The following is a 1050905-nucleotide window of genomic DNA, read 5'->3' on the forward strand; positions in this document are numbered from 1 at the left end:
GCTATCTGGAATCATCATGAAAGAAATTGGTATGGGTGGCTGCATTCTCCAGAGTGGTGAGGAATTTATCCTTGCTTAGAATCAAAGCTTTTAGATAGGCAGTATTCTCAGATGTATTACGTACACCTTTTTGAACACGTCAGTGCAGTGTAATTTAAATTTTCATTAAAGGTGTAAGATCATGACGATGACCATCCCTAAAGGACATACCTGATGAGTTATGTGCACTGATACTCCTGCATACCAAGTGGTTGTATGTAGACCATCGAGTGTTGATATGTGACCTCAAAAATAGCCCCTCTTTTTCCATTTCCAAGCCAGCTGAGTGGACATTTCCAAGCCAGCCGAGTCAGAGAGGTGAAGAACAAAATGTTAGCTTTCATAGTAGAAACAATTTGATTTGCAGCAAGATGGACTGGCCTCCCTAAGCCTTGACAGCTGCGTATCACAGGAAGCTCTCCCAAGCCGGGCAGGACTGTGGGCCCCTGCCTTCGGTAGCTGGCCATGCCCAGGGCAGACGGAGGCAGCTGTTCTGAAGACAGCCACATTCCAGGTAAGAGGAAGGGGTGAGCTGCACGTGCGCACGAGTCCTTCCGGCCCATCCACCCACCAGGTTCATCTCGGCTTTGGGGGTCAGCAAAAGAGCAGAAGCTGCTCCTTTCAAGGCAGAGCCAGCCCCTCACGCTAAGGCCGTTAGGCGGTGTGAGCTTTAGTTTTTGGCCCCTTCCTTCCCCAGAACGCTTCCTACTCAGTGGTAGCAGTTTGCCCTACGTTAGGTTCCACTTGAGACTTGCTGTGGTTTCAAAACCAAACGCTTGTTATCACAACAGGTGGCTCAAAGGGCGGCGCTAAAAGTCCATTTTTTACCGTGGAGACAGTGCAACTTCGATTTTGTCCTCTTAGATCCCAGCTTTGTGGTCAGAGTACATGAGGGTATTTCCCGAGCCGCTTACCGACCATGAGAGAAAGAATATGCATTTTAAACACATAATACTTATTTTTAAACAAAATCTCATGCTGGCTTTAGCATACGAGTAGACTGGGCTCTCAGTGCAGACAATTCTCACTGGTCCGTGCAAACTGACAGGATGGAACGCGGGCCTTCACGCCTCCAACACCTGCCCTAACGCCTGCGCACAATGCTGAGGGGCTGTTGAATGAGTGAATGAATGAATGGCACTACTTTCAGCCATATCTGCTCAATGGAAAAAGCTTTGGAAGCCAAAGGGTGAGGACGGTCCACGGGCAGACTGTCTCGGCTTGAGCCCCGCCTGGGGGAGTTGGCCTCCTGTGGTGTCCCCCTGCCCTCTGGGTTGCACGCTCGCCAGCCCCCACAATCACGGTCACTTCCCGGAAATAGAGGTCTTCACGTATGTGTATCCGTGCACCTTCTGGTCCCGGGTTCTCGGGCAGAACCCTACTTAATGCAGGACTAATTAAAACCTGTAATTGGTCTTTTCTCCCAGCACTACCAATTTTAACCTTGAGATCTGCAGAACGTCTTTAATAGGGAAGATGTCCATGGGCACTGACGGGAGAGAATCCCACACACCTGCCTATCAGACCCGTGAACCCCTCTTTATTAAAACGATTTGTACATTTTGCCAGCATCATCCTTGGGCTCTCGGCATCCCCCCCGCCGCCGCTGCCTTTGAAACTATCTGGTCTGCAGGGGGTCTCCCTGAGTTCCCCGTGGACGCTGTGAACAGCTCAGCCTGCAGGGGGCGCTTCCCTCCCCACCCCTCCACCCCCCTTTGGCAGCGAAGAACCAGCCCGCTCCTTCCTGGACTGCAGCTGCTGCACACGAAGGCCCAGTTTCCATTTTCCAAAAGGAGGAGAAGCAAAATAGGGAGAAAGCATAAAATAATACAAAAATTAGTTCACGTCAAAAATTCCCCAACCCTGAATTTCAAAGTCCAAAAAGCTCCAAAAATCTGTACACTTTGCAAATGCGTCTGCTGCAAACTACTGGTGGCAAGATCTGACCTAACTTAAGATGAGGTTATCACGTCTGCGTGTTCAGCTTAGTGTGAGTGTCCATCGGTTTCCGGCAGGAATTTAATGTGTTTAAGAGCGCTACCCAACCTTGATGGGAATGCTCGTATTAACTTTCTAAAGTCTGATTTCTGAAATAGATTTGGATCCAAGGGTTTTATATAAGGGATTATGAACCTGTTTTTTTTTTTTTTTTTAAATAAGTATAGAAAAAGAACCCCAACTAACCTCAACTAGCATAACGGCCAGACAAGGTTTTCTGTGTAAATTTCAGTATCAAAAAACAGTAAAATATGTTCCAAGTGCTAAGTGTGAGTTTCAAAGGAGCAAGCTCTTCTCAAGACAGTTCCAGACAGCTAGCGATCCAGAATTTGCTAAACCCCAGAACAGTAAACTCTTAGCTCTGGTCTACCTAGCCTTGAAGACCTGTGCCTCAGGTATTAATGATGAACATTTTCTGTTAGGGCTCAAGAGTAAATTAGCCCCAGACATGCGGCCCTCTGCTGGGGCAAGGTAGATATCAATTCGGCCTCCACCTATGGAAGAACCGTATTTACTGGGTCTGCTTCCGAAGATACATATGTATATATGTATATACACCCATACTGTATATGTCAGCTAATCATATTCCCTAAAAAGGAAAAATGAAGTCTTAACAAAACCAATGAGCACCTAATAAACTCAGTATATATCAAGTACTTTATATTCAATCATCAAAAAGAGCCTACTAAAATGCTAATATAAAATGTAATAAAAAATTCTATCCTAAATATTTCCAATAAACATACATATATGCACATATCAAAAACTTTATATAGGAAAACACTAAGTTTGCTTTTCAGGAAATACCAGTTACAATAATTTCATATGTACATTTGCTTTATTAAAAGTATGGCACTTAATATAATAGCAGAAGTAATTACATAGCTTCACATCCAGAAGCAATACAATAGTGGAGGCACAAACATTCCTTATTACCAATAAAAGTAAAAAAGTTTTAATATGTTCCATAAGCCCTTAATTGCATAAAATATTATATTTAGCATCATTTACAGCCAGCACACTTATATAAACTAATAATTATCATTACCTCTCTTTTACATTCTGCCAAAGAAATATGCCAAAATGAATACAATATAGGAGGACACTCAAGCATGAGAAAAATCAAATGTCAGTTCTGAATCATTCATGGGGAAAATGCAATAAACTGTCACGAGCTACTGGACATTGTCACAAGGATTTCACACTGATTTTTTAACGTCTTCCAAAGTAAAATCCAAGAAACTCCACTAAGTGCCATGTGGAAAGAAAAGCTTTGTTTTAACTGCAGCACCTTTAGACAACAAAAGATTGCATCCTATTCAGTCACGCTATATAAATTATGATATTTGTGGAAAATATGTACAAACAGAAAGCGAATGTTCTAACAGTTGACAAATGTCGTTTTGGTACACAGTTCTTGGACGCGATATTAACATCTGGTGATGAGAACTGCCGCCATTTTGAGTTTTCCAAACATCATCTTCATGAGATAAGGAGCCTGTAAACACAAGGTGTAAAAAACCACTTAAAAGAAAGATGTAAAGTGCACTCGGTGCACCCTAAGGAGTGCTATGTGCATACTCTTCATCAAGTAATATTCAGGATTAAAATACTGTACCATTTTTTAAATGTACTATTTACGATGTAAAATTGCAACAAATCCATAATCAGATCCAGCTGATAATGATGCATCCAAAAGAGGATCTAATTAAAGAAACGATCAGCTCCAAAGACTTGACTCCCCTTATTTGTTGAAACCAGTGATATGTCCAGTGTTCCATAAGCTCCTTCAAAAATACCGCGTTAAAACATAAAAGATACCTCCATCCTGATCACGGACACACACAGACTCGCATCGAACAAACCGCTAAGCTTTGGTTACATAAAGTGCAGTTCAATAATGTGCCATCCTAGCCATTCAAATACATCTAGCAATTCTGCAGCTTACCATCTTCAAAATAATTTTCTTTTAAAGTCGGCTAAGGTCCTCTGTTGATATGCATGTTAACAACAACTCCAAAGTTCTTCCCAAACAACCTGCAATGTGCTTTACCATTCTTAAATAACTAACTGGCAATGAAGCCTAAGGACGTACAGCATTCATATTTGTGCTACAACACAGTCAAGGTCTGGCTCTGCTTTTTTTTTTTTTTTTTTTTTCCTTTAAATACCTCACACCTTCTGCTGTATAAAATTTTCAAGTTTTATGATGATACAGGCGGTACATTCCATCACCCTCATAGCAACCTCAGAAGTGAACCTGTCGTTTGGGATCTGCGGGAAAGGAAGCAGATCAGGGTATCTTGTTTTTAAACTGTCCACGCCATAGGCCTCCAGCGTGTGGACATCATTCGTCAGTCCTTCAAGCTGCTGACTGTACTCCTCTATTTTCTGTGCGAGTGCGGTGGGCTTTACATCTTTATCGGACTTCCCTCTCACAGCGTAGTCAGCGGCGATCAAAGCTAACTTGGTAGAGAGGTGACATTTGAAGCACACCCATTCATTGGCGTTTTTATGAAGGTCGTTCCTGGCAGCTGAAAAATTTGCTCTGGCCTGTCTTAACCATCTACGCGCTTCAACCGGATTGCCAACCGACTTGAAAGTGGGAGGGACAAAGAACCTCTGAGAGTAAGTCTGTCCAGCTGAAGGTGTGCTTTTCTCCTTATTTTGTTGTTGCCTTTCAGATTTATGGCTCGTTGCTTCTTGATTCCATGAAGTATAAAATCTTTGAAACGAGTACTTGTCTGACTGAAATCGGGATGCTGAGGTTGAAAATGTTCGCCTTGAGGCTCTGTCTGCATTTTGATCTAGAAAAGCCTGCTTCTCTAGCCTGTTGATTTCGTTCTGCAAATGTTTAAAAACTTCATTAGCAATGTCATGATTCTCTGGATTTTTGTCAGGGTGCCATTTCAAATACAACCGCCTAATAATCTTTTTCCTTTCCGATTCTGGAAGCTTCCAAGCTTGCTCCACCACTGATGTCACTTCTTTTAAAATTTCTGGTAAAGAATTCACCTTGAGCTTTTTGGGGGACGGATGCTTCGAGGATGAGGTCTTTTGGCTCTCTCTGCCGGAGAAAAGAGGAGGAATGGTTCGTAGACCAGGGGCTAGGAACTCGGTAGGGCTGGTCGGTGTAGAAGGGGCACTGTCTCTGCTTTGAGAGCTTTCCTCGGGCCTTGAAAACTTATAGAGATCGAGAGAGCTAACTATTTTATATTCACTGTAACCAATATCAATCTGATAGATCTTTCCCAGAAAACTAGAATTATCAGCATCTTCTCTTTCAACTTCTTGTACGATAATTGCATACGTATACGTTGGCTGGTACGATCCATAGATATCACCACCTTCAGCATCAACAAGGTACCCAACGTATTCTCCCGGGTAAAAAACATTCATTGGATCCATAAGCAGAGTATAATGGATTTCAGCAGGTATTGGAGTGCCGGGCATCGGAAGTTCAAGTTTCGATGGTTCAGAAGAGTCGTATTTTACTCCTAAACTGTCAAGTTTCTCACTGATCCTGTAAATATCATTGCAACCTAGCATAGCAATTAAATACGAAGTGTCAGAGATCAGATTGTCCGTCGCAGACTTCAGCGTCATTGCCAATGCTAACAGGAAGTTGATGTCCTTGCTGTCTGAATGCTGTATGTATAGCAGAATGACCGCGTTGCCAAATCTCTTCAAAAAAGCGAAAGTTTCACTTCTGCTGTGGGGAATAGGGTTAAAACCTTTAACTCTCAGTGTGGTTTGAAGCTTTTCAAAACAGGACACTTTCAATCCTTCTCTTAGGGCTTTGCAAAGTCTTATGGCTTTTTCTTCATTGGCCAGGAAAGCATTATCATTTTCATGCTTCATAATTCTAATCAGTCCTGTGATGAACTGTTCCGAAGACAAGAGTAGCTGCAATCTTCCCTGAAGAGAACACAATGCTCCAAACTGACAAACTTTGGGAGTCTCCTCGTCTAGCTGTTCTTCAAGTATACTGCTCAGTAAACGAGGTCTGAGTTTTTGAGGAAAGAGCATTATCAATTTAGTGTGAAAGCCGTGGTCCTTCCCTAGGTAGCACTGGCTAAGGTCAACCAACATCTGCACGCCGATATTCCCCTGGATTCTACTTTTGTAATGTGGCGCGTCATCAAACACTAAGATGCTCGACTTCACCAGTCTGCCATCCTGGCTTGGAAGGTACAGCGCGAGGTCTCGGACGTTCTCGAGATCACTCCTCACCTTGACCGAATCATTTTGCAGACTCTTGAACAAGCCGGAAACTACTCTCTTAACCGTGCGCATTTCATTAGGATCTAACTGTTTTCCTTCAGAATTTTTGAATATGCGGCTCAACACTTCAACATACTGCTTGGTTGAAATAATATCTTCAGTACCTAGGTGTTTGAACAACTGGTGAAACGTGCCAAGTTCTAAAGGCAGCTTGTACAAGTAAGGTTTAAAATCCGATTCGTATTCTAGATTTATCACTACCTCCTCAGGCTTCAGGAGTTTCCAACCATCTTCCACCATTACAAAAGCAACACCCCGCAGCTGAAACCGAAACTCCCTTTTTTCTGCACTCAGAAATTCATATATGCTCCTTAAGACCTTTGCTCTAGTTTTTACCATCTCTTCATCCAATGTTGTTATGTTGCATATGTTTCTGCAGTTATTAATGACCTTATCAAGAGGAGGATCCAGGTTAACATTAAGCATACTTAAAACTTGTTCGAGCTGTTCCTGCGGACCAAGGTCACTACCTTCTTGTTCTCTGATGCTCAAGGGTGTGGCCTTCTCTGGAAGAATAGGGCAGGATGTCCATAAGAGCTGGAGCACATCACACTGCTTGAATTTGGGGTTTACTTGTGCTCCATTGAACTTTATGAGAGGAAGCGTTCCATTGACCTCTTGATATTGAGGATGGAACCTAATGAACTCTGCAGGGGCCCGCTCAGGACACAAGAACGGTATTAGAGAAAGTTCTTTCAGAAAATTGCCAGATAACAAATCCATTCGTTCTTGGAATATGTGATGGAGAAGGATATCAACTGTATTTTGCAGTGTTTCCTTAGACCAGTTTTCTGTATTAGCTCTCACGCTGATTTCCTTAGCAAACTGCAGCAACTGTTGCTGAGATAGGACGTACTTTAGTCCAATGTTTCTCAAGAATTCCACCCAGGAGGTCATAAACGTGGCTTGATTTTTGGGCTTTATAAGCTGTTCCAATTTTTTAAAGAAGTCCTTAGGAATAAACAATTTTTCGGGAAGCATAACTTCAAAAACTCGCACCGTTCTATCATAAAAATGTTTCGCTTGCTTTAGTCGACTGTTCGCATCGTGGATTATCAGTAAACTTTCCAGTTTTTCAAAAAGTTGTTCCTTGATCTCTGACAGTTCCTCAATACTTGACAGCCTATTCTTAAGATAGATCAGGTGCTCCAATTTTGCATCGTAAGAGAGATTTTCAATTTTGGGTAAGAGGTGCTTCAAATATACCTCAAGATCATCTACAGGTACACAGCCGAGCAACTCATACAGTTCTTTTAGGTGTATTTTTTCTTCAAGAAATGCAGATGACGACGACTGTGTCCATTTTTCCACTTCAGCTGAAGGAATACTTTTTGTGAGTACATAGCATGTTCCAAATTTTGCGATGCTCATGTAGCGACCACTGATGGATTTGTAGCATGGAAGTGACTTCAAAATTTTTATGTCATCTTGGGACATCAAGTGACTGAGATTGCAGTTGAAATACATCAGAAGTGCTTCAAAGTCATTTTCGACTAATTTTTCGGTTCTAAAGGTTGATGTTTGAACCATATAATGTACGGCCTTTAAAATGCTTGTGGGGCTCTCTATGTTTGCAGTGTGACGCGACAACAGAGGAACAAATGCACTGTCTTTGGAGCAGATTTTGTTCAAAGCAAGCTGGATACAGCCAGCTTTCATGAGCGCGTGAAAGACTTTATCGCTCTGGGCATTTGGAAAAACTGCAATGTGCATGAGACTCAGAGGAAGCAGAACATCACCTTCAGGGACTACAAGCTGGTTGGCTGAAACAGTGAACTTTGTTCCTGGAAGCAACGCCCAGTCTTTTAGGGTATCGACAACAATGTCAAATGTTGGTTGTGTTTCTTCTTGATCTTCTTTCACGTTTACAGCCTCGCTGATAAAATGCCACGCGTTCTTAAGCCAAGACTCGCTTGCAAAATTGTCCTTCCACTTGGTACAATTTTTGGTCTTATACTCACGAGGCAACACAGAGGACAACAAATCAGCGAAGCTGGAGATGTCAAACACTTTTGCAACCTTACAGTTCAATAAAATATTACTGTATTTCAAATATAACGTATTCATGAACAAGTCTTTGCGGGATGGAATCAACTCATGGTACGTTGTTAGAAACTTGGGTCGTTTTGCGTCAAAAGTCTGCAAAACACTGTCCAGTGTAATGAGAAGGGGCAGTCCCTCCACTTCAATCTCATTTTCTTCTGCGTCCTTGAAACAATAATCCACTAAAAGTTTCAAACTATGAAAAAGCTTTAGGTTAGTCTGCTGGAGACGACAAGGCAGCTTCCCAATGTGGCAATTAGTGTCAGGAGAAGAAAAGGTCATTAAAAAAGATCTAACATCAGCAGGGGTGACGTAACTAACAGGGATATCCGCATCTATAAGGCAGTGGTACAGGTTGGCAGTTTCATCACAGTTATAAACCAAGTTGAAACCGATTTCTAAAAGGAGGTGTTTCAGTCTATAGACATTCTCTGCCACCGTCTTGCGGGTCGTGATGTTATAATCCGCATTCTTCAGGTGTTGCAATTCATCCTGCAGTAAGTTGTCAAAAAACGGTCTGGTTTTATTTGAAGTAGACATATTAATCCAAGTAATTATAACCGCAGAGTGTAAATCCGAGCCATCGATATTTGGAGCCCGTACAACAGGTAAAAGGCGTTTCATGTCTTCGTGAATGCAGCTGTAAAGTGCTTTCACTAGACAATATAAATCTGGTTGTAGGTCAAGCCTGTTAACTGGGAAAAACGACAAAAACTTCTTTAAAGTATCCTTCACCACATGAATCGGTGTGTTCTGCAAAACCGACAGTGTTGGGTCAGAACCAGGGAAATAGCGCTTTTTTAGCTGGATTAGCAACTCAACATATGCAGGAGCTATTAATGCTGTCATTAAACTGTTATTCCAGTCACTGCGAACACCAACTCCATTATCGTCCCGCCACAGATTTCTTCTGGCTGAATCTAGAGCAAAATGGCCGTTCACGTGGAACGGCAATCCCGTCTCTAAAGAGAGGGGCAAGAAACAGAAGGCCCTGTGGGGTTTTTTGTAGTTGTGAGTAATGCAGGCAGCTACTCCGCCACGTGGAAAGAGAGTAATATCTTGGTTCTTGTGAGCCGATATAACGCTCTTAGACACTTTTTCCATACTTGAAAAACCCGATCTATTACAAATTAGCCACGTAGTAAGATTTCCTTCGGAGTCTTCAGTATCCATAGTATAGGTTATCTGTTGGACGGGTATGTCTTTGAGCTGTCTCTTTTTCGTAACACTATCGATTACAGATGCGTGAAACTGTTTCCTTTTCAGTCTGTCCCCGTCGGTGATTTTGCCCTTTACAGAATACAGCACATTCAGGGCTCCAGTACCTTTGTCTATTTCACAAATAGAAATCTTTTCCATGTGATTAAGAAACATTAAAAGTTCTGCCCCATCTGACCGCAATTTGTCCAAAAGGTTCTGGACCATTCTGTCTGATGACGGAACTGAAGAAATTTCCGAAACTTTTGCCATTTCTGCGTTACGAAGAGGAAATCTAAACATTGTGCAATTATCCAGTTTAAAGTGGGTTCCCAAGTAAAGATCCAGGACATCTGAGAACTGTGTCCTAAAATCTGCATCCAAATCTCTAAACATGCGTCCAGGACTAACGGATGTGGCTCCTGGTGCGTATCTGGCATGAGGATCAAAGATACACAGGATGTCATTGCCAGAAATGAAGGAAGGGCAGTCGGTAATATGATACACAGAATTGAATCCTATTCCGTACTGCCCAGTTTTACAGGGATTTCCTTCTTTGGTGCCTTTTCCAAGGTTCTGAATTCCCCTGACGTCATCCTCCGTGAAAGGTTGGTTGTTGTACACACAGAGCGCTGGCCCTTGCAGGGGGGCCCACTTATCATCAAATATTCTGTCAACTGGATGCTGTCTAGGATCAAACACAAAACAGATTTCTGTGGCCTTTGCATCATCGGCATTCTGAAGAAGTTCTTTCAACATTTCCTTTTCTGAAGGATAGGCGTTAAGGATACTCTTGATTCTGCTGGTCAGCTTCTCTTTCTGCCCAAATTCCGTGCCAAGTGTCGTGAAACAGATGTTGGAGGCGTACCTCTCCAAGGCTTTGTGTCGCTTTGGGACGGCTCCTAGTTTCACGGCTACTTCCCTGGGTATATCGGCATGACAGTATTTCACGGTGGTGTCCTTAACTTTTATCCAGGGACAATCGTTGTAGCATAAAGATTTAGCAGGGAGAAGCTTAAGATTAGTATCTGGCAGTAATATTTTGCCATAATTTTTCTCACAAAATTCTTGTTTCTTTTCTCTAATGAGACTCCATATTCCTTCACTAATTATTCGCCGGCAAAGCTGAAAATTCTCTTCTGTTATTTGCTTTGTTCCTTTCTCCTGATCAATAGATTCCAAAACAAGGGCAAAGTCCTCAACAGTAAATGACTGCCGCACGCCCACACTTTCGAAAAGCTCACGGAAATTGTTTTTGTATTTATTAGGCAGCTGATAAAGGTAGGGTGCTGCCTCGAAATTCAAGTGAAAAGACACTTTTTCTGAGTCAACATATGCATTCTCAACTAGAATGAAGCTAAAGGGCTTTAACTTTTCAACAATTGACATCTTAGTGACCTCATTTTGCATCATTGCATCATGAAGGTATTTGTAGCAAGCATTGGTGATGTTCTCCTGGTACAATGTTATCCCATCGTCAACTGACTTTGCAACTTCTTTCAGCTGGTTCACAACCAGATCAACTGTCGGCTTCCTCAGTAATCCCAAAAACTCCTTAACAGCCAGTGACACCGAACCACACCCCCTGAAGGAATGTGAGTTTTCATTTAGAATTGGTTGCAGGAGACAAACTATATCTTGGTGCTCAGCCGTGTAGAGATCAGTTGCTGCAAACATGGTTTCGGGCTTAAAACTGTTACCTTTCCAGTCCAAAGAAAATCCTGCCGGCTTTGTCAGAAATGGAAGGAAGGGGATTGTTTGATATTTTGCAGCAAAATCCTTTGCCCTAGGATCCCTGATTTTCAGCTTTTCATCAATGAGACTTAACAGGATGCTACTTCTCAGACAAGCAGCAGCGTGATCGCTTTTATTAATTTCCGCCACTGACTGTGCACGTTCTAGCATGTCGTCCCACAGAATGTCATCTTTGGCCATACCTAACTGAACCAGCTTAATCAGAATAATAGGATTAAGATAATCCTGAGTGGAGCCATAAGGAAAGCGTCCATCTTTAGTATCAAACAACTTGGCGACGCGTCCTTCAGGGTGGATTAGCCTTGATGGCAAAACCAGAGGATGCCCCTGCAAAGAGCAAGGGATACATGGGGTAACACGAAGAATTCCTGAGAACTCATCAATTTTCTCATTTAGAACAAAATTCATTAAAGGATCTCTGAGCTCTGCTTCGATTTCTTGGATATTTGGGAAAAACACTTCAGAAAAAAACTGCTTCTCTGAAAAGGTATTTTCAAGCAGTATCTGTTTGCAGCCAGCTTCTTCAAATCCTGCTTTTACTGAAGAAGGAAGTTCAACAGCACAGAGGTTCTTTGACCCGGTCTTCTTGAGGTATTTCAAAAATATCTTGAAGGCTGCTGGGCCAACATCTTTTCTTTTAAGTATAGAGTCATCCAGAAATCTCACGTTCTTCATGGAAACCCACGTAGATCCGTCAGAGAAGACTTTGGTCAGTTCTTTCCCTTTTCCATGAGCTATATCTTCATAAAATCCTTGGCAAATGACAGAAAAATCATCATGGACTAATTCAGGATCGGGCCACACCGAGTAGTAAGTATAATCCATTAGCTCCCCATTAGTAGCCAGGTCGCGTAGGACGCTGAGGGCCTCCAAGTAAGCCCGCACAATAACGTGCCTCATGAAGGTGGCATTCCATCGTCCTTTCGTGTCTGTCTTCCAGATTTCTTTTCTGTTTGAAGTAACAGCAAAACACCCATTGATGTGAACCGGCAATCCTGTTTTTATTCGTAAGGGTAAATAGCAAAACACTTCTCCCACGTGTGGCTTCACAGCCCACTTCTGGTCCTGGATTTCGGACAGCAGAACCCCCACGGCCCCACAGGGAACCAGCCCTAGTCTTCGCCCACTTTCATTCAGGGAAAACTTTAGAGCCTCTCCTGTGTCCATGCAGGTGCATATCAGCCATGTGGTACACTCTACTGTTTTTTGAGGCAACTCATCTGATGGCTTTTTCGACTGGCCAGACTTAGCCATCTCGAAGAGAGCCGTTAGGTCATCCTCTGGACCTCTGAAAAGCGGTGACTGCAAATCAGCAATCCTCCTGAACACATGGTGAAATTCTTCAACTGTGACCTGAAGAATGCAAGACGACTTGGGGGCATCGGCAGGAAGCTTTTTATTACTGCTGCTGCAACTCTTCATGAGCCTAGAAGCTTCTTTTAAAACACTTAAGACAGGGGCACTCACTGCTTTGGAAGAGCAGGGGCTTTTCTTAATGATCACCGTATCTTGCGCCAAGCTGGGATTGCTCTCCTCGATTTTCAAGTACTTCAAATACATGGAGTTCACACTCTGAGTGAAAATGATAAGCCTGTGACCACAGAGACTAAATTCATCCACAAGAGAGTAAATATCTGCCGTATTGTAGCAGGTACTACTAACTTCACTCACTTTGGCTTCCTGTTGCGTTCTAAAGGACAGTCGGAAAAGAGTTCCGTCGTAGCTGTAAGGGGCTTCTACGGTCAGAGGTAACCGACAGCCAAATACGTCTATAAACGGTTTGAACTGATTGGGAAATTTCCGAAGTCTTTTCTGCTGTTTACTCCAATTAATCTTGATCCCAGGATTAGATTTGTCTTTAATGTGCTTACTGATGTGGTTTATGTTCGGATCGAACATTATCATGAATTCTCGACTCATAATGATGGGAATGTCGGTGATATGGTACACGGAATTAAATCCCAGACCAAATTTTCCAACTTTGTCAACCTCTTCCCTCTTTAAAGATTCTCCTAACCTAGTTATGTTCACAAAATCTGAATCGGAGAATTGAGAATTATTGAATGACCACAGAGCAGGTCCGTGGCAAGCCGCCATCCCCGGGTCTAGAAGATTCTCTCGAATGTCCATATTTCTTCGCATATCAATCATGAAACTGCATTCTGTTGCATTTGCGTCATCGGCATTTTGGAGCAGTTCTTTAAAAATATCTGACACTGATGGGTATTCTTCCAGAATATTTTTAATTCTTACAGTAAGCGGTTCTCTCTGACCTGACTGCTCAAATCCCATGTTCTCAGGATTGATCAGTCTTGTGCTGAGGCATGGAACTTTCAACCATTCTGCAGTTTTCATGGGTATGTCCTCGTGTACCAGAATGATTGGCTCCACCGAATCTTCCAGTAGATCATTGAGGTCATCAACTTTGATGTCACAGTAACAGCATTCATGAATTGGCTTCATGATAAGTTTAGAAGGGTTTTTGCTGTGATGTATAGGAACTGGTGTGTTGGGACTGGCTGGAATCTGATTGCTATACAGCCACCTGATGATATTCAACATAAGATGGAGATTTTGCTTGCTTTCCTGATCGCTGAGATCTTGGTCACTTTTGAGATATACCTTCTGAATGACTACGGAAATATGATCCGACGTCAACTCCTCTATCGAACCACAGACCTTAAACAGTTGGTGGAATTTTGCCATGGTTTTAGGCACACCGTGCAAATAGGGCTGAAGATCAAGATCATGGAATGGTTTTATCACAGCCTGGGCGAGGGGACAAAATTTCTTGCCAGTCCAAACCCATGGAAATCTTAAGGCCCTGAAAGCATCCTTCCCTTCATTTAAATGATCATGCATGAAGCCGTAAATTTCCAGCAAAATATGTTGAAACTGATAGTAGTCCTCATCACTAAAGGTTTTCGAAGTATACCAATCAACAACAATTTTAAAGTGTTTTAAGACCGCACTGATGCTAGGTTCTGTGAAGATGCCCAAAGCTTTTTCCAAGTTCACATGGACGCTCTCAACAAGAGGAAGTGACGAGCCAACCAGGATTGCATGGGCTACATCACACATATCTGGTGGGGCACAAAGGTCGCAGACATCTCCCTTCCAGACTAACGAGCCTGGATAGTTTGGTGGCCTTTCCTTGCAAGCCGGGACCCATTTTATTTTCTTCAGGGTCATCTTTCCTTCAGATGACTGCAACAGCGTATGATTCTTGTTTAAAACACGTAAGAGTGTTTTGGCTTTCTTTACAAGAACCTCCTGATTTGGACAAGAACTGACCTGTAAGGCTTCGATTTTTTTTGCCACTTGCACAACATCAGCTTCTTCGAGGCTGGCTTCGTTTTTTAAACCAATCTGTCTTAAAGAGTGCAGGATATCTGGTGAGGTAAAAGCTGCGGGTGGGAAACAAGTTTCTTCTTCACTATAAAAGAGATCCTTTAGTACTTCTAGATCAGGATCAAAGAGTTCGCCGGCTGACACCATCCGATCCTGCGAGATCTGAATGAATTTTAATGGCCTTAACCAATCAAGCACATTCGGATTCTCGTTTTTAAGGGAGGACAGATTCTCAAGGGTCCATAACATAAGGTGTGTCAACTCATCATGCGAATAAAATTCATTTTCAATATCTTTTAAGATGAGCTTGAAGCAACTGGTGGTCTTTAACTTCTCTATCTTCAACATGTTTGCCAAGCGAATGGTAGCTTCGTCACTACTGTCTATGACTGAGAGAGAGAGTCGCAGATCTGGTGGAAGCTTGGCGGTATGGTGCAAGACCTTACAGCCTTTTAGTTTTGTATACGAGGAAATGCCCTGACCAGATAAGTGGTTAATCCGCTTGAATATTGGCAACTCCTGAATTATTCTTTTCTCTTTTTCACTGCTATCAGTTAAAGTAGCTAAAAACTTCCTCAGGGCATCTTTGTGCGTGGGAAGTAGCGAAGCTATCTGATTACACAATTTCTGCAGCGGCATCTTCTCCATTATCTGCAGCACAGCACTTGGTAACGGCGAGTGAATGTATTTTTTAACAAGTGGATGCTGTATGGAGGCATCTAATTTCTTAAGGACAATCCCTCCAAGTTTCTGTACGATATCTGCTAAAAATTCAGGAAGCTGTGCTTCGGATTCATCATCTAAAATGACTAATGATGGAGTCCTGAGTCTAATGAGCTCCACGCACGCCTGACCATCTTCTAGTGTAGTTCTGGGGATAAGTGGCATCTCATCAAATAGAGTCAAATCCTCTGAAAAATGTATATAGAGATTCTTCCACACCATTTTAAGCCAAGAAACAGATGGGTGATTTTTGTCTTCATCAGATGGATACCACTGAACAATCAACTCTCGGCCAGGCCAGAATGTATTCATTACTTCTTTGATAAGACGTGCAAATCGTTCTGGATTTAGAAGCTGCAGCTGGGTACACGGTCTTCCTGTAAATCATACACAGAGATGTTATAAATACATACAACCCTACTCTAACTCGTCTAGCCTTCTAGTCTTACAGATTACGTAGTACTACGAAGCCATTTTTAGAAGGTTTAAGGACACTGTAAAAATGCGAACATTCAGCATTACTGGGCTAAAATAAGTTTTAAGTAACGACAGAGAATCTGCATATGCACTTGTATTTATGGGAGAAGTGATTCTCTTTGGAGAGTGCTTATTTTAGATCAATCCATAAAATGCATTTACATGCATTTTTAAAATGATCCTGTAAGTTTCTACAAATAGAATCAACACAGAAAATAACTTTCAGTGGTTATCTGTCCACCAAAAAAAGCATCAAAGAAAATGTGGGAAAAGCTTAAACAGGTACCATTCTACTTAAGGCTAAGTAATTTATAAGGAAACGCAATACAAATTTTCCTTTCTTCGTGTTTCCAGGAGCTGCGCAGGATGAAGGGAGGGGCATGATAATGGGGTCCCAGATGCAAGTGACCAGCACTCTCTGAAGCTGAGGCCGTGAGGAGTCTTCCACAGTTTCCTTCCACATACTAACTGGATGCCTAAGGTAGGTGTCACTCAATCTTGTGGGGCCCTGAATCCTCTCATCCGGAGAGAGGATGTGGATGAGGTTCTAGGTCCCAAGACTGCTCCGTTCACATGCCCGAGTATAGACCACATTCACAACTTTTCCCGGCAGCTTTTACCTCTCTACGTCTTACTGACTACGGTGGGCTCTTTGGAGCCCTGGGATTTTGTGGAAATGCTTCGGGGAGAAACGAGTGGGGCAGCCAGGTGCTGCTGGGCAGGTGGGACCGTCCCCAGCCAAGCGGCTCTACTTCCAGGTGGTTTATAAATAAGACTCTAAGATTTTTGTCTTGGGGAAAAGACTGTTGCTGATTTTTTAACCACCGGCCCAGAAAATAACATTCGGGCTTGCCACGGCTTGTGTACTTAGTGCACAAGCATTTGCACCAAGTGCATTTAGTGCCTCAGAGTAGTTATAACACCAATGGGAAAAAAATGTTTAAATAATACTGTGTACCTATAGGTATGTGTCAGCAAATAAATAAATAAATAAGTGGCATTTCAAATTCAATCTTCTGGAAACCTAACAATTTTCTTCCAATGTACATACAATTTCTAGACTCTAAAAGGGTAATTTTGGGGGAAAAATGATAAAAAAAGGGCACACCTCAAGCCCCTTGAAACTCTGGTTTATCACTATTTTTTAACCGAGAAAGGACACCCTTACCTCACAGTCTTACACCTCAGGAAGATGACTTTACCTTCTACCAAGAAAAGGATCCCTCGTGTTACAAGGAGACATTTTAAAACGACTGCCACAGAAATTGAAGCCAGGGCAGTTTTGCAACCTTTGGGAGATGTCAACACCCAAACGCTGAACACTCTCAGTTTCTACACTGTGTCATTTAGGGTAAGTCACGTAGCTACACTTAAGAAATCCTAAGAGCTCGTCAGCAATTTGACCAGTATAGCCTCCTTGACCTATGTGCCCCATTAAAATAGACTTTGTATAATTAAGTTTTAACAACAGTGTTCTTAAAAAAAATGTTTACTGAATTAATAGAATACCCAAGGCAAGGATATGATTTTGCAAGGATACAAAAAAGAGTTAGAAATTAAAATTCAGAACACTTTGAAACGAAACATTAAATATGCACCACACTGTTCTATGTTAATAGGGGCCACATGACGTGCATTTTGTAGATACTCCCATCTAGTATCCTTGCGCGCAACCGGCAACTTATAAACATATACCCACCTTCAGGAAAACAATCTAATATTAACATATAAGTAAAATGCCAATAAAGCACCCACACCACATATAACATGCAACTAACACACCAGTCATGCTCAACTGAAAAAACGTACGAGAAAATAAAGGAGAGAGAAAATGAAGTTAAGACACAATTCTAAGTGCTTCAGATGGATTCAGTCTGAAGTCCCGATTTCTATTTAGTTTGTATTTAAGCTTTTCACCCTCAAGTATGAATGTTAACGCGGAAAAACATCTTCACGCCCCGGGTCAGAAAGCCACTGAAAGGCTGAAGCGCCTCCAGCGGTATCAGCCAAGTAAGTCTTGTGCCATTTTGATAAACCACTTGGCTTTTCTCGCCTCGGCCTTTCAAATCGTCAGCACTGTCAAAAGAGGTCAACTGTTCAGGACTCAAGGAGTCCCTGCAGACAGAAACGTTTCACCTAACCTGTCATCAGACAGGACTGTCTAACTCCGAAGTGACTCTTTTAAACAGCGGTTTTTGCTTTACTGTCCATCTTTCCAAACTAGTAACATCAACCCGCTGAATCACTCTTCAAAGACTGCGCTGATTTGTGTTTATATTTGTTCACTTGTTCCCGTTCACTACTAACTTCGGGACACGTTTGTGACACGGACAAAAGGATACTACAGAGACTACTTCAACGTTTACTTTCCAAGAGACCCCAGTCCTGAACGCTCTCCTTAACTGGGGGCTCACTACACTTGCGCCGACTGGTCGGAGGCGCAGCTGGCTGGCCACTCTGTGCGTGACGGCCGCGGGCACGGCGACAGCTTTCCGTGCTTCGCTTGTACAGAAGGTGGCAGCGGCAGCTCTGACGGCTGATGGGTTCTAGCCACGCTCCACTGCGAAGGGACACCCAAATCTCCCTGCAAATACACGTGCGAGTGAAAGTCCAATGCAACGGTAAGCTGGAGGGGGGTCACTCCTTCCGAGAAACAAAAAGGAAGGAGGGGAAGGAAGGACCAAGTCAAGAAGGGAAAGGGAAGCGCCACGCCTGCCCGCCATCACTCCATCTGGCACCGGGCACGTCTAAGTGGCAGCACCACGGGTGCCACGGGGGTCCGGGGGGTCGCTACTCTAACACGGGCCACGCCAAGGTGGCTCAAAACTCGCACTGGTGACCAAATTTCTTCCCGGGAAGTCCACGCTGACACTCTGCGGCTGCCTTCCTGGAGTTCGTCTAGAAGAGGAGAGTGACCGACTGGAGAGGTCACTCGCCGGCATCACCCAGAGCGCCCCCACGGCAGGCGGAAGCCACGCCGCCTACTCCTACCGCCGTCGCGCTTTCCTCTTTGATTACACCTCAAAACTACAGGCCCCGTGAAGGCTTCAAAATATCTAGCAATAGTAGCTGTGGATGACACGTCACTTACGAGCCAGAAACCAAATTTCGTATTTATGGGAATCGTCAATATAACCAATGACTTGGTTTCCCAATCAGTTTGAGCACGGGTATATGTTACTTCAAAGAACTGAGCCACTCCAAAAACAGTATTTACCATAAAAGCAATTTCCATAAAGCAAATCTTGCAACCTCTAATTTTCCAGGTGAAACGTGAACTGGGGGAAAATAATACCAGTTGGGTCAAAATATTTTTATTTAAAAAAAAAAAAAGACGGTCCGTAAAATGACACACTAGGCTCCGTAAGAACAATCGGCCGACTGCTCCTAAGGAGCGCGGTGTCAGCCACTTTGCTTTCCTCGGGGGGGGGGGGGGGGGGGGTGCCGAGGAGGGGGTGCTCTCTGCCATTCCCGGCTGCGGCACAGCGAGCCAGGCTCCACCAGGGGCGCCGTAGGGCTCCTCCCCACGGTCCCTGGTCCCAGGACTGGCTCTCCTCTAGCCTTTTTAATCGCAGACATTTATGTGTATCATGTACGAAAGGGGTGCTCACTCTCCTACTCCCCCACTAGAAACCACAGCTTAAAATACAAATCTCAGCAGAATTCTTTCATTTGAGACTAAGTGTTCTGTGAAATGGATGTTTTCAAGTCATTTAGGTATGGTTTTACTGTCGTATGTCCAACCCCCATCTATACACCTATATTGGTACAGTTTCCTCTCTCCTTTAATATTTATTGGCATCAGAAAAAAAAAAAGTTAACATAATTTCTAGCTACTTAGGTAAATGAAAAAACAAGATTCAAAGAATCAAATGAACAAAAACATCAGGCTACAAATAAACACAACATTCAGTTATCATACCTGAATATCCCCAGAGTAGTTGTTGTGCTAGAATACAATTAAATCCGATCTTAGAAAAGGCCAGAATTGTCACAATTTCACATGATGGCTACAGAAATTATTCTATATCTTAGGATAACACTGTCTATGGAATCTTACACAACATATGTAAAAGAAAAGCCATACACACAAGTCCAAATATAGCAGAATATACATTTAAGATTTAAAAACGTATTTCAATGCAAACTAAATCCAAACTACATAAAGGTGGGGAATCTTAGTTTAGAAAGAGAGCAAAGACAAGAGCGGTAGGAACTCTGTATGTATAAATTACATTTCAACCACATAAGTAAAGTCATTTGTTAAGCTCCCAATGTGCTTTTGTACAGATGACCATCATGTGACATTCAGATATACTAGGTAAGAATTAAGAAAGGGAAGACATGTGATTTGTGGAGCAAATCACTCCATAAATTGGGGTGTCTCTACAAAGTAGGTGCACGAGTTTTGGAGTATCTCTATGAAGTAAACAGAATTCTGACTCCGTGATAAAGTAAGGGAGGCTTTATCATACATTTTCACCGCTTGCCTATGGTAACCATAAATAATTTCAAACTTCAAAGAGCTGCTCCATGGCCATCTAAGCCATGATCAAGTACGACTCCACAGCTCTGTAGATGTGTGTGCATATTTGGGTACCTTCGGCTACACTTGGCAGCTAACACAGAGACCACGCTCTTACCAACGGAAGTTAAGCTCTCCTAATCTGAATACCCTTCCAATTACATGAGATGCAATACTGACTGTTAGAGATGGAGAAAAAAACAAGACCTCGCGCCACGTCTCACAGTCTAATGGGGAAGGCGGGCCTGAGACATGATTATAAACGGTTAAGCAGGTACACGGGTATGGGTACGAGTGATACGAGGAGCTCCGTGCTCCATGGGGACACGCGGGCCGTGAGACAGACGAACACGAGGGAGCCAGGTGCGCACCTAAGGGAGGACAAGGACAGGCTGTCTCCCAAATATGAGAAACGTCAAGGGAGACGATCAAGGAGACTATTAAAAATAATCACAGTGCCAGCCAACACTGATATACCCTTTCCATGTACCAGGAATCTTTAGAACACCCAGAAAATGGAACCACATAATGCAGGGCCTCATCAGAAACGTTAAGAATTTTGGCCTTTGTTCAAAGGCAAAAGGCAGAAGCCTTTGAAAGATTTTCAGATAAGAAGTGGGAAAAACTTCAGAAAGATCATCGTAGCCGTACTGTTGCTGTATTAACTAGAGAGGCAAGGACGGACGTGGGGAGACTTTGAGGTTATGCCGTATTCCAGGTGAAACATAACGGTGGCCAGAAGGAGGGTGACGGTGGGGTTGGGAGGCGTCCGAAGACAGGGCCCTTCTGTCCAAAAGGCAGCTATGAAAGTAGGAACCTAGAACATCCTCACGGCACAAATCCTGCACCAAAATCTTTGGAATACTGCTGATCTATGTATCTGAGGTTGGCACCTGAAATTGCTTCTTCTGAAAAGTTCTGCATGTATATATACGTGTATACAGATGTATCTATTTGTGTGTGTGTATGTACACACATATATGTATATGCATACACATACATACATACAGGACTGTCTCCACAATGAACTGTAAATCATGGCAAAGTAGTGTCAACGCGGACCAGGGGAATACACAGCCCCTCCAGACACAACGTCTGCAGTCTGAGATGGAACACGGGGCCAGCTCCTCCGTGAGGTCCCCCGCCCACCCCGACCTGCCACGCCCTCCTTGCACGACTCCGCTCTTGGTGTTCGACACATGACCCGTCACACTAACTGGCAGGGTTATCTGCACGGCTGTCCCCACTGGGTTGTGAGCTCCTTCACTTCTACTCCTCCTTCTGTTGCTTCCGTTCAGCATGATGCCTGGTACCCAGGGGGAAATTCAGACACATGGTTACTGGGAGTCTTTGGTCATGGAACGGAGCAAGGCAGGAGGCCACATGGAATAAGCAAGTATCAAAGTATTTTAAATAATAAACAGGATCCTGCTGCTAACCCCGCAGGCTTTCCTACCATTTGTCTGATTTAACTGCTTTTTTCCTCCTGACGTCCTCCAAAATCCATCTATCCGCTCTTCTAACTACTCTCTAAATTCTGACAGTCAAGCGTTTACTCGAGCAACGTAACACTCAAACGACTCCAATGAACACGACAATATACGGAGAGCAAGTGAGAGGACAGAAGATGCTCGTTTGAGGAGGAAGAACTAAACCACGGGCACGACCCCGGGGATTCCTCTGCCGCTTCATCTTCGCGCTCCTGCCTGCTGCAACACCATCCCCAGCCCCGCGTACGGAAGCGTGAACGTGTCCAAGCAGGCTTGTCAAACGGGCACTGCGAGTAAGAAACAAAATAAGGGATCGTCCCTGCTCTCAGGGATTTTCTAGCCCATCATGGCAAAGTTAGGACTGTGAGAAGGCCAGGGGGACTAAAGGGACCACGTCCTGAGCTCCCCGAGCAGAGGAGGGGCATCTACCCCCCGCTGAGCAGAGCAGGGCATGTGAGGGGCGGCCCACGCGAGGGGCGGCCTGTTGGAGACACGTGTAGGCTGAAGAGTAGGCGACGAACACAAGCCAGCGGGGCAGGTACAGGACGGGGAGGGTGTTCCAGGCAAAGGGAACACGGTGCACAAAACCACAGACACGACAGAACTTTCACTGGGGTGAAAGCAATTACCGAGCGGCCGCCGTGATGCGGCTCTACGTGCTACGCGGCGGTGGCAAGTGTCACAGGGCACAGGGCCCTGTGCTCGCCGAGCCTCTCAACCTACAAGTGCTTGTGAGGGCGAGAACAGAAGGGGGACACTGCGGGAACCAAGGCAGGAGATGGCGAGGTCCCCAGGTCTGCCCGGGAGGAAGCGGCGTCCGCTGGGGATCCCGAGCAGGGGAGGGGCGCGTTCGGTGAAGAGCGAGCCCAGGAGCGAGGGGCTCTGTGAAAAGCCGCCTCGGCTACCACGGTGGCAGCACAGGAGGAGGAAGCCCGACGGACAGAACCGGGAAGCAGGGGCAACGGATCTGGGGGAGGAGGACTCGAGTCGTGAAAATGCTGATTTCGAGACACTTGCAGACCTCCGAGTCCAACGCGGCAACGGCGGCCGTTCCGTCGGTACTCACGACGTGCCCGGGACGGTGCTGACCCGTGTGCGCCGCGGACACAGTCATGACTCCTGCGAGTGAACGGCACGGCAGAGCTCTTCTCAAACGAGCCCTGCCGCGACACCGCAAACGGAATAAAGTCCAGGTAGTACGTTGTGACTGCCCGCCTTCCCTGACCCACCCCGTGTTCGCCTGCCATGAACCTCGAAATAAAGCGACCTTGCATCGGGCATCGCTGAATCTTCAGGGCCTCAGCTACGCCCTCGTGGAAGGATGTCACTGTCTTACCAGGTTACTGATCAGGAAACACAGGCTAACTTGTTCAAAGTCACACAACGGAGGAGGCAGGAGTGAGCCCAGATCTGCGTGACTCCCGAGTCCTGACACGTGACCGCCACGCCACACGGTCCCTCCTGGCACTGGGATGGTAACTGGAGATCAGCGGCTCTGACACACACCTGGCAGTGGGGGCCCAGGGCCGCCTCACTCAAGGACAGCAAGGAGCAAAACAGAAGAGCGCAGAGGCGCCCGGGTGGCTCAGCTGGTTAACTGCCTGACTCTCGATCCCGGCTCAGGTCATGATCTTTCAGTCCGTGAGCTCGAGCCCTGCATCTGGCTCTGCGCTGATAGCTCAGAGTCTGCTTGCGCTCGCTCGCTCTCTCCCTCTCAAAATAAGTAAACTTGAGCAAAAAAAGTCAGCGCTGAGGAGAGCTCCTGAGCTAGCCCATATGCGGTGGATAAACTCAGGTACAGAATTCACAAAGAATTCTGGGAAGCAGGCATAAGAACAAGGACACAGAAAGAGAATGGTGTCATAAAAGCCAAGGAGTTCAAAGAGGGTGTGAGCAACAGCATCGAAGCTTCAGGGAGATGAGGGAAAAGTGACAAAAAGTCCACCGGATTTAACAAAAAAAAGTCATTAATGGGTGACCTCGGCCCGGCAATTTTATCAGAATGCTGGCAGAAGCAAATGTTCATCTGCAGTGAAAATGGATGATAAGGAGGTACGATAAGCACGCTCCACTCGCTCTAGAAACTGGACCGGGACAGAATGCAAGAAAGGAAATCAAAGTCAGGCTTTGTTTTGTTTTCCCCAAGAAGGAAGAGACTGGAACACGTCCACAGCTAACAGTAAAGGGGCAGTCGCAGCAAAGAGTGAAAACACAAGCAGTAACTTAACGTTTAGCTCCGGATTCTAGATGTGATACAAGTAAAACTATCAACTAATGAGACAGATTTTACTTGAGCTATGAAATCAGAGAAGTACCCACGGCAGAGAAAAAACCCTCATGTTTTAATTCTATGCCCAGAACTTTCAAAAACGGGCAACGGATGGTTACTGACAGTCCAGTTCCTGGTTCACAGCTTTAGATCCTGATGGTAACAGCACTGCACACTCATGGAACTTGACTCCTGGAACTTGGACTCATCTTTAGTCTGCCACCCCCATCCCAATTCCCTTCCCTTGTATGTAAATAAATACGTGTATGATCGGTAGCAACTTGTCCTTTACTCATTATCCTCGAAAACACCATATACTGTAAAAGACACATCACAAAGAATACGCTTTATACCCTTAACCAATGGGACGAATCCAGAATTTTTCAGGCCAATATCCAACTTTGAAAAAGTTCAGGCAACAGTTCCCTAATGGAAAAGATGCTGGTGGAAGTTGAAAGGTGACATTAAACTGAGAACCATAGTGATTTTGCCCCCCAAACCCTTCTGTCTTTTCCTAAAAAGAATTCTCAATATAAAGGACACCCATCCTTTGCCAAGACCTCAGGAGCCCCCTTTCCTGACCCTTCCATCTGTCTGCAGTCCCCGGAGCTGACAACGCACAGCTGCACACAACTCGGGAGGGCAGGGCGGTATGGGTGACATAAGGCTGGTGGGTGCGAGACCTGAGCTCTGGGCACACGGGAGCTCCTGACCTTGAACCGAACCTCTCTCTCCTTCCTCTGTGCAATCCAACTGACCACAGCTGTGCCCACTACTACACAGGCTATGAGATAGGAGACTGGGGGGGAGGGGGGGAGGACGGGGGGGCAGGGGAGGGATCACGTGACAAAAGAACTGGGAAAGCATTAAAAAGTTGTGTAAGAAATTACCATAAACGTACACCACCCGACCGTGACAGGAGAGGTTCTGAAATACGATACCTGCCACCTTTCGATTCTTTTAGATGTCAGAGTGCAGCACTGAAACACCTTAAAATATAACAATTACAACAGGCTGAACCATCTGAAATCGTGACTTAGAGATCTAGAGTGGGGAACTCCGGGCAATTTCATATTGGTTCAACTTCATAGAGAATTTTTAAAAACTTTGTATTTTTAAAAATAGGTTTATGTAAAAAAAAACTTTATATTTTTAAAAACAGGCTTATATATAAAAAAAAGAAACTAAATAATTAATACCTCGGGTTTGGGCAGCTTCCTTTAAAGCAGCTATAAGATGAGGCTTCAGGCTATCCAAAATGAACCTTCCTTCAAGACCTGGGAAAAGGGACCTAAAACGTGAAAGGAACACAGCAGTGATAGCCTTCTAACAACTACAACATATTCATTTATTATGTCATTTCAAGGCAGTTAAACGTGCTAGCTTGCATAAATCACACTGCCCGCGGTGTGATCACACGGCAATACCTTTTGAGCAAACCTTAGCCAGGCTTCACTAACTTAAAACGTCGGCAGGCACCAAACCCAAGTCCAGAGGGGTCTAACCATCTCAGAAGTCATTTTGTTTTCTGAAATGTCACGCACAAGCTCAGGTAGGTTGACTTCATGTACTGTTCCCATTCAATCGAATTGCCTCAAAACGATTCATCGCTGACTCCCCTTACTTCGTTATTCCTAGCACTTTAGGACCGTGGCTTTCAGGGGCCCGCGCCTGCCACTCCGGAGAGCAGCAGCAGCTCGGGACACCCTCCGGCCGGCCCAGCCCCCAACGCTTTTGCACTTCCTCCCGCGGGTGCAAAGGGACCCTCCCGCGGGTGCAAAGGGACCCTCCGGCGCGTTAACAAATGCTTCCGCCAGAGGGCCCCTGACCGCCGCCTCCCCGCCCCCCACGCGGCCGACAGGTGGATTCCCTCTAAGGGGGCCTGGGAGTCGAGGCGGGCAGGGGCGGGGCCGTACCTGGGATAGTCCTCTGAGGTAATGTAAATAACATCTTGATCTGATACAGATGACGAGAAGGGCACAAAGCTCCCGTTCTGCACGGGCAGCAGCTCCAGCCCCAGCAGCTCGCTGTAGGCCTGGTCGGAGAGCACGAACTCCAGGAGGTGGAGCTTCTCCCGGGCCCCGCCCGCGGGCGCGCTCTTCCGCAGCACCTGCCGCACCCACGCGGGCGTCACCTTGCGCACCGGCTTCGCGGGGGAGGCGGCCAGCTGCACGGCGGCCGCCAGGTTGGCCGGGACCTTGACGATGTGCTTCCCTGAGCTCTGGAGGTAGTTGAGCACGGCGGCGGTGCACTCCGCACTCTCGTCCAGCTCGGAGAAGTACGCCTGCTCCAGCCGGACCCACTGGTTGCTCGCGGAGTACAGGACCGCGTTCTGGAACAGCTCGTGGAACAGAGGCTCTAACACGGGCTGCCAGTGCACCTTGACCTTGCCGGCGTCGGGCCAAAGCCTGTAGATGAGGTCCGCCGACAGCGGGAAATCGGCGCTCCTCTCCGTCTCCAGACGCTTGATGGAATCTAGGATGAGAGTCGCGTAGGCTTTGGGGACGACGTTCACGACCAGAAACTCGTTCCACAAGGCCGCCGGGTCTCTCCACTGGTCCAGCTCCCGCCACTTGATGCTTCGGCGATTGTCGGTCAGGCCAAAGAACCCGCTGATGTGAACGGGGAGGCCCGTTTTGCTCTCCTCACCCGGCGGTAAAGGAAGAAAACAGAAGGCTTTTCCTGAGAGATCAGCTGTGGCTCCTTCTTCGTCACCGTCTCTCGATAAAGACATGGCTATTCCAATGATGGGGACAAACTTCAATTCGTCGGCTAAAGAATCAAGCTTCCCGCTGATCCCTCGCCCGCCCATACTGTTACACACCAGCCACGAGGTTTTCTGGGCGTCCTTCCTATCCTCATCTTCTACAACTATATTTATATGATACGTGACACAGGTGATGCTGTTGCTCGGGACCTTCTTACAATAGTTGCTTATGGCAGTCTCCAGGATCTTCACAGAATTCGGCCGCTCGTGTCTCAGGGCCTGATTCTCGCTCGCAGTCACTCTGAACACCAGTTTCTCGGTTCCGTCGGCCTCTCGGACGTGTAGGGAGACGTCCTGCACGCTTTTCAGGAAGAGCAGCACCGTGTCTGCGTCTGCCCTGAAAGAATCGAACAGCTCGAGAACCTTCTGCTTATTGTATAGGTTACTGCTAAGCTGTGAAGGCTGGAGGCGAAGGGGGAAACGGAAAAATGTTCCCGGAAAATTGGCATTTACAAACGTTTCCTTGGTGCTTCCAAAAATGCCGATAAATGGCGCAAACTGGTCTGAAAGTTCACTCATTTCTTTGCTGTCGTCTTTGAGATTCCAACACTGGCCTGATTCGTGGGGACCAAAAAGCGTTTGATGAGGATCTAACATCCCAATCTGGTCACCACTAAAGATACAGGGAACATCTGTAAAGAAAAATTCGACACTCATGAACAACTCTGAAATTTGACAGACAGTTATGATTACAATGCAGACTGACTGTCAAAGCATTGCGTGTGGAAGAGCACAAACCATAAAGAGACTCTAATGCGGATTTATCTAAAAACAAACTAAATTTAGCCTCAGAAATTTAATTTCTCTGAGCATGAAACATAATGGTTTCTCTTTTGATTCCGTAAGTATCAGGCAGGGAAACTTCTAATGATTACTGAGAAAATGTAAGATGTATCTTCAGACACCCGTTAAACGAGATATGCAACGACTACTTGGGTATTTACGCTCAATCTCCGCAGCCGCATGAACCCAATTATGCAAAACGCAACTTCATCCCAGGCTCACGATAAAAATTTCAGCCGCAGATTCTCTGAAAAGCGGGGGAGACAAAGCGCAGCACAGCGACTGCCCGCCATGCTCCTCAGTGAGCAAAGGCCCCCGAGCGAGTCTGCAGCGGGCCCCGGGTTCGCCTCCACCCCCGGCCGCTCACACTGAGCACATCTCAGAACCACGCAGAACCCAAGTGCGGTGCTGCAGGAGGCGCGCTGCGCGCACAGCGTGGCTCATAAAACTGGTACCAGCTGCTTCGCCTGTTTCTCAACCAAAGACGGAATGACACTTAGACACTGGCAAAACGACCAGAATGTCAGATGCTCCGTACCTACAGAAATTCTTCACCACGGTGCCCCTGCAAGGACTCCGTGAGAGTGATTTCGACACGTTTTTCCGCACATGCTGACGTTAGCACCTAACCTTCAGGCAAGACACACCTTCAGCATCAACGGTCACCAACAGCAGGCTGAGCCGTCACAAACACTGACTCCTAAGCTCTCGGGTATTTTAAGTGTGAAATGTGACGTCCCCCAACCCAGCCACTAAATCGATCAACAACGTGGTCGGGTGGCACTCTTGTCTGTGCTCCCTTTACACCGTGTCCACACTCCCGTTACTTAAATTATGTCAGGGAGCCTCCTGACAGTTATAAAGCATGATGCCGGACCTTTGCGAATCCTGTGTTTAGAGAATAACACTCCAGTGAACAATGTCCCACATAAACGTGCTCATTCTCAAACAGGGAACAATCCACAGCATTTGCTGGCAGTCAGCTAGACTCTCTGACTAAACAATTCATTCCTGTACAACAGTCTCCACACTCACGCAATTCATGTCGGTGCCCCCATAAAATTTTAAAACTTCCGTATGTCAGGGACCTACGGGGTACCATGCAAATGGCTGAACACATGAATCTTCGCATTCGTGTATAATGGTTACATAATGCTGTGATATATGATTTAGTGTATTATTTACTTACAATACTATGTAATAATATAAATGCAATTTAAAAAACAGGCTTAGTAAAATTGGGCTATATAGTGAGTGTGACCCTATGTCCCCCCACCTGCCAAGGGTAGTCCCAATTCAGGCCAGCTGGCCAGCTGTGTGGGAACAATACCACCCTCTTGCACTCTGACCAGTGTCCCAATGTGAACAATGGATTATATGGTCACCCTAGCGATAGCTATAGCCCTGCCCGCTCAATCCTTCCTTCTCTTTCAAGTTCAAAACGCGAACAGAGTTTTGAAACTAAGGTGCCAATTACATTAAAAACAAAAACCTTTTACCACAAACTACAGTAAATACCGAGAGCTTTGACTCTGGAAACATAGTCATCCATTCTTAGAGATGTCTACACCACAAGTTCCAAGTATTTCCTGCTCTAACTATGAACCAGAACCCTCATATTCTTTCTAGATTCAACACATGATTTCAAAGTAATCTTTAAAATACTTCGAAGCTGGGGGCGCCTGAGTGGCTCAGTCGGTTAAGCGTCCGACTTCGGCTCGGGTCACGATCTAGCGGGTTCTTGGGTTCGAGCTGGTTCGAACCGAGTTCCTGCGGTTCATCGGGCTCTGTGCTGACGGCTCGGAGCCAGGCTGCTTCAGATTCTGGGTCTCCCTCTCTCCCCGCCCCTCCCTCACTCACACTCCATCTCTCTCAAAAATAAATATTTAAACAAGTGCTTTAAAAAAATAAATAGAACAAAGTAAAATACTCAGAAGTTTGAGAAGAGCAAAAATTTTATGAGGGAAATGTAGAGAAGCCAGAATCAAAGATCTTCACTTTGGCCGTCATTCAATACTGCTGGGCATTACACTTTCGTCTTTAGTCGCTTGATATTTAAAAAGGTGTACAAGAAAATCTATGAAAATCAGTTGGTCTGACTCAAAAGAGGTTCAGTGTAAAAATTCTGAGCGTAACAATTTGTGCAGGCATTTCAAGGGCTACATTTCAAACCTCACGTAAAGTGACTTAATAGATACTATCACACCGGTCCCACTGGACCGTGAGGACATTAACTTTTGGCATCACATGGTGACGCTTCGGTGTGGCTACCGTGGCAACTTCAGAAAACCCAAGACACGCTGATAGTTCACTGGCATACTTCTCGCCGCTGCCAGAGAATTCGGGAGATGCCTCTTAAACCGCTTTCATCTGGAAACGATGCCTTTAAAACAGTATCATCTCCAAAGTGAACCAAGTAAATTACAAAACATAGGTGAAAATACTTGGCACTGGTGTGACAGAAAAGGCGAATACTCTACCTGTTATATGGTAGACAGAATTAAACCCGATCCCGAATCTTCCCACCTTCAGGGGGTCGTCCTTCTTCCTGCTCCTTGCGATCTCCTGAATGCCATGCCAGTCCTCGGGGGTGAAGACTGCATTGTTGTACACGTAGAGAGCCGGCCCTGCGGGGGAAATGCACGTGCAGGCGTTCAGAGAGAAGTTAGCCAGAGCGTTCGGCCCTCTCCCAGGAGCTTCCTCTACGTAAAACCGCTTACTTGATGGCAAAAATGGAAAAAAGTGAAGGGAATGACTGAATTCTGCACCGTAATTCCAACGTCCACGGTGAAAACAAAAACGTAAGCCAACAGCAAAAATTATTAGCAGAACAAAACATTATGGCTGGTCAAAAACTTAAAAAGGAAAAATTAAGGATGTTATGATACTTAGACATCCAAACCACAGGGCACACAAGGAAATTAATCAGAGTACACTATTACTGTGCAACATTCCTTCCTAAATAGCATGTTTAAATTTTTGTTTTGTAAATGCGATAACCGTAAATGTACGGGAGGCCTTGCTATCTACGACAACCTTGTTAATATATTATTTCGTAAGGAGGAAAATAATCCTTCAGTCATGTTAATAATCACCTTGTTTTTGTTTCCATCAGCCTTTGGATTTTTCTATTCAAGGCATTACTTGTCTAACTACTATAATCGTTAATGTGACAAATTTTAAAATCAGCACCTCAGAATAATGCTACCCTGTCTTTAAAGTAGTTCCTTTAAAAAGTTCTCAAAATATTTGAATTTATAATCTGGATTTATAAGTCAACATATTTTGGGGGCATCACTTTTTGAAACTTCTCTTCAGAATCTCTAACATTGTTTGAGTATGTTCAACTATAGTAATTCATCATATTTAAAAATAATTAACGTTTTTCTTTTAAAAAGCTACTGAAGTAAACACACACACAGTAAAGTACAAAGACCTTACATGTGTGGCCTGGATGAACTCTGACAAAGTGAATAAGCCTGTGAAGCCTCCAACTACATACAGAGAACATTCCAGCACCCTTCAGAAGCCTCTTCACGCGCACCTATAAATTCCAGCTCCGATACGGGGATGTTGGCCATTGTTCGCTTTACAAAAACGGCCTGACGGCTGTGTGTAAACCAGTCCAAGAAGGGAGATGAGAGTTCCCAAGCTTGTCTGAGGAGGAGAAGCCCACAGCGGGTGAAGGGGACTCTGGGGCCAGGGGAGCTGGATGGCAGTCCCGGATCCACCACTGCCAACTGAATCACTTCAGGCCAACTAAAGCCACTCAGGCTCAGTTTCCTCGTCAGTAAAAGAAGGATGAGAAGAGCACCGCACTCGCAGATGAGATCATACAAATGAAGGCCCGGGCCCAACGCCCACCACAGAGGAATCACCTACACAGTCAGATGTTGTTACTGGTACGTACAAGTATTGGCGACTAACCAAATAACTGTTACAGGGAGCTATAAAACAAGTATCGTACCACCCAGGAGCTCACGACAGCTGGCTTAGAATGGCATCCAGTGGGCAATGTCTGGTTCTGCCTCCTCCAAATCTCCACTAAACATGCCTCTGGAGACACAGAAACGGGGACCACAAACACTGACCACACAGAACACGAGCACTGGGAGCGAGGCTCTTGCCAGAATCTAGAAAGAACCTGCGTAACTAGCAGGTCTACGGAGGGGAATTAGGAACCCAGCGGGAACACAGCAGGTCACAGCGCCAGGAAGGAGGCACAGCGGGCCGGCCTGAAGGAAGACCCGCCTTCCTCCGCGCCAGCAGCCAGAAAATCCCTTGCTGCCCAGCTGCTTTTACAAGACATTTGTCAAGTTACCAAATAACAGATGCACGTTCTTACCAATTCAAGCGGAGTGCTTCACGGGAAAGGGAATTTCCTCCTCACATCCTCGATCTTCAGGGTTTACTGACACATCAGAACTGTTCCGATGCTATACATCCACAGGTGACAGACCCCCTGCACGTGGAACCGCCCTTACTCACTGGCTTCTGGAACATTCCTTCCACGAGGGCCAGTCGGTGTCTGAACGGGATGGTGCACAGAGGAACCCCGCCCCCCACCCCGCACAGGCAGCAGAGAACTGGGTGAGTCAGCTAGACGCATCGGTCCTCACGGGCCTCCACACCCAGCACGTATCACCCAGTTCTTTTTTCATGGTTTCGATCGAGGTGTTATCTGATCATACGCCTCCGGGTCTCAGGAGGCAACTGTATGTCTTCCACCTCCGTGTTCATCTTGAATCTCACCGAATCTCCGCCTCCATCGTGCAGATCAATTTTAAAATACCCCAATCTACCCTGATCAAAAGAACATCTCCTGGTTCTGAGAGTGAGATAACAAAACAATAAACCTCTTGAGAGAATTTTCTCTAACAAAAGTTGCAGTCATCTGGGAAGGAAAGGTTAGCAGCAGGCCTGCAATCTACTTTCTCCTTTTAAAAGGGAATATGGGGGGGGGGGGGGGAGAGAGAGAGAGAGAGAGAGAGAGAGAGAGAGAGAGAGAGAACCCAGCCCAATCTCCTTGCAAACACGCTGACGACAGACCTCTGGACAAACACACTCATGCTGTTTGCTAGCCGAGGAGTCTACTGGAGGCTTCAGAACTTGATTATAAATAAACCTGGAATTTACAGATTTATGAGACACAACGTCCTGAAAAACTCACAAGCTACTGAACTATCGGAGAAAAACATGTACGTGTTTTATGACCGTGTAGGTGCTGGCCTTCGTGCATCATTCCGAGGCCACCTCCGCTAACTCTAGGCCCAGGTGTGCCCTAACACAACATGAACAGACCCAGCAGGAAGAGCGGGGAGTCCGACCCTTCTCCAGCCTTCCTTCACCGTGTCTCTTAATTAACCACATCCTTGAAATCCTTACTGGTGGGACACTGGGTGAGATCTCCTCATTCTTATGCACCTGATTTGACAGACTGAGTCTTTTGTCATCTGGTTATATAAAAATATAAGAACAAGAATAAGGTGGACTGAAAAGTTCTCATTTGCAAAACTAAGTATCAATAAAAGGGAACAAAACTAAGATCCAAGATGACACCAGCTAAGACAGTATTCACATCTGAACATAAAAGACAAGCTCAAATATGCCAGAATATGTAGGGCCCTCAACAAGTATTTGTTAAATAAAGAGATCGGAGATCACTCCTACCTACTTTTATGTGGCCAAGTTTATTTTAAATCGGCTAATCTGATAATGCTTTCAAGAGCCCATCTACGTATACAGCTGACCCTTGAACAACACGGGTTCGAACTACACAGATTATACATGGATTTTTTTATAAGTTCTAAAAATGTATTTTACTTTTCTTATCATTTTCCTTACGTTTTCTTTCCTCTAGTTTACTGTAAGAATACAGTATAGAGGGGCGCCTGGGTGGCGCAGTCGGTTAAGCGTCCGACTTCAGCCAGGTCACGATCTCACAGTCCGTGAGTTCGAGCCCTGCGTCAGGCTCTGAGCTGATGGCTCAGAGCCTGGAGCCTGTTTCCGATTCTGTGTCTCCCTCTCTCTCTGCCCCTCCCCCGTTCATGCTCTGTCTCTCTCTGTCCCCAAAAAAATAAACGTTGAAAAAAAATTAAAAAAAAAAAAAGAATACAGTATAGAATATATATAGCATACAAAATAATGTGCTAAACGACTGTTTATGTTACAGATAAGATGCTCTGGTCAACACTAGGCTACCAGTGGTTAAGTCTGGGGGGAGTCAGAAGTCATAGAGGGATTTTTGACCGCACGGGGTCAACAGCCCTAACCCCCATGTCCCTCCAGAGTCAACTGTACTTGATTCGGTTAAGTAATTGTTATTTCAAATACTTTTTCAAATGAGGTAAAGTCAAGGCTGGAAGCAAAAATCCTAGATGCTGGGTCGGAGTTTGAAGCAAAATACTTCTAGGATCTCCTCACACTGTCCCCTTCGTGCCTCTAAGGTACACACATAATGACGAATATCAGTGTGACACCAGCCGTAAAACGTTATCACACAGAGGAGCTCTCTTCACCCGCAAAATCACTGGGAGGCAGGTTTTGTTCTTATTACCATTTACAGGAGAGCAGACTGAAGCGAAGCGGGGCCAGGCTGTCTGCTCGGTCACGGTGAGTGAGTAGGTGGATGGGAGCGGCCGCCAGGCGAACCGGTGCCCAGGGGAGATGTGCCCGGGGGTGGGCCCGTGCGGGACCAGGGCCTGAACCAAAGACCCTCCCTCCGATCCACGCCCGGTATCTTCCAACCACGGCTACAGGAATCAGGAATGCCAGAACCAGGACGCCTGACCCGGCAGCCGTCATCACGAAACCGGACGACGGCAGAGGGGCCGCCTGCCCCCATCACCGAGGCAGGAGCAGCCTGGTCCACACGGGCAGCCGCCAGGCATGGCAGGTCTCCTTGCGCCTCGTCACATGACACACACGTGCAACCTGCCTGTCCCAGGTCTGACCAGAGAACGATATATCAGCTATAATAAGTGTTAACTATATAACGTTTACGTAGTTAACAACAGTTTTGACCACCCTCCTAAATCCTAAAACATGTTTTCAAAAATAGAGGACCTGCACCTCTTTAAAATATATTCAGGGATGTCAGAATCAATCCTTGTTATTTTCAATAACTTTCTACCATATATAGTCATATACAGTCACATATATGCTCCATCTGACTTGTAAGTTGCACTCAAAGTTATGAACGTTCTCTTGAACACAGCACGTCCCAGAGTAGGACCGAGGTATCAGGAGTCTATTGGTCACGGTTAACCTTACTGTCTTACCTTTCGTTGTCCTTATTCCCTTGTCTCCTTCAAGCCCTCTTCCCACCCACATCAATCAATAACTGATTATCGATTCTTACCCTGATATTGTGCCATATCTTTTGACCAAAGAGTCTCCGTTCCATACTGAGTTTCATCGTATAAAAATTTAACTTCTGTGGCCCCTGCATCTTCTGCGTTCTGAATTAATTCCTAATCAAGAAAATACACCAAAAAATAATATTTAATAACACACACAATCTATTGCCCATCTTTGAACTTCCTATACTATTTAAAAAGTAATTACATTTCAGTCACAGAAACCAACGACCGCATCATTGCCTTTAAATCCGGTGGGGATATGACTGCAAGTAACTGTCACACGCATATGAGAGCACGGTTGAGAGCTCGTGAGTCCCTCTCCAATGACACACTTAACATGCAACCTTTAACTTGCCATCTCCTGTCCCCCAGTACAAATCCTGACACTGTTTACAACGCTGACTTACAATCTATACAAGCCTTCATTCAAAAGAAATGACTCCACCTCTGAAAGGTGCACAGGTGCTTCTGGTTCTGGGACGGGCAGCTTGTTCTCAAGCAGCTACCAAAGACAGACCTTTATTTACCAGTCCCTTACCAAACTCACCTTTTCTGAGAAAAAATGTATCGGTTTATATGTACCGCTTAGTAGTCTGCATGCTTGAGAAGTTGCAATCTGACCCTGTCTTTCTCCTGCACTACAGCTAAAAGCTTCTTCACAGTCAGGACTGACTCATTGCTTTCCCATAAAGAAGGCAGCAATGTTATCTGTTTGGCGGATTTGTTTGGTGATCACACCTCTGCAATGTAGAAAGGAAGGAGCAAACTACAAGGCTTACACACCCATCGGTAGTCCCCCCAAAATCCTTCTCCTCAACAGCCCCAATCACTCTGGCGTGCCCACCAAAAACATCTTGGGCTCCGGTCCATCTGAAGGGAGCTCTGCCAGACTCTGAAATAGGAGTCCAACTCTTAAAGCCAACACCGGCATCATGCATCTAAAGTAAGGAAAAGGCAACAGATGACAACTCCTGGATGAGCTCTGACACAGACTAAACCAAATCAACTGGTTTCATTTTTGATGGATGGGTCTTTAAAACACAGTAATTCCGTCTGTAATATTCACCCTGAAGGAGAGGAGGGAGCAGTCAAGGATGGACGAGAAGTGAAGAGAGCTTATACTGATCCCATGGCAATGCCAACAGCAAAGCCTTTATCACGTAGGGAAGAGATACGGTGCCCACGGAACACGACACCACCATGGCCGAGTGAGGGGACACAGCAGAAGTGGCGAGCTAATTCTGAGACCAGGGATGGCGTCAGGGTTCACCCAATGCACACCGAAAGGTGGGGGGATCTTAATCCCACCTGCTGTTCAACCCCAAACACGAACATTTGAACCATGCCCTTAGCTACCTCCTTATCATCTACAAATTCCTCCTATTTACGCAACTGTCTATTTCTAAAAAGATTTTTAAGACCTATCCCTACCCTATTCAGTCTAAAAGAATCCCTAAAACATAGCAATCTTATTTACATCATTAGGAAATTATAATATAAAAGACAGAAATAAGAATTATCGGTAGCAAAATACAACGTTCATCTACAAAACGAACAGCACTTTAGAAGCTGGATCTTGTTTTCATTTGGATATCTGTGAGTGATTCCTGTGTATTTTAGGGAGCAGAGAGGAGGAACACTGGAGATAAAACCTGTTAAGTCCCAGGCCCCAACTAACAGTCTCAAGTTGAACAAAAAATAGGATGGGATGCTTCTTGTCAGGGGATCTCTTCCAAACTAATTCTGAGAAGAGGCATTAAATGTGCCAATTTGCATATGATCTTGGGCAAGTCACTAAACTACGTCCAGACTTGTTCCAGCAAACATCACAGAGGACAGTGACCTGAGTGTTAGGTCATTTCTATGATTCCTATTAATTAAATCTCTAAGTGCCGAATTCGACCACAATATCCAAAGAACAGAGATGATATTGAGCCGGCTCGCACACAAATGCACGCAGTAAGAAGAGCGAAGGACCGCGGGCTGCTTGCCAACTTTAAGGTGTACAAAGACCTCGCCCAAACCCCTGCCCTGTGTCCCCTCAGTCCCCAGTCACTTGCTTCTGAACTGACAAGCCCCTACTCCCATTACCACCAACTAAATCTTCACTTAAAGTCGCTTAGCTTTGGGGCATGTGGGTGGCCCAGTGGGTTACATGTCCGACTCTTGGTTTCGGCTCAGGTCATGATCTCACAGTTCGTGAGTTTGAGCCCCACATCGGGCTCTGTGCTGACAGCGCGGGGCCTGCCTGTGGTTCTCTCTCTCCCTCTCTCTCTCTCTGCCCCTCCCCTGCTCACTCTCTCTCTCTCTAAAAATAAATAAACTTGAAAAAAATTTTAAATGGATTCTATTCACCTCTGTCTACCCCCTGACAATCCACACTTTTCCCATACTGTCCTAGCATCTTGAAATAAAATAGTTTCCAAGCTCACTTTCTGTGAACCACTGAAGGTTCCGTGAACCTTCTGTGAACCTATGCTGAAAGATGACCTTAATTTGCTCCAACATACCGTCATTAAAATCACTAACGATGGGAGCAATCTGCAACCAGCACCTTTCCGAGAACAACTACTTACGTTCAATTAAATACACCTAATCCTTACTTTCTAGAAACTTACCATCCAAACTAAAACATATAATGAAGACCAGGATATGAAAGGCAATAAACATTAAAATAAATTAGGGGGAAGAAAAATGCATAATAGTTGATCTACTTTTACAGTTAATTGAGGAGGTTTCTTATGAAGCTTAAACACCAAATAATTTTTGCAGGTTCTTCTTCTATTAGTGCTTTCTTTTGTGGTTGTTTGGTTTTTCGGTTTTTGGTTTTCAGTGAGTGTATTCAAACTAAAAGAATACACTGTGAATAGAAATAAACAACTAAAGTCATTTTGTAGCAACATGGATGGAAGTGGAGAGTGTTATGCTAAGTGAAATAAGCCATACAGAGAAAGACAGATACCATATGGTTTCACTCTTATGTGGATCCTGAGAAACTTAACAGAAGACCATGGGGGAGGGGAAGGAAAAAAGAAAATAAAAGGTTAGAGAGGGAGGGAGCCAAACCATAAGAGACTCTTAAAAACCAAGAACAAACTGAGGGTTGATGGGGGGTGGGAGGGGGGGAGGGGGGGTGACAGGCATTGAAGAGGGCATCTTTTGGGATGAGCACTGGGTGTTATACGGAAACCAATCTGACAATCAATTTCATATTTAAAAACAAGAAGAAGAAGTAAACCTCTTTCTAAACCCAGGGGTCAAATGTGCTCATGGCCCCTGAATGTGGGTTTGCATTGTTTTGTCCATTCGGTCAACCGGTTGGTTTGCAGTGGCCCCACACGATGTTCCACAAAAGTTATAAAATTACATTATGCACTTACATAAGATTATTGAAAAAAGCGTTCCTAGGGCCACACTGTGCTTGACTACGGCACCCAGCAACCGAGCGGGCTCCTTTGCCTCTGAGCCCTCACGTGCTTACGACGGCCGCACTCACAGCCCGGCCGAGCCAGCAGGCGCCGAGGGAAGGGAGTGCAGCTGTTCAAATCTAGACAACGTGTTTCAAAAGTCAAACGCCACCGGGACCCCCAACTCTTGTTTTTGCCAAAGTAAATTCACACACGCATACAACACACGCCCTTACCTTAAGGATCTGTCCTCCTTCCGGATATCTTCTTAAAATGTCCTTGAGAAAATCAACAAGCGGTGGGGTTGTTTGACCAAACCGACCTAAAGCACAGAACGCACTTAAAAACTGATTTTAGAAGAAAAATCCCCCGGCTGTTGCCCACGTGCTGTTTGGTTCCAAGACCTAAGGAAACTTGGACAAGTTATGACTTCACATGAGCTGTCGCAGCTCTCAGCTCTGAACGTCTACCTGGCCAGACACAGTACGGAGCAGAGCGGACTCATTTATCAAATCTCCACCTTTTTAATCAAAGTACAAAATTCGGTTTTTAAAAAAGGCTCGCAAACAGACCATATGTCACAAAAGATTATTCGTTCAAAGACGGAGAGCATGGGGCGGGTTGTCGCCAGGCTCCAAAGCAAGCGAAGTCAATGGCAGTCTTTTGTGGGTGCTCTTGCCGCTAAGAAATAAGCCAGAGATAGTGGTGGCTACTAGGCCATGGTTGATATTCTCAAACCCAACTGACGTTCTGATTACGCTGAAATCGGCCCAGTCACTGTCCCAATAGCCGTCCAGTTCAAATGCCCTTAAGCATTTCCTCACCGAGAGATGCTTAGAATTGACTGACCCGGTGACCTTCGGAGAGCTGACAGGGAAGTATAGAGAGGACGGGGAAAGGGAAGTAACTTCTCAGACGCACAGAAAAACACACAAACAAAACTGGGCGTAAAATAGCGAAATCATCACTACAAATGTATCTGCATCGTCAGGGTGCAGCACCCAGCAGGCCCAAGCCCCGGCAGGACTCTGCTTCGCAGGGTACTATACCCCGCACGTTCTCATAGAAAATTCGCTAGCTCCGCCCACCCTGGTTTTCCAGCCTGATACAGCCTCATCACATCCCGTGGAATACACCTTCACTGCACTTTTAAAACATAACCGTTATGCAACTAAAAATGGCACAGGCTCCTGGTAAAATCAGTTCAATACCTCCCCCTTTTAAGCCTTTTGATTGAAGGTTTACAAAAAGATGACAGTTTCTGAAAGTCAGATCTCCAATCTTGATCCAGTCAGATAACTGAAAGAAAAGAAAAGAAAACAGTATGTATGAAGAGCAACGTTGTTCACTCAAAACTCCCTCCATCGTTTTTCTCGCTTAAGAAATAATGCTTGTTGACCTTTCTTACTAGGAAATCAGTTACTGTGGAGAAGTGAACATTTCAAAGAACAGAAATTTAGTCAAAAAGTTTCCTTAAAACCTGAAAGGACTTTTCCTTAATTACAAAACAGATAAAGATACATATCTGCTTTGAAACAACATAAACTTTTAATGATAAATCGGGATCGTCAACATAAACAACATCTTCCTTTTTACATTTCCAAAATGTACCGCTCAGAAGCCAAGGCCAGATCAACCTTCTCCCCAGCATTCCTCAAGTGCTAAGATGGGTTGACCTCTCACAGGTCAACAGCCTGCAAAAAGTCACCCAAAAGCTCACCTGCAAGAATCTTCGTAACTTAACACTCCCCAACAGGGTGCGAATGACCTCATTCACCGTATTAAAAAGTCACTGTTTCCAACTGTCTACCGTCATCCCACACAGAGATCCTCCAAGGTTCCTAAAGCTCAACCCGTCAAAAGTGACCTCACTGGGTTTCCTTCCAAACCCTCCTCTGCCATCTTTTATTGTATATCTCTATTAATAGGGGCACCTTCTACCTCTGCACCTCGGAGGGAACGCGGGAGAAGCTCTCTCTCTCTCTCTCTCTCACTCTCTCTCACTCTCTCTGAAAACCACATGGCCAATTAACCTTCCAGGTGCTACCAGGTCCATCCCCAATTTCCCTCAGACCTAACTTGTTCTTCTCCGTTTCCAAGTGTTCATGCTCAGACTCTCAGTATTTCTTGGATTTTTATGACAATCTCTCATCTGGCCTCCTTACCTTCTGTGTATCATCATTCTAGTCCCCATTTCTAAAACACAAATACATATCATTTACATGTATTACACATTATATAGTGGATATATAGTAGTATATACTATTATAGTATAGTATATATAGTATTATATACATATAATATATACAATATATATAATACTGTATGTAGGATGTTATATATAATAATTATATATAATTTATATTATATATAGTATTTTATATATATATATATATATATACACACACACACATATATATATACATACACACTCCCACTGAATCTTAAAGCAAGCCTGTAAAAACTAAAAACTCCCTGCACAGGAAATATGAATAAGAATAATCCTAGCAGTACTGTTGCTAACCACAATTATTTTAGAAACAACCCCAATTCTGTAACATATTGACAGAGCGGAACATCATCCAGCAATGAAAAAATGGGTTAAGTAAGCTGCACATAACTCTGGGTGAATATTCATAACATAACACTGACTTTAAAAAGATAATTCCAAGTTACCACATATAGAATAATAAGCTTATAAAGTTCACAAAGAACTAAAAGTAAACAGTGTTATCACTCAGGTTATAGACTTAGGTTACAGACCCACACATACACATATATGGACATATATGTTCCTAGGTATACATATGTACACACATAAATATACACACTTACGATAAAACGACTGAAACAACTACAAAAAGGGCAACAGAATAATAAATGCAAAGGGGTAAGGGAAAAGAGGCACACGGGCTGGGGCGGAGAGGAGCGCACAGGTAAATACAAACTACCAACAGTGCTCTTCTCCAGTTGGATGATGTCATCAAAGTTGTTCATTCCATAGTTAGTTAATTAACTCTTAGTTACCGAGAGCCATGCATAAACCAACGATTACTAGTCCGATTTAGCACAGCTGAGGTTTATCTGAAGGAAGAAAGGCAGGAAGGGAGGAAGGGAGGCAATTTTTAATGCAGGAAGAAGTTTGCAGGTCTTAAAGAGGCCTTGAAAAGGAAGAAGACAGGGTAGAATCGCGTTCGTAAACACGGATGTAACTGGCTATGTGAGTCTGACAGCGAATGCTTTTGGTGCAGTGTCATCAGTGACCTGTCTACAGGGAAGTGATTCTCCCAAAGAGAAATCGAGCAGCACAGATAACTGACCTCAGCAGGGCTCTCAGCTTTCCCCTCCGGAGTCTGCCAAGATTAAGGAATTTGGCTTGAACCTCTCTCCTTCCTAGACCCTACACCGCTCCAACCAAGCAAAGTAACATTGGTCCTACTCCTCTCCAGAGACAATGAAATCTTAAAAGTTGCCCAGTTAAGTCTTTAGTATACAGACTTAGTATATAGACTAGTATACAGACTCCCTCAAAAACTTCAGAGATGATCATTTTCATGGACTATGAAACAACTCTTTCCAAATTATTAAGCAAACCATACGATATTAATTACAGCCTGGATCTCCCGACCCTTCTTCCTTTGTTCAGTTGTCAAGGCCACAAGGAGTTGTGAGACTCAAGACTCAAGAGTTGACAGAAAGGACATTTTTGATCAATTAAAAGACAGGAAAGTCAAATCATGCTTCACACCTCCTGGTTTGAGGCTCGACCACATTCGGTGCAGAGGAAACAGCTATAATGAGACAGTCTCTTCATGAGACCGGAGGCAAAGTGAAGAACTTAGAAATTCCACTTCCAGGCCAGGGAAGGCAAAAGAAGGACAAGGACAATGAAGGTGGCAGATGGCCTGGAAAGACTGAGGACTGAGAAAGTGCCTGATGCCAACTATGTCCCAAACGGACCCAAACCCGTGAGTGACAAGGAGTCCTCAACAGCTTTTGCTTCCTGCTTACCCCGACATATTTAGGATTCCATTATCTCTGGGTCTGACTCGAGGCTTGTGAACATCCCTGGCGAGACCTTCTGCCTTACTCTACATCTACCCCTCTACCCTGCGCACACACACACACGCACATCCATTTGTACCAACTGCTGTAATCATATCTTTCCAAAGCCTCCTGTATACCCTTTCCTTCTAGCTTCACTGTGACAGTCGGTCACGATCTAGAACCTCACTAGCTCCGGACAGCACAAGCTTCCTAACCAGACCCCCCCTCACCCAGCCACTCAATCTGAAACTCTCTATGCACCACGGCCACATTCACTATCCCATACCAATGCTTTGCACAGACACCTCCAAAAACACTTCTAGAGGCAAGACTGGGCCACGACTGAGCCTTAGGGTTTGACCACATGTAGGGGACAAGATGGCAAAGCAGACCCAGAGGAATAACCAAAGAAGTGGGTACAGAACCAGGAGACTATAGACAGGAAAGCTAAGAGACAGAGATGGGCCCAGAGAAAGAGGTAAGAACGACAAATGTTTATAGAAGAATAAGCTTCTTAAAAAGTTCATAATTTGCTCCTCAATTCTGTCCAAAGTCCTCTAACGAGTCACATGTCTATGTGCTACCAAATACGTAAGAAGGGCTGAGCTGTGAAGGAACATAAGAACAGTTTAACTGTGAACCTGTGTCTAAGTGGTCAAGAGACCATGGTGTGGACCCAGGTACACAGACGGTCAAGATTACATTGAGGGATTGAAAAATACCAATGTTTGTACCGGATACAAATCCGATACTTGTAAGGTTATTCTGTGTGGCTCAGTATTCCTTGTATATCTATTTAACATTTTTTTTTTTTTTTGCCTCTTCTAAATCCAGGAAAGGCTCTTTTATCTTCTAAAAAGTGAAGGTATTTATTAGGATAAAAGAATGGGTTAATTTTCAGTAAAATGTTTCCATTTAACTCCTTTAAGGAAATTTAGTTTTTTCACAACTTAAAGAATATATAGATCACAATATGAAATAGTCCCACCTTTCAGAGTTTTGATCGAAGCCATTCATTTGCACCCCAGAAATTTTAATGTGAAAGAATAGTTTCTATAATATAGTCTGAAGATCCTTTGCCTAAATTTCTGTGATTCAAAACTGAGGGGGGCGGGGGAGGTGTGAAGGTGAGGGTTATTCCAGTTAAGTATACAACACAATTAGAAAAATCTGGGGGCACCTGGATGGCTCAGTCGGTTAAGCCGCAGACTTCAGTTCAAGTCATGATCTCACCGTTCATGAGTTCGAGCCCCGCGTGGGGCTCTGTGCTGACAGCTCAGAGCCTGGAGCCTTCTATGGATTCTGTGTCTCCCTCTCTCTCTGCCCCTCCCCCACTCGTTTTCTCTCTCTGTCTCTCCCCCTCCCTCCCAAAAATAAAAGATTAAAAAAAATTTTAACGTAAAAAAAAAGAAGAAAAATCTGAGTAATGGTTAAGTCACTTCAAAACAAGTAAACCAGCACAAAAACCCTCTGGCTACAATGCCCATCGAAAAAGTACCTTAATTTCAGGAAGTGAAGATTCAGACAAAACGGCGGGCAGGGGGCAGGGTGACACAAACGCTGAACCGGCAAATCAATTAAAATTGCCACTCACGAGGGGAAACCCCGTGCGCTTTTTGATCGTGTTACTCACAAAGCATCACGTCCCGGGTGATCGCTAAATCCACCTCTGCCCTCCGCGACGCGAGAATGAAACCCGCCCAGTTTCTCTCTCAGCGAGCCCACTGACTTAGCAAGTGGATGCGCTACAACCGCGAGCACAGAGGCGGGCCCACCGTCCTACAGGGAGAGGGGACCGGCGCGCCGTACCTCCCTGTCGCCGAGCCACAGCCGCTGCTCCGACACCGGGAAGCCCGTCTCGGCCAAGATGCGCTCCTTGATGTCGCGCACGGTCCAGGACGCCCGGACGGCCACGGTCCTGCAGCCCACGCAGCCGGGGAGGACGGTCACCCGGAGCCACCTGTGCAAAAGGCAAAGGGACCTTCAGTGGGGGCCACGTGGGGGCCCTCCCGCGCGGGGTCTCGGGGGGCGGGGAGCCTCGCGGCCCTGGGCTCGGCTCGGCCCGGCCCGGGCGGGGTTACCTGTCCCCCATCGCGAGCGTCCCGGCCGAGCGCGGGCCCGCGTCCGCCCCAGCGCGCCGCGCCCGCTCACGGCCGCCTCCGCCGCCCCGAGAGGCCCGGGGCGGGCACCGAGCGCGGGATCCTCATGGCGCAGGCGGGCGCCGCCCCGGCCCGGCTCAGCCGCAGCCCCGGGAGCGGCGGCACGAGCCGAGCTGGAAACGCGAGAGGAAGCGGCGGCCGCGGAGGCGGGGCGGGGCGAGGCCGGCGGCGGCGGCGGCGGCGGCGGCGGCGGCGGCGCGCTCCCGGCCGGCGGGGCCCCAGGAGGCGCCGCCCGCGGGCACGCGCCCGCCCGCCTGGACCGTTAGCCGCGTGGGCGCCCCGCCCTGCCCGCAGGCCCCGCCCCGCCGCGCGCAGGCCCCGCCCCGCCGCCCGCGGCCGCCGAGGCGCCAAGGCCCGGGCACTTGAAACACTTGATAGTCCGCGCGGAGCCCTCGCGGAGAAGGCGCGTGCGTTTTCCCCGGCGGGGTTCAACAGGCCCGGGAGAGGCGGAAGTAGACATTCCTGGGGCCTACGCCTCCGTCGCCTTTAATGACTTTTCATCTCTGGCAGCGTCTCCAAATAAGACTTCTGGTGGCCTCGCAGGCGCAAGCTACCGCCGTGGTGGCTGCAGAAAGAAGAGCCTTTCGCGGTTTCGTGATTGTTTTTAAGGCACAAAAGTAGGATCAATGATTCAGTCTGCTGGAGGAAGGAGCAGTAAGAAAGTAATAGAAAGTAATAGATGGCGATATACATAAACCTATCCTATGCCGTGTTGAAATATACGTAACTTATCTTGGCCATATTTTATGGTTGGTAGCCTGTTTTCCCATGACGCCTGCAAGCTCCTTGATATCAGAAACAGGCCTTAAGAGCCGATGGAGGGGCGCCTGGGTGGCTCAGTCGGCTAAGCGTCCAACGTCGGCTCAGGTCATGATCTCACAGCCTGTGGGTTCGAGCCCCGCAACGGGCTCTGTGCTGACAGCTCGGAGCCTGGAGCCTGCTTCCGATTCTGTGTCTCCCTCTCTCTCTTCCCTTCCCCCACTCATGCTCTGTCTCTCTCTGTGTCAAGATTAATAAACATTAAAAAAAAATTTTTTTTTTTTAAAGAGTTGATGGAATCACCCAAGAGTAACTAATGTTGCCTTGTAATTTGAAAGCGTGCTAGCTTGACGAAGCTTCAGAACGTACCATTATTTTCCTCTGGCTTATTTCTCAGAGGTAAGGATGAGACACATCAGGGGCGGGGGGGGCGGGGCGAGGGGGGGGAGGCAACATCTATTGCGACAGTTCAAAGGCTATGTCCTGAGGAAGTAAACTTGTGTGCTTCTTGTTTAATACCAGGAATAGAATTAAATTTTAGTGTTGGCGCAAAAAAAAAAAGATATTAATGACTGTTTTTCAGTTACCACTTCTCCCCCCTTGCACAAAAAAATATTACTCAGAACTAGTTATCAGCAATAATAGAGTACCCATACAGAATATTCCATCCCTTCCTTCTAACCACATTTAAAAAGGAAAGGCTGGGGTGCCTGGTAGCTCAGCCGGTTAGTTAAGGCTGGGACTCTTGATATTGGCTCTGGTCATGATCTCACCATTGGTGGGGCAGAGCCCCGCATCAGGCTGTCTGTTGAGAGTGCACAGCCTCCTTGGGATTCTCTCTCCGCTTCTCATGTTCTCTCTCTCTCTCCTCTGACCTCTCCCACTCGCGTGCGCACTCTCTCAAAATAAATAAACGTTTTAAAAAGGAAAGTCTGTAAATCATGCAGCTCTTCCCCTACTTGGAACGAGTACGCACAATCAGAGAAGAGGCCAGAAAACCCCTAATGGATGAATATTCGCTTTGTCAATCAGACAACACTGTACATGCAAATGCATTAGAATATCACCAAGGAGAAAATCTCACTGAGCTGCTGGGCACGATCCCCCAGGATAAACCCTCCACGCATAAATCCTTTGATAACCCCCGGGTCTACCTGCTTTCCTCATGCTCTCTCCTAGGGAGACAGGCAAACGTGATGTGGTACAGAATTAAAGCCTTGAGGAAAAGAAACGCCCCTAATGGAGGGGATTTCACAAGAAGTGAAGCAGATCTGGCTGGGAAAGGGGGCTGATCGTAAGTATCTTCGAGCATCTGGAGTTCGAAGTATATTCAGGATACACTCTAAAGCGTTAGTCTGCATGGGAAATATAAATCTGGAACTCAAACAAGATGTCAAAGCTAAGGATATAGATTTAGAAATCATTTGTTTAATCATTCAGATAATATTTGTTAAACCCCTCCTCTGTGCTAGATGGACACATTTCTAAATGACGGGAATAAACAATGAACAAAACAAAGTCAACATCTCATGCTTGCAATCTAGGGAAGGAAGCCGATTAATAAATAGACAAAGGATATATGAATGCCTCCTACGGTGGCAGCCAAGTAGGGATAAGTACTATTTAAAGGTGGGGGGAGGGAGTTGGGGCAGGACAAGATAAGAGAGGAAAAGAGCTAAGATGGTTGTAGAACTTTCTAAATGACATGTGAGAAGAGACCTGAATGAAACACAGGAGAAGGAAGTTATCCAGAAGGAGGTTATATGAGAAGGAAGGGGGGCAGAGCAACACTTGTAGCCCGTGCGTCCATCGTCTCTGACCTGGATTTGGGGTCATCCCTTCCTACTTGTTGCCTCCCCTCTACTTCTCTCCTCTCCAACCCATGCCCCAACTGGCCACAAAACCAAAGTTGGAACTGATGTCTATTCTGTTTGCTGATAGCTTCCCAGAGCCTAAAAGAGGTCCTCACACAGAATAGGTGTGCAGTAAATATGAAGAAAGGAAGGAAGTGTTGAGGGAGGGAGGGAGGGAGGGAGGGAAGGAAGGAAGGAAGGAAGGAAGGAAGGAAGGAAGGAAGGAAGGAAGGAAAAACAGAAGAAGGAAGGAAGGAAGGGAGAAAGGAAGGAAGGAAGGAAGGGAAGAAGGAATTACATAAAGGAAATGAGGGGAGAAAGAAAGGGAGGAAAAGGAATAAATAAATATCTGGAAAATACAGAAAAGTAGATAAAAGCTCAAACATTATACATAATTCTAACACCCCAATACAAACAACATTTTTATGGCCATTAATTTAAGGGCTTTTTATATGATTACAGTAATACTATGGGTACACAGTGTTTTTCCAATTTTTATCACTGTAATAATTGTATTGCTAATAATTGCTGAATTTTCCATTGAGAAGAAATATCTTAGGCTACTCAACCCTACTGATAAATACAAGGGCATTTTAATTTTTCAGAAGTGCACAGACCAATAAATATGTTTGTTCATGAACTTTCACCACTATTTAAGATGAGAAAGAAATTTGTAAAAATGATGCATTCCAGTAAATGTCTAGCTGAGCCCTAACTCATTCTGTAGGAGTATATTATAAAATTCAGAACAGCAAAAGCCAAAACCATAGTCTCTTCTTTTAGAATGAGTCCAGACACAATAAAAAAAAAGGGGGGTGGGGGGAGTCCTGGGACCATCCTTTCAGCCTATTTCAGTTGTAGAGACGAACAAATAAAATTATTTTATTGCACAAGCCAGATTCAGCAGGACAGAAGCAGAAAACAATGTTGTTCTCTCTCACGAGCCCTGTTTTAATTTGTCCTGGTACTTCTTTCTTTCCCTTTCCCTGGATGACAGAGGACGGCAGGGCTTGGACCCTAGATTCCCCATCACTCCTGGATGATAAAAATTCTCCAGTTCCTTCCAGTCCCTAAGATGACTCATCTTAGTAATTGAAAACCCTCTCCAGGGTAACAACCAAACCACCAGTCCAATCCAATGTAAAAAAGTCTGAAATAGTAACCGGGCTTTATTCTGTCTCACCAAGTCAACTGCAGTGTGGAAACGTAGCTCAAGGCTGAGCTAATTTCCCCTGAAACAACATTTTGTGGTTTTATGAAATGGAATGTGCCTGATAGCATGTCTTTGATCAGAGGGAAACAAGAAATTAGTCCCTTCTGGAGAATGTGCACCAGTTATGTAAAGACCGAAGGGTGACAAATCATTGTTCCTTTGTTTAATGAGTCAGCGTAAGGCTGTTTGGCTTGAAAATAAAAAGATGAGAATATTGTGGATATGTGAAGTCCTAGAAAAATGAGTAAAACCTTAAGCCAAACAGAAAAAGGAAAAAATCTCTCAGGGAGAAGAAACAGGACCTCTAAAATCATGGAGTCAAAAAAACAGCAATAAAGCTGAGGCATCCCAAGTAGCTTCCTATGATGGAATCCGAGGGAGGATTCACGCAAAGGCACAGCAATGTGATCCGAGAGCACCTGCAGGGATATCATGAAATCCTTACGCTACATCTGCAGTTACATGAGGGGAATGGGAGCCACTTTCGGATTTGAATCAGGTTAGGTGATATAATTTGCATTCTAGAAAGACTGAGGATGACTTGGAAGGAGGCAAACTTAAAATAGGAACAAAACCAAGAAAAAAATGCTATCTGTGAGATGAAAACCTTCAAGAACAGTATCAATCACGTGGATAAATTGCCCGTAGGATTTGACAACGAGGAGGCCATTGTTGGTTGACCTCTATGCTCCAGAACCTGCAAGAATTTCCTGATGACTGTAGGATCAAGTTCAAGTTATCCTGCACGGATAAGGCCCATCACAACGGAGCCCTGGTCAACCTTCTCAAATTCCTCTGAGGCCATCCCACTGTCTGTCTCCGTGACCAGCTGATAGTAACACGTAAACGTTATGGAATACTTACTATGTGCCAAACACCTACTAAAATCCTTATGTGACTTAGCTCATTGGATCTTCCCCCCAAAACCCTACAAAGTACATAAAACCTTAATTTCCAGACAAGGAAAATGGAACCACACGCCTTACTTGTAGCTGCACAGCTGTTAGTGGGCGAGCCAACTCCATGAGCCCGAGCCCTATTACTATTAAACCAAAATATTCACAGAATACAATCACTTCACATGGCCTCGCTGCCCCCTGCCTGCACTGTCCTCACCTACTTGCAGTCCCCTTCCCATCACTTTCCATCTGATAAATCTCTAAGTCGTCCTCCAAGATTGACTACTTGTCCCAGCTTCCCCCATCTCTTCCGGGCTCCTTCTTTCTGCATAATGTGTACGCTGCGTATTCACTGTTGGTATTATAGCACATATCATGTCTTTTAGTAACTATGACTCATTTTTATTCATTGCAATGGGAGCCCCATTGCACTCCTCTTGGTACCCCAAGGGCCTAGTACAGAATGCTAGTCCGTGACTGTTGCTAACATGTTTGAGATGAATGAATGGGTTGCATATAGGGAAATAGCAACTTCACTCCTAACGCCAATCAGGCTTTGTTTTGTTTTGTTTTGGGGTCTGTTCAAAATGCTTTGGGCTGCAAGTAACTGATTCCCCGACTAGCAGTAGCTAAACTGATAATGGTTTGTTTTTCTCACGGGTCAGGAAGTCTAGAGGAATGCCATTGTTCACCCATCTCAAGACTAGCATTCCAGTGATGTTTTGGGACTTTCCTTCCTCGTCATAGAATGGCTCATCCAGTTCTAATACTTCCATATTCAATGTAGGAGGACGGGAGAAAGGGAGAAAGGGAAGAAAACAGTTTTACCTCTTTTATCAGAAAAACAAGAATGTTCCCACAGACTTCTGCTTCTCATTGGCCACTCCTAGCTGCAAGGAAGGCGGGCAAAACCAAGCCTCTACAATAGAAGGTTCTAGAAGGAGAATAGGGATTTGCAAGTGACTGTTGGGTCAGCCTACAACACTATCTACAACATTGCTCTAATATGCATGGCAAATGTATTTTTTCTAATGTTTATTTATCTTGAGAGAGACAGAGACAGAGAGCAAGCAAGGGAGGGGCAGAGAGAGAGGGAGACACAGAATCCGAAGCAGGCTCCAGGCTCTGAGCTGTCAGCACAGAGCCCATGTGGGACTCGAGATCACAGACTGTGCAAGATCATGACCTGAGCTGAAACTGGACGCCCAACTGAGTCACCCAGATGCCCCGGCAAATTTATTTCCAAAGTGTCTACAGAAATATTGGAAAACGATGTAACGGTAAGTTTTTCATAGCCTGATTAGTGACATACCAAGGCACATCTTTTGAAAGGATAGTAGCAGGAGTGTTTCATGCAACTAATCTTTCACTGCCTTGGGATGGGGATTTGGGTAAATCCTATGATTTTTCTGTTCACTTTTCTATAATGACAGTCCCTAAAGTCATTTGAAGTTACAAAACTGAACTTCAATTCTCTCATTGGGATAAGTTCCAGGCAAAATCATTAGATAAGATTTCAACCTTCCATCTTCATTCAAAGGTCACCTTCCTCTTTCTGTTGCCATCACCACCCCACGCTAAGTAAGACCCATTGTCAGATGCTGCCCACCTTCCAGGAGGCGACAGCTGTGGAGCCAGGAGAAGGCAGGAGGACGGGCTGTTTGTTGGCTGTGTGGATCTGAGCCCTATGGATCTGGCAGGTGATTAAGCTCACCATTTCTCCCGTGGGACTCTTGGCGAAGTCCTGTCACTGGGGACCCCAGCGGGAGTGGGGGGCGGGCAATGCCTCTCTCCACTGAGTGATCACTCACGACTGCTTCCACAACCTTCTGAGTCCACACCACCTCCCACCCCTTGCTGTTCTGGCCCTACCTCGAGCAAACCACATCGAAGAGGCCCCGACCTGATGCTGTCCCACATAGTTCGGGTGTGTTCTATGGAAAATTCTCTCCTATCCCTTGCCCAGCAAGCTTGGGCAGTGCAGGCCAGAGACCACGATGGCTGCCTGCTGCCTCAGAGTGCTTGGTCCCCAGGCCTGAACTGGCCTTGAACCCAGTCCCAAGTTCTTCCTGTGGTTCACCAGGCTTGATGTAAAGGAGATAAACCCCTCTAATCCTGTCCACTTGGCAACATCTTTCTCCAAAGAAATCGGTAGCAAACTTCTCTTCCCTCCCTACACTCTCACTAAAGGGGATCACACAACAGGTCCTGAGGCTCTTTGTAATTGTATATGAGGGAACGTCTGTCCCCCAAACACTTTCCAAACTGAGGTAGGAAGCACTTACTTTCAGCACTTTTTTACCTTCAATACGCATCAGCCATCGGAATAATTCAAATTGCGTTCACAGAGACCAACAGAAAAAAATACATGAATAGCATGTAAATCAAAAGAATATATACGCGAGACACGCATCATTATATGTTCATCAATTCAAAATTCAAACACCACAGTATACCAGAACCATGGCAGTTAAACAAAACACCAGCTCCTATGAGGCTCCCATTCATAATGGGGAGGCAGAAAATAAATAAATACACAGATATATAATATGCAAAGCAGAAATAAGGCCTATGATGAAACATGGTGGGCAGGGGACAGAACATGGCATGGGCTGGGATGCTGTCATCTGAGAATGGAACCGAATATGCAAAGTGAAAAAGCATAGAGAAGGAAGCCTCAGGATGAAGCTGGTGATTGAGAAAGCAACCCTTACCCAAAGGCAAAGTGTATGATCTCTTCCCCATAAAAAACAAAATTTGCTATTCTAGTTCACTCTGTGTAACTCACCTCACCTTATTCCCATAACTCTGCTTCAAATATTTTAAATTAAGAAAGTACTCATCAGAATCCTAAGTATTTCACCCACTACAAATTTCTAAATGGAGTATCTCTTCTAAAGCCAATTAAACTATTAAAATGAGGTATTCATCCAAACGATGAATATTTTGTTTCATATTGGTTTTCTCAAGCTTATTTATTAATTTTGAGAGAGAGAAAGACAGCATGTGTGCGAGTAGGGGACAGGGAGAGAGATTGGGAATCCCAAGCTAATAGCACGGAGCCTGACACGGGGCTTGACTGCATGAACCATGAAATCATGACCTGAGCCCACATCAAGAGCTCAACCAACTGAGCCACCCAGGCGCCCTTATTTAATATTGGGTTTTTTTTTTTTTTCATGTTTATTTATCTTTGAGGGAGAGACAGAGAGACAGAGACAGAGACAGAGCGTGAATAGGGGAGGGGCAGAGAGAGAGGGAGACACAGAATCCAAAGCAGGCTCCAGGCTCTGAGCTGTCAGCACACAGCCTGATGCAGGGCTCGAACTCACAAACCACGAGATCATGACCTGAGCTGAAGTCTGAAGCTTAACCAACTGGGCCACCCAGGTGCCCCTGATATTGGTTTTATTTTTATTTTATTTTTTTAAATCTTTTTTTTAATGTTTATTTTTGAGAGAGGGAGAGAGACAAGAGTGCAAGTGTGGGACGGTCAGAGTGGGGGGGGAGGAGACACAGAATCTGAAGCAGGTTCCAGGTTCTGAGCTGTCAGCACAGAGCCCGAAGTGGAGCTCGAACTCACGAACCCCAAGATCGTGACCTGAGCTAAAGTGGGACGCTCAACCGACTGAGCCACCCAGGCGCCCCTTAACATTGGTTTTAAATTCACTCAGTGAGACTTCAAGGCGAAGCACTTCGTCTTCATCAATATTCGTACAAGCGGCCGGTGGATGCACCACGTTGTGTGCGCAGTGGTGAGTGTGTATGTTTGGGCGTGTGGAAGACAGCCGCCCCTGCTGTTTAACACGCCGTGAGTCTCTGTGCCACTGAATCCTAATGCACGGTCCTCACTGATGGAAGCAGGACTCCCCACTGTCTGTGCCCAGAGACACTGTGCGCAAGCGAAGGGAGGAAACTTACCTCCCGCTCATCTCCCGCACGACCTAAGACGCCCAGTGCGGTTATGGCAGGGTGTCCCAGCAATCAGGGGAAAGGTGGCAGGTGGCACCCAGACCCATGACATCCGGGCCAGACGGTGCGTTGATAACGCTGTTACCTCCGCTGGCAGAAAGCCGCACGTCTGCAGGCTCCTGTCTAGACCCTTCTTCCCTCTGGAGCCTTCCCTCCTTCTTCTCTTCCTTACCCCTGTTGTTACCGACCCGGCTCAGTGTGATAAGCCCCTTCCAGCGCAGCCTTCTGTCCGATTTTGTCAGGCTGGCCCTTCAAGGTCATGGTAAGACCTTGGCCCAAGTCAGGCTCATAGGCGTTCCCCCCGCTCTGCCTTTCTGCTTTCGTAGGGCACCCCCACCCTTCCCCCGCTACCGCCCCCGGCCCTCCCACCACCCAGCTGCTCTGGTAGTATCATCAGCCTCCTCCTCTTCCCGCTCGTACGCCTTTCTAGAAACATCCACTCACGTACAAATTCTGTTTTGACAATTTTGCGCTCAGCACGTGACTGCGTGGGAAATGATGACCCAAAGTCCGAATACAAACGTGACAGAGGACCGCAGGTGGCGGTCAGGGTCTTGGGGGAGGTGTAGCTACCGAACACAGGGGCAAAATCCAGATAAAATGGTAGGCTGAAGACAGAAATTCCTGTACCGATGGCTTCCCACGTCACTTAAAGGTAAAGTGAGGGTCCTCGGCGAGCAAGGCCTTAGTGGTCAAGCCCCCTGTCCCCGGGCTCGTCTCCTCCTCGCTCGTTGTCCCGCTAGCCCCTGCCTCCTCTCCCTCTTGCTCATTCCACCGCAGCCCTCGACACCCTTCAGTCCTGAACACGGAGCCACACTCCCTGCCCCAGGGTCTTTGCACTTGCTGTCCCCCCGGTTCGGCGTGATCTTCGTGCAGATGTCATTTCTTACTCCCTCACCCCCTTTCTGTCTGCACTCACACGTCCTCTTTCTCAGGATGCCTTCCAAAACACCCCGTACAAACTAGCAACACGCCCCATGCCCCCCCTTGAGTTGCCTGATCCCTCTCTACAGCACCCATGACCATCTGCTACATACCCAGTTGTTTATCCGTTCGGTATCTGTCTCAGCCCAATGTGTTGTCCACTCCGTGAGAGCAAAGCCATCGTCGGTTGAATTCACTGCTCTCTTCCCAGCATGAGAGGGGTTCAGCCACGCCACAGGCACTCGGGAAATATTGTTGAACATACGAATGGACGAACGCTCACTCTACTGGCATCCTGGACCCCGGGCCGACGCCCGGGGTATCTGTTCCCCCACACCCCCCACCCTCGTTCCGAGCTTGGCTTCCAGCCCCTGCCCCCAAGGTTCCGGCACTGCCAGGCTCACTGCAGCCACAGCTGGGGTGTGGCTCTGACCCTGTCCTGCCTCACGCGGTGGCTGTCCCCCGGCCGCAACCCTCTGGCCAGCAGCTCTCCACTGTGCCCCAGGGAGCCGTGACCTGCTGTCCCACACTCACTCTGCAGGTGCCAGCTGACCCCAACTCACAGGCCACTTTGGCCTCCTTCCCAGGATGCATAACCACCAGAGGATGGGGAGGACAAGGTCACCTTCACGTTTTACTCCCTTGATGGAGATTCTCGCGTCTGCATGAGAACCCACAGCGGAAGCATTCAGGAAACCTGTGCCTGGGGTTTAAGGTGGAGAGCGTTCATCCTGGTGACTCTCGCTGAGAGAAGTTCCTAAGAGACGCATCTCTGTAGGAGAGACCGGTTTTGTCGCACCAGACACTGCTGGCTCTTGCATTGTGCTCTCCCTAGATCCTCCTAGGGGGCCCCAGAGTCCCTTCCCGTCTGCAGACACATCCTGCGCCTGCCCCCGTGCCAGTCCCACCGGAAGGGAGGGAGTCCCAAAGCCCCGAGGCACGTTAACAACCCCCTGCAGTGGGTGTATCACTAAACGACACTCTTCGCTCCCCAATACCGCAACGTGTACTGTCGCAGCCTCAGGTAGGGCGAGCCCTCCACCACCAGTTTGCAGCCCCCCACACACACAGCTCCCATCTTGTGCTGAAAAATCTGTCCACGCCTGGAACACACATCCTCAGCGAAATGAGCCGAGCACTCAGGACCACACGTTACAGGCTTCCATTTGTATGAGACGTCCAGAGGCAGCAAAGCCACAGACACAGCAGGTTGTCAGGAGCTGGGGAGGGGGGCGGTCAGGAGTCACGGCTAACGGGCTTCTCTGGGGGATGTTGAAAATGGTCTGGAATAGTGACACATCCTGGTGAGCATCCTAGAAGCCACTGAATTGGACCCTTTCAAGTGGTGAACCATCCGGTGGGTGAATTTCAGCTTCCGAAGAAAACTAATACGAGCATTGCAGTTGATGGAATACATCGCTGTACCACCACGTGTAGAATCCCTCTGGGCACAAAAATTCTTTAATGTGGCTACCTTGGCCTTCCCGGTGGTTTATCGAACTGTCTTCTCGAGATGGTCTCCGTCGCTTTCCAGAACGGTCAGAACGGACGGCTCTGTCCCGAAGACACACACAAACAAGACACAATGCAAACTCCCTATCGGCACATCCAAGCTCTCCTTCTCGCCCTCATCGCTCACTGGCTCCGGGTGACTGTCCCCACCTCCCACCTACCTTGCCACGCCACGCTCCAGCCTCCTCAAATTAACCCTCTGGGCCCTTCGTGTAGCCTCCTTCCCTCCTCAATGTCCACTCCACCTTCAGACCCAACCTTCTTCAGGGAGCCCGATGCTTCACAAGGCAGCACAGCCACGAGCCTGCCTTCTACCTTCTCCATCACTCACGTCATTTGCGTCTCCTCCCCGAGCTCGCGAGGTCAGGGCACCGGGGTCCTGAGCTCCACTCTCAAAGCCTTATGCAGAGTAACCTCTCTAAGGGAAAAGGAGGTCTTCAGCCGGCACTGCAGGTGGCTCAGGTGGAACTTATCCAACAGGCCCCACGTAAGACCCAACAAGCCAGACAAATGACAAAACTTCCCTTCTCTTTGTGCTACTGTAGACACAATTGCTTGACTTCTATTTTTAGTTACATTGGACGTGCTCTGGGAAATGAGGTCATCCTTCTGAATTAACATTCCTGCCTGTTCTGCTTCCAACAAGGGTACTACGAATTCCCCAAAGGGCCATCAGAACGATGAGAAAATCGGCTTGTCCAGACTTTCTTTCCCTGATGCTTTTGCATCCATATCACTAATGGGAATAAGGGCTAGTTGCTGGGTTGCCAAAAATCCTAGGTGACTCACAACCAGCTTTGCCAAAGCAAAATTAACCAGTAGGGGCCTTATGTGTAGTCACGCGTACATATACCCATTGACTGATCCAAACGGACGTCGCATTAGAAAGGAAAAATAAAATAAAAGGACTCGGCCCCCTGCATGTCAGAGATGACACATCTTGAGCTACATTCGCCATTTTGAGGACGACTAGAACCACATGTGAATTCCTCTGAATTCTGAATTGCTCTTCCTTTCATGGTGACCTCTGGTTAAACATCCTCTCCTGGAACATTTTGTAGAAAGCACGGAGACAGCGTGAGCTGACTAGAGCAGTATGCACGTTAATATAAATGTGCTGCTTGTTAATCATTAGAAAGTTTGAATGGAGTCTCAGCCCCAGACACGATAGCAGGAAATTCATGATACAAACCTATCCCCTTATAAAACTAAACAAGTTGAACACAGAAAAGGAAATGGTAAGGGCAACAAATACCACAGTTCATTTCTTCCTTTTTTCTGCCTCTCCCGCCTACGGTTCTTCTTCCGGTCAGTTGGCTTTCCTTCTTCTACTTGTCCTTTGTTTTCCCCTCGTTGTTGTCCTTCACTTTCTGCCCTTCTCCATCCTCTGCCCCTTGTGTGGTAGTGAATTGAGGGTGAGCCTCCCCCACCCCCAAACCTCACACCTGCCAGCCGGGGGGATTGACACGCGTCTGAGCTCACTTTCCCACCTGCCCACTGGACTGATTGTCAGGTTACTGTCAGGTGAAATGGGGCACCTGGGAGGTGCTCATTTATTCATCTAAAAAGAAGCGTAGCATCCATGGTGGCCCGGGCACTGGTATCAGGCTAAAAGAGCACGTTCCTGCCTAGGGGGCTTGTCACCTCCCGGGAACAGCAATCAGGCAGAAATTGCAAGATGGCGGCCTCCACCCCCTTTTCTTTTTCTCACCCCCAGTCTTTCCCTTCACGCTTCTCTCTTGCTTGGGCATCTGAATGGCCAAAATCAACATTGACGGGGCTTTCCTGGACCAGCACCATGGTTCATGAGCCAGTCAGGAAAGAGACTGCCCTCCTGGTGGATTTTATATCTGGAATGAAATCTGTTTTGTTTTGTTCTTTCTTCCCCCATTATCTTCGTGCCCACGCACACCGCAGAGTTCAGCTTCCAGGCAGATCTATCTAAGGCACCCGTGGTGGCTTACGGCCCAGTTAGGGCACACTTCAGGTCCTCTACATCTTTCCTGCGCATGCACAAAGTCCTAGTCGAAGGTGGTCCTGCCATTCCCTTCCCCCACATCCTCATTTGTCTGTGCGTGTTTGTGGAAATGATTCGTCTTTCCACCTCTTCAGACCTTCCTGCGGAAGGACAGTGCAGACAGAATAACTGTCACCAGCACACTCCCACCACTCTCAGGGGCCAGGGAGCTGTCCTTTGGTCACCGCTTGCTTCTTCACACAGGAGGGCAATGACAGGCTATTCCCATAGCTAACACCTCCCTCCCAAGTATATTTGTATTTTAACAGGGGATTCTTCATTTCTGCTGCTGGGTGGGAACTGGGTTCATATCTGGGGAAGTTTAGTCACCCGATTCCCCCTGAAGTCGTATCTCGAGGATAGTTGTTCATTTTCAGTAGCAATGAGGATGGTGAGAAACTCAAAACAAGGTCTAATAATAATCCCTGCCATTAATTAAGTACTTAACAGCCACCAAATGCTTATTTAAATCTTCACTAAAACTCTATGAGGCATTTTTATTACTATTTTATTCCAAAGGATGATGAAAGATTCAAAAAGGTCATAACTGCCCAAGACCACACACAGGGCCAACATCTAACCCCACTCGAAGTGAACCCCAAACCTGGGTTTTTAATCACTGTCCACATCCCCATACGGGGTTGTTACTGACAGAACTAGAGATGTTTATCCTGGAGAAAAAAAAAAAATGACTCTCAGGGACGTCTTATACTATCTAAATAGAGGAACGTTTTTCATATATAAATATTTCTGTGGCTCCAGAGACAGACAAATTTGGGGTTCACTCTGATGAAACATATCCCAACAACTAGAACAATTCTCATTTTTATTCATTTACCACCAACTACCTGTCAAATCCACATCCACCATTATATTCACTCCCTCCATGTACCTACAAAGAAGACATCATCCACACTTAGAAGTCAGAGAAGATAAATAATCTGCCTCAGGTTTCCTTGCAAATGCAAGTGTCAACATTGGAATTCAGGTCTCTGCTCAATTTCCCTTATTCTGTGCTGCTCTCCAGAATTGAGTGAGGCGAAAAGGCTTTGCTTGAGATTTTAAAAACCGTGCATGATCAGCATGCCCTGGAGACAGCAAGGTCCTAGGTTCTCTTCTAAAAAAAAAAAAAAAAAGTTTATTTATTTTTGAGAGAGAGAGAAAGCACGGGGGAGGGGCAAAGAGAGAGGGAGACAGAGGATCCAAAGTGGAATCCATGCTGACAGCAGAGAGCCCAATGCCAGGCTCGAACTCACAGGCTGAGCTGTGAGATCATGACCTGAGCTGAAGTTGGACGTTCGACCAACTGAGCCACCCGGGGGCCCCTAGGCTCTCTTCTAAGAGCTGATCACGGTCTTGTATTTCAAACAGATGGCAATTTTGCAGGCTGGCCAGATGTAGGCGCGTGTTAGCTCTCACACATACACACGGGGGAACAATTCTAAACATAAATTTACAAGCATGAATTACACAATGAAGATATAGACATTCGGCCAAAAAGGGGAGATTTTACAAATTAACTACGTCCTTTCAGTTAGTCATTTAAAACACACTCTGCTTTTGGGGCGCCTGGGTGGCGCAGTCGGTTGAGCGTCCGACTTCAGCCAGGTCACGATCTCGCGGTCCGTGAGTTCGAGCCCCGCGTCAGGCTCTGGGCTGATGGCTCAGAGCCTGGAGCCTGTTTCCGATTCTGTGTCTCCCTCTCTCTCTGCCCCTCCCCCGTTCATGCTCTGTCTTTCTCTGTCCCAAAAATAAATAAACGTTGAAAAAAATAAAAAATAAAAAAAATAAAAATAAATAAAACACACTCTGCTTTATTGAATGGTATCTCAAATAGAATCCCGAACATAATTCGATTAAACTAACATCCTGTAGTCATAAGTACGTGAGAAACCGTTTATTTATGAAACATAAATGGAAATCTTATTGATTTTTGGCCTATTTTATTTTGACTGCTTCCTGTTTATATTCACTAAAGATTTTGAAAAACAAAAAAAAAAACACGTTCTTATGAATCCCATTCCTAAACATCTGGGCTCAGAGTGGTACGGCCAATGAGGAGTTCAAAGGGTGAATTATTTTATCTCTGTGCAAAGCCAATGCCATAACTTGGAAACCACACATCTGTGAATTTGTGAGAAGTAAGACTGTATTTTTTTTCCTTCGCTTTATAGTAAAAGAGGAGAGCCTGGACAGTCTTCCTCACCCAGAGGGTTTATAAATGGCCGCACACACATGCTGTCTTAGGGAACAATTATAGCGGCTGGCAGGAAGCCTCTACTGGAGGGGACACAAAGAAAATGCTAGTTAGAAATAGGTCAAGGGAGTTGTTTAAGGACAGTGACAGTGAATCCATTAAAAAACAAAACAACTGAATTTTACACGAGCGCTACAATCCAATAGAAGCTTCCTCTATTAAAATTCTACATTTTGCTCATTTCCCAAACCATTTCAAATTTTCTCTTGATAGGATCTCGTTGGATGAATTAAATTGTTAGATGCTGGAAAAATGAAGATGTCTGCTTACTCACTGCTTATAAAAGTGAATATTTCTTAAGTACCAAGGACAAAATTTTTAAATAAGGAAAGCATAGATAATATTCAAATGTACATTTTTTTCAGAAGCCACCCAAATCGGAACTTAAGTTCATCCAAAACAAACCAAATGACTGCTCACTATTTATATCCTCTTTATAAATATAATGGCTAAGTAACTGACATATAAAACTCATCAATTAGAAAACTATTTAGGGCAATTGAATATGGTTCAGAAAACGTATTTTTTAAAAAAAAAATTTTTAATGTTTATTTATTTTTGAGAGAAAGGGTAGACAGAGCGTGAGTGGGGGAGAAGCAGAGGGAGAGGGAGACACAGAATCTGAAGCAGGCTCCAGGCTCTGAGTTGTCAGCACAGAGCCCGATGCGGGGCTCGAACCCACGAACTGTGAGACCATGACCCAAGCCGAAGTCGGACGCTTAACCGACGGAGCCATCCAGGCGCCCCAGGAAACGTATTTTTAATTGCATTGGTAATTAAAATTTTATGTGTGTTTGTCTTTTAAGTCTTTGGTCACCTTCTTGTTTTCTAAACATTTTCCTTTTTTGAGTAAATAACCTGCAGATATTGTAAACATAAGACAGATATTCCAAAAAGGAAATATTGCTTATTCTCTGCAAACCCTGCACCTACGCGTCCAATCAACTGCCACGTCTGAGTGCCCCATCACACTAGCTATCTTTGAATCCGTTCCTTCCTGGTGTTCATATCACTTTGGGCTTTCCTCTCTCTTGCTCAGACCATGAGGTCAGGGCCCTAACTTTCCTCACTGCCCCAAATCCTTTCCCTTCAGTCAATCCTTCACAATGCCATTGAGTTATTCTAGAATGGAGTATGACAAAGCCTCTCCCCTTCGTAATGATGTTCAGTACTTCAAGTTACCCGCATGATCAAGGTCAAATGCTTCAAAGACAGGCTCACTTTCTCACCTTGTCCCCTCCCCTCCTTCCTGAACATCCCCCTCCCAACCCCGCCACCAAGAACGCTGCAGGCACGTTCACGTCTTTGTACTCGTTTTTGCACATTTCTCGCACATTCTGTTTCCTCCCGCAGCATCCGCCTTCTCCCTACCTCTTAAACTCAGTACCCATCCTTGGTGGCCCAGCTCAAATGCCCCTCCAGTTGTGAAACTTTTCCCTCTCGACCCAACACTGCCTAAGGAAAAACAGGAATGGGGCCATGACAAATAAGGCTTTCGGGCCCTTTCTTATTCTCTTATAATACTTATAATACCGTGTACTTACATGGCTGCATCCCACTCTGGAGACCAGGAACCTTTGAGAACAGAAAGCTGGTGTCGGTATCCCTCATCCACCCCCCCAGAGACTGGCACACAATCCAGCCCGTGCTTATGGAGTGAGTGAGGACCGACGAAGGTAAGCTGGGCAATTGCAAGATCTTTCTCTGAATGGCTGATGAAAAGCCAGAACCTTAGACTCGGACCGTGCATCGGGGAAGCACTGATCTTATATTGAAGCTGTTAAATGCGTGAACGGGGGACGTTGGAAACACTCCTTCGCATTTTAGGAGACAGCTATAAAACACTTGAGAGATGGGAAGAACCTGATAATCACGACTACCCAGACCCTATCCGTCCATCGATGCCCAGCCAGCAGAGCAGAAGGCTTCCTCTAGAGGAGCCGATGAGAAGAAACCTCTGTCTTCTTGAACATCGTTAGCACTTAACTTTCACGTATGGGTGACTGAAGAAGGAATGGATTGTCTTTATTCATAAACTATGGAAACGCCTCTCGCTCACAACCTCTCCCATGTCGTTCCATGTCCCACAACATTCACGGCTGAAAACGGGGAGCCCAAGTTTTCATATACTTGGTTGCTCATGGCCATTCCCTAGAGGCACTTCCCCACCTCCATACAAAGTAAGAACTAGTAGAAAAGTGGGTTGTTCTTATCTTTTTTTTTCTTTTCTGTAATACTCCTCTTAACGGACACATATTAATACGTGGCACCAGAAAAAACTGGGAGCTGGTCTAACCTTTCATCGCAAACTCCAAAACAGTTTCTCACAGCTTGGGGAGAGGTACACTCCTTCATGACACGGAAGTTGGGGGAAAGCAATGATTCAAAAAGAGAAGAGAAAAGCAACAGGGCCAAAGGGAAGTTGGGACTCAGCCTATGGAAGATCAGACGGTAGGGAGTTATTGGCATTTGTGCGGAGTCTAAAAAATGTTTGTGGCCAATGCTGTGAGCATTTACTGGTCACTTCCTGTACTAAGGGCTTCCTTCAGGAGCTAGAAGTCTTGTTACACATCAACTGATTGCTCTGCTTGCCCCATACACTTTAAAGTACACTCTATGCCCAATGTGGGCCTTGAACTCATGACCCCAAGATCAAGAGTCTCATGCTCTACCAACTGAGCCAGCCAGGCACCACTAAACATTTCTTTTTTGTCTTAATATATAGGTGATACCAATCCACTTACACGTGAAAGTACCATCTGCTCATGTAGGATGATGATGTGAGATCTGGTGATGAAGCCGCTGGGGAGGATCTCTGGAGCAGAAGACCCTCGGTGGGCCATGAAGTTCAAGTACGTAATTCCTTACTAAGTCCTTGCAACTGAATTTGTTCCTAAAACCTAAACTTCCTCAAGCTTAAAAAGTCTTTTCAAGTGTGAGAATAGTGAATTTTAAAACTTCCATTTTGTAATAGATGACTACCCACGAGAAAGATATTAAATTAAACAATGTTAGTCATTCCGCTTTAATGACCTTACGGTAGAAATCAGCCACCAACACTAGGCGTGGCTTCAACAGTCGACTGACTGGATGCAGGAGGTTCAGAAGACAACTTAATTCATGGAGAATCCACTGTACCCATGACGGGCATGAACTAAAGAACCTTAACCCTTGGAGCAGACTTCGCTAAATAAGTTTAGGTAAACTGATAACATGACTCGGAAAGCGCTTACTTCCCAAAAGCAAACTAACAATTGCCTGTTTCAGAATTGGAAATAAGGGTTTGTAATAAGCTCTTACTGTGACATGACCTATGGATCCACAGAGTATGACGATAGGCACTGCTATGCAGCAAAACGTAGATATGTTTGCCTTTTACGGTGACTGGTCAGTGGGCAGAGAGAAATGATCATTTGCCTCTGCACTTAATACGATGTCTGCAAAGCACGTGTTGTCCTTGAAAACCTGTCCTCTCCTATAACTCAACCGGAGTTTTAAGCTAAGCCTTCCCTCATTAGGGGAAAAAAAAAAAAAAAAAAGGAAAACAGGACAGTAGACATGTACAAGGGGTCTGGAACGCATCCTTCTCTTTGAAGAACACGTTTGCTTTGTTCTTCTGCATGCAGGTGGAAAGAAGGGATAAATTACAGTGTCTGAACTCTGTTCCTTTGGATTCTGCATTTAGTCACCATTTCCTTGCAACATGGCAAGGGGCAGTTCCTTTCATTCTTTTGGGGAGAAGGGAGCAATTTACTTTTATGTCAGAACGTCATGGGGCGCCTGGGGGGCTCAGTCGGTTAAGGGTTTGACTCTTGATTTCAGCTCAGGTCATGATCTCACCGTTCATGTGTTCGAGCCTCACATCGTGCTCTGTGCCGATGGGGCAGAGCTTGCTTGGGATTCTCTCTCTCTCGCCTCTACCCTACTTGCTCTCTCGCCATAAATAAATGAACTTTAAACAAATTTTTTTAAATGTCAAGTTGTTTGGCCATGCCTACCTATGCCAGAGGTCCCAATAATACAGAACCACTTTCATACAGCTTTTCTGTGTTTCATATTTTAGAAGATCTTTCAAGGGATTTTTTTCCTATTCATTCTAGGAGAGATTTTATATAGAACCTGTTACTTGGTCTAGAAGCCGCTGTAGGCTTCCGATTGTGTCTGGCTCTGAAAAGAATTAATGTTTCTGTCTGCACTGTTTTTCTTATGGCTGTGGCTTTCAATCATAATAAATTAGAAAAATCAGAATAATTTATGTTAAGAATTCATATATAGAGCATTTTTCCTACTGTTTAATTAAATTTAAGATATATAAAATAAATAAATAAATAAATAAATAAATAAATAAATAAATAAATAAAATTTAAGATATATATACATATATCTTCAATTTGACTCTAAGGTATCATTTCCAAATGACATTTTTGTCCCCTTAAGAGAGTCAGTAAATGAGATTATTTAAAACCCTAGTGTCTTGGGGCGCCTGGCTGGCTCAGTTGGTTAAGCGTCTGACTTCAGCTCAGGCCACGATCTCACAGTTCGTGGGTTCGAGCCCCACGGCCGGCTCTGTGCTGACAGCTCAGAGCCTGGAGCCTGCTTCGGATTCTGTGTCTCCTTCTCCCTCTGCCCCTCCCCCACTTGTCTCTCGCTCTCTCAAAAATAAATAAACATTTAAAAAAATCTTTTAAAAATAAAAAAATAAATAAAACCCTAGTGTCTTATGCTGGGTAATAAATTAACTCTGTATTCTTCTCAAGAAAGATCTACCAGTTGATTTTTCAGCGAAGAGTACCTTCTTAAGCAGTGTTTAAAGGGTGATGATTCCGGGGCACCTGGGTGGCTCAGTCGGTTGAGCATCTGACTTCGGCTCAGGTCACGATCTCGCAGTCTGTGAGTTCGAGCCCCGCGTTGGGCTCTGTGCCGACAGCTTGGAGCCTGGAGCCTGCTTCGGGTTCTGTGTCTCCCTCTCTCTCTGCCCTTCCCCCACTTGTGCTCTTGTGATCTATATCTCTCTGCCTCTCAAAAATAAACTAAATGTAAAAAAAAGGTGACGATTCCAATGCCTACAAACGTTAAATAACGAACGTATTTCCATCTCTGTTAATGCCCCTCTCTCCTTCCTGATCCCTCTGGGGGATCGCAGGGAACTTCCTCTGGCACCACCACAGAACTCCCTCCTTCCAAACACACCTGCCTGGAGTGGAGAAGCCTCGAGGGCTCTTTCGGGGTGACCCCTGCAGTTTGAGAAGGGCCACCACAGAGCCACACCCGCCGGGGCCTTGCCGTGGGGACCGGCACAAAACAGAGGGCAGGACTGGCTCTAACGTGCCGAAGTAAAGAGAAAGAGGGGAAGGAACAAATTCAGCAGAACCTCAGTAAGTACTCAATCCGCGTAATGAGCGTGTGGGTGTTCATCGCAATGGTGTCTTCTACCTCTACGGATGCCGAAGAGTTTTCGGGATAATATATTTTGAAAGGGGGTACAGGGGGTCCGAGGGCCAGGCACACGACTTCTGCCAATCACGGGTAAAGAGGGTGAAGGCCCAGGCTCCATTCCACCTACACCGAATGGCCTCTGCCTCTCATGTCCACTCTCCACTTGGCTCACCTGGTCGGGACCACATCCACAGAGCCTCAGGGCACTTTCGCCGCAGGCTGAGTCCACCAACAGGAGGGTCAACGCGAGAGTGACGTCAGAGAACCCATTTCCCCAACACCCATCCCACATCCTCACCCCACAGCCTGACGGCGTCTTTCAACCAAAGGTCACCTCTCAAGAGACGTTGTTCCTTGTCTTTCAAGGTTCAGGCAACCGTTTCCACCCTGGTCCCCCTGGCCTCGGGAGGTAACGGTGCCTCGGCTGTCAGGTTCCTCGGCAATTGCCCGTTCCTTTTCACCATTGCATGTAAACCCTTGGCTTATCCTAGGCTGACTGCGGGGACCCCGTCTGATAGAGCGCTCACCAGAGCGTGATTGCCTATTCCGTCCATGAAGGAGAAGGTGAATCCGACTTAGTATTCTGAGAAGCAGCAGCGTGCCTGGCTGGCAGGGAGCCACTGCAGACCATTCCTGAGTATGTCTGTCCCTCCTTCCCTCCCCAGATTCCTCCCCTTGCTCACTGGCGATGGATTTCTTCTTTTTTTTTTTAATTTTTTTTTTAATGTTGATTTATTTTTGAGACAGAGAGAGACAGAGCATGAATGGGGGAGGGGCAGAGAGAGAGGGAGACACAGAATCGGAAGCAGGATCCAGGCTCTGAGCCGTCAGCCCAGAGCCTGACGCGGGGCTCGAACTCACAGACCGCGAGATTGTGACCTGAGCCGAAGTCAGACGCTTAACCGACGGAGCCACCCAGGCGCCCCTGGTGATGGATTTCTTACTGCTCTGAAGCTGACAGCTCCGGATCAGCCGCAGATCAGACACTAGGCTGCAAGTACCCCACGGAAGGGCTTAGAGCCGCACATGCAGGCTGAGGTCGCCCTCCCCCGGGAGCCAGAAAAATGGAAACTGCAGGGAAACCATGCTGGCCGTTTCGTCACCACTTGGTGAGGGCCGCTACCTGTCTTGTCCTCCGCGGCCTCCTGATGATGCTTTCCCTAAAGATACCGTGTGATAGGGGCGCCTGGGTGGCGCAGTCGGTTAAGCGTCCGACTTCAGCCAGGTCACGATCTCGCGGTCCGTGAGTTCGAGCCCCGCGTCGGGCTCTGGGCTGATGGCTCAGAGCCTGGAGCCTGCTTCCGATTCTGTGTCTCCCTCTCTCTCTGCCCCTCCCCCGTTCATGCTCTGTCTCTCTCTGTCCCAAAAATAAATAAACGTTGAAAAAAATAATAATAATAATAATAAAGATACCGTGTGGTCTCCACCAGGATTCTGCCCCCCGACCCCGCCTCTTTGCGTCTTGTATTTTCCATTGGATGGCCAAAGACACTGGAGAAGCCCCTCCCCAGGCAGACCCTGGGGACACACGCGGACACACCGAGGGGATGATAGTGGCAAGAAGGAAAATCCCCGCAACCGACCTAGAGGGGTAAGACAGACCAGCTTCCGACGGCTCCTTGGGTCAGGAGGGCGGGAGGCAGCACAACTCCTGTGACAGCTGTGTGACGGCAGAAGCCGTCGCGGAGGGCTAGATGTCATGCGACTTTCTGGATAACGGAGAGTTAGAAAGAAAACCCCGGGCCCAAATGGGGTCACTTATGTTAAGAGCGTCACATCAGCAAACCAAGACTTAATACCTAACCCAACTGCAGTCTCACCCGCCTCCGAAATGTAACCTTTAACCAGTCAACAGGGAATTTCCACTCAGCGCTAGCAAATATGCTGATAGACCCCTTCCACTCTCCTTAGGAGGGTGACCTTGCCTACACCAATGCATTCTTCGCTAATAATTTCCCTTTTTCCACTCCGTCTCTGCCTTCAAAAACCTTTCCTTGTCTAGACCTCCTTTCTATTTGCTACATGGGATGCCGCCTGATTCGTGAATTTGATCTTTTAAATTACCCCGTTGAATTTTTGTTGCTTAATAGAAGTAATCGTAACAAGTGTTACCTTTTCTTGGGCATTCTGGGTCCCATGCTACGCTAAGTGTCTTATGCTCGTGACTTCTGACATTGTAGGCAGTATGATCACCATACTAAGAAAAAGTAACGTACTCAAGGCCATGTAACTGTAAATATCAAAGCTGAGACTCAAACCAAATATGTCTGGCTCAAGAGTTAATACTCTTTCCATTACACAATTTGTTTTCTCTGAAAGGAGGTGGAAGGATATCTGTTCCGAGTTTGTTTTGTTTGGGTGCAGAGGTATCTAAGGAGAAGAGAAGAGAAGAGAGAGAGAGAGAAAGAGAGAGAGAGAGAGAGGATACGGAAGAGGCAGGACAGGCCCCATCCTCCTCTCTCTGCTCATACATAAGGGACCGGTTTTGAGCCTATGAGGACGGAAACTCAGGCACAGTGCTGATGAAAAGTTGGACTGGATTAAGTCCACACAGCACTGCTTTCTCCCTTAGAGAACAAAATCAGCCCAGGCTTGAGGAGAAGCCACTCCTCTCCCCTCACTGCCCTGTCCCCAGGTTTCAGAGTCGTTTGGGGCTCAAGGTATCCACAGGGGATAATGTCTTACAGAAGCACCTGCTGTAGAGACCTTGACAAGTCCCCTTGACCGAGAGGCTCAAGAGGAAAGAGAGGGAGCAAATTCATTCCTGAGCCCGTATAAGACGTCACCACCCTGAGGAGGCCCCGACACGGCCAGGGAAGAATTTACGCAGACAAGAGGAGCATGGGGGGTTAAGGTCTGATCAGACAGGTGAAGGCTTGGAGCCATGGAGACATGGATGTAAATATTAACTGACCTTATTTATACTCGTGAACTACTGGAACCAAGGAGGTGTGGAATAGTGACTAAGCCACATGTTCTTTCTTTGGACTCCTAAAACCCTGGCCCTTTGTTGGGGTCACTGCCATTAGACGCATGGCTTCAAGCCTGCGTCTGCTCCTGCCCCCTCGTGAGAACGCCAAGGTCTGGCTTCTTTTCCTGGCCCTCCGCCGCCCACCTGCTCTTTCCTTTCTCTGCTTCGTTTCATACACTAGGTCTCAGCTTCCTTGTCTGTTCTCCTGAAGACTGGACTCCACTCTCCCATCTGAATTTTTCTTCCTCCTAGTGTGTTCCAGGGGGAAAAAACAAAACATGCATTTGGTTTTTGTCTCCTTGGGCCTGGGACAGAGCTTAGAAATTTCCTGAGCCACAGGGCTCGTTTGTGTATGCTAATGAGATCACTTGTGGCGGAACTGTTACGTAGGTTCAGGACCAGCGGCTGGACACAGAAGAACCAATCGTGTGATTCGTGGTTTAGAACTTTCAGCTGCCCCCCCCCCCCGACCTCCAGGGAGGGGAGAGGGGCTGCAAATTGACTTCGGCCACGGATGACTTGACCAATTTTGCCTACCAAGTCAAACTTCAGTAAAACCCCCGAAACAACGAGGCTCAGGGAGCTTCCAGGTGGGTGAACACACTAAGGTGACGGGAGGGCCCAGAAACTCTGCACACCCCTTCCCCCCAAGTCTCGTCCACTGCTTCTCTTCCACTTGGCTGTGACTGAGTCACTTGCGAGTGAAGTGCCGAGTTCTGAGTCGTTCTACTGAGACGCTGAACCTGAGGGAGGGCATCATGGGAATCCCTGAATTTGTAGTTGGGCAGCCTGGAGATCCCTGAAGTGGGGGGCCAGACCTGTAGGGTCTGTGCTAACTCTTGGTAGTGTCGGTTAGAGAATGAGGAGACTGATTGCTTTGGGAAAAAATGGCGCAACAGGGGCGCCTGGGTGGCTCAGTCGGTTAAGCGTCCGACTTCAGCCAGGTCACGATCTCGCGGTCCGGGAGTTCGAGCCCCGCGTCGGGCTCTGTGCTGACAGCTCAGAGCCTGGAGCCCATTTCAGATTCTGTGTCTCCCTCTCTCTCTGCCCCTCCCCTGTTCATGCTCTGTCTCTCTCTGTCTCAAAAATAAATAAACATTAAAAAAATTAAAAAAAAAAAAAATGGCACAACATCCACCCTAAGTAGGTTGCTGTTGATATTCGTCTTGATTATATTTAACGTGGTAAGGATATTCTCGCAGCCTTGGCGAGGACACTGCCAAACACGTGCATGAACCACCACGGAGCCATCAGGCACGAGCCTCCAACACCCTTCTGTCCTGCTGAGAGCCGTCATCATCTCTCGCCTGGATTGTTACAGCAACCCATAAGGGGTCTCCCCACTTCTATACCCGGCCCTCTACGCAGCAGCTAGAGGGATCCTCCAAACATGTAAATCAGAGCACATCACTCCTTAAAACGCTGCAGTGGACTCCCAGTTCTTTCCCAGTGACCTGGTGCCCAGCTCCCGTTCAACCGCATCATCAACTGGCCGTCATTCACCTCACTCCATGCCTGTCACCTCCTTATTCTTGGAACATCCCAGGCAGCTCCCACCTAGAGGCTTCGCACGGGTTCCCCTCTCTGGAACCTTCTTCCCCGAAATAGCTTGTGATTATTGCCTCCCCTCCTTCAAGTGTTTGCTCAGATTTCACCCTTCTCCACGAGGTCTGTCCCAACCTTCCTACTTAAAATTGTGACACATCTTCTCAGACAACGCCTTCAGACTCCCACCTCCTTGTCCCGGCCTAGCGTTCCTTTTGTTCCGTCATATAAGAGCATATCATTTAATCATGCATGGCATTTGTTGTTTCTTTTCCCTCTTTCCTTGCTAGAATGTAAGAGTCACAAAGTCCGCATTTCCTTGCTAGAATGTAAGAGTCACAATTCTTTCCCTGATGTATTCCAAGTGCCCGGCACATGATAAATGTACAATACACGTTAGGCGAGTGGATGATTTTAAGAACAGAGGTTTGTTTGAAGGACCCTGATGGACAGTGCTGCCCTGTAATCCCCAGGTTAGGTGTGGAAGTGGCTGCATTTGGTAGACCCTGGGAGTCCACCAGGGAGACCTGCTGGGAGAGGCAGGTCTAGTCACACTGGTCCAGAGCTTGCTTGAACCTGGGCTCTCTCCTTGACCAACCTTTAAAAAAGCTCCTCTGAGCCCTCTGTTCAATGAGGACTTGCCTTTGGGCTGTGACCTTGACTTGTCTAGCCCAGTTTTAACAAGAATCCACTAAGTCAGTTTAGCAAAAATCTCCCTCCCCTTAAGATGTGATTTCCCTCAATATTTAACCAAATTCCTTAACCCCTACCCCTGATACCCGATCACCATGGCCTGCCTGCAGCAAGAATTCTGTCAAGTTGGTTTAGCAAGAATCCCCCTACACTGGATATCTTCTCTTATTAATTTTCCATACCCTGGTCCCCTCACTCTGCTCATTGGCTATAAGCCCCCAGTTGCCATTGCCATATTTGGATTTGAGCCCAATCTCTCTCCCCCGTTGCAATGGTCGTGACATCTCTTTCAATAGTCCTGAATAAAGTCTTCCTTACCATTTTGACAAGTGTCAGAATAAATTTTTCTTTAACCAACCCTATGAGTTTGAGCAAGTCACATAATTTCTGTGTCTCATCTGTCAGACCCATAAGAGAGGATCTCAGACATCGCCACTAGCCTGAATCAATACCAAAGATGCCAAGCTCGTTAGCACATTGTAACTAGAATTGTTTCCTAGGCATCATTGGGGGCAATTTCCCCAAATGTGGCCCACCCTTCCGTATCCTGGAATCTGCTTCTACCCTGTCACACACTGAAGCTCCAGAAGCTTCCTGACGGCAATAGAGAGAGAACCAATCCCAAAGTAGCCTTCAACAAGTGAGATCAAGTCTCAACTTTTAGTTCAAATATTCATATGGCACATTCAACGATACATCTGCCTTAATTTTAGCATAACACTTGATATTGCTTATTAGATAGACAATGTAACTAACTTCTTTTCCCAAAACATTTACATAAATCTAGTACCTTAGGAAGGGCCTGACTTGTTGACACTGTGACCGCATGACCCCCCACCACACACACACACACACACACACACATACACACACCCCAGGGATTTGTGATACAACCCCCCCCCCCCCCCAGAGCTCAAGAAGCCCAAACTAGATCTTTTTCAGCTTTAAAAATTATCTTGCTCCAGGAACAAGGAGACCAGGCAATCAAGTTTTATAGATTTATGGTCTTAATAAGACAGGTTTTAAATGCCTTAATAAAAGTGTGTACTTATAAAAATGACCTTAAGATAGATACGTTGACCCTCAACTCATGTACTCCACTCTATGTGTTCATACATGTTGCTATATCCAGTCACTGACATTTTGGCTTAAAAAATTTTTTTCTTTAATGTTTATTTTTGAGAGAGAGAGACAGAGTGTGAGTGGGGAAAGAGCAGAGAGAGAGAGAGAGAGACAGAGAGGGACACAGAATCCGAAGGAGGCTCCAGGCTCTGAGCTGTCAGCACAGAGCCCGACGTGGGACTCGAACCCACAAACCACGAGATCATGACCTGCGCTGAAGTCGGATGCTCAACTGACTGAGCCACCCAGGCACCCCCAACATTTTGGCTTTAAGTAAATAAGTAAATAAGCTTCAAGTAAATAAATACATCAGTTGTGAGGAAATTCTAAAGCACCCAAAGCCTACATAATCTGCAAAGACATACCCAAAGTTAATATACTTTTTGCTCGCTATAAATAGAATTTATCAGCCAATGACTACAAAGACAATTGAACATGTTGTTTTCTCAACATCTGTCAGATGCTTTCAAATCAATCCTGACTGTTGAAAAGTTGGACTTCAGTATAACTGTACAGCATTAATGCTTTATTTTAAAATAAATTTATAAGGGAGCGTGGGGGGCTCAGACAGTTAAGCGTCCAACTTCAGCTCAGGTCACGATCTCCTGGTTTGTGAGTTCGAGCCCCACATTGGGCTCTGTGCTGACAGCTCAGAGCCTGGAGCCCGCCTTGGATTCTGCATCTCCCTCTCTCTCTGCCCCTCTCCCATGCAAACTCTGTCTCTCTCTCTCTTTCAAAAATAAATACACATTAAAAAAATAAAATAAATTTACAAATGAAATTATTTTTAACCGATCAATCAACTGGTAAGTTGAATGAATTCACCTTTAGTTTGAAAGGCAATGACTTTCATAACTAAGAAGACATTATACAGAAGCACTTTAAAAGGTTAAAAAAAAAGAGGGGCACTTGGGTGGTTCAGTCAGTTAAGCACCCACTCTTGATTCCCACTCAGGTCATGATCACAGGGTGATAAGATCGAGCCCTGCATCAGGCTCTGCACTGAGGACAGAGCCTGCTTAAGATTCTCTCTCCCGGGGCGCCTGGGTGGCTCAGTCGGTTAAGCGGCCGACTTCGGCTCAGGTCATGATCTCGAGGTCCGTGAGTTCGAGCCCCGCGTCGGGCTCTGGGCTGACAGCTCGGAGCCTGGAGCCTGTTTCCGATTCTGTGTCTCCCTCTCTCTCTGCCCCTCCCCCATTCATGCTCTGTCTCTCTCTGTCTCAAAAATAAATAAACGTTAAAAAAAAATTTTTTTTTAAAAATAGACTCTCTCTCCCTCTCTCTCCAGCCTTCCCCCACTGGCATACGTGTGCAGGCACGTGTGTGAGTGCACATGCACACATGCGCGCTCTCTCTCTCTCTCTCTACTAAAAGAAAAGTAAAAAAAAAGAAAAAAGTCAGAACTACTGTGAGAAAACACGTACAGTGATACATAAGTATATTTCTCTCACGTCTAAGCAATTTAGTATCAGTAAGGGTACGAAAATCCATCTGAGATAGCTTCTTATTATACTAAAAAATACAGAAAATAGTCAGATATTCCAATTGGGCAATAAAAATCAAAATCATGATGTAGTCTCAATTCGTGTGTACATTCACATATTTAGGTAACAAGCAATCACAAAATTAATCCTGATTTGCTAGAAGGCAAGTACTATTGAAAAAGTTACACTTACCTCCACGGCCTAATGAATAAAACACTTAAGAATTTTTATTTTGGAAAAATTTGAAAGAGAAAAACAAATACTGGGCTTTTTCAACGGTAAGCCAAGTTTGAAAGCCAACTTGGAAAAGCCTTCCATCCACTGATATCATTAGGTTATAAGATGTGAAGCCTTACGTGGTCCCTGTGGCACGAAAATTTTATTTATTGAACGTAACTGTTTGAATACAGCATTCAAAATCAATGAAAGAATGTTTTGCTATATGCTTAAGAAAAAAAAGAATACATGGAAATTTAAGGGGTAATTATAAATATTATATTTTTGCATAAATCCTCAAGCCTGCAGAAGAAGCATATGTTCTCATAAAATAGCAATTAAATTTCAGGAAAGGAGTGAACTTCGTTGTTATCATAGTTCCCAAAGTCCATGCAGACTGCGTTCCCTCTCTCTCTCTCTCCCCCCCACCCTTTCCTGGGTTATCTGATACAATTTCAGGTACTTCACAGTTTTTTATTTAACATTTTCTAAATAATCATATGGCCAGTAAGAGGCACTAACATATACACTTGAAGAAGGAGAGAATGGGGTAGATCCAATCAACTGTCCCTTACAGCAGCCACACCAGACGACAGAAAATCAAAAACCATCTGGACGAAGGTAAGGAATGATTTTCAACCCTCGGCTCGAACTTTTACACAGGTAATTCCAGTTAGAACTAAAGTACCTATAGTTGATTCACGTTCATCTCTAGAAAGATTTCACCTGTTTCTGCCTACCTGCGTTTCACTTGGGAAAACCCAATAAACCTTGAAATATCAGTGCAAATTGTCGTAATTGAAAACATGAGCTCATTTACCTATTATCCTTGGCCTCCATGATCACTTCCGGACTATGTGTCAGTGAAAATCATGAAACTCTTTTTCTGTCTTCTAAGTCTTTCGTTTGTGTTTCCTTTGAATGTGTACTCCAAGCTCAGCTCTGCCTGGCCGGTAAAAAGCCCGTGTTCCCCCCAGTGTCCGTTCATCATCTGACGCCCGGAAGCATGGCTGCGTTTTGTGGTGTTCCCTCACGTGTGACTCTCCAGACTGAGAGCTGAACGTGGTTGCCTCGTCGGGTTATGCTCCTGATCGAGCAACCCACAGGAGTTCTTCAGGTAAAGTAGTACTGGTTGGGCAATGGTTATTGGCTATTCCCCACAGCACAAAGGAGCTATTTTCATCTGAGAATCTTCTGTATTTTCTTCACAAAGGTGGTGAGGAAAAATGTCACAGGAGCTTTGGGGCTCGGTGTTCCTCCCCCTCATCTCAGCAGATGTGAAATGCTCACGGGCGAGAGCCTTTCTTCTTGCTCTGGTGATGATACCTGCTTTTCCACGTCACTTTTGGACCCTGAGAGAAAAATCAAGGAAGGTTAAAGGAAGGAGTAAGGAAAAGTACGCGGGGTAAAATCACTGAAAACGTAATTCCTCATGGAAGACAGCCACGGTTCTTATTTCCAGCGACTTTCTAATTATAAACTGCTGGTTGCACTGTGGCCCTGCCAAACAGCATGGCATTTATCCGTCCCTCACAACCAACAGACACACATGGCGGCCTCGGTAAATTAAAAAAAAAAAACCTACTTAATTTAGTTTCCTGTTCTCACTCCCTATGCATTTCTTCTCATTTCTCTATTTCTCTGGCTTCTTTCAAGTGAAATATGTGCTTCACATGATGTACCTTTTGCCGGGCACAGTACCATTAAATCCAAAGCTGCGACTTTACATATAACACAACTCACGTTTGAAAGTAAAACATCTACATCAGAAAGAGAAAAGAAAATGTGTCTTTCAGAAAGCCTTTCTTTCTAGTATAGTCTCAATAACCACTAGTACCTGCCAGCAGCCTAACATCTTAAGAAACAAACTAGAAAAAAAAAAAAAATGACTAACTTTGACAACGGTGATAAGCCAGAAGGACACATGAGACTGAATTTTCTACCCGTTCATACAACTCTCTTGAGTATAAATGCTTGATAATTTTAGACAGTACCACACTTCAACAGTTCTTTGGAGCAGACAGAAGACAGGTAGAATTGCTAAGATGTTTAATATGTTAACGAAACTTGAATGCAGAAAGGTAAGTAACTGTGTTCAAGCTCACTCAACCAGGAACTGATAAACCAGAAACTGGAAAAACAGCTCCTGGACTCCTATTCTACTTTTTGTTAGCCGACAATATGTCATTGCGGACAAAAGTCATTTAGAGAGAGTAATCTAAGCTATGCTTATAATACTATAGATTCTTGACTTCATGAAAACCAAAGAACTCAAAACTCACTGTAAACTATTTCCCGAAAACACTTCCCCAATAACTTGTTATAATAAAAATATTACCAGGCATCATGAGTGAGATTAATTGAAACAAACCAAACCAAATCTTAATGACGCTTTCATATAAAAACGTGTATAATGAAATTTGAATGCCGTGTGTCAAGAATTAGAGAAACTTTGTATTTAAATTTTTAATTAAAGAATTAAAATTAAATTAAGAATTTATAGGGCGCCTGGGTGACTCAGTCGGTTGAGCGTCCGACTCTTAATTTCGGCTCAGGTCGTGATCTCAGGGTCGTGAGACTGAGCCCTGCATCGGACTCCGCACTGGGCATGGAACCTGCTCGGGATTCTCTCCCTCTCTCTCTCTGCCCCTCACCCCTGTGCATTCTCTCTCTCTCTCTTCCTCTTTCTCTCTCTCTCCGAAAAAGAAAAAAAAAAAAGGAAATTACATAACAAGAAGATGAAACCCTTTTGTATGACAATGGATTTCAGAAATTAGACTCTTCGATTTGAAATGTTCAGTTTAAGAGAAGTTATGTGTAATAAAGTGGAAGATTAGAATCAGTTTCTTTACCTGTAAAACAAGGAGCTGGAGTAAGTGTTGTAACTCATTAACACCTGTGAAATTCTACGATTCGTTCTATGATTTAACTTATAACAATTCTGAGCATAGGAATTAATCCAGATATGTCTTCTGACTAAAAACTATTTTGTCGGGGCGCCTGGGTGGCTCAGTCGGTTAAGCATCCGACTTCAGCTCAGGTCACAATCTCGCGATCTCGCGGTCCCTGAGTTCGAGCCTGGCGTTGGGCTCTGGGCTGATGGCTCAGAGCCTGGAGCCTGCTTCCGATTCTGTGTCTCCCTCTCTCTCTGCTCCTCCCCTGTTCATTCTCTGTCTCTCTCTCTGTCTCAAAAATAAATAAACGTTAAAAAAAATTTTTTTTTTCATAAAAAAAATTTAAAAAAAAGATTTTGTCAATTAAAATGTCATGTTAAATATAAACATAAAATATAAATGTATTGTAGAACAGACACAGGTTTTATATAAATGTTTATGATAAAATATGAAATTCCAAGGGAAATCTGGAATCACTTATACTCAAATAGAGGCCTTCAGCCGCACGTTTTACGTGCTCATGGTGTTCTGCCTCTGTGGGAGCATTAGAGAAAAACAGAAGTATTGACTTAAGCGTAACACTGCAAGTTCATGCTTATTAGCCTCACTGAAGGAGTTTCCAGCTCTAATTCCAGTTTGTCAATATCTTTTGAAAAACATATTCTGAGATCTGCGATTTTAATTAGCTTTATATCACCTGGCATGTTTTGCAAAATTGCAATACAACGTAGGAGAACCCTGTGGCAAATTATTAGAACGTTCCTCCAGAGGGACAATGATACGTTGATGACAAAAAAAAAAAAAAAAAAGATCTCTGAATAGTTTTTACTACACAACTCTGAGCCCTAATGAAAGTCCCATCATCGAGCACATCAAGCTATCAATATTAGCAAGATACAACAGCTTTGCCCAGTGTATCACCAAGGCCAAGGTACAGTCTTTCTGCTGACCCCTCCATGGTGCTGCCAGTCTAAAAATGTTGTCAAAGGGGACATCGACATGACGTGTTCTTGACGAACCCATGCTGGGTCCCAGGGATAACCGTGCCCTTGTCTAACAGCCCCTTAATTCTCTTTCAATGCAATCAATTTTCATATGACTTCTATAATTAACATCTAGCCTACAAGTTAGAATTCTAACAACTATTGTTCCTTTTTGGACACTGGAACATTGGTACGTGTGCATCTCCCCAGGACTTGTCTTTTTTCTCCAATTGTTCAGAACTTACCCCCTGTGAAAAGGCATAGCATAGGCAATACGGTCAATGATACTGTAATAGTATTGTATGATGACGGGGGGGGAGCTACTTTTTGGTGGACAGAGCAGAATGTATAAACTTGTTGAATCGCTATGCTCTACACCCAAAACTAATGTAACATTGTATGTCAACTACACTCAAATTTTAAATTTTTTTTTAAAAATTTAGAAAGAAATTACCCCCCCCCCATGATATAACAATTGTATACGCATATTGATGAGAGAAGACAGCGTGTTGCCTGGAAACACCAGTTGCCCGAACTGTAGTCACTGATGAGTCACCCTTATGGTTTTTTTCATATTTGAGGATCTGTGGCCTAATTGGGTACCATCTATTTGTCACTTACTTAATAATTTTTAAAGTTACTCTGTACTTACATAAATGTATTATGAAAGGAAACTCTCTATTCACAACATACATGGAAACCCAGTCCTACGTGCCACAAATAGAGGGCAACTCTAAAGACAAATAAGATGAATACAAAACACAAGGAAGCTTTCTAAATTCTGGTTGGTCTCTCTTCATTAAAAAGGGGGTTAGTAAATGGATGGGGACATTTAGAGCCTTTAATGATTTCATTTAGAAAGAAGAAAGACTAAGAAAGATTAAGTATCCACTTAAAGAACTTAGAAAAAGGTAATGGGACAAACCCAAAGAAAACAGGAAATAATGATGAGAGCAGAACTAATGAAGTGGAAAACAAAGACACAGAAGAAAATATCAGCAAAAACAAAAGTGAGTTTTTTTAAAAGACACAGTGGCAAACTTGGGGCAAGTCTGGTCAAGATAAAAGCAAAGTCATTCACACAAAGATAGTGCTGAGAATGAAACATGAGATGCATCAGAGATTAAAAAGATAAGAGATGATACAACCTTTTGGGTAATGAATTTTTAAATTCTGAAAAGGACAAATTCCTGGAAGAATATAAAGCACCAAAACGAATTCAAGAACTAAGTCAATCCAGGAAATAGATTCGATCACTGACATTTAAAATCTTTTCACAGAGAACACATGAGGCTGGACAGTTTCACTGGTGAGCCGTGCCAAATGTTCGATAAACAGATTAACTCTAATATCTTATAGATTCTACCAGAGAACATGAAAACAGACAATATGTCCAAGTAATTTCATGAGGCTGATAATATTCCCAAATTAAATGATCTACACCAAACCGGGACAATTATGAAAAACAAAAAGTAATGGCCAATCTCACTCATGCAAAAATTTGAAATACCTGTTAGCAAGTTGAGTCCAGCAGTGTGTAATAAGCATAATACCTTATGATTAAGCTGATCAGAGAATAAAATTCAGTATCCATTAATAACCAAAAATAAATAAATAAATAAAAGGAAAGAAAACAAAAAACTTTAGGTCAATGAGAAGTAGGTGAGAACTTCATTAAAGGGCAAACATACCCTCCTGTCTTAATTTCTATTCCCCATTTTACGGGAGGTGCCAGCCAGTGAAAGACAGAAAAGGGGGGAGAAGAATGAGAAACGAGGGGAGCAAGAGAGGAAGCAAAGCTGTCACTATTCACAGATGGAATATTAAAAAAAGAAATTTAGGCAAATTACCAAAATTAATAGTAGAGTGAATCAAGATTATTGATAAGTTCAACTGCCTTCTACATACCAACAAGAGTTTGTGGATTTTTTTAAGGTGTTCTTTTAAACGATAGCCATTTATAATAGCCCGGGGGGCGGGGGGAAGGAGTTACCTTGGAATAGTTATAACGAAAGAACTTGTATAAAACTTCTAGGAAGAAAATCTGTCAACTTGAACAAAAAAACATTAAAGAGTCCCTTTTAAAAATGGAGATAATGCATGTAATGCCATGTCAGCTCTCCTCAAATTGATCTTTTCATTCAGAGGAATTCCCACTAAAATCCCAGTAAGTTTTTAAAATAAAACTTGACAAGCTGATTCTCAGAGTTTTAGGGAAGAACAAAGGGACAAGAATTTTTTTAAAAAGACTCCTTCAGAAAGCTTTTCTAGATGTTGAATCTTAATGTAAAACTATTATAACTAAGTTGGTATGGCATTCACACAGGAACAATCAGAATAAAAAGCTTAGCAACAGGGCCCTGCATTCATGGAAACTTGATACATGACAGAGGTGTTTGTAGAATTCGGTGGAGAAAGCGGACCATTCGGAAAATGTTACTGGGACAAGCGGTTATCTACGTGGAAACAAAATGTATCTGTACCTCCCACTGTGCACAAATACCAACACAAACTCTCATAAGCGAGAAGATCAAACCTTAAGCTTTTTAGAAAGAAATATAACACAATATCTTAATGACTTCAGAGTAAAGAAGAATTCTCCAAAAAACAAATAGAAGCCACTGATCGTAAGACAAAAGATTGTTACAGTCAAACCATATTAAAACTAAGAACTTCTGTTCACCTAAGGTAAGCTACAAAAATCAGGAGAACGCATTTGCCACACAGATAATTGACAGTTTTGTGTCCAGAATAAAGAACTCGTGAAAATAAAAAAGAAACAGCCCCCCAAAAAGTATGCAAAATTCTCTAATTTATATATACTCTTTTGTATGCATAGTATTTTCATTTAAAAAATAATAAAAATTATGGGGCGCCTGGGGTGGCTCAGTCGGTTGGGCGTACGACTTCCGCTCATGTCATGATCTCGTGGTTCATGGGTTCAAGCCCCGCATCAGGCTCTGTGCTGACAGCTTGGACCCTGGAGCCTGCTTCGGATTCTGTGTCTCCTTCTCTCTATCTCTGCCCCTCCCTGCTCCCTCTCTCTCTCTTTCTCAAAAGTAAACATTAGTTTAAAATAAATAAATAAATAAATAAATAAATAAATAAATAAATAAATAAACAAATGAAAATAATAAAAATCAAACGTGTACTATAAATTGTGTCTTGTGCAGGGGATAATATTAAAAATAGGTTTATAACATGACGGAGGGCATATAATGACATCTTTGCTTAAGACAGTCTTTAATATCTTCCATTTATTGCTAGAACAGCTGTTAATTAAGAATGAGGTTCTGATGGAAAAATAGAGTCTACGTAATAAGGTTTTTACAGGAAGAAGGAAGGAGAGGAAGAAAAGAAGAGGGAGGGGAGGCAAGGAGAGAAGGAACTTGCAAAAGGGGTCATATCCTCACTGAATAATCTCATTTTTGTTGATGCCTATTTGAGTCACATCACATCTCCTCATTTCCCCAACACCGACCATTCCCTCCGTGATCAGGGCATGTGGCCTCCACGTTGTGAAACGCTCTGTGAGAACCTGCTCCCCCAGCATTCCGAAGTTTTCCTCAGAGTTGCGAAGACCCACGTGGTACCCATGAGTCCTTCTGAATTAATATGAAATTCTGCATGTGGCGTTTAAACGACAGCACCTTACCTGTGTAGTCCCGTACAATCGCATCCGTGGTTTCACGCAATCCTCAAGCCTACTTGAGGAAAGAGGGAGACCAGCTGGTTTCCCCATTTTACAGGTTAAGGGACCAAAGCTCAAAACACGTTAAGGCATGTGCCCACGCCACAAGGGGATATAGAAGGGAACGAGGTGACACACGTCCCCAGGGCCAGTCTATGGCAGATGTTGTCCATGTGAGTTTATAAATATGAAAACGTTCGTTTGCGAAGGCGTTAATCTTCGCGAAATGTAGCTCTGCAGGGGCAGGGTTAGAAGGGGAGACACTGCGCCTGCCATCACAGGATCCCGTGGGCCACGAGGGCACTACAAAGGTCACACCGAGGAGGTGACAGAGCCCCAACGCCAGCTCTAGACCCTTCGTTCAAGAGCTTCTCCGATAAACCCAACTGCTTCCCATATAATGATATCGAAATGTCTGCAGCTCACCAACATTCACAACGCACTTATTGTATATTCTTCTCTTTATTCTCATGATTATTTTGTACTAATCCAAGATCAAAATATATAGGCGAAGGAAACATTAAAACGTCTTTTTTATTCCCAACTCATGATGGCGCGCACACACACACACACACACACACACACACACACCTTTACTCAATTCAACAAACATGTATTTCTTGGTGTGTGATAATTTCACATTGTAAAAAAAATTTTTTAATGTGTATTTATTTTTGAGAGAGAGAGGCAGAGCGTGAGCAGGGGAGGGGCAGAGAGAGAGCGAGACACAGAATCCGAAGCAGGTTCCGGGCTCTGAGCTGTCAGCACGGAGCCCGATGTGGGGCTCGAACTCACAAACCGTGAGATCATGACCTAAGCTGTAGTCCGGATGCTCAACCAACTGAGCCACCCAGGCGCCCCGATAATTTCACATTTTAAATAAGCCTATATAGGAACACATCTCTGCTTGTGATTATGTATTTAGTTCTATTTCATGTTCATTATTTTAAACTCAGAAATGCTTTTCGTGCCTTACTGATGGTAACATTATGTGGGATTTTTATACTTCTATGTTTAACGCTTCTCTTGCATATAAATCTTCACCTGATAATGCATCCATTTTTGAGTGTTCCATTTACTTCTACAAATCCTTAACAATGACATCACACAGAAGACAGAAGCCTTTTTTATGGCATCAGCCGTGAATGAACAGCAGTCCAATGCGATTTAAGACAGCTTTTCAGGACAACCAAATTAACCATGAAGTGTTAACTCTGGTGTTTTTTACTGCTTTCATAATGTTGTGTTAACGTAGTTCATTAGCATAGCCAAGAAAATCAGTATATCCTACATTTTGTGTGCAGTTGAAATGTTACTGATAGTAAAATTATAATGCAGTATAGTAGGAGTGTCTTGCAAAGATAAAGTATCTTTTTTTTTAATTTTTTTTATGTTTATTTACTTTTCAGAGAGAGACAGAGACAGAGTGTGAGCAGGGGAGGGGCAGAGAGAGAGGGAGACACAGAATCCGAAGCAGGCTCCAGGCTCCGAGCCATCTGCACGGAGCCCGACGCGGGGCTCGAACCCACAGACCGCGAGATCATGACCTGAGCCGAAGTCAGGGGCTTAACTGACTGAGCCACCCAGACGCCCCAAGATAAAGTATCTTTAATTCATTGAAGTGACTCCATAGATATTATCTTTTTGCAGTTTCATAACAGCCTGGTAATTCGGTAGAAAATTGTTAATTCTGTTTCACACGTAAGGAAATTGGTGCACAGAAAGTCAAGCGACATCCGACCCTGGGACTCTAACACGGGGTCTTCGACTTCTAGCTCTTACCTTATTCCCCGAACACAACATCCGTACTCAAATACGATTTCCTTCTCTCCCATTGCTTCTTCCCCCAAAGGAAAGAAAGCCGCTTCCATCATACCGAGTCCGGGGTGGGGGCGGGAGGGGCGGGGGTTAGGAGCGCACGAGGAAGGCCAAGGCTGGAGAATCACGTCATCTCTCTGCGCCTCATCTGGCCTGCCCCCTCCCTGTGCAGGCTCATCAGAGAGACCACCCGGGACTATGTCTAAAAGTACTCAACAGACTGCAGATGACGTTTGCCAATCTTGGATGTCCCTCTTCACGTTCGTGTAATATTCTCCAACACACGCGGGGCCAGGAAACGCACGCATGATACGCTCTGCCGCCTGACTCAGGCCCTCGTCCCGGGCGTCGGGCCCGAGCAGTTGGCTCTCTGAACTTGCTACTTGGGAACGGGGATTTGGACATCCATCCCGCCAGCTGTGGAATCCGTCCGTCTGGCTCTGAAAGCTGAGGCCGCTGCCCACGGCTGAGAGAGGCACGGCGTGCCGTTCAGTGACCTCTCCGCCTTCCCGGCAAAAATACCCTGTTCTGGCAATCAGGGTTTTCCCCGCAGCGGGTGAATTTGGCACCATCTACGGTCTCCTTTAAGGAGGAGGAAAGACACGTGCCGGCCCCGCTAACTCACAGAGGTGAAGCTCCCTTCGAGTTGCTCTGCGCGAAGCAGAAACGGCCCAGAGACTCGGGGCGGAAATCATGGCCCCGGTGGAGACAAGTGGTGACGTCCCCTCGGCCCAAAGCCGTCCTTTGGTGGGTAGGCGGGGAGGAGCGAGGAAGGACGAGGGGATTTCTAAGGTAGACTTCGCCAGAAAGCAAGAGGACAGAACAGACTTCCCAGGAGCTAGAACACAGACACCCAGCTGCCACCCGTGGGAATGAAAAGAAAGGTCTTTCCTGCAGGGAACGAGATAGAAATATCAACAGGACCTACCCCTTGGACTTCATCCCCAGGATGATGTCCCTTCTCTTTGGCTTAGCGTGTCCGTTAAATACAGAACCACATGGGCTCGGAACTAGCAAAAGCCCCTCTTCATGGAGGGAGAGGAAGTGGCCTGTGGCCCCGAGGAAGCGAGGACATCTCGGGTGACCTCTCCCCCTTTCCACCGTTGGCCATGCTGCCATATTCACAGGCATCGCGCTCTGCAGCTTCACTTATCAGAATAACGTTGCTTTCCCCGGAAACGGTCCTTCAACCCACCTACAGCAAACAACGGGGTCAGAGCTGCCCGTGGTGACCTCCTGAGAACGGCATCCACATTCATCTAAAACTGGGAACTAACACCCCACATTACTGTGTATCGCGTCTGACCAAAGCCACTGGTAGCGAAATCCTCCGACACGCGGTGAAAATTCACCCTTGAAAGTCCCTCACGTCACGAGAACGGGGAGCCAGCCACAGACAGACTTCGGGCCCGCAGAAAGCCTCGACTGGCACTGCCCTCGGAATAACTGCCTGGCCCTCCTTAATGTCAGAACAAAACAGGAGTCAGCAGAGACTTTAAAATGGCATCTTTGCGAAATGGAGAAATCAGATTCATTCGCCCTGTACGTGAATGGAGCAAAATTAAGATTTTAAGACGCAGCAACTCTTTTGAGTGCCGCTAATGACAGAACCGTATCGGCACGATCTGTTGCAGAAAAGGCCACGGTCACTGGTCATCATCTGACCTCAAACGCACGTCCCTGTGATTGAAGGTGTCCGTAAATGCACTTTGTGGAGCACCAAAAGCAAAGTGAAAGGTGGGCGATAAGTAACTGGTTGGTTGTGTGCATGTGTGCGTGATTGAAGATGTCCGTGTACAATGCGTAACAGAAAAGATACTGTATTTCAAATGGAATAAGAAAAAACTATGAGCTACTCCCTGAGATTCTGAATCTCCTCTGTGTTACACAAATCTTCCTCCCCTACTTTGTTGAACACGCCTCAAGAGTGTTTTCTTCGTCGTTGACTCTCTCACTCAGTGAGATCTGGGGCCATGGCTACGTAAGGCATTCAACAGAGATTGAATAATTTAGTCACTTTGGCCAATTTCCAGCTAATAAAAATACACGTACTTTTATAGCGTATCTTGGATCGAATTGAGGAGCCTCTGTTTTCAGTCTTGTCAACTAATGGAGCAGATTGTCTGAGGCAGGAGTCTGGGGAGGGCTTGTACTGGAACGGGACCTCCTCAGAGTCTTGGGTTTATCTTTGGATCAATGTTATCAAAGATAACGTTTCACCCCAAAATAAGAGACCATATAGATGAATGATATGGCATAGAAATTAGATCTCCATAAAGCTTTTAAAAAATAATGCATGAAAAATAGACTATATGATTAAAATACATCTCATTTCATATTATCTGACTAATATTATCATCTGGGTTTTTTGCAGGGAAAAAGAATATTCATTCATTCCCTTAAAAAAACAAAGGGAGCTTGCCATGGAAATCCACACCAGAGGCTTTACTCACCTGTCATCTGCCCTCTGAGGTGGTGATTGTTAGCCTAGTATCAGTGCCACTTAAGGAGGAGGAAACTGAGGCACGCCCGAGTAGCTCAGGTCATGATCTCACGGTCTGTGGGTTCGAGCCCCGCGTGGGGCTCTGTGCTGACAGCTCAGAGCCTGGAGCCTGCTTCGGATTCTGTGTCTCCCTCTCTCTCTGTCCCTCCCCTGCTCACACTGTGTCTCTCTCTCTTTCTCTCAAAAAAAAAAAAATAAATAAACATTTAAAAAACAAAAAACAGAAGGAGGAAACTGAGGTTCCAAGAGGTGAAGTATCAGGTCTAGTATGATGCAGAGTCAGTTTGCAAAACCAAGTTTGACTCCAAATAAATATATTTAAAATCTTGGGCATTTTTTTTTCCATTCAGTAGCAAGGCCTTTGGGGAATATGAGGTGAGTTGGACATAATACGGTCTTCAGGATCAGGATTTTCTTAGAATGGTCACTTAGTACACATTTAATAAACAAAAGCATTAATAAACAAAACTAGTGAGACGCTTGCATATTATGAGAAGCTGATAAAGGTTGGATTTAATGTATGTTTTAAGCTTTAAAAGCCTAACATTAATATCTTTATGCTCAAAGTAAATGACTCTCTAATTTATCAGTTAAGCTTCTGTTTATCTAGGGTTCCTAGATTTAGCAAATAGAAACGTGCCTAGTTAAGTTTGAATTTCAAAGAAACAACAAGCAATTTTTTAGTGTATGTTTACCTTAGGCCATATTTCCTGTAACGGATCTGGTGACCCTATTAGTCATTTATTAATGGCCCTAAGAATTAATAATGACCCTAATCATTTCTTAATGATTAAATTGATCACTGCATTAAAAACAAGGAGAAAGGGCTAAGGCTTCACTGCTAGAAGTAAAGTCGTGCACAAATTCTAGATACCTGAAAAATGCAAATACATGCGGCTCTCTAGCACTTGGTACGTAGATGAAACAAGGAGATCTATGAAGCGTAAGTGATCACCCACAACATTATTTGGGTCTTTGACTTATTTTAATGTGTTGTAGTTTCAGGACACATGAAAAGGAAAATGGGGATTACATTGCCCTCATTTTCTAATTTTCTAACCCGGAGCAGAATATTTAAATCAAACCTTTGGACACGACGTCACTGTAACCAGACCATCGATGCCCCCTTACAAAGGCGAGAACCGGTGTGCATTGGATTTCAGGCCACTGTAAGCTCTAAGTGCTGTGAGAGGGGACACGGGGGTACAGGGGCCAGAGCTCAGCGTTTGCAGGCTAAGGACTCACTGACGTCTAGCGAGAAAAGTCAACTTGGATACCACCTGGCCGACCTCCCCTTTTCACAAATGAGAAATCGTTGGGGCTCTCTTCTCCCTTGGTCTTACGTTTTATCGTCGGCAAAACAGGCCGGCTCTTCCTCGAGGCTATTGTGTCGAGGACAACGGACCATGGAGGTGAAAGCACGTGACTTGATCAAGTAACTGTTATATGCCAAGAGTACCCCAAAGACAGGGTGTATTAATTGTGCACCCAGGACTTGAAGGAAACTTAAAGGGTTTCTACGTCGTGCCTCTGATCGCAGAGGTGAAGTCAAATGACTTTCCGGTCAGTGCAAAGAGAAACTAAGGCCTCGGAGCTAGCGCCACACCCCTCGATTCCCGCCCAGTACTTCCCAGTTCACCACCACAGTGGCTCCGTCCTAGGCTCTAACGTCAGACGCGATGCGCGACGCGTACAGTTTAAGGAAAGAAAAGGTGGCAAGGAGGAAGGAGAAAAGCACATACGAACAGAAACTAAACCAGCGACAGGCTGGCAATACAAAAAGCAAACTGCTGCTCGGGTTGTCCAAGGTCAGAAGAGCAACGGGAGATCTGTTCTGGTTTCCAATTCGGCACTGCTCGCATCAGTCCCATCTAGCGGTCCTCACTTGGACAGTCAATATCATCATCACCTCTGCCATCGTCAAGGCTTTAACAGGAGCTGTACAAAGACACTTGGCCTTCCCTCCTCCAATGAACACTCTTGTGGCAGCGTGGAAACGTCACCATTACGCTTACAGGCAAGAGATCCTAAGCAAGTACCGGGTATGTTTCTTATATCTACTTAGAGCTGATCAAGATGCACTTGATCAAAAGATCATTTCAGAGTCCCTTCCTTTAAGGAAATGCTATGAGAAACCACGGTAGCCTGCTTCCCCACGGATCGGGGAATAGGAAGGTGGGTAGACCGAATGGGAAAAATCAGAACTCCCGCTAAACAACAATACGGTGCACGTTCGGGGCTGACGCCCTTATGTGCATGACCTCATTCGAACCCGGGGACAGTTGTGCGAAAAACAACGGCCCACATCTCTAATATAGGAAGGTACTGAGACCCACAGAAGTTAAGTGAGTTTTCGGCGATCAGAGCTACAATGAAGCGTGGCTGACATAAATACCTGAAGCTCCTGAGAACCAATCCAGCATAAACAATACAGCAGATGCTTCCGATGGAAGGGAACTTTTTGGTCTTTCAAGGAGCGTGACTGGGCTTTTCCTCTTTCATGGGAAGCATAGAAAACACCATCTTCATCATGGAAACAATCTCAGAAACCAAGCAAGGCACGAGGGAAAGACGGGAACGTGCAACATGTGGCTTGGCGTGTTTGAAAGGGAGACTGAAGGAGCCTCGAACGCCAGAGGCAAGAAGGGGGGAAATCGGCCAGCCAAACAGCCAGAGAAGGTACGGAAAGGATGAGTAAGACTTTGCGGCAGGGTTAGGGAAAGGAGGCTGGTTAGTCATAAGCAAAACCACCGGGGCACCATGGTCACATACTGACCTGGTGCGTACCTGGTTATCAATGGGCAGCTTTAAAAAAAACCAATATAGGAGATTTACTTCCCACGTGACAAAGAAAATGGGATTACGCGTCGATTACTTTTCTCTGCTTTGGAGGAGAAATAAAGAGCTGCCCTTGCATGGAACTCGAGGGCAGGTCGTGCTGGGGAAACGCGTGGAACGAACCTGCTTTTGCCTTCCACTTACACAGAGCAGCATGAAACGAAAGCCCGGACTAGTGGCATGTTAGAAACCGATCCGGCGGTCTGTCCTGAGGTTATTAACCTTGTTTCAAGAGAAAGAACAAGACGGAGAGGTTTCCTCCTTGTTAAAGCTGGGATACTCTTTCTAAGAATGTGACAATCACTCGCTGGAAGAAAATGGAATGACTTGGTAAAATGCTGCTCAGTAGAAGCAGGATTTTCAAATCCCGTTATGTAAGGTAAGGATCATATGTGGAATCACGCAAGGGCGTGCTGTTTAAAATGAGGACAGCCACTGTAAATTCCACCAGAAGCCGCTCTGAGAATCCCACTTGGTATTCAACAGGGCTCTTGACCCCCACACCCCGTTTTACAGCAAAGGACCCATTGTGACCAAACACTGCAAGCCCAGGGTGGAAATTAAAATGACAAAGCCGGGTGGTCTGAGCACGGGGACCACCGTGGATGTCTCTAGTAACGCGGCCGGCTGGCGTCTCCCCCCCCCCCCCCCCCCCCCCACCAAACCCGCAGGCTGCCAGCCCCAACGGCACGTTTTAAAAAGAGCCCATTACTCACAGGTGCACGACCCATGAAAGAAGATTCTCTGCCTTCCATGGAAGGCAGTGTCTTAGGAGAGTGGTCAGTGCTGTCCGAAAACAACTGCAGTGACTGACCGACCCGGTTCCAGCCCAGCTCTCGGAGGACCCAAGAACCAATCACACCGTGGGCTCACCGATTTCTACAAGCTTCTTCCTTTTCCCTTCCCGTTCCTTATCTAACCGGATCCTCAGCCACTTACCGGTGGCCATCAGCGTCCATCTCAGAGCCTTTGTTTTCCTTTTGTCACATCAGCAGGCTCCAGCGTGACTGCCACCGCAGCCGCACTGGGTCCAGGGGACTGGATGCCGCAGTCAGCGGGCCCCCCGCCCCCACCCAGCAGACTTTTTTTTTCTTTTTAAAGAGATAGGACCATCATCAGCCTTAGGCTTTAATAATGCTGCAGAACGCAGCGCGGGTGCTCACGCTGGTCGTGCAAAATAACAAGGGCAGTTTCTATTCTCACCTAATTGCCCAGATTAATTTTAGGACATAGGCACGGCTGACAAAAGCCCGCTCTGTTAAACGCGAGCCGAGTGGCCTTAGACAAGTCATTCGTGGGTCTCATTTAGCTCATGGAAAATGAGGAGTTGCGACCAGGCAATAGTCTGATAATGCTATCATTTACTAACATCAAATACAAAACAGCAGCCACATACTCACATATAAAAGACAATAACACGCTACGTTGGCCTTGCAGGTTATAGCTTACAAAACGCTTTTCTTATTTTATGTGGATTTGGCTGTGAAGTTCCAAGGGTTAAAAAAAAAAAAAAAGAGCATTTACCCAAAATGCTTTGTAAATTAGGAAATGTTACCCAGCTATAAAATGGTCTAAGTTTTCACTGGTAATGTCAGTTTAGTAATAAAAATATGGTAAGAATAAATTTAAAAAGAGCTCTATCTTCTTGCTTCCTAAAATGGGGGTTGAAATACCGAGAGAGCCTGTTTTTGTAAATAGCTCTCCCCCACCACCCTTGGGTGCACCATATTCCTCATTATAGCCTCCTCGTACAACTGCCTACATCAGTAGAAATCTAGAATAGAGGCTTACCTAGAACCACTTGAGCTTTGAAAGTCTGGGTCGCTTGATGTCTGAGCAAAATACCTGACTCCACTCAGCAAACTCCAGACCTGAAAAGGCTAAACTCTTACCTCTCCTGCGAAGACCAACTGAGGCCCAAAACACCATCCACTCCAGAAGCAGCGTCACTGTCTGCAGCAGGGGCCTCCGCAGGGCCGCCACTGAAGACACCAAATCTAATTTCCTTTGCGTCCTAGACTCACAGATTCAGGTATAGAGCATGCCCAGGAAATAGCAGGGCAATGTCTTATTCCAATAAAATCACTGTGTACCAACAAGGGAGAAATAGTGTCCTGACGGCCTTTTGTCTGACCCTCACCACAGCGCTTTGTGGGCCGCCAACAGTCTGGTCCTCAGGGGTATGACCCCCGTGGGGGTGAGCTTCTCCCCTCCAAGGGTGCCTCAGTTCTAGCAGCGCCATCTTGGATGTCATCAAATTAACTCAGGGCACATCTGTGGACCACTGCCACATAGTTAGGTACAGGGGACTGCGAGACGAATCTTCAAGTTTCTTGTTCACGTAATGTGGTCATCTACACACTCCCATCGTTGAGCTCCTGGAGCCCCGTGGGCGCCAAAGTCATAAATTATCAGTATTTATAATTCCTGGTTCCTCCACCTTCCAAGGAAAATGGGTCCCTAAGGAGATCATTTTGTTTGGTTCAGTTGCAACGCTGCTGGGATGTAACAGAAACAAAGCGATAATGACTGTTACTGTTTTATGCTAATTAGAAAGACCGCGTGTGATTCTCTTAGAAAATAGGAGACACGGAGCCCATAATCCTACCATCTGAAGCAACCACTGTTTATCTTTTGGTATTTGATATATACACATTACATACATATTTTATACATATATATACATATATCTGGCTTTCCCGCTTAACATTGTAGTGAAAACATTTTCCTCTTTCACTCTTTGAGGACATACTTTCTAATGCCTGCATGATAACACCTCTTACAGTTGTACCGTAGTATATTCCACCGATTCCCTACTGTTGGTCTTTTAGGTTGATATATGCTTCTCTCAGAAAGGTTATGCCGTTTTGCCCACCTACTCAACACTGAATGCAAGTGCCCAGTGACACACTGGTTATGCAGAAATGACCAAGTGACGCAGAGGTTGGAACTTCAGGACCCCCACGTGCACTGCACCTGACATGCCTTTCACTGTCACGAGGATGTGCCCGTGGGGGGGGGGGGGTGTGGTTCCACATCCACTCTGAAGGTGGTTTCACGTGAAGCACAGCCCTTGACCTCGCCCCAGTCCAGACACACTAGCGCACTCAGCAAACCATACGAGCCACTGAAAGTTGTGGTACGATTTATGGTCCTGAACGCTGTGGTCAAAAGATTGAGGCTTTGTCCTAAACAGGGTAAGGAGCCAAAGGTTTCTAGATAATCCGTGAATCGCAAATCCCGCATGTTCTGGTCAAAGATGGACTGTTGACACACGCGGTTTAGAGGTCAGCACATCTTTCCTCGCCTTAAGCTCACTCTGGCAAGCGGCATACGAAAACATCGTCTCGTACCTCCCTTGCCCAGAACCACGAAGACTTAGCCAGAGGGAGAAGTCTCTGCCACTTTTCTAGGGCTTTTAAAGAGCTGGCACCAAGTCTCTGGCCTCTTCTCCTGGACGACTCCCAGCCATGGCTCTCGCCATGGCCCACTCTTCCTTTCTAGCCACATCATGTGGCCTGGAGTCCACGGGGCCTTTGTGGCCCTCTTCCATAAAGCCGTATGGGTGTCAGATGTTTACCAGCTCAGAAACAGCCATTGTTCCACCTGAGAGATGTTAGCTCAACCCTGACGTCTACTCCTAATTCTAGAGTCTTAGCCTTAGTATCTTTGTCACAGATTCTGTTAACTCGTGCGTGTATGATGCCAGTACTCTCTCAATCTCAGTAACTGCGTTTAGCAGCTCAGTAGGCCAACCATGGATTCGATCCCTATAAGCCAGTACACGTCCACGCAAAAAGCACGTATGCTTTTTGACCTTCTGTTTCTCCTTCTGTGAAAATGGCAATATTAACTCTCCAATATGGGGATACACAGTTCTTGGCAGGTAATAGGGATCCAAATTAAAGAAGCTATTGGTTCGTTTTTTATCTTATTTTTTCTGCTTTAAGTCACTTTCCCAAATCGAGAAGTATAATTTTGGAACTGAGAGCCAGACCCTTGCCCTTAAAAGATATCTATGTCACCTCAGCTCAAGACTTTTAGAAAATTCCCAGCTACATTTCTAATCCCAGCAGCAATGTGATCCTATGACATGTCCTAAGAAGGACACACAGACTCTAAGTTATGAAAATATGGAGGGCATCAGATGACGGAAATATGACCTCATAAACATCATGGCTCCCAAGTACAGCCACGCGGCCATGGTGAAGGCACCCGCCATTTTGTAGATTTCTTAAAAATCCTCACAGCTTCTAGTCCAGGGTAGGCATGTAGTAGACGTGTGGCCAATGTTAGCTGAGCAGAGAACTTGGGGGCAGAGCCCGCTTCTTCCTTGGGCCAATTTTATTCTCATGTCTCACTATCAAATTTAGGGGACCAGAATATGCCATCCTAAAATACTCCACTTTGTCACAAGGATTATTTTGCACTGAAAACAACTGAGAAGCAGCAGACACAGAAAAAACTCTTTATCCCTGTGTTAACCACCAGGGAGGAGCCCAGAGGAACATACGTATCTTGCTACAACCCTCCTTACCAGCCATTAGTTTTCCCACAATTTGCCACCCCTAAAAGCCTGAGTCCCTTCTCCTTTGTCTCGTCTCATCTCTACAAACTTACCGTTCTTTGCGAAGACCCTAGATGGAGCCCCAAGTTCTAACCACCCCTTTGAGTCACCGCTCAGCGTTGAGTTCCTCCAGTGTTACTGCACATCGCACACACTGTTAAACTTTGTGTGCTTTTCTCTTGTTCGCCTGTCTTGTGTCACTTTAATTTCCAAGCCCCACTTGTAGAACACAGGAGGAGGGAGGAAAGGGGTGTCTACTTCCCTGCCTACAGTTAGAGACTCGCGACTGGCTCCCTGAACTAGTTTCCAAGAAGTCAGTCCCGAGAGCTTAGCCCTGACAACATTCCCTGCAGTTTTCTAGTCCTGTGATGTTCCAGGAAAACACAGGCCTCTTGAGGCGCGGCCACACAGACAGGTAGACCGAGACCACAGTGCACAGCTTCCTTACAAGTAGCTTTCTGTACCCAGCCACGGTGGTGTTCCTTTGTCCCTTCTTCACCCCTTACAACATTGCAATGAAACCTTGCAGACTCCGTGCTTCTTAATTACAGCGTGCCCCGTTCTGCCACAGGATGCGGTGGAGGCAAAATCACAATCAATTTTTAAAGTCGATGATTAAAGTCATCCTGATCACCTAAAAAAAAAAAAGAAAGAAAGAAAGAAACTGCACACCAATTTACAGGATCATCAACTCACTGGAAAAGGATAATATCGTCAACAACCCAAACCTCGCTGAGACCACAGAACAGAGTCTCAGCAAGCAGAAGTGTTCTCAGATGAGCCCCCCTGCTCCCACATTTAAAAAAGAAAACTTCAGGGGCCCCTGGGCGGCTCAGGCGGTGGAGCGCCCGACTTCGGCTCAGGTCACGATCTCAGGGTTCGTGGGTTTAAGCCCCACATCGGGCTCCTTGTTGACAGCTCAGAGCCTGGAGCCTGCTTTGGATTCTGGGTCTCCCTCTCTCTCTGCCCCTCCCCCTGCTCACGATCTCTCTCTCTCTCCCTCTCTTTCTCTTAAAAATAAATAAATATTAAAAAATTTTTTTAATTAAAAAAAAGCAAACTTCATTTAAATATGCAAAAATCAACCATCCTACCACTCAGACAAAAACACGGTTGCTACTTTAGTGGGTGTAACTCATTCCACGTTATTTCCCGGGCACGTATGCGCACCACCACCGAGTTATTAAGGCACCATGTGGCTTCCAGGTACAAGGCCCTTTTCCACCTGCTGCTACAGTCAACAAGTGGCAGAAAACCAAAGAGGCAAGGGCCCTCCCATGGGGAGCTTGTACTGCAGTGGGGAGAGACCAAATAAAATAAACATGCATATGCCAAGTGGTAAAAAAATACATTAATAAATAAATAAATAGGAAATTAAGCACCATGAGAAGGTGTTGTACAGGTGCTATTTTAGACGGAGAAGGAACTCAATCAAGTTATCTACCTCAGGAGCATCTGTGCGGTTCAGTCGGTTAAGCTTCCAATTCTTGATTTTGGCTCAGGTCATGATCTCCAGTCGGGGGATTGAGCCCTGCATTGAACTCCACACTGACAGTGTGAAGCCTGCTTGGGATTCTCTCTCTCTCTCTCTCTGTCTCTCCATCTCTCTCTCTCTCTCTCTCTCTCTCTCTCAAAAATACAGAAACATTTATTTTTTTATATTAAATATAATCTATGGTCAAATTGGTTTCCATACAACACCCAGTGCTCATCCCAACAGGTGCCCTCCTCGATGCCCATCACCATAAGAGACTCGTAAACAAATTTAATACTTAATTTAGTACATTTAATACTTAAAATGTTAGTTTATTTTTATTTATTTTTTTTTTATTTTTTTTTCAACGTTTATTTATTTTTGGGACAGAGAGAGACAGAGCATGAACGGGGGAGGGGCAGAGAGAGAGGGAGACACAGAATCGGAAGCAGGCTCCAGGCTCTGAGCCATCAGCCCAGAGCCCGACGCGGGGCTCGAACTCACGGACCGCGAGATCGTGACCTGGCTGAAGTCGGACGCTTAACCGACTGCGCCACCCAGGCGCCCCTAAAATGTTAGTTTATTTTTAATTGTACAAGTCACATATAATTGGGTTTTTCTTGGACATGATCGGAACCCCGCGGCTAGAACGAACTTTCTATTATAAAGCCCATCCTCTGTTTCTCATCTCGGAACAAGTAACCATCGTCATACGTCTCCTTTCAGAGTAAATCGTCTCAATAACGCATATGCTCATGCAGACATACTGACAGCATGTTGCAGTGAATCTTCCAAAGGACATAAATCCTACTTTCCTTTCTGCAACTTGCTTTTCTCACCTAACAATCTGCCAGTAAATATTCTTATATTTCCATGCCAGTGCCCCCATTCTTTCTTTCCCTTTAAGTAGGCTTCACTCCCACTGTGGAGCCCAACGTGGGGCTTAAACTCACAGCCCTGAGTTCATGACCTGAGCTGAGATCAAAAGGCAGACGCTCACCCGACTGAGCCACCCAGGGGCCCCAGCACCCCATTCTTTCTAGCTATTGCGTGGTATTCCATGGTTAGGACACATCATATTGTATTTAACTCTTCCATTTTGATAGATACTAAGGTGACTTCCAACTTGCATCATCAAAAAATAAAACCGTAGGGGCGCCTGGGTGGCTCAGTCGGTTAAGCGTCCCACTCTTGGTTTCGGCTCAGGTCCTGATCTCACGACCCAAGATCGAGCCCCAAGTCGGGCTCTGGAGTGACAGCTGGGAGCCTGCTTGGGATCCTCTCTCTCTTCTCTCCCCACCTCTCCCCCGCTCACACTCCCTTGTGCTCTCTCTTTCTCTCAAAATAAACATTAAAAAAAGAAGGAAATGAAACCTGCCTGTTTATGTCCTTGTGACTCAGGCAGGTAATATGGAGTGGAATGGCTGGGTCATAGGATTTGAGTTTTAATACTATACTGCCTGATGACTCTATCCGTTTAAAGTGCTTGTGTTGGCTTAAAATTCCACCAGAGGTGTACCCTTTGCAAAATTAGAGCCACAATATACCTACTGTTTAAGACTGTATTTTCTCCTGTGTAACGAAATACCATGAACATCTTTCTATGTATTTGTCTTTTATTTTAAATTTTTTTAATGTTTATTTATTTTTGACAGAGAGGGAGGGAGACAGAGCATAAGCAGAGGAGGGGCAGAGAGAGAGAGGGAGACACTGAAGCCGAAGCGGGCTCCAGGCTCCGAGCCGTCAGCACAGAGCCCGACGCGGGGCTCGAACTCACAGACTGCGAGATCATGACCTGAGCCGAAGTCGGACGCTCAACTGAGCCACCCAGGCGCCCCTCAAGTGTCTTTTTAAAAGACAGTTTTTAGTGGAGGCACATTATTCTATCTCGGTTGTATTAAACTGCTTGTTTTAAATCAGTTTCCTTACTGTTGAATATTTCAGATATGTCCCACTGCAACTATAATCTTTGTATGCATTTGGGATCGTTTCTTTATGGGACGTTCTTTGACGCTAACCCTGGACCAAAGACGACGCACATGTTTAAAGCATCTTACCCAGGAGTGGCCAAATCACCCTCCAGGAAGACTTCACCAGTCGACATTCCCACCAGCAGGCGGTCAGAGTTAACACATTTATGTTCAGATGCACATTCCAGGTGTTGCTCGGGATTTACAGGGCCCGAGGAAGTCCCGAAGGACTTTACGAAAGTGCTGACCTGCCCGCGATGGACGGGCCCCGCGCCGCAATGTGGGGCAACGTGGCAGAATGGGCGAGCGAACGTGCCAACTGTGTCCAAGCCCCGGCTTCCCACTTCCCACCGTGGGCCCTGGAAACACAACCTGATGTCTTCATGCCTCAGCTTCCTCACACGTGAAACAGGAATGTTAACAACACCCCAGCGGGTGTTTGTGTGCAATAAACGAGTCCATGGATATAAAGCTTTTCGCACAGCACCTGGTTCGGCTCTCTCATCAATACCCGCAGGAAGTCACCAGAGCTTTGCTGTTTTCCACGGTGTTCGATGTCAGCGGCGTTAACATCCGATATCATTCGTTCGACATGTTTATTGAGTCCCTCCTGTGAACCAGACACTGTGATAAGCAAGTATCTTGGACCATGTGACAAATCTATTTGAAATATGAGGAAGACCGTCCGCTGGAAAGAGCACTGTCTCTTGTGAGCGGTGCAATTCTATATGCACATGCGTTCGCCTTTTTACCTTTGTTCTTGGGAAGTTGAGAGGGAATTATAATGCTCTGTTATGATAATACTGACCCCATGTGTCTCTTTATTTAGCATGTTAATGCTTTCTCGCTCTGACACTTTTCTTTTCACTTTCCATTTTCCACAGTCATCGGCCTTGCTTTGAGTAGCTTTTATATAGATATATAACCATACACTTTTAATTAAACACCTGTACGTTCTGGGGCACCTGGGTGGCTCAATCGGTTAAGCATCCGACTCCACGTCAGGTCATGATCTCACAGCACGAGTTGGAGCCCCGCGTCGGGCTCTGTGCTGACAGCTCGGAGCCTGGAGCCTGCTTTGGATTCTGTGTCTCCCTCTCTCTCTGCCCCTCGCCTGCTCACACATTCTCTCAAAAATAAATAAAACATTACAAAAATAAAAACCGTTCTAAGTTATGAGTATGGAAGCTTTTCATTTAAACAGATATAGAGGTTCCCCAAAAAAGGCCAAAGTGTAGCAAGGTACAAACTACAAAAAATACTAAATACAAGGACTGATCTTTGTGATGTGTATCTATTTGGAAAAGTTCAGAAAAGACAAAAAACAAAAATGGGATGAGGGGCCTTGAAACTCCTGACCTTTGGTTTCCTGGGTACCTGAGCCAGGAAGGGCTAGAAACTGCCTTTAAGGAGAAATGGAAACTAACATTTATTTCACAGTCTACAGAGCTCCAGGCACTACGTTGGTCCCTCTCATGCTTGGTCTTCGCAAAATAGTCCTGCGGGGTAGGTATCATCCCCCCTCTAGATGCAGAAGCTGGTGTCTAGAGTGATTCATTCCCAGATCTTGGTTAATTACCACCCCCATTCTCAGTAAGGAGTAACATGCTGGCATCCCCAGGGTTGGGTGAGAAGAAAGACAAGGGTAGGGCTCTCTCCAGGAGCCCTAACACTGAGTAATCCTCTTACTGGTCTAAAAGAAGGAGGATGTGTAGTACTTTTTAATAAGGAATAGGGAGAAATGTTGATATCATATCAGAATATAGTAATATGAGACATAAAAATGTACATGCCATGGTCCATCAAACCCACAGCTAGAAATTATCCCGATTAATTTAACAAAACAAGACTCTACAGGCATAAAGATAGTTTTGCAACATTGTCTGTATGCGATACAGCTTAAATGAACATAGAGTGAATTATGAAATAACGGTCATAAAAGTAAAATAAAGAGAACCTAGGGCCAGCTATGTAATTTGCAGGTCCCACCACCAAATAAAAAATATTAGTCGGGGTGCCTGGGTGGCTCAGTGGGTTGAGCGTCCGGCTTCGGCTCAGGTCATGATATCGCGGTTCGTGAGTTCGAGCCCTGCGTCGGGCTCTGTGCTGACGGCTCGGAGCCTGGAGCCTGCTTCGGATTCTGTGCCTCCCTCTCCCTGTGCCCCTCCCCTGCTCATGCTCTGTCTCTCTCTCTCTCTCTCTCTCTCTCTCTCAAAAATAAATAAAACATTAAAAAAAATTAGTCACCTTGTTCAAAATTATTAAGAATTTCAACATGTTGACAACTGGTCATTAAAGCAAGTACAGGGCCCTTCTGAGCACCGAATCCCGTGGTCCTTCATGAAGCTGACCTTGACAGAAACGTAGAAAATGTTTACAATGTGTCACACAGGAAACAATACGTGAGGCAAACGTGTCATGATTATAGAACACATCTGCACGGGCAAAAAAAATCTGGGAATTAACTCCAAATAACCCAAACAGTTGTTAAAGGAGGTAAGGTCACGGGGAAAAACCTTCCGTAATATTTCCATCATATGATTTGGGGGATAGAAAATGTTTTAAATAAAGCAGCTAGGTTAGAAATTCTACATAAACAGGGGCACCTGGGTGGCTCAGTCGGTTAAGCGACTGACTTCGGCTCAGGTCATGATCTCGCGGTCCGTGAGTTCGAGCCCCGCGTCAGGCACTGTGCTGACAGCTCAGAGCCTGGAGCCTGTTTCAGACTCTGTGTCTCCCTCTCTCTGACCCTCCCCTGTTCATGCTCTGTCTCCCCCTGTCTCAAAAACAAATAAAACGTCAAAAAAAAAAAAAATTAAAAAAAAAAAAAAGAAATTCTACATAAACAGAAATTCTACGTAAAAAATCTATAGAAACAGGATAATGAGTGATGAGGCCCACAGCCTCTGCAGGGCTGTGTGCCTCCTCTGACAGACTTCCTGCCGTCCCCACTCAGGTCACTCCAGTGGGGCCCGAGGTCACATGAAGAGACCGCCTGTGCCTGCCATTCCGCATATGACTGCCAGAATGGTCCGGAGCCGTCTTGGCTGGTCATCGGGAGCCTACCTGGCCCAGGTTCCTATCTGATGCTACCTGAAGGGCGGCACTCAGGGCCAGTGAGACAACAACCAAAAAAAAAAAAAAAAAAAAAAAAAAAAAAAAATGGCGGAGAATGGTTAGGCGCACAGTATCACATCAACTAAGCTGGTTTATAAGATACAAACTCGATGCCTCCAGAAAACATCTCAGTCCTGGTCCTTACCTCCTCTGAGCCTGCCTTGTACCATCTGTGTCCACACGTCTGTGGTCACCACCCAGCGTTTGCCCTTTGGTGTCTGAGGTTGTACAACGCCCACCAGTAGAGAGCCTGGCGGTGCGTCCCCGGCCAGGCGACCCGTGACCCGTGACCGGGTGACCCGGGTGGGCAGACCCGTCGCCATATGCAGGATGTGGGTGGCTCCGGGAGCCTGTCAGGCCGCTTACCCAGAACATTCACCAAGCCCAAGCAGAGCCAGGAAGGCAACACAGACACACGGTGTGTCGGGAGGGTGGTGAAACCAGACCGAGTGGCGCACGAGGCCGTGGGGGCACGTATTGGTGCCAGGCGGCAAGGCCAGGACCCCAGGGGGTTCATCGGACAAGGTCTCCCGTACAGGGTGAGCGGGGTCAGCGTTTCAGGCCAGCCCGGCTGGAGCATTCTGCAGGCCGGCTTCCTCCCCGGATGTTGGCCTCTCCGCGCTGGAAGAAGAGCCTGAAAAGACAGGGACTGCCAACGGCTGCATCGTGGGAGCCTTCGGATTTTGCGGGCGATTTCGTTTCCTCCACGAGACACTTCACAAGGTGAGCGCAACACGACCAAAAGCGCGCAGCCGCTTCCCAGCGGCTGACGGTGGGCGCACACCTTCTGTTCCATCCCTTCCAGTCGCGAGCCTGCCCAGTTTGTAAGAGCACGCGGAGCCAGAGCTCAGACCTTCCTCGGTGCAGACCACGTCCACCCCAAGCAGCCGCCATCTCTGTCCGCTGGCGGACGTTGTGTCGCCTCTCGGTGCACAGCCTCAAGCTCTCCGCTAATGATTGTGTACGGAATCCGCCCCCCCATTCTTTTGCCCTGCAGTGAGCACCCCGTAGAAGCGAGGCATTCAAGCTCTCTTAGGCGGTCAAGATCTCGTGCCTCCCCACTGCTGACACCCGTCCGGCTGACCCGACTGAGTCACCGCCGGCTGCACAGCCATCACGGCTGACCGGCTCCTTTCAGGGCCTCTCTCTCCCACTGTCCTCTCTTCTGGTATGTGGGTGGCCCTCCCTGGCCAACCTGGCTGGCTATTCCTGCAAGCCACTTCCAGATTCCACGGCCACGTAGTAAACGCTTCCCGCTTCATCCAGAGTTGGGTCTGAGGTCACGTAAATCGGACGTTGCACCTTTCGTGGAGAACCCTGCTGGCAGAGAAACAGGATACCTTTCCACTGCGTGTGCTTGAGAAATCTTTAAATATCTTACTTTAGGCTTCCCCGGGCTCATTATTGTAGGATCGTAGGATCAAACACCTTCTAACTTTATGGACGTGAAAACGAGGCACAGAGAGGTCAAGTGACTTCAAGGGTAACACAGTTAATAAGTGTTGAATAATAGGTCTCCAGAGAGCCCCAATCAGAACCTGTACCTTGTGATTCCCAATCCAGAACATTTTTCTTTTGTTCCTCCCACCCCTGCCCCTGACACCATCAAGCACTGACATAGACAATGTTAGGCATCCACTGCAACCTCTATTGTCCAGATTTACCTGAAACACACGAAAGGATTTCTTTTGTTGTTGGTTTTACACTGAGCTGACCCTTCTGGTCATGAACGTTGCCAAAAGTATTGCATTGGGTTTTGCAAAACAGTTTCCATAATTTGTAAAAAAAATTTTTTCCGTGTCCTTGTTTATGAGTAGCTTCTAATGACTAGTTTGTAATTATGTTATATAGTGGTGGTTTGGACAAGGTAGAAAATCAAAGACGACAAATGATCTTTGAAACTCACTTGTGAGTAAATGGTCACTGATGACACAGAATAACAGTAGGGGACAGGCTCTGGGGGCTGCAAGATGTAAATAGTGGAAGGGGCACCGACAGCTTTCCTAGAGTTGGAACTGGGTGTTTTGTTTCCACCTTGTTGCTTTTCACTTGTTCACTGTTGGTGGTTCAGTCGGGTAAGCATCCGACTTCGGCTCAGGTCATGATCTCAAGGCTCATGGGTTCGAGCCCCACGTCGGGCTCTGTGCTGACCGCTCAGACCCTGGACCCTGCTTCAGATTCTGTGTCTCCCTCTCTCCCTCTCAGCTCCTCCCTCACGCTCTGTCTCTCTCTCTCTCTCTCAAAAATAAATAAACATTTAAAAAAATTTTTTTAAGAAAAAAAAGTAGACAGTAGGCTGTCTGCTGTAAGAAATCGATAAATTAGATCTCTTCTCCATTTTTCAGGGAAATGGGGGAAAAGGGAGGGGGGAAAGCAGGGAAGCTAATGGAAGAACCTAGTAATACCTGCAGACATCTCCTACTGCTGTACTGCAAAACCCTAACGGCTAATGAAAGATCCATATCCTACACACACAGGCTCAGATCCCTCAAAAAACGAAGGTGTGAATGACTCAAAGGAGGAAAGAACCCCAGCTGTCAAGATGCTGGCTAAAGACAAAGGGGATCCAGAATAAGCAGCAAAGAAGGAAACTCTTAAATACGAGTTCTAGCCTCGGGAGCGTTTGCAGAAACGGGGACCATCACCCACCCATGTTTAGTATTAACATATGGGATGTTGGTGGTAATGGAACTTGCAATTAGATCCACAAGTTACAGATCATAACCTGAGTCTCAGAGAACTTACAAAAGAAAGCAGATCGGTCAGACATACAGGACCTGGGTCTGAGTGAACATATGAGGGTTTGGTTTGTCTCCCTTTACAAAAGGTGTCGCTTTGGTCAGATGACCAATAGGAGCATCATACAAGGAGAAAACGTTTCTTTTCACAGACTGTAAATATGGAAAGAAGGGAGCATGCATCAGTTACCTATTGCTGTGTAACAAATTATCTACAAACTTAGAGGCTCGGAATGACAAACCTTTATTATGTCACGGTTTCCGGAGGTCAGGAATCTAGGTGTGACCTGGGTGGCTGTGGTTCAGGGTCTCTCGTGAGGTTCTAGTCAAGATGGGTGCCGAAGCTGCCGTCTTCTAAGCCCTCCACGCGGGCTCTTTTCACATGCTGTGGGCTGGAGACCCCATGCCTGCCCACGTGGACCTCTGCATAAGGCAGTTTGGGGGTCCCTCCGTGCATGCGGCTGGCTTCTCCCAAGCCAATGCAATCCAAGAAAGAGAACAAGGAAGAAGCCACAATGCCTTTGGCATCCTAACCATCATGATCATTCTGTGCGTTAGACACGAACCACCAAATACAGCCCACATCGAGTGCAGTGGCTTACCCCAGCCATCCTTGGTTCCCGCCTGTTCTCCAAGTCTTCCCAGCAGTGCAACGAGCTACCAGTACCTTCCAATAATTTTCTTTTCTGCCCGTTGGTCAGACTCAGCTGGTCTTGCCTGGCACCTGCTCTTTTTTTTTTTTAATTTTTTTTTCAACGTTTATTTATTTTTGGGACAGAGAGAGACAGAGCATGAACGGGGGAGGGGCAGAGAGAGAGGGAGACACAGAATCAGAAACAGGCTCCAGGCTCTGAGCCATCAGCCCAGAGCCTGATGCGGGGCTCGAACTCACGGACCGCGAGATCGTGACCTGGCTGAAGTCGGATGCTTAACCGACTGCGCCACCCAGGCGCCCCAACCTGGCACCTGCTCTTGACAAATACAAATATATTGAAGTCCCAGCAACATGGTCTACTCAGAACCCGCAATGAAAGGCCTCCATACAGTTCCCGCTACACCTTGTCTACGTATCTGTTTACTTGCATGTTCTGCATAACCATCTGAATGGCAGCTCTATGAGAGCGTCTCATCCATTTTATATCTTCCCATCTTTTAAAAAATAACTTTAGGGGCACCTGGGTGGCTCAGTCGGTTAAGCATCTGACTCTTGATATCGGCTCAGGTCACAATCGCGCGGTTTGTGACTTCAACCCCCCTATCGGGCTCCAGGCCGACAGCATAGAGTGTGCTTGAAATTCTCTCTCTCTCCCTCTCTCTCTGCCCCTCCCCTGCTGACACACACACACACACACACACACACTCTAAATAAATAAATAATAAATAAATCTTAAAGAAATTAAAAAAAAAAAAAAAAGAAAGAAAAATAACCCCAGGGCGGGGCGGGGGGGGGGCTCACTCTTGATTTCAGCTCAGGTCATGATCTCACAGTTTGTGGGATCACAGAGCCTGCTTGGGATTCTCTCTCGTCCTCTCTCTCCACCCCTCCCCTGCTGACACACTCACACACACATACATACACACGCACACACACACTTTAAATAAATAAATACATACATACATACATACACTTCAAAAAAGAAAAGAAAAATAACTTTATATTTTGAACTCGTTTGTGAATCACAAGAAGCTGCAGAAAATGCTAGAGAGCGTTCCTATGTACACTTCGCCCGCTTCCCCAGGGATAGCATCTGCATACGCGTGTGGCACATACTCAAAACCAAGTAATATGACATTCGTATCATTGGTATTGTACTACCAACGCAAATGCAAATATTTTCCTCCCTTTAATTTTTTTAAGTGAAATATAGGTGACATAGTGCTACATTAGTCTCAGGTGTACAATATAGTGAGTCAACAGTTCTACATATTTACTCAGTGTTCATCAGGATAACTGTACTCTTTTTTTTATAATTGTTTTTATTTATTTCTGAGACAGAACAGGAGCAGGGGAGGGGCAGAGAGAGAGGGAGACACAGAACCCGAAGCAGGCTCCAGGCTCCGAGCCGTCAGCACAGAGCCCGACGCAGGGCTCGAACTCACAGAGTGTGAGAGCATGACCTGAGCTGAAGTCGGACACTTAACCGACTAAGCAACCCAGGGGCCCCAGGATAACTGTACTCTTAATCTCTTTTACCTATTTCCCCATCCTCCCATCCACCTCCCCTCTCATTTGTTCTCTGTATTTAAGTCTGTTTTTTGTCTCTTTTGTCTTTGTTTTTTTTTAATTGCACATATGAGTGAAACCACATGGTATCTGTCTTTCTCTGACTTATTTCACTTATTTCATTTCTAGATCCATCCATGTCATTGCAAACAGCAAGATTTCATACTTTTTTTTTTCCTGAGCAATATTCCACTGTATATATATACCACACTAATCAGAGAAATGCAAATTGAGACCACAACAAGATATCACCTTACACCTGTCAGAAAGGCTAGAATCACAAAGCCTAGAAATACCAAGTGCCGATGAGGTTGTGGGGAAAAGGGAACCCTTGCGCACTCTTGGTGGGAATCTAGTGCAGCTAGTGTAGAGAACGGTATGGAGGTTCCTCAAAAGATTAAAAATGGAATTATCGTATGATTCAGTAATTCCACTACTGGGTATTTATCTACCTAAAGAAAACAAAAATACTGGGGCGCCTGGGTGGCTCAGTCGGTTGAGCGTCCGACTTCGGCTCGGGTCATGATCTCACAGTTTGTGAGTTCGAGCCCCGTATCGGGCTCTGTGCTAATGGCTCAGAGCCGGGAGCCTGCTTCAGATTCTGTGTCTCCTCTCTCTGCCCCTCCCCTACTCGTGCTGTGTCTGTCTCTCTCTCTCTCTCTCAAAAATAAACATTTAAAAATGTCTTTAAAAAAAAGAAAATGAAAACACTAATTCAAAAAGATATATGCATCCCTGTGTTTATTGCAGCATTATTTACAATAGCCAACATGTGAAAGCAGCCCGAGTATGGATAGATGAATGGATAAAGAAGGTACAGTCTGGTATCTTCAGGACCCAAGTAATAGTGCTTGGCACATGGTAAACACCCAACCAATTCTTGCTGAATGAACAAACGGGTGAATACATGAATCAATTATAGCAGTACTCAGTGAAATAAAGGGAACACTTTTAATCCCAGGCTGTGGGATGTGACCTCACATGGAGAAAGAGAAAGGGAAAGAAAGAAGAATGTGGGGGGGGGGGGGTCCTGGAATGTAAGGGAGTTGAGACAAGAAGTGAGATTTTTGAACAGCCTCCAAAGGGACTGATAAATTTTAAGGATGTTTTCCTATCAGATGCACTGTAGAAATCCTATTTAAAAAAGAAAAAACCTACACTAACATTCTACGTTACACTTTGAAGTCATATTTGACATTGAAGGCTCTAAAGTCATATTTGAATTTCATTTAAGCGCATCAAGTGGAGATGATCCTGAAGGCACTGCAGATATGTCCGGAATATGCTAACTTACTCAACACTATAACCTCGTTGGAGGAGGAAAAGATCGGTAACGTCCAACATACACTGACGTACTGGACTGTTATGGAGGGAAGTGGGGCATGACTGTACTGGAAGGGGAGGACTCCCCCAGCTCACCCTCATCAGTGGAGGCCTGTGAGGGTAGCAGCAGGACACAAGGGGACCCCCAAGAGACACCTAAAGACTGCAGATCATAATCAACCATCACCTTACGTCATTAGTGAAGTAAGCTGGGACCCATGGAAGAACAGAGAAGAGTTTGGAACTGGGAAGAACAGAATGAAGTTAAAATTAGGTTGATTAAGTCACCGATATTATATTCCATTCTTTTTTTTTTTTTTAATGTTTATTTTTTAATTTTGAGAGAGAGAGAAAGAGAGCATGCACACGCACGAGCCGGGGAGAGGGAGAGAGAGAATCCCAAGCAGACTCCGCACCGTCACGAACTGTGAGATCATGACCCAAGCCAGAATCGAGAGTTGGATACTTAACCGACGGAGCCACACAGGCACTGCGAGAGTCCGTTATTTTTACAGCTGCAGACCCACTAGGAAATTATCCCAAACTGAAAACTGCATATAGTGAGTCGAACGTTAGCTCCCCTCCCCCGAAAAACTGTATTCTCCAGAATCTGTGAATGTAAACTTATTTGGAAAAGGGGTCTTACAGATATAATTTAGGGTCTTGAGATGAGATCACCCTGGATGATTTAGGTGGACACTACATCCAATGACAAGTGTCCTTACAAGAGACAGAAGAGGAGGTGACACAGACACAGAGGAAAAGGCCAGGGGAGGACAAAAGCGAAGATGGGAGTGATGATCTACAAGGACGGCACACCTAGGGCCACCAGCAGCTGGAAAGGGCAAGGAAGGTGTCCCCCAGAGCCTGCGGAGGGGTACGTCTCTGCCGACGCCCAGATACGGAACTTTTGGCCTTCACGTGGCTTCCACATAAATGTCACAAAGTCTGTGGTAATTTGTAACGGCTGCCCCAGGAAACAAATACGCTGCCTAAGGACACACAGTGTCAGGTTTGAAAATGTGGGCTAGTATAGCTTTCAAGACATGGAGTAATAGCGTCTGTATCAGTCAGGGTTCAACCAGTCCCGTAGGAGATAATGGGATTTGTTGGAACGAATGGCTTATGCAATCGCCGGGGCTGGCTGGGACGGTCTGAAATGTGGAGGGCAGGCTGGAGCCCTTGGCACAGGCTGACACCGCTGTCCTCAGGCTGACTTCCTTCTTCCTCTTAAAGCCTTTTCACTGGTTGATCGGCCCACCCAGGTTGCCCAGGATAATACACTCTTGTTTCAGGTCAGCTGACTTTGGACCTTTATCACATCTACAAAGTACCCTGGGAGCATCACCTAGATTGGCGTTTGGCTGAGTAACTGGGGATGGCATCCTCCCCAAGTGGACACATCGACAAGACCACCACGACGCCCCTGAGCTACTACTTTATGCGCTGCCGTGCTGGAAGTCTGCACCCTCAAGTTGTTCCTGCACGTTCTGGCCCAGAAGCAACTGCTCCCGCCAAAAGGTCTGGCCATAACCTCATCACTCATCCCCAAAGCGGAAGACCTAGAATCCAAGACAGAGCAAAAACTCAGTTAAGAATGGAGTTGGCCAAAAATGAACTACTGGAACCTCAGCAAAATAAAAAGCTTCTGCACAGCGAAGGGAACAATCTGCAAAACTAAAAGGCAGCCGACAGAATGGGAGAAGATATTTGCACACGACATATCAGATAAAGGGTTAGTATCCAAAATCTATAAAGAACTTATCAAACTCAACGCCCAAAAAACAAATAATCCAGTGAAGAAATGGGCAAAAGGCATGAATAGACACTTCTCCAAAGAAGACATCCAGATGGCCGACTGACACATGAAAAAATGCTCCACATCGCTCATCATCAGGGAAATACAAATCAAAACCACAATGAGATACCACCTGACACCTGTCAGAATGGCTAACATGAACAACTCAGGCAACAACAGATGTTGGCGAGGATGCGGAGAAAGAGGATCTCTTTTGCATTGTTGGTGGGAACGCAAGCTGGTGCAGCCACTCGGGAAAACGGTATGGAAGTTCCTCAAAAAACTAAAAATAGGACTACCCTACGACCCAGCAATTGCCCTACTCGGCATTTATCCAAGGGATACAGGTGTGCCGTTTCGAAGGGGCACATGCACCCCAGTGTTTATAGCAGCACTAGCAACAATAGCCAAAGTATGGAAAGAGCCCAAATGTCCATCGAGGGATGACTGGATAAAGAAGATGTGGTATATAGATACAATGGAGTATTACTCGGCAATCAAAAAGAATGAAAGCTTGCCATTTGCAACTACGTGCATGGAACTGGAGGGTATTATGCTAAGTGAAATTAGTCATAGAAAGACAAAAATCATATGACTTTCCTCATATGAGGACTTTAAGAGACAAAACAGACGAACATAAGGGAAGGGAAACAAAAATAATATAAAAACAGGGAGGGGGACAAAACAGAAGAGACTCATAAATATGGAGAACCAACAGAGGGTTGCTGGAGGGGTTGTGGGAGGGGGGGTGGGCTAAGGGGGTAAGGGGCACTAAGGAATCTACTCCTGAAATCATTGTTGCACTATATGCTAACTTGGATGTAAATTTTTTAAAAACAAAATTAATTAAAAAAAAGAAGAAGAATGGAGATGCTGTGGGGCGCCTGGGTGGCTCAGTCGGTTAAGTGTCCAACTTTGGCTCAGGTCATGATCTCGCGGTTCATGGGTTCGAGCCCGGCGTCGGGCTCTGTGCTGACAACTCGGGGCCTGGAGCCTGCTTCGGACTCTGTGTCTCCCTCTCTCTCTACCCCTTGCCTGCTCATGCTCTCTTTCTCTCCCTCTCAAAAATAAACAAAAAAAAATTTTTTTAAATAGAAACAGGAATGGAGTATGATGTATTAAGAAAAACCTGACAAAGCCGTGAATCGAAAAGTGAACGTAGAAACAAACCTCTGGTTCTTCTCACCCCCACCCCCGCTAGGGCGGGCTTTTCAACTAAAAAATGAAAAGATAATTTCTCCTCTTTCACCTTTCCCTCACAGGGAAACGAGTCTTGTATAACTGATACCATGGAACTATGGACAACACAACATTTTTATTTCCAGAGCTAACCGTAAAGAGTTGTTGCCCAGGAGGGTAGGGTCAGACAGAGGCGATTCCTGCCAGGGTTTTCTGTGTAGAATTTAGACAAGAGGTTGCAAGTTGGCAGTAAGGCTGGTGACAGGAGCCAAGCCAGCAAGGAAGGCAGAGCAGCAAGCTGGAGACAGCCAGGCACCGAATGGTGTCACTGAACAACCGAACCAATGCCAACCACAGCCTAGACCTCTGCTTATGTGGGAAAAACATTGAGATCTTAACCGGGCAGGCCGATATCTGTGTCTTTCCTTTTATTTGCAGAACAAGAAATGTGGCTGATCTGACAAAAACAACACTTAACGCAAAGTCTGCCCTGCCTGCCTCAGCAGGTTGGTATCTGAATTAAATGAGCTAATGTATCTATAGACACAACAGTAAGATAAGGTGTTTTAATACAGTGCCCAGCCCGTGACAGCTGCCCAAGAAATGTGTGTTGATTTGACACACAACTCCCATGAAGCCAATGGTTTGCTGCGAGTTTTTGTTTGTCTTTTTTTTTTTTTTAAATAAAAGCAAATGAAAAAAAAAGGATTGGGAATCAAAATATTTCTATTTTTCGATCCAGGAAAACAATAGCACATTTTATTTTTCACAAAGAGGAGAGAATATTATTGTTTGTGAATTCGCAACTTTCATCTAAATGTCAATTTCCATGTCCTGACACATTTTGGAAGAGAGATTAAGCAAGTCGAGGAGGTGTTCCCAATGCCATGCTGGCCCACATAACTCGGGGAAGGCTGAAGTCCCTTTGATCAGCTCATTTGCTGCCTCCCTTTGTGTCAACCAGGAGGAAGCTACGGGTCCATGAGGATCCGTGGAAATGAGAAAAAATTATGTCAGGCGCCCAGTGAACCTTGGAAGGTCATCAATGACCATCTCTGTACCTCAGGCCAGCCAAAATCTAAACCATCCATGGGGCATGAGGACTCGCCTGGGCTGTCAAGCCACCTGCTCCCCATTAATCAGGATGACATCTGGAGTCAAACGTACCCTCTTGAATTCTGGAAAGCATTCTGGTGCGTGATGACGGCATTTCTCCTTGGATCATGGAAGTGAAGTGTATTTAGTCAAGTTGCAATAGTAACGATGCCTTCATGTGAACCTTGGAGAGCTGCCCCCATTCTCTGTAAGGCCATGATATAGGGGGCAGGTGAAATAAATGAAGGGGCTTACACAGGGGATTGAAATTCCAGTTATAAAATAAATAAGTCACGGGCATGTAATGCACAGCACAGGGAACAGAGGGTTGTTTTTTTTTTTTAATTTTATTTTTAAGTAATCTCTATACCCAGCGTGGGGCTCAAACCTACAACCCTGTGATCAAGAGTTGCGTCCTCCACTGACTAAGCCAGCCAGACGCCCCGCGAGAAGAGCATTACTTTTGTAATAACTTTGTGTGGCGAGATGATAACTAGACTTATTGTGGGAATCCTTTCATAGTATATACAAATATTGAACCACTCTGATATACACCTGAAATGTGTAGGAGCATGTCAATTATATTTCGATTAAAAATTAAAACAAAATAAGCCAGTTTAAAATTCCTCCCCCCAAAACCTTTACTGGTTTGTGAAGAACTGTTTGCCATAATCAGTGAAGTGAACCCTTTCACTTCACCGCTTTTAAAAAGGTCCACCTTAACTGGAGAGAGTTATCACAGTGGCTAAGCCCAAAGACTGTCCCTCGACTGAATGTCTAACTTCATCATTTAGCTGTGTGGTCTTAATGCAAATTACGTACCCTCTCTGTCAAAAGGGATATATTAATCCTGCTTTTTATTTTCTATGTTTTAGGATACTTTGACGTCTTGGGGGCCTGGCTGGCCAGGGGCGTGACCACCCCTTCCTGGGTTAGCTAATTCCTAGAGATAGCAAGCTGCTTCCCTCAGAGTACGACTTTCCTGTGCAAACCAACCAATCCAGAGCCCGTATTCCCCAACACCTCCTTTATCCCCACTCTGTCACACCAAGCCAGTATTTCCCTGGCCCCACATCACCCAAGAGCTAGGTGCTGGACGACTAGAGACGCCCTCTATAGACAAAGCCGATCAAAATTATTCAAGGTATCCGATCCACGTCTGCTCAAACTGGCCTACTCTGCCTTACCCATTCCTTCTCATCCCCATAAAAACCACTGTAAAGACTCTGGGCCTTCACACCTTCTTCCCGTTGACCCTGGGACTTCTCTTTGTGGGCCTCTGTGGTGTGGCATGCCCCTCCTCTTGGAAACTGTGAGAAATAAAACTTCTTTCAATGGCATCGATCTGTGCTGTCGCTTGAACACCTCTATCAGTTAAGCCCTGGGCACAAATGAAACAGGGAATGTTGAAGGTTCCCACCTCTAGGGCCAGTATGAGCATTAAGCAACTGAAAGCCTGTAGAGCATCCAGAGCGATGCTGGTGCTTCGTATGCCTGTCATGGGTTAGCTGTTACTAACTGGGCCCACGCTGCTCCCTGGATGGAGTCTAGCACGACTCCTCACTACCCCTGCCCGGGTCCAGGCTCCTCTCCAGCCCTGTCTTATGATTGCAGTCTCCCTGCCTCCAACATCATGTCTTGCTGCACTGTCCTCCTTACAATAACCTTCTTCCTCCTCTCTGATTCCCAGACTCCTAAAAGCCTGCTGTCTGGTAGACCAAGGCCAAGAACGCACACTTCTTCCGGAGAGAGCCTGGGCTGGCCCAGGCACCCACCTCCTCCTCTGCCCAGCACACGCACCTGTCCCAAGGTGCCTGGAGGATTCAGTCACGCGCCTCTCCAAGATACCAACAGAGGTATTGAATAGACTACTCCCCACGGTACCATTTTGGACACAATCGCCACAACAGCCGCCAATAATACGGATGTGTCTCCTGGGAGCCAGCGCTTGGCTCACTTTCATTGAGATTTTCCTTCTTAGTACAACTCCTGACCCCGGTACCATTTTACAAGTTAGACAACCATTGTACGGAGAATTTAAGTCATCTACCAAAAGTCCTGACCGCTGGGGGGCCGAACCATATTTCCAACCCAGAGCTACCCGACCCTTAGCCGTGCCCCTATCACATTACTTACATGAGCCGCTTTTGATATTGTTGGGATACTGTTGACCATTATTGTTACTCGTGTGGTTCTTATCGCTATTGCTGCTTCTAGATTACTGGCCAACATCACAGAGGTACGTTTTTTATCATTCCAGGTATCCTTCCCACCAACAAAGAATCAGACTTCTAGCATAAGCAACAAAGGCCACCTCCATGTGGAATGCTAGCAAGTTAGAGTTTTCTTGTGAAGACTGGTTTCATAATTTACCTCACCTCTAGCTTGTACTGTTTATTGTAGAATCACTCATGCTTCAATACCATTTTTTTTTTCCACTGAGAGAATAATTCTGGAAGTGAAACAGCAACGACTCTCCATGTATGAACCAGATGGAGGACTGTTAGCCAGTTCCCAAGAAAAAAAAAAAAAAAAAAAACCTTCCCATTCTGTCATAATATTTTCCAGTTAATTATCCAGTTCAATTATCAATCGATAAATATCAGTTATCCAGTTAATTGTGGAAATTGAATGGCCTGATTTACTAATTAAATTTTCTAGGCAAAAATATAAAACTCTATGGGTTTTCTAGGCGCGACTACTCATCTTGTGTAAGCGTAAAAATTATTTCATAACAAGACTGTAAGCTGATAAAAGCATTTTCACATGCGGCCAGGGTTGGATTCCGGCCGTTGTTGAAGCAATTTATTTTATTTAGGGGCGCCTGGGTGGCACAGTCGGTTAAGCGTCCGACTTCAGCCAGGTCACGATCTCGCGGTCCGTGAGTTCGAGCCCCGCGTCGGGCTCTGGGCTGATGGCTCAGAGCCTGGAGCCTGTTTCCAATTCTGTGTCTCCCTCTCTCTCTGCCCCTCCCCCGTTCATGCTCTGTCTCTCTCTGTCCCAAAAATAAATAAACGTTGAAAAAAAAAAAAAAATTAAAAAAAAAAAAAAAAAAAAAAAAAAAAGAAAATTGTTCTTTCCATACGGGCATTCAGGACCTCCTCTGACTCAAGCCAAAGCACTGAAAGATGATGCCTGGAAAGGCAGCATGCCACAAATAAGCAGTTAAAATTCTAAGATAAGCTGTAAAGACTAATTACGGTTGGAAAGCTCGGCTCAGTCGGTCAAGCGTCCACCTCTTGATTTTGGCTCAGGTCACGGTCTCCAGTCCAGAGATGGAGCCCCACGTGGGGCTCCACGCTGAGTATGGCGCTTACTTGGGATTCTCTCTCTCCTCTCTCTCTGCCCCACACCTGCTCATGCTCTCTCTCTCAAAATAAATACGTAAACATTTAAAAAGAAAGCTCATAGATCGCTAACTGATAGAGCGATTTCTTTAATCCATTTTTCCAAGGGAATAAACCAGGCTCAGACGTGATGTGTTGTAAAGCTCATGGCCAGATGATGCAGACAACACATTTTTTGTTTTAAGTTTATTTATTTTGAGAGAGAGATAGGGAGGGGCAGCGGGAAGGAGACAGAGGATCCCAAGCAGGCTCTGCACTGACAGTGGGGCTCGAACTCATAGACCATGAGATCATGACCTGAGCTGAAATCAAGAGTCAGACGTTCAACTGACTGAGCCACCCAGGTGCCCCCAGCCAACATGTTGTTATAATGCTTAGCACGAACACTGCTTGAATGGCAAAATTCACCCAATGTTTCTTATGGCCTTCAATATGCCAAGTGCTGTATCAAGCCTTAGGGTGAGTGAGAGGAGAGACACATTGCTATGTTCAAAGGCTTACAGTCTAGTGGGGGAGCTGAGCATGTAAAAGTCTAAAATACAAGGTGATCATGATATATATGATGGAGGGACCATTGGGGTGCCTGCCGTGGGGCTATAGGCGGGGACCTAATTCAATGTGAGTGGCTGAGAACCATCACCAGGGCAATTCTTACCCATTGATGGGTCTATAGACCCTTTGGAGACAGGACGACGCATTTTCCTTTTCATGTGTATACAATCCCCACCCTGCACACTGTTTAACGTGCCTCTCCAGCCTTAACTCTGAGCACGCTCACTTGCTTACGTCCTGCCATGCTGACCTCTTCTCCTGCCCCAAACACCCTGCCCGGCCTCTCGTAGGCAAGTTCCCTCACACCTACCGTCTTCCTTCTATGCCCCTCTTACCCGATCTTTTTCTCACCTGCAGGTCTTTGCCAATGTCACTCCCACATGATGTGTTGGGCCACACATCAACCCTCACAGGAACAAAGGGGTCTCTGGAGATCCTTGGCCTGGGAAGCCATCGCTGGCTCAGCCAAGACCACATGGGTGCCCTCTCTCTGCTTCCTTAGCTGCTCAGTGACCCAGCCCTCTCTTTTCTGCCCTAGCCCAGGGGTGGATTCAGGGACCACGCCACCAGTGCCCAGGATAGATTCACTGTAGACATGCAACAAGTAGTAATAAAGGCAGCTTTTCAAAAATTTATATAAAAATTCCGTTTCCACTTAAACAATTATACAAACAGAATGGCATGTCCCTTGAACTCCCATAATTCTTTATCGAAAATGCACACTGCCAGGGGTGCAGGTTTATTCACATCTGTAAACTATAAGATGCTAAAACCCCCAAGTTTCCAAGCACAGGGTGACTCTCAGAGTATTCGAGGGGTTTTATGTTTCTAAAGAACTTTTGGGCAATGGGGCGACCGAGTGGCTCAGTCAGTTAAGTGTCCAACTCTTGGTTTTGGCTCAGGTCACGATCTCGTGGTTTGTGAGCTTGAGCCCCATGTTGGGCTCCTCCTCTCTCTCTGCCCCTCCCTTTCTCTCTCTCTCAAAATAAAAAAAAAAAAAAAACACTTTGTGCTATATTGGATATAGCATATGTACAAGGCATTCATATATTAACCAACCTTTTTATATGATGGTAGTAATGATTATGAAGTGGGACAAAATGTACTTGTCAATTGTGAATCAGTACACAAAAGTGAGGGACCATGAGCATCAGGACTCTGCCAGGCCTAGGACTCCTTGGATGTCCCGCCATGTCCGGTTAATCTCAGACAATCGTCCCTCCCTCTCTCCAGGCCTAGGACCCCTCGGATGCCCCCCTGTGTCCGGTTAATTTAAGACTGTTGTCCCTCTTTCTCCCCAGGCCAAGCCTAACCTAGCTGAACACCTTGCAGTGCCCAAGAAAACCCCCCCCAAGCGAAGAATGGCTCTAAGTTCAGCAACAAACAACAATTAAGACTAGCATCAAGGCCACTGTAAAGCTTGACATGCTCTCGCCTTTCCCAGCTTGGTGATTGCTTCTATTTGGGACTTCCCGGCAAGCCCACCACCACCACTGATGAGCTAGAAATGTGTGCTCCCAACATAAGGGGGGAAGGGCGGGGGGCACCGTGTTCGTCATCCTCATCAAACACTAGAGCACAGAGAGGTGGTCCAGCCCCTGGGAGGAGCTTGCTTTATGGCCAACTGCCTGAGCTGACTCCAGACGCTGCCTCTTCCCAGCTGTGTGAACTTGAACATGTATACTAGCATGGCTTCGATTCTTCTTCTGAAAGATTCAACAACAATAAAACTTCCTTTGTAAGATTTTTTGTGAACCCTAAGGGGGCTAACAGTTTTCTGGATTAGAAAAGTGCCTAGTGCGCAGAAAGCGCTCGGTACATTTGTTCTCATTACCAGCACCATCATCATTCAGCTGGTTTTCAGGAAACTGACTCAAACTAGTGTAGGCAAAAACTTGGGCCTCAGGAGTATAGAAACCAGAGCTGGAAATGCCACAAGGACTCTCTCTTCGTCTTTCGTCTCTGCCCCTCTCTTTGGCCGAGCTAATTCTCTTCGAGTGAGACGCTCCCCACTTGGGCTCCTGGGTTTGCTCCGGCCAATCCCCATGGACAGGACATGGCATTGAGGAAGATGGCAGCTGTCACTCAAACCTGAAATAAAGGAGCCTCTTGAAGAGGGACCCTCTTGCACACAGACGAGTCAGTTACTACGCTCCCTGCCGGCTTCTACAGAAGCATTTCTATAGGAGACAACCCCTTCCCCTTCTGGAACACTCATCTTTCTCATTCATTCGCCCTCACATCTGTCTGTTACCCTCATATCTATTTAAACAACTATTTAATCACATTTCTGCAAGGTGCCAGGTGCTGTGCTTCGAGGTGGAATCGGAGATGAAAAAGACATAGCCTCTCAAGACTCTAGATTTCCTTTTCTCCTTATAGACGACTTGGCCAGAACACATCCATTGGTTAATAAGAGAGAAACTGCTTCTGCCCAAAGATTGATGCCTGGCCATGCTTCCTCTGAAACAATGATGACAGCAGCTGTTGCCCCACAGAGGCCACCTTGTCCATCAGACAGTGACTTCCGAAGGCCTGGGAGCAGCTGCCTCCACTCACGGGTGACATGTGACATAATTCAGGGAATCCTACAAACGACGACGGGGCAAGTGTTGGTGTAACCTCACCATGAATGAGTGTTTGGAATGTGGTGAAAACATGAAGCCCAGGTCTGTGACATACAAACAGCTGCAGAGTCAGATGAGCCTGAGAGAAGCATGTGAGAGGTCAGACTGGAGAGCCAGAGTGAGGCCAACCCCTGGCCCCCCTTCTACAGCCTGCCCCGAGTTCATCCTGGGCCATTTCCTTCCCTCACCTCAGCCTTCTCCCCTCTGTGTATCACTTTGGTGAACACTTCTGGAGGTCCCCTGCTCCGGACTGAATGTTTGTGTCCTGCAAAATCCATACGTCGAAGCCCTAATCCCCTCCATGTGATGCTATTTGGGGGAGGATGATATTTGGTGGCTTTTGAGAAGTGATTAGGTCATGAGAGCTCCGCCCTCAGGAATTAGAGCCCTTACAAGAAGAAATGCGTCAGAAATGATCTCTCTCTCTCCACCAGGTAAGAGCACAGAACGAAGGCTGCCATCCCCAAACCGGGAGCTGACCTGGCATCCTGATCCCAGACTTCTAGCCTCCGTCACTGAGAAACACATTTCTGTTATTGAAGCCTCCGGCGTGTGGCATCTGTTACAGCAGCCCACTCTGACTAAGACATGTCCCACTAGTGCCAAGGCTGAGGTGGGTGCTGGGGTAGAAAGAAAAGCAAGAATGGCCTCCTGCCCCAGACCAGCATGGATCGCCCCTCAGGAGAGGCACACAGCCTGAAAGATGGTGTGGAATTCAGAAGAGTGGCTTTTGCGCCTCAAAATATGACTCAACTGTGATGTTCATTTTTAAAATTAATGTTTCATTAAAGTTACAAATTTTAAAATTTAATTTTCCTTTAGTTTTTGTGGGGTTTTTTTTGCAAGTATTCTGTTCTTTTTTAAGTTTACTTATTTATTTTCGAGAAAGAGAGAGAGACAGAGAGGGAGAGAGAGAATCCCAAGCAGGCTCTGTGCTGTCAGTGTGGAGCCTGACATGGGGCTTGATCTCGAGGACCATGAGATCATGACCTGAGCCAAAATCAAGAGTCGGGCACTTACCCAATTTTCCTTTAGTTTTTAATCCAACTTCCAAATCTTATTATTCTACAGCCATGAGTGGCTTGACTCTAGCAAAGCAAACTCTGACATCTCATTGAGTTCAAACTTAATTATAAATGTGAAATGTTCACTTTTTTCAGTGCTACAATAAACAAAATCTTCTTTAAATAGCTCCTACAAATCTTATAAATGTAATGATTCCTAAGGCATCGTAACTGTCTATCATGTTAGTAAGACTTCAGTATAAAACAGCAAGTCAGAGTGAACCAGTCAATGGCAAATTTTTAATAGAATCATAAAGCTAATCCATTGCTTTGGGACGCCCAGCTCTTTCAAACATTACAAATCCTTAAAATGTCAAACATACACAATTAATTTTCCAAAGGTCAACTATAAATACCACATGGTTGATGGATTTCACCTCCTTAAATATTTCTGTATGTCACACAACTTTCTCAGGATTAAGAGATGCTTATCCACTAAGAAGGCAATGGTTATCAACCCAACATTTTGGATGTAACTCTTCTGCTTGCTGAGGGTGCATAACAAAGGAGATGTGAGCTAAGCCTGAGCCCAGAGGATTCACAGGTCTATTTTTCTAAGATCTTGAGTACCAGGCTGAGCCATACAAAATGAACTCTACACCTCAAAGAAAGGGTGTTCAGGAAACCCACATTCTTGGATCTGCGTTTGACGCATCCACTTACCTTTACTTTTAATCGCTCATGGAAGTCTACAACTGCCAATCAGGATGCTCTGCTACCTAATTAGATTTTGTGTCCGATTTCCTAATTGGTTAAGGTTATATCTTTCACATCTGGTAGAATAACAAACAGTAAGAAAGTCTTGTGGAGAGAGAGGGACCTGAGCTATGTTTAGAGAAACCTCCTCACGCCATTTTCTGGCGCCTCATGCCTGCTTGATGTCTGCTCACTGTCCAAGACCCCACCGTGGTGGCCCAGGGGGATGCTAGAAGCAGCCGTATACATCCCCTCCTAGTGCTGTGCTCAGCAATATCACATTGGTAGCTTTAAATCAGCCACAGTGAAAGTGTTTACTCCATGAAAATAGGCAGATGCTACTAACAAGAGCCTTCAGGAAGCTAGTTGTCACTTACCAATACCCAGTAGTCTCCCGCCTTATCTGTACCTTAGCCTTCGTGGTTTCAGTCACCCGCCATCAAGCCTGGAGGCAGATGATCCTCCTGTGACATATGGCCAGAAGGTCAACAGTAGCCCTAACGTTACATCACGATGCCTGTCATCCATTGCACTTCATCTCATCAGGTAGGCATTTGATCATCTCACATCATCACAAGAAGAAGGACGAGCATAGAGTGGGAAGATATTCTGAGACAGGGAGACCACATTCAGATAACTAATATTATAGTATATTGTTATAATTGTTCTATTTTATTATTAGTTGTTGTTGTTAATCTCTTACTGTGTCTAATTTATAAATTCAACTTTATCATAGGTATGTCCGTATAAGAAAAAATTCGTATGTATAGGGCTCAGGACCATCCAGAGTTTCAGGCACCTGCTGACGGTCATGGAACATACCCCCTATGGATAAAGGGGGCTACTGTACTGTTGGTGGTACTCCAGTCAGGCTTGTGACCTCTGGTCAAGCTCTGTATTCTAGGCCAATCACTTGATTATTCTCTTCTTCCAACCAAATTTGGTTTATGCCAAGTGGGAGTATTCCAAAGCTTTGTACTACTTTCTTTAATGGAAAAGACTAACCTAATGATGGATAAACTAAGTCACGTGAAGATATCAGTAACAGCTGTTTACAGGCAAGCTGAGAGAGGACTCTTCCATAGCATAGGGGGAACATAATTATAATTTTTTAAATGTCACCCTTGCTTTCCATGATACTTTCTCTAGTATCTTTTTGGTTTTATTGGTGATCATAATCTTTTTAAAAAAAGTGTAAACCTATTACTGTCTTTAAAAAAAAGGCCACTTAGGGGGCGCCTGGGTAGCTCAGTCGGTTAAGTGTCCCACTGTTGGGTTTCGGCTCAGGTCATGATCTCATAGTTCGTGGGTTTGAGCCCCGCATTGGGTTCTGTGCTGACACTGCAGAGTCTGCCTGGGATTCTCTCTCTCTGCCCCTCCCATGTGCTCTCTCTCTCTCGATCTCAAAATAAATAAATAAGAATTTAAAAATAAATATATAAATTTTAAAGAGGCCACTTACAAAATGAAGAAAAAGAAATCTCGGTAACATCACTTTCCAGAGACCCCTGCTATTTCATATGTTGGTTTTCCCCCTCTCTATTTTCTAGCTATACATATTTTCACATAGTATTTAAATTCTAGACACAGTTATGATGCTTTTCACCTAGGACTTCTCCAGCCTCAGTGAACATACTTTACGCCAAAGCTACCTGACCTCTCTGGCCACCAGATTCAAGGGTAGCCTGTTCTTAGACTGAGTAAGGACCTCTGAGCTGGGATCTGGCTCAAAAAGACAAGCTAGGCCAATCAGTCTAGGAGTTTGGAATTGGGAGACTGAGAACTGAAGCCAGTGAGTAATGAAGCTGAGATGAATGGATATGAAATATGGCAGAAGCTAAGAAGAACCTTTTGGGCTATGTGCACACTGAAATCCTGAGACAACAAAACCCACGTTTCAGGAGAAGAGGTTGGCATGATAGAGAAATACAGAAAAGGCATGCAAGGACAATGAGAAAATTCGGTAGCCCAAAAAAGGAGACTTACGCTCATTGATCTTCCAGACTCAATTTCCAAGAGACCTGTCTTTCTTCCTGTGCTTTGACTCTCATGAGACTTCTGAAACATACTTCAAGCCCCTTTATCCGAGTTGGGTCAATGATACTGGCAACCAAAAGAGACCCGATGCAAACAATTTAAATTTGAATTGACAATTTTGTATTGACTATTCTAAAGTATTTCCCAGGTTATTACGTATGCTTTAAATATATAGTTTTAAATGGCTAATCGTATTTCATAGTACAGATACATGGGGTAAGAAAGCTGAAGGGCAAGGAAGTTGACTGTGATGCTATTAAAATTATCCCATAGGTACTAAGAAACCTAAGACATGTGGTTGCCCAAATGATTTAGGAAAAGCTCCAAAAATTTTTAAGAATCTTACCCACACTGAAATGGTGTCAGCTCATAGATTGACATCGATATGTAGTACACCCCTGGGCCAGCTCTGAATAATCTGAGCTCCACTCTCTTCAAAATATAATAGTAGGTTTGGAAATTGGGGAAAAAAGGTTTATCACCTTTCCTCACGCAAATTGTATCCACATGTACCTAGAAAAAGCTTCTGTAGCTCCTTTCTCAACATAATAGGATAGTTAGCCTTTCTAGCTCCAAACTCGTAACCTCACACTAATCGTCCCACAAAATTATACCCATACAATATTACCAAATATGGACAAGAGAGAACACCCACAGGTAAAACTTAAAAAAAAACAAACAAACAGAGGCATCTATGAACATGAACTAGCCTTTCTTTGAGTGCTTTGCCTTATGTTTTTTTCAGGGAACAGATGATGCTATGATGTAGCTAAACCACCGATGAGGTTAGGGACTTAAAGTTTTACTATTTATTTAGTATTATTTAGAAATGATCACAGGCCCGTGTAATTCAAAGGTTAGTTCTGGGAAAATGGGATATCAGGTGTGTAAAAGCATTTAATTACATTTTAAGCAATTTACAAATAAAATAATTTCCTTTTGCTAGAAGGTCAAGTAAGGGAAAAGGTCTAGTGACCAGAACAGGCTGAAATCTCACAGACTTGGATTCAAATTCTATTTACTTGACCCTGAGAAAGTTCCTCACTGCTCTGCACTTGGGTTTCCTCATCTGTATTACAGTATTACTGATATATTATGTATTTCATCAAAGTTAAATGTATCCTATATGAATAATGTCTTCCTCACCAAGTTAATGAGAAGATTCAATAGGACTTGTGATGTGTCTGCAATGAATGTGGTCTAGCAGTGGTAAAAAAAAAAGGGGGGGGGAGCACTTTCCAAGTGGTCTTGCTCAGAGGTTTGATCATTCTTTCTACTACTCCCCTAGTTTCATTTGACCTTTATAGTTTTTGGCCAGCACGGTGTTTAATAAGTAATTGCCACATTGAAAAAACATTGTCAACATTCAAAAGTTGGAAGGCTTCACTTACAGTCCAGATTTCTGGCTTCTCTTGACAACTGGAAGATCTGTGAACACACTGACCCATATTCTCGAATGGCCGATGGTCAACAATGGGCGCAGGCTGGGAAGCAGGGGCTCCTCTTTAAATGGGTTATGTTGGTTTTAGCTCATCACAGTGCTGATCTGACCTACTTCTCTCTCACTTACATTTACTGCCCGGAATGGGTCTTGGAAATAAAGATAACATTTCGAGCAGAGTGGCAGGCCGATGGATGTTTTTCTGACATAACGCGGGCCTTCCTGAGGGGAGTGTTGACACCCTTTAATAACACAACGCATTGCCCGGATGATAAAACTACAGCCCTTTCTAAAACTATTCACTCCAATGTCCTGAATCTCCAGGCCAGGCCACAGATTAGATCAGCATGCACACAGTGCTTTCTCTTAGACAGAATCACAGACTCCCTGGGATAAGAGGAACCTTCGTGATAATCTGGCCGAGGATCCACGTACTGCTTGAAACCTCTCTTCAAACATCCTTGCCAGAGATTCCCAGGGATCTTCAAGCAGCTGAGATGGTATCATCACCTCCAAAGGTAGCTCTTGTGACTCTTGAGACCCTCTTCATAAACTGGACAGAAATCTGATGTCCCTGTTATCTCACCAAACTTGTACAGCGGTACAATCTGCAGAGTTCAACCACAAATGAACTCTCTTCAATGAGAGTCCTCCGCAGGACTGCGTTATTATTTCTATCGTTGCTTCTTTACAGATGGGGACGTAGAGGCTCAGAGAAGTTGTGTGGCTTAGCTCAAGTCACAGAACTGGTTACAAGTAGTGGCAAGAGGTGGTTTCCTGATTCAAATGTCAACACTCTTGCCGTAGAACCATCAGTCTAAGTCGCTTTCCTACGAAATAGTGCTGCACCTCTAATTTCTCTTTTATGTAATACACCTTCATATGTTTGAATGCAGATAGGATGTCTCCCATGAGCAGCTCCTGCTTCTAGGTAAATAGCCCACTTCCCCTCAATCCAGACTCATGTGACAAAGTTTCTACACTCCTCACCATTCTCATTTCCCTTCCAAACACGATTGTGATGATTACATTGATAGGTCAACTTGACCAGGCTGAGGGATGCCCAGATAGCCAGAAACATGATTCCCGAGTGCGTGTGAAGGCGTTTCCAGAAGAGATTAGCATTTGAACTGGTAGTCTGAGTAAAGAAGATGTGGAAGAAGAGGCGGACGGGCCCACCTCTCCACCTCACCAAGGTCGAAGGGAGTCATCCAATCTGTTGAGGGCCCCAAGGGAACACTGTAGGCAGAAGAGGGGTGAATTTGCCCTCTGCAGACATTTCTCTGGTCTTGCCCTCAGACATTAGTGTTCTTGGTTCTCAAGCCATTGGTCCAACACCTGGACTTACCCAATAGGCCCCTTGCTCCTGAGGCCTTCAGACTCAGAATAAATTACACCACTGGCTTTCCTGATGCTCTGGCTTCCCAAATGCAGATAGTGGACTTTTCAGCCTCTGTATTGGATGATGATCCAATAAGCCAACTCATGTAATAAATAAATGTACATGTCCGTCCTACTGCTTCTATTTCCCTGGAGAAACCCGACCAATACAACAACCAATTAGTTTTGAAGTTCAGTTGTGAACACACTACTCCAGAGGCAGCCAGACCAGCACAAAGGAGAGCAGAGCTACCTTTTTCATCTTTCTGAGTATTACACACGTGGTAATTCAGCCGAAGTGTACCTCAGGGTTTGGACTCCCATATCAATACGTTAAGCTACATGGACAGTGATCATGGGTCGTGTTTTACCCAGGACAGTCCCTGATTCTGCTTATTGTCCTAAATTATCAAGACTGCCCCTTTTTACTCTCAACTGCCCCACTTTGGGTGATTAATTGTATGGTTGCCTTATCTATATGAAACATGGCAGCAACTACATCTTTCCTAGATGCCGTTTCCAGATGCTGTTGCTCAGGCCTGTCTTCCTGGGATAAAATTTGAACCCAAGTTACAATAAATTTATCCGTGATACATTTCATCTCAATGGATTCAACCTATCTAGATTGCGCCAGAAGTCGCAATTCTTTAGCGTTCTTTGTGCCTTTTACCACGTAACTTTGCAAGGCCCTTACCTTATGGGCTTGCCGTCATTCTCAGACCCTCGGCTTGGCCATGCAGTTTGCTTTGGTCAATGGCATGTGAACCCGACACGAGAACAACGGCATCTTGCAAAGCGTTCCTGTGACCAGGCTTGCATGCTTCTGCTTCTGGCATCGCTGTGAAGTGACTGCGTCCCGGGTGGCTGCCGGTCCCAAGAGAATGAGAAACACGTGGAACACAGCTGCCCCAATCCAACGACCCCAGCCTTGAGCTGCGGCCAGCGGACATTGAGTGAGTGTTAGCTCAAGCCACTGAGTTCTGGTGGCTTTTCAATGCAGCTGTGCATCTACGGTCCAGGACCTGACTCTCACGTGGTATATTTGCTTCTCCTCAGCTAGGGAGCTGTCACCCAAGAGTATGCACGTCGTTCACATCCTCACTCGGGTCGCTTTTACATTGCTGAATAGGACACAACTTAGAATTCTGTAGCCCTCTAAAAACAACGTTTCAGGGGTGCCGAGGCAGCTCAGTGGGTTAAGTGTCTGACTTCGGCTCAAGTCATGATCTCACACGTTCATGGGTTCGAGCCCCGCATCTAGCTCCACACGGACAGTGCGGAGCCTACTTGGGATTCTTTCTCTCCCCGTCTCTTTCTGCCCCACCCCCAGCTACGCTTTCTCTCACTCTCAAAATAAATAAATAAACTTTAAAAATAAATAAATAAATAAAAACAATGTTCCGGGTTCATATTGATAATTTAATCCATAGCCTTTGGGCATACCATTGATTTATTATACATACTAATAATAACTACCTTTTTTTGAACATTTGCCATTTGTATGTCTTAAGCATTTTATATGTATTATCTCCTTTAATCCTCTCAATTCTGTTTTAGGACAAAGACACTGATGAACCCATACGTCAAGGAGCATTTCCAAAGTCGTACTGCTGGGAGTAAAGCCCAGATCCCCCCTCTCCCCCCAGCAGCACCCTCACTCACAGGTACCTCCTCCTACAGTCTCATGGCTACTAACCCCCCACGTTATGATCAGATTACAGGAGATCTTGGCAAACGGGGTTAGGGGGAGTTGGGAAATACGTTTCTGAAATCTTAGTGGGAGATCACTCACCTAAAAGTAGTCATGGTGAACTAAAATAAAAGAACACACTCTTTGGAGGTAGCCAGACAGATGCGGGCTGAGATCTGAGCTCCCACCAACTGTATAACCTGCTGGCCACCTATTTGATCACTCCGAGCCTTGGTTTTCTCACCAGGGAAATGAAGATAAAAATGCTAACTTCCCACGGCTGTTGAGAGTGCGTGAAGTCCCTAGCTTCAGAGATATTTGCACTCTTCCCCTTCGTAGGTGGAGAATGAGGTTGGTCTGCAACCTACCACGTGGTCTGTGAGCAAGCTGGGTTCTGCACTCATGCCCACACTTGCTTGCTGGAGACCCTGTTTTGTGTTCACGACGTCCCCTCTTTTTCTCGCCACTGCTGAGTTTTACTCTGACTATTCAGCTCGTCACTTACTCCAAAAAGGACAATGCGATCCTGTTTTTGAACTAGCTAAGTGACTAAAAAACAAAATCTGGAGAAGTGAGAACCAAAAGAAAAATCAGCAAAAGTCATTTCGAGAATTCTAACTATGATAAGAGATGGAAAACTCACTCTCCAATTTTGGTAAGTCCTCCATCATTCGAACCTAAGTATAGAAACAAACTCATCATTTTGGCATGCTGCACAGAACTCTGCCATGGTAGGTTCTGAGTAGCCGCATTCTGACCAGATATCAGTAGAGGCGAAGATCACCATCCCAGGTGTTAGTCCTGAAAATTCCAAAGCGGCTTACTGGCTGTGGAACCTCGGCTACTCAACCCATCTCTGCTCTAGTTTTCTCATCCATAAAATGGAAATCACAACAATGCCACGTGTCCAATGGCAGTGAGGATTCAAGTACCTGCAGAAACCTTAGCACATAGTAAACTCTCAAAAAAATCAGTGGGGATTTACACTGCAAAGAAGATTTTATTCAATTAAATGTGTCTCTGGAACACATTTTAAATTACGTGCGAGCATTACTACAGCAATCCAAGGCAATGCTATAAGAAATGGAAGAATCTAGGAGCACCTGGGTGGCTCAGTTGGTTGAGCGTCCGACTTCAGCTCAGGTCACGATCTCACAGTCTGTGAGTCTGAGCCCCGCGTAGGGCTCTGTGCCGACAGCTCAGAACCTGGAGCCTGCTTCAAATTCTGTGTCTCTCCCCTCTCTGTCCCTCCCCTGCTCGTGCTCTGTCTCTCTTTGTCTCAAAAATAAATAAAAACATTTTAAAATTTTTTTAAAAAGAAAAGAAATGGAAGAACCTAGAAATGGAAGTCGTCGATCCCTACCTGCAACTATTCCTAGTAGACACCATAAAATGCTCTAAACTCCCTTTCCCTGTCCACCTCCTCTCTTTCCGCTTTTCCTTCTCTCTCGCCACTGAAACAGGAGTCTAACTGGCTATTAAGGAAGGTCCACATGGAGGTGACAAAGAATAGGACATTGACATAAATGTCAAATATCTCTTCCCAAACACTCATCAAATACAAAGTGCAAAAAGTCATGATAAAGTCATGGAGGAACTGGGCAGACACCCACTTGGCCATTTCATCAATATTAGCATCATTCAAGTGGATCAAGGTGACCTCTAAGAGGAACACGGCATAACTTCTGATTCCTCCCAAGTCTGGTCGTGTGAAAACATCAGAGAGAACCAAGTCGGCGTCATCCTACACAGAAGACCTATACTTTTTTGTTATTACTCTCCAGATATAATCGACAGAGAACATCGTTTTAGCTTCAGGTACACAGCATAATGATTTGACCTACGTATCTACCGCAACCTGATTCCTACAATAAATTTATAATTATTGTACTACCGCACGCAGTTACTCTTTCTTGTGGTGAGAACTTCCAGGATCTACTTCAGGTCTGTACTTTTTAACCCTCTCAAGGACCCTGTTATGAGCTGAATTGGGCTTTCCCCCTCCAAAAACATCACATTGAAGTCCCAGCCCCCAGTACCACAAAACGTGACTGCGTTTGAAGACAGATCCTCATCCAATCTGACTGAACGTATAAGAGGAGGAGATCAGGACACAAACTCCTACGGAGGAAAACAACACAAGAAGACGGCCGCCTGAAAGCCAAGGGGAAACGCATCGGAAAAACCCACTCTGCCAACGCCTTGATTTCAGATTTCTGGCGTCCGGAACTGGGAGGAAGGAAGTTGTTGTTTCAGCCACCCAGGCCGTGGTACTTTGTTATGCTGGTGCTAGAAAGCTAATCCAGACAAGAGAGGGAAAAACTGAGCGTCTTCCAGAAGGAAACTAACCACATGTGACAACCAGGGGCCACACACGATCCTGATCCTGGACCAAAAAGGACAAAGAGAAATACACTGGTGAAAGAGAATGGCTCCTCCGTCCCAAGAGGATAAATGTCCTATGATTCCTCTTACATGAGGTTCCTAGAGTAGTCATACCTCTCAGAGACACTGAGGGCTACCAAATTATGCCACCCCCAAAATATGCCTCCCTGGCAATGGACCCTTTTGAGCTTAAAGGCCGTTGTGAACCGGCAGATGCAAGGAAAGGCTCTAAAACCAGGGGACCAATTTTCCTTTTGGGAAGCGAATGTGCGTCTATAAAGGAGATTTCCATTTGTAAAAGGTATCCCCCCTCAGAGAGCAGGGAGGAGGACTATGAACAAATCTCATCAATGGACCAAGTAAGATCTGTACCACAGGCCAGACCAAACACCCTTCTTTGCCACACTTCCTGGCTACCTTCCCATAACCCGCCTCCCCCACTAGGAAGCCCCAAACCCCTTTCCCTTTGCTTGGCCTATGATGGGGTCAAAGCCCAAGCTCTCGCCATCGCTTTGGTTACACACTGCTGGGCGTTGCCCTGTGTCCATGCGTGATGCACACGTTAATAAACTTGTGTTTTTCTCCTGTTCATCTGTGTTTATAGGGCTCCGGCTGGAAAATGTTAAGTGAAAGTGGACCTCAACCACCTCCATGTCGACCTCCAACTTTCTCATTGATTCTTTCCAGCTTGGTTTTTTTTGTTTTTTTTTTGTTTTTTTTTTTTTTTCAACGTTTATTTTTATTTTTGGGACAGAGAGAGACAGAGCATGAACGGGGGAGGGGCAGAGAGAGAGGGAGACACAGAATCGGAAACAGGCTCCAGGCTCTGAGCCGTCAGCCCAGAGCCCGACGCGGGGCTCGAACTCACGGACCGCGAGATCGTGACCTGGCTGAAGTCGGACGCTTAACCGACTGCGCCACCCAGGCGCCCCTCCAGCTCGTTTTTTAACTCAGGCAACAGACCCTGTGGGCATGACCCCGTGACTGACCTCAAGCCAATGAGGACTTGACCTTCCCTGCCCACCTGCACGTACTCACTAACCTTTATCCCACATTTCCCTCACATAAACCCGGACATATTTTCGCGACTTTGGGACGCTAGCCGGCTGTCTTCCCCGTGTTGTCCTCCCTGGAATCAATCCCTTTCTGTGTCATCACCTCTCATCCCTCTGCCTTTGGATTCTGTCAGCGGTGAGTGGCCGAACCTGGTCTGTTTGGTCCCCCAGGGCCAGGGGCCCTTGCACCCTCGGGTCCCGGCTCTAGGAGGATAGGAGGGAAAAGGAAATTTCCCTCCTTACGAGACTACGTAGAATGTTGCCAGGAGCCGGAGGAAGAGGGCAAAGCAGAGTTGTTATTTAATGAGGACAGAGTTTCAGTTGTGCAAGATGAACAGTGCCCTGGAGGCTGCACACACAACCCTGTGAACATTCTTAGCAAGGCCAAATTTACAAAGAACGAAACCAGTAAATTTTCCTGTTATGTGTATCTTAGAGATTTAAAAGGCTCTAAAAGATATCGTGACTATCACTTCTGTCTGTATATATCCGCCTTTTCTTCCTTAGCTAGAATAAATCTTATGGAGGCAGAAAACATGTCTTAAATGCACTGCATCTTTCAGAATCGAAAGCCAGGTCCCAGAAGCTGACCCGTACGGGTTTGCTTACGGGAATCCTGAGAGTGAATGTTTGAAACTGTAGCTGCCTTGGAAAACCTGGCATATGAGGTTTCCTTACTTATTCTTCTTAATATTCCCCAGCATCTATCACAGCGCCCCATACATAGTAAGGGCTCAATAAATGCTCATCGGTGACAATGATAAGGACCCAAAGGCCTCTCTGACCCTTTCTCGCACTCCTAGCGGCGGGTGTAGGGACACAGGGGGCTCTGGCTGAGTGGCCATTCTTCTCACGGTCTAGGAATATGTCTGCCACATCATATCCTGCAGAAGTTATTTAGACTTTGACTAGAAGCCAGCTCTTCATGTGCTTTTTATTTTTCTTGTCCCCATAATGACTTCGATAAATGCCTCATTTTTACTAACTTTGTAAATTCAGGGCTCCACGGGGGGCATCCAGAAATATGTCAGGACACCCGGAGGTGCCCAAGGGGACCTAAAATTCATGGAGTGCCAGAGGCTCTGCATTTGTTATTTCATTTCAAGCTCCCAGAAAACCTCAGGATTCAACCAGGCTTCCAGCGGAGAAAATGGCGGCTCGCAGGGGTTAAGTAGCTTTGCCGCCAAGTCCCACGGGGCAAAGAGCAGAATCCATGCTTTCTCCGGCACCCACGGGTCTCCAGTGGCCGGTCGGCGAGGCCACTCTTCCCATCACGTGGGTGAGACCATGGCTCTGGAGGCAGCCAAACCAGGAAGTGGGGGGCCTTGATGAAAAGGCCCTCCAGCAGGGTGGCTCATTCGGTTGAGTGGCCAACGTCGGCTCAGGTCATGATCTCATGGTTCGTGGGTTCAAGCCCCACGTCGAGCTCTGTGCTGGCAGCTCGGAGCCTGGAGCCTGCTTCCGATTCTGTGTCTCCCCCTCCCCTGCTTTTTCTGTCTCTCTCTCAAAAATAAATAAAATAAAAAATTTTTCAAAAAGGCCCTCCAGCAAACTGTTAGGTGTCCATGTGGGGAAGGCACAGGTTGGGGGGGGGGGGGTAAGGGTCATGTGAGTACTGGCTTCACCAGGAAGAGGAAATGATTCTCAGAAGTGCGTCTGAGAGATTCTTGAGAAGTAACTAACATTACCTGTTACCCAAGCAACAGCGGGACTCCGTATTAGGTCTGGTATCTCCGGGCTGGTGACTCCCAGGGCCTCTCAGTCGTACTTGGCAGTGAGTCTACCTGGCAGTGCAGTGCTTTCTGGAATGGTCAGTTGACACAGACACGGATCTTTGTGACTTGGGCCACGTTCCCCAGAGCCCTGCCGTCACACTGGGACCGCTTGATGGCCCCACTTTCAACCACAGGAGGGCGCAGTGGTATCATTAAAAAAAAAATTCCCCACCTCAAAGCCGCCGCTCAAGACGTGGTTTTGTGAAAAGACCCACATTTGGGTTGGGGTGGGGGGGGGGGGCTCGGGGGCTGGGAGTTCATAAGACATTGTTCTAACACAGACACAGTTGTTGCCAACAGGAGTGTGTTCCAATGCCCTCGTTGTGCAAATAAGAAAACTAATCCCAGGAGGCTCCAGTCCTTCCTTCGCCCACAGTGCAGATGGCCGGCGACCAGGGGTATCACTCCAGGTTTCCCCAGAGAGTCCAACCATGACCCGGCCGGGGTCCAGCGGTGGAGCAGGGGGCCGCTCATGACTCAGAAAGCACACAAGAAGGGGCACCCGGGTGGCTCCGTCAGTTAAATGTCCGACCGGCTCAGGTCACGATCTTGCAGTCCGTGGGTTCAAGCCCCGCGTGGGGGTCTGTGCTGATGGCTCAGAGCCCAGAGCCTGCTTGGGATTCTGTGTCTCCCTCTCTCTCTGCCCCTCCCCTGCTCATGCTCTGTCTCTGTCCGTCTCAAAATAAATAAACGTTAAAAAAATTAAAAAAACAAAAACAAAAACAAAACAGAATAGACTCATGAGAGAGGACTGAGGGCAGCGGCCCTCTTAGACACAGAAACGTCAGGGAATAGCTACCAAGTCCCGTCCCAGATGGCGAGATCTGTCCTTGTGTTCCGGTGCCGAGTTTCTGAGTCTGTTGGTGGCAAGGACCCAGCCAGCTTCAAGCCCGAGCTCCTAGGGCAGCACCATGCACTGACAGAGCTCTGTATACCATTGGTGGCTAAGGCTGGAGGCTGCTGAAGCAAACCCACAGATGGACAGAGCCTCAGAACCAATGACCTGGGCTAGCACATGTCTAATACTCAGACACACGTCCCCACTTTTAAATTTCATTTTATTTACGACTCTGCTCTATTTAGTCTTGATCATTCACACCTAAGTACTGTTGTCTGTGGAATTTCATTAAACACCTGTTCTCAGATAAGGTTGCATACCTTTCCAGAGTAATGTAGGAAATAAAGAGGACCAAGAACCTGAGGGGCACCTGGTGGGGGGGGGGGGGGTCTCAGCTGGTTAAGCGTCCAACTTCAGCTCAGGTCACGATCTCGCGCTTCGTGGGCTCGAGCCCCGCGTCGGGCTCTGTGCTGACAGCTCGGAGGCTGGAGCCTGCCTGCTTTGGATTCTGTCTCCCTCTCTCTGCCTTTCCCCCACTCATGCTGTGTCTTTCTCTCTCTCTCAAATATAAATAAACATCAAAAAAATGAATTAAAAAAAAGGACCAAGAACCTGACAGACTGAGGTACTGAGAATCTGTAAGAAATGTTTTCTGGTTAACAAATGTACCGCTAATCAGGCCTCGGGCATTTGTATCAATGTGGATGCTACACCCACAGTGAACCTCAGGAGAAGCGAGGTCTCTGCTTCTCGAGTTTTTAAAGAGATACAGTCTGTTTCTTCTAGAAGCATATAATCTAAAAACAAAGGTGATTTCGTTGGACAATAAAAGACGGTTATGCTTTATTGTGTATATAAACCCTGTCTTTCTCCAAAATGGTTTTGATATTACTTACAACAAAAACATACAATAGGCTTAGTAAAAGAACAGAGGTGGGAACTAAGGACCGAGAGGAAAAAAATATAGTAAATACAGTAATACGAACACGTAATGTAGTTTCTATAACTGAGTATAAAACGTGGCTCTGAGCTCCCGATGGGCTGAGGCAAAAGTAGAGACAAGAGAAATGTATCATATCAGTAAGCAGACGAAAGAATGTGGATTTTTAAAAACAGGTTTTTTCCCTAGAAACCAAATCTAAAAAGAACTGCCATATGCAAGGATTCATAGGGCTTTAAGTAAGGATGTGACAGACAATACCCCCCCCCCCAAGAGTTTTGACACAAGTTGAAGGGAATAAGAATTGCCATTAAAGCACCACTCGGTAAAGGTAATCCTCTCAGGGGCTGGGCTGCCACGAGCAAACTTGTGAAGAAAAACTTAGAATTTCAGCAAACGGACGCAGGGAACGAAGGCCACCTATTCATGCAACCTACAGCGTGGTGCACGGAGCCTGGCTTAAATGTTGACGACGGCTCCTTCCGTAGAAATTCAAGTGGGGGTGTTCAAAACGGGAGTCTGCAAGGAGTCCACATCTCTGATTTGAAACTGTGAATGGGTTTCATCAGCCGTGTATCCGGCCCCTTCGCAGGCACCCTGGGCCCAGACACCAGGCTGTTGGAGCGTGTCCTCCGTCAGGCCCGGTGCACGAACGGAAGACGTCTACGCAGCACACGCGTATCACCTCTTTATTTCCCAATCTCATTGCTTGATTGAATTTTGAGCAGATGTGCCTTTCTCTCTCTCTTTTTTTTTTTTAGGGTAGAAAGCAATGGAAAATGCTGTGGTTTTAAAATTAAGTGAGCACTTGAAAAACATAAGCTCTACTTTGCTTCAGGTTTCTGTGCTATACGAAGGCTCTCTTCCTGGCAGCAAAATGTCCAGTTGAAAACGGTGCAGCCACTGGCCACAAGCCTGCGGAAAGTCTCCATTAACTGAAAGAGAGAACTTCTTCACAGTTTGGTTGGTTGGTTGGTTGATTTGAGAGAGAGAGAATGAGCGGGGGAGAGGGGACAGAGGGAGAGAGAGAATCCCAAGCAGGCTCTCATGCTCAGCGCATCGCCGCACACGGGGCTCGATCCCACAACCCTGGGACCATGACCTGAGCCAACATCAAGAGTCAGACGCTCAACCAACCGAGCCACCCGAGTGCCCCGTGAACTTTTGCCTCATCAAAAATGTAGCAACCAACAAAAGAAGCAATCCCTACTTTTTGCCTGATGTGGAATATTTCTTTTTGCGCAAACGTTTATGATGACTGTTGAGGGAAGGTGTATGTTCTGGAATTACCAACACGACTGTCGAGGGCAGTGTGGCTACCAGCTTCACCCACCTCCCTATTTCATGGAGTGCCCTCAACAAGCCAGTGGACAGAGACCGGGCAGCAGCAGAGATCTCATTTAACAGGTAAGATCTTGGGTTCAACTAACAGATCTGCTACAGTCCCCAATATCAGCTTGACAAACCCTTGTTAAATACCAGCCACGGCCGTGTTCTGGGCAGTGTGGGATGATTAACAAATGGTCGCTGCCCTTTGGGCAGTCATTGTTTTATAGGGAATTCTAGAAGTAGGGAGGAAGGAAGGTCTCAGGGGGGTAGGCTTTGAACTGAATCAGTCTTTAAAGATAAATTGGTCAACAGAATTAGAGAGCAGAAGAGAAAAGACCGTTTTGAAGGTGGACCTTTCAGAAAAAGCAAATAACTTGAGCAAAAGCATGGGCACAAAAAAGCCAGAGCATTTGGAGAATTTCAAAACATTTTGCATGACTGAGTATAAGGAGCACGAGAGGGTCTGTTGAGAAATACGGCTGGAGAGGTAATGAGGGGCCAGACCTTGTGTCACACAAAGGACCTCTTATGCCACACAAAGGAATTTGGATTTTTTTTTTCCTCCTTAGGCATAAGGAAGCCATTGAAGGGCTTTAAACAGGCAGCAATGTAATCAGATTTAGTCTTTGGAAATAAGACCTCCTGATTAGTTAATGAGCTCGTATTTCTTTTCTTGTATGTTAACCATTGTTTTATTGCTTGGTCTTTAGACTCTATTATTGATTGAAATAACAAAATGATGGGAGTTAAGAGGCTGCGCCACTTAACCTTCCAAAGTCTGTTTCATCTGCGTTACCTTACTGGTTTGGTGTAAAACTAAAATAAGATAAAGGCAGAGAAACTAGCTTTGCAATGCTATTGCTTTGATTTGCCTGCTGGACTCCATGAGTTAGCTAGAACCAAGTAGCATACACAGGAATCAATATTTATAATTCGGCCACTTGTGAACAAAATCAGGAAATATTTCATCTAGCATAAATTTTATAAACCACTGAGTTTTTCATTTTGCTTTGCATTTTTAAATATTGACAGCTACGTCCCAACTGAGAGATTCTGATTTTGTTCATGAGGGCTATAGCCTGGGGTCGGGATTTTGAAAAGCTCTTTGGGTAATTTGAATATGCAGTTAGGTTTGAAAATCATCAGTCTAGTCTTTTGTGGTGTTACGAGTAACTTTTCCAGTGATACATAATTCATTTGCTATACAGACTGTACTAAAACACACAGAAAAAACAAAGGAAGCTATTGCATTCATTTTATGAAGCCAGAACAATCCTAATAACAAAAATTAAAACGTAAAAAATTTCATCCAAAGACATTAAGCTGTAAATTAGCCTCTGTTATGAATATAATACAAATCATAAATAAAATATTTAAACTGTACATTAAAGGAATAGGCCAAGTAGGATTTATTTTAGGAGTTTAAGGATGGCTTAATATTAGGAAATTTGTAATTGTAATGGGTCATGATTTAAATAATATTTATTGAGAAATATAAAGTAGCAGGTACTGTGTGAAGCAATGGATATATAAGAGAAACTGTCTCTATCCCACAGAACGTACACAGCAGTGTTAACGATAAACAAATATTAAATTAATCGTATACACCAAAAGGCCAAATAAGAAAAATATTAATAAATACCGAGTGATATTGGATAAATTTAAACACCAAAATACTATTAGAGCTAGGAATAGAAAATACATTTTTATCATGATATCAGAATGAAATATATTTCCTTCTAGTAGCCAATATCCTGTGAAAATCAGGAACAAACAGTTGCCTGTTGATGTCATTGTGATTTTCATTGTTCTAGAATTTTCAGCCAACAGAAAAATAAATAAATCAAAAATAAGAAAGGATACTAAATCGCAATTATTTGAAGAAAACCTGATTTTCCACTTAGAAAAACAAAGGGAATCATCTGAAAATTATTCAAATTAATTTCTGAAGCTTAGTTTAAAAGCTGAATAAAAAAGGGGCACCTGGGTGGCTCAGTTGGTTGAGAGTCTGACCTCGGCTCGGGTCCCGATCTCCACAGGCAATGAGTCTGAGCCCCACATTGGGCTCCGTGCTGACAGCTCGGAGCTTGGAGCAGGCTTTGGATTCTGTGTCTCCCTCGCTCTCGGCCCCTCCCCCACTCATGCTCTGTCTCTGTCTCTCGAAAAATAAACATTAAAAAAAATATTTTAAAGAAAAAGAAAATGCAAAGGCAAGTCTCAAGCTGAGAAAAATACTTGCAAACCATATATCCAATAAAAGACTGGATCTCGTATAAAGAGCTCCGTAACTCCATAGAGAACTTTATAATTCCATAGAAAAAAGGCAAATTCTCCAATTAAAATTGGGCAAAGAATGGAACAGATAATTCGCCAAAACATATTCTGGATGAAAGATAAGCACACGAGAGCTGCTCAGAGAAATGCGAATTAAAACTATAATGAGGACTATACACACACACTAAGATGCCTGTGATCAAAAAGACTGACGGTCAAGTGTCGGTGAAGATATGGAGAAATGGATCTTCACACACAACTGGTGGGAACATAAAAACCATACCGTCACTCTATAAAACACTTTGGCAGCTGCTCAGTAAGTTCAACACCTGCACTCCTAAATATCTACTTAAGAGACAAGAAAACTTAGGCTCAGACACGTCCGTGTAAACATCCGTAGCAGCATCATTTCTAATAGCCGCAAGCTGGAAACGTTGCGGATGTCCATAACTGATAAACGGATAAACGATATATGGTATATCAATATAACGGGATAGAGTAGTAAAGAGAATGAATTGCTGATACGCGCAGGAACACCGATGAACTTTAGAAACACTATGCTACGTGAAAGGAGCCCAACACAAAAGACTACATACTGTATGATTCCATTCACATGACATTTTTGGAAAGGCAAGGCTATAGGCGCAGAAGGCAAACCAATGCTCGCCTGCCGCTGGGGCTGGGAGAAGGAAATGGCTCAAATAGGCACAAGCGAAGGGCTCCTGGGTGGCTCAGCCGGTCAAGCATCTGACCCTTGATTTTGGCTCAGGTCATGATCTCACAGTTTGTGAGACTGAGCCCCACATCAGTGCAGAGCCTGCTTGGGATTCTCTATCTCTCCCTCTCTCTATGCCCCTCCCGTGCTACCTTCTCTCTTTCTCTCTCAAAATAAATAAATAAAGTTTAAAAAAAATAGTCGCAAGAGAACTTGTTGGAGTAATGGAAGGTTTCTAGAACCGGACTGATGATTGCACACCTTTACAAATTTATAAAAGCTGTACAGAACCATCCAGCTACAACTGGTGAATTTCATCATGTGTATAGTATATCTCAATAAAGTTGCAATATGAAAAAAGACAAATAAGCAGAGGAAATAATGACAGCAAGCATAATGGAAGAATTATTCACTTTAAATATGCTTATTTTTTAAATGCACAAAGTATCAACAAGGATAGCATTATAACTTTTTTAAGTTATTATAAAATCTTCAAGCACACAGAAGAATATAGGGAATGATGAAACAAAAACTAGTATATTCATTAGTCAGTTTTGTCGGAAGATAACGTTTTGCAATTTTTTGCTCTAAATATTTTTTTACAGGAAAGGACTGTAGAGAAAATAAACTCTCAAGCATTACTATTACAGCATTTCTGGGAAGAAATCTGATAATATCTGATACAATCTGTTAAAGCTAAAAATATACATACTATTTGACAAGCAATCCCACTCTTGGGAAAATATCTATTAGATAAAATCATCTGTACCTAAGGATGTGTGTTCAAGGTTATTATTGCAGCAAGGATGTGCAAAAGAAGAATCAAAGAGATTATTCATCAATAGAGGAATGATTGAATAAACTGTGGCCACGTCCATAAAATACATAAACTCAGACTTTTCCAGCTAACTTGGGGATTCTCAAACACTTGTATTTAATTTAAAAAAAATCAAGATTCAGAGATAGGTGAATTAAAATCCAAATGTTACGGAGGTCCAGTATACGATGGCAACGTAGGAAGGCTCTGAATTCACCTCCTCCACAGAACACGCCAAATTACACCTATGAATAGAACAATTCCTCCTGAAGAAGAACCGAGGGGTGACTGAACAGCTACTGAGCAGCCAAAGATAGAACCGCAAGAGAGACAGAGACACGGCAACAAAGGGAACCGACACTCCCAATGCTGTGAATGGCCGTCGGGACACATAGTCCTGAGGTACAGGGAACTTTGTCCTTGGGCACAGAAAAAAAAAAAAAAGCCATAATTTAAAAGAACAGCTAGCATATGAAAGAGACAACACTAGAACTCTACCAAGGAGCACAGGAGCAGTGAGAAGGCTCTCCAGGTCTGGGGAAGGGAGGACAGCACAGCTTACACTCCCCCCCCACCCATGTTAAAAGCCTAGACCAGGGCTGGTTCTGACACACACTTTGCATACAAGACACCATACACAAGACTATTCCTTTCAGTTTAGGAAAAGTAACCATTTTGCCTAATCCATAGAAGCAAATGCAGAAACTAAAGCACAATGAGGACACAGAGGAATATGCTCCAAAAGCAAAAATAAGAAAAAAAAAAACTCAAAAAAAAAAAAAAAACCCAACCCTAAATGAAACAGATAAACAATATGCTCGATAAAGAATTCAATGTAACGATTGTAGACACACTCACTGGGCTGGAGAAGAGGGTAGAAGAACTCAGTGAGACCTTAGATAAAGAGAAAATATTAAAAAGAACCAATCAGAGTTGAAGAACACAATAACTGAAATAAAAAACCCACTACAGGGAATCAACAGTTGATTAGAGGGTTCCGAAGAACATACCAGTGATCTGGAAGACAGGGTAATGGAAACCACATAAGCTGAATGGCAAAAAGAAAAAAGAATTTTTAGAAATGAGGATAGATTAAGAACTCTGTTGAACAACATCAAGTGAACAAATACTCACATTATAGGGGTCCCAGAAGAAGAGAATGAGAAAGTTGTAGAAAACATATTTGAAGAAATAACTGAAAACTTCCCTGATGTAGGGAAGGAAATAGACATCCAAGTCCAAGAAACACAGAAGGGCCCAAACAAGACGAACTCAAGAAAGTCCATGCCACAGAACATAATAATTAAAATGTCAAAGATTAAAGATAAAGAGAGAATCTTCAAAGCAGCAAGAGAGAAACAAAAGGTTACCTACAAAGAAAAACCTATAAAGCAATCAGGTTTACCGATTTTTCGGTAGAAACTTTGAAATTCAGAAGGGAATGGCATGATATATTCAAAGTGCTGAAAGGAAAAAATATATCACCAAGAATACTCTACCCAGCAAGATTATCACTCAGACTTAAAGGAGAAATAAAGTTAACCAGAAACACAAAAGATAAGGAAGTTTATCACTACTAAACTAGACTTACAAGAAATGATAAAGGGATTTCTTTAAGTGGAAAAGAAATGGCCATAATTAGCCATGAGAAAAGTATTAATAAAAAGATGTAAGATATGACAACATATACATAAAATATAGAGAAGGGAGTAAAAAGGGAAGTGAAGGGAAAAAAGAAAAAAATATATTTTTCTGTTTTTAGTTTAGTTTTGGGTTTTTGTTAGGATGTGTTTAAATAAAAATGACCATCAAATTAATATGGGCTGCTGTTTACTTAGGATGTTACATATGAACCTCATGGTCACCACAAACCCCAAACCCATGAGAGATACACAGAAAATGAAAGAAAGAAAGAAAGAAAGAAAGAAAGAAAGAAAGAAAGAAAGAGGAAAGGAAAAGAAAGGGGAAAAAAAGAAACGCTAGACACACTCATTGATCACAAAGAAAGAGAGTAAGAGAAGAAAGGAACAAAGAAGAACTATGAAAACAAGCAGAAAACAACTTTTTTAAAATGGCAATAAGTACATACCTATCAATAATTACTTTAAATGTAAATGGCCTAAATGCTCCAATCAGAGACAGAGAGTGGTGGAATGGATAGAAAAATAAGATCCATCTATATGCTGCCTACAAGAGACTCACTTCAGACCTAAAGACACATACAGACTGAAAATGAAGGAGTGGAAAAATATCCATAATGCAAATGGAAGAGAAAAAATAGCTGGGGTGGCAAGACTTAATATCAGACAAAATAGAAAATAAGACAAAGACCATAACAAAAGAAAATGAAAGGCAGCACATAATGAAAAGGGATAGATCCAACAAGAGGGTATGGCAGCTGTCAATATCTGCATACCCAAAATTGTAATGTTCGTGGACATAAAGAGAGAAATCGATGGGAATACAATAATAGTAGGGGACTTTAACACTCCACTTACATCAATGGATAGATCATCCAGGCAGAAAATCAATAAGGAAACAATGTCTGTGAATGACACCTTGGACCAGATGGACATAACAGATATCTAGAGAACATTCCATCCCCAAACCACAGAATACACATTTTTTTCAAATGCATATGGAACATTCCCCAGAATATATCACACTGAGGCCACAAAACAAGCCTTAATCCATTTAAGAAAATTGAAATTATACCATGCATCTTTTCTCACCATAATTACATGAAACCAGAAATAAATCACAAGACAAAAAAACTGGAAAAACACAAACATGTGGAGACTAAACAACATGATACTAAACAACCCATGGGTCAATGAAATAAAGAAGAAATCAAAAATACATGGAGACAAATCAAAATGAAAACACGATGGTACAAAATCTCCAAGACACAATGAAAGCAAGTTCTAAGAAGGAAGTATATAGCAATGCAGGCTTACTTCAAGAAAATAGAAAAAAAATCAAATAAACAATCTAAGACCTAAAAAAAGGAGAAAAAAAAAGGAGAAAATAACAAAACCCAAGGTGAGTAGAAAAAAGGAAATAAAGATTACAGCAGAAATTAATGACATAGAGACTAAAAAAATAATAGAAAAAAATCAATGAAACCAAGAGCTGGTTCTTCAAAAAGATAAAATCAACAAACCCTTAGCCAGACTCAACAAGAAAAAAAAGAAAAAAGACCCAAATAAATAAAGTCAGAAACAAGAAAGAAATAACAACTGACACCCCAGAAATACAAAGGATTATAAGAGAATGCCATGAAAAATTATATGCCAACCACCTGGACAATCTAGAAAAAATGGACAAATTCTTAGAAACATACAGTCTTCTGAAACTGAGCCAGGAAGAAATTGAAAATCTGAACAAACTGATTACAAGTAATGAAATTGAATTGGTAAGTCAAAACTACCAAAAAACCAAAGTCCAGGACCAGATGGATTCACAGGTGAATTCTACCATTTAAAGAAGAGTTAATACCCATTCTTCTCAAACTGTTCTAAAAAATAGAAGAGGTAGGAAAGCTTCCAAATCCATTCTGCAAGGCCAGCATTAACCTGACACCAAAACCACACAGACTCCACAAAGGAAGAAAACCCCAGGCCAGTATTCCTAATGATCATAGATCCAAAAATCCTCAAGAAAACATTACCAAACAGCATATGACATTTAAGCAAACACTCACCATGGTCAGGTGGAATTTATGTCTGGGATGCAAAGCTGGTTCAATATTTGCAAATTAATTAATGTCACACACCACATTAACAAAGCAAAGGATAAAAGTCATCTGATCATCTCAATAGATGCATAAAAAGCTTTTGACACGATTCAGCATCCATTCCAGACAAAAACTCTCAACAAAACATGTTAGAGGGAACATGCCCCAACATAATAAAAGCCACATATGAAAAACCCACAGCTGACCTCATACTCAAGGGCAAAACACTGAGAGCTTTCCTTCTAAGATGGGGAACCAGATAAGGATGTCCACTCTCACCACTTTTATGCAACATAGTCCTGAAAGTCCTGCCCAACATAATCACACGACAAAAAAGAAACAAGAGAAATCCATATTAGTAAAGAAGTTAAACTATTTGCAGATGACATGATATTATACGTGGAAAATCCTAAAGGCTCCACCAAAAAACTACTGGAAATAATAAATGAATTCAGTAAAGTGACAGGATACAAAATCACAAGCCAGAAATCGGTAGTGTTTCTATACACTAACAATGAGTTGCAGAAAGAAATATTAAAAAAAAAAAACAAACCACCATTTACAATTGTACCAAAAAGAATCAAATACCTAGGAATAAATTTAACTGAAGAGGTGAAAGACCTATACTCTGAAAACTACAAAACACTGATGAAAGAAATTGAACAGGACACCAAAAAATGGAAAGATAGTTCATGCTCATGAAATGGAAGAATTATTATTGTCAAAATGTCCATATTACCCAGAGCAGTCTATAGTCTGAGTGCAATCCCTATCAACATACGAACAGCATTTTTCGCAAAATTGGGACAAATAAAACTAAAATTTATATGGAACCACAGAGGACCTCAGGTAGCCAAAGCCATCTTGAAAAATAAGAACAAAGCTAGAGGTATCACAATTCCAGATTTCAAGATATACTACAAAGCTGTAGTGATCAAAACAGTATGGGCGCGCCTGGGTGGCTGAGTCTGTTAAGCTTCCGATTCTAGATTTCGTCTCCCGTCATGATCTCACGTCGTGAGATCGAGCCACATGTTGGGCTCTGTGCTGACATTGTGGAGCCTGGTGGGATTCTCTCTCTCTCCCTTTGCCTGCCTCTCTCTCTCTCTCTCTCTCCCTCCCTCCCTCCCTCTCTCAAAATAACTAAATCAATGTTCAAAAAAACAGTACAGCACCGGCACAAAAAATATACACATAGATCAGTAGACTAGAATAAAGACCCCAGAAATAAACCCACACTTACATGGTCAAGTAATCTATGACAAAGGAGGCAAGAATATACGATGGGGAAAAGGTAGTCTTTTCAGTCAATGGTGCTGGAAAACTGGATGGCTACATGTAAAAGAATGAAAGTGGACCACTATCTAACATGATAAACAAAAATAAACCCAAAGTGAGAGGCACCTGGGTGGCTCCGTTGGTTCAGCCTCCAACTCTTGATTTTGGCTCAGGTCATAATCCCAGGGTCATGGGATTGAGCCCTGCATCAGGCTCCATGCTATGCTAAGATTCTCTCTCTCCCTCTGCCCCTCTCCCCAGCTTGTACTCTCTCTATCTCTCAAAAACAAACAAACAAACAGAAACAAACAAACAAAACAAAACAAACCCTGAAAATGGATTAAAGACCTAAACATGAGACCTGAAGCCATAAAATTCCTAGAAGAGAACACAGGCAGTAATTTCTCTGATAGTGGCCATAACAACATACTTCTAGATTTGTCTCCTGAGGTGAGGGGAACAAAAGCAAAAATAAGTTACTGGACTGCATCGAAATAAAAAGCTTTTGCACAGCAAAGGAAAACCATCAAGGAAACCAAAAGACCACCTACTGAATGGGAGAATATATTTGCAAATGATATATCTGATAAGTAGTTCATATCCAAAATATATAAAGAACTTACATAGCTCTACATCGAGACAAAACAAAAACAAAAAACAAAAACAAACAAAAAAAACAATTCAATTAAAAAAAAATGGGCAAAAGACCTGAATAGACATCTTTCCAAAGAAGACGTATAGAAGGCCAAGAGACACATGAAAAGATGCTCAACATCACGCATCACCAGAGAAATGCAAATCAAAGCCACAATGAGATATCACCTCATGCCTGTTAGAATGGCTAAAATCAGAAGACAAGAAAAAGGACTACTGGCAAGGGGATAGAGAAAAAGGAACTCTCGTGCTCTGTGGGTGGAAATGTAAAGTGGTACAGCCACTTGGGAAACAATACGGATGTTCCTCAAAAAATTAAAACTAGAAATACCTTATGATCCAATAATTCCCGGGTATTTGCCCAGGAAAAATGAAACACCAGCTCAAAAAGACACATGTGCCTCTATATTTATTGCAGCATTATCTACAATAGCCAACACATAGAGGCAGCCTAAGTGCCCACCGGTAGATGAATAGATAAGGAAAATGTGGCGTGTGTGTGTGCGTGTGTGTGCGTATACCTACATATATGGACCTAGAGGGTACTATGCTAAGTAAAATGAGTCAGAATGAGAAAAGCAAATATTATATGATTCCACCCATAAATCGAATCTTTAAAAATATAAATAAACAAAAAGCAGAATCAGGATTATAAATACAGAGAAGAAACTGATGGTTGCCACAGGGGAAGGAGCGGGGGGGGGGGGGGGGGTTGGGCAAAATGGGTCAAGGAAAGAGGGAGATACAGACCTCTAGTTATGGAATGAGTAAGTCACAGGAATAAAAAGCAGAGCATAAAGAACACAGTCAGTGGTATTGGAATAGCATTGCCATGGGACAGATGGTAACTATGCTTGTGGCAAACATAGCATATCGTATAAACTTGTCAACTGCCCCCCTCCCCAAAAAAACAAATTTTATAAAATAAGTAATGACCAAAACACTCTATAAATGTGCCTTCGTGCATGCATTTGTATTAAATCTAAGCATAAGCAATCAGTGGGAAAATGTTAAATTCCATTAGTCATAAAACAATAAAAATCTTAGTAATAATACGATATGCCATTTTCACCTATCACATTTTAAAACTTTCAAAATAGAAATAACTGATTCAGGAAATGCTTCCATGAAGCAAACATTCTCATGCATGGATTTTGGAAGAATAAATGTGTACAGCCCTTTCGAAGTATGATTTGGAAATGTCGTTCTGAAAGCCTTTACGACGCTATTATACTTTGAGGCAATAATTTCAATAATGGACTCGAGCCTTTAAAAATAAATCAATAGGGAGGCGCCTGGGTGGCTCAGTTGGTTAAGCATCTGACTTTGGCTCAGGTCATGATCTCATGGTTCATGAGTTCCAGCCCCACATAGGGCTCTGTGCTGACTGCTCAGAGCCTTGAACCTGCTTTGGATTCTGTGTCTCCTTCTTTCTATGCCCCTCCCCTGCTTGCATTCTCTCTCTCTCTCTCTCTCTCTCTCTCTCTCTCTCTCAAAAATAAATAAATATTTTCTAAAAATTAAAAAAAATAAGTCAGTAGGGGCACCTGGGTGGCTCAGTCAGTTAAACATTCGACTCTCGATTTCAACTCAGGTCATGATCTCACAGTTCATGGGTTCAAGCCCGCACGGTCAGTGTGGAGCCTGCTTGGGAATCTCTCTCCCCCCTTCTCTCTGCCCCTCCCCTACTGTGTGTGCTCTCTCTCTCTCTCTCTCTCAAAATAAATAAATAAACTCTAAAAAGTATATAAGTTGGGGCACCTGGGTGGCTCAGTCGGTTAAGCGTCCAACTTCGGCTCAGGTCATGATCTTGCAGTTTGTGAGTTCTAGCCCCGCATCAGGCTGTGTGCTGACAGCTCAGAGCCTGGAGCCTGCTTTAGACTCTGTGTCTCCCTCTCTCTGCCCCTCCCCCACTTGTGCTCTATCTCTCTCTATCAAAAATAAATTAATGTAAAAAATTAATTAATTAATTAATTAATTAAAAAGTATATAAGTCCATAGAGGTATCTGGGTGGCTCTGTCGGTTAAGTATCTGGCTCACGATTTTGGCTGAGGTCATGATCTTTCGGTTATGAGATCAAACCCCACATCGTCAGGCTCCGTGCTCACAGCGTGGAGCGTGTTTGGGATCTTCTCTCTCCCTCTGTCTCTGTCCCTCTTCTGATCTCTCTCCTCTCAAAATAAAAAACTTAAAAAAAACATTAAAAATAAGTCAATTAGTACACAACAATGCTCATTATAGAAGTAAGTATCACCCTTGAAACTACAAAAATATCTTATTAGAAGACTAGCTAAATATATTCAAAATTACAGTAATTATACAGCAATTACAAGTTAATATATACTATACACACAGTAACTTAAATGAATGGCAATAAAGACTTCAGAATAACATTAAACACTGCTTATGTGATAATGTTAATTAGAAAGAAGAAATACAATTATATACGTAACATGATATGAACTAGGAAAATACCTTTTTGAAGACAACAAGGAATACTCTAAAAAGATCACAGAGTCTGTTTCTGAGCTTTGAGTTTACAGGATCCACTGTAAGATGGAAATAATTGTAAACGGCTAATAATATTTCTCTGAATTGATAAACTTATTCCCCAGGGATTTATATAACGGTACCAACTTCTTCCACCAGTCACTTAATATCATCCTGTTTTATTTTCTTCATTCTACTTTTCCCTATCTGGAAAATCTTATGTAAGTCACTCACTTATTTGCAGTCTCTCCTTATTAAATGAAAGCTCTGTGAAAACAAGGAGCTTTTAGTTTTCTTAACTCCCTCATCCTCAGCATCTAGGACAGCGCTTGTCCATAGAGCACTCAACACATATTTGTTGAAAGAATGATATATGTATAAAGACAACATTACAAATATCAGTCGTGGTTCTTTCAAATGTAGACGAGAACAATGATGAGTTAATCCAAGTAATTTACGTCAAGGAAAACTTTTAATCTAAAATATTTATATAGTTATTACATAGAACTGGTGAATTCCTTCTTCAATTGTCTGGATAATATCTCAACTTGAGAGAAGTCGCACCGTGGTATTTTATATGGTATTTGTTAAAAGAATTTACACATGCGTCAAAGATTCAAACCTGAGGATAATCAAGTTCAAGATCATAGTGAACATATATCCACCTCCCATTCCTCCTGAAAGCCATAAAACGACAGCATAGACGCACAAAGAAGGACGTATTCACGCAACACGGAAAGCAAGGAAGAGGGATATCGGTAGACCAGAAACTTCAACAAATTTCTGGAAGACAGAAAGCAGATGAACAGGAAGCAAAGGAAGCTGGAGCCCAGAACTGTTGGAGACAGTGTCGGAGGGAGCCAGTCTCCCCTCTGGAGTCTTGGGCCTCAGAAATGGCAGACACAGGGAGCAGAAATGAAAAAGAAAGCAGAGAACCAGAGGAAATGATTGAATGTCTTCATAGACCTGCGCTAGTCTCCTCTCTTTCATACCCCATAACCCCTCCAGAGCATGTGGAAGGCCAACATTGTCCCTTCAAAGTACTAATAAAGGAAGTCTGCATAAAAGAAACTGTACAAACCCCGGGAAGACGTAAACCTACTGTCGATACTTCATTACAGAGTATTCCTTCAGCATCAAAGAGCGAGGGTGGACTCCAGTCCAAGTGCCCCGTGCTGGGGCTTCTCAAACCATCTGTGGTGAAGGACCCGTTCCTTTTCCTTCCTCCTGTTGTTTTTTAAAATACAATCGAAATAAATTACTAGCAAAATAAATATTTATAAATAAATAAAAATTTAAAGGCAAAGATGTACAAAGTACAAACACAAATGTTTCAAAATCCAAGAGACACAAGATTGCATTTCAACATAATCAGAATAAACTTCAGAAAAAAGTAGAATTACAAAAATGGTACACGCTTGTTGAAAGTGAGAAAATAGGCAACTAAATAGAGAATTAATATTTAATAAGTTTTGGTCATTCTGGAGTCGTAACTAGAGTTATGAAAGAAATAGTGGTTAAAAAAAGGAAATTGTGATTGCCCATACAAAAAAATAGGGTCTGGGTCCAGCATGTATGTCTAAAAGATAAATATAAAAAATGTATAAATTCATATAATTATTAAAAATATATATTCATATATGATATTTGTGTACACATTACCATGGTAATGTATATGTGTGTAAAATATATATGCATGTGTATGTTTTAATGATTATATTAATGAGAGATAACTGTCAAAAAACTAAATATAAATGATGTTGATATGCTTACTGAATATGTATGCTGCATATCATACGTAAGATTGACACATAAAATTATATAATATACTTTGCTTTTTATAAAGAGGTATATTGCTATTTGTCTCTTTAGGTCTGTTAACGTTTGCTTTATGTATTTAGGTGCTTTTTTTTTAATTTTTTTTTAACGTTTATTTATTTTTGAGACAGAGAGAGACAGAGCATGAACAGGGGAGGGGCAGAGACAGAGGGAGACACAGAATCTGAAACAGGCTCCAGGCTCTGAGCTGTCAGCACAGAGCCCGACGCGGGGCTCGAACCCACGGACCGTGAGATCATGACCTGAGCCTAAGTTGGACGCTTAACCGACCAAGCCACCCAGACGCCCCTGTATTTAGGTGCTTTTATATTGGGTGTATAAATGTCTATAAATATATATTGTATAATATATTTTATATATAAAGGTGAAACAAACAGAAATACAATAATAGTTAGGGACTTTAATTCCCGACTCTCAAAAATGGTTAGATCATCCAGAGAATCAATATGGGAACAGCAGAGTTGAAAAGCACTACAGACCAAACGGACACAGACATATACAGAACTTTCTACCCAACAACAGTAGAATACACGTTCTTCTAAAGCACACAGGCAACATTTTCTAGGACAGATCCTATGTTAGGCCACAAAACTAGTCTTAGCAAATTCAAGAAGGTTGAAATAATACCAAGTGTTTTCTCTGAGCACAATGATATGAAACAAAATCAATAAATAGCAGGAGAAGAATTGGAAAACACAGGAGTAGATGGAAATTAAACAGTGCTCTCCTAAACAACCAATGGATCAAAGAAGTAATTAAAGAGGAAACAAAAAAAAATATCTTGACACAAATAAAACTGAAAATAAAAACAAACCATACCAAAATCTACTAGGGTGCAGCAAAGGCTGTTCTAAGAGAGAAGTTCATAGCAATAAATGCCCACATTAAAAGCCAAAAAAGATCTCAAATGAACAACTTAACTCCACACTTCAAGGAACTGAAAAAAGAAGAACAAATTGAGCATGAATTTAGAAGGAGGAAGGAAATAATAAAGACTAGAGTGGAAATAAATGAAATAGAAAGTAGGAAAATAATAGAAGAGATTAACAAAACTAAGAGTTGGTTCTTTGAAAAATAAATAAAATGACAAACTTTTAGCTAAACCAAGCAAGTAAAAAAAAAAAAAGAGGACCCAAATCAACAAAATTCTAAGTGAAAGAGGAGATATTACAACTGATACCACAGAAATACAAAGAATTATGAGAAGTTACTGTGGAGAACTATATACCAACAAACTGGACAACCTAGAAGAAATGAAAAAATTCTTAGAAACATATGACCTACCAGACTGAGTCAGGAAGAAATAGAAATTAACAGACCAACTACTAGTAAGGAGATTGAATTAGTAACCAAAAATCTCCCAATAAAGGAAATCGTAGGAGACCAGATGGCATTACTGGTGGATTTTACCAAACATTCAAAGTAGAACTTATATCAAGCCTTCTCAAACTCTTCCAAAAAATCAAAGAGGAAGGAACACTGCCAAACTCGTTTTAGGAGGCCAGCATTACCCTGATACCAAAGCCAGAAAAGAACACTACCAGAAATGAAAATTACAAACCAGTATCCCTAATGAATATAGATGCAAAATTTCTCAATAAAATACTAGCAAACCAAATTCAGTAGCCCCTTAAACAAATTATTAACCATGATCAAATGGGATTTATAGCTGAGATGCAAGGATGATTCAACATATGCAGATCAATCAATGTGGTATATTAATACAATAAAAGAAAAAATATATGATCATTTTGATATCTGCAGGAAAAGCATTTCATAAAATTTAGCATCCATTCAAAAAAAAATTTAGCATCCATTCAAAAAAAAATTTAGCATCCATTCATGATAAAAACTCTTAACAAATTAGTTATGAAGGAATATACCTTGACATAATAAAGGCCGTATACAGCCCATAGCTAACAACATAAAGGTTGAAAGTTTTTCCTTTAAGATCAAAACAAAGACAAAGGTGCCCATTCTCACCACCCCCATTCAACATATTACTGAACGTCCTTGTCAGAGCAACAGGTAAGAAAAAGAAATAAAAGTCATGAGAATTGAAAAGGAAGAGGTAAAGGTATCTCTATTTCCAGATGACATGATTTCACATATAGAAAACCCTAAAGAGCCCACAATCTAATCAACAAATTCACTAAACTTGCAAGATACAAAATTACTATACAAAAATCAGTAGCATTTCTTGACATTAACAAATTATCTGAAAAAAATAAACTTATTTAAAATAACATCAAAAACAATAAAATGCTTGGGAATAAATGTAACAAAAGAGGTGAAAGAGCTTTATACCTAAAAGTACAAGATACTGATGAAAGACATTAAAGGCGCTGAATAAGTGGAAAGAGATCCATGTTCATGGATTAGAAAAATTAAGTTGTTAAAATGTCTATGCTACTCAAAGCTATTCATAGATTCAATGTAATCCCTATCAAGATTCTGAGGGCATTTTTTTACATAAGTAGAAAAAAATCCTGAAGTTTATATGGACCTACAAAAGACCCCAAATGGCCAAAGCAATCCTGAGAAAGAAGAACAAAGCAGGAGGCATCACACTTCCTGATTTCAAGCTATATTATAAAGCTATTGTAATCAAAACAGTATAGCAATGGCATAAAAACAGACACATGGACCATTAGAACAGAATCAACCCAGAGATAAACTCATAGATGGCTAAAATGAACAAATCAGGAAAACAACAGGTGCTGGTGAGGATGTGGAGCAAAGGGAACCCTCTTGCACTGTTGGTGGGAATGCAAACTGGTGCAGCCGCTCTGGAAAACAGTGTGGAGTTTCCTCAAAATATTAAAAATAGATCTACCCTATGACCCAGCAATAGAACTGCTAGGAATTTACCCAAAGGATACCAGAGTGCTGATACATAGGGGCACTTGTACCCCAATGTTTATAGCAGCACTTTCAACAATAGTCAAATTATGGAAAGAGCCTAAATGTCCATCAACTGATGAATGGATTAAGAAAATGTGGTTTATATATACAATGGAATACTACTTGGCAATGAGAAAGAATGAAATCCTGCCATTTGCAGCAATGTACATGGAACTGTAGGGTATTATGCTAAGTGAAATAAGCCAGGCAGAGAAAGACAGATACCATATGTTTTCACTCATACGTGGATCTTGAGAAACTTAACAGAAGACCATGGGGGAGGGGGGAAAAGTTACAGAGAGGGAGGGAGGCCAAACATAAGAGACTCTTAAGGACTGAAAACAAACTAAGGGTAGACGGGGAGTGAGGGAGAGGGGAAAGTGAGTGATGGGCAAGGAGGAGGACACTTGTTGGGATGAGCACTGGGTGTTGTATGGAAACTGATTTGACAATAAACTATATTGAAAAAAAAGAAATAAACTCATAGATATACAGTTGTCAAGATCCCTTGACAAGGAAGCCAAGAATATTCAATGGAGAAAAGACAGTCTCTTTAATACACAGGGCTATAATTTGGATATTCACATGTAAAAGAATGAAACTAGATCCCTATCATATAACTTAAATTCAGACTTAAATGTCTGAAACCATAAAACCCCTAAAAGAAAATAGGGGATAGATCCTTGATATTGGTCTTGGCATTTGGATTTGATACCAAAATCAAAGGCAATAAAAGCAAAAATAAGTATGTGGAACTGTGTCAAACTAAAAAGCTTCTGCACAACAAAGAAAGTGATCAACAAATGAAAAGGCAACCTAGAGAATGCCAAAAATATTTGCAAATCATGTATCTGACAAGGGGTTAATATCCAAAATGTATTAGGAACTCATACAATATAAAGAACTCCTACACAATAGCAAAAAATAAATAACCCAATTAAAAAATGGGCAAAGATCCACAGCTAATATCATTCTCAGTGTGGAAAAGCTGAGAGCCTTTCCCCTATGGTCGGGAACAAGACAAGGACGCCCACTCTCACCATTACTATTTAACATAGTACTAGAAGTCTTAGCCTCAGCAATCAGAGAACAAAAAGAAATAAAGGGTATACAAATTGGCAAGGAAAAAGTCAAACTTTCATTATTTGCAGATGGACGTAATGTTCTATGGAATAGAATAGGAATTCTATTGAATTCTATTGAAAAGACTCCACAAAAAATTCATCACTAATACATGAATGCAGCAAAGTACAGGATATACAATAATCAACATGCAGAAATCTGTTGCATTTTTATAAACCAATAAGAGGCAGCAGAAAAAGAAATCAAGTAATCCTATTTACAACTGCACCAAAAACAATAAGATACCTAGGAATAAACCTAACTAAGGAAGCAAAAGATCTATACTCTGAAAACTATAGAAGTCTTATAAAAGGAATGAAGAAGGAACAAAGAAATGGAAAGGCATCCCATGCTCATCGATTGGAAGAACAGACACTGTCAAAATGCCTACACTACTCAAAGCAGTCTACACATTTAATGCAATCCCTATCAAAACGCCCCCAGCATTCTTTGCAGAAATAGAACAAAAAATAATCCTAAAATTTGTATGGAACCAGAAAAGACTCTAAATAGCCAATGCAATTCTGAAAAAGAAAAACAAAACTGGAGGCATCACGGTTCCAGATTTTAAGTTATATTACAAAGCTGTCGTCATCAAGACAGTATGGTACTGGCACAAAAAAACAGACACATAGATCAATGGGAAAGAATAGAAAACCCAGAAACGGACTCAAAACTAGGACCTGAATCTTTGTCAACTCATCTTCAACAAAGCAGGAAAGAATATTCGATGTAAAAAAAGACGGTCTCTTCAACAAATGGTGTTGGACGGGGACATGCAGAAGAATGAAACTGGACCACTTTCTTACACGTGGATCAAAGACCTAAATGTGAGACAGGAAACCATAAAAATCCTAGGGGAGAACACACGCAGCAACATCTTTGATCTTGGCCAGAGCAACTGCTTACTAGACACGTCACTGAAGGCAAGGGAAACATAAGCAAACTGAATTGGGACTCCATCAAGACAAAAAGCTTTTGCTTTCCAGTGAAGGAAGCCATCGACGAAACTAAAAGACATCCTATGGAATGGGAGAAGATATTCACAAATGACATATCTGATAAAGGGTTAGTAATGAAAATCTATGAAGAACTCTCAAACTCCCCCACCCCACCACAGAAAAACCAAACAACCCAGTCAAGAAATGGGCAGAAGACATGAATAGACACTTTCCAAAGAAGACATCCAGATGGCCGACAGACACATGAGAAGATGCTCAACATCACTCACCATCAGGGAAAAACAAATCCAAACCACAATGAGATACTACCTCACACCTGTCAGAATAGCTAAAATTAACAACACAAGAAACAACAGGCATTGCAGAGGCTGTGGAGAAGGGGGAACCCTCTTGCACTGTTGGTAGGAATGCAAACTGATGAAGTCACTCTGGAGAACAGTATGGAGTTTCCTCAAGAAGCTAAAAATAGAACTTTACCCTATGAGCCAGCAATTGCACTGTTAGGTATTTACCCAAAGAAGACAAAAATATAGATTTGAAGGGGTACATGCACCCCTATGTTTATAGCAGCATTATCAACAATAACCACTATGGAGAGAGCCCAAATGCCCATCAACTAATGAATGGATAAAGAAGATGTGGTATATATATACATGATGGCCATCAAAAAGAATGAAATCTTGCCATTTGCAACAAGGTGGATGGAGCTAGAAAGTATCATGCTAAGTGAAATAAGTCAATCAGAGAAAGACAAATACCATATGATTTCACTCATATGTGGAATTTAAGAAACAAAATAGATGAGCACACGGGAAGGGGGGAAGGAGAAGAGAGGGAAACAAACCACAAGAGACTCTTAATGAGAGAGAACAAACTGAGGGCTGATGGGGGGAAGTGGGTGGGAGATGGGTATTAAAATGGACACTTGTGATGAGCTCTGAATATCGTATGTAAGTGATGACTCACTGAATCCTACTCCTGAAACCAATATTACACTGTATGTTCGCTACAATTTAAATTTTTAAAAAAGTCCTACAAAAAGGAAGAAGAACTGGGGTGCCTGGGTGGCTCTGTCGGTTAAGTGTCCAACTCTTGGTTTGGCCCAGTTCATGATCTCACAGTTCGTGAGTTTGAGCCCCGCATCGGGCTCTGAGCTGATAATGTGCACCCTGCTTGGCATTTCTCTCTCCTTCTCTCTCTGCTCCTCCCCAGCTTGCTCTCTCTCCATCTCTGTCAAAAAATAAATAAATAAACATTTTTAAAAAGGGAAAAGAAGTAATAATTATTTTTTAGAAAATGGACAAAGGATCTGAATAGACATTTTTCCAAAGAATATATGTGAATGGCCAACAGATATTCAAGACCACAATCCCCTCTACACCCCAGAAAAAATTTTCCTTAATGGTATTCTAATGCTGACTATAATATAAGTTGGGGAGAAAATACAATCCTAAAGACAGAAAGCAGAAGCTGGGTTAGTATTTGATGAAAAATTAAAACTAACTATTGCTATAGAACTTCCATTATATTCACGATGTGGAAGATTGGGAAAGACACTTGGTCTTCTGTAGTTTGAAAAGTTTATAAACTCCAAACGGGTATATAACTGTAAAGTGATTTAAAGCAGACATCATACACTATGGAAAAACACGAAAAGCAGTTCCTTTAAAGTCAAGAAAAATGTAAGAATGGCCATGATCACCATTTGAATTCACCACTGTAACAGATATCCTAACTTGTTCGATTAGATAATGGACATAAGATACAAGGCATATTTTAATAATGTTATTTTTATAGATATTACAAATATAACTCTATAATTACAAGAACAACTGCAAACAACTAAAACTTGTAAGAATTCAGCAAAGTTACTTAGAGTACATAGTGATAAAAAGCTACCTTACTGTATAATCAGCTGCAAAATGTAACATTTTAAAAGCCCATTCACAAAGACAGAAAGCATCGCTTGTGATGAAATAGAAAAGAAATACAAGATGTATATAGAGAAATGTATAAAACTCTATTGTAGGACCTGAAAAATACCATTGGTGTATAGGTTCCTTATTTAAAAATTAAAAATGATAGGGGTACCTGGGTGGCTCAGTCGGTTGAGTGTCCGATTTCGGCTCAGGTCACGATTTCACGGTTCATGAGTCCGAGCCCCACGTCAGGCTCTGTGCTGACAGCTCAGAGCCTGGAGCCTGCTTCCGATTCTGTGTCTCCCTCTCTCCCTGCCTCTCCACCGCTCGTTCTCCCTCTCCCTCTCCCTCCCTCCCTCTCTCTCAAAAATAAACATTAAAAAATGATAAAAAACTGGGGCGCCTGGGTGGCGCAGTCGGTTAAGCGTCCGACTTCAGCCAGGTCACGATCTCGCAGTCTGTGAGTTCGAGCCCCATGTCAGGCTCTGGGCTGATGGCTCAGAGCCTGGAGCCTGTTTCCGATTCTGTGTCTCCCTCTCTCTCTGCCCCTCCCCCGTTCATGCTCTGTCTCTCTCTGTCCCAAAAATAAATAAACGTTAAAAAAAAATGATAAAAAACTAAAATTAAAAATAATAAAATATTTCTTCCCCAAAATAAAATTTACTTGTGATGCCAATGAAATTTACAACATGTTTTTTCACTACACTTGCCTATTCCCGGAATTGAGACAGAAGGATAAAGAACACAGAGCCAACATGAGCCAAAGCAATTTGGAAGGAGGAATGGAAGGAATGGATTCATTCAGTTTGCAATCTATCAGGACTTACAAGTAGAACCAATTAAATTATGGTGTACTACTTGTATGAGGATAATGAAGAGAACAATGAAATAAAAGAAAATCGGGAAATTCATCCATGCATTCATGAAGTCCTATACGTAGCAGAGTTAAAATTTCAATTCAATGTGGAAACAATGGATCGATTATTCTACACACAATATCAGGACAACTGGTTACCAGTATGGAAAAAATAAAATGTCAGTGAAATTTACTCCACATCTAATTTAATTTCTATACTATGCAAAATTTGTGAAAAGAGACTTTTAAAATACTCAAAGTGCATAGGAAAATATCTTTATTTCTTCAATAGCAGAGAATGAGAGTTTAAACAATGCAAAAACCAAAGGCATACACACATGCAATGAAACCAAAAGAAAAAATTGGTAATTTTATCACATCAAAATGAAAACATATTATCTTGGTAAGGAGCTCCTGAGACAGTCGCTTTCCCGAAGCTTGGGTCCTTCATGCAAATTCCTCCTTCTTTTTTTCTTAATTTTTTTTAATGTTTATTTATTTTTGAGAGAGAGAGAGAATGAGGGGAGGAGAGGGGCAGAGAGAGAGGGAGACACAGAATCCCAAGCAGGCTCCAGGCTCCGAGCTGTCAGCACAGAGCCCAACTCAGGCCTCGAACTCACAAACTATGAGATCATGACCTGAGCTGAAGTCGGGCGCTTAACTGACAGAACCACCCAGGCACCCCTGCAAATTCCTCCTTCTAAAAATGATTTACTTTGTTTGGTCACTGCACTGTCCCTTGAAATTAAAGACTAAAACTATTAAGTACAAAAAAGGGTGATGAAAACTACTGACAATAAACCAACTGAGTTAAGGTATCCATTTGAAAACATGGGCCAAGGCCCCGAATAGACATTTTTCCAAAATTATACGAACAGCCAACAAGCACATGGAAAGGGGCTCCGCATCACTGATCATTAGGGGAATGCAAATCAAAGCTACGGTGAGATATCACTTCACGCCTGTTAGAACAGTTACTACCAAAAGGACAAAAGAAAACAAATGTTGGGGAGGATGTTGAAGAAAGGGAACCCCATGGATGCACTGTTGGTGAGAATGTAAATTGGGGAGAATGTAAATCTCTCTCTGCCCCTCTCCCATGCGCAGTTTCTCTCTCACCATGGAGGTGATGGAGGTTCCTCGAAAATTGAAAAATAGAATTACCACATGATCGAGAAATTCCACTTCTGGGTATACATCCAAAAAAAGGAAATCATTATCCCAAAGAGACAGCTGCACCTCCAAGGTCACTGCATTATTATTTATAACAGCCAAGTCATGGAAACAACCTAAACACACACACACACACACACACACACACACACACACTGGAATATTACTTAGCCATATCAAAGAAGGAAATTCTGCCATTGGAAACAACATGGATGGACCTTAGGGCATTATGCTGAGTGAAATAACTCAGAGAAAGACAAATATTGTACGATCTCACTAATGTGTGGAATCTAAAAAAGAAAGAAAGACAAAAAACAAACGCAGATAAGAGGAGACCAGACTTGTGTTTACCACAGGCAGGGAGTGGTGGAGTAGGGTGCAGAAATTAGATGAAGGTGGTCAAAAATTTAAAACTTCCAGTCCTTAGATGGTTAACACTGATGTACGATATATTAATAAGTTCTTTTTTTTTTTTAATAAGCTTTAGGCCCCACATGGGGCTTGAACTCACAACTCCAAGATCAAGAGCTGTGAGCTTTACCAACTGAGCCAGCCAGGCACTCCTTCTTTTAACTTAAAAAACATTTGAATAAAACTCTACCCCCGACATGGGGCTGGAACTCACAAGCCCAAGATCAAGGATTGTCTTTCCCACTGACTGAGCCAGCCAGGCACCCCTAGCATAAGTTCTTAAGAGAACAGATCCTAAGAGTTCTCACCACAAAAGAGAAAAAAATAGTTTTTTCTTGTATCTGTACAAAACGAAGGGTGTTAACTTAATTTATCATAGTGATCATTTTATTTTATTTTTTTAATGTTTATTTTTGAGACAGAGAGAGACACAGCATGAGCAGGGAAGGGGCAGAGAGAGAAGGAGACACAGAATGTGAAGCAGGCTCCAGGCTCTGAGTTGTTAGCACAGAGCCCGACGTGGGGCTCGAATTCACGAACTGTGAGATCATAACCTGAGCCGAAGTCGGGCACTTAACCGACTCAGCCACCCAGGCACCCCCGTAGTGATCATTTTACAACACATTCAAGTCAAGTCATTTTGCTCTACACCTCAAACTTAGTGCCGTCTGTCGATTTTATCTTGATAAAACAGGGAAGAGAGGGTTAATCAAGAGAAGATTGAAAAAATAAAATAAACGTGTTTAAAAAAAGAAATCCATAGTCTACTGATCTATATTCTATCGTAATCTCCTTAATGTGGGTAAAATATTTTCCTGCCAGTGCAGCAGTCATCAAAATACACTCCTATGTAAAATTTAAGTGCAAAACCACACTTGCTAACATTAAGCACGCCAGCTTGGGTTTCTCAGCAACGTGCTAAAATATCACAAAAGTGTGTGAGCAGTCTGAATGTTCATCCTGACCTCACTGCAATGAAAAAAAGGAGGATTTCATTTGGTTAGCATGATAGAGAGGCAGATAAATTCTAGGTTATAGCAAAGGTATATTATGCTTTTTCCAAGAAGGATAAAAATAATTTCAAACTCTAGGGGAAAACAAATGAAAAGGTATACAGGAATGGCCCAATGTAACAATCATACTATGGTAAGCTTTTGAGCATTTAATGCAGGAACAGAAAGAGAATTTATGTGACTCTCATGGGCACGCTCTCCCGGAGCATCACCACCGCTCTGCCCCGGACACAATGGGAAGGACACCTCACGCGGGCAGTCTACCCAGATTCGCACTGAGCAATATTTACAAATTCCTAACGGTTGCCCTTAGGTTTCTACTTTTGGAAGCAACCTATAAACATCAAAACTTTATAGTTAAAAAGATACAAGCTGAAATATCATCAGCCTTAACAGTAGTGAAATTAAGTCTTAACTGTCAGAAGTTGCCTGTGAACAAGGGTGAGGGAAATGAGAGAAGATCATGACGTGCTTTATATGGGGACAAGGGCATCAAATGACATTGACAAAAGTGGACAAAAAAAAAATTTACAAAGGAGTATATTGCTTAAAATGACAAAAATAACCAACATAAGACTTTTAAAAATAGTATGTTATTGTCAAAAATTGGCAGACATAGGAGTGGGGGAAGGCAGTTCTATAAGTAAGGTAAATCTTTTGTATGAGAAAATTATTAAATATAGTCTTAAATTGATTGGTCACTTCCATTTCTATGAAATGTCCAGAAGAAGGACATCTACAGAGACAGAAAAATAAAATCGGAATTGCCTGGGGCTGGAACTGACCACGTGAAGTGACTGCAAATGTCTAGGACGGATCTTTTGGGTGTGATAGAAATGTTCTAAAATTAGACTGTCGTGATTCATGCAATCCTGTAAATTTACTAAAATGCATTTCGTTGTACATTCAAAATAAGTGAATTTGTATGTACATTATACATCAATAAAATTGTGTTTAAAAGAAGAATTGTGGGAATGCGAGCTGGTGCAGCCACTCTGGAAAACAGTATGGAGGTTCCTCAAAAAACTGAAAATAGAACTACCCTATGGCCCAGCAATTGCACTACTAGGCATTTATCCACGGGATACAGGTATTCTTTTTCGAAGCGACACATGCACCCCCATGTTTATAGCAGGACTACCCACAATAGCCAAAGTATGGAAAGAGCCCAAATGTCCATCGATGGATGAATGGATAAAGAAGATGTGGTCTATATATACAATGGAGTATTACTCGGCAATCAAAAAGAATAAATTCTTGCCATTTGCAACTAAGTGGATGGAACTGGAGGGTATTATGCTAAGTGAAATTAGTCCGAGAAAGACAAAAATCATATGACTTCACTCATATGAGGACTTTAAGAGACAAAACAGATGAACATAAGGGAAGGGAAACAAAAATAATATAAAAACAGGGAGGGGACAAAACAGAAGAGACTCTTTTTTTTTTTTCAACGTTTATTTATTTTTGGGACAGAGAGAGACACAGCATGAACGGGGGAGGGGCAGAGAGAGAGGGAGACACAGAATCGGAAACAGGCTCCAGGCGCTGAGCCATCAGCCCAGAGCCCGACGCGGGGCTCGAACTCACGGACCGCGAGATCGTGACCTGGCTGAAGTCGGACGCTCAACCGACTGCGCCACCCAGGCGCCCCCAGAAGAGACTCTTAAATATGGAGAACCAACAGAGGGTTACGGGAGGGGTTGTGGGAGGGGGGATGGGCTAAGGGGGTAAGGGGCACTAAGGAATCTACTCCCGAAATCATTGTTGCACTGTATGCTAATTTGGATGTCAATTTTAAAAAATAAAATTTAAGAAAATGTTTTAAATAAATAAATAAAAGAAGAATTGATAGGCGCCCCTGGATGACTCAATTGGTTAAGTGCCTGACTTCATCCCAGGTCATGTACCATCTCATAGTTTGTGAGTTTGAGCCCTGCATTGGGCTCTCTGCTGTCAGCACAGAGACCTCTTAGGAGCCTCTGTCCCCCTCTCTGTCTGCCCCTCTCCCATTCACAGTTTCTCTCTCTCTCTGTCTCTCTCTCAAAAATAAATAAACATTGGGGCACCTGGGTGGTTCAGTCAGTTAAGCAGTGGGACTCTCTCTCTCTCTCTCTCTCTCTCTGCCCCTCCCCCATTTGTGCTCTCTCTCTCTCTCTCTCTCTGTCTCAAAAATAAACTTTAAAAATAAATAAACTTTTTTTAAAAAAGAATTGATAAAAAAATTAATTGGTCAAAGCATAGACATGTAGACCTCTGTAAGTAACCAACAGGAGTGAAAACAGAAACGTTCTCAAGAATCATCTAGGAGCAGTGGGACAGGCTGAGGAAGAGTGAGACGGGACTGTTCTTTATCCGTTTTGCCTTTCTATACCGTTTCGATTTTCTAAATCAATGCACGTATTACCGCAATTCCTTATTAAAGTTTTTAACAAGTAGTTGGATGCCCCGATGCAGAAAAAAATGTCCTTCTTGGATTTACAGTTTAAACGCGAGCGGTGATGTCATCTGGGCGGATGAGCAGAATTTATTTCTTCTCCTAATGACCCAGGCCAAGCGCAGACTCTTGTACAAGCCGCCGCTCCGACCCGAGGGGGCGCGGGCTCCACGGAGCGCCGTCCAAAGTGCACTTCGCTCCTGAAACAGAACAGGGTAAAAAGGAGACACAGCATCTGATCGTCCCGGGAACAGCATTTGCTAGAGCTGTGTTGGTGGTGGCCATGGATTAACGGTTGCAACGTAAGTGCTTTTCGGGGAAGCGAGCGCCCTGGGCAAACGAGACGGCAGAGTGAAGTCGCTAATGTCACCAGCCGTGTTCGTCTGTTGATGCAAGAACACTGCCAAAGGAACCGGCTGTGAGCCTGGGCGTAAGCCTCGGGAGACAGCCCTCCTAACGTGAGCCGAAACCGACAGGGCGGCCCTCCAGAGACTGTTGACGGTGGAAACAGATACTAAGGACTTTTTGAGACAGGAAGCGATGGGGACGATCCTGAGGCCTTAAAGCTCCAAGCTGATGGCCTCGCGGTCGGTTCGGGGACCAACACACTCAGCGCCCAGCTCGCCACAAAGCGTGGGGGGGGGGGGGGGGGGGGTAATTTCTGTATCATTTCATCGAGTAGCCAGAAACTTGAGACACGCGTTCCCCTGAAAACTAGGCACTACTGCCCAGTGGTAACAAGAAGCCGATCCGAGTGACTGCGTACAGCCAAGCAGAACGTGGCTTACACGGTGGCTCCAAACGCCAGACCAAGAAATGGGAATAGGCCTGCCTTTCTGCCAACGCCACCCGGTCGAGTATTTCCCTGGTGAAAGTGAAACCAGACCTTCCAAGGGCCTGTCTCTTGCCCTGAACTGGCCTCAGGAGTTGGCACATTACCTGGATGGGCCCGTGGGGAGCCCTGCAGGCACTGAGGATAAGGTTGGGTTGCCCCTGCTATCTGCACACCCCCGGGTCCCTGCTCCAGGGCGGAGCGAGCAAGACACCTGAGGAGAGCAGTGAGGTCAAAAGGCACCTGTCAGACACAGTGAGGGTGGAAAGGGAAGCATGATGTACAAGTCGGGGAGAATGCCGTACTCCCCACCCCCCAAAGGTGGAAGCGATCTCCTAACTGTGATTCTGACACCCGTTCTGACTTGTGGGTCCTTTTTGCCACACCACCAAGCAATCAACTCAATCCGGACGCTATCTACCTGGAGACGGCACCCGACCCCACAGGTTGCGGTTCAGTCCCACTGGACTGTCCCCTCCCCCACGTCAACTTCAGATGCCAAACAGTCCAGTTTACCACTTGTGCTTCGGACCGACTGGCTATGGAATGGAGGGCCCCGCCATCCTCTCCTTCGGTTTGACCAATCTTGCTACAGCAACTCACAGAACTCGGAAACATGTTGCTTACTAGATAACCAGCTCACTATAAAAGGAGGCAAGTCAAGAAGAGCCCGACGGGAGAGATGACTAGGGCAAGGTACGCAGGAAGGGGCACCACCGCCCCCAAATCTCCGTGTGCTGACCAGCCCTGAAGCCCTCTGAAGCCCATCCTTTTTTAGCTTTTAGGTCTTTAGGAAGGCGACGTTACCGAGGCACGATTGATTAAACCATTGACCATTGGCGATCAACTCAAGCTTCCCTCCCTCTCCTTTCCCCAGAGGTAGGGGGAGGGGTGTAGGACTGAAAGTTCCAACCCCCCTTCTCAAGGTTGGTTTCCCTGGCAACCAAACTCTATCCTTAGGTGCTTTCCAAAAGGCCACCTCATTCACAGAAATTTAGGTGCAGTTGAAAGGAACGTCAAGACACCTTGCTCATGCTTATCACTTAGGAAATTCCAAGGGTTTTAAAAGTTCTGTGCCAGAAGGGTGCCTGGGTGGCTCAGGGGGTCAAGCGGCCAACTTTGGCTCGAGTTATGATCTCGCGGTTCATGAGTTCAAGCCCCGTGTGGGCTCTGTGCTGACAGCTTGGAGCCTCCTACAGATTCTGTGTCTCCGTCTCCTCTGCCCCTCCTCTGTTCACACTCTGTCTTTCTCTCTCTCTCAAAAATAAATAAACATCTCAGGGCACCTGGGTGGCTTAGTTGGTTAAGCGTCCAGCTTCAGCTTAGGTCATAAGCTTGCAGTTAGTGAGTTCGAGCCCTGCATCGGGCTTTGTGCTGACAGCTCAGAGCCTGGAACCTGCTTCAGATTCTGTGTCTCCCTCTCTCTCTGCCTCCCCTGCTCACGCTGTCTCTCTCTATCTCTCAAAAATAAAGAAACATTAAAAAAATTTTTAGGGGCGCCTGGGTGGCGCAGTCGGTTGGGCGTCCGACTTCAGCCAGGTCACGATCTCGCGGTCCGTGAGTTCGAGCCCCGCGTCAGGCTCTGGGCTGATGGCTCAGAGCCTGGAGCCTGTTTCCGATTCTGTGTCTCTCTCTCTCTCTCTCTGCCCCTCCCCCGTTCATGCTCTGTCTCTCTCTGTCCCAAAAATAAATAAACGTTGAAAAAAAAAATTAAAAAAAAATTTTTTAATAGATAAATAAATAAACATTAAAAAAATTCTTTTTAAAGTTCTATGTCAGAAACTGGATGAAGACCAAATAGTATATTATTATAAATTACAATATCACAATAATCCTCTCAGTTCCTATTTATATCATGCAAAGACAAATCAAAACAGAAAACCAAAACCTATTTATATCATGCAAAAACAAATCAAAACCAGCAAGTGTGCATATTGCTGTCCATAGTTGCTGATCAGTCATCACCCAGCTGAGTCAGATATAAATCTGTTAGGTGCCACTTACTGTGGAAGGCTAAAGAATGCTGCAGGAAAGAACTTCTTACCAATAACTGAGTCCCGATTCCTAAACACTTGTCATTGTGTCCAAATATACACTTTAAAAAAATGTTTATTTATTTGTGAGGGGAAGGGAGGGACAGAGAGAAAGGAAGACAGAGAACCTGAACCAGGCTCCGAGCTGTCAGCACAAAGCCAGACGTGAGGCTCGAACCCACGAACCGTGAGATCATGACCTGAGCCGAAGCTGGATGCTCAACCGACTGAGCCACCTAGGCATCCCAGATATTTGCTTTTTTTTTTTTTTTCCAACGTTTATTTATTTTTGGGACAGAGAGAGAGCATGAACGGGGGAGGGGCAGAGAGAGAGGGAGACACAGAATTGGAAACAGGCTCCAGGCTCTGAGCCATCCGCCCAGAGCCCGACGCGGGGCTCGAACTCACGGAGTGCGAGATCGTGACCTGGCTGAAGTCGGACGCTTAACCGACTGCGCCACCCAGGCGCCCCGATATTTGCTTTTTGTAAGTAGAAATATAAGCCAGATTCCTTTCATTTCCGATATCATCAGAAGTTTCTGACAGACGCCTCACGGCGATCAGATTCAAGCAGCCCTCCCCGTGGCGTAACTGCAGATCACAGAACTCTTGAGCCTTCTTGGGGCGGACCAGTGGTCGAGTGGGCTCGTACTGGGCCCAGATACAGTCGGGGTTACCTTGCCGCTCTGGGATTTACTTGCTGTCCGTGAACCCGGAAGGTTTCATCTTTTCCATCTACGTAACTTCCAGGGATGCCGTGAGCTTAAGTGTGCGCACACGTGTAAAGCACATCGCATGAAGCTTGACACCGATAATGGTGAATACTGTTACAATTACTCGTGTTTTACAGTGGAGCGAACTGGGGCCCAGGGAGGTGCAGTGGCTCAAAGTCACAAAGAGTCAGGTGGCAAAGCGGGGATCTGAAACAAGGCTCTCGGTAGTCAGGCTGCTGTACAAATTACATGAGCGAATGTAGGAAAATCCGGGTTATGAGAAAGCATTGGAATAGCTCTTTCATTGCGACTTGATTTGCTTTCACACTATCTAAGCCTTTCCCTTTATGTTATTCCAAGGAGAGGCTCGTATGGGTATTCACGTAGTCTTTAAGAATGATGACATTTGGGGGCTCCTGGGTGGCTCACTTCAGTATCCAACTCTTGGTTTTCAGCTCTCACAGTTTCGTGGGTTCGAGTTCCCCCTCGGGCTCCACGCCAGAAGTGTGAAACCTGCTTGAGATTCTCTCCCTCTCTGCTCCCTCCCCCTCCCCACCCCCACTGTCTCTGTCTCTCTCAAAAGAAATAAATAAACTTAAGGAAAAAAACCAAAGAGAATGGTGACATTTTGAACTTACTGCATATATACGAACCAGGCTTCTGAGAAAGGTGTATTTTGTGAAGGGTGTGAAATAGAGATAGCATGTAGTGGAAATACACATACCAGAAAAACTTTTCCAAACAGGCGAAGTCATTGGTGAAGGAATAGATTCAAACCTTTATAAGCCTCCTGGGCATTCTAGTGGCTTCCTGAGCAGTTTTTATGCAACTTGATAGTAATTATTAAATGTCTGAGCCATCCCACCAAAGTCGTGGAGCTGTAAAACCACCCAAATTATGCACCTTGTAACGTTGGAGTAATGATGTAAGGAAATTGAAAAACAGAACGAGAGCCTTGTTTTCAGTTGGAGCACTGGCTGATCTCAAGATTTACATAAATGCCGAAAGGAAAGAACGCTGTCCAATTGGGTATGAAAAGGACAAGGAATTCCTTTCCTCTTTCTGTCACCACAGCTGGGACACAAGTGCTGCTGTTCCCTGCTATTCTGGGAGGAGCCATGAGGAGGGAATCGGGGATGCGTCATGGATAAGTACGGTGGGCCAGTCCTGCCTGTGGCCCCAGCTTCAGCAGTTCCTAAGCGTCGGGACTTTTGGGCAAGTGTCCTCATCTATAATATGGGGGAAATGATAATACCGATCTAAGTTTGTTTTGCGGGACCTTCTGTTTGTTTTTGCTTTTGTGTTTTAAGTATAGCTGACCCACATTGTTGCATTAATTTCAGGTGTAGCACGTGGTGACTCAACATACTTGTACCTTATGCTGTGCTCCCCACAAGCATAGCTGCCATCTGTCACCATACGACCCTGTTATAACATCATCCCCCACGTTCCCTGGGCTGCGCCTGTCATCCCAGTGACTTATTTCGTCCATAACCGGAACCGTGTATCTCCCCCTCCTTACCCACTGTGCCCATCCCCCCTGCCCCTCCCCTCTGGCAACCATCCGTTTATTCCCTGTACCCGTGGGCCTGTTTCTGCTTTTGCCAACCTCCGAACTTTGTGTGAGGATTACACGGGATGTGAGAAAACATTTGAAAACTGCCTCGTCCAGGGATGGCACACTGCCTGTTCACAATCGTCCAGCGGTACCCTCTTTTTTCAAAGCAGCGAAACGATATGCCTTTACGTTTGAAAAGATGTGGCCACCGTGAGGCGAATAAAGCAAATGGGAAAAAGTCGATGGGACCCCCAGGAACCCCAGCAGCGGGGGGCAAGGCTCTGTGCTCAAACCCTAGCTCTTCCCGGGGGGCCCGTGATGGATTGGCTTACAAGGGCTGGCCATCGAGTAGCAGCAAATTCCAGGTCCGTTATCTCCATGTCCTTTGAACTCGAATTTGGAACACAGTGCTATAAACTTTCTGAAACCAAGCATGTCACATTAAAATGGTAATTGTCTTTTTGAAGCTACTTTTGAAAATGCTTCTTTTCTTCCGGGGGGGGGGGGGGGCAAGAAAACAACACCCATTTTAATGTGGTTCCAGTGAAAGAGCAGAGCTTTGTTTGTTATGAAACCATCTGAATTAAAGAACAGTGTTCAATTATGATACATCATTTTGCCCAAAACAGTCTTTGTTTGCTTATTTATTTATTTTTGGAATCCCATTTCTATTTAAAATTGTCCTCCAACCAGTTGGAAATGGAATTCTCAGAGAAAGCCAATTGTGAACCAGAGGAGCCGGGAGCCTGATTTTCTTCTGGCTCTATTCATGAGCGCTGGGGGGCCTGCATTCTTTTCCCTTCTTTCCAGGGCCGGAGCTCTGTACACAGTGACTCCCTTGGCTTCCCGACAAGCCCCTGGAATGCAGGCATTCAGCATCTGCTGCTGTCACTGACAAACCCCCCACCCTGGCCCTTCTGGCTCACCCCCACCTCTCCTCCAACTGCCTGGGTCACTTTTTATCCATATTTAACTTTCCACAGGGAGTTCTTTACCTACGCCGCCTCTCAAAATTGTTTCCTGAAGTCACAAACTGACTAGTCTGTGAGGAGAAAATGCAGAAGGGACTGTAAGAAAATACTATGACAAAAGGCATGGGAAATCTATCAACTCACTTTCTGTACTATCGTCTATTTAACAATATTCATGCAGCTAGAAGGCACTTTCTCACTTACCTTTGGACCCCAGGTTCTGCTCCCCCGTGGCCGACCGTTGGGAAATCTGGTTGACATGCAAACTGAGCATGACTAGCTCCTTCTGATTTTCTCTCGGGCATAAGGGGAAAGTATATGGGATCATCATCTACTACAAATAATTGTGGGCACATAAGGGGAGCGTGCCTGGTGAGGCAAGATGCAGAGCATTTTATGGGGCACAAAGTAATTACTTTGCTCTCCATGGCTTACACAGGGTACATTAATGAAATAATAAATAACAACAGAAACCAGCGTATTAAGGGTCAAATGTGTGTGTGTTGCTGTATACATATATAGATATGTGTAGACTAAGTATGGATGATGGGTTTTGTTCGGTTTCACTTTGACATTGGTTACGTGAGCCCATCAGCACGTGTGTAGGTGTGCGTTGGAGAGGATGCTAATGATACAGAACATCTTAAACACTGAATTAGGAAAATATAAGAATAAATGATCAGTGTTGCTTTCTTCTCACTCATTTATCTGCATTTGTCCAACCCAATCTGCTGACACATCTCTTCGTTTTAAGCCCCAGGTCAAGGTAATTGTTGAACTCCAAGATTTAGTAAGCTCACCACAGACAATTCCAGAAGGTTTTAACTCCCTGACAACTCACCAAACCCAGCAACACCCAAATTCCCTGCTGGGACACATATCATCTGGCTACTCAGCCCCAAATACAGATGAAGGATATGGTTTTCTTTCCTTGCACCTTCACTCCTCTGTGCCCCAACAGAAAGTTACAGAAAGAGACTAAACATTCCTCTTCACCTTTATTTCAGCCCATTTTATTCCTCCAGAAAGGAAAAGAATTGGAAGAATTATCATGACTTTCCCTGGCCCTATTTTGTTGCTGTTGCTGTTGACTTTCATTGAACATACATCTCCTGTCCTTTATTTCCTTTTCTTGACATAGCTAAGCAGCCAGACTGAAGAAGATATCCAATAAATCTCCTTTATTCCCTTTACTTTAAAAGTAAAAAATTGGAGATCTGTAAAAAGCCAACGGAAAATGGAGGAAGGAGACCGATCAAAGAAATAATGTAAGAATCTTTCTCAGAGCTAGGAGTCACTAGTTTCTGCATGGAAGGGGCCAACCAAGCAGTCGAGAATTAAAAAGCAAACTCGTATCAGAGCACATTATCAAACATTTTCAGAATCCCAGGACAAAGAGAAGCCACAAAGATGACAACAAGAAAATACCGTATTACTTCAGCCGTCTCAACAAAAGCAATGGAAGCCAGAAGGCGATGGCGAAATGCCTTGGAAACTCTAAAGGAAAATATTTTCATCCTAGAATTACACATCAAGCCCAACGACAAGTCAAGCAGGAGCCCATAATAACCATATTTAAAAATATTTAACTTCTCAAAAACATTTTTTGTGTGCCTTATAGCCTCTCACAAAAAACTTATTTCTTACCAGAAAATAAGTTCCACCAATAAAGAAGATCTGGAATGAGAGAAATAAGAGAAGAACACAGGAAGAGGCAAGCAATGGTTAAGAGAGATGCCAGGATGACAGCTGTGTACCAGGCGTGGAGGACAAGCAGTCTAGGTCAGAGGAAATAGGAAGGTTATAGAGGAGACTTGTCCAGAAAAGTGAAACTGATAGAATGCCTCCCGTACCTGGAAGAGGCAGTTTGTGAAGAATCTGGTTGAACTAACAAGAGGACAGAAAGCCCAGGGGAAAGAAAAGATCATTAGCTCTAGGAAAAATAGAACTCTGCATAGAAAGGAAAAAGTAACCATAATCCCCCACGTAACTCGGCTACAAATAACATTTACATAGTCATAATGATGTAAATACAAAATGTTGAGCTAATTGTTTCACAACATAACTATTTGGGGAGTCCAGAGACTAGGAACAAAACATGGCTAATAGGAGGAAGCGAGTTAAATGATCATCTTTTATAGGAGGAAGGTAACCTACAATACAAAGACAGAAAAGGAGCCATGCCATTTAGAGACACTGAAGGAAAGCAAAATTTACCTAAAGACGTAGAAGTGGTTATCTCAGAAAATGAGGGGAGAAGGAAATGAAACCTATTGTTTTTCACAACCAGCTCATTGGCTTCAGCTATGGGCATGTATTATTTTGATAAAAATTAAAGCTAAAACAAATATATACAAAAGTAATCCAACTAACAAAGGGGCTGGCACAAGGGGATTTGCTTCTGATACCATAAAACCATGGAAACCTGGCATTTCCATTGACAAAATAGTGATCCAAACTGCCTTCAATTAGGATAAAAAAAAAAAAAAAAGACTTCAGACCTATATGTTTAAAGTGATTGTAGTCAGAAATCACTGGGATTTTCTGGAATTGTCTAGAATTATAAACTTCTGGCACTAATAAGAAATAAGAAAGAGTAGAAGTAAAACAATAGAGTGGCTCACATTCTGAAACAGAGCTGAGTTATTTTATGAAATACATATCATAATTTCAGGTTTATGGCTTCCGCGTCTATACAAAGAGTTTTCTCATAAGACAAACCAGGCTATAGGTGACTTCTACCCAGGGCAACAATGACCTCTGCCTACATAATAATGGGTGATGTGGGAGGGAGTCACAGACTACAGGGAAGTTTCAGGAAGAACTCATCTGGGAAATGCAGTCACCTGATGGTTGAGAAGAAACTGTCAGTACGAAACTGGAATCCAAAATAAAAGATCCGATTTGAGTACCTTACTATGAGGCAGCAGAAACCAGAAACAAATGGCGTAAACAAAAGCTGACCTTACGTGGACTGACAGTGCATTCCGCTCCCATCCGTTTGGGTTTACTGAATGGTGCTTTGCCAGCAAAGCTGGGGAAAGGCATAAAAACAATTCCATCCCTTTTCAGGCAAGTAGTGTAATCAGAAAGAAAATATAATAAACCAATTCATGGCAATGGTGGGGGTGTATCCCGTAAAAATTCAAAGCCAACATATCCAAGCCAGGATTGACTTCTTTAATAAAATACTGCTGAGTTTCCCAAGACGTTACGTCTCCTTTTTTTTTCTCCCCAGAAGCATCCCAACCCAAAAAAAACCTCTGGAAACAGTATCCTGGGCCAATTTCCTAACTCTGAAAACTCTACTGCAGATTATCCTAAGATAATGTCATTAGAAATGCTAGACTAGATTCCTGGTGGATTTCATTATAAGTCTGATATAAAGTCATCTGCAATTCTAAAATAGAGCAATAAATCCTAATCTTGCGCCCCGAATAGCGGGAAAAAAGTGGGGGTGTGGTGGGACTGGATGTCTTTAATAAAGCATGGACTTCTTAGTCTTTCACAAATCATAATGCGCGTGCTCCTTAATTAAAATAGGAAGTTTTTCTGTTCTTCCTTTCACCCTACAAGCCATGGAGGCCTTTGCAGATAAAAGAGGTGATGCTAACCCCTTGTGTATCAGTCAGAATCCCAGCAAGAAACAGGAGTTCACGCAGAGGGCTCACTTCATACAATTTCAGCGCGAGGACTTTTCAGAGCTGTGGGTCTCACGAAGGGACCCATCAAAGACGCTGAAACACCCAGAGGTTAGCAACATTAGGGAGCCATCATGTCCCTGGCCTTGAAGTAACAAAGAGAGAAAGACGGTGACCAGAGGCCAGTAGCTACAATCTTTGAAGGGACAGTGATTACCTGCCTTGCGGGGCGACTCAAGACAGCAAGGGGAAAAAGATCCTCACCTCCCTGTCTTCCTGCTGTCCAGCTGCTTGCCATGCATCAAAGCTACCTGGAAAAAAGCTAAAACATGAAATTTGAAGGGGCCAGTCTCCCAGGATTCAGGCAGAAGAGTAGAGATGGATGGGGGAGATAGGGGGAAGGAAGGAGAAAATGGGGAATGACCAGCACCCCTTGTGTCTGAACCAAAATGGTTGACTTAGTACCACACCTGAAATTCACTTTTCAGAAGCTCTGAAAGTATGTATATTTATGTGTGCATATACGTGTATATAAAACAAAGAGATATTAATAAACATATGATACACACTAACAATCTCTGTATCTCTAAAGTGATCTCAGTTTGCATGCAGTCATAAAGACACAAAATACCTTAGGTTATAAAATTACAGATGTCATAGCATTTCCCTGCCCCACCCCAAGATTCTCCTTCAGTCAGGAATAAGGGGCCCTGGTGTTTGTATTTTCAACAACTCAGTGATTGATTCATTGCACATACAATTCTGAGAACCATCCATTTCAATAGACTATTATCAGTCATTCACTGCTTTTTTAAAAAAAAATTTTTTAATGTTTATTTATTTTTGAGAGAGAGAGAGACAGAGCATGGGCAGAGAAGGGGCAGAGAGAGAGGGAGACACAGAATCCGAAGCAGGTTCCAGGCTCCGAGCTGTCAGCACAGAGCCCGACGGGGGGCTCGAACTCAAGAGAACTGTGAGATCATGACCTAGGCCAAAGTCAGATGCTCAACCCAGCTGAGCCACCCAGGCACCCCAATCAGTCATTCACTTCTAAGGAAAAATTCTTTTAAGCAGATTATTTGCCTCTTAATGACTAGGTTAGACCTTCACTAACTGCAAGGAGAAGGGCAAGAAATGGGGGGGAGTATTAAGAAAGGGAGAGAAGGTAAAGAGAGGAGTTCAAGTGAGCAAAGGTATTTTATGAAGGAAACAGAGAAAAAGAAGGGAGAAGCTTGGGGGGGGGGAATGGGTTCATAATAAGAAATGGGAATCGGGGCGCCTGGGTGGCGCAGTCGGTTAAGCGTCCGACTTCAGCCAGGTCACGATCTCGCGGTCCGTGAGTTCGAGCCCCGCGTCGGGCTCTGGGCTGATGGCTCAGAGCCTGGAGCCTGTTTCCGATTCTGTGTCTCCCTCTCTCTCTGCCCCTCCCCCGTTCATGCTCTGTCTCTCTCTGTCCCAAAAATAAATAAACGTTGAAAAAAAAAAAAAATTTAAAAAAAAAAAAAAAAAAAAGAAATGGGAATCAGAAATACGTATTTATATTGGAAGACTTATCTAGGATCAATTTAAAACCTTTAAAGATTCTAAGCACTGAAAAGATTATGACTTATCTGCTGAGAAGTTCTAAAGATGTTGACACCTGGTGGCAGTGAACATTCCCAGGGCCCTGACTTTGGTTTGTAAATACCATTCTGCAATAAAAGAAATAGGGTTCCTTGGAGCTGATTCTAGGGCTGGGGCAGGGAATATGCAACATGTGCCTGGAACACCTTGTAGCATCAGAAGGTAAGAGAGAACTCAGAAGAACAAAGAATGGAAGTGTGTTCAAGGGACACAGGATCTAACCTGAATGAGGTCCCAGTGGTCAAATCTGGAATAAGGAGAGCAACAGAATAACGTAGATTGGGATTATAACCCAAAGTATAAAATAAATATACATAATTATATAAGTAACACTGAATAAATAAATGAGGGAGAAGAGACAAGGTTTTTGTACAGAAGAATTCCAAACAATACCAAGGAGGTGGAGTTTAATTGCCCTCCTTTGAGGATGGGCCGGGCTCAGTTACTTGCTTTCAAAGAATGAAGAACTGGAAAGAGAAAAATAATAACTTTGCAACGGAGACATCTGATAAACCCTACCTGAAGCAGGTGGGGAAGGTTAACGTCACCAGCAACGTCCCGTAGATATCACGTGCTCTCGATATGACACATGGAAAAGACACCTGTGATATTCTTTCCAGAAATCCGTAATTCCAGTGCAATTATGAGAAGGACATCAGAAAAACCCAAATTACGGGACATCCTAGCAAATACCAGACTGGTACTCCTCATCACGTTCAAAGTTGTGAAAAATAAGGAAAGGCTGAGAACTGTCACAGACCAGAGGAACCAAGGAGACATGACAACGAAAGCAATGTGGCCTTTGGGATGGGATCATGGAATAGGAAAAGTGAATTAATGAGAAAACATATTGAAATTTTAATAAAGTCTGGAGTTTAGTTGATAGTAATGTAACGATGTTAAATTTGAGTAATTTCAAAATTATAACGCCTATAACAAATAAAAGATCACGTTTCTAGTAGGACTACTGATACTTTCTATAATATGTAAAGCAAGGCATTTAAGACGTTGGCTTGAGTCCTAACGTAATTAAATTACGAACCATTTTTGGAAAACTAATATTGCACAAAACTGTGTAAACCTTTCTGCTTCATTTTATGCACAGTAAACATCTGGATGTTTCCATTTACTTTACTGAATGAAAACCAGCTCATCCTCCAGGAAGCACAAAGCAACTACCATATGCACTCACTAGCCAAAAGTTGCATAAATGAAAGCTCATGTAAAATTTCTGAAACTTTCCTTGAACTAAAAATAAGCAAAATGAGTTATTGATGACTAGATCACTGATAAATTCACCCCAGGAGACATTCCAGAAGCTCTGGAGATAATCATCTGCTTCCACGATAAATGTCAGACTCTTGGCCCATGAGAAATTTCACTCTCTAAAGCGGTAACAGGTTTTGATTAATGCAAAAAAATTCTCTTTAAAGGTTCCAATAGGAAGAAAAATTTGGATAACTCAAGATACTCTGAGAAATTAGGTATTGTAATAGATAAGATGTTCATAAGATGTTCCATTTCCAGGACCTTCATTCTTGATAAGTCCCAAGGTCCTTACACATAGCAGTTACACACTGTATACTTTTCTTTAGACACCTCCCTCTGGAGACAATTAACTGACTCAGAATCATTCTAGCTAGAGATCATTTATCCAGGGTTAACATTTGGTTATGTCTTTTTCTTCCTAGAATTATGAAATACTAATGATTCTCTGCAGCACCAGTTTCAAGAAAATACGCTAAGCCAGATACTTTCTGAATGTTTCTCATGGGTTGGCAAATGATTCTGGGGTATGGGGGAGACACTTCCCTGGGCATCAAGTCCCACATAGTGACCAAGAGCACTTTTTTTCTTTATACAAGGCCTTCTGAAGTAGTAAAGGGCAGAGAGGAAAGGAGAGGGGGAGCACAATTATACAGAAACATTCGCAGCCGATTCATCCTACTAGGCGACCTGGAGTGCAGACGCAGATATTCCCCCAGGGGACTGTTAAGTGTTTTACCTATATAAATGACTGGTGCTATGGACAAGAAAAAGCTTCTGGGTGGCTGTTCTCTTTGCCATGCACCATGGCAGGAATTCTACCGTGTCACATGAATCTGTGCCTAGATATTTGGATGAGTTCAAAGCTTAACTTTGAGGAAAATCCAACCTCTGCCCACAGCTGCCCAACCTTCCTAGCCCACCTTGAGTTGGGATTGTCTCCTTTCATCCCAACCCTGGCCAGATTTCTCAACATTTGTAGAAGGAGGCCACTCTTCCTCGTTTGGTAGCCAAAACATATGGATTCTCTTAAAGACTCCATTGAAAGTCCCTAGAGAACAGGAACTGTGTCTTTTTCTCCCCAAGTCTAGCACAGGCCTAGCCTGATGAACAATAAATATTCATTGACTGATGAAATAAATACTATGTTATCACCCAAGCCCCTTGTGTAAAGTCTGATGCTCTCCACTCAGTACTGACCGCTAGGAAAAGGTTGTTTCTATTAAGGAATTTATGAACATCCAACATTAGAATTCTTTAACCCATTAAGCTTACGTTTTGTCCTGGCTGCCCAGTCAGAACCAAATACAGAGGCCCTCCCTCATCCCTGCTGGGGAAACTTCCGAGCCCCCGGTGGATGCCTGAAACCACCGATAAAACCGTACCCCGTATTTACACAGTCCCCTTACTTATAGTGGTTTGACTTGGGATTTTTTGACTTCACAATGGTGCCAAAGTGACATGCATTGGGTATGAGCCATACTTGAATTTTGCATTTGGATCTTTTCCCAGGCTAGCGGTACGTGGGAGGGTCCTCTCCCGCGATGCTGCGGCTCCCAGCCAGGCACACCGTCACCAGGCCCAACAACTGTTCCGCACCCAGACCTCGACGGTACCTGTCACTTTCAGGATGGCATTCGATCAGTTACGTGAGCTACTTAGCACTTGGTGAAAAAATAGGCTTTGTGTTCGATGATTTTGCCCAACTGTCAGCTAAAGTCAGTGTCGTAAGCGCGTTTAAGGTAGGATAGGCTCGGCTGTGACGTTTGGTAGGTTAGGTGTATTAAAGGCATTTTGACTTACAATATTTTCCACTTACCATGGGCTTATAGGGATTAACCATAATAAGCCTCTTCCATCTTCCATCATAAGCCGAGGAAGGTCTGTACTATGTTTTTTTTCCTATAAAAACATACCTATGGCTCAGTCGGTTAAGCACCCAACTTGAGGTTTTGACTCAGGTCATAATCTCGCGGTGGTTCATGAGATCGAGCCCTGCATCAGGCTCCACACTGTCAGCAGGGAGTCTGCTTAGGGTTCTCTCTCTCCCTCTCTCTGCCCCTTCCCCACTCGTGCACACACAGACGCCTTCTCTTTCTCTCCCCAAATAAATAAATAAACATTAAAAAAATACCTATGATAAAGTTCAGTTCATAAGTTAGACACCATATGAGATTAACAACAATAACTAATGACAAAATAGAACAACTCTAACGATATACGTAACAAAAGTTACGTGAATGTGGTCGCTCTCGAAATATCTTATTGTATGGCACTCACCCCTCTTGTGATGACGTGAGATGATAAAATGCCTCCGTGAGGAAATGAGGGAGGTGACCCAACGTCAGGCTACTACTGACCTTCTGACGATACAGGTAACTAAATACGGGTAACTGAAAACTGCAGATAATGGGGTCACAGTAACGAGACTAACCAGATATTTTCCTTTCTCATTTTGATTAAACTTACTGTTTAATTATATTCTATCCTAAGCTGCCTCAAATTTGAAAAGCGAGTCATCATTAAATAAATTAACCCATGGAGAGCTGATCCGTGGTTCCAACAAGGTGTCCTGTTGTCCTCCAGGAGACACGTGGAGACTTAGTTCCTTCCTCCCCTGTCCTGGGGGCAGGAGAGTTTTCCATTCTTCCCCTAGGGCAGTCAGGTTTTGTCTTTGCCTCTTCGGAAGCAGAAGGTCTTGCCTGCTTCCCCAGTAGAGACTTTGCTCTCCTCTCTTAACCATTAAGGCTTTTGCTGTGTAAGAGGAAAGGTGTGTGGGTGGCATTTGTGCGGGTCCCCAGAGGCAGCTGCTCACTTCTGTCACCCTGCCACAGACAGGGGCTCCCCCTGCCCAGTCTCCTGCATGAACAGCCCGTGAGTGAGCGCGTTCTCCCTTTAGGTCTGGGCCCCCAGTTATTCCAGACAGACACGCTCACCCCCACTTGGGCTTTAGGAATCTGTCAAGATTGTAACCGATTCCTTCTTACTTGCTTGTAGGGTGGCCGCCTCCCTTTTTCGCGCTGCCCAAGGTGCAGCAACTCACAGATCTGGGCTCTGCTGGAGGGGTGGTCCCTCTTTGAAATGCCATTCACTCAGTGGCCTTGTGACCTCAACTTTCTGACGGGCTTCTGAAAAGTTACCATGTTGTAGACGATCCAGCCTTTTGTCATCGGCAGGGTGGGAGCGATGCCTTTTGCGGTTTTCTACATGCTCCGTGGAAGCAGAACTCACCAGAAGTGGCATTTTCCACCACCATTGGGGTGTGGGCATCGACTGTTTGGCTAACTCCCTCTCAGCTGTAGATTGACATTTCTATTCCTTGAGGCCAACGGCATCCACTGGGCCAGGGATCTGATCCTTTGCCGGGGCTCCCGTACCAATCAGACCCATGACTTGAGTTTTATTAGTTTCCTTAGTACCGTGCCCACAGCACCTGGGAAACCAGCCACCCTGATGTGAAGTCAGATTACACAACAGGGGACGAGAATAGGTGCCTTGTACACGGCGATCGTTTTTCATAGCAGGCTTCTATTGGGGCAGGATCTCATAAATTCTCATAACGGGATCTTTGGCTCACGCAGTACAAAGAGAAATAGAGATGAAGCCTTCTAGTAATTAATATTTGGTAACTTGATCAACACAGTCCATCCGAATAATTTAAGCCTCCGTGATACTAGCTGTCTAAAGTTACAATGAACTCGGTTTATATGAATTAGCCCATGCAGAGTTATACTTTTTCTTAAGGTTTATCATTTCAGGAAAATCTGCAACGAAGTCCGTATGGAAAATGAAGGTTTAGTGCCTTCCTAAAAGTTATTTTTTCAAACTATAGAGGCCACTACAAATGCATCTTCACTAATAATCAGCTTTCTTACTGTCTTTATGTTTCTACGTTAACTTGTCCTTGTATGGTTACTGTTTCTGGCTGGTGTTATATCAGGCCTGGTAAAAGAAAGCAAAATGTCCATTTGAGCTATCATAAGACTACAGTGTGATTAACACCAACTTTCATCAAGTTGCCTAAAGATCGTACCCCCCAAAATTGTATTGTTTCAAGTTTTGAAGCAAGTAGTCTTAAGTCCAAATAATGGCAGATGACCGTTGGTTTCCCAATAAAAAGTTAACAATACAGTTACACTATTATGGGGGCCCATGCGCTACAACGTTTTCTGAGGCAATTTTTTATAGTTTAAATTACAAATGCCAGAAGTCAAAGGTTTCTAATCAAAGCCTTACATTCTGGTTTCACGAATCCCAGACAGGGAGCCAAACAGGGAGCACATACCTTTTTAATTGGGTCTTCTAGCCAGAGCCCCCGGCAGAGCTGAGAGGGAGACTTCCAGTAACTGGGGGCAGGGGTAGCGTCTTCCGGTGGGATTCCCCAAGGGATCCTCCAAGGAGTGGGCCTGTGCCCAACCCAGAGGTGATAGATTATTTCCAAAGAGCAGCATGGGGGCGATCACGTCTGATAGAAAAAGCATTCACTTTTGAATTTATGATGCTATGCTAGTTGAATAGAGCAAAAGCCTGTCTGACTTTCTTATGTACCCAACTTAGTAAGTTTTCTTTTGCAGTTAAGAATGACAGAGCAAGCCCGTGTTTCTAGAAGCCAAACCAGTCCAAACTTTTCTCCGGAGAAGAGACAAGGCACAATACTATATCTAAAATGAAAAGCTTGGCCAATCACTTGTTAGATCAGAAACACATGTAGAAGAAAAAAAAAGCCAGATACACAGGTATTTTATCTCAACCAAACCTTATTTTAGACAAGGATATTAGCTTTCTTTAAGCATTTGTAACAGATCACCCAATTTCACAATCTCATTTCTTAGGCTGTCTCTTATCAATTAGCTGAATGTTTATTTATTCTTTAATGATAAGAGTTATTTGGAATATAAACATTTTCAAAAAATTAAAATCCTCTTCTAGGCCTGTCCTCAATTTTTTCACTCGTTTAAAAAAAATTTTAAAGGTTTTATTTGATCGGAGACTTTCTAGCCGATGGAATAGAACATGTATTTTGCGAGAAAATATGCTCTTTGCAATCGCTTAAGTTCTAGGTCCGAAGCTATTGAGATTTTTCCATCACCTTGCTTTGTTCAGATTTGTATAAGCTGTTGCAAAATACCACCGCCTTTCATATGAGTTCCTTTGTTTTAAAAGGCTACGTTTACTTACGACAGAATTGTAATTGATCTAAGCAAGATCTAAAACTACAAGCCAAAGCATCGTTTCCAAAGGAGCCACTTGTGCTCTTAAACGTGGCCAGTTCACTCCACAATGGCATCTCTTCAATATCGTTTAGCCACATCTGTTTCACGGATTTATCTGGAAAACAAAAGGGTTATGAGAGCCTGCAAGACATTGATGTGGCCACCAAACATGAATTCAATTCCTCTGTCTTTGAAATAGCCCTCCCAAGACACGTTCTATGCGTTTGATTCCATGTGGAACAGCTTAGGTAATTCAAGAGGACTTCAATATTAGATCAAAAGTGTATTTCCAGATGCCACGTTAAAATAACAAACAGAGCTTTGTAGCTTACATCCCAATAGAGGCAACATTTGGAACAACGCTTATCATCAACAGCACCAGCTTCTGCTGATTAAAAACGTGAATCTGTTCTTTTGAAAAGGCTACCAAAATATTTTGTACCAATCAAAAGAGAGTTTAACGGACTCTATTAAACGCCCACCGACCCTTGTCCCTCTGTGAAGGCACCGTGCCTGCCCTGAGGAGAAGGAAACGCGTGACAGGAACAGGTAAGAATTTGTGTCTGGAAAAGTGACTTTCGTTAGAAAAAAATCAGAGAGTAAATGGAAGTCAGTGAAAAGAGAGAATAAAGATTTCAGGTGTAGAGTTTCCTCGTCAGTATTTCTGCCTGGTTCTTTCTCTAGGCCCTTCTCTAGTTCACTCAGCCAACGTCACCCACCTCTCCTTGACGTTTCCAGGCACTTTCGTAAGTGATCCTCTGAGGACAGTGATATCATCGTACGAAGGAGATTTCTCTCCCAAAGTAGGCACTAGGTTCTTTGAGCATCTGCACCACACCTTCAGATTTGCACGTCCCCTACCGTCTTCCAAGTACAGATCTTCTACGTAGTCGCGGTTGACTGAATGTTGAGTTGAAGCAGAGGGGACGGAATGGAAGAAAGGGACACTAAAGAATAGAGCTGGAAGAAGACATTTCTTCAAAATCAAAAAAAGGTCACAAAAACGTTCTCCAAGAATAAAGAAATTCGTTCCCGTTATTCAGGGCCACTGACGTAGGGAATGGAAGCACTATTCTTCTAAAGGAAAGTCTTTGCATTCCATCACATGTCCTGATAAACCACTTCTCCATCCTGTAAACTAAGGGTGCGCGTGGAGCGGGGAGGAAGGGGACGCACCTGTTCTGAACACCGGGTGCAATCGGGGCTCCATTTATGGTCCTGCTCCCCAACCCAGGTTCCCAGCTGTAGAACATCAAGGAGCAGTGATGGAGATGAGCTGAATTTGACATCGTTATCAGGGAAGACTTCAGTCTGTCTTGCCTCCTATTAGCTTAGCTCAGTTTTCATCCATCCCTCCAGGAGAGGAAAGGAGAGGGGAGGGGAGGAAGGGAGAGGGGAGAGGAGAAGAAGAGAGAAAGAGGGAAAGAGAGGGAAGAAAGAAAGACCAAATTCTTTCCAAAGTGGCAAAAACAGCACAATGAAAATGTCTCCATATATGCTTCAAAATCTCACCCAGAAAAGCCACTTCAAACACTCAAGGTAGAACATGATACTCTTGGATCATTCCCGAAGTGTGGCTCAATCACAAAAATCTAAATGGCTCCTTGGCCATAGAGAAACAAAAATATAAATAATGCTGCTTCAACGTTTCTAAATGATAGTAGCCTGGAAATGCTTCCCTCCCCAAAAAAGATTAGCCTGTGTGTTAGGCGTATTGGAGGGACCGTCTCTCTTAATCACTGAAAACAATATTCCCTTTCTCACTAACTTAATCCAGAATAATCTTCTCACATTATTATGACACTTTTAGAAAGAAAACACCTGTGTGTATCACCTGGCACAATTTAAAACTTGTTAACAAGGTGGTGACAAGGAATTGGATGCCATTTAGCAGTGGTAGCTACATGTTTCCAATAAACAAAGTTGAGTTTGAGCTCCCCAACGCCTTGCTTGCCAACAGTTTAAATACGTGCCTTTCCTTCAGTGAGAGGTAGGTCTTTGCCAGCAGGTGGTGCAAAAACCATATTGTAGTAAATATTCACAGAAAACAATAGGGTATCCCCAGCTGGGTATTCATGGTACCCATGGGCATTCCTTTTGGAAGAAGTGATGATAGAGTTCCTGTTTTATCATCGATCGATATGCTATTGCCATAACGCGTCACCTCCTCCCAACCCGAGCCACCTTGCTGATTCTATACATTGGGGTGGACCTCACGCTGACCCCTTTTAGCCATCATGACAAACGGCGCTATTGGTTCGCGTTCGCCTCGTTTCTTCTTCTTTCTCCAACTGCTTAAGGTTAACGCCAGACCCGCACAAGCTCATCAGCTGTCCCCAAGGGACACAAGTTATTTGTGATGTGACTCCAAGAGTGCCATACTCTTCTCGCTCCGCCCAGTAGGACTCACAATGAGGGACAGGGTCCGGAGATCTGATGGATCTTGTCTGCTAACTTGAGTGTCCCTTTCCCTGCCTCAGTCTCTGCTTCCACTCGGCGATGAGATCCCATACAATCAAGACTGGTCCAAAGCAACCTATTATTCCTGGTGAGTGACAGAAATACTGAATCACGGGATGCGTTACGGAGAATAAACAAAATCGGCCTCAAATGGAAAGCGCTTGGTAAGTTAAAATGAGCATAGAACTTTTGAAGAGTTTAAAATCTGGTTCTTTCTTCTCTGACCTCCTCCAAATTCCTTAACCTTTCTGCACTTCAGTTTATTTCTTTACTTACTTATTTTTGCCACCTGAAAAGGGAAAACGTGAGGTAAGTCTAGAGAAAAAAGTCCGGAGAAATAAGAATAAACTAGACCCAAATTTAATTCTTATTCCCTGTTCCAGGCACTGTGCTTTGGACTTTCACAAACATCAGTGAAACAGCTACGGAGGTATGGTTCTGGAATTCAGATCCAAGCCTTGGGTTTTCCAGTGTGTTTCTTTTCATATACGGATCAATAAATGCTAATATAATCCTAGGTTACAGGCTCTAGCATTCAGACCCAAGTGATCCCACAGAGTGAAAGTGACAACGAATGTATGGTTCTCCGTCTAAGGATGCCACTGTTATAGGGACACTGATCAGAGGAAAATCCCCCTCCCAGACACACACACACACACACACACACGGTTCACTTTATTATTTTTGTAAGTTTATTTTTATTTTTTCTGAGACAGAGAGAAAGACGGCAAGTGGGGGAGGGGCAGAGAGAAAGGGAGACAGAATCCCAAGCAGGCTCCACGATGTCAGCACAGAACCCACTGCGGGGATCGAACTCACGAACCCTGAGATCATGACCTGAGCTAAAATCAAGAGCCCGACGCTCAACCAACTAAGCCACTTGGGCGCCCCTACAGTTCACTTTAAAACGGACTCCAATCTTACACATGGCAGGATGATCCTAGAAAGCCTGGACATCCTGCCATGTGTCACGGAGAAGGCTTTCTGCCAGTGAATCTGTCTGCTTCCTTTCAGCTTATCTCAGCGTAGGACCAAGTACTCCGACCCAAGTAGGAGAGTAGACAGTTTCCCTCATTCCCCACTCTTCCGTGAGAGTCAGAGATATCCTTGGGTGACCTGGACAGGCCTTAAATGATCCCGCCACTTGGATGGCCACCTGGACCACTTCCAAGCTCTGCCCGTCAGCTTTTACTCCCTGCGAGCTCGCTTCTCCTACATGCACCTGCATTCCACAGGGGCCGGCTGCGTCCCGCAACCCCGCTCAACCTGCCCTCCTCCGCGTCTCTGCTCTCACCACCAAGCCCTTCCAGGAGCCACTCTGGGGACCTAACAGTCTCCTGCCCCCAGCCTATAAGACTCTTGGGTTCTCAGACGAACCCTTACTTAGTTACGGTTGCGTTCAGTAACTGAACGCAGCCCGCTTCCGGCTCTGTGCCGGCAGCTCGGAGCCTGGAACCTGCTTCGGATTCTGTGTCTCCCTCTCTCTCTCTGCCCCTCCCCGGCTCATGCTCTGTCTCTCTCTTTGTCTCAAAAATAAATAAACTTTAAAAAAGATTTAGGGGCACCTGGGTGGCGCAGTCGGTTAAGCGTCCGACTTCAGCCAGGTCACGATCTCGCGGTCCGTGAGTTCGAGCCCCGCGTCGGGCTCTGGGCTGATGGCTCAGAGCCTGGAGCCTGTTTCCGATTCTGTGTCTCCCTCTCTCTCTGCCCCTCCCCCGTTCATGCTCTGTCTCTCTCTGTCCCAAAAATAAATAAACATTGAAAAAAAAAAAAGAAAAAAAAAAAAAAAAAGATTTAAAGAACAGCCTCCGGAATTTGGCATGTGGTTGGGTAGGAGAGCACGAGTCTACAGAGTCCCTTCTAAGCAAAAGGCAAAGTTTTAAGTCTGCAGCCTTTATCAAATTGCACTGCATTTGTTTATACATACATCTTATTCCTTACTTACATTTTACTCCTAAAGGATCTTTTTTTCCATTTTTGCACTTATGTTCAACCGTATTTGGTTGCATTGAGAAGGGGCTATAAATATCATCTTTAGAGCATTGCTAATTCAAGTCAGGGATCGAGAGTTGCCAAGGGAGAGAGGAGAGAGAAGACCAAAGACAGATCTCCCCTCTAGGGAACACCTCCATTGAAAGGATAGGAGAATGTGGGAGACATAGTTGAAGGAGGGCCCAGAAAGAGCGAGATGCCAGAGAGTGGAGGCCACTACATCACACAAGCTGTGAGGTCAGTGGTGCCTTGTGTTGACAAAAGGGAGGGATGAGAAACTCATAAATGCCTAAGGAGCCCCAGGATGCTGGGCGTTGGCTGGGTGAGCTACAGCAGGGAAGCAGGGACCCCGGTCTCATCTTATGGGGAGCAGTCCTCAGCCTGAGGGAGTGTTGACTCGGCACATTCAAATCTTCCGAGGTTTGGGGGCGCCTGGGTGGGTCGGTCGGTTGAGCATCCGACTTCAGCTCAGGTCACGATCTCGCAGTTGACAAGTTGGAGCCCTGCGTCGGGCTCTGGGCTGACAGCTCGGAGCCTAGAGCCTGCTTCGGATTCTGTGTCTCCCTCTCTCCCTGCCCCTCCCCGCTCAAGCTCTGTCTCTGTCTCAAAAATAAATATATATATAAAAAAAAAAAAAAACCCAAAACATTAAATCTCCCGAGGTTTTGACCAAAGCCAGAATGCAGATAGACATGCAAATATTAAAGCTTAGCAACTAACTCGAGTTTAAAAACTAAACTACGACAGTCAACACTACGTGAACCAAACAAGTCCCACCTCACCTGGAGGCAGCCCGCGGAGGACATCCGGGCAAGGGCGATGACGGTGGGGAGAACAGACACTGGACGTGGTGTTCAGTGGTTAGTGATCGCTGAGACCAGACGGGACGCAGATCACACTGCATGGGGTTGGCAGTGAGTTGAGTCGAGCAAGAGGAGGCACAACACGTGAAAAGCCGCACTCCCTTGCCGGCCTCTTGACGTCCCGAACTGCGCAGAACGGCCATCCTGGGAAAGCCTGGGGCTCAGGCACCTGCTCAGAGCAGCTCAGGTGGTTCCTTTTTCTCATTTATAGACAGCTTAGCACGGAGGGAAAATAAAAGTTATTGTTTCTCTAAAATACCTGCAGGGGCCCGAGAGCCGAGGCTGGATTTAATCAGCGCAGGTCACGCCCATTAGCGTCCATTAATGTCGTTGCTATCTGTGGTGCCTCTTGAAGCTGCGCCCGGTCCAGCAGATCCTTTCAAACCCTGAGGCGATTGTGTTTGGGCTGTTGCGGGCTGGGAAGCAAGATGAGAGCCCCAGGAGACTGAGGATACGATGCATCAGCTGGGTTCCTGCCATCACTTAGCAAACCCTCACAGCGAAAGGACTTCCAGTGAGGTGAGTCTTGCCTTTCAGAAGGCCTTTGCTTGTCAGCACTCCTGGATGTTAGCTTTCCAGGGAGGACCAAATAACGAAGGCTAGTTGTGTATCTCTTCTAGAACTTGGTTACCCCAACTGTGAAATAGAAATATGATCGCAAACCTCCCGATCCAGGAGATTTCCTGTATTTATCATAGTGCAACATGCAACTGAATGTGTGTGTGTGTGTGTGTGTGTGTGTGTGTGTGTGTGTGTGATTAATGGACAAGTTCCATCACAAGTGAAAAAAGGTTTTTAAACTGAGGTTTTTTTTCTTCTTTTGGTCCATTATCTCCGAATCACAAAATAGACACACACCCCATGAGCTATTTACAACCACATTCGTCATCTCGTTGGACGCATTCATAATTGTTCCATTTCAAAGAGTGCTATTTAAAGGTTATGAAGTATCTCATTGAAAAGCTCCAGTAAACATACCTTACTTCACTGAGCATTTCTGGAAAGTTAGTTCGGAATTGTCCAAGATGATACAGAGCAGTTCTGGCTCACTCAAAAGAAACAAAGGGTAACTTAGTAGCTATGAGTTGAAACCAAATAATGTTGCCAAAACAGTGTGGAGCCTCTTACTCAAGACCTTGCTTTAACCAATAGTGATAATTCTCATTTTCATGAAAGCTAAGTACAAGTTAGGGTTTCTGAAGTCCTCCCTAAACGCACAGTTGGCTCACTTAATGTGTGATCTTCCCCATTGCTTTGATGTATGGCTTTGTTTATTTTGTGATCATTTCGTTTAAAGGCACTCTGTGATTATTTCACTGCTATGTCCATTCTTGAAATCCTTGGGATTTGAAAAACTACCTGTCACGGTCAATCGCTAGGAGGATTCTGCCAAAAGAGAATAATGGGATTAAAACAGGAGTCCATTGGGGCGCCTGGGTGGCGCAGTCGGTTAAGCGTCCGACTTCAGCCAGGTCACGATCTCGCACTCCGTGAGTTCGAGCCCCGCGTCAGGCTCTGGGCTGATGGCTCAGAGCCTGGAGCCTGTTTCCGATTCTGTGTCTCCCTCTCTCTCTGCCCCTCCCCCGTTCATGCTCTGTCTCTCTCTGTCCCAAAAATAAAAATAAAAAAAACGTTGAATAAAAAAAAAAAAAAAAAAAAAAAAAAAACAGGAGTCCATTTAAATATATACTAAATAGAGCATAAATCATCGGATACAGTACAGGTACAAGTTCATTCACACTCAAGGCTTGTGAGTCTCTTTCCTCCAGCTAGTGCTGCTGGTGGCAAAGAGCTGGTTTTTGGGTGGCCCCGGAGACATCCATCTCCTTTTGGACAAGTCTACTTCAGGGCAAAAGCCGGGCGAGAGAGGGCTTCGGGCAACAACACACTGTTTTAGCTTTCCACACATAAAGAAACATTCTTGCAGACTTAAGAGGAAAGTGACCTGACATGCTTCCTCAGAGCAAAACCCTTCTGCCCTTGGGACACCATTTCCACATTTACTGGCCTCAGTTTGTCTGTCTCAAAGCGAGGGGATGCCTTCGTGGTGACTGATGGTACCCCAGGTAGGGGTGTTGCCGAAAAGGCACATGGGAAGCCGGTGACGTTTGCCCCTGAGACTGACTGTCCTCGGGAACTTTACACAGTTATCATTTCGCCACGTTCCCAATTGAAGTGCTGGCTATAGACCAAATACTTGTGTTCCCCCCAAAATGCGTATGTTGAGATCCCAGCCCCCGAAGGGATGGTATTAGGAGGTGGGGTCTTTGGAAGTCATTAGGTCACAAAGGTAGAGTCCTTGGGGCGTCTGGGTGGCTCCGGCTTCGGCTCAGGTATTGATCTCACTGTTCGTGGGTTCGAGTCCAGCATCAGGCTCTGTGCTGACAGCTCGGAGCCTGGAGCCTGCTTCGGATTCTGGGTCTCTCTCTCTCTCTCTCTGCCCCTCCCCTGCTCATACTCTGCCTCTCTCTGTCTCTCAAAAATAAATAAATGTTAAAAAAAATTTTAATATCGAACAACAGACATACATGACTGAGCACGCAAATATGTCTCTTTCATGACTAAACCCAGCGTCTGCAAATTTGGTATATTTTCCTGCTTCTCACTGATTTGCATGCCTAGGCTGAACAGAAGTCCTCTCTAGCAAGCTGTGGGCTACATTTTGAAGCTGTGGGATGTCCCTGCCATCTCTCCTCACTGTCTTTGTTCTGTAATGTCTTTGCCCCGGTTCAATGATTTCACAGTATCGCTGATGTGATTCTTTACTGAGCCGCTTCTTGAAAAGCAAACTGCCCCTGTGTATGCTCAGGAAAACAAAAAGTAGCCAGTGGAGTGGCTGAGCCAGCATAAACTACTCCAGGGCTGATGGCTTCCATGAAGGTTTCTTGAGCTCCTGCTGGAGCAGCCGTACAGCTACGTAATTACGATGTTGTTTTTCTTGGTTGTCCCCCACAACAACCCTCTTCCTTCCGTAACTCACGGTTTCCTTCACCCAACAGTTTGGAACCATGACTTTATATTCCTTCTCTTAATAGAACTGGCTCAGTTATTATTATTTCATGAGCCTAACCTGATAGTTGAGGAAGTTAAAGAGCGGGATCGCCAACGATCCTTCCAACTCTGAAGATTAACGTCAGCAGGGAAGCGAAGGGTACCACTTATGATTTGAAGTTGTTCATCTAGAGGGAAAAAAAGGCAAAGGGATTGCTTAAGAATGATTCGCAAGGTCTACGAAGCATGGCGTGCCCTGAGTGACGACGATTTAAGAGAGAAGAGGATGAGAAGGTCAAAATCGATGGCTCTCACAACCGAGGGTGCTTTTGCCCCCCCAAAACACGTTTACGGTGTTTGGAGATATTTTTCACTACTTCAGCTGGAGCTTGGGAGCGGCTGCTACTCTCACGGAGTGGGTAGAGGCCAGGGGGATTGCTGAACATCCTACAATGCTGGGGACGGCCCCACCTCCAAAGCAAAGAAGGTCAGTAGTGTGAGACCCACACTCAAAGAGACTTAAATTAGGTGGAAGGAACAGCCATCCGACCACCACTTACCAGACTGAACCACACGATGGGGGGGGGGGGGGTCCCAATCGTCTTTTTTCTTTCTTTTTTTAAATATAATTAACATGCAGTGTCATATTAGCTTCACGTGTACAACATATTGATTCAACGATCCTGTCGTGCTCACCATGAGGAGTGTGGTCTCCATCTGTCACTAAACGACATTATTACCACCTTATTGACTATAGTCCCTGTGCTGTACTGTTCACATCCGTGACTTATTTATTATTTTCTGGAAGTTTGTACCTCTTACTTCCCTTTAGCTATTTTATCCATTTCCCACCCCACCCCCATCCCCCTCTCCTCCGGTAACTACCATTTCTTCTCCGTGTTTAGGAGTCTGTCTTGTCTCTTTTTTTCTTTGCTTGCTTGTTTGTTTTGCTTCTTAAATTCCACAGAGGAGCGAAATCATGTGGTATTTGTCTTTCTCTACCTGACTTAGTTCACTTGGGAGGGAAGATGGGGAAGCAACCCAACAGGGATGGATCCTGTCCATCCATAGATGAAAGGATAGGAAGATGTGGCATATAAGACAACAGAATATTACTCAGCCATGAAAAGGATGCCATCTCGCCATTTGCAACAACATGGATGGATGTAGAGGGTAAACTGCTAAGTGAAATAAGTTAGACAGAGTCTGCCCCAGTCTTCTGACCTCGAGAACATGAAGAGAGATTTCACATTCTTCCATCACCAGTTGCTGATGCTGTCAAATCATCATAAACCAACAGAAGCATCTTGACATCATGTACGTGTTCATACATCAATCCCTACACATGTCACTCTTTGTCAAGATTTGGGGGGAAACTGATCTGTAGGTGGTTTTCTGAAGACCCATCTCACTAGACATTCTGCTCTGGGTTTTTTTTTTTTTCCCCCTCTTCATTTTCTGAACGGATCTGACTGTGCATTAATGTTATTTTTACTCTGCTGTAAACTCTCAGAAGCCCTTTAGAGCATAACGTGTCATTTAGGTTAATAACCACAGTCGTCATTAGATGTGCAATGTGTTCTCTGTGCCCACCATGCCTTAAATTATAGACTCCGTAATAACTAAATAACTAAACTATAAATAACTAAATTTAACTTGGAAATGTTTTCTGTTGAGTTTATATAACACGTTTTGACCTGCTCTGTCCGCAGGAAGCCAGAAGAGAACATGGTAAATAGATTTGAAGAAGCTTTTCAATTCGGTGCAAACAGTAATCCACATTCAGGGTTAAATCTTGAAATTCCAGAAAGATTTGAAGGTTTTATTATGTTAACTTCTTTTTTTTTTTTTTTTTTTTTTTTTTTAGTATCTACCTCACTCGCTTTGAAAGACAGTTATCACAGTGAATGATTTTTTTAAGCCAAGATTTTGCCAATATACATAGCTTATTTCACTAAGTGTCAAATATTTGCTGCCTTTGGGGGATAATATCTTTAAAACTAAATCAGCAGTAAATCTTCCAGGATGCTGTCTTAGATGGAGAAGATTTCTTTGGTGGAACCAATTATCTAGGACACTGTGTGGTGCAGCATTTAAGATCCAGAACCAAAGTCAGACTGCTGAGGTTCAAATCCCCCCTCTGGGGGGATGGTGGGTGTGCAGCTACATTATTCATTTTCTCTGTCTCAGTTTCCTTGCACATAAAATGGGAATAATAACAGTATCTCCCTCGTAGGTATTTGTCAGAATTAAATGAGTTAAAACAGTGATTTTCTTTTTTCTTTTTAATGTATATTTATTTTGAGAGAGAGACTGCAGTGGAGGGGCAGAGAGAGACGGAGAGAGAGGATCCCAAGCAGGTTCCATGCTGCCAGTGCAGAGCCCGACACAAGGCTTGATCTCACAGACTGTGAGATCATGACCTGAGCCAAAACCAAGAGTCGGCCGCTTAACCGGCTGAGCCATCTGGTGCCCTAAACCAGGGATTTTCAACGTGTGATCCACAAATCAGCAGCAACAGCATTATCTGGGGGCTTATTAGATGTGCCAGTTTTCTGGCCCCACCCAGACCCACTAAATCAGAGGGCATCCAGGTAGTTCTGATGCACGGAAGAGTTCGAGAAACCAAGAGTTCAAGAAACCAAGACAAACTGTAAAATGTCAAACAGTGCCTGATATATGATAAGCATTCAGTATATGCTAAGTATTGTTATCAGCAAATCTGTGTAAGCTTTCCTAAGATACTTCACTAACTCCTTATTTATTTTAAAACATCTCTTAAAAACATCTATTTTTGGGGCGCCTGGGTGGCGTAGTCGGTTAAGCGTCCGACTTCAGCCAGGTCACGATCTCGCGGTCCGTGAGCTCAAGCCCCGCGTCGGGCTCTGGGCTGATGGCTCAGAGCCTGGAGCCTGTTTCCGATTCTGTGTCTCCCTCTTTCTCTGCCCCTCCCCCGTTCATGCTCTGTCTCTCTCTGTCCCCAAAATAAATAAACGTTGAAAAAAAAAATTAAAAAAAAAAAAAAAAAAAAAAAAAAAACATCTATTTTTAAAACGCCCTGGCTTTCGTATACTCTTGGCTGTTAGTCAAGCACAAAGTGATTCATTCCTCCCACATCCCGCTGGCTTTCTAGACTTCCTGATCACTCTGTGCCTGCCCTCGGAGACCTTCATCTTTCCTCTGTGGGTCCCGTACGGGTCTTGTCGCTGTGGGATGAGTTCTTGTTGCTTTCTCCAGTCCCTATGATTATGTGAGAAAGGGAATGTATACCCTGATGTTAGAAGGTGCACATACATTTTAACAGTTTCCTTCAGGAAACAGATCACCCCTTTTGTAGTTTATCCCACGGCACAACTCCAGGGGGCATCATTCATACTATATTGTATAAAACCCTGCCCAAAGTGCCATCCCAAAGGACAATTTTAGGACAAATAAGGAGGAAAGATGATGCCCCAATGGCACTGACACGAATATTTTTGGTGAGGTCGGTCCTCTTGACACTCCTCCTCGAAGTGCTAACCTTGCTCATGCCGCCGAGCTGGAAAGACTCATTTGGGACACAGACACCAAAGCAAAGAGGCAATGTCATCGCTTAGTGAAGGACTTCTGATGAGAAACCTTGTATGGGGGGCTCTGATACCAATGGGATTCCTACCCTCGCTAGGTTCACAAATCAATTTAACTGACAGAAAAGAGAAAAGCAAGCTTCCTTCCAAAGGGTATAGAATAGAGAGGGGGAGGACAGAAAATGGCTTTACAGTGGAGAAACCTCCCAAACGCTACCTCAACCAGGTGACCTAGGTCAACATCAACAGTCATAGACCACATTGACAGCACACACCCTTGATTATGTAGCCTTGTATTCTAGATCCAGCCTACGCTTCTAGCTTTACTTCTATTTAAACCTTATATGTTGGGCAACATGACTATAATTTTCTTAAGATCAGGTTTTACTATATTGATTCTCCACAGAGTCTCGTCTTCTTAATTCTTTGAGAAATTGACAGAAGGAAAGAGAGAAGAAGAAAGGGGGAGAAATAACCTTTTGGAAAAATTTTCCTAGTTTCTTAGAAGATACAGCAGATAGGGGTGCCTGGGTGGCTCGGTCAGTTGAGCATCGGACTTTTGATTTTGGCTCAGGTCATGATTTTGTGGTTTGTGAGTTCAAGCCCAGCATCGGACTCCATGCTGAGCGTGGAGCCTGCTTGGGATTCTCTCTCCCTCTCTCTGCCTCTCCCCTGCTCTCTCTCTCTCTCTCTTTCTTAAAAAAAAAAAGATTTATATATATGATATATATATATATTATCAATATGTATATGTATGTATATATATGATATAATTTCTAAGTAAAATAATCATTAGTATATACTTTTATTAATAAAGAACAGAGAAATCATGTTCTTTCAGGCCATGGACATGTATGGACTTCATGTAGGATTCTCAGTAGTTGTGCCCTATATTTGGAACTTTGCTACAAAAGGACACAGAAATAAGCTAAAATAGCAAGGTAATATTATGAAATCTATATTTTAATGACTTTGAAAATGAGCACAAAATACAAGCTACTCTAGAAGGTGATTCGATTGCCTCAAAACTTTTATAAATCTCAAAAGAAAAACCTTTATAGTCATTTTAAAAAGTCAAGTCAGTGGGGAAACAATGAAAAAACAACCATGACTAAACCAACAGGCCACCCTTAGACTGTTTTACAAACAAATTTACTAAATTTTGGAAAAAATAGCCTTTTTAGGGAACTAACTGTATTTGAAAAAGGAAGTGGAGAGCACATCATTTCATTTTGTGATGCTGCTATAATCCTAAAAATGATCAAATAACAGTGTCTCGGGAAAAAAACTGCAAGCCAATCGTTGTTTAACACGGATGTAAAAATTCTGAATATTAGCAGACTGAATTCAACAATGCAATGTTATATTTCTCTGTTGCTTAAAACTGTTGTCTTTTTAGATCACCTTTAAGGGAGTATAAGTTCTAGACAATAAAGTTTATGTATGTAATGTATATGTATATACTAAATATTATCGCTCCCTCTGTGGTTACCTTTTCAGTTTTTACAATACTTGGAAGAACAGAAGTTTTAAATATTGTTATTACTATTTTATTTTATTCTTGGTGTTTTGGTGTGCTAACAAATTTTTGCTGTCCCAAAGTCACAAAGGCTATTTCCTGTGTTTTCTTCTAGAAGTTTTACAGTTTTAAATTTATGTTTAGACATATGATCTATTCTGAATTCATAGTTTCAAGCAAGGGTCATTCAGAAGTGAAATCCATCTGTTTTCCATGTGCTGAAAAGACATCCTTGCTCCCATTGAATTGTCTTGGCATCTTTGTTGAAAATCAATTGACCATACAATGTGGGTCTATTTCCAGACCGTGTATCTGTGAATGTCAGTGTGGGCTAAGATATGCCCAGGTAGCTGGTAAACCATGATTTCTTGATGTGTCTGCAGAGGAGATTAGCAGCTGATTTGGTAGACAGAGGAATGAAGATTGCACTCACCAGTCCAGGCAGGCCTTATCCCATCTGCTGAGGGACTGGATGGAACAGAAAGGTCAAGGAAGGGCAAATTTGTACTCTTTGCTTGAGCTGGACATCTATCTTCTCTTACCCTCTAACGTCTGTGCTCCTGATTCTCAGATTTTCACACTGACCAAGACTTACACCATCAAGCTTTGCCACACCTCTTCTCAGGCATTTGGACTCTGGCTGGTCTTTCCACTTTTAGCTACCTGGGTTCTCAGCCTTTGGATTCAGACGGCACCACACCATCAGCTTCCCTGGTTCTCTAGCCTGCAAATGGCACATCATGGAACTTGTTGGCCTCCATGATCATGTCAACCAATTCCTGTAATAAATCTCATATGTAGACAGATATATATATCTGTACATATCCTATTGAGAACTCTGAATAATACAGTATTCTACCCCCCTGATTTCTACCTGTCTTAACATAACTCCACCCTGTCATGATTACTCGTTAGTAAAACTTGACATCAGGAAGGTAAGTTCTCCAACTTTGTCTCTTTGTGTTCAAAATTGTTTTGACTATCCCAGGTTATTTGCATTTCTATATACTTTTAGAATCCGCTTTTCAATTTCTACCCCAAAAGCCTGCTGGGATTTTGACGGAGCTTACATGAACTCTATAGATCAGTTTCAAGAGAATCATCTTTTAAAAAACAGTGAACCCTCTAGGAAGTTCTGACATATGCTACAACATAGATGAACATTGAGAATGTTATGCTGAGTAAAAAAGCTAGTCACAAAAAGACAAATACTATATGATTCCAATTATGGGAGGAATCTACTCAAATTTATAGAAACAGAGAGTAGAATGGCAGTTACCAGGAGCTGTTGAGGGAGGAGAATAAGGAAATATCATTTAATGTATATGGAGTTTTGTTTTTGCAAGATGAAAAATGTCCTGGAGATTGGTTGCATAACAACATGAATATACTCAGCACTACTGAACTGTATGCTTACAAGTGGATAAGATGGGGAGTTTTTTTAATGCATATTTTACTGCAATTAAAAATTTAAAAACACGTATTGAGTTTTCAATCTGTTAATACAATGTATCTCTTTATTTAGATAGTCTTTCATTTCTCTTGGTGAACGGATCTTACAAGATTTTGTTAAATTTATCATTAGGTAGCTTTATCTTTTTATGTCTTTGATGTCATTGTGAAAGGTATTGTTTAAAGACAGTTTTACTACTTCTCTTACCATTTATATACCTTCCTTTTCCCCTTCCTTCCTTTCTTCCTTACCTCTTTTCTCTCTTTTTTGGCAATGTTGAACTCAAGTGGAGAAAACAGACATCCTTGCCTTGTTCCTTAGAGAGAAAATGTTCAGGCTTTTTCCATTAAATGTGTTGTTAGCTCTGAGTTTTTCACAGATGATCCTTATCAGATTGAGGAAGTTTTCTTTTATTCCTTTTATTCCCAGTTTGCTTAGATTATTTCATATTAGTGGATGTTGAATTTTGTCAAAGAGTTTTCCATGCATGTTAAGATTCTGGTGGTTATGTGTATTCTGTTCATAAAGTGAAGTATTTTGGTTGATTTTTTTTTTAAGGTTGAGCCAGTCTTACATTCCCAGGGTGAAGCCCACTTGAACATGATACATTAATCCTTTTTATATATTGATGGAGTTTGATTGGCCAAATTTTTTTTAAGTTTTTATTTAAATTCCAGTTAGTTCTGGGGCGCCTGGGTGGCGCAGTCGGTTGGGCGTCCGACTTCAGCCAGGTCACGATCTCGCAGTCCGTGAGTTCGAGCCCCGCGTCGGGCTCTGGGCTGACGGCTCAGAGCCTGGAGCCTGTTTCCGATTCTGTGTCTCCCTCTCTCTCTGCCCCTCCCCCGTTCATGCTCTGTCTCTCTCTGTCCCAAAAGTAAATAAACGTTGAAAAAAAAAATTTTTTTAATAAATAAATAAATAAATAAATTCCAGTTAGTTCATATACAGTGATTGGCTAGAATTTTTATAAGGATTTTTTTAACTCTATGTTTACAATACATAGATAAATAGTTTTCTTTCTTTCTTTCTTTCTTGGTAATGTCTTTCTGGATTTGGTATCTGGTTAATCTTCACATCAAAAAATAAGTTGAAAAGTGTTTTTCTTTTCCTCTGTATTTTCAAAGATTGATGGGAAGACTTGTGTAGAATTTGCCGATCGAAAACTACCTGGGTCTGAAATTTTCTTCATCAAGAGATTCAGTAACACATTAAAATATTTAATAGCAAACTATTAATATTTTCCATTTCTTCTTGGATCACATTGACAATTTGTTTTTAAATTTACTAACAAAAGGTCATTCCTAATATCCTCTTATTATTTTTTTCGTATCTGTATGACCTGTAGTGATGATCCACTCTCATTCCTAACATTGGTAACTTGCCTGTTTTCTTAACCATTCGAGTATACTTCCTTTCACGCCATCTCATTGTTCGTGCTACTGCTGTCACGTATTTTGCTTCTACGCTTATTACAAGATCCAAAATAAAATGTTATTCCTACTTCTTTAATTTTTCTTGTCTGTTTGTTTATTTATAATTCCAGATAATTAACATACAGTGTTATATCGGTTATTACTTCTCCTTGAAGCTGTTGCATTCACTTACGTATTTACCATTTCTGGTGTTTTTCGCTCCTCTTTAAGATCCAACTTACTAGTATGATTTTACTTCAACCAGAGGAATTTCTTTTAACATTGCTTATAGTAGAGGCCTACTGGGAAAAAAAATCTTTCCAGAGTTTGTCTTCAATAAAAGTAAATATTTTGCCTTCATTTTTGAAGAGTATTTTCGCTGGACATACACTTCTATGCTCTCGCTTTTTTTTCAGAAATGTAAAGATACCGTTGTTTTCTGGCTTTCACTGGTCCTAAGAAGTGTGGGACATTCTTAATTTGTTCTTGTGAATGTAATGTCTTCTTCCCCGCTCTGGCTGCATTTAAGATTTTTTCCTGAATCATTGGTTTTTAGTAATTTGAGTGTGATGTGCCTTGGTGTGTTTTTATTCATGCTTCTTCTGCTTGGTATTTATTGAACTTCTTGGATCTATTGACATACAGTTTTCACCAAATTTTGAAAAATATTGACTCCTATTTCTTCAAAAATATTTTCTGCCCTCTTCTCATTCAAATGACATGTTGGACCATTTGATATTTTCCCAAATGCCACTAAAGCACTGTTCATTTTTGTTCAGCCTTTTTTTTTCTCTGTGTGTGCATCAATTTGGATGGTTTCTAATGCTATTTCTCCAACGTTACTGCCGTTTTTCCTTCTGCAGTGTTTAATCTGCTGCTAATCCCACTCAGTGATTTTTCTTTTCAGGTATTATAGTTTTCAACTCTACAAGTTTTCAACTCTATAAGTTATACACACACACACACACAAACACACACACATATGTATATGTATAATTTAATATCTTTTTTAAGCTTATTTATTTATTTTGAGCGAGAGAGGTAGGGGCAGAGAGAGAGGGAGAGAGAGAATCCCAAGCAGGCTCCACCCTGTCAGCCCAGAGCCCTATGCAGGGCCCAATCCCATGACCCTGGAGATCACAACCTGAGCTGAGATCAAGAGTCGGATGCATAACTGACTGAGCCACCCAGGCGCCCCTAATATGTAGTATCTTAAATATATGTAAGATTATGTAATTATATATTATAGATAATTATGTATAAATTATATATTATAAATACTTATATATGGTTATATATAATATATATAAAGAAATATATATGTATCTTCAATTTCCCTTCTGGTTATGTACACGTCTTCCTTTAAATCCTGAACACAGTTGTGAGTTCTTCCAGGTCTAAAGCCAGGATGATAGTAGGTCTCACCCTATCTGTTCCCTTCCCTCAGGAATCGCAATCCCACACTCCCTGTACTGCAAGGTGTTCAAGCACCTATTTCTTGATTTTATCCACTTGTCTAATTGTTGGTGGCAGAAGGGTGAGCCCAGTGACCACAACTCCAACACGAAGGAAGTGGAAGGTATTTATAAGCTTTTAACACACAATCTAACTTCATCTTTACCCCCCACCTCCCACCCCCACCTCCTTTTACTCGGTCTCCCTTACCAGAATGGAAGTTCTATCAGGTTGGGGACTTTGGTCTGTTTCCTTCCTGCTGTATCTCCATTACCTAAAATATACCATAAATATTTGTTAAATTATTAAAGCAATTATTTATTTTATCTGTAATCTTGTAATTCTTTAGCCAAGAAAGAGTGATAGCGTATTTGTTTCAGTAAATTCAAACTTCAACACGGCACAGTCAACTTTTATAATCATAATTCCACATTTAAGGGTGTTTAGCCAGCACATGAAGAATTATCAATTAGCATAATGTGTGTGCTTCAGGCTCTGTGCTGACACCACAGAGCCTGCTTGGGATTCTCTCTCTGTCTCTCTCTCTCTCTCTCTCTGTGTCTCTCTCTCTCTCTCCCTCTGCCCCTCCCCAGCTCACGCACACATGCACACATGCGCTCTCTCTCTCTTTCAAAAAAAATGCCCTCTCATTGATGGAATTAAATATATTTAGAATATGGGGATAGGCGAACGTATTTCAGAGGCATTCCTCACCCTTATAGGACGTAAGAATTCAATGAGTCTATCGCCTGAACCCACAGAGATGCTTTGAGGGCTTAATGTTTAAACAAAATACACTTGGAATCCAGCCACTGGTCGAAGCAAATATCTGTTTGCTTGACACAAATCATGGAATGTTGTCATGCATGGCATGCAAAGTGCTGCTCAGAGGACCCAAATGTACAGAGGGCTGGAATTTCATCTAGAGTAGAGGACTGGGTGTACGAACAGTTTTATATCCACTTTTTAATCAATATTGGTTGAGTACATGTTAGTATGTGTACAGAATTTTGTCTAAGATACGGCTTCATTATACCTGGCGGAGAGATTGTGAGGCAGTAGTTAACCTGCTCCCACCTCAAACTTTTCAGAGGCTCCTGCTGCCTACCAGACAATAACTAAGAGTTATGCAGTCCCAAATTTACATAGGCTAGTTTGCGATTGACTGAGTTGGGTTTATTCTCAAGAAATCTAACTTCAGAGAAATCTGTTCATGTGATTCATCCTATTAACAGACAAGATGAGGAAAATCTTAAAATCATGTTGGAAGATGTATCATAGTTCTGATATATAATTTCAAACAAATTCATAATTTAAAAAAAAATCAGCAAACAAGAAATGGAAGAGGCCTTTTCTTAAACTTCAAAAATGTTGTACCCAAATCTAACACTATTAAATGGGCCTATGGAATAAAATGAAAACCAAGGAAGAGTTTATTTTATGTATAACATACACGCAATACTCTAGAGACAGCATTCTGGTGGGGAAAGTGTGAACTACTCAACAAATTGCGCTCCTTTTACTACCTGGAAGGAATTTGACCTTGGTTGGTTTTTTTGTTTTTGTTTTTTGTTTTTTCCTGTGGTGATCTAACAGTCCTAACAACCTTTGATAATATGTCTGAATTATTTTAAAAGAGAGGCAAAATGAGGGCATCTGCGTGGTTCCATCGGTTGAGTATCCAACTCCTGGTTTTGGCTCAGGTCACGATCTCATGGTTGGTGGGTTCGAGCCCCGTGTCAGGCTCTGTGCTGACAGCTTAGAGTCTGGATCCTGCTTCAGTCTGTGTCTCCCTCTTTCTCTGCCCTCTGCTCACACTCTGTCTTTCTCTCTCTCTCTCAAAAATAAATAGACATTTCAGGGCGCCTGGGTGGCTTAGTTGGTTAAGCGTCCAGCTTCGGCTCAGGTCGTGAGCTCACGGGTTCATGAGTTTGAGCCCCGTGTCGGGCTCTGTGCTGACGGCTTAGAGTCTGGATCCTGCTTCAGATTCTGTGTCTCCCTCTTTCCCTGCCCCTCCTCTGCTCACACTCTGTCTCTCTTTCTCAAAAACAAATAAACATGAAAAAATTTAAAGAAAAGATTTATGAATTTCATTATGTTAATATTATTTAACTTCAGCATAAAAAATTTATCTGAGACAAAGATAAAAGGTGATCACTGCATGTACAATCAGCCACGAATTAGTATCAAAATGTACATGCGACATTCAGCAATTCAATAAGTAAAAGATAAACCAAGGTGGAAACCGGCAAAGTACATGAATGGGGAGTTCAAAAAAGAAAAAATACAAATGGTCGATAAGCATTTCAAAAGATATCCAAACGCACTAGTAATCAGGAAATGGAGCTAAAAATAATAAAATATAATTTCATACTCATCAGCTGGCCGAAGTTTAAAACCAAGCACTGGGTGGGGTTAGTGGAGGAATGAGAACTGAGGGCTCACTGAGAATCAGAACAACCACTTTGGGAAACAACCTGATAGCAGCCGGCAAACCCCTAAATGCTGCATTTAAGGTATCCTTGTAAAAATCTCACATATACGTGTACACATAGAGTCGTATACGAGTTCAGTGATGTCCTTTGCAGCATTTTGAAGTAGTGAAAACCTGGAAACAACCTAACTATGCATCACCAGGTCAATGAACAAACACTAACTGTTAACATCCATGTGACAAAGATGTTTGTCTCTTGCTCCTTCCCGATGCTCAGCACCTAGAACAGTGCCCGACTCTTAGTAGACTCTCAACGCGTTCTTGCCATATATACGAATAAATGAGTGTTCACACTATGTTATAGCATACAGCAGCAGATAAAATAATCTACGTGCCTTGACACTGATGAGTCTCGAAGAAAAATGACCTGCCAGAGAATTCGTGGGGTATAAATCCATACATGTAAATTTTCAAACGCACACAATAATGTTATATTGGTGGATGGCGATGTAGGCACTTTCCACAAATTCAAAATCTATCTGGAATTCAACCAGTCCTGCCCGCATCCCTGCTAACTAGCCGGGCCAAGCCACCACCAACCCCGCCCCGGATTATTATTGCTTCACTCCCCTAACTGGTCTCCCTCCTTGTGCTCGCGTCCTGCCTAGAATCGACGCTCCGCACGGTAGCCGGAATGATGCTGCTAAACATTTGTCAGGTCAAGCCACCCTTCTGCTCAAAACCCTCGAATGGCTCCTACCTCAAAAACTCCTTACGATGGACTGCAAGCTGCACCTCACCCCAGCCCTCGGCCCTCTGACTTTGTTCATTGCTCCAGAGCTGCCCCAACCTCACTCCTTGAACCTGGGTTCCCTTGGCCTGGCATGCCTGTGGCCCTGATGTCTGTGTGCTTTATTCCTTTTCTTTCTCCAGACCTTCCTAAAATGTAATCCCGTCCCTGAGTTGCTCCCTGGAGATCTTATCCCAAATTGAACACGCCCCTACCCCTCCTTGTTTTCTTTTCCTGTTTTCTTTTTTTCCTTAGCACGCCTTCTCATCTAACATTCCACGTGTTTTACCTAGTTTTCGCTCATTGTCTGTCCCTACATTCTTTCAAATGTCAGCTGCAGAAGCGCAGGGACATTTGTGTGTTTCATTGCTTGCTACATCTCCAGGAACCAGAATATTGCGTGGTGCAGAGTAGGCTTAGATTGAGACATAGGGGCCAGGATACAGACCTCTTTCAGAAGACTGAGTGCCTTTGGGGACTGAGAAATGTAGGTAGAATGTGGAGACAGTTCCAAATATATTGTATTGTTTTGTATTCTAATCAACAACAACAAAAAAAAATGAAGCAGATATGGCAAATGTTAGCATCAAAATATATTGGATGCTATAGATAAGGAATAGATGTTGTCTACTATTTTTCATACTCTTATTTAAATTGATGGATATCTGTATAATAAAGTACACCAATCTTAAGTGTACAGATAATCACTATTCTTTTTTTTTTTTTAACGTTTATTTATTTTTGAGACAGAGAGAGACAGAGCATGAACGGGGGAGGGTCAGAGAGAGGGAGACACAGAATCTGAAACAGGCTCCAGGCTCCGAGCTGTCAGCACAGAGCCGGACGCAGGGCTCGAACTCACAAACTGTGAGATCGTGACCTGAGCCAAAGTCAGACGCTTAACCGACTGAGCCACCCAGGCGCCCCGATAATCACTATTCTGACTTCTATTATCAGTTAAGTTTGCCTGTTTCTTGAAATTCATATAAACGGATTTATACAATATATATACTCATGTGTCTGCCTTCTTTCACTCAACGTAACATCATTGAGATTTATCCACGTTTCATATGTACCAGTAGATCACTTTTTAAAAGTTAAAGTAATAGTAATTACTATAGTATAGTAATAGTATTCCACTGCATGCATATACCGCAATGATTTCCCTCCACGGCACCCTCCCATGGCGGGCATTTGATTTTTTTCTCAGGGTTTGGCCATTATGCAGAAAGCACCTATAAATTTCTGGAACGTATTTGTTTACAAACGTATGCCCCCATTTCGCTTGTGTATATTCTAGAACTGGACCATCCGAATCTTGTATATGCTTGGATTCAGTAAAAATTGCCAAACAGTTTTCTAAAGTGGTTGTACCATTAACACCAGCACCAGCAATGTCCTAACTGCAGTGGCCTGGATCCTGCCAACACTTGTTACTGTCAGTCTTTTTAAATTGTAGCCATTCTGGTGGGTGTGTGGTGTATCTCAGTTCAGATTTTAATTTGTATTTTCCTGATGAGCAATGATGTTAAGCCCCTTTATTCACTTGTTGGCCATCCGGACATCCTCGTTTGCAAGGTGCTCCCTTTAAAATTTAGGTTTATTGTCTTTGCTTATCCTTTGTAAAGCTTCACCTGTTCTGGAGAAGTCTTCAGATACACGTATCGTGAATCTGGGGCTTGCTTTTATTTCCTTCCTGATGTTTTTTGATGAAGAAAAATGTCAAGTCTCGATGAGATCCAACTGCATGCTTTTGGATATTTAAAATATTGTGTAACAAGGGGCGCCCGGATGGCTCAGTTGGTTAAGCGACCGACTTTGGCCTAGGTTATGATCTCGTGGTTGACCAGGTTGAGCCCCATGTCAGGCTCTGTGCTGACAGCTCGGAGCCTGGAGCCTGCTTTGGATTCTGTGTCTCCCTCTCTCTCTGCCCTTCCCCCACTCGCTCTCTCTCTCTCAAAAATAAAAACATAAAAAAATTTTTAATATTGTGTAACTAAAAATGTTTAGTTAAAAAAAAAGAGAGAGAAAAGAAGGTCTTTCCCCTTCCCTTGCGGTTACACAGAACATAAATGGTTGGAAGACTTTTCCTTTTGCTTCTCTTTCCTTCTTCCTTCCCTTTCCACCTTTTTCTTTCCTCTTTTCTTTCTTTCTTTCTTTCTTTCTTTCTTTCTTTCTTTCTCTTTCTCTTTCTTTCTCTTTCTTTCTTTCTTTCTTTCTTTCTTTGTTTCTTTCTTTCTTTCTGTTGTTGTATATTGTATTAACTCACCTAACTCCAAGACCATCGTGGGGGTTAATTTTTAAATAGGCACGAGCCCTACCCCCTTCCGGTTCTCGGTGGCTCTTACCTCCCACCCGCTGTGCCCCGTCGCGTGCGCGCCTTGCCCGCAGCGCCGCCCTGCGGCCGGAGCCACCTACCCTCCCCGTGGCCAGGGACTGGTAGCGTGCATGCGTGAGAGGGTGAGGGGCCTGGCCCTGGTCAGGGAAGGAAGGGAAGCCTTGCCAGCACACCACCGGATAGCAGGTGCTGCTGGAGTAGAATCGTGAGCCCCACGGAGCAGGCTGCAAAGGTTTGTGGGGCTCCTGCTTCATCGGGTTTCTGGAAAACCCACCTGGCCAGGGCTGCCATAAACGTGCTGTGGATACAAGGCGCGCCCAGACACACTCACGTTCTGGGATAAATAGTTGAGATTCCACTTGAGACTAATTACGTCGACTCTGCTTCATCAGCTTCAGGAAGAACGAAGGGAGTGAAACGAGCTTCTCCTGTTTGATCAGTGTGCTGAGAAGCCTGCCGCTCACCCAGAAGGATTAGGGAGGAAATGAGCGTTATGGTGCATGAACTTCATGGGCTTCGCGTTCGGCCAGATTTCCAATCTCAATGATCCCCTGCACGACACTGGAGAGCTAGAGATTGCAATCGTGTTTCATGAATGCGGGGGAAACGTCTCGCAAGATGAAAACAATACCTCCGACTACCTGGCACAGCCACCACTTGGTAGACTGGAAGCTACTGGAAGCATTTCAGTTTGGAATCTAAACCCTAACTTAGTCCACGCAGAGCCTTCATTTACATGCTTTCTTCCAACTCCCTATGTCTGGATTATCTGGGTACACATCTGTCTCTGTCACCAGATATGAGCTTCCTTAAGGTCAGGGCTATGTTTTATGACCCTCCCCCCCCCACCCCCCCACCCCCGCGTCTAACATAGTATTTTGCTTTTATAAAAAATAATAATAATAAATATTTTTTAACTGACTAAACTTCCGGCCGTCTAGACAAAATCTGTTCCTAAACATTGTATATACAAAGAAAAACAAAGAAAGTTTTTACCACTTTTTTTTTTTTAGATGTTGCACCTGCTTCTATTTGTTTGTTTATTTATTTATTTTCAAATGTTGATGCCAGGGGCGCCTGGGTAGCTCAGTCGGTTGAGCGTCGGACTTCAGGTCAGGTCATGATCTCAGGTTCTGTGCTGACAGCTGGGAGCCTGGAGCCTGCTTGGAAGTCTATGTCTCCCTCTCTTTCTGCCCCTCCCCCGCTCATGCTCTGTCTCTCTCTGTCCCAAAAATAAATATAAACATTAAAAAAAATTTATGTTGATGCCAGTATAGGTAACATACAGTATTGGATTAGCTATTACTCAGTGCTCATCTCGATAAGTGTATTCTTAATCCCATCACCTATTTCACCCATCCCCCCCACTCCCTCTGGTAACCATCAGTTCTCCATAGTGAAGAGTCTATTTTTTGGTTTGTCTTTTTTTTTTTTTTTCTTTGTTGCTTCTTACCACTTTAAAACCAAGGACCGATTCCTTGTGGAAAATGTTCCAGAGATAGCATGTGACATTGCACAGTAAATAGACTAGAAGGAAAAAAAAAAAAAAATAGGTCCCTAACTTCAAAACTTCAATTTGAAGTGTGAATCTGCTAAAACTCCTATTGTAGATGCCACCATGGCATTGGTCCCTAAGCAGTTTCCAGCAGGAACATTTCTTTGGGAGTTTTTTGGCATCTCACTCACAAACTTCAACAGCTACCTCGAGTGGCAAGGTCTGCTTTGGAAAGCCAGCCACGAAGAATTCTGGAAAATCTGGCCTCCAACAGAAGGTTTCTATTTTATTCTTGAGGTAACGCAAAGGGGCTGGTTTTAATCTACAAAACTCTGTTGTCTAGGTAAAAATTCCTTAGAAATCTCTGCATTCACTTACACACTTTTCCCTGTAATTAAGGTGCTGAGCTGTGTTACTGCTTATAATGCAAAAATACAAATTTCAGGGAATGTGAAGTTTGGTCTTAGAGAAGACAGTATCCTGTTAATAATCCCTTTATTAATTCACATTGGATTGAACAAGCACAATTCTGGATAACATGGAATCTGTCTTTTTTGGATGATGAAAAATGGAACTAGGTGGGATAGTGAAATTTTCACAGGAAACTGAGAAACATCACACAAAAAAATAGATTTGGAGAATAATGCTCACGAATTTATAGAGGGAAAAAAAGAGATAACATATTACAAAATTGGGCATAACTTAGAAAAGAGACTATGTACTTGTCTACCCAATGAACGAGTAACAGAACCAAAGAGATAACAGATAATTCCTAACAAAAACTAGTCATTTAGTTATTCAACCACTCTTTCTTGGCCATCTTCTGCGCCACACCCCATACGAGGTGCTAAACATGGCTTCCAATTTGTACAGGGCATTGATCCAGTCCCTAAAGGAGCCCTAAGAGCAGGACTGGCCCTAAGGCAAATGATGAAATCTACAATATAACATTTACCTGAGTTTTTCTTCTCTTCTTGTTGCAAACTTCTCCCTGCCCCTTTCCCTTTCTGTGGTTAATTTTCTAATTCGAGGCCCCAGAATTAAAAACGTTCTGGGAGGGGCGCCTGGGTGGCTCAGTCGGTTAAGCGTCCAACTTCAGATCAGGTCATGATCTCACAGTACGTGGGTTCGAGCCCCGCGACAGGCTCTGTGCTGACTCAAAGCCGGGAGCCTGCTTCGGATTCTGTGTCTCCCTCTCCCTCTGCTCATGCTCTGTCTCTGTCTGTCTCTCAAAAATAAATAAACATTAAAAAGAATTTTTTAAAAAAGTTCTAGGAAATATATGTAGTCAGTGTGGTTACGGCTTTGTGGAAATTGAGGTCAATGTATCCCCTCACAGTGGTATTCGTATTTTAAAGTTTATCTATTTCAATTGAAATGCTTGGCCAATCAGGAGAAGGTGGACCCAAATTCATCAGCAGAAGATGGCAATAAACAGCCCTTTCTGTTGCCCCATGGGTAAAGCCACCCCACATTTTATTATTGTGAGAAACCAGAAGGGCTAGCCTGTTTAACTGTAAGCTTGAAATGACTTTAGTTATAGTCATAGAGGAAGTCTTGAGCTGGGCCAAATGCTGCAGAGATTTACATCATGGAACAGTAAAGGAATATTCTCTCTGCAATCTGCTTCTCCAAAGACTATAGTTGGACTGCTCGGAGCGATATTTGTTAACAGAAGTAAGTTGATACAGTTGAGAGGATCCCGAGCAAGGCACCAAAATGATCAAAGGAGTAACGTGTGCGTTAAGATCAAAAGACCTGGCGGTGTGTAGATTGGCCAAGTAACGGCGGAGAGGGGTACCTGGGTACTTGATAAGCGTCTACAAATATTTAAAAGGTGTTAACTTTTTAAAAGGTGCCTCCTTGCTAGAGGACGCAAGTCCTTATTTTGCATGCTTGGAGGTGAAACAGCAAAGGTTAAACTAAAGAAAGAACAGCGTACCTAGAATAGCAGGAAATAGTCCCAAAAATAACAATCGAGGCTTTTGCAAAATGAGACCATGGGAAGCGTTAGATCCGCTACGTCCATAGCAGAAACTAAGCCTGAGTAACTCCCTTTGGGAATCATTATATCTCACTGTACTTCTGGCCTCTGTTACCCATCATTTGATGGGCTCACTTACCTTCTCCTACCTGCTGCCCAACGTCTTTCGCATCCTTTCACGTCCACCAGTGACATTACATCTACTTTTTGGCAGAGTATGACTCATGCGGCAAAGTCATACTGACGTATACAAATAGGAAAGCCTTTGAATAGTTGCCGTCACCGTATGCGTTCCCTACATAGCATCTTTGTTAATCAAACAATGCCCAGTTTAGGACGACAGAATTTTAAAAACCAGAAACAAGCTTGAGGTAACCATTGTCACCAGAGAGGCTGAGTGACTTCTCCAAAAGGCACAAGCCTGGTGACCCAACAGGGGCTAATCCCAGGTCTTTGCCACAACGGGACCTGATTCCCACCATATGGCAATACCTTTATCTTTAAAAAAAAAAAAAAATGGTGGGGGGGGGGGCACCTGGGTGGCTCAGTCGGTTAAGCGGCCGACTTCGGCTCAGGTCATGATTTCGCGGTCCATGAGTTCGAGCCCCGCGTCGGGCTCTGGGCTGACAGCTCAGAGCCTGGAGCCTGTTTCAGATTCTGTGTCTCCCTCTCTCTCTGCCCCTCCCCCATTCATGCTCTGTCTCTCTCTGTCTCAAAAATAAATAAACGTTAAAAAAAATTTTTTTTTTTAAATGCAACCCTTTCTGACTCCGTGTGACCATCTCAGTTTAGTGATTAGCAAATTCTAGGACATTTTTTCCTCTGCCAGACCTCCAAATTTTCCCATTGTTATTCCAGCTTAGAATAGATTGTTCCAAATGGCAAAATAGGTTCGTAAACAGCACAGCTTTTGTCCTAGCGGAAAAAACGACGTTGGAGCCAGGCGTCACTGAAGGTCACCCCCCCTGTTGTCGGACACAGTGAGGTGCTTAGGCTGAGGGGCAAGGCCTTCTCCCTCACACACAAATGAGCAGTCCTGCTTGCTGCAACCTCTTCGCCTAGATCAAGCTTCACATGGGGCCCACCGAAGTCAGAGATGAGACCTTGCGCGGCCAAGAGCCAGGAGAGCATTCTTGCCATAGTTCGTGACAACCCTACCAGATGAAAGTCGGGACTGTGTCGTTTCTTTTTACCTAAATCCTTCACCAGCGATAAGATGACTGTGGGGGGTGGACTGTATCGTAAGGTAACAAGTGACGTGTTGCCTGCCTGACCTCACTCTTCATCGGCTGCCCGTTTGGTTCTCAGCTAGACTTGAGGGTGGTGGTATGAATGCGTACAACGTGGGTCCTGCCTTCAAAGGGCGCAGGGTCTAATGTGCACAGTGGGAGCGGAAACCACTTTGTAAGACTGAGAGAAATGCTACGACAGAGACAGTAGGGGCTGAAATGGGTCATTCAAGAGGGAGAGACAAGGGGTATCCGTCCCCGGTGACGTTAGGGAAAGCTTCTCGAAGGAGTAGGCTATTCTGGTTGTCTACCATTCTTCCCGTTTTATTTCTCTCTGCATGTATGCACATGTACACCATTCACATGGAGAATTTTTAATGGGTTTATAGCACAGATTGCTATGCAACTTGCTTTAAAAAAAAATCAACAAATAGCATAGATGTCCTTCTGTATATTCCACGTCATGTTTTCAAATAGCTAGAGAGTGTATGTCCACCATCTACTTAACCGTTGCTCTGTTTTGAACAACTGGGTTGTTTCTAATTTTCACTAATTCCTAAGGTACTCTAGATCACAGCCTCCCCTCATTTTGGTCCCACAGAAGGTGGCTGTGTGCCCCCTGGGGGCAGGGGCGTGGACCCGGGAGGGCGTGCTTTAGTCCCTGGAGTTGGGGTCCTCTGCTGGCTGGCGTTCCCCTCTACCAGTGCACCCCAGCAAGATGACTGGTGCTTCTCAGAAGGCCCGTAGCTGAGGGGCTGCGCTCTTGCCAAAAATCAATACAACCTCCCATCTTTTTCAGATCAAACACACCCGTTTCCAAGAGCCCTGTAAGTAACACTTCCCCCGGAAGAATGGGTGAGCTAAATATCCTAAGGTTTTTCAGCTTGGTGGGCAGGATGGGAGGAAATCGAGTGAGGTGATGGCCAACAATCGCTCCTTTGTTCACCTAACTCCCTCTGTCGTTCCAGCCAAGACGGGCAATGTGCCTCTGTTTAGTTCTGGAGAGGGCGTTCCGGGTGCCCTGATTCCCTGGGCCTCATCTCTCAGTCCTCCTAGGTTCTGACATGAAAGCCCTCCACCCGCTGCCCCCACCCCTCGATCAGGAAAGTTGGCCCCCACTAGAGGGTAACGGGGGAGGCCTTCACCAAACTTCCGTGGAGCCTCTCTGTTAGGCTCCCATCTCTAGAGAGGTGGCCAAGCCCTTGTCCCACAGACAGAGGACGGACAGAAATGGGCAGCTCTTGATGTCTCTCCACCAGCGAAGCTGAAACTGATTAAGCCCCTGAGGCACCCGGAGAAAACGTAACTCATCACAAAACCATGTGAGGAGTTCGTGATCAACCTATTTCTCCTATTACCTTGACTCTGACCCTATTCCTCACAAAACAATGACCTTGGCCAAACTGTGTCAAAGTTGCATCAACCTCTCTCCTGGCCCGATTACTATTTCTAGTTCCTCCACATTAACCAAGAATGCCTCTGCCTGAGTCATTAGGGCAAACGGCACCACGAGCAATAATTTTCCTTCTCTGGTCTCCAAAAAGTGCAGGGGTGAAACTATCATTTCACCTGCCACACGAATAATGCGGAGATGCCTACCCTTGTCGGTGGTCCTTGCGCACACACATGGGTGCGTCCCCAGAACTAGACTAGATCAGTACAGCCGTGTTGCCAAGTACAGATTTACAAACCTTCCATCAGGGTACGATAAATATCCCTTTCCCTCTGCATCGCCAGCTCTTCACAGGCGAAGGGGGAAATGCAAGGACGAGACAGAAGGAGGCAGGAAGGAGAGCAAAGGTAGGAGGAGCCCAGGAGGTGCTCGTTTATTCATTCAATGAATGTTCTTTCAGAGCCTGCTACGTGCCAGCTTTGGGGATTCGGTGTGCTGGGCATATGCTGGGCATTGGGTATGCATTGCCAAACAAAATGGGATTTATGCTCCTGGAACCCAAAGTTCAGACTTTTAAAGGAATTGTGTGGAAGCTCACAGAAGGTCAGATGACCCACTGTCTTAGGAGGAAGCTCTGTCTCCATCCTATAGGCAAGGGAAGTGACATGATGCTGGGGACTGAATGTTTGTGTCCACCCCGCCCCCCACTCATATGTTGAAAGCCTAATCCCCAATGTGATGGTATTTGGAGGTGGACTTTTGGGAGGTAATTAAGTCATGAGGGCGGAGCCCTCAAAGGGGGATTTGTGCCCTTATTAGGAGAGACAAAAGAAAGCTTACTTCTGTCTCTGTCTCTCTGTCTCCCTTCCCCTACCCCGACCATGTGGGGGCAGAGTGAGAAGGCAGCTGGCTGCTGACACCCTGATCTCAGACTTCCAGGCTCTGGAACGGTGAGAAATAAATGTCTGTTGTTAGGCCATTCAGTCTATGGTACTTTGTTACACAGCCCGGTTGACTAAGGCGCATAATCTCAAGGGAGATTTTGGACCATCCATATAGATCCAAATAGACTCAAGGAAGCCCAGACTTCATGGCATGGTGAAGAGAAACACTTGTCTTTCTTCTCGTGGAAGAGGTGAGGAGCCAGCCCACTTACGAGGGGAAACTGAAGAATTTTTCCCGGTGTGTAAGTTTAGGCTGCACTGTTGCAGAAAGAGACTATACCTTAAAAACAGTTGTCCTAAAAATATTAACATTGTAAGACATACAAACACTGAAAACCCTTTAGTACGTAAGCTAAGTATTCTGAAGGTGACATGGGGGCTTGATATTGCTGTTGAAAACAAGGGTATTCTAACTCAGAGGAGATAGCCTTTCCTAATCATAACACAAACTCCAGAAATCCGGAAGAAAGAAAATATCAAATTGTTTCTTTGTGCATCGAGGCACGGCACGGTGTGCATACTGGGGAAGGGGGTAGAAAATGAAATTAGAAATGAGGGTAGGAGGGAAAATATGTAAAATAAAATGCAATGCAATTCAATAAAACACAATAGAGCAAAATAGAGTAATAAATGAGCAGAGTCTCAGATAATAGTACGCCACAAGCTAAAAATAATTGATTTGATGGATTGTGTTGTGTGCATACACGATATACGAACACAGACAAGTTTAAAACGCAAGTAAGCAGATTTGGCAACAATATTTGTAACATATGTAATACATAAATTGTTATTTATAATATAAAAATCATCGTTTCAAATCAATCAGAACATGTTAAATAATAGACAAAGACAGCAAGTCACAATAGTGGAAACACAATGACCAATAAATTTGTGAAAAACTGCCCCTCTTCACTTCGCCGCAAAGAAGGAATGAAAATCGAGGGGGGCACTTGTCGGGATGAGCACGGGGTGTTGTATGTAAGCGACGAATCACAGGAATCCACCCTCGAAGCCAAGAGCACACTGTATACTCTGTATGTTAGCTAACCTGACAATAAATTATACTTAAAAAGAACAGTGAGATGTATTTTTCACCTATCTAATTGGCCCCAGAAAGAAAAATCCTGATCAAATTCAATGTGAAGCAAAGCGAAAGTTGGAAAAAACAGTCCGTTTTCATATACTCCTGGCAATAATGTTAACTAGTATGACCTTTTTGAGAGTAATGCGGCATTACCGTAAAACTATAAATGCATGTCACTTGACCTAACAATCTTCTAGAAATCTTTCCTACAGAAATACAAGCACGTTCTGGCAAAAATATTACCTATGGTACATTTACATTAACAAAATAATTGGAAATACCCTACTAGCCACTAATAAACGAATATCACGCTAGTATTTTGGTATACTTAGGACAAAAGTAAGTTTTAAAATAATACAGCAGATGGGGAGCCTGGGTGGCTCAGTCGGTTGAGCGTCTGACCCCCCCCCCCCATGTAGGTTCAGGTCACGGCCGCGTGATTTGCGAAATGCAGCCCACGTCAGGCTCTGCCCTGACAGCAGATTCTGTCTCTCTGCCTCTCCCCCACTCGTGCCCTCTCTCAAAATAAATAAGTAAAACATTCCAACAATAAAACATGAAACAATACAGCAGAATGCAGCACGGTCGCCTTTGTGTGTGTGTGTGTATGTGTGTGCACAGTGCATGGTGTGTGTGTGTGTGTGTGTGTGTGTGTGTGTGTGCACGTGCACGGGAGGCACGTGTGTTGCCCCCCGTGTGATGGATTTGGATTGGAAGTAAGGAGGGATCCTCTCCAGTGCACACGCCTCTGTCTTGAGCTCTCCTTACAGACTCCCGGACCGATGTTCTCATCTCTGAGTCATGGTTCTCTTTTCACGCTAGACCTTCAGAGAGGACAGGGTGCAAAACCCCATTCAAATTCCAACACAAGCGACCTTTTTCTTAGGAACCTCATCTGGGGACAGTGTCTTACCTTACAGCCTCTCCCCCGGTGTCAGAGACCTTCCCAATAAAGGGACCGATTGTCAGAGGCATCTGTTTCATAACGCTTTGCGCGCAGATACAATTGTGAGATAAAGCAGCAGAACGCATTTCCTGTATTAAGTATCACACCGAGGCGGTACTTAGGGTAGCAACCGGAAGGTTAAATAAATAGGAGACGAGAACACCCTTGGCAGAAAACGGCACGTTGGCCACCTTCTCAAGTCGGTGTCCACCAGTAAGGAAAAGGGCAGCGGCGCTGGAGGCAGCAACTGGGAGTGGCCTCGAATCAAAAGGATGTCTGTCTAGAAGTATGTTCAGTGGGCTGTTGGCCGGGGTCACTTCTGAGAGCAGGACGATACTTTTCCTTCTTGCTTTAATTATCAAAAACTACACAGCTTTTTAAATTTTTTTTTTCAACGTTTATTTATTTTTGGGACACAGAGAGACAGAGCATGAATGGGGGAGGGGCAGAGAGAGAGGGAGACACAGAATCGGAAACAGGCTCCAGGCGCTGAGCCATCAGCCCAGAGCCCGACGCGGGGCTCGAACTCACGGACCGCGAGATCGTGACCTGGCTGAAGTCGGACGCTCAACCGACTGCGCCACCCAGGCGCCCCAACATAGCTTTTTAAAAAAGAGAATAATTTAGAATTATGGGTGATAGGAGTGATTTTTTCTTACTTTGTTTTTCTTTAATTATCCAAATTTCCATAATTAATACGTGTTGTTTTTGTAACCGGGGGGGAAAAAATCCCAATGCTTGAAATTTAACATTTTTTCAGAGCCCGACACATAAGCCTCCTGTTGGGGATTCCTATGGCGCGAGAAGCCTAGATTAATTTACAGAGGCTATTAACACTTAGGTTGGCAGGGCTCCCTACTTGTGAAAACAAAAACAGCGTTTTAGACAGATATTTAATTAACAGAAAACAATAGTGAAATAGTGTGATCTTGTAACAGAACAGAGCTGTAGAGTCATATGCTCTTGAGGTCGATTTTCGCCATGGGACCTTGGAAAGTGACATAGCTCTCCTGACCCTCCCTCTCGTAGCCTTCGAACTGTGAATCTAGCAGAGTGCCACGCGGAAGGGGGAGAGTTAACTGGGAGCTCTTGTCCATAACTCTGCAGAACACATAGGAAAGCAAAGTGCCACCATGTTGCCAACCCGTTGGAGACCCCAAAGGAGCTGTCAGATCATCATGGAGACATTTGAGGGAGGGCTGGACACTTCACTGTCTCTGATGATAAAGGCTCTCCCGCCAGGTCCCATATGCATGTGGCCCCAGAGTCCTTCACTTGTGGTCACTCTCCGGACTTTTTACCAGTTGGATTCCTCCACCTTTTACTGGCTGAAGTCCTCACCGTTCACCCATGTCATGTGCGGCCTTGCAAGACCACGCCCTTAATCTTAGCACAAGAATTCTTGTTCCTTCCCAGTACCTCAAGTTTTTGCCCCTCTCGGTAGAAGCCCACACCGCACCAGGAGAGCAGAATCACAAAATGCTGCCCCCTCCCTCCTCCCTGACATACACAGACCACCCCTGCTGTGTTCCCAGTTATTCCTCCCTGCCTCCATGGAGAGTCTTGCCCTCCTCCATACGCTCAGCTTGGGCACTTATGAAAGGCCAAACATCCTTCTCTGTTCTGGGGACTCTGCCCCTCTGAGACCGGAGGAATCACTCCCTGTCTCGCTGTACCTGTATATGAGAGTCCTATCAGTCATTGAACTTGGTACACACTTCACGTATTACTTTGAGAGAATCTTAATTATAAACATTCGACTAAAGAATGGCGCGTCCTCGACCTTGACTTCTAAGATGAACAGGAATAAAGTATCCCCTTTAAAAACTATCATGAGGGGTGCCTGGGTGGCGCAGTCGGTTAAGCGTCCGACTTCAGCCAGGTCACGATCTCGCGGTCCGTGAGTTCGAGCCCCGCGTCGGGCTCTGGGCTGATGGCCCAGAGCCTGGAGCCTGCTTCCGATTCTGTGTCTCCCTCTCTCTCTGCTCCTCCCCCGTTCATGCTCTGTCTCTCTCTCTGTCTCAAAAATAAATAAACATTAAAAAAACTTTTTTTTAAAAAAATAGAAACTATCATGATACACTGAACTTTTTGTTTGTATAATACTGAAACGTCACAGCAGCAAGTTCTAAAACTCAAAGTTATCCACTTTCAGATTCTATAAAACAAGTTGCCTGCCAAAATGCAAAATATCTTTTGGCTTCAAGATGAGAAATGCTTTTAAAAAGAGGAATACAGAGTGCTTTCTCTCCCAAAGAGGAACAACTTTTTCTCACTTGTTACAGTCAGAAATAACATGTCTTTTTTTTTTAGCAATGCTTAAAATAGTCAAGAGTTAACATGTGTTCCATACTTACTATGCGACAGTACTATTCTAATGTTGACAAGAACTAAGGAGCAGTGTCCTTATTATTCCCATTTTAGAGAGAGGGAATTTGAAGTTTAAAATGACTTGTTCATCCTCAGAAGTGTATGTCAAAGTACTGGGCTTCAAACCAAGGGAACCTCGTGCGAGAGACCATCCACCTAAGTCATATGGTTCTAACTAGGACATTGAAAGGTGGTAAGTTGTCTAGAATAGTTTCCTTTTCCAAAGTCTTTACATCTCTTACTTGCTTTCAATAGTCTATGAAATTAGAAAAAAAAAAAAAACAGGGGCGCCTGGGTGGCGCAGTCGGTTGGGCGTCCGACTTCAGCCAGGTCACACGTCCGACTTCAGCCAGGTCACGATCTCGCTGTCTGTGAGTTCGAGCCCCGCATCAGGCTCTGGGCTGATGGCTCAGAGCCTGGAGCCTGTTTCCGATTCTGTGTCTCCCTCTCTCTCTGCCCCTCCCCCGTTCATGCTCTGTCTCTCTCTGTCCCAAAGGTGAATAAACGTTGAAAAAAAAAAAAAAATTTTTTTTTAAATAAAAAAAAAAAAAAAAACAATACTAAACTCTGAGACTCGTACAATCCGTACGTCTTGACTTTGAATCATGTTAGAAAAGTTCTAATGTAGTCATTTTTACAAATTATAAATGGCAACTATGCCATGGTATATGCTTTATAAAAAGCTTTATGTGCCTTATAAAATAGCAGACGAAGTAACTCATTCCCAACTCACTTTAGGAGGCCAGCACTGCCCTATACCCAAGCCATACACCAAACAAAAACATTCCAAGAAAAGAAAACTAAAAATCACTATGCATCATGAACACACAGGCCAAAAAACATCAACAAATCGAATCCAGCAATATATATAAAGAGCTCATATATCACAATCAAATCCCAAGAATGCGAGACTAACCTAACATGTAAAAATCAATCCGTGTAATTCCCTATATAAACAAACTGAAAAAAAAAAAACATATGATCACCTCAATAGATGCAGAAAAATCATATCCTACAAGTCACCATCCATTTATGATAAAAACTCTCAGAAAACTAGGGATAGAGAGGGCGTTCCCCCAATTGTTAAGCATATGAAAAAGCCCTGTGGCTACTATTGTACCCAATGGTGAAAACTGTGTGCTTTTTCTTTGAGAGCAGGGCAAAGGCAAGGATGTCTTCTCTTATTATTCTGATTTAACATCTAATGAAAGTCCTAGTTAGTGCAATAAGGCAAGAAAAAAGAAACAGAAGACACGCAGATTGGAGAAATAATAAAACAATCTCAACTTGTAGATAGCATTGTTTGGGTAGAACATCCCCGAAAGCTTTTTAAAAATCCTAGAACTGGTAAGTTATTCTAGCACGGTAACAGGATAAAAGGTCAGTATGAAAAATCAATTGTATTTCTCTAGATTCGTAATGAACAATTGAAATTCAAAATTAAGAAAACAACATAATATACAACAACACCAAACAATTAAATACATAGGTGTAAGTCTAGTAAAATATGTGAAGAATATTTATAGCAACAGATCTAAAACACTGATCAAAGAAAACCGAGAGAGAGAGAGAGAAAGAGAGAGAGAGGTCACATTCATAGATTGGAAGCTTTTGCAATGTCAATTGTAAGACCCACACATTCAACACAATGTTAGTTAAAACCCCTGAGAGATTTCAACAAGCTTATGCTAAAATTTGTATGAAAATTCACAAGAACTGGGATAGTCAAAAAAATACTGGAAAAAAAAGTTGGAGAATTGACCCCACCTGATTTCGAGACTTATTATAAAGCTACAGTAAATAAATGCAGTGAGGTACTGACTAATAAAGACATGGGTCAACAGAAGGGAATAGAATGCAGAAATAGACTCACACAAAATATAGTCAACTGGGGTGTCTTTTGTTTTTTACAAAGGTACAAAGTTGGAGTGCCTGGATAGTGCAGTCGGTTAAGCATTCGACTCTTGATCTACTCAGGTCATGATCTCGTGGTTTGTGAGTTCAAGCCCCGCATCGGGCTGTGTGCTCATGGCACCAAGACTGCTTGGGATCCTGTCTCCCCCTTTTTTTTCCGATACAAGATTTTTATTTTTTTAATTTTTTAATTTTTATTAATTTTTTTCCTTTTTTTAAAATTTATTTTTTAATTTACATCCAAGTTAGTTAGCACATGGTGCAACAATGATCTCAGAAGTAGATTCCTTAGTGCCCCTTACCCATTTAGTCCATCCCCCGTCCCACGACCCCTCCAGTGACCCTCTGTTTGTTCTCTGTATTTAAGAGTCTCTTATGTTTTGTACCCCCCCATTTTTATATTATTTTTGCTTCCCTTCCCTTATGTCCATCTGTTTTGTCTCTTAAAGTCCTCATATGAGTGAAGTCCTTTGATATTTGTCTTTCTCTGACTAATTTCGCTTAGCATAATACCCTCCAGTTCCATCCACGTAGTTGGCAAATGGCAAGATGTCATTCTTGTCGATTGCCGAGTAATACTCCATTGTATATATATACACATCTTCTTTATCCATTCATCCATCGATGGACATTTGGGCTCTTTCCATACTTTAGCTGTTGTTGATGGTGCTGCTATAAACATGGGGGTGCCTGTGTCCCTTCGAAACAGCATACCTGTATCCCTTGGATAAATGCCTACTAGGGCAATTGCTGGGTCATAGGGTAGTTCTATTTTTAATTTTTTGAGGCACCTCCATACTGTTTTCCAGAGTGGCTGCACCAGTTTGCATTCCCACCAGCAGGGCAAGAGAGAGCCTCTTTCTCCGCATCCTCGCCAACATCTGCTGTTGCCTGAGTTGTTAATTTTAGCCATTCTGACAGGCGTGAGGTGGCATCTCCTTGTGGTTTTGATTTGTATTTCTCTGATGATGAGTGATGTGGAGCATCTTTTCATGTGTCTGTTAGCCATCTGGATGTCTTCTTCAGAAAAGTGTCTCTTCATGTCTTGTGTCATGCATTACTAAGTATTTATCCAAAAGATATAAAGATGCTTGATTCAAAGGGGCACGTGCTGAATGTTTACAGCAGAGCTATCGACAATAGCCAAAGAGCCCAAATGTCCATTTACTGATGAATGGATAAAGAAGATGTGATAGGTACGTAGATAGATAGATAGATAGATAGATAGATAGATAGATATACAATGGAATACTGCTCAATAATCAAAAAGGATGAAATCTTGCCATTTGCAACAGCGTGGATGGAACCAGAGTGTATTATGCTAAACGAAATTAGCCAGGCAAAGAAACATAAATATCATATGATGTCACTCATATGCGGAATTCAAGAAACAAAACAGATGCACATAGGGGAAGGGAAGGAAAAATAAGATAAAAACAGAGAGCGGGGCAAACCATAAGAGACTGTTAAATACAGAGAGCAAACTGAGGGTTGATGGAGCAGAGGTGGGTGGGGGGACGGGCTAAATGGGTGATGGGCATTAAGGGGGGCACTTTCTGGGATGAGCACTGGGTGTTATATATGTAAGTGACGAATGACCGGTTCTACTCCTGAAACCAGAACTACATCGTATGCTAACTAACTTGAATTTAAATAAATTTTTTGAGAATCCCAAAAAATAAAAACAAAAAAATATGCAAAAGATGTGAATAGGAACTTCACCAGAGAAGACGTACAGGTAGCAAGTAAGCACATGAAAAGGTGGTCAATGTCATAGGTCACGAGGTAACTGCAAATTGAAATAATGAAATACCATGACACATTATGCTAAAATTCAAGAAAACTGACACCACTTGACAAGGATGCAGAGCAACAGAAACCCTTGCTCACTGCATGGGAGAATGCAAAATGGTGCAGTAACTTTGGAAGACAGGCAAGTTCTTTCAAGCTAACCGTAATCTCATCATATGATCCAGAAACCATGCTCCTCGGCATTTATTCACCCAGTTGAACTGAAAACCTACATCCACACAAACACCTGCACAAAGATGTTCATCAACGTTTTTCACAACTGCCCAAACTTGGAAGATACCCAGTTTTATGTAGCCAATATGTCAACGTATTTATGCGATACGTAAACGAACTATGGCACATCCATACAATGGAATGTTATTCGGCGATGCAAAGAAAAGAGCTATTATGAAGCCATGAAAAGGCAGGGAGGAGCCTTCAATGCACATCCCCAAGTGAAAGAGGCAAATCTGAAAAGGCTACGCACTGTACGATTTCTATTATGTGACATCCCGGAAAAGGCAAAACCGTGGAGACATTAAACAGATCACTGGTGGCCAGGAGTTCAGGGCACTGGGGATGAGCGGGTAGAGCACAGAGGATTTTTAGGGCGGTGAAGCTCTTCTGTACGATACTGTAATGGTAGATACATGACATTACGCATTTGTTAAGATCCATAGGCTGGTACCACACGACGAATGCGCTTCCGTGTAAACTGAGGACTTCAGTTCATGACAAGGTATCAATACTGATTCATTAATTACAAGTGCGCCACACTAATGTAAGATGCAAATGATAGGGGACAGTGTGTACAAAGCCTAGGGGTTCCGTGGGAAACCTCTGTACTAACCACTTGATGTTTCTGTCAACCTGCAGCTATGTCCTAAAATGAGGTCTATCTGTGTAAGAAAAGTTAAGCACTGGCATCAGCAAATCGCAAATTCACACCATCATCAGGCCCCAATGGGCTCCGTTTGAATGGCTACAGTTATAAAGACTGATACTATCGAGTGTTATCAAGGACGTAGAGCAAATGGGAATCTCACACCTTGTGGACAAGAATGTAGAATGATCTAACCACTTGGGAAAACAGTTGGGCAATTTCTTTTTCCCTTTTTTTTAATTTTAAGTTTATTATTTTTTTGAAAGAGAGTGAGAGAGAAGGAGAGAGCTATGCCCTATAACCCAGAATTTCTCCTTCTAGGTGTTTACCTAAGAGAAATAAAAATTTATGTCCACTCAAAGACTTGTCCACAAGGGTTCATTAGCAGCTTTATATATAACAGCCAAATTTTGTGCTTTAATTCCTGTCTTCAATTACTGTCAGCAGTGTTCTGCTTCACTCAATAGTACCTCTGAACTGACATTTTGGAGACGAAAGAAATTTTCTGCCCATAGGGGAGGAAGCAGTCCAGCCAGAGTAGGGGGTGCCCACAGGAGCTGAGAGAGGTTTCTAGAAAGTGGATAGGAAGCTTTCTGGTGAGAATATAAGACTTTTGAAGTGTTGGGGGGGCTCCGTCCCAGTTCCTAGGACTGAGTTAATGTGGTACCTATTCTGGACTGGGTGGCTTAAACAACAGACATAGACTGTCACAGCTCTGGAAGCAAGAGGTCTGAGATCGAGATGTTGACAGAGTTGGTCCTTCTGAAGGCTGCAGGAGAATCTCTTCTAGGCCTCTCTCCTTGGCTGATACATGGTCGTCTTCTCCCTGGGTCTATTCATGTCATGTTCCATCTGTATGTCTCTGTGACCAAATTTCAGCCTTTATGAGGAAGCTGGTCATATTAGATTACAGCCTACCCTAATGACCTCATTTTAGTTGATTACTCCTGTAAAGACCAGCGTCCATTCTGAGTTCCTGGGGGTTAGGGTTCCAACATACGAATTTGGGGGCTACCATTCAACCTCTAACAGGCTTGAAACATTTCTTTTTAAGGTCATGTAGAAGATAAACAGATAATGGAAGAGTGGTCCCTGGCCTCTAAAGGACTTGAGGACATCCGGGCTCACCTCGGACTCACATTAACCAGACCCAGGACAGGGTGATGCTCTGCCCTGATCCTCCTGAAGATCGAGCCCAACTCAAATTTGAGTTTGCTCTCCAAATAAGTGTCGGTGTTTCACTATTATTCTTTAATCGTCACAGGGAACAAAAATGAAACTTAGGTTCTCTGTTGAGAGTTTTCTCTGCTTGATTCTCAATTTTTCTCCCTCTTGAAATTCTTGGTAAAATACACTAACATTAAATTCACCATCTTAACCATTTTTAAGCGCACCCCTCAGTGGTACTAAATACATTTATATTTTTGCGTGACCATCACTGTCATCTCTGGATCTCTTTTCGTCTTGCAATACTGAATATCTGTCCCCATTAAACAAGAACTTCCAACGGCCCCCTCCCCTAAGCGCCTGGTAACCGATGTTTTTTGTTTTAATCTCCCCTTTCCCCCCACACCCCAACTTCTGGTAAGCACCACTCTACTCCCTGTTACTATGAGTTCAGTGGGGCTTTTTGTTTCTGGTTTAAGATTCCACGTATAAACGAGCTCCGGCAGTATCTGTCTTTCTGTGTATGGCTTATCCACTCCAGGTTCATCCACACCGTCAAAAATGTTAACTTTTCCTTCCTCTTTAAGTCTGAAAAATACCCCATTGTGCAGATATGCCACATTTTCTTTATCCACTTATCTGTCACCAGACGTTTAGCTTATTCCTCTCTCTTGGCTGTAGTGAAAACTGCTTCAGTGAACATGGGGACACGGAGCTCTTCCCTCTTCGATTTTATTTCCTTTAGATATACACTCCGGTGGGACTGCTTGATCGGCTTTACAGAAGCTGGTGGTCTCAACAACACTGAGGACGCCGATGCTGCCATCTTTTTGCAGTGTAGGAAAAAGAAGCTTTGTGTCTCGCTCACGTCGTCCAAGCTGTCATGAAGTTACGGATCAAAAAAAAGTCAGACTCCAGGACCCTCGCCCCTCCCGCAGCATCGAGCTACCCCCACACACGGAAAGCGTGTCCGTGACACAAGTTCTAAAATCATTTCTCCCAATTTGTGTACCTACAACTAGGTTAGCTGATGTATAACCCAGGATGTCGCGAAACAAAAAGTTGAGAAGAGACGGCGTTAAAAAAGAGGTCCAGGTAACTCCAAGAACTTTGAAACTTAGCGGGGGGGGGGGGGGGAATCTGTTACCCGAAACTGTATCTCGCCATCGCAGGAGTGTATGTGATTCTCCTGTCAAAGCAGAGAAACCAAGAAGCTTGTGTCAGCTGTTGGGGAGAAAATAGCAGTGGGTGGTGACGGAGGGGCATTCGAGGCACCTGCTCCAGAATCCCAGGAAGGCCCCCCCCCCCATCCTTTGATATGACAAGTGGAAGCTTCCTCCGTTTCAGGTGCAGTGAAACGTAGCAGGCAGCTAGCTCCTCACCCGGGATCCGATCGCGGTCCCTGCACCACTCACAGCCAGGTGGCTGAAACGCCATTTGGGGAAGAGTAACAAAAGCCACTCACGGGTGACGTGGCACTAGGAGTCATCGATAAAACGTTCTCCCCTCGTGTTGTTGCAACAGGTAACGACGTAGAGTGGAGTGACGTATTTCTTATCACCGTGGCACCAGACTTAACGTCACCCGTCTAAGTTTCTTGGAGGGAAAGAGAAAAGCTTTGCTTTCAGGGTGCTGCTCACAAAGCACAATGGTCCAGGCCACATGTCCACAATGCAGGGAGCTCCGTGGGGCCAAAGCACAGCACTAATGAGCCCCGGGGTCAAGAGGTCCCTCCTCATTCCAGGAGGGCCTTCAGCCACACTCTGCTCCTGGCGACAGATGGGGCCCTAACCTCAATTTCCTTTCATCTCACACGTGGGGGGCGAGGGGGACGGGTCTTGGCCACAGGAGGACCAATTCATAATAATGTTCAGTGACTCAGGGAATTAACCCTCCCATCGAAGACGTTACTGCATTGCTAGGCGTGTTTTGCACAGCAAATCTCCCTCGATGAGATTTGTGTACATCGAGGATCATTTGCCTGGTTTTCGTGTGAGTCCCTGCTTTCAAACGCCTCCTGGAAGCTCCCGGTGAAACCGTAAGAGTCCTCGTTCAGTCCCTCACCTATTTCTGCCGGTGTTGAACTCGGGCAAGACCCTAGGATTGCTCGCCGCTGCAACGAACCGTGCAGAGCACCAGGTGTTCTGACTCCCTGCGTCAGCTTCTAGGGAGGCCCTATTCCGGGGTGCAGGGGGATGGGATAGGGGTTTCACGCTGGTTGCAGGGGTGGGTGGCCTCCAAGAAGAAATGGGCACATGCCCGCTCGGAACTATTTTGTCTTTTGAAATGTTTTCATTGAATTCGCCTTAGCGTCGCCAGAAATGTTACGTGGAGTCCAGGGATCCCAGGATTTTTTTCCTGCCCTGCTTTTAAGAAGTCGTAAAGAATGACACCTGCAGTTCAAACACCATTGGAGCTCTGGGCCTCTTTGAGCGATGATGTGTGCGGTAGAAAAGTTGTAAAGGAAGTGTTGAAAAAGAAACGTGACTATTTAAATGTCATTTATACTGAGCTCAGTAGCTGTTCAAGCCAATGTTTTGCTATTAAAATTCGTTCAAGATTCACAGAACCCACTATAAAGTACACTTTCAGGAAAAATTAGACGAAACAAATTAGGGAGAGAAGTTACATAAAGAATGATTAGATTCTACTGTGTTCCCAGGTTTGCAAAAATGTTTTCACCTGACCTTCTAAAAGTTGGCAAATTTCCCTTAGAAAATAGAACATTTGCCTTCATTCCATGAAAGAGTGGTCTGGAATTCAGAGATGCCCTGTACCCCGGATTGTGATGAAGACAAAATTTCTGATGATCTTCTGTTTTGATGAACACTAAAAATAAAATCATCTTGTTGTATCGAATCGGCCATTGTCAAGAACCGATCGTTAAGAGAACTCTAAATAATGGGCAACAGGTCTCATTTTAAATTACGGAGAATGAGACCAACGTGGTGATTTTTTGTGAGTTACAAGTGCAAACTATGCATTTAGGAGAAACAATCCCGAAGGCACGGATAGCTTTGGAGTTAGCACGGGGCAACGGCTTTCCTCTACCGAGTCCTTTTCTTTTGTGAATTTAAAAAATGCTCAACAGGTGTTACTGAATTACACCTAAGAACTACAGGGGCGCCTGGGGGGCTCAGTCGGTTAAGCGTCCGACTTCGGCTCAGGTCATGATCTCGCGGTCCGTGAGTTCGAGCCCCGCGTCAGGCTCTGTGCTGACCGCTCAGAGCCTGGAGCCTGTTTCAGATTCTGTGTCTCCCTCTCTCTCTGACCCTCCCCCGTTCATGCTCTGTCTCTCCCTGTCTCAAAAATAAATAAACGTTAAAAAAATAAAATAAAATAAAAACTAAGAACTACATGTTGTTTTAAAATATAGTTTTCAGAATCCCCGATAAAGACCAAGAGTAAGTCTCTGCCCTCAGGCTTAAGGGAGAGGGTGGTACATATTTAGCCAGTGATTAATTGCTGGTTATCCGCGGAGTAATTACTTTAATTGAAACACCACTGTTTCCCTGGTGTTCAACCTCTACTAATTTAAGTTTCCAGGAAAAGACAGTTTGCTTTACATCCTTAAAGATGGGTCACGCTTCAGACAAAGACGACATTTTTAAAATGTTCCCCTCTCCTTGCAGCAGAGCCCCTGGGTGTTGTCTGGAACGGTCTTAGAGTGCTATTTAACTACTCTGAATATCTGACACCCAGGCTTTGTGAAAAAATTGTGATTCTTATCAACGAAGAGGCAATTAAATGCAGTCCTTTGGAACCCAGATGGATCAGGGATCTTATCACACTCCCGCAATCGCTGTCCTTTCCAACTGGGAAACAGATAACAGAAACTGCTGCGTGAGGCACACTAGCCTAACGTGATTGGAAATCAGGCAGACTCTGGCTTCTCCGGAGCTGTGCTCCCCCACAGGCTGAATTATAGCTCTCCTACCAGTCCCACGGCGCTGAATGATGTCATGGGATCTGCAGTTCAGCGAGATGAAAGGGATCAAGCAGAACCCGCTGGCACTAGGCAAAGCCTCCAACACACAATCCACAACACGGCTTGGGAACCAAAAAGGCTACGGATCCAGCCACTCAGCTCAAGCTTGGGAGAGCCACGGGTATCGCCTGGTTGCAAAGGGGAAGGGGGAAAAAAAAGAGAGAGAGAGAGAGAGGAAAACAACGTGATCCGTGTTAAACAAAAGAATTTGTGGACGAGGAGGGGAGGGCAACTACCTGCGGAAAGGGAACTTTCTTGATATCCATGCATATATATAAACTTAGCCCTGCCTTTGATGTTCTGCAACTGATCGCTGATCAGATTACGGCATTTCATCTCCCTGCTCGTCTGCCTTTGATCTGCATGGTTAATTTTATTTTCCTGGATTTGAAGTTTCGTCCGGGCTTGTGCTGACATACATTTTTGGGAAGGTAGCAGCACTTGGCACAGAAATGCTGCCGCGGAGAAACTGAGTTGCCGAAAGGGTGAGTCCTGGAAAGAGTTCAGCACGTTTGCAGGTACAAATTTTATGTTTTGTCGTAGCTTTCACTTCACTTTTCCTGTGTGCTCTAAGGAAACGACGGCTTCAGTCAATTAAAAGCGGGCATTTCTCTGCTTGAACACCACATTGTGTTTCCTGGGTGTATCAGAGTAACTATAATTCTCCATGCCGTTTTTAGAGGTGATACAGAAGGGTTGGCAATGGGTCATGCAAACTGCACTTGGAAATGAGTTGTTCAAACAGGAGAAAACAGAGCGCTAACTTTAGCATACAACCCGCCTTCGGAGCCTGAGATCTGTAAGCTGTAATTGCCTTGAGTGTTTACAGGTTACTTTATTTAGTAAACAGGCCGAAGAACTTTCCTAGACGCCCCAAGGCTTTCCTTATTTTCTTACATAAAAGAGTATAGTGCATCTTTGGCAATAGTGTTCCTTAGTTTATTTATTCTCTCACCTCCAAGACGTAAACCCATCAACTACATTTCCTTATGCAGTTTGCATCCTCAAGGGAATCACTGAAAAGGCATTCAAGTACGATGAAAGCCTTTTAGGTGTAAAACTGAAGGGCTTTTAAACCAGAGAGGGTAAAGCTGTGCCAAGTTTTGTCTAGAAAATTCTCTAGTGATTTTCTGTAACCTTTGGAAATAGCACAAGCCTTGTTTACAGAAACGTTCCCGCCGTTGGTATTCCTAAATTAACATTTACTTTAAATTTATAGTGACAGCTGTTGCCAGTTAAAAGTTGCCAACTGTTTATGAAAACTATCTGAGTAATCAACAGTTGCCATGCTCCACACAGGTTTTAGTCAAATTCTCACTTTGGTTTATACTCCACTTGGCAAACCCAAAACATATCTTGCAGTGGGTGCCAAATTTGAAAGTTAACTGTTGTTTTTTGTCAGTTCACTGATCACACACACACACACACACACACGCACAACTCGCACACATACAGAGAACTCTTTACATAGAGAGGCAAGATTCTAATACAGTGCAAAAGAGTCTGTGTTCACATTAGTTCACTTCACTGTTCTAGTCTTTATTTGGGTAAAATAATTATCATCACAATGGCATATTTTATGCTAGCTGAACCACAAAGAAATTATAAGTGATAAGATTAGTTATCCTTTAGTTTGAAATTCTGATGAAACAGGAAAGGTCTAATGAGCCTCATTTCATATGTAATTAATTTTTCAGAGCCAATTAATTTAATTACTTTCTAAACTTTCCTCCAGATATTAGAAGGAGGGTAATTAGCACTGTTTGTTTAATTTTAAAACTGTGATAACTGTTAAGAGGATATTATTTAAAACCATACTAAGCTGACTATATTTTAGAGATGTGTCGGTAAGAATTTAATCTAAGAGATTTAACTGCTGTTTTTTAGTCACGACGCCAGGAGAGGCATTTAAATTTTTGTTCTACTGACAGTGTAACAAAGCCAGTTCAAAATATCCTGGGGTATCAGTTTAGGTCGATTCTTTCAATTGTTTGCTGAAAAAAAATCCTCTTTAAATCACAAAAGCAGTATTCATGTTCACATTCCAATGAAGAAAATTAAGCTTTTAAAGTAACCAGTGGAGAAGATGCCTGAAGAAATAACACGCCGAGGAACTTGATCATTTGGTTTACGTTTGGGATTTATAAAATTTCTTAAATGATTGCTTATTCTGCTACCGGGTTCATTTTAACAGATACAAACACTCCTCAGCACTAAACAAAAGGGAGAATCAGCAATTATCTGATGAATTTCGGCTTTGTAGAAAACTAGCTTGGGCAAGTCAAGTCCTTGAAAATCCACTTCAGTTTCTGAATTAATTCAGTTAATTGTTTACTTCTTGGGTCCTGGTTGAGAAATGAAACAGATTGTATTTGATTTTAAAAGGAAGATGGCTATTGCTGAGCTACAGGTATGGCGTCGAAAGGCATTTCTTAATTAATTGCCACATGATGATCTCAATCGGGACTTAAGTAGCCCTGATCCATAATACTTCCACGAAGGACACCCTTGTATTGCATTTTTTTCAAAGCACTCTCCTATCTATTGCTTCAATGGCAGCGTTGTTACTGTAGAAGGACCAAGTCTTCAAAAGACTTTTCTAGTCCTGATTCGCTATGTGACCTTAAGAGAGTCACTTCACTACTTGCTTTTCTCCAGTGTTAAATGAGGGAGTTGACGATCTCGTTGCGAAATAAGCCGGTGGAATTTTTATAGCCATTTTGCAGATGAGCAGACTGAGATTAGAGAAAAGTTAACTTGACTCTCCTAACCAAGGCCGCATGGCTGGTTTTTCAAGTCCTAATCCAGTGTTCTATTTCACCACGCATCGTCTATTTTCTAACAACTGCACAACAAATTCAATGCACTATGTAGCTGAACAGAGAACAATGTTGGTCTGAAAGATAAAGAGTAAGATAGCCACTTCCTAACGGAGTATATATTTTTGTTTCCTCAATAGATGTCAGTTAGCTGGATTAGTCTGGTTATGTTCTACCTGTTCCTTTTGCTTCCGTATTTCTTTTTTTTTTAACTTTTTTTTTTTTATTTATTTTTGAGACAGGGAGAGACAGAGCATGAACAGGGGAGGATCAGAGAGGGAGACACAGAATCGGAAACAGGCTCCAGGCTCTGAGCTGTCAGCACAGAGCCTGACGCGGGGCTCGAACTCACGGACCGCAAGATCATGACCTGAGCCGAAGTCGGATGCTTAACCGACTGAGCCACCCAGGCGCCCCTGCTTCTGTATTTCTAAGCAGTCTGAACACATGCTGGACCATAATGTTTAAGATGATTTTTTTTTTTTTTTTTTTTTTTTGAGAGAGAGAGAGAGAGAGCGCGCACACGCAGGCAGGGGAGGGGCAGAGGGACAGGGAGAGAGAGAATCTTAAGAGAGGGAATCTCCATGCTCAGCAAAGAGCCTGACGCAGGGCTGAATCTCACCACCATGAGATCACGACCTGAGCGAAATCAAGAGTCAGACATGTAACCTCCTAAGCCCCGCAGGTGCCCCTAAAATAATTTTTACCAAAAGTCGAAGTCTTGGTGCAATGTGCAATTCTATATATTTGTGTGAGTCTGCCTGTGTATGTGTGCATATACAAGTGGGTCATCATAAAATAAATCTTTACGTGTTTTCCAGGAATTCATATTTTCCGAGAAGCTGTCCCTGAAAAGTTTAATAGTGAATGAAATGTCGTTATTTGTTGAGGGAGATTCCCAGTGGGATTTTTGTGAGATTTTACTTTGCAAATTTCGTATGGCTTGTACCTGATCTGTGTTCCATGCCACATTTGATTACATTAAGAATCCTTGAACAAGTTTTCTTTAACTCTTTCGGTTCCTTTTTTCCCTTGAGAAAAAAACATTTCTTGCGAATAAATTCAACTTATTGATTGACTATAAAGCTTGAACGTAGATACTGCTCTTAAGGCCAAATAGCCATCCCCAAGTCTTCTCATCCTCCTAAAGTTTTCATATAAAGCTTTACAGATTATTATTCCATAACAGTCACTAATATTTCTTAATTCACTAATTATTAATTAATTCACTGATACGTATTGAGGACTTGTGTGCCAGGCATTCTCACAGTGTTTTTTCAAACACTCTCTCATTTAAATTTATAATTGTCTCCTTCATGGTACAGATGAGCAAAGTGAGTCTCAGAGAGACTCATAGACAACATGTGCGAGATCACAAGGCTAATTAGGTGGCAGCACTTGAGTGTATCTGATTTCAGACCCTGGGTTCTTTTGTTCTAGGGCTAGACCGTTAATTGTTTCCATCACAAGAATTCTATAGAGCCAACTTGATTTTGCCCAAAAAACAGGTTCTGTAGTTTACTTTCTTTTGATATATTTTATTTTATTTTTAAATGTTTTTATTTATTTTTGAGACAGAGAGAGAGCATGAGCAGGGGAGGGGAAGAGAGAGAGGGAGACACAGAATCTGAAGCAGGCTCCAGGCTCCGAGCTGTCAGCACAGAGCCCGACGCAAGGCTTGAACTCACAGACCGTGAGATCATGACCTGAGCCGAAGTCGGACGCTCAACCGACTGAGCCACCCAGACGCCCCTCTTTTGATATATTTTATAAGAGCTATTAGAAATTTTTGATAGAGCTTTCCATCAGTTAGCCTAGAATCTATAGCTATAAAGGATCTCAAGACATAAACCATTCTTCCTCTGCTTCACTAGACAGAACTCAGACATCTGCCACCGGCTTGGTCAGACTCTCTTCTCTGTGATGGCAGAGACAGTCCAAGTCGCCCTGGAAAAATTAATAATTTGGTGCCCCCTTGAGAGGATGATGCTTTATCATTTTGTCAGCCCAATTTAGAAAACTGGCCCTGAAAAGGAGGGCAGGGGAGGCTCCCTGGTGGCGGTGCTTAATTTCCCCTCTACTGTCACTCGCCATTCAGCGTCGGCCCCTGAATTGTTCCTCAAACCCACCCACTGGCTGGAATCACCACTGAGAAGTTACCAAGTCTCCCATCCTTAGACTGACAGGTGGTTTCACAGCATCCAGGGTGAGTTCAGTTTGCTCTTTGATGAAAAGAGGGAGGGAGAGCTGAGATGGGCAGGTGGGGCTTTCCAGCAACTTTATCAAACCATTCCTTCCAGCATAAACCACCCTCTGCGAGAGGCGTGCTGATAAGTACAGCTTTCTGCATCCTGCTAAATGTCCCCATTCTTGGGCTGTTCCCAGCAAGCCCGGTCTTTCATTCAGCCACATGCGGAGGAGTCTGCCATATTTATCAGGAAAGAGAGGAGGAGGGTCCAGGGCCATTCCTTTTCTCATTAAACACATGACAAGTCTAGCCAATGGGGGATGCCATAAATTCACAAAGATCACTGCAGCTGCTATTCACTCATAACCGCTTTGCTCTAAATAACCTCGTTGGCCTTTGCACGTATATTGGCTCATGTAGTGGTATGGTGAACGTTATGTTAAGACTCAGGGGGCCTGGGTTCTGACTCCAGCTTTATTATGAACTTGGTGTGTGACCTTGGGCAAGTCACGGCATGTCTGGCCCCAACCCAGCACTGATCATCCGGGATTGGCGGCAATGGGTGTTGCGAATTACTTAAGTAGCTGCATCTTGGTTATTTTTTCCCTCATTTTCTTAACTATGTTTGACAAACTTTATTCATCTTTGAGATCGTCACTCCCACTTGTTAACTCACTCAACAAATGTTAATGAGCACCTACTCTGTGCCAGGCACCGTAAATTAAATTCCACTGACAGACAAAATTCAGTACCTTCATGTGGCCTGCATTCTGTTGCCTTTTCCCAAGGACTAGTGATCTACACTAGAAATTACTAGGAAGTCAAACAATTTTCCTTGAACTTTGCTTTTAGTGAGCTGGCTGGTCACTACAACTAATTTTTTTTTTAAAGTTTGTTACTTCACTAGTTTAAGTGGGGGGGGGGGGGATAGCCTCTTGTCTTCCAGCATCTGAATGAGTGTGGTAAAGTGGGCAGTATTTACTGAACTTAACCAGCCTCTTCTTTAAGGATAAGGTGCGTGCAATAGCCAGAGTGCAGAATTCCAGTGCTCTTTGCCCCCACTGTCAAATATCATTTCAATTATCATTTATTTACTGCTGCTAGGCTTTGGATGCCCTACAATAGATATCCTGCCATCGTAATAATGGCTGCCATTTAGTGAGCATTTACTCTGTGCCAGGCATGGAGCTGAGTGCTTTAAATGCCTTGTTTTATTGAGCAACCACCGATGAGACAAATTTTACAGATGAGAAAAAAAAAAAGGAAATTTAAGGAGGCTAAGTTCCTTTTCCCAGGATATGCAATAGTGGATGGCAAGTTGGCATCCAAGACCAGATAATCTGATGCCAAGGCCGATGCATGTCAAAAATAATGTCTCTCTCTATAGTGAACTAATAGGCTAACCGGGCAGATCAATCATACACACATGAAATGACGCAAGAACTAATGGGCTAAATAATGTCTTACTGTCTCCAAGTACAAAAGGAGGCCAGAGAACAAAAGAGCTTTTAGCTGAAGTCACAGAGGTAGTTCTCAAGTTGGCAGATTAAATTCCACTGAGAAAACATTTATTGAACATTTGCTTGGATGTTTGATATTATCAGAGATACAAGTTTGAACAAAATACACCCCTTCTCTGTAAGCATTTTTAACTCCTTAAGGCAGAAAGCTAAGTTAAGTCCCACTTGGATGCAAGTGCTATCATTGTAGGAAGCCCACGAACCTTGGATAGACTCGTGAGAGCTGTGGCTTTCCAGCTGGTTCTGAGATAGAAGTCAGGTGTAAGTAAGTGAGGAGTCAGAGCAGTAAAGGGGAATCGGTGAGTATTAAGTGGAAGAGAAGGGGAAGTTCGGGGCACATTTGAGGCAAGGCGAGCCGACCAGTTTGGCCAGAACAGAAAGTGTGTGGTCTAGAGGAGAGAAAGATAAGGCTGAAAATGTGGGCAGAGCCCCAAGCACGGCAATCTTTGAATGCTAATTTAAGGAGCCGGAAAGCCGGTCTTAACAATGAGGAGCCTCTCGTAAACCTTTTAATTAGACACTGCCAGTGATGAAAGGCGGGAGGAAGCAGACCGCTGGACAGACCAGCGGAGAGAAAGGTTGACTGCGGCAATATCCCGGGGCAAGGTGGGGAGGGCCTGTACCTTGGTGGAGTTACTGGGACAAAGGGTTTTCCCTTCCTCTTTTTAGAGGAAGAAAGGGTGACTGTGTGAGATCTCACAAAGGAAGAGGCAACAATTCAGCCTCACCAAGACGCTGAGTGCTCTAGGTGCCAGACCCGGGGACGTTAAGGAAGTAACACGTGCCCTCCGATGATTGAAGCCCAGGTAGGGAAAGGAGCGCAATCAAACAGGCGACTTCGGTATAAGACGCACAGGAGTGCAGTCGTGTAGTTGTGCCAGGCGACGGCACAGATGGGCTGCGAGGCTCTCTTCCTATCTCCCGATAAATGCGGCAGACTCCTCTGCATGAAACTTCCCTGAGCAGCAGCACATAATGCTAGGCTAGGGCTGCCCGAGCCCGGGGACGTTTAGGAAGATGCACTTATCAGAACTCCTCTCACAGGGAGTGGTTTGTGCTGGAAGGAAGGAATGGATTGATAAAGTCGCTGCAAAGCCGAACCCCACCCCCCTCTTTCATCAAAGAGCAAATTGAACTCACTGTGGATGGTGTGAAACCACCTCTCCATCTAAGGATGGAAGTCTTGCCGTGAGGTTCAAATAAGATGGTGCATATCATTTGTAAGTTATTTGCAAAGTCGATGTTGGGGTCTGTGTTCAGACTGGGTTAGATTAGAAGTAGGTCATCTTGAGGTGTGACCCTTGGGAATGCTTTTGAATGTACTTTTCACAAGCACCTGGCCTAGCACTATGGTGTGCTCAAAGTCTCAAGATGTACTATCAGAAATTAACTACAACAACTCATTCATTTATTCATCAACAAACATTTATCGAGGGGCTACTATGGGCTTTAAGGTATCGTAAAGAAACACAGGCTATGGTTCCATCCAAAGAGTGGTGTCGTTGTGTCAGGAAAACAAAACCAACAGACAAGCGGTGGATGCCTCTTTTCACCAAAGTCATGAACGTATCTTGTGTTTGAAGGAAATTTCCCCTTTTATTTACCCGCTGGACAGATGAAACAATAGCTGCTTACATTTCTATGGCATTCTACTGCCGAAAAAGTACTTTCTAGGTACCTGATTCTTTTACTCCTTCCAACAAATTTGCAAACTGGGCACCGTTAGCTCCGTTTGATAAGTGCATAAACTCAAGTGCATAAGTTTCAACACCTTCCACAAAATACTTTGTTAAGGCGTGGAGCCAGCACTCTGTGCTCCCCCACATGGCCAGCGGCTTCCAGGTTATGGAGGGACCTTAACGGTCGGATAGGGCTAGTGCTGGCGTGGAGGAGGGGGACCCAAGCGTATGTACAAGGATTCACCTTGTTAACTGATCCTTAGAGGTTTCTGGCCAAGGTGGGGGAGGGGGCGCCTTGGGTGAGTATCTGCTGGAAAAATGTATCAATGAATGAATGAGACGATTATTGACGAGCCAGGTCATCATGATTTTGATCGACCAGAGCAAACGTGCCACATCGTTTTCTGAGGGGGAGGGGTCTTTCCTGCTACGCAGAAGCAGGTGCTGGGTAGAATGCGACCAGGCAAGGGAAAGGCACAAAGGTCCTGAGAAAATACGTCCAGAGTACAAACGGCGGCTCTCTGCCTTCGCCAAAGGCAGTTCCCCTCACACAGCCAAGCTTTTGCCGGTCTCAGGGCCCCGCTCTTCCCCCACCTCCCCCACCCCCGGCCCCAGTTAGCCTGCGGGACGCATTCGCCAGCTCCCGCAGCCTCAGGGGTCAAGCCTTCTGCGCCTCTGACCTCGGCTCGGCAGTGGGAGGGGAGCCGGGGTTGAGCACAGCTGGAGCGGCCCAGGGCCGGAGGCGGGGCGAGGGGACGGGAGGGGCCCTGGGTGGGCGGGGCCGGCCCTGGGTGGGCGGGGCCGGCCCTGGGTGGGCGGGGCCGGCCCTGGGTGGGCGGGGCCCGGGAGGCGGCTGCTGTTGCCGGGCTACCGGAGAGCGCGCAGCCCGCGGCGCAGGGAAGCGTCCGGCTCGCGCGCGAAGAGGACCCCCCCCCCCCCAGACCCGCCTGCGCGCCCGGTACCCTGCACCCGGCCCTTTCCGCGCGCCCCTTTGGCTGCAAGCCCGCCTGGACCGGCAGGGCGCGACGGGGAGCGGCGGCCGGCGAAGCCTCCCGGGTCACTGGGAAGGTAGGTGCCCGGCTCCGCCGGGGGCCGCGCGGAGGTCCCTCGCCCTCGCCCCCGCCCCCGCCCCGGGTGGGTCCCCGAGGCTCGGCAGCCGGGGAGGAGGCGGCTGCCTGAGGCGAGGGTCGCCGGCGAGGGCTGCTCCCGCGCAGCGGAGGGGGGCGGGCGGACCGAGCCGGGCGAAGGTGACCCCCGGGCGGGGTGACAGCCAGGGGAGGAGGGAGGACGCTCTGCAGATGCTGGAGCTTTGGTCGCGGCCGCGAGGGGGACGCGGGAAAGCGAACGCCTCCGGGTCTCCGCCGGCGGTGGGAGCGGCGGGACGGGGTCTTAACATCCAGGGATCTTGGAAATGGGAAACGGCTTGTGAGGCAGACGTGTGCGCGCGTGTAGATGAACCTGCGGGAGGCTGAAGCCGGGCCCGGCAAGGTGGCGCTGCAGCGTGTGCCCCGGGCACCTCGCAGCCGCGCGGCGCCCCTGCGTGGACGCGGCGCCCCTGCGTGGACGCGGCGCTGCTCGGCGCCGTGGGGCGGGGCGGAGGACACTCACGGCCCTTGCGAGTCCTCCGTAAACAAATTCCGTGGAAGCGGAATCTCGCAGACCTCGGGCCATCTGTCAGGACGGTGATGGGCAGAGCAGGTCGTAGATGAGGGAGGACGGTCAATGCTCGCGGCCCTCGTCTGGGGTGCGTCCCAGAGAAATTTACTGATCAGCTCTCGAAGATGAGGTTTGGGAGGCTCGGCGTTCAGTGGTCCGTTTTGATGGTAGCAAACTGTTCATCGGACATGTGAGGAATCCGTGTGAGTCTTTTTTTTTTTTTTTTTTTTTTTTTTTTTGCATTTTCATCAAAGGACTCGATCTGCAAACACGACCATAAGCCTCGTGCCGTATTTCTTTAGCTGAAATAACTCAAAATATTTATGCAGGTGTAGTTTTCTACTCCATTGACGGTTTTCCTTTACTAGAAGACAGTCTCTTCACATAAACAGGAAACAGTTATTGTTAAACATGACTTATGCAAACGGAAGATTTTAATATGCTGTTATTTCATGATCCGGTGCCGCTCTGCAAAAGGGAGGATCATGTTGCATTAGTTCAGGATTTGCTCAGTATGTTTTCTGTTGTGCAGTTTCACCTCGGGCATTTTCGCCAGTGCTGCTTTCGTGTAGTTTACAAATATTTTATTTATTTTTTTTCAACGTTTTTTGTTTATTTTTGGGACAGAGAGAGACAGAGCATGAACGGGGGAGGGGCAGAGAGAGAGGGAGACACAGAATCGGAAACAGGCTCCAGGCTCTGAGCCATCAGCCCAGAGCCCGACGCGGGGCTCGAACTCACGGACCGCGAGATCGTGACCTGAGCTGAAGTCGGACGCTTAACCGACTGCGCCACCCAGGCGCCCCTACAAATATTTTATTGCAAAGCGCTGCTTAGTCTCTAAGTTAAAGATTGGCAACTTGAAGGGGGTGAGAATGGAGTCCCACTGTGGAAGAAGAACGAGTTCGGCGTTAATCATCATTCACAGAGATGTGGGTGCTTAAAAAGAATTTATCTTGGGTGGTATTTATCGAGTTGTCCTGAAAATAATACAAAACCTAGAAATGCATTTCATTGCGAAAATAATACCTTGACATCAATGCATAGCTCTGTAAGTTCTGTTTTTTTTTTTGATCTACGAAATGCCATAACATCTACCCTATTACCAAGGCCACATGACTTTATTGACTTGAGAATTTTTTTCCACAGTAAGTGCTGACTTTGAGATATTGTGTTAGTATTTTCTGGGACATTGATGGAAGTTACCATCCTTGACGAGAGTGTCTTTTGACTAGGCTGCATCTTGAATTTGAAGTTAAGGACATGTGAAGACATTTATGCACTTGAAATTGCAGTCTTAAAGTACCTTTCCGATCCGGAAAATTGAGTAAGGAACACTCCTGATATAAGCTTTTTAAAAGAAAAGAAAAGTAAATGAAATGTCTTTACTTCAGGTAATCACTGGATTTCATTTGTACCTACCTGCACACAACATATGAACGGAAAAATGGAGACATGTGAGGGTCACATGTTGTCCTTGATATGTTAATTTAATTTACTGGTTACAGCTCTTAATACGTGAATCGAGGGCATGTTGGGAATTTTCGAAACGTGAGTGAAATATTCAGCTAACACCCAGGAAGAGAATTTGATTCTCCTTTCTCGTGTATTTAAATCTCCAAGCTTAGCCCAATCCCCTGTGATCCCTTCCATCATTCAGAAATGACTAAAACACAAAAAAGCTGCAGGCACCGTGAACATATGAAGAAAGCAAGTCCTTTCAAATCTGCCGAGTCAATATGTAAAGTCAAGCATTGAAAATTCGGGGAAAGGCCAACATCCCCTATCTCTGTTGATGACAGGTTGAATAAGAATACCCACCTTGAATAAATGTACACTCCAAATAAATAGACAGCTGCTTATGTGATAAGAGCCAGGAGCGGTTCAACAGTGAAGTACATTTGTCTCATGGCAGCTGATTATTATGAAACGTTCATAGCCTTTTTAGAGTAACTTTCTAACTGAAGAAACAACAGTAAAGCAGTGTGAACACAGTTTCTTTTCGTGATTTACGTGGAGCAGTGAGTTCATTCATTGTATTTCATCCACCTAAAATGTTTACACTTAAAAGTAAGATGTTTAAACAGTATCGGGCTATCTTTCAGTCCACACATCACAGAATATGTGCCTTTCAAACTGAAGTTTTAAAACCTGGGCTTTACAAAGAGAACAGGCACCCATCAGCAATTAGATAAAACAAAGGAACTTGTGTATCTGGAGATTAAATATTACGGAGCCCCTCTTCAGTGGGCTCGGATAGGTTTAACACGAGGAGATCTAAAAGAACAGACACCACTTATCCTGGAAAAGAACCCTTCGAATGTTTCAAAGAGAAGTTTTGGAACTGATCCAGACTTCTAAAATAAAAATTGAAACAGCTGTGTTTTAGAAATGGCTATGCGCAGTTCTCTGAAGATACGCCGTGTCGGCCTTTGAGGCCCCCACACTCCTTCATGCTACCGTTGTTCTATTTGCATTTTGAGATGGAAAAACATTTATGAATTGCAGTGAGGTGGGGGGAGGTGCCCTAGTTACAGTATGCCACATTTCTCAAGAACCCTGACCGTGATTTTCCTAAGGCAAAGATGAGAGAGTCCACAACTCAGAGAAACCAAAAGAATTCATCTTCAAAAACCCTGTCCTGGGTTAAGTTCTTTAAAAAAAAAAAAAAAAAAAAAAATTATTATAGAAGCCTTGACAGTGAGTGGCCCCTAATGTTTTTGAACTTTGGGGGAATTGAAGGTATTGTGTTTGGCAACAGAACGTTGTAAAGCTTGTGGAGTTTTTAGTAGAAACTATTTCATGATCTGAAAAAGGGAAATCTTTCTCATTTCCCAGCCAACAACAATATGTATATCCTTATTACCGCATGTCTTTGTGAGGCTCCCTAGGGTACAAAGAGGCTGCCCACTGTATGATGTAGGAAGAATGATTTTCAGAACGTAAGGAAATGGAGGGCTAAGGTGGGAGGAGGCCAGAGGCCGGGGTCACTGTCCTGCTTGGAAATAGCCGTACCCTACATTGCTAACTAGTTTTTATTCTCTCAGCATCTGGGACTGACCTTATTTCTAAGCCATTTGTGACTATGGTCCACCATTAAAAAGGCCGTATGCATAGCACTGGCTTTATTTCAAAGCTGATTTTTATAAATTGTAAGGCTGCCAGTTTACTTTAATGTTGATTTTTTAAAAAAATATTTCAGTTTATTGCATATTGGAAAAACGTATGAGTTGAATGTAGCCTTATTACATAATGGTAATACAGTTTTATGAGATGAAAACTGTTACCTTTTGCGGGCACTGTATGTTGGATAATAAATCAAATAACCGTAAAAGGATAAAAAACTAAAATTAATTTATTCTGGAAAAAATATCCGGGTTATTCGAATTACTCTGAAATGCGTGCATTCTGGTCATTTGTAAGACAAAAAATAAAGGTCATTCTCAGAGAGAGTTAATGGATTGTTAAAATTAGAAAAATAAATACCAGATTCTTCGTTAGTGATCTTTGTTAATATGATAGCACGATATTCAAGAAGTGGGGTCCTGAACTGAATCGTGTTCTACCAAAGCAATTTATATTTCAATCTCAAGTTACAGCTGCACATATTTTCAACACATATTGTTTTAGTCCTTGTAACAATCATAAGAGCTAAAATGTTATAGCTAATTAGTGAATTTCTCCATTCATTCAGTGTGTACTGGGCACATATTTTGGGTTAGAGTTCTACAGCGAAATCAGTTAATCTTGCCATTAAGTCCTCAAACCATAATTGGTGGTAAACTCAAATGGGTTGGTTGGTGCTGAAGTGAAGGGAGGGTTCTCAGTGTGCATTAGGGAGTGGTGGAGACTGGGGCGCTAGGACGTATATGTTCTTTTGTGTAAGGGACAACCTGATAGCTCAGCTCTAGCTCGTGCTGCCTTGATGTGGGACTCATGGTTGCCAGATTTTCTAGTTTTTCAAGAGAATTCTTTATTTTTGATATTGGAAACATATTTTAAAAAATTAGGGGCGCCTGGATGGCTCAGTCAGTTAAGGGTCTGACTTTGGCTTGGGTCATGATCTTACAGCTGGTGGGTTCGAGCCCCACGTTGGGCTCTGTGCTGACAGCTCGGAGCCTGGAGCCTGCTTGGGATTCTGTGTGTGTGTGTGTGTCTCTCTCTCTGCCCCTCCCCTGCTCACACTCTGTCTCTCTCTCTCTCTCAAAAAATAAATAAACATTAAAAAAACAAAATAAGAACCACCGTGACTGTAGAAAATAATGCTGCTGGCCAGATGCAGTAGCATCGGGCTGCAAAGAGAGTGGACTAACCGCGTAATTATGCTGCGGGGTGGAGAGGAACCCAGGGTGCAGGGGCGGTGCCTGGGAAGCACGAAGGAGAGGTGTCATTCCAGATTCAGGGAGAGCCCAGAACTTGGACAGATTGTGGGCCAGGCGTGGCAGATAGAGTCACAATACACGTAGGAAGGACCCAAGACAAAAGAGGGGCGGTCACTGAGCCAACTGCAGGTGGAGACGGCTGCCATGGTTTGGGATCCAGTGGTCTGCCCGGCCGATGGGAGATGGCGCCCATAACTGCTCCTCTCTAGCGGGCTCCTGTGAACAGCTGCTGGGGGCCTGGTTTCTTGGCCTGAGGACACAGCCACGTAGGTTTCCGTGATCTGGACAAGGAAGCAGAGGGCGTGTGCGTTGCCGCGCCCCTTGGATCTGCCCCCGTTAGCGGCTGGCCGGCTAGGACATATCGTGTGAGTTACCCTTCGTTCGAATGAGCAGGGTCGATAAGCAGCCCCTTTCCGTGCCGCTGAGCACAATGTCTGCCAGCTCTGCCCCTGAGGCACCTGTGCCTTTGTTCCGCTTGCCTGGGTCTCCCAGTGCTGCCGCTCTGTCGGGTGTTGTTGATGCAGCCGGTGGGGCAGAAGGGCCAGACTCCTCGAATACGGTAAACCAGGCGTCATGAGGCTGTTCCTCATCGCTTAGCGATAGCCAGTTTCTCTGCACACGTTTTGCGAGAATGGTGGTTAGTAGGCCCTATCTGGTCTGGATTGTTTCGGCAAACTGTGAAAGCCCATGATCCCGGTAATTTGTACGTCTCGTGGCTGATAAGTCATCTCCAAATAAGCAGAACACTGAAGTCGTTTTCTGTCTGGGCCAGACCCCGAGTGTTCAGAAGCTAAAAGCCGTTTCAGTAAATACCTTTTTATTGCCTTGTTTTTACTTTAAATATCATTCTTTGAACACGTGTTATTTCGTTACGTTTTCCTTCTTTTTATGAACGCCGAAGCATTTCACAAGGTATTTCGCTTTATTCCGGGAAGTGCAAAGTCACACTTACAGCACCCTACCAGCTAAGTTGTTTGTTTCCAAACAGCCCTTTGCCAGGCTAGACTAAAGGGTGCTTAGGAGATGTCCCCGCCCCTGCTAAGCTATGAGCTTCCTCAAAGTGCACCTTTGTACTGTCCTGCCCCAACTTGATATTGCCTCCTTTCAAGCACCTAATAACTGTTTAATCCAAGCGTGCTGAATAAATGAGTACATCGTTACATGTGTTATTTGGTTATATAGTTTTGCTTTTGTTGATCAGTTTTGCTGAGGCACTCCTGTGCCAAATGACCATTGGGTGCCACGGCGTATGATGATCCAACCCTGAGTCGACCTGGCAGGGTGGCCGTGAGCCTCGCTTTGGAGTTACCAGGCGTGAACTCGATTCGGTTTTCACCTTTCTATCACGTGTCCTTGACCCCTGGTCTTCTCTCATATCGGGTGGGAATAAATATCTACTTTACAGTGTGGGAGTAAGGGAAAAAATTATACTTTTCGTAAAGCCTTACCGCAACCCTCAACATATAAGTGCTTAGTGCAGACTTTGAATTGATTCTTAGTGTTTGAATGTTTTCTGCAGACCTGTGGGTCTAGAGATCTAAAGTATCACCAGCCTCCGGACTGTGGCCATCTGAATAATGTCGCCTGCCTAACAGGTTACCGTCTTCAAGAACTGTCACACGCATTGGATCATATGGCCTCCAATAATAACGTCATCGACAACAGTAATCATCGCTAACGCCGATGCAGCACTTACTAGAAACAGTTTGTATCAATGCACTTTCCCCGGAAGTGCTTTTTAAGTGCTGTTAAACTCACAGGAAGTTCAGGAGGTGTTGTCACTGTGCCCCATGTCGAGATGAGGAAACTGAGACTCAGATTAAGTAACTTGTCCAAGTTCACACGCTAATGAGTGACCTTGGCAGGAACAGCTGCGGTAGTAACGACATCAGCCCCAGTCATCCGTTAAGCGTCTGTTCTGTTTTAGGTGCTGGGCTAAGCGCTTTATAAACATCATCTCAGGTAATCCCCACAACTCCCCTGTGAGATAGGTTCTGTCTTTGCGGCTGTGTAGTTTCAAAGTGACATCGCTAAGAAACGGGACTGAAAACCCACGCGTTCTGGTTGCCATTTTCCCTTGACAGTTTCCCCTAAGACCAGGGTGTCTTTACCCGTGTCGGGCTTAAGTGCAGAAAACTGTTTGAACCTGGATTTTGGATCATCCCAACTGCTGTCAGAACAGTCGACCCGGTCAAAATTATTTCCCAGCCCCTTGGTATAAAAAAAAAAACAAGCTAAGAGAGAAGTCACAGAAAAGAGAAGTGACATATTCCAACAGCACATTTCAATCTCTAGCTCCTGGAAACCTGGAAAAAAAAAAAAAAACTACTCACATTTTTTAAAGTGAATTAGGATTTTTAGAGAGAAATATCCTCCTTCAGTCCTGCCTTCTAGTCCAACGCACTTAATACCCCATAGATATTATGACATAGTAATAAGATATATCTGAGACGGAATGTTTATTCTCGTTCACCCCAGAATATGCGCAACCACCTCTCACCTGTTTTCCACAACACATTCATCGTTTTGTGCTTCTCCACGCATTGAATCCAGCAAACATTTGTGTGCCTGTGTGTGCCAGGCAGTATTCTAGGCAGCGGAAATACAGAGAGTAATGATGCGTGCTCCCTATTTTCAAGGAACGTACAATCTGGTGAGCGAAAATAAGCATAACTGCTAGGCCGTACGATAGGTACAATGCATGGAGGCAAGAAAGGCCTCGAGGGCCACAGGGAGCAGATCTCTTCACTGTGCTTGCTCGTGGACAGCATCTCAGGAGGGTGACAGTTGACCTGGTTCTCGGAGGGATTGACGGAGGACGTCTCTCAAGACCAAAGTTACAGTCTGTGCAACAGGGCAAGACCACGGGCGTTCAGGAAGAACGTGGCTATTGGGCTGTGGCCCAGCCAGAGGGGCATGAGAGCAGTGACCAGGCGGGCAGGCCAGCAGGTGAGACTGTAAGGGCCTGGGTCCAGGCTGAGGAGTTTAAAGGATAATTTGCAAATGTAAACCCACTCAAGCTATTCAGTTTAGCATATGTGTTGGGGGAATAACACAAGTCAGCACATAGGCTATAGTGCCATTCGGTTTCTACCTTAAAAAAAAATCTGTCTTTCTGAGGCACCAATCATAGTTCTGTATTTAATTTTGCTTTTTCCTTAATAGTGTTTATGTGATTTTTATCTCGTCACTTCTTTTAATTTGTAGACTTTTCAAGCGGGACTCTGCAGTTTATCTCTTTGCCTGAAGAACATTATACATGTATTTTTTTCATTTACTTCATGAACAATGAAATACTTACACTACAAAGAAGTTTTAGGAAACAGAGGGGAAAACGTTCAGCCAGGATGCCACGATATGAAGGAACCTAACCGTTGATGGTATCCTGGCTCCTTTCTTATTTTTTTAAACTTTTTTAAAGTTTATTTATGAGAGAGAGAGAGAGAGAGAGAGAGAGAGAGAGCATGAGTGGGGGAGGGGCAGAGAGAGAGGGAGACACAGAATCCTAAGCAGCCTCCAGGCTCTGAGCTGTCAGCACAGAGCCCGATGCGGGGCTCGAAGTCACAAACCGTGAGATCATGACCTGAGCCGAAGTCGGACGCTCAACCGACCGAGCCACCCGGGCGCCCCTGGCTCATTTATTTTTGTACATAAAACAGGTGTATCTTCTGAATCATATTGCCGTGACTTCTCACTTGGTGTGCATGGCAGTGATCGCCCAGCGGGAAGATGCTAAGTATTTTTGTTCCGCCCCCAGCAGTGGGTACGGTATCCCAGTATAGCGATCTGTCCAGACCAGTTGCCTGATTGTGCTGTACTCTGACTCTGCCAATGTCTTTTTTTCTCATGTTTTGTGTAAATGTGCGGGTATTTATACCCTCTTTTCCATATTAGCTAAATCCATACGGATTTTATGCTACTACTTTTAAAAACTAGCACATTTTTAAAAATCAGGACCATGTCGAAAAAGGGATAACCTGAAGCATACTTTTTAGGGAATGTGAGCTTATCTCATCCCAATCCCGTGTCTGCACAAGCAGGAAGCCGCATGGTTGGGTAATTGCTGGGTCATTCTGAGATATGCAAGGAGGAAGAAAGATGTGACCAAAAAGCTAGGGAAGCAAAAGTGAACAAACAAACAAAAACACCCCACAACACTTGGAATTCGCTCAGAATGGGTCATTCATTCAGCAAACGTGTAAATGATTCCTTATTGCCCCGATAATTGGACCTACTCAGGCGACTGGAGTGACCTTGTGGGTTGTTGCTGTCCCGGCTTGTTCAGGCTCACCCCTGGCTGGCTGCTTGGCCAGCAGTGACACGGCCACCCGCCCGGCCCCGCTCCACTTCCTTTGTTGTTGTCGTCACTGTCTTTCTTGAGGTCTTTGGCCCACAGTTCTGGTTCTCTGCCCTGGTTTGTTTGTTTGTTTCTTTCTTTTTTTAAATTAATGTTCATTTTTGAGAGAGACAGAGACAGAGACAGAGTGCACGCATGGGAGGGGTAGAGCGAGAGGGAGACACAGAATCGGAAGCAGCTCCAGGCTCCGAGCTGTCAGCACAGAGCCCGACGCGGGGCTCGAACCCATGAGCCGTGAGATCATGACCTGAGCCGAAGTCGATGCTTCACCGAGTGAGCCGCCCAAGCGCCCCTGCTCTGATTTCTTTCTAAGTGGCCTGATTGTCTGCTCTGGGTGTCTGTTAGTTTTGGAAGATTCCACTTGGAAGGGAAACTGAACCCTTGCTTCTCTACCTGATGGATGGAGCTGCCAGCTGAATGTTCACTTCTCCTTTTTTTAAAAAAAACATAAATCTCTTCTCTTGACGTTGTGTGGACCTGTAAGAAAGGCAACCCTGTTTGTTGCTACATTTTAGGTCATTTCTTGCAAAGATGAAGAGGTTTGGTTTACCTTTTGTTGAAAGGCAGATGCCTCCAATTTCATCACTTGTGAATGATTTTTAGGTGTTTTAAAATAATTGCTTATTTTTCTGCCCGGAGATTACCTTCACTGTACTGGTTGGAGGAGGAACTCACGCATGCCAGACGCTGGCCGTATCGGCTTCTTAGTGGAGCCGAAGCCCCACCATCCAAGCGTCATGACTGTGTCACCGGCACACGGGAGCCAACCCACCTGGGTGTGCGCCCTGCCCTGCCTCTTACTAGCAGTGTGGCCTAGTACAGTGTGATCCAGCCCTCTCTGAGCCTCAGTTTCCCCGTCTCTAAAGCAGGGATAATGACGGTATCTCCCTTCTGGAGTACTTCGGAAGGTAAATGAGCTAATGCGCCGAAGACAATACCTGGCATAGAGTGGTTAGCACGTGTTTACTGTTGTTTTACCACTATTATTCCCCTCTTGGCACTGACCAAACCCATCTCCATGGAGGTTTATATAGTCGCTGTTTGAATATACCTCTCTGCTGGGTGGAGTAGTTTGGACACTGTCGAGGCCTGGGTAGAAAATAAAGGCATGTGTGGGGGCTCCCGGTTGGCTCAGTCAGTAGAGCACGCGGCTCTTGATCTTGGGGTTTTAAACGCGAACCCCACATTGGATGTAAAGACTACTTCAAAAAATAAGATCTTTTTTTAAAAAAAAGAAGAAAATAAAGTCATGGATAGCCCAGGAATTCGGAGCCAGAAGGAATTTTGGACCAATTTCAGAAGGACAAAGCTTTCATTCTCCCAACCGAAATTGTTAAAGGCTTACCTATTGTTTGTCTGTGTATCTTTTACAGAGCGATTTCCTTTAAAACATAAATAGTATTACCTAGTGTATCTATTAACGGTAAACATTCTAGGGTAAATACAAGAACACGGTGACCAGTGTTATTCCGGTTAACTAGATCTTCTTGTCTTTTAGAAAACTCTTCAACAAAAGGGAGCCATGACTTTCAAAGCGCGCCTGGGACAAGAGAGGGCATTCCGCACCGTTGTGGTTTTCCTGGCCTATTTGGTAAGTCAAGTCTTTACTTTCATAAGAATGTGGGGAAGAATCGCTATAAATCATATTGAAACTGTTTTGTTTTTCCAGTGCCATCTTGTCAATTTTTCCTTCAAATTGTGTTTTACCAACATCGCGTGTAATTAAGAAGCAAAGATTGCTGCCGAGTCTTGACGTTTGTACTGACGGTTACAATTATTTTCTTCTTTTAAGTTTATTTATTTATTTTGAGACAGAGACAGCGTGGGTCGGGGAGGGGACAGAGAATCCCAAGCATGCACTGTCAGCACGGAGGAACCCCAGGAGGGGCTCGAATTCACAGAACCGTGAGATCATGACCTGAGCCGAAACCAAGAGTCGGACACTTAACAGCCTGAGCTACCCAGGCGCCCCTAAAATTATTTCACTACATTTAGATGAAGCAATAAAGTCACAGCGTAACTTACAACCCCATGACAATGGTGCTCCCTTGGGTTTATAGGCAGATGCCTCTACAATACACCGTAGACCCTGACGAGACCAGATTCTAATTGGAGTTCGTGACTTCCATGGTGTGTGAAGACACTAGAATTGACTTTCAAAAGAGCTGTTGTTTTTATACGGTTACTTATATCCTTCTTGGTCCCAAAAAGGACTAAAGACAGTTGGAGAGTTTTAATGTTTGAAAACTTGACGCAAAGACCTATAAGATGTTCACAAGGATTGAAATTCATTAAATCTGGACTTAGGATCATCACCTGCAAATGTGAAAAGACTTATTTACCCTGAAGACAGTACCTGAAGTCTTCTCGAAAGACAAAGTAAGGGGAAATGGGTCACATGGGATTCTGAGGTTCAGGAACGGCAAGGAAAATTTCTTTTCTTTCAGTTGGGGCTGTTAAACGTTCAAATGACTGGTCTAGGAGGCAGGTCGTGGAATTTCTTTCGCAAAGCCATTGCAGTCTCTTTGTGGCGGAATGGAGTCTCGTACCTCTCTTAAATAAAATCAGACTCCTTAAGATGGGTAGTCAAGGGGAGTTAAGAGAGGCGGGAAGATATTATTAGGCCGTTAGCCCCAGACCATTTTCTAGTGCTGAACTCTGCCTTGAATCTTCCCCTTCTGCCTGCTCAAGAGGTTCAGGCTTTGATTTTATTCAATTAGTTTGCAGAACATCATTGTAGACACTCTCGTGTCAAGGTGGAGGCAGTTTGTACTAAATAATCGCTCATTGTTACAACCATGAAAAACAATTTCCGATACCCCTGTGTGTGACAGGCATTCTACAGAGCAACAGTCTGCTTGCCCAGTGCTTCTTACTTAGAAAAGGGAATAGGCCATTCATTAAAAAAAAAAAAAAAAAAAAAAAAAAAAAGACTTCATTCAGGGAATACAGAGGAGAATCAGGTTTATTGATTTATTTGTCCACTGATTTGTTCAGAAAGTGATTTTTCTTCCTAAAGTGAAAATTAAATCGGCCTCACTCCGCATTAACATTGACATTCAGTGCTTATATGAACAACACTGATAATGTTGCTGCTTTCTTGCAAAAAAAAAAATGTGATGAACTTACTTTAAAATAACATTTTTGGGGGGCGCCTGGGTGGTTCAGTCGGCTGAGCGTCCGACTTCAGCTCAGGTCACGATCTCACAGTTTGTGGGTTCGAGCCCCGCGTCGGGCTCTGCGGACAGCTCAGAGCCTGGAGCCTGTTTCAGATTCTGTGTCTCCCTCTCTCTCCGCCCCTCCCCCGTTCATGCTCTATCTCTCTCTGTCTCAAAAATAAATAAACGTTAAAAAAAAAAAAATAACGTTTTTGGGAGGCACCTGGGTGACTCAGGTGTCCGACTTCAGCTCAGGTCATGGTCTCACGATCTGTAGGTTTGAGCCTTGCATCGGGCTCTGTGCCGACAGTTCAGAGCCTGGAGCCTGCTTCCGATTCTGTGTCTCCCTCTCTCTCTCCATCTCCTGCTTACCCTCTGTCTCTCTCTCTCTCTCTCTCTCAAAAATAAAAAAAATATAACGTTTGGGAAACTTTTTTTTTTCAGGCATGTAGAGTGATTTGCGAAACAGGAGACTGTCGACAACAAGAATACAGGGATGGGTCTGGAAATTGCGTTCTCTGCAAGCAGTGTGGGCCAGGCATGGAGCTGTCTAAGGTAGGTATCGGATGCATGGAGAGGGGGTAGATCTGTGTTTTTAAAATCCATTCTTTCTGGCTAGATTCTTCTAGTTAATTACTAGTGAAGATTTGACGCCATGAGATAATTCTTGGATCATTAGGTTACTTTCTTTTTTTAATTTTTTGGGGGGGGGGGTGCGTCTGGTGGCTCAGTGGGTTAGTCATCCGACTTCGGCTCAGGTTATGATCTCATGGCTCCTGAGATCAAGCCCCGCATTGGGCTCTGTGCTGATGGCTCAGAGCCTGGAGGCTGCTTCAGATTGTGTCTCCTCCTCTCTCTGCCCCTCCCTGGCTCACACTCTGTCTCTCTCTGTCTCAAAAATAAATAAACATTTACTTTTATTTTTAGTTTATTTATTTTGAGAAAGAGCTGATGGGCAGGGGAGGGGCAAAGAGAAAGAGGGAGAGAGAGAATCCCAAGGAGGCTCCGTGATATCAGCACAGAGCCCGACTCAGGGCTCAATCTCACAAATCGTGAGATCATGACCTGAGCCGAAATCCAGAGTCAGATGCTTACCTGACTGAGCCACCCAGGCGCCCGTCCCTATGTTACTTTAGCCAAAGATTGCACAGCTCTCTTTCCAATACCTTTGATTCATATGTCTTACTGAGATAAAGGAAGTAGGTTCCAATAATTAGAATTTAATACATGTTTTATGTAATTTGTGTTATCGTATTTCGTTGAAAGAATAGAATGATTAAGGTGTATTTGCATCAATTAAAAAGAATCAATGTTTACTAAAGATTTAAAAAGAAAGGAGTGATAAGAGAAAATGCTAGTGATACCTTCTCTTCCTGGACCTTCTTTTTCTTAAAATGAATATTCCCATTGCTGGTCCAAAAGTAGCACCTACAGTAACCACGTCCCATGGCAGCAGTTACTTTCCAAACCAGGGTTTTTCACATTCTCTTGACAACGTGCATGATTGTTAGTCTCCCCATGTTGGGTGTATGTTACTCCCAAGATCGTTTTAAATATATTCACCTTGCCCACTGTGTGTTAAGAAGCATATTTCAGAATCGTGGATATTCTCACTGCCTTCCTCTTTTATGGGCATGTTTGGAGCTAAGCATCCATTTGCTTTATTTTCTGACCTTTTGAAGGTGTTACTAGTTGTGGACAATTGGTATCTCATTTTGTTCTAAATCATCAGTCTTCCTCGCAGAAAAGGAACAAAAGGTTTTTCTTTTTACGTAGAGTGACGTTCCAAAGAGAAGTCCTTTTCCCCTACAGACTGCCCTCCCTTAATGTGGAGTCTTGTCACGCATAGAGTTTTGACCAGTGATCTACAACCAGCAGGAAACAAAATGTCAAGCGTTCCCCAACTGATTCCTGGTGGATGGCTTGCCTCTGCTTGTTGTGTTAAGTAAGTGGTGCCTTTTAGTACCCAGGGCTTTTACGTTTGGATTGAAGCTGGCCGACCTTCGGATCCTGTGTTATGTTGACTGTGGCATTTCCACCGCTGGTAGTTTTCAGTCTCTGTTGATTGTAGTAAGGTGCATTTTCAGGTGGGTTTTGTTGTGTTGGGTGGACAGGGATTCTTTGGAGCCGACTGAAGGTCTGGGATCAGTGCGTAACGTAGTTACAAATGCAGGCAGTGCCCAAGAGGAAAGTAGACGATGAAGTTGCTACCCCTCAGAAGTTCCTCTTTTCCCAAATCTCTGGGCAAATCTGAGTGAAATGTCACAGATGCTGAGAGACGTATAAAACATTTTCGAGAGGCTGCTTCCTTTCCTTCATCCTTTGAATTTAGAAAATATAACCTCCAAGTAATTTCTGGGGAATCAGACCAGACGATGAAGGTTCTATGAGTTCTAAATTTTTTTTTATTTAGTATTTTAAAAAAACTTTTTAAATGTTTATTTTGAGATAGAGAGAGCGCGTGCGAGCATGAATGGGGGAGGGGCAGAGAGAGAAGACACAGAATCCGAAGCAGGCTCCAGGCTCTGAGCTGTCAGCACAGAGCCCGACGTGAGGCTTGAACTCATGAACCGTGAGATCATGACCCGAGCCGAAGTCGGACGCTTAACCGACTGAGCCACCCAGGCGCCCCTTTAGCATTTTTATCTAAGCTGTTTTATTAAAAAATTTTATTTAAAAACACCTAACTTTCTAATTGAAAAAATAGGATGAAGGTCCTATCAACTCTGATTTTTTTTTTTTTAATAATCCATCTACTGAGATGATCTGGTGATAGTTTTTCTAGTTCGTAATTTTTCGTGGATTTCCAGAGGAAATGTTTTTCTCTAGGTAGTAATTTCCCCCAAGTGTTGAAATAGGCATTTAACCCTCTGACACTGCAATCAACCAAAGGGAAGCCATCTGAATAGTTCTGCCTTTATTACTTAGTGTATTTGTTAATATTTCTGTTTCACTATTTACTATCATTTTCTTCATTTAAAAAAGACCAGGACAAACTGAGTGAGAAAGAATAAAACTAAAGGCAATATGTCACTGAAAACTTAGGGTAAGACCCACGCGGGTGCACAAATGTTACAAATGTATACGCCATGTCCCTGCACAGCCTGGGGTGTCCACCTTGAGGGTAGGCGTCTGGAGCTGACCTTGGCTTCCACCCCTGCTTAGCTCCTAGCAGGCAGAGTATACCTTTGCTAAAGGAGTGAGCAAGTCAGTCAACCTCAGATAGTTTTGGGGAGAAAAAGTGACACTTAAATCTTGTATTATAAAAGTTAATGAATGTGTGTGTGTGTGTGTGTTTTAAATTATGTATTTTGCCAAGTGTCTTATCTTGGTTTTAGCTCCTAGTAAATAAAGTTCCCAACTTAGCCTTGCTTATGGCCTAAGGGAGCAAAGGAGTCAAACACGTCATTGGAAGTATATATATTTGTTTCCTAGTTAACTAATCAAGACAAAGAGCTTGAGTTTTTAATAAGCAATCACCTTGGAGCCAGAAGTTTCTAAACTGTCCATTCATGATTTTATAGTTTCTTCTTTCCGGGCTGCCCTGATTAGGTCTTCTGTAATAACATACATCTTTCAGAGGAAAAAAAAATTAAGTTCTGAGTATATTAAAATCAGATAAATCACTTAAATTAGCAAATATATTCAGCAGGTTAGTCATGATGTCCAAGTTTTACATTTCTGGCTAAGAGTAAGCTTTTTTTTTAAAAAATATAGTGAAATATTTATAAATAATTGAATTGTTTTTTACTTCTTTCACGAAATATAAGTTTGGATCCCTGTTAATCTGTAATGAGATGACTAAGTTCAGTGGTCCTTAGCTTTTTAACTGAGGGTTAAAATTTTGGTTACTTGTGGTGCTTGAAATTTTGAATGCCCAATAAACAGTAAATGTTTTAAAGTGAGTTATTAAAAAGTAGAAAAGCTGAATCAAATTACTGATAGTCACAACTAAAGTTTTCTTTACATTAAGGTTAAAAAAAAAGTGCATTTTCACCAGACAGGAAAGCTTTCAAATAACTATTATTCTAACATTATTAAGTTAATTGTTTTGCTGTAGTAAACATCACTTAAACTTGATGTCCATTTTCTAATATCATTTGTCTGTACCCAAAATACCAAAAGACTGGGTCATGAGGTTCTTCAAGTTATAAACATGTTTATGTCTTAAACCTGAAGCCTGGAAACACTCTGGGTAAGCAGGTAGAGTTAATATTTCCATCTGTGGCTTTATTACTCCTAATGATTATTTTCTTTGGAATGCATTCAATTCTGGTTTGTTTTTTGTTTTCCTCAAGATGCCTGGGCTGACTTTCCCATCGTCAGGTCTCTGCCATTTAAAACATGTAGTTGGGTTTGGGGGAAGTTACCGGAATAGCATTCCTGGAGACAGTATGCTTTTTGGTACACCTGTCATGTGTGGTCAGTGGTTCCTCTGACCCTCTTTTCACTTCCTTTCAATTATTAGATAGTAAGAAGTCTGCACAGAAGCTCCAGGCTCAATAATAACTATTGTTGCTTGTTTAGATTGAGACCTTTCCCTTTGCTACCCAGTTTTTTTTTAAGTTTATACATTGGGGGGGGGGATGGGGGGGAGAGAGACAGAGAGAGAGAGAGAGAGAGAGAGAGAGAGAGAGAGAGAGAATGAGAATCCCAAGCAGGCTCACCCTGTCGGCGCAGAGCCCAACGTGGGGCTGAAACTCACAAACCACGAGATCATGAACTGAAACCAGATGCCCCCAATTAGCCACTTTTTAAATGATTACCTAGTTTGACCTTTCACCCAGGATACTTTGGGTTATGTGCGTGGAAAGGATTTCTTGTACCAAATATGCACGGCCTCTCAAATATGCTTTCAGCTGTTATCCTGCAATACATATCATGCAACCAATAGGTATTAGCTAACGTTTATTATAATGAGCCAGGTTCTATGTGATATTTATATATTAACTACTGGAGTCCTTTTAACGTATGTCTTAAATAGGGGGTATAACGCCTCCTGTCTTATAGATGAGGAAACAGACACAGAGATGGTTAGTGGATCAGTCCATTGTCACCACCGTTAGTAAGTGATGTGCTGGGAGAAGGCGGTGGGGCCACATGGGAGTAATGGTCTTTTTCTCATTTTGAATAATGCTCGAGTACGGTGCTACGGTCGAATTCGCTGCGATGACGGAATGGTCTGTGTCTCCACTGGCCAACACGGGGGTTACTAGCCACTTGAAATGTATTCATGAACACCTGAAAGGTGGCTCGTGTCACCGGAAGCACTGGGCTTTACATTTTATTGCGTTGTAATTGATTAAATTTGAGTTTTGCCACAGGCAGTTGTGGCTGTCGTATTAGACACTGCAGCTCTAGAGTGGTGAACGTTCCTCCCAAAATTCTGGCCCAGGACCGACTTCTAAAACAAAGGGATCTCCAAATCATGTTGACCTCATGCTTGTGCGTTCCAGGAGCTGCCTTCCTGGTCAGCCTTCTTCCTCCCCTTCCTCGTCTGAGCAGCCCTGGGCCCGGCCACCGCTCTCCAAACACCCACCTGCTTCTGCTTCTGTTTGGTCCGGCCACATGGGCGTCCTGGCTGCGGCTCTTCACCCCGGCTGGTGCCCTCTGTGTCCCCCTCTTGTGCCTTCTGAGCTGTCTTCCGGCCTTAGCTCTTTTGGTTTCCAGTTCTTTCCCTGAAAGCCCCAAGCATCCTGGCTACTCAGTCAAGTTCTTTTTAGTCACGCAGGCTCGCGGGTCGTCTTTCTGTGTCTTTGGGAAAGTGTAGGACAGGCCATGGAGCCGAGCGGGGTTGGCTTTGAGGACGCTCTCCCACGGAACCATAGTCAGTCGCTTCCTCTTCCGTGACGGGGCTTAGGTTTCACAAGTTTATGAGGAAGAGAATTGATAATGCCTTCTTCCTACTTCCGAGGCAAAAAAATACAGACTGTTGTTTGCATAGCTCCATAAGCGGTACGTGCGGGACGTCTGGAGCCACGAATGTGTACAGGAGAGCCACACGGCTGGCCTTGCGGCTCACGAAAATAAGCAGCTTGGCGATATGTGGGAGAGGATGACTTTTGTTTTCCCCGAGTGACCACGTTAGCCTTTTACTTCTTACCGTCTAGAATCTGCGCAGCCACAGCCCCTCCTCCTCACCGAGTATTATTGCCAACAATGTGCTTTTAACATGATCGCCTCCCAGCAGTAAACCAGGAAACTAGTTTTTGCATGAACCACTTGAAATAGTCTTCAAGCTTCTGGCACGGTTTTCAAAGGAAGCTTTTCTAACCAATTATTGGGAGGACTTTTGCTAATGTGAAAAAATTAATTCTCGTAAACAACAACACACTTTGCTCCCCACGGGTGCATGCCTGGCTTCCGATTTTTGAAGACATCTACTTTTTGGAAAGCTGTTTTCATCCCCATGAAGAAAGTCACACATGCACACAAAAAAAAATTAAAGTAATTTGCAAGCATGAAAAAGATTCATTTCTGCCATTTAATTACAGTGTTGCTCACTTTATTTCTGTTTAATTATACCTAATCGAGCCCAGCGGTGTTTGGCAGATATTAGCAAGCTCTAGCTTGTAATTTTTCTTTAAAAAACTCAGTTACAGATTTTCATAAACTGGAAGTTGGTGGAGGTGGGGGGGGGGCGGGAACTGTCTTTGGTGTTGTTTTATTAAAGGAAATTAAAAAGCTGATTTCTAAATACCAGGCACATAAATCTAATTTGTCATATCCATTTGCATGCGCTAGACTTTCTCTACGAATAACTTCTTCTCGGTCCAGATTTGAGCTTTTAAAGTTCAAAGAACCAAAGTTAATAACTTACTGGCTTGCTTTCCAAGTGAATAGTGCTTTCGACCCGAGGCCCCCCGAATGTGCTTCCTGGCCAGTCGATGGTCTGTGAGCGTCTCCCCTCTGGTCTGGGGAGCTGCTCCTGGAGCGTGTAGGTGGGATCCACTTGTGTTTTTGCTAAGTGCTGAATTTGCAGAGGGCGAAGAGAGAGAAGGGGATTTGAGGACTGTTTACTCTGAGTCATTTTGCCACTGGAAAGCCACCAAATGTGGCTTAAAAATATTGGGCAGGGTGTCAGAGCTCCCGCTGCCGCCAGCTTGGGTGGAAATGGCCCAGCTGGACGCAGCCCTTCTCCTGCCTTGGAACCAAGATAAGGAAGCCGCTCACACACACACACACACACACACACACACACACACACACACCCCACGCCGCCCACCTGCACCAGCCCACACGGTCTACGTGGCCTTACCACGTGGGACACTGCTGTGGCCTCTGTAGGCTAGCGCTGCCTACAATAAAGCAATAATGATACTACTAGTGAAACAACAACAACTTAGGAAATGGTGCCTTCCACCATACTCGTTCATCCATTGTTTGGTCAGCAAACATTGCTGTGTTACTCACCGGCCTGGTATGCGTTGTGAAAGAAGAAGGTATTCCATGGCACTTTTTAAGGATGGCAAGGCAGGGGGATGGAGGGGGACGGCCACAGTGGGATCTTACAGTGGAGGGGGGAGCCAGGGGGCTCCGTCCCCATGCAGCATGAGCTCACGGGAATGGATCGCCAAGGAGCAAGGGGCAGTGGGTAGAAGATCGCTGAGGGGAAACAGCCGGGGGCAGGGGGGGCCCGGCCAACGCAAATGTAACAATTCTCTGCTGGAGATGATAAGCCAGGGTGATCGAGCTTCAAACGGAGGAGGAGGAACGTGAGCAGATGTTAAGGGTGGGTGGTTCTGGTGCAGCTGATGGAGCAGAGCATTTGCTGAGGCTGGATTTTGTAAGGAGGTACACAGATGGGCCCAGAGGAAGGTCAAGGATCCTGGCTGAAGTTTGGTCAAGCGAAGAAGCTTCATAAGTGCCACGTACTCTGAGAGGCTCTGGGGAGAGAGTGGTGGAGGGAGGCGTCAGATACTGGGGACTGTTCTCTTACTGTAGAATTTGGGGTAATAGGTAGGACTCCTATAGCTGTGCTTTATTTGTTTGTTTATTTATTTGCAATGTTTTTTTTTTAATGGGTTATTCTTCATGTGTATATTTTCCCACCTCCAAGCTCATTAATAAAAAAGGTTCCCCAGGGACTCAGGGACATCGTAAGTATTTCTTCAAAGGTACCAAGTCGTAATTTCAAAACTAAAGACTCTAGGATTATGTTAAAGGCTAAATGCATTTCTACCACTGATATGAATGGCCAGACCACGCGCCATAAAAATAAAAGTCGTATCTCTAATGCGGACACCCAGGCTGATGACTAATGCCCCCACTCCCATCCCTGTCCCCTCCCACGTATCTTCCCTCACCAAACACACATGTAGTCCTTCCAAGGAAATGGTGAGAGGGAGAGCTCTAGTTGTGACCTGGAAAGTTTCAGAGAACCACAGCAGGACAGAGGGGAAAGCCGTAAAAACAGATTTCGCTCAGGAACTATCGCAATAGGGAAAGAGAGGCCTCAGTATGGAACTGGGCTCAATTCCAAATACAACATGGACAAGAGGGGATTTTAGCCAAGGGGCCAGGTGGGGGGCAGTGGACGGAAAATTCCTAAGAGGAAACATCAGGGGAAAGGGGATTGTGGCTAAAGCAGACCTAACGGGATTCTTGCTGAAGGCAGGCCAGGGTGGCCAGAGGGTGGAGGGGCAGGAAGCAATTTGACCAGGTATGGAGGGTGAGCAGGTAGGAGGGTAGGGCATTCTGGCTAACCAGGCACAGGAGTCTCAGACAACGGGCTCTTGAGCACAAGGCCCGAGGTTGGGGCCTAACTGGGAAGGCAGCTCCCAGGAGCCCGTGAAAGCTGCTCAGAAAGCTTAGCGGGACCCCAGTCAGCACGGCCAGCTTACTCTCTTTTCTGAGGACTCTTTGTTTTCCCTCACCACAAACCCATTCCTACCATTTCTTTTCTTCCCAGCAGCAGTATACTAGCCTCCTGGGGAAAACCGCACGCCTAGGGGAGTTGCCCCCTTTCTACCCAAAAGTAATGGAGGGAAGGCCCAAAAGATGGCATGCTGTTGTCATCCGCGGCACAATTAGGCCACTGACCAGGGCCCGCGTACTTCAGACGCCCACGGCTGCCCCCTCCGTCCCGGCACTTGGGGTGCAGGGTGAGTGGGCTCCAGTGGAATGGATTCAGCTGTAGCCGCACCATGGCGGGTTCTCCATATGCAGATGCGGAGAGCTCTCCGAGACGCATCGAGGGGGGAAAACTGAAAAACTAGTTGCGGAACAGCGTGTTAAAACACACACGCGCGCGGGGGCGCCTGGGTGGCTCGGTCGGTTCAGCGTCCGACTTCGGCTCAGGTCATGATCTCACGGTCCGTGGGTTCGAGCCCCGCGTCGGGCTCTGTGCTGACAGCTCAGAGCCTGGAGCCTGTTTCGGATTCTGTGTCTCCCTCTCTCTGTGACCCTCTCCCGTTCATGCTCTATCTCTCTCTGTCTCAAAAATAAATAAACGTTAAAAAAAAAAAAATTTAAAACACACGCGCGTGCACGCGAAAGACATTAGGATGTTTCCGGGAGGTTCTCCCAAAAGCTGGTGGCAGTGTTTGCCTGTGTGGAGGGAACGGGACGTGAGACCAGGGATGGGAAGGAAGGTGCACTGTTTGATTTTTTTTTTTTTTTTAATACAAATCTTGTGTGCAGTGGAAGTTTTTCAGCATAAAAAGGGATGAAAAGACAGCAGAAACAGTCACTGGCCCTAGGGGAGTGGACACAGGGTTACAAAGGCACAGTCTCCGTGCTCTCTCAGCAGTGTTACTCTGGGCAGGAGGCTGGGGGGGCCATTCTCTACGCCGTTTGGCCTTTTTCCTTTTTCTCTCGCTAGTTATTTATTGAACTTAATGGGAAAGGTTTCAAGGCATTTTAACCACCTACTTTTACTGAATGAAATAAAAACATCAAAGTAGACATTTATATTGGGGGGTAATTTAATGTTTATATGCTGTTTACTTTATAGCCTGGATTTCAAATAATTGCAGGGTCTCTGTATTTATGGTGCTTTAGAAATAAGACAATTAGCTCTAAAAGCGATTGCTGCCATGGACACCATGCTATCACTTAATTCCTCGGAAATACCTTCTCTGAATTTCTGGTTAATTCAAGATTTCTGGTTTTTTTGTTTTTTTTTTAGTATAATTTATTGTCAAGTTAGCTAACGTCCAGAGTATACAGTGTGCTCTTGGCTTCGGAAGTAGCTTCCCATGATTCATCGCTTCCATCCAACACCCAGGGCTCATCCCAACAAGTGCCCTCTTCAATGCCCGTCACCCATTTTCCCCGCCCCCCCCATCAACCCTCAGATTGTTCTCTGTATTTCAGTCTCTTATGGGTTTGCCTCCCTCTCTGTTTGAAACTGCTTTTCCCCTTCCCTTCCCCCATGGTCTTCTGTTAAGTTTCTCAGATTCCTCTCAAATACAGAACGATCGCTTCTAAGTTTCTTAGACCATCATGAAGTGCAAGCGTGTTTTAAAAGTTTAAAAATAATATTAGGTCAGTGTTTTAATGTTGTCTTTTAAAAAATGGCAAATACTTCAGAGAAGATATATTTTAAACTGAATTCCTTCAAATAATCAATCTCTGTATAAAGGTTCCTAGGAGACCATACGGTTCACTGTACCTGTTCAGTACATTTAGGTATTATTTTGTGATCAACCTCTCACCTAAATCTACTCCAAAATTACTATCATTGCCACTAAAACATATAAAATCTAGGGGCGCCTGGGTGGCTCAGTCGGTTGAGCGGCCGACTTCAGCTCAGGTCATGATCTTGCGGTCCATGAGTTCGAGCCCTGCGTCGGGCTCTGGGCTGACGGCTTGGAGCCTGGAGCCTGTTTCAGATTCTGTGTCCCCCTCTCTCTCTGCCCCTCCCCCGTTCATGCTCTGTCTCTCTCTGTCTCAAAAATAAATAAACGTTAAAAAAAATTTTTTTTAAACATATAAAATCTAAGCAGAACTAGTAAATTAATATCCAGACAATGAAGGCAAAATCATGATGCATTAGGAGCCTGGCTTTGTTGTTTTTTTCTATATGTAATTTGGTCCAATATAGAATGGACTAGAAAGGTGCACCTGGCTGGCTCAGTCCCTGGGGCACATGACTCTTGATGTCGGGTTCATCAGTTCAAGCCCCACACTGCGTAGAGATTACTTAAAAAATAAAATCTTGGGGCGCCCGGGTGGCTCAGTCGGTTGAGCGGCCAACTTCGGCTCAGGTCACATTCTCGCGGTCTGTGAGTTCGAGCCCCGCATTGGGCTCTGTGCCGACAGCTCAGAGCCTGGAGTCTGCTTGGGATTCTGCATCTCCCTCTCTCTCTGCCCCTCCCCCATTCATGTTCTGTCTCTGTCTGTCTCAGAAATAAATAAGCATTAAAAAGAATTTAAAAAAATAAAATCTTTAGAATGGACCAAAAAAAAAAAAGCTTCACGAAATCCTCATTCTATGAAGTGTAACGACATGTAAATGACACACAATGGTATATGGCAGAAACACGGGGTCAAAACGGTTCCCGTGTACCATATAAACTCTGGAAACCAGTCAGGACTCAAAAGTATTTGTTGTTTTTCAAAAGAGATGAGACCCGTCAAAACACCTACTTGTAGTTCTTTTAAGTTGGCGTCCACTTGGCTGTCTGTCTAGTTCGTTTCTCAGGATGGAGAGAGGAAGTGAACTGCCGGAGACAGAGATACTCAGCAGGAGCAACAATGATAGTTCACTGCCCGGCGGGGGAATTAAAACCGCAAACTGCCCACCCAGCGCACGCACTTGACCCAGGCAGGTGCGGCTAAATTGTATTCCACGTACCGTTGTTAAAAGACGGATAATTGCGTTTTAGACCTATTTCATTCAACGAAAATAATTTAGGTGGAAAGTGGTCTTTCTGGTAACCTGGCAAAACACTGGAGCCTGAAGGTCCCCAGTGGGGCTTTATCATACTTAAATCAGAACAGTTGGTTTGTTGGGCCGTAGAGAATCTAAAAGGTATCAGTTATCTGGTGAGTGCTCACCCTGTGCTCGATTTATAATTCACAGCTTGTCTATGTTTTTTTCCCTTTTATTCCTCAAAACAGCCCTGGAGGGCAGGCGAGTACTGACCCCCTCTCGCAGATGTAGCCACTGAGGATCAGAGTTCCCCAAATAGCTTAGCTGACGAGTGGCAGCGTTGGCCTTCAAGCTCATGTGTCTTTGGCTCCATTGTCAGACACACTTTTTCTTCCATATCAGCCTCGCTGGAAAAACGGCATTTCATGTATCCCCAGCTAAGACACCTTCTTGTCTTTCTCGTTTCTCTTTCCCTTTGTTTTGCCTCTTCTGCCCTCTTCCTTTTTCCTTTCTTTCTTTGTTGGGTTGTAACTTGTATATGAGACCCTTCCAGTCCCAGCCGCCTAGATCAAAGTGTGATTTTGAAACTTGGCTCTTGCGTGAACCTTTGACGTGGAGGTGCCGAACCTGTGGTCGGCGAGGTCCCCACGCCCCTACCCAAATGTCACACCTACCACCCTTTGATCCTGGAAGATTGTGACAGGGCGGCTCCCATCTACACTGAAAGAGAGCCTTGGGATGCACTCGGCTCTCTCGGCAACTAACGTACTCGGCAAAAACCCACTTCTGCCCCCGTGCAGAAGCACGGCGCATGCGTACAAAGCACCAAAACCAGCAGGGACCTCCCTGCAAAGACCTAGTGTACCCCCCAAGAAATTCTTTTTGAATACGTACCTTTGTTGTTTTCCTGGTTGCCAGAGTCATAGATGCGTTTTGCCAAAGAGTAAATTATCAGAGAATTATGAAAATTCAAGACACCTCATAATTTCACTATCCCCCTCTCCCCCCCTCCCCCAAAGATAATCTCTAGTGAATCCATTCTTCAAGTCAGATTTTTTTTTTCCTTCTGTCTGTGCCTTGGTTTAGGACACTAGGGATTAAGAAGGTTGTTGACCTTCTGCTTTCTTGGTCCCCTACCCTATGTTGTGCATGTTCAGAGCTCACATGTGAAAGGCGAGCTGAGTAACTGAAATGAGGAAGGAACGTACTGCTCCTCTAAGACGTGAACGAGTTTATTAGCCAAAAATATTCTGAATATTTTATTCAGTAGCTTCTTGAGTACAGGGACACTACCCTTTGTGTTCATTTTGATTTCGTTTTTGACCGATAAATACCACTTAGCTGACTGTGCATGTAACTACAGATCCAGGATTTTAGGCATGTAAGTTTTATAGGCAAATGGGCATTTTGAATGAGCGGGGATTTGCATTCTGCATCCAAAGTTTACAGGGGAGGGAGCCAAGAGATATTGGTGAGGCTCTTCTCCTCTGCTGCATTGAGCTGCGTTTGTGGGCTTGCTCAGTATGCTCTCCAGACGGAGAGAGAACGTACCCAACAGATCCCACAGTGTCGTGGTGTGGAATCTGATTCCGGAATTCAACTGGGTAGGTTCAAATCCTGCTTCTAACATTAGCTATGTCACCTGGGTTCAGGTACATACCTTCTGGGAAGCTCCCTACCCCCATTCATGAAATGGGAATAATGATGGTGGTTCCCTCATCGGGAAGAGGTACGAATTCATGAGATACCGTGCACCGAGTAACCCAATTGGTGTTATTGATTATTATTAACCAACTCAATGTCACTGAGTATAATAATTACACTAATTATTAATGCTTTTGTAAGAGACGGACACGTACTTCTCATTCTGTGTTATAACTTATTTTTAAAGCGATCGTGAACACGTGTCTACATCACTCTTCGTGTTGTTGCATCGTATTTGCATTACACGGCAGGCTATGATTTATTTGGTTCTGGACCTTGTGGAAATGAACCATGTGTGCTGCTCATCCTTGGACCTTTAGTGTCACACAGTTGAATCCAAACAAGAATTCCGTATTCTTCTAAGAAATAGGGAGGAACCTTCCTACTGTCACACAACCATAAACGGCTGAACATTTCAAGGTGCCCTCTCCTGGGTAGACCTTCCAGATTGTTAGCTTAGGAAATTCCTTACCCGGTTAGCCTCGGTTTGAAAATATCACTGTTGTCCTATGGAAACCAGTTTGACAATAAATTTCATAGTAATAAATAAATAAATGAATAAAAGTGGAAAAAAAAAAAAAAGAAACTATCACCCTTGCTATCAGAGTCTGTATTTCCTGCCCTGATAAGTGAGTAAGGGTCTGAGTTTTTCTGACTTCAGTTTCTGAACATGCACATGACTGGCTTCATTGGAGAAGAAGAAAGGGCCATAATTCTGCCATAAACTGGCCATAATGCAGCAGCGGGGGGTCCCGGAGGACCTTTCTTATGCAAATGCTCGTGGCTTCTTGAATAAAGTGGATGACTAAGAATACTTAATGCAGTAAGAGAGATGATTAGCAGCGGGAGACACATTTGAACTTGCCGGAAGAGCTGCCTTTGTGTCCAGGAAAACCCACTCCGTAGTTATTAGACCAGCTCTTCCTTTTATCCCCGCCGTCTTTTTCGTCTTTTTCACGCTTGCGACGTCTGAATAGCGTTCTGGTGCTTGTGAATCCCTGCAGGAATGTGGCTTTGGCTACGGGGAGGATGCCCGGTGCCTGACATGCCGGCCGCACCGGTTCAAGGAGGACTGGGGCTTTCAGAAATGCAAGCCGTGCCTGGAGTGCGCGGTGGTGAACCGCTTCCAGAAGGCCAACTGCTCTGTCACCAGCGACGCCGTCTGCGGGGACTGCTTGCCAGGGTACGTTGCACGATTTCTTTGCCTCATAATTATTGGCTTAAGTTTTTAAAGGCTTTTTTTTAATGTTTGTTTATTTTTGAGAGAGAGAGGGAGAGTGCAAGCGCGAGCAGGAGAGGTGCAGAGAGGAGGTGGGGGGGGGGAGGGGACAGAGGATCCGAAACGGGCTCCGAGCCGTCAGCACAGAGCCCGACGCAGGGCTCGAACTCACGAACCATGAGATCGTGCCCTGAGCGGAAGTCAGACGCTTACCCCGACTGAGCCACGCAGGCCTCCCTGGATTATTTTTAAGCGGGCTTTTCCCTTGTTCCCCCCCAAGTGTGAACCCACACCGGTGGGAAGCGGAACGCATTTGTCGCATGGTCGTGACTCTCCATCCTTGCTATAAATCAAGTGAATAAGCACACTGACAAAGGATTAGCGTCGCGAGACCCGAAGGCGTTCCCTGTAAATCGATGAAAAAGAGAATGTGGACGAGTGGACAAACGAGCGGACGGGCAGTTCACAAAAGAGGAAACACGTGTGGCCTGTGATGAGCTGGCGATGCTCGTCCTCGTTCGTGATCAGAGAGATGCGAATCACAGGTGTTCGCTCATTTCCGCGGGTTTTTGTGAAGCGGCTTTGGGAGACGCGAGGCGTTGCTGAGGTCCAGAGGCCGAGCGCCCTACCCGCGTGAAGCTTGTGTCCTAATGAGGGATTTAGAAAGGGCCGAACGGTAAATAACACAGAAGTGAGTTCTGTTGTAGGAGAGGAACCTGGAGCGGGTGAGGCGAACCAGGCGTGCCCGGGGTGGGTGATCAGGGCAGGGGGCTCTGAGCGAGACTCAGAGCAGCTGTGTTGGGGAGGGGCACGGCTGCGGACACAGGGGGTGCGGAGACAGACCCTGTCGTGGACATGACCCTGGAGTTCGGGCCCCCGAGGAGTCTAGGCTCGAGGTCGCTGCAGAGGTGCGGCTCTCGCTGGACATAGCGAGAGCACGCCCACAGGTCACCGAAAGGCACCGTGGCTCTTGCTGAGGTCAGAGTGGAAGACAGACCTGTGGGCCTGAAGGGCAGAAACAGGGTAGGAAAGAGCCTTACGGGCTACGTGTGATGCTACGCGACAATTCAGCATCTGAACCGGTGCAAATTGTAATTGTGTAACACCGGAAACACGGGCAGTGGAAGGATAACCAGCTCGTGGCCTCCACCCAGATGAAAATCTTTTGTCCTCCAAAGGATATCATCAAGAAAACGAAAAGACAACCTGCAGAATTAGAGAAACTATTTGTAAATCACATAGGTGATTAGGGACTGTCTCATCTAGAATACGTAAAGAACTCTTACAACTCAGTCATGAAAAGACCAATAACCCAATTAAAATATGGGTGAAGGATCTGAATAGACATTTCTCCAAAGAAGACATTCAGGCAGCCAGTAAGCACATGAAAAGATGCTCAATGTCAGGGAAATGCAAATTAAAACCACATACTTCAAGCCCACTAGAATGGCTGCGACCAAAAAGACAGACAATGGCAAGTGTTGGTGAGAAGAAACTGGAACCATCCTTTCTCGATAGAGACAGAAATTCAATTAGTGGTTTCCTGGGGCTGGTGGCTGGGGAGCGTGGGGAAGAGTGAGGGGTGACCACTCAACGGTACAGGCTTTCTTTTTTTGGTGTGATGAAAATGTCTAACACTGGTCATTCCAATGGTTGCGTGCCTCTGTGAGTACACTCAAGGCCATTTAATTGTGTACTTCACGTGGGTGGATTATAAGGTGTGTGAATCAGGTATCCGTAAATCTGCCATTAAAAAAAAAGGAATGGTCTATAGTCTCAGACGATGCTGATATCTATGACTGTCATCAGCCGGAGTTCTGACCTTGTGCAAATCTGATTGAGGAACACAAAGCCAACGTCTGACGCGTCTCCGTTGTTCCTCTTCTACAAGTCTGATAAAAGCACGTGGGTGCCCTTCATCTTTGGGGCAGGGAGAAGAGGTCCTGAGGAGATTCAGGGGGCAGCGGGAGTGCGGAAAAGCACAGGACCCAGGGTCTCGGTTTTTACAAAGAAGGAGCCCATGGGGATATGCTGTAGAGTCTGAGACAGGACGCACTCTCCCCAGGACCTCCCACCAGAAGTGCTTCCTCATGCTTAACCTCATTCGTTGTCACCTGAACCCACTGGCTTAGCTTCTGTAATGTTTGCTCATTTTTTAAGTAAATGCTTAGGTGTGGGAAAGTCAGATACAAGGGAGTAGACATTTGAATGATGTTTCATAGTTTATTTATATGATTAGTTTAAAATTACATCCTTTCTAAGCCAGCATGAATGTATGAGGCAGGCAATAATTATATAGTGACTTTAACCCAGGCTTTCCAGAGTGTTTTAAAGTGCTCACCCAGGTTGACTCTATTTGTGTGAAGAAGGTAAACAGTTGGAACCCGTTTTATAGATAGGAAAACTGAGGCAGAAAGAAAATAAGCAAATGGCATATTGCTCTCAGAAAAATGATGCCGGGGCGCCCGGGTGGCTCAGTTGGTTGAGTGTCCGACTTTGGCTTAGGTCATGATCTCACTGTTCCCGGGTTCGAGCCCTGCATCGGGCTCTGGGCTGACAGCTCAGAGCCTGGAGGCTGCTTGGGATTCTGTGTCTCCCTCTCTCTCTGCCCCTCCTCCACTCACACTCTATCTCTTTCAAAAATAAACATTAAAAAAATGTTTTTAAGAAAAGGAATAAAAAGCAATAATTTAAAAAAAAAAAAAGAGTCCTCTGCTGTCCTAAGGCTCAGCCCCAATAGGACAGCAGCTGCCTTTTCCCCACAAGCAGTAGGGCGTGGAAATAGCGTGTCCCCTGTGCCTCTGTGTGAGTGATTGGAGCCTCAGTGCCCTTGTTCCCAAATGTGTCCAACGACTTGAGGCCAGTTCCTTAATTTCTCTGACACCTGTTCTTCTCACCTGTACGTTGTCATCTGATAAAACCGACCTGCAGCATCGCTGGAAGGATCGAGGATACAATGCATGTAAAGCGCCCAGCAGAGTGCCTGGCCCCTAGTAAGCAGTAAATACATATCTGACATGCTCACCAATTAGTGTTACTAGAAGCCAGTGAAAGCTTTATTTACATGACTGCTTCTTTTTTGGTTTTTTTGTGAGGTGTTTTTAGAGTGTGGCCAGTGGGCCTGCAGCCACCTTCTCTGTCTCCCGTGTTCCCATCCCTTCTCTGCTAAGGGGACATGGGCCCCCGCCTGGAAGGATAACCCAGCCCCTGCCAGTTCTTTGCTGCTTCTCGTGACAATGGGAGCTGACGTTTATTGAGCATTTATGTTGAGTTGAGCTCTGTGTGCAGGTTAGCTTGTTTAATCATCAAAACCACTCCGTAAACCAGGGATTAATATCAAACTCCAAAATTGATCCTTGGAGGGGATAAATGACACGCCCAAGGTCACCCCGCTTGTCATGCTGCTGCTGAGCCCCTATGCCTAACCACATGTCTGGTGTCACAGGGAGCCCTCCCCTGGAGCCTCTGTGACTGAGGCTAACCATGCGGCCTGCCACAGCCCTTCTGTGCCCCAGCCCCAGTACGCCCTGGTGCCCCGCCAGCCTCCTTGCTCCTGGAAGCTGCCTGAATTGCCTTGGCGGGCTCTCTCATCTTGACATCGGGCCCCCCTTGCCCATTCTCAGAGTATGGGCAGAGTATCCAGCGTGAGATCACTAAGCACCGCACTGTTCTTGGCCCTGACCCTGATGGTTCATCTCCTCGTAGGGATTTGTTCGCTTTCAAGGGGCCCTTGCTGTCAGTTGCTAAGGAACATAAACAGTAGGCTGTCCGTCGCTATGAAGCTGGGTGCCGGTAAGAGAATGGGAGAGAACAGAGTGGTCATCCAGTACGTAGAACATCCACTGCAGAACGTTTGACCGTGGCCTGACTGTAATACACAGGACACGGTGACTGCCTTCCGGGCTGTATTGAGCGAGCTCAGTATAAAACGAGAGCCCGACTGTGCTGTGTCGTTTTCCCTGCAGAAATGCTCTCATTGATTGAACAGTTGACGGTTTACAACCAGGTTTTCTTAAAATGGCCCTTTTCAAACATGGCGCTCGTCAGGCAAACTGGTGTTATTTGGATTGAGTTCAATTAAAAATTCTTTTCAAATTCAGTGTTGGAGAAAGTTTTGGGTCTAAAAGATGCATTTACTGTGATTAGGTAAAATCCAGCATGATTTCCTTTTTCTGTGTGCATTAGCCATGTGAACGCCCAGAGTAAAATTCGAAGTTCCCCTATGGATCCTAGTTTAACCAAACACCTGTATATGTCCTGATCCCTTTTATTTCATTTTATTTTTTAAATTTTTTATATGTTTTTTATTTATTTTTGAGACAGAGACCGAGCATGAGCAGGGGAGGGGCAGAGAAAGAGGGAGACACAGAATCGGAAGCAGGCTCCAGGTTCTGAGCTGTCAGCACAGAGCCTGACGCGGGGCTTGAACTCATGTACCACGAGATCGTGACCTGAGCCGAAGTCGGACGCTCAACCGACTGAGCCACCCAGGCGCCCTCATTTTATTTTTTTAAATTTGTGTCCTTTCTCACTTGGTCAGAAAGCAGAGTTACCAATGTTTCTGTGTCCCTAAAACCATGGCAGTCTAAGCAAGAGAAGGTAAAATATTTTTTAAAGATTGATACGTTTCTTTATCCACTTAATACGTTCAGTTACATATTTTTTAAAGATTTTTATTTTTATTAAATGCTTATTTATTTTGAGAGAGAGAGAGAGAGAGAGAGAGGAAGAGAGAGAATCCCAAGCAGGCTTCACGCTGTCAGCACAGAACCCACGTCGGGGCTCAGACTTACAAACCATGAGATCATGACCTCAGCCGAAATCAAGAGTCGGACGCCCAACTGACTGAGCCACCCAGGTGCCCCTTCAGTTACATAGGAAAACTCTAATTTCTATACCTTCATCTTCAAATTGGAGGATAATTTTGAGGCAACTTTTCTAACAATTAAAAGCACAATGTCTGTGATGGTGAGTACATAACTGGTAGTTTAGTAACTACTCATTTTTAGAATTCTGAATTAATCTCACTTTGTACTAAACAGAAAAAAAGGAGAGTCAGTCGGTGGATGGTTTTAAACATTTTGTTACGTTTTTTTTAGTTGAAAAGTTAAATTAGAATTAAAAATTAAGTTTAAAAAACCTTAGATTCTGCCATTACGCCGTTGGAATAAAGAAGCTGGCAGGGCAGATTCTGAATGCTTTGGTGTAATCTCCGTGCAGCTGCGGATAGCTGCTCTGGGTCACGTCCAAGCATCATCTGTCCGTGGGTGCAGCGGTGACATATGTGGGAGCCTCATGAATTGGTGTGTCCACTCAACCTCATTTCTAATCAGCTTTTCAAGCTATTTCTGCTTAGTGTTTAATGGTCATTTAAACATGATGTGATTGGGGTGCCTGGGTGGCTCAGTCTGTTGAGCATCCAATTTTGGCTCAGGTCATGATCTCACAGTTCATGAGTTCGAGCCCCACGTCGGGCTCTGTGCCAACAGCTCGGAGCCTGGAGCCTGCTTCGGATTCTGTCTCCCTCTCTCTCTGCCCCTCCCCTGCTCACGGTCTGTCTCTCTCCCTCTCAAAAATAAATAAACATTAAAAATTTAAAAAAAAAAACATGGTGTGATTTGCTCACCTTCTAGTTTCATTTCCATAATGGCCCTCAAACTCATAATATATTTTCATCAGTATACTTCTGGCAAATATATGTGATTCATTTGTTAGGGAAAGCTCAGACCTCAAAAGCGTTTTGTCACGAGGAGAGGTCCTTGTTTTAAAAACATTTAATGACATCTGCATTGGATTCTCCATGCTTTCCATTTCCTTAGTTTTTAAGAAGTTTTAAAATGTGTGTCTCAGTATCAAAATGCGATGCTGAAAATGTTGGGTGTAACATTTTTTTATTTCACTTTCTGTTCTGCTTATTTACAAAAATGAGTTTTCACATGTAAAACTATTTTAGACTGTGTCGATGTTTACTTGTAATTTGGCACATTTTCTGGCCGAGAGGATAAATAATAGTAGTCTGCATATATTACAATGTTTAGTGAGAAATACATCTGTAATAATACTGTCTTACATTACGCTTCGGTTTTTACCATACTTCAAAAATTTTTATGCATTTTTGTGTGAAAAATAACATAAGCTTTATCGTCTTAACCATTTTTAAGTGTATAGGTTACTAGTGTTAAGTACATTTACGTTGTTTGGAACAGATCTCTAGAACATTTTCATCTTCCCAAACTGAAACTCTATACCCAGTAAACAACAACCTATCCCCCTTTCCTGCTCCCTTCGGCCCCTGGTAATCACTGTTTATATGAATTTGATTACATACCTAATCTGAGTGGAATCATGTAGTATTTCTCCTTTTGTGACTGGTTTGTTTCACTTAACATAACGTCCTTAAGATTCATCCGTGTTCTAGGATGGGACTGGACAGGATTTCCTTCCTCCCATCCTTTTTTTTTTTTTTTTTTTTTTTAAATTAGAGCAGGTCTGTTCTTTTTAAAAAAAATTTTTTTTAAGTTTATTCATTTGTTTTGAAAGAGATGGAGACAGCATGAGTGGGGGCAGGGCAGAGAGAGAGAGAGAGGGAGGGACAGAATCCCAAGCGTGCTGCCAGCACAGAGCCTGATGTGGGGCTCGAACTCACGAAACCGTGAGATCAGATCGTGACCTCAGCCGAAACCAAGAGCCAGATGCTTAACTGACTGAGCCGCCCAGGCGCCCCCAGGATTTCCTTCCTTTTCAAGGCTGGATAATATTCCATTATATGGCTACGCCTCATTTTGTTTACCCCTCCATTTGCCCCGTGGATATTTGGACATGCACCTTTTGGCTGTTGTGAATAGTGATGCTGGGAATGGAGGTGCAAATCTCTCGTCTACACCCTGCCTTCCGTTCTCTTGGAATCAACCCAGTAGTGGAATTGCTGGGTCACGTGGCCGTTGTGTTTGTCGTGTTTTGAGGAACCTCCTTACTGATCTCCGTAGCACCATCTCACTTTCCCACCAACAGTGCACACTGCTTCCAGTTCCCCTCCGAAGCCTCCCCACACTTGATGGTTTCTGTGTTGCTTTGGTTTGCTTTTCAGTAGCCGTCCTGATGGGTGTGAAGTGATACTTCATTGTGGTTTTGAAGTGCATTTTCCTGATGAGGACTGATGTTGGCTGTCGGCCGTCTTTTCATGTGCTTATCGGCCATTTGTATACCATCTTTGCAGAAATGTCTCTTCAAGTCCTTTGCCCGTCTTTTAATCAGGTTATTTGATTTTTGTTGTTGAGTGAATATCCTAGACATCAACTCCTTACCAAATACAGGCTTTGCAAAGATTTTCTCCCCTAGTGCAGGTTCATTTTTCACTCCGTTGATTGTCGATTGTATCCTTGTTTTTTTTTTAATCCTGGAAAAGAAGATTATTATTTTATTGTCATTTAAAACTTTTTTTTTGATATGACCTACTTGGTTTTAACCAGTTTATTGAGGTATAATTGACAATTAAAAAGCCGTACATATTTAATGTATAACCTTGATGAGTTTGGGGATAAGTATACATTGATTGTGTCCTTTCATGCAGAAAATTTCACGTAGCCCAGGGTATCAGTTTTTGCTTTTGTTGCCTATTTCACATATGCCTTTTGATTGCATTTTGACGTCACATCCAAGAAATCATTGCCAAATTCAAAGTCATGAAGTTTTTCTCCTGTTTTCTTTTAGGAGTTTTATAGTTGTGGGTCTTATGTTTAGGTTTTTAATTCATTTTGAATTAGTTTTTGTATAGGGTGTTAGATAAGGTTCCCAGTTTTGCATGGACCATTTGCATGGACCCTATATGTGAGAGTTTATTTCTGGGCTGTCTTGTTCCATTGGTCTACGTGTCTGTCTTTGTACCAGTATTGATTATTGTAGCTGTAATTGGCTATTATACTGTATTGTATATGGTACACTGTGTTGTGTATTGCACTCTATTGATTATTATAGCTTTGTAATATGTTTCAATATCAGGAAGTGTTACTCCTCCACCTTTGTTCTTTGACTATTGCTTTGTGCATCACAAAATAGATTTTTTAATTAAAACCAGGTGGGAAAAAAAAAAAAAAAAAAGGGGCGCCTGGGTGGCGCAGTCGGTTAAGCGTCCGACTTCAGCCAGGTCACGATCTCGCGGTCCGGGAGTTCGAGCCCCGCGTCGGGCTCTGTGCTGACGGCTCAGAGCCTGGAGCCCGTTTCCGATTCTGTGTCTCCCTCTCTCTCTGCCCCTCCCCCGTTCATGCTCTGTCTCTCTCTGTCCCAAAAATAAATAAACGCTGAAAAAAAAAAAAAATTAAAAAATAAATAAATAAATAAATAAATAAAACCAGGTGGGAAGTCACCATATTACAATATGGACATATTTTCATAGTCAAACGAAAATGGAAGGTTAGGCAAATACTGAGTGTACCTTAGCATTTGAGGTAATTTACCTGCTTTTAAAGAAAAATTTTGCAGGGGCGCCTGGGTGGCTCAGTCGGTTATGCGGCCGACTTCGGCTCAGGTCATGATCTCGCGGTCCGTGAGTTCGAGCCCCACGTCGGGCTCTGTGCTGACAGCTCAGAGCCTGGAGCCTGTTTCAGATTCTGTGTCTCCCTCTCTCTGACCCTCCCCCGTTCATGCTCTGTCTGTCTCTGTCTCAAAAATAAATAAACGTTAAAAAAAAATTTTTTTAAGAAAATTTTTGCTTCAACCATAAATCATACAGATTTGCTACTACAATATCCAATTTCATAAAATAATTTCATCTGTCTTGCTCTTTATAAACTTGATCTGCATATTGATTCTCCAAATCACTATTTTGTCATAGAAAAAAATATATTTTGAAATACATTTACAAGTAATCACTGTTTTCTTAAAATTTTCAAATGTTTATTTGTTTTTTGAGAGAAAGAGACAGAGTGTGAGCGAGGGAGGGGCAGAGAGAGAGGGACACAGAATCCGAAGCCGGCTTCAGGCTCCGGGCTGTTGGCACAGAGCTGGACGCAGGGCTCGAACTCACGGAGTGTGAGATCATGACCCAAGCCGAAGTTGGCTGCTTAACCGACTGAGCCACCCAGGCACCCCTAAATAATCACTGTTAATATTTGGTATATAATATGCTTCCACATTTTTTCAATGCAAATACATGTATGTAAATTATTTTAGCTGCTTTGGTAAAAAAAAAAAAAAAAAAAAAATCTGAAAGGATCTATACCAGAGTGTGTGTTTGTACAAAATAGAATTATGTTATTCACCTTTCTTTTTTTCACCTACTGATATTTCATGAGTTAAAAAAAAATATGTATACTAGATCTACGTCGTATTCCATTGCCTTGGGACTGCCGTGGCTAGTCATATCGACTGTTACGTACTGAAAGTGTGCCTAACTGGGTTTTTTTCTTTTATAAATAATAACACGATTGCATTGTTGTAAATACCGCGTCACCCACTTGGTTGTTTCTTTAGGAAAAATTTCAAAAAAATGAACCTCCTGGTTAAAGGATATATAAACTATTTTATTGGGTTCTGATGGCGTATCGCTGAACTGCCCTTCTACAAGTGGCCTTTATGATGCCACTGGCATCCAGACATGTGCTATTTTGTCTGTACTCACTAGTGTTCTGAGTAAAAATGGTACATTTTCACTGCAATGTGCATTTACTTGATTAGTTTCACAGGGTCTAACATTTCAATGTTAAATTTTTTTAACATTTAATTGCATCATGCTTTTTAGTTTTCACTGAAAGTTTTAAATTATGAAATGTTCTTCTTTTTGGGAGTTAATGTTCTTTGCCTGTTTCTATTACAGACTGAAATTACAGACAATGCTATGATTAGGACTATTTTTCAGGGTTATTTTGCCCGTTAACTATGTTGATGGTGCTTTATTTCTTTTTGCTCTTCAGCAGTATTTTGTGTGTGTGTGTGTGTGTGTGTGTGTGTGTGCGCGCGCGCGCGCGAGCGCACGCGTTTGTGTATGTGTGTGTGCTAAAAGCTGTTATCTCTTCCATTCCAGCTCCTGGGTTTCTTGTCATGCCTACAAAAATAACCCCTTATGAAAGTTACATAAGTGTCTCCCTACATTTTTCCATTGCATTTATGGTTTGCTTGGCTCTTTGGGGGCTCTGAATTTCGGGTGTTTAAAAACTAGCACTTGATTTACGAGGGGTTTTGTCGTTTAAGTTACAATAGAATTGCAAAAGACCACTGATTTCCTATTCCCTCACCAGCATGACCATCTCAATATACAGGGGCTGAGTAGAATTTACAATGTCTAGTGGAATTGATATTTCTTAAATGTTCACCGCATCTAAGGATGTGTCTGTCTAAGATACTGCTGTGTTTAAGCCTTTGAATTGCTCTTTTAAAAAAGGAGAACTGGTAATTTGTAAATGATCATGAGTCTGTTAGCTGCACCTTGGAGCTTAGAAGGAAGAGCTAATGAGGATTATTTTTCTTTCTCTTCTAGATTTTATAGGAAGACAAAACTCGTCGGTTTTCAAGACATGGAGTGTGTACCTTGCGGAGACCCCCCACCCCCTTACGAGCCACACTGTGAGTGAACGCCAAAGGCTTTTAGAAACCTTTCTACAGTTAGCAAATGGAGCACAGCCTCTCTCTGTGGTGGGGCTTATAATGCGCATTCTTTTGTCAAGCCTCCAGCAAGATATAAAGTCCTTTTGTTGTGCGCCCCAGTCAGCCAACTGTGTCCCTTGGTTTGACCCTCAGAGGGAAATACAGACACTTTGCTGCCTCTTGTTTCATTCTAACTCTTATCTTCATTCTGGATGTGGAACTCGGGCAACTCCAATTAACTAGGTGATCCAAATCCTAACGCGTAAGGTCTTTGCCTTGGCCCCACGAATTCCTGTGTTTTCCCTTCTTAGTCCCCAGGCACTGTCATGTGGCCACTTCCCTGCCTTCCCAGAGACATTCCTGTCCATGATTCACCACCCTCATTAATATATCATTACGTCAAATACTGGCTCCTTTCATTTACTCCTTCATTTTTCTCATTTCACAGATAAATAGGAAGAGAAAACCCATTGCATGGCAGAAATACAACTATGAATGAGAAATTTTTGCCTTTTCTTCTCTGTATTAACATGGATCTTTTTCGATCGTATTTTCCCCTTTGATATAAAAAATATCTGTTAGCAGTTCTTAGTTTCCATTGATTTTGAATACGAAGGAGAGTGGCTGCTGGCTTTTCTTAATCCCACATGCAGATCTGGCCAGTGGAAGCTCACAGGTGAGGGGCCAGGAAAGAAATCAGCAGATGGGCTCCCCCCGGGGCGGGCGGGCTCAAGGCTTGTCTTTGCTGAGCAGGGCTCTAGTGGGTTGTGCTTCCGTGTCCAGGAGGGAGAGGGTGGGAGGTGTTGATCCTGTGTATAGTCGCTCATGCCTTTCTGGGGAGCGTTGGTAATAGAGATGTACATATTTGGGGTCGCTTTGATGTGTTCTTGCTTCTTCTGTGACAAAAGCACCCTCTGAACTAACTGAAAGTGACTGTATTACTGATAAGGCCACATAGTGCTTGTGTTTTCAAGAATGTCACGTAATTTGCAATCCATATTATTGTGTCCTTTACCAAAATGCATTACTTTCTATTCTTTGTTTAATGTAGTAGAAAGGCAAAAAAAAAAAAAAAAGGGGGGGGGGATTCTGAGCTTTACAGAAATGCATATTGGCCCTGTTTTTATAATATGCAAACATTGGCCAAATAATTCATTGCATTTAACAAATGCAGTTTTGACTGTTATGTTTCAGCCATAATAGGGAAACAGTTGTTTTCCTTAACTTTCTCGCTGCCCTATCACCAGCCTAAATTTATCGATGAGGACACCAGGTCCAGAAAGAAGAATAATTTTCCATGGTTGGCTGGGAAACAGTGGAGACACAATTCAGACCCTAATCTGTCTGTCTAATGTCAAACGTTGCATCCTTACCAGCACACTCTACTGTCTCCCTAAGAAAAACAAACATGTAATCTACGACGTGTTGACTTTTTGTTTGCTTTAATATTCATCATTTAAACCAAAACTCTAAAAACCTAATATAGAGGAGATGCTTTATGCTACACAGCCCGTAAAAGGACATGTCCTCTTGCCAATTAAAACAGGGCGGCGACCTGGTCATGCCTGTGGGTCAGCTCAGCCATCATTTTGCCCAGAAGGCAAATTAAGATCATGTATTTCATCCCAGAGTACCATTGAAAGATTTAGTAAAGTAACTGCTATTGCCCAGTTTAGAGTTGGAAAGTACTTGGGTTATTTTTTCTCTTTAATTTACTCGGTTTAAATTTAATATGATCTGGTCATAAGTCTGAGGCATTGGAATTTTTTGCCTTTGGGGATCTGGCTAAGCTCGGACATCATAAATTAGACTTGCAACATAGTTTTCACATTTAACTTCTAATGTGTTGTAAAGTCCTGAGTAAGTTACAATTTGAAGAGAAAGTTAACTGGTTTAATGTATGTATACAGATCTATTCCTCCATAAATGCCACTTTTTAGAAAGCAAGGAAAAACAAGTTATTTTTCTAAGTGGGAAATGCCGAGTGCAAGGTAATAGCCTTCCAAATCATGAAACAATGGTCTGGTGGTCTTGAGTGAGTGTTAATCCTTATCTCTGTAAAGGAAGGTTTGCTGCCTTTGGCACAGTTCTTGGGAATAATTCCAGGGCGCACACAACTAATCTCCTCAGAAGAGATCTTGAAGTCTTTTGGGGGGTTTCTGTAAGGTACCGTATGTTTTCATTTCTTCTACTTTGGGTGTTTCAACTCATCCACAAAGAACTACCTCTTTGGTGATTTTTTTTCCTGCTGAAGAGTTCCTGTTTTATTTAGAGTCAGCTGTAAGAAAGTGGCACCACTCAAGCCACCTCAAATAATGGGGTTTGTTTTGAGGCTCTACATGGTAGTGAGAGGCTGGAACTTCCCTGAACTTGGGGGCAGCCCTTACTTGGGACCTGGGGCAGCGCTGGAGTGTGGGAGCTGTCGCCCCCCTGTGGCAGGAGGCTGTGAGTTCTGCCCTGGGTTCTGGTCAGCACCACCATGGTTTCTCAGCCAGTGGGGACTCTGTTTATGTCTCCTCATTTCCCCCCATGCTACCAAGGGGCCGCTTCGGTCTGTACTTTCGGGTCATGCCTCTGAAGGAGAGACTCTGATTGGCCAAGTGAAATACCATTGTCCTGTGAGACAGAGCCTTGTTCATTTAGCTGTTGAACAAATATCTGAGCGCCCGATGGGAGCCAGGCCCACGATGATGGACCAGTAGACCCCGATTCTTATTGGAGCTTATGGTATAGTGGGGGGAGTTGTCAACTGACTACCCCACATGCAACAGTATTCACATCCTACCCACATGGCTGCGAAAGTGTGACGGGCCGGTCCTGTGCCTGGAGGGATCTGTGGTGCTCTAAGAATGTATAGCGGATAACGATGTAGGAACATTAGGGACGACTTCACAGAGCTTTGACTTTCAAGCTGTGATCTAAAGGGTCGGTTAGAGGAGGATGAGCCAGGGAAGTCCGAAGAAGCCAGGGGAGTATATAGAGTCCCGCAGCCATTGGATGCTGTGTGCAAGTTGACTCGGTTGACACTGGAAATGTCCTTTGCACTTAGGACCCTGGAGGTCTGTGGTGACATCAACATCACCGTCTTAGTAATGGAGATGCAACCAGGTGATAATGAAACGAGGGGAGGAGTCGAGACAGTTCTGGACAACTGTCCAGAGGTTTGCCTGCGAAGGTGACACAGGAGTGTGCAGCCAGTGAAGGGTTTTGTTTAATTTCGTTCCTTAGGTGAGCAACACGTTTGCTTGTTTGCAGGTTGAAGGGAAAGGTTGAGAGAGGTTGACTATTTTATATGAGAAAAGACTGGAATGAGCAGTCGCATAAGGGCTGCTGGAAGAGGACCCTGAAGCATAATTGTTGGGTTGGCCCTCTCCGGAAGGAGGGAGTGCTCCCTGCTCTAACGAGAGAAGAGGGGAGCGGGGGCAGTGACCATGGACTTCTGCCTTCGGTGGCAGGAGGTGGGGGGCGGGGGCTCATAGACTTGGCTTCTGTGTGTGTGAAGTAGGAGGCACTGTTTTCTGCCAAGTCAGGCAGGAGCCAGGGAACTCAGAGGCTGGAAAAGCACAGGTCTTTGAAGTTCTCATTACGGAGTGTGGGAGGGAAGTCGATCGGAGAAAACAGTGGCTTTCCCGGTGGCACCAAGAGTCCAGATGAAGTTCGCGGTCATAGCAGGGCATTGTTTGCTTCTCCCGTGACGTCTGTAGATGCTTCTGCTACAGGGGTGACTCAGGCCACCTCTGAAGGTGCCCCAGAACATACGTAAGTGGTGCCCTAAATGTGCAGCTTATAGCAAGCTACAAATAAGTCTTGAAAATAACAGTCCATATTAGTAACACAAGAGTACTTTGAAATAAATGTTAAGTACATTTTCTTATATTGATGTAATACCTGAAGCATACCAAAGTAACGACTTAACAGAAACACAAGACTGAAAACTTCCCACATTTCTGTCAACCACGTTTTCTTTATTCATCCATCAGTGGACACTTAAGTTGTTTCCTGTCTTGGCTATCATAAATAATGCTGCAGCGAACATGGGGTGCAGATATCTTTTTGACTTAGTGTTTTCATTTCTTCAGATAAATACCCAGAAGTGGAATTGCTGAGTCGTATGGTAGTCCTAGTTTTAATTTTTTTTTTTTTTTTCGGAACCTCCGTACTATTTTCTACAAACTGGCTGCACCAGTTTGCATTCCCACCAACAGTGCCAAGGGTTCCCCTTTCTCCACATCCTTGCCAACATTTGTTATTTTTTGTCTGATAGTAGCCATTCTAACAAGTGTGAGGTGATATCTCATTGTGATTTTGATGATGAGTGATGTTGAGTTCGTGCACCTGTTCATGAGTGATGATGAGTTCATGTACCTGTTGGCCATCTGTATGTCTTCTTTGGAAAAGGTCTATTTAGACCCCTTGCCCATCTTTTAATCAGATTTCCTTTTGCTATTGAGTTCTGTGAGTTCTTTATATATGTTGGATATTAACCCCTTGGGATATATGATGTGTATATCTTCTCCCATTCAGTAGGTTGCTTTTTCACTTTGTCGATGGTTTCCTTTGGTGTGCAGAAGTTTTTTAGTTTGATGTAGACCCACTCGTTTATTTCTGCTTTTGTTGCCGTTGCTTTCGGTGTCAGATCCCAAAAATCATCACCAAGAACTGATGTCAAGGAGTTTACTGCCTCTTTTCTTTTCTAGGAATTTTATGGATTCAGGTCTTACATTTAAGTTTTTCATCCATTTTGAGTTAATTTTTGTATATGGTGTTAGAAAGTGGTTCAGTTTCACTCTTCTGCATGTGGCTGTCCACTTTTCCCCAACACCATTTATTGAAGAGATTGTCCTTTCCTCATTGTATCTTTATTGTATACAATTGTATACAATACATTGTATATTTCCTCTGTCATAAATTAATTGACCCCCTATCTGTGGATTTATTTCTGCGTTCTCTATTCTGTCCCATTGATCTGTTTTTATGCCAATACCATACTGTTTTGATTACTATAGCTTTGTGATATAGTTTGAAATTAGGAAGCATGTTACCTCCAGCTTTGTCCTTTTTTTCTCAAGATTGCTTTGGCCGTTCAGGTCTTTATGGTTCCATACACATTTTAGGAAGGTTTGTTCTAGTTCTGTGAAAAATGCCATTCAAATGTTGACAGGAGCTGCATTGAATCTGTGCATTGCTTTGAGTGCTATGGGCATTTTAACATTAATTCTTCCAGTATGTGAGCACGGAATACCTCAGGCAAGTTTTCGATAGAACTAAATGAAATCAGATCCAGAAACATACCTGCCACAGGGTTAGCTCAGTAGTGACCGTTTACCTGCCGCCTGCTCTAAGTGATGACCGCACCAGCCCTCCATCTCCCGCCGTCCCAGCCCAGCCCACATGTGCTCCTTGGAGCACGTGGAGTTTGGGAGTTGTCCCACACGGGGAGGATCTCAGGGTGCAGCTGGCTTTGATTGTCGTCTTGCTGTCTTCCACCCCCACTGGCAGGGGAGCAACAAAGGATACCCAGAAAGGGGCTGCGGTGGATTTTGTGTTTGATGACTGGAATGGCTAGAATACCAGGCTGCAGCAACCCTCCATAGGCTGGTCTCTTTCCTCTCTGTCCCCACTGCCCAAGGCCCCGAGCCACCTGCCTGACCAGCGTGAACTAATTTCAGCTTCCCTCCCCTCAAGCTAATACTGATGGATGTGTGAAGGCAATTGATCAGTCCACTGGTCACCTCTTTGTCAGCTCACCAATAGCATTAATTTGTGACAGAGAGCACAGCGTTGATTGGTGACATCAATGTAAATTGCAGATCAATAAAAGGCACCATTTACATAAAAGTCCCTGCTTGGGGCTTTGTTCCTCATTGCTTTCATCTTCACTTCCTAAAAATATGCACCCATTGAGGGCATTAAGGAGAAACGGCAGGCGGGGGGAACACACAAGAAATTTTAGAAGAACTACATCCTGCCCTGGGTCTGATAAGAAATGCAGATTTTGTATGATTTCTTTGAGCAATGTTTACTTAATTTGGAACAAATACTGTGGTTGGAACAAATGGTTTTGAAAAAATTCAAAGCGGTTTTTCATCCAGCGCAGCTTTATTTAAGTGTGTTGAACCTAGATGTTTGCTTTGTTCTTGGGGGCTTTGTAAAACAAGCCACGTGATTCTAAGGAGATAAGTGACCAGATAAGTCTCTGTGTGGGGGAAAGAGAAAAATCGGGAGCTATGTTGGCCTGCAACTGTTTAGGAGTTTTACATGGCTTACCCGTCTCTAAACACAGCAGGTCTCTGTACCAATACGTAATAAATGACAGCCTTAAAAAATGATTATTTTTCAAAAGAAACTTAAGATACCTTCCAAATTAACAGAGAAAGGTAACATCGAAATAACCTTTTAAAAGAAATGCTTGCTCCTTAAAGATAACTTTTAACGATTAGTAGAAAACAAGAAGGGAGAATACCATAAGCAAAGCATTTCCCGCATTAGTGCATGCATACAAAACAAAAGCCAGCATCTGGGTGGTTTTCTCTCCTCCTTTTTCGATCTTTACCACTGATATTTCAAAATTCGATGTAATTACGGTGTTCATACTGCTTTGCCTTTTTCTACTTACGCTATAATTTTTTTCATATACTATCTAAGCATTATTTTAATGACATTATTTTTTTAAACGTTTATTTATTTTTTTTTTTTAATTTTTTTTTCCAACGTTTATTTATTTTTGGGACAGAGAGAGACAGAGCATGAACAGGGGAGGGGCAGAGAGAGAGAGGGAGACACAGAATCGGAAACAGGCTCCAGACTCTGAGCCATCAGCCCAGAGCCTGACGCGGGGCTCGAACTCACGGACCGCGAGATCGTGACCTGGCTGAAGTCGGACGCTTAACCGACTGCGCCACCCAGGCGCCCCTAAACGTTTATTTATTAAGAGACAGAGACAGAGCGTGATCAGGGGAGGGGCAGAGAGAGAGGGAGACACAGAACCCGAAGCAGGTTCCAGGCTCTGAGCTGTCGGCACAGAGCCCGCGCGGGGCTCGAACCCGCGATCCGTGAGGTCACGACCCGAGCCGACGTCGGACGCTTAACCGACTGAGCCACCCAGGTGCCCCAGTTTTAGTGGCATTGTTGATTAAAGTACCATTTGGGTATTTGGGCTACAGTTGGATTGTAAGGCTGCTGTGTTACACGCATCGTTGCTGTTCACGTCGCTGTGCAGGAAGCAGTCTTTCCCCACGGACGCACTGCGGATGGGTGCCCACAGCTTCTGGGTCCAAAGGTATTCATGTGCAACTATTGTGAGGTTATTCTAAACGTAGGGTGCCTGGGAAAAGCGTCTTTTAAAGAAACCAGAAACAAGTTTAGAAGGAAGTAAGTTGCAAGTGTTTTGGAATTGGTGCCAATACGATGCGTCTTCAGGTTTTCTCTGAAAGGGGAGGGGGCAGAGGAAGAGACCTTGGCGTTCGGTGAATCGCAAGCAGACTTCAGCTTTTTTTCTGGACGTTTTTGGCACATAAACTGCTGAGGTTAAAAGCCCAGTTCCTGGTATGTATGGTCTAAAATAGTAGCGGCTAATGCTTATGTGGAGACCCAAGAAACAGAAATCAGCCAGCGTGCCTGCAGAATCCCGCACAGCAGAGCACCTTTCCAGCCCTTCCGTGGAATCCACCCATTGTTTTTTTTTTTTTGTCCTAAGCATTGCTGTGCCAAGTGAAGCAGCCCCGGGGGAGGGAGGAGGGGCGGGAAGGATCTAGCAGAGGCAGAGATGGAGAAGGCAAGAAGCAGAAGGGCAGCCTGCGGTCCAGCGGGGAGGAGTCCCAAACATGCACAAAGCAGCCGCAGGAGCTCCGAACCAGCTGAGATGTTGTGCCATTTAGCGCAGCGCAAACAGACCTACGCGTCCCAGTGCCGGACCCCTGAGGGTCCTGGTAATACCACTCCTGCTAGCCGTAGCTCTCCCGCTTCTTCCCGGGCCCCGAAAAAGAGGTGGGGAGATGATCCACTTGTATTTGTTGAAATCTTTTTAAGAAAGCAGAACCCCACCGTAATGGTTTTAGACGGATTTCCTTAGAAAATGATGAATCCTTTCTGAAGCTCATTTGCTTACGGGGCGAACAACGGGCGTCTGCAAATAGGTTGAAAATGGGCTAGAGCAAACTCCTCCTTTTCCAGGGACGTTGGAAAAATAGCTGGAGAGTCTAAATGGGTTGGCCTCGTTAGAGGAAAAGTGTGCTATAAATGCTACCACTTTGTATGATCAGGTAGCTATTTCAAATATTTGTCTTAGCCCTAGCCTCATGCAAGTTACAGAAATCAAGACTTCTTTAGGGGCGCCTGGGTGGCTCCGTCAGTTAAGCATCTGACTTTGGATTGCAGCTCAGGTCACAATCTCCTGGTTCATGAGATAGAGCCCCACGGTGCTGGGCTCTGAGCTGACAGCACGGAGCCTGCTTGGGACTCTCTCTCTCTCTCTCTCTGTCTCTTCTCTCTCTGTCTCTCCCCCGCTCGCGGTCTCTCTGGGGAAGTGCCTGTTTGCCTGTGACATCTGGGAGGCAGGGGTGTCCTGAGCTGGAGATACAAAAGGAACCCACAGGCTTTGATCCCGGTGGCTGTTGATTATTACCCAGTCAGCTATAAGTCGGACTTCTCTGCCCTTTATCTGCAGTCTCTTTGAAACATTTAAAGTCAGTGAGCCGGTTTAAATATTTACTCATGAGGAAACAGGTTGTGGTTTGTTAAAGGCCATCACTAAATTAAATGAATGTTAGATTAAGTACAGTTTATTTAAAAAATATAAAATCCAACAGGCCTGTTTCATGAAGTTGTGGACTTTTGTAAATGGAACAGTGATTTGTGTTTGTGCCCATTAAATGCTTAGCATCTAAATAAATGTGGAGAAAGCATTCTGGCAGTTTGTGCCACACCTGCAGTGGAAATCCTCAGCGTTTAAACTTAGAAAGCCTTCCCCTTCCTACAGGGGGACATTTATTTTCAGGACGTAGTATGTAAGGGCTCACTTTGTGCCAGGAGACCAGGGTTTGGTCCCCTGTGGGCTCACATTCCAGAAGGCACTGGAATATGTCCCCTTCACCAACGGATGGAGATCTTTTTTCTCTTTAAACAAGGGTGAATGCCTCTGGCCACTTCCTCCGTCAGCTGGAAGGGGATTTAATTTGAGGCACATCATTTTGAGGAGGGAAAAGAGAATCACCAGGAGGGTTGAAAATAGCAAAGCTTGAGTTCTGAAGGGGACCAGACATTTCACCTGCCTTTCCCAGCCGGAGCTTGCACTATTTCTCTGTGCTTCTCCAGTGCCTTCCCTTCACAGCCAGCATCAGGCACAGAGAAAAGGAGCCAGGATCCGATCCCAGGTCGGCCTGATGGCATAGACCTGCAAGCTATATATTCGCCTCTCCAAGAGAACTCGGAAGGACCTCTCGTGTGCCTGTAAGAGAGTTTAAAAATAACCGTTAAATTAAGACAAAATTGTGAAACTATAAATGAAATGTAATTGATGGGGCGCCTGGGTGGCGCAGTCGGTTAAGCGTCCGACTTCAGCCAGGTCACGATCTCGCGGTCCGTGAGTTCGAGCCCCGCGTCGGGCTCTGGGCTGACAGCTCAGAGCCTGGAGCCCGTTTCAGATTCTGTGTCTCCCTCTCTCTCTGACCCTCCCCCGTTCATGCTCTGTCTCTCTCTGTCCCAAAAATAAATAAAAACGTTGGGGAAAAAAAATTTTTTTTAAAGAAATGTAATTGAGTCTCTCTACTGGAAGAAAAAGCGTAAAATAACTCCAATTTGGAAAAGGTGGTCGAAAGTAAAAATTGAAAGGCTGAAGTCCTGTATCAAATAGGAATTAGGGTTTTTCAAGATGATATCCCACTTTGGGGGCTTAAAACATTACTTTGACTGCTTTTTAAAATTATCTTGATGATCTCAGAGAAATTGTTTTAAGTTTTCATGGAAGTCTTATCTATGTTATTAATCATGTAGCCATTTTCTTAAATATTCAAGAAATATCTTTCCTTGATACTTACACAGTTATAATTAAAGGGAGGACAGTGCCTCTTCTTTTTAACTGCTACAAAATAATTTTTTAACTTAATTGAAATGTAATTGGCATGTAAGCAAATGCACATAATTCGGTGAGTTTTGACAGATGTATATGCCCGTGTAATCATCTCCCTAATAAAGATGTAAAACGTTGCATCCTTTCTCTCAGAAGGGAAGTGCTGTTAACTGACAACTTTGGAGTAGCCTCAGAAGGGTTCTTTTTATCTTACTTACCAGCTGCCTTGAAGATACGGTTTGGGCATCTTTTTGTTCTCTTGCATTTTCAAAAATTTATGCACGTATATATTAGTGTTTTCTGACCATGTTTAACGTTTCTACCATGAGACCCAAGCGTTATGGCATGAAATGTTGAATTTTGTCTTTAAATGAGCAAAATCTATCAGACTTGAAAATGTCATTGAAAATTAATCATTTTTGGAAAGCTTTCCAGTGGTCACAGGAGGCATACTTTTCTTTAAAATGAAAAAAAAAAATAAATACTTTTTGGTGTTGGGCTCTTGAACTCAGGAAGCGTGTTGGGGAAGACTTTTTGAGTGCCTGATGTAGTATGGATACAGCAGAATCATCCTCAGGGCATCTCTGTGATGTCGCGAATGACCTGTAGATCAGTCTGCCCTCTTGTTCATTGACAAATATGTTGAATGCCTTCCCTGAGCACTGATGTGGGTACTGGGGACCCCACAATGAAAAACAGATGAAATTCTCAGTCCCCAAGCAGTTGGCATTCTAACGCTCCGGAGAAGGGGTATCATTTAAAATAAGGTGGCCAGGGAGAGGCCTATGTACAGTGATCCTAGGACAGAACCCTGAAGGAGAGGAGGAGAGAGTGAGCTGGGGGCTGCGATTTGGGGCAAAGCCAGCAACACACTTAGCAGAGGCTGGAGCCCAGTGAATGGGATGGATGGGCCTGGGGAGAGGGCGTGGGCCAATAGAGCTGGTAGGCCATTGTAGAGACCCCAGTGTCACCACAGGAATGACACGACCTGACTTAACTTAAAAAGCCCTTCTGGTTGTGGTTCAGACTAGACTTCAGGGGGGCAAGGGAAGAGAGGAGACTAGTGGCACACGGTATTTTGAGCCGATACAGCAAATAAACAGGCCTTCGCCCTTTTCTCAAGATTTAATTACTACTTTATTTAATTTAATAAATTTAATTTCAACGTGTTTCATTAATTTAATTATTAGTTGTATTAATAATATAATACTTGTTACATTTTGCCGGCTCCCTGTGATGCCACAGCATTTGATTTCTTCGCGAAAGTCGGCGAGGTCACAAATTGGGAAGAGGTTCACTTAAGATGTCACATCAGTATCATTAGATTTTAGTTCATCATAACTGTTGTCTGTTATTTTAGGGCCTCGGCAAAGATCTGAACCGTAAAGTCGGGGGAGTTTCTCTCTGACGTCTAGAACTAATTAGGACCGAAAGGACACTCACGTAACCACCCGCTTTGATCATCCCAGGACCAGTACGGACCAGTACGGACCAGTATCCATGCACTTGATGCGTCTTAGACGTTAGCTCACGTAACCTTCCCTGGGAAGAGGACGTGATTTGGAGTCCTGGTCCTTGTAGTAACTTTCAAACCAGACATTTAGATTTTCTGTGGCCCAGGTTTCTTCGTGTACCAAACGAAGATGCTAATAATCTGAAGAGAGGAAATAAAGCATTGGTCGAATTCCTGAATCTGCTCCGTGTTCCAAGTCCGCGGAAGAGCGGGCTCTTTCCGACTCCACCCAGGGTGGTGTTCGCTACCATAAGTTCTGTCGACTCTAAAATTATATATAAATTCGTAAGTAGCAGAATCAATTCTGCTGGACGAGGCGACACCAGGAAGCACAGCCTACATCCCGATTTCCTTTTCAGTGTAGACCCAGCCGTATCAAGCTGTGCATAAATGTACATGCCTTATTTTTCCGTAGTTGGAAGTGAATGGGCAGAAATCATTTTGAGTTTCATCATCTCAGGGTAATTTCACAGGAGATTACTTCTTTAAGTGCTGCAGCGAGGTAAATAAAAATTATCCACTTTGCTAATAACAGAGAAGCTCACAATTACAGGAGGCAGCGTCCTTAGGTAAAAGCTTGCCTCTTTGACCCCGCCTTCTGCACTCTGAGGCAAAATGAACAAGGTCATGCTTTTACAAGGGTATGGAGTCCAGGCGCCGAAATGGATTCTGGCACCCAAAGGGTTAAGCGCGCTGTTTCGTAAGGCCCAGTTTCGGATCTTTGTTCCAGTTCCCAGATGGCAACCCCGTCTGTTGGTCCCAGTTGAAGCCAAACGATCTTTGAGCCTGTGTATCCTTCGGCACAGATGCTTAAGGCCGTAATGATGTGTTTCTTCTACGGTGTCCTCTTTGTGTCCCGGTGTGGGAGTTTAAGCGCTCCATCGTTTCATCGGTCCGATAAACACAGCAAGACCTTACAGGGCTGTGGGATAAGAAGAAGAAGAAAAACATCCTCGGAGGCGGGAAAAGTCGCTTCGCTTTACTGTGGGCGCGGAGAACTGCCGTAGACAATCCGCGCCATCCTGTGGCTTATAATGTTTCCGGCGTTAATTACGGTGTTTATCACGATGGAAGCACCAAAGAGTTACGCTTGTAGCCCACCGAGTGCCCAAGAGAAGGAGCAGCGAGCTCGCCGCGGGCGTGACAGGCTTTCCCGGAACGGCACGTGGCGGCGACGGTCTTTAGTTGACCCGGCGGTCTCCGCTGCGGGCGGCCAGTGGCTGTCGGTCACCTCCCTGCCCGGCCAGCCACTCTCCTGTGAGAGCTGCCTTCTCCGCCTCTCTTCCTTGTCTGTTTCTTTTCCCTCAGAGACACGCGTGATCGTTTCCGTCCTGTTTCCCCTGGCGGGACACAGACCTCTAGGCCCGGGGATCTGAAGCCTGGGATTTTCTCCCTTCCCAAACGCTTCTTCACGTCCTGGGTGAACTTTGCCATGCTCTCTGACCTCCAGCCCCGCAGGTCACAGGTCACGCCCTTCCGGCCTCCCCGGCCTTCACAGCTGCCTTTCTGTCTGTCGCCAGACTGAATCCCTCAGCCAGCAGCCCAGCCCCTCTCTCAGCAATGCCCCTGACCCCTTGGTCTGCTCGGCCCTGCGTCGCACCTGCTCTAGTCCTGTCACCGGGCTGCCGAGCGCCCTGAGGCCCCAGGTCCCTTTACTTTCATTGCTGCATTTCTGATAGCGCGTTCCATGACGTGTGCGTCGTAAAGAGCAAAAACTCTTTATCTTGTGCATCTGTGATTCTCTTTTGTCCTGTTGGAAAGAAATACAGCTGTTTGGTTAAACGTCTTATAAATACGTTAATTTTCCTTTTCTGGGTAGAAACATTCACATATTGGACTAATAAGTAAAATCCAAAGCCGCATGTATTTATGTATTGTACTTTTTTTCATGTTTATTTATTTTCGAGACAGAGCGTGAATGGGGGAGGGGTAGAGAGAGAGGGAGACACAGACTCCGAAGCGGGCTCCAGACTCCGAGCTGCAGCATAGAGCCCGACGCGGGGCTCGAACTCACAGGCTGTGAGATCATGACCTGAGCCGAAGTCGGACGCTTAACCGACTGAGCCCCCAGGCGCCCCTAAAGCTACATTTAAAGAAATTTTTAAAAATCTTTGCCACTCACTGTCGGTAACAGAGTGAGCCGTGATGGAGTGAGCGCTCAGCCATATCCACATGCTGGGTTGATTTGTCCCCCTTCTTCCCCTGGTGTCTCCCTCCCCCCACACCCGGTGCTGGGGAGCGCGCCATGAAGGATCGCGGGTCTGAGTCCACACTTCAGTCTTCACGGCTTAGGCAGCTCCCCAGCCAATACTGTGTGGTCCAAACAAAACAGGCTCCTGCGTCCAGCCCGTGGTCCACACGCCTGGCAGGACGCAAACCGCTTTGGAGGCCGTGGTGTGCAGTTGAGGAAGGGGTGACAAGCGAGAACCGAGGTGGTGGCTGTAGGGGGGACGAGGAGAAAGACCCAAGTATTCGGAAAGTCGATCTTTGAAAGCAGCATCAGTGCTGGGTGTGAAGGAGTGTTCTAAAATCAATGTTTCCAGCAGTTTAAACATAAAGCACTTACCAGAGCAGTCAGCATGAACGATGGTTCTGTGTGTTTCCGGCTCAGGAGCAAAACTAAACTGCATTGGCACGATAACAACCCTTTGCACTTGCGAAGTACCATCACCTCCCTTTGCAGCGTGAGTTGGCGTCTACACTATCCCATGCGTCGGCGTGGCGATGTCTGGAGCAGTGGAGAGGGTTCTGGGTGGTGCAGCCTGAGAGGAGAGAGGAGCTCAGCTGCCCCAAAGACTCTTAAAACGTGCTGTCAGAGGCGGTGTATTTAGTCGGAGGAGGTTTGCATGGAAAATAATGGTCTGCATTGAATAGGGAACCAAGCCCATGTCTATACGCACCAACCACAGACTTGGTGACTTCTGCCTTAGTTTTTTAAACCAGGTTTTGTAAACTCACAGGTTAGCAATTCAGGTCAGCAAACGCACTGAGCCGTGTTGATGAGAGTTCGAAACGACCAAATCCCTGCTTTGTTTCATACTGTCAGCTTATTGCCGAACAAATGCTGTTGCAGACTTCCTTGACTACTGCAATGCGGCCAACTTTGAGGGAGAGTTTGACCCTCCTGGTAAAAATAAAAAGGTAAATCAAGGAGAGCAAAGAGGCATAAGATACATAGGATACGGTTTTCCATTGGTCACTGTATCTTTCTGCTTACGGCTGCTCTGCTGGGCCAGCGGGCCTTCCGTTCTTCTTTCTCCTTCTTTCTCTTCCTTTCTTTCTCTTCCTTCTCTTTACTCCTCTCAAGAGTGAGTCCTTCTCTTCCCGTGCAGGCAGTCCTCCATGTCGAAGATGTTCACCTGAGTGTCACCAACCCACCCTCATGAATGAACAGAGTCAAACTACCCTGCCCACGCAACTGGTCTTTTTTTCTGCCGTAATCTTGCCGTAATCTTGCCGATTAAATATTGGCAGTAGAACCAGACAAACGAGGTGTCCGTGAATAGACATAGACTTCCTCTCTGCGTCTTCCTTTCAGACATCATTTCTGTACCTCTCTCCTCCTTCCCTACCCCTTTTCTGCATGTGATTTAAATGTGCACCCTTGTTTCTCCTTAGCTCTTGTTCTGGTTCTGTGTGTCTGTCACTATGTAGGTAGTCAGTCCTGCTCAAGGAGCGAGGGAAGAAAGAGGAATCATTGTTTTAGTTCATTCTCTCCAAATACCTCTGCCAATAATAACTGACTATAAGCCTTTGGAAGAATTTGGAGACCTTGTACCAAGATCGCGCTCACTCGTGGTAAGGTCAGCCTGCCCCTCACCCCTGCAGAATTCTCAACAAGGTGTGTTTGGGGAAAAGTAAGTACAGGTCCTGGCCTTCGTCTTCTGTATCCCTCGAGTGAGAACATGAACCGTAGGGGCTGCCTTCAACTCTTGGCGGTTATGCCCGAGTTCTGGATCGTCAGAGGTATCACTGTAACTAGTAGGTAATTAAACTTTCTTATTTGCTTATCGGAGTTTTTTTGTTTGTTTGTCGCTTTTTGAGAGAGAGGGAGAGAGACAGAATCCCAGGCAAGTTCCACCCCCAGTGTGGAGCCCCACACGGGACTCAGTCTCATGACTGTGAGATCATGACTTGAGCCAAAATCGAGAGTCAGACCCTTAACCGACTGAGCCACCAAGGTGCCCCTTGGATGTTTCCTTTTTCTTTCTTTCTTCCCCCCCCCCAAAGGATTTTCTTAGTAATGGTTTTACCATTTTAGTCCCAGTATTCCTTGAGGTTTAGGTATTTTGTTCATTGTTGCTTACTGTTATTGAACATTGCGTAATGTTACCAGTTAGATCATATTGGTAAGATTCTGAGATACTTCCATAAAAGCAGTGGGAGCTATGTCTTTTATAAGAAATGCATCTAAACTTCTGGGGGAACTATTTTGGTTTCTTTTATTGTTAATTTTTTTTCTGAACTTTCCAGTGCTTTAAGGGTGTGTTATGAGGACACATTTATGCTCATTCCACCCATTTATTCAACAGGCTATCTACTATGTAGGTGGTTTCAACCTGCTTAAAAGACAATCCAAATCCTGACATAATAATAATTATAATATAATGTCCGATTCTGAACGGTCTTGGGGAAAAGCATGGTTCACACAGAAATTTTACTGTGCGTGAGGTACTCTACTAATAATCCCTTTAAATGCATTATTTCATTTAGTTCTCACAAAAAGTCCCGTGAGGTAGCTATTATTCTCTCCTGATTTTATCCATGAGGAAACTGAGGCAAAAAGTTGTCATTGCTGGTCGTAACGCTGCTGATAAGTGGCCAGGTGGGGATTCGAAACCCAGACTGTTTACCACAGAGTTCTTAACAATTACAATGTGTAGTGTTTTACAGTAAGTTCTAAAAAAAAAAAAAAACCAAACGTGTTTTTATTTTGAATTTATTTTTTTGAGAGAAAGCGTGGGGAGGGGAGAGGGGCAGAGAGAGAGGGAGAGAGAAAATCCCAAGCAGATTCCACACTGTCAGCGTAAAGCCAGGTGTGGGGCTCAAACTCATGAACCATGAGCTCATGACCTGAGCTGGAGCCAAGAGTTGGATGCTTCACCAAATGAGCCACCCAGGCGCCCCTTTACAGTAAGTTTTAAAACGAGGAAAAGACAAAAGGAACAAAGGATGAAGATATACAGGTATCACATAGGGACCAGTGGAGGCAGGTTTCTGCCTTAATCCTTTTGAAAGATTTAATCTGTGAGCCTTCGGAAGCAAAGTGCTTAAACCGGTCAACAAGCAATGCGTCCAGTTCTCGTAGTACCTTCCCACAGCAGAGCCCCCAGCAGAAACAGCAGATCAGGCCTTTAGAGTACGTGCGTTGGCTGTTTTAGCTCTCACTTAGTAAAGTCAGTTTCATGTACACACAGTGTGAATATGCTCTCCATACTATGAGCTGTTTACCAGTAGAATCTGCCCATTCAGTTTATTAGGTATATTAATATATCTGGACAGTCATTGGTACCTTTTTCTGCTTCATCAGTGGGTCTAATGGAAAACGACTATCCTACATAATTAAAATATGCTGCCACCTGGGGCGCCTGGGTGGCGCAGTCGGTTAAGCGTCCGACTTCAGCCAGGTCACGATCTCGCGGTCCGGGAGTTCGAGCCCCGCGTCAGGCTCTGGGCTGACGGCTCGGAGCCTGGAGCCTGCTTCGGATTCTGGGTCTCCCTCTCTCTCTGTCCCTCCCCCGCTCACGCTCTGTCTCTCTCTCTCTCAAAAGTAAAGAAACATGTGGGGCGCCTGGGTGGCGCAGTCGGTTGAGCGTCCGACTTCAGCCAGGTCACGATCTCGCGGTCCGTGAGTTCGAGCCCCGCGTCGGGCTCTGGGCTGATGGCTCAGAGCCTGGAGCCTGTTTCCGATTCTGTGTCTCCCTCTCTCTCTGCCCCTCCCCCGTTCATGCTCTGTCTCTCTCTGTCCCAAAAATAAATAAACGTTGAAAAAAAAAATTTTTTTAAAAATATGCTGCCACCTTATCTTTAACCCTTTGATTCATAATAGTGTTGTGTCAGTACCAAATTATTAACAATCAGTTGCCTTTGTTTTACTCTCTGAGAGATGATTTAAAACTACTGGCTTCAGTGAAGGTTTAAGAGCGGAGATAAGATCGCAAATAACTGATAGACCTGTTATTTAAAGAACTTTATACTTTTCCAATTACACATCTGTTCTAGGAAATTGAGCACCATGTTTTGGCGAAAGCTTTCCAGAAAGCAAGATAAAGCTTTGATGGTCATAACTAATGTTGTAATTGCAATATTTGCACCTCTCCTTCTGTAATTCAGACGGTGGTATAGCCATATATTTTTAAGTGTCTTACAGTAAGGAGTAATGTGTGTTATGAATCTAAGGGAAATTACTGTTTAAATGTCTTCATATAAGGATATGAGAATAAACATAAGTGTGGAGTGCACTCTTTGGTGCCTTAAATTTAGGAACGAGTGCAGTTACATTTCCCCCTCCCTCCCCGCTCCCCCAAGAAGGGCATGTCGCATTTTCTTCATGGCTTCCTCCCAGCAAACATGGTAACAGGCTGACAATGGCAATAAAACCGTGATGGGCAGGCAGCCCAGAGGAAGAAGAAATTGATCAAGTCAGGGCCGCCCACTGGGGAGAGGGTTCAAAGAGTCTTAGTGGGAACTCTCAGGGTCACCTGCTCCACAACGCTCTAAAGAACAGAATAACCTTCATCCCGTAATGCTACAGCTGCAGACCTTGTCAGTGCCATCGCAATAGACTGGGTTTCATATACGTGGATCGTTGGCGTTCCAAGGACATCCTTTCACGTTCCACTTTCTTTATATGCAGTGGCCCTTAGATACAACTTGGCCAGGCGGGGAATCGACTGATAAAAGTTAACTTCTTAGGGTTGGGCTCTGTTTATAATATAGCCATGTTTGTGAATCATCTGCCCGAGTATTAAAAGCAAGCAAGCCTGGGGCCCCTTTGGGATTCTTCCTCCATTCACTTGCATTTAAATCACGGAAGAAATGGTAATTAGTGTGCTGGCTAGAAGGGAACTCACAAGGAGTGAAGCTCAGAAGTTCTTTATCAACAGACATTAGTTACAATGTGGCTCCACAAAGGAGAAGGGCTTGCAGGGCTGTAGTGGTTTTGATGTGCTCTCAGTTCAAAAAAGAAAATCCGTAAAAACATTTAGAGCACTAACTTGGAAACTTGGCACTCAGAACGTGTTTGAAACCTGCAGACGTGGTGAACTTTTGATTGTACACACACACACACACACACACACACACACACACACACAACTGTCTGTCCTAGATACAGGAGTTAGAAGATACTCTGGACAATGTTTACTCGTCTCAGATGCTGGTAAACAGAGATGTCAAGCTAAAAATGTATATATTTGGGTGATGCTTCAAAGTCAAGTCAGAATGACTCCTTAGGAAAAAGATGCAGATCCTAGTCATTTGAAAAATGGTAACTTCTTTAAAGGAAATAATCTTGCATAAGCAGTGGGATCTTGCTTAAGTCATGATTACTATTTGTTATGAACTTCCACCGTGCTTTGCTTGTATAATTTTACTTGGTGACATTGTATTTTTAAATCACATTTTGGTTTCATCTTAATTCAAAAATTTATTCAACAGTAGCTCCAATGAGCAAGGTCACTAGCTTTTTAAAATCACAAACCTGCTTAGCTTCCTGCTGGAATGTTAAAATTTGCTTTCTATAATTAGTCCCTAAAATAAAATACCGTGACGCAGCCTAGTTATTTAAGAATCAGAAGAATTCATCCCAGTAAACTTTGGTTTACCACTTCCTTCTTGAAACACATTCTTTTCCAGGCTTCCTTAACACCGTTCCTGCTTATTTTTCTGGTCTCAGAGGCTAGCTCCTCCTCTTCCATCAGATTCCCTAAATTCACAGCGTACCTGGGTTCTGTGCTAGGTCCTTATCTTTGACTACGTTACATATGGGGGCGGGGCGGGGGGGGGGGGGAGGATTTTACCAGCCCTTTGGCCTCAGGTGTTATCCGCGAACTCAGGATTTTCACATTTGTGTCTCGGGTTCCTGTCTCTCCTCGGTCTTGTTCGTCCAGCCATCTGCCAACTCCACAGCCCCACACGGGTAGAGAATAGGTATCTCGAACGTGACAGTCAAAACAGAATTGTCTATTTCTTACCTTCCTGCCACCTCTCCCCCCCACCATCCTTCAAGTTTTCACTCTCCCCAAAAATTAGCAAATGGACTATGATTTGCCCGTGTTCTTCAGACACCTAGGCATCATTCTGGATTCCGTCCTGCCCTGCATCCAACTGCCATTCAGTGTATCCAGCTGCTCTCACAACAAGTGTTTCGCAAATACAGCCGGTCGACGACACCGCCCTGGCTATGAGCTCAACCCGAGCCGTCATCCTTGTCATCTGGACCCCTCGTGTTCCCTCCCACCAGATGTCCTCTCTCCCTCTGCAGGCGGCCCTCTTTCTAAAGTATAAGTCAGAGCCTGTCACCGTCCACTCTGAAACCCTCCAGTCACTTCGTCCTATCCTTTTTCTATGGTGATAGAACTTGCCATTTGGAAATGTACAGTTCGGCGGCATTAACTACATCCACAGTGTTGTGCTGCCCCCCCCCCCCCACCATGTGCTTCCCTAACCCTTCGTCAGTCCGGACAGAAACCCTGGCAACTAAGCGGTACCTCCCTGTTGGCCTCCCGTCTCCACCCCTCGTGAGGTCTGCTCTGCTTTCTGACTCTGTCAACTTGCCTATGATGGGTGTTTCATACAAGAGGAATTGTATCAATATTTGGCCTCTGGTGCCTGGTTTATTTCATTAAGCATAATGTTTTCACAATTTGTTCTCGTGGTACCATGTAGCAAATTTTCACTCCCTTTTTAAGGCTGGGTGACATTCCATTTTATGTATACAGCACAGTTGTGTTACCCAATCATCAGTTGATAGGTGGCGGGGTTGTTTCCGCCTTGTGGCCATTGCTGTGAACACTGGCGTGGAAGGATCTATTTGAGTCCTCGTTTTCTACCCTTTTGCGTATATACTTAGGAGTAGAAGTGCTGGTTGTATGGTATTTCTGTTTGCCACATTGTAAACAGAATGGTAAACAGAACAGGTATTTCTGTTTGCCACATTGTATCCTCCAGTGGCCATATCACTGATGTTCCCACCAGCAATGTGCACGTCTTTACCAACACTTATTTTCTGTATCATCATCATCATCATCCTGGTAGGTGTGAGGTGGTATCTCGTTGTGGTTTTTATTTGCATTTGCCTAATGATTAATGATGTTGAGTATTTTTTTCTTGGGCCCTTTGGCCGTCCATATTACCTTCTTCGGAGAAATGATGTTTAAGTACTTTGTCCATTTTGGATTGCTTGCCTTTTTGTAGGGTTGGAGAAGTTCTTTATATATTCTGAACACTGAACACTTCCCAGATATGTGGTTTGCAAATATTTTCTCACACTTTGTAGCTTGTCATTCATGTCCTTGATGGTGTCCTTTGAAGCACAAAACTTTTTTAATTTGATAAAGCCCAACCTATCTTTTTTCTTTCATTGCCTGTGTTTTTGGTGTATATTTAAGGAATCGTTGCCAAACCCAAGGTCATGGACATTTTCCCTTATGTTTTCTTCTAAGAATTTATAGCTTTCAACTTTCAGATTTAGGTCTTGGATTCATTTTTTTAGTCGCTCTTTTAATACGATATGAGATACATAAGAACTTCATCCTTTTGCATGTGGATATCCAGTTTTTCCAGCAACATTTGTTGAAGACACTGTTCTTTCCTGCATTGAATGGTCTTGGTACCCTTGTTAAAAATCAGTTGACTTGTATGGGCTTATTTCTGGACTCTTAACTCATTTCCCATTGGTCTGTATGTCTATCCTTATGACAGTACCATACTTTTCTGAATACTACAGCATTTATAGTAAGTTTGGAATTTGGGAAGTGTGAATCCTTTCATTCCTTTTTTCAAGATTGTTTTGGCTACTTAGGGTTCCTTGAAGTTCTATATGAATTTTAGGATTTGTTTTCATTCCTGCAAAAAAAAAAAAAGCCATTGGGATTTTGATAGAGACTGCATTGAATCATGCTTATCACTTTGTTACTTTCTAGTGAGTTTTTAAATTTAAATCTGTACTTTTTTTTTTTTTTAAAGTAATCTTCAGGCCCGGGGCACCTGTCAGTTAAGCGTCCAACTTCAGCTCAGGTCATGATCTTGCAGTTCATGAGTTCGAGCTCCATGTCAGGCTCTGTGCTGACAGCTCAGAGCCTGGAGCCTGCTTAGGATTGTGTGTCCCCTTCTCTCTGCCCCTCCCCCACTCATTCTCTCTCTCTCTCTCCCTCTTTCTCTCTCTCTCTCTCCCCCCCCTTCTCCCTCTCTCTCCCTCTCTCTCTCAAAAATAAAGTAAAACATTAAAAAATAATAATGACAAAATAAAATAAAGTAAGCTCTATGCCCAGTGTGGGGCTTGGACTAATGAATGGCCTTGAGATCAGAGTCACATGCTTTATTGACTGAACCAGCTAGGCACCTTGTGTGTGTCACTGTGGGTAGTATTGTCATTTGAGCAATACTAAGTATTTCAATATATGAAGACGGGATGTCTTTCCATTTATTTCGCTCTCCTGTAACTTCTTTCAACAGCGTTTTGCGATTTCCAGTGTACAAGTTTATACCTCCTTGGTGAAATTTATTCTTAAGTATTTTAATCTTTTTGATGATATTACAAATGGAATTATTTTCTTAATTTTGGGGATTGTCTCTTGCTAGTGTATAGAAACACAGCTGATTTTTATGTGTTGATCTGTCTCTAAAACTTGACTGACTTTGTTTATTAATTTGTTCTATCATCTTTTTGTGGAATCTTCTGGGGTTTCTACGTAGGAGACCAAGTCGTCTGTGAACAGAGGAAATTTTGCTTCTTCCTTTCCACTTAGGGTGTCTTTTGTTTCTTTTCCTTGCCTAGCTACTTTGGCAAGGACTTCTGGCACGAGGTTGAATAGAAGTGGTTAAAGCAAGCATTCTTGTCTTCTTCCTGTTTTGGGGGGAAAAGCATTCAGTTTTTTATCATTGAATATGATGTCAGCTGTGGGTTTCTCACATATGACCTTTATCGTGTTGAGGAAGCTCCTTTGTCTTCCTAATTCATTCAGTATTTAAAAAAATTTTTTTTCTTAAATGTTTCCTTACTTGTTTTTGAGAGAGAGTGCACGTGCACAAGGGGAGGGGCAGAGAGAGAGGCAGGAGAGAGAGAATCCCAAGCAGGTTCCACACTGTCCACACAGAGCAGGACACGGAGCTCGATCCACAAACCATGAGATCATGACTTGAACTGAAATCAAGATTCAGACGCGCAACAGACTGAGCCACCCAGGGGCCCCCTTTTTCAGTACTCTTATCATGAAAGGGTGTTGGATTTCGTGCAGTGTTCTTTTAGCATAATTGAGATGATCAGTGTTGGTTTTTTTTTTTCTCCCTTTCATTTCGTTATTAAGTATTTCACTGACTGATGTTTATTAATCATCACTGCCTTTCTGGGATAAATCCCACCTGATCATGGTGTGTGATCCTTTAACATGCTGCTGAATTTGATTTGCTGTGATTTTGTCGAGGGTTTTTGTGTCTCTAAAGGATCTTGATCTGTGGTTTTCTTTCTGTGTAGTGCCCTCATCTAGCTTTGCTATCAGGGTAATGCTGAACTCATAGAAAGTTTGGAAGTAGTCTCTCTTTTTCTTTTGGAATGGTTTGAGAAGGTCTGATGTGAATTCTTCCTTGTTTTTATTTTTATTTTTTATTTTTATTTATTTTTTTGTGTGTGAATTCTTCTTTAAATGCTTGGTAGAGGGGCACCTGGATGGCTCGGTTGGTTAAACTCTTGGTTTCCAGTCAGGTCATGATCTCAGGGTTGTGAGATCAACCCCACATCGGGCTCTGCACGGAGTATGAAGCCTGCTTGGGATTCTCTCTCTCCCTCTCCCTGTACCCCTTCCTCTCTTGTGCATGCAGTCTCTCGCTCTCAAAAGAAAAAAAATCATAAATACATACAGACGTACTTGGTAGAATTCACCAGTGCAGCCATCCAGTCTTGGGCTTTTCTTTTTGGGGAGGTTTTTGATTTCTGAGTCCATCTCCTTACTTCTGATAGGTCTCTTCTGATTTTCTGTTCCTTCGGTTTCGCCTTTGTTGGTTTGTACGTTTCTAAGAATTGTCCTTTTCATCTGGCTTATTCAATGTGTTGCTGTACAGCTATTCACGGGATCGTCTTAGACTCCTTTTCATTTCTGTAAAGTCCGTAGCAGTGTCCTCCCTTTCAATTCTGATTTTAATCACTTAAATCCTTTCCATTTTTTTTTTTTTGGTCCATCTGAAGTTTTTGTCAATTTTGTTGATCTTTTCAAAGAGTCAGCTGTTGGTCTTATTGATTCCCTTCATTGTTTTCTATTCTCCGTTTCATTTCTCTCTGCTCTGATCCTTAGTATTTCCTTCCACCTGCTTTTGATTTCATTTGCTCTTCTTTTTCTAATGTCTTAAAAGCTGAAAGTTAAGTTATTGACTTTAGACCTTCTTTTTCTTTTTTTTTTAATTTTTTAAAATGTTTTTATTTAGTTTTGAGACAGAGAGAGAGGAGCAGGGGAGGAGCAGAGAGAGAGAGAGACAGACACACAGAATCCGAAGCAGGCTCCAGGCTCCGAGCTGTCAGCACACAGCCTGACGTGGGGCTCGAACCCACAGACTGTGAGATCATGACCTGAGCGGAAGTCGGACGCTTAACCGACTGAGCCACCCAGGTGCCCATAGATCTTTTTCAATGTGGACATTTACTGCTAGAAATTGTCCTCTAAATATCACTTTTGCTGTATCCCTTAGGGTTTGTTATGTTGTGATTTTGTTTTTGTTCATCTCAAAGAATGTTTCTAATTTCCTTTGCAAATTCTTCCTCAACCTACTGGTTATTTAAGGGTATATTTCTTCATATGTGTGAATTGTCCAGTTTTCCTTCTGTTAGTGATTTCTAGTTTCATTCCATTGTGATTAGAAAAGGGACTTTGTATGATTTCAACTTTTTTAAAAAATATTTTTAAGGTTTATTCATTTTTTAGAGACAGAGACAGAGTATGAGTGGGGGAGGGGCAGAGAGAGAGGGAGACACAGAATCCGAAGCAGGTTCCAGGCTCCGAGCTGTCAGCACAGAGCCCAATGTGGGGCTCGAACCCACGAACTGTGAGATCATGACCTGAGCTGAAGTCGGGCGCTTAACCGACTGAGCCACCCAGGTGCCCCACATGATTTCAACTTTTAAAATTTATTGAAACTAGTTTTGTGACCTCACAAATGTTCTGTCCTGGATAATACTCCATATACACTCGAGAAGAGTCTATATTCTGCTGTTGTTGACTATATCCTATTATTCTTGGAATAGAATCCAAACTCCTCCCTACGTGAACTAACCCTGACCAGTGTCTCTACTCTCCATCATCGTCATCCTCCACTGTCCTCTTAGTTCTTGCTCAGGAAATACTTTTATTTCCTGAGTCATTCATCGACTTAATGCTTTAGTGTAATAATAACGTGTCTTTTGATAGCATGTAAAACAATGCATCTTTGTGAAAAGTTTTAAAATATATGGGAAAAGCTTATATGTGAATCTTCATGGCAGCGTTATTCACAGTAACCAAAAAGTAGAGACAACCCCAATGTCCGTTATCTGATGAAAGGATAAGCAAAAGCTGTGTGTCCGTCCCGTGGAATGTTACTCAAGTGTGAAGGGAATGGAGTTCTCATAATAATACAAAACGGTTGAACCTTGAAAACATGACGCTAAGTGAGAGAAGCCAGACACAAAAGGCCACATAATATTGCATGATTCCATCCATATGAAATATCCAGAATAGGAAAATTCATCGAGACAGAAAGCAGATTAGCGCTTGCCAGGAAGTCGAGAGAAAGGAGAATGGGGATTGAGTACTCAGTGGGTATGGGGTTTCCTTCTGAGGCGATGAAAACGTTCTGGAATTAGTGGTGACAGTTGCACAATGTTGTGAATATATTCGATGTCACTAGTGGTAAATGTTATGTATATTTTACCACAATAAAAAAAATCAGTCCAGTTTAAATATACATACACAGAAACACATAGAAAAAGCTCATTTTGGACTAATATTCCCATCAGTTACTGCAAAACAAACCACATAGCTCTAAAACCCAAGTCTAAAATGAAAAAAAATAAATAAATAAAGGTGATGACGTCTCACTCTTTTACATTTATCCAGTGTCAGAATGCTTAGTATAAAGTGGATTAAAAAAATCCAACTGTTTTCGTTTAGTGGCCGACTCTTGTGGTGTATCTGGAATTCATATGTGAGCGTTAACAACGATAATTTTGTTTAGCCAGTTTAGATTAACAATATAAAGCTTGCACTCCAAAACTGTCTCCTTGCCTCAGTTAACGTTGCAAAGAACTCTTTGTTAATACATTTTCTTTTAATTAAGAACATTGCCAGAAATAGATTCACTGGGCTTTAATCTCGTTAAACCTTCATTTGGTGTGGGATTTTTATTGGTGATGACAGGAGAGCACAGAAAGCAATGAACTGAACTGTTTCCTTGGAACTAGAATGACCTGTCTGTCATAGGGCAGAAAACCTGATGTGTTATTTGCATGTGCTAAACCCTCTGATGGAAACACAAGGTATTAGTGAAATCTCGAAAATGGAACTTAGAAAGCATAATTCGTTTACAATTTGCTCTTACCTATATACCTATTTGCTACTCATCTAATTATATCCTAAAGACCTTAAAAATAAAGTTTAAAAAATAATGCTTAAAAAGGTCATAAGTTATTTTTCCCTGCAGTAAAATGCAACAATAGCCTCTTTAATCTTGGGGGCTTCAAGACAGTTTGAATTTATTTTAATCTTTATTGAGAGAGAGAGAGAGAGAGAGAGAGAGAACATGAGTGGGAGAGAGTCAGAGAGAGGGAGACACAGAATCGGAAGCAGGCTCCAGGCTCTGAGCTGTCAGCACAGAGCCTGACATGGGGCCTGAATTCACGAACCACAAGACCATGACCTGAGCCAAAGTCAGATGCTTAACTGAGCCCCGCCCAGGTGCCCCAGGACAGTTTGAATTTGTGAAGCTAGATTTGTGTTTTGGATTAGGTCAAGTTATATTGTATATGTTAGTTAGCCAATTAACTAGAATTTACTCGTCTATACAAAATTTCAGCCAAGAATCTTTCACACTGTAATATATTTTTTGCTCTAAATGGTTGGGGAAATCATAGCATAATTTACCAAAAGAAAAAAAAGAGCGAGCGAGCATAAATTTGAGTGTCAGATAAACCAGGCTCAAATCTAGATCCAACCACCCAATATTTGCTTGAAGTGAAAAAGCATACATATATTTATAGCGATGTATAGCCTTCTTCATCAACAAACCCTCACTGCAGAGGATTATTATGACATTTCGATCGTGAGTAAGGGGCCGGCCCGCTCTAGGCGTTTGCCTGCAGACACGATGTTTGGCCTGTAGTGTTGATAAGCCGGGTAACTGTCTCTAGAAAATAATCACGGGTTCCTGTCATCAGCAGTTCTCTAGATGCGCGTGTCATTTTCTCCACGCTTCTGCATAGTGTGAGGGGGCGGGGCCCCGAAAAAGTGTAAGCTGAGTACGTTTGATTTGGTAAAATGATGGGAGTGCCTAATTGTTCCCTTTATCCGGTTCAGCTGGGAATCAGTTTCCAAAGTCGGCACCAAGGCGGCTTTCGCTGGAAGCTGAGGTGGTTGGCCTCCCGAAGGTCCTTCCCTTTGCTAGCTTCTTTGGTAATTCACTACAAATTAGTCATCACTATATATGTACGAGTGACTTCAGATTACACTTGGCGTATAATAACTAAAATAAGACCCCTCTGTGACCGGTGCTTGGAGCGCTAATTAAAACTGCCTGGAGGAGGTGAAGCTGTCGTCTCCTGTTCATCCAGCAGTCTTCCAAGTTTGTGTATCGCCAGCCCCGAGCACCCCTTGTGCTTCCACCTGTGGTCACAGTAACGTCACACCCAGTGTCGCCAGCTGCCCGCACCTGCACCGTCACCAGGGGTGGAAGGAGACCCAAGAATACCGCTGCCCGCGTAAGACAGACGTTCCTCTCCCACCTCTGCGGTCGTGCAGCCAGTTCTGGGTGGTGGCACAGGCCCGCCTCGCGGCTGTCATTCAGAGCCCCCAGCGCTTTGCCAGCCTTTGGATGTCTCCTTCATCCGTAGGCTCAAGACTGGGCACGGTCCAGCCGTATCCAGCTTCCAGTCCACAGTGAAGGCGATGTCTGGGGCGAGCTGCTCGTCCCTCCGTCAGAGATGACGGATCACTTCTGTCCATCGCCCCCATTGCCTGTTGGCTCTGACTTAGACATGGCATCATCTGGCTGCAAAGGAGGCTGGGAAACGTGGCCTCTTGCTGGGCCCAACCCCGGTGGGTGTGTTTGGGGGTGCAGGATACGTTCTCTTACCCCCGCGAGAGGGGAGAAGGATGATGAGTCAAACAAATACATCAAGTGTCAGATGGCAGTAAGTAGTGGGAAGGAAAAGCAAGCAGAGAAGGGGGGTAGGGAACACAGAGTGGGGAGGGCAGTTTGAAAGGGCTCGGTGGGGAAGCCTCACTAAGTGGGTGATGTTTGCAGAGGGGCAGCCGAAAGAGCGATCCGTGCGGCCCAGGACGAGCCTTGCAGACAGGCAGTGATGGGCGGGAAAGGTCGGTGGGGAGGGAGGGGCGTGGGAGGAAATGAGGGGGTTGGGGCTGTCGGAGGTTGTCAGAGGTCTTGCTCTGAACTCAGTTTTGAGCCCGAGATGCATCTCCGTCCGCGCAGAGATGTCCGGTAAGCTGTTGGGTAGATGAATCTAGAGTTCAGGGAAGCCGTGCAGACTGGACGCACAAATGCGGGGGAGGGAAATACAGCGTCCTGCTTCATCTTGTTCTTTAATGTCAAGGCCACGGTCCTTCGCGTAGGAAGAAACCGGCCAGGCCGCAGATAGGTCACGGGACTTTCGTGATAGCGAACGTGTCCGAGGGTGCGCAGAAGCTAGCACCGCACTCACCCGGCCCGAGAGACACTCGCAGTGAGCCCTCGGCCTCCCTGCTGGTGGATCCTGGTGTCTGTGTGACCGGCCACTGACTCTTCCCTGGGAGGAAGCCGAGATTCAGAGAGGGGGCGAGTCTTGTCCGCGGCCAGCGCGGAGAGCCGTGAGAGCCGGAATGGGGAGACCAGTTTCCCTGCTCCCAAGCCAGCCCTCCCTGAACAGGGCCCTTTGTCAGGAACGTACTCGGGGAAGAAGGATCTTCTGTTCAGCAGGTTTTAAACAGACCACTAGGAAGCTGGGGTGGTTAAGCAGGTAGGGACATCTGCACGGAAGAAGCACGGAAATGCACACGAGACCTCACGGAGCACACACGCGAGCCTGATGCTTCCGACCCTCCCCGGGTTCGGTTCCCCTCCTCCCCGCCTCAGGGATGCCCAGGCGGCACCCTGCGTGCCCGCCTGCAAGACCCACCCTGAGGCCGAGGGGCCCTGAAATATTCTCCCGGGGGAAGACGCGTCCGTGCGGAACTGGCTTCACGCACACCTGGACGGTCTGCTGTTCAGAAAGTCCCCCGATCCCTCCGTGGCCCGGCTGGATCCAACCTGCAGGCAAGAGCGCATCCTTCACGTAGACACGAGCCACACTGCGCTGCATCTTTCCCTGGGAGAATGTGTTACTCAGAAGCTACCTGCATCCACAGACCAGTGTGGTCCACCCGCAAGGGTCCCAAGGCCCGGCTCCAGTTCCTGAGCTGTCCCCGCTTTGCTGTGGCACCTTGGGCAAATTACCTGAAGTCTTGGTTTTCTCATCTACGAGACACAGGTGGTCCGCACACTTTCCCGGCTCTGCCCAGTTGTCAAGGGAGTGAAGTCACCGGGGGTGCGTTAGCAGCGTCCAGAGTTCTACAAGCACCCAGAGGTCTGACAAGCACATTTCGGGGATGTTGGCGGCCTGCACTTGAGTTCCCGATTTGCAGCTTCTGAGGTGTGTTCCTCTTCTAAGACTTTTCCATGAGTAGTCAGAGTCCGAGAACAGATCTCTCCAATATATGCGTCTCTGCAGCTACATTCTGAGGCTGTGTAGGGGGTAGGATGCGGGCAGAGTATCTCTGCGGTTTGGATGTTTTGCACCTTGGTCGCACTCCAAAGAGGGTAAACGTGGACTTCTCTAGAAACCCTTGCCAGACTCTCTTGGTGACCTCCGTTTTCTTCTATTCAGATTCTCTTTCAGATTATTTAATGCTTTGTAGGATGTCTTATTCACGGTAGATACCCAGCGCCTGTTAGTTGAGCTGCACGCCTAAGGAAATGTAGATATGAAATTGCAGTTACCTAACAGAGCAAAATTTCGGCTAAGAAAACAGTTCTCACTCTGAAGTAAATTGCCAGAAGGTAGTGCTAAGATGATAGTGGAATTTAATAACTTAATTAGGGTAAGAGATGCCTTTGTATTCCAGAAGAGTTAAAACTTTCCAGAGACTGTGGACATTCCTGTTCCCAACTCTTCAGAATCCCAATAAGGCATGGGTGAAAGTCCTCACAGGCATTCAGTACGCTTGGTCAACTGTGGACGGGAATGTAGTCAAGGCACGCGGGTGGAAGGAATCTTTTCATCTCAGTGTCATTGTGGCAATCACAGGTCAGCAAAGCGAAACTTTCAGTTTGTAGCAGATAAAGCCTTTCCTGAGAATTTCTCAGCAATATCTCAATTAACCGGGACTTAATGTAAGAGAAACCACTTTCTATAACTGGTACCAAACGCCCCCCTCTCTTTCTCCCCTCCCCCCCTTTTTTTTCTACTCAACTCAAAAAGAATGATAAGGAAACAAACAGACTTTTACCAGAAACTTATGTGAATGAGTGTCTGGGGTTCTTCTTCTTCTTTTTTTTTTTTTTTTTAGTTTATTTATTTTGAGGGAGAGAGAGAGGGAGAGAGAATGCAAGTAGGGGAGGGGCAGACATGGAGGGAGAACGAGAATCCCAGGTGCGGAGCCCCACACGGGGCTCAAACTCACCAACGGTGAGATCATGACCTGAGCTGAACTCAAGAGTCAGACACTTAACTGACTGAGCCACCCAGGCGCCCCTGGGGTTGTTCTTAAATCAAACGCTGTGCGGCCCGGTCTCCCACAACGTCCACGTTTACGTCTGCTTTGCTATATGTGATGATGGAACTGAAAAGGATGAGCCCATGTCCTACAAAATGGCTTGTTTGCTGTAACTGTTGGCATAAACTTGGACATATAAACAAAAATCCAGAATGTGGTTTCCAGAGCCCTGCTTCCCATGGAGACCTCTCTGAGGGGGTGTTGGAGTTAGCAGGATACCTTTTCTTATGTCGATGTCAAACACTGAGAGGCAAAACTACTGTGTTTTCTTGTTCATCTTCAGATGCTGCTGCCGGGGAAATGTTAGCGAGGGGGCTTACTGAGTTATTATGGCAATTCGGTGTCACTGAAATTACAGTATTAATACCCTACTGTGGAAAGATATGTATTCATAGGACCTTTATGATTAGCTTGGGGAAAATAGATCCTGAGTCACCAACCACCAAACTCAAAATAAAATCCCCACCGGGGGCATTTTAGCGTGTTTATAAGTTGGAAACAGTTGCTGTCAGATGAAGGCAAATGAGGTGAGTAACACATTTTAAAGGAGGTTAAGCAAGAACTTACAGGTTCTGGTAGGGACTCCACTGGAACCTGAAGTCTTAGGAGGGTTTTCCCGAATATCCAATACCGTATGAATCAATGCGCTTAACTCGGCAGTTACTGCATAGTTAGGAACTTTGAGATCTTCAGCTCCAATCGTGTGCCGTGTTTCATCCCGACAACAGCTCTTGCTAAAGCCCCGCGTCGTGTGGAGCTGCGTTATGTGATGAAGAGGCTAAGCGAGGGGACCTGATCCCGCCCTGAAGTCAAGCCCCTTTCGCACAAACACGAGCGAGGTGGCAGTTTGCCACCACTTCACCGTTGGGGCCAAATCTCCCAGGTCCCTTCCCCTGCAGGCCACCTACCCTGTCCCTTGCGTAGGATACGAATTCCTGTTCGGCTATCGATGGGTCAGGGTGGTTTGTCCAGCGGTTCCTGTGTTCGTACACCCTCTTGTGCACCTGTCCACCCGCAGAGGCTGTTTCAGATTCAGATTCCATCTCTGTCGGGTCAGGGATGTACTTTGCTGTGGGATAAACTTCAGTACCTGCTATTTGGTTATTATAGGGTGTCTGTATGGCTGTAAGTGGTAAGTATTTGTAGGAATATTCAACGTGTTTATGAGCAAACATCCTTTAAAATGTCTGATTGGACTATGATTCCTAATCATCCAAGCCCAAGCCATATAGCTTAGGTGCCTTCCACCGAGCAATAAGAAACTTTTATCAGGGTGGCCCCAGAGTCACTGAGCCTAGAAATACCAAGATTCAGTGTTCTCAGATGATCACCCTGCTATCATGTTTTTATGATTCAACATTACAAACCTAGAAGTTTCTGTTTCTACCTTCAAGTGTCACACAGTGGAAAACAATCTTATGGGGGAAGGCAGATGTGTAACCAGGGACCAGAAGAAAGGTACCAGCTGGGGCGCCTGGGTGGCCCAGTCGGTTGAGCGTCCAGCTTTGGCTCAGGTCATGATCTCACCGTTCGTGAGCTCAAGCCCCGCGTCGGGCTTGCTGCTACCAAGGAGGAGCCTGCTTCGGATCTTCTGTCCACCATCCCCCCTCTCTGCCCCTCCCCTGCTCATGCGTGCTCTCCCTCTCTCTCTCTCTCTCTCTCAAAAATAACATTAAAAAAAAAAAAAAGAAAGAAAGTTACCAGCTGATGAGTTGGCTTGCCTTTAGGGGCCATGCCGCACAAATACAGACGCCAACCCTTAACGTCTAGAGTGTTGATGTCCAGACAATAGCCATTAGCTGTACGTGGCTATGGAGCACCCGAAATGTGCTTAGTGCAGACGGAGACGGGCATATCAACGTGAAGGCACACTGGGCTTTGACATTGTTGTACAAAATACACAGCGTAAAAGACGCCACTAATAATTTTTATATTGAATACATGAATACATATATTGTAAGGTATGTTGGGTTAGGTAAAATAGACTAATTGTACCTTTTTTTTTTAGTTTATTTATTTATTTCATGAGAGAAGAGAGAGAGCACAGGGAAGGGCAGAGAGAGAGGGAGAGAGAACATCGCAAGCAGGCTCCATGCTGACAGTACGCTCCATCGCTGTGGGGCTTGATCTCACCGACTGTGAGATCATGACCTGAGCCGGAACCAAGAGTCGGACGCTCGACTGACTGAGCCACCCAGGCACCCCTGTGTTTCTTTTTTTTTTTTTTTTTAACAGGGCATCTAGACAACTTAAACGAACATGAGGGGCACGTGTTACGTTTCCCTCAGGCAGCAGTGGTCTGGAGTAACCCTCAGCCTCAGGGGGACTCCAAGGAGCTGAGAGCATCCGAAGGGACAGAATGAGGGCCCACCTCACTCAGGGGTCAGGTGCCCAGAGGAGGAGAAAGCGTAATTGCCCCTCTGTGTAGGTTTCAGGCTCTCTCCGATTCTTGTCCGGTTAATTCAGTTACGGAGCGGCTGCACTACATGAGACGTTTGTTCATCCCCGTACCCTAAAACTGTGAGTGCTGATTATTATCATCATTAATAATGATAGCAGTCGAGAGCTAATGATTCTAGAGCACTACATACAGGACATGTTCTACACGCTTTCCCTGATAATGCATTTTGTCCTCTCAATAGGGGGGACGGTTACTAGCAACCCCTCCAGAGAGCAGAGGCGTGCATGAGACTCTGACAGATTGAGTAATTGGCTCAAGGTTGCTCATCCAGAGGTTAACCCAAGCAGTGAGATTCCAGAATCTCAGCCCTTAACCATGGCGCAGTCCCACCCTCTAAAGCGGAATCTCGGGGCGCCTGGGTGGCCCAGTCAGTTAAGCATCAAATCTGGCTTTCGGCTCAGGTCAAGATCTGGCGGTTTGTGAGATCGAGCCCATGTCAGGCTCTGCATGACAACGCCAGGCCTCCTTGGGATTCTCTCTCTCTCCCTCTCTCTGTGCCCCTCCCCTCCTCACGCTCTCTCACAATAAATAAACATACAAAATAAAATTAAAATAAAATCTCTTTATCGACACTTTCGTAACTACATTACAGTGCTGCCCAACCATAGTATAATAACAGGAATTGGTTTTTTTCCTACACAATTTAGATGTTGTTCAGTAATTTAACAGCCAGGCATGAAAAATATTTACTGTCTTAGAAGTTGGGGGTTATTACTAGGTTGTGAACATTCTAGCTCCTTGTTTTTCCCTGAAGTTGCCCCAAAAAGCACGCCTTAATTCAGGCCGTTTGAAAATCTAGGTCGTCCAGTTCCAATTAAATAACAATCGTGACATACCTACTATGCGCCAAATTCTGCATCAACTACTGGGAGACACAGAAAGATGAAGAATTCCAGCTGCCCAACAGCTCTGGCCCAGCAGGCCTAGAGGCACATTCAGACCACGCGATGGGCTGGAGGTTGTGTGTCCACAGTGCTGTGGGAAGGCTTCCGGGAGGAGGTGTAGTTTCAAAGAAGTCTCCTGGGAGGAGGGAACGCTGGAGCCATCTGGAGATCCCTCCCCCTGTGTTCTGGGCTCTTCCGTACCTTGCACGGAGGCCGTTATTAAAGGCAACCACCATGTTGGGTGGAAACATCAAGAGTCTCCTGGGTTGTCGAGAGCCTGCTGATCCCCTTCCTGTGGTTTCCAGGTACCAGCAAGGTCAACCTCGTGAAGATCCCGTCCACGGCCTCCAGCCCGCGGGACACAGCCCTGGCGGCCGTGATCTGCAGCGCCCTGGCCACCGTCCTGCTGGCCCTGCTCGTCCTCTGTGTCATCTATTGTAAGAGGCAGTTTATGGAGAAGAAACCCAGCTGTGAGTGTTGAGCTGTGTCTGTTCCTTAGCATCTGGGTGAAGTGTGTTTATCGTCATGGTCACTCGAGCCTCCCCGAGGGCCTTGACCAAGACAATGGTCGAGAGCTGTGAAAGGGACAGAGCACACGTGGAAACAGGCTCACAGCCACCCGGTCCCCCAGGGGCACCGCTGTAGAAGGACATGGGAAAGGCAGCCGTGTCCCGTGCCTCTAGGCAAAAATGGAAGTCGGTCTTCGTTCTGGCAACAGAAGTGCTCTATGGCGTGAGCTTTGACAAATTGCTTTGTATTTGTGTCTCTGTGTGAGGGGAAGTATTTTTAGATGGGAACACTAGCCACCTTTTTCTTCAGAAAGACAAGGGCCAGAATGGTGCATGTCTGCATATGGTGTTCATGGGCTCCTTTACGGAGGAAATGGTCCCCACTGACCGAATTCTCGCCCCCTGTAGGGTCTCTGAGAGCACAGGACATTCAGTACAACGGTTCTGAACTGTCATGTTTTGACAGACCTCAGCTCAACGGATCTGCTCCCAGACCGTGTTGTAAGTGTCATCGGGACTCGGCCCAGACCTGTGGTAAGTGCAGCGGGGTAAGGGGCCGTCAGGGGAACCCCAGGGACGCCGACCCTGCAAAGAATTGTCCCCGTTTGTCCCACAGCTGAGGAGCTCTGCTTCGTTTTCTAATTACAGCTAGTCTTGTTAAGTTATTCTCTGTCTCCCGATGATTTTGGTGTCTTGAGCCTTTTACATATTAAAAAGAAGAGAAGCAGCTCATTAAAATTCTAGTATTATTCAGCAACTTTGAAAAGCACATTTGCCTTTATTGTTTTGGGTCAATACAGTTAAAATAATGTCAACCTTCTGTTAATCCTTTTTTCAAAACGTTTATTTATTTTTGAGAGAGCGCAAGCCGGGGAGGGGCCGAGAGAGAGAGAGAGGGGGCGAGGGGATCCTTGGCAGGCTCTGCGCCGACAGGCTGTCAGCACAGAGCCCGAGGTGGGGCTGGAACTCACGAACCGCGAGATCATGACCTAAGCCGAAGCCGGACATTTAACTGACCGAGCCACCCAGGAGCCACTGACAGGGTCCTTTTGTAGAGTAGGAGAGTGCATCCTGTCTCGTCTGGTGGATTCAAGCCGAGCTTGGAGGTGTCCATGAATGTCTTTCAGGATTTCTTAAAGAACAGCAGGGAGGGAGACGGATGGCAGGGTTTCCCGCAGACCTCGATGGCCTTGGAGCCACTCCTTAAGCTGAGCGTTTCCCACTTAGACCGGGTTAGGGTTAGGGTTAGGGTTACCTGATTTTAATCTGGCACAGGTCCTTAATCTTTCTTTGTGTCATGACATCATTCTTTTTGACGGACACAGGCCAGTGTTTGTCTGCTGTTTCCAGACGACTGGATTCCCAAGTACCGCAGAGGCGATGCTGTGTCCTTCTCAGTGCCCCGTATCAGGAGCCACAGCTTGTGCAGCCGCCCCATTCCCGGTCAGGTTCCTTTGGGTCCCTTTGTTTAGGTGGCATCGGCCAGGTTTTCGCTGCTGTAAAATTCTTGTTGTTCTCTGTGTAATTGACAAATACCTTCTGGGAGACTCTCTGACACCATGTCAATATCCCGTTACCCTCCAAACTTTCACCCCGGAGTTTAGCATCCCCCGATGGTTCTTACCTGCATCAGTCATTACCATGATGCTGGTTTCATAATTCCGTCATTCTCTCCACGTTTATTAGCTGGTTTCCTATGGTAAGAAAGAAATTCTTCTTCCCCACTTATTTACACGAATTAGCACGGACTCCTGGACCCTCTTCCACGGCTGATGCCCCTTTGCTACCATGACTTACCTTGGCGCTCACAATTTCCTAGCCTAGGCCAGTGGAAGTCCCTTCAGGGTGGCTCATGTGTCATCTTGACACGTCCTGATGATTCTCTTGGCGCTTTCTTAATTTCTGGCACAAAGTAAGTTCCGGGCTTACCTCGCACTTTCACTGCTTGAGCCCGAGGAAACAGCCATTTCTAAAAGGAATGGCAGTACCTTTCACTTCTAAATAATTTTGAAACGTCTCACGGTCAGCATGACACAGACCTGCTGAGCTGATTGGCAGTGGGTCCGGGCGAGTTCCCTGCGCTCAGAGGAGCATGTACGCAGATAGAGGTCTAGGCACAGGTGTGCAGGTATCTGTCCTACTGCGTGCTGGTTTGCAATTGCGTGTCAATACTTAACATTCGTTTTAAAAAAGGAAAACAGTAACTTCACAATATTTTTTCCTTTTTATAAAAGAGGTCACTTCTCATGAAAACTTTGGATACACACAAAAACGTATAGGTGTATATATGTAAACACATAATTTCTTCACATCTTTTTCTATGTGCGTGTTTTTTGTATGCTTTAGTATGTTTGTGGTTCTATAAAAATCAGAATTATATTTGTATGTAAATAGAAGTCTAGAAGGCTGTTCACCAAATGTTGACAGTGTTCATTTCCAGTTTATAGGATGGGGTCATCTCTATTTGTAAATTTCTCATCTAATCCCACTCTTCTAAGTTTTTTTTTTTTTCCTGTGGGGCACCTGGGTAACTCATTCCGTTGAGCGGCCAACTCGATTTCGGCTCAGGTCGTGATCTCACGGTTCGTGAGTTCGAGCCCCGCATCGGGCTCTGTGCTGACAGCTCGGAGCCTGGAGCCTGCTTCGGATTCCGTGTCTCCCTCCCTCTCTGCCCCTCCTTTCCTCATGCTCTGTCAGTCTCTCAAAAATAAACATTAAAAAGGATTCTCTCTCCGCCCCCCACCCCCCGACCAATCTCCCCTACTCATACTCTCTTCTGCCTAAAATGATTTTTTTCTTCAATAAACTCATATTATCTTTGTAACCAAAAATGTAAGCTGCCTCAGTGAACAAAATGGCTTGTAAAGCTGTGTACATACATCTAGTTATTCCTTATGTTACATTCTCACCAGTAAAAAAATAATTGTGTGTGTGTGTGTGTGTATGATGTGGATGTGTGGTGTGTGTGTGTGTGTGTGTGAGAGGGCTGGAACATCTCTGTGCCCCTGTCCTGTACCGCCAGGCCACTCAACAGAAACGTGCTGAGTCTCATTTTCTTGTGGTAAAACGTATGTACCATCAAATGGCTGATTTTATCCTAGGGCCCAAGACCTGTATGTTCTACTGGGGCTAAACTGCGAGGAAATAATATAAATATGGCTAATACAAGATGAAAAAAATAAAATAAAATATACATAACATAAAATGTATCAGTCTAACATCAACTGTTCAGTTCGGTGGCATTAAGGACACTCCCACCGCTGTGCCACCCCCGCCACCACCCACCTCCAGAACCCCTTCCCCTTCCCAAACTGAAACTCTGTCCCCATTCAACAACAGCGCCCCACCCCCGGCCCCAGGCGCCCCCCCTGCCACTTCCGGGCTCTCTGGCTTTGGCTGCCACTCCAGTTACTTCACAGAAGTGCTTGCTTGTTTTTGTAAGGTAACAAAAGAGGGAGAGAATTAAACCTCACATTTCCTTTCTCCAAAAAAGTCACCCAAGGGGGGAAATGGCTGGATTTTCCACAGCAACGTCGAACTGGTATTAAAGAGAAAGTTGCCAGAAGAACGCCTCGTGTCTCACGCCTCCGCTGACTTTCCCAGGGCCGGTTCACTTGATTCCGTCCCTGTGCTGTGACGAGGCCTGCAGCATCGACCTGGTGACTCTGGGCTGTAGAGTGCATTCCAAGACCACTCTTCAGGAGAGGTAACTCGGTATTTTTAATCCGTGTGATTCTATATCCCCTTGTGCAAACATGCGCTCTACTGATTTGCCAGTTTTCCCGTGAAACTATGAGAGATCATTTAAAGCAGGTTATTCGTGACATTCTGGAGATCAGAGAGGGACAAATCTTTGGCAAGAGATAAGTAAGTCTCTCAAGGTTACTGATGCCCAGTGCAGTGTCCTTCACACGTTATGCTCCATTCATTTCATTTTTTTCTCCTGTCCGTGATCTGTGACACTTCTGTCATCTGTAAGTAACGGTGAGCATGCCATTTACCCATCGAATTTTAGAATAGCCATCAAGAAACTCAGTTAAGACCAGGAAACCATATTTTAGACATCGGGTTAAGAATAACGATCTTGATTACCAGTAGGTATGAAACTTCAGTGTTAAAGTAAGTTCATTGAAGCGAGTTTATGGCAAAGGAAACACTAGAAGTCTGACGTAATCGGTTGCTGTTCCATCCAGAAAACTTAAAAGCAGAGACGGCGTATTGCCCGGTAGTGGTGTTTTTTCCTCCCTATAGAGTTACAGATCTTTTGAATGTGTGTTCAGACACGCAGGTCCGGTGGGGGAGACCATGCCCACTTTCCTCGGGTCCCTTTCAAGGTCCATCTGTGGCGAGTTTTCAGATGCCTGGCCTCTGATGCAGAACCCCGTCTGTGGTGACGACATCTCTTTTGGTGACTCTGATCCTGAACTCACTGGAGAAGACGTTCATCCTCTCAGTCCGGAAAACCCCTGCTCGTTCTCCTTGGATTCAGACAGTCGTCAGGATTCGGTTGGTGGAGCTGTTCCCATTCAAGCTCGTCCTGAAAACTTGACAGATGCCGCTGATTTCTCTAGACCTCACAGCTCACTGACGGAATCAGTGCTAACTCAGGCTACACTGCCTGCCAGAAGCCAGCTGCATCAGGAGAGCGGCGACATGGTCGGCCTGACCGCTCAGACGTCCCTCCAGGTAAGGCAGTGGCTGGTCTCAGTAAGGACGTGGCATCGACTCGTGCCAGGCCCGAGGGATGGGATTCCTCTCACCGTAGAATGGGGGGGGGGGGACCCGATGAGAAGGTTTTTCCATCTTCTGGAACTTCTTGTTCTAGTCTGTTTGGAGAATGTGCTTTAAATTGAATTTCAGGAGTCTTTTCTTGGTTTAACTAACAGCTACCCTATAAGGCCATACGGAGCAGCTGTGTTCTCTTACTCTTCATAAATCCAGCTACTTAGCACGGCACCCCCTAGCTCCATTCCTGGCTGAGAGAGAGGAGTCCGTCTCGGAACGTCTTGTAGACAACCCCTCACCTTTATTTTCCCCGTGATGCTTTATACCCAACACTGAAATGCACTTCATTCACCGTCGGGTTGATGGGAACTTGGATCTCTCAGGGTTTCTCTCGTTCACTGTTGTGTTCGAGATTGCTCTGCTTTGATCGGTTTCGTTGGAAATTGCCGGTTGTGATCTGGGTCCAAATACTGCCTACGAACCTTCTAGAACCAAGGGTTTAAAATCAGGGTTGCGGGGAGGCGGTGACTGCAGGGAGATGGGCCTTTCAGGCCTGCTGCAAGGCTGGAGGCAGAGAAGCATCACGGATCCCCGGGCACCACCTCTGCTCTCCCCTTCGGGGAGGATGTCGCCTTTCCCGAGCGCGATTTGATGTCTGCAAACATTTCCCTAATGTAAAAGCACATACACTGTTGGAATAGTCTTCCGGAAAAATGATGCCCACCTTCAAAAAAAAAAGGGCAGAATCACAGCACCAGCAAGGCTCCCAGGCCCCACAAGGCCCCGCCTGCACACGCAGCCTGTGGGAAAAATGCTCTGGCACGTGGGTGCACTCTCGACGCGTGCCTCTGATTCCCACAAGGTGATGTGTCCTTGTCTAATTACGTTAGACACGGCCTGAAGTCAAAGTGTGAATAGAGATGTGTTCAAGAACGGCACGTAGGTTATATGTTGATCTAAATCTGCAATACTTTTTTTTTTTTTTCTGAACTACCAAGAAAATTCTATAGAGAATTTACAGGGAATTCTACACAGGAAACACTTGTTGGCTTTGGAGAAAAACAAGGTGGTTTCTCTCCAAATAAAGGAAATACAGAAGAGATAAGGGAAGAAAAAGCAAACCAGTTAGGCATTTAAAATGTAAAATACATACCTCTGTAGCTGAGGAAGGTGTTTACTGACCTTGTTCTTTTGAGCTGTCCCATCATTTTTAGGACTTCCGTGATAATAATAAGAAAAGACTTAAGAGTTAGCCAAGTTGCATAGGTCCCAAGAATGGACCCCATGGCTCACAAACCTTCGGGGCTGAGCACACCCAGCTGCCCAGAGGAGGCAACAGGTCCCGAGAGCAGGTGACAGAGGCAGAGAACAGCTTGGAGAAAGAGACCCCGCCCCTTTAGCAACTAACCCCAACTTCCCAGTCGGATGCCCTTTCCAAGTACTCTAAAATAAAAGTCTTGGGATTCTTAAAATATTAAAATTACAAGATGTCCAAGTTTCTTGTGTATCAGGTCAATTGGTTTTGATCATGAACTCGCTTGTGTTACCTTCACAAATGTCTGCTACCTTTCCCCACATATCTGTTGCCAGGGGCGAGATGGAGTAGCTGGAACTGTGCTCCCGGTGACTACCGCGGGTTTTCCAGAGCATTGCCAGCCAATAAAAGTACGGCTCAGCTTATTGTGTAGCTCACGCCCAATTTTGTGATGTCAATTCGAAGACTAAGGAGTGAAGCATCTTGATGCCGAGTGGTGTCAGAACCAAAGCATTCTCTACCTTTTTTCTGATTATATTGTTGGTGAGGTGGGGGGATGCTGGTAAGCATTATTATTATTACAGCTCCGTGAACGTAAAATGGGTTAGTGTAGAAGATTGGTGTAGATAATGGCACTGACTTCTTTTCAAAGACCATTGTCAAGGTAATGGTGATCTACATAAAGATACTTTCAACCCAAATTATTATGAAAAGAAAGTTATAATTACGTATAAAATGAATGGGAAAATGTTACATTCCGTTCAGGTTGCATAATGTAATTTAGTGATGACAGGTTTTTATTAGCTTTCCGAGATGTGTCCCCTCACTGGATAATTTGGTAAATATAAGCGAGACATTCTGAACTCAAGAAAGCAATTGTTAAAACGTGAATCATTTCAGTTTTCTCCCTATAACCAAAACCAACAACAACATTTTGAGCCCATTTAAGAGATCATCTTTTCCAGGTTCTGGAAAGCACTTTATGTTTGGTTGCACTTACTGAACGTGTGATGCTTAGTGAGCGAACCTTAATCTTCAAAAGCAACCAGGAGGGAGACACAACTGCGCATCTTTGGGAGATTAAGTCTCTTAGTTTCAAGGGTCGACCAAGAATTTAGCTCAACTAGTTCTGTTTTTGTTCAATCCATTAGATTCCAGAAGGCAATTCGGATTTCCTCCTACCAGGCTGATTCTCCAAGGTAGGGAACATACTTACTTCACATAAAGAATTTTCGTTCAGCAGCTTGGTATTATGAACCAGAGGACTTCCGGTTCCTTGAGTTTGTGTTTAGTCAGCTTGACTGAACACCTTGAGCCCGTGGGCTCATTCGTAATCCAGCAAAGCGCGGCATTCCTGTTTGGAAAACGCGTAAGGACAGCCGTAGCCATTATAGCCTCCCCCCTTTTCGTGATTTATTTCTATATCTCTTCAATGGAACTTGAAATTCTTATCTAGGAATTCACTCATATTTTCAGTTTTTTAGCCTCAATTCTCCCCTTTGCTTCAGCTGTATTGAGATGTAATTGACACTTAACATTGTGGAAGTTAAGACGCACGACGTGACCATTGGATACACATCTATACCACAGAATGCACAGTGGCACTTTTGTCTTTGCTTGGTGTGAGGCTCAGATTGCTAAGGCATGATGCATTTGTTTCCAAAAACTGTACTTTTACACAGTAGCTTTCTTGTGGGTGGTTTAAGACCACCCAGAATCTGATGATGATAGTTACGGTGCAGGATAAAGTAAACAGGTGTGAGAGCCTTCTTGAGTCTGAATGACTCAATTCTAATCAAATTTTCCCAAACACACCTCCCCAGAAGAGGAACAGACTAAGATATTTGGGACATCAGTTGCTAGGATACTTGGGAGCATGAGGCCAGGCTGTTTACCTACAGGAAAAGCTTTTTTGGGGGTGATGTTTTTAGCCATCATTGGAAATGTCAACATAAAATAATAGAAGGAGTGGTTAAAAAAAAAAAAAAAGATATGACCGAGGATCTGGCTGCTCAATCTTTTAAACTTTTTTTTTTTCTGTATTGGCAAAATGACTAACATTTGTCTCCCACAATAGTGTTAATGTGGTTCTTACTGTCATATTAACTGATAGATATATTTGATGAAACGATCTCATATTATTAAGAGTTCTTTCAGAAGTTTCTATATGTAGGTACTGTCCTTCAACTCGGGGGAAAAAATGTTCTCCTATAAACGTACCTGATAGGTCACCAATGCCAAAATAGTGGCAAATAAGTGAATGAAAGGTTACAGCATAAAAGGAAGGTTTTATTGACTGCAGTAAAGTGCAGTTGGCCGATCCCTCCAGAAGTCAGGTCGCTGCCCTTCTGTGATAAGGGACAGATCTAAGGGTGCCACTTTGCTGAGGATATCTACCCTGGAAAGAGTGTGAGCCTTCCAGGAAGATCATTAGAAGAGGAATCCTTTCTAAACCATCTCTAAACTTTGTCCAGTGGTTTAGCAGAAGTTTTAAATGCAAAGAATAAGAATGTCACTGTTCACTAATCATCTTTGTTCTTTTAAAGAAGGGACTCACAGATCCTAACATCTTTACCTACAAATGCTTTACAAGAACACAACACAGAAACAAACTTTAAATATTTGAATGGGGTTGGAAATCAGCCAAAGAATCACGTGTTAATACATGTTGTTGGCTGTGGGTCACATGATCGCCTCTGCAGTGTTGTTTGCAAGTGCTGAGGGGCTGTGAGTTGTTATCAAATCTTTACTGTATTCTCAGAATACGTGCCTACATGTCATTAAGTTCACGTGTACTCCTAGTTAACAGTCACGTACAATAGTTTTGAAAGATTCCAGTGTAGCAGCTTTCGTTTGTGAGGTTGTTTTTCAAGCTCTCCTCCTGTTGCTGTTTTGGGAAGCTTAAAGGACTTGCTTCTTTCTGCAGGAGAAGAATACGGATGGAACCCAGCAGGCACATACTCCTCCGCTTGTCTGGACCTTGCATGGCTTCTGGGGGGAAAGAAAATAAATCTGAACCAAACTGATGGCGTTTTAAGCCTTTCAACCAGTTGCTTCTGAGCCAGACCAGCTGTAAGCTGAAACGTCAAGGAATAACAAGCAAAGACTCCAGGCACTCACGATACTTTGCATCTTTCCTGAGCAAGAAGCTTCTATGCCGCAAGCGAGACTTCAAAGACTGATGGGTTGAGTTTGCAGCCTACGAGATTATGAGCATGTAACAAGAAACAGAACTGCATTCGTGCGTATTTGCATGGCGAATGTGGTCTTACCAGACTGAAGACCCAGGGTGTAAGTTTTCGCTGACGTTTGCTCTCCAGAAATAATTTCATATAGTCGCTGATCCTGTTAAAAGTCAACGTCAGATTGGTTTCCTTAGTTTTTATGGAGAGTGGTTCCAAACTGAGCGCGCGTATTTGAGGAAGCTCACGTTTCCGTCGTCTGATTAGTTTAGGAGGTAAGAACGGACTTGCACGCCAGCTGCCTACGTCACGGGTCTGTTAGGTGAAGTGAACTGGCCCGACTAGGAATCGGAGGAGAGCAAGTCTTTGCCGGAGTCGACACGAGTAACCTCGGCCACTGGTCTCAGGAGCCCTGCTAGACCCAGTATCGAGAGGGCCCGGGCTGGGCACGTGGTCTTTTCACTGATTACCCGCCTTGCAAACCACTGAGCACATCTGTCCTAGAGACTCGTGTGCACTGATTAACGTACTTCTGCGCAAATCAGTCGATCGGAAGCATTTGTTACTTCTGTCCCTGTGACTGGGCTCAAAAGATCCAGAAGCTGTCCTTTACACAAAAGTGGTATTTGTAAAGATAATGTTCCTTTTTTTTCCTTCCCATCCTCCTCACCCGCCAGTGTCCTGACTCTGACAACCACCAGTCTGTTCTCTGCACCTGTGAGTTGGGCTGTGGTTTTGTGTGTGTGTGTTTCGCATCCTATCTGACACGAAGGGCTTTAGAAACTACATGTCAGGTTCCCCTGCCGCCAGGATGGAACACCGTGCGGGTAGTCCCGTGAGACTGCACTGCCTAGTAGAACAAAAAGAAAAAGCACAATTTGTAGACGGCATATAGGTGAACAGCTCGTGGTTCCCCTTAGGCAGTCTGGCCAAGTACGACAGTGCTCCCTCCGACCGTGTACATTTCGTTCCCACCGTGCTCTCCTATCTCAGCCACTGAGGCTGGGTTTAAGTGCTTCATTCTGGCACCCCATCCCTCACCTGCTTGGTAGTTACACACCAGAACTCTCTCTACAGCTAAGATAGAAATGAACCCAGTTCAGTCACGAACCAGGGGATGGCTCGTTTGCTGTTCCTCTTTGTGCCCTGGGGAGGAGTTACCAGAAGAGGATTGATTCGTTTCCTACTTGAACCTGCATGATCAGCTCTGGCCTTTGTCTTTTCACTGATTACCGTTAGCTCTGTCACACTTGCACTTAAAAGAGAAACAGAACATCATTGCGTTTGAGCACACTAAAATTCTTCTGTTTCACAACTGCCCCGACCAAAGCAGTGTCTTTTACCTAACGTTTAAACTGCATTAAAAAAAAAAAAAAAAATCTTAGGACATACTTATCTTCTCACTTCTTGAAACTGTGTTTCCACTCTTTGCAAGATATTTAGGAAAATCTAATGAGTCCTCTTCCTCGTGGCTGGGCTAGGTTAGCTACCTGCAGTTTTAGGTTCAAATGTGTGTGGATTCTCGTGACCTCGGTTCCTTTATCCAAAATAGGAAATTGGAGTCGTCTCAGGGTAACCCATAGCTTTCTGTGTCTGTTTAATACCCAGCCATAACTGATTGGCTTTTCCTCTTTTTTTTTTTTTTTTTTTTTTTTTTGTAGCATGAACCAATGGTTTTTCAACTTTGATTAACTCACCAGCTCTGATGAGAGTTGCTTCAGGAAAGTCATGTACAATATTTAGGATTTGACCACAAGATGTCCGTGAAAATGCACACTGGAGTTTCCTTGAGTGGTTCCCCTGTAATTCACATATGTGTGCCATTGTTTGCAATCTGATCGTTTTGTTTTGACAGAGGGATGATCAAAGTAGGCCAGGGTTTTGCTCCTTCTGGTGACCTGAATATATTTTCCACATGTAGAAACCCTCCTCGACTTCAAAGACGTATAGTTGCTGGAGAGAAGGCTGGATCGATGGGAACGAGACTGTGGCCCCCAAACCCTGAAACATCACTTTTGATCAGTAGGGAAATACTGAGGGTTAAACGTCAATTTCATCTGATGCTGCATTTGGAAAATCCTGGGTTATTTTATCAAGATGAAGACACTTGACCACCAGTGACTACAGAAACATACAATAATGCCAGATTCTTCTATACTTTGGGTAAACACTTGAGAGGAAAATCCCGTCTGCGTTTCCCACAGTTGGAATATCCCTCTAGCACCCACATGGATTCCCCACGTGGGTGCTGGGAAATCATCATCGGGTAATCAGACTGGGAGTGAGAGTCGGTGTGACGTCTAATGGTGCAGAAACCCACCAACAAGAATGAGACGAGGATTTGGGGAACAACCATGTAAAGGCATGGGTTTTCTCATTTTGTGTATATGGAATATATTTTTCCAGTATAGATTTTTGTACTCTGGATAAAGTGTTCATGTTGCTCTTACCTAGTTAAGCTCTACTGTCTGTGCTAGTAAAAAAAAAAAAAAAAGAAAAAAGAAGAGAGTCTGTCATTGCTTGAAGGTCACCCGCTTGAATCAATTTAGATTTCATCATTACTATTTTGCATACTGGAATTTACAAATTTGTAAATTTTCATTTTCTTACGCAAATAGTTTTGTAATACCCTTTTTTATATGTGAATAAAGTTGTTATCTGATATTCATTCATACATGTCCAGTAAAAAAAAAAAAAAAAATGGTGATGGGAATACAAATTTGTTTTCCCCTCTTGCTCTCCGCGTGGGGGTCTCCCTAAGTTCTGATCCTTCCAGTGTAACGCTCCCTCCCTGGCCCCTCAAATGTCATGAGGGAGAGTTGAAATCCTTCCTGGTGACCTGGTTCTATTTCTCAGGCATGTCAGACTACTGAAGAATGCTCTGAGTTATTTGAGAAGCTTTGGCATCAAGATTTTATTACGATCTCTTCTTTTGCCTCCTTCATTTCCTGACATAAATAGGGGAAAAATAAAGGAGAAGTTTTATACTCATCCTTTCCAGAGGTCAGTAGACTGTTTTCCTGCAGAGGAGTGGACTAAACTCCCACAGAGCAACATCGGTCACTGTGAGAGTTGCGTCTTGCCTTCCCAGCTTCTGACCTTCCTTCCCTTCAGTAAAGCTTTTAAAGCTATTATTAGATTTTGAGAGAGGACTTTAAACTTCCTGGAAAAAATTAGGTTATTTGAACGTGACGCCATATTCTCTCCGCTGGTTAGTCTGTGGTGTTAAACGACACTACAGATTCCCTGAGGGAAGGACATTAGCTGCTGTCCCTCTTCCACACCGCCACCCGCACACCAGCTCCTTGGCTCATGTAGACGTTTCCTGTATCCACACGTACTGGTTGAGCTCGTGGGTGCCCTCAACCCTCTGAGAAAAGCAACTCAAAGCTTGTGAGGTTCTGACAGGAGGTCTGAAGGATCCTGGAGCCACACAAACAACTTATTTTCACTGTCATCACTATAATGAAGGTCTCCCTGCAGCTGGCCGGTTGTCGTTCTTTGTCTATTTGTCCCATGTTAACTTGAGAAGGTATTGTCTGATTTTCTTAAAAAGGATTCGGCATAGGCAGCTTAAATGTATCATTCGGTCAGGTTGAAACTAAACAACACTGAGAATTCCCCAAACCTTCTAGAACACCTAAGAAACTTCAGTGTGACCTAGTAAGTGATTCTACACACGTAATTATACAGAACGAAGTCACCGTGATGGTGGTTATGTCACATTTCAGCCCGAGGAGGGTCACAGGGCGTCTCCTGTAGGGGTAAAGCAGATCAGGGTCAGGTCTGTCCATAAACCACCAGAGGCATTTGAATCAGTGTGATTTATGGCTGCTTTCACATTAGCCTCTCCGAAAGGCTTGAATTCTCAAAACCACTTTCTCTGGGACCATGGGTGGTCTTATGAAGCGGCCTTCCATTGTTTGTCCATAAAGGCAGGATTTTGTCTTATCGTGATTTCCCACGGCATTAACTATTTCTGCTTAAGACAGACAGAGCTGTGTTCTGTCACTTTTGTTTGGTGTTGAGCTGAGCCGGCAAGACTCTGCAGAGGGATTTTCCCCACCGGGGTTGGCTATTTACAGTCAACAGAAGATGTAGGGAACCGTCCACGGCAATCCTCGAACAGCAGGTTAGGGAGGGAGGCTGCCTCTCAGCCAGGCACACATCACCCCCTGCGCGGATCAGATACGATCGTTTCCCTTGAAGTTCCACACGCAGATTGAGCTCCTCTCAGAAGCCTCCATCCGAGAAAACCCTGCTTCCTAGCTCAGTCCTTCCTTCCTTCCTTCCCCCGTCTGTCCATTCGTTCAGTATACACGTGTATACAGAGCATAGACTTGGTTGCAAACGCAGTGCCAGGGGTGACGCAAACAAGGGAGCGTGAGGGAGACAAACCTTCGAAGTATTTATAAAATAGGTCTTTGTTGTAAAGACGTAAGGGCACGTTCTTCTGAGGCATGGGGAGGGGGGCAGTGGCGTCGGGGAAAGTCAGGACTGGCGCAGAAGCTGGGTGAGGACCGAGGCAGGCCAGCGGGGAGGCGGGATGGGTGGAAGGTGCTGGCACGTGGACAGGCCCAGCTTGTTCTGGGAGTGCAGAGCGGTGCGGGGGGGGGGGGGGGGGGGAGCGAGGGGGGAGCTGCTGAGGCCCAGGTGCCGGCTTGACAAGTGTCCGGAGTTCTCTGCCCTGGGCTTTGAACTTTACCCCGTAGGGCATTTACTCGCCTTCAAGCGGATGAGTGACGTCCAGTCTTTCAGAAGCTCGGAGGTTGCCCAACCCGGGCGAGGTAGACCCCTTTCCAGACTCTGAATGGCCCCGGGCGTGGAGGGCAAGAGGCCACCTGGAAGAAGGGGCGGGACGTGGACAGTCGGCCCCTGGTTAGGAAACTCTGAGCCTGAGGTCTTTTCTCCCGCCATCGAGGTCGCCTTGGTCCTGTTCTGATTTCGAGGGGGGCGGTGCTGACCCCGGGATCTGTGTTCGGGACTCGGCTGAACCACCTGCTGACATCTCAGAAACGCGGCTGCTTCGCTGTGTGTTCCCCCATGTGGCCGACCGCCTCCCCCAGGGAACCCAGAAGGAGGCTGGCCTCTGGCTTGGGGGTGGCGGCAACGCTCAGCGGCCCACCCTGGACGTGCCACCACGTCCGTGGCCGCAGCCCCTCTGCTCCCCGGCTCCGGGCACGCCTGCCACGACACAGAGCTGTGGCCGTCTCGCCGTGGAGGCTTCAGCCCCAAATCCGCGCACAGGGACCAGCTCGAGACGGAGGCCGCGCGGAGGACCCCAGGGCCTCCCCAAGCCCTGTCCTCACCCTCGAAGTTCATCCACGTGCTCTCCAGGGACCCAGAACTAACCGGCCGCGGCTGCTGTGATAACACGATGAAAAGCGCGCATCTTTCCGTGGAATGGAGGGTCCGTGCCAATGTCGCTAAGGCCCAGCCTCGGATCTCGAGAGAGAGAGGGCGGGATTTATGGTGTTTTTTTCAAATGCAACATTTGGGAAGCAGGTGCCAATGTGGGGAGGGAAGATTAGAATTCCTAACTGTGAAAGATTAAGTTTCTCCTCCTTCGGTCATTGCTTTCGTCTTTCCTTCGTGCCCCTCACCACAAGACCCAACCTCTTGGTCTCCAGCCTTCCAGCAGATGTGGAGGCTGCCTCCCCCCCCTTTGCCTGACAGTCCCTGGCTGGATGACAGAGCAGCGCACAGAACAAAACGAGGAGAGGCAGCCCAGGGCTGCACTCAAGTCCTGTCTGACTGGAGACTTCGCATTCCCGCGAGGAATCTCACATTTAATAAATCTGCCAGGGGAATACCTGAGCTTGGCCGTCAAATCTGATGACAAGGCGCCTTTGCGATGCCCTTTCTTGAAATGAACTGTCATGAGGAAGCCACGCAAGGCCAGGTGCCAAGTGACGCCTCTGTGGAGAACGTCTTCCTCCTTCAGCTTCTAAACCGGTCAACTACCCACGACTGACGATCCCAGGTCATTCTCTGAGCAGATCCCAATTAGACGCTGTGTCGGGGAGTGTGGTGGCTAATTTTATGCGTCGACTTGGCTGGATCCTGAGACCCAGATGTTTTGGTCCAACATCAGTCCAGATGTGGCCGGGAAGGTGTTTAGATAAGATTGGAATCAGTAGACTCTGAGTAAAACAGTTTACTCCCCATGCTGTGGTGGGCCTCATCCAATCAGGTAAGGTTTTAAGAGAATAAACTGAGGCTCCCTGAGGAGGGGGGAACGCTGCCTCCTCTCTGCCTTCAGACCTGGGTCTCCTGCCTGCTGGCCTGCCCTGTGAATTTCACATTTGTCAGCCCCCGAAGTCTCTTGAGCTAATTCCTTAAAACAAATCTTTTTGCGCACACACACACACACACACACACACACACACACACACTGACACTGGCACCCTATTGGTTCTGTTTCTCTGAAAAGCCCAGATTAACGCAAGAACTAACCAATCACTCCATCCCCCAACGAAATAGACACCGGTGACCAAACATGAGCAAAGTGTTCTCTTTGCGGTTGGGCAAACCGGTAGAATCTCGGGGGACTCAAGGCTTTCTGAAAAGTCAGAGGGGGCGCCCGGGGGGCCCAGACGGTTGAGCATCCGGCTTGGGCTCAGGTCATGATCTCACAGTTCGTGGGTTCGAGCCCCGCGTCGGGCTCTGTGCTGACAGCTCGGAGCCTGGAGCCTGCTTCGGATTCTCTCTCTCTCTCTCTCTCTCTCCCAAAAATAAATATTTTTTTAAAAAAGCCACAGAACCCAGAAGTCATTGGTCTGTCAGACAGAAAATACAGAAAATACTGCGACTTCTCGACTTTGTCTTCAGACACAACTCCTCTGTGCTCCCCCTTCCCTTCCGCTCCACCAGTAGCGCAGGCTGAGGTCCCCACCCCGCACTCTCCACTCCTCTCCACTCTGCCTCTCACCGCAGCGGACATCCCACATTGAGGGAAAGGCCTGGCCCCCGGCTGGTTCGAATGCGATGACTACGTCTTCGTTCGGGGAGCGCAGGGGAAACAAAGGCCACGGTCCCATTCTAGAAGAATGGCCAGATCGATTCTCTCTGAGGGGAGCCTTTGCATGAAAGCCCCCGGCTGGCCTGTACTATTAGACATGCAAAAAGGTCTACAGTGTGTGATCTCAACCGGCCGAGAGCCACGGGGTCCTGTGAATTCGCCTGTCTCCTTGGCAGCCGGGCAGCGGGAATTACTTGAGTGCAAGAGGGTGACGCACAGAAAGAGCCCGAGGTCCTCGGTGACTCAGAGACAGCGTCCGAGCAAGAGCCTCGTCTTCGCTTCTCAAGTATCGTTTCGGTGACTCCGGTAGAAACTTGTTCCCCAAGACCCAAAGCAAGAAGTCCCTGCAGGCCAAACTTCTTCCAAAGAGCCGACCCCACCTATATAACCGTCTGAGTCCCTCCCGGGGGAGCTCTGTGTTTTCATTCTGAACACAGGCTCTGTATTGCTCTCGGACTTGGGGTCCTAGGAATGGCATCTCCAGGACGTTTCTCTCACTGACTTCAAGGTGCAGCATGCCGTTTCTTAGGTCAACAAATTCAGTTGCTGATTTCCAACGCTTCTCGAAACAAATGATTGATTTTGTTAGTGGAGACCGTGAAGCTGAATTTTAGAAAAAGCATACAGGAAAAAGTACAGTGGAGAGGCATCTGGGTGGCTCAGTTGGCTAAGCGTCCGGCGTCGGCTCGGGTCATGATCTCACGGCTTGTGGGTTCGAGCCCCGTGCCGGGCTCTGTGCTCATAGCTCAGAGCCTAGATTCTCTCTCTTCAGTTTCTCTCTCTCTCTCTCTCTCTCTGCCCCTCTCCTGTTCATACTTTGTCTTTCTCTCTGTCTCTCTCAAAATAAATAAACACAATAAAAAAATGTTTTTTAAGTAGAGTGGAATCTGGCACACAAAACAAGCTCATAGCACATCCAAGGTATTCCTCGCTTTTTTGAGAGAGAGTGGGCCGTGGGTGCACATGAGCAGGGGAGGGGCAGAGAGAGAGAGAAAGAGACAGGAAATCTTAAGCAGACTCCCCACCCAGTGAGGAAACGGACTCAGGGCTTGATCTCAAGACTGAGATCATGACCTGAGCTGAACTCAAGAGTTGGACCTTTAGCCGACCGAGCCACCCAGGCATCCCCAAGGTATTTCTCATTTTGAAACATATGTATCTAGCTTGCTGTGCCCCTATATTCACAATCTATAGCTTTCTGGGTATAATTACTAGTTTTTCACCAAAATTCAATCCAACGAATAAAGAGTTACCACAACAAAGGATATGCCAACCTTGGAGACAGCTTCAAAAGATACATTTCAAAGAAGTCTTAAGTAACAGTAACATTATCAGAATAACAAGTTGCCCAACCGAGGGACCTCTTTGAAGTTAATGATACTTATCTGGATATTCAAGGCTTGTTTGTTTGTTTTTTTAAATCCTAATACTTGACAGCTAGACCTTGTACATTGGATGTTTCTGTCAGGGTGATGAATAAACTCAAAACCAGATTCCTCACTTGGAGATCCGCTGACGATAGTGTGTAACGTTTGAAAATAACTCGTCTCTTACTGAGCACTTTGACACCATTATTCCATTGGATTTTCACATCTTCCCATGAGTGCTGTCATTAGCTTCATCTTCCAGATGAACAAATGAAGATTCAAGGAGATAAGTAACCAGCCTTCAAGTCAGGAAACAGTAGAAATTGGTAGAAAACACGTTTAAAAAAAAAAAAAAAAAAAGAGTTTTCAGCCAGCAAGTGGTAGGGCTGGGATTTGAACCCTGGACTTCTGACTCTGTAAGCCATGATCTTTCTGCCACACAATGCTTAACAAGCAACTTCCCACACCGAAGTGCAATGAGAAGAGATTCCACGTCTCATGAGCATGCTTGTGCAGAATGAAGGCATAAGATTGAAACAGCAGAGCCCGAGCGAGGCTCCTTGCTTTGCCTTATAGCCCTAACATAGAGCCAGAAGGAACCTTAGCAACTGTCTGGACTAGCGGTTCGGCATGGTGGTCTGGGGGTCTCCAGATCCAGAGCTCTGAGGAGGCTGCCCAGGGAGAGAGAGAGAAAGAGTGACACCTGGGCTGGGAAACACAAGACGATTCACCTCTTCGGTGTGCACGTGGAGATACACGGACCCAGAGAATCTCAACTTCATCCTTGGTCTCCTGGCTCCAAATTCACCCATCTTCCTCCTCATCCAGGCTGGACTCCACCCTAACTTCTCTCTTTTCGGGCAGGAGACCGAACTGGAGAACCACACCACCGCTGCCCGTGGCTTGCTATCGACTATGCTCTGATTACATCCCTCCTTCCCCGACCCTCCCGTGCCTCCCCAGCCTCACAATGCCGAGTCCTGACTCCTCAGCAGGACAGCCAAGGCTCTTCAGGACCTGGCCTCAGGTCACCAGCTCAGCTTCACGTCCCTCGGTCTCCTGTGCATCTCAGTCTCTCCCTCCACCCCACGCCCCAGGTCTCAGCTCTGGGCTCACTGAGGCGGCTGAGCTCCCAACACGCCGGGTCTGCTCTCGGACCTTCGCACGGCACTCCGGCAAGGTCGTGCCTCCCGGGCTCCTGGGGAGTTCAGACTTCAGTCTCAAGCCATTAGCGCATCCCTGGTAATGTCCCTAAGCTCCTTGCACACTTTAAAATATTTCCCCCTGAGGATTCCGTTGTTCTGCCCTGATTTTAGCAATTGTTATATTACTTCATGATCGCTTGCGTGAATTATCTTTCTTCTCACTAGGCTGCCAGCAAGGAATTTTGTCTTTCCAGTTCTACAGTTCTAGCCTAGAATAGTGTTTGGCACAAGATGGGTGTTTATGTACCCATTATTTACTATGATGCATATTTATTTTTAATTTTTGTCAATTTAAATAATTATTAATAAAATAATACATATTATAATAAATATTACACCAATAGTTACGGATAGACAGTAATTGATGGATTACTTCTTAATTACAAAATTAACTATAAATGTTAATCAATTAAGTACAATTTTAATATCTTTTTCATAAACATGCATTTATTGTATATGGATTAAATAAGTACATTTACTTTACAAATGAATGACTCTCAGATGCCTGAAAGCCCTACACCCCTTAGAATAAATTACAAATGCTTTATCCTGGCCTTCAAGGCCCTTTCTGATCCAATCCTTGCCCACCCCCCAATCATCTCATGCTACTCTCCCACTGGCTCCCTTCTTTTCTACGCCTGGGCATTTGCACGGTTCTTCCCTTGAATTTTGATGGCTGATTTAGACTTATCTGAGGACTCACCTCAGGTGCACTCCCCCACAAGAACTTTTCCCTGATCATTCTCATCTAAAATGCATATACCCTCATTACACACACACACACACACACACACACACACACACACCTAATTTACTTCCCTCCTGATGCTCAGCGTTTATTAATGTACAACATTTACTGATTTTTTTCATCATCTGCTTCCCAATATAATGATCAAGTCCCAAATAGGGAAGAACATTGTCTTTCTCATTCATCATTAAATCCCAAGACTGGAGTATCACGGGCACATAGTAAATGCTTAAATGTTTGTTGAACAAATGATAAATGGGGTCAAGCATCTGTGTGTTTTATACAGTTGCTGGTTTCCTGCGGCCTCCCCCTGACTTCTGACGTATTTACTCTGACCTTCGGTTCAGCATCAGACTAGACAACATGTCGTGGCTCATATTTGGGGACGCGGCAGTGTCCTAACAGACTCATGGGGCTTTTTCCCCGGAAGAAGGGATAGATTTGCAGAGGCAATACAATGTAGTGGTTAAAAGCCTGGGCTCTGAAGTCAGACTGAAAAGAATCCTACCCCCACACTCAACAGCTGTTGAGTGTTACCTGGTCCCCAAGCACCAGGTTCCTCCATTACCAAAAGGAGACAATAATTGTCCCTACCTCACCGTAGACTCATGAGAATTAACTACGAGCTTAATGCACAAAAGCCCAGAGTTAATATTCATCTATTATTATTATTATTATTATTACTATTTTCCAGGTCCCCCAAAGGCTATATAGTCCAAATGTCCAAGAACAGAGTCAGTGGCTTGATGAAAATTGACACAAAGACAAAAACAAAGAGACCAGATCCTAATCTGAGTTTTGCCACCCTGGGCACATCCCTTCTCTGGACCTCATTTGTCTTTTCTGTAAATAAATGGATCTGATTTCATAAGGTCCTTCAGGCCCTCGGGTTCTGCGAGCTGAGATCTTGGCTTATGGAGACTCTACCATGCCATGCGTGCACCGGGGTGGGGAGAGCTGTGACGTCTCCCAGCTGTCCCTGCCGTCTCCCCCCGAGCTCACTTCCATACCCGTCATGTCCCCATGGGTGGCAAGTGTCCAGTTCAAGCCCCAGCATCCCCTCCTCCCTCCACATCATCTCAGGAAAGTAGCAGGACCTGGCTGTGACCACCCCCACGGCCTCCCGCTGCCACATTATTTCTGGCTGCTGTTGGAGCGGACACACCCCCCAGAAAAAGTTTGTAGACCACAGAATGAAGGAGCTGCCACGGGTCTCTGGGAGGTCATCTAACCCCGTTTTCCTCTCTCAAAAATATCTATCCATCCACAGATAAATGGGCAAGCAAACTGTGGCAAATCTATCCCGTGGAATATCGTTCAGTCATATACAATACGGATGAAGCTGGGAGACACCATGCTCAGTGAAATAAAGGGTAAATATCGTCTGGTTCCATCGATATGAAGTGGACCCAGACTGGGCAAATCCATAGAGACACAAGTAAAGTAGAGGCACAGAGTTTCTGCTGGGGAAGACAGGAGAGTTTCGGGTGTAGACGGTGCTGATGGGTATATGACATTGCGGATGTATTTAATGCCGCTAATTATACACTCACGAATGGATAAGATGGTCAGTTTTGTTTTATAAATATTGTACCACAGCAATTTTTTTAAGTTTTTATTTATTTATTTTGTGAGGCGGGGAGAGAGAGAGAGAGAGAGAGAGAGAGAGAGAGAGAGATTGAGAGAGGACAAGCTGTGGAGGGAAAGAGAAAGGGAGAGAGAGACAGGATTGCAAGCACAGTTTTTTAAAATTTTGTTAATTTTTTAACCCCTAAGGGTTTTTTTTTTTTTTTTAATTTTTTTTCAACGTTTATTTATTTTTGGGACAGAGAGAGACAGAGCATGAACGGGGGAGGGGCAGAGAGAGAGGGAGACACAGAATCGGAAACAGGCTCCAGGCTCTGAGCCATCAGCCCAGAGCCCGACGCGGGGCTCGAACTCACGGACCGCGAGATCATGACCTGGCTGAAGTCGGACGCTTAACCGACTGCGCCACCCAGGCGCCCCTAACCCCTAAGGGTTTAAACCCCTAAAGGGTTTATTTATTTTTGAGAGAGGGAGAGATACAGAGCATGAGCAGGGGAGGGGCAGAAAAGGGGGGGGGGGACGGCGGGCACAGAATCCTAAGCAGGCGCCGGGCTCTGAACTGTCAGCACAGAGCCTGAAACAGGGCTCGAACTCATAAACGGGGAGATCTTGACCTGAGCCGAAGTCAGATGCTTAATCAATTGAGCCACCCAGGCACCCCACGAGCACAATTTGTAAAACCTTAGTCTATTACCAATATCAGGACTCCCAGGGGCTCAGCCCAAACCGTCTGAGACTCCCAAAATGGGTCCCAAGAAGTTGGGACGAGCCTCCAGGTGATTCTAACGAAACAGGAGTCCAAGGACTACTCATCCAATCTGCTCATTTTACAGCTGGGAAGACTGAGGCCTAAAGCCTACCCCCCTTCTAAAACCACATAGCTGGTAGGAGAGGAAGCACCCACTCAGCCACAGCATGTTGTCCCCAAAGACCCTTGTCACAACATGAATGGCCTTGGGGACACTCTCCAGGAAGGAGCAGGAACAGTGGGAGGTGGAGTGGAGCCACGTTAGGCGTGGCAGTTAGACTTCAGCTCAGGCCATGATCTCACAGTTCGTGGGTTCGAGCCCCACATCGGGCTCTGTGCTGACAGTCGGAGCCTGGAACCTGCTTCGGATTCTGTGTCTCCCTCTCTCTGTGCCCCTGTCTCACTCACACTCTCTTTCTCTCAAAAAATAAATAAACATTAAAAAATTAAAAGAAAAGAAAAGAAAATTAGGGGACTGGAAAGTAGATGTGAGGAAATGGAAGAGACCTATGATAGAATGCATGAAAAATAAAATGAGAAAGCCTCACATATAGCTAATTAGGAGTTCCAGAAAGAGCGAACATAGAGGAGGAGGAGGGAAAGAAAATGTTCAGAGACCATTTTCCAGAACCACCTGTTATATCTACAGTTCTAGCCTTAGACCCAGGCGAGCAGGTGCCCGGCCGTGGGTCCTGCACCTCAGGGAGCATCCGTGCTTTGAAATGCCTTCCTGGAGGTTTTCTATGTTCCCCTCCAAAGGCAAGGTCTGAGCAGGGCTGGCAGTGTTCACACAGGTGCCCAGAGCCTGGAACAAGGCCGTCCGTACCCTGTGAGGCACTCTCTGACTATCTGGTTTAGGGGGTCAACCAGATGTTCCAATAGACCTCAGGTCTTGTCCCTGTGGATTGTCCTGGGGCCCCCAGGGCCAGATCCTGGAGCCATGGTGGCAGCCTCGTGAGTGGGATCCCTCCCATTTGTCAAAGCAGTGTATCTTCCTGAGGATCACATGTGACTCAGCTGCCAAAATGACGCTGACATATGATTTTGTTGACACAAATGGTTTCTAGGGACTAGGACCCACAAAAGTTATTTGCTCCGGGCCCTACGCATCTTATCATTTATCAGCAATGAAAATTGCTGTGAGTAAAACCGTGAGTGTGAGCCTATATACTGCAAAAGACAGAGAACATCTTTAAAGCCACCAGAGAGGAAAGATGGCTGGCCACAAAGGCATGGCAGCGGCCTGAGCCCAGAGCATAGAGGTCATGGGCTTTGGAAAGGTATTTTCAAAATGCTGAGGGAAACCCTCAATTCCGTATGCAGATTAAAATCTTGTTTAAATGCAAAGCTAAGATAAAGACATCTTAAGACAAAACAGAGAATTTACCCACTAATGGAGCCTCACTGAGGAGCCAAAATTTTTTATTCAAGAAGAAAAAAGGGGTGCCTGGCTGGCTCAGTCAGTAGACCATGAGACTCTTGATCTCAGGATCGTGAGTTCAAGCCCCACATTAGGTATAGAGGTTACTTTAAAAGGAGAAGAAGAGAAGAGAAGAGAAGAGAAGAGAAGAGAAGAGAAAAAAGAAAAGAAAAGAAATAAAAGAGAAAAAAAAAGAAAAGAGAAAAGAAAAAAAGGAAAGAAAAGAAAAAGAAAGAAAAATGGTGGCCAAACAAAAAAATAATAAAAATAAATATCTGGACAAATCTGTTATAAGATAAAAATGATAACTATGGTTGAGAAGGGGGATTGAAAACAAAATGGGTGGTTTTTTTCCTCTTCATTTTGGGAAGTGTGTAAATGTATTAAAATATATAAAATTTTATACTTTATATGTCAATATTATTCTTGTCAATTATACCTCAATAAAGCTTTTGAATAAAGAAAGAGAAGTAGAACTAAAATTCACAATGGTAATAACATGAAGGATGGGAGAAGGAATCAGGGTTAAAGCTGTTTGTTTTCAGAAGATCTCCATGTTTTTAGAAGGTTAAAGATATTCACACTAGATTCTAAGGCAAGTATGTATTTTTAAAAAGTAAGTGTAGGGGCGCCTGGGTGGCGCAGTCGGTTAAGCGTCCGACTTCAGCCAGGTCACGATCTCACGGTCCGTGAGTTCGAGCCCCGCGTCAGGCTCTGGGCTGATGGCTCATGATGGCTCAGAGCCTGGAGCCTGTTTCCGATTCTGTGTCTCTCTCTCTCTCTCTCTCTGACCCTCCCCCGTTCATGCTCTGTCTCTCTCTGTCCCAAAAATAAATAAACGTTGAAAAAAAAAAAAATTTTAAAAAAAAAATTAAAAAATAAAAAAAATAAAAAAAAAATAAAAAAAAAAAGTAAGTGTAACCCACTTAAAAAAAAAAAAGGAACAGATTACATAACTTCCAAACCACTAGTGGGAAAAAAATTGGCATGAAGAAGACTGCAAAAATTTTTCTTTTGAAAAACCCAAGAGAAGGCAGGAAGGAGAGAAAAGAAAAAAGACGGTAAGTAGAAAGCACAAAATAACACTGTTAATATCTCAGTGACCACAATTAACATAAATTGTCTAAACTCGACAGTAAAATGCATAGACTAGCAGACTGAATAAATAACAAAATCCAGCTATGGGTTTTGTCGTTAAAAGAAACATGCCTGTAATGAAAGAATGAAGAATAAGCAGAAGGAAAAAATATCCAGGTACGTACTGCTGAAAGAAAGCTAGGATAAGCGATATCAATAGAAGAACAAATGAACTTTAGCGTGAAAATAAATGTATTAGAGTTACAAAAGAGGACCATTGTATAATCAGAAAAAAACAACAGGAAATATAGCAACATATAAACCTAATGGCATAGGCTCAAATATATAAGTGGACAAATAAAATATGGACAAGATATAGAATATGGACAGAATTACACACTGAAATTATTTTTTAATAGTTTTTTGGGGGGGGCGCCTGGGTGGCTCAGTTGGTTAAGCGTCCAACTTCAGCTCAGGTCATGATCTCGCGGTTCGTGAGTTCAAGCCCCGCATCGGGATCTGTGCTGATGGCTCAGAGCCTGGAGCCAGCTTTGGATCCTGTGTCTCCCTCTCTCTCGGCCCCTCCCCCACTCATGCTCTGTCTCTGTCTCTCAAAAACAAAGAAACATTAAAAAATTTTTTTAAAAATAAAATAAAATAGTTTTGTTTTGTTTTGTTTTTAATTTGAGAGACAGAAAAAGAGAGAGAGTGCAGTGGAGGAGCAGTGAGAGAGAATCTTAAGCAGGCTCCACTCAGCACAGAGCAGGACGCAGGACTCAATCTCATGACCTGAGCTGAATTCAAGAGTCAGACGCTTAACCGACTGAGCCACCCAGACGCCCCAACAGTGAAATTATTGAATTGACCTTTCCAGTGGGAGATTTCAACACATTTCCCACAATAAATTCAGTGATGGTCCCATCAAAATCCTGACAGTTTTTTAATTGAACTTCATTGTGCTGATTCTAAACTTTTTCTGGAAGAGCTAAGGGTCAACAATAGCCAAACATTTCTGGAGACGAATAAAGCGAAAACACTGTAAAGAGAAGGGAAGCATGCCAGTGCAGTGGGCACAGCAGAAACCAGAAAGAAGTGTAAACCAGACGTGAGAATATGACACAAGACAGGCGGCACTGAGGGTCATGGGGGGTGGGGGAGCGCCCAGGACCATCCGTTATCGGTAGGAGAATTTTAAATAAAGTCGGAGACCTAGCTCATGCCACGCACAAAAATAAATCCCATGTAAATTAAAGATCTAAACGTTCAAAGCAAAACTCGAAACTTTTAGGTTAAAATCTATTATGGCCTCGGGTGGGGAAAGATTTCTTTAATGAGACATAAAAAAGAAAACCCACAAACCATAAGGGAGAAGAGTGATAAATTTGACTGTAATAGACCCTTGAAAAACTCAGGGTTGGGGGCACCAGCCTCCCAGCCCTGAGCAGTCGAAAACCCACGTATAACTTTGACCACACCCCAAAACTTAGCCTACCATTGACCAGAAGCCTTACTGATATATACTGTATTCTGAAAATAAAGTAACCTAGAGCAAAACAAAACCCCAAAAACCAAAAACGATGTTATGAAGAAAACCATAAGGGAGAGAAAGTACATCTACAGTCCTGTACCTATATTTCTTGAAAGAAATCCTTGTAGGAGTAGATCTGTGCAGTTGAAACCCATGTTGCTAAGGGTCAGCTGGACATTCAAATTCAAAACTATTCTATCAGGGAAGTCACCGAACACAAGTTGATAAACCAAATCACAGGCAGGGAGAGAGTACCAATCAAGGATTGACTGGTAGCCTGATTGATGAGAAAAAGAAAAACTAAGCTCCTACGATGGTAGGTACATTTCCCTCTCAAGAGAAAAGGAGGGAGAGGGAGGTGGTGGTCGGGAATGGTGAAATGATGATGTTTGTTCAGGACCGCTGAAGCCACCACAGTCCAAAGCTAAGGTCTATTTCATGTCAGGTGCGATGATCCAGATCAGATGTCTGTTACCTGGATTTCTCTATTTACTATATATTAAGAGAGGGTGGGGGCACCTGGGTGGCTCAGTCGGTTAAGCGTCTGACTTCAGCTCAGGTCACGATCTCGCGGTCCGTGAGTTCGAGCCCCGCGTCGGGCTCTGGGCTGATGGCTCAGAGCCTAGAGCCTGCTTCCGATTCTGTGTCTCCCTCTCTCTTTCTGCCCCTCCCCCGTTCATGCTCTGTCTCTGTCTCAAAAATAAATAAACGTTAATTTAAAAAAATTTAAAAAAATAAATAAAAGAGAGGGTGTAGGAGGGGCTTAGTAGGGAAAACGAGTAAGGAATGGGAAACATTAGGAGCAAAGACAGAAATGAGTGTTTGGGCATCTTTCCTAGTAAGCCGACCGTCTTTATCAGCTGGCTCTCCACATACTCACCTTTTCAATCTTAACGCTCAAAATGCACACCCAGGCACAAGGCACACTCAGGAGTGTAAATACATGAATGTCATTGTCGGTTTGAACAACACGTGGGGCCCCGCTGGGCAGGAAGTCCCCTCCACCTTACCTGCACAGGTTTTCCATCCTGGGGGGGACGCAGACCCCTTTCCTAGTGGGAGGGGGTCGGGCCATGGAGCATCTACTAAGAGACAGCGACCCCAGCAGCTGTGCCTGGGAAGTCGCCCGAGTCGCGTGGAGGCGCTTTTCCCTAGTGACCTGTGGCTCCCGATGCCTGGCCCCGTGGGGCTGCCTGGGTGCAGGAAGGCCCAGGAGCCCTCGGGCCCCGTGGAAGCTATTACTGATCCTTTCTGGCAGGTGAGCTGGGGTGTGAATCTGATACCGGCCATCCGGGCCTGAGCCGGGGAGAGGGAGAATCTCTCCTCTGTTGTGGCCTCGCTGCGGGCCTCCGGCTCCCATTCCCGTGAAGTCCGTTCGAGCAGCGGGCCACGTGCGTGCCACTCACCCTGGGTCTCCCTGGCTCTGCTGGCTAAGGTTTAGACTTCTACCTGCAACACATCCCCTCCCAGACATGGCGGTGTCTTCTCATCCGGACACAGGACCCTGGGAGCGGGCCCGTGTGTGCACTGGAGCCTCCGAGGGGGAGGGCCAGGCAGGGAGCCCGCCCGCGCACCGGTGACCGAGCCTCACGGGGACCCTCCACGCGGGCAGGAGCCGTAATTGCCCAGAGTGAGCCTAGGCCCGCGCGTTGACAAGCCTGCCTTGGCCTTTTCCGGGCCACACTGCGATTCTGGTGACGTCCCAGGGCCAGGGCCGGCTTCAAGGTTGTGCAACCCGGGAGTCGTCCGGGACCTCGTGCTCAGAAGGGCCCCCGTCCGGTTTCGTGCTCTGCTTGCAGTCGCCCTCTTAAAACAGTCACTTTTTAACAAGGGCGCCCATGTTCCCATGTTGAATTGAGTTCCCCCACCCTGGACCTGAATTGCAGTGTCTTCATCACATGGCAAGGTGCGGGGCATGACGAGACAACGGGAGGCAGAAGGGATACAGGTGAAGGGCAGGGGGTCCTGGGAGCAGCCGAAACATGGCTTCCCCTCCTGGCCTCTCCTTCCCCTGCGTCACCCCTGCCTGCAGCTCTCATTACAAGATCCCCGCCCGGCCTACTAGGACCCGCTGTCTGACAGCCCCGTCCTGTGAGCTGAGTGACCCCCTGTTCAGGCTGCCACGTAGCGGACACCTCTGCCTCTGTTTTCACGGGGTTAGAAGCATCTCGAATCACTGTAACTTGAAGAGGAAAATCAAGAGGAACCCTTCAGAAACCCTGCTGTAACTGATCAGAGAAAACCAAACGCCTTCCTAAGGACAGCAAAAGCATCTGACGGTGGCTTTAAGCGAAGAACCGGGTGGCATTTGTCATGCCCTGGGGTCTGAGGTCCAGGTTCTCTTGAGAAAGCCCCACTGGTGACTTCCTTTCCCTGGCTGCGGATCTATGGTTACGTCCATTTGTGGAGAAGAGTCGGCTCGTCTTTACTTCCTGTGCTTTACAAAGGGGCTCCGACGATCTGCGCTGTGGGGAGCCGTGGTGGTTCTAGAAGGGAGGTATGGAAACTGGGGGAACCTCCAAAAAATAGCCAAGGGAACACTAGATTCTGAGCTCTTTCTCAGCCCTTGTGATGCCTTAGTTCATTCTTCCTCAAACTTTTTCTATAAAAAGGCTGGAAAAGTAGCACTTTAAAGAAAGTATAGAATTTTGACCAATCGACCCCATTCTATGAAAATCCACCCAATTCTATGAGCCTTGGTTGGGCAGGGGTGAGGTGTTCTGCCTCACCATCTCAGGCCTGTAGAGTCACTGAGAGCTGAAAAGAACCTTATATGTAACGAAGTCCTGAATATAAATATATCAATATGGGAAAAGTGTGACTCAGGGAAAACCACGGACTCGGGCTCATTTCTGTCATCACGTTATCATCCCCAGAAACCACCACCACGTTGCCCCCCCACTCAATCTCTTTCAAGCACTGCTTTTGCCAATTGTCCCACCACGACCGATGCAGGTAGCAGGCCACTGGGCGTCACGGTTAAGAAGGTCGGCAGCGTAGGACCCAGTTCATGTGGTCCCACAGCCGAGCCCCCTCCCAGCGTTACTGACTCCCAACGTGATGGGTTCTGAAGCCATCGGTTCAAGGTGGGGGATGAGATCCGAGTTGAGCAGCACACGTAGGCCCTTTACGTGTAAACCATTTTCAAAGTGTGACATGAGGTTCATGGAGATCAAATGGGTTTCTAGGGTCAAGAACGTCTATATAGCATGCTCCCACACCTACAGATAACGGAGAAAAATGGTCCACATAGAACAGAAGGAAAGAACATCCCTGAGAACCACGTCCAAAGGACTGGAATCAAAGCCGGGAGATGTTGACAGAGTTTAATGTACTAAGAACCCGCTTTTACAAGGGCCAGGCTGGAGCCCTTCTGGGTAGAACAATCCCTGTTTTATTTCCAAAGATCATGCAGGAGGAGACTCTTACCACCCCCGGCTCCTGCCCTTGAGAGCTCTTTCTTGGCCCTTCTCCACCCCACGCCTCACGATTAGCTACGCGAAGCGTTTTCTCGAATCTAAATGCAACCCCTTCTTCTAGCACTAACCCACTGACCTCCTGTAAAAGAGACGGAAAATAGAGCTAATCTCTGTCCTTAATAGAGTGATGCCTCCCCCACAAGAACCCTTAGGTCGTTGGGTCTAGTTCCCCGTGAAGAAGTCCCAGTTATTTTATGCTTTCATCACAGGTCGTATCTCTGGAGTCTTTCCATCAACTGCCATGATGGGCCCTGGTCGGCCAGAGGAGTCACGGAGTAAGTGACAGTCTGTGAGGCGGGAGAAGGCTGAGCGCCGTCGGCTACGTGAGAAAGTTAATTCTCTTTGCCGTCGCCTCCCTGGTGAGACCAGGGGAGGTGGTGGCCCATTAACTGAAACTAAATAAGCCTCCCACTCAAGGATGAGAACAGGATACCAGTAGCAAGAGGTGATAATTAAGGGCAGCAAATAAAAGGCGGTCCAATGTGGAAAAAATGCATGCTCTTGTACTAAGGGGGACGGGAATCCCACACATAGTTACTAATGGCAAAGAGATAAAGTATTTGGAAAATACAAACACTGAAGGAGACCTCAGGGGAGTGAGAAAAGGCCAACAAATTATATGTGAGCTGGTAACGTGATACAGCCGAAACAACCACGCGAAACACAAGTCATTCTGAGCCGCATGGTTGAGGTATGAAGTCATGGACCGAGGAAGGGAGAGACGGCTCCTTGAGCCCTCGGAGACCACATCCAGGGCCCTCAGACAGTAGAGAGATTTAGACGAGATGGAGGGGATTGGAAGGCGAGCAACCACAAAGGGCAACGAGTGGGAGGGACTGGTTTTGGAGGGACAAACCCACAGCTTGTGCAAGGGGCCACTGGGAACAGTGAGGGCCGAGCACCGGGGCCATGGACGGCCCTGCTGAGGGCGGGAAGGCCAACTAACTGAGGCATGCAGGCTCCTGGGAGCCAGACAGCTGTGGAGACAGCCGTGGGGCAGCAGAAGGCCCCGGACCGTTGGCCAAAGCGGTTCTTCTGAGCGTGCAGAGGCCAAGCGTATCACAAGCCACCAGAGCGTCCGCGTGGCCGTGTGGCACGGGTCCCCAAGAGCCTTGGGTGTGCTCAGTGGGAAAGGCCCTGGGCGTTTCCTACCAGCCTTTCCAGAGAACCAAAGGGTTTACACCGTCAAAGGGCAAACTTCTCAAGGACGAGCCTGACGGTTCCACCTCCACTCGCCAAGACCCTGACTTCTGTGAGAGGCCGCATGATAGAGATCACCTCTCACTGGGCCGCCCTCCTGCCATGCCTGGCCTTTCTCTAACTTCTGGTGACCTATTTCCTGCCTGCGTTTTCACAAAAAGCCAAGGGAAGAGCGAAAAGCAGAGGGGGACAGAAAGGACCAAAGCGTGTGGCAGAGAGGGCGGGGAGGCTCCTGGGGCGGCCGCAGGCCCGCGACGGCACAGGAAGCCGAGGGGGAGAGCCACGTGGGAGGGCAGCCCTGCCTTCCAGCGCCCTCGGGTCAGCGGCCTGCCAGCCTGGGGGGCCCTGGCAGAAGAGCCAGCTCCCCAGCGGCCTCCAAGGGCACCGGACTGCAGGCTGCAGGCAGGTAACCGTGACCGGGGGCCTCCGTCAGCTGTATGACACACATCAGTCTGTCACGCTTTCAGCGGACGTTTCCCGAGCCTCACGGGCCCAGCGCTTGGCTAGACCCTTACATGCAGAAGGAACAGCGTGAACTTCAGCGGGACGAGGACACGGGGAACTGGAAGTTGAGTCGCCGCTCCCCGATGTCATATGGTTTCAAATCTGTAAGTTAGAGGGGCCCCCGCGTGGCTCAGTCGGTGAAGTGTCCAACTCTTGATTCCAGCTCAGGTCATGATCTCACAGTTCGAGAGTTCGAGCCCGGCGTTGGGCTCTGTGCTGATAATGCAGAGCCTGCTTGGGATTCCCCCTCCCCCCTTCTCTCTGCCCCTCCCCACACACATATATATGTGTTCTCTGTCTCTCAAAATAAAAACACAAACTTAAAAAAATCGATAAATCAGAAGTCATTTCTCCTCTGATTCTCTAAAAGTCCCAGGGGCTTGTACCTCTCTGGTGGTGCCTTCAGAGGCCTTGGCCTTCCCGTCAGAACCCGTCTTCCAGCCCTTCTGCCACTGGGCTCGCTCTCTCTCTCACTCCGACACACTGAATTTTCCCAAGTGCTTTGAACCCATGATGGAAAAGACAATCACGCATACTTAGTAAGTACTAACTCTGTGCCGTCCCGGGTTCTAAGGCTTTCTCACATTAACACGTTTAATCCTCAGAATGACTCTGGGAGGTAGGTATTCTCTCTCATCCTTATTTCATGGATGAGGGCCCTGGGGCACAGAGAAGTTAGGTAGCTTCCCAGAGGTCACACGGAGCAAATCAGCACCCGCGCTATTCGTGCCGTGGGACTCTCTCTCTCAAAAATAAAGATTAAGAAACACTTTTTTGAAAAGGCAATACATCTTTTTCCATCGTATGTGAAACCATGCTCCCATCACATGACCTACGAAACTAAATTTAAAACGCTTTGGTGTTTTTCTATTGCGTAATTCAAGAGCTATTGCTTAAACATGAATTTACTTGTGGCTAAAAGACCAAACGAACAAAAAATGTCAGAGACTAATTATTTGGCTCAAGAAAATACATAACGCTGGGGCAGCTTGGGAGAAAAGAAATGAATTCCACAAAAACTGGTTTTACCAAAAATCATAAAATTAGTGATCGAAATAAAAATAGTTAGCATCTGATGCTTATGGGGTGCTGCCCCTGAATGAAATGCTCCAGTGGCCGGCCAGCCTCTCGGGCTCTCGGTCTGGAAATTTACAGTAAAAGGGCCTTTGAGGCCCCGGGAGAAGAGTGACCGGGTTCCTACACTCAGGGGATCTCAGTAAATCTTTTAGGTGATGAGAGAGCCACTGATTTTTAAATTAATTTATAATGCCATCACCTGTGTTTCTCAATCTTTTTACAATGTTTATTATTGAGAGACAGAGAGAGACAGAGAGTGAGAGGGGGAGGGGCAGAAAGAGGGAGACACAGAATCCGAAGCAGGTTCCAGGCTCTGAGCTGCCGGCACGGAGCCCGACGCGGGGCTCAAACTCACGGACCGCGAGATCACGACCTGAGCCGGAGTCGGCCGCCCAACCGACGGAGCCACCCAAGCACCCCAGTCACCTGTGTTTCTTAAAAGACTATATATCCCTTGGGGCACCCGGGTGGCTCAGTCAGTTAAGTGTGTGACTTCAGCTCAGATCACGAGCTCACGGTTCATGGGTTCAAGCCCCACATGGGGCTCGCACTGAGCACTGCCAGGAGCCTGCTTGGGATTCTCTGTCTCTCTGTCTCTCTGTGTCTCTGTGTCTCTGCTCCTACCCCCCTTGCAAGTGCTGTCTCTCCCCAAAATAAATAAATAACCTTAAAGAAACACACTCCCCTGCCCTCCCCAGAAGCTACATTTCTACAAGCGAGGGATCAAAGGGCAGGCCTGGGCCTCCCCAGGTCGTGCATGAAGGAGCAGAACGGCAGGTGGGGCCGGGTCTCTGTCGGCCCACAGGTCCTGGGGAGCAGGGTGTTGCTGTCCGAAGCCCTCCACCTTCCTTCCGGGCCCTGTCCTGTCCTCGTCCCTTTCATTTATCCCACTGGCTACGATTTGGGGTAAGGCTTGGACAAAGGAAGCCCCATCTGGCCCGAGGCCTCAGCCATGCGCTTTCACCCGGTTTCCAGAGTCCTTCGAAGCCTAGCATGCAATGGCGTGCCACTTTGGCTTACTTGGCCGCTGTAGTTTGGGTCGAGGCCTCCATGTCAGAGTCCCTGGAGCCCGGACAGGGCTCCGTATTCCTCTGGCCATGACAGCCTAGAAACCACCAGAACCATTCGAGCTGAAGGACACCTAGGTCCCCAGTCACAACTGGACACTCCAGCGCTGGACAGCGTCCCTCTCCCATCACCTGAATGCTCACGATGGGGACGCGGAAGGGACATGGTGACTGGGGACCCAGACTCGAGCACCGCCCGGCACCCTCTCTCCCCCGCCCCAAACCAAGTGCTTCCGGGACCGACCCAGAAAACGCAGCCCTGCCCTCTGACAACCTTCTAAAACTTGGAGCCAAAGCACTTTCTCACGGGCCAGGAGTATCATGAGGCATCACGAAGACGAGTAAAGGGTTCTGAACACAGGAAGAGTGAGACAACGGACGTTCTCAAGGCCTGAGGAAGGACGGTTCTCACCAGGGGCCCAGGGCGGCTTCAGCCCGGACCCCGCGGAGTCTCCAGCTGGTGCGTCCGTGAGAAGCGGGCCCCAGGCCTCCGGCATAAGCAACGTGAGCTCCCTCGGGCCTCTCCTGTACCACTTTCCACACAGGCTCGGGCCTCATAAAAGTTGTAAGCTACTTTCCCAGGGGTTGCTGGGAAATTCTTGAGGCCTCTTAAAACGCCGAGGTTGGGAGCCGGGACTCCAGAAGAGCGGGAGGTGTCTGCGGGAGTAATTATGAAACCGGTGACCTCCAGGCAACGATGCTGGCCGTCCTGACCACCTGCCGGGTAGGGGGACAACCGAGGAGCGTCCCTCCTTTGACCGCAGCGGCCGAGATGTAAAGAGTTAGGAAGAAAAGGCTCAAAGGTCAGGAAATCTGACACTCGATGGCAACAGCGGGAGGACTGGAGACGCTCTTCAGCACATATACACACACACACACACACACACACACACACACACACACACACACGCAGCCTGCACGGTGACCAGTTGCCGTGTGCCCAGCTCTCTGCTGAAGCCTGATGCCTGCTGCCCGCGCAAGCGCTGGGGATACAGCGAGAGAGAAAACAGCACTTTTCCACCAGAGGGCTCGTGTTGCAAGCGAGGGGGGCGGGCACCCGGGGAAAACCGGACTCATCCGGTCCCGACGGGTCGAGTCAGGGGAAGTGTCACGGGGGATCGAAACCAGGCACGGGGTCAGTCACGTGCCGGGAGGCGTGTGACAACCGGTCCCTCGCGATGAGGCCCCGGTCCGTGGCGCGGCTGACTCCCGGGGCGCGGACCCCACGTTACCAAAGCGAGGCCACCGAAGGTGGGGCTGGAAGAGGGGCACACAGTTGGCTCCCCGGACTTGGTCTGAGCCGGCTCAGGCTCCCCACTGGGAGGGGAGGTGTCCCCGCGGGAGGCTGCACAGGGCGCAGCCAAAGGGGATGAGCCCCAAAGCCGGACGGCCCGGGCTCAGATCGCGGCTCTGAGGTTTACGGCTCTGTGATCTTAGACTCCCTGTCCCTCGGTCTATCCCCCTGTAAAATGGGCACAACAAAAGTATCTCAGGATGGTGATGGGAATGAAGTGAGTTTTATTTATTTACTTACTTAATTTTTTTAAAGTTTATTTGCTTATTTTGAGAGAGAAAGAGCGTGAGCAGGGGAGGGGAGGAGAGAGAGAAGGAGAGAGAGGATCCCAAGCAGGCTCGGCACTGTCAGCACGGAGCCCGATGGTGGGGCTCGAACTCATGAACCTCGAGATCATGACCTGAGCCGAAAGCAAGAGTCGGATGCTTCACCGACTGAGCCACCCAGGAGCTCCTTATTTACTTATTCTAGAGAGACAGAGAGAGAGAATGAGCAGGGGAGAGGGGCGGAGGGAGAGAAAGAGAGTCCTAAGCAGGCTCCTCGGTGCAGAGCTCGACATGAGGCTTGATCCCATGGCCCTGGGATCATGACCTGAGCTGAAATCAAGAGTCAGGGGCCCAACCCACTGAGCCACCCGGGCATCCATGGGTTTATATATTTAAAGTGTTTAGAAAACATCTAGCACGCAGTAAGCGATAGGTAAATATTTTCCAAATAAAACACAGAAGGAACAGGAGGACAGGGGTCTGAGTTCGAGTCATGGTACCTTTCTGAGTCCCAGAACCAATCACAAACAGGGGGTGTGTCCTAGGAACAGCAAGATGTCAGACAACAGTGTGAAGGAAACTTTCGGGTTTTGAAAACTGTACTGTTAGTCTTTAGCAGAGCTCAGTGCTTCGAGATAGACATCTACAGCCTTCAAAGGGTCAGGCTCCTTTCTACCACAGACCCTTTTCACACGCTGCTTCCTCTGCTCTTCTCGTGACAACTTCGGCTCTTTCACTGTCCTCTTAGAAGTCATTTTCCCGATGAGCCTGCCTGTGGCCAACCCGATTTCAAATTGCACGCTTCCCCAGATCCCGCCTTCCCTTCCCTATTTTCCCATAGAAGTTGTTGCCCTTGAACCTATTGGCTGCTTATTTTATTTTCTGTCATGTCCTACCAGAACGTAAGAGCCATGAGCGTAGAAAGCTTGGACAGTTCTGTTCGCTGTTGCCTCCCTAGTACCTAAAAGTACCAAAGCAGGGGCTTAATAAGTATTTGGGAAATGAACGCAGGGCCAAGTCTTGTCTGGGCTCAAGCTAAACTTTCAGGGTTATTAACTTCCTAATATTCATGCCAAACTGTGCCAAAGTCTCGGCTGTAAATTTTAGCAGTGTCAGTCTCAGCCCAAGTGTCAAGGTAGCTCAGTGAGACTCATCAGTAGGCGTCCCCTCGTATGATGCACTCGTTGCTTCGACTTGTGACCCTCCATCTGTGTCACACGTTCGAACATTTTATCTCACAGACTTTTCTTCATGCCTCCCCCTCCCCGCTGGACCCGGACAGGAGGTACTGAGAACTGATATACCAGGCAGGCGCTGAGTAAATAGACTTTCTCTACCTGTGAAGGTGGGCATCACAACCCTAGTCAAGGTGTTCTAGTCAAGGAGCCTGAATCCAGCGAGGGTGGCACAGCTATTAAACGGCCGATCCAGGAATTTGCTCAGACTATCGAGCTTCTAAACCCGTGCTTTGGCTGATGCGTCATGTGGCCTCCGAGTGAGTTCTCGCTTTCTGGCTTATTGGCTACGCGTCCTTCTCTTCCATAATCACGCTGAGTTGATATACTCAGAGCCCAATGTAGATCTAGTCCCGGAGATGATGCATTTTAGGCACTGATATCAATTAATTGGGGAGATGGCATGCTCCTCTTTTCTCCCATTTTTCATAGAGCTCGTGGTCTTTCGGTCTTCATATTTTAAAAGTTTTCTATTTTTCTCGATCACTAGTTTATCTGTCCCCATCACTTACCCGAGTATAAATGCGTGCAAGGCATTGTTCTAGGAAGGAGGCAGGCGATAACGAGCGACACAGCCAAGTTCTTATGGCGCTTTTGTCGGAAGGTAAACAAAAATTTCCCTAACATTCATTCAACAAAGTTTCGCTGAATGCTCTTGGTGGGTAAGACGCTGTTAGGTAGAGGAGCGACAGAGATACTCTCTTTATCCTCAGAAGAGTGAGTGCCCCACCCGGCAGGAGACATATGTGCGAAGATTTTAACAGCATATTGTAAAAAATTCTGCAGATGCCCCAAATCATCACGTTGATAACAAGTGTTAGGTCATTACTTACCACTTCGGTAATGTTTTTTCTGCAGCAGAGTGCTCGGGCAGTCAGAGCCCCTGGCTTTGAGCTAACAGGAACACTTACACACACACGCACACACGTGAGCGTCCCAGATTAAATCAGCATTTCACTGAATCAAATGAACCATGTGCACATTACACGTCTGCGCATATGCTTTCTGCTAACACTTTCTGAAGACATTTACAGTGTCCATAAAACACTGTGGCTGTTACCCTAAGATGTACGTGAGCTACGATGAACTGTTTCCGTAATAACCGCGGTTAATTCACAATCATCATAACTCATTCACGACTTCCAAGAAAGTCAGGCTCACACTCTCCACGGTACGTTTCAGGATGCTTTGGCAAGATTCGCATAACCTAACACGACAGCCACACTTAAAAACCAGGACCTGAACGGAAAGCATACCTGACTGCTTAAGATGATGGAAAACTTTCACCCCGACATCTCTGTCCTGGGTGCGTTCGGGCATTAAGAGATCCCTATCTTTGCACTGGCGCCCCTCAAATGCAAGAGTTCCAGGAATCCCTAACACATGGCTGGGTGGTCCTTTTTTTTTTTTTTTTCCAAGGTTTAGGCAGGGACGGGCCACCCCCCTCCCTCGTCCTCCCACCAGGTCACCTAAGGGCTGCTGTCACCGCCACAGCCTTGCTTGGCTGTAAAGGGGCCCGGAACCACTCCTTCGAGAGACTTTTAACGGCAAGAGCCACCTCTTTTGTTCTTGACAAGCCAATAGGGTTTTTTCTAAGAGTTATCCAGAAACTAAGGTTAATTAAGCATTGCCAGAATTGCCGTTGTGTCCATAACACGTATGGAGGAGGAACATTTCAGGACAGCAGCGTTTGGCAAGGAGATGGAATGATGCTTCGCAAATGACTCCTGGCCCGAAACTGTCCTTCTATGTTCAGAGCTGGTGGAAATTTCCAGTCCAATTCTAGGTATGAGGCACTCGACTGCGCCACTGTCCCCCCGGGGATCTTGCCTTGCCCAGGACCTGTCACCCACCCCAGGACTTGGGCGTCCTGTCTGTCCGTGTCTATAACCTGGCTTCTCCGCCATCCAGTCCTCTCCAATCTGACTGGTGTGTCGGAAACCCAGTCAGGCTGGTGTCAGGACGGTTCAGCCCCTCCGTGGTGACTCACATCTAGTCTACAAACCTCAGCAACACTGGACGCATCACTGCCTTCGGCTGCCAGAGGCCAACTCAGGCCCTCACCTTAAACCAGATCTCTCAGTCCTCTGGTCCACCCCTAAGTCAGGACTTACGACTCTCCCATCATCTGCAGGGGACAGGAAGGCACGTGCCTTGTCCTGAGCTCGGCGAAGGACCTGTCCTCCGGCTCTGACCAGCGGCCCCCATCCCCTGCCTTGGTTCGTTCTGATGTCTCATCCCGCAGGGAAAGCAACCACCTCTCCTTCAGTACCTTGATGCACATTCTCACACTTGATGAGTGTTAAATACACAACAGAATAGCAGCCACACGTGTTTGTCCCACCACGAGAAAGAGTACGAGCACTTTGTCACAGGAAGGTCTCCGAAAGGGCTAGCTCACAAGTGGCTTTATTTTTTAAATTTTTTAATGTTTATTTTTCAAGGGGAGAGAGAGAGAGGGTGAGAGCGAGCGAGGGAGCTTGAGCGGGGGAGGGGCAGAGACAGAGGGAGACGCAGAATCCGAAGCAGGCACCAGAGCCCGACGCGGGGCTCAAACCCAGAAGCCTCGAGATCATGACCCGAGCCAACGTCAGACGTTTCACTGGCTGACCACCCAGGCGCCCCTCAAATGGCTTTATTTAAAATGAATGTACAAGGGAGCGCCTGGGGGGCTCCGTCGGTTAAGCGTCCGACTTCGGCTCAGGTCATGATCTCACGTTCCCTGAGTTTGAGCTCCGTGTCGGGCTCCGTGCTGACATCTCAGAGCCTGGAGCCTGCTTCGGATTCTGTGTCTCCCTCTTTCTACCCCTCCCCTGCTTGCACTCTGTCTCTCTCTCAAAAAAAATAACCATTAAAAAAAATTTTTTTAATAAATAAAATGACTGTATAGGGGCACCTGGGTGGCTCCGTCGGTTAAGCATCAGGCTCCTGATTTGGGCTCAGATCACGATCTCATGGGAATGAGCCCCACGAGGGGCTTGGTGCTGACAGTGCAGAGCCTGCTTGGGGTTTTCTCTCTCTCTCCCCTTCTGCCCCTCCCCTGCTTGTGCTCTCTCTCTGTCTCTCCAAATGAGTGAACATTCAAATAAAATAAAACGAACGTCTGAAAAGGTCTGCGAATGATCTAGTAGCAAGATCAAAAACTTCTTACACGACGCATAACATGAAAGCGAGACAATAAAGAGGAATGCAAGCTTGTGGTCGTGATTTCATACTCTTTGCGCTATGGCGTCACAAATCGTTGTTAGGGAGGGCACAAAACTAGGCGGTATCTTAACCCCGTCGCCCTCGGAAACGCACTGCCCATTTGTTGTGTCCCGTCCCTCCTCCCCAAGCGGAGACTCTGAGGAGCCGCCAAAGTGAGTTAGAGGCGCAAAAGGATGAATTCTACACGCTTCTACTTACAGGGGCGAGACTCACGCCAGGCGGATCCAGAGACAGCAGACCGGTGGCCTCCGGGGCCCGGGAGGGGCTGGGGGTAGTCAGCCAGGGGTCTTCGCTGGGCAAAGGCAAAGTTCCGGGGGTGGGGGGTGGGGGTGGGAATGTCCTTAAAGCCACAGAACCTTACACCGAGAAATGGTGACAACGGTACATTTTCACGTTATGTATGTCTTCCCGCAATTTCTCAAGTACGAGAAAATCGCGCTCAGAACTCAGAAGGGTTCTCTTCCAACGGACCAAGCCATTTATGTCATTGATTTTACTTCAGCTTAACAAACAAGTGAGGCTTGTTTGGATGAGGCGCATCCTCACCGGATGCAGAGCTAGGTGAGGGTGGCCAGGTGTGTGGTGTTGAACCAGGTGCGTGGTGTTGAACCCCAGTGAGTCCCTGGAGTGTGATGTTCCCCGGGTATGGTCGTCTGCGTCACAGGCCCAGGCACCACTGCTCACCCTGACTCCCTGCACCCATCTCTACTCCCTACCCCCCCTGCCCCCACCCCTACCCACACCTCCACCCCACCCTTCCCTCTTACCCCCGGCACCCTGGCTTGCGTGGGCCTCTGAGCTGGCCCGTGACTTAGTGGGCGGCAGAGGGAGGCTCGAACCCCACACACCCCAGACAGCCCCCCACCCTGATGGCGTCTGTTTGCAAATGTGTGGTTCACCTTTACCTTTCCTTTTTCTCCTATCCCCCAACATTCATCTTAAGGTAAGGAGTGTTGGGCCAACTTTATTCTTTAAAAAGGACTACCTTAAGTGGAGAATATTTTATTTAATTTCATCCCCAATCTCTTTGAGGGAAAAAAGAAAGTTGGTACATTTTTATTATGGGGTTTATATTGGAATTATCTAAAGACCTGCTAACATAGCAAATGGTTATGGTTAATAAATTTGCTTTTGGAGTGCTGATTGTGTTCATGGGAAATGCCCAATATGGGGAAAATCTGTTTATATTCGAACATTCACCATTTTGTACGCAAAGTCCTTTGAATTTTACCACGAAAAGTCTCCCCACTTTTTAAATGAGTAAATAATTCAAATCGGAATGGTATCACCTTGGAAAGAAAGAGTTCTTTCTAAGTTCTACGAGGCAGCACCTTTGACACAATATTAACATTCCTGGAAAGGACATCTTATAAGTAAAAATGTGGTTGTGACTGTGTCTGTGGAAATAAAAAAACCTGCTTGAAATCGATTAAGACGGTTTCAATTTAGGAGCTCGTGGACCCCGTGAGGCCCATGCACCAGAGTCCCTGCAAACTGGTCTCCTTTGATGGAGCACGTTCATCCTGGGCTGCAGGTGAGACACGTTCGAAATCAGTCCTCTGAGCAAATATCTTCTGGGCAATCGCCATGAGTCAGGTTCTCTTCCAAATGCTGGGGATTCAACAGGGACTCCGAGAAGTCCACGCCATTAGAGACCTTCCATCTTAGAGGGGAAGAGACCACGGAAACAAAGAAATGGCACGGTAATTTCATTCTGATAAATGAATGAAAAGGCGATGCTGTGAGTGAGACCATGTCAGAGCCCCCACGGGCACGGGCGGAGAGGACCTCTCCAGGAGATGGCATTTGCGCTGATACCTCGGGGAGAGAAGAGCTGACTCCTGGCAGAGGAAGCCGCAAGAGTGGAAACAGGTGGAGGGAGCTGGTTAACGAGGAGAAAGCAAGAAAGCGATTGTACCTGGGGGGCCGTGCTAGAAGGCACGCCGGAGGGGGTGTGGTTTATTCCTAGTTTGGAGGGTATGTCTGGGTCTCGGGGGGAAGGACAGGAGCACCCTGCCTCCAGGCACCCACATAACCAGCCCGGTGCCGGCCTGTCCCTGCCGCCCTATTCGGCTTTGCTCCTCCCAGGGGGCACCTCCCTTCTGCTGGGAACTGGCGTCATTCTGGTCCCTGTCTTCTCTCCTTGGAAGGGAGGCCGCACCTCACCTGTCTGTGTGTTTCCCATGGGGCTGCACACAGGGAACCCGTCCATTGCTGGTCCCCAGCAATGTTCGAAAGAAAGCAGCCCGCATCCATGCGGCCCAGGCCTTTGGCCGTGTCAGGGCTGGAGTGATTTCTGACCAGCTGAGGTTGACCTCAGCTTACTTTGCCTGAAGACGAATACCAAGCAAAGAGCCCTGCTCTCTATGTGGGCCCCCGAAGGCCTGGCTCTTTAGTAGGTGATTTATTTACGGCTGTAGGGGACGGGGGTTTTAAACACATGCTTGTGCCGGGTGGTGAATTTTATAAGCCAAACTTATTAACTATGCAAACCATTAAATGAGTAAGAAAATAAATATTTAGGGCTACTTGTGGCAGAGATTCGTCATTTTGAGAGATGAAAACTTTGCTCCTGGCATTTATGAAGATCCTACCTGTGGCCAGGACATTTCTCTCCATTTTTCTGTTTCTATCTCTGTCTCTCACACACACCTCTGTTGTTGATGGAGAGAGCACTGACCAGAGGACATCAAATGACATGGAACAACTCAGTGAGTCCCTGTCCCAGAGACCAAGGCTGGTTAATTCTCTGGCTTTGCACCCTTTGCTTTCAGAGGGTGGCCCGACACCTTAGCTGCTTTGATCTGCCACCTGTCTTTGGTACTGGTCTTCCAAAGGGACAGTTGTATGCTGGTTTCCTATCTTGTTTTCCTAACTTCCGGAAAGAAACAAAGGATTCTGAAACTCTGAGCCAAGCAGCTTCCAGAAAGAGGTGTGCCCAGAATAACGGACAAGGTGCCCGAGGCTGGCTCTGGGCCTAGGCCTGCCTCCTGCCGTGGGGACGCCCATGGGCCACTGGTGGTGGAATCCAAGACCTCTTCTAGGGTGTCTGTCTGAGGACAAAGGTGAGCTGTAGGTGGGGAGTCAAAGTCAAACAGAGGGCAGCAAGATGGCTGGGCACTCCCTTCCCTGGCTTGGCCTTTACTGGTGCGGGTGGGGATGAGGGAGAGTTCACTTGGCAAGAGTTCACACGGGTATGGAAGCACACCCTGAAAGATCCTGAGAACATCTCTGTCAGCTCCAGGTGTGAGGGATATAGGGCATGGAGAGGCATGGGACAGGCTGATGGGCCGACCACCAGCTGCTAGAAACCCTGGTGGCTCAGGAGAGTTACCAGAATTCAGAATACCCGAATGCGGTATTCTGGTCAGAAATCCTGGGCGTGCCCAAATCGTTGGGTCCATCACCCCCTCTTCCCTGCGGTTCAGCTGAGCCAGATATATATACGGATGAGAGGCAGAAGGGGCGTTGCTATCAGATCGATTCACCTTCCACCCTCACCCCAGATGCTGTAAGATGATTCCAGAAGGATAACAATTCATTCATTGCCTACCATGGGCCAAGCAGCGTCCATGTGACTGTCATTCAGAAAGCAGGTGCTATTTCGTCCCATATTATGTTGAAAACACTTAGGCTTCTCCTGCCCCAAGCCCAGAACTATTAAGGAATTGTATTTTCCCAGAATCATCCTCTCGTGACTTCACTATGATGCCCCCAGGGTTGGAAAATACGATCTATGTACAGGATAGGTGTTAAGGATCAATTGCAGGGGTCTGTGCCTCTGGAAACATTGTCCAGTCTATTCAAGAAGTTTCTGTCACTTTCTATCCCCTTGTCCACCAGGAAAACTCCTCTATTAAGATGGCTCAAAATTGAAATAGCACTGAAACTACAGATATGTTACCCAACAAATTCTCCAAGATCAACACAAAAGGACTAATCCAGAATGGGTACACGTTAAGGAAATACGCTCTCACATGCAGTTGACCCTTGAACTACGCAGGGGGTGAGGGGTGCTGACCCCTCCCCCTTGTAGTTGAAAGTCTATGAATAACTTGAAACAAATTTTTTTAAATGTTTTTATTTATTTTTGAGAGAGAAGGGGAGATGGGCAGAGAGAGAGGGAGACACAGGATCTGAAGCAGGTTCCAGGCTCCGAGCCATCAGCACAGAGCCCGATGCGGGGCCCGAACCCACGAACCGCGAGATCATGACCCGAGCTGAGGTCGGACGCTCAACCGACTGAGCCACTCAGGCGCCCCAGTCCATGTATAACTTTGACTCCCCAAAGCTTAACTACTAATAGCCTACTGTTGACTGATAACATAGTCCATGAACACATATTTGATATGTGTATTGGATACCATATTATAATAAAGTGAGCCAGAAAAAAGAAAATGTCAAGAAAATCACAAGAAAGCGAAAATATATTTGCAGGCATATTTGTTGAAAACAGTGTGCATGTAAGTGGACCCACACAGGACAATGTGTACTGATACAAACTTTCTTGAAGGAAATGGGGCAAAATGCACCATGAGCTTCAATCACGCTGATACTGTTGGGCCTGGGAATTTCATTTCTAGAACTTTTAATGAAATCACCGTAAGTGGTCACAGATTAATTAGCAAGGTATTTAACTTCAGTGTTGTTTAGCAACAACCTAAATGCCCAATAAGGGTACTTGGTTCAATGAGTCAGGACCTTCTCTTGTCAGCAGGGAATGCGTCTTCGTACTTATAGAGTTGTGGGCTTTCCCCCAGTCCTACCCACTGCTTTCCCTAGAGTTGTGGGCTTCCCAGAGAGTCCTACTGGTTGGTGAGTTACAGGCGCTGGGGGGTTGCAGGGGGCATCAGAGACCCCGTGCTTGGAGCCATCGTTTCCTTTCTTCCTCACTGTCAACCTAGGCCAACGCAGGAGCTGGGGACCTGGCCGGTTGTCTCCTTTAAACTCTCCCTGAGGTGGGTTCTTCCAGTGTGTGAACAGAGCAATAGAGTTGGCCAGCCCAGTGTGTCTCTTATGGTGAATTACGCCTCCCAATTTAGCTTTAATTAGGAATGGGGGAGGGGATGGTGAGATCTCCACAGCAGGTGGAGAACCAATCTCACTTGATTGGGGTGGGAAAGATGGGCGATGCTTACTGACTTCTCTCAAAGAGCCTCAAACACATTCATTACAACTATATAGCCATTAAACTGGTATAGAAAAATACGAGGGACTCAAATGGTTGGATTTTAAAGCAAAAAAAGCAGCTTACAAAACAATAGGTAATATGTTGCTGAGAAAACTGAGGGGACACCAACATCCTGTGGTTATTTTCTTCTTATTCTGTGTTCTCTAGTTTTTTTTGTTTTTGTTTGTTTTTTCACAAAGTGGTGTCGATTTAAAAAATAAGAATAAAATCTGGGGCCGCCTGAGCGGCTCAGTCGGTCAAGCGTCCGACTCGATTTTGGCTCAGGTCGTGATCTCACGATTTGTGAGATCAAGCCCCACATCAGGCTCTGCGCTGACAACCTGGAGCCTGCTTGGGATTCTCTCTCTCTCTCTCTCTCTCTCTCTCTCTCTCTCTCTGCCCCTCCCCCACTCGCGTGTCCACCCACACTCTTTCTCTCAAAGTAAATCAATTAAAAAAATTTAAAACTAAAAATGAGAATAACATCTATATGTAACAATTTACTCTGCGAAGCATGATCTCTGAAGCCCTCCTCATGCCCCTCCAGGCTCCCTGGCATCACTGTGCCCCTCACCGTCCTCCCAGCCCTCATACATCCTGTACCAGGGCAGTTCTGGTACCTCACTGTGTATGATAATCACTTGTTTACGGATCTCTTTTCCACTCGATTTCGAGCTCCTTCGGCCAGGGAGCACGTCTTCTCCATCTCTGTGGCCACAGCAACCAGCAGGGCACTCGGCTCATAATGGACGCCCAACAGATGTTTGACCAACGTATTCCTGAACGGAAGGATAAGTGACATTTTAATAAGGTTCCCGGTACCTCAAGGGCAGTGACGGGGGAAACAGTGAGCAGCTAGGTGTTCTTTCAAGACTGAAGAAACGGAGGTGGGTTGGATGAACTCGGGAAGGCCCTCTCTATCCTAGGATGCCAAGGTTAGGCAAGTGAGACCTCACTGCTCTATCGTGGAGCAGCCCCTGCCTTCAGCCTGCACCACCTCTCACACGATGGGGGGCACCTGCGCCTGGGGAATTAGCGATCTTGCAGGTAAATTGGACAGATGTGTGCGGAGTCCTGCACCTCCACTCTCTTCCTCTGCCAGGCTCTAGGGGGGCTCACCACCTTTGTCTCAAGGGTACGAAGAGCAGCTACAGTTGGACAGCTGTCCATTCTGGTGGACTCTGGCTTCCGGCCATAGCTCTTAGCACCTCACTCTGCCCCACAAAGCACCATAATCCCTCCTCGCTGGTGGTTCTTCTACTGTTTTCATCTGTCCAGGATCCTCTTCTGCTGACAGTCGGCCTCCCGTGACCATTTCCCTCTGTGTAGCTGCCCTCCTTCTTGCTCAAGCCATGCTTCCAATTGAGTGGCCCTCTTCCACATCCCGGGTTGACTAATGACCCAGACTTCATGTGATCCTCACATGACCCATGCATCAGAGCTCCCCTGTAGCTACAGTGCCTAGCTCAGGGCTGAGCATGTGACCAAGATGGGTCCAATCAGAATCAACCCAGGGACGTGCTAGGGCCATCGTGAAACAGGTGTCCTTTCCCCATTGGGGTTACTAAGCTGTAGCTGATTCTCGCTGCTGCCGTGTGGGACGGGGGTGACCGCCAGGGAGTGAAAACCACAGAACATAGACAGCTCTTTGGGAAAGAATAGAATTTGGACGTTGGTAACTTCTTTTTACTGGCGTTTTGGTCTTGGACAAATCTAAATTCTGTAAGCGTATCCTTGGTTAATAATAATTATGATGGGGCATCTGGGTGGCTCAGTCGGTTAAGCGTCCACTTCGGCTCAGGTCATGATCTCGCGATCTGTGAGTCCGAGCCCCGTTGTGAGCAGATTTTCCCCAGTCCCCAGCACGGCATCTGATTCACAGCGGGACACAGAGAATTGATGTCTGTTACATGAATGAGGTGCCAGGCAGAAGGACTCCTTGCAATAGCACGATGCTTTCTCTGAAAATAATTTCATGCAAATTTGATAGGACTGTCCACGGTTTCTGTGGGCGCTGTGGAAATGTACTGTTTAGATCTTCCTCAAGAGAGCCTGCGCTGGGGATTACAGTTGACTGACAGCACCAGTGGCTAAGCCTTGGGGTCCAGCACAGCAGGGTTGGTGGGCTGGGCTTCCCCTGGGCAGGGGACTCCACTCAGTGACGGACCATGGCGAGGGTACTGGTGCTGGACCGTTTCTGGCGCTATTTTTAACAGCCTAACTGAAGCGTAATTCATATGCCACAAAATTCACTTATTTAAAGCATATACTTCAATGGTTTTCAGTATAGTCACAGAGTGGTGCGACCATCACCACTAACTCTAGATCATTTCCATCATCCCCAAGTGAAACCCCACATCCGTGATCACTCACTCCCCATTTCCTCCAGCTCCCATTTCCGAGGCAATCACTAATCTACTTTCTGCCTCTCTGTATTTGTCTACTCTGGAGATTTTATATAATTAGGATCATACAATTCTTGGTCTTTCGCTTAGCATCATGTTTTCAGGGTTCCTCCATGGTGTAGTACGGAACAATGCTTTGTTTCTTTTTACTGCTGAGTAACATTCCACTCTGTGGCTATACCACTTTTGTTTCTCTGCGTATCACTTGATGAACTGTGGGTAGTTTCTACTTTTTGCGTATTATGAATAAAGTTTCTATGAACATTCATGTATGAAATTTGGGATTTATGAAGATTTTACATTTACATATGAATGTGTTATACGAATATATATTCAGATAAATATCCAATAGATCTAATATATTTAATATATTCCTATTTCATTTCACGGGTATATACCCGGGGGTAGAATTTCTGAGTCATATGACAACTGTATGCTTAACTTTTTGAGTCATTACCAAACTGTTTTCCAAAGAAGCTGCACCATTTTATATTCCCATCAGCAATGGGAGAGTTCCAGTGTCTCCACATCCCCACAGGGCTTGTTACTGTCTTCTTGATTTGCATTTCCCCAGTGGTTAATGACGGGAAGCATCTTTTCATGTGCTTCCTGGCTGTATGTGTATCTTCTTTGGAGAAATATCTGTTCAGCTCCTTTGCCCATTTTTTAATTGGGTTATGTTGCCCTTTTATTGTTGAGTCATAAAAGTTCCCTATATTCAAGTCCCCTATCAAAGATAGGATTTGCAAGTATTTCCTCCCATTCTGTGGGTTGTCTTTTTGCTTTCTTGTTAGTGTAATTTGCAGCAAAATGGAAAAGTTTTACATTTTGACGCAGTCCTATTTATCTGTTTTTTCTTTTGTCTCTGGTACTTTTGGTGTCCCATCTAGGAACCCAGTACTTAGCCCAAGGCACAGTTAGCAGCGTGAGGGCAGAATTCAGATTTTAATCATCCTTGTTATTTAGAGCACCCATCACAGGGCTTAGAAAGCTGTAAGTGATTCAGTCTGAACAAATACCAACCGTGCTGAGAATTCCCACACGGATAGGCGTGAGAGAGACAAACATACTACACGTCACACTTCCTATCGTGCGTGTTTGTGTGTGTTCCAAGTGGTTCTCAGGACCTCGGCTACTGTATGTACCCGAGTGACTGCAGAGTTGTGTCCCTCACCCCCAACAGGGTGCTGATGTTGCTCTTACGTAAGGAGACCAACTCATGTTGTCATGATTAAATTCCCCTGGCCTTTGACCTCTCAGGAGCTCTAGGACTTGCTAAGTGTTCTAACCGTGATGTATCCCAATCTTCCCTAAGGCAAGTCCTTGGCTTTCCCGGTCTGATGTTGTAACATTATATCATATTCTGCTGTGTCTTCTATCTGCCCACGGGCCCCTTGGCCTCCTCAATGGGTCATGTGACCATACGACACTGCATCCGTGTCTACGTGTACACTTGAGAGCCTGCAGAAAACACGCATGTTCCCCTGAAGATGTGTATCAAGTGGGAAGGGTAGTGAAGTTGGCAAGGAACCCAAGAAGCTGGCTCTGGTCCTGCGTCTGCCAGTGACCGGCGCTGTGCCACCAGACAGGTCACCAAGCCTGCCTGCCTCAAAGGTGAGGAGCATCCCATGAGATAACTACACGACAAAGTTTTCCGTAAACTGAAAAAGGGCACACGAATGTCGAGCACTGTCGTTGTTTAGTGTTTTATCTCAATCACTTTTACCAACCAGACTAGACCTTGGGGGTGAATACAACGTCTGTCTGCACAAATTGTTCCGCGAACGTCCCAGAGACGTTTTCTGAATTTGCTTCCAGCAGCCAAGCATTTCTTCAGAATTGGAAAAATTCTTTAAATTTGGCTCTCTCATGATGATTAAACTTTCTGTAAATGTTCAATGATTAAAATTAACATATCGCCTACTTTTTTTAAAGTTTGGGAACAGAAGAAGAAGAATGGAGAAAAATAAAAGGCCAATGTCCAAACACTAAAGATAACCACATTAACATTTTATTCATTTTCCTACAGTTCTTTTTCTACGTGATTTTTTTCGTGCTTACATATTCATAAGTACTTCAAATTGGATTTTTGGAAGCTGGTGGTATATCATGATTACAGGAGAGAATTCTTCCCCCGAGGAATTGCTGTGCGCTTATGGGTTTATTCCCATCATAAGGAAAAGCATTCATAATAAAATAATTTGCTTCTATGATTTATCCAGCTGTTATTTTGAAAGAGGCAGTGACCCCTCTGCATTCTTAGAAGCTCCATAGGGATTTCCTTTCCTTTGATGCTTGGCCTAAAGTACTTTTTCTTTCAGCAATTTTTAAAGAAAGGTACAAAGCTTAGATGTTTCCTGAGCCCTTATATATCTGAGAATGCTATTTTGCATCTCAGACTTTACCTCTCAAAAACTTTTCTTCATTGTCCTTTGGCATTTAATGAAGATGAACAACTGCATTCTGGGATCGCCGTAATTTTTTGTTCCTTTATGCGTAAGCCTGTTATTTCCAGCTGAATGTTTTTAGTAGTTACTTCCCAGCTTTGTGCAAAATGTCATCCATAGGTACTCCAAAAAAGGGGGTGAGGGTCCTATGATCAAATGTGTTTGGGAAATACTGGTTCCTATATGCAATGCTAGAGATGTTCTGTAATTGCAGGATTGCTAACTTTCCACACTTAGTTAGCATTTCCCAAATGTATTTCACAACAGGACCCTTCTGAGTTCACAAATAACAGCTACTGGGAAGTGTTCTGCAAAGCCCAATTTGGGATACCCTGGCTTAGAATTTTAATTATATTCGTAATTAACCTCTCAAAGGACAGGCAGATTGCGTCTACGCAAGGGTCTCTTTTCACTGTTTTATTTGTTTTGGTCTGGAATGCAGGATTCTTTTCTTTTTTTTTTTTTTTTAATTAAAAAAAACTAAAATGCACTAAGGTATAATTTACTGTTTTAACCACTTCTAAGTGTACAGTTCAGTGGCATTAAGTACATTCACATTTACTGGGCAAACCATCAAAATCCCCTTGTTAAACTGCACACTTATTTTTTCTTCCCATCTCAAAAAATCTTCCTTAAATCCCCTGAATGGCATGTATCCACCAGAGCGACTCCAACGTGCTGGAGGCTGTTTTGAGCCGTGGGAATGCAGAAGAATTGACCTTTTGCTCTTGCCTTTGTTCCTCAGAATTCTGTCACCCAGAGGAGGTGGCGCCCCTCTCGGCCACCTGGCCGTCGGTCTCACCACATCTCTTTGAGCTGCATCCGGAGATGCTTCTCAAGGTTGACCTCGACAGTCTTGCTCTTTTCTGCTTGGATCACGTTTTAAATCACTGTACTCACGTCTCAGTTTCTCTGCCTTTTTTTTTTTTTTTTTTTTTAACGTTTATTTATTTTTGAGACAGAGAGAGACAGAGCATGAACGGGGCAGGAGCAGAGAGAGAGGGAGACACAGAATCGGAAGCAGGCTCCAGGCTCTGAGCCATCAGCCCAGAGCCCGACACGGGGCTCGAACTCACGGTCGGTGAGATCGTGACCTGGCTGAAGTCGGACACTCAACCGACTGAGCCACCCAGGCACCCCTTGGATCACGTTTTAAATCACTGTACTCACGTCTCAGTTTCTCTGCCTTTTTTTTTTTTCAACATTTATTTATTTTTGAGACAGAGAGACAGAGCATGAACGGGGCAGGAGCAGAGAGAGAGGGAGACACAGAATCCGAAGCGGGCTCCGGGCTCTGAGCCGTCAGCCCAGAGCCCGACGCGGGGCTCGAACTCACGGACCGCGAGATCGCGAGATTGTGACCTGAGCTGAAGTCGGACACTCAACCGACTGAGCCACCCAGGCGCCCTTGGATCACGTTTTAAATCACTGTACTCATGTCTCAGTTTCTCTGCTTTTTTTTTTTTTTTTTTTTTTTTTAGCTTATCCTATTACCTTATTTTTGCTCAGCTTTTCTTTTATGGCTTCATTTAATAGTGTGTTTTCTCAAATCTCATTAAGAATACCAGAGAGGTTTCCTATAATGTGCTTTATTTACTTCCTTTAAAAAACAATTTTCAGGGGCGCCTGGGTGGCTCAGTCGGTTGGGCGTCCGACTTTGGCTCAGGTCATGATCTCACAGCTCATGGGTTCGAGCCTCGCATCGGGCTCTGGGCCAACAGCTCAGAGCCTGGAGCCTGCTTCAGATTCTGTGTCTCCCTCTCTCTCTGCTCCTCCCCTGCTTGCTCTCTCTCTCTCTCTCTCTCTCAAAAATATATAAACATTAAAAAAAGTTTAAAAAATAATTTTCCAAGTTATTACCTTCCAAGTGTCTTTCCCTTTCCTTTTTCTTCTGTTTGTACAGAGGCTCCACACAGAGTCTCCTCCTCCCTCGCCTTCGGCGAGGAAAAGACCCAGAGGCTTCTCTCTGGGTTTCCCAGGGGCACCGTTTCTGACTGGCAGGTTGATGTCAGTGTCTTCAAGTCCATTCCCAGAACGGAGTTAGCGTTTGTGTACTGCGAGTTTGTCCGGTAAGATCTTTCCTTTCCTTGGCTCAGAGACTGAATAAACGGGGTGGAGCTTGGACACAGTTGCATTCCTCCCTGGGCACCAGGATCGGGGCTCTTCCTGTGGCCATCACTCCGCCAAGCCTAGCCCGCCCTTCCCCAGTGTTGTTCTGGGTATAGAGACGGCTCCCCTGGCAGGCTTGCCCTATTCCCTGCTTCCTGCCCAAGTATTCGCTGTGAGATGCAGTTTCCAAGTGTTCGCAGACGGAGAGATTCAAATGGGGAGGAGGTGGAAACGCGATAAATGGCAGCACCCTGGCCAATGTAAGCGTCCCGCCCTGGTGGTAGGCCAGCGGCTCTGCCTTCTGGCAGGTGCACACTTCGGGTTTCTCAGCGCGAGCAGGAGGTGGGGGCAGAAGGGAAGGTCTGTCAGCCTCGCGGCCAGGGGGATCCGGGACGCGTGGGCCACTGACATTTCTTCATCCGGTCTCATCTGTTTCCGAGCTTGTAGAAATTCCTCCAGATCCTACGAATAGGCTGGACATGTGTTCTAGCTGTGGGAATTTTAAATCTTGCCGTTTGCATCATCTTTGGTCATTTAGTGAGAAGCAGAAGAGGGTGTTAGCGGAAGCCATTTTAAGCTCAAGTCTATAATTAAATTCTTGACTTTGATGGTAGGAAAAACCCACTGAAGAATTTCTCTCCTATTACTAACAGGCAGTGATACAATATGCAAGGATGCAAAGCAGATGGGTTCAGGATGAAGGCAGACGTGGCCTGAATCCCACTTTCCTTGTTTACCAGTTGCTGGATCTTGGCACATTGCTGGTTGATTGCACTTCCCTTTGTACCTTCATAATCAAGCCAGAAAAGCATGAGTTCAAGTCCTCTCTGTCCTGAGTCCCCCTGTGCAGTGCCCAAGCACTCAGACGAACCCAGTGCAGTCAACTACAAGTACTTTGGAAACCATAATTACTCCACGTGCATTTTCAAGTGGCAATCATTCAAAAAACTACATGTATAACTCTTCTAAAGACTGTTTCAAACTAAAATAAGTTTGCTTTTAATTAAGTCTCTAATTGAACCAATTAGAGATCAATGCAAGGGGAAAAGTTCAACAGGAGACTGGTTGGATTAAGGAAATGCCCATACTTTGCATTTAACAACGCTAGGCTCTAGTTTTTATTAGCTCATTGAGTGGATTTCCATATGTTCAAAAATCTGCCAAACAGGCTAAAAGCCAGAATAATTAAAACAAATTATTTATTCCCAGTTCCATCCATTTAAGCTTTTGCAGAAGTTATTACAGAAGTGAATACTGAAATCAGAAACGAGAGTTCACAGCTGTAACATTCACAGCAAAGTTCATCTCTACAATGGCCTTGATTTAAAAGATCCAAGGTGCTTCCATCACTCAGAATCCATGAGGAAAGTTTCGAAGTCCGGATCCAAGTCAGAAACAAGGGCACTTACAAAGTCATCAATAGAAGGACATTTCTGAAGCATACCTGCAAACAAAGAAAAGATCAGCCAGCACACCCACCTGCAGACAGTAAAGAGGAACAAAGACACTCTACACTAGGGGAACATTCTGGCTTTTTGAAATAAGAGCTTGGCTCTATGACCTATGTGAACATTACAAAAAGTCATAAGTAAAAAAAAATTCATGGTCAGTATGTGGGTCCTGAAGCTATTTATGATTTTAATATATTTTTACTATCTAATCAGCAGTTAGAATAGAGATTTAGGACCAAATAGGTTTCCCCAGAGTTTAAAAAACATTTTTTTTAACATTATTTATTTTTGAGAGACAGAGAGTGGCAGAGCATGAGCAGGGGAGGGGGAGAGAGAGAGAGAGACACACACACACAGAATCCGAAGGAGGCTCCAGGCTCTGAGCTTTTTGTTAGCACAGAGCCCGATGCAGGGCCCAAACTCACGAACCGCGAGACCAGGATCTGAGCCGAAGTCGGACACTCAACCGACTGAGCCACCCAGGCGCCCCTCCCAAGAGTTTTCATATTGCAGATATTACTATATACTTAGAGTGATGTTAGAAGACTGAATTGTTAGTTATCTTTGAGTGCATTGGTTCAGAACTTAATACGTTTATTTGCTTATCAAGTTGTACTGTCAGGTTCTATACACTTTAAAATCAATCAAGTGTAACTCTTTTGTAGAAATCTCATATCAGAGTCAAGTTATTGGCTTCCCTCCAGATTTTCCTATTTTGGAGAACTCCTAGATTTGCAACTTTCTAATTGTATAATGAGGAGTCACTTAAAATATCTGGTACTCAGATTTCCTCATTTAACATTTGAGGTGGCTATAAATATAAAACAAGAAGATGTAATAGAAAACAAGGAGGCATCGTGTCTAGCATGTCTTAACAATTCGGTAAGAAGCTAAATTTATCACCACTCTTCACTCTCAAAGAAGCCAAGATTCAAGCAATCAACATTGTTGTTTTGACCATTATTCTTGGCAGATAATTCTTGGCTAACTCAAGGGTTGAGCAGGGCTCTATACACTGGCCTTTAATTTGGGGGTGGATCCCATAAAACTCATTCCAACACAGAGACGTTAAAAGATTGACAGAGTCCTCTATTATCATCTCAGTCTTTAATGCAATTCAATTAAGATGTCTTGAGTATTTACTGTGTGTAAAGGAGGAGGCCAGGTCACGAGCATTCAAAGACAAGCAGGCTAAGTCACAATATGACTAACTGTGAAAGCTAAAATTATGAAGGGTGTAGAAGAAAATACCTTTGTGACTTTGAGGTAGGCAAAGGTTTCTTAGACAAGAAAGTAACAATAACCATAGAAGAAAAAAAATGATATGCTAGATCTCATCAAAAACAACAACAACAACAACAACAACAACAACAACAAACTTCTGTTTTTTAAAAGAAACCATTAAGGAAATGAATAGGTAAATGACAGAATAGGGGAAAACACTCAACATAATATATATCTCATAATGGATTGGTATCCAGAATATATAAAGGACTCCTTCAACTTATAGAAAGTATTTTTAAAAGGTACCTGGGTGGCTCAGTCAGTTGGGTGTCTATTGATTTCAGCTTAGGTCATGATCTCCTGGTTCATGATATGGGGCCCCATGTCAGACTCATGGTGACAGCAGGGAGCCTGCTTAGGACTCTCTCTCTCCACTCTCTCTACCTCTCCCCTGACTCGTGGGCACTCTCTCTCTCTCAAAGAAATAAACATTTAGGGGCGGCTGGGTGGCTCCGTCGGTTAAAATTCCTCCAGATTCTCCTATTTTGGAGAACTCCTAAATAGAGCTTTGCCTCAGGTCATGATCTTGCAATTCATGGGTTTGAGCCCCACATCAGACTCTCTGCTGTCAGTGCAAAGCCCACTTCGAATCCTCTGTCTCCCCCTTTCTTTGTCCCTCCCCTCCCATGCGCACATGCGCTCTCTCACAAATAAAAAATAAACATTAAATAAACATTCTTAAAAAAAACGCATTTAAAAAATTTTAAAAGGGACAACAGGTTTGAGTAGACCTTTCACAAAAGAAGACAAGCAAATAAACACAACAGGCACTGAGAAGACACGTCATCATTGTCATCTGGGGGAAGAAAACTAAAGAACACAACCACCAGAATGGCTAAAATTCCAAAGACCAAACGTAGGCAAGGCTGTGGGCCAGCCTGCATTGTCACATATCAGTGATGGAGGGGTGAAGTGGTACAACCACTTTAGAAAAAGATCTGGAAGTTTCTTCTAAGATTCGCATACACGTACCCCACGACCCAGCCATTTCCTCCCAGGTATTTACCCGAGGGAAATGAAGGCATGTCAACAAAAAAGGATTTTACAACCCCCAACTGGAAACGACACAAGTTTCCATCGATAGGACATGGATAAACAAACACGGTATATTTGGAAAGTGGAATACCACTCAGCAACAAGAACAACAACCCACTGATGAGTGAAACAACAACATGGCTGAATGTCAAAAGCCTTTCACGAAGGAGTGCATCCTGTTGGATTTTATTCACAGGAAGTTCAAAGGTGGGCCAAAGGAGTCTCTGGTGAAAAAACATCAGAAGAGCTGTTGCTTACGGGCGTGGAGAGGACAACTGACTGAGAAGGGACACAAGCCAGCTCTCTGGTGTGATGGTCATGTTCTATAGATGGGCAGTGATCGGCGTTATTAAGCGTATACATGCCTCAGAATTCATTAAACGGTACATTAAAGATGTATGCATTTCACGGTCTATAAATATTACCTAAAAAAGAGAAATAGTCATATAATGGTGTCTAGGGCAAAATGTACTGCTGTCTGACACTTGCTTTGAAAAATTATATATATTATATACACATGACGTCTTGAGGGGTGGATAGAGGAATGGATGGTTGGATGTGTGACAAAGACAATAAAATGTTCATCGTAGAATCTAAGTGGCAAGTGCGTGAGGGTTTACTGTTCTTTTCATTCAACTTTTCTGAATGTCTGAAAAGTTTCAACACAAAACGTTTGGGAAAAAGTCAACCGTGGGTGTTTACAGCATGCAAAGTGCAGTTGGTGGGAGAAGAGAGGGAGGAAGATGAGTTCTGATGGAGAGATTCAGATGGCTTTGTGGAGGGATGGGATCTGAGTGGAAACTTGAAGGACAGGGAAGGGTCAGGGTCAAATTAGGCCCTTCTAGGTGGAGAGGACGATGTAGGAAGGCACGAAGGTGGGAAAAGGAAAAGAATGTATACTGACCACTAAGTGGTCTGCTGGGGTCTTGGAGGAAGGGTGGAGGCTCCGGGAGACGTGTTTTATGAAGACTCTAGGGCTTGGAACGACAGTGACCAGGATGAGAAGGTAACTGGGCCAGAGTGTGAGAGGAAAGCCAACAGCTTGTCACATTTAGGTGCCGGGTTGGGGGGCGGGGGAGCTATCAGGCCTCAGTCGGCCGTGAGAACAGAGAGTTTGGGGGTGGGTCCAGGACGGGACACATGGCCATGGTCATTCCCATCAGGGGGAGCGGCCGCGTGGGAAACTGCCCAAGGACTGGCTTGCGTGGCGGACATAAAAACAGTCGTGCCAAACACATACTCGTAAGCCACGGACTAGACCTGCAGTAGTTAAGAAAATAAGAATGTTGTAATGTTTTCAACTGCAGATCAAAATATTCTCATCCTCATCCAAGTTCAATTCTACTATCTTCACCCAGGAAATATCTGAGAAATAAGGAGAAGCTACTGAGGGGGGAAGTTCATTGCTTTGTCTTTATTTACAAAACTAAAGTTCAAAACATAGTTTTCCTTTCCCAGTAAAATAATCTCTACGGGTGAAAGAAGGCCTTTCCTCTGACCCAGCCGTGTCACGAAGGATGGAAATGGTTGAGTCTTTGATGGTTGCTAAAGTCGCCCATTTCACATTAGATCTTTAGATGGAGCTTATTGCTTAAGTAGAAGCAATCTGATTAATAAATCAGGTTTCGGGCACTTCCTACGCGCCAAGTTTCTTAATGCAGAGAACAGCTGTAGGGAAAACATCTAAACGTGGCTCTCAATCAAATGTGTTAACCTATCACACCCTTTTCTTCCCTTTAGTATGTGAAACATTCTATAATTAAATGACTGGTCATTTATAATTAAATGCCTGGGCCTGTCAGAAGGTAAAACCCAGTTATTCAGAGCCAACCTATTCAGTTAAGCATAGCCTCCTGTCCCTTTGAAGTGGTTCACTTTAACTCGACAAACTGCCAATATAAATATGACCTTGCTCTGTCCTTCGCGGGACATGGACCTAGCTAGCACATGTCCTTCTCCAGTCTCCCATCCTCCACCATGCCTGCGTCTCAGGGAATGGCAATTCTAGCAACAGCAAAACAAAAACATACACGCTCATGGCATTTTTAAGTAAAATCTGGTCAGAAGTGGTTTGGTCATTTTTGTATGTCATGTGACCGCTAGAGACGAAGGTCCCCAGAAGAGGAAATCAGGACTCACTGGGATAAAGAATAGTCCTGAGGCAAGAATTCTCTTGGCATATCGTGATGGTATCCTTGCTTTAATTAGATTTAAAAGTTTGGCAAGTGTCGACATGAACTAGCTTCTACCCAGAGAATTTAAAGAAAAATGCGACGTTTGCAGGCAGTTCCTTAAATAAGAAAAATTGAAATTAGCTTTTATATGTGTGTATGGTCCAAAAAGTTCCAGGAACTCTTTGATTTTTTAAAAAGCTGACAAAGACGTCCCCCTTGTCTTCAAGTCGTAATCTTAAAGGGTGATGATTAGACCCTCGGTCTCTTGGGAGCCCCTGGGAGCCAGGTTGGAGCTGTTCAGTCCCTGAGTGGAATTTCCAAACGTGTTTCACTGTGGAAGTTACCTAAACTGGGGGGGGGGGGGGGGGGGGACAGATGGATTTTGCCAAAAGAAGACTGAAACCTCACAACTAAAAAGAGGGAAGTGTTGACAGCCATGTGAGAAAGACAAAGTTGCATTAGGACAGACTCCGCACATATCAGTTCATAAAAAGGAAAAGAGGGAGTTGACTTTCATCTGTCCTAGAGGAAGAGACAATACATAATGAGTAGTTGAAGAATGATGATTTAATTTATTTTTCTCCTCATTTTACCTGAGGGGCAAATGGGCTAATAAAAGTCGGTGCAAGCCAGGACATTTTCGTCTCGACCGCTCCGCTCCAACTAGCATGTTTCATAACCTTGCAATTATTCTGGGCCCGACTAAAATAAATTATGATATCAAAAGGATTCCAAGACTGACTCTTGAGGCAGTGGGGGTTTCCAAATTGTACTCTGTGCTATTCTTTCCAGCGCCTGTTGGCATAGAGCTGGAAATAAGTGAGGGTGAGGACAGCAGGCATGAGGACCTGACCCCACACACGGCTGGTCGAGAAGGGGTTCATCAGAAAACAGTGCTAATAGCAGGTATCTGCCGATCATTTACTATGAGCCAGGCACCTCGCTAAGAGTATCAACTCATCTGGACCTTAAAGCACATCTGTGAGGAACCTACCTTGCTAATAAAGCAGAGCAAAGAGAGATCACACGATTCTTACTTTTTTGTTGTTGTTGAACCCTGGAAGCCTGGTGCCAGAGCCCATGCTCTCGGAGCGCGGGGATATACTGTCTCGTGCCCTGGAGTTTTGTAAAACAACACATTCTCAAAAGGTCCACATTTAAATATCAGCATCCCGGATACGACAAAACCCGTCTGTGTGGGGACATTCTGGACGGGTGGGGGGAGTCTGATAGCTGCCTGATGCCACCACGGCTATACGGACCCAACCTATTAATTGTCCCCTCGCTGCCTTGAAGACGGAGCCAAAATGTCCATTGTCTTTTGGGCAACTCGGTTTTGGCGCCACAGTTTACCCTTTGCAAATGGTCACGGCTACTTAACTATCTGTGGCGGTGGAGTGCAGAGGACCCTGGGAGCAGACTCTACTGAAAAGGCCGTACGGGGAACGTGGCTTTGCCCGGCCGTGACGGGGACCCGAAGCTCGGCCGTGCTTGGCCGCTGCTGCTGCAGTTCGAGGCATGACACTGGCAGAAGGAAGTGCCTAGGAGCTCTGCGCTTAAGGACGTCTTCTGGGTGGCCTCCAAGTATCTGTGGTAACTCCTTGCAAACAGAAGCCCTTACATGTTTAAGGGGCTCCCAGCTCTGCATATTTCTACGCTTTTACCGAGAACAAATTCTGTCAGTTCCAAGATGAGTTCAGTGCGTGTACGAAGCTGCCAGTTTACGCCCTGTTAGTTTGTAATGTATAATACATAATCTAACCAGGCCATTATTTAAATATCAACATATTCTTGGCAGGAACTCTTTAACCTCTTGAGTGCCCATCTGGATGTCCAAGTAATACAATTATTTGAAAAAAATGACAGGGCAACTGGTTGGCATGTCGATTTTTGCCTCTAAGACAACCTGGCAAAGAGGGAACCTTGTTATGGTCCCCTTTACTAAGCGCCCCGGGAACACGGGAAATGACTGGGGCACTTGAAACCACTGTATATATACATTGAGCTCCCAACACGGGGCTCGATCCCATGACCCTGGGATCATGCCCTGAGGCAAAATAAAGAGCCAGATGCTTAAATGACTGAGCCACCCAGGCACCCCTAGAATTATTCTGAACCTTGGAAGGGAAGAGTTAACGCCTCCTCTTTGAGTCTATTTCACATCTTGCTTAACACCAACCAAGGGTGCCCAAATAAAGCTGTGGCTGAGTATGACCAAAGTTTAGTGAACGCAAAGCAGGGTGACTGAAGTAACTATAAATAAAATCTTTGTAGGGGCGCCTGGGTGGCTCAGTCGGTTAAGCGTCCGACTTCAGCTCAGGTCACGATCTCGCGGTCCGTGAGTTCGAGCCCCGCGTCGGGCTCTGTGCTGACGGCTCAGAGCCTGGAGCCTGTTTCCGATTCTGTGTCTCCCCCTCTCTCTGCCTCTTCCCCACTCGTTCTCTGTCTCTCTCAGAAATAAACACTAAAAAAAAAAAAATGTTTGTGAAGTTTTTTTCTTTCAGTCATTCACTTATTCACTCACTGTGTATTTCAGTGCCTAAAGTCGACTGAAGGCAGGCAAAAATATCACACAGTTACTTATTAGAAGGTATAGCATATACACTATGTATAAAAGTGACTAAGAATCTGTTTTATAGGAATATAAAATGGCGTAGTTCTCAGACAAACCTCATGGGTATTACCTGGGAAGCTGCTAGAAATACAAATGTTTGGTCTCAACCCCAGACCTACTGGATCGGGAACCGGGAGGGAGCTTGGCAGGCAGTGATTCTGAAGACGTGTGAGTGCCACAGCCCAGAGGGACACGTGGAAGCTGAGGAAAGTGGAAAATGCGATCGGGTTTCTCTCCGTTGGCAACTCTAACTCGCACAGTACGGGGCAAGGGAGATGTATTCCTATTCTATTCAGCTAACCTAGAAAAAAATATTTGTTTCTCAAGTGAAATAGGAAACAAAAGCAGGATTGGCTTGGGACACCGTTCAAAGTTATGACTGCCAGGCCTCAAGAGAGAGGACACAGCTGGCTGGACAGGCCCCTGAAAGGATCCAGGGGACTTGGCATGAAAACAGTCTGGAAATCTGGGGGTGGACGAGGCGGGAAGGAAGCCGAGGGGAGCCGTGGCGCAGTGGGAGGGGGTGCACCGGACCGGCCTGGCTGAGAGGGGTCCCAGACGGGAGGCGAGCTTCGGAGGCGGGAGGCAGGGTTTTTGTTTTAGGAAAGGAAGCAGAGTGTACTTTGATCCCTAGCAACTCCCTGGGAGACAGCGCTTGGTGTCTCTCGATGACTGACTCTCTGGCGAGGACGGCTCAGAACGCATCTCAGAGGCTTCCGTCACGTAGCGATTCTGACCGTTCGGGGCTTGAGAACTGCAATCAGTTCTGTCCTTGAGAACTGTCCTCCGTGGACAGGAGCCCAGAGGGCCCGGCAGGGGTGCCCTCTCCAGGGAAAAGACAGGGAGGTCCATACAGGAGCCCGTGGTTGGCAGGGATGTCGCGAATTCTGTGAAAACGGGGTCCTCCTAGGGTGACTCAGAGGAGGGGGGAAGCGGGGGGAGCTGGATGCTGGTGAGGTCGACTCCCCATAGACTTGACAAGCTCCCTCCTTGAAGGAGTTCAGAAAGGACACCCCGGCCTGGATGTTCCACGCCCCACGGCAGGGAGCAGGCGTCCTACTCAAGACGGAAAGTCTGTGCAAACATTTACAAAAAATTAAATGCTCCGAGTACCTGCGTGCTAGAGACACTAGGCACACAGATAGGAGTGGGACACGATTTCTGCTCTTGACAAGTTCATTATCTGGGGAGAAGGAACCACGGAGACACGTACTAGTTAACGTAGAACAAACGTGTACATAAGGTACAGACAGAGTCGGCGCAAAGGCGGGAGTGACTGAGTCACGAGCTCGTCGTGGCGAAAGCCCCCTGGGACCATGTCGTTCCTTCTCCCGAGACCCCGGAAACTGCACCTTCTGAGCTCTGCTGTGACTTCCCCCTTTGATTCTGTGGCCACCTGCACGGTATTCCAAAAAAATTCTGCTTTGGTAAGCCAGAGTGGGTTCTATTTTTTCAAGAAGATTCCTACTTGATAAGAAGATCAGTTCACAAGTTATTAAAAGGAATTTAGGGACACCTGGGGGACACTGATATTTTTGTTTGATTAAGGACCAACTTTCCAGACCCAGGGCTTGGACTAGAGGCAGGGTTTTTTGTTTGTTTTTTTTGTTTGTTTTTTTTTGCACATTTAAATAAGTCTGTCTTTCCTCAGATTCAGAAAGTCTGAGGGATACACAGCAAGCTTTATGTCGGATTTCCTCTCTCCAAGTTCACTGGGGAGGAAAGGAGAGTCTTCCTGGCCAAAGAGGAGGGACAAGCGTCCCACTGTCTCACAGTCCTGGCCAGGTGTGCTGGGAGGCGTAAAGGGGGTCTAAGAAGCAGGTAGGATTGTCTCAGGAGTGTCTGGGTCCTCCTGAAGCGGGTTCTCTCCCTGTACAATCAAGGGAAAAAATCGCCTTTACGTCTGTGGGTTTCAAAGGTGCAACGAAAGTTCGAGGATTGGCTGTTGTCCGAGGCTGGCCAGGAGAGATGAGGCCTGGGTGTGGTCCATATTTGGGGGCCAGGTGGAGGTAAGCCCGACACCTATCGGACTGGCCACGTGTTCAGAGCCCAAGATAGCCAGGGAAAAAGAACTCCTCAGTTCTTTGAAAATCAAAGCTAAAAGGCAATCATATTCTGACCTTTCAGACACTGGTAGTTGGCTTAAATTGTATCAGTCAAGTTTACAGTTAGGGCCTACAGGTACCATTTATTTAGGGGTCAGGCTGGTGGACCAAGACAAGCCGTAGGCCCCCAAAAGGGAATGTGCTGGGGAACCCCTCCTGGGAACACAGCCCACTCTGTAAAAACCAGCCAGGTAACTACCATGTGGTCTGATAACCTCTCGGGCAATGTGCAGGTGCAGGTGAGGATTTTAGGCTGAATGGACCATTATCTGGCTTGGCATAGCGTTCCATAACTTAACATTTCAGTGTAATTCTCCTCTTCTGACTATACCAAGGTTCTCCTTTGCAGGGATGCCCAGGGGAGATAGAGACGAAAGATAAATTCTTCCTTTTGTAAACAAAACTTCAGAAGCCTCTAAACAAGGTACTATATCCTGATGGTTAAAGCGAGGGTTTGGTGAGCGACCACATGAATTAACCAACTGGGTAAGGGACCTTAGACCAGTCCCTTAACTTTCCATACCTCGTTTCTGCTCAGAGCAATCGGAAGTAAAGGTAAAATGTTAGAGTGGAATATAATGTTTGAAAATCATAAACCTGACAGAATGTCACCTTCTTTGCTAGACTGTTGCAAGAATTAAATAAGATAGTGCGTTTCCGACAGAAAATGCTCCGTAATTGGTAACAATAACAACCAGATCCAAAGGTTTATAAAGACCTACTTCCCAGTTCAGTGAATTGAAGAATGAGGTAGGTTGCTTACTTATTTATTTGCACAAGGTGAATTCCAAAACATTGGTCTGTGATTAAGAATTTAGGATAAGCTCATCAAACTCACAGTCCCAAGCGAGTTACCCAACTTGGTCTACTTTTTTCTACTTTTTGCCATATCTGCTTTTTAGGAGATAACTGTTTCTCGGCTAAATGAAGAAAACTAAAAAGAGGGAAACAAAAGATGCAACGAAAACCCTTATTAGGAGCTGTGAGAAAAGGTTTGTCAAGAAGAGATCACCGGTAGGGGTGCCTGGGTGGTTCAGTTGGTTAAGAAGAGATCACCGGATGATGGGAAAGTTCTGGAAATGGACAGGGGTGATGGTTACAGGATCGGGAATATAGGACATTGTGAATGCCCACTGAAATGCATATTTAAAAATGGCTAAAATGGTAAATTTTATATTGTATATACTTTACCCTAATTTAAAAAACAGTGAGGAAGAGGGCCCAACGTACCAAGATAGAGCCTCTGATTCCCCCAGATGGTCAGGTGGCCCTGCCACCTCGGGGCTCTGTTGGCAAACACAACAATGACCAGGACGTGCCGACAGGCAGCTGAGCCCTCCAGATCTGAGAACGAGGGAAAAGGCCGGTCTGTGTATTCCCAACACCACTGTCCGTTCTAAAAAACCCATCATAACAGTAAATGGCTGTCTTTCGTGAAATCATCACATGTGCCAAACGCAGCTCTGTCTGAGGAAGAATTACAGTACAAAGGCTGGCCTGGCAGTTTGAAAAGCCTGAAGTGAATTTTATGAGATCAGAACTCTAATTCCAGATCTGGCTCTCCCAAGCCTAGGGCAACCGCACTGCTCACCTTGTGCACTTTGAAGTTTTTCTCTGCTACAAGGCTGTGGTTACCCACACCTTTCTCTAAAGGTGGATTCCCACTATCTCCGATCAGTTCCTGGGAAAATCAGAACATCAGCCAGAAAGTGAAATTCCTTTCTTCCTTTGAACTGAGAAAACCCGATGCCCCCCCACCCCCACCCCCAGCTCGGTTAATATCTGTCTCTGGTCAAACGGGGGGTTCTGTCTACGGGGCTGCTGACCGGACGGGTGCAGAGGGTCTGAGCCTCCTGCTGGACAGACGCCGATCCAGCCGGAGCCCCACACACACGGTGTGTTTACAAACTGGTTTCTTTCCACTTTATCGTCAGACGGAATAATTCCATTTGCAACTACCCTTCTGGGTCACAAAACATTTTGCCTTTTGAAGCTCCACGTCTTCCTTAAACAAACACACCCACATATTAAACGTACACACACCCTCTTCAAAAATCAGTGCGTTTACAAAAGGGAGGTCTTAGCCTTGAGAACGCAGGTGCTCTGTTCTCTTCCAGCTCTTTCTTCCAAAAAGCTCTCAGCTATTTCAGAGGCCACGTTGAGTAAACAGCCAAACAAGCCAGAGATTAGGGATTCAGTTTCCTTGGCTCTCATTCCAGGCTTGCCATTTACCTCTATTACTGCAACTATGTCATAATCCTGGAGCCACTAAATTCTAAGTCTGCTTCCAGAACATGCTTCCCTCCTTTATCCCTGTTACGCTGTGCAAGGAGACAGGGTTGCTGCCAATGAGTGTGTGGTGAAGTGCCAAAACCTGCTGGGCGTTCTCACTCGACAAATCTTATTTGGCTACGCGCAAGCCAGTTGATGTCTCACCGACTCTGGTCAGCACACGTCACCTTTCGCCACTGTGCCTGGGGGGGGGGGGGGGGGGGGCGGATCTCACTCCGAGACCTCAACGGTACCTTCCTTGAGCATCAGTGTATTTGTGCCCAACGTCACAAAAGAACGAACGGGAAAACACAGTGGGAGAGGCACACAACCACTTCTCAAGCCGAAGCTTCCTGGTAGGACCTGAAAAATCAGTGGAAGAGACTACCGGTCCTTCCGAGACCCGTCCGGGTGCCCGAACCGGAGTCGCACCCCCACCAGGTGCTACGCTGTGACCTCGGGCAGTAAACTTGGGGAGCACCACAGGACTGCTCAGTGCGTGAAGCGGGGGCGGGGGGAGACACAGGACAGCGTGCTCAGCACAGCACCTGGCACGTCAAAATCTCCCCACCAATGTTTCTAGCAAGTAGTTGCGGGTATAGTTACGGCTATCGCTCTCGTTCCTGTGGTTGCTGCCACTGCTACTCTCTCCAGTCCACTCGACTCCAACAGTGTGAAAGCAGGAGAAATTAGTCTGAACTGGTTAATGTCCAACATAAAGCACTACTTATCTTAGGAAAATCAGCATGTGAGGCTCCTGCAGCCTTTTAATGACATTCCTATCCTAACGTGAAAAAGCACGTGCATCAGAAGGAAGACCCAGGGGAACGGGGTGCTAGAATTCCAATTATTTTGAGGGTGTGATTTAAGACTTCAAGGATTTTTTTAAAGCTCTTTTAAAATTTTTTTAAGGTTTATTTATTTTTCAGAGAGAGAGAGAGAGAGAGAGAGAGAGGGAGAGAGAGAGGGAATGAGAGGGGGAGGGGCAGAGAGAGAGGGAGACACAGAATCCAAAGCAGCTCCAGGCTCCGAGCTGTCGGCACAGAGCCCGACGCGGGGCTCCAACTCACAAACTGTGAGATCATGACCTGAGCCGAAGTCGGACGCTCAACCGACTGAGCCACTAGAATTCCAATTATTTTGAGGGTGTGATTTCAGATTTCAAGAATTTTTTAAAGCTCTGTTTTCTTAAACTGCTTGAAGGGAAAACATAAGTGGAGTTTGGCTGTCCTCCTGACCCTACAGCTTATTCAAACTGAACATACCTTTAGTTGTGTACGGAAAAAGACTGAAAGTGAGACATGTGTTACTTGACATTCCCTACCTTGTATGATGAGGTAGAAAAAGAACTCGATAATCTTATGCAAATATTTGCAATGTGAACTCTGGGATGAAAAGGGACCGATCATTCCATATTTAAAAAAAACAAACAAACAAAAAAAACAAAAAAACTTTAATGTCAACATAAACCAGTAAGTAAAAGAGAAAATTAGGTTTTGGCTTGATCGTTCCTTGATCTAAGTTTCGTCATTAGTAGTGTTCCATAATCATCAAAAGGAAAAAGTTTCTCTTAGAGACAGTCGAAAACACTCAAGTAAACACTGGAAGATATCTTGTAAAACGATCTTGCAGGAAACGGGCCAATTAAACCAAGAGACATCCTCCTGTCTCTGCGCTCGCTGGCAGCATTTCAAACAAGAGTTGGTTAGCAAATGCCAGTTTCAACTGCCCCCCTAAAACCTGCTCTAAATCTGTGCCGCTGCTATCATTATTTACCTTTTATCGGTATGCTTGCTAGATGGAAACGCAGCAGTGCACCCCGATATCAGTCCCGCCTGAGGTTAACTGAGGGCTCCTAACTTGCGCAGCCCTTGATGCTTGAAGCCTCCGGGTGTCACGCGAAGAATCTAGATCAAGAGCTTTGGGGCAACGACACCTGCTTTGCTAGCCTGTCTTTAGCCCACTGCCAACAGCGCACGTTTGTAACCGCATGTTAAGAACACCATCCATAATGACTATCTTTAAAGAAGCCTTTATCACATTTCCATTAAGCAATCAAAAAGAGCTGAGAGAGTAGTATCTACATTCTTTTTAGAAGGTAGTGCGGTTGATAGCGTCTAAAAGTGGAATTGCTGGTGTACTTCCTGGAAGGAGTCTACCACAGTTATTTACTTGGGAACAAAAAGACGCTCACATCTCAAGTAAAGCCAACCTCCAGAGGCACTGTCTCAGACGGTGACACAAATGGCAGGGGGGGCTCCGTCACATTTACACAGCAAGGAGAGGTTACGTGAACGCGACTCGCCGAAAGTAAAAGGCCACAAAATGTGTATCAAGATCTATACCTTCAAGAGCACAGGGGTGGAGTGTTGTGAGCCGGCAATGGGCCCCTCAAAGGCTTTGAAGACACAACGGCCTGGGTCAAATCCTGACAATGCCAATTTAATAGCTTTGCAACACTGAGTTAGTTGCTCAGGGTCTAGGCTTTATGTCCCATATATGCGAAGTGCGGATAACACCACATATCAAATTAATGTTATGTGGATTACAGACACTGTGTCCGCACCTAACACGCTTTCGTTATGTCACTGTCCCTTGTACTTCTGCAAAACAAATCACCTTCCTGCGTGCTGACTATCTGAAACCACTGAGTAGGAACTTGGGATGCCCAGGGTTTAAGAAGAGGTGCTCTACACCCTGAACGCCAGTGAACACGCAGGGCCATGGTCTTTTGTCTAAGGGGATTCTCCACCCATCCCTTCTATCCAGTTGTCGGATTATCAATACCCACTCGCCCCGTAGGTAGAAGCAAGGAAGTGTATTGAAATGAAAAGTGCCACAGATATATATGCAAGTGAAACCATGGATTGCGAGTAACTTGTTCTGCGAGTGTTCTACCAGACAAGCAAACATTTCTAATAAATTCTAACTTGATACACGAGCGATGTCTTGCAACACAAGTAACATATGACTCCGAACAACACATGATCACAGCGGAGCCAATGGTTCCTCTCTCTCTCTCTCGCTGTGGGATTGTGGGCGATCACCTCCCACGCTCGGATGTAGGTCTCAGGCGTTGGTGTTTGGCAGAAATCAGTGATTTTTCAGAACGCTTGGAAGGCGCCCACAACTGGCACTAGTCTATTTTTTGTCACTTCAAAGCACCTATAAACAGTCCTTTGCTTTTCCAGACAAGAGAAAGCTTAGGAATGCTTTGCTTCATTCTAGGTCAAGCGCCTGCAGATATAGACCCTTTCCTCTGCTGCCTTATTGCCAGTTACATTATATACAGTGTATGACAAGAGTTTATGCATACTGCACTGTAGTCAACATCTGTTGGGCATATACAATGGCCCCCATGCAGGAAAAGATTCCATTGGGCCAACAGATAGCGTTGGTTCCATTAGTGATAGTGAAAGTCGTCCCACACGACAACCCTCCTGTCTCTTGTCTCCCTCGTACCAACCATGAAGGTTTTCAAACGTAAGTGTGGGTTAACTTATTTTTCTTTACATTTTGTATTTTCTTTATTATTTTGTATTATATTACAGTATTGTAATCATCTTGTATTATATTCCTGTATTCTAATCATTACAATATTGTAATCAACATGAATATCTTTGGGTTGTGGAACGAATCATCTGACTTTCCATTATTTTTTATGGACAAATTCACTTTGATATACAAGTGCTCTGGATTACAAACATGTTTCTGGAATGAATTATGCTCGCCAACCAAGGTTTTACTGTATGCATGTGTATGTACACACACACACACACACACACACACACACACACAACACGTATACACTGATAGGTTAAAAGTTAACATCCTGAAAAAAGTTAAAATTCTATTTAAAAGTTACTTCCCCAGAGGCTTTTCATCCTCTTTGCTAGCAAAAAATTATGTTGCTGAATTCAGTCATTGGAACACTGACAATAAAATAGGGGGGAAAAATCCAAGGATAGGAGATGCTCCTGGGTTAAGTTTTGCAGAAGAAAAGATCTGTCATTTCCTGGTAAAGGCTGACTTCTTTTTATTGGTATAAAGGGATCAATATGCCATGTGGTTTCTATTACCCTACACTGTAAAAGTTATACAAAATGCTCATCAGTTTCTAGTATGATAGTATGCAGTTATCTGCCTGATACGTTAACAAAACACTGTAACCCACAGGAATGACTTATTCCTGGTGCTGCAAAGTCAATTTATTTAGAAAGTAAAAAAAAAAAAAAAAAAAGAAAAAAAACCCCACTCTTTCCATGAAGGCATTCCATTTACAACACCTACATATTTTCTCTTTTGTTTAACTGTTTCACTGGAACGCTGACCTTGTCTTTTTACACGCAAAGAGCATCCGAGTGGCTATTCCAAGGGTGGGTGCCTCTGATCGTTATAAAACGCTCCAGGAATAGACTCAGTATATTTTGCACGAGAGCATCTGGTGAAATCAGGCTGCGGATCCCCAGACGTGCTGCCCATTAATACGACAGGTGTGGAGAGAGCGGAGGGTCAGCATCGTGTCACATTTACTTACGTTTACACCTTCAGCACATCCCCTCCCGGGGCCACCTCACCTGGCTGGCCAGTCGGTGCCCGGTATGCAGGTAGCCGGCCGGCGGGAGGGTGGGGGGCAGGAGTGGCTGAAGCCCAGGAACCCTGCAGGCCCCCAGCCTTGTGTCCCAGGGCAGGCTGCACAGCCCCAGCGTGGGCGCCTGTCTACAACTCCACCTCCCAGAGGGCGCCTTCCTGTAAATCTGACGGGATGCTCCAGGGTCTGCAGTTAGCTTACTGGTTTATTTCTGTGTCCCTCAAGTGCCTGCTTAGCAATATTCAGTAAATACTCACGGAGCTTGAGTGAATTAACAGCATCAACAACGAACAACACTTTCCTTCATTCTGTCAGATTGCTTACTGGTCACTACCCTAAGAATATTAAAATAATACATTTTCACGAAAGACTGTACAGGGACAGCTCCCCAGTCTTACGCTACAGAGGTTGTGTGGCTAAAAGCAAAGGGTCCTGGCTGCCAACACACACAAGGTGGCTGTCAGGAGGGAGAGACGTCGGAGGGAGGTGGTGGTGAAGGCCAATGCCTCTGGGACCCCCTGTTCCCAGGGAGAGTTTTACTTCGCGTTGGCCCTACTTTAATGAAGCCCCAAGAGTTGACTCACCTTGTATAACAAAGCCCGCTACTTACTGCCGTAAATCAAGTTGCGGAATTTATCTCTGACCTCCCACGGCAGTGGAAACACATTCCACTTTAATGCCTGTTTCTTAAATCACTACTAATTCACCAGACTGACTTGGTCGTGCATTATGGGAATTATAAAGCACAGGGTAGGATCTATTTTCTTCTAACCTTGTAGAACACCGGTTATGCGGTATAATAAATATACGTAGTGCATAGCGGAAAAGCTCTACGAAGAACACAGATATGACGAGTAGCCAAATGGATGGCGGTCTCTTAGGAGCCGTGGCTCCCTTCTCCCTCCCGACGAAGGCTCTTTGATCAAAAAAGGATTGAGGCCAGCGAAGCTAGGGTCCCGGTGTGGGTACGGCCGGTGGGACAGGTGGAAGCCAGAAAGAGTGGCAGGACTGACAAAGCAAACCTGATATCCAGACAGCTGGGCAGACACGGTGACATGAAATCAGAGAGGGAGACGCTGAACAAGCATCTTTGAAACTTTCACTGCCCGTCTTTCTCTTTTATGTTAGAAAAGGGCTTTCGCAAAAATATTTGGGCCCATAAATCCCTTAGAAATATCTCTGTGATATAAAACTTCGCAGACAAGGCGAATAAAAACCTGTCCCCTTTCTAACAGTCCCCACTTTTTTATGGCACAAGAAATAGTTCACCTTTTCAGCATATTTCAAAATTTATGTATTTGCTCATTTAACATATCCGTACCGAGTGCCTGTTGCAGGCACTGGAGAGATGGCAGGTGCAAACATCAGTCCCTCTCCTCTGACGGGGCTTAGAGTTTATGCGAGAGCGCAGATGACAAACCGAGAAATGAAATAATACGTTACACGTGATGTCAGGAAGTAAATATGTGCTATGGAAAGAAAAAAAAAAAGACACAACAAAGCACAGAAAGGAGGTACCGAGAGACAGGGAAGGCCTTCCTGACAGCGAGAGGGAAATAAAGATCTGTATTTTTAAACATCTGAGCAACCCATGCAAATTCATCTGGTTTACTTCAAACGGCATAGTTTTGCCTGGCATGCCGGTAGTTTTAAATCGTCTTACCTTCCGATATTTCATACATCTGAGGGCTTTCCTCACAAGCCACAAATGGAAAACACACTCTGGGGCGGGCACTCGTCGGCCACAGCGCACGTCTCGCGAGCACGTCCTGGCACTTCTTTACCCTGAGCCCCTACACGCCCAGGGGACACAGGCGTCAGCTAAGTCAGGCAGCACCTGGCAGGTGTGAATCTCTCCCTTGAAAATCCCACTTAATTGGAAACAGAGAAAGCAAAGAGGCACATTTACAACGACGACAATGACGACGACAACTCAGGAGTAAGCGTCCAACGTGCCCGTACATCCGTTCATTCTCCCACAGCGTCCAGCCTGCCAGCTTTGTGCCAGGCACGGCCACGTTCAGGGATTAACCAGACGGCACGATTAGAACGGCAAGTAACAACCACAACTGGTCGTTAGTTCCACGAAACGATGCAAAATGCCTCCTCTCGCGAAGTCAGCGTGGATGCGTTTGCACAACAGGGGAAGGCGGTCGAGCGAGTGAGTGCCTCTGTAGCCTCCTGGCTTTTGTGTGTCAGCTCTACCTCGGCCGACAGACAGCGCTCACTGCTCCCGGCGGCCGTCGCGTTCGTATCGCACAAACGGCCAACGGGAAAGCCTCCCGCTAAGCGAGAGGGGCTTCTGGACACCGGGTCCCCGCGGTAACCCTGGAATTACATCCCCTGGACTTGGGAGCTTCTAGCGCCGAATTCCACACGTGCGCTGAGCTGTTCCAGGGCAGCGGGGCTGCTTGTCGGGCCTGTGTTTCTCTCGTTACCTGTCTTTAAAGTTTATGGACGTGTTTTGGGAGAGACAGAGAGACAGCACAAGTGGGATAGGGGTGGAGAGAGAGGGAGAGAGGCAGAATCCCAAGCAGGCTCTGTGCTGTCAGTGCAGAGCCCGACGTGGGGCTCGAGCCCACGAAACCGCGAGGTCACGACCAGAGCCGATTGATTCCAAGAGCCGGACGCTTAACTGACTGGGCCCCCCGGGCGCCATCCCGTAGGCCTCCTGATGCCTTACACTGCAGTCAGCCACGGCTCCACCGCTCTCCTCGGTGGGTCCCCTGGGCTCTCGAGAGCACGGCCACCTCTCCTGCGGCCAAAGTTGGGAACTTGGGAACCATCTCTGGCATCCCGCCCACTGACTCACTTCCACACAGAATCGATTCCACGGCCAGCGGCTCTTACTTCATAAATGGTCTTAAATCAGAAAACCTCTTCTCATCCCGACTGCCTACTCTCCCAGGCTGGTCGCCCTCGGCTCTCACCAGGATTACTGCCAGCAAGGGGCCTCTTCGAACCAGGCGGCCCCTCGTCAGCAGGCGGCGGACACCGGAAACCCTAAACCTGATCTTGTCACTACCTGCCTTGCAAACACTGTCGGTGCTTTCTCTGGTCCTCAGAGTAAATGCCAGAAGTCCTTCACAGCATCTACAATGCCTGCGTGATACCCATTTCCCCTGACCGCTCGCTGTGCCAAGCAGCCCCTCCTCCAACGGTCCCCATGGGCTCCCCCCGCACCTCCCCCCCAGGTGACAGTGGCAGGAGAGCAGAAAAATACGGCAAATGGAGTTGGGGAGCAGGGAGGGGACACCGCGAGCAGCAGCGCCATTACCAGAAAGCTTTCCAAAGAGGCTTGTTCGTGTACTGGTAATTTTAGGATAGTTTTACATTTACTGAAGAATTGTGAGGATAGAGAGTTCCCACACACGTGCCCCAGTCGGTCGGTGCGGTCCTCCACTGTTAACGTCTTCCCTTGGTTGGGCACGGGCGTCACAACTAGTTAACCGATATTCCTTCACGGCTGTTCACTAAAGTCGGCATTTACTCACATTCCCTTCGTTTCTACCTAATGTCCTCGTTCTGCCCCAAGGTCCCATCCAGGACACCACACCGCACGCAGCCCGTCACCCCTGCTTAGCTTCCCCTGCACACCTTGAAAGTCTCTTCAATTCCCTGACCTTGACACTTTTGAGGTGGGCCGTTTGGGTATTTTGTACTCTGTCCCTCAGTTTGGGTGACGGGTTTGGGAAGGAAGCCCACAGAGGTGAAGAGCCTTTCTCGAACATCATCTCAAGGGCACATCCTATCAACATGGCTTCGCTGTCGATGCTGACCTTGAGCACCCGACCGGGGGAGTGTTTCTCAGCTTCTCCTCTAGAAAGTTCCTGTAATTTCTCCCGCCCCTTTCCACACTGTATTCCCTTGGAAGGAAACCGCCCTGTACATTCACACTTAACTTACGATCCGTTTCCTGGAGAGCGGAGCATCTGTCTGCATACATTGTTGAAATGCTTCTGCACGGGAGGTTTGTTTATTCTCCCCGTTTATTTATTCAATCATTTACATCACTGCGAACTCAAAGGCAGAAATTCTATACTTTCTGTTATATTCTAGTAACTGCCTTATTTACTCGGTTGCTCAAATTGTCACGACTTTGGCCACTGGGAACTCTTTTCAGTTTGCCTCCCTTTGACATACACACCCCTCCTTGGGTGTGTTTCTGGGCACTTTCTTATTTCCTGGAGCTCCTGGCTCGTACTTTACACTCAGCCCTGGAATCAACCGTCTCTCCAAGGAGCCTTGCTGTGAGTTGGCGTGAAACCGAGATCTGAAAGCCGGCTGTGTGCACAGCTACTGGGACCAAGATGGTTTTTGAAGAAAAGAGGAGTCATCACTATAGACGGTTTGTAGGAAACTCCTCAGGGCACAGGGATGACCTTTTGGAATAGAGACCACAATTCTCTGGGGTTTTTTCTTGGACAAAGATGATATGTAGTAAGTTAGAATAGATGACACAGGATAATTATGGCAAAAACGACCGTGCCTGGAAAACCATAAAGCTCGGCAGAAATGTAAGGTATTATGATTTTCATCAGCTTCAAGTGAGGCCCTGTGGGCTCCTAGACTTTGGTTCCAGGAGTCAGTTTGGCAACACAAACTGAAGGGAGTGCCACTGAGAGTAGACTCATTTACCTAGTAATTCTTTCAGTCTTCTCTGATGTTTGGTCCTTTTAAAAACTCTGCCAGGTTAATACTTTCTGTCTCTACTGGCATGACGGCTTTTGACCACAGAGACATAAAAATGAAGCTAAGAGTTTCTCCTCTGGCAACAAGCACAGAAGTAAAGTGGTTGAGTGTTCGCAACAGCCTCCTGGAATGCGAAAGTCTTGGACTTTAACCTTTCCTTCCCCCCGCAAAATTCTTGGTGCAAAGGTTGAGGGGTAGAGCACAGGGAGTGCTCTAACCAGAGGCAGAAACATGACACTTACTGGGCATCGAGCTCACTGGGCTGCGGCGGGGACCTTTTCTCTCGGAACCACCATGACTCAGAATGATTATAAACTAAGTTGACAGCTTTACCACAAAAGTCTAAAGGAGCTCCTACAAAAACAGATGAAGGGAAATCTTATTGCTGATGGCTGGATGGCAGGCAGGCCTCTCCGATGTCAAGGGGAACAGTTAGGATGTGAGGTTAGAAACAACCAACCGCAGACTCCTGGGGATCGTGCAGGCCTCAGGGCTCACTCCACTTACCTCTCCCATGTTCTAGGGACCAGCTCGATCTCAAGTCAGAATTTAGAGGTCAACCGAGGAAGACGCGGGAGTCGGGAGGAGAGGCGGCACAGAGAGAGAATGAACTCTTGACGGTTTCGTTATCTGTAAAAATGGAGACCATCTGACCTACGCTTTGGGGACTAAATCGGGCAGCACAGCGGAAGGTATCGGCACGTAGCAGTTTCTGCAAATGTTAGTTGCTGCTGTTGTTGTCTTTCCTGATCATCGGAATGATAAATCTGAACCTAAAAACTTAACAGGGGCCATTCGCCCAAGCTCGTAGAGGACATAAAACACAGAAACACGGCGTGCAGAGGAAGCTATGCGTGAGGACTCCCTCCGTCGTTCACAAACTGCTGAAATCATGCAACTTCTATCCCGCGGGGCCGAATCATTCCACCCTCGTGTCTGGTGTGGTACGACACGATCGTGCTGCCCAGTGGGTACAAAACGGCGCTCCCTTGCTACGCACAAGCCTTCCTGCATGTTTGCGTTCTAGCAACCCGTACATTTTCTGGAACGGTTGTGATGGACACTGAACCCACGGCACCCTTAGAGGCATTCTAGTCTCAGCTTTGAAAAATAAGAAAATGAATGAAACTATCACGTTATCATCGTTTCTTTCCGGCAAAACCCTGACGTGCTCTTATTACTCAGAAATGGGGTACTTAACATAAACCAAAAAAACACTGGCGGGTGGGGGTAGCGTATGGCAAGAAGGGGAGAAAAAACTCACCACCGGCAACTGAATACAAGGAGTTCAAGCTCAGCCCGGAATTCTTGGCAATTAAGAAAGTTGGTTTCTATCAGGTGTTGCCAAACGGTTGAGTGGCGGGGGGCGGGGGGGCGGGTGTTAAGGAAACGAATGCTGTGCTTATAACCTGTATCTTTGCATGTGCCATGGATGTGTCTAAAGTCAGGTAAGGACACACCGAGGGAGGGGAAGTGACTTTCTCCCGGAAGCCAGAGCCAGCAAGGGCCCATCCTAGTACAGTAGGCTGTGGTACCACGTGACCTCTTTTCTTCCCCGAGGGGGGACATGCCGTTTTAACTGCTATTTAACCACCAAGTTGTTTTCAAATGGCGTTTGGAGTGTTGAGAGGAAACAACTATGGGCTCTGACTCTACCAAAGCCTCCTGTTGCCACGGTTGCACGACTTGGGATTTATTTCCCCGCGGGGCTCCCTCAGTCAGGGATAGAGTCCCCGACTCTATCGGGCGACAGCTACTCCCTCGGGCTAGAGTCAGCACCGGGACAGGGCTGCGTGGCAGCACCCTTTAGCTGATGAATGGGGGGCGACCAGTGGGAGACAAGAAAGAGGAATGCTGTGTTCTCTGGGACTTCCTTCAGGCCGGGCTCTGGCCACAAGGAGGCTCATCCGTCAGTGGGCCCAGAAAAGGCCAAGGGATTCAGAGCCGATGACGACTCTTTCTAAACACAGCTCACCTGTGTGGTTTTTATTATTCAAAGGTCAAAAGCATGACGTATTTGAGTTCTGTGACTAGGTATCATTTGGAGAGCATCAGTACGAGGCAGAGGTATTCTGACTCTAAGGAATGGCCTGAGGTTCATCCGCCATAGAAGTCTTAAAGTAAGGACGTTAACAAAGTTGTCGTTTGGCCAGGGAGGAACGTAATTTGAAGGGAGGTGTTCTCCTCATCTTTTGCTACTTAATATAACTCTTTACGTTGACCTAGTAAGTAGTTAAATAACATATTTAATAAACACCTGGTAAAAATTACACTTCCGAACAGGAATAATGCCTCCCAGATCATCTAAGCTTTTATATCGCAACTCTTAACAATTTCACCAATCGCTACTCCTAGGGGTACCCTGGTGTTCGGCTATTAGCCGTCCCCTAAGACATTCTGTTTTGGGGTACAGGCTGGCTGCATACAAGAAAATGAGAAGCCGCTGCTGGTCTTGTCTTACAAATCCAACCCTATAAAGCGACGACAGGCGTAACTTCTCCGCACGTCCCCCATTCATCTTTGACATGTAACAAACCATGTGAATTAATGAGATCAGACAGAACCACATTAAGACAAATATTGAGGTTTAAAAGCAGAACCATTCTATTGTTAACTGGAATCCGAACACTTTCTCATCCCTGGTTGGAACCACAATCTTGTTTTTCTCTCCCAAGTGTGCGAATTCTGGTGTGGGAAATATTAGGTTTCTTAACACAATGACATTTCATATAAAGAGCAGAATTTTTAGAGAGGTTTCTTACAACATTCCTGGAGGCAGGGTAGACCAACACACCAGCCAAAAGACAAACACAGGAAAGGATTTACTTTTTTCCCCCTTTGATGGAACCATATGGAAGCTAATACTTATGTGCAGACACCATTTAGACCTTGGTCTCAACAAGGAGAAGCTGAGCACGGCTACTGGGAGACTATACAGAACAGAAAATCTACGGGAGAAAGCCATCCTACAGCATCTCTTCTTGGAGCACAGTGGGCTTTTCGTGCAGGACCACAAACCACTGGCTATAAGCACACAATTTAACCTCTTGGTTGCTTACTATCATGAGCCAAGTAATCTGCCTTTCGCGCGGGTCCGTAGGAGACCCTTACCCCAGTGTCGTGTTCCGCAAACACGTGAAACAGCACAGACTGCCGACGACCTCGGTCTCTGCAGCCAGAAGTCACAGGTTCAAATCCTGACTGTTCTACTCACTGCCTCTAACATGGACCAAGGACTGACCTGTTTCAGCCTCGGTAAAATGGGAATAACGATCATTCCCACCTCCTAGGGTGGCTAGAAGATTGCATCAACCAACGCACGCAAACCATTTTAAACCATTCCCTGGATGTGGCACAGTTCACGAAGGGCCAGTAAGGCTCAAGTGGGAACTGAGGCGCCATCAGCGTGCCCTCTGCACCGCAGGACGGCTCCGAGGGCAGTGCACTGATGGAAGAGCAAAGCGTGGCTGTGGCGGACTTTTGTCATCTCTGGTTGGGCGGGGCCCCATGAAACTGCAGGGTTTGCAGGCGGGCAGATTTGTTTTCTAAACACGCGGCCGGCATCGGGCGGATTGTCCCCACGAGAGCGCCCCCTCCCGGCAGAGCTGAAGGAGCGCGAGCCGCACAAGGACCCGATGTTCGTCTTCGCCTCTTCCGCTCCTGCCCTCCGCACAGGGCAACACAACACACAACCACAGCGGTGCCCCGGGCAGAGTGAGCGCTCAGCAAGTACCCGCTGAACACACAGCTAAAGGGAAGGACCTGGGGCTCCGTGAACACCCGCAACAGGTGTTAGACCGAACAGATCTAGGCAAGGAAACCTTGACGTCAGACCCACTGCGACCATATTTCTCCACTGCTGGATGGTATTTCCTAAAAGCAATTTTTATCAGCTAGTTAGGGAGATCAGCTGCAAATAAGATTGTCAATACACTGAGATCCAATAATATTCGCATGTTCCTTAAAATATTTGCGAGAACATTTTATGAAAACCCATGATGGTCACTTCCATTTACAATTAAATTTTCAGTGTAAATACTTAAATGAAAAAACGAACCTCCCAAATTACCTAAGACAACAAGCATCGTAGTACCTCAAAGAGAAGATTTACTTAGGTTCTAATTTGTCAATGGGTAAAAAAATGTCTTGGAATTTCTAGCAAAGGCATAGCTAAGCTTTCAGAGAAAGCTTACAGGACTTCTTTAAGCTAAAGAAATACACTGGGACCTATTAAAACCAATTTTTTTGATAATTTATGACAAACTTACAAATTTCCTACATTTTAAAAGTTAAAACCTGAAATTTTATCCTGGCATCTAAATACATCACAGTAACTAAAAATTAATTTGTTTGGGATACAATGAACTAGATACATGCTCAGAACAAAGGACACAGCTGACGCATCATCTCTAAAGGCAAAAAAAAAAAAAAAAATGTATGGAGGAAATATGAAACAGCTTTCACTATAGACGGCGCAAAAACATAACTCCAAGAGCTAATATTAAAACCTAACCCATAAAACAGGAGGGTGGTGAGGGGATGGGCGAAATCAATGAAGGGGACTGAGGTACCAACTGCCAGTAATCAAATAAATAAGTCACAGAGATGAAAAGCACAGCATAGGAAATACAGTCAATAACACTGTCATAACAGTGTTCGGTGACCCATGGCAGCGACAATATGCTGGTGACCCTGGCGTAATGTACACACCTGCCCGATCACCGTGCTGTGCACCTGAAACTAATATAACGTTGTATGGCAACGTTAAATTATATTATAATTTAAAATATATACAACCCATAAAACCTTGAAAGAAAGAAGGTCGCACAGCAAAGTTCCCAATCCTCGTTTTGTTTTACCTTGCACCATGAGCATCGGTTCCTTGCCCCCGCCGTGTGCCAGCATCTCCCTGCGATAGCGCTCCCCTGCCGTCCTGGTGGGGGGAGAAAAAGAGACCGTTACAGGCACTGACACGGGCAGTCCGCCCAGCCCCCGGTCACCCGTGTCTTGGTTTCTTTCTCCAAATGAAGCCACGCTGACAGAAAAGCCGCCACCATGAGATAGCTCAGCCCTCGATTTTCCTGCTTCTAAACATCGAATTCCAATTTTTGAATTACTCTAATAAAGTCAAACTAGGTGTGAAACATTTACTGTAAAAGGAGAAGTGTATTTTTAGCTTTGTTTCACAGCAAGCAATCTCTCTTCAAAGAAAGGATTATTTCGTTTATGGATCATATACTAAGTGGAAGCTATCCTATTCTCCATCGTCTTTGGGATTATCTTAAAGTGAGGTTTTGGAATTATTTACGCTGAGATGAAACAGAGAGAGAAAAAATAAGACTGTGAAATACAAGCGAAGGAGAAAAAGCTGGCAGGAGAGGGTTAATTACACCCGGAGACCTTGGCTTAGGGTAACAGCTAATGGAACAGGAAACTGACTCTTGAGTATACAGGTGGAAAGGGCAAAGTTCGGAACGGCCCGTCTGTGATGCTCTCTGTCTGCTGGATTCTGCAGGGAACACCGTCTGTGATGATCCTCGCAGGCAGATTTTGGAGAACTTTTATAGACAGAAATTCTCCAACTTAATGGCACCCAGACACAAGGCTATTTAGAGCTACTTTTGTGTACTATGGAAAATGCAATTCCTTTAATGCCAGATGACTGACACCCATGATGACAGAAGTCACATAAATCATGATGGTTTCATTGCACTATTTCTGGAGCATCTTTGCATACGGGCAATTTTGCAAACGCGGTTTCTAATCAGAATTTCTGATGGCGTCACAGTGTCCAACATAGGTTGATGTCAAACACGAAGTGGGTGCTAAGGCAAAGCGTGTCCTGAATTAGGAAACAGGGACAGAAGGCTGGGCCCACCCAGGGAGGGGACAGGTGGCTGAGAGGCCCTGCCTGACCTCTGGCCTGGGGGAGGGGTGTACCTCCTCCTGGCCCCTGGCTTTCTGGTGAGGCATCCAGTCTGGTGATTTTTTTCAGGAGTGGGATCAAAAAGGATCTTTTGACATAGGTAAGAAATTTTCTAGCCTTATGAGTATTTTTACTAGCTTACTTTTACATGTCTATAAAAGTGTGGCAAACTACATGTCTAGGCAAGAATGCACACATAAACAAGATATAAATGCAAGAAATATACGTACTTAATAGTATGTGGTCTTCTAGTAAAGTGCAGTTCCTTTAAACAAGGTAATATTTTGCCTGTTTATAGAAATCTCCAGTGAAGAATCGTAATTCCCCGAAATGATTTATTATAGTCAATTTTGGCTTTCGGTCTTTTGAAAATAACAAAATCTGAAAAGCAGACCGAATGTGTGCGGCATGCGAAGGGCAGGAGACAAAAGAACATGTGGCTACGAAGCTGCAAAACACTTCGACATTCTATGACCTCAGACTCAAGTTCCAAAGCCTTTGGAACTGAATGTGATTATTAGATGCTAAGAAAACCCCAACCTGCATCAAGCTGCATGAAAAGCTGGAGTTGTGCAGGAGACGGGGAGGGGGAGGGGGCTGGGAATCAGCAGACCTGTTTTATCATCTCACTCCAGTCTGAACTGTGAGGCCTCGGACAAACCACTTGCCCTCTCCGAGCCTCAGTTTCCTCTCGTAAGAAGTACGTGCTCTGCCAGGACAACCGTGAATGCGAACTAACGCGCCATACGGAAATTTCAGGGCACTCCGAAAATCCGAGGTGCCGTTCATCTTCAACCACATGAAAGTGGTGAAGACACCAGTCATCATCCACGGCTGCCTGACAGGTATTTGGAGACGCGTCCGTGTGGTGAGGAGACAAGATGTTTTAAGCGAGTATGAGACCAGATCATCATTAGTGGTTTGCTTTCAAGGAAGCACCTTCCAAGGACTCTGAGACCAGAACTCAACTTCCCCAAGGTTGCGGTCGAGAAGCATCCTGTGGAGGCCCACGGGGGGCACGACAGGATACTCCTGTGCTTCTGATCCTGGGGATGCGGGGCTGCCCAGCCCAGACCCCGCTCTCCGTCCTCTTCCAGCCCGCCGCCACCTCGCGCGGCCTGTCTCCACGGCGGGGAAGGGGTTGGGCATCGTACGTCCCTACCTGAAATCCACCTACCCGATTCCCTCACTGAATCACTACAGGCTCCCACGGTCACCAGCTAGCCTGAGGCCCGAGACTCAGACCACAGTCATGTTCGTGAGCCTTCCGCTGCTGAGTCAGCCGCGGATTCTCCCGTCTGAACCACTGCCCATCCTGGTGGTGGAAATGGTGAGCAAGGCTACTCGAGAGGGCACCCAGGAGGAGGCAGGCCGCGGGAAGCGATGTGGGGCAGGGGTTCTGCAGCTACCGATACTAAGTGGCGGTCAGCGGCCCCCATGAAGGGGAGAGGTGGAGGAGCCGTCAGGGGAGCGGGTCCCCTTCTTCAGACTGCCACCGTCTTCCACGGGAAGAAAGCGTTCCAAAGTCGGGCAAAGGGGGAACCTTCCGGAGCAAAGTGGACCCTGGCATCGAGAGTCAACGCTTCCAATGGTGCTGCTCCCAAATGACTGAGAGTAGCGAGTCCTTCGTTGGGCAACAAAGAGGAAATCAGGTGTTCCGTGTGACTGACTCCTCGGAAGCTTGTGCTGAAAATAAGGAAGGCCGCCTCAAGTAACGGGAAGCACAGAGCAGTGGGGAACAGACAACAAGACAGGCTGGAACAGCCACGCAAACCCACAGGGGACGCACGGGAACACAGCAGTCTAGGCCCGCTTTGGAGGCGCAAAGAGCCCTCACGCAGAGGTCCCTGCGGGCGTGACAGGAGGGTGCCACACCATCGCCGGTGTGTGACAGCCGTGAGTGCCGCGGGGCGAGGTGGAGGCTCGGGGCCCGGCCCCGTCTCGGGCAGCCGGTCGGAAGGGCCTGGCAGTGGCCTGCACTGCGGGGCAAGCGGCTGAGGTTCCCGGCCTGGCTTCAGACGCAGCGGCGTGGCAGATTCCTGGTGTCAGAGAAGAATTCCTCCCCCTCGTTACCTGTTAAATGGGTCTCGTCGAAAACACTCCTTCCAGACCATGGAAGCTACCGCCCTGGACATGAGGTACGAGTAATACTTGGCACCGTAGCCCACGAGGTGGCTGAACCGAAGCTGCCAGGCCTGCCAACACGGAAACAGCACAGGAAATAATTACGTCTTTGTATCTCCAGGTATCACGCACCAGAACACAATGGGAGCACAGGAGGAAACCCGCAAATGTCTGGATTTAAATTTAACCCTCGTGGGCCACGTCGCTCACCATGTTAACATTTTTCCATATTTTATACACTGTTACGGACTGCAGGGTGCCCCCCCGCCCCAAAATTCGTATGTCGAAGCCCCCACCCCGATGCCGCAGAATGTGACTGTATTTGGAGATAGAGCCTTTCTTTTAAAAGGGTGGCTAAGCTAAAATGGGGCTAATGCAGGGGGACTAGAGTCCTTCTAAGAAGGGAGAGACACCAGGGTGGGCTCAGAGGAAAGACCGCGTGAGGACACGGCCAGAAGGCGGTCGTCTGCCCTCAAGGGGAGGAGCCTTGAGGAAAGCAAACCTGACACGCTGAACCGTTTTGTACAAGTTCATCACTGCTGGGGCTCCGCTCTGTGACAGACGTGGAAAGCGGGCAGCCCGAGCTCAGCAGGAGAAGTGAGGATCGCGGAGGGGGCTGGGCTCTCACACCCGTCGTGGCCTGCGGATGGATGCCTGGTCATCCACGCCCGAGGGAACCGTGGGTCTGGCTCTGAGTGCCTCCGTGCTTTTTGAGGACAATCGTGTAGCTCTTGTAAGAAAGGCCGTGTGAGTTTTCATGGAAGAGTGCTCTCCCACTGGAAAATTCTCTTCCTGCCAATACCGTTCTTTCTTGGGACCTAAAAGCTAAAACACCTACCTCCTGATTGGTCAGTAGGAGGAAGGGTATCCAAGTGGCAACGCATAAACCTACCAGGCCATACTCACGGTGACATCATGACGACAAAAGCTAGAATTCTAAAAACTGTCCTCAAAAGACGGATTTGTGACTTAAACATGACATCCACTGTCTTCTAATGTATGCTTTAGTTGAACATTAAAACTTTTTGAGGAAAAAAAACTGCAGCCCACGTATTTTTTAAAGATGTAACCAAAAAACTAAGCCTTATTCATGACTGACAGATGGATATGTTATACTTTCATTTGTAATTTTTTAACAAAGGCATAATTGACATGTTACAGAAGTTTTAGGTATACAACATAATGATTTGCTATTTGCATGTATTGTGAAATGATCACCACAGTAAAGCCTAGAAGCCTGTTTTTTTTTTTTTAAACTAAGATAGTCATTAACAAATCTTTTAATTCCCTGGGAAATAAAGTATAAACTGTAATCCTTATCACAAACCTATAAACTAGTTAAGCAAATTCTACCTGATTGAGAACACAGACGGTTCCTTGATCACAGTGTGTGGCAAATTTTCAAACATCGTCTAAGTCTTGTATCTACTCCACAGGGGCTTATGATGAGGTCCCGTGCTAGTTATTCTCCGGGCGTGTCCGACACTTTCAGACAAACAGTTTGCCTGGATTGGGCAAAAGAGCGGTTGCAAAAGAGGGTGTGCTAACGTGACATTGTCAGCTATGCTTCGATGTTTTAGGAGCACTTAAAAAAAAAGGAAGAGCATGTGGGGCGCCTGGGTGGCGCAGTCGGTTAGGCGTCCGACTTCAGCCAGGTCACGATCTCGCGGTCCGTGAGTTCGAGCCCCGCGTCAGGCTCTGGGCTGATGGCTCAGAGCCTGGAGCCTGTTTCTGATTCTGTGTCTCCCTCTCTCTCTGCCCCTCCCCTGTTCATGCTCTGTCTCTCTCTGTCCCAAAAATAAATAAACGTTGAAAAAAAAAAAAAAAAAAAAAAGGAAGAGCACAAATAAATGGAAAATGGCAAATGGGAAAAAAAAAAGGAAGGTTCGCTGAGGCGTCCCAACTAATTTTGAACGTGAGGATATCATGGCAGAGAGAAACAACTACCCTCCGTATCCACTCTCCCCATTTTTCAAAATGGCTATGCTTGGAAGTAAAGTGAGCACCCTGTGAGTCACGTTCTTAAAGGAAACAGATGTGCCCCTTGCTCCTGAGGTCTGTCACGTCGGGCCGTCTGTGAAGGTGAGTCCCCGGCGAGGGGGAGCTGTAAGCCGGGAGCGTGGTTTCGGACTCCACGTGGCCACCGCCAGCACCGGGTGGGTGCGTTCACGAGGCTGCTGTCTGGGGTCTGTTACAGTCACCGGACCTGGATCCTTCCTAACTTCACCATGACAACATGAAGGGCAGCTGGACTGAGGCCCAAAGGCTCAACTGTGGCCTCGCCCCAGATGGGAGAAAGTGACTGCACACTGTCCAGTCAACAGGTACCCTCAGGGGGACGTGGGGGACATGGAAAACTCAGACAGGCTACCTTTCGCATCCCGTTTCTGTGCAAGGGGTATTGAAAGTGAAGGCAAATTCTCAAGGACCATCTATGGGTCAAAATCCATTACGATAAATTTTGAGTGACTAAAGTTTGAGTCAAAGGGTTAGGTCTTTCAGAGTTCAATTATAACCCATACGGTTCTGGATACTCTGTCTTATTAAAAAAAGGGGAGGGTCTATGTCAATTTTTGTGGTATGCTGGCATCTTAATGGGCCGCTGGTAATCTTTCTCACATGAAGCCGCTGGGATGCGATGATATCTTTGGTAACGGAGTACGGCCTGCTGTTTTAATCTGGCTCTTATGCGATAGATTATATAAGCCTTTCTCAAGGTGGAAGTCTCGAGATCAGAAGCACACAATTTAAGGTGCCCCGTCTGAAGCTTCTTCTCGGTGATCTGCCGTAACTAGTTCGGTAGCCTTTGTAATGCAGAGCCAAGTTTAATTTTGTTTAGTTAGATTCCAGCTGGATACGCTTTCGTTTTGCCTTGAATGCAGGCCTACTTCCATAAAGGCATTTGATTTGAGCCAAGGGATTTCTAAGTTCGTTCACGTTATCAGCTCATAACTGAGTCCTCACATAAACAGAGTAATAAAAATCAGACCTTTCGGAAGTGTAGAAAGAGACATCGGGATGCGTGCAATGCTCAGCTTCCTGAGCTGTCATGGTGTCTGCTGAACAGCAACATGCCCGCCGGGATGCAGATGCTCTGGCACAACGCACACCTCGTCGCGTCTTATCCTTTAATTACAGGCTTGAGTCTGGTACTACACCCTTCTCATACCCAAACATTTCACACGCCAAAGAAATTGCACCCACCTGCCACCTTTCATCAGAGGCCTGCACGTTTATGGTAGACTAACACCTAGGGTTCCACTGCTGTTTGACCACAAATAGCTGAATTCCTGCTGATTCAATCTCATATTAAGACCTTATTATAATTTCACTCATTCATCAGGAAAAGGAAAAGGCAGCATTTCATTTTAAGCTCAGCAGTTAACGATATGACTCTCCCTTTGAAGTCGAATGTTTCATGTCCTAAGGGACAAGGTCAGACGGACAGAAGTTTCTACCCTTCCTTTGAAGTGTAATGTGCGGATCTGGTCTTAAAAACCAAGGGCACCAACCCCTTCGCTGCTTCTCTTTTATTCTGTGCAGACCTTCTTCTAACCCTGCCCCTGTCCCACGGCTTGGTTATGACAAACCTCTTGGTCAGACACGCCCAGGGATCCCACATAAAAGACAGGAACGTGGAGCAGGTGAAGAGTGAGTGTTCCAGGAACTCCGTGGAAACCGTCACTTGCTTTAGAACTCAGGGAAGCGGGGCCCTTTGAGGCTTCTCATTCGCTGTAGCTCCTGCCTAACAGCGCGACTTTCCTCCGTCCGAGTTAGAGACCGGACCGGGAGGCCAGGAACAGAAACAACAAAGCATCTGGTGACCTACTATCCACCTCAGTTTCGAACCCAGAAGAGGGGCTCGTGCAGAGTAAGCACTCATCAACTACACGTTAAATGTTCAATGACTGAACTAATCACCTCTTAAAAAAAATTTTTTTTTAATATTTATTTTTGAGAGACGGAGTGTGAGCGGGGGAGGGGCAGAGAGCGAGGGAGACACAGAATCCGAAGCAGGCTCCAGGCTCCGAGCTGTCAGCACAGAGCCGACGTGGGGCTCGAACTCGCAAACCTCGAGATCATGACCCGACTGGAAGTCGGACGCTTAACCAACTGAGCCCCCCCCCCCACACCGGCACCCCTCATTTCTCTTAATTATACTCTCAGCACACCATTTCTTCATTTCTAGCTATATGTGTATAAACGTATTTAGCTAAAATTTATTTTAAAACAATCTTTATCGGTGACATTCGAAGTTGCATGAGGTGTGTGCCGTACGAACCGAGATTTCCTTCAGAGCAAAGACCACAGTGCTGTGTCTACGTCTAAGCTCAGCACGGCATGGGGACCATGAAAGGAAATCAACAGCTGTCTGCTGGCTGGCTGGCTGGCTGGCTGAACGGGTGGACAGATGGACAGATACTAAAGGCTTCGTTTAGGATGATGCTCAATGTTCCTGAAAAATTAGCCTTTGATTTCAAGGAGGAGGCGAGGAACAACATTTATATCACAAACAAGAGGATATCACAGAGCTAAAAGCAAATGTTGGATCTCATGCTGACTATTAATAGGTTTTTTTTACCTACATTTTTTTTTACTATTATCTGAAAAATGACATAAGATTTTTGAGGCTAATTTCGACACCAGATCTCCAGGTCTGGACTCTGTGTAGTGTTTTGTCTTCACGGACAGACCATTCTGACTTTTCACATGAGGCACAATCTTGCTGGTTTGTGGAGGAGCTCTTAGGGTATCAAATCCGTGCCATCCCAAAGTGTTTATTTGGCCGCCACGGAAAGCAGAAGGACATATTTTCCCATCTGCCTCCTCATGTTTATATTCTCTCTTAACGTATGCATACGTATACATTTTCCATGAATCAATATAGACTAGTTTTTCTAGTTTGATAAAAACTCCCTATGGACACTTTACCAGAACCTGAGAAATGACAGTGCCAAACAAACTAGAATTCTCCATTTGAAATACAAAGGGATTTAAATTTTTTTTAGTCTTTCTTTATCTTAGAGAGAGAGACAGAGCGCGAGCAGGGAGGGGGCAGAGAAACAGGGAGACGTGGGATCCGAAGCAGGCTCCAGGCTCTAAGGTATCAGCACAGAGCCCGACGCGGGCTCAGACCCACGAACCGTGAGATCATGACCTGAGCTAAAGTCAGACGCTTAACTGACTGAGCCACCCAGGAGCCCCAATACGAGGTGATTTTATTTTTATTTTTTTAATTTTTTTAATTTTTAATTTTTTTTTTTTTTACTTTTTAGGTATTTCAGCTATACGAGGTGATTTTAAATGAAACACAGCTATCGTGCTTGACACACCCCCAGATAGTCCCTACGTTCCCGTTCATGCCTTAGGGAAACCTCCTCCCCTTGAGTGTGGGCAGGACGTGTGCCTTGCTTCTAACCAACAGACTATGGCAACGGCAATGGGAGGTCACCCTCATCGTGAGTTGTGTTAGACACAATGTCTCGTCTGATGAGCAGACTCTAGAAACTCTCCGTGGTGGCCTGAGGAACTCAGCGGCTATGTTGGGGAAGCCCATCCGGCAGGAAGCCGGGTGAAGCCTCTAGGATCTGGGAGGGAGGATTTCAGACACAGGGGTGGCCTCTCGGGCAGCACGGTGTCCTACGGTTGACGGCAAGAAGTTGGGGCCCTGGGTCCCACCACTGCAAAGACACGAACGCTGCCACTGACCTGGACAAAGCGGTCAGGCCCCAGCTAAGCCTGCAGCCAGCCGACCCCTTGGCTGTGGGCTTGTGAAGGCCCAGCCACGCTGCGCTCTGCCTCCTGATGCACAGAAACTGCGAGTGCACTGGTTTGAGCCAGCAAGCCTGCGGTAATCTGGTCCACGGCAACAGAAAGCGTGCGTCACTATTTATACCAGAAAGTGAGAGCTGTACTCAGCAACGCCACTGAGAGGAACTAAGAAAACATGGAAGGGATACCTGTATTTATCAAGTGTCTCTTCAACAAAATGTTGTGAGGGGGACGTCTTCAGAGTGATTTCATGAGTTTTCACGAATAGTTATGTTTTACAAATAGAATCAAGCAAGAGTGATTTGGTCGAGGCCATGGGCGCAGATGGTTGAACGCCCCTCCTCATTCCCCTCTTCCTCCTAGGAACAGGACCACACCCCTTCCTTAACGTGTCCGAGCAAGGCTGCGGTCGCGGCGGCCGAGACGCCATCTCCCAGGCTTACATCCAAGCAAGCACAGGTGACTGGAAGAAATGTGTACAACCAGGGCCTTCGAAACAAAGTGGTTCATTCTCCTCCTCCTCTTTCCCCCAGCCTTGAGAAGTGAACACCAGCCACCGCATCAGACCCTGACTGAAGCCATGTGTTGAGGGACCACCAGCCCGACAGCCCTATCTGCCCATCCTTGCCTCGGCAGGCGGGGGGAAACGAACTCTACCGTATTGAGGTCACTGGATTTTGTATTTCCAGCTGATGGCCACAGAATCCAAAGCCAAGTGTCTTTCTAAATTCAAAGCACATGCTCTCGGGCTATTCCATACCACACATCCTAAAGTATCAAATTATGGGACCTACGTGCTTTCCACAAATGGGAAAATTATAATCACCCTGACTTCAAACTCTGGACCCTTAAATCATATTCCTGTGCATGATTTGTGTGTATTTGACACCTATGACTTAGAACTTAATTTCTATCATACTAGCTTAAACACATCAAAACATACCACACAGCTACTTTTATAGCTAAAAAGCAAAGACCTTTACAAGTGATAGTAAGTGTTACAATTAAGTTAAAATGTTAACACTGCTGGACTTGGGGAGGCCTCTGGGACCTACGGGTGGCTTGACAGCCAGGGGAAAGCCGTCTCATGTATATTAATACTCAACCTAAGTATAACAATAAGAGTAAGTTAAAACGTTAACACTGCTCTCTGATACGTAAAAATATTTATCCACATTACATAAGCCCTTCTCCATATGACCGTTCAAACCTGAATAATTTCCCAAAGTGCCATTATGAGAATTTTCTAACCCCAAAAAGACTCCTATGCCATATGTGTGTGTTTATGACACAAATCCTAATGACAACTAGAAGAAATTTTCTGTGCTCATGGCAGAATAATGGCGTATTTTAAGGAGACAAGACCGTGTCAGAAGAAAAAAAAAAAAAATCATTCCTAACAAACGGACCAAAGGTCTTCAGGCAGTGAAGACTAACATCAGGCAAACCATTACGGATGCACCAAATATTAACTAGGAGTGCGTCTCTTCAGTATGCCAACCTCAATTATCAGTTTTATTCATATGTGGACATTGCGGGGGATAAAGCTTTCCCCAAACAAAAACAACATCCCTGGAAATGCTGGACTGTGCCTATCAAAGTCAGTCTGTCGGCAGAGAAGAGGTGTAACTGATTCAAATGTTTAAGTTGTTAAAGTGTTCGTTAGATGAAATATGGGTGGTGACGTTAATCTAAGTAGATGAGATAATAAATGAAAAACAACAAGCATGGAACTGGAACCAAGACAGGCAGGCCTTCTTCTTCTTCTTTTTTTAAATTTTTTTAAGTGTTTATTCATTTTTGAGAAAGAGAAACAGAGTGCAAGTGGGGGAGGGGCAAAGAGAGAGGGAGACACAGAATCCGAAGCAGGCTCCAGGCTCCGAGCTGTCAGCACAGAGCCTGACGCGGGGCTCGAACTCACGGACCGCGAGATCGTGACCTGAGCCGAAGGCGGACGCTTAACTGACTGAGCCACCCAGGCGCCCCTGGCTTTTTTCTTCTGAATGAAAGCTCTTTAACACTGCTTCTCCCCTTGCCTGTACCATCTCAAGAGAAAAAGTAGGTTCCTCTCCACTCTAAAGGAACCCAGGGTCAAGTAATGAGGACCGCCATGAAACATGAGGGCTTCTGTGATCAGGAGGGCACCCAGGAGAGCAAGAGGGACCCCTGTAGGAACAAGACACCATCTCTGGTGTTAATACAGCCACCAAACGAAGAGGGATGTTAAAACACCAAAACGAAAAACAGAAAACAACGGACAAAAATGGCAATAGTAATTCCATAGCTATCGATAATTCCTCTAAATGCAAATGGACTGAATTCTTCAATTGAAAGACACAGAGGGGCACCTGGGTGGCTCAGTTGGTTAAGCATCTGACTTCGGCTCAGGTCATGATCTCACGGTTCGTGACTTTGAGCCCTTCATCGGGACCTCTGCTGTCAGTACAGAGCCCACTTCAGATCCTCTGTCCTGCTCTCTCTCTCTCTGCCCCTCCCCTGCTTGCACTTTCTGTGTCTCTCTCAAAATAAATAAGTAAACTTAAAAAATAAAAATAAAAACACAAAAGACACAAGGTGGCTGGCTGGATTTTTTTTTTTTAGAGAGACCCAACTATATGTTGCTAACTAAAAACTCACTTCAACTTTAAGAACACACAAAGGCCTAACGCGAAGGGATGGGAAAAGATATTCCAGGTAAATGGGAAGCACAAGAGAACAGGGATAGCTACACTCACATCAGAAAAAATAAACTTAAGACAAAACAGTAACAGAGACAAAGAAGGTGATTACTTAACGTCAACAGAGTCAATTCATCAAGAAGACAGAACAGTTGTAAATATACATGTACCCAACATGAAAGCACCTCAATACATTAAGCAAATACTAACCATTCGGAAGACTAAAACACACAACCATACAATAAGAGCAGAGAACTTCAATACCTGACTTTCAATAATAGACACATCACCCGGACAGAAAATCCACAGAGAAACTTTAGACCTGAACCATACCTTAGATCAAATATATATACAGAACATTCCAGGGAAGCCTAGGGGGCTCAGTCAGTTAAGTGTCCAACTTTTCGATTTCGGCTCGGTCACGATCTCACGGCTGGTGAGTTCAGGCCCCACGTTGGGCTCTGTGCTGACAGCAGGGAGCCTGCTTGGGATTCTCTCTCTCTCCCCTTCTCTCTCTGCCCCTCCCCCACTCACGCTGTCTCAGTCTCCCTGAAAATACATAAACTTAAAAAAACCATTTAGAACATTCCATCCAACAACAGCGGAATACATATTCTTCTCAAGCACACACAAAACATTCTCTAGCATCGATTGTATGATAGGTCACAAAACAAGTTGTACTAAATTTGAGAAGACTGAAATCATACCAAATATCTGTTCTGACCACAATGGCATGAAATTAGATGTCAATAACAAGAAGAAAGATTGAAAAGTCATAAAGATGTGGAAATTAAACAACACACTTCTGAACAACTACCAGGTCAAAGAAGAAACCAAAAGGAAAAATCAAAAACTCTCTTGAGACACAAGAAACTAAAAACTGTACCAAATGTAAATCTATGGGATACTGCAAAAGCAGGTTGAAGATGGAGAACCTCAAAAAAGAAAGAAAGAAAAAATCAACCAAATTTATACCTTAAGGAACTAGAAAAAGAGGAACAAACTAAGCCCAAAGTTAGCAGAAGGAAGGAAATAAAGATCGGAGTGGAAACAGATGAAATAGTGACTAAAAAGACCATAGAAAACATCAGTGAAACTAAGAGCTGTTTTTTTTTTTTTAATTTTTTTTTTAATGTTTATTTATTTTTGAGACAGAGAGAGACAGAGCATGAGCAGGGGAGGGGCAGAGAGAGAGGGAGACACAGAATCTGAAACAGGCTCCAGGCTCCGAGCCGTCAGCACAGAGCCCGACACGGGGCTCGAACTCACAAACTGTGAGATCATGACCTGAGCCGAAGTCGGACGCTTAACCGACTGAGCCACCCAGGCGCCCCGAGCTGTTTTTTTTTTTAATAAACAAAATAGATGAGCCATTATCCAGATGTACCAAGAAAGAAAGTGAAAAGATAAAAATTAGTAATATTAGAAATGAAAGAAGACATTACAACTGATACCACAGAAATATAAAGGATCATAAGAGACAACGAATAATTACACACCGACAAATTGGATAACCTTGAAGAAATGGAACATAGATCAATGGAACAGAATAGACAGCCCAGAAATAAAACCACTTGGAGAAAAGTGGTATATCCCCACTTCTCGGGATATACCCAAAGGAAATGAAAACATCATCCTGAACAGACGTCTGTACCTCCATGTTAACTGCAGCATGATTCATAAGAGCCTAGGTATGGAAATGACCTAAGTGTCCATTAACGGATCAATAGATAAAGAAAATCTGGTATGTATATGGAATATCCGGCCTTCAAAATCAGGAAATATTTGTTCGTGACAACATGAACGAACCCAGAGGGCATTGTGCTGAGTGAAACAAGCCAGACGGAGAATGACATACAGGATGGTATCACTTATATGTGGACTATTAAAAAAAAAAAAAAAAAGCCAAACTCATAGAAACAGAGAATAGAAAGTGGTTACTCAGGGGTAGCAGACACAAGGGATTATACTTTGTATAATAAAAGAGTACAACCTTTTATTATAGGATTGATAAGATCAGAGGATCGAATGCATAACACGATGACTATAGGCATACTCGACTCTATAATTGAAATTTGCTGAGAGTAGATCTTAAATGTTCTCACCAAAAAAAAAAAAAAAAAGACAAAGGTAAATATGTGAGGTGATGAATGTGTTAATTAACTCGGGGGAAAGGGATCCTCTCACAATGTATACGTGTATCACATTACCATGGTTTTATACTTTAAACGTCTTACAGTTTTGTTAATTATACCTCAATAAAGAGAGAAAAAAAGAGCATACACATACTTTGAAGGAAAAAAAAAGAAGGGATACTGCTTCTGTCTTCATTGTGGTTGTGAACAGTTCGAGAAAAGAAGTCGGTGTCTACAGCGAGACAAAAACCATGAAAGCAAACCCGGAAAACATGAGTGCTCCTTGTAGACAGTGGGGTTTTCTGCTCACGCGTAAAGAAGTGATGCAGAATGGACGGCAGCTTCTCAACGTGGGAGAAAATCCAAGAGCGGGTGCATCACCCACGGATTCCACATAGGAACTCAGAGGAGTGAATGCACACAGGCCGTGTGGGCAACCGCTTGTCTCTCACTTCCCTCCTCCAAGGGACCGGCTGGTCTACAGGTTTAGAACCAACACCTCCAACCTACCTTCGAGCAGGCAGACAAGATCCCCAGCCTGGGACGTAAAGGCCAAACATGGGCTTGTCTACTTCTGGCATTAAACAGACAAGCAGAACCCTGGAACCTCTTCCTCAGAGCCCTTACCTGTTAGATTCCAGGCCAATCACCCTTCCCTCCTCGCTCTGCTGCTTGGCTCACCAGAGAACACAACCGGGAATGCCCACTCCTGCAAGTCTTTGCCCTGGCTCTTCCGCTTGCCTCAGACACTTTCCCCAGAGATATGCGTACGGCTCAAGGCCCACACTTCTCTTCAGTTTCTGTGCAAATGATCTTTCACTGCCCAGGGCTTTTCTGAGGTTGAAAAAGGGACATCTGTCACTCAGTGCTGATCGTGGGCACAATCAGGAGGCTGGCAACGAAGGCCACTCCTCAGTTGTACTGCTGCCCTCCTGCCCCTGGTAGCTCCGGGCCCTCAAGGCCGGAGGGGCCCGCTCGCCCCCTGGGTCCCTGCTCATCCTAACGCCCAACATGGAGGTCTTTGCTTGACCTTCCACGACACGCCCTCGCACGTGGTCGGGGCCCGGTTCCCCCCTGCCTGACGCCTCGGCCTCACCCCGGTGCCTTCTGGGGCGGCGGATCTCCGTGAGGTTGGACCCAAGGGCTCGGCCACAGGGCCACTTTACCCCCGCGCCACAACCACACCTGGCCCCGTCCTCCTTCACTTCACTGGTCAGCACCTGGGAGGACTGCCACTGACACCAGGAACGGCGAAGGGGAGAACGGTTTATGGAGGTGAAAGGTGAAAACACACGTGTTTGATAATTTCAAAGTATTATCCCAGGTACAAATGAGTTTTTATTGTGCTTTTAAAGTCTTCCTAGAGAAACCTGGAGAGGCTGTGTGTGTGTCCCTCCCTGAATCCCCAGAGCCTTTGGGATCTGTGCTAGCAGCAAGGGTCCGCATCACTCCTTACAGACGCCCACATTCCTCTCCTCCTCACCTAGGGCACAACACCCAACAGTTAAGCACACAGGCTGGAAAATCACCTATCTTTTCAAGGTTCACCGAACGCTCACGGCATGCCAGGGACTGCTATAAAGGGGAGCATTCGTGGACACGGCCCCCCTGGCCACACAGCCTACTGGAGAGACAGACACTAAATAGCGTCATGGGAATGATTACAATGTGACAAGGGCCATGTAACTCCAGGCCAGGCACCGACCAGCCGTACGGTTATCGCCAGACGCTATGACCTCCCTAAAGCCGCATCTTGAGCACATGACCGTGATCACATCTGCCTCATTGGATTGCTGCGTGGGTTAGATGACAGAAAGTAAGGAGAAAGTCTGGCGCTGGCCCTCATGGATGACTCTGTCTGTCAGCGACTAATACAGGCCTTTTTAAGCAGGGAGAATACCATGGACCTCCTTGCATCTTGTGCCTAGCACAGTGTCCTCGAAAAATATTCACAAAAACACGAGAAAAAGAGTAGGGAAACTAGAATCAAGCTACTGTAATTTAGACACAATTATCAGTAAGTCTAAATTCTCTTTCTATAATTAGCTAGTTTCAATCAACACCAAAGTCATAACAATGTCAACAAATAGGTAAAAAATCATTTACTGATTACACACACACACCCCTCTGAATTTCTGGAGTGATAAAACAATTAAAATAAGATTGCCACCAAAAAAAAAAAAAAAAAAAAAGACTGTCACTAGCCTTTATTAACTTCTCATAGGATTGAACCAATGGATACAGTTCACACTGAAGAATTCAGGACCCTTATGCAGGTAATGCGCCCCAAGACCTAATACTTCATCCCTGAAATCTGTGAAGTCTTCTGTCTGCACAATATCATCTTCATTGCACTGGCGTTTACCTATTAGCCCTTACCTAAGAACTTCAAGTGATATTTACTCGGCTTCCTTGATTTGAGTACCTGTGGCTTTCCAAACATATCCTCTAATTCACATGGCGAAAGATCCCTACAGATCACACGAGAAAGCGCATCCTATGAACTTTATGTTGCCTAAGATGCACACAGCTAGACACGTTCAATGAGGAAATGTGTCTTACTGAGGGCCATGCTCCCGGTAAGGGGAAACTGAGTTAATACAGTTGGTGAACACCTGCACCTCCAGGAACACACGGTGGCCACCTCCCGCGCCCCCCGTGCAGATACCGTGAAGGCCCCCCAGCGGTTCATGAAGCGACGGCATGTTCGGAAGTGTAGCCCAGGGCCTGGGATAGTAGGTCTGTGGCAGGGTCGTGTTACTACCTGTGTTTTGTTCAGAATAACTGACAGAAATAAAACGTGGCGGATGCGCTGAAATTGCGAGGGTTGCCTGCTTTCTATCGACACGCCGTCAATCCTCTCTGATGATCTCGTCTCAGGAATTTCCAAAATTCCTGGCGTAACAGCTTTTAGCAATTTCTTACAAAAAAGGAACTGCCAGAGTTATGGCTGAAACATATGGAAAACTTGGGTAATGACAAACAGTACATATCACTGTAGTTCAAAAAAAGGGTTCGATACAAAGAATTGGGTAACCGTTAATTAAAAGTTGTAGTCACTATAAAAAAGCAGCACCTAAGTATTATTATAACTTCGTATAAAAATAGCATGAACTAGCATTATTATAACTTCGTATAAAAATAGCATGAACTAGCATTATCTTATAATGCTATAATAACAGGAGTTATGTACTGACTTTCCTCTTCTCACATCTCCCAAGGTTGAAAGTTCAAGGTGTAATCTTCAAAAGGGCCAGCCCGGAGTGACAGCTTAAGGCTGAAATGAACTGATGGCCTTCTATTTCCTTCTAAATCTACATGTTACTAAGTTAACCCTTACTCCATATAACAATAGCCAGAACACGTGTTGGAGGCAAGCTGGCCGGTTCAGTCTCCTCCTTCCCTGAAAGGACTAGAACCCATCTGGTGTGACCTTTGCAGCCCTTCCCTGCTCCAAGGCTGCATGATGCCAACACCCACTCTTCTCTTAAAAATTCAGGTAAAATTTGGGGCGCCTGGGTGGCTCAGTCGGTTGGGTGGCCGACTTCAGCTCGGGTCGTGATCTCGCGGTCCGTGAGCTCGAGCCCCGCGCCGGGCTCTGTGCGGACAGCTCGGAGCCTGGAGCCTGTTTCGATTCTGTGTCTCCCTCTCTCTGCCCCTCCCCCGTTCATGCTCTCTCTGTGTCTCAAAAATAAATAAAAACATTTAAAAAAAATTAAAAAAAACAAAAACAAACATATAGGTTAAAACATACAAATAAGGGGCGCCTGGGTGGCTCAGTCGGTTACGCGGCCGACTTCGGTTCAGGTCACGATCTCGCACTCTGTGAGTTCGAGCCCCGCGTCGGGCTCTGTGCGGACAGCTCAGAGCCTGGAGCCTGTTTCAGATTCTGTGTCTCCCTCTCTCTCTGCCCCTCCCCCGTTCATGCTCTCTCTCTGTCTCAAAAATAAATAAAAACATTTAAAAAAAATTAAAAAAAAAACAAAAACAAACATATAGGTTAAAACATACAAATAAGTTGACTGTCTGATTTATTCCTGTCTACCCTCTAATTCAGATGCTAAAAGACTCCAGGGCTATTGCTTAGAAATACGTAAACTGGGTTAAAACTACTAAAAATGTAAATATATTGGGGCGCCTGAGTGGCTCAGTCGATTGAGCCTCCAACGTCAGCTCAGGTCATGATCTCACAGCCTCTGAGTTCGGGCTGTGTGCTGACAGCTCAGAGTCTGGAGCCTGCTTCAGATTCTGTCTCCCTCTCTCTCTGCCCCTCCCCCGTTCATGCTCTGTCTCTCTCTGTCTCAAAAATGAATAAACGTTAAAAAAAAAAATTTTTTTTTAATTCAGGTAAAATTCACACACCATAAAATTCATCCTTTTCAAGTGTACAGTCCAGTGATCTTCAGGATATTCAAAGCTGTGCAACTATCACCACTAATTCCAGAATATTTTTATCACCCCCAAGAGAAACCCCTCACCCATCAGCAGTCACTCTGCATTTCTCTCCTCCCCCCGAGCCCCTGACGACCACCAATCTACTTTTTTTTTTTAAGATTTTATTTTTTTTAATTTTATTTTTTTTTAACGTTTATTTATTTTTGAGACAGAGAGAGACAGAGCATGAGCGGGGGAGGGGCAGAGAGAGAGGGAGACACAGAACTGGAAGCAGGCTCCAGGCCCTGAGCCATCAGCCCAGAGCCCGATGCGGGGCTCGAATTCACAGACTGTGAGATCGTGACCTGAGCTGAAGTCGGACGCTTAACCCACTGAGCCACCCAGGCGCCCCGTAAGATTTTATTTTTAAGTAATCTCTACACCCAACATGGGGCTCGAACTTACAACCCTGAGATCAAAAGCTGCACACTCCACCAACTGAGCCAGCCATGCGCCCCACCGACCTACTTTCCGTACCTATGGACGAGGCTATTCTGGACACTTCACGTATATGGAATCATACAATAGATAGTGTTTGTGCTTGGCTTCTTCACGTGGCATAATGTTTTCAAGAGTTATTCATGTTGGGGAGCGCCTGGGTGGCTGTCGGTTGGGCCTCCGACTCTCGACTTTGGCTCACGTCATGATCTCACGGCTCATAAGGTCGAGCCCCGCGTCAGGCTCTGGAGCTGCTTGGGATTCTCTCTCTCTGTCTCTCTGCCCCTCACCTGCGCGTGTTCTCTGTCTCTCTCAAAATAAATAAACTTTTTTTTTTTTTTAAGTTATTCATGTTATAGCATGTGTCAGTGCTTAATTCCTTTTTATGGCCGGATATTTCATGGTATGGATATACAATTCTTGTTTATCCATTCACGCAAATGTCAACTAAAGGACACTTGGGTTGTTTCTACTTGTAGCTATCATGGATAATGCTGCTGTTAATATCTGCCTACAAATTTTTGTGTGGACGTGTTTCCAGTACTATTGAGTGTATAACTAAAAGTGGCATTGCTCAGTTACATGGTAACTCTGTTTAACTCTTTTGGGAACAGCCAAACTGTTTTCCAAAGTGTCGTACCATTTTATATTCCCACCAGAAGTGTGCAAAGTCCCAATGTCTCTACATCCTTGGTAATACTTATCATTGCCTATCTCCTTTATTATATCCATCACAGTATGAGTAAAGAGTATCTCATTGTGGTTTTGATTTGCATTTTCCTAAGGACCGATGATGTTGGGCATTTGTTGTCTCTTGTCTTTTGGTTGATAGCCACTCTGACAGGTGTGAGGTGATATCTCATTGTGGTTTTGATTTGCGTTTCCCTGATAATTACTGATACCAAACAACTTTTCATGTACCTGTGGGCCATTTGTATGTCTTCTTTGAAAAAAGTCTATTCAGATCCTCTGCCCATCTTTTATTTATGAAAAAAAAATTTTTTTTAATGTTTATTTATTTTTGAGAGACAGAGAGAGAGAGACAGAGTGCGAGCTGGGAAGGGGCAGAGAGAGAGGGAGACAGAATCTGAAGTGGGCTCCAGCCTCTGAGCCTTCAGCACAGAGCCCGATGCAGGGCTCGAAGCCATGAACTGTGAGATCGTGACCCGAGCCGAAGTCGGACACCCAACCGACTGAGCCACCCCGGCACCCCAAGATCCTCTGCCCATCTTTTAATAACATGGTCTTTCTACTGAGTTATAGGATTTCTTTATATATGTTGGATATTAACCCCTTATCAGATATATGATTTACAAATATTTTCTCCCATTCTGTAGGTTACCTTTTCATTTTGTTGATGGTCTCCTCACAGTGCAGAAGCTTTTTAGATTAATGTAGTCTCACTTACTACTTTTTGCTTTTGTTGTTTGTGCTTTTGGTGTCAAATAAAAAAATTGTTGCCAAGACCAGTGTCAAGGAGCTTTATCCTGTTTTCTTCTAGGAGTTTTATGATTTCAGTTCCGATGTTCACGTCTTTAATCCATTTCGGGTTAATTTCTGTGAGTGCTCTAAGAGGACGGTCCAATTTAACTCTTCTGCATGTGGTTATCCAGCCTTTCCAATATCACTTATTCTTTCCTCATTATTGACTCCCTTGTCAAATATTTGTTGACCATATATGTGGAGATTTATTTCTGGGATCAATTCTGTTCCATTGGTCTATGTGTTTGCTGTTATGCCTGTACCATACTGTTCTGATTACTATAGCTTTTTTGTTTGTTTGTTTGTTTGTTTGTTTAGAGAAAGAGAAAGAGCGACTGTGAGCAGACAAGAGGCAGAGGGAGAGAGAGAAACTTAAACATCATACATGCTCAGCACGAAGCCCGACACGGGGCTTGTTCTCACCGTGAGATCAAGACCTGAGCCAAAATCAAGAGTTGGACACTCAATCAACTGAGCCACACAGGTGCCCTGATTACTACAGCTTTGTAGTATAGTTTGAAATCAAGACATGTGATGCCTCTGGCTTTGTTCTTTCTCAGGAAGAACTTTGACTATTTGGGCCATTGGAATTTTCACAGGAATTGCATTAAATCTGTACATGGCCTTGGGTATTTATAGACATTTTAATGATATTAATTCTTCTAATCCATTTATCTTTTCCATTTTTTTTTTTTTTTTGTGCCTTCTTCAATTCCGTTCATCAAGGTTTTGTAGTTTTCAGTATATAAATCTTTCACCTCCTTGGTTAAACTTATTCCTAGGTATTTTATTCTTTTTGATGCAATTAGAAATGGGATTATTTTATTAATTTCTTTTAGTTCACTATTAGTATATAGAAATGTAATAGATTTTTGTATATTGATTTTGTATCCTGCAACTTTACTGAAGTCATTGATCAGTCTAACTTTTCGTAGTCTAAAGACTGGCGAGGACTTCCAGTATGTTGAATAAATGTGGTGGGAGTGGGGTATCTTATCTTGCTCCTGAGCTTAGAGAAAAAGCTTTCAGTTTTTCATCAAGTATGCCATTAGCTGTGGGTTTGTCATACATGGCTTTTACTATGTTGAGCTGCATTCCCTCTATACTCCTCTATACTCAATTTATTGAGAGTTCTTACCATCAAAGGATATTAAATTTCGTGAAATGCTTTTTCTGCATCTGTTGAAATAATCACATGATTTTTATCTTTCCTCTTGTTAATGTGATTTGTTACACTACTTGATTTGGGGATGTCAAACCACGCTTGCATCCTGGAATAAATCCCATTTGACTATGGTGTTATGATCCTTTGAATGTACTGGTGAATTCAGTTTGCTGAATTATTATTATTATTAATGTTATTTTACTGAGGACTTTTGCATCCATGTTCATCAGGCATAATGGCGTGTAATCTTCTTTCCTTGTGGTGTCCTTGTCTGGCTCTGTTGTCAGAGTAATGCTGGCCTTAAAGAGTCTAGAGTTTGGAAGTGTTCCCTCCTCTTCTGTTTCTTTGAAGTGTGAGAAGGATTGATATTCTTTATTTTTAATTGAACTAAAGCTGACATGCAATATCATATTAATCTCAGGTTTGCAATATAGGGATTCAATTACAGAATCCTCACCAAGCTACGTATAGTTATCATCTGTCACCATAAAAAATTATAACATTATTGCCTATATTCCCTGTGCTGTATTTTTCATCCCCTTGACTTACTTTATGACTGGAAGTTTGTATCATCTATTTCACTCATTCCTCCCGTCCCTCACCCTTCTGGCAACCACCGGCTGTGATCTCTGTATTTATGAGTTTGTTTCCTTTTGTTTGTTTGTTTGCTTGGTTGGTTGTTTTCCACAGGGGCTGTACCAACTTACATTCCCACCAGAAGTGCACGAGAGCTCCCTCTTCTCCACATCCTCCCCAACACTTGTTACTGTTTTTTTGACACTAGCCATTCTGACTGGTAGGAGGTGGTATCTTCTTATGGGTTCGATTTGCATTTTCCCTGATGATGAGCGATAGTGAGCATCTTTTCATGTGTTTGTTGGCATTCGCATGTCTTCTTTGGAACAATGTCTATTCAGGTCCTCCTCTGCCCATTTTTCATTGGATTATTTGCTTTTTTGGTGTTGAGATATATATAAATTCTTTATATATTCTGGAGATTAACCGCTTATCAGATACATCATTTGCGAATGTCTTCTCCCATTCAGCAGGTGGACTTCATTCTGTTGATGGTCTCCTTGGCGGTGCAAAAACTTTCCAATTTGATGTGGTCCCGATTGTTTACTCTTGCATTTGTTTCCCTTGCTTGAGGAAACAAATCCAGACAAATATTGCTAAGGGCGATGTCCAAGAGCTTTGGGTATATGTTTTCTTTAGGAGTTTTAGGTCTTACATTTAGGCCTTCGATCCGTTTTCAGTTCATTTGTGTGTATAAGAAAGTGGTCCAGGGGCGCCTGGGTGGCTCAGGGTTAAGCAGCCGACTCTTCATTTTAGCTCAGGTCACGATCTCTTGCTTTGTGAGATCGAGCCGCATGTAGGGTTCTGCACTGACAGCACGAAGCCTACTTGGGATGCTCTCTCTCCTGCTCTCTCTGCCCCATGAACACTCTCTCTCTCTCTCTCTCTCTCAAAATAAACAAAGAAACTTAAAAAAAAAAAGTGGTCCAGGGGCGCCTGGGTGGCGCAGTCGGTTAAGCGTCCGACTTCAGCCAGGTCACGATCTCGCGGTCCGTGAGTTCGAGCCCCGCGTCGGGCTCTGGGCTGATGGCTCAGAGCCTGGAGCCTGTTTCTGATTCTGTGTCTCCCTCTCTCTCTGCCCCTCCCCCGTTCATGCTCTGTCTCTCTCTGTCCCAAAAATAAATAAACGTTGAAAAAAAAAATTAAAAAAAAAAAAAAAAAGTGGTCCAGTTTTTCCAACACCATTTACTGAAGATTGTCTTTTTCCCATTGTGTATTCTTTTTTCATCATAGTTACATGGCCACATATTCTACGTGTTCTGATCCATTGATCTTTGTGTCTGTTTTCAGTACCAGTACCAACCGTTTGATCGCCACGGTTCTGTAGCTTGAAATCTGGAAGCTGATACCTCTAGCTCTGTTCTTCTTTCCCAAGACTGCTCTGGCCATCCAGGGTCTTTTGTGGTTTCATACAAATTAATAGGATTATTTGTTCCGGTTCTACCCCAGCCCATCTGTTGGCAACGACAGGCCATGGTTACGGAAGGAGCACTGGTGGGCCGGGCTGGCCCCCAGCAAGGCTGGCTCAGAGCCCCGGCCACAGCTGCTGTGGGCACGCTGGCAAGAGGGGCCAGCCCCTGGTGCAGCCGGCTGAGAGGCCCGGCCGCAACGGCTGTGGGTGTGCCGGTGGGCAGGCTGGGGGGAGGGCTCCCCTCCCCAGGGCGGAGGTCACTTTGGAGAGGCGCCAGTCCTGACTGAGGCGGCCCACCAGGTGTGGCAGGGTGGGAGGCGGGAGGGTCGGAGGCGGCTGCGGGGGCCCTCAGGGTCCTCAGTGGTGCTTCCAGATCCACACTGGCCAGGCACCAAAGCCGGCGGCAGCGGTGGCCCGACCCGGTGGCGTGAACTCTCCGTCACAGGGAGCAGCCGCAGGTGCCAGTGTGGTCGCGAGGGCCGGACGCGGACACGTGCAGCAGCAGGCGGCAGGGCAGGCAGAAGGGTCGGGGCCGGCTCTGGGCTCACGGGCAGCTGTGGGGGCCCTGGCCGCTGGCATGCTGCCCCCGGCCGGACGGTCTCTCCCCGGGCACGTGCACCGCAGTGGAGACTGGTCACGGGGGCCAGGGGCACGCAGCTGGCGGCCCTGCAGGGGCGGCGACCTGCAGGTGAGCATGATCGCGAGGCCGGTGACAAAAGACAGGGCCCGGTCTAGGCCTGCGGTAGCCGCGGAGGCCTGGATGTCTCACCCCAGGCAGGTGCGCACGGCGGAGGCTGGCGACGAGTGCCGCACACAGCCGTGGAGGTCGGCGGCGAGGGTCGGGGCTGGCGTGCTGCCCTCACGTAGCCTCCGAGGCCCAGGCTGGTGGAGCTCTAGGGCTCCAGGCGGGGAGTGAAGGGAGCGGGGAGATTCGGGCGGCTGGTGTCCACAGACACGAACACCCGTGGGGCAAACGCTGGGGACATCTGCAGGGAGCCCACGTCTGGCCCCTGTCTTGGTGGCAGAATATGCTGGATCTGTCTGCAGGGAAGGTCACGGTTACCCACCATCGCTCCGACCGCCTGGCTGCCGTCGGTAGCCCGTTGTCCTTCCTCGGGCCTTGCTGTTTCTACACGCCTCGGTTTTGCCAGCGTAGGTGGGGCGCACCTGACGCGTGGCCTTCGTGTGGTGCCCCGCGAGGTGGAGGAAGCGGGCCGTTCACGCAGCTCTTGCTTCTCGGGTGTGGCTGGGGAGCTCCCTGCGGGCGCCGAGCGACGCCCGCAAAGCCAAGCCGTCTTCCTTCTCTTCGGAGGCGACTCTTCTCGGGGCTCTTTTGTTCCACTGCGTTGCCAAACATTATTAAGTGGACTCCAAGCCTTTCCCAGGTCCGTTTGTGTTTGTGCGCAGCTATCTAATCGCTGAGATTTGTCTCTTACGCGGCCGGTCGGGCGACGTCACTCCTGGAATTCTACAGCCTTGATAACTGCAGATTTTGTAGCAAGTTTGGAAACTGGGAAGGGTGAGCCCTCTGACTTTTCTCTTCTTTTTCAAGATCGTTTTGGCTCTTCTGGATCCTCTGCATTTCAGTATGATTTTTTTTTTTTTTTTTTACCAGCTTTCAGTCTTGGTGCCCACCCCCCCCCCCCCAAAAAAAAAGAGGCAGTTGAGATTTCACGATTGTTTTGAATCTGTAGATCAATTTGGGGATTACTGCGTTCATGACGAGTCTTCCAGTCCATGAATGGGAGACGTCTTTCCATTTCTTTTGGGCTTCTTTAACTTCTTTCAACGATGTTTCACGGTTTACAGTACACAAATGTTGAACATTTTTGTTAAGTTCACTCCTGAGTTCTTTATTCTTTTTGATGCTATTACAAATGGAATTCTTTTCTTCATTTAATTTTGGACTGTCTGTTGCTAGAGTATAGAAATACAGTTGAGTTTCATTATTACTCTTCTATCCTGCAACCTTGTTGAACCTGTTTATTCGCTCGAATAGTTTTTTATGGATTCCTTGGGATTTTCTATATACAAGCTCATGTCATTTGCAACAGAAGTAATTTTATTTCCTCCTTTCCAGCCTGAATGCCTTTCTTTTATTCCTTCTTCTTGCCAAGACCTTCTTGCTCTGGCCAAAACCTCTAGTATAATATTCAATAGAAGTGGTGATGGCAGCCAATACTGTCCTGTTCCTGTCTTAGGAGAAAGCTTTCAGACTTTCAGCACTGACTGTGAACTGTGGGTTTTTCCTAGATGCTTTTGTTCTGGTTGAGGATCAGCTCTGCCTCTTGATTCCTCATCTCCAGTTACCTTCGATGTACCCTCAGGTCCTGAAAATTTGTATCTCAATAGATTTCTTGTATTTCTTCCCTTATGCAGATGCCTAACACCAATGCCTGGATTTAGACCTTTATCATCTTCTGTCTAGACTGTAAGACCTTTAAGGCAGGAGCTATGTGTGGGTGTGTGTGTACATACACATATACATACACTGACGAAAAGAATCACATTCGTTAAACAAGATCAAGGTGCTATGAAAAAGCAGCAGCAGCTACTGGCAGTAAAACCATAATTGTGAAAAGCAAAAAACAAAGCTAAAACTGAAATAACAGTAGTGAAAAAGGTAGCAAGGAAAAAAAACTGCAAGGTAATCTCCCAGAATGGAACACAGAGCAAACGCTGAATAGGAATAATTGAAGGAAGGAAGGAAGGAAGGGAGAAGCCGGACAGAGGGGCTTCAGTTTGATACTTCCAGTAACGGTCCCAAATGAAACAACTAAAATGCTGGGTAAAAGATATTAATGAAAAGATCTGTGAATGCACTGCTGAGGCAGGAGACAGTGAAATGTTATCGAAATGATCAAGGAGATCATTTTTACAAGTAAAAATGCACGTTTTCCAGTATCTTATCTGGTAAAATCCACGGTATTTTTTGTATTTGTTCGCATCTATTATTACCCCTGCCTTCAATGTTTCTGCCCTCCAACCCACGCTCAATACTGAAACCTCCACTCTCCCCTATAGCTGATCCCTGCCTGTGTCACTACTCTGCTTACAAACGTCAAACCTCCAGGGTCTCCCCTTTCCCTCCAGGATCATGTATAAGCCTCTGTGCAGACACACAGGACTCCTTAGTGTTTGATCCTAGTTCCATTTTCAACACCCAGCCCCCAGCCCCTGCTCCCATACCTCCCATGCCTGTCGTCAGGCAACCCGAGACAAGCATATTCCCTCACCATCGTCTGTCCCCATCATACTTCCCCTGGCCCCCTCTCCCTCCCCGCTACACTGCCTCAACCTGAGGTAAAACCTGACTTGGAGTGAACTAAGCAGAGATAAAATGCCATTTCTGACGCCAGGAGGCACGATTAAACACCTCTGTGTCTGTAACAGAGTGCTCACAGCATCACAATGCATCATTTTTCACACTAGCTTATTTATACATACCCTTCTTCCCCAAAGACGATGTCTGTCAAATGAATTAACCCCCGTGAGGAGAGATGATACTGTTGGGATTAAATAGGAGCTGTAGTTTTATTTCTCAGTAATTTAGTTGCAAAATCTCTGTTTCTAAGAAAGGTTTTATGGTTGATTTGGAAAAGGAGGGTAGAAGAGGCAAAAAGGGGGGGGGGGCAAGATAAATGAACGTGGTGTTTCTCAAACTGTGGGGCCCTTATCTACTAGTGGTTTGTGAAACCAATAGAGTAGGTTGTGACCAGCATTTAAAATTTTTTTTTTCAACGTTTATTTATTTTTGGGACAGAGAGAGACAGAGCATGAACGGGGGAGGGGCAGAGAGAGAGGGAGACACAGAATCGGAAACAGGCTCCAGGCTCTGAGCCATCAGCCCAGAGCCCAACGCGGGGCTCGAACTCACGGACCGCGAGATCGTGACCTGGCTGAAGTCGGACGCTTAACCGACTGCGCCACCCAGGCGCCCCTGTGACCAGCATTTAAAAAGTGAAAATGCAGAACAGAAAATACTGGACCACCATGCACATAGTTAGGATAACTTTTAGTCCGTGGTACTAAACTTCACTTTTACACACACACACCCCTAAACGTACATACGTATATTTGTATCATCATCATAATACAATGCATTCCTTCCTGTGGGCTTGGTCAAAATGCTTGAAAGTCAATACATTAATGGTTCAAGGACGCAGGTAAGGAAACCAGCACTACTCTAAGTAGAGAGAGAAGCCAAGGATACGCCAGCAGATGAGAAAGCTTAAGATGGGTGCTTTCACAGCCTATGCTAGATTTTACCTGCAGGAAAGTAGTTTATGAAGAGATAAATCACCTCTGTGCCTCTCTGCATTTAGCACTTTGATGTGTTTTCTAACATTATGTATAATCAGGATGCAGGCTCTCAAATGATGTGCCGGTCTCTACTGACTCTGCTTCTATCGGTCCTGTGTTCACGGAGCTCGTGAACTCTGCTTATCATCTACACAGAACAAAAGGAGTCGTAGGCTGTAGATTAAAATTATGAACTACTTTTAGCTAACCACTCTGAGATGTCCCACCCTGAGAAAGAAAAGACAATAAGCTTCAGAGGTACTCATCACGAGCAAATACAGGATGTCGAAGTAATTCACGACACGGAATGAACAGCACGGTGTCAGTACTCGTTTCTTGGATCCAACCGCGCGCACTCTGGTTATGGGGGGGGATACCGTCCCTGGGGAAGCTGGCTGGAGGGCACATGAGAACTATGTTTGCCACTCACGAATATGTGGAATGAATATTATGAAGTTTTAATTCAAAATAAGAGGTTATTAAACATAATTAGGATTAAAGTGCCCTGTGGATTCTTAGGATCGGTGCCAGCAGACTAATCTGAGATAACTTCACCACGGTGACTGTGCTGATTCCTCACGATGGAGACAAACCCGCTCACGGCTGAATTCTCTTATTTAAAACGAGCCAGCTCAGCAGCGTCTAGCATTACTCTACTCATTTTCAATACTGTGCCTTTCTAAACTGTGGCCATCTATTATTCTCCAAAATCTTTTTGTACATTTCTTTGTTCACTTTAATTTAATCTCAATATAGGACTGGCTGAACATTTTGGAGAATATACTAAGTTTTAAGAGGGAAAACAGGTTGGAAAAAGTGGTTGTGAAACAAATGTAAACTACCGTTTGATTTATAGACCTCCACTGCTCTCGTTTAAAGGACTTAGCAGTGGGGAAGGGTTGTTTAGACTGTACTTGGGCTTAAGTGGAAAAAAGTGATTGCTGAAATTGTATAAATCATCTCAAATATTGTTTGATTTTAGCTTTTAAGAGTCTGAGTTTTCCTAAGTGTGCCGAGAAAGTTTGGTTGAGTTTTCACTCTCCATAAATCAGCAAGTATTTCAAAGCCTCCCCGAGACACATAAAAATATACACGTGTAAAAAGAATGACTACACCATCAGTAAGTTAAGAATCTGAAAATAACGCATATTAAAGCGAGCAATGAGCTGGGTCCTCGCTTCCGTCATTATTAAATATATAAAGAGGTGGAAAAGACACCAAGATAAGCTATTCTCACACGTCAATAACCACATATGGGCATGGAGAGAAGCTAGAAAGGCGCAAAGCCACCATAGCGCTACTCAAGCAACCAGCCGCGTCTTACCTCGGGGGGCCTCCGGCTGTCTTTCGGGAACAGGGATCACCCTCAAAGGTCACCGACAAAAGAAGGTGGCCCACACACGAGATTCCCATCTATTTTCATGGGTTCATTTGCCTTTCCTGTTACCCATCCTACATGCAAGTGATGCGATTTTCTTCCTCAAATGCCATTTTTGATCATTTAAATCCCTCCTTTTGAATAAAAAAGCCAACGCAGGGAACGCCGTCGATGGTACTGTCGTAGTGTCGTATGGTGACAGGAGCTACACTTGTGATGAGGACAGGGTCACGTACAAACGCGTTGAATCACTGTGTTGTCGTACACCCGAAACTAACGTAACATTCTGTGTCAACTACGTCCAAATTTTAAAAAAATGTCCCCTTTCAGTGATCACTTACTACACTCACAATACTAATAATGTTTAACATCTGTTTTGCATTTACTATGTGCCGGGCATTGGGCTAAGTGCTTTTGACAAATATTCTCTCACTCTTACGATAACCATAGTGGGTTCGATATCACCATCTTACAGATGAAGATCTGATGCTTAAGCCTGGCTCTAGGCCATCTGATCCTGAAGCCTCGCACCCACCTTATTCCTGCACCGTCTCCCAGGCAGAGTCAACCTGGCCCTCCACGGGGGAGACGCCTTCACTCAGACTCCTTCCCCTACACAGAACGTCAGCTGCGGACCTCCTACTTCCTCACGGAACCTTCTCACTCCTACCTTTGTAATCTGAAGATGTGACTATCCTGGAGTATTCTCTTCTCTGGCCCTCACACGCTCTGGCCCTCTTTCAAATCACAGGCGAAACCTAAAACATTTCGTTAAAACCATAAACCAAACAAGTATGCTCAACTTCCCTATTACCATTTAGCATTATTTTGAAAGTTCAGCCACCGCACCAGTCAAGGACACACGGACACATAAAAATTGGAAAGGGGCGGCAAAAGTATTACTTACGTGTGCTGCGGGATATGTATCTATATAAATATGTACCTGTATGTATATCTGTCTATATCCATATAGATGTAGATAAATAGATAAACATATATAGAAACATATCTGGAAAATCCCTAAAACCTGGTAAATAAGTATTGAAAACACTCAGTTGTTCATCAAGACTGTCAGCCACAAAAGTAAAAAACGAAAATAAAGAACTTCTATGTACCAATGGAGACTAGCTGGAAAAAGGTGCTGGGAGATATATAATATCCATTCACAACAGAAAAAAAATCTTAAAACAGGAATTCATGTAATAAGATACAGGAGGGACTTCCAGTAAGAATGTTATAAATGTGCAACACGGTGACGGGAATGGGTAGATGACGTAAAGAGAGGAACAAAGGCATCTCTATTAATAAACAACCAACAACAAACACCCAAACTTCCACAAATGATTATCCAGTCTGGGCAAGAACCCGTGAGATGGAAAGCCTAGAAACAAACCTTGTCGTGCAGGAAAACTTTGCATCTCACAGAGGGCATCTTTTCAAGTCAGTAGGGAAAAACGGGTTATTCAAAAACCAACTAGAGAAACGAAAGCCGGTTCCAATCTCAGCCCTTAACACTGCCACAAACTTAAACAGTCAAAGATTGAAACATGAAAAATAAAACCACAAGAGTACGAGAAGAAAATGTGGACAGAAAGTTGAATGCAGTTAGGCCAGAAAGCTCTCTTGAAGGCTGACAAAAAACTGAAAGAAAAGTCTAAAAGATTTAACTCAAAACAACATTTATTGCCATCAAGCTAAGTAACAGACATAAAACCTTCTAAGTGTTAAAAAAAAAAAAAAATCATAAAAGAAGCTGAAAGATAAATAACAAAATGGGAGGACAAAATTATGACAAACAGACTAAAAGGCTGACGACCCTATGAAAACGAGGAACAAAAAGATGAACGTGAAGACGGGAAAATGACAAAAATAGACAAAATTCAATTCCTACTGGATGGCAAGACACCACAGGGGAAGCTGTCGGTTTCACCGGTAATCAAAGAATTGCAAGAAGAAATAAATCAAAGTGTGTGTGGTCTATCAGATTGGCAAAAACTAAAATCAAATCCATAACTGGGGTCATCAAGGAAAAGCCATCTGGATTTTAACTTTGCGACGTGTACCAGAACATAAACTCTACAGGTATCTTCTAGCTACGCAATTTCACCCTGAGGGATTTATTTTAAGGCTACAATAGTCAAATGGACAAGACATACGCATCCATAGTTAACTGTAGTTCTTCTACAATATCGAAAACTGGGTTCAGAACCTTGAACAAGAGCTAGGGATAGGAGTTAGGGTTCTGGGGCACAGTCTCAGAGCCAAGAGGAGAAAGGGTGAATACCAGACGGAGCCTGGGAAAACGCAAGGGGCGGGCGCGGGGGTGGCCTCAGTTTGGCACATAGATAGGAGTCCAGCCTACTGTCTGCTCTGCACGTAGGATCAACACATTGTGCCTGGCACACAGCAAGAAAGGCCCTTGGAAGATGATGAACAAGAATGAGCCAAGTCTAAACTACGTTTTATCGAGGATTGAATTTAATCCTAGTAAAGACACCTGGGACTTCAAGGTGATCTGGGGAAGTAAGAGAATCACATTACGGACTCGGTTGCAAAGAAATCCATTCATTTTCATTTATTAACGTCCGTGTAACTTTTGTCCAGGTGAAGAACACACTTTCTCTCTCTTTTACGTTCTCTGCCATGGTACTTTCGCACGGTACCCTGCAGTGAAAAACTGCTCGGTGCTGTGAAGACGCTGGGCATCACCTCGAAAGTCATCTCTTTTAGAAGGTACCTTTTCCGGGACAAGAGAGTCTGTATTCCCAACCTCCAAGATCTCTCGAAGAAGGGAGGGGAAGTATTCAGGCTCAGGAGTGGTGAATTTTATATCCAGAACTCATGCCATGGGGAGAAGGAGCTTCTCTTCTGAACCTAATCCAGGCTCAGCCCTGCTTCTTCATCTCAGCTGGGCTCTGAGGAAAGGAAGGGCCATATGGTCGCTGACATTTCAATGGCCTTTATGTCTTCAATGGCACAGAAAGAACTGAATGAATGCCTGTGTCACCGGAAGCCAACTGAAGCTATGTGTGTCTGTGTGTGTGCACGTCTGCCCTTCCAACTTTACAAGGAGTCTGTGCTCCTTAAAGAAAAATCGGAATGAAAAATACAAAAAGGAAATTGACACTCACCCGTAATCCGTGACTGTGATAAACGGTTGTTAATGTGAAAGCTCCCTTCGGTTTTCAAAAGACAAAAATCACACTACCTATGATTTTATTAGATGCTTTTCACTAACCTGATATTAAGAATTCTTTGTGAACGTTAACAGCTGTATATTATTTCATCGTGTGGCCTCTATGAGTCAGGATATACTAAGTGACGATGACAGTAACATGAATCCTACCGTGTCAGTGGCTTCCAACAGCAAAGATCTGTTCCTTGGGCAGACGACACATCTGTCTCGGGGGAGCGGACTCCTCTCACGTCAGCAGCACTTAGGCACCCAGGCTTTGAGTCTCCACCACCCGGAAGGTCACTGGTTGCTGGGCCAACAGGGAGGAAATGTGGACAAGTGCGCAGGGGCTCTTACCTGCTGCAGCCCAGCAATGAGCCCCATCACTTCTGCCCGATTTCTTTGGCCAGATCAAGTCACGTGGCCACAACTAACTGCACAGAGCAATTCTACCACGTGTCAGAGATAGCGCAGTGCTAAGTGGGCAGGCCTAATGACAAGCACAGGGTACAATACGGTTTGCTTAACCTTTCCTCCAATGTTGGACTCCAATTTCTTGTAGATGTGCTAATTAGCAGGTGTCCAGCTTTACTGGGTTTTCTATGTATATCTTCAGAATAAATTCCTCAGCGCTACATTAATGGCTTTTGTAGACTTCCATGTTCTTGATCCCTCCTGCCAAACCCATTCCTCCTCCTAGAAACAAAAATAAAAATATCTACATCGGTGTATCAATACAATCACTAGTGTTGTCTTTTAATAGAATATGGAGTCATATGATAAGCGAACGTGTCATTTTGCTGTTATTTCCATTTGCATACTTTTGCGCGCCAGGAAAGTCAAACAATTTTTTGTAGATCTACATTAACTATTTGCATTGTCTTCTTTTGTGACTTCTATGCCTATTTTCCTTTGGGGGGAGTGTCGGGATTTTGTTGTTGTTGTTCTGCCCGTTTTTTATTTGTATTTGTATGCGCTCTTTATGCAGCAACAATATAAACCATTTGTCATTAAGTGTTGCAATTTTTGAAAACCAGTATGCTTGTCTGTGAATTTTATTCATGTTTCCTGAGAGAAATTAAAATTTTTGTGGTCAAATCCATTCATCTGTATTTTCATTTGTAATTTCTTCCATCTCTTTTTAACCTACTATCCTTCTCTAAACGGAAGAGAAGATAAGAGGAGCTAAGAGGAGGCAGATAAGATCTCACCCAGTCCGTTGGCTTTGATATAATCTATGTGTGGATAACTGCAAATCCCTATCCCCAGCACAGACCGCTCCTTTGAACTTTGGACTTGTATATCCACCAGCCTACGTGACAACTTCTCTTGCTTTACTAGTGGCATCTCATACTAGGTACTCCTAAAACTGGTTTCCTGATTGCCCCAAGGACCTAGCCTTCCCACAGTCTCCTCTCGACGTTAAAGGCAACGCTTTCCTTTTGGCCACTCGGGCCAAAACCCTTGCAATCACTCTTGACTCTTCTCCCTCTCTCATGCTCCAAATTCTATCTGACCTTTACCTGAAACCTTCGGATGGCTTCCTACTCATCCACATCCGAGCCAAAATCCTGACACAAAGGGGACATTCAAGCGGCCCATAAACATACAAAGAAGTGCCCGGAGTTCTTAGTCATGAGAAAAGTACACGTTAAAACCACAATGTGATATGGCTCCATCCTCCCAAAGTGGCTAAAAGTAAAAGGACTGACAATATCAAGTATTGGACAGGACGTGGAACAAACGGTGCATCCGAACATTGCCTGTTGGTGTGCAAACCCCGGAGAATTATTTTGAAAAACCGTTTGGCGAGAGCTGCAGTAAAGCTAAAGTATACCCCAAACGACTCCTAGCTACATACTCAACAGACATGAATGCTTGCGTCCATCAAAAGATATATACAGGACTATTCGCAGGAACTTTATGCACAATAACCCCAGAAGGGAAATAACTCAAATGTCAGTCAATAGTGGAACACATTAGTACACTGTGGCATATTAAAAATGGAATAGTTCGGGGCGCCTGGGTGGCTCAGTCGGTTAAGCGGCCGACTTCAGCTCAGGTCACCATCTCGCAGTCCGTGAGTTCGAGAGCCCCGCGTCGGGCTCTGTGCTGACGGCTCGGAGCCTGGAGCCTGTTTCAGATTCTTTGTCTCCCTCTCTCTGCCCCTCCCCCATTCATGCTCGGTCTCTGTCTCAAAAATAAACGTTTAAAAAAAAAAATGGAATACTTCAAAGCAATGGAAAAGAATAGGTCACTAAACCACGCAACAAGATGCATGGACCTCACAGACACGATGCCGTATAGAAGACGCTACGCTCAAAAGAGTACCTAACACACGGTGGTACTTAGCTCAGGTTCGAAACAGGCAAAGCTGGTGGTTACCTTGTGGGGAAGGTATATTGAAGGAATATTGACTGGCAGGTTGCAGGGGCCTCCGAAAAGCAGGTGCTGAAAACGGTGTATATCTTGACCTGGGTAGCAATGAGACAGGTATACACCGATGTAAGATTTCTTGGAGCTGTGTACTAAGATTTGTGTATCTCATGTAAGTTCCGCCTCAGTAAGACGGTAACAAAACAAAACGCCTTCTATTAACCTTTGTTGGGCACTACCATGCACAAGTGACCTGAAGGAATAATGAACGGATCAGAAATGGGCCCTGCTGCTATGTGAATGTCACTCCCCCCGGGAAGACAGAAAGTAATCAAATGACCTCGAGAAATCAGGAACCGGGATGATCGACACGCAGGGAAAGAACTGGGTTCTGTGAGGGTGGGCGACAGAGGAACCGGCGAGCTCTGGGGGAGTGACATTCCCAGCGGAGCAGAGTGAGAAGACAGGAGAACGTGCTCCAGGCAGAGGGAAGTGAGTGCCAAGAACCTGGAGCCAAAGAAAGGAGGCTGTGTTCAGCTGGACAAGGCTGGGCTGACCAGGCCCCGCGGGAACCCGTGGGCGACACAGGTCTTCGGCCTTTGGCTCAAGAGCAGTGGAAGGCACTGAGGGGTTTTAAGGGAAGGGGTGTTATAAGCGAATGTGCATTTAGAAAAGATCTCCCAGATAGCTGTGTGGATTTGAGAGAGGGAAAGTCGGTCAGGGGACACTCGTTAAGAGAACTGTAACTGCCCAGGCTAGCATCCACCCATCTGGGAGACAGGGCAGGAGACGCGGTGAGGGAAGGTCGTCACCGAGACTGCGGATTCGATGTATCTTTGTATCTCACAGAAGCGATTTCCACTCCAGGTCAGTATGTGAGAGACAACAGGAACACCAGGGACCCCTATGGACAGAGGCGGAGGGCCAGGGGGATGGGAGCACGGCCAGGGGGACGGGAGCACGGCCAGGGGGACGGGAGCACAGGAGGGACGTTACACATGGACCCTTTCACGTTTTTACATCTTACGGTTTTCAGGCATGTGCATATACTCCTACTCAAAATATAATTAAAACATAAAGTTAATATCACTCAAGGGGAGCCTTCCTTACCTTACTAATGTTGCCCTTGGCTTCTCTGTGGGTCACAAGGCACAGAGGTAAAAAGACATTGTAGCAAGCCCCTCTGGGTACTGTCATTCCATGAATAATAGTGAGGTCCCCGCGTCCTGCTCACAGCTCATATTTGCCATGGATGAGAACATAATTTACTTAGAGAATCACCAGAGAAGCCACTTCCTGAAACGTAAACTGCCTAAAATCTAAAAGACACATGTGCATCATTTAAAATATACAGTTTACTTGCTCTAGGAAAAGCTCCTAATATCCTGGATTTTCATTTCATTATATCTAACGCATGTAAATTTGCAGGGGGTTAAAAAAAAAAACAAAAAAAAAGTATAGCTCTATTCGTGAAAACCAAGACAAAAATGAAAGCCGGTGACTTGGCCCAAAGAGCTCTATTATAAAAACAGCCCGGGTAGTCCTATAATTTCCCCGTGTTTTAAATCAGTGAAATCTAGAGTTGCAGCTGTCCCACAGACTGAAACCATATAAATTTTTAGAAAATGAGTCAATCATGAGATTAAAGTTTCAATTTATAACACTTCTGTGTTTTAGTTACAAAGTCGTAAATAAATCTAGCATGACAGAGAAGGTAAATATTTTCTCAGTTGTTTATGCAGCCAAAGAGGAAAGGAATTTAACATGCAATTAACTACTTAGGTTTTTTTTTAGATACGCACCACATGGTCTTTGTATTCCAGATAAGCAAAAAATAAATATTGTTTTGTTTAATCTAACATTTGCTTAGCAACAACAAATACTCCAAACTAGTGTGATACCTGGCTAATACCTTCGCTTTCTGGAACTGTTTTTCCACTTGCAAAAGAGCTAGCACGTAAGAAAAGGGAGGAAATAGAACTGCTTCCCCAGGAAGAAGAAGAAAAAAAAACTAAATGGGAGGAATGAAGATTTTTATTAAATAAATGAGGTTGAAGTCTCTGGAGAGAGAATGATGGACTTTCAACCACTCGGGGGCTCTACTTCTATCGTTTTCAGGTAGTATTTTTTTTTTTCCCCCACATTAAAAAGAGAGACCTTTATGCCATTCTTTAAACCAACCTCTGAACAGGTGTGAGGTTAAGAATAGGTCGAAAGCAGCCCTCAGATTTCTAAATAAAGCCTCCCATATGATCAGTTTCTCTTATCGGCCTTACTTTAAAAGTAACTGGAAAAAAACGTGACTGCCATTTTAATCGAGATGGTAGAAATCACTTACGAGCGCTATTATTTCTTACCGTCATGACTTACCAGTTTTTCTAAAAATTAAAGCTTTTAAAATAAAATCATGAACACTTGAGTCTATGTGAGGTCACTAAGCTGTAATGTAATTTTAAATTAAAATTATGTAATCTCCTCTGGAAACTTCTGAAGTATACACTTAAAATTGGACATTTTTAAACATGATTTTTAATCTGGACGCACAAGTGTCAGCTATCCACAGGGATTTCTACACAAATATACCGACTCACTCACTTACTTATTTTGAAGAAAGAAGCCCTTCGAGACTGCCTATCAAGTAAACAGGAAAGAGAATGAACTCTAATGGCAATAAATCAGTCTCCACACCCAAACCGTGTGTAGCAAGGCCGTTTTCTCATTGTGTTTCTGCTTATTTTTCTTCTTTTTGAGACTTAAAAAAAAAAAAAAAAAAAAACTCCATACAGTAAAATAAACACGGTAAAAGTACTCTCAAAATCTCTCTGCACTCTCCCACTATGTTGATTTCATGTCCTTCCCCATGGTTAACAGGTCAGTTTGAAAGTCCGTCTGGGATGAGCCCGCTGTGTGAACAAGTGGGTTTACCACTGCTTGCACACCATCTCCCAACTGGTAAATTACAGGTTACTTTCCATTGTCATGACATCAGCAATGTCAGGGTAAGAATTGGCTCTAGAAATTGAGCAATTTCAGGAAGGGAAGCCCTCAAATTACACATAAACTGTATGCTAAAAGTTCATTTATTAGTCTGTTTATTTGGGAATGCAGAACACACACCCAAATTAGATGTTCTATAAAGCATGTTCTAAGCTACTACAGTCAACGTAACCCTAAAATAATAGAAAAGAGCAGAGCATTATATTGTTTTAATAGTAGCAGAAACGGAAAATAGTACGTTTAAAATTTTGGTTTTTGCTGGTACTTGAAAAAAAAGCTGTTCAGGGTCGGCGGGGTGGGGGGGGGGGGTCTGGGTGGCTCAGCCGGTTAAGCGTACGACTTCAGCTCAGGGCATTGTCCCACAGGTCGTGAGTTCCAGCCCTGCATCGGGCTCTGTGCTGACAACTCAGAGCCTGGAGCCTGCTTTGGATTCTGTGTCTCCCTCTCTCTCTGGCCCTCCTCCACTTGTGCTCTGTCTCTCTCTCTCTCTCTCTCTCTCTCAAAAATAAACAAACATTAGAAAAAAAAAAGCTGTTCCAATTAGAAGATCTTATCCAACCACACTGGCTGATCCACTGTGCCCATGCTTAAATATTCCCCTCAGTTGTCTTCTAAATTTCCCTTCATCTTACTCAGCAAATTCTCCCTGCTCAGTGCAGTCTGTGATCATAGCTTATAGTTCCATCTGTATCTGTATTTTAACTAAAAATTAATTTTAACTAAAACTAATTTTAACTAAATTTTTTTTTATTTTAGAAAGAGAGAGGGCAAGCAAGGGAGGGGCAGAGAGAAACGGAGAATTTCAAGCAGGCTCTGTGCTGTCAGTGCAGAGCCCGACATGGGACTAGAACTCATGAAACTATGAGAAAATGACCTGAGCCAAAATCAAGAGTCAGACGCTTAACTGAGCCACCCAGGCACCCCCCTAAAATTTTTTTTGAGAGAGAGAGAGAGAGAGAGCATGAGCAGAGGAGAGGGGCAGAGGGAGGGGGGAGGGAGGGGGGAGGGAGGGAGAGAGGCAGGAGGGGAGTGGGGAGAGAGACAGAGAGAGAGAGAGAGGGAGGGAGGGAGGGAATATCTTAGGCTCCACGGTCAGCCTGGAGCCTGATATGGGACTCGATCCCTTGACCCTGGGATCATGACCTGAGCCAAAATCAAGAGTTGGATGCTCAACTGACTGAGCCACCCAGGCGTCCTTTCTTTTCACATTCTTTGTTGGTGTTTGTTCTAACAAGAATAGTGAGCGGATATCAACATGTCATTCAATCCCAGTAAGTGCTTTCCTAGAATAAGTCTTGTATATTTTAGCTTTATTCAAGACAGCAAACTTTAAATTATGAATGGACAAGAAAGACAATCTCCTCAGATATACTTATTGTGACGTTTTCAGGTGCTCAGGACTTTCTTATTCTGTACTCATCACTGTTTTCAACATGAGGTGGTAAAGGACAAAGAAGGCCTCACTGGCGGCAAGATTTATTCAGAGAATTCTTTTATTCCCAGGATAGCTGCGTGTGAGACACGGCTTCACCAACAAAGTCCACAAAGGTAGTTCAACCGAGCGAGATACAAATGAGTCGTTAACAAATCTTGGAAAACTGCGGTCTGTCAGCAGAGTCAGTTGTTCATGCTTTGAACTTGAAAAGTACTCACAAGGACAGAAATGAACGGTCACAAGGCTAGAGATAGGTTTTGACCCAGACGCTCCCAGACATGACTGCCTCTCAACTGCTTCAGAGGGATGAGCGACAGTGTAAAAACATAAACTTGGAATCCTATAAAAACAAAAATGCAGCATCTTCCACTCTCTGAGTAAATAATGCAGGTGATACACAATCATCTGGGAACAGAATGTTCTGAGAAGAGATGGTCATTAATATCAAAACCAAACATCAGGCTCCGAATAGTACAAGACTAGTCCGTTGGATACGCTGTAAAACTGCTCTCTGTTTACAACCAGCTTTTGGGCCCCTAGCAAACTACTGTTAGAATAGCAAGAAAATTACAAATCACATTTGTCTATACATTATATACAGCACTAGAGCTAGGTCATAAGTATCAATAAACTGCTGACGTAATAAGTCTATTCACTCGAAAAATAAGCACCCATTATTTATTGCGGGATACGGCTGGAGCTGCCCGTGTTCCATAGTCGCGTTATCAGAAGAGCAGAGTTTGCCAAAACATGATCTACACGGGGCTAATGTCTAGAAATGAACCAGGCAGAGTTCTGTGGTCATTAGTAAGCTTTCAAACAAAGCACGAGAGACTCAATGTTCATTAGCACATCACAGATCCTGAGAAGCCCACTCAACATTATTTAAACAAGTATTCCTCAAACGTAGCTGATGGGACACTTTATTCTCAAGGTATTAATGCGCTTGGAGAGACACTAGTACAGACACATACATAATCACCGTCTAAAAGTTTAGACCACATTACATGCATATAATCTGTGCAGTTCTATCGATATTATGAATACTCTGTAGGTTGGTGTTCAAATTATATTCTCCTGTTCTCATGGTTTCATTGGAGGGAATAAAAGGATTCACTGCAGTGAAATATCCCTAGAGATAAGTCTGTAGGGAAACCATCCCTCTTCCAGCCTGCATGGCGGGATGCTCTCAAGTCCCCCTCCCGGGTCAATGCTCGTGACGAACTCACACTCATTCTCCACCCCCTGACCTCCGCGTCCAGCCGACCACTGCGCCTCATGGAGCCTGCCTTCTACACTGTTCTCACACCCATTTCAATCTTTCCACCTCCACAGCCACTTCCCTGGTTCGAGCTACCCACTCTACCCCAGCACCTGAATAATTTCCCAACTGCTCCCCCTAAATCCATTCTTTACCACATATGGCACAGCCAAAATAACCTCTTAACGTAGAGAAATCTCTTCCACATACCAATTTTCTACTATTTCTATAAACTACTAAGATAAGGAGAATGACAAAACTATCAAGGTTATATGCACTATCAGTTTAAGAAACAAGACACTTCCAGGACGTGTATAATCCCATTCCTTGTTCCAGAGGTTAGCACCCTCTGAATTTTGTGTTTACTATTCCTTCACTTTTCGTTAGAGTTTTACTGCTTATGTGTTTACCTGTGAGAAGTCCATTATCTGTGCCCCTCAGTTTCAGCTGCATGAATTCCAGACAATGAATATGGCACAAATTATTTATCCATTTTTTCCACTGACAGTCACTTGGGTTCTTTCCCGAATCCCACCTCTTCCTTTTTTTCCCCTTTACAAACAGTGCTGTTATAAACCTTCCAGTTATTATTATTTTTTTATGTTTCAAGGTTTTTGTTTTTTTTAACGATTATTTATTTTTGAGAGAGAGACAGAGTGTGAGTGGGGGAAGGGCAGAGAGAGAGGGAGACACAGAATCTGAAGCAGGCTCCAGGCCCCGAGCTGTCAGCACAGAGCCCAATGGGGGGCTCGAACCCACGAGCCGTGAGATCATGACCTGAGCCGAACTGAGATCACGAACTGAGCCATATAACCGACTGAGCCACCCAGGCACCCTTAATGTTCCAAGTTTTTATTAAATTCTAGTTAGTTAACAGGAGTAGAATTTAGTGATTTATCACTTACATATAACACCCAGTGCTCATCGTAAGTGCCCTCCTTAATGTCCATCACCCATTTAGCCCCTCCTCCTCCCACCTCACCTCCAGTAACTCTCAGTTTGTTCTCTATAGTTAAGAGTATCTTCGGGGCGCCTGGGTGGCTCAGTCAGTTGAGTGTCTGACTCTTGGTATTGGCTCAGATCATGACCTCATGGTTTGTCGGATTCTCTCTCTCTCCTTCTGTCCCTTTCCCTGTTCATGTTCTCTCCCTGTCTAAAATAAAATTTAAAAACAAAACAAAACACAAACAAACAAACAAACAAAATACAATTTACTCAAAAAGCCATAGCTACTGCCAATGAACAAGGGAGACAATCCCAGTGAAGAGATAAGTCTCTGTATTTTCTCAAAAGGAACTAGGACAAGGATAATGGGCTTAATAACATCATCCTTTCTTTTAAATTCAAACAATTTACTGATAGTTGATTCAGAATTTGTTTGCCACTGTGACTTCATCTTTGTATATTTCATTATTACGCAGAGGAATCTGGACGGTAGGGAAGTTTGGGTTCTCTTCTAAGGACAGGTACAGCTACGTCACCATACAACTGGAGATAAAGAAAGGCAGAGGAAGCAGCTCGGCCAAGCTCAAGTTCTGCAGCTTTAGAAAGCTTCCCGCTTCCTAATTTTTGCCTTCCTATGATTTAATCACTTACTGATCACGTTATAACTACATGGAGTTCACATCACATCCATCTGTAAACTAAGCAAAGAATAGGGCGCCTGGGTGGCTCAGTCGGTTAAGCACCTGACTCTTGGTTTCAGCTCAGGTCATGATCTCATGGTTCGTGAGTTCAAGACCAGTGTTGGGCTCTGAGCTGCTGACAGTGCAAAGCCTGCTTAGGATTCTCTCTCTCTCTCTCTCTCTCTCTCCCTCCCTCCCTCCCTCCCCCCCCCCCCTCTCTCCCCCTCACCCCCACTGTCTCTGCCCCTCCCCTGCTTGTGCACACTGTTTCAAAATAAACCAACTATAAAAAATAAATAAAACTAAGCAAAGACTAAAAAATGAGCACAAAAAACACACGAGCACAACAGCACATGAATGAGGCAGTGTTCTGCAAACTGGAAAAAGCTATTAAATCTAGGCAATTGTTATGGTTTGTCCCACTGATGAATATTCTCATTGCCACAAATTTTCACTAACACAGACAATCCAGGGCTCAATAATACACAGCATTAGAACAGTAAATTACACATAAAGTCAAAAACAGGTACGTAGTATGCCTAGCATTATATACTGGAGCAGATGATTAAGCGTCCAGATGACCAAAACTATTGATAAGAAGTATTATGATGATAAAATACGCTATTACTTTACTTGTGTGGTAAATTCGAGTGTCAGGACCTGAACATCCCCTGGACAATTACGGTTCACAGACGAGCCTCTTAGCACGGGTGCTGGCACCCAATACCGTAACAACACGTGTTCGGCATTGTACAGATCACAGAGCGCCTCCAAATGTGCTCTCTATCAGACTGGCTAAGCCGGGACGATCTAAACCAGGCCCTCCCGGCAGCCACCGCCCCACCTAGTCAGGGCAGCCCGCCTGAGGACGAAATGAACCCCAAGAAGGACAAGCCTGAGAAATGGAAAGAAAGAGGAACTTTTCGAACGGTATTTTATAAGCACTAACCAGATCCAACTTACCTGAAACCAGATATACCCTTGTATCTTTCAGTGATGAGATTCCATAAAGCCTCTTTTCTGCCTAAGCACTATGAGAGTGAAATCAGAGGTTCTCTTGCAAAGCAGCCAGCTGGAGTCTGGCAGCGCGTTCTCAATAAATGGTAACAATACCCCTGCCTTCTATGCTGACAGACCACACTAAATGAGAGAAGATACGCAAAACCTCTATCATAATCCCTGATGCAAACAAGGTACTCAATAAATGTCAATTCCCTTTGCAGTGAAAATGATTAGGGGCTGATAATCACATTCATCTCGTATCGCTAACCATTCTTCTCATTGTAGGAAAATGACAAAAAAGAACTATAGACTAACTCCAATGACCTTTTTCACCGCTTACCTTCCCAGGCATCCAGAAACACATTGCTAGCAGGAAGAAAATAAGCATTATAAATGGATGGCTAGAGATATTAAATGAGCCAGGCAATTGCTAGCATTTGCCCCATACAAAACCTCGGCATAAATGTAGCGATTTCAGGTTCTGCAAGGGGTAAGGGACCACAACCTACTCCCTCTGACGGAGACACTCGCTGAACCATTTGATGGCACACGGCAGGATCAAAACGCGAGACTCACGGTATTTGGAACGTATGGTAAGCCATAAAATTTCTCCTGGGTTTCCCTGAGAATGTCTGTGGTCGATGCCGTCAGGGGGTGCTTCCCATGGTAGATCTGATCCAGGGCGGCATAAAAGACCTAAGCAAGATGAAAACGTCCACTTAGTTCTGGCAGTCCAGCCTTACATCTAAGACGCAATGGGCCAAAGGTGTTAGAAGTGTACCAGAATAAGAAGTACATGTAAGTTACGTATACGTAACATTCACAGATATAAACGTATATGGCTTGAAATGTAATTTGAACCACAATTCAGACCATGCTAATGATGAAAAGGAAAGCTGTCATCCTTTTCGTGATGAAGGATATTAAAATTTTTTGAACTGTATCTATAAGGTACTCTTTACGTACAACGTAATAAATTAAATTTGTGACCACAAAACTGGACGTTGGCCCATTGCTATCTATAGATATACGCAAAGTATATGGTTGGAAATAGGAGAAGAATAATAAAGTTACAACTTGTGACCCTCTGGATCTAATACATCCTGCGTGGTTTCTTCCTGGAATCCTGATATATCTAAAATGAGAGAAATGAAATGGTCCGAATCCACGTTTTGTGACGAGAAGGGACGGAACGTTAAACAGATGGGGCGAGGTGAAGGAAGAACGACTCTCTTGCGACGGGTGAGTAGGGACGTTACAAAGAATTCTGGCGCAGCTGTTGGGGAGTCTGGAGCCCGGGTCCAGCCAGCTCCCACACCTGGTGTCAGCAGATACCAAGAAAACAGCTGCTGTGCACGGGCAGTTCTGGCCGACGAGGTGACCGGGAGAGAAGGCTCCCTCACCTCTGAGTGGAGGACACAGGCCATCGAAACACGACAGGAGAAGAAAGCGTTAGTTTGCACGTGAAATCGGCAGCTCACAAAGTTCCGAAAAACTAAACTTCACGTAGAAAACCTAACGTAAAGATAAAAGTGCTTTCTCCCCGGGACATCTGGCTCGAATACTAGTGTTTGCGTGGAGTTCACCTGAAGCAAGAAAGGAGAAAAGGCTTGATTTTAAAGGAAAAAATTCTGACACGCAATTATGTTTCTGATATGTATCTTTCTGACTTGAAAACGGAATTTGCAGAGAATGTGCAGCTGTTGACTTAAAAGAACGGAGGATTAGTTTGGATAAAAGAAAAAATTTAAATGACCTCCAGCTTTTGGCTTCCTCTAGATATAGAATTATGGTTCCAAATTATAAGTCAAGCTTAAACCTCCCCTAGAAAAATCTAGACAACTCCTAAATATAAATATTGCTTCACTCTAAGTGGTAATCTAAGCATATAGCTAACTACAGCTCTTTCCATTCGATATTCTATAATGAGTGATCATGCAGAGAGAAATCAGAGGAGCCTAAATTACTCACCCACGTCTTGTCCATATTCCAACAGAATAAATTATCAGGAATCGAAAGTTAAATTCTAACCTCCACTAAGGTGTGAGGGGTTTTTTTGGCCTCAATCTACAAACAAATCTGAATTCAGAAGGTTCATTCCTACAGCTAGGCCTTCCACACGCGAAAGGCGTAAGCACGGAACGACTTTTTTTAATGACAAAAGCAGAGCAAGATAAACGCAATGTGCGTGTGTCTCACCCTAATCTGCTGCTCACCAGACAATTTGAGTGATGAGTCTACCTGCCTACCCAGCGAGTCATGCTCTCCTGGGACCAAGAACCTCAGAGCCACAGAAAAAACAGGAGCCCATTTTTAAAACAATGTGCAACAGAAAAAAAAAAAAAAAGAAAGAAAGAAAACTGCAATTTTCAGAACACTGTGTATGCCTCCCTAGACACCAGACCCAGTTCATTTCCTTTCCAGCCTCGTGTGTCTGCAGCGCACAAGGGGACTGCTGCGGGACAGGAAAGCCTGCAGGGGCAGCTGTCTGGCAAGCACTTGCCTCCCTCTCTTCTCTCTCTCTTCCTCTGCGTCTCTCGGTGGGGGTTACTCTCTTTGGAGGGTGGAAGGAGGGAAAGGTTGGTTTTCCTTTTGAAAGAAAACCCTTGGAACAATTACTCAGAAAGAAAGCCACAAGGACAGAGCTTCCACTATAGACATCGGCAAATCAAAAGACTTGAAGTTGAGTAACGCAGAAATTTTCAAATAACTTGAAAATGTTTCGAATAACGCAGAAATCCTTTTAAAATTATACTGATAGGCATGGGCATTAGCGTAAGTTCAAGTGTAAGGCCATGGTTTTCTCGATAGCATGCATTTTCTTCGAATGTATATTTGAAAGTGCAACATAAACAGAGTTCATAAAGGCTGAATTCTACAAAGCCATAAAGCAATTAAATGGTGCCCGCACTTTGAAATAGGTAGCTGGACCATTATAAAAGCGAACACTGCCTGACGTGAAAGACAGGTGTTTGGGTTGTGTTTATAGAATTCTCCAGATCTGATGAAGAGCAAGAATGCGATAAACACTCCGAGCAATTAAAGTAACCTGAACATCTGGTATCGTGTAGACCTGACATCCAGATGGTTCATAAAATTTTTCTAGTTTCTATCTGGAAACCGAGAAGACTGCCTTTGAATATTATCTAAAACTAACAATCCTCACTGTTTAAACTTCACGTCAAAACCACAAATTTTTAAAAAGACAAAGTGACTAAAAACGTAACTTGCAGGCTGAAATGTAGGAGTTAGAAGAAGTCACGTGACTCCTCCGCGCTTTGACTTTCCCGGCTGAAACTGGGAAATAAACTTATTCAACGTCCATTTCCCAAGGACGGTGCGAGGCCTGAATGAGTCGGTTTTGGTCAAGTTCTTTGAACTCAGGTGAAAGATGTGTCAGAAGCATAATTATTATAATCAAGGTGGAGCGCTGGCAAGAATTTAAAGTTACATATTTATTTTGAATAACTGCTCTGGAAAACGTGAGAACAAAGGGACATACATACCTGAAGTTGCATATCGGCTGCAGCACCCACCTTTTTGGACTCACAAAGCCGAGACACCATATTTTTGGGCAGTGACTTGAAAAACAAAAGAACACACGTGTGAGTCAATTGCTTCCTAAGTCACCGCACTGGCTGCTTATCAGGCAAGAGAGTTAAAAATGACATCAGACCCAAAAATTCATAGAATTTAATCGCAGTGGCTGTCAAATTAAGGTCTGTACACGCAAAGACAGCACCGTAGGCCAAAAGCGTGGTAGTGTCGACCTCTGAACATCTATTGAAAGCCTTAGTAAAAGCCGATGCTTCTTCCGTACCGCTGTTACCAGTGGAAGCCTGTCCAAGCGCTCTGTTGGCTCTTAAGTGCGTACAATAATGGATGACAGGAATGAAAGAGTGAAGTGTCAAAAAACAGACGACGATTCTCGGGTGTCGGCCTGCAGTGAAGCTGACTGGCTGTCCCAACAAATGACCATGACGGTGAACTGCACATTCTCTTATTTTCCCGCCCGAGAGAGGTGCAGAACTGGGAAGCTCAGTGTCATGGCCCTGTCTGCTTTGGGGCTCCCTGCCTGAGACCGATTAGGCCTCATCACACAGCACCACATACTCACGTTGAAATAAAATAACAATCTGGTCGAGGAAGCACGTCGGTCAACTGGCTCTACTTGAAAGTCACTAATGTTGACGTTTCCTGAAAAAGGTGACCACTCTGTGCAACTCTACTTATAATCTAAGTGACGCGAGGAGCCTCCCTACAGAGAAACACATCAGGGAGGCAGAAGGAGGGTTACCAGCACTCCAGCTGTGCACGTGACCCACCGAAGGAGGACAATGGGAGCGGTCTGCTGGCAGGGGCACCGGGCACGGCGATTTAGGGGTGTGTATCTCCTCGGAGTGCCCGCCCCACGGCAGATGCTCAGTAAATCTTTCCGGAAGAAATGAACGAACACGAGAACAATCATTTAAAAGGGCTCCTTGACTGAAAGACTACACCAGGACGTGACGGAGGCTCAGACAACAAAGCCTGTTCTCTCCTCTTTCTGTTTGGCCGTAAGAAAGGCAAACAAGGCAAGAGAAAGAAAAGAAAAAAGGAAAGTTTAAGGCTGTAGAGCACACATTCCAGTGCAGGTGAAAGGCCCGGGGCTTTCTCACACCAGGGGCGGCCATCCTGAGTGAAACAAAAATTTCCTCAGACGGGATTTTAAAAGGTCAAGACTCAGTTAAGTCATCTATGCCAAGAACTCGTACCAGAACGTTCAGGTTTCCCTAAACCCTTACTTTACGTGATACCTTCCGCTGACGGGACTTGCGCTACACTTGGGTTTTTTATGACTCACAAAGCTTTAAGAGTTTTGTTTCCATTCTCGAAAAGTCTATGTGGCAGGATGGCATTTTCTCATTTACCCAAAAATGAAGACTACTGTGGACGAGCACTGTATCAGGCATCGGGGACACAAAAGGGCCACCAGACAGGGCCCCGGCCCCGCAAGCTTCACAAGCTGGCATTACCCACGGAGGCACAATTTTTAGGAGTCGCCGACTGGTGTGAGCGCTAAGATGGAAAAAGCATGCAGGTCGGTATGAGAAAACAGCGCAGACAGGCTTAGATGAGGAACTCAGGTAGAGGTGCAATGTGCAAAACGAGCGGGCATTAACGAGACAAGGGATGGGCGGCCGGGAGCAAGGAGCATCCCAGGCAGAGAAGAGGAGGGCTGCCGGCAGGCGGCGAAAGGGCCGTGGGCAGGAAAAGCGGGTCCCACCGGGCTGGAGAGGCAGGCAGGAGCCAAGCGGGGACACTGGTCTCCACCCTCGGGAGTCCTCGGGGTAAGCCGCTGGGGAGTTTAAAGCAAAGGAGTCACAAGGTCAGGTTTGTGTTGCTGAAAGATCCCTTTGGCTGCAGAGGAGACACTGGATAGGAGGGCGGAAACGGATCAGGAAAAAACAGGAGGCTCTAGTTAGTGCCCCAGTGACGCACGTCAGCAACCTAAGCAACTGCCGGAATGACAGGGGCAGGGGCACCGCTCTAGAGGCTTGAGCTGAGTGGGAGGTGAGACCCAGAGACGGTGAATACATATGACCCAGCACTGTCTCCAGAAGTGTGCAGAGAGGAGCAGGGTGAGGGCAGTGGGGGCAGAGGGGAGGAAGCTTTTGTTTGAGGTTGGGAAATGCACAAGCAGGCTCAAGACAGGCTGGAGGTAATGAGGCCTAGAGGGACACAAACTGGAGAAGAGGCCCTGGGAGCCTGAGGTTCTTGAAAAAGAAGGGGACGCTGCACAGACCACAGGCGAGAGGCCGCTCGGGTGTAGGGCTCCCTGGATGGGCGTCTCCTAGGGGACGAGGTGGATTCTGAGGCTTAAGGAAGTTAGAGAAAGTTGGGGAGAGTGCTCCACCGAATCATCAGCCCTGGGGGAGCTCTGGGATCGCAATGGGGCCTGGGGTGCGGCAGCACCGGGGATGGGGGAGTGGACGGTGGACGAGGAGGAGCATCCAGTGAGCAGTGGGAGACGCAGGGGTGGCAAGGCCCATGGCGGGGTGTCCCCGCTGGAGGGGGAATGGGGAAACGAGCCGGGGGTCCCACAGCAGGCCAGGCAACTTTGAAAGGTTTACTCCTTCTGCTCTCTAGACAACGATATGGAAATGCCAAGTACTGGATCCCAGACCCAAACCCAACATACCCCTTTCCGTTCGGAAGTCTTGACAGGCCAACCCCTCGGGGACAAACCCACATAGAAATGGCACACGTTAAAGGAACACATTTAACGAGGCTTAATTCTTTCCTTGTCGGGTTTACAATAAAACAAAAGATGCAAAGAAAGACACCACGTAAGAACAAGGACAGCTAAAAACAGTTCATCAAAACTTATGTAGTAAAAAGGAGACACGTGCGCTGCTGTAGTGACACAAAAAGTCACCGCTTGAGGAAGTGAGTACCATTGCTGGTGAAGGTGACATGGGACCTGCGGGTTACTTTTTGCCGCTTCCCGTGTATCTGCGATTATTTCAAAATCAAGGGATAGGTCCAAACAAACCTCCCAACATTATGTCTTCAAGGCCCACTCTACACTCCGTAGTAAATTCAAGGAACGTTTTACCAAAAATATAAGTAGAAGTTACGTACGATGGGGGTAGACTGGTTCAAAGAAAAGAATCATAAATCCACCAAGGCGCAAATTAAATAGTATGTTTATAGCACGTGAGGTGTCAACAGATTTTTTAAAAACCTAGTTTGGGGGACTAGGGATTCCCTCGTAAGGAGCACTGGGTACTGGACGGGAGTGCTGAATCACTGTTTCGTACACCTGAAACTCATACTACACTGTACCCTAACCAAGTGGAATTTGAATAGAAACTTAAAAACAAATAAAAATCTAGTGTGGCTCTTGATCAATGGATTTTGGCTCTTCGTCTATGGAAATTAATCAGCGCATTTCAGCGGCTGGAATGGACGTAAGCTTGTCACCGCTGCTGTATCTCCCACAGTTTCAGTTCAGACCTCCACACCAAAGTGGCTATCACAATAAAGCCAGTTAAGTGAATTCTGGGGTTTCCCGGTGCATACAAAAGTTACATTTATACTATGCTGTAGCCCATTGAGTGGGCAATACCATTATGCCTAAAAAAACCAAAACAAAATATATACACCTTAATTAAAAAATACTTCATTACTAAAATATGCTAACCATCCTCTAAGCTTTCGGTGAGTTGTAATCACCGATCACAACTCACTGTGACAAATTCAATAATAACGAAAGTTTGAAATACCGCAAGAATTACCAAAATGTGACACAGAAACACAAAGGGGGCAAACCCTGTTGGAAATGCGGCACCCGCACACCTGCTTGGTGCAAAGTTGCCACAAAACATCAATTTGTAAAAAATGTAACATTTGAAAAGCACAATAAAGCGAAGCACAAGAAAATGAAGCATGCCTGTGTTTATATTATTCTCTTAGAAAGTACTTCCTTTTTTTCTTACAAGAACGAAAATAGGACAAAACTTTAAATACCATACAAATTGATTTTCAAGTTATATGAGAATCTTTTTAATAAAAATATTTAGAAGTTAAATCTTAAATTTCAAATTAGAAAAATATTTCCTGGGGGCGCGTGGGTGGCTCAGTCGGTTGAGCATCCGACTTCGGCTCAGGTCATAATCTCAGGGTTCCTGAGTTCGAGCCCCGCGTCAGGCTCTGTGCTGATGCCTCGGAGCCTGGAGCCTGCTTCCGATTCTGAGTCTCCCTCTCCCTCTGCCCCAGAGTCATGATAATCAACATTGAAATCAACCAAATTTTGCTGTCCTTCTGGAAGTGGTTGTATCTACCGAGTAGCACAGATATTTCAATGGTCTCCTAATGTGAAGACACTCACATTTCATATACTGAAGAAACAGAATACGAATACATCCAAGCTTCAGGTAATGAGCAATGATATATAAATAAAAATGCATTTAAGACACCTGAACCTCAAACAGTACTGCAATTAGTTTTCATTATATTAAATTAAAAATTTATAAAAGCCCATAGCATCAGAAATAACTGTTTCACCATATTATCAACTGCATTTTTTTTTTAATTTTTAAGTTTATTTATTTTGAGATGACATTGACAGCACAAGTGGGGGAGGGACAGAGAAAGAGAGGGAGAGAGAGAGAGAATCTCGGGCAGGCTCTGCACTGTCAGCACAGAGCCCGACGCGGGGCCCGAACCCACGAACCATGAGTTCACGACCTGAGTGGAAACCAAGGGTCAGACAGACACTCAACCGACTGAGCCACCTGGGCGCCCCTCATCCCTTGCATTTTTTAGCAGATTCTACTTCAATCTTCATAATTTCCAAGGTAGGAAGTACGTTCATGGACCACTAAGCCTCCGATCCCAACGATGACATGTTATTCCCAGTTCTCCTTGGGATCTGGACGCTGCCATCTGCGTTCAAGATTGAAAGGAATCCTACTAGCATATGAAGAATGCTACAAATCAAGAATAAAGTTCAGATCGACTAATTCGGGTAAGCAATGATGTCATGAGACACCTGGGTGGCTCAGGTGGCTGAGCACCCAATTTCGGCTCCGGTCATGATCTCATGGTCTGTGGGTCCAAGCCCCACATCAGGCTCTGCACTCACAGCTCAGAGCCTGGAGCCCGCTTCGGATTCTGTGTCTCGTTCTCTCTCTCTCTGCCCCTCCCTGCTTGTGCTCTCTAAAAAATAAACAAATAAACACTAAGAAAAAAAATTTTTTTTTAAGGAATGATGTAAGAAATGGCACAACTGGACGGCTGTCTTGGGTCTTTCAGGCTATTTCCGGCATCTTTTTTTTTTTTTTTTTTTTACATTCAAGTTAGTTACACAGTGCAGTCTTAGCTTCAGGAGTAGAGCCCAGTGATTCATCTCTTACCTATGACACCCAGTGCCCATCACCCATTTAGCCTATCCCCTCACCCTTCCCCCATCCAGCAACCCTCAGTTTGTTCTCTGTATTGAGGAGTCTCTTATGATTTGCGTCCCTCTTTTTTCCTTCCCTTCCCCTTCGTTTATCTGTTGAATTTCTCAAATTCCACATATAAGTGACATCATGCGATATCTGTCTTTCTCCGACTGATTTATTCTGCTAAGCATAATACCCTCTAGTTCCATCCACGTTGTTGCAAATGGGAAGATTTCATTCTTTTTCACTGCCAAGTAGTATTCCATTGTGTATATACACCACATCTTCTTTATCCATTCGTCAGTTGATGGACATTTGGGCTCTTTCCATAATTTGGCTATTGTTGATAGTGCTGCTGTAAACACTGGGGTGCATGTGTCCCTTCGAATCAGCATTTCTATGACCTTTGGATAAACTCCCAGTAGTGCAATTGCTGGGTCGTAGGGCAGTTCCATTTTTAATTTTTTGAAGAACCCCCATACTGTTTTCCAGAGTGGTATTTCCAGCATCCTTAACTTCTGCCTGCTAAAATGGCTACTCCACATCATCCCATGTCCAGAAATACCATTCCTTCCAGGAACCTTCTTCTTAGACTCGTTAGAGGAGAGCTGAGAGCATGGTCTGCCTTAAACCAACACCTGCCTCTGAACTCCCATTATTATGATTCACTGGAGCGTAAAGGAAAGAGAACAGGTTTCGGAGCCAGATTAAACCAAGTGTGAATCCTAACTGCACCATTTACCAGCACAGCGGCAGAATGTTGGAGGATGTACTGAACTTCTCCAAGACACGCTTTCCTCGCTGGCAAGATGCTAATATTTTGGCGGAATTAGACGAGGACTGAACATAATGTAACTTAAAAACATATTATGTTAGACTAGATGTTGAATTAAGTGGTAGGTAGTATTATTCCCTATTACACTAGCCCTGGGTAATACAATCATCATGGATTTCGACAAATTTTATTTACGTGTTACTGTTTTGTCTACATATTCTGTAAACACGGTCTGTTTTAGAGTCGTAAATTCTTCGGAGACAGGAATTTTGGCTCAACAGTCCTCTTCCTGTGGCACCCAGTGATCAAGTTCTTCATAAGGAAATGTACTCTCATAGTTTCCTATCTATATTTCTCTTCATTTGTGAACTAGTCCAAACACGTGTGATGAAACACACGTGCCTCCTCAAATTGCCCAGCTTGAGAAGAGGATACTTTCTCCACCGTGGTGATTATTTTAAGGTTTTTAGGACCCTGAAGTCCACCGACATGTCATTAGCCTGTCTTCCAGATTTCAACGTCTGCCGCAAAACGGGGTCATCAACGCTCATTCAGAAAATCACTTTAGGTAGAATTGGTTATCAGACACTGAGTTCTTCATCTGTAGGGTTCAGCTCTCACTTAGAAAACACTGCTACTAATCAGAAAATGTGCCCTTGTCTGATGACATTTTAACCAGACGTATCTCATGCTATGGATCTTGATAGTTCAAACTTCCATAGTTTCTGGTGAGGAGTCTGCTGTAATTTCTATCTGTTGCTGTCTTTATTTTTTCCTGTGGCTGCCTTCAGAGTTCTCTCTTTATTTTTGACTATGGAGTCTCTAGGTGTGTTCTCTTTGTTACCTGTCCCGCTTGGGTTCTCAAAGCGTCCTGGATCTCTGGCTTGGTCTTCATTATTTTGGGCAAATCCTCAGCCATTATCCCTTCAAACAGTTCTTCTGCCTTATTAGCTCTCTCTTCTCCTTTGTGGAGCTCCATGTGCCCCGAAGTTCTTGGATGCTCTGTTCTGTCCCTTCTTTCCTCCCCCTTGTACTTCAGCTTGGGTAATTTCTACTGACCTCCCATTAAGTTCACAGAGCTCGCATTCTTCCCTCGGCTGTGTCAAGTGTACGGATGAGCCCCTCAAAGGAATTCTTCTCATATGACCTCATGGCTTTACTTCCCGCATTTCCATCTGGGCGGGTCGCACACTCACCACCTCCTGTTTCGTCTGTTCATACAGGTTGCCCACCTTTTCCTTCAACAGACTGATTGACATCCCTGTCTTCTGATAGTTCCTTTAAAGCTGTGCTAGTTCTTAGTTATTCTCAAGTCCCTGAGTCTGATTCTGTTGCTTTCTTGATCTTTGCCCAAGGAGGCAGGGCTCTGTGCTGTTTCTGCACAGCCGCCAGTCACCTCCTATAGGCCTGCAACACTGAGGGTGGCCCCAGGTGGTCTCCCACCCCGCACCCACAGGTTCTCAGCACACCTGGTGACGGCCTACAGCGGGGTGCAAACTCCCTCTATATCAGGGCCCTCAGCTCTTCCGGACTGACAGGCCAGCCCACACTCGGCCCCCAACAATCTGTGAAGATGTTCTCTGGTTTTTCCTTACCCCTCTGCAAGGCAGCCTGGCCTTCCGCCATGCTTCGCCACAGGTGAGCCACTCTGCATCTCTGGGATTCAGGCCACTTCACGGGCCTGTGACCTCAACTCTTGTAAGAGCTCAAGAAAAGTTAGGGTTTTATTTTTCGCCTGTGGTTAGCTTGGAAGCGGTGCCCTGTGTACCTTCGACGTGCCCAACCGTTCAGACTTTCATCACTAATACCACTTAGGCTTTTAGCTCCCAAAGGAAAAAGAAAGGCAGTAGAGCTTTGTAAAGGGTGAACTACTCTCCACTAAGTCAGGCACAGACACCGTTAAAGATTATTATGAAGAAACTTGCAATGCAGGCATCTACGAGTATCAGTTAGTAGGTTTTAGCCGAAAGGCAGTTCACTCAACAAATATTTATTCACTGCCCATCATGTGACAGGCAAAGTTGATATATCAGTGAATAAGATTGATAAAAATCTCAGTTCTCAAGGAATTTATAAGGAATTTATATTCTAGGAGACCCTGGTAGTATTATTTTTACATTTTTTTAATGTTTTTTTAATTTATTTTTGAGACAGAGAGAGAGCATGAGCAGGGGAGGGGCAGAGAGGTGGGGGGGAAACAGAATCCGAAGCAGGCTCCAGGCTCTGAGCTGTCAGCACAGAGCCCAACGCGGAGCTCGAACCCATGAACCGTGAGATCATGACCTGAGCCGAAGTCGGACGCTCAACCCACTGAGCCACCCAGGTGCCCCCTGTTAGTATTTTTTTTTTTTTTTTTAGTATTATTTTTAAATTACCAATGAGGGGATGGTACCTATAATGCCACCTTATACTAAGAATTTATTGAGTGAATGGATGCTTTTAATATATATTGAGTGATCATTATATATATTGGTGCTTTTAGTATATACTGAGATCATGTATTTGTGTATTTTACCATTTCATTTCCTTTGGAAGTCTATGAATGTGAATCACATGCAGTATCTAACCCTCATTGACTATCTGTTGACTACTGCTGTTATTGAAATATAAGGTAAGCAACCTCACAAAGGAACTTAAAGTGTATAAAGACCGCATCCGTAAACAGCATGGGAATCCACGCAGTTTGACCCTTTTGGTCAACCTAAAGGAGATGGTGCTTTAAATCTCTGTCATTTTATTCTTTAAGCCACAGGATTTAAATTTATTTTCAGTTCACTTAGGTATCTCTCCTCATTCAACACCGTAATTCAGGTATAATGCCGCTTGGCGGTAAAACTAACCCTTTGCAAAATTTTATTAACACTCCAACAAGTTCCTCCCAAAAAAGGATGAGCAGTGATAATAAAAATTTCAGTGAATATTAATTAGCGTTTAATTAACAGATGATGAAGTTAAGATGGGGAAGGAAAGGCAGGAAGATAAAATGAGGTCAGCATGGAGGTTAGGCCTGCGATCCCACAGTTTTAGATAGAAAAACGATGAATCTCTGTATACAGACGAAAAAACAGACAAATAAAGCTTTTCATTCAAAGTGTCCCACAGACAGCACCATGCACATCTCTTCCTGAAGGGAATTATAGATGTGTCCTTAAAAATGAGTCAAATAGGGGCGCCTGAGAGGCTCAGCCGGTTGAGCGTCCGACTTCGGCTCAGGTCACGATCTCACGGTTTGTGAGTTTGAGCCCCATGTCGGGAGCCTGGGGCCCGCTTCGGATTCTGTGTCTCCGTCTCTCTCTCTCTGCCCCTCCCCAGCTTGCACTCTGTCTCTCCCTCTCTCAAAAATAAATAAACATTAAAAAATTTTTTTAAAAATGAGTTAAATAACCAAACAAGTGAGAGACTCTTCCTACAGTCGTCATTTTGTATCTAGGGAATCCAACTGCGTGTGAAGTTCCTCGACCTTCGCTGGGCACTGGCCGAGTCCCAGGCCCGTGTTCACTGAGGGGAGGCCCTGCTTTGTGGAGAAAGACACAGTGATAAAAGCAGGTCAGACTGGTCGATGAGATTCCCCCCAAATACATTTCTTTCCTGCAGATTCCCAATTCAAATCAGCATATTAAAAGTTATGAGCAGTCCTCGCTTCTGAGGATAGAAATCTTAATTAATTTCTACACTCATTTCCCCAAATTATTTGAGCACAGAACATGTTTCCACTCCCTAATACATCTTTACAGAAGCAAGAGATTTAATATACAGGACACCAGTTGGGAAATAGTTTGCTACGGAAATTAAACGTAAACCGTATGTAAAAGAAAAGTTATTACAAATAAAGCTTCTTTAAAAATGCACAAATGCAGCTGTTATCATTCTCATTAATCTTTACATTTCCTGCTGATCCTAACTTTATACACAGTTCCTTCGGAAAGCTTCTTTTCAGTTCTTTAAATCCCGTCTTGGCACTCTCCTCTCCAGAGGCCAGCAGGCCCCCCAGGTTTTCTGGACACTGGTCTCCAGCAGCCCCCGGCTGCTTCCTCGGCCCCCCCAGTTGAGTGCCTTGGTCCGAGCGGTGGTTTCGAACTCATGCGAGCTGATGGAGCTCATGAGCGCGAACACACTAATGTGCCAGGAAACAAACGGGCCGAGTTCCAGAGGGACACTTTTCTCTAGCGTCCCCCCTGCATTAGCACATCCTGAAGCCCCTCTGCCTTCTCGGCTGCAAACCACCTGCCGTTCTCCGCCAAGCCGCAGACGGAAGACAGGCCAGCCTCGCACAAGAGTCCACACTGGAAATGCCAAACAATCCCGGGCCCGAACCCCACGCTGCTCCCCTGCAAAATTCTTTTCCTACAGCAAGAAGAGGCAAGTTTCTACTTTGCTCCTTTCCAGGTATGTCCTGCTCTCGGTACTGTTTTCACAGAGCCATTTTCATTAAACACAACAGTACATCTAGTCGTACCCTTAACAAAGCTTAGCCGTCTGCAGCCTTTCGAGCGATCTTAGTGTAGAGCTGTTCAGACATGGTGTTCTAAAGCCATCGATATCTCGACAAGGGCAGACTGTTTTGAACAAGGTTACAAAACACCAATGCAGATTGATTTCAAAATGACATTTACTGGATGAACGTTATATGTCAGATAATTTAAGCCCAAGCCTGGGTTTCTCTTACAGACACACCTGCAGGGGTTTTGTCTCGTATCGACGGTTGCCAAGTCTGAAGCAGCCCTGGCTTGACGCTGGCTGATTTCCGAGTGTACAGAGCAGAGCTCTGCCCAGGGAAGCGGACAAAGCCGTGAAGGCAAGTCAGGTTTGGGAGGGAGACCGACCCACTGGGCTCATCTTCGCCGAGCATCCCGCTGTGCGCGAGGGACCCTACTAAGCAGCTGGGGACCCTTCCGGCTCCCGCTACCAGGAACAGGAAAAGGGATGTATGTGGACACCAGCAATGCAAGGGGAAATGCCCCAAGAACCACAGAAGAGGTACAGACAGAACAAGGGAGGAATGAATTGAGAAGATGGTCATTACTAAAAGTGTCCGAGAGGGGGCGCCTGGGTGGCTCAGTCAGTTAAGCATCTGACTTCAGCTCAGGTCCTGATCTCGTGGTCTGCGGTCCATGGGTTCGAGCCCCATGTCAGGCTCTGTGCTGACAGCTCGGAGCCTGAAGCCTGCTTCAGATGCTGTGTCTCCCTCTCTCTGCTCCTCCCCGCTACTCTCTCCCTCTCAAAATAATAAATAAACATTAAAAATTTTTTAGAAAGTGTCCAAGAAGCAATTACTCTAATTATTATTCTAATTATGCTTCCTATACTATTAGTGTGGTGGTATTTCTATTTCAAAGATTCACCCTCGCTCTAAAATACACAAAGACACTGTGGGTATTTATCCCCGCTGGTAAAGAGGAAAATGGTAGAAATGTTGTTTCTACAACGGGAGCCTAAGATGCCAATAATTAGCTATGGTGACCTAATGCCTCTGAATAATTCATTATGAGTTTTTCCACAACTATCTTTGATCTTTAAAAATAAGAATCCTTGTGTTATTTCTGAAGAAATAAGATCTGGCTTGGCAGGACTACAACAAAGACAAAGCAGTCGGTCTCATAACAAATGCCAAGCCCCCTGTAAAGTACAAAACTGTGGCTCAAGTCTCAGAGTCTGGGAGGCTACACTGCCTCACCCCAGGGTTCAGCTATGTATAGAGCTCCTATTTCTTGACGTTAGTTCATTCACTCGTCCTTTATCCATTGATGCATCCGGTGGTTTAAATTTAAATTTCTGGAGCCCCAACCAGACTCTGAGGCACAGCCACCACGGTGTGAAAGTTCCCTTGAAGGCACCCTAGGGACCAGAGGGCCCATCCTCTGTGCACCCAAAGCACACGGCTAGCCTAGAGCCTGGTCCCACACGCATCTGTTCTTTTTAATCTTTTTTAGTGCCAGAACAGAACTATGGCCAGGAAGAGAAGACCGTAAAATTGATCCTTCCTTCTGTCAAGAAGGTCAAGTCTGGTCTCCTGCTTATACTTAAAATATGAACAATAAGAACAATAATTACCCAGCTCCGTGAAGCCCAAAGCAAGTAAAGACCAGCAGTCTCAGCATGAATCGGGAGCTTCTCGGAAATACAAATTCTTGGGCGTTCCACACCCACTGAATCAGAATCTACATTTCAACCGGATCTGCAGGTGATCTTATGCATGTTAAAGTCTGAGATGTTCTGACTTCAAAAAACATCATCACAATTAGCTGCGAGACAGAGGTGGGTAGAAATCAATCCTCCTGGTTTTTACAAGCGGAACTGTCTACAGGGAGGTAGCACCACGAGAAAGAGGACACCTCTGAGGTCGGGCACCTTGCATTCGCCATCGCAATTAGTAAGAAGACTCAACGCGGTAGGAGTTATTCGGTCCACCTGCGCACAGGATTAACTAACTGGATGAAATTCAAGTCAAGGCACCAAACGCATCTGTCTTGCTGAGCGCGGTCATCGCAACGGTGACCACGCACGCAGCGCGTGGCCCTGACAGTCCCAGGTTAGGCCGTCTGTTTGGGTGTGATTACGAAGGGCGCCCCTCTTCCCTCCCAGCAGTGGCTTGGCTCGGACAACAGGTTACATCATTGTCCCGGTAACAACTGAGTTCCTTGAGAGCTTCAAACACCATCAATTGTGCAGTGAGCCTTACCTACACCGCCTCCCCAGAGGAAGGAAGGCGCTTACTGTGTTCTCGGGATAGACACAAGCCACACTGACGGCTGACCATACGCGGAACAAAACTGTTAAAATAACAATAGCTTTTCTGTTATATTAAGAAAGCACAGGGGCACCTGGGTGGCTCAGTCGGTTCAGCCTCCGACCCTTGATTTCAGCTCAGGTCATGATCCCACAGTTTGTGGGTTTGAGGCCCGCATCGGGCTCCGCACGGTCAGCGCTTAGGGTTCCCTCTCTCCCTCCCTCCCTCTCTCTCTCTCTCTCTCTCTCAGCCCCTCCCCCACTGGCTCATGTGTGCTCTCCCTCTTCCTGAAAAATAAATAAATAAACTTTGAAAAAAAAAAGCACAACATTTTTGGAAGGTTTCAGACTATCATCAAAAAATGCAAATGTCGGGGCGCCTGGGTGGCGCAGTCGGTTAAGCGTCCGACTTCAGCCAGGTCACGATCTCGCGGTCCGTGAGTTCGAGCCCCGCGTCGGGCTCTGGGCTGATGGCTCAGAGCCTGGAGCCTGTTTCCGATTCTGTGTCTCCCTCTCTCTCTGCCCCTCCCCCATTCATGCTCTGTCTCTCTCTGTCCCAAAAATAAATAAACGTTGAAAAAAAAAAAATTTAAAAAAAAATGCAAATGTCTTAGGGAACTTGGCATTACTTGAATTCTCTGGATGCTTCTCCATGAGCTCAACTTGTAAGCATGTAACCTCATCAATTTGCCAGACATTTTCTATCACTTCACAATCTCGCCAGTCCAATTTAAATAACATCTTGCTAAAAGTTTTGGCATCAAATTCTTCCAGGGCCACATCACCATGAGAAAATATCTTGTTTTATTTATGACCACTTAGAAAATTTATGATGGTAAAAGCTGCATAAATATTAAAAGTTCGGACATCCTCTGGTACAAATCCTTGTTATGGTAATAATTCAACTCTTCCCAAAGCAAAGAACTCCGGCCATTGATGTCCTTTGGGAACGTGTTGGATCTGATGACATAAACTTGTTGAGACATGGTCATCCAGAGCAAGAAAAGCCTTCGGAGGCAGAAAGCCAAGCATCAAAGCGGCTTGAGTTCTACAGCTTGATCTCATACCAAGCGCTAAATCTCTGCGCGTGTCTGTGGCGGGAAAACAACTCGATTCGGCACGCAGCGACTAGTCTGTTTTGCTATTAACCCATAATCCAGATGGCATATAATCAATACAACGAAAAAGCTGCCTCGTCCCAAAGAGACAAAATCTCAGATCTAAATCCACAGGAAGTAACATTGCTATCAACTTACATGCGTTTTAGTGTTGTTTTCTGACAAATTGAGATGTAATGCGAAGAAAGAACCTTCAGAAATGCTTACATGTTATCACGGACGCGCTGATGGTTCGGAGAAAAAAGCAGTATTGTGACATTTTAATGTGTGACAGAGGTCTCCATTCCATTTGTTTCTTTAAACAATTCCGGTAATATTGGTCTGCCTACATTACTAAATTTGACAATAGAGTTCTTGAGGTAAGTATGGAGGCACAGTTTTTAACCTCTAAATTTTTAGTTTTTATTTTATATAAAAGAGCAGAAGTCTCAGACAAGTTCAGCAACTGACCAGAGGTCAACTGTGTGTGGGGGGCACAGGGGGGGAGTGGGGGGCAGGCAGGGTCAGACCCGCCTCTGCCTCCCAGTTCCGTGTTCCTGTCTAGACATAATTGAAAAGCATTAACGCTGAAAATAAGAAAAGTTTCAAAACAACTGAAACCTGCCAAAACTAATCTAGTTCCAGTTGCACTATAATTTTTACCTTCAATCCTTGTTCGTATCTCCCGAAAGAGAATGACAGAAGAAGATTTATGACAAGCCTATCTGTCTCCTTGGAAATAGATCTTAAGCAATTTTGGCTTGGGGCTGACTTTCACGAAGTAAGGGAACAGAGTACTCTTACGGTGACGCAGCACAGAACGGTTCCAAAACGAAAGCATTAGATTTCTACGTTCTAAGAATAACACCTACAATGGAAACGGGTCTGGTATTTTCTGAGACAGATTGTGTAAGAAGTAAAAACCATTTTCTACCACAGCAAAACTGGGGGAAGAAAACACCCACATTGTAATACAGATTTTAGCAACTCTGACAGAACTTTGAGGAAGTTCTGATGTGAACCTAACAGACCTACTAATAGATCACAAATGGAAACTAAGAGACCAACCCCGATGTTACTATTGTGTGACCTTTGGCAAGTGACTTAACCTAAGTCAGTTTCCATAAAGTGTGGACAGCCACGTGCCCACTTCATACATTGCTAGATAGGATTAAATAAGATAGAACTTAATAGTAAATGCTCATTCCCATTACTTATTGTCTGATAAATATTTTGTGACAAAGATGACTCAAGCAACAAGCGTTTTAGTGGTTAATGGGCAAAACTATAAAAATTGTGGTTTCTCTCAAAAATCAAAAGACTATACATTTTTTACTTTTAAGTAATCTCTACACCCGGCACCCAAGGTGGGGCTCAAACACACAACCCCAAGATTGAGAGCCGCATGCTCCACTGACTACTAAGCCAGCCAGGTGCCCCTCATGTGACTATATTTAATGCTTAGTGACATAGCTGGGTTGAAAAATGATGAGAATAGACTTTAAGATGAAGCATTACTTAAATTAAGAAGACAACACACGAGGAAGAAAGAAGGAGCTCCTCAGAAAAATATAACAATTCTGTATGTTTATGCATCTGATAAAATATGCTCTAAGGGCGCCTGGGTGGCTCAGTCGGTCGAGCGTCCGACTTCGGCTCAGGTCATCATCTCACGGCTCGTGAGTTCGAGCCCTGCATCGGGCTCTGTGCTGACAGCTCGTAGCCTGGAGCCTGCTTTGGATTCTGTGTCTCCCTGTTTCTCTGTCCCTCCCCCACTCTCGCTCTCTCTCTCTCAAAAATAAACATTAAAAATTTTTTTTAAATATATGCTCAAAGTGCATAGAGTAAAAAGAAACAGAGAAATTTCCAAGGCAGTGAAAATACTGGGTATAAGGCCATAATGACACATACCTGTTATTATACACTTGTCCAAACTCACAGGATGTACACAACCAAGAGTAAACCATACCATAAACTGTGGACTTGGGGTGATTACCATGTGTCCGTGTAGGTCCATCAATTGTAACAAACGTACCACTCTGTTGGGTGATGCTGATGACGGGGGAAGCTGTACACCTGTGTGGGGCGTGGGGTATATGGGAAACCTCTGTACTGTGCCCTCAAGGTTGCTGGAAACCTAAATTGCCCTAAATAAATCAAGTCCTAATTTTAAACAATAGGTAAAAGTAAGGTGAAAAGGTGATCTACACATCATCCTGGAAGACTTCCACCTCTCAATTTTTGTTAGTTCAAAAAACTAGTTACATATAAAAAATCTAAACAACACAATTAAAAGACTGACTTAACAGACTTATATGAAAGCCCAGATCCAATAATTAGAAAACATACAACGTGCTCAAGCACACACAAAACATTTCCAAAAAACCGATGATCCACTAAGATGTAAACTACCAACAACGGCGAACAATCAAAACTGGTTAGACTAACTAGTTACATATTGGTAAACTACAACAACAAAACAAAACAAAACAAAAAAATCATAACTCCCCTGCAAAGGTTTACAAATTTTAAACTTTACTCCGAACAACTTGTTGCTCAAAGAGGAAATTACAATGGAAATCAGCAACATTAGAAATATTTTGTATTGAAAGCATGGCATGCAGCTAGAACACCGTATCCGCACAATTTATAATTATAGCACTGGGAGCCTGGGTGGCTCAGCTGGTTAAGTGTCCAATTCTTGATTTCGACTCACGCCATGATCTCACAGGTTCATGGGACTGAGCTCACACGGGGTCTGCAGCTGACAGCCAGAGCCTGCGTCGGATCTCTCTCTCCTCTCTTTTTGCCCCTTCCCCCAGCTTGCGTATGTTGCACGCACTCTCTCTCAAAATAAATAAATAAACTTAAACTAAAATAAAATTATGGCGTTGAAATTTAAACAGGTATGTTAGATGTACTGAAATTTAATTAGGTCAGTGTGTACCTTGGTTGAGAGGTATAAACAAAGGAGGAGGAAGGAGAGAATAATCAAACAGAAACTAATTAATGTTAAAACAAACAAAATAAAAAGTATAAACAGAGTGTGCATTAGTTCTTTGAAAACAGTAAAAAGACCAACTTCTGCCAAAATTAATAGAGAAAAAAACAAGAGAACAATACGAGGAATGAGAAGGATGTAACTTAACTACACATTGAGCAGGATTTGGAAGATGAAAGAATGCCATAAATAACTTTATCCCAATAAACTTGAAAACTTGGATTAAATGGGTGAATTTCCAGAAAATTACAACTTAGCAAAGCTTACTTAAGAAGAAAAGAAGGCCCAAAGCCTCTTAGGACTATTAAGGAATCAGTCATTTAAAATATCTTCCCACAGAGAAAATAATAGACCCCGAGTGGCTTTATAGATGAATTCTGACAAAGTTTCAAGAAACAGAGTATTACAATTTTATAAAAGCACTTCTAAGGAACAGGAAAAAAAAAAAAAAGGAGCATTTGGAAACTCATTTCATGAAATGGTATATTCTTATTACCAACACACAGCAAAGAGCACGGGGACAAAGCAAAATCACAAGTCAGTCTCTCATAAGTACAGATGCAAAAATCCTCTGTATTAAAAACATCAGCGGGGCACCTGGGTGGTTCAGTCGGTTGGGCATCCGACTTCAGCTCAGGTCATGATCTCACAGTCCGTGAGTTCGAGCCCCGCGTCGGGCTCTGTGCTGACAGCTCAGAGCCTGGAGCCTGCTTTGGATTCTGTGTCTCCCTCTTCCTCTGTTCCTCTCTCACTCACACTGTCTCGCTCTATCTCTCAAAAAAGGAATAAATGTTAAAAAAAAAAAATTAAAAAACATTAGCGAACTGAAGCCAGCACTGTGTTAAAAACAGTAAGACAAAGCCTATCTAATCCTGCCATACAAAAACGGCTTAACATTCACTATATGAACGGCTCAAAGAAAAAGTACAGCCCGATTACCTGAAAAGACGGAACGTGCACACGTGTGCACGCACACACATCTGGTAACATGCAATACCTATTGATAATTTTTAAAAAGTAACTAGAAATAGGAAGGAATCTCCTTTTCCTGCTATCTCCACCAAATCTACAACAAACATCTTCCTTTATGCTAAAACACTGAAAGCATTTCCTTTAGAAATCAGGACAAAGGCAAACCACGCCCATATCACAGCTTCTATTCAACATTGTACTGGAGGTTCTAGTAAGTCAAATAGGGCAAGAAAGAGAAATAGAAAGATGTAGGAGTTGAAAAGGGAAAGCAAAGTTACCATTTTTGCAGAATTAACTGGTTGAAAAAGTAACAAAGTCTACACGTAAGTTATCTGAATTAAAAAGAAAGTGTACCAAAGTGTCTGGAAATATGATCTATATCTAAAAGAAGGATAAACAACACCTTTAAGTACCAGCAACAATTAGAAAATATCATTTTTAAAAATATACTACTTATAATAGTATCAAAAAGGTCGGGCATCTAAGACTAAGCATAACAGAAGTTGAGCCTTAGGGAAAAAATGTAAACTTTATTAAAAGGGGTGTCTGAGTGGCTCAGTCGTTGAGCGTCCCACTTTGCCTCAGGTCATGATCTCGTGGTTTGGGAGTTCGAGGCGCACGTCGGGCTCCCTGCTGTCAGCATACAGTCTGCTTCAGATCCTCTGTCCCTCCCTCTTTGCCCCACCCCCACCCTGCCGCTTGCACAGGCTCTCGCGCTCTCTCTCTCTCTCTCAAAAATACCTAAACATTTAACAAAGACTTAACAAATGGAAGAATATATCACATTCATGCATCTGAATGTCAATATGGAGAGATATCAGTTCTCCCCAAATTGATCTTCAGATTTAATATAATGTCAAGCAAATTCTTCTCACAGTTTTTTTTTTTAAAAATAGGCAAGTTAATTCGAAATCTATATGAAAGAACACAAAAGCCCAAGACCGGACAAGAAATCTTTTAAGAATAAAGAAAGCCTTAATAAAGTTTACCACAATAAAGACAGCATGGGTACTGGTTATCAGGGCAGACGATGTAAACAATGGAATAAAAGAAAAATCCCGTAAACAGATTATTGCATATAACGGGTATGTGCTTTATGACGGGTCCCTGGAGAAGGAATAAATGGTGCTGGGATGATGGTTACTATAGGGAAGAAAGGATGTTAAACTCTACCTTATACTAAACCAAAGAGAATTTCCAACTTGATTGTAGAGACCTAAAAATAAAGAAAAAACATTAAACATTTCTTCTGTTTTCAGAAGAGAACAATATTGTATGGCTTTTAAGGAAACAAATGTTTCTCAAATAAGATCTAAAAAGCACGAACTGGGGCGCCTGAGTGGCTCAGTCAGTTGAGCATCCAACTATTGATTTCGGCTCAGGTCACGATCTCTTGGTTCATGGGTTTGAGTCCCTGCGTCAGGCTCGGCACTGACAGTGCAGAACCTACGTGCAATTCTCTGTCTCCCTTTCTTTCTGCCTCTCTCTCTCTCTCTCTCTCTCTCCCTCTCTCCCTCGAAAATAAATAAACTCAAAAAAATTTTTTTAATTAAAAAATAAAAAGCACTAACTATACAGAAAAGATGGCTAAATTCAATAACATTAAAATGAAGGAATTCAATCCATCAAAAGATACCATAAAGAAAGTGAACAGACAAGCCATAAACTGAGGAAAGGCATATGCCTAACACAGGGTTATTCTAACATATCAAGAAAGGGGAGAAATCAATAAGAAAAAAGTAAACCGCCATAAAGAAAAATGCTCATAAGACAAACAGACACATGACAGAAAACAAAAGCGAGCAATAAAAACATACGGGGTGTGGGGCGCCTGGGTGGCTCAGTTGGCTAAGCACCCGACTTCAGCCTAGGTCACGATCTCTCTGTTTGTGTGTTTGAGCCCTGTTTCAGGCTCTGTGCTGACGGCTCAAAGCCTGGAGCCTGCTTCAGATTCTGTGATTCCGTCTCTCTGCCCCTCTCTGCCCCCCTCTCAAAAATAAATAAAAATTAAAAAAAAACAACATACAGGGTGCTTGGGTGGCTCAGCTGGTTAAGCGTCCGACTTTGGCTCAGGTCATGATCTCACGGTTCATGGGTTTGAGCCCCATGTCGGGCTCTGTGCCGACAGCTCAGAGCCTGGAGCCGGCTTCGGATTCTGTCTGCCCCTCCCCCACTCATGCTCTGTCTCTACCAAAACTAAGCATTAAAAAAAATACACACACACAAAAAGATGTTCAACCTTAAAAAGTAGCCAGGGAACGTTGCTGCCAATCAAGGCCACAGCAGCATTCCATTTCTTAACTACAAAACTGGCAAAATTCAGACTCTGACAATATCAAATGTTGATGAGGATGTGGTATGATGGGAACCGTCGCTGAGAGGAGGGAGAATAAGCAGAAATATTTTGAAAAGCAATCTGGCATTATCGCGTAAACTTAAAAACACGCATCCCCTCCCAAACCCAGCAATTCCGGTCCTGCACACGAATATAAAGCGCAGAATTGTGTGGACTAGCACGAACCCGGAAGGAGCCGCGTGTCCACTGATGGGAGAAGAGCTTCGTGAATTACGGGACGTCACCACGGACCGAAAGCGAAGACACTGCAGCTATGTGCACACCTGACGAGTTCAGGCACACAGCTGGCAAAAGCTGGTCACAGATTATAAACAGAATACCACTTCTGTACGGCTCAAAAACAAAACGAAATAGCACGTGGCTTACGAACAAATAACTTGGGTGGCAAAAACTATTTCTAAGCAAAAATTAGTGAGAATTCAGGACTCCGAGAGGAGCCTATGGTAATGTTTTGCTTTTTAAGTTGGATGGTGGGTTCACAGCTGTGCCTTCTAGAAATGTTATTCTGCAACATTAAATATTAAATGAAAAGTGTATTACTTTCAGAGGCACTGCCTTTCTGATCAGTCATGAGAAGAATCTACTGAACTGAAATCAGCTGCAGCATAGTCCCCATCCTCTGTTACCAGTAACATAGTTTTGTTTGCCGGAGTGATGTCGAACGAATACACTTTCTACCTTTACATGGCATGCTTCAGATATTCTACAACAGACTGCAGTTTATTTTTTCTAGTCTTACGCCATGTGTAACATGAGACGGTTTCCAATTTTATACAAATGTTGCAGGCCACTCCTCAGAATGCTTTCTTGCTCTTCAATGTCACCTGCAGAACATAGCGTCCCACGCTGAACAAAATACTCGAGTACACTGAAATACACTGGGGTCTGCCACCTGCTCCACGCAACAGGCAGACGGGATATTGTGGGGAAAGTGGGAGCAAGGCAAGTGTGTGTGGGAGAGGAAGAAGGGGTCAGGGATTATTGGTTGGAAACTGGGACAAAAGGGGAAAGAGGCAGATACTGCTGAAGGGAAATAGGCTGGTGTGATATTGTGATATAAAATATATATTTGGTCTTCATCCCTGCGTGCATAATAAAAAAATGAGAAAAACTCCGCATACTCTAAATAATCTGAGAGTCAGGGACAGCCTAACCTCCTCATAGGGATATATAGGGACGAGGGTCAAGGGTCAGGCTTTTAGACGACATTATGGAAGTGCTTAACATTTTCAACTTTGGTGCAGGGGCTAAGACTATCTTATTTCCTTGAATCTAAGAGTATGCTAATTGTTAAAAAGGAAAAAAATATACACCTGTGAGTTTACAGTAGCTGGGGAGGGGGCACACTTACATCATTAAATAGATAGCAAGAGATCTGCTTCAGAATTATTAAAATAAGAAAAAAAAAAAACACTGCATCATCTACTAAAATTAACCCAAAATGAATCAATGATCCAAACATGAGACTTAGGGGCACCAGGGTGGCTCAGTCGGTTGAGCGTCCGACTTCAGCTCGGGTCATGATCTCATAGTCCGTGAGTTCGAGCCCCGCGTCGGGCTCTGTGCTGACAGCTCACAGCCTGGAGCCTGTTTCAGATTCTGTGTCTCCCTCTCTCTGCCCTTTCCCCGCTCATGCTCTGTCTCTCTCTGTCTCTCAGAAATGAATAAACATTAAAAAAAAATTGTTTAAAAAAATAAATAAGCATAAGACTTAAAACTATAAAACTCTTAGAAAAAAAACACAGGGAAAAAGCTTCATAACATCAAATTTGGCAATGATTTCTTAGATCTGACACCAAAAGCACTGCCAACAAAAGAAAAAATAGATTAACTGGACTATATCAAAATTAAAAACTGTGTATCAAAGGACATAATCAATAGACTGAAAAGGCAAAGCACACAACTGGAGAAAATACTTGCAAATCATATGTCTGATAAGGGATTAATATTAAGCATACATAAAGAACTCCTATAACACCACAACGAAAAAAACAGACAACCCAATTAAAATATGAACAAAGGACTTGAACTGGTATTTCTTTGAAGATATACAAATGGTCAAAAAGCACATTAAAAAATGTTCAACATCAATATGGAGGTTCCTCAAAAAATTAAAAATAGAACTAACCTATGACCCAGCAATTGCTCTACTAGGTATTCATCCAAAGGATACAGGAGTGATGATTCAAAGGGGCACGTGCACCCCAATGTTTACAGCAGTGCTTTCAACAATAGCCAAAGTATGGAAAGAGCCCAAATGTCCACTGACTGGTGAATGGATAAAGAAGATGTGGTGTTTATAGACAGATAGACACATACATACATATATACATACAATGGAATATTACCCGCCAATCAAAAAGAATGAAATCTTGCCATGTGCAAAAACATGGATGGAATTAGAGTGTATTATGCTAAGCAAAATAAGTCAGAGAAAGACAAGTATATGATTTCACTCATATACTTGAGTATATCATTCAGAAAACAGATGAACATAAGGGAAGGGAAGCAAAAATAATATAAAAACAGGGTGGGGGACAAACCATAAAAGCCTCTTAAATACAGAGAAGACACCGAGGGTCCCTGGAGGGGTGCTGGGTGGGCAGATGGGCTAACAGGGTGATGGGCATTTAGCAGGGCACTTGTTGGGGTGAGCACTGGGTGTTACAGGTAAGTGATGAATCACTAAATTCTATTCCTGAAATCATTATTACACTGTATGTTAACTAACTTGGATTTCAATTTTAAAAAAAATGTTCAACATCATTAATCATTAGGCAAATGAAAATCAAAACCACAGTGAGACACCACCTCACACCCAGGAGGATGGCTACTATCAAAAAATCAGAAAATAACAAGTATTGGCAAGGATGCGGAGACAAGTGGAACTTTATGCTCAACAGTCCGCAAGGTAGGAAGGTAAGATGATGCAGCCACTGTGGAGAACTGAATGGCGGTTCCTCATGAAATTTAAAATAGAATTTCTATACAATCCAGCAATCCCACTTCTGTGTATATATGCGAAGGAACTGAAAACAGAGACTCAAGCAGGAATTTGTAGACCCAGAGCAGCATTATTCACAACAGTCGAAAGGTGGAAGCAATCCAAATATCCATCAACGGACGAAGGGACAGACGAAATGTGGTATACACATACGATGGAATATTATTCAGCCTTTAAACAGAAGGCGACTCTGACATTGGCTACATGATGCGCCTTAAAAACATTGTGCTAACTTACAACAGGGCGAATACTGCAGGATTCCACTAATATGAGGTACTTGGAGTAGTCAAATTCATCGAGACAGAAAGCAGAAAGGGGGCCAGGGGCCCGGGTGGGAGAAGAAGCAGGGAGTTGTTTACTGGGGACAGAGTTTCGGTTTTGCAAGAGGAAGAGTGTTCTAGAGACGGATGGTAGGGATGGCAGCAAACAATAAGAATGTACTTCATACCATTGACTGGCACACTTAAGCACGGTTAAGATGGTAACTTTTTTTTTTAAATTAGAGAGAGAGAGCGTGTGCATGCACACGCATCCAAGGGCAGAGGGAAGAGAGAGAAAGAGAGGGAGAGAATCTCTAACAGGCTCCCTGCCCAGCACGGAGCCCAACATGAGACTCGATTCCACGACGCTGGAATCATGACCTGAGCCAAAATCAAGAGTTGGACGCTTCACCAACTGAGCCACCCGGGCGCCCCAAGATGGTAACTTTTATGCTGTTCTTACTACAACGAAAAATAAACCGCATCTAACAATGTTTAACGGAGAACGAGGATCACGCCTCCAGAAGCGCGGGGCCACCTGCAGATAATTTCCCACTTACTGGGAACAACTGGAAAGGGGGCAGGCTCAAGGCGGGAACCAATAAGCACCGAGGAGAGCGACAGTACCCTTCAATTCCTTGGACGGCACGGGTCCCAAACGCCGCCTGAGCCAGAACGAGGTCTGTGGGGAAACGCCATCAGACAGTTGATTCACGTTCAGTTTACCACGGCTAAAAACCCGGGAGTTTTTCCCACGAACTGCCACCAAGTCTGTACTCCTTCTCTACATGTGCTATCAATTCGAAGACCTATCGACAAGAAATTCCGCGTCAGCTTTGATGTTGTAGCTTGTCAAGGCAGTTCTGAATCTCAAATGATCACCTCTGGCCCTGCTTACCTCTGACAGCCGTATGGCCCCTGCAAATCTAATACGCATGCTTCTCATTCCTCAACCGCAAGGAATCCATTGGCCACACCATGCTCTGGTTCAGATAAAATACTCATAGGTGTTAATAAGTCACTGACATATTATCCTTACTCTGCGAGTTCTCTCGGATACACCCCACGGTGTTCCAAGAAAAAACAATCCTTTTCTAACATGTAGCAGAATAAGAAATGGAGCATAAAGATGCAACCCTGTCATTCTTCTTATGGGCTTTAATGCCATTTATTTACAAAGCCTTGGGCTTTAGGGAATTAACTCCTTGTCCTTAAGGCTAGAAGTGCCCTTAAAATGAAATCATCTAGCCACTTGGTATCTTAATTAGTGGCAAGAAGAGGCAAGCCCTTTGTGAAAGTCAAGGCATTCTCCCGTTTCTTGCCTTCTGGCACTCCTTCTGTTCTCTATACGACTTGCAAAATTATTTTAAATTCTTTCGAGACTGCGTCTGCAAGTCCCCTTAGCTCAATGCACATGTCTGCTTGTGTCTGAAACTTGAATTAATTCAAAGCAACTTACTGCTTCTTTCCTGTTTCGAAGTGTAGTTTTGGACTCAATATTGTTTTCTTGCAACTCTCTTGTTCAAAATAGCTCTTACAGAAGAACGCCATATTAAAATAAGAATTGTCCTGTTTGGGGACATTACACTATCCTCCAAGCAGTGGCTCTTTACTCTTCTTTTTGGCCCTTCTTTGCTCTTCTGATTGTCCTGTAAACAGGTAATAGTTTAAAAACCAACTTCATAATTGTGGTGAATTTTAGCCCGAGATTTAGCTTTTTGCTTTAAGTATTGCTCTGAGAGGATCCTGGCGCTCTCTTGCGCTAACCCTTACCTCGGGGTTCAGATCCCCTGAGCAATCTAAGCTCAGCTCCTTTCCTGGTGATGCTGCTTCATCAGATACCTCCTGCTTTTCTCTCACGGGTCATGCCTAACCTCCCTATACGTTAAGTGCCACCTCTATGCCAATTACCCCCACACCCCGCAGGGTCTATTTGATTCTGTATTTCAGAGTTGTGTCACTCACGGCCCCATGGACGCAGCCAAAAAAGAGCTGTCTTCCTTCCTCATATTTGGACCTCTTCCAGAATTCTCTGTTCATGGAGCCTCCGTCTTTGATTTCCCTCTCTCACCCCTGTTATCCAACTGGCTTCAAATCCTTCCAGTTCAGTCTCCAATAGCTCCTGGAGTCTGCTTCTCCGAGCCCCCCAGGGCCAGGACCTTCGTTCTGGCTCTATCACTTGACTACATATTTTCGGGGCTGAGCAAGGACACAAGTTCGAAGATGGAACCCAGGGAAGCTGTCTGCCAAAGGCTAATGAGGAAATGGGTTGGGGCAGAGCTGCCTGAGAGCCAGGAGGACTAGACTCAACTCCTGAGAGGAAGTGTGGCAGCAAAGCCCAGTGTAAACACCGCCAGTTAGGGGCGCCTGGGTGGCTCAGTCGGTTGAGCGTCCGACTTCAGCTCGGGTCATGATCTCACAGTCTGTGAGTTCGAGCCCCGCGTCGGGCTCTGTGCTGACGGCTCAGAGCCCGGGGCCTGTTTCCGACTCTGTGTCTCCCTCTCTCTCTGACCCTCCCCCGTTCATGCTCTGTCTCTCTCTGTCTCAAAAATAAATAAACGTTAAAAAAAAATTAAAAACAAAACAGAAACAAAAACGCCGCCAGTTAAAACTACTCAAGTCACAAACGGTGGTCTAGCAAATGAGCTGGGATCAAAAAGTGTGTGTCGGCAAGAGGACTGCAGAAACTGGGAGCGAATTCTAGAAACAAAAACTTTCCAGTCTCTTTTTCTCGCTCCCCTTCCTCCTCCTCCCGTACTTACCACTGCCAGCACCTTGCCACGGTCTCAGACTTTTCCGAGACTCTACAGGCTTTTCCTTCTGGCTGGAATAACCTCGTCTTTAGTTTTGCCCTAGTTCCCCTGGGATTTGAAGGCCTTGAGGGCTAGAATGTTGTCTCACCCACTCCCGGCTGTTTCTCAGATGCTGAGGACAGTTCCTGGTACTTGACAAAAACTCAGTAACTACTTCTGACTGAAGGGCCTGTGAGCGTCCTTAGCGTTCTCGACAAATATATTAAACGAGATGGAAAAGGGCTGCTGAAAGCTGACGGGCAAACTGCCCCTTTTATGTATTTTTTCAAGCCTGGCTCCTCCGGGGCTCCCTGCACGAAGCCTCTCCCAGCGTCCCCAGCCAAGGTCCGGGGGCTCTCCCTCAGGGGCCCCCGCTGGGCGTGTGGCTCTGCCCCAATATGCCTTGTGCCCTACCTCCCTACAGGATGGGCAGGGGCACAAGTTCCGAAGGAGGGATTTAGTCAGGTCTTCCCGGTCATTCCCAAACCCCAAAATGTGGAAATGTGGACCCGCAGACCCATGCTCCCCTTCTGTGGCTTATGCGTTTCCACGTTACTGGCCGGGTCTAACTTCTCTGAAGGTTAATGGCAAGACAGTAATCGATCGCCAATATCTCAATTCTGTCATCTTAATAACCGAGACAGATTATGATGAAGGCCCGGTCAGACTGGTTATCCAGAAACTCCTCCGTTATTCTGCAGCTGACAATAACGGTGAGATGAAATCATGTCCAAAAACCAGAAATGACCAAATCACGTTAGAAAAAGAGTCACAAATAAAGGTGGGTTTGGAGCCTTTTCTCATTCCATTCATTCCTTCTAGTGCTTCTCAGGTGCTAGGCAAGATTCTAAGTGCCAAGGATCCAAAGATGACTGTAATTTGACACCTGCACTCAGGGAGGCACAGTCTCAGGGAGAAATCAGTGACTGACGGTGTATTTATAATCAAAGTTCTCAGAGAAGGAAAAGAAGATATTTCGCAAAGTACGTGTGGACAGTTCACTGCACAACATCGACAGTTACGCTTACGGCTACCTCATTACAGAGATCTCTCATCGTCCTCCTACTTCACCGATTTTCTTAATCTTTAAACTCATGCTTTCAATCCAACTATTGAAATCGAAACCTTTTCAGACCTACGGTGCAGGGCATGATGGGAAAAATGGGCAACGCGGTTCGGTTTTGACAAAACAAAGGAACAAACAGAGGCATAAATGAAAGACGAAAGAGCGACGGCTTTTCTGAAGCGAGACAGGTTGGAAGGCCTGTTGTACGGTCATCTTGTTTCCTCCTCCGGAAAACAGGGACCAGGCACTTTCCTCAAGGGATGGTTGTGAAGGCAAGATAGGCTCTCACTTAGCCGATAAGAGAGAGCTTGTCAACACTGTGGTCCTAGTGGCTGGCAAAAATAAAAAAATAAAACGAAGACTAAAAATAAAGTGGAAGGACTCTGGTACTGAGAGGGTGACAGTCCTGAGGAGTCCACACTATGCAGGTCAGGAAAGCCGCCCCCCCCCACCCCCCAAGGACACGACGTAGCACTGTGCTCCCCTACCTGCCCCGTCTGATAATGTCTGGCAAACTGGCTAACCACTCGGTGGTCATTTGCAAAGTACTCCATCAGAATAGAAGGAACTTCAGCGAAGTCAGTGGGGCACCTGGTCCCTAAAATGGGGGGAAAAGAAAAAAAAAGTTGGCATGAATCAAATCAACATATTTATCTTTCTTTTTATGTACTCTTTTAAAACTTTTATGTGTACTTCTGATGAAGGTATGATAAGATTTAATTCATTAAATCAATATTTTACTTCTATAAAATTATTGTACATATTTGCAGAAAAGTTTATTATAATCCCATATATTTTCCTATATATCAAAAGTAAAACAAAATATTTGCACAGCTGGATAAAACACCTTGTAAAGCCATGGCTCACACCCTCGACAAACAAATCTGTCTTCAGCTCTGCTTGGCGATACAGGAGACACAAATTAAAACATTCTTACAATTAATGTACCATTTGTATTTAATTTGCTGAATTCCACCACCAAATGCTTTTATCCTTCACTTATTTGTTTGTTGGCTGGTTCTATTCCCTATGCTGTAATTTTCATCTCCATGATTTATTTATTTTCTAAAATTTTTTTTCATGTTTATTTTTGACAGAGAGAGAGAGAGAGAGAGACAGAGCATGAGCGGGGGAGGGGCAGAGAGAGAGGGAGACACAGAATCCGAAGCAGGCTCCAGGCCACGAGCTGTCAGCACAGAGCCCGACGCCGGGCTCGAACTCACGGACCGCGAGATCACGACCTGAGCCAAAGTCGGACGCTCAACCGACTGAGCCACCCAGGCACCCCAATGATCTATTTATTTTCTAACTGGAAGCTAATACCTCTAATCGTTTCTCCTATTTCGCCCATCCCCGCACGCCGTCCCCTCTGGCAACCACCAGTTTGTTCTCTATGTTGAAAAGTCTATTTGTTTTGGGGCGCCTGTGTGGCTCAGTCGGCTGAGCGTCCGACTTCGGCTCAGGTCGTGATCTCACGATTCATGGGTTCGAGCCCCGCGTCGGGCTCTGTGCTGACAGCCCGGAGCCTGGAGCCTGCTTCGGATTCTGTGCCTCCCTCTCGCTCTACCCCTCCCCTGCTCACGCTTTGTCTCTGTTTCTCAAAAACAAATAAAGGTAAACAAATTGAAAAAGAAAAGTCTATTTGTTTTTTAGATTCCACATATAAGTGAAATCATCTGGTATCGGTCTTTCTGTGTCTGACTTATTTCACTTAGCACAACACTCTCTAGTTCCAACCATGTCGTTGCAAATGGCGAGTTCTCCTTCTTCATGTCTCAGTAATACTTCATTATACACATATGTATACATATACACCACTTCTTCTTCATCTATATGCTTCATTTGTTTTAGAAGTATTTTTTTAAACCACTGTTTGCTCCTTGTAACAAAGTCAATCCTCCGTGAGAAAAGCAATGTTTTAAACTTAAAATTACTTAAAGCAACAAATCCCGTAAGAACTCTGTGGTGACATTTTATGATGCCGTCCAGCTCATCTACAGTCTTTTCAAATATCTTCTCCTTCCCCCAAATACTGTATTTACAAAGTTAGTTAATAAACACTGAATGACAGCAATTTAGTAGGTGACCTATAGCTGACCATACAGGATAGTGAGCTTCTTAGAGATGAGACAACAGAGAGGAAAGTCGACACAGCATATCATCAAATATGGCCACATTACCAGCATGAAAGGCTGTCATTTTATACAGGGGGAAAGCATAGGAAAAATGAAAAGTACCTTATCATACTTTTTAAACAGGCTTTAATGTGTTTTCTAACTGATTTTGGAGACAAAGAGGCAACATTCTTCCACTTACTAACTCTGTGCTAGGTACTGAAGACACATGAATTTATTCACACACACACACAGCCAAAAACTTAAATTCCAGGGGCGCCTGGATGGCTCCGTCAGTTGAGGGTCCAACTTTTGATTTCAGCTCAGGTCATGATCTCAGGGTTGTGGGATCGAGCCCCAAGTCAGGCTCCGTGCTGAGCGTGAGCCTGCTTAAGAGTCTCTCTCACTCCCTCCTTCTGCCCTCTCCCCGACCACCCATACTCTCTCTCAAAAAAAAAGAGTGTCCAGGGGCGCCTGGGTGGCGCAGTTGGTTAAGCGTCCGACTTCAGCCAGGTCACGATCTCGCGGTCCGTGAGTTCGAGCCCCGCGTCGGGCTCTGGGCCGATGGCTCAGAGCCTGGAGCCTGTTTCCGATTCTGTGTCTCCCTCTCTCTCTGCCCCCCCCCCCCCCGTTCATGCTCTGTCTCTCTCTGTCCCAAAAATAAATAAACGTTGAAAAAAAAAAAAAAAAAAGAGTGTCCAAAAACTTCAATTCCATATAGAACATGATAAAATGAAAAAGGTGCAAACTCAGAAGACACTGGCATAATCCTCGGTCAGAACTGTTAGCAAGGGAGGAGAAAAATGTACGATGATCAGGTTGTGCAACAGCTGGAAGGGCCAGGTGAGGCAGCCTGCAGTAAATGACCAGCGGACAACATTAAACGACCAGATTTTGTGAACGAGGAGCCTTTTCCCCCCCAATCTAAATAAACGACATGCTTTTTTAAAGGATCGTTGTTGAACAGAAGTCCCCCCTTCGTGGCTCACCAGTGACGTGTTGGTAACGAGTACGTCCCAGCATAGAATGCATGGCATGTCCCATTTCATGGAAAAGATTTTCCATCATTCCAGGAGTTAATAAAGTCGGTAAATTCCTTGAGGGATGGGGAAGATTCAGCATAAGAACTACGACTGGGAGCTGGTAGTCTCCGTCTTCCTTTAATCTGCCTCCACGGATTGTAAAATGGCAGTCCTTAATGAGATAGAAAACATAATGAGACGGGAAAGTATTAGGTAATCTGAATATAAAATCACACCAAGGTGTGTGAGTTCCAATTTTAACCTAATTCTGTTCTCTTTATTTAGTTACAGACACTTTTCCGAATGCTTCTTATTTTGCTGACGTTTTAAGTTTTCTAAAACACCAGTAATACCTTGAGCTTGTGTTGATTACTTCATTCATTCGCTCCAAACAGATCTATCGAGGCGACGCTATACCAGATGTTGGAAACAGTCATCAGAGAGTTGAGATCCGCACCCTCAACTGTCCACGGGCAGGTGGGAAGGGACGGACATTGAGCTACTACTTAGGGTGGGTGGTGCCATTAATGTTTACTGAGCTCCTTCCACGCGCGTCAGGCGGTGAACTAGGAGACACTTCTCACACCTGTTGTCTGTGTCACTCAGAAGTGATGAACTCTAAACTGTCACAAAGCAAGGAATTGGGAGTAACTTCCTCTAACGGGCTGAGAGTTACAGGCACTGTATCACTTATTCTTCACAATAACCCCATGAGGCAGGCATCTCATTTTTCAGAGGAGGAAAAGGAAAGCGAAGTCACGTACCCAAGGACACACAGCCAGGACTGCTGGGATCTGAATCTGTGTCACCTAGACTCTGGCCCCACCTTTGACACCTACATCAGATTTGCCTCCGTGAGCTTCTCTCCCCCCTGTCAAATCCCAGAGCAGCCCCCCCCCCCATTTCATACGTGCATAGCTATTCAAATGCACTAGAAAGTGTGAACCGCTATTCAAATATAGGGCACCACAATCTCTGTTATAACTTAAAACCTCAACTCTTGACATTTCCCATCAAATTACCCGAAACTGCTGAGGCTAATTAACCGGCAAACCTGGAATGCAGCGAAAGGAAATGAACCTCGTTTTCTTTACAAGGCGTGAACTGGTGGCTGATAAGGTTTCCATGTGAGCATATCTTCTATAATTCTAAACTAAGACCCTTGTCAAGTATGAAAAGTAGAAAAGAGCTAAGGCTCTAGGCAGGATGTCTGGGTTCAGGGGTGCCTGGGTGGCTCAGTCAGTTAAGCATCCGACTTTGGCTCAGGTCATGATCTCACAGTTTGTGAGTCTGAGCCCCTCTGAGCTCTGGGCTGAGCTCAGAGCCTGGAGCCTGCCTCGGATTCTGTGTCCCCCCCCCTCTCTGTTCACCCCTCCCCCACCCATGCTCTGAGACTCTCTCTCAAAAATAAAATAAACATTAAAAAAAAAAAGAAAGAAAAGAATGCCTAGGTTCAAATCCTAGCACTTCTAGCTGTGTGGCTCTCAGCAAGTAACTTAACCTCTCTGGCCTGCTTCCTCATAATGTCAGAGCTTAGTTCAAAAGGTTGAGATGAACATTCAAAGACACCATGCTGGGATACAGAAGGGCTTGTAAAATATCCGCTGTCATTACCACTGTCGTTATAACCGTAACCCAGATAAAAATGGCAGACACAGGTGTATGTAATTATTTCCATAACCTTTATTACCTTTAAATTCCTCCCTAATTTCAAATTTTTAGACTCAGTAGCGGGGCGCCTGGGTGGCTCAGTCGGTTAAGCGTCCGACTTCAGCTCAAGTCACAATCTCGCGGTCCGTGAGTTCGAGCCCCGCGTCAGGCTCTGGGCTGATGGCTCAGAGCCTGGAGCCTGTTTCCGATTCTGTGTCTCCCTCTCTCTCTGCCCCTCCCCCGTTCATGCTCTGTCTCTCTCTGTCTCAAAAATAAATAAAAACATTAAAAAAAAAATTTGTATATACTCAGTAGCTACCGTTAATGTCTTCTAAATGCTAGGGAAGTACAACACTGAAATGTGTTCTAAGTGTTAGGGAAGGAGAAAGGTGAGATGCAGAGCACACAGGGACACGAAAGAACTGTCAGTCCCTCCCAGAGAAATGGGTTTATAAAAAAAAGCATCACCTGATGTGGCTTGCCCGCTCGCTGAAAAAAATCACAGTAAATGTACCCCAACAATCCTTCGGATTCATGAACCACAGCCTGGAAAAAAAGTACATTTAGGGGTGAATCAGAAACTAACAGTGGAAAAACATCCCTCATAAGAATCCATATATAAAACCCCCATCGCTGTGACCATGTCCACTCGGTTACACCGCACATCCCGCATCATCTCAAACTAGATTCCGTTTTCTCCTCCTCTCTCAGAGGATTGTGGTCTGGGGATTCTGTCAGGAGAGGACACCTCCTTGTTTGAGCCCTTCATCCAGACCGCCAGCGCCCTACGCCACGGCCACCAAACCCCGCTCTTCAGACTGTCCACAACCTCCCCATACACTTGGGGGTAAGCTCTGGCTGGACAGCGTTAGACCTCCATCTCACGATGCGGATTTATGCCCCCAAATGTTAACCCCTGAATCCAGACACGACACAAGCTGGCTCCTGGCTTCAGCTGAAGACCAGTAATGTCATTTATGCCCCTCCCTCAAACTGGGCCTAAAAAAGACGCACGGCCTGTGGAGAACTCGACAGCTGGCCTCCAGCTCGCCTCGTCCGCCTCGTCACAACTTGAGGGTTCTGCCACGGGGAACCTCAGCTTTACGCCTCCCAACCTTCTCCTTGCATTTTGTCCTTTCACTCCTGTTACCAGTTTTTCTCTTACTCTATCTCCGCACTTGACCGGCCTCCACCACTCTGTGAAGGACGCACTCCACAAACAGGCAGTTCGGGGCGGTGATGAAGCGTGCTCCTACCCGACCCTTTCGCCTCCGTCACCGCGCCTATCTCCCGGAAGGCAGCCGGGAGCCCCTGAGGTGGCCTCCTTCTCTCCACATACAGGGAAGGGAGCAAGTGTGGGACGCACACAGGCAGGAAGTCAAACGGCCTAACAACACAGAGCCTTTCTGACGGACAGACAAGTCAATACCGCCTCGTAATCTTAAAATGAGGAAAAAATAAACATATTCATGTCTCAAATACAGGGGGCCCTAACTGGAGAAGGGTGGACGCCAGGCTCGAAGTTATTATCAAAGAAGTCAAACCAGAGCACGGGAGAAAAATCAATATATTATGCACATTATATATATATATAAAATTGCTCCCACAGATGGGAGGGGGGTTGGGGAAAAAAGTACAAGTGACAGAGGCCGTGGATTCTGGAATTAACCGAAAGTGACACCGAGCAGTGCAGGAACGTGGCAAGTAATGACAAATGTCCCCTGAACCAGAATCTGTCAACATACGAAGGCTCAGCGCTCCAACAAGTCCCTACGCTTCACAGCTCTGTGTCTATCGATCCGAGGCAACAACCGATTTTAGAGAAAACTGGTGCTTTGTGCAGTGTCCCAAGTCAGAAGTGGCGATCTGGATTTTCTGGCGAAACGGAAATAAGGGGAGACAGGCTCCGCGAGGGCAAGGCTCACTTGAACGTGAAACTGCCAGAAGCTCCCTACCAGGCCCGAGAGACACGCGGGGCGACCCCACACGAACCGCACGCTTACCAGTTTGCGGACGCCCTCGCACCACACCTCTCCTTTCGCGGGCTGCTCGGCATACAACGTAATCCCCAACAGTCTGCCAAACAAAGTGTTGAGGCCTTCCATGCACGCTCCAAGGGAGAAAAACGGACAATACAAACTGGGCTCGATATTGTACCTGAAAGAAAGAAAAGAGGTTCAATGCTATTTTTGTTTACTGCAGTTTCTTAGGGTAAATCCAGGGAACTCTCCATGTAAAACCTAGGATCATGGCAGCTAGAAAAATGGGATTGAAAACAGAAAGGTAGATATATATATGTGTGTGTGTGTGTGTGTGTGTGTGTGTGTGTGTGTGTGTGTATACACACACACACACATATATTTTTTAATTTGAGAGAGAAAGGGTGCAAGCAGGGGACGGGGGGGGGCGGGGGGAGGGAGAGAGCGAGAGAAAGAGAGAGAGAATGAATCCCACACAGGCTCACGCTCAGCATGGAGCCCAACGCGGGACCTGATCCCATGACTCTGGGATCATGACCTGAACCGAAATCAAGAGTTGGACACTCAACCAACCGAGCCACCAAGGCTCCCTCAGAAAGGTATATTTCTATATCTTTTGAGGGATTTTCAGAAGAAAGGCAGTCCAGTTATTCTTAGTAGTAAAAGTAGTAAGTAGTAATTCTTAGCATTAAGAATAATTTTAGGAGTGCCTGGGTGGCTCAGTCGGTCAAGCTTCCGACTTCGGCTCAGGTCATGATCTTGCACTCCCGTGTGTCCGAGCCCCACATCGGGCTCTGTGCCGACAGCTCGGAGCCTGGAGCCTGCTTCGGATTCTGTGTCTCCCTCTCTCTGCCCCTCCCCCGCTCACACTCTTGTCTCTCTCTCTCTCTCAAAAATAAACATTTTAAAAAAAAGAGTAATTTTAGTAATGAGCAATTAAGGTAGACACACCATTCTGCAATCTTCATCCCTTTCAGGTTATTTACTTTCACTGACTTAACTAAGCAATCTATCTCAATTACCCACATTATACACATTCCTTTACGTACACCTACAGACAAATCTGACCAGTCTGAGCTCTAATGGTAAAGTTCCCGTTACGAAATATGGCATATTCTAAAAGTTTGTGACTTATATCGAATAAATAGCAAACAAACCCAAGACCTGAGGCATACTGAATGAATTTAAATTTCACCGCTAGTAGAATATTTGTTAGTGGAAAAAAACCTCTGTAACATATAATCAGATCTTAATTTGTCTGTTTTACTATCATACACCTTAAACGAAGCACAACATACTGGCAAGCATAGTTATTATTCTTCACTCGAAAATGACTTTTTATGTCCTCTTCCAACATAAAGCAAAGCACACCAGGATACGTGAGGCAAATGTCCATTTCTGAGTCATTCAGCCAGGCCAAACTTGACGACCACAGCTAGAAAGAGTGGTCCAGAATAAGAAGAGGTGCTTGTTCTGTGTCCCCTCCGTGGAGTTAACAAATATGTACCTATGGTGACAGAAGGTAGCTGCAGTTGTGATGAGCGTAGCATAACTTGTCAAATCACTGTGCTGTGGCCCGAAACTACCCGAGCCCTTGCGTGTCAACTGCACCTCGATGAAAAATAATTAAAATAAAAACATGTATATACACAAACTTACATGGAAAACAGACGCAAACTTACGCTTACTACTAAATGGGGGCTGGGATTTAGTGAGTGAGTGTAAATTATACCACAAGACAGATTTGGGCTTCAGAAATCCACAAATACACAACGTAGTTCCTGATCGATTTTTCACACAAATAGACTCTCGCTGGTGAAAGGTACGTCGGCAGCCTAGTGCCCTCGCTCACTGATTCACACGCTCGTGCAGGCTGCCGAGACAGCTGCTGGATGCTGGAGGTAAGGAATGGGGGGCGGGGGGGTGCCTGTAAGGAGCTCCCTGTGAAGGAGGCAGACAGGTGGAGGGACCGCCCTGGTCTTCCCGGCCTGGAGCAGCACAGAGTAGGTGCTAGGGGTGCTGCGGGAGGGCTGAGTGAACGACCCAGACAGCGGGACAGCAAGAGGGGTGATGACTTCACTTGCGGAGGGCAGCGTAGAGACAGGAAGGGGTCACAGAAGGGAATTCAGAAACGGGAGTCTGCTGGCTGGGGTGCGGGTGGGGATGAAGGGCAGGGTCGACTAATAAAGAAATTCCAGGGAGAAGCCACAGTATGAAGTCATGAAACAACCTGGTAACTTCCACACCAGGTGGCTAATCAGGAGCGAGTTCAGGACGCTGGGGATAAACGGGAAGAGAGAGGGAGGCACACGTGGGCAGGGTCCAGAGAACCGAGGGCCTCACGCGTAAACCTGAGTGGCTGGGATCTTACGTTGTACGCACAGGGTCCCTCAACCTTTTATCACGTACCCCAATCGCTAAAAGAGGTTCTGAGTATTCAACCTTGATATGTGTATATTTATAAATCACATGTGCGTGCTGTTGTTCTACTACATTCCGAGACAAAAAAAGATCCATTCTTACAAGCTGAAATAAAGAAAAATAAATCTAAACAGAATTTCTAGTGCTGTATGTCCATACTCTCAGTGAACTGTTTACAGATTGGGAAACGGGAGACTGCCTCTGCAGGCAACAGAGAGGCAATGCGATGCTTTCTGGAACACTGCAATGTGGACGCCGTGGCGGGACGAATGTAGGAGCGGCAGAGAGAAAAGACGGTAAACTAGGGTCCGAATATAAGCAAAAGCGGTGGGGCAAGGATGAAGAGGCAGTTTTCAACTTGTTTTTGTTGGGCGATGAAAATGTTCGGGGCTGTGCGAGCGAGAAAGGAAGGTCTAGAATAACACACAGGGTGCTGGCGTGAGGAAATGCATGGATGGGATGGCAGAGTCACGAATCCGAGCACCAGGCACAAAGAAAGAAAGAAGGGAGTGTGGGTAGGTTTGTGGGAGAAGAAAGGAGGGTGGGGTGCAGTCGGGGGAGAAGGATGATGGATTCGCAGAAAGCAAATTCAATTCTGGAGACACTGATTGTGAAGTGCCCCTAAGATGTCAGACGCTCAGGATGTTGAAACGGAGACTTGCTCAGGTGTCAGAGCCGTAGGAGAAGAACAGTCACTGGGGAAGGGGCCCAGCAGCGGATATTCCAGATGAAGAGACGCAAAGGAAGACAGAGAAGAAAAGTCAGAGCTGTCAGGGCACTGAAAGAAGGGACATCATGGAAACAGGGGAGAAAATGTGTTGTAAAAGCAGGAAATGATGGAGACTTCCGGTGTCTGGTCCGGCACGTGAGGAGCCTGGAAGGCATCGCACCATCCGAAAGACAAGAAAAATGCTCAACCAACTGAACATCAACAACTCTTCTTGTGTCCAGCAGACAACTGAGGTCACAGAACTGCTGCCCCCCAAATTATAAAGATGCTTGTCTGCTACAGAGAATCAGAGTTCAGAGAACTCTCCAGTATGTATAGACTAGCACCAAGGAGGAAAACTTAAACTACAATTGACAAATTGCTGGAGGCTCAGTGTGGACAAGTCGGAGAATTCAAAACTCTAGGGAGGCTCAGTTTAAGGGAGGATCCCCACACTTTTATGAGTTTTTACCTCTGGGGGCCCTACCAGGTTCTCCCAAGACGGAGAAAAATTCTCCCAATGCTTCCAGCAGAGGGAAGGAAAAATTGGCATTTTGAAATACACCAGGGCACTGCGTTATTCTTCACAAGGCTGGCCTCCAAAGAAACGATCTTACCAGAGCCTAACTTACCTAGAAGAAAAGAGATATCCAACCCAATCCCCCTGCCTCATGAAAGCAGAAAAGGGGAACTGAAAAGCACTTGCGAAAGTCAGAGCCCAGGGGCACAGGCTCCACAACAGGCTGAGACCCGATCACAGGACTACAGAAGGCATCCCCTCCCCCACACCCTCACCACCAGGGCAAGTGGGGGTCCTGCAAAATAACAGGGGAATACAACTGAAAAACTGCACATCTCACACCTTATCAAGTAGAAGTCTCCAGGGAAACCCAAACACAACATGGGAGACAGAAAAGGAAAAAAAGAAAAGAAAACGTTCGGCCTCTGCTACCGCAGCCACTATAAAAGCAAACAAAGCCTAACTAACTCGTAGCCAGTGAGTAAATCATACCCAACTTTCTGCAAACGATTTCAAGTCACGATCAAAGACGAAGGCTACAGCCTGAAGAAACAGAACAAACGTTCAGGTACATTGGAGACGTTAGAATAACCAGATTGAGGGGCGCCTGGGTGGCGCAGTCGGCTAAGCGTCCGACTTCAGCCAGGTCACGATCTCGCGGTCCGTGAGTTCGAGCCCCGCGTCGGGCTCTGGGCTGATGGCTCAGAGCCTGGAGCCTGTTTCCGATTCTGTGTCTCCCTCTCTCTCTGCCCCTCCCCCATTCATGCTCTGTCTCTCTCTGTCCCAAAAACAAATAAACATTGGAAAAAAAAAAAAAAAGTTCTCACAAGAAAAAACTGTGTGGGGTTGAATCTTTAAAAAAAAAAAAAAAAAAGAAGAAGAACCAGATTAAGAATTCAGAATGGCGATGATTGACATGCCAAGGGGCCGAGGGAAATACACAAGATTCATGGGTCGTGTAAACAGCCAGAGGGAAGCCCTAAAAAAGAATCAAGAGCGGGGGCGCCTGGGTGGCTCAGTCGGTTGGGCGGCCGACTTCAGCTCAGGTCACGATCTCGCAGTCCGTGAGTTCGAGCCCCTAACCTGTTTCAGATTCTGTATCTCCCTCTCTCTCTCTGACCCTCACCTGTTCATGCTCTGTCTCTCTGTCTCAAAAATAAATAAACGTTAAAAAAAATTAAAAAAAAAAAAAAAGAATCAAGAGGAGACGCTAGAGATGCATAACAACGTAACACAGAAGAAGGCAGCTTCTGTCCTGCTCATCGGGAGACTGGGCATGGCCAAGGAAGCCATCCGTGAGCTTGGAGAAAGGTCAATAAAAACCTCCAAGGGTATGACACAAAGAGAAAAAGGATGAAGAAGACGAGAAGACCCAAAGAATTGTGGGACAGTTACAAAAGAGGTAATGTACGTGTAATAGGAATTAGAGAAGAGCCCGCTTTCAAGCCTTAGAAGGGAGCAGAGCCAGGATAAGGGCAGGCCTACGTTTGCTGCGCTAATGAGGCAGGGCCCTTCCTGCCATTCCACAGGTCGTCAGCTTTTCCTGCTCTGGCCCACGGGACCGTGAAGAACCCATGGCTGTGTGCGGGCTGCCGTGACGGGTGCCTGGCTCCTTTCATTTGGTTCTGTCCTCGCTGTCTGCACAGCGCTCCCCTCTCTGTGATTCTGCCCTCTGGACTGAAGGGCCTTGGCCTCCATGGCCTCCCGGCTCTAATTAGGGGCTCTGCCAGGGAGACCAGCACGACCCTTGCCGACCCCGTGGCTCGTCTACAATTTGGAAGTTCCTCCAAAAAGGGAGCTGGGGCCCCTGCAGGGGTCACCTGTTTGTCTTCCCTCTTTCAGGGAACACGGGCTGACATCCGAGCGTCACTGCCTCATACTTTTGATCAGACTGTGTTTAGTCGTGCAGGCAGGAGGGAAGTTTGGCTCCTGTTACTCAAGGTAGGGCAGAAGTCTCCTTGTATTTGAGGGCGCCTGGGTGGCTCAAGGGGTTGAACATCTGACTCTCGATCTTGGCTCACAGTTCGTGAGATCGAGCCCCGTGTCAGGCTCCAAGCTGTCGGTGAGGATTCTCTCTCTCTCTCCTCTCTGCCCCTCCCCCTACTCGTGCTCTCGCTCTCTCAAAACAAATACTTTTTAACAAAAAAGAAAAAAAAGAAGTCTCCTTACATTTGAATTTTAGGACAGTTGATGTTCAAAAGGGAACACGAAACGTATACCTTCTCGGGAGGGGGGGGGGTGGTGAGAAAAGGGAAGTAATCAGGAACGCCAAGGCTATTGCTATGCCCATCCAGTGGAGGGACTCCACAGCCGTCCCAGGCAGTACTGTGGGGAACCAGAACACAGAACTAAGATTGTCTAAAGAACAGAAGTGACCTTAGGATCCAGAGGAACCGGCTGGGTCTGGGAAAACACATAAACTGGAGGAGCAGGGCTGCAGAAAATGCTTCTGAGCAGCACGGGCAAACCAGAAGAACAACACGAGACGTAGAAGCAAAGGGAAGCGGGGGACGGCACCGCCATAAACTCCCTGCTCTGCCCACTGCGCCTCTGGGGGCCCCACCTCGACGTGACTTTGGATAGAACGGGAGTGCCTTTTTCTAGAACGTGCGAGAGTTTTACTACGTGTGGTGGGGTGTATTTTTAAAGTTCGGGGGGTGAGGAAAAGAATTTCTGTATCTAGAAAGAGGAGAGGGTACTAAGAGCACCAGGTTGGAACCAGAAGGCCTGAGTCTGAAGCGTCACCCTATGCCACTTGCCAAGTGACCCTAAGTGGATTACTTCCTTTACACTGTCTCAGTTTGGTCACCTGTGAAGTCGGATCGGACCACACCGACTTCACGTGGCGTGGAGGTTTCAGACGAGGTAACCCACGAAGCGAAGAGACCAAACATTCAGTAAGTGTCACCAAGCTGGTGAGGGAGAATGGAGGAGGCACCCACCTGCGCCCTGTCTGCTGATCACAGAGACCCTCTTCCGTACGGGAGACACTTGGCCACGCTGCAGCCGCGGCGACCACGCACGCACCCTGCCGTGGCGGCCACACGCGCCGGGCCTCGGCCTGGCCAACCTCAGCGCTCTGAGAGCCCTGGTGGCAAACGCTTCCAAACTCGGCCCCGAGATTTCTCAGTTACGTGAGTCACCAATTCCGTCTTCTGTGTCCGTTAGCTTGAACTGGGTTTCCATCAGCAGTAAGTGAGAGGCTCCTAATGTAGTAGCCACCGTCTGAACTTAATGGCTTTGGAAAAGAGCTCTTATAGGCCACACAGCCCAGATGTTCACATCGGGCGGAGCGTCCTAAGGGCTGTGGCTAACTGGAAGGTCCCTATTTGAGGGCTGGCACCACTAGCTCAAAACGTCACTTGTCTGGGTGAACAAAGGAAATATGAAAATGGAACTTAGTTTTATGGAAAATAAAGGAGTCGCTTATGTGTGATGATACTGAATCAACCTAGACTGACCTTAAAGAAAAAAATCAAAAGGTCAAGCGCAAACCACAGACAGAACACGAATAAACAGAAATAAAAATAACCACACAGCACTCTAAACTAGAAAATCTGATTTAAAAACATAATTCACGGGGCGCCGGGGTGGCTCAGTCAGTTGGGTGTCTGACTTCAGTTCGGGTCATGATCTCATGGTTTGTGACTTTGAGCCCCGCGTCGGGCTCTGTGCTGACAGCTCGGAGCCTGGAGCCTGCTTCGGATCCTGTGTCTCCCTCTCTCTCTGCCCCTCTGCTGCTCATGCTCTCTCTGTCTCTCCCCAAAATAAACAAACATTGAAAAAAAATTTTTTTAAACATAATTCACATTTTGATTGCCTGAAAATAAAAATAAATACAAAAACAAAATAAAAAAAAAAGAGAGAGGATTCTGGGACGATGCCAAGCAGGAAGCACCGGCAATCGGTCTTCCCACCTAGACCACAAGTGCACTCGTAGAATGTGTCTGATGTAGCTATTTTGGAGCTCTGGAGTCTGTGGGAGGCATTCAGCTTCCAGGGGAAGGCCCGGAGTGCAAACTGGTCACTTGGAGCTCCCGGCACGGCAGCGCCTCCCTACTCCCCATCCACAGCCACAGGGCAGACGGCGGCACACCTGCTCCTGGAGCAGCTTACACACACAGCTCGTGGGGTTAGGGTGGGCAAAAAGGACTCTGTCCCCCAAACGGCGGGGATCTGTGCTCTGAGGGCTGATTGCTGCCTCTGATCCCAGAGGTGCGGACAGGCAGACAGCCACTGTCGTACCTCCCCCCCTACTGTTGCAAGCCTCCCCCTCCAGCTCAGGTGACTTCCAGGAGATATAAAGGACTCACGCTTTTTTTCCTCTTTCATTTTTCTCTTTTCCCCTCCTCAGAACCAGATATCAAAGAGTGGGACATTCAGAAGCAACTGCATGTATGAGGAAAATTGGAAAGTATCTGCACATGTCCACAGAAAGCCTCAAAACAGACCTGAGAAAACATTAAGTTTACACCTCAGGCTGATCCCCAGCAGAGAAACGGACTACAACAACCGAAGCCACAAAAACAATATACTAAAATTCTAATTAAAAAGCCAGCAAACACTAGAGAAGTTTTCAACAACAAAAAAGTATCACAAGGCATACAAAGAAATAGGAAAGTGTGGCCTACTCAGAGGAAAGAAATAATTCAAATTCATCTGTCTCTGAAAAAGACTGAATGGCAGATATACTAGACAAAGACTTTAAAACAACTGTCTTAAAGATGCTCAAAAACTAAAGAAAGATGTGAAGAAAGTCAAGAAAACAGTGTGTGGACAAAATTAAAATATCAATAAAGAGACAGGAAAACCTAAAATGAAACCAAAAAGAAATTCTAAAGCTGAAAGGCACAATAACTGAAATGAAGAATTCACCGAAGGGAAGCAAAGGCAGATTTGAGGAGGCAGAAGAAAGAAACAGTGACATGAAGACAGGAGAATGAAAATTACAGAGGCTGATGAACAGAAAGAAAAAGGATTGAAGGAAAGACAGCCTAGAGACCAATGGAAAACCATAAAAAGGACCAGCATACAAATCATGGGAGTCCCAGTAGGAGAAGATAGAAAAGGGCAGAGAAAACATTTGAAGAAATAATGGCTGATAAGTTCCCAAATTTTAAGAAAGACAGGAATATAAATATCCAAGAAGCTCGAAAAACTCCAAGAAAAATGAATTCAGACACCCAAACCAAAACAAATAATAATCAGACTTTCAAAAGCCAAAGATGAAGGATGAATCTTAAAAGCAGCAACAAAAGCAAATCATCACATACAAGGTATATTCAATAAGATTTTCTGCATATTTCTCATCAGACACTTTGGGAGGCCAGCCAATATATTCAAAGTGCTAAAATAAAAATACTCAATCAAGAGTCCTATATCTGGCAAAACTATCTTTTAAAAGTGAAGGAGTGGGGCGCCTGGGTGGCGCAGTCGGTTAAGCGTCCAACTTCAGCCAGGTCACGATCTCGCGGTCCATGAGTTCGAGCCCCGCGTCGGGCTCTGGGCTGATGGCTCAGAGCCTGGAGCCTGTTTCCGATTCTGTGTCTCCCTCTCTCTCTGCCCCTCCCCCGTTCATGCTCTGTCTCTCTCTGTCCCAAAAATAAATAAACGTTGAAAAAAAAAAATTAAAAAAAAAAAAAAAAAGTGAGGGAGAAATCAAGACATTCCCAGATAAACAAAAGCTGAGGAAGTTCAAGACTACTAGACCTGCCCAGCAAAAAAATGATCAAGGTGAAATTTAAGGGCACTAGACAGTAACTGAAACCATATGAAGACATAAAGATCTCAATTAAGGTAAATGCATGAGAAGTTACAAAAGCTAGTATTATTGTAACAATGGTTTGTAACTGTATTTTCTGTTTTCTACAGGACCTAAGAGACCAACAAATACATTTAAATTAAAAAAAAATCATTAATGTAAAATCTAATATTACTGTAACTTTGGTTTGTAACTCTCAATCTTTGAGTTTCTACATAATTGAGGAGCGCATCACCGACTAAGACAGCCAGGCGCCCTGGAAGTATCTGTATTTTAAGATGGGGATATCTTAGCACCTCAGCAAGCACAGGGAAAGAAGTTAAGAGAAAGAAAGAGATTGACGACATACAAAAAGTTAGGGTAAGCGATCCCTTTTTCTTCTTTTTATATATAACAACATATAGTTACTATTATATCAGTCCCTGAGATGCTTTACAATTTGCAGAGCACTTTCGCATCAAGCGTCTCCCACACTCCTTCCATAATTCTGTGAGCCAGGCAGAGCGAGAATTACCGCTTCGTTTTACTTGAGGGAACGGAGGCCCAGAGAGGCCTGTCACGGCACCAGGCGGCCTAGGAGAGAGAGCCCTGAAGTTGCAATCCGGGCTGTCTCTCTCCCTGGTGCTGTGCTTCGAGCAAGGTACTTGGCTTCTGGAGGGGTCTCGATTTGCTAACGAGGGAAACGGAGACGACGCTTCCCGGCTCCCCTCATGGCCAGACCAGGCCTGCGAAGACGCTGGCACGGTGCCCACCGCACGGACTACAGCAGCACTGGCGGGAAGGCGGAGGCGGCGCAGCGAGCACTCACGAGTCACCTACTACGTGCCTGATAACTCGTCGAGGTGGGAAGGGCCTGGCACCGTCGGTTCACAGAGCAGGATCCCCAGGTGAGAAGGGGCGTAAGAGCGGTGCTCAAAGGGCCGGGAACAAAGACAGGCCGTGGCTGATTCTGCCCGCCACGGGGGACAGGATGCCGCCGTGAGGGTCAGGGAGAAGTTCCAAAAGGAGGTGGCCTCCGGGGCAGGGGTCGAAGGACGAGCTCCCCGGTGAGGGCGAAGGGCATTCCTGGAGAAGGCGGAGCACCAGCCAAGGCTCACGGGTACCGAGGGCCCACGAGCAGAGGCTGCCCACGGCCAACCCGGCCACCTGCCACAGCCGGAGGTCCCGCCACCTGCGTGCTGCCCCCCACCCTCCGTGACTCCCGCAAACGAGAGGCGATTCCTGCCCAAAGAGCAGCCATGACGGGAAAAGGTCCAGCGAGGCGGGGAGAGACTCGAAAGGCCCGAAGGGACGTCCAGCGGCCACGAGCCGGGCCTGACGCACCGGCCCTACGACACACCGGTCCCGGGGCAGCAGGCCGACCCCGCAGGTCCCCGCCTTTTCTGCTCTCGGCTGGCACCTGCCACACGGCGTGAAATGACACCTAGGCCACTGAACCCCTCGAGGACGTGGGGCCAGAGGCCGGCCAAGCCACGGCCTGCGGCCACTTTGCTTCCGAACACCTGTTCAGGGCACCGCTGGGCACAACTTTCCTATCCGCACGGACACTACGTGTCAGAAACGCCTCCTCCACCATCTAGAGACCGCAAAACGGCAGAGAGGTACTGCGGGGACAGGGAAAACCTCTGGCCTCTCAGAGCCACAGCCCAGCGTGCAGGGCGTGAAACGGGTGTGCTCTGGGGACTTAGTGTGTTATTGCCATCTGTGTCGCCTGTCACTCACTTAGTCATTGCCGTCCCTCTCGTCACCTCAAACTCTCTTACGGCTTCACAGGAGAGTTTTACTACTATTTGCTGTCAAGAGGGCCCCACCGGTTTGAATCCGGACACGACACCTGTCTGCAAGCCGCGTACGCTTCTTCCCCAGCCGGAAATCGGAGGAGAATCGCTGTTAGCCACCGTGGCGGCCAAGTGAAGCGGAAGACATGCTCTGCTAGTCGTTCCGGTGAGAAACAGGAGGCCCAGGGGTTTACAAGTTCTCGATTTGCAGAGAATTAGAACATATTATAATCAGCAGGGTACTGGTATAAAACGAAATCTTTCTGACTGGGAGCCCTAGGATTTAGCTGTGTCTCAAAATCCCCATCGGGAACACTAACTATCACTGAAATAAGTACAGAAGTATTAGAGACTTTCAACTGAAGAATTCTTTGTTGTTACTTGAGGGCTTTTTGTAAAAAAAATGTATTTATTTTTGACAGAGAGAGAGAGAGACAGAGCATGAGTAGGGGTGGGCGGAGAGAGGGAGACACAGAATCCGAAGCAGGCTCCAGGCTCCGAGCTGTCAGCACTGAGCCCGACGAGGGGCTCGAACTCAGGAACAGTGAGATCACGACCTGAGCCAAAGTAGGATGCTCAACCGACTGAGCCACCCAGGCGTCCCTGAGGGCTTTTTTTTTTTTTTTTTTTTTTTTTTTTTTTAAAGAAAAGATGAGTGTATCACTGTACTTAGGAAGTACAATCTATGAGTCAGATTTATATTTCAACCTGTGATGCCCCTGGGATTACAGAAGGAACTTGGATGTCATTTCTAAACACATCTTGGCATCGAACGTCGTGAAAACGCAGAAACACAATTAAGAGCAGCCAGCGGATCCTGGTTGAAACTGCAGGTAAACACAGGCTTCGGTCTTCCCCGGTGCTACTCAGGAGGTTGAGCGAATGTCAGAGAAGCTTTGCACCGCATGGCAAACACTTAGAGACTCACCACAGCAGAAACGAGACAGCCGGCCGGAGGGCGCGAGTGGGCGAGGGAGAACGCACACAGGGTAAGAGCAGGGTATGTGACGATGCCATCAGGGCAACTACTGACTGTAGCAAGAGAAAATGAAACAGGGTGCTTCTGGCATCAGGAATGACTGCCTCAGCAGGATTTTAATGTGACAGTTGGATGGTGTTTTAAAATGTTTAGTCTTGAGAGCCATAGGGGAGAGCTACCGTTCCATCCGGTTAAACCAAGGTGAGGTAGTAAAAGGTGTCCGACGCCGAAACCCGTTGATCCTTCAGGCAATTCGAACGTACTGAAAATAAAGAACAGAGAATAAAAACGCTCTGTTTTACAAAGAACCGGCCATTGCCAGTTGTTTCTATCTTGCCTTCTGAGGCTACAGCCAAGAAAACTTCTCCGGCCAAACTTCCTGGTAATCGGAGAACAAGGTTCCTTAATGGTACAGACGAGCTGCTTAGTTCACCGGAGATTGTAGTTAACATAAATCAAAACTGAAGTTCACAAATACAGTACGATTCCATCATCACCCCAGAGAAGTGGGAAAGTAAACGGGCGGGCCTGGCATCCGGGAGAGAGGATGTCCACGTTACACTACTATGACTGACTCTGGTGACAGAACCGCCACCTCAGAGGCCGGAGCCACATCTTAGGACAGCAGTGGGACCTCTCTCACGCAGCTTATTTGTTACATTAATACGTAGAATTAGTCATCCCTGAACTGCAACGGTAAGACGAGACAGAACGCCCAAAAATGACGGGGGTCCCGTCACATCCAGATCGGAGGAAGCAGCAAAAGGTCGCTACAAGAAAGCGATCGCATAGACCCAGAAGTCTGGGACATCTGTGAGACAAGCAACCTGGTGTCTGCCACAAGGTAATAATACGAAAGAGATGGGGGGGCTGGGCTGGGGCAAGGCGTGAGCTCGCCTGCTGCAGAGTCAGAGATTCGGGGGACAGAAAAAACCGATAGAACGTGTAGGTCTTGGGTGGACCCTGGTTCCAACAAGCTGCCCGGGAGAAAACGGACCCAATACTATCAAGGAAACACGAATACAGACTGAGTATCAGGTGGTGCCAGTGAACTGCTGTGAACCTTCCTGGGCAATGACGGTGCTGGAGTGATGTACGAAAATATCCATATTCTTTAGAGGTACACAAGAAACACGCTGAAGTGAAATGACATGAGGTCAAAGGTTTAGTAACAAGGAAGAAAGGACGGGAGAGAGGAAGGGAGGGAGGGAGAGAAAGAGAGAAAGAAACAGAGAGAAAAAAGATAAGTGAAGCAAATATGGCAGTTTGGATAGTTACTAAATTTGGGAGATGAAAACATGGGGTTACCTACGTTATTCTTTTTATGTTTTTTTTTAATTTTATTTTTGAGAGAGAGAGAGAGAGAGAGAGAGGGAGGGAGGGAGGGAGGGGCTGAGAGAGACACACACAGAATCCGAAGCAGACTCCAGGCTCCGAGCCAGCAGCACAGAGCCTGACGCGGGGCTCGAACTCACTGAGTGTGAGATCATGACCCGAGCCGAAGTCAGACGCCCAACCGACTGAGCCACCCGGGCGCCCCTACCTACGTTATTCTTTATACTTGTGTTTATTTTGAAAGTTTTCATAATAAATGTTCCTGGTTTTCAACACTGACAGCACCAAGTTCGCTGCACATACACTAGCCAATAAACTATTCAATTTCACACATCAAACAAATCTTTATCATCTTGAAATACCACAGAGTCATCTGTCTGTGAAAGTTCAGGGTTTCCTGAAGAGTTTAAAAGAGAAAACATTCCTATTTCATTATGTGAATGAATGCTCTCGAACTTTTGAGAATACCCATTAGCAAAGAATAAACAAAGTGAATTCCACTTCCCAATAATATCTACAGAATATCACCAAAATTAATGAACTAATACTCACTGAAACTCACTGTTGGCAGAAGAGAAATAAAGTTGACCAGCATTAAAAACAGACATCAAACACTGCCAGGACACTTGAAACAACTTTAAAATGATTACCTCTAGGGGACAGGGGCAAGGGGGAGTGCTGTGAGCAGGGACGGGTATGACACCAAAATTTCTCAGTGAGTACTTTTTAAAGTTGTTGTGACTTTTTGAACGATACGAATGTACAGCCTGTTCAAAAATCCCATGTAAATTTTAAATAAAATAACTGTATATATACTGTTCATAATTTAAAGAGTGACTTTTCAGGGCGCCTGGATGGCTCAGTGGGTTGTGCGTCTGACTTGGGTTCAGGTCATGATCTCGCGGTTCATGGGTTCGAGACTCGTGTCGGGCTCTGTGCTGACAGCTTGGAGCCTGGAGCCTGCTTCGGATTCTGTGTCTCCCTCTCTCTCTGCTCCTTTCCCACTTACCCTCTGTCTCTCTCTGCCTCAAAAATAAATAAATGGTTTAAAAAGTTTTATAAAGAATGACTGTTCCTGTGCCATGAAGACTCCAACACTAAAACTTGAAAAAGAAAATTAAGATTTTTCTGTGCTCTTTAAGATTTCCATCGGTCACTCATGCCTCTATTTCCCAGGACCAACCCTGGGTGGTTTGAAAACACGTTAATTTCTCACCTCACTTGTAATAGGTTCTTTCTTTAGGCGAACATTTAAGAAACTTGAAAGGAATCTGAACATAAAAGCAAAAAAAGAAAGGTCCCAGGGGTCAACTTGAAGAAAAACTCAAACCAAGGAAAGCCTTCTATTTTTTGTTTCGTGTCAAACCACACATTTATTTAAGTCTTTACTTGAAAGCAGAGGAATTTAACAAGGATTTAGCAGTCCTCACGTCATTCCGTCCTTCCAACCTCCAATCCAAACCGTTCTGTTTTCGCTCTCTTTTCTCATCCATTACCTGTGCCTCTCAGCCTACTCTTGTCAATCAAGATTACTGCAATCTCAAAGCTACTGAAAATCGATGTTTAAACCCCCCGATTCTTACGATCCCATCTGAAGCATTTCGGCATCCCTTTTCTTGGTTCTTTGAAAGGAGTTAAGACCCCAACACATGACCTAGTATGGACACCTGAAGTAAATTCAGTAAAGCCCCCGGGGGATACCAGGTAGGTTATACTGTGTTCCTGGAAGAGCCGGCGATTTCTAAACTCTAAGAACCAATAAGCCCGGTGGAAACTTCTGCCAACAAATGAGCGCTATGAAGACCTCCCAGAGGGTTACCCGCTTCCAACAAATCTGGTAGATGAAAAAAGCCATTCACGAATACACAATATGATATTCTCTTTACAACTGGATTGCTTTTAATAAGGATCCGAGTACTGCTTTGGACACAGTCTTGAACAGTGGCTATTCGCCAATAATGCATTTGTCGAGAGTCCAGAGTGTTTATTTCACACGTAACCGCAAATGGAAAAAATAAGACAAACTTTGTTCTTAAGAGCGTTAAGGTATGGTTGACAAGACGTGTTGAACACAGGGGACCAAAGGAACACGTCGTTAAAGGTCAAGGGTGCCGCGTGGAGGCTGGGAAGTATGGTGGTGACGGGAAGCACAGAGGCTGTGGCAGACCCGGAGGTGTCGCGGACTCTTGGCGAAATTTCACAAGTGAGACAGCAAAGGAAGGCAAAGGGAACACTATTAGCTGCCAGACACAGGCTCTGTCTGAGACACAAAGGGATCTAAGTGTGAGACGCAGGGTTTCGTCTGGCGAGGAAAACTGTGAAGGAAGAGGATGGTGGGAAAGACCAGAAGGGCAGGCCATACCCAGCAAATAACCGTGGGTGTGCACGTATTCATTGTTAAAGAAAAGCGGGCTGTGACCGGACGGATCCTAGAGGCCATGAATGACGGCTGCAATTCTATTTTTTTTTTTTTTTTTAATTTTTTTTTCAACGTTTATTTATTTTTGGGACAGAGAGAGACAGAGCATGAACGGGGGAGGGGCAGAGAGAGAGGGAGACACAGAATCGGAAACAGGCTCCAGGCTCCGAGCCATCAGCCCAGAGCCCTACGCGGGGCTCGAACTCCTGGACCGCGAGATCGTGACCTGGCTGAAGTCGGACGCTCAACCGACTGCGCCACCCAGGCGCCCCTGCAATTCTATTTTGAAGGCAGTAGCCTTCAAGAGGCTGTGGCCTTCAAGAGGAAAGCGACCCGAGGTGAGCTGTCCTGATCGCCAGACACAGGGTTTCCTCCTCCTTGGACAGAGTGATGCTCTGGGAAGCAGGGGCGAGGTGCGCTTCCCTGTCCCTGTGTCCCTTCTCTATCCTTAAAAGCTTGTCTGATGAGCATTCTACAACTAATTCGACACATTCATTACACTTGAGATGAGTGTTTTCTTAGAGGAGACTTCGGAGGGAAGGGACCACTCCTTTGAAAGATTTTAAAGAACACGTAAAAAGCATCTCTTAGAGCAGATCATCCTCTAGAAGAGTGTCCCCAGAAGGCCAATTCCATATAATCAGGTTATTTTAGTACTCATAATAGCAACATTATCTCATTTCATCCTGACCTACAAAGTAGGGACTGTCATAACCCCCATTTTATAGATACCCTTGCTGAGAGGCTTAGAGAGGACAAGGAACTTTCTTTCCAAAGCTCATGGATACCTCATTAGCGGTGGAGCCAGGACTCACACAGGCCCCCCAGACGTCAGGGGACATACTCCAGACCACACTGCCATGCCGCCTGGGGTGTTGCCACTCAACAATTGCCCCGTGTGGACGGTAACCCCCGTCTCTGTGGCCAGTCCAGAGGACAGAGAACTCCCAATCTATCTGTGGGCTCAGAGATCCCTAAGGACTGACTCCAGAGTCAGTCAGCAACACAAAGACTTTGCAATATTGTACTTTCGGTAAAAACGGAGAAGAGAAAGTCACCACCTTTTATTCAGTATCTTTTATTTAAGATTACTATCAAACTTCTCAGGGATCTCCTACTCCTAATTAATGCTTATACTTTATAATTGATATCTTTCCAAGTCTTCAAATATTCACAGGTAACTTCCACAGAACCACCACCTGGGCATCCTACACTTATAGAGTAAAGCTAAATAACAAATAAAAATCACAGAGCAAAATTCGGGAAGAAACAAACACATCTAATTTACATCACTTTCCACGAACAAAAAATTTTAAAAACCTTATATAGATGTGGAAAGCATTAATAAAAAAAAAAAAATAGTGTTCCCTTACAAATAACCAAACCAAATCTCTCTTTGAAAAAGTTTTAGAAGAGAAATGATATGTTTTCTGTAACGATAAGGAGAAAGGTCTGAAGTTCCACAGCCATAAAACGCACCTGTGAAATGACTACATTAAGCTATAACATATCCCGGGCACCCACTGTGTATCATAATCAAATGATTACAGATTTTGAATGACAGCTTATGTGCTTCCACAGAGAAGGAGGCCTGTGCTGCGTCTGAAATATATGTATAAAAAACAGTAGCTGACGAAGTATTAGGAGACAATCTGCTTTGTAAGTAAGACTTGAATAATGCAGAGGAACAGAAAGACTTTAGAGCTGAATACCAATCAAACTTAAGTATACTATTATCATGATGTATGCCAACATGCTTTAATGGAGAAAAAGGCACAAAACTTATTTTCGTCCACTACCTAAATCAATCTTAACTCTCGTGGTTAAAGCTGAGCAGCTCAGAAGGAGCTGTAAGAGAAAAATGTTAAAAATCTGTTGACGGGTAGGATTTGGAGGTTTTCAAAAATTCCTATTGCATATACAAAGTTGCTTGGGACATAAACATTTCTAAACGTGCTCACTTTGTTTTTTGGGTTTTCTCGTTTTGTTTTGTTTTTAGATGTGTTCACTTTGAACAGCCCTCCATGTTTCTTGGGTTTACATGCAAATATACAAATGACAGAAATAGGGTGTATTTAGGGGGGGAAACAAACATACCCACTAGTTTGCCATTATATAATCAAAGAGGAGACTACGGAACTGGAGGAGGACTTAAATCAAGTTAACTGTCCTAAATCTTAATTTCACATGTATCCTTCTAGATGTGCCAATAATATGTTGACACTATGTTCAAATAAAAATGAGGAAACCTAAGAAAACCATATGTCACCATCCCCAGTACCACTCTATTCCTTCCTTAGTTCAACATATATTTGCCGGGAACCCATCCCGGGCCAGAAACGAGCGACAACCAAACCTCCAGCCCCCGAAACACTCCATCTAGTAAGAAACCTGGAAGCTACTCCCAGGAAGAAGCCAGATTCTAGACACCACACAGAGATATTTAAAAGTTTTAAACCAGGAAGTGACCTGAGCCATACAAGTATAGGCTTTGGAGGAAGGGTAGACAATACTAAGGCTGAGAGCGCAGGTGTTAAACCAGACGAAGAATGTGTGGGCAAATGTTGGCAAAGGCCAGGGCAGGGCACGGACTTGAGCGTATACGGGCTTCTAATGCGGGCAACTGAGTGAGGAGATTACTCACGTTGCACGATTACTGGACAAAGTGCTCAATAAACAGTTTCTTTCTTCCTTCTCATTTATAAGGATTTCTCAAAACAAAACAAAACAAAACAACTTACCTCTCTGCACGAATCACACCGCTGTAGTAGGGGGGATCCCAAGGCATTAATTCCTACAATGGAAAAATCCATTGCTATGAAAATTATTGACTACTTCGCAATTTTTACCAAGAATTTAGCCAGCTTATAAGATGTAAACCATTATATCAGGTAAGTTTTTTAAAGACCCTAAAAATGCCCACCTCTTTATTTTGACTTCCCTACAATCAATGAGTACAAAGGCATAAAAAAAAAAACAATGTCCCAGAATTTGGGGGGATAGTAAATAACGTACAGTGTCAACTTATAAAAGTCAACATTAATAGATTAAATTAGCCATGTTGAAATTTTTCCCAACATGTAACCCACGTATTTATCCATAAAACATACTGCAGGTAAGATTAGGGCTCTAAAGGTAAGATTAGAGTTCTTTCTAAATCTAAGCAGGAAGCTTAGGGTGGATCCCCAAAATGAAAGCAACAATTTCAAGTGTAACGAAGGGAGAATTAACTCTAATCGTGGCAAAGAAAATATGTCATAAAGAAGCATTGTCCTAATAGTTGGTTTTGACAACTGGTACAGAATACTGACGGGGAAAAAAGCCTGAATCCCCGGAAGATCATCCTCCCCACAAACTGTCCAGGTGACAGGAGTGACTAACGGCCCAGGCTGTGAAGTCAGATTGCCTGGGCTCAAGTGTTCGATCCACATTACTGCACAATGTTGGAAGAGTCATTTCTTAAATGTTTATTTATTTTTGAGAGAGAGAGACAGCGCGCAAGCAGGGGAGGGGCAGAGAGAGAGAGGGAGACACAGAATCCGAAGCAGGCTCCAGACTCCGAGCTGTCAGCCCAGAGCCCGACGCGGGGCCCGAACCCACGAACTGCAAGATCATGACCTGAGCCGAAGTCGGACGCTCAACCGACTGAGCCACCCAAGGTGCCCCTGGAAGAGTTATTTCTGCTCGCCAATGCTTTCCCATCTCCCTCCTACATGACCTGATTGCACCGCCCTGAACCCTGAGCCTACCACCTGCGACTCTTGCCCTCCCTCACTGCACTGGTCTCCTCCCCGTTTTCCAAGCACAACGGGCAGCTGCTCTCCCTGCTGAGAAGGCTCTGCCCTACGTGACGTGTGCGGGGTACTGCCTCGTTTCTCCCAAGGCTCTGCTCAAGTGTCTTCTTACACGAGAAGTCTTCCCAGAGTCAGCTAAGCATCTGACTCTTGATTTCAGCTAAGGTCATGATCCTGTGATTCGTGATTTCAAGCTCTGCGCTGACGGTGTGGAACCTACTTGAGATTCCCCCCACCCTCTCTCTTCCCCACCCTCCTCACTGTCTCTCTCTCTCTCTCTCTCTCTCTCTCGAAAGTAAATAAACATTAAAAAAAGGAATAGGAGGGGCGTCTGGGTGGCTCAGTCGGTGCTGACAGCTCAGAGCCTGGAGCCTGTTTCAGATTCTCTCTCTCTCTCTCTCTCTCTCTCTCTCTCTCTGCTTCTCCCTGGCTCTCACTGTCTCTCTCTCAAAAATAAACAAACATTCAAAAAACTTAAAAAAAAAAAAAAAAAAGGGAATAGGAAGGTGAATCTGAGAATTACAGAAAACCACAGAAAAATCTTAAACAAGACAGTGACGAGGTCAGATCTGCTTTTTGGCAAAATCCCTCTAATGGCAAGTCATTCATTCATTCGTTCATTCATTCATATTTCAAATAAGTGTTGAGTACCTACCCTATGTCTCACACTTAGCACATTGCTAAGCAGTCCAAATCAGGAGCCAGAACCAAAGGCTAGAAAAGTAGTTCAGCAACTACAACTATGGTCTGGGTGAGAAGTAAGAATGACCTCAACCAGAACTGTGGCAATGGGTGTGGAGAGGAGAGAACAGAGTTCTGTGGAAGGTAGAATCCACAGGATTTGGTAAATGATTATATGTGGGCAGAGAGGGGAAAGAGATAAATAACCCGAAGGGCTTGTTGGAACAGGACTGTAGGGCTAGAGATACAGCACGTCTCATGTGGGACTGGAGAGTTTGTATTTCTAACAAGTTCCAGATGCTGCTGCTGCTTCTGGTCCAGGGAACACACTTTGAGAACTACTGGCCTGGAGCAAACCCAGGTTCTGGCCAGGGTTGCAGGGTGAAGCGTGGTACCGTTCACGACGAGATCAGGCATTTCACAAATATCTAGAGAATCACCTGTATACCAAATGTCTAGAGAGGATAGTTTCATATTAGCTTATAATAAAGGAGCTTCTGACAACGTATTTTATCTTTTCTATTTCTATATTCACCAAAATAAATTCTGGCCTATACCTAGCTTCCTAAGTGGATCTACCTACCAAGCCAAAGTTGCAGATGACTGACTCTAGTTACTTTGCTAGACAGCTCCTACCATAAATTAACAAACTGACATGCTACTCTTGAAATTGGTGAATTTGGTAGGATTAATCTATTTCTTAGTGGCTGTATCTGAGAAACTGGAAGATAGTTTCTAAATCTGCAAGGCTCATTTCCCCTAGATGTTCTCTAGGACTTTGGCTCTAGCGGCCAGCACCAAAATCAAGAACTGCCAACGACAGGACCTATAAGAGAATAAGGCAGACAACCAGTAACCCAGTAAACGCCCTTGAACCAAATGAGAGCGAGGGTCCTAACACCTGGAATCCCATCACTTTTGGGGGCACACCATCACTTGGGCATCCTTCTGGACATAAAGACACTTAAGTCTGTACTATAAGATCATGCAATCGTTTAATCTTATGATTGAAAACACCACCTAAGTGTTTTAAGATGGGGTATCCTTTGAAGTCCGCATCGATCTATTTAATTGAGCTCCATAAGTTAGCAAATAAAAAAGTAAACTGCAATGTTAACACTGATGGTTAAATTGCCACCTGCCAGATCAGTCTTCCACTGAGCTTCCTTAAAGGCTGCTTCAAACTGAGGAGCTCACTTTCCATAGAATAGAAGCAGCCTTCCCACGAGTATATATGAACATACATAGTTAATATACGTTTATAGGTGTGTGTACATGTATGAGTGTGTGTGTGTGTGTGTGTGTGTGTCTTCTATCAACTAACCAACAAAAATACTGGATTGCCGAGAAATGTCAGATTCAGACGTATGGATCAAGTATTTCAATACTTTATTCACCAAACCCAAGAATCAGAACCAAGTCCAGGGATAACAAACAAGACTACAGGTACCTTCAGCATATAACAAGAAAGTTCTAGAGTCAAAAGATAAGGACCCCAGCTGATAGATTGCTTACATTATAATAAAAATATTCCGCGGTGCCTGGGTTGATCAGTCAGTTAAGCGTCCGACTGGACCTTAGGTCACGATCTCATGGTTCGTGAGTTTGAGCCCCGCATCAGGCTCCGTGCTGACAGCTTGGAGCCTGGAGCCTGCTTCGGGTTCTGTGTCTCCCTCTCTGCCCCTTCCCCGCTCATGCTCTGTCTCTCTCTCTCCCTCAAAAAATAAACATTAAAGGGGCGCCTGGGTGGCGCAGTCAGTTAAGCGTCCGACTTCAGCCAGGTCACGATCTCGCGGTCCGTGAGTTCGAGCCACGCGTCGGGCTCTGGGCTGATGGCTCAGAGCCTGGAGCCTGTTTCCGATTCTGTGTCTCCCTCTCTCTCTGCCCCTCCCCCATTCATGCTCTGTCTCTCTCTGTCCCAAAAATAAATAAACATTGAAAAAAAAAATTTTTTTTTAAATAAATAAAATAAACATTAAAAAAAATATATAAAAGTGTCACTTACAGAATTTTGAGGATTTAGTTTCATTTTCATCCCTCGTATCATCTCAAAGTCTCTTATAGTTCTGAAAAACAAGTTTATTAGGACAAAATTTTAATAATTACATTAATAATTTTGTTTATGTACCTTTCCGATATTCATGATAAAATCAGAAGTCATTTGTAGTGCAAATGTAAGCCAGTATTAATCCACATTTTACCTGTGTTAAAAGGGATGTCAATATATCATTAGTAAATTACTGCCATTTCTACCCTAAAAACATCCTAGCAGACAGATAAAGGTTTTCATAGTCTTAAAGCCTGGGAAAATGAGCAGTGTTACACAAACATGCAAAGTATTCACCAAAAAACTTAAAATAACTGCTTTTTGCTACACATGAAGAAGGTAAGAGACTAACAAATAACTTTCTACAAGAAAAAACATGAACACAGATTATATTTAAGATTTCCATTCATATTTTTTCCCCAAAGAAAACTCTAGCTGGGCAATAATCAAATATGTGCTTAAAATTATAGAATATGAAGTTTCTGTTAGAATTAACACCTATATATATCCACAAAAATCTGAAGATATGTTTGCTCAAAATACAATCTATAGCTACAGAGAAGGGAAGAAAGAATACTAACACTTTCCTAATAAAGCAGAGTATATTCTCAACTAACCGCATAATTAATACTTCCTTTTCATTCTATCAAAGCCACAGTGATTCACTAGATTAAAAGAAAATTTTAGAATTTAAAATATAATCCAAATTAGAGAGGACTGGGTGTTAAGGAGTGAATTTATAATAATAGAAAATGGAAATCTGAGATAAATTCAACGTGTTGGTGGTCAAAAGGCAAAGGAAATTCCAGGCAGCAGAATAAGGCAGCCGTGACATGCCTCCTTCTGGAACCGTCGGTCTCTGAAGGCTGCCGGAGTGTGGCCTCTCAACAAAGCACGAGAGAAGCACCGGCAAAGGACAAGTGGCACGATCAAGAATGGAAGGCAGGGCCACAACAAAGGAACTCAAATGGGGAGGCAGATCGTTCTTAAGATCAAAAACACACCTCAATATACCACATCCATGAGCCGTGTACATTTAGGCCAAAAGAAGAGAAACACGACTTCATGAGCTTGTAAAATTGGTGGCAGGAGTCGAAAATATCCAGTTCCAAAGAGGTTTGGGAAACGTCTTTTAATTACACATCAATGATGGGTTCCTAAGACAATGAACTGGTTAATCAGAGGGGACAGCCTAAGTTTTCAAGACTGTCACCTTGGGAAGACAGCTATGTGCTTTCAAAGTATTCCTCATCGTTAATCCAATCTCCCGACTCGGCCATAGATCTGACTCGATATTCCCACACTTACATTCTTAATAGGTCGCCTTCAAATTTTTTATAAATTTATATAAAGGCGCCTGGGTGGCTCAGTCAGTTAAGCGTCCGACTTTGGCGCAGGTCACGATCTCACAGTTCACGGGTTCGAGCCCCACATCAGGCTCTCTGCTGACAGCTCAGAGCCTGGAGCCTGCTTCAGATTCTGTCTGTGTGTCTCTCTCTCTGCCCCTCTCCTGCGTACGCCCTGTCTCTCTCTGTCTCTCGAAAATGAATAAAATGAATTTTAAAAAAATGAAAAAGAAGAAAAACCTACATGATACACATCTGAAGAATAGTACAAAAACTAACCTTTCAGAAAGTTTGTCTGATAGCTTCTCAAGGAACTGCATGACCGTCTCTAAAATGAAATCCAAAAGAAAATGTCTTTAATTACATAAAATGTAACGAACATACCTGTTAAAATTAGAATGTAATAGTCATAATCTATACACTGTAATGCCCTTAAAGAGATCATTTTCGAATGCCCTTAAAGAGAGCTCAATGCCCTCAAAGAGATATGTCAGGGTTGCCAACATATCCTAGGCATAAATATTTCCAAATGATGATGATCAGTTTATCAGAAAACAAATTAACGAACATAGTAGTAATCCAAACCCTTCGATTATACCCCAGAGGAAGGAGTGAAGGGGGAGGTTAAAAAAAAAAGAATCCAAATTTTCAATGTGTTTCTATCTACTCATATGTGTAAGAGAAAAAATACGTTTCTTAGACCTGCTTAATTTTGCCCGAGTTTCAAAAAAATAGACTCTGATTTGTTCATAAAAATCAGTGTAATTTTGAAGCATGAGTCACTGAAAACTAGATTTTAAAAATCAATGTTTTTCTGGAGAGCTGTATTTCTTTTTTATATATAGCTGCAGAATAATCTATTCAGGATCAACACCAAAAGAAAATAAACAAAATTAGAACCTTAGAAATTTAAGCTCCGCTAGCATTTTTTTTTTTAATCACTTAAAGACTTCAGCCATAGTCATTATATACTACAAACTCATAAAGGCAATATGGTACAACTGTCATCATTTCCCATGGCGGGGAATTTTTCGTGTGTACTTTTGAATTTGCCACTTTCCGCCACTGATTTATGTGTAGAGTTTTCACATGCGTTTTAGAGTTTGCCACAAACACTGTTTTTATATTTTCCAGATGATCTTGTATATGGTTTTAAGTTTCTCGCCGTCTCCAATTTATCTCCTTTCTGAGTAAAATTAAAGCCTGAGAAAAGAACGGAGGTTAACCTAAACCAAGAAGCTCTGGGGTTTCTTGCCACTATCGATATTTAACAGGCCTTGTAAACAGTAATCTTGGAAACACTGCCCCATGTGCCATATTAAATGGTATTAGGCCTTTTAGGAAAAAAACATTATTTCATTAAAAATGAAAGCTTATTTTAGGATATCATACCAGCTGCCATAGAGAAGTATGTTCAAGTAAGTCTGTGCATGCTTTTATTTCTAAGTGAGATTTTTACTCTCACCCATTTTTGTTTTTCTAGCTATCTTACATGTCAAAGATCTACCTCAATCTACCTGGAAAACTGTCATATTGAAAAGAATGAGGGGCACCCGGGGGGCTCGGATAAGCATCTGACTTCAGCTCAGGTCATGATCTCACGGTTCGTGGGTTCGAGCCCCGTGTCAGGCTCTGTGCTGACAGCTCAGGGCCTGCAGCCTGCTTTGGATTCTATGTCTCCCTCTCTCTCTGCCCCTACCCCACTCATGCTCTGTCTCTCTCTGTCTCAAAAATAAATAAACATTAAAAAATAAAAATAATAAAAACAATAAAACAAAACAAAACAAAACAAAATAAAATAATGAGTTTGAAAACCCCTGAAAACAAATAAATGCCTCACTGGAAAATTATATCCTAATTCACCTGCCATATGAGCGCCCACCTTCACCTTGGTTTATATCCCTCCCCACCTCCTTCTCTCTGCTGAAAGCTCACCATTTCTTCACCACCGATTTCCAGTGTCACCTCCCTCATAAAGCCCTCAACAACTACACAAGCATCTGACAAACTTCCCGAACTCCTAAAACCCTCTAGCATTGTTCTGTCTATACTTCCCACTCGCTTGGCACTGAAAAGACAGTGACCTGCGTTACTGTTGATATTCAGACCCCTGAGCTCCCCAACTAAAGTTTAAATTCCTGAAGGACACAAACTCATATCCTCTGTGGCTCTGCGCACAATAGCCCAACTCTGACACACGACCATGCTAACCACCTGGCGAGCAGTGGATTTGCTCGTAATGATACCCGGCATTAGCAGCTGCAAGTCCGGTGGGTTGGAGAATCCACACTGCTCACCCCAGCAGTCAATCCTCGACCTTCTTTAATTTTTTTTTTTCAACGTTTATTTATTTTTGGGACAGAGAGAGACACAGCATGAACGGGGAAGGGGCAGAGAGAGAGGGAGACGCAGAATCGGAAACAGGCTCCAGGCTCTGAGCCATCAGCCCAGAGCCCGACGCGGGGCTCGAACTCGCGGACCGCGAGATCGTGACCTGGCTGAAGTCGGGCGCTTAACCGACTGTGCCACCCAGGCGCCCCTCCTCGACCTTCTTTAGATTTCACATGTCCTCAGCATTTGAGTCAGCTGATCACTGTCCTCCCCTTAAGTCACTTCCTGGCGCGGCCTCCAGGACCACCCACTCTGTTCACTTTCCTCCTCTTTCATTGATGCTCCTTCTTGGCAGCCTTACTGGCTTTTCCTCATATCCCTGACGTCTTAAACTTGGGAGAGCCCAGAGCTCAGTCCCTGGACTTCCGTTCTTCTTCAAATGCACTCACTCCCCTGGACACTGCAGACAAACTCATGCCCTAAAATACAGACCCTAATTTATCTCTCTGGCTCAGAGCCCTCTCCTCAACTCCTGCCTACTCAACATCACCATGTGAACACCAATGGCACCTCAACTTAACTTGAACCACACGAACCCTCCAGTCCCCTCCCTCTTAGTTGACAGTAACTCACTATGTCTTTTCAGTTGATCAACTTAAAAATCTTGGTTCCCCTTCAAAATGCTGTGTCTCTAGAATCTGACACCTCCTATGACTCCATTGCCACCACTTTGGTCAAGCCGCCATCTTTCTCATCACGATTACTGCAAAACCCCTTTTGACAGGCCTCTCCTCCACCCTCGCCTCTCTGCAGCCTATCTCGGTGTCAGCAGGACATGACCTGCCATCAAAATGTAAGACAGATCACCCTACTTCTCTGCTCAAACCCCCAAATGACTTCCCATCTCACTCGAGGAAAAGCCCTGAACACAGCTCCTCCTTGCGTCTGCCTCCACCTCTTCCCGCTCCCCTCGCTCACTCCACTCGCCACTTTGCCCTTTTTGCTTCTCCTCAGATGTGTCCAGCTACCTAGGTTCCTCTGCCCTTGCCGTGCCTCCATCTGGAACTTTCTTCCCCTAAGAGCCACAGGCTTATTCCTGCACCTCCTTCAAGTCTATGCTCATTTGCCCCGCTCCCAGCCCTGTCAGCTCTGTTTAAAATCCACACACGTTCACATTCCTTAACCCCTTCCCCATCCAGTTTTCTCTACAGCTTGTATTAACTAATAAAATACTGTTCTTTACCTATTTATGTCGGTCTTATCTCCCTTACAGAAATATAAACTGCTCCAGAGCAGGAATTTCCATCTGTGTTACACACTGATTTATTTCTAGGGCCTACAATAATATCTGACACATCGTGGGCACTCGGTAAATACTTGTCAAATCGATGGCTGATGACAGAGAACGAAGACGATGCCTTTTATGCATCTGTTTGGTCTCAAACAGCCTACAAAGACCATACACTTAGGGCATGGGTTTAGGGTTCAGCCCTGACACTTTTTGGCACAATAACTAACCCTGGGTTCCTATCCTATAAAGTGGATACGAACATCTACCTCACAGGGCTGTGGAGGCACTGGATAATGGCCCAGAGTAAGCATCGTACTATTATCACAGCTGACTCTTGAACAACACGGGTTTGAACAGTGCGGATGCACTTACACATGGATAGTTTTCAACAGATACAGGATAGGACTATAGACGTGCTTTCTCTTACGATGTTCTTACTAACATTTTTCCTCCGGCTTACTTTATTATAATACAGTACGTAATACATATAACGTACCAAATACGGATGACAAACCGTTTGTCATTGGTAAGGCTTCCAGTTGACAGGGGGCTGTCAGTAGTTAAGTTTTGGGGAGTCAAAAGTTACATGTGGATTTTCAACTATGAGGGGGTGGGGGGTGTCAGCACCCCTGCACTGTTCAAGGGTCAACCATACCTAAAATAATAATAATAAAACATCCTAACAATCTGGTGACCACAACGACCACAGAAAAACACAAATTGTCGTACCATCTATTTAGGAGCTAAATGGGGTGTAACAAATTGTTCAGAGACAAGGGCGTCTAAGGGAAGTGAAAAGTGAAAAGGCTTTGTGAAAGAGGGGGGTTTGGGGCTGAACACTGAAAACCGTATAGGATTTGAACAGACAGACTGGGACGGGGGAGCTGTTCCCCATGCAGGGAACGACATGAGCAGAGGGGGGAGTGAGATGTGCCTATGGCTTCGCAGAGAGCCTCGAAGGGTCAAGGGAGACGGCTGCTTGCAAAAGAAATGGCCATTTTTAAGAACACTCTGGAGAAGACAGGAACATACTAGAGAGAGAAGGGATACGCACGGAAGGAATAAAGACAGAACAGAATCAACGATGTGATCTTCTGCCCACACAGAGTTCATTTCCAGCGTTCCCTCTCAACCCGTGAAGGGCACGTCTGCCCAGATGCTCAACCGGAAACCAAGGGCAGCCGGCACACCGTGTCCTCCTCCCTCTCAACCCACCACCAAGTCTTGGAGGTTCCAGCTCCGACAGGTATCTTGAACTGAACAGTTCCAGCATCACTGCTCCCAGGGTAGCATCCAGCTACCCTGCTCCTGACCCTGTGCGAACTATCACGGCAATTTAATTTGCCTTTGAACAAACCTACCACATACGCTTATGTTTGTACTACCGTGTAACGTTTCCTTTATATACCATAAATCATAAAGAGCTCAGCAGAGCACAAGGCAAGACTTTCACAAACCCCAGGATGCTTCTTCCCACCTTCCCATCCAGCACTCTTCTCTCTGAAAAGGAGGTTCATATACCCACATGCTTTTATAGTCCTAGCCTATATTCAACCTTGTCTTCAGCAGATACATTGATCTTTCCCCTCCTCTCATCCTAATCCTAACCGACGTGGTTGGGTTGAACACAGAAACCGGCTGACTTAAAATGAACAGAATTTAAATTAGCATCAGTGAAAATTTAAGTATGACTTCACTCTCGACGTGCACAAGAAATAAACTACCTCGGTTGGAGAGAATATATTTCCAATTACTGGCTCTATTTAAAGGTCAGGTCTATCTAAATAGGCAGAAAATCTCAATAAACGGGGCTCTGAGGATATTAAAAAGAGAAAGCTAATTTAGAGCCACGTAAAATAGAAGCTGAGTTTTGTGAAAATCCTGTTTTAAAACGCTGTGTAAACGAGCTTACCTGGACTTTGGGCTATCGTTCCTTGGAGGGCTCTGTGGGAGTACGTGGAGTACCCCACTAACTTTGCCAGCAGGTCTCTGTTGCTGAGCAATTCCTCCAAACATCTCAACTGACCAGCATTGGGATAAAGAAAAATTTTATAAGCGGCTTCTCGCACCTACATTTAAAATGTAAACGGTAGAAGGTATAATCAGTACCATGACACGGAGGGAGGCCCACGCAATAAAAATACAGGCTAACTCTCACCCCCTCTGTTCTACAGGTGATCACTACTTTAAAATAAAGTAAGGGATGGGCCACCTGGGTGGCTCAGTCAGTTAAGCGTCCGACTTCGGCTCAGGTCATGATCTCATGGCTCGTGAGTTCAAGCCCTGAGTCGGGCTCTGTGCTGACAGCTCGGAGCTGGGAGCCTGCTTTGGATTCTGTATCTCCCTCTCTCTCTCTCTGCCCCTCCCCAACTTGTACTCACGTGCGCTCTCTCTCTCTCGCTCAAAAATAAACATTAAACAAAAATAATAAATAAGGGTTTACACAGAGTGAATAAAGCTTTTAGATTCAGAAACTAGCATGGGGTGTAAACACATACTTGACTGGAGTTCTCGGTCATGGGGTCTGGGGGGACATACCCAACCATACCCAATTTTACCCAACACACGTGCTATAAAGCACCTTTAACCAGGTAAAGACTACAGGCAGTAAGAACGTGGGTAGTCTAGAATGTAATTGTTATATATTTCTTTATCGTACTTTAAAAATGAGGAGTTCTTGGGGCCCCTGGGTGGCTCAGTCGGTTGAGCGTCTGACTTCGGCTCAGGTCATGATCTCACAGCTCGTGAGTTCCAGCCCCGCGTCGGGCTCTGTACTGACAGCTCAGAGCCTGGAGCCTGCTTCTGCTTCTGTGTCTCCCTCTCTCTCTGCCCCCAACCCACTTGCATTCTGTCTCTGTCTCTCTCAAAAATAAACAAACATTTAGGAAAAAAAATTTTTTTAATAAAAAAAAATTTAAATGAGGAGTTCTTTATGAGATGAATAATTAAACCATTTTCATATTCAAAGCATTTACAGAACTAATAATCCCACAGTCCAATTTTAGGGCTTAGTAACACTCAGGCATTTTTAAAGGTATAATTACATTATCACTGAATTTTGGGTTCAAACGGTAGCAAACACAGATGAGACCTAGACTATAAAGTGAGGGGAATACACATACCAAGTCATCTGGAGATTCTGCGTGTAGACCATCAACTATCACGTGATTTCCAGCGACTACAAAGTTTTGATGAATGTGTTCTGGCAAGAGATGCTTCTCAATCTTGTTGGGAAAGTTAGTTCCCATGAGAAATGTATTACTCAAATCCAAGATTTTAACATTCAGGTCCACTGCTCTCTTACGCTACATGCGGAGGGAGTAAAAGTTATTTAAAGGCATTTAAAGTAGTATTTCACAACTGACTTAACAGACCATCTATTAAGACAGTAAAGCAACATATTGAATAAGATACTAAATACATTAAATGAAATGAATATTGAGTATGTTGCTTGTGCCATAAATATATAATAATATACTACAAACTATGTGAATTCTATTTTTGATACGTATTTAATACCTTAACAAAATGATTATCCTGTGGTTTTTATAGTGTTTCTATGCTTAATATTTACGTACGTTCTAGAGTTCTGTTATGCCTAGGTTATATAATCTTTGAAATTAACAACATAGGGAGGTACACAATCCTTCCCTATCCCCCCAAAAACCTCTTAGTTAAGCGAATCAGAGAATAGCAGGTAGTTGAATCTAATCAATATGATACTTATAAGTGTTTGTGGGCTAAAAAGAGTATTTGAAGGACACATTTGAAAACATCCTCGATCCTAAAAGATTAGACAGAAAGGTCAAAGGGAAGGAAAGGAATTACTGTAAGTCTTCACAAGAGCGTAACGAGCATGCAGAGGGGGCAACACGTTAGCAGTTCTGCCTCTGCACACACTTGATTAGCTAGAGAAGGCCAGCAGGGGTGGGGGGGGGGGGGGCAGAGCCAGACGGAGCCTGCAGGGCCGACTGTATCTTCCGGCTCCGTGCCTGGCACCCGTCAGCCCGCCGAGCCCCTGACCATGATAGTGGATGGTGTTGGCACACCTATGTGGGTTTTTTCTTGCGGTCACACCTTGAGGATATACAATCCCCTAAGAAAGCATGTATTAGCCGAGGGGTGACACAGATGTTTTGAATGAAACCTATCTACAGTGCACATAATCAGCCAGCTCTACTGGAGGACGAGGATGAATTTGCAGTTATTGTTACTAGGAAACTAGACGGGCATCTGGACCTGTGAAAGGCTTTGGGTGAAATCAGATGCACGTCTTTCTGGGAAGGGGGTCAGTGGCTCTCAGCACATTCTGAACTGTACTATGACCCAAAAACATGGTTAAGCAGCACTAATTTTTTTTTTAAAGGTATATAAGAGGGGCGCCTGGGTGGCTCAATTGGTCGGGCTTCCAACTTCGGCTCAGGTCGTGATCTCGCGGCTTGTGAGTTCGAGCCCCGCGTCGGGCTCTGTGCTGACAGCTCAGGGCCTGGAGCCTGCTTCGGGTTCTGTGTCTCCCTCTTTCTCTCTACCCCTCTCCCACTCATGCTCTGTCTCTCTCTTCTCAAAAATAAATAAAAACATTTAAAACAATTTTTTAAAAAAAGGTATTTTAGATGCTGATGTACACTTGGTAAGATGCTGGGGAAAAAATTAAGTATATGTTAATAACCAAAAATTCTACAATATAGAAAATTCAAACTTCGTGGGAAAACTGAGTTTTCAGATACTTCAAGGTCTTTATTAGTGCAGATTTCCTGTTGCCTATTTTGTTTCTACTATGACCATTTATCACCACCTAATGGTAATCATTAGAATAACCCAAAAAGGCAAAAGATGGAGAATAGCACTACAGTTCCAAAATGTTCCACAAAACCTTGACTATGAAAAAATAAAGTGATAAGATTATTTCAAAGAATTTACCACCTGTTAAAGTCCCCCTGGAATTAAAAACTGGGTTTCCTTCCTGCCCTCACCAACTTTCTAGGCATAGCATTTCATCATTCTGGGATAAAGATGCAGTATTCGTGCTTCTAAGAATTCTATGAGATTGTTGTGCTAAGTTATCAAATGATTGCTAAAAAATATGTACTTCCATTAATTTTAAACTTTTAAATTATATTCATGCGAGACCTTTACAATAAAATAAGAAATAACGTGGGAAGAATACAGAAAGAAATATACAGGCCTTTATAATCTGTACATTATGTTGGTGGGTTTCTTTCAAGATCTCTCTTTTAAAAAGGGTAACGTGTCTCTTCTTACCTGTGTTAGTGGCGCACTTTTGAGAACAGACAGAAATTATAAGAGAGGAGTTCAGCAGGTTTACTTGACTTGCATGTTTAATGCTCATGAGTTCCCAGGGAGTTACGTGCCGGGCGGGGGGCAGCTACCCTTGTAAGAACACTCAAGACGTAAAAGCAGCAAGTTCAATGCCGGCAAAACTGACCTTGACCTGACACCCAACGCTTCTGGGTAAAGTTTCAAACACATGGTTCCTGAAGAGTACATAAAATAATAAGACTGTTCACCTACTTTCTCTACTAGGAACGACAGTATTCTCCACTATCTTCCTTCTGAATATCAGACCTGATTAGTATTAGCTAGTATTATTATGATTCCCATACGGTCATTCAATATTTGCTGAGGCCAAAACTGGAAAAAAACATGACCCGTGTTCTTGGTCCTTGAGAAGCCTGTAATTCAGACAAGTAACGCACAGGAACCGCTTCGAGAAAAGGCAGGAAGAGGTAAATGCCATGTGCATGAAATACATAAAATGGGAGTTCAGATGAATACAAACTTTCATCTGGGGAACTGGTAAGAGCTTCGCAGACACGGTGGTCTGAGGATGAAGCCTGGGCGGGGGCTTGAGGCAGGCGGGCCGGGTGAGCAGGCAGCAGAAGGAGGATGGGGACCGCACACGAAAGTGGTCCAACGGTGTCACGAGTTACGGGGGAGCACAGGGAAGGCTGGGAAAGCACCGCCACGGACACTCTTCGTTATGTATTAGCTGCCATTGATACTTTTTCAATAGGCAATGGAGAGTGACTGAAAGGTTCTGGGCAGGGCGGTAAGGATCACACCAAGACTTTAAGGAAATCACTTCAGCGTTCACAGACAGGTCAGACTGACCAGCAGACAACCCGAGCCGGGTTGGCGAGCAGCCTCTGGAGTCCGAGCCTCCTGCAGCTACTGGCCCTGTGACCCTGGGTAGATCACAGAAACTCGAGGTGCCCCAGTCCCTCATCTACAAAACGGGAGCGACAGCAAGGGCCTCCGAGAGGCTATAAAGATGTGATGAAACACACATGCTTCAAACAGCAAATGCTTAATTATCAATTGCTTAACTATCAATTATAATGAGCGTCAGCAAGACCAGGACCTTTGGGACAGCCCAGAGTGGCAATAAGCTTCAAGGTGAGGTGTCGGGGGGGCGGGGGGGGGGGGGGGGGGGCGGGGACAGATGCAGAAGCTCTACAGAACAATCCGAGGATTCTGTCACGAATTACGGCATAAAAGTACTGGGAATAAAAAAACGCAAACTAACCCCCAATTTTTATTTGAGTGACTCAGAGAACAGTGGACTCATTATACCGAGAAGTGGTAATAAAGATCTGGCTTGAAGAGAGGCCGATTTTAAGCATCATGAATTTACAGTAGTGCCTGTCAGCCTCTCAAGACTGCTGGGAGGCATGTGTGGGCTCAGGGTTCGGTCAGGAGTCTCGTGCTGAGCCCTTAAACCCACATAAACACATCCACGTGTTTACAAGCGGCCCCAGCATTACTCAAACCCAGCACCAATCAAAATGATGTTACCTATTGTAGATGACACATCCCTCAAGACTGTGACCTCTACTTCCTAGAATACTCTGACGAACTACCCTCTATTAACAGGTAAGTGGATTTGTGTTCTATTTATTAGGAGAAACATACCTACAAAAAAAAAAAGCATAACCATAATAGACTGCAGGCAAGTAGGGAGATAACTGTGGAGCGGGCGGATTTTCAGGGGTGGTCAACTCACCCCCATTCTCCCAGCCCTCATACTGAAATGAGGCATTCAAGTTTCGTAGGATACTGCGTTCTAGAAAGAGAAGTGGCCAGGGCTAGAAAATCTGGATACTAAAGATGAGAACTTGAGCAGATCACTTTGTCCTATTTCCGGATCTGTGAAAGGAGAGGTGTGAACAATGCGTAAAGTCACTCCTGTCCCAGTAGACACCGTAGAACCGCTGCTTCCTGTTTCTGGAACAAAACCGTGTGGATCTGTCAAAGACGTGTGTAATGTGAACACGCGCACTCCTGTCACGTTCTTTTTTTTTTTTTTTTCAACGTTTATTTATTTTTGGGACAGAGAGAGACAGAGCATGAACGGGGGAGGGTCAGAGAGAGAGGGAGACACAGAATCGGAAACAGGCTCCAGGCTCCGAGCCATCAGCCCAGAGCCTGACGCAGGGCTCGAACTCACGGAATGCGAGATCGTGACCTGGCTGAAGTCGGACGCTTAACCGACTGCGCCACCCAGGCGCCCCTCCTGTCACGTTCTCAACAATGTTCCCTGTGCGTCCACTTCCAACCTCGACCTTCACAACTCTCAGCCTTCCTGCTCACGTGCCTCTTTCCCGATATTGCCCATCTAAATGCACATCTAAAACACCCCCAGTGTCTCGAGCAAGGTCTTAATTCCGAATCGTCACGGGTGGCAGACTTGCAGAGTCTGAGCACTACATTCAGACACAACTAATCGAAGTATCTCCGACACAAACACCCTAAGAGTTTTTATGACAAACGAATTTAAGCAACACACAAGGGCGACAGCAACAAAGAAACCAACTGGACGTTAGCAAAACAAGAGGAAAAACCAGAGGGGAAATATTCACCTTCTCTTTGTCTAGGTGGATTCCGCTGATTTCAAAATCAAACATAAACAGTTCAGCCACTCGCCTATAAACAAAACGAACCCAGGTTATAATGGGTAACAATAATTATTCACATAATCACTTTCTTGGTAAATAAATTGGACTTTTCAACCATACTCTGCAAAAGTCAGATGTATCAACACACACACACACACACACACACACACACACACACACTCTTTCTTTAAAACCAGGAGCTTAACATCTTAGCAGTCCAAACATCTAGCTGACGGACTGGGCTTTTAAGCTCTCCGATGGGTGATTTAGTATCATATACGTCATGCTAACTGTACGATAAGTCTTAAACTGACAATTTTAACTGACAAAGGAATGACAATTTCTCCAATGAGGCCAATTTATCTGCCATGTTTTTTGTTTGTTTGTTTGTTTGTTTGTTTTTTCTGGAAAAGATGGACATCTTTTTGACTGTCCACCGTCTTTCCTTCAAAAAACCACTTGCTGCATACTTTATGCAACCCACCAAATAACTACTTGCGGGCTATACACATGCTAAGTGCAAGTAGGTAAAACTCTACAATCCAGCATGTATATTTAACGGAACTACAGAGTATTATAGACTGCTTGTGGGTAAAGACGTGTGTGTTCCACAAGGCACGGGTCCCAGAAGGAAACCGATACTTTTTGAATGAATGAACACAAGGTTAAAGATACAACAAGTGTCCAGGGGCGCCTGGGTGGCGCAGTCGGTTGAGCGTCCGACTTCAGCCAGGTCACGATCTCGCGGTCCGTGAGTTCGAGCCCCGCGTCAGGCTCTGGGCTGATGGCTCAGAGCCTGGAGCCAGTTTCCGATTCTGTGTCTCCCTCTCTCTCTGCCCCTCACCCGTTCATGCTCTGTCTCTCTCTGTCCCAAAAATAAATAAACGTTGAAAAAAAAAAAAATTAAAAAAAAAAAAGATACAACAAGTGTCCTAACAAATACAAATGAAGAATCTGGAAACTTCTAAGAGAGACCATCAGAAACATCCTTCCACAGGTCAGCACTATGTGAACCATCAATCACCCTTCATTCCTGCATCGCTGTTAAAAGGCAGGTTCCTTACTTATCCACTCCCATCCACCTAGCGCTATATCTGCTAAGACTTGTGATGGAAGGTTCCCTCACCATTTCCAGAATTCATACTAGCATGCACCGTAGAAAGCAACATCTTTTTTCTTCGCATTTTTTTAAATATAATTTATCATCAAGTTGGCTAACATATAGCGCATACAGCATGCTTTTGGTTTTGGGGGTGGATTCCCATGATTCATCGCTTACATACAACACCCAGTGAGAGCAAGGTTTTTAATAATCATCAAATGCATCTGCAGACTTAAAAACATGCCCTAATTTTCCCCACCTTTCCTTGATGTAACAATTTCATCAGGACACTAAAAAGAACCGGAAACAATGGAGCAGAAGGTATCTTGAACCACATCTAAAGGAAGGGGTACCTTTTCATTAATTTTCTCCTGTAAATATTTTATCCTTAGAAGTCCATCTCTCCCTTTTTAGTTCTAAGCTAACTTGATGTTATTTACTTTCCCGTTAGATACCAAAGGAACCCAAATACTGAATTCATACATGTACTAATTGAGAGAAAATTTGGCGAGCTATGGAAACAGGACGAGTACACGCAGTTCTTCAAATCTACTTCAGTGGAAAACACGGTCCCTGATGTCCGGGAGATAAGGGTCTAATACCACTCGTAAGTAAATCTGACCGGTAGATACGTATCAGGGGATCAGGAAACGAGAGCGTTTCCGAAAGCACTTCTGCCAGTATTAGTAACCTGTAAGTAACAAATAATGCACGTCACTTCTTTATTAGCATGTGAAAATTACTCCTTAAGTGGTAGCTATTTATTTGGGTGGTGATGGGGAGGAGGACCAGAAGTGAGGCAATCACCCCAATTAACCCCTTCGTCCCTACACCACCAGCCTAGGCCAGGCTGCTGTAACCCTTGCCAGCCCTCCGGCCCTCCAGGACGACCTCTGTCAAGGTCAGCAGTCCTTAGTGTGATTAAACCGGCATCCCATGAATCACCCTATCCTCCGCTGCGAGGCCTCTGCAGGCTGTCCCCCACTACCAACCAAATCAGGTTCCTCTGCTGTAGGCTCCGGAGATATTTGTGATTTCCACTCAACAACCTTAATCCAAAAAAAAAAAAAAAAAAATCGTTGGGAGAACACAGAATCTTTGCAAAAGATTATGTTGGAGCCACGCGAGGGAGTCATGGATGCTTAAATATAATAAGCAGAGAGAACGAAACACAGCGGCAACCAGTGTTTTAAAAAGTCAATACATGTATTACGGAGCGTGAAAAATAGTTACGATTAGCTTTACATGTAGAAGCCTGTTCCTTATTCATAGACTACAAACCTGTGAACGTCACCATGATAATTACTTATTTATTTCAACTCCTTCCAAACCCCAATAATTAAAAACATGAAACAGAGTACACTTGGACAATTTTTCAAAGGCCTTCTGCACGAGGTTTTCAGTTTTTCTTCCAACCGGTAGCAGCCACTTGAACATTAAATTCTTTGATGCTGTGCCGGAAGCGGGGTTTCTTGGCTGATGGGACTTGTTTTCTTTTCTCTTTAATGCTGCTGCACGCTTGGAACCAATTTCAAGTGTAACACCTCTTTCTGTCAATAGTAATTTTTTTAACTATTTTTTTTCGGGAATTAAGTTATCCAAATATTTGATCTACTCTCCTGGCTTTCCCTCTTTAGAAAGGGTATACTTATCTTCCTGATTATTGCCCACTATACTTTGAATGGACAGAATTAACGTTCTTCTAAAAATTCTGAAAATTCAACAGACCACGTTAATAATTTAGGCACTCACCTTCTTTCTTAAATAATGTTAAGGGCTTCACTCGAGCCCCTAAAATATCCCCATTATCTCTATCTCACGGTGATCTCCCTTCCTGAACAGTCAACCTGAAAAACATTCCACTTTATCTTTTCTAGCAAAGGTATTTTCTGTTTGTTTTTATAAGACAAAAAAAGCAAAAAAAAAGATAACGGGGGTTGATAAATAGGGATGGAAATTTATTGTATAATGTAAGTTTATTACATTATATAATGTAGGTTTATTGTATAACAGCTTTACTGTAGAAATGTAGGAAAAAATTAAAATCGCTAATCTCAGCAAAGACAACCACTATTAAAGTTCTTATATTTCCCTCCAATCTACTTATGTTTTTAAGACGACGTGAGGGGCGCCTGGGTGGCGCAGTCGGTTAAGCGTCCGACTTCAGCCAGGTCACGATCTCGCGGTCCGTGAGTTCGAGCCCCGCGTCGGGCTCTGGGCTGACGGCTCAGAGCCTGGAGCCTGTTTCCGATTCTGTGTCTCCCTCTCTCTCTGCCCCTCCCCCGTTCATGCTGTGTCTCTCTCTGTCCCCAAAATAAATAAACGTTGAAAAAAAAAAATTAAAAAAAAAAGACGACGTGAAACTAACTACGATAAGGTTAGAGAAATTAGTACATAGTAGGTACTGGAAAAATGTTTGCTGAGTTTCCGAACAGACGTAAAGGGCACCGAATTCCTCACACTGGAACATCACTCGCCCTGGCTGTTGGGCTGGGTGAGCCAGTGGGGGACACCCAACAGGATGTCCGTCCCGAAATGCACAGGCAGAGGCAGTATCTTTGGTCTCATGAAGACACTGTCTCAGTGACAACGAACGTGTGGCTAACACCAACAAGAGAAGACCTTCCCTTGGCTTCTATCCAATTTACTCTCAGTATATTATACTCCTTGTTTTGAGTAAGTGGGAGCCAACTAACATGGACGTTTGTATCCTGCTTTTTCTTGTGAAATTGTACCACAAACACTGAACATTTCTTTAAATGCCATCAAAACCATGGCTTTTGACGTTCGTAATATTTGGTCCCACGAACTAAAAATATTTTCACTTTTCCCACTCTGTAATCTATGCTATGATAAAATTCCTTGCCACATAAATCTCTTTATCCTTTTCTTTATGATACCTTCCAAGAAACTGAGCAAAAAGGGATCCTCCATAACTATTTATCAACTGACACCTAACTAGAGGGGACCCATTATCCCAAACCATGAAAACACTATTCTTACTCTGCTTCTATTCTGTTAATTGACGGGCTCTCTGTTCTATCTTTCTTTAAGGATGGAAGGGTCTCATTCTTTGAATGGCTACTATGTGCAAGACACTGGCAAAGCATTTTACTTTCATTATGTCATTTAAACTTCATATGGGGCACCTGGGTGGCTCAGTCGGTTGAGCGTCCGACTTTGGCTCAGGTCACGATCTCACAGTTCTTGAGTTCGAGCCCCGCGTCGGGCTCTGTGCTGACAGCTCAGAGCCTGGAGCCTGTTTCGGATACTGTGTCTCTCTCTCTCTCTCTCTCTGTCTCTGCCCCTCCCCCACAACATGCTCGCTCTCTCTCTCTCTCAAAAATAAAGCATTAAAAAATTTTAAAGTAGAAACATAAAAAATAACATAAAAATCCCGTTGGCATTTTTAGGAACATCTAGAAATGCGGTATGCATCCTCTCAGAACAAGTCCTTTGTACCTAAAATGGTCCGCTATTCCACTACAATTTTTTATACATTAAATACAGAAAAGTCAATCTTTAGCAAAATCAGATACGAATAACCTGTGGTCGCTACTCAGTCAACACCAGCTGAGTATAAATGCAGCACAATGAGCAGGCATTCAGCCTCTCCTTGTTTTGCTAATGAAGACAGTATCAGGCTCAAGCCTAAAATCAGAGTGAAGACAAACTAGTCTGAGGGTACCACCAGCTTTCCCAGTATCCTCAGCATGAGAATTGATGAAGTGAAATAAGGTCAAACAACTATCTGCATACTAGGAATTCGGGGGAAATTAATGCCCCAAAGACAGCCTCATTGTGCAATTCGTATGGCACAGTTCTCATACATCAGATAAATAACAAAACCCCATTATCGACGGATCCCTGCAGAGCAGGGCTTCGTGGGGGCTCAGAAGCCCTGTGTGGAGACAGAAAGGAGAGAAGGAAGCAGGAGGAGAGAGAATCGGAGAGTGAAAAGAAGTAAACAACACAAACAGGTAAGAAAACGTATACCCTCTGAGCCACGAGATGAGTAATATATAGATGGCTTAATGACAAAGTTATAAAATTATTAATACGTACATAAATGTACGCAAAGAAACATGGTATCCAAGATCCTGTATCAAATATTTTGGGGGGCTGACCTAGAAATGTAGCTTTTTCAGTTCGGAATAATGAAGGTCATCTAAGGAACCAAAGGAAATCATTTCAAGGATCTTGACATCCCACCAGTCAATAAAATCAACCGGTTTCTATCTTCCAGTGGTATCGATGATGGAACTTCACGCATGAAGCTAAGTGTAATTCCCAACTGTTTAGAGGAATTCATTCCTTTGGTAAGCACCTACTACAGGCCAGGAACTGCTCTAGGAGCCGGGATTCAGCTCTGAACAAAACAGACCAGGTCCCTGCCCTCCCGGAGTTCCCCATCTAGGGTGGTGGAGAGATGTAAACAAATGAGCAAACAGAAATGCTGGAAAAGGTCAGGACTAAGAAGAGAACACAAGCAGAGGAGGAGGAGTGAAGGCCTAAAGAAAGTGCAGGAGTCGTGCAGACTCCGGGAAGAAATGTTCCAGACGGAGGGGGCTGCAGACGGAGGGGGGCTCCGGAGTGCGGAGACGTGGTGGGGGTGGGGGTGGGGGTGGGGGAGCCATCCGCTGGCCTCTGTGGTCACAACCATAAGGAACGCAAAGCAGTCAGTACCTGGTTTCCGGATCAAGGGAATCCACAAGTTTTTTGTCAGCTAGCAATTTTTGCAGACTTCGATATAATTCCACATTTGTGTTCAACCTAGAAAAATTACGGATGGAAAAAAAACCAATTAAATGACTTTCTCATACCTTGTTTTTAGCGTTACATTAAGAGAACTGTGTGACATCCTAGCATGCACGCGCCCAGAGACCAACGTTCTGGGGGTTGGTTTTGTCTCTTCGTTTGGAAGAGAGAGAGCGTCACCGCAGTTAGAACAGAAACGGGGAGTCCGTCAGGCGGGGATGTCAGGGTACTGAGGGTTCTGAAAGGTAAGAGGATGCATCTGAAGCCACAACCAGCAGCTGGAACCAGAAGAGCAGTCGGGAGGGAGGGGACGGGAGGAACGTAGCCGGCGATCTGAGCCCGCTGCCATTGAGAACTCATTCCGTTAGCAATAAGCCAATGGCCACTTCTCTTTTGGTCCTTTTAGTGAGAAAGGTGCGAGGATGGGAGGAAGGATGGGCACAAAGATTTTGCAGTTCCTGAGTGAAGAGCCTAGAACCTGGGTAACCTTTGCCCTCCTGGGCCAGAGTGGCAGGCCCACACCGCCGGGAGAGTTCAAGCACACGCCCTCGAGCTGCAACACCAACCCCACAGCTACTCTGTGACCTCGGGCAAGTTATTTGAATCCCCCAGCTTGTCCAACTTCAGGTCACCCTAAGGGTTAAATGACATGCTACGTGTAGAGCACACACTCCCCACCCTAGTGGACAAACACTAGCCTTGCCAGCCTGCCCTTGCCCCCCACCCCCACCAGCAGTTTTGCCCTCAGCCCGGGTCTCCATCCCACAGTCAGGTCCTGAGTCCTTCTTTCCCGGACACCAAAAAGTCCTGGCACTCTCGGGGCTAAACAGTGAACTGGTTTGGGATACGATCTGCTCCCTGCCTGGTAGGTCCTCTGGGAAGGACAAGGCGGTAAGAACCATCAGCCAGTCCGTACTCAGGAACCCGAGGTCCCCAGTCAGTGTGTAATCAAACACCTGCAGCTTTGTAGAAATTGAAGGGTTTCTGTTGCTGTGGTTCTCACCGGCCACCCCAGAGACGAGGGGACTGAGGCACTCACCGCCACTGGGAGAATGCTCGCCCAGAAGGGCAGGCATACCACGGCTCCTGCACCCGGGCATCACTCCCAGGAAACCGGGAGAAAACCGACGTGGGCGCCTATCTCCCCCAGGCCCGCTCACCCTACGGGCCACCGCGTGTCACAAGGACAGGTTTAGAGACAGCCCACAGTGTCCTCCCTTCAGAGGTTTGAGCCAACATCCCACGTGACGTTTTGTGTCCTAAGATCCTGCGATAAGGTCTCTAGCCTACAGCTGGCATCGACTCAAAAGAAAAACACCTCATCTCAGGCTTTTATTTCCGCTACTGGAAATAGATTCTTCGAGGATCAACGGAAGCAGTTAAGATAGGACTCGGTTAAGGGTGCCTGGGTGGCTCAGTCGGTTAGCATCTGACTCTTGATTTGGGCTCAGGCCGTGACCTCACGGTTGGTGAGTTTGAGTCCCACATCGGGGGGATTCACTTTCTCGCGCTCTCTCTCTCCCGCAAAATAAATATATGTTGAAAATACATGTTGAAAAACAAAAAAAATGTTGAAATACATATATATGTATATGTATATGTTGAAATATATGTTGAAAAACAAACAAAAAAAAGATACAGCTCAGCTAGACCAAAGGAGAAAAGCAGCCCTGGTGCTGAGAATGGAGAGCAGGGCGGAGAATGGAGTGAAGGCTGCGAGTTCGGCCTCCTGACCCGCCCTTCAGGCCCTCGGCAGGCCTCGGGCGGTGGCCAGAGTGTGGCACCGAAGGAAAGACTGGCGCACGTCTCCAGGATGAAGGCAGGACCTTGCCCGGATGCTCAGGACAACACTCGGCTCTCGGTCATGGCTCCCTTGTGGTCCCCCCGCAAAACTCGGAACCCACATCCGTTAGACCGGAAGCGCATCTGGACTCAGGCCCGATGCAGCATTCAATCAAGGTGGCTCAGGCGGGCACCCTGGCAGCTCCGACTCGTTTCTTGGGACTTCTCCCTGGACGGGGCGTGCTCTCTCCCAAGGAGCCCCCCGGTGCCGCCCCCGCCCCGTGCCGTCTGGAGTCGGTAGGGACCGGCTTCGTCTCTTTCAACTTGCCACGGTGAGCAGCAGTGGCGACAGGAGATCACAGGCACTGTCCCCAGCAGAGCTGGTGACGCTCCGCGGGGCACAAGCAGCAGGTCCCCGTCCAAGCCGGGAGGCCACCGAGCCGCGGTGCTCTCTCGCGCGGGACGCTGTGCGGCGGCGGCGGCGCGTCGGGCGCCGAAGAGCTTTCGGTACCGCGCGGCCCCCCTTGGGGGTGGTTTTCGCCAGCGCTGCCGAGCCCTCGGGACCGGCCCAAGGCCTTTCGAGGCCCTTCGGGGTCACCCGAGCCCGCTCCGTCACAGCCCCGGCCCGCCTCGGCCCTCCGGGCTGGCTTTCTGACCGCCCTAGACCCTCCCCGACCCGGAGCTGGGGGCCTGCAGGGCTGCAGGCGTCGAGACACGGAGAGGCTCTGACTTAACGTGGCGACGACGGTCACCAGGGCAGCGGAGCTTCGCTCTGTGCCTCACGCCACCGCGGTGTGAGCCCGCCTTCCGCGCAGCAAACCCGAGGCAAATCACGTGACCGCCTCGCTGGCAGGGAAGCCAAGCGACCGAACGAACGGGGCCACGCCGCCCGCCCCCGTCCCGCCCCCACCACCCAGGGCAGCGCAGGCCGTCCCCTACCCTGCGGGCGGGGGGCAAGCCCGACGGACAAACGTCCGATAGCGCAAATCCGCAAATCCACAAAGCCGCGTCGCCGAGACGCAACGGAGGCGGGGAGGGGGGGACAGAACCTACTTTTCAACCGCGGTGCCGATGCTGGTACAGGCTTCCTCCGCCGCCTCTCGGAACGCGGGCTCGGGGTGGGCGATTTTCACAAAATCGGCCTAATGAGGAAGAAAGACAAAACCGAGAGGGGGTGTGATGGAAGGCTCTCCTCCGAGATCAGAGGGCGGCAGGGAAACCCTCCGCCGTCGAGTCAGCCCCTTGGCTCCGACCTCCGCGTTGCCATTACCGAGCTGTTCCTACACTAGTCGGGCGAAGCGGCCTCTTTCTCAACGTGTTGTGAGTCCCCGGGATCCAGTGGGGATGGTTCCAGAGAAAATACGTTCACTGGCCTCATTTTAGGAAAGCCGTTCTCCTTCAAACGTAAACGCCAAGTAAATTCTCCCTAATTCTATAGTTCAAAAGAAGCAGAATTTGATTTCAAATACTCTACAACTTTCTGGCTAAGATCGTTTACGGTGAGCCTCTCACATGTTAACCTGGCTGCAGAGAACAGCTCTTACAAGCTTTTCCTTTTTTGTTGTTTTAATTGACACACAGCACAGTTTCAAGGCTGATTTAACTACATTCTAGCCTTTGTGCAGAAAACAAAGGCACATTCTCTCTTTACAGGCCTTTTAATAAAAATGGATTCCTACTCTTAGCTCCCGTGACTCACACTCACCAGGGCCTGCAGCAGCTGCTACGCTGACCTCAGCATTTAACGGAGCTACACTTCTACTTTTTTAATGAAATCATGTAAAGTTAGACTTTAGTTTTCATGTTAATTGCAGTATACTTCAAAAGAAAAACGCAAGGGAACTACAAAATATCACCGATGTTCCTCGTTCTCTGAGAAAAGAACATGTATGACTATAATACGAAATAAAATCACCACAAGGTCAAAGGTCCTAATTTTATTATTAGTTTTCAATGTAAAAACATTTAAATCCATAGTTATACATCTGATGTAACAATGAGATAACATTAGTACCTGAAAAATTAGCTATGTAGAATCTACAATTTGTACAAATTACTAATCTGCACATCGCAGAATTTACAATCAATATTAATTTCAAGATACTGGCATACATTTTAAAATTCATCTGTAATACTGATGAGGAAAACAATACTGTTACATAGGAAATGTATTAAAAAAAAAGAAAAAGAAAGCGAATGTCCATTTGCTGGCAAATCGTAGTTTATAAAATCCTTGCCCTATTATGGTATTGATCCTACTGGCAGATAAAACCTTAAAACTTCAAAAGGAAGAAGGTTCGAGGCACCTGGGTGGCTCAGTCTGTTAAGCGTCCGACTTGCTTTCGGCTCAGGTTATGATCTCACGGTTCATAAGTTTGAGCCCCACATCAGGCTCTGGGCTGACAGCACGGAGCCTGCTTGGGATTCCCTCTCTCTCCCTCTCTCTACCCCTTCTTCATGCTCTCTCTCTCAAAAATAAACATTTAAAAAAGAAAAGGCAGAAGGTTCTTTGACTTTTTTACTCAAAGATTTCCACATACAAGTCATATTTAAAACTTTTTAAATGCGATACTACTATACCTCATAATCATAAAAAACTTTAAAAATAGGACAAGCTACGGGGCAGAGAGTTAAGATCTCTCAGCGAGGGGCAAAAGCAAAACTGCGGGGGGGAAAAAAATCCTAGACCACCACTTAATTAAAATGCAGGCTAAGACAACAAATACACCACCAACGAAGACATAAAGCCAGTACTCGATTGCACATAAGTGAAATTCCCTGACAACTATGTCCCTTTGCAGATGCCATCGGCACAATTACATGGAGGAGGTGTGAGGGGTCCTCGGGCAGTGAGTGCCTCTCCCTTCTCCTCCTCCACCCAAAGCATTCGCAGGGCAAACCGAGACCCTATAAAACCGAGAAGTGACTTCCAAACATGCCAAAAACAAGGATGGGCAGGTGTTACGCTGGGTGAAAGAGGTCATTTTCAAAGGACAAGTGAGTCCACTTATCTGGCATTTTAAAAGAGGCCAACTGCGGGAGGGAGAACAGGTGGGTAGTTGCCAGAGGTAAGAGGGGAGGCCTGGGCAGGACTATACAGGGGCCTTTGGGGGGTGATGACATGGTTATGTACCCGAACTGTGGCGGTGGCTACGTGAATACGTGAGTTAAAATTCACAGAACTACACCAGCCCCAGAAAGAAGCCAATTTTGCCAAATGACAATTTTAAAAATAAATCCTTTCTAAAAAGCTAAGTGACACTCCAACCTCTCCAGGTAAGGGAGACCTATTCGTCTGACCTAAGCAGCCAGCCAGCCAGCCAGCAGGAGGTTCAGAACAGCGGGTTAAGGGCGTGAGTTCTACAGCCAGAATGCCTGGACTGTGAGCCCAGCCCCACCACCTACTGGAGAGTGACCTTGGGCACATCACTTAACCTGTTACTGCCTTTCTTTCCTCAACTGAAAATGCTAAGAAGGTTAGTTCAGTTAGTCCAGGTAAACCTCTTACCAGGGCCTGGTGCCTCATAAGATCTCAAAAAAAAAGCTGACATCGGAACATCAGCTCCCTGAGGCCAGAGACCGTGAGCGTCACGAGCCGCATTCCCAGGGCCTAGAACAGAGCCTGGCACATGGTGGGGGCTCGACACTGAACGAATGTGAAGGGAAGGCAATATATAGTCTAACACGAAGTAGACAGGCTCAGGAGGGTTCAGTTTTGGATCACGTGCACCACTCTAACGACGTGACTACTGAAGACGTGGCTCTTTAGGGCAGATACACGTGTGCCTTCTATCTCGGCAACGGGCTTCTCAGCGAAGAGACCGAGGTATATGTCTGTTTCAACTTCAAAATGCGAAAAAAGGAAGCCACTAATACAATCAGTTTCGTATCCAAATCTTAGTTTTCACCGGAAAAGACATTTCTGAAAAGGTTGATAAAAACTGGCTTTTCATAGGATTAATTTTACTGTCATGAGCAGGTAAATGTCCTCTTAAAATTCTCGTAGAAGTTTTTATGAGGAATCTTTGCCATACGAGTAATCATTGTTTGATTATACATCACGTGCTATTTTCGTAACTACACGTATTAAGGTACAAGTTCTACATGTCACCCTTTCCTCTACATTTTTCCCTTCCTAATGACTTTCTCCCATGAGAACAAGTCAGCTCTCACGTGGTTCAGATGCTGTCAGCATACATGTTGCCAAAGCGAGCACCAGATGCTTTTAACTTTATAGTCCTAGCATTAAACCTAATAAACTTAGCTTAAACGTTACCAGCTTGACACCCAGGTAGTTTCCAGGCTCACACCAAGCGTCTTACCAAGTCGGCCACCCTGCACAAGGAATCAGAGAGCTCGTCGAAAATGAGCACGGTCTGGGGCCCAGGCGCCACGGAACACACACGCTCCACAAGCAAGTCTGCCTTCCTCAAGGCATTTTCTTGGGCGACCCGAAATCCTTCTGGGGCGCTGAGCTCAGGAACTCCAAAAAGACCCTGCAATCCAGAGAACAGTTCCCATTTGTCACTAAAAACACGATTTTTCGGTGTTAAGTGTAAGTCCTTTTCTCAGAGAGGACATCTCGGTTTTCACTGGTGTATCACATAATACCATGTTGACGTTTCCCACGTCATTCCATAGATTAAACGACACCTGTTTTAAGAATGTGAATGTTTTTTCATTTTTAATTATTTCATACAAAACAAAAATAGAACGACACAGGTTCAACACCCAGCTCAGCCACTACTACAGACCCTACCTCATAAAGTAGTTACAGGGATTAAATGAGATGATACGTGTTTTTAAAGCATTTCAACACTGCCTGGCACGCAGGAAGCCATTTAATAGATATCAGCTGTAATCCCCATTAGCCGTATGACCCCGGTTGGCCTAGTTCTCTCTCCTCCTGGGTCTAAGTTTCTCATTAAGCACGATGGGGATGACAGTACATATCTGACAGCATGGATACAGGTATGCCAGATTAGAAAGTATATGTCAAGTCTTCTGGGGACGCTGCTGGCCATTGGGTCCAGTCCAGTACCTAGAACCAAGTACTCCACAACTCAAGATAGAGAGGATGAGTTGAGCACACAGATACTTCAGGAAGATTTAATAAGCATGTTAAAACCAACTCATTGGCTGAAAGCAGCAAATTTTATACTTTCCGAAAGCATTTCAGCATCTTGGTAAGGACAAAGATCACTAATCCAATGGGAATGACCATCCTTTTCTACCAGTTCAAACACACTCGTTCCAGCACTCAGGAAGGCAGGATAGAAAACACAAAGCATTTACTATGCATTTACTGCACGCCAAGAGGAGAATTCTGTACCTCATACAGGTTCCCTCATTTAAATCACATAATCCTAGGGCAGGAACCATCATTCTTCTTTCACACATAAGAAACACACTTAAAGAAGCCAAAAAAAAAAAAAAAAAAAAAAAAAAGGTTTGAGGTCATTAATTGTGGGAAAGACGGAACTTGAGCCTGCTTCGTACATCTCCAAAGCCCACACTCTTTCCATACTTCTGTATTGCAATTTATCTGTTTGAAAGTCTCTCCTGAGAAGGCAAAATCCTAGAGGGAGGAACCGCTTTCATCATTTTAACCAGCTGCCCAGCATTAGTGCCTACCACATGGGCAAACTCGTGGACGAGACAAATTAACAGACCAGCGCTTAGCTCTGTAGTTTAACTTTGCAGATGACTAATATGTTGATTCTGGAAAACAGCAAGAGGTAAAATTTTCAGGACCGATAAGGCCTACCTTTTCTGCAAGAAGGGATGCGTGAAATTAACCTCTCTCCAAACTGATTAAATAATGAAAAAAATAAAAGACAGTTGCGGGCAGAGCAGAATCAGGACCAAAACCAAATCAGATTCTCTACACTGATTTAATTTGATTCAAGTACAGACTATTTTTCATTTCCCAGCACACCTCTCCACACTGCTCTTGGGAATTCTAAACCTCAGGCTACTAGTTATGGAAATGATAAAAAAAAGAACTACATAAACCTGTGTGGTTTTGTGTTGTTCTCTTGTTTAATCAAAAACCAATTCAGGTACCTGAAAATCTAATGTCAGTATCTAAACTTGTGATCTACAAAAAAACAAAAAAAAAAACAAAACAAAATAAAGCTAAAATTAGTTCTATTTCATCCACCCAAAACCAAACTTACTTTTTTCATCTTTCTACTCAATACCTATACGTGGTTGTTCTCCTCTCACCAAGTATGTTAAGACCTTATTCTGGTATTTACCCCTATGGAAGTTGGCCAATTTCATACAAAAATATTTTTAAAACAGTCAAAGCTAATGGCAGAGATCAAATAAGAAAACACTCAAATCAGTAAGCTCACTGTTAACGGTATCCTAGGCTCTTCTAAGAAAGGCAATGGTACAGATAATGAAGAAATTTAAAAGGCAAACATAAAAGTAACAACCTGAGGAGGGTAAAATCCACAAATGTAAAGTACGACAGGAATAGAAGCGTAAATCCCTTTCAAGCGTGCCTTCCTTTCACCTTTAACTCAGGCATTCGGTAAATATTGACTGCCTACGTAACGCCAGACACCTGCTGCGTGTGTGGACGTAGCAATAAACAGGAACCAAAGAATTCCGTCAGTGATTTCCCGGGGGAAGAAATCAACGTGATCAACGCCATCGCATTATAGGAAATTAGACGGCTCTCAACAGTTTTTGTGTTTTATAACAAGAGCCCAAAGCTTTGGAAAAAATTTAAGCCGGCATTTCGAGCATCGCCGGCATTAGTAATTACACGGAAACTTGACGCCGCCCGTGAGCTGCAGGGCCAGGCGCCAAGGCACCAGGGTTGGGTTGGGGCAAAAGCGCACTTCAGCTGGGGTTGGTCCCAGTGTGAGGCGAGGGCGGGACCCGGCAGGCGGGATTCACCGCCACCGCCAAAATGAACTATTTTAAGTGCACGTGGAGCGAGGGCTCACACGAGGCAGGTCCCAGGACCCACATTCTGGGGGGCAGGACCCCTAAAGGCCGCCCCGCCCCCCTTACACCAGCCCCTCAAAGAGGAGGTGACGGGCAAGGTCACCGAGAGCGCACACGACACCCTACTGTACAAAGCGGGTTCGCTGCCCGGCTCCTCCCAGACCCAAAAGACCCGGCCCGGATCCCTGCTGGGCCACGCGTGGGGTACGAGGGGAGCCCCCTCCCGCGCCGCTCACCCGGCGCTCGCCGAACAGGTCCAGGCGGCGGCCCTGGGGCTTGACATTGAAGGCGGCGCCCACCGGGGACCAGCTGGTGCTGACCCCTCGGGCGCGGATCCTGGCTCCGAGGCCCCTCGAGCCCGCTCGCCCGGGCCATAGAGGCGCCGCCCGGCTGCCGAGCCCGCCCAGCTTCCCGGCGCACAGCATCTGGAGCCCAGAGCAGCCCCTTCCCCCGCCGCGAGACCCCGCCCCTGCACCGCAGCTCCCGCCGGGAGCACGCGCACCGCGTTTCCAAGGCAGCGGGCCACGCCGCACCACGTGACGCCAGCGCTTCCGGGTCGGGGCTCCAGGCCCTCAGAACGTGAGCACGTCGGAGTCCCGCGAGCAAGAGCGTCGCTCCGCCGCCTTCACGGCGGACGCCGCGGTCTTGCGCCCCCGTGTGTCTGGAGTAAAGAACGGCCCAGGTTTGCGCTTCCCTCCCACGTGACTCGAGCGTGGCGGGCAAAGTCTAGCTGCGGGGTGAATTCTTCCAGGAGGGGCAGCGAACGCTCGGCGACCGCCGCCTGAGTGCCTTCCCCGACGTGACAGCACCGGTGACGCTCGTCGACTCTATCGGCCTCCACCCTAAACGATGGTCGAAATTAAATCTACGGTATGACTGCACCGCATGGTTGTGTGGAACCGAGTAAATTTACTGCCAGTGAGTCTCCACTCAGATTTTGGCTGGTAAAATTGTTACGATAATTAATCTACAGTGTACATTTGCAGAGGGAGGATTTCGCTGCACTTCACTCAGCCATAGGGGAATGAGAGGATTTGGGGGCGGGAGGCAGAAAGGAAACTGCGACTTGGGGCTTAGGATGGGGAGTGTGGGAAAGGGCTGGGGGCCCTGGACAGCCTTGGCCTCCCCTAAATGAACGGAAATCACACGACAGGCGGAGTCGGGCCGGGTTCTTGTCCAGGGCGGGAAGCTTACCCTTGGTAAACTTCAACGCCCTCGTCTGCAGAAAGGGAATCGGGCCAGGTGCCTGCCTCCTGTACCTTCCAGAAGTGCGTGCAGATTACGTGAATGAGTTCACAGCGAGGTGTCTTTCTTTCGAGAGGCTTCTGTAGGTGGAGGGAGAAAAATGTCACGGTTGGGGAAGGGTCCGAGGGGAGGGGAGGCTGCCAACGGCACCCTCACATTTCGCCTGGCTTCCTCCCTGCAGACACCTGCCGGTCCCTGGTCTATTTCAGGGTCGAGCGGGGCTGCAGAGTGGCGGATGCACGTGGGACGGGCCCCTTGACAACTGACGCTTCTGCAGAAGTGAAGCCGGGGGTGCGGGTGTGAGAAGAGGCCCACCTAGGAAAGCGAGCAAGAGGGGAGGGCTGGCTACCGCCGCCTCCAGCCAGCGCCCCGAAATACGAAACACAGGGCCTCAATTTTATGCAGGAACTGGATGCCGACTGATTCGTTAAATCGGTGAGCGCACAGGGCATCGACGGCGGTGGCGAGCTAAAAGGAGGATTCCTGTGACTTGTGCAGAGGAACAAGAGCCCGAGTGGACCTTTTGGTTCCGGGGCAACCCACAGGCACATTTTTCTGAAACCGCTTTATTTGAAGTCGTTCCAGAGCTTTATCTCCCCTGAATGTTTGGGCTTGCAGTAAAACTCTGTTCACTTGAGCATTGCCTGTTGGGTTTGATCAGTCCTAAGAGCCTTCTGGAAAGGCCCAGAAAGCCAGAAGGTGAAGCCAGGAGTGAGTGGTACGTGCGTCCTATAGATCGCTTCTAATCCCCCTTCCTCCCTTCGCCTGGGGGGTAAAAAAAAAAAAAAAAAAAAAATTAGTTTCAAATGGAGTTTGTTTTCAGTTTAGCCTGGCAGGGAGAAAAGGCCCAGTTAATCGTGGTACATAACAATTAAAATTTAGCTAAGACAAGCAGTGTAGCGAACCTATACGATTCTTTACAACTTAACTATAAACTGTATTTCATTATGCATATACGGTAAGTTGTGATTTCATTTTCTCCTGACTTTTAATCAAAGACTTCAAATGATTTAAAATCCCCAAATTCCTAACTCTGTGTTAATATCTCATTATTGGCAACCGGTGGCTCTTAGGGCAGCCTACCCCATGTGGCCGACCTAATGGCCATATAGCAGGCCCTTACAAAGATGTCAAATGTGTTGTGTAAAAAAGAAAATTCATCAGTATATTACCAATATATTTGACAAAAAAATAAATAAATAAATAATAAAAAATATATATATATATATATTTGACAAAAATGCTTTTTCATTTTTTTCTTAAAAAGGTGCTTCAAACCTGAGAGCCTTCCTTTAGCCCAGAATGATTTTCCTAAGGATCCCTAACCATTGTAATGCAACATTTAAGCCTCAGAGTGTCCTGGGGTGGGGGTGGGGGTGGGGGGTGGGGGTGGTGACAGCTTGTCCCAAATTAACCAAGTGTCTTGTGTCTCAGAGAGCCTGGCATCGTTCGACTGTTCAGACCTGCAGCCCAGATTCACAGACAGCCAGTGAAAAATAATCACAAATGGCGGAGTACATGCGCCCCACCCCTGCCACTCCAGCTTTATCTTTTGAAATCCTTTAAACTATGTTTTACATCCTATCTTCCATATTTCATCAAAAAAAAAAAAAAAGAATTTTATAAAAGATTGTATCCCATGTGTGGTCATAAATGTATTTTTTTCCTTATGTCTATCTCAGCGTATAAAGTTGGGTTCCTGAATAAGTCAGCACAGGTCGCCTCCCGATTCAGCCCTAACAAAACCAGACTTTGGGGAGAAACCACTTAGATTACTACAATTGAAAAAAGCCAGAGAGGGGATCCTGGGCTCAGTCAGTTGAGTGTCCAATTTCAGCTCAGGTCATGATCTGACGGTTCGTGAGTTTGAGCCCCACATCGGGCCCACGGCTGTCAGCCCAGAGCTCGCTTGGAATCCCCTGTCCTCCCCTCTCTCTGCCCCTCCCCTGCTTGCTCTCTCTCTCTCTCTCTCTCTCAAAGATAAACATTAAAAAAGCCAAAGAATAAGGACACTCTGGCTCAATAAATAAAGTGATCAGTCCCGCTGTAGCTGAGGGGAAGGAGGACAGCCAGGTGGGTACAGGGGCCACAGTGCAAAACTGAAAGAGACACTCACAGTCAGGGTCAAGTGCATGCAGCATCAGCACCTGAAGGTGAGCCCCTCCTTCGATTCTGCACCCCGGGCCCCTCACTTGCTTCACCCCAGTCCTGGCTCTGTTCTAGAAGAAATAAGTTAAGGAAGGCCAATCAAATACCTATAAACAGAAGTTATTTCTGTACATTTCCCAGATTTTCCATAAGCACCGAGCAGTTTTTCAACCCTTCATTTTTACAGACTGCTGCCTGCTTGTAATGATCATTTAGAAAAAGCCCCACTTTCCCCAGGGAATGAAGACGTCGTCCCAAGTGTGTTGACTTGGAGCATGGATAGAATGGCCCTAAGTCCCAATTTCTAGTGGCCCATCCTGTCAGATAAACTGGTCCCAGGCTGCGATTTGGGAAATAGCGTGGCTTGAAAGTGCACTGAACTTCCATCCTTTTGCTCCTTTCTCAGTTGTTCTCAAACTCATGGAAAAGTATACGAGGGGCGCCTGGGTGGCTCAAGTCGGTCAAGCGTCCGACTTCGGCTCAGGTCATGATCTCAGGGTTCGTGAGTTGGAGCCCCGTGCCGGGCTCTCTGCCGTCAGCGTGGACCGTGCTTCAGATCCTGTCTCCCTGTCTCTGCCCCTCCCCTGCTCGCACCTTCTCTCTCAAAATAAACAAATAAACTTAAAAAAAGTATATTGAGTTAACTGAGGGCTATGTAATACTTGCAGAATATTAGAGGCTTGGGACCGCGTAAAATGATTTCAGTCAACCACTGCTGTACCCATAGGACACTGGAGCACAGAGGAGCTGAATGACGTACCCACTGCAGGTTCCTTGGTCAAGGCGGGAACGACAGCCTGTACGTCTCAATTCTTCGTCTTGGGCTTTTTCCGCTATAATCACGCTGCCCCCCTCCTTAGGTCATAGACTCCTCAACGTTCTTTTAGACACAAGCCGTGGTGACAATGGCACTAACAACAAAAGACCTGCGTCAGACTGGTTGAAACAGAGAATCCGGTGGCTCACACAGCAACCTAGTCCAGAGGTATCTCTGCCTTCAGGGACAGCTGGCTTTCGGGGTCTTAACAATGTCATCAGAACTGGCTCATCTCCAGCCCTGTTTGGCTTTGTTTTCAGGCTCTACAGATGAGCTAAATGGCTGCCAAGTAAAGTCCTGACGTCGCCTGAAGATCTTGCCCTTCCCCCCACCCCCCCAACAGGCCTTGCAAAGTTGCAGATTGCATGCCATTGGGCCTGATGGGATCGGGCACCATTTTGGAAATAGTCACCGTGGCCAGAAGGTACTATTCTTACTAAATAGGCCTGAATCCCATGTCTACCCAGAGTGTAGAGTCTACACCCTTTGAAAGACTTGTCTGAGGGTACACATCAGGACCAGACAAGAGGGAGGCAGAGGGTGCCCATCTGAACAAGAATAGCCACTGTGGCCTAAAACGCAACTTTCTCCTTACCTCGTTTTCTTAGTAAATTCACCTGCATCCTCCGCTTTCCACTGTAGCTGTTTAGTGTCTCTGTCCAGGAACCTTTTCCTTTTGCATAGCTGCTTTAAAGTTTTTATAAGGTAATGGGGCGCCCGGGTGGCTTCGTTGGTTAAGCGTCCAATTTCGGCTCGGGTCATGATCTCACAGTTCGTGAGTTCGAGCCACGCATCGGGCTCTGTGCTGACAGCTCGGAGCCTGGAGCCTGCTTCGGATTCTGTGTCTCCCTCTCTCTCTGCCCCTCCCCCACTCATGCTCTGTGTCTTTCAAAAATAAATGTTAAAACAATTTTATGAGGTAAATAGTGAAAAAAATCAAAAGGAATTCACCCTGCTGTGTTTTGAACTTGTTTGAGACCTGTGATCTCTTTTTTTCTCCCTTTTGGAATGGGACTGTCTATCCTGTGCCTTTCCCACCGTTGTATTTTGGAAGCAAGTGATGTGTCTGGTTTCACAGGTTCACAGAGGCAGAGGGATTTTGCCCCAGGATGATCCACGCATTAGCTCTTACTTATAACTGACTTAAAGGAGTAAGATGATGCGATTGGGGACTTTGAGCTGGCGATTTTTAGATGAGACTTAGAGTTAGCATGGATGCTGACACTGTTAAGACTTTGGGGGATGTTGGGATGGGGTGAGTGTATTTGGCATTGGGGAAGGTCAGGAATTTTGGAGGACCAGAGCAGCCTATAATATGTTGGATCGTGTCTCCCAAACAGATACGCTGAAGTCCTAACCCTTGGTATCTGTGAACGTGACCTTACTTGGAAACAGGGTCTCTGTGGGTATACTCAGGTTAAGAGGAGGTCCTATTAGATTAGGGTGGCCCCCTAATCCAAATGACTGGTGTCCTTATCAGAAAAGGGAGGTTTGCACACAGGCAGACATAGAGGAAGGCCGGCCAGGTGAGGATGGGGGTAGAGCGTGGAGGCTTCCGCAAGTCGGGGAAAGTCTGGGTCTGCCAGAACCTGGAAGGAGCCAGGTAGAACCTTCCTCAGGGGCTTCAGGGGTACTGGCTCTGCTGATACCTTGATTTAGACTCCTAGCCTCCAGCATCGTGAGACAGTTACTTTCTGTGGTTTTCAGCTCCCCCGTTTGTGGTGCGTTGTGACAATAATCCCAGGAAACCAGTACAAATTCGAGCCTGGCAACTGGTTTCATAAACAACTATTTGTTGACCTAAATGGCGATTAAAACCCAAGCTACCAAATGAGCAAAGTGTTCCACAGCTTTCTGGAATGACTCGTCTACCGGCTTACGCCTTGTGTTAGCTACGACATGGAATGAGCACTTGAACACTTCCCGGTGTCCCCAGAAATTCAGATGAGGGGTAAGTCCTGACGCGGCTCCTTCAAGAACTAACTAGCGTTATCAGAACACTGGTCCCATGAGAAACACGCGTGCAAAGGATTCTCCGGATAAGGCGAACGATGAAAACTCATAAATGAATTATAATAGATGATGCAGGCATCTTTTGAAGATTTTATTCTTAAGTAATCTCTACACCCAACACGGGGCTTGAACTCACAACCCCGAGATCGAGAGCTGCAAGGCCCCCCTCCCCCCCCAGCTGAGCCAGCCGGGCGCCCCGACCCGAGCACTTGGGTGCCGCTCTGTGATGATTACAGTAATGAGGGTGCTTCGTAGAGTGGTATCATCGGACAGCATTTTCACGAAGCCGTCTCCGATGGGTGGTGAGCAGAGTCTAACCGCCTCCCCGTCACTGGCTGAACAGAAGGAAGCCCGTGAAAGTTGTGTCATCGTCCTCATCCGCAAACAAGCCGTTAAACCTCTCCCCTCCTGCCACCTGCATCCACACCTCGTCCCCCAGCTTCAGGGGCAGCACGATGCCTCCGGACGCCTGGTCCTCTGAGCTCATGTAGCCGTCCTTGGTGTGCAGGATTTTTACCCCATTTTTGACCAAAGCTACCTGAACGTTCCTGGAGAAGACAGTGATGTGGTAGGTGAAGTAATAGACCCCGGCAACGTGGCAAGTGAATTTCCCCGTGGCTACATCGTAGTGATTGAATTCGTTGTACAGGATCTTATCAAATTTAATGGGCGCATCTGAAGCCGGAAACTTGCTCAGTACCGTGAGGCCCACCGTGAAAGCGCTTTTGGGCAAGACGGGAGTCTCGCCGATTTTCCCTTTTTCGCCTCGGTCCCCTTTCCAGCCTCTCATCCCCCGGACGCCCGGCTCCCCCTGGGGCCCGAGGGGCCCAGCATCTCCCTTGGGGCCAGGCTTTCCGACGGGGCCCACGGGGCCAGGTAGACCAGTTGGCCCCGAAGGCCCAGTGTGGCCCTGTAGCCCCTGAGGACCAGTGGGCCCCACGTCACCTTTCTCCCCCTTTGGCCCTCGAGGGCCAGTCTCCCCCCGGAGGCCTTTTTCTCCCGTGGGACCAACAAATCCCTTGGGCCCGTGTTTTCCTGGGGGTCCCTGGGAGCCTTGATCGCCTTTGATGCCTTTGGCTTCGACTTTTCCGTCTGCTCCTAGGCGGAGAAAGAGAGAATAAAGGAAAAGATGACTTGCCACACGTCACCTTGCAAAGCCAGCTTTGGCTCTTCTCAAGCACACGGAGGAGATAAAGCAGTGCAAGTTCAGCAGATGCTCCGGGTCCGAACGTTACTTTACTCCTAAAGCGCGTGTGCGGCATCCACACCCGCTCACACACGTGTGCGTGCACACAAAACCCCTTCGTACTCCTGTCCGCTACGGTGGCGTCGGGGTCCACGTTAGAAGTTCCAGCTCCTTACCCACCACAGAGTCGACTCTGGCCACTACACACGGCCGACCCTTGGGCACAGGTCTTCGGAAAGGCAGACGAGCTCAAGCTGCCTCCAGTGACCTGCCACTCAGCTCTCGTTCTGTGACATCTTCTAAAAAAAAACCCTCACGGGACCGAACAGGCCCCTCAGGGCCCCCCCGGCTCCTCCAGCCCGACTGGAGAGCCATGGTGAGGAGCACGGGTTCTGGAGCCAAATGCCAAGACTCCTTCCCGTCTCCTCCACGCAGGCACAGCGGGACAAGCCAGTCAGCCACCTACACCTCTGATGCCTCATCCGTAAAACTGAGACAATAATACCACCTCATTTATAGGCTGTTGTGTCGAGTGGATATGTGGAAATCGGGGCACCCGGGTGGCTCAGTCGGTGAAGCGTTAGACTCCTGGTTTTGGCGCAGGCGATGATCTCACGGCTCAGGAGTTCGAGCCCCGCACTGGGCTGTGCGCTGACAGTGGGGGGGCCCGCTTGGATTCTTGCGCTCTCCCTCTCTCTTTGCCCCTTGTGCACGCATGCTCTCTCTCCCTCTCTTTCTCTCAAAATAAATAAATTTAAAGATACATGAAAAGATGGGGCGCCTGGGTGGCTCAGTCGGTTGAGCGTCCGACTTCGGCTCAGGCCACGATCTCACAGTCCGTGAGTTCAAGCCCCGCGTCGGGCTCTGCGCTGACAGCTCAGAGCCTGGAGCCTGCTTCGGATTCTGTTTCCCTCTCTCTCTCTGCCCCTCCCCACCTCATGCTCTGTCTCTCTCTGTCTCAGAAATAAACATTAAAAAAAATTTTTTTTTAAATAAAAAAAAAAAAGATACGTGAAAAGCACTCAGAGCAACCTGGCACAAAGTGTTTGCCCTTGAGACCATTCTCTCTCCCCCCATCAGTCACAACTGGCAGAGCCCTCCTCGCCCTCCCAGGCCCAATTCCAGCGCCACCTTCTCATGCACTGTTGCCAGAAGCCCGGAGTCAAACTTTAGCGTCATTCCCCAGCGTCCACCCACTAAAACAGGCTTCAGCAAACTACGGCCCGTGAGCCAAATCCAGCCTCACGCCTGTTTTTATCCGGCCCACAGGCGACGAATGGTTTGCATTTTTAAGTGGTCACAAATAAAATTCTGCCCCAGGAATAATGCTTAAAAATTATATAAAATCCAGCTTTTAGTTTTCATGGAGTTTCACCAGAACACAGCCCCACTTACGTCGCCTCTATGGCTGCTTTTCACTACGATTGTGACCATATGGCCTGGGAAGCTGAAATTATTCACTATCTGACCCTTGACAGAAAAAGAATCATGAACTTCTAGAGATCAAGGGCCGTGCTGTCCTTATTGCTGGATCATCCTCAGAGGCTACCACGGCTACTTGTCCTTGGTGAGCGCCAAAAGCCTAAGTCACTGACGGCTCAGAATTAGAGGGTGGTGAAACGGAACACGATTTCTGACCTCGTTCTCCTTTCTCTCCATTCATTCCATCTTTCCCTGGACCACCAGGATGTCCTGGTTCTCCTAGGTGGAAGAGAAGGAAATAGACAAGGGTTAGAATCCTAATTCCGCGTTTCCTGAACATCGGTCTCAATCGGGGGCATAGACCGAAGAGTCCTGGGAGCGTGCCCCCACCCCCGCCATGCACACACTGTCTTCTGCAGAAGTGCCGGTGGAGAGAGGCAGATGTGAGTTGTGTAAAAGACGTGAATTATGAAATGAATTGAGTGGACGTCCCAAGCACCCAGCTCCAGGAAGACAAGACAGGAAGGTAATATGTGCACGGATGATCACAATTACGTTTTCCCCTCGTGAATGGAACTTGGGTAGTGACTGACTGTTGGAGGCACTGGGTGCCTCACTTCCGCTCTCTTTCTATCTTGTGTAGAGTGGGGTGGAAGGTTCACTAGCCTCCTGTGAAAACACAGATGACTGTGGCTACCTGGCGCTATTGGGGACGGAAGAAAGGATTCTGGAAGGATCTCTCCAGCACCTTAGAGTGGTGGTAGATGTCACCCATTAAGGTGGCATGGCCGGCCCCACTGGGAACATCAGGGGAGTGAGGTTTTGCCGACCACACATGAATTTTGAGCTCAGAACAGGCAACCCTGAGCTCCAACTTCCCATGTTGTAAGTCAACATCTCTGGAACCAAAGGCAGATCTTGCTGTAAGGAAGGACAGTAGGAGCAAAAGTTGAAGGAATCACGAAGACACGAGTGTACCCCGTGTATGTGTATGCACCCACACAGCACACACACTGTGGTCCCAGTGGGAGGGGAAGGTAGAGGAATGGAGTTCATCAAGGTTGAGGTTTGGCCATTTACTTGCACTGGGCTGTTGACTACCCAGAAATGAGACTGGTCTAATGCCAAAAGTGACATGGGCTCTACTAGAGATGTCACCCATCGGAGACCCCGCAGAGCCCGTCTGCAGGGCAGTGGCAAGAGTGATGGCGGGTGGCCCTCTGCTTCATCCAGCCCACCCAACAAATCCCCTGGATTAGCAAATGCCGTGAGCACAGAAACACCTAAAAACACCAAGACTTTCGTTCAGCTCTACAGCTGACTCCCCATACGAAGTAATTTGTTCTAATATTCATTTCTCCAAAACTTAACAAAGGCTTTTTAAAAACCCATATTCCGGGGGGGCCCGGGTGGCTCAGTCGGTTAAGCGACTGACTCTTGATTTCAGCTCAGGTCACGATCGTGAGATCGAGCCACCCACCCATGCCAGCACGGAGCCTGCTTGGGATTCTCTCGCCCTCTCTCTCTGCCCCTCCCCCTCCCCTCTAAAATACAATAATCGTTTAAAAAATCCATATTCCAACAGCATTTGCTGGCAGAGCACCTTTTAGCCCATCCTGAAGTTACTTTCTGTGTATCATTTCAACCGTTTTTAAAATAGCCAGAGGAATATCTAATCTTCTGATAGGATTCTGAAATAGCAAGAGGGAGGAAAAATGACCGTGGTTTGTGCTCAGGTTCCCCACAGAGTCCTGAAATGTCTAATTTAACTGGGGTGTTTCTATCAATGACTGATATGGTACAGTTTATAATTGGGATGAGATTCATTCTAATGAATGTAAATGTATATCCCTATGTCCCAAGTCTTAAAAATCTCTAGGTTTTTGTCAGACATCTTGTCAGATGTCTGACTACTTCATCATTGTTTTCTCCCACTCACACGCACTGGAAAAGGTCACGCTAAGAAGAGAAATGACAGCGCTATTTTTGTGTGATTCTTGAACGTCTGCCTCATCAAGTCGACCTTCAATCTTGGAAGTATTTCAGGCACCCACCCGTTCGTGAGAGTTCGACAGTACAATCTGAAAGTCCCTCGGGCTGGGCACACGTAACCACAATACGCCACAGTACACGGACGGACGATGAACGTGTGAGGGCTCTCGCTCCTCCCACAGCACATGCTTCCGGCTTCACGTGACCTGTCCAAAGGGACCACGCGAAGCCACCCAAGTCAATTCATATAGGAAATACTTTCAAAGCTCAATTTTTTTCATCAAAATTTACCTTTTATTTTTTTAATTTTGCTTAATGTTTTATATTTGAGAAAGAGAGAGAGAGAGAGACTGAGCGTGAGCAGGGGAAGGGCAGAGAGAGACGGAGACACAGAATCCGAAGCAGGCTCCAGGCTCCGAGCTGTCAGCACAGAGCCCGACGCGGGGCTTGAACCCACAAACCGTGAGATCATGACCTGAGCCGAAGTCAGACGCTCAACCGACTGAGCCACCCAGGCGCCCTCTAAATTTATCTTTTAGAATGTCAATCGGAGTTTTGATGTTTTCCCCCTGTACCCAGATAGACCAATCTGCGTACGTTTCAGGTATGTGACCCTACGGTCAGACCCAGGCTCAAGAACCAAGCCTGTCAGTTGGTGTCATGGAATCCACTCACGTATCCTGGCTTTTGCAGATCTCCTTCCCAGAGGCTGCATCCTGACCCCAGATCCCCAGACCCTGGGGCAGGTCCCCACACCTGAGTCCCGCTGTGTGGCTTCAGTGACCATCTACTTTGGTATTCTCTGTCACGCCATGTCACCTGCCTCACCGTGTGGCAAGGCCCTAGCTCTCCCGTGCAGCGCAGCTAGGCGCTCTCTGCTAAATATTTAGCGATCAGATTTCTCTGTATGCTCCAAGTGCCAAAGACCCACCGTACCTGCCATCTGAGGCAGAAAGATCTACACCATATGCTTCTGAAGACGGCCTGTAGTATCAGAGGTGATGGCCCAAAAGCAGTTGTCCCCACTAGATGAGAACGTCCGGTGGAGGGGGGAGCCGTGTTGGTCTTGTCCTGCACGGTACCCCAGAATCTGGCCTGGAGAGGGCTCTCGGTCACTGCTTTCTGAGCAAGGGGTGCATGAATGAAGGAGGGGGAGCGGGCAGGTGATGACTACGCTGGTGATGAATGAATGAATGAATGAATGAATGAATAAGAGGAACGGACGGGTACACGGAAGGGTAGCTGGAGGCCACCAAGTGGCGAGTACCTGCCTCTCCCTTGTCGCCCTTTGCTCCGTCTCGTCCATCTCTCCCGGGCAAACCATTGTGACCGGGATTCCCGGGGACGCCAGGGTGCCCCTGCCTGCACGTGTCCTGTGCGTTCACGTTTCCCATGCAGATCCCGCCGGCGAGCAGAAGCAACCAGGTCCTCATGTTTCAGATGATGGAGCTGAGCTGAGAGAGGGAAACACAGACCAGAAGGAAAGGCCTTTGTTTCTGGGGCCACAGACACAGCCTCTGCTCCTTGCCGTGGGGTCCGGGCCCACTCCCGATCGACCTTGGACGGGATGGCCAAGACCGGTAAGGGCAGAAGCCGCTAGCAGACGAAGCTTCTCACAATCAGAAGGCCATCGTTCTTGAAAGGAACCCACGTGACTGGGACCACTCTGAATGGCGAATGGTCAAGGGGAAAGCCGAGTTCCAAGTCAAATACTCGCATTTACCACTCCGCTCCACTCGGGGCAAACCGCTTTTTGGAGCCAGAGAAGGGAATGATACTCGCTTCTCGGCGCTGCTGTAAGAACCAAGGTTGACTACAAAGTGCATGAAAAGCACATGTTCAACAGTAAAGCAAACACAGAATTAGCATTTGGTCCGGCGACCCCAGTTCGGGGTAGACACACACAAGAGCTCAAAGCAGAGACTCCGACATACTTGGACACGCGTGTTCACACCAGCTGTAGTCACAGGAGCCCGAAGGTGGGAACAACCCACACGGCCGCCGACATGTGAATGAACAAGATGTGTTTACACACACGATGGGATGCTCCTCAGCCTTGAAAAGGAGGGACGTTCTGACGCATAAACTACAACACGGATGAACCTTAAAGACATTGTGCGACGTGAAATAAGCCGGACGGGACCAACACCCTCCGATTGCACTCGTATGAGGGCCCTAGAGTAGTCGAATTCACAGGGACACAAAGCAGAACAGTGGGAGCCAACGGCTGGGGGAAGGGGAGGGGGAGCTAACGGGGACAGAGTTTCAGGTTGGGAAGACGGAAGAGCTCTGAAAGCAGACGGCGGAGAAGTCGAACAACGTGAACATACTTCAAGCCACTGAACTGGACGCTTAAAAGCGGGTAAAGTGGTAAGTTTTATGCAATGTTTACTTTACAATAAAAAATAAATAGAATGAAAAACAGTAAAGCATTCCACGCTGTCCTACTGTGATGAGACATATGCTTTGAGTTAGATTTTTGACTCTACAGGAAACCACCGTGAAGGGCACGCACACACACACACACACACACACACGAAGGAACAGGCAGTTTGCAAAGTACACCTTCAGGCCCCACTGCGAGTTTTTGATTTGCTTTCCAACCCCATCAGGAGCAAAGGCCACGCCGGGTGGTGAGGTTTGCGATGAGATCTAAAGGAGCAGAGCAGCTAATCAGGCCAAGTGTTCTAGGCAGAGAGAACACGCAGGCAAGACCCCACGGTAGTGTGAACACAGGATTCGTGGGACGCTCTTGACTACATCAGATCTCCCCGGGAGGGGGGCACCACACCGATGCCTCTCTTTCACGGCACCATAGTACAGGGCTACCCTTATTTACGGCACCGTATGACTGAAGTCTGACTGCATTTTTCTCCTTACTGTACTCCTAGTGCTCAGTATTAAGCCTGCAGCACTGTGTTGAATAAATATGCGTTGAATGAAATGCGTGTGCCACGGCAGACACTTTAGGACATAAAAATAATAATAACCTGAGAATCGTGTCACGCAGAGGACGGGTTAAGACGGCAGCGGAGTAGCCTGAGCTCGCTTCATCCCTCGAACATTCGAACACAGCTAGATGAATATCAAATCATTTGAACACACGAGAAGCCGATCGGAACTGAGAGGGCCGGGCTGCGCTACTAGAGCTAGAAAAGCAACCCCAGTGTGGACGGTGGGAGCCACGGAGAGTTGTCCTCGGGGGGAGAAAAGAACGTGTGTGCTGCGGAGGGGAGGGAGCCCTGATCACGGAGAGAGGAGAGAGAGAGAGAGAGAGAGAGAGAGAGAGAGAGAGATCCTAAGGGATCTCAGAGGAATAAACCTTCCCCAAAACCACCGGGAAAAGAAGAGGGGCTAACCACCACAAGCTTTTATGAGCCGCAGAGCGCAAAGTCTGAAGTTACCGAGGTCGGCGCCATCACCAGCTTTGCGCCGGTGGGCCTGGCGGGGCTCCAGTGGGGAAGGAGTGTGGAGTGTGGAGGCCCGAAGCGGGCGGCATGGTCTGAGGATCTCTTGGGTTGCACAAGGAGAGACAGTTCCCTGGCTTGAAGTGCATTTGGGAGAGGGGGACTGGCCTCGCCTGGGACAGAAAGACCCCGTGGGCACCAGCCTGCCGCTCTACTCACTGGCATAAGAACAGAGATGCCAGCTGAGGGCGGCAAACCTTGGGTGCCGGGTTTTGGCTGTGCTTTAACACCAACTCCAAAAAATTGCTAGAACTAATACATGAGTTCAGCAACGTCACAGGATATAAGATCAATGTCGAGAAATCTGGTGCATTTCTATACACCAATAAAGAAGCAGAGGAAAAGAAACCGAGGCATCGATTGTGTTTATAATTGCACCAAAACTCATAAGACACCTAGGAATAAACCTAACCAAAGATGTAAAAGATCTGTATGCTGAAAACTATAGAAAACTTATGAAGGAAGTTGAAGAAGACGCAAAGAAATGGAAAAACATTCTGTGCTCATGGATTGGAAGAAAAAACATTGTTAAAATGTCAATGCTACCCAAAGCAATCTACACATTCAATGCAATCCCTATCAAAATACCACCAGCATTTTTCACAGAGCTAGAACAAATAATCCTAAAATCTGTATGGAACCACAAAAGACCCCGAATTGCCAAAGCAATCCTGAAAAAGAACACCAAAGCCAGAGGCATCACAACTCCAGACCTCAAACCATATTACAAAGCTGTAGTGATCAAGCCAGTCTGGTACTGGCATGAAAACAGACATAGATCAACGGGACAGAATAAAAAGCCCAGAAATGGACTCACAACTATATGGTTAACTAATCTTTGGCAAAGCAGGAAAGAATATCCAATGGAAAAAAGACAGTCTTTTCAACAGATGGTGCTGGGAAAACGGGACAGCGACACGCAGAAGAATGAAACGTACCACTTTCCTACACCACACACGAAATAAATTCCCAATGTATGCAAGACCTAGATGTGAGACAAGAAACCATCAAAATCCTAGAGGAGAACACAGGCAGCAACCTCTATGACCTCAGCCACAGCAACTTCCTACTAGACGTGTCGCCAGAGGCAAGGGAAACAAAAGCAAACATGAACTATTGGGACTTTATCAAGACAAAAAGCTTCTGCACAGTGAAGGAAACAATCAGCAAAACTAAAAGACAGCCTCCGAAATGGGAGAAGATATCTGCAAGTGACATATCAGATAAAGGGTTAGTATCCAAAATCTATAAAGAAATCATCCAACTCAACACCCAAAAAACAAATAATCTAGTGAAGAACTGGGCAGAAGACACGAATAGACATTTTTCCAAAGAAGATATTCAGATGGTAACAGACACATGAAAAGATGCTCAACATCGCTCATCATCACATGAATACAAATCAAAATCCTGATGAGACGTCACCTCACACCTGTCAGAATGGCTAAAATTAACAACACAGGAAACAACAAATGTTGGCAAGGATGTGGAGAAGGGGTGTAACCCTCTTACACCATTGGTGGGAATACAAACTGGTGCAGCCACGCTGAAAAACAGTATGGAGTTTCCTGAAAAAGTTACAAATAGAACTACCCTACGATCCAGCAACTGGACTACTAGGTATTTACCCGAAAGATAAAAAAATACAGATTCAAGGGGGCACACGCACCCGGATGTTTTGTTTTTTTTTAATTTTTTTTTTTAACGTTTATTTATTTTTGAGACAGAGAGAGACAGAGCATGAACGGGGGAGGGGCAGAGAGAGAGAGGGAGACACAGAATCGGAAGCAGGCTCCAGGCTCTGAGCCATCAGCCCAGAGCCCGACGCGGGGCTCGAACTCACGGACCGCGAGATCGTGGCCCTGGGCTGAAGTCAGACGCTTAACCGACTGAGCCACCCAGGCGCCCCATCACCCGGATGTTTATAGCAGCACTATCAACAATAGTCAAATTAATGGAAAGAACCCAAGTGTCCCTCAACTGATGAACGGGTAAAGAAGATGTGGTATAGGGGCACCTGGGTGGCTCACTCGGTTAAGTGTCTGACTTCAACTCAGGCCATGATCTCATGGTTCGTGGGTTCAATCCCCATGTCGGGCTCAGTGCTGACGGCTCAGAGCCTGGAGCCCGCTTAGGATTCTGTGTCTCCCTCTCTCTCTCTGCCCCTCTCCTACTCACGTTCTGTGTCTTTCTCTCAAAAGTAAACATAAACAATTTTTTTAATTAAAAAAGATGTGAGATATATATATATATATACACACACACACACATACACAATGGAATATTACTCAGCCATCAAAAAAATGAGATCTTGCTGTTTGCAATGACATGGACGGAGCTAGAAGATATTATGCTAAGCCAAATAAGTCAGAGAAAGATAAATACCATACGGTTTCACTCATTGGAATTAGGAAACAAAACAGATGAACATATAGGAAGGGGGAGAAAAAAAAGAGAGGGAAGCAAACCGTAAGAGACACTTAATGATAGAGAGCAAACTGAGCGTTGCTGGAGGGAGGAAGGAGGGAGATAGGCTAGGTGGGCGATGGGTATTGGGGGGCACTTGTGATGATGAGCACTGGGCGTTGTATGTAAGTGTTGAATCACCACTATCACACCGTACGTTAACTAACACAATTTAAATTAAAATTTGGAGAAGAAAAGAATAACATGAGGCTAGTGAAGCAGGTCAGAACCCAGACCCTTATACAGCACTGAAGGCGACGTCCATCCGCACAACCTTTCAGATAAAGACAAAAGACGTTCATATCTTAAACTTAGTGATCTCGTGCCGAAAATTCTTAATAATCCAACATTTGTTTGCCAAACATATTAGCCATGACATTATCTGTCATGGTCATGTAGAAATAAAATATGTGAAAGATATATGTTGTGTTTCATTAAAAAAAATTTTTTTGTTTATTTTTCAGAGAGAGAGAGAGAGAGAGAGCGCGAGCATGAGCAGGGGAGGGGCAGAGAGGGAGGGAGACACAGAGTCTGAAGCAGGCTCCAGGCTCCGAGCTGGCGGCACAGAGCCCAACGCGGGGCTCGAACTCACAAAATGCGAGATTGTGACCTAAGCTGAAGTCGGATACTTAACCGACTGAGCCACCCAGGCACCCTGATGTTGAATTTTTAAAAAGTAGAATAAAATGCCATGTACATTATGAATTACACAGGTACCCATGTAATTCTATATGCATATTGACAAAAACTAGGACCAAATATATCCAAATGAATATGGCTGCTTTAGAATAGCAGGGTTATGAGGGTTTTTCCTTTTTAAAAAATGCTTTTTTACAGTGTCTATTAAAATATTTCTAGATAAATATTAAAACCAGCTAGACTTGTCTCGGATTATATCGCCATCTTATGGAAACTTCTAAATACCACAGCGTCCAGTTTGATGGCAAAGTATTTTTAGACAAGAAAATACAGATGTTTCCTTTTGAAGTCACAAACTTACACCATTTCAGGAAATTGAATTGTTTTCTTAGAGCCAAATTCCATAAATATTCTACACCATCCTCTTTTGTTTAACTCAGACGTGACTGGTCAGAGTTGAATCGAAATGGCACAGACCAACCTCTGCTAAAGGGTCTATATTTTTCCTTTAAAATTTTTTCAAAATGTATTACAATTGTTTCAATAATAAAAAGATCTCAAGATCATAAAGGTATCAAATTGGGTTAAACTCCATTTTGTCCTCCAGCTAGGGAAGAGCTAACATCTATCCTTCCGTAATTTTTTTTTAATGTTTATTTATTTTCGAGAGAGACAGAGCATGAGGGAGGGAGGGGCAGAGACGGGGGAGACACAGAACCCGAAGCAGGCTCCAGGTTCCGAGCTGTCAGCACAGAGCCCGATGCGGGGCTCGAACTCACAAGCCGTGAGATCATGACCTGAGCCGAAATCGGACGCTTAACCGACTGGGCCCCCCAGGCCCCCCTGTCATTTATTTCTCTGGTTTTGAGCCGTTGCTTAGACCTCAAGCCTAGCACACAGATAACCTTCAGCAGATGACTGTGAATAACCAACTATGCTCTGCTCCCAAATAAGCAGGGAAATAAGCTTTGGCACTATCTTTCATACGAAAATTGAGAAGAGGGACGTGAGGGTTTGCACAAGGAATACAGTAGACGTTACATGAATACGTCATTAGTAAAAATAAAAAGTTTTGTTTGTGCTTCTTACAAAGCCATAAATTGGATCCTTAGTTTCGTTAGTTCAGCCCACAATTGATGCACTCAATTTAAGTGCACTATGTGTCGTGGAATTGATGCACCTTTTTTTTAAAAAAAAATTTTTTTTTCAACGTTTATTTATTTTTGGGACAGAGAGAGACAGAGCATGAACGGGGGAGGGGCAGAGAGAGAGGGAGACACAGAATCGGAAACAGGCTCCAGGCTCTGAGCCATCAGCCCAAAGCCCGATGCGGGGCTCGAACTCACGGACCGCGAGATCGTGACCTGGCTGAAGTCAGACGCTTAATCGACTGCGCCACCCAGGCGCCCCTGATGCACCTTTTAATCCCTCTACGTGTTTCTCCAGAATGCGCGAGAGCTAGGAACGCTTCTCCCCCGTCCTTCCCTCCCCCTTCCCCCTCCCTGCTCTCACCTGGATCGCTGCCACCCCCACCCCATCTCCACACTGCACCTAGACTAGGGAGCACTTATTAGGCGCCACCCAAGGTTATAAGGACAGCCACTGCATCTTTCCGCTTGCTTATTTTCAGTGCGTCACCAACCATTATTTGCTGAATGATTTAAAAAGAGAGAGAAAAAAAGAACTTTCGAAAGAAATATCCTGGCTCCAAATGTGTGCGACGCAGCCTTTGGGGACGTGGCTGGGTATTAAATCTAATCCGTGTCGATGCCTTCGGTGGAGATCACTAGCTTCTACAGCCCCCCCTCCTCCCCTTGCTCCCCGTAATAGAAATTTGAGGCGGCATGTGGCTGCCCACAGTGGACATTTCCCAGCCTCCCTTGCAGAGGCCTGGAAAATACGAGGAAACTGGATTCTGGCCGGTGGGAATGAGCAAGAGGGATCTGTGCAAGGACCACAGGCTTCGCGGGGAGGAGGGCTGCTCTACCCTCCCCGGGCCCCTTGCCCCTCCCTGTGGCTGGGGTGTGCGTGGGTGGGTGGGGGGGGTGGTGAGACGTCTTGGGACTCCTTGAAGGAGAGCCACCCTTCGGGGATGGAAAATCTCTGGTCCCTGACGGCCACGCAGACCAGACCCGCCCCGCCGGCCCGTCTCTGACACGAGAGACAAGTACATGACAAGCCTGCAGGAGCCACTGTTATCTGGGGTCTCCCTCCCTACTGCTGAGCCCACGTCTTGACTAACGCGAGGCGCCTGCTGCCGCAGGGGTGAGCATTCACCCCAGCGAGGAAGGTCGGTGGCCATGTGTCGTGGGCCCAATCGTCAGAGTTGCTGAGCACTCGCTGGAGATGCAGCCCTCCAGGCGACAGATTAAACAAGCGACCACGGTCGCCGCCTGAGCTGGATCACGTGAATCACAGGGAACAGACGCGACCCTCCCACCGAACGCCCAACCCGCGGGGCCCGAGGACCCTGGGATTCTGCTGTGATCTCCTAGATCTGACACACCGCCCCGGGGGTGGGCGGTGGGCAGAGGGACACAGACCGCAACGGACTTTGGAGCCACGGTTTTTTAGACCCCCCCGCAACAGGTCCTGACTGGGTTTCTGGGTTGTTTCTCCTTTGCCTGACCTACGCTGTGCCTTCACTACTGAACTTCTGGTTAAGGTCGCTCGGTTTAATAAAAGACCCGCCAGGATCGAGCTGAGCGGCGCACCGTGGGTCTCCCAGCCTCCGAGCTTCTGCTCGGCTTCTTGCGTGTAACACGCGAGAGAAGAAACAACCCCGAACACCCCTCCCTGACTTGACACTTCATGAATCTAAAAATCAAAAGATTGTCGCTCCTCGAGTACCTTTTCTTGCACATGCCCTGCACATTGTATTTCTTCTTTAACGTATGTTGAGGGGCTTGTTTTCAAGCTACGCCGTGTAAGTGATGGAGTACGGCCATCCCTATAAACATGCACACGCTCAAATTTGTGCCAAATAATCTACGAGCTCCTCTAGAAAGCTCTCGGGGAGGGTCTACCCTTACGACTTCTCCTGTGGCTTCATCCCTCCTCCCGGCCAGTTTGCAGGGTTCTGGCAGAACCTCAAGATCTGCTTTTGTCTCCTGTTCACCTCCTCCGCAAGAATGAATTCTGAAACCAGCTTGCTCCTTTCCTACCCGAGACTCGGCAGACAGCTGCCTACCTCGCCAATAACTAAGCACGATCGTCACGCACGGATTAAGAGCTGCTTTAGGACTCCCATGCCTTAAGTCAAAACCAAAGCAGCGGTTTCCTAACGCACTTACCTGAACCCCAGGGCCACGGGCTGCATGCAGGTGCCGCACAAACCAGGAATCAAGGGCTCACTAAATAAAATCACGCCTTCCTGCCACACAATTCCCTAGTGGATGTATCTGCAAAACAGCAGGAAGGGGAGGGAACCGAGTAAGGCACAAGATGTTTTGGAAGAGCTTCAAAACTTGCAGCCAGACTGGAGTCAGGTAGCATCTTCTAGCACTATCTGTTCAGAAGACTCGGCCCTTTACCCCCCTGTCCTTTTTAATCAAGGGAGAGAAAGCGAGGTACACTTCCGAGTCTGGAAGAAGGAATCCCCACAGCCGGTGTCTTTCCGTAAAGTGACGTTTGTGCCTCTGCTTCGGCCGCCTCCCCGCCGACCTTGGGCTAATTGCGGGCCAACGGGACGACAGATTACTGGGATTCCAGACCCCTGGAAGGGACTTCATTTAGCGAGATCCCTCAAACTTCTGCGTGGGTCCTGTGATTGTAGACACCGTGTGTACCTTGGTACTTAATGCGCGTTCTCCTCACACACACACCACCTGCCACTGAAAGGAGCCCGGTGCCACTGGTTTTTGGACGCCACGTAATCATTAACGTTTCATTTTGCCCCCATCAGAGTTCATTAACACGGATCTCTCACCGAAAAATAGCCTCAGGAGGACAAACGTGCACAACGCTGTCTTTCAGAGGCTGTTGAGAACCAACTCGGACAACCTAGCTGGACTGCAGAGGCCACACCGAGAACGGGGGATGCGGGTTGGGCAAGTCCCATCGGACAGAAGTAACACCCTCTCCACTCGCCGGGCGTCTGTTCCGCGTCTGTACCGCAGGGAAAGCAACACCAGCATCACAGGGCAGTGCGGGATTTCGTTTGGCAACAGAAGCCAATCTGCTTTCTCTTCTGTCGTCCCGTAGCCTGAACTCCTGACCCGTAAACGCACCCAGACACCTCCGGTCACTTCTCAGTGGGAGGGGGGCAGCCCGAGCATTGACCCCGGGGACAACTCCTCCCTCCTGCTGTGGCTGCCCCTCCCCCACCCCGCGTCAGCCTTGTCTTCCCCTCCTCCATCCCTGTCTCCTCCCCTGTCCTCTTCCTCTGCCTGTTCCTGCTCTGGGGGTGATCCAGGGCCGATCCCCTCCTCGGGCTGTCCGCTCTCGGCTTCCTTCCCACCCGCACCTCCCGCTCTCACCTCTCTCTGGAGCCGCAGCGTCCAGCGGGTAGACCAGAAAGTCACACGGCCCCCCCCCCGCCCCAGCCCAGCCTTTCTTCTCTGCATCCGTCGGTGGCACCAGCACCCGGCCATCACCCCGGGGAAGAACCCAGAAACCGCATCTCGTCTCCACAGCCGCGTGACGGGCTCACGGCTGAGCATCCTTCATCCGTGTCCAGCCTCGCCCTCTTCTCCAGCGTCTCCGCTGCTGGACACGGTCTCCCAGGTCACCTCTGGCCTGGTGCGAAATCCGCCCTTTTCCCGACCCCGGGATGAGCTGAGCAAATCCCACACGAGCCGAAATCCCACACAATTTCCTCGCCTTCAACTCTTCGGCTATGAAATGAAATCCCAGGACCTCACGCCGGTGGGCAGGTCCTCTGGGAGCCGGCTTCGACCCCTTTGGTTTCTCACGCGGCCCGTCAGTTGGACTCAAGCCACACACCCGGGCTCTTCGGGGCTGGGGGGGGCCCTCCGGGATGCTGCCTGGGCCTTGCCTCCCGGGCCCCCTCCCCGCCCGGCCACTCACCGGAGGGAAGGACTCCGTTACCCGAAGGCCGCGACTTGAACACCCCCCCGCCCCGTCGCTGCACACTTCACTTCACCATGAGCTTTCATCACAACTCCGTGTGCCTGTCTCCCCGCTTCGACCAGACGCTCCCTGGGAGGATCACCCAGCTCAGCTCGCCTCTCCGCTGCGCCAGGCGGGCTGTGCTCCACCGAGGTCGGCTACCCCTCAGCTCTTCTAGCAAAGCCCCCACCGCCCTCTTTTTGCCAGCTCCTACACATGGCACCGGCTGGGTCCCTGGGAGCCTCCCCGGGGAGGCCTTTCAGATTCCCAGTGTTCACCTTCCCCCGTCCCCTGCCCCTAAGCCACCCCCTCTTCCAGGGCAGCCGAGGGAAGGGAGAGAGCAGTTTGGGAAGGAGGTGGAGGTTAGGAGTAAACAGTGGGGACGGGCTGCCTGGCAACCCTCACGGGGATACTTTTCACTGCAAACAATGGGCTATTTACTTCACGTCTCTGAGTGTTACTTAGAGAAGGAAATTCAGGCCTGTTCCCCGCCCCCAGAGGGTGAGCAGCGGATCTCCTGGTGAAGCGGCTCGATCTCCACCCGGAACGGAACGAAAGGCGAAAGGCTTGTAAAGGCCTGTGCGGCTCATCTACCGTCCATCCAAGAGCTGCCCCTACAGAGAAGGCCTTTTCACTCTGGGTGTGGCTTTACCAGGCTTATTCCAACATGTTCGGACTTTCTTCAGTCGAGCGGCTCCTCCCTGTTCCCCTGGGGACCCCTTCTCTCACACTTGTCTAGTGGTTTAAGCCTGATCATTCAGGGATGAATTTTTACTGACAGGAAGTCTATCACTGTCCAGTCAGGAAATGAGCTGTAGATCCAGAAACCCTCCTAGCACTCACTTTCTATTAAAAAAATAAATTTAAACACCACACACACACACACACACACAGTCTTATTTTACTACTCAAATGCATTACTGGAACCAGTTTGGCAAATTAACTTTAATATACAGATACAAAACAACAAATATAGATTCACAGCATTTACAAGAAATCATTCAAATAACATTGTAAATAATATCTTTTTTTTCTTTTTACAAAAACTTCATTCAACAGAAATACATATCAAGTTATAGCAGTCTGGTACAACATAGTTCAGCTGTCAACAGCTAATTCATCAGTTTCGAAGCTGTCACTTGGCTTAACAACATTGTCTTGATGAGTTAAAAATCAAGGAAAAGGTTACTAAAAGTTTGCAAAATGGGTAAACACAACTGATGCTAATATTTACAAAAGAGACCAATTATTACATTACAGAATCAGTTAAAGGAAAGTATTTTCTAAATATAAAGGTTGATGCCTATGACATAACTAAGACAATAAAGTTAAGTGTGTTGTAGCTAAGTATATTTGCATCAAATATTTAAGCTTCTGGGTTTCTCTTTTCAAGACCAGACAGTTGGCTGCTTATTCTATTCAAAACCATTTGAACTCTACTTCCGCTGCGCGCATCCTGAGATAACAGCATCAGCCGAGTGGAATTCTGACAAGGACATGTGTAGGGTAAGCTTATTACAGGGACACCTGCTTTTGAGCGGTTTGACCTCGCCGATCTGTGTCCAGCATCCCTGGCCTGTCAGCCATCAAAGGGACATTTATCCACACTTGTCACCGCTGGCCTGTGAGGGACACATGTGTTTCTGCTCTCGTCCATAAAACGACCACACGGCATGCTTCTTCCTGACTCCCGGTACTCGGGCTGCTCTATTCGGGTAAATAAGTGGACTTATCTGTGTTGAGAAAGACCAGCAATTGGGGCACGTAGAGATTTATTTCCAACTTACAGATGCTGGATTGTGGCTTTTACGAAAAGATTTCCATCGTGAAACAAAGTCTGAATTAAATGCACTTTTGTTTTGTGTCTAGACAACAGCAACGTAGGATCGAGGGGATTTTCTGAACAGGCTTGGAGTTGGTCTTTGTCTGGACTAGGTATAAAAAGGCACAACAATATTCAGAAACAGCATGGAGCCCGGGGGTGAAATGTTTTCAACAACAACATCAGATCTATCGGGGAAAAGAGGAGATCTACTGAAAATCACACTATGAAGAAGGGACCCCGCGAAAGCTCTAGCACATTGCTGTCATCCTTTTTCTTATCTGTGGGCCAAAGATACAGAATGGTGTTTCTCTAGGATTTTACAAACGTCCCATTTTATGATGGTTTACGATTTACTGCAAGGTTGTTGTGCATTTTTGGTAGGATTAAAACTGAGAAGGCTGCTTTTGACTCACGGTCATTTGAGTGGTCTTCCAAAAGAGTTGGCAAATTCTGAAATATAAATAGAATAAGTGAAATTTGTCAAAGTGTTGTGCCATCTTTGTGATTGTGTGTGAGTATGTGTGGGGGGGTTGGGGGGCATCCAGAGTATGCAAGGGGGGGTTAAAATGAGACAAACAGGGAAAAGCAAGACTCCCAAACATACAGAATCCACACAGGAGGCTCTTGGCTTCTCTTTTTCTTCCCAAGAGGAACACGTGACTTAAATTAAGGAGGAAAGTTTGGCAAACCTACGATTAGAATACTTGAGCCACGTATTCTTTATAGAACTCAGGCGTTTGGTAAAAAAAAAAAAAAAAAAAAAAAAAAAAAAAAAAAAAAAAAGAACTCAAGCTAGACAAACAGATTTAAAGACGTCAAAGGCATTCTACCTTAAAAAAAAAAAAAAGTCTCAGTTTTCAAAATCGCCTAAGATTTCAAGCAGTATCCACTCAGGGTGGAGATTTGACCGTGTGACTCTCCACACTGTCCCAAGTTCACGGGGCAGCCTCATAAAGGCCCTGGGGTCCGAGCTTCCTTCTTCTGTTAGAGAATCCACGGAGGGACAGGTGGCACCCGGAAGCTGGGGCTCGGCCGGGAAATCAACCCTGGTCACAGAATTTAAGCCCCTCCTCACTGCGCATTAATATCAGTAAATGGAAGCCCTGAAGTGGTTCTTCAGTTGAATTCAATCCTCATCGAAAATGTGACATAAGCAAATGTTTCTCTTTTCTTGCCTAAAGCAATTTTCTTAGATTAAAAAAAAAAAAAAAAAAAAAAACCAAAACTGTCGTACAGACTAACGACTCCGTTTAGCACAGAGACTCCTACGGCTATTACTAAGGGGCCCACAAACAGCACGTTAAGTGTGGTTTTCGAAATCTACCATTCCATTTTGTTAGTAGAAGGGTCAGTTATATAAACGCAACTAAAAGGGGGCGTTCTCCTCCGACCCGAAACAGCGCACGCACGCACGCACTCGGCCGGCCGCAGAGCCACAGCGCCTCCCGGGACCCGGGGCGTTAAGGGCCCGGAAGCAGCCCCGGGCGGCCGGCCACAGCGCAGTACCGGCTCGCGGCGACACGACACGACACGCGGGTGGGCACCTCGACGCGGCGGGGCGGGGTCGGGACGGGGCCGGTTTCCAGATGGTGCTCCGAGGCCCGCTCGACGTCCAGGGTCTTGTCTTCTCGACGCCTGACGTCACCGCCTCTGGGGCCAGCCCTGGGTGGAGGGGAGGTGGGGGAGAAAGGAGGGGACCGGGCCCTCGGAGGCACGGCTACCCCTCTGGCGACGGCGCCCCGGGTTTCTCGTCAAGCACGGCCGCCGGGCAGCGGGCCCGAGGGGAGCACGCGGCAAGGGCTTGTCCCGCGCTGCCCCGTCCGGCGCCCCCGGGGCGTTTCAACGGCGTGGCCCTTGCAAAGCCCGTCTTCTTGAGACGCGCGTCCGAGTTCTTTCCATCCGGGTTTACAACGCGGACGAAGACAAGGCGATTACGACCGACAGGCATCGGCCCACGTGGCCTCCGGGACAGAGGACGGCCGTGCCTGGGGCGACGTGCACTTTTCGTTCGTTCTCACGAACGGATCTCCGGAACCCTCCTGACAGCACAGTAAGGCCGGGGCTGGCCCCGCTGTGTGAGGAGTTTATGCAGGAGAAGTCGGCTTCGGGTCCTGAGGGGGGCTGCTCGGAACCGGGTGCTTTCTGGGCGGACCGTTCGGGTCGCCGTCACAGGATGGGTGGGGACGCCAAAACAACTGCCGGGAAAACCTCGGATGTTCTAAGAACGCCTTGCAACGGCTGCAGGTGCGTTATTTAATTTACCGTAAAATTAAAGCAGGTGGGGTTTCATACCGCAAACAGGTGCGTCCGATTAGTCTGTTAGGTCACAGCGTGTGACTTCCGCCGCGCTCCGGCAGGAGGCTGCCCGCCGGGGGGGGGGGGGGGGGATGACACCAGCCCGCGGCGGGACGCGGCACTCTCTCCCGTAAGCAGCGGCAGCTTCGGGAGGCTTCCGTGACCCCGACTGCCCTCCGCGTGAGGGATTCACGGCGCTCGCCCCTCCAGCCTGTGGGGGACGCATCTGGCAAGAGGCAGCCTGCGCTATTTGGCAACAATGCAGAGGACACCAGGGGACACGATGGCCACGTGCGCTGTGGCGGGAAGTCCCCCAACACTGTGGAAGAGAGGCAGAGCTTACCGGTGCTGGCGAGACACCTTCGGACCAACCCCATCGCTACCGTCCCCCCGGAACCCACGTGCAACGGCGACAGTGCGATCCGGTCCGTCCTCAGGAAGGGCAGCACTGTGCGTGCCCGTCGTGGCGATGCCCGCTGGGGTCACCGCTCGGCTTCCCTGAGGTCGTCGCTGGTTCCCACGGCCCGGCCGGCGCGGCACGGATCACGGAGGGGTCTCGTGGACATCGGGGCCGCGCCTCACGGCCTCCGCCTCCCTCCCAGGGGGGAGCCGGGCCTCTGAACGCTGAGGTGCGTCTGCGCCCTTCTGTTCCCCACGGATCCCCCGAAACAAGGTCTCGGCACTGGGGTCAGCACGCGAGAAACAAAACTGGTTCTCCTCTTTGCGGACACCTCAGCAGAAGTGCGGCCTTCCGTTTTCACTTCTTGAAAGGGGTGAGTTTGTTGAACGTGTGCCAGAAGAGTGAAGGCTTCCTCTTGGGTTCTGCCAGGGCAAACACCTGCTGCTGGGGGACGCTGGTGGGCACGGTCACGTGGCGCTGGTGAAGGGGGTGCAAGCTCTGGTGCGGCAGGGCCACCGGGCACGCGCTGTAGCCTAACCCCAGGGGGGAGGGGGACGGAACAGGGACCCAGCGTCACTCGTCAGCCGAAAAGGAAAAACAGCACCAACACTCGAGTTCTCAGCTGATTCTTAATCACATGCGCCCGGAGGCCATCTAACGGCCATCACGACGCTGCTTATGTGCAGACACTGCGTGTGCAGCCATGGGTTAGGTGGCGTCACAAAAACCCTCCGGGGAGGGGACCTGAAACCCAGAGAGGTTGTGACCATCACCTGCGCTCACGCAGCGGGAGTGGCAGGAGTGGCAGGATCAGGGCTGCTCGAGAGGAGAAGCAGTGAAATGCTCCGAGAGCCTGCGGCCCAGCCTGCCCTGGCCCAAATCCTACTCTGCCGCTTACTGGCTGTGATTATTCAGGATAATTATTTGGGAAATTATTTGATTTCTCTGCACCCCGACTCCCTAAATCTGTAGTGGGGATAACAGCACCTCCTGGTTGCTATGACAGCTAAGTGAGCTAATATAAGGAATGTGCTTAGAACAGGGACCCCGAACTGAATTGCTAAATCGAAAGTGTCTTATTGGGATAGGGGCTTTCAATCTGCGCAGAGGCAATGAAAAAGGCTTATTAAAATTAGCCACGAGATCACAAGCTAACTGTGAAAGTCAACGTGGCAGGAGGAAATAGCGGGGGTTCCCGAAGGAGCCAGGACTCAGGGCAGAAGGCATCCTTGCCCTGGTCTGGACTGGCAGCAGGCTCTCTCGGCCTTCCCACATAAGAGGTGGCTTCCTTTGGGGGGGGGGGGGGTGCCCGGGTGCCCAGCTGCTGAGCCAGCGCTCCTGAAAGACAGCAACGCAAACTAACAGATTCTAACAGGTGATGTTTACTAGTCACCTGCCACTCAAGTGAAGAGGCTCACAAACAATAGGTGTTTCTGCCTTCAAGGTATTTGTAAAACAGTGGGAGGTGGGGGGGGGGGGGCATGTGTGTCTGCATTTGAGGGGAGGGAGCAGCAGGGCAATGGCAAGGTTAAGTGCTGTTTTGGTAATGAAATCTTCCAGTCCCCTGGCCCGTCCTGGGCTCAACTGGGTCTTGTTTTCCCATTTTCAGTTACAAACATACTGAATGGGACACAAGTCATAGGACACATCGTTCTTAGAAAAGTTGACCTGAATAAAAGTTTCTAAGAACATGACAAATATTTTTGGAATAAAAATCCTTATTATTTCATTCCTGTTGGATGAGATCATGTGTATCACACGCACTGTAAAAATAAATCTTTGTTTGCACATCGGGACCCCCGGGCGTGACCTGAGCACTGCTAATTTCACAGCGCGCGCAGGGCAGGGGGGCCCTGCTCGAAACAGGCTGGCGTGCCTTCCTGACTCATCTCTTCACATCCTGCACTTTTAGGCCCGTTTTTCTTCTCTAAACTCGAATGCAGCCTGCACTGACGTGTAGTTTGGGGCCCGAAGACTGCCTCCAGCCGTGCCCAGACCACGCAGGAGCTGTTGGCTTGCCTCAGACTGGCGAACTGGCCGGGCCCGGGGAAGAATGCCGGCACCTCCTCAGGACAGAGGTCTAGAAGCTCTTGGTACCGATTCAGAACACATCTTACAGGCTCATACTCAAATGTAGGCAAATACTGAAACACTCACACTCAAAAGCAAATGCAGATTGACGGACCCGTACCATCACCTGTATGCCTCCCCCTCACTGAAGGCTGGTCGTCAGCGGGCTAACCACCGCGGCGCTCGCCTTGATCTGAGTTCCGATACCGATTCCCACGAAGGAGATGGGGAGACGAAGCGTCCTTCAAAACTTACCTTTTGACTTCCCGTGTCCTGCCTTTTGGGCATTTAGCATGGCGAGTTTCTTTTGATTTTCTGAAATTTCCATTCCTGGATTTAGAAACAGACATGATACACATTCAAAACAAGTGAAACCACTGCAGAGTAAAACCAGAACCAGAACCTGGAGCAAAAAACCTCATTCCTTGAGGAACCAAGAGACACTGAAAAGCTTACAAATGGAGAAGTAGCAAGGACTGTCCCCAGGACGGACACTCGGATAACCTGCTCCCTACAAGGACATGTTAAAGGGTGACATGGGGTGCTGTTAATAACAACACACAGACCACTTGTGCAGACCCAGACGCACGTCCACGTAGGGTCACCCAAATCACAACCATAAAGGGTGAGGCCCTAGGAGGAGAGGGCAAATCGAAGGAGTCCCAGGGTCGACTCGCCACCTGCTGTGAAAGCCGAGTGAGCGATTCCACCTTGAACATCTGCGTAATGGGAACTGGATTTTGTACCCCAACTGTCGAGAGCACGTGCCTCGAACTTCCCCTGTAAAGTTCGCTGTCTGCACGGAGTGGGTGAGGTGGGGGGGAACAGCAGGCCCCTGCATGCAGGACGTGGAGAGAGAGCAAAGGCCAGGGACGGAGGAGGGCCAAGTCTGTCAGGCTGGCTCCTAGGCCGGCAAGAAAGCTTCTTCCCGGAGGCAGGCTCTACACCCAGCAGAAGGAAATCAGGGCTCAGCCTCCGCCATCACACTCAGCTCCCAGCTGCTCCCTGGGCCGTGGCTCCCTGACCGAGCTGACACCTGACAGGTCCTGACCCCTCCCTCAGGTGCCACACACTGGCTTCTGCTGCTCCCGGACCCGCACGGGCCTTCTGCCCCACTCCGGCCCTCCATGCCCAGCCTGCCTTATGGCGGACCTCCCCGATCTCTCCACACACGAGGTGACAGGCACTGGACTAACATAACATGCCCGGCGAGGACCCGGGGCCATCCTCGTTCATTCCACATTCACCCAGTCCAGAGACTCCCAGAGTGCCCCATTCATTCATTCATTCACTCATTCATTCACTCATTCATTCACGTCTTCTGAGGACCAGCCACAAGGGAAGCAGTGTACTAGAGAAAGGTATAAAATCAAGGCTCGTCTTTCTTTCTGTCAAGGGGCGGAGTTGAGACGTGTTTAGGATGCCCCCTGCAATACTGGTTCTATCTGAGGGGAAACTGCAATATTCCAACTTACAAGTGATGTCAGGGCCTACACTAGATGACCTGACATGGCAGGTAAAATTGGGATCTTTGCAAATATTTGAGGAGTTCTCAGCATGACAGAGTGAGGAGTCTTACTCCAGTGAGACCCCAGTCAAAAGTGGCACCGATATATGGCAGCTGCTGGGAAGCAGCTTTCCTCTTGGTAAAAGGGGGACGTCCACTTAGCGGAAGGGGTCCCCTATGAGTAATGAGTGCTACAGGTGTCACTAGGGGTTGGGGTTCAGTGTTTCAGAGGAGATTCCCGCTTGACGGTGAGTGAGCCAGACTGACTCCTAAACCCCTTCCTGCCCTAACGTAGGATCCCACAGACCCTCCTGTGGGTGAGATTCAGACCCGTGGCGAAGCCTAGGATCGGGACAACACGGATCCGTAGAACACGGACAGGGCGGGGGTGGGCCCAGGTTTCCCCTCTAGCTTTCGTCGCGGCAGTGGGTGGCTTTTCTGTCCTGCACTACGTAACCTTTACGGTCTGGGCTTACGTGCGCTGCAGAGATGAATATCCTCATTCCACCTCACCTTTAAGGCCCCCGGTCCCTGTGGCATCCTGACATCTGTCCGACAGTTGGTGCTCAAAACCCTAATGTGCCCGGAAGGCCCTGCACCTTGGGCTTACAGACCGGGCCTGACGGTTTCCGGCTTTTAGGGCTAATCAGTACCTGGAGGCGAGCAGACCCTGGGACGGTAAGGGCGACAGGAGGAAGCGGTGCCTGAACCGTAGGACAGGGTGCACGGTCCTCAGCTTCATGCACGAGAGAGATGGGGAAACAGGTGGGCCAAGGTCTTGGGTCTGAATGGACTAGGGCAGCAAGGTAAATTTAAAGTGCTTTAAAGGTACACCTGAAGAGGCGGCCTCGAGGATCATCCGGTATTTCTCATGGCCTGGATGACAGTCACCAGAGTGTGGCCCAGTCTCGGGGTGACACCGAGCTGGCTTTAAATGCTAAGTGGTCACGCTAGAAGAGTGGACAAGTGCCTTGAGCCTCAATTTCCTCACCTATAGTAATGGGTATAGCAACAGTATCCATCTTGGGATTAAACGGCACAACCTCCGTACGTGTGTTAATCGACTACGTTAGCCATAAGGCTCTGCGGTCAGCAGCAGGCTATCAGTCGTCAAGAGTTCACACGCGGGCTTCTGACTGTGCGTGGGGTCAACCGTATTCGGGATTTGCAGATCCCGCTTCTTTTCTCCAAGGGGGCTACTTGACCCCGGGGGGGGGGGGGGGGGGGCGGGGAAGAGCTGACCGCTGGGCGGGGGGGGGGGGGGGGGGCAGAGGCGCCGCTCACCCATCTCGCGGTCCTCCCGCACGCGCCTCCTCTCGTCGCCGCAGGCCTGCAGCCACCTCGCCTTGTCTTCCTGCTTCTTGGCACAGAACAGGTGAACCTCGTCGGTGGTTTTGCTGACGAGCTTGAAGGCGTTCTTCACGCTGAGGTTCCAGTCCTTGTCCCGCCCGTCCTCCAGGTCCACAAGCCGCACCTCGTCCATGTCCGTGCGGCCTCGGTAGTAGAGCACGTCCCTGCGCAGCAGGTCCTTCTTGCACGACACCAGCTGGTGGTCAAACAGGAAGAACGTCCGCTGCTGGCTCTTGCCGTGCCTGCTGACCTGGGTCAGCTCCCCGGAGTGGATCAGTTCCGAGCTCCGCTCGAGGATATCCAGCCCCTGGAGGGAGGAAAACACAGTTCACGGTCTCCCCATCCCGACTCCTTCACGCGTCACGGAGACAGGAAGAGGTCCTGACACGGTCTGCTCTCGGACCTTCCAGTCACAGGAGACCCGTCCGCGGGTCAGCGGGGCTCAAGAGGCCACGTGAATCTCGGGCTGTTCGTCTCCCTGTGTGTGAAATTTCCTTTCTTTACCTCCTACTCAGCGGGAAGTGTTACGGCGTCTCTGTGTTGTGAGGTGTATTCCCGGTGGCCAACGTGCTGGGTCACTAGACTCCACCCCGTCTGAAATGGCTGCTCCTGGGAGAAGAAGGGCACCACAGAGGCTTCCTACGGGTGGGAGCTCCGTGCAATCGACCCTGGGGCTCGGGCTTTCCCGTCTGGTATACACAGCGGCTCCCAGAATAAAAACTAGCTTCGGATCTTGGAAACAAAAGGCCACGTGGCAAACTGCCAACCAGAGATCGGTGAACTTCTGACAATAAATTATCCCCTCAATGCCACAGTCCAAGAACACAAGGAAAAATACACCTTTACAGTATTAGGTTGGGTCTAACCCAATGTACCTTTATGGTATTGGGTACGACACCGGCCTTTGGTCTCTAAGATTTTTATTCTCCTTCAGTCCCGGTCACACACAACATTTTGTGGAGGCAGAAAATCTTGACTCCAAAACAGTTCCACTTACTTGCCTATAGCAATTCTGTGCCCCAGATTCTTCACTTACAAAGTAAGAGAGTTAAACACAGTGATGTCTGAGGGCCCATCCAAGCTCCACAAGTCTCTACGGCCCCTGAAATAGAAGTATCTCTTTCCAATTTTCACAGCCATCACCCACTTTAGTTAAAAACCTAACTTCTCCATCCAAACTTTCTTAATCCTTCGGGACAGTGTGTTCTGACCAATCAATTTGATGTAGGACGAATCTCACTTGGTCTAAACACAATCGGAACGGCACCAGCTGATCGTTCTTAATGACTGCCATAGGGTCTAGTGGTCACCAGCACGCGCTCTGAAGCCAGGCTGCCTGACTAGATTGGAATCCGGGTCTGCCACTCTCCGGCTGTGTGGCCTTGAGCCAGCTCCCTACCCGTGCGTGTTTCCGTTCCCTATCAGTTCAGTGGAGGCCACAGCAGTCCCTACCTCATAGGGTCACTGAGAGGATGAAATGAGTTCGCATATAAAAACGGCTTAGAGCAGTGCCAGACGCTGCTGTGGTGGTTGTGTTTATAAATAAATACGCACGCTAGACCATTCTTACAGGGTGTGCCAAGGACTGCGTTTACCACCGTCTTAGACGATCCTCACAACAGCCCTGTGAGGCAGGTAGTGTTTTCAACCCCACCTTATGGATGAAAATATTGATCTTGCCCAGATCAGACCAGTTCAGACGCACGCAGTGGGAGTCCGGAGTCCGTACTCCTACCACGCTATATTGTGTATTTTAAGGGCTCTCCGTTTGCTTTCATGGAGCATACTTCCTAGCAGGAGAGACAGCGTAAACAATAAATGAATTACAGACACTCTTCAGAGTTGATTTCTTGGTGCAGGTGAGGCGTCAAGTAGCTGACTGTTAAGGTCGAGCACGTGCCTCAAAATACAGACACCATCAAAGCCAAGACTATGAAGAGTCAATCACAGGATGCTCAAGTATGGCATCAAACTAGACCAGAGCGAGGGAGGGGGTGCACAGTGTTGGGCGGCGTAGCAGGTGCGGGAAGGGGTTCGCACTTACCTCCCAGCCCACGATGGACACCTGCCACCGTGCTATCTTGTCTATGCTTTCCAGCCTGCGCTTGCGCTCATTGATCAAACAGGCTACGTTCTTCATGGCTTCGTAGGCTGCCTTTATATTGTTGTAATCACTGTAAAGCAGGAGGTTCATTTTAGCCATATAACCTGAAACCTGCAAAGGCAGACTGACAAAGTCATGCCCCCCATCCCTGATTCGTATACCAATAGTCTAGACGACGTGGCATCTAAATAATGGCCATTGTTCCCCTTTTCTTTTTCCTCTATGAATAGACTACAGTCTCCATAGGTTAAGGGAGCTGACCGAATGCAATCCAGAATTCTTTGGAATAAGAATGTTTTCATTCATTTCCCAGAAATCGCAATGAATGAAAGTGAATGCCACAAGAAGTAAGTTCTAGTCACAGTGACAATAGATTATTTTCATCAATAAAGAAAGGACAGTCTTTATTATTGCTTTGGTTCTCTTACAGCCAGTTTTGCTATATAAAGTACTTTAACAATCAGTAACCATTCTCGAGACTAATTACCCGCTCTGAGCCTCATCTGTGATGATATTCAGGAAAGGACACAAAGGGGACATGAGCCGCAGAAGCTGGACGTGGTGTTATGTAAACGCCAGCACCATATTCACCTCACTGAACGACCTTCATTTCTGGTGCTTCCGTATCCTGCAGTCAGATCAAACTAAATGTTCCCTGGAGCAGGCTCCTGTTCCCCAGGTTTCTAAAACTGGAGGTACTGGAAAAATAAATTACAGCTATACTCTACACACGGACTCGGGCAGGGCACGTCTAGTACTGGGAAGTTTTACATTCCAGTTTGCTCGGCATTAATAATTTGGGGACATGTAAACCAATCATCCAGCTAATGAGCTGAATTCTTCACTTTCTGGCACGTTCCTGTGTCTCATGGGATAGACGGAGCCTTTGGATCTCAGTTGCACCGAATTCAGATCCTCCTGCGCCGTCAGGACAAGAAAGCCTTGGAAGCAGACTCTTGTTTATTTAGCAAACACAATTAAACTCCACTCCTGGGAAGTCCCTGGGCACTCCCCCACAAGGCAGACCTCGCTGTCTTTAAACAGGCCCGTTCACACTCAGAAGCGGGCACAATGGAAGACCCAAACAGATCCCAGGGGGCTGCCAAAATAATGGGAGCCACCACTCACCCCAGGCCTCAGGCAGTGAAGAAGAGTGCACAAAATTATTGTATATTTTTTCCTACAAGGTTTTCTGTCAATCCTAGGAAAGAGGCAGAACGTAATTTTTTTTTTTAATTGTTTTGTTTTATTGAATGAAGACAGGGAAATGGGCTTTCTGTCATTTCCTTTAAAAGGATTGGGCGGGGGTGGGGGAGGGTAGTAGCCAAAATACACAAATGCCTCACAGTGAGAAATGCCCTTAGAAGAGAAAAATCAACTGTTGAAGGATGATGTACAGACTTCTGGACATACACTTCCCACCTGAGAACGTGCCATTCTGTTTGCCCGTGTCTGTCAAGATGTCTCTTTTTACCCTTATCTATTTTCTCGGGTTCCTCAGCATGGTGTGTGTTCATTCTTGAACATTTTCTTTAAATGTGTGGCTCTCTTAACTTTGCTCTTTTGCTTCCACTCAAGTTTTCTGATTTTCCCATCAGAAATAGAAATAGAAACAGAAATAGACATAGACATAGATATATATATAGCTCTCTTCTCTCTTTCAATGCATGCCTTTCTCTTATTGCTTTCATCTTAATTCTCTAACATCCATGTCCGTAGGGTCTACTGTTTGGCAACCCAGCTCTCTTTCTCTCTCCACCTTCCAATCTAGTTGTACAAAGACTCCTTCCGCAAGCCCCGTGTCTCCACAGGAGTCCGGCAACAGGACAAAAGATGGCTCCATCCTGCACACCCTGCAGGGCCAGGCACTGCCGGGGAGAATCTCATTGCTCTCCGGGCAGCAGTTAGCTGTGAAAAGCCAGCACTGTGTAGTTTGGCAAGGCCGATTTCCTCTGGGTGCAATCCTGTCCCCCTCTCTGCATCCTAGAACCTTTCCGGATCATCCTTTCAAGGGCTACAGGTAGGTGCACTGAAAGCTTTGTACCAGTGGCACGGATGTCAGGAATGAGGTTTGAGTCTTACCTAAAATAGCAAGCTTTATCCCAAAACCTTGGTATCCAGCTGGCATTCCGGTCGTGGCCTGGTGAAAACACAGCAGTAACCCAACCGGTGCCACTTAAAGGCACCACGCACAGCTGGGCCCTGCACATCCTGGGGAGTGGCACAGAATGGCATGCCCATTCCAACACCCAGGGGGTGAGATCTCACAAATAATCACAGCACGGTTATGTGTTATTCTGTACATGCAGGAAAACATTGAGTTGCTGTTAAGTAGCAACATAATAGCTCCCCCAGAAGAACTTAGGGACAAACTTAGGGACAAGGAAATGGAGCATTCGGGTGACCATGATGAGAAGTCCCGTGCTCCAAAGCGCAAGGTGTACGGGGTGGAACGGATCATGGAGACGGAGTGAGCACCCAGGCCGGGCAAGAAAGGGCTTAGAGCCAGACGGGACCTCGGGGGGATGCTTCTCCAACCTGACCCTACACACTACCCTGTACCCTCGAGATTCCCCACTCTTTCAGGGTTTAAACTCTGGCAGTCCTCACCCTTCCGTAAAGTAACTTCTCCTTGCAGTACATGATAGCGCTCTGGGGGTGAGTTGCTATAGGACGGGAAGCAGACTGTTTCCGAAACTGAAGTTACGCCGGTGTACGTCTTTATTTATTAACTACTGAGTAGGTACAAAAGAGCAGTTGTAGGATATACGTCACTTATAAGGACCAACAGACAACACAAACCCCCGTGTGCTCATGACACGGTTTAAGAATTACTCTTAAATGTTGAGCATCTCTAGGAACAGATATTCCGGAGGCTCTTCGATGACCCTAGTTCAGACTTCAGAGTAATCTTGAACGTTTGAAGCGACATGACAGCTTCTTCCCCAACGCTCAGTGAGAGCGTCAAGAGGACGCGTGAGCCAGCCCGTCACCGCCACTCCGCGAAGCCCCGAGTGCCCCCCTGGGGGCGGGGCGTGCAGGCCCCGGTGCGCGTCCCCTGGCGGCACCCGCCCCTCACCTGTGCTCCTGCGTGGTGTACTTGAGCAGCTCGGCCAGCTGCAGAGGGTACTTGCAGATCTTCTGCACCGGCGTCAGCAGGAACCCGTCGATGGCGATGTCGATCATCTGCTGCAGCAGGCGGCAGGCTTCGAAGAAGTGTCGGTAGCGGCCCTGCTTCATCAGGCGGGACAGCTCCGCGCAGGCGCCCGGGTGGTTGTTACAGTACTCGGAGTAGATGGCAAAGCCCTCTTGCTGGGAAGGGGAAGCACAGCCGCGTCAGGCTATGGGCTGGCGATGGGCGCGGCCCCATCCGAGGGGGCGTCCCGGAGAGCACCCCGATTCTGCCCTGTTCTCATGCAGCAAGCCCGCGTCTTCTCTGCAGGCAGGGGCTGCTTACAGAGCAGGGGGCCCGAGGGAGGGGGGGTGCTGCTCTAGGACTCGGTGCCCTGGCCCCACTCGAAGCCCCCCTCGTCGAACCCTGACGGGGTGTCTCACGGTGGCCCGGGGCTTCCGCAGGGGAGCGGCACCCACTGCCACCGTCATCTCCGCCCCAGCTCTGCTCCAAGGAAAAGGCAGGCGCTGTTCCCAAGTCCCGTCTGTCTCCCCCTCGTCCTCTTTACTTTCACTGACACACAGGCTTGTGACCGTGACCACGGGGGGGGGGGGGGTGGGGATTCAAAGCCACCACCCGCTCCCCCCACAGCACGTCCTCCCCCTAACGCCCCACCGCCTGGTCCCCACACACGTGAGGCCCCCCGGCTCCCTTCCTTTCTCCCGGACTTCTCCCTTGGAGGCTGCTTGCCACCAAGGTCTCAGGACGCCGGCGCTTCTCTCCCGGATCCCAGAGCGGCACCCTCTCAGTCTCCCATCCGTGCTCGAGGGCTTGCCCCTGCTTCCACATTCCCAGGGCCTCCGCACCCCACCTCCAAACAGCCCCCTGCCGCAGCCACTGCGGCCAGGCTGCCCGCTCGCGGCCGTCCGCCCTGCCCACGGCTGTGTGGTGTCCCAGCCCACAGTTCCTACTTGTCTGTGCCCAGCACGACATGCCTCAACTCCCGTGTCCCAGGAGTCTAGAAGGTTTTCCCCACCCACCTGTTAATTCTCGGACACTCAACGCCCTGCAGGCAGTTCTGACGCCCCAAGACCAGTTCCGTCAGCTGGTTCTCAGAAATCCCCACGCCCACGTCTGTCTTTCCACACGCCCACTGCAGTCGCCCCTCCCCAGTACCACCTCGTCCCTTGTGTGGCTTCTCCCGTTCTCCGGGCAAGGCCGCGCCCAGAGGCTTCGCCTTCATCAGGCCCTGCCCCCTGCAGCCTGACCTTCACCGACCTCTGAAGCTTCTCTCTTGGAACCTTCTGCTCTGGCCAAACAGGCCTTTCACCAAGTCCCAAACAGACCCAGTGCACTCATGGGGCGGATGCTCCCCACTGCGTGGCCACCACGGCATTATCTTGAGCCACTTAAAATCAACGCACCCGAGGACCAGCTTCCGTTCTGCTGCCACTGGGGTCAGTACTCAGCAAGTGCTACCTGAGGAGCTGGCTTTGTCACTGCTATTATTGTTACGATGACTGTGTCCGTTTGGGCTGGGAATAAAGTCTCCTTCCTCTGAAATCTGTTAGTATTAATCAGGGGCACTGAATCCTCAGTTATTAAGCTCACGCCATCATCACAAGACTGTTCTGAGGTACTTACAGCATTCCACGCAGGGGTCTGAGAACTGCACACCTCGGTCTGAACCTACACCTGCTCCTTACTAACGTGTGACCTTGAGGGGCGCCTGGGTGGCTCAGTCGGTCGAGCGTCCGACTTCCGCTCAGGTCGTGATCTCGTGGTTTGTGAGTTCAAGCCCCGCATTGCGCTCTGTGCTGACCGCTCGGAGCCGCTTCGGATTCTGTGTCTCCCTCTCTCTCTGCCCTCTCCCCTGCTCATGCTTTCTCTCTCTTTCAAAAATAAACAAACATCAAAAAAAAAACTAACGTGTGACCTTGGGTCACTTGCTCTCTGGGCTAGTTTCTGCATCTGGAAAATGGGTAAAATAATCCTACCACGTCATAGCAGTACAGAAGCTAACACAAGAAAACCCTGAAAAGAGTGATTAACATATAATAGTTACTATGACAGGGACCATGAGAAATTACCCCAAATACAACCCCCTCACTCCAAACTGCATAAAAGTGGAAAGATTCTAAAATCTTGAGGTATATAGGTAAAGATTAACCATATAAACCAAGCAACTTAATTTACAACTGACATCTCCATTCCATAGGCAATTAATCCAGCAAACAAAGCAAGAAACAAAACAGAACAAAAAAGGACTCCTTTCTAGATTGGAGAAACATTTCAAAATTATTTGACCGGATGTGATTAATAAGACGTAACAGGTGACATACATGTTGCAGAAAGCAGGATCCTATTTCACTTAAATGAGGTTCCTCTTTATTGTACTGTTTCTCAAGGTCTTTCAGGAACTTTCTTTGGAATTTGTAAATATCTTCAATGTTTCCAAAAATGGTGGCTAGTTGCGCAACAGTGAACATTCCCGTGTGTTTGCGACACTGTCGGATATAGCCCTGCGAAACAGAGAAGTAAACTTTTAAAAATTAATTTGGAGATTCACAGAAATTATTTGAATAATACAGTGTTTTGGGCCCAAAGCCATTATCTTGGAGTAGATTTTAATTAGAGAAAATTATTTTACCCTATGGGTCCCTGATGGGGTAATCACACTTCCGCGACTGCAGTGTGCTATGAATATTTTTAAAAGAAAAGAGAACAACAGGTGCATGTGGTTGGATTTAGGAGGCAAGAAACTATATGAAGTTTTCAGATTATACTCATAAAGCAAAGTTGCAGGGTTTCAAACATGAGGGCTCAAACATTGGGACTGTCATACTTTTTCTAAACTCTTAAGATAATCATTCTCCCATCCCTAATTTCATTTCACAGCTGAGAAGACCTGTCAAATACAGAATGCCACAGCTTGCTGAATGGCTCATGCAGCCGGCTCACTGTCATGGCAAAGAGCCAAGGACATCTTACCCAAGGATTCCACCATTTCCTACTTTCTATATAGAGCACAGATCTGCAGATCTTTAATCTGAGGCCTGCCCCGATTACAGCCCTACTCACTCTCTACGTACAACACCCTAGTTGTACCATGGCTTGGGTAGAAGTTAGTGTGGAAGGAGGGAAAGGCCACAAATGTGTGTAATAATTATCCCCAAATCAGCATCGTGTAATAACATAGCCTAAGCAGACTACATGATAAAATACATACCGCTGCCCACTTGGTCTGAACTTTAACACAAAGACAACGTAAAGGTTCCAGATACAGGCTGTAGGGCAGACCCGTCTGATTTAAATCCTAACCCCACCACTTTACCTTCTCTGTGCCTCAGTTTCCTCATCTGTAATAGGAGGGGTAGTAGGACCTGCCCAGTGAGTGTTTGTAGGAATTCATCCAGGTCAAAGGAAGGCACAAAGTCAAAGCTCGACAATTATTAAGCCATGACTTATTTTCCTAAAATGGCACTTTAAAAAAACTCCCTTAACTTCTAGGGAACAGATGGTTAAAGCTAAACATCGCTCAGTCTTTCTCTGGCCAGCTAATCCAATCACTGGGCACTTGTCTCCCTTGCGTTTGTCTTTAGTGCTAAATGTTCACAGCTGAACTGAGAGTGCAGCACTCAGCATTCAGGGCCAGGCCAGCGGGAACGAGATGGGGCCAACACCAGTGGAGCGTAATGCTCGTACAAAATCCACAAAAACACAGAGGATCGTGGGAGACACAGAATTTATCACACAGTAGTTACCATGACAGTGCAGAATACGGCTTTGAAAATCACTAGATAAAACTAATTTTTTTTTTTTTGTTGGTCTGCATCTAACTGACTGAGAACCTAATCCGTGAGACAGCGATTAGATGTAGTGGGATTGTAAATAGTGACGCACATTTGTGGAATCGTGTGGGTTTCACCCGACGGGTGTTGCCTCCTCTGAAAGTCATTCACTCTGGGGGCGCCTGGGTGGCTCAGTCGGTTGAGCGTCCTACTCTGATTTCAGCCCAGGTCCCGATCCCAGGGTTGTGAGATCGAGCCCCACGTCGGGCTCCGTGCTGAGCACAGAGCCTGCTTAAGATATTCTCTGTGCCCCTCTCCCTGCTTGCTCTCTCCCTCTTTCTCTCAAATAAATAAGTAAATAGATAGATAAATAAAATTAAAAGGCAGAAAGTCATTCGCTCTGAATAACTTCAGGATGTCAGTCCTGAGAGTGTAGGAAAGAAAGCTGACTACAGCAGGGGGCCACTGATGCTCAACAAGGCAGACAAGTATTTAATGAGGGTGCAGTCCGTGCAGGGGCTGCATGGACAGACAGGGGAGGAAAAGTGAGGGCTACAGAAAAGTGTGTCTGACTGGGAACAGAAGAAAACCACACAGGCATATCCCACAGACAACCTGGGGGAGGCCGCGGGGTCCAGGGTCTTACCTCACAGATGTCCTTGAGGTGCTTGATGTACACCCGCTCAGTGTTCATGATCTCCTGGATGACATTGGTCCTCATCTGGTGCTTGCTCTCCAAGTGTCTGTGGCGGTTCTTGCCGGCATCCTCCTCCTGCTCCTCACCCTGGGTGCTGCTGGAATTCTCCGACAGCTCTTCCTGATTGACACGCAACTGCGGACCACACACAGGTGACAGGTGACTCGGGGGGAGGCGGCGCCAGAAGCAGGCAGAAGGTCCCCCCCCACCCCAGGTTTCCACTTCTCCACGGCTGGTTAGGAAGGCAGCCTGGCCCTAGGCTACGTCTTCATGTACTTGGCAGGGCCACGGCTGGGCCAGCGGCTCAAACCATGGCAGCAATGCCACAGTTAGTTGACCATGGCTGAAATTTTTCCTTCAACCCATCTAATTTCTGAAAGGTTTCATTAAAATGATTACAAAGAGGGGCGCCTGGGTGGCTCAGTCAGTTAAGTGTCCGACTGCAGCTCAGGTCATGATCTTCGTGGTCCGCGAGTTCGGGCCCCACACCGGGCTCTGTGCTGACAGCTCGGAGCCTGGAGCCTGCTTCGGGTTCTGCCTCCCTCTCTCTCTGCCCCTCCCCCACTCACACTCGCTCTCTCGCTCTCTCTCTCAAAACTAAATAAACATTTAAAAAAATTAAAAAATAAGTAAAATAACGTCACGACAAAGAACTGAGCCTGTGGAGAGCGGGCTTGAGCTGGACGCAGCTCTGCCGCCCCCCACAGGCAGCTGTGGGAAGGGGAAAGCGCCACACTTACTCTGACGAAGCTTGCGGGGAACCAGGCTTCCTTGTCTTCACTCCGGCCCCACCACCAGTCCTTGTTAGAGGCTTCCAGAACCTGGATGACATCTCCTGCCTTAAAGCCCAGTTCCTGGTCGTCCATGGTCACGTGGTCCCATAGGGCCTCTGCGCAGACCACGCTGCCATCGCTGATCAGCTGCAATGGGGACACGTGCTTAGTGCAAACTGCGGCGGGCAGATGAGGGGACACAGACATCTTCCGCTGCTTCTCTGTACATACTGCTGGCTCCAGGTCAGTCCTTAGTGCTTGAGTGTTGTACAAAATGAGTTTCCTTATCAGGGAAAATCAGGTGGGTGTCTCTCATATGTTCCTAAAGGAAACCCCGTATCTATTTTTTTTTTCCCCAAGGAAGTATTAAAACGGCTCACTTATCTGTACATCAGTTATCTAACAGATACGAATTATGGAATTTTCAGCCCCCAAACAATTGTCTGTTTCTGAGCAAACTAGATAACACAGAACCAAGCCTCCAATGGTTATGTATATACATTATAGTAAGACACTCACAGGTTCACCTAGAGATTACTCTCCATACTTCATTCATGGTCTGAATAAACTCTTAATCTAACTTGATAGTCTACTACAATTAAAGAGGACACAGCGTGGTCTCCAGATATTTAGCAGCTAATTTAAAAAGCCAGGAACAGACACAGCTCATCTGTTAGTCGGCCATAGGGGCAGGTGGCTGTGGGTCCTCTCAGCTCCCAGGGACACTGTCATCTTCTACAGCAACAACCGGTATTACTAATGGAGACGCTAACTCATTGAGAAGTGACATTCCATGCACTCTGGTCAACAACTCCAAAAGCCAGGGGTGTCTTCTAGAAAGAGTTCCATAAAAGGGGCTGCAGATGCCCAGTGGTGGAAAGAACACCAAATGCGTAGTAAGAAATACGTAGCTAATTTCAGGTCTGCCATCTGCTAGCAAGTGTTGCGGCCTCTTAGTCTCTGAGTGTGTATTAAAATACGGGTAGTAACTATAACATCTACCTCTGCGATCGGCTGTGAGATCTTTCTGGGATAACGTAAGGAAGAGCATTTCTGAACAGCACTATCCAAACACTAATGACTGCTGCCCTTATGACTTAGAGCAACGGGAGAGCTTTGGTTATCTAGAAAACTTAGTCACATACGTTGTCTTTGAAAATGCCACGATATCAGAGTCCTAGGTTTGGGAATAGGTTTAGCGAGAAAGAATCAAGAGGGCCAAGTCTGAAGTGACCGTGTACCCTGAGAGTCGGGTCTCCAAGACCCGCCATTGTTGTGTGTGATTCCAGTACCTCGTTGATGGCCAGCTGTTCCCCACCCGGCTGGAGGTATCTGGGGTTGGCCTGGCAGATGTCTTCATAGCTGTAATCCTCCTCGCTGCCGTTGTCATCCACTAAGGCAGAGGACTCGGTACCTCCATCTGAAGAGACTGAGAAAGAAATGGCATGGTTTACGGTTTAAAAAACACGGCTAAGGCAAACTAAATGACCTCTGAGAACATTACTCCCAAGGGGAAGTAGTCATTTGCGTCTTCCCCAGAAAGAGAAATCATGAGAAGACGTGTCTAGATCTATTAATCCCCAAGTAGACGCTGTGCTAAGCAAGAGCTGCGGTCGAGGGTTATGGGAAGTGGGGATGAGAACGGCTCAGAGGGCACCGCCAACGCTAACACACGGCATTACTTTGCGGGTGAGGATGGTGAGTGAACTGTGTGTCATCTGGCTGGCAACTTGTGCTCCAAAGGAGACATAAAAAATATCAATAAAGGGTTCTGCCTCCGTCTTTCACCGGCAAGGCAGTGGTGCTACTAAAATCAAAAGGTGTTGATGGTGTCCTAAGTGGAGACCCGCAGTCGTTCTCTCCAAGTGCCTACAATACGAAAGGGCTCGAACTCATAATATCGGAGTGAGGAATTAGGTACTGCACCTTTGCCAAAAAAGAGAGAAAGACCTTTTAAGGACGGGTATAGCGCTTGGGACCGCCCACCTCGGCATTCAGATCCCCCCCCTGGGCAGTGACGTAGTCTCCTGGTGGCTAATTAATCTGTCATCCAGCAGAGGGAATCGTAGAGAGAGAACGTTCCTTGTGAAGAGAACGGGAAAGACCTTGCGCAAGCAGCAGCCGGCTCTTCAAGGTGGCTCTTGACGGAGAGCAAAACGTGGCTCGATCTGAAGCACGTGGTACACGGACACCAGTCCCTCCGACAGAAGAGACTGGAAAAGCAAGGGAGGGGGAGCTTCGAGTGCCACGGTAAGCAGGGGGGTGGCTCCTTCAGGATTCTGAGAAAGGAAGGGACAGGGGTCGAAGGGAGGCCCCGACACCACAGGCAGAGAACAGGTTTCCGAGTCCTACGGTCCGGTCTGAATCGCAGCCCTGCCCCTCCACAGGCACGGGAGCCAGCAACTTACTCCTTGAGCTTCACCTCCCCTAGCTGTACAAAGCGTTTTCTTTCTTTCTGGAGAATGAGGTGAGGGGATGCGTGTCAAGTGCCCAGCGTCCTTGATTCCCGGTCGGGCCTCACCAGGGAGGGTTTGGCCGGGACGGCGGCGCGGCGCGCGAGGCGGGAGCCGGCCGGAGGACGACGCTTGGCGACACTGGCGGAGGGAGGGGCCGGGGCGGAGGCGGGGCCGGGAAACCCGCGGGGAGACGGTGGGCGGGCTGGAGGCAGCGGGGCGGCGCAGCCGCACCAGGGGCAGGCGGGCGCGGGAAGGGCCACGAAGGGTGTCCTCTGCGGAGGCTGAGCCGACGACGGAGCAACAAAGGATGAAGTCCGCGATGATCTGGAGGATCCCCCGTTACCGGCGGAAGTACCAAGAAAGCAGAGTCCGAGAAGCCAGCGTGGTGCGAAGGACGAAGGCCGGTTCGGGACGGCGGTGGGAGCGCGCCGGCTGCTCTGGCCTCGTCCAGGGACTCGCGAGTCTGGGTTTCCGGTAACTACCCTCCGGGGGCAGGTCTGCTCTCTAAGCAACTGTTTGTTTGTCTGTTTTTTAATGAGATAGCTCCTGTTCCGTGTTTTGCGCTAAGTCTGCCAACTGGCGTCGCCGCCCACCGCCCAGCGGCATCTCCGGGGCTCCACAGACCACCCGGCCGAGGCCACGGCCCGAGCGCGGCGCACCAGGCCCCATGCTTCCCTCCCGTCACCTCGGCCACGCTGTCGCGGCGAACAACTTTTCGGCGGAAACACACCTTGAGAACAGAGCCTCGAATTCTTACCCTAAACCCACGATAACTATCGAGAACGATTGGCAACAACGGGCGCCGAGCCACACTGCGGAAGTTGGCCCCGGGGCGCACCTCGCGCGCTGGGGTCTGAAGCTCTCCTCTCAGGGCACAGACGGGCCCACGATCACGACGACGGATTCAGGCCAAGTGAAGGAAACTAGGGAGGCTCAGGGAGCACGGGGGCAGATGGGGGCACGACGGAGGGCGAGCGGCCCCTCCTCCCTTGACGCCCACCCCCTCGCCCGGATGCGGGACGCCGCGCCTCTCCACGACGCCCGACAGGCCGGGTCTCCACGGGGGCCGTGCCTTACAGCTGCCTTCTCATGGCCTGGGCTGCCCCCTCGGAACGCGGGAGCCCCCACGGCCCAGCTGCAGTCACCCCTTCTTCGAGCCCCGCTCAGCTTACTTTTACGGCAGCGGGTGCCTGGTGACTCGCGGCCACCGGGCGGCCTCTCTCTGTCCCGCCAGGACAGCGGGCGGGACGTGGCCTCCCCACGCCCGGGGCAGCGCACCGGGGGGCAGGGCGGGCGCTCGGAACGCGAGGGCGACTCTGCGGCGAGTTGGGGCTCTGAGGCGGGGGTGCCGGGCGCCGACCACCCTCTCCCACTCCGCTCCTCTCCCTGTCCCCATGCTCAGTCCGTTCGGGCGACGCGGCGGCCTGTATCCGAGAGGGGGACGTGCAAGTGAGCGGCCTTGAGGGCGAACGGAAGGAGGGGCGGAGCGTCCCTGGACCCGCCCACCAAGTCCTGAAGCCCGGGGGCGCTGGCCGCCCGGCTGGCGGAGGTGCAGGCGGCCCAGGTGAGGGGCGTGCGGGCGGTGGCCGGTGGCCCTGCGAGCCTGCGTCCGTCCCAGCGGGCGGCCACGCCACACAGCAGGACCTTCTGTCCCCGGCGCTTCTCTCTGGAGTGCAATGCTGGTGGTGCCGGGGGTGAGGGTGGGGATCTGGATGCCGCGTGGTGACTTCTGTGTCGCAGGCGGTGGTCAGAGGGCTTGTGGGCGGACGACCTGGGGTCACCGGGTCTAGGGCACTTTCCCGGTGTGTGTATTTGGGGGGGTGGGTGGAGGGAGAAAGTCTTAAGGAAGCAAATATAAACTTTCTGCACACGCGTGAGTCGTTCTCATTAGACTACAGAAAACCACACTAAAGCTCCAAGCCGTCTCTACCCGGAATCCTGGGAGCAGCCGCCAGGCCATGACGCCCAACAACTACCTTTGGCAATGGCTGAAATGCTGTAATGCCCCTGGTAAGGAAGGAAGGAAGGAAGGTACGTGTGAGCCCTCGGTCTTCAAGGGGGCCAAAGCGGCAGGAGCTGCAGACTTCAGCAAACACTGACCCGCCACAGCCTGGCACCAATGGCATTTCTCCCGGTCACATTTCGGCCGTGGCTCCTGAGCCAAAAGGAGTGAAATACAGTAAAATAAAGGTGCCTGGGCCTCCTGCCCACGGCAAAGCCCTGAAAACGACACTCTTCCCCTCAAAGACCCACTGAAGAAGGTTTACCGGGGAGAATTCTTACCGTCTGATCTGGCTATTGCCATGAAAATCAGTAAGAGGGGAAAAAAGCAACAACAAAGGCCAATCAATGGTGGTTATGTACAAATGCACAATTTACAGGAGTCTAGTGAGAAAGGGATCCCGTCGAAAGAATGCTAAACTTCCCCAAGAGGTAGCGGGATAAAGTTGTCTGGACACAGGCAAGGACCTTCATCCACTGAACGATCTCTGGGTTGCCATCGCAAACACTCAGAACACCATCCTGACTGAGGGGCACCATGAGAAAGATTTCAACAGTGACAGTGTGTCACCAGCATGGGTTGGTGTTTACTAATCACTGTGGAAACAAGATGGTGCTAGGCACTGGGGTCAGCTGACTCAGACTTCCAGGGGTAAGTGGGGTATGCCAGGAGGCCTGTGGCAGGAGGGAAAGCCTAAGGGGTGTGGAACGAAAATATCTGGGCGAATGAAGGTCCTAGCTTTACTAACCGTCGAGCTCAATGACCTTTGAGCCACTCGTTTACCCTCTTCCAACCTCAGTCTTCTCATCCGTACAACGGGAGTAAGTTTTTACATGTCATGTCTCCAGAGGCATTCTTGCTCTTCTGCCTCACACATCCCCTGTCCAGCTCCTCAGCAAACCCCGACTCTCGCTTCGGAAAGCATCCGGAACCTGCTCAGTTCCCACTGCTCTCCCGCGAGCTCACTCCAGCAGCCCCTCACCACGTGCTAGGATTCTCACCAAAGAAGCCACAACCATCCTGTCACTCCACTGCTCCAAGCCGTCGGGGGAAAGCCCAAGTCCCCGAAGACGGCCTCCTACCCCAAACGCACTCTGCGCCTCCCAGCCGGGTCACCGGCGGTGGCTCTGCTGGCTGCCCGCTTCGTAGCCAGGGCCTCCCTCCTCGGGGTGTGCTGTTCCCTGCACCTGGCATCCTCACGCAAGCACTCAGGCAAGTCCTTCCCTGACCGGCGCACTCAAAACCTCCACTCTCTCCAGCCCCGATCTGCTTTCCCGATTCATTTTTCTGCACAGCATTTCTCACCATCTAACACGCTTTGTCTGCTGTCTGTGTCTCCAACTAAAACGTAAGCTACGTGAAGGCAGTGATTTCATCTGCTTTGTTCTTAACTGTATTTCTAGTATCTGGACCACTGCCTGGCACACACAGGCACTCACTAAGTATTCGCTGGAGGGACGGACGGATGGATGGATGGAAATACACCAACATACAGTCTAAGAGCAGGCCTTTGGGTCAGACAGACTTGGCTTCAAGTAACAGTGCTGCATAAAAATGATTTGGTTTCTTTTTTAATAGTTTCGAGTCCTTGGTAAAGTTTCTTTCTCATTTTTTCCACCCACCCAAACGGTCAGAGAAAGACAGTAATACCCATCTCACAGGGTCGTTTGTCAATCCTCAACAAGTTGCTGTTATTACCTTGCTGTGAGCCTCAAGTGAAATGGTGATGTAGGAAAGCCTTCTGTAAACTGAAAAGTATTACAGAAGTACCAGGTTCTTCGCCTCGGCCTCACTACGTGAGGCCAGGCACAGGGTTATTGCTTGGCGGGACTCAGCTCATACAATCCTCATGGCGATGCTGTGTGGCAGGTACTAATCTCCCCAACTTCCAGACAAGTGAACGCAAGTCCCAATATGACATGGCGTGTGCAGTGGGGACCAAGCCAACGTCATCAGCTCCCACTCACTGGTGTTACCACCCCTGCCAGGACTACCTCTGTTATCAGTGACGAGACAAAAATACTGGACAGATAGTAAAAATGGCTTCCCACCCCAACTTTAGTACTTCTAAATCATTCTGGAGCATGGCAAGGTTCACCCAGCCCCTGCTCCTCGTGACTACCTTTTCTTCCCACTCCTGATCCCAGTCCCCACCTGGGTCTGCAATGATCTGATTTTGTTTTATCCTTTTCCTTTCCTGACCCGCAAGTCCCTTCTAAGTCGATGACTCCTGTTTCTGTCCTATAATTTACGCACATCTTATGGAGTTGGATTTTTCCATGTCTGCTGTCCAGATGGGAGGGATTTTAGTCCTACAGTTCGATGCTGTATCTGTGCATACGTACTGTATTTACATGCGTGTTTCCCTTTGGAGACCCTAACTTCCTTTAGGGAAGGGACAGAGTCTATTTTTGTATCCCTGGCACCTAGCGTAATACCTGGCAGAGAAAAGGCACTCAAAAACTGTTTAACCGAACTGCAATTTGCTGACGAGTAAACTAAGGTTCCAAGAACTTTTAACTATTTAACTGGGCTACCCGGAGTCGGGTCCGAAGCAGGGTACACACGCTGGGCTTCCTGATTTCCATCCCCTCCAGCCGTCCTATGTATCACTTCCAAGAACAACTTCTTTTTTTGTTGGTACCTTTTCTTTTTTTCCTTCCTTCCTCTTTCTGTCTTTAATGTTTTATTTACTTTTTGAGAGACAGAGCATGACCACAGAGGAGCAGACAGAGAGGGAGGCACAGAATCCACGGGAGGCTCCAGGCTCTGAGCTGTCTGCACAGAGCCCGATGTGGGGCTCGAACTCACAAACTGTGAGATCGTGACCCGAGCCGAAGTTGGATGCTTAACCGACTGAGCCACCCAGGCGCCCCTCTTTCTTTAAGTATAGTCGACACACGATGTTACTTAAGTTCGAGGTGTGCAACAGCCATTCGACAACACTGTGCTGTGCTCGCACGTGTAGCTACCATCTGCTCCCACACGGCACCATCACAGCATCACGATATTCCTTACGCCGTACCTTTTATTCCCATGACTCACCCAAGGTAAACTTCTGGAAGCACTGGTTTCATCACGTTCACTAGAAACCGCACAGGACTTAACAACTGCATCCTGACAAAACTCTCCCGTGATCTGGCCCCACTCTGCAGAAGCCACCTCGTCTCTTACTGTGCACCAAAGCCCACAGCCACCTCGCCGGGCAGGCCTGTGCACAGACAGGTCTGCACCACCGCCCAAGTGGACCGCGGGTTTCTTCACGCTGCGGGAGCACCTCCTCACCAGGTGAACGTGGCCTCATTTAACTCACCGCCTTCAAAATCTTCAACTACAGATGAAGGTTAGTCATAATGGCTGTCGATTTAGGGGAATTTTGCATGATGTGGAGCTGCTATAAATTCTCAACATGTACCTCAGCACCATTAGGAGAAATAAATATGTTCTAGTAATAAGAGTACATTCAGTGTCTTCCTTTCTCCCTTTCTATTGTGGTAAGAAACCACGTACCATTAAATTAGCCATCTTGGCCATTTTAAGGGTACTGTTCAATATTATTAAGTGTATTCACATTGTTGTAAACAGATCTCCAGAACTTTTTCATCTTGCAAAACCGCAACCTTATACCCACTAATAACGGATTCTCCCCCCCTTCCTTGGCAGCCACCTTCCTACTTTCTGTTTCTTTGATTTGGACTACTTTAGATACTTCATTGTAAGTGGAGTCATACACTATTGGCCCTTTTGTAACTTGCTTAATTTCACTTAGCACAATGTCCACAGGGTTCATCCGTGTAGCGGAACGTATCAGAACTTCCTTCCTTTTAAAGGTGGAACAATATTCCATTGTACACATACACTGTGTTTTCTACACCCGGGCACCTACTGAGGGGCACTCGGGTTGCTCCAGCTCTTGGCTCTTGTAAGTAATGCTGCAATGAGCGTGGGTATGCAAATGTCTCTTTGAGATACTGCTTTGACTTCTTTTGGATATATACCCAGAAGTGGGATTGCTGGGTTAGGCGGTAATTCCATTTTAACCTTTTTCGGAACTTCCACCCTGTTTTCCATAGTGGCTGTACCACTGTATATTCTCAACAACAGTGCACGGGATTCCAGTTGCCCCACATCCTTGCCAAATGTATCTCTTCTGTTGAATATATAGGTGTGGAAAAGCCATTTTTTGAAAACAATCTTGTAAGCACAGAGCAAAGACTGTTGAGAATGAAAATCACTTTTAAAACCCCAAAGCCCACGGGGCGCCTGGGTGGCTCCGTCGGTTCGGTGTCCGGCTCTGGGTTTCCGCTCAGGTATGATCTCACGGTTCGTGGGTTCGAGCCCTGCGCTGGGTTCTGCGCTGACAGCAAGGAGCCTGCTTGGGATTCTCTTTCTGTCTCTCTCTCTCTCTCTCTGCTCCGCCCTGCTCAGGTTCTCTCTCCTTCTCAAAATAAATAAACATTAAAAAAAATCATTTAAAACCCCAAAGCCCTAGATATGAGAGCACAGATGGGGTGTTCTCATTCCATAGCACTTCTTACAGGTGTGGTCAAACCGAAGGAGAACCTCCTTTATCACCTAAAAGCTCTGCATACGGAGTTTTGGCACATACCTCTGGCCAGGGCCAATTCCGAAACAGCCACACGCCTCTTTCCGTAGAGTAAATATATGTAAATATTCTAAATCTGCATAAAATGATTTTTTAACGTTCTTGTTGAATCGTCAGCATCCTTCTGGGAAGGCTGCTGTTATCTGGGGTCACCGAGGCACCGCACGTGGGCCCCCTCCTTCCCGTGGCCCCGCTTATACAGTCAGATCTTCGGATTCAGCTCTGAATTCTCTCCCCTCCAAACGCCTGCTTACTTCCTGAAGGAACTCGTCACCTCTCCAGGCTGCAGCAGCTGCCGGAGGAAAAACCCCCGGGCCACATTTGCAGCCTGGCCAGAGGCAGCTTCAGGAACAACCGGACAGAGCCACGTAGTCACAGAGCACAGACTATTTTTAAGTCAGCAGGACCGTTGCAAATACAATTAGAGACGACACAATTAGGGATGACATAAGATTTTGTTGAAAAAAGGCCAACAATAAACAGCTTCCACATTCCTCAGGAAAACATTCCTCTGTCTGAACTCAGACTTTACGCTGGTGAAGGGACGAAACCTGGCCACCGACTCCAAAGGTGAATTTGTTATGACAGGAAATATCAAACATCACCAACAATGGAGAACTTTACTTTGTAACATGTACCAAAGGATAAGGATTTCCCACAGGAGTCTGATCTACACACACAGAAAACAGGCCTGTGTCCTGGTAGGAGCCTTTGTCGGGACCCGCAACATGTCTGCTCCCACTTGGCTTACTTTTACGTGTTGAAGGGCTTTTGAGCAGAGTGATGAATTGCAGATTGGTCTGGGAGTCCAAAGACCTTGGTTCGGGTCCGCCAAGACCACGCAGAAAAAGGCCCTGAGCTGAGTCTTTGCTTTCTCTTCTGCAACTGAGAAAAATGGCACCCCTCTTGTGTCTCACGGGTTCGTGGGGAGGGCAGATGGCGGGGAGCAGGTGAAGGGTTTTGTCAAATAAAAGGAAGGGAAGAACGAACAAGCGGGCTTCACAATGAGGCACGTGGCATGGAGTCATTCGCACGTTAGCTGTCGTCACGGTGTCCTGACTCCCAACACGGAGTACCTACCGGGCGTCCCTCTTCCTGCCCGTGAGGACAGGCTGCTCCATCCTCACGGCTGCTCCGTGAGGATTTCCCCTCACCAAACCGGACTGACTGCAGGGAAATTCCTGCACTTACAGTCATCTGTTACAAACATATATTTTAGCAAACCTCCTGCTGGTCACTCAGACTTCCTCAGGTTTGAGATAAGCCAGTCTCACTTCCCATGTTAGAAACGGAAATGGCCAACACAAGGGAGGCAGCCAGGCAGGCAGCTTGCGCTCAGCTCGGGGCTGTGAGCAGCTCTTACAAAGCCACTGCTGTTTGGGCCAAAAGCCTGAGCACCCAGAGTGACTCTTGAGCCACAGAGACGCACAGAGAGGAAATGACCTAGGCCCCAGGGGCCCTGGCCCTTCAACGCCAAAACATGGTACTCCACTTCCAGGGCCATTCGTCTTCAGCGGCCCCCACACACCCAGCGTGGATGGCACCCAATCACATGGGGAATGTGTATTAGAATAAAGATTCCTGGCCTACGCTGGACCACGGAACCAAGTTCTCAAGGAGAGTGGAGCTGTTTGCCGAGAATCCATTTTGAAAAGCACACTGAGTGATTCTGACGTCTGGCTAAATGTGGGACCCACGGGAATTAAGGCCAGACTTACTTAAACCCGCACGCAGAGATTTGCTCTAGGACATATGTGTTCTGTTGCCTATCCACACAGCAAGACACGATTTGGAGGGCAACAGGCTCGGATCTCACTGGTTGTGAAAACCTCTGCTTTGGCTACTTTGTACCCCTGAATGTTCCCTGTATTGACAAAAAAGGACAAAATCCCTTTGTCCGTGCTGACCTCTCCACCTGGAACAGCATTCCCACCCAAAGAGCCGATCGAATTTGGACTCATCCTTTGAGGCTGCTCGGCTCCCACTTCTTGGTGATGGGTTCCAAGACTTTTTTCCTATTATCCCCTGACCCCCGCAGTAAGTCTCTGCCTGTGATACTCCAGAAGCACGGTAGCTCACCTCCTAAAATATTCATCATGTTTACACAGTTTTATTTTAGCTGTTTAGCTACAATACTCTAGTTTGCTGTTCATGTGTCTATCCCTGCCCAACCCCTATCCCAGGGAACTTTCTTTAGGGAAAAGAAACATGCATACTAGTCAGTGTCAGTTGACTGGATGAAAGCCTTGAAATATCTTTCCTATCTAGAATTTAGAATGTTACTGTCATGAAAGTCACTTTTGTGCCTAATCTAGACTTGGAACCCATTTTCCATAAATAGTATTTTTGAGCCTTTTAAACATATCGACAGGAAGATCAAACAGGATCCCAGAAACGGACATGCTGGCCTTCACTGCAAACCTTTTATAACGTCTATGGGTCTTTCGAAAATAATTCTCCCAGCATACAGCTCTCTGTGTGGATTCAACTTGGGACCACTGCTGACTTCTGCTGCCCAGGACGGTGACGGGAATAAGTCAACGGAGCTTCATTTACACCAAACCCCCGACAGCGGATTTTGTTTCTACCAACGGTTTCGTGAATTTTGCTTCAAACTACCCGTGAATCCTCATGTCGCTTCTCAATCTAAAGTCAAAACTTGCCCTAGAGTTGTGTCACATATGCCCTATCTCATTAAGAAAAAAGTCCGCCTGTGCTCATCCGTAAAGTGGGTATTTAGAGCCCTCAGATACGAGGGTCTGGGCCAAGACGACGCCCCCGACATCTCCCCTCCACTCTCTCCTGAGAACACAGTGGCTGGAGAGTCCTCAGCTTCCGCCTGTTCTGGAAGCTCGCCCTCTGTCCTGTCTCCAATTCAGATGTGGGATTCAAGCTCTGCATTTCTCACCGTCTCGCCGTGACCCCTCAGCTTTTACTTCTGGCTTGTCCCCGGGAGTCCTCTTAGCAAGCTGCCGCTTCTTCTGGGGTTTCTGGTTCTGACCAGGGCTCCCCACGCTGCCACCTGTGGATCTGTCCTGGGCTCCTCTCCCCCACTTGGCTACCTACCCCCCCAACAGCTCTCTGGGCTAGGTCTCACCGCCCCTGCCAGCTCCTGACGGCTGCTTCTCGGTTGGCTGCACAAATCCTGAGCAGGAACCTGCCTGGTTTCACCACATCCTTGGAATGAACTCTTAGCGTGTACCAGGCACTGCGCTAAACACTTACTATGAATCATCTCAGTCGAGCCTGGTAAGCATCTTGGAATTATTACTGTTCATTTATAGAGCAGGAAATTGTGGCTCAAAGAGGTTAAGTAACTGCTCCCAAATGGTGGGGCTGGAATTCAAACCCAGGTCTGTCTAGCTCTAAAACAATGTTGCTACACACCTGCCACAGTCCTGGCCTCACTTAGCTCACGTGGACAGGACCACGACCTGGTGGCCCATCCTCCCCGGCACCCACCTTCCCCCTGCCTGTCCCCGGCAGGAGCTTCCTCCAGAAAGGAGAGTCATCAGGCTGTCCCTCAGGGTCCCCCCGCCCCTCCCCTGGCCCCTGCCCAATCAGGGTGCTTAAATAAAATAGAACCCACAATTTAGCAAACTCCATACTTTATCGTATGCTGGCATATCATTTAAAGTGGACTAAATACTGTGTTTGCTATCATTTCCTGCACACACACACACACACACACACGCGCGCGTGCGCATAGTATTCTGAGTATATGAAGAAGTCTTTGGAACACTGAACCAGTAAACATTCAGAGCAGGAAAAGAGACAATTTCTACAGAACTGGCCTTCCCAGTTAGAGAGAGTTCCTTCCTTTTCTTTGCAGTCAGGCTCGTCAAAGGAACAGAGCCACCTGTGGAGGTAGGGCAGGAGCGAGGGAGCCCCAACGGAACACAGGCGGGGGGCAGGGTGCAGAGCCTTGCACAGAAGATTCTGCCCCGCTGCCTCTCTTCAGCTACAGCGAGAGCATTCCACCCAAAGCGAGAGGCTGGGTCAGGCCTTCCCTTGGCCTTTGCATGAGTGTGGGAAGAAGGGCTGGGAATCTTGCCCGGGGAGTGGAGGAATGCTGGGAGGAGGAGCAGGGGACAGCAGGGGCTCCCATCACTGACCGCCCGGCCGCCTCTGCTCTCCCACGCGATGGCCTGGCTGGCTTGGCTGGAACAAACACACAGATGCACCCACTGGTGCTCAGGAGGAGGGGGGGCGGCCAGCTCCCCTCTGGTCTCTACTCCAGCCTCCGTTGGGCCATGTCAAGCATGGGACCGTGGTGCCCGGCTGCTCAAGCTGACAAGCACAGCCAACTGGTAGGCAGGTCTGTGCTCTGAATGCAGTGATCAGTGGGCAGCTTTTTGGTGAAACGGAGTACACGGTTGGTCTTGTTTTTTTTTTAATCTGCAGACATAGAAGCCATAACCACATCCCTGTCTGCTCTGAGCCAACACAGAAAACCCATCACAACGAGACGAAGCACAAACTCCAATGGTCTTGCCCCAGCGAGGCCCGAGGCTGCCTTCGAGCTGTCAAAAACAATTCTTCCATTCCATGCTGAGTTACTGGCATTGATTTCAGGCAAAAACAGAGGCAAGACTTTCAAAAGCATCCTATTGTATCCACATTGTAGCAGATGGCTAAAATTCTTGGTTTTTTCTTACTCCTTTTAAAGACTACAATCTGTAACTTTCTAGTGTGAGAGTACCACAGTTCCTTCACATTTAAGTAGGAACTGCTTTAGTTGACAACATTCACAAAAATACCAAAAAGAGGGAGAAGGGTGCAGTCACAGAACATGGGGCATTATCACTTTTGAAAACAGTAAACAGTCTTTCTCAGAAATCAATTCGTAGCCTTACACGCCCCAAGTTAGCAAGGAGCATTTTTACAGACAGCCCAACAATAAGCTCCCAATTTCACGTAATACGAGCAAAACCCAGAACGATAAAAACCAGAGCCATAACTCATACAGGACGCTTGCTTCTTTTTGTCTGTTTCACACTAACTGCCATACCATAAACAAAGCCACTTTCTTTGATTTACTACATCCACAATTAAGAGTGCCCTCAGACGCTGCACTAGGACGAATGAGCTTTCACAGACACACTCACACCGACAAGCAGCAGCAGAGAGAAAGCACCGTAACTGGGACAGAAACAGACCGGGATCAGCAACATTGGCACGATATAATAACTCATTCTGCGCACACATACCCATGTGAAGGCTTTCCAGACTCCAGAATCTTGCTATTTCCCCTCTAGCTACCATCCTTCTCTTTGAAAAACAGCCACATTCAGAGCGGGACTGGGGTGCGACTGAGCATCACGGAGAATCACACAGGCTCTCGGCTACGGAAACCGCAGAAATCGCTTATTCACTGCTTTGACGCTGTGCACACTCCCGGCTGGAGCCTGCCTAGAAGCGGACAGCTCGCTCACTGCTCAGGGCTGCTAAGGTCAGCGGCACCAGGCGGCCCGCGGGCGTCAGGGAGGAAGTTCTAAACTCAAGCAAAGCCTCCACATACCAAACCCACACACACACTCACAAGCCTAGCAGGTGTGGTCAAGGGCCGTTAATGAAGGTAGGAGAAGTGTGTTTGCTGCTTTTAATCACAATCCCAAAGCCCAAGTTGGACTTTCAGAGAGCTTTTATTTTTTTTTATTTTTTATTTTTTTAACGTTTATTTATTTTTGAGACAGAGAGAGACAGAGCATGAACGGGGGAGGGTCAGAGACAGAGAGGGAGACACAGAATCTGAAACAGGCTCCAGGCTCTGAGCTGTCAGCACAGAGCCCGATGCGGGGCTCGAACCCACGAACTGTGAGATCATGACCTGAGTCAAAGTCGGCTGCTTAACCGACGGAGACACCCAGGCGCCCCTCAGAGAGCTTTTAAAAAGATATCCATTTCACAGGGAAAAAAGCAGGGAGGTTGCTAAGTTAAAAAATGTAGTTAGCATTTTATAACAAAAATTTGAGTCATGATGTTAACTGTAATTGATGAAATCACATTATAGGAAGAATTTTGCTCAAAAAATATATAGGTAAATATGTGTACACCCTACTATGTGAGAGTAATATGTACATCTTTCACTACATAAAATGTATGTCCTAAATAATGAAGAGAACTGCTTTTCTTAAAGCATCTCTCTAGATGACATACAGCTCATTTATTTCCCCGTACTCTTCACCATTTTCCAAGTTATGTACAATGAGCAAGTCTTTCTTTTATTGTGAAACAATGATCGTTAACAAACAGTACATACACTTCCTTCAATTTCTGCATGACAGGAAGACACTGCTTTTTTAACTTGATGAACAATGAGATACAATATATGCAAAGTAGTGATCACATGGTCATCCCTCAATAAAAGGTGGTTAAAAAAAATAACAGTGCTTGTTAGTAAATGCATGGTTTACGCTGATGGGGGTCAGAGCAGCTGGGTTTAAAATCTGCTCTACCGAACTACATGAGGAAAAGTTTCTAAGTCTCTAAAGAGTTCAGTTTCTGGTCTATAGAATGGGTATGACTGGGGCGCCAATAATCCCCTTAGGGTCACCGAGAACATCTTGTAGAGTACTGAGAACATTGCTGGCACTGCACTAGGAATTAGCAAATGTCACCAGTCATGCTGCCACAACTCCAAAAGCCCGAGGTCCACCAAAAGGTGCCAGTCCCCACAGAATCCACAGCATGAACTCACCAGGCAAATAATGTGATTAGTTACATTATCCATGTTGACTATGTGCCATACTGTAGACTGTTCTTAAGTATCTGTGGCTATTTATACTGACTCGATGCATCCCACCCTTAAATCCAGCTAAAGAAAATTTTCGGGGGAACTCACAGCTTCAATAATCCACAACAAAGGTGAAATGCATGCAAACACACACACACACACACACACACACACACACACACACACACACACACTCATAACACCAGATTGGCTTCAAATCTTCCCATTGCAAATATTTTTAGAAAATGATTTATGAGTGGGGTGCCTGGATGGCTCAATAGGTTGAGCGTCCCACTCTTGATTTTGGCTGAGGTCATGATCTCATAGTTTGTGGGTTTGAGCCCCATGTCTGTCAGCGTGGAGCCTCCTTGGGAATCTCTGTCTCCCTCTTGCTCTCTGCCCTTCCCCCACTCATACTCAATCTCTCTCAAAATAAACAAATAAACATTTTAAAAAAATGATTTGAGAGAGTCAAATTTTTTAAAGGATTAATAAAGTAGCTCAAGCAAAAGGGGCCTCTCCATTCTTTAAAAAGAAGGCACTAAATTAAATTACGAACTCAAGAGACTCTTTGCAATTGTTTTTCAGAACAGACCCTCTCTATAAGTAAATTTCCTATATGCCACAAGGAATACTATTTGCATAGTATGGTTCACGAAAAAAAAAAGTCTACCTCTCAGAAATGTACGAGGATACCTTAGGAGCCACAGGCTCCCAGAAGTCCAAGTAATGACATCGGTGTTACTTTAACATAGACTTTCCTCATCTTATTTGGTCACAAAATTCTCTTTTTATAGTAACACATATTATTAACCCTCCCAAAAAATGTGCCAGGGCCTGGCTACTCGCATGTGGTCCATAGACCCATAGCACTGGCATGACCTGGCAGCTGGTTAGAAGGGAAGACTCTTGGGCCCCAGCCCTATCTGTGGAATCAGAATCTGCATTTTAACAAGGTCCGGGCCATTCCAATAAACATTCAGGTTTGAGAAGTGTTGTTTCGGGCAATTCAAGAAACTCTTTCCTCTGCGGCAACATCTTGAATACTACTGTGCTTTTTTAAAAATCTATTCAGAAACTAATGACGCCCATGGAATGAATGGGTAGATGTGGTTTTAGTTAGAACAAAGAGGCAAAATGCTGAATAAGGAGATAGCGAGCGGTGAAAAGTTGGAATTAATTCTGATGGGTATCCCTTCTAACAAAGTTTAAATTCCAGCAGGAGGCAAATAAAATCCAGAGTGTTTTTGTTTCCTTAAATTTGGGGTTCATTTGTCTCGTTGGTTGGTTAAAATTACAAGCTGTCAAAAAGAAAAAGATCTCTTGGCTGTATTTCTTTGGTATTGTCCTAAGGGACTGTGGGCCCACTGTCACTTTTCACTGTACAGAGGACAGCTCTTATCTCCCAAGGACTCTTTCCAAATCCAGAAATGGGGTCCAGGCACTACACTAAGATCCCTGGGAGTTTTCAGACCTTAAATTAAAGGCATTTATACTAAGTAAACTTACTTTACTGCACATTCAAAACAAAATAAAGACAAAAAGAAGGGAAAAAGTAAACAAACAAAAACTGTATTTAAATGAGGCATCTCATCAAAGGACACTGACCCAACAACCCTTCTAAGATATTTTTGGAAGAAGAAATACATAGGTTTGACTTTTAGCCTAACATTTTTTTTTTTTTAGTGATTAAAGCCTATATTTACAAGATCAATAAGAATACTACAACAAAGACCTTAAATATAGTTGAAAAAAATCTTAAACTCCACCCCTGTCCCAACACACCCATTAATCTATTCTCTTTGGATAGGATTCCACTACATCACGTGATCAGGACTGAGACGTTACCAACATTGATTACTGGCAACCCTCAAAGAATTAAGCAAGGGATCAGTCCCACAAGGCAGTAGAGAAATTTAAACTACATATTAATATCAAATATTTAGAAATCAATGAAGATAAAACAAAAGTTGAAAACAGAAGGAATGTTCTGATGATTTTTGTTGTATGGATGTAGAAATAAAGGCGATTTTTGGCAAAGCGGTCTTAAGACCCGTAGATATTCACACACACATACATACGTGAAAAGGAAATGCCATAAAACTATCGGGGTAAATTAGTAGTGAGACCTCAAACTCACACCAGTGGTCTCCTCTTTGCTTCTCCAGGACTCTTTTCCAAGACTGACTCGATGGCTGTTAAGGTTCCATTTAGCTCTGAATTGCTGGTGTCTTTTTATTTTCAGTACTATATGGTACAGATTTTCTTATGTGGCCACCTTCTGACTTGTACAGAAAGATGACCAGCATTGGTGTCGACTCAGAGCTTCACCAAGGCAGCTGCCGTCCTGCAGGTGCAGAGGTATTCTGAAACTAGGGACATCCCAGCAACTTTTTGTCCCCCCAAGGTTTAGATACGGCCCTATTACCAAGAGCTACAGGACAGGCACAAAATAGTAGGAGGCCCCAGAGGACAGAGTAACACTACCCTTCGGCACGACAATACTGTCAATTTTAGAAATGGGCTCAAGGATGGCTGCCACATCAGCCAAGAACCAAGAAAGTTCCTACGTCTGGCTGGACCGAGTAGCAACGACTACCCAGAATCAAGAGTAATGCAGCATGTGTTCTATGTACACACTCACTCGCTCTCCTCCACTGCTGATATGGGGCTGCAGTTCCTAACGCTGGAAGGCGGGATTCCTTTACAGGAAATAATTTGCCCATTTGCTATCAGTTATTGAAACCAATGCTCCCTTGTCCACTAGCATATATAACCGAGTATCCAGAGTGATCCCTTTATTCTGAATGGATTAAAAACAAGAAATATTATTAATTTACAGAAGTTACGCTATTTTCCAGAGAAATATAAAAAAAAATATGACATCCAGCATAACATACAACATTTTCTAGAACATACTGATGTACAGCTCCAAACAGTTTCAGTATGCTGTTTGCTCACGTACGGCTAAGGCAGGCTCAATTTAGATCTCATCGAAACATCATTCAGCAGCCAGACTCCTTACCACAGAAGGGGAGGACCCAGTCACACAGAGCACACAGGAAATGGAGCCTGAGTTACAAGAACAGTGCACACTTGAAAATACAGAGGAAGAAAGCGTGCCTCTCTTTGTGTCTTCAAAGCTAATGCTTTTTAATCTGGGGTAACGTAGACTTGAACACACAAGATGATGGAAAATTTGTTCTCAGTGGCTTAAATAAACCCTCTACTCCATGCCCCAACCTCTCCAAAAAAGACGCTGTTCCCAGCGTAAATGTTTATTACAACATTTGGACTGAGAAACAAATAAAATATTGCCCTTTCTTTTTTCCTTTTCTTAAGTTTATTTATCTGAGAAAGAGAGAGAGAACCCACGCACGTGAGAGTGAGCAGGGGAGAGTCAGAAAGAGAGAGAGATAATCCCAAGCAGGCTCTGTGCTCTCACACGGGCTCGATCTCACAAACCAAGAGATCATGACCTCAGCCGAAATCAAGAGTCAGATGATTAACTAACCGAGCCATCCAGATGTCCCTAACAAATTGCTCTTTAAAAGTAAAGGTAACGTCTTAATTTTAAGACCTCTGCTCCTCCTGTCTTCTGGAAGCAGCATGTGGGTTTTTCAGCACACATTCCAGGTCTTTTCTGTATTTACGTGTTTGTCTTCACGTCCTTAAGACTGAGCATGTTCCAAACATTTTAAGAGCAAAATAGATCCTAGAGGAATTTCACTTTCTTCTTCTGTTTCAATAAAAGGCAATTACTAGGGCATGGTAATCTTAGTTAAGCGCCAACACACAGGTATAATGTGCAGATAAAAAACATCATTTTTCTTTGTTTTGTGATGGAAAAGCGCAGCACCAGGAGACAGGGAGTAGAATGGCAGGGATCCCGATCCGGTCGGAGCGCCTGCTACCCTACTTACAACTTAAATCCTGCTTAGCTGAGTGACGGAAAAAGTCCTGAATAGTTTTAAGCCTTGGATTCGTCTGGAAGAATAGGAACATGAACAGAGTACGGACACGGTGTGGTTGTCTGCTAGATGTTTAGATTTCTTGGCTCTCCTTCCGTGACTTTTTTTTTTAATTTTTTTTTTTCAACGTTTATTTATTTTTGGGACAGAGAGAGACAGAGCATGAACGGGGGAGGGGCAGAGAGAGAGGGAGACACAGAATCGGAAACAGGCTCCAGGCTCTGAGCCATCAGCCCAGAGCCCGACGCGGGGCTCGAACTCACGGACCGCGAGATCGTGACCTGGCTGAAGTCGGACGCTTAACCGACTGCGCCAGCCAGGCGCCCCTCCTTCCGTGACTTTTAATATTCTTTCTTTTACTTTTGAAATCCAATTTCTGAAACTGTATTAGACACATGCTATTTTGAGACATTTTACTTTTTCTTCATTCTAGAGAAATTTAAACAAATCTAAGTTTTAGAACTGAGAATGTTTTTTTAACTGTTAAGATCATAACAATTTCAAGGGTTTGCTGGAAAAATGTTAAACACTTGATTTTTCTGAGACAGAGACTAGAACGCTATGTTCCTTTAAAAAAAAAATCTTGATTATAGGCAATGATAAGGCATGAAATGCCAACTCAGATAACTGCTATTGGAGCTAACGGCATCTCTAAAAACATGCAGGCACTACGGTTCAAGGCACTGCTGTCCGTGTTTGTCATACTTGTTCCTGTATACGGAATAATTTCTGAATTCCTCTGACTGCGGAATCCACACTGTCTCACAGCATGGTCCGAAGAGAGTGATTTCAATGCACTCAGTGTTAGCAGGCAGGAAAACACTTTTACTGTAAGTACGTGCCTGAAGACAAGTGAGCTGAGTCATCTGGTTTCACAAATAAATACAAGCAGAGCCTAGTGTCCCCTGGTAGCAGGACGGGGAAGGGAAAAGAGGCCTGGACCAGACTCAGGACGTCCGCACCTGACAACCAAACTCGACATCACCAATACTCCAGCCTGCCCTCCCAAGAACTGTTCAAATTACTCTCAATAGGTGCTAAGCAAGCAAGATCTGATGCTGTATTTTCTCTCTGATTCATTACTGAAAGAAAACTTCTGAAAAGCACATGCATAAAGAGATAATCCAAACAATAAGAGATCAGACAAAAAAAGGGTAATGGTGTGGTTATGATAATTTCAAGGCATCACAGGCATCTTAACGCCGGCTATTTCCTTTTTTTCTTCTGCTTTAGCGAAAAGCTCAGCGGAGTCTCTGAGTGATACTTTGGGACATCTTTAGATAATGTGTGAAATCTTGGGTCAAGAGAATCAACAGAAAAAAACTCAGCAGAGTTTTCTCTTTTGCTAATAACCGGAGTGTATGCCTTTGAAATTTGCTTAACCCACATCTGGATCATAATTAAACAGAATACGGTTCCATAAAGACTCCCAGTACTCCAGGGCTTTACTCTTGGACGAAGTGAGCTGTCTAAGGTTAAGCTGCTGCCTAGTGCAGTTAAGTAAGTGACTCAGAAGTCTGGCTCTAGACACGGCCCGACAGTCCTCACTGCCATTGTCCTGTGTAAGGTCCTCTATTTCTTTGCATGAATGCTAGCTAAGATTTGCTGCATGTCTACTGTGTGCAGTCATTCTCACACATCTGTGGGGCACAGAACATTAATATTTCCTTTTACAAACGAGGACATTAAGACTTTGAGGTTAAGGTCACATAGCTAGTCAACAGAGGACTGGGCTTCAAATCTGTTTTTGGACCTAAAGATCTGTCAATGAGAAAATGAACTTTCATAACAATTATTAGAATAACAAATTAGAAGTAGGATCAACAACAACAAACTAATGCAAAGGAAAAAATATATTTTCTTTGTTTTGACCAAGTAAAAGAATAAATCAAAGGATTTTAGTAAGTTTACTAACTTCATCACAGACTTTTCTAAAAAATTGCTTATTTTCCTACAACTTATTTAACTAAAAAAATCAAGAGTTAAAATGGCATAAACCCTTATGCTTAAATTTCCTCTGCCTCCTTAATGTTGGGATATTACCCTCATAACCCTAAGTCAAGGAATGGAACTCATGGTACATATTTAATATTACTATTTCTTTCAGAAACATTTAGTAAAAATAAACACAGACACATCTGTATCAATGAGCTTTCAGATGCTGCAATGTAAAGCCAAAATAATTTTTTAATAAGGTAGCAAGACAAAAGTTCTTTTCATTAGCCCCAGCATTTAGGAGAAATGAGAAAGACAACAGATAAAATGCCTCTGCGCTAAAACTTAAAGTCTTGACGTCCCCCACAGCCTTGCAGGCACCCTCTCGCAGCATTCTGGCTCTGCCCTCCTGGTGAACTCAAGCTGCCTTTTTCAATCAAGGTCAACTCAGTCCTCCTTACCGCTAATCCAAGGGGTATTTTTCAGGGTATCCAACTTCACTCTGGATACATGTGACAGTGTTAACCACTCTGTCCCTGACGCCAGTCTTCTTCTGACATCTGGGACACCACTGACCTGTCTGGCCATTTCTTTCCTATCTTCTTTGTGGATTTTTTTTCCTTTACTGGTCCCCAAATGTTGCTGATCGTCTCCTCATTTTTCACACGCCCATCTCGGATGATAACATTGCCTCCCACAGCTTGAAGAACAGCCATTCATTTACTGCCGACTTTCGCGTCTTTACTTCCCTCCTGGCTCCCCCTCCTCAGTATCAGACCTTCACGATGAAGGGCATGGTGAGGACATCACTTAGCTGTCCCACCTGTGCCTCCAATTCAACATGTCCAGGATGGAACCCGGCCCCCCACGCATGTGCTCTTCTCCTATACTCCCCATCACCCTATACTCCTCAGCACCCAAAACATCCAACTGGCCTGACCTCCAGGTTTTCATTTCTCCAGGACTACGTTCATGTTCTCAGATCAGGGCTCAGGCCGCTTGACCTAGCAACACACTCCTCCGGTCTCCAGAGAGGACACAGTCTAGACAGCCCCTGCCTCTAAAATGCCAATCTGATCACCTCATTCCACTTAAAACCCCATTGGCTCCTACTTGCCCTTGGGCTAGTCTAATCCCCTCACCTGGAGGCCCTAATGGGCAGGTCTTTGCCTCTGATCTCTAGTCTAGACTCCTCTCTCAACACTTCAATCCTTCCCTCACCTTTTGCCATAGCTGGGACACCTACTGAAGAGGTCCCCCCTCGCAAACGGTCGGACCGCACGAAAGCCCTAAGTCAGAAACACTACACATGCACTCATGCCATGAACTTGACTTAAAACACCTAAAAGTGCAATTGCATTCATCTTTGTTATCACAAAGGACCAGAGGTCTTGGTGTGTGATCATCTGACCGGAACTCCGCATTCTTTCTTGCAGAAGTCACAACAGAACGTGTCGACTGTGATTTCCAGTTTCGGTCTCTTCAAAGTACAGTAATAACCAGAGATGCCCGTGAAGACTTCTGAGTGCAGATGTCTTGATTTTTCATGTTTTACAGCTATCAATTGTCATCTAATTCGGACAGGAAATAACTTTTTGGCAATTCACCTTTATTGAACCTCTACAAAGTATTCAATTTAGCTTTCATACATGTGAGTCCCTTCAGTGTTACATTTCATGTGTTTACATACCTAAGTTAGATCTAGAATTAAAATAATAAACACAGCTGCCTGAAGTGGGTTTGGAGGCATGCCCTTGACTCCTGGTAGGGAAATAACTCAAACAGTAGGCAGGAACAGCCTCACAAAGCAAGCCCTCAGGATCCTGCAGGCATCAGTCTGAATCTGAAGAACACCCTGAGTCTGAGACGCCCGTGGATAGGGTGAGAAAGTTTCTGTTGGGCACCCCCAACCTCAGTGTCTCAAATGTGCTCTCCCTTCTCTGGCTTCCACCCTTCGCAAACACTGTTCCCTCTGCCTGGAATATACCTTCCCCGACAACAACCCTAATCTAACTCCCATTCACCCTTCACGTTGTTACCTGCAGGGCTCCCAGAACCCGGGCAAGTCCTAGAAGCCCCTGCCTAACTATCAGTTTTCCCTTTTAGAGACTAGCTAGCTAATTGCTGGAACAGAAAAAGAAACGTTCTGAGTATGACCCCCACCCCACCAGGACTGCAGCTGCGCACATGAGTCCTAAAGTGCCCCACAGTTACCTCAGCTTCCTTACGTTAAAATCCCTGCCCTGGGAGGGGCATAAGCTTTCTTAGCATAACATACAACATACGTACCGGCACGTTTTCTGAGTGCACACGTGCACCTTTATGCCTGTCCCTTTATGCTGAGGCCGCCCCCTTTCAATATTCGTCCCCAAGCCCAACAGAAGGAGCCTGCTTACCCCTGTTTGGGGAGTCATGGCTTTGGAAGTGATCCTGTGTTCTTCTCAACAAAGTTACCTCGTGAGGCAACTCCACCTGGCGTATTCGGTCTCTTACTCCCCAAGGAGCCGACCCGCTGGTTCAGTAACAACATCTCAACGTTGGTATATTTCCTCCAGGAAGTCCCGGGCTCCCCACATCTGATATGCATGCTCTCTCTTCACACTGGCCTCCCTGATCCTTGCAGCGGCTTGACAAGTCCCCACGCCCTACTGGAGGTTCCGTGAGAACGCTCTCTGGCTTCCTCCGGACCACCCGGCCCCCGGCACGGTGCTTCACTCATAACAGGGCGTAGATACGGATACACAGATGGAGACAGACGTATCTCACATCATTACACACGTTTGCTAAATGTATACAAAGGAGGGATCTGGTAAACCAAGGGCCTATTAACAGCTCAGCTCTGAAAGCAGAGCACCCTGGGCACTTCCTGAAATAGCACCGTGCGATCATGTCTCAACGCACGCCCTGTATCACTTCTAATACTAGTGTCAACGTCAGAATAAGGCTGAATAAACTTGCTTTTACAACTCAAACTAGTTCAATGGGGAAAATAAATACACCTAAGGAAATCTTTTCCGTTTCTGAGTAAATACATTTCAGTACAAAACCAAACTGAAGAAACAGGTGTCGAAGACAGGGAAAGAACGTCACTCCTGAGTGATAACCCCCAACTGGGCATTAAAGACAGCAGACAACGTCTCAGTGTGCTTTTCCTTTCCTTTAGACAAACCGACCTTAACCGTGTAGGTAACACGCGCCGGATGACACCGAACAAGGCGGGGGGCCGTCCCGGGGCCGCCGTTGCAGGGCCGGCGCTGCGGGGGCGGGACGCGGGGCGGGCAACCGCACGGGGGCCACGCGGGTGGGGGCGCCTCTCCAGCCCCCGGGCCCCCGGGGTGGCCCCGCTCGGTGCTGGCGCAGCTGCACGCCGGCCTCGGCTTAAGGAGAGTCCCCACCAGGCTTCCCAAGAGGCGGCCGACCCCATCGTCTCTGCCTGGGCCTTTCGCATTACCGTTGATTCAGCAAGGAGAACTCCCGGTGTCGCCGCGGGGTTCCCCGAGGCAATCGTCTACCGGGCACCCCAAGCCTCCCGGGACTACTCGCGGAGGACCAGCACCCACCTCTGCAAGAAGTCACGGAGGGGAACGAACCAAGCTTGAAGGCACTGGGCAGAAGCCAGTGCCTATGGACAGTTAGCGGATGTTCGACCAACTGGCCAATGGGGGCCCCCCAAAGATAGTAAGTGAGTTCTCTTCACCTCCTGACCCGGCAGATGGTCCTGCCGAGTGTTTCCACACGGATACGCACAGTGCGAGCGATGTTAAGTGTAGGGGAAGCCGGAGGCCATGGGGGGTAGGCACACCACTGCCATCACGCTTTTCTCTAAAATAGTCCTCAATTTATTCTGCAGCAAAATGAAAAATACAATAGGTTGAACTTCTTATCGCGAAATAATTTATTTGGGAAATTTCTACGCTGCCTTATTTCTCACACTTGGCTTTGTATTCTAGTGGTAGGCCGTGGTAAGACCAACGATCAGTTTGCCGTCCGTGGTATCTTTTACCTGCTTTTCTTATTGGCGCTAGAACCAGGAGTTTTTAAACACTCAGAGCAGGTTTTCAAAATACAGTTGACTCGAACAACATGGGTTTTGAGATGTGTGGGTCCACATATATGCAGATTTTTTTCAATAAATTTAGTGCAATACTGTAAATGTATTAGTCTCTTTCTAATTTTTGGAGTTTTAAAAGTCAGCAGGCTTGTCTTATGATTTTCTTAACATTTTCTTTAGCTTACTTTATTATAAGAATACAGTATATAATATATATAACATACAAAATATGTGTTAATCAACTGCATATGTTACCAGTAAGGCTTCTGAGCAACGGGAGGCTGTTAGTAGTTAAGTTCTGGAGGAACCAAACGTTACACCCTGATTTTGGATTACACAGGGTGGGGATGGAGCAGGTCCCTAACCCCCATATTATTTAAGGGCCAACTATATTCCCTCCACCAATCATGAGCTAGCTCTAATGTGCTCACAGGTCGGCCAGTGTACAATTCGGGTCGTTCTGTCCTTTGTAGACCAAGATGTTTTTTATATCCAAGTGTTGGCGAAGATGTGGAGAAAAAAGAACCCTCATGTACTGTTGGTGAGAATACAAACTGGTGCAGCCACTGTGGGAAGCAGTATGGAGGGTCCCCCCCCCCCTCCCCGCCAAATTAAAAACAAACCTACCATATGATCCAGTAATCACACTACTGGTTATTTATACAAAGAATATGAAAACACTAATTTGAAAGGATATATGTACCCCTATGTTTACTGAAGCATTATTTACAACAGTCAAATTATAGAAGCAGACCAAGTGTCTATCGACTGATGGATACACACACACACACACACACACACACCACGAAATATTACTTAGCCATCAAAAAGGATGAAATCTTGCCATTTACGACAATATGGATGGAGCTAGAGAGTATAATGCTAAGTAAAATAAGTCAGAGAAAGAAAAATGCCACATGATTTCACTCATATATGGAATTTAAGAAACAAAACAAAGGGGGGGAAAAGAGGAAACAGACTCTTTACTATAGAGAACTGATGGTTACCAGAGGGGAAGGAGCGGGGAGAAGGGGTAAAATAGGTGAAGGGGATTAAGAGTACTCTTACCATGTTAAGAACTGAGTAATTCATAAAAACGCTGAATCACTATATTCTACACCTGAAACTAATCTAACGTTGTACATTAAGTACGCTGGGAATTTAAACATATATATATTCTTTACATATGTCTTGCCTTTAAGGACTGGACTTTTTGGTTGGTTTCCTAAGGAAAGGTTGTAGATGGGGCTTCTGATTTAGAGTTTTGCAATGCCGTTGTTAGCAACTATTACATCATTTTGCTGAAGACTGAGTGATTCTGGCCTAGGTCATTACAGGGCTACAATGGCTTAATCTGATTCTCTTTCCTGGCTTGCAAAAAATGACTATATTCATAGGAAAGTACGATGTAAAATTTTTAAAAAATCAAACCAAGCAATAATTTGAGTAATTTAGAAATATTTCTAAAAGCCATAAAAAGCCTAATATCGTCAGGGCACCTGGCTGCCTCAGTTGGTACAGCAAATGCATTTGAGCCCATTGTGTGGTGTAGAGTGTACTTTAAAAAAAAAAAAAAAAAGAAAGAAAAAGTCTAGTCAAATCAACTTGTCACTGTATCTCCTCAGAAAACCATTTTCTTAGTTTTTATATTTAATCATTACTGTACCTAATCTTGTTTCTCTGTTGTGTGGCATTATTACATAATAATATAGTATTTATTGGTTAATGAGAAGCCTTTTAAAAATATAACAAACAGATATTTTTAAAAATGGCATCCCCAGATCTCTGGATCTTCAATGTCATGTTTTAGCTCCTTGCTTGTGACCCATAAAGATTCCACAGAAATTTATTTATTTTTATTTTTTTTTTTCAACGTTTATTTATTTTTGGGACAGAGAGAGACAGAGCATGAACAGGGGAGGGACAGAGAGAGAGGGAGACACAGAATCGGAAACAGGCTCCAGGCTCTGAGCCATCAGCCCAGAGCCCGACGCGGGGCTCGAACTCACGGACCGCAAGATCGTGACCTGGCTGAAGTCGGACGCTTAACCGACTGCGCCACCCAGGCGCCCCTCCACAGAAATTTAATAGCTGAAGAAACTGAATGTTTTCCTTTCTGAGAAATGTTTCCTTTCTGGTTAAGATCATCGCTTGCCTTATGTCACACGGGCAAGCTAACCTATACTTGATGCGTGAGATGAGAAGAGAAGGATGAGCAGACACAAGCAGTAAGAATTTTGAAAAGTGATCGAATTTGGCTTCTGATCAATACAGATCAGTCGAGGGAAGACGTGTGGCAGAAACCCAAAGCAAATTTGGGAAAATCAGGAGCACAGGTAGGTTGTGACATAATAAATTGCCTTGGATGTAAGACAGAAGCTTCATAAAAGAAAGCAAAAGGCAGCAAAGATAATCGCCTACGAGAAAGTTACCACACCAGAGGCATGCTTGGGGAGACCCGGGGAGAAAGAAGGGCCACAGACACCATCAGCAGCAAAGCGGTAAGGTTGTATCGGCTGGCAGCTCCCCCTTCGCGAACTTTCTGATTCCTGATTCGATTCTATGATTTCAATACGTCACCCATCCGATCATTACTGAGGACTGTTCCATGTGACCTTCCTTCACAGACTATAAGGGGCTAGTAAGGAGGTAAGACCGTACTTTACGGTGCCAGGAAGTGCCCAGAAGGGAGAGAGAGCTCACCTCCACCTGAAGCAGTAGGTCTTTATTTCTTAACAAAAATTAATTTGCTAATACTCAAATATCTACATTTTGAGAAAAATTTAGTTGCGGCCATTTCTTGATTTGCAGATTTGGGGAGCAAATCCAGGGAAGAGGAAGCATACTTTCATTATTTTTTTAAACGTTTATGACACATTTCAAACAAACGCAAGAGCAGAGAAATTAAACGATGAACCCACAATTGTCAGTTTTTTCCCAACTTTTCTCAGCAACTTTTCGGAGCGTTTTAAAGCAAACCTCACATATGTTGTTTCGTGCAAAAACTATTTGACTATGTACCCATAACAAACAAGGGCTTCAAAATAACTACACTATCGTTATCCCTACTAACAAAACGAACAACAATTCCTTCACTGAATTCTCAGCCCATGTGAAAATCTCCCCGCCTGTCTCCTAACGATCTTTTTATACTGGTTTGCCGGTATCAGGACCCAAACAAGGTGTTCGCGCTGCGTTTACTGAACGTGAATTTAGATTCAACCCAGTCTATCCATTTGGGTGACATCTACCAGAGATCATGCGTTCAACACACGGGCTCATGGAGCTGGCTGTCGTCCCAGCACTTAGAAGGGCCACAGACCTGGACCCAGCACTGGCCCACTCTTAAGGCAGTGGAGGGGCCAGCATCTGGCACAGAGGAAGAAAGGAGTACAGAGGCCAGAAAGGCAGAGATGCAGTACCTGGTCTATCACGGACTCACCACCCCCCGGGCCGGGTCTCCCAAACCAGGTGATGGGAGTGGCAGCAACTTTTCTAAGCACTGTACTGCTCATCTGCCTAGGCGAGGGAAGTCGGCGAGAGAGGCCTCTGTTGCACGGAAGCCCGGGACCCCCATGGAGGTAGGACAGCTGTCACAGGAAAAGAGGACACGGCTCCTAAACGGGGCAGCACGTCCAGTTTACTCACCGGAATGGCTGGCCCGCGCGATTTCTGGCTGTCCCCAACCTATTACAGGGTCTGCAGGAACAAAAGTGGTAACTCCACTACAGTACTACCTGATTTGTATAGCAGGGCATTTCCAAATCTGGTGACAGGAACCTGACTTGAACCACCATGGCAGAGAATCAAGGACCCTTACACGGCTCCCAGATCGGGTGGTTTCCAAACTCAGGGCCTCTTTATGAAGCAGAAGCCAGGTAACCTGGGGGTCAGTATCCCACGGTTAACAACTCTTCCTTCCAGCCTTCCCAAAAGGGATCTTCCAACATTCACCCTCCACCCAGAAAAGGAAACCCCCAGTAGTAAAATCTAGGCGAGAACTCTTCCTAATCCTTTCTGAGTGGGAGGAGAAAGGGCCTCAGCAGGGACTTAGCTTGTGTGGATACATGGTCAGGACAATGGCTTGGCTGAATAGCTTGGAGGAATTTGGGAAGAACAGAGTAGGTAATGGACTGGTTTCGGGAAGGAGTATAATTAAATATGTCAGAATTCACTGAAAGCATGAGAAGTCGTCTGTCCCCTATTAATGTCCAGTCGCATCCCATGTGAATCCTACTGCAAAAGAGGCTGTTTAATAATTGTGTGAACATTATGTCCCATTCTATAAACGCCAATCTTTGTTTCTAGTCATCTTGATGCTTACTCAGTGGGTTCGGGGTAAAAAAAAAAAAAAAAAAAAAAGAGGCCATGGTGGCAGAAATGGATGCCAAGCCTGGGCTAAACCACAGGGTGTCCCTCTCAACAAAGTTAATGACATGGTTCCTTGAAGGAACCAGACAGCTCCTTGTGGAAAGCTGATTACAATGGACCCTTTCATAATGGAGGGGTGGATGATCTGTCCTTAGTGGCAAAGAGATTTATTCTAGATTTGGATTTGTTTTCCTTACCTGTCAGACCTCTGCTAGAATCGCACTGAAGGCCTCACACAATGTCGTGGCACCTCACATGACCATGCTTCTACCCGAGGGCCCCAGTGAGGGAAGCACGGTGATAGGCCAGTGTCCACGAGTGTCGCGAGCTTTATTCTTGTTTCCCATTGTCCACAAGCATGGAATCACGGCCTAATGAAAATGATGTTATGGAGACAGCTTGGGGACACATCCTGAAATTGCGATGCTGCCTTGGATAGGGTCTGTACAGCACTGAATCGGTGACTGCTACGGTGCTGTGCACCCACGGCCAGAGTACACGGGTCCAGAAACAAAGGGCCAGCACAGGGACTGCTTCTCATGATTACTGAACAATACATTTGCAAAATATTTTCTTCCTGTTCAACAGCTTCGCCTGTCAAAACTGAATTTATTCCCCCAAGAGAGAAGTCCTTCCACCAGAACTCGCAGGCCTGGCCCTGCTGGATTAGAACCAAGGCCGGCCATTTTTGCCGCCCTGTGCACTGGAGAAAATGAGCACCCAAGACAGACATGGACGTCTTTTGTGGTCACTGCCACCACTGTTTCCCAACTGGACTTATGCAACAGTGTCCAAATCAGTCTCCCCTCCTCTGCCTTTTCTCCCCCACACTGTCCTTCCTCTCTAAAGCTTAAATCAGTGCCTTTCACTCCCCGGCTGGCAATGGCTTCCAGTTTCACTTCGAATAATGCCAAGTCCTACCCAAGACCTGCAGTGCCCTTTCTGTCCGGCCGCAGCCTCCCCACCAGACTGCAACGCCCTCTTCTGCCCTTGTGTCTTGAACTCCGGTCACCCTGGCCCTCTCGCGGAACCTCAGACACATCAAGTTCCAGTCTAACGTTGGGCCCCTGATGTTCCTTCCACTGGGACTTCTCCTCCCTCAGATCTTTGGCTCTCACTCACCTTTAAAGCCTCCACTCCAGTGTCACCTCCTTAGGGACACTAGGTCACCCTCTGCTGTGCCCATTGCCACACTCTCTACTGTATCACCCACGTTCTTCTCTCGGGAGCCATCATTACGGCCTGAGATCGTGCTCTTTACTGACTTACTGAATTGGTTTCAATACTGGAATGTGAAGTTTGTGATGCTTTATCCTCTGCTGTATTTCCTAATGGTAAAACCAGTGCCTGGAAGGCTCAGGTTGGTGCTCCACACAATTTTTTTTTCTTTATAGATGGGCTGCTTTTTTGACTAAGGGAGGCAAATAAGTAAGACTACTGTGACTCTAAGCGAGCAGAACCACCAAGAGCCCCACACGACGGAGTGAAGGTCTGGGCCACCTCAGCTGGCAAAGAACACTACCAGGTAAGGTACTGGGCAGGGGCCAGGGGAGCCTGCAACAGCAATGAGATGAGCAAAGTCAAAAACAGCAGGTATGACCTTGCAACCAGAAGCAGGAGGGATTTCCTTTTGTGGTACCATGTATATATACATAATACTTATTTTCTATTTCCTTTCCTCCCCGCCCCCACCTCTTTCCATTATGATTATGGTATGTTGCTTAAATTTACCTCTGGGTTTACGGAGTGGAAAAGGCATTGCAGAACTGCAGAAGAAATGGATATGACTCGGGGAGGGGGCCTAGACTTGGACATGTTTGCAGTAACTGACAAGCTTTTGAGTTGTCTCCCTCTAGGGAAAGACTCAGCAGGGACTGAATTATGCATCATGTTAGAATGACATTTTTTTAGACATGACTACCCTCCACGCGTCTTCAGTTTTCTTTATAATACTGCCTGCCGTATTACAGAGTCATTTGTTAACTCATTATCCCCTCACCAGAGTGTAAGTGATTTAAGGGCTTTTGCTCACTCCTGTCATCTGGCACATGGGAAGCACTCAACAGCTACTGAATATATGAAGGAATGAATGAATGAATGAATGAATGAATGAATGAAGAGAGAACCTGTTCAGGATCTATTTCTATTTATTTATTTTTTTTTAATGTTTGTTTATTTATTTTGAGAGAGAGAGAATCCCACACAAGTGACATGGGGATCCATCTCATGAACAGTGAGATCATGAGCTGGGCTGAAATCAAGAGTCGGATGCTTCCCCGACTAAGCAACCCAGACACCCCTATTTCTAACACTACTTGGACTTCCTCTAAGGGAATGACCTCCCTTCCATTGTGTTCAGCTTTGGTGACAGGGACCCAGGTACCTGCCTCCTAATATGGAAGGCAAAGGGTCTCTGGAGGCACCCAGACCTTGTGCTTATCCCAGCGGCACCAGGTGGCAGACACATCACCTAAGCTTCAAGAATCGATTTCTTGGGGCCCCTGGGTGGCTCAGTCGGTCAAGCGTCCAACTTTAGCTCAGGTCATGATCTCGCGGTTCATGGTTTTGAATCCCATGTCAGGCTCTGTGCTGACAGCTCAGAGCCTGGAGCCTGCTTTGGATTCTGTGTCTCCCTCTCTCTCTGCCCCTCCCCTACTCGTGCTCTGTCCCTCAAAAATAAATAATAACCATGACAAAATTTTTTTAAAAAGAAAGAAAGAAAAAATAATTGATTTCTCTATCCTGGGACTTTGACTCTTGAGTGAGTGACTGAAGGACAGGAGGAATGGTTCTTCACTCATTCCCAGGGGTGGCATTATACCTTCCTACTACACGCCTTTCTTGGCTTCTTGCATGTGGTTCCTTGCTTCCCAAGAACAACCCTGACTGCCATCCATTTCCCAGACTGGTCCTCTAGCCATTTTCAACTCTGGGAACACCTAACATCCTTCCAATAAATTCTGTTTTTGCTGAAGCAGGTCAGTCAGTTTCTGTTGCTTCTCAACAAAAATCAAAACAAAACACTGTTACAGAAAGCACAGAAATAAGCTGGTTGTATGTACAGGGTTGCATAGGGTTGTACAGGGTTGGAGGAGACCTCACCTACCTTCCTTCCAACTGAACCACACTGCTTTTTTTTTGCATATTCTTGTTAAATCTTTGACCACGTGTGTACATGTTGCAAACTGTTGCAATCACGGTCTATGTTCTAGGTTGGATTATGTACCCTGTACAGGTACCAAAATCCTAACCCCCAGTAGTGTCAAAGTAACCTTATTTGGAAATAAGGTCTTAGTAGACGATCATGTCAGGAGGAGATTATTAGGGTGGGCCCTAGTTCAATGGCATGGAGAAAGCCATAGTGGCATAAAGACTGAAACAAAGGCAATACATCTACATGCCAAGGCACAAGGTACCCAAGACAAGAAGCTAGGATGGGCCGGCAGGGATTCCCAGGCCCTGCCCTCGGAAGGAACCAGCGTGCCAACGCTTTCATCTGACTTTCGCCTCTAGTACTGAGACAAAAGATTTCTGCTATTGAAGGCACCCAGTTCGGGGTACTTTGTTACAGCAGCCTTAGCAAACTGATACAACATACATGATTTTATTTTCTATTTTTTTCTCACTTTAAAATTGCGGTTGTCGCTTCTCACGTTGTTCGTTTTCCTACTTACGATGTGAAGTGTGTTGAGGTCGTGGCCTAAGCAGCACCCCGACCCACGATCCCAGCGTAACGGCACATTCCCGTGGCTTCCGCTTCAGTGCCATCATGGTGCTGTAAATGCTGTAAACGCTGTGTGCGTGTAGCTTTCTCTCTCCTTTTGGAAAACTTTCCCAAAACACATCACCAGATGTGGATGACCGGATCAGAGGGAACGAACACGAGGCCTGGGGCTGAGCGGCTTTGCAGAAGGAGGACAATGGATGCACTTTGTCTCCAAGGGCACACAAGGGAATGCGTTTTGAATTCTGAATGGGAAGAATGCTGACACAAGGAAAAGGAAAAGAAGGGAATTCGAGGCAAAGGGGGCACCGTGAGTAGCGCGAAGGGAGTGTGAAAGCCCAGAGCGGATGCAGGCACGCTGGATGGCAAACGCTGGCAGGAGAAGGGACAGAAACAGATGGAAGGAGAGACGCGGGTTTACAAAAGCCAACTCGCTTGTTTAAGGAACCGGGACTTGGTTCCAATGGTGGGAAAGAGCCGAAAACGAACAGTGACTCTGACTAGAGAGTGTATGAGAGCCTGGCCTGAGGAGGTGACGGGGTGGCCGTGAGGGCTGAAGAGGCGACGGGGTGGCCGTGAGGGGAAGGGTTAAGGAGCCTGAGGAGCAAGGTGACCCTGAGAACCAGCAGACAGGACCTAGTGACTCCACAAGGAGGGGAGCAAAGACTCCCAGGTGGCCAGACCACAGAGCTGAGAGGTTGACCCAGGCACGAGATGTTCACCAATTTCTTCAACCTCCACCTGCGAGCCCCCCTGGACCCCTCCCGGTATATGTGACACGAGTTCGAAACCATGGCAACACCATCAGGGCAGGAGCACTTCCTCACCATTCACCGACCCTCTGACCTCTCACCCCCCGGCGTGGCCCTCCTGGGACGCGGTCCTCGACAACTTCTGTGTCAGAATCCATCAGCGAACTTCCCGTCACATTTCTGGTCGCTAGCCATCGTCCTCTTCGACCTGTCCTTAGAAACGACTCCCTCGCCTAGGGAGTTCACGCCTCCTTGGTCTCTCTCCCTTCCCCCCACCCACCCGTGTTTCCTCTCCTCGTCTCCCTGGGATTTCAGTTCTTCAGGCGACGCCCTCAGCCTTCTCCAAGTCCGTTCAAACCCATCCTCTTCGTACGGCCTCGGGGGTGTGTCGCGTGGAGGACTTGGCTGCGGCGGGGCGGTGGCCCCGCTCGGCTTCCCACCACCCAGCTCCCGCTCTCCTGCCCTCCACACGACACTCACTCCTAACAGTGAGACAGGAAGCCCTGCCGCTGGGGCCGTCATCCTCGGTGTCTGCTGCACTTGTTTAGGGGGTCAGCACAGTTCAGTGGTTTTTAAAAAGGAACCTCCTGGCATTGCAAGTTCTATCTGTAGATTCAAATCCCAACCCTGCCCCTTCCTGGTGAGCGACTCAGGGCGGTTTACCCAAGGATACTTGGGCTTTTTTATCTGGAAAACGAGGACAGTAAGAGCAGCTGGCGAGGCAGGTAATTGCGCAGATCAATGAGCCGCTACAGCAGAGCACACGGCCAGGCTGCCCCCCGGTGAGTCTCCGCTGAACGTGAGCTCTAGTCACGCTGGTCCAGGGCACGGCAGGCCACGCCACCATGCGACCGGCTGGCCGCACGGACACAAGTATCAGTGTGGGGGAGGATTTCCTTTCTTAAGAACATAAACATCCTTCCGAGGACACGTGGGACCAGGTCAAGTCGCCAAGTACTGACTGGATAAGTACTGAGAGCATATTAACTACTACATTAGGTGGGCTTTTCTCTGCTGTTCAGAGGGGCGTCAGTGGATCTCAGACACCCAGAAAGAGCTTCGGAAGGGTTGCGACAAACGCCCGGGACTCCATGCTTAGCTCTCCACCCGCAGGCACTCAGGCACACAGACGCGACAGGAGCAAACTTGTAGCACGGGGTCGCCTGATGGCACGGCACGCCCGGCCTGGATGGCTGACGACGCCCCCGGGCCCGCGTGGGTGGCTGGAGACGAGCCCTCCTCACTCCCACGCGCACGCCGCCCCGGCCCAGAGAGACAGCGGAGAGGGGCGCCATCCGGCGGGCACCTGGGAGTCCCGGCGAGCGGTCCAACCGAGGACGCCACCCCGGTTTCTGAGAGGGGGGCCCCCGAACAGGGCGGGCCTGGGAGACTCACCATTGGACGCTCGCATCTGCCGCCGGCGCCCCACGCGGTCCAGTCCGATGGGGGTGCTCTGGGAGAAGGTGAAGGGCCGGAACCGGGCCGAAACCGCCTTGTAGGGCAGCACCTGGTGAGCTGGCACGGGAGGCCTGGCTGCCGGCTGCAAAAGGAAAGCAGAGGGCTGTGAGGAGGTGCCAGGAAGTGGCACCTTTCGCAGGCTCTTCACACACACGGCTGTGAGCAGCTCGGCGTCGTCACCTGGGAGCCGCTCACAGAGGGGAGGGGAAGCGCCTTCTCCAAGTCGTGTCACGAGCCTCAGGCCGCACCGCGGGGTTCGGCTGCCACGACTTACCCCAAGATTTTCAAAACCCGGTATCGACTCACGCACTGCCTCTCACGCCAGCGACACACCGAGGGGTGACACTCAGGAAGAGCAAAGCGTCCAAGAGGACAAGCAGATTTAGGAAGGGGTGGCCTCTCGCACAGAGGCGGGGTCACAAGGAAGACGTCTTCCCGGCAGAGCCGCCAGGGGCGGCCGGTGCCCAAGACCAAGTCCGGACGACACGCTCGGACTGGCGAGCCCGTCAGGCGCTGCCACCACAGGCGCCAGGTCTCGTGGAGCCCGAGTCTTCCTCACCTGAGCTGTCGTGACAGTTGAGCTTTGTTTAAAAGAGAGCTGGTTCTCCGCAAATCGACCCGGTCCCTTTAGAAGGGCCTATGTCCCCTGTTGATCTTCCACAGGCACCATCCCTATAACTAAATCGGAGGCCAAGTCGGTTTAGGCCTTCCTGAGGTCATCTTAGGACTTTCCCACCCAACTCCCTCAATGAGCCTACAGCGCGTAAAATTATCTCACCGCGTTCCTTCGTGATGCTCCAAAGTGAGATAATCCCTAAGCGCTTTCGATTTTCCCCACACTGCGTTTCGAGCTGGGAGAGATTATAGTTTGCTTTGGTTCAGAATTACTTCCTAGCGCGGGACACGTCTTCCCACAAGAAGCTCACGGTATTCTTCCACTTCATTTTTTTACCTTAAGAATTCAATTCAGTTTAACGCAATTAAACAAGAGGTATTTGAGCGCTTGCTAGAAACAAGGCATTGGGATGGGCTTTATAGGGAGAAGTTCAACATAAAATCCAATACCAACACAGGCTTTCCCTTTTAAGAGAATTTCGAGTTTTTTACAGTATCAGCTAGCAAGCTCAAAAAGTGAAACCGGGCACACACTCATATACTGTTCTGGGAATCCGTGACCACATCTCAGCAAATACCATTTGCCGAATGTTATCCTGAACAGGGCCTTTATTTAAATGTTTTGTAGCCGCAAAGTGCTCTTTGGGTAACTGATAAATACTTCTAATCTATTGGTAAAGAGCACAAAATTGGTGGAAAAAGGTATTTCCTTAGCTCCTAAAAAACCGACTCCTTATCTTCTTCTTATCCTTACATTTTAACACTGGAGGACACTTCCCCTGTCAACAACTTCTTGCATGAAGCTCGCTAAATGTGCAATGCTACCTTTCCCCTTATTGAAGTCTCGGGTCATTTAGAACCAACAGCAAACCAGTTTCACATATTGTTGGAGGCCCCAGGAGAGACAGGAGATTAGTAAAAGCCATCCACATGCCAGATTGTTAGTTTAGTTCCCGCGTGTTTCCAAAGTCAGGAAGAAAGGCTGGGAGTCTATCGTCCTTGAGCAGAGAGGAGAAAGAAAAGCAGCGGCCTGGTTAGTTAGTCTGCAGCAGAGAACAAAGGCCAGGAAGCTGGAGGCCTCTGCTAGCCTTGGCAGAAGCACACCAGGTCTTACTTGGGTCAGAAGACTCTCTATTTCCTCTGTCTGGCTGTTCCCATAGAAGCCGACCCCGCCTATCACAGAGATGGGGCGTCTTCTCCGGCTGCCTTTGGGACAGCCCACGGCAGGGTTCTGGTCTGCAGGGTCCATGGAGGCTGTGTTTGGCTGCTGGTCCCCGTCCACAGTATCCTCTTTCTGGGGGTCCACAGCAATGGAGTCTTCAGGAATAGAGAGACTTCGGTTGGCCAACTGGCCATAGTCGGAGAGCGGTCGGGGCCTTGACCTTCTCCCAGAACCCCACTTCCTCCTGGTGATCCTCTGAGCCTCTGTCCTTTCTTCATCCCGTGATGAGCCCCGCCTCCAGGATTCCTCAGCCACAACCTTTTCAAATGCGAACAAGTTAGGTGAGCACCAATGTCCAGGGAGGTATTGGAAAAGAACAAGCTATGCGCTCCCTCCCATCCTCTTTAACCTTGCCTCAAGGCTTTGTTGATCTATTTGTTTATTTTAAGAAGTTATTTGTGTAACAGAAAGACGTAACTGAGACGTGCCTTAAAATAAGCACGACTTTCACCTTTCACTGCAGGCTGAATTAAGACTGTAATTTAAATCGTGATGTATGGTGACCAATGAGCTACTGCAAAAGACATTAAGAAACTAAGTACCACTGTGAGTTACTAGAAAGAACTTTCAACTGTGGTGTCACCCAAAATACACACACCAATGGCACGGGGAAACGCAGGAGCCCAGAAGGAGAAAGGAATGCGGAACACGGTAGGTGCTACTCTAAGGTCTTTTCCTGCAATAATCTTTAAAAACAGAAGGTGCTTTAATAAGATTAAGTCTGGGCTGTTAAGGCCTGACATTCAGTAAGTTAAGTCTGATGGAGAGAGCAATGACCCGGGATTCAAAGAACCAGATCAGGCTACTAACTAGCTGTGTGATCTGGGAGGAACAAGGAATGACTAACCTTTCAGGACTAGACAATCCCACAGCTGGAGAGTCTGTGGTCCTAAATTAGCCACTACTTTCAAATTGTCCCAATACCTTTTTCAGAGGCAATGCAATGTACCAGACAGAAGAGGAACTATGAGCTTGGAAATGGGCAGCCTTCTGTGTGAGTCAGGCGAGGCCACTAGCTACCTTTGTGACCTCAGGCCAGTTACTTAAGGTCTGGGGATTTGGTTCGGCAAGGTTCACTGGGGAACAATGGGTCCTTGTGTGGGGGAAATGCTGTGACAGCCCTTATCAGCCACAGTTAATTATTGCTGTTAAAAAAGCAGTGTGTGGAGTAACCATCCCCAGGCTGAGCCCTGCCAGGGGATAACCTCTGTCCCAGCAGACCCCTCAAAGCCGGGTCAGAGGAGAGTTGCTGCACATCCCATGGGAGGGAGGGTGCAGCCGACTCTGGTCACACGCCTGTGAGCCTAGACACATTCAGTTCTCCTACCCCTGGTCATTATTTAAAAAAGATATAAACAATACAGACAGACAAGGGCACGTGGCAGAGATGTCACTCAAGGGCAGGCAGAACAGGCCTCCCTGGCCTAGAGACCTCCAGCAGAACTGTCCAGGCGCAGCCCAGCCCTGCCCTGAGGACCAGCCCAGGAGGTCAGCTGCTGTCCAATCAGTGGCAACTAAGACCTCAAATATAGACGTTCCCTAAGATCATACACAGTTGACTTCTAGGCAACATAGGGGTTACAAGTAACGACCCCCGCCCCAGCACCACCACCTACTGTGCAGTCAAAAATCGGCTTGTAACTTTCGGCTTCCCTAAAACTTAACTACCAATAGCCCACTGTTGGCTGGAAGTCTTACTGATAACAGTTGATTAACACATATTTGGTATGTGTATTATATACTATGTTTTTATAATAATGTAACCTAAAGAAAAAGATACTAAGAAAATCATAAAAAAAAATATTTATAGTATTATACTGTATTTATAAAAAAGAAGAAAAAGGCACACATAAGTGGTCCTGCACAGTTCAAACCTGTGTTGTTCAAGGGGCCGCTGTACTATGAAAAATCTGATAGGGCGCCTGGGTGGCTCAGTTGTTAAGCATCTGACTCGGTTTCGGCCCACGTCATGATCTCACAGTTTGGTTCCCGAGTTCAAGTCCTGCATCAGGCTCTGCGCTGACAGCGCGGAGCCTGCTTGGGATCCTCTGTCTCCCTCTCTCTGCTCCTCTCCCCCAACATAAATAAATGTTACAAAAAATTTAAAGAAAAATCTGATGAAAAGCAAAGAGAGCAGAAAGAGATTTATGGACACTCTACTCCACCACCATCATTTTTCAGATCAGGAAAACCAAAACCCAGGGAAGTTAAGTGACTTGCCCAGGGCCACACGGCCAATCAGCAGCAACAGAGACACTGAAATGTGGGCTTCATAATTTGTGTAATAATTTGCACAATTGTGCAAATTTGCATAATTGTGCAAAATTTTCCCACTGTACCAAGTTACCTCTGCTCAAAAGCTAATGAGTACTAGCAATCCCTGCTTACCTTGCTACCTGCTGATTCTCACTCCCTGAACTTCATGTTTAAATCAAGTCACCGCAGAGGGGTCCAGAGTGCACCACTGTGGCATGAAAACTGTTCTGAGCTGAAGGTATTTAAGAATAGGCTTTCCAACACCCCCCCCCCCCCCCGAACTCTCTTATCTCCCTGAAAGCAGAGGTCCCAAAAGAACTCAGCAGTCGGGGCACGTGGGTGGCTCAGTGAGTTAAGCGTCCGACTTCAGCTCAGGTCATGAATTCGTAGTTCATGGGGTTGGAGCCCCGCATCAGGCTCCGGGCTGACAGCCCGGAGCCTGGAGCCCGCTTCAGAGTCTGTGTCTCCCTCTCTCTCTGCCCCTCCCCAGCTCATGCTCTGTCTCTCTCTCCCTCAAAAGATAAACATTAAAAAAAAAAAAAGAACTCAGTAGTCATAAATCCATTGTCTTGGGATAGGATTTTCTTTCTTCTAACCAGGGAAGATGTGACTCTTATCAGCTGAGAGGAAAAGTCTCAGCAGACGTTGCCACAAAACTATCAGACCTCCCATTTGCTCTCCCACAGGCCCCTTTATCTTTCCTAAATCACTGGGTTTCCCATAAGTGCCCTCTCCAGCTCCCCTGCCCCTCATAAGGGGGGATATAAATACCTCCATCTCTAACCACTTCCTGGAGTCACTTTTTCCTGTGAACTCCCACTGGTTCACATGAAGAAAAACCCGTCTTTTCTCTTGCTACTGTCTTTTGTCAGTTTAATTCCACACTCCCCACGTAGTAAGCCTAAGGGGGCGGAGGGGGGGTGTGGGTCTTTCCTCTCTGACACTATACCAAGGGAAAATATGAGAAATCATGAAAAAGTTAGTATTATTTTTTTTTCACTGCATATGAAAAACAGGATTATTATGGAGAGTTTAACTACATTATTAAATCAAATGGCACAATTTAAGCACACAAGAATTAAAAGGTTCAGAAACAAGGTGTTAGAAAGGTCCAGAAGCAAAACAAAATTACAGGCAATGAGTAGTCTGACTGGTAACAAATCTACATGTGGTTTTTTGGTTTGTTTTGGGGGGATTTTTTTTGTTGGGTTTGGTTTTTTTTGTTTTTTGTTTTTTGTGTTTTTTTTTGCACTTATGCAACATGTGACATGCCTCACTGAAGCTTTGCTAATGCAGACAGGAAAACAAGGAAATGGGTGTAGGAAAACAAGAGGTTGTCTTAGTTGTTCAGGTAAGAAATCCTTCTGAGACCAAAACACACTCCAGGAAGTGAGGAGGCTGGATAAAAGCAGGTATGCTCAAAGCAGGAAATGACAGAGCAGGAGACGTGCCAGGGATGATCCCTTTAACACGTCCTGCCTCAAGTGTCAGCTACTGCTCCCGCTGGGGTGGGGGTGGGGGTGGGGGGTGGGGGGCGGGGGCACAGGATATACATAAGAACCGACAGCGATTCTACTAGAACTATTTCTGCAGTCCCGCTGAAGAGATAAAAGGAGAAACCAGCCTTTCTACGTGGTATTGCAAAAATTAGTTAACAGGACAATATATACAATTGAAATGTCCCCTTTACTCCTAGCAAAAGAGGGAGAGACAGTGATCTTTAGCCAGAAGAGACTTACATCCCTTGTAAAAACAAATTTGAGCTTTGATGCATGTTTTAAAACTGAATCTCCTTTTGGCAAAGTCTGTGTGCTTCCGAAATAGACCGAGGTGCATTCCAGGGAACACGGTTTGACTGTGACCACAGGATCATACCTGCGACTACAAACCCCCGCCACCACCACCACCGCCAACATTCCCCGACAAGTTACAACCTACCCCAGACTCCGCCACAGCTGGTGGTGGCCTACAGACACACTGAAGGAACAAGCAGTTGACCATATCCGTGCTGTCTCAGATTCTTTCTGGCCTTTAAGACGTGACAGTGAGGGTGCTGAGCGGCCATGCCAGAGGTATGCCCACCACGGCTTCTCACAGTCCAGCAGCCAGAGCTTCAGATCAATCCAGGGCTCCAAGCTTGATTGGCCAATTCACACCCAAGTCATAAGCCTTTGTAAACAAACTCTGCAGTGGAGTGGCTGACCTTTTAACTCTTGCTTCTCTGGACAGTTGTAAAGTACTTTCCCTACTCAGGAGCCCTGCATTTTTTTCTTCCCACACAAGGTTCCTTCCTTTGCTTCCCAAAAGTAAAAATCCAAGGTAGATCTTAATACCTCCAGTGAGATACTTCAAAACATTTTTTGAAACCACAGTGAGAGTAAATTATTAACACAGGAAAAAGACTGGCACAAAAAACCCTGATGTCACAAATATATCCATGTAGAAGCTTGGTCTAAAGGAAGTATATAGGATTAAATAGCAAGAGTTGTGGGTTGAATTCTGCCCTCCCCTCTCATAACAGGTATGTTGAAGCCCCAACCCCCAGTACCTATGAATATGATCTCTTTTTTTTTTTAATTTTTTTTTCAACGTTTATTTATTTTTGGGACAGAGAGAGACAGAGCATGAACCGGGGAGGGGCAGAGAGAGAGGGAGACACAGAATCGGAAACAGGCTCCAGGCTCTGAGCCATCAGCCCAGAGCCCGACGCGGGGCTCGAACTCCCGGACCGCGAGATCGTGACCTGGCTGAAGTCGGACGCTTAACCGACTGCGCCACCCAGGCGCCCCTATGATCTCTTTTTTAAAAAAATTTTTTGGGGCGCCTGGGTGGCGCAGTCGGTTAAGCGTCCGACTTCAGCCAGGTCACGATCTCGCGGTCCGGGAGTTCGAGCCCCGCGTCGGGCTCTGGGCTGATGGCTCAGAGCCTGGAGCCTGTTTCCGATTCTGTGTCTCCCTCTCTCTCTGCCCCTCCCCGGTTCATGCTCTGTCTCTCTCTGTCCCAAAAATAAATAAACGTTGAAAAAAAAAAAAAAAATTAAAAAAAAAAAATTTTTTTTAAGGAGGCGCCTGGGTGGCTCAGTCAGTTAAGCGTCTGACTCCGGCTCAGGTCGTGATCTCGCGGTCCGTGAGTTCGAGCCCCGCGTTGGGCTCTGGGCTGATGGCTGATGGCTCAGAGCCTGGAGCCTGCTTCGGATTCTGTGTCTCCCTCTCTCTCTGCCCCTCCCCTGCTCATGCTCTGTCTCTCTCTGTCTCAAAAATAAATAAAACATTAAAAAGAATTTTTAAGTTTATTTATTTTGAGAGAGAGTGCAAGCGGGGAGCGAGGCAGAGAGAGAAGGAGAAAGAAAATGCCAAGCAGGCTCCGCGCTGTCAGCACAGAGCCCGATGTGGGGCTCGATCCCGTAAAACGTGAGATGATGACCTGAGCCGAAATCAAGGGTGGGACACTCAACCAACTGAGCCCCGCAGTCTTCGGAGATGTGATCGACTTAAAATGAAGAAGTACTGGATTAGGCGAGCGCTAAGCCAACGGCTGCTGTCCTTAGAAAAGAGGGAAATTTAGACACAAAGCAAAAAGGAAAGAAAGTCCTAGGAGGACAGAAGCCGAGATCGGAGTGGTGCATCTAGAAGCCAAGAAACTCCAAGCACTGCCAGCAAACACCTGAGCTGGAAGAGGCCAGAACGGAACCCAGACCTCTGGCCTGTCTGACAATGAGAATAAAAGCCTACTGTTTTGAGCCATCTAGTTGCTGGAAATTTGTTACAGTCGCCTTAGGAAACTAATACGGCAAACTGATTCAGAAGAAAATACTACAAGCAGGGAAATTTAGATGCTTTGAGAAGATGGAAAAAAAACTAAAGCAGAGCTTTCACACTGGACGAGCCAAAAGCGTTCTCAAGACGCATACTAATACAATCAGCAAGCCTCCCACGTTTTCGCAGGTTCTCAGTGCCCTGAACACCACGGGGAATTCAGGTACAGCCACGGAGCTGGAGGTGGGACGAGAACACATCTCGACAACTCGTGCTGCAAGGCAGTAACGACAGATGTGGCTCTTGACCACCAAGATGTGCCAGAACTACACCCGGCACGTGTTCCCTTACTTAATCCCCACCGCCACACCGCGAGGTAGAACTACTCATGACATCCTACCGATTCAGACGTTGGAGCGATGACGTGCTTTGGTTGACAGAGCCAAGGGAGAGCGGCCCTGTTTAACAACCAGTCTGTCTGACTTCAAAACCTCCATCCGTTCCACTCTGTATCTCTGCATCCCTGGCATATGCTTGTACAGAAGGAAAATAGAACTTGGTAGGTCTTCCTACCCTCAGCTGTAGGGCTTCTTGGAATGCAGGGGTGGGGGCTGGGGGGAATGACAGGAAGAGAAGCTCTGTAAGTGCCCCTGCCATCTGGGGAAAGCTGGAGACCCCTTCTCCAATGACATGCATAAAATAAAAATATAAAGTAAGCTCATTACTTTGAAATATAATTATCAAAATATTAAAAGGATTGATATAATAGTATAGACAAAACACAGGGATTAAGAGTACTGGCAATAGGGGTGCCTGGGTGGCTCAGTTGTTTGAGCGTCCAACTCCTGATTTCAGCTCACGTCATGATCTCATGGGTTTGTGGGACCAAGCCCCGCATCGGGCCCTGCACTGACAGCACGGAGCCTGCTTGGGAACCTCCCTTTTTCCACACCTCCCCCACGTGCACTCTCTCTCTTTCTCTAACCCTCTCTCTGTGCACCTTCCCTGCTTTCACTCACTCTCTCTCAAAAAATAAGTTGATAAACTTAAGAAAGAAAGAGTCTTAGCAATAGGTCTAATAACTGCCACCCTTTGGAAATACTGTTGAATAGAAGAGATTTTAAGACATCAGCGATGTGAAAAAGATCTGTGGTTTCTAGGAGTGACAAAATCACAGGTGTTGATAAAATCGCTCCGGTTTGATGCCTACATTCATAATTTAAGGAAATGCTACATTTCACCTACAGGGGAGTGAAATTAAAGCCCCTACTCCCAAATTTCTGCTGACAGAGCCCTGGGATGAACCGAGGTTCAAAACTCTCCGTTTACATAGTCTCACTTAAGACTAGTCTGTAGCACCAGCTCTGGGCTCCAACTCCACAGAAGTATAACTTTGGGCCTTATATATTACCAATTTAAAAAGTGTTCTCTCAGGGGTGCCTGGGTGGCTCAGTCCATCGAGCAACCGACTCTTGATTTCAGCTCGGGTCATGATCTCACAATCGTGAGATGGCTCCTTGCACTGGGTGTGGATCCTGCTTGGGATTCATTCTCATTCTCGTTCTCTCTCTGTCTCTTTCTCTCTCTGCCCCTCCCCCGCTCACATGTGTGTGCGCATGCATGCACACGATCTCTTGCATAAATAAATGAATAAATAAATAAATAAATGGCATCTCACCATTTAAAGCTATATGTCACTAATTTCCCTTAAATGATGTCACTTAATTTCCCTTAAGTTAATGTATCATAATAAAAAGGATTTTCCATAGGCTTTTTTTCCCTTTTTTTTTTTAGTGTGGGTATTTTATCTGGATTATAGAGTGCTTGGAATGGGATGGGTTATAAGTATATGTCCTACGATTCTAAGTGAGGGCGGGAACTCATAGGATCCCAGATCAGCTACTACTTTTTATGGAGGTCAAAGTAAGAACAAGAAAATCTTTACATATTTAGAAAGAAGTCTGAGCACTAATGACATTCTTCTCTTTTTGTTAAAACACTAAAAAGACAATGTTTTAGTTACTTAGAAATCGTAAATTTGTATTTGTAATCTACCTAAAATTATATTTTCAGGTTAGTAAAGAAGGCATTGTTATACCCATTTTGGAGACGAGAACCCAGTTCACAGAGAAGGCACCAGATTTAATGAAAGGGAATGTGAGAGATCAGGCACTTCGTTCAATTTCATCTTTGCAAGGCCAGCACTAGACATGACGTGCCCCCCGTTTATAGATATAAGTAAGGAAAACGCAGTACGGCTTATTGCAAAAACTCTCAGCGGCAACTTGCACAAACACCGGACCTCAGTAACATTGCTCCATAAAAAGCCTCGGTGTGCTTATCACTTTTACAGCTCTCCCCTTCCGGATGCTGCTTCCCCTCGCACTTCCTCTCTGGGCTGCTGGTAGGTCCTCATCAGTGTGCACATGCCCGTTTCCCCAGACTCTTCCTCTCTGCTGCTTCCTCCCGTTTCCTGTATCACATCTCACCTTTACTCTTGTTCTCAGCTCCACTCCCTTCTCTCTCCTCGTTGCCCACACTTTTCCCTTAAACTGATCACATAGAGAACGCAAACACTGTGGTTTTGTTTGACTTCCTGAATCATGTTTGGTTTCTTCTCCTGAATTTTTAGAACGAGTGGGTGGAATAATCTTTCTTTCTCCAAAGCTTCCTTTTCTTTTACAGACCTTGCTGGTGGTGGTGGTGTGTGTGTGTGTGGGGGGGGGGGGGGCAGGGGCTGTACTAGCATTAAGGGGATGGCGAGGACCGTACCAGCCTTACAGGGGTGGCAGGGACTGTTCTAGCATTACAGGGACGGCAGGGACTGGACCAGCATTGTAGGGGTGCACGTTAAACATGGCCCTCCCACCACCTGGGTGTTCTAATTCTGTCTCCCTAACTTTCTAGGGTACACACGTCTTTTCCTACCACACTTAGGCTAGTTCAGGAATAAACAGTAAGGTTGAGGGACTTCTACGGTGGCCCGAGCAAGGAGAAGAAAGAGGCAGCCTCTGACTTGGTGTGAAATAAGTAACTGGCCAAACACTCATCACTCACCTAACGACCACCTTAAAAATCATGCATGGTCAGGCTGGCTCCGCTCCACCTTTCAAAGTTTCTCTAGTTCAGGGACCATGCCGGGAAGGGACAGACACCATCATAAACTTGTCCCTTCCCTTCTTAGACCCCAGATTTGGACTTAGCCTGGAGGTGGACGGGGCCTGGGCAAGAAACAGAAGGAAAGTGGGAACGTATTTACTGGGTTTGTCCTTCTGTGGCTCAAGGGCACAAATACATGTTAATGCTGGGTGACATTCTTACTAACATGCTGCATCTTTAAGACACAAGGTTCCAAGCTGTAGGAAGACAGTGGTTGTTGGAATTCTGACAGCAAATGAAACACAAATGATTAACCAAAAACTGTTCTGATTGTTAGCAAATGAGATTACACACACATAGAGAATTTTGACACACCTCTTAAAAACTAAAGAAAAAGAGAGAAGAAAAGAAACAAATGCAATCTGGAAGACTGTGGCCTTGTCCCTTGGGTTCAGGGGATAGACAGGCCATTTGCTAAGAAAAATATTATACAGTATTAAAAACATTAAAAAATATATTAATGCTTCTTAACGCCCTTGAAGTAAAAGGGGAGTGCAGTGGACTTCAACTGTCCTTGCCTGGTGAAACTGATGATAAAAATGCTAAAACAGAGCTGGTGAATCTACAACTTGTTTTATAGGCAGAATCGCTCCTTCACTAGAAATGCAAATATTGAGGTTCATGAGGGAACACAATTTAATACGCTTAGCCCGATTCTGTACGCGTTAAGAAGGCACTTAAGTTTGAACATTTTAGACACCACTGACGACTTACAATACCAGACTGGGAAAGCAGTGTAGCTGAGATCATCCTCATTTTATGCAAAATCAAGAAATGAAGTCTGTGTGACTATGGTGAGCCCCATCCTGACCATGCCCCACGCCCCTGACATCGTGGGAGGGCGGTCACCACTGACCCTGTGTGAGCACAGGGCTGATGAGGAATTTCCCCCCAGGCCTGTGTAATAATCACTTAAGGCAATTCCATTTTCTGGGCTTATCTAAAAACTCAGACCATACTACTAAGTCAACAGTGGCAAGACGATGGTGAGTTTGACACCCAAGCAGAGAAAATAATAGAACTGTAAGCTGTACTTTATGCCTGGACTCATTAAGAGTGAAGACATATTTTTCAGAGAGAGAGACAGAGTGCGAGCAGGGGAGGGGCAGAGAGAGAGGGAGATACAGGATCCGAAGCAGGCTCCAGGCTCTGAGCTATTGGCACCGAGCCCGATGCGGGGCTCGAACTCACGAACCACAAGATCATGACCTGAGCTGAAGTCGGACGCTTAACCAACTGTGCCACCCAGGCACCCCAAGAGTGAAGACATATTTTAAAACCATCGTATTAGGGGCGCCTGGGTGGCGCAGTTGGTTAAGCATCCGACTTCAGCCAGGTCACAATCTCGCGGTCCGGGAGTTCGAGCCCCGCGTCGGGCTCTGGGCTGATGGCTCAGAGCCTGGAGCCTGTTTCCGATTCTGTGTCTCCCTCTCTCTCTGCCCCTCCCCTGTTCATGCTCTGTCTCTCTCTGTCCCAAAAATAAATAAACGTTGAAAAAAAAAAATTTTTAAATAAAAAAATAAAAAAATAAAACCATCGTATTATAAAATTAACATATACAATGATCCCATCTCAACATCTTGAAATGTATCTCTGAAATGCATGCTGAGGAATACAGAGGTCTACTCAAACTTTCTTTTTTTAAACTTATAAAAAGCATGATTTTATAAAAACTAACTTACTTTCCTCTTTTCCAAGTACTTACTGAGCACAACTAAATATTCCAAAATCATGAACCATGTTTTAGATTTGAATATATTAGAAATCCACTGTTTTTCTAAACCCTTTTGAACATTATAGATTTTTTTCCTAATCTGTTTTGACTTTTCTTGTACAGAGAAGGTAAAAGGACCCAGGACAAGAGGGTAAAGAAAAATGGGCAGCAGACGATGAGGTCCTGGCTGATTCTCTAGTGGAAGAAGATGGAGAGAAATGTCTGTTCACAGCATTGCTGGCATGTCCAGCCATGAATGACAGCAAACAAACATTCAAATCAATGGCCCCACATGACTTCAGAATCACGAAAACTAAGGGTTTCTAGATTAAAATGCAGAATAGCAACTTCACAAACCATGAGTAATTAAAAATGCTTCATGCATGTATAAAGGGGTGAATGGCTGAGTTGATGGACAGATAAATGAGCGAATCAATGGACAGTTCTGGGTGGCAAAGAAGCTGTTCCCTCCCTACATTCAGGTGTGATTTTATAAAAATGAGCCTGATTTAAGTTATTGCTTAGTTATTATCACTAAGTATTTCGAAACCCATAACCATGTTTTAGATCAGGAAACAACCATCCGTTCCTGTCTCCTTCATAACCTATTTGAATTGTGCCACCCTGAAAACAAATTGACTACAGTTTTCCTCCCCTTCTTGTCAACAACCCAGTTTTGAAGGCGCCCTACTTAGTTTCAGATATGTGAACTACAAGGTAATGGGGTCTTTTCCAAAAGTAAGTGTCCCCTGCTGGCAACAGAATGTAAAAAGAAAGATTTAGGACTTTGAAGAAAATCTCTTTTCTGTATTTCAGTTTAAGCTTGCAGCATTACTGTGCTGGAAGGAGAAAGAGAGAAGGTGAACGGGAGGCAATGAACGAAGAGCACACAGTGACGGCGAGGTGGACGAAAGGACCCAGAAGAGGCAGAGGAAGTAATGGCATCACATGGATTCTCTCTTCCAGCAACACTCACTGATGGCGGATTGCGTCACTTGCCTTGAAACTTGCAAGGGCCCAGGGGCACCTGGGTGGCTCAGTCGGTTGAGCATCCGACTCTTGATTCAGGCTCTGGTCACGATCTTACCGTTTCATTAGTTCGAGCCCCGCATCAGGCCCGGCTTGCGCTCTCTCTGTGTCTCTCAAAATAAATAAACTTTAAAAACAAATAAATGAGTAAACTTGCAAGGGTCCAGCCAATGAACCTAATCAAGAAAACACTGACTGGGGCGCCTGCGTGGCGCAGTCGGTTAAGCGTCCGACTTCAGCCAGGTCACGATCTCGCGGTCCGTGAGTTCGAGCCCCGCGTCGGGCTCTGGGCTGATGGCTCGGAGCCTGGAGCCTGTTTCCGATTCTGTGTCTCCCTCTCTCTCTGCCCCTCCCCCGTTCATGCTCTCTCTCTCTGTCCCAAAAATAAATAAACGTTGAAAAAAAAAATTTTAAAATAAAAGAAAACACTGACCCTAAATTGGATGTGCTGTTCACCAAGAACAGCTTCTGCTGTGAGTGCCTGGCCTGTCTGTACAGGGACAGTCGCAAAGGTAAGGCGAGACCTACAGACAGCACCAGCGGCATTTCTCTTTATTTCTACCGAGGGATCTGAGAACGTGTCCTGGTGCAAACAAAACATCTTGAAAATGTTTAATTCAAAACTTGGCAGTGGGAGAATTATAGATGAATAATTTATAACACAAAAAGAGTAAAAATATAACACCAAGTATACAACAGAAGTTTGTTATAAGCAAATGTGTAAAAATGTATATTCCACATTGGAGAACAGGGCTGGAACACCTGACCTCAGTCACAAACTGTATTTAAGGTTCCAGGCCTCCTGTCTCCCCACCTGTGGGGCTGACCTACAAGAAATGGTGGTACACAGACCTAGGGTCGCACCGCTGTCCACTGTCCAAGGTGGCGTGCTTCAACCCTGTGTCAAGTCAACTACCAAAAGAAGCTGCCGGAAGCTAAGCTGAGCTGCTGAGCCCATCCTCAGTAGCCAAAAAACCTCACCTAGAAGAAAACGAAGAGGAAAGGCTCTGACTTGGGCAAGACTAACTGTGGCAGGAACTGGCCCACGCTCAGTGGGAAGAACGCCAATCATGGAGTCAAAAGAGAAAATGGAATGGAAATGTATCAAATATACCAGTGTTGGAAACAGGGCCTTTACGAATCCCATCTCATCTAATTAAAACAACCTACGCAGTAGATACTTACAGGCTTCTGTTTTACAAATAAGAGACATGATGAGATTCCACCAAAGATCTGGAAACTAGCAAATGGCTAGAATTTAATTCTATGTGCCAGCTGCCAAGCAGATGGTGTTTTTTGGGCTTTCCTCCCCATTGTGAGACCTGGTTCTAGGCCCAGCTGCCACTCAGCGGCTGTGTGACTCTGGCAGAAGGGTCTTACAACCTTTCTAAGCCTCAGTTTACCCATCTCTTAAGGCAAATACAAAAATGCTGGCCTACTTCGCAGGGTGGCTATGAAAACCAAATGCAACAATGTTATGTGACTTTTATTAGCTTTAAAACTGTTACATAAATGCAAGAGGTTACTACTGATACTTGTATTTCTAATCTATTTTTTTACTGATACTTTTATTTTTAAGAGACAATTACATTTTTTTAAATTTTTTTTTGTTTTTTTTTTTTTTTTTTGTTTTTTCAGAGAGAGAGAGAGAGAGAGAGAGAGAGAGAGAGGCAGGCAGAGAGAGAAGGAGACACAGAATCCAAAGCAGGCTCCAGGCTCTGAGCTGTCAGCACAGAGCCCGACTCAGGGCTCACACTCACAAACCATGAGATCATGATGTGGGCCAAAGTTGGACACTTAACTTGACTGGGCCAGCCAGGTGCCCCAAGAGACAATTACATTTTTAGACTTCCAAATGTGTTGGTAAAATTCCGGTTTCCAGCAGTGGGTGGAGCAACTGCTCAACATATTTTTTTTTTTTTAGATTCTTAAAATTGTTTTTTTGGGGGGCGCCTGGGTGGCTCAGTCGGTTAAGTGTCTGACTTCAGCTCAGGTCACAATCTCACGGTCTGTGAGTTCAAGCCCCGCTTCGGGCTCTGGGCTGACGGCTCAGAGCCTGGAGCCTGCTTCCGGTTCTGTGTCTCCCTCTCTCTCTCTGCCCCTCCCCCGTTCATGCTCTGTCTCTCTCTGTCTCAAAAATAAATAAACGTTAAAAAAAATTTTTTTTTTTAATTTTTTTTTTTTTTTAAGTAATCTCTACACCCAACATGGGGCTCAAATTCACAACCTTAAGGTCAAGAATTGCATGTCCCATCAACAGAGCCAGCCGGGAGCATCTTCTCAACACGCATCAGAGCAAATTCTTTATACCACCATTTCTTGATTAAAAAGTTTTAATTTCACTCTTTTGCCAAAAGGAAATGTTTGTATTCTGTATGAATTCTTATCCATTTGGTAATATAAATTCACATCCAACTGATTAATACAGTTCAATGAGAGAAATAGGATTGTAGGCTACCTTTTAACTTTTTCAGGAACAACTCTTTCCTAAAGCAAGAGTTAACTGGGGTACATCTGCGAAGAGAAAAGCCCAAACCTAAAATACAGGACACTTAAAACCTAGAGGAGCCTACAAACTTAATACCTAGAGCCTCAGCCTGGACAGCAGATCTCAAACTTAAGTGGGGCAAAAATAATTCCCCCGGGTAGCATGTTAAAAGTCCTGATTACCGGATCTGGACTCCAGTGATTCGAATTCAGTAGCTCCAGGTGGCCTCAAGAATCTGTACTGTTAGCTTGTATCTTCATTCCAAACTTTGAGAAACTCCAGTTAGACAATCAGAAGTAATCTGCAAAGTTTAACTGGTCTGTGTTGAAGTATCTGACCAAAAGCACCAATCTTAACGATAACAAAGATTGTGATTATGATAAAGCCAGCTTTATTGAGTTTAATGTGTTCCAGGCATTGTGGTGTCTCCTAAGCACTATTTCATTTAATCCTGGTAAGTACTATTGACTCCATTTTTAAGGAAACTGAGGCTTATGTAGGTCAAGGATACAGCTGGTTAGTAGGGAAACCAGGATTTGAACTTAGCCCGACTACAAAGCCCACCTATTTTTTATCCCAGAGTTCCTCCACCACTCAGAAATGTTGGCATTGGTGGCTGGCAACCGCATCAGTGCTGGTTTCCTAGGAATTTACCATCTGTGAGTGTTCTTTCCTCTGCAACTTATCCGAGCGTCCCCACCCCCTCTCCAGCTTTACTGCTATTATTCTAAATGAAGGCAACATTCCCAATAGTCATTTTTTCCTGGACTGTGAGTGGTGGGAGAAACACAGGTAACATTTAGTTTATATAGCAACACGTGGCAATTTGCCGTTAGGCGTTTCTGCCAATTAAATGTATGGTAGGCCTTCCAGTTGCCATGGCAACTGTGTGTCACATGAACGTGTGGAAAAGTGATTCCCAACCTTGGATGCTCTTTGATCTTAATTATTACAGGGAAGTTAAGATGAGGAAAATGAACCAGGAGAAAAAGATATACTGGCATCGTAATCATCAAGCTAAAATTTCCCCCCCAAAATACTGACACTCCTTTTCTGTATTTTATAGCTTTATTAAGGTCTTATTATGCATTAGTTATGCACAAATTAAAACGAGGCACCAAATAAAAGTAAATATTAAAACCTTAACAGATACACTATAATACCGTTTCATATCATTTAAGTATTTCATTTGTTTAGGAAGTTTAACAGGAATAGCATTAATATGGTACAATTATGAATATGATACATTACTATAACTAATACCTGACTACATATGGTTATTATGGTAATTCTATAAAAACTAGACTCCTGCTCAGTATATATAGGGATGTAATTCTATCTCCTTCTTCCTCCCTTGTTTTTTCATTTTTAAAGCAATCTTTTTTAAGCTAAGTTCTGAACCCAATATGGGGCACGAAGAGTTGCATGCTCTACCGAATGAACCAGCCAGGTGCCCATTACCCCCTTGTTTCTAATGGGAAAATCCTACTTGATGACATTTCACCAAACAAAAACTGTTCTAGAAACAAGCCACTTTAAAGTTCAAGAATGACATGATTATGTGTATAGACTGTTCTTTAGATTCTCCATTTTTAGAAATAATTTTAGAAGTGGCTTCTTAAATATATAAAGTTCAGTAGCCTGTCAAACACTGAGCACCCATTCAGAAATACTTTGAAACCTTCACTGCAAAAGATATACCCCTGTTTATGTAATGATGAACATAAATCTGTTTTAGAGCAAGTAGAAACTTCTTTTTAAAAAGACCGAAAATGGGGCGCCTGGGTGGCGCAGTCGGTTAAGCGTCCGACTTCAGCCAGGTCACGATCTCGCGGTCCGTGAGTTCGAGCCCCGCGTCGGGCTCTGGGCTGATGGCTCAGAGCCTGGAGCCTGTTTCCGATTCTGTGTCTCCCTCTCTCTCTGCCCCTCCCCCGTTCATGCTCTGTCTCTCTCTGTCCCAAAAATAAATAAACGTTGAAAAAATAAATAAATAAAAAGACCGAAAATGATGACTTAATTGTTAAAAGGCTACCTTCACATTTAGGCTCATGACCTGTATTTTATGATTTCATAATATTTCTGCAAGAGCTCTTTTTCTCTTTCGTTCTTCTGCAAAAAGGAAAATAAACCAACACAAAACACCTTAGGAGAAACTACACACAAACTAGCACAAGGATGACTAACAGAAAGCACACCGATTCCCTTTACGACATCCCACGGGGTGATGCTGAACAAATACCCACCCCAGGGTTGCCCACTTAGGGAATACGGTATAGCAGGTGTCCTCGTAACGAAATGTTAACTTCACTAGAAAAATTTTTTTTTTTTTTAATTTTTTTTTTCCAACGTTTATTTATTTTTGGGACAGAGAGAGAGAGACAGAGCATGAACGGGGGAGGGGCAGAGAGAGAGGGAGACACAGAATCGGAAACAGGCTCCAGGCTCTGAGCTGTCAGCACAGAGCCCGATGCGGGGCTCGAACTCCCGGACTGCGAGATCATGACCTGGCTGAAGTCGGACGCTTAACCGACTGCGCCACCCAGGCGCCCCGAAAAATATTTTTAAAAGCACAAATAGGGGCCGCCTGGGTGGCTCAGTCGGTTGAGCATCCAACTCTTGATTTCAGCTCAGGTCATGATCCCAGGGTTATGGGACCAAGCCCCACATTGGGCTCCACATTGAGCGTGGAGCCTGCTTAAGATTCTCTCTGTCCCTCTGCCCTTCTCCCCCAGCTTGTGTCCTCTCTCCCTCTCTCTAAAAAAAAAAAAAAATTAATTAAAAAGTAAATAAATAAATAAGCACAAAAAATATCATATTTGCAAATGATCTTTCCAATTTTAATTGCAATTTCCGTGATTCAAGTTCTAGAGCATCTATGTCAGAGAAAACTGAGAACCCAGTGGAGTATGGAAACTTCTATTCTCTGTAACGTGAAAACTGTGGACCGTTTAACAAATTGTTGAAGGTGGGATATGAATGGAGGTGGGATAACTCAATGTCCACATGACAAAAAAAAATGAACCTAGGCCTTTACCTCACATTGTACACAAAAATTAACTAAAAATGGACCATTTGCCATTTAAGAAACAAAACAAATGAACAAAAGGAAAAAGAGAGAGAGAGAGGGGCAAACCAAGAAACAAGGATTCTCAACTAAAGAGAACAAATGGTTACCAGAGGGGAAGTGGGTACAGGGATGGGGGAAAGAGGGGGTTAAGAACACTGAGAAATGTACAGAATTGCTGAATCACTTTATTGTGCATCTGGAACTAATATAACACTGTATGTTAACTATACTGGAATTATAATCAAAAACGAAATAAAAAAAAAAAACCCCGGGGCATAGATGTAAACGTAAAAGCTAAAACTGTAACACTTCCAGAAGACAGGAGAAAATCTTTGTGATTTCCGTCAATATAGACATTTTTGCTCTTCAAAGGACACAATCAAGAAAATAAGAGGCAGGGGCGACTGGGTGGCTCAGTCGGTTAAGCGTCCGACTTCGGCTCAGGTCATGATCTCATGGTTCATGGGTTCAATCCCCACATCGGGCTCTGTGCTGACAGCTCAGAGCCTGGAGCCTGCTTCAGATTCTGTGTCTCCCTCTCTCTCTGCCCCTCCCCTGCTCACGCTCTGTTTCTCTCTCTCTCTCTCTCAAAATAAATAAATATTTAAAAAACTTGAAAAAAAAAAAAAAGAAAAGAAAAGACAACCCAGGGATGGTGAGAAAACATTTGCAAGTCATGTATCTGGTAAAAAACTTGTATCCAGAATATATAAAGAAATCTTACTGCTCAATGAAACCAAAAATGCAGTGAACTTACGAGCAAAAGATCTGAAAAGACACTTCACCAAATAAGATAAATGAATGGCTAATAAAGAAGATGCTCGTCATTACAGATGCATTAGTCACTAGGGAAACACTAACTAAGATCAAAGTCAGATGTCACTACATACCCACGTAAAGGGCTAGAATCCAAACTACTGATGATACCAAGTACTGGCAAGGACGTAGAAAAACTGGAACCTGACACATTGCCGGTGGGAATCTACAACAGGACAACTGTTTTAGAAAACAACATGGCAGTTCCTGAAATGGTTAAACACAGAAGCACCGAACAACCCAGAAACTCACCTCCTACCTATCTACCCAAGAGGATGGAAAAATATGTCCATACAAGTTGTGCATAAGTATTCATAGCAGCCCCAAAGTGGCAAGAACTCAAACGTCTAACAACTGGTGAACGGATGAACAAAGTGTGGGATTATCCACACAACCGATTATCAGTCAGCCTTAGAAGAGAAATGAAGTGCTGATGTGTGCTGCAACGTGAATGAGCTTTGAAAGCAATATACTGGGTGAAAGTAGCCAAGTCTCCTTCAGGGGTGATGGAAATGTTCTAAAACTACAGTGGTGATGCGATGCATGACTCCGACAAATTTACGACAAACCGCTGAACTGCTCACTTAAAAAAAATATCAAGACAGAGTGCAGATTAGTAGTTGCCTAGGTCTTTACTGGGAGCAGGAAATGACATCAGAGGGCATGGGGGACCTTTCTGGGGGGATGGAAGGGTTCTATAACTTGACTGTGGCAGGGCCTACACAACTCTATCAATTTCCTAAAAATCATTAAGCTGTATACTCACAATTGGGGAGTTTCATGTTATGTAAATTATACCTCAATAAAACTCCTAAAAAGCCTTGGGCAGACTTTCTAGGGTCATTACATTCACTTCTATATGTGCGACCTCATCTTTCTGATTCTAGGGATGGTTCTGTGACATAGCTGTGGATAACTCCTAATCTCCAGAAGAATTGTTTAAATCTCTCAACTAGCTGTGTGAGTAACCCAAACAGTCATGCCTGAGAAATTTGCAAAGAGTCAAAATGATGTGAGGTATCTGTATCTCTGAATAAGTCACATGAAAAACAGACCTTTGCCGCTATCATTATGCGTTAAGTACCCATCATCATCATCATCATAAAACCCCACAATTTGTAATGCACATTGCAACCAGGCCTGACGTTAGCCCCTGCTCACCTACTGGATTATTCCAGTACTATAAGTCGGAAGGAAGTTTTACTTTAGCGACACTGTACCTTGTGGTGCCACAAAATACCCTCCTTTTTCTGAGGCAGGAACAAAAACGCAAGTAGTGCTTCTGGGGTGGGGGCCACCCCAGTGGGTGGCGGGCAAGCTAAAACCCCACGTGGTAACAACGCGTATACTACAAAATCTCCCAGTCAGGCGCTCAAATCGCTTTAACTGTAGAAGATCGGATTGTATGATGGCTTCCAACAATTTTGAAGCTACAAATCCCTGAGGAAGAAAATGATAAAATCCTAAAACACTGGAGTGTTTGAGTAAACGGAGGCTTAGAAAAGGAAAGGGATTTTCCACCAGGAACCAGAATGTTTGTGGAAGGGCTAGGATAATAACCTAAATTCAGCTCTGGTTTTTTGTTTTCATGGCTTGACTACTGATTCCAACACAAAAGCATCCTCTGAATCATTCATCACGTTTGACTTCGCTCTCCCCCAAAACATTCAAATGCTGGTTAAAAATATAAACTGTGAGGGGTGCCTGGGTGGCTCAGTCGGTTAAGCGTCCGACTTCGGCTCAGGTCATGATCTTGTGGTTTGTGGGTTCAAGCCCCGTGTCGGGCTCTTTGCTGGAAGCTCAGAGCCTGGAGCCTGCTTCGGATTCTGTGTCTCCCTCTCTCTCTGCCCCTCCCCCACTCATGCTCACTCTCTCTCTGTCTCTTTCTCTCTGTCAAAAATAAATAAAACGCTAAAAAAGTTACCTTTTAATAAATAAACTGTGAGATCATTTTGAAATGCAAACTCTCCCCTCCCTTACCATGGTTTTAGCACAGATCTCATCTCCTCTGGACTAGACTACTGAGGACTGTTCTGTCCCAGGACTGCCCCCACACCAATCCTCTCTACGGAGCTCGTCCCCTTCTGTGGTTCCTGGTAAACACCTCTGTGGCTTTCTACTGCTTGCAGGGTAAAGTCCAAACTCCAAGCAAGGGCTTTCCTAACTTCGTAAGACCTATTTTTACAATCTTATCTCCCACTTCTCCACCCAACCAACCACCCTGTACAAAAGTTAACCAACCACCCTGTACAAAGAGAACGTGCAGTTCCCTTCGCACCACAGATTATCATCTTTGGGGACACTTATTATGCAAAGCTCAGTGTGGAGTTCTCTACCTGCATCACCTCATTTTATCTTCACAACAACCCCATGTGACAGGCAGGTACCCTCGCCACCCCCAGTTTACTGGGGAGGAAAAGAAGGCTTAGATAACTCCTCTGGCTGACTTTCTCCCTATGTCTATAGTACCTGTCCCTCCCGCACACTCTTCCACTTGGCCTAAAAACCCTGCAGCCCGGGGCGCCTGGGTGGCGCAGTCGGTTAAGCGTCCGACTTCAGCCAGGTCACGATCTCGCGGTCCGTGAGTTCGAGCCCCGCGTCGGGCTCTGGGCTGATGGCTCAGAGCCTGGAGCCTGTTTCCGATTCTGTGTCTCCCTCTCTCTCTGCCCCTCCCCCGTTCATGCTCTGTCTCTCTCTGTCCCAAAAATAAATAAACGTTGAAAAAAAAAAATTAAAAAAAAAAAAAACCCTGCAGCCCCTCAAGTGCTGCCCCCTGCATCTTTTTTCAAGACCCCACTCAACTGTCTTCCTCCAGTTATACGACTCTTTATCCAGAGTTAATAATTCTGTCTGGTGCTTTCATGGTACTTTGTATGTTCCTCACTGGAAACGTCACACTACATCATAATATCTGTATCCATTCCAATAATATCTGTATCCATTCCAGTCTATCAATTAGAATATGAATCTATCAGAACAAGAATAGCTATTCTCTTTAACTCTTTCTTTTCTCTATGTTTGGCATACAAAGCAGGTAGGTAAATACTGAATGACAAGGTACATTAGTCTTTATAATGCGTTGTTTCATTCACTCCTTTTCCTTCCTTATATATCTATTTCCATCTCCACATTTTTAGAGCCTTATTACCTCTGAGCTCTCTTTGGCAATAAATTCCTGCTAGCTTTCTCCCTGGTCACTTTTCTTTCCAATTCTCTTCTTTACTGATGGTGGATTAACTTCCTCAAAACACAGTTCTGCTTGGCTCTTCTCTATTCAAAAATATCCTTGACTCTGTGGTGCTTACCAAGGAATGTATAGATTCTTTACCCTAAATTCAAAAGTGTCCATGACCCAGGCTTAATGATTTCACTTTAACTTGATCCTTCTCCTACACTAAACAGAATTATGTTCCTTCCTGTTCTCTCACATCACATAAAAGCCCTACCCATCTGACCACTGAAACTATATGTATAGACACTGCACTTTCTTCAAATGAGATTCAGTCACCCTTATTCAGCATTCCTTGATTTGATACATGCGTAAAAACTACAACTCTTCTGAAATCCCGCAGCAAATGGTTTTTGCCTCTTTCGTGGGATTTAATCTACATAGTTCCAATATGATTTACATACATCTTAGCTCATTTATAATGTCTTCGACATCCTTACAGAGCTATATCTGAGTGTCTTACGCCTGGTGGGTGCTCAGCAAGTTTGCTTTGTGCAATACTGAATGAATGCGTAAATGTTAAGTCATCCCGCAACCTAACTAAACTAAACTAAACCTAACCACACTCTCATGCTTTAAAAAAAAAAATTAATGTGCAATCAAACTAACGGACTGAACATCTTCACAGTCCTCCCTAAGACTATAACACAGTGGCATGTCAAAAACCATTTCTGGAAAAATCTGACCTTAACTGGCCCATGTCTCAAGAAGTCAGGTCAATCTAGGATGGAAACATCATCTAAGTGGATAGTGATCATCACACAGTGACAGCCAGTGTTCAACACTGGGCCAAGTGCTTGCTAGACCTAATGCCCCTGGTTCCCTCAAACATCCAAGGCAGATGGAGCTGTCCCACATTCTACGCTGGGGAGACTGAGGCCAAGGGAAAGCTCAGCAGTTTGCTCCACTGGTGGCTCTCTTTGGAACAGCAGAGCCGGGATTCACACCAAATTAAAAACATCTACTAAAAGACTAAAGCTCCCTATTAAGGAGTTACAACAGACTTTCATCATTTAAAAGAGCTTCATCTATGGCATATTTCAACACTACCACACGCTTCTGAATCTATACTGCATGACTAAGGACAGGGTCCCTTTCCTATTCGCTATTTCAGGCGATGGAATTATCCTGTGACTTGGTAGGAAAACCAGCGAAAACATTCTAAATTCCTGTGCCTGTACATTTATCAGGGAACAGGTAGCACTGTCCACAAGCATACATGCTAAGCTGCATTTCCGGACCAAGGAACAATTCTAGGGCATCCTTCCAAAGTTATTCTTACAAGGAAATTTACCACTAGGTGGCACAAGTATAAAGTTAACGCGGTGATTTCTCTATAGTGAGTAGCGGGACATGTTCCCACCCTTTTCACAGTAACAAAATCCTGTGAAACTGCTAATGGTTTTCCAAAGATTATTTTGTCACTTTGAGAGTGGCATTTTATATGTAAATGGTTCTACATTAAACTATTCTCCCTTATTGAAAACTGCATTATAATATTCATTTTAAATATAATATACAGGGGCGCCTGGGTGGCGCAGTCGGTTGGGCGTCCGACTTCAGCCAGGTCACGATCTTGCGGTCCGTGAGTTCGAGCCCTGCGTCGGGCTCTGGGCTGATGGCTCAGAGCCTGGAGCCTGTTTCCGATTCTGTGTCTCCCTCTCTCTCTGCCCCTCCCCCGTTCATGCTCTGTCTCTCTCTGTCCCAAAAATAAATAAACGTTGAAAAAAAAAATTTTTTTTAAAATAAAAAAAATATATATATAATATACAGATTTCAACCTTTAAAAAAATTTTTTTAACGTTTATTTATTGTTGAGAGAGAGAGAAAAATACAGCATGAATGGGGGAGGGACAGAGAGAGAGGGAGACACAGAATCTGAAACAGGCTCCAGGCTCTGAGCTGTCAGCACAGAGCCCTGGCGGGGGAAGGGGGGGGTGGCGCTCAAACCCACAAATCGCAAGATCATGACCCGAGTCGAAGTCGGTCACTTAACCTACTGAGCCACCCAGGCGCCCCTCGACCTCTATTACATTCAACACTAACCACAGCTTCAACTAGCTATAAGCACGTAAGTAGAACCATACTATCACTGAATTAAATAACCCACTGTATGTTAAAGTACATTGAAACTGAAATTTAATTTTGTGTAATGTTATACAAGATGGCCAACAAGTGCTTTTTTTTTTTTTTTTTTTTTTCAACGTTTACTTATTTTTGGGACAGAGAGAGACAGAGCATGAACGGGGGAGGGGCAGAGAGAGAGGGAGACACAGAATCGGAAACAGGCTCCAGGCTCTGAGCCATCAGCCCAGAGCCCGACGCGGGGCTCGAACTCACGGACCGCGAGATCGTGACCTGGCTGAAGTCGGACGCTTAACCGACTGTGCCACCCAGGCGCCCCCAACAAGTGCTTTTAAATTACAACGGTTGAGGGGCGCCTGGGTGGCTCAGTCAGTTGGGCGTCCGACTTCAGCTCAGGTCATGATCTCGTGGTCTGTGAGATCAAGCCCTGCATCAGGCTCTGTGCTGACAGCTCGGAGCCTGGAGCCTGCTTTGGATTCTGTGTCTCCCTCTCCCTCTGCCTCTACCCTTGCTTGTGCTCTCTCTCCCAAAAATAAACATTAAAACATACATACACACACACACACGAGGAAGCTTAAGTTTGAGAAAATAAATCCAACTTAAAAAGTGATAAACATCTGGGGCACCTGGGTGGCTCAGTCGGTTAAGATGTGACTTTGGCTCAGGTCACAATCTCACAGTCTGTGGATTCGAGCCCCATGTCAGGCTCTGTGCTGACTCAGTGTCGGGAGCCTGCTTCAGATTCTGTGTCTCCCTCTCTCTCTGCCCTTCCCCCACTTGTGCTCTGTCTCCCTCTGTCTCCCTCTCTCTCCCCCTCTCTCTCTCTCTCTCAAAAATAAATAAATATTAAAAAAAGTTTTTTAACATGATAAACATCTGGAGACAAATTTATAGAATTATCTATCCACACATGTGCACTTTTGATAACTTGTGCCCTGCTTTGTATCTTTGGTACAATTTCTTTGTGGGTAGAAATTAAATTGTATATATTATTAAATTATTAACTGTGTATAATTAAATTATATTTAGCAAATATATGGGTAAACTATATAATGATCAAAATAATTCTGAAAACAACATGCATATGTTCACTTAATATGCACTCAGGAAGAAAATATTTTAATGATGATTTTCACTAATTTCATTAAGTAGAAAATAAAATCCCCACCTTTCACATAAAGAAGCCTCTAGAACTATGCAAATCTTCTATTTTGGAGCAGGGGATGAGAGTTTGGGCTCCTCCAGGAGCGATGAAGGGGGGCTCTAAACCATCTGTGGGACAGGTTGGATGTGTGGTGGAAGGAATTACACTTCGTCTTATCATCCATCAAAGGAGTCAAGGAAGCCCAGCCCGCTTCAGGCTTTGGCCAATTACGTACAGCAGAGCTAGCAGAACCGGAGCTCCTTCAAAGGCTGGCAACTAGTCTGGTGTCCTTACAACTGTTCCACAAGGCTTCTTTGGAAATATGCAAATGAGCAAATGGCCGTCAATATCTAAGACCTCTAAAGACACACTGGCCCTGAGGTCTCCATACAGACTCACAACTACAAAGCCTCACTCCTCTGGCTGCCTCGGGGATGCTTCGGGCTGAGATCTCCCCAAAGTGACCTGTGATAGGCTTTCTACTTCTGAAGACTCTCTGAAAAGCAAAAGTGAAAACATACGGTCCAGAGGCTATCCTGGCTCCCAAGTTTGCAAAAGCGGCTGTGTAATCCCTCATCTACAGACATTAAGGCAAAACTGAGGTCCTCTCCAAGGATCAGTGGGAAGGAACAGTTGCCAGGGGATTATTTTCCATGGCAAGCGCCAATTTATACCTATAAAACAGTCTAGAAATATACTTGCAGAATAATTTGCAGCATACACACATGGGTGCATTTCCTCATCCTTTAGCTCTGTACTGTACTGAATGCATTTATAAATAAGTGAAAATTACAGAGTCAGGCAAAGTTGTCTGGATACCTGACAGGATATGAAAAGAACACTGCTCCTGTCGCCTTGACAGTTATTAGTTGATTCAATTCATGAGATGCTTGCGTTCTCTAAAAATAAGTCAAGTAACCATCATAAAAATGTCTTTGAACCATCATCACTCGGAGGTTGACAGGTATCAAACTGCACGTTTCTAATTCATTCCTAGGAAATAAAAGAGACTTTGAACGGGGTCTTAACGTGAAGAATCTCATTTCCATGTACTCTGTTGGGAAGGATACAGAGACAATTGAAAACACAGAGAAGACAGCTATGGGAATACACAATGTTGCAAAAATCAAACTTCTGAGAGCGCCTACTAGCTGCATAGAGTGGATAGAGGTCTCTATCAACTACCCCCACCTCCGCCCCCCAGAATCTAGGATGGGGTTGGTGCTCAATGGAATCTGCTTTTGAATGAATGGTGTGGTGCCGTCTCAAGGAATTGCACTGGGTGGCAATTTATTACGAGAGGCGGAGATGATTGTGAACTTGGTAAAGAGCAACCTGGCAGGAATTTGATGGCGGTGCAATTAGCACGGGGCCGCCTGCTTCTACGGCAGGGGAAGGCAAGAGGGCGAATGCCAGCGGAAAACACCCCAGCGCACTGGCAACCCCCGAGAGACATGAAGGGAGACGCTGTGACAGGTACCCCGTGTGCAGCCGGTCACCTCCAAGGGGCCCCCGCCCGGCCCTTACCTCCTCCCTCCTTTCTTCGGGACCCGACACCAGGTGGGGGCTCAGCTGAGGGTGGCTGCCGACGCTGCTGTCGTCACTGCCCTTGTCACACGTGGCTTGCGCCGACTCCTGGGAGGACGCGGGCCCCTCTGCCCTCTCTTCACTGTCCACTGAACTCAGGGACAGCGCGCTGAGACTACTGGGACACGTGGCGTTTCCTGCGCCCGGGCTCTGAGGGCTGGGGGGCTTGGGCGTGGTTGGCCTTTGGGGGGTGAGCGGCTGCTCCGGCTCGAAGGTAAACCGGCTGCCAGCTTGGCGTCCGCCCGGGTCCTCGGCGGCCGGACTCGCCGAGGCGCTGCCGGCGCCAGGACCCGCGCTCGCCGCCGCCCGGGAGCCTGCGGCTTCGAGGGGACACGCGGCCGCGTCCCCCGGGGGGCTCCCCGCCCCCGCCGGGCCACAGCCCGGGACGGCGTGCGCGCCTGCGCCTGCGCCTGCGCACCTCCTCCACTCGCGCTCGGCGCTGGTGGACACGCGGCGGGAGTAGGCGTCGTGCAGCCTGCTGTGCACCTGCAGCCTCTGGCTTGCCTCGCCCGGCGGGGGCGCCCCGCTCCGGGGGCTCTCTCTCCGCCAGGCCGCGTCCGCGGCGCTGCTCACAAACCTCAGGACTCTGTCGAAGTCCCTGGCCCGCAGCGGGCTCTTCCAGCGTTTCGTCCTCCTCTCGGCCCCACCGAACTTTTCCGAGTCGGCGGACGAACTGCTCAGCGTCCTCCGGGGCGCGGGCTTTTCGGGCGCCCCCTTGAGGTCCATGAGATTCGAGGTGGACTTCCGTTTGAAGGAGCTCTTCTTCAGAAAGTTCAAGTTGTCGGTGCTCTTGCTTTTCCGGTAGACGATGCTGTTGTTCTCAGAGTCTTTCACTAGAATCTCACACAGCGCGGGCTCCTGGGAGACGGGGGCCAGGGGCCCGACGTGGTTCTGGGACCCCTGATGCTTCTCGCCATCCAGGAAGCTGATGCGGCCCAGGCCGTAGGCGCGGCGGATGCTGCGGGACCGGTGGGTGCTCCTCTGGAAGGCGTCGTCGGCCTCCTCGGGGTCGGAGCAGTCCGACGCGCCCCCGGGAGCCGCCTTGGCGGCGGGGTCGCTCGCCGGCCCCGAGGAGGGGCACCTGCCGGTGTGCGTTCCGGCGGCAGCACCGTTCGGGATGGGTTTCCCCGGGTCGCGTTCCGGGGCGTCTTCCTTTGCCGCATCTGACCCCTCTCGGTTCTGAATTCCCTGAAGGACGGAGGACTTCAGTTTTTTAAAAGACCCCATTTTCCGGAAGGAGGCAAGGGCGTTCCAGGTGGAGGAATTTCCCATCAGGACCATGGAGCGGGGCCTCTCCGGGTTGGCGCTGGCCCTCTTCCTGCTCACGGAGAAGAGGCGGATGAGCCTGGCGGGGCTGAGTCTGGCCTCGGCGGCGCCTTCCGCATCCCCGCAGGGGTTGCTGCCGCAGCCTCCATTCTGACACGCTGGGTAGGTCACCATTTTGGGGTCTTTGGAATCAGAGACGGAACAGGGGATCGCGGCGAGTCGGCCATGGCCGTTCCGGGCTGTTGTCATGTTCTCGGGGCGGCGAGCCCGTGGCCACAGGGCAGCGGGGTTCAAACCCACATGCACATCCGTGTCCACAGGCCCCAGACGCAGACCTTCATCTCCGAGGCTGCTGCCAGCCGGGCTTTGGCACCTGCTGTGCACATCAGGCTCCTCAGTTGTGGCCACAGCCTGGAGTGGAAAACAAAGCCGGGATTTAGTCATTTGCCTCCCACGGAAGAACCTCTATGAACAGCGGCTTCTCATTTTGGCTAATAATTGCCGGGATAAAAGAAGCATGCCTCATGACAGGGTTGATCAGATCAAAACTGTCTTAAATTAGGGGCCCCCGGCTGGCTCCGTCGGTCAAGTGTCCAACTCTGGCTCAGGTCACGATCTCAGGATTGAGGAGTTCGAGTCCCGCATCGGCTCCCTGCTGGCAGCGTGGAGCCAGCTTGGGATTCTCTCTCCCTCTCTCTCTGCCCCTCCCCCACCTCTCAAAATAAATAAACGTTCTAAAAAATTTTTTAAAAACTTTTAAATTAAGTTAAAGTTTTACCTTTCCTAATTGATTTCACAATGAATTAAAAGGAAGAATGCAAACATACATTCCTTTAAAAAAAAAAAAGATAATTATGGGTTGTGCATTCAATGCAAAGGTAAATAAATCCTTGAATCCATTGAAACTTGTTTAAAACTTTTGAAAAACTGCTGGAATGCCAAGGCCAAGGCGTTATTCCACACTGGGCCTTCTCTTTATTTGAAATGGAAGAAATTCTTAATTATTAAATAAAAAAACCCACCAACAACTATTTCAAAACGTGTTACAGTAAAATACCAACCTATGTTAAATTTCACGCAGCTGACAGGCAGACTGGCTACAAGAACCAGTGTAAGGAGCTGTAGCAAAGACCAAGATGCTGTCAGCTGCCCACTTGTCTACAAAAATACCCAAAGTGCTACAGAGACACACAAGCAGAAGGGACAAGCTGAGGCTGCATGCATGAGGTCGGGCTTTGTAAAGGAAACAGCATTAGTGAAGGGCCTCTGTCAACAGGATTCGTAGTGGCTGCGGGATGGAGGGAGATAAGGATATTACTTAAATATTAGAAATTCAGACACAAAACTTCAAATTAAACCAACGTTGCACCTTCGTCTTTCTTTCCCCATGCCCTTAATTAAGGCCACCACACACCTGCAGTCCGTGCTGTCTCCCCCAAGCGAACATGTTGCTCTCCTTCCTCTCTGCCCATTAGGCCACGGCCTGCTCAGCCTTGGTGGGCCAGCTTAAATGTCACAGCCACCCCCTTCTCAATTAGTGATTAGCCAGTGAAGACGTGTAGGAAAGATTGCGATGTTCACCATAAAAGACCACCACTCGCTAAGCGTTTACTACATGTCAGGCCCCTGTGCTAAGGGCTTTTGAAACGACCTGCCACTGGGTACTCCTATTAACCTGTAAGATCAACAGGATAATTTCCATTTTATAGATAACCAAATGCACACTTGGGCAGGGGGTGCTGGGGGTTCCTGCAGCTGCCTCTTCCGAAGCCTATGCTCCTCTCCGCTACTTTAAACTAATGAAGAAAGAGAGGGGCAGTGCTGGGATAGGAACCCATATCTTGGTGTCTGACGCCAAGTTCAGTGCCTCGTGACATAACCCCAACTCAAGTCAAATCCCCGAAGTCCTTATGCCAGTCAAGGCCACTCTTCGGAAGGCAATATTAAAGGCAGAAGAAAAAAAGGAGCAGACATTTGCATAAAAACCTTAAGGTTAAGTCCCAATTTAGCTTAGTCCTCTCAAGTGCAGAAAAAAATGTGACCTCATGCAAAGAGGTCTCATCTGATTCTACTCTGTAAATTCTCTCATGGGCTCATTTTTACTTGCCCTTACATGGAGCTCCCTGAGGGATTCCCAGGGAGATTCCCAGTTCAAGGGCTGATTCCATCTGGGACCAGGGAGGCTACATAGGCTTATGTAGCCCGGAGCCTGTCTGATGTCCATTTACTCAATTCCATTACTCAGAAGCCTAATGGGACTACCACATGCCTCTGCAGTTTAATGTTCTAATGGAGAAATTAGGGATCCTGAAGAGCTGTGGGCTGCATTTGAATGAGCCATTCAAGAAGCAGAAACTTGAATCATCCTAGCGTTGAGGCTGGGTGTGAAATCTACAAACAATTGCAAAATGAGTCTCCCACTGAGTATCCCATCCACCCTCACCCATTCTGAGAGGGACAGGGGACTGTGGTTGTTTCGGCTTCTCACAATCTCAAAACGAAGCAGACAGTTTATGCTAACATCGAGTCCAGTCACAGGCACCGACTGATGGCATATTACACAATACTAATGGCCTTGTTGCGACTTGCACTGGATGCAGAGGAGCAGACATGCTCCTTCTCTTGTAATCTGGCTGGACGGAGACAACCTGAGGGCATTGTGAGACCTTTTATAACGAAGGATGAAAATGTGTCAGGCTGCCCCTGGAGTCTCCAGGGGTGCAGGCAGTGCTCGATTTTAATGTTGCGTCGGTTTGGGAATGTTCTAGGACAGGCATGGGGGCAGGCCCAGGTTTTAAGCTCAGTGCTGTCACATGAATCTTGAGTACCGTCATCTGAGTAATCTGTGCTTCAGTGCCATCTATCCAAGGGCAGGTGCCAACATTTATGTCTACAGTAGACCAACCAACCAATTAATTCATGAACCTCTGCTGGGTACAAGGATATGTGTAGGCCCCACGATAAACTCAAAACAGTGACAAGGTGATAACCCGTTCTAGGTGGGAACTTGGCATGAGCAAAGGAAGATCCAAGAACCTAAATTCTGACTGAGAGGCAATAAACTCGGGTGACCAGTTGGCCCAGTTGGCCCAGGGGTAAGGTGTTTTCCAGGACATGGGACTCTCGGGGCTGAAACCGGAGAAGTTCTTGGCAGACTGGGATGTCTGGTCACCCTATTGTTCTATTAAGTAGAACAATATAATTGGAAGGATGGCTCAGTGTCATGAAGCAGTAGAAATTAAGGCGAAAACAGGTTTAGAGAAAACCACATCCCTTTAGGTCTAACACTTTGAGACTGTCTACAGGTGTCATCATCTTTGGGAATCCCTTCCTGATGCTCCTAAAATTAATGCCCCCTTACTCTGTGGGTTATGGGCATCTCACCAAATTGCTTTACCAAGACATATTTATAATGATAGGTTTTTATGGCTGCCTTCAGAACAAGACTTCTATGAACTCTTTGAGAATAAGAACGGTGTGCCACATATGTAAATTATTTAAGTTTATCTTGATGTAATATAGTTATCTATTATCCTGCCTTGTCAATGTCTATGCCAACGTAACAATTCGCCATATCCCCACATATCTTTCCAATGTGAAGATGTTTAAATTTTTACAACACTACAAAGTCTAAGTATTTACTTAAACCTTAAGTTACAGATCTAGTAAAATATACACAATGCCGAGTTTTTGATTGGGGCAACATGCTTTTTAAAAGACCAGTGACTTACTATTTCGTTCATGCAGCTGAACAATGTGATTGTTGTGTGCTGCTTGGAATGAAACTGAAAATCACGGAAAAAGGCTTTTCCTGGAATTTCCGAGAAACATACCAAGTAGCATTATTTAGAACTAATACTTTGACCTCTATTAACTAACAAGGGTTGTGATTCAATCACTGGTTTTGTAGTAAGTCTTGCAAATTGTGGGAGCTCTGCCAGAGAGATTTATGAACAGAATACAAGAAGAATTTTAGATGGGAATATTGTGAAATCCATTGTCTACAAGCTGGATTCTGGGGTGTATGAACTTTAGAATAGAACATTTCCTTTCACTCATAATGAGAATTCTCTGAAAACAACTATGACCAATAATTTTTAAATATGAATTTAGAATACTTGCATTTGAAACCCAGAACTATATACCAGGTTGAACAATTTGTAATGTGTTCATGTAAATTACAGAAAACGTGCCACCGGAGGAAAATATATTGAAATCTGAAAGTCTAAAACTTTCGATCACAGCGCAGTAGAAGATTCCCTTTGGGAACATCTAACACCTAGCTGTAAAGATTAGGACCCTGGGACCCAGTGGTTCTGAGACACATACTCCTCGTCAGGCCACTACGGGTGGAAAGCACAGTGGAGCGGGAATCAGAGGGACCAGGTTCGGACCCAGCACTGCCTCATGGTGGCCTTGCCTGGGCCCACACTGCCCATACCTGGGGGTGATCCTACAGCACTTCCTTTCCCTCCAGATCTTCCTTGGTCACCAAGTTTAGAGATTCTAGTCCAGTCTCAACAATCCATGCTCAGTGTGGCTGCCGCAGCCTTACCTCCAGCCTTTTTAGGCCGGTGCCTTCCACTTGGACACCTGCATTAGCCTCCTGAAAAATCTCCTGCCTTCGCATCTGACTCACCTCCAAGCTGGCCGGCGTCCTTCCCAAAACACTGCAAACGGAGTCCTGCCACTTCATCTAGTATCCCCAGCTGCCACCTCTGAACCTTGAGAAGATGTCAGATCTCAGCCGAGCACACGATCCCTTTCACTCTAGCCATGCTGAATTATTTACAGTGAGGCTTTCTCATGCTGCTGTGCTTTGGGTTATTTCCTTGTTTGCTCTGATTTTCTCCAGCCATTTCTGTCTCATTGTATTACACGGAAGCACAATTCCCAGGCTCCTCTGACAAAGGGCTTCTGGCCAAGTTGGCCAAGGGTGGGGATGATGTGTGTGGGGGGAAGGTAGACACCAGGGTATTTCTCTCTGCATGGGCTACAGCAGGGGCATTTCCAGCAGCCGCTGGTCTCCTCTTTTGCTCCAACTTCTGCTGGCCAGCTCCTCCCTCCTAGGTCCCAGCTCCCACCAGGGGGCACCAGTGCCCCGCTCAAGTAGAGCCACCTCCCCCCTGATCGCCCCAGCCTCTGGGTCAGTAGCATTTTCCTGCCATTATTGTTCACCTGAGTTCCTTTCTCCTCTTTTGTTTCTCGGCTGTGTAAGAATAATCCTATTTTAGATTCTCTGTGTGTGAAACACCTAGAGATGTTTCTCTTTTCCTGACTGATTAATATGTGCTCTGCCTAATTAACTTTCATTAATTCAAATTGACCTTTCCCTCGAGAAACGCTCTTCCTCCTGTCCAATTCAGATGCCATTTCTCTGTGGTCTATTTAAAAAAAAAAAGAATCTTTTTTTAACGTTTATTTATTACTGAGAGACATAGGGAGACAGAGCATGAGCATGGGAGGGGCAGAGAGAGAGGGAGACACAGAATCCGAAGCAGGCTCCAGGCTCTGAGCTGTCAGCACAGAACTGGACGTGGGGCTCGAACTCACAAACCGCTAGATCATGACCTCAGTCGAAGTCGGAGACTTAACTGACTGAGCCACCCCGGTGCCCCTCTGTGGTCTGTTTTATACACTGGCCCTTCTCAGCATTTACCATACTGCTCTGTAATTCTGGTTTCTCAGTCTCCCTTCTCTGCTAAACCCTAAAAAGGTTGAAAAGTCAGAAACGAGGTCTTATTTAACTCTGTGTTCTCAGCATTCAGTGGGTTATTGAATACCTTAGGTGTGTTAACATAACATGCGGGGCCGGGTAGCTCTTAGCCATGAGGGCTGTCCTCTGCACTGCAGAATGTTAGCAGCCTCCCCGGCCAGCGCCTTAAAATGATGCCATTAGGAAAAAGAACTATGAGAAAGTTCTGAACACCATAGAAGTGCTATTAATTAGCTTCAGAATGGTGTCTCTGAAACTGTTGGAATTTATCAGTTTCAATCACAACACAGAGTGTTCTGTATACTGTGAGGGTACTGATAAGCCAATTTTTAAAATACTAATACTGTTAGCAGCTAGTTTCCTGTGGTAGAAAGCTCAACTTAATGTTTATCTTCCATTATCTTAATAGTTACATCTAACTTTGTGGATGTTTTTTATACATTCAGTGAAAAGGAAAATTTAATACACTGTATACAGTAAATACTGACATGTTAATAGTTACCCAACTGATCACTTTTTAACTATCAATACAGGTACTTCATTTCAGTAGGTAATCAAATTTATCCAGAGTTTACTCATTTGAACGCTCACATTACACAAAATATACATCTGAATTAGTAGGACAATTAAGAATTTTATAAACATTTCATAACACACTTAAAATGTTTTCTAATGTTGGGGCTCCTGGGTGGCCCAGTCGGTCATCTGACTTCAGCTCAGGTCATGATTTCACGGTTTGTGAGTTCGAGCCCTGCATCGGGCTCTAGGCTCAGAGCCTGGAGCCTGCTTTGGATTCTGTATCTCCTTCTCTCTCTGCCCCTCCACTGCTTGTGCTCTGTCTCTTTCTCTCTCAAAAATAAATAAACATTAAAAAAAAGATCAGATGCTTTGGGGCACCTGGGTGGCTCAGTCGGTTGAGCGTCCAACTTTGGCTCAGGTCATGATCTCATAGTTCGTGAGTTCGAGCCCCATGTCGGGCTCTGTGCTGACAGCTCAGAGCCTGGAGCCTGCTTCAGATTCTGTGTCTCCCTCTCTCTCTGCTCCTCCCCTGCTCACACGCTCTCTCTCAAAAATAAATAAAGATTTTAAAAAATTTAAAAAAATGTTTTCTAATACTAATGTTGAAATGTATATACTGATAACATATACTTCCATCTATCTGTCTCAATACTAATCAGCAAAATTTGAATTAAAAAATGTTCAAAGAGGGTCCAAAGGAACTGTGATTATTAGGAAAGTGACTTTCTTCTGTAAAATTATACTTTCTTTTTTAAGTATAAAAGATTCATTCCATAAAGTATGTCTTGGAAATATGTGATACAACCCATACTCTAACACTTTCCCTACTCTTAGTTCAATGAAACTATTTTAATTTATTAAATGTAAAACAAAAGTGAGTTGGCATATATATTAAGCTGGTGCAGGCCTTTATAAATCTCTTTATCCAGGGAATTAAAGTTAAATGCATTCATACTTGGGTAGAGAATAAGAGGCTCTATTTCGCAGCATATATTATCATATTAGCCTAAATCGGGTCTAGCTATACTGTAATCTGAGTACCCGAATCATGAACTTCGATCATGTCAACCAAGATGGCTATGAAAAAAGACACAGGCATGTAGCGAAGACCTTCTGATAAATATTAATTTCTAAATATTTGACGATAAATGCTTTACTTTATTGCCATTACGTGGAACTGTATTTCCAGTAAGTGACAGCTTGGGGATTGCCAAAAAGAAAGCCCCCTGGTAGTAAGTCTTTCTCAGATGCTGAACTTGCCCATTTTATTCTCCGTCTTTCTCTTCCTGCCAGGTCTCTTCCTTCTATTATTCACTCCACTATCTTTCCCAGAACCTCGCTGAAACCAAGCCTCTGAGCAGAAGCTGGAAATTCTAGCACCCCGCATTAGATGAACAGGCTCTACTCTAACGGTAGAATAGGCAATGTGTTTCCCTAGACTCTGCCCCCCAAACCATACTTAACTAATAATAGTTAATAGTTAACATGATTTACAACATTTCCATAGCAAAATATATCTAAGACTCAACTGTGGGTTGTAGTTCCAGGGAGGAATCTGCTTCCCACCCCCAAACCCTCACAGTCCTTAATATAAGATACTCTCCCTCTCTTCAACCTCTCACGTCCCCTCGGACATCTCAACCCCCGTGTGTACATGACTGTCAAAGGAAGAATGTCCCTCACCCGTGGATCTGGTATCCTTAGAGTCTCTTCTGTTGAAGAATTGGGGGAGGATGCCTCAAAAAAGCCAGAGCTCTGGCTTCGTTTAAATATCCAATCACTGAAGTGTTTAAAAATGGGAAGTGTACTCGAAAAGGGAACTCTGGATGAGACTGAACCACTGTGTCTATGGGAAAGGTGTCAATTCCATACAAGCCGTGTGATTGTCTTGGCTTGTCTTTATCTGGGTTACTAGGCTAAACCACATTCCTGTGGGTGAGACGGGGCTTCCCAGTGGGGATAGGTGCTTGCTCTGTCAGTCCCGTGGGGCGGAAGGGGTGGAGAAAATGAGGGTTTGCCAAGGCGGGCCTTAGACCAAAGAGAGGAAAACCTTCCTTTGATCTCTGAAACTGGGGGTCAGGCAGGGATAGCAAGACACGCTAGAGTGGGTCTGGATGTGGGGGACAGCTGACGCAAGCTTCCCTTCACTCCAGCACCCAGCAGGGTCCCAGCCTCCGAGCCTCTCCTTCCCCTCCCTCCGCTCCCACGTTAAACCTCAGAGCTGAAAGGCCCCGGAACACTTCAGGAGAGTCACTGCCAAATTAAAGGTCTGAAGATGGCTTGTCTTGACTCCCTGTACTTCGTCCCCTGTCTGCCATCGGCAGTAACCACCAGAGTTCATGGTTAGGACTACCTAATGCGTGTAGCCAATGCCAAAACTGATGTCACCACAGAAACTGTATCTCCCTTGCACTTCCTGTTCAGAGCAGAGCAAGTTTTCCAGATGGATGGCCCTCATCTTGAAGGCACTTTGAAGCTCACTGGAGCAAAAACAATGTTTCTACTTGCTAGAGGCGGGTTTGCAGAATCTGGGGCCACGCGTCATCAGACTCACAGTCCAAAACACTGGGTGCGGGCTGCAGAGACCCCTTCCAAGGACCAATGCAGCGTGTAAACAGTGCTGGGTAAGATACACTCAATAACTTTATGAGAGTGCATATTTGTGGGGCGCCTGGGGGGCTCAGTCGGTTCAGCATCCGGCTTCGGCTCAGGTCATGATCTCGTGTTCGTGGGTTCGAGGCCCACGTGGGGCTCTGTGCTGACAGCTCGGAGCCTGGAGCCAGCTTCGGATGATGCATCTCCCACCCTCTCTGCCCCTCCCCGACTTGCACACACACGCCCATGCTCTCTCTCTCAAAAATAAACATTCAAAAAAAAAAAATTTAAGGAGTGTATATTTGCATTGTATTTTCCCTGAATTTTTTTTTTTTCTGCTCAAGGTTTTTGTTTTTGTGTTTTGCATAAAATGAGTCTCTAAGCATAGAACCACAGTTTATAACACCGCACGTGGGGGAAATCAGATCAACTTTCAACTCTGTTTCTACCCAGCAGCCAAACAAGTTTTAACTTGGGGGTCGTCACAGCAGCCCATTGTGCCATCACTGAGGACAGAGGTCCAGAAAACACTTTTTCCCTGCTCTGTTCAGCCAGGTATCCCATAGTCTCCTATTGTTTTCCATATTGACGCAGTTGCTAAAATGCCTTATATTGTCTAATTTAAATTGTCTTCTAATTGAACTGACGTTTGGATATTGTCCCTGTAAGCCCTTCACGCCTCCTGGCGGACATCCTCCTCCGGGAGACATGCTGGGCAGCAACGTGGATGACGCCACCGAGGAACAAAGCCAGTGTAGCGGACAACTGTTCCTGAACACAGGCCCCCTACGTCACACCTCTGCCCGTGGGACGGCACAGCCCAGGCCGGGCAGGAGCTGGTCTGTGGCCACTTTGTTCGAGGAAGAGGCTATTCTGGTGAGTCCATCCTTGGGAGACATCATTCATACCGCCGGGGCATGAAGAAGTGATGCTGGGGACTTCAGACATTGTTCTGGAACATAAAGAAAACTTCTTGCTGCTGCTGACGAAACCATATTCTCACACTCTCCCGTGGCTTGGAAATGCAAACGGGCCTCAACTGCAAGGAAAACCTCACAGAGGGACAGAGGAGCAGAACCCTGGCAAGGAAGGTTCATGGTGGTAAACAACAAAAACCAAAAACCAAAAACCACAGCATGTTTCTCAGGCTTTCACTGTTGGTGCCAATTTCTCTGCAGATATTTGTCCTCCAAAAAGGGGCTCACGGGCAACTCAGAGGGCTCCCCAGTGGCTTCTTTGGAGTTTGCCATTCTTTGTACACACCAAGATTTGTGGCCAGAAGCTTCCGTGGGATCGCATAACCTGCTGTCTCATCACTTGGTTTCCTTGTTCAGGGCACGGTTCTGGGTGCTCGCTGAGATCCATCCTGTGGATACAGCCTGTCACGGTGGCTGTCCTTACCATCGACCCTCCCCACTAATGCACTACATACAAGGAGGCAGTGAATGTAAGACACAAACCATGCTTTATCCCTTAGAATCTCCACCCCTCCGCACACCCGCCCCGGAAGCATTTTCCTTTCCTTCCATTTTCACTTCTGACTTTCTTTCCAGTCAGGTCTGTTGTGTCAACCTGTGGGGCCTCACAGCCCGTCAAATCCACCCAAGCCTCCAACAGTGGGCCTGTGGGGAGACGTGGCCGTGACCGTGGCCGTGCCATTCTTCCTCAGCTTCATTCACCCGACGTGACGTTCTGGCTCTCGCTAGCCAGAGGCTTCTGGGGGCCTAACGTGACAGGAGCACGTATCAGACTCGGGAATACTCTGGCACCACATGCTACTGACACGGTTTCTCCGACACAGGGCTTAATAACGTTCTAAACATATCAGATGCAGGCGCCTGGGTGGCTCAGTCAGGTAAGCGTCTGAGTCTTGATCTCAGCTCAGTTCATGCTCTCACGGTTCGTGGGATTGAGCCCCATGTCGGGCTCCATGATGACAGCACGGAGCCTGCATGGGATTCTCTCTCTCCCTCTCTCTCTGCCCCTCTCCCCCCACCCCTTTCTCAAAGTAAAATAACTTCAAAAATATATGCGTCAGAGGCTTGGCAGAGCCTAAAATGGAATGAATACTATGTTCTGTCTTTTGTGGAAAGTTTAAAACCACTTTACGTGCTAAAACCAAAATAAAACAAAACAAAAAAACTAAAGAACAAGAAAGACTTAAGTATCTGGAACCTAAGAAAGGCAAAGTGGAGTAGCGTACGAGGTGAAACCCGGTTACTCTCCTGAGTCCAGGCAGTTGGGAAAGGAAACAGATTTGCCTTCTGGGAGCACCTGGAAAGAGCCAGGGCTGAGCAGACAAGACCCAGAGAGTGTCCCTCTCAGTAAGCCCACCCCTCAAACAGTCACAGCTGAAGGCAGGTTAGGTGAGAAGGGGCACCGTGAGGAGGCTCGGAATTCCTGGGCACGGGTTCTTTGCCCTTTCGCTCCCTTTGGGAACCCAGGCCATCTGCCGCCCATCCCGACCTCAGGTTTCCCAATGTGATGCTAACATTTCATTGGGAGTATTTCACAGGGTTGTTATGAGAAGCAAATTCACTGTGAGCGGAACATTCTCGTGGAAATATTAACCGTGCTTACGACACCTTTCTTTTGCAAAGCGCACATTGTAATGTTATCGGTTAGTACAAAAAAACATGACTAGGAAATGAAATTCCAGCTCAAAACTTCTAGATCTAAAAGAAGTGAAATACTCTGATGTGAATTCAATGGACTTAAGCCTATTATACACACATCTGGACTTAGGCAAAAGTAAGAGAGCTCACGCGGTCCACGCGGGTGCAGAAGAGGTGCCCACGTGCGTAGGTCAGTGCTTTGGGACTCACCAATGGAAGCACGTCCCGCTCCCTACAGCCATCCTGCCAATGCAAAGGTCAGTGTCAGATGGGTGTGTAAGGACCAGCCATGGAGTACCTAAACGAGGGTAATTCCCAAAGGACGGATCTGGAGCCAAATATATATTAAATTCCATTATTTCCTCGTGACGTCAGCTCTAACTTTTCTTCACACACATGCATGATCTATACCTTAGGACTCTTCCCTACCCTGACGTGGAGGTATGAATGATAGAAGTCTCCAAATTTTGACAAGTAGGATTCTAAACGTCAAGTTAGAAGTCAGCCGTTCAGAATTTAAAACACATTTTCCTCTAAGATTTGTCTATTATCTGCCCGATCCCCTTAATTTGTAATGTAAACCGTTTCCAATAGTAACGGGACTGCTATATTAATAACTGAAATTATGAGTACATTCAACTTCATTAATGGGAGCAATTAATAAAAAGGATGAATCTGATTTCTTTGGCTTAGGGTCATATGGTAGGAGTGGAAAAAGCATAAAGAAGAGCTTTGCACCCTCCTTCCTATACAAGAAAGACCCTGGTGATATTTGGAAGGAGGAGCGTTTGTCTTCGGAATTCTCTGACCTTCCTCTCTTTACACCCATCCTCTGTGAGCTGCTCCCACCCCCCACCCTTGACATGTTCCATTACGTAAGAGGTTCCTTCTGCCTCTTGACCACCTTCCTCTGATTTCTCAGTCCAGAAATGTCCTCGATGTTACGGAGACGGGGCAAAGCCAGGCAGGCCAGTGCGCGGAGATAAAACCTGCCGTCGCGTCCTTGGCCGTAACTCACTACTGCGCTAAGGTCGGGCCTGCCCTGGAGTCGGCAACCCTACCCTAGCCTGCCAGCCACATCTCGTACCCGTGGCATCTCGACATCCCAAGCCTGTCCCGTTTGGCTGCTGTTTCCCCGGTGGCGGTGATGTCAGAGCTCGGGGCTCCGCAGTGGTCCAGCCAGGCGGTGACCTCTAAGGAAGAAGGTCTGCGAGTCTAAGTGTGCCTGGCCACAAAACAAAGCCTGCCCTTTCATTCTGTCAGGATCTGCCAAGGTAGCTATGCAAGTGCGTGCTTCAGTGTGGCCAACAGAACCGTATTCGATTTCATTTCAAAACAACCGTGCTTCGCGTCTCCCCTGCCAAAAAACCACCTGCCAGAAGTCTGCCGGCTCGTGTCTTCTCTAATTATAATTTCAGAACTGTAACGATACAGCAATCGACTTTAGAGGCCCAATAGGTCTCACCTGGACCAACTGTTCTGATGCAAGAGTTGGGGGGCGTGGCAAGTCAGGGACCACGTAAGTGGCACGGGGCCACGTGCAGGTAAGAACACCAGCAAAGTCTGTCATCCCTGGAGTGTAAATTAGAGAGAAACACGGACGGCCTCAATGGAAATGAAGTTCCTGTGGGCTGTTTCAAAACTTTGTCTCTTAACAAGAAAGAACCTCTTGTGAGGCATCATTCATTCATTCATTCATTAAGTGCTTCCTTGGTTCGTCCCGGCTGGCTGGTGTTGGGGGAGACACAGGGGTAGAGGCACACACGGCCTCGGCCATCGCGGACCGCTCTCCGGCCGAGGACAGAGACACAGCTGAAGCTTGGCCAACCCGCCTTTAAACTGTGCCGGGCCACTCACGCGCGGGCTTTTTTCGAACGATACAATAGCATAAACGTATTTTCTTTTTCTTACGATTCGCTTGATAACATTTCCTTTTCTCTAGCTTACTTTCTTGCAAGAATACGGGACATGATACATACAACATATCAAACACGTGTTGGTCAACCGTGTAGTTGGCAGTCAGGCTTCTGGTCAAGAGCAGGCTGATAGTGGGGCGCCTAGGCGACTCAGTCGGCTAAGCATCCGGCTGCGGCCAGGTCACGATCTCACGGTTCGTGGGTTTGAGCCCCGCGTCGGGCTGTCTGCTATCAGCACAGAGTCCGCTCCAGATCCTCTATCCACCCCTCCCTGCTCCTTCCCCGCTCACCCTCTCAACAATAATAAATACAAAAAAAAATTTTTTAAAGAGTAGCCTGTTAGTAGTTAAGTTTATGGAAATCCAAAGTTATATGCAGATTTTTGAATGTGTTAGGGGTTTGTGGCCCCTAAACCCCATGTTATTCAAGGGTCGACTGTATAATTAAATAAGCAGTTGTGGGGTGCCTGGGTGACTCAGTCACCTGGGCGTCCAACTCTTGGTTTCGGCTCAGGTCACGATCCCTTGGCTTCATGAGTTTGAGCCGGGTATCAGGCTCCGCACTGACAGCGTGGAGCCTGCTCGGGGGTCTCTCTCCTTCTCTCTCTGCCCCTCCCCCATTCACACTGTCTCTGTCTCTCTCAAAATAAATAAATAAACTTAAAAAAAAAAAGAAGCAATTGTAAGAAACTCTGCATTGTTATGGCACCTGAACTGGCCTCCTTCAGGAAGTGACACGACACTAGGACCTGACACATGATTGAAGGGGAAGGGTACCGACCTGGCTGGAGGACGGTGGGCAAAGAGAGGCTAGGGCCTTGTCAGCCAGGCTGAGGTTTCGGGCTTTATTCTGAGCGTCAGGGGAACTGTCAGCAGCAGGCGACCTCCAAGGACCTGGAGGCAGCAAGACTAGAGGCCGAGGAGGCAATTACGAGGCCGACAGAGCCACCAGAATGGGACAACCGTGGCCTCGGCTCACGATGGGGGCTGTGAGACGCGGACGGTGCCGGAGACGGAACGCTATGGCCTGGTGACTGGCTGGGTGTGTGCCGTGAGGGGGAGCGAGTCGGGTGTGACTCCAGGTGACAAGCCGGGACAAACGGTCTTCACGCTAGTGGACACGCTCAGGCGGCCGCTGCAGATTACCCTGAGCCCAGAGTGGGCAGCAGGTCTGGGCTCGAGGCGCAGACCCCAGGTTAGCCTGTCACTTTGGAGGCGGAGCCCCACAAGAGGGGGCCGGAGAGGCACCCCTAAGTGACAGCTAGAGACAAGTGGTCTGGAAGAGGGAACTGAAAAGGAAATAGCAAACAGGGTGGATCGGGCATGCGGTCTAGAGAGTCGAGTCTTTCCTTCCCGTTACACAGGTCAGCGCCTGGAGCTCCAAGAACACGGGTGCCGGTGGTATCACCTCGTGACAAAGGTCCTCACTTTCTTTTTACCGATTAGCCTTTGGCAAGAACTATCTTCTCACCTTCAATTTGCTCACCGCGCAATTAAAACGCTCATCTTTTGATCACAAAAAATTGCGTGGAGTTACAAGTCTCATCTCTCGGTCCCCTTGAGACCATCCAACTGTCTGCCTGTCCAACTGAAAGCGTAACTGGGGCCTAACAGAGAAACAGGAACGGGTCCTTCAACGTGCTTACTGGTAATACGGCTGTGATTACTATGCATTTTCAGGTTGAACTCCTAAAACCCGCTTGATCCTAAGCATAGCTCTCGTTCCCCTAAGTTGGCAATTAGCACCATTTCTCACTGCATCCCTGTGATGAGGGATCCGCACACAGGAACTGGGGGTTTACCGATACTGCGCGAGGCCCAAGAAACCACGTTCTACACGGGCCTGCTCTGCGGAATTACAATGCTGCCCAGGAAACAACACAAACATAATTAGAGGGTCCTGTTTTCTAGGAATTTTGTGAACGTTAGTTAAAAAAGAAAAAATCAGAACAACCTATATCCAACCTTCAACAGCGGAGTGACTGTTCGTCTCTTGAGACGTCTGTGTGACTTCAAATTGCACCAAGCATAATAATTTTGGAAGAAGTTGAAGCTTTTCTTAACTTTCTTCTTTCTCTCTACACTTAAAAACATCCTTTTTCAGGCAGCTAATTCAAACTATGTAGGTACGTGGAATTGTTAGGTGTTTCTTGTGGTCTGGGGGTTCTATAAAAGACTCACTTAAGACACGGGGATCAGGGACTGAGAAAGTTTGGGGACCCTCTGAACCACAGAGTTAAACCTATTTGCAGCTAAAGATCAATCTGGAAAGCGCTCCACCCCCACCAGGCCTTTCATGACCTAATCACTGAGAGCAGCCAGTGTGAACCACCATCCGGATAGGAAGGCAAAACGGCTAAGAACTCGGGCTCTACTGATATTCCCCGTCTGGAATTCTAGCAGCACTGGGAGATTGTGAAATTATGCTATTCAACTTCGGTCCTCCTCAGGCACATTCTCTTTTATTCCACAGAACAGTCTGGAGTCGAAACCACCACGCATCTGACCAACAGGAATACGGAGGATGTGTTCTTCATCCTGATCGGCCACCGAACCTATCACAAGCCATCACTGGAATCGAGTTGCTTCCTCCCCAGAACCCCTCGCTATTCTGAGAGGCCGCGGGGTCCTCGATTCTAAACACACTCAGCAACTCTGAGCCTCACTTGACATTAACTGCCTTCCTCTGGCTTGCTGACAAAGAAATTCCAGTCTCGAGATTATTGGCAGACCGTAAGCTCAAGGCTCGCCCCAACCCAGCTGAAAGCTTTCAACAGCTCCCCATCGGGCAGTGCCGCTCAAACTTTGCCTCTGAACTACCCCTGATAATGACAATCAATGAGAAAGTCTACATGCCAGGCGTTCGCAACGCTCATGACCACCTTGTACTATCCCACCCGTGGCGCAGATGCAAATCTGACTTTGGGCCGTAAGATCACACAGGAGCGAGTGACGGAGCCAGCATCGGTATCAAGTAATCTGGTCACACCCCGTGACCCCTTAACCCACTGCAAGCGCCTCTCAGCTGGTTTGCACCTTGAGGGAGGCTGTGGAAGCAAGTTACTGAAAGCAGAAAATTTAAAGCTTCGTGGCTTGTCTTTACAAGTCATGTAAATTTTGCATCCTTTTTAGGAGACGTGTTTTTACTTAAAATTTGTTAATGTTTATTTATTTTTGAGAGAGAGAGAGAGAAACAGCATGAGCGAAGGAGGGGCAGAAGAGAGGGAGACACAGAATCCGAAGCGGGCTCCAGGCTCCGAGCCGTCAGCACAGAGTCCGACGCGGGGCTCGAACTCACAAACCGCGACGTCATGACCTGAGCCGAAGTCGGACGCTCTAACTGAGCCACCCAGGTGCCCCAAGAGGTATGTTTTTATTTTAAAAAACCAATGCTTTCTAGCTTATACCCATTAAGGATGGCTTTTATCCAAAATACAGAACATAGCAAGTGTTGGCAAGGATGTGGAAAAATTCGAACCGCTGTGCACGTGCTGGTTGGGAATGTAAAAGGGAACAGCTGCCATGGAAAACAGGATGGAGGTTCCTCAAAAAGTTAAACACAGGATTCCCATAGGATCCAGGAACTCCACACCTAGGGATACACCCGAAAGAACTGAACGCAAGGTCTCGAAGAGACTATTTGCACACCTGTGTTCGTGGCATCATTATTCACAGTAGCCAAAAGGTGAAGCAACCCAGAGACCATCAACGCGTGAACGGATCCACAAAGTGTGGACTCTACACAACGGAATTATCGTCAGCCTTAAAAGGGGAGGTGATTCTGCATTGTGCTGCAACACGGATGAACCTTGAGGACATTACGCTCAGTGAAAAGGGCCAGTCAGAAAAGGTCAAATACTGTAGGATTCCAGTTACACTGAGGTACTCACAGCAGCCAAGTTCATCGAGACAGAAAACAGAATGGTGGTTACCAGGGATTTTGCGGGGGTGGAGGAGGAATGGGGAGTTAGTGTTTACAGGATAGAGAGTCTAAATTTGGGACGATGGAAAGGTTCTGGGAAAAAAAAAATGCTCTGGCTTAAAAAAAAAAAAAAAAAAAAAAAAGGCAAGGAGCAAGAAGCCAATTTCAAATTTACCGCTGAGCGAATTAAAATTTTCCACAATATATTTGATTCAGGAACATTCATAATTATCCTATACAGTTTCCAATCTCCCTGAGCACAAAGCTTCCTCAGACGTCTAGTGGGGATAACAGTCCCAGATACCTCGCAGGGTTGGGGCAAGGATTAAATAATACTATTCACGCAGCAGGGTCTTGCACACAATAGGTGCTCGGGGGCAGCTCCTGGTTAAAATTCCATGCAAGGCCCTCGGTGACCTAGCTCCTGCCACCGTCAGCTGTGAGAGTCAGTTCAGGAAGTGACACTTCCCCAATGGCTTCCTGAAAGCGACAGGTCCCGCGGCGGGCTGCATCTAACACACACCACGACATAAAGTTAGGTTTGCGTGTGACTCACGCACCCCACCGGACACTCAAGCCCCCTGAAGACGGGGCCTGTCTTAGTCACCCCCAGCCACAGCGTGTACAGGGTTTGGGACCTAATAACAGCTCGATAAATATTTGATGAGACATTCAGGGTCTCCTTGTAAACCTTCGGTCTGGATGCCTACAAGGTAAACTTATCCATCTATGAGAGAGACTACCAAATTCTTCCCGTGATTTACCTGTACGTTATAATATCAAAAAAGAGGCTTTCCAGCTTCTTGTCCATACGTCTACCAAGAAAAAGAGAAGTCAGTCTGAAAATTGATGGGCCCGTTAAATTGAAGCCAGAGAAGTTCATCCCAGTTCTTGCCTTCAGGAATCAGCCATGAAATGAAGTTTCTACGTTACTGGGGTCCTGCCCTCCCAATACACACGTGTGACTGTCTATCTTCATGTAACATCCGGAGACCCGAATACCACGTCTGATCCTCAGAAGCGATGTTTACGGAAACATGCGAAGGGCCACAGGAGTCTGATCCCGTGTCTTGATCCGACATCTGACTAGGCAGTTACTGAAACAGCCTTTATGAAATGAAGGCTTCTTTGTGCGAACTTGAGAGGAAAGATGGAAAAAGGTGAAGTGCTGTAGTATCGACAGTTTTTCCTCTTCTCTTAAAATTTTTTTTAATGTTTACTTATTTTTGAGAGAGAGAGAGAGAGAGACAGACAGAGCGTGAGTGGGGGTGGGTCAAAGAGAGAGGGAGACACAGAATCCGAAGCAGGCTCCGGGCTCCGAGCTGTCAGCACAGAGCCCCACGCGGGACTTGAACCCACGAACTGTGACATCATGACCTGAGCCGAAGTCGGACGCTTAACCCACTGGGCCGCCCAGGTGCCCCTCTTCCTTTTCTCTTAAGTGGCTGCCCAGGCACCGATTCGTATCCTCCGTGGAATGGTCCTTGGGGGGGAAGGGCATGGTGTGTGGAAAAGTGGCAACTCCAAATATCTGTTCCTCTGAAACCCTGACATAACAAAAATCACAGCATGATTCTAAGAGCTATTTATTACTTCGTAAGTTAGGGTTTACTATTCCCTTATCAACCCCCACCACACTGGGCAGACACGTGGAATGCTTCAGCTTGAGACCATTCTTTAGTTCGCAAAATAAATGGCGTCACAATGTTATTCTGGCCTCTCGTGAGTGCTGTGCTACCTTTGCTGATATTTTTTTTTAATCCCCAAAAGTAGGAAATGTAAAAAGAGAAGAACAAAAGAAAAAAGAAACCCTGCCTAATGAGAGACCTGTCACCGTCTTCTGCCTACGTCTTCTGAAGAAGAATATTGGACCTATTATCTATTATTTTCCAAGATTCTTCCTCCTACTCCCTTCAAGTATTAAACCTTGATTTCTAATTTCTTCCCCAATTGCACACACACAAAAAGCCACAGGCGTTCCAACACTGTTCCTGAAAGAACAGGTAAAGATAAAAATTAGGAACTTCGGCCTTGGACCAAGGCCAGGGCTGGGTCCCAGGGACTGCACTGGCAGGATGCCCTGCCCAGCTCTGGTGCAGATGAGAAAGCACTCAAGCAGACATTTGTCCCCAGGCTCGTCTCAAGAATGTGCTGTTCTCTGTGGGACCAAGTGCCCTTTATGGTCATGGGCAAAATATTTACAGCCGCCTAGTTAGTGTGGCCGTACAGCTTTAGAGTCAAAAGAGGGCTTGGGGGCCCGGTCACAAGGGAGATCAAACTCTTCTGGACAATGAGATTATTAATGTCCTTCTGAAATGAATCCTAGGAGAGTTCAAAAACAAACTCAACCACCACAGAACAAAATGATCCTTACGTGTTATCTTCTAAAAGCAAGAGTAAACGCCGACGTATGGGAGACGGGGGTCACGTATTACAAAGTCATTGATTTTAACTGTATAAAAATAAACACTGCTACAGGATGGATAAACCTCGGAAGCTACGTAAAACCTCAAAGGGCTCAGGAGAAGACAACGGGCACGAAGCTCGCGTACTGTTTGGTTCTGGGGACATGCTCAGATGCCCAGAGAGCAAACCCATAGGGACGAAAAGCAGATTAGTGGCTGCCGGGGGCCAGGGGAAGAATCAAGTACTGCCCCGAAATGGCCCTGAGGTGTCTTTTTGGGATGCTAGAAGCGTTTCAAAATTAGATTGTTGTGATGGCTGCATGGCTCTTTAAGTTTACTAAAAATTACTGAAGCTACGGGGCGCCTGGGTAGCGCAGTCGGTTAAGCGTCCGACTTCAGCCAGGTCACGATCTCGCTGTCTGTGAGTTCGAGCCCCGCATCAGGCTCTGGGCTGATGGCTCAGAGCCTGGAGCCTGTTTCCGATTCTGTGTCTCCCTCTCTCTCTGCCCCTCCCCCGTTCATGCTCTGTCTCTCTCTGTCCCAAAAAAACAAATAAATGTTGGAAAAAAAAAATTTTTTTTTAAATTACTGAAGCTTCTAAATTAAAATGAGCCAATTAAAAATGGCAATTGGGGGGACTCTTGATTTCGGCTCAGGTCGTGATCTCACGGTCCAGCTCGGAGCCTGGAACCTGCTTTGGAGTCTGTGTCTCCCTCTCTCTCTGCCCCTCCCCCGCTCACACTCTGTCCCTCTCTGCCTCTCAAAAATAAACATTAAAAAAAAATTTTAATAGTAATCAAGCTGTTAAACGTAAAAAGTAAAAAGCATTAACCATAATTGCCTTGTGATTGATTAGTCTAATAAACATTTGAGGAGGATTCAGACAACAGGTCACATAACTCGCGGTAAAGTGGGTATTTACTCTAAGTATTCAGGTCATGAATTTCCGTCGAAAGAGCCCCAATTTATTTCCCAAATCCCCACCTCAGAAAAGTCTGTAATACGCCTCACCATTTTTCCATCCTTATCACCAACGAGCTCCCAAAAGTCTTCCTTCTTGATGGTTTTTCTGTCACTTTTTAAAAATTTTTTTTAATGTTTATTATTTAATTTTGAGAGAGACAGACAGACAGCCACAGAGCGTGAATGGGGAAGAGTTAGACAGAGAAGGAGACACAGAATCCGAAGCAGGCTCCAGGCTCCGAGCCGTCAGCACAGAGCCCGGTGAAGGGCTCGAACTCACGAACCGTGAAATCACGACCTGAGCTGAAGTCAGACGCTTAACCAACCGGGCCCCCCAGGCGCCCCTCTGTCACTCTTTTTAAGGGACTTTAAAACAGACATCTTGATTTCTTGGTACCTGCCTATTTGGACTTGAGCTTTTCCCCAGGGCACGACCCTTAATTACAGAGGAGAGAAAACCTTGTTCCTGTGACTCGTAACCCTCAGAGCCACGGAGAGAAGCCCTGCACAACAGGGCAATCAGGAGCTCCCTGAAGGAATTCTCTTTGGGACATACCGTGGGTGCGATCCAGAAGGTAGAGGGGTTCCCCATCTAGAAGCCACGCTGTCGGGGCTGGGGAGTTCTCTGTGCACAGCCCCCCGGGTCAGATTCAGGATATGAAGACACGGTTTACCTCGGTGGGAGGAACTGGCCGGCGTGAGCTACCGACAGAGCACCGGGGCCAGGACAGGTGCTGTGCGGCGAGGGCTGCCCCCTAAAAGGGATCTCTGCTGTCCCTAGAGTTTCAAGTCGATGTCGCTGTCCAGCCGGCTAAGCAGATAATGTTCCTGCAGGCTTTGCCTGCCGTCCGTCCTTCCTTAATGGCTCCCCAGGCAAGACTGGCCATACCTTCTAGAACGAGTCACATAAACAGAGCAGCAGGTGCCCTGGGTGCCACCGCCAGCTTCTACGGAAAATTCCTCCTTTCTCTCAGCCTGACCGCAGCCCCCCGGTGGCACCTTCACCTCCGGCTACACTTTTGGCTGCTCGTTTTTGCTTTACGCTTTTAAATTAACGACTTAATTAAAACAAGATTTGAAGCCCCTATCTCTGTCCAGTCCTTCTCACTTGGAAGACTCTTCCTCACCTCACGGCCACCCTTTCTCTTTCTTCCTCCTGCGTGTCTTCCCCTCAGGGAACGATTTATGTCTGACCTTAAAACGTCACCCAACTTAATCTTCCTGTTCCTGGTAGTCAGATTTCTTCACAGATGGAATTTTTGACTGTTAGGAATGATAAAGACTTTTGTTCGGTGTCTCATTGTACAAAAGAGGACCTGAGAGATCAAAACTAAATAGCTAAGATATTTATAGGAGCTTAATTCACGGGTGCCCAACCTGGGAAGCAGTCAAGGTGTCCTTCCAGAGGCGAACGGATGACAAAACGTGCTGCGACCAGACAATGGGACATCACTACAGACAATGGTTTTTATGTCTATGAAAAGGAGTGAGCGAACTATTTAGCCATGAAAAATCTCAAAAGCATAATGCTAAGTGAAAGAAGCCAGTCTGAAAAGGCTATGTTCTATACGATCACAACCATATGACATTCTGGAAAAGGCAAAACTACGGAAGCAGTAAAAATACCAGTGGGTACCAGGGGCTAAGGGGAAAGGACGGATGAACAGAGGGAGCACAGGGAATGTTTAGAACAGCAAGACTATTATGCGTAATACTATAATGGTGGCTACACGTCATTATACATTAGTCAAAACCCACAGCCTGCACAACACCAAGGTGAACCGTCACATAAACTACGGACTTGAGTTAATAATAAGATTTAATACCATTGGCTCATTGTTTCAAATGTGCCACACTGATGTAAGACGTTCATAACAGGAAACTGTGTGCAGGGGATACGAGTATTTGGAAACGCTGTGCTTCCCAATTAATTCTTCTGTGAACTTAAAACATAAAGATCTAAAAAACAAAATGTATTCATTCAAAACATAAATAAAGAGCTGCTGACTGAGTGGGACAGTCAGGCCAGTGACACAGGGCTTCTACTACTTGAGAGCTTTGTACACAGCACAGAGGGTCCTTGTTCACCTAGAGAGGTGCCCAGAAACCACCCTTAGGTTAATAATTCTGCTAACCTACGGTAAAGGGAGAACCACTACTATTAACAGCATCAAAATTCAAAAATACATCCCTCCAATCAAAACCCGAACTCTGTATGTGCATAACCTTGACCAGCTGGTTTTCAAAACCACATGAGAGAACAACAGCTTGGGGATGGCCTGCGATACTCCTGGGGGTCTGGGGACGGGGAACGGGGAGGGGAGACATGCCTTGCCAACGTCAGGAGCCTCAATTCCAAAGCAAGATTAAAGTTTGATTATTACATGAAGTGGAGTGTTTTCACTGAAGAAATAAGTACTCTGTTTGTTTGGCTTTTTTTCCCTACTTGAAGTGAGATTTTTATGACCCAAAAGGAACTAGATGAGTCACGGGAACTGCCTGAGTCTTCATGGAGGGCATGGCAAGAACTAATCACAGAGCTAATTTAAAGGGACTACAGGAAGCAAAAAAATAAAGTTACCTCATGGCCACGTCTCATGTGTTATGCTTATTCGACTCGATGGCTATATGAAAACATATTGTTTAGGAATATACTTATACGTGGAGAATCAACTTAAAAAGTTAACAAGTGGTAATCCCCAAATTCAGAATAATGGTTACCCCCTTGGTAGGGGTTGGAAGCGTTTGAGGACAAGGAGGGAATATTTACAGATGCTGGCGGTATTTTATATTTCAGGTTGGGCAATTCATGTGTGTTATTTGTCAATCTTTGAATTTACACATGTTACAAATATCCTTTGTAGAAGTTAAATATTTAATAAAAGTTTTTTAAGAGATAGACAAGGGTTAAAAGGATGGGTCCGAAAAGACTAATACAGGGGCACCTGGGTGGCTCAGTCAATTGAGCGTCCGACTTTGGCTCAGGTCATGATCTCACGGTTCGTGAGTTCAAGCCCCACGTCAGGCTCTGTGCTGACAACTCAGAGCCTGGAGCCTGCTTCGGATTCTGTGTCTCCCTCCCTCTCTCTCAGAAAATAAACAACATTAAAAAAAAAAAAGAAAGAAAATACTAATACAAAGAACAGATAATATAATAGAGCTAAGTAGGTGTGCCAGTCGCTTGGCATCAGACAGGCCTATGTTCAAATTCCCAACATACCACTCCGCAGCCATATGACCCTGAACAAGTTACATAAGTATTCTGAGCTTCAGTTCCTGGATCCACAAAAAGAAGGAATAATAGTGGCCTTCAAGTTGTAGCTGGGTTAAATAGGGTACTGCCTGTTGAAGAGGAGTCTGACAAAGTGGATAAAAAGAGCTCCTCTTTGTTGGTCATTGACCACATGCCAAGAGCCCTGGGAGGTACCTTACAGGCACGATCACAGCGAATCATCTCAAGGTCATATAGTAATAAGCAACGGAGATAGGATTTGAACCTGTAGGGAGTCTGATTCCCAGAGCTAGGCTGTTAACCACCACGTGACTCTCTCCGATGAAAGTCATGTATCATTATTAATGGTGCTGTTTATGTCATGCAACTATGGGAAATTCCAATACCCCTGGTCTACACAAATGGTAGATGTTTTGATCTGAGCAGTCTTTCCATCCCTCCCCGAAACCCATACACTGGCCTGTTAATTTGGAGTAATCTATCCAGTTCTAAGCACCACATCTGAAGCAAACAAACTACAGATCGGTTTGGACGGTGGTCTGCCACCCACATCATTCCAGAACAGTAGAAGAATTCTGGGATCCTAAGCTTTAAAAAGACAACTATTAGGGAAGATATCACAGTGATTCTCTTATGCAAGAAGGAGTAGAGATTCGAACGTACACCCTTGGGTAGAAACAGTGCACAGAATGAGGTTGCTTTCATTGTGGGACAGAGAATTCACGAACAATCAAGGAAACAGAACCTGCCATCTCGTAAGGTTCATGCTTCCCACAAAGGAGGGCTCAGTAGCTGAAGCCACAGACCACAAATGCTGTGCATACTGGATTCATAAACTCTAAGGTTTCCTCCACCTTTATGCTTTTCTGATCCTGAAATATCCAGTATCTATCCTAAAAATGCAATCCTTACATAAACAGTGGAAAAACCCTGAAGGAAGGGGCACCAGCCATCTTGGATGCCCACTGGTTATCCCTTGGGAACTTGCCTTTGCTGGGACTCTTCTAACTTTGCTGAGCCAGTTTCCATGTCCTAAAGATCACACGTGGGCCAGGCTCACACAATACCTGGGCTTTTAAAACAAGGACAAAGAGAAGAGATTATAACACAACAGTCACCTGTTTACCTGCATAAGCCTGTGTCCAGTTTTAAATTCCAAACAACGGTTACTTAGGAAACTGATGAAGGCTGCCACAAGAATGACACAGTGGTACTCCTACAGTAATCCCAAGCCCAACTTAATAACTCAGTGGGAGCCCCCTGTGGGTTTTGTTGCCTGAGTCTAAAGGATTTAGTGGCAAAGCTTTTCGGAGACCTCTAGACTTTTTTTTTCTTGTTTCTGGAACCTACAGCAAAGCAATTTGTATCTGAAATAGGCTTGGGGCTTTCTTACAAAGTGACTTTCTGTGAGTCTATCTGGGGGTGGGGAAGGGAAGCTGTGAGGACCTGACATTTTAATAAGTCAGTTTAGAAACAAAATGAGGTAACAAGAGAGGAAAAATGGGAAGGTAAGTTGTTGGAAGAGCTCTGCTTTAAAGAAACCAAACATGTTACAATAGGACTTGAGCTCAGGACAAAAGTCTGCCTCCAGAAGGCCCCGTGCTCATTGAGAGACACAGGCAACGCGATGGAATTTGGGCGATATTAATGGTCCTCTCCAATGCTTATACACATTTTTAAAAATTGTCCAGGGGCGCCTGGGTGGCTCAGTTGGTTGAGCGCCCACCTCTTGATTTTGGCTCAGGTCATGATCTCACACTAGTGAGATCAAGCCCTATGTCAGGCTCCATGCTGGGTGTAGAGCCTGCTTGGGATTCTCTTTCTCTCTCCCTCTCTGGACACACATGCATACGCTCTGTCTCTAAAAAAAACAACAACAACAACAAAAAAACAACAACAAGTAAACAAAAACCAAAAAGACACACACAAAAAAACAATTACCCAGAAATGAAAATAAAGTGAAGGACGCCCACCTTTCAGTACCCACCCAGAGCAGGTCTAACGAGCCCACCCAAGGTTACTCCATTCTCTAGGAGAATACACCGTATTCTGATTTGCTGTTTGCTACTGACTAGGTAAGTTACAGGTTAAACGTGTAGATTCTTTTTGTCCAGGAGCGATAAAAATAATTTCTGCCCTGCAGAGAACATACTGCAAAGGTTACTGCCCTGTAGGACTTGCACGAGATTTGCCTCTAACTTAGCAAACATTTCAGCAGGCCTTTCCCGGCAGAGTTGACAAATCTCTGCTCCTCTCGAAAACTGCTTGATACATTTAATCTATATTTAACCGCCAATGTGCCATTTACTCTCTCCCTCTTTATAACTTCTATTTTGTCTATGTCACAATTTTTGTCACAACTATCGGACGTTTAACTACTTTATCATACGCACGTTAGTTAACGGAGCCGTCAGTTATGGGGGGTTCGGAGAATAGAACGGAAGACTTGTTTCCCTCTAAACACGAGTCGTTTCTAAAGACCGGAAAATTAACTAAAACTTAAAAAAAAAAAAAATTTTTATCACAAAATAAAGATTTCCAAATAATTTAGTCCTACTTTCCAACATATTTGATCGCTACCCACCCACACCTGGCAGCTGGTTGCTCATTTCAAACTCCTCCGCAAATCAGTTCTCTTCTTCTAGTCAATCCAACATGCTAGTCTAATTTAGACATCATGCCTGTTGTTGTCTCTTGAAATATACTCCCCTCTACTAATCTGCCAGTTTCTTCAGGAAGCAAACAATATTTAATGAACATTAAGTACCAGACATCGTAATAGGCAGTTCACGTGTATAAACAAAGAAGAAACCAGAATTGTTTCTAAAACGAACTGCAATCTTGACTTTCTAAACACATCCTAACCCATCTAAGTGCTTATAATCTTTTTTACCTCTATTCTTGTCCTGTAAGTTGGTAGTATGGATGTTGTATCACACGGTCCTACTTAGTTTCTATGGCGCTTAAACAGGTTTTCTTTGCTCTGCTCGTTCTCCAGATGCTATATCAAATGCCCAGACACGTAAAAAGATCTAGAACGGCCTAATTGCTCTGGTCTCTGCCCTCCAATGTAATTCCAATTACCTTCATTTCACATACAAGGACACGGAGTCCTGGAGATTTATAGGGAGGTCCAAAGCCTCACAGTAGAAGGCCTAAGGTGAACCCTGACAGAGCAACAGAATCTGACCTCTTCTCTACCACGCTCCACTGCCTCTCAAACCTGAGCTAGTTCCAGAAATTTCCCACATGAATCTAACCATGCATGATCCCTTGGGGGAAGCAGAGTGATGCTTAGAAAGAGTAAGTCGCTTGACCAGAGTCATAAAGCAAGTTTAAGCACTGGGACAAAAACTCAGGTCCTTCCGGCTGTAAACTGTCATCTTCAACTCTTGATTCATCCCTATTTAAACACCCTGCCCCCAAATCTCTTTCCACAGCATCCTTGCCTCTTTTTCCTTTTATGTTGCCTTGTACTTGACTTCTGGTATCACATCTTGATGCTGTTTGCTCAAGTACCCTGCAGGATCTTAAAGAGAACGGATAACATCTTTTCTGTTCATGTCCCTAGTGCGGGGACCAATCGACACTTATTAAACGTACGGATATCACGAAAAGAACGGTAAAAAATCTGTTCTATGTAAGTTGGACATTTTTTTAGTGCGCTGGAGGAAGGTGCAGCTATTTTCATTTGATGTTATGTAATTTAAGACTTCATTCTATGTTATGACAAACTTTAGTTATCCATTATGTAAATATTATGAAACAGAATATAAATTCATGTAAAGGCTAAAGATCGTAGTGTAACGCTCCAAAGTCAAGTTCGCTTGCAACAGCCCTCTTTAGGTGAAGCCTTCGAACCCTTTGGGGGATGCCTTCATTCTCGCTGTCGTCACAAGGACCTCACTGAAGACACCAGAGGAGCACTGATGGTGACACACCTCACCACATTTGAAGACCATAGGAAACTCTTAGGAAATTCACCCAGACCTCCTGACATGTCCCGAAAACTCTGCATGAAGTGCTGCCACTTGTGCTGAACTTCATGACACCAAACCCTTTACTCAAACACAAACAAAGGCACGAAAATTAAGTTTCAGTTTTCCCTATACGGCGGCCATCAAAATCATATGGAAGGGCTTAGTTTCCAGTTATTTTCACAAATGAACACCTCAAATTTACAAATTATCATAGTACCCGAGAATATATCCCCAGTCCTATGGGGAGCACTTTTCATTAATCCAAAACCTCACTTCAGTTAATACACTCAGCCTTTTCCCCCCCTTACACCTTTCTGGCGAACTCGTTAACAGGTGTCGATATGAACCTACATTAACCAACGGAACTTCTTCCCACGTTCTCCTCACCCGCCTGTCCCCAGGGAAGTGAAACTGGGTTTTATGAGAGTGAAACCAACAAATCAATTACTTGGGAGACAGAGAAAGAGAAAGCAAAATTCTAGAAAATCCACCTGATAGCTCATCAGGGCCTGAATGATTAGGAGTTTGCAGTATCACAGTAATACTCTGTTGTTCCAGACCACAAGTGTGCACAAGGGTGTGAAGAAATCAGAACCCCCTTCCGTGGCTGGTGGGGATGTAAATGGTGCAGCTACTTCAGACAACAGTTTGGGAGCTGCGCAAAATATTGAATTTAGGGTTATCAGATGCCCCAGCGATTTCACGCCTAGGTGTATTCCCAAGAGACTAGACAACATAAGTCCACACAAAACCTTGTACGTGAATGTTTATAACAACATTAGACCTAACAGTTAACGTGTGGAAGCAAACTAAATATCCATCAACTGATGCAGGAAGCAACCGAATAGAACGCATCCAGAGATCTGAATATCATGTGGCCATATAAAGTACCGACACATGCCACACGGGGATGAGCCTTGAAAATACCGTCCTAAGGGAAAGAAGCCAGTCCCAACAGGCCACGTACTGTAGGATGCCACATATGTGAAATGTCAAGACCAGGCAAATCCACGGAGTCTAGCAGACTGGGGGCTGGGAGAGGCTAGAAGAGGGAGAAAGGGGGAAATGGTTTTAAAAAGCTATATTGTCCGCTTCTTATGAATTCAGTCGGAATTCACCCTTACAAGATGTATCGTTTTACCTCCTGTTCCAATAAACATTTTGCAGCTGTTCTCCAGATAAGAAAACCATTGTGAGCTCCTTGCACAGATGACATCCCTGATTTATGTCTTGCAGGTGAAGCCAAGATTCCACACACCTTTGAGCAGAGAGTCTACAAGTGACTCAGCCGCAGTATCAACAATAGCGTTAGAAGAGGAAATGCTTGTTGCTTCCAACCTAACAGAGTAGACCAAATCAGTTCGCGGTAAAACGCGGACTATGTGGTTGAAGGACCACCGTTCTAACACTGTTACAAGTTTAGCTGTAAAACAATCATCCTTTGAAAGGTCACTTGAGGGGGAGAGGTTGGATGAAGAGTCAGTAAGTCCATTTCCATGGTCCGTGAATGACTCAAACGTCCGCAGGAACCAACTATAGCAAGTCTCTAGAGCACTGGTCCCACCTCCCCACCTCCACTTCTCATCTTTCATAGGCTTGTTCTACCAGTGCTTCTCCAGTGTCCCAACCACGTGTACCCCCTCCTGCAGAGCACCTGGGAGCTCTCCCCTCCGGTTCCTTCTCTGCTCTTGCCGTCGGAAAAAGAAAAGTGTCAAGGCGATCTTAGCTGCATGGACTTGACTTTTCTCTCCTTCCTTCCTTCCTTCCTTCCTTCCTTCCTTCCTTCCTTCCTTCCTTCCCTCCCTCCCTCCCTCCCTCTTTCCCTCCTTCCTTCCTTCCTTCCTTCCTTCCTTCCTTCCTTCCTTCCCCCCTTCCTTCCTTCCTCTCTTTCTCTTTCTTTTTTTGAAAAACCGTATGTTTTAGGGCACCTGGGTGGTTCAGTCAGTTGAGCCACCGACTTTGGCTCAGGTCACGATCTCGCGGTTCAGGAGCTTGAGCCCCCACATCGGGCTCACTGCTGTCAGCCCGCTTCGGATCCTCTGTCCCCCACCCCTCGCTCTCTGCCCCTCCCCCATTCACGCTCTCTCTCAAAAACTCAAACAATAAACCTTAGAGAAAAAAAAAAAACCCACGGTTTTGAATGGTGCGAAGTTCAGGGCACCCGTAAGCACGATGACGTCACTGCCTGGGTTGGCACCCATCTGGCGCCATCCGCATCTCGGACCCCGCCTTGTACACCCGCAGTGTCACCGTCTTGGAATCTCCGGCCCACAAGGCCCAGCGGTGCGGCCGGCGACGCTGCTGGAGCTCGCGTAACCGGAAGGCGGCGACGATCAACGAGGCCCCGTCACGGACTCTGCTAGGGAACCCGGGGCCCCGGACGGGAAGACGGGCCTGGAGCTCGAACAGCCGACAGCGTCCGTGTCCCCTGCCGCCTCCTCTCCAATCTCTGCTCCCCGTGCTTGCATAGCCCTCCTAGGCCCGCCTCGATGCCTTCCGATTCTCCGATTGCTTGTCCTCCGGGTCCGACCCGGAAACGGTGAGGGATGAGACCACCTTGACCTTCTTCATCCCTGGGCCTGCATCACCGAGCACGTCCGTGGGCGTGGACAGCCACGTTCTGCATCAGGTTGCTGCCTCCCTCCGCTCCTGGAACCGCTCTCCGGCTCTCTCCACCCTCCACTCGGGGAGCCCCTTCCCCGGGGGTCACCTCTAGCGTGGAGATGCAGCCAAGCTCAGCAGCCGCTCGGTGCCAGTAAAACCACCTGCCACCTTCTGTTGGCACGACCTCGGGTCGCCCGGGGCCCCACACCCACCGGCCAGAGCGGGGGGCTGCTCCGTCTCCCTGTCTCCAGCCCCACTAGCCTTTCCTCCCGACACGTTTCCTCCTGCCTGCTTCCTCCCAGGTCTCCCACTCGGAGCTTTACCGCCTCGCACCAACGTGGACCTCTCGTCCACCTGACACGTCTCTGCTCTCCAGTCCCTTCAGGGCCCAGGTGCCAGACGAAGCTTCCTGAAGTGCATCCCCCCTCACAGGCCACCTCCCGCTCGACAACTTCCGACGGCTCCCTGGCTTAAATCGTAATCTCCTCCGTCTAGCCTTTGGGGCTCCCGTCGCTCCTACCCACTCTGACCTTCACCTAGTTTCAAAAACCCTAAGGAGCTCCTATGACGTGGCAAGACACGGTCGGTGGTGTTTTGAGAACAGCAGAAGAGTAAGAATTGCTCCGATCTCGTGCTACTCCCACGTAAATAAAGATGCCCTTGGCCTCGGTCCCCCTGGACCACGTGGCAGTTTCTGCGGCTGCCTTGTGTTCCTTGCCTCTGTCTACACCGTTCTGCCCACGCAGAAGGTCTCCTTTGCCACGTTAACCTCTCAAAATCCTGCGAGGTCTTCAAAACCTGCCTCACGGGACACCTTCTTCCACAACCTTAATCCTCCCTTGGCTTCGCCACCACCCTAACTCCAATCACACCCTGGGGGACAAGCGCAGACGAGCTCGGTCCCTCGGAGCCCGTGGCAGGTGTGCCATTGCTACGGGACTCGGTCCTGGGACAGGAGGGGAGCCATGCATCCACACCCAAGTGCCCGCCACACCGAACACGCACTAACGCCAGAGCTTCGGGTCTTGCCTCAGAAGACACAGGTGTTGACGAGCACGTGGGGTGAGTGGGGACAAGGTCAGAGGTAGGGCCAGAGCTGAGAAGGAAGAGGGGGCTGGAAACCAACATCCTGGAAAACACGTGCGGTTAGCGCAGGAAGGAGGAAGAGCTGGCACAGAGACCTACAGGACAGAAGCAGAGCGAGGAGAGCAGGGCAGCGGAGTCAGCAAGCAGAGCTTCGAGAAGGAGGGTCGGGGTGGCCGAGAATCAAGAGGTACCGCGCAAAGGTCATGGACTTGAAGATGATGAGATCACTGGTTAAGCCGGAAAGTGCTTTCATTACTCGGGGAGAGTACATCAAGCGCAAAGGCTCTAGAAACAAACTCACGGTGAAGAGGGGCAGGCATGTCCCGTGCCCTTGCCAAGCTACCAGAAGAGGAGGGTGGAGGGATACGGGGCGAGGACCGTTGACGGAGCCGGCTGGGAGCCAGAGCCAGCCAGGGCTGCTCAGAAAAGCAGTCACCCACCAGCTGAGAGCTCTGACTGCTTCACGCGAGTCCAGGAGGGACTCACGCACCACTGAGGCAGGGATGATCCTGCAGCGGAAAGAGAGGTCTGCTTTTGTCTCTTACTGCCCCCTGTCTTTGGACAGTGGAGGAATTAACGGGCTCTGGAAGCCTGGAGGTGCGTGCCCAGTGACAGTACAGGTGACAGCGCTGGGAAAAGAGGAGGCTCCGGCCGGGGTGTCATAGCACAGAACTCGGTGTTTGCTGGAGCAGCCTCCTACAGGAAAGGGAGGAACAAAAGGCTCCTTGTGGATTCTGCTTCGTTTGTGGAAACCCGCACCTACACATCGGACCCCCGCGAAGGCTCTTTCCACTCAACAGCATGTGAAGTATGACTCTGCAGAAATGAAATCGCTTGCTTGATAAATTCGCCAGAGAGAACTTCCTCAGGACATACAAAAGCCATATGCCCCCTATTTCCTATCCTAGCTCTTGGTAATGCTTTCTTTTCCTCCCAGTTCCCACTGGTTCTGGTGCCCGTCTCGGACACGCTGCTTTGTGGAGGACTCCTCTCCAAAACCTGTATTTTCCATGCAGCAGATTAACATGCCCCCTACGTCGCTCACCTTTCCATCCGCCTTCTGCAACTTCAGGCTGAGAAATCCCGGAAGGTGACATCTCTCCGGCTGTTGGGGCTGGCACCGTGGCATGACTTAGAACCTGTTGACACCCTAAAATCATTTCTGCTGGAATCTTCTATCAGAGTGCACTGCTGAAGTTCTATTTGTGTTTTCTGAGACTTTGGGGGAGCCCGTCATTGGTTTGGCAGAGTTGTTGTTACCCCTCCCGCCCCTGCTTCTGTTTGAAGACTTCCCAGCTCCGGCAACCATATGACATGAAGCTTGGTATAGCCTTGTCATACCTTGAATTTCTATCATTAATCACACTATTAATTTCTGATTGCTGGTGTGGCATCTAATTTCCCTGTGGTTACTCCCCCACTTTCTAATTTTCCACTCTTAGCTTGTAGTTAATTCTATGTTATGAGAGCAGATGGGCAGAGGAAGAGGACTTCCTCTCCATACCCACAGGTAAACTTTTTTCAATGTTTATTTAATTTTGAGAGAGAGAAAGCGCGTGCGTGTGCGCAGGGAGAGAGGGAGACACAGAATCCGAAGCGGGCTCCAGTCTCCGAGCTGTCAGCACAGAGTCCGACGCAGGGCTCGAACTCACGAGCTGTGAGATCACGACCTGAGCTGAAGTCAGACGCTTTAACTGACTGAGCCACCCAGGTGCCCCGCCCACCGGTGAGTTTTAACATCCACATTTCCCCATGTGGCGGTAGTGATGGTTAATTTTATGTGTCAACTTGGCTGGGCCATGGTGGCCAATTGTTTGGTCAAGCACTAGTCTAGACGTTGCTGTGAGGTATTTTTTAGATGTAATTAACAGTTAAATCAGTAGACTTTGCATAAAGCAGATTACCCTCCATGAGGCAGGTGGGCCTTATCCAATCAGTAGATGGCCTTAAAAGACCAAGGTCCCTACAAAGGAAGGAATCTGGCCTCACAATTGCCTTGATTCAAGACCACAACGTCAACTCCTGCTGGAATCCCCATGCTGCTGAGCTAACCTACAGATTTTGGACCCACCAGGGCCCACAACTGCATGAACTGATTCCTTAAATCCAATCATTCATTCATTCTTCCATTCATTTTCTCTCTACACATACATACATACACACATACGTATGTACAATTGGTTGTGTTTCTCTAAAGAGCCTTGATAAATCCAGGTTATTAGATACTTTCAATAAAATTCATCCTACGATCTTTTAACTACCATGCCTATTAAGTTAAAACCGATGATCTGCTTAAGGTTTCTGAAGTGAGACCATGTTAAAAGACTTGATATACAGAACTACCAACAATCATGATGCCAAGAAGTATAGAAGTCTGCTAATGGATTTTAAATTATAGGAGCAATTATTTCTAGAGGTAATAAGAAAGTCGTAACTTCATTTCAAGTCTCAGTCTCTTAATCCTCTATATTGGTTTATTTCTTACTGAATGGATCTCCAGGTAGCTTCAGAAAAAGTATAGCCTTGAATTAGGAAAATCTAAATTACAGGCCCCGAAAAAATCACGCTCATGGCAGAATGTCGCCAATAAATAAAATCCCTCGTGAAAGAAAATCTTTGCTAAAGCAATAGAATTTTACTGAGTGCCTACCACATGCATTGGGAACTATTATAAACAAAAGCATTTATTGTATAGTCTTTTGTAATAGAAACGAACATCCACTCAGTGCCACAAACACACGTCACAGTGAGGTACACTGGTCGCCGTTATTAGGAAAGGCTTATATTGAGTTACATAAAGAGGGTAAATGCGCACATTGGTAGTAAGTACAATTGTAGAATAGGTCTCCTGGAGAATCAAAACATCATGCTACATGAATGCACTTCTCCGAAGACTGATTCCCACTGTCTGCCCTTAAAGGCATTCGCGATTCCATGAGGTAACAACTAACGTTATCTTCTCCAATCCTGTAATAGCAAAGCACTGGCCACTTTCTGTGGATTCCGCGACTTGACCTTAAACTCAGAACCCTAACCAAACAATGGATTCTCCTTTAACTCTGATCTTCGTAAAGATAACTAAAGAATATTTCATTTTAAAAACAACAGACTGGACCCACTGCACCTTTCCAAGTCTGCAAAAGGACACTAAACAGGTCACACCACAGAAGATACGATTTTGTTGTAGGCCCCGGTGCTCCGCAGAAGAGCTCGGACCGTGACATTATCAGCGCTTTGAACTTTGTCCCTACACAGAAGGCAAAAACCCACCAGTATGACTTGAAAGTCCGTGCTGTTGCCTGGCATTAAGTTAATATATAACAACAATCACACATCAGAGAGAAAAACAACTCTCAAGTTAAATATACACTCTAGGAAAACCAAAAGCGGCAACAAGAAGAAAGTGACAACCTGTGCAATCCAGTCGGCCCTATTTGTAGGCCTTTTCTCTGCACTTTCCCATATACGTGAGGACTTCTGCTTGTGACCAGGCGGTTCTGACTGCAGACAGCGGGGCTCACCTCTGATCCACCCCACAGGCGGGTTCTGTTGAACTCCGTGGTGGTGATTTCAAGAGAAAAGCTCTCTGGCCACCCAGGTTCAGGTGGAACCGAAGATTCCTCCCGGAGAGAACGTTCTGCGTGGAATTTCAACATCCAGATGACCTGAAAGCTACTTTCTCAAAACGAGTCCTTCTCTGAGCCCTGCCACCAGATAGCTACTCAAAATCAGCCATTCAAACATCTGTGTCAGCGCATATCACAAAGACAGAAATCCACAGAGCTCCAGCCACTCATCATTTAACACTCAATTCTATGTTACTTCTCACCACAATCCTGCAAAAAAAAAAAAAGGAGCGCTTCTGGGTGACTTTTAGCAAGTTATCTTATCTCACTCAGCTTCAGGCTTATTTGCACGCTGGGAGGAATGATGCCTGCCTGGTGCGCTGTGTACAAGGTGAACCAATACACAAAAGCCTAGGTAGCACCATTTCATGAGAAGCTTGCGTGATTTAAAACACACACACACACACACACACACAGCAAAATCAGGACTAGAATGAACTCTCCAAAATTCTGACCCCAGTGTACAAAGGAACACAGGTCACCCCTCCCCTCTCTCGGCCCAGGTGTGCTGACAGGTAAGGCCACTCTTACTAGCCAGTGGAGAACAGTAGAAGGTAATGAGAGCCTTGCCTTGCAGCTCTTTGACAACTTTCCACGCAGAAAGAGTTCCAACGTCTGGATCTTATGCTTTTTCGTGTCCTAAGTTTAAGGAGTGATGAACCCTGGTCAAGTGTTTCTAATTCTACCATCAATCTGGTTTTGTTCTGATGGCAGGTTTCCATATCCTGAAGGAACTTTATATCCATTATCTTTGACCAATTGATGCTCAGTTTACGTGATTTTATATCTGAAACATTCAGCCCTCTGCTCAAACAACCTCCACAGGCAAATGAAAAAAAAACTAGACGAAAAAATTTAGACTCCGTAAGACAGTACCGGAGAGAGCACTAGAAATAATAGTAATAACTCCAAAAAAAAGGCTTCATTTATTACCCTTACAGCTTTAAAGTCATGCATGTGCGTAGCAATCTTTCTCTACCTTTTCCGGTGAGTTATCACCAGTAAGGAATACACGTGAGTATGTCTTTCTTCAGAAGCTTCACACGCTCAGATCCCAAACGTGGCAATAAAAATAACAGTTCCTGCTGTGTGCCTCTAATCCTCTTTAAGTACCAACCCCACCACAGACAACAATACCATGATGGTCACTGCGGTAATTCTTTTGGGTTTCACTGGGTTTGGTTGAATGGACTAGGCTTTGTTTAACGGGCCTGATTAATGAAGTAGAACAACACAGGGAGTTTTCTAATGCTGATAAAATCTGCACAGCTTAATGTTTAACTCTATTAGAAACACAAAAAATCACCAGACATGAAGGTATAAAACTAAATTCAGAGAGAGAGCTACAGTGGGATAAATACGTAACTACAAAGTCACAGCATCACAGCCCTGCTCATCTCAAAAAAAATTTTTTTTAATGTTCATTTATTTTTGAGAGAGAGAAACACAGCGTGAGTGGGGGAGGGGCAGAGAAAGGAAAACAGAATCCCAAGCAGGCTCCGGGCTCTGAGCCGTCAGCACAGAGCCCAACGCGGGGCTCGAACGCACCAACTGCGAGATCATGAACTAAGCGGAGGTCGGATGCTCAACCGACTGAGCCACCCAGGTGCCCCACTAATCTCATCCTTAAAGTACAGGTGGTGGAAAGGACCCTTCTCAGCTCAGACTCTCTGCCTATCTAGAAATAGATTTGCATCTCACCTAACCAGGCCCCCTTCCCAATGTAAGATTCTTGTTACCAAAAAAAAAAAAAAACAAAAAAAAAACCCAAAAACCCCTAAGAGGAATTTTCCACAGGGGTGTTAATAATTTCAACAAAACTGTCCACCCAAACATTTGCTAAGTGCCAGACATCATACAAGGTGCGAATGATGATAATTACGAAGAATACAATTACTTAGCATTCGGCACTTAACCAATGCCAGGTCCTGTGCTGAGAGTTTCTCACTGAGTATCTCTCTGAATCCTCAAAGGGCCCTAAGAAGCAGGTACTCATTCCTGTGTGACTGGGGAGGAAGTGGAAGACTAACATGGCTGGTGAGTGCCTGAACTTGAATCCCTGTTGTCTGACTCCGGAGCCTGTGCTTTTAGGCACTTCCGCAAGCACTTCAGTCAAGGAAAAGTTATGGTCTTTAGCAACAGCTTCCAAAGACATTCCAAAGAAATAACGGAAAAAAAGAACACTCTTTTGTCAAAGTATTTAGTACAGAAAAAATTTAGCCATTCAGCTCTTAAGCAAAATTTAAGGCTTTTAACCAAATCATCTATTGTTTTAAATAAATATCAGAACATGATTAATACCAGATAAATATGAAATACAAATATTAAACTATATTTTTCCAAAGTTATACAAATAGCCAACAACCATATGAAAAGGTGTTTAACATCATTATACATCAGGAAAATGCAAATGAAAACCAAATGAGGAAGAGGATTCTGGGAATATAGTGGAATAGGAAGCAGCAGAAATCTGTCTCCCCACAAGCACGCGGGTGGAATGTGTCTGATACAGCCATTTTGGAATTCTGGATACCACTGAAAGCATGCAACTTCCAGGGGAAGACTTGGATGGTAAATTGCCATGGTGAATTTTGGTCAGTTTCAGCGGTTAGCACAACAGCAGCTATCCATCCCAACTCCCAGCCATGTAGCAGGCAAGTGTGTTTGGATTCCTTCGCAGCTGGCACACAGCTTGCAGGAGTCAGGATGGGCAAAAAGGACTCTGTCCTCCAAATATCAGGGATCTGTGCTCTGATGGCTGGTTGCCGTTTCTGATCAAGAGGTGCAAAGAGGCAGGCAGCCATTGTGACCGCACCTCACCCACACTGTTGCAAGCCCTTCCCCCTCTGCCGGAAGTGATTTTCAGGAGGTTTAAAAGAACCCGTATTCCGTTCTCCCCTAGCTTCTTTTTTCCTTTTGGGGAGCCAGACGTTAAACACTAAGACATTCAAAAACAACAGCGTATACAGGGAAAATTAGAAAATAACCATATGTGCCCACAGACAGGCTCAGAAAAGACCTAAGAAGTTGTTAAGTTTACGCCTCGGGCCTGTCCTCGGCACAATAAGCAAAACAATAACCAAAGAAAAGCCAACTCTGAGGAAGGGACAGGATCTGATTTCCAGAGTTACCACATTATTCCATTCAAATGTCCAATGTTCATTAAAAAAACAAACAACAACAACAACAAAAACCCAAGGCATACAAAGAAGCAGTAAAGTATGGCCCATTCAAAGGAAACAAAATAAATCAACAGAAAATGGCCCCTAAAAAGACCTGATGGCAGGTCTATCAGACAAAGACTTTAAAGTAACTGTCTTAAGGATGCTCCAAGTAAAGGGAAGATACGGAAAAAGTAAAGAAAATAATGTGAACAAAATGGAAATATCACTAAGGAGAGACAAAACAAAAAAGACACCAAAGAGAAATTCGGCAGCTGAAAATTAAAAGAACTGAAATGAAAAACTCACTAGAGGGATTGAAAGGCAGCGATAAGAGCAAGCAGAAGAAGAAACAGCAAACTTGAAGACAGGACGAGGGAAATTATAGTCTGAGAAGAGAAAGTGAAAAGACTGAGGAAAAGCAACCAGAACCTGAGAGACTTATGGGACACCATCAAATGGACCAACATATGCCTCATGGGAGTCTCAGAAGAAGACAAAGATAAAGGGGAAAGAATACTGGGAGCAAAAATGGCTCAAAAGTTCCCTAATTGGATGAATATAAATATCCATGAAGAATAGCAAACTCCAAGTAAGATGCACTCAAAGACTGACGCTGAGACACATTATAATCAAAAAGCAAGAGAGAAGCAAATCGTCATACAGAATGGACCCTTAACAAAATCATCAGCAGATTTCTCCACAGAAGCTCTGCAGGCCAGAGGACACTGACCAATATATATCAGTGTGCTAAAAGAAACCTGTCAACCAAGAATCCCATATCCAGCAAACTGGCCCTTCAAAAGTATGGGAGAAAATAAGACATTTCCAGGTGAACATAAACCGAGGGAGTTCGTGACCCCTACCCCTGCCCCGCAAGAAATGCTCAAGGGATCCCAGCAAGATGAAATGGGACACTAGGCAGTGATTCAAAACCACATGGAGAAATGCAGATCTCAATAAAGGTAAATACACGGGCAATTACGGAAGAGAGTATTACTACCTATATAACTTTGGTTTGTAACTCCAGATCTTGTCTGTATATAATTTAAGAGGCTAATGCATTTAAAAGAATTATTAGTTTATATTTTGGGGTTCGCAGTATATAATGATGTAATTTTGTAGTAACAACCAAAAGGGGTGGGGACAGACCTATAAAGGAGCAGAGATTTTATGTTATTAAGATGGTATAAATTCAAACTAGAGGGTTGCCTGAGTGGTTCAGTCGGTTAAGCATTTGACTTCAGCTCATGATCTCATGGCTCATGAGTCTGAGCCCCATGTTGGGCTCTGCGCTGACAGCTCAGAGCCTGGAGCCTGCTTCGGATTCTGTGTCTCCCATTCTCTCTGCCCCTCCCCCACTCATGTGCACACTCGCACGCTCTCTCTCTCTCTCTCTCTCAAAAATAAATAAAAACATTTTTAAAAATTTTAAATTCAAATTAGAGTGTTATCACTTCATGATGTTAAATGTAATCCCTATGGTAACCACACACACACACACACAAAATAGCTACAGAATACACACAAAAGGAAATGTGAAAAGCACTTAAACATTTCACTACAAAAATTCAACTATATTCAAAAGAAGACAATGATCTAGGAAGTGAGGGACAAACAAATGCTATAAGGCATATAGAAAACAAACAGCTCAATGCTTAGGTCCTTACTTAGTAATTATTTTAAACGTAAATGTGCTAAATTCTCCAATCCAAAGACTGAGATCAGGGGTGCCTGGATGACTCAGTGGGTTAAGCCTCTGACTTTGGCTCAGGTCATGATCTCATGGTTCATGGGTTTGAACCCCGCATCAGGCTCTCTGCTGTCAGCACAGGGCCCACTTTGGTTCCTCTGTCCCCCTCTCTCTCTGCTCCTCTCCCACTCACGCTGTCTCACACTCTCTCTCTCTCAAAAATAAAACGTTAAAGAAAAAAGACTGAGATTGGCACAACAGATAAAAACACATAATCAACTATATGCTATCTACAAGAGACTCACTTTATATCCAAAGACACAGACTGAAAGTGAAAGAATGGGAAAAGATATTCCATGCAAATAGTAACTAAGAGAACAGGGTTGGTTATACTATGTCAGACATAATAGACTTGAAATATATGAATGTCAGGGGCACCTGGGTGGCTCAGTTGGCTAAGCATTCAACTCAATTTCAGCTCAGGTCATGATCTCACAGTTTGTGAGTTCGAGCCCTACATCAGGGTCCACACTGACAATGTGAAGCCTGCCTGAGATTCTCTCTCTCTCTCTCTCTGCCCAACCCCCACTCAGGAACTTGCTCTCACACACACACACTCTCTCTCTCTCTTAAAATAAATTTACTCAAAACATATAAATATGTGAAGGTTATAAAAAACAAAGGACATCAATATCTTCTTGCTAGAAGATACAACAATTACAAACATTTACACACTTAATGACAGACCATCAAAACATATGAAGGAAGCAAACATAAACTATTGAGACTACATCAAAACAAAACACTTCTGCCCAGCAAAGAAAACTATCAAAACTAAAAGACAACTTACTGAATGGGAGAAGATATTTGCAAATGATATATCTGACAGAGTTAGTATCCAAAATATATAAAGAACTTATACAACTCAACACCAAAAGCACAAATGATCCAATAAAAAAAAAATGGGCAGAAGACAGGAACAGACATTTCTCCAAAGAAGACAGGCAGGTGGCCATCAGACACATAAAAACATGCTCAATATCACTCATCAGCAGAGAAATGACATCAACAGCACAATGACATAACACCTCACACCTGTCAGAATGGCTAAAATCTAAAACTCAAGACACAGGAAGTGTTGGCAAGGAAGTGGAGAAAAATGAACCCTTGTGCACTGTTGGTGGGAATGCGAACTGGTGCAGCCGCTGTGCAGAACAGTATGGAGGTTCCTGAAAAAATTAAAAATAGAATTACCACATGGTCCAGCAATTCCGCTACTGGATATTTACCCAAAGAATACGAAAATACTAACATAAAAGGTATGTGGACCCCTAGGTTTATTGCAGCACTATTTACAACAGCCAAATGATGGAAGCAGCCCAAGTGTCCGTAGATAGATGAATGGATAAAGAAGAAGTGGTATATATATACACACAATGGAATATTATTCAGCAGGGAAAAAAAAAGAATGAAACCCCGCCATTTGTAACAGCACAGATAGATCTAGAGAGTATAATGCGAAGAGAACTAAGTCAGAGGAAGGCAAATTCCATATGATTTCACTCGTGCGTAATTTAAGAGACAAAACAAACAAAGAAAAAAGGAAGAGACAAACCAAAAAACAGACTCTTACCTATAGAGAACGAATTGATGATTACCAGAGGGGAGGTGCACGGGGAGGGGGGTGAAATACGTGATCGGGCTTAAGAGCACCCTTATCACGATGAGCACTGAGTAATACACAGAGTTGTTGAATCATTATATTGTACACCTGAAACTAGTATCACACTGTATGTTAATCACTCTGGACTGAAAAAAGTAATTTTGGTAATTTGAAATCACAAAACAAACATATACATATACACACACACACACACATATATACACCCATATACACATATAATATACATATGAAAGAGAAACTGCCAGAATTGGAGAGAGAGACACAGTTTCACAACAATAGTCGAAGACTTCAATACCCCACTCATTGCAATGCGCAGAACAACCAGAAGCGAGGAAACAGAATTTAAACACCACAGTAAACCAACTAGATATGACAGACATAAAACACTTCCTCTAACAACAGCACACACATTCTTCTCAAGGGCACACGGGACATTTTCCAGGACAGACTGAATGGTAGGTCATAAATTAAGTCTCAACGGATTTAAAAAGATAGCTTTCATACAAAATATCTTCTCTGAACACAACCAGACGAAGTTAGAAATTATTCAGCAATTCCACTCATACACCCGAAAGAATTGAAAGCAAGGTTTCAAAGGGACATTTGTACACCCACGCTCGTAGCGGCATTATTCACAGTAGTCAAAGGTGGACGTAACCCAAATGTCCATCGATAGAAAAATGCATGAAGAAAATGTGGCAGGGGCGCCTGGGTGGCTCAGTTAAGCTTCCGACTTCGGCTCGGGTCGTGATCTCACAGTTGGTGGTTCGAGCCCCGCGTCGGGTTCTGTGCTGACAGCTCAGAGCCTGGAGCCTGCTTGGGATTCTGGGTCTCCTCCTCTCTCTGCCCCTCCCCTGCTCATTCTCTCTCTCTCTGTCTCTCTCTCTCTCCCCTTCTCAAAAATGAATAAACATTTAAAAAATTAAAAAAGAAAATGTGGCCTATACATACAATGGCATAGTAGTCTTAAAAAGAAAGGAAATTCCGGGGGTGCCTGGGTGGCTCAGTCGGTTAAGCGCCCAACCTCAGCTCAGGTCATGATGTCACGGTTATTGAGTTCGAGCCCCGTGTCGGGCTCTGTGCTGACAGCTCAGAGCCTGGAGCCTGCTTCAGATTCTGTGTCTCCCCCTCTCTCTGACCCTCCCCCGTTCATGCTCTGTCTCTGTCTCAAAAATAAATAAACATTAAAAAATAAATTAAAAAATAAATAATTAAACATTAAAAAACGTTAAAAAAACAAAAAAAATGAAGCACGAGCTTGTTATGTTACCAATTAATAGCTTATCAACCAAACACCTATCATTTATTCTGATATATGGAGCTTCTTTAGAAAATTACCAGACTCTATTTTCACAGAAAGCACAGTAATTAAAGAGCCCCAAGGTGAGAGAGAGAAGACTGAGGATCATTTCTAGGAATCATGCCAGGTTCCTGTGTGCTTAATCTGTCCTTGGACTGACCTGGCCCCATTAATCAAAGCAACTGGTTTTCTGGGAAAATAACATGTTTTCGTGATCTGAAAAACAGATATTGAAGGGAAACTATGATGTCATGGGGGGAAAAAAAGCAAAGACTACGATAAATTTAGCTGTATTTTCTCATTTTCTGTGGTGTTCCATGAAAAGTAAGAGACCAAGGTCTTTGTTGCCTTCTGTAATCATACCTGGTTAAACAGGTTGAACTAATAGGTGTTTACAAAATGACATGAAGTCACTTCAGTACTGACACCGATACTAGATGTTTGCATTTAAGTTCAACACGACTTACACAGATATTCTTCATAAAGTTGAGTTATTAAAAAAAAACGATGTAAATAAATTTTTTCCATTATACATGGAAGGTTCTATTTTTTTTTAAGTTTATTCATTTATTTGGCGGGGGGCGGGGACAAGGAGGGGCAGAGAGAGGAAGAGAGAGTGAATCCCACGCAGGCTCCGCACGGTCAACGCAGAGCCTGACGTGGGGCTCAAGCCCACAAACCTGGAGATCATGACCTGAGCCAAAGTCAAGAGTTGGAGGCTCAACCAACTGAGCCACCCCGGGGCCCCTGGAAGCTTCTATTTCTTAAGAAATAAAGCACAAAGATAAATACGAAGTTCAAGAAATTTATATCTGGCCTCTATCTTTACATCAGGCTTCAGAGAAAAGTACACCAGGGGGTCAGCAAACCCTGCCCCCTTGCACACACCTCAGTGCCTGGCACACAGGTAACCTGCAAGAAATACCAGGTTTTCAATTAAAGTGACTATGTAACCACGTACTAAAACATACTTTTCCTGCAAAGCATTTTTAATATTATTTCTCAAGTTTAGGTTGTAGCATGTGAAACCAAAATAATCAAGGCTGAATTTACTTTTACATTCCCTAGAAATCAGTCTTAGCCATTGGGATTTCTGGGTTTTCCTTCCATGGGAGAATAAAGGATACTTAAGTCCATGCTTCTCTAATTTATTTTTATATCCTCAGGGACTAGCACCATCTCCGGAATAGAGGAATTACTCAGAAAATGTCTTAGAATAAATCAGTAATCTAGCTTTTTATAGCAACGATCCTTTCTCTGCTCTGGATCTAATGAAAGTAGTGATTAAGTAAGCACTCTAAACAATAAGTTAGTTAACTCATAAATACTCCTCAACAAGAAGCAATCCAAGCAAACTTGAAATAAACCCTTTTCTTTCAGTCCTGGGTGACAGCTTTAGCTGCCTTACCTCCGATTTTCAGATCAAGCTTGGTTTTCCTTAAGACTTTCTAATTCTAAACAATGGTTGGATGAAATGGCCCTCTGGTAACTTACATTTGCAACAGCAAAGAGAAACCCTCCTCTCTCCTTGAATGGTAGTCAGGGTTACCTTAAATTGGCAGTATAGACTTGGTCTCCTTATTTTTGCCCGACCACATGACTTCAAATCCTCTGCTGTCTAGTTCTCATTCCCCTTCCGTTACCAGGGAAAAAAAGAAAGAAGGAAAGAAAACAGAAACAAAAAACAACCACTACCAATGCCACCACAACACTTCATTTCAGGAGTAACAGCATTAAATCAACAGGATGAGACATTTAGAGCGTCCTCCACCTACAACAGCAGAATATATATTCTGCCCAAGACCTACCTGGAACGTGTATGAAGACGGACAATATTCTGGGCAGTAAAGCAATCCTCAAAACAACTGTAAAAACTAGAATCATATAGAATGTAGCCTCCAAACAAAACGGAATGAAGTACGAATCACTAACAAAAAGATGCCAGGAACATCTCCAACCATTTGTAAAGTAAACAATATGCAGGTAAATAACCCACAGGTCAAGGAGGAAGTCAAAGGGAAATTTTAAAAAATACATTTAACTGAATGAAAATGAAAATGAAACGTATCATTGTAGGACACACCTAAAGCAGTGCTCTGAGGGAAATCTGTAGCATGAAATGAACACATTAAAAAAAGAAGAAACTTCTAAAGTCAGTAATGTAAACTCCCATCTCAAGTTAAGCCCAATAAAAGCAGAAGAAAGAAAATAACGAAGGTAAGACAGGTAAAAAGAAATTGAAAACAGAAAAACGGAGAAAATCAATTAAACCAAGAGCTGGTTCTTTTTAGAATATTACTAAAATTTACAAATCTCTAACAAGACTGACAAAACAAAAAAAAGATGGTAACACAATATACCAACATTAGTAATGAAACAAGATATGACTATAGACCCACCCCCAGACATCAAAAGGACAATAATGGAATATTATAAACAACTCTGTACCCGTAAATTTGGCAATTTAGACAAAATGGACCATTTGTTCAAAAAATACAAACCAAAATTCACACAATATGAAATAAGTAACTTCAATAGCCCTTACCCATTAAGGAAACTGAATTTGCAATTTCAAAATTACCAAAAAAGAAATCTCCAGGCTCAGACAGTCTCACTGACTCTACCAAATGTTTAAGAAAGAATTAACCCCAATTCTACACAATTTCTTCCAGGAAACAGAAGAGGAGGAAACACTTCTCTACTCTACAGGAAATAGAAGAGGAGGAAATACTGTTTCATGAAGTTATTATTACCCTGAAACCAACACCAGATAAAGATAGTACCCCTCCCCACAAAAAAAAAACCACAACTACAGACCAATATCCCTCATGAATACGGACACAAGAAAAAAATCACATGATTACATCAACTGACACAGAAAAAGCATATGGTAAAATTCAACACCCATTATCATTTAAAAAATCCCAAAACACAGGAATAGAGGGAAACTTCTTCAAGTTGATAAAGAGCATCAAACAGAAACCTACAGCTAACGGTGAAAGACAGAATGCTTTTCTCCTGGGATCAGAAACAAGAGGCTAGGGCTCTGACCACTCTTGTTCAACACAGCACAAGAAGTTCTACCCAGCGCAGTAAGGCAAGAAAAGGAAATAAATGGCATGTACGTAGACTGGAAAAGCAGATATTAAACCATCTGTGTTTGCAGATGACACAACGGTCTTCATAGACATATTCCCAACAGTTCCTTGGGATCCCAAGGAATCTACCAAAAAATTCCTAGAACTAATGGATGAGCTCTGTAAGGTTGCAGGATACCATACACCAGAGGTTGCAGGATAAATGTACCAACACACCAAACCTATATACTAGCAATGAACACACGGACATCGAAAGAAAAAATACAATACCATTATGGACCTTGAAGGTATTAGGCTAGGTGAAATGAGTCAGAGAAAGGCAAACACCATATGATTTCCCTCACATGTGAAGTCTAACGACAACAAAATGAACAAACAAAACAAAAACAAACACATAGAAACGCAGAACAGTTTGGTGGTTACCACAAGGGAAGGGGGTTGGGGGGTGCGCAAAATGGGTGAAGGAGGTCAAACGTATGGTGATGGATGGTACTAGACTTTTAGCAGCGATCACTTGGTAGTGCATACAGATGTCCAATGATAATGTACACTTGAAACTTATGGAATATTACACACTAATTTTATCTCAATAAAAAACACAATACTATTTATAATCACTCAAAAAGCAAAATACTTAGGTATAAATCTAAATCATGAACAGGAATTACGTGCTGAAGACTACATATGATGATGAAATTAATGGAAAGACACACTGTGATTACTGATTGAAAGACTCAACACTAAAGATGCTGATTCTCCCAAAATTGCAGCAAGATTTTTTGTAGATATGAGATTATTCTAAAATTTATATAGAAAGGAAAAGGAGCTAGGATAGCTAAGACAATTTTGAAAAAGAATACAGTGAGAGGAATCAGACCATCCAATTTCAAGACTCATAGCTATATGAATCAAGACTGATACCAGCTGAGGTATAGACAATAGCTCAGTGGGACGGAAAAGAGAACTCAGAGAAGGACCTACACAAATATGCCCAGTGATTTTTGATAAAGGTGCAAAGCAACTGAATGGAAGAGAGGGAGTCTTTTCAACAAAAAAGTGCTGGACCAATCAGACATCCACAGACAGGGGGAAAGAAACAGAAAAGGAACAAACAAAAAAACACCAAAATCATGACGTAAATCTCATACCCTACGCAAAAAGTCAAAAGAAGCATAAACTTAAATTTAAAATGTAAAACCATAAAACTAAAAAAAAAAAAAAAAAAAAAAAAAAAGAAGAAGAAGAAGAAGAAGAAAATCTTTAGGATCTAGGGCCAGGCAAAGAGTTGTTATTCTTAGGCTTGACAGGAAAAGCATGACCCGTAAAAGGGAAAACAAATCAAGAAATTAGACCTCATCAAAATAAAAACTTTTGTTCTGCAAAGGACCTGGTCAAAAGCTAAAAGGGCAAACAAGTCAGAGAACATATTTGCAAGCCACGTGTCTAAAGAAGGACTGGTATCTTCAGAGAATTATGCTGAGTGAGAAAAGCAAACCCAAACATACTATGTCCCAATTTTATAATATTTTTAAATGACAGAATTATATGGGGGATAAATTAGTGGTTGCTGGGGGTAATGGAAGGAGTGGGGACACGAGGGAAGTGGGTGTGGCCATAGAAGGACTTGAGGGATCCTTGTGGGGTAGGGAAATGTCTCTAGCTTGACTGTACCAATGTCAATATCCTAGTTGTGATGTTGTACGATAATATGTAAATATCACTGCCCTACACCAGGCATGTGAATCTACAATTATCTCAGGATGGAAAGTGCAATTTAAAAAGTTAATAAACAAGAATTTAAAACTTCACGAACACAATTACACGTTGCCTTAGCTCTCAAATCCCCACTCTTCTTCAGCAAACTCCTGCCTCTTCTGTGTCGATGTTCACTTTGAGGAACCTTACTCCAGCTAATGACAATCATCTATGCGCCTCTGTCTTCCACACAACAGATCACCAGGATTTCGGTCTGCCTTTTTCCTGAATATTCCCAAGTGGATGTTCAGCAGGCGAGTCTAGGACCAATACCACAGGTGTGTGCGAATTCCGGGACAGACTACCCGGTCATGCACCGGCAAGCAGGTATGGTGGCCACTTGCCTGTTAGGCCATCGGTAATCACCAGCCTTCTCTACATCACTTCCTTTGAAACCATTCACCTAACCCTTGTAACATTTCCACTCTTACCTGCATCACGCTGTGGAAGAAGTAAGAGGCACCGAGGTCACAGGACCACACATCAGACACCTCAGTGAGAGGGCCTTCCCGTCACCGATCCTTCTTGCGCTGTCCTCCGCATGGACGCGGCAGATGCCGTCAGATGGCCCTGAGGGTCCTGACATGGGGGTCGGTAACTACTTCACCATCTTCCTTCCACCTCTCGCCAAACGGCAGCACTGAATGCACGAGGCGGCCAACAGGCAAGGTTTCCCAAGCGCCTTTGCACTCAGGTAGCACAAGAGTCTCCTTTTTGGGAATCTGGAACCGTCCAGATCTCCTAGTGAGCAGTTAGTGAGTGGGTGGTCCCAACACAAATCTGAATTTCTCGCTCCTCTGAGGAGATAGCTATAGGATTCTCCCAATGAGGAAACAGCTTCCCAACTAAAAATCCATGCGAAGTGTGTTCCACAACTAATTCTTTCTGAATCCTGCAGGGATGAGGTTAGACAAGGAAGAGAAAGATTCATAGCCAGGCACGTGTAATAACTGGTCACTGCATGATCCAGCTCTCTGTTTGTTTGTTTTTTTTAAGTTTATGTATTTATTTTGAGAGAGAGAGCATGTGCATGCATCCCCCACCCCCCACGCGGAGGAGGGGCACAGGGAGGGAGAGAGAGAATCCCAAGCAGGCGCTACGCTTAGTGGGGAGCCTGACGACATGAGGGGACATCTACAGTCCCACGCTTACCTGACTGAGCCCCCCAGGCACCCCGGTCCAGGTCTCTTTAAACAATCGCATAAAAAAAACACCCTTCTGCTTGGAGAAAACAGTAATAAAGACACATGCTTTCAAGAGTCTTGTGGGTTTTTCAAATCTTCTCTCACTACCGACTAAAGGGCTCACCGGGTCTTTCCAGGTGACCTGGAAGTACACACAGAAAGTGGCTGTCCCAGTTCAGTCTGACAAGGGGCCGGGAACCGTCCTGCTGAACCAGGTCCCCTTTCACGAGGATCTTTATCCCAGACAGATCTGCACAGATACCCCCTATCTTCGTCTCAGAGGAAAAGTGTTCCAAGTGACACAAAGTGTTCTTAAAAATCCACAGCCCGCACTGTATAGAGGGTAAGACCTGGCCTCTACAGAGACAACTTTCCAGGAAAGCCTAGAAAACAGTACCGTCCTACTGACAGTAGGCCACTTGTGTCTTCCCTTACAGATTCTTCATCCCAGCAGGAAAGAAAAACTAAGAGATTGCTAGTATCTGCCCATAAAAACGAAAAAAGGGTATTAAACTCCTATAGCACGGAAACCACAATCATCTCCTTGAACAATTCCAATTCAGTGGTCCAGCATGCACCGAAATTTAATAAACCGCCCTGCCTTGGAATAATTGTCACACGGGGTTTGATTTAATTAATCTCAGCAGGCTTGAAAACAGCCCCCAGGAAGTCAATGGGATAAACTCCCTTCAGACGTGCTAGAATGAAAATGTGAATTAGCTAAGCTACCAAGTCAATATTTTAGGTAGTGGTGGGGATTTTAGTTATATGCTTTGACCTACCCACCTGACTGTAAGCGCTGACCTTGTAAAGCTAGATCGTTCTTGCTTCTGGGTACCCCTTGACGGCTTCTGGGTCAGCACCCATTCAGGGTGAGCACCATGGATGAGGGGTCAGATTAGAAATAAAGATTAGGAGGGGCGCCTGGGTGGCGCAGTCGGTTAAGCGTCCGACTTCAGCCAGGTCACGATCTCGCAGTCCGTGAGTTCGAGCCCCGCGTCGGGCTCTGGGCTGATGGCTCAGAGCCTGGAGCCTGTTTCCGATTCTGTGTCTCCCTCTCTCTCTGCCCCTCCCCCGTTTATGTCTGTCTCTCTCTGTCCCAAAAATAAATAAACGTTGAAAAAAAAAAAATTTAGAGAAATAAAGATTAGGAGAGGTGCCTGGGCAGCTCAGTCCATTGAGCGTCCAAGTCTTGATCTGGGCTCAGGTCATGATCTCACGGTTCGCGGGTTTGAGCCCCACGTTGGGCTCTGTGCTAAGCCTGCTTGGGATTCTCTCTCTGCCTCTCTCTCAAAATACATAAACTTAAAAATAAATAAAGATTAGGAAGAGCAGAAAGAGTTCTTGCTTCCTCCTATGAGATTCTGCTATGTTAGAAGGAAGGCAGACAGCATTCTCTGAGCCCTGGGTATTTTTCCTCCTTTCGAGTGGAGTTAAGAGAAGCATGGATGATGTTCCTCGCGGAAACCCAGAGAGCGGAAGCAAGCACGCATACCCTCTCACTCCTCCTGAGCCCCACTGCCCTGGAAGAAGATTCTAGCTCAGAAAGGAAAGCCTGGAGGAAGATGACCTTCATCAGTCTCCTCCCATCCAAGAGAGTGAGGTCTACTGAGAAAAGGAGAGACTGGCAGGGGGAGGGAGGGGTGAGCCCCGCCCATGCTACAATTAACACTTGACAGACGCTGTGAGCCTGCACTTGGCCCCAGTGCCTCACCCTGGCCTCCGCTGCCATCTGCATTTATGAATGAATGGTCCCTATGTCTCAAGGAGCAGGACACCGTCATTATCCGTGAGCCACGCAGAAGCACAAGACGCTCTGCCCGGCGCACGGCATTTCCAAAGCCGGGTCTGGAGCCGGTGTCGGCCTCCACCCGGCTCAACATTGGACAGGGCCGTTTATACCCACGCCGGGGGGTAAGGACAGCAGGTGACAGTATGAAGCTAACCCAGTCAGCCTGATTCCCCAAGCTGCAAGTTTATAAATCACTCCTCACCCACAGCTGGCCATGACTTGTGACTTGTCATGAAAAAAAACTAAATGAAGCTGCCACCCTTCCTTGTTCACAATGCCACTGTTTCACTTGCTTGGTGAGGCCGGGCGTCGAAGACTGGAACTTGACGTAATTAGAAGCTCGCTCCGGGTCACACTGGTACGAGAGAGCACAGCACTGTGGTTCCATCACACACAGCGCTCTACGCGCACACAAACACACACGTACGTAACGCACTTGCACACCACACATGGCGATCAGGGACCGATGGAGCGGGCACATACGGTCAAGCGGCCGATCCTTTTCTAGGAAGCAGAGGACACGGCAGTTCTGGAAAAGCGGCCTAGGGACACACAGAGAGAGACGCTCTGATGCCAGAGCTGAACTGGATTTGGTGAAACGGGTAGGCTTTGGTAAGATGAGCCAAGCAATCACTGGGGAGTTTAGGTTTGTGTTAGAAAAGTCAAAGGTAGCAAAAGCAGAGGAAACAGGTCTCGCAGATTGTAAGAACATGCCATGTTGAAGAACATTCTGCGTACTCTTCCTGGTGTTTCTTGGATCGTTAGCCTCAAACGTCTGAAACCTAAATGTACTTCTCACCGTCCTCATTTTAAACTACATAATTCTGTTGAATACAACTAAAGCCGCAGATATTAATATATCCCCGCCTTCTTTGCTGTTTTCGATGAGGGTTCGGGGGATGTTATTTCAGAAGGATCCATGGACCATTTAAGCAAGGGCAAGTCTTTTGAAGGCCTGTATTTCTAAAGCCTATTGAGTCCGCGGGTAACTGGAGTGATAATGGGAAGACCACACAATGGAGCCTAGTCTTTACCATAATACTGAGCTGCTTGTGTGCTCGCTATACAAAAGTTTCCCCAGTGGTAGATTTTCACTCGGTAATCGGGCAGCAGAACAAATATAGCGAATCAATTATTTCCATTTGAAACACACACTTAAATGTCCCGGGGCCGACCTAACAGTAAACACCAATTACTTGCATATCCTGCTCAGAAAACAAACCCAAACACATAATCTAACTTTTCCACAGAAAGAGAACAAATATCTACACTCGAGATTAGGAATTCACCTACTTCTCCTTTCCTTATTTAGTTTGGCCATCCTCCTAGGACTGACTCTGGACTAAAAGATACTACAAACCCACAGAGTTCAAGCCGCATCGCAGATTTCATTCGGAGGGTACTACCTGTGGACCACTCACTCAAGCCTCCTGGTCCCCGGCAAACTACATTTAAAAAAAATTTTTTTTTAATGTTTATTTTATTTTTGAGAGAGACAGAGACAGAACATGAGTGGGTTAGGGGCAGAGAGAGAGAGAGACACACAGAATCCGAAGCAGGCTCCAGGCTCTGAGCTGTCAGCACAGATCCTGATGCGGGGCTCGAACTTATGAACTGCAAGATCATGACCTGAGCCGAAGTCGGACGCTTAACTAACCGACTGAGCCACCCAGGCACCCTGCGGGCGAACTACGTTTTAATAACTTGTCAGGATATATTAGAATAATTGTTGCATGGGGTTTGGTTTAATTAATCTCAGCAGGGTTCAAGGAAGGCCCATGAAGTCAACATGAAAAATGTCCTTCAGATGTTCTATTATTGAAAGTTGAGGAACTATGTCACCAAAAAAGACAGTGACAGGGAAGGCTGCAGATATAAATCAAAACCCAAATACTTTACACGTGCTGATAGAGAGAGATGTTTGTCCCACCACGGTAGGAGAAGAAGGGATAGACAGACTTGCTAGGTTGGGGGGTGTGGTGCAAAGCAGATGTTCATCAATAGCTGTAGAATTACTAAAACAACCAATGAAGGTTGAATGAACATGCGTGACGAGACAGGGAATGCGAAAGACTCTACATCCTTTCAAGCGATGGTTAGAAATACATAATTTATAACATAATGGCATTTAGACCCTACAAAACAGATCGGCTACCAAAAAGAGACCAAGTCTGAAGATTTATTCCAGGTCTGAAAACTGGCATTTAGGTATAAATGATATATTAGAGTGGATACAGAATAAACTGGATTCAGATCCCAACCCAGCGGCTTGCCACCTGCATTAACCTCGGGAAGGCATTACCCTGTGTGTTTCAGCTGCCATATCTGAAACACGTAGACAGTAATGGTACCCAACTCTCAAGTCATTCCCGTCCATGTTGCAAAGCATTGCTACTTCATGACCGTAGAGTCTGGATAGATTCCAAAAATTCACGGTTTTCCAGACAGAGATGGGAAAACAGTGCCAGGTGCTGGGAAGGCTGGGGTGGGGAGGGCATGCTGTGTTTACAGCGCAACCCTTATATCCTTACAAAGAGGGGGCTTAGAGAATCAGATGTGGAGATCCACAGCATTGGGCTATATGGCGCCTCTCAACTCTGAGAACAAAAGACAGGACGGCCAGGAGATCTCCCAACCAATATGCATTCAACAATCAACGAGTGTTCGTCATCAAACAACTGAAATGACTGCCTTTCTCCTCCTGCCATAAAACCATCAGTGCCCGTGCCAGCAGATGTATACCAAGCACTTACCACACGCCAGGCCCTCTGCTAAGCAAGAATGGACTCATTTTACCCTCACAACAGCCAGTCACAGTGGTTCCCACACTTCGCTGGGCATGGGAAGCTTCTAAGAATTCCAATACCTAGGTCACACCCAAAACCAATCACGATATTTGGGAGTGGGAGTAGGCATCAGCTTTTTTAAAAGACCCCTGGGTAATTCCAACGTGCAGCAAAGTTTGAAATGCCTACCTAAGGGCTGGGTACTGCTATTGCCTACATTTTTCAGATAAGGCAACTGAGGCACAGACAGGTGTTACAGAAATAATACGAATTACTGGCATGCAATGCAATGACGCGGGGAGGGGGCCGAAGAAATTGTGACGATGTACATACGCTGGGCGAAGAAATGCAGGACGTGACGGCGGCTGTCGACCCGACAAAAATCCTACGCAATCCAACCAGGCAGACACAGAGCTACCTTTTGTTGAAACAATTATCACGGAACCATGAAGGCTAACTGTTCAGGACCGTCTCGAAAGCACGTGTTCTAGAATAATCGTTCTCAAACTCTGGCCTTCTGAAACTCTCAGCACGTCTGACTGAGAGCCCTAGAATTTGCTCTTGTAACAGATCCCCGAGTGAGGGAGAACCCCTGTTTTAGACACACCGTAACAGGCAGAAATGAGACGCTGGGAGCCACAACTAAGCAGAAGTGTTTGAGAGTTCCTAGGGGGCACCGAGCTGCAGTCTGTTTCCCCGCCTCTGCGTATTCAATCTGGCCGAGTCTGTCTTTATGCCTCCCTCTGCCAGCTCCTTCCCTAAGCTGTTCACCCCATTCAGCCCAGGCTGTAGTTAACTCTTAAAACAGAGGCTTCCTCCAGGAAGCCTTCCTGGATCCTAGACCTCTCATGTGCTCCCCAAAAACCCTGCCCCTAAACTGATCGCTACACCTGCTATACGTTTCAAGACTTTCCTTTCACACATCTACCCTCTCCCGCTGGACAGGAAGGTGAGCTTCCTCGAGGACAGGAACTGTTTCCGAGGACTCTTGCCACCTGCGGCATCCAGCACGAGGCCCGGCACATAAAAGGTGCCAAGTGTGCGCCTGCGGGCCCGCCATCCCGCCAGGAAGGCTGGAAACGGAGCAAAGCTGTGCAGTAGAAGCTGGTTTTCTCATAGCTACAGACGGTCCCAGCGTATACACTGGATATGTTTCAAAGTCCACGTGTAAGTTGTCTTGAGGACTCGGGGCTCATTCACTTCTGCAGCATATGCAGTGGCTAAGCACTAGAGCCTGACCTCAGAAATCCGTTTAACGTGACCGAACCGTAAGTCTGACACTCAAGTACGAGACTGCCCACTGTTTACATTGTACAGAATGATAATCTCTATGAAGGACTGTGATCAAAGCTCCGGTACCAGGAGCACATCTCATTCCTGGCCTCCTGCCCCTCTGTTTTAAGACAGTAACATCTTGGACTCCCTCCCCTTGCACCTGTCCTATGGGATAAGGAAAGTTCCCAGTTTCCCGCTTGCCTGCAGGCTGCCTCCCTCCTCCAACAGTTTCCAGTCTGATCATTTCAGCCCTATATTCTCCTCTTCTCCAAGGACAGCTTGCCAACCTTAGAAGCAAACTCCGCCATGATGGGATGTTAACGGGGGCTGGGGGGAAAGGCTGGCCGCCCCCTTCTTCCAGATTAGCCATGCAGAGTCCTCTCGGGACTCCCCAGTCTGGCTGATTCCAGACAGCGAGGACAGGAGGCAGGGGAACGTTCCAGTCCAGAGCTGGCAGGCAAGCGTGGAAGATATTTTCAGTCAGGCACATGGTCCCTGAAATTACAAGGCTGAGTTCTCATTTCTTCCACAATGACACAGAGTGGTCCTACTGCAGGGAAACGGTGGAGGCTGTATCTGACCAAGAAATCAGGTCCTTTGAGGTCCTGATTAGATGAGGTAACAGTCCTACGTCTGGGCCATTTGAACACGAAGACCACAGGATGGGGCATCGCCTGTGTCCACAACTGTGGACGTCCGACCACGGCAAACTGCCACCGCCCTGTATTAGAAACGTACACGACGGGGCGCCTGGGTGGCGCAGTCGGTTAAGCGTCCGACTTCAGCCAGGTCACGATCTCACGCTCCGTGAGTTCGAGCCCCGCGTCAGGCTCTGGGCTGATGGCTCAGAGCCTGGAGCCTGTTTCCGATTCTGTGTCTCCCTCTCTCTCTGCCCCTCCCCCGTTCATGCTCTGTCTCTCTCTGTCCCAAAAATAAATAAACGTTGAAAAAAAAAAAAAAAAAAAATTAAAAAAAAAAAAAAAAAAAAGAAACGTACACGATTGTCTTTTCATTCTGGACACGGCCACAGCACCGCTCAGGTGCTCTCTCTCTCAGGCGGCGAGAGAGCAGCACGTGCTTCACCCGACGTGAAGCAGAGAAGTTCCGGAAGGCCCTGGAACTTCTGTGAGCCCCGGCCCCCCACCCTCGAGCCGCACCTGCAGCTCGGCAAGCAGGAACCATCACTTTGTAGAAGCCTCTGCGAAACAGTGCTGCCTGAGGGAGTCACAAGCCACAGGGCAGACACACAAAGGGAAGCGGACGCCCAGATTTCCTGGGCCAGGCAGCCCTGTGCTCCGGTCTCACTCTGGTCACTTACTAGGGGGCTCTGGCCAAGACAACGTCCCTGATCTCCATCCTCTCAACTGTGAAAGGGGACCAGGAAAACCTCACTTGCTGTTCAGCTGTGACGATCCTCACCTGAACCACAGAACACAGACAACAATTTGAGTGACCATTCCCTGGATTCTCCCAAGGAGGGACCTAACCACCCTTCTCATTCTAGAAGCCTCAGAGGGAAGTTAATTACATACAACGTATACCTTAGGGCATTAGGGTTTAATTCTGTCAAGAGGGACGGATACAGAATGAGCTGAGTTGAGCATTATGGGTAAAGAATACCCTCCAGGTTTCCTGAGGGTTCCTGGGGGAAGGGATTAAAGGGACAGGAAGGACCCAGGAATCAGGAGGGCATGGGTGTAAGTCCCGGTCCAAGAGAAGGGGGTGGGGGGGGTGGGCTTGTCAGAGGCAATACAAAAACAGAAACTAACCCGACAGGCTCTCCCCCTTCGCTTCTGTTTCATTTGAGATGCAGGATGGAGGAAATCATGTGAGCACTTTGTGCCTAATGCATTTCTCTCTGCAAATGGAAAATACAATTAAACATTACAGTTACTGATCTTTAAACTGCCGTGTATAATATGACTCACCTCTAGGAAGCAGTGTACGTTTGGTGTTCGCTCTTGGTGTTTTGAAAATAACAAAATTACTTCTTTCTAAGACATCTGAATTGATAACTTCCGTTGATTTTATGATCCCACGTATGCCATCACATATCTCAAAAGCAAACATTTTTAAGGGTTTAGCTTTCAGACAAAACACACACACACAGAAAACCCCTGACAATTTCCATTCTAAATGAATCTTTCCAAAGCCTCTTAGCTCAGGAAAGGAAGAGGAAAGATGGTTCATTGTTTTCAGCAGCAAGCAGAGAGGTCAACCCACCAAGCCGCAGGGCCAGGCATGGAGAGCCTTGGACCCGAAGTCAACTGATCTGGGACCTAAAGCCAGCTCTACTGTCTTGCTGCTTTCCCTTGGACACGTCACTTTCTCTCTGGGCCCCAGTTTCCTCCCCTGTGGAATGTCAGATCCGTTCCTGCCATCACAGGATAAAACTTTACCTACCACTCTGCTTCAGTATCACCAAAAAAATATTTACCTCCAACTTTCAGGAAGGTGAAGACCAACAAGACAGTATCTGAACAAGGCTTTAAGGTTATATAATGAACTAGAAATAAACAAGACTCATAAAATCATGGGGTTTTCAGGGACTCTAGAGGTCTGGCCAGCTAGCTGAAAGTGGAATTAAACTCTCAATGCACAGGAGACAGTTGGCAATGGTCTTTTCTTTCTCCTCGAGTTCCTGTAGCTAAGGGGGCCAGGGTGTTCTCTTAAGGAAGCAGGCTGAAAGTGAGCTTGAAATGACAGTCAGCCTGGTCAGTGTCTCCAGTCTTGCTGAAGGGCATTAGGCATCAGGTTTTCCCCATATACTGTTCTACAGGTAGAGATAGTTTGCCCTCAAGTGTTATCAATTGCAGACTAAATAAAGCACGCAAATGATGACCTGGTTTCCAAAGCCAAATTCCAGCCCATGTCTGAGTTCAAAAGTTCCTACCGCACGGAAGCTCAGCACCTGGTGAGGAGGGGTCCACCACTACGTAGCCATGAGAAACTGGGCCTGTTCCTTCTCTCAGCCTCTCTGGTCTCATCTGTAAAATGGGGACAGTAATAATATCTATATTCCAAGGAGGAGAGGAGGATTTGTGAGTTATTATTGCATGTAAATCCCTCAAAAGGGTGCCTGGCCCACGTTAAGTGTTTTGGTAAGTGCTACCTAACGTTCGTATTGATATCAATGGTAACATAATTCCAGAACCATGTATATGATACTAGAGCAGACAGGAAGATCCTGAAATCCAGAGCACTCCTGGGGAGATACAGCTGTCCCCCACCTCCACCTCCTGACCCCTTCAGGGGTCTGAAATAAAGAAGCCTGCAAGGTAACGGACGACTGATTGGAAAAGAGGAAAAGGAACCTACGGATGGTGATGGCATAGAAGAATCACAACCAAAGACAGTGAAACGAGGGGTGCTGTGAGGGCAACAGCAGGCTGTGCTGGCAAAAAGCACCTGTCAAGGCGAAAGAAGTAGGTAAAAAGCAAGAGGGCACCACGTGGGAGAAACTCACGATACAGAATCAGGATGCCCACGCCTGCGTAGCACAAATGGAAAAAGTGGATAATCAAACTGGGTGGACAGACGATGGCAAATGTGGGGGCCGAAGGAGGTAGATGAAAATTACAATATGTATAAGAAACAGTCACATAAAACTCTAAAGGATGTGGGGGCAGAGAACAAGGTTCAGCAGCGGGAGGAGTGCATAATTAACAGACACCAGGAGAACAATGGAGTGAGCAGGTTTGCAAATTGGGGGACGTGAAGAAAAAAGGTGCATTTGTTAAGAAAGGTGGAAATACAAAACGGGAGTGAGATTTCTGTGCCTGTTGGCAAAGGAGAGCAAAGAACTGGGACTCTTGGAGGGGGGTTATGGGGAAGAAAACAGGCAACACAGAAAACGAGGTGCGGTGCAGAGAAAACGGGGGGAGGGGGGGAGGGGTTGATTTTGATTTTGGATAGCCCTGGTCATAAATGCTAAGTAAATTCAAATCACTGTTCTAACATTATCATCCAACGCTGGGAAGCAACTAACCCGGAGAGTTCTTGTTTGCTTTGGTTTGGTTTGCTTTTTCGCACTTGGAGGGAGGGGAGATTTGCTCAGGCTCTGTAACTTTGCACAGTCAGATGGGTGGCCCGCCAGCACAGGTCACCTGAGTTCCCCCTGACGCGGGCAGCAGTGGCGGCTCCTACCTTCCCGGGGCTGGTATGCAAATTCCCTCACCACGTCAACCACGAACGGAACCAAACCGACGCCAGCAACTCCCTCCGATCCACAGACGACAGACGCCGGGTCCCACCGCTCTTTCTCGTGAAATGAGCCCCAGCTGGGAACCAGGGAGAAACTCGCTTTCAAAACCAAGTTCTCCGACCGCATCCCTTCCAGGGCCGCCGGCCGCAGCAGCCCCGGGCGGGCGCTCGCCGCACCGGTCACGCTGCCGGAGGGAGCCGAGCCGGGGAGGGAACACCGGCCGCACCAGGCTCCCCGAACCTTTGTCCGCGCGCCCCGCGCAACCTCGCAGGCCAGGCCCAGCGAGTCGGGAGCGCGAGGTAAAGTTTCAGGGTAATCCCCGAAAGGGTCGTGCAGGAGCCGGCCTCTTCCACGAGCACCGCCTGCACGCGCTTCCCCCGGGCCACGCCGCTGGCGAGCCCGGGGAGCGCCGAGCAACCGCCGCAGGGCACCAACAGGTGGGCAGCGCGGGCGGCCCGACGAGCGGCCAGGAGGACTGAGCGGGGCGTCCCCGGACTACGAAAGCCATCGCCTGGGGCTAATTCCTCTCCCGGGGCTCCCAGCTAACAGCCCTGGACGCCGGCCCCGCGCCCACCCCGCAGAGCCGCACGCCCGGGTGCAGCCTCACCTCGCGTGGGCCCCGCTCGGCGGAGCCTCCAAAGCCAGCGGATCCAACACGTCCCTGCGAACACGGGGCCGGTCCCGGTCCCGCCGAGCTCCGCGCACGCCGGGTTCCCCGGGAGCCTCTGCACCCGTGCGCTGACTCCGGGCTGGCGGCGGGCGGGGCTGCCCCGGGAGAAAGCGCGCTGCTGAATCCCGCCGGCGCCGCAGCCTCCGGGCTCCCCGGGCCACGCCCCCAGCCCGCCCGGCCACGCCCCCAGCCCAGCTCTCCCTCGACGCCCGCGGACGGGCCAGCCTCCAACCCAAGCCACGCCCCCGGCCGGCCCTGACCACGCCCCCAGCGCGGGTCTCTGTCCACTCAGGCCACGCCCCCGACCAGGCTCTCCCTCCGCCACCCTCTCAGGCCGCGCCCCCCGCCCAGCGACCCCCAGCTAAGGCTGCCGTCGCCTACAGCCCGGCTGTCCCCACCATCCTCCCGGCCATTCCCAACCCCCCAACAGCATCCCCCATCCCCCATCCGGATCACCCACCCGGCCCTCCTACACTTCTCCCCCACCCCAGCTTTTCTTCCTCTCAGCTACACCCCCAGCCCGGCTCCTTTCCTACCACCCCCAGCGACGCCCCCATATCACTACCCCAGCCCCCCCAGCCTCGCCCAGGGCGGGAGGAGCCGCCGCGTCGCCGGGGCAACCGCCCCCCACCTCCCGTCCACTCGCCCCACCTCTGCCTGGGCGTGGAGCGAAGGCACCGTGGCTGCGCGCATTTCCGAGCAAGGGAAACACTAGGTGAGGATTTTTAAACCTACCCTTTTCCCCAGGAACTACGACAAGTCTTATGTGTGACGTTCAGTGAACCCACTCAAAGCACTACCACCTTTTTCTGTGTGGCTCACGGGCTAATCATTAATTCGCATGAAAACCACAGAGGCGAAGCAAACCCTCCTGTGCTAGGATGAGGACCCCAAATAGTCTGTGAATGTTTACATGCAACTGATGAAACTTATAAAGTAAACATACCCTTTCGAAAGCTGCCAGTTTTTAGGTGATTCATTTGAATGGTTACTATGCGCCAGCACTACTGTAAACATGGATTACTTCTGTCATCAAGGAACAATAACAACTATTTTTAAACTAAGGAACATAAAATGGGGGCACCCGGGTGGCTCATTCCGACTTCGGCTCAGGTCATGATCTCAGAGCTCCTGAGTTCGAGCCCCGCCTAGGGCTCTGTGCTGATGGCTCGGAGCCCGGAGCCTGCTTCGGATTCTGTGTCTCCCTCTCTCTCTGCCCCTAACCCGCTCACATTCTGTCTCTCTCAAGGATAAATAAACATTAATTAAAAAAAAAAAAAAGAACATAAAATGATGAAATTACCGAATGAAGAGTCAAAATTAACTTTATACTCTTTTAAATAGTGAAAAAAATTGTAATATCAAATGGTGGATACATATCACATACATTTGTCAAAACCCACACCAAGAGTGACTCAAATGTAAACTCGTTCATCATAATGTATAAATATTGGCTCATCAGTTGTAAGAGATGTACCACACTGATGTAAGATGTCAATGGTAGGAGAAGTTGGGGGGGAGTATATGGGAACTTTCACTCAAACTGCTCTAAAAAAGTCTATTAATTAAAGCACACACACCAAAATATTAATGGCAATTAACTCTGAGTGGTGGAAATGTGGACAAATTTTAAATTTTTTGTTTGAACCTTTATTGAAATCCCCAAATTTTCAGCAATGAGCACATATTTTTAAAGCAGAAAAAAAAATTCATAAATAAACTGGAAAATTTTAGAGACAGCATGAGAGGCTAATATCAAATATCCCACTTATTTCTATTTTGCATAACTTTAAAAAATCTGCCTGAAGCCCTTACGAGTGTTAAAAATTAAATCTATTTTAGTATTGTTAAAAAAAAAAAATCTCAAGGGCGAACTTTTTTTAATGATCTCTTTAGAATTAGCACAAACCTGGGGAGAACATTTTTATTTTTCTTTATAAAAAATCTGGGTCTCAATCACTTCTGCCTGCTTGGAAATCACTATTAATATTTACACGCGACACTTTTTCTAGTGGAGAAAAACATTATACTCAAAACCACCTTCTTGGGGGAAATAGTCCCTGGCCCCCGGATACTTGGATCTCTGCAGAGTTCGAGGTATCTGCTGTCCTGATACCTGGGATCATAGGCAAGCCTTTTGCCTGAGTTTCAGTTTCCTTCTCAGGGAAAAGGGAAAAAAGCTCACTCTCTGGATTGGTTGGAAAATACCCAACTTTAGCCCATAGAAGAATCCTGGTATCTTAGCACGTACAGGTGCTTGATATTTATGAGTTCCTGTCCTTTAAAAAATACACTTTTTAGTGTTTTAATGAGAGTCTTGAGCTCCTGATGTAAAAGATACTAACCTATTGGAGCAAGGCAGGATGTTTCAAGAGAAACCTCATCCATGTGACATGGAGTGGGGATTGGGCCCTTGACCATCACTAGCTAGAAGCATTAAGTGGATAAATCACCAAACTTCTCTGCATCTCATTTTTCTAATTGGTTAAATGAGAGATTTGGACCAGCTTCCTTCAGCTTCCATCACTGCATGGGGAATGTCAGTGTGGCTTCTGAGTAAAAAGGTTTAAATCTCCTCCAGTGACCTTTCTCTCGGCCTGCAGGACCAGCCATCACTCACCACCCTGCAAACAAAGCTGACATCTGCCCTCTACCCTCCCCACAAAAGACCGAGTCCCAAGGTTTCTTTGAATTGTTTTCCTCTCTGTGATCTCCTTGGACCAGACTAGCCGCTTAAATTCTAACAGTAGCCAATCCATAGCTTTGACCAAAGATTCATGGTAACATCACTGGTGCTTTCTGCAGGATAATGTCCAGGGACAGAAAGTACCATTTTCCACCAAGTTTAAGGTGCACTTCCCCCCCCCCCCACATAATTACGTCTCCAAAAGTATAATGTGTGTTTCTGTTAATATTTATTGAGCGCTTAATATGCTGTGTCATTTACATTCAATACCTCCTTAAAGCCTCAAAACAGCCCCCAAGGTGCTATTATCATTCTTGTTTTATAGATGGGAAAACAAAGTTGAGAGAAGGGGAATGCATTGCTTATGGTAGGTCCCCCAGCCAGTAAAAAATGATGGGGCCAGGTTTGATTTCATGCTGCTGCTTTTAAACTCTGTGAAGGCGGCTGTATTGAGGCTTCGTCCAGGGTTCTGAAGAATTACTGTCTTCGGTCCCCCGACAGTCCCCACTCCTCAGGGGCTTTTCAGGAGAAGGGATAAGGGAGGAAAGTGTTCCAGACTGAATGTTTATCCCCTGTCCATCTCCCCCACGCCTCCCCCTGTAGTCTCGTATGTTGGAGCCCCCATTCCCAGTAAGATGGGTTTAGGAGGTAGGACCTTTGGCAGGAGAGAGGATTTAGATGAAGTTATGTAGGAGGGGCCCCATGATGGGGTTAGTGCCTTAATAAGAAGAGAATTCTGGGTCTTACCTTCTCCTTCTGCCTCTCCCTTGGGAGGACACAGCAAGAAGGTGGCCAGCTGCAAGCCAGGAAGTGGGGGCTCAGCAGACACCAAATCTGGTGGCTTATCTTGGACCTCCCAGCCTCCAGAAATATAAAACATAAATTCCTATTGTTTAAGCCGCCCAGTGTGGTCTTTTGTCATGGCGGCCAAGCTGACTGATACAGAAAGGAAACTCCTTTGTCCTTGTTTTAGATACTTTGTCTTTAAGGATCTTCCAAAAAGTAACCCTTCTGGCCTCGGGCCCCACCCTCTACTGCCCAAGAAGTGGGAGAAATCCACTGGTCCACCTAATTTATTAATAATTTATTAAAAGCACAGGATTCACTCTTTTCGAACCTCTCCACCCAGACTACTCCAGAGCCAGACTGTCACCTGGACAGGATACCTGATGGCTGTCATCTGACTTCAAGGCGGCGGGGGTGGGGGGGGGAGGTGCAGGAAGAACATGCAGATAATATGAGTAAGAACTCTTCGCACAGACCCAAAGTCACAGTCTCTACCAGACTTTATCAGGAACATCCCTGACATTTTTGTCCTCATCTGTCAGTCTCCTGCATCTTGTTTCTTAATTGGTTGTGAAGGCAGAAAGGGAAGGAAAGAGGGCTCGGCTGGCCCACAGGTGTCCCTGGGGTGGATAAAGCCTGAAAGAGCATTGGCCTCTTCTACCCCAGCGCTGCAGCTTTGAGAAAATTGTCTAACCTCTCTGTGACCTTCTCCTTCTCTGTGACACACTCTGGTAAAGATCAAGTGTGATAATATATGTAAAGTCCTAGCTTACTTTCTGGCACATGGTAAAATGCAAATAAAATGGTGGCTGTCATCACTGATCAGAATGGATAAGAAAGATTTGCTGTTGTTAATTTTACAGTTTATCAGAGCAGACGTCTCTCTAAGCTTTCTAGGATGACAGAATAATCTTTGGTAGGGGCGCCTGGGTGGCTTAGTTAAGCGTCTGACTTTGGCTCGGGTCATGATCTCGTGGTTCGTGAGTTCGAGCCCCACGTCGGGCTCTGTGCTGACAGCTCAGAGCCTGGAACCTGCTTTGGATTCTGTGTCTCCCTCTCTCTCTGCCCCTTCTCCACTCATGCTCTGTCTCTCTCTCTTTCTCTCTCTCTCTCTCAAAAATAAATAAACCTTAATAAAAAATTAAAGAAAAAAAGAATGATGTTTGGTATTTGTCACATTATTTGGGCACATAAGTACCTATTTGGGGGAGGGTAAGGAGTGCCCAACTGACTCGGACAGAGAAAGAAAGGCATTTTCCCTATTCTTTGCCCAGGGGCCGGCTCCAGCATCGGTCTAGGGTGCCCTCCCTGTGTGCTCAGCCAAAAGGATGCTGGAGGAAATCCGAAGGATCTGGAGAAAATATGATGGGCCAGGTGGCCATAAGGAAGAGAGGAGAATGGGCAGTAAAACCATGTCCCCAGCTTCCTTACTGGCCAACCAGAATCTGCACAAAGCCATTAGCGTGAGGGGTGAGTGGCTGTCTGCAACAGCCCGATTCCCACGTGGTTCTGAAAGCTCTTCAAGACCCCTCTGCCCCTCTCCCAACCGTGAATCTGGGTTTCCGGGGTGTATGTCGACTCGACTGAGGAGGACAGTTTCCAAGAGCAGTTCTCCACAAACACAGTCTCTCTCTCCGCCTCAGTCAAGCAACTCCTGAAATCCCGTCTTACTACACTGCCATGACTGAGCCCCTCCTCTGTCAACGTTTGCTTCATCGCTCTGGCCCCTTCATTGTGTCACAGCGCGCCCCTGATCCTCCACGCGACGCGATCTCTACCTTGGTGATGGGGCCCTGGCTGCGGAGGCAGGCAGCTGCCATTGCGCCCCCTTTCACCTCTCACTAGCTGGGTGGCCTTGGGTAAGCTCTCCTGAACCTCAGTTTCTTCATCCGTAGTGTAGAAATAATGATGCGTGCCCTGTCGTGGTAGGGATCGCATGAGACGATCTCTGCGAAGGCTTTAGAACCGCCAGGCCTACAGAGAGTATGTAACATGAACGGCTGCTGAGAGTACACACACAGGCAAACCCAGACCTGCCTGGTGACCTCCAGAGTCTTGCTCAAGGCTCACCTCAAGTTCACGTCTTTGAAGTCTTCCCTGACTTCCCTAGGTGGGGTTTGTTACTTTCCATTCTGTGGGACCCTAAGACCTTAGACACACTTCTGTTTTAGGGCTAACCAAAGACATTATGAGCGCCCTGAGGCAGTGTGTGTGTGTGTGTGTGTGTGTGTGTGTATTTATATATATAATTTTTTAATTAACAGTCTTTTTTAGAGCAGGTTTTGGTGTATAGAAAAATTAAACAAAGTTCAGAGAGTCCCCACATACCTCCTTATTCTTACCGGAAACGGTTTCTCTCCTTGTTAATAAACATGTGGTATCAGTGTGCTACGTTTCTTACAATTGATGAGCCCATATTGACACATCGTTATTAACTGAAGTCCACAGTTAATGGCGGGGTTCACTCTTCGTATTCAACACTTCTGTGGGTTTTAATAAGGCAGAATGTCATGTCTCTACCACCACAGTTTCACCCAGAATAGCTTCACAGCCCTAAACATCTCCTGTGTTCCACGTGTCCATTCCTCCCTTCTAACTGCTCTCTCTACCGTCTCCACAGTTTCGCCTCTTCTAAAATGTCATATAGTTGGAGTCATACAGTATTTAGCCTCGGCGAACATTAATTACCCTAAGACTTCAGACACAAATGTGTTTCAGCACTGATCAAAGACATTATGACCTCCTTAAGGGCAGACATTTTTTTCTTTTACTTTATTTATTTCCTTTGAGATCTCCCACATTACTAGGTACATACTAAGTACTCGGTCTTCAACAGTATAATAATAATAATAATAATAATAATAATAATACACTTTAGATGTTAGTATATGCTTTAAAGCATATTAGAAACATAAAGAATGAAAATTTTTTTAAAAAACCAGTTTCTAAATTCAGGGTTCTGACAGTCTAGGCAGGCATCCAATTCTTTTTGGCTCATTTTTATAAGTCCTATTAAAACAATAATTCTTTTCAACTCCAAAATTCTAAGCAAACTCCTAATAACCACCATAGCCCACAACTATAATTTTGAGATGAATCATGTGACCAGTTTTGAATTTCAGCTCTGACCAAACACTTCCAGCTTAAAACCCAAGTTAATTCTTTTTTCTTCCCCCCACCAACTTCAAAAGTAAAGAACAAATGAGAGAGAACAAGATGATTCACTGTTCACTTAGAAGTAGACTTTGAATAATGAGGAGCAAGTTAAGGAGACAGTTATAGTAAATGTTAACAGAGGGCTACTTTCCAGACCAGAATATTAACTGAGGAATATTCACAGTAAGTCTCTAGATCTGGGTAGCGAGGGAAAATGAATAAATGAATGTGCCAGGGAAAGGAACTAGGATAAGAGAATCATACTCCTAGAGTTTAAGAAAACGGCAGTAAAGGCATCCACTGACCAAAGTCAATTAGACTCCAGGGTTCTGGCACCTGCCAGACTTACTGCATTGCTGGAGACATACAAACTGCCCCCTGAACACTTTGCAGAATTAAACTGGAAATGTTTACAAGTAATAAAATGGAAATGTCTCACCATCACTGTGAGAGCCGCCGGTCCCTGCATCAGAGTAGACTTCAATCTCTCCCTACATCTTTTCATTCAGTCTTCAGGGTGAGAGCACAGGTTTGGTAGAAGACAACTGAATTTGGACCCCACTCCTGCCACTTAGTAACTAAGTGACTTAGAGCAAGTTACTTTATATCTCTTAGCCTTAAATATTTAAAAACTTGAGGTATAACTTAGATATGGTACAGTACATAAATCTTACATGTATAGCTGGGTGAGTGTGTGTGTGTGTGTGTGTGTGTGTGTGTGTGTGTGTTGGACAGACCCCAAGATGACCCACCATGATGCCTGCCTCTTGATGTTTCTGTCTTTATGTAAGTCACTCTCCCGCTACAGACAGAATCTGCGATTTCCACCCAACCAATGGAATATGGCACGAGTGATAGGATATTTTATTATATAAAGACCCCATTCTAACAGACACTCATTGTTGGCTTGGTGAAGCAAAGTGGCCCCGTTGGAGAGGCCCATGTGGCAAGGAACTGTGAGCAACCTCTAGGACCTGGGTGGGGGCAGGCATTCTCCAGCCGATCGCCATACAGAAGGGGGGCTGTCCGTCATACTGTTGCACGGAAGTAAGTTCTGCCAACAACTTGAACGAGCTTGGGAGCAAGTTCTTCCCCACTCAAGCTTCTAGATCACAACACAGCCCAGCCACACCTTGATTGCAACTCAGAGCCAAGGACCCATCTGAGCTGTGCCCAGACTTTTGATCCATGGAAACTGAGAGAAAATACCTATGTGTTGTTTTAACCCACTTAAGTTGGTGGTGATTTGTTTTCATATCACAGAAAACGATTGCAGTATCAGTGTAACCACAAGGCTGATCAAAAGATAGTATATCTCTAGCACCTCATGTGCCCTCCCCGTTAGCAATGCCCACTACCCCAAGGACAGAGATGATTCTAACCACCATCACCATAAGTTACTTCTGTTTGTTTTTGAACGTCATATAAATGGGATCATGCAGTATGTATTCTTTTGTGTCTGATTTCTTTTCTTAACACTGTGCCTGTGAGCTTCATCCACAGTCCATGTAACTAACAGTAGTTCATTCTTTTCTATTGCTGTGTAGTATCCCACTGTTTGAACATACGAAGTCCTGTTCATGGTGAACAATTAGGTTGTTGCTATTGTTGGTTAGTACGCTTCCAGGAACATTGTTGAATGTGCCTGTACTAGAAAAAAAAATTATACCCAGGAGTGGAATTGCTAGGTCACAGAGTTTGCATATGTTTACCTTGTTTCATACTGCCAAATATTTTTAAAGGTTTACGTATTTATTTTCTTTAATGTTTTTATTTTATTTTTGAGAGAGACAGAGCACGAGTGGGGAAGGTGCAGAGAGAGAGAGGGAGACACAAAATGGGAAGTAGGCTCCAGGCTCCGAGCTGTCAGTACAGAGCCCGACACGGGGCTCGAACTCACAGACAGTGAGATCATGACCTCAGCTGAAGTCAGACACTCAACCGACTGGGCCACCCACGCACCCCTACATATTTATTTATTTATTTATTGAAAAAAATTTTTTGACATTTATTTATTTTTGAGAGAGACAGAGACAGAGACACAGACAATCTGCAGCAGGCTCCAGGCTCTGAGCTGTCAGCACAGAGCCTGATGCGGGGCTCGAACCCACAAGCCGCAAGTTCATGGTCTGAGCTGAAGTCGGACCCCCAACCGACGGAGCCACCCAGGTGCCCCAGGTTTATTTACTTTTGAGAGAGCATAAACAGGGGAGGGACAGAGAGAGAGGGGGGGAGAATATCCAAGATTGGCTCCATGCTGGCAGCAGTGAGCTCAATGTGGGGGTGGAACTCATGAACGTGAGATCGTAACCTGAGCTGAAGCGGGACGCTCAACTGACCGAACCACCCAGGTGCCCCCAAACATTTTTTCAAAGTGGTTGTATCAGTTTACATTCCCACGAGTGACATAACAGACTTCTGGGTGCTCTGCCGCCCTCATTAATACTTGGTATCGTGTTAGCCTCAGAAGAATAGGGATAACAAGAGGATCCACCACCTAGCGTTGTGAACATCAAGTGAGAACATATGCAAATGTCCTCATAAAATTGAACTTGCTTGATTAATAGCAGACATTTATTTCCTTATTGGCTTCCAGATCACACAGGTAGAAGTGGCTGGGCCGGGATTCAAACCCCAAGGGAGAAATTCCAAACGCCACCCTCTTTCCACCACACCTTCTTCCACTAGGCCACTTCCCAGGCATTTTTAGTGGGCATCAATCCCCACAAATAGTTCAAAATGATCTCCTTTTCTTAGACCCCATTCTCCTGCACAGATCCCCAGGAAGTATGTGTTCTTTCTACGTGACATAAAACATGAATAGAATTGCAGGCCCACAATGTGGAGGGTGTCTGCGATTTCTTTTAGAGAAAATGCCCACGCTCTTTATTGCCATTTTCTGTGGCGCGTTCCCTCCACCAAATACCTTCTGTTGAAAGTGGTCTTGGCTGCCTTTGTGGATTTCTTCGTCTAAAGAGCTTACTTTAGGTTGGTCCTAAATTGACAGCTTCTTCACGTTCCTGCCCCACACTAACAGACTTGCTCTATTATTTCCTCCTTGCCTACACGACAAGAACAAGTTGCATCCATAAATGAAGGCAATGAAGTGGAAGGTAAGGATTGTGCGGGTGGCAGCGAGGGAGAAGCTGGTGAGGTGGGCCATGCAGCCCAAAGACAGGACAGTAGGTGGACGGTGTGGCTCCCACATCAGAGGCTCCAGGACAACACAAGAGCCTGTCTGGAAATCCACACGGCTGGTCTAGCATCCAGGCTCATTTGCCAAAGGGCTGACGTGTTTGTAACGCACTGGAATGTTTCTTCTGATGTTGATTTCATGTTTGTGGAGGAAAAACTGCAGATGGAATAAAATCAGATTGAGGACAATGTCCAGGGAGGATGCCCCAGTCTCAACTCAGAGAACATGATTAGACATGAGAACAGATGTAATACAGATTTTTCTTCTCACACACATATTCAGGATGGTTCTTTGATTTGCACATCGCCTTTATCACATTCAACTACACCGTGTGTGGAAATTCGGAAAAGTTAGCAATGAAAAGAGTATTACAATTTAAGGTGCAAAAATGAGAAGGAACGCAGAGAACCGACACTAGGCCCCGAACCCAGGGGAAGAGACAAAACTGTTTCAAGACCTGTAACTTTCTCCAGGACAGGGGCAGGGAGAGGCTCAGAGGCAGCGGAGTCCTAACCACATCCTCCGCAGAGTCCCGCAGCGTCACCTGCGCCTTCGGATGGCAGGCTCTGCTCTCCGCCTGTGCTGGCTGTTTCTGACAGGTTCACCGACCTTTCAAAACTAGGTCTTCCCCGAGAGCTGAATCATGACTCTCCAGCAACACACCCTTCTCTTCTCTCTGCTGCCCTCACGCCGGGCCACGTATAGCAACTGAGTTAGTCAAGCATTGCATATGTAATGCTTAGTACTATTAAAAACTCTAAGGGTAGAAAAAACAGTGACGTCTGGTAATGTCCATTTAATACTTACTATGTGCCAGGTTCTGTTTTACGCATTTTACATGTTTTTACTCCTTTGATTCTCGGCATAAACCCTATGGGGTGGGAACTGCTGATGTTCCCACTTTACAGATGAGGAAACCAAGGCCTCAATAGGGAGGTTGGAGACTTACCCAGGAAGACACATAGCTGGAATGTGAAATCAGACAGTTGACCTCCAGACCCCACCCTCTTACAACAATGTGCCTCAGTAATGGACATTAACTTCTAGGAAGTTAGAACAAAACACCACAGAATCAGAGACTAAATATGAAAAATCCGTCAAAGGAAATTAGATGTTCAGCAGACTACCAGAACACAAAGGTTTGGTGCTCACTAAGGAAGCACCTACTAAAGAATAAATAAGTAGAGGGGCACCTGGGTGGCTCAGTCGGTTAAGTGTCAACTCTTGATTTCAGCCCAGGTCATGATCTCCTGGTTGTGGGATCGAGTCTGCCTCGGGCTCACTGCTGGCAACACGGAGCCTGCTTAGGATTCTCTTTCTCCCTCTCTTTCTGCCCCTCCCCTGCTAGTGTCCACGCACGCGCGTGCTCTCTCTCAAAAAAAAATAATAATAAAATAAACAACTAGAAACGTACGTGGAATAAGTGAAGGCATATTAGGAATGGTAAGATAAATAATAAACAGACACCTGACGTCATTCATTAAAATTATGGGATAATCCAGGATTCACTGTATATGCATGCACAATTTGAAACATTTTTTATGCAAAGGAAAAGATAAAACAAGCTTTGTTTATACATAACATGATCTCTTATTTAGAGAATCTGGTGTATTCTACAAAACTAAAGACTACTAGAACGAATCAGTAAGTTTAGGAAGGTTGAGTACCCTGGATCAATATACAATTAACAGTTTCATTTCCATACACTATCAACAAATCAGATTAAAATTAAAATTTAAAACATCTATATGATTTCTTTTTTTTTTTTTTTTTTTTAATTCCAGGGTAGTTAACACACAGTGTTATATTAGTTCCAGGGGTACAATACACAGATTCAACAATTCTATACATTACTCAGTGCTCATCATAAGTGTGCTCTTATCATGTATTTCCCATGAATACATGCCCATCACGTATTTCACCCCCCTCCCCCCGCACCTCCCCTCTGGCAACCATTAGTTTGTTCTCTATAGTTAAAAGTCTGTTTTTTGGTTTCTCTTTTTTCTCCCTCTTGTTCATTTGTTTTGCTTCGTAAATTCCACATGCATGAAATCAAGTGATATTTGTCTTTCTCTAACTTGTTTCGCTCAGCACTCTGCTCTAGATCCATCCATGTTGTTGCAAATGGCAAGGTTTCATTCTTTTTTATGGCTAAGTAATATTCCTTTTATATACATCACATCTTCTTTATCCATTCATCTATCAATGGGCACTTGGGCTGCTTCCAAAATTTGGCTATTGTAAATAATGCTGCAATAAGCATAGGGGTGTATATATCCTCCCAAATTAATGTTTTTGTATTCCATGGGTAAATATCCAGTAGTGTGATTACTGGATCATATGGGAGTTCTATTTTCAATTTTTTGAGGAAACTCGTAGTGTTTTCCACAGTGGCTGCACCAGTTTGCATTCCCACCAACAATGCACAAGCATTCCTTTTCCTCCACATCCTCACAAATACTTGTTTCTTATGTTTTTTATTTTAGCCATTCTGACAGGTGTGAGGTGATATCTCATTGTGGTTTCGATTTGCATTTCTCTGATGATGAGTCATAATGAGTGTCTTTTCATGTATCTGTTGGCCATCTGTCTGTCTTCTTTGGAGAAATGTCTGTTCCTGTTCTCTCCCCATTTCTTTTTCTTTCTTTCTTTCTTTCTTTTTTTCTTTCTTTCTTTCTTTCTTTCTTTCTTTCTTTCTTTCTTTCTTTCTTTCTTTCTTTCTTTCTTCTTTTATTAAGGGAGCCTGTTTTATTGTTTCATAAACTGATGTGTGACAAAATTCTTTGGTCATTAATTTATTCAGCAATTGTTAAGTGAGCATTTACTCTGTAGTAAGTACTGAAATCTACTCTCTAATTTGATTATGATTTTTTTCCCACATAAATTTATTTTATTTTTTGTGTGTTTTACTTATTTTTTTATTTTTTAAAATGTACATCCAACTTAGTTAGCATATAGTGCAACAATGATTTCAGGAGTAGATTCCTTAGTGCCCCTTACCCATTTAGCCCACCCCCCCCCCACACACACAACCCCTCTAGTAACCCTCAGTTTGTTCTCCAGATTTATGAGTCTCTTCTGTTTTGTCCCCCTCCCTGTTTTTATATTATTTTTGTTTCCCTTCCATTATGTTCATCTGTTTTGTCTCTTAAAGTGCTCATATGAGTGAAGTCATATGATTTTTGTCTTTCTCTAATTTCACTTAGCATAGTACCCTCCAGTTCCATCCACGTAGTTGCAAATGGCAAAATTTCATTCTTCTTGATTGCCGAGTAAAATTCCATTGTATACATATATACCACATTTTCTTTATCCATTCATCCATCAGTGGACATTTGGGCTCTTTCCATACTCTGGCTATTGTTGATAGTGCTGCTATAAACATAGGGGTGCAAGTGTCCCTTCAAAACAGCACACCTGTATCCCTTGGATAAATGCCTAGTAGTGCAATCGCTGGGTCGTAGGGTAGTTCTATTTTTGAGGAATCTCCATACTGTTTTCCAGAGTGGCTGCACCAGCTTGCATTCCCATTCCCATTTCTAATCGGATTGAGGTTTTTATGGTGTTGAAATGTATGAGTTCTTTATATATTTCGGATACTAATACTTTATTAGATATGTCATCTTCTGTTGTTCAGTAGGTTATCTTTTACTTTTGTTGATAGTTTCCTTTGTTGTGCAGAAGCTTTTTATTTTGATGTAGTCCCAATAATTTATTTTTGACTTTGTTTCCCTTCCCTCAGGAGACATATTTAAAAAGATGTCATTATGGCTGATATCAGAGAAATTACTGCCTGTGTTCTCTTCTAGGATTTTTATGGTTTCAGTTCTCCCATTTAGATCCTTAATCCATTTTGAGCTTATTCTTGTGTGTTTCTTAAAGAAAGCCGTCCGGTTTCATTCTTTTGCATGTAGTGGTCCAGTTTTCCCAACACCATTTATTGTTGAAGAGATGGTCTTTTCCCATTCCATATTCTTGCTTCCCTTGTGGAAGATTAATTGACCACATAATTGTGAGTTTATTTCTGGACATTTTATGCTGCTCCATTGATTTATGTGTTTATTTTTTGTGCCAGTACCATTCTATTTTGATTACTACATTTTGTAATATAACTTGAAATCTAGAATTGTGATACCTCCGACTTTTCTGTTTCAAAATTGTTTTGGCTATTCAGGGTCTTTTGTGGTTCCATACAAATTTTAGGATTGTTTGTTCTAGTTCTGTGACAAATGCTATTTGTATTTTGATAGGGATTGCATTAAATGTATACATTGCTTTGGGTAGTATGGACATTTTTTACAATATCCATTCTCCCCATCCATGAGCATGGAATATCTTTCCATTTGTTCATGTCATCTTGAATTTCTTTCACCCGCATTTTATAGTTTTCAGAGTACAGGTCTTTCATCTCCTTGGTTAAGTTTATTCCTGGGTATTTTATTCTTTTTTGGTGCAATTGTAAATGGGATTGTTTTAATTTCTCTTTCTGCTGCTTAAAATTATTAGTGTATAGGAATGAAGTGGACTTCTGTACAGTGATTTTTGTATCCTGCAACCTTACTAAATTCATTTATCAGTTCTAGTAGTTTCTTGGTGGAGTCTAGAGTTTTCTATATATAGTATCATGTCACCTGCAAACAGTGAAGGTTTTACTTCTTCCTTACCAGCTTGAATGCCTTTTGTTCATTTTCCTTTTCTGATTGCTGTGGCTGGGACTTCTTGTATGATATTAAATAAAAGTAGTGACAGTGGACATCCTTGTCTTCTTCCTTACCTTAAGGGAAAAGCTCTCGGTTTTTCACCACTATGATGTTAGCTGTAGATTTTTCATATATGGCCTTTATTATGTTGAGAAATGTTCCCTCTAAACCTACTTTGTTGAAGGTTTTTTACCACGCATGCATGTTGTACTTTGTCAAATACTTTTTTCTAAATCTATTGAAATGGTCATCTATTTTTTATCCTCTTACTGATGTGATGTATCACGTTGAGTGATTTGCAAATACTGAACCATCCTTGCATAAATCCCACTTGATCATGGTGAATGATTTTTTTAATGTATTGTTAGATTTGATTTGGTAATATTAGGTTGAAGATTTATGAATCTATGTTCATCAGAGATACTGGCCTGTAGTTTTCTTTTTTTTGTAGCGTCTTTATCTGGTTTCGGTATCAGGATAATGCAGGCCTCATAGAATAAATTTGGAAACTTACCATCCTCTTCTTTTTCTTGGAATAGTTTGAGAAGAATAGGTATTAACTCCTCTTTAAATGGGAGAATTCAACCATCTGGTCCTAGAGTTTTGTTTGTCGGGAATTTTTTTTTATTACTGAGTCAATTTCATTGCTGGTAATTGGTTTGTTTCTCCATCCCCTCGCTTTCAACCTGCACGTGTCTTTAAGTCTGAAATGAGTCTCTGGTATGCAGCATGTAGATGGGTCTTGGGTTTTTTTATCCATTTCCATCACCCTATGTGTTTTCATTGGAGAGTTTAGTCCATTTACATTCAATGCAATTATCAATAGGTATGTATTTGTTACTACAGTTACTTGTTTTATGGTGGTTTTTGTAGTTCTTCTCTATTCTTTTCTTTCTTTGAGCTCTTCTCACAATACATTGGCTTTCCTTAATGACATATTTTGATTCCTTTCTCTTTATTTTTTGCAGATCTATTACTGGTTTTTGATTTGTTATCATTAGGTTTATGTGTAATACTTTCTGCTTATAGTAGTCTATATTAAGTTGATAGTGGCTTACGTTTGAACCCGTTCTTTATTCCTCTCCCCACCATGATTTAGGTATATGGTATCATACTGCATGTCCTTTTATCTTGTGAGTCTCTTGATTGATTTCTACAGATATGTATATTTTTACAGGTTTTATGCTTCTTACTTTTCTTACTCTTACTTAGGTCCTTCCTTTCCACTCAGAGAGTCCCCTTTAACATTTCTCGTAGGGCTGGTTTCGTGGCCATCAATTCTTTTTTTGTTTGTTTGTTTGTCTGAGAAGCTCTTTCTCTCTCTTTCAATTCTGAATAGTGCCCTTGCTGGATAGAGTATTCTTGGCTGCAGATTTTTTCCTTTCATCATTTTGAATATATCATGCTACTCCCTCTGTCCTGCAAAGTTTCGCTGAAAAATCAGCTAATAGCCTTATGGGGTTTCCCTTGTATGTAACTGTTTTCTTTCTCTTGCTTTTAAAATTCTTTATCACTACTTTTTGCCATTTTAATTACTATGTGTCTTGGTATGGACCTCCGTGGGTTAATTTTGTTGGGGGATCTCTGTGCCTCCTAGATAGACCTGAATTTGTTTCCTTCCCCAGATTCAGGAAATTTTCAGCCATTATTTCTTCAGATGAAGTTTTGCCCCCTGTTCTCTCTCTTCTCTTTTTGGGATCCCTATAATGGGAATGTAATTATGCTTGATGGTGTTGCTGAGTTGCCTAAGTCTATTCTCATTTTGCATAATGTTTTTCTCTCTCAGCTGCTCAGCTTGATTACTTTCCACTACTCTGTCCACCAGGTTGCTTCCTCTAGTCTATTTGTTCTTCTGCTTCCTCTAGCCTGCTACTTATTCCATCAAGTGTATTTTCAATTTCATTTAATGTGTTTTTTTGTCTACTTATTAAGGGTCTCCCTGATGTTCTCCACTCTTTTCTCAAGTCCAGTGAGTATCCTTCTGATCATTACTTTAAATTCTCCATCAGGCATATTACTTATCTCTGTTTTGCTTAGGTCTCTTGCTATGATTTTGTCCCATTCTTTTATTTGGGACATATCCCTCTGTCTCCTCGTTTTGTCTAACTCTCTGTGTCTGTCTCTGTGCATTAGGAAAGTCAGCTACATCTTCTGCTCTGGAAAGTAATGGCCTTATGAAGAAGAGGTCCTGTAGTGCCCTGCATGCAGTATCCCCCGTTTACCAGACCTGGCACTTCAGCGATGTCTCCTATGCATGTTGCTTCTGTGCACTCTGGTACTGTGGCTGCTTTTTCCTTTAGTCCAGCATCTGAAGTTGCTTTCTTTCCCTGTTCTGGACAGTGTTTGGTCCCTGTGGTGCAGTGGACCAGTCTGGGGTCATCTTGAGCTTGAGTTAAGTCAAACCAGGCATTTGTCAGAGACGCAGTAGCACCAAACTGTAGGGCGCTTTCCCTCTGTTGGTGGGTGGGTCTGGTAATCAGACCTACCCCCAGCCCACTGCTGAGCCTCCATCTGACTCTGGTGTCTGGTAATCTTCTCCTCTCCCTGAGGCAGGAGTCACTTTGGAGTGGTCCTGGCCCGTATCAGGGCTGCTTGCAAACTGCCAGGCTTGTGGCCCTGGTTTCGATGGGCTCCAGCCAAGAGCATATTGGAGGCAGCAGATTCACAACATGTGCAGGGGCAGGACAAGCAGTTTTAGCAGGACAGGGACTGAGGCCAGCCTGGCTGGAGGGAGCAAATCCAGGAGGTGCAGTGTTGGTTTCAGCAGGTGACTATAGTGTGTTTTGCTGGACAGATGGGGAGGGAAATGGTGCCTGCCAGCTTTTTTGCTCCTGGAGAAGTCCCTGAGCTACTCTGAGATTAGTAAATAACTCTTCCTCCTGTGTTTTTCTAACTGCTGCTTCTACGCTGTATCTCTGGGGGCTGTTTCTTGTGCAGTCTCTGTAATGGTGGGAACTCAGTTTCCTCTTGCCCTCCCAGGTCTCCCAGAGCCTGGCCCTGTGAGTTTTAAAATTCCGAGTTTTAAGTCCCATTCGTTCTAAGAACTCACAAAATTTGGCCCGCCTGGTTTTCAAAGCCAAATGCTAAGGGAATTCGTCTTCCCTCTGCAGGCTGCACAGTATGAGGGTCTATTTATTTTCCCTCTCTGTGCCCACTGCTCCATCCCTCCTATGGATGGTCCAGCAAGTCTGTTTTGTGCCCACTGTGTCTCTGCCCTTCCTACCCTCTTCGATGTGACCTTTTCTTTACCTTTAGTTATGGAGCCTGTTCCGCCAGGCTTCAGGTCCTTTCTGGGTTATTTACATCTGTGTGCGTGTCTAGTTTATATGTGAGCTCACCGTCTTCCTTTTCCACCAGCCTCCCACAACTCAAAATGTTTTTTATGAAACCCTGGCAGAGACAGAACTTTCAGGTATACAAATGAATATTTACATTCTCTCCAAATATATTGGCTGTGAATGATTAAATGTTCTTGTTATTCCTGCCATTATTATTGTCTGCTGTCTGATCACTTCACGCCAGGCACTGTGTTGTGTATGTCATCATTAAAACCACACTAGGTAAACTTTACTATTATCTTCATTTTATGAATGGGGAAACTAAGGCACAGAGAGGACCCCCCCACACACCCCCCAGGTCCTCAGCTGCATGTGTTTGGCAGAGCGAGGGTTCAAGGTGTTTCACTTTCAGAGCCCCAGCATACCCAGTATGAACATCCTGCAGCTCCCCTCTGCTGAAGGACCCCTCACCACATCCACAGCATAGACACTGCCTACCGCAGCAGGAGGCACCAGAATCTGGGGGCCATGACCCGGCTTCCGTTTCCAGAACTTTGGGACTTGAGGTGAGTCTCTTAACCTGTGTGAACTGCAATGTCAACATCTGTGAAACAGTGAGAATTCTCTCTCTTCCCAGGATTACTGACAGAATAGATTAAAATATGTGAAAGCCCAGACAAGAGCTTGTCAGTTCTTTAGTGTGTACATGGGAGTGGGGAGGGGGTGAGGTCAAGATGGTTAATTTCCTGTGTCAGTTTGGCTGGGCCATGGTGTCCAGCTATTTGGTTAGACACCAGTCTCCATATGGCCTTGATGGTCTTTTTAAGATTAAATCAGGAGACTTTGAATAAAGCAGATTATTCTCCATAATGTGGGTGGGCCTCATCCAATCAAAAGTATTAAGAGCAAAGATTGAAGTTTCTGGAGGAAGAAGGAATTGGGTCTCAAGACTGCAACAGAGAAGCCTTGCCTTAGTTCCCAGCCTGCCGGCCTGCCCCACACACTTTGAACCAGCCAGTCCCCATTACCACATGAGTGGTTCCTTCTCTCTGTCTCTGTCTGCCTGTCTCTATTTCTATTTCTATATCTATATCTTATTCTGTTTCTCTGGAGAATCCCAATGAATACAGGGGTGGAAGGCAAGTCTGGAAAAGTCTTCAAAAAGGAAATCCTGCCCGAACCGAGTCCCATGGAAGAGTAAAAATGTACCAGTCAGAGACACCGGATAGGATCTGAATGCTCCGGATGCTAAATGAAGACAGCTAAAATGTAACCAAGGCAATAATCTGCACTCTAGCTGACGGGCAGGAAGTGAGTTCTGTAGCATACCAACCAAGGGATGTGCGGGAGCCAGGGGGTGTGCCTGGGGCTGGAGAGGGGAGGGAATGTGGGCTGTTCAGGGAGGCTGAAGCTGTGGTAGAAGAGAGAGGAGGAGATGGAAAGCCTTGTAGAGCTGAGGCAGCTCAGCAAAGGAAGGGCCTGGAACTTCTCAAAGCCTATGCTTCTATTCACTGGCCATTTTCTGACATGACCTCCTGACCATTCGTCTAACCTGAAATCTCAGCCTTACCTGGGGCCATACTCCTCTTCGGGAGTGCTCCCCATGCCTGTGACCTACTTCTGGGGGTCCCTCTGCCTGGAAAGCCAGCTCTGCAGTTCTCCACGCGGCAATTTAAAGCTAGTCTTTCTTCATGGCTCAGTTCACACGCTACATCCCACCCTTCCACATACTTAATTCCTACAGGACTAAGTATCCCCTCATCTCTCTCCCACGGTTATTTTATTTTTTATTTTTTAAAGTTTTTATTTATTTAGTTTGAGAGAGAAAGGGAGAGAGAACACGTGCAAGTGCATGTGCATGAGTGGGGGAGAGAGAGGAGAGGGAGAATCCCAAGCAGGCTCCACGACCAGCAAGGAGCCCGACCTGGGGCTTGATCCCATGACCGTAAGATGGCAAAACCAAGTGTCGGAGGCTTAACCAACTGAGCCACCCAGGCGCCCCTCCATAGTTCTTTTAGGATTATGTGTTTATCTTCATCATCAGCCTGCAAGCTTCTTCAGTTCCTGGTGCCTAGTATCATGGTCTGTATTCAGTAGGTATTCAGTAAGCATTCATTGAATTAAAGATTGCCTTGGATTGGGGAGATTTTGAAGCAACAATATCCATCTTCACATGGCTGATAAATGGCTGAATTGAGATTCAAATCCAAGTTTTTAGCTTTATTTCAGGAGGCTTCCTTATACCACAGCTGACAGACGTACCAGCAGTGTGGGGCACCCACGGAACTATCCCCGATCCCCGTGTAGTGACAGCAGAACATTCACAACCATCTGAGACAAACAGGGACCATCTATTTCAAGTGCAACAGTAGCCAAATTTAGACCCCAAACTTTCACTGACCGAGAAAGAAGGTCCAGGAGCAGAAGACAGGCAAAATGTCAGAATGTTTCTCGAACTCCTCCCACAACCCAGAGAAAAGTACTTTACATTATAATCCAGTAAACACCTTCAGGAACACAGACACCCCGAGAAGACATTTACAAACAATGCTGACCCTTAGCTCGAGCAACGCACTCTGATATTCTTTATTCTGTCTGCTGTTGTCTTCTTGGGTTCTGGCAGACTCGCTAAGGGGTGACTCCTCTAGTCGGATACACTCGAGCGATCTGATCCGATCCGATCTGTAATGTGAAAACCACAACAGGGCAAGGATGTGACATCCCGTCCCTCTGGTGCTTTTCTTCCTTCTCCCTTTTCAGCCCACTCTCTTCCTCCTCGGTGCAGAGACGGTCGGTTTCGGCTAGCGGTCCTCTTCGTCTGCCTTCCTAACAATTAGGTATTGTTCCCCTTTCTCTGGCAAGTTCTACTTGTGACTTTAAGTTACAGGACATATTATTTATATGATAACACTGACATTAAATGTTCTATGTCATATAATTAAAAAACCAAAAAGGGGGCTCTTTTTCTCTTCTGTTTTAATATTTCCATAAAGCAGAAAGCCCAAGAACTCAATTTTGGTGATTGTTCAGGCCTAACTGTGCAGAGGACTGGACTGATAGCTTTCTTGGGCCCTCGGGATTGTGAGCTTTAACCGAAATCCTGGACTCCTTTGTGGGTCTCTGAGCCCCTTACTTCCTGAGTCACAAACGATTTTACCAAGTGGTCAAATACGGCATTCAAGCGTTCATCCTCCTTCGTCTTTGTAGACGGAGTTTACATTCCCGCAAGACTAGTCAGCACCACTGAATCACACAGTCCTCTGCGGAGCAGCGAGAGCCTTTCTTTATGGCAGAGACACTCCTGGAAACCATGAATACTAAACCAGCAGCTCTACCCAAATTGACAGCAAGTGCTGTGACCCTCCTTCCTGCCATCCACCCCTCCCTGGCCTCCACGAACTTTCCAGATCTCTCCATATGCACACTCACGTTAGAACAGAGCATCACGTTCTCGTTTTTTACTTATCTAATTTGTTCGGTCGGTCAAGCCCTCGTACGAAGTAGACAGGTGTGGGCACAGGAGAAGGGCTGAGCCAACCGCCTACAGAGCTCAACTCTGCAACCGCGTTCCCTCTCTGGTTTGCAGCCTCTGCTGGGTCCTGTGACAGATGATGGCGTTTTGAACCCCTGTGAGGTAAGGACCAGGTGCTTGGATTCGGTGGCTCATGTCAGCGACTCCTCCAGGAGCCTTGGCGGCCGGCGTTATGGAGGAGAAAGCTGGGCTTGGTTACATTTCTAAGGTTGCCAGGTAGTTAATAAGTGGCATAGCACACAGCTGCACCCCAGCTTATTTCCTTTCGCCTCTATAAGCCTTTCGGCTCTGGCGTGACACAGACGTGCATTTCTGAACGAACACCTCCCTTGCTCTCTTCAACTGTGCACAAAAGATGGCAGGGTTCGAAGGAGAAGCGGGGCTGAGGCAGACCACTCAGACCCTTGCAACTTTCTCACCAGAGCCCTAAGGAAATAGTAACGACCCCAGTAAAAGGACTGATACAGTGAAAACGGCAAGGTAGGTTCCTAGTAAAGAAAACAGAGGACTTCATCTTTACACATGGGGGAGAATGAAAACATATCTTACCCCCAGGTTCATAGCAGCGTCATTCACAGTAGCCAAGAGGTGGAGGCAACCCAAGTGTCCCCTGTGATATATTCATACAATGGAGTATCCTTCAGCCTTAAAATTTAAGAACATGCTGACACGGGCTACGACACGGAGGGGCGTTGAGGACATCTTGCTAAGTGAAATAGATGGTCACAGAAGGTCAAATACTGTACTATTCCCACTTACATGAGCTACAGTAGTCAAAATCATTTTTTTCTTATTAAAAAAATTTGTTTATGTTTATTTATTTTTGAGAGAGAGAGAGACAGAGTGAGAGCGCGGGGGGGGGGGTTGCGGAGAGAGAGGGAGACACAGAATCCGAAGCAGGCTCCAGGCTCTGAGCTGCCAGCAAAGAGCCCGACGCGGGGCTTGAACCCACAAACCACAAGATCATGACCTAAGCCGAAGTCAGACGCTCAACCGATTGAGCCCCCCAGGCGCCCCCTACAGTAGTCAAAACCATAGAGACACAAACGAGAATGGTATTTTCCAGGGACTGGACACAGGAGCAAAGGGGAATTATTGTCTAATGAATATGGGGTTTCGGTTTTGCAGGATGAAAGGGGTCTGGTGAGGTGGGTGGGGGTGAGGGCTGGACAACAATGTGAATGTACTTGAAGCCACTGAACTGGTCGCTTGAAAATGATCAAGATGGTAAACTTTATCTTCCGGGTATTTCACTCCGATTTAAAGAAATGGGTAGCTCCACGGAAGGGGCAGAAGGGTCGACACCGATGAGTTACGGGGACAAGGGCAAAAGGCACACAGATTGAAAGAACCGAGCACAGAAGAAGTCGACGAAGGAGGCTGTGGAGCAGGCATGTGGCCCTCGCGGGGCTGCTGCTCTCGGAGGCACCAGACCCTAGCCTTCTGGAATCTCCATGAACTGGGACAACTTCTGCGTCATATTAACATTCTTTCCCTGTTTGCCGGTCGCACTGAGCGACACCACTTTACAGAAACACAGCATCTTCCAGAGCAGACCATACTACGCCGTCATGACCAAGTTGCTCAATCAAGCCATGGTTCCACCTCCGTCGGGCTGCCTCGGGATCAGTCTAAATTACTAGAAATGCCACACATCAAGGCATCGACCCCCATGCCCATTAAGCAGACTAGTCTTCCTGAAGCACACTTTTTACTTTACATGGGAAAACATTACACTCTTCGTGGTAAAAACATCATCTTACGCATCAGGAACCACCAACCCCCAAAATGTGTGGTATTACAGCCTCTAGAAAATAACACACTCACCCAGAGGCCTCTAGGGAAAAGAGTCTATTGAGAGCGATCAAGAACCACCAGTTTCCCTCCCTTTATTTCCATGTGGAACACATAGTTTTTCTAGGAAGAAACCATTTTATGTCCAAACAAGGTCTCTTAAAGGAGGAACTAGCACAGGGGCGCCTGGGTGGCTCAGTCGGTTGAGCATCCGACTTCAGCTCAGGTCATGATCTCGTGGTTCGTGAGTTCGAGCCCTGCGACGGGCTCTGTGCTGACAGTTCAGAGCCTGGAACCTGCTTCAGATTCTGTGTCTCCCTCTCTCTCTGCCCCTCCCCCACTCGTGCTGGGTCTCTGTCTCTCAAAAATAAATAAATGTAAAAAAAAATAATAATAATAATAAAGCGAGGAAATAGCACAGTCAAAATTAGCGGGAACGTTAAACAAATACCAGCCCATTGGTGGGATGGCTACACTACGGTGTTGTAGAGGGCACGGGGACCGTTAGCACATTGCCAACCACAGTGGAAAGGGCTCTAGATACAAGGGGATATGCTAACTGAATGTATAACATAACCACGGCATTTTAAAAATGCCCAGGGGCATTTAAAGAAAATTACTGGCAACTGAAAGAAAATTCTTGGCAATTTAAAAAATTTCTGTACTTTCTATAATGACATCTAAGAGAACATTTTTTATAGCCTACATTCCTCTATGTCCACTCACACCAGTTTACGTGTTATTTCTTCTCTTATTAAGGCTATAGAGATAAAACTACGGACTACTTGGTTACGTATCTCCTTAGCAATTTTAGTTATCAGTGCTCATCTTTAAATTAAAAGCGACACTAACGAGCACAGGGATGCGTGGTTGGCATGAAGACAAGGGGCGTTGGTGGAATCGGATGATTCACTGTGTCGGGTTTAAAGGACCTGATGCTTCTGCCCACAATAGGAACGGCCTTGCTGCTGGGGCTGGAATGCTCATACTTAACTGGCTGGAATCCCTAGCCGTCATTGCTGCATTAGGACAGGCTTTGTCAGTGGGATCCGGGTAACCGAAGTCTGCTGCCTGAGGTTCCCCCTATCCTGAACCTCGTGTGGCTAGTCACTGCCTAAAATACCATTAACCCACGTGCTGCTCTCCTGCCCAATCTGCCAAGACTTCCAAATCCACTTTTCCCCCCTCGCCTCCAAGGCTCTCCAGAAAGCGACCCCTCGCACCCGTTCAGTCTCCTTCCTCCCATCCGCAATATCCTCTTCCTCAGCTCCGCCAGCATAAAACCTTCTCTTCTCCAGGACCACGTAGCGTTCTCTCTCTTCCGTGAGGCCTTGGCCAATGCCGTCCACGAGGATTTTCCCTTCTTAGTCCCCCTCACACCTTCCTGGCCAGCGCCACCAAGTTGACATCTAGTGGCTCTCTAGTTTTTGTTCACGCACGTTTTTCTCCACCTGTGAGTGGAGCATCTTCCAGAAATATGGGTTGAGTCATCTTAGATACATTAAGTATCTACTCTCACTGCGTTATGCATTTTCCTTTTTGTATTCTTGACTACGTCACATAACAGGCAAAGCCACATTCTATTGGTCTTTAAAAGCACACAGTACTCTGGGGTTCCTGGGGTGACTCAGTCAGTTAGGCATCCGACTTCAGCTCAGCTCATGATCTCAGTTTGTGAGTTTGAGCCCCACATCAGGCTCTGTGCTGACAGCTCAGAGCCTGGAGCCTGCTTCAGATTCTGTGTCTTCTCTCTCTGCCCCTCCCCTACTTGTGGTCTGTCTCTGTCTCTCAAAAGTAAATGTTAAAAAAAAAAAAAAAAAATTAAAGCACACAGTACTTTAACACCCTTTTCTTCAGCATGCACTGGCTTTCTTTTCACTTTCACTAGGCAACTCCTCCCCAGAGTGTAACAAATCCCATCGAGGCTATTAATACCTTTCTTCTCCGACCTGTAAATTAAGGATTATAGGAAGTATCTATCTCCCAGTCTTTCTCTGTTCCTAGCACAAATCTAGCTATACAAATGCTGTTTTTCAGGTGCTGGCCTCTACCCTCTGACTCTTCTTCCTGGGCCCTGGCATTGCTTTCTCTACATTTCTTAACATTTTACTGGTCTTATGTCCTCTGTGTACTCAAATTAACCAAGAACACCGTAAGAGGAATGCTATAGTCAGCTTCTTGGGACTATGTTAGTCTTTGCCTCTGAAGGGACATGCTTTAAACATTGTCCAAAGACTGCAAAGTCCGTGTTGGGCTGGAATCCTCAAGCTATTTTACAATGCCATGGCTGTTACAGAGACAGCCCTACCTAATACCATTAAGAGAAGAAAAGAAACCTGATCACCACCTATTGTCCAGTTAGTCGGGATTTTGTGGCCATTGTAACAGATCAAATTCCTCCAAGGCAGTAGGATTTATACATTTTAACCAAGTAACCTATCCATGCCTTTCTACACTCTCTCTTCACGGGCATCACCAATACCCAAACTGGAGTCATGTCAGCATTGCCACGAGCTGAGAAGAAGGTGACTGGCACAGGTCTCCTTTGACTTGCCTGGTTTTGAATAGTGGCCCATTGTGGCGAATGGCCGCACGCTTAACGCTGCCTATGTTTACACTGCCCCTTTCCTCTCCACTTTCTGCCACCTCATCCCAACCCAAAGGACACCCATCTCCTCATCTCCTGTGAGGTCACAGCTCTGTTAAAATGTCAGTCTAAAAGTGGGCAGGAATGAAGGCTCTCAGGAGAGGGGTCAGCACCTTAAGTCTGAAAGGCAGCTCCGGCCAGGAACTGGGAGACAAGGGCAGGGAGGCCAAGAGCCAGAAATCAGCTTGTCATCCATAAGACGTCCAAACACTGCCACCAAAGGAGCCTGGAAGCACGGTCTCTGTGCCTACACCCAGGGCCAGCCTGGGAACGGGGACCAGGATCTCAGCGGCAGCTGCAGCCGACTGGCGAGCCACATGCAGGTGCCAATGAGGGGCAGGCCCACAGCCACCTGCAGGGACCGGGGGGACCTCCACCAGCGACTCAGCCATGCTGGAACGAAGCCTTCCTGGGCTGGCCCGGCACAGCTGGTGCCGTAAAGCAGCCGAACAGGATGGTCATCCTGCTGTGCCCAACCCTTGTCAAACAAGATGCCTTCCGTGCAGCATCCAGCAGCGTACCTGGGGCTCGGTGCTGAGTCACATGGTTCATGTTCTGTGCCCTTGTCCTTTTGGCTTAGGAGGTAGAGCTTACAGGCATTCTTTATTTGTCCATCTCGATGCGGGAAGAGGTTGGAGGAAGGTGGGTATCTGCTCTCTTCACCTTGGTATGATGTTCCCAAAGGATGGGAAACACGTGGCAAAATGGATCACGGAATCAGACCGATGTGGGTTCAGATCCTAACTCGCCCACGGACAGTCATATGACCAGAAGCAGGAGGCTCAATGTCTCTGGGAACCGAGTTTCTACTCTGCAAAGTAAGGATAATAATAATGGCCTCACAAGGTTAGGATTAGGGTCTCCTGGGAGAGAGCACTCACGGCTCATGGATGACACAAGTCTGAGATTCAGTGAGAAGCTGCCTCCCCACCCCCACCCACCGTGGCTAAGAGCCTTTTCTGGCCGAGCCTGGACCAGACATGACCTTATCTAATTTCAGGGCCACCACACGAAATAGGTATGATTGGGATGCCTGGTGGCTCAGTCGGTTGAGCATCCAACTCTTGATCTCAGGTTCATGAGATTGAGCCCCACATCAGGCTCTGTGCAGAGCCTGCTTGGGTTCTCTCTCCCTCTCTCTCTGCCCCTCCCCGCCTCAATAAATTAATAAACGTTAAAAAAAAAAAAAAGAAAAGAAATAGGTATGATTATTCCCATCTTACGGGTGAGGAAATCAGATAAACAACTTACTTCAAGACATCTGGCCAGAGAGCAAAGCATTGAAGCTCCATGTTTCCGACCCCCATTTTAAGCCCTTCCTCCACTTTTGGGGGCCACTTCAGAACTTCTGGGACTGTCCCACTGCGAGATGTGGCATCAAGTTGCCAGAACATTTCTGAAAAGAGTAACCCCCCCGTGTTGGGTGTTCTATGCTTTCATCTGGTGGGGTGTTTTGAGCAAAGTGTGGGTGCCACTGGGACATCCCCACACTCAGGCAACACATCTCTCTTTATAATTGGCCTCACTATTCGAAAGCCTGGGAAGAAAGACCACAACTTGGAAAACAACAGCTTTTTAAGTTTAGAAAACACGTTTTTTGTTTTTTTCCTGCCTTGGGTCATTCATCTTTTAAAAATAGAACCCAGCACCAACTGATTCATAAGTTTAAGAGTATATTAATGATAGATAGCACTGCCGGGTGCTGAGGATTGTTACGTACACAACACTTCCGTTCTGATGCCCTCCCCTCCTCTCCTCATTCCATCTACCACGTATTTGTTTTTTTGTCTTATTTTGCTTTTTAAATACTAGAGAACACGCGGAGAGGAAAAAGAGCAACAGAAAGGGCACCATAGTATCCCTCCCAGATCTTTAGACACTTGCAACTGCCTTAAACATGAAGGACTTTCTAGACATTCTACTGCAGGTCCCAGTGACTCTCTACCTGGAGGTGTTCTCGGGTTTGGCATGGGCCAGAACACCAGAAAAAAAGTGCCCTGGGAGCAGCCCTTGTGCGATGACAGCTAGGGGCTGCAGATTAAACGCCCCAGTCTTCTTCCCTCTCTTGCTGCCCTGCCACCAGATAAGTGACCTAGACTCAAACCGTGGTCTCAGCGGCTTCTGGATGAGCCCAACCGAAGAAGCAGTTTGTAATCAGTCGAAGCCTGGGAACGGACTGCCAGCTGTCTCAGCAGCAAAAGGCCCCTGACTGACGATGAATCTACTAACAGGGTAAAGAGAAAGCATGTCTGCTCCATCTTCTCCCCAGTGTCCCCAGAGGCAGGGAAACGCACGGTCTTCGAAGGGGATCTTTCCATAGATCATGATTCCAAACTAAGTCGTTAAGGGATATATATGCCAAATCCCTAAGAAATACAGAGGGGGGGAAAATATATATACATATATATATATATATATATATATATATATATATATATATATATATATATACATACATATACATATACACATATATGTATATATATACATTTAGGGAGTAATTATCTTTTAAGGAGCAAACTCCCACACTCACACAAAACGTGAATGTGAAATTTTTTTTACAGATACTGAGAAGGGTGCAGTACCTTCTGTGGCATTTCTGCCCAAAATGCACACCCTCCGCCTAACGTGAGGAAACATCAGAGAAATCCAAATTGAGGGGATAACTGGCTGGTACCCTTTGAACGTGTCAAGGTCATGAAAGACACAGAAAGACTGAAGAAGGGGAATGGTTTGGAGCAAACACTTTAGTTTGACAACTGAATGTAATGCGGGGTGTTGGATTGGATCCTCAACCAGAAAGAGGACATGAGTGGGAAAAATGGTAAACTCTGAATAAAGCCTGCAGGTTAGTAAAAACAGTGTTGAATCAATGTCAATATCCCGGTTTGGGTCATCGTGCTGTGGTTGTGTTAGACGTTAACGTTAGGGAAGCTGTTGAAGGATACACAGGAACTCTGTGCTATTTTTACCACGTCTTTGTCAGTGTAAAATTAGTTTAACATAAAGGTTAAAAAAAGCATCCCCTACAAATGATTAACACTGTCAAAATTGCTCTAAGACCAGGACTGTGAATCATAACTGGAAAAAACTTGCTGGATCTTTTTTGGTAAAAAGTGAAAAAAAAGGGGGGGGGATTGTGAAACACTGCCTGGTCTACCTTTTATAATCACACACAAACTGGAACATCCAGAGGAGAATTTCTAAGTCATAGTTAGCTCACTGTTGGAAACACTGTTTTTAAGGGGTTGTTTCTACCAAGTTCATCTGAGATGCTTGAGCCAGTTGGGTAAGTAGCTACGTGAAGACCTAACACCCCATGTGCCAGCCCAAGTTAGAGGGCAGTTTTGAAGACAAGGAAAATACCAGACTTCCCCAAAGTGGTGGTTAGTTGGGTCTGACACAACACATTATTGTCCCTGAAGTGACACAGGAATTAGAAAAAAAAAAAAAAAAAAAAATCGACGGTGTTCACTTTTTTCTTCTCCAACTGAGGCTCCACAGTTGGTCAGAAAAAACTTTTATAGGCTGCCCTATCTGTAACCTGCTTAACGAACATCCATTAAATACCACCTGTACACAAGGCACTAAGGCTGCAAAAATAAAAAGAACTCAAACCATTTCCTCATGAAGTATTCATTTTTTTTTTTAAGCAATCTCTATACCCAACATGGGGCTCAAACTCACAACCCCAAGATCGAGAGTCACAGGCTCTACCGACTGAGCCGGCCAGGCACCTCTGAAGTATTCATGTTCTAACAGAGGCTACCTTCATTATGTTATATTAACTCTTTAATAGCTTATCAGTAAAAAACTTAGAAAATTACCCCGGATTTTGTGGGCCCACTGCCTCATTATATCATCATTTTTGGCTTTTTCACTTCACTGAACTGCAGAGATCCACAAACAATACCTAGCTTAATTTTAGTCCTGAATGTTTAATAAACCGTAGATAGCCATTTCACAAGGACCTACACACAAACAGAAATACACATAAAACCAAACTTTTCAACAAGCACATCTGACCTCAGCAGAGAGAGGCTGACTCTGGATCTTTCTACATCTGACCCTATTTGTATTGGGTTCCGGAATCTCTCACCCCAGGTCCCACCAACTCTCTTGTTTAGAAAGTGCTTTGAAGATGAAAATTCTATAGTTGAATCACTAGTTTCACTTCCAACATCAATGAGTCCTTTATATTTGGAAAATATCCTCTCTTCCTGTGGAAAGAACAAAGTGTGGATTGATTATCTGAGCATCTCAGCATCTGACAGAGTTCTAGACCTTCCCCAAATCCAACACAGTATTCAAGGATAACAATGCTTTAAATATGAACTAACTTTAACCTAAACTATCAGGCTTGTGTTTAGTAACCATAAAGCTGGAGAGCCATTTACCCCTACAAACATAGACGTGAAAACAGAAGCAAATGGATTTGACTTATTACGGCCTTTGCAATCGTAGGTTATTAGTCTCAGATTAGAATTAAAAGCCCTAGGGGCACCCGGGTGGCTCGGTCGGTTAAGTGTCTGACTTCATCTCAGGTTACGATCTCACAGTTTCTGAGTTTGAGCCCTTTATCAGGCTCGATGTTACCGACTTCGGAACAAGAATAGATGATGTCAATTCAGCAAGTGATTCCAAGTCACACAGCTAAGCAGCCCAGAACCAGGAAGCCACCCAAGTGCTTGACTCTATGTAGCTATGTGCTTTCTACTTTACTAGACTGGCAGAGTTGATGTTTATAATTCCAGTGGTTAGTAAGCACTGAAATCTTGAGACCTACTTATATGTTTTTCAAATTCAAATAGTTTAAAATTTCAAACACATAACTTTCTCTGTTACCTTGAAGTAACAGATGGTAATAAACCTACACAGATTGTCCTCAGATTCTGTCACTCACCTGCCAGTTTTCTGCTCTTTCCCCATCAGAAGAGGCTTCCGCCCATATTTTCTTTTCCAGTATTGTTGTGAGCTGAAAGGTACCACCCCTCAAAAGAAAATAGGTTTAAGTCCTAATAATGCCTTAAACCTTATTTAAAAATAGGGTCCTGGGGCGCCTGGGTGGCTCAGTCGGTTGAGCGTCCGACTTCAGCTCAGGTCATGATCTCGCAGCTCGTGAGTTCGAGCCCCGCGTCGGGCTCTGTGCTGACAGCCCAGAGCCTGGAGCCTGTTTCAGATTCTGTGTCTCCCTCTCTCTCTGTCCCAACCCACTCGCATTCTGTCTCTGTCTCTCTCAAAAATAAATAAACATTAAAAAAAAAAAAAATAGGGTCCTTACACTATTATGCTGAGTGAAATAAGTCAGTCACAGAAAGACAAATAACACGTGATTTCACTCATGTGTGGAATTTGAGAATCTCAACAGATGAACACAGGGGAAGGGAAGCAAAAAGAGGATGAAAACAGAGAAGGAGGCAAACCATAAGAGACTCTTAAATAAGAACAAACTGAGGGTTGCTGGAGGGGTGGTGGGTGGGGGGAGGGGCTGAATGGATGACAGGCATGGAGGAGGGCACTTTTTTGGCATGAGCACTGGGTGTCATGTAAGAGATGAGTCACTGGATTCTCCTGCTGAAGCCAAGACTACACTGTATGTTAACTAACTTGAATTTAAATAAAAAAAAAAAATAGGAAGGAAAATAGGGTCCTTACAAATGTAGTAAAATTAAGATGAGGTCATACTGGATTAGGGTGGGTCCTAACATGGCCGGTGTCCTTCTAAGAAGAGAGGGATTTGTACACAGACACCAGGGAGAAGGCTGTGTCAAGATGGAAGCAGGGGTGGGAGCGATGTGTCTACAAGTCAAGGGGCAGCAAAGATTGCTAGCAACAAGCAGAAGCTGGAAGAGGCAGGCTAGGAAAGTCCACCAGGGCCCTCACAGACAGCGTGGCTCTGCCGATACCTTAATTCAGCCTTGCAGCCTCTGGAACTGGGAGAGAACAAATTGGTGTTGCGTTCAGGCACCCAGTTCATGGCAATTTATTACGACACCCCTAGGAAAGTAATCCAAGCATGTTATTAAATAAGATGCTGAAAGCCATTAACACCCTACTAGATAGAGAATATAAAAAGATATTTTAGGACCAAAACAAACAACTGGTAAGCAACCATTGAAAAAAATATATTCAATGTATTGAAGCAAATGCCCATTAAAAGACCAGTACGGTAGCTCTTTTATTCAAGTAGCAAAATTCAGCCTAATGCCAATAGTCAATGCCGGTCCAGTTGTGGGGAAATTAACAAGCAACAACCGTCTTAGTTGTAGTTAGGAAGTGTACTTCCTAACTACAACTTAGGAAGTGTACAACTTAGGAAGTCCTAACTACACTTAGGAAGTGTAGAATTGGTACAACCCTCCCGAGAAACAGTTTGTTTCAGGGATACTGTCACTAGCACCTCTGGGCATCTGATGATCACGTCCAAAAGGAAGAGAGTAAAATTTCAAGAACACACAGTAACAAGAGGTGGTTGGACACATCACCAAGTGTCAGACTTCATAAAATAGAATAGTTCAGCTGCCTGCCTCCAAGCCCTTTCTGGGTCTGACGACCCACTCTGTGATGAGGCACATAAGATGCTCAAATGAAAGTCTGAGAGTACAGGCACTTCTTGGTAGTGCGTAATATGGCCTCTTGAGAATATTATTCTCACTTACTATCCCTTCCTGATGACACTTAAGCTGAATTTTGGGGCACCTGGGTGGCTCAGTCGGTTGAGCATCCGACTTCGGCTCAGGTCATGATCTCATGGTTCGTGGGTTCGAGCCCCGCGTCCAGCTCTGTGCTGACGGCTCGGAGCCTGGAGCCTGCTTCGGATTCTGTGTCTCCCTCTCTCTCTGCCCCTCCCCACTCGTGCTCTGTCTCTCTCTCTCTCTCTCTCTCTCAAAAATAAGTAAATATTCCGAAAAAAAAAAAAAATTACCTAAGCTGAATTTAAGGAGGCCTTATTCCAAAATCCCACTCGAGTCTTAAAACTGGTAACACAGATACCATTCTACAAGCCTTCAGAGTAAAAGATATTTCCTCTGTTACAGATGTAATTTCTCACAGAAGTCCTCCCCACTTTACCGAAGAGGAAACTGAGGCACCAAAACATTTTGCAGATTGAAGGGGGCCCCTGGGCTCCCTCACTGGTGGCAAAGCCGGGACTAGAACCCATGCCTTGTCATTTCAGTCTGTAGTGGTCTGTGCTCCACCGTGACACGAGGGAAGTCTTTGCCATGACCTTTTCAAGGTTCAAAGAGACTTAGAAGCTAAGTTACTCTGAGGAAACTGAAGCCCACGGAAGCTACATAACTTTGCCAGGTTCACACGCCAATGCCAAGGTGTTCCATCTTACATCTGTGCTGCGTGACCGTATCTCTCAAAGGTAACGGAACGTACTTCATCCAATTTCCACCAGCTCACATGGCACCTAAATCCATCCAGCGTTTCTGGACCTACCGGGTGCCAGCCTTGCGCTGGAGGCTACTGTCTAAGCCCAGTGGGCCCAGAGGTCAACAACACTGGGGGACACTGTGGTCCCCAAAGCCGCACCCGTCAATTTCGCTTTGGGAGGTCTAGAATTAGAATTTATCTAGTGAATTTTCTGAATATTCTAGTTATTTCTGCCCATGATGATCATTTAAAAATAAGGAATTTTTGTGGCCTGGCGGTCAAAGACCATTTGGAACCTCAGACAAATAATTTCCTGTTAATAATCTGCTTAGGAAAACTTCTCTCCCACACATGGGCCCAGCTGAGCTTAACGCTCCCTGAACAGCTTCTGAGGCCCACTGCTGTTTAAAGGCAACCAAGAACTTCTTAATTTGGCTCAGGAAAGTGAACACATTGTTTTCCGGAGATCAAAAGATTGATCTAAAAAGAAGTATCCCTGTCCCCATTGTCTTTCAGATTGTGCTAGGTTTGCAAACTTTTGTGAGAGAAATAGGCTTGTCTCCATCAGGCAAATGAATCATGCCAGAGGCTCCTAAGCTAGCCAGTGTTTACCCTCAGTAAATACCATTAGCATTTCATTATGTTCCCCTTTATCCGGCAGTAATTCTCAGGATCAAGCAAAAATCTCCCGGGTGGGGAAAATGAGTTCTAACTTTACTGGGAAGGTGGGAAGTGAAGCATCTTGAGTGATGGTCTTTTGTAAAAGGAACTAACTCCTAACTGAGGAGATGATTTTAACCTTAGACAAATACGATTTCATAGGACACAAGGAATTTCAACCTCCAGTAAAAATACATATTTGTCTAAGTTTGATGTGCTGCTTCCTGGCCGGTTGTTGCAAATCTGAGGGAAAGAAAGGAGAGAAAGGAAAGGAGCTGGTTTTGGTTTTCATTTTGGGGTTGGTTTTTTTTGTTATTTTTTGGGGCGTTTTTTTTGGTAGTAGTTTGCTAAGGCTGCCATAACAAAGCACCACAAACGGAGTGGCCAAAATTTTGAGCAGAATTTTGTTTTCTCACCGTCTGGAGGCCAGAAGTCTAAGATCAGGGTGTTGGCAGGGTCCCTTCTGTGGGCCACGAGTGGAGCATCTGTGCCCTGCCTCTGTCCTCGGCTCACAGATGGCCATCTTCTCCTTGTGTCTGTGTGCATCATCTTCCCTCTATATGTGTCTGTCTCTTTGTCCGGATTTTCCCTTTCTATAAGGACAACAGTCATACTGGACCTAGGCCCACCCTACTGACCTCATCTAAACTAACTATATCTGCAAGGACCCTATTTCCAAATAAGGTCACATTTTGAGGTACTGGAGGTTTTAGAGGACACAATTCAATCCAGAACAATGAGTGAAGCAATCCTGAGGCTCATAAACCCAGTGAACCGAGGCTTTGTATTTTATAGGCCCAGGAGGCAAGGCTGGTGCTACAAATGGCTAGGACAGTGAGTTTCAATTAGGAAACTGCAGGTTTTTCCTCCAGGCTCTCGGAGAAACAAGGGAGGTCTGAGGGCAACACTGCTGGGCTCAGAAGGGCCAAGTCTTGTCCTTGTGGGCCGCAAGCTGGCAGGTGACTTGGTGACGTAATTTACATTTCCCACGGAACATCATCTTTTGCCAAGAGTTCCGCTGTCGTCTGTATCACCTCAGTGAAACCTTACCAGGACCCCGTACATCAGAGAGCAGCCCCCTCTCGTGGATGAGAAAGTTGAGACCCAGAGAGGTGGAGTGACCAGCTCAGGTCTTAGTTGAACAAGTACCAGGGCCGAGACTATGACCCACAGCTTCAGACGCCCAAGGCCACGTCCAGGGTTTACTTCTCCAGATCAAAGACCCAAGTTTCCCACAGATGGCAAAGGTCGCTTTCAGCTCTAAAGATAATGTCACATCTAACCTCTCCTGAATCTCGAGTGAAATTTTGAGCTACTTTGCTGCCCCTTCTTATTCTATCTGCAATGGCTGAAAACTTGGACTCAGTAGCTGTCTTGCTGAAGAACAATGTCTCTTGGGGAGGGAAGATCCTTCAAAGAATGTTCCCGACCCCACTGAAATTCACGCATATGAGCAAGTGTGCTTGCTTTTCTGGGAAAAGGTCTTTAGTGTTTCATCAGTTTCTAGAGGTCAGTGGTCCTTAAACCAGTAAGAACCTCGGTCTACCACAGTGACACACCCGGGGTCTCCACTGGTGTTCCCTGCTCTTCTCCCCCTAGCAACTGTCTTCTCTCCTCGCTCCTGGAAGCACGTCCCAAGGGGATCCCTTTGCAGATCTACGCCTGGCCTAAACCGCCACTCTGGCAATTGGTTCAACCTCCAATTAGCAGGCGTTTCCCCACCCACCCCTTTGATAAACCACAGGCAGAAGTTAGTCCCAGGGCTTCTCTGTCCCTGAGCTGCACACCAGATCCCCCGGGATCCCAGGGCAAGACTACTCACGGGGAAGACGGCTGGGCACTTGGGTATTGACGACTTGGACAGGCCCCTGAGACCAACAGAACAACTCCAGCAGGTATCACTCCTTGGAAAAAGGCCCAGACATCCCAAGGTGTGTGGGGGGAACTCAGCGGGCCTGAAGCCACAACCAATCACACGGCTTCCGAAGTTCCCTTCGCTTAGTTTGCCAGGCAGGGTCTCACGCAGGCACCACTCTACCTCTGTCTTCACTTTGGACCATTTGATACCTGTCCCTACCCACTCTCGACTTTCTGCCAGCAACCACAAATCCCACATGGCCCTGGAAAGTCTGTGCCGTCAGCCTTACACCAGGATCTGGAGCCAGCTGTCTCCCGGACCAGGAAAACTAAGAAGCTCTAGTGAAACTCCCAGGCGATGTGCTGTCTGTCTGGTCCAACCCTGGGTTGTAACCTCTTCTGGAAGCCACATCCGCACCCGATGTAGTTCCAGTGCTTATGTCCCTGGCTTCATAACTTGTCCTGTTCCCTTGCCCCTTCGGACCAAAGCTCTGCTTTCGTTTGCCATCTTCCTTTGTGTGGCCCTGAACTATTGCCTGCCCTCGGCCCCGGTTCTGTGGGTGGGGCCAGTGCCCCAGTCCCCACCATCTGCTACAGTCTCCGGAGCTCTCTGCTCAGCCTCTCCACCTGCCCACCTGTTAGGGAACCCTAGGACACCTTTTGGTCCACCCACCACCTGTTGCTTATCCCTGGCTTAGCCCCTGCTTATCCCATGACCTGCTTTTCTTCCCTGACCATCAGGTGTATCTAGCACCTGCCCCCCCTCAGTAGGAGGTTCCATTTCTGACTGTCAGTCTTCCCGGTGCCCACTGAAATGAGCCCTTCTGAAGCTGTGGGTGCTGGTGTTGAAATTTACATACAGTGTTGCAGACATACAGAAATGTAACTTTGTTTCCTAAAATTGATCTCAAATGTCCTGAGAGCACAATCTCCACTGAGGGAAAAAAAGTGTAGCACAGTTATTGTGGCTGTAATTGGCTCTACCACATTGACTCGGTCTCTCTGGGGTGAATCCTCAGTGTTTCAAGTTTCTCTTTCCCATTCACTGTGCACCATCTGGGCATAGGGCAGGTTTCGGGGGGCAGGAGGGGAGAGTGGCTGACCTCTGTGTTACCACCTGGTCCACACAGGCCTCACAGTCTCATCCCCTTGGTCTCTGGGCACCCGTGTCTCTTGGCTACACCTGCTGCTGGACCACCCATCCACTGGGATGTGGGGGAGTCCATCAAGGATGTTGGCTTCCCCCCCTCCCCTCAGCGGTAACACCCATGTGTGCTGTGTCCTCTTGTCAAACACCAAGTCTTTCATGGGCCCACCAGCTCTCTTTGCTTATCTACACACCGTGATGTAGCAACTTCTGGATCCCCCACCCCCACCTCCATTTACAAGCCATGGGAACCTAGATTGGCAAGAGGGAAGCCATCACCTACCATCTCTGCCCTAAGACAGCCATACAAATGAGAACTGGGACCAGAGCCCTCTCTGCGTTTTAGATGCCCTTCCAACCTCCTTGGAGCTTCTAAATATCTGCTCCTCACACTGAGGGTGAAATAGTCACCCTAACAGTGCTTGGGCAGATGGACAACACACACAGACCCTGCGATGGGGCCTCTGGAGCTGAAAGCATTCTCAGATTCAGACGGGCAGCCAGGCAGTGAACCTCAGGGAACTTGGCTGGGCTAGCAGGGCACCTACCACCAGACTGGGGATCAGAGGCAAGGTTTCTGACTCCAGCGTTTGACGAATTAGCAAACGAGAGACCCAGGCACAGGGATTGTTTGAGAAAACTGGGGTCTCTAGTGGAAATCCTACACCTCGAGATGAAGACAGAGACCTGCTCCTAGAACTGAGGCCCAAGAATAGGGCCAGAAGAGGGGCGCCTGGGCAGCTCGGTCGGTTGAGCGTCCCACTTTAGCTCAGGTCATGATCTCAGGGTTTGTGAGTTCGAGCCCCGCGTCGGGCTCTGTGCTGACAGCTCGGAGCCTGGAGCCTGCTTCCCATTCTGTGTCTCCCTCTCTTTCCGCCCCCGCCCCCCACTCATGCTGTCTTTCTCTCTCTCTCAAAAATGAACAAACATTAAAAAAAAAAAAAAAAAAAAAAAAAAAAGAATAGGGCCAGAAGAACACAGAGCACGATGTGGGTCCATCCATGATTTTTCTCTAGCTCTCAGCATCAAAACCAAGCTACCATATGTCCAACCATAAGCTTTTTTTTTTTTTTTTCCGTGTACTAGTTTCCCGTTCATCTAACACAGTTTTGCAAGCTCTGAATCCACAGGCAAATGCTAACTCCATTGTTCACCTTCTGTCTTCTCCCCCTTTCTCTGCTGTCTCTAGGAACCAGTTACCCTTTGCCAGATCGCAGTGCTAGGACATCGTTTCCTTTACGTCCCTTTTCCCGCTCAAGAACCTGCGGGGGTTCGGGTTCGGTCCTCAGTCCGCACCCCTCGGCCTGCGAGGGGAGGAGGCTTTTAGCAACTTCTTCCGCTGCCTCCCGCCTCCCTGCCTTCCCTTCCCTTCCCGGGACTTCCTGCCCCGCAGCTTCAGTTCCCTCGGGCGCGTCCTCGGTCTGTCCTGCTTTCCACAGTGGCAAGTACCGACTTCCGCCTCGCTTTCAGATGAAACAGAATTATCAGGGCCTGCTTTGTGAGGCTGGCACACAGTCACCACAGAGGGAATGAAAATGAAAGAATCTGGCCCCGACTTCTAAGAAGTTTCCCTTTATGGGAATCCCTTGAAGTCGCCTTTCCTAGACCTCGAATTCCAAGTACCGCATCTTCCTAATGTTTTCCCCTAAGCCCGTTCCCGTCATATTAACCCCTTTTCGTGCCTTAGTAGGAAAGGGGTTGGTAATACTTTATATACAACACTACGCTTCTGAAATGTGTTCAACTAACTTTCGGACTTTTTTTTTTTTTTTTTAATTTTTTTTTTTCAACGTTTATTTATTTTTGGGACAGAGAGAGACAGAGCATGAACGGGGGAGGGGCAGAGAGAGAGGGAGACACAGAATCAGAAACAGGCTCCAGGCTCTGAGCCATCAGCCCAGAGCCCGATGCGGGGCTCGAACTCACGGACCGCGAGATCGTGACCTGGCTGAAGTCGGACGCTCAACCGACTGGGCCACCCAGGCGCCCCTAACTTTCGGACTTTAAGACGGCCCGTGGGGGTGTCAGGACGGCGATTTCTCCCCCCCAGTTCCGCATTCGGGTACACGACGGACCGAGGTCGCACACTCACAGAAAGGTCCGGAAGCAGGGCTGGGACTCGGGCTCTGGGTCCTTTCTGTCCAGCCCCGCGCACGTCAGGACTGCGTTCGGCCAGCCCTGCGGACCCGAAGCCTGCGTAGGGTGGCTGAGCCCAACAGCGGTCCATTCCTCTCCCGTTACATCCAGGGCCGACATGGCAGCTCCATGCCGTCCCCGGGTTCCAGGCTCTTTCTGTGTTTCTGCTCAGTCACACTTCGCACGTTGTCTTCCTCCTTGCGGTGGCAAAATGACTGCCACGGCCGAGGTACTAGCTCCGTGTTCCACGAAGGAGGGCAGGCAGCGAAAGCCAACATGGCGGCTATCAGTTACTTCTCCTTTCCGAAGCGTTCCTGGAAGCCCCGCCCAGTGACCCCTCTCGCACCTCATTGGCTGAAGCGTGTCAGCTGGTCAAGCCTAACCGCGAGGGCGTCTGGGAGGCTGGAGGTACTAGGCTGGGCACGTGGGCACCCAGCCGCAAACCTGAGCTGTCGTGAACGGGGGATGGTCGGCCGTGTTTGCTGCGACGGCTTTCCTCCCTCCTCCACCTTCGCTTCTTGTGGGTGGCCGCGTCGTCGCCCGGCCTCCTCATCTCCTTGTCCTCTCTCACCCCGGTTGCCCACCCCCAAAAGTGTCACAATATCCCGGGAGAGCCAGGTTCTCTGATTGTTGCCCGTTTCTCAGCAAAACTATTTCAAGGAAGTGTTAGAGGGCCGACACTCCACGAAAGTAATTAATACGACTCCGTGAAAGCTGTATCCACCCTGGATTTTGTTATAGTTCCCGTTTCAAGTAGGTGGTCCTCCGTAAACCAAAATACACGTTCTCACGAACAATTGGAATGGCCTGTAAAAACCCCAACCTTTGTGCCTCCAGACGTTACCTCCTGGGTACCCGGAAGTAGCACAAAAGGCCTTTGTCGGACATGCCTTGATCTTGGGGTCTTTCCGGGAAACGGGGATGCCGAGGTGAATGAGACAAGACCCCATGGCTTCCAAATGCTCTCTGTCTCGGTGGGGAGACAGTCCAGTGTCCTGGTCGGGTAAATTGGGATGGTTCTGTGGATTGAGTCCATGCCTCATGGGGCCCAGAGAGGAGGGGCACTGGTGTGTGCACGAAGGAACAAGCACGAGGACTATTTGATGGGACACGGGCAAGGTTTGCCCAGAGCATGGTATGAATTCTCCTCTTTTTTGCTGTAAACAAATGCACGAAAACTTAAAAGCTCAAGCAAACGTTGGTTTTTTCAAAGCGGCCACTAAGTGGACGTTACTAACGCAGCCTTTGTTCCAAGCGTTCCTTTCCAAACGCAGTATGTTCAAGTGCAGTTCCTTTCCTGGATTACTTCCAAGTGTATAGGAAAATCTTTTGAATTTGCTCACTGAAAAATCCTTGTCCTTGGGGGCACCTGGGCGGGTCAGTCGATTAAGCATCTGACTTTTGATTTCAGATCAGGTCATGATCCCAGGGTCATGGGATTGAGCCCCTCATCAGGCTCTCCACGGGGCATGAAGCCTGCTTAAGAGTCTCCCTCTCTCCCTCTGCCCCTCCCTCACTCACACACGCATTGGCTCGCTCTCTTTCTAAGGAAAAAAAAAAAAAAAAAAAAAAATCATTGTCCTTTAGGATTTCTTTGTGAGCATACAGGGACATCAATGAAGATAAACAGGTGAATCAGGATGAAGCAGGATTGCTGCAGAGCTCCCCACAGCTTTCTTTCCAGCAAGTTCACCTGCTGAGAGTCCCAGCTCCTTAATTACATAAGTGAAGCCTATAGAGAAAAAAGTAAAGAATTTTAAAAGCCGTCAACATTTGAACAGACCTTTATTTATGTCCAGGACAACAGTGTGTTTACAGATTCTGTTGGTTTCTGTCCCCTCAGTTACGCGATAAGTGGTCACTTCTTCACATGTGGTCGGTTTTATCCTGAAAAACAGTTAAGCCTTCAGCGTGCTATCAGCACTAAGAACTATCTACTTATCTGCTTAGGGAATGAGGATTTGGGACGATTAATCCTACAAAGCTGGCCACCTTTAAGCGTCTCGTCTGAGAAACACCTTGCTCTCATGACACTCAAAGATGAGTTGAAATGTAGCCAGTAAATCAGAAAAGTTACTCTTCCTTCCATGTGCTTCTAGAATTCTCAGCTTTGCTTTTGCCTTATTTCTGACCTTTTCTCATTTTCTCTCTTCTCTGTTCATGCTTTCTCTCCTCCCGGCTGGACCCTGGGACAGTGGCTCGACTCATGTTTACTAAGCAGTCTCTTTTTCAATCCAGTTATAGGTCGGTGTCCATATTGGCTCATACTGAGTACTGGCAGGATTTTTCCTTCTGACCGCGAAGGTCTGGGCTCTGTTCACTTAGTCACCAGAACCATTAGCCTCTTTGTGCAAAGCCACTCTCTATTGCATCAGCCGGTGGCTCTCCGGTGTGGACTCCTGGGCACTTATGGGCACTTATTTCCCTGGCACGATTCGCTCACACAAGCCGCTGGGCACATATAGAGCTCGGTGCAAACATGCCTCCAGCAATGACAGGCCCTAAAACTGGGGATGAGGTCAGCCTGAGGGTTCACTGCCAGCACTGGGCAGAAAGAAAACATCCTGAAGGAAAGGGTGGGGTGGGGCAGCCTCCAGGCCACCTCACCCACCTCTTTGAACTTTCCCCAAATGCTGGGGAGCGGGAGGTGATTTTCTGCTTCAGGAAAAGACAACAGATCATCAGGAAGCAGCACAGGGCTAGGACTCTAGGGCCCTCTCGGGTCCTGACCTTTTGGCCAGATTCACGGGATTTTTAATCCACCACTTTGGTCCCAGAGCCATTGATGGGCTTTGGTCCCCAGGACGGGGGAATGATCGGTATCACTCCCCAGACAGGAGCTGGGTGCGACTGGCTCAATTCTTAGGAGGAAGCATGCCTGACAAAAATTTGCCGTAAGTCCTGAATGATAAATAAATGATACATAAATTGGGCACACTGAGTATATAGGCAGAAATAGCCAGAAATCCTTGCAGGGATCAGAAGCTACTGGCTCTTCCTTCTGCCCCAGACACAGAGCACCATCCATCTCATCCAGCGTCAGCGTCAGCAGGTACCATCAGGGGAATCAGACAGGTGACTGTTTAGCAGAACAAACCAACACTTTCTAATTAAAGTTTCTAATTTGCTTAGGCCTCCAGCGAGTGTCTGGTCTTTAGTGCTAGCTCTGAGGGCTGCAAAGAACCTTGGGCTCTTCTGACAGCCTTAAACATCTCTCCAGACATTCTGACACAGCCTTAACATCTCTCCAGACAGGCCCCAATTTGTGTGTGTGTGTGTGTGTGTGTGTGTGTGTGTGTGTGTGTGTGTATTTTAACTTTAAATCCTGAAACACAAAAGTTAACTTTAAAAGGATAGACCGTGGGAATTTAAGGATTAAAGTCAGGCTGGATTCTTGCTCCCTCCCTCCCACGCAGGACAGATTTCCCACTAAATTCTTTGATCACTGGATGTTCTTCTGACCCTCAATATTTTAGCGTGGGCTGTGCAAAGTGGACAATGCCACCAAAGTTCAGATGGTCTCTCTTTTCAGTGGATACCACCAGGACTTTGGATGTAAGGCCTGCCTTGCAGAAGTCACCTTTTAAAGTAACATAAATGGTCATTAGAGGGTCTCAGTAGATTGATGGCCGGGAGCCTCAGGGTGACACAAAGGAGGGTTGCTCCCCTGGTGTTGAGTTAGCCCAGCGTCTGCTGTGGTCACATTAGATCGTTGTTCTCCTGAAACTTTAGTGTAATCATTTATTTATCATCCTAAATAAAGAACATAATTTAATTTTGAATGGCAGAAAAAATAAAAAGGTTTTTAGATCACTTGTTTTCTTACCGGGTTTAAAGATCCACGTGTAGTAAAAATGTCATTGTATTGGAAAGGTAAGCACAAAATTAATCATTCCAGAAATAAGATACACTAAAGGCTGACCTTTACTTCATATTTTTAGTGGAAAGTAAGCACTTTCTTATAAGGTAGGACATTTTGATGCTAAAATCCTCCTTGAATATATTTTTTGCTTCTCTCACTCCAAGGAATCCGGTTTCCAACAAACAAGGCTGTATGTCCATATCAATGGGGAGCTTTAAAAATGCAGATTCCTGGGCCTGGGACCAGCTAGGTTGTAAAACTGTAATTTAGGGCAAGGAAGGACAGGCTAATTGCTAGTAAGCTACATAAGGCCTGGGCAGCATCCAACGGACCCTCCTGCTTGCTCTGCCCTGCTACTCAGTTACCTCTCAGCTTTATCCCGCTCTTCAAACAGCTAACCAGAAGCCAGAAAAATCTGACCGAGCATTGGGCTTGGAATAAATTTAAGTTGGTGCTTTAAAAGGTTTTGAAATCTTTACAGAGCAGGTTAGGTAAGTTCCCAACAGAACCGGCAGAGGCAGAGGTCAGAGCAGGCCCCGGATGTCATTTCCTCTCCAGGGCTTGACAAGTGCACATATGCAGACGGCCCCACAGAGCATGGGAAGATGCCTGATTGGCCATCGAGGAGTACAGGTTATGGGCAAGGGTACCGGTCTGGACTGCTGGAATGGACCCCTACCGTGTTGCCTGTTGGAGGGTGCTTTATTCTCCTGACACCGCAGGACCCTAGGGTTTACAACTGATATGTTTGAGGTTCCTTCCATCCAGAGTCTCCCCCTCCAACTTCAGAGGGACTCGCAGACACCAGAGACAGTGTGCGGCAGGGGTTGGCCCTCTGATTACGAAGCAATTTACAGTCATTTATCTGTGAGTGCTGTTAGTTAATTACACTGTCATTTTGCCAACAGAGGAAGAAATGCTTGGATGCAAACTCAACTCGGCGAAAAGTAAGGAATGAATAAAGCCATAACAGACTTGATGCTTTTTTTTCCCATCTGTGATGTGCAATTTAAATGTATATCATCACACTTTAACGTTACATTCAATGCAAATGTTATGCTCACTCACAAGTCAATATTTTATGCCCTTTCCGGAACCTCATTACTGTTCAGCAAACACTGGCACATCCTATATGCGTGGGGATGGACTAACGCTTTGTGGGAAAACAGGTTTAGAGGGATCTAAACTGAACTTGAAGTGACTTGTCACAATGTTCATTTCTTGAACGCTTCCTGTGCTGGATATCTTCTGTTTCCTTCCTAGGGTTACCCTTCTCCAGCCTGCTGTGTCCCCAGTGGCTGCCTTTGTGCCCTCAGGCTTCTGGTTGGGTTTGCACGATGGGGAGCACAGCCCAGCCTGGAAGGAGGGAGGGAGGGAGGAAGGGAGGGAGGGATGAGGTCAGGCTGGAGGCACTGTGGGCTGGCTGTCCTTGACTAAAGGTCACGGCACCTACAAGGCAGCTGTCTCTGCCTCTGGGTTTCTGGCAATGACCTCTCAGGTTCCTCCTCTAGCCTGGAGGTGGTGTCCCTACACCTTTGTAAATAATTCCTTTATGAAACATTCTTCAAGTGTCCCCTTTTCCTGCCATGACTGACGGGCATTTCTGCTGCCACTTTTGGTGTTATTTAATTAAATCCTCAAACAACACGATGAGGTGAACATTAGTAACTTTACAGACCCTGGAACTGAGTCTCAGGTGAGTTGGGGATTTCCCCAAGGCCACAGGTAAGATCATGGAAGTGCTGGCATTCCAACCCATTTCTGTTTGGCTTCATAACCTCTGGTCCTCCTATTACAATCGAGAGAGAGAGAGAGAGAGACAGAGAGAGAGAGAGAGAGAGAGAGAGAGAGAAAGAGAGGGAGAGAAAGAGAGGGAGGGAGGGGGAGGGAGAGAGAAGCTTCGTGGTACAGATTAGCAAAGAGCTGCCAAGTTAATAATGAAAGTAATGTGCCTATTTTTGCCCTCTTTCCCCTGTTCCTGTCTAGGGAAACTCCAGAAGGAACACTGACTGTCACCAGCTTTAGAAAATGACTCAAGTCCAACATTTACCGAGGAGTCATCTGTTAGCTACTCCAGCTGGTGAGAGCATGGCGGTAATGAGACCAAGATCTGACCTCAGGCCCCTCTGTTCCTAGTTAATTGGATGCCGTGACAAAGTGTTCCAGAGGCCCCGGGCCACATCCACCTCCAGATGCCTCTCCCAGACTCACATCACAGCAGAGAAGGCTCCAGACAGCCCTGCCTCCACCCCTCAAGGCCGCCTCTGCAGCGCAAGAGGGCTGAGAAGGGAACAGAATTGCAGCAGAATCTTACAACAGACGTGGAGGTGGGGGGAGGAAGCCTCCAGTCATGCTACGCTGGGTCAGCGGGGAGGGTGCAAGACGCCCACCTGCCTCCCCTGCTCTATCCCCATCCCTCCAGGAACCACAGGGGGGGCCTGAAGGCGAACCAGACACTTGCTCCCAGCTGCAGGGACAGTCGTCTCTGGGAAAAGGGAGGATCTGAAATCCACATTCCAGAGTGGGCTCCCTTTCACCTCTTTTCATCCTTTATTGACTTGCCAACTAATTGACCAGATGTTTATGGAGCATCTATTATTTTTCGAGAAGAGTGCTGGGCTTCCTGTGTCCTCTTCTCCTGCCTTCTGGCACCTTTCCCTTGGGTAGCCCAAAGCACTTCTGCCTTCTTCCTTGCTCCTCACCTCCAAAATGACCTCTCTCCTCCTTCCTACTCCCAGCAAGAGAAACTTCCATCCCTTGAATCATGAAGATCCTCGCCACGTATGAAGAAGAAATTCCCTGGCTATTAATTCAGCTGGGAGGACTGACAACTCTCCCTAACCCTCCCTGGGTCCTTAAACCTACTGGATCTCTAACTGGTAACTATTACAGAGTGTGGAGGAAAGCCAGCTGCTCCATGGACTGCTCCATGGGCTCCCCGCAAGGGGTCATTTGCATTTTCTATCTGTGCTGAAGGAGAAACTCAAAGTACACCCCCTCTCCCCCTTTCCTAACCTGATCACTCACCAGCTTCTGTTAAAGAGGCAAACACTCTTCCTCTCACCCGTGTCTCCCCTCTGCCCCTTCCCCGCACCCTCGGGCTCCAAACGTCCCTTCCAATTTTCTTTTCCCAGTGCAATTAGGAGACTCCCGTTAGGAACGAGAGGATGCTTCAAGGGTCCTCTCCCCCCACTTCTGTTAGAAGCAGCGGCTCCCTCATGGGGAGCCCACAGACTGCATTCTTGAAGAATGCCGAAGAGGTGCGTTCTGACCATCACACGCCAGCCCCAGAGTCAGTGTGGCCACCTCTGCGTGCTGTGCAGGCTTAAGTTATGGGGGAGCAGGAAATGGGAGCCTTACAGCGGAGGCTGGAAGGGAGGAGGGGGGAGGAGACAATGGAGCCACTTGGGGGCAGAGGAGAGAGATTGCCGCTGCCTTCTCTACCACCTCTCCCTTTGCCTCTGCCCTTTATTCCCCTGTGAATTTCACCCCTTTTTGGATCCTTGACCCCAATGAGGGACTTGCTCTTACAAATTTGGCTCGGGTGAGAAAGGAAAAAGAAAACAAAGCTGGTAACATTCTAGTAACATCTGGTCCCCCTGCAGACATTTGGACAAGTCTGTACAGAACATTAGAAATTAGCAAAATGGACCAACCAGTGATTATATAAAGATGCATATAAAGAAGGCAAACATTGGAGTACAGCTCTCTTGTTTGTTTCAGGGGACAAAAGTAGGATCTATACAATATAAAACATGCAAATGAAACGGGCAAAGTTTAGTCAGATGGCTCATTTAGCTTTTCAGGAGGTTGAGTGCCCGAAACTCAGACTTGTTTGATGACCTTTGAATAAATCCACTCCCAGGATTGCCATTTTCACCAACGTCTATAAAAGAGCACAGCCGTCTGAGCCGATACCTTTGCTTGAGAAGATGGGATATTCCGCTGCACTGGAAAAGCAAGACCAACATCCCCCACCCACCGCATCTCTTTGCTATTTCAGAACTAAATAGGGGCTGCGGGTCCAGACTGGGTCTACCCTCAGAGGGCTCTCCACAGCCTCCCTCCTGGTCATCTGTAACAGGGAAAAAAAGGGGTCGGTCATGGTTCTTCTAAGCTTCTAGATAGAGGATGAGATTGTGCCATAGTGTAGATAAAATACCCAAAACAAATAAAACAAAAACTTAACCTCCCCCGCCAATTTCTTAAAAACCAAAGACCAGTTTATCATTGACTATTTCCTAAGAACCGAGATAACTGCTTTCTTTGGTGAATTTACATGTGACGTGATGCTTAGAAGACTCTGCCTCAACCGGGTGTGCTTGGCAAAGGAGGCGGGTCGCGGTGGGTTATAATCTGGACCAATGCCAGGGCTCCGTGCTGGCACACTGGTGTGGCCCCGCCCGCCCGCCCAGAGCCCCGGCAGGCCGCGGGGGGAAGGAGCTCAGCCGGACAGGCCTTTGAGCCTTCCTTTCCCATAACCAGTTTGCCCCGGTGATCTCAAAAACCTGAAACAGGACGTCTGTTGAGGAATTCACAACGGCCATCCGTGGGTGGGGGGCTCTTAAGTGACTAATCTTCTGTTTTAAACAGTCCCCAGGGGGCTCTCACTGCTTTCGTGATTTTTTAAAAATAAAAAACAAAACAAATTTAAAAAGCAGAGCAGTGGGGGACAACTCCCACTTCCTCTTCTTCGTTTGTTATCTTGCAGTTTTCTGCCCTGGGAAGGTTCCCACAGTCAGTGTCATTTCCTTCACGGCCGTGCAGTACCTAATTCCCACCCATAAGTGGAACTCAGTGAACTCTTCTCTCAGTCCACGTTTGGTCCTGTCTCTCCTGTTCGTTCGTTCATTCATTCATTCGTTCATTCATTCATTCATTCAGAGAGTGCAAGTGGGGGAGGAGCAGAGAGAGAGAGGAAGACAGAATCCCAAGAGAATCCCAACCAGGCTCTGCATTGCCAGCACGGAGCCCGACATGGGGCTCAAACCCAAGAAACCGTGAGATCAGGACCTGAGCCAAAACCAAGAATCAGATGCTTACCCGACTGCGCCCCCAAGGACTCCCCACCCCCCCACCCCCTGCCCGCCCCGTCTCTCCTATTAACCTCCAAGTGCCTGATGGGCAAGGATTCCAAAACACTGGGCAGTCCCTTCAGCTCCTAAACACACATACAATTTTTCTTTCTGGCTGATCCTTTGACTTTGCTTTTAAGCACTTATCGTAATAATGACAACAAGCCCTTATGGAGTATTTATGCCAGAATCTAAGCACTTCACAAGCATTAACACTTAATTCTCATGAAGCCCTAGGAACTGGGTACTACCACCATACTCACTTTACAGGTGAGAAAACCGAGGCAGAGGACGATATAGTAACCAATGAGTGGCAGAGCCAGAGTTTGAATCCAACCTGACTGTGCTCTGCTTGTACAAAACGCACATAAACTTCATTTACTTTCCTTGAGGCTCCCATTGCTACTATGCATGGTAGGGACAAAGGCAAGGGAAGACCACTTACACCATAAATCTTCCTAGAGTCTAACAACAGGACCAAAGGGAGTAACCTAGGCGACTCACCCAGAGAGTCTCACTTGCAAAGGCAAAAAAAAGCCTTTTGCATTCTGCAGCATTTCCTTGCAGTCACACGCCAGCTTCTTGACAATCATTAACTAGGAAATTAAACAGTGGAAGCAGAATCCTGACTTTTACAAAGGAGGAACAGACAGAATCCCAGGAGTTTGCGGGCTGGGAGGAACAGACGGAGGCTGGCATCTAGGATTGCCTCAGTGCCAGATACAGATCACAGCAGGGTGGGATCTGATCGGTTTCCCACTAAAGACAGCTGGAATAAACAAATCAACAGAACAAGGACCATTTGGTGATTGTTTCTCCTTGCTGTTTGGGGGAGGGAGGGGGAGGGGAGTAAGTAAGAGACTACAAGCTGTTTGAAGAGAACTTCGGCATTTGATTGTCACTGTAATGCTAATGGCCACCCTGTCTAAAACACCACGGTATTTCCCAGCAGGACATCTTCTCAAACCATTCTTCTGGTGACACAGGGAGGGCATTTATCTGCCCGGCAAGCCTCTCCAGTTGTCTTGTTCTTCTAAGGTCGCCATCCCCAGCTTTGACCAGTTGGTCGCTGGTTCAGCTCTCAGGAGGACTGTTTATAATGAAGACAGGAGATAAGACCCCGCACAGCGACAAGTTCAGACTTCTGGCCGATTTAGAAGGCACAGACTGGGAAAACCTTGCAAAGGGGTTCTGTTTTTCTGAGTGACTCATCGGCCGCTTTTGAGGACCTTTTTTCTAGTGACAGCTGCTCACACCAAGCAAAGGTTATCATGATGTTCACCTCAGTTGGAGCAAAAGGAGTCTTTACAAGAGGTTCTGATAAATGCCCCACGTCTGATTTCCTAGACGTCTGGGTCCATGGGAAAATGTCTAGCAACTGCAAAGAAAAAAAAAGTAGTATTTGCAAAGGCAAGTTTGGTCAATATTTTTTTTTCTCTCTCAATATCGGGTTCAAAGTTTTTCTGTTGAATTTGTGTAGAATTTTCTCCCTTTAAAATAGTTCTGGGTTTATCCTTGGCAAGGATTGGGTAAGAACTTGAAAATGATCACACACAAAAAAAGAGCACGTTGTCCAAGGATCTTAGTGTTTCAGTTCAACCCCCAAAACATCTTTCCTGGCCCCACTGCATACTGGCCATGTGACTGCGGGTTAGTTAGCCTCTCCAAGGCTCCATAGTTCTCTGTGTAAAATGGGGACATAGGTTGGTATCTCCCCGATAGAGATGTGAGAATTAGAGGAGAATCTCCGTAATGTTCTTAACACGGGGACTAGCACACAGTAAGTCCCAAATAAGTTCTTTGTACTCTTGCTCTCGTCAGCTATTGAGAGGTAAGTATGTGCTGGGCACTGGGGGGGGGGGGGGGGGGGTGAGGGGTGGCAGGGGGTGGTGGCCAGAGATGGTTCTTCCTCTCAAGAGACAGACAGATGCACTGCTTCTCAAGGTCTGGTCCTCGAGGCAGCTGCAGCATCCACAGAGACTTGCTGAAAATGCAAATCCCCACCCCAGACCCACTGACTTTGAACCCCTGGGGGGCCGGGCCCAGCAATCTGCCATTTATAAGTCCCCAGGTGACCCTGGTGCCCGCTGAAGGCTGAGAGGCACGGCAGAACCAATGGAACACATCTGATGCATCTTTGGTGATGATTCTAAATTTCAGGGAATTTAGTCTGCTGTCCCCACTGCCATGATCGCTACTATGAGAGGTACTGGAGAGACCCAACTAATATTTGAAATCAAGCTGGTTGCTCCAGGGAACTCTCCTAATGAGGAAAATGCCCAAGTGTCTTTTAAAAATGTATTTGTTGATGTTGACCATATCAAAAGTGCAAACCAGGAGAACCTTTCGTGATCCTTTCCTTTCCGTGGCTCCGCATGGCACAATTCCTTATCTTCTCTGCTGATGGACGGTCTCTGGAAACTTCTCAGTCGGTCTCCAGGACCCAGTCTGGGCTGGGTTCAAAAGCAAACCAAGAAAGTTGGACTGATCTTGAGCTGCTTCCCCAAAAGCAAAAATGGGAGAAACTGTGTGAATCTGAGAAATAAAAATGCGACTGATGGAGAGGTGTTCTTGAAGGGATGTCGCAGGAAGTCCAGAGCCTGCTGAACCAGGAGGGGCACTGGAGGGAGGCCCCGGCCCCCAGTGTGCGCTGTTCTTTCTTTTCTGTTCACTAAATGGTCCCCCGAGGTAAAAGCACTCTCTTCTTTGCTTGAGGTAAAGCACCGACTTCCTACACGCGCGCGCGTGCACACACACACACACACACACACACACACACACACACTCTGAATTGCCTTCCATATCCTCAAGTATTGGTTTCTAGTCAATTCCAACACTCAGGGAGCAACGAGGAAAATCCACAAGCAGATGTGACAGACCAGCAGAGAGAGGAACAACAATCGTCCTTTTGTAGTCTTTCAAGAAACTGACTAGCAAGCAGTTCAAAAGCTATTCCAGGCCCAAAGCTATTTCTGGAGAGCCATGGTGAGTCCTACAGCACATCCGAATCCGGAAACCTAACCAAAGCCTACATTTGCTGCATACGAACCGTGCACTTCTCAAGGAAGCACTACAAGAAGTTAAGTTATTCTTCCACATTCAGACTCTTGTAGAAAACATTTTCATGACTCAAGCAACCTGCATGCGAGTCAAACCCATAACCGCAGAGGGTGCTTTGCAAACTTAACAACACGTTCTCCATCCTTGAGCTGGTGTTTATACAACTCGCTTCATTTTCTGGTTTTATTGAAAAAGATAACAGAGCCACTTTACAGAAGTAACTTATTAGACACCCATTCAAAAAAAAAAAAAAAAGAGAGTTGACGTCACCATTAACAATGGTTTGAACCAAAATAACTTGCTTAAGATATTAAATAACTGAGGGAAAATGTTTCAGTGTATGCACACATAGGCTTGCAGAACTAACACTTCAGATGGCTGTTGTCCAGATGACCTCCGCAGTAGCGTTCCAGGAACACGTTAGGGAAGAGAAGCAGGAAGGACCTCAGCAACCGCATCTGTCCTGCTTCCTGGGGGATGCTGTCCTGGGCACCCAGGCCTCCAGGAAGTCAGACTTCCTTGTCCATATGTCATCACAGTAGGTAGCCCATCCTGTTAAGTGGCGTCTCTCAGAATGAACTCTACAAGAGCAGAAGTCTAGAAAGCATCCAAGAATATAGCGACAGAGCAACCCAACCAGGAACAGCATAAGAGAGTAAATGCATGGGTGAGAAGCTTCAGCAAGAGCAGGGAAGATGAAATACTGCAGCCAGACACTAAAGAACTTGGGGAGAGAGACTGAGCCCCCAGCCCAGTGAGACAGGAAACAGGGAGAGACTGCAGATCAAGAGTGAGAAAACAGAGGGGCGCCTGGGTGGCTCAGTTAGGTTAAGCATCTGACTGCAGCTCAGGTCATGATCTCACGATCAAGTACGCAAGCCCCGCGTCAGGCTCTGTGCTGACAGCTCACAGCCTGGAGCCTGCTTCGAGTTCTGTGTCTCCGTCTCTCTCTGCCCCTCCCCTGCTCATGCTCTGTCTCTCTCTCTCTCTCTCTCTCTCTCTCTCTGTCTGTCTCTCTCTCACCCTCAAAAATGAGCAAAACATTAAAAAAAAAAAACAGTGGGAAAATAGAGTGTAGGACTGAGATTATAATAAAGCCACAGTGATTAAAACAGTATGGGAACAAAAATAGAGACAATCAGACCAACGGGATAAATAAGGAAACCAAAGTGGACCCTTGTTTATGTGATAAACTAGGACATGGCAAGGTGCAGTGTTAGCAACTGGTAGGACAAGGGGCGCCTGGGTGGCGCAGTCGGTTGAGCGTCCGACTTCAGCCAGGTCACGATCTCGCGGTCCATGAGTTCGAGCCCCGCGTCGGGCTCTGGGCTGATGGCTCAGAGCCTGGAGCCTGTTTCCGATTCTGTGTCTCCCTCTCTCTCTGCCCCTCCCCCGTTCATGCTCTGTCTCTCTCTGTCCCAAAAATAAATAAACGTTGAAAAAAAAAATTTAAAAAAAGAAACTGGTAGGACAACAGACCACATGTTGGATCTGTAATGAGCTGTGTGTGTTTAACTGATCAGAACATTTAGTTCATTTATTCAACACACATTGGTTGGCTTTTATTTTTGGTGCCTGGCACTACACCGGGTGTGGAGATTGCAAAGGTGGATAAGGCACCAGAGGAGAGGCCGGCCTGTCCTCACTGGTGTCCCGCCATGGAGGTGGCCACAGGTCTACAGGAAAGCACAGTGGGAGGGAATGCAGAAAGGTAGGCGTGCTGCTGTCTTAAATGAGAGCGTCCTGGAGGCCAAGGAGAGAAGTATAACCCACCATATGAACTGCTGCTTCCAAGGAATGTTAGAGGAGACCCAAGAACTACCACTTACCAAGCCTTCAAGGACCAGAAATAATTCGAAATGATCTAGAGAATGGAAAAAGTGACAATGCTCCTTGACTAACTGGATATAAATCTCGTAAAACCTTAATAACAATTTCAAACAAGGACAGCATAAATGATAAAATCATGAGTCAGTCTGGATTAGGAACATGGAGGCAACATAGCTGAAATAAGATATTAGCAAATAAATCTCAAAAATGTATTTTGAAAGCTATCATTATTGTGATAATGTTGTATGGCGACAGATGGGAACTACGTTTGTGGTGAAGGCGGCTTAACGCATAAGCTCGTAGAACCATGATGCTGTGCATGTGAAATTAACATAACTGTGTGTCAACAGTAGTTTGGTAAAAAAAAAAATAATGATAATAACAATCTATGACCAAGTAGGAGTTGTAATAATAGCTGCAAATTATAAAATGTAAATGCAATTCACCTCATTAAAAGATAAAGGGCAGGGGCGCCTGGGTGGCTCAGTCGGTTGAGCGTCCGACTTGGGCTCAGGTCATGATCTCGTGGTTTGTGAGCTCAAGCCCCGCATTGGGCTCTGTGCTGACAGCTTGGAGCCTGGAGTCTGCTTTGGATTCTGGGTCTCCCTCTCTCTCTCTGCCCCTCCCCACTCATGCTCCGTATCTCTCTCCTTCAGATATAAATAAACATGAAAAACATTAAAAAAAAAAAAGATAAAGGGGGAAAAAACGTTTCGTTCATTAAATGCAGCCAAAGTTTTGGAACATTGATTTCACCGTAAAAACTGTTAGCAAACTAGGAACACAAACACTGTTTAATATATATACACATATATTAAATATTAATATATTTACATATTATGTTAATATATATTAATATATTTTTTAAAGATAAAATATTAGGGAATGCCTGGGTGACTCAGCTGGTTGAGCATCCAGCTCTTGATTTTGGCTCAGGTCATGATCTCACAGATCATGAGATCGAGCCCTGCCTCAGGGTCCATGCTGGGTATGGAGCCTGCCTGGGATTTTCTCTCTCTCCCTCTGTTCCTCCCCTGCTCACTCTTGCCCTCTTTCTCCCTCAAAAATTAAATTAAATTAAATTAAATTAAATTAAATTAAATTAAATTAAATTAAATGATAAAATTCTAGGGATTTTCCCTTTAAAGAAAATAGAGAACAAAGATACCTTATTGCCACTTGTTTTCAAAATTATACAAGTAATCTAGCCAGCAGAATAAGACAAGAAGAGGAAAAAAGAGACAATAAAAATTGAAAAGGAAGAGAAAGCTGCCATTACAGAAAATGATCGTCTAAACCAAAAATACCAATAAAACAGTGAGATTTACAATGTTCCTGGATAGCAAGACTTGATATCACACAGAGGGCAATTTTCTCCCAAATAATCTAAAATTCAGCACCATTTCAATCAAAAGGCCAACAGGACATTTTGAGGAAGTTTCTAGGCTCTGAAAATGTATGTAGAAAGTAAAGGACAGAAGACAATTTTGAAAAACCGGTGAGTATGACTTGGCTTATTTGAAATGAAGGCTTAGAATAAAGCCATGGTAATAAAACAGCATGGAATCGACACAGAGACAACTAGACTGATGGAATACATAGACAATCCAAACGGACCCATGCTTATTAAATTAGTACCCGGCAAGGTGGCAATAGGACTTTGTAGAAATGATGGACCATCCAATAGCCAATGCTGAGACACTTAGCTGTCATACGGGGCAAACGGTATCCCTATTTCATACCATAAACAAAAACGATTCTAGCCAAATGACACGACTAAATGTTCAAAGCTGAAACTTCTGCATTTTGAATAAGACAAAGAAAGAAAGCACAAACAATAAAGGAAAAAAATGATAAATTTGAGCACATAAAAAATAAAGCGGCAATAAAGTCCCCAGGTAAGGACGGATTCCCGGGGTCAAGATCCACGTTGGAGAGAGAAAATAATGAGTACCTGAATTAAGACACTAGCAATCGAGGTGGAAAGGATAAAAGATATTATAGTTGATTTTGTTAGAATTAGAAACGTTTTTTTTCCCTTGTCTCTTTTCCGATTTTTAATCATAAATAAGGAGTCGAGAATGTGTTGGGGCACCTCAGTGGCTCAGTTGGTTAAGCGTCCTAAACTTGATCTCGGCTCAGGTCATGGTCTCTGGGTTTGTGAGACCGAGCCTCGTGTCAGGCTCTTCGCTGACAGCATGGAGCCAGCTTGGGATTCTCTCCCTCCTCTCTCTCTGCCCCCCACCCCACTCATGCACACACTCTCTCTCAAAATAAATAAATAAACTAAAAAAAAAAAAAAAAAAGAATAGGCTACAATCACAGATAATACAAACGTATTCCAGTCTTTAGCAGAGGTCCAAAAGTCTTGATGTTAACCTTACTCGCTTCTTCATACCCTTATCTGAAGTTGCTTATTGACTGGAAAGATCTGCCTTCCTTTGTGTCATCTGCTTTATGGGCTATACATTATCACTGATTTATCATACATTAAATATTTATTCCTCAAATAGCATTTAAGCTCTTCACCAGCAAGGACATCTTTATTTCATTTCTATGTCCTCAGGATCTAGCAAAGTGCTTGGCACAGGGTAGGAGCTCAGTAAAGCCTTGATAAGTGAATAATAAACAGTCACTTATCCCCAAGCCCTACTTCTCCCCCACCATCCTCTAGGTCTAAGCAAAGGTTAGGCCCAGATCAGGGGGTACCAAATCCTCAGGGCTGATGCATTTCAAGAGAAGCAATTAGTCTCTACAGAAGCTCAGGAAAGTCAAGGAGTGTGGAGCTGACCCACAGACTTATTTCAATGTTAAGTGAATTTGGATCTAGTTCCATCAATCCTGGTCCTGACATGCAGTTCACTCCTCGGGTTTGGTCTCACTTTTCCCTTATTCCTCTTTTTTTTTTTTTTTTTTTTTTTTTTTTAACGTTTATTTATTTTTGAGGCAGAGAGAGACAGAGCATGAACGGGGGAGGGTCAGAGAGAGGGAGACACAGAATCCGAAGCAGTCTCCAGGCTCTGAGCCGTCAGCCCAGAGCCTGACACGGGGCTCGAACCCACGGACCGCGAGATCATGACCCGAGCTGAAGTCGGCCGCTTAACCGACTGAGCCACCCAGGCGCCCCTCCCTTATTCCTATAGATACCACGGGATAAAGGGGAATGAAGTCTGACCTAGAACCAGCTTCCTCCTTTCCTTTCCCTCTCCTTGATCAATGCTCTCCAGCCTGGCCCAACTGAGAAGGTTCTGGGAGAGGTAGGCTTAGCCAGCAGAAGAACATGGCTGTGTTGATTCTACACGCTCCCTACCTTTGACCACTCCCTACTTCCGCTGTGGGAACCCAGGACAGGCCAAGAAACCAGTGCCATTGTTCTCCTATAGCTGGAATGACAGAGCTGACAATAAAGTCAGCAAACGATTAAAATAAGAAGGCATCTTTGCCTATCAAATTAGCAAGTTTAAAAGTACAATAACATCCAGAGTTGGAAGAAAATTACAACTAGCATCAAATGGGAGTGATATTTGATCCACATTTTCTGTAAAGCAATTCGGCAAGGTGTAGCAAAAGCCTTACAAATGTGCAACCCTTGGACTCGGTGATTTCACTTCCAGACGTGCATTTCCAAGGAAATGGCCAGTGATGTTCACAAATGATTCTAACAAAGACATTCACTGCAGATTAATTTACTGGAATGAAATTTACAAACAACATGAATGCCCAGTGATGGGGTGCTGATTAAGTAAATTACAGTCTATCCATATAATGGAATACTATGCAGACATTTAAAAACACAATAACGATGTAGGAAGGACTTCAAAACACGCGGGGAAGTGGGGGGAAAGAGGCTCTAAAAGGGCAAGGATAGTGTGAGCTCTCATTTTGTAAGTTTCCATAGCTCCCAGCTCCGATCCAGTATGGCTGACTGAGGACAGTACCTCAAGTACGCGAACGAAAGTGGGGGCTCTCATCGGCGGGAGAGGGATTTTAAACATTTCTGGAAAGCAAAGCAAATGCAAGCATGTTGCTGGTTAAAACTGAGTGGAGTCCACTGCAGCTCGGAATACTCACAGGAGGGAGCGAGGGAGTGGAGGAGGAGCCATTCTTTCTGGCAAAAGCCCAGGGCAGCTCTGGGCCTGGGGCCAATAGACTTACAGAGTAAGGACAAGGAAAGGTGCTGAAAACCAGGCACAGACCGGAAGTCGGCCTGCAGAGCCACAGCATGTCTCCCCCAGCCCTGAGTGCTACTGGAAAGTAGCCAGTATTTACTCCCCGGCTCCAACAGGAGGGTTCTTCTAAAGAGAAATTAGTGAACCATCGAGGGAGACTTCCTGCTCTAAGGGTGCGTGTCTGCACAAACCCACCAGAAAGCGAGTCCCTAGATTCACCAGGCCTGACCCCAAAGGCAGGCTCCCTGTTGAGGGCTGTGCCTAACAGAGAGGCAGCGCCCCACACCCCAAGCATCCAGAATGATTAACTGAGGCCTTCAGGCTACATCTTACTGAAGGGTCAAGTCCAATGTCGAAGGAACAAGAAATAGAGGCTTCGGTCGGGGGACAAAGGTGTGAAGGTAACCAACGGAAGGACCGAACACAGAAATGGTTAAAATTGTGAGAAGAGCTAAGGAGAATGCAAATGAATGTCTTTCATACCAAAACTCAAAATATATCACTTGAATCGATATATTAATGGATCAGGAAATGAAAGACAGCAAGCAGCATCTTGTGTAGAGTTATGAGGGTTATCCCCGAAAGTGCTAACGCAGAAATGATTACAAGAGTTTCCTCTTCTTTACTCATGGATATATCTTTTTTTTTTTTTTTTTTTTACCATGGACATATACAGCTTCAATAAAATTTTTTAAATAAATGGAAGAAAGCGTATATAGAGATTATCACTGTGCTTTTGTATTTCTCATGTGAAATTCAGAGACTGGTTAATCTAAAAATGTCAGAGTCCACATCGAGGTACCTTGGGTGAGAGGGTGATTTCTCTCTATGAATTTCCACAAAGACAGCATTGACACCACTTGTTTTTAGTATTTTCCGAGAAAGCCGGCTTATTTAAATCAAAGGCTAGGGGCCCCTGGGTGGCTCAGCCAGTTAAGCATCCGACTTCGGCTCAGGTCATGATCTCACAGTTTGTGAGTTCGAGCCCTGAGCCGGCTCTGTGCTGACGGCTCGGAGCCTGGAGCCTGCTTCAGACTCTGTGTCTCCCTTTCTCTGCCCCTCTTCCGCTCACACCCTGTCTCTCTCTCAAAAATAAATAAAAAATTTTAAAAAATCAAAAGCTAGTGCATTCACCTTTGCTTTGTTTCCTTACTAGGGCCTTAGGTTAGTTGGCTAGTTTTTTTCACTTTGGTAAACCACTTTCTTGGGACTACACAGTCACGGTTGTGACGGTGAACGTTCCTCTCTCTGCCTACAGCTTTCACTGTCGCTACGCATATAGGACACTTTCACCGGCATTACCCAGGTAAGTGGGACTGAACAGAGAGCCAGGGCCTTACAATGTTTCGTTGTGAAAGGGACACTTCAAAGGAGCATCTGAGCGCCAGGTCATTTTGTAATCTCGTATTTCATTCTCCTCCCTTACTTAATATATCTGCTTTAATTTCTAGTATTTCCTTCCCCTGATATAGTTGTAAAAGCTTTACTTATTCTCCCCACCACTCTGGCAAGTGTAAATTTCCCTCCTTCCCCCCCTTTTTTCTGCTTTTATCTTCCCTTCGCGTTTGTGCCTAATCTGAAGGTTCCCAGAAATATAGTTTTCAGAGAGGAAGTGCAACTAAAATCCTATCAGTCAACTCCTCAAGTGTTCGGGAGGGTCCACGGACATTAGCACGTGGTTACCTTTTGAATTCATGATCCGCTTTATCTGGCATCTGTAATGAATTTAGGAACAAGATTTTTCTTTCGTTGTCTCTTTCTCGACAAGATTACCTATCGTCCCCATTTCTTTTAGCAGGTTTTGGGTTTGATACCTGCAATGTGGTAGTTCTGTAAGGTGGACGTGGCCCTCACCTTGAACTTGTTTTCTTTTTTTTTTTTTTTTTTTTTTTTTAATTTTTTTTTTCAACGTTTATTTATTTTTGGGACAGAGAGAGACAGAGCATGAACGGGGGAGGGGCAGAGAGAGAGGGAGACACAGAATCAGAAACAGGCTCCAGGCTCTGAGCCATCAGCCCAGAGCCTGACGCGGGGCTCGAACTCACGGACCGCGAGATCATGACCTGGCTGAAGTCGGACGCTTAACCGACTGCGCCACCCAGGCGCCCCACCTTGAACTTGTTTTCTAAGTCTGCTCTGGAGTGACAGCCAACTCTGTGGGCCCCAGCACCAGGGGACTCCATGTTGGAAACAAACAATTATTGAATTGTTGGTACTTAGACCCGGTGAAACACAATGCGGGTGTTGTTCTGTGAATGCCACTGGCCAACCGGCTGCGAAATGATCCCCGAATAGGGCTAGCCTCTGCCGTACGAGTGCTCGACTGAAGTGAGAGAAAGCACAGGAAACCAAAAAAGTCAGTCACAATTCCCACCAACTTCAATGGTGCGACAGCCCACGTTTTCATATACAAAGAAAAGTTGAGTGTCAGGAAAAAATAACTCTTGGTTTCTAGCAGATGAAAGACACAAGGCAGGAAAGATTTCTATTAGTTGGTATTGACCACAGCCTGGGTGGCTTAAACAACAGAAATCTATTTTCTCACAGTTCTGGAGGCTAGAAGTTCACGATCGAGGGGTCAGCAGGGTTGGTTTCTCCTGAGGTCTCTGTCCTTGGGCCACCTTCTCTTTATGCCTGAAGATCACGTGCCTTCCTTCCGTGTGTGCCTGTGTCCTGATCTCCTCTTATAAGGACACCAGCCATATTGGATTAGGGCCCATCCTAATGACCTCACCTTAATTTAATTACCTCTTTACAGACCTTATTCCAAATGCGGTCACATTCTGAGGTACTGGGGATTAGGACTTCAACATATGAATTGGGGGGGGGGGGAGGGCCTAATCCAGCCTGTAACAGAGAGCTTTCACGTTCTTTCCATTTCTACCTTTCCATTTCTACTCTCCTAAAACACATTCTCTATCGGCTTATTTTCAGCTCTTATTTCATATGCCACCTGTTGCTTTTTCCATTCCTCAACATATAGAGTTTCTACCACGTTCCTTTACCCGGTGCTTGGGGCTGGAGATCCTGCCACTGGGAGAAACCTGACATGTAAAAAAATTGTAACAGGCCAATAAATACCATCATGGAGGTTTAAATGACATCTTGTGGGGGCGCCTGGGTGGCGCAGTCGGTTAAGCCTCTGACTCTTGATTTTGGCTCAGGTCATGATCTCACGGTTTGTGAGTTCAAGGCCCGCATCCAGCTGAGGGTGCAGCGCCTGCTTGGGATTCTGTCTCTCCTTCTCTCTGCCCCTCCCCTGGTTGTACGTTCGGTCCCGCGCTCTCTCTCAAAATAAGTAAATATTTTTAAAAATTAAAAAAAAATAAATAAATGACATCTTGTGGGTGTTCAGACCAGTGGTTTCCACCTGGGGGCAAACAAGTTTGAGCAGAGAAGAAGACAATTAAGAAGCTCTTAAAATAATGAATACGAGTTCATCGGGAAGAAAAAATGGAGATAACATTGTTCTAGAAGAGAGGACCAGAGAGTACAGAGTATAGAGCATGGGAAGTATGGCACAATCTCTGGTCGTGAGCTGGGGGGTTGAGGATAGGGGGTAAAAAGAAATGAAGCCGGAGAGCCAGGCTAAGAAATGAGGACTTCAGGCAAAGAAAACCAACTAATATCTTAAAACATTAATTAATAAATTAATATTAAAATACAGGTTTCTGAACACCCATGTGCAAAGGACTGTTTTTATGTTACCTAGACATATGCTCAACTGGTGTTGCCCTGCCAGCTGGACTTTGAGCTCATCAACGACAGGACCCTTACCTAAGACTTTGTCCGTATTCCATATGCCCCTATCATCATCACTATGAGTGAATGAATGAGTGAAACAAAAAAAGGAATCCTTTCCCTTCTCAGAAACCATTGTCTCTATGCCCAATATCTGTCCGTAAAGATCAAGATACTTGCATATGTATGCATCCATGAAACACTTTCCCTTGCCTGTATATTTGAGGAAGAGTTTTGTAAGGACAGGTAGATTTATGCCTGCTTTAAGAATTTTCATCAAAACCTATTTAAAAATCGGGTAGACTAAATCACGTCTTCATCGTACAGACGGAGGGAATGAGGATCTCTTGAAATTAACAGCAAGTGAAATCAACTGCTCATTTTTGCCTCACGTGAAACACTCTCCCTACAAAGGTTCCATTTGGTCTTTACATCACACAACAAAACAAAGCCATCCACCCTCCAGGGGCCTTACCCTCCTGGAATTTTCTCAGCATTTACAGGGACCGTGGACACTCTCTAACAGTTTCACATAAGTAATTTCCTTTACGAAATCATTAAAAGTACATGTGTATCCCCCCTTGTCACCCACAGGGCCTGGCATACAGAAAATAATGATGGAACACACAGTATATATGGTGTCAAATATTTTATGTATAATTGACTCTTTTAATTCTTACAATAACCTGTGAGGTATGTACCATTATTATCTTTTTTTTAAAGATCTAAAAACTGAGGGGCACCTGGGTGGCTCAGCTGGTTAAGCATCTGGCTCTTGATCTCAGCTCAGGTCGTGATCTCACGGGTTTGTGAGTTCGAGCCCCACATCAGGCTACGTACTGCCAGTGCAGAGCCGGCTTGGGATGCTCTCTCTCCCTCTCTCTTTGTCCCTCCTCTGCTCATGCTCTCTCTCTCTCTCTTTCCCAGAATAAATAAACCTTTAAAAAAAAAAAAAAGATGTAAAAACTAAGGCACAAAAACGTCAAGGAACTTGCCCCGAGAGCTATGATGCGTAGGAGGCAGGTGGAATTTGAGCTGGGTCTGTCTGCGGAGTCTGAGTCTTGGTTACTGTTATACTAGTCAAGAAGCTCTCATAAAATTGGTTTATTAATCAATACGTCATCTGAGCTCCTGGATTATTGATTGGACTGATTCCTCACTCAACTTATTCGGCTGCTGGGTAAGAAGGCAGCAAAGTGCAGGCCTCGTAAGACAGTGCCTGCCAATGCATTCCACTGCCTTGCGCCCCAGGGCTCTGTCTCTCCGGCCCAGCTGGACAAGGTCAATAGACCTGTGTGTGTCGCTTGGGGACGGAAGGGAAGAGACAATGTCCTGCTTTCTTCTCCTTACGCAGCAGCAGACACATCGCCAAAAAGCTTTTGTTTTTATAAACATGGCTCAAAGAGAATATAAATTGAGCATGGTGGTTATGATCATGTTTTAATTTTTTTCTAAAACTGTGAAGGATCGATACAGTTCATAATAATAGCTGCCATTAAATGAAACCCTAAGGCAGGTACTGGGCCAAGTGCTATGTTGCATGGTCTCATTTTTTTTATATGTTTATTTATTTATTTTGGAAGAGAGAGAGCGCGCCCGTGTGCGGCGCATGGGGGAGGGGGAGAGAGAGAGGGAGAGTCACAAGCAGGGTCCTGCTCAGCACGGAGCCCCCACATGGGGCTTGATCCCACTACCAGGAGATCACGACCTGAGCCAATATCAAGAGTCAGATGCTCAACTCACTGAACCACCAAGGTGCCCCTGCGTGTTCTCAGTCTCCCAGGCAACCCTAAGCAGTCAGAACTCATCTCCCACTTAGACAGGAAAGCAAGACTCAGAGGCCAAGGCCGACCAGCTGCAGAGTTCTCCTCTTCCCCATCCTCCTCTTCCTCTTCCCTCCCATTCCCTTTCTGTCCCCTCCTCTCCCACCCTCTTACTTCAGCCCATTTATCTGGTTTTCTCTCTTTCCTTATAAATTGAAGTATAAGTGACACAGAGTAAAGACATTTTTTTCCATTCTTAATTTTTTTCTAAAATAAAAATTGTCTTATAAATCTCTGTTTCTTAGAGCTGGACAATAAACTGTTCACCGTGAAATAAAAAGATGGCAGCCTTAAAATACTCCAGCAAAAATAAATTAAAAATTTTAAGTGAGAGTACAGATAAAACAAAACCAAACAAAAAAGGGACACACTTTTATAGTTCATCTCTGTGCCCAGATCTAGATGGGGACACTTCCAGCACCTAAAGGAGTCCAGCTCTTTGTGTCTACATTTACTGTCTAATGGAAAGGCCATTAAAGTCTTGGCGACATTCACATCAAAGCAAGGGCTTCTCGGGGTAAAGATTCTTCTGGAGCATGATTAGATTTTATCAGCAACGCTTTCTGTGACCGAGATGCAACTGAAATCAGAAAAGTGGTTGACCCAGCCAGGTCGTATTTAATTTGGACCTCAGCAGCTAATTTAAATTTAAATTCAATTCACCAAAAGTGATTTGCATGAAATCCTTCATAGGAGAACATGGGTTCATAAAGGAAGTTGCCAGTGAAGGCCCACTCAATCTGTGCTTGATGGGACCTGTGACACAAGACAGGAGCCCTTTCTCCAGTCCCTGCCTATGCCTATGTGTGGAGGTGACCTAGGGAGGTCACATGGATGGTGACAGTCACATGGTCACTACTGTCAGTGGTGCCCTTTATGTGCTGTAACCACAAAGTCATACCCAAAACCTGGGGTGATCTTTGCAGTCCTTTTAATGTCCTAAAGCTTCCTGAAGGTGCTAGGTAGAACATTAGATCTGCTTAAACCTGTATGGATGCCCTTTTTGGGGGGTGGGGTGGGGATTGAACGTTTAAATTCCATCCGAGTCGTTAAATTAATTGAATTTGATTCTATCACCTCTTGTACTCTCAAATAAAGGTTTTTTTTAAGTGATTGGCTGGGATGTAGGTAAGGAAGGTGGCATGTTGATGTTGCAGAATAAAAATGTCAGTGGCAAGCGGTGGACATGCTGATGCAGAATTTAGCTGAGAAGGAGTTTCGTTTCCAGTGTGTTCTTTTTTAATATAGCAGGATTACTTAAGGTCACTAAGATTAGAAAGGCTGCAAGAAACAGACCGAGTAATCACTGAAAAGTGCTGAAAACAGCCCTACTGAGAGTAACTCCTACTCACTTAATAATCAGAAGTGACAAAACAGACATGCCAAAGAAGGGTATAACCTTTGTTATTTTTTCTCTACAAAAAGAATGAAATGGCACTTCTGGATGTTACAACTATGAACAAGGATGAAAATTCTCCATAATGGAATAGATATGCTTAAGTGTGGGCTCTTCTACGGGGAGATCTTGTCTCATTCCTCCTCTTTTCCTTCCTCCCTTCCCCCTACACACAACACTCAAATCTCATCGGAGAACAGATGAACCCATTTCTCTGAGATGGTCACTACAGAGTGTCTCTGCAGAATACATGATCTCATATATAGAAAGCCCTAAAGACTCCACCAAAAGACTGTTAGAACTGATACACAAATTCAGTAAAGTAGCAGGGTACAAAATCAACATATACAAATTGTGTTTTTATATACTAACAACAAACTATCTAAAAATAAAGAGAATAATCCCCATTCACAATAGCATCGAAAACAATAAAACAGATAGGAATCCATTTAACCAAAGAGGTGAAAGACGTGTGGCCTGAAAACTGTAAAACATTGATAAAAGAAATTGAAGATGACACAAATGAATGGAAAGATACCCCATGTTTGTGGATCATTAGAATTAATATTGTTAAAACGTCCACAGTACCCAAGCCAATTCAATGCAATCCCTATCAAATTCTGACATATTTTACAGAAACAGAAAAAACAATCCTAAAATTAGTGTGGAGCCACACAAGATGCATCCTGATTTCCAACAAATTTATGATAATCAAAACAGAATGGTACTGGCATAAAAACACACCAGTAGAACAGAATCAAGAGCCCAGAAATAAACCCATGCGTATACAGTCAATGTTCGACAAGGGAGCCAAGAATACTCCATGGGGAAGAGGTAATCTTCGACAAATACTGTCGGGAACACTGGATATCCATGGGCAAAAGAGAATGAAACTGGACCCCTATCGTATCCCACTCACAGCAACTACATTGTAATTGGTGAAAGACTCAACTGTAAGATCTGAGCCATAAAATTGCTAGAAGACAACAGAGGGAAAAAGCTCCTTGACATTGGTCTTCGCGAGGATTTTCCAGATGGAACAGCTGTGGTGCAAGCAAGAAAAGCAAAAATCCACAGGCGGTACTCGATCAAACTCAAAGGCCTCTGCACAGTGTCAGGAATAGTCAACAAGACCGAGAGGCTGCCTGTGGGATGGGGAAAATATTTGCAAACCCTGTATCTGATAAGGGGTTAATATCCAAATCATATAACAGAGAAAACCGCAAATAATCTGATAACAAAATGAGCAAGGGGCAACAATAGACGTTTTCCCAAAGATATATGCATGGCCAACAGTTTCATGAAAAGGGGCCCAACAGCCCTTTTGGAAACCACAAGGAGATACCATCTCACACCTATTTGGATGGCTATTACAAAAAACATGAGAGATTACAAACGCTGGTGAGGATGTGGAGAAAACGAAAGCCTTGTGCGCTGTAAATGACAACGTGAACTGGTGCAGCCACTATGGAAAACAGTACAGACATCCTTCAAAAAATGAGAAATAGAACCACCGTATGACCTTCTAATACCACTTGGGTATATCTCCGAAGGAAAAGAAGTCACTGTTTCAGGGAGAGATCTGCAGCCCCAGGTTCACAGCAGCATTATTTACAATAGCCAAGGCAGAGAAATAACCTGTGTCCATTAACAGATAAACAGATAAACGGACACAGAAACTGTGAGATTATTCATTTTTTTTTTTGATCGTGGCCATACTAACAGGTGTGAGGTGATACCTCACTGTGGTTTTGATTTGCATTTCCCTGATGATTAGTGATGATGAACCAAAGAAAAAGAAGCCACAAAAAGAAGAAAAACCTGCCATTTGTGACAACACAGGTGGACCTTGAGGAGATCACGTGAAGTGAAAGAAATCAGAGAAAGACAAATACTGTATGCTCTCACTTACAGGTGGATAAAAACAACTCATGGAAACAGAGAACAGATTGGTGGTTGCCAGTGGCAGAGAAGGGGGTGGGGGAATGGATAAAAATGTCAGAGTGCAAACTCCTAGTTATAAGCTGAATAAGGTCTCAAGGTCAGAAGTATAGCATGGTGACCCTAGGCAATAATTCTGTATTGTATACTTGAAGATTACTATGACAGCAGATTTTAAAAGTTCTCAGCACGCAAAAATGGTAACTATGTGGTGAGGAATATGTCAACTAACCTTACTGCAGTAAGTGTTTTGCAATACATACCTATATCAAGCCACCACACTGTGCATCGTAAACTTGCACAAAATTATGTCAATTATATCTCAGTAAAGCTGGTGGGGAGGAAATTTCTGTGCAGCAACGGAAACAATAGAGAGAGAGAAAAAGGGTAAATGTCCAGAATATATATGGGACTCCTACAACTCAATGCTAAAAACCAAATAGCCCAACTAAAATATGGGCAGAGGACTTGAATAGATCTTTCTCTGAAGAAGACCAACGAATGGCCAACAAACATACGAAAAGATGTTCAACATCACTAATCATCAGGGAAATGCAAATCAAAACCACAGTGAGATAGCACCTCACACCTGTTAGTATGGCCACTATAGTAAAAAATAATAATAAAACTCTGAAAATAACAAGTGCTAGGAAGTTGTGAAGAACCCGGAACTCTTGTATGCTCCCGGTGGGAATGCAAAATGGCACAGCCACCATGGAAAGCAGGGATTCCTCAACATATTCAAAATAGAATGGCCATATGATGTAGAATTCCCATTTCTGGGTATATATCTGAAGAGCCAAACAGGATCTCCACTCAAGTGTGCACTGTGGCATTATTCACAACAGCCAAGATGTGGAAGCAGCCTGAATGCCCATCAACAGATGACCGGATCGATAAAATGTGTGCACACATACAACGGAATACGGGCCAGCCGTAAAAAAAAAAAAAAAAAAAAAAAAAAAACGCAGGAAATCCTGTTTGTGCTACAACATGAATATTATCTTGGGGACATTACACTAAATAGAATAAGTTAGTTGCAAAAAGACAAATAGAGTATGAGTCCACTTCACTGAGTTATCTAAAGTAGTCAGTTACAGAAACAAAATGGATGGAATGTGGTTACCAGGAGCTAAGGGTACAATGAAGGGAAATGAGGGTTGTTCAATGGATATAGTGTTTCAGTTTTACGAGACCAAAAAAATCCGAGGGGCGCCCGGGGTGGCTCAGTCAGTTAAGCGACCGACTTCGGCTCAGGTCCTGATCTCATGGTTCGTAGGTTTCAGCTCCACATCGGGCTCTGTGCTGACAGCTTGGAGCCTGGAGCCTGCTTCGGATTCTGCGTCTCCCTCTCTCTCTGCCCCTCTCCCACGTGCACCCTGTCTCTCTCTGGCTCTCAAAAATGAATAATTGTTAAAAAAAATTTTTTTTAAAGCAAGACAAAAAATTCTAGAGATCTGTTGCAAGGCACTGTGGATATAGCTAGCACTACTGTGCTGTGCACTTGAAAATGGTTAAGATGGTAAATTTCATATTGCATGTCAAATAGATTACCTGAACACATAGCAGTAGTAAACAAGATTAAACAAATAAACAAAAACCCAAGTTTAGCAAACCCCGGGTTAGCATTAAAACATGAAAAAATCAAGTATAGCAATGGTCACAGTACTCTCAAATTGAGAATAAACTACCTATCCAAGGGTACAGAATGTTCCAGGCACATCTGTATTACGAAATGATATGTGTAAGGAAGACCCCAATTCCTTCCCTACACTCTACTACTATCATACATATGATACATACAAAGGCCAAAAGCCCTTTGGCCACCAGATGCCAGGGCTTTTTCCTCCACACTGACCAATTCTCCAACACCAGCGGGGTGTCTAATGATTCGGTTCTATCCCGAAGACTATCTATCTGGAGTTAGCACAGACCCTACAGATTAAGGGCTCTGTGCTAAGACTGACTACCACAAGACTGCCCACCCCCACCCTGACTTCAAATGCCATGGCCAGGCCAGGCTGTCACCTGCACTTCTGACCAGCTATGTAGAAATGGGAGGTTCCTACAGCTTCTTTCTCAGGTTTGATAATCTGCCAGAATGACTCACAGAACTCAGGAAAGGTTCATTTACGGCACAACCAGTTTGTTTATTTAAAAAAAAACAAAACAAAAAAGAACTCAGAAAAGAGCCAAATGGAAGAGTGGGGAAGGAGCAGAGTTTCCAAGGCTTCTCTGGGTGTGCCACCCTCCAGCACCCCCACCAGCTTGGATGTTCTCCAACCCCCATGCTCTCAGAGATTTTTTTATGGAGGCTTTATTATTCAGGCATGGTTGATACAATCAACAGCCATTGGTGATGAGCTCAATCTCTATTCCTTCTCTCCTCCCAGTTGTGGGGCTGAAAGCTCCAACCGTCTCATCACAGGGTTGATTCCCCTGGCTACCAGCCTCTATCTCAAGGTGAGGTCGTTGACGAGACCAGTCTCCAGTCATATCTCATTAGCATGCAAAAAGACAGTTAACCTTTGGGAGATTTCAAGGGTTTTAGGAGCTGTGTAATGGGAAAGGAGGGTGGGTCGAGACTAAACACATATTTATCATGTCAGAGTATTAAACTCAAGAGCATTTTTGAAAATTATATTTGAGTGTGTGTGTGTGTGTGTGTGTGTGTGTGTGTGTGTGTGTGGAGAGAGACAGAGGAGGGGAGAAAAGGGGAATAGGTGACAAAAGGAAAAAGGAGAGTGGAGTCAAGACTGGAAGGAAAGCAATGGTAAGCATCAATAAGCAAAATCGTGTTGGATATTAATCGTGGGTCTTAACATTTTTCAAGACTTTATAATAGGGAAGTAATTTGACAGCCAAAAAAAACCAAGGCATTTTAAATTAAGAATTACACCAGATTAAACCTTCAGGGAATAGAAGGAAGCACTGGGAGGGGAAGTCCCTGTCACTGTCAGGCACTGGCCCATGGGCACAGCAACTGCACAGTGTGGGCACAGGAGCTCAGGACCCCAACCTGAGGGAGAGGAGCCAAAGGGGCCAAGGCCACCGAAAGGACTGGAGGTGCCAAAAGTTACACTTAACCTGTCGCACAGTTTCACCTGGATCCCCATATCTATGTGAATTTCCCTTTAAGAGTATTCAGCAAGTTTTTACTGCACATGCCTTCTCATGATGGTCACATTTCCCATTAATGATGCTGTAATACTGTCGGTCACATAACTAGCCGTCTTCTCCTTCTCAACGCTGTAAAATCCAATGAAAATTGATGTCAAAAGAATGCATGAATGCATCACTGAAATTACTATCAAAACACCTGCTCAAGGGGCGCCTGGGTGGCTCAGTCGGTTAAGCGGCCAACTTCAGCCCAGGTCATGATCTTGCGGTCCCTGAGTTTGAGCCCCGCATCGGGCTCTGTGCTGACAGCTCGGAGCCTGGAGCCTGTTTCAGATTCTGTGTCTCCCTCTCTCTGACCCTCCCCTGTTCATGCTCTGTCTCTCCCTGTCTCAAAAATAAATAAACGTTAAAAAAAAAATTAAAAAAAAAAAAAAAAAAAAAAACACTTGCTCAAAGAGGGAGGGAGGCTGGGATAAAAGCGTGCGGTAGACGTGAATCTTAACAACGAAGCTGGAAATTTTGGGCAGCCCGGTAGGGAGGACCTCAGGTGAAAAGAAAATCTGCCCTAATCTTGATACAGGTCTTTTTTTTTTTTTTTGAAGAGAAACAGAACTGGGGGACTAGAAAAATCAAAGATCTGGCCCCAACCTTGCTCCACATTAGTTCTGCGACTTTTGGCAAATAGTTTCGTCCCAGTTCTCAAAAGTGAGTATTAAGGAGGGTTGACTGGGATCAGTCATCTTAATGCGTCTTCAGCAGAACATTCTATCATTACGAGACGGAGAAATGTACAAAGTGACATGCTCCCTTGGAAATAGTCGGGAGAGAGGGTTGAGAACAAGGTCTCGGCGAGCACATTTCAAGACGCGTGAGCTATACAGAAGTAAATTAGTCTGAAAACTAAATGCACAAGTTGACAGCAGGAGAAAATGGAAAGTAATTTTTTTTTTCTCCTTTCTAGAGCTCCTTGGTACCTTGGAGCGAACATAGAGTAATCTTCTTAACTGTTAATGCAGTGGGGAATACGGGTGTCACTTAGTGAAGAGGTTCAGTAAGGAAATTTAAAGATCATAAATCATAAGGAATTATCTTGTCAGAGGCATAGTGCTCTGATCAGACACTCCTAGCTTCCTTTTTTAAAGAAAACTTTTAAATTCTAAAATAAAACAGTGATAGAGAAAAGCATTCCAAAATATGGCTTTATGAAGTGTTATAAGGCGAACACTTGTGATCAGCACCCAGCTCAACAAACAGAACTTTGCTGGCCTGCTGGCCACACCAGAAACCCCTCACTGGGTCCTGTGCCCGTCACCCTCGGTTACCCTGATCTTTACAGGAATCATTTATTTGCATTTCTTTGTGACTTTTTCTTCCACGTGTCCACTCACAGACACGATACTTTCATTTGACAATTAAAAAATTTTGGAATCTGCAGGTTACTCCCCACCCCATTCTTTTCTTCTAATTTATTTGTTAAAAAACTTGAGTCACTTGAGGGGCGCCTGGGTGGTTCAGTCGGTTAAGCACGTGACTTCGGGTCAGGTCATGATCTCACAGTTCATGGGTTCAAGCCCCGCACGGGGTTCTGTGCTGACAGCTCAGAGTCTGGAGCCTGCTTCGGATTCTGTGTCCCCTCTTTCTCTGCCCCTCCCCTGCTCACGCTCTGTCTCTCTCTCTGTCTCTCAAAAATAATAAACGTTAAAAAAAAAAAAAAAACTCGGGTCATTTGACCTATAGAAATCCCCCGAATCTGGATTTTTCTGATTGCATATTCATGATGCTGGCAGCATATTACTCCATACTTTTTTTTTTTAAACTTAAAATGTTATTTAATGTAACACAACTTAATTGAGTGTGGGAGACAAATGCACAGCAGGCCACATAAGGTATATCCGAGAGGCAGCCTTTAAAATGCCACGCGGTAGAAAAGGTAAGGAAGGTGACAATACAGCATGTTTAATCAAAAGGCTTTTATGACATTTCATTCTAAACCATATGTGACTCGTCATCTCTGGAGGATCTGGCAAAGATTTAGTTCTTTCCATCGCCAGTCATTTAAAGTAGACACGGGTTTGCTTAGAATGAAACTGATTCTAAGAGCACACCAAAACTGAACACAAGGAGTAAGACTAAAGTCAGCAATCTAGAGTCATCAAAGAGTGAGCTACGTAGCAGGTGCCCTGGACAGAAGACTGACTGTCCCAAGTGGTTACTAACAGAGATGAAAGTCGCCATCCTTGCAAAAGCAAGCCGTTTAGTGTCCGAACGGTAGAGTAGAGCCTATTTTCACTCCTTGGACTCTGCTGCGTAACAAAGAACAACTAGCAGACTTAAATGTAGAATTTAGCAGACAGCCTGCAACCACTTAAAAACACTTGCCTAGGGGCACCTGGGTGGCTCCACTGGCTGGGCAACCGACTTCGGGTCATGATCTCACTGTTTGTGAGTTCAAGCCCCACATCGGGGTCCCTTGCTGTCAGCACACAGCCCACTTGGGATCCTCTGTCTCCCTATCTCTCTGCCCCTGCCCCCACTTGTGTGGTCTCTCTCTCTCTCTCTCTTTTTCTCTCAAAAATAAGTAAACATTTAAATAAATATACATTAAAAAATAAAAAAGTAGTATTGCCTATAATAGTGTGAATATAGGGTCACAATATTTATTTGGGATAAACCTCTTATGTAAGTCATTTTAATAAACATTATTCATTCTTTTGAAATAGAAAGTATTTTAACTGAATAACTGGTTACAGGTAATTTCTGTGAAGACACTATATACATCATTTCTAGTATGTTAAAAAATTAATTTTTTAATGTTTTTTCTCCCAAGAGAGTGTGAGTGTGGGAGGGACGGGGGGGGGGGTGGACAGAGGATCCGAAGCGGACCCCACACTAAAAGCACGCCTGATGTGGGGCTGCAACTCAGGACCTGTGAGAACATGACCCGAGCCCAAGTCCCACGCTCGACCGACTGCGCCACCGAGGCGCCCCTCTAGTATGTTGAAATTACTTCAACCTCCTGGTTTAATTGTTTTAAACTCCTGGTCTCTCAGGAGGCTGTGATGTCTGCTTCCCACTCGGACGCTAGCCGAGGTTGACGCTGAATGTCTACAGTGCTATCTAACAAAACTTACAATGAAGGAAATGTTCACAGTGATCCACTGTCCACAACGGAAGCCAGGAGCACCTGTGGCTGTTGAACACTTGAAACGTGGCTAGGGTGACCGAGGAGCTAAAATTTTAATTTTACTTAATTTTACTTAATTAAAATTTAGATTTAAATAGCCACAGGTGGTTAGTAACTACCCTATTGGACTGCGCAGGATACTGAAATTTCACTGAAATTTGTACAACGGTGATTGGCTTATCTTCATTTATTACATAGTGGTACATAGTGGTACAGTGTGTAGAGATCAAAGCAAGATAAATGCTTGTTTTTCTCCACTCTTCACAGATTTTTCAGGAAAATGAATTGGTTCCCCATTCTCCTCTATCGGTGACCATTTAGTTTTTTTTTTAAGTATCATTGTGAGCTCATGGATTTAAATACGAGTTTCAACCAACTGCAATTAACATTCATTGTAAAATTCAAAATTGTCCCATCTTTGTTCAGTGGGAACGTCCTCAAACTGGCTCCAGAGTCCTTTTGACGTTGCCCTGGTAATCTGGGACAGCTTCGGGGCCACCCGAAATGAGAAGCTGTTCAGGGTCATCTTTTTACATTTCTTAACTCACACCTGGAGCAACCGTTCTTCCCAGAAGCTCCGATTTCTTTAAGAGGGAAAAGATATTTCAAGACCTCAGTGTGGATCCTAAGGATACTCTGTAATGGGCTTGGCTATTATTTCTAGGCCACATCAGTGAACAGAATTAGGAACTGTTTTATCTTTAAAGATGAGGTATCGGGGCGTCTGGGTGGCTCAGTTGGTTAAGCGTCTGACTTCAACTTAGGTCACGATCTCACGGTTCGTGGGTTTGAGCCCGGCGTCGGGCTCTGTGCTGACCGCTCGGAGCCTGGAGCCTGCTTCGGATTCTGTGTCTCCCTCTCTCTCTGTCCCTCCCCTGCTCATGCTCTGTCTCGCTCTGTCTCAAAAATAAATAAAACATTAAAAAAAAATTTTTTTTTAAAGATGAGGTATCTCCTGAGTTTGTACGAGTATTTCCAATTCAAATTTAAGACCACATGGTTTTTGTTTTGTTTTTCAAACGAATACTCATAGTCTCATAGATTTATGGTCAGTTAATTTTCAACAACGATGACAAGTCTATCTAATCAGGAAAGAATAGTCTTTTCAACAGATGGTGCTGGGAAAACTGGATAACCACATGCAAAGGAATGAAGTTGGATACCTATCTCATACTATCTACAAAAATTATCTCAAATCGTAGACCTAAACATACAAGCCTAAGCTATAAAACTCCTAGAAGAAAACGTAGGTGTAAATCTTTGTAACCTTGGATTAATTAGGCAATGGTTTCTTAGATATGGCACCTAAAGTACAATCAATAAAAGACAAACATAGATAAATTGGACTTCATCAAAATTAAAAACTCTTGTGCTTCAAATAACACATCAAGAAAGTAAAAACAGAGCCCATGGAATGGGAGAAAATACTTGCAAATTATATGTATTGGATAAGGGACTAGTAATCAGAATACACAAAGAAGATCTACAACTCAATCATAAAAAGACAAATAACCCAGTTAAAAAATCGGCAAAGTTTTTGAATAGGTATTTGTCCAAAGAAGATATACAAATGGCCGATAAGCCTGTGAAAAGTCACTCAGTGGCATTACTCACTAGGGAACTGCAAATCAAGACCACAGCCAGATGTCACTTCACACCTGCTAGTGTGACTATAATCAAAACGATGACAGAGCAAGTGTCTGCAAGGATGCTAAGAAGTTGGAATCTTCATACATTGCCAGTAGGAATGGAAAAGGGTACAACTGACTTGGGAAACAGTTTGCCAGCTCCTCAAAAAGTTACACAGGGAGTTAACATACCATCCAGCAATTCCACTCCTAGGTATATACCCGATAGAACTGAAAATATATGCCTACCGAAAACTTGCAAACAAATGTTCATAGCATCATTACTAATAATTGCCCCAAAGTAGAAATAACCCAGATATCCACTAACAGATGCATGGATAAGCACAGTGTGATATACAATAATATTATTTGGCCATAAAAAGGAATAAAGTGATATGGGTGAACCCTGAAAATATTATTCTAAGTGAAAGACTCTAGTCACAAAAGGCCACATGTTGTAGGAGTCCATCTATATAAAATGCCCAGGATAGGCAAATCCAGAGAGACAAAACATATTAATGATTGCCAGGGCCTGGGCTGAGAAGGAGTGTGGAGTTACCGATGACAGGTTTGGGTTTCCATTTGGGGTGATGAAATGTCATGGGGTCGGACCTTGTGAATCTGCTAACACCACTGAATTGTACACTTAAAAAAGGATAGGATGGGAAGTAACCCAAACAGCTTCTCAGGCATAGTTATCACGTTATATTTCTTCTGGAATAAAGAGCTCTGGCTTGAGCCCTGATATCGAGGCTCTTGTCTCGAGAGCATGGTTGATAAAGAGGGTCTGGAGACATACAGTGTTGTGGGTCTGGTACCACCAGACAAGACCCATTTCAAAGATAGGAATGAGAACTTCGACACTGAACTGATCAAAAGCACTTCTCTAGGAAGGGAAGACTCATTTGGGAATGAGAACATATGGGAACATAACCGGGAATGTTAAGCTTGGGAGCCAAATTTTTATGTAGAGAAAGGAGGATATGTTCCCAGTCCATTGTTTTGAGCTATGTATCCCCAGAGGAGAAGAGTTTGTGGATTCATCCAATACCCGGGATAATTTTGTTGATTATCTAAGGTGGGCTTAAAATTTTGTTTAATGATTAATTGCGATGAAATACACATAACGTTTACCATCTTAAACACGTTTAAGCACACAGCTCTCAGTTGTGATATGTACATTCACATTGTCGTGCAAGCAATCTCCAGAACTCCTTTCATCTTGCAAAAATGAAGCTCACTAAGCAATAATTCCCCACTCGCCCTCATCCCAGGCCTTGGCAACCGCCATGCTACCTTCCGTCCTAGGAGTTCGATTACTGTAGCTACTTTATACGTCAGTGGAATCACGCAGTATCTCTTCCTTTGTGACTGGCTTAGTTCTCGTTTCTTCCTATTGTAGCACGTGACAGGACTTCTTTCTCCTTTGGGCTGAAGAATATTCCGCTGTGTGTTTGGTCCGTTCATCCACTGACGGACACTTGGCTTGCTTCCATAGTTCAGCTATGGTGAATAATGCTACTATTAGCATGAGTGTATAGATATTTTTCCAAGACCCCGCTTTCAAATTCTTTTGGGTAAATACCCAGAAGTACAATCACTGGATCGTATGGTAATCCTGTTTCTAAGTTTTGGAGGAACCTCCATACTGGTTTCCATAGCAACCGCGCCATCTTACTTTCCCACCGGCAGTGCACAAGGGCTCCGATTTCTCCACATCTTCGCTGACCCTTGTCATTTTCCGTTTTTTGGTAATTCGAACGTACACGGGGTGGTAAGGTGGCTGCATGATGAGTTTGAAAAGGCTCTCCCAAATGCGAGCCTTACTTACTTCTTCTGGATGTTCGAAGCATACTGAAAGAACAGGGACCGTCGTAGCAAACGTCTGTGCGCCCTCCTTGTAACTTTGTCACATCACATGACTTTGCCGTATCCTATTCCACCCTTCCCCACCCCCACCCCCACCCCCGTGTTGAGATATCGCGTGCTGGGAGAGTTTTCAAGTTACCCAGTTCTCTCCAAAAATGCTCATGTGCTTTTCACTATTTGAGCAAGCAGAACTACACAGGCAGAATCATGAAATGTACCCAAACCTGCATTTTCTGTGCTAACCTCAGGTTCCCACTACTAGACGCCACGCACTCGCAGAGTCCTCATGATCACGCTACCTAGATATACACAGACGTTTCTACGGCTGAAGTCACAGAACACAATAGATACAATGCAACAGTGTTTGTGTTATTCTCCGAAATCCTATGTCCTAGGTCTGTTCCAGAATGTTCCTGGAACCTAGGAGTCTGGCCTATGCTGACATCCACTATTCGATTGGCACCTCTGAAGAGTGAATCTGTACCACTATAGCAACATCCGGGATGCAGACAGGCCATCTGAGTGCGACTGGGGCCATATGTCTCCCCTAAGGCCTGCGTATATACCTCATCAAGAGTGGGGCCCCCAAATGCCGGGAATGCCAGACAGACACGCACACTCCAGAAGGCAGCATCCCTGGGCCCAGGAGAGCATGGTGTGGAAGAGGTCTAATACCTCCAGAGGATGTCAGATCCTCTCAGGGACCCCAGATGTATGAGTGAGCGATTGGCTAAGAGAAGAAAACAACACAGCTCCTCATATTTCATCTTTCAAGAAAATAGCTACAACTACTTGTTTTTTATATTTCTATTAAAATCTCGGGGCGCCTGGGTGGCTCAGTCGGTTAAGCATCCAACTTCGGCTCAGGTCACGATCTCGCGGTCCGTGAGTTCGAGCCCTGCGTCAGGCTCTGTGCTGACTGCTCAGAGCCTGGAGCCTGTTTCAGATTCTGTGTCTCTCTCTCTCTCTCTCTCTCTCTCTCTCTGACACTCCCCCATTCATGCTCTGTCTCTGTCTCAAAAATAAGTAAACATTAAAAAAAAATTTTAAATCTCAATGCAGACAAGAAATCTTCCCAATTTTTTTTTTTTTTTTTTTTGGCATTTTACTTAAAGCCAATGTTTCTTCAGCCTTCACTGATTGACAAAAAATGCTTTTGCAATATCAATGATTATGCATTCTGGCCCGTTTCTTACAACCATTAGAAACATTTACTGAGAAGCCATATGCTTGAATTCAGAGTTGTTAATAATATCTTTAAGTTTTACATCTAGAACTATAAAATGCCAAAGTGCGCCTGAGGGTATCACGGATGTGAGTGTGTCTGGGGGTGGGGAATGGAAGACTGTAAGGGGTAGAGGGGAGAACTACTTGTGTCAAAAATCCCCCTCAAAAAAAGAGTAAGCACACATTTTTATTAAGGTCCCAATAAGTTCATATTGTCAAGTACATCTTTCTTTGTCACACATACAAATCAACATTATACAAGCTTCACTGATTGCCACTTAAACTCACTCGAACTGTGATTCTCAAGTCAGATTTGTCCTGAGAGGTTCACGCGTTGTGATTCACGGGGGCCTGAGCGTGCCTCACAGGCCTGTTCTCAGATGGCTGTTAGGTCTATGAAGTAGGTTCTCTTTACTCCACTGCAATTTTCCCCAGTGCGAAATTTGGTAGGAACTGCAAAGCTACCCTTGAATATAGGAGTTAAATTTCTCTATGAAAGTTTGCCCAAAGGTTGGCTCTAGGTTCTAGAGTCACCTAGGGTGGGAAGTGTGCTTGAAAAAGACAGATACCTGGCTCCCATTCCACATTCAGCAATCAGAAGCTGGGCGGTTGGAGCCCAGGAATGTCTCTTTTGATCCTATGCCTGTGGATGTTTGCGATCGAGTGACCCGTGCTCTACTCTTCACTCAACATGGTTGCCACGAGGGGCAAGATGTCGCAGTTTAGATGCAGTGACTCAGCTCAGCTCCTATGTGGGTAATTGAGAGACGCGGGGACCCGTACTTAGTCACTTGTCCTTTTAATATTAGCATAGACAGAAATGTTCCCAGCTCTAGTTCTAGGTGATTCTAGAACTGCCCTTAACTTTTGCCACACGGCAAGCACAGCATGAATAGCAAGGTTGGTTTTTTTGAGTTTGAGAAGAAAAATGAACAGGAAGAAAGTGCGAAAAAATTATGGAGACGTGAACATCTTTACAGAGAAGACCAACCAAGTTAGGAAGATAGTTTAGAAGAGCCTAAGTGAGAGCTGCATAAAGAAAAAAATCCAGGTTATAATAGTTAAGAAAGGAGAGACGTACTTAGTATTTAGTTTGTGCTAGAAGCTGGCTTTATTTTATTTTTATTTTTAAAGTTTATATATTTATTTTGAGACAGAGAGAGAGAGAGAGAGAGAGAGAGAGAGAGAGAAGGGGAGAGAGAATCCCAAGCAGGTTCTGCACTGTCAGTGTCTGACGTGGGGCTCAAACTCACAAGCCAGGAGATCATGACCTGAGCCAAAAATCAAGATGCTTACCTGACTGAGCCACCCAGGCTCCCTAAGCTAGTTTTATTTTTAACTCTTGGGTTAACTGGAATATTAAAGTGCTTATAAGCAGAAAATAGGACTTCTTCGTGGTTCTCAAACTTTAGACTGTATAAAATTCCGACTTAAAATTCAAATCCCGAGTCCTAGAGTTCCCTAAAATTTATGAGGGCAGGAAAAGACCCAGGAAGCTGTGTTTTTAACAAGCATCCTGGCTGATTCATACAGTTCTGTGAGAAAGTGTTCAAAGTATGATTAGCGCAGCCTGGCTTTTTCCTTATGTATTTGTCCTTCATTTTAATGTTAGAATCTTGATTCTCTGCTCTGAAAGCAGCCAGGCTTTTCTTAAAATTGTAACATTACAAAACATTCAAAGTGCTTAAAACAAACCTGCTTAGCAGTTTTCTCAAAGCCAAAGATTTCACTTCTTCTGTGTGGTTCTGTCTTTTCCCACAACCGCTCCGTTTAGCAGAAAAGAGACAAGTCAGTGAGACGTCAGAGGAGCATCTGGGCCAGACCTTCTGGCTGTTCTTTGGGATATATCTGAAATGTGCCTGAACTTTGCATTTTTGTCGGAGCCACTTAGTAGACTGTTGTATCCTAGGGTCCGTCTCAACTTTCAGGTGGTCATTTACCTCCAGAAAATCTGGATCACGAACTATGGGGTCTCTTCTAAAAGCTGGCAAATTGCTGAAGAGTATTGGCATTCCTAATGGCACAGAACAGTGAGACGCTGGTGAGTGGAAAGTGAATTTCCTCATTTCCTGACTTTTTATTCAATTCAGGAAGAATGACCAGCTTGAGTGAACCCAAAGATGGTTATTTTCACCCTTTATATAATAGATTTGAAAAAAATCAGGCTCAGTCACAAAGAGAAACAGCAGATTCCATTGGTGTTTCTCAGTGAGGCTGACCTTTTAACCCCATGAAATACAGGGGGTTTTTTTGCTGGTTTTGGGTTTTTAGGATCTGGTGGGAAGATGGATGGATTGTTTATTGCTTTGGAGAGTAATGCAAGTAAAATGTGACCTTGCTAAAAAAATGTGATCACTTACTGTTTTAGCAGGATGCTCTAGAAAAATAAGATAAATTACCCGAATCTGCTATTGTGCTCTCAGAGTCTATCTGAAAGGAAATGGTCATCTTTATGGTTAGTGAGCCAATACCACACACTTAAAAATTCAACTTAATGTCAGCACTCCAAGCTTACTCAAGCAATCTTTTCGTTCTTTTTTAAATTTTATTTTATTTTTTTAATATTTACTAATTTTTGAGAGAGAGACAGAGCACGAGCAGAGGAGGGACAGAGAGGGAGATACAGAATCTGAAGCAGGCTCCAGGCGCTGAGCTGTCAGCACAGAGCCCGATGTGGGGCTCGAACCCACAAACCGGGAGATCATGACCTGAGCCGAAGTCAGATGCTCAACCGACTGAGCCACCCAGGCGCCCCTGAAGCAATCATTTTGTTCTTACTAGCTCTTTCAGTAAGCCCACATAGGAGAGTCTATGGAGTATAAAAACTCCACATAAAAACACCTCAATATGGGGCGCCTGGGTGGCGCAGTCGGTTAAGCGTCCGACTTCAGCCGGGTCACGATCTCGCGGTCCGTGAGTTCGAGTCCCGCGTCGGGCTCTGGGCTGATGGCTCAGAGCCTGGAGCCTGTTTCCGATTCTGTGTCTCCCTCTCTCTCTGCCCCTCCCCCGTTCATGCTCTGTCTCTCTCTGTCCCAAAAATAAATAAACGTTGAAAAAAAAAAAAAAAAAAACACCTCAATATGGTTACTAAAAATGGCTGCTTCTTTATAAACTACAACTAAAACATGTAGACCCATTAGGCTTCCAAACATGTGGCATTTCGAAGGGGAATAACTAGTATATTAATAGAACAATACGTATTCAGGAGTCAGAGGTCAACAGAGAACATTCTCTGGTGTAGAGTTTTTCCACATTTTGCTCTATTAGCCTATTTCTAACAGATTCTATGGTTGGGCTCTGTAATTAATTACCTTTGAATAATCTTAATACTTAAATTATTCTTGGGGATGCCTGGGTGGCTCAGTCGGTTAGGCGTCCAACTCTTGGTTTCGGCTCAGGTCACGATCTCATGGTGCGTAGGTTCAAGCCCCACGGTGGGCTCTGCACCAGCAGTGTTGAGCCTTCTGGGGAGTCTCCGTCTCTTCCTCTCTCTCTCTGCCCCTTCCCCACTTGCGTGTTCTCTCTCTCTCTCTCTCAAAAATAAACATTTTTTAAAAATAAAAATAAAAAATAAGTTACTCTCATAAATTCTACCACTCTTAATAGCTTCCCGTTGTAGTCCATTATCACGACTGTTTTCAAAACTCTGCCTCTTACTGACACCTATTTGGAAATGTAAACCATCATCTTTTCTTATTATTCAGGTAATACCAATTATAACCGTTTAGTGACTATACACAGCAGCAAGGAAGTAATAAAAGCCTACTGGCGGTGTGAAAAATAAGTATAATAAATATCTAATGCTTTTTTCTTTAATGTTATTGCTTCATTTTGTTTTGAATGCTATTATTTATTTATTTAAGTAAGCTCTACACCCAGCGTGGGGCTTTTGAACTCATGACCCGGGGATCAAGAGTCACCTGCTCTACCAACTGAGCCAGGCAGGCACCCAAGTCTCTAATGCTTTTAACTGATCCCAGAAGCACTAAGCATCCCCTTCCTAAAATTGCTGTCCTCAGACAACTGTCAGGATGCCTGAAAATATCATATGGCTATGATTCCTTCTGGGAGTGAAGGTACGATCTCTAAAAAGCCCCTTAAAAAGGTCAGTATTGGATGGGGCTCCTCGGTGGCTCAGTCGGTTGAGTGTCCGACTTCGGCTCAGGTCATGATTTTGCAGTCCGTGAGTTCAAGCCCCGCAGCGGGCTCTGTGCTGACAGCTCAGGGTCTGGAGCCTGCTTCGGACTCTGTGTCTCCCTCTCTCTCTGTCCCTCCCCTGCTTGCGCTCTGTCCCTCTCTCTCAAAAATAAATAAACATTAAAAAAAAAAAGAAGATATTGAAAAGAGTAAGGGTGGGGGGCGCCTGGGTGGCTCAGTCAGTTAAGTCACTGACTTCAGCTCAAGTCATGATCTCACTGTTTGTGGGTTTGAGCCCCATGTTGGGCTCTGTGCTGACAGCTCGGAGCCTGGAATCTGCTTTGGATTCTGTGTCTCCCTCTCTCTCTGCCCCTCCCCTCTTGTGCTTGCTCATTTGCTCTGTCTCTCAAAAATAAAGAATAAAAGAAAAAGAAAGAAAGAAAGAAAGAAAGAAAGAAAGAAAGAAAGAAAGAAAGAAAGAAAAAGAAAGAAAGAAAGAAAGAAAGAAAAAGAAAGAAAGAAAGAGAGGTCAGTATTGGAGAAGCACTTCCAGAATGGTGGAGTAAGGCCTTCCAAAAACCTCCACAAAGAAAATGAGAAATTGGCAAAATTTGTGAAAAACAAGTTTTTCAGAACTCTATAAACTAATCAAAGCATTGCAATGGTTCGTGCAGTATTTCCTCAAGGACTATGACTGAGTCTCAGTAAGAACAGTGAGCTTTGTGACATTTCAACTTGCTCTGTTCCTATTCACTGCTCTTCCCAGCGCCACAGTGGCCTTGGAAAACAACAGCTTTATACATTGATACATGTGAAAAACAGCAACCTAGCAGCCACAAGAAGGGGCAGAATGAGTCTGAAGCCCCCCTGAAGCCACCCTCAAGACAACTGTCATTTTTAAGGCTGTCTGGAATCTCTCAGAAAACCTGCATTCTCAAGATCTGTCTCTATTCGACCTGATTTAGAGTAAGTTCTGTGCAAAGAGCTGTATCCCTAGGGCATCTGTAAACACAGCCAGTGGCAACTGTTTGCCATCACAGCTGCGTGTGGTAGTGATACCAGTTAAGACTAACAAGATGCTGAACAAGAAACATAAAAGGAGATGCTGGGGAATGAGATGTCTTCAGGGGCCTTTGTAAAGCTGTGACCTCTTACTGAGAATCCAGAAGGCCACATGCACGTGCAGGGTGGTGGGTACGTCTAGGCAAGAGCTTAGAAGGCTTCATCGCTCACCTCTGGCTGACACTGAGGCGACATACGAGCAGGGAGCGAAAGCGAAGGCAGAGATGGAAACGGAATACGGCAGGTGTGGCTCAACACACACGTTGGGCCTTACGAAAGCCTGGGGGACCTATTATTTCACTGCGTTTGAGGACACATCTCTCCAACCATTTGGCAACTGCTAGCTAACTGAGCAGAGACTTCCGTAGATGCAAGGGACAGAGAATGCATAGCTTGTGGAATTAATTCGGCAAAGTCACTAAACAAGCACACAGCAAGAACAGCAACAATAACGAATCCCAAGGAGAAGAAAATCTGGATACTTCGTATTTAGTTATTTATTTATCTTTCTGGATACTTAATATTTAAAACATCTAGTTTCCATAAAAAATTTGTGAGACAATTATATGGAATAATATATATATGTATATGGAATGGAATAAATGTATGGAATAATATATATGGAATATATATATATAATAAATGGAATAAATATATATATATGGAATAAATATATTCCATATATAGAATGGAATAAATATATATATATTTATTCCATGCACGGGAAAAAAGTAACACAGAACCATCCTAAAGGAAGTCCAGATGTTGGATTTACTAAACAAGGACCTTAAATCATCTTTTAAAAATATGTTCAAATCACTAAAGGAAACCATACCTAAAGAATTAAAACAAAGTGGGGTGCCTGAGTGTCTCAGATCATTAAATGTCCGACTCTTCAGCTCAGGTCGTGATATCACACTTGTGAGACTAAGCCCCACATCAGGCTCAGGACGGGCACTGAGTGCAGAGCCTGCTTGAGATTCCCAATCTCTCTCTCTCTCTCTCTCTGCCCTTCCCCCACTCATGTTCTCTCTCTCTCTCTCTCTCTCTCTCTCTCTCTCTCTCTCTCTCCCTCCCTCAAATAAATAAACTTAAAAATTTCTAAAAGAAAGTAAGAAAATGATGTCTCATCAGGTACAGAATATCAATAATGAGACAGAAACTATTAAAAAGAACCAAATATAAATTTGGGTTGAAAAGTGTATACTGAAATGAAAAATTCACTAGAGGGGCTCAATAGCAGATATGAACTGGCAGAAGAAAGAGGGAATTTGTATACCGGTCAATCAATTGGGATTATCCAGCCTGGTGAACAGAAAGAGAACAGCATGAAGAGAAATAAACAAAGCTTTAGAAACCTGTGTGACACCATTAGGGGTAGCAACATACACATCATGGTAGTCCCAGAAGGAAGGCAGAGTCAGTGAAAGGGCCAGGAAGAATATTTGAAGAAATAATGACCAAAAACTTCCCAAACTTTTGAAAACAGTATTTTACATATACATGCTCAATGAACTCTCAGGATAAACTCAAAGATATCTATCTATATGTATATGTATATGTATATGTATATCTCTATCTCTATCTCTATCTCTATCTCTCTATATCTATATCTCGACAAATCAGTGGATGACATATTCAGGCTGTTGAAAGAAAAAGATTACCAATCAAGAACTTCACAGCCACTGCCACTGTCTTTAAAAACAAAAACAAGGGGAGCCTGGGTGGCGCAGTCGGTTAAGCGTCCGACTTCAGCCAGGTCACAATCTCGCGGTCCGTGAGTTCGAGCCCCTCGTCGGGCTCTGGGCTGATGGCTCAGAGCCTGGAGCCTGTTTCCAATTCTGTGTCTCCCTCTCTCTCTGCCCCTCCCCCGTTCATGCTCTGTCTCTCTCTGTCCCAAAAATAAATAAACGTTGAAAAAAAAATTAAAAAAAAAAAAAAACAAAAACAAAAAACAAAGACAAACTGAAGATAATCACAGATAAACAAAAAAAATGAAAGAACTCATCGCTAGCATACCTACCCTACCAGAAAAACTAAACGCAGTCACTCAGATTAAACTGAGAGGAAAGTAGACAGTAACTTAGTTCCATCAGAGAAATAAAGAGTAAAAGATAACTATGGAGGTAAATGTGAAAGGTACTATGAATATATTTTTGCTCGTAACTATTTTATTTTGCTATCTGATTTAAAAGACAACTGCATAAGGCAAGAATTATAAAACTATGTTGATGAGTTCAGAATATCTAAAGATGTAAGTTGTATGACATTAATAGAAGGAGGGAGGTGAACAGAGCTAAAATGGAGCAAAGTTTTTGTATACTATTATAATTAAGGTCATATTAATTCGTCAGATTGTGTTAAGATGTTAATTATAATTAGTAGGGAAAATACCATGAAAATAACTTTTTTAAAAGTACAGTAAAATAAATAACAAGGGAATTTAAGTGGTATTAGAGAATCTCTCTTTGACACACACACAAAAGGTAGTAATGAAGAAACAGAAGAATAAATAAGACATAAGACACATAGAAAAGAAATGTCAAAGTGGCAGATGTAAATCCTACCTAAATAGTGATTACATTAACTATAAATGCACTTCAGTCAAAAGGTAGAGATTGGCAATATGGATTTCCAAAAAAGGAAACACATGATGCATAATGCCATCTCCAAGAGACGCGTTTTAGATTCAAAGATCCAAAATAAATTGAAAATTGAAGGACGGAAAGAGATACCCTCTGCAAAGAGTATCCAAAAGAGAACTGGAGGAGGGAACGTAATATTAGATGAAATAATCTTGAAGATAAAAATTGTTACTAGAAATTAAAAATTTTAAAGGGTAGCACCATCAGAGAACATAATAATTATAAATATATGCACCTAATGATAAACTCTTAAATTCCATGAAGGGAAAACTCAGAGAAGTGAAGGGAGAAGTAGACAATGAAACTCTAACAGTTAGAAACTTCATTATGCTGTTATCCATAATGGATAGAATAACTAGACAGAAGATCCACAAGGAAATGGAAGATTTAAACGACGTTATAAGCCAATCAGACCTAACAGACACCCATAAAACACTCAACAGTAGCAGGATGTACATTTTTCTCAATGTCCATGAAAGATTCTTCAGGATAGACCATATGCCAGGCCACAAAACAATCAAAAAGTTAAAAAGGAGTACAATCATACAAAATGACTGACTACAGTGAAATGAAATTAGAAATCAGTAGCAAAAAAAAAATTGGGGAAATTTACAAAGATGTGGAAATTTTAATAATACATTCCTGAATAACCAATGATCAAAGAAGAAACCACAAGAAAAAATAGAAAACACTTTGAGATAAACCAAATGAAGACAAAAAAGATTAAAAAGACTAAAAACGATGCAAGTCCATATAGGGATATAGAAATATATACAACTGGGTGGGGATCTGACTGATGTCCTAAGAATTAGAGTGGCCAGGTTTAGGAAAAAAATAAAGGATATCAAGTTAAATTTGAGATAAAAAACAAATACTTTTGGGGGCCCCAGGTGGTTCAGTTGGTTAAGCGTCCAACTCTTGATTTCGGCTCAGGTCACGATCTCATGGTAGTGAGAGCCCTGTGTCGAACTCTGTCCTGAGCACTGGGTGTGGAGCCTGCTTGACATTCTCTTGCTCTCCGTCTTCCCAACTTGAGCTCTGTTGCTCTCCACACACACACACACACACACTTTTTAAAGTATTAAGCAGGTCTCAAATATTGCATCAGCCCTAATTACACTAAAAATTATTTGGATCTCTGATGATTTGTGGTTATTTCATGAAAGGTACATTCATGTGATACAAATTAGACAAGACTAAAATTATCACCCTAGCCATAAGGGCTTTTATAATGATGGTTATTTTGTGGAAAGCCCACCAGACTTTGAACCTGGAGACCTGTCTTTGAGTATGAACTCTTTGACTTACTAAATATATGACAATAAGAAACTCCTTTGCGTCTCTAGCCCTTCATGTCCACAACAATGAAAATGGAAATACCTCCACCCGCTTTTCTTATCACACCAAGCTGCCGTGAGAATCAAGTCTACGTAAAATATGCAGACATCCTATGCAAATGTGAAAACCATCTAAGCAAATAGGAATGATTGTTTCCACCCATTTAATGAGCTGTTACTGTAAAAACAGCAAATGGTTTTGGGGAAGTCAGTGTCATTTAATAGATATTGAGCCAGGATATCCAAAAGTAACAAGAAATATAAGTGAGAGAAAGGTGATAGGTGTTAGAACCCCCTTAGACGTGTACTTTAGTTATCTTTCCTTGCAAGGTGTTTACAAGTTAGTTAAAAGGTTGTGCCCCTTTGGGGCGCCTGGGTGGCTCAGTAGGTTAAGCGTCCGACTTCAGCTCAGGTCATGATCTCGTGGTTCATGAGTTCAAGACCTGAGTCAGGCTCTGTGCTGACAGCTCAGGGCCTGGAACCTGCTGTGGATTCTGTGTCTCCTTCTCTCTCTGCCCCTCCCCCACTCTCACTCTGTCTCTCTCTCTCTCTCTCTCTCTCTCTCTCTCCCCCCAAAATAAATAAACATTAAAAAAAAAAAGGTGGTGTCCCTTTGACTCACGGTTGGCCTCACCCATAAAAAGGATCAGCTGTCTTGAGACGGCTTCCAAAATGCTCCGTATTTCCCACTCTCATCAGTATTTGTTTAGGTTTCTACTTGTCAAAAACCCAGCAAGTGGTCCATGACCACATCTTGTCTTAGGATATGTACTCTTCATCCTTTTTCACTCATCTTTGTAGACATCGAGGAACTCAGAACAACTGCTACTATCTTGCCTGTTGCCACCTTCCTCATATGCTCCTTGGCCGGCACAGCAAGAAGCCCGGGGAGAACTGCAGAGAGACGGGGGCGGGGGGGCGGGGGGACCCGGAAACACAGCACTAAGTGAGAAGCAGACCACACAGGCCATTCCATCTGTAGAACAGATCATCCGGAAGTAAGAGACGTAAAGCTTTGATTTTTCATTCCATTTTGGAAAGGAAAAAAATGACATTAAAAAAGAAGATTTATTATATTATTTTAGAAATACAACTTACTGCAGGCAAAAATTCACAGAGATACAATGTAGAGTGGCGGTTTCCAGAGGCTGGGGCTGGGGTGGCGGAAAGTGCAGGTTGTTTAATGGGGACAGAGTTTCAGTTTCCTAAGATGAAGAGTTCTGGAGACTGCACAACCATGTGAATATGCTTCACACTCCTGAACACTTAAATGGTTAAGATGGTACAGCTTAGGTCAATATGCCACAATTAAAAAATAAATTTTAAAAAACTCAACAATAAGAAAATGAACTTGATTAAAAAATGGGGAAAATATCTGCACAAACCCCTTACCAAAGCCGAGGTACAGATGGCAAATCAGCATATGAAGAGACGCTCAACATCACGTGTCATTGAGGAAGTGCAAATTAAAACAAGATACCACTACGCACCTGTTGGAAGGGCCCAAATCTAAGACACTGACAACACGAAATGCTGGGTGAGGGTGGGGAGTAACAGGAACTCTCGTTCATCGCTGGTGGGAATGAACAATGGGGCAGCCACTTTGGAAGACAGTTCAGCAGTTTCTTACAAAACTAAACATATGATCCAGCCAGTACAATCCTTGGTATTTACCCAAAGGAGCTGAAAACATGTGCACACAAAAACCTACCCATGGGAGGGGCGCCTGGGTGGCGCAGTCGGTTAAGCGTCCGACTTCAGCCAGGTCACGATCTCGCAGCCCGTGAGTTCGAGCCCCGCGTCGGGCTCTGGGCTGATGGCTCAGAGCCTGGAGCCTGTTTCCGATTCTGTGTCTCCCTCTCTCTCTGCCCCTCCCCCGTTCATGCTCTGTCTCTCTCTGTCCCAAAAATAAATAAACGTTGAAAAAAAAAAAAAAAAAAAAAGAAAAAAAAAAAACAAAAAAAAACCTACCCATGGAAACTTATAGCGGCTTTATTCATAATGGTCGAAGCTTGGAGGCCACCAAGATGTCCTTCACTAGGTGATGGATAAACTGTGGTCCCTCCAGACAATGGAATATTATTCGGTGCCAAAAAGGAATGAGATATCAGGCCATGAAAAGACATGCAGGAACCCCAACTGCTTATTAATAAGTGAAAGAAGCCAATCGGAAAAGGCTACATACTGTATGAGTCCAACTATGTGACATTGTAGAAAAGGCAAAACTATGGAGACGGTAAAACGATCTGTGGTTGCCAAGGGTTAGGGGGAGACAGGGATGAATAGGCAGGTCACAGAAGAATCTCAGGGCAGTGAAACTACAAATGACCCTCAAGCAACAGAGTTCCAACTGGACGGGGGGCCCATTTATATGTGAATTTTTCCCAGTAAGTACGGTACAGTAAAGTAAATGCATTTCCTCCTTCTTATGATTTTCTTAAAAACATTTTCTTTTCTGTAGCTTACTTTATTGTAGGAATACAGCATATAACACAGATAATGTACAAAATATGGGTTAATTGACTATGTTATTGGTAAGACTTCTCGTCAATGGTAGGTTATTAGTAGTTAAGTTTTTGTGGAGTCAAGAGTTGTATGCTGATCTTCCACTGCACGGGGGGTTGGCACCCCTAACCCCCACCTTGTTCAAGTATCAACTGTACTCTTAGGACACCACAATGATGGATACATGTCACACGTTTTCCCAAACCCATCGAATATACACCACTAAGAGTGAGCCCTAATGCAAACCATGGACCCTGGATGATTATAATGTGTACACGTGTACCAGTCTGATGGGGGACGTTGGTAATGGGGGAGGCTACGCATGTGTGGGGGCAGGGGAGTATGTGGGAAATCTCTTTACTTCCCGTTCAATTTTTCTGTGGACCGAGGACTGCTCTAAAAATTAAAGCCTATTAAAAAAATAAGTAAGTGCAGTTGCTATCTGCTAAGAAGGTAGTAAAATTTTGTCTTCCGGGCTGTTGATCGAGCAACTGGTATTTGTTACCAAATGTATCAGACAGAAGAGGAAACAGTAAACCCAAAGAGCTGCATGCTCGTTTCATATACATTTTTATCCCCAGGGGAAGAAGAACGAGACCGGAGCTCCACGCAGCAGCACAGAGTATAAACAGAGTTCGGAATCCCAAGTCAGCTGGCTTTAGGCTCTTATCCCAATTTCGACACTTAGTAGTTACGTGGCCTTGGGTACATTCGGGAGGCTCTGAGCCTCAGGTCTGTAAAATGAAAACAAAACCTACCTAAAAAATTGTTTGGGAGCCTAGTGTCACCCCAAGCAGCTCTCAGCACACGCTAATTCTCGGTCTCCTGGGACCATGGCTCGGCATAAGCCTTCAGGCGACAATCTGCCCTCGCCCAGACAGTTAAAATCGCAAAACCAGAAACGTGCGATCCCAGGTCGCTTCATTCACAAATTAGAGGGTGAAACCCAGCTCTGGGGACGTTAGAGAGTTACTACTAAATGCGGTTCAGTAAAGGGGACCCAGGCGGCCTCCCGGAGTGCCAGGCTCAGTGACAGGTCCAGCAAGGGGATCAGAGCGGTTTCCAGGGTGACCTAGAGCAGCGTGTGGGGGAGGGTGGAAGGTGACGGGCAGGGGTATTTCAACCAGGCCTCGCCTCACGCGAGACTGCCTCACTGTGCCCTGCCTGCTGCGCGTGGACGTTCGCTTAAAATATTTAGCATTCAGTCGGAATGTCTAAAACGCAAAAGATTTTCACCTGAACAGGAGCCAGAAACCTTTAGAATCTCATTAAGATGCCAACAAATTGACCTACTCTCAGTCCCCGGATGTCGTCCGCGGCTAAGGGTCACGGTCACGTTGCTCCCGGTGTCCCTGACCGAGGACAACCAGAGCGTGTGATTCGTCGAGTGTGCGTCCAAGTCCTGTCCCTTGGGGTGGGGCGGGGGCGCAACGAGCTGGTCACCACTTGGCTGTGACTGAGACACGTGGCAGAGGTGCTGGGGGCAGGACGCCGGCCACTGAGCCAGCCGCTCTGGTGCAGGATTCGTGCCAGGCCTGCGAGGACCCCAGGCCCCTGCACCTCAGGCCTCCCAGCCGCACCCCTTCACTCCAGATCCGGGCTGACACGTGTGGGAGCCGGTGGTATTGTCAGGTTTTGTCTGTGATCCTTGGAGCATCGGCATGATGCTCGGAGGGAAGTCTTCCTGGGCCTTTGGAGATTTGAGAGCACATCCCTCAACTGTGTTCATAGGAGGGGGCCTGTTGCAGCAACTATGGCTCTTTCTCTGTGTTTGCTCTCCGCCTTCGTTGAAAACGAAAGCAAATGAAAAAACGGATTAAGCCACAGGGAAATGGAACTCACATGGCGGCCCAGAGTAGAGACGCGACTAGATCAGGCAGTGGACTTTGCTTTCTTCGCCCCACCCCCCACCCCAGGCCACTACTCCCCTCCCTTTTCTCCCTCCCGTGAAGGGCTCGTCTGCCGTTTCACCTGCTTCGGCTGCTGCCACTATCCAGAGACTTGCAAAAAAACAGGTCCTACCCACTCTCCCGTCCGGAATTCGCTTGTGCGTCTCCGGCTTCCTGAGGCTTCCGTTCGGTGCCTACCATGAGAAGCTCTCCGGGAGGACTCAGAATTCCGCCTTCTTTCCTCTATGTCGTTCTTTCTCTGAACTGTTTCTTCCGTGATTCATCCCAGCCGGTCCTCAACCTCGAACCCACCCTTGTCACCTCCACCCTCCCCTGCCTCCTTCCCTGAACTGCGTCCGGCCAGCCACCAAGTCCTACCGACCGCGCCATGCAGTGACCTCCTGAATCCACCCTTCGCTTTCATATAGTGAACCCGGGACACTTTCAAGCATTTTCCAAGTAATGGCCTGTGCTGCTGTGATTTACATTCACGTGCACTGTCGTGCGTATTTTTAGCTTCGTCCATGGCCGTGGTTCCGCACGCACACACATAGCACACGTCTCCGAAAACTCTGTAATCTCCTAAGCGATAAGAGGGATGGGAGAATTTTTGTTTCCGGATCTGGTCTTTTGTCCCGAGCTCCTTAAAGAACTCCTGAGCAAGGAGGTGAAAGGAGTGTCTTGTTGTTCATAAGGAGCCCTTCCGATCTGAGTTTCTGTTAATCAGGCGGTTCTTGGAAAGCCTCTAGATAACCACCCAGCCCTTCGCCCATACCTTGTCCCGGGCGTCCCTGCCATCTGGCTCTTTCTGAGTTGTATCCTTTTATCACAAACTGGTACTCTAGTAAGCAAGCTATTTTCCTGAGTTCTGAAAACTGTTGTAGCAAATTGATGAACTGAGGCGGGGGCGGGGGGGTTGTAGGAACTTCGGATTTGTGGCTGGTAGCTCAGATACACGGGTAACCCGGACTTGAGAGTGACATCTGGGGGGGAGGGGCAGTCTCGTGGCATCTGAACCCTCAACCTGTGGGAGCTGATGCTGTCCAGGTGGATAACGTCAGAACTGAGTTGAATTACAGGACGCTCATCTGGTGTCGCACAATTGCTTGGTGTGGGAAACTGCCCCCAACATCTGGTATCAGACGAGAAGTACTGAGGGGAGCCCGGGTGGCTCAGTCGGCTGAGCGTCTCACTCTTGATTTCGGCTCAGGTCATGATCTCATGGTCCATGGATTTGAGCCCCGTATCAGGCTCTGTGCTGACAGGGTGGGGCCTGCTTGGGACTCTCTTCCTCTCTCTGCCCCTCCCCTACTCGCACGCGCATGCTCTCTCTCTCTCTCTCTCTCTCCCTCAAAGGAAATCAATAAAAAACTTTAAAAAAGAAAGGGGAGCGAAGCATTGAGCGTAGAGGAGGAGTCTGGTTTTTCCCTTCCCTAACCCCGATTCTGTGTCTTCCTCCTCTAATTCAGCTGCTAAACAGCAACCAGACGACTCCTTCCAAACTTGACACAGAGGACTCCCTTGTTATAAAACGTCAGTGACTTCCCCTTGCGTGAGTTGCCAGATAAAAGTAAGGGGTGCCCAGTTCAGTCTGAATTTCAAAGAAACAACAAATACGTTTTGTGAATATGATTATACCCCATGGGATATTTAGGACATAATTACACCGAAAGTTGTTATTTACCTGAAATTCAAATATAACCGGGCATCGTATTTTATTTGCCAAATCTGACAACCCTCCCACTTGCCTACAAGACAGAAGCCAAACCGTGCACGTGGCATTTAAGGCTTTCTGCCATTTGAACTTTCCCCATGGGTCTTCCCCCACTGACCCTTATAGTCAGACTTGTCCACTCCCCACTTGGCAATAATATTTCTCCAGCCCAGGGCTTCCCCCTCCTTCTCTTTGCTTGTTTAAATCTGACCCTCTTTTTTTGTTTTTTTTTTTTTAATTTTTTAAGGTTTATTTATTTTGAGAGAGTGAGTGGGGGAGGGGCAGAGAGAGAGGGAGAGAGAGAGAGAATGCCAAGCAGGCCCTGCACTGAAAATGCATCTCGATGTGTGGCTCGAGCCCACAAACCATGAGATCACGACCTGAGCGGAAACCAAGAGTCCAATGCTTAACTGACTGAGCCACCCAGGTGCCCCAAATGTGAGCCTCTTTTTAAGTCCCTTTCTTCTGTGAAACCTTCCCTGGGTTCTGAGAACTGGCACTCTGAGCCTGTAGACTTTATTGACTATATGGCTCTGATCTGGTTAAGATGCCTTGGAATATTGGATCGCCTGGGTGGCTCAGTCGGCTAAGCGTCTGACTCTCGGATTCTGCTCAGGTCATGATCTCGTGGTTCATGGATTCAAGCCCCATATCAGGCTCTGCCCTGACAGTGCAGAGCCTGCTTGGGATTCTCTCTCTCTCTCTCTCTCTCTCTCTCTCTCTCTCTCTGTGTCTCTCTCTCTCTGCCCCTCCCTCATTTGGGCTGTCTCTTTATCTTTCAAAATAAATGAATAAACTTAAAAAAAAAGAAAAGATGCTTTGGCATATTGACAGTGCCCTGGGACTCGGTAACACCAGAGCTAGCCAACGCAATGGGCATTTTGCTCGTCGCCTGGGCAGAAGCAAGAAGGCTCCAACCCCACAGACAGGCCAGCTCCAGCCGTGCCAAGCAGCTCACTGGTAACTGCCTGGCACAGACCTGCAGGGTGTAGGAGGAAAGCTCTCCCTGCAAAGAAAGCTGGTCCACGCAGAAGTGAAGGAATAGCCAGGTAGGGGCAAATTCAACATCTACCAAAGGCACCTTGCTACGGACGAGGGAACCTCCCTCTCGGATCTAGGGTCCCTCGGGCTTCCTGTTTGGGACCAAACACCCCCAATTCCTCCAGCCCACGTAACAGGGCTTCCCACACCCAGCACTCTTTCCTTGGACATTCTCAAGTCAATGTTGCTCGTTGAAAAGCAGACCCAGAGCCGGATCGCACACTCTGCATTTGAGGCTCCATGACCAACAGTAACAAGAAAAAACACAACAGTCTCCCGTCGACCCCTTGCTTCTGAGCAGACACATGATGTCGAGCTAGGTGTTTATCACCCCTGTCGCTCTCAGGTTTTACGCCTCGTTCCTAAGTCGGCAATATGGCCAAATCCTGTTCTCATACGCTATGATCGAGCTAGGCTTCCTCTGACCTACACTTGAATTTTCGGATGAATTGCTCAGTGCACTGGAACCACTTGTTCCCCGGCCCACGACCGCACACCGTTAGAAGGAAACAGCGAGGACGCAGATGTCCTTCCCTGGGCATTGTACCAATCTTCAAGTAGCAATGCGAGCAACTTCTCTGCCTCTCGTGGGCTCAGCTCCTCCTCCCTCCCCTGTTCCTCTATAAAGAAGCTGAACTGAACGTTCACACCCTTTCCCCACCTAGCAAATGCCGCCTCATACTGTACCCGGAGCCCCAGGGTGCCCGATTTCCCTACTTACACCCACATCTTACCAATGAATTTAAATCACTCCGCTCCTTTCTGCGCTCACCCAGGGTGTTGCTAAGTTACGGAAGATAATTAGGAACAGGTTTAAGAGCTCATTATAATTCCAGTCACGGTGCTCTCTCTCTCCCTCTCTCTCTCTCTCTCTCTCTCTCTGCCCCCCCTCCCCCTTTTGAAGGAGCAGGAGGCACGGGAGGAAAATGCTCGTTAAGCCCACATCAAGAAAAACCTTCATTTTTAGAGCGGGTAGCACCGGGCTCTTGCAAACTGCACAAATGAGTCCTCGTGGCGGAAATCCATGAAACACTTATTCGGACCCCCACCTGCTTCAAGGAAAACGTCAGGAAAGCACCTGGCCTCTAGTTGGGGATTGTTCGCGCCCGCTGACGATGGATGGGGCCGCCAGGCAACGAGCAGTTAAAACTTTATAAATTCTCAAGTAGCAGGTGGAATCAGTCTAATCGCCATCTGGCCGAACGTGGTGTTTCAGGCCATAAGTGCCGCCTCCGTGTCTGAAAAGTGACTCCCTTTGATTCCCCAAGCGACCCTCGCAGGAGAGGTCCGAAGAGAATGGAGTTGTTTTTTTTTTTTTTTTTTTTTTTTTTTTAATGTTTGTTTATTTTTGAGACAGGGAGAGACAGCATGAACGGGGGAGGGGCAGAGAGAGAGGGAGACACAGAATCCGAAGCGGGCTCCAGGCTCTGAGCCGTCAGCACAGAGGCCGACGCGGGGCTCGAACTCACGGACCGCGAGATCGTGACCTGAGCCGAAGTCGGACGCTTAACCGACTGAGCCACCCAGGCGCCCCGAGAGCGGAGTTTTAACCCACTGTGATTCATGTTACAAAATGAGTTCGCCTGGAAATATTGTTCCGTGTGCCAATGGCGGGGGAGGGCAGGTCAGAAATTTGGGGAACCTTCAAAACTCCAACCACCTGCAAGCAGAGAGATATCACCGTTCTCTCTCCGAGGCTGGAGTCCCTGGTCACTCCCCGATGACCTGGCGCCCTCTGGCCCAAGCCAGCCCCATCCTCCTTTGACCCCACCGGCTTGTTCGCAATCTGTGGTCCTCGTGTTCTCACACTCCCTGAGAAGGCAGAGCTGAAGCTGACACGGGGGCAAGGCACCGTCTGTTAGATGGCAGGAGCCAAACCCCCCTGCACCTGTCTCTATTCCATTTTCCTGGGAGACCTCCATTTGCCGGTGGAGAACCCATGTGGCCCCCAAATTATTCTCTGATGCTTTTCTCTCCTTAGGTTGTAAGCACCTGGAGGTCGGAGAGTGCCTCACTCCTCTCTGCACCCAGAAAAGCTTTTTATTAAACAAATGAGTTTTCCTTACGTGGAAGCTTTCTAGTCTGCCTTGGAAAGCTTCGGCTATTCCCAGGGTGCCTGGGGGGCTCAGTCAGTTAGGCGTCCAACGTCAGCTCAGGTCACGATCTCACGGTTTGTGGGTTCGAGCCCCGCGTCGAGCTCTGTGCTCACAGCTCAGAGCCTGGAGCCTGCTTCAGAATCTGTGTCCCCCTCTCTATCTGCCCCTCTGCCCATCGTGGTCTGTCTGTCTCTCTTTCTCAAAAATAAATAAATATTTAAAAAAAATTTTTTTTTTAAATGCTTGGGCTATTCCAACCATTAACCATTTAGATGTATGCCTGAAGCACGGAGAAAAAACTGTACAAAAATACTCTTCTAATACATTAAGAGGTCTCCAGAAGAGAGAGCCCTTCCATACTTACACTACTCAGCCGTTTTCGTTTTTGTTGTCATCGTACTGATGTGGGAATAGTGTGAGGACCTCGTTTTTATTTCAGCTCTGGTCGCAGACAAGAATTTCTGTGGCTCTCTGAGCACTGCACTCTGAAGGGGAAAACACTGCACAGGGCCACACCCCCAACCCCAGGTGAGCTCCCGACCAACGTCACCCTCCCCCGTCGCAGCTAGTTACGTGATTTTAATCCAACGAACCAAGCACGTTTGCGGGCATGTATTTTTCAAGGCATACCAGTGACTGACGTCGGCTCAAACCCTGCCTCCGTCCCAGGAGAGCTGTGTGCCCCTGGGTGAGGAACTTACTTTCCTCAACCTCGGGACCCTCACCTGTCAACAAGATACTGACAGACACCTCGCAAGGACGTAAGCGTTTCGCACTCTGCACATGAGGCAACTAGCATGGCACTCGGCAGGTGGCAGATATTTAATAAATGGCAGCAGACCTTATCATCGTTATTCTTCTAGGTACCAAGCTGGTAAGATGAGGAGAGTGAGTGGCCATGGGTGACCTGTACGTCCCGCTTTTAGGAGATTCCCAGGGAGCACAGCACCGGGGAACAGGTGCGGGTGGCGGACTGCAGTATTCTCTGAAAGTGGGGGGCAGCCTGGGGCCAACCTGTGTGCAAATGGATAAGAAACACAGCGGCTACCCCTGATAGAATACTGTGAAGCAGACAGAGGCATAAGCCAGAGGTACCGTCAGAAACATCCATTGGTTTTTACGTATTTGTTTCAGAAAGGTTTCTATTTTCTTAAGTGATCTCCACACCCAACATGGGGCTCAAACACACAACCCCAAGGTCAACAGTAGCACGCTCCCGTGACTGAGCCAGCCAGGCACCCCCACCCCCTGGTGTTTAAAACATAGTCTGCCATTGGTTAAACATTAGGAAACGTGCGTCCTAAAGCACAATACCATTCTGTAAATTTAAAAAACTTAACATTCGAGGGCATCAAGTGGCTCAGTCGGCTGAGCGCCCAACTTCAGCTCAGGTCATGATCTCGTGGTTTGTGAGTTCGAGCCCTGCGTCGGGCTCTGTGCCGACAGCTCGGAGCCTGGAGCCTGCTTCGGATTCTGCATCTCCCTCTCTCTCTGTCCCTCCCCTGCTCGCTCTCTGTTCTTCTCTCAGAAATAAACACTAAAATAATTATAAAATAAAGTGCTTATATTCACATAACCACGCTCTGTACTGTTCAGAGATCTGTACAGATCCAGGGACACACGCCAAACGTACCACAGCAGGCGCTTGTAGGCCCGGGGGAGAAGGGTTAATGAGAGTGGGGCGTGGGGATGAAGTGGGAAAAAAAAGAATAAAATAAAACGAGAGGGGCTCCTGGTGGCTCAGCCAGTTGGGCAACCAACTCTTGATTTTGCCTCCGGTCATGATCTCACGGTTCCTGGGTTCGAACCCCGCATCAGGCTCCATGCTGACAGTGTGGATGCTGCTTGGGATTCTCTCTCTGTCTGTGCCCCTCCCCTGCCTGCACTCTCTCTGTCTCTTTGAAAATAAACTAAAAGAAAAAAACAAAACAAAACGCGAACAACAACAAAACACCCACAAAAAAAACGAAAGAAGGCCTTTCCAGACTATCGGTGAATTTAAATGCTGAACACATCCCTTGGCTTTATGTTTAAAAAAAAAAAAAAAAAAAAAAAAAAGCATGTTGGTCTCTACTGTGTGACTTGGCTGGCTTTACTTGAAACGAAATGACAAGGACAAAATGGAGTCCTGGGGGACTCCTGTTTATATCCACAGTACTTAGCACAGCACCTAGAAGGTAACGGGCAGAAAACAAATGCTTGAATGAATGGACAAAACAACACATACTTACACTCACTTAGAACTCTGCCTCCTTAATGTCCGGAGGCTGACAGAACCCTTGGAAATGGCGGAAGCTATTCCTGAGAGCTCGCTGGAGGCGTGGATGCCTCTAAGAGATGAGGAGGAAGGAAAAGAGGCCCTTTGGAGCTGGTTTTCCAACCCTCAAGGAGGTGGGTTTAACCTCTGGAGGGAGATTAAGGAGGAAACAGGAACAGGAAGAATAACCCACCAGAGCACGCGGTGAAGGGCAAAATTAGCAAGCGTGTTGAACTCTACAGAACCCGAAGGAAGGTGACTCTGCTCTGTTATGGGGTACGGCACACAGGATACCAAGCAGTAGGACCGATTCTCCGTGACATCCGGGTGGAGGGTCGAATCCCAGACCTAACTGCAGATTCCAGGGGACGTTGCCTTCTGAACTGCCGTATGGCAAGCCAAGGCCAACGATCCCAGGGTCTGACAGGGCTCAAATTGCCACCTGCAAATACGCACAATGACTCCGATCTCCCCTCCCTACCCCATTCTGTATTTATGCGGGGGGAGAACGTGCCTTTTAAGCGTTTTATTCATCTTGAAGCGATGAGGCATGTGATGGTGCTAAGTGACCGGGATCAAGCAGCCTGTCCAATCCCTGGGTTTAATTTCTGACAGTCCTTGGTACCTAATTCATCTCTTCACAGCCCATTCATTCCATAGCAGGAGACCTGCCCGTTTGCTGCGTTGTCCCCAGTCGTCTGTTTACAGCAGTAACACTTCTGGGAAATGTTTTAAGAATCTTACTCCGGGCATCTCTATTCTGACAGGCAGAGAGCTGAAGGAGAAAACTGCCACAGGCGAAGACGAACGTTGGGGTTAGAAGGGTTCGAGATCTAGACTGGCCTGTGTTAGGGAAGGAACCCAAGAAGCCAGATTTTTCAGAATCCTCAGTGTTCTCCTTCGGTTTTAACGTGAAATTGCTTCTCATTTCTGGTGTCATTTCTTTTCTGAGACGTTGGTGTTTACGAGTCAAGCAAGAAACACGGTCAGACCTTAATCCGAAAGTCGTAGCATCTTTAGACAGGCGCCGGCCAGGGTTCCAGACTGACTTTGTGACTTGGTGAAGGAATACGCCCAAGAATCACCATCACCACCTGACAGCCAGAAGTAGGAACTAGGAAAGTATTGGGTACCACACCTAGTAGGAAGGGCCTTCCCCTCAAACCCTCAGGACTTGCCCAGGATCAGAATCATTAGACATCCGCACATTTTTGTTCAGGTCAGGATTCCCAGCTAAACCTTCTACAAAGACTCCCTGGGAGCAATGAGCAACCAGGTCAGCGAAGAAAGTTCAACCAGAGTCTTTCGAGTGGAAAAGTCCAGATCGGAACCCTCTACTCTCCTCCTTCTCTGGCTTCTCTCCAATTCGTTCTGCATCATGAAGCCAGAGCGATCTTTTCCAAGAGTATCTTGCCATCCCCGCCCCAACCTTAACTGTGTTTAAACAGTACCTCAGTATAAAGGGAAAACCCCACTGTGGCTTCCAAGGCCTTGGATGGTCTGGCCCCTATTTATATCTCCAGACTCACTTAATGTCGTACAATTTCTGCTGTGGCCACCCTGGCCTTCTACGCATTGTGCTCCCTTATACTGCAGGGCCTTTGCACGTGCTCTGCTCACTGACGGGGATATTCTGTCTCTCTCATCTTCCACCGCCTCCTACTCATTCTTCAGTTCTCAAGGCAATATCACTTCCTCCAAGAACCCCTCCCTGAGTCTCTGGTCAGACCCGACGCGATGACAGGCTCAGAGCACGCTACGCCCACCTCTTGCCAGTTGTAATGTTAGATTCATCGGGTGATGCTTTGACGGGTTTTCCCACTAAATCACAAATACCGAGAGGAGAGGACAAGAGGCCATGTCCCCTTTGCAAACTGTTGTGTTTACGGTATCCAGGCAGTACTTTCTTCAATAATCGCCTGAATGGGTAAAGCGATGGATGAAGCAACCAGGGCTGGAACCCACTCACACAGTTGGGACCGCAGACACGGGGCAGAGGCGGGAAGGCTGTGCGTACAGACCACAGGACTACGGAGTAAGCAACGTGACCTTAGATCGGGGCTACAAGTGTTTCCCGAGCGTGCCTGCTGGGACATGGAGACGTGGACGGGCAGGAACAGCGAGTGGCAGCGGCTGTGACCCCTGAGGCCCCTGCCTGCTGGACACTGGGCTGGGCTTCACGCGGGGCCGCTAGAGGCTGAGGGTGCAGGTCCGAAGTCAGGCTGGGGTACAGTCTTGGCTCCCTCCCTTACCAAAGAGTTTCTGTAGGCAAAGCACTCGAGTGCTGGGGGCCCCCCTCTCCTCGTTTGTAAAATGGGACAAGAAGAGCATTTGCTTCAGACCGTTATTGTGAGGCTTAAATGAACTAACACACGCAGGGCCCTTCCAGTAGTATTTGGCACACGGTAAACACCGCGGGGATCACAGGGGTTATCGCCATCCTCATTTCAGGCAGAAGGAAACTGGCACTCAGAAAGGTTTGATCAATTTGTTGAGAGACTCACAGCAAGGAAATGGCTAAGTTAGAACTCAGCTGGGGTGAGTCTGTCCTCAGGGTCTTTCCTCTCTTGACCCTGTTTGGATTAGGGGCGAGGTAGCACCGAGCCTCTAGGCCGAAGGTCTTTGGTGCCTGCAAATAAGCTAGACCAGGTCAGCTGTGGGGACAGAGCAGGCAACAAGCAGAGGAACAGGGGGGACAGGCAGCCAGCTGTACGGAGTCCTGGCCACAGGTGCCCAGACAGAGTCGAAGTTTCCGGGACTGGAGCAGAGCAAGGACCAAATGATGGGACCAGGAAGCTCCATCAAAATTCACAGTGGCTGGGACCAGTTTGCAAAGTCGGCGTGGGATGAGCGAGATAGTTGGTGATGCTAGGCCGGGCCTTGGAAGTCCATGAATCAAGATTGGAATTATTCCCAAAGCTTGGGAAGGCACTAGGCCTGCAGGAGGGAGGAATGAGGGACCAGCCGTGGGGACAGAGTTGAGGGGCCAGCCAGGCATCACAGCAGTGGTGGGGCCTCTTCCTGAGGCTTCAAGCCAGGGGTGCGGGGCGTGGGGGTTCAGACCACAGCAGGAGGCGTGTGAGCCTGATGCCCCACATTGAAGCCGGAAACGCATTTTCCCGTAGATGCATAGTTATGCGTGGTGTTGGGGTCGACAGGGGTCTGCTAAGGATAGCAGCATTTGAAGCACGACAGTGTAGGGCTCCCTGGATCTCCCAGTACAAACCCAATTTCCATACTCTGTCCTGTTCTTTTGTTGTGGTGAGAACATACGTACTTGCCAAATCATGGATCTCAATTTGGGGTTCAGAAAATATGGCCCCTATAACTATCCTTCAGCTCTATTGTGAATTAAACCAGCTCTTGTGGACTGGATCTGGGACTCTAATTCCTATTTCTATTTCCTGTGGGAAAATCCAGCCCAAGTTCCAAAGAACTTTTGGAACGGAACCCACTCATAGGTTGGGCACTGCCTACCCAGTGGAAAAATCCATTTGCTTATTATTAAGTTCAACGATAATGACATCGTGCTCCTCCCCGACGTTATTCCACATTCTCTTCATCCACAAGAGATGGTATTTTAACAAAAACCAGAAATACCGAAAACTGTGGCTTGACAAAGAACCCAGGGTCCCTTCAACAACATGTGAATTAAAGGGAGAGAGTTTGCCGTTTTCTGACTGAAAGCTAGCTGTTCTTGAAAACACAGCAAGGTTAATGGGGGTCATCCTCTGTAGGGATGTGTCAGCCCACCAGGCCACTTAATGCACGAGGACCAGAGGAATCTTGCCTGCACTTTGGGAGGACCTCACTTGAACTCGGCTTTCTCAGCCTGCCTTCTCTTCTGGGGGGGAAAGCAACTTCCTTTTGATTAAGCATGACACGCTGGACCTTTTCGTTTCCTGTGAACGAAATCCTTCCCTCTCTCTCCGTCTCCCCTTCCATCTCACCGTATTAACCAGGGCCTTAGTTCCTGCATCTACCAAAGCATGGATGACCGGAGCCACAAGAACCTATACGGCCTTGAGTTTGAATGTCCCAGATTCTGCTGGTTGGTTGACAGTCATTTTTCCCCATTAACAAAGAGCTCTGTTTCATTTTTTTTTGCACAAATGATATCAAAACAAGAATACAGAAACAAAACAACCACCACAACCATCCGTAAATCTTACCAGCCCTTGGAACATCTATTTCCTCAGTCCGTGCCCAATGGCAGGCCTGCTGACCCACTTAGTTTACCACTGTCCCACTTAGTTTCTCAACTGTCACTCAGTGATGGAGTCACCAGACACAAGGCACATGAAGATGTGTCAGGTTGATCCCATAAGGAAGTCAACCTGCAAAGTTTATCATCAGTCCGGACACTATTTCATTCAACTTTAACGAGGAAGATTGAATAGATTACTTCCCAATGGAACACACTTCTTGTCCATGAAGTAGGCAAGTAGATAGCAGTCGTATTCTGTGCCAGTTCCTGAAGGACACTGAAAAGAATATTTCAATTCTAGAAGGGATATAAAACAGATTTCTTTTTTTTTTTTTTAACGTTTATTTCTTTTGGGGAGAGGGCAAGTGGTGTAGGGGCAGAGGAAGGGGGGCAGAGGATCCAAAGTGGGCTCTGTGCTGATAGGCGGTCAGCGGTGAGCCCAATGGGGGGCTCAAACTCACAAACCGAGAGATCATGACCGGAGCCGAAGTCGGATGCTCAACCAACTGAGCCACCCCAGCTCCCGGACATAAAACAGATTTCAGCTAAATATCTCCCAACTGGATTCCCGGCCCTGAGTTACAAAAGTAAAATCCTCATTTCTAATATGATGGGACCCGACCTTTCCACCTTCCTGTATTAGTTGACATGCCAGAGTTTAGTCACAGTATAGACCACATAAAGAGCAGGTCTACAATGGCTAATACCCATAAAATGCTATGTTTCTGGGTTTTGTTTTTGCTTTTTTTTTACTTGAGGATTTCTGAGAACCTTCCAGTCAACAATGTACATCAATGGTGTTTATTACATTTTTCTTAAGTTTACTCTGAGGGAGAAAGAGAGAGAGCACAAGCAGGGGAGGGGCAGACAGAGAATACTAAGCAGGCTCCAAGCGGCCAGCACAGAGCCCGACTTGGGGCTCGAACTCACGAACTGTGAGATCGTGACCTGAGCCAAAGTCAATCACTCAACCGATTGAGCCACCCAGGCGCCCCAATGGTGTTTATTATCTTAATGAAATCCGAAGTAAACTCTTTATTTTACAGGTGGAAAAACATATTTATAGGAGAGAGAGAAAAAGATTGTCAGCTTAGTATGGGCAGCACATTCCAAAGATATTGATGGGAACAGAAGGCCTTATGGAAAACTGAACATTTTCTGCCACGTGATTTCTTTGTTTTAGGTATTTTTTTTTTCTCTTCTAGACTATTTTTGTTCCTAATTCTGCTATAGAAAATTTTCCTTCTATGGGCATTTCTCTTCCACAGGGAGAAAAATATCAATGAAGGGAGAGAAAGAAAAGAGGCAGATGATTCTTAGAACTTTGCTTTCCATCCAGAAGGGTCTCTGAGACATAGATGACCCTGTGACTAGCCTCAGAGTGACAAGGGCTTCCTGTCCAGGTATCTTTTGCTCTCTTGATTTGGAGGGTAAGATGAAAAACTTTCACTCACTTTAACTTCAGCTGAAATTACAGACAATCGTCAAGTTTCTTGGAACTAAATACTTAACCTTCACTAAGCTGGATAAGCAACTTTGTCATAACTTTTCCAATTCCGTAAAGTAGAAACAATGCCAGCATTATAGCTAATCTAATCAGCAAGCCCAGCTAGAAGGTATCAGAATAGCGTGTGGTCCTTCGAAATAAGAGAACATTTTAGCAATTCTGCTTAACTCTTGAGTTTATTTGAACCCTTGGCTCCATGGAGAGAATTTCCCTATATCGACCTCTGCTTTATTTTGAATTTTATTAATGTAAGGTTCTAAATTGGCCGGGCTTATTCCTTTACCCATTCATTTGCTGTTTCAGCCAACAACTATTGGTCGAGCACCTACAATTTGCTACTCGGGATATAACAGGGTAAAGTCAACTCAGGCCTGTGTTTTCACGGAGCTTACACTTTAGTGGGAGACTGGCAGTGAACAAAAAGTTAATGAATATTAAGATGTTAGAGAGTAATAAGGGCTTTGTACTGATTTGAAACAGGCACCGTCATGAAGACAAACTAAACTCGGTAGTCAAAAAAGATCTTTCTGGGGCATCCGGGTGGTTCAGTCGGCTAAGTATCCGACTTCGGCTCAGGCCATGATCTCATGGTCCGTGAGTTCGAGCCCCGTGTCAGGCTCGCTGCGGTCACCGAGGCAGCACAGTGGAACACCTACACTCGAGAGCTAGACTCGGGCATCTGAACACCAGTTCTACTGCCAGGATTCGAGCATCCAGGAGCAAGTTCCCTAACGCTTCTGAAGGTTTTGTAACCCTTTGTTTCCTTGTTGGTAAAATATGGATAATGATGGTTTCCCACTCACAGAGATGTTGCAAAGCTTAAAGGGATTCATGTATGTTAGAATAATGCCCAATACATAATAAGTGTGATAATAAGGGATGGTCACTATTATTAGTATCAAAAGTGCTAAGTATATACAATTACGTTCATACCTGCATTATTCCCAATAGCTAAAATGTGTAAGCAGACCAGATGTTTACTGATGGAAAAATAGATACACAAAATATGGTCTATACATACAATGGAATGTCACTCAACCTTAAAAAGGAAGGACATTCTGACACAAGCTACCACATGGATGAACCATGAGGACATTATGCTATATGAAGCAATCCAGTCACAAAAAGACAAATACTGTATGATTTCACCTAAGATGGGGTCATGAGATTCATAAATCCGGAAATTCTACAAAATAGGAAAGGTGAAAGGTCCAGGGCAGCCATAATCTTCATAAATGTCCACCACAGTCCACCCCTAGCCTTCCGGGATCAACATACACTCTTCCTCCACAGTGAAACTTAACAACCATACATGGCCTAGAAAACGGACCAAAAAGTTCCCATGATGGAAACACGTGATGTCATCAAAATATCAATGATCCTTAAATCAATCTGCAAAGTTAAGGGGATAAGAACCAATGGGGGTCAATGTTGGGCAGGTTCAGTTGGAAAAGCTAAAGTGAAGGTCAAATCTAGAATCCAGGAGATGGTCTGGCTTGGACACATGAAGGGAGGAATCATTTGTGCATTCGGCTTAGTGTTGGACACAATGGCCAAGGATGAAAGCTTGGGCAACACTTAATGGAGGTGGGAAAAGAAAAGCAGCCAACAGAAGATGCTGAGGAGGCAATCAGGAGAACAGCCAGGAGGGATGAGATGCTAACAGAGCCGCTAGGAGCAACCCAGGCACAGGGGGGTGCAGAGACTGGGAAAGAGAAGAATCTCTAGTCTTCAGACTAGCTTCCCAAACCATGAGTGCAAGCCAGAACTCGGTGGAATGAGTGGTGCGTGAGTAGGAGGCACCGAGGGGAGGCAACCAAGGCCACACAACCCTGTTATGAAGTTCGACTCCAAAGGGAAGGGGAGGGATGTGGCAGAAACCCTTACATAACAGAATGGCTATGTTCAGCCCCCACATGAGCACACACTGTGGAGATCAACCGTCTAGGGCTCAGCATGAACATTAATCATCTGCGGGCGCAGTTCGTACACATGCTTGGTTTTTCATTTATGTCTCTGCAAAGGCCCCATTAGTTTGTTCAGGCACAAAGATTCTAGAGACTTTCCATTTAGAATAGTTCTGCAAATGGGCACTTAAATAGAGACAATGGCTTTGGCAGTGATTTGGGGGCTTTAAAAAATAAATTTGCACCAGTAACTCTAGATGTTTTTATTTTGTTTTTCTAGGGTGAGTTACAAGCCATTTCTAAGAAAACATTTATCCTGTGACAGAGAATAACTTTTTTCCTCCCATACTTGTGTGTTCGATTTTGTAGTTTCGCCGGTTCGCTCTTACTTAATACCCTTGGTTGGATATGTACCCTTCTCTGTTTTCTATAAAAATTGGGCAAAGGACATATGGATTCAATTATTAATAGAGCAAGCACATGTCACGTAGTGATGCCAATAAAACCAGCAATGGCATGCGGTCACCAGCTGCAGAACCTGATTTCTTTAAGTCCCCCAGCTACCGGAGCATCCAGGGACAGCGGCCATAAAGCACACGTGGAGAGAAGCCCTTCACTCAAACACTCTTTAAAGTCTCGCAACATCAAAACTTTTGCCAACATAAAAACAGAGCTGGCGGGCTTCCAGAAAGACAGCGAAGTAGGTGACAATGCCAACAGCCTCCTCCGCACTGAATGCTATGACATATGGAACAACACAAAGTTTTAGCAGCAAAATGCCGGCAGCAAACGTTCAATCCGACTCGACCCAGGGCAGGGTAGGCGTGTTTCAATTCACAGCGCAGGGGCGCCTGGGTGGCTCAGTCAGAGCACCCCACTTTCGATTTGGGCTCAGGTCAGGATCCCAGGGTTGTGAGGTCAAGCCCCGTGTCGGGCTCCATGCTGAGCGTGGAGTCGGCTTGGCTCCCCCTCCGCCCCTCTCCCCTGCCCGCACGCTCTCTCTCTCTCTCTCTCTCAACTAAAATTTCAACATTTAAAATGCGTTAATGAATGAATGAATTCGCACTGCAGACTTGACAAGACCAAGGTCCAGATCACAGAGCGCTGAATCAATCCAAAGGCACATCTCTGAGGGCCTGTGTTCTCCTGTTCCGCCTCAGAGAAACAAGGGTAAGGTACTTAATTACCTCGCCTCTGCCTCCTCATCTGTAAATTACGGGCAATCAGACCCACTTCCCAGGTTTCTCATGAGGACTGAATATGTCAACGCAGACAGAGGCTCACTTATGTGCCTTGCACCAACAATGGCAATGGCATCATTATTATTTTTTCTTAATTTTTATTTTTGAGAGAGAGAGAGAGAGAGGGAGGGAGGGAGGGAGGGAGAGGGAGATCGCACACATGGGGAGGGGCCGAGATGGGGGACAGGACAGAGGATCTGAAGCGGGCCCTGTAGTGACAGCAGCCAGCCTGATGCGGGGCTCGAACTCACAAACCACTAGATCATGACCGGAGCCAAAGGGGGACGCTCAACCAACTGAGCCGCCCAGGCGCCCCGGCAGTGGCATCATCATTATTCCATGTTAGTTACATCCACTGAAGTTCACGGATGCAGGCTGAGCTCCAACTTGCTTCTGTGTCAGTTCTGACAATATCTGGCTTCCTGCCCTCTTGCTGCTCTCCATTCCAATGCGTCTAGAATCAGTTCTAGGCTCCTCTGAGTCTCCTGGGATGTAGATTTGCCTTCTATACGGGAATGACACTGCCATGTTCGATCAGTTTAGAACTGAGCTAAGGCATTCGTTTTCTGAGCACCTAGTTTCCCTGATTAACCTAAAGCCTTTCCCTGAGCCACAAGTGTATCGGTCAGGCCCCTCGGAGAAACAGGACCAACAGGCTGCATAGACAGATATAAATGTAAAGAAAATGTGTACAGGAAAGGGCACACGTGACTACAGAGGCTGGCAAATCCCAAGGTCTGCAGGGTGAGTCGGCAAGCTGGGGACCCAGGAGAGCCGACAGGCTAGTTCCAGTCCAAGTCCAAAGGTCTGAGAACCAGGAGAGGTAATGATGTAGTTCTAGTTTGAAGGCTGGTGAGTTTGAGACCCAGGAGGAGCCAAGGTTTCAGTGTGAGTTCAAAGACAGGAAAAAAAAAAGCTGGTGTCCCAATTCAAAGGCTGTTATGCAGGAGGAATTCTCTTACTCTGGGGAATGTCTGTCTTTTTATTCTGCTCAGGCCTTCACCTGGTTAGTTGAGGCCCACCCACCTGAGGAAAGACAATCTGCCTTGCTCTGTCTACCAACTGAAATATTCATCTCTTTCAGAAAAACTTTCACAGACACGCCCAGAATAACGTTTGAGCAAATATCTAAGCACCCTGTGGCCCAGTCAAATGGACATATAAAATTTACCATCACAATAAGTATATAGTCCCATAGCTCAGACTGAAACTAACCAGTAAGATTCCACTGGCTAAAGGTGGACACACAACAAACCTCTAGTGAAGCAGACCAGATAAGTCATACGCTATGGAGGAGCGCCTGGGTGGCTCAGTCTGTTAAGCATCTGACTTCAGCTCAGGTCATGATCTCATGGTCTGTGAGTTTGAGCCCCACGTTGGGCTCTGTGCTGACAGCTCAGAGCCAAGAGCCTCCTTCAGATTCTGTGTCTCCCTCTCTTTCTGACCCTACCCCACTCACTCTATCTCTCTCTGTCTCTCACAAATGAATAAATGTTGAAAAAAAAATTTTTTTAAAGAAGTCATATACTGTGGACTTCTAGGAAAGAATATCCTCTCTTCTCTTCCTTTCAATGGGATACCTAGAGCTGGTGTAGGAGTTCACCATCCTCAGGGAAGTCAATGTAAGGCGCACAGAGCAGACCAGGAGACTCCCAGAGGGATGCTGTGGCTCTGAGTAAGCCACATATAAAGTCTGATTATGTCGGGACATTTGCATTACCCAAGCAGATATATCCTCTATCACGTGACCCAATTTGGTTGGATTTCCTGGAACTTGCAACATGAAGTCTAAATGGTCTATTTACTCCAACACTAGGACCATTCTTGTCATCTCTCTGGCCCCCACTTCTGAGCTCTGTCCCTATATAAGCAGTCAGTATCTGGGACACTGTCCAAGCTAGATTAAAATATACTGGATCTGGAAAGTCTCCCTCAAACATCACCTCTGCCTAACAGAATGACCCCTCTACCCTTCCCCCCAAAATCTCAAGCAGATATGAATGTTGTCCCAGAGCAACCCCATTTGGAACATTTCTTTGACACCTGAGATTGAACTGTGGGTCACCTTTTGGGAGGCAGTCCCTCCACCCCACCCATACCCAACATTCTCCCTTTCACAACAGCCAGTGCCATCTGGTCATGGATCATGATCAAATGTCAGAAAGAATTACTGCATTAGCAATATGACAAGAAAAACAAAATAAGTGATTAAATAGAGAACATAGCTGTTGCTGGCAAGTATATTTGTTGAAGCAAAAGCAGTATTTGATCAAATCAGCAGCTTTTTCTATCCCCAAATTCTTTCCCTGAAAAAAGAAACAAGTGGTTGCCTTCCCTGACGCTAATTTCAAAAGAAAAATTAGCCTTAACCTCCCATACTAGTGAATTTTTAATATTACATTTATTACAGATGTTACCTGTGAATTTATTTATGTAACCTTCCCCAATCTACTTATATTTTTGACCTACACAAAGATTCAGGCTTAATGTTGGGTAGGTGTTTCTTTCTATCTTTTTTATCGAGCCACCTAGTTTTGATGCTCCTGAAGTTTGATGAATAAAGCCTTATTCACCCTAATCATAACCCCTCTCAATTTACAGACAGTATTTATAACTCAAAAACAATAAGCATGAAGCAGGACTGAGAGATCCAGGATCGGTGGGATTTCCAAGTGTTTGCTGCCTGGATTCTGGTGTTTACTCATGAATGTCATAATGGAGTTCTATTCCGACCAGAGATGAGAAAAGCATGAAGACTTAAGAGGTTTGGTCCGGGAAGGACAGCAGTGTCTGGGAGGGGCGAGGGGGGGAGTGGGGAGACAGAAGTACCACCAATCCCCTCTGCTTCCAATGTAGCCCTGGAAGGCTGGCATGGGAGAGACCCACTGAGCACCAGGTTTGGGAGGTTAATGGAGGCCGCTTTACCTAGGATCTCGAAAATGGCAACCCCAGGCCTCTTCCTGGTTTGGTATGTTCCTCCCCAGGCCACGGTTCCATGGCTGCTGACCACGTCTGGCCTGAGTTTCTGACTCTGGCTGCTGCGGAGGTAGGGTACAACGCTTCTTCCTGACCCTAGGGTACAGAGGATGTGGGGGGAGGAGGCACCCCTACTTGAGTGGGCTTCAGGGAAGCTGTGTTCTTGACTGACAGCCAGGGTTCCGCTCAGGCAAGGAGGCAGAGGAACACGTAGTGATGAGGTAGGGGAGCGTGTTTTCCCACAAGGAGATTTCCAGAGGGTAGGGCAGAAATGTTTGAGCTGTAGTCGGCTGAGGCCCTTGGCACAGGGGAGGGGAAGCCCAGATCAGCTTGGGGTTAAAAGGAGGGGCTGGCGGTTGGCCCGAGGGCCTCATAACGTGGGCATGGGTCAAGAATTACAATAACTCGCTCACCCATCCGATGTGTTTATTCAGCGTGCTCTCTGTGCCAGATGGTGGCTTGGCAATGACAATACAGACGTGAATGCCACAGAGTCCCTGCCGTGTGGAGCGCACCTTCAAGTGGCCTCGACATAGGGCTGTGGGGGCGTGCTGTGAGAAGACTCGGGCAGGTGAGGGAATTGAGAGGGGCAGGGGCCGCTCTCTTAGGTCAGGTGGTCAGGAGAGGCCGGTGTGAAGCATGGCACCGGGCAGACAGCTGAAGGGGGCAGGGGGTGCCAGGATGAGGAGGCTTCCTGCAGAGGCCATGACAGCCACATGGCGTGTGGAGGGAGGCCTCCAGGACAGAGGGGCCAGAGGACAGCGGGAGGGGAGGGAAGGCCAGCGCGGGCAGGCCCTGAGAGGTCCCGGCCTGGTCTTTGCACTTGATTCCGAGTGCAACACCAGGCCAGGGGCACCCTGAGTGTGCAGAAGTGCCACGCTCTGATGTGACACGACAGACCCGCGGTGTGATGTGCGTGGATGGCCACACGCTGCCTGGAACGTCAGTTCCATCAGCAGCCACGAAGACAAGTGTGGCCCCGACCTCTCGGCAGCAGCTGCATGCGGGACGGGGTTGTTGTTGGTTTTTTTTGCCTTAAAAGTGAATTGGCAGACGCCAAAGTCGGTCTTTGGATTCCGAGACTTACAAAATAGAAGACACAAAAGCCACTGCTGGTGAGGGGACTGCGGTCTCTGGAAACGGGCAGCTGGACAGGTCTGGCCCCTCTGGAAGAAGCACGCACAGCCTACTGAACTGCTCACAGTGGCTACAAAGACCTACTGGTTCAAGGCTGCTGGCGGGGAGCCCCCAGGTGGGGGCCGGAGGGGTCGCCTGGCCTGCGGGGCTCGGGGGGCGGAGCTAACGAAGCGGGAGGGCCCTGGGCCATCAGATGGCAGGGCCATGCCTGGGGTCGGAACGGCGTCAACACCTACGGCGCAGTGCGCAACAGCCTCCATTGTAACATGCATCCAGGATCAAAGCGTAGACGCTCTGATTCTGCCTTTACATCATCCTGACCAGGGACTCTGAGACGGACGGCGGGACAGCAACGACACGTGCAAACATGTGCACGCGCTCACGCGTGTACGCGCCCCCTCCCATACTGCGCACGTCCCGTCCCGGTTCCGCCCCGGATCCCCTTACTGCTCTGGGGCCTAACATCTAGAAGGAGGTGGAAACTTAAGAGTTGGAGATCTTTAGCCACCTGCCCCAATGCCCTCCGACTGGCAAATCAGAAAGGAGGCCTCCAGAAAGTGAGGTGACCTGACCAGGACGTGGGCCTCTGGGAGGGGAGGGTGGAGGCGGAGGGAAGGCAGGGCCCCTCTGCCCACCGCAGCCCCGCACCCCTACCCTTACTGTCCAGGTGAAGGTCAGCCCGTCAGAGGGAGAATTCCATCACGATCGCAGGCTCCAAGTGTCCCCACCCTCGCCCTGCCCTGCCCTTCAGCCTTCTCGCAGAAGATGGCAATCTCACCCAGACCCACAGCCACCGGGGTAGTGGTCAGGACCCAGAACTTTGGGGCCACAGGAAGTGGGCGTGGGGCTAGAAGTCCTGACAGCTGTTCCTAGAAGAACATCAGCACGAAGCAATCACTTGCCGAGAGTCACAAGAAACCGTCTGAGATGTAACCAGACCGGTTAGCGTCTACAAGGAAACGAGTGTGCTGTCCTTCCCGGCATTCCCGTTGCTTATGTGTCTCTTCACTGATGTCTCTACTGCTTATAACATCTCCCGACCTCCTCCTCAAGGCCGCAACGGCGGTGCAAAGTAGGCTTCTGAGTCAAAGCCACCCAAGTTAAATCTTGGTTCTAAAGCATAACCAGCTGAGCTGTGTGCCTTCGGGTGAGTTACTTCATCTCTCTGAACCTCAAGCTCCTCCAATTATAAAAGAGCCATAAAACGTCACAAAACTGATGAGAAGATTAAATGAGACGACAGAGAGGAACGTACCTGTGCTCCGCATGTAAGAGAGTCTCAGAAACAGTTTCTTTCTTCCTCCTGGGGAATTAACCCTCAGAGAGTGAAGCGTGAGTTTAAGTCACTTCGCAGCGCTAAATCCTTATCTTCTGAAGGTGAATTCTACCTTTGGAAAGGGCCAAAAGCTATTAGGATCCAAGTGTGATGAAGAAGGCCAGCAATCAAGCGGACAAGGCAAGGTGCAGCCGCTGTGTTCGTGAGAATGGTTTTCTGTACGGATCAAACACAGACTTCTCTTGACACCCATGTTCAGAGCGAGCGCGGTGCTGGGGGGTGTGGCTACAACAGCAAACAGATCGGAGTCCTTGTCCTGAAGAGCTCCCGGGTCTCTATGAGCTGCAGTAGCATCGCTAGTGGAGGTCTCGAAAATAATGTACAAGGGGTTGGAGATATCCTAGGCACTTTGTTTAAAAGGAAGCTTTGCTGCCTCATACCTTAACCAAAAACACCCATAAAGCCTCTACATAAATCATTAGAGAAGGAACAATTCGACCCTTTCCCCGAATAATTAGCTATTTTTCACTGATCTGGCTTCGTTTCATCAAACGAAAATAAGGAACAAATAAATTATTTGAGTTTCACAATTGGGTAGGCATTTTCCAGGCCTGGGGTTTCAAAGCAAGAAAGTTACTCGATAATTTTCTTTTCTAGAGTTTCTACTCAGGTCATTAATTATTACTTTAAACAACACGTAGCCCTTATGACACGGAGGCAGACCAGCAGCTTGTGAACTGGTTTTTCATACCGTATACAACAAAAGCCACCTAGGTGGGAAGTTCAACGCCCTTCTCTTGTGCCTTGTTTTCCTCAACCGCGACGTGGAGACGTTAGAATTGCCTACCCATTACACTGTGGGGAGGGTTAAATGGGCTCCTACGAATTAAAAGGCTTCAACAGTGCCAGGAGCCCAGTGAGTTTGCTATTACTGGCGTTATCTGATATTCAAACGATAATAGCAAGTAGTGGGCTATAGACCATTTTCTACACTTGGATTCCTGCCTTCCCCTTAAGATGAAAAGATATCATCCAAAGTGAGCTTTCTGGGTTTTGTTTCGTGGCCGGCAAAAACTCAACTTATGTGGCATCACGATTATGCAAAGAGAAACAAATACAAAGATTCAACCCTCTGATGTGGCATGGGGTGGGGAGGCCACTGAGTGTGGTGAAACGGGAGTGCGTCCAGGATCGGGCACAGGAGGCACTCACATTGCTATGTGGGTAGCAGCTCGCCAAGTTTGAATCTGACCTTGAACATTCCTTCCTGCATTCTACGGCCCTTGGCCACAGCACCCACAGAATGAAGATACGACAAGGTGGGGTTTGGCAGCCACCCCAGGGGCTGAGATCACAGGAAGACAGAGGAAGGCGATCTGGGGCAGCAAACCTCAGTCTGACTTCCTCTCAGTCCTCTCGGACCCCCAAGGCTGGGGATGCGGGGCGGGCTGTGAACCTTCTCTCCCACCCCAACTGCAGCCTCGGTTTAGGGTCACTGCATGGGGAGAAGGGAAAAGAAAGCAGTGACACGTGTGGCGTGGAGAATCCAAAAGGCTGCGACTGTCCAGCTCTGGGACTCTGCGTCTCTAGTGCCCCGAGGGGTGGAGGTTGGGGAGAAGGTGGTGGGGATGGGGTCGACCACGAGAACGAAGAAATAGAGTTTATGGATGGCCCATTATGGCCATTCCTTGCCCCGAAGCACAGTCAGACAGACCTGTGACCCGAGCGGGTTGGACATCGTGTCACAAACGCAGAGCAGCTTGCTCATTCACGTCTTCACTCCTCTCCCGAAGCAAAGCCCCCAGGGCACCCAGAACCTGGGACCGGGCTTCTGGGTAGGCACAGGGCAGAGACGAGGCTGCTGAAATTCACACGCTAGCCTTGCCGTTCCCTGGGGACACAAACACGGACGCGTATTCTCCTCTTGTGCGCTGGACACTGGGCTGGGCGCTGAGAGCACAGCAACGAGCCCTGGGACAGCACCTCGGCATCCACGGAGCGGAAATTCTGGAGGGAGACACCGCACCGAGCTGCGAGTTGAGGGTGCCATTTCGGCTGAAGAGTGTGGTGCCACGGGAGTGTGGAGGAGGGTTCCAGTCGCCCCGCGTCTTGTACGGAAAACGAATAACGGATCTAGGGTTATGTTTATTCTGCCACTACTCTGCAAGTCCAAACACGAGCCTACTGGGTTCACCAGATGCTTAAGCTTTGCCTGCCTGCCCCGCTCCGGAACTCCCAAAGCATCTCTCCATGGATCCTAGACACGGAATCGGAAGCAGGCTCCAGGCTCCGAGCCGTCAGCACAGAGCCCGACGCGGGGCTCGAACCCGTGAGGTCATGACCTGAGCCGAAGTCGGACGCTCAACCCACTGAGCCCCCCAGGCGCCCCTAGTCCTTCATCACCCTTAGGTTTCACTTGCTCTGTTTACTCGTTTGGTTAAAAAGTGACTGATTTCCTCTATTCGGCTGCTTCAGCATCCATGAAATGTTGAGGAGCTCTCCTTATCCCATCATCCCCTGCAAAGACTCGCTAAGGTGCCCGAGGGCGCTTCTCTTTGGCAACCACTGCTGGTTCCTCACACCAGTGCAACCTGTTGTTAATATGCTCCCTAAATTGTCCAAACCACAGATGTTAATGTGTGATATCTTTGTGTCTCCCTTCATTCCAAGCATCAAAATAACCCCACTTTCCATAATAAGATACGGTGCTGCCAAGGTCATTCCTCTCACACCTCGCAGTCGCTGTGTCCTGGATCCGTAGGTGCGGACAGACGAACCTCCTCCGCCAACTGAAATGAATTTCCACACGAGCCTACTTGGCTCAGTGTTAGAACATCCAAGAATATGCAGAGTTGGAAAGTAATTTTGAGACGACTGACTTTCTTACTTGACCAAAGAGAAATCCGAGGCCCCACGAGGTTGAGTGACTTAGCCAGAGCCCCCTGGCTAGTAAGGGTTAGTGGCACCTGAGGACAGGTGTGGGGGCCCTTGTTCTCAGGCATCCTTCCTATCACTACCACTGGCTCCCGGCTGCTCAGCACGGCGCCTGAGATATCACGCCATAAAGACACTTTGGACGGACAAACGGTGATTGCCGAAGGTGCAATTAGAACCCGTTAGTTCTAATTAGTTCATTAGTGCATTAGTTCATTTATTCCCCACAACAAGCCATCGAGGTGGGTACTATGAATGCCCTTGATATACCGAGGCATGCAGAAGTTAAGGAATCTGCCCAACGGGGGCGCCGGGGAGCTCAGTCAGTTAAGCGGCTGACTTTGGTGCAGGTCACGGTTTTGAGTTTGAGTCCCGCGTCGGGCTCTCTGCCGTCAGCACCGAGTCTGCTTCGGACCCTCTGTGTACCCCCTCTCTCTACCCCTCCCCTGCTGGTTCTTGCTTTCTCTCCAAATTGCCTACGATAATAGAAAAGGTCAGAGCCAGGTTTTGAACCCAGGCCCTCAGACTGAGTCTGTGGTCTTGAAGACGATGCTGTACCAACAGTGAAGGGAAGGCTACATCACAACACGTGTAACCCTGAAGGAGGAGGAGAGGGCTGGGGGGGGGGGGGCGCGAGTTTAAGAACCATGAAACCGAAATTGAGTATCATACAAATGTACAGAATTATCACGAATACATATGCTTCATACTATATACACATAAACCACAGTCTGATACCCTTTCAGACTGCTAGACACTGTGGGGTCGCTGATCTGAACCTCAAAGACTATGTAAAGTAAGACAGGGCACAATATTCACTTTCTCGCCATATAGATTTTGAATTACAGCAACTGGTGTTATGTTGTTCATAAAAGAAGATTGAATAATAAATGTAAAATGGTAGTCATAATAACCGCCTTCTTAAAGAAACCTAGCTAAACCCACTTTTTTTTTTTTTTTTTTTAATGCCAGAGAACAGGAGTGCCTGGGTGGCTCCGTTGGGTAGGCGTCTGACTCTTGATTTCAGCTCAGGTCGGGATCTCATGGTTTGTGAGTTCAAGGCCCATGTTGGGCTCTGCACTCACAGTGTGGAGCCTGCTTGGGATTCTCTCTCCCCCCTCCTCTTTCCCCCTCCCCTGCTCTCTCTCGCTGTCTCTCTCAAAACACATTTAAAAAATAAATAAAATAAAAAAATAAATGCCCGAGAACATATTCCCGCCAGAAGTTGATGCCATTATTGGGTGATTTATCAGTACTCAGATCCTCACATTATCATGCAGTTTCCCCCAACACTAAATTGGAACATGACATCTGGGTGTGCTGATCTTCCTAATGCCATACCATCGACATTTCCACTTGGCGGTTACTTCTTAGAACGCCCCCTACTTAAAAACGTGCTCAAACGGAGCTCATTTTGCCAAACTGGACATTGACCTATCCAAGATGACTGCAAAGGGATTTGAAGTTCTCTTGAAACTCCCCTGAATGATTTCCCTCCTTTCCTGGCTAAATGAACCAGTGGTCTACCCCACGGGCGCTGCTGTGACCAGCTGTGGTGGGGACCACGGACTTTCCCACACTGGAAGTGGTGTAGGAGGGACCTGCTGTGTTGTCCTTGAAGTCGTTATTCTTTGTGGGCGTCTTCACATCCTCCTCCACGTCCCCCCACCTTCCCCCTCCCCTTTGCAAGGTTGCCCACAAGCACAGGGCACCGGTTATCCAGAGTGACCCAGCACAGGCAAAGCTACACAGGAGCCTCAGGCAGCTGCTGGCCACAGAGGGTAAGCCTGTGACTGCTCTGCCATTTTCAAAGATGTCTACACCTCGAGCATATAAATAATCCAGAATAAGTCTTCCTCTGTTGATTCATTTATGTTTGGAAAATCCTTGTAAATTCCTATTCCATGGCACACACAATAATCCATTCCTGGAAGTGTTTCAGTTTCCAGTCAGGATTCAAACAGACATCAGGAAAACTCGGGGACTGTTCTGGTGTCTCTTAAAATCCTCATCTGAGTGTCAACGGCTGAGTCACCAGCCCCTAAATCTTACAAACATGAAACCAAAGCATCGCGGCGCTCCCATCAGCAGGATTCAGGAGCTCCGAGGGACACCCCAGGTCTCTCAGAAACATCGACATCTAGTGGCCGTAGACAGAAGTGCCATCCTGAACTTGCCACCCCCACTCCAGACAGGGCTAGAAGGGTGCTCAGGCTGCAAGCTAGTTCACCCTCCTAATTTCCAGGTAAGAAAGTTGAAGCCTGGGGTTAGAACGGCTCACCCATTTCACACCTCTGATCGGTGGTGTTAGTATTTATTTCCCACAGGTCATTGCTACCTGAATATTAATATGCAGGAAGGAACTCAGGGCAAATCACCCATGCAACGGTGAGTGGGTAAGAGGAGTTTCAGTGGTTTATGGTTCACTAGGTATCTGCATCTAAATGCGGTGATTTTCCAAATGCTATCATTCATCCTTTATCAATCACGGCACTGCTTTATGAAAGGGAAAAAGAAGTTAAAATTCACATCCCGGTCTAAATGAAAACCAGGTCAAAGCAAGCTCAGAGGAACATCAGGCAGCACTCTGGTTCTGAAACTCTACGCAAACTTAACTCACACAAGCCATTTTCTGCAGTTCATGATCATAAAATGCAAGCAAACAAAATACCCTTGCTTCTTGAACACTGGATACTTTACATCTAAAATTTTAAAAAATCACAGAGGTAAATAACTTGGCGCAGTAGGTACAGATAGGTCCTATAAACCTAAAACGGGATGCCAAAGGAGACTTCTTTTCATAGACTAATAAACAGCAGGGGAGAGAGAAAATTCGAGAGTTAGGAATCAGAGCTGTTACGCAAGGTAGAGGGGAAAAAAGAAAAAAACGAAGTCAAGGTTCTTAGTCCCAAAATATCCCTGCAGGAAGCTCAGAGGAACGATTTTCCATGGAAAACAGGAGACACGTGTCATCCATGACAGGCTGGGCAGGGCGGTGAGCAATACAGGAACCTATGGCGGAAGGAGGGCAAAGCTTACGGAACAGACACTGGCCGGCCCTCCCGAAGGAAGGCTGTGGGCTCCAAGGCCAGGACCCTGAAGGTTTATACTCTTCGTATAAAATGCATCTTTTATGGAGAAATTCCATCACACGCTACTGTGTCCAAGGAGCTCCTCAGAGCAAAATCCTTTTAACACTTCCCGTCTCCCCTTGTCATCAGGCCAGCGGACAGAGAAACTGGTCTTCATCTGGAGAGTCGGACAGAGATGCTGTCTGTGGTTGGAGGCTCCCAGTAATCTGCCTGGAACATTTATTTATTTCTCCTCTAACAGATTAAAAACAAAAGTAGGGGCGCCTGGGTGGCTCAGTCGGTTGAGCGTCTGACTCTGGCTCAGGTCATGATCTCACGGTTCGTGGGTTCGAGCCCCGTGTTGGGCTTTGCCCTGACAATGCAGAGCCTGCTTGGGATTTTCTCTCTCCCTCTCTCTCTGTCCCTCCCCCACTTTTTTCTTCCTCTCTTTCTCAAAAATAAACGTTAAAAAAATTTTTTTTAATAAAAGTAACAACAAAACCAAGACCCAAGACAACTGTGTGTGTGTGTGTGTGTGTGTGTGTATTATGTATATTATATGTCAAGTCTGTATGCCCGAATGTAGACAAACCCGAATGAACCTGGTCCGTTCTGAATTTAAATTTAAGATCAATTCTTCAGGACAATCAAGAAACAAACACTTTAAGATCAAACTAGGCCACTGAGACCCCCAGATCCTTTACTGCCAGGCTTTCCCGTCCCGTTCTTCCATGTGTAATTGCATGAGGAACAGAGACCCGAGGGGCCCTGAGGGCCCAGAATGAGAGACTCCTGTGAAAACGCCAAGCCGCACTTACTCCCCAGCAACGAGGAAGGTTTTAGTTCCTCCACGAGAAACGACACAACTGATGATGAGCAGGGATGGCATGAAAAAGCTGGAGACAGGCGACCTGGACACGGCAGAAGACCCACACGGGCGGCCGCTGCAGGGGTGGAGGGGAAGTGGCCCATGCAGGTGACTGCTGCAGGGGTGGACTAACTGGGGGGTGAGGGGCAGCGAGGGCGCCTGTACACAGAAGGTCAAGGGAACTCCTGGGGCCCCGTGCGTCCGCTGCCTGGACTGTCCACTGCAGCACTCCCCCCGTGCCCTTCCTTCTGGTCCTAGCCTACCCAACTATGGGCAGGCTCTTTCCCCCATGATCTTTTTTATTATTATTATTATTGTTTTAAGTTTATTTGTTTTGAGAGAGACAGAGAGAAAGAGCACAAGTAGGGGAGGGGCTGAGAGACGGGGGAGGACAGAGGATCGGAAGCAGGTTCCATGTGGACAGCAGAGAGCCCTATGTGGGGCTCGAACTCACGAACCCCAAGATCACGACCCGAGCCGGCACGGCCCGCTTCTCCTAGGATTCACCTCAGAATGTTTCCTCTACGGAGTCTCTTCCTTGCTTCCCTTGTCCCAGAAGCACCTCCAAAGGGGACCATTCTCTCCCTTGGGCTCCACTGGACTCAACCAATGGACACACAGCATTTATTCATCCGCTTCCCTCTACCGACCATCCCACTGGGGCTAACCTCCCCCCACCTTCCATGCTGCACACGTGTGTGCCCCCGATGCCTCCCCCAGAATCCCATGCCCGGCATCCCCCAAGAGCCCCTGGGCAGGAGGGGCGGGGCCCGCGAGCCTGAGGCACCACGACAGAGCCGGACGGAACCTGCACAGGAAGGTCGCCAGGGTGTGGCTGGAATGTGACAGGCCTGGAAACCCTGAGGGAGTCCGTACGGGGTGTCTCGTGTGGTCTGTGGGGTGGGGGAGGGGGGCCGCGACAGGTGTCAGCGAGGCCACTGGACAGAGCTAGGGCGGGGGTAGGGGACTCGGCGGGAACAGGAGGACAGAAAACATCAGGCTTCTGAGGAAGCTCCACCTCCGGCCCCAGGCGTAATGTCGTCCACCTAAAATGTCAAGACAAAGACGGGCGACTCAGATGACCACAGGCACAATCCGTCCACAGGGATTGGAAATCACTTGCTGCCGTCCACATCCTCATGGCAGATCACAAGGACCCTGAAACAAGGCACGTGCTGTGTGGAGAGACAGGACGGCGAGCTGAGGTCTCCGAGAATCTAAGGAAGTTAGCACCAGGAGGGCTCACTTAGAGGTCACATACTCTATCCCTTCCACGTATGTTCAGGGCACGAAGAGAAGAGAAGAGGAGAGGAGAGGAGAGGAGAGGAGAGGAGAGGAGAGGAGAGGAGAGAAGAGAAGAGAAGAGAAGAGAAGAGAAGAGAAGAGAAGAGAAGAGAAGAGAAGAGAAGAGAAGAGAAGAGGCCTCCCACAGCTTCCCACCTAACCAACGGCAGATCCGGGTCTAGAACACAGCTTAACTCACAGCACACATGCCCGCAAGAAGGTGACGGACAAAACCCTCAAGTAACACAACTTAGATGTTTGAGGACAACAGTATAAACGGCACGTTTCTGAGAAGTGGGTAGACCTCCCAGGACATCACGGCAGCACCAGTTCAGGCTTCCCCTTTGATTTCGTTTCTGAGTGTTGTGCAAACTAACACAGATGTGGGCAATACACGTGTCCGTCCATGTGTCCGTAGAACCCCGCTGTGCAGCCCGGTACTCTACAGACGGTGGTCGTCAACATCGCGAGGAGTCCTAACTTTGAAGCAGGAGGACAGAGGCGAGTTTCACGTAACATTAGAAAAACACATCACCGTCTCAGCCAGACTTCTGGCAGAGACACAGCACGAGAAACGATTTCACCTCGTGTGGACTATTGCTCGAGGCTGAGACCCAGCCTGGGGGCCCTTCTGTGGCCTGGGAGCTGCTCTGGCTGGACACCACCACCGGGTCCCCTTCCCCCTTGGCTGGCTGTCACCAGACTTGGGGACAGTGGCCCCTGAGCGACGGTATATGGTCTGAGCCAGCCTCAGATCCTGGGAAAAATAAGGCACATCAACTATTCTGTGTGTGTTTTGTTCTATGTATGTGTGTTGTTTGTTTGTTTGTTTGTTTGTTTGTTTGAACATTCTTTTCTTGGAACAAGGATGTTTGGTTTCCTGGGAGGACCAGTCGAGCAGGTTAATTTGGCTCCGGGAAACTGACCGGTCAGCGTTATCAGATTTCATGGAGCTAGCAGTACAGGGAAGATTGAAATCTTCTCCTACCCGCTAAGATCAACTTTCTACCTGTTTTCTAGTATCTTCTATACACAAGTAACGTTATAACAATTTCTCACAAACCCATGGTTAATATCAGTCTATGACGTATACAGGTGGCTCAAAGAATCTGAAACCGTCCGCCAATGAAAATAATCAGACTTGTCTTTTCTTGGCTTGCAGAGGGCTGTGGTGGCCCCACGGTAAAGGTACTTTAGGCACCTTCTTCAGAGTATTTAACACGTGGCACAAAGCCCTCCTTGGACTTCGGCTCTCCCTGCGACATCAGTTTTGAGTCTTTTGGTATACGGAAGTTAGCACCATACCAGATATGTGGAGGAAATCTATACTGCCTAAATCGCACCGTGACAATATGACACTTTTAATACCTACTATGACCATTTACGCTGCCTTAGGAATTATTATTATCACTGGTGCTATTGTTATGTTATAGTGAAGGAAACTAAGTAACCAGAGAAGTGATAGGTTTGTTTTTAGCCCGTCATCTGGTCCAGGTTAGAATTCAGACATTTCTGACCCCTAATACTGAATTCACGTAGCCAAAGATTTAATAGTCCTCGGGTCTACAAATTACTCTCAACTTATTATTATTATTATTATTATTATTATTATTATTATTATTATTATCTTGATTTCCTTTTGCTAGGTCCCTTGGGGATTTTTGGGTTATTTTTTCTTCCAGTTTCTTAAGATGAATTCTAACCTGTATGTTAAAAATTCCTTCTCTAGGGGCACCTGGGTGGCTCGGCCGGTTGAGCGTCTGACTTCGGCTCAGGTCATGATCTCATGGCTCACGAGTTCAAGCCCCGCATCGGGCTCACTGCTGTCAGCTCAGAGCCCGCTTCAGATCTTCTGTCCCCCTCTCTCTCTGCCCCTGCCCAGCTTGTGCTCTCTCTCTCTCAAAAACAAATAAACCTTAAAAAAAAATAAAAGTTAAAAAATTCCTTCTCTAGAGAAAAGGTATTAAAGACTATTTCCTCTATTTTTTTTTTTTTAATTTTTTTTTTTCAACGTTTATTTATTTTTGGGACAGAGAGAGACAGAGCATGAACGGGGGAGGGGCAGAGAGAGAGGGAGACACAGAATCAGAAACAGGCTCCAGGCTCCGAGCCATCAGCCCAGAGCCCGACGCGGGGCTCGAACTCACAGACCGCGAGATCGTGACCTGGCTGAAGTCGGACGCTTAACCGACTGCGCCACCCAGGCGCCCCAAAGACTATTTCCTCTAAATACAACAATTCCTGGACCTCACAGGCTTGGCATAAGGTCTCCTTTTTTTTTTTTTTTTTAAGTTTAAGTAGTCTCTACACCCAATGTGGGGCTCAAACTCACAACCCTGAGATCGAGAGCTGCATGTTCTTCCGACTGAACCAACCAGGCGCCCCTAAGACCTCCTGGTTTTAAACTTGCTAGATAACTTGAAATTGATGCTAAAATCTCTGCTTTCTTGAATCACTTGAAATGCCCTTCTTCATCAAGTACCAAACTGAATTTTGTAAGTGTTAAAGGACAAAGAGGAAGGAAAAACTGTATGTTCCCTACTTGTAGGATGCGAATTTCGTCATGGACAGGAGATTAAGAATGCATACAGATCCTACTTCTCCCTGGTTATTTCAAGTGTACTTGATTTGCTGAACTGTGAAATTAAAATATTTAAAATCAGAGGCCCCTGGGTGGCTCAGTGTGTTAAGCGTCCGGCCTTGGTTCAGTTCATAATCTCACGGTTGGTGAGTTTGAGCCCCAGGAAGAGCTCTTTGCTGTCAGGGGGAGCCCCACTTTGGATCCTCTTTCCCCCTCGCTCTGCCCCTCCCCTGCTCGCTGTCTCGCTCAAAAACAAACAAGCATTTGAAAAAATAGTTAAAAGCATTCATTATATTTGTACTTACCAAGTCGTTTATAGCGCTAATGGCTTTTGCTCTATGTTTCGATCCACCTTACTTCTCATATCAGTATCTTATCTCAAAAACAGAAGGTATTGTTAACAAGGCAACGGAAGCATGAGTCACCTGGGAACTACAAAGGCAGAGCAGAAGGAGCTATTACTACGCTGCCCATGTAGTGGGAGCACCAAAATGAAACAGACGGACACTGCCAAGTGTTGATCAGGATGAAGAGGAACTGGCAGGGGATATACATCAGCACCACCACTCTGGACATCTGATGGGACTCCTTGAAGCTGGTCAGTGTTCACAGCCTCCAATCGGAAGGGCATCCCCAGGTACACATCCCACAGAGGTATCTGCAAACCTCACTACTGTAAGACTATGCTCATGGCAGCTTCATCCGTAACGCCCTCAAACTGGAGGCCCCCAATTCCATCAACAGTCAAATTACTAAGTAAATTCTGGCATCACGTCATAGACTTCTATACAGCCACAAAAGTAAACAAACGATATAGCTTCACGCAGGTCATGGAGGAATCTTGCCAACGTTGTGCTGAATGAAAGAAGCCAGACAGAGAAGAGTCAACACTAGAGAACTCCATTTGTATAAAGCTCCAAAATAATCAACACACACCTACAGTATCAGAAGTATAGGCAGCGGAGGAATACCATCTTAGGGAAGAGCAGTGATAAGAGGGGATGGGAGGAGGGTATCTGGGGGCTGTTTCTTTTCTTTTTTTTTTTTTTTTAATTTTTTTTTTCAACGTTTATTTATTTTTGGGACAGAGAGAGACAGAGCATGAACGGGGGAGGGGCAGAGAGAGAGGGAGACACAGAATCGGAAACAGGCTCCAGGCTCCGAGCCATCAGCCCAGAGCCCGACGCGGGGCTCGAACTCACGGACCACGAGATCGTGACCTGGCTGAAGTCGGACGCTCAACCGACTGCGCCACCCAGGCGCCCCATGGGGGCTGTTTCTTAATCTAAGTGCTAGTACGTGAGTGTGTTTGCTTTGTGAAAATCCCAGCAGCTGCCTGTACCCTTAAGTGCCTGTGAACCTCTCTGTGGGATACACAAACATTTTTTGAAGGAATCTAATACAGGGCTCTACACAGGATTTATTATGAAAGCGTCACACTTTGCCTTTTTTTACAGGGTAAAATTCAAATTTCAAGGAGAAGCACTGTAGGAATTTCTTCTCGTGAGTCACTTTGCCAAATCGTCAGCACTGCCCAACGAGGTGGGTATTATGATATATTCTCATTTTGCAGATTAGCAAAGGGAGGCTCTGAGAAGGATCAGTTTGTCCCCAGCACCACACACCTGCTAAGCGGCTGATCTGCTCAGGTCCTCCGGGCTGTCGGATCCAGAGGGCAGCCCCCTGAAACTCATGGCCTGGAGCCAGCACAGAGCACGGAGCCCTGGGTGCAGATTTCTTTTCCTTCCTTCAAGATATTTCATATGGATTGCTTGGAGATAATTCAAGCTGAAATTAAACTTTAGCATTCCTCCATCTAACCTCTCGGCTTCCCTTGCACATTGGTTTTCTTTCAGTATCCTTTGTCACTTGCCGTGGTAGTGTTCATAGTGTCGTTTTGGACACTAAATGATTTCCACTGCAAGATCTGTTCTTAAAGGATTTGTCCTGATAAAAAAAAAATGTATTATATGACCCACCCAATTCCATTTAATAGTATTGCAAGTTTATTCAGGGCATTCGATGTTGTTTACTTTATAGCAAGTTAAACTCAGATCAAAAAGTGTTTATTCAAAATGTATACACACACCCTGCCTATTTCCAAGAAGCTTTGGCTCATAATAAAAGGTGCATAGAAAATAAAGCTGAAATACACAGCTTACAACCTCAAAAAGGGGGAAGAAGCTAACTTAGGATAATACAAAGGCCATCACTGAACATTAAAATCAAATCACTGAACTCTAAGCGTTCTGGAAAACAAGTTCATAAATCTCCTGATCTGATCGATAGAAAGAAAGAAATCAGTTATACAAAGAAGACAATGTTCCAGATGCAGATTTCCAAGAGGCATGCCTAAGAAACTTACACAAAAGGTTTGATAATGAGTGATACAAATCATATGTAGAAATAAAGTGACATTAAGAAGTGTCATTTTAGGGGCACCTGGCTAGCTCAGTCAGTGGATCGTGAGGCTCTTAATCGCAGGGCTGTGAGTTTGAGTCCTGCATTGGGTGCACAGATTACTTAAAAATAAAATATATGTTTAAGTTTACTTATTCTGAGAGAGAGAGAGAGGAGAGTGTGAGCGGGGAAGGGGCAGAAAGAGAGATAGGGAGGGAGAATCCCAAACAGGGTCTGCCGTGCTGTCAGAACCAGGAGGCCAAGGCAGGGCTCGAATTCACGAACCGTGAGATCATGCCCTGAGCCAAAATCCAGAGCTGGACGCTTAACTGACTGAGCCACCCGGATGCCTCCAAAATAAAATCTTTTTTTAAAAAGAGTGTCATTTGAGGAGGGAAATTTTTACAAACAAAACAGCCCTGGATTTTATTTCTTGAGAACAAGTTCCAAGAAAAAAAAAAAAAACAAAACAAAAGAAAACAAAAAGAAAGAGAGATTCTGGGTTTTTTTTTTTTTTAAACTTTTATTTATTTTAGAGACAGCGGCAGAGTGCCAGTGGGGGAGGGGCAGAGAGAAGGAGACACAGAATCCGAAGCGGGCTCCAGGCTCCGAGCTGTCGGCACAGACCCCAATGTGGGGCTCGAACCCATGAACCGTGAGATCATGACCTGAGCCGAAGTCGGACGCTTAACCGACTGAGCCACCCAGGCGCCCCGAGATTTTGGCTTGTAAAAGGCAGCAGAGATCCGCTAGGCTGGCCAGGCGGTGCCTCTGGGACAGCGGGTCAGCCCAGGATCCCCCAACAGTCACAAGGCCAGGCCTGCCCTCCACTGTCAGTGCCTTAGTTTTGCTACAAGACAAAACATAGAAATAGCAATACTCACCCTGCCTACCTCACACCAAAGCACTCTGTGCAACGTAAAATGCTCTACCAGCGTAAACCTATATTCACCATCAAAATGGAGGGAAAAACAACCACGTTTCCAAGGTTGAGAAATTTGTCATTCTCATAACCTTTGTCTTGAGGGTGATTTCATCTGTTCCACTTACTGTCCTTTCCATTTTTGTCAGGAAGGGCATTTATTAGAAGATCTCAATGTGTGATGAATCAGCACAGAATTACAAAAATGTGACCTTTCGCTATGAGTTGTTCTTGCCCAGTGTTCTGTCCTTTCCCTCTGGCAGAAGTCTATAAACAAAAAAATTCCCCCACTTAAAGTTACAAGAGACATAATTCGCAGAGGGCTTTATCCTCCAGGGAAGCGGGCTCTTTTTCTCCAAGCTAACAACCATGGATTCCAGTCTGGAAATTGCCAGTGAACCCGACGCTCTTGTGTGCACACATGTGTGGTGTGAACTCAGGAAAACGTGTGTTCATGTAGATGATGTATTTGTGTAGCCATCGCACAACCAAGGCCCAGAATCTGGGAGCTGGAGCGTTCTTTTCTCCCTGAGTAGAGAAGTGATGGCCCAAATCTCTCAAACTTCAAGGGCCCCTCCTCCCGAAATGGGAGAAGTTGTCGTAGTGTTTGATTTCTTAAAAAAAAAAACATTATTTGACAGCTGCTAAGATAGTGGATCTTAAAAGTTCTGATCACAAGAAAAAAATTGTAATTAGGTGCTAACGGTAAGTTAATTCAACTGGTAGTCATTATTTCATAAGTTACCAAGTCATTATGTGGTCTGCCTGAAACATGCAAAATGTTCTACGTCAATTACATCTCGGGAAAACTGGAAGGGGGGAAAGGGTAAGGCGTCATCACGTAAGGACCCGCTCTCTTGTGCCCCACGCGTGTCATTGCCAAAGCAAATGTCCATGGTGAGGCAGCTCAGGTCGAGCAGAGGAATACCATGCCACTGGGCAAAAGGGCACGTGGAAAAAGTTCAGCTAGGCTCTTGGCATCTATCTATGAACGGAAAGCTGAGGAAGAGAAAGGACCTTGACAACCCCAAAAATAGGTCCAGGGGATCTAACGAGTTTGTTTGTTCCATTCAGCTGAACCATGATAGGCATGATTAACCCAGGCACACAACGCAAAAGGTCTTCACTACGAACTCACCCGAGTTGAAGACATATTTATGTGTATCTTTTAATACCACATTTGCATCACCCTACCCAACCGTCAAACTGTTGTTAAAGCTTTGAACTTGTGATCTAAACAAACAGTAGATGGGGCGCCTGGGTGGCTCAGTTCGGACAGCCTGCGACTCTTGACCTTGGGGTCATGAGTTCAAGCCCTACATTGGCTGTAGAGATTACTTAAATAAAAACTTGAAAAAATATTTTTTTATAAATGTTTATTTTTGAGCGAGAGAGAGAGACAGAGCATGAGCAGGGGAGGGGCAGAGAAAGAGGGAGACACAGAATCGGAAGCAGGCTCCAGGCTCACAGCACAGAGCCCGACGCACGGCTCAAACCGTGAGATCACGACCTGAGCAGGAATGGGACACTTAACCAACTGAGCCACCTAGGCGCCCCCAATGTATTTTTTTTTAAATAAACAAACAGTAGACCTCTGAAGAACTATTATTTTACCGTACATTCCCAGACTCTAAGTGGGGTTCTCCGAGCGCTTGGGTCAGAAGCGATGGGGAAGGCTTGGTAAAATGCAGATTCCTGGGCTCCACCGCTGGCTCATGGGGCAGCCGCTCTGGGGTTGATGCTGGAGAAGTCCCACGTCGGTCAAGCTGCCCGGATTACATCCAGGCACAAGACATCTTGAGAAGGTTCATCCTAGAGTGAATGCAGGAAGGCTGACCCCACGGCCAGCACACAAACGACGACTCACGAGCCGCTTCTGTGAAAGAACTTTGAGCAGGTGCGCGGATGTGCCCTCGCACCTCGCATCTACGTGACTCGCGGGGAGAGTGGCCAGTGGTCTCATGTGGCAGCCTCGCGTGCTCCGACAACCGAGGTGCTAGAAACATGCGGCATTTAAGAACATGCGGCCCCGCGCTTACTCATTACCCCGCCCCCCACGTGTGCTTTTCAGTTCTAGGTTATTTTCCGCTTCTTCTTCCGTTCAGTTAGAGTGTAACATTCCCACGGAGACCAGCGTTGCCGCTCCACGACCCTCAGGGTGAGTGACTGCGTCCCTACAACTAAGGAGTAACAAGAGAAGTCACAGAACCGCCTTCTCTCGCACCGTCTACACAAGCCACCTACAGCCTCGGCTCAGGCAGCCAACGTCCCTGAGGGAAGATTTGCACCATTCCCAAGGATGGGCCACAGACCTCAAACCGGAGACACAGGCTGGCTCCGCCGTGTCCCGCACCTGACCCCAGAGCAAGGAATTACCGCTACATTTCTAATAAAACAAAGAGGTGAAGGCTGTGTATCAACGTGTTAACGTTGACCTTGGCGACCCACTCCGATTCCAGCTAGGCTTTGCAGCACTGCCGTTGGTTGCCAAGTCCCCTCTGCCCTGTTCTCAGCGGACGGCGGCCTTCCTTTACCTACTTCCCTCTGTCCCTCCTTCCTTTTAGGCACAGGGTGTGTGTGACCACCTCTCAGATGCATGAGGCCAAGCCGGCACCCCGGATCCACCATCTATGCTAATGCCTGCCCTCCCCCAGGCCCCCCTGCACTTCGCAGTTTTCTACTGTCTGATAGGCATTTCCCCCCAAGTCTGGATGCGTGCAAATATGAGTCAGGTGCAAAAGACTAAAAAGAAAGCGTTTTCTTAACACCACCATGATCCCCTAACCCAACTCCAGGCTTGTGTGTGTGTCTATTATCTTTAAAGCTTCAACCTATGAGCTATTTGACAAAAATGATCCTGACTTTTTTGTCTGGTTTCACAGAACATATAACATCTTTTGTACCAGAGCTATTTACATGTGAGATTCTGATTCTGAGACATTTAACTTTGACATAAGCATCACGGACTATGCTAATCTGAACCTGGTCAAAAATTTCCAGTTAGGCAAATGAGTGTTGTTGTTGGTTTTTTTTTTTTTTTTTTTTTTTTTTTTTTTTTACTTTTTTAAATGTTTATTTATTCTTGAGAGACAGAGAAAGACAGAGCACAAGCAAGGGAGGGGTGGAGAGAGAGGGAGACACAGAATACGGAAGTAGGCTCCAGGCTCTGAGCTGTCAGCACAGAACCTGATGCAGGGCTGGAACCCAGGAACCTCAAGATCATGACCTGAGCCGAAGTCAGAAGTGGAACCGACTGAACCACCCAGGCGCCCCAGCAAATGAGGTATTTGGTTTTTGGTTTTTGTTTTTAATTAAGTCATTAATTTATTTTTTTTTAATTTACATCCAAGTTAGTTAGCATACAGTGCAACAATGATTTCAGGAGTAGATTCCTTAGTGCCCCTTACCCCCTTAGCCCACCCCCCCTCCCACAACCCCTCCAGCAACCCTCTGTTGGTTCTCCATATTTAAGAGTCTCTTCTGTTTTGTCCCCTCCCTGTTTTTATATTATTTTTGCTTCCCTTCCCTTATGCTTATCTGTTCTGTGTCTTAAAGTCCTCATACGAGTGAAGTCCTATGATATCTGTCTTTCTCTGACTAATTTCACTTAGCATAATACCCTCTAGTTTCATCCATGTAGTTGCAAATGGCAAGATGTCATTCTTTTTGATTGCTGAGTAATACTCCATTGTGTGTGTGTGTGTGTGTGTGTGTGTGTGTGTGTGTGTGTGTGTGTGTATACCACATCTTCTTTACCCATTCATCCATCGATGGACATTTGGGCTCTTTACACACTTTGGCTATCGTCGATAGTGCTGCTATAAACATTGGGGTGTATGTGCCCCTTCGAAAAAGTATACCTGTATCCCTCGGATAAATACCCAGTAGTGCAATTGCTGGGTCATAGGGTGGTTCTCTTTTTAATTTTTTGAGGACCCTCCATACTGTCTTCCAGAGTGGCTGCACCAGTTTGCATTCCCACCAGCAGCGCAAGAGAGAGCCTCTTTCTCCGCATCCTCGCCAACATCTGCTGTTGCCTGAGTTGTTAATGTTAGTCATTCTGACTGGTGTGAGGTGATATCTCATTGTGGTTTTGACTTGAATTTCCCTGATGATGAGTGATGTTGAGCATTTTTTTCATGTGTCTGTTAGCAATCTGGATGTCTTCTTTGGAGAAGTGTCTATTCCTGTCTTTTGCTCATTTCTTCACTGGATTATTTGGTTTTTGAGTGTTGAGTTTGATAAGTTCTTTATAGATTTTGGATACTAACCCTTTTTGGATATTAACCCTTTATCTGATATGTTACTTGCAAATATCTTCTGCCATTCCATCAGTTGCCTTTTAGTTCTTCTGACTGTTTCCTTTGCTGTGCAGAAGCTTTTTATCTTGATGAGGTCCCAATAGTTCAATTTTGCTTTTGTTTCCCTTGCCTCCGGAGACGTGTTGAGGAAGAAGGTTCTGTGGCCGAGGTCAAAGAGGTTTTTACCTGCTTTCTCCTCTAGGATTTTGTTGGCTTCCTGTCTTATGTTTAGGTCTTTCATCCATTTTGAGTTTATTTTTGTTTATGGTGTAAGAAAGTGGTTCAGGTTCATTCTTCTGCATGTCGCTGTCCAGTTTTCCCAGCACCACTTGCTGAAGAGCCTGTCTCTATTCCATTGGATATTCTTTCCTGCTTTGTCAAAGATTAGTTGGCCATACGTTTGTGGGTCCATTTCTGGGTTCTCTATTCTGTTCCACTGATCTGAGTGTCTGCTTTTGTGCCAATACCATACTTTCTTGATGATTACAGCTTTGTAATACAGCTTGAAGTCCAAGATTGTGATGCTTCCAGGTTTGGTTTCCTTTTCAAGATCGCTTTGGCTATTCAGGGTCTTTTCTAGTTCCATGCAAATTTTAGGATTGTTTGTTCTAGCTCTGTGAAGAATGCTGGTGTGATTTTCATAGGGATTGCATTGAATACATGGATTGCTTTGGGTAGTATCGACATTTTAACAATGTTCGTTCTTCCTATCCGGGAGCATGGAATCTTTTTCCATTTTTTTGTGTCTTCTTCAATTTCTTTCATAAGCTTTCTATAGTTTTCCGTGTATAGATTTTTCACCTCTTTGGTTATCTAGGTTTATTCCTAGATATTTTATGGATTTTGGTGCCGTTGTAAATGGGATCGATTCCTTGATTTCCCTTTCTGTTGCTTCACTGTTGGTGTATAGGAATGCAACCAATTTCTGTGCATTGATTTTATATCCTGCTACTTTGCTGAATTCATGGATCAGTTCTAGCAGTTTTTTGGTGGAATCTTTAGGGTTTTCCATATAGAGTATCATGTCATCTGCAAAGAGTGAAAGTTTGACCTCCTCCTGGACGATTTGGATGCTTTTTATTTCTTTGTGTTGTCTGACTGCAGAGGCTAAGACTTCCAATACTATGTTGAATAAGAGTGGCCAGAGTGGACATCCCTGTCTTGTTCCTGACCTTAGGGGGAAAGCTCTCAGTTTTTCCCCACTGAAGTGTGGGGAAGTATTAGTGTTGGTTCTTTCATAGATGGCTTTTATGATCTTGAGGTATGATCCTTCTAGCCCTACTTTCTTGAGGGTTTTTATCAAGAAAAGATGCTATATTTTGTCAAATGCTTTCTCTGCATCTATTGAGAGGATCATGTGGTTCTTGTCCTTTCTTTTATTGATGTGATGAATCACGTTAATTGTTTTGCGGATATTGAACCAGGCCTGCATCCCAGGTATAAATCCCACTTGGTCGTGGTGAATAATTTTTTAATATTGTTGGATCTAGTTGGCTAATATCTGGTTGGGGATTTTTGCATCCATGTTCATCAGGGAAATCAGTCTATAGTTCTCCTTTTTAGTTGGGTCTCTGCTTTTGGAATCAAGGTAATGCTGGCTTCATAGAATGAGTCTGGAAGTTTTCCTTCCATTTTTATTTTTTGGAACAGCTTCAAAAGAATAGGTGTTAACTCTTCTTTATATGTTTGGTAGAATTCCCCTGGAAAGCAATCTGACCCTGGACTCTTGTGTTTTGGGAGATTTTTTATTACTAATTTGATTTCTTCGCTGGTTATGGGTCTGTTCAAATTTTCTATTTCTTCCTGTTTCAGTTTTGGTAGTGTATATGTTTCTAGGAATGTGTTTATTTTTTCCAGATTGCCCAGTTTATTGGTGTATAATTACTCATAATATTCTCTTATTATTGTTTGTATTTCTGCTGTGTTGGTTGTGATCTCTCCTCTTTCATTCTTGATTTCATTTATTTGGGTCTTTTCTTCCTTTTTTTTTTTTTTTTTTTTTTTTATCAAACTGGCAAGGAGTTTATCAATTTTGTTAATTCTTTCAAAGAACCAGTTCCTAGTTTCATTGATCTGTTGTACTGGGTTTTTTTGTTTGTTTGTTTTGTTTTGCTTTTGGTTTCAATAGCATTGATTTCTGCTCTAGTCTTTATTATTCCCTGTCTTCTGCTGGTTTGGGGTGTTATTTGCTGTTCTTTTTCCAGCTCTTTAAGGTGTAAGGTTAGGTTGTGTATCTGAGATCTTTCTTCCTTCTTTAGGAAGGCCTGGATTGCTATATACTTCCCTCTTATGACCGCCTTTGCTACGTCCCAGAGGTTTTGGGCTGTGGTGTTATCATTTTCATTGGATTCAATGTACTTTTTAATTTCCTCTTTAACGTCTTGGTTAGCCCATTCATTCTTTAGTAGGATGTTCTTTAGTCTCCAAGTATTTGTTGTCCTTCTGTGGTTGATTTTGAGTTTCATAGCGTTGTGGTCTGAAAATATGCACGGTATGATCTCAATCTTTTTGTACTTGCTGAGGGCTGATTTGTGTCCCAGTATGTAATCTGTTCTGGAGAATGTTCCATGTGCAAATGAGGGTTTTTTTTAACGAGGGTTTAATTTATTTTGAGAGAGAGATAGAAAGTGAGCGGGGGGGGGGGAGAGAGAGAGAGAGAGAGAGAGAGAGAGAATCCCAAGTAGGCTCCACATTGTCAGCGCAGAGCCTGATGGAGGGCTTGAACTCACGAACCATGAGATCATGACCTAAGCTGAAACCAAGAGTCAGATGCTTAACAGACTGAGACACCTGGCAGCCCTAATTAGGCAAATGAGCCTTAAAAGAATATTTTCAGGGGCTCCTGGGTGGCTCAATTGGTGGAGCGTCTGACTCATTTCGGCTCAGGTCATGATCCCAGGGTCATGGCATTGAGCCTTGCATCGGGCTCTGTGCTGAGCCTGGAGCCTGCTTGGGATTCTCTCTCTCTCCCTCTGCTCTCCTCCCTTTCTCACTCTCTCTCTCTCTCCCCCTAAAATTAAAACCAATTTTTTGAAAGATTATTTTTATCAGAAAGAAAGGGGGGGGGGAGAGAGAGAGAGGAAGGAAGGAAGGAAAGGAAGAAACCAAAAAGCAAAAAAAACTTTATATCCAAAATTCAGGTTGAAAACCCACGATTTTAAAACTCCAAGTAACATATATAACACCGAAACTACCAGGTGATTCTACAAAGAGAAGATGTCACTTTTACTACAAGAAAACAAGCTTTCCAACATTTCCTGTGTGTTTTGAGCACACTGTCAGTTGAATCAAGCCAAGTGGCAGATGTGGACTATTTCAGCTTCATCCAAGCCCCACCCCACAGCGTTGCCATAGATAAAAGCATGAGTTGGTATTTATATTTTCTTCTATTTGCTGTTTCATAATAAAATTGCTTTCGCCGCTCACGTCTGAATGCGGCTTCAACTGTACGATGTACCAGCATGGACCCGAGCCCCCTGCTCTCTGCTCGCTCCCACCACGAGGCTGGGGTCCCCTGGTGGACCACAACTACAGTATTTTACTTCACATTGTGATCTGATCTGATCAGATCAGCGAAACTTGCCGCAAAAGTTATTGTATTGGCCAAGCACGGTCTCTGATCTCAGAAAACCGGGAAGAGCTTTATAAAAGGAAATATAATAAACAATTAGCGAGGGCCAGAGAGAAGAGATTCAAACTATTAAAGGGTTTCAAACTGAAGTGCCTTGAAGCCCTTGCCCCCCTTTCAGTTGGAAAAATTTGCAGCCATACTGGAGAAATCCTACTTGGAATTTCTGCTCATTAAAACTGAGTTTACACACTTGGTCTTTGTTTCGCCATCCCTGGGGCCCCATGGCTACAAGTGTCATGGTCCCCCAGTGTCAGTGTGCCATAGCCATCTCCCTCTCCAATCCATTTTACCTTAGAACTCACAAGTAGAGTCCGGCCTGGCTTCTCTTCTCGGGGGTTCTATCAGTTTCCGCCCCATTCTCTAATTACCATTTGGTAAAAAAACAAAAACACAAAACTATTTGTTGAAAAGAACATGGACAGACAGCCTCCGATAGACTTTGTTTCAAATCTTGGCTCAGTCACTTCCCACCTGCAAGGCCTTGAAATGTCACTGCTCAAAGGTCTGTGGTGCTTTCAGTAAGACGTGCCTTGTTCTCATCTGACACACGGTGAGCACCCAGTAAAGATTAGTTCCTTCCTCTCTGCTGGGCCCAGAGTCCCAGCTCACACCGTCCATCCAGCTTAGCTGGAGTAGTGGGCCCTTGCCATTTCGTTTGGCCACCCGGCATCTCGACCCCGTCTGTGTTTGGGGAATTTCTGCTGACTGGGTTTTGGTGGCAATTTCGGGGAGTTGCTACTGAGGGTGCTAATCTAATGAAAGGTGCTGGTGGGTGGCTGCACATCGTCTGGTCTTCAGTCTTCCTTGCTTCTGGGCAGTGGCATGCAGCCTGGGCTCCATGATCACAAAGGCTCTCACCGTACTATGACACAGGATGGCAACACAAAAGAGACGCGTCAGGGTTCCGCCTCTCCTGGGCGAGGACAGCACCACAGGAGGCTGGAAGGGGGCCCTCTTGGGGTAAATGTGGCATCGACGCTGACAGCATTAACAGTCGCCAGAAACCCACGTTCTGGTAGAAAAGACACAAGACCAGAGCCAGCCACAGAATTCCCGCACTCCCAATCCACGCGCGATCGGGAGCACGCATGGCGACGTACTAAAGACAAAAAAATAAATAAATGTATATCACTCATCGATCCCTCTCGCTGATAGAGCAGCAAAAGACCAAGGACTAAGAACCAAAGCAAAACCCTGATTGCCTTTGCGATCCAACGCTCCCTACTGAGAGTAAAAAAGAGCCCTTTTATGAAACCCGATAATAGAAAGGAATCTAAGTAAGTCTAAGCATTTGACAGGATTTTAGATTCTGATTTGCAAGTTGAACCGTTTAAACCTCTTCGGTGTTTTCAGATCAGCGAGCTTACAAGAAGCTGTGAATCAGCTTCCACTATTTGTGCTCTCTTAGGAATGACGCTATCGAGTTTCCGCCTACAATTTCGGTTCCCACCAGGCTCTCCTCCCGCCGGGCAAGGCTGTGATGGGGAAGCTGACAGAGCCAGTTGGGTAAATGAGCTGGTAGAGAAATGACTAGCAGCTGCAGCCACAGCCGGGTGCAAATGCACAACTTCACACGGAACAATCAAGAGATTGTTTTTAGAACTCGGCTGACATCATACACCGGGAGCCTTTTATTCATCATCTGCACGGAACAGAGAAAGAAAGGGGCACTAATTACAGAGAGGCTGCTCAGGGAGCAATCCGGATTTTATAGCAGGAGCCTGCCCTCTCCTTGTTTGTGATGGTGTGAACAATAACCTTGTTTCTCGTCTCTGATAAAGGGTGCATGAGAACTGGAATGGTGATGACAATATCACCCCTATTTCCTTACCTATGTCACCGGGCTGCCTGTCTGGACCATCACCTGGGATGCGCTCGTTCCTTTGGATTCGTATGCTCATTTTTAAGCCAAGATTAGAATTACACACTAGTGGTGAAACGGAGAGTTTTGAAAGGCGTGCCTAATTATTCAGTGTTGTGCCTTCTGGCACTAACTGGGATTTCCTAGGTCCCAGTGAGCCCTGGATTAGATCGAGGTTGGCAAACTCTGGCCCACGGGCCGAAAGTAGCCACTGCCTGATTTTGTAAATAGAGTTGTACTCAGACCCAGCCACGCCTATCGTTTGGCTACCTTCGTGACTATCTTCCATGGCTGTGTTCATGCAACGGGAGTAGAGCTGAGAAGTTGCAACAGAGACCATCTGACCTGCAAAGCCTAAAATATTTACTCTTTACCCTTGACTGAAAAAGCTTGCTGATCCCTGAGATAGATGTTTGTCTTGTTTCTCAGCACTACAGAGGTGATATGCTAACTACTGCAGTCATATGAACTGTTTCCTCAGTTCTAACCACATGTTTGCCTGGGACAAGACAGAATCAAGAGGGCAAATCAAAGGTTCTCCTCTAAACATGGACTTCCTTGGAATTTCAAATGTGACCGAATGATTGGAATTCTTTTTTTTTTTTTTAATTTGTAACATTTTTAAATTTATTTTTGAGAGACAGAGCATGAGCGGGGAAGGGGCAGAAAGACAGGGAGACACAGAATCCGAAGGAGGCTCCAGGCTCTGAGCTGTCCACACAGAGCCCAATGTAGGGCTCAAACCCACAAGCCGTGAGATCATGACCTGAGCTGAAGTCAGACGCTTCCCCAACTGAGCCACCCAGATGCCCCGATGATTGGAATTCTAATGTAAACACACAACAGAGAGAACTAAAATAAAAGCCCCCTGGCCTAATCCAGGAAGGATTTGCTTTTATAGTTGAGGGTCTGAAGGATGAGACTGTGTGACCTTTCCTGACCACATAATAGATCTTTGGTTTAAAATCCCCTAAAAAACCAAGGTGCCTGGCTGGCTCAGTCAGTAGAGCATGGGACTCTTGATCTCAGGGTTGTGAGTTCAAGCCACACATTGAGGGTAGAGTGTACTAGAAAGAAAGAAAGAAAGAAAGGAAGGAAGAAAGAAAGAAAATCCTCTAATGAACCAGTTAGAATATACCTGTTGAGAATCTAGCTTAGTTGTTATTAACCCTTTTGAAGGGTGGGGGCAGGGGGTTAATACTTCTGAAAAAATGACATATACACAGACATCCACAATTTCATTCATAATTTCTGTGGGTTCTTGGGCTCCCAAGAAGATGATCCATGAGCCCCAGATTAAGAAACTATGATCATTTTTTTTTTTTTTTGCTAGTTGTGGGAAAACAAATTTTACAAAGCACTAGTCAAAAGAACCTGTTTTCAACTAACTGAATTAGCAATTAGCAAGCACATACTTGGCAATTAATTTAAAATTAGCAGCATCTACCAAATGCCCAATAAGTGGGTACATACAGTAACACTGACATTGAAAGAAGAAAGAGATGATTGTTGTTTAATAAGGCGAGAGAAGGCTTCATGGAAGGAATGTGATTTACCTAAGCTCTGAAAGAATATCGAAGTGTGAGATGTGCACAAGGGAGCAGGAGGGGCTGGCCCAAAACTGTCTTCAAGGCTCAGAGAATTCTCAGTCTTGGGTTTCTTCCCTGTTGGCCCCAGGCAGAGGAGCATCTAAAACGTCCCTAAAGGAACCTCCAGATTCTGAGGCTTCAGAAGAAATCTCTACACTTTGTCTATTCGTGCCATTGTGACTTGCATTCGGGACAACAGTGGATCCCGGCCAACGTGGGTTTCGTGGGTGCTTGGCCTAACGCTCTCTTTTGCCTTCTTAAAATGTGTCATAATTTAACAAAGAGGCAGTGGTATTTTCATTTTGAACTGAGCCCCCCAAATTTCGTAGCCAGTCCTGATCCCGGGGGGAAGAATGGATCCAACAGTAATATGATCAAACATGGGTAAGAAGGCAGCGAACCGTGTGGCTTCGTCCCCCAAGCTGGGACACCAGTCTAAAGGGTGAGGGAGCTCCAGTTCTTATGTGCCATATGGAGGGCTTGTCACCAGTTCTTATGGGTCAATTTAAACTCCTTCGAATGATCAGATGAAGCTAATTATAATCTTCTAATTTCGCTCATAGCAAGGGATGCCCAATCTTGCACTTGGGCAATTAAAACTTGCTTTCCTACATTTTAGGTTTTCTATCACATTTTTTTTAAAGAAGAAAACCAATCCATAAATGCTATGACTAAATGAGGGGAGAAAGATTGTAAGATTTATTTATTTTTTTAAATATTTATTTTGGGGGGAGGGCATAAGCAGTGTAGCAGCAGAGAGAGGGGGACAGAGGATCCGAAGCAGGCTCTGCACTGACAGGACAGAGCCCGATGTGGCGCTCGAACTCTCGAATGGGAGATCATGACCTGAGCCCAAGTCACACGCTCGACTGAGTGAGCCATCCAGGGGCCCCAAGATTTATTTTCAATTTCATTATTTATGTCTCTTATTTTAAAGCTCACTCTGTATTCTCATTTCTCCAAGTTGCTGTAACAATTCAGGTTGGTCTCTTTTACCTACCCTGAGTCTTTGGTTCAGGAGGCTCCAATCCTCTGACCTGCAATGAAGGACCAGCCTTTCCCCCTCTTTAAGCTTTAAGATGTTCCTTGCACAGTTAATTCAAAGCCATTTCCCTCAGGACTTTGCTTGCCATTAGAGATTTTGCTTTTCTTCTGAGAATGGAGAACTCTACGTTTGAACAGAGTGAAAGAAAGCTTGCTACTTACTGCTGGAACAGCCAAGGTTCCAACTTGGTTTAGAGAACTCAGTACTGGGGCACCTGGCTGGCTGCTGGTAGAGCGTGTGACTCTTGATCTTGGGGCCATTGAGTTTGAGCCCATGTATGGCTTTTTACTTAAAAAAAGAATGCAGAACTTAGTATTTATCCGACAGATGACCACAGCAATTCTATTACTTTGAGAACAAATTTGAACTCTTCCTCGGGGCATAAATGCAAAATGTAACACAAATGAACACAAGGAAAATGACATTAATGGACCACATGCTTTAATAACGCTTCATTCAGGAGAGCCAACCATTTTCTATAAAAAGAATAATATCTGAACGTGATGATTAAGAAACCAGAGCTTGGCTAAGCTAAACACGGACAGGACGTTCTACAGTCAAATTCAGGGTGCTTTGATGGGAATGATCAGCCATGTAATTTAAGTCTTTTGTGACTCGACAGAAGAGGGAAGTTTGTGTGGTTCTAAAAGATCAAGGAGGGAGATGCCTTTAATCAGTGGTATTCAAGTGGGGTCTCGGTCCTAGAGGAGTCGCAGAGATCAAAATTATTTCTGTAATAAAATATGAAGGTGTCATTTGATTTTTACCGTGTTGACATTTGTACCAATGCTGCTAAAGCAACGGGAGGTAGAGGTACAGGGTCCTTGGCCTGAGTCAAGGCCCTCAACTATACTAGGGGTCCCATTAAATCTGTCACGGCCCTATGCTTGTAGTTACAAAAAAAACGAACAAACATGTCCGTTTCACTGAAGAACGCCCATGATGATGTAGTAAAACTTTCAATCTCAACCTTTTTAATAGTCTTAAAAAATGAAACTTTTAATGTCAACCCTTGTAACAGTCCGCATAACAAAATGGAAAGTACCCATCGAGCACTCCTGTTGCACATGAAAGTACAGTAAATGTCTCGAGAAGTCCTTAAGCAATAGTTTGAGCTGCAAGCCTTTGGTTGCCACGGTGCACTATTTGTACTTGAAAGAACGACTGACCGACTGTGGTCGCTCAGACTCGAGTTTGTTGGACACGTTTTCAAAAATCCTGTCACTGAAAGGAAAACAACAGAAGGTATTTGTTGCCAATAGTAAAGTTCGGGTTTCGAGCAGAAATGAGGTTATTGAAAACCTGTCAGTCACCATGGACTTGACAGCTTTCCAATATCCCAAGAATTTTCTGACAAGATTGGTGTTGATATGAACAGGAATGCTTTTTTGATACGTATAGCAACATTTGGAGGACCTGCAGAATTCAGACAACCAATATTTTTCAAGCGATCAATGCATGCCGTGACCAAACCACGCATGGGTAAAGCACCCACTGAGAGCGCGAACGAGAACAATAGAGTTTAACGTAACAGCGTGAATCTGAAACTACACTGTGACTCATCTTTAAGAAATGACGCTGGTTGAGAAACTCAAACCCACCATTATTTTTTTTTAATTTTTTTTTTTTTTTTAGATTTATTTTTGAGAAACAGAGTGAGACAAATTGTGAACAGGGGAGGGGCAGAGAGAGTAGGAGACACGGAATCTGAAGCAGGCTCCAGGCTCTGAGCAAGCGGTCAGCACAGAGCCTGATGCAGGGCTCGAACCCACGAACTGGGAGATCATGACCTGAGCTGAAGTCGGACGCTCAACTGACCGAGCCACCCAGGCGCCCCAAACCCACCATTATTTGAAAGGGCTGTTGAAATACTTCTTCTTGGGGCGCCTGGGTGGCGCAGTCGGTTGAGCGTCCGACTTCAGCCAGGTCACGATCTCGCGGTCCGTGAGTTCGAGCCCCACGTCAGGCTCTGGGCTGATGGCTCAGAGCCTGGAGCCTGTTTCCGATTCTGTGTCTCCCTCTCTCTCTGCCCCTCCCCCGTTCATGCTCTGTCTCTCTCTGTCCCAAAAATAAATAAACGTTGAAATACTTCTTCTTCCACAGAAATATCTCAGTGAGGCCGGATTTCCTTATACACTTTGACTAAGAAAACATACTGGGACAGATTCAAATGAAATGCCAAAGCAGAGAGAGGACTCCTGTCTTCTATTAAGCTAGACATTAAGGAGATTTGCAAAACTCCCAAACAGCACCACTCGTCTTACTCTTTTTTTTTTGGTTTGCTTTGGAAAATACTTACTTTCATAAGAAAGTGTTATTTACGTGATGGGGTTATTACTGTGCTTTTACATAAATCAGTAAGTATTTTTACAACTTCTCAATCTTATTTCTTAATATCAGTAATTTAGCCCGTTGTAAACAAAAGCTCTCAAGGCTCGTCAGCTTTTCTAACTAGGCTCCCAATGTGGGGCTTGAACTCATGACCTTGATATCGAGAGTCACGCGCTTCACCAACTGAGCCGGCCCGGCGTCCCAGGCTCTTCAATGTTTAAGAGCCTAAAGGGGTCCTGAGACCAACAAGTTTGAGAACCCTTGCCTTATATGAACTAAATACAATTGGAGGACACACAACCAACAATGAGTGCTACAGATTCTAAAGGAAGCCTCCAGCATGAGATGACTGAATCCAACCAGTTTCATGGCGAATTTGGCCTCTTGCCATTATATTTGATCCAGAACAGAAAGGATATTAACCTTTTATTTTTTTTTTTTTTCTCATTAAATTCCGCCACTTGGCAGTAACCATGTTAAGAGGAGCAGATTAGTAGATTATGTAAGGAAGGTTCCCCTGGGTTTGGATTTAGATTGTTATACTACTTGATTTTCCCACTCTTGAGTTCCCCTCTTGTCCAAGACCATAAATGCAGCAATTTCCCAGCATCATTCCAGGAGTCTAAACAGTCTTTGGAACAGCTGCAGAATGTTGATGGTCTCAGGATTCCTTAAAGGAATCTTTAAGGAATTTTTCTGTGGGTGGGGGAAGCCACCGCCCATGACTCTTCATTAAATGTTGAAAGCTCGCCCTCCCGCAACAATGAAAGAAACTGTGGATTCCTCAGAATCTCAGTGCAGATAAACTGTCCCCTCTATTTTTCCATAAATAAGGACTTGCTCCAGAGAACTCTCTATCGCCTTCTTCCTTTCTGTTTAGTGAAAAGGCTATGCTTGATAAATGGGAAAAGCAAACGGTGGCTTCTGTGACTGCATTCACTTTAACACGTTCCTCCTGGCACTGACTTCCTTCCTAAGGCTCACAGCTGGTTGAACTGTAGGGCCTACCTGCCATGGGAGGGACGGAAATGCAACCAGGGCCAAGGCGATTTTCTCCAGGGACACGCTGAGCAATATCCCAAACATAGATTCACTTTACTGGGGATGAGACCAGAGGGTACACACAGCACCCACAGCTCCTCAGCACTGCACTGGGTCCCGCTGCAGGAAGGGACAGGGACCCAGAGCATAACAGGCCCCATGAAACTGAAGCCGGAAACATCTGGCCGGTTGGTGGCCGGTTTCTCCTTAGTTCCTTCTTCTGTGTCAGGGTTCATTACAATTGTCAATTTACCATTCTGAGTTGAAACCAGTAAGTTAGCAGAACATTTTGGGATGGGGAAGATCCCAGAAAGATTTCTACACGCAGATCAAATGAGCATACTCACGAATGGTAATGAGTTTATACCTCTGATACTGGGAGGATCTGGACATCAGTAATGAAAGGGAAACCTCAGGCACCCTTCCGGCCCCGTCAAATCACAAAGCTGCTTCTTACATGCCTCTCAATTTGACTGTTTTTGACTTTCATTTTTATCAGATTTTTCAAGTTCTGTTTTCTTTTTAATTTTTTAAAAAATATTTATTTTTACAGAAAGAGAGAGAGAGAGAGACAGAGCATGAGTGGGGGAGGGGCAGAGAGAGAGGGAGACACAGAATCGGAAGCAGGCTCCAGGCTCCGAGCTGTCAGCACAGAGCCCGACCTGGGGCTTGAACTCACAGACCGCAAGATCATGACCTGAGCTGAAGTCGGACGCTCAACCGACTGAGCGCCCCAAGTTTTTAAAAAATGTTTATTTATTTTTGAGAGAGTGCAGGCAGGGGAGGCGTAGAGAGAGGGGGGGCACAGAGGATCCAAAGGGGGCTCTGTGTTGACAGCAGCCAATGGTGGGGCTTGAACCTATGAATCACGAGATCATGACCCAAACCGAAGTCAGATGCTCAACCAACTGAGCCACCCAGGTGCCCCTTGAAGTTCTATTTTCTGAGAAGTTTTGTAAAATTTGGTGGCTTCACACACTGTATGGATGTTAGGTGAGTGGTCTCAGTCGGGTCCTGCAGGCCCAGGGTAATTTCATCAGTCATGTAACACGAGACGCCTCGCTACAGGTCCCTAATAGTTAAATACCTTGAAAAAGTTACACTGATATTTATCTAGATAAAATGTGTATCTCTTCTTTCTCCCTATTAAGTCGATTGCATTAAGGTAACCTTTCCAATCTGCCCCAAACTGAATCAAACAAATAAATGAGTCAAACAACACTCTCCAGCCAAGACTGTATCAAAGGGCCCAGTATTTCCAGTGTTAGTGACTCAGGAAAGAAAGACTAAGTCTCAGACCTACTGACTCAACTAAATTGAATTATAAGGATGAAAACCAGACTCTGAACTGTGGCAACCCTCTAGGGCAAGGCCGTCCTGAGCCATGAAGGCATTTAGGTTCACTCCTTTTTAAAAGTGTGGTTACATCTTGGAGCAAACTTCACTCTCAGTGTAAAGTTAATTTCAAGTTCTTCTGCTCAGGAACTAGATTTTCCCATGTTCCCAAATCGGTAATGTCTTCTTTGCAACCCAAAGCCTCCATACTCTCTGTTACTACAGAAAAGAAATAAGCAGACAGCCTTTCCACACAGTCAGCCACCCCAGTGAACAAACACAAAGGAAACTCAAGATATTTGTAATCACTCCCTGTGAAATATCTCTAGCAGAAGCATAGGTGGGTTGATTCCAACGGCATTCGCTTCCTGCTCTTGCCATATGAGTAAATGTTGGGAAACAACAGTGCCCTGAGTACTCAGCCCACAGAGGACAACTGTGGGTGAAGAATTACCCAAAGATGGAGAAGAGGGACCCAGAGAAGCAACTTGCCTAAAGAGGTAATTTGTAAATACACTACCGAGGACACCTTGGAGACCCAGATCTCTAACGAGGTATCTGAAGTCCACTTCCTCAGGTCTGGAATGAACCGAAGAACATTGCATGCAGCTATAAAAAAGAGAATTCTCCGGTGTTGATCGAGCATTATTTAAGGGAGAGAGAAGATATGGGGCACCTGGCTGGTGCTCAGTTGGTACAGCATGGAACTCTTGATCTCGGAGTTGTGAGTCTGAGCCCCATGCTGGGTGTAGAGACTACTTAAAAATAAAATCTTTAAAAACAGAAAGGGAGAAGGAGAAGGATATGAGATTATAAGATCCTCAAGGGTAGGTTACTATCACTGATCTTTGCATCCACAGTGCCTGGCATGGTAACCAATATGTGATAAATACTCAGTACATGCTCATTGATCTGTTTTATGGTAGAAATCTTGGCTATTAGAAACATTTTACCAGACATCCTTGATAAGCCTGAGGCCATTTAATTTTCTTAGGTCATCTAATTTTCCGTTTCCTAATTCAAAGTTTGCCAAGCACACCGCTGGTCACAGATGTGTTTTCCCCACTGTCCTGCTATCCGGAACATCCCTGGAGAGTGGGTACAAGTATTCTGGTCGCTGAAAAGGACTTTCTCCCACTATAAATTGATAAATTGGAATCCTGGCCTATGAAATGTGAGCATGGGTCAGTATACTAGAGTCTGACTCTTTCCAGGTAAACTGATAATAACCGAGTTACCAAACCGGTAAAGCTCAGGACAAGACTTCCGCCTGGGCTAAGCCCTAAAGAGAGGGCCACAGATGAGAGGTCCTGCCTACGCTGTAGGCCACCAGTCCTGACACCAGTATGAAGCCTACCCACCACCGGCAGCAGTCTAATAGTGGCATAAATAAATGAGATGCAACTACGTAAATAAATAAAGATAAGCTGTAACACGTTTGCTGCTTTGAATGGTAAAAGGTAATGAGAAATGGAAGAGAATGGAGCAAACTAGGTGAACATACAGGTTTTGGAGGTTAGGAAAGCTAGGATTGCATTTGGTGGTTACTTTGTGAATTTAAGCAAATTATTTAACCTTCCTCAATCTCTCAATTTTCTTTGTGAAACTGAGACAATAATCGTATCCGTTGCATTAGGTTGGGAGGAAGGAGAGAATTTACATAAAGATTTAAAATTTTCCATTGCTAGCAAAATAGCGGACTAGAGAAAATCCTCCCACTACAGAATACTTAAGGATGCTGAGTTCAAAATTATTATTTTTTTAATCTTTAAAAATGTATGGACTAGGTCTCAAGAGAGTAAAGCATTCCTCTGAAATCAGGAATGAAGCTGTAGGATCAATCCAAGGAAACGAGAAATTATCGGACATTCAGCTAGCCTGGAGGCACCTTCCAGTCCCAGATGGCCCAAGCTTTCATCTTAATGGAAACATGGGTGGGCAAGGGATTAGGGGGAAGGAGAACCAAAGACCACTACAGAAAGACAAGGCACATAAAAGGCTATGCCTTTAGAGAAATGTTAAATAAGGGAAAAACATGAACACCCCACCCAAGCAGTAGACAAGGAAAGTCATCTGTCTCAGTCTTGACTTTTAGTGGAAGAAGAAAAAGTCTTCCCGAGTCAGGTTGTCAGATTTAGAAATAAAAATACAGAGTGCCAGGGTTTTCTAGAGCAGGGAAACTATTCTACACTTGTCAAAATCAATAGAATGTACACCACCAACAAACCCTAATGTAAACTATGGACTTTGGGTGTTAATACTGTGTCAACGTTGGTTCATTGATTGTAATAAACATACCATTCTGGTGGGAGATGATGGAAGGGAGGCTGTGTGGGTGTGGGGAGGAGGGGGATGTGAGAACCTAGAACTAAATGCTCAGTTTTGCTGTGAACCCAAAGCTACTCTAAAAAATAAAATCTATTTATTTTATATAAATAACATGCTTATACTAAAAACGTATTCATTGTCGATCTGAAATTCAAATTTAACAAGGCACCCCGTATTTTTTATGGCAACACTGCCCTTCATAATCCATGGCTGTTAGCCAGACCTAATATGGATTTGGGTCATGAATTCACATTACCTGTCTAAAAACTGTAAACTAAAATATTTATATTAAATAGATCAAAATTTGTATTATCCCTAGGTGCCTGGTAAAAGCAAACAAAAAACTTCTTCCTATAAAAAAATGCATCTTTACCCCAGGCCTCAAAATATTCCCACAGTAGGGGTGCCTGGGTGGCTTAGTCCGTTAAGCGCGATTCTGGCTCAAGTTGCGATCTCATTGATCTCACTGTGCTGATGGCATGCAGCCTGCTTGGGATTCTCTCTCTCCATCTCTCCCTGCCCCTCCCCTGCTCTCTCTCTTTCTCTCTCTCGAAATAAATCAATAAACATTAAAAAAAATTCCCACAAATAGATATCAAACAAATGTAACATGACAATAGAAAAATACAAGGAAACAAAAGGACCACAGGAAAAAATACATGGACCAGACTCACCAGGACATTAGATATTGGACTAATCAGATATAGAAAATAAACCATTTAGGGGCGCCTGGGTGGCGCAGTCGGTTAAGCGTCCGACTTCAGCCAGGTCACGATCTCGCGGTCCGTGAGTTCGAGCCCCGTGTCGGCTCTGGGCTGATGGCTCAGAGCCTGGAGCCTGTTTCTGATTCTGTGTCTCCCTCTCTCTCTGCCCCTCCCCCGTTCATGCTCTGTCTCTCTCTGTCCCAAAAATAAATAAAAGTTGAAAAAAAAAAATTAAGAAAATAAACCATTTAAATAAATAAATCAGAAATTGAAACCATAAGCAAGAAGAATTTTTATATGACCAGAAACATTAAAAAACTCATCTCTAAAATAGATAAATATAATTATTGAAATGAAAATCTCAAAGAAACCATTAAAGAGCAGATTATACATGACTGAATAAAAAATCAATGATCTAGAAGCCAGAATCCAGCACCAAGAAAAAGAAAGAAAAATATGAAGGGAAAGTAGAATACGAAAGCTTGAGTAAGAAGGACTAAAAAACATTCAATGAAATTCCAAAAGGAGAGGAAATTAGAATTTTCCAAAACCGATAGTAGTTTTAAGGACTGATAAACCCTCAGAATTAAGAAGCATAAAGAATACCAAGAAAGATCACTTTATTATTCATCAGTGGATGAATCGATACAGAATATGTGGTTTATACATACACAATGGAATACTACTCAGCCATTAAAAAAACCCACAAAATTTTGCCATTTGCAACAACATGGATGGATCTAGAAGGCAGAATGCTAAGTGAAACAATTCAGTCAGAGAAAGACAACTACCATCTGATCTCACTCATGTGGAATTTAAGAAACAAAACAAACACGAAAGAGACAAATGTAAAAACAGACTCAAATATAAAGAACAAATTGATGGTTATCAGAGGTGAGGTGAATGGGGAGATGAGTGAAACAGGTGAAGGAGATTAAGAGGACGCTTATCCCGGTAAGTGCAGAGTAATGTACAGAATTGTTGAATTGCTATGTTGTACATTATGTGCACAGTAATATAACACTGTACGTTAATTATGCTAGAATTAAAAAAAAATAAGAAATGAATAAAATTTTTAAAAAACCAAAATTCAGAATACTGACTACCTTTTGAGAGAAAACAGCGTGCACAATCGTGGACTAACATGCAGGGAACTCCAGATATTTATAATGTTCTATTTCTTTTCTTTTTTAATGTTTATTTTTGAGAGACAGAGAGACAGAGCATGAGTGAGGGAGGGGCAGAGAGAGAGGGAGACACAGAATCAAAAGCAGGCTCCAGGTTCCACACTGTCAGCGCAGAGCCCGACGTGGGGCTCGAACTCGCAAGCCATGAGATGATGGCCTGAGCCCAAGTTGGATGCTTAACCACTGAGTCCCCCAGGCGCCCCTATAATGTTCTATTTCTTAAGATGTATGGTGGGGGGGGGGGTCCAGATGTTCACTTTATTATTATGCATCCTAATACACATGCACATCAATATTCCTTTTCATTATCAAATATTTATAAAAACATGAAAAATGTTTAAAAAGACCTTATTGTGTAGTGCACATAGTCAGCATTCAGTATCTAATGATAACACAACAGCTGCTGTGCAGTCACCAGAAGATCTCTAGTGGCATGGGCCTCAGCGGCACTGGGTTGCTAATACTTTCCAGCTAGGACCCCCCATTCATGTATGTGGCTGGTCTTGTCACGGCGACAACTCAGGAGAATGAAGTGGTCCTTCTTCTTTAGCCAGCAGCCTGATTCATCTTTACCCCTTCATCCTCCTCATCCATCCATCCATCCATCCATCCATCCATCCATCTATCCAATAAATATTTAAGTACCTCCCAAGGTCTGGGAACCTCCAGACTTCAGCTTTCATCCAAAGTCCTATAGTTTGAAGAATCTTAGGGCAACAATCGGTTAGCAAGTTATAGATACATGACTGGAGTCTAGTCCAAGGTGTATCTGATCCCTCTCCCTTGACCACCCCTCTACCAGTGTGTTTTGAAATGGATTGTTGTGATTCATAAACTTGCATAATACACGATTCACAAGCTTCTCCCACACATTCGTGATTTTTCATCCCCTCAATTCTGGTAACTGAAGCTCCCAGCTCACATGCACCGACGTGAAATGCCTTCATGACAGGTAACCAGGAGATTTTATCATGAACTGACTGCGATATTAGAGAGGATCTGTGTGTAGGTTTCCTACTGCTGCTGTGCCAAACTATCACAAACTTGAAATAAGATTTGTCACCTACAGCTCTGTAGGTGGAACGCCCAACAGGGGTCTTACCGAGCTAAAATGAAGGGCTCAACAGGGCTGCGTTCTTTCCTGGAGAATCTTTTTCATTGCCTTTCGCAGCCCCTGGATGTAGCCCATGTTCCTGGGCCGCTGGCCCCTCCTCCGCCTTCAAAACCAGCAACGTCAGATCCAGTCCGCACACAGAACTCCCCACACCCGCTCTTCTGCTTCCCCTCTCCCCACTTTTAAGGACCCTTGTGATTTCACTGGGCCCACCAGATAATCCAAGATCATTCTCTAGTCTAGGCATCAGCCGATGAGCACCCCTAATGCCTCTTTGCCATATAAAGGAATATGTTTAGGTTCCGGGGATTAGGACGTGGACATCTTTGCAGGTAGGGGTGGAACTACTCCACCGATCGTACTATGAGACATCACTCATTATTCCCGAATTTTCTCTCTAAATTAGATGATCAAAAAGTAAGCCATCAGAATCATGGTATCTCTACCTTCCAGAGAAATGATTTACTTAAGCCATACCTTAATGTCTACCTTTATAGAAGATCCAAGTGTGACTGAACAACCTCTGTGTTTTTCAGAAACGATTGAAGTTACTGTTCAGCACGTTATTCAATGTTCTTTTAATGTAAGAGCCTACCTTATAATTTTTTGCTAGAGTTTAATACCAGGAAAACTTCTGATTCAGCGGATGGATTCGCCAAATGAAAACAACGTGGGCCACAGTCTTGTCTACCTTGCGCTGGCGGCCAGAAAATTTCAGAATGAAATTCACCCCACTTCCTGTATTTTCTGTTTTGTTTTAGCTCTAAAAAAATTTTCTCATTTTGGGTTTTTAAAGTCACTGCAAGTACTCTAAAAAGTAGTCACTTCAGGGATGCCTGGGTGGCTCAGTCAGTTGAGCGTCTGCCTCTTGATTTCGGCTCAGGTCACAATCCCAGGGTCATGGGATTGAGCCCCCACGTTGGGCTCCACACTAAGCGTGTAGCCTGCTTAAGATTCTCTCTCTCTCCCTCTACCCCTCTCCCCCACTCATGTTCTCTCTCTAAAATTAAAAAAAAAAAAAAAAAAAAATCTTCTAAAAAAAAGAAGTAGTCATTTCTGTCTTAATAAATATAATGAAGGGGCGCCTGGGTGGCTCAGTCGGTTACACGTCCGACTTCAGCTCAGGTCACGATCTCGCAGTCCGCGAGTTCGAGCCCCGCGTCGGGCTCTGGGCTGATGGCTCAGAGCCTGGAGCCTGCCTCCGATTCTGTGTCTCCCTCTCTCTCTGCCCCTCCCCCGTTCATGCTGTGTCTCTCTCTGTCTCAAAAATAAATAAACATTAAAAAAATTTAAAAATAAATAAATAAATAAATAAATAAATAAATAAATAAATATAATGAAAACATCTATTAACCTTTTTTAAAAAAAGAGATCACTTTCACCTACTTTTGAAAAACTTACAAATGCTTTAGTAGGTTCAGAATACTGTAATTAAGAAATATTAAGATTTTCTAAGAATTTATGCCTAATATGTACTCAAAAGATATTTGGTGAATAGTGCCTAATAACCAGTGAGCACTATAGCATTTTATTAAATCTAGCTCCACAGACCTAAACGCTGCTAGGATATTCTATGGTTTCAAGGCCCCGAACCACCACAGTTAATAGGGGAAAGCATAGATAGCAGGGGATATGCCTCCCACTCTCACTTCTAGAAGTGCCAGCTACAGGTTCCTTTGGCCACACTTTCACATGCAGAGCAATTAGGTACAAATAAGCCCCCAGCATTTATGTGGGACCACAGTGCAGCCTGACCTGCCTTTTCTGCTTGGTATTCCTTTAATCACCTTTATGCAACCTATGCCTCCAGCAATTGGGACCCTTCGGGCTTCCCCAAAATTCCTTAACTTATGCTGTGCTCTGTACTTAGCATATTGCCCCATCTTCTCACACTCCGGGAGTCCTCCCATGTGCATCCTTTTTAAAAATAATAATTTCCTAAGTTTATTCATTTACTATCGAGAGAGAGGGCAAGCTGGGGTGGGCAGGGAGAGAGAGGGAGACACAGAATCCGTAGCAGGCTCCAGGCTCTGAGCCGTCAGCACAGAGACCGTGAGATCATGACGTGAGCAGAAGTCAGATGCTCAACCCACTGGGCCACCCGGGCGCCCCTCCCCCATGTGCACCCTTAAAGGCCACCTTCATCCTGCCTCCTGCCATGCAGGCTCTCTCTTGTGAAACCCCACGGTACTTTGTTTCTTATGGTTCTTACATTTTATGTTCTTTGTAATGCAACTGTACGTGCGCAGATACACACACATGCTTACGAACCATTTGCATTACTTACCTTTATAATCCCTTTTAGAAGAAAGTGCCTTGTAAATGACATGCGCTCAAAAGTATCCATTGAATTTAACTGCATATAAATTCCCACATGTAATTTAATTATATGCATAACTTTTGTGCTAATAGGAATAAAAACCATGCTACCACTTATTACACTGCATTACATTTTGCGGACCAGTTTATCTGGATAGTTCGCCCAAAGGTTTGTTGAAATTCGAATATATTTAATTTAAGATTCAACAGCTCCCTCTCGTGGCCTCTGTGGGCAACTGAGCTTGCTGGACTCCAGAGTTAAAACAATTTCATTTTATTTTTGGTACTTAAATTTGAAGTGGTTCTCAATAATTTCAGTTTTAATGTTAAAAACTGATTGCCACTGAATGGTAAATTTCATTTGGCATAGAAGCGTCATTTTTATGCCAAGAATAAATATAGGCAGTTATTGGTCAATGGTTTCCATCTCAAATGACTATAAACCTGTTGTTAAAAATATGAATATATTTTAACTTAAATGTTAATAAATATTTGATTAAGGTTAAAAAGCAAGTTTTCAGAAGGTCACGTATACTGTACCAGTACATGAGAATGACTATATCTTGGAACTCAGTGACAATACACAACACTCTATTTTTGCTTTTTCCAAATTCTGGAACAGTATCAGTTACAAATAACTTAAAAGCTCAAGCATTTTAACTATACAATCAAATGTTCAAGTTGAAATGCAACAACACAAAACAAGGAACCAAGTAAAACTGCAAAACGTTAAACCCCAAAGTATAGCTCTTTTTTTTTTTTTTTTCCAACGTTTATTTATTTTTGGGACAGAGAGAGACAGAGCATGAACGGGGGAGGGGCAGAGAGAGAGGGAGACACAGAATCGGAAACAGGCTCCAGGCTCTGAGCCATCAGCCCAGAGCCCGACGCGGGGCTCAAACTCACGGACCGCGAGATCGTGACCTGGCTGAAGTCGGACTCTTAACCGACTGCACCACCCAGGCGCCCCCCCAGAGTATAGCTCTTAATGAGGCCCAAATCTCTTAAGACACCATGCCCATGGCCTGGGGATTTCGGCCGTGAAGGGAAAAGCTAAGGAGGTCAAGGTCTGGCTGTTGGTGGGTCTCCACACTCCGTGGTGGGCTTCCCAAGGAAGCAGCCCAAGCCAGAGCATCACACAGTGAGAGGCTAAGCTCCAATAAAGCTAACTGTCTGAATTCTGGAAGAGCACAAAATGCTGCAGCTGGCCAGAGGCTCTCCAAAGTACTCCAGGGAGAAAGTGATGGGGATCCCAACCTCCCCCGTCTTCACTGGCTCCAGAGAGGACGAGAAGAAACAGAAGGGCAACACTGAAATCTACAGCTATCATTGCTCATGTGACCTCCTTTGAGAAAATAAAACATCTATTTAATAGAAGCTTTTCTTGTATCCAGAATGTCTCTTTCCCTTTGGAGTCCCACTGTTGCCTAGGATTCCAACAATTATTTACAAGCATTATAATTTTTGTGAATACTTTGATAGTTTCCCCTCTGGAGTTGTGTTTTTATATAAAATCTGACTTCAGAGAAGCGTTTTCATTAGTGATATTTATTCTAATTGGGAAGGATGCACAAGAGGAAAAAAAAAGAGAATACACACACACACACTGTAAGTTAGATCATCGTTTAGTGTGTGACATAAAAAAAATGTTTTAAAATACACAAAAATTATTGCTGGCTATTTTTTTTCATCCTAAGTTTACCAAAAAGCAAAACAGAACAAACAACATATAGAAATTGGAACTAATTCTACTGCTATTAAATTGGTAGTTATTCTATAGTATGTTATAAAAATGCATAGTGTTTTTCGCTTTCATTGATAAAAATCATATAAACTTGGGGCTCCTTCTTCTTTAGAAACACATTCACTTTCCCTGAGCATCACCCAAATTATAATAATATGCCTACTGAAATCCACCCAGTCAGGGATGTTTCACTCCTCTCCTTCATACTAAATATTAAAAACAGGCTCAGTAAATTTTTAAGAGTTTATCATAATTTCTTTTCACCAAATGATTATGAAGATATAAAGGAATATGATAATCCACTTACACAACATACAAAAATTTGGAACCCAAACGCCGTCATGTAATTTGTCCACAAACAAATACAAATAGTTAAAAATTGAAAAAAAATGCATCAAAGAAGCAAAATATTTTTCACTTCAGGTCAACGGTAAATGGCAAATGAATGGCGACATCAGGTAAGGTTGATGGTACACGAAATCAGTGAACTTCAACAAGGCCATCCAATCACCTAGCTAAGAACCTGCACCTTCTTGTCATCAATGGCTTCTAATGAATAGACACCTCTGAGTTTCTGACATGTAATGTAATCTCAGATTGGATTTTCTAAATTTCTCATTGCTAACTCAGTCAAAGCTTCCCATATGCCGTTACCCACTTTAGTTGGAGAATAAGGAATACAAAGATATTTCATTCAATACTTAAATGGACTTCCTTAGACTCTTTACTTGTCTGTCTTTAGCCCCAATGTGGAAATCACGTCTATAAATAATGCTGAGACAAACATGATCTTTTGCAACACTTGTATCTGTCCATCAGAAAAGATACTTTGGCCTCACAACCATGAAGTGATTATCAATATAACTTAATTTATAAGAAGACATAAATACGTCATATACATGTATATATATACTAAAATGTGTTAAACCCTAAAGTTATATCCATCCAATAAAAAGCAAAAGGCCCCAGAACACTCCCAGGTTTTTATCACAACAAAATATCTTAAGAATGTAACAGCCTCATGTTTGATTTTCCATTGGGGTGAGGTGACTAATTCGCATTTGCTTACAAAATAAAATCATCCCCAAGTTCGCCCACCAGTGGATGGGCCAAAACAGCAGAATAGTTGGTGGCAGTACTGAACATTAATAAAGTTCATTTATGACCCAGAATTATAGTAAGAGGAGGCCTTAACTTCAAAAAGGAAGACATCACCCAAAGGGCCTGACGGGGGGTAGATGTTGAAAGTCAAGAAAAATGTGAAGCCGTCAGTCTGAGACTCCAGAAGAAACAGAAGAGACAGTGGGGTGGGGGAGGGGATGGGGGTCTGGAGGCCATTCTTACCAGGTTTGGAGCACTGGCGACTCTTAAGGACAAGTCCTGGAAAGGAAGGAAAAGATGTGCTGTTAGTGCGCAGATGTGTGAGAGATCATTGGAAGTTAAATTAGAATGTCAGCTCTCGATTTGATCTGAAAAAAATATATTGAGAAAAAATAAATTCTGTGTGCGCACACACACACACACGCGCGTGCATAAATGCATGCGTATACATTTACACACCCTTAATAGCAGATTTTAAGAGCACTGAGAAAATGATGCATTCTACCTAACATATCTGGATCACACCGCAACCCCACGGTTCTGGCTGTGTTATTCCCTAACGATGAGCCCTGGGCTTCAAATCCACTGATCTCTGGTTAAGTGCACAGGCTCTGAAGCCACACTGCCTAGGGTCAAATCCCAGACCGCGGTTTCTTGCTGCGTGACCCGGGGCAGTGATTTCATTTCTCTGCCAGGCTAACGGCAGAGAATGGAGTGAGGACTAAGTGAATTAATATCCACAAAGGGCTTGGAGCACTGCCTGGCACATTGTAAGCACATGCAAATGTATGTTGCCATCTTGGGGATTTGCTCTCTGTGGCGAAAAACTGGGCAGCTTCTCGGGGATCCTTGCTCCTTTGCAGACCTTTATTAGCTCCCTCCATTGGCCCCCCACTTGGTCCCCCACGTGTAGAGAACTTCTGCTCCCCAGTCCCTACAGCCTCATCCCATCCTTCCGGAGCCCTTGCCTTCCAGAAGCACCCTTCATGCAGCCTGCCCCTTCCTACTTAGGATCATGCTAATTTATGCTCATCATACCATCTGGATGGGCAGCTACCTATTCACTCTTTTATTCACCAACCCAACACGTGTTTATTGAATGCTGGCAGTGGGCCTGGGTGGGAACGACGGAGGCCCACCGTCTCTGCACCCATGTGATTTATCGTGTCTCTAATCCCATCCGGGGGGGGGGGGGGCAGGCCAGGCGAGGACAGAACTGTCACCCTATTGCTGGAACTGTGTGGCATACCACACATCCTGGAGTGTCCTGTGGGGCTTGTCTCTAAACAAGGACACAATAAAACTTCTGGGAGAGAAAACGCTAGAGACACAATAGCTCATGAGGGTAACGGCAAGGGAGGAGGGGATCGGATGCAGGGTGCTCAGGCTCTGGGGCTCTGCGCGGGTCCCTGGGGCGCGGAGCCCGCCTGGGTAGAGTCAGTAATGTCAAGTGCAGCCCAATGACCTTGCTTGGTTGTGGGCACAGAGAGGAAATTTTAAGCCAATGTTATGGGTGTAGTTTGTATCACTTTCCCACCCAGCTGCTGAGGAAGGATGCTCCAAGTCCTTTCAGCGAGACCTCAAGGAGGTTGGAAGTCAGCTAAATAACATTAGTGCAACGGCCAGGGTGCTGTCAGAAATGGGAAGAATTCCCCTTTGGACACCGCTGAGGGTATAACTCTGCTGGGAAATGGCCATCCCGGCTACAGGCGGGGCAGCCGCTGCCCATCGGAGTGACCACGTCATAGGAGGAGCGCCACCGTGTGACAGAACGGTCACGCTGGTCTCAGCCTGCCTGCCCAACCAGGAGGAATGGCCCAGAAGCAGAGCAGAAGGACAAAGCCACACACCAAGACCAAGGGCTGACGGACCGTAAGAACATCTGAGGAAAAGGCACAGAGCGTCCCGAATCCTGCCAGGGGACGGAGGGGCTTGGATGGGGGTTCCTGCCATTTTACTGCGGGGCTCGGAACCCGGACACTTGTCACCGTGGCTACCACCCCCCGACACACACTGCCCGTGCCGTCCACATCACAGTAGGGCTGGGGTGCAGGTCACAGCAGAAAACAGAGCAACATTCACTTCATGTCCACACAGGAAGCATGAGGCGAGCACTCAGGGGGGTTCGGGAACACAAAACTTGCTTCGGGGTTATGGTGAAGTCTCACTAAGTGAAGAAAGTATCCAGGTCATTTAGAAATGACAGGCCTTGGGGGCGCCTGGGTGGCTCAGTCAGTTAAGCGCCCAGCTTCGGCTCAGGTCATGATCTTACGGTCCACGAGTTCAAGCCACACAGAGGGCTCTGTGCTGACAGCTCGGAGCCTGGAGCCTGCTTCAGATTCTCTCTCTCTCTCTCTCTCTCTCTCTCTCTCTCTCTCTCTGCCCCTCCCCTGCTCATGCTCTGTCTTTCTCGCTCTCAAAAATAAAATAAACATTAAAAATATATATATTTAAAAAAAAAGGAAATGACAGGCCTTGCTCTGTTGAGAAATTACTGCTATTACCATAAAAATCTAGAAAGTGCCACAAAAGCAACCAGAAAGGGAGGATGTCATGAGGCTGACACAGTGTGTGTGGATTACAATGTCAGCAATTACGGCAATTCCTTTCCTCCGTCCCACGCTAAACCAAGCAATCTTTTTCTCTCTTTAATGTTTATTTATTTTTGAGAGAGACAGAGACAGACTGCGAGAGGGGGAGGGGCAGAGACCCGAAGCAGGTTCCAGGCTCCGAGCTGTCAGCGGGGCTCAAAGTCCCAAAGGCGATCATGAGGACGCGTCACCAAGGGAGCCCCCCGGGCGCCCCCAGCAATCTCTCCCTTCAAAGGAGCCCAGTAAGTAACAACGACCAACGTGGGCAGAAAACGTGCCCGGCTTTGTTACAAACTAAGAAACGGAGGAAACAGGTGAATCGACTGTTTAACACGGTTTGACTATAAAATAACTGAGAAGACATGGCAGCCAAAAGAACATCCGAGAGAACATTTTTTTTTATACTTTACATAATTGTATTTTTAAACTTTATTTTTTTAGTAAAAATTGTCAAGTAGCCTCAAAAACGGAGCTGAAAATACCTCTATGAATCCGTCGCCTAGATTCAACAGCCATCATTTCACTCCGCTCATGCCATGAATTTTCATTTTGCTGGGTGTTTAAACAGCAAATCCCAGTCTTCATGGTACTTCACCCCTCGGTCATTCAATATCCTCTTTAAAAGGGGACATTTTCTTACATAAGCATAATGCTTTCGTCACACTAAACAAAATTATCATTCCGTAGTTTAGTCAGCCCTCTAGTTCCATGGTCGTTTTGCTATAACCCCTGAGTTTACAAATAGGTGTTTTTCCAGAAGTCTGGCTCTAAGTCAGTTTCGATTTCAGAAAATGTTTCCCACAAGAGCATCTTTAACCCATATATCACCTGAAATAGAACAATTTTCCAGCTAAAAATGGTAGAAAGTCGTGTTTACCGTGTAAAAATGTTCTATTTCTACGGAATAACCTGGCATAAACATCTTCGTATACATTGTCTTTGTCCGTGTTTAAAATTATTTCTATCCTAAGTGAAATTCAAGAATTAGGATCATCCTAAGAATCCTGTTTCATGCTGCCACACTTCTTTCCAGAAAGTGCTATAGACAAGTGCTTCTCACACCTTAATGTGCATTGGAATCACCTGGGCATCTTGTTAAAATGTAAATTCTCCTTCCGGACATCTGGGGAGGGGCTCCCCGGTGACACCATGCTATCTGCTCATGGTTTGAATGGTATCCCTTGCCCTCAAATCCATACGTTGAAGTCCTCAGGACCTCAGAATGTGACTTTATTTGGAAAGAGGGTTGATACGGATATAATTAGCTTTAAAAAATCTTTTAATGTTTATTTATTTCTGAGAGAGAGAGAGAGAGTGGGGGAGGGGCAGAGAGAGAGAGAGAGGGAGATGCAAAATCCCAAGCAGGCTCCAGGCTCCGAGCTGTCAGCATGGAGCCCGACGCGGGGTTTGAACTCACAGACCGTAAGACCCGAGCCAAAGTCGGCGCTTAACCAACTGAGCCACCCAGACACCCCCAGATATAATTAGTTTAGACGAGGTCATCAGGGTGGGCCTTCACCCACTCTGACCAATGTCCTCATTAAAAGGGGAATCTGGACACAGACACGCACACACGGAAAATGCCACGTGAAGTCTGGAGCCATGACGCCGGAAGCCAGGAGAGAGAAGCCTGGAACAGATCTTCCCCTGGAGGCTTCAGAGGGAGCACAGCCCTCCCGACACCTCAGTTCAGACTCCCAGCCTCCAGACTGTGAAACGCTCAGTGTCTGTTGGTTAAGCCCTCAGTCTGGGGTCCTTTTTTCAACAGCCCTAGCAAACTAATGCGCAACCCTTTGCATAGCCCGGGTTGGGAGGATTCCTACTTGGACACACCCCGGCCCTGTGCTCGGGGTTAGGATAAGGACTACAAGCTTAGACTCTGCAGTCAGACGGGCCTGTGTTCCATAACCTGTCCTGGGTAACTCCGTAAATTACCGAATCAGGCTGAGCTTTGATTTCGTCACTTGTGACACGGCCATGCAGACCTGTCTTGTTAGGGTTTTGCAAGAGTTACATTACAAACACACGCGATATTCCAACTCTGCTGACCTTCAAGAGAGTACTTTTTAGGGCAAAAAAAAAAAAAAAGTGGAGAAAAACTCAGAAAAATTTGTAGGCAATCAGGGAACAGGTGGGTGGTAAGGAATGGAAGCACAGGTATGGATTACTCTTTCAAAGCTTTTTTTCTTTTCTTTTTTTTTTTTGAAAAAGGGAAGTTAAAGAGAAATGGGACTTTGAAGGACTCACAAGGTCAAGGAAAATGTAATTTTTAAGATGAGCAGGACTTAATATCTTTTTTTATTATTTTTAAGGAAGTTTTTAAATGTTCGTTTATTTTTTGAGAGAGAGAGAGAGACAGACAGATCATGAGTGGGGGAGAGGCAGGGAGAGGGAGACACAGAATCCGAAGCAGGCTCCGGGCTCCAAGCTGTCAGCACAGAGCCCGATGCGGGACTCGAACTCACGAACCGCAAGATCATGACCTGAGCCGAAGGTGAATGCTTAACCGACTGAGCCACCAGGGCGCCCCTAGATATCTTTTTTTTTTAATATTTTTGTGTTTCTTTTTTTTAAGTTTATTTATTTATTTTGAGAGAGTGAGCGAGCGTGTGAGCGGGGGAGGGGCAGAGAGAGAGAGGGAGAAAGAAAATCCCAAGTAGGCTCCGCACTGTCAGTGCAGAGTGAGACATGGGCTCGAACTCGTGAACCGTGAGATCATGACCCGAGCCAAAATCGAGAGTAGGACACTTAACCGACTGAGCCCCCCGGGCGCCCCCTTGATTGTAGATATCTTGTCCTCATCCTCGCCACAGGCAGAACCCAGGGCACTGTCCCCAAACCCTGCCCCAGGTGCTGGGGAAGGGGCAGGGGGCGGTGTGGCTGCCTGGGTCCTCCACAGCCTGGAGCTGAGAGGCCGAGAGGCAGCTGGAGGCGCGACTTGAGCAACGGTCGGCGTGAAGGGGTCAGAGGGGGAAGGCCGGGCAGAAGGAAGGGGATGCTATGAAACCCAGGGAACTCAAGGAAAAGCGAGAGTCCCACTCGAGGAGTGGGCAGTGGGGCGCTGAGGGGACAGCACGGGGCAGGTGCAGCGTGCACCCACCAGGCTCAGGCCACCGAGCAGGTCGATCGGGGGGAAGTTCCTCCGGGCGTGCCGACGTTTCCCACGTGACCTTGTGCCATCCTCCCACGCTGGCTCTGGGCTCAGACATGTGGGCGGTGCCCGGTGGGGCATTCACAAACGGGACACAGCAAAGGCTTGGGAAGCCCCATTTGGACCTGCTCGCGGTTCCCCTCTGCCACCACACGAAGAACGTGTCCGGGCGAGCCTGCCGCGTGACGAGAGACCCCCGGCTGAGTAGCTCCATCACCCCAGCTGAATGCCAGCTAGGTGAGGGGGCCCCCGTCAAGCCCAGGTACATCCCCAATCTGTAAACCCACGAACAGCACTAAGGCTCGGTGTCGTGAGCCACTAGGCTTTGGAGTGGCTCATTACGTGGCATAACGATGGGAACAGACGATGGGTACGGTGCCCGCGGTTGCTCAGCAGCCACGGCAATGACTCCACTGGAAGACGAGAGCCCCTACCACACACCCCAGTTGTGGGGCCAGTAATGAGAGACAGGTGGGGCACAGACGCCAGGAGCTCATCCTGGCAGAGAAAGAGGGACCACGGGAGCCAGTGAAATTGGAGGGTCATGACCTCGATCATCTCGGCCAACTTGAAGGGTCCTAACGTGAAGTCCAAGTGGGCAGCCTGTCAGTCAGCATTTCCCGTAAGGGTGTCTCTCTCGCCGCTCAGACCCAGTAGGTAAAATCTTTGTGCCATCCTGGTTACACCGGAAGGCGCCCTCAAGCTATTAGGTGGCCAGCGGCTTGGCCAGACACTGACCGGCAGGGGGCATCTGAGGCCGAAGGAGCAAGCTTGGGCAAGACGGATGAGAGTTTTGTCCACAAGCTGCCCTGCACCCCCCTCCCCAACCCCCGGAGTCTAAAAGTGTTTTGGTCTGAAAGTGCAGGAGAGTTGCCCGCTCTGGGGTGGTTCACAGAATCCCTGTGTCCGTGACACAGGGTCTGGCTGAGATGCAGGGTGGAGGCAGCAAGACCCCCGGGGCAGGTCTGAAACCTGCACTGACCTGGCATCATCGACCACTTACCCGCTTGGCTTCTTGGCAGTGGTTTTCCAGTGACCGAGTCCCTCGCATTCCTGCTGGGCCCCACGGTCAGAGGCAGGGGCCACAGGCAATCCCTGCAGGACACCCAACGCCTCTACCCTCTCAGTGAGTCCAGCACCGAGTTTGATTTATAGATACAACGGTAGGCAAGACTAGGTCCTGGCCCTGAGTCTCACAGTCCGAGGGGTAGGAGGAGGTGGACAGGACGGCCGCCATGACAAGTGTATGAAGAAAAGGCAGAGAAGCCCGGGGATGTGACCCGGTCTGTGAGTTCTGGGTCTGTTAGTTCAAGAGAACGTCAGGGCTTCACAAGCCCTGGCCAGTTCATCCCTCGTGACCTCTCCGGGGCCTGTCCAGACCTGCTTTTGCCGGAAGGGTCTGCAGGCGGCATCACTGGCCGCCTCTTGCCTCTAAGATCAGGACCACCACGTGCCCGGATGCACAGGTCTTGGCCAGAGGAGGCGGCCACGGTCTCAGTACGTTCTCTGCCAGGCGCAACGTCAGAGCCTGGGATTCCGCTCCCCCAGTAAAGTTAGAGCCCGGTGTTTTCAGCCACACGTGGAGAAGAAAACAAGCCAGGGTCAGTCCCTTGTTGGCCAGTCTAAGGGTCCTGGTGCCACTGGGTGTGCTGCCCAGCCTGAGCACCGAGAGCAGTGGTAGGGTTCCAGAACTCTCCTGTGGCTCAGGGCTCCATCCTCATCAGCAGCGACACTCTCAGGCTCTGACGGCCTGGTCACCGTGGTCCCCAGGGGTGGGGCTGGAAGGCCAAGTTGCCTCCCGGGACTGAACTGGGGCCCAGACCAACTGTGGAGTGTGGCGACTAAGCAGAATAGCCAAGGTGGCATTGCCTCGGGGATGGGGAGAAGGAAAATTCCTAGAACCAGGCGCTCAGGAGTCACGTCCACTTCTGGGTGCTGATTGAAGTGGGGGGCAGAAGCCCCAAAGTGCGGGCCCAGCCTCCAGCCTCAGGCGAAAGCTGGCCTCACCCGCCTGCGGAGCACAGCCTTGCAGGGAGGAAGCACAGCTGATGGGTCAGGTCCAGGGGAAGAAGCCAGAGTCAACGTGTCACGGCGGTCAGCCAGCTGGAGGGTCCAGACACATCACAGCAGGATGGAAACAGGGAAAAAGGCAAGAAGAGGTCAAGGTGGAGACTGCCTCCCAGGCTCAGGGAATTTCCATGGGAAAAGCCAGGGTGCTGTCCCTTGAGAAGGCAGGCAGGTGCAGGGCACAGCATCCAGGCGCCTGGCAGAGACATCAGCCACGGTGAGGAAGAGTGGGTCTGATTCAGGCTGGAAGTAGAACAGGCAGAGGCAGAGGACAGGGACCAGGGGCAGCGGGGAAGAAGGTGGCCCCACTGGGCCTGCGAGGGCGCGGAGAAGAAAGAGACCAGCAGGGAGCTCTTGCCTCCTTGTTGGTAGTGTCGTCATACACGGCACTGCATTTGTCAGCTCCTGACGGAAGCAGAAGCAGAGTCTGGGGGGTGGAGCAAGCGGACTCAGACGGGCCTCCCCCACCTCCTCCTCCGGCAGGGCCTGGAAGGGTCCAGGGACCTGCAGCAAAGACAAAGCCCCGGGCGCGTTCCCGCTCTGCGCGCTCACTTGGGCGCACGTCCTAGCTGCCTGTTATGGTCCCTGTGCTCCCAGACGTCATATGACCACTGCGTTCTGTTTCTTGAGTGCCTCCACCCCCTTGGGCCCATCACAGTATTTCTGCCACCTCGTGCCTCCTCAGCCAACTGGGTTCCTGGAGCCTCTAAGTCACTCTATCCGTTGGAGGCAGAAGTCTTCTTCACAGACAGGCTGATAAAACTAGTTCTCGGGGATGTGCAAGGAGAGGGAAGGGAGCACCGAGGGAAGGGGAGGAGGAAGTAACACAAGGAAGAGGGAGGGAGGGAGCATGAGGAAGGAATGGGGAGGGAGCACCCAGAGAGGGAGAGGGGAGGGGGCATGAGGAAGAGGTGAGGAGGGAGCTCTGGGGGGGTGGGTGGGGAAGAGGAGGGGCAGCCAGGGAAGGGGCGGGGAGGGGGAAGGTTGGGGAAGGGGTGGGGAGAGAGCACAGGGCCAAACTTTCTCGCATTCAGTGGACTGGGAAACTGAAAAGGAAAGAAGCCGGGAGCACTGGTCTCTCCTTGAACCTACCCATCTTAACCTTGATTTAAGAGTCGGGAACACACAGCCTGTACCGCAGCTCCCCGAGTGTGACCCCACCTGCAATCGCCCACCCTACTTTGCAGCACAGGCCCCCCCAGCAGCCCTTGTGCTGCCACCATTCTCCCCAGGACCTTCCCAGTTAAGCTTCATGGCCTAACGTACAAATAAAATGTGCACCTTCTGGGGTGGCTTGTGCACAGACAATAACGACAATAAATGAGGTTTATTACGTCTTACTGTGCGTCAAGCGCATATGAAGTTTCATTCGATCCTCATGATGACACTTGGGGTAATAGTACACTACTCCTACTTGAAAATGGGGACAGGGGCGCTGGGGGGGCTCAGTCGGTTGAGCGTCTGACTTCAGCTCAGGTCATGATCTCGCGGTCCGTGAGTTCGAGCCCCGCGGCGGCCTCTGTGCTGACAGCTCAGAGCCTGGAGCCTGTTTCAGATTCTGTGTCTCCCTCTCTCTCTGCCCCAACCCACTCGCGTTCTGTCTCTGTCTCTCTCAAAAATAAATAAACAATAAAAAAATTTTTTTAATAAAAAAAGATAATGGAGACAAACGCAAGCCTCCGTAACTTCCCCAGATTGCACAGCTAGTCATTGGAGGAGCAGGGTTTCGAACCCATGGCCCCAGCTACTGACCACAGATATGATGCCACACGCAGAGTGGGCTCCGTCCCGGCAGGCCAGCCCCACCTGCCCCCGGGCAGACCTGAGAGGGTCGCCTGGAGGGTCCTAACCCTTCCCAGAGGCTCCTCAACAGAATTCAGCTCAGCACTGCACAGGTACTGTGCTCAGAGCTTCGGGGGACACTTGGGTGGCCGGGCACCGGCCCTGAGATGCTTTCCAGTCGGGCCAGCTGCCGCCAGGACTGGAAGGTAGGAAGTGAGCCTCTTAGGGGGCACGGCTCGGGGCCAGGGCAGGACGGGTTCTCTGGGCCGAGGGGAGCCCGGAAGGCTCTGTGAAGGGGCTGGCATTTCCACAGGATCTGCGAGGCAGGGTGGGCTGGGGACAAGTAAGGGTACATAAGGACGGGGCCAGGGACGCAAGGAGAGGCTGGTCCAAAATGATGGAACAGTAAGAGCGGCGGTGACCCTGCGCATCATCCTCTTAACAGGCCGCTTTACGTGTGTCGCAGGCGAGCGCATCCTTTCCCGGCCACCATCCACATGGCTTCCCTCTGCGCTGTCGCTGGGAGCCTGTAACTCATGATGAGTAAGTGGGCGGGGCCGGGGGCACGTGTCTGGTGCTGTCCTGCCCCCACCTGTCTCAAGCCCACTGTCTGAGCTGCAGGCCTCCCTGACACTCAGTCCCGCAGCTCTAACCTGGGATCGTGACTGTCCATCATCACGGGATTATCGTCACGATCCAATACTGGTACACGTTGAGTGCTCAGATTGGCGCCACGCGTAGTAAGCGCTCAATAAAGCAGGGCTGCCCTGAGTACGAGCAGCAGGAGTAGCAGTTGTTACTCCACGGACCTGCCTGGCCCAGCTCTGCCAGTCCTTCTGCACCACGTTATGCCCCAACTCCCCTCCGTGGCTGGGCTCCACTCTGGCCTTCCTTCCGAAGGTTCCTTCGTGTATCACAGAACTCGCAACGAGAACACCACGGGAACGGTTTTCTCATGTATCTGTCTAAAACTGTTGCTCACTAATACTATTCACAGATTTTTTTTTTTCCGATCACATTCTCAATGCACGGAAGGCTGTTGTGTGCACTGCTCAAGGATGCTGTGCCGGCCTGTGTATTTACCTGCTAATGAATTAGTAGATCTCCTAGACTTGGGGTGACGGCCCATAGATACCCTCGGAGTAAGAAAATTTTTATACAAGGCAAAAACTCCTAATGGATGCTAATATTTAAACTTACCCTCTATGAATACTATGTCCATTATTAACCTCTCACTTAATCGTAAAATCGTGGATCGTCACAAGACGGCTGTATTTTCTCTGTGGTTCGCCCCAAATACCAAAGGAATGTGGCAGGAACCTATGGTTGCTTCCAGCTCAAGAGGTCTGAAGACCTTCTATCCAGAAGTGTGAGTGGAGTGGAACAGGTGATGATTATGCAAGAAATGGTGTACTGTATTTCAGAAGGTCAATTCTGAAGGGCAAGGGAGTAAAAGTCCTTAATAAGGAGGGGAAAAAATGTCAGTTATGCTGCTGTGCGCAAAGAAAGGAATCTACTCCTCCATTGACAAAAATGCCTCGGCTGCTTTCTTGCGCCTCATCTTCGGGTTTGTTGACAAATCTAAAAGAATGTGATGGGCATTCCTTGGGAAATGCCCTTTTATTTTTAAGTTTATTTATTTATTTTGAGAGAATAAAAGCAGGAGCAGTGGGGAGGAGCAGAGAGAGAATCCCAAGCAGGCTCCCTGCTCTCAGCCCTGCCAAGGGCTCAAACTCCTGAACCATGAGATCATGACCCAAGCAGAAATCAAGAGTCAAATGCTCAACCAACTGGGCCACCCAGGTGCCCTGAGAAACGCCCTTTTAAATTTTGTGTGTCCTCAGACCCTTTTACATGACATTTATCACATCTTCTTCATAGCGATTATTTGAAAGACAGTTTCATGAACTACAATCTTTCCCATTTTCCCCTCGTCCCTACACCAAGAGGGGTCAAAACACATGAATTCATTCCTTCACCAGACAAGAAAGCACCTTTTCACCCACGAGACCATATTCCCCAAGCATCCATAAAAATATTATTTTATATCTGCATATACAGTTGACCCTTGACCAACATAGGTTTGAACCACAGGGGTCCACTTACATGCAGATTTTTTCAATAAATGTATCGGAAAATTTTTTGCAGATCTGCGACAATCTGAAAAAACTCACAGACAAACTGTTCAGTCTAGAAATATTGAAAATTAAGAAGAGGTCAGGTAGGTCATGAATGCATAAACTATATGTAGATAGTCTATTTTATCATTTACTGCCATTAAATATGCATGAATCTATCACAAAGTTAAAATTTATCAAAACGTGCGCACACGCAGACTGCACGTGGTCCCGTTCCCAGCCAAGAAAAATATAAACAAATGCAAAGATGCAGTATTAGATCATAACTGCACACAATTAACTACAGTACATACTGTAGCCCCCTGCTGGAATTGCAGTGAGCTCAAAGTAGCTCACTTAAAACCCCTGTGATGCTAATCATTTTCCAGTGAGCAGTTCACGTCTCCAGTAAATTGTATTTTGCAATAAAAAGTGATCTCTGGCAGTTCTCACTATTAGTAGTTAAATTTGGGGGGCGTCAACATTTATACACAGATGTTAAAGCGTGTGTGGAGTTGGTACCCCTCACCCCCATGTTGTTCAAAGTTAACTGTACTTTGTATTTCATACTTAAATCTGAACTCCCGCCCCTGGACCTCCCCTGCTAAGCCCCCAGGTAGCACCCTATTTGTGAGTTAATTCCATGATCTAAGAGACGAGGCAATTCTCCAATCCATCCAAGGTGGTCTTTGATTACTGCCACTAAATACACACAGTATCTTTTAAGAACAGGGTTTCATATATCCACCCAGATTTATTCAACTTTGTCAAAATGTAAACATTTAAAACAATGTTAAAATATGAGCACTACACACAGGTTGTCAAAGAACAGGATTTCTTTACAATTAAATGCCAACGTCATCTAGCATTTAACTCCTCCCCTATGGAGGCAGAAAAAGCAGCGTTGTCTTTTGTTTGTTTGTTTGTTTGTTTTGAAAGAGGGTGGGGTAGGGGGGTGGAGAAAGAATGAGCAGGGGAGGGGCAGAGGGAGAGAAACAGCAGAGCTGTTTTAAAATCAGGACCCTCAATGTATTATTTACTTTGAGAAACTCAGACCTACTGAAGTGGAAAGCAAGTTGGCAAAGATAATTTATATGTTAGTAAAAGGTACTAATATAAAAGGGAATGCGGTGCATTTTCAAATGCCTATCAATTCCTTCCTTTGATTTATTCTCACCTAGGTTATAATATAGAGAAGCAAAGTCAGGAGAAGAGCTAAGCTTTTGCTGGGAATCTGATGGTGGGAAGGGATTTATAGTCTGATTTGGAGGACTCTAGGTGGGAACATTTTGTTTTCTGTGTGCTCATTTTCGTTTTACCATCGGCTTTAGCTCACTGTCGAAGCTCTGGTAATTTACGTTGGATAATGTGACTGAACATCACTTGGGATGATAAATCGTATGGAAAGTGAATTTTCAGCCTGTGTAAGGGAATAATCTTGGAACAGAATGAACTGATGCAGTGTTGGGACCCATTCCAGAGTCTTCCTGGGGAATGTCTGTCTACACTGCCTACAACCAGTTCCAGGAAGATGCCTGAAGAAACATATTCATGATGGGGAAAGTCCCTTCTTCACTGACTGTTCCTCTTCTTTCCCCAAAGGGGAGAATGGATAGCCAACGAGTTAAGAAAACCAAAACCTGGAGAACTAGATAGGCTGAAAGTAAATGATCCGTAGCACAGGCTTCCATATCGTGAATCTCAAATACACAAATATCAATCCAACCCAGATAAAATCAGTTCGGTAAGGAAGAAGTAAGCTTATGTGCCGCATTAAAAACTCTGAGCACCGATATAAATGGTATCCATTCAAAATGCACATAGAGCCTGTCAGGATCAGGAGTCACGATTTCGCTCCTAATTATGTAGTTGACAGCACAGGGATATTTTATGTTTTTTATTTCATTTTTATAATAGTTGTTCCTTCTTTTTGTAATTTACAAATGGTGGTTCGTGATACTTTGGAGATTTTAAAAAACAATCCTTTACCGGGGTGCCCGGCTGGCTCAGTTGGTAGAGCACACAACTCTTGATCTCAGGGTCATGATTCCAAGCCCCAAGCTTGGCACGGCGCGTGCTTAAAAAAACACAACAAAAACAAAAACAGAAAAAGTAAAAAGCAGCAATCCTTTACCAAAGACGGAGAGGCCATGCCCTGGAGGGGACAATGCCACAGTGCGCCTGGGAGGAACCTAGGTCCTTGAATGACCTTAAGAGGTAGACCAGTGGCTCAGTCGGTTAAGCGTCCGACTTCAGCTCAGGTCATGATCTCATGGTTCGTGAGTTCGAGCCCCGCGTCGGGCTCTGTGCTGACAGCTCAGAGCCTGGAGCCTGCTTCACATTCTGTGTCTCCCTCTCTCTCTCTGCCCCTTCCCTGCTCATGCTGTGTCTCTCTCTGTCTGAAAAATAAATAAACATTTAAAAAAAAATTTTTTTTTAAAAAAGAGGTAGACCAGAATTCCAGACTGCTCACCAGGAACTATGAAAGGGAACCAGAGTAAATTTCTATATTTAAAAAAAAACAACAGTAATACAGATTGTGTGTATACATATATATGTATGTATATATGCAGTAAATGTACAAAACACTTTCTGGAGAGAATGGCCAGACAGGAGAGTGTAAATGGAAGGGGTTTCTACTCTATCCATTCTTTTTATGGGTACTGTGTACACAGATTTGTACTGTGTTTTTATTCATATATTTTAAGATGTCTCTAACATTGCATTATAGTTATAAGTTAAAAATAGAACCAAAAATAAGCTATCTTAAGATATCATTGGGGCGCCTGGGTGGCGCAGTCGGTTAAGCGTCCGACTTCAGCCAGGTCACGATCTCGCGGTCTGTGAGTTCGAGCCCCGCGTCGGGCTCTGGGCTGATGGCTCAGAGCCTGGAGCCTGTTTCCGATTCTGTGTCTCCCTCTCTCTCTGCCCCTCCCCCGTTCATGCTCTGTCTCTCTGTGTCCCAAAAATAAATAAACGTTGAAAAAAAAATTAAAAAAAAAGATACCATTAATATAGTGAATAAAGGCTGATGTACAGTGGAAAATAAATTGTTTTGCAAATATTTTCCATTTGTAAAAAACAAACCCCACAGACGTTCTATGTCCTTATTATTAATAATTTATTTTTTGCTTTAATCCAAAGCTTTTTGAAATGCATTATATGCAATTAAATCTGTGTTAGGGTACTACCAATACAGCACATAAAGAAAGAGCTGATTATATAATGAAGATTCTAATCTTAACTCTATTATTTTTCTTAATTCTAGGTTTTCTCAAAAGCTACTTGTTATCATCAAAGTCCCTTCACGTCTCTCAAGACGACATTACTCGATATTTAGCACCGCAGCCTATTAATGCAGGTTTTTCAAAAGACACACACAACACTGTCTTTTCTGTGTGTGTCTCATTCATCATTTGAGCTGTCAATCTTTTTTAAAGTCTAATTTACCAAACCTTCTCCTGTAAACTTGCCATTATCTCAGGGCCCAGTAATGAAATTGTCACTGGTGTCCGAGAAGCGATGCTTAGTTTGAGATGTCTGTTACTGAAACACAAAAATGAATTCATCCAACCTTTTCCCTGAGTTATTTGATACAGGTATTCCCCCTCCTTATCTACATATGTACACCTACACACACACACACACACACACACACACACACACACACACACGGGGTGGGGGGCGGGGAGGGGGAATGGTATAAACAGAATGATGTAGAACCAGACAAACAGGATTTTGAGTTTCTGCAAATGCTGCACTTCTTAAGACTGAGTGACTGGCCTCAGGGAGCCAGACCTACCCACACACCCGGGCCTGAGTGCACAGGGGAATCAACAGAAGAAATGAAGAGATATTCTCTGTTCACCCCTCCCCTTCCCTCCCCCATGGTCTTAAGTTTCTCAAGATCCACGTATGAGTGAAAACATATGATATCTGTCTTGTTCTAACTGACTTATTTCACTCAACATAATACCCTCCAGTTCCATCCACATTGCTGCAAATGGCCAGATTTCATTCTTTCTCATTGCCAAGTAGTATTCCATTGTATATATATATACCACATCTTCTTTATCCATTCACCAGTTGATGGACATTTAGGCTCTTTCCATAATGTGGCTATTGGTGAGAGTGCTGCTACAAACATTGGGGCACATGCTCCCTTATGAATCAGCACTCCTGTATCCCTTGGGTAAATTCTCAGCAGCACTATTGCTGGGTCATAGGGTAGATCTATTTTTAATTTTTTGAAGAACCTCCACACTGTTTTCCAGGGCGGCTGCCCCAGTTTGCATTCCCACCGACAGTGCAAGAGGGTTCCCGTTTCTCCACATCCTCACCAGCATCTGTTGTTTCCTGAGTTGTTCATTTTAGCCACTCTGACTGACACGATCACCCGTCTTTGACAAGACTTCTCTTCCTTTGAATTCCGGGATGCCATGCTCTATTAGTTTTCCTCCCTGACAACGCCCCTCCCTCGCCTTTGCAGTTTCCTCTCCCCTACCTGGACATTACCTAATTGTGGTTCTTCAAGGCTTGGTCCTTGACCGTCTTCTGTTCTCACTTGACACCCTCTCCCTAGGTGAGTTCGCCCATGCTCACAGCTGCATTACTGTCTGCTGCAGGCTGAACTGCGTCCCCCACAAAAATGTGCAGTTCTAACCCCCAGCACCTGTGAACGTGGCCTTAGTTGGAAACAGAATCTTTCAGATGATGAAGGTAAAATGATGTCACTAGGCTGGGCCTTAATCCAGTACGTCTGTCTAAAAATTGGACAGAGAGACAGACACATACAAGAAGGGTGCCGGGGTGGCAAAGTCGGTTAAGCGTCTGACTGTTGATTTCGACTCATGGTTCGCGAGATCATGACATCGAGCCCCGTGTGGGGCTCTGCACTGAGAGCACGGAGCCTGCTTGGGATTCTCTCTCCCCTGCTCTCTGCCCCTCCCCCAACTTGCTCACTCTCCTCTCTCTCTCAAAATAGAGAACCATTGAAAAAGAAAAGGAAGATAGTATGAAGACACAGGCAGAAGACGGCCACTGACGAGCGAAGGCGACAGGCCTGGAACAGACCCCTCCCTCACATCCCCCAGGAGAACAGCCCCGCCAACACCTGGACCTCAGACGACCAGGCTCCGGGACAGTGAGATCGTGAGTTTCTGTCGTTTCCTAAAGCCACTCCGTCTTCGTGCTCGGTTACAGCGGCCACAGGAAGCTGACACACCATCTATTCCCACAGTCCTCTCTCCGATCTACACCTTTCTCGCAAGCTGGGTCCGTTATCTTCACTGGCTGCTTACTGACACCTTCGGGGGGGGATGTCCAAAAGACACTGCAACTCTAACATCTCCAAAACAGAACTCTGTTCTTTTACACCCCGTGCCACCAAATTTGACAAAACAAAACTTAAAAAGAAAGCAAGAAACCCAAGGTGCCCTATCTCAGTAGGTCTCGCCCCCGTGAAAGGCGGGGGTGATTCTCAAAACCTCTGACCCCGTTCCCCACCGCCTCACTTCCAACCAGGTCCGGGTGCTTGGGAATCCCTCTCGGGCATGCACGATACCCGATCTGTCCTGACCCCTCCGTGGCAAAAGAAGTCACCATTTCCTGGCTGGAAGAGAGGGCTCGAGATCACGCGGAGAAAACCACTCAGGGATCACTCTGCTTTGAGCCTGTCTCTCTCGCCTCATCCGGCTTCACTGTCCGTTGGCACCACTGTCCAAGGCTTTTGATTTCCTTAAACACAGCCAGATCTTTCTCCCGCCCAGGGACGTGTCTTACACTCGCCTAGAATCCTCCTCCGGGGCCCCTCCCCCGCTGCGGTCCCGTGGCTCCACGTGGCAGGTCCTCTGTATGATTTACCTCTCAGCTTAAATGGCCCGTTCCAGAAAGGCGCCCCCGGCCTGTGCTATCTGGAGTCGTTTCTCCTCAAGCAGCCCTCCATCTCAGCCCCATTTATTTCCTTCACAGATCTGATCACGTTGGCGGACTTCACACTTGGCTTGTGCTCCGTCTCCCCGCAAGAATTTGTTTCGAGAAGGCAGGGGTCATCCTCACACGCACGGGGTCTAGGGCTGTGCACACACACTCAAAGCCGACCTGGCTGTGCAGCCTCGTCACCCACCACATGGTCCCTCGTTGGGTTCCACACACCCAGCACGCTCTCCTCCGGTGCAAGGCTCCTGTTTTCCAACCGTATTTGTCCAGCTGAACTCCTACCCATACCTCAGATGCCCCAACACCGGCCACTTCCTCAGGGAAGGCTTCTCAACTCCCAGACAAGGTCAGACTCCCTGTTGTACCTTCTGGCACGTTGTCCTCCTCCTTCATGGCCCTACCAGGGCTGAAATTTTCTATTAGATCAGTGTCTAACTCTCCCATAAGACCATATGCCCATCGAGGCAAGAATCACAACCAGTTCTGGTCACCATTGTATTCTAGTACTCAGCACAACACTGGCACATAACTGCTTTAAAAAATTATCTGTTTGGGGCGCCCGGGTGGCTCAGTCGGTTGAGCGTCCGACTTCGGCTCGGGTCATGATCTCACGGTCTGTGGGTTCGAGCCCCGTGTCGGGCTCTGTGCTGACAGCTCAGGGCCTGGAGCCTGCTTCGGATTCTGTGTCTCCCTCTCTCTCTGCCCCTCCCCCGCTCATGCTCTGTCTCTCCTTCTCTCTCAAAAATAAATAAACATTAAAAATTTTTTTTAATTATTTGCTTGATAAACAAGAGAAGCAATTTACCCAGAGTTACATAGCTTATTAGAGACCAACCCGGGACTAGAACCCACATTTCCTAACTCACCGTCTTGTGGGTGTATGTATGCAAAATACACCGTATGTTAAAAATGTGTAAAATACATACGCAAAATTTAAAGAAAAAAGATAGACTGCTTATGTCTGCTCAGGTTCAACAATAAAATATCTCTGTGACCCTAGAAGCTTCTTGTATGCCTCTCCCCAGTAACATCCCCTTAGTATTCCCAGGGGTGAATGCCACCCAAAATATCATTAACTGTGCTCTTGCTTTCGTTATAAAGATGTGTCTCGAAATAATATATAAATTAAAAATATGTTAACATATAAATGTATATCAACATATAAATTATATTAGCATATAATTTATATACACATATAAATTATAAATAATATATTTAACAGAGCCCGTATACATCCTTCTGTGCATTTCATTTCCGAGATTCTTTCATATTAATGTGTGTAGTTGGAGGTTATTTTCACTGTTGCACACTTACTCCATTTCATGACTATACCACGATTTCTCTATTCTCTTGACTGTTTACTGACTTTCAGGGTGAGTCTGACTTGTGACCGTTATGAGCAATCCCCACGCTGTCGTGAACATCCCTGCACTTAGCTCGCGGGGCGCGCTGGTCCCTCTGGAATCGGTACCTAGGGCACCACTGCCTGTGGTAGGCGCGTGCCCCCCTGTGCTGGCGTGCCAGCCAGCAGATCTGTGGACACTTCGGATCCTCTCAGCCTCACCCGTCTCCAGGACCACACACTGTGCTCTGCCCGTCCCTGCAGCAACCAACTTGGCGAGTTTTGCTCAGCTACCAGCAGAGACAACTTTGTGCAGTTTCTGCCTCCACTGCTAGCATCTAACTTCCTCCCGGCCTCAGACTCAGACGAAGCGCCATGATGCTGGCCGTGGACTCTCCCTTTCCAGCTGTTGGCCGGGCCAGATGCAACCTGAAAATACAGGGGAGTCAGCTCCCACCAGGGAAGCTGGGATCCATGGAGGGCTGGAGGAGGGAACCAGCAGGGCAGTTCACTGCCCTACCCATTCTAGAACAACTCAGAGGCCATTCAGATGCAACTGCCTTCACTTCCCCTTCCTCCTCCTTCCTTTCTGCTCCTGGGACCGTGCTCCCCAGTAACATGTGAGCAGGGCTTTGCCCCACGCTCTCTTTCCTACAGAATCTAGACTAAGGCTCTACATACCGCGAAGTCCTTTCTCACTGGGTTGCACCCTTCTTCTTACTGCCGCCAGCAGTTGATGAAAGTTCAGTGTTCTGCTTCGTCTTCAACACTCGGTATTACCCAGCTTCCAAACTGTCTGCCAATCTGGGGAATGCGAAATGCCATCTCCCTGCGGGTTTAGTTTGCATTTTGGTACTTACCCATAAGGCCACGCATATTTTTTTATGTTTATAGACTGCTCGTTGTTGGATATATTCCACTACACTCTCTTTCGGGCTTGGCAAATGAACCACTTAGTATTGTTACAGGCCAACTATCCAGCCTAGGAAACTTCACAACAAGAGAGTGGCTTTGGATTCATTTTCCCTAAATATCTAAGCAGAAGAAAGTCTGATATGAAAAATTAAAAGATTTCTGATTCTGAAAAAAAAATGGAGTATTAAGAGCCAGATTTACCGTCTCACCTAAAACAACAAAAATCAAAAAACTTGGATATATAAAACAACAGTTTTCAAACATTAGAAGTCAGGCAACATGTGAGAGTGATCCCAGAGAGATAGGAAATGAATCAGGTGAACCCTTTGGGGCACCTGGCTAGCTCAGCATTCTACTCTTGATCTTGGGGTAAGTTCAAGCCCCACGCTGGGCATGGAGCTCACTTAAAAACAAAAATCAGGTGAGGGGCACCTGGGTGGTTCAGTCAGCTGAGCTCCTGACTCTTGGCTTTGGCTCAGGTCATGATCTCACGGTTTCATGAGTTCGAGCCCCACCACGGGCTCTGTGCTGTCAGCAAGGAGCCTGCTTGGGATCCTCTCTCTCTCCCTCTCTCTCTGTCCCTCACCCACTCACGCTATCTCTGTCTCTCTCAACATAAATAAGTAAACTTAAAAAAAAAAAAAAATCAGGTGAGCCTTTGATTGTCCCAATGCGTGACTGGAGAGAGCTCCTAAGCCATGAGACAAGGAGGAAGGATCCAGACTCAGTCTGGAGATCGCCCTGAATTAGGAAGGAGTTGTGCTTCGGGAAGAACATGGTCTGCATACTTAAAACCACAAAATGCTAAAAGAAAAATTTTGTTAAATAAAACTATAAAATGCTGCTGAGACAAAATGAGATTCAATACTGTTAGCATACCAGAGCTCCCCAAATTGATCCAAATATTCTCAACAATTCCAATCAAAACCCTGCCAGTCTTTTTTTTTTTTTTTAGAAATTGAGAAGCTGTTTCTAAATTACGTGGAAATACAAAGTAACCAGAATAGCCAAAACAACCTTGAAAGAACAAGATGGAGGGACCGCAGTACCTAAAAAATTGAAAGAGTACAGACTGACACATACCCGGCCAACTGATTTTTTTTATTATTATTTGTCAATATTTATGCCTTTTTGAGAAAGAGACAGAGCGTTAGTAGAGGAGGGGCAGAGAGAGAGACAGAATCCGAAGCAGGCTCCGGGCCCTAAGCTGTCAGCACAGAGCCTGACGCGGGGCTCGAACTCAAGGACCTCAAGATCATGATCTGAGCCAAGGTTGGATTCTTAACCAACTGAGCCACCCAGCCACCCACGGTCAACCAATTTTGACAAAAAATGCAGACAATTCAATAATATACCTGTATCGATATCGATATCGATATCGATATCGATATCGATAGATATCGATATAGATGTAGGTATCTCCCTTTCAACAAATGGTGCTGAAACAAATAGAAATACATGTGTTCAAAAAAACCCTGGATTCATATCTCACATCATATATAAAAATTAATTCAAATTGGATCATAGGCCTAAATGTAAAATCTAGATAGATAAAACTTCTGTAAGATCACATAGGAGAAATCATTGTGATCTCGAGTAGGCAAAGGTTTCATCATACAACACTGGAAAAGCACAAGCCAAAAAAGAAAAGAGTTGATAAACTGGGCTTCGTGAAAATTAAGAACTTCCGCTCTTTGAAAGACACTGTGGAGCTACAGGCTGGGCGATGACGTCTGCAAATCAGGTATCTGAGAAAGGACTTTTCCCCCAGAATATCTGAAGAATTCTCAAAGGCAGTAATTTGAAAACAATCCGATTTTTTTTTTAACGGGCAAAAGATTTGGAAAGACATTTCACGAAAGATCAATAGACGATAAGTTAGCACGTGAAGAAAAGCTCAGGGGCGCCTGGCTGGCTCAGTCGGTAGAGCACCCGACTCTTGATCTCAGGGTTGTGGGTTTGAGCCCCATGCTGGGAGTAGAGAGTAGTTAAAAAAATAAATAAAATTTTAAAAATGCTCAGCTCCATTAGTCACGAAGGAAACGCAAATGGAAACCTCTCTAGATACCAGGATGCACCGATTAGAATGCTGGAATTTACAGACTCATCATACCTAGCATTGTTAAGAATGTACAGTAACTGCAACTCTCATTCACTGCTGGTGGGAATGTAAAATGGTGCAATGACTTTAGAAAAGTTTGTCAGTTAGGGGCACCTGAGTGGCTCAGTCGGCTGAGCATCTGACTTCGGCTCAGGTCGCGGCTCAGGTCACGATCTCGCGGTTTGTGGGTTCGAGCCCCGCGTCGGGCTCTGTGCTGACAGCTCGGAGCCTGGAGCCTGCTTCGGATTCTCTGTCTCCCTGTCTCTCTGCCCCTCCCCTGCTCACTCTAGGTCTTTCCCTCTCTCTCAAAAATAAATAAACATTAAAAAAAAAATTTAGAAAAAGAAAAGTTTGTCAGTTTCTTAAAAATTTAAATATATCTTCTAGATGGCCCAGTCATTCCATTAGCAAGTATTCCACAGGACAGAAGAAAGCATCTGTCCACGCAAAGACTTGTATATGATGCTTATAGCAGCTTTACTGGTAATGACCAAAAACTAAAAACAACACAAATAAACAACACAAAACAACAACTAAAAACAACACTCATAGGTGACTAGATAAACAACAGAATACTACGAAGCAACATTTGATCTTCTAAAGGGGAAATTATTTTGGGGTCCCCGGCTGGCTCAGTCAGTGGAGCACGTGACTCTTGATCTCAGGGGTGTGGGTTCAAGCCCCACATTGGGTGTAGAGATTACATTAAAAAATAAAATCTTTGGGGCACCTGGGTGGCTCGGTCGGTTGAGCGGCCAACTTTGGCTCAGGTCATGATCTCATGGTCCGTGGGTTCGAGCCCCGCGTCGGGCTCTGTGCTGACAGCTCAGAGCCTGGAGCCTGTTTCGGATTCTGTGTCTCCCTCTCTCTGACCCTCCCCCGTTCATGCTCTGTCTCTCTCTGTCTCAAAAATAAATAAACGTTAAAAAAAAATTAAAATAAATAAATAAATAAATAAATAATAAAATCTTTAAAAAGGTGTGTGGGGGAGTGCCTAGGTGGGTCAGTCCAACCTCAGCTCAGGTCATGATCTCACAGTTCGTGAGTGTGAGCCCCACATCGGGCTCTCTGCTTGCTGTCAGCATAAAGCCTGCTTCAGATCCTCTGCCTCCCTCTTTCTCTGCCCCTCCCCCCTCAAAAATAAATAAACACTTACAAAAATAAATAAAATTTAAAAGGGGGAATCACTTTATAAACAATAAATCTGACTCTGATACACACACACACACACACACACACACACACACACAAAATACTACTAAACAATAAAAGGCATGACCAAGTGATATACTCCACATGGATGAATCTCAAAATAATGTTGAGTGAAAGGAGAAGGAGTCAGACAAAACAAAGAGTTCATGCTGTTTAATCCCTTATATATATAATTATAAAAAATAGAGACTAATCTATAGTGACAGGAAGCAGATCAATGTTTGTCTGGGAATGGGGGTATGGAGGTGGGATAGATTACCAAGGGGCACGAGGATACTTTTGGCAGTAATGGATATGGTCATTATTTTTATTGTGGCCATTTCATGGGTGTGCACGTAAGTCAAAACGTAGCAGACTGTACACTTTATATGTGTGCGACTCATGTCGTATGTCCATTATACCTCAATGTTAAAAAAAAAAAAGAAAAGCAGAGGTAAAAAAAAATGGCGACAATCTCCATTCACAATATTTCCAGCTTACACTTAATGGATGTTTAAATAGACAAAAAAGAATTATTTCTAAGAGGTCAGATTTTTCTCTTAATCACAAATGGTCTTTTTTTTTTTTTTTTTTTTTTAATGTTTATTTGTTTGTGAGACAGAGAGAGACAGAGCATGAAGGGGGGAGGGTCAGAGAGAGGGAGACACAGAATCTGAAACAGGCTCCGGGCTCTGCGTTATGAGCACAGAGCCCGACATGGGGCTCAAACTCACAGACCGTGAGATCACGACCTGAGCCGAAGTCGGACGCTTAACCGACTGAGCCACCCAGGCGCCCCACAAATGGTCTTTACAAGAGTAATTAGAAACCCAGAATTAATATGACTTACTCCATTGTTTACCGTCCTTAAAAGAAATAGCAAGGACTCCATGCTGCATTTTCCCACCCATAACATGGGAATAAGGACACCTACCTACGGGGTTATCTGGAGGGGCCCAATGTAACCACAAGGATCTGTATAAGGGAAAGAGAGGGGCAGGAGAGCCAGAGGAGACATGACTATAGAAGCAGAGGTTGCAGTGACGTGATCACTCCCTGTGGAGGAAGGGGTCATGAGCCAAAGCATGCAGACCGCCTCCAGAGTGTGGAAGAGGCAAGGATATGGATTCTCACCTAGGGCCTCCAGAAGGAAAGCAATTCTGCTGACACCTCGATTTTAGCTTGGTGAAATCTCCCCCCAGAACTGTAAGGTAATAAATCTGTGTTGTTTTAAGCCATTAAGTATGTGTTTTGTTACAGCAGCTAGAAGAAACTAATACATAACCTATCCATAAGCCTTCATTTCCTCAAAGACCACCATCAAGGGTCTGTTCCCTTCTAGAATGAAGATCTCAACTCCCATGCATCTCACAGGTACCACATCAACCTGTTCAGGTATCCTTGTAGCTCTGCACTTAACCTGCTCTCCAAACACTGCACATCCCTCTTTAAAAATGACGCTCGGATATGGACAGAACACATGCTATGCAGTACATCCCAATCAGTACTGGGAATAATGGGTCACCGATTCCCATCCAATTCAAGTCAGCCTCACTCTTCAGGAATTCTCATTGCCCGAGGGATGAACACGTCCATTCCTTCCCTCTTAGGAAGGCTGCCAATTTGAATTTGTGTCCTCTGTACCTTCCTGTATTCTTTCCAAAGACTTAACTCCTTTGTTCTCGGCTGCAAATTCACACACTAAGTAAGACCACCTTCTTCATTTCCCAGCCCTTCACCATTATGTTGCTTTTTCAGCAGACTTTGGTATGAAGAACCAGGACTATCTAGATCTCAGAATGTAGTTATTATAAATACGATATCAGATAAAGATGGACATAGCGTCACATACTTATTACAAAAGGAAGACCCCGGTCAGCCTCAGGACTGCATTTGTTTTGGACTGAAACTGTCATCTTCTTTTAAGGCCACCTGCCAAAGCTGAGTGATTTCTGTGGCTCTGCATCTGGGCATGATTCATTTCGAGTTATCAGTATAATCAATGTTCTAAAAATAAGGTATAAATAATAACAAGTCTAAAACCCAAGACCCAGTGGTGTTGATATTGATGTTAAACTGAGTTAAACAGAATTCATCAAAGGACAACACTGAACCCTCCTTGGATCTGATCAAAGCAAACTGGAAAAGCAAAATCATCTTTGACTTCTTTGTGTTCAAAGATCATATCTTTCTTTGTCTTTCTAGGGATCAGAAGATCGGTCATGCACGATAAACCATTTCAACACATGATTTTTTTGTAGTTTTCCAAAACTAATTCACTAAACTAATTCACCTGCATAGTAACGATTAAAGCAAATACTTTGTAGATTAAAGCAGATACTTTGTAACCTTCTCCCCATGCAAATTTAACTTTTAGTCTGCCTTACAGGCCTAACATGTAGGGCTTGGTTACAAGCTATTTTCTCCAGACAGGGGAGAAGCTATAGGAGAAAATCTATTGCCTATTGCCTAATACAAGTCTACTTTTCTGTCTCCAAACATTAGTACTATTTTCTTCCTTCACACTCAGAGACACCAGTTTTGCAAAGCCAATCGATCAACCGATAACAAACAAAAATATCAATTTTGTTAAAGTCACTCTACATTCGCTTCTTCCGTCATTATGCACCGAAGAAAACGAAATGCCAACATTTTCTATCTGAAGCCACGAAAGACAGGCTCCCAATTACCTGTGGGTGGGACCTTCCCACCACTTAAAAAGGGTCACAGAAGTCACTGCTAAAAGATGCCTTCAGAATAACACCGGCCAATCTTACATGTAAATCTCCTCGACCACATCTCTGTTTTTATTCTGATAGAATCACCCTCTAGCTTTCACTGAGTCTACTCTCTGGAGCCATGACAGGATCTGCCAAGGTCCTCCACTATAGGTAGCTCTTGGAGAGTTAATGTCCATTCATTATGAATGGACAGTAAGATACGTTTCAAATTCTTTTTTATATTAAATATAATTTACTGTCAAACTGGTTTCCATACAACACCCAGCGCCCATCCCAACAGGTGCCCTCCTCAATGCCCATCACCCACTTTCATGTTTCAAATTCTTAACAACCGTATGACATAAGCCCGTACAGGACCTTTAAAAATATATTTTTTAACATTTATTCACTTTTGAGAGACAGAGTGAGCAGGGGAGAGGCAGAGAGAGAGGGAGACACAGAATCGGAAGCAGGCTCCAGGCCCTGAGCTGTCAGCACAGAGCCCTACGCGGGGCTCGAACTCACGGACTGTGCAAGATCATGACCTGAGCCGAAGTCGGACGCTCAGCCAGCTGAGCCACCCAGGCGCCCCTAGGACCTTTCAAATTATAGTTTTGCCAAAAGTTTGGTCAAAGGTGATTTTGTGAATCAGTATTATGGTATGAAGCCCCTAATACCTTTCATAGTAGTGAAATTAGAGAACGTTCCCGTTAGAAAAATTTTCCCAGTTGGAATTTAGAATGCCAGGAATACATCTCCTTTACCCCTAAACTGCAGCAGCCTGCCCCAAATCTGTAAGAATGGGCTCTGACACCAAAACTTGGCAATCACTTCGTAATTGAGAAGAAGGATGTTTCATTGCAACTGCTTGTTACTTGTCCAAAAAAACAAAACAAAACAAAACAAAAACAGATTGAAGAAGCATGTAACACACGGCTCCCAGACTTCAGAGAAGCATCACTCACCTTCCAAATGGACAGTGCCTTGAGCACAGTACGTGGATTTCATTTCCTAAATCTGTTGTTCAAATGTTCAACGCTACTGACTGCTGTGAGTGGCAGGATGGGGGGGGGGGTAATCTCTGGGGAAGCACCCAGAGGCCCCATCAGGAAGTAATCTCAGCTGGTTCCTCTCCACCTTGCCAGAAGATGGGTTTTTCTTTTCTTTCTTTTTTTTTTTTTTCCAACGTTTATTTATTTTTGGGACAGAGAGAAACAGAGCATGAACGGGGGAGGGGCAGAGAGAGAGGGAGACACAGAATCGGAAACAGGCTCCAGGCTCTGAGCCATCAGCCCAGAGCCCGACGCGGGGCTCGAACTCACGGACCGCGAGATCGTGACCTGGCTGAAGTCGGACGCCCAACCGACTGCGCCACCCAGGCGCCCCGAAGATGGATTTTTCTAGGTAAATTCCTTCTTTATCTTAGCATCTGTGGGTTTGAATCTATGGCTCAAGAACGCAGTCCTGGTGGTGTGTGGGGCAGGGTGGGGGTGGGCACGATAAAGGCACATCTATCAGCTCCCTGGCTGAGAACGTCATGTGCAGGATCTGGGCACCAAGCACTCGGCATCTGTGAAACAAGGTCAGCCTTCTTGAGATGAGGGGTTACCTCTTATTTGCAGACAGGCCATCTTGCTATAAACTCTGACAAGGGAAATGTGTTTAATTCTATGCATAACACAGTGTGGGACATCACAGCATTTTAACACCATTTACACCAGCCCCAGACTAGTTAGTAGTGGATCAACTAAAACCATTAATAAAAATGTAGTAGTCCAGGGGCGCCTGGGTGGCTCAGTCGGTTGAGCATCCGACTTTGGCTCAGGTCATGATCTCACACTTTGTGGGTTCGAGCCCCGTGTCGTGCTGACAGCTCAGAGCCTGGAGCTGCTTCGGATTCTGTGTCTCCCTCTCTCTCTGCCCCTCCCCTGCTTGCACTCTCTCTCTCTCCCAAAAATAAATAAATATTTTTTAAAAACGCGGTACTCCATATAAAACCACTGCCTTCACCTACAAATGTCACCGACCCTGGGATGCTCTGTCCTTCCACGGAGGCACTGAGGTGTGTGTGAGTCTGCAGGTGCGAAGCGTGGGGCTTAGGATTCTGAGCTGCCACGGTGGGCCACGTGTGGGGGGTGTATGCTCACAACCTTCCATAGAGCTGGCTCATTTCGTCCTCTGCACAGCAACTCAGGTCGTTGACTTTTTAAAACTCCACCTTTTCCAGTGCCTCCCGCTCTTCTCTGAAGGCACAGGTGACTTCACCACATGTGGTCAGCAGATGACGTGGGTAAAAAGTGAGACATCCTAACCAAGAAATATAACGAGACAAAGAGTCGCTTTGGGAAGTGCCTTTCAAAAATGAACACCGACAGGTTCAGAACAGGGAAACCCAGAGTCACTTTAAATACACAGCAGCCTCCCAGACTTGCAGAACTCGAGTTCACCTAAACGAAGACTTTGATGACTACAGTCGATAAAGAACCAAAGAGAGGGGTATTGCTCAGCAATGGAAGCCTGGAGAGAATGCAAACTAGAAGAAGGAGTGTCTCTGCACATTGTGGGGGGGGGGGGGGGGGGTAAGTTTCTTTGAGAGAGAGAGAGAGAGACAACGCCAGGGAGGGGCAGAGAGAGACAGGGAGAGAGAGCATCCCAAGCAGGCTCCGCACTGTCCATGCAGAGCCTGATGCGGGGCTCAATCCCAGGAACCGAGAGATCATGACTGAGCCAGGACGAAGAGTCGGACGCTTAACTGACTGAGCCACCCAGGCACCCCGAGACATTTTTCACGTGTTAACTCAGTTTTGTCAACAATTCTAGAAGCTAGGTTCTGTCATTAATCATCTCAGTTCTGAAGATGAGCAACCCGAGGCACAGATGGACTAAAGGAAGGTACGTGATGAGGTGACAAAGCCACGATGCCAGAACTCCTACCCGCTACACCATCCAGCCTCCTAGCCCCTTGCTCCTGTCTACTCAGTCACGAGGCGATCTTCCAAGCATGGGACCGGGTTCCAATCCTCACTTCGGTCGGCCGTCGGGTGGGTCTGTGGGCTGCCTTCGAGTCCAGTCCTCTTGGTGACTGTCCCTCAGATGGCAGTCGGCCCTCCAGAACTCTGGGGTCTTCCTCAGCCCCGTGCTTAGCTAATGGGAGGCCACACCTGCAACTGGGAGTCGCCTTCCTGGTGTTGACCAGTCATGTTTCTGACACACCTACAATGCTCTAATTTGTCCCGGTTCTCGGCCCCAACCACGGGGGGACCTTTAGAAATGCCTGGGGAGCTTTTAGAAAAATACCAATTATATCAGAATCTCTGACCGAGGGACCCTCGGACTGGTATTGTTTTTAAAGCTCCCTACGTGGTTCAACAGGGAGCCAGACCGAGAACAACCCTAAGTCTCAGATGACTTTGCCCAGGGGCTTATCAGGGGCCTGAGCAGCTGTACTCATCAGGGTTCTCCACAGAAACAGAAACAATAGATTTTAGATAGACAGATACATAGATCGATCGATCGATCCATCTCTGGATCCATATCTACCTATCCAGAGAAAAACTGTGTATTATAAGGAACTGGCCCACTTGATCATGGAGGCCGACGAGTCCCGAGATCTGCCAGGTGAGTCAACACACTGGGAAGCTGACGGTGCAAGTCCCGGTCGGAGTTCAAAGGGGAGAGAAGACCGATGTCCCAGCTGAAAGACAAGCCAAGAGGGCAAAGTTCCCCATGCTCCAAGTTTTCGTCTATCCGAGCCTTCGGTGGATGAAACGAGGACCGCCGCGTGGAAAGACCATCCGTTATGCTCTGCCCACCAGCTCCGACGTTCATTTCTTCCAGAAACGCCCCCACAGCGCACCCAGGATACTTTCACCAGGTATCTGGGCACCCTGTGGCCTAGGCAAGTTGACACATGACGCTGACCATCACACCCTGTCTCAGAGTGTTCTTCTTGTGCAAGGTCCGTCCTGTACCCACGAGGTGTCTGCACACTGAACCCCAAGTGGTTATGTTGCCATTTCACCCTGTAGGGCATCGGCTGTCAAGATAAATGGTTTCCGCACCTTTCCAATTACACATCCGTATAAGGAAATTTTTTTACATTCTGTATGTCCCTAAACACATTTTTAATTCATTTGCAAATTACATTATTTCTACTGGACGTAGATACACGTATATTCTGATATACACACATATCCACGTACCTACATATACACGTGTATGTGCATGTATGGTGATGTATGTGCGTGTGTGTATACACACATCCTGATGCCTCTGTCCACCCCAAATGGAGTGCCACCCACCACTTTGGAGATTACAGGTATAGACACTACGTTTGTCTCTTTGGTGACAGTGTTTCGTACTATTCATTCTCTCTCTCTTTTATGTTTATTTATTTGAGAGAGAGAGAAAGGCAGGGGGAGTGGGGGGGGGGGAATCCCAAGGAGGCTCCACACTGTCAGTGCAGAGCCCAACTCGGGGCTCAAACTCACGAACCATGAGATCACGACCTCAGTCGCTTAACCGACCGAGCCACCCAGGTGCCCCTGAACCCCTCAGCTTTTTGTGGGGCCAGCGGCAACAGTGCCTGGAACATACTGGCAGAAACGGTAACGACCAGCAGCCCCAGCGTGGGGCACACTTATGCAGCATCATGAACGAGTGGCTGACACTATTACTTAGCTTCTGCCATGTGCTAGAAGCACTTTTCACACACGTAGCCGAGACTTCTAGCAGTCACCTCACACGGACACACGAGACGTGTTTCCCAGCACTCTGCAGCCCAAGGGTCTAGCCAATGAAGCGTGAGCTACCGAGGTTTGTGTGCCGTGAAACCATCTTGTGAGGGGCTGTCATAATCTGCTCACAGGCTGCTTTTTCTTTGTCTTTTTCTTTTTCTTCAGTTTATTTATTTCGAGAGAGAGACAGGGAAGGGCAGAGAGAACAAGAGTGAGAATACCAAGTAGGCTCCATGCTGTCAGCACAGAGCCCAATGCAGGGTTGGATCCATGAACCGTGAGATCATGACCTGAGCCGAAATCGAGAGTTGGACGCTTAACCCACTGGGCCACCCAGGAGCCCCGACTTTTTATTTTTCTTAAAGAACTTCCCCCGAATGGTGTTCTTTCCGGGCCTCACCATACCTGCAGCCACCCCTACCAACACCCTTCCCTGGCCTGTGGGTGGGGCATCAAGGCCTCAGGGTCCCTGGAAATCACCTGTTGAAGGTGCCGGAAGCTCCAGGAGCCCAGATCCCTGCAGACTTTGTAGAAAGGAGCCTCCCACCGCTGACCGGTAACATTTGCCTTTGGCCGTTAACAAAGCAATAAGCTTTTCCTGTGTCAAGACGCTGAAATATTGGGGGCGCCTGGGTGGCTCAGTTGGTTAAGTGTCCGACTTCAGCTCAGCTCACGATCTCACAGTTCGTGGGTTCGAGCCCCATGTCAGGCTCTGTGCTACCCTAAGTGGGGGGAGCAGAGCTGACTCACACCCGAGCCGTGGCTCCTGGACACTGGTGGGGGCCGTGGATCGCCTGGGGTCAGGAGCACACAGGGGAGTGCCAGCTCTCTGCTTAATACCAAGGACCCAGACCCGGGAACGTCAGGGAGGGAGCGCTCTGAGCCTCAGGCATCTGTCCACAAGGGGCCCAATCATTTTACCGACTTTGTATCTTACTGTGAACGCTTATAACTCAAATAACCCGTGTAAAACACTCAGGAGAGCAGTTGGCTTCTGAATGTAAGCCGCTATGGTTACAATAACCCTGTGGTCCTCATGATCCTTTCCTCCTCCTGTTTGGGCTAACTTTATATATTTATATATTTCACTACACTAAAATCTTCGTTCTGGGGGCGCCTGGGTGGCTCAGTCGGTTAAGCGGCCGACTTCAGCTCAGGTCGTGATCTCGCGGTCAGTGAGTTCAAACCCCGCATCGGGCTCTGTGCTGACAGCTCGGAGCCTGGAGCCTGTTTCAGATTCTGTGTCTCCCTCTCTCTGACCCTCCCCCGTTCATGCTCTGTCTCTCTCTGTCTCAAAAAGAAATAAACGTTAAAAAAAAAATTAAAAAAAATTAAATCTTCGTTCTGAATGAGGACTCACTCTCTTCATGTAAGAGCTTTCTTCTCAGAATCAAACAAAAACAACACTCCTCCCACCCCCACCACTGAGTGCAAAGTCTCCCTAATCTGATCTTCTATAAACCAAGGTCACAGTAGCTTGAATATTCAGTTCTCTTGGTATTATGGAACGAGAAGAATATTTACCTCTTAAACAACTGTTCTCAAAGAATGCTGCCTTCGCTCCCAGAGGCCACAGGAATCACGTCGTTGTAACCCTCGCTCTTTTTCCTCATTGGCCTTGCCATGAAAACTAGTCCGATCGGCTTACAGAGGGAGAGAATAAAGTAACAGCACCAACACAGCGGGCCACTGGGAGGCTGGGACTCCCTAACTTCACAGGTGAATCCCCCACGGAGGAGAAGTTTCTTACTGACAGTCAATTTCCAAGCAGAAAAGGTGAGCAGGAGGGAAGTCATTTGAGAGTGTCTTAAGCTCAGGACTGGCTTGCTTATTTTAGACAGAGTCCACTGATGTATGACCTTTCCTATTTTTTACTGTTGCGCACGCTGGTCAGACCCAAAGTCCCAAATCAATGACTCTGTTTTGCAAACACAGGCTTCCTTGTCCGGAATCAGCCCCAAACCACACTTACGTGTCAAAGAGAGGATGTGACTGTATTAAAAGGATGGGACTTTTGTCCTCTAACAATTTGTGTGATGGTGTACTCAAAACCAATCCCCTCCTCAGCTGACCACCGCTGGGATCTCTGCCCCAAGCCTGTCGGCCGCAACCGCCCCATACAGCTCGCTCCCTGTCTGGGACCCTGCCCAGAGTATTGGCAGGTGGCCTTTGCTTCCCTGCTACCCAGTCTCGACCTTGAGCGACCCTCATCCTCAGTGTCGTGCTCATGACACCAGCAGGACATTAAGCAGACAAGAGCGCAGCTAACCTCACCCTCTTTCCTTGCCACACGGATGTCAGAATTTGCCGGGAAGCCATTCAGCGTTTCACTACGTAACATTATCACAACCCACTCACACATAGCAGCACCCCGTGCCCAGAAGACACTCTCCTTCCGCTCTCCAGGCATCTTCCCACAACCACTCATCCGCGGATTTGACGGGCAATGCATGTGTTTAGTTGTTGAGGCCAAGATGGGAAACAAGGGAGGCCTGGTCCTGCTCCTTGGGCACTTACAGACTGGTGGGGAGTACCTGTTTGTACAAGGAACAGGCCCTTACAGTACAGGGGGATCATGTCAGATGAGGGACATTCAGGGACCCAGGAGAAGCCACTGACTCGGACTGAAAGAGTGTCAGGCAAGACTTGCCGGATGGGAGAAGCGTGAGTAGAAGTTTTCCAGGTGAAGGAGGTAGAGGGAATGGAACAGGGGAGAACATTCCAGAAAAGTCTATGTGCACCGAGTTTGAGGAACTGAAAGATTGCGAAGGGAAGTGGGAAGTGTGGAAAAGGGGGTGTGGCGAAGGAGGGAACTGAGAGGTAAGTGGGACAGGCCAGGGCGCTGGCCTCGGAGGCCCGAGTTAAGGTTTGAGTTTTATCCTAAGGGCAACAGGGGACATCAAAGGGCTTTAAACAGAGATGTGCCGCTGTGATTTGCATTTCGTAAACCTTACCCTTGGCTCCAGATGGGAGAACTACAGAACAGGGACGAGTCTGCAAGCAAAGGATCAGCCGCAGGTTGCTGCAGCAACCCAGAAGAGCTCAGATGCTGAGGTCTGGACAAGGCAGCGGACACAGAGTCACAGGGTAGTGCACACATGGGAGGGATGTCGGGGATAAGCTGGCTGGATATGAAGGCGAGTGACCATCTGTCTTAGAAAATCCAGCCAGGAAACACAGGAACTTTGTGGATCAAAGGAGGAGTCCAGAGCGGGCTATGTTGAGTCAGAGGTATCCAATATGGACTTAGCTACATCGGGTTCGCAAAATGAAATTTAACAACATGCTACCTTAGGTCGTTGTTTTTTACAATACATACCAAGTTGTTTATACACCCACCTTTCGAAAGATGAGTAAATCCTAAACAACATTGAAACACATCGTAGGGGCACCTGGGTGGCTCGGTCGGTTAAGCATCTGACTCTCGATTTCGGCTCAGGTCACGATCTCACGGTGTGGGAGTTCGAGCTCCGTATCAGGCTCTGCGCTGACAGGGCGAAGCCTGCTTGGAATCCTTTCTTCCTCTCTCTCTCTGCCCCTACCCCATTCACGCTCTCTCTCACTCTCTCTCTCAAAATAAATAAATAAACTTAAAAAAAAATTTTAAACACATTGTGAGAAGTATTTATAATGTTCTCACAGAGATATACTTTCTTCTGAATATGACCACTTCAATAAAGCCTCCTACAACATCAGATGGTCTCTCCCCTTAATATTTATTGTCATGGAGCCAGTATTTGGTCACTGGTGTTGAAAAGCAGGTTTCGCTATTCTTAGACAAAGCTCCTGTTTCATAGCACAGCTCCAAACGTCTCCCACAAGCTACATTAAGCATGCCAAACAAAAGCAAATTTTTCAACAACAGCCAATATAAAGCGGAGGGAAGAAAAAAACTCAATAGCCTAATTGAGAAATGAACAAAGGAAATGGAGATAGTCCCAGTAAAAAAATAAATAAACACGATGGCCCTAAATCTCGGAATTCACTCGAGACAAGAGAAATGCAAATTGCAACTATTCTGAGACGCGATTTTCCACCATAAGGTGAACAAAAATGAAGGAGTTTGGTAGTGCTCTGTGTTGGTACAGAGGTAGGGAAACAGTCTCTAAAGAGTATGTAAATTGGTATAATTTCCATAGAGGGCGATTGAGTAATGGCCCCCAATTTAATAAGCCTATAACATTATTTTGGTCCATACATACAATTATTCAACCATTAAAAGGCAATGAAATTCTGATATACACGACACGGATGAAACTCTGGCACGTTATGCCGAGTGAAATAAGCTGGACACAAAAGAATAAATACGCAGGATTCTATCGTATGAGGTAGCTAGAAGAGTCAAAGCTAGACGAGTCCAATTCATAGACACAAGAAATAGAATGGTGGTTACCGGGGACTTGGGGGAAAGAGCAGTTGTTCAACGAGGACAGAGTTTCAGCTGGGGATAACAAAAAAGTTCTGGAGATGGATGGTCGTGACACTTACACGCCAGTGTGAATGGACTTAATGCCACTGAACCGCACACTTTCAAACAGTAAGTTTCGTGGGTCGCCTGGGTGGCTCAGTTGGTTGAACGGCAGCCACCTGATTCGGCTCGTGAGATCCAGCCTCATGTCAGGGTCCTGGCTGAGAGTAGAGCGGGCTTGGGATTCTCTCTCTCTCCTTTTCTCTCTCTCTCTCCCTCCCCCACTCATGCTATCTCTCTCAAAATAAATGAACTTTTTTTTTAAATTGTAAATTGCAGGGGCGCCTGGGTGGCTCAGTCGGTTGAGCGACCGACTTTGGCTCAGGTCATGATCTCACAGTTTGTGAGATCGAGCCCCACGTCGGGGTCTGCACTGAGTGTGGAGCCTGCTTAAGATTCTCTCTCTCCCTCTCTGCCCCTCTCCCCGACTCTCTCTCTCTCTAAAAAAAAAAAAAAAAAAAAAAAAAAATATATATATATATATATACACACACACACACACACACACACACACACACAGTTTTTACAAGAAAGTCTTATCACTGGTCAATGTTTGAAAATTCTTTCATTTTTCTTACATTTAACAGAAAGAGTGTTTAGTCAGTTTCTAAAGGAATTTTCCCTTCTTTTTCTTTTCTCTCTCTCTTTAAAAAAAAAACAAAAAACAGGTTCTCCCTGCTAGAGGCATTTTAATTTTTATTATTACCCTCAATACCTTAGTGTATGGCTTAGAGTGTGGCTTTGAAGACTGGCCAATTTGAAATTAAATTTTTTACATCTGTTATTTATTGTGGGGGGGAAAGCTATTTATACTTTGGATCATCAAAATACCAAGCCTTTCAAATCCAGGGCGTTTCCCTCCTAATTGGTCAACATTTAATTGCATAACCAAATTCTTACTGGCCAAATCATGTCCTTTGGGGGGGGGGGGGTAAGTGCCCAAGTTGGTTAAAGGCAAACATTGCTAGGCAAATGATTTGTTTGGGCAGATTGCCAGAGCTGACGGTGATTAATATAGTTAACTTTGAAAATGCGTATGCTTTTCTCCAGAGAATATATTCCCACAATCAGAGGAATTGTTGATTTTCACATTATTCCAACTTTCTTTCCTCCCACTAAAAATGTGGGTACCTTATAAGTCGTGTGGCTCCTAGCTTCCAAATCACATATTTAAGAGCTAGACAGGAAAAAACACTTTTCTTTTTTTTCCCCCTGAGGTTCGATTAGTTCATTTAAAATATAAATCTAAAATACCAACATTTAGGGGCGCCTGGGTGGCTCAATCGGTTGAGCGCCCGACTTCAGCTCAGGTCATGATCTCACCATCTGTGAGTTCGAGCCCCGCGTCGGGCTCTGTGCTGACAGCTCAGGGCCTGGAGCCTGCTTCCGATTCTGTGTCTCCCTCTCTCTCTCTGCCCTTCCCCTGCTCATGCTCTGTCTCTCTCTGTCTCAAAAATAAAAACATTAAATAAATTAATTATTAAATAAAATACCAACACTTAAAACTTTTCAAATTTCATGTTATGTTTTCTATTTTACACTACTCATAAATGTGTAAAGACTTACACGTATTTACACGAGTACAGGTTCTACCCTCAATGATCGTTGCACTTTACTTTGGCTGCAGTTCACTGCACGGGGAGATCCTTCTATGTTCTCAATCAAAGGAAATTAATTACAAGAATCTGGGTTGAGGATGCATCCTGAGATGTCCTACTGGAGACGTACTCTAATGACAACCAAAGTAGCCCACGACCTTGACATTTGTATAGCGCTATGACTGCTGTTTGCCCTCAGGGCTTCTCAAAGCTGAGGTCTCCAGCCAAGACAGAAGCCAGGGGCATCTGAAGACAATTACATATTTACAAAGCCATGAACTGAAAGAATCCCTTAAGAAAAGTTGCTAACTTTCACCTCTACAGTTTTTGCTGTAAAGACTTTCCCAACGTTGTGTTTGAAAACAGATTGGTAACATTATCATCGACCAGTAGAGTCCCATAGGGTCACTGGAAAACTCATATATAGAAGGCAAAAGGACTGATCATTGGCAAGCATGTGGAATTCTTCGAGAAGGCACATTCCATCTGAGGCTGTCTTTTAGAAAGAGCAGAAGAATTCCAGAACAGTAAGGAGCCTTAGATATTATCTAATCAAGTCCCTCCTCCCGCAGGTAACAAATGGTAACCTCTGGAAATTTGGCTCACTGAACATTTTTTAATTGGTATTAGACACAAGACTTACATGCACATCTCCCAGCCCTCCAGTAATGCTCTTTGCTCTTACACCTTGGCCAAATAAAATTCTCGTCGCACCAATCTTCATGCCACAAACACTTTGTGCAATAACAATACATTTCACTTGTTTGGAATTTGGCACATAGTTTCCTTAGCAATAGATACACAATGAAGACATCCCCGAGCCAGCCCCAAATACCGAATGTATGCACACGAAGCAGTGGGATGCGTAAAAACCAAACAAAACCACCTGCAAATCTAACACCCTAGAACTGAAATTACTGTGCCACCTTGAAATGCGAGGAGCAGTGATGGCATCTACTCTCCCCGCTGGGGACTCCTCCAATTCCAAATTCCTGCCCATCATCAGGAAGGGAGGAGCTGGCTTCCGGTGGGTGAGGAGTGCGGAGCCTGGGGCTTCTGGAGGATAACCCCAGGGGGCACTTCCGTATCTGGAGCTGGCTTCCCAGTCGCCATGTTTATTTTCTTCCCAGTCTTCAGATGACGGCCAGTTGCTGCTGCCCCACATTCTGTCTAGGGTTCTGGACCAGTGTTTTTCTCCTCTCTGCCCTGCTGTTGCTTTCAACACAGTCTCATAGTCATATGTCGCCTACATATCCTTCTGTCATTAAAATGCATACTCAGGCAGTCTTTTTATGGCTTCCCAAGGGTTTAGGACTCCTACCAATGAGGAAAGAGATTGGAAATGGTTCTCTTTTCTGCTCCTTCAACCCAGCCCCTTCTTTCATTTCCTTCAAATGGTGAAGAGTTTCCTCCAGGAGTATGAAGGCTTAAAATCCTACGACCAGATTCACCCTGGTTTAAACACATTCAAAAATAGGATTTCTTGAGCATCCTTACTGGACTGAAGCAAGACTCTGAAAAGCAGGAAAGGGCCTGGACTTAGAGGGTGGGGGAGGCGAGAACTTGAAGGAGATAGGCATCTGCAAAGCCGCAAAGAGGAAGAAAGATCTAGTTCTCTGGCCACTGAGCCCCACCTGAAGCAGTCGCTCCCGGGGCTGCTGTATGTCCAGGAGAGCCCCGGCAGACTCTTCAATTGTGCTTTTGCATTTTCACGTCTGTGGACCCAGAACTCGAGTGTCGGCTACTTGAGGAGAAAGATGACCTATCTTCTCATGCCCTTTCAGCACTGAGGACACAAGTGATTGATGCATATTTGTTGACTGCCTGGGAACTTCCAAGTCACTTCAAGGTCATGATTTTCTTCAGTAACGCAGGGGAATGAAACGTACTTCCCTGTACCAACATCCGGGGAAGTCGTAAGCAGCCATGGACAGTAGTGTTTCCTCACTCTTTACACATGTGTGTTTGGCTCTTTTCTCCTCACTCGAGGCAGCGCCTCGGGGGCAACCTTTTCACGAAAAGGTGTTCCAAAAGCAGCTGTGGAGCAGGCCAAGTCACCTCCCGGACCTGTGTCAGCTGACTGGCACAACTGACCAGTTAGACCAATGTCTGGCTCGAGTCAGAGGAGAGAGAGGTTTTGCCCTTCAAAGCAGACTTTTCAAATTCCAGGTACTGGCATTGATCCCTTTACTAATTAAGTATGCACTGCTCTGGGAAACAGGCACTCTTTTGGGGGCTGGGTAACAATAGCTACTCCACACAAGAACCTGTTTCTGAAACCGCCCATCATGGAAAGCTACTGGATCACACCCAAAGAGTACATTTCGAAAACTTCTGGTATTTCTTGCAAAAACTCCACTGAGTGTATTGGATGCATATTCTTCAGTAGGGATATTTCAGAAGACGGTCCAGGGTCTCATACTTAGACATGACTAGGATGGTCCCCAAAGGGGAACAACTCAGGGAGATGCCATGAAGGCACAAATAACAGCCCCACGATTCTAGATGGTGAGGGGTAGCTCTTGTGGGACCAACAGAAACAGATTTCTAAAACAGTGGACAAAGCCTCAGTTCAACTTACAAAAAAGGGCCAAGAAGTGATCCTATTAAAATTCTTTTAGGGGCGCCTGGGTGGCTCAGTCGGTTAAGCGTCCAACTCCAGCTCAGGTCATGCTCTCATGGTTCGTGGTCCATGGGTTTGAGCCCCGCGGCGGGCTCTGTGCTGACAGCTCAGAGCCTGGAGCCTGCTTCAGAGTCTGTGTCTCCCTCTCTCTCTGCCCCTTGTGCTCTCTCTTTCTCTCTCTCTCTCTCTCTCAAAAATAAATAAACATTAAAAAAAAAACACTTTTAGCAACTCACAAAATAGTACATGAAGAAAAGTAGACAGGTATGTTTCACTTTTTCTGAAGGCAGAACATGAAGTAACGAAGGAAGTCAAGGAAACACAAGTACTTTGAGATTCTGATGATTGGTGAGATACAGAAACTTTTACAGAGGCAGAAGCCTCTGGCATTTTCTTTGGCCAGCTTGAAACACAGCACTGGCTCCCACCTTTGCAAAGCAGTTTCTGTGCTTTGGGCAAGGCACTGGCCACGAGCCTTGCAGGCTTCCCACTCGTCCCTGCTATTCTTTTTTTTTTTTTTTTTTTTTTTTTTTTTTTTTTTTTTTTTTAAATTTTATTTTTCAACGTTTATTTATTTTTGGGACAGAGAGAGACAGAGCATGAACGGGGGAGGGTCAGAGAGAGAGGGAGACACAGAATCGGAAACAAACTCCAGGCTCTGAGCCATCAGCCCAGAGCCTGATGCGGGGCTCGAACTCCCGGACCGCGAGATCGTGACCTGGCTGAAGTCGGACGCTTAACCGACTGCGCCACCCAGGCGCCCCTCGTCCCTGCTATTCTATGACCACGGCGTTTTAATAATTTGAGTCTTTGCAACACATTCCAATTATAACCTTGTTAGCCGCTCAGTGCCTCAGGGAAAACTTTCCAATTCTTCTGGCTACCTTCCAGAGTCTGAAGTACAATGCTGAACATATCTTGCTGGAAATAAGCGTGGAAAATGCCACTCAGAGAGAAGGTCGACCTAGCTTATCTCCATAGCTGTGAGGGTTGTGAAATCTATACTTCACGGTCCTTCCAGTATTGTGAGTCCATTCTTATGGGATTCAGCACGCCATACAGGCAGTGCATAGGACTCAAATCATACGCACTCCACAGCTCAAAAAAGGCAGAGAGATCAGACCTAGCTGGCAATGGGATCATCATCAGTTTCGTCTGCCCTTGTCAAAACCTGACAAGGCTTGAGGCTGGCCCTCCAGAGGTGAGAGTGAAAATCAAGTAAGAAGCAAGCTAAATATAGAAGAATTCACTTCTGAATCTCTCGTTGTTACTTTATACATCCAGTGGAGTATGCTGATGTAGAAATATTTGCCGCAACTTGCTCAAACATTTATTTGTGCCAGGAGAGAATACTGCCAGGAATAAACCAACTGAAAGAGGTCTTGTCTTCAGAGTTATAGACCAAGTTCACTCTTCAAAACTAATAGGTTGAAGTTCTAGCCCTCCAGGGCCTCAGAATGTGACTGTATATGGAGACACAGTCTTCAAAAGGCAGTTCAAGGTAAGGTAAAATGAGGTCGTATGGGTGGGCCCTCATCCAAAATGACAGGTGTCAGAAGAAGAGATTAGGACACAGACATGCACACACACAGAGGAAGACCGTGTGAGGATACAGCAAAAAGATGGTCACATGCAAGCTAAGAAGACTGGTACCAGAAAAAAACAACCCCGTGGACACCACCGACCTTGGCCTTACAGCCTCCAGAGCTACGAGACAATAAACATCTGTTGTTTCAATCAGCCAGTCTGTGGTCCTTTGTGATAACAATCCTGGCTAACACACGTGGCTCTCCTAACCACCAATTCTGCACACCGGTTCCTTCTTTCATTGACTTCATTTCACTTTCTTTTGGTCCACTGAGCCCTTCTCCGTATCTCCTTTTCTTCTGCCCTGCCTCTGTCTGTATTTGTCTTTTTTTTTTTTTGAAATTCATTTATATATTTTGAGAGAGAGAGAGCATGAGCAGGGGAGGGGCAGAGAGGGGGAGAGAGGGAGAATCACAAGCAGGCTCCGCACCATCAACAGAGTCCGATGTGGGGCTCGAACCCGTGAACCACGAGATCATGACCTGAGCTGAAACCAAGCGTAGGACACTTAACCGACGGAGCCCCCCAGGTGCCCCTGTATTTGTCTCTTAAAGGAGGGTCTCTCCCCTTCTTCCCAGACAGACGTGGAGCTTTGGAAGGCGAGAGGGAGAGAAGGCATCTTGGACTCTGAGAGGCTCAGGCCCCGAGAGCTCAGAGGTGCATCTGGTGGGCGAGGGTGTAGTGCAAAATCATTTGATTTGCATTGTAGTGCAAAAATCAGCCTCTCTGGCTGACTCTGACCAAGTCTCAACTTCTCGGAGTTTCTACGTTTCCATATATTAAAAAAATTAGTGATGGGAATTACTGCATGGTGGCTGTGAGTTTCAATTAAGATAAAACATTGGACGGGGCGCCTGGGTGGCGCAGTCGGTTAAGCGTCCGACTTCAGCCAGGTCACGATCTCGCGGTCCGTGAGTTCGAGCCCCGCGTCGGGCTCTGGGCTGATGGCTCAGAGCCTGGAGCCTGTTTCCGATTCTGTGTCTCCCTCTCTCTCTGCCCCTCCCCCATTCATGCTCTGTCTCTCTCTGTCCCAAAAATAAATAAACGTTGAAAAAAAAAATTAAAAAAAAACATTGGAAAATACTTTATATACCAATCACCGTAGCTCAGTTTTTCTATTTGTAGAATACGTACTACCTAGAAGTTAGTATCATATAATATAGTATCGTTTTTAAAAATCAACAAATATTTAGAACTTCTGTGACTCTAAATATTATATATTTTAAAGGATTACTTCTACTCTATATTTCATCGGCCTAATAAAGTTTACTTTTGCTTCCCTTGCTACTTAATATTGAGAAAGCATGTTGTACTTGGTATTAAAAGATGAGTTCTAAATTTTTTTTTTTCAACGTTTATTTATTTTTGGGACAGAGAGAGACAGAGCATGAACGGGGGAGGGGCAGAGAGAGAGGGAGACACAGAATCGGAAACAGGCTCCAGGCTCCGAGCCATCAGCCCAGAGCCCGACGCGGGGCTCGAACTCACGGACCACGAGATCGTGACCTGGCTGAAGTCGGACGCTCAACCGACTGCGCCACCCAGGCGCCCCAAAAGATGAGTTCTAAAGACAGAAAAGACCTGCTTCTTGCCTTCACGGATCCTGTAAACCTATTTAGAAAAGTAATTTTTACAGTAAAAAACACTTATAAAATCAGTTCACAGTGGTTCTCGGGGCTCTGATCAGGTCAAATCGAGTACATACCTGAACTTTCTCAGACAACATCCCAGAGAGCCATTTCCACCTATCGCCTACCAAATGGCCTGCCAGAAGAAGTTAACAAATCTGATGTAAAAGATTTAAAATTAAGAAAGGTAATAAAAACCTGAATGCTAAGTAGCGCATTTTGTTTGAAAAAAATTTAATTCCATACTCATTTGTAAAGTAGAACACCTTAATACACAAGTATCTCTAATATGCTTTTTTTTTTTTTTTCCCTAAGTTTATTTACTCTGAGACAGAGAGAGCGAGCCAGGGAGAGGCAGAGAGAAAGGAAGACAGAATCCCAAGCAGGCTCGGCACGAGGCTCGAACCCACGAACCATGAGATCATGACCCGGGCCAAACCAAGAGTCAGACGCTTAACCAACTGAGCCACCCAGGTGCCCCAAGTATCTCTAATATTCTTAAAACTAGATTCAAATAATCAAATTCTTAGGTTTTCATTAGCTCCTCAGGAACCCCTGGAAAAAGATGATTGACAATAGCAACACTCCAGTAGGAAAAATGTATATTCTTCGGAAATGTAATTGTTCTTTAACTTTAGGAATATCTGACTGTGGGAGCGCCTGGGTGGCTAAGTGGGTTAAGCGTCGGACTCCTGATTCCAGCCGAGGCCGTGATTCCAGGGTTGTGCCCCGCATGGGGCTCCACACTCATTGTGGACATTCTCTCTCTCTCCCTCTGCCCTTCTCTCCAGCTCATGCTTTCTCAAAAAAAAAAAAACACACACACACAAAAAATCTGACTGAAAACATCTCAACCAACAAGAAAACCATGTTTTTTTTTTTTTTTAGAAATTTACACTCACTATTAAGAATAATCAAAATATGGTAAGTTGGGTGTGTAGGAACATAGGGATAAAAGGGTTTAATGCTTCAGAAGCATGGCGTAGCAGTCAGATTTGGATTTCGATCCCGACTTTACCACTTAACGAACTGTAAGACCTGAGGCAAATTCTGCACTTTTCTAGTCTCACCACCCTCGTGTCTTGAATTAGTGCATTATTACGTCTGCCTTGGATGAGCATAGCTGTGATCAGCGCACCCCTCCTGGCCAGCAGAAGGGGAGGTCTTGGGTGGAATTTCTAAATGAGAATGTGTCACCGTTGATTATAATTGCTTCCTAGCCTTTTCCTCTTCCTAAAATGTAAACTTTTCTTTATTACTACTATGTTTTTTTTTTTTCAACGTTTATTTATTTTTTTGGGACAGAGAGAGACAGAGCATGAACGGGGGAGGGGCAGAGAGAGAGGGAGACACAGAATCGGAAACAGGCTCCAGGCTCTGAGCCATCAGCCCAGAGCCCGACGCGGGGCTCGAACTCACGGACCGCGAGATCGTGACCTGGCTGAAGTCGGACGCTTAACCGACTGCGCCACCCAGGCGCCCCACTACTATGTTTTTTAATGTTTATTCATTTTTGAGAGAGTGCACGCACATGCCCACATGAGGGGGCGAGGCAGAGAGAGAGGGACACAGAGCATCCAGAGCGGGCTCTGTGCGGAGGGCACAGAGCCTGACTGGGGGCTCAAACTCCTGAACCCCAAAATCATGACCCCTGAGCCCAAGTCGGACGCTTAACCAATTGAGCCACCCAGAGGGCCCTGGAAACTGGAAACTGTTTTAATTCAACTTTGTATGTCTCTCTCACTACTTAGTCCTTTTCCTCCCAAGTCTGGTTCTGTATACAGCACGTAGCAAAGCCTAATAAACATGTGACGAAATAAATACATGAATAAGTAAATAACACACAGACCATTTTAAATTGGGGGCAGAGAAAGAAATAAGCCAGCGTGTGAAACACAGCTTAAGAACTGTTAACGGGTCAGTGTCTTCGGCGAACAATTAAAATCTGAGAAACACACTAAAAACACCAAAAGTTACCCTTAGCTATGATAGGATAAATGGGCAAAGGGGTGAGGGAGTAAAAAATATTACTGTAACTGCCAGTCACGGCTCTAGAAAAGATCATTCAAATTCCTTTCCAATATTTTTTTTTTCTGTATGTATGGCTACAACAAATAATCTTTGAGATAATGAGCCAAAATTCTCTGGCACATTCATATGTAAGAAAATACCCAGTGAACTATTCTCTCCCCTGCTTTGTGAAATTCGTCTTTGTAAAACATTTTAAGATACAACTGTCTGAATATCTCACACTGTGCCTGCTACCTACTGCATATGCTTTCACTTTGCAAAGATTTTGGTTACTATGTTGGAAGGGTGAAGGTCAATTCATTTTCACGGGTCCAAACCAGGTTCTGTATTTTTTTTTTATGATGATAATTAAGGAATGTTGAACAGCAGACGCTATTCGGAAAACGAGGAAAGAGAATACTTTTTATGGCTATTGATTTGTTAAGGTGTATCTTGTAACTTTTTCAAGTCTACCATCAGTCCACAATCCAGTATTTTCGAAAGCGGAGTATTATGGCATTAAGCAGGTGACAGGGCCTAGAGGCCTGATTCCCTTGCCCAAGGGCGAGTGGTGGCCAGTAAATACACTTGCCTTGAGGACCCGGTGAGCCAAGTGTTGGCTCCTCTCGGAGAGATGCTCGCGAACATTCTGCGTCCCCCCCCCCTCCCCCAGCGCCCCTCCGTCGCCCGGCAACTCAGGCACGCCGCGGCTCGGCCCCGCCCCCGCTGCCAAGGCAACGCGGCCGCGCCGGCGCGCGGGCTTTGTGCCCCGGGCGCCCCGGCGCAGCAACGCGCGCTTGCCCCCTGCACCTGCTTGCTGGATCGCGGCAACTTTTCAAACCTTAACCTCTTCAACCGCTCTGCCGGGTCTCTCACCCGGAGCCGCCGACCGCCGCCCTCTCTCACCTTTGTTTCCGAAAAACTGTTCCACGGGCACAGGATTCCAGCCACCTGCTGCGTGGCGGTCCCTCCTCCAAACGTGAGGGAGAGGTGACAACCGGCAAGGAAACCCCACTTACCTTCCTCAGCATTCCTCCGCGTCGGCAGGGGGGGTGGGTGTCCCTGGAGGGATCCGACCGAGCCGCGCCGAGCTCAAAGTGTGACGGGAGTGTCGGAGACGCGGCAGGCGAACTTGGTCCCGGGCGAGCGCCGCCCCCGGGGCCCCCGCGCGCTCCTCATTTGCACCACAAAGGGCGGGGACCTTCTGGCCCCGCGGTCCGGAGACGGCTAATCCCGCCGGCGGTTGCCCTCCCGGCCGGGGTTCAGACGGGCTCCGAGGGGCTGCTCGGATGCCACAGCGCCCCGGCGAGGACCAAGTCCCCCAGTCCCCTCCCCGGGCGGCGGGTCGGACTCCCCAGGCCGGCGGCCGAGCTATTGTGCGCTGGGCCCCGGAGGCCGGGCGCGGGGCGGGGGCGGCCCAGGTTGAATTTCCGAAGAGCCGGGCTCTCCTCGCGCGCGCCCTCCCCGCCGCCCCTCGCTGTTGCATATTCATGAGAGGGCGGGGTCGCTCTCCTTCTCGGGCTCCTCCGGGCTGAAGGCGGCGGGAAGAGTTGATGCGAAGGGAAACGCCGAGAGGAGAAGAGCGTGGGGAAAAAGTGGCAACGTAAACAAACGGAGGATTCCTGTTTCACCAGTCGCCTGCGTTGTACACACACACTCACACACACACACCATTTCCCAAAGCCTGAGCTGAGCAAAGAAAATTTCAAGAAGGTCCTGTCTAAAAGTCTTGGTCCTAATGATAGTATTAGGACAATTGGGATGTGTGTGTGTGTGTGTGTGTGTGTGTGTGTGTGCGCGCGCGCGCGCGCGCGCCAAGGATTTTTAACGATGATTTTAACTGTGTGCTTCTCAGAGAGCCATTGAAAATGTATACATGCAGACCTCACTAATTGCATTGATTCTATTGAATTGCATCATAATTGATCGTCTGTTTTTTAACAGAGCCCTCCACCATTCCCTCAAACCCAGCTTTTCTGATTTATAAAGTCAATTTGCTAATGGGAACCCATTTTCAGGAAATAAAAATAGGGGAGGAAAAATGAGGCCTGACGACCCTCCCTTAGGGATCGGGGGCGGTCTGAGAAGCTGCAAAAGCCATTGGCACTGAGCTGTTACCCCCACCCACCCCCCACCTAACAAGCAGCCCTCCAGAAGGGTTTCTCTTTCCTTCCTGAAATATCCACCATGAGAATCATCACTAAAGCACATCCTGGAATTCAGAACCAGTCTACCACTTGAGGTACAAGCGGCTGCAAAGGTGATCTGAACAGACCCAAAGGTTCTTCTGGCCCCAAACAGATGCTTTCACCACCAGATTTCCCCTCCGTGTTAAAGTGCTACAGAAAAATCCCCGTTAAGATACAAACTTGTTAGCAGGAACAGGCAACCTGGAAGCATTACCGCTCAGCAATGGCAGGTGATTAGACTTAGGGACTTCAGAAATCCACGCATCCCACAAATCCTCACTGGTGCCTATCTACTGGTGGATGGTGAGTGCTGGGGAGACCACGGACAAAGAAACAGCCCAGGCCCCTGCCCTGGGAGCCTAACTTTGACTACAGAACAGACTATAAACAAACGAATAAAAGTCAGGCACTTATTCCTGCTATAGAGAAAAATAAGCCGTTTAGAAAGGCAGGTGTTGGGATCTCAGAGAGTACGGAAGTGCCGTGAATTCTCTGCTGGAACCAGCTGACACTACGTCCAGTTTTTCTGACGGGCTTTTAGGTCTAATCGGGTGTATGGGTCTGAGGGTGCCTTTCTGAGTTTGTTGCCTCATCAAGCAAACAAAGAGTAGTCCTTGTTTTCAGCAGTGTTTAGAGTGGGCAGAGGACGTTCTACTGCTTTCGTGCACACAGGGGTTCGGAGGGTCCGACAGTGTTGACGGATCGTCAGCCAGCAGATACTGATGTGAGACTGGGCTCCAAATGCATTAATCAGCTGGGCAAGAGTTCCATCTCTGATTCTGGTTTCTCCGGTTGTCAATATGGGGAAGAGTACCCACCTCAGGGGTCGCTGAGAATGTTAAATGAGACAATGTATAAACATCAGAGAGCTAGCTAGCTGTTCCAGAAACTTCTCACTGAAGCCACTGGCCTTTAGGAGAATAGCCCTGGGGCATAGCCTTTGAAAGCTGAGGTTGCTTGATTGTAGGATTAATTTTCCTTTCCAATTCTTGCCACTCATTGGTAATTGATTCTTTCCCTACAAAAAGAAGTCGGCAGTGAGCGGGGGAAGCCTAATTTACTGAGGCACCCCGCTAGCCCTCTACCCACATGATCTCTTTGTCATAGCTACCGCTAACCATTGTACAGATTCAAAAGAGGATCCAAGAGGTCAGTCTCCTCGCCAGCAGCACACAGCACATTACGTGGCAGAGGGAGGATTGCAATCCTTCACCCTCAAAGCCCCGATGTTGCCCACGGCCGTGGCCTCCTTCAGGGCACGTGCTACTTTAGGCAGCAACAAACCACTGTGAAGCGAAAGGAAGAGGTTCTCGTCGTTGGCCGTTCTTTAATAATAGAATAGCTGTACCGTTGGTGGAATGCACCTGGTGTAGCCATTCTGGAAAATAGTATGGAGGCCCCTCGAAGTTAAAAGCAGAACTGCCCTGGGGCGCCTGGGTGGCTCAGTCAGGGAAGTGTCTGACTCTTGGGTTGGCTCAAGTCCGCCATCTCACAGTTTGTGAGTTCCAGCTGTGCTGACAACATGGAACCCGCTTGGGATTCTCTCTCCCCCTCTCTCTGTTCCCCCCCCCCAAAATAAATGAGTCAACTTAAAACAAATAGAACTGCCCTATGATCCAGCAATTGCATTACTAGGTATTTACCTCCAAGAATACAAAAACACTAATTCAAAGGGATACCCTCACCCCGGTGTTTATAGCAGCATTATCTACAATAGCCAAATTATGGAAACAGCCCAAGTGTCTACTGACTGATGAATGGATAAAGAAGAGGTGATACACACACACACACACACACACACACACACAGTGGAATATTACTGGCAATAAAAAAGAAAATCTTGCCACTTGCAAAGACATGCATGGACCTGGAGAATATTATGCTAAGCGAAATAAGTCAGTCAGAGAAAGACAAATACCACACGATTACGCTCATATGTCGTGACCAGAGGGCAAGTGGAGGAGGGTGGGGAAAAATAGGGATGGGGATTAAGGAATGCACTTGTAGAGAGCACCGGGTGTTATATGAAAATGTTGAATCATTCCATTGAACACCTGAAACTAATATTACAGTGTATGTTCCCTAACTGGAATTCAAATAAAAACTTGAAACAAATAATAGCAATAGTATGTGGTTATTTTCTTGTACAAAAATAAAAGGGAGATACGACTTCTAGCTCCTGGGGCCAGACAAATGTGTCTCCGGGGTCAGAGCAGTGAGTTAGAGAGAAGAGCTGTACCCAAGCTGCCTGCCCCCCCTCCCCCCACCCCCAACCCTGACAGGTGCCATGGAGAGCCTGGATCGCCCTCTGGACATCAGGGGGTAGAACAGGGGACACCCTACCCTCGGTCCTCCCTGGCAAACTGCTTCCCAGAGGGGCCTGGGCAGTCCTTCCGTGGGGTGTCCATTGAAGGCTGCTTCCCACAAAGCAACTCCACTCATCACCCACTTCCCAAACGTAATAATGTGGAAGACACCCAGATGGCTTTACACCAGACATTGTCAGAGTCCAATGCCTAGAAATAGGGCTTTTGAATAGACCCAGAAGAAGAAACCATGCGAATCTTCCAAGGTTCCAAAGCAGTTTTTAGAGCAATCCCTCCATATGGGGTGAGACTTTAAAATGCGTGACGATAGCTGGGCATTAGATGCATCCGAGAAACAGGAGAAATGAAGTTGTAGGTTGATGAAAAGAAAAGAGTTTGGGGGATAAAGTTGCCCAAAGGAAGGGTTCTATTTAAATTAATGTGTGCAGATCTAAGAATAAGCTTCTTGAACGTTCCACTTAGACTGAGAGAGAATTTAACTTGCTTCCTTCTCTTCTAGGTTCAAAGCTGCATCTGTGGTTCACTTCTCTAAGCATTCATACTTAGTTTTGTGGGGCGATGTTAAAGTAATATTTTCTGCTATATGTGTTGGAATCCATTTTTACTTTAAACTTTTGGAAACTCTAATGTTAGTTGTCAACATGGCCTGAATAAATCTATTTATTGTTTTATTAAAATCACGCTTTGGTCCGGAAAGAATTTTGGGTGGCATATATAAATACATCCAATGCAAGAGAACAAGAAAGAGAATTAAAAACAGGCAGATGAGGAAAACATAACTCAAGGGAAATGAGAACAGAAAAGATGAACAGGCATTCATATATTTATATCTATGTAAATGCATACATTTATATCTGTTTTCATCAAAACTCTTTTAGCACTAACTCTGAAAGCAATGTAAGCAAACCGTGCAAAAATGAATCTTTAGCCTATTTAAAATAAGTAAAAAGTCATGATGTATTTCATGAAAACTGTATTATATTTGGGGGAAGAATGGAACTGTGATAAGGCGAGAGATCTAGAAGCTTCCAGAGTGCAAACCATTACAATCATTTCTTTACATTGTACATATTTGTAAAATGTTGTACAATTTATAAAATTTTAAAATTTTTTAAATGTTTATTTATTTTTGAGAGGGAAAGAGTACAAACGGGAGGGGCAGAGAGAGAGGGAAACACAGAATGTGAAGCAGGCTCCAGGCTCTGAGCGGTCAGCACAGAGCCCGATGTGGGGATTGAACCCACGCACCGCGAGATCATGACCTGAGCAGAAGTCGAACAATTAACCGAGGGAGCCACCCAGGCGCCCCTGTGCACTTTTGGAACATTTACTACATTTTGTTTCATGACGATAGGAGAAAAATGTAATATATCTATACTGTGTGAGCGGTGCGTGTATGTGTAACTTTTTCCGCTAGCACTAAAGTCACTTCCGAGAGCAAATAAAATCACTTTAGAGACCCAAGGATGCACAAGTAAAGTGTCTCCATTTCCTCTGGTTCTAGTCTACTAGGTAAGTCCTGTGAGCCCTAAGTACTTGTTAACTAACTTGCTGATTGGCCTTTCTTCTTCTTTTATTCCTGTGAATGACTTTAATGTTTTCTGGGTGGATGTTTCCCCCATCTCTGTTGCGGGCCTACTGTGAGAGCTCACTGAGAGGAACATTTCTGGCGTTAGCCATGAATTTGTCTGTGAAAGCATTTAGATGGCGCTTCTGGATCGGAGATTGACCTTCGCACAGAAAATTAGGAAAAAAGCCTGAAGGGGGAGAAAAAGAGGCAGGAGCAGGGGAGGCCCCGCGGGGATGAATGGCAGCCCAGGAAAGATGAATGGGCCTCCAGGAAAGATAACGGGTAATAATTCAGCCACACCTGGGGGTGCTGACTAGCTGTCAAGCAAGCAGCTCACACGTGATGGCCGGACACTAATGCTACCCCCCACCAGCAGGCACTAGATGCAATGAAATATTTGCTCACTTGTCTGGAGATCTTGCATCTTGTGATGGACACGCTCCTCTGTTAGATATTATCATTTATAAAATTTAGTTAATGGTTACTCTTGTTAATTCTTTTCTCAGCTTCTGTGATCGTATATGGCTAATTCATTAGGATAAGGATTTCTTCTGCATTTGAAATACTCAGAAATGCATCGTGTGCCCTTCCTGGATTCCCAATACACAAATAACGTCAGGCTAATTATGGAGGGAGTTCTTTATTCTAAGCTGCATACAGACACAAATACAGGCTTTAGAATCTCTCCGAATTTCCAAAGGTAATACTACTCCTATGAATTGCTCTAGTGTGTTACTGGGACTTCAATTAAATGAAAGGAAATCAAGGGGGGTGGTTAATAAAGACTCACTCATGTCTACTGTCCTAAATTCTTCTAGGCGTCGAACAAGCATTTTATCTTGGGATCCTAATTAAAGTCACTTTTCATCATTTTCATTGTGTACCCCCGAGAAATAGGCTCATAAATAAAACTGACAAGACCTGACAGTGTTATTAGCCACCGATGTCAAACTTGATCATCATAGCACAGAATCCCCCCATGATAGGCTGCTACGTACAACCACCTCCCGGCCCTCGGTCTGCCAGGTGGATACAGAGGAAAGAGAAACCAGATGAATAGAAGTTTCTTTGCAAAATGCAGCCCTTTACAAAAAGCCCTTATCAGTCGCTGGTCAGATTTTCCCCAAGAGCATTAATTGTGACCAACCGTGACCAGGGTGCTGTTGCTATCGAAGCAGTCGTTAACAAATCGTGCTTCCTCACTTTGACTTTGGTTCCTTCCTGAACTTGACAACTGTTTACTGGGTGATTCTGTTTGAAGAAAGATACCAGGCACACGGCGATTTTTCCTCACGGCCATTGTCCATTAGGACGTGAAAATATGAGAAGATAACATACATGTGTAAATCTACTTCCTGTGAATTAAATTGTCGTTTGAGTGTGACTTTAAGAGAACAATGCGAAGCATTCTGTGAAAAATTCCTTTATGAAGCAAAGATTCCAATTGTGTGACAAATAACAATTTGGGTAAACTGGAATTTGGGTATAAAGACCCACATTTGTAAGATTGAGAGGTTGCAGCTTTCTTTGTGAAAGTTTCTCTAGGAACTAGGTGGTGAGGAGGGCCCTGGAGACAGTGTGGGCCCTGTACAAGGACACTGGATGGGGGTGGGGTGGGGAGAAGGCCACAGAGTGGAAGAGCGTGAGACCCCAAAGAGCATGAGACCCCATGGCACCAGTTTAGAAGGGTCCTCCGATCTAAGGCAGAGGGGTTTAGATTCAATGACCATTGTCACCCTCGAGGAGCTGGGGGTTGGTACAAAGGGTCTTTAGTCAAGACTATGGTCTTGACAGGCATGCGGCTGAAAGCAGCGGACAATGCTGGTGGTCCGGGAAGTGACACCATGGGGCGGGGGTCAGGGCAGGGGGGAGACTCAGATTCAAGGAACCCGGGAGAAAGGAGTCGGGCTCAGGGACACAGATGCGGAGGAAACGGAGAGGCGGCTGAGCCACAGCTCTCTGCTGGCCGCTCTGTGCCACACGCTGTCTGGATTCCACTCGTTCTCCAAGTACCGCAGAGGCAGGCAGGTGCCTCACTAAACATGCAGAGGAACCAGGGCCTCTGAGAGCAGCCTTTCCGGAGAAGCATCTTTACATCACTGGAAACAGCCTCCAATCGACCCGGGACTGTTTGCCCTGGAACCATGAGGGAAGGTGACCAGGCTCTTACTGCACAACTTCGGGTTACCTGGCCCTGTCACCTTTGTTCGGCTCTCTCCATACGCGCGTCTTTGCGACACAATTTGATCTCTTCCTTTCCTAGCTTCCTTCAAGTAATCCACGTGGAACCCTCAGCCATGAGCTCATCTAAACCCTTTCTGGACCGGTTCTATTTTTAGCCTGCGCGCATTCTCGGCAATAATGAGTTGTATCTTCTTCGCAATCATTGTAAAATGTGCAATCCCCCCCGCCCTTGTCTTGAGAGGGCATTAGCGCGTCACCCTCATTCAGCCCTCTGCGTACTGCCCTTCATTCATTCATTCATTCATTCATTCATTTGCTCGATAAGCATTGGTCCAGTGCACACCACGGGCGGGATTCTGCGCCATGCACGGGAGGAACAAAGCAACGTGCTTCCAGCTCTCGAGGAACTCAGAGAGCACTGGGGAGACAGACTGGGAAATCTGACACTGTAGCTGGAAAGCGAGCAGGAGCGTCTGAGCAAGGTGTCACAGACGCAGCGAAGAGAAGTGCCTTCCCAACTAGGACGCAATGCTTCACGACTCTGCCTGCCACTTCCACCCTAGATGTGTTAGATCTCGATGGTCTGGTACTTCTTTTTTTGTTTTTCAGTGTAAATAATCTGTATCTTTTTATCCGGCCCCTTATGAAAGCTTCTTTAGACTCGACTTTTTAAATGTGTGACGGGTCGTATCCGTCTTGCCACTTGACTTGAAATGGAAGCATCTTTCAACTGCGGACACAACGCTAGAAAAAGTTAAGAGGTGGTGCCCTCCGGCTATTTCGCTCTTAGATATCAACCTAATAGACAATTTTGCCACATGCCCCGTAGCTCTGATCTTGGTTTCTTTGGAGATCCTCTTGAATGGTAACTGTTGAGAACCTAGCACTCCAGAAAAGTTCTTTTCTTCCCAAGAACTGATTGTGTGTGTGTGTTTGTGCGTGCCTGCACGTGTATTTCTGTCTGTCTTCTTGGCGTGCCGAGGCTGAAGTTGGCTAGATTCTTTCGCAAATACTAAATAAACCCCCTGCCCAGAATGCATAACTTAAGAATGGCGTCCGCGACAGCTAACGTTCTTAAGAGGATATGTGTTTTCTTGTAAGAGAGTTGAGTGGATGAAAAAGATACCGGTGACGGGCCCGCGGGAAAAATCCCAGGGTCACCTGGGACACCAAGCAGTGTAGTGTCGGCCACTGGCTGACTTCGACTTTTCCACTCTGGCTCTGACGTTTGTGATTTCATTTCATGGACACTGAAAGCTCTCTGGCTGCCCTGACAGGAGAAAGCTCCCGAAAGCATTCGACGGCGTGCTGTTACAATCCCTTCGAGTCCCTTGCTCCAAGGCGTCGAGAGCCACAGGCCATCTTCCCGCTGCGCCTGTGGACGCGCCACAGACCTCCTTTTGGAAACTAAGAAATCACACCTTAGGAATCTTCTCCCACGTCTTTGTCTTTCAGGAGCACAGAAGGCTCCATATTCAGTCAAGACGTGTTTACGGCCTGAACAAAGACAAAGCAGCGAAAATATAAAATTAGACACATTGATTTATGCCATTTAACTAGCTATCTTCATGCTTTCAGTCCATTTACCTACACTGACATGTTCACATTTGTCTTTCCCATCCCACTGAAGATCACTGGACGCATTATACATTTATCTTTTTGTGCATTGCCCCTCCTCTCCCCCACCAGAAAGACCAATGTCTTTTGTCTATTTTGTTCTGTTATACTTTGGCTCCTAGAATACTTGATAACTGCTCAAAAAATATTTAGTGAATGAATTCTGGGGGTGCCTGGGTGGCTCAATCGGTTGAGCGTCCGACTTCGGCTCAGGTCACGATCTCGCGGTCCGTGAGTTCGAGCCCCGCGTCGGGCTCTGGGCTGATGGCTCAGAGCCTGGAGCCTGCTTCCATTCTGTGTCTCCCCCTCTCTCTGCCCCTCCCCCGTCCATGCTCTGTCTCTCTCTGTCTCAAAAATAAATAAAACGTTAAAAAAAATTAAAAAAAAAATTCTGAATTTCAAAATGTAGGGCTTGCTCCTCAATCCTCGTGAACGTATAAGGAGAAAGAAACTCGGTGTCTATGACGATTCCCCATGAATTTAGAGGACGCTCAGAAACAAAGATGATGAGTAGTTAGTGGACATACACTTTTGTTTTCTAGCTATGGTCCCTCCTTAAGGAAACATACCAACAATGCAGACATCCTCAGAACATAGGATCCACTGAGGAGTCTCTAGATCTGAGTACACGACTGAAAATCCGTATGGCTTAATGCCAGATCCTGATCCCTGCGTTAAGTCATCTAAGATGACATCTCTTAAAAGGAAGCTGCATCTGATAATGGATTCGGGAGCAATAAATGTCATAGACAGAAGACAAGGGTGTGAAACGGAGCAAATCTCAACAGCTTGGAAGGTTGTGAATCGCAGATCAAATTCTGTCAGACTTGACAGTGTTCTGGCACGAGTGGGCACGCAGCTGTAGACCTACCGCCAGGGCCCCACCTCCCTGCGGCCCTGAGGTCCCCTGAGCTCCAGGAGCCGGAGGAGGAAGGGCACAGCCTCACTGTCCTCAGCACCCCAGCCCAAACACAGGGCAACAAGGCTGAGGGAGGAGAGAGGCCGAGGTGAGGCTGGAAAGGAGTCGCTGTCTGCTATTTTGTGCAAAGAGCGGCCCCCCATGCAGACGGCCTCGAAGCCACACCTGAGTCCCAACGTGGGGGAGGAAATGGACTCAGACGAAGAAGGCCCCGAGTCCAGCTGGCGGACCAAAGTGGCTACCGGGCGAAAGTGCGCCCTAGGCATGCCTTCCTCGCCCCCAACCGAAGCCGCCATCGGCCCGGCCCTGCCCCTCTTCCGCAGCAGCGAGCCCCCTCCCTGTCAGGTTCTCGGCCAAGAGGAGGAAGAGGTGACCTTGACCTCCTGCTCTTGGGAGATCTTCACCCTGAGGAAGGCTTCAGTGAGGCTAAGTGGGCCATGGTGTGACTAAAACCCCAGCCAGCCCATCAGAATTGTCTATGAATACGCAGCTTAGGGTCTCACTCTGAACTTCCAACGTGCTGAGCTCACTGCCTCACTCTGTTCGTGGGGCACCGCAAACCCTGTGTCAAGAAAACCCTTTAGCCCTCCTGACCCACTGGCTTGGCTGAGCTTAGGACCCCTGCCCTCCCAGCCCGGGGCGTCCTGCTCAGTGGAGCATCTCCAGCACGGCTCCCGCACAACACTAATTTCACTGTTGAATGACCTGTCGGTGCACCTCTCCACCTCCCTGCTCCCCCGACTGAACTACTTACTAGAGGGCAGGAGTCACCCAGGGGTCACAGATCTGAAATGCAAAGGCACCTAGCACACCGCATTGGATGGTTGTGGAAAAAGAGAAAGAGGTGTGTGTGCCTAAGTGTTAAGAAAATTCAGAGAAACCCCTTCCACCGAAGTTTTTCAGGGTGGATGCATTTGCACTATGCCTTGGAAGATGAGACTGGCTGTGGGCAGGTGGAAATTGGGGAGAGGGAGGGGGCTCTGAGAGCAGAGCGTGTAACAAGAAAGCCTGTATAGGGTAGCACCCCTTGGCTCCTGCCTCCTGCCCGCTGAGGTGGTCTCGAGCAAGTTACTTAGCCCCTGTGTGTGTTAGTTTCCTCCTCTGTGAGACGAGAATGATGTTGGATCTGTTTCACCATGTTCTGAGGATCCAACGAGCGAACATTTGTTTAGGCTTAGAACAAAGCTTCCCATACGGTAAGCATTTATGTAAATATCAGCCGTTAGCAATACTATTATCATCATAAGTCCAAATAAGAAATGTGGCAGGAACTCAGAGACAGAAGAATGGAAACAGTCTGGAACAGACCTGGCTGAGGCTGTCGCTGCTGCTTTATTTTTTCCTTTCCTTTCCTTTTCTTTTCTTTCTTTCTTTCTTTCTTTCTTTCTTTCTTTCTTTTATAGCCTAACATTCTAGATTTTTCTGCGTGTCACTTTCAAAGAGAGTATTCCAATGTTTCCAATCCATCCCAAGATTTCATTGAGAACAAGAGGGTCATTGTGTCCTCATGAAGAAGTCATTGGATCTTTTTATTTACGTTTCTAAAATAATCTGTATTTTGACACCAGGCAAGGTTCCTCCCAATTTCATCCTTGATTGGAAAAAAGGCAGAGAACAGATCAATTATATAACACACACACACATACACACGTTAGGGCAATAAAAGAAAGCAAATCATATTTCTCTGAAGATCATGGTTACATGAGATGTATAAACTGGCTAAACTAAATTGTTGCAAATCCCGTTTGTCTGTAATTTTTTTTCTTTAAACGTCCCGGTTGACGTAAACCCCATTTGCATTTACACGATCAGAAAAAAATCACGAGAAAAATATACTAATGCAGATCCACGTAAATATACAAGATAACAATAATAGACAATAGTGTATTCATGTTTTCCTTAATACCTTCAGCTAAGCCCACATTAGTCTAATTGCTTTGGTTTTTTGTCACTCATTTGTCAATGTCTGGCCCCTTTCTTCAGTTGTTTTCTTTTAGAAAATAAAAGCAAGTTACATAACAGTGTTGGTTGCACCCCAGAGACCATAATGATGAACCCAGAAGCCAGCAAAATGAGAGGAAAAGCCAGTGCTGTGGGCTGACCCCCAGCTCAAGGCTTAAGTTGTGCTCAGTTCTGGACCTGACTTTGTCTAAGTCTGAGAATTGAAACCGGATCTACTCCGATCTTGTTTTCCAAGTCTCCTAAGAGCTCCCAGAGCCAGGTAGCTGATCCAGGCACCTGCCCCAAATGCCCAGGTTCCCCTCCCGCCCTCAGGCTGCCTGGGCAGGGGGCTGTCAGTCTCTACCCTTTGTGTGTCAGTCTCTACCCTTTGTGGACAGAGATGCCGTCCATTCTCCCCTCGACCACTCTGTGTGACACTGCAGAAAGGGGGTTGCTTCGTTCAGCAAAAGGGTGGGCTTTGAAGTCCAGCCGGCACTTACCAGTTTGAGACTTGAGGCCATTCCTTTGGCCTTTGAGCCTTCGTTTCTCTTTCCTAAAATAGATCCATATGGTAAGTATCTTGCGAATGTCTTCACTCAAGTGAGGAAGTAAACTGGAAAAGAGGAAAGAAGTGAGACCCCAGGCAGGGGACCCAAGGAGAAGAGCAGCAAAGGGGCCCTCCAGGGAGGGCTGGTGCAAGATGACAAGGCATCCCTGGGTGCAGAGGGCAGTCCAGCCTGGGGCAGTGGCCAGCCTCAAAGGCGGAGCCTAGGGCCCTTGGCTCGGTGCCTGCCTCCGGGCCTGCTTTCATTTATTTATTTACTTATTTATAAATGTTTATTATTTTTCAGAGAGAGAGACAGACAGAGCATGAGCAGGGAACGAACAGAGAGAGAGGGAGACAGGATCCGAAGCAGGTTCCAGCCTACCAACTGTCAAGACAGAGCCCAACATGGGGCTCGAACCCATGGTGCCGAGATCATGACCTGGGCCGAGGTCGGTAGCCACCCAGGTGCCCCTGTGCCTACTTTCAATGAGTGAACTATTGGAAGGTGAACCCCTGCCAAACAAGGGACTACAGCAAGACAGAAGGAGACATGAGATCTAGGGAGCAGCAGATGCACAGGGGAGGGCAGAAAAAGTCAGACGTCAGCAATAGCAGCCTGGACATCATCACCCCAAAAGATGGATGGAGACCCTGAGGAAGGTCATGGCCGAGGAAGCCTGGAACTCCCTGGTCTTGGGAGAGGCTATTGGAGAATATGAGGAAAATCAGTAATCCATTGATAAGCCAGGGAATTATTGACTTGCAGAAAACAAAAAGGAAGGAAGGAAATTATCAGAGCACACTAAATATTTAACCGTGAGTAATAGTTGCAAATGCAAAGGTACCTGGGGGGCTCAAGGTGGTTGAACACCTGACTCTTGATTTCAGCTCGGGTCACTTGGTAGGATTTAGATCACTCTTTTTCTTTTTAATTTTTTTTTAATGTTTATTTATTTTAGAGAGCGACAGGGCACAAGCGGGGGAGGGGCAGAGAGAGAGGGAGACACAGAATCCAAAGCAGGCTTCAGGTTCCGAGCTGTCAGCATGGCGACCCATGCGGCCCTCAAACCCAGGAACCTGAGCCGAAGTCGGCTGCCTAACTGACTGAGCCGCCCAGGCACCCCACCTTCTTTTTTTTTTTTTTTCGAGAAAGAGAGAGAGTGAAAGAAATGTGTGCGGGGAGGGGCAGAGAGAGAATCTTAAGCAGGCTCCACATCCAGCTGGGAGCCCAACATGAGGCTCGATCTCAACAGTATGAGATCATAATCCGAGGTGAAACAGAGTTGGACACTTAATTGACTGAGCCACCCAGACAACCCTTAGATCACTCTTGAGTAGGGAATTTTACCATCGGATCTTTGTTGTTAGTGAACGAACTTTAATTTTGTAACCTCTTAGAGTTGTAAGCAAACTTTTCGAGAACGTGTGTCAAAAGTAAAGAATCTATACTTTTCGTGAGATTTTACGAGGTTATAAGACCTAAGAGGGCCCATAAAATGTCTCTGGAGAATACAATATGTTGATATGACTTTTAATAAGTTTTGACTGCTGCAATACAAAACCTTTTTTAAACCCAAACTTTACATTTCAAAAGAGACTAAAAAATAATTCCATTTGAGTCTTGATAGATCTAATAATTCCATGACTCTAGTTTTTGTGGTGTCACATCAACCGAGGGAAGTTAATAAAGAGAAGTGTTCTTCAAACCAAGCATCATAAGTGACGAAGACAGGGGCTTTGGCTACCTGTGAAGAAAACAAAGGTACAAAAAGTAGTAGGTTTGTTTGCCCATGAGCATACACGTGTAAAGGGGGGAGTCGAGAGGGGAAAGAAATTAAGAAAGAGAGAAATTGAGAAAGGAAGAGTTTAAAATGTGGAAATTCCCTTAAACCTAATTCTACCTCTTTTTAAAAAAATTTTTTTTAACATTTTTCTTTCTTGTTGACAGAGCATGAGCGGGGGAGGGGCAGAGAGAGAGGGAGACACAGAATCCGAAGCGGGCTCCCGGCTCTGAGCTGAGCGCAGAGCCCGATGTGAGGCTCAAACTCACCATCGGTGAGATCATGACCCGAGCCGAAGCCGGATGCTTCACCGGCTGCTTCACCGGCTGAGCCACCCAGGTGCCCCTAATTCTACCTCTGTTGTCTCTGAATTAGTCTACTCTTTCTTGGACAGATAAATGTTCACTTACTTTTAAAAAATCTTCTGGGGTGCCTGGGTGACTCAGTCGGTTGAGTGTCCGACTCTTAATTTCGGCTGGGGTGGTGATCCCCGGGTTGTGGGATCAACCCCCGTGTCAGGCTCTGTGCTGGGTGTGGAGCCTGCCTGAGATTCTCTCGCTCCCTCTGCCCCTCTCCCCAGCTCAGGTGCTCTCTGTAAAATAAAGAGGGGCGCCTGGGTGGCGCAGTCGGTTAAGCGTCCGACTTCAGCCAGGTCGCGATCTCGCGGTCCGTGAGTTCGAGCCCCACGTCGGGCTCTGGGCTGATGGCTCAGGGCCTGGAGCCTGTTTCCGATTCTGTGTCTCCCTCTCTCTCTGACCCTCCCCCGTTCATGCTCTATCTCTCTCTGTCCCAAAAATAAATAAACGTTGAAAAAAAAATTTAAAATAAAGATACATAAATCTTTTATCTGCCTTCAAATCCTCACATGATCTCTTCTACAAGTGAGCATCAGAATCCTCACAAAAAGGTGCTTGACCTCTTTCACACCCCAAACCTTGTGGCGCAAAGTCTGCGGGAGCCCTCACTCCGCGAGCAGGTCATAAGCGGTCTGCCCGGCCTGGGGCCGGCCACTCCAAATAGATGTGGTTTCTGTCTTCTCGGAGCTCGCAACCTGTCGGAAAAGTTAGTCACACAAACAGCTGTGAAACCACACTGGCCGGAAGTGCTGAGAGGGAGGGGACACGGTGTGTGGAGAAACCCGGCGGGTGCTTTGAGGCAGAGCAGGGACTCAGGAAAGGCTTCCTGGGGTGAGTGGTGCCCCAGCAAAGAATCACAGGATGCCGCAAGGAGGAGGCGGGAGTGCTCATGACAGGATGTGCGGCTTCTGCCAAGTCTCGAAGGAACTGGGGGCCTTAACTGTGTCACACTGGGGAGGTGGCTATGATGAGGCCAGACTGCAAAGCAAGAGACCAGAAAGTGTCACTGGCGATTCGACCCCAGTTCCCCGTGTTCTGGGCACGCCAGGCAGGGTCACTCAGGGGGGAGCACAGGCAGGTGGGGAAAGCCAACTGTGGGCAGGGGGGTTTTCTTGTGGTTTCCGTGGGAAGGAGCGGGCAAGGCGGGATAAGCGGGTTGAGGATTGGTTTGCTGTGTCTGCAGGTAGAGCCCTCATGAAATTCGTGGTCACTACGCCTATTAAAACACGAGGTTGGGGGCTTTCTAAAGTCTCCAGATGATTGGGGGTGGGTCAGGGCTTCCCTGGGACCAGCTAGCGGCCGTTTCTGTAGACGTTACAACATTGAATTACAGAAATGACGAGTGTGGTTTTATTGTTGAGGGCGAGGTGACCCAGGAGAGGTGGGCAGGCTCGCAGCACCAAGCAGACAATGTTACAGTTACCTTCTTTTTTTTTTTTTTTTTCAACGTTTATTTATTTTTGGGACAGAGAGAGACAGAGCATGAACGGGGAGGGGCAGAGAGAGAGGGAGACACAGAATCTGAAACAGGCTCCAGGCTCTGAGCCATCAGCCCAGAGCCCGACGCGGGGCTCGAACTCACGGACCGCGAGATCGTGACCTGGCTGAAGTCGGACGCTTAACCGACTGCGCCACCCAGGCGCCCCTACAGTTACCTTCTTAGCCACGAACACTTTGAAGATGACCGGGGAGGTGGGGGGAGGTATTCTGAAGGAACAGGCCCGCGCAGTGTGGAGACGGGTCATGGAAATTGTGAGTGACCACTGAGGCCTTTAAAATAGTTCGGGAGAGACGAGCCACTGACAGCACAGAGCCTACTTGGGAATCTCTGTCTCTGCCCCTACCCCCTCGTGTGCACACGTTCTCTCTCTCTCTCTCAAAGTCAATAAATACACTTAAAAAAACCCAAAACACTCTGGGGGTTAAATTAAGTTGGCCAAATTCACATGGCTGGTTGAAACGGGTTTACCTCCAAGCTTACACATTCTTCACGACTTTTCCCTGTGTGAGTCGAGACAACATTCACGAAGCAAAAAAATTCTCCCTGAAGACAAGCTTGCTCTGATGAAAGCATTTCCTAGTAAATAGAAATTCCCTGATAAAGCCTGAAGAGAACTGAGCTAACACAGGAATCATTCTTTTGTTAATTAAGGCATAGTGCCTACAATAAGCCACACAAATCTTACGTGTGGTTTGATAAGCTTTGACAAACGTGCACACCTATGTAACTGCCACCTTAATAAACGTGTAGAGCATTTCTCTGACGTTAGAAAGTTCCCTCCTCACCCAGAGGTGGCCACTATTTTGTTTCCTAGCCCCATAGATTAGTCAGCCTGTCTTCCGTTGTGCCGGCCTTATTTTGCTGAGCATGATGTTTCTGAGTTTCATCTACGATGTGTATTAGGAATCTGCTCCACTTTACTGCTGAGTTGTAATCATCTGTAAATGGATGCTTAATGGATTTTAGCAGGCTTTTGCATATCATTATTAACAGCTTCTCAACTGAAGGAACCTCATATTTTAAATTTCTCATGTTTGCTGGGATCCTGTTCCTTTTATACAACACAGACCGTAGAATTAAGATATAAATTTCTCTTCTTCCTCCTAGTCACTCATCAATATACTGACAATATCCCTAGGCCAGAATTGCGGGCACTAATTGATGGGTTCAGCTCCCCATTGTTGATAATTAAGGCCATCTGCTTCAAACTGGGATCTGCGGGGAGACTAAATCTCCATCACAAGGTAAAGCTTCTATAAGCTTCGCTGATGTTAACAGATTGTGAGAGTGGGAAGTAAGCGGTTCTGTGGGTGAATTGCAAATGAAGGCAGCTATACAATGAGGAAAACTGAAACATTTTGCCCTAAAAAAATTAAGAATGAGTTTTTTGGAAATAAATATATATGCCGTTATTTAAAAGGGTATTATGACCCCTGAAAATGATGCCACCCACACAAACACTGACCACCACACACGTGCTAAATAAAGATAGGGTCTAAGAAGATTGTGTGATCAGAAAGAGGGCACAAAATCTCCAGAATATCACCAGGAATAAAAGATCAATATATCATAGTCATCTTATATCTATATATTAATAGCAAATGATTGAAAATGACACTTACAAAGCAAATATTGTCATCTTAGAGCAACCACTAAAAACTAATGAAATTAGCTTAAAGGCAATAAATGAACTGCACAGTCTGCTAAAAAAAAAAAAAAAACCATTGAATACACAAAAAGCAGGGTAAAAAAATCAGGAGTAGAGTAATTTAAAAAAGTGCGAGAGAGATGTGACAAATAGCAAAATGGCAGACTTAAAATAATTCATATCAAGAATTAAATGTAAGTGGATTAAACTCTCCAATCAAAAGACAGAGATTGGCAGATGGGAATATAAAAACAAAACCAACCTATATGCGGTCTACAAAAGATGCTCTTTAAATGCAAATATGCAAATGAGTTTAAAGTAAAAGAACAGAAAAAGACATAGCATGGAAACAGCATGAGAAAGCCCAAGTAGCTATACTGTAGGAAGGACTTTTACTCGAGACAAAGAATTTCAAAATGATACCAAGATCAAAAAGCAGGAATATAGAACATTTACAAATGTGTATGAACCTGATAACAGAGTTCCAAAACACTAAACATTGACGAAAAGGAAAGAAGAAATAGACAAATCCATGATTTTTGCTGGAGACGAAACCATACTCTTCTGGTTAACGACAGAACATGTAGACAGAAAAGCAGCATAGTGAAAATTTGACCAACATTGATAGAGTATGCAGGCAGAAAATCAGTAATGATAGATAAAGCCTAAACCACATCATCGGCCAATGACCTAATTGGCATTCACAGAACACTTGCCACATGGAAATGCACTCTTTTCAAGTGCATATGGAATACTCACCAACATAGAATATCTTGAGCCATAAAAACAAATCTCAATAAATATAAATGTAATGGGATTGCTTAGAGTATCTTCTCAGACCACAACAGAATTTACCAGAAGCCAGTAACAAAAACTCCCTGGAAAATCCTCAAATATTTGGAAATTAAACATGATTCTAAATAATCTCTGAGGAAAAGAAGACATCGGAATTAGAAAATATTTTGAGTTGAACAAAAATGTAAGCACACAGTGAAAATGCTTACAGGAAACTTTATAGCATTAAAAAGCTTATATTAGAGAAGAAGAAATGAATAAATCCAGTGATACAAACTTTTTTCTTAAGCAAATAAAGGAGCAAATTAAACCCAAAGCAGGTAAAGAAATAATAGAGGTAACAGTAGAAATCAGTGAAACAGAAAATAGACAAACTAAAGAGAAAACCAATGAAATTGGAATCTGGTTCCTAGCAAATCTCAATGGAACATAAACTTTTAGGTAAACTGGTCAATTACAAATGTACAAATTGCCAATGAAATGAAAAAAATGACAGAGGATTCTCACTATAGTTCTACACTCACTAAAGATTGGACAGCAAAGGAATGTTATGAACATGCCAAAAAATTCAGTGCCAGGGGCACCTGGATGGCTCAGTCAGTTAAGCCTCTGACTCTTGATTTCGGCTCAGGTCATGTTCCCAGGGTAGTGGGATCAATCCCCAAGTCAGTCTCCATGTTAAGCTTAGATTCTCTCTCTCTTTCTCTGTCCCTCCCATATTTGTGCTGTCTCAAAAAAAAAAAAAAAAAAAATCAATGCCATATGAAATATACAAATGCCTAAAAAGACACAAATTACAAAAACAGACTTGGAAAACAGGAGACATAACAAATAAAATGTTTAAATTTCCATCTGCTTTCATGGTAACTCTATCAAACATTTAAGGAATAACTGATACCCATCTCTCACAAATTACAGCAGAAAAAAGAGGAGGAAATCCTTTACTGCATTACTCTTTAATACCTAACAAAGACATAACAAGAAAAAAAACTATATACCAATATCCATCGTGGACATAAATGTAAAAACCCTTAAGGAAATATTAGGAAAAAAACTGAACCCAGCAATATATTAAAAAGCATCATGGGGGCGCCTGGGTGGCACAGTCGGTTAAGCGTCCGACTTCAGCCAGGTCACGATCTCGCAGTCCGTGAGTTCGAGCCCCGCGTCGGGCTCTGGGCTGATGGCTCAGAGCCTGGAGCCTGTTTCCGATTCTGTGTCTCCCTCTCTCTCTGCCCCTCCCCCGTTCATGCTCTGTCTCTCTCTGTCCCAAAAATAAATAAACGTTGAAAAAAAAATTTTTTTTTAATAAAAGCATCATGAATCATAAACAAATAGGGTTTGTCCAAGAAATGTAGTATTGGGGGAACCTGGGTGGCTCAGTCAGTTAAGCGTCCTACTTTGGCTCAGGTCACGATCTCACGGTTTGTGAGTTCGAGCCCTGCATCAGGCTCTGTGCTGACAACTCAGAGCCTGGAGCCTGCTTGGGATTCTGTCTCCCTCTTTCTCCCTCTCTCTCTGCCTCTCCCCTGATCACGCTGTGTCTCTCCCTGTCTCAAAAATAAATAAACATTGGGGCGCCTGGGTGGCGCAGTCGGTTAGGCGTCCGACTTCAGCCAGGTCACGATCTCGCGGTCCGTGAGTTCGAGCCCCGCGTCGGGCTCTGGGCTGATGGCTCAGAGCCTGGAGCCTGTTTCCGATTCTGTGTCTCCCTCTCTCTCTGCCCCTCCCCCGTTCATGCTCTGTCTCTCTCTGTCCCAAAAATAAATAAACGTTAAAAAAAAAAAAATTAAAAAAAAAAAAAAATAAATAAATAAACATTAAAAAAAAATTAAAAAAAAAAAAGAAATGTAGTATTGGTTTAATATATGAGAATCAATTCATGCATGTGTCATCATATTAATAGAATAAAGGACAAAAACTATATGATCATCTCAACAGATGCAGAGAAAGTATTTGACAAAGTTCAACACCCATTCCTTTTTCATTTAATTTAATTTTTATTTTTTACATATTTTTATTTATTTTGAGAGGGAGAGAGAGAGCAAAGGAGGGGCAGGGAGAGAGAGAGGGAGAGAGAGAATCCCAAGCAGGCTCCACGTTGTCAGTGCAGAGCCCAACGCAGGGCTCAAACTCATGAACCACGAGATCATGACCTGAGACTTAACCAACTGAGGCACCCAGGCGCCCCTCAACACCCATTCCTGATAAAAACTCTCAGCAACCTCAGAGTAGAGTGAAATATCTTCAACCTTGAACAAGAGCATCAATGAAAAACTTGGCATGAGCATCATACCGAATGTTGAAAAAGTAAATGCTTTTATCCTGGAACATGAACAAGACAAAGATATATACCCTTGCAACTTGTATTTAGCATTATTATTCAGCTGGAGGTCCTAATCAGGTGAATAAGCAAGAAAACATATAATAGAGCATAGAGTTTTTAAAGAAGTAAAACCAAATTTACAGTCAACATGATCACATTTGTAAAAACTCCTGAGGTGGGGGTGTGTGGTTGCCTTATTTGGTTGAGCATTTGACTCTTGATTTTGGCTCAGGTCGGGATACCAGTGTTGGGGATCAAGCCCTGAGGGGGACACTGCACTGAGCACAGAGTCTACTTAAGATTCTCTCTCTCTCTACCTCTCTTCCCCCTCCACTTCTCTAAAATAAAAAAAATAAAATAAAAAAAATCCTGAGGGAATATACAAAATCTACTAGAAATAATAGATGAGTTTAGCAAGACCTCAAGATAAAAGATCAATATGCAATAATGATTTTATTTCTATGCATTAATAGCAAACAATTAAAAATGACATTTAAAAAACCAATACATTTACAACAGCATAAAAAAAATATTTAGAAATAAATTTAATGAAAGTTGTAGAAGATTTTTACAACGTTGAGAGAAATTAAAGAAGACCTAAATAAATGGAGAGATATGCCATGTTTAAGAATTAGAAGATTCAATATTAAGATATCAATTCTTCCCTAATCAATAGATTCAATGTAATCTTTCTTTCTTTTTTGAGCGAGACACCCATTGTGGGGCTTGAACTCACAACCCTGAGGTTAAGAGTCCCATGTTCTACCAACTAAGCCAGCCAGCTGCCCCAGATTCAATGCAATCTTAATCAAAAGCACAGCAGGCATTTTCTTTTAGAAACTGACAAGTGGATTCTAAAATTGACATGGAAATGCAAAGGACCTAAAATAGTCAAACAATTTCAAAAAGAAGAAAAAAGTTGGAAGACTTAAACCACCTGGTGTCAAAACTACCGCGACCCGGAGTGTAATATAGGCCCACCAATCAGTGGAGCAGAGTCAAGTCCAAGAATAGATCCAAACATATATAGTCAATTGGTTTTTAACTCAGGTGTCCAAATAATTAAATGATGGAAAGGATAGTCTTTTCAACAAATGGCTTTGGAACTGTGCCGTACTGTCCATATTGGGGGGGAAAAAAGTCTTGACTCTTTTACCATATGCCAAAATTAACTCAACATGGATCATAGACCTAAGTTTAAAAGCTTAAGTCTTTTTTTTTTTAATTTTTTTTAATCTTTATTTGTTTTTGAGAGAGACACAGAGTGTGAGCATGGGAGGAACAGAGAGAGAGGGAGACACAGAATCCGAAACAGGCTCCAGGCTCCAAGCTATCAGCACAGAGCCCGACGTGGGGCTCGAACTCACAAACAGTGAGATCATGACCTGAGGTGAAGTCGGCCGCTCAACCAACTGAGCCACCCAGGTGCCCCTAAAAGCTTGAGTCTTAAAACCTTTAGGCAGAAAACATGGGAGAAAATATTTGTGATATAAAATCAGGCAATAATTTATTAAGACATAAAGGCATGAAACAAAAGAAAATATTGATAAATTGGATTTCATAAAAATGAAAATCTTTTCCCCTTCAAAAGACTCTCTTCAGAAAATAAAATGGGGAAAAAATTTGCAAAGCATCCAACAAAGGGCTTGTGTCTGAACATAGAACTATTACAACTTACCAATAAGGAGATACACAGTTCAGTCAAAAAATGGACAGAAGATTGAAACAGACACTTCATAAAAGAATATATATAAAAGGCCAATAAGGAATGAAAAGATGTTCAATGTCACTAGTTATCAAAGAAATGCAAATTAAAACAACAAAGAGATACTGCTATATACTTCCTAGATTGGCTAAAATTTAAAAAGCCTGACAATATGAGGTATCTGCATGGGGATGAAGCTATTGGAATTTTCAAATATTGCTAGTGGTTATACTATAACAATACTATACTATACTATACTATACTATACTATACTATACTATACTATATCCCCTTGAAAAACAAGTTGGTGCTTTCTTAAAAGGTGAAACACACACTCAATATTCATCCCAGCAATTCCACTCCTAGCTATATAACCAAGAATGAATACATATATCTACACACAAAGATACTGTAGACAAATGTTCATAACAACATTATGCTCAATTGCCCCAAACTGGAAACGATCAATATATTCATTAAGTAGTAAATCGGTGAACAAGTTGTTGTATATCCAGACAATGAAACACTGCTTGGTAAGACCATGGAATGAACTACTGATACATGCAAAAAACATGGATGAAACTCAAAAATATGCAAAGTGAAGCAAACCAGACACAAAAGCCAACAAATTATTCCATTTGTATGAAATTCTAGAGAAGACACAATCTTAGGGACAAAAAGCAGATCAGTGGTTGCCTTGGGCCAGAGCTGGAAGAAGAGATTGACTGTTAAGAGAACGTGAAATTCTTCTGATTTTGGTGGGGTTTGCATAATTGTATACATTTCCCAAACTCATAGAACCATACTCTTAAACTCTGTGAATTTTATTGAATGACAATGTATCTCAAAAGTTGCCAAAAAAAAAAAAAAAAAAAAACTATATGCAAAAAATCAGTATCTTTTCTTTCTTTCTTTTTTTAATCAGCCAGTAGAAGCCCCAGTGGAAGAAAGGACAATATGTTGGATAGCCTGTCTTGCCCTCCAGATTCATTCTCCACCTGACTCCACCCTGTTCCCTGCCCAGATAGGCTTAATTATATTGCCTGTTGACTATTATCAATGGGCTCTCTTATCCTTTTGCCTCTGGTTGGGTTTGGCCAATGGAAAGCTCCAGCAGGAGATCTGAAGGAAAGGATTAGGGGAGGTAACATTTTTTTTTTTAATGGTTATTTATTTATTTTGAGAAGGGTGGGAGGGGCAGAGAGACAGGGAGAGAGAGAATCCCAAGCAGTCTCCACACTGTCAGCGCAGAGCCTGACGCAGGGCTCGATCTCACGATCTCACAAATCAAGTGAGGTCGTGACCTGAGCCAAAATCAAGAGTTGGATGCTTAACCCACTCAGTCACCCAGGTGCCCCGAGATAGCGTGCTTATTTCTTCCTCTACCACTGTCCTCTCTGCCGGAACCACAGTGGGCCAGTGGTGCCCCTGGAGTAAGAGTATAACTCCTATCTGCAATAAGACTGTGTATGTGGGTTACAGCAACTCCTTGCCCTCTACCATCCATGCCCAGGTGTGAAGATGACGAAGGACCTTACAACTGCTGTTACTTTCCCGAAGGTACTGCTCTGTGCTCTCTGTTCTTCTATACCTTGTTCACATCTTTGCAAATACAACTCTTCTCTTATCTCCCCAAGCCATCCAACTGAAATGGGACCATTTGTTTTCTTTTTTTTTTTTTTAATTTTTTTTTTTCAACGTTTATTTATTTTTGGGACAGAGAGAGACAGAGCATGAACGGGGGAGGGGCAGAGAGAGAGGGAGACACAGAATCAGAAACAGGCTCCAGGCTCTGAGCCATCAGCCCAGAGCCCGACGCGGGGCTCGAACTCACGGACCGCGAGATTGTGACCTGGCTGAAGTCGGACGCCCAACCGACTGTGCCACCCAGGCGCCCCCGACCATTTGTTTTCTTAAGAGAACCCTTACTGATACAGAGTTCGCTCACAGCAGCACCAAAAAAATAACAATCCCACTGGAATTCACACACTAGAAATTGTAGGAGTCACGTAAAAACACTTCAAAATCGACAGCAACAAAAGACTTCAACAAATGGAAAGATCTCTGTGTACTGGAACAAAAAGACTCAACACTGTAAAGATGTCAATTCTTCCATAGTTAATTTATTATTTTTTTAAAGATTTTTATTTTTTATCTCTACACCCAACGTGGGGCTCAACTTTACAACCCCAAGAAGAAGAGTCACATGCTCTACTGACTGAGCGAGGTGCCCTATTCCACAGTTAACTTATAAATCAAATGCCAACAGGTATTCTTACTGTTTTGTTGCTACTACTGTTATTGTTTCATTTTTTAATTGAACGTACCAGTTTTAATATTTGTGCTGAAAAATAAACAAATAAGGATAGCTAGGAAAACTCTGAAAAAGAAAAGCAAATGTTAAAACATAAAATTATCATTAATGTCTTAAAAACCTGTGGTACTGGCATGTGAATAGGAGACACCAATGTCATTGAACAAAAAGCCCAGAAAATATACATGAATACTTATGAGACATTACAATAAAACTTGCATCTGGCTCGCTTGGTTGGTCTCAGGGTGGTGAGTTCAAGCCCTACATTGGGTGTATAGCCTAGTTTAAAAAAAAAAAAAATGCATCTAGGGGCACCTGGGTGGCTCAGTCAGTTAAGCTTCCAACTTTGACTCAGGTCATGATCTCACAGTCCGTGAGTTCGAGCCCTGCATCGGGCTCTGTGCTGACAGCTCAGAGTCTGGAGCTGGCTTCAGATTCTGTGTCTCCCTCTCTCTCTGCCCCTCCCCTACTGGCACTCTGTCTCTCTCTCAGAAATAAACATTAAAAAAAATTTTTTTTAATTGCATCTCAAATCAGTGGGGAAAAGGACTATTTAATAAATGGTTTGGAGACAACAGGGAGCATTCTGGGGAAAAAAACACAGTTGAATCCATGCAGTTCAACATACACGAGGATAAATTCCAAATGAATCAAAGATTTAAGTGTAAATGTGGAGTTGGAAAATATTAAAGGTAATTATGAGAGCATTTGTTATAATTATGGAGTGGTAAAAGACTTTCTAATTATAAATTAAAACCCAGAAGTAATAAAAAATTTTTAAATCTTGTGTTACCAAACACCACTGGAAGTAATAATGTTGAAAGGTAAAGTGGGAATCAAACAACATACTCCTAGAGATCCATAAGAAAAAAAAAAAAGACCAAAAAAAAAAAAAAGAAGAAGAAGAAAAGTACAGAAAAGAAAGGCCAACAATTCAATAGAAAAATGACCAGGACAATTAACAGAAAAAGAAATGCAAACGAGTTTTAAACAGAGAAAAGGTACTCGCAGTGCCTGGGTGGCTCAGTCAGTTAAGGGTCCGACTTTTGGCTCAAGTTATGATCTCACGGTTCATGGGTTTGAGCCCCGCGTCATGCTCTGTGCTGACAGCTCGGAGCCTGGAGCCTGTTTCAGATTCTGTGTCTCCCTGTCTCTCTGCCCCTCCCCCACTTGTGCTCTGTCTCTCTCTCTCTCTCTCTCTTTCTCTCTCTCAAAAATAAAAAAAAATGTAAACAAAAAAAACCCAGAGAAAAGATAACTCAACTTTTCTCATAATAAAAGAACTGCAAATTGCAACAACACTGAGAAATCGCTGTCCACTTATCAGGTAGGAAAGTTCAAAACCATGGTAAAGTATTCCTGGTGAGGCTGTGGCCAACCGGGTTCTACCACGCACACTGCTCTTAGGAGTACAAATTGGTACCAGCTCTCTGCAGGGCTCTTGGTGCTATTAGAATTCCAAATGTATCCACTCTTTGATCTAGCTATCTTCTTCCTGTATATTTACCCTGTAGATATATTTGCACAAGTGAGAAATTATGTCCACGTAAACTTTCCACTTCAGTATTGTTTTTAATAGCAAAACCCCCAAACAAACTATCTGACAATGGAGAACCAGCTGAATACGTTATGATGTATGCATACAACGTAGTACTTTGCAGCCTAAACCAACATGGAAAATGTGCTCTGTGTGCTCATTGGCATGAAGTTAATTGGAAATGCTAATTGAAAAAAGCAAGGTTCTGAAGGATTATAGGGCGTAAACAAGAAAGGAAAGTAAGAATATATATATCTGAAGTTGCTTGTGTATAAACACAATGCTCTGAAAAGATAGGCAAGAAACTAGTCACGGTGGTTACCTGAGGGACAAAGGTGAGGGGTGGTGACAGCTGGGTGGATAAGCGACAGAGGTGGGAAGGAGGCTTGTCATCATATACTTTCCTATATTTGCAAAGGTGTCGAGCCCTGTAACTATATCCCCTATCCACAATTTTCAAAACATAAAGACATATTATTCTTAAAAGCGAAACCCCAGAATGACAGATATTAGTATGTTACTTCAGCAACACTCCTTAACTTAACAATGGGTTCATCACATTCACTGTCCCCCATGTGGTACAATGAATGTTTTCTGTCCTCATGTAGCAAAAACAGACAAGAGCAGGTGTTGTAGCCTTTGCTTCCCAGCTTGGTTAATGAGATGTGATTAGATACATTTATTCTTGGGCTCCTAACCCCTCACAGGACTCTGACCCACGAGAATTGCCCTAGGTATGATTTTCTCTCTGCTCATTGGCTTTGAGTCTCTACATACACTGATTTTCATAGCCTCAAAAGTGTGCATTTCTGTACTTCCTTATTCGGACAAGTACAAAGGTGTGATTTTGTACTTCTGTAATTTGGACAAGTTAATATACACGGTTGCAACATTGGCAACCCCACCGAACAACTCAACACCATTGACAATAATAATACGCCATTAGTTAATCTTGACAGCCCGTGTTTGATGCTTTTCATTTTTCTTCTTCTTCCTCTTCTCCTTCTCATACTCCTTCTCCTTCTTCTCCTCCTCCTCCTTCTTCCTCTTCTTTTTCTTCTTCTTTTTACAGAAGAACCGACTTCACTCTGCCTTATTTGTGCATAAGACAACCTTAAATTTTATCTGCAAAAGCATCTAAGACTAGATGGTTCTCTACAGATCATTGGCTGTCTAGCAGATGAGCATTCAAACCTGTAATTGGTGAAAATCATGAAATGAAAGAAAAGCTCCAAAATAGGGAAGAGAGAAAAGGGTAGGATTTATGCAAGTGAATTCATTTTCCCTCTTATTTTGGAAACCATGGTGACCCAAGAGATTTGATTAAACCACATAATATACCAACCAACATAAGTCAGAACCATCTTGGAAGAAATATATCCTTTTGACCTATTCAGTTCCTTTTCCTACCAGGCAAAATTTTCCCACAGAAATCAATCTGTTTGCCAGTCACAATCAAGATTTTCTATAAACCATAATACAATGGACAGATTGGCTGTCCAGCGGAAATGACCTTTTAATGCATGGTCTGGCCTTGTTTCAAATGCCTTAGTGTCACTGGGCATGGGGTTACAATCCTCAGAACTTCTGGGAAAATTTGAAAGTGAAGTTATAAATTAAATCATGGGTCTCCAGCCCAGAATTTTGGTGATTCCATCCCAGTTCAACTCCACCCAAGTGGATAGCCTATGAGCAGCATTTTTAGGAAATAAAAGCTAGTCTATATTCACATTTTTGTGATCTGCTTTCCTATCCATTTACATACTGAAATGGTTTTATTGTGCTGCCTTCTTTGAAAGAAAAGAGCATTTTGCATTCGTTAATGAGGCAGAAAATTCACCGCACATTTGTAAATAATCACACCCTTCCTGGGCTTGCTTTTTTTCACGACTGCATTCTTAACATGATGACTGTGTTCCTGAAAAGCTGTGTATTGATTTAATTTTTTAACCTCTGATGAATCTTGTGTTAGTGAAGACGAGGATTTGAAGATCTGTTCTGAATTCTTTGTAATATGAACAGACCTTCCCAATTGATCTTCCTTGTAGGGCTGGACCTTTTTAGAAGGGTTTTCTTAAACAGAATGATGTCAGATTGTCAATTAGATATGTAACGACATTAGGTCCCAAGATTAAGGCTGTGTACCTTTGAATATAAACTTCATACTTAACGTGAATTTCCAGCTGACCTCAAGAGAATATAAAGATATATTATTAACATTATGTATTGATTACATATTTCACATAGTTATTTTATAGTTATATATTTATATAATATATAAAAATAGATATCATTATGTACATTATATAATAAAATAGCTATTATAAATTCAGCAACACTTTAAAAATAACATAGTTAATTTTAAATTCTATGTTTAAAAAAATTTTTTTTCATTTTCTTTTGAGAGACAGAGAGAGACAGAGACAGACCATGAGCAGAAACAGAAAAAATTCTGTTTTTTTAAAGATAACTAATCAAAGATACAAACACATGTAATTTAAAAAGTTTAATTGAATAGGTGGCTATGTCTGCTCCTGATCACAATATTCACTTTCAACCATTTGCTTTTTAAAAACCACTTAATTGAGGTATGATGGCTAGGCAAAAAGCTGCATATATTTAATGTATACAATGTGATGAGTTTAGGGCTAACGATATGCCCCTAAAACTATCCACAATGGAGGCCATAATCTATTCATCACCTCCAAAAGTTTCCTTCTGCTTCTTTATTTTATTTTATTTTTTCCTTTTGTGGTAAAGGCTACTTAACATAAAATCTACTCCTTACCAAATATTTAAGAATATAGGATGGTATTGTTAACTACAGGCTCCCTGTTGTACAAAAAATCTCCAGTTTATTCATCTCGCATAACTGAAACTTTGTATCCTTTCACCAACACCTCCCCATTTCCTCCTCCCCCCAGCCCCTGGCAAACTCCACACTACTTTCTGGTTTCGTGAGTTTGGCTATTTTGGATTCCTCATAAACGTGGGATCACGCAGTCTTTGTCCTTTCCTGCTCGGTTTATTTCACTTAGCGTTCCTCCAGGTCCAGCCATGTTATCTCAAGTAGCAGGATTTCCTGATTTTTTAAGGTACAATAATATCCAATTCTATGTATAAGCCATATTTTCTTTATCCATTCATCCTTCAACGGACATTTAGTTTGCTTCCGTCTCTTGGATATTATAAATAATGTTGCGATGAATACAAGAGTACAGATATCTCTTTGAGATCCTGACTTCAATTTCTTTGGATATATACACATTAGTCGGATTGATGGATCAAATAGTAACTTTATTTGTAATTTTGTTGAGGAACCTCCCTACTGTCTTCCACAGTGGCTGCACCAATTTGCATTCCCACCAACAATGCACAAGGGTTCCCTTTTCTTCTCATTGTCACCAACACTTGTTTTGTTTTGTGTGAGAATAGCCATTCTAACAGTTGTGAGGTGACATCTTGTGGTTTTGATTTGCATTTCCCTGATAATTAGAGCATCTTTTCATATACATGTTGGCCATGTATGTCTTTTTTGGTGAAATGTCTATTCCGGTCTTTTACCCATTTTTTAAATAGGGTTATTTGGTTTTTTGCATTGATTTGTAGGAGTTCTTTGTATATGTTGGCTATTAACTTTTTATCGGATATTTAGCCGTTTGTTTTTAGTGTTCTAGTAGTTGGTTTTCATTAATCATAATCATACAGTTATTTCTTGGTTTATGAATCTTGTAGTGTAACTATTGACTTTTTTGCTATGATAGATGAGCATATTATTTATTTATCTATCTATCTATCTATCTATCTATCCCCTCCTCACCTATTCCTCCCCTTTCTTCCAGTCATAAGTATCATTATTTTTCGTTCTTTAACTGGTAATAGAAGTTAATATAAACATTCATATTATATTGTCATTATACTCAGTAATGTTACATCTGGTGAAATGTATAAAAGGATAGCCCACTTAAGCCTTTTCCTTTGAGGTTAGCAGAGGCCATGACATTGCACCACAGAGAGAGAAGTATAATCATATGACTTAGCAATATGCTATATAGACAGTCACTATATATATAATGGGTGTGCATATACATACAAACATTTGCACATAGTGTATATGTATGTAACCAAAATAGCATAAATGCTATTTATTGATTTTAACTTTTGGATTCGATCTAGAGGTAAATTACAGAGAACCTCATCATGGTTGTATAAATTCTTTATATATGGTATAATTATACCTAAATGATCTTTAAAGCCCATAAAATCAGAATGTTTATATTTGAAAAAATATAACAAAATATTTGAATTTTATTATTTATTCACTGACAGATAATGTTTGATGTATATATTGTATATATAACAGCACTGCAACCCTCAGATGTCACTGGTTTCCGAGTTGTTAAATACCAGTTTACTGATGGGCTTGTTAGCAGTACCTCAAGAATTTAAGTATTTTCTTCTGTCTTTTTAAAAGGGCTTATGTCTGACATCCTTATTAGATTATAAGCATCTTAAATTCAGGAAGTGGGTTTCGTATAGCAGGTAATTAAGAAATGCTTATTGGTAGGCCAATATCATACTTCCTGAGGAATTTTATATACTTAATGTTCAAGCGATTAAATTCCGATAACATTTCTCAGAATAGCTGAGGGAACGCTGTGTACAGAGATATTCTAGGTGATGTGGGAGGTATAGAAAGAAAGAACTTCCAGTCCACAGTCCTGAGGTTCACCCTGTATGGCTGGAGAGGCAGCCAGGGAAACAAATCATGTCTTGTATCATAATAGAGGCATGAGCCAAGTATGTGGGAGAAGGACAATTAATTCCAACAATGAGATCTTGGAGGACTTTGTGAATGAGATGGCATTTAAGCTGAGCTTTTAAAGATGAGTAGGATTTTGATAGACAGTCAGGAAGAGAATAGGTGCTACAAAGTCCAGGGAATTTAACCAAAGGCAGATGACTGCTCACCAGCTTTTACAATCCCTTTCCTTCCATGGAATGCAGTTGTCCCTGGAAAGTGGCTACCCTTCCAAAGTCTGTATTTCCCAGTTCCTTGTTGCATCTAGATATGGCAGGTCATTGGAGGCACCGCTGCTGGGTGGCTCAGTTGGTTAAGTGCCCAACTCCAGATTTCAGCTCGGGTCATGATCTCACAGTTCATGGGATCGAGCCCCGAGCTGAGCTCTGTGCTGACAGTGCAAAGCCCGCTTGGGATTCTCTGTCTCCCTCTCTCTCTGGCCCTCCCTCTCTTGCTCACATATGCATTTGCTCTCTGTCTCTCTCAAAATAAATGAATAAGCTTAAAAAAAAATATGGATATGGCATGTCATTAGTTCTCACCCAGAGAGTGTTAGTGGAAGGGATATGTGTCATTTGAAGCAAGGCTTAAGAAACAGGTGTATTTTCCATCCTCCCTTTCTCCATCTCCTGGAGAAAAAGGAACCAGAGGTGGATGAATCCTGGGCCCCCAAGTCACCCCAGGAACAAAGCTGCTGACCAACTAGAAACACTTGCCTTGAACTGTCCCAATGAACAAATTATACACTAGACCTCTACATTTGGACATTTCCACAGAGTAGGTCGGTCTAAAGGCGGATGGAGTCATATTCCCTGGAATAAAGCCGGAGCTGAATCTTGCACCCGGGACCTGGAGGGAGAAGAAAGCACGAAGTGAGATAAACAGGCCGCAGTCCCATCATTACAACACACAACATTTGTGACACAAAGGGGGGGACACATCAAGAGACCCTTAAGACAGTAAGTTTCTAATCAACGGAAATGTTGAAAGAAAAAAATATACTTATCTCCTTCGCTACACATTTCCCTGAAAGTATATTATCCACTGGGGTAGGGGAGGCAAAACAGCCATGGCCTAGAGGTTGAGAGCAAGGGGAGAAAAATGTGCCCCTAAAAGGACGAGCCTCCACCCAAGGCCCCGGTCTGCAGCTGAGAACCCTTAGTTCTTAGTTTCCCTGGGGCAATCAATGGCTGCCCGGAGCAGTGAGAAAGACTGGATAATTAAATGCTGCGTAAAACTCTCCTCATTTCTAAGAGCTCACTGGGAAACCCCTACCCAGAGTGTCACTCCTAACAGACAGTGCTAACAGTGTAAGTAACAGCCACTGGGGCTTTCTGGGCAATTCGATTGATGGGCGATGGGAAGTAATTGGACTCCCTCAAGGAGACCAAAGTCCATGTAGGTGACAGGCCCGCCTTCTGGAAGATTGGCCCGAAATTCAATCAGAAAATAAATGTCAACTCTGATCACATCACTGGACGTAAGTTGACACCGGCCAGTTAACATTTAACCATTGGCCTTTAGGATAAGTCGAGAAGAAGCTTTTAAATAAATAGTGACTATTCCACTCTCAAATCAAATGTCTGTTAAGACTTATACATACAACTGCACACAAATCTACATAATTACCCACGATCCTGAAGCCTACACCAATAATGTATGTTGACACAAAGCACCCAGGGCTGTACGAGAATCCAGACACAACTGGGATCTACCACCTGGGTTTGAGAGCCACTAGAGTAAATAGATAGCGTTTATTGCAATGATTTATGGAGAGCCACATTGGTAAGCGCTTTGGAAAGAAGAGTAACCGACTATCTGTCCCATCCCTCGGCTTTTACTTCCCTTCTGAGGAAAACGGTGAACCATACTAGCCAACAGCCAGCCTAGAGGAGACAGGCACGGAGAAATAAACCCAGGATCTACTTTGCCAAGGGCACGTTTCTGCCCAAACCACGACTTGCCATGAGATGGAGTATTTTCATGAATCGCTGGCTTTACCGTTTTAAAAATACCTGTCATTTTAAGGAAAAGGCTGCAAAGATTTTGAGACTAGCATTCTCTAATAAAGGACAAGGAACTGTGTGTATCCGGATGAGGTTTGTGTATCTGTTGAGTGATGAGCTTTCGTGGTAGCTAGAAATCTGGGGCCTGGATCAAGGGCAATTGTGGCTTCCTAAGCCTAAATAGGCAGAGCATGTTTACATTAACGCATTTAGACCACAGTGAAATGAGGTACTTTAACAGCATCGATACAGGCATCGTGGGCTTTCTACGTCAGACTGCTCTCAACAGTATTCGAGGAAGGGACACAACTGTGCTGTTAAGGGGCGGGAAGTCAGTGGGCAGGGAAACCACGAAGCAGCCTCGAGGGGGATTTATGAGAAAGAGAAGACAAGTACCAAGATTGGGCACGGCACATACTTTGAAATATGCTCTGATGTTTCTAACACAGTGCCAGGATACGCATGTGAACTAGAACCAGGAGTCTGACTGCAATCATCAGGTGGATGGATCTAAGCAAGCAGCTGGGGAGAGAAACATCAATTGCCCAAGGATATGTCTATCGCGGCATTTTTTTTTTTTTAATTTTTTTTTCAACATTTATTTATTTTTGGGACAGAGAGAGACAGAGCATGAACGGGGGAGGGGCAGAGAGAGAGGGAGACACAGAATCGGAAACCGGCTCCAGGCTCTGAGCCATCAGCCCAGAGCCCGACGCGGGGCTCGAACTCACGGACCGCGAGATCGTGACCTGGCTGAAGTCGGACGCTTAACCGACTGTGCCACCCAGGCGCCCCTATCGCGACATTTTAAAAGGAGCTATTTTCTTCTGATGCATTTTATAAAATAGTTCATGTAACAAACTTCAGAAATCAGCAGGCCACCAGATGTCCACCCAGCCCGCCAGAGTGACACTGGCCCATCTGATATTTATGGATTTGCGGTCAAGAGAACAGAGGCCTACCTATGTCTAAGTACTAAAAGTTATAAATCAACTTAAGAAACAGTCAAATAAAATGTATCTATTACCTTAAAATATAGCTTCTTAACAGAGGAATAGGAAAATAAGTGTCTCAGAGCTATGATTTATATATGAGTCAAGTCCGAAAATCACTATTTAGGTTTTTAGCATTAAGACATTAACACAGGAGTGCCTGATTGGCTCAGAAGGAAGAACATGGGATTCTTGATCTCAGGGTTGTGAGTTCGAGCCCCAACTTGAGTGTAGAGATTACTTTAAAAAAAAGACATTAACATAATTTCTATTGTTTGGCGATAATAATCTAAGGGATCCAAAATAAAATTTAACGGTATTAAAAGTGTGAAAACTTTCAATATATTATTAAAGTGTAGAGTAAATGAAAAAAATAAAGTATTAGTTTTTTTTGAAAGAGAGGGAGAGAGTGAGAGACTGTGAATGGGGGAGGGGCAGAGAGAGAGGGACAGAGAGAACCCCAAGCAGGCTCTGTGCTAAGCGGGGGCAGGGTGGATGGGGGGGGAGAGGGTGTGCCGGCTGGGAAGGTAAATCTGTCTGCCACGGTGGCTGTGCTCCTTCCTGCGTGCGTCTGAGCAACTCGTGAGCACATTCAGAGCTGCTGCCGAGAGAAGGAGGACAGTGGGTGAGCCGCGCTGCTGGAAAATGATGGTTCATTACCCAAAACTGACTGCAGTGTGCTGAGAGGGAACCTTCGACGCCTTAGTGAATTTGCCTTTTATTTTTTATTTATTATTATTATTTTTTAAGTTTATTTATTTTTGGGACAGAGAGAGACAGAGCATGAACGGGGGAGGGGCAGAGAGAGAGGGAGACACAGAATCGGAAACAGGCTCCAGGCTCTGAGCCATCAGCCCAGATCCCGACGCGGGGCTCGAACTCACGGACCGCGAGATCGTGACCTGGCTGAAGTCGGACGCTTAACCGACTGCGCCACCCAGGCGCCCCTGTGAATTTGCCTTTTATCAGAATGCTTCATCTCCCTTCTCCCACCGCCCCCGATTCTCCCCGGGATCTGGAGCCATACCCATCCCCAAAGTCAGCCACGGCGCCCCCCAAACTTTCGTGGCATTAAGATGTAAGACGCGGATTCTCTGGGGCCTGAACACCACCGGCCACGAGAGCAGATATGTCGGCTGATGGTCGCGCTGTGTCCGTGCCGAGCGCCCCGACTCAGAAGCGCCGGTGTGTTCCTTAACCCATTCATCTGTGGGCAAGCGTCGCACCCAGGCCAGCCCAATCCCCGTCAAGTCTACACAGGCACCGTCTACACCAGCACTATGGCAGAGAACTAGAATACAAGCCGCATGTTTCCTTTTCAGTTTTCTAGAAGCCGTGGTGAAAACCAAAAAGAGGTAAAATGAATTTCAGCAGTTTGTTTTCTTTAAGCCAAAACATCCACATATCATTATTTTAACACATAATCAATATAAAGACTATTAACGAGGTATTTTACATTCTTAAAAAAAAAATCAAACTACGATTTTATAATCGGGTGGTAATTTCACACTTACCTCACACCTCAGTTCAGACCGGCCACCTTTCCAGCACTCAGTCGTCACATGTGGCTGCTGTGACATGTTAGCACAGGCCCGGACATCCACTCCCCGAACCCATTTTCTGGAATGAATGCGAACACCTTACAGCAGATAATAATGGCTACCGTTTATTAAGCATTTATTTTACCAGACACCATAACAAGCGTGCTGTGCTAATTTTCTCATTTTGTTCACCCTCAGGTAATATTTCTTGGCCTATTTTAGAGCTCAGAAAACAGGCCCGACAGTAGTAGTTACTGGAGCAAGGAAAAAAGAGATCTCAAACCCAAGAATCCTCACTCCAGAGCCGTGGATGCCATGCCTTTGGGACACCCTCAGAGCTCTCTGCTGTGCTCAGATTCCCCAGACACACTTCACAAAGAAAGGGAATCCGGAGACAAGAAGTTTATTTTCATGGCTTTGCCCTCTACTGACTCATTTTCATGAGCTCCATTGTGGATTTCCCCTGGTTGGCTCTCCCACCAAAGACAAATGTCCCTCCACCCCTCTGCCCCTCCCACCCCCCAGTGCAAGAGCCAGCTGAAATTCTGCATGAGGATTAATTTATTCCTAGTGAAGGCAGCCAGGCATGTTGAGAAATTACATCCTGTTCTGATGCATGAATAATGAACTTGGAATAAGGACACAGTTACTTGTTAGTCTTGTCATAACCAGACAATTTGGATAGGCAGCAGAAGTTTCATCAGATCTATGGATCATGCCAATGTAAAAAAAAAAAAAAAATGGGCAAACTTTGCAGGTTAGATCATTGTTCTAATAGCACCCACCAATGTGGACTCTTGATAGATTGTGCAGATCGATAAGGTACACAAAAAAGAAAGATTTCAACTCTCCTGCTCACCTGGAGACTAGAAGACACAGGGAATGCAGATATCTATTAATAGCATCGAATAAAAAAAATCCAGGGGCGCCTGGGTGGTGCAGTCGGGTAAGCGTCCGACTTCAGCCGGGTCGCGATCTCGCGGTCCGGGAGTTCGAGCCCCGCGTCGGGCTCTGGGCTGATGGCTCAGAGCCTGGAGCCTGCTTCAGATTCTGTGTCTCCCTCTCTCTCTGCCCCTCCCCCGTTCATGCTCTGTCTCTCTCTGTCCCAAAAATAAATAAACGTTAAAAAAAAAAAAATTAAAAAAAATCCATGGGGTCAGGTTTCTTTCGTGTGAAGAAAGCATTTACGGATTAATGATTTTTTCTTCTGTGATTAAAAATAAAGAATTATGATTTTGAAAAGAGCCCTCTATCTCTTAGAGGTACATGCTGAAGTCGTTACAAATGAAAGTATATGATGTCTGGGTTTGCTTTAGAGTAATCTGTCTAAGTGAGGGGGCCACGTATATCTGAGACAAGACTGACAACGCGTTGACAATGGTTGAAGCTGGTACATGGGGTATATCATATTCTTCTCTGTATTTTGTATATGTTTAAAATTTTTCCATGATAAAAAAGTGTTTTTTAAAATTTTTTAATGTTTTTTCATTTTTGTGAGAGAGAGAGACAGAGCGTGAATGAGGGAGGGGCAGAGAGAGAGGGAGACGTAGGATCCGAAGCAGGCTCCAGGCTCTGAGCTGTCAGCACAGAGCCCAATTCGGGGCTCATACCCACGAACCACGAGATCACGACCTGAGCCAAAGTCGGTGTGGTGTGTAACCGACTGAGCCACCCAGGCGCCCTCATGATAAAAAAGTTTCAACAAACCGATCGAAGAAGAAAAGATATCCTCAAAAACAGCCCTTCACTGGTTTGCCATTTCTACCCCTTGGTTTTCTACCTGTTTGTGTGATCATTGTCACTTTAGGACAGGATTCCTCCGCCTCGCCACTTTCAGGCCTGGATAATTGCTGTGGGGCCTGTCCTGCTCGAGCTGGGAGATTAGCAGCAGCCCTGCCCTCTCTCCACCAGATGCCAGTAGCTCGTGAGTGAGCATCTCTCACCCCTCCCCCCAGCCCTGCGACAACCAAGATCAAAACAACTCCAGACATTGCCAAAAGTCCCCGGGGGGAGCGGGAACGTGCAAACCCACCCCAGATGTGCACCATCGCGTTAGACTGTGAACAATTTGAGGAGCGTTTTCGACTTTGGGTTCCTGGTGACTCCAGCAAAACTGGTACATAGTATCTGATAGACGCTCCAGCGATTGGCCTGGAGACCCTACCGGGAGCTGTGGGTAAAGCAAAGTAAAAAAGAAAACAAACGTACAGAAGGCAGTGCTAGGTGATGGGTAAGTGGTGACAAGGGCATATAAGCTATTCTTGAGAGTAGGGCTTTTAAAAAGATCTTTCTAGGGGCGCCTGGGTGGCTCAGCAACCGACTTCGGCTCAGGTCATGATCTCGCGGTTTGGGTGTTCGAGCCCCGCGCCGGGCTCTGTGCTGACAGCTCAGAGCCTGGAACCTGCTTCCCAATCTGTGTCTCCCCCTCTCTCTGCCCCTCCCCTGCTCATGCTCTGTCTCTCAACAATAAATAAATGTTAAAAAAAAAAATTAAAAAAAAAATCTTTCTAACTGATGTGGTTTGTTATTATAAGTAAGTAGAACTTATTAACTGAATTTATAAGCTACAATTTTTAAATTATGTTGTATACAAGAAGTTGATTTTAGGGGCGCCTGGGTGGCGCAGTCGGTTAAACGTCCGACTTCAGCCAGGTCACGATCTCGTGGTCCGTGAGTTCGAGCCCCGCGTCGGGCTCTGGGCTGATGGCTCAGAGCCTGGAGCCTGTTTCCGATTCTGTGTCTCCCTCTCTCTCTCTGTCCCTCCCCCATTCATGCTCTGTCTCTCTCTGTCCCAAAAATAAATAAACGTTGAAAAAAAAAAAAAAGAAGAAGTTGATTTTATATCTTATATGAAATTTTTATATTTTCTATAAAATGTGTGCGTGACTGGTATTTGACTTCACTATTATTGCTCTCAGTTATTCAAATTTGAATTAAGTCAATTCTGCTTGGTCTGTGATATATGCAAATATCATAATAGTCACTTCTTCAGCGATCTCAATTATTTAAAACAGAATTGAATAACAGAGTGTTATAAGAACAAGGCCTCAAGCAGTCCATATAAGTAATACAAAGACCCTGAATTCATTTCTCCAGGAACAATGGATATACCCTCACTCAGAACTGAGTTACTCTTACTTTGCATATAGTTCTAACAAGGTTGGTGAGCTATTTCTTTCTCATTAAAAACCAAGTTAAGGCAGGGAGCGGGGCGGAGAATGCCAGAAACGAACACACTAGAAGAAGCAAGAAGTAATACTTGGTAGTCAAACAGCAAGAAACAGGTAAAAAGCAACATAAACACTCGACAGAAATAACACCAGCAGCAACGATAAAAACCAAACCTAGGGACGCCTGGGTGGCTCAGTCGGTTGAGCGTCCGACTTCGGCTCAGGTCACGATCTCACTGTCTGTGAGTTCAAGCCCCGCGTCGGGCTCTGTGCTGATGGCTCAGAACCTGGAGCCTGTTTCAGATTCTGTGTCTCCCTCTCTCTCTGACCCTCCCGTTCATGCTCTGTCTCTCCCTGTCTCAAAAATAAATAAAATGTTAAAGTAAATAAATAAATAAGTAAATAAATAAATACCAAACCTAGTGTGTGATGTAGTTATTAAATGCACTTCATATCCTTTAAATATTACAGCACATTCTAACTAACGGTCATTAATTCATTAACCAGAACAGAGAATAAAAGGCACATAGCAAATATTTGTGGAATAAATGTCTGTGACAATATGTCTCCGCCATTAGGAAAAAATGTAGTTGTGTTCATTATATTATGATTATAGGGGCATAAAATCCAGCAAAACAATTTAAAAATATTCTCACTGCACCCAAAAAAAGGATTAGAGAAAAGTTTTGTTCTTAGGGTGATAATAAACCTTATTTATACGGAAACCTCCTTTTTCTAGGACTGTTGTTAACACGAAAGATTATTGGGGCTTATTCTAGAAATAAGAAGTTGGTTTAACATTTGAAAATCAGTGTAATTCATTATATTAACAGAAATAAATGAGAAAAGTCATATATCCATATATGCTAAAAAAGCATTTCATAAAATTTGAGACCCAGTCATAAAAAACACTCAGGAGGGTCTCCTGGGTGGTTCAGTTGGTTACATATCTGACTCTTGGTTTCAACTCAGGTCATGATCTCACAGTCATTGTGAGATCAAGCCTCTCGTCAGGGCTCCACGCTTGAAGCTGAGCTGCTTAAGATATTCTCTCTCTGACTCTCTGTCTCTCTCTCTCTCTCAGAGCCTAGGTGGCTCAGTCAATTAAGCCTCCGACTTCGGCTCAAGTCACGATCTCACAGTTCGTGAGTTTGAGCCCCGCATCAGGCTCTGTGCTGACAGCTCAGAGCCTGGAGCCTGCTTCGGATGCTGTGTCTCCCTCTCTCTCCCCCTCCCCTGCTTGTGCTCTGTCTCTCTTTCTTTGAAAAATAAATAAAAAACATTTTTAAAAAAAATTAAAAGATTCTCGCTCCCTCTCTATCCCTCTGTCCTCCTCTCCCTCTTCCTCTGCCCCTCCCCCATTGGTGCGTGCACACGCTCTCTCTCTCTCCCTCCCCCCTGACCCCCAAAACACTCAGAAAACTAGAAATAAAATATATTTAACAAAAAACCTAGGATATCACACTTAATGATGAAATATTAAATGCTTTCCTTATCAATTAAACAAGAAAAAGATATCCATTTTTATTCACATTGGTACCCCACATTGGGTGTAGAGATTACTTAAAAATAAAATACTAAAACAACAAAAAAAAAAATGCCCAATGCTAATAAGTCACTTTTCTTAATAAAAATCAGGAAATTGGCCTCAAAAGAATTCCACCCCATGTTCCACCTATTAGGATTATAGGAACATTCATTTGGGGGAGGATAGACCAAATATATTTAGTGGAATCTCAGGATACTTAAGGATCTAGAAAGAGTGACATTTGAACAACACCCAGGGAATTGTAAACATTTTTAAATGCTTCAAGGTATTTTTATATGTCTTTCTCAACAATATTCTAAAAGCACAAGCTTTTCTTTAAAGATTTTATTTTTAAGTAATTCCACGCACAAAGTGGGGCTCAAACTCACAACCCCGAGATCAAGAGTCACGTGCTCCACTGGCTGAGCCAGCCGGGTGCCCCAAAAGATAAGCTTTTAAAGCAGAATATCATATGTAATCTATCCACGACCAAAGAGTTCCACAGCCAGGCTACAGGTCACAGCCACTTAAATTGCATTTGATATATTTACAACTAGCTATACAATTATTCGTTCAATAAGCATGCTGAACACTTACCATGTTCAAGGAACAGCAACAGACACTGTGAGCGTAAGAGGTTTGGTAAGCCTTTGTCTTCTACTCCAATGTCTTATAATCTATTTGGGGTGATGGCACACACAGGTAGACAGCGACAACAGTAGTGAAAATAATAACTAGCTGGCATTTATCTAGCACTTCTCATATGAGGGACATTTTCTATGTTATTTCACTTAACCTAGTCCTCAGACAACTCTAAGAGGTGGGTGCTCTTGTTTAACAGACGTAGAAACAAAACTCAAGGAGACCCCACTGCACCCCTAAAGTCACTCTGCCAGAGAAACCAGGACGGGAGGTGTCCTGTGTATTGCAAAAGCCTGACCTTTCGACCAGCAAGTAGGCCGTGGTGAAAAAGCCAGGAGTCTGGCATCAGTTGGACATGATTTGGATTTTAGGGGAAAACGTGATCGGGTGGCCCAGTAAAGAAAGGCTTTGGGCTGGAAACCCAGCAATGTTGAACGTATTCTCAGCAGGCAGAAATAAGTACACGGAGAAAGAATATCAACAATGCATGAAGGCAGAAAATTCCAAGGCTGGTCCCGGAGATAGAGTATCAGCAAATCACGGATTCATGCTAAGAGGGTGGGACGGGGTCAGGTTATGGGGTAGCAGAAGTTAAAGCACGAGTTTGGAAATTATCACGTAGGTGCTAATGAATTGAAGCTTTTCAGTGGGTATATATGAAGCAAGACTCCTTTACAGTCATAATCCAATATGCAAAATGGATTAAAGATGGGGAGAAACTGGTTAGCTGCTGGTCCTTAGTCCTGGCTGCATATTAGAAACACCTAAGCAGTTTGTTGTTTTTTTTTTTTTTTTCTTTTTTAATGCCAATACTGGGGCCTCAGCCAGGTCCAGAATCTCTGAGGTTGGACCAGACATAGAATGTTTTTAAAGCTCTTCTAGGTGATTCCAATGTGGTATCAGAGCTGAGAATCACTGAGATTATTGCAGTCATGCAGTGTATGTTTTTGAGCTAGGGTGATAGCAGGAGAAATGATCGAATGCCACAGGCATGATGGAGGCGGAGGAGGAAATAATACTATTTGGGGAGAAATTATTTTTTAATTCAACTTATTTAAACTAAAACAAAAACAGGGGCGCCTGGGTGGCTCAGTTGGTTGAGCATCTGACTTCGGCTCAGGTCATGATCTCACGGTTTGTGGGTTCGAATCCCACATCAGGCTCTGTGCTGACAGCTCGGAGCCTGGAGCCTGCTTCGGATTCTGTGTCTCCCTCTCTCTCTGCCCCTCCCCTGCTTGCGATCTGTCTCTCTCAAAAATAAATAAGCAGTAAGAAAACTTTTAAAAAATAAAAGCAAAAACAAAAACAGTTCACCCATTTCTCTCACCCTCAGTCCCCTGCCTCTGGTAACAACTAATCTGTTCTCTGTATCTATGGGTTTGGTTTGATTGATTGACTGACTGATTGATTGATTATTCCACATATAAGAGAGATCATACGGCATTTGTTTTTTTCTTCCTGACTTATTTCACTTAACATAATGTCCTCAGGTCCATTCATGTTGCCTGTCGTGAATAGCAGTATTTCCTTCTTTTTTATGGCTGAGTAATTTTCCACTGTATGTATGTACCACATTTTCTTTATGTATTCATCTATTGTTGGACACTTAGGTTGTTTGCATATCTTGTCTATCGTAAATAATGCTGTAGTGAACCTGAGGGTGCAGATATCTTTTCGAGTTAGTGTTTCGTTGTATCTGGACTAACTCCCAGAAGTGGAATTGCTAGATCGTATGGTAGTTCTAGTTTTAATCTTTCGAAGAACCTCCATACTCTTTTCCATAGTGGCTGTACCAGTCTCCATTCCCACCAACAGTGCACAAGGGCTCCCTTTTCTCCACAGCCTCGCCAACCCTTGTCATGTTTTGCTTTTTTGACAATAACCATTCTAACAGTTATGATGGGATCTCATTATGGTTTTGATTTGCAGTTTCCTGATGATTAGTGATGTTGAGCATCTTCCTATGTACCTGTCGGCCACATGTATGTCTTCCTTTGAAGAATATCTATTTTTTCCCATTCCTTAGGTTGCCTTTTCATTTTGTTGATGGCTTCCTTGGCTATGCACTTCATTATGATTTTGATTACATTTCCTTCATCATCGGTGATGTTGAACATCTTTTCATGTGCTTATTGGCCATTTGCACACCTTCTTTGGAAAAATGTCTATTCAAATCTTCATTTTGACTTGTGTCTTTTATGTAACAAGTCCCTTTTAAGATACGATTTGTGTATATTTTCTCCCATTCTACGGGTTACCTTTTTTCCCCCTTTTTTTTTTGGTGGCATCCTTTGAAGTACAAAAGTTTTTTCTTTTGATGAAGTTCAATTTTTCTATTTTGTTTTTGTTTTTATTTTTGTTGCTTGTGCTCCTGGTGTCATGGCTAAGAAACCATGACCTAATTCAAGTTAATGAAGCTTACTCTGGAGTTTTCTTTCTTACATTTAGGACGATGAAACATTTTGAGTTAAGTTTGCATGTGGAGTGAGTAGAAGTCAAACTATTTTATTTTAATGCAAATATTCAGTTGTCCTGACACCATTTGTTGAAAAGACTGTTCTTTCCCTGTTAAATGGTCTTGGCACTATTTTCAAGAATTAATTGACCGTAAATGGAAGGGTGTATCTCTGGGCTCTGAATTTAATTCCATTAACCTCTATGTCTATCTTATGTCAGTCTCATACTATCTTGATTACTGGAACTTTATTTATTTTATTTTTTTTTTTCAACGTTTATTTATTTTTGGGACAGAGAGAGACAGAGCATGAACGGGGGAGGGGCAGAGAGAGAGGGAGACACAGAATCGGAAACAGGCTCCAGGCTCTGAGCCATCAGCCCAGAGCCCGACGCGGGGCTCGAACCCACGGACCGCGAGATCGTGACCCGGCTGAAGTCGGACGCTTAACCGACTGCGCCACCCAGGCGCCCCTGTATTACTGGAACTTTAAAGTAAGTTTTGAAATTGGGAGGTGTGAGTTCTCCAACTTTATTCTTTTTCAAGATTGTTTTGGCTATTCCGAGTTCCTTGCATTTCCATATGAATGTTAGCACCAGTGTGTTAATTTCTGGCAAAAAAAAAAAAAAAAAGTAGCTGGGATTTTGATAAAACTGTTAAATGTTAAATCTATAGATCCATTTGTGGTATATTGCCATTTTGACAATATGAAGCCATTTGATCTATTAACATGGGATGTCTTCCCTCTTACTTAGTCTTCTTCAAATTTTTTCAACAATGTATCATCATTTTTTTAAGGCGCAAGTCTCACACTATTTTGTAAAGTGATCTTATATATTTTATTCTTGTCTTATGCGACTGTAATGGAATTGGGTTTTTTTAATGTTTATATTTTTATTTTGAGAGAGAGAGAGTGCACAAGCAGGGAAGGGGCAGGGGAAATCCCAAGCAGGCTCTGCACTGTCAGCACAAAGACTGACATGGGGCTCGATCTCATAAACTGTGAGATCATGACCTGAGCTGAAATCAAGAGTCAGATGCTTGAGCCACCCAGATGCCCCTGAAATTGTTTTCTTAATTTTATTTGCAGATTTTTAACTGCTAGTATACTGAAATACAACTGATTTTTGTGTATTCATTTTGCAACCCATACAGGTATATACACTTGTTGAGTCACTGAATCTTACGTGTAAGATACAATGCATTTTCCTGCATAAAGCTTACCTCAGTAAAAAAATTTTAAGGTTTTAAAGAAAAGAAACAGGACTGGTTATTTTTAGCATGAGATTGTTCTACTAACTGGAAATACCGTAGGTTTATATAATTGGACTGATTAAGGAGGGCTCATCCAATGGAGAGAAAGAGGTTGTGGTATTCTATAGAGCACAGCTAATGGCTGTTAATGGAAAAATAAATTCATTCCATATTGATACTTCAGAGAGTTAAGACAATTCCATAAATCAGTAACTATGGTGACAGAAGAAAGCGTAGGCTGTGACTCGCATTACCCTGGCACGTTCCTTGTCAGAGCAATCTCGCAAACGAAAAAGGCTTTTGTTTTCTCTGGTCATAATTGATGAGCACCCAAGTCCCAGAATCTCCGGGCCCCATGTTCTCTCCTGTCTTTTTGCATCTGAGGCACCTTCAGAATGAATAGAACATCTCCACTGTCTCTTTAACCACATCATGAACACTGAGACTCAGCTGTTTGGTAATCACCGAGAGAAGTTTCAGCCATCAATCAAGAAATAAGGCTCTTTTGGTGCAGATCTTGTGAAAATATAACACCTCTTAGCAAGTGTGCTTAACTACTGGGGCCGGCAGATCCGTCTTGTGTAGTAGTAAATTTTATTTCTTCTCGAGAGTTCGTGCCCTGAGAAACCCTATCGAACGCTTGGTACCTATGCCATGTTTCCCATGTTTCTAGAGTTTACAAGGAAAACTTCAAGACCAAAACCTCCTGGAGACATTGATCTTCGAGCCCTTATATTTGAAATTAGAGGAATGAGGACCACAGGGGGTCAAATAGGCCTCAGGGGCCACATGTGTTTTGAATATTTCATTGTAGATATTTCAGGATAATTCATCTTCAAGGTTCTTAGGCCTCATCAGACTTAGGTCTTACACTAAGGTCTAAGAAAATACTGTGTGAAAGTAGCCAACGTTCATTGAAGACTATCTATTTCTCTTCAGTCTTCTAATGTGAGCTGCTGTCATGTAAATAATCTAGATATTCCTGAGATGATTACAAATAGTCACCCTTCAAGTACACTCTATAAAAAATGGTATTAACATTTGTTGAGTGCATTGTTCTGGTGCTTTTAAACCTGGTCCCAAGTTTAATGAAATTTGGCAATAATGCAAACAAATTTAGTTTACCCGCCAGACTTATTCAATAAATTTGTGTTCATTAAGAAGACAAGTGAAACATCATTGATATACACATATTCCAATATTTTCTTTCTTAACATTGTTTTCAGCCTCCCTCACATTACCACGAAGACATCAAAACCCTACTATTGCAGTTCTGTCCTTCTGATTTTCCCACTGAAGGACAAGAGAAGAAAATTCCATATCTGTCATCTAAAATCTATTAGTAACTACTTTGGCTAAGCCTCGAAACTAAGATGCCGCGGATCGATTACACAGGAATGAGCTGACATTTGCTTCCTGCCAGGAGGCAATCCAGACAGATATAGAGAATTGGTTTTCTGAATGTAGTTACAGAGAGCACAATATTTACCTTTGTAAGGATCTGAGACTTAGGGAGCTAGTACAAAAAGCTGTATGTTAAAAATAAGGACTTAGGTTTTGGGGAATCACGGAAGGCCCACTATGTTTCTTCGATACTATCCTTTTGGCCAGCTTATTTGAATATGCCGAAACAAAAAGAACGTTCTCTCTTACTTCTGGCAGAGTTGCACAGAAGGAAGGGGAGGAGCTAAATCCTCAACCCTCTCCCAGAACCTCCAGAAGAGGAAATATTGAAATGTGAAAGCTGAAAGAGCCCTTAGAAGCCACACCAGCCACAGCCCTTATTTTATAGACAAAGAAACGGAGGCAAAGGTTGAATGCGACTTTTTTCTAAAGCTTTTAGACCCTTTATCGTCCCTTCTGCCTGTGTGCCACTTACAGAATACATCGAGAAGTTTCGCTGGTGGGACTGGGATTCAGGTCCTCTGCGATAGAGTTGAAACAATTGTAAAAATGATTTTTCTTAGATGTATGATAACAAAATATCACAGAGAGCACACAGGACTGTGGACAGCAAGAGTCAGCATATTCCATTTTCAGAGAATGACTATCTGTCTCCACCATGGCCCTCTAAGGAATTTCAGGTACATTCAGATGAACTGTCTTTTATCCCAAATGCAATTTCCACCACTCGGGGCAGTCCACTAAGGTAAGGTGCCCTGTGCTTCACAGTTAGCTCTGGGATTTGCCAGCTACAAACAGCTAGCCATACATAGGCTGGCTTGCTTTTAAGAGTAACACTTGGCTTGGGGCACTTGGGTGGCTCAGTCGGTTAAGTGTCCAACTCTTGGTTTTGGCTCAGGTAATGATCTCACGGTTCGTGGGTTCAAGCCCTGTGGCAGTCTCTGTGCTGAGGGTGTGGAGTCTGCTTGGGATTCTATCTGCCTCTTTCTCTGTCTCTCTCTCTGCCCCTCTCCCCCCTCAAATAAATAAACTTAAAAAAAAAATACCACTTGGCCCAAGGACAGACCTCTAAGGCAACATCCATCTACAGTCTTAGTATAAAATGAAATTACACTTTAAAGAACTTTTCCTACGATGTGAATTGTGATCTATTTCTATATACCAGAGATTCATGGCAGATATATAACTCTTAAATAAGAAAAATATGCTAAGCTATAAATATATACGCTTACAAAGTGCATGCATATACAGACACTTATTTTGGAAGCTCTGCATTTCTTTTGGAATAATAATTAGGTTTATACTTCAGCCTACTTATTTTAACAAAAAGAGCATATGCCTTTCTAGGAATATACTTAACTCTTAACCTGTCACTAAAGCGACTAAGTTCAATCTTCTGTTGTCCAGAAAAAAGACCAGTTTACTTTCTGAGACACCCAAAATACTGCACGTCCCTTTTACCAAAAGTCTGTCTTACATAGGAGAAATCCAAAATTTCAGTTTTTCAGATCTTATAGCAAAAGCAAGTGTCCAAGCAAAAGATAGTGTTCCTGGTTGAAGCAATGAATTGCAACAGTATTCACCAGGTTTATTTTCTGGAAATTGGGACACAAACACACAGCCCTCGGATTAGAGGTTGCAGGAAAAGTGGACTTTCTTATTTCTCTTATTTTACAAGTGAATAAAATTGAATGAATGACTCATCCTGTTATGACTATAGCACATTTAGTGAATATTTTCACTGGTAATGAGTCATAACACAGGTTCCAACACGAGGAGTGCAGCTGCTCACGCACGATGATAATGTTCTGGAGTCTGAGACTATGGGGCGCTACTGTCTTAGTGCTGCCATCTACTGGAGACTCCTGTCTCTGCAATGTTGACCAGATGGTTTTAAAACTCAGATGGCCTCCGAATAATGAACCTCACTTCTCGAAAAAGCCGGTGTTGCTACTTTGGTTGCTCCCGGTGTGTTTGCAGCGGAGAAAGCCTGGCTTTCTGATATATGAAAGGAAAATCACGAGGAATCAATCGTGGAGTGGAAGGCATCATTCCTGCTGTCTTGCACAATAGCTAATGGAAAGAGCCTCTCCTGATGTAAACACGCTATCCTGGCTTCTCCTTCCCTTTGGCCGTTTTACTCTGAAGCAGGATCAGAGCCCATGAAATCCTGTCTCAGCCCTCCCACCTGCCTCTGCTTCTCTCTCTGCGTCTAGCCTCTGAAGCCACCACTGTCCCCTTCCCTCGACTCCCGGATGCTGCCTGCCAGCCTGGCCCCACTGAGTGGGCCAGGAGCAGGTTCGGAGAGCGGCTCTCGGGATGTCAGCTTGCCTGATGCGGTTCTGTGGTCAAGGTCATGGGCACGCTCACCATCGGTGGCACTTCCCTCCCCCCTCTGTACAGGTTCCAGGCCATTTCAGGGAGCTCACTGGGGAGGGCACACTGTGGTCTGCTCCAGTGGCCGGCTCTGACCGCGTCCTCCCGTTCAGCCTGTCGTAACTCAGTGGCAAGGCAGGAGACGTCCTCAGAGGCCCCGCTCGCAGTCACCAGCTCACCTTGTAAAGCCTCAGCTGTCACCAACCGCGGATCCTCCACCAAATGTAAATACTGGGTAAACATCCCATCATAGGAGGCTGCTCAAGAAAGGACTTGCCGTGGAAATGAGGAGAGGAAGTGCTTGTCGGTCAATCCAGGCACGGTCCTCAAGGTTCAGAAACTCAGTGACCTGCGTTCCAAGGAGAGACGTGTGTGGGGTTGGTGGGTTATTTTTTATCCTCATTGCACCCCCTCATACAGCCTCGTCTCACCCTTTCTCTATCCCCCAACTACAGAAACACACACACAAATGCAAACACAAACACACAAATGCACATGCCAACACACACAGACACAGAAACACACGCAAATACACATACACATAACACATACAAACACACCAAATGTGTACAAACACACAAATGCACACACGCACACACACACACACACACAGACACTCCTCTCTCTCCTCTGCCTTGAAGCCAAATGCAGGAGTCCTTGAATGACACACAAAAGAAGTTTTTAACGGGGAACTGCAATCTTTGAAGAAGGGAGAAACCTAATAATACAAATTATTTGTGGAAGTTTAATAAGCTGGATCAGCCAGAACGGAGACTGGACCAAGTAAATGTCTGCATCTTCCTTTTAGCCAGCATTCAGTTAACTGTGCCAGCTACTCAACTGGGTGCTGGGGATGATTCAGACATTGCTCCCGCCTCTCCAGCGACTCACGTGTCACGAAGGCTTGCAGACTCTGGATTCTTTCTCACGTCCTTTCTCCCAGCAAACATTGACTGGCTGACGCTGTTAATTGCCAAATGTGAACTAATTCTGAATGCACGAGCCTGAATTCTCCAGGCGATTTTGTTTCTAGAAAGGAAAATCCAGATGCGAAAAGACAAAGGAAAGAAAGCTTTATGGTGCACAAACACGAAACAGAGAAAGGATGGAATAAAAATGATCTATACTCATAAACCCAGATGACGAGGAGATGGGCAGGGGGCCCGTAATGGAAATAGAGAAGTCAGCAGGGCTAGCGTGAGGGGCAAGGTGACATGTGCGCTTTGAGACAGAATGATGTGAAGTGACAGGGAGACATAAGTGTCATTGATTGGCAGACCTTCAGATGCGAGGGGTGGGGCTTGGGTCAAGAGTGGATGGTCAGACTAGAGATGGTATTTGGGAACAATCTGTAGGAAGGGGAATTAAATCGGCGGGGCGTGAGATAAAAGAGGCGCCATGATTTAATTAAGTAGAAAAGGTCATTTCCTCCAAACACCGTTGGTCCACATCGAATAAGCCATGGGAAGGCTGTCCCGAGGCAAAACTCTGGGCCCAATCCTTCCTTCTGAGCAATGAAGGGGGAGAAGAGGGGCACGGTGTGAAAAGGCAGCGAGTGCGAGTTCTGGCCTTAACTGGGGTGTCACTACAGCTTCACACAGCTCGGGAGGGGCATGCTCTCCTGAGTGCCTCCATAGCCTGACGCGGTTTTGCTGCCTTGTGTTGGGGCGGCCCCCACGGAGCCTCATTCCCGGGTCCTGAGGTGTTCAAGGCTCCGAAATCACTGAAAACACAGCATCAATGTGATGAGGGAGCGTAAAGCAAGCTGAGGGCAAAGCACAGCTCGCAACCCCTCACCCCCACCCGGGTGGGATGTAGGTGACATTCCTCAGGCACTCCCGGCTGCCCAAGGGCAAAGGAAAGGGCAAAATCAATGGTTAACTGACAAGAGATTCCAGTCATGCAGGACACAGGTCTCCATCAGTTAACAAATGTCTTAGTAAAACTACAAGAAAAAGGCAATCTTATCAATGGCCTAATCTCCAGAAACCTAGAGACTCACTTTCCTGGAGCCCCAACATCACCCTCTCCTCCGGAGTGCTGTAGGGAACAAGGACAAGAAGGAAATGGCGGGTAAAATTAAATTTCTTTATAACCTACAGCCCACTGACAAATACTTGAGGCAAAAAGAGTCTAGCATTTCTCCAGGAACCCCCCCACCGCCTTAATAGTAATGCCTGACTGGTGGGAAAACAACCTTAGCCTGACAATAGCAAGGATCCTTTAGCATATGAAAGTCCTTTTGCCTCAACCTCCCCTAACTGCACAGCGTATAACCAGTCACTCTTCACGACCCCAGTGCAGCTCTTTCTGCCCACGGGTCCTGCCTCCATGCTTTAATAAAATCGCCTTATTGCGCCAAAGACGTCTCAAGCATTCTTTCTTGGCTGTCGGCTCTGGACCCCCACTGCTCCAAAACTCCATCAAATGGACAAAGAACTCAACCACACAAGACACGAGGTGCACACTAGCTGAAATCAAAACAGCCTTTTGCTGTGCTTGTATTGCCAAATCAGGACTTTGGCGGATGAAGTTCATTTCCGTGCCCTTTGTCTTGCCGATGCCCCAACTGACAGCCCCAGCTGCCTTCTGGAAAACCCAGCACCTCCATTCACACATGACACCGTTTCTCTCATTTTCCTGAAGAGTCCGCAGCTCTCTGCTCCTGCTCTGCTCTTCTCCATCGCCACAGGCTCACCTTCGTGCCCTTGTTACTGGCTCAGGCTTCGCAGTGTCTGGATTTCAATCCAGTGCAATCGGAGCGAGCCGAACGTCTGAGCCAGCTCAGCGTGGGGGCTGTGACACCGGGCCTGCGTTCTATCGCCATCTCCATCAGCAAAACCCGTCATCGTCTCCATCGTCGCCTGCGTTCTCTGTCATAGAGGAGCTGTCAGCCCGCGGCCCCGCTTTGCCTCCACCTCCCCACGCACTGTGGAGCGGATTTCTGGGAGCTGCTCGTTCTCCTTGATCAGTGTAGCTGCACAAAGCTCACCCCACTTCCTGCCATCTCCAAAGCAAGGCTGTGCACGGCCCCCTGCACCCCAGTGGGCATTTGTCCTTAAACCACCCGATGACGCTTCTTGGTCTCAATTACTTCTCAGGCAAGTTTTCCATTCTTGATTAAATGCGCCAGAGGAACTCCCCCAAACCCAAAACAAGTTTCAGGTCTGGGTTAATCCCTTTCAGGAAAGACTCTGTTCCTATAAATGCTGATGATCTCATTTCAGCAACATTTATTAGGTGCAACTTGTATGCCAAACTAAGAAGGCCACAGGATAATGGGAATGTCTAGATATATATTTAGAAATCACAAAATAGATATTTTGCTATCCAAGTTATTCAGGGACGCGTTACTATAGCAGAAAGAGGCCCAAATTAGGGATTATTGGGGATTCTAATCCCCATTCTGCCAATCGAGTCTATGGGAACTTTCCATGCCTCTGCTTTTTCGTCTGAAAATACAGGGGTTGGACCTGATTTCTTGCGAATGTTCCTTTATGTTTTACCATGCTGGGATTTTTCTTTTAATTGTTACCTTCTTATGTGATGTGGTTTAGCAATTAGGAACTCCCAAGCTCCTATTTGACATCGGTGTTTGAGCTGTTAATAATGGAAACGCTGATTCCCCTCAGATCAGCTTTGCAGATAATCTTGTGTTTTATGGAGATGTCAAAGAAGGAAGCGCTTTGCCAGAACGTCGGCAGAAAGTTTCGTGTTTCTGCAAGGTCATGATGTTCTAGGTGCTCCTGTGGCCTCTTTTTCACTCGGTAAGAATCTTATTTTTATTTATTAGCCAAAGGTGATGTGGTAAATTCCACAGTGGCTTATCCTCACTTCTGAGTTAGCATTTTTTTTTTCAAATCTGTGCATCCTGTTTCCCGGGCAAATTCTCTAGGTAGAGTTTGAAAAAAGCACTTTTAAGAAGAATACAAAGCAGGAGTGCCTCAGTGGCTCAGTTGGTTGAGCACCCAATTCTTGGTTTCGGCCCAGGTTATAATCTCACTGTTTGTGAGCTCAAGCCCCTAATCAGGCTCTGCCCGGGTAGCACAGGGCCTGCTTGGGACTCTCTCTCTTCCTCTCTCTGACCCTCCCTGCTCTGTCTCTCTCAAAATAAATAAATAAATGCACTAAAAAAAAAAAAAAAAAGAAAAGAAAAAAAGGAAGTTTAAAAGGCAGTCCTCCAAGTGAATCCCAGACCCAGGGAAGGGATTGTCTGCACTGACTCCCACAGTTCAGGGTCCCCAGCACTGCAGTGGGGGTGAGCCTGGCTCAAGAGCAGCAACTTGCCTGCGGGTGTGTCTGTGCCATGATGAGCCAACAGCTTGGGCACATGCTTCCCCAGCAGCAGTTCCGGTTCCCAGGAAGGGTTCTCTGTTTCCCGGGCCAAACTCTGACACCCGAGAGCTTACTCCAGATGGGCTCAGGCCTTAATCATCCTCTCCATTTCCCACGCGTTCCCCTATTTGGGGCAGGTTGTCCTGTCAGAACCACCCCCCCTCCCTGTGCAATGGAGACATTCATCCACCCCCAGGACCTTCTGAAGGCACCTCCTTCTCTAGGTCAAGAAATAAAATCCACAGGCTTGATTTTGTGAGAAATAAGCCCACTGCCCCAATCAAAGGAGGGACATGGAGACTCAGAGCACAGTGAAGCAAGGCTTTAATCAACGTTCTTGCAAGACCGGGTGTCTGATGAACGGGCCCGATCGGGGCACTTGCAGCAGACAATTTATCTCCTAGTATGCAAGTCCCTCCCCCTAGTATGCTCAGCCTCATTGGCTGAGCACTACAGAGGCAAATCCCTCCCCTGATTCCTCATTGGCTGAGCACTGCACAGGTACATCCCTCCCCCGGTTCCTCATTGGCTGAGCACTACAGGGCTTACAGCCTTACCCGGAAGTCACCTGTGCCCATGTAAGGCAAAAAGTAGTCTGATTGGAACAAATGTACATTCCTTGAGGTGTGGCATACACTTCAGTTCTTTGGCGCATGCTCATTGCAAAGCCCCCCCCCCCCCCCCCCCCCCCCCCCCCCCCCCCCCGAAAACTAAGCCCGTGAAATGAAGGGGCAGGGATTAGAACCAGGAAGTGAAGTGTCTAAGCGTTTGGGACTCTGGTTGATGCATAGGTTGTAAGGTTGTAATAGGTTGTAAATCTATTGTAAATAGGTTGTAAACCTTTTGTTAACTAGACAGCACAGCTTTTATTTGGTATTTGAAAATGAATCCTCTCACTTCTCACAATTTCCACCTTTCACAAATAATTTCTCAATACTTGGAGTTTTGGCACCAATAATTCAACGCGTGAGGAGGATTTGAAAAACCCATCAGCAAAACGCAACAAAGTACCTCACAGGTCCTGTGGAAGGCTGTGTTGTACTTCACCGATTCCTTTCTCTTTCTTCTCGTATTCATTATTTGCTCGACAGACATTTACCTGAGGCCTTCCTGGGTCTAAGGCACTGGGGTTTCAAAGACAGAGAAGAGTTGGTTATGGTGGGAGAGACAGACATAAATACAGTACACCACAACTGTTACTGGGCAGAAGTTACAGCAATGGTCCCTGGGGACTGGATTCAGGTCTCCCCGCTGGCTCCCGCATTCTGTAATTCTGAAGGAGTTGTGGTTCTGTTTTACAGGGGAGAGAGCAGAGGCTCAAAAGGGTCACTCAATTCCTGCCTTCCAGGTAGAAGTGGTAATGATGTGGGAATGTTAGGGTTTGCAGCCTACTCTTGAGATGCCTTCCGTGCAAAAAGGTAGTTTTATTAAAGCATGGGGACAGGACCCTTGGGCAGAGAGTGCTTCACTGGGATTATGAGGGGTGACTGATTATATACCAGGGAACTGGGGGAAGTGAAGACGTGAAGTTTCCAAACGGACTGTCATATGCTAAAGACCCACAGGATCCTGGAGGCCTAGCTATTGTCAGGCTAAGGTTGTTTTTCCCTCCAGCAAAGCATTGACTTTAAGACAGTTGGGAGTTCCCGGGGAAGGTCATACTCTGCCCGCCTCGAGTATTTGTCAGTGGGCTGCGGGTTATAAGGAAATTTAATTCTATCTATATTTCTTTTTGCCTCTGTTCCCACATCAGTAACATTAGCTTTGTCCTTTGGGCCACATCTAACACTGACGTCTCCTCTCTGAGATGCGGAAGTCTGCCCTGATCGTGGCATGCTGCTGTTAAAAAGAAATCCACAGGCTTTTCTTTTTTGAAAATGGGTGTTACTGAGACCAAGCTCCCAAACTAGGGCTCACCAGCTCAGCTGATGCAGTTTTTACCTCCCGCAGAAATGCGCTTTTAACCCCTCCGTCAGGAATTGTTTAGTCGAGGCTGGTGAGCCTGGTTCTGGGGCCTTCCTCATCCCCTGAAGGAAGGTGAGGTGACTGACTTGGCAAAACCCCCACCTTTCCCCCTAAGGGAAAGGGGCTTGGCCTGGAACAATCCCTTTCTTTTGCTAATCACGTTCTTGCCACACCCTCCTTCTAAAAACCCTCCAGATTTTACAATTCCTCCGAGTTCCCCTCTCCTTGCCAGGTGGGATGCTGCCTGAGTCTCGAATTCATTAATAAAGACAATTAGATCTTTAAAACGTCCTCAGTTGGGTTTTTGTTAGTTATTTAACACTGCTGAAGACCGCAAGCCTGCTGGATCCCTTCCCCCCCGTCGAAGAGTCAGAGAAGAGGGAGGAACGCCGTGAATGGGGGCTGGAACTCAGGGTCCCATGGCTCCCGCACCCCGCACCGGTAACACCCCTTGGGCAACGGGTTGCTCAGAGAATCTGCCCCTTTCTTACCTTATTCAAAAAGTAAAACCAAGGAAAACCCCTGAAGCTCTTCTAATAAATTCACCCAGACTTTCATTCCGTGAACACTCATTCATTGAACACGGACCTTGGGAATACAGAGATTGATAAACTTGTCCACCATCAGCTGGAAGCCAACACAGACCGCCTCTCAGTGCAGCGAGGAGACAGGAAGCTTGGCCAGCCCACACCCTTGTTCTGAGCCCGAAGGCAAGAGCCTGCTCCACTCGCCAAGTCCCTCCAGGGCACCTGTTGGGGGGGACCAGAGTCCTCCAACGGCGCTCCACTCTGCCATGCCCTCTGTCTCTCCAAGCCTTGGTCCCAGCATTCCTGGCAGATGAAGGAGACAGTCCCCTGAACTGGGCATCATCACCATCAAGCTAACACTCGGAGGACGTGATTGGAAGGGGGCTGGCGAGAGGGAGGCCCCCGGAGGTCCCGGCCATCTGAACGCATCGTCGTCACAACACCCGGTGCAAACCAAGAATATCATCTCGGGGAAGATCCCTCAGAGAATATCAAGAAGACGAGCAGGAGGGGGAAGGGGACGTGTGCTCCCTGGGTCCTAGGGCTCCTCTTCTCCATTCCATGAGCTGAAGACATGGAGGTGACAGTTGGGAGAGGGCGGGCAAGAAAATGAAGGGGCAGCGAGAGCAGCAGGGCCAGAGAGCCTTACCCGGATGGTTCCACACCGTGATGGGGGGCTGCCGAGCTCTCTGCCTTCCTGGAGTTCAAGCGATGCCTGTTTCATCTTCATGGAAGGGACTCTGATCAAAACACAGGTGTCGGGGTGCCCGGGTGGCTCAGTCGGTTGAGCGTCCGACTTCGGCTCAGGTCGTGATCTCGCAGTTCGGGAGTTTGAGCCCCGCATTGGGATCCTGCTTCGGATCCTGTGTCTCCCTCTCTCTCTGTCCCTCCCCCACTCATGCTCTCTCAAAAATAAATACACATTTAAAAATTAAAACAAAACAAAATCCCACAGGTGTTGAAGGATGAACAGGAGAGAAATAACAGGAAAGGCATTCCAGATATGGAACAGCACATACAGAGGCATGAGCTGGTTCATAGTGTACAGAATGGTGAGAAGTTAGATATAAAAGAGCATAAGATATGGGATGGGGACAGGAGGAAGGCGATATGGAAGGGTCTAAGTTTTCAGTGAGAAGCCAGAATTTATTTTTAGGAAAACCAATGTTCAAATGAACCCAAGAGGAGAGATCCTGGAGGCAGCCAACTGAGTTCACGGCTTCTGACCTGCTGAGAGGCGGTCTGGTAATGACACAGGATAAAAAGTCGGGTCAGTTTGGGGAACAAATCTGAGATACACTCGACACAGCTCGGAACAAGTTGAATAAGGAAGGTGAAGGGCGAAGGAGACGAGGGGTGTTTTTAGGAAGAAGGAAATGAGCTCCATTTTTAACATGTTCGATTTGAAACACCTAACGATGTCCCTCAGGAAGAGGAAATACGGGAGTGTGACTGCAGCTCAACTTAGGATAAAAATAAAGCTTGAGGTATTGATTTTGGAGTTGCCGGGGTATACGGTGACAGTCGTAACTGTTTGAAGTAGGTCAGACCGCTCAGAAGGAGCATATAAAGTAAGGAGAGAAAAGGACACTTTCCCAGGTAATAAATGAGAAGAGAGAGGTCAGTAAGGGGATGACAGTCCCCAGGTTGAGGAAGAGAATCAAGAAAAAAGGGGCCATGGAACTCTCAACCCAACCGATAATAACACAGGGCGGGAGAGCTGCGCAGCCTTAGAGGGGGACCGCAGGGCCCCAGGGCCAGCTCCTCAAGGCACGGGAGGGCGGGCTGCGGGGTGCAGGCACAGACTCACACACACACACCCAAAGAGACACACACATAGACAGAGACCCACACAGCATCCAGCCACACGGCAAGGCCTCCCTGGACACCCCAAGGGAAGAGGTTCCATCCCACCCGGCCCAGTTTATCACAGCAGCGGATTGTGGCCCTTCACGACCTAAAACCAAAGAACTCTGCACGGAGCTGGTGCCCCACACGTTGGAAAGGTTGGAAGACACCTACCAGGCCGGTGTTGACAACAGGGAGGCGGACGGCAGGGGTCTTCGTTCCCCTTCGTTCCCACAGCCTTCCCTTTCCTACATGCAAATCTTCATTTTGTCCACTCTGCAAGGCCCGTTCTTAAAATCTTTCTCCGACCCCTCCAGCTTGATGGGATCTTTCCCCCCAAATCCCCAATCCCCTCAAATATTTATTGTCCTAATTTTCCTCTGACTCTCAGTGCTTGCTGATCAGGCTCTGTCCCCCTCTATTATTGCTAATACTTTATGTACTACTGTAATCCTCCAACTAGAATATATGCCCCTCCCACATTATATCTGCCACATGCACACGTATAAACTCAGTCAGTCGTGTGTCTAAATCGATGACTTTCCCGGGCATTTGGACATCCAGGAGCTTCTAGAAGTTTCCAGACTGAAGAGGGGGCGGGCGGCCTTTGAGAATCAGGTCACTCACACCCAGCCTATTTCTGAAGCCTCTTCCCTCTCAGGGGGGCTTCAGGCCAAGAGTGACAGAAGCCCAGAGCAGTATAAGGATATCCGGGGCTCGGAAATTAGAATAGAGCACTTGCCTTGATTATGAGGGCGTGACTGACTCAGCCATTCGCCATCCTTCACGTATTACGATCTTATTAGTATTCAAACGTCCTGAGTGTGGCAGCAAAACTGGGAGACCACGTCACTTTTTAGTTTGATTCCCAGTAAAAGAAGGCACAGACAGAAAGGGAAGAGGGAGGACCGGCCATGAAGACCGTTCTCAGACCACCACACACGCCACACTCTACGACAGTGGTCCAAACCGTGGTTGTCATCTTGGCCTGGATCCTCGCACTTGTATATATATAAGTTATATATATTTTTTTAGAAGGGTTGCTGCTGTGTGTGTTCTGCACACAGGAAGCCGGCTCGGTGCTGCCACAATTCTGCTGCCTTGGTAACAGCTCCCAGTGTAGGGGCACAAGTCTTGCCCAGCTAAATTCCTTGTTTAACTATCTCCATTAAAGCAGATACACGTTTAGGGTTCTTGCAAATAGCCTCGGGAGGCAAACTTGTGTTTCCTCTTAGCTCTGCAAAATTTTCAGTGGAAAGGATCAGAAATTCAATTAAATACAGGTAATTCAATTCAGACAGAGAGAATCAGGCTGATGGCACATCAGGACACTACCTTTATTATAGACAAAGCCTCTCCTGGAGAATGTGGCTTCTGTCTGTGGGAGAGTGGGCTTCCTTACGCCTGACCCCCAACAGGGCAGCTGGCCCACCGGGTCCACGCCCTGGGCAGACGCTGGTAAACTTGGGGCACAAGGAAGCGTGTGGAATGTGTTCTCCCACCAAGGAGCCGGGGCGTCGAGGGGAGGAGGAGAGGACTGGGCTGTGCCTTCCCACGCCCCCCATCAGGACACAAGGGCTGTTGAAGCTTGGACGAAGGTACCGTCCTGCACGTGGAGACTGAGAACGTGGGATGTGCAGGCTTGCTAAGTGAGACCAGAGTTTCACCTACCGGCATACAGCTTCCCTTCTGTGTCCCACCAGCCCCTTTTGCTTTGGGGTAAAAGATGCACGGAGGGTCAGGTTCTAAGACACCAAATGACCAAGACCGCAGGGCTGCTCTGAACGAACAGTGGGTTGCTTTTAAGAGATACGCAGCTTGTACTCATATGCCTTCCCCCAAATCGTCTGCATCCTGCTCCCTGAAGAGAAAGACAGGATTTGAGTGGTGGTGAGCACCCCAGAAACGCCAGCATGGGATGGGTGACGATGGGCCCCGGGACTTAGTGAGAGACAGAGGGGCTGAGAGGGGAAGCCGCTGGACCAGAGGAGCTGGGTTCTGACGCTGGCTGCGTGTGTGCATGTGTGTGCGTGTGTACGTGTGAAGTCCCTTAACCTCTGGAGCCATTGCTTCTCAAACTTGAGGGCACTTGTCACCTGGAGAATTTGTTAAAAATGCCAAGTGCTGAGTTCTACCACAGAGATTCTGACAAAGATCAGGGACCCAATTTTTAACCAAGGGCTCCCCGTGTGAGTCTGACGCGGGTGACCCGTGGACCAGCGTTGCAGAAGCTGCATTTGGCCTCGCGTGGGGTAGCTCAGGGTGACGCCTTCCTGTGCCCCTGCCAGGGCCTCAGTGGGGATGGAGAGACACCACTGACGTAAGCCCATGTAGTCGATTTAAAGTCCTGTACAACTGCAGCATCATGCTGTGAATAAAGCCTCTGTTATTCCCCAGAAAACCTTTTGTGGCCCCCACTAACATGGTCTAGATTCTTCCCGAGGCATACAGAGTGTGTGGCCACCGAGTCTTTTGTGATTTCTAAGTCGCACTCTGTATTCTCATGTCCGTTACCTTCTTGATGTGTTTTTCTCCCTCTCTTTTCCCCAAAGTCAGACGCTGCCTTTGCATGTTGGGTCTCATGTGCTATTTGTCAGCCACATCTCGATTCACTCGCGTTTCTCTTCAGCAGATTCTTTTTGAGCTCCCGCTCTGTCAGCCTCCTGGAGAAACCCGTCACTCAGAGACGGAGCGGGCAGTAGAGAGGTTTGCAATGGATTCGGGCCACCCCAGCCCTACGGAGTCCCCACTGGGACTTCTCCCCCCGGGCCAGAGGACTTGTCCTACCTCGGTCGGTGGTGCTTTTGCTCCTGGCCCCCAGGGCCTCTGCACTCACCGCCCTTGAACTGTCTCTGGCCCTGGGTTGAGCTGACACGGTCCAGGGCCAGCCTCTCAACACGGGGCATGGGGTCACACCTTCAGTCTTTGCCGGTCCCCAGAGGAACGGGCTGGCAGGCAGAACACACCGGACCTCAATTCTGCGCTCCCCAAACTCCTCAACGGAAGACACACACGTCGTCCGTGTTTGATAGAATTCTCGTCTCTCCCTCTTGTTCTGCCGTGTATCTACTATATTGCCTCCTCCCACGTGTCAGCCAGCTAACAGACTGAAATAAATGTTTGCCGAATGGACAAATCGGTGAATAAATGAACGGAACTGACAGGAGAGAGCCACCGACGTGGTATCTAATCCCCGAGCTGTGTGGGGTCAGGGTGGGGATAGAGGCCACCATAAAAGTCCCCCGAGAGTGGCCTCGATCCTAGTGCAAAAGTAAACGCCACCGGGGGCTAATTACATCTGAGCCTTGGAGACTGTGTAATATTACCACGCTTTAAGTTATTGTCATTTTCCCATTTTAAAAATACATATTCACAGATTCCTTTTTCTGTTAATAACACCCTTTTCTGTTACTTTGTGGCTGGGATGTATCCAAGCCAACTTAACAGAGAAACCTGGCAGTTCCATTTTCCTGCGTTGGGGGGACGTTTGAGCCAAAAGAATTGTGACATCCTCATAAATACATAAGATATCTGTGGCTCGGGCGTCTTGGAACAGAAGTGTGGTGTGGGAGGTGGCCAAATTGCTCATGCAAGGTGGAAAGGCACTCACATCCTCCTCACGTTTGTCGAGGATTGACTCTGCACGGGGGATCTAACAGAGCGAGGGTGGTAGGAGTTCCAGCGAACAAGACGTCCTCGCCTTCATGAGATCATTGTCCCGAAAGAAAGGCAGACGGATCCACAGGCACATAGAATACCCTGTAACACCAGGTTCTGTTTTGTTGTGTTTAATCGGGGGGAAAAAAACGATTCTCCTCCCAGTGTCGTGAGACTCGAGGAAGATTTTGAAAACTCTATTCATACTCGACACCTACTAGAACACTCCCACGGGAGGAGGTTCGTTCCTGAGTCACAGAAAACACGAAGAGGCAGATGGAACTAATAACAAAAGCTGGAAGATTCTATGGGTGCAGGGTCCGTCTTCCACAGCTGCCATGCAAGACGGCTGTGACGTGGGAAGGCAGGGTATCTTCATATGGGCCAGACCTCGGGGCTAAAGGCGACTTCAAGTTTAAAAAGCAAGATTTGATACAACGTTGGTTTGGAAGACGATGTTGAAGCAACATAGTGTTTAGCTCCGTCACTTCTCAAAGTGTTGCCTGGGGCGCCTGGGGGCTCAGTCGGTTAAGCGTCCAACTCTTGATTTCAGCTCAGGTCATGATCTCACGGTCATGGGACGGAGCCCTGAGTTGGGCTCTGTGCCGATAGTGCAGAGCCTGCTTGGGATTCTCTTTCTCTCTCTGCTCCTCTCTCTCTCTCTCTCTCTCTCTCTCTCTCTCTCAAAAATAAATAAACTAAAAAAAAAAGGACGTGCAGAATCTCAGGACCTATTCTACATGCACAGAATAAGAATATGCATTTTTTTAATGTTCATTTGTTTTTGAGAGAAAGAGAGAGAGAGAGACAGAGCACGAATTGAGGAGGGGCAGAGAGAGAGGGAGACACAGAATCCGAAGCAGGCTCTAGGCCCCGAGCTGTCAGCACAGAGCCCGAGGCGGGGCTCGAACCCACAAACTGCGAGATCCTGACCCGAGAAGTCGGAAGCTTAACCCACTGAGCCACCCAGGCGCCCCAGAATGTACATTTGTAGCAACATCTCCAGGCGATTCACGTGCTCGCAACAGCTTCCGCAGTGCTGGTCTAGATCCGAAAAGATAGAGCCCAAGATAGATTTGGAAAGTCTAGGTCTGGAAAGAAGCCATAATCTAGGACACAGCTGGAAAGAAGATAGAGGGTAGAGACAAGGGCTGGAGGAGACAGAACATGTAAAGATTGCTATAAAGGACAGTCTGGAGGGTGAAGCCATCTCTTGTCTAGGAAACCTCTTCACTGCATTTTCTGAGACCTGACAGTCTGAAATCATCTGCCTAAACTGTAATAATAGCTAACACTTATATAGTACCAGACACACTTCCAGGCAGTTTACGTGCAGCAACTAACTTCATCCCCACAACCCACAGAGTGGTGACTAATATTCTCCCATTGCACAGGTGAGAAAACTGAGGCATTGAGAGGCAGTGCCTCTCCCAAGCCCATACATCTAGCAAGCCCCAGAAATAGGCTTTATTATTTTTTTAAGTTTATTTCTTTACTTTGAGAGAGAGAGAGAGGGAGGGAGAGGGAGGGAGAGGGAGAGAGAGTTTGTGCTTGAATGTATGCGCAAGCAGGGGAGAGCAGAGAGATGGGGCTGGGGTGGAGAGAGAGAGAGAGAGAGAGAGAGAGAGAGAGAGAGAGAGAATCCCAAGCAGGCTCTGCACTGCCTTCACGGAGACCGAGGCGGGGTTGAACTCACCAACTGCAAGATCATGACCTGGGCCGAAATCAGGAGTGGGAGGCTTATCCACTGAGCCGCCCGGGAGCCCCAGAACCAGGCTGTAAACCCAGGCGGTGCCACCCCTGCCTCTGTAGCTTTTTATGGCCTTGCTCTTATGCCTCATAGGATCTTAAGCTGCTTCTATCAGCTTCTTGTTCTTACTGTTTCCCTTGGAGGGTTTTGTCTGTTTGTTTAAGATAACCATCCTGGGGTGCCTGGGTGGCTCAGTCGGCTCAGGACCAACCCTCGAGATGACTCAGGTCATGATCTCACCTTTGTGAGATCCAGCTCAGCCTCGGGCTCTGTGTGACAGTGTAGAGCCTGCTAGGGACTCTCCCTTTCTCTCTGCCCCTCCCCTTCATGCATGTACTCTCTCTCTCTCTCTCTAAATAAATACATAAACTTTTTGAAAAAGAAAAAAAGGAAGCGCCTGGGTGGCTAAGTCAGTTAAGTGTCTGACTTCGGTTCAGATCACGATCCGAGGGTTTGTGAGTTCGAGCCCCAGGTCGGGCTCTGTGCTGACAGCTTGGAGCCTGAAGCCTGCTTCAGATTCTGTGTCTCCCTCTCTCTCTCTCTGCTCCTCCCCCATTCACACTCTGTCTCTCAAAAATAAATACATGTAAAAAAATAAAAATAAATTTTTAAAGCTCACTACCTAGAGATAAACTTTGCTAACATTCATTAATGGTTTTTTTTTTTGGGGGGGGGGAGAGGGGTTGCCTGGGTGGCTCAGTCGGTTAAGCATCCAACTTCGGCTCAGGTTATGATCTCGCGGTTCGTGGGTTCGAGCCCCGCGTCAGGTTCTGTGCTGACAGCTCGGAGCCTGGAGCCTGGAGCCTGCTTCAGACTCTGTGTCTCCCTCTCTCTCTGCCCCCCCCCCACTTGTGCTCTGTCTCTGTCTCTCTCAAAAATAAATAAAATGTAAAAAAAAAAAAAAAAAAAAAGAAAGAAAAGAAAAGAAAAAAAGGATCACATCCTAACTCTGCTGTTCCAAGGAGGAATAAGGGGAAGACGCTGGTGCGTCCTGGGCCATTTCATCCTCCGGCTCCGTGCCCTCCCACCTGTCACTGTCATGTACAAATTGGCAGGCTCCAGGCTGAATTCAGTGTGTTTTGCTTCACCATAAGTGTTTTAAAACTCAGACATTTTCATACAAAAATCTGCATATTCACACTGCTCACTCCAGATGGCCGCGGTACCCACGGCTCCCTGGCCTGCTTCATTTGTACACACTCAGTCTCCCCTTTTGTCCCCGCCTCCAAATGTGAGCGCCGTGAGAATGTGTGTCTCCATCAGGCATCTGGGTTGTTCCTTGAGCCTAGTGCCACGCATCGGGATGGAGGAGCTGTCGTCGATGCTTCTCGGCCTGGGCACCCTGGGCAGGAGCCAAATGGAGAGGAGAGGGGAGCAGGGCGCCAGAGGAATGGCCGAGGAGGGGAGAGCAGAGGAATCAACGCGGGGAATCCTAGACTTCGCAGGGGAGGCTTTTGCGAAATGACTGTAAATCAGGGTGATTCAAACACAGATCCTTACTTAGGAGCAAGCTGTTGGGAAAGCCCTGTCGTCTTTGAGTCAAAGCCCATGCGGTCGTCTGTGGAAACGTGCCATGTTCTATCAAGGAGCTGATTTCTTAATAAGTGAATTCATTTTCTCCCGTAACATGCTCCCCTTCATTCACCATCTGTCCCTTCGAACGTGCGTTGGTGGATCCCTTCCAAGAGGTTCGCAGGTTTAGAAGTGGGATGAATGCGCGAGAAAGCGCTTCACTGCCAGGAGGGCTGTTCTGTTCCCCACCCTCACCAGTGTGCCAGCAAACGTGTCCTCACCTGTCCTGTGCTGCTCAGAAGCATGAGTATTCATGACACGTGGGTGCAATACCACAGTCGACGTTTTAAGGGAATGTGGTCGTGCTCTGTCTGCGTCACCAGGGAAGCTGATTGCACTGTGGCTCGCCGTTGGCCGGACCAAAGCCTCCGTATTTCTCACCTGTCAGTTGGGTTCTGGAATACAGTTGCAATAAGACAAGATTTACCAAGATTGGTGACTCAGTTCACTGAGTTTTTGCCTAAGTTCAAAAAACAAATCCCTGCGTTAACACAAGTGATTATTTCGGTCCGCTGGAGGGAATTCTGTAAGTACATTAAATATGCCTACACCTTGCTTTTTCTACTGGGAAAATATCCAAAGGGAAAAAGTCAGAGTCAGGGTATCATTTCTGGAAGGAAGAAAACCGAACCTCCTGTATTTGGACACTTAGACTTTAACTGGGCCTTAAACTTGAAATCCTATCATTTCTCTTGGTCTCAGATTCTCCTTCTCTCTCTGCCTTTTGCAATTCCCTCTCTCTCTCAAGCATATCTTTGAACTGTGTATTTGGTACCATTTATGCCACTTAGTTGTATCCTTTAAAAAAAATTTTTTTTTAATGTTTACTCATTTTTGAGAGAGAGAAACAGAGCCCAAGTGGGGGAGGGGCAGAGAGAGGAGGAGACGCAGAATCCGAAGCAGGGTTCAGGCTCCAAGCTGCCGGCACAGAGCCCGACACGGGGCTCGAACCCACGAACCGTGAGATCATGACCTGAGCTGAAGTCGGACGCTTAACCGACTGAGCCCCCCAGGCGCCCCAAATCTTCATCTTCATACGCCCACTTGCACAGCACCTCCAGAGTATCTAAAAAGCTTTCGGACAGATGCTTAATCTCATGTGATCGTCTCAGAACCCTGTGAACCAGGAGCTACTATTTCCATTTCATGGGGAACCTGAGATACAGCAAGAGAAAGAAACTTATATGGGACAAATGGCCAGTGGCAGAGCTGAGATTTAAAACTGAGCCCTCTTGGGGCACCTGGGTGACTCAGTTGGTTAAGCATCCGACTTCATCTGACTTCAGCTCAGGTCATGATCTCACAGTTCATGGGTTCGAGCCCCGTGTCAGGCTTTGTGCTGACAGCTCAGAGCCTGGAGCCGGCTTCGGATTCTGTGTCTCCCTCTCTGTCTGCCCCTCCCCCACTTGCACTCTGTCTCTCAAAAATGAATACATGTTAAAAAAATTAAAAAAAAAAAAGCATCCAACTTCAACTCAGGTCGTGATCTCACGGTTTGGAGTTCAAGCCCCATATTGGGCTCTGTACTGACAACTTGGAGCCTGCTTGGGATTCCATCTCTCTCTCCCTCTCTCTCTGCCCCTTCCCCACTCTCACACACTCTCTCTTTCTCTCCAAATAAGCTTTAAAAAATAAAATAAAAAATAAAACTAAAAATGAGATTTCCTGTGTGCTTCCTTGCATGTTAGAGTGTTTCAATGGATATAAGGACTTACCGATATATAAATATCAAGAGCTCTACACGCAGACTTCCTGGAGGTGAATCCTGGCCCTGCCATTTACCATCCAGGGAGCTTTGGACCCGTTACACAGCCTCTTTGTGCCTCCCTCTTCATCTGTAAAATGGAAGTAATAATGTCTACATCATAGAATCACCATGAGGATAAAATAAGCTAACACACGGAAAGCACGTATGAAAGCGTGGACAGGACCCCGCACTTCCCTGTCACCAACCTAACACTGCTGGTGAAGGTTCAGCATGAAAGGCAGTATCCGCACCAGAATCGTATGATCGGGTGTCCATAGCTAAATGACCAGGAAGGAAGAAAACTCAGCAGGTTTTCTGGATATCAGTTTTCCTTAGCTCTCGTCAAAATGCCGTCCAGGCTAGAATTAGCAGAGGCCTGGGATTCAAATGTTTTAAAAGCTGGTGAGGGTGTCCTGTGAACTGCTCGTTTAAACAGCACATATAGTAGATGGAAAGAGGGTCCATTACTGCAGGCTCTTATCTCTTGCAAGGTTAAGAAGCTGTCTCTTCTAGAATCATCATTAGTCAGTGAAATAAAGGGTGACAATAGCTTACATTTCCACTTCAATCTTCTCGCACAAAAAAAAAAAAAAAAACCCACAAAAAACCAGTTTAATCTGATAAGGCAAAATGCTAACATCTTTCAAAGCTCCCATTACACAATTCAAAGAGAGTTTAGGAGTTTTCTTTATTTCTCTTAAATTATTCATAACATAAATCTTTGAAATATTTAAACTCCTTTCTCCAGTAGTCAAAGGAGAATGCTGATGGAAAGCTCTCTGTGCGTGCCCAAAAGGGACAGATCGATGCTTCCGGATGGGGGAGGGGGCAGGGGGAGTGGCACCGCAGCCTGGAGCGGGAATGGCCTCCCCATAGAACCTTCAAAGGCTTTCATTCTGCACGCTCTTGCTTTCTGGGACTGGGAATGTCTTCCTTTTGAGATCCAGGTTTTACCAAATGGGATTTACTTTTTCTAACGTTGTTCTCAAGGAAGAGCCTTTAACAAAACACAAGCAAAACATGCGAAGAAGTGGGACCGTCCTCCTACAGCAAATGAAAAGTCGCTCATTAGCAAAACACCGGGGTGCTACCATCCAGACGCCAGTGCAGCTGGCACCAATTCTGAGAGGAGAATGATTCATTACCATGGTTACTGATGCCCGAAATATTACCTTCTGCAATCAGCACACACAAAGATCCTTTAAAGAGAGCGTAAAAATTAGAGCACTGTAAACAATTAGTGAAAATTGCCAGCGGGCACGGAGGCTGAACTTACACAATGCTGCTTTCAGGGCCGAAAACCAGAGGGGACCACTGTGGCACCAGCAAATCTTGCTCAAGGCAAAAAAAGACACTCCTGTTCAGGGAGCCAGCTGCAGGCCTCGCCCACAAACATTTCTGTACAAATCTGTTATCAGTCACCAGGACGGGTTAGGAACAGACCTATCTAGTTGGTAATATTTGTACGATCAGATTCTAGTTCATTAGACACATAATTTCATTTAAAAAAAATTTTTTTTAACGTTTATTCACTTTTGAGAGACAGAGCACGAGCAGGGGAGGGGCAGAGAGAGAGGGAGACACAGAATCCGAAGCAGGCTCCCGGCTCTGAGCTGTCAGCCCAGAGCCCGACGTCGGGCTCGAACCCACAAACCACGAGATCATGACCTGAGTGGAAGTCGGAGGCTCAGCCGACTGAGCCACTCAGGCACCCCTAAACGCATAGCTTTTTAAAGCTTTTTTTAAAAAAAATTAATAAACCTTATTTAAAAATTTTTTTTCATTTTTTTAATGTTTATTTTTGAGAGAGAGTCAATTTTTGAGAGACAGCGCCCCAATAAACCTCATTTTTAATGCCAGTTTTAAGTTCCCAACAAAATTGACCAGAAAGCACAGAGATTTCCTCCCCCCACATTTGTACAACCATCAACATCCCCTGCCAGAGCGCTACATGTGTTGTGATTGATGCACTTGTAAAAACTGATGAACTTACACTCACACATCATCATCACCCAAAGTCCATGGTTCACATTAGTGCTCACTCTCGGTGTTGCACATTCTACGGTTTGGGGCAAATGTATAATGACACGTATGCACCATGATAGCACCCTGTGAGTATTTTCACTTCCCTAAAATCATCTGTGCTCTGCCTGTCCATCCCTCCCCACCCCCACTCTCCCACCCCTGGCAATCACTGATCTTTTCACTATCTCCACAGTTTTGTCTCTTTCAGCATCTCATACAGTGGGAATCATACAGCATGTAGCCTTTCCGGATCGGCTTCTTTCACTTGGTGATATGCATTTAAGTTTCCTCCGTGTCTTTTCATGGCTCGATAGTCCATTCACCTACTGAAGGACGTTTTGGTGGCTTCCAAGTTTTGGCAACTCTGCATAAGGCTGCCATAAACAACCGTGTGCAAGGTTTTTGTGTGGACAGGAGTTTTTGACTCCTTTAGGTAAAAACCAAGGAGTGTGACTACTGGATCATATGGTAAGAGTATGTTTAGTTTAGTAAGAAACTTCCAAAGTGGCTGCACCATCTGTACTCCCATCAGCAATGAGTGAGAGGCCCCCAAGGTCGGTGTTTGCAAAGCATCTTGGAAAATGCTCTGTGTCCTAACACTAATATTACAGTCCAGTGCTGTTGCTTCTTAGTAATAAGATAGGGATGCAAAAGTGGGAGGAAAGGAAGCGTGGTTGTTAAATGGCAGAAGTTTGCCTTTCAAACTGCAGTGGACTCTCTTCCAAGTCTTTAAATAGGAAACTAGATTAACTTCCATAAAAAAAGCTTTCACTGAGTGGATGAGTCATTCCCGTACATATCTTATTCTATTTAAAGAATGTCAACACCTTGAGGCAATCTGTGCTTTCCCAAAATCTGGTCCAAACTCAGCAAATCCCAAAGCCCCACCCTGCTCTGCTGAAAATGGCGGCAGTAAAAACTCGGTCATTCAAATCTCTGATTTACTGAAATGTACCTTCCACCGCGTAATTTCTTCACAAAGAGGTGGCTAAATCAATTGGTAGTATAAACAAGATAATAACCTATAAGGAGCAGGCACTTTTGCATTTTGCAATGTAATTTGCAAAGTCAGTTAAAACGTCGATGTTTGGGGCACCTGGATGGTTCAGTCGGTTGGGCGTCTGACTTCAGCTCAGGTCATTATCCCGCAATCCATGAGTTCGAGCCCCTGTCGGGCTCTGTGCTGACAGCTCAGAGCCGGGAGCCTGCTTCTGATTCTGTGTCTTCCTCTCTCTCTGTCCCTCCCCCCTCTTGTGCTCTCTCTCTCTCTCTCTCTCTCTCGAAGTAAACATTAAAAAAATTAAAATAAAAAACATTGATGTTTATCATCTATTCTTTAAAGAACAGTGATTCATCAGTGCTTTATTAGCCACTAGTATGGTCTCAAGTGGATGAGATTTGATAAATACATGCATATATGCATTCTGTATATACATATACAGAAATACAGATAGAGATATAATGTGATCGCCACATGAGCAAGGTTTTTTTTGTTTTTTGCTTTTTTTTTTTTTTTTTGGTTTATATTGTCCATTGTTCTATCCCATATTGTCCATTGTTTTATCCCAAGCACCTGGAAAAGTTGTAGCACATAGAAGACCATATACAAATGTTTATACATATTTGTATATGGTCTTCTATTATCTACATTGCCTTCAAATACACACGCACGTTGGCACACATGAATGAATGAATGTGAAGGCTCTCTCTCCTCTTTTGATTTCAAAGAGTTGTTGACAGATCTTTGTGAGTTTTCTTTTTCTGAGTGCATGAGCTCTGTAAGGCTCCATGAAGGCTGGAACAGGGTCTCATAGTTCTGTGTATTTTTAGTCTCATCAGATTCTTGCTCTCAGCTTCGCCAATCTCTTTCTGGTCCACTGGGTCCTGGCCTGGCCCTGTGGGCTCCTTCTGCTTCGCCCCGGATCTTGTGTCTCCAAACCCAGTTGGAAAGGGCCCTGGCTTCTTCTTTGCTTCTCTTCGATGTGCTTCTTTTAACCTCCAAAGAGTAACTAAAGGTGATATAACTAGCTTTTCCACAGTGCCAGTGGTTGATGTGCAATTATATGCAACTAACAGCTGACAGGGAACAAGGTCAGCTGTTAGGAAATATCCGTTGTACGCCAAGGCATGGTCAACGAAAGCAAACTGGCCAAAAGGCTGGGAACTGGCGAAATCGATGGGCTTATCCTTATGTAGCTCCCCAAACCGATTTCACCTGAGGGGACTGATCTAGCCGTCCCTACCCCTGATTTTTTTCTCTTTAGAAGAATTACGTAGGTTCCTGAGATTCACGGGGCCTGAGTGCAGTCGTGTGTCTGCCGGGACTTCAGGGCAGAGGCGTTAAGGACAGGTGTAAGAATTACAACAAGAAACTTCACCGATACAGGCTGATGGGGGCCTGCCCCGTTTCCCACAAAGTGAGGCTGGGGCTTGGCAGGTGTGGAGCTCCTGTAGGGACCCTCGTGTCGGTGCCTCAGTATCCAGGACACCTCTGCCTAGGGAAGAAATCGAAGAACAAAGGAAATTTCCAGTCCTACTCTTCTTCCTCAGCATGATGGCGTAGACAAGGGCGCCGGCTTGCAGCCCATCCCAGATGGATTAACATCTCTGCTCGCTACTTACCACTGCATCATTTCAGGAAAGCTGCGTAACTTCTCTGAGCTTGAGTTTCTGTAACTGTCAAATGACAAAAGTAATCGCCTGCCTCATAAGGTTGTGACAAGGATCGGCTGCCAGTGAGTATAGTGCGTGGGGTCCACCGGAAGCCCCTGGCGATTCTGTCTCAACTATTCTTCTGATGTGTCCTAACATGCTCTCCTATAAGATGTTACCGTGGTAACAGCGATGGACGGACTGGCCCCGCGTGGGCTGCCTCCCTTCACTCCTCTTACCCACCCTGAGCTGTCTAGACCTTAGCACTCTGACCCGTCTCCCGTGGCTGACCTGACTCCACGATGCAATAATGTGAAACATACATATTTCATTAGAGATTTTATGAGGATTCAGTGCAGACGTCTCAGCACCCAACGCACAGCAGAAACAGTAGAATCTCCCCATTAAACACCCCAGTTCTTTCTTCGAAAGCTTCCCTGCACTGTAACCAACCTCACCTTTTCTCTTGAAACACAGACTCTAAAGACTTTGCCTGATGCCGGCAGCGAGCCAACCCCACCCTCGGCTTTATGCCCCACATCTCCCAACACGGGGCTACAGTCGGCAAATCCCCGCCTGGCCCAACGGCTGGTGTGGTTCCGAAGCCCCACAACTGTGGCCTAGTCACGTCTCTCTGTCCTCGTCTCTCCTGTCCTCCGGGAAGGAAGAAACACAAGGCAAACCTAGTGTGAGAAATGACATTCATTCGCAGTGTTTCTGGGGCTGCTCAAGTTTGCATGGCCAAGGGGTTCAGGGCTGCCCATGCCGGCCCCTGATCCTAAAGCCTTAACTTTCCACTCTCTATGTTTCCCTTGGGCTTCGAGCAGACAACTGGCTTTTCTGTCCCATCCTGCACTGGTGCATTTTAAGGAGAATATTGGAGATGTCCAAATCGACTCCCTCCATCAGTCATGACGTGAAGTGAACCAGAGTTCGAGGCCCTTGACTTCCTAAGAGTAATTGAACAAAAGGGATGCTTTCTCGGCAGACCAGACCCTCTCTCCCTTTCAGCCTCCTCCCTGGCTTACCTCTCCGGCCACACCCTGCGGGACTGGATCACACCTGATACCCTTCTGTGTGGTGGTAGGAGGTACGTTGTAAGCTTTACCACCCTTACTGCTCAGAGTTTGAATCTTGCGTTCCCCGACTTGCCACTGGGCACGTTAACTTAACCTCTGTGAGTCTCAGTCTCCCTACCTGTAGAACATGGATAGTATTACCTTCCTCAGAGGTTTATGGGTAAGATCCAATGCCTGGAACAGCACACATGCCCCACAGAGTGGCTATTGGTTCCTGATCTGGGCAGAGCTGGATTTGGGGATCCTGCGCCCATCCGACTGGCTTCACGACGAGGGTCAGGTGGAGAGGTCGGCATGCCTTCCCCAGAGGCTGGCTCCGCCAGCACTGAGGCACATTCCTTTCTGCCTGGCTGGACATGGCATTTCATCCTTCACACCCTTTGCTTTCCTCAGATAAGGAAAAACGGGCCAGTGGTTCTCAACTGGGGCAACCATATTAAGTCCCGCACCCCTCACCCTCTGGAGGCGTTTTTGGCTGTCTCAGCTGGGAGGGGGTGGGGTTACCCCCTGCACCTGGTGGCGGGTGAGACCAGAGATGATGCTAAATATCACACAACGAACAACAGGACAGCCCCCACAACAAAGAATTAGCCAACCCAAAATGTTGATCGCGCCAAGGTGGAAAACCCTGAAACAGACCCCGTGTCCAGAATGTATGTGCTCACAGATAAAATGCCATCCTTTATGAAGTGGGGGGGGGGGGGGGGAAAGCTGTTGGAGGCAACTACGTACAAAGTATGCTCGTGGACAAATTCTCTGAAAAGAAAAACAAGAATTACCACCGGGAGGGGATGACATCAGATGATCTCAGATGGTTCTCTTGCGTTTTAAATCTTCCTATCGTGTGGTTTGGGCCATAAGGAAAGGAAAGAAAAACGAATCGCCCCAGAGGGTGGCACAGGATGCGGCTACTAATTTAAACAAGATAACCAGCCCTTGGAAATTCACTGACCCTCAAACTCTCTCCATTCACCCAGTGGGCCAATTTGTCCCCACCCAACTCACTTTGCAAATGCACGAGATAGAATCACACCAAGAGAAATCAACATTTAGAGGGGCAAGAAAATCCATCCATGCGAAAATAATTTCAGTAGGGTTTTTAATATTCATTTAAGTTTTACTTCATTGTTCACTAAACCAGAAAATGACAGCCATCGCCGTGACTGGTTAGGTCACTTGGGCCAAAAAAATTTCTGGTTGCCTGGCTTTTCCTTTTCAAATTTTTCTTTTTTCCTTTTTTCTTCCCAGAAACTGTTCTTAACTGCCAAGTCATTAAAAACTGCCGAACCAATCTGTGCATAAAACACAACCGAAGCAGAACAGGTCAGAGGGAAAAAAAGGATGCACTGAAAACACCTTCTACATCCTACGACGGATGGTTTCCATAATAACAAAAGAAAAAAGAAAATAGGACATTTATAATGAAATGAAGTGGCTGAACATCAGAAGACATTCTTAAACTGAGGTGGAAAAAGACTCCAACACATAAGACAAAAGGCCAATCAGGGCAAGACGTATAAAAGTCCTATTCACTGAAGGCCAAAGAACGGCTTAGCTCCCAACATACTATTAAAGAACCACTCACACCCCACACTCCTCCTTAGCTGAGCGTGGGAGACACAATAACTGCTCTTAGTCACTGTCAGCACAGGGGGGGTAATTTGCATGTGATTTCCATACAATCTTTTTGCAGGCAGATTATGGCATTCACAAGTCTGAACTTTTCATTTTATTTTTTTTTCAAAGAGAAGGATCCATTGACCAGCAGTATGGACAGCTGTTGTTATTTCTGCCCCTAACCGCTGGATGTTTGCAAGCTCCCAAATGGTCCTTTTGATTTATGTTTTAACACTCTGATCAATGCAAGGAAATGTGAAAACCTAACCTTTAATCTTTGAGATGGTTGAGATGGAATGAGCTTAGCTCTCCACGAGAAAATGCCAAAGTTATGAAATTATAAACTACATTATTTATGGAAGAGGAGTATGTCTTGACAAAAATTAGCTTTAAGGCAGAATTCTGTAATGGGTACAGATTATTTGATCTGCCCATTCTATCCTGTCTAGTCTTGCTGTCTTGCTGTCATAATCTGTTTATTTATTCATTGATTCATTTATGCCACACTCCACAAATGCTTCCAGGAAGTGCGCGCGCGCGCGCACACACACACACACACACACACACACACACACAATACTTGAGGTGATAAAGCTGAGGAAAAAGAATGAAGCCAGGGAGAGATTAGAATATAGAATATACACCATGAAGTGTTGTGAGTTCCTATGGTGGGTAACAAATTTGGTGCCAGGCTTCTTAGTAGCCAAAGCAAAAAGCACATTCCCATTATTACAAGGTTCACAGAAAAAAGAATGGTTCAGTTGTTCAGTGTTTCTCAACTATGAAACCTGAGAGAAAATTCTCTATTGTGCCTTGTGATGGCAGTTTCTTGAGGGATTTGTTAAGTAATCTAACAGTCGTGTTTTCGGTTTCATTACTTTCTGCACTTACCTGTATTGTTTTCAAATAGGTAATAGAACACAATTTTGAAAAATCACTGCCTGGGGCGCCTGGGTGGCTCAGTCGGTTAAGCCTCTGACTTCAGCTCAGGTCACGATCTCACGGTCCGTGAGTTCGAGCCCCACGTCGGGCTCTGTGCTGATGGCTCAGAGCCTGGAGCCTGCTTCCAATTCTGTGTCTCCCTCTCTCTCTGCCCCTCCCCCATTCATGCTCTGTCTCTCTCTGTCTCAAAAAATAAATAAACATTAAAAAAAAAAAAGAAAAAGAAAAATCACTGCCCTAGAGCAACTCACATATGCGCACAAGGAAGCACGCGTGGGGGCACTGGTCAGAGCACTGCTGGACAGAAACAAAATAAATGTTCATCATTAAAAGAATGGATAAAGTTCGGGGCACCTAGGTGGCTCAGTTGGTTGAGCGTCCAACTGTGGCCCAGGTCATGATCTCATGGTTCAAACCCCACATCGCACTCTGTGCTGGGCTCTGTGCTGACAGCTCGGAGCCTGGAGCCTGCTTTGGATTCTGTGTCTCCCTCTCTCTGCCTTTCCCCTCTTGCACTATGTCTGTCTCTCTCTCTCAATAATAAACATTTAAAAAAATTTTTTTAAGTTATTTCTGTGGGGCACCTGGGTGGCTCAGTCAGTTAAACGTCTGACTTTGGCTCAGGTCATGATCTCACAGTTTATGACTTAGAGCCCTGAGTTGGGCTCCCTGCTGTCAGCATAGAGCCCGCTTCAGATCCTCTGTCTCCCTTTGTCACTGCTCGTCTCCCCTCTTGCTCTGTGTCTTTCTCTCTCTCTCAAAAATAAACATTTTTTAAAGAGTTATTTTTGGGGCACCTAGGTAGCTCAGTTGGTTAAGCATCTGACTTTGGCTCAGATCATGATCTCACAGTTCCTGGCTTCCATCCCCGTTGGGCTCTGTGCTGACAGCTCAGAGCCTGGAGCCTGTTTCAGATTCTGTGTCTCCCTCTCTCTCTCTGCCCCTCCCCTGCTTGTGCTCTCTTACTCTCTCTCAAACGTAAACATTAAAAAGAAATTTTTTTAAAAGAATGGATAAATTTTGATATAGCTATACATGGGAATACAGTATAACAGTTGAAATAAATAGATGAATTAGATCGACATTACTAACATGGATAAATATCAAAAACATTGAATTTAAAAAGCAAGTTAGAAGGTGCTATGTATAGTGTGATTTAATTAATACAGGAGTTTAAATCTCCTTGAATAATACTATATGGTGTCTACAGAAACCTATAATTAACGAAAACACATAAACAGGGATAACAATGATGCAGAACAAGTTCAGGATAGTGATTCCTTCCGGGACGGTCCTGACACTTTGAACTCTACACGGGCATGCAGGGTAGCTGGGAGCTTCCACTCTATCTGTAAGACTTTTCATTTTTTTGGTAGATAGAAATAATTTTATTTTGTATTGAGGCACAGCAGGCAGACAATCCGTATTACTTCCTCGAGGGTGCGATATATTAGTTATTGACATTATAAAATTAAGGACAGAAAGCCTTGGATGCAGGGGATATTAAATATGTGTGTCTAATTTTGAATCTGTCTCTGACAGCACCCACGACCAGCTTTATAAATCTGAATGCATACGACACGAGACACATTTGGACAAAGTATTCATATGGGTCCACTCCAGACGCTAATTCACTCTACAGATAACTCACTCTTCACCTTGGTCATTGGCACTCCAGGGTCTGAGGCACGTGTGGATCTGAAAGACACTTCCGAAAGTACGTTTATTACACCGGCCTTGTAAAGATTTCTGTTTCTTCTATTCTCCTTTGGAGCGAGGAGACCTTTTCTCTTTACAAGCAAGAAGACCTTCAAGCTTGTCTTTTGTTGGAAGAGTCTGAGCATAACAAGCTTCTTCTATGGCGAATCCTGTTACTAAATCAATCTCCATCCCTTGATTCATTGCTAATTTTGCCATTTTTATTGCAACAGGTCCCTGAGGTAAAAACTTTCCTGCCAGGTCCAAGGCCTTGCGTGGGCTGGGCAGCATTCCTGTCCTGGTTCTGTTCTAGAACATGGCTGATCAAGCCCACTGCTTTGGCTTCTTGGCCATCGAGCACACGTGCAGAGAAGATGAAGTCTTTGATGAGGACCATCCCGATACCGCCTGGCTAACCCCCTGCCTCTATTTCATTCATCACTGCTCTCATTTTGGAGACAAAAGGACCAACTTCACTGGGATTCACTTGGACTCTCTTCTTAAGGTCAGCACCAGCACAGAATATTCCTGGGACTTCACTCCTGACTATTACCGTCCGCGCTTTTGAATCAGATTTGAAAGCATCCACAGCTTTTGAGAGCATTTTTATTAGCTTTTACTGAAGGGGTTTTTGGCCTAAGTTCTGTTTATTCCAAGCACCGCAGTTCCTCGGTTCTCCTCTTCCAGGTACCGAACAGGCTGCTGGTCCTCTGTCCTCACCTCAGAGCGGTACCCCTCCATGGGGCCGACCCCCTGGCTGATGGCAGGCACCCAGCCCCACCCTAGATGCCCGACCCACCCACGGGCCGTCAAGGAACCAGGAAGTGCCCCCCCCAAGCTGTGGGGCCAATGCAGGTGCCCAAGGTCCCAGGTGCCCCCGAGGCCTTGTCTTAGACTTTCTTTACACAAAGATATGAAACAGATATGGTAAACCAACGAACAGTCTAATTTTTCTCGCGGGCACTTGGGTGTCTATCATCCTCTTCTCTGAACTTCTCTGTGTATTGAAATCTTTAATATTTAAACATAAAAATTTTAAATCATGAAAGGAAAGTTTGGGGACAGAGCTTGAAGAATCTAGAATGCCATGCCTAGGGTTCTGAACTTTATTCTTTAGGCATTAAGAATGTTTGTGCAAACTTAATTAAAAAAAAAAAAAAGTGAGCAGAGGACAGACTGGTCAGAGCTGTGTTCTAGAAAGATTACTCTACCAGGCACATAAAACTTCACTCTCTTGTTCTTTCCATGATACGTACTTAAGTCCATCCGTATCCTCTGATGTCTTCCCTGCCTAGTCTCAAAGTTGTCCCGCCACCAGGCTCAGTGTTTCTTGTCTCAGCTGCAGATGTGTGGTGTGGAAGATGTTGGTTATTGTAAGGAGTGAATGGGAAAAATTGAGACCAAGGGCGGGGATGAGTTCGGGAATCAAGAAACATCGCTCCTATTAAGAACACCCTAAGGGGAGCGACATAAAATTAAAACTCAAAGCAGATTCTGTGCAAATCACATGCCAATTCCCTGGTGGCCCAGCGTTTTCAAGTCCTGGCTTAGCTACATGTGATTAAGGGGAGCACATCAAATCCAAAAAGGCACACATGTCACAGACCCTCACTCGTTCCTCATTGGGGATCATTCCAAAGTATGTCATTACATTTTTCCCAGGAGTAAATTTGCCTGCGCAGGAGGCTGTGGGCCACATCAGCTGCTCGACCGGGGACTGCCTATGTCAGAAACGAGTGCCTTCAAGGGTAAGTCGGGGGAATTTCCCACTCTGCGACCTGGCTATAACTCTGCTGTGGGTGTATCCCTTCCTTCCTTCTCCTTCCTTCCTTCCTTCTCTTTCTTTCCTTCTTTCCCTCCTTCCCTTTTTTCTTTCTTTCCTCCTTTCATTCCTTCCTTTCTTTCAGTTTATTTATTTTTGAGAGAGACAAGAGGAGCAGGGGAGGGACAGAGAGAGACAGGTAGGGACACAGAATCCAAAGCAGGCTCCAGGCTCTGAGCTGTCAGCACAGAGCCCGACGTGGGTATGGAACCCGTGACCAACGAGATCATGACCTCAGCCGAAATCAAGAGTGGGAGGCTTAACCCACTGAGCCACCCAGGTGCCCCTGCGCGTGTATTTCTATCAACATTTCCTTATCCTCCAGGGCGGGCCAGGAAGTGCTGCTTAACAACAACAACAACAAAAGTTTCATAACGGTGCTGACGGACTCAACCAGGTATTTGTGCTAACCTTGGGGCCCTCCTCACAATCCTTTTATTCGTATTTTGCTGTCTCCTCTTCTCGGTGCCGGCGGGGCTGTTTCAGACGGCCAGTCATCCGAAGTTCCTCCCTGGCTCGGGCAGCAGAAGGCTCCCCTTTCCACCTGACGAAGAACATAACGAGCCCTCCTCGTCCTAAACCAATGCCTGGGGTTGGCACTACACGTCCTTCCCTCCGCCTTCGGGGAAATAGGGTTAGAACCCGTCCCCGCACCGTCCGCAGGGCGGGCTCTTCAGCGCGCTGAAATCCCCCTGCTGCAGTGATTGGGTCAGAGGCGATCACATGTCCTGGGGCCAGCCAATCAGAGTACTCCAAATCTGGGCCTTGGTGATTGGTTGGAGGATGAGTTTAAGACCCAAATTGGTCTGGTCCAGCTCCTTGTCAGCGCTTGGGCACGCCCTCCTCCGGAAGGAAAACGGCTCCTTTTTCCCTTGGCAGGGACTGGGCAGCGGTGTCCGAGAATTGGAGCCAACGTTAGCAGAGGGAGGGAAAGAAACCAAGTTCTGATGGCATTGTTCGAACTCCTAGGTGCCGCTCAGGCCTTGGACTTTTCACTACATGAACCAGGAGTTCCTTTTTCGTCCCAGGCAGTTTGAGCAAGGTTTTTTGTCACCTGCTGTTGGCCAAGCGTGACAGCTCCAGTGTCCTTTCACACGCCCCAAAGCGGCCTCTGCAGTTCACCACACAGACCCTGTCACCGTCCTTCTCGCCATCAGCAGGTGGCCTGCCCCTCCTCCGCAGAGAAAGGGAAACCATCCTGCATAAAGTCCACACTTCTCTCTCAGTTCTCGTGCATCTTGACCACCATCTTTGTTGAACGGTCCTCGGAGGAGTACTTCCTCCTGTGCAGAGTGAGCTGGGACCCCCTCTGCTCTGGATCCTGTCCCTGCTGCCCTCCTCTGGGACTTAGCCTTATCAAGTACTCCTTCCTTTTATCTTCAATCTCTCCTGCCCCAGTGGCTCTTTCTCTTGTGTCTATGGACTAAAAAAGAAAGAAAAGAAAAGAAGGACATTAAAAGAACTTCCCTTCTTCCTGAAAATCAGCCTAACATCCTTTTTCCTTCCTTTACTTCACAACGTGTTCGCTTCAAAAAATACTCGCTACTCCCTGTACTTTCTTATCGTTCATTCACTTCTCAATTCACTGCTGCAATTAGAATTCTGCCCCTCTACTTCCCTGAACCTGCCAAGTGCAGTGGCCTGATTTCAACGTTTCACTCCTCTGCAACAGTTGATTCTGCTGCTGTGTCCTCTTCTAAATGGCCCGTCGAGCACTTCCCTCATAGATTTTACTGCTTTTTTTCAGGGCTTCTTCCTCCATTTCCTATCGCTTAAGCCAACAAACGTGTTGCCTTTTCTGGATTACAAAACCTGTTGAAAAATTGACCAGGCCTATTGTTTGTTTCCCTAGAAGCATGTACTTTGCAGGGTATTGATCGAGGTTGTTAGTAACAAACTGAAAAATATACTCCAGCTGGTGGAATCAAAAGGGGCTTGCCTAAGAGCACAGACAGTTCACATAAAGGTCGGGAGTGCGAAACTTCCAGGAACCCCGCACACGCAACGGAACTGCTCCGCCTCTGCCCAGTGAGAAGGCTCCTAAATCAAAGCCACCGCCAAGCTGCTGGCACCAAGCAGCTCTAGGGGGAACTGTGCCGGCAAAGCGTGCCCCGCGCCCTGTGCCTCTCTCTGCATGCAACTCTGTGCGGATCAAGTCCCTCATGAGGGCAAGTGTCTTCAGACGACCCGGTTTCCAATCAGGGTCTCTCCCAAGCTCATCTTTCTGGCAGAGCCTCAGTCTCATGCAGAATCCTGGCTTCAAAGGAGGTGAGAGATGTGGCTTCCACCTTTCCTGCTCGGGGCACTGTAGAAAGAGGCTAAGCAGACAGCGTTGGGCTAATCAATCAGCTGTATCACCATGTATGTGTAAACGCAAACTTCAAACACTGAAGAAACACATTTTAAATGTTGATGTTCCTGAGTGCTTTAGTCGTGATTTCTTTCTTTCTTTCTTTCTTTCTTTCTTTCTTTCTTTCTTTTTTTTCTTTTTTTGGTTACAAGTGTCAGATCACAATCGAAATTGCCTTTGTTATTATTTTTTTAATCTTTATTTTTGAGAGAGAGAAAGAGAGTGCGAGCGGGGGAGGAACAGAGAGAGAGGGAGACACAGAATCTGAAGCAGGCTCCAGGCTCCGAGCTGTCGGCACAGAGCCCGACACGGGGCTTGAACTCGTCAACCGTGAGATCATGACCTTAGCTGAAGTTGGATGCTTAACCAACTGAGCCACCCAGGCGCCCCTGAAATTGCCTTTCATAGGAGAAGGAATTTATTGGCTCAGACAAGAAGTTCAAGAACAGAACTAGCTTTGTCAGAACATGTCCACTCAGGGTCTCTGTTATTGTCTTAGCTCTGTTCCCCACTGCTTCTCTCCCAGGCAAGATGCTCCTGCAGTGACTAGCTGGCCAACAGCAATTCCCTGTTCATATCCTACTTGTACAGCAACCCCAGCAGACAGAGAGCCTCCTTTCCCAAGTAGTTTTAGCAGAAGACCCAGAGTGACGTCTCCTTGGACTAGTGAGTCAGATGCTCCTCTTTGAATCAACCATCGTGACCAGGTTCGCAGCACTCTGATGCACCATGTCTGAGTGATGTGTCCCATCCTAGGTCCAGAATGTGGGGCCATCCCTATATGAACACGTCGAACTGAGGGGTAGGAATGGAGGTGCTTTCCAGAGGAAATAGTATGTTGTTACCCAGAGGAGGGAGAATGGATCCTGGAAAGGCGAATTTAAGAGCTGTCCCTTCCACCAGAATTCTGCATCCCGCCTTCTGTTCCAGATTCCCTTGGGATAATCTCAACTACTTCTGTGGTTTCAACTACTGTCTGATTTAGGACGCTCTTGTCTGGAATAAACCTTACTTTGACTTTTTTTCATCCAGTGAAATAGAAAATTCAACAAAAGACATGGTGCATTTGAGGGGCCCCTGGGTGACTCAGTTGTTAAGCATCTGACTTCAGATCAGGTCTTGATCTCACGCTTCATGAGTTTGAGCCCTGCTTTGGGTGAGCCCTGCTTCTCTCTCTCTCTCTCTCCTTCTCTCTCCCCCCATCCATCTGCCTCTTGTGGGATTCTCTCTCTCTCTCTCTCTGCCCCTCACGCACTTGTGCCCTCTCTCTCAAAACAAAACAAAAACAGTGCATTTGAAAGGAATTTTTTTAGAGGGATTTTTTAGAAGGAGGAAGGGCACAGTCTTTTTTCCCCCCTATTTAAAAACATGTTAAACGACATTCTGAAATGACTCGCAGTGCTTCTGGTCCTCTACTAAAAATGGAACTGTTCGCTGTCAGATAATCCAGTTTATTTTGCCCAGTTGGTGGACACAGACATTTTTGTCCACAAAGGGAATGTTATTTTTTAATTTTTTTAAGTTTGTTTATTTTTTTGAGGGGGGGAGGGGCAGAGAGAGAGGGAGAGAGAATCCCAAGTGGGCTCCAGACTTGAACTCACGAACCATGAGATCACGACCTGAGCTGAAATCAAAAGTCGGTCACTTAACCGACTGAGCCCCCCAGGGGCCCCCACAAAGCGAATATTTTTTAAAATATATTTATTCTTCTTCTTCGGGAACAGGCCTCTTGATCCTTGGGATCTTCAATTGAGATATTTAATTATTCATTTATCTCATCTAAGGAAGGTTCAATGGTCATGTCTAATCTCAGTTGTCTTAATTCCCAGCAAGCATGATTTTGAGCAATTGTCAGGGTTGTATTTTCTCTTCCCTTAGTGTAGCTTATCTTCTGGGAAGGAGGCACACAGATCTGAGTAGGTGACTACCTTAATACCAGTTTCTTTAAATGTGTTCCAGGGATAGAGGAAAAAATGCATTATGACCTGGTATTATCTGTCAGTATCCAAAGCAGGATCTCCACCCAGATCCAGGTTCTTTATTTCGTTTTAATGTTTTAATTTATTTTTGAGAGAGAGAGTGTGTGAGCAGGGGAGGGGCAGGAGAGAGGGAGACAGAGGATCCGAAGCAGGTTCCACGCTGATAGCAGCAAACTTGATGCAGGAATTGAACTCACAAACCGTGAGATCATGACCTGAGCCGAAGTCGGATGCTCAACTGACTGAGCCACCCAGGCGCCCCTCCAGTTTCCTATCTTTAAAGGGCATTTTTATCTCAAGGTCCTGAAAACATCACAACTCAACACACCTCGAATGAACTCATCTTTAACATTTGCTTTTTGTTCAATATTCCCTATTTCAAGTAATTACTAGCTATCTTTCAACAAATTAGAAATTTCTGAATTGTCTGTCATCTCTCTCTGCTTTCATATCCAATGGGTCATCAAGTATTGCTAGTTCCTCCTGAATCTGTCTTGAACCTCTATCTTTCCATCCTCCTCTGCACGAGCCTGAATGTTTTTAAGATTTTTTTAAACATTTATTTATTTTTTAGAGACAGAGACAGAGCATGAGCAGGGGAGGGGGAGAGAGAGAGGGAGACACAGAATCCAAAGCAGGCTCCAGGCTCCGAGGCATCAGCACAGAGCCTGACGCGGGGCTCGAACTCACAAACCGCGAGATCATGACCTGAGCCAAAGTCGGACACTTAACCCACTGAGCCACCCAGGAGCCCCTGCACAAGCCTTAATTAAGAACGCCCTTTCCAGGAATTGCGGGCGACTTACTCGGACATATAGCAAAAGCCTGAAATGGTCTTCTGCGTTCCATCTACCACCGGAAAGGAGAACCAGACAAGGAGCTGACTTCATTCAGCTCTGGCTTTAAACCTGCCCCCTCCCTTACCACGTCATCTCACTCACCAGGGGGAAATCACTTCTCTTCCTCGGACCTCAGTTTCCTCATTTGTGAAAGGAAGGGGTTAGACTACACAACCTCCAAGCCCTTCCAGCTCAACGGTTCTGGAATTCTAGTTCCGACAACCCTGTCCCTACCCCATTTATCTCATGGGGTTAGTGTGCAAATTAAAATGACTGTATTTTCAGTGCCTGTTGGAGGGAACGCTGATGAATTCACACGAATTAATCCTATGCCTAGGGATTTAAAACCTAAGAAGTCAGGGGCTGCCAGGAGAGTCACACGTATTCAGCCCAGGGAACAGAGCTACTGGACCCCTGTCCCGTCACTGGGGTGGGCGGGGGGACAGCTTCCATGCAGGCCTGGAGAGGTGGCTGCAATCACACAGGCAAGACCTTCAGAGAAGGTCACGGGCCTGAGTCATTATTAGCAGGATCACCTGAGCAGTCTATGAAAGACCCCCCCCCCACAAAGCCCCCTTTCACTCCTTTGTTGTTTTCTCTCAATTACTTAGGCAGCAAGGGTGGGGAAATTGTTTTAATAGCTGGCACCAGATTTCTATCAGGGAGACACCTGTTTAGGGAAACCCCTGAACCGGCCTATCGGCCTATGGGGGATAGTGGGAGAGCGTGTTCATCTAGGAGACTGGGAGAGAAGAGGAAAATGGGAGCTGGCAGGGGATAGAAAAAGAAACCCAAATGGCCAAGGAATATGGAAACAGCTGCCAGGTCTCCCAGCTAGTGGCTGCCTGGTGAGGAGCACCAAAACCCTGTTCGCCTCCAGGTGGGGTAGACTTTGCAGTGAAGTATATTCTCCCTGTGGAACCAGGCGGAAGGAGCTTTCCCCCAAAATACATCCTTGCTTAACTGGATCTCCCGCCATTTGAAGGATGTTATTTAAACCCAGACGACCAGGTAACCCCAGCGATCACTTACCTTATGTTAGAAACATAACACAACTGTACTTATTACCTTCTGAGTTTTTTAAATTAAAAATGTAGACGGGAGCCTGGGTGGCTCAGTTGGACAAGCATTCGACTTCGGCTCAGGTCTTGATCTCGCAGTCCGTGAGTTCAAGCCCCGTGAGCTCAAGCTGACGGCTCAGAGCCTGGAGCCTGCTTCGGATTCTGTGTCTCCCTCTCTCTGCCCCTCCCCTGTTCATGCTCTCTCTCTCTCTCTCTCTCTCTCTCTCTCTCTCTCAAAAACAAACATTACACATTTCTTAAACTTTAAATTAAAAATGTATTAATCTTGTATTAAGCCCGTGTTTGCTACTACCTATCACACCAGAATCCACTGAGGTTTATTATGTCAGTGCTCTTGCTGTGATTATCTAGCAGCTCTCGGGAAAGGAAACAATATAAATAGATTTATCCTGATGTCAAGTAGGGAGGATAGTTGAAATTACTGGTCATTACTGGTCATGGTCCTGAGTTTCCGTAAAATACCAGTAAATCTCACATGAGTCTGGGGACTTCATGACCGTGTGAAGGGCAGGGGCCCCCAAGCTTTTCCTATCACAGCCTTCATAGAAAACAATGATATTTATGCAGCACTGGGGGGCTAACCCGAGGGGAGCCAGGGACAACCCACTATACGGGGCTTGGTAAAAACATTACATTTTGTTCATATCACATCACACAGTTACGTCAAGAAAAATGAGATAGGAAGTATCAGAGAAAATATTTAAGACTGCCTTTCTGTAAGACTCTTCTGTTAAAGGACTTCACTGAGAAATCAGAGCTCCCTGCCCATGTACATGGCTTTCCTCTCAAGGTTTTAAGCCTTAGAGGGTCCCACCCTCCTTTTCTAACCCTTGATCGCCTCCATCCAGGAGGAAACATGTTCATCCAAATGGGTGATAAAAAATTGAAAACCGTTTTTGCAAACCTTTCAAACATTTATAACAGTTGGAATTAAGTTGAAAGGGTCTACCAACTCTGAAGTTTTTGTGATCAGGGCACATGGACCTCAGAGCCACCGGGACTTGGACCCGCCGATGGCCCCTCAAGTGGCAGCTGTCCCTGGCGGATCTCACGTATGCGAGCAGTCCCTCGGAGGACACTGGGTCCGCTGAAAGTGCCCTTGGCCAGAAGCCTGCTAAGTGGGGGGACAGAGATCGGGGCCCCGCTGAGCCCTGCCTCGCCTCACTCCGGGCTGCCCCTAGGCTGCGGAGCCCTTTCTTGCCCTTTTCCAACACAGACTCCCCCCACCCCTGCTCTCCACCCTTCGTCCATGGAGTGGGCAGCAGCGGCAGAGACGGGGTTCCAGGCGCTGGATCCCCCTGCTTGCATTTTCCAGCCCTGCAGGGAGTCCCAGGCTTTTCATCCGTTCGTGAATACCTCGGGATGATGTTAGGCTCTCTACCCCCTGCCCGAGCCACTCTGTGGATCCCCCAACCAGGGTATGGCCAGCCACTCTGGGCCCTACAGGAGATCAGCGCCACCAAGCATACCTCTGAGAATATCCAGTTAAAGCCACAAGCAGGGAGTGGAAAAGTCACTCTGAAGGTTCAGAGAAATAGCCTCATAAAATAACAGAAACGAGTGTAGCTGGTAGATCAATTGGGCGTGTGTGTAAGTTGTGAGACTTTAACTCATAACTCGTATCGATTTATTTATAGCTACTATAACAAAAAGTATTTAAAAAAAAATTTTTTTTAATGTTTATTTATTTTTGAGACAGAGGGAGACAGAGCATGAATGGGGGAGGGTCAGAGAGAGGGAGACACAGAATCTGAAACAGGCTCCGGGTTCCGAGCCGTCAGCCCAGAGCCCGACGCGGGGCTCGAACTCACGGACCGCGAGATCATGACCTGAGCCGAAGTCGGACGCTTAACCGACTGAGCCACCCAGGCGCCCCACAAAAAGTATTTTAAAAAAAAAATTTTTTTTTTTTAAATTTTTTTTTCAACGTTTATTTATTTTTGGGACAGAGAGAGACAGAGCATGAACGGGGCGGGGGGGGGGTGCAGAGAGAGAGGGAGACACAGAATCAGAAACAGGCTCCAGGCTCGGAGCCATCAGCCCAGAGCCTGACGCGGGGCTCGAACTCCTGGACCGCGAGATCGTGACCTGGCTGAAGTCGGACGCTTAACCGACTGCGCCACCCAGGCGCCCCATTAAAAAAATTTTTAACGTTTATTTATTTTTGAGAGACGGAGACAGAACACGAGTGGGGTGGGAGTGGGGGGCAGAGAGAGGAGACACAGAATCCGAAGCAGGCTCCAGACTCTGAGCTGTCAGCACAGAGCCCAACGGGGCTGGAACCCACAAACCATGAGATCATGACCTGAGCCAAAGTCGGTCACTTCACCGAGTGAGCCACCCAGGTGCACCCAAAAAATAACTCTTGAAAAAATGTTTATTTTTGAGAGAGAGAGACGGAGACAGAGAGAAAGACAGAGAGAGCAAGAGGGGCGAGGGGCAGAGAGAGGGAGACCCAGAATCCGAAGCAGGCTCCAGGCTCCAAGCTGTCAGTAGAGAGTCCGATATGGGGCTCGAAACCACGAACCATGAGATCATGACCTGGGCTGAAGTTGGACGCTTAACCGACTGAACCACCCAGGCACCCCCAAAAATAACTTTTTAAAAGTGTTATTTGGGCCTGATATAAATTAGGCCTCCCCCCACCCCGCCTTGCATCCCTGCAATACTGCAGTCTAATTCTGATGCTAGTCACTTGGAGTCAGCAGAGATTCCACAGGTGAAGGGCATGGTCCCCAACTGTCCTCATTTCAGATGCCTGCTGCAAGTGTGGTCACCTGCACTTCTGACCAATTGGCTACCAGTTTGGGGGGTTCCCAAGACCCCCTCAGGTTGGATAATTCATTAGAATGACTCCCGGAACCCAGGAAATGCTGTACTTACAATTACAGTTATTAAAAAAGGATACAAATCAGGACTCAGCCAAGTGAAGAGTCACATAGGGCAAGGTCTGGAGGGTCCTAGACACAGAGCTCTGTGTCCTGTCTCATGGAATTGGGGTTGTCATCTCTTCCAGAACAATGATGTGTTTACCACCAGGAAGCTACCCTGAGAAGCCTCTGTGTCCAGAGATTTTATTGGGGTTTCATTACATAGGCACGACTGATTAAATCATTGGTTTCAAAGTTGAACTCAGTAAATCTCCAGTCTCCTTCCCCTCCCTGGAAGTGGGGGGGGCGGGGGGTCAGGCTGATGTCACAAGGTTCAGGGCCCAGGCTTCTAATCACATGGTTGGTCTCTCTGGCATAACAGGTCCCATCCTGAGTCACTTCCTTAGCGTAAGCTTAGGTGTGGATAAGGGGCCCATCACGAATAACAAAGACACTCCTATCATCCAGGAAATTCCAAAGATTTCGAGGTTATCTTTCAGGAAGCAAGAACATACATCAGACAAACCCTATTATAACCCCTAACAACGCTGGTTTATGGATACAAGACTCTCAGGATAAGCCTCCCGGACAAATCAGGTATTATATGGATTTTCCACTAAAGGAGGACAAACGAATTGTTGGAGATATAATTCTGAGCTAAATGTCAATATGAGAGAAAGTTATTAGGAGAACAAAGAACAAAGGTGGCAGGAAGAAGGAGAGAGTAAGACCAAAATGTACAGTCATAAGAGAAAGGATTAAAAAGACGCAAGTCCTTGGGGGTGGGGAAACTCTAGACCATCAGAAAAAATGGAGCCCAAGTAGGGTTTCGCCTCTTTATTATTTTTTTAAGTAGACTTGGTGCCCAGTGCAGAGCCCAATGTGGGGCCTGAACTCACGACCCTGAAATCAAGACCTGAGCTGAGATCAAAAGTCAGTTGCTTGACCGACTGAGCCACCCAGGCACCCAGGGTTTCACCTTTTATTCCTATTTAAGGCTGAGAGATGTCACTGTCAGAAGACCAATATTCTCTTGAACACAGTGTTGGATTTGGACTTTGATGGGGCTCTCCACTTAGAAGAAATCTCCCTCACACCCACCAGGCAGGCACAAATTGATGGGTATGGTCATGCATCAGACCTGGTGCATATGTGCCAGACTGAGAAAACAAGATGTGACAAGAATCTTCTGCAATGCAGTCCCATGGGCAAAAGAAAGATTTAGAAGCTTGTTAAGAAAAACACATTGCCATCTGGAAGTAAGTACAAGACATAGATCTAGGAGACATTGGTGTCTTCTGGGAAACACTGAGGGGCTAGCAGAGAAAGGTCTTTTTAGATTATCCCCGTCTTCTCGCCTGCCCCCTTGGAGGGTCGGGTAAATGAAGGAAGGGCCAAAGATGTCAAATGTACGGGCCTTCGTTTTCCTCAAAGTGGGAGCCTTGAAAAATAACCCTGTGTGCATGTGAGGGGTTTTTTCATGTGCATTTCATGAAAAGTGTATAATTCTGTACAAAAAGGAATATGCAATTTTCCTAAACACTGAGACCTTGCTTGGGTCTGTTTGATACATTCTTCACCAAATATTAGTATCTGTAGACTCAACATTTGGATAACTGCCTTTTTTCACATAAACCTTCACTGATAAGTGAAGAATATTATTCTTAAAACTTTTAATATATACATCAATATTTGATCCATTCTAGGATGCATATTTTCACACAATTTTCCATCTCTAAAGCTGGGTACATCTTCGAATCAGTGGTATCTTACAATTAGAATTGCCAGCATTGTTTTTTCCTTTATGATACATGAGAGAATGTACATCTGTAGAACCTTAGATTCGATGAAATATGGACGATTGCTTAAAATGTTACGAGACAAAACGTTGAAAGTTTAAAGAACCCCCATTGTCCTGAGTAGCTTGAATCCTTTAAGAACATGACAGGAATTACGTGTCCAAATTCTAGAATTGTTAAAGAACTTTAAAAAGTGCCTTCAGGCATGGGAATCTACGGCTCTCAGATATCATATGCTTCTCCTTGAATCTTTTAATGTGACAAGTTATAGTAATAGACTTTTTTAAAATGTTGAACCATATTTCCATTCCTGGAGTAAACCCAACTTGATATGATGAGTGTTGGTTTTACACACTACCAGATTCAGTTTTCTTTTTCTAAGTTTCATTAAAGAGAAAGAAAGCGCACACACACAAAAGTGGGGGAGGGGGGCAGAGAGAGACAGAGAGACAGAGAGACAGAGAGAGACAGAGAGAGAATCTTAAGCAGACTCCACACTCAGCGTGGAGCCCCACAGGGGGCTCTATCCCACCACCCTGGGATCATGCCCGAGCTGAAATCAAGAGTCGGATATTCAACCAATTGGGCCACCCAGGCACCCCTGGATGCAGTTTTCTGATCTAATATGGAAACGTTGAATTCCATGATAGAGATACATTTTTAATTCTCCTCTACGAATGGTTCTTCCTTCTCTTAAAGAGATTGTGTTAGGGACACCTGGGTGGCTCAGTCAGTTGAACGTCCCACTCTTGTTTCAGCTCAGGTCACGACCCCAGGGTTGTGGGATTGAGCCCCACGTCAGACTCCATGCTGAGCACTGAGCGTGGAGCTTGCTAAAGATTCTCTCTCTCTGCCCCCTCCCCCGCTCACGCACACCCTGTCTACATAAATAAATAAATAAATAAATAAATAAATAAATAAATAACTTTTTTAAAAAAGAGAGAGAGGGGCGCCTGGGTGGCTCAGTCAGTTAAGCGTCTGACTTGGGCTCAGGTCATGATCTCGAGGTTCGTGAGTTCAAGCCCCGTGTCGGGCCCTATGCTGACGGCTCAGAGCCTGAAGCCTGCTTTGGATTCTGTGTCTCCCTCTCTCTCTGCCCCTTCCCTGCTCATGCTCTGTCTCTCTCACTCTCAAAAGTGGATAAATGTTTAAAAAATATAAAATAAAATAAAATAAAATAGAGAGAGAGATTGTGTCAGATTGGAGTTACCTGATCATTAGATGTTTGGTAGGACATTGGTTCTGCTATCTGGTTTTACTGTTTTGTCTGGAGGGGGCGGGAGAGTTTTCACTGCCGATTCCCTTGTCTTTATAACAGTTTTAGGACTTTTCATGTTATCTATTTCTTCCCAAGCCACTTTCGGCAATTTATATATTTTTTGGAATTTGTATGTATTGTCTAAATGCTGAAGTTATTGCCATAGCTTTATAGCACTTTTTCTCTTTTTATCGATGCCACAACTGAAATTATGCCCATCTTCCCATTCTGAATCTTTCTCTTTTTTCCTGATAAATACTATAAATGTTTTACAAAAAAAAAAAATCAATTTTTGTATTTGTTGATCCACTTTAGAGTACCTTTGTTTCCAGTCTCGTTACTTTCTGCTAAGTTATATTACTTCTTACTTAGACTTTCTATGGGTTTATTCTGTTATTCTTTTTCCAACTTCCTACATTAGATTAAAATGGATCCTTAACTCATTAATTCTCAGCCTTTTATCTTTTCAAATGTAAGCATGTTGGGCTTTTAAATTCCTTCTAAGTAATCTTTGGCTATATTTCATGTTTTAATATATAATGTCTTCATGATTGCGCACTTCTAATTGTTTTCTAGTATCCATTCTCATTTATTCTTTGATCCACAAGGTATTGAAAGGCACATTTAAAATTTGTCCCAAACGTATGGAGTGGTTTTAGTTATCTTATCTCTACTAATTTCTAGCATACTTGTAGTAAAAGAACATATTCTGCATGTAACTGATTTTTTTTTTTTTTTTTTGGAGAAGCTTTAAGACTTACTTCATTGCTTAGGATGTAGCCAATTTTAATAAATGTTTTATTTGTACTTGAAAAGAATGTGGATTTTCCAATTGTTTGTTCCAAGATTACATGTGTCCAAAAGTCTTTCTCAAATCTTTATCCTTACTGATTTTGTGCCTGCTTGATCTTCCAATTACCAAAAAGTTCTACAAAACAGCTCATCCACTCTGATTGTGGATTCAACTGCCTATTGTATGGTCCCCAGTCCATTCTTAGGCCCTGGAACCAAAAGTTGAAAGTTCTAGGCCTCCAGGAATCAGTAGTAACATCCAGGGATTTCTGGCCTCCCTCTTTTGATAGCTCAATATGCATATAGAGAAATAAAAATAAACATTGGCATTTTAAAAGTGTTCTGCACAAGAAAATTTTAAAACTCTAAATTTCTGTATTGCCAGAAACATGTAAGATCTCTAAGCCTCACTTTTTCATTGAAAAATGGAAATAATATCTGAGGTTGAGATTCCCCAGGAAATGACACCAAGACAGAGATTTGTACTCAGGGAGTTTGTCTGGAAGCTTTAAGTGGCCTTAGCAGAGAGTGTTATGTCTCACTCGTGTATACCACCAAGCTGAGCACGGACCTAACACAGCAAGTAGTCGATGGTTGTTAACTAAACCAAATGACATGAATCTATTTTCTGATACATATAATGGATATAACTTTTTCATCAGAGGAAAGCTGCAGTTAGACTGTGGCATCAGACGTGGGACCACTGGAGGACCTGGCCAAGAGTTGTCCTTGAGCTTCCCAAGAGAACCAGAATCCCCTAGTAAGTTCCTATGCCACCTGGGCAACAAAGCCAACGTGGAGGCAGCTTCCGACACCGAGAACAACCATCAAGGACTCTCAATTATTTCTAAAAGGCCACTTTTATACAGAGTATAGGGAATCTAGAAATCTGAGGAGCTAAGAAGGAAATTAAGCTCTCAAATCTTAGACCTAGAAGCCAGAAAAGCATAAAATCTTAAATGATCTAAAATGAGAACCCCCTCCCACCTGGGGGATAACTAGGAAAACGGAATGTGTCTGTAGCTTTGGGTCCTGGTCTTTGCCCAGACTTCTATCCTTTCTCGGGAATATCCCTTTCCCCATGTGACCGCTGGCTCAGGAGCACCTGCCATGTCCTGGAGGGTGCAGGAGTCTGTGAGCATAAAGCATGGCGGGATAGAAAAATTCAAGGGCCGTTTTCCATTGCTTTGTTCTCTTTATGACATTGACCTCTTCCTTCTGAAACACAGGTTTTCGCTCCCCTTTGGTTCAGTTGCTTCTTCGGGATTCTAAACCTTCAGGTGAAAGTCCTCCACGCGTTGAAAACAGCATGAAAGGCTGAAATCGTGTATGCTCTTAGAACTCTCCTGTGAAGGCCCACATTGGAGACTGACATCTATCAGTGTGTCTAGCGTGGCCAACTACTCCCTCTGCGTCAGAACAGATGGGTTTCTCTGAGTCTGGCTGCTCTGTCACATGAAAATGGTGCTATCATTAAATCCCAGAATCCCACATCCCACTCAGGGCAGAGCAATACTCACTCTATGAGAAGTATTCAGCAAGTGAGGCTGATTCAGTACATGGGCCTTGCGCGTCCGTGGCTTGAAATGGTAGAGGCAATTGCTCTCTGACTTAAATTATTTTCTCTCGAGCCCATAGAGTTACTTTTTTTTTTTTTTTTTCCGTGTTAAACACATCAATGATTTCTCTCCGCTAAGCGGGTGTGTACTCAACCACCCAGCCACCTGCCTTCAATCATGGCTGCTGTCTCTCTCTCTCTTCTAGCCCCTTGTTTGGTATCTGGGGAGGGGTGGGGGGAAGTGCCGTGATTTCAGTGCCATCGTGTCTGTTCACTGCTGTTTTAGATGCCAACACTCCAACCAGCTCAGCTACTGCCCTTGATTTCTTCCACAAAGACTAGGCTTTTCCCCTTAGTCTCTCCTAATTATAGGTAGGCTTTTCATTTCAGAATAACCTGTCTCAGAAGATCACGCTTCAGACCACCTCTACTCCCTTCTGTTTGCTTGTTTGTATATAAGCATCCTGCACCACTCCATACCTCATTCCCAATCCAAGAAATCCGTATTTATCTCTATGCACATAAAAGCAAGTTCTCTGTTCAACTCCAGCTCATGAAAGTTTAATTTTTATAAATGCTTTTTTTAATGTTTATTTATTTTTGAAAGAGAGAGAGAGAGAGAAAGCACAAGCAGGGGAGGGGCAGAGAGACAGAACGAGACACAGAATCCGAAGCGGGCTCCAGGCTCCGAGCTGTCAGCGCAGAGCCCGACGTGGAGCTCGAACTCATGAACCGTGAGATCATGACCTGAGCCGAAGTCAGACGCTTAACCGACTGAGCCACCCAGGCGCCCCTGAAATAATCCTTTTTTATTTCTCTTATTAATAATAACTCTTTGCCCCACGATCCTTCCTATAAAAACCCTCTATTTTGTACAACTGCTCAGAGCGTCTCTCTACTTGCTGGGAGGGAGTGCTGCCTAATTCACAAATTGCTTAATGAAGCCAATTCGATCTTCAAATTCACTCAGTTGAATTTTGTTTTTTAACACCCCCCACCCCCCTCCAAAAAACAGAACAAAATAAAAACCAGAAAACAACTCTTTAAAAGACTCCAGTCGGGGCGCCTGGGTGCCTCAGTCGGTTAAGCGTCTGACTTCAGCTCAGGTCATGATCTCGCGGTTTGTGAGTTCAAGCCCCGCGTCAGGCTCTGTGCTGACAGCTCGGAGCCTGGAGCCCGCTTCCGATTCTGTGTCTCCCTCTCTCTCTGCCCCTCCCCTGCTCATGCTCTGTCTCTGTCTCAAAAATAAATAAAAACATTAAAAAAAAAACGTTAAAAAAAAAAAAAAGCCTCCAGTTGGTTGGTCCTAACAGTCACAGCAGATTAGCCGGCCTCATGTGTGCTTATGAGAAATGGAGATTTTCTGAGCAAAAGGCTCAGAGATCAGATCCACGTCAGAATAACAAGGCTTTCGAAAGGCAAACAACAGTTTTTCACTTGTTTACAAAGTGTGAAAAGAAATACGGGCCCACTGTCAGTTTTTTCCACCAATTTCACGCACATGCACACACACACACACACATCACGCTGCCATTACCATCATTCGCATCAGTTCTAAAAACTGAAAAGGGTGGAAATAAGATTCATCCCGAAAAAAATAACCTACAGAATTCACTTTAAATGTAAAGGAGCAACAAAATTTATTGGCTGAATTGAACACAACAGTTAAAATGGCAGTGTTGTATTTTCATTTTAAGATGTTTGAATGAAACAAGAAAAGTGCTATTAGCTCAAGCTTCTTACATTCATTAAAAGAGTGGCTATCAAAAACAGCAACATGCACAATGATACATATGCACAAAATGGAATTATATCAACAAATATACAAAATACCCAAAATAAAATATTTACAGGCTTAAAAATATAAACATTGGTTCATTTATCCCATTAAGTCATTGGAGGAAGGAGAAAAGATCCTATTGCTATCTGGAATCCTCTTGTAAAACAAGTTTTAAAAACATAGAGTAGTTCTAGAAGACAATTTTTGATGTTTTGGGGGGGACTTAAGATTCTATTATAAAAATAATATCTATAAACCTACTAACCATTTTCCTCCTGTGCACAAAAATAATACAGCCAAAAGCTTGTCCTCAAAGACATGCCTGACTTTCAGGAAAACTAATTATAGAGATGGAATTTCTCATTTGGGTCTTCTTTGTCATTATTTTCAAAGAACCTGCAATTCCCTATGGTACACTGAGATATTTCATATAAATAACTTGGTCAAAACCTGAAGTTAGCACTGAGCCCGGCAGAGAGCTGGAGTCAAGTAAAAATGACAAAAATTTACTTTGCCTATAGCGTCAAAACCATTTTCCCTGACGTTCTTGATAGAACGGCCACTCTCGGATCCTTCGCATTCAGTTCACTTCATCCTAGAAGCAGTAACAATGTCATCTATTACTTTGTTAGCATTTCTCTTCCTTTCTTTAGAAATAACTGTGCAGTGGGGGATAAATGGTTGCAGTGTAGATATCTGAGAAGGCTTACTAATTCCTTTAGGCTGCCTAGGGCCATCGCATGGCATGTCACAAGGATTTGCTGTGTGTCTGCTCTATGCCCCTATGCGGTTTGACCAGGTATTTTTAGTATCTCTGCTTTAGCTTATTAGATGATCCTGGTAGGTATCTGAGAAAGTTTAATATGTCTCTGATAGCCAGTCACCTAGGCTGTATTTTATTAAAAATATTATCTTCCCACACAAAGCAGAAAGTTACTCTACCAATTATTGAGTAGTTACCAAAAAGGACCCCAGTTGACGATTCAATAGAATGACCACCTGTCACCGAACTCTTCATTACATCTTATTAATACGAGGTCTAAAATCCATTTTAAAAGCATCTCGCCAAGCGTAGGCAGGTCATCGATTAGTAAAATAACCTTGTTAATTGTGACCATGTTACAATTTCAAATGGATTGTCCCTAAATACAGGAGTATTAACAGAAGCGGAGTGGAAGAAAACTCAGCTTGCAACCCGCTGGGTTCACTACTGAAATGGTTTTTGGTTTTGTTACTGACAAAACAGACAGCAGATTACAAAATCTGTAGGCAGACCTGCTTGTGTGTAACTCGAGAATAACTGGGGAATATAGTCCACAATTTTGACTGGCCCAGGTGAGGAAAAAACCTGCTAGACTCTGAGATCTTTTAGACTTGCATGTATAAAAGCCATCAAAGAATTAAAAACCAAAAACCCAAAAAACCAAAACAAGTTCACTTTTAACTCAAATAGAATAGTCATCGGTTGAATGGTATCCACAATTATAAAAATCTGGTTTGGCTCTCACAGTTCAGAACTTTGATCAGTTTCTTACTTAAAACGACTTATACAAAAATGGAATCATATGGCTAAAAAAGAAGATGTGTAATTAAAGCAGGAGCTATAGAGTTAGGTTTCTCATTCAAATCCTGTGCATTACGTATGAAATGGGCGACTCTGGACAAGGTGTCTCACCTTTGCGCGCATTATTTCCTTCCTCTGCAGGATGGAGCTAATACCCACCCTGCACGGTTCTTGTGGACCGTGGCGATAACAATGCACAGAGGATCGTCCCGGCACAGAGTCGACACATGGTATATGTTAGTTGTTTTACTTCCATATACAACCCTCGAATTCACGGTGGCTGACTTTCTAGGTCTTCAGTAAATATCAGTTGAATGAATTAGTGAATCAGAAAATAGGCGCCAGAATTCAATGGCCACAGACAGAAGGTAGGATGCGCTACTTTTGAAAGAGCCAGGGGCTTGTCTCTGAAGTCCAGAATTGTATCGAGGCGAGGGATCGCTCAGCTAGTTCCTACTTAAACAAACCACACGGAACACCCAGAGCAAGCCTGGGCTGGGTTGATGATAGAAAACCACGTGCAACGTGCCTGGAATGACTGAAATCCTACAGGGAAGAAGTATTGCCAGGACAACAGAAGAGATTTCTGTCTATAGTTTTGATGTTAAACCCGAGAAAGAGAGGATACCGTCAAAAAAAAGAAAGCAGAGCGTTTGCCCGTTAACTGCACAACAGTGCCCCGTCTCTCTGCCAGTGATGGGAGCACCATCGTCTCAGACGCAAAACCAATTTTCAGCTTTATGGCTTGGGTTGGCTTTTTTTTTTTTTCTATTGGAAGTGAGCCGGTCATGCCACGAAGTAGTTTTTAGCTCTTGTGTCACCCTAAGTTAGTGAAGACTTTATATTCCTGTCCCAGACACTAGGGGAAAAGAAAGGGGAAGAAGGGAAGGGGGAGGGGTAAAGATGGAATGGGATGGAAACAAACAAAAAGCAGGAATGAAAGATGGCACACGAGGGGAGGAATATTGCCTAGCCCTCGATAAAAGAAAGACGTCTTTAGGGACTGTTAAGAAAGTCCCACCACGGGACGGCTACGTGTGAACTCCAAACTGAAGGGGGTTCTATGAAGTATCCGATACAGTATATGCCCCACGAATACAGGTTGCTTTGAATTTAAGTACTTATCGCTCATAAAATGCGCCCAGTTTCAGTTCCGGAGGCTTCGTGGCCATTTTAATCTGTCCTCTTTCAGTTTGAGAAGGGACTCCTTTCCGTAATCATGAAACTATCATTGTGAATCGCTCCTTGAAAGCATTCTCTGCAGTGAAAGAAAAACATTCCTTAGAAGTGGACTGTTCTTGCAAGAAGCTGACTCCTTTATATCATCAGCACAGTGCAAAGGCTGTGAGAAGCAATTTATGCCAGCCGTCAGGAGATGCTCAGAGCCAGACGCTGACCGCCCTTGAGGGGGAACCACACTTACCACCTGACCATGTTACAGACACGTCTTTCTGTGAAGCAAACGCTTGCCTCTTGCTTTCCCACACAGGTCTATATGTCACCAGTCGGCCATGCTAGCGTGTGGTCCCAAGCTGTCATGCATATTTGTGCGTGGGGAATCAAAAATTCCTAAGGCCGAGTTTCCACGAATAGGAACTATGTTGTTCATCCCTTGGGCTGCCTGGAGAGGACGGAGGGAAACGGGTAGGGCCGGGGTATTTGGGTTCCTCCTGTTACTTCATTCGGGTACTTTAAACCAGCCATTGCCACTGGTGAGAGGAGGCAACTGTGATGCTTTCTCCTTACGTTTAAGAGTATAAAATTCTTTAATTAGTTTCTTAAGAATGATTAGTTGCTGAAGAATGAGCACAAAGTCTATGCAAATATATTGGAACACGCCTCAGTAGAAACGGAGCACAGGGGACCAAGGCCAGATTGTCATCATTCAGGGGAGAAATCTGGAACGACTACCCTCAGGAAATGTGTTCCACTACGCAAGTGTCAAAACACTCCACCCTCGCGAGAAGTGTCCCCTTACTGCCATCTGAGGGCACCAAGTAAACATGGCGGGTACGGAGAGGGCGGGGAGAAAGCTGTTTTAATTAATCTCTGCACACAAAGTGAATGGTAAAAAGTCTCTGAAGACTAATCTGACAAAGATGTAAGGAATGAAAACTCAGATCCGTATAAGAAACCTTGATATCTAACATAGCCTTTTTACCTTGGTAACCGTGTAAGCAAAGGGTACTTTGAATATTATTCATTTAAGTGCAAATACTTCAAAACTTACTTCTGAGATGAATGAAGAAACCCTTAAAACTCCGTAAAACGTCACATTCATCAACGTGAAACGTTTTGTATTTACATAGGCAGATAATTTGTGGAAAACGTATCTAAAGGAAGCCCTTAATGTCCTATATGTCATTGTTGTTATTAGGTGAAATAATAAAAATCTATTTCCTCTTGCAATTATCGAAAATGCTATAGTAAAATTTCTCCCGGTCAGTGCTAATGGAAGAATAAAAGCATCCAACTGCCATTAGAACTGATGCCAGAGTAGTTCAAGTCACATTGTGTGATGTAGACATTAAAGTCAGGCTGTCTTTGTGCAGAGCCATTAAACTCACTGATAAATGCAGGGCCAACAATTGATTTGACTTTCTCCTCTCTAATTTGTTCAGCTCTCTGACTAAACAGACTTAATCAACCAAGCATCTCAGAATCATACACAACATAGCAAAGGTATCATCAGCCCACATTTAATCCTTCCCATTAAAAAAAAAAAAAAAACAGCAAATATGGCCAATTTAGGAAACGCATAATAATAACTGGAATATAAATCTATTAAAATGCTAAAAAAAAAAAAAAAGCCAACTCTTCAATCTCCAGGAACATGAATGAAAGTAGCCCTTGGCACAAAAAAAGCAACTATGATTCCTTGCCTATAGGTGGACAAGGTTAGGATCCAGGCTTCCTGCATTGGTGCTGATTTCCCATCAAGCTACTGAGGCCATTTAATTAATTGCCTGCATCCTTCATTTTGACTGGCGTGGGTGGAATTCTTAAAGATATAGAGGTTTTGTTTTGTTTTTTTAATGGAAAACATACGGGAAAAAAAGAAAAAAAAGAGAAAATATTTTACATCTTGCATAACTGGTTAATTGCCAGGCAAGAGAAAATGAAGGTAAACTTTGCTGACACTTTCCTTTACTTATAAAAGAAGACACAGCATCGTGGTGGAATTGGAGAAAGGAGTCCCAGAACTGTGAAAGCAAAAATAGTTTGTCCCAGTGCTTATAAAAGAGATTTATCAATAGATTGCCTTTACTGTTACAATATTCTCATCAGTACTTCAGGTACACTTAACTTTCCTGTACAGTTGAACAAATGAACAAACAGAACTTTTGTCATGGATTCACACAGAGGAGACTACAACCCTCACAAGCAAATGCACGAGAAGAAAATCAAGATCCTTTGTTTTACGGCTAGGAAAGAAATTTACGTTCTTTACATTCGCTGGGGGGGGAATGAATGCAGCTGGAGTCTAACTAGCACTACCGGGGTGAAATCAAATTTAAATCCCTTTCTCAAGGCAGAATGTGTAAAATATTTCCAAGTGTGCAGTAGATGCCTTTGTGTGTGTGTTTGTGCACAGTTGAGTGCATCAGCACGTGTGCGTGCGAGTGGCTTTATGAATTCCTGGTGGTGGGTTCAGAGTGCTTAAGGCTATGTCTGATTATAGGACCTCATCTATGGAAGGAAATTAAATATTAAAACAGTACTTTGAAATGACATTAAGGATCTGACACAATGCAATAAAAGCCAGTAATCTGACTAATAAAGAAATTCAACAAATCTCTACCACCTCGTCCAATTGAATCACTGCAAATTTAAAATGGGAACAATCTGCTTTCTGCTACTGGCTCCAACTTGTTTTCCTTTGATGTCTGTTTATTTCGTTCCTTTCGTACTGTTGAAATAGGTTTCCATATACTTAGCTTGCCTCTTTCTTTCCTTTATGAAACAGAACACAAGCTTTAAAAACATGTATCATCAGTTCATTACTTAGGCAATCTCTCTGGAAGATGGGAGCTATATAGCTCATATAGTGTATGAATGTTATGCCGTTCACATGCATGTAGTTTTGCTGGAGACTATCTAGTCGTCCTGACACCATGAATCAACTCCTAGTAGGAGCTCTGGTCTTTTCATTACACACACTGAAGAGCATTTCACAGAGGATATTACATAATCATTAGAGGCTAATAGCGTTCTAGGAGCTGCTTCAGTTAATCACTCAAAGTATCCAGGCATATGGTAACCTGTTCTGAAATAAATGTTTCATCTAAAATAATAGGAAACATACATATAAGGAAGCCACTTTTCAAAAAAAAAAAAAAAATCTTGGCATAGAATGTTTATGATACATATGCTTGCCAGCGTCATATTCTGAACATACCTGTCCCAATCACAAGTCCATAAAGCAAAAGTCAACTAACATGAAAAATTGTGTTTTTCTCTTGTTTTTTCTTTATATGTTCCTCATTTGGGACTCCCTATATTGTAGAATGGTGGAATCCAAAATTTTTATAACCAAGGTAAAAATCTCTGATAAATAGTCTCTTACCCAAGACAAGACAGAACCATTCCTCTGGGAGGTCAACACAACAGACTTTTCTTTTTTTCTTTCTTTCTTTTTTTTTTTTTTTTTACCCCTGCATTGAGAGCCAGAGAACCCATATAAAACAAAAACAGAATTGCTTTAGGTTACAGTACAGAAAAGAACATCAATAGTCCAGGGACAGTTACCATAACTAGTTATAAAACCAGATTTTAAATTCGAGGTTACTGATAGATTATAAAATGTTAACAGCTGGATAAACTGAAAAGGTTACAGATTATAAATGCTAAAATACTGTGTCTCTTGGCATTTTAGTGAAATCTTTCCCTGATCCTAATTTCTTCACTGGGTGGGAAAGAAAAAGAGAGAAAGAAAGAAAGAAAGAAAGAAAGAAAGAAAGAAAGAAAGAAAGAAAGAAAGAAAGAAAAAAAGAAATCCTGCTCCGTTGAGCTCTTTACTTCTCCCCAAACAAATGATCTCAACCAAGCAAACCAAAGTGCTCCTTTATGGTCCTGGTGGTACATAGTGACCTATTTGCATACTGAAAGTAGGCAACTGAAAGCAGGCAAATTTTCTGCCATTCACTGATCCCCTCTGCTCATCAGGTGAAGACCAGACCCTTTCAGCTTTGGGGGTGTTTCCCACACAGTGGTACGGCGAAGGGTCTTTTTTTCTTTTCTCTTTCTTTCTTTCTTTCTTTCTTTCTTTCTTTCTTTCTTTCTTTCTTTCTTTCAATCTCTCCCTCTCTCTCTTTTTTCCTGGAAAGAAAAAGGAAAAGAAGGAAGGAAGGAAGGAAGGAAGGAAGGTGTCTTGGGAGAGGAGGGGCTCCCCTGGGGTTGGCAGTGGTTCCTCCAGGCCCTCTTTGCACCCTGCCTGGCACGGCCAAGTATCACGGCGTGACGCTTACTTAGGTGTGTTTGGTTAAGTCCTGTTTTCTGCAAAGGCAAGTAAAGGTGACTTCCAAGTGTTGAGCGCATCAAAGCAAAAAAAAGGAAAACCAAAGATTTTTTGTTTTTAAAGGTAAAAAAATTAAAAGCGCTTGAAAATAATTCTCAGGAAACTTATCTTGAGAGGAGAATCCCATGTGTAGCACCCCCTCCACGCTGTATCCTGCTGCCCCTGCTGGCCGCACAGGGACCTCCTGGGTCTAGGCTCTGGAGCAGGGACGGTCCTAAGAGCCTCCGTTTAGGGGGAAGCAAAGCTTATTTCAGTGGTTCCCAGGGAAAGTTGTATTCCTTGACGTGTGGTCCATGCACGTCGGCCTCGGAGACCTCACAACTTTTTGGCAGTGTCGTGGCACGCCGCTGCCCGGATGGTGGTCCCAGCCAAGCCCCTGTTGCTGACCCTGCGGACCAGCACTTTGGAAACCGGGATTTTTGTTCTGGGCATCTCACTCCTGACCGGTTGCTGGTGCGCTACGGGATGGCTGGACGGGAGGTTCGCGAGGTGCTTGATGCTGATGGGGATTTTAGAGTCCTTCAGCAGGCTGCCTGGTGTGCGCAGCGGGCAGGTGATGGTGACCGGGGACACGGGCTTTAACCGGGACAAGCAGGCCGTCTCCTCGCTGGCGGGGACGACGGCCGGGCCCGCATCCGGATCGGAGTAGAGGTCGTAGAGCGCGTCCCCGCTGTAGCTATCCCGGGGGATGGCCGCCTTCCTGCCGCTGCCGCCGCCGGCGCTGTCCTCCTCCGGGCCCGGAGTGGTGGAATCCCAGTAGCCCTCGTCGCTGTTGGGGACGCCCTCCTGCTGCTCCTTCTCCGGGGGTTTGGGCTCCTCCTTGGGATGGAGCTCCATGGGAACCCGGTTGAGCCTCCGGTGCTTGCCCAACGGCACGTCCTTGGCCCCTTCTGCGCACCTGGCGTCTTTGGGGGTCTCCGGCCCCACCTGGGCGTCCAGGGCCGCCGCCGCCGCCGCCGTGGCCGCCGCCGCCGTGGCCGCTGCCTCCTGGGGCCCTCGTCCCTGGTCCTCGGTCTGCGACAGCATGTCCCAGAACTCCTGGAGATAGGTGTCGTCCAGCTCGTCCGGGCTCGCCATCTCCTCCCCTCCGCCCTGGTAGGCCACCACGCCGGGGTTCTTTTTAGACAGGACTGGCTTGCCAGGCCCGGGGGCATGCTTGTCGCAGCTGGGACCCGCCTCGTCCTCCGGGTCTGCAATAATATCTCCGCAGCCTGTAAGAGAGTCAAAGCTTTTCAGTGAAGTCACGTCAGAAAACATCAAACAAATACGATCGGCCGACGGGTCTGAGGGCGGATCGACAGAGGAAGGGTCGGGGGCGGCCGCCGCCCGGCCGCCGCACTCCGCGTCGAGCAGGGGGACGGGCGGTGCCGGAGCGTCACCTGTCCTGCAGGCATCCTCGGCCGTGTGCGCCTCCTCCCCCGCGCCCGGCTCCGGGGGTGCCCGGGGCTCCTCGGCGCGCCGGTGCCCCGCGGCGTCCTCTCCCCGGGCGCCCTCGGCCCGAGGCGCGGCGGGGCCGGGGGCCCGTCGGCGGTCCGGCGCGGGGGCGCGAGCGGCGGGGGCCGGCCCCGGCTGCCCCCCTCCGGGCTCACCTGCTGCTGGCTCTGGCGGCGCGTCCCCGCGCGGCTGCTCCGGCTGGCGCGCGGGCGCGGGCGCGGGCGCGGGCGTCTCCTCCTTGACGCACTCCAGGCTGGCGGTGAGCGAGCCCGGCAGGACCAGGCCGCCCGGCGCCCCCGCGCGCTCGCCCTTGGCCTCCGCCTTGGCCCGCTTGTCCTTCCTGGGCCAGCGCATGCTGCTGAAGAGCCCCTTGAGCCCCCTCTTTTGTTTGCCGCCGGCCCTGCTCGCGTCCGCGGGCTCGCCCCGGCCGCTGTCCGGCCGCCCGTTCTTCCTCAGCAGGGAGAAGAAGCTGTGCGACTTGGCCACGGCGCTGGGGGCCGCGGAGCCCCCGCCGGGGCCCGCCGCCCTGGGGGCGCCCCCCGCCGCCGCCGCCGCCGCCGCCGCCGCCGCCGCGCCCGGCCGACCCCCGCCGCCCCCGCCGCCGCCGCCGCGCGGCTCCTCCTTCTTGCCGCTCTCCAGCACCAGCACCTCGGCCAGGCCGTCGTGGGTCCGGCTCCTCGCCATCCCCGTCGGACCCGAGCCTTTCGCGTCCCCTTTGTTTTTGACCCCGAAAATGCTGGGCATCGCGCCGCCCGATTTCCTCTTCCTGAACAACTTGAACGCGGCCTTGTTGATCCTGCCCGACGGCTGCTCGGCGGCCGGCGTCTCGGCGGCACAGTCGCAGTGCGAGTCCATGTCTGCCGCGAGGGTCCCGGCCGCGGCCGCCGCCTTCCTCCTGCAGCCCCCCGCGGACGCGCGGTCGCCGCCGCCGCCGCCGCCGCCGCCGCCGCCGCGCCCGCTCGTCGCCATGGAAACCGAGCGGGCTAAGCCGCTTTCGTCAGCCGTGCGCTCGCGCCAGGCCCCTGTCATCGGGTTCTGCATCAACCTGAGCCGCTCGAGCCGCCGCCGCCGCCGCCGCCGCCGCCGCCGCCGCCGCGAGAGACGCACACATCAAAGACCCTCTCCCCTCCCGCCAGGGGCTTACATAACTCCCCAGCCCGCTTCGGATCCGGCGCGGCGCGTGTGTGCGGCGGGGGCAGGCGACGGGGCCCCGAGCCGGCTGCGCACCCGGCAGGCGTCATGGTGGCGCTCGGATCCCGGCCAATGTTGCCCGCCGCCCTCGCGGTCGTCCTCTAGAGATGCTCCTTCCGCAAGCCCGGTCGTGGATCACGGAACGCCCCCGACACGGACAAAGAAACGCGAAAATTCGACCCAGCAAAATGGTTCCTCCTCTCCGCGCCTGTCCCGGGCCTCATGAGTCTGTGTGTGTGTGTGTGTGTGTGTGTGTGTGTGTGTGTGTGTGTGTGTGTCTTGCCCCCAGCCTGTCGTGTCTGGCCCTACCGGTTGGGCCCCAGGCAGCAGCAGGCAGGCAGCGCGTCTGTTCGCCTCTGCGGCTCGCCCGCCGCTCAGCACAAATCTGCAGGTGGAGGTGGAATCCTCGCTATTGCGGTTCTGATTCTGGCCGCAAAAACGCCAGCCCTCCGTCGAATACCAAGTAGCAACGCTCCGCAAGGAAAGTGCAACAGTTCTGCAGGGGGGACGTGGACTGGTCCTTAGGGACAGCCGTAGATTTGTATCTCAGACTCCCGCTCCTGGGGCTCGGGCCACGGGAGCCACTGCCTGGCCCGCACTGGGCCATGGCGGATGAGCGCAGAGTGGGACACCCTATTTGAGAATCTCAGGTCCACAGGTGGTCCTCGGAGGCCAGGGCCTGCCGCCTTCTTTTTCATTCCGCAGGACACGAGCTTTACTCCTGTCCCCCCACCCCGTCCCCTTCAACACCCCCAGGCCTTCCTGCAGCCCTCTCCCCCTTCCGGCCGGGGAAGAGCCTGGCAGCATCCCTGAGGGCCCAAGAGTCTCTGTGGCTGCTCCAACCCACATGATCTGGGGAGAGGAAAACCTTGCCCCAGAGAACCGCCCAATCTGGGGACCTTCTCTTCAGTCTGACTTGGAAGGTGACTGCTAATGTTGTAACCTTCCCACCTAATTCCGTGATCCTGGCTGGGGGGTTATTAGCAATAAAAGAAGAAATGTGGAGAAGCATGTGCACACACACACATAACATATACATTTAATATTATTTAAGAACGTGATAAATACGTAATAATACTTATATACCATTTATTCATAAATATTATTTAGGAATATGTAATGTTTACATCAAAGTGAATAGCCATGTTTCCCCTAATCATCTCGAGATTCATTTTTGTTGTTTGTTGTTGTTGTTGCTGTTAGAGACAGACAGGTGGGGTGGGGGGAGGAGAGCCCTCACACTCGCTGAGCAGGGGAGGCACACAGGGAGAAGGAGAGAGAGAGAGAATCCACCCAGCGTGGAGGCCAGCTTGGGGCTCTGTCCCACAACCCTGGGATCACGACCTGAGCCGAAATCAAGAGCCCGACTGAGCCACCCAGGTGCCCCTCGAGCATCCTTTTTTATGAGCTTTGCATTTTACCCCGAAACTCCATTCTCTATGGGTCGGAGTCGCAGTTTTACTACTGACGTGTTGGTCATTGCGGCTCCTATAGCACGGAACACAGTTGGTTTGAATTTAGGCCTTGGGGTTGTTAGTTGCACCCTTGCCCTTTTCTACTGATTTCCATCAAGAACACTGTTTCGTAAAATTTAAAGAGCAGGGAGTTTGGATTCAGGAGAGGTTTTCATTCTCGCGTTTGAATCCAACCGGGTCTCTGCAATTCTTGGCACACGTCTCTCCTGGACAGGGTGTAACATTAAGACCCAGGTCTTTTGCCAGTTCTAACTGCCCACTTGCCATGAGGAATCAGGTTTCACATCACCGCAGGGAGGGAAGAGCTACGAAGGTCTGTAAAGCGAAACGCAAGTGTTATTTCTCCACCAGCCTTTGGAAGGCGGTTGAAAACCTTTCTCAGTTCTTTTATACGCATCCTGAAATTGCTCTGACTGGTGGCTTACGACGACGTAACTGTCCGTCCACAAGCGTTCATGGCAGGAATCTGGGAAAAATGAAGCACTCTATACAAACTCTCCCCTGCTCTCTCCCCAAGCCTGGCGCTGGGAGAAAGTGGACTGCTTATCTACTGCAGAGCTCTGATCTCCCAGGACTCCAATCTGAGTTTCATTAGCATGACAATCCTTGGGTCCCCCTGGAAAAATGTGGCCAGGACTCTGGGATGGATATCGTTCCCTTTGAGACACAGAGACTCCAACAAAAACAAAGGGACAAAGCAGTCTTCAGTACTTGGCCCAGAGGCAGAAGGCAACACACTCAGAACCATCCAAAGGCCTCCAGCAAGCGGAGCTTTAGAAGTCAACATGTGAGTGGGGGTCTTCAAATGTCCTCTAACTTAAGGTCCTTGTTACAGGGACTGTCAAAAAGGAGAGTGTGGCCAGCCTGCAAGGACCTTACCAGAAGAACCAGACACTTGGGGAGAGCACCCCTTCCCGGGGCCCAAGAGCCAGCAAGGGAGGTGGATGGTTAAGAGTTCCAGGCAGCCTGCTGGGTGGCAGGTTTAAGCCAAAGGTCACGGTTATGAACCATGGCAGGGGTTTACGCAACCTTAAATCGCTCTTCACAGTCAAGAGTGGGGGAAGCAAAATCTGCATCTGCACAAACTGGTGACTTTGGTCCCTGAAAGACAGATCATGACAGTGAAGATAAGTTTACCAGAAGCATCCCTGTAGGGGGTTATGTTTTCCTCTTTCATTCCTTCTCCCCCACTCCACCATTGTCCCCACCCCCACGCTGCCACTTGAAAGAGCAAACAGAAAATTCAAGTAGAAAGAAGCTGAGGAGAAATGTTTCAGAAAAAAAGCTGTTCCGGGGGCGCCTGGGTGGCTCAGTCGGTTAAGCGTCCGACTCCGGCTCGGGTCATGATCCCGTGGCTCGTGAGCTCGAGCCCCGCGCTGGGCTCTGTGCTGATGGCTCAGAGCCTGCTTGGGATTCTCCGTCTCCCTCGCTCTCTGCTCCTCCCCCGCTCGTGCTGTCTCTGTCTCAGGATATATAAATAAACTTTAAAAAACATTTTAGAGGGTGACTCTGGGGCTTAGTCAGTTAAGCTTCTGACACGAGCTCATGTCATGATCCCATGGTCCGTGAGTTTAGAGCCCCTGTATGGGGCTCTGTGCTGACAGCTCAGATCGTGGATCCTGCTTCAGATTCTGTGTCTCCCTCTCTCTCTGCCCCTCCCCGACTTGCACTCTGTCTCTCTCTTTCTCAAAAATAAATAAACATTTAAAAATTGTTTTAATTAAAAAAAAGAAGAAGAAAGGAAAAAAGCCGTTCCAGAATGATAGGATACTTCACACATGTAAACAGCAAGCTGCCTTTGCTGGAGACATGTGCATGCTTTTCTGTTTTGGCACAAGGGAGTGTTTGTTATTCAGTCACGGCTTTTCTCTCTGGGTAGAGAGCATCTTTGGAGGAAAACAATCAAAACAAGAGACAAGATAAGAGAAACACAGGAGAAATCATTTGAAAGCTTACCATCATGATCATCATCAAATTCCTCTTCAGGATGTCTTCTGACCAGCCTAGCTCCAGCCATTGTCCTAAACTTATTGGGTGGAATTTTCTGAGGGGGATCACCCAGAACATTCTGCGGAAAAGGCCATGGTGCAGCAGCCGCCGTGGACCTCCCCTTGTCACAGCATTCCCAATAAGGAGGCCACTGGCTTTACCTTACATTTGCCTGAGGTCTTTAAAGCAATAATGCTTAATCAATGTCATTTAGAAATGATGCTTGAACTGCAACCAACACTTCCTGTCTCCAGACCACTCAGCCTGCTCTGGACCCAGCCCAGTTGGCGACGCTGGCTTCCCCTTCCTGTGCATCTCTGCCCCCAACCCCACCCCACCATAACTATCCTCTAAGGCGAGCGGAGTGAAGACCCTCAAATATCTTTGTTAAGAGGACCATCCGGAAGAGCCCCAGCTTTGCCAACTTGGACCCTCATCCAGCAGTTAACTCTGTCCGTGTAACCACGGCCTGTCCTCGCCCTCCAAGGGATGCCATGGGCAACCACAAGCTGAGAGAGACCACAGGTGAAGCGCCCAGTGGCCAGGGGAGAACTATGTGAATGCCCCTTGGCAGGGAGCTTGGCCCAGGGGCCCATGCTACTGGCATTTTTCTGTGCCCTCCTTTCTGTGGAACACAAGGCTCTAGGTGACGGCTGGCAGAGAAGGACTAGAGAGCTCTAAGCACAGTAAGCCTGAGCTGGACCGAGGTTCTTATGTACTCTTGTGCATATTTTGATTGCTGATCTGGCCTGAGCACCAGCTTTCAGTGTGGGGGTAATAGCTGCTCTGGGTATATGCTTACTCAGAGGAGAAATTCATTTCTAATTAGTAACATGCAATGTGAAAAGCCCAGTCCAACTCGTAATTTTCCACATTAACCCTGGAACACAGCTGAGGCTGCTGAGGGGCAAGGGCTTATCTCAAGAGAACACAGAATCCCATGTTGGCTCTGGAATGACCGGAAAGCTCAGGGGGTAAGGTGTTCTGGGTTCCACAGGTCACCACTCAGGTGTCACCCTGGCCCAGCCCCTGTGGGTTTGTACCCGGATCATAGAGCAAGGGGGTGTGAAGAAAAGACCAGATAAAAGCAAAATGAGCACCTATCTGTAATGTTGGTGGGTCTCAGAGGCACGGGCCGTGCGGAAGCTGGTATTTGGGTCATTCCTATGCCTCTCTCATAGCTTCTGCTTCTCGCTGGCAATCATTGGCATCCCTTGGCTTCTAGACACATCATTCCAAACCACCTCCATTTTATTCTTTTTAAAAAATGTTTATTTTTTTAATTTTTAAAAAATGTTTATTTATTTGAGAGAGAGAGAGAGGGAGCAGGGGAGGGGCAGAGAGAGAGGGAGACACAGAATCCGAACCAGGCTCCAGGCTCCGAGCTGTCAGCACCGAGCCCGACGCGGGGCTCGAACTCACGGACCGCGAGATCATGACCGGAGCCAAAGTCGGACGCTCAACAGACCGAGCCACCCAGGTGCCCTGAAACCACCTCCATTTTCACGTGACGTTCTCCCCCAAGTGTCTGTGTCTCCTCTCTTCTTACAAGGACACCAGTCACACTGGAGGAAGGACCCCTCTCCAGCATCACCCCGTCATGCTATATCTCAGTCACAATTGCAAAGATCCTATTTCCACATAAGGTCACATTCACAGGTACCGGGGTTAGGACCTCCACACATCTTTGGAGCCACCGTTCAACCCACAATAAGCACCACTGCCAGCAAGGGTGCCAGCATGCACCTCACTATTATCCTTCAGCCCGGTCACCAGTGCCCTCGGCCCAGACAGTATTGTGGCTGGACTCTCTTCGACGGATCCAAACTGGGTATGGGTCACTCCAGCAAGTGTAGGCCCTTGGTAGATTTCAATGTCATGGATGGCGCTCCTGGGGTTGCCAGCAATGAGGGGACGGTACCACTGGCAGCCGGAGCAAACAGGAAAGAAAATGGCGTGGTCCAAGAAGGCTAGATGTTGGCGCACTAGACGTGAGACCGCTGGTGTCTCTTGGCATCATCCGGGAGGATAAGAGGGCTGCCCGAGTTCCCATGCGGTGGATGGGATAGACTAAGAGAAACACCGTGGCCACTGTTGTTCTCCAATTTCTGCGCATAAGCCAGGGTGGCCCAAGAAACCCGTGAGCCCGTCACCGCGACTCAGCTCCTCCCCATAGTTCCCTTTTCCCCTGGGTCACTGTTTGGCCAGAGCCCCTCTTAGAAAATATTCTGTCTCAGATTGCAGAGTGGGGTGGGATGCCCTCAAGCTGTCAGCACCAAGGTGGGCACGAGGAAGCCAAAACCAGGCAGAATGAGGCCAGACAACAGGGGCCCGTGTGGACGGGATGCCAGGGTGTGGGGCACGGGTGAATGCACATCAGGGAGCGGCCAGACTCAGCAGTGGGGATCGTCTGATCCTCGCGAGGGTGGAAACCACAGCCAGACCCCAAGAGGAGGCCCACAGGTGTTAATGGAGGACGCAAGGCACAGGAATTCAAAAGGACATACATAAGGGCTCCAGACAGCAGCAGGGTCCTTTCTGGTCTCGGCTCCCAAGCCCCCCCACCCTCCCGCGACACGGGGAGGCGTGTGTCACACCCACTCCTTTGTGGCAGGGCCCCCTTCTTTTTTTTTTTTTTTTTTAATTTTTTTTTTCAACGTTTATTTATTTTTGGGACAGAGAGAGACAGAGCATGAACAGGGGAGGGGCAGAGAGAGAGGGAGACACAGAATCGGAAACAGGCTCCAGGCTCTGAGCCATCAGCCCAGAGCCCGACGCGGGGCTCGAACTCACGGACCGCGAGATCGTGACCTGGCTGAAGTCGGACGCTTAACCGACTGCGCCACCCAGGCGCCCCAGGGCCCCCTTCTTAAAGACCCTGCCATTCCTTCTCTCCAACTTCTTTTCTCCCACTCCCCAAAGCTTGGGGGTCTTAAGTAGTCTGGGCCAGCAAAATACAGACGTGTTCTCTTAAATTAATCACTTAGGTTGGGACCTTGGCCCTTCCAGTTTAAATGACCCTGCCTCGTGCAAGTAAAAAACTCTTATACTGGAAGATACTGCCATGGGCTTCAAAACTTTATTTTGCACTTCAAAAAGCGTCTTCCCTTGTTTTCGTTTTCTGGTTTCTGCATCTCCGACGACCTATTCTCGTCCAATTTCCCAGCCCTGTCCCATCCCAAACCTCCTACACACAAGGCACAAACACTTGCTCTCTAGTGTAGTCTATATTCTGGCAAGTCTGAGCCAATTCCCCGAACATATCGTTGCCCATCGGCTTGGTACACTGCAGCTATCACTTGGGGCGCGGGAGCCCCACTTTCGCAGCTGATGTACCCCATGCGTTCCCCACGAAGTGGCTGGGACCCCGGTTTCTCTGTGTCTCTAGGAGGTGTAGCAGATTGCCACGATAGGCATTTTCTGCACTGCCTCAGTCATCATGGTGGCCCAGGGCCCACTTCTCATAAGTCGACTCGGACCTAGAGGGGCAGAAGATGCTGTTGACAGGGAGGAGGACTTTCCTCTGTGACAAGCAGAGCCCCAGCCAGTGGCACTGCGACAGGTGAGGAGCTCTGTCATCTCAATCAGAGGCTGATGACACTTCCAGGGCCACGACCTCCCCATTTTGAGTTACATGGGGTGTGTGGGGGGGGGGCGGGTTACTTCCCTTGGAATTCTAAGCGTTACTTAGGATGGTCTTAGCTTCTGTACCGGGTCCCCCCAAATAATGACTCAACCCAACAAGTGTATGTCTTGCTCAGGGACCAGTTCGAAGTAGGTATTCAAGTCAACGGGGCAGGGGTCTCTTGCGCATACTCACTCAGGGTCTCAAGCCTCACATCTCCCCTGGGGTCTTGTGGCCGTCTGCTTCTAGCCAGTGGGAGGCAAAGAGACCCCGGGAGAAGCTTAGACTCAGGCCCCGTGCCTATCCCCTCCTCTCGCGTTCAGACGGTGACGACCAGTCACGCGACCACATCTAGCTGCAAGAAAGGGTGGGAAATCTGGTCTCCCCAGGTGCCTGGTCACATTGCTATTACTATGGAAGGAGAGATTAGAGCGGCCAGCCAGCAGAATCTGCTGCCTACAGGCCCACTCTGCAGCCATGCTGGGGCAAGGAAGCCTTCCCCATCTCGCAGTGGGTTCACTTTCCTTCATGCTCCCTCCTCCTACAAGACGGCACATTCGATCTCCAGACCCTCCCCTCCAACCCCATTCCGACCTCTATCGCCCACTCCCAGCTGCCTTCGTTTCCTTTAGCCTTCTTCTGTGGAGAGAACATTTTCTGGCTAAAGCAATTACATTTAGGGGCGCCTGGGTGGCTCAGTCGGTTAAGCGTCCGACTTCGGCTCAGGTCATGATCTCACCGTCCGTGAGTTTGAACCTCGCGTCAGGCTCTCTGTTGTCAGCGCAGAACCCACTTTGAATCCTCTGTCTCCTTCTCTTTCTTTCTTTTTTTTAATTTTTTTTTTCAACGTTTATTTATTTTTGGGGCAGAGAGAGACAGAGCACGAACGGGGGAGGGGCAGAGAGAGAGGGAGACACAGAATCGGAAACAGGCTCCAGGCTCTGAGCCATCAGCCCAGAGCCCGACGCGGGGCTCGAACTCCCGGACCGCGAGATCGTGACCTCAGCTGAAGTCGGGCGCTCAACCGACTGCGCCACCCAGGCGCCCCGTGTCTCCTTCTCTTTCTGCCCCTCCTCCCCTCAAAGGTAAACATTACATTTTTTTTAAAAAAAGCAAATACAATTAGCAAGTGTTTGAAACGGACTTAAGTTAGTGCTGACTGTGGTTATTGCCACCTCTAGACTGCCTCCATTAGCATTTGTTGAGTGTCTACTGTGTGCTGGGGACTGTCATGAATAATCTATGACACTGCCCTCGAGAGCAACCAGGAGACTCCCCAGTGTGAGCCTTAGTTCAGTGTGAAACTCTCCAGCCAACTGGCCTCACAGTACCTTTGTTTCCTCCCAGGTGCTAGGCCAGTATGATCAGCCCTCCGCAGCTTAAGTGTTCTTTTTTCTTCCTTTGGAAAAAAAAAAAAAAAAAAAAAAAAAAAATCTATGTTTTCCTCCATGATGGGTTAATCCCCAAACAGCCAGGCTTACTTCAGTCCCAGATCCTAACCGCCTACTGGGTTTTCTGCGTGGGCTTCAGTTGCAGTCCCTGATCCGGCCTCACGCAGCTTTCATTTATGTTTCATTTCCATCCACCACAACAAGGTTACTTTTTTCAAAAGAGAGAAATCTCAGCAGATGTATTCATTCTGAAATGTTTCCTGGGCACACACCAGTGAGCTCATTAGCCCAGGCTAACCATGAGGTTTACCCTCCCCCCTCCCTGCCTCTTTTCTTCTTCGTCGTCGTCTTTTTTTTTTTTTTTTTTTTTTTTAATTTTGCAGCAGAGAGCAAGATCATATGGTCCCCTAGCAGCTCCTTCCTGTATGTGCAGGGAGCAGTGACTGAAATCACCCTCAAGAAGGAGGGCTGCGCTCTCTAAACACGCATACTTCGGAGTATCTGCTTTTGTTTAGCGAAGACTGAAGCTCAAACGGGAAATTTCTAGGTCAGCTGTACTTTGCTCTAATAAAGGGAAAGTCTAGCCAAAAAGAACAGCAAAACTCCGGCCTCAGCTTTTTGGAGTGTCTTGTCTGATTACCCAATTATTATATTACAGCTCAGATTAGGAAGGGATTAGCCCCCGAGGTCGGACAGATGGAGAACACTATTAAAATACCCCATGTGGGGTTTCAGAGTGGGTAGCAAAGTGGCCACCTGTCCCTGTTTCTTGGGTCAGTCTGTCCTCATTTAGAGTCCCAAGATCGCTGTCTTTGATGCCAGTGTGGAGAAGCTGAATAGCACAGGAAGCAAGCTGGGCCCCACCCCCCACCCCCAACTTCTGCCCCTCCTCTTTCTCTTTCCTTATCTTGTGCCCTGCCCTAGAATGACCTGGCAAGAAATGGTCAGCTGAATTGCAAGTGACTTTGGGGTTGTCATCTCTTAGGGCCCTTGGGAACAGGTCTGGGACATTGTATTAGTTAATAACAGACAGGAAGGTTTCCATCCCAGATCCCCTTTTCCTTTGTTAACTTCTGAATAGGCACCTCCTCCTTTCTCGAGCTTTTGTAATTCAGGGGCCACATTGGGCTGTTTCTTGAGCAGTGAAGGAAGGTCTGTCCTGTGTCTTTGTGCCTTTTCACCCCTGTGTTTGGGGAGATCGGGATGGTCTCTGTACCACCTTGCCGGGCAAGGAAGCCTAGTGGCTTGGGCTTTGGGTCCCAGGCTTGAATTCACAGGCAGAAAGGTGCTCTAAGCGGTTCATTTAATAATTAATAAGCCACTTAGCTCTTCTGCTTCAAGTCTTTTATCTTACAGGAATGGCGATGCTGACCTCAGAAGGATGTGTTCAGAAACATTAATGGCTGATGAGAAAGCATTATGCCAAGTAAAATATGTTGGTAATCTCAACACTGTAATGATCTAGCCCGATGAGTACATCTTCCTGATGAATATATCTAGCTCAGGTCAATTCAGGAAAAGCATACCGGACACATAGAGCGGCTCCTTCCTCAAAGACTTGGCCCCAGCACGACAGAACATAGAATCTTAAAGTTGACAGGGTCATCGATACCCAAGGTCTACAGACAGCCACCATTCATGATCGGAATTCTCCAGGAAGGAGGGTTTCACCACATCCAGAAGCAGCTTACCCTAACGTTTGGACAATTCCATCACAGAGTTTTCTTGAAAAAAAATAGAGTTGAATTACTTTATGTCTTCACAGCTTCTCCCCCTGACTCCTGCTACCAGTACTGACCAGCTCAGACAGGCCGGGTATTATTCCACAGGATTCTCACGCCTTAGTTCACCCCCACAATAATCACAGGGGGTTGGCTCCCCCAGTTAAGCAGAAAAGGAAACCAGGACAAAGAAGTAAAATGATTCGCTCAGATCTAATGGCTGGTAAACAGTGTGGCACCGGAGTCTACCATTTTTTTTTTTTTAATGTTTTTCATTGATTTTTTGAGAGAGAGCACAAGCAGGGGAGGGGCCGAGAGAGGGGGACAGAGGATCCAGAGCAGGCTCTGCGCAGACAGGATGACAGCAGTGAGCCCGATGCGGGGCTCCAACTCGGGAACTGCGAGATCACGGCCTGGGCCAAGGTCGGACGCTCAATGGACTGAGCCACTCAGGCGCCCCCATCGTCTACCTTCCTTATCACTCTTTCGGTTATCCGCTCTGAGACGTAGCGGCTTCAAACGACGACCATTTATTGGCTCCGAATTTTGCGGCTCAGATGCTTTGTCAGGGCCTGCAGCGCGATGGCGGCTAGCACTGGACCCCAAAAGCGAGCATTTCAATCAGCAAAGCTGAAAACTGCCTAACTGTTCAGGTCCGGCTTGAGAAGTTACCTACCACCACCTCCACCAAATTCTATTGGTCGAAATAAGTCCCAGGGAAGCCCCGACTCGAGGGGAGGATGACAGAACTCGATGTCTTTGTTGAAGAGTGGCAAGATCATAGCATGAAAAAACACGTGAGATAAGAGAGAGCATGGTGACCATCCGAGGAAACACCATCTACCAAACCCACCGCTTACTTCTTCTAGAAAATAAGTTCTTCCAAAAGACGCCTCTTCTGGAAACTGCCTTTCGAGTATTCTCTGAGACTTAGGTTTTTCAGGTGAGCCTTTGGTTCTTGAACTGTCCCTTATCATCCTAGCCTTCTCCCGCCATGTACCCCACAATGCAATGGCACATCCCAGGGTATGCCTAGGCGGGTGCAGAGCAGAATGACCATGGCCTCGTGTCTGCTACATGTGGATATTGAATCAAGTGGGAATTTTTGACTGCCACACGGCATCGCGTAGAAATGCTGGCCCCTGAAATTTGTAGCCCCTCACTCCGTACCTGTGCAGTTCTTTCGAGGGACCCAAGTTAAGTCCCATTTTGCAGAATCTGGCCTCGCACTCTGATTCGTCGGGCCTTTCTAGATCCTGATTTGGGGTTCCGCTGTCTTCACGCTCCTTCCCAAACCTACGTTTGACTCATGACTTACCTCTTCCTTCCACACCGGCTTCAAGCCACTGACAAGACTCCGGGCCCATTCGGGCACAAGAAGAGAGTGCTGAGGAACACCTCTCAAAAGACAACCCCTCTGCGCATTGACATCTAGCCATCGATCTGCAGCTCTGCAAGCCGGTGGGCAGATTTATTCAGGCAGCGGTGGATTCACCACCTCGTCCTGCTTTTCATCCAACCCACCTTTTTCCACTTTGTCTCGGGAGGGTCAGAAGAACCACTGCCAGCACTTGAACCAGGTCCTGGAGACTCCCTCCTCTTTGCATTTCTCTGGTGTGCCACAACCATAATACTGGCAGCCAGAGAAACTAGGTCAGCCCGAGTTTTCTCACCGAGCCCCTGCTGACTCCTGGCGATCACAGCCTCCCCTTCTCAAATCATCCTGTTTACACTCCATGCTGGACTCTCTCCCACCTCCTCTGCCTCCTGCCTGTTTCTGAACAGCAGCGCACTGTTCACCCATTTACAGCCTTCCCTGTCCTCTCCAGAATTCCCCAGGGAGCATCTCAGTGGTGCAGTCACCAAACTAAATCGCAGCTCCCCCTGGAACCTGATCCTCTTAGGAATCTGGGTCAGGAGACATAAAGCTGCCCACTGTTTTCAAGAAATGTGGGCTTCTCTGCTCCCCGGCAATATTGATGGCACAGCACAGCAAGTGCAAGAAAGGCAGAGTGGACCTTCAGACTGCTTACGGTATAGTTCAAGGGGAGGCATGTCTGCTAATAACAATAATATAAAATTAACTACAGTCACTGCATTTAGGGGGTGGAAGTGAGACATTACAAGGTGCATAAGACACACGATTTCTACGTGGGCAGAAAAAAAAGGTTCCGGGAGGCAGTGGCGTGTGGAATAACTCCCAAATAGCAGGTAAGTTCTGGCGAGAGCACAGCGACGGGCCTCTCACACGGCTGCCTGTTTGCAGACATTCGTGAAAACAACCAGGTGGCAATGTAACAGATCCCTTTAAAATGCTCGCGCCATTCGAGCTATAGTGCTTTCAGTGTCCGAGGAATTAATCCAAACACGACAGTTATTCAAAGTGTCATTTAAATGATGGTGTCCTTGAACGGAACACCGGGCCACCATCAAAAGACTGTTTGTGAACGTGAACCCGATATCAGCTCAGGGCCCTAGGAGGCCCTCCCCTCGTCTCTCAGATATCTGATTAACACACCTCGATTCTCTCTCCACCCTTTATGACAGTGCATTTCTTTCCCACTAATTGTGCAGATTGCCAAGAGCTTCCTTCCTTCCGAACGCTTCTTTCCTGTCCAGGGCCGCCTCATTCAGCTTCCACTCCCCACAGGCATGTTGTGATTTGGGTGATTTCCCCTCCGTCGAGAAGACCCGTCAAGGGGGCTCAGACTATGCAGCCCGGCTCCCTCTCGCCCTCACGCACGCGCTCCCTCGACTCCCTGCACCAACTGACAAAGTATGCCCCCTGCTCCTCCCCAGAGCTTTTTTCTCAACAATGGCCAATTTTTCCCTAAAAGGAATTCTTCTCTCAGTTGCTAAGAATTTACATTTCCCTCTCACATAATTGTACGAAGAATTTTTTATGACGTGAGAAAATGCTTAAGATAACATGAGCTCAGCAGGAAAAGAGCACGACACAATCGTAAAATTAGAGCCAGTATAATCTCGACTGCGTAACACAACGGGCCTCAAAGAGCAAATTTAGCCCAACAGTAGCCGTGGCCCTCTCTGGCGATGGTGGGCTGAGATTTTTGTTCTCCCAAATACACGTTGCTGTATTTGCCAAGTCTTGAAGGATAATGAAGATACTTGGGGCCCAAGTGCTGGGGAAAGTAATGTCACCTTTTGGAAAAACCGAAGTCGAGAAGTGAGGAAAAGCCAGCGCGGGGCAGGGAGGGCGGGCTACGATCCTCGCGCTCCTGAATGATGCCCAGCCCTCCTTGCCCTGCACTGCTGACCGCCAGCCCCCGAGCGAAAGCTTGACTAGTTATCTGACTTCCCATCGTGTTGCCAGACCGGCTCTGTGACACTTGGGGCCTCGGCAGGATTTCTGGGAGGCGGGGGCAGCGGCCGGGTCGGACTGAGGGGCGCCCCTGCTGGTCTGTCCGGTCGCACGCGGCCCGGTCCCTCCCTGCGGGCTGGCGAGGCCGGTGCGGTGCGCGGTGTAGCCACGGAGGCAGTGAGGGGCAGCAACCGAGCTCTCCACCCTTGTGGTCAGCGACGGTCCCTCCTAACTTAAACATTAAACATTGCAGGGGGACCTGGGGGGCTCCGTCAGTTAAGCATCCGACTTCAGCTCAGGTCATGATCTCACGGCTTGTGAGTTCGAGCCCCAGGTCGGGCCCTGTGCTGCCAGCTCGGAGCCTGGAGCCTGCTTCCGATTCTGTGTCTCCCTCGCTCTCTGCCCCTCCCCCGCTCATGTGCGTGCGCGCGTGCGCGCTCTCTCTCTCTCTCTCTCTCTCTCTCTTTCAAAATAAATAAACATTAAAATAAATTAAAACAAAACATTAACCATTGCAAAGCTGGATGTGACATCTATGATGACCACTCCTACGTGTAACACTACTATTTAGTCAGTAATTTACTGGGCCCAGGAAAGGAAAATAAGACAAAAGGCCTGTCCTCGAGCTGCTTGTAAAATCTAGAACGGGAGATTCTGCACATGACCAGATGGGACAAGAGCCTTGAACAGTACAGCACACAGGAATTCGGATCCTCTGACGGGGGGCGGAAACGACCACTGCCTGGGGCAATCCAGGAGTGCGTCTACGCAGCAGGCCCAGAGGTGTTCAACCGTGAAGGATGAGGGTCCTGGTGAGCACGCACGGGAGGAAGGCTTTCTAGGCAAAGTGCTAGCGAAAGGGACAGGAATACCACGGGGACAGGAAAGAATCAAGCATATCCAAAAGTCATGAGTGGTGGGGCACCTGGGTGGCTCAGTGGGTTAAGCACCCGACTCTTGGTTTCAGCTGGGGTCATGATCTTGTGGTTCATGAGTTCGAGCCCCATGTCCTGCTCCGGTGCTGATGGTACGGAGCCTGCTTGGGATTCTCTCTCTTTCTCCCTCTCTCTCTGCTTCTCCCTTGCTCTCTCTCTCTCTCTCTCTCTCAAAATGGATAAAAAAAAAAAAGTCACGAGTGGTGGTTGAGCTGGAGGGTAAGATCCACACAAAGGAGTCATTACTGGAAGAAAAAACTGGAAGGTAGATGAAGATCAGTTGAAGGAAGCTATAGATGCAAGTGAAAGAATTTACTCAATGGGCTGAGGGTTTTCGAGCAGGAGAGTATAGGAGCTTAAGAAAGTTTACCGTCTGCTGCAGGTAGTTGAAGGAGGCAAAGCCGGGACTTAGTGATCAGTCCCGGGACTGGCTCTAGATGGTTAAGGAAACTAGGTTCGAGAAACCTTCTGGGTGTGGAGCCATGATTGTTATTATCTGGTTGAATGTGAAGAACAGAGGAAAAGAACAGAAGGTAAAGCGTGCTGAGTTTTCACGACCAGGAGGGTCGAAAGCTGCCATTTGTTTCCGTCTAACTGAATTTCTGGTGCACCCGGAACCCGAGGGTGGAGGGGCCTCCCAGGCACAGCTCAGGCTGAGGGACGACAGGCCTGGGATCCCGCCCTGAGCCTTCTTCTTGGAGATAAGAGTCAAAGTAAGGGGGCACACGAAATTGCCGAGAAAAGATACTACAGAAGCAGAGAGGAGGGAAGGAGAAAGCCCACAGTTAAGGAGTTACAAGAAGAGGGGTTATCAAGATAGTTGGTCGGTATCTTTGCTCGACTGACCTCTGACTTGCCTGGAACTTTATGCCACCTTGACACACAGCTGTCTCGACAATGTTGCGAATGACCTTCTGCCTTGCTTGTCTGGGTTTTCTTCTCTACTTCATTGGACGCTCTGGTGCCCAAGGAAGATGATTTACTGTGGCTGAGAAAGATCCTTGACAAAATTTCTGCTGTAGCATTTGGTCCGTGAGCTTGTCAGTCCTCAGGTTTGTTTAAATCAGTTGATAGCTTGGCATTTTTAGGCTTCCAGAACTCTGTGAATAGTATTTAGGTCTTCTAGACTATCTCCAAGTCATTCAAAGATATTCAAACCCTAGACTGGTATACCTTTTAGTATTCTTTGGTTTGTGATGCTGCTTTTCCTTTCGTGAATACAAACTTCTAGGGATTGTATCATGCTGTATTTATGTATATCGAGATAAATAAAAAGGTGCCCACCTGGCAAACAATCCAATCATGTACGCACTGTGTACAAAACCCACTTACTACAGACCTCAGCCATCGCTTCCTGAGTTCAGATCTTTCTTCACTTGTGATGGGGTTACCTCCTAATAAACCCATCATAGATTGAAAATATCACAAGTTGGAAATGCATTTAATGCACCTAACCTACCGAGTGTCAGAGATGAGCCTAGCCTACCATAAAGGTGCTCAGGACACTGACATTAGCCTCCAGTTGGGCAAGGTCATCTAACACGAAGCCTATTGTATAATAAAGTGTTGAATACCTCAGGTAATGTGTTGAATACTGTACCGAAAGTGACAAATAGCACGATCGTGTGGGTTCAGAACGGTTGTCCGTGTATTGGTGGCTTACTCTCGTGCTGGCTGCCAGTCCTGGCGAGGGGCCGCGACTGCTGTCCAGCATCAGGAGAGAGGATCTTTACTGCATATCCGTCGCCCAGGAAAGGACTGAAGTTCAAAATTCAAAGTTCGGTTTCCACCAAATGCGTATGGCTCTCACGCCACCGTAAAGTCAAAAATCATTAACTTGAACCATCGTAAGCGGGGAGCATCTGGGGAGGGTGTGTTAGACCCCGAGAGAAGAAACCCCATCCTAGATGATGAGTCTGTGAACGGTTCAGACTGCAAGGCAGGGCCAGCTTCTGGGCGTGTCCCGCTGCACAGGGCCCGTGCTGGGCTAATGCCCTGCTGCTGCGTCTTGAAATCGTTAACACTTTTTGAACAGGGAGCCCTGCGTTTTCATCGTGCACCGGGCCCCGCAGATTATGCAGCCGCAGAGCTAAACACATGTGTCAGTAATAATGGAAAAGGTCAGAGGGGTCTCTGCTGGAAGGAACGCTTGAAATGGCTCTTTAGGTCAAAGCAATGCTGCGCCGCAAGGACGTGGCCCCGTGGGCTTCCCGCAGTCATTCACTGAGGTCAGCTTGGGGAGGGCCAGGGGCTCCCCAGACCTCGCTGGGGCCTCTACCTTTGAGCCCGGCGCCTGGCAACAGCTGCTCGCCCCGAGTGGGTGAAGAATTTAGCTGCAAAAATCTAATTTGGGACTCCCTAATTAAGCTAATGAAGTCAGATCATTTTAATCTCTTCTTGGTCTAGCCCTATGTCTAATCCCCGAGTAAATAGATAATTGTGACTCTGTGACATATGTGCCCTATTTTGCGATCGATGAGCCGAGCGACATCTTTCTGTGACTTTTTTTCTTCAAGTCTTTAGGCAAGGAACTGGTTTTCCTCCGCCAGATTGGGGCAAAACTAGCCAGACTGATGCCTTTAAAATGAGTCAATCGTACACCTTTTACTATAAACAAGCTGTGCCCAAATTGCCCCTTCGTCCCGAAAGATCCTAGATGATCCTCAAATTTCTCTTGTGTAATTAATAATAAATAATTACCATGGACAGATGTCTCCTGAGACGAGCCGAGGTTGATAAAATGGAGACCAAGCCGGCTCTCTCCTTTGGCCTCATAGTCTATAAACTAGGAAAATTCACTAGTTCACCTTCAAAACAGTATCACATTGTCTTCCTGGGACACATACATCCTCGTCACCTTGGGAAAGCCTCTAAAACCCAGAGACTGAAGGCACCGTTCTGTGTAGTCCTTTCATCTTCCTGCCAATCCAGACTGTTGTTACTGAACTATTTCCCCTGTCTTTTCAAATAACTGAGAGACAGTCATTCTTCCCCTTTGGAGTTTATTGATTCATTCACCGAGTCTTTTCCATATTAATATTAATATCAGACGATTTTCAAGTATCGCCCATTCCTCCCTTCAGAGGGTTTTGTGTTTCACCCATGCGATTTGATTTCTAAGCATTATTAGAAAATACAGGCACCATTTACAAACAGTCCAATTGGTTAGCAATACCACCACTAACGATAAGGGGTAATGTTCATTGGGAGCTTGCTCAGCACATCAGGCCCTATGCTGAGCGCTTTGTTTAGATTATCACTTAATTTCTCGCCATCACAAGAGGTGGGGACTCCCGCCGTTGGAAGTGAGGAAAGCGAGCACAGACTGGTCTGTCCTCACCCAAGGTGCCCAGCCGGCCCGTCGGGGGGCATCTGAGCCAGGCGGTTCCAGGGCCCCAGGAGCCCCTCAGGTTCTCTTGCGGAGGACAGATCTCTGTCCTGTGGCCTCCGACTTCCCTCCAGCTCAGCTAAGGGTACAGGCAGGGTTGCCCCTGGAAAACAGTGCTGAGACACGACGGTCAGCACACGGCATCTCAAATCGTGGTGGAGCCCCGATTTGCCGTGTGCAAGGCCGGAGGCGCCATTCACGGGATACAAAGGTCAGGAGAACGCAGACCCGCCTCAGAGAACATACGGCAGTCTTCCAAATCTCCTCACAGAGACAGCAACCAGCCATCCCGGGTTGCCCGAGGCTGAAAAATGTGTGACTTTCCATTTTGAAAGGAAGATCTTGGCCACTCCAGGATGAGTTGGTCACCCCACTAGTGGGAAAGTGGTATCCTGTGTATTTTGAGAACAAAATCCATGCAGCCCCATTTGTGGACCCTATCTAGACAACCTTGTGGCTTCTGCTCACCTTTCTGTGTGCACCGCAGGGCCGCAGAGGCTGAGTGAGCCCCGTAGGCAAGCAGCGTGCTCCAGACCCACACCTGGAATATCGCGAGTCCCTGAGGACCCCAGAGTGAATATGGCCGGGCTCAAGGAAAGACCAGCTCAGAGGAAGACCTTCCAGAAGCCCCGTGGATGGGAGTAAGGAGAGAGCGTGGATCAGAGCTGCCTGCCTGAATGGGAGTGCTCTGAGAGGAGAATTGCCCCGGGAGCACCATTTGCCCCTTCTTTCTGGACTCACCTCTACCAGCCCGTAATTCTCCCCAGTGACCCTCGACTCTTTCAACAGCAGGCAGGAGGGACCAGAGCCACTCCAGTAACCCGCCCCCCCCCCATTCTCCTACTGGTGACCCCAGCAACATTGTTGTTAGAGTCTTGGCCTGTGTCCCCACACTCGGCTGTCTCACGTTGGGGCAGCTGGACAAAGTCCAATAGGGCGACGTATTGGATACTGGAGGGAGTACATTTTCTCTCAAGACTGAGGCTGCCATCTCTCTCCAGAGAAGCCTTTGAACACTTAGGTGGGAACCAATATGGTGGAGGGTTTTCGTGAAGGCTTGCGAAGGACCCCTGAGCAACTTTTCTAGTTTCCGAACAGAGAAACACAAAACAGCTCTTTTCTTTTCTTTCCTTTTTGCTCTTTGTTGCTGAATAGCTCCTTGTTCACAATCCTTTGGGCATGCATTCAGTTCCTACGACAATGCCTATGGCGGAGCCAAACTGTGAAATCAGACCCATTGTCAACCACAGATGTGCTGCCAGAGCCTGGGTGGGGTCGCCCGATGAACCAAAATGGCATCAGCTGAGCACGCAACAGTGGTGAGCTCTGTGCTATTTACCGCAACATCACAACAGTCCAGATGGGGCGCTTTTCACCCAAGGTTTGAAAATCCTCAGTAGAGAAGATTCTAGGCAGAGAAGAGGAGAACGCAACTGCATTTGCGTCGCTGAACTTAGTCTGATTTCAGAGAGAGATGGTACTTCACTGCCATCGGGTCATTCGCTGAGCCAAGAACAAGAACTTACGGCGGGACAGGTGACACATGGCGGGGTCCTCTGGGAGACAACAGATGCACGAGTTGGATTAACGCTTAAGCTGATTTAAGATTCATATGAGCTCGGTTGAAGTGTGTCACTAGACTAATGTGTTTTTACTTCTATTTTAATTCTGAGGTTGAAATGGGAGCAGTTGAAAACAAGCATGAAATTAATTTCCCTATAATCTCTCGGTAGGAATATGACATCGATATCACTGCTTGCATCGAAGGAGCATTTGGCTCAATAAAAATGGAGTGTCGGGCACTACATTAATCCTGTGGACGGGTGAATCTCCAAGTAAAATAATTGTCCCACTTAGTTTTTATTCCCTAGTCATCTGTGGCCACGGCTGGGCTGCAAATTTCATGAGAGGAGGGGCCAAGTCCATCTGTATCTCTTATGCTTCACACAGTGCCCTGAACGTATGTAGTAGGCACTCAATAAATATTTACCAAATGAGTGAACGTAGTGTAAATGACGCGGGATCGCCACCCTTAAATTGTGGTAAAGGAAACAAAGACAATGTGGCCATAAAGGCTTTGGAGGGTTTGGAGTGGGTGGGCTGGGAAGTCCCTTCCAACTGTGGGAACATCTCTCCTGTAGAAAGAGGGGCTCTGGAGGCAGCTCTAGAAGATAAAGCAGGGCCAGGCTGGAGGGGGAAAGGGAACTCTTGGTGGGTCTTCCCCATGACTGACAATCTGAATCTGTCTTCTTCCAGGATGCTGGCCCAGCAGTGCCCAGCCTGCCCTCTGTCGGGCCCCCTGTCGTCCAGGTGCGGTGTGGCTCTGCCTCAGGGTGGGCATCTGGGGCAAGGACGTAGGAAGGAGAATAGCCATCATGAGTCTGCCTGAAATGTGTCCTTTGCTGGGGACACATTTGCTGGTCCCAGCAGCAGAAGCCAGCACCCTTCCCACCACCCATGGACAGGCAAATGCCTCCAAACTTGGAACTCAAATCCTAAAGTGTTTGAAGTTTATTTATTTATTTATTGTGTGTGTGTGTGTGTGTGTGTGTGAGAGAGAGAGAGAGAGAGAGAGAGAGAGAGCAGGGGAGGGGCAGAGAGAGAGGGAGAGCGAGAGACAGAATCCCAAGCATGGAGCCCAATGTGGGGCTTGAACCCACAAAGTGTGACATCATGACCTAAGCTGAAACCAAGAGTCAGGGATTTAACTGACTGAGTCACCCAGGTGCCTCGGAAACCAAATCTTTGTGCCACACTTTGCTGCTATGGTACCCCAGGGAAATGCCAACCTGCTGCCCTTTCAACGCCAACGTGCTGTTCATTGGTTCTACACTTCCCTTCTGACCAATTACCATTTCCCAATATTCATCCTTCGTCTCAAATTCTCTCCCTCTTCTCTTCCCACCGACAGTCCTCCCCTCTCTCCTCTGGCGTCCCTCTCTTCCTTTGCTTCCTTCTCTGTCTCTCCTTCCTCTTCATAGCACTGAAAATTCCTTCAGATTCTAGATAACAAAAGAAAAAGACTGGGGTGCCTGGCTGGCTCAGTCAGTGGAGCGTGCGACTCTTGATCTCAGAGTGTGAGTTCAAGTCCCATTAGGTGTAGAGATTGCTTAAAAATAAAATCCTTAAGAAAACAAAAGACCCCTAAGGCAATGTATACCAAAGCAAAAAAGAAAAAAAAAGTCCAAAAGTGTAAAGTTAAACCCATAAAAGTGGGGCACCTGGCTGGCTCAGTTCGTAGAGCATTGACTCTTGGTCTTGGGGTCATGAGTTTAAGCCCCACGTTGGGTGCAGAGATTACTTAAATAAATAAGTAATTTTTTAACTAAAAAAATTTTTTTTAAACCTTAAAAGTATTAAAAAAAATCATAAGTGACCTTAATTAAAAACGTACCAATACCCATTCATGATAAAAACTCTCAGAAAACTAGGAATAAAGGAGAACTTCCTCAACTTGATAAAGAACATCCACACAATATCTGCAGCCAATATCACACTTAACGGCGAGAAACTAGAGGCTTTCGTGTTAAGATTAGGAACAAGGCAAGAATGCCCCTTCTCACTCCCTCTTTCCAACATTGTACTGGAAGTCCTACTTAATACAGTACGATGAGGTACAGAAATGAAAAAATCTATCAACCAGGAAGAGAGAATAAAATTGCCTTTGTTCCTAGATGACACGGCCATCTGTGTAAAAAATCTGAAGGAATCAAACAAAACCTCTTGGAACTAATAAGCAGTTATAGAAAGGCTGCAGCAAACAAGGTTAACACATAAAAGGTCAACGCTTTTCTATACATCAGCAGTGGACAAGTGGGATTTTTAAACAAGGGTGCCTAGCTGGCTCAGTAGGTACAGCATTGTGACTCTTGATCTTGCGGTCATGAAGCATCTAGCCCCATATTGGGCCTAGAATTTACTTTAAAAAATGAAATAAAAAAAACCCAATGCCAGTTATGGCAGCACGCCCCCAAATGAGGTCAAAAACAATACCTAAAAATGAGGTATATACCTACCAAAATATGTAGAAGATCTCTACGAGGAAAGATACAAAACTCTGATGAAAGAATCAAAGAACTAAATTAATGGAGAGATAGCCCATGTGCATGGATAGGAGGATCCGATATTATCAAGATGTCATTCCTCTTCAACTTGATCTGTAGATTCAATGCAATCCCAGTAAGAATCCTAGCAAGTCATTTGAAGATATTGGCAAGCTGGTTCAAATGTTCATATGGAGACGCAGAAGACCCAGAAGAGCCAACACAATATAAAGGAGAAGAGCAAAGTCAGAGGGCTGATGATCCTTGACTTTGAGACTTAGGGTAAAGCTACAGGAATCAAGACAGTGTGGACCTGTTAAAAACAAAACAAAACAAAACAAATAGATCAATAGAACAGAATAGAGAGCCCAGAAATAGACCCACATAGAGTCAGCTGATTTTTAACAAAGGAACAAAGGCAACACAATGAAGCAAAGATAGTTTTTTTCAATAAATCGTACTGGAACTGGACATCCACAGGCAAAAATATGAGCCCAGACACAAATCTTACACCCTTCACAAAAAGTAACTTAAAATGGACCATAGATCTACATGTAAAATGCAAAACTATTAAACTCTTAGAAAGTTTAACTAATGTTGGGTGTGGCAATGATTTTTTAGATCCAACACCAAAGACACCATCCAGGAAAGAAGTAAATGATAAGCCGGACTTCACTAAAATTAAAAACTTCTGCTCTGCAAAAGGAAATGTCAAGAGAATGAGAACGCAGGCTACAGACTGGGAGAAAATACTTGCAAAAGACACAGCGGATAAAGAATTGTTGTAAAAAACACACAAAGAATTTGTATAACTCAACAACAAGGAAAGGAACAACTCATTTTGAAAAAACAGGCAAAAGTGATAAGACACCTCACCAAAGAAGACGTGCAAATGGCAGATAAACACATGAAAAGATGCTTCACATCGTATGTTGTGAGGGAACTGCAAATTAAACAAGAGTGAGATGTCCCTACACGACTATTGAAAATGGCCCGAATCCAACATGGGCATCCCCAAATGCTGGTCACAACAGGAACGCTCGCTTACTGCCGATGGGAATGCAAAATGGTGCCGCCACTTGGGAAGACAGCTGGGAAGTTTCTTACAAAACCCAACATACTCCTACCAAGTGACCCAGCAATCACTCTCCTTGCTATTTACCCAGATGAACTGAAAATTCACATCCACCCAAAGACCTGCCCGAACGTGGAACTGTCCAAACTTGGAAGTAACTAAGATATCCTTCAGGGAGTGAATACACAGTGGTACATCCAGATGGTGGGATATTACCCAGCAATAAAAAGAAATGAGTCATCAAGCCGTGAAAAAACATGGAGGAAACGTAACTGCATATGACTAAGAGAAAGAAGGCAGTCAGAACTATCTGACATTCTGGAAAAGGTGAGAGTACGGAGACAGTAAACAGATCAAGTGGTTGTCAGGGATCAGGAGGAAAGAAGAGATGTATAGGGACAGCACAAAGGATTTTTAAGGCAGTGACACTACTCTGTATGATGCTATAATGGTGGATACATGTCATTATACATTTGTCAAAACCGATAAGAAGGTATAACACCAAGAGTGAACGCTAATGTAAATGACAGTCTTCGGACGATAACTATGGGCCAATGCAAGCTCGTTAATAATAACAAATACACCATTCTGGTGCAAGATTTTGTTAGTGGGAGATGTTATTGGGCAGGTGGGGGCAGGAGGTATGTGGGAAATCTCTGTATTTTCACTTTTTTTTGCCTCAAACCTAAAAGTACTCTGAAAAAACAGCCGATCAAAAATATATAATGAGGAAGGGAAGCTATTAAGATGTGACTAGGTGAAAATGAATAATTTCTGACAGTAAATATGACCATACATAAATGAAATGAAGATTATCTCTTAAGATAATCTTAACGCCTTCCACATTTAAAAGTGAAAACATTTAAGGACAAAACATGCTCAAATGATAACATTATCACATTTATTTGTCGCCGTTCCAAATGAAGGACCCCCACGTCCACAACATTTGCTCTAACACTGACGGCCTTTCCCCAAACCAGGACCATCCACTGGTTGTTGCAGCCTAAGGGCGTTCAGCAGGACACCGATCCCGCCTAGGTTCTGCTCTCTCTCCTGAATGAAGCGTTTCCCTTCGCTCCCAGAGCCAGAGTGCCTGCTGGTTTTCCCATCTTTGCTGGAAAGGTCTTTTACAAAGTACTTCCTTTGGCTCCGGTGTTAGCCAGCCTCGGGGCATTTTTGTATTTCGGATTGCAGAGACGGGTGTAGCTTTTCACTGCAGGCAGCTAATCACTTCACTTGCTTCCTACCTACTTTCATCGTTCTGGATTTAACTTCTTCTTCTTTTTTTTTTTTCTTGTAATTTTCTTTCTTTATTTGGAGAGACAGAGAGAAAGAAAGCAGGGGAGGGGCAGAGAAGCCCGGGGTCTCCTGGGAATGCCCATTGCTGATGGGGTTTCACAATAACCAGACTTCGGTGTACCTTCTTCCTCAGTTCTTTACCCTTGGGCTCCTGATTCCCCCCAGGTCATCCCCCCAGGGGCATGCAATTCAACCAGAACATCTTTGTTTTCTTTCACTATCTTATCAAAGCTCCCCGCTACTCCCCTTCACGGGGCTGTGGGGTCCTGGGGGCTGCCACACAGGTGTCACCGGAGTAATTTCTCCCGCGTGACAACTGTCTTCTTTTACAGCTCTGAAAGCTACAACTTCAGGGGTGTTCTTCCAAGCCACAGATCCGAGCATTTATGGTCCAAGGTCTCCCGGCCAGTGACGGCAAAGCTGAGATTCATCCCCTCCAGCATCCCAAAGCTTTCATGCCGCCAAATCAGTTCCTGCTCCAGTGATGAGACCCTGTCTTATATTCTTTGCATATGTCCAAGCAGATCAAGTGAATCATTTCCTTCCACCCGATCTTTACTCTCCCTTTCTTGGGAGGGCAGAATGTTTCCCTGAATCAATTTCTTTAATCTGGCCTCTGGCCATGTTTTTCTGCTCTGAGCGCCTTGCAAATGATCTGCTGCTGCAGAAACAAATCACCCCAAAGCACTGGGGCTTCAGACAACCCTCTTTGTCGTGATTCTGTGGTTCTGCGGTCTGACGGGGGGGGGGGGGGGGGGGGGGGGGGGGTTCTTCTCCCGGCAGGTGGTTCACACTTCCGCGTCCACGTGGGTGTGGGCTGGCCTGGGAGGCCTGAGAAGGTCCCTCGCACACGGCAGGGCTGGGGCCGAGAGCCCGCCGGAGGGCTTCGGTTCACACGCTCCCCACGAGCCCTCTTTCTGTGCACATGTTCTCAAGCTCCAGGGCCGCCCCACGTGGCCTCTCTCCAGCAGACCGGCTCGGACGTCCTCCCCCCACGGTGGCCGGGTTCCAAGAACACAGAGATGAGGCCCTCAGTCTTCCCAGGGACAGGGCCACGGAGACCCTGTAGCCGCACTCCATCGGCCAAGTGAGTTTCAAGGCCGGCACAGACTCACGGGCCGGGGCAGTTGCCTTCCGCCTCTAGGTGACGGCGGCATCCAAGGGCCAAGAGGCCGTGGCCCTCTTTAATCGGCCAGCGGGTCACAGTCCTGGCCTCAAACCCGCTACCCAGCAGGAAGGACGCACAAACGATGGCCTCTCCAGCCCTGTGTGTGTCCTCATCAGACCCCCCATCCGGCGGCACTGGTGTTCAAGCCTGCCCTGCAGCTGTCAGGACCCCTGAAGGAGGTTCCCTGAACAGGACTTTGCAGATCCCGGCACCTCAGTTACACGCGAACTGCTCCCTACTCCCTCTGCCGGGGAGGCCGGCTCTGCCTTCTTCTTCGGGTGAATGACCGTTCCCCTGTCACAAGCACCGGGTGCGTCTCCAGCTCAACGTGCCTTCAGGCTAGAGAGCCACTGACTCGCATTTATTACAGGGGTTCGAGCCGACAGCACAGTGAACCTCTTCTAGGGAGGTGCTCCCTGCCTTCCTCATTCTAGGTAAGGCCTTGTGATGGTTAATTTGATATGTCAACTTGCCCGGGCCACGGTACCCCAACAGTCGGTCAAACACCTGTCTGGATGTTTCTGTGAAGACATATTTTAGATGAGATTAACATTTAAGTCAGTAGGCTTTGATTAAAGTAGATTACCTTCCATGACATGGTGGGCCTCGTCTAATCAGCTGAAGGAGTCAAAAGACTGAGGCTTCCTGAAGAAGCGGGAATTCTGCCTCCAGTCTGCCTTCAGATTCAAGCTGCTGCTGTAACAATTCCATGGGTCTTCAGCCTGCCCTGCAAGAACCATCTCACCTCACGGTGCCCTTGGGTGCTTTGGGGGACTGGCAGGTATTCAAAGCTGACTTTTGTTTGGGGCAGGGCTCTCTCACCCACAGGCACCTTAATATGGGCAATGCCCCCTCAGGCTGGCCATTTGGTACCGCCCCCAGCCCCATAGGTTCCGGATTTCCAGCCACACAACCCCCATCCACAAATACACAGACTCTCTGTTACTACTGCCCCCAATGTCGTTGCCTGCGGCTTTCTCAGATGAAGTCCTTTTAAAGATGGCTCCAGTCTGGCTCTGTCTTCTATGTAGACCACATCTCATTCTAGCCCAATGCCCCAGGAACAAGATAGATGGTATTCCTTGACTTTGGGGTCCCTTCATTTGTTTCCCTCCCAAATTCTCCCAAGAGAGACAAGTAGGTACATTTGACTGAGGTGGTAATCTGGGATGCGGTGGGGACAACAGTGGATGCTGATGTTTCTTGGCTAAGGATTACCAAAAGGGGAACCTGTTCCATTTTTTCCTATCATCCTTCCTCTCTGCCACGTACGCAACAGGTTTCTCCAGACTAGATCCACCACTGTGGGCCTCTCCCAGAAGGCCCAAAGGTATGTCAGGGCCTGATATGCCTGTCAAGGACCTTTTGGCAATAAGTAGCAGAATATCTGACTAAGAGTAGCTTGAGCAATAAGGATTTATTATTACGTATAAGTATAGAGGTAGAAAGTTCCATGTTGATCCAGTGGCTTGATGATATCAGGGCTCTAGGTCAACTTCTCTGCATTCTCTTGATTTTTTTTTTTTTTTTTTTTTATCCTCTTGGTCACAAGATGGCTGCAACAGTTCCAAATATCACATCATCCACCATAACATACAAAGCCAGGACGGAGAGGACAAATTCCGTTCACGTACCTCTGTTCGCCTCAGAAGGGAAAATGTTTCCCAAAATTCTCCAGCAGACTTTTCCTTTACATCTCATTGGTCAGGACAGGGTCACACACACCCCTCTCCCCCGCCCCCCAGTTCCCTGCTGCCCAAACCCAATCACTAACAAAGGGAATAGGTTAGTCTGAGACTCCTCGTATTCATCCTCTGGAGCTGGTTCCAACTTCCTTCAGGCAGCCAATCCCAGAACAAAATTGGGATTTCGTTCACCGGGGAAAGAAATGACGGAGTGTCGCCAGGCCAGCACGCTGTCCTCACAGGCTCCAAAGATAAATGCCACCTCCTTCTACTTCATGACTCTGCCCAGGGCAAGTCATGAGACAGCATGTATCAGTCCTTGTCAGGGACAAAAGAGTCACACGCGTGAGTGGATTCTGCCGTTTAAATAGGCTTGTTTCTGCATCCGATGCCCCTCTGAGGTCCCCGAACGGGCTGAATCAGAGAGCAGGAGACACCACAGGGCCCACGCTGGTCCCCAGGCTGCAGGGTCCCCGCCGCTCCCCTGGGCCTCACTGCCAGCGGGCCCTCCCTCTGACTTCCCTGGTCGGCCGGAGCGGGGCGCTGCTGAGGACTCACCGGGCTGCGAGGTCGAAACAGAAACGCAGACGTCGTTTAGGGGATGCCCGGAGGCAGTGAAAATCAGCCAGAAGCAAGGCGAGGGCTTCTGACAGCGCTCGGCAGACGCCGCCCCCGCCCCCCACTGGGGAGACTGTGCGGGGGGGGGGGGGGGGGGGGCCGGCCGTCTCTCTGGGTGGAAGCTAGAAGGGGGAGGAAGGAGGTGGAGCGCAGGGGTTGGGGGCGGGGGGAGCAGGGAAGGAGAGAGGAAAGGGCCCTCCCCGTCTGGATTGGCAGGGCAACTCTTGGAGATTTTACTTCCAGTTCTGTTTCCTACTGCTTTCCGGTTTCTGTCCAACACTTCAGCAGGTCAGGGTGTGGCTTGTTTTAATTCGTTTGCATATCTGGCAGGCCCTGGGTTTGGGGGTTCATTTAATTTCCACCACCGACCGAGCCTCCCCTTGGGGAGTTTGAATGGGAAACACAAAGAGGGAGCTAGCAGAGAATAAAGGCAGAGCAGCGCAGGACTGGAGGCCAGCGGGGCAGGGGCCCGGGGTTTGCAGGGAGGAAGCGGTGGCCAAAAGAATCACGAGAGAAAGAAGTCGCTCTGTGATCAAGATGAGCTGGCTAATGTCAGGAACGGAGGTGCCCAGGCCGGGACGGAGCTCAGCCGCCTTCGGGTGCCCGGGGGACCAGGCCATCCTGTCGGGAGAGCCGCTTTGCCGTGCAGAATGAGGAAGCCGGCCTCCTACCCTGTCCTCCGGGGTCCCCTGCCAGGTGGCACCTACCTCTTTATTTCCTCACCTACCCCTCCTTACACACAGTAACCAGATGAGTCCCTTTCGAGAGCACTGAAAGGGCTCGTTAAGATCACTGGTTGGCCCTTGACTGTTCTTTATCCTTCGAAGCATTGCTTCTCGATTTTGACCCCAAATCAGTAAGAACATTTTTCTGACGGTCAGCTGTGTTCCAGTTCTCCGCTCATGATGCCGCTGTCGGGAGGGCTCGGGGACGGATGGTGTGCGCCTGCGTGCCAAACTATGGATTCGTTCATCGGTTCGCCCGTTCACGCAACACGTATGTAATCCGCACCGGCTGCCAGGTTATGAGGTTTCTGGGATGAGCAGCGTGGCATTAACGTGTCACCGTTCGATCCGGAATATTTTACGCCTCAGAAAACAGCATAGAAAAGCTGAAACCAGAAGCAAGAGAAGTATAGAGGAAGAAAGATTAGAAGGACGTTCGATGGCTTCCGGGGAGGAGAAAGGACCCCAAGGCCATCTGCTTCCTGGTGGGGATGGGAGAGAAATTCGGGGATCCCCTGGATGAGTTTGGGTCCTCCCTGGGCAGACGACAGCGCCCATCCTCAATGCCACCAGGTCGTCCCCAGACCGGTGGCCAGGCCTCAGGACAACCCGAAACTCTCCCGCCAGAAACACTAGTGTAGAGTCACCCCTTGGCCCTGGGGCTTCTGGCACGTGTAGGCCAACCCCAAATCAGGCTCTGTGTGCTCCTGACAGGGGGTGTGGAAGGCCCCGGGGCAGCTGGGACAAGGCCTGCATTCTGGACAGTGCTGGCTGTGTGTTTGGCTTTCAAAACCGAAAAGTAATAAAGGTATTTGAGGCCAAGTACGACTATAACGGCGTCGTAAGGGATTTATCCAAAAGAGCCACCTAGATGGGAGAGCTTTTGCGTGCCAGGGTTTCAGATGCATTCCAAGGGAAGGAAATGTGACTTCTAGAAAGGTGCCAGGGTTTTTTAGCATGAGGGATTGTGCCAAAGCATTTGCTGGTTATACTTTGAATAATCAAGAAGGGTCTGCTGCCACTAATTGGCTGATTCAAGGCCAAAATCAAAGACTTGAATGCTGGGTTCAAGTGCACATCACTTAAACTGTATTTTTAGGAAGTGGCGTCATTCAGAGCCCAATTGATTCATGTGTTCTATCAGAATCCTTCCAACCTGACATGAGAAATAGGCTCTAAGCACACCTTCAAAAGGAGGAATGATTTTCCTACTTTTTGCCCTACTTTTTGGACATTATACTCCAAGAATCATCATGTGCTCCTATTTGCTATTTTTATATCACCACTGCCTGGACTGTGACACCCTGCATGGGACCCACCCAAACACAGTGGCAACTGTCATCGTCTGTGAAACATCTATCCCACACCTCCCTCAGCAGCTCATGCCTAGGACAATGAGGAGGGATTGTGCCCCGCTTGAACGCCCTCACCAAGAAACACAGATCCAAGATAGAAAATCCCCAGCGGGAAACAAAGCCTTGACTTCAGACTCACAAACCTTAAAAGAAATTGTCTTATTAGCCTGAATAAAACAAAATAGGGCACAAAAATAAAGCACTGAGCTATAAAGACTCCATGATGTTTTTTGACTCTCCACAATAACAAAATTCTCCTCGCCACTCTGGAGGAGCTAACCCGGCCTTCCAGAATGTATTATGCCCATGGAGGGGGGGGTGTCTCCCGAGGGGAAATTGGCCTAGCTCTGTTTTCCCTTATATTTTGTATGCTGACACCCAGATACTTCTTTTTGTCAGGCAGAAACAGCCATGGGTCTGCGGGGACGGAAATCACCACTGGTTTCCCTGGAAAGTCTGTTTGGTACTCGCCCCCGCCCCCACATCCCAAATGGGAGAGAAGAGGCGGCCAGTTATCTGAATGACAAATGGGGAGAAAATACCCAACAGCCCGCAAAACAACTCTCGCTTCAAAAAGAGCCCTTACATCTCACCCAGTTGGAACTGTCGTTTGTCACTACCCGCAGGACGGACTCAGTAAGTTTTGTTGAATGGATAACTCAGCGTTCGTGTTCATCGCGGAGGATTGTCCTGGCCCAGCTAGCTGCACCCAGGCCCCTGTAAGTGACATCACCTGTACAGGGGGCGCGGAGGTCCTACCGGACGGGCTGGAGAACGAGTGACAGAAACTGCACACAGCCATGCTAGCGGCTTCTTTCTGTTCTCAGTGGTGAGATTCTGGGAATAGAGCCCCTCTCCCACTTACAACCTTCTGGTCATTTCCCAGTTTTCTGAGGACGGTCAAGTCTGAAATCCTTAACAGGGTCCATAGATCCCTGAAGACATGGCCCTTGGCTCTCTGTCACACCCCGACTCCTGCCACTGTCCCGTTGTCCCCTAGGCCCAGCTGCCTGGCCTCAGTCTCCCCACACCCCAGCTCCTCCCACCCTGTCCCACTTCCTGCTCCGCGTGAGTTTGGGGCTCAGTTCACAGCTTACCAACCCTGAGAACCATCTCGAAGAAGGTCCCCTGCTGAACAGTCACGTACCCTGCACTTTCACAGCACGTCCCTCCATTGGAAACACGTGCTCATTGGGATAGCGGTCCTCTCCTTTTAAACCGTAAGCTTTGTGGGGCACCTGGGTGGCTCAGACCGACTTGGGCCCAAGTCATGATCTCACGGTTTGTGAGTTCGAGTCCCGCGTCGGGCTCTGTGCTGACAGCTCGGAGCCTGGGGCCTGCTTCTGATTCTTTGTCTCCCTCTCTCTGCCCCTCCCCTACTCACGCTCGGTGTCTCTCTGTCTCTCGATAATAAATAAACATTAAAAAAATTTTTTTTAGACTGCCGGGAACAAAATGATGGCTTCGGTAGCTGACTCATTTCATTATGTCCTGTGCTCTACCAAGAAATAGCCACTCCGGGAATTTTTCTCATAATACTATTGGTTTTACCGTCTTAATTACTTTTTAATATCAGTCTATGTCATTAAGGATGAATGTTCTCAAAGGCTCTCCGCCAGAAAAGCGCCCTGGTGCTTAAGCCCCTTAAATAAGCCATTTCTTTAATAAATAATTTCCACCTACTGAGCATAATGGTATGGATCCTCTGACAAGAGAATAAACAAGGCGTCTGTTGGAGCCTGCTTTTTGCCAGGTTTTCAGAGAGGCTACCCCCCTCCCCCATGGGACTGGCAGGGGCATGTCCCAAATCTCCTAGTTCTGTGTAGGGACATATTTGGCTATAAAACCAGGGGCGACTGCTGTCCTCCTGGGCCTCACCACGTGCCGGGCACCCTGAGAGGCGGGACTGACCAGGGAAACCACCACATGTCCACCGCTCTGCTGAGGGACAAGAGACCTCAGGGAGGGACCTGCCCCCCTGCGCCCCGGCTTTCTCCTTCCTAAAGCCAGGGTTATATTACCACCTCTCTCGGCGGGCTGTAGGGATCCAGCGGCAAATTCACGTCAAATGCTTAGCCCACGGGAAAGTTCTCGACGTGAGTTGACTCGCGTTACCGTTTCACATCCTGTTTCATCACATCTTCACAGCAAACCCAGGACGGCTGTGTGTGGGCACTGATTTATCACATCCCCATTGCACAAAGGAGGAAGCTGAGGTTTGGGGGCAGGGGTACAAATCAAGTTCCGGGAGGTCAGCCCGACCCCATCAGATTGTCAGGGCGACCCTGGGACGCTCGCACAGATTGATCGGTCCTCCAAGCCCCCGCCTCCATCCCGGCTGTGACCTGGGAGGAGGAGGGGAGGTGAAATACCAGAGCCAGCGGCCCCCCAGCCCCCCTTGCGCTCGGGGAAATAGCACAGCAGGGATCGAGGCTCAGCACCGGCTTTAAACTGGGAGACTGGTCTTTCTGGGCTTCCGGTTCTTTGACTCCGATGAGACTAACACTCCTGCTGAGCATAACCTGTAGGTTTCTGGTGATGAGCCCCAGTACCCACGTGGCAGCCCCAGGACATTGGTCCACTCTCCTTCCTCATTTGCAACATGGGATTGAGCGCACCCCCTCCCTGGAGGAGCTCTGTAATCCTAACACCTCACCCCTGGAGGCGGGGAGTGCACTTCTGGTCCCCCCCCCCCCCCCGTCCGTGACGCTGTACATGGCTTGGCCGTGTGCCCCCAGCGCAGGAGGGAGAACTAGGACCTACCCAGGGGTCTTTTCCAATCCTGTCTCAGACTTCCTCCCTTCCCGTGCACAACACTGGTGATGGCGGAGCAGAGCAGAAACCAACTTTTCCTCTCCAGGGGTGGCTGTCTATGCAACAGCCCCGGGGCCGTGCGTCGGGTCGGCTGGCCTACTGCACGTCCCGCGTGAGACCTACACGCCTAACCCTGATCTCATGAGCGCAACTTCAGAGAGGAAATACGGGCCTGATGAAATACTTCTGGAATACGGATTCCGCAAGCTTTGATATAAAATAATATTTGTGAAATGTTCTAGGCTTTGGGTGAAAAGTGAAACATGAGGGTCATAAATATAGCGTCTGACTCGTTAGGCCAGCCACGGGGCTCGTGTCACATGAAGTAGGTCTATGGCTCTGGGCTCCATTCATCACATTCTTCGGCGATTATCTCGAAGCCAGTAGAGAGTCCTTTCCGCGGGAGTGATGATTAAAGATGAAATTTATAACGAGGACGCGCGGAAGTCCATCTACACTGCTGATACTTAAGGATGTGCCGGGCGTGTGAAACTTAGGATGTGGCCTTTGGGTCCCCCCCCCCCCTCCTGTCGCCGTGGCCCAGGATGTAAACTGCACTGGAATGCGTGGCCCGTGTAGCCCTCCCCGCAGTCACGCAGAGAGAACTGGCCTCTGCAGCTTCTCCATTCCTGAGCTGCTCTTCCTCAGGAGGCCCGTGCCCTGCAGGGAAGCAAAGGTGAGGATCTCAATTTCCCGGGACTCGGTAAATTCAGTCTGAGGTATTCAGGCAATCACTTAAGCTTTTGCTATATGCTCAGTCTCTTAAGAAACATTCTGCGTCTCTCTCACATTTCCCCCTCCTCCTGCTCTTCTCCAAGATGGTGACGGAGAGGTAGGGATGGCTCATGACAGTGTGTGGTGCTAGGGGAATCTCACCTCCCCTGGAACTTTCCGGGGGCCCTCCGGCCGCGAACACAAGAGGGGCTAATGGGGCCAATTCCAGATTTGCGGCGGATCCCAGGACCTGTCTGGATTGGGAAGTGTTGGCGGGGGTGTGCCAACACCCTCTACAGGGGTCCTTGTTGCTGCCCCTGGTACTAAGTAGGCTTCCACCTGTCAGGGGGCTCTCATCAGAGACGTGGGCATAGCTGCGCCCCGCGCACACTCTCACAGGGCCATGGCCTCGTGCCACGACCAGAAGGGATCACGCTGGGACCAGTGATGATTGCAAAGATACCTTCGCAGAAAATGCATCTGTTCCTCGGCAACGGCAGTGGGAAGACTGACGTCGTTATAGGCAATGCATCCTACGGCAGATGGCTTCTCAAGGACAGTGGTGCAAATGAGGACGAGCAAAGGGTCCTGGGCCACAGTGTCGGCCCCTCTCGCTCACAGAGGGAGGCGAGCAATCAATTTAGTGTTAAAATGACCTGAGGAAGTGAGGATCCCAGACATGAGCTCTGCCATGAAGCCTTCCTCGGCACCTGATGAGCGGGCAGAACGAGGGCTCACCCCCCCCCCCACCCGGCACCTCCTACAGCGCGGGGCTCGTGGTTCCGACACCATCACTCGTGTCCATGGTCATGGCCATCACTCACGGCCACCATGGCCATGGCACAGTCTTTCCCCACGCGATCACCCCACGTTTCCTCCCCCTGATCCTTCTTCAGACCGTGGAAAGGGGCTGAAGTTCTCGTTGTCTTTTGAGCCAAGTCTCCTCCGGGGGCCAGAGGGAAGGAGGCCAGCTCCTCCAGTCAGTCCCGAGTCAGGAGCCAGCAGGGTTCAGGGGAAGCTCACACCGCCCCCTCCCAGGCTTGCCAGCCCCCCTCCCTCCTGCCCTCCAGTCTCATTGCCGCACAAGACACGAACGCCCTCCTTGACCGAACTTTGGCCAGGCTCCACAGCCCTCTTTTCGGCCAGGCTTCATCTTTGGCCCCTGTTGTTGGTCTATGGAGTCCAGTGTGACTGAAGATTCGAAGTCACTTTATTGAGAAGCCCCCACCCTTGATATCCAAGCAAACTCCTCTTCCCCACCCACCCCTCAACTTCGGTACCGAACGCAGTTCCTCCTAGTAATTTTCCATCCATGGTCTCATCCTGCCAGTTGGTTATAAATCCCCGCGGTTCCTACTGTATTCCCAGTTGCAGTCGGTCCCTCTCCCCTCCCGCAGCCCAGTCCTTCTGCGACTGTTTTGAATAAACTCTCTGTGCCAGTTTCACGTGTGCCAGAATAATTTCCCTTTAACAGTTCCGAGACCGCCCCCAAACTTACTCTCTGGAAATGACCGTTTGATTTTGCTCACGGTGCAGGGAGGGCGTGGTTGAGCCACCCGCCTCCGGTCCTCGAGCGTCAGGTGGGGAGAGAGAGAGTTGAGGCCACCTTCCAAGCCCACGTCGTCACTCCCACGTCTGGTCCCTCCAGGTCTCCAGCCCCTCCCTCTCTCTTCACCTGGCATCTCATCGCTGAGGGCCCCTCCCTGTGATATTGGGTCTCTGGGCGCCGCGATTTCTTACGACCCAACAGAGGGACATTCTAGAAAATAGCCGACCAGTGCCCCTCAAAACCCCCGAGGTCATGAAAAGCAAGGAAAGGCTGAGAAACTGTCACAGACCAAAGGCGGTTAGGAACACACGGCACTTACGTGGAATACAGTAACCAACATGGGATCTTGGAACAGAAAAAGAACATTAGGAGGAAACTAATAAAATCTGAGCAAAGTATACAGTTAAGTGGTGACATACTAATGCTAGACCCTCAGTTGTGACAGGTAGTAATGTAAGAAGTTAACAACAGGGGACACTGGGTACAGGGTCTAGAAGTCTCTGTGCCATAGACCTAACACTATTTTTTTTTTTTTTCAACGTTTATTTATTTTTGGGACAGAGAGAGACAGAGCATGAACGGGGGAGGGGCAGAGAGAGAGGGAGACACAGAATCGGAAACAGGCTCCAGGCTCCGAGCCATCAGCCCAGAGCCTGACGCGGGGCTCGAACTCACGGACCGCGAGATCATGACCTGGCTGAAGTCGGACGCTTAACCGACTGCGCCACCCAGGCGCCCCAGACCTAACACTATTTTAAAATCAACTGTTTTTTAGGGGTGCCTGTGTGGCTCAGTCGGTTAAGTGTTTGACTTTGGCTCAGGTCACGATCTCACGGGTCTTGAGTTCGAGCCCCGCCTCTGGCTCTGTGCCGACAGCTCGGAGCCTGGAACCTGCTTCAGATTCTGTGTCTCCCTCTCTCTCTGACCCTCCCCTGCTCACGCTCTCTCTGAAAAACAAACATTAAAAAAACAGTTCAAAAAAAATTTTTTTTTATGTTTATTCATTTTTGAAAGACAGAGAGAGACAGAGCACAAGCAGGGGTGGGGCGGAGAGCGAGGGGACACAGAACCCGAAGCAGGCTCCAGGCTCCGAGCTGTCGGCACAGAGCCTGACGCGGGGCTCGAACTCACAAACCGCAAGATCGTGACCTAAGCCGAAGTCGGACGCTCAACCTACTGAGCCACCCTGGCGTCCCCCCCCCCCAAAAGTTTTTTAAACCAAACGTTTTTTAAACAATTAGATGAACCTAAGCTACAGCAATATAATGGCTTACCATTTATAGAAGACTAAGGAATGGAAAAAAAAAAAAAAAACCGCCTAAGCTTAATGATATCTGGATCCTGGACGTCCAAGAGTAGTGAAGGTGACACAAACAGAATCAGAAGCTGATAACGACTTTACCAAATGCTAATTACCTCACATTTGAGACTTAGGATTTTGAAATTTTCAGTGACAGTACACGGAGTAATTAATTATACAAGATTAACTCGACCATGATTCAATTTAAATTTTGAGTTTCAGATTCTGTTCCTTCTTCTGCGGGGTAATCCCAGTTGAATACGTCTCTGAACTGTGAATGGCATTTGCAACGACACCAAAGGAATTTGAATCAGACTGTTCTCCTCCAGTAAGATGAGTTCTTTCCGGAAAGGATGGCCCAGGAAGTCGTGTCTCTTGGCTACCTGATGAAACTCACCAGCAGCAGCAACTGATCTTAGGTTATGGGAGTGGAAAAGGGGTTTTAGAGTTTTGGAGCTTTCATTCCCAAAGTGCTGGTGGGGATGATACCGGTGATGCTGGTGGGAGCAGACGCATTTTCCCACGGCGGCTCCCCAGAGGAGATAGTAGTCCAACGCCCACTTGGCCATGGCAACGGGGTTGCTGACTTCCAGTCACGCTGCCATTTGAGTGGCAGCTCAGTGGGGAACCAAGCTCAGCACAATGAAGGTCCTGCTCTTCAGAGCCTACTCAGTCATAAACATAGCTCTTTTCCCAGGCCTTCTGAAGAGAGGAGAGGCCAGGCCCAGGGTGCTGTGAAAAATGCCCCTTCTTTCCGCCATCCCACTGTTTCATTTCCTATCGCCGTCTTTTCTCGATGAGCAAAGCATTCATATACTAAAAGTGGTAATATCATGGGTTTGACAGTGCATTTGATTTTGCATTCCCCGTGGTGAGGACAAAGGTTCTTTTTATCACATTCTAGCGCAGCACACAAGAGGGAGGCCGGCAGGGAAAAGGCGACATGTGCAGTGAGGGGGTTAGTTTTTATTCCGAGTACACTGGGAAGTCATCGGAAGGTGCAGCCATTCAAGGACAATGTGTGCTGGCGAACTTAAGAGACCTGCCTGGAACTGGGGGAAAGTTTATTGGCTCTGTCTTCTCCCTCATAAATTTTAATGACATGTTAGAAAATTGGGGTCAAGAGAAACAATTTCCCAACGTCTTGATTTCCTGAAGGGTTTACCCTACAAGCAGCTATTTTCATGGGATCCCACTGTAAGACAGAATCAAGGCTTAATTCAGGAAAAGGATCTTGGCACTCTGGGCCACCATGCAGCAATTTCTCATTCAATCAGTTATTAAGTGCTGATTCAATACTAGCAATGCACTAAGCACTGTGCTAAACATCAGGAATAATGATGATCAAGGCCCAGCCCCTGCCCTTAAGACGCCCGCAGCTTAGTGTTGGAGACAGGAAGAGTGGGTATGGTTGGGAAAGACCCATTGCAACTTCCGCTGGCTTTTAAATGTTTTTCAAACTCACCCCAAGTGAAAACAGCTACAGAAGGATACCCCAATTGTCTCTGGTTTTGAGATCCTGCGGCTTTTCATGTGTTGAAGTCTCCTTCAATCGTCTTTAAAGTCTGTATGATTTAGGAACAAGTTCTTTGGCTGACGCCAGTGAATTTACCAAAGTCAACACCTATCCACTCAGCTGCTTGAGGAAAGTTGGGACACTGACAAAGTTTAATGTGGTGACTTCCTGTGCATCTTTCTATATCATTTACACTGTCTTTAAAATCCCAAACTCACTCATTTTCTCTCCCCATTCAGTCTTCTCAGGAAAGAATCTAAGACTTACCCACATTGAAATTTAAGGAAATGTTGAAGCTCAAAGTATGTTTCAATACTCAGTCTTCTCAGGAAAGAATCTAAGACTTACCCACATTGAGATTTAAGGAAATGTTGAAGCTCAAAGTATGTTTCAATAGGGGCAAAGTGTTGTTGTTGTTGTTGTTTTTTCTTTTTAGTTTTGGCCTAAGATCCACTAAATTCCATGGTCAGTTAATACATGTTGAATAAAGAAATAAATGAATACACAAGCAAACAAAAAATAAAATAAAACAAAACAAAACAAAAAGACGTATTAGAAAGAGTGTAAGGAGGGATGCCTGGGTGGCTCAGTCAGTTAAATGTACGACTTCAGCTCAGGTCATGATCTCACAGTTTATGGGTTCAGGTCCCACACTGGGCTCTGTGCTGACAGCTCAGAGCCTGGAGCCTGCTTCAGATTCTGTCTCTCTCTGCCTCTCCCCAGTTCATGCTCTGTCTCTCAAAAATGAATAAGTGTAAAAAAATGTTAAAAAAAAGAAAAAGAAAAAGAAAGAGTATAAGGGGAGGCAGAGTTAGGCACAAAGAACAATAGCATCCCATGACTCCAAGTAAGGTTGTTAAGCAATTAGCTAACAAAAACAAAGAAAAGAGATTACAACAGCTAAAAATCAGAAGCAAAGATCATCCATCACAGGAGAAGACAGTTTGCAACCTGATCCAAACACATATATACACACCATGCTGTCCTTCATTCATTTTGCCAGACTGGGAAAACCTTCCCATGGCCTGAAGTCAGCCCACAGGTTAGCTGATGTTTGGAGCCACTGGGCTGAAAGATGACCCTCCTGACAGGAATGCTCTCTCTCTCTTTATCTTTTTTAATTTTTTAAATGTTTATTTATGTTTGAGAGAGAGAGAGCAAGGAGGGGAGGGACAGAGAGAGAGAGTGAGACACAGAATCCAAAGCAGGTTCCAGGCTCCCAGCTGTCGGCACAGAGCCTGACACCGAGCTCGAACCCACGAGCTATGAGATCACGTCCTAACTGCTTAACCGACTGAGCCAGGAGCACCGGAAACTCTCTTTTTTTTAAACTGGTAGGGATACACAGCATGATGTGGAAGCAACAGGATTTTGCACCAAATGTGTACGCTGCTCTTTTCTTGGAAGCTGAAGCCTCTTTTTTGTCATCTCTGCCACAGTAAAAGTAAGGACCATTAAACTCATAGTCTCCTGACGCCTTTGCTCAGGAAGAGGTTCCACCCTGTTTGTTCCAGGCGATTCCATTGCCTCCTAAAATTGATCATATCCAGAGATGAATTAACTCTTGATTTTTTTTTCCAAAAAGGAACACTTAAAAGTCTTAAATTATTCAACTTGCACCAACGGATATTGACTCCTTGCCACTGTGTTGTGTATTTGTGCCCCACCCCCCTCACCTCTACTTCATCTAAGTGCCTCTTAACTTTAAGACTTAAGTAGAGGGGCGCCTGGGTGGCGCAGTCGGTTAAGCGTCCGACTTCAGCCAGGTCACGATCTCGCGGTCCGGGAGTTCGAGCCCCGCGTCAGGCTCTGGGCTGATGGCTCAGAGCCTGGAGCCTGTTTCCGATTCTGTGTCTCCCTCTCTCTCTGCCCCTCCCCCATTCATGCTCTGTCTCTCTCTGTCCCAAAAATAAATAAACGTTGAAAAAAAAAAATTAAAAAAAAAAAAAAAGACTTAAGTAGAGCTGTTTCTTCAGCTTCCAAACTTCTCTGTGGGATGGCATTATATGGTCGACTTCCCAGAGTGAGGAAGAAAACCAATACCACCATCAATGGGGGGATAATATCTTCTCAGTGAAGACAGCTCTGTCTACTTTGGGATGATGGCAAACTCTTTGTTTCAGACCAGGTAAAAACAATTTGCTGATACAGAAGCAAGCTATCAGTTTTTATATATTTATCTTGCGTTTAGCCACTTTGCTGATTCTTTATCAAATGAAATGGTTCTTGAGTTGGTTATCTGGTGCTTTCTTAGATAGACAACAATATTGGTTGCAATTTTTTCCTCCTTTTAAATAATTATAATATATCTTATTTATCTTTGATATCTAATTGTATTGCCCAGAACTTCCAGGCAATGGTGAGTAATAATTAAGGCAGACATCCTTGGGGTTCCTCCACAGTTTTAATGGAAACACTTCTAGAGTTTCATATTTAATGTTGTTTAATGGAGTTACATATTCTATCCCAAATGTGAGCCTTAATCTCCCTAGTGTTTAAAAGATTTTTCTTATCTCAATCAGGCAAGAAGAGCCTTAAATTTCACAAATATCTCTTCCACATCTAACAAGATAAACTATTTCCTTTGTGAGTTATTGATTTGGTTTATTAATATATTTTAATGTAATTATTCTTGTATTTCTGTAATAAATCCTACACAATCGTAATAAATTATTCTTTAAATGTGCTATCAAATTTAATTTACTAGTATTTTATGTAGGATTTCACATCTATGTTAAAAGGTGAGTCTGGCCTACAATTTGGGGGGAAAATTAATTTCTTTTTTCTTCTTTTTTAGGTTGAGGTTTATTCGTTTTTGAAAGAGAGAGAGCGAGAGTGCGTGCACACACATGGGCAGGGGAAGGGCAGAGAGAGAGGGAGACAGAGAATACCAGGCAGGCCCTGTACTGTCGGCACAGAGCCAGAGGCAGGGCGCGAACCCTTGATCCAAGAGCTCATGACCTGAGTGGAAACCAAGAGTCGGACACTTAACTGAGCCGCCCAGGTGCCCCAGGGGAAAATAAATTAAAAAAAATTTTTTTTAACTTATTTTTTATTATTGGTCTATTCAAGTTTTCCATTTTGTCCAGTTAAAGACTTTCCTGTCTATTAACATTTACTGTTTTTAAATAATCTTTTAAAACTCCTCTACGCTTATTCATTTCTTCCTTCATTCAACAAATAGCAATTGAATTTGCCTTTATAGATTCAATTCATAATAAGGTGTCTGCCACAGAGACTCATTTAACTGCTGGTGACACAGCTGTGAACGTGCCTCGAGAAGTCCTTTCCGATAAGAGCTTACTTCCTAGTGGGGGAAACCATAGATGAAGTAAACAGATTGATTGCAGTGACAAAAAGATGGTAAGACAAGACCACGTGATGGAGATGAGGAAGCATGCCTGTCTGGAGCATGGTGGCCAAAGAAGCCGAGATTTCATGAGAAGCAGGCTTCCAAAGGCCAAGGGGCCAGCATTGCCAAGCCTCCGAAGTTAGAAGAAAGCAGAATGAAGAACAAAAAGAAGGACAGGAAGAAAAAGCAGATAGGTAATGATCAAGGAGGCCGAGAGGCGGGCACAGGTGAGATCACTCAATATGGGAAGATACTGGAGGGTTTTGTGCGTGGTTGGACATGATCCAACATACATTTTAAGCAGATCTATTTGGCCGTCATACAAAGTGTTGGGGCAGAGAACAAGAGTGGCAGCTGGGAGACTAGCTGGGGGTTCAGTGGCTGCATAGGCAGAAGGTGTTGCCCTATCCCTTTTCTCAGAGTATTCGAGTTGCCTTTTTCTCCCTTGGGTAGCTATGCTGGAAGTTTGCCTACTTGATCGCTCTTGTCTAAGAAACAACTCTTGCGTTTCTTGACTTACTCTTCTAATGTTCTCTTGTTAATAATTCATCAATGGTGTTTTGACCTCCAGGATTTTTTTCTACTTTTCTCTTTACTTTTTGCCCTCTTGCTCTTTTCTGATTCTTAGCTCATTGTTTGTTGCTTCCTTTAAAGTCAAAAACACTTAGAGATTTCAGTGTATCCCATAAATCTGATAGGAAACAAAATCTTCATTTCACCAGACATTACCTTTTGGGGTACTGATGGCATCATATCAATGACCCAAATGTCACTAGGTCAAGGTTCCATGTGGATAATTGTCATTCTTTCAAGGAATTATCATATGAAACACAACTTGCCTACTCTATATTATTGTTTTTTATTTTTTTAATGCTTATTTATTTTTTAGAAAGAGACAGAGTGTGAGCCGGGGAGGGGCAGAGAGAGAGGGAGACACAGAATCCGAAGCAGGCTCCAGACTCCGAGCTGTCAGCACAGAGTCCGACACGGGGCTCGAACTCATGGACTGCGAGATCATGACCTGAGCCGAAGTCGGACGCTTAACCGACTGAGCCACCCAGGCGTCCCTTGCCTACTCTATGTTAAATGCAAACCCCAGATACTTTCCCACCCCCCTTTGCGTTAGGACATGGACACTAGACCCTAAGTTAGAAGCCAGTGACAGGAAGAACCAGTGGCTGTGCAGAGCCCTGTTGAAATGAAACAGCAAGAGCTGCACACAGTGACGGAGGAAAGTATAGAAGTTGACGGCAGAAAAAGTTCCACAAACATGTTCAATATTCCTAGAAAACCACATAAGGGGAGCAATGAAAACTTGCCATTGGAGGTGCCAACAGGGAGATCATGGGGGAACAAGAAGCTAAGGCCACTCCTTCTGATGGAGTCTCTGTTTTCTCAGTGGGTGGAGAGGGTAGGCAAGCCATCACCTGCCTTGTGAGGAAAGAGGCACAAGGGAATGTTGGAGGGTTGAGGACAGGTGACATGTGGGCCCACACTGAAAGGGAGACCATCAGCTACTGTGACTGGTAACTTTTTGAGACTTCTTGAGCATTTGAAACTGCCTTGACATTTCACATTTCACATTTCTGTAGCAGTAAATCCCCATAGCATGTGTGTGCTTTTGTTTCAGAGGATGTAAGAAGAAAAGCTAGCTGGGGCGCCCGGGTGGCTCAGTCGGTTAAGCATCCAACTTCGGCTCAGGTCATGATCTCATGGTTCGTGAGTTTGAGCCCCCTGTTGGGCTCTGTGCTGACAGCTCGGAGCCTGGAGCCTGCTTCAGATTCTCTGTCTCCCTCTCTCTGCCCCTCCCCTGCTCATGCTCTGTCTCTGTCTCTCTCTCTCTCAAAAATAAAGATTTTAAAAATTATTAAAAAAAAAAAAAGAATAAAAGCTAGATAAACTACATCCCACTCTGAAGCTGGTACTGAGAGAGAGAACCCCAGGTAGCTGGAAAGGTTCATCAGATGCCCAGGGTCTGCAGAGGGGGGCAAGGATCGCTCAGATAGATAGACTGAGCAGGCTGAGGAGTGGGTCACCTAGCAGGGACCACACTCCCTACATTCCTAAGCAAAGCAGAACCACCTCCTAGATATGGCCTCATCTTGCGTGAGGAAATTGGACTTAATACGTTTGGAAATTATTTGAATTTCACTAATGCGGACCTCCAATTTTTTTTTCTCCCGTCTATCCCTATAATTGCAAAAACTAGTGAAGGTATTTTACATATTCGCTTTTGCTTTTACTGAATAAAACATGTCCTTTCCATCCAGAGCACACATTTTTAGTGTTTCCCCATCAGGGACCTCTTCTTTTCTCTATGGTTCAAATGCTTACCTTCAAATGTGCTCCTATTCTATGGATGAGTTGCAAAGAAGTCAAATACATAAATATTTGACATGACTAAAAGCATGCTTTCCCTGTCAGAACAACTATACTTTACCACCAAAAGTGAATCCCAGAATTTAAACTCCTTCCCTGCATGCCTCGGACGATGGCTTCTCACCTTGTCCTTTGGCTTTCTGATGACTGACTGCACTCCGAAAAGAGGGAGGCATTCTCGTCTTGCACACTCCCTACAATGTCAAATCTCTATGACAGATACCTAGGTATAAATTAGATCTAAAAAATGAACGCCAGAGACTAGAACCCTAGATGAAGGGGTTTCACCACATTACTATTTATGAAAGGTCATTTGACCCTCGTTTTCATCTCCATGTGAACCATGAGTTCTACCCGAGAAGAAACAGACACAAGAAGTCCATATTCCAAGAGTGAACTACTGCATTTGATTTGGGATGTGAAGTCACATCATCGAGTGGAGATGTTTGCACTTCTGCATTTGAGCCCTGGCATAAGACTCTAAGATAATTCTTTAAGTAGCTCATTCCCATCTATTTTCCAAACACACTACTAAAACCCTTGTGGACAACAACTGAGCATTCTCCAGGTCAAACCTTGAGACCATAAGTAAATAGACGACGACGAAAGTAGATAACTTCAAATAAATAAGAAAAATATTTAGAGCTTTGATTTTAATGGGGCCCGCATGAACTCAAATCAAGAGACAGAAGCTGGAAGAGACAGCCATTCACAAGTAAATAATGTGGCCCGAGGAGGATAAAGATGGTTTAATTTAAAATGAAAACAAATTTTTTTAAATGTTCGCTTATTTTTGAGAGAGACAGACAGGCAGACAGAGCGAGCAGGGGAGGGGCAGAGAGAGAGGGAGACACCGAATCCGAAGCAGGCTCCAGGCCCTGAGCTGTCAGGAGAGCCCGATGCGGGGCCCGAACACCCGAACTGGGAGACCATGACCTGAGCCGGAGGCAGACGCTCAACTGACTGAGGCACCCAGAAGATGGTTTAATCTTAGAATCACACAGAACATTGGCCTTATAGTCGAGTATTTTTCTTTATAGCAACTTACCGTCAGGGAGAGGTTTCCGAAGGCGAAGGTTCTTTTCAGGGCGTGTCTTCTTCCACCGCTCTGTCGCATTTCACATTGTGGATCGTTCTCCTTTCAAACCTTGCTCCTTCTTGACTTCCCGGGTGTACTTGTCCATTCGACAAGTCCCGCGGCGTCCACCAGACACTGAGCGCCAGAGTGACGTCACACACACCAACACCCCTGTCCTCATGGGGCACATCTGTTCAAGGGAGCCAATGGAGGGTTTAAGAGGCCTATGCTGCAAGTGGCTCCAAAGGGTGGGCAAAAACAGGGGCACACGGGAGCCAATGTCCGCTCCCACCCACTCTCACCCCTGATCCTCAGGCAGCCCCTGCCCTGGGGCCTTCCCACCTGATGGCCGACTCCTCATCCCCTGCCCGTCTTTGTTCCCACAGCACCTCCTAGGCGAGGCCCACCGTTTTCACCCCACGCGACCCACGGCCTTCCCTCCTCCTGACCCCTGGGTTTCTTCGCCGCAACTACCAGCTGCTAGCACACAACATAAATTACTCTCGACGGTCATAGTTCATTGGCTGCCTCCTTGCCCCCTGGCAGCTCCTTCTGAGTCTCCTCCAGTATCTCCCGCCCTACCCACACCTGACACGTTCCCTTGGGTGTCCTACTCCGTTCTTTTCAATGACTATTCGGTGCCTGGGGTATGTCAGATATGTGGGCATGGAGGAGACAGAGATGGAACCGGCCTCGGTCTCTGTCCTCGAGGAGCTCATGACGTCCTTGACGCGGACGTGTGGACGCTTTCGCTACACGCGGATTTACCTGAACTCCTGGGAGATCACAGGTGAACCGCTCAGCCCTGGTTGGGGGTTGCGGGAAGTCTTCCTGCTGGATCACGGGTCCGAGGATTCGAACTGGCTCACGGAGCGAGGACGAGGGTTACCCTGGCAGAGCCAATATGCTCCCCCAATTCCAAGCACGTCTCAGTTCCCCCGCACGCACTGTCCTCGGGTGGCTGCATTTTCCAACGACCGCCCAGCACACTGGGAGCAAAACCAAGCGCCCCACCGAGGCGCGAACATGCCTGTCTGTCCTCCTCTACCTCCTGCACCGCTCTCAAATGTGATCAAGGGACTCGATCGGGAGTCCTTTCCTGAGGAAGATAGTATTTAAACAGAAAGCTATGAAAATAGAACTTTTAACGAACAAATGCTGTCTTAGGAAAAAACAAACAAATGAACAAAACAGTGACAGGAGGTAATACGGTGGGATACAGGAAATAGGGGTACTTCCGGGGCGTTCTCAGCCACACCCTTCCCTTTCCCCTCAAAGTCTGGGGAAAGAGTTGCATTTAACTGATGTTAGACACTTCAAGAGACATACATGTATTGAACCGTCTCCTTCTTGTATGCTCATGATTCACAAAACTGCCAGGTACAGACGTCTTTCCTGAGCTCCAGACTCTTTTTTTTTTTTTTTTTTTTAGTGTTTTATTTATTTTTTGAGAGAGAGCAATTGAAGTGGTGGAGGGGCAGAGGGATTGGGGGACAGAGGATCCGAAGCAGGCTCCTCACTGATAGCAGTGAGCCCGATGTGGGGCTTGAACTCACAAACCATGAGATCGTGGCCTGAGCTGAAGTCAGACACTCAACTGACTGAGCCACCCAGGTGCCCCGGAGCTCCTGACTCTTAAATCCAGCTTCCTACTAACAATCTCTGCCTGTGTTTCCCAGAGTGCCTTACATCCTTCACATGAAAAGCATAACCCATATGCTTCCCCATATACACCTGCTTTTCACAACTTTATTTCTCAGCTTGGTCAATGACACTACCATCCTTATCAGCAATCCAAGAGGCATCTGAAATCCCTCCTTCTCCACTCTGAATTGGCCACCAAGACCTTTCCATTTTCACTCCTGCCACTCTCTCCACTCCTTCCCCTGTGTAACATCTTGGCAATTAATTTTTTGCTTTGGTCTTTCATCATCTTCTCTTGAACTCCTGCAAGAGCTTCTTCTTCGACACTTTCTGTCCCAGACCGGGTGTCCCCCTTTCTCCCCCAAGCAGAGCTTGATTAGAACCCGTGAGTAGGTTCTGTTGACGTTGGAAGTACTCAAGGCAATAGGCATGAGGGAGCTGGGAGAACGGTGGAAGAAAAGCCCATATAAAGATGAGTGACCAAGATCACCTCTGTGGGTAGCTGGGGCTTGATCCCATTCTCAGGCACATGTAGATTTCATCTTGGTATTATTCGTGAAGAGACAGGAGAAGCATTTACCCACGGGCTTCCATTCCTCACCATGAGGGTGTCAAATCTCCTGCACTTACAAGGCAAGGTGAAGGGGTGTGGGGCCAGGCACCCAAAATATCTGCCACCTACTCAGTTGAACCCACCTTTGTTTAAAATGTCTTTCTAGAATATAAATCTGATTATGTAACCCCCCTTGTCCAACTTATAATCCTCCAGTTCAGTGAGCTTGCAACATAGCACCCATACCCATTAGAACAGTATACAGCCTGCACGATCTGGCCACTGCAGCCTTCCTGACCTCCCCTCACACCTACCCATTGCCCCCAACACCCTGGCCATACCAGAGGCTGGACTAGTCATGATTCTTCTCTTTCCTCCATCTTTGCTCACTTTTCTCATCTTAAATGTTCTTCTCCACCTGGTGAATTCTTACTCATCATCTAAAACTCAACCCAACTACCATTTGTCCTCTAGCACCTTACTGATGCCTACTGTGTACTCCCAGCTTGGCCCCCAAAGAAAGACCTAAAGCTCCCCCTCCTTTGCTCCTATAACAAATAATTCCAAGGCGATGTTACAGGGGGAGTAATGTACACGCTCTGTAATTCCGCCTACCCTCTTGTATTATCTGCCCCGGTCTTGTGAGACCCTTGAGGGCAAGGAACTACTATATCCCCTTCAATTTTGTATGTTCAGTGCCTTGAACAGCGTTGGACCCATAGGGCATTCACTAAATATTTCTTGAATAACAACACAGATTCGTCACTTATAATGGATCAGCCACTTCGCTAACTGTGTAATGCATGTGTCACTGAAATGCGTGCAGGAATCGAAAGCTGGTCCAGATAAAGTACACCTGAGACCCTGCCATCACGTGCTCATGGAAGGATGACATGAAGAGATACAAAGCAGCTAAAGGTTCCATCTCTCAACTGCCTCCCGCACTGCACACACACAGCAGCTTTCTCTCTTTTCTTCTTGCATCTGGCCCTTTACACTATGAGAGAGCAACTGCTGTAAATATTACTGGCCCAGAGTCCCCAGAAACTTGAAAATGGACCCTAAGCCAGAGGCTTCGGACACAGCACGGGGACAGGGCAAGGGGAGACAACGGCGATGCAGAATACAAAACTGGATGAAAACCTTCAGTGGCAACAACGGGGGGAAACAGGGCCAAACCCGAGATCTTCGCAAAGAGGACAGCACTTTGTAGCAGCTGCACGGGAAGGAGGAGCATTAAACATTCATTAATATTGCCCATTTTCAGAAACCATTTGGACAAGAGCCACCTGGCCTGACTCCTGGCCCGACTCCTGGCCCCAGCCCCGCCTGCGAGGAGGCTGGCTTCCGAGCACAGGGGCCTTCTAAGTGGCGTTCTGCCGAGGGACACAGGGCTCCAAGCAGCGTCAGCTACATCCCCGTTAGGATGCGATGTTCTTACTCTCTGGTAGCAACATACAAATTTAAAAATCCTAACTCGCTTCCAAGCTCTAGAAGATACTGAAATATTTAGATTCAATACTTGCCTGGAATTATGAGGAAGGGAAGAGAGAGTTTATCAGAGGAGAGCGAGCGATCTTAGCAAACTGGAAAAATAACAGGCTATCTGAAAATTAAAGGCATCATTCTTGGTATGTATCAATATTTTAACACGGTTCCCTTTAGTTTCCTTTCTTTTAACTCCATCTGAAATTAGGAAAAACAAAAAAAAAAAACCTTAAAAATTCTGGGCCTGTAAAATAAATAAATAATTTCTGGGCCTGGGTATTCATCTCTGCAGCCAACCCATAAAGGCCTCTTGCACAATTGCTGGGTGCCTGGAGACGTGCTCACGGGTTTTGGATAAGACGAGGAAAACACTCTTGCCATCAAAAGTCCAGGACCGAAACCCCCATGAGACATTTTCCCCCTTCCATGTACATTCTATAGGCTATGCTCATTTGGGTTTTCTAAATCGGTGACCTTTAGTGTATTTTAACTCTTTTCATAGAAAAGTTCTATAGATAAGACATATTTTTCTCCCAATTATGAGTGTGGTCTGTAGTCATGCTCTCTACTCACTCACCCCCCATTCAGCCATAAAGCTGGCTGAAGTCTGATTCTGCCCCTACAGTCTGATAGTGAAACTGTTCTTGTCAAACCACAAGGACATAGACCATTTCTACTCTTTACATGAAATGACCTTTATGGCATTTGACACGGTAGATAAAGTTCTCAGACCCTTCCTCCCTGGAGCCTATCGGTCTCTCTGGTTTTCCATGTTCTCTTTGTCTTGCTATTTTTTCTTTAGCTCTTCTTCTTTTCCTTACTTCTCAAGGTCTCAAGCTCTGATCTCTTATCTTATTCTAAGACCTCTGATAAATTAAAAAAAAAATTTTTTTTTTAACGTTTCATTTATGAGACAGGGAGAGACAGAGCATGAACGGGGGAGGGTCAGAGAGAGAGGGAGACACAGAATCGGAAACAGGCTCCAGGGTCTGAGCAGTCAGCACAGAGCCTGACGCGGGGCTTGAACTCACGAACAGTGAGATCGTGACCTGAGCCGAAGTCGGACGCTTAACCGACTGAGCCACCCAGGCGCCCCAAAGACCTCTGATAAATTTTATGCACACCCGTATCTTAATCCTCCGCTAGAAACTGGGGGCTTCCAGACTTCCCTTTTATAACTGAGGTCTCTCCTCTGAATACCAGTCCCATATTCCCATATTCATAAAATATCTTCACTTGGATGTCCCATAGATCTCTTCAGTGCAATATAACTAAACCCAAGAGCATCTTTCCCCCACCTTACTCTCCCCTTCTCTTCCCCACCTAGGTGAATGGTAGTCCCATCTTTAACACAGTTACCCTAATGAGAAATCTGGAAGCCATCACTGACTGGTGCCTGTGCATACCCTCAGGCCCTCAGCAATGATTATTGGTCAGCAAGCTGGTCTATTCTAGCTCTCTCCCTATTCAGCTCCCCCCTGATCCTTCATCAAAATCTTTTTTTTTTTTTTTTTTTTAAGAGACGGGGAGAGAGCACAAGTAGTAGAGAGGGAGACAGAGAGAATCTTTTTTTTTTTTTTTTTCAACGTTTATTTATTTTTGGGACAGAGAGAGACAGAGCATGAACGGGGGAGGGGCAGAGAGAGAGGGAGACACAGAATCGGAAACAGGCTCCAGGCTCTGAGCCATCAGCCCAGAGCCCGACGCGGGGCTCGAACTCATGGACGGCGAGATCGTGACCTGGCTGAAGTCGGACGCTTAACCGACTGCGCCACCCAGGCGCCCCTGGAGACAGAGAGAATCTTAAGCAGATTCCACACCCAGCACAGAGCCGGACACAGGGCTCTATCTCACAACCCTGAGATCGTGACCTGAGCCGAAATCAAGTCTGACGGTTAACCGACTGAGCCACCCAGGTGCCCTTCCTTCATCCATGTCTTACTTCAGGCTTCCATAACTTCTCTCTTGGGTTATCTCAGCAGCCTCCTTTTGACCCCCACCGGTCCAGAGCAATCCCTCCAAAATACAAATCTGACCTTATGTCCCTCTTGTTTAAAAGCAAAACTTCAAACTGTTTTCCTATCTTCTTTGAATTAATACCCAATATCAACTCTTACTACTTTCTAGTCATACTTTTCATTATGATCATATTCTGAACTATTCAGAGCTCCCCATAAAACCCATGTTCTCCCATATTTCTGTGCTTTTGTTCTAAATGGATAACATTTACCTGGCCAAAACCTACACGTCCATCCTAAACCTCCTCATTCATGCAAACAGTTCAAAACAAAGCCTTTGATGGCCCCTCCCCAAGCAGAAGCAGGATTTCTCTATGCCATGATAGCAACAACTCACAGCAGCAGCAAAAATAATAAAACAACAACTAATATTTACTTAGGGCTAAACAGTCACAGTGGTTCTTAATTCCAAATGTGTATAAGAATCATCTGGGAATGTTAAAACGCTATGCAAACGTTGAAATGGTATCCAATGGTCTCCAAAGCCCATTCCAATATTCAGATGCATCAGATTTGGGACTGAGATCAGGAACCCACATGTTTAACAAAATATTCAAACTGATTCTGATGCAGTTGATCTAGGAACCATATTTTGAAAAACACTGAACATCTAACCGGCTTCCTGCCAATCGACTCAACACATTGCCACCAAATTACTATTCATAAAATACTTCTTAGGGTATTAGATTCAATACTTGCCTGTCATGCAAGTATTGCATGCTCTGTTCATGCTCTGTCTCTCTCTGTCCCAAAAATAAATAAACGTTGGAAAAAAAAAATTAAAAAAAAAATACTTCTTATAATTTTAAAACATCAAATAGTTGGCACCAAAGACAATTGTGAGCTTCACACATATCTGTCAATTATCTTAAGCCCACTGAAGTGGTATTATCTATAAAGAAACAGAAAGTTATGGAGATTAACCTGATCAAATTCACAGATAGGAATGACAGGATTCAAGTTTCGGCCTTGTTCCAGGATACCGTATCTTGAATCATTCACTGCCATATAAAAACGATAACCAAAAGTCTCAATGAGTCCCCATGACAGTCAACTGAATGAGATCCTTGGCCTGGATTTAAAGGCCCTTAAGGGTCCTGCCCCTTGTGATGGTTAATTTTATGTGCCGACTTGACTGGGCTTATCTGGGCAGATAGCAGATAAAACATTATTTCTGAGTATGCCTGTGAGGGTATTTCCAGAAAAAATTATTATCTCAGTTGGTGGGCCTAGTAAAGTAAGAGTTCTTCCCCTTTGTGGGTGGGTATCACCCAGTCCACTGAAGGCCCAAATAGAACAAAAAGGCAGAGGAAGGGTGAATTTACTCTTCCTTCCTGACCTAAGACACATGCCTTCTCCTGCTTCAGCTATCACACTGAGTCTGGAACTTACACCATCAGCCTCCCTCTCCCCCTTTCTCATGTCTTTGGACTCAGAACAAAGTATGGCACCAGCTTTCCTGGTTCAACACCAATAAGAGAGCAAACTGTGGGACTTTTTGGCCTCTATTACTTCATGAGCCAATTCCTAAAATAAATTCATATATATATATATGTAAATTTATATATATTTATATGTAATTTTTATATATTTATTAATTTCTATATATGTAATATAATTTTATGTATTTTTATATTTATATATAATATATATATTTATATATACATTTTTCATATATGTATGTATGTAAATTTATATATATATATATGTATGTATGTATATGTATATATACACCCATATCCACACCCACAAACACATAGGCATACCTCAGGGATATTACAGGTTCAGTTCCAGACCATTACAATAAAGTGAGTATCACAATGCAAGTCAAATGAATTTTTTGGCTTCTTAGTGCATATAAAAGTTTTATTTAGGGGCGCCTGGGTGGCTCAGTCGGTTAAGCGTCCGACTTCGGCTCAGGTCATGATCTCGCGGTCCGTGAGTTCGAGTCCCGCATCGGGCTCTGTGCTGACAGCTCAGAGCCTGGAGCCTGTTTCAGATTCTGTGTCTTCCTCTCTCTCTGCCCCTCCCCTGTTCATGCTCTGTCTCTCTCTGTTTCAAAAATAAATAAACGTTAAAAAAAAAATTAAAAAAAAAAAGTTTTGTTTAGGGGAGGAGCCAAGATGGCAGAACAGCATGAAGTTCTTTGTGTCTCGTGTCCATGATATACAGCCAGAGCAACACTAAACCATCCTGCACACCTAGAAAACCGACTGGAGGATTAACACAACAATCTGCACAACCTGAACCACAGAATTCAGCAGATATGTGGCGGGGAGAGGTGAACTGGGGGAGAGAGAAGCTGCAGAGGGCAGAGAGCCACTTTTGCAGGTGGAGAGAAGATGGACATGGGGGGGGAGGAGACTATGGGAAAAGCACCCCCTCCAAAAGCAGCTGGAGAGAAAGTGGAAAAGTGGAAACAGCCGCAGGGACTGAACTAAAAAAGGGAGAAAGGAGAAAGGAGAGGGTTTAAATTCCATTAAGACTATAAACAAGGGAAGCACAGAGTCTGCAACTCCGCAGCTCGATACCTGGCGGTGCTCTAGTGGGAAGGACGATTCCCTAGGAGCAGAGTGGAGTCCGGGGGTCTTCAGGCCACATGGGAAGATGTGGTTCCCCTGCTGGAAGGACACCTGGTAGAGACTGTGTGGGCCCCCCAAAGGCAAGGCCCCAGTGGACCCGGGAGAACAACCACATTCACTGGTGCTGGAACAAGGTCGTTAAGGGTGAAGCCTGGTGCCAGATGTGTGTTGTGATTTTCCATAATCCCTGAAACTCTGCTGCTACACTATCGTGCGAACTTTTTCTGGGGCGGGCTGGCACCCGGCCACAGTCTCTGGGCGTCAGCAGCAGCACAGTCTTGCGAACGTTCCTGGGGGCAGCCAGCACCCAGCCATTGCTCGGTGAGACCCTCCCGCAGAGGGGCGGGGCGGGGCGGGTCAAAGCCGCAGTCCCTCAGAAGTAAGGGGCTGGGGAAAAACAGCCACATTAGAGACAAAACTCGGGAGGGAGGTTCTGCCTGGGGCGTGGTCACAGACTGTGTAAAAGCGGGGAGTGGACAGATGCCAAAGACAGAGGATGGGTGTGTGATTGCTGACCAGGGAGAACAGAGTTCCAATACTAGAGAATGGGTAGCTGCTCCCACGCATGCACATAGGCACCTATGAGCGCCACAACAATCCACCCCAGTAGGCTAGCAGCGCCATCTAGTGGAGAATGGAGACATTACACTGAGCCCGCCCAACTGGGCCAACCTCGCTCTTCAAGAGCACAAGTCTCACCGCCTGCTTAGTTTATGGACTATAAAGCGCTTCACAGTTTGACTTCTAGGGGAAAACAAAGTAATTTCAGTCATATTTCAATCAAACCCTGCTGTTGCTTTATAACTACTAAGTTTATGTAATATTGCAAATCCTTTGCTGTCCCTTCAACAAGCTTCACAGCATCTTCAGCAGGAGCAGAGTCCATCTCAAGAAACCACGTTCTCTGCTCAGTGGTGAGAAGCAGTCTTCACCCCATCACGTTCTACCACGAGACACAGCAATGTCGTCCACCTTCAAGCCCCACTTCTAGTTCTGGTTCTCTCGCTGTTTCCACCACATCTGCCGTGATTGCCTCCACTGATGCCCCGAGCCCCCAGAGTCATCCCCAAGGGTGGGAATCAACTTCTGCCAAACTCTTACAAAGGATATTTTGACCTCTTCCCATTGTTCTTAATGGTTTTCCATTTCAGGAGGGATTTAATTTACTTTGCCCAGGTCCATCAGAGGAATCACCGTCTATGGCAGCTAGAGCCTTATGAAATGTATTTGTTAAAACATAAGACTGAAAGTCAGAATGACTCCGTGATCCACGGGCTGTGGAATGGATGCTGTGTCAGCAAGCTGAAAACAACATTCATCTCCTTGTGCGTCTTCAGAGCTCTTGCGTGACCAGATGCATTGTCAATGAGCAGTAGTATTTGTAAAGGAATCTTTTATTTTGTCTGAGCAGCAGGTCTCAACAGCGGGCTTCAAATATTCTTCAGTAAACCTTACTGTAAGCAGATGTGCTGTCATCCAGGCCTTGTTGTTCCACTTATAGATCACAGGCAAAATAGATGGAGTGTAATTCTGAAGGGCCCTAGGGTTTTGGGAAGGGTAACCGAGTTTGGCTTCAACTCACAGTCACCGGCCGCGTTAGCCCCTAATGACACAGTCAGCCTGTCCTTTGAAGTTTTCAATCCAGGCATTGGCGTCTCCTGTCCAGCTCTGAAAGTCCTCGATGGCATCTTCTTGCAATAGAAGGCTGTTTCATCTTGTTGAAAACCTGTTGTGTAGTGTAGCCGCCTTCATTGGTATCTTAGCTTAGCTCTTCTGGATAACGTGCTGCTTCATCTTACAATCTGATGTCATGGAGCTCGCTTCTTTGCTTAAACTTCAGGAACCCGCCTCTGCCGTCTTCGTACTTTTCTTCTCGGCTTCCTCACCTCCCTCAGCCCTCACAGAATTGAAGAGAGGTAGGGCCTTGCTCTGGATTAGGCTTTGGCTTAAGGGAACGCTGTGGCTAGTTTGATCACTGAAACTTTCTCTGTATCAGCAATACAGTTGTTTCACTTTCTTATGATTCATGTGTTCACCGGAGGAGTACTTTTTTAATTTCTTTCAAGAATGTTTCCTTTGCATTCATAACTTAGCTAATGTTTGGCACAAGAGGCCTCGTTTTCGGCCTGCCGTGGCTTTCGGCTTGTCTTCCTCATTAAGCTTAGTCATTTCTAGCTTCTGATGAAAGTGAGAAACGTGTGACTCTTCCTTTCACTTGAACAACCCAGAGGCCCCTGTAGGGTTATTCACTGGCCTAATTTCAATATCGTTGTGTCTCAGGGAACAGGGAGGCCCAAGGAGAGGGATAGAGATAGAGGAAGGGCCAGTCAGTGGAGCAGTCAGAATACACACAACATTTAGGTTTAAGTTTGCCGTCTTATACCAGCATGGTTCGTGGGACCCCCCCACCCCAAACAAACTACAATAACAACATTGACATTCACTGATCACAGATCACCATAACAAATATAATAGTGAAAAAGTGTAAAACATTGCAAGAATTACCAAAAAATGTGACCCAGAGACACGAAGTGAGCAAATGTTGTTGGTGCCAATAGACTTGCTCTCCATGGGGTTGCCACCAACCTTCAGTGTGTGAAAAAACACAGTATTTGCAAAGCAGTAAGGCAACGTGCACTAGAACGAGGTATGCCTGTATGTCCTGACGGTTCTGTGTCTCTGGAGAACCCTAACACACACAGACTTTGGCTCTAGAGAAACAGAATTTTAGGGATGAGTTTTCTGAATTGGCTCTTGGGTTTCTGGAATTGGCTATTAGGTTTAAAAATGTCAATGAGGGGCACCTGGGTGGCTCAGTCATTAAGGGTCCGACTTTGGCTCAGGTCCTGATCTCACGGTTCATGAGTTTGGCCCCGCGTCGGGCTCTGAGCCTGAAGCCTGATATGGGTTCTGTGTCTCCCCATCTCTCTCTGCCCACCCCAGCTCATGCTCTGTCTCTGTCTCCCTCAAAAATAAGTAAGCATTTAAAATAATTTTTAAATGCTAATGAATCTATTTCCAGTAGTTAAGAGAGCATTGATAGTTCATGGTGTGAACTGTCTATAGAAAGATGCAAAATATCTGAATTGGATACTTCTGATTAGCCCCTTACAAGAAGCAAGGCAGTAAATGACTCTGTATATGATACCTTGGAAACTTTTTGGAAAACTAAGGCATACAACAACATTGGTCAGTTGATCTTAGAACTCTAAGAAGACTTAGTAAGCCCTGTCCTTTATATTACAGGTGAGGAGAGCGAGACTCTATGGGGAAGAGTCTTGCCTGGGGGGACCACCGAGTAGCTAGGCCTGGGTCCTGCTTCTCCTGGCCCTTGGGTCAGCGCTCCTTCCACACAAAAGACTGTCTCCTTTCATTCATCAAGAAAACAAAAACACCTTGCTTTTAGTAAGAAGGAGTTTTATGGAGCGATGAAGATATTCTAAAACCGGATTGAGGTAAGGGTTGCGCAAGTCTATAAATGTATTAAAAATCATTGAATTGCCCGCTTAAGAAGGTTGAATTTTAGAGTATTTAAATTATACCTCAATAAAACTGTTAAACAATGAAACCTTGCCCTTAGGGAATGGAGTTTGGTCAGAAGCAGGCTCTATCTAGCACACAACAGACAGCGGTCAACTGAAGATATTGCCTATTCTGTTTCTTCCTCCGGCTGAGGTCCCTGTTCCTCCTTTAGTATTAGCCTCCCTACTTGCTGCTACTAAAAGCTAAGCTTCCCAAGGGCAGAGAGTTTTTATACCTTGTCCCCTTCTAGATCCCCAGCTCCTAGAATAATCCTAGAGCAATCTCTGGTACATGGGAGGCCTGTCAAATATTTGCCACATGGATGAATGAATGAAAAACATGCATACCTTCATTTTCTTACTGTGTTCTCTACTGCGTAGAATCTGGCTTCTTTCTCCAGGGAGGGGTTGACAACTAGCCCAAAGTCCACAGATACTTGGGGGTTTGGGGGCAGAGCTGGGGTCAGCCAGGCTCCAGAGGCTGTGTTCTTAATCACTGCTCTGTACTGCCTTCCATAAGCACTGAATAAATGTTAGCTGCTGCTGGGGCGCCTGGGTGGCACAGTCGGTTAAGCGTCCGACTTCAGCCAGGTCACGATCTCGCGGTCCGTGAGTTCGAGCCCCGCATCGGGCTCTGGGCTGATGGCTCGGAGCCTGGAGCCTGCTTCCGATTCTGTGTCTCCCTCTCTCTCTGCCCCTCCCCCGTTCATGCTCTGTCTCTCTCTGTCCCCAAAATAAATAAATGTTAAAAAAAAAAATTTTTAAAAAAAAAAAAAAAATAAATAAATAAAATAAAATAAATGTTAGCTGCTGTTATCACCAAATCTGCAAACAGCTAGTTTCCCTACATCCCAAGAGATAGCCAAATTGGCTCATATCATTTCCTCATTGAAGAGGACACGTGCATTTCTTTCTCTAAAGAATAAGAAGGGTTTTGGAACCGCAGAAGGAGTGTGAATTTTGGAATCAGAAAAGTAAAGTATGAGTCCAAGTTGCTAGCTGTCAGAGTAGACACGTCACCTAACTGCTCCAAGTTGGTGCCTTCACAAAATGAGGAAAATGCCACCATCCGTGCAGGGTTACTGAGAGACTTTCATGAAACGATGTCTGTGATGTACCCAGCACCACTGGGTACTGTACTGGCATCCACTAGACACTCAGCTCGTGCCAAATGCCCGAAAGACAAAGAATGTCCCACTTGAAGTGGGAAAAGCATCAAAGGAAAGGACAGTGAGAAGGTAGCACGAGTGAGACTAAGAACAACAGAGGGAAGAACTCCACAGGTTTATGTAAACGTAAAACACACACACGCAAACTCTGAGGACAAGAAAGGCACGTTAAAAACTATGTTTTGGGGGGGCGCCTGGGTGGCGCAGTCGGTTAGGCGTCCGACTTCAGGCAGGTCACGATCTCGCGGTCCGTGAGTTCGAGCCCTGCATCAGGCTCTGGGCTGATGATGGCTCAGAGCCTGGAGCCTGTTTCCGATTCTGTGTCTCCCTCTCTCTCTACCCCTCCCCCATTTATGCTCTGTCTCTCTCTGTCCCAGGAATGAATGAACGTTGAAAAAAAAAAATTAAAAAAACAAAACAAAACTATGTTTTGGGGATGACTGGGTGGCTCAGTCAGTTAAGCGTCTGACTTGGGCTCATGTCATGACCTCACGGTTCATGGGTTCGAGCCCCGCGTCGGGCTCTGTGCTCACAGCTCGGAGCCTGGAGCTGCTTCAGATTCTGTGTTTCCCTCTCTCTCTGCCCCTCCTTGGCTGGTACCCCCGTCTCTCTTTCAAAAATAAACATTTAAAAAATACACAAAAAAATAAATGGATGTTTTGGGGAGTGGAATACAAGTGAGGCGAAAGGGAAAAAGATCAAGACAGGGACTTGTATGAGCTCGTGCTGCTGCCGTATCCCTGGAATCCGGACACCCACGGGCCTGCAGACTGCACTCTCGTGTGTACACATCTCCCTCATACTCACACATGGGCACGAGAGCGAAGAAAGGCCAACTTCTCTGCCCACTCAACTTTTGTTCCCAATCTCCCTGATGTTTTGTTCCCCTATCTACCAACTGCTCAAAACATCTACCTCCTGCTGGATCCACTGAGCCTAAAATCTTCAACCAATTCCCTTAGGACCTCACCTGCCACAACTACTTAGCCACCAGTCCTACTTTGCCCTCCGCAAATGCCAAGACCGCTTGCCAAGGGCCTGTTTCTTGACAATTAGTCCAATGTCGGCTATTTCTAAAGAATACGCCATTAGATAAATTAAAGACTTCAGGATTTATACCTTCCTACAGGAACTATCTTGTATAAGAGCATACAGTTGGATCTGTTAAGAACAGACAGCAGAAAAGCTAACAATTTCATCTGTCAAGCTCTGGAAAATTAAACTGACGAACAGATCTGGGCAAGCAAGATCCCACTGTTTAGATTTTTGCTGCCCAATACGGTAGGCACATGTGGCTACTGAGCATGTAAAGTGTGGCCAGTTCAAGCTGGTATGTGCCTAAATGTAAAATATATCAAATTTAGAAGACTTAATACAAAAATATGTTAAATGTCCATCCATAACTTTTATATCAATCACTTGTTAAAATGCTAATATTTCAGATGCATTGGGTTAAATAAAATGTATCATTAAAATTAATTTCTTCTTTTTCTTTGTACTTTTTTAAATGTGTTTCCTAGAAGAATTTTAAATTACATATAGGGCTTGCATTATATTTCTATAGCAGAGTATTAATCTGGACTTTCCTCACAACTCTTTCCCATGCTCTATTTCACCAAGGAGCACTCCCTGATAATAACATCTGATGATCCAGTAACCTGAATAGGAGCTTCTCACTCAACCAATTTCACACTCACGTGTGCTCTTCAACTTGTCTCCCACTTCTTTCCTTTACAATATTCTGTGTTTGTTTCAGATGGCTACGTGACTAGAATTTCTCATATATTTCATGTGATCCTTTTACTCATGTTTATTATTTTAATTTTCATATTTTTGGTAACCATATCAAAACACAAATTTGAGATGAGTTGGAAGGATGATGGCTCAGTTAATGCAGCTGAGATATGCTTTTGTCTCTGTTTTCTTGCTGAAGTGTCAGCTTTTCATGGTGGTCACTCTTCCTGTAGTTAACCAACCTATACCATGCCAACACGAGAGAACAAAATACTAGCAAACTGAGTTCAACAGCACGTTAAAAAGATTATAGACCATGATCAAGTGAGATTTATTCTTGGAATGCAAAGGTGGTTCAACATACAAAAATCAGAAAGAAGAGGAAAAAAGTGTCTCAATTGATGCAGAAAATTCATTTGACAAAATTCTATGTCCCTTCATAATAAAAACACTCAGCAAACTAGGAATAGAAGAAAATTTCTTCAATATGGTAAAGGCCACCTATGAAAAACTCATAGCTAACACCATACTCGATGGTGAAAGACTGAAAGCTTTTCCCCTAAGATCAAGAACAATACAAAAATTCCTGTTTTGGGGGTGCCTGGGTGGCTCAGTTGGTTGAGCATCTGACTCTTAACTGTGGCTAGGGTCATGATCTTAGGGGTGTGGGATTGAGCCCTGTGCCAGGCTCTGCTCTGGGCATGGAAACTGCTGAAGATTCTCTCTCTCCCTCTGCCCCTTTCCTCTGTCCACCGTTTCTCTATCTCTAAAGTAAAAGAAAAAAGTTTAATAACAAAATAAAAATAATTTTAAAAAATGCCTGTTTTCACCATTTCCACTCAACTTACTACTGAAGGTCCTAGCTGGAGCAAGTAGGCAAGAAAAAGAAACAAAAGGCATCCAAATTGGAAAAAAAAGAAGTAAAATTATTTCTGTTCACAGATGACATGATCTTACATGTGTAAAACCCTAAAGTCTCCCCCTCACACATAAAACCGTTAGAGCTAATAAATGAATGTAGCAAAGTTGCAGGAGACAAAATCAACAGACAAAAATGAGTGGGGGTTTTATATGCTAGCAATGAACAATCTAAAAAGGAAATTAAGGAAACAATTCCAGTTATAATAGCATCAAAAAGAACAAAATACTTAGGAATAAACTTAATAAGGAGGTACACTGAAAACTATAAAATGTTGGTGAAAGAAATTAAGGGAAATTCAAATAAATGGAAAGACATCCTGTGTTCATGAATCAGAATCTTAATAGAGATAAGATGTCAACATTATCCAAAGCAATTTAGAGGTTCAATAAAATGCCCATCAAAAATTCCACAGCGTTTTTGCAGAAATAGAAAAGCACATCCATAAATTCACGTGAATCTTAGGGGATCCTAATAACCAAAGAAACTTGAGAAAAGAACCAAATTAGAGGCCTCATGCTGATTTCAAAACTTACTTCAATATTGCAATCATCAAAACAGTGTGGTACTGGCATAAAGACAAATATGTAGATCACCGGGATAAAATATAGAGCCCAGAAACAAAGAAATGAACCCTCACATACACGGTCACTAGATTTTCAATAAGAGTGCCAAGACCGTTCAATGGGGAAAGGGCAGTTGTTTTCAACAAACAATGCTGGGAAAACTGGGTATCCACATGCCGAAAAATGAAGTCGGACCCTTATCTTACCATATATGAAATTCACTCAAAATGGGTCAAAATGAAAAATACTATGCTAAACGAAATATACCAGACACAACAGGACATAAACTGCGTAATTATACTTACATAAGGTAACTAGAATAGTCAAATTCATAGAGACGAAAAGTAGAAGGATGGCTACCAAGGGCATTGGGGAGTTATTGGTTAATGGATACCGAGTTTCTGTTCGGGATGATGAAAGAGTTCTGCAAATGGATACGGGTGATGATTTCACAACATCGTAAATGTACTTAGTGCCACTGAATTGTACAATTAAAAATAACTGAAATGGTAAATTTGATGTTCTGTCTATTTTACCACAATAATGACACAAAAAGAAGACATGGGTCGGGGGGCGTCTGGTCGCTCAGTTGGTTAAGCGTCTGACTCTTGATTTAGGCTCAGGTCATGATCTCACAGTTCGTGAGACTGATCCCTGAGTCAGGCTCTGCGCTGACAGCACAGAGTCTGCTTGGGATTGTCTCTCTCCCTTTCTCTCTGCCCCTCCCCTGCTCGCTCACACACTCTCTCTCAAAATAAACAAACAGAATAGAAAGACCCTAAGAAGAAGAGATGGGGACTCCTGGGTCCCCACTGGATAATCGTAGCTAACTCTGTTAGTCTAAGTTCTACAGAGAACCAGAAGCAAAAGGATACACACAGAGGAAGAGATTTATTACGAGAAACTGGCTCACATGATTACATGGGCTGAGAAGTCCCGTGATGCACCATCTGCAAACTGGAGACCCCAGGAAAGCCAGAAATATAATTCAGTCCAAGTCTGAAGGCGTGAGGCTCAGGGGACCCAATAGTGTGAACTCCAGTCCTGGGGCTAGAGGAGACCAGTGTCTCAGCTGGATCATTCAGGCAGAACAAGGAGGTGAGTTCTTTGTCCTTGTTTCATTCTCTTCATACCTTCAACGGATTGGAAGATGCCCACCCACATTGCTTTGCTGAGTCCACCAATTCGAATGCTATCTCCTCCAGAAACACACTCAGAACACTCAGAATAACGTCCAGCTGAGTATCTGGGTACCCATGGCCCAGCCAAGTTGACACACACAATTAATCACCACAAGCCCACCCCTTGTCAACTTGGGCCCATACATATCTTGTTAAACCATACTTCTCTCCAAATAAAGAAAATAACCAGATCCTGATTCTGCCTAACATGACACAACTCTTCTGCATACGACTGAAAAATGACTAGCCCCTTCCCCAAAAGAGGAAATAAAATCCTTGAGCGATGTTCACTCTTCTCCTTGACGTCCTGTAACTTAAATACTACGATATGACATTAACAACACTTAGATACTATGATACAGTGAATACGTGATACGCTATATAATGAGGGAACAAGACAGGAAAGAAAACAAGGATATTTGCTTCATATATATACTCACACAAATGTATTCATCAATATAAGAAGGAAACACTCATAAGAACGATAGTCCTCAATCTGTAACTGGTCACATGGTCATTTCTGGCATTCGTAAGTACCTCTTCCCACTACCCATTCTGTAGTCCTTTTGCCTTCAGCCAGCACCTCAGCTGGTCATGGTTCTTCACCTGCTGGAGTGACCCAAACCTATATTCCTTTAAAAAAACATTTGTTTTTAAGTTTATTTATTTACTTAGAGAGAGAGAGAGAGAGAGAGATTGGAAGGGGCAGAGAGAGGGAGAGGGACAGAATCGCAAGCAGGCTCTACACTGCCAGCATGGAGCCTGATGCAGAGCTTGAACTCACGAACTGTGAGATCATGACCTGAGCTGAAATCTAGAGTCAGACACTTAACTGACTGAGCTGCCCAGGTAGCTCCCCTGACTTCTCCAAACCTATATTCCTGAAGGGTCTGCATCATTAGTAACTGACTGGATAGGGTTCTTGTCGTTTTCCACTGACCTTAATCACAGGCCATGGTAATATTAAGAGAAGCCCACAAGGATCTGCTGTACTCTAGACACACTCTTCCTCACCTCCGCTGTGTAACAGCCATCCACTTTCCTCTTGGTAGTCGGGACCAATCGCCCAGCCAACACGGTAACTCCCTTCTTTGCCTGTTGAGTCAGAGGCGTGAGGAGCCCAACACGGGCAGGTGGCTGTCTTAACGTCCAGCTCATGAAATCATTGGTGTGTTTCCTGGTGGAGGCATTCCTCCCTCTCAAACTAAGACTATGTAGGCCAGCAGAGCATGACATCATGGGAAGAGAAAGCAAAAGCTTTGCTAGCGGGTCACTAGGAGTAACAGTGAATAATCCTATTACTCCTAGAGGAGTAATAGTGAGCAATTCCTGGAATCATGACTCCCGGCTATGGGAGAAAAAGCAACATATATTGGACACTGATCCAGAGCATGCACCGCCTTCTGGAGAACCTTGTCCCAGCCCCGCAAGGTATTGCCACCGAGCTGGCACTACAACTGAATCTTCAAAGGGCCGTTCCATTGTCCTATCAGGCCAGCTGTTTAGACAATGCAGCAAGGCCAATGAATTCCATGAGCATAAACTTTTCTGCTTGTACAGACCAAGCAAGAATTTAGTAGGTTTCCTATCCATTTCACTTCTGGAAACACCATTATCAACTAGCCAATGCCACGGGTCTTTATGAGTGGACCACTCTAACTGCCGTTTTGACTCTGCTGTCCGTTACAGTAACCACACCTACCTTGCCTTTGGCCTCGAGTGTAACCACGTGACCCCCGCCACCCCTAGATCCAATTAGTCCCATTAGAACTTCCACATATTCATCGGTGTAGCTGTAAAGGTCAACGGGGAGGACAAATTAAGTCCCTCCTGGCACACACTTGCAGCATAACCGAGAGAATTTCATACATTTCAATTTAAATGTGACTGGGGGAATAAAGATCTGAGACCAGCAGAACTGGCTCTCCACCCAAAGTGGACAGTCAGGTGGAAAATGAATGTGAGAGAGTGCAACGTGACAGTTAACATCAGCTATAGTTCATTCCCATAGAGAGAGAATCCCTCTCTACATGAAGAAATATTGACACCATATCTGAAACTATAGAGTCAAAAGGAAGGAGCTTAGGATGTATGTTGTGGTAATCTTAGGAAGACGTTACTTCCAGGGGAAAGAAAGTATCTTGAGAGGTGGAGGTATTGGGAAAGAAGAAGACAGCTAAAGATAAGCCTTTTACCAAGACAAGATAATATAAATAAATCCGAAGACAGACAACAAAGGCACATTTATTAAAGAAACTGTACTTCACTACAGCAACAGAAGAGGAAGTTCTTAAACTAGCAATACATGCCAATTCTTCCATTCTTCTTCATAGGATCACCTGCTACAACTGTTCCAAGAAAATCCTACACACACGCTTATGAATAGCAAACAAAAACAAGCATCCATGGGAAGTTATTATGAGAAGAAAGCAAAAACGAGAATTAAAACTTTTCAGTAGATGAAATCCCAAAGATAAATGCTACAAGTGGAGGCAAACTGTAGCAATACGACAACATGCGTTAAAATATAATTAAAAGAAGTGTTGATATGATAAACAACCACTAATCATAAATTCAAAAACTCAGAATAGAAATGAACAAAAAGATGTGAAACAAGAATTAACAAACTTAAAAGAGAAACTTAAGCAGGGCACCTGAGTGGCTCAGTCAGTTAAGCATCTGACTTCAGCTCAGGTCATGATCTCATGGTTTGTGAGTTCGAGTCCCGCGTTGGGCTCTGGGCTGACAGCTCGGAGCCTGGAGCCTTCTTCAGATTCTGTGTCTCCCTCTCTGCCCATCTCCTGCTCGTGCTCTGTCTCTCTCTTGCAAGAATAAATAAAACATTAAAACAAAAAAGGAAAGATACTGAAGCAAAAGAAAACAGATCCAGAAACAAAGATTAAATTTTAAGTTTCCAAAAGGAGAATATGAACAACTAAGTGCACAATAAACAGCATAGAGGAAAGAAATAAAAGATGTAAAAAATTAAACAGAAATGAACAAAAAATGGTAAAAAGAGAAACTGATACAGAAAACTAAAAAGATCTAATACTTATGAAATTTAAGCCCCTGAAGAAGAATAAAACGATAAAACTAATATATATTTTTTAAAGTTTATTCACTTCTTTTGAGAAAGAGAGGGAGAGAAAGAGAGAGTGTGTGTGAGCAGAGGAGAGGCAGAGAGATAGAGGGAGAAAGAGAATCACAAGCAGGGTCTCTGCTGTCAGTGCAGAGCCTGATGCAGGACTTGAACCCACAAAGCATGAGATCATGACCCGAGAGCCATGATCAAGAGCCAGATGCCCAACCAACTGAGCCCTAAAACTCAGGCACCCCTAAAACCAGTATTTAAAAAATGATTCTAGAAAACTTTGCTGAAATAGAAGACCTGAATCTGTATGTTCAGCTGGGCCCCAGCGTACCTGGAAAAACTGACTAGAGGAGGTAACTAACTGCAAGATACTAGTTTATAAAATGACTTGACTTTATTTTTTTAAATTTGTTTTAATGTTTATTTATTTTTGACAGAGAGAGAGAGACAGAGCATGAGCGGTGGAGGGGCAGAGAGAGAGGAAGACACAGAATGTGAAGCAGGCTCCAGGCTGCGAGCTGTCAGCACAGAGCCCGATGTGGGGCTCAAACTCACAGACCGTGAGATCGTGACCTGAGCCAAAGTCGGACGCTTAACCGACTGAGCCACCACCCAGGCGCCCCGAAATGACTTGACTTAAAAAAAAAAAAAAAAACACAGGGGCAGCTGGGTGGCTCAGTAGGTTGGGCGTCCCACTCCAGCTCAGGTCATGATCTCATGGATTGTGAGTTCAAGCCCCGCATCGGGCTCTGTGCTGACAGCTCAGAGTCTAAGGCCTGCTTCAGATTCTGTGTGTCTCCCTCTCTCTCTGCCCCTCCCTTACTCATGCTCTGTCTTTCAAAAATAAATAATTAAAAAAAATTACCCCCCCCCCCCACACACACACAAACACACAACAAAACCCACTGGGCTTCCAGGGAAAGGACCAAGCCACTTATAAAGAAAAATATGGCTGGCATCAGACTTCTCAACAATAAATAAACAACATTTCTAAGAAACCCCAGGAAAGAAAGTATACACAAAGGATTTTATATCCAGCCATACTACTCTTAAAGAATAAAATTTATATGAGAATGCAAGCTGGTGCAGCCACTCTGGAAAACAGTATGGAGGTTCCTCAAAAAACTAAAAGTAGAACTACCCTAGGACCCAGCAATTGCACTACTAGGCATTTATCCACGGGATACAGGTGTGCTGTTTCGAAGGGACACAGGCACCCCCATGTTTATAGCAGCACTATCAACAGTAGCCAAAATATGGAAAGAGCCCAAATGTCCACCAATGGATGAATGGATAAAGAAGATGTGGTATATCTATATACAATGGAGTATTACTCGGCAATCAAAAAGAATGACATCTTGCCATTTTCAACTACGTGGATGGAACTGGAGGGTATTATGCTAAGTGAAATTAGTCAGTCAGAGAAAGACAAAAATCATATGACTTCACTCCTATGAGGACTTTAAGAGACAAAACAGATGAACATAAGGGAAGGGAAACAAAAATAATATAAAACAGGGAGGGGGACAAAACAGAAGAGACTCATAAATATGGAGAACAAACTGAGGGTTATGGGAAGGATGGTGGGAGGGGGGATGGGCTAAATGGGGAAGGGGCACTAAGGAATCTACTCCTGAAATCATTGTTGCACTATATGCTAATTTGGATGTAAATTTTAAAAAATTAAAAGAAAAAAAAAGAACAGAATGAAAAAGAATAAAATTTATAGAAAATATTTAAAACATGCAAGAACTAAAGACTATACTTGCAAGCTCTTCTAAAGAATCTTCAAGGGGATAAGCTCCACTGGGGAAACTTTGGCAAAAGACTGGTGTTGAGCATTGGAGACATTTAGTGAAAACTTCTAGAGTAGAAAAATCGAGATGAGGGTGGAAGGATAGTTTGATAGTTATATGCCCTGACAAAGTGGAAATAACACAGACGGGAGACAGAAAAGGAAGAATAGAACAAGCTCATTGACACACAAGTACCACATGGGAGCCAAGGATTACTACATCCAGGGGACAATCCAAAGAGCAGAAACCTAAGTAAGGTAAAAAATGAGCTAGGTGCTTCATATAAAGTATCACTAAAGAGGCGACCACTCGAACCTAAGTCCAAATATGTAATTACTAAAAGAAAGGTTTAAAAATATTTTTAAATGAAAAAGACCACATAGTAAACAGATAAAATAAACATAGAAAGTTGAAGTAAATGTACACACAATAAAGTTATAAATTATGGCAAAGTTAACACCAAAGATGAGTCCATGTTAATATAAATAAATGAAATAAACTGAACATTTATTTGATAATAAAAAGGATCATTTACATAGGCTCAAAGGACTTTCCACAAAATACTAATGTTATTAATTTTAAAGACAAAAAGAGTGATTTTACTTTGAAAAAACCTGGAACATACCACTTTAATCAAGGGTTCATAATTAACACCACCAGTAGCAGAATAAACTGATTTCACCTGATAGTACAAAATAACTGGCCTATACTCATCATGAAATTCAAGAAAACACTGAGAAACTTTCCTGATTGAAGAAGCTGAAGAGACTGGAGAATCAAATTCAACATGTGGATTCAACAACTGGATTGTCTTTTTATTTTATTTTTATTTTTTAATGATTTTTAAAAAATGTTTATTTATTTATTTTTGAGAGAGCTAGAGACAGAGCACAAGCAGGGGGAGGGGCAGAGAGAGACAGGGAGACGAGAATTTGAAGCAGGCTTCAGGCTCCGGCCATCAGCACAGAACTGGCATGGGGCTCGAACCATGAACCAAAAGATCATGACCTGAGCCGAAGTCAGACTCTCAACCGACTGAGCCACTCAGGTGCCCCTGGATTGTCTTTTTAAGTAAAGGTAATTTGGGGGACAGTTGGAAAATTTAAATGGGGTCTGAGAATTATAGAGTGGTTATGTTAACTTTCTGGTTTTGATGGCTGCATTACGGTTATATGGAAATGCCTTAGTTTGTAGGGAAAATACACTTAAAGTGTCTAAAGGAGTAGGGGCAACATGTCGGCATCTTACTTTCAAAGGGGTTCA

At 45.8% G+C, this 1050905-nt stretch overlaps 6 protein-coding genes, 6 long non-coding RNA genes and 1 pseudogene across 39 annotated transcripts; 4 read left to right on the forward strand and 9 right to left on the reverse strand.

Annotated features, from left to right (window-relative positions):
* Positions 1-2856: 2856 nt before the first annotated feature.
* SACS (sacsin molecular chaperone) lies at positions 2857-89334 on the reverse strand. Of its 6 annotated transcripts, none has more exons than XM_045455014.1 (11): positions 89215-89334; positions 74369-74900; positions 44326-44476; positions 39681-39768; positions 38706-38791; positions 35062-35173; positions 30182-30328; positions 26068-27550; positions 25351-25442; positions 19790-19816; positions 2857-15767 (listed from the first exon to the last, which is right to left on the reverse strand). In XM_045455014.1, exons 2-11 carry the CDS (start codon positions 74386-74388, stop codon positions 4210-4212), a joined length of 13764 nt encoding a protein of 4587 aa, XP_045310970.1. In that variant the 5' UTR covers positions 74389-74900; positions 89215-89334; the 3' UTR covers positions 2857-4209. The 6 variants fall into 6 exon arrangements, with proteins under 6 accessions (XP_045310970.1, XP_045311041.1, XP_045311172.1 ...); XM_045455085.1 differs by lacking the exon at positions 89215-89334 and adding an exon at positions 88992-89092; XM_045455216.1 differs by lacking the exon at positions 19790-19816.
* Positions 89335-182633: 93299 nt separating this feature from the next.
* Positions 182634-201516, forward strand: LOC123586363. The gene is made up of 3 exons (XR_006706772.1): positions 182634-183201; positions 195071-195202; positions 201033-201516. It is a non-coding gene; the product is annotated as an uncharacterized LOC123586363 (long non-coding RNA).
* Positions 201517-221777: 20261 nt separating this feature from the next.
* Positions 221778-315370, forward strand: TNFRSF19 (TNF receptor superfamily member 19). Of its 7 annotated transcripts, XM_045456774.1 has the most exons (11): positions 231612-231893; positions 241928-242020; positions 244032-244142; positions 258114-258292; positions 268800-268885; positions 303344-303508; positions 303956-304081; positions 307151-307253; positions 307828-308233; positions 310679-310726; positions 312454-312525. In XM_045456774.1, exons 2-10 carry the CDS (start codon positions 241952-241954, stop codon positions 310715-310717), a joined length of 1284 nt encoding a protein of 427 aa, XP_045312730.1. In that variant the 5' UTR covers positions 231612-231893; positions 241928-241951; the 3' UTR covers positions 310718-310726; positions 312454-312525. The 7 variants fall into 7 exon arrangements, with proteins under 7 accessions (XP_045312606.1, XP_045312720.1, XP_045312688.1 ...); XM_045456650.1 differs by lacking the exons at positions 231612-231893; positions 310679-310726 and adding an exon at positions 221778-222346 and having other exon boundaries at positions 312454-315370; XM_045456764.1 differs by lacking the exons at positions 231612-231893; positions 310679-310726 and adding an exon at positions 221778-222313 and having other exon boundaries at positions 312454-315370.
* A 2678-nt stretch (positions 315371-318048) lies between these two features.
* Positions 318049-513027, reverse strand: LOC123586716 (mitochondrial intermediate peptidase). 6 transcript variants are annotated; one of them, XM_045456167.1, is made up of 19 exons: positions 512693-513027; positions 509816-509989; positions 506547-506635; positions 503640-503726; positions 497816-497879; positions 493058-493240; positions 491848-492004; positions 486593-486641; positions 484926-484986; positions 481187-481239; positions 462548-462701; positions 461013-461090; positions 458862-459066; positions 456247-456356; positions 428286-428360; positions 425356-425475; positions 385087-385208; positions 381947-382020; positions 318049-318154 (listed from the first exon to the last, which is right to left on the reverse strand). In XM_045456167.1, exons 1-19 carry the CDS (start codon positions 512879-512881, stop codon positions 318057-318059), a joined length of 2142 nt encoding a protein of 713 aa, XP_045312123.1. In that variant the 5' UTR covers positions 512882-513027; the 3' UTR covers positions 318049-318056. The 6 variants fall into 6 exon arrangements, 5 of the variants coding, with proteins under 5 accessions (XP_045312123.1, XP_045312294.1, XP_045312056.1 ...); XM_045456100.1 differs by lacking the exon at positions 318049-318154 and adding an exon at positions 356053-356314; XM_045456338.1 differs by lacking the exon at positions 385087-385208 and having other exon boundaries at positions 318121-318154.
* Positions 513028-516415: 3388 nt separating this feature from the next.
* On the forward strand, positions 516416-517299 carry LOC123587441. Its single transcript, XR_006707325.1, has 2 exons — positions 516416-516834; positions 516927-517299. It is a non-coding gene; the product is annotated as an uncharacterized LOC123587441 (long non-coding RNA).
* A 1433-nt stretch (positions 517300-518732) lies between these two features.
* LOC123587317 (complement C1q and tumor necrosis factor-related protein 9A) lies at positions 518733-534816 on the reverse strand. Its single transcript, XM_045457016.1, has 4 exons — positions 533145-534816; positions 524547-524733; positions 521504-521566; positions 518733-519777 (listed from the first exon to the last, which is right to left on the reverse strand). The coding sequence occupies exons 2-4, from the start codon at positions 524710-524712 to the stop codon at positions 519008-519010; spliced, it is 999 nt and encodes a 332-aa protein (XP_045312972.1). The 5' UTR covers positions 524713-524733; positions 533145-534816; the 3' UTR covers positions 518733-519007.
* A 4142-nt stretch (positions 534817-538958) lies between these two features.
* On the reverse strand, positions 538959-879568 carry SPATA13 (spermatogenesis associated 13). Of its 7 annotated transcripts, XM_045455583.1 has the most exons (14): positions 879208-879568; positions 833868-833903; positions 619014-620750; positions 592637-593002; positions 590845-590989; positions 556138-556274; positions 554813-554992; positions 554022-554207; positions 551927-552106; positions 549552-549784; positions 546413-546542; positions 544303-544675; positions 541767-541841; positions 538959-539974 (listed from the first exon to the last, which is right to left on the reverse strand). In XM_045455583.1, exons 1-14 carry the CDS (start codon positions 879217-879219, stop codon positions 539799-539801), a joined length of 3966 nt encoding a protein of 1321 aa, XP_045311539.1. In that variant the 5' UTR covers positions 879220-879568; the 3' UTR covers positions 538959-539798. The 7 variants fall into 7 exon arrangements, with proteins under 7 accessions (XP_045311539.1, XP_045311621.1, XP_045311681.1 ...); XM_045455665.1 differs by lacking the exon at positions 592637-593002 and having other exon boundaries at positions 879208-879566; XM_045455725.1 differs by lacking the exons at positions 833868-833903; positions 879208-879568 and adding an exon at positions 680057-680276.
* Positions 680224-708928, forward strand: LOC123587372. Of its 2 annotated transcripts, XR_006707277.1 has the most exons (5): positions 680224-680834; positions 698334-698487; positions 701508-701555; positions 707978-708126; positions 708459-708928. It is a non-coding gene; the product is annotated as an uncharacterized LOC123587372 (long non-coding RNA). The 2 variants fall into 2 exon arrangements; XR_006707290.1 differs by lacking the exon at positions 698334-698487 and having other exon boundaries at positions 680227-680834.
* Positions 879569-926698: 47130 nt separating the features above from the next.
* LOC123587467 lies at positions 926699-935284 on the reverse strand. 2 transcript variants are annotated; one of them, XR_006707349.1, is made up of 3 exons: positions 935091-935284; positions 928506-928643; positions 926699-927963 (listed from the first exon to the last, which is right to left on the reverse strand). It is a non-coding gene; the product is annotated as an uncharacterized LOC123587467 (long non-coding RNA). The 2 variants fall into 2 exon arrangements; XR_006707339.1 differs by lacking the exon at positions 935091-935284 and adding an exon at positions 932961-933766.
* A 2323-nt stretch (positions 935285-937607) lies between these two features.
* Positions 937608-958731, reverse strand: LOC123587587. Its single transcript, XR_006707401.1, has 4 exons — positions 957262-958731; positions 944984-945103; positions 943490-943663; positions 937608-938150 (listed from the first exon to the last, which is right to left on the reverse strand). It is a non-coding gene; the product is annotated as an uncharacterized LOC123587587 (long non-coding RNA).
* LOC123587545 lies at positions 954472-956259 on the reverse strand (annotated as a pseudogene).
* A 14269-nt stretch (positions 958732-973000) lies between the features above and the next one.
* On the reverse strand, positions 973001-983573 carry AMER2 (APC membrane recruitment protein 2). 2 transcript variants are annotated; one of them, XM_045457619.1, is made up of 2 exons: positions 981829-983573; positions 973001-981450 (listed from the first exon to the last, which is right to left on the reverse strand). In XM_045457619.1, the coding sequence occupies exons 1-2, from the start codon at positions 982712-982714 to the stop codon at positions 980555-980557; spliced, it is 1782 nt and encodes a 593-aa protein (XP_045313575.1). In that variant the 5' UTR covers positions 982715-983573; the 3' UTR covers positions 973001-980554. The 2 variants fall into 2 exon arrangements, with proteins under 2 accessions (XP_045313575.1, XP_045313506.1); XM_045457550.1 differs by having other exon boundaries at positions 973001-983573.
* Positions 983574-991062: 7489 nt separating this feature from the next.
* Positions 991063-995329, reverse strand: LOC123587726. 3 transcript variants are annotated; one of them, XR_006707501.1, is made up of 3 exons: positions 994384-995329; positions 992871-993068; positions 991063-991352 (listed from the first exon to the last, which is right to left on the reverse strand). It is a non-coding gene; the product is annotated as an uncharacterized LOC123587726 (long non-coding RNA). The 3 variants fall into 3 exon arrangements; XR_006707512.1 differs by having other exon boundaries at positions 994590-995327; XR_006707521.1 differs by lacking the exon at positions 994384-995329 and adding an exon at positions 993143-993412.
* Between the last annotated feature and the right edge of the window lie 55576 nt (positions 995330-1050905).

This window comes from Leopardus geoffroyi, chromosome A1, assembly GCF_018350155.1.
Source record: "Leopardus geoffroyi isolate Oge1 chromosome A1, O.geoffroyi_Oge1_pat1.0, whole genome shotgun sequence".
Taxonomy (NCBI): Eukaryota; Metazoa; Chordata; class Mammalia; order Carnivora; family Felidae; genus Leopardus; species Leopardus geoffroyi.

What these genes read in the sequence shown, in the direction of transcription:
- TNFRSF19 (XM_045456650.1), top strand. Translation starts at nt 241,952, where the DNA reads ATGACTTTCAAAGCGCGCCTGGGACAAGAGAGGGCATTCCGCACCGTT. An exon ending in ACCCCCTTACGAGCCACACT is followed by an intron (nt 268,886 to 303,343) that starts GTGAGTGAACGC and finishes TGTGGTTTCCAG; the next exon opens with GTACCAGCAAGGTCAACCTC. An exon ending in GGACTCGGCCCAGACCTGTG is followed by an intron (nt 304,082 to 307,150) that starts GTAAGTGCAGCG and finishes TGACTTTCCCAG; the next exon opens with GGCCGGTTCACTTGATTCCG.
- SACS (XM_045455014.1), bottom strand. Translation starts at nt 74,388, where the DNA reads ATGGAGGCCAAGGATAATAG. An exon ending in ATGGAGGCCAAGGATAATAG is followed by an intron (nt 44,477 to 74,368) that starts GTAAATGAGCTC and finishes CCTTTTGCACAG; the next exon opens with GTGGCTCCGGGTGACCGTCC. An exon ending in AAGGAGGACAGATCCTTAAG is followed by an intron (nt 35,174 to 38,705) that starts GTAAGGGCGTGT and finishes TTTCTTGATTAG; the next exon opens with GAATTAATTCAGAACGCAGA.
- LOC123587317 (XM_045457016.1), bottom strand. Translation starts at nt 524,712, where the DNA reads ATGAGGACCTGGTTGCTTCTGCTCGCCGGCGGGATCTGCATGGGAAAC. An exon ending in GGGCGACAAGGGAGAGGCAG is followed by an intron (nt 521,567 to 524,546) that starts GTACTCGCCACT and finishes TCTTCCACCTAG; the next exon opens with GAGAACCAGGACATCCTGGT. An exon ending in TGGAGAGAAAGGAGAACGAG is followed by an intron (nt 519,778 to 521,503) that starts GTCAGAAATCGT and finishes TTCTCCGCCTAG; the next exon opens with GAGCAGACGGAAAAGTCGAA.
- SPATA13 (XM_045455583.1), bottom strand. An exon ending in GATCCTGCTTTCTGCAACAT is followed by an intron (nt 549,785 to 551,926) that starts GTATGTCACCTG and finishes TCCCCTTCCCAG; the next exon opens with CAAGAGGGCTTTGCCATCTA. An exon ending in GCGGGAGGACCGCGAGATGG is followed by an intron (nt 541,842 to 544,302) that starts GTGAGCGGCGCC and finishes TTCTAAATCCAG; the next exon opens with GAATGGAAATTTCAGAAAAT.
- LOC123586716 (XM_045456167.1), bottom strand. Translation starts at nt 512,881, where the DNA reads ATGCTGTGCGCCGGGAAGCTGGGCGGGCTCGGCAGCCGGGCGGCGCCT. An exon ending in TGTGCAGGGTGGCCGACTTG is followed by an intron (nt 506,636 to 509,815) that starts GTAAGACGCTTG and finishes CTTCCTCATTAG; the next exon opens with GCCGATTTTGTGAAAATCGC. An exon ending in AACGATAGCCCAAAGTCCAG is followed by an intron (nt 486,642 to 491,847) that starts GTAAGCTCGTTT and finishes ATTTCATTTTAG; the next exon opens with AGACGGTCATGCAGTTCCTT.
- AMER2 (XM_045457550.1), bottom strand. Translation starts at nt 982,714, where the DNA reads ATGCAGAACCCGATGACAGGGGCCTGGCGCGAGCGCACGGCTGACGAA.